This window comes from Capra hircus, chromosome 7 (assembly GCF_001704415.2).
Source record: "Capra hircus breed San Clemente chromosome 7, ASM170441v1, whole genome shotgun sequence".
Lineage (NCBI taxonomy): Eukaryota > Metazoa > Chordata > Mammalia > Artiodactyla > Bovidae > Capra > Capra hircus.
In genome coordinates this window covers 55,894,024-56,776,837 of record NC_030814.1, presented here as the reverse complement: position 1 = coordinate 56,776,837, position 882,814 = coordinate 55,894,024, and the positions used below count along the sequence as shown (strand labels likewise).

At 41.6% G+C, this 882,814-nt stretch overlaps 2 protein-coding genes across 13 annotated transcripts; one reads left to right on the top strand and one right to left on the bottom strand.

The window, feature by feature from the left end:
• ARHGAP26 (Rho GTPase activating protein 26) lies at positions 62,843 to 543,999 on the top strand. Of its 3 annotated transcripts, none has more exons than XM_018050206.1 (23): positions 62,843 to 63,406; positions 189,186 to 189,281; positions 190,893 to 190,954; positions 195,784 to 195,855; positions 201,149 to 201,250; positions 208,055 to 208,165; positions 215,419 to 215,523; positions 216,942 to 217,071; positions 219,064 to 219,164; positions 226,518 to 226,612; positions 244,540 to 244,618; positions 319,889 to 319,925; positions 345,224 to 345,289; positions 349,531 to 349,605; positions 370,691 to 370,778; positions 372,438 to 372,496; positions 374,173 to 374,278; positions 433,586 to 433,745; positions 448,935 to 449,073; positions 465,249 to 465,402; positions 522,278 to 522,553; positions 528,646 to 528,737; positions 537,799 to 539,787. In XM_018050206.1, the coding sequence occupies exons 1-23, from the start codon at positions 63,253 to 63,255 to the stop codon at positions 537,885 to 537,887; spliced, it is 2,448 nt and encodes an 815-aa protein (XP_017905695.1). In that variant the 5' UTR covers positions 62,843 to 63,252; the 3' UTR covers positions 537,888 to 539,787. The 3 variants fall into 3 exon arrangements, with proteins under 3 accessions (XP_017905695.1, XP_017905696.1, XP_017905697.1); XM_018050207.1 differs by having other exon boundaries at positions 62,902 to 63,406; positions 522,278 to 522,388; positions 537,799 to 538,635; XM_018050208.1 differs by lacking the exon at positions 522,278 to 522,553 and having other exon boundaries at positions 63,253 to 63,406; positions 537,799 to 543,999.
• On the bottom strand, positions 602,979 to 721,229 carry NR3C1 (nuclear receptor subfamily 3 group C member 1). 10 transcript variants are annotated; one of them, XM_018050199.1, is made up of 10 exons: positions 719,223 to 719,654; positions 718,556 to 718,858; positions 715,625 to 716,836; positions 637,346 to 637,512; positions 628,605 to 628,721; positions 622,748 to 623,026; positions 622,121 to 622,265; positions 618,216 to 618,346; positions 607,683 to 607,840; positions 602,979 to 607,109 (listed from the first exon to the last, which is right to left on the bottom strand). In XM_018050199.1, exons 3-10 carry the CDS (start codon positions 716,821 to 716,823, stop codon positions 606,957 to 606,959), a joined length of 2,349 nt encoding a protein of 782 aa, XP_017905688.1. In that variant the 5' UTR covers positions 716,824 to 716,836; positions 718,556 to 718,858; positions 719,223 to 719,654; the 3' UTR covers positions 602,979 to 606,956. The 10 variants fall into 10 exon arrangements, with proteins under 10 accessions (XP_017905688.1, XP_017905689.1, XP_013821109.1 ...); XM_018050200.1 differs by having other exon boundaries at positions 718,556 to 718,773; XM_013965655.2 differs by lacking the exons at positions 718,556 to 718,858; positions 719,223 to 719,654 and adding an exon at positions 721,172 to 721,229.

The window sequence follows — 882,814 nt, the reverse complement described above, 5'->3', positions numbered from 1 at the left end:
AGTTTGCATTGCATGAACATACTACCTTTTGTTGATCTGTTCATCCATCGATGGACACTTGGGTTGCTTCCACCTTTTGACCATTGTGAATAATGCAGCAATGAATGTGGGTGCTCTTTTCCTGACTGTTTTGACCCATTTGTTTTTTAACAAGACTCTTTAGGAAAGTTATCCAAATGGTGCATTATTTCAGGAATCTGAGGGCAACCCTTGAGAGCTGTTTTAGACAGACTTGATGTTTCTCGTGAAAAAAAAAACAAAAAACAAAAAACTATGTCACATGCATATAAGGCTGCCTGGGAATAAGTATTCTGGTTTCAAGTGTTGTGTGCTTTCCTCACTGATACGGTTAAGAAATTATGTCCAGTGAGGGGAACATGTTTCTGACTATAGACGCATAACTTCTCAAGCCACTTGGCCATGGGACTCTTGACAGTGGTTGATTGGCAGACAGTGACGGTGGGAGGTGATAGGGTAATACAGGTGCAAGAAGGCTTTGACATCAGACCAGCAAACATGTGTCCCTGACATGGGCTTCAAACACCTCCCTTGTTCTAACTCTTTAGGGTTCTTGCTGATTCACATCCACCCCCTCCCCAAGCTTTTAATTTTCCACCATCAGCATTGCAACATGCTCATGTGTAACAAAACTGCAAAGCAAATCATAACCTCCCTCACCTTGCCCCCACCCTGAGCCCCATCACATTTCTTCTCCCACCCTCTCTCCCTGTCTTCTCCAAGAGACCTGTCTTCACTCTCACTTCCACATCCCCACCTCCATCCACTCCTAAACCCATCACACTCTGGTGCCCATACTCTCCTAGCTCTGGGTCCTGATATATGGCCTGCTGGGCCTCCTGGTTTGAACTCCTGGTAGACCTGAGTCTCAGCCCCCTGTTCAAGGCAAGAGCACTGCATCTTGAATGGTCCTGGCATCTTGCTTCAGAGGCAGTCCTTAGAACACCAAGAATTTTGTATTTTATTATTTTTTTAATTTAAAATCTTTTATACAGTTTTTAAAAGTTACAATCTGTTCACAGCTATTACAAAATATTGGCTGTTTGGATAGATCACATCTATGTCCAAATTCTTTCTTTTAAAAAATTGTTTTAAAAATTTTAATGCAATTTTTAAAGGTTATTTCCCATTCACAGTTATTGCAAAATACTGGCTATATATCCCATATTGTGCAATACATCCTTGAGCCTATCTTATACCCTATAGTTTTGTATCACCTACAACTCCACCCTTATATTGCCCCTCTACTCCCCCAACCACTAGTAACCACTAGTTTGTTCTCTATACATGTGAGTCTGCTTCTTTTTGTTATATTAACTAACTTGTTGTATAGTGATATTATACAGTATTTGTCTTTCTCTGTCTGACTTATTTCACTTAGCATAATGCCCTCCAAGTCCATCCATGTTGCTGCAGATGACAAAATTTCATTTTTATAACTATATATATAAAGTATATATTTAATAGTATATAATAGTATTCCATTGTATATATGAATCATACCTTCTTTATCCATTCATCTGTTTTTTCATTGTTATTAAATGAGTTTATTTATTTACTTGGCTGCACCAGATCTTGCTTGCGGCATGTGGGATCTAGTTCCCTGACCAGGGATGGAACCCGAGTCCCCTCAATGTATCCCCTGCACTGGGGGTTCAGAGTCTTAGCCACTGGACCACCTGAGAAATCCCCCATTCATCTGTTGATGGATACTTACATTTTTTCCATATCTTGGCAAGTGAAATAATACCTGGTGTTCTGTGACAAACTAGAAGGGTGGGATGGGGGTGGGGGTTGGGAGGAAGGTTTGAGAGGGAGTGGACATGAGTATACCTAATGGCTGATCCATGTTATACAGCAGAAACCAACACAACATTGTAAAGCAATTATCCTCCAATTTAAAAATTTTTACACAATGGAGTATTACTCAGCCGTTGAAAAGAATTCATTTGAATCAGTTCTGATGAGATGGATGAAACTGGAGCCGATTATACAGAGTGAAGTAAGCCAGAAAGAAAAACACCAATACAGTATACTAACACATATATATGGAATTTAGGAAGATGGCAATGACGACCCTGTATGCAAGACAGGGAAAGAGACACAGATGTGTATAATGGACTTTTGGACTCAGAGGGAGAGGGAGAGGGTGGGATGATTTGGGAGAATGACATTCTAACATATATACTATCATGTAAGAATTGAATCGCCAGTCTATGTCTGATGCAGGATACAGCATGCTTGGAGCTGGTGCATGGGGATGACCCAGAGAGATGTTATGGGGAGGGAGGTGGGAGGGGGGTTCATGTTTGGGAACGCATGTAAGAATTAAAGATTTTAAAATTTAAAAAACAAACAAACAAACAAACAAAAAAACAAAAAACAAAAACAAAAACAAAAAAAATTTTTTTAATTGAAAAGAAAAATGAGAAGAGGTAAGGGATATAATCTAGACTTACACTCTTACAAACTCAGAAATGAAGTCAATACTTGCAAATCACCTTTCAGACAGTGGAGCATGGTGATGAGATCACCTTTATCATCAAACAAACTTCAATACAATTCCCGACTCTGTCAGTTGCTAGCTGGGACACCTTGGGCAAGCTTCTTATACTCTCTGTCTCTTCTCCTCATTTCTGGATGGCAATTGTAATTGCACCTACCTTGTAGATCTATTAGGAAAAATAAGAAAATGTGTGTCGAGTGCTGGGCACAGCATATGGCTTGTAGGAAAATATTTCATAAGGATGAGCTCTTAATAACAACTTTTTATTGGTGTAAGTTAACGTTAGTGCTTATATCTGTCTTGATATTCATACCTGTAAAATTTGAATGAATAAATCTGCTAAGACTAAGGGATTTACTGCAGAATTCTCTAGGGAATGATTTTTTTCCAAAGAGATCAGACCAGAAGCATTTACTGAAGACGGCATGAGAACTGCAGGGAGAAACATTGTCTGGGGGCTACTGAAAGGCACAGTCACTGAGGGAGGTTGAGCGTTCTTGGATGTGAGGGGATAAACCAAAAGACAGGAGAGTGTGAAGAAATGTGTGGCTCACTGATTAGCGACAGTTAAGATGGTCTCCGTGATGCAAATACAAACACAGACTGTGGGAAAACAGCCAATGGAAACGCTGTAGGAACTAAAATTAGATGATAGCTAACAGGCTGGCCACCAGACGAGGAATCTACTGTTTGCTGAATTTCACAAAACTGCAACCCTCGTTTTAAAGTAAGTAGAGATGTTCCAAGAAGAGATTGCAGGGCCCATGAATAGGTACAGGAGTCTGATAAAATGGATGAAGTATAAGCTGAAACTAAAAGACATTGAGGTGAAATTGACACACGTGTTCCACACATGGAGGCTGGAGGGTGGCTGGGCTGAGGTGCAAGTCTAGTCCAGGGTGATTCTGCGCAGCCCTAGAGCACCTGACCTGTGGCTGGTGGGCACTGAGGTGCTATGAGTGTCAAACATGCACAGCTCTCAAAGGTGGAATAAAAAAATGAAAAATATATCAACAATGTAAAAAAAAATATTAGTTGCATGTTAAAATGGTAACAGTTTAGACATAAATGTTGGGCAAAATAGAAGATTGTGTTTAGTCGCCAAGTCATGTCTGACTCTTCACAGCACCATGGACTGCAGCAGGCCACGTTTCCCTGTCCCTCACCGTCTCCTGGGTTTGCCCACATTCATGTCTGTTAAATCAGTGATGCCATCCAACCATTTCATCCTCTGTTGCCCTCTTCTCCTTCTGCCTTCACTCTTTCCCTGCATCAGGGTCTTTTCCAGTGAATCGGACATTTGCATCAGGTGGCCAAAGTTTTTGAATGTTGAGTTTTAAGCCAGCTTTTCACTCTCCTCTTTCACTTTCATCAAGAGGCTCTTAAGTTCCTCTTCAGTTTCTGCCATAAGAGTGGTGTCATCTGCACATCTGAGGTTATTGATATTTCTCCTGGAAATTTTGATTCCAGCTTGTGTTTCATCCAGCCTGGCATTTCACTTGATGTACTCTGCATATAAGTTAAATAAGCAGGATGACAGTATACAGCCTTGACATACTCCTTTCCCAATTTGGAACCAGTCCATTGTTCCATGTCCAGTTCTAACTGTTGCTTCTTGACCTGCATACAGATTTCTCAGGAGGCACGTAAGATGGTCTTGTATTCCCATCTCTTTAAGAATTTTCCAGTTTGTTGTGATCCACACAGTCAAAAGCTTTGGTGTAGTCAATAAAGCAGAAGTACATGTTAATTTTTTTATTTTTTATTTTTTTTAGAAGTAGATGTTTAAAACTCAACATTCAAAAAACTAAGATCTTGGAATCTGGTCCCATCACTTCATGGCAAATAGATGGAGAAACAATGGAAACCGTGACAGACTTTTCTTGGGTTCCAAAATCACTGCAGATGGTGACTGCAGCCATGAAATTAAAAGATGCTTGCTCCTTGGAAGAAAAGCTATGACCAACCTAGACAGCATATTAAAAAACAGAAACATTACTTTGCCGACAAAGGTCTGTCTAGTCAAAGCTATGGTTTTTCCAGTAGTCATGTATGGATGTGAGAGTTAGACCATCAAGAAAGCTGAGTGGCAAAGAATTGATGCTTTTGAACTGTGGTGTTGGAGAAGACTCTTGAGAGTCCCTTGAACTGCAAGGAAATCAAACTAGTCAATCCTAAAGGAAATAAGTCCTGAATATTCATTGGAAGGACTGATGCTGAAGCTGAAGCTCCAATACTTTGGCCACCTGATGCAAAGAACTGACTCATTAGAAAAGACTGATGCTGGGAAAGATTGAGGGCAGGAGGAGAAGGGGACAACAGAGGATGAGATGGTTGGATGGCATCACCAACTCAATGGACATGAGTGTGAGCAAGCTCTGGGAGTTAGTGATGGACAGGGAGGCCTGGGGTGCTCCAGTCCATGGGGTTGCAAACAGTCAGACACAACTGAGTGACTGAACTGAACTGGCCAAAGTGTTGGAGCTTCAGCTTCAGCATCAGTCCTTCCAGTGAATTTTCAGGGTTAATTTCCTTTAAGATTGACTGGTTTGATCCCTTGCTGTCCAGGAACTCTCAAGAGTCTTCTCCAGCACCACAGTTTGAAAGCATCAATTCTTTGTTGCTCAGCCTTCTTTATCTTCTGATTCTCACATAGAGGATATGAAAATTAGTTTGTTTTTTCTGTTTTACTGTGACTTCTATAAAATGTAAAATTATATATATGGCTTTTATTTGTGACTTGCTTTCTACTGCTATGGAACTGTGCTGGTTGGTTCAGCCACACACTCCCCTGTCCCAGCCAGATCTAACTGGTATTAACCATGACCTTGGACAAGTTATTTAATCCATGGAAGCTCCATTTTCCTCATTAGTAAGAAAGTGTTTGTAGGAGTTAAAGAGGGTAATTAAAAAGCATTAGTAGAGTGCCTTGCCTAGAGTAGGTAGTCAACGAATGTAAGCCGTTATTTTTTGTTGTTAGTTAAACCCATAGAACTGAAAATTTACTGTAGGTCAGTAGCATCTTGTATTAAAGGCAGTACTATGGGACACTGTCACAGTCTATCAAGTGAGAGAGGAAATCTACCCACCTTTTAGAGCAGTGGTTCTCAGGCGCTAATGCCTGAGAGGGGTGCTACTGGCATCTAGTGGGTAGAGGACAGGGATGGATGTTGCTAAACATCCTACAACTTACAGAATAGCTCCCACCCCCCAAAACACATACACAGAAAATTATCAGGTCAGAATATGAGTAGGGCCCAAGGTGAGAAGCCCTAAATTAGAAGCTTTGGGTTGCTTGCAACTTACACTGATTGATGGTCAGGTTCTAGCGTATGTATGATGTAAAGAGAAACTACAAGTGCCATCCAGTTGCCTGCCTCCCAGCCAGCAAGCAGCATCGTCATCCAGGAAGTTATTAGAAATGCAGATTCTCAGGCTCCATCTCAGTCCTGCTGAATCAGAATCCCTGGAGGTGGAGCCCAAAAATCTATGGTTTAACAAGCCCTCCAGCAGATGCTGAGATGCTAATATACTATAAAGGCTGAGAAGCCTGCTCAGCTGACATTTTCCTGGTTACCATTTCCTGCACATCCCAGGCCTGAGCAGCAGGTGGCAGCAAAGCCTATAAGGATGTTGTAATTCCTGCAAGAAACTTGTGCTTTTGCCAAATCTGTTGGTAAGAGTTGGGCGCCGAAGTGTTTTCACACTAGATCACAGTTAATAATGCCAGCTTTCTCATTTCAGGGAAGTCAGAGGGGAAATGGTTCATAGTCATCCTAAGGTCCCTTCTTAGTCACATAGTGCTTCCAGGGCTTTGAAATTGTCCAGTTCTAACGTCTGTTACAAAGGCATCTTCTCCAACAGAGAATTTAGTGAGTAATCCGGTTTGGACTGTTCTCCTAAAATACTTCTCACCCTGTAAAATCCCAAAGCCAAGAGAATAAATCATTTCTGCTGTCCTCAGACAACTTTGTGCCAAGCATTCAACTCATCACCCATCTGAAAGGACCGTTGGCCCTTCCTCATGGACCAGATCTAGTGAATGATGAGCATCTCAAGTTTCCAGGGATCTTTTGTCTGACAGAAAAAAAACTAAATTTGTTCAACAACCTTTGTTAAGGGTAAAAGTGAGCAAATTTCAGTTCAGGTAATTTTCCATTTGTGCCACAAGGGGGCACCCTCCACACCGTCGTAGGCATTTATGGTCTGGATGAAGGCCCTGAAAACGGAAGACTGAGTGACCTGCTCGGCAGGGAAGAGTGGAGCAGGGAGCAGTTACTTTTCTTCCATCAAGTAGCTGAATGATGTGGCTTCAGAATTAGACTTCAGTCCTGGACTCTGGGCTTCCCTGGTGTCTCAGACAGTAAAGAATCTGCCTGCAATGCTGGAGACCTGAGTTTGATCCCTGCGTTGGGAAAATGCTCTGGAGAAGGGAGTGGCTACCCACTCCAGTACCCTCGCCTGGAGAATTCCGTGAACAGAGTAGCCGAGCCGGCTACAGTTCATGGGGTCGCAAAGAGTCAGATGAGACTTAACGACTAACACCACACAACCTTGGACTGTAGAGCCAGGTTTCTCAAAAGTGTGATCCTTGGTCCAACTACCTGGGAAGTAGTTGGAAAAGCAAACTCTTGGCCCCATCTCAGATAGCTGTATCCGACGCCTTGGCGGCGGGGCAGCCGTTTCTTTTAATAAGCAGCCCCCCCTCCCCCAAGGTGATTGCTCTGCAGGGTCTAGCTTGAGCACCACTGCCCTCCAGTCCAAAGCATCTCCCTGGTTATTGGCTGGGAGGCAAAACCACCTTGCTATCTGATCTCATCACATTTCTGCCAGGAAGTGGAATCTAAGAGCCCACCTTCTTGATGCCCAACATCTTCTTCAGGTCACTTGCCTGAGAACACCTGAGGATACTGAGGTCTGTCACTGTGCATGAACCTGTGGAATCTCTGGCTCTGGGAGATACAAAGGAGTGCTAAGTTGGACGTCTGTCCTCATGGAGCATCCACTCTTCCTGTAGAAGATAGGATGGCCACAGAAAACCAAAGACCGAGGGAGTCCCGAAGGGTGCGGTTCTGGCTACAGGGGGAAGCCGCATGGAAGCTCCCTATACGCCAAGTTCCCTTCCTGACCTTGGGCTTCCATTCTTTCCCAATGCTGCTGCAGCCCCTCCCTTTCTCCTTTCTGTGCAACTGACCCCGCCGGGTTAGCCCTGATTTTCTCTTCCTTTTCCCCTAACCTCTCACAGCTCTTGTCTTATTTATCCCACCCCATTCTGGTTTTGTTTAAACTCACAAAAGTTCAGGGCCAGGTCCAGCAGGGGTGGGGACCCCAGGGGGGCAGGGGGAAAGGAGAGAACAGAGTGGACAAAGGCAGGTTTCCTTTGGGGTAAAGCCCAAGAACCTCTGACTGCACTGGAATCCTGGTTGCTCCTGCCCATCACACCATGCAAGTCTGGGGGAATTGAGAGCACCCCAGGCTGCAGAGTGTGGGAGAAGTGGCTGTACCTGAGCTTAGCTTTGGCAGGTGAGCAGAAGGGAGGGAGGGGCCATGCCAGCCCCATAGCAGGGAGGAGCTGAGGTGTGATGGGGAGTCATGAGAAGTAAGACCGGATGGGTCTCCAAATTGAGAAGATGACAAAGTTTGACTTTGATGATGGAGGTACTAGAGAGCTATACTAGATTTTTGAACAGAGGAGAACTGTGCATAATAATAAACTGTATTGGTATTGAGAAGGTATCATACATGACAGGGGGTGCAAACTCAAATACCTATAATGTGAAGCAGGCCAAGTAAGAAGCAGTGGGCATGGAAGGTACTGGGGAAGCTAGAGAGCTGATGCCTGCCAAAATGAGCAGTTAGTATACAAATCCAGACAATTACTGCCATGGAGAGATAGAAGCCCATAGTAGCCAACTCTTCTAGTTTCTCAAGAGAAGTCAGAACTCTGGATTTTTTCCTTAATATGAAGTTCCTTCAGTATTAAATATGACTAATTAAAAATGTAAAAATCTGGGCCTCTGGTTGGCCAGTTCTCACATGCATTTTTGGGTCTGACCTGGGGGTTTGTACCATAGTCTCAAAATACTATACTGTTTCTTCCTCCCTCAGTCTTTTGTTATCAAATCCATCCATTATGAACAAAAAATAAATACAACATTCATCTATAAGTGAGACTATCTCATTGATCCCCCCACAATCCTGTAAGATGAGTTAGTCCCACTTATGGATGGGACTCGGCCTCAGAGAGGTACAGTCACTGGCTCTGCATCACATAGTTACCAAGTTGGGAGCCAGGATTCAAATTCAGGTGGTCAGATTCCTGAGTCATGCATTTATCCCATGTGTTATGGCCCTTCCTGTATAGTTCTGTTAGCATATTTTTGTTCTGTTTTTCTCTCTTCCAAGCATGAGTGATATTCATGAGGTTATATTTACCATCTTGTATTAAAATACCAGTTCTGCTCTTTCTATTGCTCATACCCTTGGTATATAAAGCGTGTGAGTCAGTTCTGGTCAGTTCGACAGACGTTTATTGGAAACCAATCATGTGCCATGTAGGGAGTTGGACACCAGTCCAACTTCATGAAGTCATTTTAATAGGGGATTCTGAAAAATAGAAGTGCCACCTGTCATGGGATATTGTGTTGGGATAAAGTCATCTCCAGTATGCAGCGAGATCACACTGTAGGGTTGTGAGTATGGGGAAGAGGTGGGTCAGGAGTGTCTTCCTGAGGTAAAGGTTGTGAGGCTGAGTGTCAGAGAACTCTGAACAACACCAGGGTTCAAGAGACCAACCAGTGGGAGAGCCACAGGGTGGAGGGAAGATCAGGAGAGTGGTGACAAGGCATCAGGAGGAGTGAGGAGAATCTACTTGGGAGGGCTAATAGATGGGAAGGAGGGCCAGTGTCAGAGTGTGTAAGGTGGATAGGCTGAGGGGACACTGCATAAGAATAAAGGTTTGTAGTATGAATAGATCAGTGAATCCATGGAAAGGCACGAAGAGGACATTGCCTCAGCTCAGCCTGGCACACAGGAAGGGCTGACTGCCTAGGAGTCTGTTCTGTATCTCTTTTATTTAAAAAAATTTTATTTACTTATATATTTATTTAACCGTGCAGGGTTTCAGTTGCGGCACTCGGAATCTTCGATCTTTTGTTTCGGCATGTAGAATCTTTAGTTGCAACATGTGGGATTTAGTTCCCTGACCAGGCCCAGGCCCCTTGCAATGGGGGTTCAGAGTCTAAGCCACTGGACCACCTGGGAAGTCCCTGCTCTATGTCTTATTGTTTGTGGCATCTTAGGCAGTCACCTCTTTGATCCTCAATGTCCTCATCTGTAAAATGGGATCTCTCACTCATATGGTTTGATGAGAATTGTATGAGATGGACGTGCCAACCCTAGACCAGTGCCTGGCCCAGGGCAATCACTTAGACAGTGTGAGTTGTGATGATCATAGTTGGCACTTGGTAAATGTTTGTTGAATGAATGAGAGAGAACAATGGCTTAAGCAGCCCCAGTGATACCCACTAGAGGTGGGAGATCAGGAGAGGAGCTAAGCTTAAGACTAGCCCCATGATTCCATTGTCTTTGACTGGAAAATGGGAGTTACATTCATCTGAATGAGACTTCAGCTTTATCATAAACTAAAAATGAAGCTATCTGGTCTCCCTGAGAAGCATCCCACCTGGACAGGCAAGTCTGACCACAAGTTCTGCAGTTGAACTGGCCGTAATTGGGTGCTGAGGCTGCTGATTTTCCCCAGTGCACTTGTCTGCATGCAGGCATATCTAGCATTCCTGCAGGTTACATCATTCCCTCCAGGTGCGGCTAGCCCCTCTGACAGAGCATGTTCTCCCGGGCAGTTGCAGCAACCTGGCACCTGGCATGGAAGAGCCCAACTAGCACTCATATGCAGCTGTTCAGGATGTGTGCCAGTCTCGCTGACTGCGGATGATGGGCGGATACAGCTATCGCCACTACCTCCGTTGCTCTTGAATACAGAGGTGCGGCCAGTCTCCCAGTCAGGTGGGTGACTCTAAGTGGCCACTTTCACCCCGGGGATTTCCACGAGACCCAGGAAAAGAGAGAAAAGCTCTGTAAAATGGTTACACTCATACTTCCCATTTCTGCAGTCATTTGTGTTAAAGATCTCAATGACTGGGGCACATCGGAGTTTTTCTTCAGAGATTCTATGCTGACAAGTATTGTACCGTGATTTTCAGGTGGTGCTGGGTGCCCCAACACCAGAGGAAGAGATCTCAAAGATGAAAGTCTGTCTGCTTTTTTCTGAACGAAGTACTTCCTGTGGCAGTGGGTCCCCGGCTTAGAGTGAGCTGGATTCCTCTGTGGAGAAGAATAGACATAGCACCACAAGTTCTGAATTGGTAGGTGAGTAGCCAGACCCAGACACTGGGATCATTAACCACAGTGTGGTCCATAGGCTGCCTACATTGTCTCTTGGGTACTTGTTGAAAAATACAGGTTCCTTGTTCCCACCCCAGACTCACTAAATAGACTGGGTATGATGGCTTCCTGTTTAACAGGTGACTTTAACCACAGATCTCTCAGCAATTTGAACACATTTTCATTGAAAACTGCTACGTAAAAGATGCTCATGTACCAGGACACTCAGGAAGCCATTGCTTTACAACAGTTAAGTTTGAATTTCTGTCCCATAGACCCCAATTTTTTTCCTGACTCAACTAGACTTCCCTCAGCAACTGAGGGGAAGTGTTGATAACAGAACACAAAGAAGCAGAGAAAGAAAGGAGATATAATCTGAGGCTACATTGAGTCTAAGGCCAAGAAATTATGATGGAAAAATACCATAGCTTCTCACCTGGCCTTTGGGGGGCGAAGGGGAGTGTGTGAGAACCATCAGAAACTGTCCACATCACCCAGTTCTATTTTTTTTAAAAAAGAAGTAGTCTTATATTTTGCTTTATTTTTATTTTTTAATTTTATTGGCATATAGTTGATTTACAGTGTTGTGTTAGCTTCAGGTGTACAGCAAAGTGATTCAGTATGCATATATTCATTCTCTTTTAGATTCTTTTCTCATGTAGGTTACCTCAGAACACTCAGTGGAGTTCCTTGTGCTATACAGTACATCCTTGTTGGTTATCTGTCTTATATAAAGTAGAGTGTGTGCATTCATCCCAAGTTCCTGATTTATCCCTCACCTCCTCATTTCCCCTTTGGTAACTATAAGGTTGTTTTCAATATCTGTTAAATCTGTTTCTGTTTGTAAATAAGTTCATTTGTATCATTTTAAAAAATTAGATTCCACATATGGGTGATACATTTGTCTTCTCTGACTTTACTTAATATGAAGTGAAGTGAACTCCAGGTCCATCCATGTTGCCACAAGTGCCGTTCTCTCTTTCTTTTTAATGGCTGAGTAATATTCCATTATATATACGTACCACATCATCTTCATCCATTCCTATGTCAGTGAACATTTAGATTGCTTCCATGTCTTGGCTGTTGCAAACAATGATGCTATGAATATTGGCATGCATGTATCTTTGCAGATTATGGCTTTCTCTGGTTATTTGTTATATGCCCAGAGGTGGGATTGCTAGACCATATGGTAGCCCTATTTTTAGTTTTTTAAGGAACTTCCATACTATTCTCCATAGTGGTTTTACCAATTTACATTCCCACCAACAGTGTAGAAGGGTTCCCTTTTCTCTACACTCTCTCCAGCACTTATCATTTATGAACTTTTTGATGATGGCCATTCTACCTGGTGTGAATACCACTCAGTTCTTTGATGGAAGGGCTCATGGTAGTTTGCAACCTTCTTTGGGAGAAGAAGCTGCTGCTGCTTTCAGACCTGAGTGGCTTTTACCTCTGCCACAGGCTGGGGGCAGGACTGTGTGAACAGAGCAATTGGGAACTTGGATACTAGAGGTCAGAGCACTGTCCCTGGCCTTAGCCTGCAAGATCCAACTCCCAGGGAACAGAGGGGCACAGGCCAAGTGTCTGTGCAGTGGCTGGGGAACCTTTACCCCTGTGTTTCCTGTCCCTGTGGTCAGTCTGAGCCCTATGAGTGTGACAGCCAGTGCAGGATGTTCTCTAGGAACCCAGTCGGCCAGACAATGTGCACTCTGTCCCCATGTTTCCTGGCACCTAGACACTTAACTCAGAAATTGCCCTTGCACCCTTTGGGGGTGGGCAGATTTGAGAGCTCTCCTTTCAACTTTAGCCTGACATCTCATAAGCTGAGAAGATGCACTTTTCTATCCGAAAGTGCAGTTTTTCCGCACTCTTTGACCATCAGGCCTTCAAAAGAGTCTCTTTTCTTCTGCTGAAGCTGATGGTCCCTGGGAGAATTCACTGAACTTCAGAAGAATTCCCCCAGAAATTCCTGTGACCAGGGGACCCCATGTCCAGCGATTTGGACTGGGACCACTCCAGTGTCCTTTCCCACTCCCAAGACAGCCAGAGATCAAACAGCCATCCCAGAAGGCCGGAAACTGGAGAAATATTTTAAATGTGTTCTCAAGTTCATTGTGTTATACTCAATGCCATTTCTGAAACTAAGGCAGCTTGCCAATGCACACAGTATATCTCAGTAAAAGAAATAAAAGCAAAGGGAAAACAGGATGGGAAACAGACAAAATCAGGTTCTTGCATATATGCTTGAGTACCCTTAGTGAAGATAGCACACGGATGGGTTCCGAGCTTTCTAACAAGAAAAGTGATCAGTCTTAAAGGTGACTCAGATATCCTTAATTCCTCACCCTTTCTTTTGTTAAAAGATCCCCTGGAGGAGGGCATGGCAACCCAGTCCAGTATTCTTGCCTGGAGAATCCCTATGGACCAAGGAGCCTGGCAGGCTACAGGCCATGGGATTACAAAGAGCTGGACACGACTGAGCGACTAAGCACAGAGCATAGCACACACTTTACTGAACTTCTCTCTGCCAGGCACTGTCGCTGGCACTGAAGATAGAGCCATAGGAACAAAACTAAGCCCCAGTCTTCAAGGAGCGTACTTGCCAGTTGAGAGAACTAAACAATATCCAAGGAAGCAATGAAACGTGATAATATATCAGGTGCTGCTAAGTGCTAAAAGATAGGAAACTATGTAATGAGGTCTAGTTAGAGAGAATAGTTAGGAAGGTCCTCTTAAGGAGTGATGTTTGAGAGGTAACCTGAAGAGTGAGGAAGAGAGTCACGCAGATGTAGGGAGAGAAGGTCTGGGGCAGAGAGGGCAGTATATGCAAAGGCCATGAAAGGACAGTGGTGTGTCTGAGGAACTTCTGAGCCATCAGTGGGGCTGGAGCACGGTGAGGGGGGGGAGTAGGACTTGCAGGATGCCCTGGGGAGTGGTGCAGCCCGGTGGCCCGGGGAGGTGATGAAGGCAGAAGGAGAATGGGATGTTCCAGGCCGCGTGAGGACTGAGACTCTTACTCTGAGTGAAATGGGCAGCAAACGAGAGTGTTGAGCAGAGAACTGATATGATTCTAAAAGATCTCTTGGGCTGCTGTGGAAAAAATGGGTGGCAGAGGGATGTTTTGCTAGTTGGCTAGGACTGCCATAATAAAATACCACAGACTAGGTGGCTTAGAAAAGAAATGCAAAAAAAGCAAAATGGCTCTCTGGGGAGGCCTTACAAATAGCTGTGAAAAGAGAGAAGCAAAAAAGCAAAGGAGAAAAGGAAAGATATAAGCATCTGAATGCAGAGTTCCAAAGAATAGCAAGGAAAGATAAGAAAGCCTTCCTCAGCGATCAATGCAAAGAAACAGAGGAAAGCAACAGAATGGGAAAGACTAGAGATCTCTTCAAGGAAATTAGAGCTACCAAGGGAACATTTCATGCAAAGATGGGCTCGATAAAGGACAGAAATGCTATGGACCTAACAGAAGTAGAAGATATTAAGAAGAGGTGGCAAGAAAACACAGAAGAACTGTACAAAAAAGATATTCATGACCCAGATAATCATGATGGTGTGATCACTCACCTAGAGCCAGACATCTTGGAATGTGAAGTCAAGTGGGCCTTAGAAAGCATCACTACGAACAAAGCTAGTGGAGGTGATGGAATTCCAGTGGAGCTATTTCAAATCCTGAAAGATGATGCTGTGAAAGTGCTACACTCAATATGCCAGCAAATTTGGAGAACTCAGCAGTGGCCACAGGACTGGAAAAGGTCAGTTTTCATTCCAATCTCAAAGAAAGGCAATGCCAAAGAATGCTCAAACTACCACACAATTGCACTCATCTCACATGCTAGTAAAGTAATGCTTAAAATTCTCCAAGCCAGGCTTCAGCAATATGTGAACTGTGAAATTCCAGATGTTCAAGCTGGTTTCAGAAAAGGCAGAGGAACCAGAGATCAAATTGCCAGCATCTGCTAGATCATTGAAAAAGCAAGAGAGTTCCAGAAAAACATCTATTTCTGCTTTATTGACTATGCCAAAGCCTTTGACTGTGTGGATCACAATAAACTGTGGAAAATTCTGAAGGAGATAGGAATACCAGACCACCTGACCTGCCTCTTGAGAAATCTGTATGCAGGTCAGGAAGCAACAGTTAGAACTGGACATGGAACAACAGACTGGTTCCAAATAGGAAAAGGAGTACATCAAGGCTGTATATTGTCACCCTGCTTATTTAACTTCTATGCAGAGTACATCATGAGAAACGCTGGACTGGAAGAAGCACAAGCTGGAATCAAGATTGCTGGGAGAAATATCAATAACCTCAGATATGCAGATGACACCACCCTTATGGCAGAAAGTGAAGAGGAGCTAAAAAGCCTCTTGATGAAAGTGAAAGAGAGTGAAAAAGTTGGCTTAAAGCTCAACATTCAGAAAACGAAGATCATGGCATCCTGTCCCATCACTTCATGGCAAATAGAGGGGGAAACAGTGGAAACAGTGTCAGACTTTATTTTTGGGGGCTTCAAAATCACTGTAGATGGTGATTGCAGCCATGAAATTAAAAGTCGCTTACTCCTTGGAAGGAAAGTTATGACCAACCTAGACAGCATATTCAAAAGCAGAGACGTTACTTTGCCAGCAAAGGTCCATCTAGCCAAAATAGTCTGTCTAGGCTATGGTTTTTCCAGTGGTCACGTATGGATGTGAGAGTTGGACTGTGAAGAAAGCTGAGCACTGAAGAATTGATGCTTTTGAACTGTGGTGTTGGAGAAGACTCTTGAGAGTCCCTTGGACTGCAAGGAGAGCCAACCAGTTCATTCTAAAGGAGATCAGTCCTGGGTATTCATTGGAAGGACTGATGCTAAAGCTGAAACTCCAATACTCTGGCCACCTCATGTGAAGAGTTGACTCATTGGAAAAGACCCTGATGCTGGGAGGCATTGGGAGCAGGAGGAGAAGGGGACAACAGAGGATGAGATGGCTGGATGGCATCACCGATTCGATGGATGTGAGTTTGAGTGAACTCTGGGAGTTGGTGATGGACAGGGAGGTCTGGCGTGCTGCAATTCATGGGGTCGCAAAGAGTCGGACACGACTTAGCGACTGAAGTGAACTGAGGTGGCTTAAGCCAGTGGTCCCCCACCTTTTTGGCACCAGGGACCAGTCTCATGGAAGACAATTGTTCTACTGACCTTGATGAGGAGGGGGAGCGGGGAGGGAGGGGAATGGTTGGTCTCGGAATGATTCAAGCACATCACATTTATGGTGCACTGTATTTCTATTACTATTACATCAGCCCTCACCTGATGGATCATCAGACATTAGATCCTGGAGGTTGGGGACCCCTAACTTAAGCAACAGAAATGTATTTCTCCAGTTCTGGAGGCTGGAAGTCCAAGATCAACATGTTGGCAGGTGTAATTCCTTCAGTGCCCTCCCTCCTTGGGGTGCAGACCGCCTTCTCCATGCATCCTCATGTGATTTCCCTCTGTTCTTGCGTATCCCTGGTGTCTCTCTGAGGGTCCCCATTTCCTTCTCTTGCAAGGACACGGCTCAGATTGGATTAGGGCCCACCCTCATGTACTCATTTGAACTTAATCATCTCTTTCAGGGGCCTGTCTCCAAATATATCCCAATTCTGAGGTACTAGGGGGTTACAGCTTCAACACATGAATTTGGAGGGAACACAGTTCAGCTCATACTGGAACAAGGGTAGAATTGGAGAGACTACTTAAGGGGCTAGCAAGAGATGATGGTACCTCGGACTAGAGTGATAGATGTGAAAGTGGAGTAGTCAGCTTCTACAAGTATCTTAAAGGTAGCATAGGGTTCACTGATGTATTGAATGGAGGGTATAAAAGAAGGACAAGAGACAAGAGTCACGGATGGCTCCAGATTTTTTGGCCTGGGCAATTGGAAGCAAGAGGTTGGCATTTACTGAGTTGGAGAAAAGTCTAGAAGGAACAAATTTGGGGAGATGCTGAGAATTCAGTTTGGGATATGTTAAGTTTGAGGTTCCTGCTAAGTATCCAGGCTGAAATGTCAAGTACTGAGTAGGACACACCAGTCTGGAGTTTAGGGGAGAGGTGACGGTTTCTCTGATTTAGGGGAGACACCTGAGGTTTTATGGTTTCTCTTTTATATTAATAACAGCTTTATTGAGAGCTAATTCACATACTGTAAAATTCACCTTTCTAAAGTGTGTGGTTTGGTGGATTTTAATATATTCATATGATTGTGTAACCATCAGCACTATCTAATTTCAGGAAATTTCATCACCCCCAGAAGAAACCCCATACCTATTAGCCATCACTCCTCTGTCCCCTCGAGCTCTTGGCAATCAGTGATCTACTTCCTCTCTCTACAGATTTACCTGTACTGGACACTTCATAAAAATGGAATCATATAACATGTGGCCTTTTGTGTCTGGCTTCTTTCACTGAACGTAATGTTTTCACAGTACATCCATCAGAGTCAGCACTTGATTATTATGGCTTAATAATATTCTTGTGTATGGATATGCCATAATTTGTTTGTCCCTTTATCAATTAATGGATAATTGGGTTGTTTCCACTTTATAGCTTTTATGAACAATGCTACTATGAACATTTATGTACAAGTCTTTGTGTGAACACATGTTTTCAGTTCTCTTGAGTATTTACTTAGGAGTAGAATGCCAGGTCATAGGGTAACTCTATGTTTAACTAAAATTGTTTTCTAAAGCAGCTAAACTGTTTCACCATTTTACATTCCTACCAACAATGTGTGAGGATTCCAGTGTCTCCAGATAATAATCCTTGTTGTTGTCTGTCTTTCTGATTACAGCCATCCTAGTGGGCATGAAGTGGTATCTCCTTGAGTTTTGATTTGCATTTCGCAGAAGATTAATGATGTTGAGCTTTTGTAATGTGCTTATTGACCACTTGTGTATCATCTAAAAAAAATATCTATTCAAATTTCCTGCCGATTTTTAATTGGGTTATTTGTCCTTTTATTTTTGGGTTTTGAGAATTCCTTATGTAATCTGGATAGAACTCTGTCTCTGAAATATGATTTATAAATATTATTCTCTATTCTGTGGGTTGTCTTTTCCTTTCTTGATGATGTTCTTTGAAGGATAAAGTTTTTACTTTTGATGAACTAGCATATACATTGACAGTCATCACCTTATAGTTGTTATTTTAAGCCACAAGACTCCATGATATCCTCCAGAAAGTTAGTTTAATAAGGAATGGAAGTATCCAAGGACTTGCCCATCATTCACAGGTCCAAGATGTGAGAAGACACCAGCAGAGGAGACTAAGAAGGACACCGCTTCTACTTTCTCTCTTCTCTCAGTTTTGGAGTGTTCATTACTTTCCAAGGTGACAAGAGAAAATTTAGAATCATTGTTCATTAATTAGGCAGTGCCTCAATTCTCTCCTTCAAGGCCATGCAAACCCCAGGGGCCTCTCCCATTCCAATGAGGAGTCTTTTTCTTTCATGACACTTATCAGATGATCTGATGGACTGAGCTCATAAATCTCTATATATTCTTACCTCTTATTACTTTTGCTTTCACACAGAATGGGTCCACATGCGTCACTTACAGCTACACCTATTGAGAAGATTTTCTATCTCCATCTCATCCATTAAAGGCCACCCTTGAATCTGGCTATATTGCAGCCACCATTAGGCAATGGCACCCCACTCCAGTACTCTTGCCTGGAAAATCCCATGGATGGAGGAGCCTGGTAGGCTGCAGTCCATGGAGTTGCTAGGAGTCAGATACGACTGAGCAACTTCACTTTCCCTTTTCACTTTCATGCATTGGAGAAGGAAATGGCAACCCACTCCAGTGTTCTTGCCTGGAGAATCCCAGGGACGGGGGAGCCTGGTGGGCTGCCATCTATGGGGTGGCACAGAGTTGGACACGACTGAAGTGACTTAGCAGCAGCAGCAGCAGCATCCATTTTCGCCTTGCACCTGGCAGCCAGGCCAACTCATCTGTAAAGCCAGCAAGGGCTTCTTCCTCTGCTTATAGCTGGTCTTAAGAACCCTAACATGGCGTTGGTGTAAGCTGGGCAAGGGATGTTTGTGCAACTGCAGTAAGTGACCTGGGAGTCTGGACTGTCCATCCATACAACCTGGTCCCAGACACACCATTTCCAACTCAACACCGCACTGTTGCTGGGCCCACCCAACTCTGTGACTCGGTGGGTCTGACAGACACCAGCTCATAATAGGCAGTTACAGACTGTCTCTACTGGTACCAAGCAACACAGCATGAGCTGTTTCTCTAAAGGTGTGTGCTTGTCTGCTGTAGATTGCTTGACCCTGCTTTAGAATCCGAGATTCATGATTCATCATGATTCTTCCACTGGGTCTGTCAGTAATGTTCCTTTTACTTTAGAGGGGGTGTTCTGGTATACATCTGACCACTGGACACCTAAAAACTTCACAGTGGCTTTGGCTGGTCACTGAATCTTCACAGCATTCATGTCCTACCCTGTATAGTGTACTTGTCTTACTGAGGTCTCCACTGTTCTGCTCATTGTGCTCTTGCTCTTCCTATCTGACCAGTCTGATGCCGTCAGTGTAATGTTCCATGGAGTGTCCAGGTGGTTCAGATCTCTGTGGACTGTGCTATTACAGAAGGTGAGAGAGTTAAAAGAGCAGAGAAACAAAACTAAATAAAGGTCAGTTTCACAATAACGTGAACTGTTTCTCATTTTCTTTCCTAACCAAAATAGAAAAGGCATTTACCAAATTAAGAGCCACATACCATGTACTTTGCTGCTGCTGCTGCTGCTGATAATGCTGCTAATGCTGCTAAGTCGCTTCAGTCATGTTCGACTCTGTGCGACCCCATAGACGGCAGCCCACCAGGCTCCCCCGGCCGTGGGATTCTCCAGGCAAGAACACCGGAGTGGGTTGCCATTTCCTTCTCCAGTGCATGAAAGTGAAAAGTGAAAGTGAAGTCGCTCAGTCGTGTCCGACTCTTAGCGACCCCATGGACTGCAGCTCACCAGGGTCCTCTGTCCACGGGATTTTCCAGGCAAGAGGACTGGAGTGGGGTGCCATTGCCATGTACTTTAGGCCTTATTAATCTTCTAGAGCAAAAATACCCCGTCCAGCACTGCAGCTGCAATCAGGGGCACTAACTGGTTGAATTGTTACAGTCTTCAGTCATTCTCCAGATCCATTTGCTCTCTGCTGGATTCTAATTGACAAATTAAGTGACGATGCAAGAGGAACCACCATCCCTGTCCTTTAAGCTTTTCATGATGATATTAATTTTTTCCATCCCTCCAGGGTATAGTATTTTTTATTTACATTCTTGGCCGGGAAGGAGGGGGCACCTTCCGAGGTTTCCATTTGACCTTCTCCACTATGATAACGCCTATGCCAAAGGCCAAGGACCCAGTGCAGGTATTATACCAACTGCTGAACTTATCAATCCCAATTTTACACTCAGGGATGGTGGAAATGATCACCTGGTGGTTTCACAAGCCACCATGAGCCAGATGTTAGCCGTGATTTCATTTATAATCTGATCCCTACAAGCCCCTGCTCTGAGGTGGAACATGATAATGATTTGTGTCTCTGGCTATCAGTGTCACCCCACATCTGCCCAAGGGTCTCTTCAGTATCGGGACATTCCCATTTTCTTAGTGTTCAGTGACCCGAGTAATGCTCTAGTGCATACTTGCCATGCAGTGGCTAGGTCATTTCCGTCAAGGACCCATCTGCCTCTTCAATCAGCAGATTCTGGATCTGAGAGTGGACTTGATCCAGAAACCGAGTGAGGGACCACGACTCTTTCTGGGAAGGAATGCCTTGCTCCATCAGCCATCTCCACAGCCCCCTGCAGGTCAGTCTCCCTTGGCTGCCCCTCCACACTTGACAGCTGTTACTGTGAAGGCAGCAGAGCTGGCTTCTGATGATTGACATTTGGCTTATGTTACTTGAGAATGACGAGTCATCCCTATGGGTACTAGCAAGCCTAGCTCTGTGACTAGTCCTCTGGCCTGCAGAGGAAAGCTGCCACTGAACTTCTTACTGCCATGTAAGTTAATAAGGTCCTGATGGTCTTAGTTAATAATGTGTCCCCTGGGCTTTCTCATGGAACAGGGTCCTGTGATCCCCTGGCCACACGTAATGGATCCACTCCAGCATTCAGCTTCTTCATTCCTCCCTCGCCTGTCTTTGAGAAAAAATCAGGCATTTCCCCTTTGTCCTTCCTGGCTCATCACTGTTTAGGCTTCTGAGAGCTATTGGATTTCTCGTCTATTACTATAGACCAAATCCCCTAAAACTTGCTGGTTTCAAACAACAAACATACATTATTTCACAGCTGTTGTGGGTCAGGTCGGAAGTGGTTTAGCTTAGGGACTGTCATAAGATTGCAGTCAAGGCATCAGCCAGGTACACATCATCTTGTCACGCGAGTGTATGTTCCTCGGTTCTTTGTCTCATCACAACAAAGATTTGGAGTGACGGACATTAAAGCCCCCTCGGTGTGTCACAGCTCTTGGGGGTCTTGGCTAGACCGTGTTATAGCTCTCAGGTCTTGAAAGGACCATGATATAGCTCTTAGACAAATCAGTGTTACAGCTCAGTGTTACAGCTCTATTTTATTTGGAAGATAGCAGGAAAATCCATCTTCGAGGCATGAGGGAAGTTAATACCAAACTAGATCTAATACCAAGTTAGATCCAAAGACGCGAAGAGAAGAGTGCCCCAGCTCGCGGGGGAGAGAGAGAGAAAGAGCTAGCTTTGGCTCCTCTTTTTATATGTTCATCTCTCCCTGGGCCTGTCCTATGTAAATTGGGCCATCCAGGAGCGTTGTTTGTTTCACCTGAGGTCCTCACTCCGGTCCTCGGACCTTCCTTTGTTCTATTTTCGCGGGCTTTTCCCTTCCTTCTCTTTTAGCCACCGCTATTTTGGACTCCTTTTCCCTATTCTACCAGCTAACAATCTGAAGCCGTGCTTGGACTGGAGGGGTAGCTTCCAAGAAGGCTTGCTCACCTGGCTGGCAGTTGGTCCTGGCTGGGATGTCTCGGTTCTCTTCCATGTGGCCTTGCATCCTCCAGGACTTCTCTTCCCCATATGACTTCTCTAGTCTGGATTTCTTTACATGGTGGCTGGACTGTGAGAGAAAAAGAAAGTGTGCATTCAAAAAAAGAAAAAGAACCTCAGAAACAGAGAGAGAGAGAACCTGAAGTAGAGAGAGAGCCCAAAACTTAAGCAAGCCTAATCATGGAAGTGCCGTCTCATCACTTCTGCTGTGTTCTTCTTCACAGAAGTAAGTCATAAGTCCAGCCTACAGTTAGTGGGAATGGATTACACATGGGCATGAGCACCAGGAGGACCATCTTGGAGAATGCCTACATAGCTACCATAGCAGCAAATTGGCCTTGGACCCTGGGATCCTGGACAGGGTATTAGCTTCCATGTATCAGGAAAATCCCTCCAAGTCAAAGTATTTTGGGTAGTGTATTCTTACCTTTGATCAAGAACCCTCAAAGCGAATCCCTGAGGTCTTCAGCTCCTGCTGGCACATGTTTAGCTAATTCTTATAGCTCTCATTGTATGGCCCCTTTCCTCCCTTTTCAGGCCTAGCACATGCTGGAATTTAATCCTTACTAGTGGAAGGTGAGAGCAGTTCTCAAGAGGGCTTGTCAGGGGAGAAACCTGTGCAGGACCATCCTGCGTGGGCAAGTGCTCTTACTAGAAAGAGGTGGGCTACTAGAAAGAGGAGGCCTCCCGGGGAAGCAGGGTGTTGCCATAGATATGAAGAAGCCTGGAGCATCTGTCCAGGTGTCCCCATCCCCCATTTCAGGGACCAGATTTTCCAGCCAGGGTTTGACCTTAGCACAATAGCTGGTCTAGGCTGAGTTTTTGAATGCCTCTGGAACTCTGAAACTCAAACAATCAAGTCCTCTTCAGTCCTCAGCTCTGTTAGCTTTTCTGCTGTAGGAAATGAGGGCCTTTTTGTAAACTACCAAATAAACCCTGTGATTCTCACGCTTAGCCTTTAACTGTTGGTTTAACTATTTGTTAATGACCTTCGGTTCCTCCTCCCTGGCTGGGCTTCAGGACAGCTTAGCAATAACCAGCTAACTCTGAGCTCTTATCCCAAACCTGTTTCTCACCCCCAGTATCATTCAAATTCTTCAACCTGACAGGCCACTAGATGCCTCCCCAGGCCACCACCAATGAAGCATCAGCCATTAGGCCACCAGCTTGTGCCAAGGATTCTCGATGCCCCCATTCCACTCAGGATGATGTCCTCAGTCTTCCTGGTGGTAAACAAGGCAGGTCCCAAGCCTCACCTTTCTGCCTGCCTTCTCCAACTGTTCCTGTGCTAGTTTGGATTCTCTGAGAAGCAGATGTGATGAAGTGTGAGAGATTATTTGTGGAAAAGGGAGGGAGCAGGATTGGACAAGGAGAGTCTTCAGACTGTTCTGCTGTTCTGATAGCTGTTTAAGGAAACCTTGGGGAGGATGATTGAGAAAGAGACTCAGACCACACTGTGGTTCTAAGAAAGCTTCAGTCAGACAATGAAGAGTGCTTCAGCTGGAGTTAGAGGAGTCATGTGCTCAGACCTCAGCATTCTCAGTCATTGCTGGGAGCAGCTCGGGAAAGTACCTGGGCACCAACCCCGAAGGATTCAGAGGGGCTGTCAATCAGCTACACACTCCACCCCTTCCCTAGCTTCTGGAAGCAGCAGGAGGACTGAGCAGCCTTGTTTTGCTTGTTTTAATTTTTATTGAAATATAGCTAATTTACATATCCTTTAGTTTCAGGTATACAGCAAAGTGAATCAATTATATATATATATATATATATATGTACATATGTCCACTTTTTTAGATCCTTTTCTCACATAGGCCATTGCTGAGTAGTGAGTAGAGTTCCCTGTGCTGTGTGGTAGGATACTGAGCAGACTTTTGATAGCCTCCAGTCCGCAAGTGTGCTGACTATTGAGAACTCCAGTTTACACAGCTTGTTAACTGACCTGGTGAGAAGATGTAATGACCCTGAAGTTCTAAGTATCTGAATTTGAGGCCACTTCTGTTCTAGAAGCTCAGGGCCTCCTGGACTGCCCCCACCTCCCCTCACTGGCCCTGGGTGCATACCTGGTCGCAGGGGTAAAAAAACTGGTTGTGTGTGGAAGTGCGGAGAGTCAGGCAGAGACAGTGGGGCACATTTGGCATCTTTGGAGAGTCTTCTCTAGGATTTACTGGTCAGGCACAGAAAAGCTGGGATAGAGAAGCCATCTTAACAGCCAAGTGGGTTCCTCAGGCTGTAGCCAGAGACTTGCGTTGTGATGTGATGGGTCCCAGCTGTTTGCTGCCCTGCCTTTGTGGCTGAACTTCCACCATTGGAGTCATTCCTTTGTCCAAAACATGATCTTCTCCAGGCTCCTCTTTTTAAATGATATGCTGTATCCGCATCCCCATCCTTCTCTCACTTCCCAAGAAGGAAGTGATTAAATCTCAAATGCTCCCATATGAACTCATTGTCCTGGGCCTTTCCTCAGTTCAGGAAAAACCCTGGCAGTGGGGCTGCACTGGAGGTGCAGTGAGGGATGTGGTTAGGGCAGCAGATGGGGAGCCCCCATTTTTTTTTCTTTTAATGATATGCTGCATAATAGATTATGATTACTTTGCTGATCCTTGCTAGGAAGGTCAAGTGATCATATTTTTTTTCTATGTGATATTTGCCCACTTCACCTATCTCCAAGTATTCTAGGAAGAGATCTTTGTGTTTTTGAGGCAAGAAAACAGCCTTTAATATCATTCAGTGGGTGGGTGAGGAAAAGCTAAGACCAGGCAGTGTTTCTGTTGCCTTGGGTGCCTCCAGCAGGTGGTGAGGGAGAAGAGGACTCAGAGCTGCCTCACTCCACCGCACAGTGTTTGTGTTGTAGCCTCTTCAGGGTGAACACTATTCCAGAGCTCAGATGCATCTGAAATGTCCTACTGCTTTCTTATTTTTTAAAACATAAAAATGAAATCCAACTCTAAGCCATCAGGTTTTCAGGAAACTCAGTCTCAGTTATTATAACAGAATGCCCAGGCATGGGGGAGATGCCTTTAGGGGTCTAAGGGGACTGATGCACTTGAAGTCTGCTGACCCTGAACTTGTAGGCCTCTAGAGCACAGAATTTCCAAGCCAGGCTTCATGCCTGTCTTCCTGAGCCCACCATGAAGCTCTCCCCACTACACTATCCTGTAACTCTCAGGTCTCCACGTGACCCCAGGGAATGTCTCCAAGGCTTCATCACTCACCAACCTGCAGTCCTGCTCCTCCTCTCCCCATCAAAGCCAGCCCCTCACTGTCCTGGCCCTCTGAGTCCCCTACTATCTGCCCTTCAGCTTGGTAAGATCTTCATAAAAGAGGAGGACAGGATGACTTCAGGCAGCTTCTGCTTATAACTCCACATCACCTATTCCCCCGTGGCAGGGAGGTGGGGACAGGGGAGGGTTTAAAAGGGTGAAATGCATTTATTCACTTAGTTATTCAAGAAGTCCTGTCTGTGTCAGGTACCACTCTAGTCCCTGAGACTGATTTATGAACAAGTTCCCTCTCTCCAGAGGCTCACATTCTAGTGGGGAGGAGGAGTCTGATGATAAGTACATAAGCAAACATAGACGGTGATTTTGCCTGGTGGTGGTAATGTGCTAGAAAGAAATAGAATAGAGAATTGAGCAGGAGAATGAACATTTGGTTGGGTCACTGAGGAAGGCCTCTCTGGGAAGGTGATTTCTGAACTGAGCTTCACTTGCAAAGACATGGTCGGAGCAATCCAGACAGAGGGAACAGCGCTGCAATGGAAACGTGCTTGGCCTGCTCGGGAATCATGAGCAAGATGACGGTGCAGAAGCAGTGGGAGGCCAGATGGTGACCTTTCAGGCCATGGCAGGAGAGTGGATTTGATTTGAAGTCCATTGGGAAGCCCTTAGAGCAGATCTGAAGCAGAGCAGTAACATAATCTGATTTATGATATTAGAAGATAACTTTGGCTGCTGGGCAGAGAACAGTTTATATGGGGGTATAAGTGGGAACAGAAATCATGAAGAGACTGCCTCTGTGGTGCTGGGGAATGAAGACTCCTGCAATAAAGCAGTGCAAACAGTGCTCTCTGGCCACTGGGGTTGCCTCGGTGTTTTGATATTACAGCTGAAGCAGCCTGGCCTTCTTTTCCCCTTCCAGTAGACATTTTAATTCTACTTCTTCTTATTTCCCTTTTTATTTAGGAACAAACACAGTTTCCTACCAGGTGTTTTAATTTTTGGCCAAACTGTGTAGCATGCAAGATCCTATTTCCTCAACTGGGGATCAAACCCATGTCCCTTGCATTGGAAGGCAGTCTTAACCATTGGACAGCTGGAGAAGTTATCCCTCCTGCCAAGTTATTTTAATTTTTACATTTTAATTTATTTATTTTGGCTGCTCTAAGTCTTTGTTGCTGCATGTGGGCCTTCTCTAGTTGTGGCGAGCGGGTGCTGCTCTCTAGTTGCAGCTCACTGTCTTAGCATGTGGGATCTTGCTGGACCAGGGATCAAACCCGTGTCCCCTTTATTGGCAGACAGATTCTTAACCACTGGACCACCAGGGAAGCCTAAGTTATTTTAAATGTTATCCTCTGTCACAGACAGATAAACTTGTGCTGCTGGGTAGGCATGTATTCTTACAGTGGGCTCTTTCTCTCCTCCATCTTCCGTTCCTGCTTGGTATTTCAGAGCCTTACTCATTCATTCCCCTCTTCTCTCTTCTTTTATTTTCTTACAAGGTGTGGATTTGGTCAAATCTTGCCCCATTTCTGTGTCAGTCCTCTTTGTACTGTTAAAATATAAATGGAGTCATATTAAAGTTTTTAAGTTTATTTGAGCAAAAATCGATGCAGAGCAGGCAGAGCCCGTCCAGAAGTGGTTAGGAGTGCTCCTTTGACAGGGAGTGGGGAAAGACTTACATAGAGAAAATGTGGAAGCAAGGAAAAGAAGTTCTTTGGCTGTAGCTTAAAGGATGGTTGACTGATTGTGATCGGCTGCCCTTAGGTTTTGATTTTGTAAGCTTGAGGCACTTCCAGGCTTAGATTTGGTTTGCATTCATATGCCGCCACATCATGGCATTAGAACCACCTCATTTTAATGACTTCCTTGTTTAATTAATTTAACAGTATGCTTTGATGTTTTATGGGGGGCAGGACTTCAAAGACAGTAATAAAGATTGTTACTACAATAAGAATCAGTCCTACTTAGCTGTAATCATACATTACTTAAGCAGTTACTGTATGTCACGCTGTGTGCGAGCTAAGTCACTTCAGTTATGTCCTACTGTTTGCAACCCTCTGCACTATAGCCTGTCAGGCTCCTCTGTCCATGGGATTCTCCAGGCAGGAATACTGGAGTGGGTTGCTATGCCCTTCTCCAAGGCATCTTCCTGACTCAGGGATCAAACCTGAGTCTCCTGCACCGCAGGCAGATTCTTTACCAACTGAGTCACCAGAGAAGCCCCGGCAGGTTGCAGTCCATAGAGCAGCACACACGTGTCAGGCACCAGGCTAAAAATTTGTTTCACTTAATTTCTCATGGCAACTTGTGAAGTGGTTGCATTATCCCCATTTTACAGAAAAAGAAAAGCTCTGGAAAACTAAGCACATTTCCCCAGGCCTCATGCCAGAGTAAGTAGCAGGGCCAGCATTCAGACTCAGACTGTCTGAGGCCAAAGTGCCCTCTTGATTAACCCCCTCACTCCTTCCTGCCTCGTGGTTGGTTGTTTTATGCTTGGCTAACGAACCTGGTTTGAAATTAGAAGAACGTGGAGCTATGTGAGCATACACTACAGTTCCCTTCTCTGCACCTAAGTGAAATAAACAACATGCAAATTCAAATTCTAATGCAAAATAGCATCTATTTGTTTTTCAAGTCAACTATTCAAGCATTTTCTGTACCAAGTCAGTGGCTCTCTGGGTCAGATTAGGGCTTGATTGAATGTGATGTTGCTGTCAGTCCAGATTTGTGCTTCCACATGTGTGCAGGTCCCTAGAGGCTGCAGAGCACTTAGATGCAGCCCAGCAACGGCTCCTGCCCACTCTACCTTTCCCCCAAGAGCACGGAGCTGGTGCAGCTGCTGAGCCTGTCCTAGCCTAATGACTCTGTTCATTTTCGTGCCTGGCTATTGTTAATGACATTTGTCCATGACACACACACGAACACACACTAAATAGAATTAGGATGTACTGGAAAATGTGACTTCTGTATAGGAAGTTAAAAAAAATTAAAAAATTGCCATCTGGATTTTGATTTTAAGTCTTCTTACACAATAAGGCTGCCTCTCAAGATGGCACATTTTGGGGTCTGCTTGGCAGCATCATTGCAGCTTACTTTCTCTCCATCCTTCCTGCTCCCAGCTGCTGAGTCCAGCTCTATAGCTTGTGGGGTAGGAGATAGGTCAGTGTACACAAAACCCAAGGCTGTGCCCTCCTTGTTCTCTGACTGTGACCACAGATGGGCCAGGATTCTTCTCTGTCTCTTTGCTCAGACTTCCATGAAGGCTTCTTTTCTTGTCTTTGAAATCTTAATGAAACCGTTCTCCAGCTAAATCTGGCCCTCATTCTCTGCATAGACAACCCTTTAATTGTTTCATGTATTTTATGAAGGCTGGCACAGCTTCCCCAAGGAAGACAAGTAAGGAGAGGGTAAACATAAATTCTCACTAAAGGCTAACCACTGCTACTACCACTGGTAAAATCCCTGATTTAGTGTCCATGATTGAAGGCTGGCACAGCTTCCCCAAGGAAGACAAGTAAGGAGAGGGTAAACATAAATTCTCACTAAAGGCTAACCACGGCTAATACCACTGGTAAAATCCCTGATTCAGTGTCCATGATTTCTAAGTCTCTTATATTATGGAAGAATGCTGGATACAGAATAGATATTTATTAAATAGTAACATAGCTGTATTGATCACTGAGGAAAGCTTTCTTTTCTCTTCTGGCTATTGTTTGGAACTCAGCATTCAGATGCTTATATCTTTCCTTTTCTCCTTTGCTTTTCACTTCTTTTCTTTTCACAGCTATTTGTAAGGCCTCCCCAGACAGCCATTTTGCTTTTTTGCATTTCTTTTCCATGGGGATTGTCTTGATCCCTGTCTCCTGTACAATGTCACGAACCTCTGTCCATCGTTCATCAGGCACTCTATCTATCAGATCTAGGCCCTTAAATCTATTTCTCACTTCCATAGTATAATCATAAGGGATTTGATTTAGGTCATACCTGAATGGTCTAGCGGTTTTCCCTACTTTCTTCAATTTAAGTCTGATTTTGGCAATAAGGAGTTCATGATCTGAGCAACAGTCAGCTCCCGTTCTTGTTTTTGCTGACTGTATAGAGCTTCTCCATCTTTGGCTGCAAAGAATATAATCAATCTGATTTTGGTGTTGACCCAAAATCAACACCATGATGATGATGTCCACGTGTAGAGTCTTCTCTTGTGTTGTTGGAAGAGGGTGTTTGCTATGACCAGTGCATTCTCTTGGCAAAACTCTATTAGCCTTTGCCCTGCTTCATTCCGCATTCCAAGGCCAAATTTGCCTGTTACTCCAGGTGTTTCTTGACTTCCTACTTTTGCATTCCAGTCCCCTGTAGTGAAAAGGACATAATTTTTGGGTGTTAGTTCTGAAAGGTCTTGTAGGTCTTCATAGAACCGTTCAACTGCAGCTTCTTCAGTGTTACTGGTGAAAGAGGAGAGTGAAAAAGTTGGCTTAAAGTTCAACATTCAGAAAACGAAGATCATGGCATCTGATCCCATCACTTCATGGGAAATAGATGGGGAAACAGTAGAAACAGTGTCAAACTTTATTTTTCTGGGCTCCAAAATCACTGCAGATGGTGACTGCGGCCATGAAATTAAAAGACGCTTACTCCTTGGAAGGAAAGTTATGACTAACCTAGATAGCATATTCAAAAGCCAGAGACATTACTTTGCCGACTAAGGTCCGTCTAGTCAAGGCTATAGTTTTTCCAGTAGTCACGTATGGATGTGAGAGTTGGACTGTGAAGAAAGCTGAGCGCCAAAGAATTGATGCTTTTGAACTGTGGTGTTGGAGAAGACTCTTGAGAGTCCCTTGGACTGCAAGGAGATCCAACCAGTCCATTCTAAAAGAGATCAGTCCTGGGTGTTCTTTGGAAGGAATGATGCTAAAGCTGAAACTCCAGTACTTTGGGCATCTCATACGAAGAGTTGACTCATTGGAAAAGACTCTGATGCTGGGAGGGATTGGGGGCAGGAGGAGAAGGGGACAACAGAGGATGAGATGGCTGGATGGCATCACCGACTTGATGGACGTGAGTTTGAGTGAACTCCGGGAGATGGTGATGGACAGAGAGGCCTGGAGTCCTGTGATTCATGGGGTCGCAGAGTCAGACACGACTGAGCGACTGAACTGAACTGAACTGAACTGAACTGAACATACCTGCATGTTTCTGTGCCACTGCCTGTAAAATACTCATCAGTGTTTCCCAAAGTTCAGTCATTTACTCATTACTTTTGCATAATTTTGTACCATTTGTATAATTTTTTTTACTATTCTTTAAATCCACAGGTCACTTTTGTTTTACCTGATTTATTTTACAATTTATTTATTATATTATCTTCACAAATGGAAATTCAGCATCTTATGCATTAAGTAAAAGGGAACTTTAAATCTAATCTGTTAAGAAATTTGAACTTCCTTGGTAGTGCAGTAGACAAGAATCCGCCTGGCAGTACAGGGGATATGGATTCCATCCCTGGTCTGGGAGGATTCCACATGCCGTGGAGAAGCTAGGCCTGTGTACCACAGCTCCTGAGCCTGTGTACTGCGACCACCGGAGCCTGTGAGCCTAGATCCTGTACTCCATAACAGGAGAAGTCACTGCAGTGGGAAACCCGGGCACTGCAATGAAGAGCAGCACCCACTCATGGCAACTAGAAGCCTGACTGCTTTCTTGTCCTCTAGACCCTTCCAACTGCCAAGATCTGCACCTCTATGCTTGAGAGCCCCTCTGGCTCTGCCCTGTTCTGTGGGCTATCAGGAAATTACATCCCTGAGAGTAGCCTCTACCAGTGACTGAAGGGAATTGGTGTACAACGACCCTAGCACTTTACCCCTGGGATGGGATGCTTCTGAAGCATGCCTTTTGTACTCTTTCCCAGAGTTTCTCTGGAGGGTTAAGTTCTAGTCACTTGCTGTAGTTGCTACCCAACACCTCTTGTTGGCTGCCTTCCTTCCCTCTATCACCTTTACCTGCATCTCTGTACCTCCCACATGAGCTAGTTTCTCTCAAATCCAGGTCTTTTTCCAGGTGAACCCAAACTATGTCAAGGGCTTCTTGCAAATCAGGAGTTGATGGTCAGCTTTGCACTCCCCAGTTGACATTTGCATGTGTGCTCTGCATGACTATGCACTGTCTACGAAAATTTATTAAATCATGAAAGTGAAGAAGTATGGCCACAACTTCAATAAATATTTATCCAGGTAACATGTTTCTAACCAAAGTAACAATTTGAATATATTTCCCAGGAAATGAAATTTAACTACATTGACTCATTTGAGAAGACCTGATTCTGGGAAAGATTGAGGGCAGGAGGTGAAGGGGACAACAGAGGATGAGATGATTGGATGGCATCACTAACTCAATGGACATGGGTTTGGGTAGACTCCAGCAGTTGGTGATGGACAGGGAGGCCTGGCGTGCTGCGGTTCATGGGGTCACAAAGAGTCGGACATGACTGAGTGATTGAACTGAACTGAACACAGTTTCTAATAGCAATGGCTCTTTACAATAACACAAGTAAACATGAGACGAAAGTTTTATTTGGATAATGTCCTTCCATGAGGAAAGTCAATATCTAAATGCCTGGGTGTTATTCAGCAGAGAAATTTGTTATAACTGCAAATAATTACTTAAAGAGAATAGTTGAATGAGATGTTCATTAAATAGTAGAATCATCACAATAGTAACTATGGTTAATAATTTCAGAACTCTCATAATTTTATCACTTGTGCTCTCTTTTAATGAAACCCTCTATATAAAAGCTGTACCAATGTCTCCCGCAAAAACTTACTCCAAGTGATGGAATAACAAGACAGCTTCGAATACAAGGTTATTCTGCTTTGTTGATCTAGATGTTCAGCTGATATTCCACTTTGGTCTTCAGAGATACCAACATTACTGCAACCCCTTTGAAGGACTCCTATGTGCTTTCTTGACATTCAGCTATTGGTGGGGCTGATTAGCAATGAAGTACAATGGTCACCCCCAAATCTAGTTGTCCAGATTTCTAGGTGCTGAGAATATAGCAGTGAGCAATGCAGAATGAGTCCCTCTCTTCCTGGAGCGTATAGACTATTAATCAAACAAATGATTATAAGGTTTAAGTGCTACAAAGAAAGAGGACAATAGGTTTTTAGAGATAAATCGAGGAAGTACTTATTTACTCCTGTGAGGGTTGTCAATGGAGGTTGTAGTCACCTAGAAGTAATAGAAGTCAAATGAACAGTAGCTTAAGCAATTTAGGGTTGGTTCCTTCCCACTGCGGGATGAGAAGTCTGGATGTAAGTAGGCAAGTGTTGGTATGGCATCTCTTCAGTGTCATCAGGGTGTTGGTGACAGTTGCTCAGTCATGTCTGACTCTTTGTGACCCCATGGATTATACAGTCCATGGAATTCTCCAGGCCAGAATACTGGAGTAGGTAGCTTTTCCCTTCTCCAGGGGATCTTCCCAACCCAGGAATCCAACCCAGGTCTCCCTCAGATGTTAGGTTCCTTCTAACTTTCTGCCATCATCAGAGTATGGCATCCCTAGTAGAAGGATGCTGGAGTGCCTTTCATCATGACAGAGGTCCAGTTGGAGGCAAGGAGGAAGTGTCAAATATAAACAGGGTTAGCTTGCTTGCTGGTTGAATTGGCTTCCCTTTTAGGGAAATCTTCTGCAAGTAGTCTTAATAGCTTCTGTTCATACCTCATTGGCTTGAACCATGTCATGTAACTACCCTTAGTTCCAAAGGAGGCTGGAAAATGTTGTGTTTTATTAGGAACTTTACCACCAACAAAATCAGAAGGATGCATTTAAGAAGGAAGAAGGAAGAATGGATCCTGGATAGGCAGCTAGCAATCGCTGCTACAGAATAAAGGTTGGAGTAAGCTCTGTTGAGGAGTTCCCTTCAATTCAGTTCACTCACTCTGTTGTGTCCAACTCTTTACCACTCCATGGACTGCAGCATGCCACGCCTTCCTGTCCATCACTAACCCCCGGAGTTTACTCAAACTAATGTCCATTGAGTTGGTGATGCCATCCAACCATCTCATTCTCTGTTGTCCCCTTGTTCTCCTGCCTTCAATCTTTCCCAGCATCAGGGTCTTTTCAAATGAGTCAGTTCTTCTTATCAGGTGGCCAGAGTATTGGAGTTTCAGCTTCAGCATCAGTCCTTCCAATGAATATTCAGGACTGATCTCCTTTAGGATGGACTGGTTTGATCTCCTCACAGCCCAAGGGACTCTCAAGAGTCTTCTCCAACACCACAGTTCAAAACCATCAATTCTTTGGTGCTCGGTTTTCCTTATAGTCCAACTCTCACATCCATACATGACCACTGGAAAAACCATAGCTTTGGCTAGACGGACCTTTGTTAGCATAGTAATGTCTCTGCTTTTTAATATGCTGTCTAGGTTGGTCATAACTTTTCTTCCAAGGAGCAAGAGTCTTTTAATTTTATGGCCACAGACACCATCTGCAGCATCTTTGGAGTCCCCAAAAATAAAGTCTTACACTATTTCCACTGTTTTCCCATCTATTTGCTATGAAGTGATGGGACCAGATGCCATGATCTTCGTTTTCTGAATGTTGAGTTTTAAGCCAACTTTTTCACTCTCCACTTTCACTTTCATCAAGAGGCTCTTTAGTTCTTCACTTTCTGCCAGAAGTGTGGTGTCATCTGCATATCTGAGGTTATTGATATTTCTCCCAGCAATCTTGATTCCAGCTTGTGTGTCATCCAGTCCAGAGTTTCTCATGTGGTATGTTGCATATAAGGTAAATAAGCATGGTGACAATATACAGCCTTGATGTACTCCTTTCCCTATTTGGGACCAGTCTGTTCTAACAGTTCTAACAGTTGCTTCCTGACCTGCATACAGATTTCTCAAGAGGTACATCAGGTGGTCTGGTATTCCCATCTCCTTTTTCCACAGTTTGTTGTGGTCCACACAGTCAATATGACCAACCTAGAGAGCATATTAAAGAGCAGAGACATTACTTTGCCAACAAAGGTCTGTCTAGTCAAGGCTATGGTTTTTCCAGTGGTCGTGTATGGATGTGAGAGTTGGACTGTGAAGAAAGCTGAGCGCTGAAGAATTGATGGTTTTGAACTGTGGTGTTGGAGAAGACTCTTGAGAGTCCCTTGGACTGTGAGGAGATCAAACCAGGCCATCCTAGGGGAGATGAGTCCTGTGTGTTCATTGCAAGGACTGATGTTGAAGCTGAAACTCCAATACTTTGGCCACCTGATGCGAAGAGCTGACTCACTGGAAAAGACCGTGATGCTGGGAAAGATTGAGGGCAGGAGGAGAAGGGAATGACAGAGGATGAGATGGTTGGATGGTATCACTGACTCAATGGACATGGGTTTGGGTGGACTCTGGGAGTTGGTGATGGACAGGGAGGCCTGGCATGCTGCGGTTCATGGGGTTGCAAAGAGTCTGACACAACTGAATGACTGAACTGAACTGAACTGAACACTGTCAAAGGCTTTGATGTAGTCAATAAAGCAGAAGTAGATGTTTTTCTGGAACTCCCTTACTTTTTTGATGATCCAATGGATGTTGGCAATTTGATTTCTGGTTCCTCTGCCTTTTCTAAATCCAGCTTGAACATCTGGAAGTTCATGGTTCAAGTACTATTGAAACCTGGCTTGGAGAATTTTAAGCATTACTTTACTAGCGTGCAAGATGAGTGCAATTGTGTGGTAGTTTGAGCATTCTTTAGCATTGCCTTTCCTTGGGATTGGAATGAAAACTGACCTTTTCCAGTCCCGTGGCCACTGCTGAGTTTTCCAAATTTGCTGGCATATTGAGTATAGCACTTTCACAGCATCATCTTTCAGGATTTGATATAGCTCAATTGGAATTCCGTCACCTCCACGAGATTTGTTCATAGTGATGCTTCCTAAGGCCCACTTGACTTCACACCTCAGGATGTCTGGCTCTAGGTGAGTGATCACACTGTCGTGATTATCTGGGTTGTGAAGATCTTTTTTGTATAGTTTTTCTGTGTATTCTTTCCACCTCTTCTTAGTATCTTCGGCTTCTGTTAGGTCCATACCATTTCTTTCCTTAATTGTGCCCATCTTTGCTTGAAATGTTTCCTTGGTATCTGTCATTTTCTTGAAGAGATCTCTAGACTTTCCCATTCTATTATTTTCCTCTATTTCTTTGCATTGATCACTGAGGAAGACTTTACTATTTCTCCTTGCTATTCTTTGGAACTCTGCATTCAAATGGGTATATCTTTCCTTTTCTCCTTTGCTTTTTGCTTCTCTTCTTTTCACAGCTATTTGTAAAGGCTCCCCAGACAATCATTTTTCCTTTTTGCATTTCTTTTCCTTGGGGATGGTCTTGATCCCTGCCTCCTGTAAATTGTCATGAACCTCTGTCCATAGTTCTTCAGGCACTCTGTCTATCAGATCTAATCTCTTGGCTCTACTTGTTACTTCCACTGTATAATCATAAGGGATTTGACTTAGGTCATACCTGAATGGTCTAGTGGTTTTCCCCACTTTCTTCAATGTAAGTCTGAATTTGGCCATAAGGATTCATGGTCTGGGCCGCAGCCAGCTCCCGGTCTTGGTTTTGCTGGCTGTTGAGGAAGTAAGACACCAACAGCAGTGGGAGAGGCTTTGCAGGGAGACCAGCAACCCAGGCGAGAGAAAGAAGGGTGGGCGGAGGAGCGAGCTTCCGGGTTCAGCGTCTCATCATGAGCAAGGTAGAGGGTTCCAGCCCTCTCCTGACTTCCCAATGAAAGCCGGGAGGAGTGTAGTCAGAATATAGAAGTATGCCGAGCAGGAATATTCAGTGACTGGTTTTCAAAAGAGAGTATTATACATCATCACTTCTCCCTGACTCATGCCTTCCCAAATAATTTCAGTTTTGAGCGCTTAGTACTTTTTCCACCAAAAGTATGAAGTGGTTATCCTTCTTCCTGCCAAACTTCTTGTCAGCTTTGTTTTGGACGTAGGAAAAAAAGAAATCCTGTTTCCTGTCCTTTGTTTCCTGGCTGCAGCCTCTGGTTCTGCCCACTTCTTAGTCTCACAGTGCCTATTTCCTCCTCAGGCTCTCAAACAAGCTCACAGAGCTCTTTCTCTTCCACGGTTACTAGTTAGTCACACAGAATTATCAAAGTAGAAAACAACTTCTGTCCCTTTGTGAAGTCTGTTTTCTCTTTTTTTCCTCCCCTTGGATCTTTTTGTTTTGTTGCTTTCTTAGGTTAATTTCCCAGACTCCTCTCTGCAAAGCCAGGAAGAAACTAAGCAGGTGTTGAGGGCCTGGTTCTCCTGGGGAATATACTGGAGCACCATTGATTCCAAACCAGAAATGATGTAATCAAGTCACTGGCAACAAACGAAGACAAGGAGAACTCCAGGGTTTTCTATTTTGAGTGTGGGAATTGAGATCTAACAGTATGGCCAGGAGTGGGGAGTAAAGGGTTCCTCATCTAAGAGTACAGCTCCTGGGTTTGCATAAGTTCTCCCATTTCTAGGCTGGCTGCCTTCCAACCAGTTGTTTGACTGCTCTAAAGTTTGTTTTTTTGCATTTGTACAATAGAAAAGGAGATAATAGTTCCTATCTAATCAAGTTGTTGTAGGATTAAATAGGCCAATGAATGTAAAGTGCTTGTTGAGTACCACATTGAAAGTACTCAACAAATGATTATCATTATTACTAGTGAGATTTAGATCATGTGTGTTTTTAAATTAAAATAATACTATTGATTCCAGCAATGAGAAGAAAATATATGGAAGATTACTGATTCCTTCATGGAGAGGCTGGCTTGGGAACAGATGACATGTGTAAGACTGGCATCAACCCTCAACCCTTTCTCTGTTATAAACTCCTTAGAGTGAGAGCTGCTGGGCACAGATGATGTATCTGAGTGTGTTCCCAGTTTGCGGTCTGGCAGCTACCCAACTTCCCTGAGCAGTGCCTATGGATGAGAGAAACAACCTGTTCTGGGTTCTCTCCAGGATGTCAGTGGCCTAGACTGTATGTAGATGAAATTCCAGCTGGGAATACAGATTTAGGAATTGTGTTTCTTACTCTCATGATGGCACAGAAATCTCTTTGATCACTTTTGGAAAGATCTCTTTGAATCTTTCCACTAGTCTGTTAAAACTGTGCGGACATTGATTGTGATTCAGAGCTTCATTTCTCCATCCCACCAAACCAGTACCTTCTGGAAATTAATTATTGACCAAAATGAGAGAATTTAAGCATGGCATCATGAGTGTGCCTATTTTCTATGTCACCTGCATTCAGAATTTTGCTATATCAGTTGGAATAAGCTAGATTATGCTCTAAAATTTAGTGACCCTAAAATCTTTGTGGCTTAAAACAATAAAAATGTTATTTTATACACACTATACATCCAGAGCAATCTCAATTGACCCTGGCAGGGAGATGGGGGACATACAAAATCATGTTCTGATCCTTAAAGACTACTGCCTGCATTTCCATAGCTCAAAAAGCCACAGTCCTTGTAGCCACACCTAACTTCAGCAAAAAATTCTCTCATCCTTGTATTAGGATTTTCCCCGTTTAAATGAGCCTACCTGTAGCCAGTGTGATCTGGTGGGTTTGTTGATCCTTTGAAATCAAAGAAACTGGCTTGAAACTGTCAAGGACTGACTAAAGATCTAGATCTAATGAAAATGAGACAGGATAGGGGTTTTGAAATGCCTGTTAAGAGTCTCTTCTGAGAAAGTAGTAATGCTTCATCTGCATACTGTGTTCAAAATTAAACCTGTTTCATGCCTCACATCTGAACCTTGAAATAGAAACAGAATGTATGGACCATAAAACAGTCAAGCTTTGTGTAGTATCAATAGTTATTTTCCTTGAGAAATGATCAAAACCATCTTTGTAAGAGTGATAGATTTAGTTTATTGAATCTTTTCCAAGGGAGAGTTTAGTAAGAAGTGCTATGATAAATAAGTCCATGTAGCTTTATTTCCAATTAATTCTGCTCATAATTTGGAAATAGAGAAAGTAATCTACATGCTTTAAGGATGACTTCAGATCACACTTGCCACTCAGAACATTGAGAACACACTGGACTTTTGGACTGTTTTGAATAAAATGTGTAAGTGGAGCCAGCAGAGACATCACTATTCCTAAGTCATCAGTTTACTGCCTACCTGTCATGTACCTGGCACTGGACTAATCATTCTATACACATTATCATGTTTTTGCCATTCTTTCAACAACAGACAAGACTGCTGAAGCTTTGGGAGTTTACACTGTTCTGCCCAAGGTCACTCAGCTAGTACAGCGGCAAGCCAAAGGCCTGAATCAAAAGGCTAAACTGAATTAATAGCAGAGAATGAATGAGACTCTACCGAGGGAACCCTGTAGACTTAGTGTGAAAGTTGGTTGCTTATTTATGTCCCTATTTGGCTGTTTTCCACATTTGAGGAACTGAGGCACAAAAGGATATACAATGGGTCTTATGTCAACCAAAGATTAGCTTTAGTTCTGAAAGTAGTAATAAATAACATTATGCTCCCAGTCCTTAACAGAGAGCATAATAGCTGGATTTGAGGGTTTTGTAACAATGAGATGGGGTGGAAAGAAAATAGAGGCTTGGCGGATTCATGTTGATATATGGCAAAACCAATACAATATTGTAAAGTAATTAGCCTCCAATTAAATAAATTTATATTAAAAAAAAAAGAATGTAAAAAAAAGAAAACAGAGGCTAAAGAGAGGAAAGAGTTCAACCACTAAAGCTCTTTCCTCTGCAGTAGTCACACCTTAAAATGCATATTAGAACGCAATTTCCAACATTCTTTTAAGTAGTTAAAGTATAGGCCTTTTCTTAAATTTGTGTGTAAAGGTTGAGATACAGCTGAAGGGGAGATGATTCATTTTTATTTTTTTGAGGTTTCGACCTTAATTTATTATATTTATTTATTTTTAAATTTAAATTTATTTATTTTAATTGGAGGCTAATTACTTTACAGTATTGTATTGGTTTTGCCATACATCAACATGAATCCACCACAGGTGTACACATGTTCCCCATCCTAAACCACCCTCCCACCTCCCTCCCCATACCATCCCTCTGGTTCATCCCAGTGCACCAGCCCCAAGCATCCTGTATCCTGTATCAAACCTGGACTGGCGGTTTGTTTTTTATATGGTATTATACATGTTTCAATGTTATTCTCCCAAATCATCCCACCCTCTCCCTCTCCCACAGAGTCCAAAAGACTGTTCTATACATCTGTGTCTCTTTTGTTCTCTCACATACAGGGTTGTCATTACCGTCTTTCTAAATTCCATATATATGCGTTAGTATACTGTGCTAAATGCTAAATCGCTTCAGTCATGTCCGACTCTTAGCGACCCCATGGACTGTAGCCCACCAGCTTCCTCTGTCCATGGGATTCTCCAGGCAAGAATACTGTAAGGAAATGCAAATCAAAACCAGTATCACTTCACACTCATTAGCATCAGTTCAGCTGCTCAGTCGTGTCTCTTTGCGACCCCATGGACTGCAGCACGCCAGGCTTCCCTGTCCATCACCAACTCCCAGCTCAAACTCATGTCCATCGAGTCAGTGATGCCATCCAACCATCTCATCCTCTGTTGGCCCCTTCTCCTGCCTTCAGTCTTTCTCAGCATCAGGGAGGGGAGATGGTTTAAACTGAAACCAAGATCTTCCTTTTTCTCTTGTCTTTTCCTTCCCTGAGGTCCAGAACAATGAGCCTCCTTTAGACAAAAGAGTATTTACCCAAAGCCTATTTCCATTTAGGATATTTCAGCAGACCAGTTAATCTTTTATTCTATTGAGGAATTTTCACTGTCTGTTATTATTGGAACAAAGATGTCTTTATTAAAATAAACTCTCAGCTTCCCAAAGAATTGTCACCTTAGTTAAAAGAGCATTATTTGTGATGGTTTTATAGGAATGGAAGCTATGACATCATCATCATATGGAACACTATCAAAGATCTTGTTTCTAAGAAACAGGATTCCTTGGTGGCAAGCAACAGAACCAATTCTGGCTCATTGAACCCCTCCCATACTTCACCCCCTCCACCCGCCCCCCCCCCAAAAAAAAAAGAAGACTTCTGCTCATAGATCCCAAGGAAAAGGCGGTAAACCAGATTTTTTTCTCTTTTTCCCATTCATTTATTTAGTTGTGTCAGGTCTTAGTTGCAGCATGCGGGATCTTCATGTGGCATGGGGGATTTTTTTTTTTCCCCTGTTTTTTGGTTGTGGTATGTGGGATCTAATTTCCCAACCAGAAATTGAACCCTGGGCCCCCTGGATTGGGAGCTACTGGACCACCAGAGAAGTCCCCAGACCAGGCTTCTGAAAGCACGGGGACCAAGATGGCTCAGGGAGCATGGTCCCTGATCACCTGTACCAGATGAATCAGCTTTGTTTTTTTCTGTCTCTGCTTCATTTGTCCCACGATTTTATTTCCTGGGAGAGAAAGTCTGGTTGGCCAAACTTGGGTCTTGTGCCTACAAGTCAGCAGGGGGGACATCAAAGCTCCTTGATTGATATTCCTATCAAGCCTACCTGCAATGGGAGAGTGGGAGAGGAGTCCTGCCACCTCCAGGGGGTGTAGATAATAGAAAGGCAATAAGAATTTCATGATCGAGAGAGCTGCTGGGGACGAGAAGTAATGGAAGAATCACCAGTACTTTGTCGGGGAAATGGAGTCACTGAATGGAAGTAGTTTTCCTGAGGGGTCACAGTGAACAGCAGGAATGAAACATTCTGACTCCTAAGAGCCAAATGGGGAGTTCTCCCTTATTCTGTCCAGCTTGCTAAAGCAGTGGTTCAGAGGCCTGGCAGTGCATCAGGATTACTTACCTGTGGAACTTGTTAAAAATAGAGGAGCTGGGTTTGGCATGGGGCTGGTACCTCTGTATTTTTAATAAGCTTCTCATCTGATGCTGTTTACAACTAACTTGGAGGCCCATTACACCAAATCTCCACAGGCTCCAATATAGAAAAAGAACATTATAGAACTAAAAATGGAAGAATGTGATTTTAGGAAAAAGATTCAGGTTTGGTAATAAAGTTTTTGAGGTCCAGTTAGTGTTAGCTGTCTACGTGGTTTGTGGTTTGGAGAAGGTGAGGGCGGAGAATTCTTCCTTGGTTATGACGAGCCTGGGCCAAGTGGATTAGGAGGTTAGGCCATTGTCCCAGAAAGCACTTGCAATTGCCCTTTGGAGAGGGGGCTGGGGGCCCTCTGAGGCTGTCCTGACCATCTAATAGTGCTGAAGGGGGAGGCTCATATTATATGGATAGATTACCCAAGGGCTAAAATCTGGAGTGTAGAAAGGGTTGGGAAAAAGGCCTAAGCTGACACAGACAGGAAAAGGATCTGTTACCTTTATCTTTCTGTTAATCACAACTGATGACAGGCCACACCAAGTCTCTTAACCAGCTTGGAGCATGGAGGAGAAGGGGGAATGCTGTTCTGCTGGGAAGCTGCATGCCTCCACTTCTCACCTGGCTACTCCCATCCATCCTTCAGACCCTTGCTGAAATATCATCCTCCTTCCAGGCCCCCGCATCTCACGAGGCCCCCTGCTGTTCTATCTTGTGGACGCCTGTTCTTTCCCAGGGCCAGTTTCTTGGGCATGCAGCTTGAGCAACTCACAGGCCCTGTACTTCGGAGGACTAAGCTCTGTTGGCTGGATGCTCTGCTGTTGTCATCTTGCAGTTCTTCATAATTTTTGAACAAAGGACTCTCCATTATCATTTTGACTAAGTTCTGATGATCATATAGCTGGTCCTGTTCGTTCCCTTCCTTAAACTTAGCATTATTTAATTTCAATAGCTCTAGCATCTAATTCTATGTCTACCACTATAGTATAAATTTGATAAATATTAGGTTTAATCATTTGAAATTATTGTTATTTGACTATGTTTGACTTATTAAAAAACATTCATGTGATTCAACCTAAAATATTCTGAGTGAGTGCATAAATGAATGACGGAAAGAGGAAAGATACCTTGAACACAATGAGCTGCTCACCTAGTATCCACTTTCTTCCTTCCTACCTTTCTTCCACCTGTTTTGATTGTGTCTATCTCCTCCCCAGTGATTCAGAGAAGGAGACTCCATCTCTAATTCCAGGGTAAATCTTGATCAGTCTATATATTCTTTCTTCTAAAAACAATCTTTCTTTTTTCTCTGGACATTGTCAGGTTTGAAGGAGACCTGCTATAGCCATCTGCCAGTCTAACAACAACAACAGCAAAAATGCAAAGCAGAGAGCAGACGTCAAGGGATTTCAGGAAAGCAGTATCAGGATATGTTGTGGATAGCCTGTAATCTACCCCTGAACTTCATATTATGTGAGATAATAAGATTTCTGTGCTGTTCATTTTGATTGTCTATTGTTATGAAACAGTTATCCCAAAATGGAATGGCTTGCAACAGCATCCGTTTTATTATATTTCACAAGTTTGTGGGCCAGGAAGCCAAGCAGAACTCAACAAGGAAGTCACTCAGTGTTATTCAGCTGACTGATCGCCTGGACTGAAAAGCCCAGGATGGCTTCCTTGTACTCGGCATCTTGGTGGTAATGGCTTGAAGGTTTTTTGTTTGTTTTTTAATTAATTAATTTTTGGCTGTACTGGGTCTTTGCTGCTACATGTGCAGTTTCTCTAGTTGCAGTGAGTGGGGGCTCGCTTTCTAGTTGCAGGCTGTGGCTTCTCCTGCTGTGAAGCACCAGCTCTAGGCACATGGGCTTAGTAGTTGTGGCACACAGGGTAGTTGCTCCTTGGCAGGTGGGATCTTTCCGGACCAGGGATCGAAACTGTATCCCCTGGATTGGCAGGCCAGTTCTTAACCTCTGGATCACCAGGGATGTCCCTGGTGACATTTAAGTTCAACTGATACCTTCAGCCAGAACATGTCCATGTGGACTCTCCAGCATGGCCATCCAAGGTAGTCAGGCTTTTCACAAGGAGCACAGGGCTCTCAAAGTGCTGTAAGAGGCAGAAAGCAGAAGATGCCAGTCTCTTTAGGCCCAAGACTGGACTGGCACAGAATCGTTTCTATCATGTACTATGGATCAAAGCAGGCACAAAACCCACCCAGATTCAAAAAGAGATGACATAGATTCTATTGCTTGTGGGGAAAAGTCCTGAACATCACATAAATCAATTGGAAACAGGTTTTCTGTTATTTACAGTCAAAGGGGTCAGAAATAATTAAAGAAATTCAAGGTTCTTTCAAGCCTGGGAAGATATTTCTTCCTGTTCCTACAATATAGAGGTCAGTAAACTGTTTTGTTAAGGGCCAGATAGTAAATATTTTAAGTTTTACTGGTCACACAATCTTTTTTGCAGCTATTTGGCTTTGCCAGTGACACATGAAACCAGCCATGGGAAATATTTAAACGATTGATATATGTGTTCCAAAAAATTTTTATTTATGATCACCGAAATTCGAATTTCATATAATTTTCATGCATCATGAAACATTTTTTCCCAACTATTTAAAAATGTAAAAGCCATTCTTAGCTTTTGGAGTGTACAAATAAAGAAGGCAGGCCAGATTTGATCCCCAGAGCACATTTTACCTACCCCAGCTGTAATGTAGCAAGCTTGCTCCAAGCTCAGGGCCTTTGCATGTGCTGAATTTCTGTCTGGAATACTCCTCTCCAAGGTCTTCATGTGATTTGTACCTTCGCTTCGTTTGGGTTTTAACTCAGATATTACCTCCTTAGAACAGCCTTCTCTGATCACTCTATCTGAAATAGTTCCCTAACTATTTATATTAGCCCCTTATATTTTCTTGATAGCACTTCTCACTGTCTGATGATAGGCATCAGATAGCACTGTCTGATGTTTTGTTCCTTTATGTCTTATGTTTATTTGCTACCTCTTTTTGACCTTCAGTAGAGTAGGAGTTAAATGAAGCCTGTCCTGTTCTCTTTTGTATACCCCTTACCTAGTACAGTTCCTGGCACATAATGGATGCTCAATTAAATATTCATTGAATTTGTATTGAATGGTTACAGTGCAGTTCTCTGGGGCTTGACAAGAACATAGAAGCCTACTGAATTCATATGTATTGAATGAGAGAAAGATAATTGAAGCAGAAGGAGGTCACCTTATCATCTGCACTCAGAGAAGCATTGGTCCCTCTGTTATTCCCTGTGTTTCAGGAAAATGCCAAAGGAAAAACTCTTATCCTCTTGTATAATTCTGAAATAAATTGTTTTCCTCTCTTGGCAGGTGTTTCCAGATAGATACTTTGCCTGTTTAGAGGCAGGGAAAAGGGAAACCACCTTATTTGAGGACAGAGAGTGTCATCTTGGTAGTTGTGAAACAGTGTTTGGAAGCTAGATTCTTCTAGTCTACTAAGGTATGATTTCCCAGAAATTCCTAAGATCCCTGAGGGAAAATGGCAAAGGTCTTTGATGTTATGACAACAATTGAGATGACAGAGTTGGGAATAACATCAGGGTAAACTTGTCATCTGGAGAGAGAAGAAAAAAAGCAATAGGTACAACATTTGGGATAAGAAGATTTGAGCTTGAACAAAGTGTACTGGGTGGTGTTGGGTGGTGGCCAGAGCCAGCCATTTGGCAGTGGGCTTTGCAAGCTTGGGGACAGAAGTGGCCTCCATCCAGTCCTGCCTTTACTTATTAAAGCAAACAATTGGCAGAGTAGAAAGAGCCTGCTGTAGGTGAATACAGTGAACAGGAAGTATCCATGGGGAGCAGTGAGGGCTCCAATCTACTGGATCTTAGGACTTTCCGAGTTCAGTGAGTTCAGGTGATGAATAGAGCTTTAGGACACAAAGTAGAAATGGAGAATGAGGCTGATACAGAAGGTGACAAGAGGCTGATCTGAGAATGCTGAGCATAGTGTGGGCTGTGTTCACAGGATGACTTGCCAAAGGAAGCAACTTTGACTTTAGACAGTTGACTCCATTTTCAGGGGATGAAGCAGAAAGAAGAGCGATGGAATTTTGTCTCTCATGTAGACTTTTTGGTTGCAAATGGTGGGAAAGCTAACAAAATGTTGCCAGAGTTTAAAAAGGGAATTTATTGCTTCACATAATTGATATTGCCTTAGGTATGCCCAGATCTAGGATTTCAAACATCTTTAATTTTTTTTAAAGATTTACTTACTTTTGGCTGCACTGGGTCTTTGTTGCTGCACACGGGCTTTCTATACTTGGAGTGAGCGAGAGCTGGTCTTTGATGTAATGTGTGGGCTTTTCATGGTGGTGGCTTGGCTTCTCTTGTTGCAGAGCATGGGCTCTAGGCGTGCAGGCTTAAGTAGTTGCAGTGCATGGGCCTAGTTGCCCTATGGCATGTGGAATCTTCCTGGAGCAGGAATCAAACCCAGGTTCCCTGCATTGGCAGGTAAATTCTTAATCATTGGACCACCACCAATAATGTCCTTAGTAACTTTTGGTCTTTCTGCACCTCTCAGTTCCTCTTTCCTCTGTATTGGCCCTCCCCATGATCAGCTCCTAGTATACCCCATCCAGCTTTAAGTTTAGTAAAGAGTTTATTTGGCCGAGTTTCTCTAGCAAGTCTAAGGATCCTATCTCGTTGCTTTTTATTGGTCATGTGCCCATCCTTTGAACCCAGGGATTGCAATGTTTTATTGATCAACTCTGGGTCACATCCCCTCTCCTTGAAGTCTGGTGCAATCAGCTCCAACCAGATTACTTGGACTAGATATGGGGAAGAAGTGGGTTCCCTAAGAGAAACTGAGATACCATTATCAAAACTCAGTATTGATTCTGGGTAGGCAAAACAAAATAAAACGAAAATAAAAACCAGATGACAGACGTCTACAACCAATAATCCACACACTCACATAAAATTGAGTTGGAAGCTACCATCTATCATCAGCACATGAATATATGATTAACTAAATGCTATCATTAGGTCTTAGATATTCAGTTGTTCTCATACTGACAGAACTTTATCCTCTGGTTTAAATCAGCATTAGACAAAAAAGATCTTCACGACCCAGATAATTATGATGGTCTTAGATATTTAGTTGTTCTTATACTAACAGAATTTTATCCTCTGGTTTAAATCAGAGTTAGACAAAAAAGATCTTCACAACCCAAATAATTACGATGGTATGATCATTCACCTAGAGCAGGACATCCTGGAGTGCGAAGTCAGGCAGTCCTTAGGAAGCATCACTACGAACAAAGCTAGTGGAGGTGATGGAATTCCAATTGAGCTATATCAAATCCTGAAAGATGATGCTGTGAAAGTGCTGCACTCAATATGCCAGCAAATTTGGAAAACTCAGCAGTGGCCACAGGACTGGAAAAGGTCAGTTTTCATTCCAATCCCAAGGAAAGGCAATGCCAAAGAAAGCTCAAACTACCACACAATTGCACTCATCTCACACGCTAGTAAAGTAATGCTTAAAATTCTCCAAGCCAGGCTTCAGCAGTATGTGAACCGTGAACTTCCAGATGTTCAAGCTGGATTTAGAAAAGGCAGAGGAACCAGAGATCAGATTGCCAACATCTGCTGGATCATGAAAAAAGCAAGAGAGTTACAGAAAAACATCTGTTTCTGCTTTATTGACTATGCCAAAGCCTTTGACTGTGTGGATCACAACAAACTATGGAAAATTCTTCAAGAGATGGGAATACCAGACCACCTGACCTGCCTCTTGAGAAACCTATATGCACATGGTCAGGAAGCAACAGTTAGAACTGGGCATGGAACAACAGACTGGTTCCAAATTGGGAAAGGAGTATGTCAAGGCTGTATACTGTCACCCTGCTTATTAAACTAATATGCAGAGTACATCATGCAAAATACCAGGCTGGATGAAGCACAAGCTGGAATTAAGATTGCCAGGAGAAATATCAATAACCTCAGATATGCAGATGACACCACCCTTATGGCAGAAAGTGAAGAAGAACTAAAGAGCCTCTTGATGAAAGTGAAAGTGGAGAGTGAAAAAGTTGGCTTAAAACTCAACATTCAGAAAACTAAGATCATGGCATCTGGTTCCATCCTTCATAGCAAATAGATGGGGAAACAGTGGAAACAGTGTCAGACTTTATTTTGGGGGGCTCCAAAATCGCTACAGATGGTGATTGCAGCCATGAAATTAAAAGATGCTTGCTCCTTGGAAGAAAAGTTATGACCAACCTAGACAGCATACTAAAAAGCAGAGATATTATGTTGCCAACAAAGGTCCATCTAGCCGAAGCTATGGTCTTTCCAGTGGTCATGTATGGATGTGAGAGTTGGACTATAAAGAAAGCTGAGCACTGAAAAATTGATACTTTTGAACTGTGGTGTTGGAGAAGACTCTTGAGAGTCCCTTGGGCAGCATGGAGATCCAACAAGTCCATCCCAAAGGAAATCAGTCCTGAATATTCATTGGAAGGACTGATGCTGAAGCTGAAACTCCAATACTTTGGCCACCTGATGTGAAGAACTGACTCATTTGAAAAGGCCCTGATGCTGGGAAAGATTGAAGGCAGGAGGAGAAGGGGACGACAGAGAATGAGATGGTTGGATGGCATCATCGACTCAATGGACATGAGTTTGAGTAAACTCTGGGAGTTGGTGATGGACAGGGAGGGCCTGGCATGTGCAGTCCATGGGGTCACAAAGAGTTGGACACAACTGAGAGACTGCGGGAGTTAACACCAAGGACAGAAACTAATCGTCATAAATGGGGAAAAACACTATCCAAAGTGATTTAAAGCAAAAGCACAGAATAGCATAAACTTGGTAATTAAATTTGGTGATTGGAAATGCAACTACTGCCCAGTAGCCCTTGGATTACAAGGTGACAAAACTCTAGAAGACAAGAAATGCTCATTCTTATTTAGATATGTCTCAAGACAGGTTTCACCCTCAACTTAGAAATAATTCATGAAGTCCTTCTAATACCTGATAATGTGTGTGTACTTGGGTCCTATGTCTACCTCACTTGATTTCCATGACACCATACCCTTCTAGTCCTCCACATCTCTGACTTTTCCATTTCTGTATCCTTTATCCAGGCCCAAACTCTGGTATTTTCTAGAGCTTCATCAATGATTCCCAGCCCTTCTCTTCTTACAAACTCTCACAGACTAGCTCTTCATTCATGCTTTTCAACAGATTCCCAAGGACAGCATCCTTTGTGCCAGGTACAGTACCAACCATCCTTGAAGGTTAATTCCTGATCATCCCACAAGCTAATGACACCCAATCTCCTCTAAGTCCAGACCTCTCCCTTCAGATTCACACTTGGACATTCACGTGGTAGGTACTTTATAAAGAATTCTTGATCGATGAATAAATGAATGAATGCTTCCCTTAATGTTGCAAGTTCAACATACGTCACAATGAAACCTTCTTCCTGCCTGATCCTGTTACTACTTGTACTTGGTAATACCCTCAGGGATAGAAACCTCAGGTTTATGCTTGCCGCCTCCTTCTTGGCTCCTTCACACTCAGTTCAGTTCAGTTCAGTCGCTCAGTCATGTCCAACTCTTTGCTAACCCATGAACTGCAGCACACCAGGCCTCCCTGTCTATCACCAACTCCTGGAGTCCACCCAAACCCATGTCCGTTGAGTCAGTGATGCCATCCAACCATCTCATCCTCTGTCGTCCCATTCTCCTCCTGCCCTCAATCTTTCCAAGCATCATGGTCTTTTCCAATGAGTCAGCTCTTTGCATCAGGTGGCCAAGGTATTGGGGTTTCAGCTTCAACATCAGTCCTTCCAATGAACACCCAGGACTGATCTCCTTTAGGATGGACTGGTTGGATCTCCTCACAGTCCAAGGGACTCTCAAGAGTCTTCTCCAACACCACAGTTCAAAAGCATCAATTCTGTGCTCAGCTTTCTTTATAGTCCAACTCTCACATCCATACATGACTACTGGAAAAACCGTAGCCTTGACTAGATGGACCTTTGTTGGCAAAGTAATGTCTCTGCTTTTTAATATGCTGTCTAGGTTGGTCATAACTTTTCTTCCAAGGATTAAGCACCTTTTAATTTCATGGCTGCAGTCAACATCTGCAGTGATTTTGGATTTTGGATTCCTTCACACTTAGTTCTACTAATTTTAACTCAATATTTCTTCTATTTGTCTCCTCCATCTCCACTCCTCCTGACCTAATTCAGACTTGTAGCACCTTCTCCTTGGACGCTGCCATAGCCTCCCTACTCATCTGTCTGCCTCTAAATGTGCCCATACAGCATCACAATCCCCTCTTCAGTGACTCTCTGTTGCCTGTGAACAAAGCTCATACTCCTTACAATGCCAAATAAAGTTCCCTGTGTCTGCTCTCTGCCTCTCTTTCCAGTCTCATCTTGAACATGGTTTGGCTTCAATGTTTGTTATTTCTCACACACCAGCACCCAGATTCATGGCTTTGCTCATGCTCGACTTTCTATCTGGAATACCCTGTACTCCCATTTCTGTACATCATTTATGCTTCTAGTGAGATATCATATCCTCTAGTAAACCTTGTCAACCCTCTTTAGACAGATCTGGGTGCCCTCTAGCTGGCTTCCATAGCACGGTGGCCGTCCCTCCATTACACTATTAACATCAGATCCTCTTGCTGCAACCTGGACTCCTGTGTGAGTTCCTTGAAGATATGGGCATGTCTTGTTCATCCTTGATTCCTCAGTGCCTACCCACTACCTGAAACACAGTAGGATTTCATGTCTGCTGAAGAACTATGTTTTAAGTGGAGCAGGTATATTAGCCTTGGTACTTTTATAGTGTGAAAAAAGCACTCCATAGAATAGTAAAACTAGAGGATATGCTATCCAAGACCGAGATCAAGGGTTATCAGTAGAGACTTGGAGGTAATCTAATTTTCTGGCCCAAAAGATTAACTCCAGGCAAATACTAAAGACCCTAAAATATTCATATTTATGCTGATTTGATACCATGGGATCAGGGAATGGCAAATAAGAAAAATCAGATATTTCTCTAACTTAAACAGTTTATTTACTTATAGTCAGATATTTTAAACCTTTTCCTGAATTTTCAGACTAATACTTTCTAAATTAATCTGAAATCCATTCAGATTGTCAACCAATTGTAGCAGAGTGAATTGTGGGGAAAAGATGGAAATAAGATGAGAAGAGGTATTCTGGGTCAGATCATGCTTTTGCTTTTACTTTGGTAAGATGGAAAATTGTTGGAGAGTTTTGATTAGAGGAGATTATTGATGAAACTTTATACTCTGATAGGATCACTCTGGCTGCTTGGAGGAGGCTTTAACTACATATATGCAGCATGGGCAGAAGCCAAGAGACTAGTTTTAGAACTGTTGCCATTCTAGGCAAAAGGTGCTGGTGTCCTGGAGCAGGGTGGTAGCCAGGAGGCAGAAAAGTAGTCAGATTATAGGTGTATATCAAAGACTCAGCCAAAAGAATTTGCCGGTAATTGGATGTGGATTGTAGAGAGGGGAAAAAATGGATAATTCCAAGGATTTGGGGTTGAATAACAGCAAGAATGGATTTGCAATTAGGAGCAGGTTTAGGGGAAAAAATCAGGAGTTCAGGTCTGGTCCCTTTTTCAGTTTATGTCTGTTAGTTGTACAAGGGGGGAATACTGAACAGCTGAGTTGTACATACCTGTCTGGAGTTCAGAAGGGAGGTTTTAGCCTACAAATGGTATTTGCAGACATAAGGCAGGTAGGGGTCATCTAGAAAGTGTGTAAGGAATAGAGGTTTGAGGACCAACTTGGAACGGTCTGGTGTTCAGAATTTGGGAAAATGAGGAGGAATCAGCATAGGAGGCCAAGGTGGAGGGACCAATGAGAAAGGAGATTCAAGAGGCAGTGAGTGGGTGGTGACCCAGAGGTCAAGTGAAGCAAGATTATTGTGCCTAAAATAAAAAACAACCTACCAAGTTCTAATTTACCTTAAGTCTCAGTGGATAGTGTCTTTCTGTATGTGTACATGTGTGTGTCTGTGTGTGTGTGTATAATTTTTTGGCTTGAGGTCACTCAGCTACCATATATTTCCTTTGTTCCCCACCCCAAACCCCCCAACCCCCCGCAGGGATTCTGAGTCCCATGTAGTTCTGGACTTCATTACTGAGTCTATGTGGTCATGAATTTTACTAGTTCTCTTTTCATCTTGTGGTAACTGCAAGATCAGTTCACCTTCGTTTCTATGCTTCTAAGGAAAATCTAAAGCCCTGAACACCTGCTGGGGCTTCCCATTCATAAAATCATTCATTCATTCACCAAATAGTTACTGGGAATTTACAATACACAGGCACTGTTCTAGGCCCTGGATTTACAGCTGTGAACCACTGAGTCCCAGCACTGTCTATGCCAACAAAGAGCTTATATTCTAGCAGAGGGGGTAGGAGTGGAAGAGAGGGAGATAATGTGTGTGGGGTCAACAAATAAACAAAATAGCTTCAAATTGTTATGTCTACACTGAAGGAAACAATCAGGGGTCTGAGATGCAGAGTAACAGTAAAGAGTAACTTTGGGGACTATTTTCCACTAGGACAGCAGGGAAGCTTCTCTAAACTCTAAGATCCTGATGGTTCCAAAGTAACCAGCACATCTATTTCTTTTTAGAGTCCTGAATTGAACTTGAGGCTCTTGTTAGAACAAGGGAGGAAGCCTACCTCCAGTTCCATCTTCTGTGAGCATCTGCCCTCAACAGTTTATAGGAGTAGGCTGAAAAATCAGTTCCTTTACAGTTTTATCTAACATCTGCCAGAAGAAACAGAAGATTATAAAAATGAAACTTATCAAAGTTCATCTTCCAACAAAGAGGTTAGTAATCATTTAATTTTTAATATTTATCTATTTGTTTGGCTACAGCGGGTCTTACTTGAGGGATGTGGGGTGTAGTGTCCTGATCGGAGATTGAACGCTGGCCTTGGGAGTGCGAAGTCTTAGCCACTGGACCACCAGGAAAGTTCCTGCTGCTGCTGCTGCTGCTAAGTTGCTTCAGTCGTGTCTGACTCTGTGCGACCCCAGAGACGGCAGCCCACGAGGCTCCCCTGTCCCTGGGATTCTCCAGGCAAGAACACTGGAGTGGGTTGCCATTTCCTTCTCCAGTGCATGAAAGTGAAAAGTGAAAGTGAAGTCACTCAGTCGTGTCCGACTCTTAGCGACCCCATGGACTGCAGCCTACCAGGCTCCTCCGTCCCTGGGATTTTCCTAGTTACCATTTAATTTAGCTAAAATTTTTTGGGGAACACTTAATACAGTGCAGACACTGGTCTAAGTAAGCTTTTAATATGCATCCTAACATTTAATCTTCACAAAATTCCTTGAGGTTGATACTATTATTACCCCCATTTTGCACTTAAAACTCTTGAGGTTTGGATGAACTACCTCACTGTCTAAGGTCACACAGTCAGCAAGTGGCAGGACTTCCATTAAAACCCATATCTGTCCAGTGTTCAAGATTTTGCTTTTGGCATGACTTTGAAAAAGATGATTTGAAGACATTCTTAACTATATTTTAAGTACTACAATCCTTATCTTCATAAAATTTTGTTAGATAAGAAAGAAAATTATAAGCTTTGAGGTGCTAAGTGCATAGTTGAATAATCTTTGGGATATTTCAGTGACAAACTTGTTTTAAGTGGTGTCAAGCAAATTCCATCCTAAAGTGAAAGTATGTCAGTTGGTGATCTCAAGTTTGGAAAAGCCCTACATTGTCTTTCAAGAATGCTATGAATAGAAATTGAAGGGAACTATCTGAACTAATAAAGATTAAAATATTTTTGGTAGGACATCAAATATATAGGTCTTATTTCTTACTTAGCTCATTTAAAACCCACAAATTGAATATTTTTAAGCAGGTTTGGTAAATTGTGAGGTTTTTAAAGTTCACATAATAGAAATTCAAGTTATAATTTATTGAGCATTCATTGTGTGCCCCTTCAGTGTACTGTGTATATTATTTCATTTGTTAACTATACTTTTATGAGATATTTATTATCAATGCTATTTAAAAGATGAAGACATTGGGTCTCAGTTAAGTAACAGATTCAAATCTATGTGTCAAAGCCAGTATTACAATCTAGGGATGGAAACCCCATGTTTCTTTCTTATGAGATCTTATTTCTTATTCAGGTTTCAGAAGGTATCTTTTATTATTAGACTGTTTGCATCCTTTAAATAAGTGACCTTTGGGAAGTATCTTTATTCTCTAGTATTCAGTTTCCTTGCCTTTAAAGCAGTGTGATTGCACTGGATGTTTTCCATAATCTCTTTTCGCTGTAAAGCTCCATGGTTCTATGACTCCATAAATAGCTCAGTTCAAAGATAATTCAGTGGTGTTCAGTGGAACTTCTGATTTTATTTTTTCAATTAAAAAAATGAAAACAGTAGGAAATTAAATCTTTTAAAACAATTTAGTCGATCTGTCTACTATTTTCTCTTTTATACACATGGATATATTATTTGACCATTTCCTCCTTGTCATTTATAATACTTTATCAGTAACAATAGCCCTAAAAAATAGATTCCAATTGCTCTTGCCAACTTATAGCTAGGGAAACAGGTTGTTCCAGTGCTTCAGTTTGGGTTTTCTGAGGTCGTGGTCACTCAGTGACAAGGAAGGATTGGGACCTACGTCTCTGAAATTTCTAGTTTTACTCTGTGTTTAGTCACTCACTCTTTCATTTGATTAGTCCAGAGGTCAGTATCCTGTGGCTGGTGGGACATAAGATTTCCAAATTTTAATTTGCCAAAGGATGTTTAAAAAGACTACAGCTACTATTTTTGCTTTTCATTAAAAAAAAAAAAATGAGTATACCAATACCAAATATGTGGGAAGGACATACCTTAAACAGCACTTATTTGAATGGAATACATGTAGCTTCATAAAAAATTCATTACACAGTCACTTTTTTTTTTTTTTCATTTCGTGAGAGAACACAGAAAACTTCTTTCTAGGCAGGCCCAGGTCATCAGGCCAGCTTTGGAAAGCAGAGGGGTAGTTCACACTGTTACTTTTTTAGACAAAACAACCTTTTAAAAATGTCTAGTTTGTACATGGAAACATGCTAGTATTTTAATTTGAGAGTATTACAGCCACAAGTTTTATAAGTAAAAACTTTCTATACATGGGTTTTGGGTAATAGAACTATAACAGTGGGAAATTCTGGAAAAGAAATACAAAGGGAAATAAGGAAGAAAATGAAAGAAATCTGCCATCATCCACTGTTGCAGAAAGAGCAGATATTATATCCTCTTTGCTCTGTGCTTAGTATTGATTTTTCCTACTGGCTTCTCCCTAGAAAAAGGTGATGGAGTAATTTTCTCTCTTGAAATATTGCCCTCCTCTGCCCCAACAGTGCCACCTTCAATAGACCGAGGAACCCACTAAAAACCACAACATCACCTCAAAACCAGAGTCATCTAACAGAATGTGAATTCCTGTGGAAGAAAAGTCCATCCATTAATAAGGTTTTAAAGTTGGATATGATAGCCTTCTAATTGCTTTAGAAAGTTTATTTATTCCCCATGACAAAATTTCTATTTTGCAACCACTGAAATGGCAACCAAAAGACTAGCAATTAACCCTTTCTCCTTATGCTCCTATTCCATTGTTTATGATATTGTTCATTTTCTGAATGTATTTCCTAGAGCACTATGTGGGATGTAACATTGGGGGAAAAAAACAGGATTCTGTGTTCCAAGAAATATGGGAAATAGTGGGTTAGGCAAAATCTCACAGTATTATTTACTTCAGGGCTTCTCAGGACCTCTAATGTGTTGAGGTACATTTAAAGTATACACATGTATGGGAAGATCCAGAGGCAAGAAAGATAGCAAATGTATGGGGGCTATTTCAATTTAAGTTATTTTTCATAAGTGAGCTGATTCAGTTTGTCATTTTAGCAGCAACAATGGTAAGAAATAGGCCAATTACTTTTATTGACCCAAATAACCCTGAGGCTGTAGTGAAATTGTATTTTTACAGTTTTCTGGTATCATCTCAGCTTTTGAATAAGTTTATTTTTATTAATGGATTATTGTTTTTCTTAAATATTGTTTCTTATTTAATATTCAATCCTGCCTTGTAAATCAGATATTATTTTTATCATAAATACTTAAGAAAACATTCTTATAAACTTGACCAAAGAGGTGAAAGATTTATATTCTGAGAACTATAAAACACTGATAAAGGATACAGAAGATGATTCAAAGAAAAGGAAGATATCCCATAGTCTTAGATTAGAGGAATTAACATTGTTAAAATGGTCATACTACCCAAAGCAATCTACAGATCTAATGCAATCCTTGTACATTTACCCATGACATTTTACATAGAACTAGAACAAAGAATCCTAAAATTTATATGGAACTGTAAAAGACCCGGAATTGCCTAAGCAATTTTGAAGGGAAAATACCAAGCTGGAGGCATTACACTCTCAGATTTCAGACAATACTATAAAGCTATAGTAATCAAAACCGCCTGGTATTGACACTGAAACAAATACATGGATCAATGGAATAGAGCAGAGAGCCAGAAATAAACCCAACCCACACACCTAGGGTCAGTTAATCCTCAAGAAAGGAGGTAAGAATTTACAGTGGGAAAAAGTCTCTTCAGCAGATGATGTTGGGAAAGCTGGACAGCTGCATGTGAATCAATGAAATTAGAATACATCTTCATACTACACACAAAAATAAACTCAAAATGACTTAAAAACTTAAATATAAGACATAATAAAACTCCTGGAAGAGAACATAGGCAAAACATTCTCTGATATAAATTGTAGGAGGTCAGTCTTTCAAGGCAATAGAAATAAAAGCAAAAATTAAAATATAATTAAATATATAAGCTTTTGCACAGCAAAGGAAACTATAAACAAAATGAAAATGCAACCTATGAACTAGGAGAAAGCATTTACAAATGATGCAACTGAAAGGGCTTAATTTCTAAAATATACAAACAGCTCATACAACTCAATAATTATAACAACAACAACAAAACAACCCAATCAAAAAAGTGGGTGGGTAGAAGACTTAAATAGACATTTCCCCAAAGAAGACATACAGATGGCCAACGGGTACATGAAAAGATGCTCAACATCACTGATTATTAGAGAAATGCAAATCAAAACTGCAGTGAGGTACCACCTCACATCGTTCAGGATGTCCATCATTAAGAAGTCTACAAATAACAAATGCTGGAGATGGTGTGGCAAAAAGGAGCCCTCCTGCATTGTTGGTAGGAATGTAGATTGGTGCACCTGGTGCAGCAACTATGGAAAACACTATGAAGGTTCCTCAAAAAACGAAAAATAGAGTTGCTAAATGATCTACAATCTGATTCCTGAGCACATATCCAGAAAAACTCTAATTTGAGAAGATATTTGGACTTCAGTGTTTATAGCAGCACTGTGAACAGCAGCTAAGACATGGAAGGAACCTGTATGTTTATCAACAGATGAATGAATAAAGAAGATGTATATATACACAATGGAATACTACTTAGCCATAAAAAGAACAAAATAATGCCATTTGCAGCAACATGGATGGATGCAGAATTTATCATACTAAGTGAAGTAAGTCGTAAAGAAAAAGACAAATGCCATATGATATCACTTATATGTGCAGTTTAAAATATGACACAAATGGGGACTTCCTTGGTGGTCTAGTGGTTGAGAATCTACCTTCCAATGCAGGGGACTTGGGTTCTATCCCAGATCAGGGAACTAATATCCCTCATGCCATTAGACAACTAAACCTGCATGCCACAGTGAAGAGCCCACGCATACCACAGGGAACACCCAGCACAGTCAAAAACCAGAAACATACAGACGTAGAAGTAAACTTAGAGTTACCAAAGGAGAAATGGTTTAAGGGGGAATATATTGGGAGTTTGGGATTAGCACATCCAAACTACTCACATAAAATAGTTAAAACAAGAAGGTCCTGCTGCTGCCGCTGCTAAGTCACTTCAGTTGTGTCTGACTCTGTGCGACCCCATAGACGGCGCCCACCAGGCTACCCTGTCCCTGGGATTCTCCAGGCAAGAACACTGGAGTGGGTTGCCATTTCCTTCTCCAATAAGAAGGTCCTGATGTATAACAAAGGGAACTAATATTCAATATTCTGTAATAAAGCATAATGGAAAAGAAAAATTCTTAAAGCTAATAATTTTCCTTTTTGGAAGCTATGTAAGAACCATGTATTAATGCAGATGACCAAAATTCAGGCAGAAGTGAAACAGTAGGTTTTGTGATTAGTGCATTTTATCAATTAGAGTTGTGTTTGGCTTTGAGTAGCAACAAACCCCATTAACGGGACTTAAACAGGTTATGTTTTTTTCCCCTTCAAGTGATGAGTAGTTGAGAGGAAGGCACTTTGGGGATAAGAGTTATGGCTCCGTGGCATCTGGCTTTCACTATCTTCCCATACATCAGCCCTAGCATGTGGTATTCCTCTTCATAGTTGCAAGATAGCTGCTCCTCCTTCATGCTTTGTACCCACATTCTTGGCAAAAACAAGAGGAAGGAAGGTGGGCAAAAGATGTGTGTCAGTTGTCTCCTTATTTAAAACAAACAAACCCTTTTCCAAACCCTACACAGTAGATTTCTGGTTATACCTCAATGGCCAGTAACATGGCCACGGTCATGAGTAACGCTGTGAAAGTCAGAGGAATTGAAATCTTTAGCTGGGCACTTGAGGTTCTGCTAGTAACATAGCCTAAGATTGGAGCTGTACTACCAGTTAGAATCTCAGCTCTGTAGATTGGTGGTTATCTCACAGTAGATGATTCCTTTTCAGTTTCCTCTTGCATAAAATGGAGATAAGATAATAATCTTGTTGTTATGAGATTAACTTCTGTAAAGAGTTTAGAAAAGTATTTGATAAATAGTAAATGTTACATAAGTACTTTCTCATTAAATGAGTAAGGAAGATGGGGGAATGGACTTTGGGTAGAAAAGTAGCAGGCATGGAATAAACAAATTATTAAAAAATGGAAATAAAAATATTGCTAACATATACGGCAGACTTATGTAGTACAAGGAATGAGTTTATTAATTTCTTGCATGAAAGAATGTTAATTAAGTGCTGTTACCTCCCTTAACAGGGCTTCTCAGGTGGCATAATGGTAATAAATCCATTTGCCAATGCAGGAGATGCAAAAGACAGTTTGATCTCGTGGAAGACTCCCAGGAGGAGGAAGTGGCAACTCGCTCTAGTATTCTTGCCTGTAAAATCCCATGGACAGAGGAGCCTGGCAGGCTGCAGTCTGTGGGGTCGCAAGGAGTCAGACATAGCTAAGTGCAAGCGCATGCGTGTGCACATACATACACACATGCACGCACACACACACACACGCACACATGCACACACCCCCCACATACTTCCCTTAAAGAAAACTGAAAGCCAGTGGTTTTATCAGGATATATTACTCTTTTTTTTCTTTTGGAGAAAAATGAGAATTTTACGTCTGTTTCAGTCAGTTGCTTCTACACAAATTACAGGGCCTGGGACTTAAAGCCAAAACAAATTAGAGGCTTTTGTATAGTGATTGATGTATCCGGGACATACTAGCAAAGGGAAAACACACACACCTTAGAATGAGACCTCCTCTTTCCTTCATGTGTGATTTTTATTCCATTTTTAGGTATGTGGCTATTATTATTTACATATACAATGTGTCTTTCTTATAGACATCTTGTATGGAGATAGTTGGGCTTCCCTGGTGGCTCAGATGATAAAGAATCCATCTGCAATGCAGGAAACCCGGGTTCGATCCCTGGTTTGAAAAGATCCCCTGGAGAAGCAAATGGCAACTAGCTCCAGTATTCTTGCCTAGAGAATTCGATGGACAGAGGAGCCTGGCAGGTTACAGTCCATGGAGTCGAAAAGAGTCAGACAAAATTGAGTAACTAACACTTTCACTTTTCATGGAGATAGTTATTGAAGGCAGACAGATTTGAATTATAAGCATTGTTTCATCACTAACTATGTGACCTTAGGCACCTTACATCTTCAAGCTTTAGCTGCCTTATCTATAAAGTAGGGAGGGTTACAGCACCTATTTCCCAGAATTCTACTAAAGGTTAAGTGAGGAAGTACCAAAAAAAAAAAAAAAATGCTTAGCATGAATCCTACTACTCAACAAAAACAATAAATGTCATTGTTAATGTTACCACCACCATCATCATTTTTTAAAACTAACTTTGTTGAGGTGTAATTTATATAGACAAAAATGCACTCATGGATTTTCACAAATGTTAATGCCTTTGTGCCACAGTTGAGAAATAGATTTTCTGTTATCCCCAAATCATCGTTTTAAAATAGGATAATTGATGTCTTATCCAATAAGAACACAAAGGTGAAGTCGTGTGTAAGGAAATATACGGTATCAACTATAAAAAAACTTGAATGAATGCTAACTAGAATTACAAAACCCAGGGAATATAGCAGAAGGAGCACTCATTTTGAGGGGTGGGTGGGGGACTGGTCAGATGTACTGCATGTTATAGTGTCTGCCTGCTGCTGCTGCTAAGTCGAGTCAGTCGTGTCCGACTCTGTGTGACCCCATAGACGGCAGCCCACCAGGCTCCCCTGTCCCTGGGATTCTCCAGGTTAGAACACTGGAGTAGGGAAGTAATTGTATGGCGGATTTAAAGTTAATTGGACAATTCAAGTCAGAAATTATATGGATATAAAATATATTGATATCAAAAGTAGAACTGTTTGGACTAACTGGCTAATTGGAAGGAATTCAGATATTTATCTAAAATGTTTAGGCCAGATCATTTTGCCTAAATAATTTCTGTATTTCATCTGAAACTTATTTCTGGGCTTTAAAGTGTTGTATTCTATTTGCATTCATGGCCACAGCCTATGCTGTTACAGGAGTCACTGTTTCTTCCTTATTAAAGAAGTGCCCCTCCCATTGGCATTGTGCATCTTTGAAGTGCCCATTGCTGTTCTAGGTGCTGGGGCTGTACAGTGAATAACACAGAAACTGTATTTCATGAAGATTACATTCTAGAAATAGAGAAACAGCTGCATCTTCCAGGGGCCAGTTACTGTACTCAATACTACTACATTCTGATTCTCTTCTTCTGATAATATTATCAAAAGTGTGAGGGGTCTTTGTGGAAATTCTGGATAAAATTCATAAGAAATTTACATGCTATCCCTATACTTCAGTTCAGTTCAGTTCAGTTCAGTTGCGTCTCTTTGCGACCCCATGAATCGCAGCACGCCAGGCCTCCCTATCCATCACTAACTCCCAGAGTCCACCCAAACTCATGTCCATTGAGTTGGTGATGCCATCCAACCATCTCATCCTCCGTCGTTCCCTTCTCCTCTGGCCTTCAATTTTTCCCAGCGTCAGGGCCTTTTCAAATGAGTCAGCTCTTTACATCAGGTGGCCCAAGTATTGGGGTTTCAGCTTCAACATCAGCCCTTCCAATGAACACTCAGGACTGATCTCCTTTAGGATGGACTGGTTGGACCTCCTTGTAGTCCAAGGGATTCTCAAGAGTCTTCTCCAACACCACAGTTCAAAAGCATCAATTCTTTAGCACTCAGCTTTCTTTATAGTCCAACTCTCACATCCATATATGACTACTGGAAAAACTGTAGCCTTGACTAGACGGACCTTTGTTGGCAAAGTAATGCCTCTGCTTTTTAATATGCTGTCTAGGTTGGTCATAACTTTACTGCCAAGGAGTAAGCGTCTTAATTTCATGGCTGCAGTGACCATCAGTGACTTTGGAGCCCCCTAAAATAAAGCCTCTCACTGTTTCCACTGTTTCCCCATCTATTTGCCATGAAATGATGGGACTGGATGCCATGATCTTAGTTTTCTAAATGTTGAGCTTTAAGCCAACTCTTCCACTCTCCTCATTTCACTTTCATGAAGAGGCTCTTTAGTTCTTCACTTTCTGCCATAAGGGTGGTGTCATCTGCATATCTGAGGTTATTGATATTTCTCCTGGCAATCTTGATTAACCCAGTCAAGCTCCTCCCCAAATTCCTGATCCACAGAGATTAGGAGAGAAAATATAATGATCGTATTTTGCTTTAATCTATTAAGTTTTGGTGTGATTTGTTATGTATTACTTAAGAGCCAGAACACCTACTTTTAAGTGCTCAAGATATAGCATTAAGCAGATTTAGTTTCATGGAATTCCATTCCACATCTTTCTCATTCTTGGCAACTGAGGAACAACTATTTTCAGACTTTTAATTATCCATTTGATAACTGTTTAGGCCTGCTATCAAGTCTAAATTTGTAGCTACAACTGGCAAACAGATCACATTCATTCATTCATGCATTTAATAAATCAATACCTCCATGTAGATGACTTCTCTAGCTCCCGAGTTAGCATTGCCTTCTCAATGTTCCCAACTTACTATGCAGCATTGCTATTGCTTGTCGCTTTTCTATCCCACTAACCAGTAGCAGACAGGTTCATTCTGTGTTATTCATCTTTGCATCTCTAGTATCTAGTCTAGTGCCTGCACATAGCAGACCTATGTAAAAACAAAAACAAAGACAACCAAACAAACAAAAAAGAAGCCACACACACACACACAAAACCACCTAACTGGAGGGCTCCTCCTTCCTAGACATACGAATAATTTATTCAAAGACAGTCCCTTTCCTCTAGCACTTCATAGTTCAGCACTGGACACTGTGGGATCCAGACTGACAGGTGCAGTTAGTGAGCTGCCTGGATTGATTACTGTGGTGGAACCCAAGGGCAATAGGGCAACACATTACAGGAAAGTGGAAAGTGGAGAAAGACACGGGAACGGATCCATTAATTTATTCCACAAATCCTTATCAATCGCCGTTGCACATATAGCACAAGGGAAGCGCTCAATATCTGTTACTAGATGCCAGCCACTGTTCTAGGCGTTAGGGATGCCGCGGCGCGCAAGAAAGCGGCGGTGGCTCATTTCGTAGTCTTGAAGCTCACAGTATTTATTGCAAAGGACTACAGGCAGTGGACGTAATTATGTAAAATTGTGTGAGGTGCCCAGCAGGAAAACAGGCGGCTGAAATTCTTGAAAGGATGTTAGATCTTTCGGTTGGGGGCAGCCGTGGGCGGGTTTTGAGCAGGAGTGGCCTTGAGGGGGCCGGACTGTAGGGGGCGGGAAGACTGCAGGCCAGAAGAGCTGGTAATTTTAAGATGTAAGTATGTTTTGCTTGAGTGGAAGAAGGAGCTTGTGTCTAGGGGCGACGTGGTCGCTTGGTACGCTCGGGGTTCTCGTGGGACGTGCGCGAGTGCTAAGTCGCTTCAGTTGTGTCCGACTGGGGAATGCATTTTGAGTGTAAGCACGATTGCCTCTGCCTTAGGGGAACTGCAGCCCTAAATTCCTAGATTTTTCATGTTCAGCACATCTAGGCTCCTCCGCTCCCCAGATATGCAGACGCACCGTCTCCGGCTCGGATCCCGGCCGCTGCGCTGGCCCATGCGGCAGCAATCTTCGTTCCTTCCCGGCTCCGACAGTGCAACCCTGAGCAGACGGGAGGGGGCGGAGCTTGTGCTGCGGACCTAGGCGGTGGCGTGGGCCACGCCCCCGACCTAGACCCCGCCTCTGGACCCCGTTGATTGGGTTATGGTCGCGGAAGGGCCGGGCATCCTCGGAAGGCCCGTGGGTAGGGCTGAGACGGGGTTCTGATTGGCTTGGCTGGGATTAGGTCATTGCTAGCAGGTTCGTCCGGCTCGGACGCCGGCTGGGCGGCCGAGGCTGCTGTGAGAGGGCGCTCGAAGCTGCAGGAGAGCGAACTGGCGAAGGAGGCGGGCAGGCGGCTGCTGCACTCGCTCGACTGCTCGTTCCCTTCCCGTCGCCGCTGCGGGTCCTCAGCTGCTCTTCCTGCTCCGCGCCTTCTCGGTTACACGCCGTTGGAGCAGACGCTCTTCGTTCGCCTCCAGGCTCTGTTCAGGAGTCGTGCGCGCCCGCGGACCCCGCGCTGAGACCGAGCCGGCGCCACACCTGTGGAGCCGGCGGCCGTCGGGGGTGCCGGCCAGGGTCTCTCCGCGTGCGTGCTCCGGGCTGCGGGCCGCCGGAGCCCCGGGGGAGGCGCGCCCCCCGGCTGGGCGCCGCGGACACCATGGGGCTGCCCGCGCTCGAATTCAGTGACTGCTGCCTCGACAGCCCTCACTTCCGAGAGACGCTGAAGTCGCACGAAGCGGAGCTGGACAAGACCAACAAATTCATCAAGGAGCTCATCAAGGACGGGAAGTCACTCATCAGCGCGCTCAAGAGTGAGTGCCCGGGAGCCTGGCGCGGACGGTGCCCCGGGGCGGGAGGGGCCGTCGGGCGGCGCTCAGACCTAGGGGTCCCGCGCCCGGCTGGATTTCTGCCCCCGGGCGCTGAGGGACGGGCGTAGACCTTTGTCGCGAAGCGGAAAGGATACGTAAAATGGGCGAGCTAGCAACAAGACAGTGAAGGCAGAGACCCGGCACCCGGCCGTTTGCGTTCCGGGGGGACTGGGAGGTGACCAAGCGCGAGTAGCGCTCTGGGGCGCCGCGGGTGGGTGTGCGCGTCTCACAGGTGTCTCAGGAGTGGGACTGGAGTGCCTGGAGCACCGTAGCATATTGGGAAACCCCTTCGCGTCCACGGCTCCGGCTTCCTTGGGGGAGAGTTGCTCACCCCTGAGTGCCCAGCCGTGGGAATGGAGCGTGCCCCGCCAAGGGGGCGCTGCCTCCCCTCAGGAAAAGGCGGGTTGTGCCTGCTTCACTCCCTCCTGCTCAGGGCCGCCGGGGTCTCCGAGAGATCTCCTTCCCTTCCCAGAAAAGGGCTGGGTAGGGTGGTTGGTCAGCTCGCGATTCTTTGGAATAGTGGCAGCTTTTAACCCACCAGATCTAGAATCAGGGCCACGTACGTGTGCAGGTTCTGATTCTTGTGTTTAGCAGAAGGTGATAGGGGTGGGAGTACAGAATCAGAGTGTTCCTTTACTCTAAACTGTGGGCGAGGGTTTAAAAATAGAACGAACATATCCTCTCCCTCTCTCGCTCCCTCACTCTCCTTTTTTACCTCTCCCAATATCCTTGAAGACTCAAAGGTTTGGGAAGGAATGTCCTCGATCTTCGCTCAGAAAGAAGTTTAAACTTATCCTTAGAGATTTTCGAACCTTTTGCAAAACCATTTTTGCAAATTTCCCTTTGGCAGGGGAGAAATGAAATTTACATTCTGTGTATGATTTCCCTTGTCATTTGCAGAGCCAGAGAGTGTCTCCTTCTGGCCAAACGAGTGCTCTAGGGATGGATGCCTTGGATTGCTGAGCTCCTTTTTTTGGGTGCCTTTCCTGTCTACCCATTTAAGAATAATTTGGTCCATCTTTTATTTTTAAGAGTCAGAAATAACATAAAGGCAGATAGTGGAATTGTCTTTCACTTGATTTTTCCTTTCTCTTTGCTACATTTCTTAATAGGTGATATCTTTCAACTAGGAAAGCTTGTCTTGGCAGAGTGCAGCCGTGGGCCTGAGAATTGTCACCAAGTCTCTTTAAAGGAGACTTAAAGTCAAGTGCCTGAGATGTCATTTTGTGAGCCTGTTGTTTCTAAAGATGAAGAAGACAGAGGAGCCCCAGGGCAGCAAGTGGTAGTCTTTTGAGGTGAAATAAAAGTAGAACTTTGGTATGCTGAGGCTCTTCAGAGGTAGGGTCTCTGTTGGAGGCTGTGACCTGAAGCAAATGAATAGACTCTTCTTTTGTTGATGACCAGGGCCATCCTTAGAATATGTGACCCCTAGTTTGGACTAAGTTAGGGGCTCACTTACAGGTTGGGCCCACACATTTTGTTTGAATCTCAGACTGGCTTTAATTGGGCCTCTGCTTTATTCAGCAAACATCTGGAGTGCCTGCTGTGTGCTCGATATTACCCTGGGCACTGAGGATGTAGTAGTGACTGTTCTGTTGTTCCTGTGGCTGTGGAGACTCACTCCATACTAGGCACTGCTTCACCCACAAATTATCTCACGTTTTATAACTCATCTTTCAAATGAGAAAGCAGGCTTGAAAGAATCACTGGCTGAGAGTCTCACCGCTCTAAGAGCAGGGCTGTTTTTGTCTCCCGCAGGGTCTGAGCCAGAGATGAAGTTCCTGCTGATGTTGAGCTCTTAGCTGTCTCATTCCTCTTGCCCAGAATGGAGCCCCTGGTCCGAGAGTGTTGGAATTTGGACTTGCATTTTGTATCTTAGCCTTGAGTCTGAGGAAGATGCCTTTATGTGATTGGCAGTTTATCTGCTTGCCACTATTTTTAAGGTGTGTATGGGGGAGGAACTTAAGAATTCTTTGGGTAGGAGGAAACAGTACAGGTGATAAAGAGGTTTTTAAATTGTCTAATGAATGGACCAGCTCTATAACTTGGGGGAGAGCTAGGTGTTCTAATCTCTTAATATCCAGCTCTATTACTAATTATTCTCTTCTACTCTTATTAGTGCTTGAACAGGTGCCACATGCCCTCTTAAAGAGGGTGGAGAGGATTATTATTTCCTGAACTTCAGGCATTGTGTTATCATTGGGTCCTTCTTGCATGGTATATTACTATGCTAGTATATGTGTATTCATTTTCTTTGGATCATCTTTATCACTTCTGCAAAATGTAAAGCGTTTTAAAAAAATATATATGTAAAAATACATAATTGTGTAAAAGTAACATTGGTTTAGATGATTTATAGGCTCTTCCCTCTCTAAAATTTTATGGCTTTATTTTATAATTAGTATGCACAGATCTTTGGGTTTAGATTTCCTTTGTGTGTTAATCTGAGGCAATAATACTGGCCTCCAGGGATTGCTGAAGTTCAGCTAGATCATTGCTCTTTATGAATGAGGAAACTGAAGATCAGAGAGATCAGTAACCTGCCCAAGGCATCACAGCAGTTAAGTGTACTTAAACATAAGTTATCAGATTCCAGAGCCTGTGCACTTAACTGTGAAGTAGAAATGTTGTGTAGGTCTGTTGTCTATTGAATACCCTTGAGAATCTGGTAAACAAACGAACTCCTAGAAGTCTTTCCCTGGAGCTCAAACCTCTGGGCTGGACACATGGCAGCTAAGCAATAAAATAATTTGGGACCTGCATTTCAAAAACTCCTGCCTTTGGAGAAAGTTCTTGTTTGATGTGGTGACTCCCAGTCAATTTCTTCTGTGCTAATTTGTCTAGGCATTTTCTGTGAGCACTCTTTCCTTGACCTGATTAATCTGTCTCAGTCCAGAGGATTCAGTATGCTTTGGTCCTTTTTTCTTTCTGGAGAGATAATAGAGGCTGGCGATGAAGTTCAGACTTGTAGAATTAAGAGTTTTAGGATTTTCTGTGTTCTTGACCTTATCACTTACTGGGGAAGGCACTAAGCCTGAGCTCCTCCTGTGTGAAATGGGAAGAGCCACGCTGACCTCCTAGGGCTGTTGTGAGCACGAAATGAAACGTGCATGTAAAGAAAGCACTTAGCTTGGAGCCTGGTGTGTAGTGCTGCTTAGTTAATGGCAGCTATTATTATCTTCCAGAATGTCAAGACTCAGAGCAAGAGTCACCAATAGCAGAATTGTCTACGCAAGTGCACTGAACTTCATTTCTGTCTGTCTCACGGACTTCATGGCAAACCAAATGTGATTTCATAGAACTGGGAAAGTGAATTAGGCTTTCGGTTTTGAGAGGTGGTTTTCAGGAACTGTTTTCTTTTCACCTTCAGTTGGTTTATGGACTTGTTCCTGGGGATATGCCCCTTTCAATTTGACTTCTTTCTAAGATAGAGTGAATTCTCTTACTTTAATAGTCTTAGGTGGGAGGGATGGGGCAGGAATTCACATTTTAGAATATCAACTTTATTGAGATGTAATCTGTTCACCCTCTTAAAGCATCCAGTTCAGTGGTTCTTAGTACATCCACAGAGCTATGCAGCTGTCACCACAATCAATCTTAGAATATTTTCATCACCTCCAAAAGAAATTCCATAAACAGTCAGCCCCCACCATTTTCTTCCAAGTCCTCCCTCCCCATTCTCCTGCCCTCCAGCCCTCATCAAGCACTGATGTATTTTCTGTCTCTATTGATTTTCCTATTCTGTATATCAGAAGTGTAATTTTAATAGTTTTTTCTTAGATGGTGGTGGGCAACTTGAGGCACTGAGTTCTTGATTGGAATTTCAGGTGGGAAACTTTAAACCATAAGCTGCTCTCCTACAGTGGGGTTTAAGTAGGGGTGAGGTCCCAGAGACTGAACTGTGTCCTAGGAGAAAACCCAGTTGTCTCATGAGATGGAAAGATGGATTCATTCTAGTTCCTGGTACTCTCAAGGATACAGAAAGTGAAAGTGTTAGTAGCTCAGCCGTGTCTGACTCTGTGACCCCATGGACTAGCCTGCCAGGCTCCTCTGTCCATGGAATTCTCCAGGCAAGAATAATGGAGCTGGTTGCGATTTCCTTCTCCAGGGGATAGTCCCAATCCAGGGATCGAACCCAAGTCTCCTGCATTGCAGGTGGATTTTTTATCATCCTAGCCACCAGGGAAGAGACTACCAAAACTAGAACAAGGATCCAACCCCTTCTGTCAGTCAGCTTTCAGTCAAGTTGGGGCAGAGAGTGTGATACTGAATAAAGCCTTTCTCTGGGGTTGATATCTTGTTGGGTGACACTTTTTTTTTTTTTTTTTTTGAGTAAAGTGAAATGAGTGTATTTGTGTTTCTCTAGTTCAGCCTGTAGTTTTCGTGAGGCTTTTTGGGTATGATATGCCTTTATCACTGCATTCTCAGAGGTTAGTAATTCTGACCTGCATCACATTTCCAAGGCAATCACAGTGAATTTTAACAGAAATAAATTAATGAGAATGCCAGTAAAAAACACAGCAATAAATTTTAGCTGCTATGTATTTGTCTGTCAATATCAAATCTTAAATTCAAGGCACATTTATCTTTTAACAGAAATAAGAGTTGTAGAAATCTGTCGTAATAACTGAACATGAACAAAGCAAAATGCTGTATTTTGGACCTTGAACCAAGTGGAGAGATGGATAAAAAGTCTGGTATACTTAAGTGAGGTCATACTTAAAAGGTTTTTGGCTAAGGCATGAAGAAAGAGCATTTAGATAGTACATTACTTAAGGGGGAAAAAAAAAGAATGAGATTTAAATATTTTGATAATATTTGCTAGAGGGCATTCATGAGGCTCAGTGGGGCCCTGACCTCATATTATGGGGGGAAAAAAAGTAAAAATTATCTCATATCTACATTCTTAAATAATGCAGGCTGTCATTAATTGCCATAGTCTAAACGTCCAGTCTAATAGATGTGTTCTAGAAGAAGCATGAAAAAAAAGTGAAAGTGAAAGTTGCTCAGTTGTGTCCAAGTCTTCGCGTATTCCAGGCCAGAATACTGGAGTGGGTAGCCCTTCCCTTCTCCAGGGGATCTTCCCAGCCCAGGGATCGAACCGAGGTCTCCCGCATTGCAGGTGGATTCTTTACCAGCTGAGCCACAAGGGATGCCCAGAATAAGCATATATATCTTCAGTGTATTGAAAATTGTTTCTAATCCTTCGGTAACTGCTCTTCTGCATTTCACAGTGATCTGGATTCTGAACGTTAGTAATACTAGTGGGCATTCTCTTTATAGAAGTCCTTCGCAGGATGTCTTCCAAGAATACATCCTGGATGTGGCTCTGGTGCCTCAGATGGTAAAGCGTCTGCCTGCAATACGGGAGACCCAGGTTCGATCCCTGGGTTGGGAAGATCTCCTGGAGAAGGAAATGGCAACCCACTCCAGTATTCCTGCTTGGAGAATCCCAGGGACGGAGGAGCCTGGTAGGCTACGGTCCATAGGGTCGCAAAGAGTCGGACACGACTGAGCCACTTCTCTTCTGGCCCCTTTATGTAGATGGGGAACATATCTCAGCATTAAGTTCATTTAAGAAGTGAACTCTGCAGAATTAACTTGGAACTGGTAATGTGCAGGCTGAGGAGACCCAGACCTGGGGCACATAGTGCAATTCAGAGAGCCAGGCCTCTGTTATCAGGCAGACTTGATGTTCAGTCAAGCTCTAGCACATACATGCTGTTAAGACCTTGGGAGCACTGTCAGTTTTCTCAACAAACAAGCAAACAGAAAACCTGGAACCTTGCCAGCAGCTCTTGTTCTCGAAACACTCACCAAGGGCCCAGCCCTGTGCTAAGTGCACACACTGTCTCATGGGTCCTTAACGCAGTCCTGTGAGGTGAATACTCTTATTCACCTGCAGCGCCGTCCTACGAGGTGAATACTCTTATTCACCTGCATTTTGCAGTTAGGATAACTTGTCTCAGGTCACAGAGCTAGGAAGTTGTGTAGGCAAGTTTTGAACTTGGCAACGGACTGCAGGGCTTCTCTTAAACATGAGCCATCAGTGCTTCAGTAAACACTTTGCCAGTGAAGATACAAATTCTTCAGAGGTAGATGCTAGACAGGAGAAATGTGCAGCAGGTGTTAGATTAAGTGAAAATATTGTACCCATTGCTTTTCAGTCTCTGAGTCCTGGTTGCAAAGAATAGCCAAGATTTGTGTTGTGCTCTGAAGTTCTGTGCTCTCATCATCGTAGGATTAAAGACCCATTGTAGGCTAGTGAGGCATAAGTAAAGGGTGCCTGACTACTTCTTGGCTTTTTGAAGCAGTAGAGTTGCTCTTTGGAGGTAGCACTGATTACCAGTGAGTTTCTCTCTTCTTTTTAATGTTATTTAGAAAATGCACACTTTTCTAACATTTCTTTTTTCAGTTGAAATATTTAAAAATTGAGATATAATTGACACAGAACTTTTTTTTAGTGTTAGGTGTACAATGTCACGATTCGCTATTTGTATATATTATGAAATGATCGCCACAGTATGTCTAGTTAACATCCATCACCATACATATATTACGAATATTTTTTCTTATGATGAGAACTTTTAAGATCTATTCTCTTAGCAGCTTTCAAATTATAGTACTATTAACTACAGTCACCATGCTATGCATCACATTCCACGACTTACTTCTTTTGTGAATGAAAGTTATTCTCTTTTAACTGGGTAGTAAAGAGTTGAACATGGAGGCCAAAAACCTGTTCCTGGGTCTGATTTGTTAAGATAAATAGTTCGTCCTTTTTGCTCATTAAAACGAGAGTGGAAAAAAAAAATCACCAAGAGTGGTGTGCTTAAAACACCACTTTTGTACTTCTTTAGGATTTGATGTAGGTTTTTGCAGTAGTGAGATGAATCCTTCGTTAATAGTATAAACTCCCAAAGGCTCTTCAGTACCAACCTGCTTTGTTTAGGACTAATATTATTTTTTACTTACCAAATCCTAAAGGATCAAATGCATATGGAGTTAGGTAACAAAAAGTTTTTTTCTCAGCTCTTTTGCTTTGCTTTAGCACCTTTCAAATAAAAGAAGAAAAAGCATTTCCTAATTATTTGTAAATGGTGGTAATTTGCAATACTGACATTTGGAATATTACTCATACAAATATAAACATCTGCAAATTATATCCAAACAAGATTTTGTAGTTTTTATATAACACTGGCTTTAAAAAAAGTCCTTCCACTTTAATTCAGTTATTCAGTTCTGGATTGGACTGAATAAATTGCATCTATAATCTGTACAAAATTTCCCACGTGGCTCAGTGTAAAGAATCTGCCTTCAATGCAGGAGACATAGGTTTGATCCCTGGGTCAGGAAGATCCTCTGGAGAAGGAAATGGCAATCCACTCCAGTATTCTTGCCTGGGAAATCTCATGGACAGAGGGCTATATTCATTGGGGTCGCAAAAGAGTTGGACACCACTCAACGACTAAATAACAATAATCTATAGCACTCAGCCCACTGATTTGAGGCTTAAGTTCCCCCTTCCCTCCTTTTTAAAAAATATGATTAATAGGCTTAGTTTTTAGAGCAGTTTCAGGTTTACAGAAATACTGAGTGGAAAGTATAGAAAGTTCTCACATAGCCTCTCACACCCATTTCTCTCAGATAGTACATTTGTTACAATAATGACATAGTGTTATAACTCAAGTCCATAGTTTACACAAGGGTTCATTCTTTGTGTTGTATATTCTGTGGGTTTTGACAAATGTATTGACCTTAACAGTATCATGCAGAATAGTTTCAGCCTGTGAAATACAAGTCTTTGTATGGACATATGTTTTCATTTCTTATTTAATTTCCCACCTAGGAGTAGAACTACTAGGTTGCATAGATAAACTTAAGTTTAATTTTGTAAAAGCCTGCCAAACTCTATTCTGCACCAGAGGCATCCTTTTAAATTCCCCTCAGGAACATCCAAGGGTTCCAGTCTCTCCACATTATCACCAATACCTGCTATTGTCTGTCTTTTTGATTGTAGCCATCCCAGTGGGTGGGAAGAGGTACCTCTTCGTTTTAATTTGCATTTCTGTGATACTTACAATGTCAAGCATCTTTTCATAAGCTCATTGGCCACTGGTGCATTTTCTTTGCTGAAGTGTCTGTTCAGATCTTTTAGATGGGCACTGTTTATATCTTGGATTGTTTTTTTAATCCTTTTGTGCGTACATGCTCAGTTTCCAAGTTGTATCTGACTGTTTGTGATCCTGTGGACCATAGCCCGCCAGGATCCTCCATCCATGGGATTTCCTAGGTAAGAATACTGGAGTGAGTTGCCATTTCCTTCTCCAGGGAATCTTCCAGACCCTGGGATCAAACCTGCATCTCCTGCATTGCATTCTTTACCACAAGAGCCTCCTGGGAAGCCCTTAATTCTTTTACTTTTTCCATAACACTTTTGATGAGTAAGTGAACACCATTGGGTATACTTTATTTGCCCTCATTTGGGGACTTTTTGCTTCTACTTGCTTCAACCTCAGATGTACTTGATTGATCAGTTTCACATCCCAGGGCTTGAAAGGTGATTCTGACAAGGCTGTGGTTCAGATTTCTGCTCTAGTTAGGCCAGTCAGCGTCCCTCTGGGGAGAGGCCCCAGGCTGAACTTCCTAATGCTGGCCAACGTAAGCTAATGATCACAAACCCCATGAATTGACAAAATGAGAATGGGTCAGGGAGAAAGTGTTGTCACCATGGAGCTTTTGGGGAATGCAGTTCATGAAGGTGACTTTGTTACCCGGTCTAGGCCATTGCATTTTTAAAAGTTAGCCAAAGGAGAGGTGCCAGTATGAAGCTAAGTGTCATACATTTCTGACTGACTCAAGTTTTAATTTTTAAAATTATAACCCAGTATGTTTTAAATTGTATATCTTAGGCCATCAGAGGAACGCTTTCATTCAACAAACATGGAGTCTTACTTTGCTCTTACCTTGTCATCCAAGCCTTGGCCTCGAGGAAGGGCTTTTAAGGTTGTGGTAACAGATGCAGAAGTTGTGAGGTGAGAGGAATTATGGGGTGTCCTGGGGCTCGCAGGGAGGCCGTGTAGCTGGAGCAGAGCGATGGCAGATGAACAGGGAGAGAGGCTGGGAGCCAAGTCCTCGAGGTCTTGACTCCCAAAGGGACTTTGAGTTTCATTCTGAGTGTGATGGAAAGTCAGGGGAAGGTTGTGACATCATCCTTCTTGTGCTTTAAGAGATTATGGGGACCACTGTGTAGAGAATAATTTAGTGGGGCAAGAATGGAGGCAAGGAGAGCAGTTAGGAGGCTGTATAATAGGTGAAGTAAGAGGCAGTGGCACCTTGGGCTAGGGGGCAGTGTTGGAGATGTAGGTCAGATTCTGGGTGTTTTTGGAAGCCCACAAGATCTACTATTTGATTGGATTTAGGCTTTGAGACTAAAAAATCAAGAATGATTCAAATGTTTTTAGCTAGAGCAGTTACGGAGAAGGCAATGGCAACCCACTCCAGTACTCTTGCCTGGAAAATCCCATGGACAGAGGAGCCTGGTGAGCTATAGTCAGTCCATGGGGTTGCGAAGAGTCAGACACGACCGAGTGGCTTCACTTTCACTTTTCACTTTTCACTTTCATGCATTGGAGAAGGAAATGGCAACCCACTCCAGTGTTCTTGCCTGGAGAATCCCAGGGACGGGGGAGCCTGGTGGGCTGCCGTCTGTGGGGTCGCACAGAGTTGGGCACGACTGAAGTGACTTAGCAGCAGAGCAGTTATGTGAATGATGGTGCTATTTTCTGAAATAAGGATGACTTGGGAAGGATTAGGTTTGGGGGAAGATGAACAGTGTAAATGGATGACCTAATCTTATCGTGCAAGGACAAAAAGTTACACGTTTCATGCAGACACTCATAAAAGAATGACAGAGTGTGGAAGTATACAGAGTAAAGCACCCCTTGCCTGAGTTAGCCACCGATGTGCTCTTTTACTCATCCTTTTTCTGTGCGTATTTGTTGTTTTCCTAAGTGGAGTTACAGGATATGAATTAGTCTGTGTTTTGCTCTGGTTGATATTACGTCTTGGAGTACACATATACAGTGTATTCTTTTTAACACCTGCAGAGAGCACTGCTATGTGGCGACACCATGGCTGATTTAACCCTTCTCCTGTTGAGGGATATTTGGATTGCCTCACTTCTCACTATCAGAGAAAGTGCTACAGTGATGGTTTGCACACTCTCCTTTCTGTGTGGCTCGTAGTAGTTCCATGGGGGTTGATTCCTTAAAGCGGAATTATTGCCAGCTCCCATCTATTTTTTTTTTTTTTTACAAGTTCCTTGACATTGACTCTTTAGGTCCTTGGCGCCCCTGTCAAGTTGGTATTTGTCTGGCACTGTTTTAAGTGTGTTGTTAGATTGTTTCTGAAGCTTAATGTTTTGCTTTAATTGGAAGCGTCCTTAACAGGACAAGCTCTTCTTTTAGGTGCTGGCATGGATTCTGAAGGAACCAGGGGCTAGAAAAGAGAGAGAGATTACAATTAATTGGCTGTGTCCTAATTAACGTTGGACCTGTCTGATATCCTTTGTGAGCTCTAAGTTCTTACAGATAAAATGGGACATGGGATGTGGCTTTGTCTATATCTAATAGGCTGTTCCAACCTCAAATTTCAGGGAAATCACATTTGTTAGGATGAAGAAAATAGCCTTAGTGGCCAGAGGAATATTTACAAATTAGAGTCACTGGAGTTTACACATTTTGTAGAAACGCAGAGTGGAGAAAGAGAGGAAATAGTAAGGAAAACAGCTTGGCAGTGTGGCCCAGAAGCTGTCACGGCATGTTTATATCTGGCTCATTTCACCTTGGTAGGAAGGCACGGAATGCTGCAGGGGGTGAGCCTGGAGGCTTGGGCAGTGTTACTATATTTAGAAAGTGGAGATTCCTGGGGCTGAGGGGGTGTCTGTGTGTGTGTGTTTTCTTTGCCAGATGGATAAAGGGTTGAGGGGCTTGGGAATTCTGGATCAAACCTTGCTAACTGGCTGGCTTCCTTTGGCTAAGCCAGTAGCTACGGTTGATTCCTGCTGCTGCCACACAGGAAAAGCCACAAGAAACCCCATTTTATATGGTTTGTAAAGACACCACAGGTTGATTTCAGAGCTCATCTGATCTTACTGTCAAATGTGCTTTTAAGGTTTTTCCAGGCTGACTTGAACACTTTGAAAAGATGAAGTGGCTTCTCCTGTGAGACTTTAGATAGGTTTCCAGGTAGATCGAGTTGAATTTGAGGCTGTTTCTGTGCCACAGAGACTGTCAAACAGATCGAGTCCAAACCATAACAGATTCCTGACTGTGTCTTGTTATTACACTGGTGGGTTAGGTGTACAAGATGATTATTATTTGAGCAAGTGAGATGGAATTAAAACAGCATTTTTACTTTAATTCATACCTATGTTTCTTTTTAAAAAGTTTATGTCACTAAGTAATACCTGTAAATAGTACACAATTTAGAAGGGACAGGAAGGAATGCAAGCATCCTTAAATGCCTCCTGTCTCCAGATTCCTGGTTCTTCTACTGGAGACAGCATTTCATCCATTCTTGAGTATTTTTCAGATATAATTTATGCATGTGCCAGCAAATACATATTTATATATTTCTCCGGTAGCAAGCCATATGCACTGTTTTGCATATATTTGCATTTTGTACTATTTTAATGGATTTTGAATATTATTCAACTTTGGTACATATAGAGCAAATTCATTTTTAGCATTGCATTGTATGGCACTGTATGGACATAATTTATTTAATCAGACTTCCTGGGTGGCTCAACTGGTAAAGACTCTGCCTGCAGTGCAGGAGACGTGGGTTCGATTCCCGGGTCAGGAAGTTCCCCTGGAGAAGGAAATGGTAACCCACTCTGGTATGCTTGCCTGGGAAACCCCATGGACAGTGGAGCCTGGTGGGCTACAGTCCATGGGGTTGCAAGAGTTAGACATGACTTAGCAACTAAACCACCGCCAAATAATAGACATTTAGATAATTTCCAACCTTTTGCTACTATAAGCAATGCTGCTGTGAACCTCCTTGCACCACCTGTTATGAGCAGATGAGTGAGTACATCTGTAGGGTGAATTCTGGAAATGGAACTGCTGGGCCAGAGGGTACGTACACTTTTCATTTCAATGGATATCTCATAGGAGTGCTTCTGAAAAGTTCCGAGTGAACTGAATTTTATAAATCACATTTTTGGAGTAGAAAGGAAATTCATCATTTGGTTTATCATAGAGTGGCACCTGCAGTAAAGCAGTGCTTCGAGTTTTGTCCATTTCCTACTCCTCAGTCTGTGTGCACTTCATTCTGGGATCAGAAGTGACGGCAGAATTGCTCCCTAAAATGAGCCAGAGCTGGCCTGGTGATGAGGTGCGTGTGGGGCCCCCGGAGAGCTTGTCTGTGCTTCTGGTGAGGGTGCTGCTGAGTTCTGTCTTGGTGCAGTATGTGCTTTACTTTGGAGGTTTGTCAGGTGTGAAGGAGGGCAGGCTCCCACCTCTGTCGACAGAAGACTTTTATCCTGAGCCAGTAGGCACAGCTTGTCTGTCCGTGAAGCTTTTCTGGGAAGTGGCAAGGGAGCTGGGCATTTTTGTCTGACCTCTCTCTGCTGGCTGCCTCTTCAGCAGAGCTTGGCACTTTCCCTGATGGAGGGCACGTGTTGTCTGTGGTCTCTATTTCAGTGCCTGGGACCACTCACATTGGGGTAGAAGGCTCCTGGTAGTGGGGTTCTTGGATGAGGCAAGCATAGTGACTGCTCTGGTTGCTCGGCATCTTCAGGAGGCCAGGGAAGCCCAGACCGTCCACAGTACAACGATTCCTAGCAGGTTAAGAGGATCTCTGGGGAGCTAGCAGAGGACTTGGGGAAAGATAAGTCCAGGGAGGCAGTGTTCCTAACCATCAGTCTTCTAAAATCACCTAGGTCATTTCTGCCCCTCCTTATCACGGTTTATTTATTTTGAAAAAGTCTACTCATTAAAAATAACATTTATTTCAAAAGAGAACATTATAGCATCCTGAAATCATGGCTTTGATGTGGTTAGTAATATTTTTTTCCTAGAGTATCTTCAAGTGGTCATTAATTCATAATCATTACATTGAAAAGTATTTGTTGTTATATGATCTAAAATAGAACTATATTTTATCAGTGATTTGAGCTTCCCTCTGCTTTGCACTGTCCTGGAGCAGGGGCGCATCAGAGAACAGACAGCATGTGGCCATTGTGCTAGGAGGGAGGGAAGGGCAGAGACGTGCTTCTCAGACTCAGGTGCTGGTGTCGGGGTAGGTGGCAGTGTGCCAGGTAGTATGCAAAGCCAGTTGCAGGGAGTGCACTTCTTGAAAATCTGTTTTACTCAGTGGAATCATTATTTGAATATTCAAACACACACCCGTAAATTATAGAAGAAAAATCAAGATACCATGGCACTTTTCACAGAAGACCTGGTGTGACTGAAGAGGAGAACAGAGGAAGGGGGAGCAGGGGTGTCCCTGGCTGAACTGGTGGGGGACACGGGGCTAAGAGTCCTTGCTGAGTAACCTACAGGTGGAGACACCTACTAGGTGGAGGGAAAAACAGGCCAGGGGCCCCAGAGAGAGAGGGGGTACTGCTGTGGGTTTGGGTCTCACCAGGTGCTATCAGAGGCCCAAGCAGTCCATTGAAGTCACTGGGAGTCTGGGACTCACCCCAGAGATTCTAATGTAATTTGTCTGGGTTGCAACGTGTGCCAGGGGAATTTTAAAAGCACCCCAGGTACTGCAAATGTGCAGCACAGTTGGAGAACCACTGGCGTGGAGTGAGAGGAGAGCGCGGGGGCCAAAATTGTGGGCAGCATCAGCATTCGGCAGAAGAGGTGGGTGGAATAGGGATGGAGAGATTTGTTCTGATTAAGTATGAGGTGTGTCTTCCTGGGCAGTGTGGGTGAGGGCTTGCCTAAAGCCTTTGAATTTTGCCCTCGGAAACCAGGGAAGGCAGTTTAAGTGCGAGAGTGATACATATCCACTATCCGATATTATTGTGAGGAGTAAATGAAATTATCATAGGTATCGTGACTAGCGGGATAAGCAGGCCCATGGTAAGTCCTTTGCAATTGGAATGTCACTACTGTCATTTCTAGATTTGTCTCTGGAAGGAACCATTAGAGCAGGTCAAGGAATGATGGGGAATTGGCTCCAAAGGGTACAGGTTCTCCCGTTTCAGAACATCTCAGCATGTGGCTGCACGCCTAGGATCCAGTTGTCCCATGAGCCTGGGGTGGCCGGGAAGCTCCTGAAGGGAAACTTTCTGCTCACAGTCACACGACACACATTTCCCCAGTGAGTCCTGTCAGGGTTAAAGTCATGTGGGATCAGAGCCTGTGATTATATTGCATGGTTTTTGTTTAAAAACCTAGAAGAAGCATAATGAGCTGACTGAGCTGTTGTTGCACTGCTGGTGGGGGGAATCCTGTCTCCGGGAGAGCCGCAGAGGGACTGGCTGATGGCTCTGGAGGACGAGCTGTGCACCAAACCCAGAGAGGGCTGGGGTGCCTCCAAGGTGCCATTGGAGAACTCATTTCTGGCACCAGCTCCTCCTTATCTCTCTTCTGATCTCAGTGGGTTCTCAGCCTCCTAGGAAGGACTGGGTGACAGAGCAGACAACAGCTACCGCTGTTGGGACCCTGGGGTGTTGACCCGTGCAGCTTTCCCCTTGTGATTTGCTTCTTAAGAAATTCTGTAGGGTGCTCTTCCAAAGACAGGGAAGGGGGTTTGCATTTGTATCTGACTGGTGCCTTGAGATGTTGACACAAATCCTGTCCTGGGCCGGTACCCAGCAGAGCATCAGCCTCATGACTCTGACTGTGGGCAGTGCGGAGACCAGGCAGGCCCTGGGGATGGGCACATTGGCATCTACAGCCTCGTCCAGCCCCAGCCACACCCAGAGGTGTCTGGCCTGCTGGCCAGGCCTTGGAAGCCACAGATGACTTTGCTTGCTGCCCTCTCCCAGCCCTCTGACTGAAGCCGCCCTGAGCTCAGTGTGCAAGGTTAGCAAACCACCATATTGTCAGCTCTGTGTAGAGCAACAAGATGCTTCTCTCTCTGGAAAGAAATTCTGTTTCTCTCCATATAGCCAGCATGCTTGGAATCAGCTCCCCAGTGGGAAGCTCTGCTCCAGTGCTTAGAAAATTGGAGTGGCGCTGAGCTTTTGGCCCCCGTATCTTTTGGGTTCTGTCTTTGGCTTGCTTTCCGGTCCCCTGTCTCTTCTGGCTGGCAGCACACCATACTGTGATGAAAGGAGAATCCCAGCAGGGCTTGGGATTTTGCACTTGAGGTGCAGAGTTCAAGCGTGAAGATGGTCATCAGCCGACAAGAACCTATATTTGGCTTGTTTTCACAAGTCTTAGTTTTGAATATTGGGGTCTCATCTTCTCCCCTTCCCCTCTAATCTGGAGAACTGAGCCCCTCAAAAAGAAGGTTGAAATGTTTTTTGGTGGTTATCTTAAATGAGAGATGTGTGAAATGTTACGGAGGAGAAGGATGACTCATGTTTCTTACTGTGACACCTCAAACAGTTAGATCACTGAGCTCCTCAAATGTGTTGGCATAGAGTTAAGCAATGGTGGGCAGAGACCTTGGAGGTCCTGCCTTAGGGTTTTTTAAAGTAACTTAATGAGATGTAATTCACATACCACACAGTTCACTCATTTATAATGTACAGTTCATGACTTTAAGTATGTTCACAGAATTTTTCACCCATCTCCACAAGTAATTTTAGAATATGTTTGGTCATCATCCTCAAAAGAAATCCTGCACTCCTTTGCCAGCATCCCCATCTCCCCAGCTCTAGTCAGCCACTTAAGAGTTTAACCCAGGGCCCAGAGTGTGGTGCTCACCTGTCTGCTTTGTCCTTAGATCGTTTTAAACTATAGATCTGTTTCCTTTAAGGAAATGGCAACCCACTCCAGTATTCTTGCCTAGAGAATCCTGTGGACAGAGGAGCCTGGTGGGCTGCTGTCCATAGGGTCGCACAGAGTCGGACAAGACTGAAGTGACTTTGCATGCATGCATGCATTGGAGGAGCAGCAACCCACTCCAGTATTCTTGCCTGGAGAATCCCCTGGACAGAGGAGCCTGGTGTGCTGCCGTCTGTGGGGTCACACAGAGTTGGACACGATTGAAGTGACTTAGCATGCATGCATGCATTGGAGAAGGAAATGGCAACTCACTCCAGTGTTCTTGCCTGGAGAATCCCAGGGACAGAGGAGCTTGGTGAGCTGCTGTCTGTGGGGTCACACAGAGTCGGATACGACTGAAGCGACTTAGCAGCAGCAGCAGCAGCTGTTTCCTTTGATGCATCCAGATAATTTGCACTTCTCCAGAATGCTGCAGTTTCAGCGCCAAGGTGTTTGGATCTGGAACTCAGTTTTTCTGTATTCTGTTCACCCCCGACAAATGTGCTAGTGTGGCAGGGACTAATTCACACTCATCCCTGAGTGCATGTACATCTCTTGTTAGGATTTCTTTTATCCTGTCTTTCTCTGTTTTGATCTTGCTTTGGAGAGGGTAATCTGGTGTAAGTGGGGAGGAATACCCAATATCCAGTAGGTAGATGCCTTGTTTTGAGCAGAAGAGAAGAACATTTATTTCTAGAGTGGGAAAAATTTCAGTGATACACTGATTTGGATAGTCACATTTGGAGGGTTTTGGCTTTATTTTAGGAATGTTGGTAAAGAAGTAAGTTTCTTGTGCTGAAATGATGGTGTCTAAGGTCTTAACATGAAAGTCCTTCTTCCCTACAAAAGACCTTGGATTGTTCTAGGAAATGCCAGCCCAGATGTAGATGACACATTTTCGACGTCTATTTGTTTTCTCTTTCTCTCATTTGCTTCTGTCCCTTCTCTTTCTTTTGCTTTTTTTCCCTCTCTCATTCTTTCCCTGTGCCCTTCCCACATCTTGCCTTGCCAGAGGGCAACAAAAAGTGACTGATCTCTGACCTCTTGATTTTGAAAAGCAAAACCTTTTATAAATGGGAATGACCTGAAATCAATTTCCAGAGTTTCTAGGGTTATACTTAAAAAGACTTCTAGATTTGAGGTGACTATGAATCTGTAGTGCTAGGAAGAAATGTGGGCTCTGAGTTGGCACTGTGTTGTAGACAGCACTGTGTGGGGTCCTGTTTCCTGTTAAACTTCCTGTGTTAGGTTCCAGAGGTGAAAACTGCTCAGAACCAGTGAGGGTGTAAAATGTCTGGCCCCTCGTTAGCTGTTCTGATGAGGAGCATATTTTTTCCTTCTCCTAATGGGACTTGATGCAAGCCTCATTTTTTTTGTCATTGAGATAGGGGTGCTGTTAAGATTATCTTCAACAAAAGTAGGTCAGTGATTTGTATTTCATAAAGATAAATTTGGGGATGCTGAATGAGAGCATGTTATTTGGGTTAGTTGAACAGATCCAGATATAATTATGTATATTTATAATGCTGATTGGAGACCTAGAAACCTATTTAGAATAGGTCAGGAAACTGGGTATGACATCTCAGTCTTTACTAGTATAATCTCTGGAAATAATATATTTTGGGCATAATTAAATGCCAGCTGGATCAGGTGGGTTATATCTCCCTGCCTCCAGCTGAACAACCCACAAAGTTGTTACATGGCGTGATAGTATGAAAATAACAGGACGCCCCTTCAGCCTTCTTCTGAGGTGTATATCTCTCGCCTTTTTCATCACATAAACTAATTCTTTAAAAAAAATTAAGCAATCCAAAAACAAACCTGTATTTTTTCCGATTATACCAGTAATGTGTGTCAGTTAGATATAACTTAAAAATTACAGATGAATAAAAGAGGAAAATGCAGATCACACTAATAGTACTGATTAGAGATACTCATTTTGGTTTTATCATCTTTTTTACTCAGTTATGCTCATCTTTCCTTATGATTATACACTCTCTGAGATTGTTTTTAGTGGTTATGTAATATTCCAGGCATGCTCTGTCAAGACTTACTAATGGCCTACTTTTGGACGGTTAGGTGGTTTTTCTCTTTTTCATGTTCATTAACCAGTCTATAATGAATGTTCTTACAGCTATGCCATCATTAGCTCCTCAAGAGTATTTACATAGGTTGCCCCGTTTCTCTTCCTGTCTTTAAGATTCCATTCTCATCTCTCTGCTTGTTGCCTTCTTTTCCTACAGGTTGAGCAGAACCTTGGAGCCAGAACGTGGATGTCTTTTTTGAGTGCCACAGAATGAAGCATCTCATATATTGAATGCATATGATTGCATTCATTTTTTTTTTGATTGCATTCATTTGAACATAATAACTAGTAACACGTTTACCACCATTTAACTGTTTATTAATATGTCAGAACCTTTTATTATGTGTTTTACAAACTATTTCATTGCACCTTCACAGTAGTATTATGAGGTATGTAGTAATATCTCAATTTATAGACTAGAAAAAGGAGACACAGAAAGCAACAATAACTCATCCAAATAAAAAGTATTAGACTCAGGGTTAGAACTTTGACCCAGTGTGGACTCTTTTGCTCTTAACCAGTGGTGGACAGTTGACTATAATCTTAGCCCAATCTCTTAAATCTTCTGTTTCTTCCTTTGAAGTGAAGTTAAGTGAAAGTCGCTCAGTCATGTCCTACTCTTTGTGACCCCATGGACTATGCAGTCCATGGACTTCTTCTGGCCAGAATACTGGAGTGGGTAGCCATTCCATTCTCCAGGGGATCCTCCCAACCCAGGGATCGAACCCAGGTCTCCCATGTTGCAGGCAGATCTTTACCAGCTGAGCCCCGAAGCGAGCCCTTTCTTCCTTTATAAAGTGAGAACATTGTAAGGATTAAATGAGCTCGTTAGTTGTCAACAGCATCTGGCCCCAGATCACTGCAGCTGTTGCTACTCTAATGACTATTTCACCTTTTATAAGGTAGGAATAATATAGATACTGTAAAAATAGTCTTTGTGCAGTGTCTACATTTGAATCTCTGACTTTCTCACTGGAGATGAATCCATGTGTTGGGGATTATCTCTAAAAGTTAAACTGGGCCTTATACTCTAGTCACTAATGTTTTGGTGGCTTGGTTTTATACACGTCTGCTCACAAGATTCTGATGCTGACTTGTCAAAAACCCCTCTAAAAGTAACACATCCCATGAGCACCTCACTACCCAGAGGTGAACTTTCTTGTACAGACAACTGAATTCTAACAGGGAATTCTTTCTTGAGTCTAACCTCAAGTATCTGTTGCAGGACTGGACAAAAGTGGTGTTTTAGATAAGTGTTGGTGTTAAGTGGAGGTCGGTGATCTCTGTCCTCTGGTCATGAATCATCCCCATTTCCAACTTGAGTCGTTTTGTTGCACGTGCCCTCCTGTCTCTCCCTCCCCTCCTCCCAATCACTCCTGCCTCTCAGCAGCCGTGAACACTTGGGCAGTTCTAAGGAAAACAGTGCCGGTTCTCACACGGCATTCTGAGAGCATATCTAGGCTGGCTTACCTAGGGATCCAGAACAAGGCACTTTCCAGCCATAGGACCTTTCCATTGCTTAGAACACCTTTGCTACAGCTCTTCATAGGGTTGGCTTCATCTCATCTTTGGGGACTCAGCCAAGTGAGTCCCTCAAAGAGTCCTCCCCTGACCATCTGACCCCCTCCTTTATGTCATTACCCTGGTTTATAGGTAATGTGCCTATTCCACCCTTAAAACTTCCCAGTGCATTTTTTTTTTAGTTAATTTATTTTTTAATTGAAGGATACTTGCTTTACAGAATTTTGCTGTTTTCTGTCAAACCTCAACATGAATCAGCCATAGGTATACATATGTCCCCTCCCTTTTGAGCCTCCCTCCCATCTCCCTCCCCATTTCACCCCTCTAGGTTGATACAGAGCCCCTGTTTGAGTTTCCTGAGCCATATAGCAAATTCCTGTTGGCTATCTATTTTTCATATGGTAATGTAAGTTTCCATGTTACTCTCAACATACATCTCACCCTCTCCTCCCCTCTCCCCATTCCATAAGTCTGTTTTCTATGTCTGTTTCTCCATTGCTGCCCTATAAGTAAATTCTTTGGTACCGTCTTTCTAGATTCTGTATATATGCATTAGTATACAATATTTATCTTTCTTTCTGACTTTACTTCACTCTGTATAATAGGCTCTAGGTTCATCCACCTCATTAAAACTGACTCAGATGCATTCCTTTTTATGGCTGAGTCATATTCCATCATGTATATATGCCACAACTTCTTTATCCATTCATCTGTTGATGTTATTAGTTATGTTAATAGTTCTAGCTATTCTAAATAGTGCTGCAGTGAATAGTGGGATGCATGTGTCTTTTTCAGTTTTGGTTTTCTCAGGGTGTGTGTCTAGGAGTGGAATTGCTGGGGCACATGTGGTTTTATTCCTAGTTTTTTAAAGAATCTCCATACCATCTTTCACAGTGGCTGTATCAGTTTGCATTCCCACCAACAGTGCAAGAGGGTTCCCTTTTCTCCACACTCTCTCCAGCATTTATTGTTTGTAGACTTTTTGATGATGGCCATTCTGACCGGTGTGAGGTCATATCTCGTTGTAGTTTTGATTTGCATTTCTCTAACAATGAACAATGTTGAGCATCTTTTCATGTGTTTGTTAGCCATCTGTATGTCTTCTTTGGAGAAATGTCTGTTTAGGTCTTTTTCCCGCTTTTTGATTGGGTTGTTTGTTTTTCTGGTATTGAGTTGTATGAGCTGCTTGTATATTTTGGAAATTAATCCGTTGTCAGTTGTTTCATTTGCTAGTATTTTCTCACATTCTGAGGGTTGTCTTTTCACCTTGCTAATAGTTTCCTTTGCTGTGCAAAAGCTTTTAAGTTTAATCAGGTCTCACTTGTTTACTTTTGTTTTTATTTCCATTACTCTAGGAGGTGGGTCATAGGGGATCTTGCTTTGATTTATGTCATCCAGTGTTCTGCCTATGTTTTCATCTAAGAGTTTTATAGTTTCTGGTCTTACATTTAGGTCTTTAATCCATTTTCAGTTTATCTTTGTGTATGGTGTTAGGAAGTGTTCTAATTTCATTCTTTCACATGTAGCTGTCAAGTTTTCCCAGCACCATTTATTGAAGAGGCTGTCTTTGCCCCATTGTATATTCTTGCCTCTTTGTCAAAAATAAGATACCCATAGGTGCATGGGTTTATTTCTGGGCTTTCTATCTTGTTGCTTTGGTCTATATTTCTGTTTTTGTGCCAGTATCATACTGTCTTGATGACTGTAGCTTTGTAGTATAATCTGAAGTCAGGCAGGTTGATTCCTCTAGCTCCATTCTTTCTCAAGACTACTTTGGCTATTTGGGGGGTCTTTCGTATTTCTGTATGAATTGTGAAATTTTTTGTTCTAGTTCTGTGAAAAATGCCATTGGTAATTTGATAGGGATTGCATTGAATCTGTAGATTGCATTTGGTAGTATAGTTATTTTCACAATATTGATTCTTCCTACCCAGGAACATGGGATATCTCTCCATCTATTTATGTCATCTTTGATTTCTTTCATCAGTGTTTTATAATTTTCTGTGTACAGCTCTTTTGTCTCTTAGGTAAGTTTATTCCTACATATTTAATTCTTTTTGTTGCAATGGTGAATGGGATTGATTCCTTAATTTCTATTTCTGATTTTTCATCATTAGTATATAGAAATGCAAGTGATTTCTATGTATTGATTTTGTATCCTGCAACTTTGCTGAATTCACTGATTCAGTTCGGTTCAGTTGCTCAGTCATGTCTGACTCTTTGTGAACCCATGGACTGCAGCACACCAGGCTTCCCTGTCCATTACCAATTCCCAGAGCTTACTCAAACTCATGTCCATTGAATCAGTGATGCCATCCAGCCATCTCATCCTCTGTCGTCTCCTTCTCCCGCCTTCGATCTTTCCCACCATCAGGGTCTTTTTCAGTGAGTCAGTTCTTCCCATCAGGTGGCCAAAGGACTGGAATTTCAGCTTCAGCATAGTCCTTCCAGTGAATATTCAGGACTGATTTCCTTTAGGATGGACTGGTTGTATCTCCTTGCAGTCCAAGGGACTCTCAAGAGTCTTCTCTAATACCACAGTTCAAAAGCATCAGTTCTTCTGGGCTCAGCTTTCACTGATTACCTCTAGTAATTTTCTGATACTGTCTTTAGGGTTTTCTATGTATAGTGTCATGTCATTTGCAAATAATGAGAGCTTTACTTCTTCTTTTCTAATCTGGATTCCTTTTATTTCTTTTTCTTCTCTGATTGCTGTAGCTAGGACTTCCAAAACTATGTTGAATAATAATGGTGAAGTGGACACCCTTGTTTTGTTCCTGATCTTAGGGGGAATGCTTTCAGTTTTCCACCATTGAGAATAATGTTTTCTGTAGGCTTATCATATGTGGGCTTTACTGTGTTGAAGTAGATTCTTTCTGTGCCCATTTTTTGAAGAGTTTTAAAAAGGCTTTTTCTGCATCTATTGAGGTTATCATATGGTTTTTATCTTTGAATTTGTTAATGTGGTGTATCACATTGATTGACTTGCATCGCTGGAATAAACCCAACTTGATCATGGTGTATGAGCTTTTTGATGTGTTGCTGAATTCTGTTTGCCAAAATTTTGTTGAGGATTTTTGCATCTATGGTGATCAGTGATATTGGCCTGTAGTTTTCTTTTTTTGTATTATGTTTGTCTGGTTTTGGTGTAAGGGTGATGGTGGCCATGTAGAGTGAGTTTGGAAGTGTTCCTTCCTCTGCAATTTTTGGAAAGAGTTTTAGAAGGATAGGCATTAGCTCCCCAGTGCATGTTGAATGAATTATGTCAAGTGTCCCTTCAGAGAGCCCAACTCAACCACTTGACTCTGTGTTCTAAAAGTCACTCTTAAGTGCTTATGGCCCCAGGTATCCCTTGGTTCTCTTTAGATTTTATTTTATTTAAAGATTCTTTCTTGGACAGATTCAGTGTTACTGCTCTGATGGGGTGGCAGTCCAGTCTACCTTTGGGGTAGCACAGGAAATGATGATGGTTTAGAAAAGGCAAGAGTCAGATCAAAGAGCCTTCACCAGCTACCTCCTTGCTGCCCATCCCTTTGCTGTGTTTGCCCTCTTTCTCTTAGATCTTTCTCTACCTCTTTATTTTTATGCTTGTCATATTTTATCTTTATTTCATGTTTATCACGCGGAGGAAAGGGAAGTCTGATGTTCTAAAATCCTTGTAAGTAGCACCAAGCAGGAAGCTCAGATACCCTTGGCTGGGCCAGTTAATGTGAGTTGACTCCTTTCATAATCTTCACACCTAGAAGAAAATGACTTACAACTGTCTCTTAAATCAATAAGACTGTTTGCTTAATTTTTTTTTCTTTAAAAAGAGAGATTTCAATATTAGGGTATTCTCCTCCATACCTCTCATTTAAAGGTGTTAAGTTTTGGATTTCCCTGGTGGCTCAGTGGTAAAGAATCTCCTTCCAGTGCAGGAGACACCAGTTTGGTCCCTGGTCCAGGAAGATCCCACAAGCTGCCGAGCAACTAAAGTCTGTGTGCCACCAACTCCTGAGCCAGTACGCCGGCGCTTCGGAACTGCCGCTGCTGAGCCCATGTGCCTAGAGCCTGTCTCTGCAGCAGGAGAAATCACTACAGTGAGAAGACTGTGCCCCACAGTGAAAAAGGAGCCCCTGCTTGCTGCAACGAGACAGAGCATGCACGCAGCAGCCAACAGCCAGAGTAGACATCAGTAAATAAATAAATCTTAAATGAAACTGAAGTTTTAATGATCATTTTAAAGTAACACAAGTGGAAAGGCATCCTTGGTAAGCCTCATAATCAATCATAAAAGGCTTATTTTTCATTTTCCTCTAAAAAGATTTTAAAAATATTTCTTTTGTTCATATTGCAGGCTGTATGTTGCTGACAGTGTTTCCAGCTGGAACCACTGTACTTCCAAAGGATACACACCACTCTGCCAAGGCATAATGTCTGTACAAAACTTTTTCCTGAAACCTAGTAGTAATTTTTTTAAAAAACAATTTAAATCCGTTCATTTGGATAGTTTCATGTGGACAAATGGGTATTAACAGTGATCAGCCAACTAAAGACAGTGCCTCCCGTACAGCCCCTTACTTTTTAGGGCTTCTGTCTTGCTGAATAGAATTTTAAGCACAAGCGTGAGTTTCTTGTCCCTGTCTCTCTTGGGCGCTGTCTCTATTTTGTGTGGAAAGCCATTGTCCTTGGTTAGATATGTAATTTAGGAGCGGGAAGAGAGAGAGGAGGAGCAGCGTCACGTCTTTGTGGACACAGATGCCCTGCTTGGAGACATCTAAGCACTGGAGACTCACTGACCCGCATTCTTTCCCTACCCCCCTGCAGTGTACTGACCGTGCAGGGATTGGCTGCCACAGTTACTTCTAAAATGTGTTGCCAAATGCAGAAATCTCCGTCCCCACTGACTTCTCAGTTGTTGGAAAGGAACTCATGACCTAGAGTCGCATAGCACAGTGGCCAAGCTTCCAGCACCCAGATCCTTGGAGGTGTCCTCAGAGTATACAGGGTCAAGGAAAATTCCAGAAAATCCTGAATGTGAAACGCAAACTGGCCCATTTTTTTCCGGAGTGTGCACCATGCCCTCTGCTCCCTGCTGGTTTCTACTGTCTTCATAAATAGTATTAGAGTTCTTTCCGTGTCAGAAGCTGCTCTCTGTTCTTCTGACAAGCTGTTTTTGAAAGTATTTTAAATCTATTTAGAGGAGACATCCACAGCTTACATTCATTGAAGGCGAAGGTTCAAGGGCAGTGTGGGAGAACCCCTAAAGACGGCAGGTGCTCTGTGGGCTGGATTTGGCCAGTTTTGTAGAACAGCATGAACCCACCTCTGCCCTGGAGTCACGGGGCATAAACAGGACATGCTGCGTGACCTGGAGGTCTGACATTCGTTCTTCTGCTTGTCCGCGGGAATTACCAGGCTGAGGCTGGTTGCCAAGCAACCCTGGACATAATAGAAGCAAGAGAACTCGCCCACTGACTGTTAAATTCCCTTTGCCTTGTTTCTCTGTTTCTCTGTTTTGGAGGCTTGAGGGATACTGGTTTTGGGTGGGAGGAGATCAAGTACACTAATTTGAAAGACTGATTGTGAGAGTCTTACTGTTTTAATACCACTGGTCTCAGCTCTAGTCAGATAACTGAGCCTTAAATGAGAACGATCATTCTCTGGGATCCCTACATTCCTGGAGCAGTTGGGAGAAGAGAGGTGAGCTTCCCCTTGTGTCTGCAGGGACGTGGTCTATTGGTCTGGACCTTTGCTGACTGTGAAGGTAGCTTTTGTTATCACTAGCCTCTCAGTCGGTTTTCAGAAAGAACATGGTGGACATGACGATTCCACTCTGTGCCAGACGGGCCACTTTCTGTTGTGAAGGAGTGAAGACACAATCCAAGCCGCTTACAACAGAGAATTGATTGTGGTGTGGAACCGGAAAGGCCAGAGATGTTCTGAGTTCTCACCGTACCAGCTCCCGTGGCTCACACAGTGTCTGCGGGCCCCAGTTTTTGCATCTCTCCATGCCGCTTTCCTGTAGGTTGGTGCCATTTTCAGACAGCCTCTTTCCTTATGTTGGCAAGAGAACCTGTGGCCAGGAGTTTGAACCAAAGCCCTGAGTGTGGTTCTCTTTGGATTTTTATTGAGTCATGTGCACATCCTTGAGATAATCCTTGAAGCTTGCCTGACCTGAGCCCAGAGTGGAGTCAACAGCATGTGAGATACAAGTTCTGAGTGTCAGGGAGGAGTGGTCCCCCAGAGGAATGTTAAGGCGCTGTAAATACAGAAGAAGCAGGGCTAGCTGCCTGGCAGCCAAGGCAACCAAATTCCTCCACCCTGGCGTGGTTAGATTGAACAGGGTCATCCAGGGAAGAGAAAGGGTTATGCCTCTCAGATACTTCATGGTTCTTGGCCACCTTTGGGTGAGTTAATTTGGGATATGAGACTTATTTTTAAGTGAGGTAACCTGGAGATTCAGATTTGGGGAAAATGAGACAGTTTAGAAGCCCTGGGGACCACTAGGATTGGGCTGATGGTGGGCAACCTGAGAATAGTGTTTAGGAGCCTAGTAAGCTGGGGGTGGGGTGTCTGGTAGGTAGGAGGGTGAGAGGGGACTGTCCCTGTTGGGCTAAATTTGAAAAAATACAAAATGCTGTATGAGAGAAGTAATACAGCAGATCCATAACCGCAAGCCGCCGATTATCTTGCAGCCCAGCCAATATGAGATCGAGTTCTCTGTCTTCCAGAGCCTGTTTCCCCTAATGACCCTTGCAATTTGGGAAACATAATACATCCTGTGGTGTTTGAACCTGCTGGTGGTCAGTGTAGTAGGTTAGACTACCAAGGTCAGTGAACGTTTTCTGTAAAGAGCCAGATAGTAAATGTTTTAGGTTTTGTGGGCCTTGTAGAGTCTCTATCACATATTCTTTCTTAGGCTTTTTTGTTTTTTTAAACAGCCATTTAGTAATGTAAAAACTCATTGTAGCCCAAGGACCACAGTTTGCTGAGTCCCAGTATGGGTTGTGGAATTAGTGGTCCGGGGTTCCTGTTCTGTCTGTGTGGGCATTTTAACGTCTCAGAGACTCAGTTGTCCCAGTTTTCTCATATGTAAAAATGAGTCTGGTAAAAGTACCCACCTCATTGGGTTATTGCGGGGATGGCTCAGACAGTATTGGCTCCTTGGAATCGTGATGTTGACCCCTTAGAGCACTGCACAGTGTATGTACTCCGAGGGGACGATGGGGTTGAGATCTAAGAGTTTTTGTAATTTCCATTCTTCTTCCTCTTTTTTTATGCTCACTTTTTCTCTGCTCTGGACAGCTCTACCAGCTTTTGGGAACTTGGTGCCAATCTCAGTTTCATTTCTGGTCTGTTCAGGAAGTGACCCACATTTTAATCCATGTTTGGCAGTAACTGAAATAAATTGGCTTGGTTCATTGTCAGCATGCAGAATGTGTACTTGTTTTCCTTCCAGCCTGAAATTCCCTCCTTATCCACTTTTTCACTACATTCCACTTCATCAGCCCATCAGGACCTCTTCTTAAAGCTGGGAAGAGAATTGTTTTTTTCTGTTTTATCAGAGAGAATGTTAGAATTGTGGATTTTTTTTGTTGAACTTGGTGGATGGATGTCAGCCTATTAACCTGCACTTACTTGTACAGGCAAATTGTGATGGAATGGATAGAAATCACATGACTTTCCAAATCCTTAGTCTCCTGCAAGCACTCACCGTCAAGTCTTTGCTCAGTTGACATTCCTCAGTGAGATTTAAGCTGGCCACCCACTCCCATCCTACTTCTTTGTTCTACTTTTTTCTATAGTGCATTTCTCATTCTAACATACTACATAATTAATTTATTATGGTTTCTTTTTTGTCTGTCTCTCCCTACTAGAATGAAAACTCTGCAATGCCAAGTGTGTTTGTCTCGGTTCACTTCTGTACTCCCAATGCTTTAAATGACATCCAGTACATAAATATTTGTTGAATGAATGAATGCCTTGATTCCTATATCAGAATGTTTACATCCTGTTCTCTCTTGCCTAGAAATCCATGAGATGGGTTTGAATATTGACCCTACCACAAATTGCCTGTGTCTTTGAGCAAATCGTTTAAGCCCTTAGGACTATAGTTTTCTTATCTTTAAAATAAGGGGTTAGAGTAAATGATTGCTAAAGTTCCTACTAGGTCTTTAGTTCTGTGATTATAATCTCTGGTTAAAAGAGACGGTGTACTACTATTAAAATTGCCACAGATATTTACTAAAAACAGCTTGAATTTCATTGGTGGGCAGAGTGGATTTAAAGAGACTCAGAAAACATTTTTAGAGGTACCTTGTACCTTTCCTAAAACAGTTCTCAAGTCTTATAGTCTGGTTGCACTCAAGAGCCTTTCCACTAGCCCTTTCAGGAGAAAGCACGTATGTCGTGAGAGTGCTTTCTGAGCTTCCGTACTCTGGCCCCTGCCTGCTGCCCCAGCTTCACATTATCGTCCTGTCTATACTCTGCGTTTTGGTCCTCCTGAATTTATTTTGGTTCCTCCAATGGAAGATGGAGTCAGCCCACTGAGTGTTTCTCTTTCTACCTGGTATCCCTGGTGCCTTCCTCATCCCCCTTTGGCTGGTGCCTAAACATACTTTCAGTCTCAACACACAGTGGGTATGGATTTAGGAGGGATTGGCAGTGGGGTTCCAGTTCTACCAGGAACCTCACTAGCTAAAGTGGAGACTAAAAAAGGCCTGAGTTTGCTCAGGAACTGTCACTAGCCTGGATTGGCTAGAGCATCTATGCAATAAGTATGCCAAGGTTTGGGGGATTAGACTGTAGAAGGGTTGGGTGCCACAGTGAAGAGACTGTTTTCATTTAGTGGGTACTGGGAAGCCAGTGTAAGTTTTCTGAGTATCACAGTGACATAATCAAAGCTTTATGAAGTGAATAGCACAGATGAACCTCTAAGAGCATTGAAAACATAATTTCCCTAATCCTTAAAGCATACTTGGAGGGATAAATGCTAGGGTTCCTATTTTGCAATTGGGAAGAAAGCTGGGACACGTAATGATTAAAGGACTTATTTTAGGCGTCTCAGAAAAGCAGTGATTGAGCCATCAAGCGTCTTTATAATTAGATAGCATTGTGATCTGCAAGACTGATGAGTGTTGTAAGTGACTTCGTTCATTTTTCAAAGTGGAGAGCAAAGTGAATAATTGTTTGAGTATTAAGATTATCTTTCAAAGGTGACTGACTCATAGATGCTTCTGGAAGCTTTGGCAGAAGCTTGGATTCTGTTTAGGTGTGTTAACCAGATCCTTTGAGGGTGGGTAAAGGATGCTTCTTTGTATCATAGCTATTGTCACCCTACGTGGTTGTTATATGTGCAGATTTAGCAAAGTCAAGGAGCAGAAATGCCAGTTTCCTCTCCTGGCTGGTTTAGGAAGAGTTTTTTTCGCAGTAGGTGTTGTCTGTGATTCCATTTTACTTAAGATTTAAGGGAGATATTGGGTTTTTCACCTTCATTACAGACTGTTTAAAGCTGAGTTTAAAAGACTTTAGCGGTATAAATTAATGATCTTCAAAGACCAGTTCCCACTCTGTATTGGAGCAGTGCTTTTCAGCCTTTAATGGCCATCTAAGTTGCCTGGGGCCTTGTTGAAATCAGATTCTGATATGGGGCTTGGAGCCGTGTCTTTCTCACGAGCTCCCAGTTGATTATTATTGATGCTGTCGAGTTGCAAGGAAAAGGCCTGGATCTCCTTTCACCTGAACTTTCTTCCTTTCCTCTGTGCCCTAGTGTTTCTATTTCTTGGTGTCTCAGATACTTGTCTTCCTTCAGTGGCTGCTTGTATTTGCCACCAAGACTCATTGTTTAGCTTGTAGCCAGAATGATCTTTGCAAAGTGAAAATCTGAGCGTGTCGACAAACTGTTGAAGTCCCTTCAGTGGTCCCCAGTGCACCTCTGTATCCTAGTCCGGCCCATTTGCCAGTCTGGTTTCATCTTGCACCATCTTTGTATTTTCCAGCTTCGAGGCCTCTCCTCTGCTCTCTTTGATGCTCACGTGCCTCCCATCACAGGGCTTTGGTACACACGGTTCCCTCTGATGCTGCACTCCTCTGCCTCCCTTCCCCTAACTACTACTTCACACCCCAGCTCAAGTGCTACTTCCTCTGAAAACTGCCCCAGGCTTCCCTGTTCAGTGACCTTCCTCCTTGGCCTCTTCTGCCTTTGCCAGTCCCCTCTGGTCTCTAGCTGGGGTCCAGAAGCAAGGAAGTGGGGGATTTGGCTGGGGGCTTGCTGGATATTATATACCAATAATCCACTCAGTTCAAGTGCTGCACATCATTTTAGGAAGTTGTAGATTGCCCAAGAGCTGCCTTTCAAAAGCTCTCTGCCTGGAAGGGTGATGATGGTGAAAGTGGTCTTTGTAGTGTGAAGGAGGAAGAGGAAGGGCAGTTTCCACTTGAAACTAAATCATGTCATCTAAAGTATGCTTTCAGCGCTTTTATTGGTGTCCACGCACTTGGTGAAATGGTCCTGTGTGTCTCTCTTTCTTCCCCACTGCTTCTCCTTTTTTCTGTTGTTCTTAAAATTACAGAAACTGTATTCCAGAAAGCAGTTGCCTAGCTCAGGCATATAGGACGTGTGGCTGAGCTGAGAGAAGAATCCAGGTGGGATTGCTGCTGGGCTTCGTCATCTGCCAGGCTGGGCTGCTGGGCATGTGGGGGTTCTCTTTAAAGCCCAGCAGACCTTTGACAGCTTCCTGGGCCTACACATAGCCCTGTTGAGGTGAGGCTCTTCCTTCCCAATCTGGAACGCCTTGAAGGGATGCCTCGAATGTGTTCTGTGGCAAACCTAACAAACCTCAGTAATGTGGTCACCTTTTCTGCTGTGTCACCGCTCTTACAGCAGTGACTGTTACCATGACTAACAACTGTGATACTGTGTGTGGTGGTATTTTTTTTTTTTTTTTGAAGTAAGAGCTGTCATTTATTATCCCATTAAAATTTTTATATGTATATACTTTTTAAAAGTTTACTTTCCATTTACATTTACTGCAAAATATTGGTTATATTCCCCGTCTTGTACGATAACATCCTTGAGCCTATCTTACACATAAGAGTTTGTATCCCCCACTCCCCGACCCCGCTGTCGCCCCTCCCCGCTCCCCACTGGCAGCCAGTGCTTTGTTCTCTACATCTGTGGTTGGCTGCTTTTTTGTTATGTTCACTAGTTGGTTGTATTTTTTAGACTCCACATATAAGCAATATCATTTGCTGACATACGCTTAGGATACTGCCCCCCAAGCCATTCATGTTGCTGCACATGGCAGAATTCCATTCTCTGTTGCAGCACAGTCGCACTCCATTGTACTTACTGCGCCGCATCTTCTTTATCCGTTCATTGTTGACGGACAGCAGCTATGGGTTTTTTAGAGGCATATTTTAGTTTTCTCCTCCTCTCCCTTTGGAGGTTTGTCCTCTGCATTTTGGATCCTTCTCATAACTTATTATGATTTAGACTGAAAAGTACACTTAGATTCTAAGCTCCAGGAGGGCAGGCTCTAGGGCTGTATCCTTTGTTGTCTGCACAGTGACTGGCATATAATAGCTGCTCCACAAATGGTCATAAGGAGGAACTTGTTAATTTGCAGTATGGTGAGACTCCCCAGCCTCATCCTTCCCATACCGATCTGATCTTTCAGCAGCCCTGCCAATGATGCTTTGAGGCTGGGAGTATTTATACCTGTGAATTCCTGCAGAGGCTTTGTTCTGCCAGCTATGGGGACTGACACGAGCCGTGTGGTTGTAATTGGCCTCATGGCTGCTCATTGACCTGCTTGACCTGTTGGCCTGATGGAGTGCAATGCACAGTATTAAATGAACGATCCATCGGAACAGATGTACAGGGAATAGCTTGTTCTCCTTCTGTCCTTGAATGCAAGCTCTGAGAGGAGCCATGCTTACGTTGCCGTTGTCTGGAGTGGTTATCCAGAAAGCATTGGCTGTAGAATAAATAACTATAAAAAATGCAGACTAAGTGGATGAATGATGAATATATTTGTTCTGACTTAAATGTTGGGGTGCAGAGCTGGGGAGGACCAGGGAGACACATAAACATTCCTTCTGACTCATTGGAGTCCACTTTCCCTGCCTTTATTTTGGGCTTCTCTTCCATTAAACTACCTTTAGAAGGCCAAGCTTTTTCCTTTATTCTTGTCTAATCCCGTTATTTGCGCTTCATTAACAGACCTGGTTGTGGTGGTGGTTCAGTGATTTCCCCACTTTCTGCAGTCCTCCTCGGGAACCCAGCAGCATGCTTCCGGTGTTCATGTGTGCTTTGAGTCTCCTAGTCATATGGCATCTGTCTGTACGCTGGAGGGTCTTGGCATCCAGGTGGGAGGAAAGCAGGAGCAGCAGCAGAGAAGATTGAAATGATGTTGGGCTCATGTCTTGTTTCAGTTTAAGCAAGTATCTAGGGAATTCCCTGGTGGTCCAGTGCTTAGGATTCGGTGCTTTCACTGCAGAGACCTGGGTTCAGTCCCTCGTCAGGAAACTGAGATCTCACAGACCACACAGCACCGCCAAAATAAAATTTTTGTTAAAAAATATAGTGTCCAAGCCTCCCCTTCCTGTAAGGAATATAAGGGCACAGACGGGCTCCGGGCTGAGTGTGTGTGTGTGTGTGTGTGTGTGTGTGTGTGTGTATACAGTTCGGTTGTCAGCTCACAGTAGGTGCTGTTTCCTATGCTGGAGGCACCTTTAATTTTGTGGTTTAGTTGGTTGGGGCACAGGCTGATAGCTTTTTCTTTCTGTTTAAAACTGTTTTCTGGCTTTGGTTCTTTTCTTTGGTCTTTAGTTGGAGAATTTCCATAAGAACCTTTGCCTCGTGTCTTGCACACCATCCAGTTCTATATTCTGTCTTTCCAAGTTAACCTTCATGCTCCAAGTACTGTGCTGGGGAATAGCGACAGTCATAACTAACGTGCATCGATGATGCCCTCTGTGGCAGACCTTTCTATACATCCTACACATGCTCTCAGTAAACCCTGAAAACAATCAAGGTAGTGATATTATCACCCTTGCCGTTGTCTTTGTGAGGAAAGCTGTCAGATCCACTTGGAAAGATTTTAGATGCCCCTTTTTGATAAAAACAGACAAAACAAAATAAGCATCCCTTTGAGAGAAAGGACTGTGTATCTTGCCTGAATCACAGGCATATTTTCTAGACTGCCTGCTAAGGTGTAAGATTTAGTAGAGGTTTTTTTTTTTTTTCTTTTTTAGAATTGTTACCAAGGAGATATATTGCCTCTGAAAGGCAAATATGATGATGAATTCCCCCCGCTTTTGGCTACTCCTGTGCTTGAAGATTGTCACCATACCCAACTGTTTTCCTTATGGAGAATAAGGATGAAAAGGCCTTGTTCTGAACTTTGGTGGTTAGAGTAACCCACATGTCTCAGGAAACACTGTGTTCTTTAAAAATGAATTAAATCCATGCTATTCATACTCATTTGTAATGCCAGCCATTGGTTAGAGTATCCAGATAAGCAGTTGCCTTCAATCTGGTGAGACTAGAGTGGGCGTGGGTCAGATTCCGTAACCTTGGAGAAAGCGGGTAAAAACTGGACTGAAAAGAAGAACATCAAAGAGTATCTGTTCCCTCTTAAACCCCTGGCAGCCGTAGAGGCTGTCAGCATTGAGATGAGGAAAACTCTTCTGTGGTACCTTCTGTAAGAATAAAGCATTTGTTTATGACAACTGTCCAGGGAATTTTCTTTTTCACAGTAATGGCTACCATTTTCTCACTGTGGCCCAGTCCCATGATCACTGGCGATGAAGGAGATAAATGGATATGATGAGTTGTCACTTTTCTGATTTCATTGTGATTCTAGTCTTATTTTCCATGTATCCTTTAACAGAGCTATACCCAGTCAAAATGATTTAACTTGTTTAAGGTTTGGTTACCCTTTGTTTTTTCTGTCCTTAATTTTATTGGAAAGGCTCATGAGAATTGTCTGCTATAGAATGGAAGAGAGGAAAAGCAATTATATTTATCAATTGAAGTGGTTCTAGAGTGTTTTACGGTTTGAAGTTTCTCAGTTTTATTGATGGAGAAGTAGATATTGGAGAGCATTTTTTTTTAAACAGCCTTATTGAGATATAATTCACTTACCAGAGCATTGGAAATGTGGAGTTAGCTCAGGGACACCTGAATAGATTGTAGGCTGAGTCTGGGACTCTGGTGAGAGGCCCCAAGACAAAATAAATTTGAGGTTCAAATCAGGAGGCCCAAACTTGAGTTTGATTCTACCTCTCCTAAGCCTCAGTTTCCTCACCTGTATTATAGAGATAATAGTACATGTGCCTACCATGCAGGGCTAATTTGAGGATTCAGTGAGCTAATAGTGCTTATAAGGTACTTAATACTGTGCTGGTTACAACCTCAATAAATGGTGGCTGGTATAGATTCCCCTTAATCTAGCTTCATACACAGACTGTCACTAACTTTGGGAACTTTATCTTTCTGGACTGCCTAGTTTTACTGTGGTTAAGGAACAGTTAATTGAAGATGCATTTTCTTGTGTCAGGGAAATAAGCTCTGATAGAATGCCTGAAGAACTGTGGATGGAGGTTTGTAACATTGTATAGGAGGCGATGATCAAAACCATCCCCAAGAAGAAGAAGAAATGCAAAAAGGCAAAATAGTTGTCTGAGGAGGCCTTTCAAATAGCTGAGAAAGAAGACACGCGAAAGGCAAAGAAGAAAAGGAAAGACATATACATCTGAATGCAGAGTTCCAAAGAATAGCAAGGAGAGATAAGAAAGCCTTCCTCAGTGATCAGTGCAAAGAAATAGAGGCAAACAATAGAATGGGAAAGACTAGAGATCTCTTCAAGAAAATTGGAGATACCAAGGGAACAGTTCATGCAAAGATGGACTCAATAAAGGACAGAAATGGTATGGACCTAACAGAAGCTGAAGATACTAAGAAGAGGTGGCAAGAATACACAGAAAAACTATACAAAAAAGATCTTCACGACCCAGATAATCATGATGGTGTGATCACTCACCTAGAGCCAGACATCCTGGAGTGTGAAGTCAAGTGGGCCTAGGAAGCATCACTGTGACAAAGCTAGTAGAGGTGATGGAATTTCAGCTGAGCTATTTCAAATCCTGAAAGATGATGCTGTGAAAGTGCTACACTCAATATGCCAGCAAATTTGGAAAACTCAGCAGTGGCCACAGGACTGGAAAAGGTCAGTTTTCATTCCAATCCCAAGGAAAGGCAATGCCAAAGAATGCTCAAACTACCACACAATTGCACTCATCTCGCACGCTAGTAAAGTAATGCTTAAAATTCTCCAAGCCAGGCTTCAATAGTACTTGAACCATGAACTTCTAGATGTTCAAGCTGGATTTAGAAAAGGCAGGGGAACCAGAGATCAAATTACCAACGTCTGTTGGATAATAGAAAAAGCAAGAGAATTCCAGAAAAACATCTGCTTCATTGACTACACTAAAGCCATTGACTGTGTGGATCATAACAAACTGGAAAATTCTTCAAGAGATGGGCATACCAGACCCCCTGACGTGCCTCCTGAGAAGTCTGTGATGCAGGTCAGGAAGCCACAGTTAGAAGTGGACATGGAACAATGGGACTGCTTCCAAATTGGGAAAGGAGCACGTCAAGGCTGCATACTGTCACCCTGCTTATTCAGCTTCTATGCCGAGTTCAGTTCAGTCCAGTCGCTCAGTTGTGTCCAACTCTTTGCTACCCCATGAACCACAGCACACCAGGCCTCCCTGTCCATCACCAACTGCCGGACTCTACCCAAACTCATGTCGATCGAGTCGGTGATGCCGTCCAACCATCTCATCCTCTGTCGTCTCCTTCTCCTCCTGCCCTCAGTCTTTCCCAGTATCAGGGTCTTTACAAATGAGTCAGCTCTGCACATCAGGTGGCCAAAGTATTGGAGTTTCAGCTTCAACATCAGTCCTTCCAATGAACACCCAGGACTGATCTCCTTTAGGATGGACTGGTTGGATCTCCTTGCAGTCCAAGGGACTCTCAAGAGTCTTCTCCACCACCACAATTCAAAAGCATCAGCTGTTTGGCACTCAGCTTTCTTTATAGTCCAGCTCTCACATCCATACATGACCACTGGAAAAACCATATCTTTGGCTAGGTGGACATTTGTTGGCAAAGTAATGTCTCTGCTTTTTCATATGCTATCTAGGTTGGTCATAACTTTTCTTCCAAGGAGCAAGCATCTTTTAATTTCATGGCTGCAATCACCATCTGCAGTGATTTTGAAGCCCCCCAAAATAAAGTCTGACACTGTTTCCACTGTTTCCCCATCTATTTGCCATGAAGTAATGGGACCAGATGACATGATCTTCGTTTTCTGAATGTTGAGCTTTAAGCCAACTTTTTCACTCTCCACTTTCACTTTCATCAAGAGGCTTTTTAGTTCCTCTTCACTTTCTGCCATAAGGGTGGTGTCATCTGCATATCTGAGATTATTGATATTTATCCTGGCAATCTTGATTACAGCTTGTGCTTCCTCCAGCCCAGCGTTTCTCATGATGTACTCTGCGTATAAGTTAAATAAGCAGGGTGACAATATACAGCCTTGACGTACTCCTTTTCCTATTTGGAACCAGTCTGTTGTTCCATGTCCAGTTCTAACTGTTACTTCCTGACCTGCATACAGGTTTCTCAAGAGGCAGGTCAGGTAGTCTGGTATTCCCATCTCTTTCAGAATTTTCCACAGTTTATTGTAATTCACACAGTCAAAGGCTTTGGCATAGTCAATAAAACAGAAATAGATGTTTTTCTGGAACTCTCTTGGTTTTTTGATGATCCAGCGGATGTTGGCAATTTGATCTCTGGCAGAGTACATCATGCAAAATGCCAGGCTGGAAGAATCACAAGCTGGAATCAAGATTTCCAGGAAACATATCAACAGTCTCAGATACACAGATGATATGACTCTAGTGGCAGAAAGTGAAGAGGAACTGAAGAGCCTCTTGTTGAGGGTGAAAGAGAAGAGTAAAGAGCTGGCTTAAAACTCACATTCAGAAAATTAAGATCATGGAATCAAAAAACTAACTTCATAGCAAATAGAGGAGAAGTGGTAACAGTGACAGATTTTGTTGGCTCCAAAATCACTGCTGATGGTGACTGCAGCCATGAAATTAAAAGATGCTTGCTCCTTGGAAGAAAAGCTATAGCAAACCTAGTCTGCATATTAAAAAGCACAGACATGACTTTGCCAGCAAAAGTGCAGCTAGTCAAACCTATGATTCCTCCAGTAGTCATGGATGGATGTGAGAGTTGGATGTAAAAATACTGAGCATTGAACAATTGATGCTTTTGAACTGTGGTGTTGGAGAAGACTCTTGAGAGTCCTTTGGACAGCAAGGAGATCAAATCAGTCAGTCCTAAAGGAAATTGGTCCTGAATATTTATTGGAAGGACTGATGCTGAAGCTCCAATACTTTGGGCACCTGATGTGAAGAGAGGACTCATTAGAAAAGACCCTGATGCTGGGAAAGACTGAAGACAGGAGGAGAAGGAGATGACAGAGGATGAGATGGTTGGATGGCATCACCGACCTGATGGACATGAGTTTGAGCAAGCTCCAGTAGTTGATGATGGTCAGGGAAGCCTGGAGTGCTACAGTCCATGGCGTCACAAAGAGTCAGGCATGACTGAGCAACTGAACTGATTCTGGTACCAGTTTAATATTGGGTTACCAGATAAAGCACAGGATGCCCAGTTAAAATGGTATTTCGGATAAACAATGAAAATTTTGTAGTGTCAATCAGTCCCTACATATTTGTTGTTTACCTTAACTTTAACTGGTTGTCTTATATTTTTATTTGTGAAATCTAACCACCCTAATCACAGACTAACTTTATGAGTACTAAAAAATGAGGAATTTTGAGTAGGATGTAAGGATAGGATTTTATTTGCTTCTCCCCTGCTGCCCCCATCCTTTGTAGTTGCCAGTAGAAACCTGGCCTTTCCCTAATAGCCACAACATCCACTAAAACACTGGTTGCATAGCAGCCAAACATCTTTGTTGAGAAATAAGCCAGAAGGAACTGTCTCGGATGGCACTTCCCCTGCCGCGTGGTATTGCTGAGCTAGTGGTGAGTAGACATTGGGAATGCCAGCGTAACAGTCCTGCAGTGATGTTTGTGGTTCACCTTGGAGGAACCTGGGGGTCTGCAGGCAGACACTGCAGTGGCATCCAGGAACCTGTGCTGTCAGGCTTCAGGAGCTGTTTGGAAGCATTCCCTGTGCAGGACTCTAGCAAGGAGCATCCTTTGTCTGCAGGTCTAGGGGACACATGAATACAAAAGAAAAATCCCAGTCCTTGATAACTGAGGAATGAGCAGTTTCATAGACAGGAGCAGCATCTACCAGTACTTTCTGTCATTTACTGAGCAATTCCTTGGTGACTTTGCCTCAGTGCTGGTTGGTGCTTTCCAGGTATTGTCCTAGTAATCCTCATAGCTGGATCCTTAGGAGCTGGATCCTATGATCATCTCCGTTTTCCATCTGAGGAAATTGAAGCTTCCCATACAGGATGGAGCCTGGAGCCACACTCAGGCTGGTCTGACTTAAAACCTCTCTGGTCTTGGGACTTAGTTGGTGGTCTAGTGGTTAAGACTCTGTGCTTCCAGTGCAAGGGGCATGGGTTCAACCACTGGTTGGGGAAGGTCCACATGAAAAAAGAAGTCTCTGTTCTCTCTTGTCTCCTCCATCAAAAATTGCATGTATAGGTTGAATCACGTGAAATTACCAATGCTGTACCAACCATTTTTGACCTACAGAAATGGCTGTTTCATATAGTTCAAACTGATCCAAAGACTTGATGATAAACGTGCACACACACACGTAACACAATTCATTGTTATATAACTAATATATGTAACTTGTTGAGGCTGACAGGAGTGACTGAAGTGTGTAGACCTGGTTCAAGTTACCAGGGAGGCTTCTGGGAAATTAGTGTTCATTCATTCAATCATTCACTCACCCCCTCACTCTGTGGCTCACTTAGCAGATAGAATCTCACTAAAAAATTGTGCCAAGCATCATATTAAGCATAGAATTGAGCAAGTTTTTAAAAATACATAGTATGAAAATTTCCCTCTTTGTAGTAAATCCTGTGCTCACCCCTAGGCACCCACTCATCTGTGTTTTGTATGCTGACTGTTTTTGGGCATTTCATAAGAATGGAGTCATACATTCTGCGGTCTTTGTGGCTGGTGTCTTTCACTCAGCATCCAGTTTTCCGGTTCATCCTGCACTGTAGCACGTATCACTGGTTCGTTCCCTTGTACAGATGGACACTGTTTTGTTTTTCCATTCACCAGTTCATAGATACGTGGATCATTCCTGTTGTTTGACTGTTAATGTATATTGCTACTAAGAACATTCTCAGCTTTGTGTGGCTTTGTTTTCATTTCTCTCAGGTAGGCTGGGTCATATGGTAAATTTCTCCTTAAGGAGCAGATTGCTGAGGAAGGAGAGTGAAAAATGGGTTTACATGAAGGCTCAAAAGTTGAAGAGAGGTTTGGATTAGACAGCAAGGCAATGATGACCTGGAGTAAAATGTCAGAACCCAGAAAGGTGAGCTGGACATACTTTAAAGTAGAGGAGTTAGGAAGGGCAGATGGAGTTGGCTAGAAAGATCCTGGTGTCCATGGAGGCTAATACTGCTTCTCTTTGCACACTTGGCAGAGTGGGCAAAAGCCTGCTCTTGCCCTTGCTGTTTTTGGACATAGGTATTGGAACTCGTTTTATAATCTTATTGCAGTGATAGTCCTTTATAGGAAAGTAGTGTTTCCTCCTTCTCAAAATCCCAGTCCCACAGTTTTTGCTGAGGAAAATGCAGACTGTATATTGGGTTTTTTCACAAAGCTAAATTATCTTATTCTGAGAGTGTATTTGTATTATTTTGGAATTGTTAAGACTGTTCTTCTTATATTTAGTGATGGTGATAAAATTTTTTAATGGTTGTGCTTTAAGTAATGTTACTGGCACCCAAATGTGTGTGTGCCTGCCTCCTTGCAGTTCTTGTTTAGTTTAAGTTGGTTGTTGAAATCCCCAAATCTGGGAACAACTTTTCCAGAGAAGGTTTTGGGGAAGGAGGCTGTTGGCATCCATGGTGGACCTTGTGTTTTGCCTCCTTCCTGATTTTCTTACATAATTGTGGATTGTGGGCATCTGGAGTGATGCCTGGGTGAGACCAAAATAAAAGATTAGTGAAACCAAGAAAGGACTCTCCCAAGCACGTCACCCGCTTCCTTCCTTAGCCATCTGACTGTAAATATATGCAGTCGCTTTGGTAGGATAAGGAAGCCAGGCTAAGCTCAGGTTGGATTTCTTAGCCGTGTTTGAGGCTACCTGACAGTTGATTCTCTTCAGGGCAAGAGCTGTTTTCTTTGGATCTTCTGCTGAGGCTGGGGGCTCTGCAGGAGCAGTACTGTGCTGAGGACTCCGGGACAGAGGAGCAGCCCTGGGTCCTGAGGGCGAGGGGGGGCCCCAGTCTTGCTTTCCAGTGCCTGTTCTCTTGCCTGGGGCTTGGGAGTGGAATTTTTCTGTAACATGATCCTGAAGTACACATAGCCATTTTTCCCAGCTAACCACAACAATAGTGTTGGTGCTGTGCATGAAATTATAAGAATGAAATGTGCTGATCCGGGCACTGTGCTCAGTGCTCTCAGGCGTGGTGTAATTTGACTCTAGCGACAATTGTGTTAAAGAGGCGCGGTTATTCCATTTTTGTGTGAAACAACTTCAGATCAGGAATGTTTAGTAATTTGTTCATTTAACTTGCCACTGAATGAGAGACACAGAGTCAGGAGTCAAACCTAGCCTGTTCTGTTAAAAACCCAAGCTGCTCAGTTCAGCAGTTTCTACACGAAATCTCATTTCCAGAGACCGATCTCACTTTGATCCCCCTTCACTGTGGGGGTCTTGTGTGTGAAAAGGTTGCTGAAGATGGCTGCTGTAGGCCGAGCTTAGCAAGTTCTCCCTGGGGCAGCCCACACAGCTCTGGTGTGTCTGATAACACTCTGTTTGCTGCCCCTTTGTCTATAGACAGCTCTATTGATTCAGCCTTGGGAAGTCTTTGCCCTGGCTGCCCTCGTCACCCCTTTTGTTGATACATCCCCAGAACATTCAAGTTCACACCCAAGTTGCAGCCCTGGCTCCTGGGGCTGAGGACAGGATGTGAACAGCTGCCCTGGTGCTCATGGGCGTCTGCTGGGTCACATGCAAGTGGCTTCCCCCTTGCCTGACCTTGGGAACTAGGGGCTTCTTATCAACTGTCTTCATGCAGCTCTTTCAGGCCACAGTTTAAACACTTTGCCAATTCCTAGTGAGAAAGAAGGTGGCTAGAAAATGAGAAATTGCGTAGTTCTATCCATTTCTCTTCTATTTTTAAGAATGTTGTAATTTAGGAGAACATTAGACTGAACAGCAGCTGAATCTCTTCTGCTTGTTCTACTTTAGCCCTATAGTTTGAGGTGGTGAAATCCCATCCATCTAAGTGGTATCAGATTTTGCTTAGTTCTTAAATTATTTCTTCCTTCCCTTTCTGCCCCCTCGCAGCTTAACATTTGCCTTAGTTTTTATGCTCAATAGCCTGTGAGATATGACTGATCTTACTAACTTTCGGTAAAATGGACTGACCAAGGCATTCAGTGGTTGAGTTGTACAGGGTCTGGTGAGAATTGGACCTCAGAATTAGGTCTTTGATTGCCAGACCAGCTGCTTTCCTGTCACCACTTTGTGGGACAGACGAGCCATTGACAGTGAGTTCTGAGGACCTAACAGAAACAGAGGCACTTAGCTGGTGGTTACAAGCTGCTTAGAGTATGGTCCATCAGTTTGGGACCAGGGGTGAGCTCCAGGATGGACCAGCCAGCTCCATGAAGAGAGGAAAGCTCTTCTATCCCTGCAGAGGGTACCCTGGCCACTATTAACTTCTGGAGGTTTCTGCCTGAGAAAGGAGTTGCCGAGCAGCTTTTCTTAGCATGAATGAGTTAGAACATATGTCTTATCCATATATGGCACATTGCTTATTAAGCTTGTGTCCTTGTACTTGTCTCATTCTCTGGCACCTGGCCCATCAGTTAGTTGCCCTATTATAAGATAAGTGCCTGTATGACCGGGTGTTCTGCTTTTAAGTCAGGAACTTTGACTTTAATCAGAAATTTACAATTTGCTTTCCAGAGGACTTAGTTGAGTGCAATTACATGACATAGCAGTGTTAAATTTTGCAGTGTATCAATAGAAACATTAAAATGAAGTCCTGTAAAATATGCACGTTCAGTGTCCTTTTTGAATGGTCTTATTTGTGTGTTTCGTCAGCCTGTGTTAGACATTTTTATAACTCTAGTAATCTATGTTCATCGTAAAATGATTAGAAAATTCAGATAAGCAAAGAGAGAAAGAGCAAAAGGAAAGGAGAAACATATATATACTCTAAATAAAAGTCCCTTGAGAGAAACCAGGATGTGAAGGACTTTGAACTTTTTAAAAGGAGGAGTCGAGTCCATTGGTGCAAGTCATCATTCTCAGAATCATTCTTCTCTTCCTTGGTCCAGGGAGCAAGACCTGGAGTTGGAGTGTCTGTGAGCATGCCCTGGAGAAAGTCAAGGTTGCTTTTGATTTGCTTCATTCTGCTATAATTCCAGATAGTCCAGGGATCAAAGGTTCTGCTGTTAATTTACCACCTGCTCAGGGTGGCTGTGAAAAGGGAAAAGTATCCTTTTTGGGGTCTCCTGTTTATACAGTTGCTAATTCTCAAGCAGAAAGGGGAGAAATAATCTTACATTCAACACCTCTTCACTTCTTCCTCCCTTCACTGCCGTGGCCATCCATCAATTCATACATTGATTGATATATAGATTGGTTGATTGACTCATCTATTTATTTAATGCCTATTTACCGTGTACCTCCTGAGCACCAGCCACTGATTGCGCTCAGCTCTAGAGTCAGACAAGCCCCTGCGCTCGTGGAACTTACAAACTTGTTGGAACACGTTGGCTTGGAGCAGGTTGTGGTACCATTGCTTCCATTTCAGCTTTTAGTTGCATGGACTTGAAGGCGTTCTTCTCTCCCGAAGAACTGATTGGACTCCTAGGTCTGACCTGGAGCTCAACCTGGAGCTCAACTTGTCCTCCCACCCACAGCCGGCCTGAAACTTGACCATCCCCAACAGGGAAGGTGAGGAGGAGAAAGCTGCATGTGGCTGGCAGAGTTCTGCTCAAAATGGGACTTTACTTTTGTCTGGGAGGAGCAGGGGAGCAGATCACAGAGGGAGGGGTTCCTGGCTTCATCAGAGAGAGAAGGCCTCATTGTGTGTTGTTGTTGGAACAGGTCCCAGAGACCTCAGTGCAGTTCTTTGGACAGGGCTGAGCTCAGCTACCATGCCGTAAAATAAGAGCTGAAAGAATCGGTGTGGAATTCAGGATAGTATGAAAGGGAGCTCTGTGCTGCTGCTCTCCCCAGGCAGGGGCAGGGCTTCAGCTCCAGGTCAAGTCCTGTTGTGAACTTCATACTATCTTAATGAACGTGCCTTTTGTGTTTGTGTCTGTGCTTTCTCTCTCGCTCTTTTTTGTCTTTGTTTCTCTCAGTCTCTCTCTCACATGTAGTCATTTATTAAGGGGTTTAGATGGAAATGGAAAATTTTCATCTCTGTAGGTTCTCTTCCTTTTGAGTTGTGGCATGTCTGGGTGAATGCATGAGGTGCAGGGATGGGAACATTTGACACAGAGAACTGAGAATGTTCCAGGAAACCGCAGTTCCCAAACTTTAGTCACTCATGTACTTCCATGAGGATTTTCTGTCACATCAACGCAACCTATTCTATTGTTTACCTAATGTGTTTATTTAAATGGGAGTGCTGTTCTTTTTGAAAGGTCACCCTTTGTTTTAAAAGGGTATTTTATAACTGGGCCATAAATAAAGCACTAGTATACCTTGGTCAAAATCGAAAGTAACCTCAGCAATCACTCCAGCAGCTCTAGTGAGTATTTTTGTGCCATGTAAGATGATTTTGTACCCTGCAAAAGTTGTGTGCTCACCACGCTTTGGGAAGTTCTGTCGGAGATTGTACTGGCTCTATTCAACTTATTCCTGACGAGTCGGATGAACCAGTCTCCCTGCTTCCAGTTGCTGTCTCTCCAACTACCTGTCCACTCTCAGGTGAGTTCCTGGATACAACACACGTTGCCGTGTGCGGCCTCAGGGAGTGTCACAGGTATGAGGGAAGGGCATATTCCTGACTGCCCCTTTTTCCTATCATCTATAGGCCCCGGCCCCAGTTTCACTTTGCTCTGTACTCTGGATGCAGATAACATCTCCTTGCTGAGGAGCAGGAGATGCAGACATTGAAAAGTGCAGTGGGCCAAGCTGTTTTCACACCAGGCATCTTCCCCAGCTCTTTAACAAGCATTCTCCATCCTGTGTGGCAGAGCAGAAGCTGAGAGTGTGGCCTCTGGTGCCAACAGCACAGGCTCAAATCCCAGGCCCGCTCCTTCTGTAGCAGTGACATGTAACCTCTGCTTTTGTTTATTCAGCTAGTAAACACAGTGTGCCTACTATATCCCAGCCACTGTTCTAGGCTCTAGGGATAACATAGTGAACAAACCAGGAAAAACACTGAGGCTTTCGCAGAGCTTATATTCTGGCCTTATTTTCATGTGTTGAATTGAAGTTAATAATAGTTCTCCCTGCTGTGGTTGTTTGAGGTTTTAGTGAGCCAGTGTGCTTGCACAGTGCCTGGCTCACTGGCTGCCTTGTAAATAGCAGTTGTTTCATTATGATAATTAGGTGCCCAGCAGTATTCTTGCCTGGAGAAGCCCAGGGACGGGGATCCTGGTGGGCTGCCGTCTATGGGGTCGCACAGCGTCAGACATGACTGAAGTGACTTAGCAGCAGCAGCAGCATACCAGGCTTTGAGCCTGTTGAGCCCACTCCTGCCTGCCTCAGCTTCAGCAGCACCCAACTGAAATACTCTCTCCTTATTTCTTGGCCTTAAAGTAATTCTCGAAGCCCCGGAGCCTCTGGGAAAATTGCCTGGTTTGGAGCCTCCTCACCTAATCGTAGGACTTCATGTGTCCTGGTCACCCCCTGAAATAAGCTTAGTCGTTGCCTCACTGCCGTGAGGAGCCCTCACTGCCGTGAGGAGCCCTCACTGCCGTGAGGAGCCCTCACTGCCATGAGGAGCTGGTGTTCTCATGCCCTGGATGGCGTTTCTGGGGCGGGCTCTTTTGCCCTTTGTTAACCAAGAAGGGACCCTCCTCTGCTGCTTTTCCCCCCAGAGCCGCCTCCTCTCTTCCTGTAGTCGGAGGGTTATTGAGGCAGGAATCCTCACCCTGCAGTGTGCTGTGAAGAACCGTTTAATGCAATTCTTTGTTACTGCACATGGGAGAAACCTTCCATAGCATGGTTGGGCTCAAACAGAGGTATTGGAGGTAGGCCTTGGCACCTGTCCGTGAAGGGATTTGACTATGTTTGAATTCCATTCATTTCCAGAATACTGTTTATCACCTTTGTAATTAAGGACGCAAGTATAGTTTTGTCCTGGGTCTCCAGTCCCAGTGGCAAAAGTTTCCACTGACTTGAGCACTCAGAGGTCTGATTGTGATTTGTGTGCCCAGAGGGACGGCTTCAGAGGAGAAGCCAGTCTGCCTGTGCCCTGTCAAGACTGTGCGATGGGCGGTGACTTGGAGTTTGGAGCAACATGACTAATGTGCATGTTCGTTGTCAGGGGCTGCCGTTACCCAGTATCACAGACTGAGTGGTTTAAACCACAGAAGTTACTTTTCTCACTGCTGTCTGAGATCCAGGTCCACAGGGTCAGTTTCTTCTGAGGCCTCTTTTCTTGACTTGTAGATGGCTGTCTTCTCTCTGTGACTTGACATGGTCTCCCCTCAGTAATTGTCTGAATCCTGGTGTCTTCTCTTTTCTTGGCTGCACTGTGCAGCATGTGGGAGTTTAGTTCCCCTGCCAGGGATCTCACCTGTGCCCCCTGCCTTGGAAGCCCAGAGTCTTAACCACTAGACCACCAGGGAAGTCCTCTAATATCTTCCTATAAGGACCCAGTCATATTGGATGAGGGCCACCCGTATGATCTCATTTTTCATTAATCACCTCTTTATAGGCCCTATCTCCAGATGTAGTCTCATTTTGAGGTACTAGGAGTTAGGATTTAAACAAAGGAATTTTGAGAGGGGACATGGTTCAGCCCATAACACTGTGGTTCAGGAGTGCAGTTCTGAAAACACCCCTATTTCCTATGCCTTGAGTTGTTCAGATGAGTGTTTGAGGGTGTTAGGGAGGCTCAGCAGGCCAGCCAGCTTTAGAATTGGGCGTTGGCTTTGTGGTGGCCGCCGTTACTGATTTAATGAGATCTTGCTGGTGACTTAGGCGAGCACCCTCCTCAGAGGTCAGCCAGGCCTCAAGTAGGTGGCTAGTTTTATCCAAACAGGTAGGTAAACTTTGAGAGAGAAGAGTAGAAATAGTTTGGGGACGGATTTGTTGACAGAGGAAGCATGATATTGTCCTTCATAGACAAGACTCAGAACTTTGTCAAGAGTTGGAAAAACTGTGGCAGGAGCTTTCCAGTAATCTGAAACCCCCCCTCTCCTTCCTGTTAGATGCACTGTAAACAGCGACTGCCTACAAGAGGGTTTGGAGGCTGTTGACTTTGGCTGCAGTGTGGCCTGAGAAGATTCATCGGTTTCCAATTCCTGTTCTCTCAGGATATTAAGTATTGCAATGAACTGGAAAACTTTTCTTTATTAAAATTGGAGGAAGAGTTGGGGTGTTTTGAGGGAGACCTATGACAGGAAGGGAGCTGACACTAGAAGTTTCACTGCATTCCTTCAGAAGTTATTTCATCTTGTTTCCATTGTCTGTGTTTAGCAGCCTAAATGTGTGTGTGTGTAGGGAGGGGGGTTTAAAAATAAACACAATTCCGGAAGTTCTGACATTATAGCTGGCTTGTGAGGCAGTGTAGCATGGTGGTTACGGTAAAGCTCTGGTGTCCCATCAATCCTGGCTCTACTGTTCGTCCCCTGAGTGACCATAAACCAGCTACTAATCTGAGCCTCAGTTTCCTTCTCTGTAAGATGGGAGTGATGCTAGTACCTGCTTCATGGGATGTTGTGAAGATCAAACGAGACACTGCATGTTAGCTAGTGGTTAGCTTAGTGATTGACAAGCTGTTTATTTCCCCAGTCCAGTGGCTAGCTATTAATTATGAAAAAAACAGCATTATATAACTTAGAGTCTTAAGTGATTTTTATCAGTTTCCAGCCTTGCTTACAGAGAAGGCAATGGGGCCCCACTCCAGTACTCTTGCCTGGAAAATCCCATGGATGGAGGAGCCTGGTAGGCTGCAGTCCATGGGGTCGCTAAGAGTTGGACACAACTGAGCGACTTCACTTTGATTTTTCACTTTCATGCATTGCAGAAGGAAATAGCAACCCACTCCAGTGTTCTTGTCTGGAGAATCCCATGGACGGAGGAGCCTGGTGGGCTGCCGCCTATGGGGTCGCACAGAATCAGACACGACTGAAGCGACTTAGCAGCAGCAGCAGCCTTGAGTGCATTTCTGTTTCCAGCTAAGAGAACTTACTTTAATCTTTTTCTGAGAACAGCATTCATGCTTAAGGAGGAAATTTCTTTCCAATGGGAAAAAAAATATACATATATTTAAAAAATAACTTTGGTGTTCTGCTGTAGAGCTAAGGTGTATTGGTCTTGTTGACTTAAAAATTGTATGCTAATTGGGTGGAGGTCACTGCACAGATTTGCTGAGATTCTGCAGTCACAGCGCAGCCTTCCCCTGCTTCCTTCACATTCTGTAATTGAGATGCTCTTGCCCACCGCAGGGCCTTTGCATATGCCCTTGCTGAACCATGGAGCACTGTTGCCACTTCCCCTTCTCACCACTCATCCTTCAGACTTGTCCCAGCCTCACTTCTCTAGCTGGCCTTCCTGGCTCCTCTGTGCGTCTCTATGACCCTGGTTCTTGCCTTCTATAGCACAGAGCCGTTTTTGATTGCACGTTCAACTAGGTAAGGACTGGCTAAAGTTTGTCTTGTCACTAACTAGGAATCCCATGAGGGTAGGAACCTTGTCTTTTTTGGCTTACCACTGTATACTGAGCACCTTGTAGCACCTTGGGACATAGAGACACTGGGTAAATAGGTATTGAATGAATGAATGGATATTGTTTTGGTGAGAAGAGCTGTGTTAGATACAATGGAGAGCTGCAGAGATAGTCCTATTCAGTTCCTACTCTTAAAACAGTCTCTTAGAGGAGAACTCAGTGGTGCCATCAGAGGAGTACACCAGTGATGCTTGAGTTCACAGGAGGGCAGAGTCATTCTCCACAGGAGAAGCAGCATACGGGCCTAGGAGAAAGAGGAGTTGAGCATGAAGAAACGGGAGAAACAGGCACACTGGATGGAGGGGCCTGTGTGCCGAGGCTTGGAAGGCACAGCCTGGCTTCAGAGACTGGAGTCACGTGGTTTGGCTGGAGCCTTGAAGGCTGGCGGGGAAGCAGTGAGCAGTATGTTGGAAGGTATGTGAGAACCAGGTTGTGGCAGGCTCCAGGGCCAGGCAAAGCACTTGGGTTGGCATGGAAGAAAAGAAGAGGTGTCCTAGAAGTTATTGATGATGTGGGCACTGTGTCTCAAGAGGATAGTGTCTACGATCTTGTGCCGGGAGGCAAGCCCATGATAGGGAGGATGAATAGGAGACGCTCGCAGAGTGGGAGGAAGAAGGCTTAAGGGGGTTTTGGACAGTGAGGTGAGAGATAACACTGACTGGGTGAATCACTGGTTAGTGGGCTCCTCCGTCCATGGGATTCTCCAGGCAAGAAGAATACTGGAGTGGGTTGCCATTTCCTTCTCCAGGGGATCATCCTGACCCAGGGATCGAACCCAGGTCTCCCACATTGCAGGCAGACACTTTAACCTCTGCACCACCAGGGAAGCCCAGGTGACTATGGGAGGTTGTAATGACTCTTTTAAATGTAGGAATGTGGTGCGCTCCCAGCATGGTGCCTAGCTAGTGCTGGAATTTCAGTAAATGCTAATTCTCTTCCCTGTGCCACAAATAAGAGCTCAGGCAGAGAAACATGTGGGAGGGGAGCGAGCAAGATGGAGGTGCCAGCCCAAAACTCAGGTGATGAATCTGGGCAGGTGGCTGGAAAAGCAGGAGTGGAGCTGGCCAGGGAGAGAAGCATATGTCACTGTTATTGCCGCAGTCAACCGAGGGAGAAGGGGTGTCTTAGTGAGTTCTGGCTGTTGTGACAGCAGAGATTGATTTCTTACAGTTCTGGAGGCAAGACGTCCAAGATGCGAGTGCTGGCATGGTCTGTTTCTCAGAAGGGTCCTCTTCTGGGTTGTGGACTATCGACTTCCCGTTGTGTCCTTCCCTGGTGGGGAGCAGAGGTAGGGAACAAGCTCTCTTGCGTTTAAGGGCACCAATCCCATCATGAGCGTTCTACCCTCATAACCTCCTTATTACCTAATTACCTCCTGAAGGCCTCACTTCCTTCACGTTAGGGAGTAGGGTTTCCATGTGTGAATTTTGGCAAGGACACAAACATTCAGTCTAAAGCAAGGGCTTGAGCAGCATTTTGGGGACCATCTCCCTCTGAGGATAAGAGAAGGGAGTCAGGAAGACTCAGAGATACAACAGGTGAAAAACTGAGGGGATGGTGCTTTGAAAGCCTTGGGTTATAAGATGGGTTTTCCTGCTGTCGACATGACGAAGGCTAAGAGGACTTTAGGTGGTCTGTGGGTGGCATTATGGGTCGGACGCCATTTCAGCCAGCATCTTTGTCACTTTGGTTCCCTGACCATAGGTTGCAACCCCAAATCCTGGCAGCCATCTGGTAAGTGCCTACTTCTCACAAGGCGGTGAGGACAGCTTGGCGTGACTTCAGCCCTTGGCTCGGTGCCTTGCCCAGAACTGGCATTTCATCCAGTCTTGTCGAATCGCACTGTTCACTCCTCTGGCAGAGATGGTGAGAAGTGGATGTGTCAGTGCTGTTTTCATAGGGAAACTCGCTGCCCAAACACTGAAAAGTTCAGGGGCCTTATTTAAGATTCCCGACCAGGTTTGGGGTCTTCTTGGAGTTTGGGGAACCAGTGCTTTAGTTGAAATTGATTTGTGGACTGTGGCAGGTTAGTTGTCTGCCCTGGGCTTCAGGTTTTAGAAATGAGAGATGAATAGCAGGGGTATCTATCCGAGCAGGCTCTGGGGGCATGATTAAGGCTCTGTTTTCTCTCTTTGACCATGTCATCCAGTCCCAAACGTGGAAATGTGATGTCTGTCCTGGTATTTATTAGAAGTTCTGACAGCATGGCTCTTGGGCAGGTTTGCTTAGATCTGTCTGGCCTGGGAGTGTGTCTTCCCTTTCACTCCGTGTGGGGCCACAGAGGAGACACCGGGTACCAGCTGCTGCTGCTGCTGCTGTTTTATCATTCTACTTTAACCCCGTGTCTGTGATCTGGGTCCAAGCCAGGCTCCAGTGGGTCTTACTTGGGTGAGCCAAACCACGCCCCAGCCTGGTGGCACCCCTCTCTTGGCTTCTTTTGCACACCCTTGTTTTCTTGGTGCTGTGCCCATAGGTGTGCTGTTGCTGGCTGGGGTCAGGGATTGGCACAGGAGAGCTGCTGGAGGGAAGGTCCTCTGGCGGCTGCACCTTCTGCTGTCACTCAGGTACTAGCTCTGCCTGGGGTCCCTGTGTTGTCCTTTAGTATCGTTTCATAAATCAGCATAGCGTGATGGGTAAGAGCTCAGACTCTGGACTTTGGATCCTCTCTTAGCTTTATCACCTTTGTGAACGTCACTCAGTCATGTTTGACTCTTCACGACCCCATGGACTACACAGTCCATAGGATTCTCCAGGCCAGAATACTGGAGTGGGTACCCTTTCCCTTCTCCAGGGGATCTTCTCGACCCAGGGATAGAACCCAGGTCTCCCACATTGCAGGTGGATTCTTGACCAGCTGAGCTACAAGGGAAGCCCACCTTGTCAAACACTTAACTTTTCTGAGTCTCAGTTTCCTCATGTATAAAATTGGGAACATAACATCACCACCTTCTTTGGGCTCTCAGGAAGAATAAATAAGATCATAATTGTAAAGAGTCTAGCTCATATGCGAACACTCAGTAAATGTCAGCTGTATTTGTCATCTCTCTTATTCTCTGTCCACCATCAGTGGGGGGAGGAGCTCCGTGTACCCTTGTGTCAGCTCCTTCCTGTGAACCTTTCACCTGGAGTGATGCGGAGGGGACCCCCATGAGAACCCCCCTTATGTGTCCCTATGATAGGGTTCCAGCGTTACCCTTTCTCTGGGTGTGTCTGGAAGGGCGCCCACTCTGGCTCTGGCTCCTGGCCTTTCTTCCCCTCCACCTGGTCATCTGAGCCAGGGCTGTGCAGCACACGGAGCCTTAATTTAGTGCTGATTGGGTTGCGAGGAACAGCTGCCTGTTCAATCCAACTGAAGCCAAGGGGAGAAATTTACTGCTGGGATGCCGGGATGTCCCGTGGACCCTGAGGGCAGGAAGTGCAGCTGGCTGGGAACCAGGAATGGGGAAGTCTGGAGCCAAGTTGTGTGAACTTTCCCTCTGGGGCTGCTGATGTGTCCTCTCGCTTGCCTCCACAGACCAGCTTTATCTGTTCAGTGTGCACACAAGGGGAAGGAGGCTGCCCCAGCCCAGTTCTGAAACGCTCCTCAGTTTGAATGTCAGCATCAAGAACAGGCTCCTCTATGCCCCAATCACAAATGCCCAGAAGAGAAACAAATTGGCCCAGCTAGCTCAGATGCCCACCTTTGTCCCTGTACTGAGGAGGCAGAGCTGGGGCTGGAGTGGGCATGTGCCACCTCGTTGATGGGGGCAGGCAGGTCACCTCCGAATGTACCATACCTCCAGTCCTCCTCTTAGGAAGGGAAGCCCTCTCCCTTCCTTGGCTGGCTCTGCCAGGCATATGCAAACTGAGGTTTTGAGGTTATCTGGGATTTGCCAGAATAGACAGCCTCTCGTGTCAAAGAGCATGAGTGCCTCATAAAACCCCAGTGGGTTCGGATTTGTGAACAACACAAAGTGCTTCATGAAGAGGGATAATACTTATGTCTCATAGGTGACACAGGAGATGGCTTTAGGATATGCAGTAACGAATGTTTTTTGTATTGATAATCATATATTTTATTAGGAAAACTTATAGCTAAAGATCAAACCAACAGATTCAAAGCTATTGCACATAAGAAGTAGATAAAAATAAGTTTGTTTAGAAAGTTTAAATAGTATGGATTTGGAAAAAGAAAGTGTGGAGGTCGTATATGAATGACTCAGGCTGGGAAGCAGTGACTGTTGGTGTACAGAATTTTTACCCTTGAATCCAAGGGAAGACTTCAGGAGGTCTGTAAATCCCTTGAAGCTGTAGGCAAAATTGTGAATGCGTTTACTTGTTTGTCTTTTTCCTTGGGGCGTTAAGTCTTAGCGCTGTTTAAAATTTAGTGTGTGCTGGAACTTTCTGGAGGTGATTTATTAAAGCTTGCGGTTTCCTTCCTCAGAAATTTTGATGTAGTGGGTTTTAATGGAACCCAGGAATGTGTATTTTCATAAGCATTTAGGTGACTAAAGCGAGTGATTCTTGACCTTGCTTTGAGGAACACTGGAACTTAAAGAGCTCCAGGAGGCTCAAAACTTGAGTATCCAATTTTTATTCACCCCAGTGTCCTTAGGATTGTTGTTCAAACTGGTATAACTTTCTTGTGAAGGATTTTTGAGATCTGTGGACAAAGGGTGCTGAATAAATTCACATCACAAATTATTAAGGGTTTCTTAGCATTGTGGCTCTTTTCTCTCTGAACAGCCATTTCATATTTGGGTTTGGCCTTGTTGGTTCAAGATGCTGATAAAAACTAAGGCTTATACTGAGCAATGCCAGCCTGGAGCTGGAGGCTTTGGATATAATCTTGAACCTAGTAATAGAGAAACATGTGCCTGGCCACAGTGGTTGTTAAAGGACTGTCACAGTGTATTTTACATAAATAAAAACAGAAGCAGAAAAGACAACCACAGGGTTTGTGAGTGGCAGCAGTAGCCACCAGCATGGTTCTCTGACGGCTGTGTGTATGTATGCAGTGGAAGGATGGTGGGAGCTGGCCTTTGCCCTGGAGATGCAGCGTAGCATTTAAGCTCTTCCATTTAGAAAAGACTCTTTGTGAATGGGTCTTGGTCTCTGCATGTTCATAAAGGCCATAATAATCAAAGCGTAATAATAAGGAAACGTTTTTAAAGCCTTTCAGTGTTCCGAACACATTTGTATGCATTTATTTTTCCCCAGCATGCTATGAAGTGGCATTTTACAGATGAGGAAACTGAGACTTCAAGAATAAGTAGGGAGGACAGTCTTCTGCTCCTTGGTCTAGATCAGAAGTCAAATCATCTGGGAAGGCAGTGCCATATGATGGTGAGATTCAGGTAGTGTCTGCTCTGCTTGGGACAGACAGATTGCCAGAAAGGAGGGCTCCTTGAGGCAAACTCAGGCTGAAGGTGAGTCACTTGTATCTTGGAGGCAGTTTATGGAGTTTCCTGATATTCTCTCTTGATTTCTTACTTATTATCCGTCATCTTTATGGCATCTTAATTGTGTTACCTTTGACCAGTGGAGGAGAGCACATGCTGCTCACACGTGGGCCAAAGAGCTCACTGGGATGCGTGCCTCTGCCCTACGCCCGGCTTGTCTGGTATTGGCCACAGGAACAGGCAGACTCCTAAGGCCGAGGTTCTTGTCTTGGGTTCCGTGGACCATCTTCCAGAGGTGGGGAGGCTCTTCAGTGGCCTCTAGGAGAATTCTGAAACTTGTTGTGCACGTGCCCCTGGCTACCATGGTGGCTCAGATGGTGAAGAATCCACCTGCAAGCCTGGTGTGCTGCAGTGCACAGGGGTCGCAAAGAGTCGGGTGCGACTTAGTGACTGAACAACAGCAAAGACAGTGTGCCCCTGCCTGCAGGACACACACGCATTTTTCTAGGTAGTGGGGTCCTTGGCTCCCTCTCTACTCTCTGAGCCTCTGCAACCCTGAACAGATGCCTCACTGCAAGGGGAGTGCCCACTGCTGAACCATGGCTAGCTGGTCTAGCTCCCTGCCTCTCCAGGTATAGTTTTTGGGCCGGTAGCATCCATGGCATCTAGGAATTTGTTTACATATGTAGAATCTTGGGTACCTAGAATTGGAATTGGCAGTTTAATAAGAATACCAGGTGATTTATAGGAACATGAAAATTTGAGAAGTACTGGCCAGGTAACCCTCTCCATCTGGTGAGTTAATTTCCAGTGCCAGCTGTGTGTTGAGAGGAATGTTTATTAAAAAGCCATATTTCCTTAAAATCTTTTTTAGGAAACAGTGTTCCTTTATGCATAATATTTCTCATCTTTCTCCTTTGCTTATTGGTGCTCAGCTGATTGTAAATTGAGTTAGATCTAGATAAGAGGATTTTTGACCTGCACTGGTTAATTCATGTTAACTTTTATGTTGGCCATAATGTGGCATCTGACCCAGCCCTTTGAGGCCAATAAATCGGAGGTGATAAACTATTGATTTGCTGAACAAACTCCATTTCCCATTAGGAATTTCTTCAAAGAGTATCATTTTGGGCTTTAAAGAAATAATTGAATTGACTTTTCAGCTGGTCATGGTTATGCTTGCTCATTTTCTTCTAGAGTTGGCTCATTCTTCATCTTTCCATTGTACTTTTGGATGAATTGTCAACAATAAGCCCGTTTAGTCTTACATTTGCCTAGAGAGTTGCCTGATGACTCATACTCACAGTTAATAAGTGCAGCCAGCTGGATGTCCATGCATCTTTAGTCTTGTGATTGTACGTTTTCTGGTGACATACACCTTGGACTCTGTTCATCTCGAGGGGGAGGCGATCTTCATTTCGGTGTGTATCCATCTGGCAGCTTCTCCAGTTCCTGCTGAACTTTAACCCACTGTTGAACATTTACTTTCTGTGGGTGTGTTGGCAAAAGCAGCGCTTGGTTGAATCTTAGTGTAGTTCCTGTGTAAGGAACAGATATCATATGGTATCTGATATGTGTATTTTTGACCAGTGTCACAAATAAAATTCTAAATTATGAAGAGGCATTTGAACTGTTTAATTGTGTTTATGCTTTGTTTTACTCTGGAAACTTGGCCACCATATCAGTTATGTGCGCATCTCCCCATCAGACTGGAGTTGTTGAAGTTTGAGCCCCATGCTACTCACTGCTGTATCTCTAACCTCTGGCACCGTGCCTGGCACTTGCGGGAGCAGTCAGTAAATATTTGCTAAAGGAGCAAGTGAATTAACTACTTTTATTGCTCTAGTTCATGGGTGAGCCCCCATTTATGGAAATACTGATGATATTGACAAGAGTAGCAGTCATTTATTGAGTATTCTTGCTGAGACAGGCCCTGTGCTAAGCAATTCCAGTAACTTCTATCATATAATTCTCTCTACAACCTTACAAGGCAGGTGGTATCAGTATGTCCATTTTACAGCTGAGGGAACTTATAAAGTAACTTGGCCAGCATCACATGGTTGGTGATGGGACCTTGGGCCATATGACTTTGAAACTTGTGCTAAGTTGTTGTTCACTTACTAAGTCGTGTCCAACTCTTTGCGACCCCGTGGACTGCAGCACACCAGGCTTCCCTGTCCTTCACTATCTCCGGGAGTTTGCTCAAACTCATGTCCACTGAGTTGGTGATGCTATCCAACCATCTCGTCTCTGTTGCACCCGTCTTCTCCTGCCTTCAGTCTTTCCCAGCATCAAGGTCTTTTCCAGTGTGTTGGCTCTTCCCATCAGATGGCCAAAGTATTGCAGCTTCAGCAATAGTCCTTCCTGTGAACATTCAGGGTTGATTTCTTTTAGGATTGACTGGTTGGATCTCCTTGCTGTCCAAGGGACTCACAAGAGACTTCTCCAGCACCACAATTTGAAAGCATCAATTCTTTTGGCACTCAGTCTTCTTTATTGTTCAACTCTCACATCTGTATGCAACTACTGGAAAAACCATTGCTTTGACCATCTGGACCTTTGTTGGCAAAGTGCTATCTAGGTTTGTCAGAGCTTTCCTTCCAAGGAGCAAGTGTCTCTGAAGTTTATGACTGTAGTCACCATCCACAGCGATTTTGGAGCCCAAGAAAACAAAATCTGTCCCTGCTTCTACTTTCTCCCTTCTATTTGCCATGAAATGGTAGAACTGGATGCCTTAATCTTAGTTTTTTTAAATGTTGAGTTTTAAGTCAAAATTTTTACAGTCCTCTTTCACTTTCATCAAGAGGCTCTTTAGTTCCTGTCCATTTTTCTGCTATTAGAATGGTATCATCTGCATATCTGAGGTTGTTGATATTTGTCCCGGCAATCCTGATTCCGGCTTGTGACTCATCTAGCCTGGCATATAGCATGATGGACTCTGCATATAAGTTAAATAGACAGGGTGACCATATACAGCCCTCTTGTACTTGTTTCCCAATTTTGAACCAGTCAGTTGTTCCATGTCTGGTTCTAACGGTTGCTTCTTGACCCAAATATGGGTTTCTTAGGAGATAGGTAAAGTGGTCTGGCACTCCTGTCTCTTTAAGAATTTTCCACAGTTTATTTTCATCCACACAGTCAAAGGCTTTAGTAGCCAGTCAATGAAGAAGAAATAGATGTTTTTCTGTGATTCTGTTGCTTTCTCCATGATCTAGCGGGTGTTGGCAATTTGATCTTTGGTTCCTCTGCCTCTTTGAAACCCAGCTTGTACATCTGAATGTTCTTTGTTCATGTACTGTAAAAGCCTAACTTTGTACATGAGCATTTAACTTTTTAGGTAAGGACACTGACCTGCAGAGAACGATGGAGTATGTGGGGCTGTGGCTTCTGCTTGGCTTCTTTAAAATGGTAAACAGTTACAGACAGAAAATGTTGGCTGCGCAGGTGCTTGGTGGAAGTCCCTACTCGGCATGCTACTTACCTTCTTTCCTGCAGAAGTAAAGCTGCAGACTCGTCAGTGCGGCCCCTGTTCTCTCACTGTCCAGCCTGAAACCTGGTTGGAGAGCTTCTGTGACCTTAGACACTGCTCTCTTTGTTTTTGGAATCCATCATGTCACCCTGCCATTAACCTAGTGTTAGTGGCAAACCAATCTTAAAGCACTTGTTGGAAGCAATATTGTGATTTTTTTTTTAAGCCTTCTTAAGACATAGGATTGAGAATCTAGTTTGAAACATTTTTTAAGATTAACCTAAAAATCTACGCTCTGCTGTCTTTTAACATGAATGTCATAATGTGCATGTTGACAAGTATTTGACGGCGGTAATTGCTTATGACAGCTTATAGCTTGCTGATGGTTATTTAAAGGCAGTCTCTCCTTAGATTAACTTCCCCCTCCACTGCAGGGAGCAAAGCGATTTGTCCTTTTGTAAGGTCTGTCATGGCACATTTGTCACTTTTAAAAAGTGGGCATCATATTTGTCACCCTAAAAAGATCTTTTCTTTCAGTGGTTATAGATAAACAGCCAACACAATGAGTGAGTATTGTAAATAGTTTGTGGACCATTTCACTTATTTTCCCGTGGTCCTGGGTGAGTATGACTCATACATTTTGGAACAAGCTCTACAGTTAGTTTCACATCACATTTTTTGGTTGGTTGGTTGGTTGGTTGGTTTCAGAACTCTGTATAGGGTTTTTTTTTGGTGTGTGCATATGTTGATGCGGTTTCCTCTCACTGTATCTTACGGTTGTGTCCTGGATGATCCTGCCTTCCAGGTTTCTGGGAGTATGTGTTAGTGCTTCTAAAGCAGAGCTCTGGCTGTCTGTTAGTTCTGAATTTGGCTAAATAGAAATTTAAAAATCCTCAGGGAGTTAGGAATGGAGTAGGAGGCCTAGTCTCTGAGGGTCACCTAGTACCAAACACCTCAGCTGAACTTTCTTTGGCAGGACAGAGCTTGAAAGTGTGTGGGCCCTGAGCCCCTGGCCTCTGCCGTTTACCTGTCGTCCTGCAGGGTTGCAGCCCTAGCATCAGCAGCTGTATAATCTCCAGGGTGTGTGTCCTGGCAAGAGAGCCAGACAGGTGATTTGTTAAATTAGTACCTATGTGCAGCTTCTAGCCTCTGGTGCCAGGCAGCACGGAGCTTGGCAGGATTAAAAGCAGGCTGATTATACAGCCAGCAAAGGTGGGAGGTAAGACTGCTGGCTGTCACCATGCTTAACCGTTGAGACACCCACAGAAAATGGTCCCAGCAGCTCTGTCTCTGTGGGGTTTCAGAGCATGTGATAAATGAGAGATCCAAGCACAAAGGTTTGACTAGAAAAGAATTTCCTAGGAGGTCTTGCTAATGGGACAGGGCATTAGGAGTGCCACAGTAAGGGCCAGGCTTTATGTATAGGAACAATGTTTTAGGAATTAGGGACTGTGCTTAGTCGCTCAGTCATGTCCAACTCCTGCAACCCTGTGGAATATAGCCCTCCAGGCTCCTCTGTCCAAGGGGATTCTCCAGGCAAGAATACTGGAGTGGGTTGCGATGCCCTCCTCCAGGGGATCTTCCCAACCCAGGGATGAAACCCTGGTCTCCTGCATTACAGAAGGATTCTTTACAGTCTGAACCACCAGGCAAGCCCAGGAGTTAGGGGAGTATCTGGCTTATGTTAAACAAATATTAATTGAGGGTCTTCTGCTCTCTGCTGCTTCAGGCTGAGAAGAGAGAAAGTGAGCTGGTACCTTTTCCTGGGATAACTAGTGGGAACACAGGCCAACTGCTCTTTTTATTCATTTATACGTATTCCTTGCCTCCTGTGTGTGAGGTCTGTGTTCTACCTTCCTTCTAACAAGAACAAGGGGCTTCTTTTCTCTCTCCTTCAAGCCTGGGAAGTGGGCTTGAATAAAGAGTGATTCCCTAGTTGTGTGATCTTAGGTATACTAACATGGCCTCCTTCGTAGGATAGTTGTGAGAATTTAAATCCATGTCGTGCGAAATGGGCTGAATGCATCAAAAGCGGGAATCAAGATTGCCAGGAGAAATGTCAACAGCCTTAGATGTGCAGATGATTCCAGCCTAATGGCAGAAAGCAAAAGGAACTAAAGGTCTCTTGATGAAGGTGAAAGAGGAGAGTAAAAAAGCTGGCTTAAAACTCAGCATTAAAATTACTAAGATCATGGCATTCAGTCCCATCACTTCATGGCAAATAGATGGGGAAAAAAATGGAAACAGTGACAGGCTTTATTTTCTTGGGCTCCTAAATCACTGCAGATGGTGACTGCAGCCATGAAATTAAAAGACACTTCTTGGAAGGAAAGCTGTGACAAACCTAGACAGCATATTAAAAAGCAGAGACATCACTTTGCCGACAAAGATCCAGATAGTCAAAGCTTTGGTTTTTCCAGTAGTCGTGTACAGATGTGAGAGAGTTGGGCTATAAAGAAGGCTGAGCACCAAAGAATTGATGCTTTTGAACTGTGGTGTCACAGAAGACTCTTAAGAGTCCTTAGGACAGCAGGGAGATCAAACCAGTCAATCCTAACAACCCTTAATGTTCATAGGAAGGATTGTTGCTGAGGCTGAAGGTGCAATACTTTGGCCACCTGATGGGAAGAGCTGACAACATTGGAAAAGACCTTGATGATGGGAAAGATTGAAGGCAGGAGGAGAAAAGGGGGTGACAGAGGATGAGCAGCAGTGACTCAATGGAAATAAGTTTGAGCAAACTCCAGGGGATAATGAAGGACAGAGAAGCCTGGTGTGCTACAGTCCATGGGGTCACAAACAGTTGGATACGACTGAGTGACTGAACAACAAAGATGCATTTAAAATGCTTGCAACAGTGCGTTACACACAATGCTAACACACAGTGCAAATTCTGTGATAGTAATAATAATTCTGTTATTGGTAGTGCTATTAGCATCATCATTGAACGAAGAGGGAGTAATTCCAGAGGAAGAGGGTTGTCAGTCGCTTCCACCCACTGCCAAAGGTTATGGAGGTCTCACTTTTTGTCCCTCCTGCTGGAAATGGATATGAGGATGTGAATGCGGAATCTGAGAGGGAGGACCCGAAGCCTGGCCCCTTCCCATCTCCCAGACAGGGACAAACGGGCCCAGCTCAACAGCCTCTTCCTGGAGACAGCCTGGAGCAGTGTCGGCTTCTTTGATTTAATCTCTTCCCTGTCCCCAGGCCACCAGAAGTTCAAAGAGTTCTTATTTTTCTATTGTAATTTTTTAGAAGGACGGTTAATTCCTTCTGGGACATTCAGGACATTTATTCTTTAGTTTGAAAAGCAAAATTGGCAACACTGACTAAAGGATAAGGCGAAAAGTACTTAAGAGTCAGTATTCTAAGAAGGCCTTTCTCTGTAGCAGAGGTTTGAGATCAGAAAGGAGGAAATTTTTCTTGAGCCAGAAAGTATCATTTATAGGTGTCCTTGATGAAATCAGTGCTCAGAACACAGTTTTAAAATCTGCTTATGACAGTGTTGCTTTTCCTCCTGCGTTTCGTCTGGCCTGGGATCTGTGGAATTTGCACAGGATGCCTGTGGGTATTCAGTTTCCAGTGGCTGAGCAGAAATGAAGAGGAGAAGGAAGCAGAGTCAGAAGACCTAGGTTTTGGACTTGCTGATTAGCACACTGCAGTATTCTTGCCTGAAGAATCCCTTGGACAGAGGAGCCTGGTGGGCTACAGCCCACAGGACTGCAGAGACTGAAGTACTTAGCAGGCGGTTAGCACAGGGGAACCTGCAGCTGTGCCCTGTGTCTTCATTTGTGAAATTAGAATATCTTTCTAGTTCACAAGGAGATTAATGACCAGTGAGACAATACTGAATTTGGGGATTAATTTTAATTGGGGATTAAGGGTGTGGATATTTTCTCCAATTGCATTTCACATACTTTTCACGCTGAGGTGTTTGTGCTTCCTGTGTCCATTATTGTAGGGGAATGGGGGTTGCTTCATAGGTCCGATTTCCAGATAACTGAAGATGAGCTGTACAGATGTCACAGTATGGTAAGGTCCTGTCCACAGCCTGGATGAGGCGCTTTTCTAGAATTAACTCGTTTAATCCTTACAATTCCATAATACAGGAATTGTCCATAATATAGGGATTGTTGTATCTACTTGGCAGAGCAGGAACATGCAGTTCAGAGACAGTGAAGTAATCTTGTCAAGGTTGCGTGGCTTCATTCAGTCACTGAATAATCATTTATTGGGTTTCTGATGTGTGCCAGGTAACAAGATCATCGTCATGAGCAAACTCAACAGGAGCTGCTAGTGGGTAGTTGGGACTCAGCCAGGCTTGCTTGGCTCCAGGGCACATGGCTTGCCCCTACCCTGTGTTCTTTCTAACAGAGCTCTAGTGATGGGAGGGACGGGGAGGCCCATGCTATTGTTGAGGCAAGTCCCCAGGGCATGGGGATTTTTCTGGGTCCCCAGCCACAGAGCTGGGCCTTCTGCAGCTCTCAGCAGTGGAGCCCAGGGCGCTGTCCTCTATGACTGCTTCTACCAAGCCCCTCTACCTCTTACTATTTCAAATGCCGAGTCCTGAAAAATTTGAAATACCTGATCAAAACCTGGCTTAAATGGTAGGGATTTCCCTCCTTCTAAAGACAGAGGATGCTTAAGCAGAGGCCAGTTGTTTTTTTTTTCACGATGACTCAGGCCTGTCATTTTGTGTTTTATTCATGTACCATATAATTTTGCATCTGTGTTTTCAGTTTTTCCTTTTTTTCCCCCTCTCTGTGTCATTTGTCACCTCACCTGCAGTTACTGAGATTGTCACTGACTGCCTCTGACTCCCTTTGGATTGATTATTTCTAACCTGCCATGAATGAGGACACTGAGCATCTGGGCTTTTTATTCTATTTGTGTGTGTGTGTGTGTGTGTGTGTGTGTGTGTGTGTGTGTGTGGTCTGGGCTTTTTATTCTGTGTGTGTGTGTGTGTGTGTGGTCTGGGTTTCTTATTCTATTTGTGTGTGTGTGTGTGTGGTCTGGGCTTTTTATTCTGTGTGTGTGTGTGTGTGTGTGTGTGTGTGTGAGTGGAATTAAAAAGCAGGAAGTTTCTGGGTGAGACTTGAAGAATAAGAGCCAGGGACTTTGTGACAGCCGCCTCTGGAGTTGGCCTCTGTTGTTTGCATTACGGTCCTCGGCCTGTGGTCATGGTCTTGCTATAGCCCTGGCCTCTGATGGAGGGATTGAGAGCTCAGTCTTTGAAGTCCAAGGGACCTGGCCCAAATCCTGGCTCCTCTGCATGTGTGGGATCTGAGTCAACTTAACATCTCTAAGCGAAAGTTTTATCCTGGCCCGACAAGTCCTCCATAAATGATGTACTCTGTTATTAATAGTGAGAGTAGAATTTGTCGTATTCATGGAGTTCAGGGCAGGATGTCTAGTAATATCTTCCAGGTAACTGTGTAGAGTGTGGGTTAGGAGCATGGGGCTTTAGGGCCAGGAAGACCTGGGGTCCAGTCCTCACCTCCCACCTTCACCAGCTGAGTGACCAATAATAGAAAGTTACATATTGGATATAGTGTAGAGGTCACCAGTGTGGGCACTTGAGTTAATGTGGGGGCCCGTTTCTAGTTCTGCTGACCCAAATCCAAAAGCCGCCTCTGGTTTCTCACCTCTGAAATGAGGATGGTAATGGAGCCCGCCTCTCAGGATCGCTGGGGGCTGAGCTCAGTGCGAGTATTCAGTGCTTCACACGTGTCTTGCTCCTGTAAGAGCTCAGCATCAGTTGTCACCAGCTGATTCCCCTGGCTTCCAGGAAGTGTTGATACAGTTTTTATTCCTTTAATGTTATAGTTTATGTTCTCTTTCCCAGCACTGTAGCTAATTTCAACATCACTCTTCCTGGTCTTTGTTCCCTTGGCTTTTCTTGGTCTACCAAGGATTGAAGTAGGCCTGGTGGAGGGGTTGTTCTGGGAACAGTTACACACACTCTCCTGAGGGAATAGATGGTTTTGCTTTGGGAAGTTCTTTCTCGGGTAGGCATTATCTTCGTATTGGGTTCTCAGCCTGGAAGTCCCTGGGAAGCTCTACCAGGTTGTATGAAATGCTGGAGATACTCTGAAGACAAGTGTCTGTGAAAAGTGGAAAGTGTTGTCCTCTTCGACATCTCTGCCCTTTCTTAGGGGAAAAAAATTGGAGTGCACTTTAATGGAAGGATTATTCCTACACCCTGTACTATTCCACTTTTACTGATCAAATTTTTCTTGTCACAGACTTTTCTTGGGCTTATAGAATATGCATCATAAAACACGTCATTATGAATTAAGATTATTTTATTTCCTTTTTGTTTCTTCTAAGACTGACACATAAAGCAGGGTCCTTCCTGGACAATTCTGTCAGTGGTTGGGGAAATGAAAATTAAACATATACATTATCTTTTTCCCAAAGGCTTTTGTTTTGACATGAATTTGGTTTCCTTTTCCTGATGATTAGTTGTAACTGCAATACTGTTGTCTTTGGGTTAGTTTACGAAGAAAGGCTTTGCCCTGCTATGCAGGGGACTGGTCACTGACAGCGGCTGTGAGTCTGGGGATGGCCTGACTTCACAAGGACTTGTCATGTGGGGCATGTTCTGTGTTCTGGGGTTTGGCAGCACCCAAGCACTCTTATGTGGTGTTGCCCGAGTCTGGTCTTTGCCTCCCCTACCAAGTCTTCGCCTGCCGTGCTAGGTGATTGTAGGGCAGCTGCCTCTCACCTCCATCAGCCTGACCTTGTCCTCAGCCCAAACCAGCTTGTCTGTGTTTCTGCTTGACCTTCCTAAATGCTTCTGTGCTCAGGTCTTCACTGTTGCTGTTGGTGGAAGTTGGCCACTGTGTTCAAGGGAAAGGCATGGTTTGACTGTAGGTTGTAAGTGCTGGTTAGGCATGTCCTTTTGTTGAGTCAGGGAAAGGGCTGGTCCTGAAAGGGAGGGGAGGAGGCTTTGAGGTTACCGTACTTTCTGACCTCTGGATTTCCTTGACTGAAACCTGGTAGAAGAGGGAAGAAAGGCTGTATACCCTCTTCCTCCTGGCCGAGGACCCGGCCAGGATGGACTGTATGTCTTGGGTCGCAGCTCCTGTCTCAGAATGATTTCTAATAGACCCCTTTTTTTCAAAACTGCCTTGCTTTGGATATGGTCACCCTGTGAATGGATCACATCGGATTCCTCTGAAAACCTTTGTCAATAGGAATGAACATCAGCTTCCTGAGGGGTTTTTCTCCAGTAGATGATTATAAGAGTGAGGCTACCTCCTTTTCCACCCACGTCAGCAAGAAAGAATGGTTCTGGAAAGGGTTGTTACAAGTTCCATCCTGACTAGCTTCAAAAACCTACAGATCTGTGGAGTGGTGGGCACCTGAGATCCTCACAGTGGGAGAGAGTGAGGGATGACATGATGGGATTGGGGTCTCCAGATTGAAAAAGCAAAACTTCAGTGCTAGTTGATGAAACCGGATATGCTCACTGGGGAGAGAATGAAACTTAAAGGAAACGGACGATGAGCTTACCCAGTGTCATCAAGCCCAGTAGGTAAGGGAGAACCCAGAGGAGTGCCAGGGTGTCTGACTCTTTCTGCTGCCCCTTGCTGGGTGCCCTGTGGACCTAGCGTTTTCATGATATACCCATCATGCAAGCAGGGGATGAAACTGATTCCAGCCATGAGCCACTTCTCAGTCGGGAGTGGCAGAAGCAACTTTCATGCTCAGGGTTTTATACCATTGTTACCTTGGAGAGGTACAATTGGTAGAAGCTTTTGGCCTGATGAGAATAGTAGAAAGGGGGGGTCCAGGATGAACCTCTTTGAGCCTATCTATGCGAGTCAAGTCATATCCCTCGAATGCTGGCCAAACCTCAGAAACGTAGCACATGCGGATGTTATTCATGTTCAGTAAATGTCGAACAGCATCCACAGATTTATGGGTTTCTAAATCCAAAGAGGCTTCTATTATTGGGGCTTCTTACAAGCTCTGAATTGCTAACATTAAAAAAAAAAATCAATTCTAACAAAACCGCTCATTACTATCAAGTGTGATTTACGTATCTGACTGAGAAAAGCAAGCTGATTTTTGGATCTTTTAATTCATGCCATTGAAGACAACTGTGGTGATGATGAAAAATTATTTTGTGGTAGATAATGAGTTGTGGTAGAGAGTAGGAAGAAGTAGTGAAAGATTCTCAAACCTCCTAATTTTCCCATTTGTGTTAAATTTCCGCAAGTTGGAAATATTTCCTAGAGTATATTATACTGTATTTTTCTGTATAATTTTCGAATACATTTTTCATAGCTGTGATGACCTGTAAGTCATCACATTGATTTTTTTTTTTCAATCAATGGCTTGCTGAACTGAGAGTTTAATTACTATAGCTGTGCAGGTGCATGCAGAAAAATCAGCCTTCAAAAATTGTTGCTAATAGTATGAGTTTGCACTGGGACTGATTGACCACATAAGCATGTTTTTCTCCCAAGCAGTTCTTGTGGGAGCCAGAGAAACGCGCACACACACACACACACACAAATCCATTTGCCATTACAAACATTTTGATCATGTGCTTTAGTCACCCAGCCAGACCATTCCATATTCAGCCCCTCTCAGTTTGTACCATTTTCCCTGATACCAGTTTCCAGCTACATGCTTGCTCTCAAATCTCCATAGCCACATCAAAATATGTATGAGAGGTTTTTTTTTTTTTTTTTTTTTTTTAAGGTATGCTTCTTTCATTAAGTTATATGCGAAATGTTCTGGATACAAATTATTCATAGCACTTACTTTTAAGGGATGTTTGTGAGGATTAAAGATGATAAATCCATACAAAATTCCTATCATGATGCCTGGCACACACCTATGTACTCAGCCTGTTGGTGGCTGCCTAAACACCTTGTCCTACTGATCACATAGGAGCCAGATCCAAATGCTCTGTCTCGGCCATTCGATGTTTCTGACCCCTGCTGATACTGAGCACTCCATCCAACCGGAAGACATTGCTTTTCTGGTTCGTGGCACCGTGTTATCCTAATTCTCCTCCTGCCTCTCTACCTTTCTTCAGTTCCTTTCCTTGGTTTTTTGGCCTCTTTTTCTGCTGTCCAAAGAAGATAGTCTCTGAGTTTCTGTGCTCAGTTCACCTAAATTTTTTTAGCTATCTTACTCACTTCTGTGGATGATGTTCAGGTACCCACCTGTGGCCTGATTTCTCTCCTGGGGTTCCCTGCATCCATTTCTGATGGATTGACTAGCATCTCTGCCTGCATATCTCCTGGCAGCCCAGATTCAACATATCTCATATGCAGACCACCTTCTGCAAAGCATATCCTCCTCCTCCCATCCCTAGCTCTTTGGATGATCAGTTCTCCTCTCCCTATCTCCTCTCTTCCCCTTTGCCACTTTTTCATTCTCTGTGTCTCTCATCCAGTTGGTAACAATTTCGTGTGGATCTGACCTGGGTGATATCCCTTGCATCTAATCTTCCCCCTCTCTCCTTACTACGAGCACCACAGCACTCAACTGACTCCTGAAATGGCATCTACCAATACATTCTCACCTCGTATGTTTTGCATCTAGATCCAGACTTAACTATCTTCTCATTAATCATTTTAAAGCACAACAGGTTTGGACATATCACACCCATATCCAAATTCTTTCTTTCTTTAAAAAATTTAAAAAAATTATGCAGTGTTTAAAAGTTACTTTCCATTTATGGTTACTGCAAAATACTGGCTACATTCCTTGTGCTGTAAGTACATCCTTAAGCCTATCTTACACCCAACAGTTTATATCTCCAGTCTGCCCCCTTCTATTGCCTCCAGTTCTCACACTGGTAGCCACTAGTTTGTTCTCTGTATGTGTGAGTCTGCTTCTTTTTTGTTATATTCACTAGTTTTTTAAATTTTTTAGATTCCGCATGTAAGTGGTACATACAGTATTTGTCTTTTTCTGTCTGACTTATTTCACTTTAGCTTAATGTCCTCCAAATCCATCCATGTTGCTGCAGATGGCAAAATTAGGTTCTTTTTTATGGCTGAGTAGTATTCCATTGTATATATGTAACACATCTTTATCTGTTTGTCTGTTGGTTGACGCTTAGTTTGCTTTCGTGTCTTGGCAGTTGTAAATAGTGCTGCTGTGAACATTAGGGTGTGTGTATCTTCTTGAATTAGTATTTTTGCTTTCTTTTGGGTATATACCCAGGAGTGGCATTGCTCTGGTGTATGGTTGTTCTATTTTTAGTTTTTTGAGAAACCTCCGTACTGTTTTCCTCAGTGGCTGCACCAATTGACATTCCCACTAACAGTGTATGAGGGTACCTTCTCCAGCACATCTCGGCCAACATTTGTTGTTTATGTTCTTTTTGATGACAGCCATTCTGACAGGCGTGAGATTATAGGTCACTGTGATCTTGATTTGCATTTCCCTGATGATTGGCAGTGTTGAATATCTTTTCATGTACCTCCTAGCCATCAACATGTTCTCTTTGGAAACATACCTGTTTTCTTCTTCCTATCTGTTAATCAAGTTTTTTTTTTAAATGTTGAGCTGTTTATATCTGTTGGATATTAGTCCTTTATTGGTTGTATCATTTGCAGATCTTTTTTCCCATTCAGTAGGTTATGTTTTCATTTTGTTGATGGTTTCCTTTGCTGTGCAGAAGCTTTTAAATTTAATTAGGCCCCGTGTGTTTATTTTTTATTTTATTTGCTTTCCTTTAGGAGACAGATCCAAAAAGATATTGCTGCAATTTATATCAAAGAGTGCACCATCCATGTTTCCTCTAGGAGTTTTATAGTATACAGTCTTATATTTAGGTCTTTAATTCATTTTGAGTTTATTTCTGTGTATGATGTTAGAGAATGTTCTAATTTCTTTCTTTGACATGTGGCTGTCGAGTTTTTCCATTACCACTTGTTGAAGAGAGTCTGTCTTTTCTCCGTTGTATATTCATGCCTGCTTTGTCGTAGATCAATTGACCGTGAATGTGTGGGTCTGTTCTTGGTTCTCTACCCTGTTTCATGGGTGTGTCTATTTTTGTGCTAGACTCATACTGTATGACTATAGCTTTGTAGTATAGTCTGAAGGCAAGGAACATAATTCCTCCATCTCTGTTCTTAAGATTGTTTAGGCTGTTTGGGGTCTTTTGTGTTTGCCCATATTCTTTCTTGACTTGCTGTTCTGCATGAAATTAGGAAGACATACCAAAATCTTATACTTCTCTTTGGTGCACCCTATCAGACGTTGTTCTGATCATAGGCAATTATCTATTTTTGGTATCACTTTAGTGATCCACTGGTGAGGTGAAATGTTATCACTTTTCATTTACTAATGATATAGACTGAATTGTGCGCCCCCACAACTTACATTTTGATGCTTTTATACTCAATGTGACTATTTGATAGGGCTTATAAGGAGATAATTGAGTTAGATGAGATCTTAAGGGTGGGGTTGCATACGATTAGTGTCTTTCTAAGAAGAGACGTGTGTGCACTTGTGCTTGCTTGCTCTCCCTGCCCCTCAACCCTGTGCACATGCACAAAGATGTCAGGTGAGCCCACATCAAGGAGGTGACTGCCCACAAGGCAGGACTGGAGTCCTCACCAGAACCCAACCATGCGGGCAGCCTGATCTCAAGACATCCAGTTCTCAGAATTTTGAGAAATAAACGTCTATTGTTTAAGCCACCCAGTCTCGAATTTTTTTATGGCAACTCAGACTAAGACAAATAGCATATACTTATTTTAGATCTTTTGTGCGCCAGGCGTGGGATATGTAGGGAAACATGGCCCCTGCTGCCAGGCAGTAGGTAAATCCTCTTGTCATTACTCTGGCATCTAGCAGCTTTCAGTCAAAATATATTGAGTGCCCATTAAGGCAGACACTATGAGCATTGGGTTTACAAAGAAAATGGAGAACTCAGAGCCTAGAGGAGAAGAAAGAAAGATAAATAGATTATTGTGATTCATTGGGAGTTGACTCTGGTAGAATGTTCAAGGTATGTAAACAGCTAAAGTTATGATTCCAGGCAAGGAATGTAAATAATGGGTAAAATCACAAACGGTTACTAAAAGAGAAAGATTATAATGTTAATTACCTTCAGTTCAATGCATTTTTCTGTGTTTTTCTTTGTTTTGATTATAAAAATAAGAAGTGAAGAACCCTTGCACTTTGTAGAAAATCTGAGAAGTACTGAAAGCTGTAAAGAAGTAGGAAGAAAGACACTCATAATCCTACCACAAAGAGAGAACCTCTTTTCTCTCTCTCCTTTTTTTTTTTTTTGGCTACACCATGTGGCTTGCAAGACTTTCGTTCCCAGAACAGGGATTGAGCCCTTGGCAGTAAAAGCACCGAGTCCTAACTACTGGACCATCAGAGAATTCCTTCTTTTCTCTTTCTTAATGTCATTTTAAATGTCTTTGTGTTTCTGCTTTATGGATGTATAGCATTTCCTAATCTAATCTCCTAACTTTAAACATTTAAAGGATTTCCATTCTTAATTTTTTCTGTGTTAAAGAATTTGATAATATCAAATGTAAATCTTTGTCTCCATTTAATAAAATTATTTCCTTTGAACAGACTCCTTGAAGAGGAGTTACTTAGTCAAGGGATATAAACATTGTTAAGGGCTTTGGGGTGTCCTAACAACCACAGACATATGTTGAGTTCTTTCTTTGTGAACAAGTGACTCTGCTTGTCTTTAGGATGAGAATGCGGGGGTTGGGGGACAGTGAGATGAGATAAATGTGGTCTTACAGAGTTTGTGTGATCTCTTGCAGGCCGTTTTGTCCATGCCGAAAAGTCCTTGAAATTTGGTTCTGTCTGAAACTTTCATTGAGACATTTAGTCTGTGATTCATTAAATAATACAAGCATTTAATTTTGCCAAGAGATCACTGAAATTTGATCCTTTTCCAAATATCCATTGAGATGTTTGATCCATGATTCGTTCAATTTTGCAAACATTTAACTTGGTTAAATTTTTCTTTAAATTATTTTTATTGTAATTTATGATGAATTTTGGTTTTCACATTTATTCTTGTTCGTCCTCATGATAAAGTTTGTCAAGGTTACTCTTAAGTCAGTGAGCAGTCTTTTAGATATATGTTATTGATTATATTTGTAAACAATTTCAGTAATATGGTTTTGCTTTTGTTCATATTGTTGCATCAATTGATGGCTGTATTTGTGTGCGACCACCAAGAACTTGGGTGCTAATGTATTGATTGCTTTGTTGTTCATCTTTTAATATGTCAGTAAATTTTCAGATTAAAGAATGGTGCACTGCCATCAGCTCTTGAAATTTGCTCTGCCAGCCATCCACTGTATTGTTCACCCTGTGACTTATGTTCAGCACTGATGTATATACATTGCAAGTTTCTGGGGGAGATCTGCCACGTCTTCCATGGGCATGCGTTTTCTCCACATAATCTATTAGGTCATCTGAATTTTCCTTTGCATTCCTCATAATGCTTAAAAGTTTCATTTGCATTTTCCAAAGGCAGAAATGGCAGTCCAAACAAGATGCTTGATACTTATGGGTGTTACGTTCCTTTGTTATATGCTCACACATTAGACTCAAAAGGTATTTTTTGGTCACAGTGATTGTGGAAAATGAAACAAGCGTCCTCTCATTTGTGCACTTGTTGGGAGTAGTCTAATCACCTTTATATTTGCAGTTTTGAAATCCATCATGTACAGTGAAGAGTTATTGATGAGATTTCTTTTCCTTGCAAGTGCAATACTTTTTTATATGTATATCTCTAAGTGTCTTTTCACCGTTTCACTGTTAGTGTATGAACCAATGGCATAGTCTAAACCAGTGAAACACCACGCACAGTAAATAACTGAACTTGTTAGTGTATGAACCAGTGGCACAGTCTAAACCAGTGAGACACCATGCACAGTAAATAATTGCACTGCATTGGTGCCACCCCTAAGGTGCTATTATGGCATAATGTGGAACTGGTTCTTAAATATTGAATATTGTTATGAGTTGCGTAAATAGGAAATCTGTCGTCATCTTGAGCATAGGCATCGTGTGTGAAAAATGGTCACTTTGTACTCCTCTAGAATTTGACTTCCATGTGGTGGAGCTGGGTTTGGAGCTGGAAGTCTACTTTCCGTTCTCTGTACTTGCCTCTTTAATGAGTTTCTGGCAGTTTTAACAGGGTCTCATCATCGTGAGCATCATGAGGAGTTCTTAGAGGAGCCCGTGATGGTGTTGCATTTGGTTCTTCTGTGTGTCGTTCTAACCTGTTCAGGGCTTTCCCTCCTTTCCTTTAACATCAGTGTTGTGCTGCTGTTTTCCTGTCCCGTCTTGACTGATGGCAATGTTATCCGAATCCTGACTTGTATATATCGGGCATTACAGGTTCTCCTTTCTTCATAGTGTCAGTGCCTTTTAGTTCTTTGTCTTTTAAAGAAATGAAAACAGTAATAAAAGCCGTTATAATGCAGCACTGGCTTTTCCATTGTGAGTTTACTATTTCTGTCATATTCTGGTGGAATTTTCAAAGATGACACATTGCCGAGCAATAGAAGAAGAGTTGTTTATTTCTTCTGTAGCTGTATGTCCAGTGGTCACTGGTAGGGAAACCTAATTAAATGTCTTATGTATTGAATCCTGGTTTGGCTGGGCTGAATCAGCCAGTAGGTAGGCACTAGCTGAGGGTGTGGTGGTTGCTGCTGATTGACAGTTAAGTATGGGAGTCATACCCACAAAAACGTTTCCAAATAGTGGCAGACATTTTTGTGGATACTGCAGTATTACCTTGTAGAGCATTGATTCAAAGGTAATATTGCCCCTTAATCCTGGGCGCTGGTATAGTTGTATGGGGCTTAATTAGATGCCTGATATTCTCTTCATGGTGACTCTTACACCAGACCTCTTACGTGGTAGGAGAGCCACACCCATTCTCTCTCCTCCCATACAAGCAAAATAACTTTGTTAAGTGTTTACATTACACTCGCTGCTTGTTTTACACAGCAACTTGACCAAGCTCCTTCTTTCAAACTCTGCCCTTATTGAAGGACCCAGCAACATTCAGCCAAATGCCCAGTGACGTATTAATGCACCATGCATGCACTGCGAGACTCCATCCTCAACTTGTCAGTCATCCTCTGTACATTTCTCTAACTGTAGCACTCTTCCTGGGCATACATAGTTAATATAAATTCTGCTCTTCTGTGGGATTCGAACCCTAGCCCATCTACCTAACCCCAGTTAGACTACTGAGGCAAGAATGGTTATTATTGGCGTATAGCCTCAATACAGTTATTGGACCAATAAGACATGGTAACATTTTTTAATATATTAATTCCATAAACTGAAAGTGTAAGTAAGTGTTATGGGCTATTTGAACTCAGAAATTTTCCAAATGTGCATGTTTTTGGCAGGACCCTGAATATCAAGGACCATTTGGCATGGACCAAGTAAACTCGTGGATATATTTTTGTTTTTTTTTTTTATATCCTGCCTTTAAAAGATTAGTTTGTTTAGTTTTGGTTGCTTTGGGTGTTTGTAGCTGTGTGCGGGCTTTTTCTAGCTGCAGAGAGTGGGGACTGTGCGCCGGCTTCTCCTTGCGGTGGCTTCTCTTGTTGCGAAGCACAGACTCCAGGTCTGTGGGTTTCAGAAGTTTCAGCATGTGGGCTCAGTAATGGCATACAGGCTTCGTTGTTCTGTGGCACGTGGAATTTTCCTGAATCAGGGGTTGAACCCCTGTCCCTCATGTTGGCAGGTGGATTCTTATCCACTGTACAACCAAGGAAGTTCACTTGTGGATATTTTTGATAGGACCTGATTTTGAGGAACTTTTGGGGTGGACCAAGTGTCTCAGTAGATGTTTTGTACAGGATCAAATGTGTCCTAATCCTGGGACCTGTCAAGGGAGACATACCTGTGTGTACAGAAGCTCTGAGGACCTTTTACTTTGTAAGTGATTTGTACAGTGTTTCTGAAATGACATGAAAATTTCAAACCAGGACTTAAATATCTTGACCTAGGCGTTACAGTGGAGAAAGCAATGGCACCCCACTCCAGTACTCTTGCCTGGAAAATCCCATGGACGAAAGAGCCTGGTAGACTGCAGTCCATGGGGTCGCTAAGAGTTGGACACGACTGAGCAACTTCACTTTCACTTTTCACTTTCATGCATTGGAGAAGGAAATGGCAACCCACTCCAGTGCTCTTGCCTGGAGAATCCCAGGGATGGGGGAGCCTGGTGGGCTGCCATCTCTGGGGTCACACAGAGTTGGACATGACTGAAGCGACTTAGAAGTAGCAGCAGCAGCAGCAGGCATTACAGAGTTTCCTGGGATTTTGGGGGATATCTTTAGACTCATAAATGGGTCATGTTTTTGGCAAGGAAGAAACATGCTCATAGTTAAAAAGTGAGGCTGAGTTTTTAAAACTGGACTTGTGTGTGTTATATGCTTTTATGAGGAAACTTTCATTGACAAAAATAATTATGAGCATGATTATTTATTTCCTTCAGCCACATACCTTTGTTTCTCAAAGAGATTTTTCCAAGAGAGGTTTATTTTAAACTATTAAAAATGTAAGTTTGGTATATATCTGGAAAAGCCCACAGCTCAGAATTGCAGGGTTTGATAAATTATCACAAAGTGGACGTATCCATGTAGTCACTACTCAAGCCAAGAAATAAAATTATCAGCATCCCATAAAGTTCCCTTCCCATCCCATTCCTCCTCTCCTAAGCTAGCTGCTATTCCTGAGTTCCAGCAACCTGGATTTTGCTTGTTATTGAGTTAGGTAAGTTTAGCATTGTTTTGAAAGCTCATTTCAAAAATTGAACTCCAATTAGTCTGCCTGTATCACTTATCTCTTGCTGTACAACCGATCACCCCAAACCTTTGAGACTGAAGGTGGCAGTAGTTATTAGAGTCTCTTCTGGTGACTCCGTGGATTGGTTGGATGCCACTCTTGCCTCTCCTGGGCTTGCTCATGCAGATGGATTTCACTGGGACACAGGACCCCTCTCTCTCCCCATGTGGTCTCTCTTCCTTGGCTTCTCCATGGAATGATAGTCTCAGGATAGTGTTCCAAGATGGCAGAGGTCGAAGCTTCAGCTCTTTTTGAGGCCCAGGCTTTGGAATTCACATAGCATCATTTCTACCACATTCTGCTGACCAAAGCAAGTCGCAAGGGCAGCCGAGATTCAAGGGAGTGGAGAAATGATGAATGGCAAAGTCACACTGCAGAGAAGCTTACGTTAAAGATCTGTGACCATTACCCAATGTGCCATACCAACTGAAAAGTGCTATTCCTACTACGTGGACCAAGACTATTGTTAATAATAGAACCTGACTTAACGATACTGAGGCTATATTCTACCTGGTCCAGTGTGAGCACCGTCATTTGTCAAAGCAAAGCAGCCTGGGGCAGGTGGAGGGTCAATTTTATCGACCTCTGATAGAAAACAATTGGATCAGAAATAGAAAGAAGTACTTTTAGGGATTGACTTTTTTTTTTTTTTAACTAAGTTTGTACTGTATCTTTTTCTTTTCCTGATATTTCTTTCATGGTTGAGTGGCTCTTCCTAGCTCATGAAGTGATATAAAGCACATGCTTTACCAGCACACACTTATCTGGAATTCAAATGGGTATTCTCAAAGTGCATGGCACTTTGAACCATCAGAGGTAAAATTTTTGGTATAGAAGCCCCTTCTCTTCCCTCTAGGCCATAGAATCCTTGTGTAAGAGAGCATCCAGTAGGTCTTACTCATTTAATTTCTGGGTCCTGAAATCTGTATTAAAGTGAAATTCTCAAGGTAATAATCAAGGCTGTTTGCAACTAGAGGCTCTGACTCATCAAAAAGATCTGGTTTATGTGTTATAAAATCGATGCCTAATATGTGATTTTCTTCGAATTGTATTACACAGGTATCTTTGCAGAACTGAGTGAAGGGGTGTTTTGGGTTTGATTTGATAATGATAGTAGCAAGGGTGGGTTCCCTTTATCGAGCATTTTCTATGTTTCTGAGGGCACTGAGCTCAGTGCTTTACATTCATTGACTCACAGGGCTTTAGGGGACTAATTGGCAACCTATGGTTAGCACATGGTACAGAAGAAAAGCCCAGTAATGGCTGGCTAATAGCACAGTGAGCTAGGCAGTAATAGCTTTGATTTAATTGAGCACTTGCTGTGATCAAGGCTCTATGTTTGTGTTCACTCATACAGTACTTGCAAAACTCACAAAAGATTGCTTCTGTTATAACCATTTTGCAGATGAGGAAGTCCAGGCACAGAGCATTAGATCGCAGAGCTAGTTAATGACAGAGCTAGGATTTAAACCCATGTTGTCTGAGTCCAGTGCCTTGGTTGCCATGCCTGCCTCACTCAGGAATGGAGCCCTTGTGTATGTTGATGTGATGTCTGGATTGTTAGAGAGCAAAGGCAGGGTTGCTGACCCTTTTCACAGGCCCCACCCTCCTCTGTTGGAGTTCCAGGCCCAGGCACCCTCGGTGGTGGTGCCGCCACAGCGGCTCTGAACTGGCTGGGCCAAGTCTCTGTCTCACTCGGTTAATGATCTCTCTAGGGTTTTGGCTTCCTCCTGAATCTAGCGTTCATGCTTCCCCTCTGGAGAAAGGTGCTGTCTTCCTTAAAGCCTGACAACCTTTTCCTCTGTAGTGAACCAGTCCTGTAAATCATTTATAACTTTAAAGAAATTTTCCGTTCTTCCGATACTAAAATTCAGTTTAACCTGTAAAGCAAGAGCTAAATGCCCTGACTTGCATGTGTCATTAGGCTGCCTTTTCTCTTTGCTCTGTTTTGGGCTTCAGCTGATACTTAGCCTCCTATGTACCAGCCTGAAGTAATCACCATGGTTTTCCTTGTCACCAGTGGGTGTTTTGACACATCTCGAAAGCATTTGTTTTCACAGGAGAAGTTGTCCCTTGGTTGCTTGGAAGAGTGAAGATTGAAAGAGAACTGCAGGGTGCCAGAGAATAGTTTGAGGATGTCTGAAACTGAACAAATATAAATAAGATGTTATGAGTCATTTTTTGCTTCAAAACCAATACAGTATTGTAAAGTAAAATAAAGTAAAAATAAAAATTTAAAAAAAAAAAAAAGGAAAACTTTGGGTTGGATACCACGCTGGGCATCTCACATACATTAATCCATTTCTTCTTTAAAACAGATCAGTGATGGTGGTGGTGTTGCGCCCATTTCACAGATGTGGAACATGCAGGAAGAAGGTGTAATTTGCCCCAGGTCAGATAGGAAGTATCTCTTCCAGTGCTGGGGTCAGGTTTTCTGATTTCAAATCCTGTGCTTTTCCTGTCAACTTACCCTGGGCGGCCTGTCCTTCGAAAAAAAACAGTGAAAGTAAAAGTGTTACTCATTCATATCCGACTCTTTGAGACCTCATGGACTGTAGCCCGCCAGGCTCCTCTGTCCTTGGAATTCTCCAGGCAAGAATACTGACTGCAGTGGGTAGCCATTCCCTTCTCCAGGGGATCTTCCCGACCCAGGGATCGAAGGATCTCTTGCATTGCAGGTGGATTCTTTACTGTCTGAGCCACCAAGGATGCCTGTCCTTCAAGATCCCTTTAAATCTCTCACAGAACAATGTTGGAAACCCAAACAGTTCTTGTTTAAAACCCATTCTCTGGAACTTGCCATAGTGAATGCTCTTTCTCCTCTTCTGCGCTAGCTTTCCTTTTTCCCTCTGAGTCGCAGGATGAAGCAATGAGGTTTGGAGGCAAGAGGCCTGGGATTAGCTTCCCTTTAAGTCATTTGGCAAGAGAAAACAAAAGAGTCGACGTCATGAGAAACTTAACCATTGTATTGCAAAGCACAGGGAAGATACTCTGTTGAAAAGGCCTGTTCTTCCCAGGAGAGGAATTAAGAAAGGGAGGGGAAGATCTTCGGGAAGTTTGCTTGTTCACCCTCCTGCTGACCGCTCTGTCTTCACTTCTCTGCTGTCTCCTTCCACCTCCCTCCTGCTGACCAACCTCAGTACTTTGTAGTAAAGACATCATTCTGACATGATAGCTTGTTCTTCCAGCTTCATTTGAGCTTCCTTTTTGGGCTTTGGTTCCCGGCTGCCCCACTTCTCTCCCTCTTTGCCCTGTTCTTGTCCTTTGGTTCTTTGCAGAGCTGAGGAGCTTAGGCATTTACCTTATATCTCAAAGGCAGAAAACAAGAAATGCAAAGAAAACAAATTTTGCAGTGAAACGACCAAAGGCATAATGGCGTAAGAACACAGGTGTCGGGTCAGGTTAACCTGGCGTGGAATCAAGGCTGTGCTACTATTGGCTGTGTTACTTCAGACAGTTATTAAACCTCTAGCAGCTGGCTGTGAACATTAGACATTTTTAAGTGGATGAAGCATTTTGGACAGTGGTCTTGCATATAGCGGGGACTTAATAAAAGTGGGTACTCTTAGTTCATTTGCTATAAATGCACAAAATCGGGGGTCTGAGGGACTTGGGTCTAGTAGTCAAGTTGTGGGATCAGGTTTGAAAAGAAGGCACCTTTGGGGTTATCTAATCTGAAGCCTGTCTTTTACCAAGACCCAGAGAAGTTAAGGGTCTATGTCCCAGCTGTAGAAATAGTTAGGGGCGCAGCTAAGATTAGAATCAGGACTTCTCACTGTGACCATATGCTCTTTCTATGGCATCAGGATTGATTCAGTCCAGATATTTACAGCAGCATCTTTAGGGCAGGGTTTGTTGGAGTCACCTATGGATGGGTGGGGGTGTTAAGAAAGCAACTTCCTGGACTCCATCCCAGACTATTAAATCAAAATCTCTGGAGATACAGCCAGGGATCTTCTTTTTAACAGGCGCCTCATTTGATTCTTATACATCTTATGAGTTTACAGGTTTGTGAGTTGATTATAAATTTGAGGCCCATGGCTCTTGCGCTGTAATAAGAGCTGATGTTTACAGAGTTACCCCAAGGGCTATGGCTTCAGTCAGAGGAATATATCGTCATCTAATGATGTTACATTAGTAATGGCGATGCTCATGACAGCCACTGCCTATGGACAGCCGCTGTGGGCCAGGGATGGTCTGAGTGCCTTCGGGCACTTAGAACAGTGTCTGACATATGGTAACCACTTTATAAGTGTTAGTTGTACTAACCTCATTTAATTCTTACAACACCCCTTTGAGGGTTATTACTGTCTCCATCACAGGTACAATAAACTGATACACAGAGAAGTCAAATAACTTGCCAGGGGTCCCACAGCTGCTGAGTGGTTGAGCTTGTATCTGGACTCATGTGTGTCTGATGCTGACACCCATGTGGGATCATAAACATGTGCATGTGAAATGTTCTTTCAACAAATATGAGACATGAAGGATTCTCCAGATTAGAAGAATATCCCTCCAAGTTTGGTTGATTAACGTCTGCCAAAGCAGATCCAAGAGCACTCTTACATAGGTAGATAATCCCTATTCCAGTTTATTAAAAAAAAAAGAAGTTCCAGAGTGAGGCTTTCCTGAGAGTGAGTGAACAAGCTGGTAAAAAGAGCTTGTTTAAAAGGGAATGTTCTTACTTTCCAGTCTCTGTTCGGGGGAATGAAATGTACAGTGAAGGGGGAAAGCGGCAGCTGGCCAAAGAGCAGCTTCTTCAAGTCTGAAGAGCTCAGAGACTGGTGAACTTGGAAAAGCTTTGTGTGCTGTGCGGTTTTGTATTTTTTTTTCCTGCTTCTTGTTTTGTGACTTTCATTGATCCAGAAATTTTGGGGTTGTACATTTGCGTATATATATAGACACACACTGCATGTGGACTGAACCACCCCCACCCCCAAGACGTGGTGGTGAAAACTACAGATGCGGGACTGTTACTACTGATTTTGTATGTCTTGCAGCTTTGGTGGCTGAAAAACACAGTACGTCCAAACTCAATGGTTTCAAAGCAACAAGATTTATTTCACCCATGGATCTGCATTGTGGACAAGGCTCATCAGGGGCAGCTTGTTTCGGCTCTGCCCATTGTCACCGAGGGCTGGGGCTGGAATCATCTCTCTGGCCCACTCGCATGGCACCTGGTCTGGGAGGACCAGAAGAGCTGGCGGTGGGAGCAGGTGGGAGCAGCTGGGCCTCTCTTTCTGTGGCCTCCCTGTGGTCTCTCCAGCTCTACAAGGTCACTGTGGGCTCCAACGTCACGTGTCAAGAGCAGGAGGGCGTGCACACTGGGCAAATGCCGTCTTGGCTCTTGATCTTGCCTCTGAAGCCCTGCAGCATTACTCCCACGTGTTCTTTCAGTTGAGGACATTGCAATGGTCCATTTGGTTCCAGGGAAGGGGAACATAGGCCCCACTGCTTGATGGAGGAGTGTCTGTGTCTCACTTATTGTAAGAGTAGCATGTGGGATGGGCTGTGTTGGTGGGGCTGTTTTTGGAAAACATAATCAGCCACGTTTGTTGACTCTACTCTTGCTGAATAGGTTCATTCAGGGCCTGGGTAGTTTGTTGAGTCCCTGTATCATCATGATTAGTGTGATTTATGAATTTGCAGATGTTAAAAAAGCTAAGTTTACACAGTTTTTGGGTGGAACCTGAACTGAGTTTACTCAGAGCCATGTGAATATATGATGGGGAGGGGCTGGCAAAGCCTTACCTCATCATGGAGGAATACTCCATAGATTATTTTTTTTCTTTTAAGAAGGAACAAGCTCATTGTCTTTGTTCAGAAGCCTAGGCAATCTCACAAGGCACGTAGTTACGGTTAAGTTTCTTTGACAATTGTTTTATGGGGCTTAAAATGTTCTGCAGTCTGGGGAATAAGAGAGACAAGGCTCTACTCTTACAAAACTCAGATTCATGTGAAAAAGACAGATCCATTTAAACAAGTAGATGGATAGAAATTTCAGATAGTTATAAGATTCGTAGGTAAACAAATGAGAGAGCCTGGGGTCAGTGGTAGTTGCCATGATGTCTTTGAGCCTAGTTAGTGGGCAGTGGAGTCATCAGAAAAGTTATCTGTGGAGTTTCATGTAGCCTTCTTCTCAGGCTCCCCGTGCGCGTACTCCCTTCATAACTGAGAGGAAATTATCAAGGAATGGTTAGGGGAAGTGTGGGCTTGCTGATTCATATCCTAGAATAACAGTTGGATTTAGCCACCCCTGTAATATCTGTCCTGCAAGTTTTTTCCCTTCCATTCCCTCTCTAAGAATAAAGGTTCAGTAGAGGTAATTTAGGAACATAAAAAGAAATGTTACTTTCACACAGTAGAACACATGTAATTCATTTATTTTCCCTGAGACTGAAAGTGTGAAAAGTCATAAGAATAAATTTGTGAAAACTAGATCCGTAATAGATTATTTATGCAAGTTAGTAGTATTAGGATATATCTCTTACCACGTGAGCATATATGAGGGCCTCTGTGTGGTTTTCCTCTCACCATCTTATCCCATCCACATGGTAAGTATTAGTCGTGTGCCTTGTTTGTGCCCATCTCTGGGGTTGAAGGATAACAGCAGTAATCAGGGTCCCTGTGTTCATGGAGGCAAACAGAAAAAGAAAACAACAAGGCAAAGTCACTCTAAGACAGGCAAGAAGCAAGTCACAGTTGATAGAGAGGGACTGACTTTAGGTGAGGCTTCAAGGAAGGGCTCTGAGGGTGTAATCAGTGGTGTCAGTTATTGTGGTGCTAAGCCGGCTGCCTAGGCTGGAAGATACACTGGGCCAAATCCAGGACCTCGTTGGCCCCATGCTTACACTGTAATTGAGGACAGATTGGGTGAGAGCTGGGGGATCCTGTGGTTTCTGCAGTGTACTGAGTCCTTGAAGTTTAATAAGAACCTTTGCCCTGGTCTGAGTGGTTCAGGGTGACTCTTCAGTGACATCGGGTGAGGGCACTTCTGCAGAGCTTCTCTTTCTCTGAGCCCAGGTCTGATGGAAACTGTTGCTCTGCTTGAAGCTTATCCCATGAGTGCTAGGGAGCAAGAGTTTTCAAAAGCCTGACTTCATCTTGGCTTCCTGGTTTTGGTTTCCCAGTTTTCCTTAGTATTTTATTGGAGAGTAGTTGCTAAGTGACAGATTCCTCTGGCTGGAGCAAAGGAGATGGCCAATTGAAGAGGGTGTGAGTCCTGTGAAGGATGACTTCTAGGAACAAAAATCCAGAGAGAGTGTTTCATTTTCAGAGGGAGGTCCTGTTGCAGAACTTCCCACGTCCGTTGTGTCTACCTCTTGCCACCTCTCCTATGACCTCTGCTATTGGCTTTGGGATTCATAGACTTTTGCTGGCTTGGTTAGAGCCATGCAAACCTCAAGTCTGGTGGTAATTACTGGAGTGAGGTGGCCTGGTGTGCGAAAGTACATTTACCCTGATAGAACATTGTAGAACTCTTCAAGGGGGGAACAGACCTTTAAATGGGAACATTTGGTTCAAATTATTTTGATTTGTGTTAATGGGTTGGTTCCAAAGTCATGACTTGCTTTGGGAAATCTAATGGAGAACACTTGTGGGGTGTTATGTGTTTGCTTTTTTTATTTTGTTTTCAAGCTATGTGTCCTCTGCATTCTTCTTAGGTCAGGCTTCCCAGGTAGTGCTAGTGGTAAAGAACCTGCCTGCCAATGCAGGAGACTTAAGAGACGTGGGTTTGATCCCTGAGTCGTGAAGACCTCCTGGAGGAGGGCATGGCAACGCGCTCCAGTATTCTTTCCTGGAGAATCCCATGGACAGGAGCCTGGCCGGCGATAGTTCATGGGGTTACAGAATCGGACACTACTGAAATGAATTAGCACATATGCACGTTTCTTTGGTCACCTCTCCTTATTCTAGAGACACTTCACTATCATTTCTGGAATCTTGTTCTCTTTGGAGAAGGCATCTTTTCTTGAGATTGTGATTTTCTTCCTTCTCTTGGGAAGAAAGGAGTGTGGAATGCTCTGGGTATGTTGGTCTATGGGATAAAAGGTTTGTGGTCACATCCTCTTTTCCCTTACCTGTTAATTCCTTACCTCACATGTATTTTGTATTATTTAAACCCTTGTCTGTGTGCTTATGAGCATAGCTATTGCTTGGCTTAGTGGGGTTTATCTTGGGTCCAGTACCTAGCATAAAAAGTATTTTGGATTAGGATACAGTGGAATAAGTAAGTCCCTCACTTTCTGGAAGGACTAGGAGAAGAACCTGTCTACAGGCCTTATGGGTGAAACCCAATGTTTTATGTGAAAACACATAGTAGTAAGAGCATGGAAATTAGACACCTCTGTTTGTCACTTACTGGCCCTATGACCTTAGACAGGCTGTTTAACCTTTTTGGTACCAATTTCCCATCTGTATAATGGGTATTGGAATTTTCTCAAAATTCCATTTTGAGGCTTAGATGAGATAATATATGTAAAAGACAGCATAGAGTATAATTATTTAATGAATAAATGGCAGGTGTTACTGTAAATAGTTATTTCTGTGTGGGGACTTCATCAGTGGTGCTAGAGATGGTATATTCTGGCTATGAAGAGGGGGTCCAACTCATAAAAATTATCACTCTTGGAGAATCACATCAGTTACATGTGTTTTTTGGTAGGGATGAAGGGCCTGTGAGTCAGGCCCTTATATCCTTGTTTATCCTCCCAAAATCTTGTCCACCAAAATCCTGGCTTTTTCATCTGTTTGCATATCTGTCTCAGGTGGCCCTGTCTCACCTTTGAGAACTTCTTATACTTATTTTCTGTTTTTATTTTCTGTATCTAGAGAAGCCTGCCATGGATATTCCCCACCTCCTGTAATTACCCTGGAGGTTTCCAAGACCTCTCTGCACCTCAGATGATGTCGAATAGTTGGCTCTGGGACCTAGGCTTGCTCCCAAGTCTTGCTGGCTGCCGCCACTGGCTTCCCAAGCAGGCAGCTGTGGGAAGTGTGATCACTTCTGGGAGCCACAGTGAGGCCTCTCTCACCAGCATCTGAGCAGAGTTCAGGGATGCAGGGAGGTGGGCTCACTGAAGCAATCTGGGGTTCATTGACATAAAGATGGCACCTTTGATCACTGGGCTTCCCTGACATCTCAGTTCATAAAGAATCTGTCTGCAATGGGGGAGACCCTGGTTCGATCCCTGCATTGGGAAGATCCCCTGGAGAAGGGAAAGGCTACCCACTCCAGTATTCTGGCCTGGAGAATTCCATGGACTGTATAGTCTGTGGGGTCGCAAAGAGTTGGACATGACTGAACGACTTTCACTTTGATCACTAGGACATGTGATTCATTAGATTTTACTAATTACAATGATACCTACAATTCATGAATGCTTCAGTTCAGTTCAGTTCAGTCGCTCAGTCGTGTCTGACTCTTTGTGACCCCATGAATCGCAGCACACCAGGCCTCCCTGTCCATCACCAACTCCTGGAGTTCACTCAGACTCGCGTCCATCGAGTCAGTGATGCCATCCAGCCATCTCATCCTCTGTTGTCCCCTTCTCCTCCTGCCCCCAGTCCCTCCCAGCATCAGAGTCTTTTCCAATGAGTCAACTCTTCGCATGAGGTGGCCAAAGTACTGGAGTTTCAGCTTTAGCATCATTCCTTCCAAAGAAATCCCAGGATTGATCTCCTTCAGAATGGACTGGTTGGATCTCCTTGCAGAGTCTTCTCCAACACCACAGTTCAAAAGCATCAATTCTTCGGTGCTCAGCCTTCTTCACAGTCCAACTCTCATATCCATACATGACCACAGGAAAAACCATAGCCTTGACTAGACGGACCTTAGTCAGCAAAGTAATGTCTCTGCTTTTGAATATGCTATCTAGGTTGGTCATAACTTTTCTTCCAAGGAGTAAGCGTCTTTTAATTTCATGGCTGCAGTCACCATCTGCAGTGATTTTGGAGACCCCCAAAATAAAGTCTGACACTGTTTCCACTGTTTCCTGATCTATTTCCTATGAAGTGATGGGACCTGATGCCATGGTCTTTGTTTTCTGAATGTTGAGCTTTAGGCCAACTTTTTCACCCTTCTCTTTCACTTTCATCAAGAGGCTTTTTAGTTCCTCTTCACTTTCTGCCATAAGGGTGTTGTCATCTGCATATCTGAGGTTACTGATATTTCTCCTGGCAATCTTGATTCCAGCTTGTGCCAGCAAATTTGGAAAACTCAGCAGTGGCCACAGGACTGGAAAAGGTCAGTTTTCATTCCATTTCCAAAGAGAGGCAATGCCAAAGAATGCTCAAACTACCGCACAATTGCACTCATCTCACATGCTAGTAAAGTAATGCTCAAAATTCTCCAAGCCAGGCTTCAGCAATACGTGAACCGTGAACTTCCTGATGTTCAAGCTGGTTTTAGAAAAGGCAGAGGAACCAGAGATCAAATTGCCAACATCCGCTGGATCATGGAAAAAGCAAGAGAGTTCCAGAAAAACATCTATTTCTGCTTTATTGACTATGCCAAAGCCTTTGACTGTGTGGATCACAATAAACTGTGGAAAATTCTGAAAGAGATGGGAATACCAGACCACCTGACCTGCCTCTTGAGAAATCTGTATGCAGGTCAGGAAGCAGCAGCTAGAACTGGACATGGAACAACAGACAGGTTCTATGAATGCGTACTACATGCCAAATGTGCATGGAGTAGTCATTTATAACCCTCATTTTCCCAGCAAGGAAATTGGGGCTTTTGGTACCGAAGTAACATAGCCAGCTTTCTGTATACTTCCTTATGACATCTTGTTTCTTTCCTGATGTCTAGAAAATTTCTCAGTGTCAGTGTGTAAAGACAGACAGGATGGGTGTAGTGGAAAGATGTTGCACTGTAAGTCACATTTGGACCCCTCTCCCTCTCCCCCTCCCTCCCACCCTTCCTTCTGGTTTGTGAGACTGGGGGCTTGGCCTGGAGGAGGTAACACTCTTGACGTGATGATGAGGATCCTGAGCCCTGGCCTCAGACTCTGTTGGGGTTGCATCCTGACTTGGCTGTTTGCTCATCCAGGGGCCTTGGGAAGTGGTGGCCTCCTGTGAGCTCAGTTTCCTCACTTTGGGATGGTGACTGTCCCCTTCTGCTGTAATGGGGACTAAGTGCCATGACACGTGGTGAAGCACTTTGTGAAAAGTGTCATTACATGTGAGCTAAAATTAGAGACCATTTTATGTTATTCTCTTTCTCTCAGACGTTCTTGTTTTCCCTTAATGAATTGGTGGTTTTAAAGCCTTTTTCTTGGGGAAGTGTCACAGACTTTGTTGAAAGTCTGATGGATATTCTGGACTCTTTCCCAAAAAAGGGAATGTTCACCCCAAATCATATTCAGTTTCAGAGGACTCAGGATCTTCTAAAGCTCCTTGTCTATGAACTCCAGAAGGAAACCCTCCCAGATGATTGTGACCTCCTTTCTACAGAGACCTTGCCTTATTTTCCCTCTGCACCCTGCTGGCCCTTAGTTGAGGCTGGGGTGCGTGGAGGAGCTCTCCTGAGGACTGTGGGATGTGTTTCCTTTTCTTCCTCCACTCCATTCACTACTAACATGCAGCCTGCTACTTGCTTGGCCCTGGTGTTGCTGCCCAGAACATACAGCAGGAATGTCCTTCAGGGGTAGGCTGCCCTGGGAGCAGGGAAGATCAGTCTTTGTCTTCCTGCCTGGGTTATTTTAGGAATGAGAGGGGGATCAAGGAGGAGGGAGACCCTGGGATCTCAGGAATGACCAAGCTCCTGTGTGTTGATGGCCTGCTCTGTGCCAGGAACTGTCCTAGGTGATTTGCAGTCATTTCTGATCCTCACAAGAACCCTATTGGGTGGATGTGGGCCTCACTATCTCTTTACAGATGAGGACACTGAGGCTGAACGAAGTTAACTGAGCAGACCAAGAGGCCGCGGTGGGAGTCAGGACCAGTCTGTCTTGGTCACAGAACGCCTCTGTGCTGTGCTGTTTCCTGAGACAGAGTCACCCTCCGAGGTGAACGGTAGCTTCACACCCTTTGCTGTTGATAAAGGAAATGCTTTTCCTCCTGGGGCCCAGACATCCGCTGATGGCAGCTTTGTTATGCGCTCTAGATGGCCTTTGCCGTGCTGAAGTGCAGATGTGTATTTTTAGAAAAGGAAGAGACTTCTCTGTCTACTGTTTGTGTACAGAGATGTATCAGTTTCTGAAGACTAAGGCCAGCTGAAGCAGCCAAACGTCTGCCGTGGTTGATGGCCAAATGCCGGTGGCCGATCTCCTGGCTGGCTCGTGTTTGCTGCGATGGCTTGAGGGGCAGGACTGACCCTCAGGTCTCTTTTCTTAATAGGCTAGGTGCTGTGTCTCCACAGGGACCTGTGTCTGCTCCCCCGCCACCGAGTCTGCACTTACCACTAGCCTGGCTCTCGGAGTGTCGGCAGCTGGTTAGGTGACATCCTTCTCTTCCGTTTTCCTATTAGCATTTTCTCCTTTTTATCTCCCCAATCACTGGCCTTTCCTGCATGTAAGACCAACTGCATTTTAAGTTCTTGTTACTGTCAAAGAGGTGTTTGTGTACCACACTGAGACTGACCACCTAATTCCTATGTAGAACTAGTTGCTTAGCGCTCATGGGGCCAAGCTGCTACCCCTGGGAGCCAGGACAGTGCCCGGTGGTGTCGGGGTCCCTCTGTGTCCTCGCTGTCTGCCCACATTCAGAGCTGACACACACAGAGTGCTCCTTACGTACCAGGCAGTGGCTCCGTGGATCATCGGTCCACTCCTCCCATCAGCATTCTGAGGGTAGTTCTGGGATTGTCTGGATTCTCCAGATGGGAAGACTGAGGTTTGAATGGGCCCGTGACCTGCCATACTGGGGCAGTGCCTACACTCAGAGCTGGGTGCTGAGGTGCATGTGTGAGGCGAGGCTGAACCAGCTCAGACAGGGAGAAACATGGGGCGGGCCCCCCTGAGGCCCGTATTCTTGCTCCTGGGAGGCTGTCCTTTGGTGTGGCACAGGTGAGCCAGAATTTCAGGTCCTCTGGAGGATTAGTCTCGTTGACCTTCTTGGTGCTGACAAAGAGGATTTGAATGGGATTTTCCCTCCAGTGAGGATTTTGTCTTAGTGAGAGCTGTAGAACTGGACCTGCTGCTCTGGGTCATTCCTGCGCACCCCGCTGCTGTGACCTCCCACACCCTTCCCCTGTACACTCGGAGTGAGCACTGCATCTGAGAGACACTGTGGAGAAAGAGGCTACGTTTCGTGCAGCCCTGTGAGGATCTGTATAAAGAATGTTCAGTATCTGCTTTAAAAATACTTCCTTCTCTTCATTTCGTTTAGCTGATACTCTTCATTCTTTTCATTTCATTCGTTCATTTATGCGTTTATCCATTCTCTGATTAGTATGATTAAAGCATGCACATATGCCAGTAATTCTTCTCCCTTAAAGGATGTGACCTTTCTGGGAACAGAAAGACCCAGTACCAGTCAGTGTGCTAAGGACTTTTCCTGTATTATCTCAGAGGAGCCCTGGTGAGGTAGGCAGGGGACTGAAGAAAAGAAGGGCAGCAGAGCCTGGTGACTGAGAGAGGTCCTGGAGGGGAGATTGCCAGAGAGAGAACCTCTGCTCTGTTGCTTGCCGGCTGTGGACGTGGGCAAATCACTCAGCCTTTTTGATCATCTACTTTCTCATCTATGAAAGGAGAAGGCAGTGGCACCCCACTCCAGTCCTCTTGCCTGGAAAATTCCATGGATGGAGGAGCCTGGTAGGCTGTAGTCCATGGGTTCGCGAAGAGTCGGACACGACTGAGCGACTTCACTTTCACTTTTCACTTTATGCATTGGAGAAGGAAATGGCAACCCACTCCAGTGTTCTTGCCTGGAGAATCCCAGGGACAGAGGAGCCTGGTGGGTTGCCGTCTATGGGGTCACACAGAGTCGGACACGACTGAAGCGACTTAGCAGCAGCAGCATCTATGAAATGAGGATGGTGGCGCCTGCCTTCATAGGATTTCGAGGATCAAAAGAGACAGTGTTTGTAAATTTCACACCATTTCTCTGGTATGTAGTAAGAACTTCTTAAAAGGTGTCTATTTTCCCTTTTATTGTTTGTAGGCATTCCTACAAACAATGTTTTAGGATCTGTTTTAAAGATCCAGAAACCAAGCCCTGGAGAGGCTGTCTCAACTCATGTTACAGTGAGTACTGCAAAGGATGATAACATATTAACCACCATTGAATACGCATAGTGCCGCGAAGAGGTTCCAGGGAGGGGAGTGGCGCTTGGTTTGTGTGAGTGGCAGGAGGTGCTGCAGGCTGGGTGACGTGGCATTGGGAGGACTTCTTGGAGGAGATGGCATTGGAAGGATTGGTCCATCTGGTTGAGGGGAGACCAGGAAGCTAAATATTCTTACGGAGGGAACAGCAGGGATAAAGGCCCAGCCAGGAGGATAGGGTGGCATGTGCGCTTGCGCTGGGAACCCTTAGGTTCAGAGGAGAAGAAGGACTGTGGAAGCCTCAGAAACGTGGGGCCTGGGCTATGGCTCTGTACAGAGTTTAGCCCAGCTGAAAGGCAGTGTCTAGAGGGGTAAAGCTTTAGTTGGTGAAGGGGAGTTGACTTAATGGAAAGGAATTTTGAACTTCAGTTGGCGAAGTTGATTTCTGCCCACAGTGCCTCCTGGGATTGTTTATTTCATCTGTAGAACGCCATCCCTCTCTCTCAGCTGCCTTCCTTAAACTGTAAGTCACTCTGGACACTAGTTTTGGTTTTACCTGGACTGTGAACAGATACTCCCTGTGCTTTTGGTCAGCATTCTGATAGTAATAGGAGACTATAGGACTGTGTGACCAGTTCTCTCCCTGGGGTCATTTAAATTTGAGACCATCGGACCTTGAGCCAAATAAAAACTTATTTGAAGTAAATATCGTGGGTGGCCCTGTGGTATTCCCAGTCATGTTTCCCTCCTTTACTCTCTCGCAGTTTTTCCTTATTTTCCATGGTCTGGTTCTCACCATAGGTAGTTCTCAAGTCTTAGCTCATCAGCCGAGGCAAATGCTTCTCGCTTCCTGTAACATGGGGTTAGAGAATGTCGTGTGCAAATAAATCCCTTTGTGTGTGCAGGGTGGATGCTGTCAAGGTGAGCACTTTGTGAAAGTGAATCTTGCCTGCAGTGCTTGCTTTGCAAGGTAAAAGATTGCTTTAGTTTTGAACACCTGTGCCCTGACACGATTTGTTTAGTGTTTTCATCATTGGATTTTCCTGGAGCAAGATTGGAAACTCTTTAAAACAGGGATCTGCTCTCTCAATATGTGGTGCAGCCTTGGCTTGTGGGTATTAACCAGTAGGTTTCTGATCTCTGGACCAGTCCTTCCTTCCCTCCTGTTTGTCTTTGCGACCCCATAGACTGTAGCCTACCAGGCTCCTCTGTCCATGGGATTTTCTAGGCAGTAATACTGGAGTGGATTGCCATTGCCTTCTCCAGGGGATCTTCCCAACCCAGGACTAGAACCTGGGTCTCCTGCGTTGTAGACAGACGCTTTACTGTCTGAGCCACCAGGGAAGTCCATTTGGTTTCTTGGCCTTACTAAAAAATGACTGTAAGAGGATAAATAATTGGTGTACTGTATAGATCCCAGGAGCAATTGGTTGTCTTTTCACTAAGTTGATTTTAAACTGGAGGTAGTGATCCAGATCATCTTTTTACCAATTGTCTCTGCTGCTCTATGTATCTCTTTCATGCTAATTCCATTCCCAACTTCAACTTGATCTAAAAAATGGTTTTATCACCATCTTCTCTGAGCCACAAACAGCACTTTAAAAGGAGGCAAAGGATGTGAATGAAGGTCTGCAGTTTTGAATAATGTTATGAAAGATCGAAACCATTACCACAGGAGAGCTTTCATCTTAGCTGAAGCAGTTCAAATAGGTTTTCATGATGAGTAGGTGTGGACTCTGTCCACTCTGTAGTTTCCTCACCCTTGAGTGAGACAGGTTCTCATATAAAACAGAAGGAGCAACAACAACCAAACACAACAACCCCCAAATCAAGAGACTTCAGAGCAAGTGAAGTACCTGCAGCCTTATCTTTTCTCTTCCCTCCCAAAACACTCACGTTGGTGTTGGCTTTTCTTCCAGAAAGATGAATGGTGCTTGGGAAGGAATGTGGGTTCATTTTCAAATATGACTCGCTATGTGGTATCATATGCACTGTGGTTGGAGACACAATCAGTAGAGAGACTGGTCAGCCTTCTCTCCCGGGAAAACCTACTGATGCTCTTAAAGCTCTCTCTCCCTGTTGCAGTCCTCCTCCCTCTCCGGACACAAGATCCATTACTTTAGGGCCCAGAGCATCCTCCTTCCCCTCATTAGACTTTCCTCCTTTACTAGTGGCACATTTTCCTTTTCATCTGCAAACAGGCTGAAGTCTTTATTGTCTTTTAAACAAGAGGAAACAAAAAACCAATCCCAGCAAAACTTCCCTTTGTACCTCTCCCACTTCCTACTGTCCTGTGCTGCTACTGTTCTCCTAGCTAGAGTGTTTGAGAGAGTATTCTGTGTTTACTGCCTTTACCACCGAAAGCCCTGAGGTCCAGTTTCTGCCCGTAGTTCTCTCTGGACCTGCTGTCTGTCTCAGAGGTCCCTGGGGCTGCCCACTTACTTAAACCAGTGATTGTTCTTGGCCTTCTTTCTCGAGACTCTTCTGCTTTGCCTTTATCGATGGTATACTCTCCAAGCTTCTTCATCCCTTCTGAGCATCCCTTCCCAGCTCATCATGTTTGTCCTATGGCTCTTCCCAAGGTTCCAGGCCACCTTTGCCTCCCAGACCAGAGGGTTTGTCTCTTTCTGTCATCATTAATCTCTCCTGTCCCTGGCTTCAGCCATCTCCACGTGGACATGATTCCCAGACTTCTGTCCAACAGCCCCTGCCCCTCGCCTGTTCTTTATTGTCCTGAGGGCCAGAGAGCTCAGGAGGTCTGCCTGACTCACAGGCGGTTGTTCGTAAGGTCTGTATATCTCTAGAGTCCTGCTTCATAGGCACACTGCCCCTCCCCAACGTTGGAAAGGTAGTTCACTTTGACCAGAAAGGTAGAAATGAAACTGAGCTCTGGCAATAGTTTGGATTTGCTAGTTGTCCTCCCTTCAGAGCTTGATAAAGTTATGATAGGCACTTGTGCTAAAGGGTTCTACAAGTTTTCTGTGAAGAGTTAGGGAATTCCATGTTGAGAAATGTTAATGAAAAAAGAAAGAGTCTTGTGCATGAGGTAAGCAGTAGGGCTGAGTGTTAGGGAACTATTTACCAGGTAGGGGCTCTGAGCGGCTGCATGTGGTTTGGAAGGGGCAGGTCTCAGATGGGAGTCCGTTAGCCTGTGAGGCGTTGTGGGTGTTAGTGGGTATTGTCATGAGGACCCCATTGTCCTTTGGAGGCCTGGGACCAGCTCAGGCATTGCCAGACTCCTCTTGACCAATGTGTCTGCTGTCCAAGGTAAAAGGCCTTCTAGGGAAAGAAAGTATGACAGGATCTGCATTCTTAAAATCATTCTTGTATCTCTTGTGACATTCAGAGTTGGTTTCTTCATGGAGGCTGTCTTAGGGCAGGTTTCTTTTAGTTTTCCCTGAATGACTCTAATGATAGGAGTTGTGCTATTAATACAGATGTCCATGGCTTGTCACAGAGGTTTTTATCATTTTGCACATAAATTCTCACACGTTGATGTATTTTGGCTCCTTGCTGCATATAAACTGCCAGCAGTCATATTGATTTTTACACGATCTGGTTGAGTGTCCTGGATGGGGGCTGGTGGAAAGGTTCTTTGATTCAGAGGATTTCTGTGTTCCTCTGCACTCTGTCATTGTTATAACCACGATCTCTCCCAGTAAGTTTGTGTCTTACTTGTGCCTTAGAGGGCCAGCAGAACAGAAGAGTTTACCAGCCAGGGCCCTGGGTGTCCCTCTGCCTGCAGCCAGGGAATCGAGCAGTTGTGTTTCTGTGTCCTGTCGAGCGCTTCTTTTGGCACCAGAGAGATGTCAGTCTCTTGTGCAGAGTCTTGCTGCTCTGAAACATGTGAGCCTCCCTTACTTCTCACACTTGGCTTTGTCAAGCTCCAGAGGCAATGGAAGTACTGATGGGGGAGGGTCAGAGAATGTGCTCAGCAAGATTTGTACTGGAGAAATTGCTTAGACTGTAAAGTGGCTTTCTGAGGCAGTTGATGAGCAGCTTATCCTTACAGTGCTATAGCGCAGATTTGTAAATTGTGGGATCTAGAGTCGGGCTCTTGGGTTTATCTCGGTTCCACCACTTAACTGGACATTTTCCTGTTTGTTAACTGGATTTGAACAATAGTACTTACTTTAAAGGGATTGGGGGAGAATTGCATGACATCATACCTTTAAAGCATTCAGGGGCTGGGTGCATAGTAAGCTTTCAATAAGTTGTTGTCTGTCATGACGTTGGCTGTCCTTCAGAATAGCCTTAAATCCATGTTCTGAGAATGTTGCAAGTCCTTCTTAGTATGTAGACAGCATTCTACTTGGGATACATTTGTACGAAGCTACAAGCTCTAGGAGAACTGGGTTAAGTATGTTTTTGTTTGTATTATAATGGAGAACACAAAAGACAGTATCTGACCTGTAGTAGGTGTTTAATAAATCCTTGTGGAATGAATGAATGAAGCTGTGAGCCAGTCACGAACAGGAATATGGTTGGGTGGGATGTTTGGTGTAGCCAAGTTGTTTTTATTAGTTTGTAGCTATAGGAACCTGCATCATCCTGGAAATCCTGAGAGGTAGGCAGCAAATTTAGGGGGAAAGTCTTCTTTTTTTAAACAACTTAATTGGCATACAAAAAACTACACATGTTAAATTGTACAATTTGATAAATTTTGTTATCTGTATACACCTGTGAAGCCATCGCCACAATGCTAGGGGAATTTTTAATGCTTGTCTCAAAAGTCTTTTGTTTCTGGGTAGCTGATCAGCCACTTCCCTGTTTGCCTTGATGTGGCTCTCTGCCTTACCTAGAGGGAGCGTCTGCTTTCCTCCCCTTACATCATTCCTTCCCAGCCACCGGCTGCATTTTTATATCCTTGCCAGTGAGCTTTCAGATGATTATTGTGTGTGTTTGTATCTTTGTTGAGTGTCTGTTCCCACCAGGTTACAGGTTGGGGGCACGAGGACTATATCGGTTTTGTTCAGTGTTCAGTTCTCATTGCCTCCCACAGTCCCCACACATGGGAGGTGCTCAGTGGAGAGTCGAGTATGAAGCAGTGAGTCATGGTGCTTTGGGGCCTGAATTGAGAGCATAGGAAACAAGTGTTCTGAGACTCAGAAAGTTATTCTTATCTTTAGCAGAGGGAAATCAAAGGGAAGAAAGGCCTCCTAGGGTCTGAATGACTTTAGCTTCATTACTGAGTGAGACCAAGGAGAGCCTGGAAATGCAGGGAATTTAACCTGATACAAGCTAGACCCAGAGGTAAGGCACATGGGGCCTCTTCTGTTGTTCTGAGCCTCGCTGTTTTATGCAGGAGTAAACATTTATGTTGGGGCTCTGTTAGGTTTTTTTTTTTTTTAATTGCAAACTGTTTCTCTACTATAGGTTGCCAAAGAAGGGGACTTTGACTGGATATGCTCTCAGAAGTCCCCCCACCCCATCCTTTTCTTCTCCAGTTGTGATATTTCCACTCCACCCCATCCCACCCCTCAATAGTAAATGGCAGTAAATTTTCAGAGTCAGCTGATTCCCTCAAAGAAAAGTCTCTCTTAGGTACTTGAAGAATCATAAAAATAATAATTAAGAATGACACAACCAGGTAAGTGGTCTGTGGTGTGCATTTTGGCAGGAGTCAACATTGTAAAGCAGTAAATACTCACTGTGGTGGAGAAGAGCGAGCGAAACAGGCTTTTAAAACCCCCATTACGGAGAGAAGGGGAAGGGTGGGGAGCAAGAGAGAGCATATTTGTGCTGGTGAAGCTGATTTTCCACTAAATGTTTACAGAAGATCTGGATACCAGATTCATTTAGAATTATCGTTTCTTTCAGATGCTAGCAGGCAGCTGGGATGCTTTGGGAAGAAATGAGGTGATTCCAGAGGTACCACTTAAGAAGGCTCTGAAGCCTTTTGTTCTGTTAAGTTGTATTTTGTACAGATTTCATACCAGGAGCTTTGCTCCCTAGATATCTGTCTCTGTCCTTCCATTTGTTCATCATCATTGACTGCCTGTTATGTATGAGGCTGTATCCATACACTCATCTGTCTTCCTCCGTTTGTGTATCCACCTATCCTATTATTGACTATATCTGTCCTATTATTGACTATCCTATTATTGACTGCCTGTTACATACCAGGCACTCTCCCTTCCCTCCTTCCATCCATCTACCTATTTTCAACCTATTCATCCTTCAGCCATACAGAATTTTGGCAATCTTGTTATGTACCAGGTGTTGTTCTAGGTTCTAGGAACCCAGAGGAAACAGGCCCATGAACAAGACTGTTCTGTTGTTTTCCAGCTTTAATGTGAGGTTATTAATTACTGACTTACACCCATGCTATAAAGACACAGGCTGGGTCTGCTTTTTCCTTTCTTTGTCTCCCAGACTAGTATACCAGGCACATAGATGCTCAATGCATAGGTTTTTGAATGAGTAACAGAATAAATGAGTGATCTATATAGTGTGGGACACGCTGTGAGAAGCCACACAGAAGGCGGAATTACTCGCACTGACCCCATTTCTGTGCCGAGTGATGAGGGACGAGGGCTGGCCGAGCGTGCTGCCGAGCTTGCTGTCTCTGTGTTGGCTCGTGCCCTCGCTGGGCTGATCCCCTGTAGTGAGCTGTGTGGGAAGGCCACAGGCTGTGATTGAGTACAGGATCGGCAAGGTCTCCAGCCTCTCAGAGCTGCCTCACTGAGTGAGTGTGGAAAGTGCTCGGAGGGAGAAATCCAGGTGCCCTGGGCACGTGGTGGGGGCAGCCTGGGCCAGTGCAGGATGGCAGGCAGAGTGTGTGTAGCTGGCAGGGGTAACAGGTGCAGTGTGTGGACGAGGGTGAAAGCAGGCCTGTGCGGGCACTGATCAGGAGGAAAGCCAGGACTGCCCAAGTGAGGAGAGCTGCCCTCAGTGAGGCCAGGCCAGGGCCAGCTACAGTACTGGAAGCATTCCTTTTAGTGTTGTTGCAGAACCTCTAGATTTTGGTTGCAATGTGCCTTAAAGGCTTCGGCTTCCTAAGAAAGGAGGTGTATTAGCTTCCTGTGGTAAAAAATTTCCACAGACCGGGTGGCCTAAAACAACAGAAATTTATTCTCTCGTGGTTCTGGAGGCTAGAAATCTGAAATCAAGGCTGTGTTCCTTCTGAAGGCTCAGTGGAAGGATTTTCCCTTGCCTCTTCCTGACGTCAGTGGCTTCTAGCAATCCTGGGTGGTGGTTGGCTTGTGACTCCATCACTACACTCTTGGCCCCTCCTTCCATGTGTGTGCATGTCTTCTCTGCTTCTAAGGATACTAGTCCTTGGGTTTTGGCCCCATTCTAATCCAGTGTGACCTTATCTCATCTAATAACATCTGCAAAGACTCAGGTTTCCCAGTAAGGTCATGCTCTGAGGTTCTGGGTGGACATGAACTTGGGAGACATCATATAGCCCACTGTAGGAGGGGATATTGAAGTTGGTGTATGTGTGCTGAGAGGCTTCTTATGGATCTTCTCATTTCTCAGGGCTTTTGGGTTGACAGGCAGGAGACAGGTGGTGAGGAGGGTGGGCCAGGAGTGGCTGGAATTCCAGTCTCTAGGGAGGGCTCCTCGGAGAAGGCAATGGCACCCCACTCCAGTGTTCTTGCCTGGAGAATCCCAGGGATGGAGGAGCCTGGTAGGCTGCCATCTTTGGGGTCGCACAGAGTCGGACACGACCGAAGCGACTTAGCAGCAGCAGCAGGGAGGGCTCCTGGCTGCTGGACCCTTTTCACCCTAAAGGAAGCCCTGGAACTATAAGAGGTGGCCCTGCTTATGCAGCCCCTGGCTTATGTTCACTGTGTCCTTCCTGCAGTGAGGGGACAGACGTCAGGTTCCCTTACTGGCTGTCCCCAGAGCACCTTGAGAAAGGAGGAAGTGTCCACAAGAATAAAACGGCCAGAATAATTCACAGCCCTAGCCGACAATGGCCTGGGGTTTTTCCAGGCTCCTCTTCTCTGGGAACAGTTTCCTGCTTCTTTCTTGGAGGCGTGTTGCCAGGGACTTTCTGGGTCCAGAATGGGACATCGCTTTCCTTTTCTTTCTTGTGTCCCCGCTTTCTCAGGTTCAGTGTCAGTAGTGTCCTGCCGTCCCTTGGCATTTAAACAAATGACTCAACAATGTCTTCCTATAACAGCAGTTCTTAAACTTACTGTGATTTCCAGATTTGATTGCCAATCTGGAAATTTGATTTCCAGATCTAATTTTCAGATTAGATTCCCAGAATTTCAGATTTAAAAAAGTCTGGGGTGATCTGGTTCAGGTGACCTTACAAACACAGATCAAGAAACATTGCCGCCGAAGTTATATTTCTCTGTTTTCCCTCAAGTAGTACCTGGTGTGTTAAAAGGGATGGCTTCTGTATTTGCATGACACAGTTTGTCACCAGATTTTATTTTTAAAGTTCTGACCTAGGTATGCTGTCTAGGTATACTGATGCCAATTCTTTGCCTATCATTTGCTTGTAGGTAAAGTTTGTAGGTAACTCGATTTTAAGATCGAGTTAGTGGTACCTTGAAAACATTGTTGGACTGTTGGCCAAGAAAGAGTAGGGCCTGCGTGTCTGGTTCGTGGAGTGGCCGCCCGCCTTTTTTTACGCAGGTCGGCTCCATGGACTAGTGCTCCCGTGCCCACCATCAGTGATCGCACGCCAAGGCCTGCGAGGGCTCTCCGCCGAGGTTTCCACCAGCTCGCAAGCAAAAGTATGGGGGCCATCCCCTCCAGCGGCTCACTCGTGGCCACCCACGACTACTGCCAGCGCCGCCTGGGCTCCACTTCCAGTAACAGCTCCTGCGGAAGTGTTGAGTAACCTGGGGAAGCCATCCCCCACCACCCGGGTCTCCCCAAAGCAGACCCAGGACACTGGTGGGCTAGCTTCTTCCCGAGTGGACTCATAGCCACGGTGCTGGAGTCCCCAGAGCAATCAGAGTCTGCCCCAGCCTCCACCGGCATGATCACCTATGACCTGGCTCGGGAAGCTGCAGGGAAGCAGCAGCCTGGCAGCCAGCCTGGCAAAACCAACTGCAGCCCCTGTCCTGAGTGACCACCACCAGCTTCCAGGCTTCCTTCCAAGGTGCTAGGCTCATCAGAGCCCTGCTCCTCCCCCCTGTGCTGTACCTCCCTCCCCCTCCTCTCCCCAAGACCAAGCAGACTGCAGTCAAGGGAAGCAGTTCGGTTTTTAATATCAAAATGGCAGAGCACCAAAAAGGAAGTTGAGAGAATCCCTCTCTGCCATCTGAGCCACACGAGTGTGCCTTCCTCACACCCTGTAACCCTGTGCCTTGCACCAAGTGGACAATAAACTCCAGCAGTGAGGAAAAAAAAAAGAGAGAGTAGGAAAAGTGTGTCTTCAAGGCTAAGCTCAGCCTAGGAAATGGGGTTCCTGTTTGATTTCGTGAGTGTAATGAAGTAAATAAAGAGATGGCTGATCTCCGTTTTGGTGACCTAGCTTCTTCCCTTTCTGTAAAAAGAGGATTGCAGGATTTGTCCCTTTCCTGGCTCAACTCTTAAAAAGAGTCACGCAAATTCATTTATATATTTAAAAGTGTTATTGGAGGCTTGCTTACTACATACTAGAATTGTGATAGCTGTCCTAGTATCATCGGTGGTACGCATTAAACAGCCGTGAAAATCTAAGGAAATTACCTGTCATGTGAAGGGATGGGAAAGGAAGTTGTAGGGAGGCAGGAGAGCTACCATTGGAAGAGGGTGAGGGGTGAGAGGAGGCCACTTCCCTGAGGAAGTGCCCCTCCAAGTGGAATTTGAAGGGTGACAGCAGCAAGGTGGAGAGGGTTGGGCGAGGACTGTGGGCTGAGGAAACATGCCAGGCTTTGTGGCCAGAGGGGCCCAGGATCTGAGCTGGCCAGTGGGGCTGGAGGACTGAGGGAGGGCCAGGCCAGTGGCGTGTGCCCTTGAGTTGTCTCCCACCCACTTTCTAGTCAGATTTGTAGTTACTTTGAGATGAAAGGGAAGAATTATAGCTGGGGAGGATGTGGAAGCTGCAGTGACAAGATCAGATCTGCTTTTTGAAAAGACCATCCTGGACAGCTTAGCTGGGAGGGAGCAGGGAGGCCAGCTATGATGCTGCTGGCTTGGGCTTATGCTGCTGGCCTGGGCTCATGCTGCTCAGCAGTGGAGCTCCTCCTCCAGGTGCCAGCTGGAAGAAAGGAGAAAGTTAACGCAGGGAGAAGAGCCATCCTGGGTGTGTTTGTGCCTAGGGCTGTCTGTTTTATCTGTGGGCCTCTTGTTCATGAAGCCCAAATACGTGCTGCTAAAGCTGTATTAAAATGTAAAGCCTTTTTTTTTTAATGGTCTCTCTCATTGTGTCTTGCCTCTTTTAAAAAAAAATGCTATTTAATGCTATTTAAAAAAAAGAACAATCGAAAATTTGAACTATTAGTATGAATTTTACTATTCATCTTTATATTGTGCAATGCCAGTTTTAATTGTAAATATGAGATAGTTGATTTATATATAGAATCACTAAAATTATATAGTTTGAATTATGTATCTTATATGCATATTAATTTTGTTCAGACTAGGACACTGCATGAAATGACTCAACTGGTTTTTTTTGTAGTTTTTTAAATTGCAGTATAATTGACATATGACATTATATTGGTTTCAAGTATACAGTGTAATAATTCAACATTTTTATATATTGCAAAATGATCATCACAATAAGTGTAATTAACTCTGTCACCATGCATGGTTACAAATTTTCTTCTCCCTTGTGTTGAGAACTTTCTCTAAGATGTACTTTCTTAAATACTTTCAAGTATGCAATACAGTATTTTTAAGTATAGTAACCACATTCTACATTACAAACCCATGACTTTATTTTATAATGGGAAATTTGTACCTTTTGCCCACCTTCACCCATTTTGTCTGTCTGCTACGCACTGCCTCTGGCAGCCACCAATCTGTTCTCTGTACTATGAGGTAGTTCTTTTGTTTTTGTTTTTAAAGATTCCACATATATGTGAAATCACACATTATTTGTCTTTCTCTGACATTTCATTTAGCATGATGTTCTCAAGGTCAATCTAAGTTGCCACAAATAGCAAGATTTCATTCTTTTTTATAACTGAATAATACTCCATCTCTCTCTCTCTCTCTCTCTCTCACTCACACACACACACACACACACACACACACTACACATATATCACATCTTTATTTATCCATTAATGGAGTTTTGGGTTATTTTCACGTCTAGGGTATTGTACATAATGTTGTAGAGAACAGAGAGATTAATGTATCTCTTCGCATTGCAGATCTTCCTTGACTTATGATGGGCTTATATCCTGATAAACCCATTGTAAGTTGAAAATGTAAGTGAAAAATGCATATCGGGGGCTTCCATGGTAGTCCAGTGGCTAAGACTCCATGCTTTCAATGCAGGGGCCCCAGGTTCAATCCCTGGTCAGGGAACTAGATCTTACATGCTGCAACTAAGAGTTTGAATGCTGCAGCTGAAAGATCCCACATGCTGCAATGAAGTTCAAAGATCCTACATGCTACAACTAAGACCTGGCACAGCAAAACAAGTAAATACTTTAAAATGCATTAGTACATCTAACCTACCAAATATGATAGTTTAGTCTAGCCTCCCTAAACATATTCAGAATACTTACATTAGCCTACAGTTGAGCAAAATATGCAAACCCTATTTTGTAAGTGTTGAATATCTCATGTAATTTATTGAATGTTGTATTGAATGTGAAAGACAGAATGGTTGTCAGCGTATCAGTTGTTTGTTCTTGTGATTGAGTGGCTGGTTGGGAGCTGTGGTTCCCTACCACTGCCCATCATCATGTGAGAGTATCACATTGCTTACCGCTAGCCTGAAAAAAGGTCAAAAGTCAAAACTTGAGGTACGGTTCCCCCCGAGAGTGTTTTGCATTTGCACCTTTGTAAGTCAGAGACTGTCTGTAGTGTTTTTCTTTTCTTTTTTAAAAAATGTATTTATTTTAATTGGAAGATAATTTCTTTCCAATATTGTGGTGGTTTTTGCCAGACGTTGACATGAATCACCCCCAGGTGCACCTGTGCTTTCCTAAGGTACATATCCAGATGGGGAATTGCTGGATGATTTGAGGACCCTTCACACCATTTGCATGGTGGTTGTGCCAATTCACATTCCCACCAATAGTGCATAAGTGTTTCGTTTTCTCTGTATCCTTGCCAGCACTTCTTGTTTCTTGTCTTTTTGATAACAACTAGTTTAACAGATGTGAGATAATCTTTTTGTAGTTTTGACTTGCATTTTCCTGCTGATGAGTGATGTTGAGCTTCTTTCTTATGTACCTGTTGGCTATCTGTTTGTCTTCTTTGGAAAATTGTCTATTCTGAGCCTTTGCTCATTTTTAAATTGGGTTGTTTGGCTTTTGCTGTTGACTTATATGCATTTATTATATATTTTGGATATTAGCCCCTCATCGAATATATGATTTACAAATATTTCCTCCCATTTGGTAGGCTACCTTTTCATTCTGTTGATGGTTTCCTTTGCTGTGTAGAAGCTTTTTAGTTTGATACAGTCCTTCTTGTTTATTTTTACTTTTGTTGCCTTTGCTTTTGGTGTCAAGCTCAAAAAATCACCTCAAAGACTAATGTTATGGAGATTACCATCTATGTTTATTCTAGGAGTTTTATGGTTTTGGGTTTTATATTCAAGTCTTCAAGTCATTTTGAGTTAATTTTTGTGTATGGTGTAAGAGAGTGGGCTAGTTTCATTCTTTTGCATATAGCTGTTCAGTTTTCCAAGCACCATTTACTGAAGAAGCTGTCCTTTCCCCAGCTCATATTTCTTAAATTAATTGACTGTATATTATGGGTTTATCCTAGGCTGTCTGTTCTGTTTTAGTGATCAGTTTTATGTCAATACCACATTGTTTTGAATGCTATAGCTTTGTAGTATAGTTTGAAATCTGAGAGCATGATGCCTCTGTCTTTGTTCTTTCTGAAGATTGCTTTGGTTATTTGGGGTCTTTTTGTTCCATACAGATTTTAGGATTGTTCTATTTCTGTGAAAATACCCTGACAGAGCTGTTTTTGTTATTTCACTTTTTGATACTTGCACGTTCTACTAACAGCCTCTCTCTCTGGCTCACTGATGAATGAAGGAGGATTGAAAGGAATGTGACTATGGGTTGCTCCATCCTTTACTGTTCGGTGTTGTCGTGGTCAGCATAAGTAGTCCACTTATCCTGGGAAATAACATGAATAAGAACGGCTGTTGCAGGGTTCCTTAGTCATTCGTATTTCTAGGATGCTCTTTCCTCCTTTTGCATTTCGGAAGTTCTGGTCTGAAAGGAAAGCGTAGCCTCTCAGGGCTGTCAGTATTCCTGCTTATTCAGTTGTAGGCATCACAGGCATACCTTGTACTCACTCTTAGTCTGGCTCAACTCCCATATACTGTGGGTCCACCAGAATCCTGTATTTAAGGGGCCTCACACCTTGTGCACATGGGGCCAAAAGGAACCCTGGTGGACCCACATGACATTCATGTCGTAAGTCTTGCCTCAGCTCATATGCGTGCTCCACCATCATACCAGACTTCACTTGTAAAACTCAAGTTCAAAGATGAAAATTTAAAAATTTCAAAATGATGACAGGAGAGCACTAACCCAGGCAGGCCCTTCTGTGTGTGAGCCTTTGAAGGAGGTTGTACACCCCAGAAGTACCTTAGGTACTCTCTCTCCTAGGGCACCTGTGGGCCTTTTTCCCAGATTCAGTGGAGTCTGTGTCAGATTTATTATTTGCAGGCTCAGAGAAGATTAACCGGGCAGAGCCTGTATTGGGAGCTGCAGCCTTGCCTGGTCCAAGAGTATTTGGCTCCCCAGGCACTAAAGGCAGCTACCACTTTGGGAAGCCAGGTTTTGGATGGGTTTCTAGGCAATCAACTGACGAACTGGCGTTCGTCACTTCCAGGTGCCATGAGCTGGGTCTGTGCAAATCAGGTTCTAAACAGAGCAGCTTTCCTAGTGGACTCTGTGGGCTTCACAGTAGAAGATGTGATTGAGAACATTGTTGGGAAAAGGCTCAGTGTTTGGAATTTGTGATTTTTAAATTGAATTGTGGTGTTCCCGCCTCTTATCTCTACTGTCACTTAGATTTCTTCCACTATGAACTTTGATTTCCTGCTTTGGAAACATTTGTAAATCTTCTGTCAGGAGTCAGAATTTTCGGCTGCTTCTTGGAGCCCCACCTTTGTGATCTGGAGAGGTTTACATTCTTGGTACTGGAATGAGATGTTCCGAAGGCTCAGGTGTTAGGAGTTTTCAAACTCCTGCATGTATAAAAACTTCTGGGGAGCCAAGGTTCTTGGACCCTAGCCCCGAAGTTGAACTCAGGTGGCTGGTGTGGGCTCCCTGGGAGAGTCCGCCACAGGTGATGTCCCATCATATTTTTGACAAACAGTAGTCTTTTTGATCCCTCAAATTCTGTGATGGTGTGGGGAGAGGTGGGTACTCTGAGAACTAGATGAAGCCTAATTTTGTATGTGGACTGGGGGACGGAGCTGGGGAGGGGACAGTTGGGGAAGGAGGCAGGGAATCAGGTTCAGTGGGGAACCTATGAGGCAGAATGGTGCCCACCTGGACCTCCCTGCTTGGTCTGGGAGCACAGCCTCCCCTGAGGGCAGCAAGGAAGTGGTTCATTAAACGGGGTAAAAGAAACTGAAACTAACTTCTGAGAACATTATTAGGTGTGGCTATGTTCAGAATTGCTAGATACATTTTTTTTTTCCCTTCAGGAAACGTTAATTTAATCCTGGAGCAACAGGCAGGTTTTCCCTTTTTAATTGAACTTTTTTGGTGCTGAGGAGTAGCCATCTTGCTTCCTGTGGTGTTAGTGAGGAGGAGAGTCTGAGTTGTGCTGAGGGATTAGGTGGATTCTGTTTAGAGGATAGTAATGTGGGAAGTCAGCCAGGTAGTGGGTGTAGAGGTGGGTGGAAGGAGACCGAGTGGCTTGGCTGTCCTTTCATCTTTACCCCAAAATAAATCAGCCTGTCGTTTTATTATGTTACTGCGTGAAACTCTACACTACAAATACCTATCGTTTATTGCCTTGCTTAGCCAGGCCTGGTGCTAAGTGCTTCTGAGCATCATTTGTTTCCTCACAGAAATCCCCAGAGGCAGCTTTCTTTCTTCTCAGTTTCATACAGGTGGAAACTCAGTACTGAGAGCATGGAGGGGTCTGCAGTGGGCTTTTGAACCCTGCAAGTTTGTTCCCTTACCCACTGTTCTTGGCTTGTAAGGCTGATGGAAGGCCTTGTTTTACTCACTGTGCCTTGTCTTGCCTTAACTACTCGTAAACTGTTACAGTTCTTGATGAGAACCACTGGTGATGTAGCAGATTTTGTGTTTCAGTTCCAGGTTTTGCTGCCCAGGACTTTCTGAATTAATAACAGTTAAATGGACATTGAACCCTAGTTCTTTAGGCTGGGTTTTTGGTTTGTTGTTGTTTTTTCTTTTTGTCCTTTGCTGGAAAAGATTTGAAGGTTATAGGGAGGTGATGGACCTTGACTTCCCTTTTCCTACCTTTCAAGTGACACTCTTGCTTGCCTGAATTTGTTCAGAACAGACATGATTGCCCAAACCCTGGAAGAGGCAGGCCTGAGGGTGTGGGAAGATGGTAAATTATAAAACTTACAGAAGCTGTATTTTCCCTTCCCTTTTCTAACTCCAATCTAAAGACCTTGGAGCCGGAAGGTCTGCATCCCATGATGAGCTGTAAATCCAATACCACCTCTAATTTACTATTCTGCAATTGTCCTCTTTTTTACCTAAGAGGTTTACAAGTCTTCTGCTGAATCTCTTAGAAACCTTCTCTGAGGGAGCAGTATTTGTTTCCTTTGATTATATACATGAAGGAGGCATGGAGAGAAGACAGTTGTTTGCTGATTCCCTGGTAGAAGTGGTGGCACTCAGATCTGCAGCTGTTTAACCGCGTTCCAGATTCACATCTGGGTGATGGCTGTGTCTGTGTGGACCTGGGACAGGCAGGGTGGCCCTGCTCCAGTTTCTCATCAACTCAGTTTTTCTGGCTTCCTGTGCCGTCTTCATTTTATTGGCAAGGCCTCTCTTTCGCTTATAAACCTCTTCCAAGAAGGTCTGGCTTTCACTGTAAATTTACGACCATAAATTTTGAGATGGTACACGTCACCCTCTTAATCTAATTGAGCCAGCACATCATTGTGAAGACATCATTTTATTTGGGGGGTATTAGTTGCTATGGTTATTTGCTGAGACCAACAGAATCTGTGTTCTCTCAATTGGATTTTTGGAAACGGCTGTCTGAGAATGACAGAGGTGTGTGTTGCTGGAGGAATATCGAGCAAATATCCTCACCATTAAAATGATTTTTTTTTAAAGGCACAGAAAAAAAATACTTTGGGTGGAGTTTTAGAGCTGGAAGGCCTTAGAGATCAAGTGGTTCATTCTCCAGGTTTTGAAATGAGTTTCCTAAGGCCAGGCATGTTAAGTAACTCTCCCTAAGTTCACATACATGATTGGTGGATGAGCAAGGATTCAGCCCATTTCTGGTTGTTGTTTTAGATTTTGTTCTTTTTCTGTTACAGTTTAAGTTGTCCTAAGTAATCTTTTTCCAGGAAAAAGACACTGTGATCTTTGATCTCAGAGTCTTGGGTGGGAATCACAATCCTTGCTTAGGAGAGTAGGGCTTGGACCAGCAGCACTGGCATCACCTGAAAATTTAGAAATGCAGCCTCAGATTCTCAGGCATACTGAACCAGAATCAGCACTTTGATAAGATCCTCTGGTGTGTATTGAAGTTTGAGAAGCTCTGCTCTAAGTAAGAAGGTACTAGAAACAAAAGCTGAATCTTGAGGCCCAAGCTGGGCTCATTGCCCCTCCGCCAGTTTGTTCCTCTGCTCCTTCTCAAGCCTCATGCAGTGGTGTTGACCTAGGGGACACTTACCCAGCCTGCACTCTGGCTCCATCTCATTCTGGCCCCTCGGGGCCTTCTGGGTACCACTCTGACTCACTCTTCCTGCAGATCCTTTGTTTTGACTTGTGTGGCCTCTTCTTCACATCCCCCTCTCACTCTTTTCTAAAACATGCCTGTTTTAGGGGCAAAGCACAAATGTCAGCTTCTCAGAAAGCTAGGCACTACAAGCCTGTGAACCCCCCAAATCCCATTTATCTTGCATGTCCTGTTAAGCATGCTCACTCTTTTATCTGTTTCATCTGGGACTGGCCTCCTTCCCCAGGCAATTGACAAAAAGGGTTTGATGATACCACTGTTTCCCCAGTACATTTAAAAGGTACCACTTAAGGTTAATAAACTCAAGAAGAAACCCATACTGCTTTGAGTTACAGTTCAGTTTAAAAAAAAATACTGTTACTTAGTCCAGGATTTTTGCTTTGCTTTCAGCTCTGAAGTGTGAAAGGAAACTTTTAATTTGTAGATGGATTGGGGTTTTCTAAGCATCTGAGGAAAACCCTTACGATCTCGAATGTGTTTTTCATTTCACTAGAATGAAGTTCTTTGATTAGTTTGGTGAATCAGTGAGGCAAAAATTTCTTAATTCTTACTCTAATTAAGATTCTCCTTTTGTTAATTCTCTTATCTTTAACCTGCAAGTAAACTTCCACTCAGCCAGTGCTTGTGAGCATCTAAGTTGCCAGCATCTAATATGTAAGGTCTGCCCTGTGCTTTGCTATTTCATAACATGTTTTCCTGGAGAAGGAAATGGCAGCCCACTCCAGTGTTCTTGCCTGGAGAATCCCAGGGACGGAGGAGCCTGGTGGGCTGCCGTCTATGGGGTTGCACAGAGTTGGACACGACTGAAGTGACTTAGCAGCAACAGCAGCAGCAACAGCAACGTGTTTTCTTCCTTCCTTCCTCCCTACTTCCCTCCCCACTTTCTTTCTTTCTCTCTTCCTTTCTCCCTCCCACCTTTCCCATGACAATCCTGTGAGGTACATATTATCCTCGTAATTACATGAACATTTGGAAAGGTTGAGTAATTTGTTCAAAGTCAGATAGCTAGCAATTGGCAGATCCAGGGTTTGAACCCCTGCTTGTGGCGTCCATGTACTTCGCAGCCTTCTGAATTGCCCTTGACTTTGCTCTGTGTGTATGTGTGCATTTGTACTTGGATGGCCTGGAAATACCCTTTTTTCCCTTTCACTCGATTAGTCCCTCTCAAAATAGATTTCTTTAACTAAGCAAACCATCACTCTTTCCTTGAGTGAGTTTTTCCTGTGCTGACCTGCTGTCCTATAAGATCTTGGGACATTTTAAATGTAATTGTTCTGAATCCTGTACCTCTGTGTTTTGGTTCTGTTTTGTGTCAGGGCTAAGCAATTCAAATTTAGGGCTGGAGTCTTTAGGGGTTGAGTTTTCATCTGTTGACCTAAAACAAATAGGCTGCCAGTCATTTTTCTAGCAAAAATGGGATTGTCAGGATCAGCAAAGAACTGCAGTGTGAGTTCTGCAACCATGGTGAGCCACATGTGAGTCCCTTGCCCAGGAAGCAGAGACAAACTCTTTTCAAGAGGGAAAAAGGAAGTTGGGAGGACTGTAGTAAACAAAGAGTCCATTGGAGGAATCGGTGTTTAAAGTATAGTGGCTTTTCATCAGCTGAGTGGTAACAGTGTCTCATTGGATGAGCTCTTGCCAACTAGAAGAGGAAGTCTTGCTACTTCCTCTTGGACTCTGCTATCATTGTAGGGTACGAGCGCTCTCCCTTCCAGCCTCCCAACTCTTATTTTAATTGAGGTTTTTGTTTATTAATTTTTACATTTCCTCCTTTTGATTAGGATCCTTCTCTGAAAGGATCATTGGTAAGAGTTAGGTGTTCTTGTTTTAGCAGCTTTTTGTCCCTTCATGCCAGAAAGGACCTTTTCTGAGTATAGTGTCCCACCTTGGAGGGATAATACACAGAAACCTACTGAGATTACATCTAAAAGCAACTCTCAGGTTCTTTTATCTAAAGTCCATATGTTATTAATATCCTAGTCATTGGAAATCATCTGAAATATTACGTCATCATCAAAGGTTTGACAGACTTCTGTAAGCTTGATCCAGGTATCTTAGAAAGGCTGTCTCATCAGATGTTGTCTCCTTCAGTTCCAAGGAATCTTTCCATTCAAGTTACCAAACGATGTGCAGATCTGGTTTGGTTTGCTGCTTTGTTTAGCTGTGTTATGTAAATACAAGAGTCTGTTCCCTGGATTTTGGCTGCAGAAAGGTTGGTTAGTAGTACTTGGTAGGGTCCTTTCCAGTGAAGCTGAAGAGAGTTTTTCTGTAGGTGTCTCTTCCAGTAATGAAATGTCCAGGTTGCAAGGTGTGATGCTTAGGGTATTCATCTCCCAAGAGCGCTCTGTGAAAAGGTTGCTCTACCAAAACGGTTATTTTTGATAGAAGCAATAAGACATTTACAATACTGGAGTACTTCTCCTTTTATCATTTGTGAGTCAAAAGAATGATGAGTCAAATGCATTGAACATCTTGTGACTGTCTTAAAGGGTGGAAGTTTGAGTTCCAGAAGGGGTGGATCTGAGATTTAGAAGGATCGATGGCAGTGCTTTTTGCAAAGGTATTTGGAGGGCCTCTATCCTCCAGTTTTGCCAGTTGAGTCTTTTTCTTCTTCTTCTTTATTTTTTGAATTATGAAAGTATGATAACTCATCTGTAGGAGACTTGGAAAATATAGAACAAAGTTGCAAATGGTTGCGCTAGTTGTTGCAATTATTTTTTTTTAATAGATAAATTAAGATTTTTAGTTGGGGTTTTAATTTCAAACTCTCAAAAATTAATAGAACGAATAGACAGAAAAGTAGAAGGATATAGAAGACCCCCAAAGCACTATGAACCAATTCAACATAATTAAGATTTATTCAGTTTTCACATAACAGCAGGATACAAATTCTATTCAAGTTCTCATAGACTCTAAACCAGGAGACACTGGAACATACGCAGAGACATAAAACTGACAAAAGTTTCATGGTCTAAAGGTATTAAGATGGTTAGATAGCATCACTGACTCAATAGACAAGAATCTGAGTGAACTCTGGGAGATAGTGAAGAACAGGGAAGCCTGGCATGCTGCAGTCCATGGGGTTTCAAAGAGTCATACACAACTTAGTGACTGAAATGTAGCAACAAAAGGTATTGAAATCATACAGTCTGTTCTCTTATCACTGTGAAATGATAGAAACGTTAGAAATCAATATCGAAAGATATTTGAAAATAATTCACATATTTTCAAGTGGAATGTGACATTTACCAAAAGAGATCTTTGACTTAGCCATTGAAAGCCTCAATAAAGTTAAAAGACTGAAAAAACACAGAGGGTGATTGCAGAGAAGAAAGCATTTAAATGAGAAATTAATATCAAAATGAGAAATTAATATCAAAGATATTTTAAAGAAAACCTGTATATTTGGAAATTAAATGTCCTCTTTTAAATGATGAGTGTATCTAAGAAGCCATAATAAGGGAAACTAGAAAATATTTGTAACAAAATAAAAATAAAAAGAGAATTTATCAGAATTTGTTGTATGCAGTTGAAGCTACTCAGTACAATTAAATAAAATGTGTAATCTTAAATAAGGTATGAAAAATAATGGATGCTAGCGTAAAATTCTGTGTAATTTGAACAAAATCTATACTTTAGTTAATAATACTGTATTGCATTTTAATTTCCCGTTTGTTTTACAACATAGTATTTCTTTATTTTCTCAGAATTAGAAGTTTCAAGCCTCATTCAGATTATTTTTTTTAAATCACTAAAATAATAAGCTTTTTAGACTTTTAGTGATAATGCCAGATGCCAGAATAAATGGAACTAATACCAAAGTTTTGAGTGAATATGAGTTAGAAATCTAGTATTCTATTCATACTTAGTCAAGCAAATGGAAACAAAATGTCATAAATTTTTTAGTTAAGCAAAAAATCATGTTTTCTAAAATATAGATTATAAATATTATATATATGTATACCTAAACTTTTTCTATTACATTTGATAAAGGCATGAGAAATAATAAGAACAAAAAGAGTTAGAGAAATTGGAAAATGTAAAATAAATGAAATGGGAACCTTAACTATAAAATAGAAAAAGTGAAACAACTAGATAGAAGTAAAAGATCATCATATAGTCCAGTTGTTTTTAAACATGGATGCTAAAAAAAAAAAAACCAAAAAAACAAAAAACAAAACATGGATGCTCATTAGAATCGCATCTGGAGTTTTGGAGGAGAAACCAATACCTGGGTATTTGTATTAAAAAAAAAATCCAAGATAATTCTACTGTGTATCTGGATTTTAAAAAGTGGTTGCAGATTTTTCTGTTATATGATAGATTTAGTAATATAGAATTCTATTATTTTCTGTTGACTAATCATGATACAATGGTATTAAAATGAATGAGTTACATAATCACAAATAACAAAAGATATTTATCAGTTTTCACAATCAATAGCCAGAAAAAAATAAAAGATAATTACAGTAATAAGCCATAATGGAAATATGATTAACCTAACAATATAAAGTATAAAATAATTGCTTACAATATGGGGGGTTAAGTAGAGTGAGGTAATAAGTGGAAGTTGCTGCTGCTGCTGCTAAGTCGCTTCAGTCATGTCCGACTCTGTGCGACCCCATAGACAGCAGCCCACCAGGCTCCCCCATCCCTGGGATTCTCTAGGCAAGAACACTGGAGTGGGTTGCCATTTCCTTCTCCAATGCATGAAAGTGAAAAGTGACAGTGAGGTCGCTCAGTCGTGTCTGACTGTTCGTGACCCCATGGACTGCAGCCTACCAGGCTCCTCCGTCCATGGGATTTTCCAGGCAAGAGTACTGGAGAGGGGTGCCATTGCCTTCTCCAATAAGTGTGTGTGTGTGTGTGTGTGTGTGTGTGTGTGTGTGTGTGTGTGTGAAGTCCCTCAGTCGTGTCCGACTCTTTGCGACCCCATGGACTGTAGCCTACCAGGCTCTTCCCTCCATGGGATTCTCCAGGCAAGAGTACTGGAGTGGGTTGCCATTTCCTTCCCCAGTGCATGAAAGTGAAAAGTCAAAGATCCCCTGGAGAAGTGAAAGTACATACATGCAAATATTTTCATCCACCTAGTCAGTCTGTATCTTTTGATTGGTGCATTTAATCCATTTACACTTAAATGTAATTTTTGATATATATGATACTATTAACATTTTCTTAATTGTTTTGGATTTATTTTTGTAGGTCTTTTCCTTCTCTTGTGTTTCTTAGAGAAGTTCCTTTAGTATTTGCTGGTTTGGTGGTCTGAATTCTCTTTAATTTCGCTTGTCTGGAAACCTTTTAATTTCTCCATCAAATCTGAGTGAGGTTCTTGCTGCGTAGTGTATTTTTGGTTGTAGGTTCTTCCTTTTCATCACTTTATATATATCATCTCATTCCTTTCTGGCTAGTAGATTTTCTGTTGAGAAATCAGCTGATAACCTGATGGCAGTTCCCTTGTATGTTTTTTTTTTTTTTTGGTCATTTTTCCCTTGTTGCTTTTTAATATTTTATCTTTGTCTTTAATTTTTCTCAGTTTGATTATTATATGTTGGTGTGTTCCTCCTTGGGTTTATCCTGCCTGGAACTCTCTGTGCTTCCTGGACTTGGTTGACTATTCCCTTTCCCTGTTAGGGACATTTTCAGCTATTATCTCTTCAAATATTTTCATGGATTCTCTCTCTCTCCTTCTCCTTCTGGGACCTGTATAATGCAAATATTGGTGTGCTTAATGTTGTCCCAGAGGTCTGTTAGGCTATCTTTTTTTTTTTTTCCATTCTTTTTCCTATATTCTGTTTTGTGGCAGTGATTTCAACCGTCTGTCTTCAAGGTCACGAATCTGTTCTTCTGCCTCAGTTATTCTGCTATCGATTCTTTCCAGTGTATTGTTCATCTCTGTCTGTTTGTTCTTTAGTTCTTCTAGGTCTTTGGTAAACATTTCTTGCATCTTCTCCATTCCTTTCCAAGATCCTGGATCATCTTCACTATCAATGTTCTGAATTCTTTTTCTGAAAGATTGCCTATGTCCACTTCATTTAGGTTTTTTTTTTCTTTTTCTCCTGGGGTTTTATCTTGTCCCTTTATCTGGGACATAATTCTCTGCATTTTCATATTGATTAACTTTCTGTGGTGTGGTTTTTGTTCTGGTAGCTATGGAATTGTAGTTCTTGGTTCTTTTATCTGCCCTCTGGTAGATGAGGCAAAGAGGCATATGCAAGCTTCCTGATGGGAGGGGCTGACAGTGGTAGAAACTGGATCTTGCTCTGGTGGGCAGTGCTCAGTAAAAACTTTAATCTGATTGTCTGCTGATGGGGGAGGCTATGCTCCCTTCCTGTTAGTTGTTTGACTTGAGGCAGTCCAGCCCCAGAGTCTATGTGCTTTACGTAGGGTTAATGGTGTCCTCTAAGAGGGCTCATGCCAAGGGGTATCTCTCAGGACTGCTGATGCCAGTGCTGCTGTCCCTGTGGCAAGCCACTGCTGACTCATGCCTCCACAGGAGACCCTCCAACACTGGCAGGTAGGTCTGGTTCAGTCTCCTGTAGGATCACTACTCTTTTTCCCTGGGTCCTGATATGAACTAGACCAGGGTATGTCTGTGCCCTCCAAGAATGGAGTATCTGTTTTCGCCAGTCCTGTAATCAAATCCAGCTGACCAAGGTTATATTCCCTGGGGATTTTAGTCCCTTTGATGGATCTTCAGGCTGTGAAGCCTGACGTGGGCCTCAGAACCTTCATAACAGTGGGAGAACTTCTTTGATATTTTTCTCTAGTTTGTGAGTCATCTACCTTGTGGGTGTGGGATTTGGTTTTGTCATGATTGCAGCTTCTTCTTTGTCTTTGAATGTGGGGTCTCTTTTTTTTTGGTGGGTTCCAACATCCTCCTGTCAATGGTTGTTCCACAGCTAGTTGCAATTTTGGTGCCCTCGCAAGAGGAGATGAGCACACGTTCTTCCACTCCACCGTCTTGAACCAGCCTTGCCAGCTGAGTCTTAATGCCATTAGTGCATTCAACTGAAATAGAGAATTGAGGGTGGTAAGTTCAGTAAGGTGTTATTAAATTGGCCAGATAGCACAGATTTGTTGAAGTACTTGACCAATAAAGTAGGTTCCATGATCATTATGAAAACTGAGAGTAGTTCTCCAAGTAGGGACAGTCTTTTCCAAAAGGACTCTAACCACAGAAGAGGCTGTCTGCAAGGGGAGGCTTCATTCAGTCCAACAATGACCAAAATATATTTAGATCAACAAGAGGGAGGAAGTTGTATGAAATCTATTTGCCATATCTTGAATGACCTGTTAGGCAGTTTAAAATATCAGAGAGTGGTATCCAGCTTTCTCTAGGTTGTACTTTGGACAAGTGGGACAAGTGAGGTAGGCACTTTAAGCAGTCTTGTTGATGTTTCCTGCCAATATGGATTCACAAATGCTGGCATTTTATTAGTAGACCAGTGGCTGAATGGATGTACAGTGGTGAGGAGTGGGAATTTTAGAGTCTGCAATTTGACTGGGTTGTTATTTGGTATGAACTAGCACCTTATCTTTTTAATCAAACAATTGTTGAATTTTTAATCTTGTTGTTCCTTTTTTGAGCCCAGTTATTATGCTTTTGTAGTCAGCTTTTCTAAATTCCTATTTGGGGAACATTTTATTTGAACCGTGACAGAGGTTTGGCTGTTCTTGATTTCTTTTAGAGCAGCATTTCTCCTAGAAAAGTCAGTGAAGTGATTTCCCTTAGCTTCCAGAGAATTGGGCTTCCCTGGTGGCTCAGATGGTAAAGAATGTGCTTACACTGAGGGAGACCTGGGCTTGATCGCTGGGTCGGGAAGATCCCCTGGAGGAGGGCATGACAACTCACTCCAGTACTCTTACCTGGAGAATTTAATGGACAGAGGAGCCTGGTGGCTTACAGTCCATGGGGTTGCAAAGAGTCAGACATGACTGAGCAACTTTCACTTTTCCAGAGAATCAAGCTTAGAATGCTCTGGAATCTTAATAACTATAAAGTGGTGGGTTAAAGTATCACATCCAATAATTCCTGTATACATGGGCCATTTTAAATTTTATTTCTGCTGAAAGTAAGGAAACTGGCTTCCGCAACATTCCAAAATCATGAGCTGCTCTGAAAGCATATCTACTGTCAGTATAAATATTGGCAGTTTTGCCCTCAGCTAAAGTATCAGCCTGTGTAGGAGCGTGTAATTCAGCCTGTTGAGCTGAAATGGCCATAGGTTAAGATGCTGCCTCAACGTATTAAAAGGAGCTGGGATATCATATCTAGCCCAGTATTCACCATTGTCATCTTTTAAATAAGAACCATCAGTGAACTGTGAGAAGTCAACCTTACGCAAGGGAATTTACTGTGGAATATCAGAGTCAGGAGGTGATCTCACAGAGTCAGGAGGTGATCTGCCAGCATTGAGCAGTTGTGAAGGAGTTTTTTTCGGTGACAGAGGGGAGAAGAGTACCTAGGTTAAGTGTATTATAATGTAATATTGTAGTTAAGTGAGGAGCAGTTAACAAAAGGACTTCTAGGAGGTAAGGTGACTGAGAAAAGTTGAGTGTGATGAAAATTCAGCAGGGCTTCTAGTACACAAAGTAGAGAAATTGTTAAAGGAGATCCCACAGTGATACTCTTGTTGGCCTTAACCAAAAGGGTAATGGCAGTTTTGGCTCTAAGGCAAGGAGATTTTCCCCTGTGTCACAGATGGTGCCCAGTTGCTGGCTCTAATACCATATGGTTCGTGGTGGTCCTCATGTTTTTGGGTGAGTACTCCAAGGACATTCTCTGCCATTCATTTTCCTATTCAAAAAGAAAAAAGGCAATCTGATAATTGGACTGCCCAAGGGCAAATGGGTTAACCAAATTCTCCTTCAGTGCTTTATAGGCTGTGTGGATGAGTTCTTATAAAATTTAGCCAAGGTGGTAGTTCTTTAGTAAATCTCATATAAGTTTGGCCATAAGAGAGAAATTTGGAATCAGCAGTAGCTAACTAGCCTGAGAAACCCTTGCAGTTGGTGCTTAGTTTTGGGTTTTGGGAAACTTAAGACACTTTGAATCCTATCTGGATCTAAGTGGAACTTTTGTTCTGGTATCAGTGACCTTAAAAATTGAACCTGGGTTTTGGTAAACTGCAGTTTTTCCTTGTTGACCTTATGTCCCTTTTAGGCTAAATGCTTTAGCAAGTGGATGTTACCTTCCTATGAGGAGGCTTGAGAAGAATAAAGAAGTAAGTCATCAACATATAGCAGCAAAGTAGAACCTCCCAAGAACTTTTTATCATCCAAATCGGCCTTCAAGGCCTGTGAGAAACGAATTTCTGAGGGATTACTCTTAAGGTGAATTCTTGTGTATTCTCAAGTGAAGGCATAGTGGTGTTGGTTGACTTCAACTGGAATACTAAAGAATGCTGTACGTTGATCAATTACAACACAGCATTTGCTTCCATGGAAATGAATGTTAGTAATGTATGAGGGTTAAGAACAACCAGGTGTCAAGAGGTAATGTTTCTTACTCAGAGATCCTGGACAAACCTCCATACACGGCCCTTAGATTTTCTTACTAGCAAAGTAAGAGTATTACAAGAGGTAGTGTTGAGGGCAAGGACTTGCAATCTTCTGTTATGGGCTTTGTACCTTGAAGGGCTTCTTATACAGTATTGATTAATTCTGGGGAGAGATTTTGAGGGATCCGTTTGAATCTTGTTAGGAGGTGCATTATGAATTTTGCCAATATCATTTTAGATATTTTGCACATTAGGTTGGTAGCTGATTCAATAGGAACAGATGATGCGTGTTTACAGACCCTACTCTAGTGTTGTCAGAAATGGAGCAAATAGAAAACCTCAATGGGTCATTTAATTCACCTAGTTGGTTGCTTTGACGACTGCTGTTAAGTTCTAGAGTTATTTTCCCCTTTTAGGAGAAAGAAATTTTGGCATGATACTTTTCTAAGAAGTCTAAGCCTGTTAAATGGATGGGGCAGAGGAACTGCACAGAAAAAGGTATTTATCTCTCAAAGAGTCTACACAAAAGAGGATAGACTCAAAACAGGAATCTCTGAGGTTCATCAGAGATCCCCACTATTTAAATTGATTTAGTGTCCTGAGGCAGGGGTTGTTTTGTTATAGTGGGGCTGAGTACTGAGAGTATAGCCCCAGTGTCAGGACTGGGAGAAATTCATCCATAATCTGGAGAAATGTTTCTCTAAGCCAATTAAGAGGGAGGATTGGAAAGAGCCTCTATATAGTTCCTTGGAGTTCCGTGATTGAGAATTGGGAGGACATTGGAAAGGCTGGTTAGACAGCAGAGGGTACCTGAAACATTAAAATTTATAATCTCTTTTCCAATGTCCTCGCTCTTTGTGATAATAGAAACTAGGAGGGTTTGGGCTTCATTTTGAGACCATAATTTGCTGTAGTTGAAGATTAAGAATTATAGCCGTCTTTTAGGTGACTCACCTGCAGTGTGAGAGAGCTAGTTTGCCAGACTAACTAAATCTGGAGTGGACATAGTTTCCCATTCTATCCTGGTCCTTTTTACTAGAAGGAAAAGGTCTCAGTTCAGCCCATTAGTAAACACAGAGCTAAGAGCTATGCAAATAGAATCAATATCTGAAGGAAGACCAGACTTTCTTTTAAAAATAACATTGTCAATTGTAATACTTATGAACAGGCTCATCAGATTTTTGTTTGAGTGCCTGAATTTTGTTTCTGTCCACAGACTTTGGAAAAGCCCTAGGAATTGCCTGATGAAGTTGCCTAGTGATTGCCTGAGCCTGTTAATAACAGAAATCAGTGGGCTGGTCTCCCAGTTGTAATCTTAGAGACCTTCAGGATTTTTCCCATTAGCAATTTTCATCCAGTGCTGGTTCTGGCCTTCATTCACAAGCATATGAACTAGCTGGTTCAAGTCAGAGCAGTAAGGTTGATAAATTTGAATGCTTTATTAAATTTCTCAGCAAATATATGAGGATTTTGGGTTACTTTGGGAAAATAATCTTTGTGGTTTGCAATTCAGCTTTAGTCCTGGGAATATAAGAAATTAAGAGTTTGGCCTCTGGATCCTCAGAAAGGTTAATTTTAGAGGCTCAAGTTCTGATAGGTTTAGAGGAAAAGGGAGTGGAGAGTTTTAGGAGAAGTTGGGCCAGAGAATTAGTATGGGAGAGCTGAGGGTACAAAGGTGTAGTCAGCATAGAGGCAAAGGAAGAAGGCAGCCCTGGAGACAGAGCCTGAGACAGCCCAGGAAGAGGAGCTGGAAGCTTCAGAAGCCACTTTACATTTCTTTAATCGTTTGTTTGTCTTAGTTATTTTTAAATCTTATTTTGCAGAAAGGCAGTTTGGGCTCCTAATAATGTTTGGAAGCCTCAGAATACCAGTCAAAATAGGCATTTCTTTCAGTTTTTGAAAGTTTTGACCTATGGTTTTTAGTTTGGTTTTAAGAAAAGTTTGGGATTTTAAAAGTTCCTCATAATGGCTTTGATGTTTTAAATTGCCTTTTGTTAGGTATGTACATTTAGTTAGAAATGTGTGAGGAACAATTCTGTATTTAAACAAAACTGGCTGGAATCCTGGTGTGGGGAATGCCCTCAAAATAGACACACAACTTGGTTCCCATCGCTCAGAAGTTTTTCTCTTGAGCAACGAGTAATTTTCAGACAGCTTGTTGTTCAGTTACTAAGTCACGTCAAACTCTTTGTGACATCATGAACTGTAGCATGTCAGGCTTCCCTGTCCTTCATCATCTTCATGAGTTTCATCAAACTCACGTCCATTGAGTCAGTGATGTCATCCAACCATCTCATCCTCTGTTGCCACCTTTTCCTCTTGCCCCAAATCTTTCCTGAACAGCTCAGATAGCCTGCAGGCCTAATACCAGCCAATCCTAAGGGAACAGTCTGGTCCTGGAAGAGCCAGGCTGAAGGCTGCACAGCACAGCTCTAACGACACAGCCTAATTCTGAAGGAGTCAAGCCAAAGATATAACACATAGTTCCACTAGAGCAGTTTAGTCCCCAAGGAGTTGCATCAAAGGCTTAACAGCACAGTTCCAGTAGAATAGCTCCTGCTTCAAAAGGAATCAGGCCAATGGCTCAAGTGGCACAGGTCCAATGAAGCAGGCCTTGTTCCAAAAGAAATGAATGGAAGACCAACACAGTTGAATTGTAACAGCCTAGAAATCAGGCTGAAGTGTCAGGTTAGTACTTGAATATATTGATAAAATAAGGCCTATCAGAAACAAGACCTAATAAGAAAGAATGAGGCCTTAAAATAGATTTCAAGTGAAACCTGGAGAACTTCAAAACACAAAGAGAGCAGAAGCTTGGATTTGGATGGAGAGAGGAGGAAAAACTTAGCCTTAAACTCTGGGGTTGGTGAGAAAAGGAGTGAGCAACAATGGACATTAAATGGGTACCACATCTGTTTGCTCACCAGCCTTGGAGTCATTGGAGTCTTCTCTGGATCCCCATACAAGCCACCAAAATCTTGACATAGATAGACTGACAATTACTTCTCCAGCAAAAGTGGGTTTATTTGAAATCAACAAAGATTTGCAATTTGGAGTTTACAATCATGGTGAGCTACACGTGAGTCAGTACAGCAAGGAGCAGAGAACTTTTTCAAAGAGGGCAAAAGAAAGCTGGGAGGGCTGTAGTAAACAAAGAACCCAGTGGAGGAATTGAGAGTTTAAAGTATAGTGGGTTTTCATTGGCTGAGTTGTGACAGTCTCTCGTTGGCTAAGCTTTCGCCAGGCAAAAAGGGGAAGTCTTTTTCTTCTTGAGCTTTGCTAGCTTTGTACGGCATGAGAGCTTGCCCTTCTGGCCATCTGACTTTATTTTAATTAGAGTTCACTTATTTTTATTAATTTTTGCACATTGTAGATCTGATGCTGAGTCACTTAACATAATGATAATTGATTAGCGTATGTTCATTGAGCACCTGCTATGTGATATGCACTGTCATTCAGTTAGTCCTTAATTTCCCATCACTTGAACTCTCAATATTTTTGTGAGGTAAAGCTAATTAGCCCTTGGGAAATACAGATGTGTTTGTATGAATCATTTGTATATACAGTTGGCCCTTAAACCATGTGGATCCGCTAGTATGTGGATATTTTTCAACTGCAAATACTACAGTACTACATGGTCTGTGGTTGCTTGAAATCTGCAGATGTGGAAGAAATGTGAATATGAAGGGAGAACCGTAAATATGAAGGGACAACTGTAAGTTATATGTGTTAACCCCCATCCTGTTCAGGCGAAAGTGAAAGTCACTCAGTCGTGTTGGACTCTGCGACCCCATGGACTATATAGTCCATGGAATTCTCCAGGCCAGAATACTAGAAGTGGGTAGCTTTTCCCTTCAGGGCATCTTCCCAACCCAGGGATTGAACCCAGGTTTCCCACATTACAGGCAGATTCTTTACCAGCTGAGCCACAAGGGAAGCCCAAGAATACTGGAGCGGGTAGCCTATCCCTTCTCTAGCAGATCTGCCTGGCCCAGGAATTGAACCCGGGTCTCCTGCACTGCAGGCGGATTCTTTACCAACTGAGTTATCAAAGAAGCCCCATCTTGTTCAAGGGTCAGCTGCTATTATGTATATGGAATGATGATGCTACTGACCCCTCATAGCTGGACCTGAACTTGGAGGTTTTAGTGAGGAGCAGAGTTTCTTTGAATTCCTCATGGTCTCGTTATCTCCAGATTGGGTGGCCTGTGCACCAGTGTCCAGTTTGAGAGGTGTTATACCACAGGGAGAAAGCCTCTTTACTATGATTGCTTGTTCTTGAGTGAAGTGGGATGGAACGTCAGAGTAGAAGTTTCCAAACTAAGTTCTGGGCTAGCCTCTCAGTGAAAGGGTTAATCAGTGTTTAAATTGATCTAGTCTCTCTTCTGTATAAAAATCTGGTTTCCATTTTCTTGGGGATGAAGTTCAAATTCCTTAGCTTGGCATTCAGTTTCTTCCAGAGTTTGATTCCAAGGTCTCTTCCTAGTCTTATATCCTTCAAACTGAGCTTCCTGCTATTTCTGGAAGGTCCTCTGCTTCTGCATCTCTTTGCTTCCCCTTCCTACTTCTAGAATACCTTTGCATGCCTCTCTCCCCTGCCCTGCACCTCTTCCCATCTCTAGTTATTCAGATAGTACTAAACTTTTAAAGTGCACTTCAAATGCCACTTCTTTTTTTCCTCCTCCCCCCTGGGGAGCCTCCTCCCATGACCCCGGCTTAAATAATATCCCTTTTACACTTCTGTGGCTATTTTTTTTGCCTTAGCATGTACTGCTTTAATTTATAAGTTTGTACATAAAGTGCGTGTATGCATGCTCACTCTCTCAGTTGTGTCTGACTCTTTGTGACCCCATGGACTATAGCCTGTCAGGCTCCTGTGTCCATGGAGTTTTCCAGGCAAGAGTACTGGAGCTCGTTGCCATTTCCTTCTCCACGGGATCTTCCTGACACAGGGATCGAACCCTTGTCTCTTGTGTCTCCTGTGATGGCAGGTGGATTCTGTACCACAGCCCTGAGTAGACCCTTCTAAATTGTATTTTCCTCAAGGATATGGAATAGATACGTGTCATCTTTTTATGTCTTGAGTACATACATTGCTATCAGATTCTCAAATATTTGAGTAAATTAGGCATTATGGTATAATAGTTAAGAATTTGGGCATCAGAGGAACCAGGTTCTTAGACTACCAGTTATTAACTATGTAGTTGTGACAGGTTATTTAACCTCTCTGGTTTACCCATTTGGCAATGGGAGTAATAACACATGCTCAGTGCAATGGTTGTAGGGATGAAATGATTTAAATTGCTTCGTAGGTACATGTTACACAGTAAAGTATCCAATAAATAATATATTTAAAGTTGTTTTGATTTACATAAAGGTGAGTTTGGATCTTCCACATTTTCCTTGAAGGATATTTTCATGTAAATAGAATTAGAAACCTCATCTGGAAAAAGGTTGACGCACCTTTCTTTGTTCTGTTTGATTTCATTTTAAAAATCAACCCTGAAAATTTCATTAGCTTCAGTGCTCTGGTTGGAAAAACAAATTCTCCAGAGTCAGTGCTGGCTATGGCCTCATTTAAGAAATACAGTTTTAGGGGAAATGGCCTTAGGAAGAACATGCAGATGTCTACTCAGAATGCACACTGTGAGCTGTGTTGTGACTGATGTGGTTGGTGGGCATATCATCATCTGGAGAGGTGAGAGGTTTTCCGAGTCTTCTCCAGCCATGTTTGAAAGAATGCAGAAGGCACTGGTGGTGACTTCATCCCTCCAGCCTTTCCCCTCCATGTCTCAGGCTTGAATGGATGAGACCAACAGAGGTTCTTGGAATGTATTAGGACAGTCCTTCCCCCATGGAGGCTAGGGCCCCTCTCTCCGCTTCTGACTGAGCATCCACTGGACATTTCCCTCCTCTCGCTGGTGTCTTCATCAGTGGGACAGGATGAAGATGGGCCCTGTTGTTTTCCTGTGAGTCTTGGCACACCTTCCCTGACATAGTCACTTGCCACCTAGAAGCTATAGGCAAGACTGCACATCACAGAAATTAGTCAAATGTGTTTGAACATGGTCTGTTTCCTTTTGCCTATGTAATAATCTGGAGTTCAGGCTGTAGAATGGCATTGAACAAGGAGACGTCACTTGTTTTTCTTACAAATTAAGCAATAGAACTCAGTTTAAAATGCTACATGTGACTTGGGGAAATGCCTCTCTCCAAGCACAGTTTTCAGTAGAATGTGTTCTCAGCTTGTCCACATATGGGGAAAGAGAAGAGTCGCTGGGAATTGCTTTCACCTGTTTTAGCTCCAGGCGTGGGATGTGCTGGGGCTGAATAGGGACACCTGGCTGTGACCAACAGTGACTGTGTTTGTAGCTCATTTTCCTGGTTACTTGGTATAGAGGTGGTTTTGTTTTATGTGCTTGCTGGCATCTCTTTATTCAGTTCTGTGGGAATCTTCCTTAATGGACAGTGTCAGGGCAAGTGGCTGTATGTTAATAGTAACCAACCACATTCTTATGTGGTAAGCTCTGACCAGACTTGCATAGTTGGAAAGTTTCACCTAATGTACCTAATCTGTCTTTTTTTTTTTTTCTTCACTCATCAAGCATAAAATTGGGAATATCACCTTTGATGAGTGTGATGAACTATGGAGTGGCCAATTTCCTCTCTCCTTTTGTTCTTTCAGTGACACCCTCTCTCAACCAGTCACTGTGCTAGGTTCTTAGGATGCAGTGGTGAACATGAAGGAACACAGTCATCACTCTTACAAAACTTGCCATCTGGGAGACCCTAAGCAGATAATTATCCGAACGATGTAAAGTTGCTGGGAAGAAGAGATACATAGGATTCTGGGAGTGAAATTGGGGCAGGGTTTGGCCTGAGTAGACGAGTCAGGGAGGACTTCTTGGAGGAAGGAACTATTGCACAGAGGGCTGCCGGCAGAAATAGGGTCCATTCCAGAAACTGGCAGAGGCCAGAGCTTCCAGAGCCCACGGGGAGGTGGCGGCCCAGACCCTGCAGAACGTTTGAGGCCTCGGGGGGTTGGGGGAGGGGGTTGGTCTGTGTCCTTAGAGCTCTGGGAAGCCATTGCAGGGCTCACTGCTGGAGCCGGCATGGTTGGGTGGAGAGCCATTGGGGGACAAAGCTGGGAGATGAGGAAGGGGCAGTTTCAGTTGTCCAGGCAATGGGGGTTTTGGTTTACAGGTTGCCGGTGTTGATGCAAGAGTGTGCAGAACTGAAATACGCAGGAAGCCAAATAGACTTGAGGAGGAGAGCGCTTGCTGCCAAAGATACCGCGCGGTGTCTGTCTCTGACCTGTGTGGCATGCTGAATGGTGGCGCCCTTTGCCTAAGTAGGGACACAGGAAGGGGCCTGTGGTTGGCTCTTTGGGGAGCCGGTAGGAGAGAAGAGAGGATTTCATTTTGAGAATGTGGAGCTTTACCTGAGAATGGGGCTTCTGAGGAAAAGCTGCAACTTCTCTGGGGCTCATGTCCTCCTCTCAGCTCTCAATGTTGGTCCTCTTATCTAAAGAATCTGACATTCCACACAAACCAACTTGTGTTTCTTTGGCCAAGCAGATCGATGCAGTAGGTTTTGAGGGCCACTTTGTCCAGCCCTGTCTTACACACTCATTGTGCATTGTAATTCAAAATCATTCACGAATCATTCTAAATGCAGTATGATGGGGTGCAGAGAGTAAGTATAATTGGCTTTCAGAGAAGGGAGAGATTAACAAGGCCTGGAGACTTTGGTGTTCCTGTGCACACAAGAACACCACTTGTAAGCAGCCGAGAGGTTAATCCTGTTGCAAGTGCTTCCCTCGGCCGTTGGTCTGTATTAACTGGGACCAGTTTCTAGGTCCAGGGACAGTGATAGAGTAGCAGAGCATATCCAGTCTTGCTAACTTGGGAGATCAGATGCACCGATAATAAACATAACTGTGAGGTTACCTTGAGTTCTTCATTATGTATGCGTGTGTAAGCCCGTGTGTTCATGTGCACATGTGTGTTGTTTTACCCAAGGAACTAAAGGAAATGGCTTGACTTGTGCTATTACTTGTAAAACTTACATAAACTAACTTAAGAAATTAGGATAAACCTACCTATTTCAGTGAAAGAAAGGATTATACTTGGCTTACTCTCTTAATCTCTGGGGAGTTAGTATCTGCTCTGGCATCTCCAGGAAGAGAAGGGCAGTTTCCTTTGGTTCTCGAGTGAGCAGCAGCTTTCGGAGCAGCCTGTCGGGGCCCAGACTTCCAGCTGCTTCCTCGTCCCTTCACTGCCTGGTCTCCTCACTCAGCGGCAGAGCCTACTTACTCTGTAAAGCAGATCCTTGTCCTCCCCAGAGGCTGCCAGTCACGCCTTCCCTCTGCTCTGGCCAGCGTTCTGCCTTTCTAGCAACAGATGTTTCTGAAAAGTAAATATTATTGCCTCTGCTTGGCTCCTTGCTGTGTCTCCGCTGCCTGAACATGAAACAGTGGGGTTATATGAGCAGGGTGCCACGAAGCTTGGCATGCACCCAGCCCCAACACCAGCCTCCCTGCCTTCTCTCCTCTTACTGAAATGTGTGTGTGAGATTCCTGCATGCATCAAGATGAAGGCACTAGAAAGAAGTGTCTGTGCAGCTGCAGACACACTTCTGTAGCTGCAGACACTCTGTAGAGTTGCAGATCCACGTCTTAGAGGTCGTGTACGCTTTTGTCAGTCCCTTCACTTCGCCCACTCTCAGTACAGGTCATCGTGCTTCCCTTCCCGGGTCCTGTTACGGGAGGACTAATGTATTAAGGAAGGGTAGCCCAGCCCTGCCTAGAACAGAAGCTGACAGCCTACAGAGCGTTTACCCTGTGTGTCTCCGTGGGTCTCCTGGCAGCCCCACAGCTTAGGTAGGTCTCCTCACCCAGAGGATGATGACTTACATTAGGTGAGATGTTAGAGACTTTATGACTAACCCAGGGTTAGTTACGTAGCTGATCAGTGATAGAGCTAAAATGTGAATCCAGGAGCAGCAGAGGTTGAGGTGAGGGCCAGGGGCTGGGGAAGGGGTTGACCAGTGTGTAGAACCAGGACCCCAAGTAAAGCCAGTGGAGAAGGGAGGTTTTCACAGTTGAGCTGGAAATGCTGTTCCAAAGGCTGGGAGTAGATGCTGAACCAGGAAACAGCAGTGTTCACTGTACCGTTACACGGAGAGTTCTCTCTCAGGCACGTGTCATTCAAGCCCATGGTAAGTTTCTTTTCAGATTCCGATAACTGGGCTTCTCACTCTACCCAGCTGTCCTTTCTGGCCCACAGCCCTGTATTGACTCCATACCAGGACTCATTACCTAATCTCCCATCCAGGGGACCAGCCTCTTTATCAGCTTTGTGGGGCCCACAACGCTTTGCAGGGTGTGCTGTGTGTCACACCACACAGGGAAGTCGGGTCACACTCTGGTGGTAAGCTTACAGGCTTGTTTCTGGCTCCATGGGCCTCCCGAGGAAGGCCCCACAAAGGCCCCATTGTGTATCATTAGCCACTGCTCAATCTTCTTTGGCAGCACAGCTTTTCAGGTGCCTGTTTGGGATCTTTCCCAAGCCTGGCTGACTTTTCTCCTTTCTTCTACCTTGTTGAGAAGAGGGTCCAGCTTGAGTCTTACTTGCCCTATTGGAGAGGCACAGGAGGGTTGCTGAGTGGATAGAGAAGCAGTCCTGTTCTTACTCTTTGCTCAGGCCTTTATCTGTGAATCTCTATCAGAGAAACATTCCGGCAAAGCCGAGACTGAGCACCACCTGCCCACATTCCATGCACTGCGTGAAGAGCTTTGTCTTCTACTTAGAAACATTGTTCTTCCTCATTTTCTTCCTGCCTGACTGTTGCCACCCCTGTCCTTCTCCCCACAGTGTTCTTTCAGATTCATCTGTTTCTTTCTTGACTTGCCAGGGAGTGATGTGTGTTCTTGGGGGTATTCTCAGCCTGGGTTGGCCAATCTTAAGAGATGCCCTGAGAGATTTCTCTGCCAGAATCTTTATACTTTTGGCCAAGAACCATTCCATTAAAGTGACTGAATCAGAGACTGCTGGCCGTTGGCTCCTGTGTTCCCCTCCGCTCCGAGTGCCTTTCTCTTCTGGTGATGAGCAGCGGGCCTTGCACAAAGCATAGCTAGCTTGGGACCCGTGTCATATGAGCTGAGGTTGGGAGGGCAGTCCCAGAGCAGGAGCCCCTGGAAACCATGCAGGGGTCTGAGCCTCAGACCCAAGAATAGCGGGACAGCCCACCTGGCTCCATTGCTTGGGGTGAACACTGGGTTTGGCGAGCTCACTACTGGGGATTGGATTTGTATATAGTTTTCCCCACCCCTGCCACACACATATTATTTAGCACGTACTGAGCAGGGTACAGTGCCAAGTACATGGAGAGGAAACAAACAGACCAAGCCAGTAGATGGAAAAAGCATTACCCCTAACCTCAAGGGACAAATTTAGGAACTAAAAAAGAAGTGCTGAGGGTCATGGATGCTTTTATTCCAGAAGGCTCTGTTGATCTGTGAAGCTAGAACCCTCCCTCACCCCTGACTCCCCCTAGTACCTTATGAAAGCCAGACCTCGCTGCCAGTTATGCCTCATATTTCCCTCCTCTGGGAATTTGAACATAATGCCATTTCCCCTTCAACGAGGGAAACATGTCCGAGGGTAATTTGAATGATTAGCCTAATCTGCAGCAAGGCTGCACATGGAATTAAGTTAAGCACATTTGTGCCTAGCAGCCTTGTCCGTCAGGCCACTTAAAGGTTCCTCGGTGGTTTATACCCTTAACAGAAGCTGAGGGTTCCGGAAGGGTCATTGGTTTTTATTACTGCCTTAAATGAAAGCTTGTTTTTAAAATTTGACAAGGGCCTCTGAGAGCTTTCTTTATTACTACCATGTGTGGGGTGCGTTTTTTACCCCAGCTCAGAACATTGCCAGGGCTTTGTTCTTGTGACAGTGGTGGAACGAGGTCACCCAGGAAACTATCTGGTTCAGGCAGAGCTTTGTCAGGCTGGCGGCTGCTCTCCTCTGAGGGGAGCCCAGAGGGTTCTGAGAACTCAGGCCTTGTGTGTCCTTGAGTCAGAAGAGGGGGTTCGGGTGCTCCCGTGCAGTTCCAAGCTCTTTCTGCCAGCTCCCACCTAAGGCCTGTTTGTCTTGTGTGTTAGATTGAGGTGCGTATTGTTGAGTCTGACATGAGGGCAGCTTCACTGACCATGCAGAGGGTCAATGACAGAGCAGGGCTGAGCAGATCCTAATGTGGGCTCTGACCCTGACATTCTTAGGCAAGTGGATTCCCACCCGTATCAAGTGGAGATGGCAGGACCTGCGGTGTAGCTTGAGGAATTAAGAGAGAGAGTGCCAGACTTGTCAAAGCAAATGTAGCAAAAGTACTGACTTGTGAAGCAAATCAGCTATTTCATGTTATAAACAGTTATTTACTGTTTTGAATCGACATTATTTTGTGCTCTGAGATGGGCTCAGGAACAGATCTCGCTGCTTTTTGTAGTACAAGGACTAAAAAGTGCAGTAAATATGAAAGCAGATTTATTTCAATAATTCACATTTTTTACTCTCTTTTTTGTTGTTGTTGCTAGATTTGTCTTCAGCGAAGCGGAAGTTTGCAGACTCCTTAAATGAATTTAAATTTCAGTGCATAGGAGACGCAGAAACAGACGATGAAATGTGTATAGGTAAGTCGCAGCCACGTGTAAGGAGGTGAAAAGTGCGCTGTCCACCACACTTTCATCGTCCTCACCGGGCCTCTCCCCGGAACAGCGAGCATGTAAGTGTCACACATTAAGAAGTCGGTATTGAGAGCAGAGCCAGCAGGGTGGAGTGAGCATCGGGGGCCCTCGGGCTCTCCTGGGCTTCTCCTCGGAGTCCTGGGGCCGCCTCTCCGCCTCTGGCCTTAGGAGAGCACGGGAAGGTAGGCGGTGGGGCTCCTGTCTCCACCCTCCACTAGCATGCTGCTTCTGGCTGGCTTCATGATGTTCTTCCCCTAATTCCAAGCGTGGTGCCTTAGGATTAGAACAAAAGCAGAACATGGGGAGATGGGAGAAGAGCTAGATCAGAGGTCCTAATGCAGACATGTTTTCTTGGACACTCATTTTTTAAAACTGAATTACCATATAAATTGAGTTTGTGTCAAGTTCCAGTTTTTCAGCTTCTCTAAAAATTGGGGAGCCTGAGAAGCCGACCTCTTGTTCTGCCCTGGCAGCAGTTGGCTGGGGCTATGTAGTTGTCCTCGCTTTTGGATGTGGAGAGAAGCTGGGTGTCTGCATCATTCACTGGCCCCCACCCCCCACACACACCTGCCCCTTGCATTTTCTTTAGCAAATAGACTGAGAGCGGAGGTTCCCACTTATTCCCTCACTGCATTGTGTCTCTCTTCACCGTCTCCTGTCCATCTTCTGTGGGCAGCACTGAGCACAGAGGATTTGCAATGTCAAGACACCTGTCTTTGCCAGATCCTAGTCTCTACACCTTATTCTTCCATTGGGTGTATTGGTTGACTCCATTAAGTGAGCAGGAGTTGAGCGAGTTACATTAAATTAATTAAGTCACCAAATGCTTATGGAGTCCCTGTTGGCTTACAGAGCATCAGAATCTGGGGGTGAGCAGAGGGAATTGGGAGACAGCTGAGAGTAGTGAAAACATATCATTGTTGTAATGCCTGAATATGTGAATGCTTTTCCCAACAATACATGAATGTCTCCAATATCCTTAGGGCTATTGTATGCAATGCTTGTTGTGTTTGGAATAATTTCAGTGAAAGAGACTGTCTACGCCTGATTGCTGTGCTGCCAACTGTGTTGCAATAATTAGGGGCTTGAGGATTCAGAGAGGAGGAACCCAAGGCAGAGAGGTGGCTTCCAATGCCAGCGGCGTTGTTTGTTTAACTCTGGTGCAAAGAAAAGGTTGGGTTCTGACGCAGCCCCACAACAAAGGTTGCAGAGGTTGAATTCCTGGGCAGGAAATCCTTGAACTCCTGAGAAGAACTCTATACCATCCAGCCTGGGAGCTAGCCAGCATCCCATCAGTCCTGGGTACTCTCAGGAACAGGCAGGCCTTTTCCTTGAAGGAAACCCTTCCCCAGCTTGAGTTCCCAGTGGATTATCCTGCATTTTGGGGTCATCCTTAATGGTTAGTGATGAAAAGACAAGGGGAGCCTTGGGAAGAGTTGTCTTTAGGCTTTTGCACATGCCAAGGGATTTTAGTCCATAACATAATAGCTGTATCTGGAAGGGTTTCCAAGAGCCTTTCACTCTACTTCCACCTCACACCCCCTTTCTCTTTTCTAGCAAGGTCTTTACAGGAGTTTGCCACTGTCCTCAGGAATCTTGAAGATGAACGGATACGAATGGTGAGTATGGCTGGGTTGCCCTTGGTCATGGACAGTATGATCATTGGGGGAGCACAGGGTTTGTTATCAGAAGAATGGGGTTGAGTCCAGGCTCTGCCACTTGAGTGCTCTAGGCTCATGAGCAAACCTCATCTTCTCATCCTTGTTGGGTTTTGAAGCCTTTTGTAAATATTAAAGGTTTACCATGCATAACTTAGAACCACATACTTACCCTCCTAAAGATTCACTATAAGGTGTGTGTGTATATATGTACACACACACACACACACACACATGTATATGAAGTATATGACTTAGGGTGGATCTTTTGAATTACTTAACTTTTAGATGAAATAAATCTTTTGAGTTTAACTCAGATCCCTTATTGGCAGAATGGGAATGAAAGTACCCTCCTGCCCTGCTCTCCTTCTCTTCACCTTAACTAAATTCATCCAAGAGCTCTCTCTTGTTAATTCTAAGGCATCTAACACAGTGCCTGCCATGTTGGTAGGCACCCAGTCAATGGGTACTTGGTAAATGTTAGGAACTATAAGAAGCTTTTCAAAGAGAGGCAATATGCCAATTCAAGAATCAAACACTGATCTCCAGGTTTCTAAGAGATATCTTTTGTATGAGGATTTATTCTGATGTCATCCAGCATTCACAGATGAGGGATTTTGCGTTCACAAGAAGCTCTTTTGGGCCTCCCCCTTATTCCTAAGAATAAGGAATGAAGCTTCATGCTGCTTTGTCCCCAGGTGGGCTTGTCTCTAGGCAGCAGTGCCACAGAGGAGAGTCATCCGTGAGCATTTGTTTCTCTTCCCATACTAATAGTCAGTGGTTTCAGGACTAAGTACTGTCTTAGTCTGCTCAGGTTGCCATAGACTGAGTAGCTTAAACAACAAGCATTTATTTTTCACAGCTGTGGAGACTGGTATTCCAAGATTAAGTTGCTGGGTGATTTGGTTCCTGGTGAGGGCCCTCTTCCTGGCTTGCAGACGGCCACCTCCTTCCTGTTTCCTCACAGCGCAGAGAAAGGTCGGGGCTGCTCTCCTGCCTCTTCTAACAAGGTCATTAATCCCATAACGAGGAATCTATCCTCATGACCTCCAAAGGCTCCATCTCTAAAAATCAGTACTGTCGCATTGTGAGTGTTGATAACCTGAGGCTTATTAAAATTTTAAGTTTATTTGAACAAAAATTGATTCAAATTGGGCAGAACCAACCCATAAATGGTTAGGAGCACCCCATCAAAAGGAGACAGGGCAGAGACTTTTGTATAGCAGATGTGGAAGCAAAGGAAGGAAATTATTTGATTGGCTATAGCTTAAGTGGTTTCCTAATTTGGAAAAGTCTAGTTGTTTGTGATTGGTTTCATTTTCTTAGATTTCAGTTTCTTAACCTTGAGGGACTTAAAGCCTTGGGTTTTAGTTTGCTTATGTAGGCTGCTAAGGCGTTAGAGCCACCTCAGTCTAATGGCCTCCTTGTTTAATTTAATAGGGGTTAGGGCTTCAATCGGAGAAGGCAATGACAACCCACTCCAGTACTCTTGCCTGGAAAATCCCATGGATGGAGGAGCCTGGTGGGCTTCAGTCCATGGGGTCGCGAAGAGTCGGACACGACTGAGCAACTTCACTTTCACTTTTCACTTTCATGCATTGGAGAAGGAAATGGCAACCCACTCCAGTATTCTTGCCTGGAGAATCCCAGGGATGGGGGAACCTGGTGGGCTGCCATCTATGGGATTGCACAGAGTTGGACACGACTAAAGCGACTTAGCAGCAGCAGCAGCAGCAGCAATTCAGTTCACAAGCTCTACGAAGACATTATGTAGGCATGCATTTTCTATTTTAACTCTCATGATGACTCTATGAAGTGGGACCTTTATCATCCCCATTGTCCGGATGAAGATACTGAGATTTACGTCTGTAAAGTAATATGACCAAAATCCCGCAGTTAATAAGTGGCACAGTCTGGATTCAAACCCAGGTGTGAGTGACATCAGAGAAGCAGGTGTTTCTGTTAAACTTCAACCAGAGGTCTGTCGCTTTCTGCTCTGTAGAGAGAGACAGTGTTTGCCCTGATTGCTCCCTGCTGGGTTCTTGAACCAGAGTCAGGAGGGTGGTGGGTGGAAGCAGAGCAAAGCTTGTGTGTTTGTGCACGTGCTAGTGCCTCAGAAAGGGAAGTGATTCTTTTGAGTCTGATTCTTGGCGGAGTTGTTATTTGGGGGTGGGGGGTGTGGCAGGCAAATCATGATGAATACTCTGCAGATTGCTATGGTCTGGGGTAAGGGAATAATGACTAGATTATACTTTTCAGCTTGCCTCTGCAATTTTATTATTAATGTCAGAAAATCGAGTTTCTGCTGTCTGCACATGAGTATCTGGCCATCGCAAGCCCCTTCCCTAACCTCCTCCCCTTGTGACAACTTTGTTTTCAGTTCACCTTAGCCTGGTAAAGCTGTACCTTCCTTGGGAAGCCTTCCTGGCCCTCCTTTGTATTTTCTGAACGTCCAGTTCCTGCCTCTGACTTTGCATATGGAGTGTCTTGATAGTCACTGCGTATATTTGAGTCCCTTTGGAAGAATGAGTTCTTGAAGGGTAAAGAAGGGGCTACTGTGTTCCCATATTAGCTTAGTGCTTGGAACTGAGTGGAAATTATATAGTCATAAAATTTTAGACCCACATGGACCCCATTCCTTACTGTGTACAGCCCATTATTTGACAGATAAGAAAAGTGAGGTGTCCTGAAGACTGATAGCATGCAGTAGCAGGCACCGGGACAAGGACTTGGGCATCCTGATTTCCAGGTGGGAAGTTAGGGCTTTTGTATATTTAGCATCTAGTGAGGGCTGGATTCTCCCCCATGGAGGCCCATTGGAACAACTTGGGGAGTTTAAAAGATACTGATGTATGGAATGAGGTACAGAGTTTCTGATTTATTTGTCTGGAGCGTGGCCTGGAGACTGGGATTTTAAAAATTCCTCAGGTGAGCCTAGCTTTCAGTTAACATTGAGAACCACTGGCTTAGGGGCTCTGAGCACCATTGTGAGTTTGAGACTTACACTTGATTTGTGGAAAAGATGAAATAAGTGAGCCAAATGACAGTATAAATCAAGCAAGTTAAATAGTATTGCAACACTCTAGAGTTAAAATATTATAACAGAAATGCTCTCAAAAGTGAGGAAAAGGCAAATGGCAATAAATTTGGAGACCTGCCACCTTCTCCCCTTCGCATTGTCTAGTTAGTTCTTTGCTGTCTCCATCTGTGGCTTCTGGCATTTACTCTGTTAGTTTCATTGCAATGGATAGGCATGTGATTTAGAAAAATAATGCTTTGTTGCGATGAGATTCCTGAAATAATCAGTTGAGTGACGAGTGAGCAGTGAATGACTTAAAGGAAAGATTGTAAAATGTCGTGCTGCCTTAGAAAAGACCATAGAATCTTGGAGCTGGAACAATTCACCCCACTTATTTTGCAGATGAGGAAATTAGAGCCCAGAGAGGTTAAATGTTTTGCCCGTAGTCACACAGTTGGCAGCCAACCAAGAACCAATTCATTCATTTATTTAATTGTTGAAAACGTTTGAGTGTTCCTTTGTTTCAGCACTTTTCTGTGTCTTGGGGATGATGGTGGACAAGTGAGCATTTATAAGCCAGTGGCGTGTATGTACGTATATTGTAATGGTGAAACAGAGAGCTTCGGCTAGTCTACATCTTCTGAAGAAAACGCTTGGTGAGGTGGTGGGAAGTTTCTTTGGATTACTTTGGCAGTAGAGAAAGCCTCCCTAAAGAGGTGATATTTAAGCTGAAAACTGAATTGGAAGAAGTAATGAGTTGTCCGCACAAGAATTTGGAAACAGAACATCTAAAAGAACAACCAAATGCAGAGTTTCGGAAGTGGGGAAGGTTTGGTCCATTTGAAGTGCTTTCAGGTGACAGTAAGGCTTCCCTGATAGCTCAGTTGGTAAACAATCCGCCTGTAGTGCAGGAGACCCCAGTTCTATTCCTGGGTCGGGAAGACCCCTGGAGAAGGGATAGTCTACCCGCTCCAGTATTCTTGGGCTTCCCTTGTGGCTCAGCTGGTAACGAATCTGCCTGCAATGCGGGAGACCTGGGTTCAGTCCCTGGGTTGGGACGATCTCCTGGAGAAGGGAAAGGCTACGCACTCCAGTGTTCTGGCCTGGAGAAGTCCATGGACTGTACAGCCTGTGGTGTCGCAAAGTGTCGGACACGGACACGACTGAGCGACTTGCACTTTCAGGTGACAGTGTGGTTGGAGGGTGGGGCCTGAGGGGGTGAGTACAGTGAGATGAAGCTGAAAGGCAGCCAGGAGGCCCGCGTGTCTTGATCCCAGTCCAGAACTGGTAGGGAGGGCTACATAGAATCAGTCTTGGATGGTTTTTATGTCACCAAAGGTGGGTTTTGTTTTTTTTTTTGCAGGGAGGGTTAACTTAGATTTAAGGTTGAATATATATCTACTTAAATATAACTTGGCTGAATGAGCATTTACAAGAAGATGTCAACTGAAGCTTGAAATTTAGACCCTACTCTGTCACCAGTTCCGCTTGCCTTCAGTGTGGTTGCTTACGTTTTTAAAGGTTCTCATTTTTATTTTTAAAGAATCTGTCTTACTCATGCATAGGAAGAATACCGTATTTTGAACCGATGACTAAAGTTTGATTTGGCGTGCTGTTGGTTCAAGTGTTACGAAGAGGTGACGCAGGCAGCACGCTAACTCAGATTTTATACTGAGGCCTGGGGGAGTTTTCTGTGCTGGAACTGCCCTGCCTCTTTACCGATCCTGTTTCTGTGTCCCGCCTCCCCCACCCCTCTGCTTTTCCCCTCCAGATTGAGAACGCCAGTGAAGTGCTCATCACTCCCTTGGAGAAGTTTCGAAAGGAGCAGATTGGGGCTGCCAAGGTGAGAATTTTGCAAGCCTTCTTGGATTTCAGGATAGGGGGTCTGGAAAATATAACACCTAGTGTCCGAATAAGACTGAGAGGTCAACCCCAGATGAGTCGTGTAGTGTTTTGGTATCTGATTGTGTTGTGCTAGCTCATAAATCATCCAGAGGTGGAAACTGTGCCTCCTTTGCATGAATAGTTAACCTGTGTGTTTGGAGGTCAGGACTGAGGTCAGGACTGAGGCCTAGGACAGGGGTTGCAAATAGGCCCTTGCAGATGTGAGGACCCTCTTCTTAGCTCACCTTCGCTGTGCGTGAAATTGAGCCCTTTGTTGTTAGATCTTTACATTTTTTCAAGAGAAACTGAAAAGTCAGAGTTTTATGTGAAATTTCCTGGCTCTAAAAAATTGATGGCACATAATTTAAAAATATATATTGCATGCTGTGCAAGTCAAAAAGCAGGACTGCTTCAACCCAGAGGTCAGCATTTGTTACCACTGACCTGGAAAGATTGTTGCTGAAACTTGGCTGATTCTAACCTGTTACTCATTTTTTTAAAGGTGGATTCTCCCGGGTTTCCCGCCCTGTGATAAATCACTAGACAGCCCCAGCCAGGTTGACCTTCAGCAGAGTGTTAGAGCCCACCTATAGGCAAGATGTTTTCATTGGAATCAATGAAAGCAAAAGAATTTTCAAGGTTTTCTTCCTGGTTTTTTTTTTTTTTTTTTTAACTGAACTGAGTCTTTTGCCTTGCAGCCCCTTGCGCCACCTGCAGGGGATCTTGGGCAATGTCACCCTCTTGTTGAGACGGTGTGGATTTTACTGTTGTGAAATGGCCTTGAGAGGTGCCTGCTTGTAGGTAGGAAAAAACAGAATCGAAGTGTAACTAGGGTGGTCTCTCCCACCCCCAACTAAGTGCATCTGCTTTCTGAAAATGAATATGATTAGGGCGTGAAAGAGACGTTCTGGTCAGTCACCGTTATTCAGAGGGATGGACGACCCTAGTTTGAAGGAGGGACCACAGCTGAGATTTTTCTTCCAGTTTTCCAGCACTTCTCATCCAGTTTTACAGTTTTCATTTATGAAAAAATTGGAGCTCATTGGTATTGTATCATCATACATTAAGGAATGTATAATTTAAAGGAAGTCTTATTCTGCTAAGATTTTGTCCAGGCCTTTGAACAGGCTGAGGGACAGCTGGATAATGCTGAGTGCCCCTCCCTGAGTTCTCACTGATGCAGACCCCATGAGCACCTTCTCTTCTGTGGCCCTGGGGCCTGTGCCTCCCAGTCCTACCGATATGGAAGTGGCTCTGGAGGATCCTAAAGAGCTTTGAGGCAGAGGCAGAGCAGACCCATGCATTGAGTCATCTTTCCAGCAGTCACTTCTCCAGCTCCCAAGCGCAGACGCCTCTCACTCCAGCCTCTTCCCTCGGTCCAGCTTTGAGGATTACCGTGGTGACCATGGAGAAGGAGGGGAGGTCTGAGCTCGCTCCTTTTGGGCTGCTGTCAGTGATGGTCATGACAGGAGCAGGTACTTTTCAGAGAGCGATAGATGGTGAGAAACGCAAGCATTAAAAAACGTATAGAAAAGAGCCACTCGCCAAAACATGCCTTTCCTCACACGCATTCTCCTCTCTCATTCTCGTCAAAGAGCAAGGTGATGGCACTGGGGATGATTTCCCTTACCTCCCCCTTTGTTTTTTTCTTTTTTTCAATATACCTGTTCCTCATCCCCACCACCACACTGTTCATGTATATCACAGAATTATGTACATTTACAAGCACACAAAGAAACAACAATCCCTCTACTAGGCCACTGAGGGAGCAAATTCAGGAATACCTCAGAGCCAGCAAGTTCCCTGTAACGGCCAAGTGGAAGTTTCCAAACTCTGCCCGTGTGATGCTAAAATTACCCATCCTCCTCCCCACTCTGGTGCCAGTTCAGTTGCTATAACAACCTGTTGCTACTCGAAGAAGCAAAAGTTAGAGTGCTGGGGGCGGTGGCAGGGAGTGAAGGCTATGAATGAGGAGCATTCTTGAGCTAATATGGTGCTTTGGAGGTAGGGAAGATCCTATGGGCTTGGCTTAGCCATGGCCTTATTTTAGATACCTGAGTTTGGGGGAATTGATTCTTCTTACAGCCAAAGCTGGGTTCTCCAGTGAAACTACAGTAGACGTCAGAGAGGGTGGTTCAGAGTGGGGCTGCTCGAGTCCAAATCCCATTTGTGCTGTTCACATATAAACATGGGGCGATTACTGACCTTCTTTTTCCTAAACTGAGAAATGGGGATCATGGTAGTGCTCACCTTACAGAGTTATTATGAGGAAGAAATCAGCGAACCCCTATACAGTGCTCAGAATGCTGTCATAAGGTCATTTGGTATTAGCTGTTCTGTTCCATACACGCAGTTCATTCATAAGATACGATGGAAGCCTGCTGCGTGCCTGGCACTGTGCTCCACATTGCTGTTTGGTGGAGAATAAATGCAGATGTAGTTGCCTTGCTTGTGGCATGCAGGGAGGAAGGCCCTGTACAGAATGGTATAAATAAGCATATGATCTCGCACATGGCGGTGGGTGCTGTGAAGGGTTTCCTTCCTGGGGTGTGGGACATGGAAAGCGAGTGGTGTTTTGATAGAAGGAGGTAGGTTTAGATGCTGGACCTCATCGTCACTGCCGCTACCCCGGCTGCCGCCACCACCGTCAGCACGGAATTCTGTCAAGCTCTTTCCATGTGCCAGGTGCTCTACCAAGCACTGGATACGGCTAATCTCATTTAGTCCTGACAGTCCTACCATGGGGTGGGTGTTCTTAATGCTTTTTATGTTAGTCTCTGAGCTGAAAGGGAAAACTGGAGGCATTATCTGATTTAGTCATCCTGAATTTATAGATCAGGAAATTGAGTCCTGGAGGGACAGAGGTTTGTATGGAGTTGGGAATCATTACCAGGATCCTAACTCTGTCTTGGATCCATTTTGCCAACTACTGTGTACCCTCTGGAAGTCAGTGAATACCACCTTGGTACCTGAGTGGCTGAGTCTTACTACCTTCCTGTCTAAAGAACATTATCTCTGTCTTAGTGGAGTTATGCCCCCAGAGATCTTGTTTCTGTTTTCTCAGGACAGGAACCGCTTCCTGTTCCCTTAAGCTCTGGCTGTCCTCTTGAGCATGGAATGTGGAGGCTCAAGTTGCCAGAAAGTTACAGAATGTCAATGACTCATGTTCCCAGGCCTCTTCTCACCTCTGGTCAGCTGGACTGTGCTGGCACAGGGTTGTCTTTTGGGGGTTGCTGACAAGGCTGGTGAAAGGGCTGTATGAGTATTAAGCAGAGTTGGAACCGCAGCTCCAAGTCACTAGATTTCTGTGAAGGAAAAGCATTGAGTCAAGTGTCTTGCCTATACCTTTCCTGTTTGAAGGATTAATGTGTCCTCTGGCTTTGTCTCCACTTGCTTTTACATGTTTTTTCATGTATGTAAGACTTTCAAACAAAATTCAGATTTGTAGAAATGGACACATGCCAGCTCAAATGGGTAATGATGATTCTGCCCATTTTGTGAGGCTTAGAGTCTTGGTGTTGACCCGATGAATGATGTTCTGATGCCACGGGTGCTTGTCGGCGCTTCAGGTGATGGTCTCTTGGTGTCTCCGTGACGCTTAGGCTCTGGGTGTTCTGCCAGCTGCATGTATCAGTCCCCTCCCGCTCACTAGGTGAGCAGCACTTTGATAACACTTCCCCTCCCCAGGGAGGCCTCTCCAGAACACTTGTCTGCAAGAATCTTTGGGGCTGCACCCTGTTCCCTTCATGGACCTGTGGCAGTCTGAAATCGTGCTGTTTGTTTTCTGGTTAATTGTGTTTCTCCTTCTGCTTGAACACCCCCACCATGAGGGTGGGGCCTTTTCTGCCTTATATTTCCAGTGCCTGAAGGATCTTTACATAGAGTGTTTGCTCATTACATCATCATTAAATGAAGAGGGGCCTCAGCTTCCTTATCTGGCCACAACTTTTTTTCTCCTCTTATAAGCCTTGGAGTTGCAGAAAAATATCTCCTGTGGAATCCCCAAAAGTCAAAAGCAGGAGTGATGTACCCAGTTAGTGCATTTGATCCTGTTTATCAGGCCATGGTGGACCTTCCTCCAGCCCCCTTGCCTGCCATCCCCACTGAAATGTGGAGGGGAGAGAAACCACCTACGACAGTATGTCCAGGTGTGGGCTTAGAAGCAGCTTGTCTTGGGCTCAGACTCCAGCTCTTGTCACTCTCTGGAACTTTTTACAGAAGTTAACCTCCTGCATCTAAGTTTTCTTATCTGTAAAATAGGGAATAGAAACTCAGTGACTTTGGGAGAGCAGGGATTATTACTTGTAATATAATGTTTACATACATATATTTTTTATTTTGAAAGCAATCATATAGGATAATAGACATCTCCCTAATGGAGGAAAACATCACTCATTATGCCATTTCCTATCTCAGGTATTTTCACTGAAGTGCCTTCCCACCTAATGTTTGTCTGCAGGTAGACACATCCTTTGTAGGATGCAACAAGTTTGTATCATGCTGTCACTACTTTTCATTACGTTGTGAGCATCCTTCCATATGATAGCTAGCCTTCTAAGTTATGTGTATTGAGTACCTCATATTTTAATTATCCCAAATTCTGTTCTTAGGCAGCAATGTTACTCTTTCTTTTTTTTTTTGGTTATTATAAATGCTGTTGCAGTGAACACATCTGGGAAGATAACATCTTCTTTGTTTTGAATGATTCCTTACCTTGAAGATCCATATGTGATATTATTGCATCAAGGATGTTTAGGTCTCCAAATTAAACAGTGCTTTTTGAACATGGTTAAAGCTTGATCTACCATTAGTTGAGACTTGTCCCCTTTAAGGTGTATGTAGACCTTCCTGTTTGGGGATTAGCTTTACAGATAACTTTCCTTCTTCCTTTGGCTTTGAACATCCTTGTGAGTTATAAACTAGAAATTTCTATCTTACAACTGAAGTTTTTAGAAGGTGGAGTCCTGACTCTGGCACTGTGAAATACTGGTGTCTACCTCGTTTCTGGTATTGCAGTGGCTCCTCTATGGTAGACCCTCAGAGCGGTCAGGATATTGATGTGTGGTTGTTTGGTTTTGTGGGCATTATTGGAAGAGCAGGAGCTGGGTGGTCTGCCACATTTCTGGGTCTAAGGGAATGATTAACCCGTGAAGATGAACAGGAAGAGTCTGACCCTGGGTTGCTTTCATTCCTGGAACATCTTATTTTTCTTTTTTCTTTCTCTTTTCCTCTTTTTTTTTTTTTTTTGCCAGGAGGCCAAAAAGAAGTATGACAAGGAGACAGAGAAGTATTGTGGCATTTTAGAAAAACACTTGAATTTGTCTTCCAAGAAGAAAGAGTCTCAGCTTCAGGAGGTAAGAGACTTTACTAGTGTCCTGAATAAAGTGTTTTAATGTTTCCATGGTACTGTGGATATGTGCTGGTTACTCTTTGCTGGAACATCCTAGGGTTGGCAGCGACCTCAGAAGCCAGGAGCTTCATTCTCATCCCTCCTTCCATGCTTGCTGCCCACGTGGCCTTTGTCCCTTCTCAAACTGCAGCTCACACTGTGTGCTGTCCATCCTGTCCATGGCAAGGAACATGCAGCTGGTCAAAATCACCCTAATCACTAGACTGTGCTTCCTCCTTTCAAACTGAGATCTGTTTTCCTGTTTCTCTCACCCTTGACTTTTGATTCTGTATGCCCTTACCTTGCCTTTTGACTTTCTCCTTACATCACTGATTTGAAATGTTAGTATCTGAAACCCTTTGGTCATCCTTCCTTAATGTGAAATGAAAAAAAAAAAAAAAATCCAACCGCTACTTGACATTTTTTTTTCTTTTAAGCAGTATTTTATTGTCTCTCATATATTTTGTGCAGAGGTTACCTTGTTTAAAAAAGTAAATTCTTTGATCAGCCCCTGTTTGTTTGTTTTTGCATAAAGTCTTTTTAAAGAGTGGTTGACTTGGAAAGAAAAGTTGGCTTTGTGAACTTGGAGCTGTGACCATTTTTATTTGGTTCATGGAGATTTTCAGGGTGATGGGGTATATGTTTTGGAGAGACAGGGCAGTTTGCTAGTGTAACTCCATGCTTGGCTACATGAATATCCTCTTCACTCTTAAAAATTTGCTTGAACTGTCTCAGGTGTATGCTAAAAGAGACCCTGTGGCTCCTGAGCGAGCCTGCATTCTTCAGTTTCCTTTCTTTAAGAGCAAATTCCATGCCAGTACTTCTGTTCACATGAAGGTGATGGGGTTAAAGGCTGAAAGATCAGGATTAGTCAGGAGATGGTAGAGGCCACTCCCCTCCCCACTGGGATTTGTTTCATATCCCAGTTAGGAGGTAGTGTGCTTAGAACTCTTTGCTTTGAAGTGAGTGTTTGAATGAGTGAGTAAATAGTTGTTCTAGCACCTACTGGTATTGGGAGGTGCACATGTATGACATCCCCAGAGTGAGACAGCTTCTCCTCCCAGTCTGTTCTCTCCACGCTTGGATCCTGATGAGTTGGTCTGGGACAAGTCCCACATTTTCCTTTAGGGCCATGCCAATAGCATCTCCTCCTGAGATAGCTGAAGCTCCAGTACTTCAGCCACCTGATGGCAAAGAACTGACTCATTGGAAAAGACCCTGATGCTGGGAAAGATTGAAGGCAGGAGGAGAAGGGGATGACAGAGGATGAGATGGTTGGATGGCATCACTGACTCGATGGACCTGAGTTTGAGTAAGCTCTGGGAGTTGGTGAGGAAAAGGGAAGCCTGGTGTGCTGCAGTCCATGGGGTCGCAAAGAGTCGGACATGACCGAGCGACTGAACTGAACTGAGATAGCAGTATGGGGACCAGAACACTGGACTGACAGAGATACCTTCTTTCAAGGCTTGCTCTACCACATAGTTGGCTGTGTGACCTGGGAAAGTACTTGGTCTCTCTGAGCTCTAGATCCTTTGTAAAATACTCATAAATCACCTGTCCTGCCTACTTCATGTATGAGATGGTAAATCACAGCTGCTACACAAATGTAAAGTATTATCCCCATAACTGGCCTGTTCCTCCCCCTCCCCTGTTAACATTGGATGGCATTCTTCCTGGTGCCTTATGTTCGGCTGCTGTGATGGAATACCATAGACTGGGTCGCTTATAAACAACTGAAACTTGTTTCTCAGTTCTGGATATTGGGAAGTCCAGGATCCAGGTGGTGGCAGATTTGGTGTCTGGTGAGGCCGGCTTGCTGGTTCACAGATGGCTGTCTTCTGACTGTGTCCTCAGAAGGCAAAAGGGGTAGAGTGAGTGAGTCTCCTTGGCAGCTTGTGTAGAAACTCTACAAGGGACTTCCCTGGTGGTCCAGTAGGTAAGACTTCACCTTCCAGTGCAGGAGGTGTGGGTTTGATCCCTGGTTGGGGAGCCAAGATCCCACATGCCTCCTGGCCTAAAAAACAAAAAAATAAAACAGAAGCAACATGGTAACAAATTTAATGAAGACTTTAAAAAAAGGATTCTATGCTCAAGACTCTAAGCTCATAATTACTTCCTACAGGCTCCACCCCAAATGCTATCACACTAGGGATTAGTCACTAACATAGTGGGGAGGAGGGCAAGCATTCTATCTGCAGTTCTGCCTTTGCCAGTGTTTATCTTAGTGGATATTTTTGCATTATGGTTTGTCTTTTTGTTGTTGTGGTTACAGTCCTTGTCTTTTACCCAAACTTCCTAAGTACTTGGAAGGCAAGGATTGGGCTGTAGGTCTTTGTTGAAAGTCCTGGTCTCTTCTCAAGCACTGCTTTGTATACCTTAGCTGAGTTAAATTGAATAAAAATCTCATCATAATAATGAAGTAATAATGATATAATAATGAATAATAATGATAATATTTTTACTAGCAACAGCAACAATAATAGTGGTGGGTGTTTACTGAATACATATTTATGTACCAGCACTTCACATGGAATCTGCTCAACTTCTCACAACCACCCTATGAGGTACAGATGGATTCCCTCTCTCTTACACAGGAGGCAGCTGATGCTCCAAGATGTTAAATAGCCTGCCCATTGCTAGTCAGCAAGTATTTGAACCCTGGCTCCTGACTCTGGAGACCTTTCCCTTAACCCAGTAAGCTCTTATCTCTCCATCTTGGAAAGGAAGGATGTTGCTGGGCTGCCTGCCAGCCATTGTTATTTAATGTGAGTGTCTAGCTAATGGAAGCAGGGAGCAGGAGGGACCTTGGTGATCCTCTGGTTAAACCTCTTAGAATTCCATTTGCAGGAACTGAGGTCCTTGCAGAGGTCAAGTGATTTGCTCAATGTCTTCCAGCTATTTAGTGATGATTTTCCTCCCATTTATTAAAAAATAAACTTTTAACAATCTTATTAATCTCCTACTACACATATAATGAAATCTATTTTCTTTGATGATCCAGAATTGTTCCTTGCTTGTAGGTCTGACCTGAATACTTGTAAATTCTAGCCCATCCCCTGTCTCTGGTGGCTGAAATAACAGGGTAGTGATGTGAAGCGATGCTGCCATCTAGTGGATGGCTTTAAAATGTCAGTGTCTTCAGTGGCTCAGAAGTTGGCTTCTAAGAAATGATTCCTTGGACAAATTATTCATTGGATGCTTCTGTGAAAAGTCTGTTCAGGAGTTAAGTGTGTTGTGGGGAGTGAAATGAATGGTAGGAGCTTACAATCTAGGAGAATGTGTCTTTTCCAGGAAGCAGAGAGTGGTTGGTGGGTCTTAGACAAACTGGTAGATTGACGGCTTCTTGAGTAACAGAAGAGCTGCCTGCTCAGGGGTTGGAATCCGGCTTCTGATTCCATTGTAGCAGCGGCTAAGGATGTGGGTGAATTCAGTGGCCCAGATAAGAGGGTCACTGGCAGGAGAAACATACCATTCCACTTGGGATTTCTTTTTTTTTTTTTTTTCCTTTTCCATTGGAAATGCATTCTGTTTTACTTTTCTTCTCAGTGCTGGATCACTGGTGTTCACATAGAGATCAATTCTTTTGTTCCTCAAGCATCAGAATGTTTGCTATGGGCCAGGCCCCTTCCTGGGATCTGAAATGGAAAAGTGGAACAAGGTCCTTACTCTCATTGACTTTATATTCTACTAGGCAGTACATGAAAAAAGAGAAGAATAAATAAGAATTTCATGTAGTGATAAGGAAATAAATTGGGAGATTGGATATAGACTCCTCGGGGTAACCTTCCTAAAATAATGTCAATGCAGGCTTCTCTAACGAGGGGACATTTGAATTGAGACCGGGGGAAAAAAAGGAGCAACATGGGTTAAAAGCTAGAACAGTGTTCTTTAAATTGTGTATGTGTCATAAGATCTGAGTTATTGGATCATGAAATAGAGTAGAGTAGGCTGGGATAGAGTGAGAAAGACGGAAGTGTGTTGTGTCTAATCATATATGTACGTTTATTGAGTTATGTGGCAAAGGTATTTCTCCGTATGCATTAAAGTTCAAAAAAATCGAACTTCTGTCTAGGGAGAGGGGTTTTTTCAGGCAGATGGAACAACAGGTGCAGAGGTTGCATGGAAAGAAAGAGTTTGGAGTGTTGGAGGGTGGCTAGAAGCCCCAGTTGGAACAGGAGAGGGAGGGGTTGAGGGAGAGAGAGAGTGGTGGGCTGGCCCCTCAGGGTCTTCAGACCATAGTAGGGGCCAAGGGGAGGCACTGAAGGAGCTGTGAAAGTATCTGATGGAGATTTTAGGAAAAGTGTTCCGGCTGCTGGATAGAGATCGGATTGTGGGGGCAGAGAAAGAAAGCAGAGAGGCCAGTGAGGAGAGGACTGGCATTGCCCAAGAAGATGTGGCTGGTTTAGGGTAGGAGCAGGGCTTGGAGCCCATCTGCTTCCACTTCCCTGGTGGTAACACTCAGTGTACATGGAACACATCCTGGTTTTCAAATTGTTCACGTCCTTTAACTCATTTTCTCTTCTAAACAGCTCTGCTCAGAGCAAGGGCAAGTCATACCAGCCCCAGTCTCCAGGTACGGGGAAGAGACCCAGAGAGGATACGTGGCTGTAGCAGGTCCCACTGGCTAGAAAATGATGGAACTGCGATTCCCACCCAAGTGGTTGCTCTCCTGGCGCTCTCACTGATGCTGTGCTCTTCTCTTCTCAGAGTACTTTCCTCCTGCCTTCTCCAGCCTGGCCTAGCTTGCGGCTTTTCAGAAGCGCCCTTTTTCTGCTGCAGTCTCACTTGGCTAGCCCGAGCAGGGAGGATGTATTTGGGTTGTGGGGGAAGTCAGGGGAAGTAGATGTGTCCCTAGGTGTAAAGGTGTTGGATTTGCACTACGAGAAATCAAGAACTGCGGGGGCTTACAGGGCTTAGCTGGCAGGAGCCCAGACAGAAGTGTGCAGACTCTTGCTGACCACCCTGGAGAGGGGGTTAGTGCAGCACTTTTTGAACTCTGTCCTCCACGTGAAGCTCAGTCAGTGCTCAGACATCAGCTCTCCTGCTTGGAGGTTTAGGAAACGCCCACAGGCTTAGCCCTTTATGTTGATTTGTGCAGCAGTTAAACTTAGGGAGCTGGGACCTTCTCTGTATTAATATGGAAGTTGCCCTGGGAGGAAGTCACTACCAGGAGACTTGAATGGATCTTCTGGATTGTTTCATAGCACCTTGTCCTTTTCCAGAGTTTGTAAATTTTTTTTTTTAAATTTACACGATTATTTATCTCTTTTCCTTGTTAAGCTGTGCAGCCCAATGAATGAATGAACAATTTGCCAAGTCCTTAAGATACAAGGTTAGCAATACCATATGTTAGCAATACCTAATGAAGTGCAAGATCTGTCCCAGGTTTGCTCTGCAGCAATCTTTGACAATGGAACGCTGAAAGAAATACTCCTTTGGAGCTTTGTCTTTGTAAAGTATGTTATCGAATGACACCTGACACCTTTATTTCTAAAGAAAAGAGTGTTTTGTTTCCTACTAGCAGGATATCCATTTTTGTTTTTAAAAAATCATATTTTTCTTTTGTCATTGAAATGTGCTTTCAGTGTAATTATCTGTTTAGAAAGAGTGAATTAACTTCCGCCACACTGTTGAAAGTTTAAGAGCTTGGTAGTGGTGGTTGAGGCACTTCTCAGCACAGCTTCTTGCCGCTCCACACAGTGATTTTCTCCCCTGGGTTCTGGATCCCAGATCGCTGCCTACTTGTACCAGGTGTGGGTCTTTCCAGGTCTCACGACCTGCAAGAGTGGGAGGTGAGGCTTTGAGGGAGCAAGGTAATTACTCTGCTTTGCTGTTGTTGTTCATCCAGGATTTGGGGGGAGTTGGGGGGAGTAGGTGGGTCCCTGGTGTAAATGTGTTGGATTTGCACTTCGAGAAATCAAGGACTGCAGGGACTGGACAAATCCAACTGCTCGTGTAAGTGTATCTGACTGTTTTGCGACCCGGTGGCCTGTAGCCCGCCAGCCTCCTCTGTCCATGGGATTTCCCAGGCAGGAATACTGGAGTAGGTTGCCATTTCCTTCTCCAGGGGATTTTTCCTGTCCCAAGGATGGAACCCAAGTCTTCTGCATAGGGATGTGGATTCTTTACTGCTGAGCCACCAGGGAAGCCCAATTACACTGTAAACTAGTAGTTCATCCTTGTCCAAAGAAAGTGTTTGGGATGAGTGAAAATGTTCTGTTCTGAGGTCCCCTGTCCCCTATCAGATTGTTTTGTTCATTAGGGTGGATCGGATGAGGATGGTCCTGCACGTTTTCTTTTTCTCTTTAAAATTCTGTCTTTCATGGAACGTAGGTCTGCCCCACTGTGGGAAGGTGGTAGAGTCTAGAGGTTTGGAGAAAGAGCAGCCAGGACAGAAGTCCCAGCTCTGTCTTGTACCAACTCTGTCAGGTTCGTTAATGTTAGCCGATTTCATTTACTTCCTGTAAGGTAGGGGTAAGGATGCTATCTTCTTTTTAGGATTATAATGAGGGTTAAATAACTAAAATTTATGAGGACTGAATACGATAATGATGTACAGCTATGGGCACGGTGCCTGGCCCAAACTTAGCGCTCAGGTAACCATGAACATTATTCTGATTTCTGCTTCATGCTACTGGATTTGTTTTTAAAAACCATCTCCGGAGATCTTTTCTTGGCGAGGGGTGGGGGTAGGGGTGGGGAGCTGCTTACTGAATCCTCTCCTCGGATAGTGACCTGCTTTTTCTCTGAAATCCCATGTTGCTTGTAGGCAGACAGCCAAGTGGACCTGGTCCGGCAGCATTTCTATGAAGTATCCCTGGAGTATGTCTTCAAGGTGCAGGAAGTCCAAGAGAGGAAGATGTTTGAGTTCGTGGAGCCTGTAAGTAGATGCTCAGGGTTTTGCCGTGTACCCAGACCTTCATCCCTACCCCTCATTCCAGTTACCTAGATTTTGAAATGCTCTAAGTTGTTAATGAAGAGACTGACCAGCCCTGATGCTGTGCCTGCTGCTAGTAACAATGCTGTCATCTGGCTACCCTGGATTCTTCCCAGTGCAGCCAAAGACATGCAAGTAGAATGTTCAGCAATGGTTCCCTCATCTATGTTGGGTTGGGTTGGGCTGGTTCATTTCCAAGTCAGAGTAAGGGAGGGGAGGGGTTTTCATCTTGCAAACTATAGTGATGACCCCTTAACCTTTTCTTCTTCCTCTGCCTGCTCCTGAGCCCCCACCCTCGACCCTGCTTCCTTTCTCCCACAAATAACCCAAAGATAGCAACCCAAGGAAACCTTTCTCTTTTTGCCCCCTAAGTTCAAAGCCCCTTCTTATCCCAGGCATGTATTAAAAAGATGGGATAGGAAGCAGTGTCTCACTCTAGTTTTGTTATAACCAGGAGGCATGGAGATTGCCCTGAAGAGACTGTGATGGGGTTTGGACTTGGGTGGAACATCCCAGTGGGCATGTAGGGCTGCAGTGTGGGAGCAAGTCTGTCCGTAGCCTCGGCCACCCCAGTGTGGTTGTGGTTTCGTGGAGACGTGGTACTGCTTTACTCTGCTGTGGCACTAGTGTTCAGAATCCATGGAAACACCAAATGAGCACATGGGCCTCAATTTAAGACTTGCAGATCTTGAACTTTTCAGCCAGATGCAGTCTCTGATTTAGACCTAAGCCTTGAATCTCTTTACAAATAAGATTACCTAAATTTAAGAAAGAGTGATTTTCTTTAGTAAATAATAAAATTATAAGAAACTGAAAGAAAATGACCTCTCTTTTTGGTCAAGAGTGTTTTGTGACCCCTTTCTATTTTATAGACTTTGGGGGTGCTTTTTAGATGTGTAGACTGGCAGGTGATTTTAAGACTCTGGTCTTGGAATCTGATGCTTCTGTCTTTTACTTTGCAGAAACTGTTATGTTCTTGGGATCTCCTCCCAGCCATGTCATCTGGCAAGTTCTTCAGAGTTGTTAATTACCTCAGTCTTACTTGAATGTTGGAAATTTTAGAGATATCTTCCTTTCTAGCAGTGATCTCTACCAAGATCTCAAAATCCTTGTCTTTCTGCAGGATCTGTGAGATGGGGAAGCCATCTGTCAGAGAAAGCAAGCTTGTTGATTTCCCTGCTTGGGGCCCAGAGGTGTTAAAACCAGCCATTCAATTACAGTCTCATCTCTCATGGTTGGGGCAGGAATTCAAATGCTGTCATGAAGAATTAGCCTTTAGCATTTTTACTTGCTTTTGCTAGAATTTCTATAGAAAAACAGCAGTATGATTCTAATAACCTTTATGTACAGATTAATTGATGTTATTTTATAAATGCCTGATTTCGATGAGTTGCATTTTAATTGACCCATCCCATTTTTTGGAGGTGTTTTTCCTTGTTCATTTTGATTTCTCCATATAGTAAATCAGGTACTGTATCTGTTAGCTTTTGTTGGGTAACTAATAACCATAAAACCTTATATAACAGTAGATGTTTCTCACACATCTGTGGGGTTCATCTAGTCTAGGCTGGTCTCAGCTGGATGACTCTGTTCATCTATGTGAGCTTTCCTCCTCCTCCTCCCTTCCTTTCTCCTCTTTTTAAAAAGAAATCTGTAAGGATTTACCTTTCTGTTTCCTGGCATTCTAGTGTAATATATCAGTGTCTTGAGCTTTTTGAGAGGCAGTGTAGCATCATTGTCAATGATGGTGTAGAACCAGATTGCCTGCTTTTAAATCTTGGCTCAGTCATATTCCAGGTGCCTGTTTTTGGGAAGTTATTTTGTGGGCCTCAGTTTTCTCATCTGCAAAATAGGTACAACAATCCCATTTATAAAGATGTTAGGGAGATTACCTGAGTTTATCCAGGTAAGATGCTTAGAATAGAGCTAACCTAATTGGGTGTGTGTGTGCTCAGTCACTTCAGTTGTGTCTGACTTTTTGCGACCCTGTGGACCATAACCCACCAGGCTCCTCAGTCCACGGGATCCTCCAGGCCAAGAATACTGGAATTGGGTTGCGATGCCCTTTTCCAGTGGATCTTCCCGACCCAGGAATTGAACTTGCATATCCTGCATTGCAGGTGGATTCTTTATGAGCCACCAGGAAAGTGCTAACCTAATTAACACCCAGTTATTATATAGTTGCTTATTAGGACCCAGTTAACAGCTTTTTTTTTTTTTTTTTTAAATTCTGAGGCAGAGGGTCAGACGACCCCTGGCCATCCAGGGTCTCCTTAAATGAGTGAATGAGTCAAGTGGCAGCGTTAACAGGGTCTGCTTTGTTTAATACAGTCTTGATAAATCTAAAAGCGTTTTTTTCTGAATACATAGAAAATACTGACAACCCAGCTGCTCTGTCCAAGGAGCTCACAGCCTCCTTGGGGAAGCAATAGGTATAGTAACGAGCTAGCCAAAGTTGCATGCAGGTGAATGCCAGGTTGGACAGGATGTACAGAGGGGTTTAAAAAGTAGAAAACCATTGTGGATTGCAGATGTTTTTGAGTTCATAAAGTGAGGCACCTGGAAAGCTAATGACAAAATGTCTGGTCTCGTGTTAGAATTGGCTGAGTGGCCAGTGGTCAAGTGGCCAGTGGCCAAGACACTGCACTCCCAGTGCAGGGGGCCTGAGTTTGATCCTGGTCAGGGAACTACATTCCACATACCGCAACTAGAGATCCTACATACTTCAACTAAGATTCCGCATGTCACAACTAATACCCAGCACAGCCAAATAAATAAATATTTAAAAAAAAAATGAGTTGGCTGAGAGGTTGGATATAGATACGTAACCTTCACTTTTCCACAGAAGTTCTTGTTTCTGAGCATACTAGTAGACAAGCAGGTGAGTGGCTGGAGCTGTGAGTAGGGAGAAGAGAGTCATACAGCAAAAAAGCTACTGACTGGATTAGTAGTTCTCAAAGTCTTAGAAATAAAACTTCTCAAGCTGTACCCCATACCTGAAATTTGGGAGTGGGATCCAGTCATCTATACTTTTGCAAGCCTTCCAGGTGATTCTGCTGCACATTAAAGTTTAAACTACTGGCCTAGATTGTACAGAAGAACGTAATACTTGATATCAGCTGAAACTCTGTTATGTTCTGTGTGACTGATAAGTACATTGCCACATTATGTCATTCAATCATTATTTGAGGGTAGGTCCTGTTTTTGTTTTCAGATAAAGAAATTGAAGCATGTTTATTTACCTCTCTGCAAGGTCACACCTAGTAAATGGCAGAGCTGTAATGGTCTGACTCTTAATTTCTATTTGAAACTGCATTTGACTATTTGCAGGTGGAAAGGAAACTGACAAAAAATCAATTGAACTAAATTGTTGGGGTGCCTGGTATAAGTGTTCATGTGTTGAGTTGGTTTCAGTCAAGGGAATCTTGCAGCCATTCAGGGAACCTCCATGCACATCAACTATGTTCATTTGTTTCTTAAAAAGTAACTTCAAGTACCAAGATGTTACCTACCTTTAGAAAAACAAAATGTTAGTATGCCAAGGAAGAAAAGTCAGACTTCTGGGATCTAAATCCTCTATTTTTTTGTGCCCTGGAAGCCTTAATTTTATTGTTGAGATACTAAATGTTCTGGAGATTGGGATCATAGATAATGACTTAACGGCTTCCCGAAGGTGAAGCCTCGTTCCGTCTGTTTCCTGAGTTTTCATAATTGGCGGTTACCTTGTGCTGCCGGGAACTCAGTCTACACATTTGTCAGGCTCTGCAGCCTCTGAGCTTTGCCTCCTGAGTATTTCTCAGTGCTCTGCCTTTCTGTCCTTTCTCACAGCTCTTGCCCCATTGCAGGTTGTCCTTCTTTCTCTTTGGTCAGTGGCATCCTGTCGCGACCCCATCAGCTCAGTGTCTCTTCTGATACACCGGCCTGCATCTGTCTCTCTTGCTGAGAGGCCCCGCCAGCACTCCTGTGCTAAATCAGCTGCATGGGTGATCTCAGTCTTTGCCGTGGCCCAGTGTGCTAATAGGTTAAGGATGAGTTACAGGGAGTTACTTGGCTTCCCCATCCCAGCTTTTTATCTCTCTGCCGGCAGCCCTTCTCTTCACTGTGTGCATGAATGGTTCTTAGTAGCTGTATTTTTCTGCTGTGGTTTCTGTAACAAAGTACTACAAACTGGGTGCCTCAGAGCAGCAGAAGTGTACCGACTCATAGTTCCAGAGGCTATAGACGTCTGAGATCCAGGTCAGCAGGGCCCTGCTCCGCCTGAAACCTTTAGAGAACTAATCCCTTCTTTCCTCTTCCTGGCTTCTGGTGCTTTCCTGGCAGTGTTTGGCATTCCTTGCTTTATCGACAAGTCACTTCAGTTCCTCATCCTCACACATCTGTCTTCTCTCTGTGTTTGTTACTATGTCCAAACTCTACCCTCCCACACCCCCGGTTTTTCAGAACACCAGTCATTTTCAATTAGGGCCTAATGGATTCATTTTCACTTTATTACCACTATACAGATCCTATTTCTACAGAAAATCACATTCTGAAATCTGGGGGTTCAGACTTCATATCTTTTGGATATAGAGGGGCAAAATTCAACCTGTTCTATGAATGGAAACAAATTTATCACAGAGTCCAGAATGATGCAACCATTGCTAATAAAGCAGTTAGGTTTTTGTTCTTTTTTTTTTTTTTTTTTAATCTGTGTAATCAGCTAGGAAATAACAGTAGATTTTTCTTACAGTAATTCTCAGAGGAAAACAAGGATGGGGCAGAAGGGAAGGGGAGAGTGGTAAGGTCTCTCTTTGGCATTTCCTTTGTTGTGCTGTGATGGTGTGTCTGGTGTCCAGGGAGGAGCCTGGGTGCACATGCGGCTTCTCTTACCTAATAACCAGGTGAGGCCACAGCAGCACTTCTCTCTGTGTGAGGAGAAGCATTTCTTTGAAGCGGACAGATCCTTTCTTCTCTGGAGTCTTTCTGTGGGCCTTGCCCACCCCTGAGCAGTGGACTTTCATTTCCCATGGGTCATAGGTTCAGAGATGCATACAGTGTGTGGGAGGTAGGGGAGGGGAGGAAAGATGCTGTGAAGGGAGAAGGAAGGGAAGTGGTCCAAAGATAACAATATTTAAGGCATCATTTCCTGTAGAAAAATGGACAACCAGGCATGATACTGAAGGAAGTGAAAACCAAAATAGATATCAGCAGCCCTCTGCCTTTGGAGTGCTTGTGTGTACATGCAGGTGACATCTTAGTGAGCTGTTTGAGATAATTACCCTGAGTAAGAGAGGCCCTGTTGATTTTAAGTGAAGGATAACTCAGAGTTAATAGGAGGAATATCCTGAGCATCGGTTGCTTATCTTCTGCGTTATTCTCTGGTAGAGGGTGATTCAGTGCCCTGGAAAAGTTGATGGAGCAGCAGCATTCAAGGACGACAGGGAGGGAGACATAAGGAAGGACAGCTGTCCTTGTGAATATGGCGCTAGATTTGGCGCAGCAGCCCCTCCTTCTCCATTACTGGAGCTGTTTGGAAGAAAAAGTATGGGCCTTCTTCACAGAAACGGATTTTACATAGAGGACGTCCAGAGACTATGGTCATCTTGAGGAAAAGAATTCATTGTTAGCCCTTGGTGACTCTCTGTGGCTTACCCCCTGTCCCTTAATTTAGGTTAGGGATGTATAAATGGTGCCCCTAGATGTGTTTCTAGCCAGAGGAGCCAGCAATGCCTGTTGCTTACCTCCTGTGAAGACGTAAGGGAACAGATGCTCCAGGGACAATGGCAACAGGAAGTCAAGGGACCATGTTGTTATGAGCTGGGCCTTGTCTGACTTTCCAGTGTAAAGCTCTTTAAAGTGGGCTGGACATGTGGCGTTGCCTGAAGACAGGTCAGTATACACCCTGGTGTTTACCATTCCTGCCACAGGCAAAGTGTAAAGGTCTCCTTTACTTTCATCGTTAAGGCTGCTTCTCAGAAAGAGAGAGTTGGGTGAAACAAAGTGAGATTGCGTTTAATAAGTAAAGGTGTGTTCATTTAAGGACTAGAAGATTAAACACAACAGTATAAAGTGATGCAACTGTGTCTTGATATAACGTGTTTGAGGGAGGTCTGAGGGAACAACTCAAACGATGTGAGTCAGCTTCAAGAAGTTCATGTTAAATTGGAGCTGGTCTCCAAATGTAGTAGAATTGAGCTTGTGATAAAGTTGAGGTCCTGGTTATTCTAAACCCTGTTCAGGCTTTAATTATAATCCTTTCAGCTTGCGATATGGGACCGAGGCAGGATATGTAGAGCTTGGGAAGGGGCCAGGAAGCGTAACAGCAATGAGGTTCCATATGCACTATGAGAGGAGAGACGGCAGGACACTCGTTTATTTAGCTTGGAGAAGTGAAGGCTGGCAGGGGCTCAGGCTGGGGACATTAGTGGTTTTAAGTATATGAAGGCCTGTTGTGAGAATCATGGTGAACAGATGTTTTCACTCTTCACTAAAGACAAGACTAAACAAGGAATGCCCTTACCTTTTAGCCCAAGGCACTTTAAATGAGAATTTAGGGAAACCATCTTAACTGAAAATGTGGGAACATGGGATTATTTTAATAAAGGGTCCAGAGTGTTGACTTTTGGATAATTTATGGCAAGTGCAGAAACACACTTGAACTGGAGTCTAATCTTGATGATTTTTTTTGATTTGACTTTGCCTGTTAGGCTGCAGACTCAGGACACACCAGCTTCCTTTTCTCTCTTCTTTGTCGGTTATCAGTATAACCACATCCTTTTGCATGATAACCTGATGTAATGAATTTAATAGGAGGAGACTGAGTGGGACCCCTCGTCTTTGGTTTCTGAAGAAGTGATTTTCTTAGGAGGTGATGAGGCTCACAGGATATGAGCTTGGGTGTTGGTGCCAAGGAGGCCTGGTTTCAAATCCTAGCTGCTATATACTGTGTGTTTTGGGGCAAGTTACTTAACCTCTCTGAATCTGCTTCCTTATTGTTAAAATGGAGATAACAACCTATGAAATGAATCCTCCTGTTAGGACTATTCAGCGAGATGGGGCATATGAAGTCCCAAGTGCCTGGCATGTAAGAAGAGCTCAGTAAATGATAGTCATTATTATTACCTTGTCATTATATTATGTTCAGAGCAGGGCTGGGAACTCAGATACAGCTCCATAATACCTCTTGAACCTGCTTATGTGAGGTCTTCCCTTTACAGCTACTGGCATTCCTACAAGGACTCTTCACTTTCTATCACCATGGTTATGAACTGGCCAAGGACTTCAATGACTTCAAGACACAGTTGACTATCAGCATACAGAACGTGAGTGGGCGAGGGGATGGGCTTCCTTTCCCTTGTTAAGGGAAGGAAGAAACAAAACATGGGTCTGGTTGCATAGAGATCGTGTAAATGGATGGGAATGCAGATGGGGAGGATGGATCTTGCTTGGGTTCAGAGGGCAGCAGAGGGCAGTCATCTCCAGGGTGCTTGGTGGTCCCAGAGCTCATCCTCACCTCTGTTATTTCAAAGCTCCGTTATTTCTGTTCGCGGAAGTGCTGCTGCTGATTATGTTTTAAATCTGTAGCACCAACGTCAGGATTTCCTTTGGCAGTGGAAGTCCCAGCCCCACCCAACCCCGCCTGGCCTCCCTTCTGTGCGTCCAGCTGCCTGGCCACTTGAAACACTAGACTGTGTATTCAGAGGTAGGGGGTGGGGAACACATGCTGTCCTCCAGCTCAAAGGATGTGCTCTTGTTCAACTCTTGGTGAGGAAATCCAAGTCAGTGTGCCTTACTCCCAATCTCCTTTCCCAGATTGTAAGCAGCAGGACCTTTGGGTGCACAGAATCTGGCTTAGGCCTCTGATCAGTCTCACTGGGACTAAGCCCCTTTCTTCCCTAATGTGATCACATTAGTCTGCACTTTGTCTCTGGGTGATCCTGTGTCAAAATAAACCCAGGTGTATCCGAGTGGGTTGGACTGTATGCTTTTGGAAGCCCAAGCTCTCATTGTTCCCTGTGGTGCCTCTGAGAACAGGAAGTTGCAGGGTCTTGAACGAGCTTTCACGAAGTATGGCCTCCTGTTGGGCTGGGTTTCTCAGAAGACAGGCTCTGAAGCGGAGATTTACACAGAGCAGGTTCCCAGGAGGCAGTGTGGGTGAAAACGCCTGTGAGAGAGTTGAGGGCAGCAGGCCCTGCAGAGGGAGGAGTTGTGCAGCCTTAGCTGGTGGCACAGGCCCCCTGGAGCTGCGGTGGTCCCTGGGCTGCCCTGTGTTGTGGTGCAGGCTGTCCTGGGGGAGCGGGAACCTTACATGGAACAGTGGCATTTGAGGAGGAAGCTGTCAGCAAACAGCCAGGGCGAGAGCATCTCTGTCCTAGAGGCTGGTGGAGGGCTTGTCTTGCTGTGGGCCCTCTGCCTCAGAGTTGCTGGGACACTTGCTAGAAATGCACGTTTCTGGGTTGAGAGGTGATGAGTTTATCTTTGGAGGTGAGGACTGGTCAGTTGCATTTCCTGCTGGTTCCCCATGTGATTCTGATGGTCCCTAGAATTTGAGAGTCATTCTTGGATAGGGCTTTCAGGCCAAAATATACTTCAATAAAGTGAACATTTGCCTTATTTTTTGATAGCTGAACATTTCTCACTTGGTTTTAGATCTGGGATTCTGTAGCTTGATACTCTGAAGTGTTGGAGAAACAAAGAGGGTTTCATTTCATTGATTTGGATAAAATTCCTTTCATTCTAGACAAGAAATCGCTTTGAAGGCACCAGGTCGGAGGTGGAATCCCTGATGAAGAAGATGAAGGAGAATCCCCTTGAGCACAAGACCATCAGTCCTTACACTATGGAAGGGTACCTCTACGTCCAGGAGAAACGTGAGTGCCAGGCCAACCAGGCGCGTGGCTGTACTCATGCCTTTTTTCTCAGGAGCTGGGGGTGTACCCAGTAGTGCCTGACATGGAACATTTATTTGGTCAAAGGAGAATGACTTTATAGTTCAGCTTTCTAGGGAAAAGATGCTGTCCACAGGTCTTGTCTATCTCCTAGTGGTATATTATGTTTTCTGTGTAACTGGAATTCTGTTGCAACCCAGAATTCATAGGCTCTGCGGTGCCACCTCTCCTCTTGGTGTCACTCTACTCTTGAGGTTCCTGTATACCCTCAGTACAGCTTTACATACCACAGCCTTGGTGTAGAGGCCTTGGAGAGGTCTAACTGACCAGACTTTATAGTAATATCCTTTGGTAGACCTAATAATAGTTGTTTTTGAGATTTGTTTCAGCAAGGCCTAAACTACCATGACTTTGGCCCTTTCCTTCTTCACTTCAACTCCTGTCATTCCAACAATTAAATTTTATGAAAAGTAGAAACAAAAGCTCACTTTACAAGCCAGGGAGAAGGGCCATTGACTTGCCCATAGGACGTCACGAAAGAAATGCTAGGTGCTGCTAACATAGGGTTTTCAGTGATGACTCAGATTTATGCACTGGGCTGTAGCACTCCCAGACTTAATTCATGCATGCAGTACTAGAGATTAAAGACAGGGCATTGTTTTCCTTTAATGGATAGTTCTTCTTATAGTCTCCTATCTGGGCACTGTTGATTAGGATTGTTAAATGTCTTCACTCCTAGAAGTTTCCTATGAAACAAAATACTTACAGTGATTATTCTGTGTAGTGGTTGCTCAGAAACTTGCTTGGGCATAAAATTGTTCCCTGGTGACAATGGTGTAGGAATGGGATTTGAAGTTGGAGTATCAGTTGTGATGAGAGTTTTATGTCCCTTATTCTTACAGGTATGAGCTTGTTAAGGCTTGTAAGAAGCAGAAGCTACATACACAGCACTTTTGAAATCTTTGTGCCATCACTGGAATTTATTCTCTAAGCCACAAAAACACATGAGAATAGTTGCTGTTTTCATTTGTTCTTGATGCTCCAATATAAACACTCCGTTGCTTTTTAAGTGTATTAAGTGACATCCAACACTTGCAATGGGTATTCATACCCTGAACAATACCTATTAAGTGTCTGCTAAATCTTTTTTCATGTTATCATTATTTTTTTAATCATATCTGCTATGCAATCTCTATAAGCATCCAGAACTCATATTGATTGAGGTCTTTGCAGGCTAACAATGCCAATTATGCCTTTTTCTCCTAATAGTACTTTGTTTGAAATAAAGTAATTGGGCAGGCACCAATAAAATAAGAAACTGTAAGAATTTGTCTTCAGGGCACCTGCCTCTTTCCCGAGGGATAATTTTGAGGGACAAACACTTAGATTACATTTGAGTATTTATAGTTACTTCTGTTTCACATGTCTAGTGTGTCTGGGTTTTCCTTGTCTGCTTTTCAGATCTTCTTGAGTTCTGCTGAAGTAAAAATTAGGAGTTTGAAAGTAGGTCAGAACCCCTGTATATCTGTGCACGTGATCACACCGTAGCTGTGTGGGAAGCATGAAGTCATTGCACCAGATGGGGACGGTGACGGGCATTTTGAGGAGCCTCGCTGTGTTCTTATTCAGTCATCTTACTCCTGTCGGGAGAGGAAGGAAGCGTCAGATGGGAATCGATGATGGGAAAATGAATTAATTTCCCCAGAGAACCTCTGCTTCCATTATATTTTAAGACCCACCAGATGCAGCATTTAGTGGGAAAAAGTCTTCCTTGGTCCTTGGGAAAAGTCCTGGGTTAGTTTCACTTCGAGCGTGTGAGATCAGATTTCTGCCTGTGGTTGTCTAGCTGGTGTGGAGAATATATTGCCCCTAGAAACAGTTTAAGGATAGGTGAGCGTTGTGAATTACATGTTCTGTGTTGTCCAGTATGCAGTGGACATGTAGAGATGTTTAATGGAGAGTATTATTTTGCAGGTCACTTTGGAACTTCCTGGGTGAAGCATTACTGTACATATCAACGGGATTCTAAACAAATCACCATGGTACCATTTGACCAAAAGTCAGGAGGAAAGGGGGTGAGTTCATTTTTAAATTTCATGTTTGATTTACTTGGTTAGCATATGATGGGTGTAATGCATGTTTGAAGTAACACCTCCAATGTTCACTGTAATTTTCTTCATTTTTATATAGTAGTTTCAGAATAAAGTAGATAAATAAGATGATTATTTTTAGTTATAAGCTGTGTTAGAAGCTGTAATTAAGAGATTCTTGTATTTCACATATATGCAATATTAGATATGTTAATATGTTTAGATACTAGAAATTCTTGGATGACCTCATCCTGTGAAACTGATTTTCTATAATTATTATTTTTTTTACTTTACAATATTGTATTGGTTTTGCCATACATCACTTTCATCTGATACCTAGAGGACTGCCAGTTGGCAGTTTAGATGTTCCAGTTATCTATCTATCATTTCAATTTTCCAGATATCTATTCCAGTTATTTATTGTAACAGAAAAAAAAACTAGTGACTTTTAAAACAGCACCAGTCATTTTAGTTATTTCGTACAGTTTCTGTGGGTAAGGACTTTGGGGATCATGTGGATAAGTGGTTTGGGCTTCAGTTTAGTTCAGTCGCTCAGTCGTGTCCGACTCTTTGCGACCCCATGAATCGCAGCACGCCAGGCCTCCCTGTCCATCACCAACTCCCGGAGTTCACTCAGACTCATGTCCATCGAGTCAGTGATGCCATCCAGCCATCTCATCCTCGGTCATCCCCTTCTCCTCCTGCCCCCAATCCCTCCCAGCATCAGAGTCTTTTCCAATGAGTCAACTCTTCGCATGAGGTGGCCAAAGTACTGGAGTTTCAGCTTTAGTATCATTCCTTCCAAAGAAATCCTAGGGCTGATCTCCTTCAGAATGGACTGGTTGGATCTCCTTGCAGTCCAAGGGACTCTCAAGAGTCTTCTCCAGCACCACAGTTCAAAAGCATTAATTCTTCGGCGATCAGCCTTCTTCACAGTCCAACTCTCACATCCATACATGACCACAGGAAAAACCATAGCCTTGACTAGACAGACCTTAGTCAGCAAAGTAAAAAAAAATAAGTTTGGGCTTAGAGTTTCTCAAATGGTTCCAATCAGATAGTGACTGGAACTGGATCATAAGGGTTTGAAGCAACTCTGGGCTGATCAGATATCTTGCTTTCTCCTGACCTCCTCTTCTCTTTTCTTCTCTTCCCTCTTTCTCTTTTGCTCTGTATAGTTCCAAGTCCTGTTCTCTGGCTTCTCTATGTGGGCTGGTTTGGGCTTCCTCATAGCATGGCAGGCTCAGGAACGTTTTCAGCTAACGTTTTCAGGAGTGAATCTTCCAGCAACAAAAGGAGACACTGCATCGCCTTTTAATGATCTAGACTTACGTTGGCCCTCTGTGTTGGTTGAAGCAGTTATAAAAGCCCATCTGAGCTCATCCCATTGCAGCGGGAGAGGATGCAGACCCTGTCTTGGTCACATCACGTTGAAGAGCACGTGGGGTGAAAGACGTTCTTGTGGCCATCATTAGAAGTGCCAGGCTGCATTTGTGGGGTGACTGCTGCTAGGAGTGCCTTGCTGTGCCCCAGTGTTCACCTTTCCTCCAGGAGTGCTCCGTCTGTCTGCATTGCCTTTTTAGGTTCTGTCTTTTCTCTCTGGCTGCACATTACATCTTCTTCTTCTTTTTCCTTTCAGTATTCTATTTATGCTGGTCCTCTCTGTGAATTTTTTTTTTTTTGTAATTTGTTGTGCTTAGGCATTTTGGCCTTTCTGGATTTGCAGATTGGTGTCTTTTAGTAATTCTGGAAAATTCTTTTCAATTATTATTTTGAATTCCCCCTCCTCCCCATTCTTTCTATTTTCTCTTTCTGGAGATATTTAAATACTTTTAATAAAAAATATTTATATTTTTCATTTCTTTGAATCTCTGGACTGTGTTCTGAATATTTCTCTGGTTCTATCTTTAGTGTAAAGAATTTTTCAGCTGTGTCTGATCTGTTGATAAGGTAGTCCTCTGTAGTACTCCAGCCATGGCCTTCCTTGTGGTGCATTTTTGTGCATCCTGTTGGGTTTGCTTGCATGTATGCAGGCACTGCAGTGTAGAGGTGAACAGCACTGGCTTTGAGGTTAGACTGCCCAGGTCAGTGATGTGTGACACTGTTGTCATTATTGTTAGCTGCTCCCCCAAGATGCCCCCTTGCTCTCTGCCACTTCCAGTTTCTCTTCCTGACTTTCTTTTTCTTAGGCCACAACACTGGAGTTGGTCAGCATCTCTGTCCTTCCTTGTATCAAAGCATAAAAAAAAGTCAAGGCACTTTTAATGTTTCCTGTTAGGGGTAGAGTTGACTTATAAATAATCGCAGGAAAATAGACATGTGAAATGATCAAACATAGAGAAATTATAGAGTTAGAAGGAATATTAACAATCTCTGTTAATAGGAGTCACTTATTATCATGAAATGGAAATAGGGTTAGGTCTGCCTTTCTTAGACCAAGTCATAGTTCTTTTCTAATTTCTAGTCCTTCTAGAAATCAACTTCACTGAGTTATTCTCTCACATTTCTTTTGGGACTGTTTATCTGGTGCTTTCCTAAGCCTGGAGTGAAGGAACTCTCTTGTATTTTCTCTACTCCTTTCTTACCACACTTAAAAATGAAGGGCAGAAACCAATTATGGTGAGTGATTCGAACTCCTTAGACTTTAGTGAGATAAAAGGAAACACCTCACTGAGTTGTGAAGAGGTTTATATGTATTAGAGTATATAAACTTTTTGGGGCGGAAAATAGAGGCTGACACAGAGGCTGCTATATTGGGAGCTTGGTATTATATGAAATTGTTTTTCTAGTAATAATTACTTATATTTATATTATGTTTTACATTTTCTAAAATATTGTCCTTTCTCATCCTGTTTGATCCATTTTTCCTCCTTTACAAAAGAGGAAATTGAGGATTAGAGAGGGAAAGTGATTTCTAAGATCATATGATCAGTAAGTACTAAAGCCAGTATTCACACCCTGATTCTGGAGCTGGCATCTCCTGATTCTGAGGCAAATCAAATAGAATAATAATGTATAAATATAAAATAATGGCTTTCCATGACACCTCTCTGTTTCCTTAGCCTCAGGGTGGAAGAGACATGAAGACTGGCTGTCCAGAGGTGATATCTTCTTAATTTATACAGGAGAAACATGTGATGTCAGTGTGTTACGTGTTTATGCAAAGCTCTCTTAGGAGCTGGAGATAAACTTAAATAGGTGATAGGGTGTTTTCTTTTCCTAACATGCTCTTTATCCACCCTTTCTCTGCTTCCTTCTTTGCATTTGAGTTATTTTCCTTTGAAAGTACCTGCTTTTCTTTTCACTTCAGTCCAGGAGATGTGAGCAGATTTTCTGCGTCCTCATGGAGACAGGGCTTGTGTGTGGTGAAAGACAGTACCCCGAGTTCTACGCTGTGAGATGAGGCCCCTCTCTGTGGGAGCCCTGGAATAGCCCAGGGCTGACCCTGTCCCTCCCCTGGCTTGAAACCCTTCATTATGTTCCCACTGCTCGCAGGATACAGACCGTAATCTGCACGATCAGGTCCCTGTCTTCCTCAGTCCTCTTTCACTCTCGCTCTTGGATTCCAGACACACCGACTTCCTTTCCGCTCCTCCAGGGCTCCATGGACCCTGACTGTGGGGGCCTCTTCACCTGCTGTTCTTCACCCAGATCTGTGTTCTTGGTTTTATCTCCTATGAATCCTTTGGTCTCAGTTCAAGAAAGCCTCTGCTGACCTTTTTGCCCAGGTTACACCCCCTTAATTTAGGCTTTTGTAGCACAGCATGCTTCTTTTTTTGCAGTGTTTGTCATGGTTGTAACTCCTCATTTGTTTGTATAAGTGATCGTTATCTCTCTCCCCCATTTTTTAAAACCATGAGTACTTGAACAGATTGTCTTTATAGATTTTTCCTGGTATGTTATGGTCATTTTTGGAACAGAGGCTTATATTCCTCTTATTTCTGCTTATATTTGCCAGTTTTGTATAGACCCTCTGTTTTCTCCTGTTTCTCAGGGACACCTCCCCCTAACCCCGAGAAGGAAATGGCAACCCACTCCAGTAGTCTTGCCTGGAGGATCCCATGGACAGAGGAGCCTGGCAGGCTACTACTGTCCATGGGGTCACTAGAGTCGGACACGACTTAGCGACTAAACCACCTTCCCCCTAAACTTTCAAAGTGGGAAGCAGTCCAACACCATTAAATCAGAAATAGAGTTAGATATTAACATGGTCAGAAGTACATATGCTTGTGCATTTATGGGCATACATTTACGCATTGCAGAAGGAGCAGTTCTCAATCTGAGAAGTTAATCTTTGCCATTCAGTAAAAGACAATAGTGTAAGACTTGTGAATGTAGACTGTCTCTTCCTAGGTCTTCTGTGTTTTATGTGCTATTTTGATATTAGTGGGTGATTAAGTTTTACCATATGCAGTCACATTTCCTATTATTCAACAGACTAGGCAAGTTTGTTATTTTCCCCCTAGTTTAGGAAGAAACACTGGCAAATACAGGAGAAAAAGGAACCCTAAAAAATTCCTTTGTGACAGGAAGAGAAGAAATCAGGGTCAGAAACCTCTATGTTTCTAAGCAGTAAATTAGTGCTGTGCTGTGTGGCAAAACTGTTGCATTCCATTTGTGCAATGGAATACTACCCAATAGTAGAAAGAAAAAAGCTCCTTTGTTTTGTACCATGGATTAAAAAAATTGCCTGCATTGTTTTAATGTTAATTTTTATTTTTTATTGAGATATAGTTGATTTCCAATACTACCTATGTTTCAGGTATAAAACAGTGATTCACAATTTTCTAAAAGTTATACTCCATTTATAGTTATTATAAAATATTGACTATATTCCCTGTGCTGTACAATATATCCTTGTAACTTATTTATTTTGTACATAGTAATTTGTATCTCTTAATCCCTTACCCCTATCTTGCTGCTCCTTCCTTCCCTCTTCCCACTGATAACCACTGGTTTGTTGTATATTATGTGAGTCTGTTTCTTTTTTGTTCTATTCAAGTGTGTTTCATTTTTTAGCTTTCACAGATTAGTGATATTATACTGTATTTGTCTTTCTCTGATTTACTTTAATAAGCGTAATGCCCTCCAAGTTCATCCACGTTGCTGCAAATGGCAGAGTTTAATTCTCTTTTAACTGCTGAGTAGTATTCTGTTGTATGTGTGTGTCTGTGTGTGTGTCATACACACACCCTGCTTCTTTTATTTTAAAGTAGATATATACATATGTTTTTTTTTTGCTGCAGTGGGTCTTTGTTGCTGTGCGCAGGCTTTCTCTAGTTGTGAAGAGCGGTAGTGGTGGCTTCTCTTGTTTTGGTGCACAGGCTTCTAGGAGCGCAGGCTTCAGTAGTTGTGGCTCATGGGCTCTAGAACCCCGGCTTAGTAGTTGTGGTGCTTGGGCTTAGTTGCTCCACAGCATGAGGGGTCTACCCTGACCAGGGACCAAACCAGTGTCCCCTGCATTGCAAGGCGGATTCTTAAGCCCTGTACCACTTCTTTATCCATTCATCTGTTGATGGACACTTAGGTTGCTTTCATATCTTGACAATTATAAATAATGCTTCTATGAACATTGGGGTATGTGTATCTTTTTGAATTAGTGTTTTTGTTTTCTTTTGGATGTACGTACACCCAGGAGTGGGATTGCTGGGTCATATGGTAGTTCTATTTTTAGTTGGTTGAAAAACCTCCATACTGTATTCCACAGTGGCTACACCAATTTACATTCTCACCAACAGTGTACAAGGGTTCCCTTTTCTCCACATCCTCACTAACATGTGTTATTTGTGGTCTTTTTGATAATAGTCATTTTGATAGGAGTAGGATGATATCTCATTGTGATTTTGACTTGTGTTTCTTTGATGTTTAGTGATGTTTAGCAGCTTTTCATGTGTCTGTTGGCCATCTGCATTTCCTCTTTGGAAAAATAGCTGTTTAAGTCTTCTCCTCATTTTTTAATTGAGGTGTTAGCTTTTTTTGTTGTTGAGTTGTGTGAGTTGTTTATATATTTTGGGTATTACGCCCTTGTTAATCATATCATTTGTAAAAAGAAATAAACCCTTGATTCGTACAGCGTGAGTGAATAGCAAATGAATTACGTTCAATGAAAGAAGTCTGGCATAAAAAGGCATTCCATTTGTATAAAGTTACAGAGCATTCATACTAATTTGTAGTGGCAGAACAGATTCAGTGTTTGCCTGGGAATGGACTGGGTGGAGGGCTGATGGATTATAAAGGGACTCACAAGGAAACTTGTGGGCTGATGGAAATGTTCATTACCTTGATTGTGTTGATGATTTCATGGATGTATACAGATGTCAAAACTCATAAGTTGTTTGCTTAAACATATGCAATATATTATACATTAAAAATTATACTCAAGATCTCCTGGAGAAAGGAATGGCTACCCATTCCAGTATCTTGCCTAGAGAATTCCATGGACAGAGGAGCCTGGAGGGCTACTGTCCATAGGGTCACAATGAGTCAGACCCGACTGAGTGATAGGATGGATAAACAACGAGGTCCTATTGTATAGCACAGGGATCTATAGTCAGTATCCTGTGATAAACCATAATGGAAAAGAACTGAAAAAGAATATGTATGCAGATAACTGAGTGACTTTGCTCTACAGCAGAAATTAACACATTGTAAATCAACTATACTTCAATAAGAAAGTACATACTTTAAATATATATACTCAAAAAGCTGTTAAAACATATTCATTGCACACCTACTCTGTTCCAGGGACTGTTTGGTCTCTGGGGACCCAAGGGCAAGTAAAAAACAGGCTTAGTACATGCCCTCAGGGAGCTTGCAGCCTAATGAAGAGAGAGACATTATTTGAATCATCCCTTAGGGCAGCAGCAGGTCTCAGCTGTGATCAGTGCTATGAGGGAAGGAGGGGGGGTACATGGTGCTATGTGAGCATGTCTGGTGTATTTTCAGGAATGTTTTCCTGAGAAGTGACCATTGAACCAAGATCATAGAAGCTCAGAATTGGGGGGAGGACCTCAAGGTCGTCTTGTTTCAACTCTTATCAAACCTGTAGATTAAACTTATTTAAAACAATACCAACAAGAGTTTAATCTAGCATGTGTTGCTGCTATACCATCATAATCTATCAATACTCGGATGCTGGGCTCCAAGTAAAACATGGCTCACAGATTTTATCTGCATGAGGCTCTGGCCTGAGGAAGTTGGTGACCAACCTCCTGTGGTCCTGAATACTCAGGTCTTAGAAGATGAAATGATCACTCCTGTTTATGTGGCATCTTTGTCCAGGAGAGGAGCATGGCCCGAGTTCTAGCCTCATTTTGACTGTCTGTGTCTTCCCAACAGGGAGAAGATGAATCAGTCACCCTCAAATCCTGCACACGGCGGAAAACAGACTCCATTGAGAAGAGATTTTGCTTTGACGTGGAAGCAGTAGACAGGTGAGCAGCTGTCACACTTTTTCTCGGAAAGAAATATTGCTGACTTTGAATTTCTTACCTTTCCCATCCAGTCAGAATATTCTGGTTTTTTACCCCCTCTTTCCCTTCTCCATTCCTCCATTTAGAATAGAGGCCAATTGCTCATTTGCGGAAATCAGTATCTCTACCCCCGTGCTTTACATTTGGAACTGAGGCCCTCGTTGGTTTTCTTTTAATGTCAGGGCTTCCTTCTTGGGAATGTGTGTTAGGTCTCAGGAAGGTGAATTTATGTTTAGAGAAATCTATTTAGCACAATTGTATCAGCTATATGAGATTTTTTTACTTAGAATTTTTATGAAATGATTCAAAAGGAGTTAGATAAAAGGAAAAGTAGAAGTTCTGCTCAGTTCAAAAAGGGGCTTTTACTTACAGCATTTCGCCTACTATTGTGGTGTGTATGCCCCCAAGAAAGAAAACACACCACTTGTGAAATCAGTCTTTGGAGAGGAAGCTCTGTGTTGTGTTCCTCGAGATTTATAGAATCTCATTAAGTTGTACCATTTCATGATGTTAAGCTGGTTTGACAGCATTCCAGTTCTCTGAGACACTTTACTTGGCAACAGGTTAATTCTTTGAATGAATGCCATGAGTTAAGCTTATTTAAGCTGTCTATTCAAGATCAGCAGTGCTAGCACAAAGATGCTTAGATCTCAGCATGATTCTCTTGTCATGCTGTTTAATTTTTTCCCTTTATTAAAAAAAAAAGAAAAAGGTACACATTTTGTCAGGCCAGTACTTTCTATCTTCCCTGAGACGTTTACCTGTGGCCACTTCATGACAGCTCTGAAGGCTCTGGAGCGAGGGCACCACCTGGCGTGTTCTGCTCCGTGTGCTGCCAGGGGTGAGATGCCTTCTGTGGTGCATGTGTCCCTGCAGTGTGGTCCCTGAGGCTGATAGCGTGCCCGTGGAGAGAGCATGCCCATGTAGCCTAAATTGGACATTTGTAGAAACTAACCGTGTCTCATTAGCAATCTAGTTATACTTTTGGCTCTCAAGTCAGGAAACCCAGATCTAAATTTTGACTTAGTAAAATTTTGCTTAGTAGCCATATGACTTTGGGCAAGTCACTTAATCTTGAGAGGCCTTGATTTCCTTCTCTGGAAAATGAAGATAGTCATAATGCCTAGTTCCAGGAATGATTAGGATTCAAGAAGATAAGGCATATAAAATGCTTGGCAGACTAGCAAATAATAAATGTTCATCAGTGAATTGTTATTAGTTATTAATTAGCATGTCCCTCATGGTTATCTGACTTGATATTTCAAAAGCTACCATCTAAATGCAGAGCAATAAATATAATTTGTAAAGAAAAGTGAGTGCCCTAGTTGTTTGCTGTGTGTGGGTTGTGAGAGGGGAAGGGAATGGAGAACGGCTGTATGGAGGAGTAGGTGGAATTGGGGTAGCAAAGGGGGATTGCGAAAAGTGCACCACAAACTAGATTATTCTTGACTTTTAACAAATCCTACGTCTGGATGCTTTGAGCCCTTGTAGACATCTCTCTTCTCTATTACAAGTTTGGAATTTGTAAGAATTCATATTTGTTGACGTCCATGAAAAATGGATTAGTGGATGTGTCTGTGTGGAAATGGAGCCCTATTGTGTGATGCTGGTCAGCTGAATAGTTCCCAGAGGTGGCCATCTATATTAGGGCTTCTTGAACAAGGGCATCCCCTACATTGCAGCTCTTGTTATTTTGGAAATGAGGTCAGTGACACTTTCTGAAGCTGAGTCATTTTCTTCTTCAGAAGTTTCCCAGAAGTTGTAAAGAGTTGCTTCTTAGGCAATTAAAACTCGCCATGGTTCCTCTATCTCATTTCCACCCTTGCCAACACTTCCTACCACCTTCCCCCTGTGTTAGGCCAGAAAAGCTTTGCACGTCCCAATTATAAGCCGTGAGCAAATGTGTCACATTCAACATATTGAGTGTATTTGGGAAGTCCATTTCTTTCAAGTCATTGCCTCTGGTTTTCTTGGCGTGACATGGAGAGGTTTCAGTTGTGGTTCAGAATGAGGCTGCTGAATCTCCTCTTAATAAGCAGGAAGGGAGTAGAGGGTTCTGTTGTATTATTTGTGTTTTTTAATGTTCAGTGTATTGTGATGCTGTTCTGCCTGGGGAGAGCCTGCCCTATTCAGAGCTGGCCAGTTTTTGGAGTCATCTGAGGGCTGAACCTGGGGAGTACCACTGACATGTGGACCCCTGGTCCACAGCCACGCTGCCTCCACTGGCCCCCGCACCCCAGGAGGCAATATTCCTCTGCCTGAACCATCCAAGGCCAGGAACCAGGCCCCTAGGGACTGCTCTCACAGCTTAGCACCTGTGAAGTTATTCAAACTAGCCAGTCCTAAACAGTTGACCTGGCCCTGCCTTGCCTTTGCTGCAGAAACTCTAACAAAGGTCAGAGTCTGGACTCTCCTCTCCAGCCACTTCTGCCTCCTAGATGATGCTGGTGTTTTCCCACGTGGTCTATGTGGTGTTCCAGGCATCCTGTTTCTAGCACCCTTGAATATAAGGAAATTGGTTTCCTTGAGTCCCTTCTGTGTCTCCTCTTGTGGTTGCACTTGACTGGCCATCACCTGAAAGAACACAGAACATCCACGAACCGCCTTCTCTCCATTTTCTATACAGGTCATCATCTTTGGTCTCAAAGATGAGGTTACCATTGGCACCATTTTCTTTAGCATCTTTCTGCATTTTCCTCCCACATCCAGGAAGAAACTGAGGTGAGAGGGAAAGGCATTTGCATGTGCTCAGGGGAGGCATCCCTGAGAACTCTGCATAGAGCCCTTTCTCTGGAAGACGCCTGCACCCCTCTTTTTCCTCCAGTGTGCTTTAGCAAGGCAGGGATGCTGCTAGCTGTCCTGCTGTGTTTGCAGCCTTCCACAGACTTCTTAGCTTCTGCCTGCTGAGTTGGAGAAGCAAAGGGGTGAAACGCAAGTTTAGCACCTGGGAAATGTGAAAGTCAGTGAGAGAATGGTTATATCTAACAGCATGAAGTTTTAGAATGTTCCCAGAGTATGTAGCACAGATGAACATTTATGTAGTAGCTATTAATGTTTTCTTCTATGAAGATATTACTACATGCTAAAGTGTGACTTATTTGACTTAGAATATGTGAAGTTGTGGGGTTTGAAGATTGACTACTTTTATCCTTTAGGCTCAGTGCTGATATTTCATGTCATTGTGTAGCTGAAACTGTAGCCTTTAGGAAGTAATGTTCTAGGAGGTCAGTGTTGTGAGTTGAAGATACCAGTGTCTCTTACTGTGTGGTGAGAACCACCCACTCTCAACATCCACAGGGGTGCTTGTGAGAAAGGCAGCTTCTTGTTCCTGCCCCAGACCAACACAGTGTGCCTTTCTGCAAGAGGGACCCTGAAGTCCACTTTGAGAATAAGGTCTTCTCTTGCCCTCTCTTCTTGCTCACAGTTGTTGTATTACAGAGCAGGCATATCCTAGTATAGTGTTCTCAGAGTGTACCAAAGCATTTTCTTTGTTAAAAACAAGCAACAGTAAAATAAAACAAAACAACTCAGGCTCCTTTGCTAAGGAGCTGAATTCTTAGCTTGATAGAGGAGAATATAGCTAGTAGAAAAAATGATCACCAGTCTCTGATACAGAGTATTAGGAATAAAGCAACAGTAAAACCCGCAATAAAACCCAGTTGTTTAGGTAACTATGGAGGAGACCAGCAGTAAGAGAGTACTTTCTGGAAGCTGAACACTTCATGTAATTTCATGTAATCCTTACCCAGCCCAGGGAGACTTGTGCTCAAGTGTCTCATGTTACTGAGGAGGGGTCTGCAGTTTAGAGGGTGAGTCTTACCCAAGGTTCAGGTGGCAGTTGAACCGAGGGCACTTTTGCTGCCTCAAAACTCAGGGTGTTTTAGAAGCGTTTTCAAGTGATGAGCCCAGTGCTCTCTGTACTTCGATCTTGGGGCTGCTGCTGAGCAGTCACCTTGCTGACTGAAATCTGAGGAGTGCTTTCTCACTCTTGTCGTTGGTGTTTGGTGTGTAAACTAATGGTGGTTGAATAAAAGCAGCACACACATTTCTGTTCCCGTATTTGCTACCCTGTGCTCTTCAGAAAGTCCTCACATGGCTAACAGTTTAAAGAGGCACACAGTAGGTGTTCCGTGAATGCTGTGTGTTTTTTGTACTCTCTTCTTTTGCCTTTTATTCCTGATGATTTACATTTCTGCTCATCTAAGGAGACTGGCATGAGTAAGGAATCCAAGCACTGGCACCATTTGTCAGTAGGCTGTTTGCATTGCATCCCAGTGCATTGCTGCCGATTCGTTAATCCTCAGATTCTGCCGAAAAGGGATTAATTTCTGTCCTCTAGGAAGAGCTGTTGTAACTCTGACGCATGAATGAGTTGGAAATCAAATTGAGGATTAATTCAGAGTTTAGGGATTTAGATTTATACCTCTTGAACTTTTTGTGTCAAAGATCCTCCTTACTACTGTGAATACATCTCAGAAAGCTACTTTAATTCTTACATCTAAGAATCTGTGTGGCTTTAAATGAGTGTGTGACTTGTAGTAGTTGTGGGTGTTACCACAACTTGCTCTGAAGAATATTTTATTTTCCCAGAACGTACTTGTTATGGGTTAGGTTGCATACCCTGACAAGTTCATAATGCTGAAATTCTGATCTCCAGTGTCTGACAACAAAAATTGTTTGGAGATAGAGTATTTGTAGAGGTAGTCAAGTTAAAATGAGGTGAATAGATTAGGGTGGGCTCTAATTCATTCTGACTAGTGTCCTGATAGAAGGGGGCAATTCGGACACAGAGCCAGACATGTACACGGGGAGAATGCCGTGTGAACATGAAGGCAGAGATCAGGGTGATATCTCTTTGAGCCAGGGAATGCCAGAGATTGCTAGCAGATGACCAGCAGCTAGGAGAAAGGCATGGAAAAGCTTCTCCTTTACATACTGCAAGAGGAACCCACTTGCTGACACTTTGGTCGCGAGCTTCTAGCCTCTAGACCTATGAGATAACACGTTTCTGTTATTCATGTCACTCACTTTGGGGGTCTTTATTACAGCAGCCCGAGCAAACCAATACAGTATTGGGTAAGAGGGATTCTCTCAAGGAAGCAGCCATGAAAGGCCCCCACAACCTTTTAGATGGGTGGCCCAGTACACGTTCCTTGAACAATCCCATTGATAAGGAGCCCCACTTCACAAAGCCACCCTTTTACGTACATTATCTTCCTTAGCATTTGAAAACTCATTATTTCTTATACCTTAATAAAGAAGCATTCTTTGGTGCCTTTGTATTACCTTGCTGTAGAACCGAACATTTGAAAGTTTATATGCTACATTGGTTAATATAATAAAAGATAGATTTTTTTCCTTTAAATTGTGTTAACTCTTTTTGAGTGAGTTTAATGTAAAATTCCTGAGTGAAAAATGAGAGTTTGTCTAAAAGCAGCCGTTGGGGTAGTGGCATGTGATACTTGCCATTGTCTTTGTCTTTAGTTACTCTGAATAATTAACTCTACCATGCAGCATCTTACGGAAATTAATGAGCAGACTTAGGGAAAATACTTACTTAAGCTGAAGAATCATGGTGGTAGTCATCTCTCGGCATCTCTGCATTTGTTTATTTTTAAAGAGATGTCTCACAAATGTATGTGACACATGGGTATTTTCTCCCAAATGTTTTCCAGGAGGAGCCATAAACCATATGGAAAATAATAGAAAAAAAAGACTTCTTTTTGAACATTGAATCAGTGTAGTCTCTTGAGGAGCGGTGTTTATACTTGGAGGAAAGGAAACAATTAGAATGCTTAATGTTTTCCAGGACTAGCTGACCCCAACAGAAGTCCATACATTTGAAGATACTGTGTGGAGTGTTGCATGCCGCATTCCCACCTTTGGTACTCTCCAGAGGTGGGCAGAACAGGAGAATTTATTAGGATCACAAGGTTACTGGGTGCTGGGGGTGTCATGGGGACCAAGACAAGCATAGTCCTTGCCTTCATGGGTCTTACTTAGCATTGATTGTAGAATGACAAACACATTCGTGCAACTGGAGGTATAAACACCAGTATATTGAGTGTTCAGCAAACTTGGTGGATCAAAATGCTATGAGGAAGGCATAACTCACAGGGGGATTTCACCCTTCCAGTCTAATAGAGACTGATGGCATAATTAGAATGCTTTGAATTTTCATTTCCTCTGTTCTCCCCTTCCCCCTCCTCATTTATTAGCCGTAACTAACTGCCGGAGACTCTACTGACCATGGAGATAACAAAGTTTAATGAAGCAGTATGAATCTATTCGACTTTCCTTCTTAAGAGTCATCATCTGATTTTTCTTGCAAACCACATTCACAGTCCCCTTCCTGTGAGCTTTCCGTGAATAGGTCAAGAGAGACAGCTTTCCTGTGAACCAGTCCTAGCCTGGCATGTCACACCCACTGTGAACTCTATCCTCACGTCCCACCAGGTACTAGGTATTTGCACATTGTACAGGCTTTCCTTTGTATTGGTTAGTTGTTCAGTTAGTTATGTTTTATATAACTCTTGTTCAATTCTAACTATCTGTCTCAGGTAATTTGCTGCCAGAGGCAGAATAATATTACTCCATTCAGCTTTTAGTACAGTACTGTGTGCTTGTAGTTCAGTTTTGTTTTTTATAGTAATGCATTTTCCGAGTTAGATTATTTTGTTCTTTCCTCTGGGACTTTGGTGAATTACTATGTAAGATTATGGGAACTGAATCATGTTAGTTGATATTTAAACTGAAGCTTGGGCAAGTTTAAACGTAATCTCCGTTTCTGCATTGGTAGGACAAAAAACCAGAAGAATGGGAAATTGGTTAAAGAACGAATAGTGACAGCTAGAAAGATTAATGGAAGATCTGAATAATCTACCCCAACCTTCTAATGAGTCACCACCCTTAGTATGTGTTTATAGAAGGCTGCATGATGCGCGTAAAAGGTCGAAGCAGCCCTCAGTTTGAACTTGGGATCTGCCTCTTACTGGCTGTGTGAGTCTGGACTGGTGGATTAACCACTTTAATCATACCTACCTTGCAAGATTATTTGAAAATGGAATACTGTAATATTCTTCCCTGATGTAGTTCTCTGTTGGAAGAGTTTCTTTCTTTGAAGTTTGCTCTCTATCCTAAAACTTGGGACTTCATTGTTCTTACAGTGTACTTTAGTGTTGGAAGGTATTTCTTTGAACCTGTTTCATTTTGATGGCACACCTTTTTCCTAGTGTTGTGACTTTTCCAGTCATCTATAAGTTGAGAGTGAATACAGGTACTTTAAGGGTATATGTGTACAGGAGGAAGAATCTGTTTTCAAACTATATGTGATAATCTATTATTTATATATATTTCCTGTACAGGATAAAAGGTTTAAGCCCCTCCTTCCAATTTATGCTCTCAAAAAGAAACCATACCATGCTACTTTTAACTTAAAATAATACTCTTCTAGTTGGGAATGTGGTGTGTGTGCGTGCGTTTGTTTGTGTGTCTTTGTGATTTGCGAGTGTAAGCCTGTTTTCTAAAAAGGATCAACTTATGTAACAGACTTTGTTTCAGTGCTCAGCCTCTAGATGGCAGTGTTGTATACGTATTATAACTGTTAGCTGGTCCAGTGGAAAATTAGCTGTCCTTTCTACACTGACATTTAGTAGTCAGTGGTGTGTGTGTGACGTGTGTTTCTGTAGAAGAAGCCATCATGTGAATATTACCTCTTAAAGGAAAGGCATTCTAAATGACTCATTCTTTCCCTAGAAATTCCTTCTTTCCCACCTTTCTATGATGGATCACTTCATACCCACTTTGCTGCAGAAGCAAGCATGCTCAGTTAGTGCAGCCTCTGTTTAAACATTGCGTTTTACCTTACTTTCTGAATTGATGTGTCAGGCTCTTTGCTTCAGGGACAGCTTATTCGAGGCTGGTGATAAAAACAGATGAGTGATTGGGACTGTCCAGTGTGTGCTGAGAACCAGGCATTTCTGCCTTTCCCTTTTGGTGCAGTCTGCCTTTATCTTCTGCAGCAGATGAATCCATTTTTCCTGGTTTCAAACTTCCCCTCCCCTCCCCTTCTCACCCCTTGTTTGAAATAATATTTGATTTTGCCTTCCTGCTGGTTGGTTACAGTGCTGGTCTCAATGCCGTTGACATTTCGGGGAGGAAATGGCTTTTTCCTTCCTCAGAGGGTGTTCTCCTACTCTGACTTCCATGATTTGGGTGGGGGTAGAGTGGGGAGAAATATTGTACTTTCTGAATTGCTCCTTGACTGTTCCATAAAATAAGCTAGTTTAGAAGTTCTTAGAATCTTTAGACGTCTTGTATTTTTTTAATTGCTGTTTTTTTTTTTTTAATTTTCTTTTCCTTTTTAAAAAGTTAAATGGGAGAGTATTTGCTGTTTGATTCTGGTTTAAGTAAGAGTGGGATGTGCTGGTTAATGAACTGTGGTGTGAAATAAGGCAACCGTACTTATTTTATTTCTATTACTTAATCCTGTTTCTGTTCTTTAGTCTACATGGTGAAATTTGGAGTTTTATTGATTGAATATACCATTTTATTTGCTAATTTCTAAGTATAAAATGAGTTTAGTTTTTAAAAATCAAAACCAAAGTTTTGCTAATATATGAATCTGAAGAAAGGAGACAATTCAGTATGTAAACTCCACTTACCTGCGTGTCTGTTCATCATGAGACAGAATACTAAGAAGGACTGATAAATGACCTAGAAGATTTTTAGAATTAGAATATTTTCTCATAGGTTGTTATCAAAATAACATTTGCATTCCCCCTGGGGGTTATTCGTCCTGGCAATGCTTTCTTCTGGTGGTGTGTGTTGAAATCTGCTTATTCTTCGGTCCTTGGTGCCTATGGCGCATAACTGGTGCTCAGTCAGTATGTTTCACTAAAGACCATGTAACTTACTGCACCAAAGATGTCTTTGTCTGGGCTTCCTGATGTTTCATGACTTCATTCTCCTTTAAAGTAAAAATGTAAGGAAATTATATGAAGCGATTGGCAGTATTCCTCTTTAGACTATTATCTTTGCTATGGTCCTGATTATTTTAGGACTTCTCCTCCCAGGAGCTCAGTGCTATAGGCTATAGTAGGTTATGATTCATTCACTCATTAGGATCATATCCTTTCTAAATAATTGATTAGAAGCCTGCTTCCGAAAATTTCTCAAGGGCTGTATGTGTATTTGTGTATGTGGGGGTGGGGGTGTGTGTAGAGGAAGTCCTTTCCTCCTTCTCCCGTTTCCTTTCTCCAGAGAGAGAGAGAGAAAGAAGTGCCTTCTCCCCCTTCCCTCCGTCCCCCTAAGGAAATGGTCACCTTGGATCCCGGAGCACAGATACTCCCTGCTTGGAGTGGGGGCAGTACAGTGTTGTGCTTAATGTATGGGCCTTGCTTTAGAGTCAGGCAGACGGGGTTTTCAAGTTGAGGCTTTGCTGTTGCCTACCAGTTGAAGATTGTGCAAGTCATTTCTGAGCCTCAATTTTTATTTTTTTATTTATTTTATTTTATTTTATTTTATTTTTTATTTTATTTATTTTTTTTTAAAAAAATTTTAGAATCTTAAATTCTTACATGCGTTCAAAAGAAGTATGATGAAAGTACCTACTTCATTGAGAGGAACAAATGATAATGCTAGCCACATCCTTAGCCCAGTGCTTGGCCCATAATAAATGATAAACCTTAGCTGCAGTTGCTGGGCCACTGTTTGCAATGTCTGGTTTCTCCCTCACGTCTGTCTTTTCTCACCTGTAGCCCACTGCAGGTTACTCTGGCATGTGTATTTTTCTTATGTGCAAGCATATGTAATGCACAAGGACCGCCAATGGTTATTTTTCTCAGAACATGCAAATTGTGCAGATTCGTAAGTTTTTGAATGGTAGATGAATATAGTAGATGAATGTTGCCCTTCTGTGATGACACTGAGTCCTCATATTGGGAAAAAACGGGCAAGTATCCCCAGTTCCCCTTTCGTTAATGAACTGGAAAGACTCTGCTCAGTTGGACTGTGAGGCACATCAAGGATGCAGACATGCATCATTGTTAGTCCCAGCGCACAAGATGCATTGTGACATGTGGGGATGCCTTGGGATGGAGCTCAGGCAAGGAGAGGCAGAGAAGGACCAACACAGACCCCAGAATCGTAGGCTGACAGTCCATAGATGTTCAATTTGGCTTAAATAGTGTTTGAAGCAACATTTTAAAATGGGAAAGATGTGTAAACACTGACGCTGACTTCCCACGTGCCAGCTGTCTATAGAGCTGAATGGCAGATGCCTCATTTAGGTGGGGCATGTGCTTTCTACTTTGCGACCATCCCCGCCATGCCGTGATGTCCTCCACCATGGTGACAGGGGATAGCTACCATTTTGCCTTGCATTTGTACTGTTGTTTTTCCCATAGAGGGAAACCCCTTTTGTTTCTGTAACTTTATCAGAAAGCAAAAGTGAGAAAGAAAAAATAATGAGCTGCATATTTTAAGGTAAATGAGACCACACCTGTTTTCCTTGGGGCAGGGAAGAATCTTCTCCAGTTTTCCTCATTTTGCTTACTTGTCTGGTCTCTGTAGATACTTGACTCTGTAATCTCACATATACACGGAAGAGATGTCATTCTCCAGAATTATTCTGCTTTGTCCATAAGTTTGTGTACTGAAGATCTTCCATATGTTTGGTAACATGAAGATCTGCTGAAACCTTGTAATTGCCAAGGAACAGTTAAGGACCAGGTTTGCCAGTAGCACTTTAAAACCAAAGGACCACTTCCTTTGGCACTCAAATGTCTCTCTTTACCTGTGACTGGCAACCTCTTCTCTAGACCTTCATCGTTTTTCTCTGTCTTTCTGTCTAAGCACAGTGAGGCAGGTTTTGTGCACAGGCTGTGAGAACATGTGTTTCTGTGGATGCCACAGTCCTTCTTTTACCCAGAATTTAACCCTTATGTGTACAGCACTGTGGCTAGAACCTGGGGAATGAACTCTTGCCAGGAGAAGATTTGTAGTCTCATGAATGAGTAAGCCCTAGATCTTTGGAGGTCAGTATAGAAAGAAAAGTACTGTTAGATTCTGAGTGTGTTTCAGTGGGGTGGAGTGAGTTAGTAATAGCATTTCCTGGTTCAGTAGGAAGTGGGTAAATTGCCAAGCCACTGAGATCACCATTGTTGACTCAGATTCAGGAATAAGATTAGAGTAGGAAGGCTGTCCAGCAACCCTGGAATCAGGGCTGGTTGTGATTCCGCTTGCTCCTGGCTGGTGAGAAGGCTGTGACCTGACATGAGTGGTCCCAGGTTCCTGGATGTGCTAATAAGTGATGTATTACTTAACGTGGACCCTTTGTGGAGACCAGAGTTGAAAGGAGATAAGGTGGTGGGTAGCAGTTTGCCTTTTGATAGGTGAATAACTATTTTCTGCATCACCCCAGTAGTGCGAGAGGCAAGGTGTGTAGAAAATTGCAGATCCTTATTCATGCGTCTCAAGAGGATCCAGATAGAGCACCAACCAAGGACTTGTTCAGAGTGAACGGGAGGTACTGTATTTGAAGTAGAATTTTAGGGTTGAGCTCTAGAAAGGATTGTAGATCATTTGTTCTTCTCTCCTCTGGTGGGTAGTTGGAATGCTCTGGCAGGTTTTCTAGCATTTGCTGAAGACCCCTTATCAATAATCAGACATTAATTCCAAAAGGGGGAAGTAGGCCACTTTGATGTTTTACTCAGGAGGAAAAAGGAAATGGCCATGATCTCAGAGCCTGTATGTCAGCCCCTTGGCCTGGCTTGCTTTGTGGTAGAGGTGTGATTTTTCAGTGGTGTGTGACAGTGTTTGGGGGGTGGGGAACATGTGTATCAGAAGCACCTGTGACTTTCTGTCCCTTTTTAATCTGCCCTTCTTCTTCCATAATTTGGACACCACCCAACACTTGTCATCTGTTCCCTCCACTGACCTGCTGCTCATTTGCTCCTGTGATAAAAACTAATTTTTGGATCACTTACTTTGTGTCTGACATTTTGAAATGCCTTATACATAGTTCACTTAGCCTTCACAACCACCCCATAGGTAGGTACTCTTATTGTCTGTTTTTTAAAGAATAACACAGAGTCATTCAATTACTTGTCTGCTAGGAAGCACTAAAGTCAGAATGACAAGTAAGGTTAGATGACAGGTGGTATATCTTGGGTATTTAAAAACATTCTTTTTATTGAGTTATAATCAGAATAAAATGCATAAATCTTAAGTCTATATCTTAATGACTGTGCACACACAGACACATCCTCCCACATACCTGTGTGACCACCTAGGTCAAGTTATAGAACATTTCTGTCACTCTGGCAGGTTTTCTTGGGCACCTTCCCAATCACTGCCCATACTTCTTCTCCAAGGCGAAATCACTATTCTGGTTTCTCTCAGCACAGGACTTTTGCAAGAATTTGAACATTATATAAATGAAATCCCACTGTTGGTAGTCTTTTGCGTCTGGCTTCTTTCCCTCGTTATTATTTCTATGAGATTTATTTATGTTGTTGCATGTAACAGTAGTTGGTCTTTTTTATTGTTTGCGGTGTTACATTGTTTAAAATATACAACAGCTTATTGTCTTGTGAATGAATATTTGTGTTCTTGTTGCAAAACTTGGCCATTGTGAATAAACCTGAGTATTCTCAAATGTGTTTTTTGGTAGATATGTGCTCATTTCTCTTGGGTATATATCTAGAGGAAGAATTGCTAGATTGTAAGGCATAGGTTTAATTTTAATGATATTTCCAAAGTGGTTTTATCACTTTGCTCTCCCATCAGCAGTGGATGAGAGTTCTAGGAACTCTGCTTTCTTGCCAGTACTTGTTACTGGTGGTCTTTTGAATGCTTTCCATTCAGAACGGTGTTTATTTCATTGTGGTCTTAGTTGCGTTTCCCTGATATGTCATCGTGTTCCCTTCTTTTTTTATGTTTGTGGCCCTTTGTGTGTCCTGTTTTATGAAGGTCTTTCATCCTTTTTATTAATTAGGTTGTTCTTTTTTTTTTTTTCCTTATTTGTTGACATTCTTTGCATATTCTGGATATTTGTCTCATTGGAGATAAAAATTACAAACACCTTCTCTTACTCCCCTAGTAGTATCTTTTGACTCTCTTAGTATCTTTTCATAACTGGACTTTCTTTTATTTTGGTGAAATCCAAATTTACCCTTATTTTTTATGATTAGTGCTTTTTGTGTTCTTCTGCAAAATGAAAAACTCACTGCCTTTCCATCTCTTGGTTATTTTTAGGCAGAAAAAACGTGGAGACCCACTGTTATAGAATGTAAACCACAGTCACACTGCTCATTATTGGATTCCTGTTTTTGAACCAACTGTTTGCCTAGAGTGGTGTTCTGAGCCCTCATCTTTATAAAACACTTTAGGTTTCACAGAGCTCTTAATCATTCAACCTCATTTGATCCTAGGCAAGAGCTCAATAAAGGCCTTGCAGGAGGGTCTAGTCCCTTCTGATGGCCAACAGAAGCTCTCTGGCAGCTGCAGTATCTCCATGTTTCCCATAGCTTTGTGCTTGAGGACAAAGCATTAGACTGTGTGGTTTGGTTCCTGGCTCTGTAACTGGGGACAAAGTATTTGTGCCTTGGTTTTCTCATTTGCTAAATGGGATAATGAGAATATCCCTCCCTCATGATGTAGTTGTGAAGATGAAATGAATTAATTACTATATCATGCTTAACACACTACCTGGCACACAGAGTTGGGTTATTATTATTGTAGTTTTATTATTATTTGATGGGGTCACAATTCTTTTTTTTAATTGATGTATAATTGACTTAAAATATTAGTTTCAGGTGTACAACACAGTGATTTTGTAATAGACTACACACCATACAAAGTTATTATAAAATATTGACTATATTTCTGGTGCTATATATGACATCCCTACGACTTACTTGGTCCCTTGTACGTCTTAATTCCCTTCACCTATTTTGTCCCTCCTCCCACTCTTCTCTCCTCTGATACCTGCTAGTTTGTTCTCTGTATCTGAGGACCATAGTTATTTGCAGAGCTGAAAAGAGCTCTGATCATTTACTCCATTTTCCTTTTATTGTGTCATATTTTCCCTTCCTCATTCCACACTCCTACTTCGTGAGCCCTCTGTCTCTTTCCCTCTTTATCTTTCCACTTTTGTTATGAAAAGCCAGATGCATTTCACACATGAACTAAATTGATACCTGAATGAAAGTGTACTGCCTTGTAGAGACTGACATGGAATGTGTAGAGTCATTGAGAGTTTTGCTCAGTTTCTTTTGTTTTGAGGGATGGTGGCTAGCAGGGGCATAGAATATTGGAAAGGAAGTGACTACTTGATTCCAAAATAAAGTTGACCCATTTATCTTGGTTCTAGGAATTACAGACGTAAGAGATTTATGTAATAGTGGCTTAAATTGTAATAAGGGAAAAGAAAACTTGAAGCCAAGTGAGTGTTTTCTAGATGTCTAGAAAGGACAGTATAATACTGTGATCCAGATGTTTACATACATGAGGCTGAAAGTTTTCTGAACTTGGGGGTGATAGGATTAGTATCAAGTGTGTTAAATCTATTCAGCTTTCTATCACCCCATCCCTCCAAAAAAAGAAAGAACAAAATCACACGTGGAAAAGAATTTATTTTTTGATATTTTTTCGTGAAATAAAAACAAATCCTGTTGACATTCCTGGTTGCTAATGCCAAGTGGCCCATCCTTAATAGCATCTGAGTTTGTTGGAACTTCCTCTTTGTGACTCTGGGTGGAAATTTCATACTGTTTGCCATGAAGTTGATGTGACATCTGCAAGGTCCCTGAGATCTTGGTCTGCTAGGAAGCTATTGTGGTTTCACTGTTTGCTGATGAACACCTAGCAGGAAATGAATTGAGATACTTGGTGTGTAGAGAGTAGCTTTACCCCAGTGTGTAGAGTAGAGTGTCATTGCTCTCCAGTGTGGGGAGAACATGAAGGAAAAATGGGGTGTCTGGGTGGGAAGAGGTGCCTCAGGATCACCCAAGAAGATGGTTAAAATTCAAGTTCTCAGGCACAGTGCAGAAGTTCAGGTTCAGTGAGGCAGGGCCAGGCTGGGTACCTCTATGCTAAGGGGATGCCTGATGTCCAGGCACAATGACACTGAGAACAACACTCAAAAAAGAGTTTCAGGCTCAGGGACTGGAGAGTTCCACAGTGGACTGCAGCTTTGTAGGCTTTTCATCTTCAAGCTATTAAAGCTTTGCATGTGGCTTTAAACTAGAAGAGTAGAATCAGTCCACCAAGCCCCCAGCCACATGGCCGCAGCTGCCAGCAGTCTGCAGATACGTAGCAGGTCAGGCACACTAGATGGGCTGACAATGGTGGGAGGAGAAGAAGGAGTTTCCTGGCCTGTGCAGTAAATCACTGTGCCTTTTGAGTCACTGGGTCTAGGTACTAGCGCCCAGTGTGACCTTCCCAAGAGTGACTGCCCCCTTGGGAGTAGCTTCTGTCCCATCGCCTGCGTGTCGTCCACCTGCTTACCCCCAGCCACCTGCACACACCCCGCCTCTCCGGCCGCTGCTACTCCCGCCTGGTCTTTCCCCCTCTCCCTGCCCCAACCCTCTTGTTCACTGCCTCCCACTAACACTCCCTCCCCAGTGCCCCTCATTCCCAGCCTCCCCTAGATACGTTTTGTGTGTATGTATCAGGTCTTCATTGCTGTGTGGGCTTTTCTCTGGTTGCAGAGAGTGGGGGCTACTCTCCAGTTGCAATGCATGGGCTTCTCATCGTGGTGGCTTCTCTCGTTACTGAGCACAGTCTCTAGGCGTGCAGGCTTCAGTAGTTGTTGTATGTGGGCTCGGTAGTCGCAGCTCACTGGTTCTAGAGCACAGGCTCAGTAGTTGTGGTGCATGGACTCAGTTGCTGCACGGCATACGGAATCTTCCTGGACCAGAGATCCAACCCATGACTCCTGCATTTGTAGGCAGATTCTTTAGCTCTCAGCCACCAGGGAAGCCTCCATGCTTCCATCTTTGAAAACTTTTTTCTTTGGAGATGTTGAGGAAGGATGAATGAAAACAAATGTGATGTTTAAAATATGCTCAACATGAGTAGACCTAGCATGTTCACTGAAACTGTGGAAATAAGCCAGGAGCAGCTAGAACAGCGACTAGAAGTGGATTGAATAAATAGGCTTAGGTGTTTCTAGGCCCAGACTTGTGCTGTGCAAGGCATCATGGAGTTCGTGTGTGTGTCCACTGTACCTTCTGTGATCCTGAGCAGTGCTGCAGACTTAATTCTTGCTCCATGGATCTCTGCCTTCCTTTTAGGCTTTCTCAAACTTTAAAGATGAAGATTTGAGTCATTAATTCTTAACTTTCTGTGGGTTGCATACTCCTTCCATAATCTGATAGGCAGTTTGAATTGTTTGTCCAAAAAAAGGCACAAACATTTGGAGGAGGGAGGGTGGCTCATAGCCTCTTTGGGGCCCATCCTTGGACCCTAAGTCAAGAATTCCTGTCTTAATGCGCATAGAGGGCTTGTAGTCCCTTCTGCCAAGTTCCTTTTTGTGGTGCACCCCTCTTGTGTGACATCTGTTAGGGGTACACAACAAACGTTATTCGATATCGTGTGCATGCTTTCTGGAGGGTCTTTGCTCAGTTTGAAAGAGCAAGAATATTTCAGGGAGAGAGTGAAAAGAGCTAATGTATATAGAGAATGTGTTTAGTTCCTGCTGTGCTAAAGATTCACTTAAAACTAGTGTGTACATTTAATATAGTCAGAAGCATAATACCCATTAGATATTAGACCAGGATCCCTCCACTTGGATGTTCCATCTCTTTTTATTGAGTCCAATAATTCTCTTCAGTTTTTGTTGTTGGTTAGTCGCTAAATCGTGTCCAACTCTTTTACGAACCCATGGACTGTAGCCTGCCAGGCTCTTCTGTCCATGGACTTTCCCAGGCAAGAATACTGGACTGGGTTATCATTCCATTCTCCAGGGAATCTTCCTGACCCAGGGATCGAACCCAAGTCTCCTGCATTGGCAGGTAGATTTATTACCAGTATGCCACCAGAAAGCCTTATGTTCACTTTAGTACATGTTTATTGTACCCCTCAGTTCAGTTCAGTTCAGTCACTCAGTCGTGTCCGACTCTTTGCGACCCCATGAATCGCAGCACGCCAGGGCTCCCTGTCCATCACCAACTCCCAGAGTTCACTCAGACTCGCGTCCGTCGAGTCAGTGATGCTATCCAGCCATCTCATCCTCTGTCGTCCCCTTCTCCTCCTGCCCCCAATCCCTCCCAGCATCAAAGTCTTTTCCAATGAGTCAACTCTTCGCATGAGGTGGCCAAAGTACTGGAGTTTCAGCTTTAGCATCATTCCTTCCAAAGAAATCCCAGGGCTGATCTCCTTCAGAATGGATTGGTTGGATCTCCTTGCAGTCCAAGGGACTCTCAAGAGTCTTCTCCAACACCACAGTTCAAAAGCATCAATTCTTTGGCGCTCAGCCTTCTTCACAGTCCAACTGTCACATCCATACATGACCACAGGAAAAACCATAGCCTTGACTAGACGGACCTTAGTCTTGGAGTCAAACACTCTGGTAGCATTTTGGGGGAGAGGAACGAATATGATCTCAAAGAACAAACAAGGCCAGAGGGAATCACTTGACTCCTCTGTGTACTTAGCTGTATGTAGAGTCCTGTCTTCTGTGTTTCCTGCCACTTTCCTGAGGGAAGTGGGCTTACTGAGAGGGATTTGGGGTGATGGCTTTTCTTTCTGAGGCTGGAAGGTGGCTCTGAAGAGCTGAGGGGTGCCTCTCTCTCTGCATGCCATTAACCCTAGTAGCCTTTCACTTTCTTTAAGACACATCTTCATCTGTGGCACTGTGTTTACATATCCTTGTTTCTCCGTAGGCCCGGGGTTATCACCATGCAGGCATTGTCTGAAGAGGACCGAAGGCTCTGGATGGAAGCCATGGATGGCAGGGAACCTGTAAGTAACAATTCAGGGAAGTAGAGCAAGAATAAAGGTCTCGAGTTGTTTTGCTTCCTTAGTGCAGCAGTTTTTGCTCTAAATAAAACCTTGGGCTCTCGAGACCAGTGTACCAGAGGGGCTTTTTATTTTTATTTCTTTTATTCCTGGGCTAATGTTCCTGGATATTGATATTGCTTTTGTGTGGATGCAATTCTGGAGCTCTGGCCTCCGTCTAAGGTATGGGTCCTTTATGACGCCACATCAGACCAGAGACCGCCCCCCCCCCCCCCACCGCCGCCCCTTCACCAAGGCAGTTGTTAACGCCCAGAGGACTCTTAGAGGGAGGCACTATCAGTCTGACTTAAAGAATACTCATCGATACCTCCACAAAGTGCAGTGCAGAGCATTACTTCAGATCCATTTAAATAGATTAAATGATGATAAAAGTGTATGCAGATGATGCAGAATCTTGTCATCACCCTCTGGTTCAGTTTCCCATTGCTATACCTGGTTCACATCCCACTATAACTGATGAGATTACCAGGGTCCACGAAAGGAGTTAAGCCTAAAATGTGATCTATCCTCCTGTTTCAGAGGTGCTTGTCTCCGCTAGGTGATGTAATCTTGTGGTTTTCCTGCATCTTGTGACATGTAAAACCCACGGAAGAACCTTGGGGAAGTCCCTAGAGTCAGAGTAGTCATCTTAACTTGGGGCCAAGGATCTCAGCTCCAGTACTCACCAAATCTCAAGGTTACAGAAGTCGTTGAGAGTACAGTCTAACCGTGTCCCACCAGTAAAAGATAAAAAGAATCCACACTGTCAGAGGGCCAATAATTGGGCCAATAATGATCACATTCAAAGGCACTGTCAAAAAAGGGAAATATGTGCAAGGGACATGAGGCAGGCATAGCCTCCATTGACTGTAGAACTGTGCATCACATGGGGTGTGCAATATAGATGATTCCAGTTCAGTTGTGTGTCTTTTTCTCAGCCTGCTCTGGTTAGGTGATCTGTATTGATTAATGTCATTTTCTACTGAGATATTTTGTGTCCAAACATGGAACTCATTATAGTCTACTAAGTATAGACAAATAACTAGTATTTGTATCACATTTAATAATACAGAGCAAGATTTAAAGAACTGTTTAAAGATTTAGGTGCAGTTTGCTAAACCTAGTTAATTAAATAAACATATCTTAGTTCTTCTGGACTAAATAAAATACAGGCTACCCCTGATTTTCCCTGAATACTTTGTTACTGATAACTTTTAATAGCTCTCTTAAAAGCAGATACACATTTCTACCTTCAGGGCTTTGTGAGCACAGTAGGTGCTTGGTGTCACAGGCTTTTCAAAGCAGTTTCCTAAGTAGTCTTCATTCTGCTGTTATCACCTACCATTAATTCAGCGTGCGTGCGTACGTGTGTGCGTGTGTGTGTGCGCGCGCGCTAAGGCACAGATTTAACACATGGCATCTTTTAACCTCTTAGTACCTAACAAACTAAATGTTATGATTCCATTTCACAGATGAGGAAACTGAGGCTTAGAAGAGGTTAAATAACTTACCCCAAGTTGTACAGATAGTAAGTGGCTTTTATTAGTAGGGCACAGGCTAGATTACTATAACAAAGAGACTCAAAGTACAAAAGCTTAAATAAAATAGAAGTTTATTTCTTTCATTGAGCTCAGAAGTGAGCAGTCTCTGCCTAACAGGGTCATTTTGCTAAGACAGACTGGGACCTGGGACCTTTTGCTGCAGTGCTTGCACCTGGACAAACCTGCCCTCCATCAACAGAAGACAAAGAAACTATAAGGGACTAAAAATAACTGAGTGCTCGCTCAGTTGGGGCAGATTCTGGACAAAGGATACAAACAAACCAGAAGACCTAACTGCCACTTTTGAAGAACAACTAGCAAAAGCAGGGATTCGGGAGCAAAAGCAGGGATTTGGGAGCAAAAGCAGGGTACTGCACATGCCTCCTGCACACACTATCACCTAAGGGGTGAGAGAACCACCTAAGCCACCCCTCCAGCCCAGTCCCTCAACACACCTCTACCCTCATTGCATATAAGGAGCCATCTCCCACCTCCTCAGGGAGCAAGTAAGGGAAGCTGTTACTTGTTCTTGTTCCCCTGCTAGCTGCCCTGGGGCCCATAAAACCTTGCGTGAATTTCTTGTCTGGCCTCTACTCAATTTCTGTTGATTGGGAAAGGCTATGAATCCTGACCGGTATCAGTGCCATCCTCAATCCATGGCTTTCCATGTTCCATTCATTTCCATTTTTCAGCCAGATAATGGAAATGAGAGCATCTGGGATCCAGAAGATGCATACCCCACTTCCACGGCCCCCCAAATAATTATATGGCCACATTCATGTACAAAGGAGCATGAGAAAGGTAGGCTGAACATGGGCAGCCATGGCTCCAGCCAGTGCCCAGGGGGTCTTCCCACTTCAAGGAGGAAGAACAGAAGCTGTGGGGTGGTCAACAGTTTCCACCACAGTGCAAAGCTAGCACTGGAACCTGTATCTAGCCCTAAATGTCTTTGGTTTTCATTTTTAATAGAGATAAAATGTCAAATTGCCTTCTAAGAATCCTTACTCAGTTAATTTTTTCATTGATTTCTGTGACTTTCTTGAATGATTCTTAACTCATAGGGCAGGAAATACGCAGAAAGAAAAATCCTGTCAGGCAAACTATTCTTTGTATGAACGAAAAACCCACTTTGGGGTGGGTAGATATGTGTGTGTGTGTGTTCCCTCTAATAAGCTGGAGTTCTTAAATTGCTTCACGCACTGCATTTTAAGTTGCCCCGCCTCCCTCTCCCACCCTTTGGTGTTTGTTCTCTATCTGCATATACTTGGTTTTGTTATAAACCACCTTAGTTTCCCCATAGATTAACATCTGACCTCTGCAGGGAAAGTGTGTCTCTGAGAGATACATCTCCTTGCTCCAAAATGTGCATAGTAAAACAAGCTTAAGCACAAATTAATTGTTTTCCAAATATAATATAAATTTATTTCCTCTCAGTAACATATAGCTTGCATTGAAAACCACGCCTCTGTGTGCTTTTAAGTTTCCTGAAGAGACACATAAATGCAAGCGTGTGATGACAGTATAATTGGCAGGAATATTAGGCCTAATTTTGTCTCCCATTGCTGAGAGCCTCTGGGGAGCATTACAGGAGCTATATACCCAGTAGACAATTAGCAGCTCTGCTTAATCACCATCTCCCTAACAGTTAGGTCTGTCCCCTTGGGAATTTTGGCTTTGGTAAGGGAGCAGATACCTTTTTCTCTAGCTGATCTTTGAATATTTCCTTTACTCCAGGGAGATTTTAATGGCAGCACCTATCTTTTGTTTTTATACTTACAGCTTGGTTCTGTAATTGATTACTCAGTGTTGGGTTGTTTTTTTTTTTTTTTTGGTTAATTGAAGGGGTTGGTAATCTTGGTTTCCATCTTTTTGTTCTTTCATCGTTCAATAACACCTGTTTTGGTTGGGAAAAAACCCTTTATGAACTCCGAGTCAATTTTATTTTTTTTAAACAATGTTTTAGCTAATTGTTAAATAAATTACAGCTTTTAACAACCAGTAACATGCTAGCCTAAAGAAAAGTTGAATGTCTTTATCTTATTGATGGATATATAATGGAGAAAGAAATTAGAGTTGTGTTTCAGTAATGAGCATTATTAGAGAAGGCAATGGCACCCTACTGCAGTACTCTTGCCTGGAAAATCCCATGGACGGAGGAGCCTGGTGGGCTGCAGTCCATGGGGTCGCTAGGAGTCGGACACAACTGAGCGACTTGACTTTCACTTTTCACTTTCATGCATTGGAGAAGGAAATGGCAACCCACTCCAGTGTTCTTGTCTGGAGAATCCCAGGGACGAGGGAGCCTGGTGGGCTTCCGTCTATGGGGTCGCACAGAGTTGGACATGACTGAAGCGACTTAGCAGCAGCAGCAGCAGCAGCAGCAGCAGCAATGAGCATTACGGTTTTTAATCTATGTAATAAATTCTAATTCAAATGAAGGAAAGCCAATTTAAACTTTTCAGAGAAAAATCTTAATTTATTGGGTTATGTAACTGAAAAATATTGGGGTGTAATAGTTCTGGCCCATCTGAATCCAGGGGCTTCCATAATATTTGGAGTCAGTTTCTTCTTTTTTACTGGCGTCATTTCTGAGAGGTTCTTTTTATGTAGTGGTGATATGCTTTTTAGCTGTTCCAGGCTTACATCTTATTATCAGGAACAGGAGAGAGGAACCTTTTTCTGTAATGGGCTAGATAGTATTAATAAATATCCTAGGCTTTGGAGGCTGTAGGCATCACTATTGCAGCTACTCAGTTTTGTTATTGGAGCTCAAAAGCAGCCATAGACAATATGTAAATAAATAAATGCGTGTGGCTGCATTTCAGTAAGTTTATTTATAAAAACCAGTAGGCCAAATTTCAGTCATAGACTGAAATCCCTGCTCTGTAAGTCTGGTAGAAGGAGAGCTTTGCTTAATAATTCCCAGGAGGTCCCATGTTTGAATTTTAATGGGCTGAATACTTGGACCAGAGCATGGGACAGGTGAATTGACAATGTGGCTCACCTTCCCACTGCATGAGAACTGTAATGGTGAGGGAAGGTTGGCTTCCCTTGGGGTAAATCAAAGCACTGTTATGAAGAAGGGTGGTAGACATACATGAAATAGGCAAAAATGACACAGTTTATCCAATTCTGATATCTATATTCCATTAAATTTTCTATTCAGAGAGCTTTTAATACTTGGCCGGGAATGAAAACCACAAGTTTACCATAAACATCATACTTCAAATGAAAGACTGGATGCTTTCTTCCTAAGAGTGGGATCAAGGCAAAGATGTTCACTCTCATTACCAGTCTTACTCAGCATGGTACTGGAAGTCCTAGCCAGTGCAGTAGGGTAAGAAAAGAAAAGACCCATAGATACTTTTTAAGAGCTCAGTAACTAGCTAGTGAGATAAAATTTTGAAATGATTTTGCTGGATTTTCTTCACTTTCTGTTTAATGTGGGTTGACAAGCTATCGAGTCACCATTCCAGCCACATAAGCTTTGATTTTAATAGTCTATGGCCACTGTCTTAACTTGAGAATAGACTTTATATTTTAAATGGGACACAGAGCTTTAGTGCAAGTTGCATAAACATTGCAACCAGGAGAAATTTTAGAGACAGCAAATTTCCTTTTTTCTCGGTTCCTTATAACTAAAGTTCTCTCTCCTGTTCTCTTTGTATATTGCTCTAAGTATGTTCAGTACATTTAAGCAAGCAGAGTAGAATCAGTGCAGTCATTACCAACACATACACCCAACCTTCTGCCCAATGGAAAGATGACTCAGCACATAAGTGGAACTAATAGGGGAACCCAGAGTCTCAGAACTTGGATCTTTCTGAACTGTGTTCCTATATATTCCCGTAGTTGTGATTAGTGGTATCTCTGGAAGTGCTTCTCTTACCTCCTTATTTTAGAAATATTAGTCGTCCTTCACACCCAAGGATTCTTCAGTAAAATTAAATGTTTCTCCACTTTGAGTTAGTACTTGAATCTCTTTTGATAGCCAGAAAGTTCAGTAGTTGGCAGATGCCAGAATTATGTGGAATTAGTTTAGGAGAAGAAACAGGTGGCGTAGCATCAAAGATTGTGTGTAAATACATGTGTTAGTTTGAAATCATGCAGTTGCCACTTGTGAAAGTCAAAATGGCCAGATATTGGTGATTTCATGTGGCTCAAGCTCCTACTTGTGGAACAGAAAGAAGCCCACACCTAGGCCAGTATCACATGCTTATTTATTTAAGTGGGAACACTGCTCAAAAGGGCCAGTCAGTGGTTGATCTTGGGCGGATAATCCAGGTCTCCTAGCTTTCAGCTCTGTGATGTTTTATTAAGTACTACAACTCATAAACTGATGAATTATTCAGTTCAGTTCAGTCGCTCAGTCACGTCCGACTCTTTGCGACCCCATAAATCGCAGCACGCCAGGCCTCCCTGTTCATCACCATCTCCCGGAGTTCACTCAGACTCACGTCCATCAAGTCCGTGACGCCATCCAGCCATCTCATCCTCGGTCATCCCTTTCTCCTACTGCCCCCAATCCCTCCCAGCATCAAAGTCTTTTCCAATGAGTCAACTCTTCGCATGAGATGGAGTACTGGAGTTTCAGCTTTAGCATCATTCCTTCCAAAGAAATCCCAGGGCTGATCTCCTTCAGAATGGACTGGTTGGATCTCCTTGCAGTCCAAGGGACTCTCAAGAGTCTTCTCCAACACCACAGCTCCAAAGCATCAGTTCTTCGGCGCTCAGCCTTCTTCACAGTCCAACTGTCACATCCATACATGACCACAGGAAAAACCATAGCCTTGACTAGACGGGCCTTAGTCGGCAAAGTAATGTCCCTGCTTTTGAATATGCTGTCTAGGTTGGTCATAACTTTTCTTCCAAGGAGTAAGCGTCTTTTAATTTCATGGCTGCAGTCACCATCTGCAGTGATTTTGGAGCCCCAAAAAATAAAGTCTGACACTGTTTCCACTGTTACCCCATCTATTTCCCAGAGAAGTATGACAGAACATGGTCCACTGGAGAAGGGAATGGCAAGCCACTTCAGTATTCTTGCCTTGAGAACCCCATGAACAGCATGAAAAGGCAAAATGATAGGATACCAAAAGAGGAACTCCCCAGGTCATTAGGTGCCCAATATGCTACTGGAGATCAGTGGAGAAGTAACTCCAGAAAGAATGAAGGGATGGAGCCAAAACAAAAACAATACCCAGTTGTGCATGTGACTGGTGATAGAAGCAAGATCCGATGCTGTAAAGAGCAATATTGCATAGGAACCTGGAATGTCAGGTCCATGAATCAAGGCAAATTGGAAGTGATCAAACAAGAGATGGCAAAGGTGAACGTCGACATTCTAGGAATCAGCGAACTAAAATGGACTGGAATGGGTGAATTTAACTCAGATAACCATTATATCTACTACTGCGGGCAGGAATCTCTCAGAAGAAATGGAGTAGCCATCATGGTCAACAAAAGAGTCCAAAATTCAGTACTTGGATGCAATCTAAAAAACGACAGAATGATCTCTGTTCATCTCCAAGGCAAACCATTCAATATCACAGTTATCCAAGTCTATGCCCCAACCAGTAATGCTGAAGAAGCTGAAGTTGAACGGTTTTATGAAGACCTACAAGACCTTTTAGAACTAACACCCCAAAAAAAGATGAATTATTAGGAAGCCAATATTGAATGGGGGCTTTCCCGATGGCTCAGTGGGTAGAGAATCCACTTGCAGTGCAGGAGACACAGGAGACTCAGGTTCAGTCCCTGGGTTGGGAAGATTCCCTGGAGGAGGAAATGGCAACCCACTCCAGTATTCTTGCCAGAAAAAATTCCATGGACAGAGGAGCCTGGTGGGCTACAGTCCAAAGGGTCACAAAGAGTTGGGCATGACTGAGCGACTGAGCACAAGCACGTAGTTGAATGGCTCTACCCTCCCTTTTAAATGGAGCTCCTCTGTTGGGGCTGCTGCTGCGGAAGAAGGAAAAAGTATCAGGGACTAAGGAAAAACCACTTGTCTAGTAAGTGGACAAGTCAGCATGGCTTCCTCCTGCTGACCTCCATGTTAAAGAAATGTTCTGTGTTAGTCCTTGTGGACTTTGAGACTGAACGGTCTGTCCTTCTCTTACCTATCTCTGCTAAGCCCAAGTTCCAGCCCCTGAGTTCTTCAGGAACTCATGCTGCTGCTGCTAAGTTGCTTCAGGAACTCATAGGAAGCAGCAATTGCATTGGATCTTATGTTCTGAAAGAGTGAGCTGTGTTTTAAAGGCAAAAGTGAGATTGATGACCATTCAGATGAGATCTCATAATCAGAGGCAAAATGTCATGGTGGTTAAAAATCTGGGCTCGGGCAGCCAGGCTTTAAATCCCTATTCACCACAAATAGCTCTCTAACACTAGGAAATGACCTGGTCTCTCTGAGCATGTTTCTTTCTTTCTTTCTTTTTTTTTTTTTTTTTGTAACTTTATTTTGCTTTACACTACTGTAAAGCAATCAAGCTGGAGATATTAATAGTATCGTCCTATAAGATTATTTTATAAGGATCAACATTTATGTGAAGTGCTTAGATAAGGCCTCTATGTGGTGAAGTGCTCATTAAGTGTTAATTCATACCATTATCTTTTTGGAGAGGAGGGACAGATATCCAGACACTTGGATTCTCTTTCTAGCTCCTTTTCTAAATTACTCAGCTCATTTGAACACAGTTTATTTAGTCACCCTGGCCAGGCTTACCAAAGTGCAGGGCAGGAACTGTTTTCACTAGTATGGAAAATGTGATTTCATTTAGCAGTCAGTCTGAACTCTCAGGCTATGAGTTGGAGGAGCATGCAGTAATGTTTAGCCTTATTTGCTATGATGTGGCCCAGGTCTTACAGTTTGTAATCCCAGCTGTATGCTCAGCTCAGCTCACTATTCTACTGCTGAAACTTACATTTTCCTTTCTTAATAAAATAAGTGATCAAAGGAGTATGGATGGTTAAGAAGGTGAGGAGTGGAATTGCTGAGCTCCTGTGTAATGTTGCAGGTCTTCTTTATGAGTAGAAGGGTGGTGTGGAAGAATACTTCTGTCCATTTTGTGAAGGCTGTCTTTGTAACATCACATAGTGTGAACTGATAAATCATCGGAAAGTGAGGTTCCTAATTTATTTTCCATTTCTCCACCTCAGCCCCCCACTTGGCCCCAAGCTGTGGGAAAACTGGATTAAACCTCCATGTTACTTGTTTCTGTTTCTTTTCCTCTTACTGAGTTAAGAAGCTGGTTGTAAGCTTCATCTTTGAATCATATCAGTGTTTTTATATAGGTAGAATTTATAATAGTGCATATTCTATCACCAGCATGCCCAAGTCTTTAAAAAGAATTGTAGTACTCGTCATGTCTTTCCTTGTTCTCTTTGGTTAGATGTCCTTTACAAGAACAATTTCTTATGAAAATCATAGAATATTTAATTGAGGCACCTGAGCTGTGAGTTGGGAGAAAAGAAGAGATCAAGTGAAATTGTTTTATGATGAAGAGCTGATGAAACTGTTCTTCGAAATGGAAATTTTGATAGCCAGAAGATTTTTGGTTTGAACCTTATGATTTAATAACACACTGGTGGTGCTTACTCAGGTCTTAATCATTCTTCTTTCAGCTTTAGCAAACATGTGTATATTGTCCACCAATTATCTTGATGAGTAATGAGGATGCCAATATGAGGAAGGCCCATGTTAATGGAAATCTCACTTGTTTGCTGCAGTTTCCCCATTGCCTAGCCCAGCAGCTAGCCCAGCATAAGTACTCCGTAAATTCTTGCTGAAAAACTGGAGTCAAAACTAAGGGGAGGAATTGAGGATGAACCCCCTTTTCTTCACAAACTGTATTGCTTCCGTTACTTGAGACCGTGTGGGTAAAATTTTAATTCCTTGATTGTATACTTCATTTAGGTACATATCTGCTTACTTGCAGCAGAATTTAGCTGAGGGACCAGTTAATCATTTTTTGTGCCAGGAAGACATTTGGCAATCAAGTAAACCCTTTAAATCCTTTCTCAGAGAAATATTTTTATTTTTTAAAAAATTGGGGTATAGTTGTTTTATAATGTTATACAACAAAGTGTATCACTATAGTGGTGTGTTGTTAACTTCAGTTGCTCAGTCCTGTCCAACTCTTTGTGACCCCATGGACTGCAGCATGGCAGGCCTCCCTGTCCATCACCAACTCCCAGAGTTTACCCAAACTCATGTCCATTGAGTCAGTGATGCCATCTAGCCATTTCATCCTCTGTTGTCCCCCTCTCCTGCCTTCAATCTGACGCAGCATCAGGGTCTTCTCAAATGAGTCAGTTCTTTGCATGAGGTGGCCAGAGTATTGGAGTTTCAGCTTAAGCATCAGTCCTTCCAATGAACACCCAGGACCGATCTCCTTTAGGATGGACTGGTTGGATCTCCTTGCAGTCCAAGGGATTCTCAAGAGTCTTCTGCAACACCGCAGTTCAAAAGCATCAATTCTTTGGCACTCAGTTTCTTTATAGGCCAACTCTCACATCCATACATGACCACTGGAAAAACCATAGCCCTGACTAGATGGACCTTTGTTGGCAAAATAGTTCCTCTGCTTTTTAATATGCTGTCTAAGTTGGTCATAGCTTTTCTTCCAAGGAGCAAGCATCTTTTAATTTCCATGGCTGCAGTCCCCATCTGCAGTGATTTTGGAGCTCAAGAAAATAAACTCTGTCACTGTTTCCACTGTTTCCCCATCGATTTGCCATTAAGTGATGGGACCAGATGCCATGTTCTTCGTTTTCTGAATGTTGAGCTTTAAGCCAACTTTTTCACTCTCCTCTTTCACTTTCATCAAGAAGTTCTTTAGTTCTTCTTTGCTTTCTGCCATAAGGGTGATATCATCTGTATACCTGAGGTTATTGATATTTCTCCTGGCAATCTTGATTCCAGATTGTGCTTCCTCCAGCTCAGCGTTTCTCATGATGTACTCTGCATATTAGTTAAATAAGCAGGGTGACAATATACAGCCTTGATGTACTCCTTTCCCGATTTGGAACCACTTTGTTGTTCCATGTCCAGTTACAACTGTTGCTTCCTGACCTACATACAGATTTCTCAAGAGGCAGGTCAGGTAGTCTGGTATTCCCATCTCTAAGAGTTTTCCATAGTTTGTGGTGACCCACACTATCAAAGGCTGTGCCATAGTCGATAAACCAGAAATAGATGTTTTTCTGGAACTCTCTTGCTTTTCCAATAATCCAGCAGATGTTGGCAATTTGATCTCTGTTCATCTGCCTTTTCTAAAACCAGCTTGAACATCTGGAAGTTCTTGGTTCCCATACTGTGAAGCCTGGCTTGGAGAATTGTGAGCATTACTTTACTAGTGTGTGAGATGAATGCAATTATGCGGTGGTTTGAGCATTCTTTGGCATTGCCTTTCTTTGGGATTGGAATGAAAACTGACCTTTTTCAGTCCTGTGGCCACTGCTGAGTTTTCCAAATTTGCTGGCATATTGAGTGCAGCACTCACAGCATCATCTTTTAGGATTTGAAATAGCTCAACTGGAATTCCATCACCTCCACTAGCTTTGTTCGTAGTGAGGCTTCCTAAGGCTCACTTGACTTCACATTCCAGGATGTCTGGCTCTAGGTGAGTGATCATACCATCATGATTATCTGGGTCATGAAGATCTTTTTTGTACAGTTCTGTGTATTCTTGCCACCTCTTCTTAATGTCTTCTGCTTCTGTTAGGTCCATACCATTTCTGTCCTCTATCGAGCCCATCGTTGCATGCAATGTTCCCTTGGTGTCTCTAATTTTCTTGAAGAGATCTCTCGTCTTTCCCATTCTGTTGTTTTCCTCTGTTTCTTTGCATTGATCGCTGAGGAATGCTTTCTTATCTCTCCTTGCTATTCTTTGGAACTCTTCATTCAGATGCTTATATCTTTCCTTTTCTCCTTTGCTTTTCGCTTCTCTTCTTTTCACAGCTATTTGTAAGGCCTCCTCAGTCAGCCATTTTGCATTTCTTTTTCTTGGGGATGGTCTTGCTCTCCATCTCCTGGACAGTGTCACGAACCTCCGTCCATAGTTCATAAGACACTCTGTCTATCAGTTTTAATCCCTTGAATCTATTTCTCACTTCCACTGTATAATCATAAGGGATTTGATTTAGGTCATACCTGAATGGTCTAGTCATTTTCCCTACTTTCTTCAATTTGAGTCTGAATTTGGCAATAAGGAGTTCATGATCTGAGCCACAGTCAGCTCCCGGTCTTGTTTTTGCTGTATAGAGCATCTCCGTCTTTGGCTGCAAGGGATATAATCAATATGATTTCGGTATTGACCATCTGGTGATGTCCACGTGTAGAGTCTTCTCTTGTGTTGTTGGAAGAGGATGTTTGCTATGACCAGTGCGTTCTTTTGGCAAACCTCTATTAGCCTTTGCCCTGCTTCATTCTGTACTCCTGAGGCCAAATTTGCCTGTTACTCCAGGTGTTTCTTGACTTCCTACTTTTGCTTTCCAGTCCCCTATAGTGAAGACGACATCTTTTTTTTGGTGTTAATTCTAGAAGGTCTTGTAGGTCTTCATAGAACCATTCAACTTCAGCTTCTTCAGCCTTACTGGTCAGAGTATAGACTTGGATTACTGCGATATTGAATAGTTTGCCTTGGAAACGAACAGAGATCATTCACTCATTTTTGAGATTGCATCCAAGTACTGCATTTTGGACTCTTTTGTTGACTATGATGGCTACTCCATTTCTTCTAAGGGATTCTTGCCCACAGTAGTAGATACAATGGTCATCTGAGTTAAATTCACCCTTTCCAGTCCAGTATTCTTACCTGGAGAATCCCATGGACAGAGGAGCCTGGCAGGCTGCAGTCCATGGGGTCGCAAGAGATGGACACAACGTAGTGACTAAACCACCACCACCTCCCTCTTGGGCCTCCTTCTTCCCATCTTCCCCCCAGTCCTACCTATCTAGATCAGCGCAGAGCATCGAGCTGAGCTGCCTGTACTGTACAGCAGCTTCCCACTAGCTAGCTGTTTCATACATGGTAGTGCACACGTGGCAATCCCAATCTCCTGATTCATCCCACCCCACCCCACCTCCATGCCCACACATTCATTGTCTGCACCTCTGTCTCTATTCCTGTCCTGCAGATAGGTTTGTCCATACCATTTTTCTAAATCCCACGTATATGTGTTGATATATGATTTTTCTCTTTCTGATTTGCTTCACTCTGTATGACAAACTCGAGGTCCATTCACATCTCTACAAATAATCCAATTTCATTCTTTTCTTACCACTGAGTAATATTCCATTGTATATATTACCACGTTTCTTAGAGTAATGTTTTTAACCATATAATATATATGACTTACAAAGGAAAAATACAGAAAAAAGTTATGAAAATATTAAAACCGTTTGTGATAAAATATATGCTTCTTTATTACCATAGTAAATAATAAGATACAACGACAACTGCTATAAATAATATTTCAAGTTACCTGCAATGGCAGTAATGTTATATGGAAATATCTGTGATTTCTATTGGTGACAAAGTCACAGATACTACTTATGTGGTGCTTGTCCACAGTCATATTTCAAGAAAATGCTAAATTTCAGTTAGAGGCTAAGGTAAATAAAGGTTTATTTTTTCCCCTTGCTGGTGAAGTTCATGGACCCTTGTATGCTCTCTTTCTTCCCCCCATTAGTCCATTTCTTTGCAAAGATGTTTTGAGAGACTTTATTTTTGACTTCCAAGCCCTTGTCTCAGCTTTTAGTGGTGCATCAGTTAATATGATTGTTTGATTAATATCAGTCCTCTTCCTTAGATTGCCATCTTCCAGAGGACATGACCATTTTCACTTTTTCAAAAGGTTTTTGTTTTTGTTTTTTTTTTTATCTTTTTTACATAGTGTCTGACACAGAGTAAGAGTTCAGTATCCACTTGTCAAATAATCACAAGAATTAACCTAGGAAAAAAGACAGTATTGGTTTGGTGTGACTTGTTCTAAATTTATGTAGTTTCCTGGGATTTCTCACCTACCTTTATAGACTTGTGCAGACCCACTGTTTAATATTCTCACTTCTTTGTTCACTTTTGGGGTCTACATAGAACATAAAGGCCTGTCAGATTGTCTTCAGTATTTTCTGCAAGTCTCAAATCACTGTCAACTTCATCTTCACATCCCTGCCTTTCTAGACTTGAGCCCCTGTTCTAACATGCCCCCCTTTATGCTCCTGTCATTATTTTTGTCTTTATTATTTTAGCTTAACCTTGGGCAGGGGTATAGGATTGGTTGTGATGGACTTTGTAATGGTTTGAATTTTTCACCGTCAGCATGTGCTAATTTTGTTACTAAGTAAAAGTAATAATAGAGACTGTCCCTGTGAGTCACATTTATTCTTTCAGTCGTTTCTCACTCTTGCTTTGTCATTGGCGTTAGTTACTTGGGTTGTGGAACCTTCTATCCCTAGACATATTGGAAGGGAGAAACCCCTCTCTAGAGTTAAACATATGGTGTGTGTCTCTCTGGAATTTTCTCTGGGTATTTATTCCTTTACTTGTAAAGCTAGAAATAAACTCTTCTGTTTCGTAGAATTTTTGAGTTAGTACAGATTTAGTGTGGATTAGTAGACAGTCTTTGACATTTAGGTTGTTTTCAACTTTTGATTATAAACAATGATGTCATGAAATCCTCATTCTGTACTTTACTGTCTACCTAGTTAAGCATTTTTCTAGGATGCATACCAAATGGAATTGCCAGTTGAATGGTACATGCACATTTAATATTGTAACGAATTTTGGCATGTTGCTGTCTCCACAGAAAAGCATTAGCTTTTACTTCCTCTAGTGACTTGTGAGGATACTCAGTTTTTCCACACCTTTGCAAGTACTGCATACTATGAGTACACAACAGAGGTGTGTATATACATGTGTGTGTCAGTCTGATGGTAGAAAATTGTTCCATTTGCATTTTTCAAATTACTAATGAAATTGAAAGTCTCTTCTCATGTTTCCCAGCCATACATATTTCTCTTATTTTTATATAATAATGTATGTAAAGTACATAGAACAGTGTCTAGCTCATGATACATGCTATAAACTCAACATTAAAAAAAACGAAGATCATGGCATCTGGTCCCATCACTTCATGGCAAATAGAAGGGGGAAAAGTAGAAGCAGTGACAGATTTTATTTTCTTGGGCTCCAGAATCACTTCAGTTGGTAACTGCAGCCATGAAATTAAAAGACACTTGCTCCTTAGAAGGAAAGCTGCTGCTGTTGCGGCTAAGTCACTTCAGTCGTGTCCGACTCTGTGCAACCCCAGAGATGGCCTCCTACCAGGCTCCCCCGTCCCTGGGATTCTCCAGGCAAGAACACTGGAGTGGGTTGCCACAGCATACTAAAAAGAAGAGACATCACTTTGCTGACAAAGGTCTGGATAGTTAAAGCTGTGATTTTTCTGGTAGTCATGTATGAATGTGAGAGCTGAACCATAAAGAAGGCTGAGCACTGAGGAATTGATGCTTTCAAACTGTGGTGCTGGAGAAGACTCTTGAGAGTACCTTGGACAGCAAGGATATCAAACTAGTCAGTCCTGAAAGAAATCAATTGTGAATATTCATTGGAAGGACTGATGCTGAAGCTGAAGCTCCAATAATTTGGCCACCTGATGCGAAGAGCTGACTCATTGGAAAAGACCCTGATGCTGGGAAAGATCAAGGGCAAGGAGAGAAGGTGGTGACAGAAGATGAGGTGGTTGGATAGTATGACCAACTCAATGGGCATGAGTTTGAGCAAACCCTGATACTGTAGGACAGGGAAGCCTGGCGTGCTACAGTCCATGGGGTCACAAAGAGTTAGATACAATTTAGCGACTGAACAATAGCAACAACAGCACACATAATTTCATATTTTCTGGAAAATTCTCCATTTTCTGTCCTAGGTTAACTACTGCCTGACCTCTGCAGAGGTTGTCATAGGTGAGACTGTAAATCTGAAGGTTTCTGTCACCAGTTAGTTGTTCATTTGAGTCAGAATTAAGGCCAAATTAAGAGTTCCCTATTTTGTTTCCTCCATCTACAATATGGTATTTTTGTAAGTCAAGAATTTATCAAAGGCTTCATTTGAAAAGACCCTGATGCTGGGAAAGACTGAGGGCAGGAGGAGACGGGGACAACAGAGGATAAAATGGTTAGATGGTAGGATGAGAGACTGAACTGAACTTTTGTATGTGTATGTGTATGTATGTGGATGTATTAGCTTTTTTTCTTAACTTTTCATTTTGAAATTGTTTCAGAATTATAAAAATGTCACAGAAATAGTGCAAAGAATTCCAGAGTACCTTTTACCCAGGTATCCTGAATGTTACATCGTGTATAACCACAGTGTGATTACCAAACCAGGAAATTCACATTGATGCAATATTATTAACCATTTTACAGAACTCAGATTTTGCCAGTTATACCACACACAAAAAAGTTTTGTTTTCTAATCCAGTGTTCTACCTTATCACATCTCTTTCAGTTCAGTTCAGTTGCTCAGTTGTGTCCAACTCTTTGTGACCCCGTCAACTGCAGCATGCCAGGCCTCCCTGTCCATCACCAACTCCCGGAGTCCACCCAAACTCATGTCCCTTGAGTCGGTGATGCCATCCAACCATCTTACCCTCTGTCGTCCCCTTCTCCTCCTGCCCTCAATCTTTCCCAGCATCAGGGTCTTTTCAAATGAGTCAGCTCTTTGCATCAGGTGGCCAAAGTATTGGAGTTTCAGCTTCAAAATCAGTCCTACCAATGAACACTCAGGACTGATCTCCTTTAGGATGGACTGGTTGGATCTCCTTGCAGTCCAAGGGACTCTCAGGAGTCTAATCCAACACCACAGTTCAAAAGCATCAATTCTTCAGTGCTCAGCTTTCTTTATAGTCCAACTCTCACATCCATACATGACCACTGGAAAAACCATAGCCTTGACTAGACGGACCTTTGTTGGCAAAGTAATGTCTATGCTTTTTAATATGCTGTCTAGCTTGGTCATAACTTTCCTCCCAAGGAGTAAGCAGCTTTTAATTTCATGGCTGCAGAAATCATCTGCAGTGATTTTGGAGCCCCCAAAAATAAAGTCAGCCACTGTTTCCCCATCTATTTGTCATGAAGTGATGGGACCAGATGCCATGATGCCTCTTGAGAAACCTGTATGCAGGTCAGGAAGCAACAGTTAGAACTGGACATGAAACAACAGACTGGTTCCAAATAGGAAAAGGAGTATGTCAAGGCTATATATTGTCACCCTGCTTATTTAACTTGTATGCAGAGTACATCGTGAGAAACGCTGGGCTGGAAGAAGTACAAGCTGGAATCAAGATTACCAGGAGATATATCAATAACCTCAGATATGCAGATGACACCACCCTTATGGCAGAAAGTGAAGAAGAACTAAAGAGCCCCTTGATGAAAATGAAAGAGGAGAGTGACAAAGTTGGCTTAAAGCTCAACATTCAGAAAACTAAGATCATGGCATCACATCCCCTTAGTTTCATTTAGTCTGGAACTTTAGAGGCTGGACTTTTTAAAGGAATATCACCATCAGCAGACGTCCAGATTGTTGAAATCAAGACATCATCCTCTCTCTGTTCCCATCTTGGTGTGGATTTGAGGACTGTTGTCAATATCCTCTCTCCCTTGAGATAATTTATAACTTTTATTTATATTTCTGTTGTCTTCTGTAGATTCTCTGATACATAGTTCATCTCATGTTTGTAGATTTTGTTATAATACATTTATTTCTTTTGGTCATTTTGTCTTCCACCGTATCTGCTCACATCATATATTCTTCCTTGTGCAATTTACTGTGTTTATTATCTGTATTGTAGTTGCTAGTTTAAAGGCACTAAGGCCGTAGCGTGGTCTTAATAGACATTCCATAGGGTGACCTCTGCCTCTAGCAGCAGCATCAATTACTGTTGGTCTTCTCTCAGATATCATGGCAGTGATTCATGAGAGTGGAGATTATGGTTGAAGTAGTTTCAATTTTTTTTTCTTCTGCAGGAAAGGCAGTCGGTAAAAGATAAATCTTTTTCAAATGACTTTGTTCATTGGAAGAATGATTGAATGGCTTGTAGGTCCATTTCTGCAGCCTTCTCTTATACCCTAAAAGCCAGAAAGTGGTCATATCTCTTTAGTGATAAAAGTCAAGGGTGGTAATGTTAAAATTATACGGACAGAAGACAGTAATTTGAATATTAGGAGGACTGTGAATTAGGTTGTAGTGAGGTGTGGAACAAGATAAGCATTTTTGCGAGATTATCTTTGGGTTTACTGAATCGGGCTGCAGTGTGGTCAGGTTTGGGAGTCTCGTGATACCATTGGGACCACATTCTTTTTAAGTGTGTTCTCCAAAATCCTGGCCCACAATCCTGGAAGAAAACATAAGAACAAATAAAAAAAATCTGAACAGCAAAGCCATTTTCTAATATGGTTTTAAACATCCTTCCCTTTGGTCATCAGGAAGATAGTGCAGGTGTGTGGTCTAGTGGTTACAGCCAAAGGCTGAGCAGAAGGAACCAGGCCCTGACGGCCCCCAGCCAGCTCCCCTGGCTCCCGCATGCTGTGTGGTCCTGACCCAATGCCCAGAAAAACGAGTTCTCCCTATCTTTGCCTCTATTTCTAAAGGTAAAGAAGAGAAGGAGGTGAGGGGAACCACAAACTGGGCTAAGATTCCTCAGATTAGAAACATGCTCTCTTATAATTAATCATTGCTAATTAGTTTTGATTTTTTTCTATAAATATTAAGAGAGCTTTACTTCCGCCAGACTAAGGAAAATCATCAACATTCTTGGGGTAAATGGACACGGGTTTTTTGGTTTTCTCTTTTTATTTGGGAGAAGGGTGCCTAGTGTTGAAATATATTGGAGCAATTTCAGCAATACGTGAACCGTGAACTCCCTGATGTTCAAGCTTGTTTTAGAAAAGGCAGAGGAACCAGAGATCAAATTGCCAACATCCGCTGGATCATGGCAAAAGCAAGAGAGTTCCAGAAAAACATCTATTTCTGCTTTATTGACTATGCCAAAGCCTTTGACTGTGTGGATCACAATAAACTGTGGAAAATTCTGAGAGAGATGGGAATACCAGACCACCTGACCTGCCTCTTGAGAAATCTGTATGCAGGTCAGGAAGCAACAGTTAGAACTGGACATGAAACAACAGACTGGTTCCAAATAGGAAAAGGAGTACATCAAGGCTGTATATTGTCACTCTGCTTATTTAACTTCTATGCAGAGTACATCATGAGAAACGCTGGACTGGAAGAAACACAAGCTGGAATCAAGATTGCTGGGAGAAATATCAATAACCTCAGATATGCAGATGACACCACCCTTATGGCAGAAAGTGAAGAGGAGAAAAAAAACCTCTTGATGAAAGTGAAAGAGGAGAGCGAAAAAGTTGGCTTCAAGCTCAACATTCAGAAAACGAAGATCATGGCATCTGGTCCCATCACTTCATGGGAAATAGATGGGGAAACAGTGGAAACAGTGTCAGACTTTATTTTTTGGGGCTCCAAAATCACTGCAGATGGTGATTGCAGCCATGAAATTAAAAGACACTTACTCCTTGGAAGGAAAGTTATGACCAACCTAGATAGCATATTCAAAAGCAGAGACATTACTTTGTCGACTAAGGTCCGTCTAGTCAAGGCTATGGTTTCTCCTGTGGTCATGTATGGATGTGAGAGTTGGACGGTGAAGAAGGCTGAGCACTGAAGAATTGATGCTTTTGAACTGTGGTGTTGGAGAAGACTCTTGAGAGTCCCTTGGACTGCAAGGAGATCCAACCAGTCCATTCTGAAGGAGATCAACCCTGGGATTTCTTTGGAAGGAATGATGCTGAAGCTGAAACTCCAGTACTTCGGCCACCTCATGCGAAGAGTTGACTCATTGGAAAAGACTTTGATGCTGGGAGGGATTGGGGGCAGGAGGAGAAGGGGACGACTGAGGATGAGATGGCTGAATGGCATCACTGACTCGATGGCCATGAGTCTGAGTGAACTCTCGGAGATGGTGATGAACAGGGAGGCCTGGCATGCTGAGATTCATGGGGTCGCAAAGAGTTGGACACGACTGAGCTACTGAAGTGAAGTGAACTGAACTGAATTTTTAACTTTCCCTCTTGAACCGCTTTGTGGAAATGAATGCCATATTTCTCCTAGTTGTTGGCTATGCCAGACATCTGGATGGATTATGATATCTGGCTTTGGCAGTTTCTCCACTTAGTTCACACCTCTATGTGTTGTCATCTCAGGAAGATGTTGACTTGCTTATGGCCAGGATTGATCATATTCTTCCTGTCCTTAATATTATTTACCTATAGTGTTTGGGTTTGGAGTGCATAATAAGCACTCATGACTTACTAAATTAACTTGGGGGCAGTGAGTTGAGTTGTTAGGTACTCTACAGTTCAATTCATTTGTTGAGTGTCTTGGGTTCTGGTCACTATTGTGTGTTTGCTTATTTGCTCAGTTGTGTCTGGCTCTTTGGGACACCATGGACTGTAGCCCACCAGGCTCCTTTGTCCATGGGGATTCTCCAGGCAAGAATACCGGAGTGGGTTGCCATTGCCCTTCTCCAGGGCATCTTCCCAACCCAGGGATCAAACCCAGGTCTCCCGCATTGCAGGTGGACTCTTTACCATCTGAGACACCAGGGAGGCCCATGAATACTGAAGTGGGTAGCCTATCCTTTCTCCAGGGGATCTTCCCAACCCAGGAATCAAACTGGAATCTCCTGCATTGCGGGCAGATTCTTTACCAGCCGAGCCACCAGGGAATCCCTCTGGTCACTATTGGGCCATTCTAAATATAAATCCGTGAAGGCAAGGACCTTGCCATTCTTGTTTTTCCATACATCTCTAGCCCTAGAACAGCCCCAGGCCAAGATCACTGTAGCATATTGATAGAGAATCCATGTTAAATAAATATTTTTTGAATGAGTAAAGGAAAGGATACCCAGAGGTGTGTTTCTGTTTTTAGTCACAGGCTTTGAATTTAACTACATTACTTCCATGCGGCTCAGGGTTTCTTCTCCGTATTTTAGTCATTGTTGGTATGTGGCTGAAATCAGTGTCCTGAACCAGAGAAAGTATCAGTTTAGAAGGCTTATTAGAGACTAAAAATGTGGAATTGGTTGAGAAGTTTGTAATCCCCTGACTGTTATATGCTGTCTGCGGCACTGACAATGAAGTTAGAATTCATATATGTATATATAATATCAGGGAGCTTGCCTGGTTGGCTCAGTGGTGAAGAATCTCCCTGCCAATGCAGGAAACACTGGTTCCATCCCTGTTCCAGGAAGATCGCCTGGAGAGGGAAATGGCAACCGACTCCAGTATTCTTGCCTGGAAAACCCCGTGGATGGACGACCCTGTGGGCTATAGACCACAGGGTTGCGAAAAGTTGGAAACAACTTAGCGACTGAAGGACAACAGTATATAATGTTAGGATATACGTGTGCTTGTGTATGTATCTTCTTGCTGCTGGTTTTCCATGAATTTATGCAAAATGCATAATTATGGTCACAGGTGTGTTTTCAGTGGTCAGATTGCCATGTTGTAGGAGACTCTGTGACCATCAGTATCCTTGTAGCCATGCTGAAGAAGTAAGAGTGATAGGTAAGGGCTGACCTCAGCCTTCCATTTCCTGAGATGATCCCTTTACTTTGACCCTTTTTTTTAAAATGTAAAAAATATAAACCCTAAGAAAATGTGTGTGTGTGTTGTATACACATATGCATGTGTGCATACACACACATAACTGCAACAATTAGGTACAGTGGAGAAGCTGGCAGTAGTCATTTATTATAATTCCACAAATGGATTTCACTCTGTATTCAAGTGGATTCCTGCTGTCCTAGTTCACTTCATTTGTGGTAGGAAAAGGGTTAAATACATGGGCTTTGAAGTCAGCCAACCTGAGTTTGAATTCTGCTTCTACCATGGACCCTTGAGCAGCTTACCTGATATCTCCAAATCTCAGTTTACTGAGCTGTAAACGGGGGAGAATAATAGTACCTATGAGACTCGAGGAGATAATACATTGTTTCACATCAGTTCTGTAAAGATTAGCTGTCCTCTTAAATGTGAATTCCAGAGACCTTTAGATTTTATATGTGCCTGTGTATAGATTATGTCATTGTCTAGATGCAGGATCTGTCTGGACTCTATACTGACTGCCTTTTGGGTTAGTTCTAGTCAGTGGAACTATCAGTTCAGTCGCTCAGTCGTGTCCAACTCTTTGCGACCCCATGGACCGCAGCATGCCAGGCCTCCCTGTCCATCACCAACTCCCGGAGTTTACCCAAACTCATGTCCATTGAGTCGGTGATGCCATCCAACCATTGCATCCTCTGTCCTCCTCTTCTCATCCCACTTTCAATTTTTCCCACTATCTGGGTCTTCTCAAATGAGTCAGTTCTTTGCATCAGGTGACCAAAGTTTTGGAGTTTCAGCTTTAGCATCAGTCTTTCCAATGAATATTCAGGACTGATTTTCTTTAGGATGGACTGGATGGATCTCCTTGCAGTCCAAGGGACTCTTAAGAGTCTTCTCCAACATCACAGTTCTTTGGCACTCAGTTTCTTTGTAGTCCAACTCTCACATCCATACATGACCACAGGAAAAACCATAGCCTTGGCTAGACGGACCTTTGTTGGCAAATTAATGTCTCTGCTTTTTAATATGTTGTCTAAGTTGGTCATAGCTTTTCTTCCAAGGAGCAAGTGTCTTTTAATTTCATGGCTGCAGTCCCCATCTACAGTGATTTTGGAGCCCAAGAAAATGAAGTCTGTCACTGTTACCACTGTTTCCCCATCTGTTTGCCGTGAAGTGATGGGACTGGATGCCATGATCTTAGTTTTCTGAATGTTGAGGTTTAACCCAACCTTTTCACTCTCCTCTTTCACTTTCATCAAGAGGTTCTTTAGTTCTTCTTTGCTTTCTGCCATAAGGGTGGTATCATATGTATACCTTTTATTGATATTTCTCCTGGCAGTCTTGATTCCAGCTTGTGCTTCATCCAGCCTGGCATTTCGCGTGATGTACTCTGCATCTGAGTTAAATAAGCAGTGTGACAATATATGGCCTTGATGTACTACTTTCCCGATTTGGAACTACTTTGTTGTTCTATGTCCAGTTCTAACTGTTGCTTCTTGACCCGCATACATATGTTTCAGGAGGCAGGTAAGTGGAACTATAATGATTTATAAAATCCCAGGTGGCCCTAGTGGTAAAGAACCCACCTGCCAATACAGGAGACATTAAGAGATGTGGATGCAATCCCTGGATCCCCTGGAGGAAGGCATGGCAACCCACTCCAGTATTCTTGCCTGGAGAAGCCCATGGACAGAGGAGCCTAGAAGGCTATGGTCCATAGGGTCATAGTTGGACACGACTGAGGCGACTTAGCTTGAATACATGCACACAAAGCATGATATATTTTTTGTTTATTGGTATGTTTTGGAGCAGAGTTTGGAATATGATATAAAGCAAGAAAGCGAAGTAGTAACACTGAAAAACAAACTTTGGGGATAGAAATTGGAGGGAAATGTGATTCTTAAATTGTCAGGCCAGTTTTGTTAATTTATGTCCACCTGACAACAGTACATTATGCAAGCACAGAAATGACCTGCTGAGGTTTAATTCCCAGATGCTGTTGAAGCATCTTGACAGAATGATGGGGCTACTTAGGATGTGCTACTGTCCAGTCTTTGTTGCAAAGGGCTCAGAGGCCTGGTGATTAATACCTTCCTCTCTGTGAAGAGGCTCAGGACCAGAGCCCTTATCACTCTCACCTTGAACAGAACACGAGCTATTTCTTTGGGTAGGTGTATCCGTCACTATTCTTACTGGATTCAGGACTCTTAACAGGTTGTTCTAAACGCCATCCACAATGTACTTGACTTGGTCTGTATGCTCATCACAATCCATAGAGAACTGGTACAACCAGAGGAATTAGACACAGAAGGTAAGTTTGAAGGGTAAGGGGGTAGCTGGCACTTGAATCTCTTCTACAACAAGGGCTGCTCATTCTGGGAGCTGAGGACGGACTGGAGCGGGGGGTGTAATGATAATGTCTGTGAACCCTCTGAAGTGGCATGGAAGATGTCTGTGTATGGGGCTGCTAAGGAAACACACTCAGCATTTCTTAGTCTGTCAGAGAGTGCTGTGGTCTACTGCGGCCTGGTCATTTCATGTGGACCTGGCTGTTTCATGAGACTTTTGAGGGAGGGCTCTCTCTCTTTTTTTTCTTTTTGTTGTGTTTTTTTTGGCTGTGCCGTGTGGCTTGTGGAATCTTAGTTCCCCACTACGATCAAACCTAAGCCCAGAGCAGTGGAAGCGCCAAGTGGTAACCACTGGACCACCAGGGAAGCCCTAGCTTTCTCCTCTTAGTACCCAGTAAAGGAGGTGGCATATTGTTTGGTCTGGGTCCATGAAGGAGACTTGGGAAGGCTTTACAGCTAAGTGCGTTTGTCTGCTGTCTGCTTGCATTTTGAGTTTGCTCAGAGATAAAACATAACCACATTTCCTTTATAGATGAGTTATACAGAGGACAAACTTTAAAGCGTGAGTGAGTGTGTGTATGTGTGTGAGAGAGAGAGAGAGATGGAGAGGGAGGGTGGGGAAAGTGACAGGCAGAGAGCTGGAGGCAGAGGGAGAAAGGGTGCACACGCATTTGGGGGGAGCTTTCAGTCTCACCATTGGGTTTCTGTGATGTGTTGATTCCAGTGATATTCACCTCGTTTTGGTTAGTGCTTGTATTTTCATTTTTTGGCTGCCACATTCACAACTGAACTCAAGGTAGTGTGTGATTTTTTTTTTTTTTTAAATAACTTTAGAAAGTTTTTTTTACAAGAGAAATAGCATCACCATCTCATTTCCTTTTTCCTGAACAACTCTATTCCTGTCAGATTCTATTCTTGGCTCAAACAAGAAATCCTTAAAGTGAACCTTTCTTTTCTGCATGTTATTCCTTGTCTGGTTGTGTTATTGTTAGGAGAGTGCTGTGTTTCTGACAGTGACAGCCAATCTGAGTCATTGACCAAGAAAGTCTAGTTAATGATTGTAAGATGTCTGAATCTGCTCTTGTTTCAGTTCAGTTCATCCTAGGCCAAGTTATGACAGAGGTCTGGTTAGGTAAGAGAAGGCCCTCTCTCAGGTGACATAGAGCCCAGAGATGGCAACATCAGTTTCGTGGAGGAAAGAAACACTGGTTTGAGAATAAGGGCTGGGTCCTGTGTAAGGACAGGTGAGGAGAGCACATCCCACACTGGGGCTGTTGCTCCCTCGTTGCCTTTTGTTGAAGTAGTTCTGAGGTGGTAGGTGCTTGGGAAGTGTAAACTCAACTTTCAGAGTGGTCATTGCCTTTGGAAGACCTTTGAGGAAGGCTGGAAATGTAAAGTGAGGAGAGGGGGGAGGCACCAACTGTGTCCCCACACCTTTGGGGAGCAGCTGTTTGGGGTCCTCGCACCTCTGGTGTCATTTGGATTCATAGTGGGGAGCATCACGTTGAGATTTGGGCTGGAGTCTAGTCTGATTCCATAGATGTGAGCTTTGGGCAAGTTAGCCACCTTTCAGGGCTTGATTACCTCATCTGAAGAATAAAGGGACTTGTAAGGACGGTAGGCATGTCAGTCTTCAGGATCTTGTCAGTCTTAAGGGGGTCCTTCCATCTCTGAGACATGAATCCAAATCTCTGACTAAAGAAGCAGTCAAGATCTGACCACACAGAGTACCTGAGGGTCCTGCCCCCGGGGGATCCGCTGCTGCTCTGGCTGCTCATGCAGGAAGTGTTTCTGTGCCTGCTGGATTGGAGATGAACACACCATAAGAGGAATCCTGAGGGTAGGGCAGGTATATTAGTTTCCTGGGGCTGCCGAAACAAATTAGCACAAACCAGGTAGCTTATAATTATAGGAATGTGTTCTGTTGCAGTTCAGGGGGGTTAGAGGTCCAAATCAATGTATCAGTAGGGCTGTACTCCCTTTCAGTGCCCCAGGGAGAGTGCTTTCCTTGCCTCTCACCGCTCTGTTAGCTCCATGCTGTCCTTGGCTTGGGGCTGCTTCACTTCAGTTTCTGCCTCTGTCTCCACATGGCATTCTCCTCTTCTCTGTGTTGAGAACTCTTCTGTCTCTTATAAGGGTACTTGTCATTGGACCTGGGGCCCATTGGATAGCCCAGGATTATCTTTTTATAATTACATCTGCTAAGATCCTTTTGCCAAATAAGATCACATTCATGGGTTCGGAGGGTTAGGACACCATCCAGCTCATTAGAGCAGATTAACTTCCTTTCTTGGTTTCTGTGTTTAGAGGTGACATACATCATCTTCACTGCCAGCGTTCAGCTGTGAGGGAGGCTTTTGCCTGGGGCGCTTTCTTTCATGAGTGTGTCTTTTCTGTTGTCTGAGTCAGAGGCACTCTGTTCTGTCTTCGAGTTTGTTGGAGGTGGCCTTCTCATTCTCCTGTGGTCTCTCTAGACATTGTGGCTTGGCTGGAAGCGGATAAAAGCTTTGGTTCATTCTTTAGTAGAGGAAGTGGGTGGAGGTGGAGGGGGCAACTGTGGATAGAAAGGAGAAAAGTTATTAAAGCGAAAATGGATCCTGACCCCATCCATGAGCCATTGTGTTGATTCAAAGGCAGATACAGGTATTTGCTGTGCAGGTGCTCTGGCCCTTGGCTGTTACTGTGCTTGCTTGCTTGTTTTTGTTAAGATGGTAGCAGCCAAGCGGAGGCTATAGCTTTTATCCCTTTGCCCCAGCCGGTGTACTGAAGCTGTGGTGTGGTGTGGCATGACAAATCGAGCACCCCGCACCACCCAGGATGTCCCTTCTCCACTGTCACTCTCCTTCATTGACACATGAGAGGGCATAAACTGATCTTCAACATTTTGAACCTCTGGAGTTTACCTCAGTGAACATGTATTGGGTATAAAGTATGTACCAGCCACTACGTAGGCCTTGACAGAGTTAACAAGCCAACAGGTTAAGATACCTGCCCTTGTGCCGTAAATAGTTCTCTTTTCCCATCTCTTGTCGCACCTTTTTCCAGTCCTGAGCACTACAGTAGTTAGTTGTTGTAAACTTAATGACTTTTTTGTTTTTAAAACCTCCATGCAAGAGAGTCTCTGTGTACCACATGTTTATGGATGTGGTGTTTTGTAGCTTCACAGCCTCATTTCCCATAAGTTGGGAGCTTTCACCAGCCTATTTGAAACACTTGCTGATTTCACCAGCTCTGTCCTATTAATTGGTTGGCCTTTTAAGTCCTGACCATTGAGGACACTGGTCTATGTCCCGCTAGTTCAGTGTTTCAGGACTTGCCAAAATTAAGGCAGCTTGTCTTATATAGACAAGATTTTTTTTTTTTTTTTTTTGGTGAGGTGGGATTTACGGAGTACCAGTTGACAAGAGAGCAGCCAAGAGTTTTCCTATAAGATGTGCTGACTAGGTATTCCCTCTGCCTGACAGGTGAGCTTCAACTGTCCGTGAGGCTGCAGAGTTGTCTCAGTTTGGTACAGAGATTCCTGCAGAACCTTTGGACCACTGAGGAGCATGATTCTGCCTATCATTTTACAGACGATGCAAGGCCAGCAAGTACCTAAACAAAGGTGCTTTTCCAAGGGATTTACAAACACTGCATGCTTTAGTTCTGCATCCCATCTCTGGGAAAGGGCATCTAGACTTTGGGGTGATTATTGCAGACCATTAGACTGTGGGACTTCCTAGGTGGCTTAGTGGGTAAAGAATTCTCCTGCAGTGTGGGAGACTTGAGAGAAGAGGGTTCAATCCCTGGGTCAGGAAGATCCTCTAGAGAAGGAAATGGCAACCCACTCCAGTATTCCTGCCTGGGAAATTCCATGGACAGAGGAGCCTGGCAGGCTATAGTCCATGGGGTCGCAAAGAGTCATACATGACTGATCAACTGAGCACACATACATGTACTAGACTGTAGTCAAGAAAATCTGCTAATTGCACTCTTCGTAGGAGGTGGAAGAATGTTACGCCCCATAAATGGGACTTTTTTCTGAGCACTCATTATAATGTTCGCCCAATTTAGAGCTCAGATCAGGCTATGCTTTTTTTCTCTGCTCCTGTGATCAGAGTCCCTACATCCACTTTCTTGGCTTCTGGTAGAATCCTTTTGTCTTATAATTGAAAATTCCCAAGGTTTCCTCTCCCCTGTGTTATAATATGTTTTCTATAATAAGCTGATGAGTTATCCTCTAGCAGCAGCAGCCACCCCAGCCCTTTTGGAGTCATTCATTTGGCCCTGTTTTCTCTCCAGCTCTGTGTTTTCTTTCTGTCCTAATGCTGCTCAGCTTCCTTGTTAGGCCAGCCTACCTGCTTCCCATTGGGATCTCTACATCCTCCCTCTTAGGAACTTGTCTGGTTCTCTTGCCTAGATAAGTAACTTTTCCCAGTAGCACAGTATCTGGCACAGGGTCCCCTCAAGATATGTTGGGTAAGAGCTTGAAACTTGACCAGTGTCCATTGGTGGTAGAATGTCAGTTCAGTTGTGTTTCAGGTGTTTTGATGCCCATCCTGTGTTCTCATGGGGTCACTGAAGTATCCATATTAGGCTTTTTATGTTATTATTTGTTTAGGGACATGCAATTTGCCTATTTACTGATGTATTTTATACAGGGCTAATTCCTCTATGGCTTTGGTGACATTGATTCAAAGGTATACTGTCAGTTTAATAATCGCTTTTGTTGATCGTGAAGGAAACATTAAATATAAACAAGGATTATGAGGTACATTCCAATTTGGGGGGAAACTGTTTAGAACTGAGGAAATATGATGTATTTATGCTTTCCTGATGGCTCAGTTGTAAAGAATCTGCCTGCCCTGCAGGAGTCATGGGTTCAATCCCTGCGAAGATGGCCTGGTGAAGGAAATGGCAACCCTCTCCAGTATTCTTGCCTGGAGAATCCCATGGACAGAGGAGCCTGGTCGGCCACAGTCCCGCAGTCCCTCAGACACAACTTAGCTTTTGGAGGAGGAGGTGTATATGTAAACTCCTGGTGATCTACTGGGATTGATCTGGAGGAAGATTATGTACACAGGAGGTTTTGGAGGGAGGAGGAGCATGAGAGACTATTTTTAAAATCCAGTGGATACTATGGCCTATGTGAAAAATAAATGTATCCAAATAAGTAAGTTTGGCATAGTATTTATGAGCATTTATGTTTGTGGACCCTCTGTGTCTGCCCAGGTTCAGATCTCCAGTGTCACACATTGTGGATTAGAATGTCCTGGTTTGACCCTGTTGGGAAACTTTCCAAGGAATGACTGAAGAAGACATCTTGCAGTGTTTTGTATCAGGAACCTTACTTTAGTTATTAACACTAAAAACTCCATAGGCCTCTATTGGGAAGAGTGAGAGTAGATGATGACCATTTCCAGATGTTAGTGTCCTTGAAACCTGTCTCTCTGGCCAGGACACGTCTCAGGCTGTCCCCGTGCAACATGCAGCAGACTCAGAGTGAATCCTCTACAGCTCGCTGCTTCCTTGGCTTGATTCGCTCGAATGCCAGAATCCTGGCTGTGGTGAGAAGTGGAGTCCAGCTAGCCCAACTATTTCTTTAGAGCAGTCTCTGGAAGGGTTTGTGTACTCAGGACTTAAGAAGACAGCTGAGAATTAGTTGTGAATGCTTAAACCCACACTATGTAATGAAGCCAGGCATGATTTTAGGCCTAACTTTAGGGGTAGGAGTATTTGTTTTTCTGTGTTTTCATTATCTCAGTCTCTGAAGTTAGGAGCCTACCTATGGAAGCAGAGGTTACAATTCATTGAAAATATCAGCTGATGACAGACACTAATAAAATTAGTCACAGCTTAACCCATTGTCCTCCTCTCTTCATGTTTTCAGTTATTGTGAGACATCTTGTCTGTGTCCTGGTTTCACCCTGAATGGCAGATAAATATTCAAAAGCAGAGCACAGGGAAATTGTAAATCCTTGGAAGTGGTATTGGAGAACTTCTTGAGTTGTGTGCCTGGTCATGGACAAAGGAGAACCTTGGGTGTTAAAACAGCAGCTGATGAGGAGAAAATACGTGAGGACGGCAACTTGATAGATGCTTGAAATGAGAAAGAGTTGAATCAGAGGGTTAAGAATGGACCTTGGGAAAACTGATGAGGCTCTTAAATGCAATAATGACCGTTTTTTAAATTGTGCAGTTAAATTCAAACTTACGGCATTTGTCATGACATCTTGTAGGAAAAATTTTGTTTCTCATCAGCTGTTAGTCTGTTAATATTTTGCGCACAGGTGCAATATGAAGTTCAGTCTTATATAAAGAAACCCTTATTTTGATTGCTATTTCATTTTCTAGATAAAGTCCTATTCAGCCCCTTCACCCTCACCTAAGACCCCCATTTGATCATCGAATGTTGGTCTTCTTATTAGGGATATTCGCCTTGTATCTTTGCTTTTGTACCAATCATCTTGTGATAACAAGTCCCTCTGCAATACATGCACACAGCACACAGAGGCAGGCAGGCCATCCTTGCTAAGAATGGTGTCTTTTCTGATTTGGTCCAGATTTCCGTGCAGTCCTGTTCTTATTCCCTGCTGCCCTGTGTTGAAAAGTATCTTCTTTCATTGTAGCACATGCTATTTTTTACAGGGAGCCCTCCAGCACTCTTGTGTGACAATTCAGAGTTCAGCTTGAGGTACAGAGAATTTAGCGGTTGAGCTGCTTAGGAAACTTGTGCCTGTCTAAACATGGCAAACCTCTCTCTTTCTGTCTCTCTCCCTCCCCCTTCCCACCCACTCCACCCTCTTGCTCTGTCCGCATCCTTTCCCCACAGTAATTCCTCCCACTTTCACACATTATCTTTTCATTCGCACATGCTCAGGTTTCCAGTCTGGAAAAGTACTTGAACTGTGACAAAAGCTCCACATAGTTTTTGTAGAGAGATCTTTATTTCATAATGTTTCAGTTCAGAATGACTTGCAACTTTCACATGGCATGAGCACATTGAAATAACAGAGGGGAATGTATGTAAGGGCCCTTCTCTCTGTTTGATTTAAAATACAAATTAGTAGTGAAAAATCCAAATGGTAGAAATGGGAATTTGAACAGAGGCCCCCAAACATGTATGGTCATTTTTTATTCAGAGAACATTTTTTAGGCTTTAAGGCATGTGTTTAGATAACTATCCTCCCACCTCCACCCCTAATTTGACACCCAGATCATGTTTTACATAGGTTTAGGATTATGTTGACTCAGCTTTTATATGAAGATAAGCTGTGTAGACTGTTAAACTGTGCGACTGAAAAGCCTCTGAGATGCTGTTATATCCTGTGATAAAAATAAATGCAACGATCATGTATTGATTATATTTAAAATAAGAAGTATTAGCAGATCTTTGTTCTGCACCCTTCCTTAAATATTACAGCCTGAGACACAGATACACTAGTACACAGGAAGTGATGAGTATCATTGGAAAATACTATACAGAGAAAAATGTGCATGTTTGTTTTTAGTTCACTTTTCTTATGTAGTAAGGAAGGACTCATCTCTCAGAACGTCAGAGCTGGAGGGGACCCTAACCGTCAGTTTGAGCATCTCCCTCATTTGTAGAAAAGGCAGGCTGAGGAGGAGAAGGACTACCTCGCTGAATGCCCAAGTACTTAGTGGCAGAGCCAGGACTAGACCTCGGCGCTGCTGTCTCCTGATTTTATGCACTTAGAGTGTCCTGTGGTCTTACTGTCTGCTTTTAAGGGACTTGTGTGATTAGATTAAGCCCATTCAGATCATTTCTGTGTCTTAAGGTCAGCTGACTTTGGGACCTTAATTGAGAAAGCTTCTTCAGAGTTGTGCCTGGGCTAGCATTTGAATAACCGCAGGACTGAAGTTTTAGGGAAGCTGTCTTTAGAATTCTACCTACCATATCCGCTTTATCTGGTGGCCCCACTTTGGACAAACCCCAACACTTCTATGAACCTTGAAATAAAGACAACTATTTGGGGTTGATCTATGTATTCCAAGGTCCTCGTGATGGTAATAGCCTTTGGGCAGCAATAACTGTCACGAAATGCATGCCCTTGATTGCATAGAAGAGGCAGTGTCTTGCACAGCCTGATGGTCATAGCTGAAATTGTTGCCAATAAGGCAGCTGGAACAGTCTGAGGGAGCGAGAGTGACTTTTGGTAGCAGAGGAAGAAGAAAGAAACTGGATTATAAAAGCCCAGTTATCTTGGTTCAAACACCTCTGCTCTTCTCATGGATGACAGTACTGAAGATTAGTTGATTGAGCCTAGGTCAGCAAGAAAAGGTTAAGCTCTATATCCCCAGTTTAAGAAGAGAAAATCTATGATCTAATGTGAAAGGAATTCCTGTCAAAAAATGGTTTAACGTTTTGATACCTAAAAAGGCTAAGTTTAACTTAATGAGAAAACTACTCTGCTTTAGTGGCACCCTAGTGGCTTCCTACTCACTTGAAATAAAACCTAAAACTCCTGGTGTGGCCAGAAAGGCCAGCTTCATTGGCCGTCTTTCTGTTCCCAAGTTCACTAATCTCTTTCCCTCCTCACGACCTTTGCACAAGCCTTTCTGCCTATCAGCTTTTCACGTGCTTTTATTATTTTTTTTTTATATAGCTCACTTTTCCCATCATTTCTCAGCCTAAATTGTACATTCTTAATTTCCTGATTGCCCTATTTATAGCATTACTATCTTCTCTCTTCCTAACCTCTGGTACCTTCTGTCTCATCACTCTGTCTTCTGTGCAGTCTGCTCCTTTTGCTGGTTTGTAATTTGTTTCCCACCTTTAGAATTGCACTCCTTGAAATAGGCCTTCTCTAACTCACCTTTGTCTCCCCAGTGTCTAGATTGGAGCCCAGTATGGAGTTGACACTCAGTCACTATTTGTTGTATGTTAAATGGGTCCCAAGATATTAAATGTTCCTTTGTCACAAAGGGAGGTCATGGTGTAACAGGAGCAGTACTGTCAGCATGTCCCTGGACCTGTTGGTATTCCTGGTGATCATTTTGGCAGTCAAGATAAGAAAGGCTTCATGACTAGCCTGAGGTCATACAGTTAATCAGAGAAACAGCTAACTAAGATTGACTTCCCCAATACTTGATGTTTCCCATCCTCCCATATGGAACTGGTCTGTGTTGAAAATACTCAACTTTTAGAGGTCTTTTCTTTCTCAAACAAAAGTCTTTTACTGATAGTCTTCTAATGTCCAGTTTGAATTGTTTCATTTCACCCTCCTTACTCTGTTCATATTTTTTCTGCTTGTAGATTCTCTTCCAGATATGTTGTTTTCATTTTCAGTGTCTGTTAAACAAAAATGATGGCAGATTCATCTCCCAGTGGAAATTACACATCTTTTGAACTCTGGCCAATGTTCCTAACCCTTAGCACTCCTGGCTTTGTTAAAAATATCATTTACCCTTTAAGATACTTGTGCAGTTGGTATCAAGAGTAAATTAATGGGAAACTTCAAATGTCGGTGCAAAGCAGGGGATATATGCTGGTGGCAGAAAGTACATAGAAATTATTTCGCAAATAAAACTTTCTCTGTGCTTGTCTCCTGCAGATGATGCCAGATACTTCTTTCTCTTCTGAGGCTTCTTTCATTTAGGCATCTCCACATGAATTTTAGCCTGGCAAATATGAAACCGCGCTCTCGGGCTTTTGCTTGTTTTGCCGTTATTGCCCCCTTTAATGCCCCTCTACTCTCTGCCCTCTGGGGTCTCTTGAGTAAACAGGAATGTTCTGTGCGGGTGGGGTTGCTTTTGGCTCTTGCATGTGTAGAAGAATGGGGCGGGGGGAAACAATAGGAAAAGCCAGGACCCTTTTTGCCAAGTTTCCAGATCATCTGCATTGTTGGGCAGTGATATGATGACTTATATTTGGTATCTTTATAGTCTTAATCTATTGCCAGCTTATGGGCTGCCAGCCAGAAGATCCACAAGAGTTTTCCTTGTTTGACTAACGAGACTGAATGGTGACAGCTTTTCTTTCTCTTTCTTTTCTTTAAAAAAAAAAAAAAAAATCTCTGGTTGATAAAGCTATATATGTACAAAACATTGCTTCTACTTGAGTGGTAAGAGAAACAACAGGAACCCCCAAACCAAGCAACCAACCAAGAATAGGCACAACCTTTTATACAACCATAGAGATGTTTAACTTTCGATGTCTGAGTATCTTGGAAACATAAACTGGGGGCAAAGTAAGTTAAGGGTCGAAAGGATTCCACATAGTCACACATAAAGGGATCACCTGACGTTTTACTGGAATGTCTGCCATATTCTTTATAGATTATCAAATAATTAACAAGGGGAAAAACTGAAATCTGAAGGGTGCTATGTCATTAATGACCAAAAAGCAATCAGAAGTCAAGATAAACAAAGTTAAATTATAATGATTTTTTAATTGGATGAAAAGATCAATGAGAAATCAAGAAAAAACAAATCTGGAGTTACAGTGCTTTCATTGGACTCACAATGTCTAGTTTTAATTGTTTGTTTTAACTGACAAATTAGAAATGTTAGATAACTTTTTCTATGTTGGATTCCTGGCAATTGAAATAAAACATGGTATTAAAATAGAACCCTTTCCCCTTAAGGATATAACAGTTATGTTGAGGGTTGAGGGGATGAATATGTACAAAAGGTGACAAGTATGAAATGTAAATAGGCCTAATGCAGTTTTATAAACGTCAGGCTTTCTCAACATCCTTCTTGATTTTGGTCATATTCCCATAACACTTGTTTTGTTTGTCTTTGTGATTCTTTTTACTTTCTTTACTTAGCAAAACTATGTAAGCTAGTATCACTTACCGTATAAGGATATCCTAAAGATAAAGAAAATGGAAACACACTTACATTGGTAAGTTCTAACTAGATACATTTACTTGCTAAAACCTTTTCCTTTATGCCCAGCTTTTCTCTCTGTTAAGAAAATGAGAGTATGTTAGCAACTGTTAAATGCTGAAGACATGCCAATACCAGACAGACACTTCTTTTAGATCTGTCACAAACCTTAAAAGGGAATAGGAAGGGAATATCTTTCATATGCTGGGACACAGTATGTTTCAGGGATGCAGCCCTGGGTCAGGTGAAATCACATCTCACACAGGAGCATAGGTGCCGCGTGTGGGGATGCCGGCTGAGTGCAGGATGCTGCTGAGACCCAGACAGGGTGCATTTTGTCGGTTTTGTGTGTGCTTGGGAGTGGAGGCAAGCTTCTGAAAACCATCCAAGGTAAATAGGAGGAGCATGGTGATTTAAAGGGCTTATAAAAATGGGTGGTTTAGTTTAATCTTTAGTAGACAGTTTTAATATAGGACTTTTATTTTCTCTCCCAGTCCTTTCCCCCTTATATTTTAGACAGTTTGGTTTCTGTTTTTAGGGATTTGCTTTGCAGCATACAGAATGGCAATGACTGTGGCTGGGATGATGGAGAAAAGAGTACAGAAGGGAGTCAGATATTGACACACACTTTCCTTTTTCTCTTTGGGGACTCAGAACCAAGTGGAGTCACAAATAGGAAGACTGTTCCAGTGGCATTCACAGTGTACTGTGGGAGAGGGCATCTGGATGTAGACAGGCAGCTCTCAGGTATCTGTGTGTAGATGGCTTCTGGCCTTCTTGCAGTTCTTAGACTGGTGTCCCCTGGCTTCTCAGCAGCATTCAAATTTGTATTGGTCTTTTAATATTTCATAGTACTTTCACATACCTGATCTGTTTTTTCTACATGTTCTCTTTTGGTGTGTGAAGTATAATTAAGAAGATAAATAATCTATAAAAGTATGTGTAAATATTTGGTCTCTCAATTGCAAACAGAAATAACTTGAGTTATCCTCAACTCTTTTTTCTTCTATTAGTGTGTATAATAGTGTTGACTGTAGGCATCATTGTTAAAACTCTTTAGTTTAATAGCCTATGACTGCCAAAAGCCTTACATTCTTTTTTCATAGCTTTGGGTCTAGTAATCCCAGGGCTGGAAAAATTTGTTCCAAGTCCATAATTAAAAAGAAGAAAAGGAGTGTATACAGGAAGATCACCTGTCAATGAGTTACTTTTAAAATGGAAATAATTTATGTTTTCATCAGTAGGAGAGTAAATAAGTAAAGTATGGTGTGACAGCCCTTTGAAACTTTATACTGCTCTTAAAACCATAAATATTGAATGCAGAAAAATACTTTCTCAATAAGTAGAAAAGTAATATGAGAGTTTATGTGTGCTATGATTAGAAATGCATAAATTGACACACATGTACAAAAACAGAGAAAAGACACGAGAAAATAAAAGAGCTGCTGTTAGCATGGTGAATTTTTTTTAAAAAAATTATTCTTCTTAATGTTATTTTAGTGCTACAATATTTTGTCTGTAATAAAATTCAGGAGAAGAAAAAAAAGAAAGATACAACTTGACCACATACATATTAAAACAAGTGACACTGAAACAAAGTCAACTCCAGTTGTTTATGGTAGTCAAATAATGGAATCTTTTTTTAATTAATTTTTATTGGCATATAGTTGATTTACAGTGTTTTGTTAGTTTCTGTGTACAGCAAAGTGAATCAATTATACGTATACGTGTGTATACTCTTTTTTAGATTCTGTTCTCATATATAGGTCGTCACAGAGTACTGAGTAGATCACAGAGTACTGAGTAGAGTCCCCTGTGCTTAATAGAGCCATTAAACTACATGGTTGTTAGAAGCTATATATAGCATCAATTTAACTTTTTATTGGATGATGGTATTCCTAGTCTCAGATGCCCACCCTGGCTTAGCACCCAGCACGATGATTGGCTTGCTGTTGTTAATCACTAAAGGATGGGTAGGTGAATGAATGGATGGGTGAGGTAGTGGGAGGATAGTTTTCTAAGAACACTAATTGAAATTAGAGTTTAAGGTTGAAGTGGTAGGGAAGAAGAAGAACATGCCTCAAACATCAATATATTTAAAGACCAGTCAATCTAGGCACTTAAATATGTAGAGTGGGAAGGGATGGGAAGGGAAAGGAAATAATAACAGAACCAAGAGGATCTACTTGGATAAGCCTTAATGAGCACCACAGAGAGATGGAAAGAATCTAGTTTATTGGAGAACAGAGAAACTTCAAGGCTGGAGAAGTAACATACTTGTAGCCATGGAGACAGGAGAGGGTAGTGCGTGGATATGGGTCATACTGGCTGGGAGGGAGGTCAACTGATGGGGTTAATGATGAGCAAGAGTTTGCTAAAAGCTCCTGATACCCTTGAAGAGGTGGTCCTTGCTGTTACTAGAGGAATAGATCACAGAAAGGCCAGAAGGGCTTCAGTCAGGCTTGTACTCAGAGATGTTTCATGCAGGGTGGCATGTTCATGGATAGTATGTCTGAAGCAGCTTGATCTCCTTATTCTCTATGATCATCATTGCTTTCTCCCCATTTGTTATTAATTCATTTAATCCTCATAACAGAAGCAGAAGAGATTAAGAAGAGGTGGAAAGAATACACAGAAGAACTATAAAAAAATGATCTTCATGACTCAGATAACTACAATGGTGTGGTCAGTCACCTAGAGCCAGACATCCTGGAATGTGAAGTAAAGTGGGCCTTAGGAAGCATCACCGTGAACAAAGCTAGTGGAGGTGATGGAATTCCAGCTTAGCTATTTCAGATCCTAAAAGATGATGCTGTGATAGTGTTGCACTCAATGTGGCAACAAATTGGGAAACCTCAGCAGTGGCCACAGGACTGGAAAAGGTCAGTTTTCATTCCAATCCCAAAGAAAGGCAATGCCAAAGAATGCTCAAACTACCACACAATTGCACTCACCTCACATGCTAGCAAAGTAATGCTCAAAATTCTCCAAGCCAGGCTTCAACAGTATGTGAACCGTGAACTTCCAGATGTACAAGCTGGATTAAGAAAAGGCAGAGGAACCAGAGATGAAATTACTAACATCTGTTGGATCATGGAGAAACCAAGAAGATTGTACAAAAACATCTACTTCTGTTTCATTGACTGTGCTAAAGCCTTTGACTCTGCAGATCACCACAAACTGTGGGAAATTCTTAAAGAGATGAGAGGGCTTGTCTCCTGAGAAACCTGTATGTGGGTCAAGAAGCAGAAGTTAGAATTGGACATGAAACAACTGACTGGTTCAGAATTGTTGTATATTGTCACCTGCTTATTTAACTTCTGTGCAGAGTACATCATATGAAATGCTGGGCTGGATGATTCGCAAGCTGAAATTAAGATTGCTGGGAGAAATATCAACAGTCTTGAATATCATCTGATATGCAGATGATACCACTCTAATGGCAGAAATTTAAGAGGAACAAAAGAGTCTCTTGGTGAGGGTGAAGAGGAGAGTGAAAACCTGCCATGAAACTGAACATTCAAAAGACTCTTAAGAGTCCCTGGGACTGCAAGGAGATCAAACCAGTCAATCCTGAAAGAAATCTACCCTGAATATTCATTGGAAGGACTGATGCTGAAGCTGAAAACTCCAGTACTTTGGCCACCAGATGTGAAGAGCCGACTCATTCAGAAAGACCCTGATGCTGGGAAAGACTGAAGGCAGGAGAAAGGGACGGCAGAGGATGAGATGATTGGAAGGCATCACCGACTCAGTGGACTTGAATTTGAGCAAATTCCAAGAGATAGTGGAGGACAGAGGAGTCTGGTGTGCTGCAGTCTGTGGGGTCACAAAGAGTTGGAGGCGACTTAGCAACTGAACAACCACAAGCCTCGTAACAACTCTGTGAGGTCAGTCTTATTAGCCTTAGTTTACAATTTGGTGATCTGAGGCACAGAGAGATTAATTTACCTAAAGTCACATAGCACATAAGTGACAAAAGTAAAATTTGAGCCCAGATCATCTGGTATGACAGCCAGTTCTCTTATATATTGTTAGATGGGACCATAAAATTTTAATACACAATTTTTAACACTCTTAAAAATCCCAATGATAATGAAAGTGGTATGTAGATGAAAATAATTACCCAAATCCCCACCTTTTAGAGATGATTGCAAGTAACATTTTAGTGATTATTAAGATACTTACACTCATAGATACAATATAAATATATTTCTTTAATGAAAATTGGAATTGCACGTCATCCACTGTTTTGTACCTGTGTCTTTACATGCGGGAGATTATCTATGTGAATATATATTAGTTGGCAGCACTGTGTTTTGTGTGCTCTTTTGGTTTGTGTGCCTTTTGAATGGCTGTCACAGAGATCTTAGCTTGTTAATGAATTTAGATGTAGAGCTCTTAGGTTTGCAGTGGTCTCTCCACTTCCCAGTGGAGCTCTGGCAGATAATAGATGTTCAGTAAATCTTTGTTTAATGAATCATGTTGATTGCATTGTCTTAATGCAGAATGTTTAACTGGTCTTCTTTCTAACGAACATATACTTTGTTTCCTATTTTTCGCTATAATAGATGACACTGTTCCCTCATTTCAGGTAGGCCAGTGTTTTTTTCTTTTTTAAGAAACCTTTATAAGGTTAGCAGGCTCTTGGGCAGGGTGAGGATCGACCTACCTCTTTTCTGACTCCGTTCAGCTGGGCATTTGTAAGCTGCCACTGATCATTCCCATTAGAGACAGTGAATCTTGAGAAACCATTTCCTCTTCTACCAGAGGTCATATTTAAATTTAAACAAACACGTAAATAAACCTTGACTTTTTGTTGGCCTCTTCCTTGGAGATTCTATCATTTATGGGTAAAAGAGCTCCAGTTCAATTATTTCCTGTTTTTTTTTTCTGTGAGTTACGGGCATTTTCTTCTAACTGAATTAGCAAAGGAAGAGAAACAAAATGCCCGGAGAGCCGCTTGTGCCCTTTAGAGCAGTGGTTCTCCACCTCTGTGGCGTCACAGACCCCAGCTGTATATCGCCTCTGAAGAAGATTGCAGATGGGCATTCAGATCAGGACCGCCCCAGGGGTGAGGCTTGCAGACTGAGAAGCGGGGGTCCCAGGGTAGCTATTCCTGCCCTGCTTTCCTTGCCTTCCTGCTGTGGTCGCTCAGCTCTTTCCATGGGATGGTGTTTCAGTGACACTGCTTTGGAAACTTTGTGACTTTTGTTGTTGATGATGATAGTTGGAGATTGGGGGTACATATAGAGAGTTAATAAATGACTCTCTTGTAGCGAAAGGAAGAATACTCTTTCTTTTTAAAAGAATTCTTCCCTTTTGCTCTTGTATAGCAAAAGGGAAGAATGCAGCATTTTGTTTTCCCTCAGTGTGTTTGAACAACCCCTAATCAGATCTCTTTTGTGCAATTTGTCATTCACATTAAGCTAATGAGCCGGGTGCATATGCACCTTTTCTTGAAATAGGATAGTGGTTGTAGGAAAATCCTCTCTGAGCCCAGGGCTACTGTGCATATCTACTCAGGCCTTCTACTAATTGTGGGCAGAGGAAGACAGTAAAACATAGTTTCTGCCCTTCATGGACTAGCAGTCTTGTGGAGGAAGTTGGGCATGAGTAGAAATCAGTAGAGCCAAGCTGTATATCTTAGCATGCTGCTGCTGCTAAGTCGCTTCAGTCATGTCCGACTCTGTGCGACCCCACAGACGGGAGCCCACCAGGCTCCTCCGTCCCTGGGATTCTCCAGACAAGAACACGGGAGTGGGTTGCCATTTCCTTCTCCAGTGCATGAAAGTGAAAAATGAAAGTGAAGTCTCTCAGTTGTGTCCGACTCCTAGCGACCCCATGGACTGCAGCCCACCAGGCTCCTCTGTCCATGGGATTTTCCAGGCGAGAGTACTGGAGTGGGGTGCCATTGCCTTCTCCAATATGTTAGCATGTCTGCTTCCAAATACCAGAAACTGGCCCATGGCAGAAAAGAGAAGTTTTAGGCATATGTATTTCTGAAAAATTCAGAACTTTGTCTAATCTGTTTCCAGACCAGAGTGGACTTGGTCTGTTTCCATTTTCCTCTTTGTTGGCTTTTTTTCTTAGGATGCATCTCTGCATATATGACCTAACAGCCGTCTTATCTTGGTGGGCCCAGTCTTGCATCATCCTTATCACCAGCAACCCTAAAGAGAAGACCTGATATTCGCCCCCTCAGGTTGTGATAAAGGTCTTGGAGTTGGGTCACATGTTAAATTCTCAGCCAATCACAGAAAGGAAGGATAGAATATATTGATTGGCTGGATTATGTCGGTGGATTGGCTGGATTATGTTGGTGGAAAGGTAGGGAACCATCTGACTGACATTTGAGGACACGAGTGCTGCTACCAGAAGTGGGAGTGATGTGGGGTGAGTAAGAACAAGGACCACCACAGTAGTCTACACGAAAATGGCTGTAAGATATGGGTGGGCAAGGGAGGAAAGGCTTTCTGGGGAGGGTGGTGGTGTTTAACCAAGTCTAGAATGAATGAATGAATGTGCAAATAGGGAATGAAAGAATAAATTAAAGACTAAATTAGCTAATTCTCAGGATAAGAATTCTCTTATATGAAACTGTGTGATTCTGTTAAATTCAAATTCCAGCCCCACTTTGGTGAAATTCAAGATTCTGTGTGTTTTTCAGGTGACATTGAAAGTTTAAATGAATTTGAGAACCAAATTATTTTTTTCAGAGATACACATAAGATTAATACTTGGTGTGGTGGTCTGTGTGTTTGATAGATATTCTGAATGGAAGGAAGAGAGCCTGAGTTACAAACTGTTTCTCTTTGGCACCTGGCATTTCTTTGAAGGGACTGTGTTAGGAACTACAGTGTAAACTCTTGATTACTTGGTAGAGTAGAATAACTGTGGTTAAATAAGATGAAAACAGCATTTTTATGAAGAAAATAAAATGACAGAGAAAGGAAAACATCTATAAAGTTTACGATATTCTGGAACTTGGCCACAGTCAGTAAGTGTCACACGGCATTTTTTGCATCATGGAGACACCCTTCACACTCTTTCTGGTTAGCTGTATCCTTACCTCATTGCAGCCCTGGATTAGCTACTGTCTCTTAGGCTGAGGCATTCCCAGGGTATAAATAATGGCTGTACCTTGGGTAGCTTGAATAGGTTTAATCATATCTCTAACCAAAAATCTATTTCTTCTGGTAGATAGAGCCAGAGTACTCTTTTCTGTGCCTGCTCATTTTTCAAAACTGAGACTGTGGTTTTGTAAGTTACTAACACCTTTTGAGCCCTTATTTTGTACCATTCTTCCCTTCAAGAGTGTCACATGTGTTATCTCATGGTCCTTGACTGTGCTGAGTCAGTATAGGTACTGTTCCCATGTTGCATTTGAGGAAATTGTAGCTTAGAGAAGCCGTATCTTACAATCTCTTAAGTTCAGCACCAGACTGATCTGGGGGAAGCTGGGGAGCCTCTCTGATGACTGACATTTGAGACAAATAGACACACAGTGTGTGTCATGTCTTGGAGAGACTTTGGAGGGGCCTGGCATTAAGTGGGTTAACTTAATTCCCTAATTATGTGATACCTGAGGTTTAAGATACTAAGCAGTGATACACGGTGGTGAGGTCACTTGATAGAGAAGAAGAACAAGTGAGAAGCAGTGAGAGCCACTGGCTGGCTGACCCTTAAGTCACTGAGAGGCCTGGTCTCTCTTAGCCTCTGCTGCCAGATCCTTCTAAGAGGGTGGTTTGCTCAGAGACCAACTGTGGTCCATAGGTTCCCTTCTAACACTGGAGGAAAAGAAAACTCATCTCCATAGGGGCCTTAGAGACAACAAGGGACTGCTTTAAAAGATTGTTACCAATTTGGGCCTTTTTTTTTTTTTTTTTTAAAGAGAAAGGCTTGATCCCAAATCTTTATATGGTACAGTTTTAATTTTTTTCCATAATGTTTTAAAAATGATAAATATTTCTATATATTGGATATCAGATTTTCCAAGTAAGTTTTCATTTATCCCGTTTTATACCATAGTTTAGTAAGTTTTCATTGTTACTAAAAATTGATTTTGGGTTGTTAATGAGTAGTATTTCGAACCTTTTGGTGCAGCTGGTTAACTGGGAATTAACGCAGGATGAGAACAGACCCTTACAGCTCAGACTGGCTTAGAGCGAATGCTAGGGTTCACTGCAGCTTGTTTGAAAGAGCCAATGACTATATTGGATGGACAGATAGATGGATGGGTGGATGGATAGATAGACAGGAACACAAAACTGAATTGCTCATACATCTTACTAGCATGGGACTGGTTTATTCCATTACAGTGGGTCTATACAGCAGATTACTGTGCAGTGCTTTTGAGCTGATGCAGGCCTGCCTGTACTAATGGGAAAAGCAGTGTGACAGTGGTGATGTCCAAAACTTTTTGAGTAATATGATCTCATTTGAATAAATAAAAATATGTGCACATGCCTTTCCTAGTATATAAATAATTTCTTTTCCAGGGATGATACTCAAAAAATGTAAAGGTTACGTCTTTTGGGAGAGTGTGTAGAGGATATAACTTTTCATTAAAAATTTTTCTATATAGTTTGATTTTACCCCATGCACCAGTATTACTTTTGTGTATAAAAAAAGAAAGAAAGAAAACACCCGTTGGTTATGAATGAGTACAAGTGAACTTCCCCTTTGAACTCCTTAATGAAAACCATCAGTGTGTTGTGAAGAAGTGAGGTCTGTCACTGACATTGAGACCCAGAACATTTCTCTTCTTTTCTCTCCTTCCTCCCAGGCTTTATAGAACTGCTTATTTATACCTTGGATGTTCAAAAGTAGGTCAACAACAAAACTGAAAAAGCCTCTCCTTCGGTTTTTGCGTGGTGGTGGGGAGAGAGCTGGCAGAGGATGTGAAGTTTGCTTCCTTGACCCTCTTTGCCTTTTTGCATTTGTTGCTGACTTCTAATCCCTTCCCTCTCCTTTTCCACATACAGTTTGAAGTGATTATTTAGACAAGGCAATGCACTTGTAACTTTTACTGTCTGTATTTTTGTTTTATTTTCTATTTGATCAGTTATGTCGAATTTTGTATGTAGTATTTTATTCTTACCCCAATTGCTTCTGGCATAGTTTAGTGTGGGGGTCTGGTTTTGGGACCCCCCTACTATCCCCCTCCTTTCTTATGTCTGTACTTCAATGGTTGCTTTTTGAATATCAGGATAGTTCAATGTCTCTGACCCAAATAACCAGTGGAGCTTTTCTTGGATTCCTTCCTTGCGGAATCTGAAATGGTGTAACCAAGAACCCTTGGGCGGGCAGACCTCTGATTCTGTTCTCTGTGTCAGTCGTCTGTTCGCCTGACTTCGAAATCTTGGCAGATTAATGCCTGCAAATGCTTTGTTAATGTTGGAGAATTGGAAGAGCCCTTTTACCTTGGCTTTTCTTAGAAATGGATTATTTCACATGAATGATTACTTAGTATTTTGTTGTTAAATACTAACTATATTTACTGGTTTAATGTTTGTGAAGTATGTATTTTTTTAAAACACTAGCTCATTTAACTTACTGGTAGCTGTAATTGCAGTCATCCACTGTGGATGAGGAGGCAGGGGCACCTCTAGAATCTAGGCCTCGTGATGCAGGCCCCAGGCCTGTACTTTCCTCTCCAGCTCCATACCGTCTTACCCGTGAGGACTACTGAACATATTTGCCAGCCATATCTTTAGGGAAGCTGGTATATGTTTTTGGAAATAGGTTTTCCTCAGCTATTTAGAATTCCTAATGTACTCCCCTTTTGTTCTGTTCTCCCCTCTCTCTTCTGTCCCTCTCTGAGACCTTCTGTTCCGTTTCATTTGCCATCCTTCTCCCCAACACGATTTGAACTCTCACACTCTATATTTCACCCCCATAACTTTTTCCACTAGTTCAGTTGTGGCTTGTTTTTCCTTTAAGATGCAGCACCGAACTTCCCTCCTCCCAGAAGTCTTGCCTGACCTGCTACAGCCAGCCTCATTCTCTCCAAATCTCCATTTGGACATAGTTGTGAAAGTTCACATCTGATGGACTGGTGGGTGGTGGAGGGACCAGATTTGTAGTGAAAGTGGGGGCACACTGTGTCAGGAAATGCAGTGTCTTGCCCACTGATGCATTAACTGCATGACCTTGGAAAAGTTCCTTACCCTCTCAGCCTGGGATTATGCAGCTCTAATGAAAGGGGGCAGTGTACTCTCTAGATGGATAGTTTTTCACATTATGTTTCAGGAACATCTAAGATTCTGTGGGTTTAGGGGTGAAAAGATTTTCTCTTAGCTTCTCCGAGAGCTGCCTTGCTTTTATCCTTTTAGTGTGTAGAAGTTTCACATTTGACTGATCCATTGTTGGAGTCATGGTTTTTGATAAAAAGAATTCTGTACTAATAGGTTGAAAACCACCAGATTAGATGATCCTAATATGATTCCTGTCTCTTACCACAATTAATTCCTACTCATGAAATACTTTTCATTTGACTTGGCTTTGCTTTAGGTGTTTTCCATGTGCATAACCCACACCCCACACCCCACACCCCCGCCTCCCAGTGTAAAACTTCATTATCCCCGAAACCTAAGATGCATAGTAAAGGACTGTATAGGCTGAAAGCAACATCAGTCTTTGTGTTGTGGGTGACTTGGATAGTAGTAAAGGAAAGCATAATAACGTTAGTTGAGGTACGTGCATTTATCTTAGATAAATGCTTAAACTGTAAGTGTCCTGCGTGCAACACCACTTCATTGTGGCCTCTGAACACAAGCAGCTGCTTTGGCAGGTGCTCAGCTGAAGGAGCCACCAAGTGGTAACAAGCCTCTCAGTGGAACTGACTGACTTGCAGTACAGTGCAGTTTAAACAAAGCAGAGTGCATTGTGCTATGTGCACAGCTTAAGGGCTTTGCAGGAGAGATTCCCACACTTTCTGCGTTTTGCCTTAACCATTAGCTTTAGAATCTTATAACCTGAGAAAATATGATGTCACCATATTCTGTTTCATTTCACTGACAGTCCTTACCCATGAAGGAGTTTACAGATATTTATTGTATGGTGGTGATTTCACAATACTGCTTTACCCTTTAAGAGCATTTTTGAAAAATCTGCCTGAAATAGAAATATGAAAATATTTAAAAAGCACCTCCTTTAAGGAAGTTGTACGTTTATAAAGAAAATAAGTGAACTGATGTCATCCTAGTGGTCCGTGCAGAGTGGCTTCTGCTTCTGAGGAGCAGGGGCTTTTGACTGAGGAAAGGACAGATCCTTTTGGTCTGTGCTTTTGCTGATTCTAAAGGTAGCCCAAGGATAAGTTGTCTGTCATTCCAGGATGTTTGACCCAGTCATCATCACTATATTTTCATATCATCACCGTGAAGTCTTTAATATCCATATGTAATAAATATATCCATTCAATATACATTCAGCCAAGGAATGAAAGCATACCCGATGAGACTGAGAAAATGCAAGATTCATAAGATATCCTGCCAGGAAAAGATATTTTTGACATGCCAGAGATATAAATTGAGATCTTACTAAACTAGATTGGATAGACAGTTTTATAGAGACATCTGGTTCCTTGTAGGTGGAATTTCAGCTCTTAAAACAAGGCACGTCAACTTAGGTAGTGTGTGAACTACAGAGATGTAGAGCCTGAACCTGTCGGCCCCTGCTTTCCTTTGCTTAGCATTGCTTGGGGCTTTCCAGGTGGTGATAGTGGTAAAGAACCTGCCTTCCAATGCAGAAGACATGAGATGCAAGATCTATCCTTGGGTCGGCAGCATCCCCTGGAGGAGGAAATGGTAGTCCACTTCAGTATTCTTGCCTGGAGACTCCTATGGACAGAGGAGCCTGGAGGGATACAGTCTATAGGGTACAAAGAGTTGGACATGACTGACTTAGCATCTTCTCAGATAGGTGCTTCTGACTGTGTCATAGAGAGGCCTCTGTATACCAGCAGCTCCTGGTATCCTCTACCAACTCAGCACCCTCAGCACAGAAGAGTCAGAATTCAAGCAGAAGTCCCAGTGATGACTGTTTCATTAGTTTGAACCGCTTCCATTCCCTAAAGTGGTCACTATGACGGATGGGCCAGATCTGAGTCCTAATACAGCCCTGGGGTTGGCTCCCTGTGACCACATAGACAGAGATGAGGGAAGGGGTAGTTCCCTGAAGGAAAATTGAGGAGTTTTACCAGTAGAAAGGGGACTAGATTCTGGGCAGGCCAAGCGACAGATTGATGGTCCGCATCGTTGTTGTTCAGTCACTATGTCATGTCCAACTCTTGCGACCGCATGGGCTGCAGCACGCCAGGCTCCTCTGCTCTTCACTGTCTCCCAAAGTTTGCTCAAACTTATGTCCATTGAGTCGGTCGTGCCATCCAACCATCTCACCCTCTTTCATCCCCTTCTCCTTTTGCCTTCAGTCTTTCTCAGCATCTTTTCCAGTGATTCATCTCTTTACATCAGATGGCCAAATTATTGGAGCTTCAGCTTCAGCGTCAGTCCTTCCAATGAATATTCAGGCTTGATTTCGTTTAGGATTGACTGGTTTGATCGCCTTGCTGGTCAAGGGACTCTCAAGAGTCTTCTAAAAAAAAAAAAGAGTCTTCTCCAGCACCACAGTTCGAAGGCATCAGTTCTTTGGTATTCAGCCTTCTTAATGGTCCAACTCTCGCATTTTTACACAACTACTGAAAAATCCATAGCTTTGACCACGTGGACCTGTGTTGGTCCATGTCTCTGGTTTTAATATGCTATCTAGGTTTGTCATAGCTTCCTTCCAAGGAGCCAGTGTCTTTTAATTTCATGGCTGTAGTCATTGTCTGAATGATTTTGGAACCCAGGAAAATAAAATCTGTCACTACTTCCACTTTTTCCCCTTCTGTTTGCCATGAAGTGATGGGACCAGATGCCACCCATGATCTTAGTTTTTTGAAAGCTGAGTTTCAAGTCAACTTTTTCACTTCCCTCTTTCACCCTCATCAAGAGCCTCATTAGTTCCTCTTCACTTTCTGCCATTAGAGTGGTACCATCTGTATGTCTGAGGGTATATTTCTCCTGGCATTCTTGATTCCATCTTGTTATATGAGCAAGTAAAAGGGATTGTATAGATATGCTTCAGAGGGGGCTCTTGGAGGTGATAGGTAAAGAAAGCTCTATAAAAGTAACACCTGAGCCCTGGGTTCATTCTTGAGCCTCTGGTTTTGCTTGGTTTATGATGTATGCCTTTTATTTTGTGGCACTGTTCAGCCAGTTAGGGGGTTTTCAGATAGATGAATAACCCTTCGTTGTTCATCAGTTAACACAGTCATCAATTAACCTGATGTTGCAAAGAAAGAATCCTCCTTTGATTTCTTTGTTTCAGAAGCACATAGAAGGTAGGCAAATTTTCTGTTGGGTTGACTTGACTAGAGGTTGTGGGGCTGCCACAGGTCAGTCCAACTGCTCTTTTTTCCCCCCACTGTATGATGCTGATCTGTGGATATTAATCTCAGGTCTTTGTGCTGAACCCTGCAGTGTCCTGGGTAAGGAGCTGATGTTTGTGAGCTTGACTTTCTCCACTTGGCACGGTCTGATGTAGTTGTGTCTAAAAGTCCCTACCCATCTCCTGGTTGAGAAAGAAAATGGAAGGTGGTAGGGAAAGGAAGCAGAAACAGCTCCCACTTGGCCCCCCCAGAGACAGATCTGCTATTCTCCCCTGACCACAAAAATTCACTGAGGAAGTTGGTGAGTCAGAGATGCACCAGGCTGGACGTCTTTAGCATAGTTCAGCAAGCCTCTGGTATCCTGTGTTTTTCTGTTTTTACCATTACTGCTTCCCTTCCAGGGTAAATTCACCAGCACAAAAAAACATGAGTGGTGCCTTGAAAGGTTTCCTCAGGCCCACAGCCAGGTGATTGATGGATCACCCACTGAGGCACAGGAAGGTGATCCTCTTGACCACTCTGACTTTATTTTCAGTGACTGACATCTTGACAATATTTTCCATTTCTTTCCTGGGCTCTTGCAGACCTTCCCATGAATAAGCACATTTAGTCTTAAATTTTTCCATTTTGTGTTAATTGCAGCGGGGTCAGGTTTTGTCTTGTTAGGTGTTAACTGTATTCAGAGGGGCTATGTGGCACATCTGAGGTTCAAGGTCATCAGTGGTGGTACATCAGTGGATGCCCTTGCTGTCAAAGGAGTGCTGCCTCAAATTTGTTTTCCCATTTCTTTCCTTCTCTTTCTCTTCAACTATGAGGTATGAGATAATGTCTGAGCAATCCTTGGTTCCCTTCAGAGGAAGGCGCTCTCTCCACTTACTTGTGTCTCTATCTGCTGGCCAGGTTAGCCAGTGGCCACTCCCAACTTTGATCTAGGCTATTCAAACTCAAAGTTGAAACACTAGTAGAGAGTGATGATGAAGTGTGTGGTCTGATTTTAGATAACCTGGGGTTGAATTCAGGCTTCATCATGTATTATCTGAATTATCTTGTGTCCCAGATTCCAATCTGTTAAAGTGAGGATAATTTTAACAGTAACCTCATACAGTTCTTTGTACAGTTAGATGAGCTAATGCATCAGAATTCCCTGGCTCAGTACTTACCATGAGTGCACCCCCTATAAGTATTATGATCTTACTGTTGGAGCTCTGTGTTAAGAAGGGAGTTTGCCATTTTTGTAAGGGTTGAAATTTAGGAGAAAATACAAAGAGGCATATTGAGTGGTATAATGGCTATAGTGCCTGCCTGACCAGTCAGCTTTCTCAAATCAAAATGTTTACCAAGTTTCTTTAGTTTTTTTTAAATAGTTAGAGCATTGCAGATCAAAGTTCTCCAGTAAAGCAATGCTGTGTTAAAGGAAAAGGGAGGGGAGACTGTAAAAGCCAAAAATGACTTTTATCACCTAAGCAAATGTAACGTGTGGGCCAGGGTTGGACGCTGGTTTGAACAAAACAGTTATAACAGTTTCTGAGGCAGTTCTGGAAATTCCAGTGTGGATTATCAGATGATATTAAAGAATTATCATTAATTTTGTTAGATATCATAATAGATGGTTGTTATTTATGGAAAAAAGTAAAAGTTGAGGGGATTTATGAGTTTTTCTTAATGTTTCCTATTTTTTTTCTCCCCTTAATAAATATTATGCCACTTTAGCAATTTCTTCTAGATGCTCTTTCTTTCTTCTCTCCCCACCTCTTGACTCGGTTGAGTTCTGAGGTCCCAGCTGCTGTCTGGGTTTTGCTCCATCCTACTTCAGTCTGTGTCTCCAGCCAGAGTGAGTCTGCTCAGAAAGCATATTCTTTCCTGCAGGAACCACGGTGCATCTGGAAGGTACTGGGGTCTTCCTTTTAACTCAGTGTCTTCACTTATATGTGCCATATAACTGTGCCTCGAGGACTAGGAATGCCAGCGATAGGCTGCCCTGTTATGCCCCGCAGAAGAAAATAGCAGGAACAGATTTAAAGCTTTCGGAAGATTTAAACATTTCTTCCATACACAATTGAACAGAAAAGGAAAATTCAGGGACTGAGTCTCCAAATTTGTATTCAAATTGCATTATTTATATTGGGGTCAAAGAAGGTATTTGTATGATAATTAAGGGAAATCCCCACCCCTGCTGTGAGCCCACTCCCAGGAGCTAATCCTTAGTTCACTTTCTGCAGCCCCTCTTTTAGGCAAATCAGAGGATAAGGAAGTGTATGGGAGGATGGCAGAGTCCTGTCTGCCTAACCGGTAAGTAGCTAGAAACTCCAGAGTCAGGTATTCTGGAGAGGAATATCAACTGGGGGATCATGTTCTGTTGTCACTTTCAAGCCAAATATACAAGTATTTCACCACCCAGATTAAGATATAGAACACGTCCACCACCCCAAAAGACTTCCTAGTGCACCCAGTCAGTTCCTCCCTCCGTCCCCCACCCTCCAGGGAACCATTATTCTGACTCCACCACCATCGACTAGTTCCCTGTTGAGCTTCATGTAAGTGGAATCATCTGGCATATACTCTCTTTTGTGGCCTCTTTCCCTCAGTACATGTCTGTGAAGTGTGCACATGTCTGTAGTAGTGTGTGTGTTAGCCTCTCAGTAGTGTCTGGCTCTTTGTGACCCCATGGACTGTATAGCTCACCAGGCTTCCCTGTCCATGGGATTCTCCAGGCAAAAATGCTGGAGTGGGTTGCCCTTTCCTTCTCCAGGGGATCTTCCCGACCCAGGGATCGTACCCAGGTCTCCTGAGTTGCAGGCAGATCCTTTACCGTCTGAGCTATTGGGAAGCCTGCATGTAGTAGTAGTTTGTTCTTTTTGTTGATGTAAAGCATTTCATCATGGGGAATATATCACACGTTTTTCATTCTTTTGTTGATGAATGTAGGGTTGTTTCTAAACTTAAGCTTTTATGAATAAAGTCTCTAGGAATATTCTCTTACATATCTTGTGATAGCCATAAACACTCACTTTTCTGAAGTATATCCCTAGCAGTAGGATTGCTGAATCATAGGGTAGATGTCTGTTTGCCTTAGTAGATATTGCCAAATAGTCTTGAAAAGGACCGAACCCGTTTCCATTTCTACCATCAAAGTATGAAGGTTCTAGTTTTTCCACATCCTCATCTATACTTGTAATTGTCCATCTTTCTAATTGTAGCCAATTTGATGTGTGTATAGTAGTATTTCATTGGGTGTGTGTATTTTCTTTTCCTTGGTGAGTAATGATGTGGAGACCATTTGGGTATCTACTTTTGTGAAATGGCTGTACTGTATTTTGGCCATTTTTTTTTCTTCAGTGCATACTTGTCTTTTCTATAAAGGCAAATATGAATGTCAGTAGTTACCGTGAAGAGGAAAATGCAGGTGGACAGGTTGCATGTGGAGGCAGCATCACCTGGTTAGTGGTAAAAGGTGTGGTTGTTGGTTCTGACACCATGAATTCTGACACCGTGAATTCCAGCCCCAGCCTCACTTACTTACTAGTTGGGTGGTTAAGTAGCTTTCTCAGCCTCTTTCGTCACTATACAATGTGGGTAATAACAGTACCTACCAGCCCCAGCCTCACTTACTTACTAGTTGGGTGGTTAAGTAGCTTTCTCAGCCTCTTTCGTCACTATACAATGTGGGTAATAACAGTGGGTTAGGAAGATTAGATATATGTCGCTTATGGAGTGATGCCTGACACATAGTAAGTGAAAGTGAAAGTGAAGTCTCTCAGTCGTGTCCGACTCTTTGCGACCCATGGACTGTAGCCCACCAAGCTCCTCCGTCCATGGGATTCTCTAGGCAAGAATACTGGAGTGGGTTGCCATTTCCTTCTCCAGGGGATCTTCCCGACCCAGGGATCGAACCCAGGTCTCTCACATTGCAGGCAGATGCTTTAATAAGTGGTCATTAAATGTTGTAAATGAATAGCCATGTTGGTGGTGATGAAGGGGAGGCTGGGGGGCTCCTTTGGGAGCTCAGGGTATTATAAGTGTGTGAACATTCAGTCATTTTTAGCACCAGTAGTCAAGCAACCCTTTTCTCCCACTCCATCTGTCTGGTCAGGATCAGATTGTCCCGCTGTCCATCCTGCTAGGGCCTGTCTCAGCCATTTACTGGCAGGGCCTTGGGGCATCACCCTGATTCTGTGGACAGTTCAGCTCTTGAATTTCTCTTTCTAGCTCTGACCCAAGCTTTTTTATTTTTCTTCCTCTTCAAGTAAGGTGGATAATGCATTTATTAAGCACCTAATTCCTAGACACTGTACCAGGGTTTTTCTAGGGAATCATAACCCCAAAGTCCTGATTCCAGCCCTTAGTGAACTTACTATCCAGTTAAATAGTGAAAATAAGTCGTGACTCCATCGTTTCAATGTTTCTTATATGCCAGACACATCTAGACGTGTTCATGTATTAGCACATTTAATTGTAACAGGATTCTACAGAGGTATGTACTGTAATTATCTCTGTTATCAATATTGGAAAATGCTACCCAACATTACATAGCCAGTAAGTATCAGAACCAACAGCTGAACTTAGATGCAAGTCCATTCCCTTGTTGCCTCTCAACTTGGGCCAAGCTGACAAAGCATCAACTACCCCAAATCACAAATTCAGTCTAAATGTTCTGCTCACCTTTCTCTACTGGTGTGTGCATCTCCTGAAAGTGGAGAGGCCTTGAGCTACCCCTTGAGACTTTTGATCAAGTCTGTTTATTTGGCCGTGTCTGTCTTAGTTGCAGCATGCAGGATTTTTAGTTGCAGCATGTGGGATCGAGTTCTTTGACCAGGGACCCAATCTGGGCCCCCTGCATTGGAGTGCAGAAACTTAGTCACTGGACCACCAGGAAAGTCCCTATAAAGTCTGTGTTTTGGGGTAGGGTGCACGTTAATGTTTGGCAAGCTCTTTGAAGTGCGGAGTGTGCTCCTGATAACCATTATTATTATAAGTAGTGGGTTGGCTGCTGTTTTCCAGGGCAGAATTATGTTCAGTTGAGTGGTCTTCCCGTGTGCATGCGTGCTTAGCTGCTGAGTCATATTCAACTCTTTGCTACCCCAGGGACTGTAGCCTGCCAGGTTCCTTTGTCCAGAGAGTTCTCTAGGTAAGAATGCTGGAGTGGGTAGCCATTCCTTTCTCCAGGGGATCTTCTTAGCCCAGGGGCTAAACCTGAGTCTCCTGCATTGTAGGCAGATTCTTTACTGTCTGAACCATCCAGGAAGCCTTGGTCTTTCTGTATACTTTTTACTTAAAAGAACTGATTGCTTCCTCCTCCTCAGCTCCCCCTTCACTTCTCCAGCGCTATGGGCTGGAGTTAAACTAGAGTTGCCTTTGTCCCTGATGGGGAAAAGCTACTTGAGTCACACATGGTGTCAGCACACCCCTACTGTCTCAGAGCTAGTTTAGCACTTCCCCTCCTTCTTTTTATTTATTTTTTACTTTTAAAATTCATTTTCAATTGGAGGAATATTGCTTTACAGTGTTGTGTTGGTTTCTGCCATACAACATCACAAAACAGCCATAATTATACATACATCGCCTCCCTTCCCTCCCTGACATCACCCCTCTACGTCATCCCAGAGTGCCAGGATTAATCTCCAAAGTGTATAAGCAGCTCATACACTCCCTCCTTCTTTTTAAACTTCAGAAGTTACTGGGTAAGGGAAAGTTTACCATTTTCCTGTCTTCTGTTACAGTTATACATCTGCCTGTATTTTGCTCTGTAGCCTGTTAATACATAAAGGAGACGCTTGGAGGCTCTTGTATTAGCCCACTCAGAAGCCTTTTATCCAGTCCATTTGACCTGAGGCTCCTTTTTCGTTGTTGTTGCATGTAAACTAGCTCAATCCAGTTTACCTTATGTTGCTTTCAAAGGCTAAAGCAACTCTGGGAGCAAGTATTTAGCAGGCCTTTCAGACATGATGGTGTGACAGCTCCATCTCAGTCCATTTCCTGCCATACACACTTGTCCCCTTCCCCTGAGCCAAAGGTGGAAACCCAGCACATTACATAAGCAGTTGGAGCAGTGCAGATGGCCGGCTATTAGCCCTGGAGACTCAGCCAGCAGTTTGGGAATGCCTGCACTGGCAATAAGAGGTGGGTCCATTTTTAATGAGAACAATCATTTTGTTCAGCTGTATGAGTTAGAAGAATGGAGCAGAGTGGATCCCCTAAATTTGGCTACTGCCTCCACTCTGGGGCAGGAGAGAGTTTGTCTCCTGGGGGAAGGGGTCCATCTCTACTGTTTAGACTTTACAGGGAAACTCTGCTATTTAAACAGTAAGCAGAGGGGCACAGTAGGGCAGGAGTAATGGTTATACAGCCTGGCAGCCCTGTGGAATCCTTTGGGGAGTAGAAGGAAAGAATCTGAAAAGGAAGGAAGAAACAGTTTTACTGCAGGGTCTATCAGCCCAGCCTTGCCGTTTTGTGTGCTTGTGTCTGAGCTTACCCTTTGTTGCATAGGAACACCTCAGGGATGTTACAGGTTCAGTTCCAGATCACGTCTATAAAGCTAGTATCACAATAAAGCAAGTCACCTGAATTCTCTGGTTTCCCAGTACAGACCAAAGTTTCATGTACCCTATACTGTAGGCTATTGTATGTAGTAGTATTATGTCAAAAAAACAACAATGTACATACTTTAATTTAAAAATTAAAATGAAAAAATTAAAATTTTAAAATATTAAAAAAAATTTTTATTGCTAAAAAAAAACAGCAACATGTTGGCAGTTGTATCATCAGAGATCATAGATCACCATAACAAGTAGAATAATAATGGAACAGTTTGAATGTGAGAATCACCAAAATGTGACATAGAGACACAGAGCGAACAAATGCTAATGGAAACGTGTTGCTGATAGACTTGCTTGATGCAGTGTTGCTACCAACCTTCGATTTGTTAAAAAATGCACTAGCTGGGAAGTGCGATAAAGCGAAACGTAATATAATGAGGTAGGCCCGCGTGCCATTTTTCTTGGAAGGTTTTGAAAAGACATCATTCCTTCAGCTTTGAGGTGCAGCATGTCTGCAGTTGGCTAACCTGGCTTTAAATCTCAAGCTCTGTTTATTGAGCCTGATGTTTTAAGGAAGAAGATATACCAGAGGCTTCCAAGAGGCTGTGGGATCATCCTTCCTGGTGGCCAGGTGTGGGCTCGCAGGGAGGCCATCTCGGGTCCTTCTCGTCTGCATTGCCTTGATGTGACCCAGAAGCAGCTGTTCAAGGTGCCTGCTCACCTACAGCACCTCATACAGGCCTTGTATCAGGATTATTTTGTCCAGGTGGCCTGAGCACTGCCTGGGACTGCCATGCGCCTCAGAGCAGCCCTACAGAACTTGCCCAGCTCCCTCTCTGCTCCCACCCTAGACTGCAGCCTTTCGGTAGGCAGGGTAGAGCTAGGATGGGTCATGGACTGTCCGCTACCCAAGTTCATCTGAAACAGAAAAAGTTGTGTTTGTCCTTGATGTCTGAGGCTGATCCTCCTTGCTAATGGTAAATCAGGCTCAAAGGTACTAATCCTTTGTTTCTATTGTTTTGAAAATAGTCAAATATGGAAAATAATCAAAAGCATAAGGGGGAAGATGAATAAAACTCATCTTTCTCACAGAGAATAAGGGCTGATTTTTGACGTTTGTGCTTTCAATCTTTTTTTCTATTATAAATAAAATGGATCACTTTACACATATTCTATTATCGATAGGATTTTCATTTAATTTATTATATTTTTATCGTATGTACTAGTTTAGTTATGAGTTTTAGTGTTAACAGCTGAAAATCCACCAAACAGTGGCTTAAAAGAAATGGGAGCTGTTTGGGCATTAGACATAGGGTGGACAGTATGGAACAGATAGGTGGCTCTGAGAAGCCTTCAGGGACCCAGATTTTTCCCATACTTGTGCTCCTCTGTCCTTAGGGTGGAAGCTTTTGTCTTCCTTGTCACCTCATGACTGCAAGATGATTGGTGCATCCTTGCCTTGTGTCTGGGGATCAGGCAGGGCGAAGGATGGAAGAAAGAAAGAAGAGTTAATATGTGTGAGAGGAACAGAAGGTTCCCAGAAATCCTCAGTTTGCATCCACTCGTGTCTCATTGGCTGGACTGACTCACATTCCTGCCTAAAAGAATGGTATTGATTTCAGCTGAATGATGTTTTGCTTCTACATAATCAGGGGGTCAGTTCTTAAGGAAGACAGAGGAAGATGGACATTCTATAGACAACTAGCAGTGCCCATCACACCTTATTTCTAGGTATTATTTCTCAGCCAGAAGTTCTTGGGTGACTTACAAACTCCTTTGATGATATTAAGAAAATCATGTGCATTCACCTCAGAAAAATGTATAAATAAATAACATTTCACATGTAGTATCAGGGAGTTTTATATATTCACTAAATTCCCTCTTTGGGCTCCTGTCTATGATTCTCTCCTTAGCATAGATTCATAGAAGTACCATACTTGATAAACACATGGATCCATTTTTGAATCTTGTTCTTCAATGAAGACTGTCAATTTATACTTCTGTAATTCACATATTGAAATTTCTATTTCCCTGAGCCCACATCTATACTGATACCATCTTAAATTTTTAGAAGTTTTTTTCAAAAGATAAACAATAATATTGTTATAATTTCAGTTTATTTTCTGTCAAGTTTAAATGTTCTCCATGTTTATTGAATACTTGTTCTCCTTTTGTGAATAGTTTATCCTTTGCCCCATTTGTTTTTCTATTTGCCTTTCTCTTATTGATTATAAGAGCTCTTTATATATTAAGGCCTCAAGCTATTTTATATATTTTATCATTGCTTGAATGCATCCCATTCTAAGGTAAATATCTTCTGGAGATTTGGTATGGCATCAAAACAGAGTGAAATGGAGATCTGCCTTCATTTTTTCCCCTTCAAATTATTATTATTATCTCACAAGCCTTTATTTCTGAACTGATGTGAAATGCTCCAAGACAGTTTAAGAAAGGCAGCAGTGATTTCTAAGCACATGGAATATGTAAAGTTTAGTTGCCATAGAAGAAACCAGATAAGCTGCCACTCTTTAAGTCACCCTGTTTTTTTTCCATGGCTGACGCACTTCCAGGAGTGAGAAGGTTATGTTCTGTGCCTGGGCCTGCTGCTCACTGCTTAACCTTGATGTGAGCAAAACTCTAAATGAGCAGTTTGATACTTAAACTACTGATGGACAGATGGCAGTTTGCTCTTCCCAGGTTTCTCTAAATACTAAACTCTTTTGTAATTTCCTGACTTCTTTCAGTGCTTTGATTGGCACTTTCTAAGTTAATGTAAACTGAGTCTAGGATGTGCATTAACAGCGTTTTCAGTGGCTTTGATTCATAAGGTCATTCATCAGATGTTTTTGAATGCCAGCTATGTACAAGGCCCTCTGGGATCTACAAAGATAAATCTATTGCCTTGCCTTTATTTCAGAGTGAAAGTGATGCATGTGAGGTGTAAACACAGGTCTTTGAAATAGAAGAGATGATTTTAGACAAGGGAGTTGAGGACAGCTTAGGAGAGCAGGCGCATATAAGTAGGGCTTTGAGGGCTATACACAGGCAGAGATGAATAGAAAGCCTTTCTTTGCCAGAAATACAGGAACAAGGTTTCTTAGACAGAATAGCCTGTGGCAGGCATAGGAAATAGCCAGACACTGAGTGTAGCTTGGACATGAGGTTAGGGAAGAGAAAGTAGGAAGTAAGAAATGCTGGGGCCAGCTTGCCAGAGGCCTGAGATAGAAATCTGGACATTGTACCGTCAGGGAGTGATTTGACCACAAAGGTTTTGAAGCAGAAGTGATTTCAGAGCTTTGGCCACATGAAGGATATATTGGCAAGGGGAAGGGGCAAAAGTCAAACCAGTTTGAACCAGTTTGAAGACATTACAAGTAGGAGGTACTAACTCCTCAAAAGTAGTCTTGGGACTGAAAAGGAAGGATAGATATGATCATCACTTTGAAAATAAAATATAGTTATTGTCACCTGATGAGATGTGGGAATAAAGACAGGAGTTTTAGGTTCAAGTTACTGAGATTAAAGTGATGCCGTTAACCAAGACAGCGGTTATTAACTACTGTGTGTGCTGGGCACTGTGCCAGCTGCTTCCCTGCTGATGTCTCATCCCTCAGTTTGGGTGGAATAATCTCTATATTGCAGATGGGAAATTTGAGCCATAGAAAGGTATCACAACTAGAAAGGAGCAGAGTTGCTGTGTGAAAATAGGTCTGTGTATTCTTTTCCCTATTAAATGACCTTGTGTCAGCCAACTGAAAACAAGTTCTCATTTAGCTGCCTGTTCACAAGTTTTAAGGTGTTACTCCTTTCATTGTCTCAAGAAACCTTTCTTGGTGGTGAGAGGAGAAATGGATGCTGGGTTTGAGGTTCAGGGAAATCCCCAAGTGGAGATGACTGACATGTAATCAGAAATGGAGATGTGCTCCTCACAAAGCAGGGGCAAGGTTGAGATCGCATGTTCAGAGGTAGGGAGCCATCTGCATCGAGTCGTTTGTTGAAGCTGCAGAAATGGATGACATTTCCAGGTGTTGTGTGTGGAGTGAGAGTGTGATAAAGAGAGCTAAGCAAGGAGCTTTGGGAATTTTTAGAGTAAGCCAAGGAATTCTCAAAGTATACTGCTGATGGAGAGTAAATTGGAAAATCCATCCAAAACTTAGTAAGGCTGAACGTGCACATACCCTCCAGTGACCTGTGTTGAAATGACTCGGCCCTGCTGTCGTGGTGCAAAAGCAATCACGGACCATCTGTGATTGAGCAGATCTTTTTTTCAAAAAATCCTTACTTACACAGGACCAACTGGATGTGACCCACCAGCTGTGGTTTGCTGATTTTGTTGCCAAGAAAACACACATGAGTACAAAAGGAGATACATAAAAGGTTGTTCATTGCAGTGTAGCTTTTAATAGTGAAAAATTGAAAATAACCTATATTGTTACGGACATATATACAGTGGACTAGTAATAGCATACTTTATTGTGGATTAAATGAATGAACTTGATCTGTATGTATTAATGTGGATAAATCTTACAAATGTATAAGTAAAGAAGCAATTTGCAAGATCAGATATATGTATATATGGTATAAGCTATCTATGTGCATTTTAAAAACATAAAACTGTTGTGTGTAAACATGTGCATATGTAGTAGAAGTATTAAAACATGGAATGTACATACCATCTTTGGGGTACAAGGAGAAAGGGGTAGCGATAAGGCTAAGGGACTGTGATATTCAGTTTCTTTGAGATCTCAGAAACAAAATTTAGAAAACTGCTAATATCTATAAAATCTGCATCATGACTTACATAATTTTTTTGTGCTTTTATGCTCAAAATATTTTATGTGTATGTATGTGTATGTACATACAATTGATCCCTGTTATTTACAGATTCTGTATTTGTGAATTCACCCACTTGCTGAAATTGCCTTGTACCTCTAAATTGATGTTTGTGGTGCTTTCACAGTCATTTGTACATGTCTGCAGAGCAGAGAAAAACTTCAGTTGCTCAATACACATGTTCCCAGCTGAGGGTGGACAAGGTGACCCTCTGGCTTCTTTCAGTCATCATGCCATAAATAAGTATTCTTTTTGCTATTTAGTACATTTAATATTTGAGTATATTTTGTGTTTTTGTGCTCTTTGCTATTGATTTCACTGTTTAAAATGGCCCTCTGCACAGTACTGAAGGTGCTGACTACTGTTCCTAAGCACAGGAAGGCTGTGGTAAGCCTTACTGAGCAAACAAGTGTTGGGTGAGCTTCGTTCAGGCGTCAGTTACGGTGCTGTACCATGAGTTCAACGGTAATGAATTAGTGGTATATATTAGATAAGGTATCTTGAAACAGAAGCACGTAAACAGGGTTGTATGCTGATCAGTTGATGAAAATATTGTCACCAGAGGCTTGTAGGAATTTAACCCTGTATTCTCTCTATGATCACTGGTTCGGTGTTTGTGGTGACTTTAAAAAACATAATTACTGTGAATAATGAGAATCGACTGTGTATAAATATATATGTATCAGTATGTTTTATATTTATGATTACTTTGTATTTGTGATGATTTTATTCTCATTTATAATATTTATGTGTAAGTACTTCCCTCCCCCTGCCTCCAAATTGAAGAAGATTAGCACAGGGTAGAAGAACCTGCAGTGTTGTCTGTGGAGCAGGGCTGGAAGGGTTCAGAAGAGATGGATTTTTAAAGACCACAGGCTATCAAGTGCCTACTAACCATATCAAGTGCTGTAGGAAAGGGCCCAGAAGCAGCCTTTGGTTTGTGTGTTTACCTGCCATGCTCTCAAATGCAGATCAGAAGTAAAGCACGTCCTAATCTCTTCTGTCCGCCACTCTGGGGAGGGGACCAAGTGAGCTTAGCCCTCCCAGCTGACTTTGGCAGCTGGCTGTGCTCATAACCAGCTCCATGGCTCTGTGTACAGCGTGCTTTGGCTTTCTCCAAAGAAGAAGCAAGAGAATCTTGGGTTGGGCGCTTTGTGCTTTTGATGTGAACACTAGTAACAACCTTTTTCTTCCTGATCCATTTTAAACCATATTGTTCAGTGAGCTGGCCTTTGATCAGCAACCTTCCAACCCTGCCTCCTTTTCCTTTTCAGTCCTTAGTCCCTGTTCCTCTAAACTTCTGGGGCCTCATTCTTAATTGTCAGCAAATCCCAATTTAGCAGGTTGCTGATAAGATATAAGGTGCTACCCTTCTGTTGTAATGGGAAATCCTTAAAGTGAGTGGAGTGTTGACATGAGCCCTTCAGGCCAAAGAAGTTTACTTTTGATGGTGGTGTGTTAAAAATGTGAAGTAGTAATAGTAAGGGAGTTGAATTTTTTTAAGCAGCTCTGTTTCCAGCCCCTCTTTGATGGACTAGAAAATTAAGTCCAGAGAGAGGGAGAGGCTGGATCAGGGTCACACAGGATGTCAGTGGCTGGTCAAGACCACTCTACTTGTCACCTTCAGGCTCCCTGACTATTCAGATCACAGCTGTGTGGTTAGCCGTATACCCTGAATATCAGTATTGAGCACGTATGTAAATCTTTACAAACTTCAGCATTCTTACTCCCTGTCCTTAGCTGGGAGTACAGAGTATGTATTAGTTTTCTAACAATGTGCAGACTCCCAAAAGTGATGTGGATTAATTCTGCGTGATAGCTTCCTGGGGTTGGGGAAAGGGGAGTGAAGTGTGTTAGGGCTCCTTGTCTTAAATTTGTATTTTAAACCAGCAAGTTCCAAATCTAGGCTGTGACTCAGAAGCAGCTGTAAATTATGTTTACAAACTAGGGAAATTAATTCAAGATGAAACATAAACATAAAAACTAAAACTATAAGCCTTCCAAAAGAAAGCACAGGACAAATCTTTGCAATCTGAGTTTAGCATTGGTTTCTTAATGAGATACAGAAAGCAATAGCCCTGCCCAAAAATGAAAATTTTGACTTAATTAAAATCAAAAACATATGCTTACCAAAAACCACCATTGAGGAAGTCAATTGGCAAGCCGCAGTAGGGGAGAAAATATTTGCAAAACATGCATCTGACAAAGGACTTATGTCCAGAATGTAGAGACAGCTCATAAAAACTCAATAATAAAAAGAACAATTCATTTAAAAGATGGACAAAAGACTGGAAGAAACACCTCATGAAGAAACACCTTAAGTATGTCTAGTAAGCATAAGAAAAAAATACACTACATCACTAGTCATCAGGGAAATGCATCTTAAAACCATGATGAGATATTACTACATAGCCACCAAAATGGCTAAAATTAAAGGACTGACAATACCACGTGTTGGTGAGTATGTGGAGCACTTAGAACTCTCATACATTATTGGTGGGATTGTAAATGAACATTTGGTAAAAGATCTTGGCAGTTTCTTATTTAACAACACATAAAAAGCCTGCCTCATAATCCAGCAGTTCCACCCTGAGATATTTACACAAGCGAAAATGAAGAGGTAGGTCTTCAAAAAGATTTACACAAAGACATTCAGAGCAACTTCATGTATAATAGCCAAAGAGGGAGAACAGTCTAGATGTCTGTATACAGGAGAGTCAGTCAACAGTAATATAGTCAAATAATAAAGCATTACTCAACATTGAAAAAGTCAGAGTACTAATTCAGGCCAAAATGGGAATGAATCTCGAAAATTTTATGTTGAGTGAAATAGGCAGCCATAGAGAGCGTGGTCGGTATGATGCCATTTGTATGATGTTCTTGAACAGGCAAAGCTAGTGGTGAGAGCAAATGAAACCACAGCACAGTGGTTGTGCATGGGTGTGTGTGTTTTGAGGGTAAAATGGAGAGATCTGAGAGAACTGTCTGAAGTGATGGTGAAGTCTCTACCTTCATATGGGTTAAGGACACCTTCATGCATGACTTTGTCACAACTCCCTTAAGAATTGTGCATTTCCCTGTAGGTAACTTTTGCCTTAAAAGACTGATAATACTGAACCTTAGTGAGTGATGAGCTTACCAGAGTGTTTAGAAGGGAAGACCTGATATCTGCAACTTACTTTAAAATTTATTAAAGAAGTAAGCTGTGTTGGTGGATGAGAGAGATGATTAGATATGTGATAAGGCAGATGTAAGAATATGTTGAATGGAGGTCATTCGCAAGGTCCCACCCTTACCCTTTAGCACCATTGCTGTGCGGGAAGTGCTAGGGAATCTCGATAAACCTCCTCCCTTTCACACTGTGTGGAGCTGAGGAAGAGCTCAACTTAGTAACTTTTAGCCTCTGTAGAACCAGAAAGCATTCTATTGGGTTGGCCAAAATGTTCATTTTGATTTTTCTATAAGCTGTTACAGAAAACTCTGAATGAACATTTTGGCCAACCCAATAGAATCTGCTTTTCTTTGCAAACCACATTCCTTTCATTGGAAATTGTCGGAAAATACAGAGATTGCTCATGTCATAGAGTTAGGGATCCCCTGTCAGAGCAAGGAAGTGGCTATTCCCAGAACTCCTTGCTGGGTTGGCATCAGGATTATTCCTATAAATTTAGGAGAGGTCCTGCATCTAAGGGGGCTTGGTTTTGAGTCAGTCATCTGTCTGAAAATGTGGTACTCTGACCTCGCAGTTGTCTGAGGCAAAGAAAGAAGTCACCTGTGTCTGTGTTGGATAAATTCACCTCCTGCGTCACAAAGATGCATTGTGCAGATTAACGAGCTCAGTATAAAAGCCACTTGCTCAAGTCCTCTGAAGGACAGAGGGCTGGAAGGTGAACGGAGTGGATTCTGTCCAGTGTCTCACCCTCTGGCTCTCCTTCCTCCTGCCCTGCTCTGGCAGCAGGACCTCACACGCTCCCACTTGGGGATCACGTATACGGGACCAAGGAGTTTCTCATTTGCAGTTTTCCAAAGTACAAAAGAACAAAGTTGCTTCTTCTGCTGATGGTACTGTGTCACTATTTCCAAAGACAGAGAGAAAGAGAGGAGCTAGGAGAGAGAGGAACACAGAAAGACCTCCTCTGGTTAAGAGCACGGTCTTTGGAGAATGGGGAGATGATCCACCTCTCCTCACAGAGACACCAGGCTGATGGACTAATGGGTTCACACCCTTTCACATGAGCATGAAGCCAGGAAATTTTAAAGCCAGAAGACTCCTCACATTATGAGCCGGCCACGTCCTCCATACCTGTCAGCTCACACGCCATCTGTTTAACTGTCGTGCGTTTGATATCACGTGAGCTTGTGTGCTTTGTGTTGCCTTTAAATTTTCCCTGAGACGCTTTTCTGACTTGTACATCAGCTTTCTTTTTTCCTCTTTTGTGTCCAGTTTTGTTTACATTGGCAGTGACTCCAATCTTGGTTTGAAAGCTAGGGAAGTTGCTTATAGGGGTTTTCAGGATTTCTGAATATGAAATGCAAGGAAATTGCATAATGTTGCAGAGTTTCCTCTTCTTGTTGCTTGCTTGTTACCCCAAATATAGTAGTTCCTTCTAGAAGCTTAAAGGAATTTGGCAGATCTTACCCACTGATGGTCTATTGTGGTCTCGAGAGTCAGTGTCACCCTGATTTGAGGTTGAATTTTTTTCTTGAGGTCAAGCAACAAAGCTTCCTGAATTATAACTATGACAACAGTGTTTATATAACATGCAAATCAAAGTTCTGTGGCGGAGCGGAAGCACCCTCCAACAACACTCAGTGTTAATAGTCCCAGAAACATTTTGCTCACGAAGCTGGTTAAAGCAGTTAGCTTACCCCTCCACTGGATATCTGGGTGGACCCTGCCACCTATATACTCCAGGAGGAGCTGTTTCACCTTTTCCTTTGAAATTCTGTTGGCTTCATTTGTGATTTCTGACAGGGAACGGTAGTAAATGCCAGCAACACTCAAAAGTGGGAAGTGCTGCTTTAAGAATAATCTGCTCATTAAGGTCATTATGACCGGCTCCTGACCCACTGAGGAAGACTCAGACGAGAGAATGTGGGTCCCATGTTCTAAGCTCCTGTCCCTCAGTCAGCGGTGATTTCCTGGACTGTATATATGCCAGCCCTGTGTTAGAAGCTGGGTGATCCCCCAGGAAAGTGTAAGGCAAAAGTAGCCATTGGGGAGTTATTTGGAGATGAGAAATAATGAAAAATGTGAAGTTGTATCCTAAAGCATTAAATTCTGTAGAGTAGGCTGTTCGAGGAGTGAGAAGTCAGAGAGAGGATACAGGAGGGAGGTCTGCAGCCATTAAGTGAGGTAGGAACTCTTCATGAAGGTAGAAGAAAGGGAAATGACATTTTTGAGCACTTTCAGGTGCTGTGAAACTACTTCTAATTCTCCCATCACTCCCACAGATATTATTACTTAGCTATACTTTACTATAAGAAAAAAACAGGCTCAAATGTTAAATAACCATCTGAAGGCCCACAGCCAGAAAGGCCCATGGAACCAGGCCTTTATGCCAAGTCTCCAGAGCACACAGCCCATTCTGTCCACCACTCCACTTTGCCTCAACCACCTCCATTCCCCCTTGTTCTGGATTTCCTCCAATTCTTGTACAGGTGAAAGGATGGGCTAATAATAATGAATGAGGCTGACTGTATCAGCCCAGGAATGCCCAGGGTTGCCTTCTGGACGAAACAGGGCTTAGTCTTATGTATGGGAATGACGTTCAGCCAGCCTCCCTACTTCAGTGGACTAAGAAGAGCTCCTGCTGCTGCTAAGTCGCTTCAGTCATGTCCAACTCTGTGCGATCCCATAGATTGGCAGCCCACCAGGCTCCCCGTCCCTGGGATTCTCCAGGCAAGAACACTGGAGTGGGTTGCCATTTCCTTCTCCAACGCATGAAAGTGAAAAGTGAAAGTGAAGTCGTTCAGTCGTGTCTGACCCTCAGCGACCCCATGGACTGCAGCCTTCCAGGCTCTTCCGTCCATGGGATTTTCCAGGCAAGAGTACTGGAGTGAGGTGCCATTGCCTTCTGCAGAAGAGCTCCTAACTGCCGGTTATTTTCGTCCAGTTGAAATCTACTTTCCTGGAACTCCACCCTGACTTTCATCTCCATTCAGAGCAGTAAGTCTTCCTCTTCTTGGACATGATAGGTCCTTTGAGTATTTGAAGGACCAGTATTGTGATGTTTCAAAGTTTGTTCTCCAGCCAGAGCTGTGGTTTAGGGCAACGCATTTTCCAGGAGCAGTGTGTCAGATAGATTAGAGTAGAGAGAGAAAAGTCAGCAAGTCCAGGGAGAAGGCCAATGTCGAGATACAAATGAGAAGACACAGCCTGACCTTGAGCAGTGAAGGAGAAGTGGGGATGAGGGATAGACTCAGGATGCAGGACAGTGATAAATCCTGGCACTGGCTGGGTATGTGAAGTAGAAGGAAAGAGAAGGAAGGGGGAAAATCAAGGATGAATGAGATTACTTTGCCTCTCTACTGTGTTGCGTATTTTTCTTTGTTCTTCATTTAAGAGTTCCCTATAAAGCTTAAATAGGCTTTTCTCTCATTAGCTTTTTTTTTTTCTTTTGCCAGAACTCTTGGCGACAAGCAATAGAAACACAATTTTTTTAAAAAAAAAGAATCCTGCTGTTTCACTCGTGGAGAGAGCAGGGATGACACTGAGCCACATCTCAGTAGCTCGGGTAGTGCTCTGAAGTCCGGTCTCCCTTCATGTCATCAGTCCATTTCCTTTGGCCTGTGCTCAGTCTTTGTGCCTGTGGTGGCAGAGTCAGCTACAGAAGCTCCAAGCATGGGTCCTGTTCTAACAAGGCCTCATTCCCGCTGGTGTAATAAAAACGTTTAAACACAAATCCTGTCGACTGCATTTGGCCTGGGGAGAATCACACGCACTCTGGGATACCAGGTCTGGATCCTCTGGCCACACCCAAAGATGGAATTAGGCTCAGCACCCCCACCCCCACTTCCTGCCCCAAACAGCAAGGACTTGGTGGTGAGGTGGCTCCCAAGGAAAAGGAGGGCAGAATCCCTGGACATAGAAAGCATGGGTACTGAGCAGAGGAAATGGGAGCAGATATTCTGAGTACTTTGCTTCCCCCCTGGTGTTCCTGAGGAACTGTACAAGAGATAAGCCCTTTTAGAGCCTTTAGTTCAAGCAGCAGATGATGCTTGAATTAATGGAACAAAAAGTGTGTTTTTCTAGTCATCATCATTGTCATAGTCATGTTGAAGCGCAGGGGGTCACTTTTAGTCACCAGTGAGCTGTTGTGCTGCTGAGCAAGTCTACAGAGTCAAAGACTATTCAGCTGACTTTGGGAGCATGGCCATTTAGTCACTTGTGCTGGGCCATTTTCAAGAGACTGCCTTCCTCCTAAGGTGCCTGTGTTGCATGGGGGAGGGAGCCTCGGTACCTTGAACTACAATAACGCCTTCCTGGTGATGCCATGGACTAGCATTAGCAGCATTTGTGGTCAATTGTTGGGTGTAAAGCTAGCATTCATCAGTGTGCTATAGAAAATGAATGACTCTGTGAAGGGTTTTGACAGCCTGAAGTTAAGCCAAGTAAGATAAATCTGCCTTATATTGTCTCGTAATAAGACCTGAATTGTGTATTTCTCTTTCTCTCTGAGGTAAAGATTCATAGTGAATTTGCCAGGTGTTGAGAAGAATGAGGCATCCTCACCTGGCAGTGATAGATCTGGCTTACTTTCTGTCTGGTTGATCCATCAATGCATTGTCCTCATTGCTTCAACTTGGAGATTTTAAAAAATTTACATCTCTTTTATTCCTCTACTCACAAACATTCATCCAGCCAATATTGAGTGGCCTACCATATTCCAGTTACTAAACCTCTTTGCATGAAGAGCAGGGTCTGTGTGTTTGTTTAGGAACAGGTCATGGGGAAGAGCCATCAGACATGTGTTTATTGGTTTCGCTTTTGAAAGAGCCTCCCTACAACAGCAGATGCAGTACTGGTGGCAGTGGAAAGGGCAAGCCAGAGGAGGTGCTGCCTGGTGAGAATTAGAAAAGCAGCAGCAGCCGTTTTCCTTGCTTCTCTGGTCACCTTCTGTCGCTCAGACTGTGGTGACAAGAGGCATGTTTCTAGTGGGAGAAGGAGGAACCAATAGTAGCGCCCCAGCTCTGGCGCCTCGAGTTGAGACATATCCTCATTTATTCTAGGCTCTTTAAACTGATTTCATCCCCGTAGGCTTAAGATTCAAACGATTCATTTTTTTCCATTATACTTAATTGCAGGGCATTGAATATAGCTCCCTGCTATACAGTGTCGGACCTTGTTGTTTCTCTTTTATATATAGCAGTTTGTATCTGCTAATCCCATACTCTCAATTTATCCCCCTCACCCCCTTTCCCCTTTGGTAACTGTATGTTTGTTCTCTCTATCTTGAATCTGTTTCTCTTTTGTAAAGAAGTTAATTTGTGTCATATTTTAGGTTCCAGGCATATGTGATATCACATGCTATTTGTCTTTCTCTTTATGACTTACTTCACTTAGTATGAGAAGTGCCTTCTAAATGGATCTAGATGTTGCTGCAAATGCCATTATTTCACTCTTTTTTATGGCTGAGTAATATTCCATTTGTACCACATCTTATCCATTCACCTGTCAGTGGACATTAGATTGCTGCCATGTCTTGGCTATTGTAAATAGTGCTGTTATGAACTTGGGGTGCATATATCTTCTCAAATTAGAATTTTCTCTAGATATCTGCCCAGGAATGGGATTGCTAGATCATATGATGGCTCTATTTTTTACTTGTTGAAGAAACCTCCATACTATTTTCCATAGTGGCGGCACCAATTTACATTTTTCCCAACATACAGAAGGGTTCCCTTTTCTCCACACCCTTCCCAGCATTTGTTATTTGTAGATGTTTTTAAATGGTGGCCATTCTGACTTGTGTGAGGTGGTAACTCACTGTGGTTTGATCTGCATTTCTTTAATAACTAGCGGTGATGAGCATCTTTTCATGTGCCTTGTTGTTGTTCAGTCCCTCAGTCGTTTCCGACTCTTCGTGATCCCATGGACTGCAGCACGCCAGGCCTCCCTGTCCTTCACCATCTCCAGGAGCTTGCTCAAACTCATGTCCATTGAGTCGGTGATGCCATTCAACCATCTCATCCTCTGTCATCCCCTTCTCTTGCCTTCAATCTTTTCCAGCATCAGGGTCTTTTCTATTGAGTCAGCTCTTCGCCTCAGGCGGCCAAAGTATGTCTTCTTTGGAGAAATGTCTATTTCTCTTCTTTTCTAAATATCTTCTGCCCATTTTTCAGTTGGGTTGGTTTTTTGGTGTAGTTGTGATGGAATTGTATGAGCTGTCTGTATATTTTGTAAATTAAGCCCTTGTCAGTTGTGAATGTCTTCTCCCATAGAATATCTTCTAAAGACAATGTATTGTCTTTCCGTTTTGTTAATGGTTTCCTTTGTTGTGCAAGCTTGTAAGTTTGGCAAACTGACTCAATGGGTATGAATTTGAGCAAATGCCAGGAGATGGTGAAGGACAGGGAAGGCTGGCGTGCTGCAGTCCATAGGGTTGCAAAGAATCAGACATGACTTAGTGACTGAATAACAAATGAGTTTGATTAGGTCCCATTTGTATATTTATTTATTTTTGCTTATATTTCTTTTGCCTTGGAAGGCTGACCTATAAATTTATATGAGAAGAGAGGGTCTCCTGGATGCAAAAATTCATGTCCATTATTGGTTGGTGGTGCACAAATGAGGGGTGTCTTACTAGTAACTTCTCTTGGTTTTTACTGAAAGCACCTATGGTAAGCCTGTTTAAATTCAAATATGGTGCTCTACTCACGGATCTGTCCACCGCACCATCCTGGGCACTGCTGCCGGTTCTCTCTGTGCTGTCAGCTTTTGTGAAGGATGCTTTTTGAGCATCCCAAAGTGTCTCCAGCTGGTTGTGGTTTTCAGTTACTGCCATACTTGTATTAATTGGAAGTTTATAGAATTACTGTTATGTTTAAATTGGGTGGAAATTCTGTTCTTACATAATGGTTGTGTTGTTGCCATTTTAATGACTGGTTAGCTTCTTTTGAGTTCTTTGTTGATTGCCAAACTTTTTTTTTTTCCATTGGACTGGGTGGAGGAGTCTATGAAGTTGTGATTGAATACAAATCTAGACCAAAATGCTCTCCCACTTGTTGGCTCCCACTTGTTGGCTTTTGTAACTTTTGGAAACTTATTTAATCTACATGATGGTATAAAGTGGAGGAAGTAGTAGTACCCCATAAGCTTGAGGATGAAATAAAATAATTCATGTAAATACTGGGTGTGGTATCTGGCACCTAACTGGTGGTGAAAAAGTGTGGTGAGTAGTTACTTTTATGTTTAACTGTTGTTTTAAAAAACATTGACAACTATTGCTCTGCAAGTTGACTTTAGATGGTCTCCTTTCCTTTAGTCCTTTAATTAGTTTCATTTGGTTAAATTGCGTGGCTAATGAGGTCGCTGTCACTGTGTCCCTCAAACCACAGACCTGTGCTTAGCCTTTTATCCCATAGAGGATAAGTCTGAAGAGAAGGAAAGGGGAGGGGCACTGATGGTGATGAAAGACCATCTTTACAGAACGCTCTATGGGCCATAGAATTTGTATTCTATCCTCTATGTTAAATGTTTTCTATCTATTGTCTTATTTAATTTTCACAATGACCCTAAGAGATGAAGAATATTAATGTCCCTCTTTTAGACTAGGTAAGACTGAGGTTTAGAGATGTGAAGTGATTGAACTCTATAGCTGGTAACTGGTAGAGCTGGACTTTGAACCTAAGCAGCATATGAGCATAAATCTGTCACCCCTGACAGTTGAAAAGAGCAAGCCCTAGTGATGGTAGGTCCATTGTGTCACAAGAGAGGAGCAACAAAAATTGTCTCTGATGGTGTAGAGCCAGCGTGGGCAATGTTTGGGAGTATGGGCAGGTAGTTCTGTTTTGTAATTTCTCCATATGGACGCGTAAGAGGAACCGCCTGGTGGGAGGGGCTTAGATGGTCCAAGCTACTTGGAAGAGACCTGAGAATGACAAAGCTTAAATGTGAATTCACATGCAGCTGAGATAGGAACAGCAGTTTTAAGTGAATTTGTCCATGAACCTGTTTCTCCAGCACTTTCCTTTTGTGCAGATTTTGATCCAAAATGTGATATGGCCAAGTGTTAATGCAGCTGTGTGTCAGAGGGAAAAGTGAGATTGCTTTGTCTGATTCTTGCTTTACTTATGCCTTTAATTTATAAGTTAAAAAATTTCTGTGCTTTCTTGGTAAGGCCTGGATAATGGTGATAAAGGACAGCTGTGAAAAAATTCTGGGAACCGAAATAACTCTGTTCTCTTAATTCTCTAGGGACACGTAAATTGAATTGGCTCATCAGTGAACAGAACTGATTGCAAAATCACGTCTTAATGCAATAGGAGCATATGAAGGCTTTCCTCACCCTCCTTTGATTTAATTAAATTGTATTCCCGTTGTAGCTTCTGGGTGAGGTCTCACAGAACTGCAGTATCCTGTGATTTGTATCAAAGACCTACTTTCCTGTCCTGGTGTTTATCTTCAGAATTGAGCCCTGTGGTTCAAAGAATATGAAGTTTTACTTCTGGGTTAGATGTCAGCTGGTCACATGGGTTAGTGGTAAATGCTTCAGGCTAGAATCAAAAGGCAATTCCCAATTTCATTTTCTGACTCATGGCAAATTCTTTATGCCAGTGACTCACCTTCCCTGGCTACCCATGACATCTTATCACCTTTATCGTCATCGTCATCATGTCTTAGGTATCACACGGTTAGTTATTAAGAGTTTGGGCTTTGAAGACAGACTGTAGGAGTTCTGTCTGGATTCTGCCCAATTCCAGGTGCCTAACCTTGAGCAAATGACCTAACCTCTCTAATGCCTCAGTTTTCTCATCTATATGTCAGGAATAATTAGGTTGGTGTGAGGACTAGACAAGATAATGCATTTTAGAGTGCTCAGAGTGGTGTCTGACACGTGATAAGTCTTTTGTCATCATCCTTTGTATTAAATCCATTATTGCTATTGTAATTATTTTATAATGAGCCTCAGGTGGACCCTCATAACAAAGTAAATCTGTAGTTTGTATTCTCTAGAAGTGTACACTTGAAAAATAATATTCAGTGCTATGGATATTTAACAAACCCTCATGTACAGGAAGAAGGCAATGGCACCCCACTCCAGTACTCTTGCCTGGAAGTTCCCATGGACAGAGGAGCCTGGTGGGCTGCAGTCTATGGGGTTGCGAAGAGTCAGACACGACTGAGCGACTTCACTTTCACTTTTCACTTTCATACACTGGAGAAGGAAATGGCAGCCCACTCCAGTGTTCTTCCCTAGAGAATCCCAGGGACAGGGGAGCCTGGTGGGCTGCCGTCTATGGAGTCGCACGGAGTCGGACTGAAGTAACTTAGCAGCAGCAGCAGCAGCAGCATGTACAGAGTTCAGCTGAAACTGGTGCATCCCGGAATGAAAGCACTATAGAAAGCCAGAGAACCAAAAGAGACTTGATTATGGGGCCAGGTTTTAGGCACTCTGGCTAAGCAGGGTGGATGGACTTTAGCTTCAGTTGGGTTGTTGTGTTTGTGTGTTGAGTGATTCATTCTTCCTTGGAGTCATAACTCAGGAATTGTTGAGTAACTCATGTCACCGTGAACTGGTCCTGGAGAATTGAATTCTATCCTTTTAAGACATAGTCTCTTAGAGACTTACTTGAAACCATACAAACCTGAGATAACTCTACTAATCAATCCTAAGGCAGAAGCCACTGCCAAAGGGACCTTTTAGTTGGGGAAATTGCCCTTGTCTCTGAACCTCAGTCTGGCATTAGTGGGCGACTGTGAGATCTCACGGTTTTCCCAGAACAGACTGAGCATTTCTGAAGGGGTGAATTGCATGCCCTTTGCTTCTGCCAGAATGGAAGGTGTTTATACACCAGAGACTACTAGTAGAGCTTGGTAGGTGTGTGCATTTGCCACTGCCTAGAAAAGTAAAGGACAATTGGAACTTCGCTGCAGCAGCAAGATAGGCCAGTATGCCACCTTCCAGCTCTCTGTCCTTGGATAAACTATGTAACCTCTCTGGCCTCTAGTTCCACATCCATAAGATGCAAACAACACTAGTGGCTAATTCACAAGGTGGTTAAAAAGATTTGATAAGGTCATGCATGGCACTTGGTGAGTGCCAGTGAACAAAGCCATTTCCACTTAGCACTGTTCCCATAACACCATCCAGCCTGTGTGATGATGAGGCTGCTTCCTTACCCGGGCCTTCCTTGTCGGGCCATGTAGTCATACCGTTCTGGCAGGCATGGTTTGTTAGCTTCATTTCAAACTCATTCTCTTTGGCTCATTTACTCAAACCAGACAGAGATTAATGGCCTGCCCTCAGAGTACCGGGCGGCACATGTTCCTGGCACCTTTGGCTCATTGATCGCGCCTCTGCAGTTTGGGGAATACCTCAGTGTTCTAGGCAGGGGCCTCCTGAGCTCTAGGAGACATTTAAAGGAAAGTAATTTGGTGCAAATTCACCTCCTAATTAAGGAGGGCTGAAAGCCCTGTTTTGTTTTGTTTTGCTATTCCTTCTGGATTTTGCCAGTTAGAAACAGGAGCAGGATTCTCTGGAATAGAATGTGTGAATTTATTGGGAGGAATGAAGTGAGCAGGGATGGCCGGAAAAAGTACTTGCCCGAGTGTGGTGTCTTCCCCTGTGTCTGCCTTAGTTACCTGTCCAGTTGCAGTGCCTGCCATTGACTGTGGGTCGCTGGTCTGACCTGTACCCATTTGGCTCTGCAGGATTGTGTTTCTGCTTCCCTCTTTGCCCCATTCTTATCTCCTCTGGTCTGAGGCCTTTTCATTCATCAGACAGTGGTGCTTGAAATATAGAAACCCCTTTTATACTCATCTTTCTGACCTTCAGTATGTGCCTATTTATCTTTGTATAGTCTTTGAGAAATGAATAATAATCATTTGATTATTTGATTATCTCCATTTGACAAATGGGAGATTTGTCAAATTACTGTTTGACCATTCAAAGACCTTCTTGGCTGACTCCTTCAGGTTATAGACAGGGCAGCTGAGATACAGAGAGGGTGAGAGACTTACCCAGTGACACAAGGCAACTGGGGGCCATGTTGGAATTATTGCTTAGCTCTTGACCAGCAGTATCAGTAAGTATCAGTCTCACCGATACTTACTAGTAGATAAGAAGCCCCCTTAGGATATCATGGCTCTCTTTTCAGAGTTGCTTGGCTCTGTTTCTCTAAGGGTTAAATAAGTGGTTCTCAACCAACAGTGACCATTACAATCATTGGGGATATCCTTGTTTTTTTTGTTACCACCAACTTCATCCTATGCCTTTTCATATCTATAGGATCATAAGCACCAAAGAAAAATTTTGGAGCTACGATTTTTTTTTTTTCTTAAATCAGAGGTTTTATCGTCTTACTTATTAATGTCAGCATATCAGGGATTGGCAGACCCTGCCCTGCAGGCCAAGTCCAACTGGCTACCTGTTTTTTGTAGCCCATGAGCTCAACATGGTATTTACAAGTGAACATTTGCCATTGACTCAGTGATAGGAAACACTTTGACATCTATTTAAGCTAAATGCTATCCTCCCTCTATAAAAATTCTGTTTTTCTCATTAGTCTTATCTGTATTTCAGAAAGTTATACTCCTGAGAAAAGATACTCCCAGTGGTTGTGATGGCCACTCTTACAGTTGAGAACCAGCTGTATGACCCCTGGAAGAACCAAGCCAAGCATCCCCCAAAAAGGCAGCCATGAAACAATAAGATTGATTTTCACCTGCTAGGAATATTCTACCTGTATTTTCAAAACTTACTCTATTTGGATTTTGTCAGGAAAAAATCGTGAAAATGTGTGGTCTCTCTCGTTTTTCAAGTCCCTGTATAATCATTGGTTTGGCTTTTGCCTCTTAGCTCGCAAAGCCTAAAATGTTTACCTTCTAGTCCTGTACAAGAAAAAGCTTGCCAACTCTTCCAATGTATCATTGTCTGTTTTATGTTGGGACTCATTCCCTTTTGTGATTTGTATAAATCACTTAAGGATTTTTTGTCATAAAAGTAGCATATTCTCCTTTTAAATTCACAGTAAAAAGTTACTGGTCCCATTTGCCAGTGTTAACACTTAACAGTTTGTAATGTATCTTTGTCCAGACTTTGCCATGTACTAGCTGTGAGACCTTAGTTAACCTCTCTAGCCTCAAATTCTCTATCTATATATCAGTGATATTAACAGTTCCTACCCAACAGAATTGTTGCATAGATAATTTGAGATAATTCATGTGAATTGCTTAGCGCCGTTGCCTGCTGTGCAGTTAATGCTTAATGATTTGTAACTAATTAATTTTTCCTCCCTTTTAGTTTATATACACATATTAGTTTTTTTTTTTAAAGGAAGTATATGACTTATTTTTTTTTTAACAGTAAAGCTCCAGAGGTGATTCTCTGAACAGCTGAAGTAAATATTGCTAAGTCTGCTGCTGCTAAGTCGCTTCAGTCGTGTCCAACTCTGTGCGACCTCATAGATGGCAGCCCACTAGGCTCCCCCGTCCCTGGGATTCTCCAGGCAAGAACACTGGAGTGGGTTGCCATTTCCTTCTCCAGTGCATGAAAGTGAAAAGTGAAAGTGAAGTCGCTCAGTCATGTCCGACTGTTAGTGAACCCCTGGACTGCAGCCTACCAGGCTTCTCCGTCCAGGGGATTTTCCAGGCAAGAGTACTGGAGTGGGGTGCTGTCACCTTCTCCTAAAGTAAATATTAGGAAGTGAGTAATAATAGAAGGAATTTCCATTTGGGGGCCAGAAATTGCCTTCCATTTTCTAGCACATACTAAGCAAAAGGAGAAGGTAATGGTTTTCTATAGTGAACCTGTTGGGTGGTATAAAATGCACACAAGTAAATGTTATTTCTGTTTTCCAGGTCTACAACTCAAACAAAGACAGCCAGAGCGAAGGGAGTAAGTATGTTGCTTAGATACTTTTCCTTCAGCTGGGTGTGGGCCTGGGCCTGGTGAAGTTGCCATTCTGGGGAAGAACCACCAGGAGGTGCTGTGGGCACATTGGGTTGGCCCGGTTCCCCCAGTGCAGTCTGAGCTGCTTCTGCCCTAATATACCACGTCAGGACCGTCAATGAGCCTGACGGGCATGGCTGTGATGACATCTTGCACTGTATAACCATTCACACGGTGCAAAGAATTTTTATGTACGTTATCTCAGTTAATCCTGTGTTGTCTTAAGAATGTAGCTCCAGTCACCACTTAAAAGTCACTTAATCCAATAATACCCAGCTCCCCCAGCACCCTGACCTGTGGGAAGCCAGAATTGACTTTGCCTCCCACACGGTCTCACTCAGAGGCCTGAAGAGGCAAGAACCATCTTAGTGATCACTTGGTAACTAACGCTGTGTTCCTTGTTGCTGCTCTGGAGAGTTATGAGTGGAGACGGTGAACTCTGTAATAATATTCCGTTTTGATGGGAGTGGCCCTGGGCAGCCTCTGTAGCATTATATAGCACGTTTCTCCCCCCACTGGCTCTCTGAGTACTCTGGTTAATTGTGGTTTCCAAGGGCACCTGTAACCTTGTAAAGATGATGGGATTAAAATGGAACTGCTTTTGCTAAGTGTTTGGGCTGATTATCTCCTTGGTGCATAGGGGAAAACACAAATTCCTTCCACGTTGCTACCAGAGTACAAAGGAAATTCTGTCCTCTTGCCTCAGATTTGCTTTTGTAAAATCCATTTGGAAAAAGATTCCAAGGTAGCCCTCCCATGAATTCTAGTATTGTCAGAAAAGTCAGTGAAACAGTGCTTCTTCTTGTGGACAAAAGGATGAGCCATTTAATGTGTGTGTGAAATCCATTATGGAGTAGAGATTTTCCTTCTTTCATTCTTTCCAAAATACAGATTTTATCAGAAGTTTTAAATAAAATATTAAGTAATTTGGAATGGTTGCTATTGGTAAGTTCAGAGGCCTTAGGGGAGGAAAACTATTTTTTTTTTTGTTTCTTTTTTCCCCTCAGGAATTGAACAAGGGAAAATGTTTTTCAAGTAAATATTCAAAGAAACAAATCATGTTCCCCCCTCTCTGTGTCAGGTGGGATTGCTTTAGAATATCTGAAATCAGCTCTGGCTAACTTGTCCTAAAATCGCCATAGCAAAAACAATATTAAAGATAATGAAGGAATATAGAAGTCCTCAGTTCAGTTCAGTTCAGTCACTCAGTCGTGTCTGACTCTTTGCGACCCCATGAATCGCAGCACGCCAGGCCTCCCTGTCCATCACCAACTCCTGGAGTTCACTCAGATTCATGTCCATCGAGTCAGTGAAGTCCTCAGGGTAATTCAAAGTAAGGTAGGAAGAGCTGAAGAACCAAGGCTTGAAAGCCAGACAGTTCTGGAGAGCTGAGAACCAACGAGAAAGGGTCCTCTGGATGATACTTGCAGGATCATAAAGCCCATAGAATTTTTTAGTCCTTGCCTCATTCTTGTGAAGGTCCAGATTCCCAGGAAAGATAGCATCAAGATGGTCTCGCTTTGGCCCACCCAGAGGATAACAATGCACCTTGATCGATGGTTTCAAAAGTGCTCATAAAATGAGAGCACGGTGGTTTACCTGCAGGGAGATCAGCAGCCCCCCGGGACATGAGAGGGTAGATGCCATGCAGGCTGAAATAGAAGATGCCCACCCCATGCCCCAGCCTACAACCCATGTCTGTTATAAAGGACCCAGAACTGTGGGGGTTGAGACACATATGAATAGAGAACCGCCCCCACCCCCATCCCCAGACCAGAAGCTTGCCTGTAACTTTTGACCTTACGAACCTGCTTGTCTCTCCTTGAGATAAGTGCCAATAGATATGAAAGATGACCAGGATTCTGCTGGTGGGCATGCCAGCTGGTTGTACCATTCTGTAAGGCCTTTAGGACATAGGTTCTGGAAGCCTTTAAAAAGTAAACATCCTTTGATTGATGTGTACACACTGTTGTATTTAAAATGGGCAACCAACAAGAACCTACTATATAGCACAGGGGACTCTACTTAATATTATGTAACAACCTAAATGGTAAAAGAATTTGAAAAAGAATTCAAACATCTCCGGCATTGGCAAGTGGGTTCTTTACCAGTAGCACCACCTAGGAAGCCCAAAGAATCCATGCTGAAAAAGAATGGATGCATATATGTGCACACAGCTATGTGCTGTGCTGTGCTTAGTCGCTCAGTCGTGTCTGACTCTTTGCGACCCCATGAACTGTAGCCCGCCAGGCTCCTCTGTCCATGGAAATTCTCCAGGCAAGAATGCTGGAGTGGGTTGCCATGCCCTCCTGCAGAGGATCTTCCTAACTCAGGGGTCAAACCCAGGTCTCCCACATTGCAGGCGGATTCTTTACCATTTGAGCCACCAGAGAAGCCCTATACTCCAATATAAAATAAGTTAAAAAGAAAAAGAAAAACTCCCCAAGTATTAAAAAAAAAAAAAAAGGTTGATATTGTTTGACCTAGTGATTTGTCCTAAAGAATAGACTGGAGCACAAAGATGTTTCTGTTTAAAAAAAAAAAAAAAAAAAAAAGTTCACCAGAGCATTGATAATAATAGGTGAAGAGCTGGAGACAATCCAAATGTTCAGTAGGAAGTTTATTAAAAGTATCATAGAATACTATATAGCCTTTAAAAAGAATGAGAGACCATATGTAAAATAGATAGCCAACGGGAATTTGCTGTATGGCTCAGGAAACTCAAACAGGGGCTCTGTATCAACCTAAAAGGGTGAAGGGTGGAATGGGGAGGGAGATGGGAGGGAGGTTCAGAAGGGAGGGGATATATGTATACCTATGACTGATACATGTGGAGGTTTGACAGAAAACAGCAAAATTCTATAAAGCAATTATCATTCAATAAGAAAATAAAATTAAAAAAAAAAAGCACTTAAAACCAAAAAGAAAAAGAAGAAGAATGAGAGAGATCTTGAAACATTTGCAGAAGCAGTGTCCTCCATATACTGTTCATTGAGCTTTTGAAAATTCAGATCATGGAATGGTGCATTTATTAAAATAAATTATTTGACTTGTCTAGATATATTGATAGAAAAAAAGTCTGGAAATGCATTTGTCAGCAAGTTGTTACTCAGGATAGAGGATGCTGCTGCTGCTAAGTCGCTTCAGTAGTGTCCGACTCTGTGCAACCCCATAAACAGCAGCCCACCAGGCTCCTCCGTCCCTGGGATTCTCCAGGCGAGAACACTGGAGTGGGTTGCCATTTCCTTCTCCAGTGCATGAAAGTGAAAAGTGAAAGTGAAGTCGCTCAGTCATGTCCAACTCTTAGTGACCCCCTGGACTGCAGCCTAGCAGGCTTTTCCGTCCATGGGATTTTCCAGGCAAGAGTACTGGAGTGGGGTGCCATTGCCTTCTCCGCAGGACAGAGGATAGATTACTACAAGACGCTGACCTTCTGCTTTAAATAGTCTTTAGACTTTGAATTGCCAACAGAGGGTGTGTGTTTTATAATAATAGCTGTTAATAGGTAGCATTTATCAACTGCTTGCAGCGTTTCACTGTGTTGTGTGCACATTAGCTCATTTACTGCTCACAGTACTGGGTGAGGTGGGTGCTCTTGACCTACTTTGTAGATTAGGAAGTTGAGGTTGGTAAACTCAGGAGATGTAATTTAATCTGAGTGCTGTCTGACTCCAACGTCTTTGCTGTTAACCACAAAAGATTTTCTACCTCCCTAGGAAAAGGGCAATGCAGAAAGTTCCATTTTGGGAAACAGAGACAAACGTGAACATTTTGCTTTTGGCATCCTGTTACCCACAGGGCACAGAGAGTTGGCTGCCTCGAGTCTCTGATGATTCTTCAGTTGCTTAACCTTTCATTTAGGAAGTGGGAGAGAAAAAGATGTTAAACATATTGACCACTTTTTCAGGAGCACTTTTCACAGAAACTGTTTTTCTAGGGCATTGCTATCCTAAGAGATGTTCTGTTCATTAATTTCCAAGCTGGCAAAACCAGAGGAGTGTTCTGGACTGGTGCTTCCTCCCATCCTTTGACATTACGATCCCCTCTAACCATCACACAGACCTTGGCTTCACCTCGCCTCGCCTCCCCTCCAGAGTGCTGTCCCTTTCTTATTCCTCCTGGCTGTAATTTTCAGCTTCGCTGCACACCCACTATAGCACTCATCGCCACAGGAAGCACTGTTGCCCAGGGTCTGGTTGTTCTGCAAGTGTTTATAGGACCATCAGAACTTTTTTAAAGGAAAAAAAGTCAGTCTGACAGGAGTTTAAGAGCTGGACATCGTGCTTTTCACCTCTGATAGTCAACTTCCAAATGTCTAGCATTTTCCTTTCTAGAAAATATTTTGGTGGGAGTTTGAGTGCCAACATTTTAATCACAGAACCAGAATGTTTGAAGAGACAGGTAGCAAAACGGAGTTCCTCTGAGGACAGTGCTGAATTTGTTGCTTTTGTCTTGAAGTTTCTCTCAGGGCTTACTGAGTCTGTGGGGTATAAGACAGGGCCATACATAATGTCTGGCAGCAGCTGGTATTTTCCAGGTGGCCCGGTGCCAGGGAGAGGTTGCCAGCAGACAAATATATGCAGCTTTCTTTGCAGAGCCTTTTCCCCCTCCTCTTTCTTCTCTGTTTGGATCTCAGGTACAGAGAGAATGATTTAATCATTCTCCCCGATTTGTTGTGCGTGATCATCCCAGACCCCTCCCTCCCCCTCTCCTTCGTGTGTTCATTCACTCACTCCCTTGGAATTCTTTCCCCGCGTCCTATTGCTGTCCTCCCTTGCACTGCTCTGACGTGTGTCTTTAACATGTGCTCTTGGACGGTTAGTGTCGTACCTACCTGTGTTTTCAGGTATACAGGCGTCCGTTGTGTTCTGATTTCTGCCATGCTCCTTCAGTGTTGTGTTGGGAGCCGCTCGTATTCCTCTGTATACTTACAGTGGCTTCTGTCTGCTGCATGCTCCACAGTGTGTACCACTGTGCAGGGATGCCCTCCCGCTCTTCATCGCCATTACCGTACTGCAGTGGACATCTCCGCACAGGTCCCCTTGTGAGAATCTCCTTGGGGTTTACCCTCCAGGAGAGTTGCTGATCAGTCGAGGGGTGTGTGTGTACTTGGTTTGAAGGAAGGCTCTCACCTTTGTGACCTAGAGTAAGTAGCCTGTTCACAGTTCCCCCAGCCCAACGTGACGATTTCCTCATTCTTGTCAGCTATTGCCATTTTATTCAGCTTTGTGATTTTTTTTTACCGATCTAGTAGATATAAAATGATAGCTCATTGTTGTCTTAATTTGTACTTCTCTGATAATTGATGAGTTTACTGGGTATCCTCTTCTGCTTTTTGCCTATTTGTGTCCTTTGCCCATTTTTCTATGCCATTTTTTATTGATGATTTATAAAATTCCTTCTATAGTCTAGATATTAATTCCTTGTTGTAGATTTTAAATATATCTTCCTATTTTGCCATTTAACATTTGATATTGTGTTTGATATCTTTCCTTGAGTATAAAGCTTTACTTTTTATAAATTCGATTTTTTTTTTTTTTTTTTTGCCTTCTGGTTTGTGATTTTCAAGTTGTATTTTGAGAGAGGCCTTTCTGACCCATGTTGCAAAGATGTGCACCTACACCTACATTTTCTTTTATTGGCTTCATGATTTTGTCTTTCACATTTAGGTTTCTAACCCACTTGATATCCATCGTTGTATATGGTGTTTCATAAGGATTGAATTTTATTTTAAAAAGCTACTTTTCCCAACAACATGTATGAAGCTATCTATTCTCTCCTTCTTTTACTTGTGATACCAGCTTTCTTGTGTATTAGGTTGGCATATCTGAGCTCTGTCTCTGAGCTCTTTATTTCCTTGGTCTGGTCTGTCTGTTCTTGTGCTAATATGTCTCTGGTTTTAATATGATGACTTTGAGGCAAGTCTTAATATCTGGTAGTTTAAGTGTCCTCTCTTTGCTTTCCAACAGTTAACTTAGCTGATTGTGGACCTTTATCCTTCTACATAAATTGTAGCATAAGTTTGATAATTTCCTCAAAAATTTGAAATTTTCATTTGGGATTGCATTGAAGTGTACAGGTTAATTGGCAGAAAATTGACACTTAAAAATATTATTAATAATGGTTTACTCTTGAATGTTGTTTCTCATAGTATGCTTTACAAGTAACAAATACTTTTTTAAATTGAAAATTTTTTTATTGAAGGATAGTTGATTTACAGTACTATGTTAATTTCAGGTGTGTAGCAAAGTGATTCCGTTTTATATATATGTATAGAACTGATATATATATATAAGTGACACGTATATACACACACACACACACACACACACATAGTCTTTTTCAGATTCTTTAGGTTATAACTAAATACTGAATATAGTTCCCTGTGCTATACAGTAAAGTCTTGTTGTTTATCTAGCCTGTATATAGTAGTATCCATTAATCCCATACTCCTCTAATTATCCCTTCTCCAGCTTTTCCCTTTGGTAACTGTAATTTTGTTTTCTACGTCTGAGTCTGTTTCTGTTTCGTAAATAAGTTCATCTGTATTATTTTTTTGATTCCATATGTAAGTGATATCATATAATGCTTGTCTTTCTCTGGTTTGCTTCACTTAGTGTGGTATTCTCCAGGTCTGTTCATGTTGCTGCAATGGCAGTGTTCTCTAAATGGCTGAGTAATACTCCATTGTATATCTGTACCGCATTGTCCTTATCCATTCCTCTGTCAGTGGACATGCAGGTTGCTTCCATGTCTTGGCTGTTGTAAACAGTGCTGCTGTGAACATTGAGGTACATGTATCTTTCTGAATTAGAGTCTTTGTCTTTCCTGGATATATCCTCAGGAGTGGAATTTCTGGATCATATGATAACTCTATTTTTAGTTTTATAAGGTACCTCCACAGTATTCTCTGTAGTGGCTGGACCAATTTACATTCCCACCAACACTGTAGGAAGCTTCCCTTTTCTCCACACCCTCTCCAGCATTTATTATTTGTAGAGTTTTTGATGATGGCCATTCTGACTGGTGTGAGGTGATACCTCACTGTAGTTTTGATTTGTATTTCTCTAATAATTAGTGATGTAGAGCATATTTACATATAAATCTTAGCCATCTGTATCTCTTCTTTGGAGAAATTAGGTCTTTGGAGAAATGTCTATTTAGGTCTTCTGTCCCTCCTCCCTACTCCCACCCCCACCCCCACCCCTGCCTTTTTTTTGCTATTGGGTTATATGAGCTGTTTGTGTATTTTGGAAATTTAGCCCTTGTAAGTCACATCATTGGCAAATATTTTCTTCTAGTACATAGGTTGTCTTTTTGTTTTGTTTATCATTTCCTTGATGTACAGAAGCTTGTGCATTTGATTAGGTCCCATTCATTTATTTTTGCTTTCATTTCGTTTTCCTTGGGAGACTGACCTAAGAGAATATTGCTACAATTTATGAGAAAGAATGTTTTGCCTATGTTCTCTTCTAGGAGTTTTATGGTATCATGTCTTTATATTTAAGTCTTTAAGTAATTTTATTTCTGTGTATGGTGTGAAGGAGAGTTCTAACTGCATTGATTTACATGCAGCTGAAAAAATTGACACTTTTATAGTGCTAAGTCACCTCCTTCAAGAACTTTGAATGTCTTTCCATTTATTCACACCTCTGTTAGCATTTTAGTTTTCTCCCTAGAAGTCTTCTGTATTCTTGGTTAAGTTAAGCCCTACATACTAAATTCAAATGCCAATCTGCTTTTTTTGCCAATTGTATGGGCCACTCAACCATGGATCTTTCTGCCATCAGGAACCTTACCTGGGTTTGTTCCTGGAACGTGAAGAATATGCAGCAGTGACACTGAGTTTTCTCTCATTAGTCACATTTGTAACCAGTAGTGAAGGGAAGGAGAAAACAGGAGTAAGAATAGCAGAGAAGAAGGAAGTCCTGTTTGTTGCTCCCTACGCTTCTTTACTGAGGAGGTGATCACACCAGTGTCAGTCACCTAGACAGCAAACGACTGTCACCGATTTTGCCCTTTGTTATTACAAAGAACATTCCCTGGGCGGGAATGTTGCCCCCTTAATGCGTATCTCCTCAGTCTGCATGTCCTGTCGCATCTTACGTTTGGTACAGTTGTGAGATTTACTCCCCAAAGGCTCTGTGAGAACTGGTTCATTCTCCTTTGAAGTGAGCCCAGGTCAGAAGCAGGAGGAGGCGCCAGGAAGGAACCTGTTCTCAGCACCCTTCCTGTTGTCCTGTCCTCCCACTAGAGGGACAGTTGGAAAGCTGAGAACTTGTCAGAGAGAGTACACAGTCCAGTGCAAGAGATCCAGGGAAAGGCAGGCTGTTCTAGTGTGAGTTTGTCTTCACCAGCTTTGAAGTTTTAAATAATAAATGTCACTGCCTACTTAGCTGTGGAAAGATTAGCTTGTTTGTGGAAATGGTGCTCTCCCGCTGCTTTGCCAGCTGTTTGGAAGCCGACCGCCTGAGACAGAGAGGGCTGTCTCCTAATCTTGGCTTCCAGTGGCATGTCCCTTAGTGTATTAACTCAGATCCCCTGGGCCAATTGGGTGGTTTCAGAGGAATATGCCTGAGTTGCCCTAGGTGTGCCGCCTTGTGCACTTCTGACCCCCGCTGGCTTTTCAGAGGGACATTGCAGCCATTTCCTTGCTTCCTCCTCTTGTTGAATATGTTCCTGTGCTTTAACCTGAGCCTTTCGCTAGACTTAATATCTGTGCTTTTACAGATATACTAATGTGCAGGCAAGTGCCTGCTGCCAGTTGGAATGGACTTCCAGCTAGGCTAGAAAGACTTTAAAAAGTACCCTCCCTTCTCCCCAGAAGAAGGAAATATAGTTCTTCCTCTTTTATTTCCTTGTTTTAATCCCTTCGTTCCTTCCAGTTTGTTCTTAACCTAATACTTTAGCAAGACTCCTTTTTATCTGCATAATGCTTAAGAACCCACTTCAGGTTGCCAACTTGTCATTCACACCAGAGCTGAGGGGAAGAGCAGTGATTGGAGAAAGTTTGCAAAGTTGGAATTAGGATCTGTAGGGTGTGGACATGGAATCTCTGAACCTCATTCCAAAGGTTTGACAGATTTGTATTTTTGCTTATTATGAAAATAATATGAACTCATTGTGAAACATTAAGGAAATGTAGCAAGGATTTTCAAAAATTCAATAAGAATCATCTATAATTTCATCTCTAGAGGTACTTCTTCCTTGCTTTTTCTTTTTTCATGATGTCTTATGTTTATTTTGCCAATGTCAGTATGTATTTCTACTTAACTGACATTATACTGAACATACTTGTTGGTATTCTGCTTTTAAAAATTCACAAGTGTTTTCTCAGATGATGAGTTGTTTATAAATATTATTTGTAATGGTTGTTGCATGCTCTGTCATAAGAGTGCATCCTGATTTGTGGAACTGTTTCCTGTCATTGGTCTTGAATGTCCTTTCCAGAGTTCTGCTTTTGTGAATGACATCAGGGTGAGCATCCTTGTACATCCGTCTTTGTACACATTTCACGTAACTTCACATGGGACAGTCCTAATGGATGAGCTGGGAGAGCTGTTTCCTGGTGAATACAGTTCCTGGTGAACTGGAAGGGTACTGTGTGAATGATGCAGATTATCCTGCAGGCCCGCTGGCCGTGAAACCATGGGTCAGTGCTGGGCCTCTTTAAGCTTCTCTTTCCCTGTCTGTAAAATGAGGATAAATCACAACCCTACCTCATAACTTTGCTGTGAGCATAAAAGCCCAGCACAGTATCTGGCCTATTAGTGAATAAGTGCCTAATTACTGTGGTTATTATCCTTGTTGTTATCTGGTCATACCAATTACTCTCCCATGTGAGGAAGAAAGAAGTCACTGGGTTAGGGGAACCACTTCTGAGCGGAGCAGGGGAAGAGAACAAAGGGCAGAAGCCAACACCCCTGCTGTTGGGGGCTGGAGGCCAGCCTGTGTTAATCCACTGAACCCTCTGGATCCTCATGACTGCATTTCTCAAAGTAGGGGATGTACACTGCTGGCGACAGCCCAGATCGTTTTGTATGCTGCTGCTGCTGCTAAGTTGCTTCAGTTGTGTCCGACTCTGTGCGACCCCATAGATGGCAGCCCACCAGGCTCCCCCATCCCTGGGATTCTCCAGGCATGAAGTGAAAGTGAAGTCGCTCAGTCGTGTCCGACTCTTAGTGACCTCATGGACTGCAGCCTTCCAGGGATTTTCCAGGCAAGAGTACTGGAGTGGGGTGCCATTGCCTTCTCCGTTTGTATAGGACCAGACAAATGTTTTCAATTGCCTTTTAAATTTATGTATTTATTTAATGTGTATTGACTGGGGACTGGCCCACAAGTAAACATAACTTCTCCCTGCCCCACCCAGGTTTCTAAATGTTACTGCTTAGCACAGGGGTCAGGTTTTTCAGGAAAGGAGTAGATTTTTGGATTTGTGGTGCTATTTCACTCTGCTTTGATGGTCTGAAAGCAGCCATAGACAATGTGGAAACAAAGGGGGTGGTGTTATTTACAAAACAGGCAACAGTGAGTTTAGCCCATTAACTACAAGTTTGTTAACTCAGCGTGATACAAAGATAGGTTTTTAAATATTCATCTCTTCAAGACAGCATGGGGTTATGGCAGGGAGCACGAGTGTGGTGCGTGGATGGGTACTACTGCAGAAATGCTATTCACAGCAAGCGAGTTACAAGTGAGCAAACAGGCTTAAGGATGGCAAGGTACCAGAGCTAAGTCTGCCCGATTGCCAAGATCATTTCCCCTACTATTCTTGATGTGCGTGAGATCTTTGCTCTGCCCTGCCATCTGTCATTTTGTGGGCAACCCAGTGCGACTGGAAAGAGTTTCATCATCAATTTCCAATACTTAACCTGCCCAGCAGTTTGCCATTGAGGGGCCATCCCTTGTTCCTTCTTAGTGAGCCTCCTTCAGAGCCATCTGTGGCTCTTCACACGTCACATAGGATGCTGGGAGAATCAGAGTCACACATTTCAGTGACTCAAGCTTCCCAGGTGCAGAGCTGCAACATGACCCATTACTCTCCCACGGACTTTGACAACACAACCACAGCTGCTTTATATGTTGTTTCTGTTATATACACTCGTTCTCTCGGCTGTTACTCAGATTAGACTCCATAATGGTGCTGGATCAAAGCACTTCTTGTTTCATGAGGATAAGATTGAGGACAAGGAGAGAGATGGGAGGGGCATCATTACCTTTCTTTGTTTGCCCATTGCCCTGTTCTGGTTTCTGCATTCCCTTCATCCTCTGCCTCAGCTTCCATTGATCGTAAAGCAGAAAAAGAGATTGAGTCTTGAAGCTCTCAGGGGAGGAAGATCTGATGGGACCACATGGGTCGCTGTTTTTAAAATGTTCTGAAGTCTTTAGCCATCACTAAAAAGCTAGCAGTCTCACGAAAGCAGCAAAGGACAGGAAAGCAGCTTTTTTTTCTTTTGCTTCCAATCACCTTTGGCCTTTTGCTTTGAGAACACCCCCAGTTGAGAGGCTGGAGAAGACAGCTGCGAGTAGCCAGGATCCCTGTGGGATCAGAGCCATCCAGCGGCTGCCAGATCTCCACTGGTTGGTGGCTTATAAATAGAACATTTCCCCTCTTAAACCTGAGAAGGATGGACGCATTAGTGGGGATGGTGGCCTGGCCTCCTATGTGCTGGCCCACGAGGGAGTCAGCTGAGTACACCTTCCCCTCCAGCTTTCTCTCTACGCCTGCCAGCCAGAGTTGATAGAAGACAGGCGTGCATTCCCTTCCCGCTGCCCCCAGCCCCTCTTGGCCCTTCTTCTTTCCCTTTTTCCTCCATGGCAGCTTTTTGTCACCACTACTTTCTTCTCCTGAGCCACGGTAGGATAAGATGGTCCCCTGCTCCCTCACTGAAGTGCTGGCCCCCAGTCTGCTTTTCCTTACGAGTTGTGAGCATGGCGCAGCTGCTCACTGTGGCCTGTGGAGAGTGGCAGCAGCCGGCATGAGCGCTGGGGGCCAGCGGGAGAGGAAGGAGAAGGAATGGATTGTTTTCTCCAAGATGCTATTCTCTGGGTTCCCAGCTCTTTGCTTTGGTGACACCCCACCCCTCAAGGACATGGCTGACGGGGTACTCCTCAGACTTGCCTGTGCAGTCAGAAGACTCTCGGCTCGTCCTCAAATCTCTCCTCTCCTCAGCTAGCCTTAGACTGACAAACGCAGCCAGTGCGTGACTTCGTTGTGGCCTGATATCCCCTTCCCCTCAGCCATGTGGGCTCTGGACAGACAGCAGGCTGCCACCTGGCAGGTGCCCACCACCCCTTGGCATCCCAGTTTGGGCTTCAACCAAGGAGCCGCGAGCAGGTCCCTGGCAACATCCTTAACTCTTAAAGCCCAGTGCAAGGGGCTGTGGAGAGAGACTGATTTTCCTCACTGGCACCAAGTACAGGCTCTTGAATGAAATCCTTAGTGATAAACATTATCATTAGTACATACTGTGTCCCAGGCAATGTGCTTATTGTCTGACCTACATTATATTATTTGATCTTTGTAAGAACCCTGTGAAGCAGATGGTAGTATTGACCCCATTTACAGATGAGAAAACTGAGGCTTCATCCTAAGTGCAAACTTGTGGTTACTCAAGATAATTCCTTCCCCCCATAATCAGCGTTCAGTGTGCACCTCTCATTCAGCATGTAAGATTTTGTGAAAGCTGTCAAGTACTGTTCCCCACAGTGGGGGGCAGTTTGAGTAGTGGTTGGGAATGTTAATTCTGGAGTATTATTACACATGTGTTTGGGATCCCAGCCTCATGGCTTATTGAATTTGTGACTGTGGGAAATTAATTTCTCCAGACCTCAGTTTCTTTATCTGTAAAATGAGGATAGTCTTACTGTCTACATCATTGGTTTTTTTGGGAGTATCAAATGAGAATAAACTGGAAATTCTTTAATCAGTGGTGCTTGGTATTCTAAGCAGTCATTAAATGTTGCTCTCTGCTGTTATTATCAATAACATCATCATTAGCTGAAACGAGAGGCTATTTATATAAAGCCTGACACTGGATAGTTTTCTTTCAGAGTGCCTTCACATGCATCGCTTTTTAAAATTTCTTCTGTGCTTGATCTTCAAGATGAGAAAAAGGGTCCGAGAGGTGATGTATTTCCACATCATACAATATCATGGTGATTCCAGGTGCAAATCTTAGGCCTCAGATTCTGAATGGCATCTCCTTCCCTGCCTTCTACCGCCCTGGAGTTTGATGTGTCTGAAAAATAGCTAAACCGTTTCTAGGGCAGATAAGGTAGAGGATGCGTAGTTAGAGGCAGGAAGGGATCTAGCTGGACAGAGGAGATTGGTTTTCCACTTGAAACACATCCACCTTCGGAAAGCTGGCACTGATCTCTCTTGGTTGAGAAATCAGAGCACAGCCACCCAGGCCTCGAGGTAGAAAGGAATTGAGGCCACTGGACTGTAAGTCATTCTTGGGATGTCCGGAGTCCCAGGTAGGAGACAAATGGTTCTGATTAAGATGGTTCACATTACCAAGGCGTGTGTGCAGCCTTGCTTCTTCGCAGCTGTCTGATCAGGAATTTTAAGGTAGACGAGGAGATTGCAGATGTCAAAACCCACAAGGAAACTGTCCTTCCTCCATCCTTCCGCCCCACGCTGGTCTGCAGTTCTCAGCTGTACTGTGCAGAAACCCGCCTGCTGCCGCTTTGGCTGCCTCTGTCTGGCTGAGAACTGGAGCATCTGAGACTTGCAGGTTTATTCCAAGCCAGGCAGGGTTTTCATCTCTTCCTCTGCTACCTGTTTAACTTGCTTTACTCTCCGTCCTTCTCGGCTTATTTTTCTTAATGTGTGTCTACGGAAACCATGAGAAAAGAAGATTAGAGAAGGCAATGGCACCCCACTCCAGTACTCTTGCCAGGAAAATCCCATGGACGGAGGAGCCTGGTGGGCTGCAGTCCATGGGGTCGCTGGGAGTCGGACATGACTGAGCGACTTCACTTTCACTTTTCACTTTAAGCATTGCAGAAGGAAATGGCAACCCACTCCAGTGTTCTTGCCTGGAGAATCCCAGGGACGGGGGAGCCTGGTGGGCTGCCGTCTATGGGGTTGCACAGAGTTGGCCATGACTGAAGCGACTTAGCAGCAGGGAAGGAAATCCTGATTGGTGGTATTCATGCACAGAGGTCAGGGGGTGAATGAGAGCCCTATCAGTGCTATCTGTTCTGCAGTTCCCCAGCAGACCCCTGCACTCTGGAAGGTACCAGGGTTCAGTCAGCTGCTTCCCACTGAGGTTCCTGGAGTGTAGGAACTTCTTTACCTATTGATTTCTTGGTGTCTCTGCTGTGGGTTGTATTTGTTGCTTCCTTCAGGAAATGTATATTGAAGCTACGGTAGTGAACAAGGCAGATGAAGTCCCTGAATGAGAGCAGGGACCCCAAACAGTCAGCTAGCAAACAAAGGGAGGCTTCCAGGTGGCGAGAAGGGCTATGAGGAAGCAAGAACAAAGGGATAGGGAGTTACAGGGGAAGGGTGGCTATTGTATATTTAATTTATTTTTTACTGCAGTATAGTTGATTTTACAGTGTTGTGTTAATTACTGTTGTACAGTAGAATAGCTCAGTTATACACCAAGACACATTGTTTTTCATATTCTTTTCCATTATGGTTTATCGCAGGATATTGAACATAGTTCTCGGTACTGTACAGCAGGACTTTGTTGTGTATCCATCCTATATGTAACAGTTTGCATCCACTAACCCCAAACTGTCCATCCCTCTCTTGATGGGTGGCTTTTTTAGATACCAGGGACAGAAGAGGCCTCCTTGAAGAAATGACATTTAAGGAGAAACCTGAACAAACCTAGGGAGGGTGGCATGTCAGGAACTGGCAGAGAAACAAGCATGCACAGAGGCCCCTGCAGTGGGGAAGCTGAACTAGCCATGTTCAAGGAGTATCAGGAAGGACCCTTGTGACTGTATTGGCAGAGACCAGACGGAGAGTGTTCAGGTGAACTGAGCCATGTGAGGCTGTGGTCAGGAGGTAGGATTGCATTCTGAGTGTCATGAGAAGTCCCTGGCGAGTTGTGATCAGGCGAGTGACATGAGCCAATGTATATTTTTAAAAGATGACTCTGACTGCTGGCAGAGGATCCACTGTAGGGGGCAAAAGGAGAAACAGTTGAGAAGCTATGGAAACAGTCCAGGCAAAAGATGATGGTAGCTTGGACCAAAGTATTAGTAACAGAGATGATGAGAAGTAGCTGGATTCTAGGTTTAAGTTATTCCTGATGGGACTGGCTAATGGATTGGATGTAGGGTGTGAGAGATGGCAAGGACTCAAGGATGACTATTGATAGCTTGCTGATAGAATGTGGTACCCTCCCATCTTGTCCTTTCAGCCAGGTTGAAGGTGGTGCCTGGGCTGGTGCAGACTAGAACAGTAGCTCCCAAATGTGGTGTTTGTCACCTTCATTATTTTTTAACATGTGTATATACCCCCTGTAATACTATTTATGTACTATTTTAAAAAATCAATTCACTCTTCTTAAGCCACATTTATTTTAAAAATGCATCATGCTTTGTGAGATAAAACAATAAATTTCCGGTACTTATTAAAGTAAGTGTGTAACAATTGGAAATATTTATTTGTGAATTACTTGGAATCATTTCACATATCCCAATGGCACAAGCCAACATTACACTTTGAGGTACACAGCACTGGTGAATCTTTATTATTGGATGAGGAATGTGGAATAGGTATCACCCATTAACTAACAGTCAATAATCATTGGTAGCGGTCTTTAGTGATAATAATTTTAGTCACTTAGTATACAGTACAGTGTTATCTGTCCCACATGTGATTCTCATACCTGCTGAAGCATATTCTTTGGGAGGCACCCAGAATCTGCATTGAACAAGCATGCTCCTGAGTCTGTCCCCTCTGTTTGGGAGCTACTTCTGGAGTAGAAAGGGCAGAATCCAGGAAATAGGACTCCAGCCCTGGGTCCTTCTCTCACTGGCTGTGTGAACTTCAGCAGAGGAACAGGGGATAGAAGAGAATGGCCTCTGGAGCCAGACCAAGTTAGAGTCCTGGTCCCACCGCTCATGAACACCGCAAGCCTACAGGAGCCCCTTAACCTTGTTGGATCCAAGGTTTCCATCTGCAGAGCAGGACTGGTGATAATGATAATGGTGATGATATGGTGCAATTAAGTGCCTACTCCAGAGCAACATTATGTGCAAAGTGTTACTACTGCCATCATCATTGTTGGTACCACTTAACATCGTGAGCCTGGCTTTTCTCATCATGAAAGCTTAACAGATATATTGGAAAAGTTAAATAAACTATAAGCTATTAATTTATTCTATAAATAGTATTATATTATCCTTCATTATACTTACTAGTGTGGAGACACAGCAAGACGTTTTTAGTAAGAATAGTAGCAATATGTACCCCCATGAGATAACAGTAAGGTTAACATGCACTTGGGTGTAAAGCGTATTTCATCAACTGGAAAGTTTGATTCAAGTATTAGAATGTAGTTCAGTTCAGTTCAGTTCAGTTCAGTCGCTCAGTCGTGTCTGACTCTTTATGACCCCATGAAATGCAGCATGCCAGGCCTCCCTGTCCATCACCAACTCCTGGAGTCCACCCAAACCCGTTACCATCAAGTTGGTGATGCCATCCAGCCATCTCATCCTCTATCGTCCCCTTCTCCTCCTGCCCTCAATCTTTCCCAGCATCAGGGTCTTTTCAAATGAGTCAGCTCTTCTCATCAGGTGGCCAAAGTATTGGAGTTTCAGCTTCAACATCAGTCCTTCCAATGAACACCCAGGACTGATCTCCTTTAGGCTGGACTGATTGGATCTCCTTGCAGTCCAAGGGACTCTCAAGAGTCTTCTCCAACATCACAGTTCAAAAGTATCAATCCTTTGGTGCTCAGCTTTCTTTATAGTCCAACTCTCACATCCATACATGACCACTGGAAAAACCATAGCCTTGACTAGATGGACCTTTGTTGACAAAGTAATGTCTCTGCTTTTTAGTATGCTGTCTAGGTTGGTCATAACTTTGCTTCCAAGGAATAAGTGTCTTTTAATTTCATTGCTGTAATCACCATCTGCACTGATTTTGGAGTCCAGAAAAATAAAGTCAGCCACCGTTTCCACTGTTTCCCCGTCTATTTCCCATGAAGTGATGGGACTGGATGCCATGATCTTTGTTTTCCGAATGTTGAGCTTTAAGCCAACTTTTCCACTCTCCTCTTTCACTTTCATCAAGAGGCTTTTTAGTTCCTCTTCACTTTCTGCCATAAAGGTGGTGTCATCTGCATATCTGAGGTTATTGATGTTTCTCCCGGGAATCTTGATTCCAGCTTGTGTTTCTTCCAGCCCAGCGTTTCTCATGATGTACTCTGCATAGAAGTTAAATAAGCAGGGTGACAATATACAGCCTTGATGTACTCCTTTTCCTATTTGGAACCAGTCTGTTGTTCCATGTCCAGTTCTAACTGTTGCTTCCTGACCTACATACAGGTTTCTCAAGAGGCAGGTCAGGTGGTCTGGTATGCTCATCTCTTTCAGAATAGTTACTATGTCCTAATAATCATAGTACTGGTAATGGCCATTTACCGAATACTGGCCAAGTCTCAGTTGCTGTGCATTTCATTTGACCTTTGTAGCATTAAGGTGAGTTACCACACCACGCAGGTGAGGAAGGTGAAGCTTCTTGCCTAAGAGCATAATGGCCAGAGGTAGCAGAGACAGGCGTCCAAGCCAGATCTCTCTGGCCTTAAAATTCACTGTTCTCTTTCCAGTATATACAGCTTCTGTTGGTGTTACTTCAGTTAATATTAAGGTTCATTTGCATTCCCTGAGTACCTACCCACCAGGGAACAGAATAGAGGGCAGTTGGTAGTGAAGTGAAATGGGTCACAGGTTTGGGGAACTGATCTGGGATTAAAAGTGGCTCTGGGTAATTGCCCAAGTAGAGAGCTCATACCTTTCCTGGACCCCACTAGAAGCTTCACAGCCAGGAAACCGTGGCAACTCTGGGGCTTCACATTCTGAGGAAAACGATGTGAGCCCCTCTGAGTGTGTGAGCCAACTGGAAATCTCTTCTCCAGATGGGATTTTGTATTCAATTCAGTGTGGGTGTTTTTCTTCATGGCTTTTAATGGTGCTGAAATTGATTAAATTCAGAAGGAGCAAGGCAGGCCAGGCTTTAAAGAGCAAGTCACATAGGGAAAGTGAGTAAATTTCTGTGGTGAGAACGTACGCCAGGAACTGTCCATAAAGTGGTGGGCTGGTCTCAGCAACTCCAGACAACTTCCTGTATCCATCAGCATTGGAAACACAGCAGGGACTTCCTTTACCTCAGTTCTCTTGTTTTTATTTCCAGAAAATTCCATTTCTCCCATAAAAAAGAAAGAAAAACTTGAAAGTTATATATATATATTTTAATCAAAGAAAAGTTGAATAAAGAAAAAAATCTGTCGAACACCAGCTTTAGGAAACTGTTAATTCCATCTAATTCGTGTTGAGCCTAATTCAGGTAAATCAGTTCCTCTCCTTTTGAGGAGAGGTCTGAGGTCTGTTAGAATTCCTGGGAGGCATGTCTGGGGTAACTTTGGGACATATCTCAAAGTGTCGGGTTTTTTTCAGAGTATATGTCCATCAGTCAGCCTATGCTGTGAAAAGGTCCCTTCTATTCAGAACTGGTGATTTGGCCACTTCTTACCTAGTTTCTGGTTGCTTTGAATACTAAGGATTTGGAGATGGGCAGCACCTAGTCAGTGATTTTTATAAGAAAGACTTTGGGACCTCAAGAGTGAGTGGCACAAAATTCTGGAGGTGAATGCTCTTGTTTTCTAGAGCTTTCTCTGCCCTCAGGCCTGTCTGACTGTTTTTTTGTTTTTTTAATGATTTTATTTATTTATTTTTATTTTTGGCTGCACTGGTTCTTCATTGTTTTTCTCGAGCTTTCTCCAGCTGCAGTGAGTGGGGACTACTTCTTCATTGTGGCTTGCAGGCTCCTCATTATGGCGGCTTCTCACTGTAGAGCCCAGGCTCTAGAGTGAGGGCTTAGTAGTTGTGGTACAGGCTTAGTTGCTCCACAGCATGTGGGATCTTCCTGGACCAGGACTTGAACCCGTGTCTCCTGCATTGGCAGGTGGATTCCTATCTACTGTACCACCAGGGAAGTCCTGTCTGACTGTTTAGATGGCCTAGTTTAGTATGTGCAAGCAAAGGATTTCTATTAATAAAAGTGTCCGGGAAACCTAAACTTGGTTTTGTCTCCTCTGTTCTGTGTTGCATAGTTGCATCTCCTCTATTCTTGGCTTGCATAGTTTTTGTTTTTCCCTTCTCTGGGACTGATTCTTAGGGCTGTACTGCTTGGTAATACCTGTTTGTATTGATACAGGAAGGAAGGAAGTGGTTAGATTAAGCCATTCATTTCTTTATTTAACTTTTTATCCTCACAAAAGATGGAAAAGTGGAGGACCAGAAGCTTAGATAACCTGTCTGCTTTCATAGGGTTTACATCAGTTGAAGTTTGAAAGGTCACTTTGACTCTGCCACACTGCCCCTCTGCCACTCTTCCTACCATTCAGTCACCACTTTACAGATCCATGTGTCGAGAATGAAAAGTTACACCAAATGAAAAGTTCCATGCTTCTACTTCATTTCCAGCATTATGGTGGACAGTGGATGACAGAGATTTAGTAGTAATAACAATAAATCAGTAAAGTTATATATGGACCGTTGTCTTTATGAATGCATATCCAGCTTGGTAGACATCTTTTGCAGGATTGTACAAATAACTGTAGGCTTGTCTTCATGCTGCATACTCTGATGGAGAGGCTAAGGAAGGCATCAGCCTAGGTGGAGGGGTCAGAGAAGGTTTTTTACAGGAGACGATACTTGAAGGGGAAGACCTGAGAATTTGGAGTCACATGGGCCAAAGGGCTCCCAGGGGTGAAACAAAGCTTGTGCAAAGGCTAAGGAGAAAGTGTGGTTAATTGGATTCTCTGAGAGGAAGCCAGTGTGTTTGGGATACTGAGACCTGGGGGAGGGCCATGAGACCAAGCTGGAGCCAGACCATGCAGGGCTGTGTGGGCCATTTTAGGGGCCAGGGTTATGCTTCCAAGAGCAGTTGGGTGCCATTGAATGATTTTAGGCAGAGAGGTGATGTGGTCTGGTTTTGTCAAGGTCATGGGGACTGCAGGGTTGAAGGGAAGGGTTGAGGGCAGATTGGAGGGAGCCAGAGGAGGTGTGAGCCAAGGAGACCAGTTGGGAGGGCCTTGCAGCTGTCCTGGTAATAGATGTGGGGTCCAGGACCGGGGTGGTGTGGTGAAGGCAGAGAGAACTAGATAAAATTAAGATGGCATTAGGTGGTAAAACTGAGGGGAATAACTTGGATGTGGGAGACAAGAAAGAAGGGAAGTGCCAAAGGTTAAGTTCATGATTTTATTGTAGCTTTCACTCTTTAGCATCACCTACATGCTTCTTCTTCTTCTTTTTTTTTTTTTAAGGCCAAGGAAAGCTTCATATGAGGTAACATGAGGTACCAGAAGCTGCAGAACAGGGCATTGAAGGTTCTGTTAAAATCCATATGTATACCTGACCCACCAGCCTCCTTCTTTTAAACAATTTGACTGATCCTTAAAGTATATTGCTGTTTTAAGCCCATTGCAGTAAAGCAGTCAGTTTCTGGATCTAACCTGTTTCCCTCTTCTCAGAGTTCATACCCTGGGCATGGTAAGCAGAGACCAAATAGTCTGCTAGACATCCTCCTCCCGCTTTGGCCCTAAGAATCTCCAGGTTGACTGAGAGTCAAGCTGCCTGTCCCATGTCCTTCTGTTCCCCATAAAACTTCGAGAAAATAGCTTTGTGTGACCCTGGCCCTTAACTTCATCTAAAAACAGACAAATAATGCTTCAAAAGTTGACATGACAGTTAAGAGGATGACCCTTTTCTAACTTGGCAGGTCAGCCTGGGTGTTGTGTGAGCTCTGTGAATATTCATTATCTGACAACTGTTTGGCCTGCCCTTTGCGTAAACCTAGGCAGAGCTGAACTCATGGCTGAGAGAGAAAGGTAAGCCAGTCCAGGCCTTAGCTGCCAGACGGTGAGTGTCTGGCCTAGGAGGTACCGGCCCTGCAACAACTCATTGCCAGTCAAATTAAGGGAATAATGCAACCCTAGTAGATATTTAATGAGAGATTATTTCTGGAGATTATAAGGATACAGCAATTGCAAATAAATCCCTGACCTTTTCTGAGCCTGGGCTCAGTAAAAGAGCTGAATCACCTGCTTGAAGGGATTAAGGACAGCCGCTTCCATCTGGCGGGCTGCTCAGACTTTTTCTGTTATTAGCAAACTCTGCTCAGTGGTGATGGTGTTCTAAACCTAATAGTGGGAACTGGGTTTTCCAAATAGGAGATCTCAATTAACTTAGATTATGTATCTGCTGGACAGTGATCAGGACTAATGATCTGATTATGGATTCACTGTAGTCCCTGTCACATCAGTGGTACTCAGTACATGTTAAATAGGAAAGAAATTATTCATCATCAGTAACCTAATCATGATGTCAGAAGGAAACTCAGACTGGTGAGAATAGAATTCAAACCTGTGTATTTGTCTGTATGTGTGTGTAGGTGCGCACCAGAGATAGAGAGATACAGGGAAGTGCCAGGGTAGGGGGCAGTGTAATAATTTATACCAGTTACAGTTTAGAGATTTACAACAGTGATAGTTAAAGTGTTTTTCATGAGTTCCTTATTAGGACTGTTGTTTGATATTAATTCCATTTCTTAACACAGTTTTGTTTATGAAACTGTGATAATTATCACCAGTATGCAGCTTGAACACATTAGAGGCTTACAGTGTTACCTTGAACTCTTAGCATTTGATTTGGCAATTATGAATTTGTTATATGCATTTGAACTTAGACAACTAAAAATACTAATATTGTTATATGCGTAATGCCTTTATGTGTCAAATCTTTGTAAGATTTATTTCATGAAAAAGATTTTGCTCTTATAAAATGAATTGGAGAACCTCTAATTTTGGGAAAACCAAAGAAGGAACATTTACTCGGAGATTTTGGGTGGGGGGCATTTTTCTTTGCCATTTTCCAAAAGACATAAGTGTAATTAGTGTGGGTTAGTGGAATTTAGTTTTTTTCTGAATATACTTGGGGGTTGCATTGTATTCTTTTCCATCAGCTATTACCTACTTAGAGAAGGAGCCAACTTCCCACAGTTCCATGAGAAAAGGTCAAGAACTGATTTGTCTCTGCAGGGTTATATCTAGCTCTGTCCATATTTCTTCCAGTAGCTGGGTAGTATGTGGCTTTATGAGCATGTATCTTCTGGCCACTGGGGTCATCACCGTCAGCTGCCAAGTTATTTCTAATTTTAACCATGTTCATGAGGTAGGGAAGCAAAGTAGTCTTTGTCCAGAGCAGAAGTTCGTCAATGCCTAGAACATGACCATGTTCACAAACCTAACCTTAAAATTTCCAAATTTGGAATTCATCTCAGCAACTCCCCAGAGCACTGTCCACAACTTCCGTTCTTTTTCTCCCAAACTTCCTTGACTATTATCCCTGTGCAAGAATCCTAGCCACCTCTCAAAAGAAGAACCAAAAGGCTTCAACTGACTATTGAGTCATGTTATGGACATTTAGGAAGCATCCTTAAGTATAGAAAATAATTTCCCCTCTGACAAATACTTGCCAGTAGGTTCTATTCTGACTACTGTAAAAAGGAATGAACATCCTCCCCTATACATGAAAAGGTGCCCAGCACCACTAGTCATTAGGGAAATGAAAGTAAAAACTGCAGTGAGATACCATTTCATATCCAGAATGGCAGTAATTAAAAAGACAATAATAAATGTTGGTAAGGACCTGGAGAAATTGGAACTTTCATATGTCACTGGTGGGAATGTAAAGTGGTCCAGCACTTTTAGAAAGCAGTTTGGCATTTCTTCAAAAAGTTAAGCATAGAGTTACCGTATAACCTAGCACTTCTAACCTTGGGCACATAATGAACAGAAATGAAAATATATGTTCACACAAAGATTTGTACACCAGTGTGTTCCTAGTAGCATTATTCATAATAGTCAAAAAGCAAAAATGGTAACTGATGAATGGATAAATGAAATGTGGTATATCCAGGCAATGAAATGTTATTTAGTCATAATATGGAGTAAAGTGTATTGATGCTGCATTGTAGAAAAATCTGGAAAGCATTATACTAAGTGAAAGAAACTAGATACAAAGACCACATGTTATATGATTGCTTGTACATGGAATGTCCAGAATAGGCAAATCTATAGAAACAGAAGATAGATTTCTGGTTTCTAGGAGCTGAGGGAGGAGAGAAATAGAGAGTTACTGTTAATGTGTATAAGGATTTTCATGGGAGTATTGAAAATGTTATGTAGAGAATGGTGATTAATTCATGACTTTGAAATATACTAGAAATTAATGAATTGTAAGTTTTAAATGAGTGAACATTACAGTATGTGAATATCTTAGTGAGTTATCATTTTGAAAAAATGTTGCTTTGATTTCAGTAGATATTTAGACTATGTATTATAGTTTGCCATAAAATTTGAGAAAACTCATTGGTATGAGTTGAGCTTCCTTTGGAAGAATGATCCTTTTCTGAGTCAGAAAGCTATATACAACACAATGTACAGAGTAAACACTTGGTTCCTACTAGAAGAAACAAGGGATTGAATTAGTAGACTCTTTGTAGCTTTAAGAGAATAAGAACAATGATTTGTATAGCAAGTGCTCTCCAGGAAGAAAAACATCATTTCCCCCCCTTTTCTGGTACTTTATTTACTATCCTAGAGATAGTAAGTGTGTTTAGTAATAAGTACCACAAAGTGATATGTACACATGTAAGAGCTAAAGCTGGTTCTGTTTGTGAAAAGAAGTTTGGGGAAATTACCGTTCCTTTTTGGTTTGATTTGGGGAATTTTCAGTGATTTTTAAAGGATTTTTTTTCTTCATTGGACCTATATTCAACCATCTACATTAAGAACTGGAGAGATTCCATTTGGATGAGATCCAAGATGAGTTCAAGTTCTGCTCAGTTCTCCTGTTTTACAAGCGTATTTCTTGCCCTGGGATGACAACAGATCATTTATAAATATTTACTTTCCTTCTTCCTACCATTCCCTTCTCCACTCGGATCACTGGTTTGTAGAACATCTTGTCCTGATATCCTAAGGAGGTCAAAGATTCTTAAAGATTACCACGCACATCTTATCATTGGGTAATCAGAGCATGGGAATGAATTTTGTTGGGTTTTCAGCCTTGTTGCCAGGTTGGCAGTTGGTTCTGCATTGTGGAAAAGTTGGTGCTACTTGTCATTTTTTTCTGAGTGACAAGAGGGTGTTTTGGAGCAGATGGAGAACCTGTCACCGCCTGCTGGTTTACGGCAGAGAGGGTGGGTCTTCCACGTTAGTGCTTTTCCCTTAGATACCTTCTTTGTCCTTGGCTATTTTAATTTTTCCCCTGGTCAGTTTTGCTTTTTTCCCCTTTTTCTAGTCATCTGAGCAGACTTTTATTCTTCCTTTTAACTCAGAGTCACTTTATTTTTTTAAAATTTTTTTATTTTTCAGAGTCACTTTTAAGGCAGTTAAGGTTGTACTGGCTCTGGAGTGAGTCTCCCACATATTAGCTCTGCAGCTTTGGTCAAGATAGTTAGCTTTGCCAAATCTGTTTCTTCTTGTATAATTTTGGGCTCACGATAGTACCAACCTAGAGGACTTGCTGGGATTAAACAAGGTGAGCTGTGTGAAGCACTTACCTGACATTTATTGAGCACTTAATTTATGCTTTATGAAGGAGACCAGCACACAGTTAGTCCTAAAGCTCCTGACAATAGCAAAACAAGTTAAAGTTTGCCTGGTTACTCCTTCAGTAAAGTACTCATCACTCTGTGCTGCATTTCTTCTGCTGTTAATAGACAATAACCTTGCAGAGAGTTACCATGAAAATTAAATGAGATAATATGTGCAAAGCACTTTGAACTATACCTGGCATATGCTAAGCTCTCCGTGAATGCTAGCAGTTTTATATCTTGAATCATTCCTGTACTTTCAGTGGAAAAAAAAGAAAAGAATCCTTAGCAACACCATGGGACTGAGTCATGCTGGGTTGGTCAAGCCCTGTTCAGAGTTGGTATGTGTGCGGCCAGCACCTTGACTGCCTTCTTCTTTCTCTTTCAGCTGCGCAGTTGGACAGCATTGGCTTCAGCATCATCAAGAAATGCATCCATGCTGTGGAAACCAGAGGTAAAATAGTTCAGCAGATGGCATTGTTCTCAGCAAAGGTCACACATCTGGTGAGGTGGCAGACCTGCTACCTGCTGTTTGCCAATCTCTAGTGACTCATTCACTCTCCAGATGCCACTGGCAGTGTGTTTCCACAGCTTGTGTTGTTCTGAAGCACAAGGGCTCTCAGCTGATTTGATTCATTTGGTGTCATTAACCTTTTCAGCTAATCAGAAGACTGTTTTAAATACATACATATCAAATACATAGAATTATAAGGAATCTAGTTACTGATGTGTGTTAGTCACTCAGTCATGTCTGACTCTTTGTGGACCTATGGACTGTAGCCCACCAGGCTCCTCGGTCCAGTGAATTCTGCAGGCAAGAATACTGGAGTGGCTAGCCATTCCCTTCTCCAGTAGATCTTCCCAACCCAGGGATCAAATCCAGGTCTCCTGCATTGCAGGCAGATTCGTTACCATCTGAACCACCAAGGAAGCTACTGAAGTTACTGAAATTCAGCTAAAATACTAAAACCCATGGTTGTGATATAATAATATATGCAATTCTTTGTTTACACATCAGATTCCAGCAGTGGGTCTGATAGCTAGCATAATTCAGAAATAGTTCAAGATGTCAGTGACAGTTGTAACATGTTAGGAAAATATCTTTGGTTTTCAACCAAGTTGCATGTACTGCTAAAGCTGTGATTTGTTGCTTATATTGTAATGGAAGAAAATGTTTAATTTCAATTATAGGTTAGTGGAGATAAAGCTGTGATTGTTTTTCTAAGTTGATAGACACCCTGAATTCTCTAGTGGGCCTCTTGGGGTTGTGGACCCCAGGTTAGGAATCCTGCCCAGGGCACTATCTAGGTAAGGAGAAAGGGTCAGGCCCCTGGTTTCCTGCATTGGTGCTGAAGTCACACGTTGACCTTTCCTGGGTCCATAGGGGCAGCACTTTGAGGTCAGAGAAGCTGGTTCATCAGTGGTCTCTGTCCCAGAGGAGACAGCCGCAGAGGAGATTCCTCAATTCTGGCAGTTTCAAGCTTTGAGTATGTTGTCTGTTATATTCCTGAGGAAAGCTGATTGTGGTCTTTCCACTGGATTTGATTTGAACCATTGTCAAAGATGGTAATCTTATTGATTTTCCAACCTCTCAACCCTCCAGCCCTTTTGTCTGAGGAAGTTCTGTCTTCTAAAACAGGATCCTTAACTCCTACAAGTTTAGCAATACAAGCATTTTATTAAAGGCTTTGAAGCATTGAGTAGAGGGGGAGAAAAAAAAACAAAATGAAACTAACTAACCATATAAACTTCTACTCCTGTGCATCTAGTCCAAATCTATTCTTTCCAAAGTAATCATTATAATGTGGGCTATTTTTTTTTAAGTTTGCTTATTTCTGCTATACCTTCTTTTAATAAAGAGTTACAAAGATGTGTAAAACATAGCCAGAGAATATAAAATAGAAGAAGATGAGATTTCTGGAAATTGATCTTGAGGAAATAAGGTCATGGACCAGGTTGAGCCATAAAGATGTTTATACAGTATTGCTAAGGTAAGAAACAAAACAAAAAACAGAAATTGGCCAAATGTCTCAAAAATTGGTTAAACCGAGAATGTGCTACATCCATGCAGTAAAACACTCTGAATCACTAAAAATGCAGTAGAAATATATTTATTGAAACCTAAGGTTTTCCTTAATGTATATTAAGTGAAAAATGCTAGTTATGAACCAGCCTGTCCACTCTGAACCCATTTGGGGGACGGCAAGGAGAGGAAGGATCATGCCTGCGTGGACAACTTGTGTTGTGAGTGGCAGTTTCTGGTGTCCTTCACTGTCTTCCTTGGATTTGTCTATTTTCCATAACTGCACTTTTGACACTTTTTAAAGTGTGTTACTAAGGTAATTTTTCAATAGGCGTTTTGATTTGCTTGTCATTTTAAAGGAATGAGAAATAAGAGGTACAGGGTTCAGTTCAGTTCAGTTGCTCAGTCATGTCTGACTGTTTGTGACCCCATGGACTCCAGCACACCAGGATTAACAAGGGCGAAAGTATAAAAATGGAGCCAAAAGTGAGCTCCCCTCCCCTCCCCTCCATGATGAAGTTCAAGTTTCTGCAGAGGTAGACCAGCCCCTTTGTCTCTCAGTTTTCGGCCACCAAAACTGAGAGGAACATCTCCTAATCATTTAAACTCCTTCACAGTCTGTGTGATGAATGCAAACCCATAGCTCAAGAGGTGACTTTTTCTGATGTAAAACCAGAAAATATGTGCAGTGATTAGTAGAGGAAGAAGAGGGTCACCAATTGGTTTGATCTTTCAGCCTCCATCTCCTCGTCCCCACCCCCTCTAAAAAGAGAATGAATGTGATATATTTTAACATCAAAAGAAGGTTTAACACAAAGAGGAAACAAGGACAGTGTGAGTTAAACGCCATTTTCGCATAAATGCTTGGGAGGCCGTGGGTTATCTCCCTACTGCGGTGCGTGTATGTACACACCACCACCATTGGTGGTGACCAGAGGTGAGTGAACAGACCTCATGCATGCTGAGGTGTGTCAATCATCCACTAGGAGCTGGAAGTGTGTGAAGCTCTAGGAAAGCACAGAGACAGAAGGCGTGGAGACATTGCAGAAAGGATAAGCCCTTCAAGCCCCCACAGCCCTGAATAATGGTTCTGCTACTCAGTAACTTGAGGCCCATCCCTCAGGAGACCTGGGGTCTCCTAGCCCATGAACCATGCAGGATGATGTACATGCTTTTATAGTCCATTTGAGCTGTAAAATCTTACCGTTCTGGACTACTTCCTTTTGTTTATTAGCTCCATTTCTATAAAGGCCTTGTTAAAAACACTGCAGAGTCAGCCTTTTCCCAAATTTCTTTCAGGAAATTTTGTTTTGGTCCCAAAGTAGTGGCCCTGATGAATACTCTGTTCATTCTGTCCTATATTGTAGACTTACCTAGGTACTGGGGATATAATGGTGAAGAAGGTAGACTCACTGTACTTAAAGTTTACGTGACAACTGTGGGGGGAAAGCAAACAAGAAATTGAATAATAAAGATGATTTCAGATACTGTTTACTATAAGGAAAAGAAAACTGGTTAAGGCAGTGGTGAATAGTATTAGTCATGGGATTTTTTGACCGAAAAAATTGCATGTAAGCTGAGACTCAGTGGTGAAAAGATCTGGGAGAAGAATGCTCCAGGTAGAGGGAATCCTGTGCAGAGGCTGTGGTTTGAGGGCATGAGCTTTGCATATTGGAGTAACAAGAAGGCACACATGGCTGGAGGAGCATAAAGGTGTCTGATAAAGCAGTCAGAGATGGGCTGTGCTCAACTGTGTAGGGCCTTACAGGCCATGGTCAGTTTTGATTTGATCCAAATGCAGTGGGAAGTCATTGGAAGATTTTAAGAAAAGAGATGATTTGAACTGACTGACACTTTGAAAAGCTCCTTTTGGGTACTAAGTGGAGGATGATCATCAGGGGAATAAGAAGCGACAGGAGACCAGTTAGTTGAGAAGTGTCAGATATAATGGGCTTGGGACCAGTAGGAAAAAAGTCATTTCACCACGTCATGCCACTTGGTCTGGATGTAAAGGATGTGGTGAGTGGTGATCTAATCCTTGCAGTTCAATGAACAAAGTTCTGAGGCTGGTTAGTTTTGGTTCTTTGTTTGGGTGTTTGAAGGTGAACCCCTTCTAGCCTATTTTCATGTTTCCTTGGGTTCAATAAAGGTGGTCGACTTTTTTCTTTATAAAGAAATTTGCACCACAGATGAATGAATTGTCTAATTTCTCAGCCTTAGCTGATAACATTGTCCAAAATATAAAATGCCCCAACACCTCAGTATTTGCATTCTGTATGCAAAAATAGGTTATAAAGTGTTTATCCTTGTCTGTAGTGTGAACTTATTTTATCGTTTCATTTTTTACTTTTTAAATGAAAAAACTAGTTAAATATGACATATGGAGACGTGTATATTTCACATCTTTCAAAACTCTTCAAATGCTACCTTGGTTTTGTGCCCCTGTGATGACTGAACTAACACAAGGGCTGAAGTGTGCAGCACACCCATGAAATCCTAGACAGCTGTACCAAATCCCACTCCTTCGCTAAGAGCAGAGCTGAGTGACAGGGAATTTTAATTAGAGAAGCTTTTAGAAGTCCTGAGAAAATGAAAAAAGTGCATTTGGCTAGGCTGGCCTGACTGGTGTTCTGACGTGCCTCTAATTAAATCTTCACTGTTTCTCTTCTCAGGGATCAATGAGCAAGGGCTCTACCGAATTGTGGGGGTCAATTCCAGAGTGCAAAAGCTGCTGAGCGTCTTGATGGGTGAGTGCAGGGGCTCTGCCAGGCAGTTCCCAAGGGTTGAAGGGGGAGCCTCCTGAGAAGGAATTCGAGTGTCCAAGAGGTAATTCCCAGATATCAAGTGTCCTACTCACCAGTGATCATGGCCTCAGGTGCTACTGGAGGAGATAACTGAGTGGGATTAGACAAAACAAAAAATGGCAGGTCCACAGCGGCACACCCTCTCTGCCTGTAGAGTTGGTTGCCACCAGTCCAAGTGGTGCTCCACTGCGCATGCGACTGCCACACCCTCCTCTGTCTTTAATAGCTCATGATACTCCCTTTGTCCTCTTTGAAGACCAGCATTTCACGGGCACACCCATTTTCCCTGAGAAAGCTCATCCTTCTAGCTTGCAGAGAACTTCAGATCTCATGTTCCCAGTGACTGAGAAGGTGTCATCCTGTGACTTCCAGATAAATGTATAGAAGCAGATAAGTCTTCTGATCCTCTTTGCTTCTAGACTTCAACCTAGTCTCTGTCATTTGAGCAACAGAACCTCCTTTGCAGCTGGCTGGTATAAATATAAAACCACTATCTCTAAATGTGCAGCATTTGAATCAAAAAGCCCTGAGCCAATGAGCCAAATTTGCCTAGGCTGCAGATTTCCTGTATTTTTAGATATGAATGCAGGCAGCCTCAGTGAGTCACATGGCTCTAAATGGCAAACGGATCAGATTTCACAGATTGGTGGCTCTTACTCATCCCCATGGAAGTCCAGCCATGCTCTGTTAGAGATAGACTTGCTCAGGATCCACGCTCAGTGTTTTGGGCAGGGACACTTCTCTTTGTTAGTACTTGTCATTTCTTTTTGCCATCCCAGTTTCTGAAAATAATTTTTATGTGTGAAGAAAACACTTCTTTCATATTGATCAGGAAAATTCTCTTTTCTTCTCACCTCTTTTAAGCAAAACTCTAATATATGATAGTTGCCGTGAGATCTATTGTTGGAAACTATGATTCTTTGTGAGGTACTCTTGCACTGAGAATCTAATTTTAGATTAGAGATATAGCTAGTGTTTTTTTTTGTTTGTTTTTAAACTAGACTTTTTATTTTGAGATAATTGTAGATTCACATGCAGTTACAAGACATAGAGCAATCCTGGGTACTTTAACCCACTTTAACAGTAGATTGTAATACAGTATCATAGCCAAGATACTGATGTGATCAAGATACAGAACAGGTCAGTCACCACAAGGATCCATTTTATAGCTGCCCTCATCTGTCTCATCTCTCACCTCAACCCCATCCTTAACTCCTGGCAACCACTAATCTGTTCTCTGTTTCTGTGATTGTTGTCATTTTGAAGCAGGTGTTAGTCGTATCCAACTCTCTGCATTCCCATGGACCGTAGCCGGCCAGGCTTCTCTGTCCATGGGATTCTCCAGGCAAGAATACTGGAGTGGGTAGCCATTCCCTTCTCCAGCGGATCTTCCAGACCCAGGCCTCCTGCATTGCCAGAAGATTCTTTACTGTCTGAGCCGCCAGGGAAGCCCCAAAAATAAGAATGAAGGTGTCATTTCAAGAATTTTATTTACATGGAATCATACACTGTTTGCCCTTTGGGATTGGCTTTTTTTCAGTCAGCAAAATTCCTCTGACATTTGTTCAAGTTGCCTTGTGTATCAAGAGTTCTTTTCTTTTGCTGAGTAATATTCCATGGTGTAGATGTACCTGAGTTTGTTTAGCCAATCACCCAATGAAGGATGACTGGATTGTTTCTACTCTGTGGGTGAATAAAACAGCTATACAGGTTTTTGTAAAGTGTATAAAATTACAAAGTAATGAAGATTAACTTGTTTCTATAGGATAAATGCCCAAGAGTGCAGTTGCTGGATTGTACAGTAATATGGTTAATTTTTGAAAAGTTCTAATGTAAGAAAGAATGAAGAGTCTAACAGGTATCTATCCTTAGTCTTTCATTTCCAATCAGAGCTACATACATTTGTGGAGTGTCTGCTCTCTGAAGGAGATGGTCAGGTGCTAGAGGTGAAACTTTGTAGAGTCATTCCTTGTTCACAGAGTATCCAGTTAGGGGGCAGTTATGCTTGCATATGAAAGTTGTTATGTAAGATATGATGCTGGTGCCCAGTGGGAGCTGGGTCTGAAGGTCTGAGTATTGGAGGGAGAACAGAAGTATAATTCAGCTTCAGGAAACGTTATAAACTAAGAGTATTGATTTCATTATTATTATTTTAATATCTGAAAATACTTAAGACTGGAACAGGAGAATTAAAGCTGGAAATCTGAGATAACCCCTTTGATTGAGGAACTCGAGTGTTGTTCTGAGGAGTTCAGGGTTTTTTTTTTCTCTGTAGGAAGTAAGATGCTATTAAATTTTCAAAGTAGTGGAGTTGTTTGTGTGAGTACTCTTTTTACACAAAACTGTCAAGAAGACAGTTCAGAATAGGCATTTATTTGCTCACAATATTGGTGAGTCCAAGATGGCAGAAGCATGGCATGGCCTGTGGCTCCACATTTGCTGCAGCCTTTCCCATTTCTTTTTTCTGGTGTCTCATTATCTGTGAGCCCTTGTCTTCCTGTATTCTCTGCAGGAAGGTTAATAGACAAACCAGCCTCAGTGGTCCTTGGAACTTGCATCAGTGAGTGGAGAGTGTCTTTCTTGATCTTTTTGACGGAAGGTCCCAAGGATGGACTTTCACTGATCCATATGGGGCCATCCATGTGATTCATTTCACAGTCTTCAGGCCAGTTGCATGACCTATAGCAGATAGATCCCAATGGCCTGGATGCTTTGCTTGTCTCTGATCCCACACCACCTCTGGGAGGTTGGTGGGTATGCAGGGGTGGGGTGGGAAGGTAGGTTAGTCCATAGAATCCTGGGGACTGAGCAGGATTATTAATAGAGTGATGGGGGAGTGCCTTCTGGAATAATGCTTCTGGGTGATTTTTTTTTTTTTTAAGTATATGGTTAACATAGATGTAACTTGATCAGAGGCTAGTTTTAGGTGAATAATGCTGGCAGCAATGTGGAGCATGCATGTGATCTTGGAAACACATGGAGGAATAAGACAGTTGGGATAGATTAGGCAGAGCATACATGACCAACTGCTGAACCAGAGAGCTGCTCTGAGGTCAGGAAGAAAGCACAGCCTCAAAAGGACTGGAGAAAGAGAATCAACAGGACCTTGTAACCAACTAAATACAGGGGAGTCAAAGGGGCAGAGAGATTTCAGAGACAGCAGATGATTGTGTAAGATGACACTAATGAAAAGAAATACGACATTTTAGACGGAGTTGCTAATTTAAAAGAGAACCAACCATCTTAGCTCACGTGTGCTAAGCAAAGAGTGGTATGAAAAGATCTTGTTTTTATCACTTCACTTAGTGACCTTTGAACAAGATATTTGTCCTGTTTGCTTCGTCAGTTTTCCTAGGGACAGACAAAATAATCATGAACATCTGAGAAATGTCATGAGAAACTAATAACCAACAGCTGAAAGTCACAAGGCCAGCTGTCTCTGCCAGGAGGACATTACAGATAGACTGGATTCCAGACTGAGGTTCAACCAGAGCTGAGAGGTGACCACAGTGCAAGATCTAATCAAAAGTGTTGAGAAGGATATCTGAGATTCTCACTGTCAACTAAGTTGAACAGTTTGGCTCTTGGAACTGAGGGATTACCCATTAGGCCAGAGAAATTCCAGACCTGAAGGCAGAGCTGTGTCTCCCTTCATCTTCATCAGTTCTTCATACTTGTACTAGACTGGGTTAGCCAAGAGTGTAAAAAAATATAACTCTTATACTCCAAAACCTCTCCCTGACACAGCTGGGCTGAGTATGAGCCATTCAGTCACTATTCCTTCATTCTGTATTCACTGGATGCTGTATTATGTACCAGGTACTAAGATTTGGATTACTGGTCAGAGTCTCTCAAAGTGGAAGAGTACGTTTTTATTATTGAAAATGAGAGTTAGAATTAAGCAAAACCAGAAGCTTCCTTTGGTTGCTTCAAGTTGGGGGATGTTAGGTGGGAGGAGGAATGGAAGAGCCACACTTTGAAAACATTGTATTTCGCAGAATCGAGTTTCTAAAGAATGCTTGCCAGAATTTCTCACAGCATATGCTGTGTGGCCTTCTGCTAGTGTCATCCCAAGAGCTGCCCTTGATCCCTGTCTTTGAAGAGTGTCAAGAGGAAGCCGATTTACAGCTTCTCAGAAATGGAGTGGCTTCCATGTGTGTCCTGTTTGGTTTTTTCCTCCCCCTGAATGTTAAGTGAAGGTAAATCTTTCTAAAGTTAGATTCAGCATTTAAAAAACATAGATAGCTCTGTCTGTGCATGTTCAGTATACGTCTGTCTCTTCATGTACAGATTTTAAAAACCTTTTTTCTGATTAAAAGTCATAGTAGCAAAGAAGAAATAAAAGTCTTTCAGACTATAGATAGTCTTTATTGACTATTTTCCTGGTAGGCTGCAGTCCATGGGGTCGCTAACAGTCAGACACGACTGAGCCACTTCACTTTCACTTTTCACTTTCATGTATTGGAGAAGGATATAGCAACCCACTCCAGTGTTCTTGCCTGGAGAATCCCAGGGACTGCGGAGCCTGGTGGGCTGCCATCTATGGGGTCACACAGAGTCGGACACAACTGAAGTGACTTAGCAGCAGCAGCAGCAGCATTGACTATTTTATCATATTTCTGTCACCTTTCAAATGCAGTGTCCCATCATATAACAAGAAATGCTTAGAAATCACATGGTGCATATATGCTGCTTTTTAGCAATCTTCTTTCGCATAACAGTATAATGTCTATTTTCTGTTATATTCTTCTAAAGTGTAGTGGGTTTTTTTGGGTCACATATGTACAGATATACTATAACATTTTAATTAGATGTTAACCTCTTCTCAGATCTGTAGATTACTTTCAGTTCTTCATGATTCTAGAAAGTGCTCAGGTGAACATCCCCACAAAAGCAGGATAGCATGTTATGAGCATGCCTTTTGGAGTTGAGCAAGTTATAATTAAACTGCTTGTCCACTTGACTTTACACAAATTATTTAAGCCCATCTAGTCTTCTGTCTCATTATCTGTAATAATAGCCTCTGCCTCTGTAATAAAGAGAGGATTAAAGAAAAGATACATGTGGGTTGCTGAGTCCAAAGCCTCTACATGTTAGTCAATAAATGTTAGCTGTTGTTATTTTAAATTTTATATGCATATTTAATTATTTCCTTAGAGTTTATTTTAAGACATTGAATTTCTAGGTCAAGGTATGCACATGTTTTTAAGGCCTTTAATTGATATTCCCAAACTTGCTGTCAGAGTATCCTTTACCACATACCATTCTCTGTTACTTTTTTGCATATAAATTATAAGTATTTAAAAAAATATTCTGGGTGAGATTGGCTTTTTTTTTCTAGGTTTCTTGCTGATATTTATTCTTAAGTGAATTGCCTATTTGTGTTGTCAGCCAGTTTTCTATTGATGTATTCATCTTTCAATTTTAAGACATTCTTATATATGGAAGTTATGTTACCAATATTTTCTTTCAGATATAATTTATTTTGAACTTTATATGGGTACTTTTGTTTTTGTTTTGTCTTATGAATGTTTATAATATTTTTATGAAGTCCTAGTCGTTTTCATAGATGGATCGTGCCCAAAAGACCTTCCCCATTCTAGGACTGCAAAAACTTTGTTTTCCTTAAAAGCCATCTGGAATGTATCCATGAAAAATGAAAACTAGCCCTACTTTTCCTCAAATACTTACCCAGTTGACAAATAACCATATGTCAATGAGGAGGAAAATTTTCCCTTTCTGTTATTTAATTTTTTTAAAGATGCTTTTTTTCATGTGAACCTTGTTTGAAGTCTTTATTACATTTGTTATAATATTGCTTCTGTTTGATATGTGTTTTGGTTTTTTTGGCTGAGAGGCATGTGGGATCTTAGGTCCCTGACCAGGGATCAGACCCACACACCCTTAATCACTTAAGTCTTAACCACTGGACTGCCAAGGAAGTCCCTCCATTGCTTTAAATATCACCATCTAGTCCTTCTCTTACACATATTGGAGTCCAGTGAAGGAGTTTTCACACACGGTTTCCTAAAGAAAAGCAAATTCTCTTTCTGTTTGTTATTCTTCAATTCTTAATATTTTAAAAACATAATTATCTTCATTTTTCATTTTTCTAATGTTGTTTTCTGTCTTGATTCTTTGCATCATAAGCAAACATTCTAAAATTTGCACCTCATATCCATGCCATTTGTTTTAATTTCTTTGGGGCTGTTTTTTTTTTTTTGCTCTTTATAATGCACATTTTAATTTGGTAATTGAATTATCAGTGTTTTTAACTGACTTATTTTAACTCCTTTCATTTCTACCTTTCTGCCTTCTACATTTCACCTTTATTATTTCAGTGTTTTTTTTTTTTTTGCTTTGATGTCTTATTTCACAGCATCCATATTTTTCTGAATTTTATTTATATGTAGAACAGATGCTTTGTGAAATGTTTTTGAGTGCTTTGGTTTCTGTGTTTTATGTGAACAAGTATTTTATCAGCTTTTTAATCTTCTTTTTAAATCCACCTGAACACAGAGTGGTTTATAAACGTTTGCAATTGAATTCATTGTGAGTAGACTCTCCTTATCCTGCTGCTGTTTTCATGATTCCTATTAGAATCATCCTGTCACATGAAATTAGAGCACTATTATACATGATTCCATCCACGTTTCTGGTACTCTGAAATTTTTCATTTAGTGTGGACCTACCTATACTCCTGAAAAGGTTTCTCCTGGTTCTGGTTGGTCATGGTTGTGGGTGAAGTGGAGTTACTTCCTGGTTAATCTGAAGTATGCTGTGGTTATTCATTTGTCATTCTCCTATTTGTTCTAGAACTTTCCCCTCCTGAATTCACTTCCCTTTGTATAAGCAGACACACCTCCACTTCTGTCACAGTCTCATCTCACTGCCTGGATTGCAGTCTCAACACTGAGCTGTGCTGTGGTGGGATGGGTGCAGTGCAGCATGTCCCCCTTCCGTGGAATAGCATGGGCTGTACCTCAGAGCAGGCAGAAAGCAGTTACCCATCACATAGTTCCCTAATGTGGGTCTTCCTCTGGGCTTCTCCTGAACACTGCCTGGTGGATGATCCTCTAGGGACAAGTAGAATGTTGAGTGAGCCTTATTTTCTGTGTTGTTGAAACTGTATGTCTGTGTGTGTGTGTGTGTGTGTATCTTTATAGTTTCTCACAGTGGTGTTGAGGGAATACAAGTTTAGTGTTGCTGTTTTTTTTTTTTTCTTATCCTGTGACTTTATCCTGTTTTGTCTTTTGGGTTTGTTTTTTTTTTAACTAACATTTAAGGTCAGTGCTACAAAGAAATCATGGAAGGTTTGAATTGCTATGCTTTAAAGATTCAGGTCACAGTAGTGTGCCTCACTCACTGATCTCTGGTCCAACCATGAACCGTCCTTCTGGCTCCTCTGGGGCCTTTTTTCTGTGACTTTCCTTTCTCACACCCTTCACAGAGTGTCATAAATAAAAGCAAGCAAAGCTTCTTTCTGAAGAAATGCTGAAGTAACAGATATGCTTATGACAACTTCTAAGATGTAAAGGCTTGCAGAAACGGCCCCAAATCTTTGAAGACTAGCAGAGAAGAAGCCCTGACATTGTGCACTTCCAGTTTTACTTACCAGTAAAGGACAGCAGACAAATGCTGACCAGAACCGGGAGCTAGTATACTGTTTGGATGGAGGATTGACCCATCTGAGAGCTAGTAAGGGCACTGTTCACCACAGTCCCAAGTTCCTAGAGAATGGAGGCCACAGATGGACACTCCCCTTCTTCTCTGCTCTTCCCACCGTCACCTTTGCTTACAGGGATGCTTCAGGCAGGTTCTCCTAAGACAGAGACAGAAGACAGCAATAGCATTTAGGTCTTAGAACAGATGTGGCTATAGATATTCTGGATTTTTAAGCTTTAGATATGGAAAATGATTAAAGTTTTTAAGAGGTACAGCTTTTATAATCAGAAAATAATTTGATAAATAGATTTGCTTATCAGGTTGCTAAGTATCGAATCTAGTCATTTTTTTAAAAATTTATTTATTTTACTTGGAGGCTAATTACTTTACAATATTGTATTGGTTTTGCCATATATCAACATGAATCTGCCACAGGTATACACGTGTTCCCAAACCTGAACCCCACTCCTCCCTCCCTCCCCATACCATCCCTCTGGGTCATCCCAGTGCATCAGCCCCAAGCATCCTGTATCCTGCATCGAACCTGGACAGGCGATTCATTTCTTATATGATATACATGTTCCAATGACGTTCTCCCAAATCATCCCACCCCCTCCCTCTCGCACAGAGTCCAAAAGACTGTTCTATACATCTGTGTCTCTTTCGCTGTCTCGCATACAGGGCTACCATTACCATTTTTCTAAATTCCATATATATGCGTTACTGTATTGGTGTTTTTCTTTCTGGCTTACTTCACTCTGTATAATCAGCTCCAGTTTCATCTACCACGTTAGAACTGATTCAAATGTATTCTTTTTAATGGCTGAGTAATACTCTATTGTGTATATGTACCACAGCTTTCTTATCCATTCATCTGCTGGTGGACATCTAGGTTGCTTCCATGTCCTGGCTATTATAAACAGTGCTGCGATGAACATTGGGGTACATGTGTCTCTTTCAGTTCTGGTTTCCTCAGTGTGTATGCCCAACAGTGGGATTGCTGGGTCATAAGGCAGTTCTGTTTGCAATTTTAAAAGGAATCTCCACACTGTTCTCCATAGTGGCTGTACTAGTTTGCATTCCCACCAACAGTGTAGGAGGGTTCCCTTTTCTCCACACCCTCTCCAGCATTTATTGCTTGTAGACTTTTGGATCACAGCCATTCTGACTGGCATGAAATGGTACCTCATTGTGGTTCTGATTTGCATTTCTCTGATAATGAGTGATGTTGAGTGATCTTTTCATGTGTTTGTTAGCCATCTGTATGTCTTCTTTGGAGAAATGTCTATTTAGTTCTTTGGCCCATTTTTTGATAGGGTTGTTTGTTTTTCTGGAATTGAGTTGCATAAGTTGCTTGTATATTTTTGAGATTAGTTGTTTGTCAGTTGCTTCATTTGCTATTATTTTCTCCCATTCTGAAGGCTGTCTTTTCACCTTGCTTATATTTTCTTTTGTTGTGCAGAAGCTTTTAATTTTAATTAGGTCCCATTTGTTTATTTTTGCTTTTATTTCCAATATTCTGGGAGGTGGGTCATAGAGGATCTTGATGTGATTTATGTCAGAGAGTGTTTTGCCTATGTTCTCTTCTAAGAGTTTTATAGTTTCTGGTCTTACATTTAGATCTTTAATCCACTTTGAGTTTATTTTCGTGTGCAGTGTTAGAAAGTGTTCTAGTTTCATTCTTTTACAAGTGGTTGACCAGTTTTCCCAGCACCACTTGTTAAAGAGATTGTCTTTAGTTCATTGTATGTTCTTGCTTCCTTTGTCAAAGATAAGGTGTCCATAGGTGCGTGGGTTTATCTCTGGGCTTTCTATTTTGTTCCATTGATCTATATTTCTGTCTCTGTGCCAGTACCATACTGTCTTGATGACTGTGGCTTTGTAGTAGAGCCTGAAGTCAGGCAGGTTGATTCCTCCAGTTCCATTCTTCTTTCTCAAGATTGCTTTGGCTATTCAGGTTTTTTGTATTTCCATACAAATTGTGAAATTATTTGTTCTAGCTCTGTGAAAAATACCGTTGGTAGCTTGATAGGGATTGCATTGAATCTGTAGATTGCTTTGGGTAGTATACTCATTTTCACTATATTAATTATTCCGATCCATGAACATGGTATATTTCTCCATCTATTAGTGTCCTCTTTGATTTCCTTCATCAGTGTTTTTTAGTTTTCTATATATAGGTCTTTAGTTTCTTTGGGTAGATATATTCCTAAGTATTTTATTCTTTTTGTTGCAATGGTGAATGGGATTGTTTCCTTAATTTCTCTTTCTATTTTCTCATTATTACTGTATAGAAATGCAAGGGATTTCTGTGTGTTAATTTTATATCCTGCAATTTTATTATATTCATTGATTAGCTCTAGTAATTTTCTGGTGGAGTCTTTAGGGTTTTCTGTGTAGGGGATCATGTCATCTGCAAACAGTGAGAGTTTTACTTCTTCTTTTCCAATTTGGATTCCTTTTATTTCTTTTTGTCTTCTAATTGCTGTGGCCAAAACTTCCAAAACTATGTTGAATAGTAGCGGTGAAAGTGGGCACCCTTGTCTTGTTCCTGACTCTAGGGGAAATGCTTTCAATTTTTCACCATCGAGGATAAGGTTTGCTGTGGGTTTGTCATATATAGCTTTTATTATGTTGAGGTATCTTCCTTCTATTCCTGCTTTCTGGAGAGTTTTTATCATAAATGGATGTTGCATTTTGTCAAAGGCTTTCTCTGCATCTATTGAGATAGTCATATGGCTTTTATTTTTCAATTTGTTAATGTGATGTATTACACTGATTGATTTGCGGATATTGAAGAATCCTTGCATCCCTGGGATAAAGCCCACTTGGTCATGGTGTATGATCTTTTTAATGTGTTGTTCGATTCTGATTGTTAGAATTTTGTTAAGGATGTTTGCATCTATGTTCATCAGTGATATTGGCCTGTAGTTTTCTTTTCTTGTGGCGTCTTTGTCAGGTTTTGTTATTAGGGTGATGGTGGCCTCATAGAATGAGTTTGGAAGTTTACCTTCCTCTGCAATTTTCTGGAAGAGTTTGAGTAGGATAGGTGTTATCTCTTCTCTAAATTTTTGGTAGAATTCAGCTGTGAAGCCTTCTGGACCTGGGCTTTTGTTTGCTGGAAGATTTCTGATTACAGTTTCAGTTTCCGTGCTTGTGATAGGTCTGTTAAGATTTTCTATTTCTTCCTGGTTCAGTTTTGGAAAGTTGTACTTTTCTAAGAATTTGTCCATTTCTTCCACGTTGTCCATTTTATTGGCATATACTTGCTGATAGTAGTCTCTTATGATCCTTTGTATTTCTGTGTTGTCTGTTGTGATCTCTCCATTTTCATTTCTAATTTTATTGATTTGACTTTTCTCCCTTTGTTCCTTGATGAGTCTGGCTAATGGTTTGTCAATTTTATTTATCCTTTCAAAGAACCAGCTTTTGGCTTTGTTGATTTTTGCTATGGTCTCTTTTGTTTCTTTTGCATTTATTTCTGCCCTAATTTTTAAGATTTCTTTCCTTTTACTAACCCTGTGGTTCTTCATATCTTCCTTTCCTGGTTGCTTTAGGTGTAGAGTTAGGTTATTTATTTTACTTTTTTCTTGTTTCTTGAGGTATGCCTGTATTGCTATGAACTTTCCTCTTAGCACTGCTTTTACAGTGTCCCACAGGTTTTGGGTTGTTGTGTTTTCATTTTCATTCGTTTCTATGTATATTTTGATTTCATTTTTTATTTCTTCTGTGATTTGTTGGTTATTCAGCAGCGTGTTATTCAGCCCGTATGTGTTGGAATTTTTAATAGTTTTTCTCCTGTAATTGAGATCTAATCTTACTGCATTGTGGTCAGAAAAGATGCTTGGAATGATTTCAATTTTTTTTGAATTTAGCAAGGCTAGATTTATGGCCCAGAATGTGATCTACCCTGGAGAAGGTTCTGTGTGTGCTTGAGAAAAAGGTGAAATTCATTGTTTTGGGGTGAAATGTCCTATAGATATCAATTAGGTCTAACTGGACTATTGTATCATTTAAAGTTTGTGTTTCTTTGTTAATTTTCTGTTTAGTTGATCTATCCATAGGTATGAGTGGGGTATTAAAGTCTCCCACTATTATTGTGTTATTGTTAATTTCCCCTTTCATACTTGTTAACATTTGTCTTACATATTGTAGTGCTCCTATGTTGGGTGCATATATATTTATAATTGTTATATCTTCTTCTTGGATTGGTCCTTTGATCATTATTTAGTGTCCTTCTTTGTCTCTTTTCACAGCCTTTATTTTAAAGTCTGTTTTATCTGATATGAGCATTGCTACTCCTGCTTTCTTTTGGTCTCTATTTGCATGGAATATCTTTTTCCAGCCCTTCACTTTCAGTCTGTATGTGTCCCTTGTTTCAAGGTGGGTCTCTTTCAGACAATATATATAGGGGTCTTGTTTTTGTATCCATTCAGCCACTCTTTGTCTTTTGGTTGGGGCATTCAACCCATTTATATTTATGATAATTATTGATAAGTATGATCCCCTTGCCATTTACTTTATTGTTTTGGGTTTGAGTTTATACACCCTTGTTTCCTGTCTAGAGAATATCCTTTAGCATTTGTTGGAGAGCTGGTTTGGTGGTGCTGAATTCTCTCCGCTTTTGCTTGTCTGTAAAGCTTTTGATTTCTTCTTCATATCTGAATGGGATCCTTGCTGGGTATAGTAATCTGGGCTGTAGGTTATTTTCTTTCATCACTTTAAGTATGTCTTGCCATTCCCTCCTGGCCTGAAGAGTTTTATTGAAAGATCAGCTGTTATCTTTATGGGAATTCCCTTGTGTGTTATTTGTTGTTTTTCCCTTGCTGCTTTTAATATTTGTTATTTGTGTTTGATCTGTTAATTTGATTAGTATGTTTCTTGGCATGTTTTGCCTTGGGTTTATCCTGTTTGGGACTCTCTGGGTTTCTTGGACTTGGGTGATTATTTCCTTCCCCATTTTAGGGAAGTTTTCAACTATTATCTCAAGTATTTTCTCACAGTCTTTCTTTTTGTCTTCTTCTTCTGGGACTCCTATGATTCGAATGTTGGAGCGTTTAACGTTGTCCTGGAGGTCTCTGAGATTGTCCTCATTTCTTTTAATTTGTTTTTCTTTTTTCCTCTCTGATTCATTTATTTCTACCATTCTATCTTCTACTTCACTAATCCTATCTTCTGCCTCCGTTATTCTGCTATTTGTTGCCTCCAGAGTGTTTCTGATCTCATTTATTGCATTATTCATTATATATTGACTCTTTTTTATTTCTTCTAGGTCCTTGTTAAACCTTTCTTGCATCTTCTCAATTCTTGTCTCCAGGCTGTTTATCTGTAATTCCCTTTTGTTTTCAAGATTTTGGATCATTTTTACTGTCATTATTCAGAATTCTTTATCAGGTAGATTCCCTATCTCTTCCTCTTTTGTTTGGTTTAGTGGGCATTTATCCTGTTCCTTTACCTGCTGGATATTCCTCTGTCTCTTCATCTTGTTTATTTTACAGAGTTTGGGGTGGCCTTTCTGTATTCTAGCAGTTTGTGGAGTTCTTTATATTGTGGAGTTTCCTCGCTGTGGGTGGGGTTGTATTAGTGGCTTGTCAAGGTTTCTTGGTTAGGGAAGCTTGTGTGGGTGTTCTGGTGGGTGGAACTGGATTTCTTCTCTCTGGAATGCAATGAAGTGTCCAGTAACGAGTTATGAGATGTCAATGGTTTTGGAGTAACTTTGGGCAGCCTGTGTATTGAAGCTCAGGGCTATGTTCCTGTGTTGCTGGAGAATTTGCATGGTATGTTTTGCTCTGGAACCTGTTGGCCCTTGGGTGATGCTTGCTTTCAGTGTAGGTATGAAGGTATTGATGAGCTCCTATTGATTAATGTTCCCTGGAGTCAGGGAATGTTCTCTGATGTTCTCAGGATTTGGACTTATGCCTCCTGCTTCTGGTTTTCAGTCTTATTTTTACAGTAGTCTCAAGACTTCTTCTGTACAGCACCATTGATAAAACATCTAGGCTAAAGATGAAAAGTTTCTCTACAGTGAGGGACACCCAGAGAGGTTCACAGAGTTACATGGAGAAGAGAAGAGGGAAGAGGGACTCAGAGGTGACCCGACTGAGATGAGGTGGAATCAAAATAGGAGAGAGCAAGCTAGCCAGTAATCACTTTCTTATGTGCACTCCACGGTCTGGACCACTCAGAGATGTTCACGGAGTTATACAGAGAAGAGAAGAGGGAGGAAGGAGACAGAGGTGGCCAGGAGGATAAAAGGGGGGAATGAAAAGGAGAGAGACAGATCCAGCCAGTAATCAGTCCCTAAGTGTTCTCCGCCGTCTGTAACACACAGAGATTCACAGAGTTGGGTAGAGAAGAGAAGGGAGAGGGAGGAGACAGAGTCGACCTGGTGGAGAAAAAGGAGAGTCCAAAGGGGGAGAGAGCAGTCAAGCCAGTAATCTCGCTCCCAAGTAAAAATGGGTACTGAAGATTGCATTCTTAAAGGTACAAGATTGATAACAAATACCAAAAAGCAAAGATTAAAAATCTAGAGTAGAGGTTGGAATTTCAAAAATACAATATTAAAGAAAAGAAGAAGAATAAAAAAAAAAAGGCACAAAAATTATTTAAAATATATATATATGAAGTTTGCTCTAAAAAATAGGGTCTTTTTTGGAAAAGTAATAGTAGGTTATAAAAATGAAAATTAAAGGAGTAATAGAGGACTTAAAATTTTGAAAAGTTAAAAAAAAAGAATGATCATAAAAATAGTAAAAATATATCTAGGACTTTCTCTGGTGGTGTGTGGGCAGTGTTGGGTCAGTTCATTTTCGGATAGTTTCTTGGTCCGGCTTATATTTCTCAAGATCTATAGGCCCCTTCCTATGTAGTCGGTACTAACGACAGGGTTTTAATCTATTGCACCTGTCACTTCCAAGGCGGTTCCCTCTATTTTAGCTTCTTCTATTTGCTGCTCTCTTCAGTGTCTGATTTCCACCCTGACACAAGGCGGGCGGTGGTGGACACTTTTTTAGGCTCACTTGTTTAGTTGCACTGTGGGGAGGGAGGGACGCTGCAGAAAACACTGGCGTGTGCTCGCAGTGCCTCAGCCACAATGGGCCTGCCCCAGCTCATGGCGCCTGTTCCCTCCCTGTCCACACTGCTCAGGCTCTAGGTTGCTCTGCCAGGAACCATCCGAGGCCAGCCCTGGGCTGCATGCGCTTCCCAGGTCTAAGCCGCTCAGGTTCAGGCACTCGGGTAGTCGTCAGAGGCGCAGACTTGGATGGGTCTGCATTTTGTGCCCTTCCCAGGTCCGAGCAGCTCAGGTGATGAGGTGTTTGGCAGGCGCAGTCGCTGAAACTTATCATCTCTCCCATCCCTGCCGCTCAGTTTTCTGCGTGTACAACCGGCGCACCTTCTCAGGCAGATGATGACTGTCCAGAACCCCATGAAGTCTTAGTTAGCAAAGAAGCCTGCTTGGAGTTTGGTAGATAATGTCTCTCTGAGGCTGCGATTGCCCCCTTCCGGCTCTGGCTGCCTGTCACTGGAGGGGGATGGTCTGCAGCCCGCAAGTTCAGTTCAGTCCTTTGTTCTGTGTGCAGTGCTGGCGGTGTCTTAGGTTACGGCTTTTCGCGTGGTAGCTATCCCACAGTCTGCTTTGCTAGCCCAAGTTAGTTCACTCTGATTACCCTCGGGGCATTCATGCCCAATGGCGTCTGCGCTGCTTCTCTGCTGGGGGAGTTACTGTTGGGCTTGTAATCTGTGGGTTTTAATTATTTATTTATTTTTCCTCCCAGTTATATTGCCCTCTGCTTTCAAGGCTCACCACAGATTCTGCAGTGAGAGTGTTTCCTGGTGTTTGGAAACTTCTCTCTTTTTAACACTCCCTTCCCGGGATGGAGCTCCATCCCTACCATTTTTGTTTCTTTTTTTGTCTTTTATATTTTTTCCTACCTCCTTTTGAAGACAATGGGTTGCTTTTCTGGGTGCCTGATGTCCTCTGCCGGCATTCAGAAGTTGTTTTGTGGAATTTACTCAGCGTTTAAATGTTCTTTTGATGAATTTGTGGGGGAGAAAGTGTTCTCCTTGTCCTATTCCTCTGCCATCTTAGGACCGCCCCTCGAATCATAGTATATTTACATAAATGTCTTTCTCCATTCATAATGGAGAATGAATATTATGAAAGACTCAAGATTTTAGAAAAAGACAAAAACCAAAATACAACTAATGTTTATACGCAGGAAATTCAGACTGTATGGTAAGGAATGACATATAGATCAGTGGAACAGGCAAGAGAATCCAGAAATAGGGTCCACATATATAGGGTCAATTAATTTGGATAAAGATGTCAAAGTAGTTTAGTGGGGGAAACGACAGTCCTTTCAACAAATGGTACTAATGTAATTGGACATCTATATGAGGAAAAATAAATTCAACCCTTATCTTAAACTATGTACAGAAATTGACTCAAAATAGACAAATGATCCTAAACCTAAGAGATAAAACTGTTAAACTTCAAGATTTAGGAGAGAATCTATCTTTGCTATCTTGTTGTAGAAAAGATTTCTTGGCTAGAACACAAAGAGCAGGAACCATGAAAGAAAAATCTGATTAACTGAACCTTATCCATTAAAAAAAAAAAAATCTGCTCTTTAAAATATATTAGGAAAAAGAAAAGATGAGCTACAGATCAAGGGAAAATATTTGTAAAATATATGTCTGAATAATGATTTATAGCCTGAATGTATTAAAAATAACTTGCAATTCAGTTTTTAAAATGGACATAAGATTTGAACAAATAGTTCACCAGAGAAAATATATAGATGACCAAAAAGCACATGAAAAGATGACCAACATCATTAGTCATTAAGGAAAATCAAATTTCAAAAAGGAGTTATTTCTACATACCTAATAGAGCTAAAATTTCAAAATTAAACACACAGTTGTATCATGTGTTGACAAATATATGAAGCAACTAGAGTTCTCCTGTTGGCTACTGCGAATGCAAAATAGCCCAACTGTTTTGGAAACCATTTGATAGGTTTGATAAAGTTGAACATATTTACCATATGACCTACTCCTACATATTTTGACCCAGTTCTACCTCTGAGTATTTACTTAGGAGACAAAAAAGTAGTTCATAAGACCCATTGCAAGTATTTATAGCAGCTTTATTCATAACAGTCAAAAATTGAAAACAGCACAAATTCCATCAACTAGTCAGTGGATATGCCCATAAAATTGAATACTACTCACTAAGAAAAGGATTGAACTACTTGTATATGCAGCAGCATGGTGAATTTCATGAGTATTATGCCATGGAAAGGGGTTGCCAGGGGCTGGAGATGGAGGGAGGGAAGTGACTGTGGAGAAAGAGGCACAAGAGAGTTTGGAGAGGGTATGAGGAAAATGACTTATATCTTGATTGTGGCAGTGGTTACATGACTATATATATTTGTCAAAAATCATGGAACTGTATACTTTAAAAAGGTGAGTTATACTTCAGTAAATTTGACTTTAAAACACACATGCAAGAGAGGATTCTCAATTTTCCTGCTCAGACAAAATTGCAAATTAAAGTAGATGAGCTGTTTTTCTTTAACCTGTCAGAGTGACTAAGATCAAATTGTTTGATTCTTCATTGTTGTCAAGGAATTGAGGAGGGAGTCACACTCATTCTTAAATGTAATGGTATAACCTCTGAGAGATAGTTGAACAGTATCTTTCAAAATTAAAAATGCACTTTCTTTTTGACTCAGAAATTCCACTTAGAGGAATTTTTGCTGTAGGTAAGATAATCTACAAGGGAACAGTGGTTTTATATCATTGTTTACCATAGCAAAATCTAGGGAACAACCTGAATCTCTTTGAATGGGGGCATTAAGTATGGTACAGTGAAGTACTGTGAGTAAGATACATTTGTCTACTAATAGGAAACTGTTTCTTAAGATATTATGAAATGAAAATAGTGCACAGAATGGCATCTAGAGTGTGCTTCCATTTGTGGTTTTAGAAAGCTGTACGTAGTCACTTAACTGCTTGTTCATGTACACACTGTTAGAGATCACATACACATGACAAAACTGGTATTTTGTTTTTAATTCATTTATTTTAATTAGAAGATAATTTCTTTATAATATTGTGCTGTTTTTTGCCATACATTGACATGAATCACCCACAGGTGTACATGTGTCCCCCCAACCTGAACCCCCCTCCCACCTCCCTCCCTATCCCATCCCTCTGGGTTGTCCCAGAGCACCGACTTTGAGTGCTCTGCCTCATGCATTGAACTTACACTGGTCATCTGTTTTACATATGGTAATATACATGTTTCAGTGCTATTCTCGCAAATCATCCCACCTTCACCTATGTGGACTATGTGGACTTCCCACATAGTCCAAAAGTCTGTTCTTTACATTTGTGTCTCTTTTGCTGCCTTGCATGTAGGATCATCATTACCCTGTCTAAATTCCATATATATGCGTTAATATACTGTATTGGTGACAAAACTGGTATTGAGTAACCTCTAGCAGGGGAAGTTTTACTTTTGGTGTATATGTATTTGTTTTGTGTGATTTTCTTTCTTTCTTTCTTTTTTTTTTTTTTTTTACCCCATGCATGTGTTACCTTCACAGTTAAAGAGAAAATATTTTAATGTGTATACATTGTAATGTAGCATTAGGAGATTAGTTGTGTATTGGTGACTTTCCTAATCCCTTCACCCAGAAGATCCCTAGTGACTTTGTCAACAGCACAACAGTGGATCACTGGATCTTCTGTGATCCAGTGTGACATTTCTAAGACCATTCCCCCCATGTAACCGTCACTTCCAACCCATATCTCCTACTTCTCTGAATTCATGCAGGGAGTAGGTTGAAGAGGAATGCCTCTACCTATATGATGCCTTTCTGTACATTGGACTGCTCCTCTAGCTTAGGTCAGTGTTACTAAGTCTATAATCGTCAAGCCACCTGGTGGAAAGAAATGTACTGAGTTATGAAGGAAATTGTCAATTATGTCTCTGTATCATATGCAGGTGCTGCCAGAAAGCTTCTGTAAGTGAGGGGAGCTTTGGTAGGGAGGGGAGCTTGGGCAGTACTTTCTGAAAATGGGGTGGTTTGGGAGGCTGTATTCAATTTAGTTTGGACATTAAATGAATTAAAATGAACGTACTCAAGTTATGAACTTTGCCTCATCAGTGCTATAAAAAGCCCTTTAGCCTGGCTGTAATTTGACTCTCCTCTGTGTAATGTTACACAATATTCCTATGGTTACAGAGCCCGAATAAGTGGAAGCTAATCATTAGTTTGCTAAATGTGGTTCATGGAACAGTTCACAACTCCCAGACCTGCCAACTGCTGCTTATTTAGTGTCATGTTCACTCTTCTTGGGTAGAAGTTGGTTTGTTCCTCAGAAAAATGTACAGTAACATCTGTCTTGCATCCAAGAACCATGCACTGTGGCAGCTTTCCATGTGTCTTGGGGGTAGGGAGGGAGGAAGGTCATGGTAAGCGAAGTTGTTTGGTACCTACACTTCCACAGGAAGAAACAAACCATTAAGGGAGTGTGAGATGGCAAAGCCAGGAAAGAATTAATGTTATGCCATTCGGAGCCAAACACTTACTGAACCAGGGCCCTGTCAGGAGAACGCACTGAGAACAGTAGATACCAACTGGATTTGTGCCCTTACTTGGGGATTAGGGCCTAAATCCTTAAGCCACTCATGATTTTTTACCTCTTCTCACTAGGATGAAAGTAAATGGAAAAGGTGTCATGCCCACCTGTGGGCGTTTCCATCTGCAAGGCTGTGGGCCCTGCAGGAGGATCCTCTTTCTTCTGAGACTGTCCAGAAAGAGAGAGTCTGGTTGCTGTCTCCATTTACCTGCTGCAACGTTTAGACCTCTTTGGATTGTAAAGAACAGAGAACCTGACCTTAACTGGCTTAAGCAAAAAGGGACTTTTTTGGCTTATTTGATTAAAAAGGCATGGTGGTCTACAGAGGCTCAGACCATGTCATCCAGACTCTCAGCCTCTCCCTGTGGCTTTGTCTGTCAGACTATACTCTCAGGCTCCACGTGGTGGCATTCAGGGCAGCAGTATAGCCCCCCCCACCCCCCCCCCAGGTGCACAGTGAGTGCTTTTTCTTCTTTCCTAGAGAAGTCCTGGACTTCATGCTGACTGACCTGGCTTAGGTCTTGGACCATCCCTGAACCAGTCCCTGGGTTCAGAAACATCTCATCCTCCCCCCGCCCCAACCTGGAAGAGTGGGGCCTCACCTGAGCGTGGGGAGTAGGTGTAAGAAAAGGGTAGCAGCCCAGCTGAAAATGAACTGAACGCTGTGCAGAAAGAAATGGCAATGGGAGCTGGGAGGCAAATCGCTAGAAGCTGGATTGTCCATTCAGTGCACTGAGAGACTCTGCTTCTGACTTCTTGCCAGCTAGAATCCAGGTTTCTGCTGGTTTCTGAAACAGTTCGTGTTTCCCAACCTCTGCCTCTCCTCTTGCCTGCCTGTGTGCTGCTCAGAAAGACTACAAGAATTATCTCTTCTTTTACAGTATATATTTATCTGAAATACACACATTTGTTTGGAAGTATACACAGAGGAAATGAAGAAATGATCAGGAGTTGATATAATTATGGTGGTTGTTTTTTGCACATCTTGGTTTAGGGCAATTTAAAATATATAAGTAATGGAATCAAGTCATAGTTTTAAAAAAATTAAAAACACAATTCTGCCATTCTCCAACCACACTTTTCTTTTTAGAATATTTCCTTTCAGCTTTCATTCATTTGAGTTTCTCACAAAACTTTGAATCTTTTTTTTTTTTTTGCTTGACATTGCATGATAATTCAGGCATTTTCCATTTTGCAATGTAGTTATCATTTTCATGTAAAGGTGGCATGCTATTCCATCAGGAATAGACCAGGATTAATTTAATCATTCTATCATTGGCTGTTTAGGTTGTTCTTTTAAAATGTATTGTGGTATTATCAATAGTAGTGTAGGGTGGACATTTTGAGTGTATGTAACTTTCTCACATCTTGTCTTATTTCCTGAGGATGGGTTGTGAGAAGTGGGATTACTGTTTCAAAGTGTATAAACATTTTTAGGGCTTGATATATATTGCCAAATTTCTTCTCACATCTCTTGCATTAATTCATCTGCGTCCAGCAGTTTCTGAGAGGATCAGTTTCACTGCATTTTTGCCAGTAGTAGATACTTGGGTTTTTAAAGTTTTCTAATTCCATCAGGAAAAACTAGCTGTCATTTTTGTTTTTACTTTGGATTTCCTTGTTTAGTAGGGAGGTTGAATGCTTTTATGCATGGTTGTTTTTTAGCTATATTTTCTGCTCTGTTTTACCCATTGTCTTTTCTTCTCTTTAGACCCCAAAACAGCTTCTGAAACAGAAATGGATATCTGTGCCGAGTGGGAGATAAAGACCATCACTAGTGCTTTGAAGACCTACCTAAGGTAGGGACTTTCCATTTGCAGGGCATGGTGCCAGCTTGTTATCATGCAATCAAGAAGCAAGCAGTTTTATTTTCAGCCTCCAGAGAACTGATGGGTGGGAGTTTGAGATGTGGAAACAGCTTATGTGTGGGTGCAATTAGCTGAGCTGGTCAAACCAATTATAAATCATCCAGAGTTGATGGATTGCCATTGTGCAATGGTGCCATGAGTGATTTAGGAAGCTTTGCTCTTTTTGAGAAGCTCTCTGATGATCAGCCTTTAACAGAACCTCAAATATGGTATTTCCTGTAATGCTTGGGTAATCAGCTAAGAAAACAAGGAATCACATATCCCATTGTGTTGAGAATGCGTGATTACATACCCTGTGTATTCTGAGAGTTCTGCACCTTGCATAGATAGTGTATTGCTAATGTTGCTCCTTAAAAATGAGAACTTTAATGGTACTCCTTTTTAACTCCTTCTGCTTAGATTGGAAAATATGACTTTGTTGGCGAGAAGACTGCTTTTCTTATAATAATACATGTGTTACTCCTGCTGCCTCCTACCCTTCCCTTGGTTATTAAGGGAGTGGGTGATTGACTAGCTGCTCACATCTCAGTTTCCAAGTGGACTGAAAGGCATGCTAGATGTGAAGCATAGGTATGCTGTAGTTCTCCACTGTGATCCCTCTTGAGCAGGAAAGTGGGGGTCTAGTCATAAACAAAGAGGAGAACTATAATCGGGAATTACATAAGCATTTCTACAAGTCTGTTAAGATTTACTTGGTTCGAAAGCCACAGAAAAGGAATTGGTGATGCCGGTTTTATTGGCTGTTGGGGAATTGCTGGAAGGCTCTTGGTATCAAGAGTAAGATGTCATGTAAGTGATGACTAAGAGTTGAATCAGGGGATCCAGTGAGAATAAAATGAAATCTGAACCAAGGACCATAGATAATCTGTTCAGAAGCTTATTGTTTGGACTATCAGTAAAAATACTCAAATTTTCAGTTAAACATATTCATACACCAAATACTACCATAATAGATTATATAAAGCCTAGATGCTAGAGGTTTATATTTAGTACTTATCTGTGCATCTTGATATTAATTAGCTAATAGACACTATGTATAAAATATATATATTTTTATGATAGCAGGTAAAATTTGATTATGTCATGCCTAATATTAAGGGTTGGCATACTGGAGCAATACTCCATAGGGAATTTGCTATAAAAACACCTACAAAAGTCTCACATAGTGTTTCCAGATGAAGTGATTAATAACAAGCTGCCAGGAAGACGAGTTTAAGACTGATGATTGCAAAAGTTGGGTTAGTTGCCTGTATTTCAGACACATCTTAAAATGCTCTTGTTGTGGGTGAGTCATTGACTGAAAAGGAAATCTCTCAGTTGTGCTAGACTTTTACATTAGCACTTTGCTGGTTTGTGACTGTGAAACGTAAGTTTTGTCTATTCCCTTAAAAAAGGAGAAAGAATGAACATTTCAGGTGAAATCTCAGGACCCTTTCAAAAGGGAAACTAAGTTGAACTAAACTGAGTTGCTCGTTTGCCCATGATCTTTGTCTTTGAGAAATGTAACACAGTCCGCCATCTGGAGGCTGCTGGGTAGTGAGAATAGGACTACTTTTGTTAAACTGACTAGTGTATATCCTTTTATTCCAGAATGCTTCCAGGACCACTCATGATGTACCAGTTTCAAAGAAGTTTCATTAAAGCAGCAAGTAAGTTTTTTATTTGTGACAGTTTCAAGGGAAAGGGAATAGATTTCTCTATTTCAAAGAAAAGTATCCCCAAATAAGTATTACCTAACCCCTTGTATGCTGTGTGTAAACTACCCATATTCACACTCATAAGACTCACAGAATGAAAGCAAAACCAAGTCGGGTTTTGCTAAGGACCTTGTGAGCATACTGAATTTACAGTAGAGGGGAGAAGCTTCAGAAGTGAGCTGGAGGGTAGTGGTACAGGGAAGGGATGAGGTGAAAAAAGCAAATTTGACTTTCTAGTTTTGATTATTGGAGTTCTAACTCCTGGGGCCTTTTCTGGCCCTGGAGGTAACATTTTTCGGAATGACTCAGACTTTGCCCATTACCTAAATTGAGCACGGGATGTTTCCCTGAATCCAACACCGTTTATATAACTTCTCAGTCCTCTTTTCCATCATGGTTTATATAACTTCTCAGTCCTCTTTTCCATCATGGCTGGTATTTACAGCTTCTGGTCAGTCTTCAGCTATATCATGCAAGCCTGGGCGTTATATTACTGGTATTAAAATACATAGGGATTAGGTACAAGCTACCGTAAGCATACTGGAATCTTTCTATGTGGGGCAGGCCTCCTGTACGGGGAAGTAAGATTCTCTATCAGATTTAAATCTGGCACAAATCCCCACCGTGCTGTTATGTCCATAGTATGTGCTTTTCCCTGCTTCCGTTAAGCCATCTGAGTTTGTTTACACTGGTAGCTGCTACTGGCCTCATTAAAGAATACCTCGTGTCCTGGTGGCCTTATCCATGCAGAGTGGCCCCCATAAAACAGGAGAAAGACCTGGGAGAAAACTGAAAGTAAAGATGGTATTTATGTGATTTCTTTCTCAGAGAAATTCCAAACCCATAGCAACCATTCTTTAATTAAAACTCACCTCAGAGCTATAAATAGGTGTGGTGAGTGCCATCAATCTGTTTCCCAGAGACATGACGCCATGTACCCAAGTGCAGCCATTAGAATGTGACAGATCATGATTTAGGTTACAGGTTGGCAGAAACATTTCCTTATTTTATCTGCCATTTCTTTCTTCTCCCTAGCTGGTTGTTTCATGTGATTGGAAATAACTGGACATTTCCTTTGATGTCTTTGATGCAGTCTTGAGACGTTATTTTGATATTTGAAACCCTTGCAGTGTTGTTCACGTACAATGTGTTCATCACTTAATGAGTGCATCAAGTTCCTTCCTTCCTTGAAACAAAGTTCCCACTCTAGGGAGCCAGCCACTCTCAAATTTATTCCCACTCCTGAGTGAGGAGGTTCCGTTTCCTTACCGTACGTCACCGTCTTGGCTTGATTTTTTGGACAGTCTTATTTTTTCATGAACTTTGTCATGGAAAGCATTATTAAAAGCACTTCTATGTACGCTCGTGGTGGATTCATGTCAATGTATGGCAAAACCAATACAGTATTTTAAAGTAAAATAAAGTAAAAATAAAATTTTTTTTTTAAATTAAAAATAAAAAAGCACTTCTAGATCCAGTCAGTCTAGTCATGAGTACATAGAACAGGGTCTTCTCTGTGAGAAATCTTCCCTCTCTTGTGCCCCACCTTTATTTTCCTCTGATTTTTGTCTTGCAAACTGATTTAGTTGTAACTCTGATCCAGTGTTACCTCCCTCCTTCCTTTGCAGAGCTGGAGAACCAGGAGTCTCGGGTCTCTGAAATCCACAGCCTTGTTCATCGGCTCCCAGAGAAAAACAGGCAGATGTTACAGCTGCTCATGAACCACTTGGCAAAGTAGGTTTAAGACTAATTGCTGGTCTTTCTTCAGCCCTGGAAATTTCTTATCTTAGCACAAAAACTGATTTTGGTTCTGCTTATGTTTCCCTTTCTCACTGTTGCGTCAGGGATGCTGAAGGCATAGGAAAGAAATGTGTGAAATGTTAACTCCAGTGGGTCTCAGCAGTAGGCTTTGCAGGGTAGGCTGAGGAGGCTCCCATACGGCCAGGCCATTGGGCACAGTTTTGCAGGACACTTTGTGCTCTTGTGATGATCGAAGTCAAGAAGTGTGTCCTCCATGTTACCAGATCACAAAGCAGACTTTTCAGGAGTTACATGTTCTTGTGATGATTGAGGGCAAACAGGAATATGTTACAAGTTTAGAGAACTTGGATTCGAAATAAAGAGGCCTGAATTCTAAAGTTGATTCTGTTCTTAACAAGCCACTTAACTAGCCCTGGACAAGCCACTGACCTCTCAATTCCTTAGTTTCTTCATCTGTCAAAAATATGGGTAGTAGTCTCCCCCTTCTCTATAATGTCATTGAATTTAAAAGTTACATGTGTTAAGACCCTTGAAGTAGTATAAAAAATGGAGGAATTGGCAAATGCCCATTTGCCTTCTGAGGAAGTCAGTGGGGACTTGATTTTCCTGCTAGGAATACTTATAGTCTTGGAACCATTTGAAATTCTTGTGTGTTTACTGTTGCTTGACCTGTTTTGGATTGGCCTTGCTGATACCCCTTATTGTATCAGCCACTGCATATGTGTGTATTCCAACCTTCTCTTAACTTTGATGGATGTTCTTGATTGGAGACTACAGTCTAAGAAAAGACAGACTATAACAGTTAACCCGAATTGATAAATTTGACATTCTGTGGAACTGATACATTGTAAATCCAGCCGTTATGCATGCATTGTTCTGCCATTAAGTCATGTCTTTTGGGTAAATACTTTGCTGAGGGAGATTATGATGGCTTGTTTTCATATTTCTACTAGTGAAAATGGAACCTGAAAAACACCCCGTCATGTCTGAATCTTTGCAACCCCATGGACTGTATAGTCCATGGAATTCTCTAGGCCAGATACTAGAGTGGGTAGCCGTTCCTTTTTTCAGGGGATCTTTCCAACCCAGGGATTGGACCCAGGACATTCTCACTGCAGGTGGATTCTTTTCCAGCTAAGCCACCAGGAAAACCTAAGAATACTGGAGTGGATAGCCTATCCCTTCTCCAGCTGATCTTCCTGACCCAGAAATTGAACTGGGGTCTCCTGCATTGCAGGTGGATTCTTTACCAGCTGAGCTACCAGGAAGCTCCATATTTCTACTGAGCACTTGATTTTGGAGAGAGAGTATAGATGTTACCATAAAATGTATTCAGATGTTAATGATGAATAAACATAGAGTGGTTTGCATGCTGCTAAGAAGCAATCAGCCAGAGTCAAGGGTTGCTGTATTTTATTTTGAGTCACATTTTTTTTCTTGCCATACCACGTCAAACTTGTATGTTCAAAAACAATTAAGCATAACCGAGAACAGGGGAATGCCCCCCCCACCCCGATGTCAAAGAATCTTGATAGTGTGTTGAAAATAATGAGAACTGGCCTTTACACAGAAATCCCTTGCATTCCTATACACTAATAATGAGAAAGTAGAAAAAGAAATTAAGGAAACAATCCCATTCACCATTGCAACAAAAAGAATAAAATACTTAGGAATATATCTACCTAAAGAAACTAAAGACCTATATATAGAAAACTATGAAACACTGATGAAAGAAATCAAAGAGGACACTAATAGATGGAGAAATATACCATGTTCATGGATCGGAAGAATCAATATAGTGAAAATGAGTATACTACCCAAAGCAATTTACAAATCCAATGCAATCCCTATCAAGCTACCAGCGATATTTTTCACAGAACTAGAACAAATAATTTCAAGATTTGTATGGAAATACAAAAAACCTCGAATAGCCAAAGCAATCTTGAGAAAGAAGAATGGAACTGGAGGAATCAACTTGCCTGACTTCAGGCTCTACTACAAAGCCACAGTCATCAAGACAGTATGGTACTGGCACAAAGACAGACATATAGATCAATGGAACAAAATAGAAAGCTCAGAGATAAATCCACACACATATGGACACCTTATCTTTGACAAAGGAGGCAAGAATATACAGTGGAGTAAAGACAGTCTCTTTAACAAGTGGTGCTGGGAAAACTGGTCAACCACTTGTAAACAGAATGAAACTAGATCACTTTCTAACACCGCACACGAAAATAAACTCAAAATGGATTAAAGATCTAAATGTAAGACCAGAAACTACAAAACTCCTAGAGGAGAACATAGGCAAAACACTCTCCGACATAAATCACAGCAGGATCCTCTATGATCCACCTCCCCGAATTCTGGAAATAAAAGCAAAAATAAACAAATGGGACCTAATTAAAATTAAAAGCTTCTGCACAACAAAAGAAAATATAAGCAAGGTGAAAAGACAGCCTTCAGAATGGGAGAAAATAATAGCAAATGAAGCAACTGACAAACAACTAATCTCAAAAATATATAAGCAACTTATGCAACTCAATTCCAGAAAAATAAACGCCCCAATCAAAAAATGGGCCAAAGAACTAAATAGACATTTCTCCAAAGAAGACATACAGATGGCTAACAAACACATGAGAAGATGCTCAACATCACTTATTATTAGAGAAATGCAAATCAAGACCACAATGAGGTACCACTTCACACCAGTCAGAATGGCTGTGATCCAAAAGTCTACAAGCAATAAATGCTGGAGAGGGTGTGGAGAAAAGGGAACCCTCCTACACTGTTGGTGGGAATGCAAACTAGTACAGCCACTATGGAAAACAGTGTGGAGATTCCTTAAAAAATTGCAAATAGAACTGCCATATGACCCAGCAATCCCACTGCTTGGCATACACACCGAGGAAACCAGAATTGAAAGAGACACATGTACCCCAGTGTTCATCGCAGCTCTGTTTATAATAGCCAGGACATGGAAGCAACCTAGATGTCCACCAGCAGATGAATGGATTAGAAAGCTGTGGTACATATACACAATGGAGTATTACTCAGCCTTAAAAAGAATACATTTGAACCAGTTCTGATGAGATGGATGAAACTGGAGCCGATTATACAGAGTGAAGCAAGCCAGAAAGAAAAACACCAATACAGTATACTAACACATATATATGGAATTTAGAAAGATGGCAGTGATGACCCTGTATGCAAGACAGCAAAAAAGACACAGATGTGTATAGTGAACTTTTGGACTCAGAGGGAGAGGGAGAGGGTGGGATGAATTGGGAGAATGGCATTGAAACATGTATACTATCATGTAAGAATCGAATCACCAGTCTATGTCCGATGCAGGATACAGCATGCTTGGGGCTGGTGCATGGGGATGACCCAGAGGGATGTTGTGGGGAGGGAGGTGGGAGGGGGGTTCATGTTTGGGATCGCATGTACACCTGTGGTGGATTCATGTCAATGTATGGCAAAACCAATACAGTATTGTAAAGTAAAATAAAGTAAAAATAAAAACTTAAAAAAAAAAAAAAGTAGTTCCAGATTCTCTGAGATGACAGTGTGGTGCCTGTTCCACATAACCCAGTCAGGCATTTGCGAAACGGAAAAGCTGGTTTAGATGTTAGTATTCTTGCCTGGAGAATCCCAGGGATGGCGGAGCCTGGTGGGCTGTTGTCTATGGGGTCGCACAGAGTCAGACACAACTGAAGCGACTTAGCAGCAGCAGCAGCATGCACATAAATGGCCTGCACCAGAACAGAGAAAGTTCTAGGTACACCCTCTGTCCAAGTATGTGTGGTGTTGCTCGTTTGTGACTGCTTTATGGCCACTGAGTGCTAGAAGGCCTCCATACCTGCTGGGAGCAGCTGGAGAAAGGATAGGAAGCAGCTGAAAGAAGTTAGGCATTTCAAGCTGTGCAGTTATGATGAGAGTTTAGTTGGACTGAGAGACCAAGAGTCAGTGGTGATCCAGAGGAGCCAGAACTGAATCTTCCCATTTTTAAAACGCCCTGAGGATTGTTAGAGATCCTCAAAGAAAAATAAATAGAAATTAAAAAAAATCTGAAACCCTCAAGGTGGGTATTGAATCATTGAGGTTATTCATCTCTGGTGGATGCTTCACTTTGTCCCTCTGGTTCCACCCTCTTCTCTTCCCACCCCATGAAGTTCAGTCTTTGTCCCTAAGCCAAGGAGAAGTACAGCTGGAATGTGTGTGTTCAAGTTGTAACCTTGACTTTCTGCCTTCTAACAAATTTAAACCAATTTTGTTGCTGAAGTTAGTTAGTTATTTTATAGCATTTCTGGAGCGCTTTGTATTATCTTTGATACTTAACAGTGATTTTTTTTGGTCTTGTGAGGTTCTATGGCAGTTCTTTGTCATATAATCATTAAGAAATCTACATATAGACATGCCCTCATGGTTGTAAGTGGGAGTTGGTTAGAGCTGGTGGTAGGACACACAGACTCCTGTTCTCAGTGTGCTATGTTCTTGGTCTCTGGCAGCTCTAGATTTAAAATCTCTTGTGGAGAAGAGTAGATGGTACTGCTCATCTGCCTGCCAGTGCAGGAGACATAGGAGATGTGGGTTTGATCCCTGGGCTGGGAAGATACCCTGGAGAAGGGCATGGCAGCCCCCTCTGGTGTTCTTACCTGGAGATTCCCATGGGCAGAGGAGCATAGTGGGCTATAGTCCATAGGTCGCAAAATGTTGGATACGACTGAAGCGACTTAGCCTGTATGCATGCTGAATCCAGTAAGGAGTATTTATTTAGGTTTGAAGAAATCTTTTGGCACCCAGAGGAGGTCTAAGATTCCACATAAATTCTCTATTCTCACTTACGACACTGTCCTATTTTAAAATATAACAAGAAGGGAAAGTTAACTTGGGACAAGAGGTTTGTCTATTTTATTCCTGTTTTCTCAGGTTCAAACTTATCCGAGGATATGCCTGAGCTACTGTTCCTCTGGTCCACTACTTAACAGTCAGCTTCCTTTCTAAGTTTTAGTTTCAGGGTTGGTTCTGCTGGAAAACCTGGTGTTTACTTCTCTCATTACCTACTCTGTTTGCCCTGTATGTCCCAGGCGTCTGGTTCAAAGGGAAGATATTTTGTGTACTTTTTAAAGCACTCTTGAAACACTTTTAAAAATTGATTTCCTTTAGCTGTAGAGGAAGAGTTAAGACATTTTGTATTTAATCCCGACTAGAAATGCATTGGCGGAGGGGTCGGGGGGAAGGTCTTGGAAGGAAGAAAAGAAACTCCAAACCTCCATGCAAATGATTGCCAGGGTTCATCCAAATCACAGACCTCTTGGGTCAGTTTCAGACCTCAGAGGGAACCTAAAAATTATAGGCAGCTCTGCACATATTTTTGTTGTTCCAGCTTAAATCTACTGTAAAAATTAGATGTTTTCTATTTGGAATGTGGAATAAAGCATACAGTCTGGAGTCATGTGCTTCAAAGCACAGTTACACTCACTTGGGGAGCTTGTTTACATGGACAGTGCTGGGCCCCACCCTTAGTCTTTTAAATTGGACTCTGCCTGGGAATCTGCATTTCTGATTTACTTCGCAGGTAAACCAGATGCAATCTTTTGAGAATTACTGGGCTCAAGAATGGCCATATGAAGCAGTTTTCTAGGAGGGATAAATGATTTTGGGAGGAATGGATTGGTATTTAGGAGGCTATTAGAAATAAAGAAAAAGAAACTCAAAGCAACAAGTTCAAAAAGTAGATTTTACTTACATAATGTAATTACAAAAAAAAAAATTCAACTTTGATTTCCTGTGTCTCTACAATTCTCCTTTCACTAAATTGGGTGTTCAGCAAATGATTTTGTTCTAAAGTCACGCACAAGGAATTTTTAATAATAAAGAAAATCGCCCCCAACTGGCTGTTGCACCTTGTGGAAATCTTTTAACCTCTTTAAGCCTGGTTTCCTGACTTTCCCTTCCAATCATGTGAGTCTCTGTTTTCATCAGGTAGGAAGGGGGCAAAAAAAAAAAAAAAAAAAAAAAAATCCCCAGTCTTATAAATGTAGAAGGAAATAAGATTAGATGAGTAATAAAGACTAATTTCATGGTAATTCCCTGATGTTTACATATTATTATGATTCCAAGTATGTTGAATATCCCCACACATACCATTCACAGTGGCTCACTGGAACTTTATTACAGTGTTTATGCTGCATGGGAGGATTCAAACAGTACCTTTTCACAGCTGGTTTTCCCAAAACACTTACTGAGACATAAATCTTAGTCTCTTTTCTTTTTTGAAGCAACTATTCCTTCGTTCCTAGGGTGTTTTCAGGGAACCATTTTCTTGCTTTTCCAAAGAAGTACTATATCATTTGAGATGCTTTGGGCTGCAAGAAACAGAAAATCCAGTTTACAGTGGCTTATGCAATACAAGGGAATCTATTGTCTCATTACACAAAATAAGTCCAGAGGCTTGGTTAACTTCTTGGCTCATGAAGTGCTTGCATTATTTCCATGGCCCTGGTCACAGCCAACTTCACTGTGTTGGCTAGCCCTCTCAAGATCATTAAGATGTTACATTGCATTTCTGCATATGAGTATGAGTGGTTGTCCAGGGGCAGAAAGGCATTGCAGTTGACCTCTGAACAACATGGATTTGAACTGTGTGGGTTCATTTATATATGAATTTTTTTTTTACTAAATATGCACTATTTATATGCATAATGCAATATGGTTGAATGCATGGAATATTGTGGGGCAGATGCTTGGCATACAAGTGAGACTTCGTCAAAATATGTAGACTCCTTTGCCACAAGTTATCAAGGGTTGGCCATCTAGTGTGAGTACCTCCAGGCATCCCTGCAAGTTATCACGGATTTATTTACATTTCCTTAATCTACATGCAGAGTGAGTTGGGTTTCTGTAAAGATCAGTCAGTTCAGTTCAGTTCAGTCACTCAGTCGTGTCCAACTCTCTGCCACCCCATGAATCACAGCACACCAGGCCTCCCTGTCCATCACCAACTCCTGGAGTTCATTCAGATTCACGTCCAACAAGTCAGTGATGCCATCCAGCCATCTCATCCTCTGTCATCCCCTTCTCCTACTGTCCCCAATCCTTCCCAGCATCAAAGTCTTTTCCAGTGAGTGAACTCTTCGCATGAGGTGGCCAAAGTACTGGAGTTTCAGCTTCAGCATCATTCCTTCCAAAGAAATCCCAGGGCTGATCTCCTTCTGAATGGACTGGTTGGATCTCCTTGCAGTCCAAGGGACTCTCAAGAGTCTTCTCCAACACCACACTTCAAAAGCATCAATTCTTCAGCGCTCAGCCTTCTTCACAGTCCAACTCTCACATCCATACATGACCATGGGAAAAACCATAGCCTTGACTAGACGGACCTTAGTTGGGAAAGTAATGTCTCTGCTTTTGAATATGCTATCTAGGTTGGTCATAACTTTTCTTCCAAGGAGTAAGTGTCTTTTAATTTCATGGCTGCAGTCACCATCTGCAGTGATTTTGGAGCCCCCCCAAAAAAAGTCAGCCACTGTTTCCCCATCTATTTCCCATGAAGTGATGGGACTGGATGCCATGATCTTCGTTTTCCGAATGTTGAGCTTTAAGCCAACTTTTTCACTTTCCACTTTCACTTTTATCAAGAGGCTTTTTAGTTTCTCTTCACTTTCTGCTATAAGGGTGGTGTCATCTGCATATCTGAGGTTATTGATATTTCTCCTGGCCATCTTGATTCCAGCTTGTGTTTCTTCCAGTCCAGCATTTCTCATGATGTACTCTGCATAGAAGTTAAATAAGCAGGGTGACAATATACAGCCTTGACGTACTCCTGTTCCTATTTGGAACCAGTCTGTTGTTCCATGTCCAGTTCTAACTGTTGCTTCCTGACCTGCATACAGACTTCTCAAGAGGCAAGTCAGGTGGTCTGGTATTCCCATCTCCTTCAGAATTTTCCACAGTTTATTGTGATCCACACATTCAAAGGCTTTGGCCTAGTCAATAAAGCAGAAATAGATGTTTTTCTGGAACTCTCTTGCTTTGTCCATGATCCAGTGGATGTTGGCAATTTGATCTCTGGTTCCTCTGCCTTTTCTAAAACCAGCTTGAACATCAGCAAGTTCACGGTTCATGTATTGCTAAAGCCTGGCTTGGAGAATTTTGAGCATTACTTTACTAGCATGTGAGATGAGTGCAATTGTGTGGTAGTTTGAGCATTCTTTGGCATTGCCTCTCTTTGGGATTGGAATGAAAACTGACCTTTTCCAGTCCTGTGGCCACTGCTGAGTTTTCCAAATTTGCTGGCATATTGAGTGCAGCAATTTCACAGCATCATCTTTTAGGATTTGAAATAGCTCAACTGGAATTCCATCACCTTCACTAGCTTTGTTCATAGTGATGGTTTCTAAGGCCCATTTGACTCTACATTTCAGGATGTCTGGCTCTAGATGAGTGATCACACCATCATGATTATCTGGGTCTTAAAGATCTTTTTTCTATAGTTCTTCTGTGTATTCTTGCCACCTCTTCTTAATATCTTCTGCTTCTGTTAGGTCCATACCATTTCTGTCCTTTATTGAGCCCAGCTTTGCATGAAATGTTCCCTTGGTATCTCTAATTTTCTTGAAGAGATCTCTAGTCTTTCCCATTCTGTTCTTTTCCTCTATTTCTTTGCATTGATCGCTGAAGAAGGCTTTCTTATCTCTTCTTGCTATTCTTTGGAACTCTGCATTCAGATGCTTATATCTCTCCTTTTCTCCTTTGCTTTTTGCCTCTCTTCTTTTCACAGCTATTTGTAAGGCCTTCCCAGACAGCCATTTTGCTTTTTTGCATTTCTTTTCCATGGGGATGGTCTTGATCCCTTTCTCCTGCACAGTGTCACGAACCTCATTCCATAGTTCATCAGTCACTCTAGCTGTCAGATCTAGGCCCTTAAATCTATTTCTCACTTCTGCTGTATAATCATAAGGGATTTTATTTAGGTCATACCTGAATGGTCTAGCGGTTTTCCCTACTTTCTTCAATTTAAGTCTGAATTTGGCAATAAGGAGTTCATGATCTGAGCCACAGTCAGCTCCTGGTCTGGTTTTTGTTGACTGTATAGAGCTTCTCCATCTTTGGCTGCAAAGAATATAATCAATCTGATTTCAGTGTTGACCATCTGGTGATGCCCATGTGTAGAGTCTTCTCTTGTGTTGGAAGAGGGTGTTTGCTATAACCAGTGCATTTTCTTGGCAAAACTCTATTAGTCTTTGCCCTGCTTCATTCCACATTCCAAGACCAAATTTGCCTGTTACTCCAGGTGTTTCTTGACTTCCTACTTTTTGCATTCCAGTCCCCTATAATGAAAGGGACATCTTTTTTGGGTGTTAGTTCTAAAAGGTCTTGTAGGTCTTAATAGAACCGTTCAACTTCAGCTTCTTCAGCGTTACTGGTTGGGACATAGACTTGGATTACCATGATGTTGAATGGTTTGCCTTGCAAAGGAACAGAGGTCATTCTGTCGTTTTTGAGATTGCATTCAGGTACTGCATTTCGGGCTCTTTTGTTGACCATGATGGCTACTCCATTTCTTCTGAGGGATTCCTGCCCACAGTAGTAGATATAATGCTCATCTGAGTTAAATTCACTTATTCAGTCCATTTTAGCTCGCTGATTGCTAGAATGTCGACATTCACTCTTGCCATCTCTTGTTTGACCACTTCCAATTTGCCTTGACTTATGGGCCTGACATTCCAGGTTCCTATGCAATATTGCTCTTTACAGCATCGGACCTTGCTTCTATCACCAGTCACATCCACAGCTGGGTATTGTTTTTGCTTTGGCTCCATCCCTTCATTCTTTCTGGAGTTATTTCTCCACTGATCTTTAGTAGCGTGTTGGCCACCTACTGACCTGGGGAGTTCCTCTTTCAGTATCCTATCATTTTGCCTTTTCATACTGTTCATGGGGTTCTCAAGGCAAGAATACTGAAGTGGTTTGCCATTCCCTTCTCCAGTGGACCGCATTCTGTCAGACCTCTCCACCATGACCCGCCTGTCTTGGGTAGCCCTGTGGGCATGGCTTAGTTTCATTGAGTTAGACAAGGCTGTGGTCGTAGTGTGATTAGATTGACTAGTTTTCTGTGAATATGGTTTCAGTGTGTCTGCCCTCTGATGCCCTCTTGCAACACCTACCATCTTACTTGGGTTTCTCTTACCTTGGGCGTGGGGTATCTCTTCATGGCTGCTCCAGCAAAGTGCGGCTGGTGCTCCTTACCTTGGACGAAGGGTATCTCCTCACCACCGCCCTTCCTGACCTTCAATGTGGGATAGCTCCTCGAGGCCCTCCTGCACCCGCGCAGCCACCGCTCCTTGGATGTGGGATTGCTCCTCCCGGCCACCGCCCCTGGCCTCAGGCGCGGGGTGGCTCCTCCCAGCCGCTGCTCCTGACCTCGGATGCGGGGTAGCTCCTCTCGGACCTTCCTGCACCATTGCAGCCTGGCACTCTCGGCTGCTGCCCCTGACCTTGGATGTGGGGTAACTCCTCTTGGCTGCCGCCCTTCGGGCATGGAGTCCTCCCGGCTTCTGCCCCTGACCTCGGACGTGGGGTAGCTCCTCTTGGCCACACTTAGTGCACCAGTCGCAGCCACCGGCAAAGATGCCTGTGGTTATAAAGAAAATCATTGTTAGGCCTTAGCACCAAGGAGGTTGGACCCTGGTAGTTAACTAGCATTTCTGAAGTTCTCAAGGTTAAAATGTAAAGAAGTGGATACTTGACGTTAGCATATATCTTACAGATACTCTGCTATTCCTTCTTCTTTCACCCCAAATCTAGAAGATTTAGCTTCTTGAAGAGCTGTTGAACACATGAGCAGTGCTTTCCATTTCCTTGCCATCAAGGCTAGTCTAAACAAAATAGGCGTGGAATTTTATAAAGCACATTTAAAAGGAAACAGTACTTTTGAGATGATGGCTTTCTAAGATGAAAAGCTCCTGTGAGCTTCTCTGGCAGCCTTTCCTCAGACATACACCCTGGCTTCAGAACCTTCTTCTCTCTAGTAACCACTAGATACCTACTGCTGCTGGCACAGAATTGCCAGGCTGCTGGGCCATGGATGATGTGGCCTGAGAACCCCACAGAGCCACATTGGCCACATTCTCCAGGCCTCTTTGGCTTCTGCCTCACTGACTGCTATCCCGAACAGATCGTTCCGGTGATTTTAACCCCTCACCATCTTGTGAATTCATCCAGTTTCCTTCGTGTCCATTACTGCCAGCCTAGGTCAAGCTGTCGTCATCTCTTCCCTAGACTGCTTCCCAGCTTGCTCTGGCTGGTGGAGCTCTGGCTCCCTGCCAGGCCACAGAATGCATGCTCTGTGGCTGGGGAAACTTGGAACACTGCAGATCCCAACATGTGATTCCCCTGCTTAAAAAAGACTTCAAAGGCAGCTTTCCCCCTGCTCTTAAGACAGAACTCTGGATATGGCCTCCCAAGGCCTTCTCTGGACTGGGACTTTCAGACTTTGCAGCCTTATCTTCATCACTTGTGATCACATTGCATCTCTACTGCCTGGCGCACAGTGAACATGCATGAGTATTTGTTGGGTAGAAGCATGCAGCACCCCCCATCTCAACCTTCTCCTTCCCCACCCTGTGTTAGGAAAGGTCCCTCCCCAGCTTCTGCCAGCCAGAGTCTCCCTTTTTCTTTAGCCTCAGCTCCCACACTGCTGCCTATAGGAATCGTTTCTGCCTCAAGTACCCCCATGCTGTCCTGAACTCCCATAGCCTCTGCTTATTCCTCTTTTAATGTGTATCACATTCACCCTGGGGGACAGTTTACAGGGTGTGCAGCTTCTCACTCCTACTAGGTCATAAGCTGTCAGGGGACAGGAAGTCTGTCTTCCTTTATCTTTGTGTCTTACCTAGAAGTTGCAAACAAGGGCCTCCAGCCAGAGCAGCCCACACATGTGCTCTATTTGGTATTGTTGTCCCACACATTGCTGTTTTTAAAATTTGGACAGGTTTCCAGCATTTTTAACAGGGGTCATTTTACTTGGAAAACTTCAGATCTTCTTGTGAGCAATTGGCTGGAACTGAGTGAGAGCTACACCCTATCCCTTGGGCATGCCTTCTTCAGTTTGCCTAGTTCAAAGATTGAAGGCAAAAGGAGAAGCTGGTGGCAGAGGATGAGATGGTTAAATAGCATCCCTGACCCAACGGACATGAATTTGAATAAACCCTGAGAGGTAGTGGAGGACAGAGGAGCCTGGCTTGCTATAGTTCCGGCTGTGTCCAACTCTTTGATTGCAAAGAGTTGCAACTTTGCAATCAAAGAGTTGGACAGAACTTAGCAACTGAATAATAACAACAATAGTCCCTATTGTGCCTGGCCTATTTCTTTCCTGCCCCCTACCTGCCTGACCCTGGGCAGACACTTGGATGTTCAGCCATTGGCCTGACTATCTGCTCATCCCAAAAGAGGACCTTGATATTTGGTGATCCCATAATGAACAAGCAGAAATGGGCTGGCAAAATTGTTTCCCTGACCAGTTCTGTTTTAATCCTGAAAGGTTTATTGTTTTTGATAGATTGGAGGTCCCTGGCAGAAGTAGAAGATACTGCTTCCAGGCCTGTTTATGTGTATGGGGCAGGGAAGAGAGTGCATTTTTTTAAGGCTAAGAATGGAATTCTCAAAGGACCTTCTCTAGCTATTTTTGGTGGAGCCAAAGGAAAATCTATTTAAAGGGCCACTACAAAGAGGACAAGTGCATATTTTGAAGCAAACAGGCATTAGCACTTTAGCACTTTAAATTAATGGAAATACAGGTGACGTCAGAACTCAAGCCTTACTCAGCCTACTTGCCAGATGTCACTTACTTTCAACCCAGGAATTTCTCTCTTTTGTGACCTTCCAGCCTTCAGGGTTAGAGAAGGAAAGATACAAGTTCAGATGTTTTGCTTTAAAAAAAAATAACAACAAAATTTCTGAATTCAAGGAACTGAATCTTTCACATCATAAGAAATAACCCATTCTGAAAGGGGAAATGCTTGGCTTCAAGCTGTTAATGCTCAGTAGTCTTAGAGCTTCTTTGATTTAGATCTCTTGTTTGTTTTGATTTGTTCCACTTCTGTTTGGGTTAATTTTCTCAGAGACTTTCCTGGTTTTTGATATACCTCTGATGATTCCTCTTCTGAACCCCTGGAGTCACCTATGGAGTTCCTTTTCAAATTCAGGGAGGAGCAAAGGAGAGGATGCTGTCTTCCTCTCAGTGGCTGCCCCCTATTATTTCAGGATCTTATGGAAGTGAGAGTATCATCAAGTGTGAACACAACTTTGTTTCTTTTTTGTCAGCCCTTGCCAGAGCCAGATTTCTTCCCATCCTTCCTTCTTCTTTCTTTCTCCCTTCCTTCCTTTTCTAATTTTGAGTCCCCTCTCTCTTTCTCTTGATGAGTCTAGCTAAAGGTTTGTCTTTTCTATTTACCTTTTTAAAAGCCAGCTCTTGGTTTCGTTGATCTTTTTTCTTTGTCTTTTTAATCTCTCTCTCATGTATCTCCGCTCTTATGAGCCAGCTTTCTTACGTGTTGGCCCCAGGGGTTGGTTTCATTAAAGGTCTCTCTTTGGCTCAGCGTCAGTGACTGATTCACTGGCACTGTTTTGTGTACTGAAGCCCTCTCTCACCGCATCCTCTTTGCATTGCACAGTGAACATTATCTGTGATACTTATTTTCTTACACTGACTGGTTTTTCAACGAACTCCTGACTGTTGTGGCTCAAACAGGGCAGCTGCAGTGAGGCAACTGGCAGACTTTGGGGTAACTGTAGTTCGTCTAAGGTGCTTGAGCACAGTGGTGAAGAGAGAACATTCTGGAGCCAGACTACCTAGTTTTACCCATCTCTTCTGAAACCTTGTGTGAATGTCTTCACTGATTTATGACCAAGTGTTCTCATCTGGACTTCCCTGGTGGCTCAGATGGTAAAGGGTCTGTCTACAATGCAGGAGACCTGGGTTCGATCCCTGGGTAGGGAAGAATCCCTGGAGAAGGAAATGGCAACCCACTCCAGTACTCTTGCCTAGAAAATCCCATGGACAGAGGAGCCTGGTGCAGGCTCCTGTCCACGGGGTCGCAAAGAGTCAGACACGACTGAGCGACTTCACTTTCACTTTTCTTATCTGAATAAGGATACATAATAATTGTATCAGAAACATTTAAATTAGCATATCAGATTCTTCTGGCTTCTCCTGTGCATATTTCATCCAGCGCTGTGGGTACTGGTTGTGTAGCCTTCAACTCATTTCGTGCAGGTGCAGCTTGATAGCTTATAGCCTCATGCCCATACTGTGTGCCCCTGCCTCTTACCTGCTAGCCCAGGGAGACATGACGCAAGCTGCCATCCACATTCATATGGCCTGGAAGTAAAGGAGTATTAAAAAAAAAAAAAAAACCCTCCAAGGGGAAACCGTTGACTAACAGAAGGTTAGAGCTGGGTGTCTTGAATAGCAGTCATTAAGTAGCTTCTTGGGAGATGATCCCAAGAGATGAGCAGCTATTGGTGCTTGAACCAAGAAGGGGTTAACTTCCCTGCCTTGTTCCTCCCAAGAAGCCCCCTAGAAGCACAGAATCATCTCTGCCTTCACCTCAGGCTCTTTTTTCTGGGAAAACTAAAGACAATAATAGCATGTATCCTCTTAGAGTCTTTGTGAGAATTTAGTTAACTCATCCACCTAAACCTCTTAAAAGAACATCTGGCAAGTAGTATATCCATTGTCCATGTAGACTTTTACAGTGTATTTGAGAAATCAGGGGATGGAGGAAGAAGAGTCGTGGAGCTGTACCTTAAGGTGAGGGAAGATGGTGAAATTATTCTAATGATTAAATCCAAGCAAGGCATTCTTACTGATGGGATGGGGCGTTCTCCACAGTTCTGTTCTTGGCAAGCAAAATCCGTAGGGCTGAATGCTGAAAAGTAGCACACAGGACTCTGACCCACTTGGGAGATTTGCATGTGTATATGTGTTTACTTTTACTTGGCTTTTGTTTTCTCGGCAGTTTGTGCATGTTTGGCCCAAAGGACTGAGAATCTCTCTCACTCTTCCTAGCAAAGGGTGAGCCAGCAAGGGGTCAGCCAGGAGAAAGCTGTTGCTATCTGCTCTCAGGTCGCACTTTACACAAAGCCTTACAGTGTCCTGTGAGTGTCCATGATTCAGATGTCCTGTGGGGCAGCACACCTGTTTGAAAGAACGAGCTGTGTGGCGCTGATCTCCATGGGAGGTTATAGACTCCTCACCCTCAGTCCCTTGCTTCTTGGTGTTGCAAGGCTGATTTCATCTCAGAAGCAGCTGTCTTTGCTGCAGTTCAATAACTCTTAATTTCCTGGAGGGGGAACAACACATTATATCATGAGGACTCATCTTAGTCTGCACGGTCTGGAAATTCCCAGTCTTCTTTGTGATCTTCGAAGTGTTTCTCTTTGTGGGAGAGTCTGACTTATCTTCTTTCTTAGCGTGACTGCCTCTCAGATGCCATTCCCAGATTAAAGTCTCATCCAGTGTGAGAATGGTTCTCCCTGCCTCCAGTTTCCCCCTCTATGCAGTCTTCATGTGGGTTTCCTTCCCTGAGTCTGTAAAATCTGTGATGAAGTATTAATCTGAGCTCTAAGGACAGTTATATATATGTTTGTCTTCATTCCGTCTTGATAGACACTTTGACTGTTTAACTCAAAAGAGGGTCTGAAGAAACATTAAGGCAATTTGAATTTCGGTATCAATCCTTCCTGCTTTCTCCCATGGATTGAAATGCTGTTCTTTCAGCAGTTTAGCATGCGGGTTTAGGGCTACCAGTTAGGTATCATAAGTATACATCAATATGTCTTGGTTCTTTCAGTAAGTGGTAGAGGAACCCATCATATTTGGCTGGTTGGTCCATTGCAAGCAACTCTTATATACCTGGAGATGCATAGTCTGATAGAACAGAATCAGTTTCATTCAAGTCAGACTTTGAGTGAGAAATTGGGGTAACCTTAAGGCCTCAAGGAAGAACTGGTGTATTAGATCTTTGCCTGTAAACAACAAAAGTCAACTGTCGCTAGTTTTTAAAAAGAAGGGAATTTACTGGCAGTCCTCTGGGAGTAACCGAAAACAGAGTTGAGCTATCAGCTGTTGGAACACAACCTCAAGGGCAGTTACGTGCCTTGCATCCTACTTCATGTCCCTGTGCCGTTTTACTCTTCTCTAGGTGATTCTCTCAGATGTTGCTTCCTGTTTCATTGACAGAATAGGTACGACAGGAGAATGTCTACAGTCGATGACACCTTTGCCCATATTTCTACTTTCCCTCCATTGTGTGCTAGAGGAACGCTCGGCGCTCCTCCCTAAAGGTAGTTCCATCACTGGGGCAGAAGAGCTGATCCGCAGTTGCATCCAGAAGGGTTTGGCTCCAATAGTTTTCCCCTCTGTCTCCTTGGCGGCTCGTTTTCAGTCTCATTTTCTGTACCGCAAGACTTTAATCCTTAGAACTGCTCTGCCCACTCTCGCTCCTCTCTCTCTACAGTGAGGTCTTGCTCTAGAATTGCAGCCTGCAGCTCCAGTGCTCCCTACCCATGACCACTGCTGATTTTTTTTTTTCCATAGCATGTATCACCGTCTAATATAGTATGTGTTTGACTTATTTATTGTTGTTTTCTTTGCACTGAAGTGTAAACAGTTTGACGTTGAAAATTTGTCTGTCACCACACTGCTTGCAGCAAAGCTTTGCGTATTTATCGAATAATGAATGAACTAAAGGGTAGAAAATGTCCAGGGAACTCATGCTGGCCCTGGAGCACTACTTTTTGAATGTCTCACCTCTGACCACCTTTTCTTCTTATGGTTCCACTACAGGTTAATGTTTCTAATAAAGAGAGTGCAGTGACCTCCCTTGTGTAATGCACTCAACTTCTGTGGTGAGGCGGTAGCCGGGTACTCAGCTAACCTTCTTGTTAGAACCGCATGTCACGGGAGAGGGCAATCTAAGGAAAAATTGGAGGCTATCATTCAAAGGTTGCCAGGCAAGTGAAAATATTAGGTAGTCACAAGAGTTGTGTTTGCTGAAACACATTTCTTATAAATGCCTGGATAACTTTATTATGCATTGTTTTGTAGCTGGTGGGATAGAAAAAAACAAACATTGCTTTCAGATATTTCTCTAATACCTGGTTGCACGGCTCAGTTCCCCAGAATGCTTGATTCTGTTTTTCATGAGCTAGCTCTTGACAGGAGCCTGTGGTCTCCCTTCAGAGCATGTCTTCATACACACCCTGGGCCCAGAATCACCTTCAGGGGTGGTTGAAGGAGTGAAGGTGTGAGCTTGGTTAACCATGTCCCAGAACTAGACACACTTGAACACATTTCCTTAGGTCACCAAGCAAATGGGGGTTTCCCATTTCAAACCTGCCTCTTAGTCTAGCAGGCTAGTCGGATTTTCTTTTTCTCACTATTGAAAGATAACCTTAACATTTTGCTGCTTTAAGGGCCACACTTTCCTTCTCACTTGAATTACCACCTAAACTGCTTTGCATGCCACATGGACAAGCTTTTCCCCCAGCATTGTTGCATGTCTCACACAGTCCATCTCCCTGGCCATACCAGGTGGTTAAAGAGGAAGAGAACATGGGCAAAACCATAGGTTTGCTGAAGTATAATTGACTTAAAAATACCATATTGGTTCCATGTGTATAACATAGTGGTTTACTATTTTTATATATTACTAAATGATCACCACACTAAGTCAATTTACCATCTGTCACCAAAAGTTGCTGTAATGTTCTTGACTGTATTACCTGTACTGTACATTATGTCCTCGTGACTTAATTTATTTTACCACTAGAATTATGTACTCTTTAATTCCCTTCACCTGTTTTGCCCCCCACCCCCACTCCTCCCCTCTGGTGACCACTGGTTTGTTCTGTTTTTATGCATGTCTCTATTTTGTTGTTTGTTTGTTTGTTTTGTTTTTTAGATTCTGAATGTCAGTGAAATCAAAAGTATTTGCCCTTCTCTGTCTGACTTACTTCACTTAGCATAATACCCTCTAGGTGAATCCATGTTGTCACAAATGGAAAAATTTCATTATTTTTTTTGAGTAAAATTTCAGTGTTTGTGTATCACACCTTCTTTATCCATTCATGCATCATTGGACACTTAGGTTACTTCCGTATCTTGTCTATTGTAGATAATGCTGCAGTGAACATTGATGTGCATATATCTTTTCAAATTACTGTTTTTGTTGTCACCAGATAAATACCCAGAAATAGAACTGCTGGATCACATGGCAGTTCTGTCTTTTTTGAGAAACCGTCATACCGTTTTCCATAGTGGTTGTACCAATTTACATTCCCTCCAACAGTACACAAAGGCTCCCTTTTCTCTCCATCCTCACTGACACTCAGGTTTTGTCTTTTTGATAATAGCCATTCTCATACATGTGAGGTGATACATATCATCGTGGTTTTGATTTGCATTTCTGTGATGATTAGTGATGTTGACTATCTTCCCATGTGCCTGTTGGATATCTATATATCTTCTTTGGCAAAATGTCTATTCTGTTTTTTTGCCCATATTTTAATCAGATTTTTTGGTTTTTGATAATGAGTTGTATGAATTCTCTATGTATTTTGATGTTAATCTCTTATCAGACATAACATTTGCAAATATCTTTTGCTGTTTAGTAGGTTGCCATCAATTTGTTAATAGTTTTCTTTGTTATTAAAAAGCTTTTTATTTTGATGTAGTCCCATTTGTTTGTTTCTGTTACCCTTACTTAAAAAATATTGCTAAGACTGATGCCAAAAAGCTTTACTGCCTATGTTTTCTTCTAGGAGTTTTATGGTTTCAGGTCTTACATTTAAGTCTTTAATCCATTTTGAGGTATTTTTTTGTTTGTTGTTTTGTTTTTGTATATGGTCTATGAAAGTGGTCTAGTTTTATTCTTTTGCATGTAGCTGTCCAGTTTTCCTAGCATCATTCATTGACAAGACTGTCTTTCCCCCATTGTATATTCTTGCCACTTTTGTTGTAGACTAATTGACCATAATTGTGGGTTTATTTCTGAGCTCTCTATTCTGTTCTGTTGAGCTATGCATCTGCTTTTGTTCCAGTAACATATTGTTTTGATTACTGTAGCTTTGTAATTTAGTTTAAAACCAGGGAGTGTGATATCTCCAGCTTCCTTTTTCAAGATTACTTTGGCCAACTGGGATCTTTTGTGAGTCCATACAGATTTTTAAGATTATATGTTCTAGTTCAGTGGAAAATGCCATGAATATTTTGGTAGAGATTGCCATGAATAGGTAAGCTTTTTGGCTAGTATGGACACTTCAACAATTTTAATTCTTCTAATCTCTGAGCATGGACTGTCTTTCCACTTATTTGTGTCATCTTTAATTTCTCTCATCACTGTCATACTTTTTAGAGTACAGATCTTTCACCTTCTTGGTTAAATTTATTCTTCAGTATTTTATTCTTTTGATGTAATTATAAGTGGAGTTTTTTCTTAATTTATGATACATCATTATTAGCATGTAGAAACACTGTAGATTTCTGTATACTTCTATTGTATCATGCAACTATACTGAATTTACATATTCTGAAGTTTTCTTGGTGGAGTCTTTAGGGTTTTTATATAGTATCATGTCATCTGTAATATTACATTGAATAAAAGTGGGGAGAGTGGGCATCCTTGTCTTATTCCTGATATTACTGGGATGATCATATGATTTTAATCCTTCATTTTTGTTCATGTCATATATCATGTTGATTGATTTCTGGATGTTAAATCATACTTGCATGCTTGGGATAAATCCAGCTTGATCATGGTGTATGATCCTTTTTTAATGTATTGTTGAATTCAATTTGCTAGTTTTTTCGTGAGGATTTTTGCATCTATATGTGTCAGGGATATTGGCTTGTAATTCTTTTAATGTCTTAGTCTGGTTTTCGGAGAAGGCAATGGCACCCCACTCCAGTACTCTTGCCTGGAAAATCCCATGGACGGAGGAGCCTGGAAGGCTGCAGTCCATGGGGTCGCTAAGGGTCGGACAGGACTGAGCGACTTCTCTTTCACTTTTCACTTTCATGCATTGGAGAAGGAAGTGGCAACCCACTCCAGTATTCTTGCCTGGAGAATCCCAGAGACGGGGGAGCCTGGTGGGCTGCCTTCTACGGGGCGCACAGAGTCGGACACGACTGAAGTGACTTAGCAGTAGCAGTAGTCTGCTTTTAGTATCAGGGGAATGCTGGCCTTGTAGAATGAGTTTAGAAGCATTCTTTCCTCTCAGTTGTTTGGAATAGTTTGAGAAGAATAGATAACTAACTCTTCTAAATGTTTGGTAGAGTTTACCTGTAAAGCTATTTGGTCTTGGACTTTGGTTTTGTTGTTGTTTTTTGATTACTGGTTACTAGTAATTGGTCTTTTCGTTTTTCTATTTCTTCCTGGTTCAGTCTTGGTAGATAGAATGTTTCTAGGAATTTATCCATTTCTTCTACGTTGTCTGATTTGCTGGCACATAGCTGTTTGTAGTAATCTTATTATTCTTTGGTATCAGTTTTAATTTCTCTTTGATTTCTGATTTTATTTATTTGGTCCTCCCCAATGAGTCTGGCTAACAGTTTTTTATTTTTAAAAAGTCTTTTCAAAACCCATCTCCTTTATTGATCTTTTCTATTGCTTGACAATTAGCAGCTTTTATGATGAAGCTGACTTGGACAGAGCCTGACTGAGATAAATAGGACAGCCCAGTTGGCCTCATTCATGCCAGCGTGTATTAATGATTGAGCACCTGTGCTAACAAGGCACTAACTTATCCAAGGTGCTGATGATTTATTTCTTTTAGGAGGTGGTAGAAGAGAGTGTTGGCACAATAGGTAAAAGTCATTTTATTCATGATCTTGAGCAAGTGTGCCAGACCTCAGGTATACAAGGCCTCCATCTACAAAATTTAAAAAAAAAATTTTTTTTTGCATTAAAAAAAAGCACATATATACATACACACAATGTAGTTAAGGAAAACAGGATAGCCAGCAATACCTTAACTGAAAGAAAAACAGGATAGCCAGCAATACCTTAACTGAAAGAAAAACAGGATAGCCAGCAGTATCTTTAACTGTTGTTATCTCTAGGTGCTTGTGTTTTCTTCTCTTGCTTTCTTTATTTTTATAAAATGACCATGTATGCTATTTACAAAGTTACAACTACTTTTAATGAATGGAGCAGACTCTGATTCTGAGCCTCTTTTAATTTTGAAGACATCTATGATTTTATGCACAAGACTTGGTAAAACAGGACAGGACAATCAATCTTTGGGTATTCTGACACAGAACCCCTTTTCTCAGCTTTTGCTTCCCATCTTTCGACCACTTATCTTGCTCATTTGGATTTCTATGTGAGAATGGGGATCAGAGAGAAAGGAGAATATACATTAGAATGTACCTTAGCAATGCTTGAGATAGGGGTAAAATTAACCCAAGAAGCTTTGGTCTTTTCCCTTAACTAGTATTACTAATGACTTTTAACTGTATCAGTTTTTTTTCCTGACTTCCTTAGGCATTAGTTCATTGTATATGAGCTTTATTGTTATGATAGAACTTGTTTAAAATAAAATTTAAAAAAAACAGCAAGAAAAAACTGCATTGTTTTTATTTTTGGATTGTGTCCTTTGTCCCATTTTTAGGTGCTATGAAGGTCCACTGGGTTTTTATTCAACATAGACCCCTTTCTTCTCTTCTTAGATTCAGTCTACTTTAGCTTGTCTAGTGTCTTGAGCTTCTTCCTCCTGCCTATCTGCCCAGATCTGCTACAGCTGGAGTGGGAAAACCCTGCTGCTAATTTTTGTGCAGCCCAAAAGCTCAGAATGTTTGTGTACAGTTGTCAATAGTTGCAAATAATCAAAAGAAGAACAATAGTTCATGACACGTGAAAATTACATGAAATTCAGATTTCAGTGTTCATGAAGTTTTATTGGGACAGAGGCACTTTTAAAATTTATGTATTATCTATGGCAGCCCTCCAGGTTACACTGGCTGGTTGAGAAGTTGCAAGAAAAATTGTATGGCCCTCAAAGCCTGAAATATTTACTGTCTGGTCCTTTGGAGACAAGTCTGCCAACTCTGCACTGGAAACTGTCTCTTCTTTGGATGTCTTCAAGTTTAAGACTTGTTTGGTTATGCTAACTAATTCAAAGGAATATTTATCGAGTGCCTGCAGCTTGATAAATACAAGTACAGTGCCAGGTACTGTGCTAGATACAGGTATCAAAGAGAGCATGATCCCTTTCCTGTTGGGAGGAATTGATAGCCTGGATGGGGGGCATGGATGTGACTATAGGTAACCTACAGCATAGATCTGTGTGCTAATCTCAAGTATGAGTTAAGGGCTATGGGAACCCTGAAGGGGTACCTTGACTCTGCTTGGGAAAGCAGAGAGGATATCATCATTAGATAATGGATTACAAAGTCTTGATAGTTTAAAACTATGTTTTTCTACGTTGGTGACTTTTAAAAAAAAAAAATTATTTTATATTGGAGCATAGTGGTAAAGAATCTGCCTGCAATGTGTGAGACCTGGGTTTGATCCCTGGTTAGGAAGATCACTTGGAGCAGGGAATGGCTGCCCAATCCAGTATTCTGGCCTGGAGAATTCCATGGACAGAGGCGCCTGGCAGGCTAGAGTCCATGGGGTCACAGAGAGTCAGACTCAATTGAGCAACTTTCACTTTCATTTTCAGTTGATTAACAATGTTGTGTTTAGGTTCAGGTATACAGCGCAGTGATTCAGTTATACATATATCTATTCTTTTTCAAATTCTTTAATTAAAACACTGGAATTGTTCCACTGCAGTTAATTGTTACCTAGAATAAGAGTTTTATAAGTTCAGCAAGTGTGCCTTTAACATTTCAGCTGTACATTGTACAGTGTAATTATTGTTCTATTATAGGATCAACATTTTATAGAGCTTTGTAAATAAACATTGTATAAAGTGACTTTATCATCATCAAGATATAAAATTTTCTTTTAAGGGCCACTGTTAGCTATTCACTTTTGGGCAAAGGGAAATAGACTTTTACATTAAAATTGCAAGTTTCATTTACTTTACGTTCCTTTTTAAATGCTTCTCAATACGTTTTAAAATGGATTGAGGAGCCATACCCTTCTCCAGGTGATATTCCTAACCAGGGATTGAACCCAGGTCTCCCGCATTGCAGGCGTTCTTTACCATCTGAGCTACCACTAGGCTCCAATATAAAATAAAATTTTTTTTAAAAAGTCACCAATGTAAAAGGCTTAACTCTACTGTACTCAAGATATATATATATATATATGAGATATAAATTAATTTTTACATATAAATGATAATACATTCATTTATATATAACAATGACATATAAATTTATTAATATATGTATAAATGAAAATGAAAAGGAGATTGCTAGGCTCCATTTAAGATTTCCTGATTCAGAATGTTGCGGGCTGGGATATGGAGTTCTATTTTTAATAAGCTCTCAAGTTTTCCATCTACACTAAAGTCTGGGAATATTATTAAGGATAGTATTGATTAAAGATGCATTTATAAAAGTTATTCTTAACTTCGTTTTTAAGAACTCTTTTCTCTTTCCTGTCACCTGCTATCAGCCTTTGACATACACAGAGCTTTTTCAGGATCCTTAAGACAATGTGAAGGAATTCTTCTGATTTCCTAAAATGTGCCCTCTCTCCTTCTTCTCTTCCTTTTTTTTTGAAAACAGAATTAGGGCAAAAATGTGTATATTTGGAGTGCATATGTTGTATGTTTCGCTGTAATTTTTCATGTGTATATGTAGACATGTATACATATTTATGTGACAGTTAACATTTTTATTTGACCTCTCTCTTCTTCATGTTAACACTGAAATCCTCTTTGGGGTTCTCCCCAATTCCATTTGTTACCACAAATGGCCATCTGGTGTGTGTGTCCATAAAGGCTCTCAGCATGCACTCACATTTTTCAACATGTTTTTCTACTGAGTTTTCTCTCTTTGAGATAAATGCTAATTCATTCTCTAAATGCTGTGTAAAAATGGTGCATACTATTTATCTCTCCCCTACTAATAAATAGACACTTCGAACTGTGTCTCATTTTTTTTTTACCATTGTAAGCAGTGCTGCAGTGAACATCTTTGCAGACACCTTTCTGTATACATGTGAATTTTGGCATGATGTATACTAGCACTAGAATTCCAGGCATATATGCAGCTTCCCTGTTTTTGGATATCACCAAATCATTTTCTGCAGGGATTGAATTTGTTTAGCTGCCTCACGGTTTTCATTTGGAACAGTGGGTCCATATAGAGCAGAATGCTGTAGGAGACACGTCTTGGGTCCCAGGCAGTGCTCTGACTTCTTTGAATGCATTCAGTGTATGGGAGCTGATATGTTACCATTAACCTGAACTGTAAAAGATTTAAGCAGAAGTTAACTAGGCTACAGAGTTGGAGTGGAGGCCTAGAGTATCAGGGAAGTAAAAAGAACCAATGAATCAAAGGGGCAAATCTCTTCATAGGCTTATAGACCAACTGATGTTGAATCACCCAGAGTCTGATGTAGCACCACCCCAACACCTGCCCTTACCATTGTGCTCACTGGGACCTTTGCAGGTCCTGCTTATTCTATAAGTAAACTATAGAAATGATCCCTAAAAGTGTAGTCTTAAGAGTGAAAGTGTTAGACGCTCAGTTGTGTCCAACTCTTTGCGACCTTATAGACTGTAGCCTGCCAGGCTGCTCCGTCCCTGGAATTCTCCAGGCAAGAAGACTGGAGTGGGTTGCCATTCCCTTTTCCAGGGGATCTTCCCGACCCAGGGGTTGAACCCCAGTCTCCTGCATTGCAGGCAAATTCTTTACCATCCGAGCCACAAATATAAAGACTTTTAACCTGTGCCACAACCTCCATAAAATAACCCTAGCACCCCAAGGGCCCAAGCAGCTACAAGTCATAACAGCCTCACTGCAGGTGAGTGGGCTCCAGGGGCTCCTGGCTTAAAATATGGGGAGCCATCTTTTCTGCTTGCAATAGCAATAAGGCCCTGCCAACTTCTTTGTGGAAGTCTCTTTTGAGGATGAGTTCAAAATTTCTAACTGAGGTGAGGAATTTGTAACAGCAGACTGTTCAGACTTTGGGTATGGTTAGCCATTTGGACCACCCAGAAGGGTGTAAGGCCAGGACCCCTCACAGTTCTTTGGCTTATCCAGTGATGGGAGACGAGCTCTGGCTATTGGCCCTTGGCTCTTGTCTTCTGGGGTACAGCTTGAGAGCACCTCTCCTTCCCCAGTGCTGATTGCCAGAAATATCCTTAGACTCCTGAGTCCTGAAAGGGGGCTCACCTTTGCTGCCAGCCTCTAAAGGCCAATTAGTGTCTCTATGCCTTGTTTATTCCACCACCATTAAAGTGAGCCAACACATACCTACTCTGTTTCCTGCTTCTTGTGAATGAACAGGAAGTGAAAGGAAGGAAGCAAGGAAGCTGATGAAGAGGGAGAGAAAAGTCTTAACAGAAACTTGGTTCCTATATTATCCAGACAATGATACTATGGTGACTCAATAAAAAAATGTCAATCAGCAGGTAAAGTAAGCAAGGACACCAAGATGATGTATATAACAGGTTTGGGAGCAGGATGAAGGAAGAGAGACACCTGAGGTGTACAGTTTAAGGAGATGATGACCCTTAACATTGCTGAAGGGAATGCTTCTTTAAATTTAAGTAAGTGCTAAAGGTGATTCAATTTTTTAAGTAAAAATATATGTGAATGAGTGAGGGAATGAGGGTGTGTGTGTGTGTGTGTGTGTGTGTGTGAAAGGAAAAGGGCCCGAAGCATGCACCAAATGGTTAGTAACAATGACTAGATTTTCACAGTAGTTATAATGGGGGAGATTTTATTTCTCAAAAGTGTGACAAAATTATGGGTAATCATTACTTCCACTTTTTCCTTTATTATTTTTCAAATAACAAATGGTACAAGCAAAAACGAAAATATTTTCAAATAAAGTTGTTTTTGTTTTTTCATTTTTTAGTGAGAAGAGAGGTTTTATTTGCAGTTTTATTGTTATCTGCTCTTTGCAACGCACGGGCTTCCCATTGCAGTGCCTTCTCTTGTTGTGGAGCACAGACTAGATGTGGACTTCAGTCGTTGGTGCACAGGCTTAGTTGCTCCAGAGCATGTGGAATCTTCCTGGGCCAGGGATTGAACCCGTGTCCCCTACATTGGCAGGTGGACATTCTTTATCCACTGGGCTACCAGGGAAGTCCTAAAAGTTTTAATCCTAGCCTTTTAAAGCAAATTTGGAAGTACCGTGAGATGTTCCTTCTCAGGTTGGTTTCAGGACCTCACCTCCTGAAATTGTGCACCCCACCAGCCTCTCTTGTCTTACCCTAGTCCTGGCCCTGACTGGATTTAAATTCCCTCTTTGGGCTTTTTGTTAGCCTCCAGACCATAGTTCTTCCCTCAGCTATAGGCCATGATAGAGAATAGGCATTGGTTCATTGTGTCCTTAGTTTGCCATCTCAGACTACATCTGGAATTATATAGCAGTGAATGGGAATAGGGGGTTTCAGACACCAAATTTCAGTTTAGAGAGACCTTTTCAGGAGTGAATGTGTTGCGGCTTAGCATGGATAATTGAAAATTGTGCCCCCCTCTTGCCTTCTATTAACATAAGTAATTGAAAGCTGTGTGGCAAAATAGGAACAGGTGGATTTGGTTTGCTTAGGAACTGGAAAAGCTTCATTAGAGACTTCTGCAGCATCAAAATTCTTTGGACTTCTTGAGTACTTTGTCCCTGGCTGGCTGGTGAAACAGGTGGTGGTGGTAGAGCCATTTAAGCAAATTAGTGGTAATAGGATAAGCAAAATTTATACTGCCTTTTTGTTCCAAGGAACCAATCTGCCAGTCACGCACATCATCTCCTCACCATGCCCTGCAAACTTGGACCCCAAAGGCAGTTTACAGCTGAAGTGGGCAAGAAACATTGGCCATGGCGAAGGTCCTGGGATTATCAAATTATCTTATGACAGTTTTTACTTTTTCTTTGGTTTCTCATAACCAGTCCTGCAAAAAAACCTTACCCTCCTTCAGCTTATGTTCTGTGGGGAGTACTGAGAAGCCTAGCCCCATCTCAGTGCCAAGTCAACCTGACAGGAGTAAATCTATATTTACTATATAGTAAATATATAGGAGTAATATATAGTAAATATATAGGAGTAAATCTGTATTTATAGACAGGAGGATCTATATAGTTGGATGACAGACAAGTTATCCAACTGTAGCACAAGGGTGAGCCTGTGAAATTAAAAATAAAAATCTTTATCCTGACTCACTGTGAAATAAGCACCTTCTCCTTTTGGGACTGCTATAGCAGAAACCCACCTCTCACCCTCTCTTTTCCTTTCTCTTTCCACCTTACATGCCCATAAGCACCTTTGCTTTGCGCCCTTCACTTTAGCCGTTGCTCTTTGCACTTAGCCTGGTAGTAAAACAGATGGGGAGATCACCCAGGAAGCTCAGTTTGCTGCTTCAGAGTGTTAACTGTGCTGCGCAGCTAACTTGATTATCACATTTAACTGAAAACACCTGCAGGGACTGTAAGGGTATAGCCAGCCTCTAAGTGTGGGCCCCATACATAGCCTTTTCACTGTCAGACTGAATTAAATGAATGTGTTCGTAAGTGTACATGCCTAGGTCAGGCTGTGGAGCAAGTCCTTGCATCACTTTGGTGGCTCCTTGGAGTAGAGCTCAGATTCCCTGAGAGCCTGTCTTCCTTTTGGACTCATGCCTACAATGGAGGAGGCCCAGATTTGATTCCCAGGTTGGGAAGATCCTCTGGAGAAGGAAGTGGCAACCTTATAGTCTCAGCAAGGTAGTGTTTGTGGGAACTGACCCAATGGTGCAGCCTGTCTGCGGAAAATAAGCTTGTTGGATGCAGGCTCTGCAAGGCCTGAGTGGGGTCTCAAGATAGGGGTGAGATACAGAATTCCCTTGATGGTCAAAACTTGGGCTCATATTGCCTCACACTGTATTATCCCCTTTTGAATGACCAAGCCAGCTGTCACCCAGTTTCAGGACATCTGGATGGGGAAGTTCTAATGTGAAGCCCCAGGATCACAACATAGCTCTGGATAACGGGGCCCTTTGAACTGCTCTGTCATGAGTTCAGATGGCCATTCCACTAAGGGAGCTCCAGTTAGGTGCTCGTGCTCAGCTGCTCAGTTGTGTCCGACTGTTTGGGACCCCATGGACTGTAGCCCTCCAGGCTCCTCTGTCTGTGGAATTTCCCAGGCAAGAATACTGGAGTAGATTGCCATGTCCTTCTCCAGGGGATCTTCCCAACCCAGGAATCAAACCTGCATCTTTTGTGTCTCCTGCATTGACAGGCAGATTCTTTACCACTGAGCCACATGGGAAGTCCTGCCTGTTAGGTACACCTACTCACTATTATGTCCTGTGAACACAGCAGTGAGTTTTTTTAAAGTATGGTATAAAAATATAGACTAAATATAATTTTAGGGAATGTTAAGTGCTCTCAAGGAAGTGAATGCTATTAGAATGGTGGGAATGGGCAAGGAACTATTAAATCAAGATGGTCACAGAAGGTGACATGTAAGTCACTACGTGAATGATGTGGGAGAGCAAAGCCGTGTGAAGAATTGGAGGGAGATTATTCCAGGCAGAGGGACTGGTAAGTACAAATGCCCTTAGAAGGGAACTTGCTTGACATGGAAGCATATGCAGTTTATTCAGAGTCATGTCAGTGTGTCACAAGCTGAATTTGGACAACTAAGCAAGGAACAGACTAGGTATGGCTTGGGGAGAGCCATGGGAAGAAGCTTGAATTCCATTCTAATTGTAATAGGTAGTCACTGGCTGATTCTGAAGAGTGACATGATCTGTTTTTGTTGTTGTTTTCTCCAGTGTTGCTCTCTTGGTCTCTAGAAAGTGAACTGAATTGGGGTAAGAATAGAGTCAGGGAAATCAACTGGAAGGCTAGCACAGTGATCCTGAACTTGGATGGTGGTGGTGGAAGTGGTCAAATTTGGGATCTATCAATACTTTAAAGATAGAGCCAACAGAATTAATTTATGAGCTAGATGTGGCTTGTGAGAAAAATCAAGGATAACTCCTAGATTTTTACCTTCTGCAGGGAAGAAGGGGGTCTGGTTTTGTTATATGAGTGTGGTGGGGTGGGCAGGGATCAGGAATGAACATATCCAGGGTTCTGTTTAGCGCTCTCAGCATACAGATGCTTTCTTTTTCATACATATCAGCATGGGACTGATGAGATGACTCAGGAGATCAATAGAGGAAGAGCAGTCCCACAACAGAGTCCTGGGCATGGCAGCAGTTAGAAGTGGGGAAAGAAAGATCTAGCAACAGAAACTGGAAGGAGAAGCCTGCAATCAGATCAGAAGCTCCTGGATGTGTCCTAGTTAGGACTCACACCTTACACAATGAACCAAAATGGAACCCAGGAAGACTAAGCCTACCTTTTGGGAAATAGATCACTTGGCTTATTTAAGGTGATGACTGTGTAACTGGTTTACCATTGATGTATTTGGAAATGGCACGTTGTTTAAGAGTGAAGCCCTTGTATCAGACAGACCTGAGTTCAAATTCCAGTTACACCACTTACAGCTGGAGGGCCTCCTACAGTTATCTACAGTTATCTGGGTCTCTATGTCCTGATTTATGAAAGGTGGGGGGTGGGGGGGGACAGTAGGACCTACCTCAGAGTCGTGTTGTGAAGATTAAGTGAGTCGATGCATGGAAAGTGCATCGTCAAGGTTGATGCGTGCAGAATGCATGTCTGCATGGAGTCAGCACTGAAAAATGACAGTGTTTACCTCATCAACCTCTGTTAAGGTCTTTTGCTGTGAATGTTTAACGCTTTGTGGGACACTGTCTTTTCTACTTTGCATTTTTGGGTCTTCAGTTGCTATTTATAATGGCTTTTTGGTATCTGTTGCTGGCTCTCAGCTTGTGATAATGCCTCAGTTGCTTCAGCACTGACACTCGCCCTGACACTCGAGACAGTAATGATGTCACCCTGGAAGGGTTTGGAGAAATTCCTTCAGGGTGACTGAGCTGTGATCTCTCTGGATTGTCATGGCAATATGGAGCTGTGTTGACCCTTCCCATCCATGGAGAAAAGCTCTTATCACTCTTTGTGCCTACTCAAAGTTAAGAGGGATCAGAATTCATACTTGAGAATGTGAGAACATTAAAATTGCTTTGCATTTGTTGAAGATCTTTGACTATTCAGTATCTGCTATCATTGCAAAGATATCAAAAAGCTGTTACTAGGATTTTTAGTTTACAGACGAGAACATTGAAATTCAAAGAGTCAGATATTTTGCCCGAAGCTTCATTGCTACCAAGTTTCAAAGTCAGGATTTGTACCCGTGATCCTACCTGAGTCCCAAGCCTGTTTAATTTCCTCACTATATTCTACCTCCACATAAGCGTTAATTGTGGATATGAAACCAAAATGATAGGAATATGATCTGCAGCTCACTTTAAGTCGACCTTTCCTTCTGATGTATTTTATTTCCTTTTCAATTTTGTAACACAAGATTATTCCTTTTCAGATCATTAATTCTTAAGTGATTTAGTTTTTCCCATGGTGGCTATTTAAATGATCTTTTTCTATAGAACTTCACGACCCAGATAATCATGATGGTGTGATCACTAATCTAGAGCCAGACATCCTGGAATGTAGAGTCAAATGGGCCTTAGAAACCATCACTATGAACAAAGCTAGTGGAGGTGATGGAATTCCAGGTGAGCTGTTTCAAATCCTGAAAGATGATGCTGTGAAAGTGTTGCACTCAAAATGCCAGCAAATTTGGAAATCTCAGCAGTGGCCACAGTACTGGAAAAGGTCAGTTTTCATTCCAATCCCAAAGAAAGGCAATGCCGAAGAATGCTCAAACTACTGCACAATTGCACTCATCTCACATGCTAGTAAAGTAGTGCTCAAAATTCTCCAAGCCAGGCTTTAGCAATATGTGAACCGTGAACTTCCAGATGTTCAAGCTGGTTTTAGAAAAGGCAGAGGAGCCAGAGATCAAATTGCCAACATCCGCTGGATCATGGAAAAAGCAAGAGAGTTCCAGAAAAACATCTATTTCTGCTTTATTGACTATGCCAAAGCCTTTGACTATGTGGATCACAATAAACTGTGGAAAATTCTGAAAGAGATGGGAATACCAGACCACCTGACTTGCCTCTTGAAAAATCTGTATGCAGGCCAGGAAGCAACAGTTAGAACTGGACATGGAACAACAGACTGGTTCCAAATAGGAAAAGAAGTACGTCAAGGCTGTATATTGTGACCCTGTGTATTTAACTTCTATGCAGAGTACATCATGAGAAACACTGGACTGGAAGAAACACAAGCTGGAATCAAGATTGCCGGGAGAAATATCAATAACCTCAGATATGCAGATGACACCACCCTTATGGCAGAAAGTGAAGAGGAACTAAAGAGCCTCTTGATGAAAGTAAAAGAGGAGAGTGGAAAAGTTGGCTTCAAGCTCAACATTCAGAAAACGAAGATCATGGCATCCGGTCCCATCACTTCATGGGAAATAGATGGGGAAACAGTGGAAACAGTGTCAGACTTTATTTTTGGGGGCTCCAAAATCACTGCAGATGATGACTGCAGCCATGAAATTAAAAGACACTTACTCCTTGGAAGAAAAGTTATGAGCAGCCTAGTTAGCATATTCAAAAGCAGAGACATTACTTTGCCAACAAAGGTCCGTCTAGTCAAGGCTATGGTTTTTCTAGTAGTCATGTATGGATGTGAGAGTTGGACTGTGAAGAAGGCTGAGCACCGAAGAATTGATGCTTTTGAAGTGTGTTGGAGAAGACTCTTGAGAGTCCCTTGGACTGCAAGGAGATCCAACCAGTCCATTCAGAAGGAGATCAGCCCTGGGATTTCTTTGGAAGGAATGATGCTAAAGCTGAAACTCCAGTACTTTGGCCACCTCATGAGAAGAGATGACTCATTGGAAAAGACTTTGATGCTGGGAGGGATTGGGGGCAGGAGAAGAAGGGGACGACGGGGGATGAGAGTGCTGGATGGCATCACTGACTTGATGGATGTGAGTCTGAATGAACTCAGGGAGTTGGTGATGGACAGGGAGGCCTGGCGTTCTGCAATTCATGGGGTTACAAAGAGTCGGACACTACTGAGCAACTGAACTGATAGAACTTCATGAGTTTTGACGAGTTTAAAAAATGGAAGGAAAGGTTGATGTTGCCTTGAGGAGGTGGTATTCATAATTAAATATTTTTTGCATTCCTCAAGATAAAAGGTCATTACTGTTCCTTACTGTTGAGCGTAAATTTTCCACACCAGTAGGTTATACTTATGAAGAATCTCAGTAGAGTATATTCATCAGTTGAGAGCAGTTCTTAATGCACCTTGAGTTTTTTTCTTTTTTTGTTCCCTAGACCCAGGTTACATTGTTTCCTAGATGTGGTCTAGTTTAAAATTATTAGTAATCTAAGCTATGGGCAGTAGCCACTTTCCTGAGGAATTGGTCTACTGTTTATAAATATATCTGAAGTTCTCACCTCATTTTCTCCCCAAGTGTATACTGTAATAGCTGATCCAATTCTACTGTAACCAGATTTACCTTTGTCTCTCATTTCTCCCCTTCTTTCCACTCAAATGTTTTTGGTGGAGTGGGAGATCAAATCTTATTTGCCTGAATATTCCCAGCATTTAGTTTGTTGGCCATATTGTAGGTGCTCAGTAAAAATTTTTTGAATTGAGAGGAATCTCACTTTTTATGTCCTCTTAACTTCTTTGCATCTTAACTCAAATTCAGTATGTCTTTATCCTGTCTTGTATCTTGGAGCTCATCTCTCTCATACGAAGTACTTGAGATATTTCATTTGCAGAGGGCCAATTTTAAATTATTACACATAAAAATGATAGCATGATTTTAGAGCAGATAATAGTCTGCAAGATAAGACACTTTAGCACTGTCCACATATACTTTATTGAAGATACCTTGGCAGGATCCCATCCATCCATGTTGTTGACCTTTGTGTAATGCTACCAGCCCAGTCCATCCAAATGCGTCCATATTATAACTGAGGGGGAAGTTAACAGTCTGAGAAAGATTTTACTTTTAATGACCTGACTGTAGGTGATTGATTAATTTCCAAGGAGATTTGGGATCACAACCACAGTCACAGTCTATTCCCTGTTGCTTAATCCCATGTTAAAATTTTTAAGGTTTGTTTATCGCATGCTACTAAAATAGAGAAAGAAAAGAAAATATAAAGGAAGCAGATTTGGCTGTGTCCCGCCTTGGGCTCTGGATTCTCAGCTCACTGCGGTGATTGATCTGTGATGGCTCGTGCAAGTGAATTTGGAATGCACGGAGAAGCTGCTCACTCCTTTTTGCTCCCTTGAGTGGAATGCATGGAGTGCTGATGGGAAATCTGGCAGGAGAGCAGGAGAAGGAATACAACCTGAGTTTCCACAGATTTGGAGGGAGACATGTTTGTAACCAAAAGGGAACCCTACCCTTTTCATTGCCCTACTTAAAGCCGCGGTCTGCACTCCCCAGCGTGGCATAAGAAGGCAAGCTTCCTCTGGAAAGTGCTTCCCCTCTAGCCTCGCCCTGGCCACTCCATTGCAAAGACCTGATGCTCTGGGAGCCATCAGCCGCTTGTGGTGCCCACAGACTTGTGGAGCTCCCTTCCTTTGCTTATGTCCTCATCTCCACCAGATGCTTCTGCACAGATAAAGCTTGCTGTCCCACAGCCCAACCCTGTGCATTGTGCATGGTGTGGTCACAGCCTCTGAAATACTTATTTCACCAATTTTTCTTCCTCTCTGTTATAGGACAAGCTGCTTGATGACAGGCCCAGTGTCTGCCTCATCATTGGTCCCACTCTGCCCAGCCTGCTGTAGGTGCTTCACAGAGCAGCCTCTGGTAGGAGAAAGTGAGGGAGGCTTTCACCAGCTAGTCCCATATACACACATGATGACAAGCTGCAGCAGAGTTCACTCCCTTAGTGATGAGGAATCGGGTGGTGTTAGGGTTGAGCTAAGAGCCAAAGAGTTACTAGAAGTTAGTTGGATAAAGACAAAGGACATGAAGGAAGAGGCTCCCAGATAATAGCATGTGAGCAGTGTAGTTGGGGTACCAAGAGGAAGAGGCCAAGGTAGAGATTAGCTTAGGAAGAGCAGGCAGGGGTGATAAAATAATTGTGTGTAATGAATGATTTTTAAGTGAAATCTTTAGTCTGAGCTTCGTAATTAGACAGGCAGCACTGAAAGCCAGATCCTGTTCAGGCGGTCCTAGACTTTGAGTTTGGGGGTGACAGATGCAGAGTGCTCCAGAGCATTTGTTCAGGTAGACCAAGCATTCATCCCTTCCAGTTGCAGTTGAGAAAGTGCCAAAAGTTAGCTGAGGAGCCCCAGCCCTGATGTAGCTGGTAAGGACAATGTAGGAAGCAGACCTCTTAGCCAAAAGAATGCCCTAGAATTCAGGTTCTATGGAAACTATCTTGATTGTTGAGATTCTCTCTTATTTTTTAAAATCATATTATAACCTTTTTAATGTTTAAATAGTTTTGGCTCCACTGATCTCTTTTACACAAGGAAACTTTCAACCTCTTAGAATTGATAGATTATTCATCAAGGATTTTCACAGAGAAGCAAGTCTTCATTCCAGTCTTTGTCAGAGCTGACTCTCTGGGGTTCCAGACAGTGGCAACGCAGCTCCCACTGACTGGACATGAGGTTGTTGATCTTTGTTGGAAGAATCTTCTTCTTTCCAGACTATCTGGAAAAAATAATTGTACATCTGGGTGTAGCCATTCAAAGAACTAGAAGACTTCCAGCCCCCTCTGGTATTGCTAAAATGACACAAACCCCCTATCTATCATTATTTAGAATTTTGACTATGGAGGAAATGAACCTAGGCCTCCATTTTTATTTTTTGTTTATCATACTGCAAATTTTGCCAGTATACCTAAATCCACACCTGTGACCTTAGTGTAGAGCTCCACAATGAGAAAGCAAGAAATTATCTCAAAGAGATGTATATTCTGCCCTTGAGTTGTCTTCACCTTGGACATTACTTTAGGGTTTATTAGCTGGAGATTGAGCCAACCTTCCTTGTTTTAATCAAGGTATTTCCTTCCCTTCCTAGCACTTCAGACTGCTGCTGAGATGCTTCCAGTGTAAATTCTCTTCTGTAGTCTACATCCACACTGGGAGTCTTCTTCCTTCCTGGGGTCTTCATATGACTTGTTTTAGTCAGTACAGAGGGGACTGCTGGGCATAATTGGTTCCTTCCATGCTCAGACATCCATGAATACCTGGAGCCACAAAGCTGTGGGTCATGTTCTCTCTCTCTCTTTTTCTCTGTCTCTATCTCTCCATCTCTCAAATATGTGTTGACTGCATCTCTTTGGTACAGCTCCTGCAGTACAGCCTTTAGAGTTTGTCCTGCTGGGTCATGTTCCATTCAGTTTCCCAAGGAGTAGATACAGTGTTCACCAGGATCAGTGGCATTGTGACCCATGTTTGATATCAGAGGGCCAAATTCATGGAGAATAAAGATTTACGTAGAATTAAGAGTGCAGTCACTCATTCTTAAGAGTTCAGACCTTGCTAGTAATGAGGGGCCTCTGATGCATCAAGAAGTTAATATGATCTCTTACACACATTTCAAATTAAGGCTTTGCAAAGCTGCCCTATTGTTTCACTTTGGGGAACCAGAGCTGTTGCCACTTGTGCTATAAGAGCCTGGTTCTTTCATTGGAATTAAAGGAATTTGCCCTTTGGCAACTATAAAAGGATGAGAATCTAACTGTTGGGTTTGTTTTAAAATCAGTTTAGTGCCAGAAGGCCTGTCTGATGGAGTTCAGGAGGTAGCATTCTAATCCCTCTGTTTACTCATGCCCAGGTTCAGTGTCTGCCAGCCACTGAGAGCTCCGGTACCATCCTTCCCAGGCTCTTTCTGTTCCAGCCACTATAGCTTTCTTTGAGTTCTTCAAACACACCCTCCTCTGACCATAGGGCCTGGGACTGTTACCTGTTCAAGAGTATTCTTCCTTCATAGAATGAACGCCTGTATATTGTTTAGAACAGTGAGTGCTTCTAAAGTGGGAATGACTTAGGAAGCTTATTAAAATGCAGATTCTCCTTCAGCAGTTCTTGGAAGAGCCTGGGATCTGGCATTTCTGACAAGTTCCCAGGTGAAGTTGGTGCAACTGGTCCTCTGGAACTCTTCTTTCCATCTTCAGTTTAGTTAAGTCTTCTGTTTTTCATGCTTCTGGGCTTCCCTGGTGGCTCAGAGGTTAAAGCATCTGCCTGAAATGCGGGAGACCCGGGTTCCATCCCTGGATCGGGAAGATCCCCTGCAGAAGGCAATGGCAACCCACTCCAGTACTCTTGCCTGGAGAATCCCATGGAGAGAGGAGCCTGGTAGGCTACAGTCCATGGGGTCGCAGAGTCGGACACGACTGAGCGACTTCACACCTTCACACACCTTTCATGCTTTTGAGGTTGTAAACTTTCCTTCACAGAGGACTCTCAACTACTGTACCATTTCTTTAATGTGAGCCATTATCTGATGAATGTTGATCATCTACTGAAGTATGAATCCTGCAAGAGTGCAGAGTTCAGGGACCACTTGTTGGTTTTGCTCACCCCTTTGTTCCCAGGGCCTATCACAGTATGGCATATAGGGTGCGTTGTATTGTCCTGGCTTTTGACAGAATGGTTAAATTTATTAGTCTGAGATGCATAAGATTATAAAACCCAGGATGCATGATTTTACCCATGCATGATATTTTTAAATGTACTTTGGTCATTTGAAAAATATTGATTAAAATATTCCAGTGTGGGCATATTTCATCATACAGTTTTTTTAATAGTATTTATTAGTATCACCATCGATCACATTTTTCAGGTAGTTCTTAAGTATTGGGAACCTGTCAGACTCATGGTGGCAAATCCAAATTTTCTAAAATTATACTGACTGCTTGAAAGAATGAATTTTATCATTATACCAAATACTGTCAGTTGTTTTCCTTGCAGTGACAGACTCAACTTGGTTCATTTCTGAGAAAAATGTCTGCCAAATACCGAAGTCTGAATAACCACAGTTTCTCAGTTGTTCTTTCAAGCTAAAATTGTGTTTCATGAGAAAAGAGGTTAGTTTAGTTGCAGCTCAAATAATTGCACAACTGCTCTCCCTCAAGTCAGTTCTGGTATGTAATAGAAGTACTTCATGCCTGTTTCCTATTCATTATAATACAAAAAATATTTGTCTGGGGGAGAATGGATGTATGTATATGTATGGCTGAGTCCCTTCACTGTTCACCTGAAATTATCACAACATTGTTAATCAACTGTTCCCCAATACAAGATAGAAAGTTAAATATATATATGTAAATTTTTAAAAATGTGTGCTAAGTAAACAGGATTTAATCATATTAATAATTGTCACCTCTTTCTCTAGGGTATTTTTTTTGTTTGTTTTTTTCTTTAACATGTGAATCTGTGGTGGTGAAGAGTACAGTGATTACTGGTACAGCTTGGTGCCACTGCTAGATTAGTGCTAAGGCATGAGCATTTTTACGTACACTTGTTATTGCATCTCATGGAAGCCTTGAAAAGGTCCTGGAGATCCTTCAGGAGTCCGTGGACCACACTATGAAAACCCCTGCTAACAGCTTAAACCAAAATCGCCTTCTATTAAATATGATTATTCCAGCCTCTTCCTTTAAGAAGAACAAGGAAAGAATTTAAAGAAATTTCCTGTATGTTAAAGCAAATTACTTCTATAGAAGTAATACCCTGAGAATTTGAGGAATTCTGTGATTGATAGTAAAGAATCCATCTGGCAATGCAAGATACCCAGGTTCGATCCCTGGGTCAGGGAAGATCCCCTGGAAAAAGAAATGGCAACCATCTCCAGTATTCTTGCTTGGAGAATTCCGTGGACAGAGGAGCCTGGCGGGCTACAGTCCATAGGGTCACAAAGAGTGGGACACAACTGAGTGACTAACACTTTCGCTTTTACTGTGATTGCATAACTTACCTGAAAATTCCCGTGTGTTGCCTATTAATATCTAGTATTTTTTGATTCAGATATCTTCAGTATATCTTGTTTGATGACAGTTTCAGTGGGGCTTTTTTTTTTTAGATTACACAAATCTGGAGATTTTTGAAAATTTATTTTTGTAGAATTTCAATTTTAAAAAGTAGCTCAAACTCAGGTTCCTAACTTCTCAGAATTCTATACTATACCTTTTTACTTATTGAGAAGAGCTGGTTGCAGCTCTTTCTTGTTTTCTGTTTTTGAGAGCCTGTGTAATTAAATAATTTGGAATTCAAAGTTTAGAATTCTCTTTTTAAATTCTCTCTTAGACTCTTCCTGTTCTACAGATGTGCTTGGTATATTTCACCATAAGTTGAAGCGTTACAGTACAAACCATATAGACTTCCTTGGTCTTTGCATTGGGTAGCATACCTGTTACTTTTTAAATAATTATATTACCTTTAGTGGCAAGTTCAACTTTAACATAAAATCAGTTCATGGGAATAATCAGTAGGAGATTAAGTTGTGTGTAAGGTAAATGTGAAACACAGATTGAATTATTTACCTTCAAATTATTTTCTTGTTATTAGAAGTTAGTGTGGTTTTAATTTACATTAGCTGGAATATTTTGTCTTGAAAAGGAAGGGACAACTCCTTGTGGTGTTAACATCAGTGGGTAGATGTTATAGGAAAATAATATCACTTCATTACATTATGAAGACAAAAGAACATGAGCTTGTAAAGCAATTTTCCTCCTATTAAAAAACAAATTAAAAAAAAAAGAGAACATAGGATTTGAATCATAGCTCAGTTCCTTCTTGGCCTGGTGACCTTGAATAGATTACTCAGTTTCTCTGGGCCTCAGTTTCCTCATCTGTCAAAGTGGAATAATCACCCCTCCCTCATGGGAATTGAATTTAATCATACAACATATATAAAGAAGTTAACGCTTTGCCTTACATGTGATAGATTCCCAATAGAGTTAGTGTACAGTTTTCAAAAAATTTTTTTAATATTTTTTAAAAAATATAGAAAGAGCACATGTCAAAGATTTATGAGGCTCCTGGTAGAAATATAAAGCATCTCGAAAGAGAATAGGAGAAACTTATTTATATAGTTGATGAAAGAAAAAAGCACTGAAAATAAGATCAGTGAGTTAGATTCATAACTGGTAACTGGTTAATGTTCAATAGGACAATAAAAATCTTAATTTATGAGATTATTTTATCTCCTGGACAGAAATTATTTGCCTCTCTATTAGACAAAAATCTATGCAAACTTACCCATTTTAACACAAGTTGAAATCTATCTTCCCAGAGACTGAATCCTCATCAGTAGTAAGTACAAAGTCAAGCAAAAGTTACTTTTCCCTAGAAAATTAATTAATAAGAGCCTGCTGACTTTGTAACTGTCCTAGGATGGTAGGGATAGGCATTGGGAAGTTAGAGGAATGTCAGGTAATCAGTGCCAATTACCTTGGATTTTAAAATCTTGTGTGGATGGAGATGAGACCTGGGGGCTGTTTGAGGATAGGAGGAGTTAAAACTGAGACTCCTTCCTGCCTTAATCTGGGATCCTGGACAGCCTCACTCTCATCAAAAATGTGCCTTGGATTTTATTTTTAATCTACTTTGTAGCACAAGAGTACAGTAGGGAATTTACTTTACTATCTCAGCCTGGGATCTGTAAGGAAATTTATGACCTCATTCAAGTTTATTTTACCAACATCACTCAGTGATACTTCTTGAGTATGTACTTGATCTGAAGTACTTAGTATTTCCATAAATAAAGCTCTTCTACAGATAAGTTCAGAATCATAAACACACAGGAAAATAATCTGTTATCAACTAGAGTCAGTGGGAGTAATATACAGGAGTATCAGAATTTTAAAAATGCAAATAATAAAACAGTAACAGAAAAATCCCACAGAGACTGTAAAATAAATATGATTAAAAACATAAAGAAAGCAAAGTGGTTGTCTGAGGCAGCCTTACAAATATCTGAGAAAATAAGATAAGTGTAAGGCAAAGGAGAAAGGGAAAGAAGATATACCCAGTTGAATGTACCGTTCCAAAGAATAGCAAGGAGAGATAAGAAAGTCTTAAGTGAACAGTGCAAAGAAATAGAGGAAAACAATAGAATGTGAAAGACTAGAGATCTCTAAAAGAAAATTGGAGATACCAAGGGAACATTTGATGCAAAGATGGACATAATAGCAGAATTATGCACAATAGCAGAAACAGCAAGGGATTAAGAAGAGGTGGCAAGAATTCAGAGAAGAACTAGACAAAAAAGGTCTTAATGATGGTGTGGTCACTCACCTAGAGCCATCCATCCTGGCATCTGAAGTGAAGTAGGCCTTAGGAAGCATTACTGCAAGCAGCTAGTGGAGGTGTTTGAATTTCAGCTAAGCTATTTCAAATCCTAAAAGATGATGCTGTGAAAGTGCTGCACTCAATATGCCAGCAAATTTGGAAAACTCAGCAATGCCCACAGGACTGGAAAAGGTCTGTTTTTATTCCAATCCCAAAGAAGGACAATGCCAAAGAATGTTCAAACTACTGTACAATTGCACTTGTTTCTCATGCTTGCAAGATAATGCTCAAAATCCTTCAAACTAGGCTTCAGTAATATTTGAACCAAGAACTTCCAGATGTACAGGCTGGATTTAGAAAAGGCAGAGAAACCAGAGATCAAATTACCAATATCTGTTGGATCATAGAAAAAGTAAGGGAATTCCAGAAAATCATCTACTTCTGCTTCATTGACTATGCTAACACCTTTGACTGTGTGGATCATGACAAACTGTGAAAACTTTTGGAAGAGATGGAAATGCCAGACCACCTTACCTGTCTCCTGAGCAACGTATGCAGGTCAAGAAGCAACAGTAAGAACCAGGCATGGAACTACAGACTGGTTCCAAATTTGGAAAGGAGTGCATCAAGCCTATATATTGTCACTCTGCTTATTTAACTTCTATGCAGAGTACATCATGCAAAATGCCAGGCTGGATGAATCACAAACTGGAATCAAGATTGCTGGGAGAAATATCAGCAACCTTAGATAGGCAGATGACACACTCTCATGACAGAAAGCAAAGAGGAACTGAAGACCCTCTTGATGAAGGTGAAAGGAGAGTAAAAAAGCTGGCCAATGCTAACATGTATACTGTCATGTAAGAATTGAATCGCCAGTCCATGTCTGACGTAGGGTGCAGCTTGCTTGGGGCTGGTGCATGGGGATGACCCAGAGAGATGTTGTGGGGAGGGAGGTGGGAGGGGGGTTCATGTTTGGGAACGCATGTAAGAATTAAAGATTTTAAAATTTAAAAAAAATAAAAAATTAAAAAAAAAAAAAACTCAACATTCAAAAAACGAAGACCATGACATCCAGTCCCATCACTTCACGGCAAATAGGAGGGGAAAAAGTGGAAACAGTTCCAAATTTTATTATCTTGGGCTCCAAAATCACTGCAAACGGTGACTGCAGCCATAAAATTAAAAGGTGCTTACTCCTTAGAAGGAAAGCTATGACAAACCTAGATGGTGTATTTAAAAGCAAAGACATCACTTTGCTGACAAAGGTTCATATAGTCAAAGCTATGGTTTTTTCAGTAGTCACGTACAGATATGACAGTTGAACCGTAAAGAAAGCAGATGAATGGATAAGAAAGCTGTGGTACATATACACAATGGAGTATTACTCAGCCATTTAAAAGAATACATTTGAATCAGTTCTAATGAGGTGGATGAAACTGGAGCCGATTATACAGAGTGAAGTAAGCCAGAAAGAAAAACACCAATACAGTATACTAACACATATATATGGAATTTAGAAAGATGGTAATGATAACCCTGTATGCTGCTGCTGCTGCTCCTGCTGCTGCTGCTGCTGCTGCTGCTGCTGCTGCTAAGTCGCTTCAGTTGTGTCCGACTCTGTGTGACCCCATAGACGGCAGCCCACCAGACTCCTTCGTCTCTGGGATTCTCCAGGCAAGAATACTGGAGTGGGATAACCCTGTATGCGAGACAGCAAAAGAGACACAGACGTATAGAACAGTCTTTTGGACTCTGTGGGAGAGGGAGAGGGTGGGATGATTTGGGAGAATGGCATTGAAACGTATAATATCATATAAGAAACGAATCGCCAGTCTAGGTTTGATACAGGATACAGGATGCTTGGGGCTGGTGCACTGGGATGACCCAGAGGGATGGTATGGGGAGGGAGGTGGGAGGGGGGTTCAGGATGGGGAACACGTGTACACCTGTGGCGGATTCATGTTGATATATGGCAAAACCAATACAATATTGTAATTAGCCTCCAATTAAATAAATTAAAAAAATTTTTAATTAAAAAATTACTACAGAAAAAAAAAAAGAAAACTGAATGCTGAAGAATTGATGCCTTTGAACTGTGGTGTTGGAGAAGACTCTTGACTTTTGGACAGCAAGGAGATCAAACCAGTCACTCCTTAAGGAAATCAACTCTGAATATTCATTGAAAGGACTGATGCTGAAGCTGAAGCTCCACTACTTTGGTCCCCTGATGTGAAGAGCCTAGTCTTTGGAAAAGACCCTGATGCTGGGAAAGATTGAGGGAAGAAAGAAAAGGGAGTGACAGGATGAGATGGTTGGATGGCATCACCAGCTCAGTGGACGTGAGTTTGAGCAAATTCTGGGAGATAGTGAAGGACAGGGAAGCCTGGTGTGCTGCAGTCCATGGGGTCGCAAAGAGGTGGACATGACTTAGCAACTGAACAACAACCAAAAACATAAAGAAAGGACTAAACCCAAAAGGATAAGCTGCATTGGAAGAATCAATAGAACTTACAGAAATTTTAAAAATTTTTAAAAATTTTTAAAATTTTAAAAACTCCAAATAAATACCAAATTAAACAAAGCTCAGGAGAGAGTTAATGAACTGGAATATGTATTTTAGAAGATTGCTAGACTGCAGTTCAGAGAGATAATGAAACAAAATATTTGAAGAGACATGGAAGGCAGAATGAAAATACGTCTCTAAGATGTGCTAGAAGGTGAGACTAAAGAGAATAGGATGAGGTAATATTTGATGAGTTTAGGGCTGAGAATTTTCAGAAAATTGAGAGATATGAAGCATCAGATTCAGTAATCACACATCCAACGTATAGAATAAAACTACGTCCACACAAATAGATATCTTAGTGAAGCTGCAGAACACTCTAGAAATAGAGAATCTGTAATGATCTCTTCAATATAAAGAGATCTTATAAAGAAAAGGCCACACAGCCATGGCCCACATGGCATTAGAAAGTAGTGAATGAACTTTCTGTCTCTAGCCTTGTGCTTGGCAACATAAGTCCTGGTACAGCACGAGCAAGTTCAGTGACGCTGACTTTCTTCTCCTTGAACTTCTCTGTTGTTAAAGTGCTTTTTAGACTGATAACCATTAGGCATGGCATTTTATAGCTGGACATTATTTGTTCTACTTATTATCACCTCTAATTTTAGGCTTAATCACCTCCAGTGGTCTGAGTGTGGAGGGTTAGTATTCTTTCTCCTGTCTTTAGATATTCCAGGCACCGAACTAGAGTAGTTACTGCTTGGCAGTTGCCTTAGGAACTTCTCTGGCTTTGTGAGCAGGAGAAGAAACCTCAACATCTTTGGTGCGGTCTGGACTTGACCAAGTTTCTCCTTTGCTGCTGCTTTCTCCTTGTGGATCAATATATCTCTCTCCGTTTTCTGGACTTAAATAGAGGTCTGAAGCTTTTCCTTACTTGGGAAGCATCCCTGGGAGGGAGTCACATGCCAGGTTAGCTCCCTCATGGACAATAACCTCAGAGTTAGGAGAGAATGGGAATGAGTGCTGGCAGGAGGGATGCCTTTTTAGAGGTAAGGACAGTACAGAAAGTTGCTCCACTCATGGTACAACTGTCCTTATTGCTTTCTCATTATTTTTTTCATTCTGCATTCCATGGTGGGTACCAATAAGTCCCGTAGTACAGGGTTGTGACTGATATATCACCTTGGATTTCTCTCCAGGGGTCTAGTCCTTAAATGTGTCTTTGGTTGGGCTTCTAGACAGCTCTCACTCCTTCTTTTGGTTTCTGTTAACAAAGGGGGATTGTTTTCTCAGCCCTTTGGGGGACTCTTTCTCATCAGCCATTACCATTACTGACTTTTCTTACTCTCTTTTCCTCAGCAAACAACCAGACAGTGCTTTGGTGTCTGTCAGATCTAATGATCTTCAGAGAATGTCTTTCTTTAATTACTTTTCATTCTTTCTTTTTCCCTTCTACCTAACCCAAACACATATACACTGTTCCTTTGAACAGTTATTTTGTACCTTCCCTCTTTGTGGAAACTGGATTATTAATTTTTTGTTATTGCTATAATTGAAATGCCCACATTTCAATTTCTGCTGTGAGCACTACTCAAATTTAACTGGACAAGACAGAGAGAGAAACAGGAGGTGAGGTGAAACATAAAAGCTTTTTATTTTCATAATGGCTTGGAGCATGCCTTCCCTGAGAGTGGGGAAAGCAGGTACCATGGCAACAGGTTCTAGTCTCTGAGAGAGAGAATTTCCCTGGCCCAGCATTTGGTGCAGAACAACTGGGTCTACAGGAGGGAAGTGTTCATCGGTGTGTGCCTCGTTCATCAATGTAAGCCTTATTCATCAATGTATGCCTAGTACCTGGCAGGACAAGCACTTAATATTTGTGGGCTATTCTCAGGCTGGTGGTCAACTAGCAACTCGCATGGGGACCGGCCTTTCCTGAGGCCACCAGAGCAGGTCCCTGAGGTCCCCGTCGTATGTATGTGTGCCTGGGAAAAGCATAGGGCATAACAGGTCAATCTTAAAAAATTGGGTAGAACTTAGTTATTTCTAATCAGTGGAATTATGAGTGATTTTTATTTTATTTTCTTGTGTTTTACTGCCCTTTTCATTTTACCACAATGGATGCTTTTCACTTATAATACCAAAAAAAAAAAACCAACCCAATAAACAGGCAGGGGAGGGAGTTAAGTCTTAGTTTTTTTCTCCCTGATGATAACACCAAGAGAAAGAGTAAAGGATAACTATTTTTAAATGGCCACTACACCTGCAAGACATCTAATGACATTTACTGATTCTGTGTTAAGGGAGATAGAAACATTTTATTTTGTAAATTTCACACTCTGCATCTGTGCTGAGGGTCGGGGAGTCATATGTGGGGGTGTGCATGTTTAAGGGAGTGTACATCCAGGTAGGGTTGTGTATGCATGTGGGTATATGCACATACGTGTGTGTGTGTGTGCCTTTGTGTGTATGTAGTCAGATGTCATAACCTTGCAGGACCACCATCCTTGCAGGAGGCTCTGAGATCTGTATAGCCGAAGATACTGCCTGTGCTGAGCTGACCACTGTGGTTCACACCCTGACTCATTGGCTCACTCATTTGATGCCCAAGGTGCCCCTACAGGCATCCTGCCTTCAGTGGGTCAGGAGGCTAAAGAACTTACAGTTGCACTGAGGCTTCAGGAGACAGTCACATCTAGAACTGTGCTCTGACTTCTTGAAGCCTCTTGCTATTAGTTTTTTTTTAATCACCAATACCAATTCATAGAGAAGACTTGTTTTAGGGAGTTCAAGTGATTTTTTATATGTATTTTTCACTTTTATTTAGTGAACGCTCTCTTACCTTCCGTGGAATCCTACCTTCCGCAGAGTAGCAGGACACCCTGAACCTTGCTACTTCCCCCCGCTCAAGTTTTCCACACATATTTGATCTTTCTAATGGGTTTCTCCTTTGTTTATTTCCTGCCCCTGTTTAATGATTACTTAGCTTTTTACGTAGCCCAGCCACATGCTGGCACCTGTCACCAGGATTTTCTCCTTCCATGTGATTTTCTCCTTCCATGTAAATTTCTGGGAGGTGGCCTTCTGTTTGCAGGAGTGAGCAGTAGATCTGCTAGTGACATGTTTTCAGGAAGAGCCACTTCCGAACTGGGTTGGGGCCACGGAGGTGGATGGGGTGGGGTGAGCTGCCAAAGCTGCAGGGCGTTCCCATCATTGTGTGGGAAACCATAGGATTGGCAAAGATCCCAGGGCTTCCACTTGGGTTAAACAGCTGTTGACAAAGACTTCGGAATTCCTGCGGAAGAGGAACCAGACTCCTTTAGCATGTAACTTTTAAAGAGGTCTCAGGCAGGCTCTGATGTTTGTGGTTGAAGTTAGTTCTTACTTGCCTGTGTGTTTATACATGTGCTTTGTAGTCTCCTCATCTGTAGACTCACAGACTGCACTCTGATGAACAGGCTAAGCTCACCCATCTTCCCTTTAGGGAGGCCTTCCCTAGTCTACTTAGATTAGTGCTCCTCACTGTTTTTTATCACATGCTCCTGTTCCATATCTTCTTGTCACTTTCACAGTCAGATATTCTTACTAATGTACTATGTACTGTCTTTCCAGTTGGAATAGAATGCCAGTATGTCGGAAATGGGGATCTTGCCATTCTGGCTCCCTGCCTCAGGGCTTAGGAGTTGTGGGCTGTCCTAGTTGTTGAATCACACGTCGTTAGGTGTAAGAGGCTGCAGGAGTCCAGGGGAGCTGGAGCTGAGGGTGAGAGCAGAACCACATGACCTGAGGTTAGATAGATCGGCCGGGTCAAACCACATGGGCCACAGTGAGGGGTTTGGTTTTACCTGAGTACCCGATCTTCATTACATTGATTCATTTTTGTGGGATTACACACATCCAGATTGGTCTGCTGAAGTTGCTTCTTGATGGCATTTCTCCTGGGGCTTGGGCGCCACTGTTTCCTCAGAGTGTTTGTTTAGCCTGTGCCACAGTCTCTTCTGTCTCCACTGCCAGCAGCTTGGCGTTCTTCACCCACCTTTTCCAACAGGCTGGGCAGAACAGGTTGACAAGAGCTAAGGTGTTAGGCTTTGATGCTTGCACAATTGGAAGCATTCCAGAAGCTTGTCACTAAACGCCTTGACTTCCTCATCAAAAAGTACTGGATTTGGGCTTTGTGAATGACACTCACCAAGAGCCTGAAGGGTGGGGGATTGGGGCCCAGATCTCAACGGCACTGTTTGAGTCACTTGTGTCTCTTTTCCCAGGCTTATTTGCTGTCCTCTGCCTAATGAGATTGTTAGTTTCCACACATTGGATCTGTAATTCCTGTTTGTCGCCACTGTGCTTTGTTTTATAATTTGCTTGCAGAGTAGCAGAATTCAGTTTGGTGCTGCCTATGAGGATGAACCAGGTTTTGCCTGGCATGTGAAGTAAGAACTCTCCTGGCATAATTCCCTGGTGAATCTATTTTTGTGATTGAGGCAATAAATGTAACAGAAGTATTTGTGTATTCACTCGTATTCTAACATGTACCACTATATATAAACACATTTTATATGTATAGATAAATAAGATGAGCTGCTATTTCACTTCAGCTTGGACTACATTGACATTTTAGGAGATAACAGTTTAGGTGTAGCAAGGAGCTAGATGGTGGTGTAGAGTTTCAGGAATGGGAGATGTATTAAGATGTATTAATGGAGATGTATTAAGATGTAATTCACTCAGATTTTTTTTCTAATTTTTATGAGTTGTGAAATATATGTTGTTGAATTTTTTTTAAAGAATTGTATTCTTTAGCATTAGAAATGTAAACATATATAAAAATGTTGATGTTCTGCTCATGTGATTCTTCATGGATGTTAGAGATCTAGGGTTTCATTTTTCATTGATCATAATAACTGATCTCCAGAACTTTTCCAGGGGGTGTCAGCTCTTGTGTATGAAGAGACATGAATTTTTCAGGACACCTTGAAATAATAATTTTCTCTGTTAATTGCCTATCCACATGTAGTTCATAAGTTCGTTGATAGCCCATGTAGGTTTATAAATTTCAGTCATTTTGGTACGTTGGCCCAGTGTACCAGTAATCCAGCTTTTCCAACCTAAGTCTCATTTGTTTCAGGTTCATGGCAAGGAATGTAATTTTATGTCTGTATCCTTTCTGAGGTGAAAGTACACTCCTTTTCAAAGCTATGCCATTCAGATGGGCTATTTCCTTTGTTTAAAAAATCTTCATGAAAAGAAATAGATTACCCAGTGCATAAGTGTGTGTCCATGTTTACGTGTATGCATGCTTGTTTCTCTCTCTCTCGCTTGCTCTCAATTTGTCACTTTCTCTCTCAGTAACATTGCCTATACTCCCATCAGTGGATTTGAAATCTTGATTGTACCTCATGAAAGGATTATGGTCAGTTTATAGATGCAGCGACAAACTAAAGTGAAAACCTCTGACTGTTCAGTCTTGGAGCCGTTGTTCTTATTGGAGCTAAGCCACATGGAAAAGGGCCAATCCCTTAACCTTTCATGTAGTTCCTTTTATCCCTGACTTTTCATCTGTAAAATAGATCTAGTCATACAGATCTGTTGTTTTAATTAATTAAAGGTTGTTAAGATGGTTCAGTTCAATGGGCTTTATAAATGTTTACATGCCTTGTTTAATGTTGGTGCTCTTTGTGGGTGACTATTAGCTAGGTAGCAAGTAACTAGCACCTAGAAGGCTGTTACGTATTCTAGGTTTCCAGCTTATTGGCTAAACATTCTGATCTTTCATGGACTTGCCTGTAGAGAAGTTGGCAAAAGACTTAGCGTAATGACTAAGGGGAACATGTGGAATAGCTTCAGAGACCGACCATGTTAACAGACAGATACAAAGTACAGTGCTGACACATTTCAGTTAGTCAAATAAATATGAGAAGTAGCATATTCTGGTGTTCGCCTGTCTCGAACTCATCCTCTCACGGGGCTTCATTATGCTAGTTTGTGCAGCTCTTATATCTCATGGACTAGAGGCACTTAAGTCTTAGTAGTTGAGACCTTTCTGAGTCTACAGAGAAGCATAACTGATTATGTTATCCCTCTGGTCATAATTTTCTCCTGGATTACATTTAAAACAAAAAAAAAAGAATTTTCTCCTGGAGTATCATCTCGTTGAGTGGGGGAAGAGGGGGAAGCTACAGTGGCCTGCAAAGTCCTCCAAGGTTTCCTGCCCCCAAATCCGTGATCTGACTTCTCCTGATACCTTCTTCTTTGCTGGCTATGCGGCAGGGACACTGGCTTTCACCGGTGCTGCCAGCTGCCTGCATCTGCTCTCTGTTTCCTTGGAGCATTCTTCCCAGAGACCCACATGACTTGCTTCCTTCCCTCCTTCAGGCTGCTAGCACATGCCTCCCTCCCAGTGGCTCCTTCCCTCACCGCCATGCCTCAAACTGCAGACAGCCCCCCGGTGCTCTCTTTCCACTGTAGATTTTATTTGGTTATTGTCTGTTTGACCACAAAAGAATATACGCTTTTAAAGCAGGGAATTTATGGGTTGGATCATCCGTCTTCTTCATGGCCTTATTCCTAGCACTTAAAGCAGTCCCTTGTGCATGATAGGCAGTGGAAGGTCCTAAGGCAGTTTCTCCAGTGCCTGCCTTTTGGGACAGTGCTCACCTAAAGGTGGCAGGTGAACCACTGAAGGAAACATCACCATCAGCAGAGACTGATCTGTTCACAGTGCTTGGTGGCATCAGGTTGGCACACACAGGAGCATCTAATATGCCTCCTCTGTGCTCCGGCATCTCTCTCCAGACTGGAGAACATAAGCCTCAAAATAAGTCAGTCAGTGATAATGCGAAAGGACTTTAAAAACTGTAAAATGCTTTGAAAATGATAACAACACTGAACTTGAGAATGGATTATTATATAATTTGAAATAGTTAAGTAATTTTCCAGGAAGCAGGGTTCCCTGGGCCAGCTTCTCTGCAGGTCTTTCTGTATGACAGTGCTATGCTTCCTCATCTGGGCCTGTGGACGGGGTCCAAGAATACAGCTGCAGGCCAGAGGCTCATCTAGCCAGGGCCAGAGAGGGGAAGCCCACCCATTAACCCCTAGACTGAAGGGATATGCCTTCCATCTGCACAGAACTATTTGGATACCAAGTAGCTGAGACCATGCAGGGCAAGTAGAATGCAGGTTAGCCTATTGTTAGTCTCTAAATGACAGTGACTAATTAGGAAAAGTAGACAGCTTAGCAGAAAAAGTATAATTCTTGTTGTTAATGAAACTTGGCCTATTCTGGAGGGGGCCAGTAATTCCCATGACCCAGATTAGTTTTCTCCCAGAAGAGAAGCCTAGGGATTTTATACTGTTGATGGGCAGAGACGAACCTAATATTCTTGTTTGCTTTCAAAACATCCTTTTAAAAATAATCTGGTTCTCCTTTTACCCATGTTCTCTTTAAGGCTAGGCTATGTAGAAAAGAAGAGAGGCAAGTGAGATAAAAATGACAGACCATATACTGTATATATTATATCTCATACACACATACACACCCGCATTGCATTGTACCAGAGAGCATTTAGTAGCAGTAACTCTGGACTGCAGACTGCCTGGCATCAAATTCCCACCGTATGACTTATTCAGTATGTGGTGGTATTGTTTAGTTGCTGAGTCGTGTCCTACTCTTTGTGATCCCATGGACTATAACCCATCAGGCTTCTCTGTCCGTGGGGTTTCCCAGGCAAGAATACTGGAGTGGGTTGCCATTTCCTTCTCCAGGGGATCTTCCTGACCCAGGGGTCACATCTGTGTCTCCTGCACTGGAAGGTGGGTGCTTTACCACTGAGCCCCCAGTATGTGGTAGCCCCCAGTATGTGACCTTAGACAAATTTCTGGATTTTCTGAGCCTTAGCTTCTTCATGTGGGGGCAGTAATGGAACTTACCTCATAGGGTTATTGTCAAGATAAAATGAGTTAATCAATGGGGTGCTTAATACTTGTCTCACAGTAAGTGCTTGGTCAGTGTCAGTAGCTGTTATTGTTGATGATAATCTTAATAATCTAAGGCAGGCAGGAAATAATGAAATTGCAGAAAGGGATAAGAAAAGGCAAAGTGAGATTTTTTTTCCCCACAGGAGACACTGTCCTTAGAAGGTTTAAGTGTATTGAAAAGAGCCTGATATAACATTGTGAACTCATGCTGTATTTTATAGTGCATATTAGAGCAGTCATGTAATAATGGTAATTATACCCTACGAGTATTTTATGGCCTTCGTACCTTCCAGATGAGCACTGTGGCCAAGGAGAGCCACTGGTTTGTTACATGCTGTCAGTGTCGCAGTAAGCTGCTCTGGCCACTCCCCTGACTGCTGTCCCCCCTTGGCAAAGGTAGCAAGACATTAGTAGATTACATGACAGCTTAAACCAGGCATTTAGGGAGTTGGTGATGGACAGGGAAGCCTGGCGTGCTATGGTACATGAGGTCGCGAAGAGTCAGATATGGCTGAGCAACTGAATTGAATTTAATTGAATTAGTGCAGCTGAGCCTTGATAACCTCAAAGGAAGGTGACCTCCTAAAGCATGCATGTGTTCCTTTTTCCCCCAACGCCTAATACAGGCAAACTCTGTGCTAAGCCCTGGCGATGGAGCAATAACGGAGGATAATGCCATCCCAGTTTTCTTGGAACTTCTAGTAAGTGGAGGAGACAGACAATGATAATTCCATGAATAATGACATAATTCACTAAGTGCTAGGAAGGAGAATTGCAGAATTAAGAGTTGTAATGAGGCATCTGACCTGGCTTGGGGTATCCAGGAGAGACTCTTTGGGAAAAGAGAGTGATGAGTTAGAAGAGAGCCAGATCAAGAGGGACTGCAGAGCTTCCCTGATCGGGGGATAGGCATTAGAAAGGAAGGCACCCAGGCCTAACTAGAGTTTCAGCCCAGGGATCCATGAGCTAAGGGAGAGATGATGAAGGAAGGTCTAGATCAGGCAGGATCTTGAAGGCCAAGGGTTTTCAACTTGAAATTTAAAACAGAAACCTTTGGTGGATTTTAAATAGGTAGTGGAATTGGATTGGAGGAGACCAGAGTAGAAATAGAGTTGGTTGCACACAGGCTATATGCCAAAAGGTACAGTGACTTTTTAAAATTCACCCGAATCCCTTTTCCTTTTCTCTAAAGAATTTTCAGCACCAAATGGGCCTCTGTAATTGGGCATTAAAGTTAACGTATATTAAAAGTGAAAGTGAAAGTCAATCAGTTGTGTCCAATTCTTTGCAACCCCATAGACTATACAGTCCATGGAATTCTCTAGGCCGGAATACTGGAGTGGGTAGCCTTTCCCTTCTCCAGTGGATCTTCCTGATCCAGGAATCAAACCAGGGTCTCCTGCATTGCAGGCAGATTCTTTACCAACTGAGCTACCAGGGAAGCCCTGATGTGTATCATATTGGTCAATATTTACCATCTTAGCAGTGATGCTTACCCATCTGAAATATAGATTATACATTTCACTGAAAGTAGGGAAGACATTGTTGCTATTCACAGAACTTTTGGATGAAAGCAGAGCAGCCTGCAGGGATGCATGTACGGCCATAATTGTCTTGGGGGTGGGGAGGGGCTGCTTTGGAAACCATCCATTTAGCCATTCCGCCTTTTTTCCTTTTAATTCATTCTTCTCTCTCAAAGTGTTCACTCTTTTGATCTGACTCTGCCAGTCAACTACAAATGGAATGCTATCAAGTATGAGGGGCATTTTGCCACGTTCATGTTTTTGTGAAGCATGAAGCCATTTTCACTGCAAGAAGGGAGTAGAAATGGTGTTTAGTCCCATAGCATTGTCATAGGCTCTTCTCCTTTTTCTTCCTCTCTCTTGCTTTTTTCCCGCTTCTTCCAGTTTAGTAATTTGGGTGGTAAATCAAGGGAGAAGCTTTTATTTTTTTTCTCTGTTGTAACCATTGCTTTTTCTCCCACATGCTGCAGCCTCAGTATATTCATTTGTGGTTGGATTTTCTGAGTGGGAAAAAGAGTGTCTTTTAGCCTAGCTGAACTGACCCTTACTTGTGTGGGCGCAGCAGAGTGCTGAAGTGAAGATTATGGGCTCTGCAGCCACCTTGAGTTCCTTTCCTGGTTCTGTCCTTCATTAAAGTGTGACCTCAAGCAAATTACTTAACTTTTCAGTGCTTCAGTTTCCTCATCTATAAAATGACAGTGATAGTCTTACCTACTTGTCTTAAGGCTTTCTCTTGAAGATTGCACTGTAAAAGTGTCCATCATAAACCCTTAGTGTTTCAAAGTTTCAAATCTGGCTTCTCACTGGATAGCCATTCCCAGAGAGATGTTAAATATGGTTGGTGAACATGACCCCAGTCAGTACATGGAAAAGTTTATTTTAAACTCTCATTCTGGTGCCAGCCATCGGTACAGCCCAGCAAAGCTGTATTTATGGCTCTGATGGGTTTCCTTGGCAGAGGCCTCCTGAGCACCATCCAGACTGTTCCCGTCTCACTAAGTTCAGGTGGTATCCAGGCATCATACACACACAGTCTGAATTAGTAGAAAACGCATGGCCAGTGGTGGTGGGGATTCCCCTCACCATTTCCCCACTCCGTACTAAAGATGAATTTTAAGCTGGTGGAAGGAACCACAGTGACAACCCTCGAAACTTAACTTGCCTTGGGTGACCACAAAAAATGTATAGTTCTAGCAACTTCATTTCTGGCTACTCCTTCTTGGCCCCAGGGCATGGAGCTTCTCTAACCCTGAGAGGATGGTAGAGAAATAAGTGACATTTATTGCAGTTTGAGTGCCCACTCACACAAGGACTTTCCTAATTGGCAGCCTGAGGCCTTCCCAGCCCCTGCCTGTGTGCTGCAGGGGACTCCCTTCAAGACCCAGATCCAGCTCACAGTCCTGAGATGCTCATGAGAAGGGAAGCAGTCAGTGTAGAAGTGTTCCATGGATTGGTTGTGGACATAATCACTTAGAGGAGAGAGTTCTGTGTGGCCTCCTGTCAGAGGGGTGTCTAGAGCTGGCCTTGCAGACAGGTGAGCTTTGGATGGTTAGGGGAGGACTTGCCAGGCAGGCCTAACCCTTGGAAGGCCTGAGTGTGGTGAGTTTTGCTATAGTTTCCAATGAGGCTCTGAACCTGTCATGCCCAGAGTTGCTTATAGGGAAATAATAGAAATTAAGTAACAATATATTTGAATTTATTTGTAGATTTGAAGTATATCATAATTTTTTTTAAAAGTAGCAATGAAAAGAACAAAGAATAACCAGAAGAAAAAATTAGCCCTTGAAATACAGGTGGAAGAGACAGGTTCCTTGCCCCAGGTAGAAGCAGGCCACTAGAGATTCCTGAGCGTGACACCGGGTGACACCACCAACTTACAGTGTGACTTTAAATTGGCACTTGCTGCTGCTTCCACATTGTCATCACCACTGTCTTGACTGCCCCTGTGGACAATACCAGCTGTCATTTATTAAGCCATTGTTTCAATCCAAGAGGTCAATTCACCTAGTTTTACTTTATCGGCCTTAAAGAGTCGGGCGTGACTTAGTGACTGAACAGTGACAAACTTTATGAAGCAGATGTTGTTGCTCATGTTTTACAGGTGAAGAAAGGGGTTTAGAGAAGCCAGGCGACCTGCCTACTCTCATCCTGCTGGGACTCTCTGTCTGACTCCATCCCCTGTACTATACTGTCTCCCTTAGCCTTTATTTCTCTGTATTTACAAATTGGACATGATATTTGTACTCTTTACCTGTAGAAGGAAGCTTTTCAAACTGTAAGTCGTGACACATTAGTGAGTTGTGAAATTGATTTAGTAGATAGAAAAATGAGTAGAATCAAAACTAACAGAAGTTATCACACTATTTCTGAGACTTGTGTTTCTGATATGCATGTGTGTATGTGTGTGTACCTCTCTCTGTGTGTATATATATGTATGTATGTGCTAGTGAAATGTTACATGGGGAAATCTATTTCCTACCATGGGTCCTTGTCAGAAGGTTTGAGAGCTACTTGTTCTAGACATATTAGATGAAGTTCAAGCAAACATAAAAACGTGTTTCAGAGCTCCTTGTAAACTCTAAAACACCTTACAAGTCTAAGTTATCATTTCTTAACACTGGAAGCTGAAGCAAACAAACAAAGCAAGGCAGATGGTGTTGCTGTGCTGGAACCTCCACCCATCTGGTCCATCGCAGATAGTGCTGCTCTGCCAACGTATTGTGTCCTATGGAGCCAGGTTGCAGCTTGCATACTCCATGACACAGCACTGCAGGCCTCCAGATGAAACCTGTTTGCAAACCTAGCAACAGGCTTAGGTATTGTTGGTACATCAGGACCAGTCTGTAGTTATAAAGTACTACTCAGCACTTCCAGAGATCCAGCTCTCATTTAAACGCTAGAAAAACAGATGTGATCCTTAAGACAGCATGGGCGTCTCTGCATTTCTGGCCCCAAAATAGTTGGCTCCTATTTCTCTCCTCCTCATGCTCCCACATCACCGTCTTCATCTGGAAGTAATCTTCTGCCTCTCAAAAGATGTCAGACCAATCCAGAGCCCTCATCCATTTTCCCTGGCAGCAAATGTAGCAAGAGGCCCCTTTGCCATTGCCATGTTCCTTGGAACGTGCTCTTTCCTCATTAACCATAATTCCTGAGGGAACTACAGGGAACATGGGGTGTTGACCCCCACCAACTGCCCTGAAGTCACGTCCCTCAGGAGATAGATGCCCTGTTTCTGAGCCATTGTGGCAAACTCTTATGGGTCACAAAAGGAAGCAGGCCTTTCCCAGGTTAAAATCACATGTGGAGCTGTTTCTCTTCTGCCTGCAAAGGAAGTCTATAGAACTGGCAGTAATGTAAGAAGGCTCACAGAGGAGTCCCTGTGGGCCTAGGCAAGGCCTATCAAAGACTCCCGTGGTGGAGTGTGCAGTCATGCCCAAGAGACTTGTGTGTGTGGATTTAAGTCAAGACTCAATGTGACATTCTGGGCTGTGGGGAAGAGCTCAAGCACCTCAGTTACCAGCCCAGAAAGCAAGTTCTCCATATTTTATAGACCTCACTAATGATTGAGTCCCGTGGCCTCAACTAGACCAGGCTCCCCAGCACTCTGCCAGCCTGCCTCCCACACACAGGTAAATGCATCAAGCTGTAATGGATGGCTGGTGCCAGCAAGAGGCTGAGGTCTGTGCCTTTCTTTCTGGAATGCAAAGTGATCTCCAGCCATTAATAATTCATTCTTGAGTAATGAACATAGCTATACCAAGTTGTGAGCAGTAATAATCAAATGATAGATCAATTTGTTGCTTCAGTGTACCAGAAGATAATGGTAGTTAGTCGTAAAAGGTGCAGCCTGTTTCCCCAAAAGTTTATGAGTTACATCAGTGTGTTGTAAGTTCTAAAATAAAATGGATCGTTAAAAAAGAAATGAATTATATTAGGTAGCCTCAAGCTTATTTATATTCACAAATGCTTATTCACAGTTACCATACTTTTTTTCCAAATGCCTTTGGGTCACTGGGGTCTACAAATCAGAGTAACTATTGCTCATTAATTAAATCTAAGCAGTGGAATACAGTTCTAGACTTTGAAAAGTTGAGATATATTCCCTCAAAATCATCAGTAATAGTTTGAGGTTTTCCAAGTAAGTAGCTAGGTTGTGAATAATTGTTTAATGTCTACTCAGAAACTCCCATCATCTTTTAACACCACAGAGAACATTTGTTGTGTTTCTCCTGAGCCAGGCACTGCTCTCAGCACTGGTGTTACCAACTAAAATAAAAACAGTCTCTATCCTAAGGCAACAGTTGAAACACTAATGTAATAAATCCAGGGCCAACACGCCTGCCTTCATCAAGTGGTGGAGGATTGGGAAGAGACTAGTCAGAGACTTTGGAAAGAAAGGGCACCATTGGAACTGTGCCTTGCAGATCAGCAGTTTGCCAAGCAAAGAAAGAAAGGGTAAGAGGACATTCCAGGGCGAGGACTGACAAAGGCAGATAGATATGAAAGTAGACAGAAGATGGGTAGTGAATGATTAATAGAATCATCATCACTGCATTTCCCACCTTATATCCATTTAATCTTCATAGCAACCTCATGAAGTAGATTAGAAATGAAACTCACCCTGTTTTTAAAAGATGAGGAATCCAAAGCTTAAACATTAAGTCCCTTTTCCCAGGACCAGATCTGGGAGGAGGCAGAAGGCTTAGAAGTGAGTTGGAAAAAGCTGTGCTAGGTTATAGGAGTTTGACATGAGAAACAATGGAGCCCATCAACGGTTTACAGTCACCATTATCAGGACATTCCAACCGTGGAAGCATTCCTGAACATACACTGTGTCATGCACATACACTGTGTCACTGTGTTCTCTCCTAGCGACCAAGCGAGGCGTGAAGCCATCGTAGTTTTCAACAGAGGACTGACTTGAGTGGCGCTGAATTGGCAGACAGAAGCTGGTGGGGGCAGGCGGGACGCAGCTGAACCCAGAGAGTCTAGTCTGAGAGCCCTGTTAAGACACAGTTGCTTTAGCCAGATGCCCTGTTGAGAAGCGTGATGGTGAAAGTGATCATTATCCAAACCCTATATTTTTATATTGGTCTACAATTTAAAAGTGCTTTCATATATAAATAGCTTGTTGATTCATATACACAAGGGACTTTTGTGACAAGAGGGTAAGTCTACTGACTTGGCTCATTTGGCAGGGGAAATATAAGAGCATGGAATTCACTTCCTGCACAAAGGAGCTGATGTTGAAAGTAGTGGTGTCACAAGCAACTTGTAAATATGCAGACATGGTGATTCTAACTGAGACTCACAACCAAATCATTTCCCCTTCGCCAGGTAAAACCTTAACTATCTGCTTTAACACTTTCAGACTAGAAACCTGATACAGTTCTAGGTAGAATGGAAAACTAAGTAATATCCAGAAATTCAGCTAGATCTCAGGAAATGAAAATAGTCTTATGTAGACCAGAAATAGGACAAAGCATCAGTGGCAGATGCTACAGGTGTTGCTTAGCAATAAAAAAGCAGATTCCCTTCTTTATTGGGCTGTTCCACAGTCAGGCTTCACAGATGTAACCATTTCTTTCAGAGGAGGAGTTTTTTATGAAATTAGACTTTTAGCCCTAGAAAATGAAAGAAAAATACGTTTCTGGTGATAAAATCAGTTAATATAGTATTCAGTAAAGGCTCAGTTTCGAAACCAATACCTAAAGCAGTCAAATCTCTTTTTTCTCCTACAAAATAGAAGTATCCAAGAGAAACAGTGCAAACATTTATAGAATTGTATGAAAAAAAAAAAAAAAAACCTCTGTATAAATAGCACTAAATGCTAGGGAGGTATGTCTGTGCAAACTGCCACCACTGCCCAATTTCTCTCTAGTTTCTAGTAATGAATAGTTTCCTTCTTCCAACAGGTGATTTAGGGAAGCCCCTAATATTTTCTTAACAATATTGAATGGCCTTAACTTCTAACTTAACTTGTTGTCAATAGATAACTTTGTATATTTTTATACGTGGGGCTAGCAAATGAACAATGAAGTTTTATGACTAGGTCATGGTGACCTGGGTGTGGATTTCAGATATATGTTTTGATTAGTTAGTTGATTATACAAAAATATGCATATGTGTTTAGAAGCTTACTCAGACCTGATATTCCTGGCCCTGCGTATTTCTTGGATTTTGAGTATAAGTGATAATATAAACAGCTATATATGTGGATGTGTTTTTATTTCTGTTCATGCCACGTGTCTGGCTTAATACAAGCCACGTGTCTGATGTGATGGGACTTAAATGCTTTGAGCCTAAAGTGCTGAATTTCCTGACAGATCTACTCATTTAAAAAAATTAGATCTATTTTGGGCTGTGTTTGCAAATGTATTAAAGCCGTCAGGAGTTTTTATATTTGCACTAGAGAAAATGCTAATGATCACAGTGGTTTAAACAGCAGCCAAGGATAAAAGTTGTAACTAAGAGGGATTACCAGTTAACCTGGATTTGCAGAACAAGGATTCAAATGTGCAAAGGTTCATATTTTGGAAGGCAGGCTGTTTTGGTTGGTTGGTTGGTTGTTGGTTTCTTTTAGGCAAATGGGAATTGTAAAGAGTGGCATATCATGAAATAGCAAAATAGGCTAACACTGGAGATTTCTGAAACTTTGGTAGATGAACCTATGAATAAAAAAGTCTCTCTTTGGACTCCAGCAGCGAGGTCTGGCTTTGGACTCCAGACTCCTAGGCCTGGCTCCTACCAGAGGAGATGTCTGAAGACGAGATGGGTATAGGAAGTCAGTTGTCTGTCATTTTCTATTTCTCTCATTTGTGCCATTTCTTTTGCTTCCTCTCAGTGTTGCTAACAACCACAAGCAGAATTTGATGACAGTGGCGAACCTCGGCGTGGTGTTTGGACCCACCCTGCTGCGTCCTCAGGAAGAAACTGTAGCAGCCATAATGGACATCAAGTTTCAGAACATAGTCGTTGAGATCCTAATAGAAAATCATGAAAAGGTAATATATTGTTTGTCATTGCAAGTGGAGAATTTATCTGGGGAGAGCTGAGTTAGAACTGGCCTACAGGGTTGACTCAGGTTTGCGTTGCTGGTGGCTCTTACGCTGTGGCGACACTGACGAAGTTGCTGATGGTGGTGGTGATAGTCATCTTGGGATGGCAGCAGTGACTACGGTGGTGGTTGTGGTGGTGGTAGCAGTGGGCAACATAATGAGCATTTCTTTTGTAATAGGAACTGCGCTAAGCACTTTATATATGTTGTCCTTTTAACCTCACAACTGTCTGATGAAGGAAGTACTACTTCATGGCTTTTAGCCATTTTTTAACTTTTTTTTTCCTATGAATTTTTGAGTTTTTAAATATTAGGGATAGTAAACGATTTTCATGTGCATTGCAAATATTTTTCCTAATATAGTTTCCTTATAATTTTATAAATGCTGTATTGTTTTACACTGTGTATGTGGGTGGGTGCATGCTCAGTTTTTTTCCTTTAGGGCACTGAAGTTTCTAGTCTGTCTTAAGAGGGTTGCCCTCACCCCTGCCTAATGATGTATGTCAACACAGCTGCCCTTAAAAACTAGGCTACGGGGACAGAAAGCAGCATGCACCCATCAGTCCCACCTCAGTTTCTGGTAGCAAATCCCTATGAATCTTCTCAGCATCTGCAAGGCCCCCTAGGGCACCATTTGACAGTCCAAGGTGCTGAGATATAATGAAATCTAAATAAAAACTTTACCTAGAGTGGTGAATTAATTGTGCTAGATTACCTGCCAAATGAATCTAGCATCTGACCACTAACCACCTGCATTGACAACACAATACCATAAGCCATCATCAGCTCTTGTCTGGGTTTATACAGGAACCTCCTAATTTGTTTCCTTGCCTCCACCATTGGCCTGTCTGTTCTGATGTCAGCCACCAGAATGAGATGTTTTTAGTGTTAGATCACATCATTTCAGTTGTCTGCTAAGAACTATCCAGTGTCTTCACATTTCAGAGTGAAACTCAGAGCTCTTATAGGAGCCTGGAATGTCCTCCACGGCCTCTGCTCTCCCCTCTGCTACTTGCCTCATGTCATCTCCTGCAGCCCTCTCCTCCAGCTCCTGCCTACAGCCACTTTGACCACCTCACTGTTCCTTGCCCACGGCACACACACACCTCAAGGCCTCTGCGACTGCTGTTTGTGGTGCCTGGAACACTCTTCCTCCTTCAAGCCTGAGTGAGGCCCACCCATATCTCTCTGTGTGAAACTGTGGACAGCCCCAACTCCAGCACTCCCCCTGCCCCTGAGGGTGCTTTCTCTCTCTCCACAGCACTTAGCACTTTCTAGTATACTGTATATAATTTACTTGTAGATTACATCTGTTGCCTTTCTCACCTCTTCCAGAACATATGTATCATGAAAGCAGACAAATTTGGGCCATTTTGTTCCCATAGTTCTTCAGTATGTGCTTAGTACATGCGTGTTGGGTGAATGGATGGTAGCTGGCCTCCAGACTGGCTCCCGGTGACCCTTGTTTCCTGGTATTCAGCCCCTTGTGTGTTCTCGTCCAACTGTGAATAAGGGATCAATACTGATCCCAGTGTGATCAGTAGGAATTGATAATGAGAAACTGTGACGGTAATGGACTTGACTTTGGAGACCAGTCCTGAGACCTGGTAGCATTTACCATGGTCTGGATTTTCTCACTCTGGGGGAAGCAAGCCGCATGTTGTGAGGATGATCACACAGCCCAGTGGGGAGAAAGTGAGGCTGCCTGTCAACAGCCAGACCAGCATGCCAGCCATGTGAGTCTGTTATTTTGGAAGTGACTCCTTCAGCCCTGGTCATGCTTTCATATGATGTGGCCCCAACCAACACCTTTAGTACAGCCTCATAAGAGACCACTGAGCTAAGCCTCTCCTGAATTCCTGACCCATTGAAAGTGGGAGAGATATTAAATATTTTAAGCCACTAAGTTGGGGGGAGGGGTAAGTTATTACACAGCATTAGTAACTACTAAAGAACCTCTGAATATAGACTTTCATGGAGTAATTGAGGTATCCTGGAAAATTGTGTAGACAACATAGCTATTTTCTTACATGGTTAATAAAAAGATCTGAGGTCAGATAATTTCCTTGAAGAAATTATCTTCTCTCGGTCTCAACCTTTGGACTTTGTCCAGCCACTTCCTTCATATATAGTAAGTCAGGTATAGATGATTATGTTCTGTAGGATTAAAATGAACTTGTAAAAAGGAAATATAATTGAATAACATGTTTCTAAACAAGTTAATAGCATGATTTCTAAAAGCAAACCACTTGGATATAAATTTATTACCTCTTGTCAGCTGTGTGACCATGAACAGATTACTCAACCTCTCTATGCTCATAAAAATACTTTCAGTACAGTGTGACTGCCGTGACAAATAACCCCCCAAATCAGTGACTCAGGACAATAGTAATCTCTGTCTTCCTCACATACCGGTTCACTGTGGGTATTCTGTTGGCTGGATCCTACACAGTGATTCAGCAATCCAGGTTCCTTCTCTCCTGTAGTTCTGCCTTCTGCTCTGCAGATCTCTGCAATCAGCCGTTTGGTGAGGGAAACGAGAGGGCATGGTAGATTGTGTAAGATTATGTGGGCCAAACCCAGAGGATGCTTTCCTTATTCTCTTCCACTTTCCATTGGCCAGAACTCAGCGATGTGGTCACTGCCAACTGCAAGGAAGACTGGGAAAGCCCCTAACCATGCAGAGCAAAGGGAAAGACGTTTGATGACCAATCAGCCAATGGGCCACATCCCTTTAGTTGGTTTGTTATAGGGGTGAGATAAGGTGATTTATTGAAGGTCTTAGCCAAGAATCTAACAAGAAGTGTCACTAACTGTAAACTATTCTTTTCAGCAGTCTGAACAGATTTCTCTGAAGATAGAGCATAAATACTTCTATGAGTATCACATGTGCCCCCTTGCTCAAAATAATACTTTTTAAACATAATATTTTCTCAAATAAATAATATTAAATATTGAGACAGAGCTCTAAGGAGTAAGTACTTTGATTATGTTTCATGTCTGAGCTTATAGCAGGCAGCATCTAGTAGGTTTTGAACTGTAGTAATTTTTGGTGTCTTTGGGCCTTCAAAGCCAGGAAACATTAAAAAGTAACATGATAGGAAAAAGATTGGATACTGCTAATAACATTGTTGAGACTTGTGTCAACAAGCACCATCCCACTTGAGCACAAAATGCAGAAATAGAAATGAAATATGAAATGCAGGGCCAGGCCTGCAAGTAAATGGGCAGGAACTGGTGCAAATACTCATCTGATATGTTGGATTATAAATTATGTTCCTCTCTACTGTGTATCTGGTGAGGCACATATTAAAAGAGCATTGCAGTGCTTTATTATATGTTCTTTTTCATTAGTTTCTGCCAGAGAGTGGGATGAATCACAGTGAGATTTATGTTCCTGTGGGAGCCGGTGCAGGAGTGTCAGTGGAAACATTCTTGGGATGAAGGCTACCGTGGAGTGTGTATCTCCAGTCCTGAGGGAGCTCCCATGCCACCCTGATAGAGGTTTTTAACCTGGGGTCTATGATGGGCCAAAGCTATATGCAAGACCTGTGTTTGTACATGATTCTGGGGAGAAAGTCTTTAACATTCATCATGCTTGCCTTTCTGATAAGAACAACTTAGACTAAGGCAGCTTGACTCCTTTGCAAATGTTGCTTCAGGCCTGGTCTGGTATAAAGTCAGCAGATGCTGTGTTAGTCTCCTTTGGAAGCCTGTGATGTTCACCTCAAGGAACTCATGCTCTGAGAGCCCTTAGCTTTGGAGACAATGCTTTGGATGAATTTACTGCCAAAGGAATTCAATTTTATTCATCAACAGACTTTGTCCTCAGATAAATATTGTCATCTTTCTTTAAAATTCACAATATGGAGATGTTAGTTAACAGTATTTAATGAGCATTCCCTTGGTGGTGGTGGTTTAGTTGCTAAGTCGTGTCAATCTCTTGCGACCCCACTGACTGTAGCCTGCCAGGCTCCTTTGTCTACGGGATTCTCTAGGCAAGACTACTGGAGTGGGTTGCCGTTTCCTTCTCCAGGGGATCTTCCCGACCCAGGGATTGAACCCGGGTCTCCTGCATTGCAGGCAGATTCTCTACCAACTGAGCTATGAGGGAAGCCCTTAGGCTTGGCTATAATTTTCTAGAAGCATAAACACACACACAAATCTCTTGAGTGACCACTTTTCTAACTTTGTTGTCAGAAGTTGCACAAAATCCTGAAACACCAGATGAAGAAGTACTGTCTAACAGCATCCTTTCAGTCTGTCCCCCAACAGGCATCTGATAGCGTATGTCCTCTTGCTTGAAACAAGCCGTCATGCAGATCTTAAGTGTATGTCCCCCCAGTTAGTGGCATAATACCCTCTCCCATGTTGTTATGGGCATTTTATATAGGATGTGTAGTTTGTGCCTTGGAACAAAATTGAGAGGGGCCCGGGAATAAATATTGGAAGACAGCACAGAGAGAGGGTATAGAAACCCAGGCACCTAACCTTGTTGGAGCCACTTGGTGGGGGGAACCATAAGATGTGTCTTTTGATTATCGCTTTGTAACAGATCATCTGCAGACCTAGTGACATAAAATAGCAATAATTTGTTTGCTCACAATTCTGTGTACCAGAACTTTGGGGAGGGCTCACCTGTGTTCTATATAATATCTGCCCGAGTGGTTTTAGTGCAGCTGGTAGATCCAAGATGGCCTTATTCCACGTGTCTGGGACCTTGGTGCCACCTGTTGCTGGGACACTTTGGTCCTCCTCCACTTGTCCTCTTTCTTCACCTGCTCTATCATTGTTTAATAGTCTAGGCCAAACTTTCAAAAGGACAAGCACAGAAGCCGCAAGGCCTCAGAAGTTCTAGGCCTAGAACAGAATAGACAAAGTGTTGCTTTGACTGGATTCTCTTGGTCAAAGAAACAAGTCCAGCCACACTGAAGAGGCAGGAAAGGGAACACCCCCTGCCCCACCATGGGAAGAGCAGTGTGCCCACACAGATGTGGGAGGAGTTGTGGGCTGCTGTCTTTGCAGACCATCTCCCAGAATGCCTCACTCCCCGTCACTGGCAGGTTCGCATGTAGCTTCCTTTTCTTATTAGTGCTGCAACTCCTCAGCATGTCGTATGGAAAATGCTCTTCTGTTTCTCCTCAGTATTGCCGTTTTTACATGGCCAGGGAGCATCCAACATTTGGTAACAGTGGCACGTTCAGTCTTCACATACCCTTTGTGAGCCTCGGTATGGAGTACTGACTCATTAATGTCTAAAATGGAAAACAGCTTTGTCTTTAAAATTGACATTTAGAAGAGAGGGAGAATTTTCTCCTGACGAGAAAGCTCAGTTTCTTTTTCCTTATTAAACATATTTTTTCGTGCATAGGACCTTGCCTCTCTACTGTCCCCCACCCTTTCCACGTCCCACTCTCTCGTTGTTTACTGAGGATTAACACTAGACATTCAGACAAAGGGTTAAAAATTAAAATGAACTTCTGGACTCCTTTATGTTATCTCTGGCACATCTGCACAGCCTCAAGACAACACCTATTTGTCTAGAAACATCTCCTGCTTAGTATCATCATCTCATCTCGAGAACTTAACCTGTTTCTTGTTCGTGGGAGCCTTCATGATGTGTTTCTCACAGACATGGTTTGGTCAGATTAAGTTCACTAACTACATACCTTGTGGTGATGCTCCAGAAACTTTGTTGTTCACCTCCTGCACAGCCCTGGGTAGGGGAGCAATGTTTGGAACAATTTGTACCAAATAGATATTCCGCAGTAAGTGAAAGCAGAGAGAAAAAAGCTAGAAGATACAGATTATGCATGGATGTTCATGGTACTTGTTCTTTTTCCATGCTGGTAATACTGATTTATTTGCTCAGTTAAAGGTAATGGGCCTTTTTAATGTACATAGTCTTGCAGTAATAAGAATAGTGATATTAATAGCTAACTTTTACTTACAGCTTATTGTTCACAAGACATTGTGGTAAGCAGCCATATATTTATCGTATCATTTACTTTCCATGGCAACATTATAAGGCCAATATTGTTAGCTCTCTTTTTAAAATTTTGAACCTGAAGTCCAGAGAGTTGAAGAAACAACTTGTTAGGAGAAGGAACTAAGGTTGAACTTAGGACTCCTTTCACAACTCAAGCTACTAAAATCTATTCTTGTTAATCTCTAATGATGGCATTTATTGAACATCTGTTAACCAAAGATAAATGAGACAAGATCTTTTTTCCAATGGCTTTCTTGTTTTCTCAGGATATATAACTTACCATAATACGGTTTGCTAAGTGACATTCAATCAAATGACTAAATTATATGGTACCACTGAGGATAAATAATTTCATTCATCTTGTATTGGCCTCTGACAGATAGGTAGAGGTTTTCTAGGCAGAGCAACAGTGGAAACAGTGGGGACAGCCTTCCAGAAGAACATTAATCAATTAATCAACATTAATCAACTCGTATGTATTACAACAACATGGGTGTGAAAGAATCTTGGCTTGTATGTTAGCAAGTGGTCGGAGATGATGCCAGATAGTTGGATTGAGCCCCTCTGTCAGGGGTCTTGAAAGCTATGGGAAAAAGGTTGACATTTGCTCCAGAAAAATGGGAGCTCTCAGGGATTCCAAGTAGAGGGGTGAAAGTTAGATAAATAACAAAACCATAGAGTTGATCATACTGTTGTAAACTTGGGGCTATATATTTTAAAAGTCTTACTCAAGAGCCTATAACCTTTAATCTATGCTACTGCTGCTAAGTCGCTTCAGTCGTGTCCGACTCTGTGCAACCCCATAGATGGCAGCCCACCAGGCTCCCCCATCCTGGGATTCTCCAGGCATGAATACTGGAGCAGGTTGCCATGTCCTTCTCCAATGCATGAAAGTGAAAAGTGAAAGGGAAGTCGCTCAGTCGTGTCCGACTCTTCGACCCCATGGACTGCAGCCTACCAGGCTCCTCTGTCCATGGGATTTTCCAGGCAAGAATACTGGAGTGGGGTGCCATTGCCTTCTCTGATAACCTTTAACCTATAGCCTTTACTTATTATAGGCTAGGGTAGGATCCTAATGGCTTTTATTTGAGTTGTCTTGCCAGACTTCCCAAAGGGAAATACTAGCTCATGGCATCATTTCCCATCAACAACTCCATACCCTGTACTCAGCATGGTTTATATGAAAGCTAAAGAACAGACTTGAAAGTCTGGCTCTTTTTGTGGTCAGATTTCAGAGTTGAAAGTTCAGAGGGAAAAGACATTGGCTGTTTCCATGCTTGTTTGAGGTAATTATTTTAAGTCAAACAGCTCATACCTTGTCACCTTAAGACATCAATTAGGCCCATACTTGGGGTTATAGTGAAAGTTACCAGTATTTATATGCGTCTAGTTAAGATTTCAAAATACTGAATGCTGTCCTTGTCCAAGATACCTGAAAGCCCAGAAATTCCGTAATGTCTTACAAAGTTTGTTCCATTTCTCTTTTTAAAGGTTACCTTGCCAGCTTTGAAAAATTTAAATGTCTAGAAAGAACAACCCTGTCAAGAAACAAACTGGCACCTTTTCAGAGTTTTGGTCAAACGTGAAATCTCAGGTTATGTGTATGTCTTCATCTTCCTGTTACTTTCTGACACATATTTAGTAAGATAGGACTGGTTTGTTCTTGGGCAGTCCATGGTGTTTCTTTTGGCCGTAACACTAAAAAAGGTTCCTGCACATGAAGCTGGACGTGGGTGTGCACAGGTGCCCAGGCACCTTGTGCTTTTATCAGTACTGCCCCTTTTAATGCCTATTGATGTTTTACAAAGTAAGTTACTGTGATTCTTTTTCCAGTCCATCAATTGGCTTTGGAACAGGTAGGAGAGTTGAGTTTTGAGTTGTTAATTTCCAGAAGTGCCCAAAGATCAGTGCCCCTGTTTCATACCTGTTAACTTTTAATCTTATAGTCAAGGGAAAGAGTGAGCAAATATGGATGGCCTTACTTAACACCTAGTGTAAAAGCAGCAGGTCCTAAACAACCTTGCATTTCCATTAAAATGATAGTGTTTCTTTCAAGATTGTCTTGATTTGAGTTGATTTGGGCCACTGAATTGCCTTGATCTGCTTTTAACAAAATATTGGTTGCACTGACACCTATTGCGTTCATTGTTGGGGTTTGTACACAAAATGTAGATCAATTAATAGAATACAGTTGATTTCAATAGATTCTGTCAGCTGCCCAGTGTTGGGCAATTGTATTTCATTTCCTTGGTATTTCAAGTAGCTGTTGATATGCAGAATGGACGATGATGATGATGAAGAATACCTGGACACTTTATTCCATGGAGATAACCCCTGTCACTGTGGCCTGCTTGGGAAGCTAATCTTACGTCTCATGGCCATGGCTTTTTTCATTTGCTCATTGATTTGTTGTTGTTGTCATTACCTTTCCCTACATTGGTCCCTGAGGACCTTCTTTTTGCATGCATGCTCAGTCCTGTCCAATTCTTTGCGACCCAGTGGCCTGTCACCTGCCAGGTTCCTCTGTCCATGGGATTTCCCAAGCAAGAACACTGAAGTGGGTGCCATTTCCTACTCTAGGGAGTCTTCCTGACCCAGGGATCAAACCTGCATCTCCTGTGTCTTCTGCATTGGCAGGTGGATTCTTTACCACTGTGCCACCTTCTTTTTGGTTCTATCCAGTTAGGTCTAGAAATAAGCTGGAATTACTTATATACTGGGCCAGAATGGTTCTGTCACAGACCTTTTTTCTATTTGTTGTGTCTAATGCCATGTAAACGGTTCTTCCTTAGTTTCACAGGTTGTGGATCTGAACATGTGTATTCCCCCCACCACCCCACAAGTAAAGCCCCAGAAAAACCAAGCATATTTGAATTGTGAAGCTTCTTTAATGGTTCTCAAGTAACGATGGAGCTTTGTTATGTTACACTCTATTCCTCTCTGTCAGCAAAGATAATAGGAAATAGAATCATTTTGGAGATAAGGAAAATCACAGCCTCCCATGGGTTACCCAGGCCGGCGATATATATGGCCAGTTACTAAATGGAATTGGCTCCTTTTGAGGGACTTTTAATAAAACTCCACAAACTACTTTCCAAATTGTTGTTCTCTGGGCCAAAATGCTGATATCAACAGGACATTGGACTTCCAACTGTCCTTAAAAAACCTCTCTGTGCCCGTAGCCTCTGAATTTGGCTTCTTAACTATTTTATTAAATGAGCCCTGCTAAGACTTGCCTGGCTTTCCAGAAGAAAGGCACTGGGTTTATGGCTTGCCGTACCCTGAGCAATCCTGCTCTGCAGCCTGTTGTTAGAAAGAGCGGGCAGTGTGTAAGCTGGTATGTGTAGGCCTAATCCTCCACCTCCAAAGCAGACACTCTTCAGATTAAATAAGCCCATAACTTGTTATTTTTTATTACTTGAAACCCTGATGCACCATGTCTCAGAAAAGTGCTTAGTCTCCTCTCTCTAGAAGTCTTTCTCTTTTGTCTTATAATCCCAGGCCTCTGTCATTGATTTATTGTCTCAACTACTTTTCAGTTACAGACCAGGAACTCTTCATCATTACCTAATTTTCCTCCCATAAAGATCACAGCACATAATAAAGAGTAGACCACACACATTATGGGGAGGCTTCTAATCCTTGTAAATTGCAGAAGCATGTTACAGGTGGAATTAGAAAAGGTATAAAAATGTATATGTGACGTGGCTAAGAATAAATCCCACAAGTGTCAATGGTCTCCAGTGTTGAGATGGGCCCAAGGGAGGGGCGGGGGGGCAGCAGTGAAATTTGAATTTTGTAGACAACAAGGGGAAAAGAACAGCAAATTCTAACATTGCTGTAAGCATTTGAGATCGATGTTCTGCAAAGAACAGTAATTAAATTTGCACTTATAAATTAAATCCTCTGCAGATAATTCATTGTTGAGTTTCCAGTTATTTTCCTTCTTATATTTTTTTACTGGATGCCGTCATGGCTTTTGGGCACTGAGTGTCAAACTGTGTTAGGTGCTTCTGTCCTCACCTCAGTCCCAGGAGTCTTTATAGATGCAGCAGCTGAAGGTCAGAGTTACATAACTTGTTCAAAGTCACAGAGCTAGTGAGTGACTAAAATCAGAGCCATCAGACTCCAGAACTATGATCTTTGCATTTTGTCTTTTGTCTCTCAAATTAATAACAGATATAAAGGCCATAGGTGATTAAGACCCAGACAGTCCAGCTAAGCTATCTTAAGTCCTAGTCCAACTGTACTCACCCATGTGACACTGAACAAGTCAGTTCGTCTCAATGAGCCTCACCTATAAGATGACAATGCTTAACTTAACATCTGCTTCTGTTGTGTCCAACTCTTTGTGACCCCATGGACTATAGCCCGCCCGGCTCCTCTGTCCATGGGATTTTCCAGGCAAGAATACTGGAGTAGGTTGCCATGCCCTCCTTCAGGGGGTCTTTCCAACCCAGGGACTGAACCCACGTCTCCTGTGTCTCCTGCGTTGGCAGGTGGGTTCTTTACCAGTAGCGCCACCTGGGAAGCCCCAAGGATAATGGTAAATCCTGAGAGAAAGTGAAAATGCTAGTTGCTCAGTTTTGTCCAAGTCTCTGCCACCCCACAGACTATAGCCCACCAGGCTCCTCTGTCCATGAAATTCTCCAGGCAAGAATACTGAAGTGGGTAGCCATTCCCTTCTACAGGGTATCTTCCCTACCCAGGAATTGAACCCTAGTCTCCTGCATTGCAGGCAGATTCTTTACTGTCTGAGCCACCAGGGAAGCCCAAGTCCTGAGATAATCCATGTGAATAACAGCATGATAAGCACTCAACAAACTTTGGATATTTTTATTGTCCTTTACACTAACTCTGCCTCCTGCCCACTCTTTATCAGGTTCTGTGCTCAGCATTTAATATGCATTAACTTTTCAGTATCTCTGCAGGATAGGTGTTAGATTCCCATTTATGGAAGGGAAACAACTCAGAGGGGTTAAGGCTTTTGCCCAAGTTGAACCCAAGTCTGTATGGCTCCAATGCCTGTTTACTTTCTCCTCATAAAATGATGGTAAATTCCTTTCCTATATATTTATTTTTTGGATGATGTTTAGGTTTTTTTTTTCATTAATTTTTATTGGAGTCTAGTTGATTTACATTGTTGTGTTTCTGCTCTGTTACGCATATATCCACCCTTTTTAAGATTCTTTTCCCATATTGCTCATTATGGAGTATTGAGTAACATTGCCTGTGCTATACAGTAGGTTCTTATTGGTTACCTATTTGCCGTTATCAGTTCAGTTCAGTTCAGTCGCTCAGTCATGTCCGACTCTTTGCGACCCCCTTAGAGCCTTCCTAATAACTTTTATTTCTAAGGCATTCCTAAGTCAGAATTTGTTTGTAAATTTGAACAGAATTAATGGGACACTTGGGGTATGGAATAAACCTTGCCCCTCTGCCCTGCTTTTGTGTTAATTTGGAAAGTCTCTGTGAGACAAGTAGATAGCTCAGCTATCTGGTAGAGCCCCATAAATCCATTGCTCAGAGATTATGAGAGCTCATACTTCCATTGTTCGGCAGAGAAGTTGGTACACTGATTCTACTCATCAGAATGAAGGAAACTCCACAAGGTTCTCTTAAAGTCATCGCTTCCAAACAAATTAGGATTGGAATAACAGCAAAATTGTGAATCATTCAAATTCTCTTTCGAATTCCAGCTCACTTTTAGCACGCAGGCATCTCTTGGCCTGGCTGAGAAGTTGGCTCAATAGTGAGCAGCTTTAAGCAACCTGTATGTATTCAAGTTTCAGAGTTAAAGGAACAACAGTAGTTTGGGGAATGATTGCCCAGACTCCTTAGTGAAAGTTTGTATCTTCTGTTCTGAATTGCTCAGATTTGCAGAAGTGCCCTCATGCCTCAGAAAAAAACATGTGTAATAATAATGATGGTAGTCCTGTGTCTGGCGCTCCACATTTCATAGCAGGCCCACTTGCACGTGTGTCCATTTGATCCTGAAAATAGCCCTGTCCAAGTTCTTCAAAAGCCTGGGCCTGGCTTGCACTGAGGCCCAGAGAGCAAGACTTCAGGACTATAGCTCTGGCCCATGGAGAAAATCTCCATCTAGAACTGATTCTAGTACGCTCCAACAGCTTTCCTTTTAGAGAGAACAGCCAATAAGCAGAATGTAATTCCCATGTCTCTTCCTATTTATCAGTGTATAAACACAATTTTGGAGGCAGTTTTCCAATCCTCTGTTTAAATCCATAGTTCTTCCTTACGACTCACTCTTCTTTGTTTCTCTAGCATTTAGGAAAGAGGAAATGCCCGCTTTTCTGGTGACAGTTGAAATGGAAATGCTGCATATGCATTATCGTTTTCCTTATTGTGGTTGTGCGAGGATCTCATTCTCAGTAGCTCATTAGGAAAAGAAAGACAAAATTTGGAAGCCAGACAGAGGAGGTGGGGGCCTATCACTTAGTTTGAATTCATTTTCAGATATTTTTTGCTTGGAATTGAGGAACATGCTGTACTTAAGGCCAGAGGCAGAAGGGTGTTAAGAGACATCATTATTTGTTGAAATCTGTATTTGTGGGTTTGGGCCCCGGCTTTGGTAGTGTAGGTTGGCTGGAGAAGATGAGCTGAATGCTGAGAACTGCTGTGGAGGTGGGGAGGGGAGTTGTTGGAAACTGCAGGTCTAGGGTTCCATCCAAGCCCCTTTCCTGCTGGGCCATGTGGTTCAGGGAATCTCTCCTTGTGGAATGGTCATCCTGCTTGGCTACACTGAGTTGACCTAGCACAGTGACTGGCAGGTGCAAACACTCATATATAAGAGCAAGTGCCAATGTTATTGGTGCACAGAGTGTCACCTAGGAGCAGCCCTGGCTGGATTGTTGAGCGCAGAACGAAGTGGAAGATAGCTTCTTAGGTCTGTGCTTAGGTCTTAGCACTGTGGTCCTTGAGTTCAGCAACAACCATAGTTTCTCTTTTCTTTCCTCGAAGATCCTCAGAAGGAGCCTGATGACATGTGTGGCACTGGTACTTATTTTTGGGGTTCAAGCTCCTTTGGAAGCTAGGGGGTTTTGTTGTTTTGCTTTAAGTTCCCTTCTCTCCTTACATCCTCACCCCAGATGAACTCAGCTATGTAGTGATTCATTTTATTTTGTGGAAAATTCAGTCCCTTGGGGAAAATATGATAATGCTGTTTTCAGACAGCTGTGTTTGGAAGGGAGACTGACTGAACCAGCTGGCTGGCATCATTGGAACCCAAAGACCTGCCAACTCATGGAGAGCAGCTGTTTTGGCTGAAATTCTTATCATTCTTATGACTTTGCTTCCTATATCTCAGCTTCTGCTTTTTAATGCACGCACGAAGGAGAGAAAACCGTGGGAAAGATTCTCATGTGTCTAGAGCCACCCATAGGTGAGGGGCATGGGGGTGCCACCACTTTCCTCTCATCACTTGTGATTATTGGGAAACAGAAGATCCAGAAGACTCCAGAGTATGAGATGATAATGAATGGGTCAATAAATGTTGATGTCTTAATACAGTGGGTATATTATGCAGCCAAGAAGGATAAGGTTTGAAGATTTTTTTAATGAAGGGGGAAATGTTACAATACAATTTTAGAAGAAACATATAGGATACAAAACTGTAAAAAGAATAGGATTTCAATTATGGAGAAGTGTATTTTAACATTAAGTGAGATAACTCATACAAAGCACTAGAGGCGGTGCCTGACATGGTCTATACTCAGTAAATCACAGCTGCTAGATGCAGACTCTCTAAACCGCAGGAAGCATGTTGGCCTCAAGCACTGCTGTACCCAGAGTGCTGGTAGAAAGGAGATGCTCAAAAGATCTTTCCAGGCTGAATGAATTAGTGTTGTTGTTATTATATGCACTTAAAAAGAAATCTAGAAAACTAGGGACACAGGTTTTCTATGTTATCATCTGTAATTATATTTGTAATTGTGGCAGTTTAACCTCTCTGCCTCAGTCCTTCATTATAAATGATGAGAACAGTACCTGATGCTCAGGGTCACTCAGAACTGAGTGAGCTACATGGAAAACACATGCAGTGACTGGTCCTTAGGGAGCCAGCATTGCAGGGTGGTGACTGTAATCATGGTGGGTACCATGTAAGTGGTAGCTATTATAATAATTCTGTCATACTTGGATCTGTAGGAAAAAAGACAAGCATTGTCATGAATTTTATCTGTCATTGTCATGAATTTTATCTGTCATTTTCTTCTCACTTTTTTTTTTAACCATGGACCTGTTTTGTTTTGTTTTGTTTTTTTGCAATGAAAGCTTAAAACAAAAAAGCTTATGTGAAAATAAAATTCAAATGCTAACAGTGGTTATCTCTAAATAGTGGAATTGGGAGAGTTTTTCTGTTTTCTTCTTGAAGCTTTTCTACATTTTCCAAACAGTTTGTAGCAGGTATGTTACTTCTGTCATCAAGAGTTGGGGAAAACAGCCTTTTTTTTTTTTTTCAGCTCAAAAATAACACAAAGCTGCTGAAGTAGAAAAGATGGTCTAGCTAGAGATGATTGAGGATGAGAAAATGATGCCCTGTTCTGGGCTTCTTTGGTGTCATTTAAATTCATGTTTCACATCTTCAGAAAATTGTGAAGTAGAAAAGATGGTCCAGCTAGAGATGATTGAGGATGAGAAAATGATGCCCTGTTCTGGGCTTCTTTGGTGTCATTTAAATGCATGTTTCACATCTTCAGAAAATTGTGAAGCAGTTGTTAAGAACTGGGAAATAGACTCATGGGCAGTGAAGAACAGGAAAGTGATTTTGATTAATCAGTTCTAGATAAAGGTGATCAAAAAATTTTAAGTCCTTTCCACAGACAGTGGCTACTTTCCATTGGCCCTGGAGAGAACAACAGAAAGAAGATCCATGCAAATGATAACAGAGGGGGTAGGAAGTGGAAGTGGATGGTTCCTGACCTTGGGGTGTACTTTCAGAGGAGACTGTTTCCTGCCAGCTCCTAGAGATGCTTACAATAGAGTCCTGAGCAGATGCTGGTGGTCTTTTTCTATCTTTTTCTTGCTGATTCTTAGACCCCACTAGACTTTTTAATCATACAGGTCCGGACTCGTGCTTTCTTCTGGGTTCACATTAGTGTGTAACATTTTTATGAAACTGTTTTGCAGATATTTAACACTGTGCCAGACACGCCACTCACCAATGCCCAACTGCACCTGTCTCGGAAGAAGAGCAGTGACTCCAAACCCCCGTCCTGCAGCGAGAGGCCCTTGACGCTCTTCCACACCATGCAGTCAACAGAGAAACGTGAGTCACTGCCTAGGGTGCCCTAGGGACACCTCAGCCGCCTCCCCGCTGCCCAGAGAACTTACCTCTACCTCTGTGTGTGAGCTGCTGCCTTTTGTGTCCTTGAGGACAGCATATTGACCATCATGCCCTCCGAGGTTCTGTGGCTGAGTAACCTCGACAGGACAGGAAGCAGGGTGCTGAGGATGAAAGGCAAGGAGCCACAATGTCCAGGATCCACTTTCCAGATCTCCTGTGGGCAGATAGCTGAGCCTCTTTTCCTCCAGTCACACAGTCAATGCTTAGCTCAGGTGCTGCTTCTTCAGCCCCTCTTTTGTTATTGGCTCTGCTAGAACCAGTTTCCCTTCCTTTTCTCAGGTTGTAATTCTATGCTTATTAGCACAAGTTACGTGTACTACTGGAATGGGGCTTTCTCTGTTCGGGGACCTTATTTGGCTTGCTTCTCCTTCCCCTCCACTTCTCCCAGGCCTGGCACACAGTAGATACTTACTAAGTATGTGGAATTAATTAATAGATTAATAAGAGAGCACTACCCTCCTTGCTCCAAACGGCAGAGGATTCTCGCCATGACTGTATCAAATCTTGTTTTCACTTCTGGATTTCCAAGTACTCTGCAGCGACTGGGTTACTGGGCTCTCAGATCTCCAGTGTGGTTTCTCTTCAGTTCCTGTAATAAGGGAGTCCAGTGGTGGAGGAGGGGGGTTGAAGGCCCCAGCACTGCCCACGGGCAGGCAGACCTGGGCTTCTGTACCAGTGACAGCATTTGGGCAAGCCTCCTACTTTCTCTCAGCTTCAGTTTACTTGTGTGTACAGTAGGGTTCAGTTCAGTCGGTCAGTCGTGTCTGACTCTTTGCGACCCCATGAACTACAGCACGCCAGGCCTCCCTGTCTATCACCAACCCCCAGAGTTCACTCAAACTCACGTCCATCGAGTTGGTGATGCCATCCAGCCATCTCATCCTCTGCCGTCCCCTTCTCCTCCTGCCCCCAATCCCTCCCAGCATCAGGGTCTTTGCCAATGAGTCAACTCTTTGCATGAGGTGGCCAAAGTACTGGAGTTTCAGCTTTAGCATCATTCCTTCCAAAGAAATTCCAGGACTGATCTCCTTTAGAATGGACTGGTTGGATCTCCTTGCAGTCCAAGGGACTCTCAAGAGTCCTCTCCAACACCACAGTACAAAAGCAACAATTCTTTGGCGCTCAGCTTTCTTCACAGTCCAACTCTCACATCCATACATGACTACTAGAAAAACCATAGCCTTGACTAGACGGACCTTAGTCGGCAAAGTAATGTCTCTGCTTTTTAATATGCTATCTAGGTTGGTCATAACTTTCCTTCCAAGTAGTAAGTGTCTTTTAATTTCATGGCTGCAGTCACCATCTGCAGTGATTTTGGAGCCCAAAATAATAAAGTCTGACACTGTTTCCATTGTTTCCCCGTCTATTTCCCATGAAGTGATGGGACCAGATGCCATGACCTAAGTTTTCTGAATGTTGAGCTTTAAGCCAACTTTTTCACTCTCCTCTTTCACTTTCATCAAGAGGCTCTTTAGTTCCTCTTCACTTTCTGCCATAAGGGTGGTGTCATCTGCCTATCTGAGGTGATTGATATTTCTCCCGGCAATCTTGATTCCAGCTTGTGTTTCTTCCAGCCCAGCGTTTCTCATGATGTACTCTGCATAGAAGTTAAATAAGCAGGGTGACAATATACAGCCTTGACGTACTCCTGTTCCTATTTGAAACCAGTCTGTTGTTCCATGTCCAGTTCTAACTGTTGCTTCCTGACCTGCATATAGGTTTCTCAAGAGGCAGGTCAGGTGGTCTGGTATTCCCATCTCTTTCAGAATTTTCCAGTTTATTGTGATCCACACAGTCAAAGGCTTTGGCCTAGTCAATAAAGCAGAAATAGATGTTTTTCTGGAACTCTCTTGCTTTTTCCATGATCCAGCGGATGTTGGCAATTTGATCTCTGGTTCTTCTGCCTTTTCTAAAACCAGCTTGAACATCTGGAAGTTCACAGTTCATGTATTGCTGAAGCCTGGCTTGGAGAATTTTGAGCATTACTTTACTAGCATGTGAGATGAGTGCAATTGTGTGGTAGTTTGAGCATTCTTTGGCATTGCCTTTCTTTGAGATTGGAATGAGAACTGACCTTTTCCAGTCCTGTGGCCACTGCTGAGTTTTCCAAATTTGCTGGCATATTGAATGCAGCACTTTCACAGCATCATCTTTCAGGATTTGAAACAGCTCAACTGGAATTCCATCACCTCCACTAGCTTTGTTCGTAGTGATGCTTTCTAAGGCCCAATTGACTTCACATTCCAGGATGTCTGGCTCGAGGTGAGTGATCACACCATCATGATTATCTTGGTCATGAAGATCTTTTTTGTAGAGTTCTTCTGTGTATTCTTGCCACCTCTTCTTAATATCTTCTGCTTCTGTTAGGTCCATAGCATTCCTGTCCTTTTTCAAGCCTATTTTTACCTGAAATGTTCCCTTGGTATCTCTGAAAGCACTAGACCATTCAGATATGACCTAAATCAAATCTCTTATGATTATACAGTGGAAGTGAGAAATAGATTTAAGGAACTAGATCTGATAGATAGAGTGCTTAATGAACTATGGACAGAGGTTCGTGACATTGTACAGGTGACAGGGATCAAGACCATCCCCATGGAAAAGAAATGCAAAAAAGCAAAATGGCTCTCTGGGGAGGCCTTACAAATAGCTGTGAAAAGAAGAGAAGTGAAAAGCAAAGGAGAAAAGGAAAGATATAAGCATCTGAATACAGAGTTCCAAAGAATAGCAAGAAGAGATAAGAAAGCCTTCATCAGCAATCAATGCAAAGAAATAGAGGCAAACAACAGAATGGGAAAGACTAGGGATCTCTTCAAGAAAATTACAGACACCAAGGGAACATTTCATGCAAAGATGGGCTCAATAAAGGACAGAAATAGGGTTAACAGGACCTAACTCAAAGGAAAGTGATAGGGATTCAGCAGACTTATGCCGTTAAGCAGCTAGCACAGGACGTGGCAAGGGTGATCCACTGAAAGCTACTGCTATTATCATTAGTTACTGTTTAATCACACGCAGGAACCAAGGAGGATAAAAACGTGACCTTGGCTATAAGGAGCTCAGGATTGAGTAATGGAAGTAGACAGGTGAATAGGTGACAGTAAGTCGGCAGATGGCTGCTCTCACAGAGCAGTGTGTCTTTGGGGAGGCAGGAGAATGCTGTGGTTGACAGTGCCCATAGGCACAGCAGCCTGGGTGAGAGCCTGCTTGATGCTCCCTGCTACTGCAGGGTCTCAGGCTCCTCTTCTGCAAGACAGGGATAATGGTTTTCTACCTCACAGGTTTGTGGTGAGGATTAAAGCACTTCAGATGGTGCTCCGTAAATGCTACGGGTGTGAAAGTGCTATGATTATTATATAATTATTATATATTTGTATTTAATATATTACTATGTAGTCTATATTCGTTTTATATATTTATACAAGTATGATATGTCTGTTATATATTATGTGATAATAACAATATTATCTATGAGTTACAGTAAAATCACAAATCAGAGAAAATGATCCTCTTGGCTTTGAGGAGGGAAGACATTCCATATCCTGATTGGCATCTTTCTCTTTGTTACAGAAAATGTTTTCTATCCCTTTGCCTTCCAGAAGTAACGGCCTTCCTCTCATTATTCCTGAGAAGAAATCTTCCCCACCTTGGAGTATCACAGCTTTTAAAGAGATTGCTGTATCCCATAATGTGGCCACACCTTGGTGCATCCACTTGGGTTGTTTCAGATACCTTGCTTTTATGAATAAAGCCACTATATCATCCTTGTAGCTGAATCTGTTCATATTCATGATTATTTCCTTAAGATAAATTCCTGGAAGAATCCCTGGGTCAGCAGATAGGCACAGTTTCAGGGCTTTGACCCCGTACTGCAGTTGGCTTCCCTTCAAACAGTAGCCTGTGTTTCCCTTAAGTATCTGGCTAGGGTCGTTCTCACTGTGGTCTGTACCAGAGAATACTTGGAACAGGCCTGGCCTCACCCTCATCTGCCACGAACACAGCATCTGGCTGTGGAGTGAGAACCTTCTCATGTTTCCAGGACAGCCACGGTCACCTAAGGTTTTGTGCTAAGCAGTGTACATTTACGGCTCAGGACAGATCAGATGATATTAGTAAATTCCTCTAAGCTTGAAAAAGTGCCAAGTTGATGCTTAGATGGAAACAGAGGCAGCTATGGATCAGGTCTTAAAGCATATTCTAAGAGCATGTAAGAAGGAAGGTGGCAATTAGGAGAAAATCAATTAGATCTCTTCTCAAGATTAATTCTGTCACATGAGGCAGCGAGTGAAAGTTAAGGATGTGTGAAGGCAGATGTGCCTAAGCTGCAGATCAAGCTGTCCCTGTCTGAACACGGTGGACAGGAGGATGCGAGACGGGAAGACAGTGAAGCAGTAGATCTACCCTGGGAGCAGGAGGAAACCCTCCCTGGAAACAGGGCTGACTGCTCATGTGTGAGGATACTTGCAGGATGCTCAGCTTTCCTCCTTGCCTTGGGAGAAACATTGTTGTTGAAAAGTGTATAGCGGTGTATGTATAATATACTTTTTAGAGTTTGTTTTGGAACCCCCAGCTCCCCGGGAAATTAGAACAATACTCAGGCTGGCCTGGAAAGCACCGTAGAAGTGGGTGAGGAAGACTGGCCAGGAGGTGTAAGGTTCTGCCAGCACTCACTCCTCCTAGGTTGCAGTGCAGCCGCTCACCACTGTTACATGAGCAGGTAACAGGGTACTATTGCCACACACCAAACCCTCCTCTATGTCTGATCTGTGGACAAAGATGGAAGACTTTATCAAAGCACATCACTGGGTTTACTCTTTGGGATCAAAGTACTGGTGAAGACTCTGCAGGTAATCTGTGAAAAAAAATCTTATATTTCCATACAGTGATGTTTTTCAGTTTAAGGCCTTTATCCATGCCTAGCTTAGTACTTCCCAAACTTGCATCATTTACATAAGCCTTCATCTAGTCTTTGGGCCACAACCATATAACTTTTCCACAGTTGTTTGTTTGATGCATTTCTTTAAATCAGTTTTTAAGAACCTCACTTCTTTACATTGCCTCATCCTATTCAATAAAATTTCTAAAATATCAGTTTTGTTATCTTACCGTATTACTCTCTAATATACATGAAAACATTCAGTTCAGTTCAGTTGCTCAGTCGTGTCCAACTCTTTGTGACCCCATGGACTGCAGCATGCCAGGCCTCCCTGTCCATCACCAACTCCTGGAGTTTACTCAAAACTCATGTCCATTGAGTCGGTGATGCCATCCAACCATCTCATCCTCTGTCGTCCCCTTCTCCTCCCACCTTCAATCTTTCCCAGCATCAGGGTCATTTCCAATGAGTCAATTCTTCACATCAGGTGGGCAGAGTATTAGAGTTTCAGCTTCAGCATCAATCCTTCTAATGAATACTCAGGACTGATTTCCTTTAGGATGGACTGGTTGGATCTCCTTGCTGTCCCAGGGACTCTCAAGAGTCTTCTCCAACACCACAGTTCAAAAGCATCCATTCTTCATTGCTCAGCTTTCTCTATGGTCCAGCTCTCACATCCATACATGACTACTGAAAAAACCATAGCTTTGACTAGATGGACCTTTGCTGGCAAAGTAATGTCTCTGCTTTTTAATATGCTGTCTAGGTTGGTCATAACTTTTCTTCCAAGGAGCAAGCATCAAGTCTGTCACTGTTTCCATTGTTTTCCCATCTATTTGCCATGAAGTAATGGGACTGGATGCCTTGACCTTAGTTTTCTGAATGTTGAGTTTTAAGGCACCTTTTTCACTTTCCTCTTTCACTTTCATCAAGAGGCGCTTTAGTTCTTCTCTTTTTGCCATAAAGGTGGTGTCATTGGCATATCTGAGGTATTGATAATTTCCACAATCTTGATTCCAGCTTGTGCTTCATCCAGCCCAGCATTTCTCATGATGTATTCTGCAAATAAGTTAAATAAGCAGGTTGACAATATACAGCCTTGGTGTACTCCTTTCCCTATTTGGAACCAGTCTGTTAATTACATGTATTTTTAAATATTAAAACATAAGTAACTGTTAAGCTAAAGAATGTTCATCCACATCAAACCTTAGAATTGTCATATGTCCAAACTGTGGAACATGTACCACAGTTTGGAGTCCACAGGTCTCGCTCTAAATTTTTGACTGAGATCCTTCCTCTTAACATACACAAACTCAAGATTCTTCTGTCCAGTTGACTGGAATCAGGTTCAGATGTTGCCTGTTGGTTTTTATATCATTGTGGACCCTCACCAATCATCTGTCAGTTTCATGTTGAAAACTTTGGGTGCATTGTGACACCTCTCCAGGTTTGACGTGACCTTTCCTTTCTTCAGATTCTTGTTACAGGGATGACATCTGTGAGGACACACAAACATACCCCACATGGTACCTCCATGTGCCTCCCTTGTGCCTTCCAACTTCATATGATATTGCCAGAGCTTCATTTCTCTTATGTCTGTGTGCCTGCTCTTGTTTGAGTTATATTTTTTCTCAGTCTCATTGGCACACTTGCAGTTTAATATTTCCTGTGGTTGTGGGTCAGCCTTCTCTTCAGCCCCCAGTTGACATGCTTGATGAGCCCCAAATTCACAGAGTAGGTGCATTCCATTGGCACATGTTTTCCCCTCACCTCACTGCAGTGTCCCCAGCCTGTGCAGAAGTTGGAGCCTGTTTTTTCCTCTTAGATGTGAATCTGTGCCAACACTCTGGTCTCAGATTGTCATGAAAGTATCTGACCTGTTGATGTTCACAGATGCATGTCTTATTTTCCAGAAGGAGTTTTTCCTTCCAGGAGGGTAGACCAGTTGTATGTCTGGGCACCTCTGTAAGACTCCTCTGCTTTAATCTGAGAGTAGTTACTGGAGTCTTCTCCAGGTGGCTTTTTCCTTTTCCCAGTGTTACTTCATCTCATCTTTATAATTGCTCATCACCCCGTGAGGTAGGTTCTCATCATCCACATTTTACAAACAAGTAAACTGAGGCTCTAGGGCATCAGCAGAAGAGGAATCTGGACCCAGGCCACATCCCTTCCCCATACCATGTTGTCTCCAGAAGGGTACCTTTGTCACTTCTCGAGCCACAAAAGTGAAAACCTTTCTAGACTGAGTTAAAGAAGCAAGAAAAACTATCTGTCTGGTGCCCAGCATTGCCACGGAGGCAGCTGGACCATTTTGAATGGGTTCCTCACTACGCGCAGTGGCAGGCAGCAGCCACTCCACGGCCACTCCCCTCCCCCACCCCCATCTCACGGCAGCTCCGCAGTGAGCTGTGTGCATTCAGCAGTCGCTTAATATGCTGGGCTGAGGCAATCACTTTGTTTGTGATCACCTCAGAGGAGATGAAAGGAGGTTTTTCCTCTGTGCTGCCAGATGAATGGTAGCAAAGGAGATTACTGTTTAATCTCCAAGTTTCCATGCAGATACATCATACAGCAGAGACTAGACTGGTGTGTCTAGGTGAAAGGTACTGACACACAAGCTGTACTTTTTTCACACGACTGTAGAAGGTAGAGCCAGAGGATTAGAAGGAACCAAGCACACAGGTCTCATACTTTTTAAGATTTCTTCCAAGAGGTTGCAAGGTAACATTTATCATTTTGTCCTGGCTTTTTATTACCTCAAAGACATGCCTCTTTTTATTGCAGTTCACTTTACTGTGCTTCAAAGATACTGCGTTTCCACAGATTAAAGTTTTGTGGGAACCCGTGGTGTCAGATAATGATTAGCATTTTTTAGCAATAAAGTTTTTTTTTAATTGAGGTATGTACATTGTTGTTTAAGACATAGTGTTCTTATATACTTAATAGACAACAGTTTAGTATGAACATAACTTTTATATACACTGGGAAACCAAAATATTCATGTGACTTGCTTTGTTGCGATATTGGCTTTATTGCAGTGGTCTGGAACCACAGCCACAGTGTCTCCAAAGTATAGCTGTCCCAGGTCCTCAAATATGTTTCTTCGAAGTGTGGTTCTTCAACTTGGGTATACATTAAGATCATGTGAGGAGCTTATTGAAAATACAGATGCCTGGTCTCCTCCCCAGTACATTTTGAATCAGGTAATGGCTGGAGCTCCGGCCTCTGTCATTTTAAAAGTGCCCTGGTGATGCTAAAGCCAGCAAGGATTAGAGAAGCACTGGCTTGAGGAAGGGAGGGATGGTCAAGATTGCCTGTCTTCTGTCATTAGCAGAGTGTCTCTTAGATTTTCTTTCAGGGTTTGGGGCAGCCTGGTGGTGGTTGAAAGCAGGGGCTCTGCAGTTGCCACACTTTTCTTCAATGCCATCTCTACCTGCTACCAGCTCTGCAACTTGGAGCTCATTACTTTTCATTTATGAACCTCCATTTGCTCATCTGTAAAATCGATCACTAATAATAACTTCCTTGGAGGGAAATTGCCATGATTAAGTGAGCCAGCGCGTGTAACATACTTGACAGCAAGCCTCTAAGCACCTAATAAATGTTAGCTCCGATTATGATGATTACCGTCAGGAGTCCTACTTTATGTTTGACTAAGAAAGTATCCCCTCTCTGGAGCCTGCAGATTCCAAAGGAGAGGCCCATACGTGAGAGTAATGCAGAGTCGCCCTGGCCCAGAGAGAGCCCGTTGAATGCTAGAGTGCCAGTGCATCAGCAGCCAGCGGTGGGCTGTGCAGCCTTGCTTGGTCTGGGAATGGATTCTTGGGCTTTGTTTTACATGGATCTTATTAAATAGCTGCTGAGATTATAGCTTTGATTAATTCTCTTAGTTGTTAATTCATCCTGGACCCTCTCCCAGACAGGCCCAGGGAGAGGTTGAGAATCCAGCTCATGTAGTTCGGACGTGTGTCTCCCTTGCTGAAAAATAACTGGGACTCTGTACCATTCTGAGGTTTACATAATGCCTCTCTCGGAGCTGTCGAACCTGCGGCATGTGTCTTTTCTCAGGTAGCTTCTGCAGATCCTGGGAGCTCTGGACATACCTGTTTGTTTTGGCAGACAGCATGTTTATCCACAGGAATTCCTATTGTCATGCAGACTGTAAAGTGTAATGTGGCTCTTGTCTTAATTGTGTGTGGTTACCATGTGTGACTGAGACCTGCATAGTTGATGTGGCCCTTAGAAAGTGATGCCGTGGAAAGCTAATGGCAGGAAAAAAATTAAAAAGAACATATTCCAGGCTGCCATCTCTGGCGTTATCACTATATGAGCAAAAAAGCTATCACGGCATTAGGCATTATGTTATCCTACTTTGTTAAAAGAAAAAAAAAATTATATAAGTACCTATTTCTGTGTATAGAAAAACAACTGGACTTTTATGCACCAGAATATATCTGGAGTATTTGTATGCCATTCTGTACTTTTAAACTAAAGAGAAATGCATATTTATTATGTATTAACTAATTTTTAAGTTGTTAAAAACACTCTAATCATACATTTCATTTTACTCTCTCAGCCCATTTTGCAATGAGTTATAGTATAAAAATAAGTAACTGTATCAGTTTCTTCTTTTCCCATAAGTAGTGGGAAAGAAGAAACTGTATTGTCAGCAATACATCAGCAGTCTGTGTGTGGGCTTTCTCAGTTATCGGCAACCATAGATTAGAGAGAGTGTCCCTCCTCAAAAGTAAGTTCTCAGGGAGGAAAGAAGGCTATGTTGTGAGTAGCAAAGTGTCTCTTTAACTCTGAACATTCAAGTCCCTGTTCAGCCATTAATTAGAGGCGCATTCCTAACATGTGGTTTTTGAAATGTTGTTTCAGGAGCAGGCTTCCCTGTTGTACCACGGTATCTCAGTCCTGTGAATCTCTTCAATCTGGGACCAGCCACAGTGACTTCCCCATTCTCTCATGAAACCCATTTTCACTGGCATTCTTTCCCTTTGCAAAGCAGAGGGTTGTTATGGCACCATGGGGAGAGTATGTCAGCCAGTCTATAGGGAACCAAGATCGATGGTGCTTTTGCTGAAGACAACTTGTCAGAAGTTGTGATCACATGTCCTGTGTCTGTGGTCCAAGCAACATTGACATTTTTCACTTGTCACCTCCCTGTTTAATACAACATTGCCCAAACTATGTTTTACGATTATTTTTTCGAACATTGTCCAAATTGTTTTCATGTGCTTAAACATGTTGCCCAAACTGTTTCCTAAGATTATTTTTATCATAGGGACTGAGACTGGGTTAACAAACTTGTAATCAAACCAGCTCAGATTTTAGTGGGGCTTGGCATGCCACCCTTATCAGGAGCAAAAGCTACAGGGGAGAAAAATTGCTTCAGAAAGTCTTGATTCCAAGCTTTCTGTGTATTTGGGTGTTTCTCAGAGATGGCAAACTCCAAAATTGCTGTGCACTCATCATTTTTTATTGCAAAATTCATTAAGCTGCCTTGCTATTATCATCCTATCTTGTCAAGATGATACATTACAGGCTTCATTGCAAAACTTTAACAAGTGGGAGAAAGTACCTCTCGCTCCAACACAGCCCAGGAAAGCCTCTGGGCGTTTGCTTCTGCCTTAGTATTTTTGGTGTAACGCCCTGGGTCTTTGCAGAGCCTCCATCTGGTGACTCCCTTTTCTCCCTGTTTGATCATAGGCAGAGACAGTTTCCTCCTTTGGGCTCTGCGAGGCATCGTGAGCTGCTGTTACAGATCAGTCGTCTTAGCTCTTCTTTTTGACAGCTAGTCTAAGACCTCGTGGAAAGCTAAAATACCAGCCTGTATGATGACATACTGTTGTGCATGGTGGGAAAGCTCCCTTAAAGTGTTATCGGAGGTCTGTGTTTCCTGTTTACCCTTCAGCTCTGAGTATTCAGTGGGCCAGACATGTTCAGGCCTGCCAAGCCAGGCGAATTTGGCCGGGCTCTGCATGTGCGTTCCTTGTCTCACCTCTGGGTTCTGTGATCAGCAGAGACCCTGCCTCTTGTATGTGGTGTGCTTGTCATCAGAGCAAGCGGGAGTCACTTGATAAATATGGAAAGTGAAGGAGCTTAGCTCCAAAATTTCCATGGCAACCCCCAAAAGAAGTACAATATCACCAAAATTATTCTGTGGCTTGCTTTTTTTAGTTGCAGTGATTTGGTTGCATACTCATGTTTTTCCACTCCTGATTTGTACAGAAAACAGAGACTCTGCCCACTGTAACCAGTACTTTGGTTTCAAGGACATTAGTGGTCCCTGCCTGAAGCACCTGAAAAATTAAGTCACGCAAAACTGCCTCCTTGTGTGCCAGCAGAACGCGTCCTGGTAGTTAGGGTTGCCTTATTTATGTTTATCATTTATGTCATGACCGTTGTAGAGCCTTAGTTTCTACTGTGCATGGTCTGGGCACCAGGAGTGTGTGAACTAACCTTGACCTCACTGGCCATTGTCACGGCTGCTTGATGTAGTCTGTGTGGACAGACATGGCCCTGCCCTTGAGTAGCGTGCATTTTTAAGGCACAGATCCACATCCAGTTTGTCACTTCCTAGGGAGCACGTTTTAATGAAAGCATCCAACACATTACCTGTGCACATTTGCAATTGTTTGAGCTTTTATTTTACCATTTCTTTGTCTCTGGGCTCTTCTTTCCTGTGAGTAAGAAGAAAAGAGATTCTTGTTGACAAATAAGCAAGCGTTCTCACTGCCTTCAACCAGGTCAGGAAAATTCCTGCGTTGTGGGGATTCTTTCTGTTTTGGTCATTTGATCTTGTTGATTTGACTCATAACTGGTTGCTGTTTTCCTTTTTTCAGCCCACTAGCCTGTAATTTTTTTTTCCAGCAATATAATTGCCATCAGTCCTTCTTATACCTTCTGATGTAGATGCCAGAGATCGTTTGACTCATAAGTGACTCAAAGAAGTCCAGCTCTGGTATTTGAATGATTTCATTAATTTTTTAATTTTTAATCTTTTAGGCTGCTTGTTCTCATGTTTTTCCTGTCAGAGGCAAGTGTCCATTTGCTGACTTGACAGAAGTCCTCCTGTTTTGAGGGACATTACCGAATCATTTGCTCTTTTTCCTCTTAATTCATTGAAGCTGCAAATTAGAATTTGTTGTGGTATAGTTTTCCTTAACCGCCAAACATTTGATTTGCTGTTGATTTTACTCCCCACTCAGTCTCTGCAATAATCACCTTCCTACTCATTCTCAGAAAGGATTGTCAGCGTTTCAGCTTAGACGTCTGTCCTCTTAGAAGCTCTCAGTCTTATTATGTGAGGTCTCCTGTCAAAGAAAATTGTAGTGTTCCTGTAGTCAGAGAGTGCCAGATTTTCCAGGTCTCCATATCTTGTGACCCATGGAGGATGTCAGTAAAGAGTCTGCCTCTTGGGATGCATATTTGTCCATCTTGGCTGCAAACCTGTGAAATATTATGATTAAGTTTTTGGCATTTTCTTCTTGGACAAAGAATCCCTTTCCCTGATTGTTTGCTTTTGTTGTTGTTTTATTATAAGTCCACCACATGTGACAGGTCCTAGATACCTAAATATAAGTCAAAATATAATCTCAAAAAGAATTTATTATTTTAAGAAAGAATGTATGTCCTCCAGTAAATGAATCCCTCCTCAAGCTCAGTTAGGGTAGAGCCACCTGTTTTATTCTATTAACTGCTAGTCCGAGGAAGGTTGAGTCCTCGTTATCTATCCATACCCTCATTCTCTTATGGGTTTATGGGAGTTTGTGATTAACACACAGTACTATACATAAAATAGATCAACAAAGACCTACTGTATAGTACAGGGAACTCTACTCAGTACTCTGTAATAACCTATATGGGAAAAGAATCTGAAAAAAAGAATAGATATATGTATAACTGAATCACTTTGTCATACACCTGAAACTAACAATGTTATAAATCAGTTATACCCCAAAATGAAATTTTTAAAAAATAAAAAAATTTTCAAAACCCAAAATCATCATTGTTCCACATGCTGTAGTCTTCCTCGTTAGCTCATGGGAAAGACCCAGTCTATAATACTGTAGTGGGAGCTGGGTTCTTAAAACTTTTACCTAAATCCGTTTTTTAGAAACAAAGCTTTTTTATGAGCATTAGGATTCTGGTAAAATACTTTATAAAGCAGAGCATCTTTCTGTGACTTTTTTCAGTTGTGATTTCAAAATGTTGTCTGTCCCGTGCCCAATCTTAGGTTGCTTGTAGTCTACTGAGAAAGGTAGACATATGAATCAGTCAGTACTCTAATATTCATCTGATTAAACTACCAATGAATTAGTGTTGGAGTCTGCTGTCTGGGGGCTGGGTTCGGTACTTGGGAGGAGCTCAATAAATATTTATTGAATAAGTGAAAATTAAAAAATGTTTCATTTCAGGTACTCTGTTTTCTGATGAATAGCAAATGTCCTCATAATATTTTAGAAAAGCTAATATTCTTTTAGCAAGGCATTATTTTAATTCATAGAATTATACCCCTCTCATGGACAAGTCGGAGAAAGCAATGGCACCCCACTCCAGTACTCTTGCCTGGAAAATCCCACGGGCAGAGGAGCCTGGTAGGCTCTAGTCCATGGGTTTGCGAAGAGTCGGACATGACTGAGCGACTTCACTTTCACTTCTCACTTTCATGCATTGGAGAAGGAAATGGCAACTCACTCCAGTGTTCTTGCCTGGAGAATCCCAGGGACGGGGGAGTCTAATGGGCTGCCGTCTATGGGGTCGCACAGAGTCGGACATGACTGAAGCGATTTAGCAGCAGCAGTAGCAGCATGGACAAGTAAATATAATCACAAAGAAATATGAGCTATAGTTATTCTCTTCTATTTCCTATGAATTCAGATAATTATATCCTACATACTTAGCCTCAAACCAGAGTTAATGAAATTCTTCATCTCTCCTCTCATGAAGCAGAACATACATCCTTTGAGCCCCAATGAAATGTCATCCTTACTCCCTGTGGAGTGGAGGTAGTCTTGGGCTCCTCGTACTGTTTCAGGAGTCTTGATGCGAGGATTTTGTGCAAAGGAAAATTTTACTTACTTATGAACTGATTCATACTGATAAATGGCATATCCATTCTCTCAATGATCCCCTAATTATGTAATTTTGGAGTTGTTTTTCTTCCTGGTAGCAAACTCCCATTTGCAGGCCCTATTAGTCCTCCCACATCTTGGCTCAGTGTAACTGTTGATTTCTCTTTCTTTGTTGTTTCTCTTTGGAACTCAAGCTTTTGAAATATGACTTGTTCTAAACCTCAGGAATCAACTTAATAATCTGTTTTTTTTTTTTTTTTCAAAATTTAATTAGAGTTCAAGGATACCCCATAAGCTTCATGGGTTTTTTTTATTCAGAATTCTGAGAGGCTTCAACATGGCCTTGAGAATTTGCCAAGATGCTAGGTATTATTGGTGTGTATGTGTATGTTTGTATGTTTATGTATTTGTGTAACTGATGTGAATATTACTCTAACATCATTTCATAAGCTTATTTTTATATACATGAATAGTGCAAAGGAAGAGCATTTTTTATCATAACACCCCACCCCCCATTTTGTCTAAAGAGACCTGAGTTCAAATGTTGACCTCTAAACTACCATGTAAGTGAGCCTAGTCTTTCTTCTTAGGGATATGGTATACCTCTGGCTCATTTCAGAAAGATCCAGTGAGGATTCACCCAGATATGATATTTCTTGATACTTGAATTGATTGCCCAAAACATCAGTTGATTCCAATATGGTCTATCTGTAAGGAATGTGGAACAAGAAAGACATTCCATGTCTCTGATGTTTTGCTTCTACAGTAGTGCCCATGCCATTTGTCTAAATCATCCAAAGTGTTTTCTTCAGCACATGGTTCCAAGTTTTTAAAGATGGGAAGAAACAGAAAGTTCTTTTCTTTGAGCAATGTTCTGAAGTTTACAAAACACATTCTTGCATATGATCCCACTTGATCCTCATGACAGCTCCCCAAGCTGTGCAAGGCATTTTTCATGCTCCCCATTGTATAGCTGCATTGACCGAGAAACAGAGAGCCAAATATTGCCTGACTCTACATACCCAGTCAGGAGTGTGGTCTTGAAGGGAACTCAAGGTTTCTCCCCTTTGACTTGGTAATATTCTCCAAGCACTAATGTGTCTGCTTGGAACATAGACTCAGATTTGTATATGTAGACTACTCTGTAGTCCTTACAGATCTATTAGTCAAAAAACTAACTGGAAGCTCAGCATCAAATAGTTGGAGCTAGAGGCAACCCAGAAGGATCTGGCTGGGGAGTGATCAGGGGGTTAGATTGCAGAGCCATAAGGAAGTGGATGGCTAAAGAGTAGATATTTTATAGTGTGGTACCATAGGGTCAGAGGTAGGACATGGCTTAGGCAAGTAAGGCAGTGTTAGGGGCAGGAGTTTTAGAATAAAGGGTGAATGTCACAGAAGCCAAAAGGATATGATTGACTGCAAGGGGGCTTTGAAGGTTCTCTCTGTTCTGACCATCTGCCAGTCCAAGGAAGATACAACGTGTGTGGTGGTTGAGCCACTCTTAGGAAAAGGTTTGTCATGTGAAAGAGAAGATATGTCCTGTCAAGCGGAGAAATGAGTTTTGCTCTAAAGTTTCACATCACCTGTTACTCTCAGGTTCTTCCTTTCCCACTGGTAATTAGTATTTTTTTTAAATTCATTTGTTTATTTATTTTTGGCCGTGCTGGGTCTTTGTTGCTGTTTGTGGCCTTTCTCTAGTCGCCGCGATCCAGGGCTGCTCTCTAGTTGTGGTGTGCAGGCTTCTCATCGTGGTGGCTTCTCTTGTTGCAGAACACGGGCTCTAGACACACTGGCTTCAGTGGTTGCAGCGTGTGGGCTCAGTAGTTGCAGCTCACAGGCTTTAGAGCACAGGCCCAGCCGCCCCTCGGCATGTAGACTTGTCCTAGTCTAGGGACCAAACCCACGTCCCCTACATTGGCAGGCAGTTTCCCAACCACAGGATCCACGGGGAAGTCCTCCCACTTGTGATTCTTATTTGTCTTGTAATTCTTCCCTGTGTCCTTTTCCTAGTTTCATTAGCACCAGAGAGCTCCATGTAACCTCATTATTTATAAACGTTTGGATAGGTAGGAACAGACTATCCCAATGGAATCGAATGGAATAATATTAATATGGGGTTTGTGGGTTTTTGTTCCCCACAGAGGAACAAAGAAACAGCCTCATCAACTCCAGTTTGGAATCTGTCGTCTCTTCAAACGCGAACAGCATCCTCAATTCCAGCAGCAGCTTACAGCCCAACATAAACTCCAGTGACCCAGACCTGGATGTGCTCAAACCCACCCGGCCCAACTCACTGTAAGTATGACGTCCAGCTGCTGGCCACAGGGGGCCCTTGTCGGCCATTCTACCCAGAATGTGCTCTCTGGCCCCGCCTGACTTTGAGTATTGTCCCATGAACCTAACGTAAACCTTCTCCCTCAACTTGGAAGCTTGGCTAAGTTTATTTCACATGTTTTAAGCACCATCATCTCAAAGGGGAATCACGATTGTTAACATACTGCTTCTTGGCCTTGGTGATGTTTGATCTACCATCCTGCTGAGATGGCTGATGGCTCCTTGCCTGTGCTGGCTGCTGGGGCATGAAAAACTACTTCTTTTAGTTTTACAAACATCCGGGCACTGTAGTAGCTCAGTAGATCAGCAGCTACATTTGTTTCACTCATTTGTGTTGTCACAGTTTCCCTTCTCCCCAACTTTTGTTGAGTATGTTCAGTGCTATCTGTCTCCACTGCCAGAGAGAATAGCTCCAGGAGCCCTTTGAGTCTTTAGCTCCTCAAAGCTCAACATGACCATGATCACAGAGCAGATGCTGTAAAAGAGAAGAACGTCTGTTGCTTCATTATTTGGTGTTGAGCACCCACAGCTGAGACTGTTTTGAGGCTGGTTGTCCAATCCTCCACAGAAATTAGATCTATTCTGCTTGGGCCAGAAAGTTCTCTTTTGTGGTTACATCCCACATTACTTAGCTTGCTTCTTCAGACCACCGCATAAATCTTGTCCACTAGAGCCTTTGCAGAAAGAATGTGAGGCCATGACCAGAACAGCTGGACCCTCTGGCCACAGTTGTGTGAAACTCAGGAAGAGCAGAGTTGACTTTGCCTTTCTCTGATGAAAATAGTTCGAGGTTCAGCCACAAATTGCCTTCAGGGCAGTCGTTTCTCTTGGTGAGACACCAGCATGTCAGAACCATTTCCTACCCTTCTCCTCGCTGTGGTTGCATGATTGCACCCCACCATTCTATCTCGCTAACATATTTACAGACCCGCAAAATGGGTCTAACATTTTTTTTTTCCTTAGAAGAGACTAAGGGATACTAAGGGTTGGAATGAAAAATGACTCTAAAATGGGTAAGAGGTGCTTAGAAAATGCAGCCACAGTGTAAGATGAAACAGGTCTCTTTTTAATTGTTGACAGCTTTAAATCCTACCGTGATATTCAAGAAGTTTAATTACTTACCTATTATGACGTAGATGATGTGTTTTTATACCAGGAAGTATCCTCAAATGTTCAAATAATGTAACTTGTTCAGCTTGTGGACAGTGAGTCCCTTCTGGTTCTCCATGGCCAGTGGAGCCTCTGTCCCGTGATGGATGGCTCCCTCAGGGACTCCTAATGCTGCTTTCCTAGACTTTAAGGAGATTCTGGTTCCTTTTCTTCCATTCTGTTTAAGCCTCTGTACCTTGTAGTTGCTGAGGTTATTTGTTGCTCAGCATGAGCATGGTTTCATGTGGCCATGAAATTAAAAGACGCTTACTCCTTGGAAGAAAATTTATGACCAACCTAGATAGCGTATTGAAAAGCAGAGACATTACTTTGCCAACAAAGGTCCTTCTAATCAAGGCTATGGTTTTTCCTGTGGTCATGTATGGATGTGAGAGTTGGACTGTGAAGAAAGCTGAGCACTGAAGAATAGATGCTTTTGAACTGTGGTGTTGGAGAAGACTCTTGAGAGTCCCTTAGACTGCAAGAAGATCCAACCAGTCCATTCTGAAGGAGATCTGCCCTGGGATTTCTTTGGAAGGAATGATGCTAAAGCTGAAACTCCAGTACTTTGGCCACCTCATGCAAAGAGTTGACTCATTGGAAAAGACTCTGATGCTGGGAGGGATTGGGGGCAGGAGGAGAAGGGGACTACAGAGGATGAGATGGCTGGATGACATCACGGACTCGATGGACGTGAGTCTGAGTGAACTCTGGGAGTTGGTGATGGACAGGGAGGCCTGGCGTGCTGTGATTCATGAGGTCACAAAGAGTCGGACACGACTGAGCAACTGAACTGAACTGATGAGCATGGTTGCTCAACACTCTATGATTTTCACCAGCAGCACCAATTAGTGGTCTTTAAGTTCCGTTTTCAGCAGCTGGTATCTGGGAGCCCCTAAGGCTTTGTTGACTAGAGTGTGTCCAAAGAGGCTGCTTCAGCAGTTACATGGAAATGGGGGGTTATGTCTTTTAAACAGGTCATGGATGAGGGGGCTTGTGATTTTTTATTTTTTGATGTCTAGATGTGATTTTTTTTGAGAACCCAATTATTCGTCATATGCTATGAAATGTACAAAAGTCATACTTTAAATAAGCTAGATTTGTTTTATGTAAAACACTGGCTATCACTCTACCTGCTTCATGCCATCCGTGGGACACATGCCTACCTGCTATAGGTTTGGGGGCTTTCCCAGGGAAGGGAGTATGAGGCCTGGAACAGTCTCCTTGTTTGGTGGAGGATGGGAGGCTGGAATGTGGGTATGTTTCTTGCTGGGCTGTTGTCTTCCATTCGAGGGAATAGTGAAGTGATCCGTGGGAGTCCTGAGCTCTGAGAAGGCTGCTCTTGAGGTAGAAGCAGTGCTGAAACAGAGTTTGCCTCAGCCCTGATGAGGGCCGTGTCAGTGGCTCCACACTGCAGCTGGTTCACCACCCATCTCTAAACCCAGGGCTGGGAGAGCTTGTCACCCAGTTTGTGCCTGCCTGTTTTTTTTCTGCCTGGGATTGGCCTGGATGGACCACACACAGACAGACTCGAGGTCACCCTGGCAAATGCAAGCTGCAGCATTTCCCTGAGGCTGTGAATTCTGAGAGGTCTGAAGCACCTTCCGCTGTGGTGCTTGGGCTCTGTCACAACCAGTCCAGACCACTTGGGTCTCAGCCCTGGACCCTTTCATTCTTTCCATCTTTGCTCACTTTGAGATGCACCAAACCCCTTAAATGGGAAATACTTAGTGATGGGAAACACACAAGACCAAATCAAGGGGTGGGGGATTACCACTATGTTGAGTATAAATTAGGCATGAGGTGGGGAATCAGTCACCAAAAAACTGTCTTTTTTTAATTTCATTCATTTTTCATTGTTTTCTTAATGACTGGGATGATGCTTCTGACCACATAACAATCATAATGAAAGAAACACATTTGTGACTCGGCATCTTTGGTGCTTCAGAGGCCATATTTTGCTGTCTCATTGGTAAATCTTTCCTAATTCTCCAAGGGGATGAGTGCCCTCTTGTTTTGTGGACATAATGCTAAAGCTGGCATCAGAATCAGAGATGCTACCATTTCAGCCTTGCTAGGGCAAGACTTCGGGGATCCTGTCTTTGGGAGGTCCTCAGCCATCTCTCCTAAAGGAGAAGGAGAGAATCCCTGGGCCTCCCCAGAAGTTTATACTCTGGTCGAGGAGGAAAGACGGTGGTAAACGACAGTGCTAAATGGAACTTAGAACTCAGAAGTGTATATAGAGTTCAACAACTCTTAACTGGGTATTTTTTAGGTACACAAGCCAGTCTAGTGTTGGGAAAGGTGGAGTAGATGAAATGTGAGGTGGGCACTAGGAAAGATGATACGAATGGATGGAAGAGCATTTCAGATAAGGGGATGAGGGAGGCAGAGGTGATCCAGGGTGGAGAAAAACATTCTACGAAATGTGTATTGGAGGAAGGGGAACTTAGTTGTCATCTCAGCATGACCACCAAAAAAAAAATTGAACCAACCTTTTAAGATCAGGTCACTTCACAGCAAAATCCAGATTTCATGCTGGCTGGAACCACTAGACATACACACACACACAAATGAATTTAGACATAGACCTTACAACTTTCACAAAAATTAACTCAAAATGGATCATAGACCTAAGTGTAAAATGCAAAACTATAAAATTCTAGAACACAACAAAGGAGAAAAACTAGGTATCTTTGGGTTTGGCAGTGACTGTTTAAATATTGCACCAAAAGCATAATCCATGAAAGAAAAACTTGGTAAGTTGGACTTCATTTAGGCTAAAAGCTTCTGCTCTGCAAAAGACATTATTAAGAAAATGAAAAGCCAAGCCACAGACTAGGAGAAAACATTTGCAAAATGCATATCTGATAAAGGACCAGTATGCTCAATATTAAAGCAAGGGTATATCATTCCACACCTGTTAGAACGGCTAGCCTCCAAATCACTGACATTAAATGCTAATGAGGATGAGGAGCAACAGAAGTCTCATGCATTGCTGGTGAGAATGCAAACTGAGAAAGCCACTTTAAAAGGCAAGCTGATTGCTTCTTATAAAACTAAATGTAGACTTATCACACAACACAATCAAGCGACCACACTCCTCGGTGTTTACTCAAATAAGTTGAAAACTTACATTCACAACAAAATCCTGCCCACAAATATAAATAGCAGTTTTATTCATAATTGCCAAGTTGGAAGCAACCGAGTCATTCTTCAGCGGGTAAATGGATAACCAAACTATGATACATCCAAACAATGGAATATTATTTGACGTTGAGAGGAAATGAGCTATCAAGTCATGAAAAGACATGGATTAAACCATACATGTGTAAAGCCACTCTGAAAAGACTATAGTATGGTATGATACCAACTACATGACATTTTGGAAAACAGAAAACTACAAAATCAGTAAAAAGATTAGAGGGCAGGAGGGACACAGGGTTTTTTAGGACAGTAGTAGACATAAGACATTATGCCTTTTCAGAACTCATAAAACTCATAGAACAGAAAGAGTGGATCCTAATGTGAACTGTGGACTTTAGTTGATAGTTAATAACAATGGTAATAATAATGTATCAAAATTGGTTCATCAGTAGCTATAAATATACCACAGTAATGAGAGGTGTTAATAATAGAGGAAACTTAGGGAAAGGGGAGAGTTATATAAAAATTCTAAGTTATTTTGAGCAGTTTTTTATAAGCTTAAAACTGCTCTAAAAGACAGGCTATTAATAGATTTTTTAAAATCTAGATTCCCAGCTTCTTTTGAAAAGTTAAAAGATTTGGCCACTTTAAATCCATATGTTTTCTGGTAACAGATGAAATTCTTTAGTCCCTGGCTTCTTATGGTCCCAGTTCATTCCCTTCTGTCTCGGAGGCCTATGATAAATATGGCCCAAGAGTCTTTGCAGCTCCTCCCCTCAAGAGGTGGAGCTGTTGAACTTAGGCTGGCCTTTACCCTCTGACTTGATTTGACCATCATATGACTTCCATGCCAGGCCACAAGGCCCTGCAGCTTCCTGTCTCATCCTCTTGGATCCCAGTCACCATGTAAAAAAGCCCAGTCCAACCTCCTTGAAGATGAAGGACTATTGGAAAGAGAAGGCCTACTCTCACCAGCTAAGCCCAGAGCCCAGAGTCAGCCAGTGCAGGCACAAGAGTGAGTCCAGGAAAGAGCAGCAGAAATGCTGCCCAATTAACTCACAGATGCATGAGGAGTAATACCTTGTGGTTGTTTTAAGCTACTGAATTTGGGCCAGTTTTTTCAGCAAAGGTTAACTGACAGAAGTCAGAGTCATGAGCAATGGCCTTGGGATGGAGCTAGGCTGCCTAGGTCAGTAGGAGGGGATGGAAGGTTCTCACCCTGCCACAGTGGCATATGAAGATGAGCTTCCCATTTCCAGAATCTTGTTTGAAAGAAAATAACTCATCAATGAGATTCTAAGAAGTTAAGAAACAAAACCAAACCCATATCTGATGGCAGAGGCAAAAAGAAAGATAGTTCTATTACTGATATGGAAAGCAGGAAGACCTAGGTTTTAATCCTGGCACCAACATCAACTGGCCAATGCCTGTTCTTGGCCCCGAATGTGTCCCTGAATGCACCTATCCCTCTTCTCCCAGTGGTGGACATAGTGGGGTGAACTGTCCTAAGAGCAGAGGTCATTCACTGAGTGCTTACAAAGGACAGCAGAAATTCATCTCTTTCCTTCCTAGTGACCAACAGAACTGGCCTCATGCCTCCGCTTTTTTGGAGGATAGTGATTTTTAAGGAGGAAGTAAACAAACGCTAAGAAAGAAGTCAGGGGACATCTCACTAGGGACTGAAGATACTGCAGTAATTCCCCCAAATTAAAACTGACCAAGGAAATGCTTTTTTTTTCAGACCACTGGGGTAGGGATAGAGAGAAGGACAGGGGATGATTCCAGTAATGGAATAACCTAACCTGAGAGTTCTCCCTGCCTAAGTGGTCCCCACCCATAAAAACTAACTCACTGCCCAGTAGCCCCATAAATAAAACTGATTTTTCTTGTCCTTTCCGCTTAACACACACACACATGCATGTCCAAGTTATTTCTGGTGACCTAAAAGATGTGTGCATGCCAAATGCCTTCAATTTCTGCCAGAGTCAACCTCTCCAGTTTTAGTGGCCAGTGAGAGGCAGGAGAACAGTGCCTGGAATTCAGAGGATAAACACGGCCTGCTTCCAGGCCGAGTTGTTTCTCTGAAGCACTGTTGGCTCCTACTGAATTTGCTTCAGCTGCCCTCACATGAAACCTGGGAAAAGCTCACCAAGAGAGATATCTCTAAAAGTTTACTTCTGTTTTACTTATTCAGTCAACATTCACTCAATAAATATTGTTTGAACACTGACTGTGGGCCAGGTGTTGTTCTGAATCCTAAAGATAGGGTGATAAGAAATTGCATTGTTTCTGCTGTCATGGATTTTATATTCTAGGAAGGTAATATCAGAATCTCAGATAGCAAATGTTGAAAAGTTCTGTGGAGAAAATTAACATAGAGAAAAGCAGGTATGGATTTGGAGGGGAAGGAGGCAAGTTGCTTTAGTACTTTCTGCCTCAGTTTCTTCATCTGTAAAATAGGGTAATCATACCCTCCATGAAAAGGTTTTGTGATGTTTAAACAAGGTCATCTTTTGTGTCATTTACGTGTTCGGCACTATGAATGGCAATTATCAGCAACTCGTCAGGGGTCCTCTTCTACTCTGTCCTTCCTGTCCCTTTATTCCTCGTCTCTGGTGTGTGTTATTCAGATGCAGAGAGATGTCCCAGGCTGTTCTGACCATTCTCCACACTGGCCTCCTGTCTAGATGGCCTGGAGCTGTCAGGTCAGTCTTTGAGTTACTAGTGGAAGAAGGAGCTTCTACTGTAGAGGCAGGTACCGCCCCACCTTAAACCTAGACCCACCGGGGTAGACAGGCCTGTTCCTAAAACATAGGAAACCTCCACACCTCACCAGGTACCTGATAAGCTGCATGCCTCACTGTTATTTATTGGGTCCAGATAAATCATTTAATGAATAAGAGGCATTAGACAAGTGATAACTAATGGCATATTTTTTAAAGTAATTTTACCATCTAAATGCTATTTTATGCCAAAAGAGTTACACCCAAACAGGCAGCTATGGGTTTGCTCCAGTGATCTTTATTTGTCATTCTTTGGAATGCAGGGATTTGAAAGAGGAAGTTTTTCTCTGTGGTTAAATCAGCTTTCTGTGGGAAGAGGATCTTTCCTGTTAGATTGAGGATATTTTTTCTCACCTGCCTCCAAGCATAAAAGATCTCTTCAGACAGTTTTGCCTGAAAATTTGGCGGTGTTCCCCACCTTGCAAAATAGCTTGAAAGCAAAATGATTTTCACAAGGAATCCTTTTCCTTTTCTTGTTACTCCTCACCGCCCCCACGGTAGTTCCCGCCTGCTCAGTCGTGGTCATCTCTTGGACAAGCCCTGAACCATCCCTCTTACATCTCAGGCTCCTGGGGCCACCATGGCCACAGCTTTTCCAAGGCTCGGTTGGATACCTAGCCAGGTTCGGTTTGGTACCAGACTAGGTTCCCTTGGCATTTTCAGAGATTGTCACTGATGTCACCCACATTCTTGTTTTCTGAGAGGCTTCCTGTCAGCTTTTCCCATTGCCCAGCCAAGATCTCACTTGGTCGAGGGTGGTGATCCTGCCTGGTGATCCATCCGGTTTTTATTGGATAAATGCATTTGGTTATTAGCAGTTCTTTTTTTTTTTTCCACAGAAAAAAATTGCTCAAGGCAGGCCTCACTCTTCATGACCCACAGGATTTCTTTCCCAAGCACCAGGGCTGTCTGTGGGCTTGGATATCTCCAGCCGGTCGGCAGAGGGGGTATGGGAGGAGATGGGGACCAAACACCGTTCAGTGCTTAGCTGGCGTCCCTGACAGAGTGGAAATCAGAAAGGGAACAATGTTTTCCTTCAAACGAATTGTTTTCTTACCCCCTTAACAAGCTAAAATCATGGAAAGGGTCTGCATTTTCTTCTATAAACTAATTAATCTTACTAAATAGTCTTAAATAATGCCCTCCATTTGCCATGACATGGTAGATGCTGAAACCTTGGAGTTTAATTAAATATGTGAATGAACAGGTTTCATTCTGGAGTTAGCTGTATTTTGTCTATGTAAGTAGGTGTTAAGCATTTTAAGTCCCCACGTTTTGGTAGTGCCTTTAGGGAAGGAAGTAAGCTTAAGATTTTGCATGGCTTTCAGCACTATTATGCCTGTAAGTGGACTTGGAAGGAACACTAAGTGGCTGTTTTTCTCGATTTGGATTAGAACTGGGATTGTCTCTCTCCTCCCTATGTATATAATTTGGAGGAATCTTACTGGGAGATCCAGATCCTAAATTAAGTAAATTAAAAGCATATTGGAGTTCAGGAACTACTTTTAAATCTTTTCAGTCAGTCTGGAAGGCAGATGCTTACTTAGCTAGGAACACATTTCTAGTTGGAAACAGCCTTGAGGTCTTATTTTTAATGTCTGAGTTAAGAATCTAGAAAACCTTGTACTGTAGGCTGCTTTGGTCTCTGCATGCTGCTCTTTCTAGGCAGGGTCTTAGCTCAGTGTAGTGGTTCTCAGAATGTGGTCCTAGGACCACCATCATTGGTATCACCTGGGAGCTTGTTAGAAATACATGTTCTCAGGCCCCATCCAGGCTTACAGGATAGGCAGCTCTGGAGGAGGGGCCCAGCAATCGTGGTTTAACAAGCCCAGCAGGTCGTTTTGACACGTGGTCCTCAAGTCTGAGAACCAGAGTCACAGTGCCTTAGGCTGATGGACTTCCACAAGAATAAAATCTGGATATACATCAATGTAAAGCTCTCAGGGCCAAGCCTGTGTCATCACTGGCACTTTGATTGTCTCTGCAGTGATGACAGTAGTGGAGCTTGAGAGCGCCCGGCCCTTGGCCCTCAGGGGAATCCAATTAGCTCACCAGTGCTTTCCTTTAAAGCTCCTCAAGGAAGCCAGCCAGCTGCTTTGCAAATACTTGCCTTTTGGTCATAAATCGAGACAGGATGGGTTCATCAATTAATCAAGCCAATAGATATTCTTACTGTGCATCTACTGTGTATGTAACCCAAGAAGATCAAGACCCTTGCACTGGGTCTTGACAGGAAAAGAGATCTCAGGGTATGTGATACTGAGTGTTGGGTTGGCATCAGCATGTATGAAAGATGTGAGGCTTGTAGATCACCATGCACCAGACTGATGCAGGAATGGGAGACAAGTGCAAAGAGGGGAATGGGGCGAAGTTCAACAGATTCTTAACAAGAGGACTTCTGTGCCTTTAATATGTCCATTGTGCATCTCCCGAGGGGCGTGTCTTAGGCTGCATTTCCTAAATGTATGTGACCACAGAAGATGGTTTTACAGTACTTCTCTTCAGCCTCTTAAAACAGGATTCCATAGTTTAAGGAAATGCTATTCTGAAACACTATTTTTGAGGGGGGAAATATGTTTCTCATAATGGATGATATCATTATGGCAGAGATTCTGCAAACAAATAGTGATTTCATTTATATAGAGATATATGCACGTAGGTATCTGAAGACTGAAACGGGCTCTATCATAACATAAGCGGCTCTGTCATGCACAAAGCATCAGTGAGCCTTGGGATCTGCGTTACGGAAAAGCCAGTGTGGCCCGGGCAGTGAAACCTTAGCTCTGGTATATCCTAGCTGTCGCTTGCCCTCTCTGAGTTAGACCTCTTCCCTGAAATGGTAAGTAATAATAGTGAAAGTGATGGTTGCTCAGTTGTGTCCGACTCTTTGCGACCCCATAGACTGTAGTCCATGGGATTCTCCAGGCCAGATACTAGAGTGGGTAGCCTTTCCCTTCTCCAGGGGGTCTTCCCAACCCAGGGATCAAACCCAGGTCTCCCACACTGCAGGCAGATTCTTTACCAGCTGAGCCACAAGGGAAGCCCAAGAATACTGAATGAGTAGCCTATCCCTTCTCCAGAGGATTTTTCCGACCCAGGGATCGAACGGAGGTCTCCTGCATTGCAGGTGGATTCTTTACCAACTGAGCTATCAGGGAAGCCCCAATTAAGAATAATACCTGCATTCAAGATTTGTTGTGAGAGTCAGATGAGATATCACTGTGTAATATTTAGTAAATGGCCAGGTTTGTAATAAGTGGTCAATGTAAATCAGTTACTTCTGTAATTTTTAAAATTACCTTATCTTTATTGGCTGTTAAACTGTCTCCCCACCACCAGTGAACAAACCCCTAGTGTTGATTCCTTTCAGGTTTAGCAGCAATGTTTATTTTTGTTTATTTGTTTGATCCTTGTGTAACACAGAGCAGCCCAATTCAAAATACTGAGATAATAATTTTAAAATAAAAGAACTAAAGCTAAATGAACTACAAATAATAAAATACATAAAAATCAGTAGAAGCACTCCCTTTACAAGTCAAGCTACAAGTGTTTGCTCACAGTCATCAGGCTTACTCGTTTGCTCTTGAGAGCCTTGTCCGGCATCTGCCCTATTGTTTCTCCTTTGGGTGGGGCCAGTTGGAGCAACACTAATTAGACTGCAACCCAGTTGCAATTCTGAGTTTTCACTGAGTGATAATTTAGCCTCAGGGATTCCTTTCCAGCCTGTAACTTTTTGTCAATTTGACTGTCATATGGCGAAAAAAAAAATTGTTTCTGAAAAGAAAGCATCCTGAAATTCTGCATCTTAGTCATCCACTGCCCTTGTTCTTCTGTTTTTCTTCAGTGTCTGTCAACTTCCTTCCCAAGAAAGCAGTGAGGTTCTCCCTAAGCCATTGCTTCAGAATACTTACAATACTCCTTGCACATTGAAGAGGTAATGGGGTTGTTCCCTGGTTGTTGTCAAAAATGTTCAGAAAAAGGGATAAAATGGCTGCTTTAAGGTAACCTTATTACCTCTTGTTGCCCTTTGTGAAGAAGCCAGTGCTCTCAGAAGGAACCGGGACAGCATTGTCCACAAAGAAATAAAGGCATAGATGCCATCTAGGGTTGACCTTTTGGAATCCTAAGAAGAAACATCAGTCTGCAATGAAAATAGCATTATTCAAGGAGAATTTATTTATAAAGGGGTGGGAATAGGAGAATCACAAGAGTTATTAGTACAGTAAACCAGAGCTAATAGCAGCCAACTAATTACCATCCTTAGGCCAAAGGAATTTGAGTAGAAAGTGGTTACCAGAACCCAGAAGGAGAGAGACTTCTATCAAGTCAGCACTTTGAAAGGACCTTTGGTCAAGGGATTCGGCCAGGTGGAGGTGACCTCTCAGAAAGGGAGACTAGGGAATAAATACCTTGGCTCTCTCCTTCCTTCTGCTGATCTCCTGCCGGAGCTCCCCAGTGGTGAACCCAACAAGAAATCCATGCTGGTTAGTGCCCAGAGAGGAGGGCAGATGCTCCTCCCAGAGAGGAGTGGATGCTCTCCAGCACAGAGGTATAGTGTGGTACCATTTATAAAAGCCAGACTGTGGGACCAGAAGGAATAACTGTCAGTAAAGGGCTGCTGAAATAAATCATAATGTAAACTGCTACCTACAGCAGAGGAATGAGATTGTTCTGTACATGCAGGTATGGAGCATGCTAAGAGCAAAGTGTAGGGTGGTGTGCAGCTCTCAGCCCAGCCACACTTTAACACCTGAGAAAACGAAAATGAAAAATTCCAGCACATAAGCCCCTTCCCTGGAACCTCAGAGTTCATTGATCTTGGTGGGATCTGAATTTTGGTATGTTTCTTAAACTTCCTTGGTGATTTGATATGCAGCTACTTTTGAAAACCATTAGTGTACATACTTGTATATATGAATCCAGGAGTATATACTCAGACAGATATGTGTATGTGTTTGTAGTATTTCTGGAAAGATACAGGAAAGTGAATTAGGGTGGTTTTCTATAATGAAGGCAGACCGGACAGTGGCTTGTGCTGGAAGGGACATTGATTTTTCAACACTGCCTTTTTTATCATTTTAGAATTTTTTTTACAAGCACATGTTTGTATTTTTCTGTTTTGAAAACTCAATTTAAAATAGATATTTACTCAGTTTTGCAATTGTCTTATTTTATTTATTTGCTCCTTTAAGTTATGCTATACGTCTTTGTGAGGAAGAATTCTCTTTTTTTAACGTCAGTTATATCCTCAGTTATATCCTCCTCAGTTATAACTAATAATCTGAGTGAGATACCTGCCATTTGATTAAAGAATAAGGGCTGTATAGGAAGGTGTTGCTTTTGGTTTGTTTTAAATGAAATTAGTGGTATTTAAATCATTCATGCAGTGACCAAATGACTTCTCCCCAGGTTGGTCTCTCTGTGACTCCAGGTCAGTTTAGTAAATGATAACTCGTTTAGGACAGCAGAGGAACTTTGTCTCAGGCAGCTAAGTAGAGTGGATCCAGTTAGACCTCTAGGTCTGAACTGATTTCAGATTTCTTAATAAATTAGGAAGCCCTAACTTAGGAAACCAGAAAGTCAGCTGGCTATTCATGAATTCCTCTCCTATCCTATCAACCAACACTGTGAAATTTCAGGAGTTCCATTTTCTTGAGCTGTATATAGTTCTTTCACCTGATCTTCATCTTTCTCCATCTACCCAATTTCCTTTAAAAGCCCCATTTTAAAACAGAATATATAATGGAAAAACCTTAACTTCTGACCTCTATGGAAATACGTTAGAGTTACTCCATCATAATCAGCAGTTGCTCTGGAAACTCAGTCACACAGCATAAGGCACCTGTGTTCCTCACTACCCATCTCTGCCTTCTGGATAGTAAGATCACATGCTTCCTGTAACGAAAAGGAATAACTTAGTACTTTTATCATTCTTTTCAGCTTCTCTTGTAAAGGATAGAAGTGACACCGTTTGTCATTAGACACACTGAAAATAAGTGTTTTATGTAGTTTCTGGTGACTATAGGAGTGACATAGAGAGAAATCATCTTGGGTTTTGAGAAAATTGGAAAGCCCTGCTCAGTTTATTTTGCTTACCACTGTACTCAAAACCTTTGACGATTTAAGCAGGTGAAAGATGCAGGATAGAATTTGAGGACAGTGGCGCCCGAAAGATGGAATGGGAGAAGGAGGTTGGCAAGGCTGTTGTCATGTCTCATCAGACATCACTGGCAGAAAGGACTATAGCCCACGAACTTCAGCATTTAGACTTGAAGAGTACTGCTTGACGGGTGGGAAATCCAAAGCTGAAGCATGAGAGAGATTTCTGATCTTCAGGTGTGTTGGCTTCAACCTTGTCTTGGAGGAAATCTATACCCTCCCCTCCCCTCCCTTCCACACACTGTGCCTTATCACATAGACCTCATGACAGGAGTGCCATGCAGCTCTCTGCCCGCTCTGGGGGAGAAGCAGCCCCCGCCTCTCACGCACACACTTCCTCTTTACCTTTCTTCTCTTGACCCTTTGTGTAAAAGTGGAATTAGGGGACTTGTTCCCGAGCCATCTATGGCAGTACTTGTGATGTGCGGTTGTCACAGTGAAAATAAACTGGCAGAAGATCAAGAAGTAGAGTCATAGGCATTCCAAACACAGTGAACCAGTCCACATGTTAGTGACCGACACAGACAAGGTGATCATTTCAGACAGCCGTTAGACCCAGCACTATCCCAGGTGAAGACTGCTGTTTAAATAATTGTTAGCAGAGGAATACCACTGACTGCTCTTATTTGAGCTTCTACCCTTTCTTAAATCTTAGTGTAACAGAGACTTTTCTCCAGCTTATGTGTCCATATGGTTATATGGCACCACCAGTTGAGCGTTTGCCGGCGTAGCCTACCTGCACAGTGTGAGCCGCCAGAACCACCAGATCTGAGGGACAGCCTCTTCTCCATCAGCCCACAGACACATAATAAATACCTTCTGTTCAGTCAGTAGGAAAGAGACTTATCAATACTCTCTGCTCAAATCTCTCAGAGTCCACATGGGGGAAAATCAGAGCTTTGGATATAAGGGGAACATTACTGCCAATGAGAGACAGATTCTAAGCAGTAAATGAGTGATCTGGTCATTCATTCAGAAATATTTGTGGTTGAATGAAGTGCCTTTGCAGTTTATGTTGTATGGACAAGGTTTCCAGTAATCTCCCTCCTTCATCTTCTAGATCTGCTTTAGATTTGTAATTTCCTTGTCTGCCTTGGTCCAGTTTACTGAGAGTGGAGTAAGGAGGAGTTCTGGTTTAATGATCCAACATTTTTATCCTGTTAACCAGGAGACTTTCTGCTTCTCAGACTCTGCCAATTTTCAAGCATTGGGTTTATAAAAGAAAAGATGGTACATTTCCTAATTCTTTTTTTCACAAAGGTCTATGGATCTAACATCTTAGATGACCTAAAATTAAACATTTACACCATAAGAGTGATGTATAGAGAAAAAATATTGAAAGAAATGAAAAGTTGGAATTTGATCATTTGAATATGTTGCGGTTAAATTTTTTTTTCCCTTCCCTAACAAGAGACTTTCTCATTGAAGTGAAGTGAAGTTACTCAGTTGTGTCTGACTTTTTGCAACCCCATGGACTGTAGCCTGCCAGGCTCCTCTGTCCATGGGATTTTCCAGGCAAGAATACTGGAGTGGGTTGCCATTTCCTTCTCCAGGGGATATTCCCAACCCAGGGATCGAACCCAGGTCTCCCACATTGTAGGCAGATGCTTTTACTGACTTTTTCATTAGGATAGTTGTACTTTTTTTCTTGCCAAAAACTAGGAGTTCAGTAATACTTGTTGCAAAAATCAGTAACAATTTCTTGTGTAAAGTCCTACACCAAATGTCCTACTAAATTGAAAATTAATTCATACTTTGAAGGTTTATTTTGTGACCTTACATGGAAAAGGAAAGTTCCTGAGAATTAGTAGTACTTTAATCTCTGAATTAGAGTAGCCAGGAAAAATAAGTAAGAAGACCTTGCTGTGGGTCAAGAGAAGTTTTGCTAGTAAAATTTCATGCAACATCCAAATCTCTGTGTAGGGGTGAGGGCTATTTTTTCTGTGTCTATGTCTATTAGGAAATTCTAAGTTAAATTTCCTCAGCTTCACAAGCCAATTATTAATTATGCCTTTAATTTCAGTACGAGTCAATTAGGTAACATGACCAAAAGTAAATACCCAGCTTCATCAATGCAAAGAAAGAAACTTTTCTTAGAGTATTTTTCTTTGCAAACTCAGATGATTTTTCCAGGCTTGTCTTCCACTTCAAGAAATGTCAGCTCCTGGAGTTATCCTTTTCAAGATACAATTTAGTAACCAATTCCAGTGGCAATACAAAGGGAAGCTTAATAGAACTTGAGCTGATATTTTGATATTTTGAGCTGATATTGATATTTTGAATAGGGCTTGCTCAGAATCAGGCCATAGAGAGCTCTGTTAACCATGATCTGAATGCTCCTGGCTGAAACATAGTCCAAGCCAGCTTCCTGCCTTACACTTCACTCTTGGTGTGCCTCATACAAGCAGTTTACCAAGTAACCCACTGAATTTGGCATGGCTCAGGAAGCATTGGACTTCTGTATTAAAAATATTCAGCGGAAACCTAAGACACTCCTCTAGAATATGAATATGTAATCAGTATGTTCAGTTCAGTTCAGTCACTCAGTTGTGTCCGACTCTTTGTAACCCCATGGACTGCAGCACACCAGGCTTCCCTGTCCGTCATCAGCTCCTGGAGCCTACTCACACTCATGTCCATTGCGTCGGTGATGCCATCCAACCATCTCATCCTCTGTCATCCCCTTCTCTCCCCACCTTCAATCTTTCCCAGCATCAGGGTCTTTTCAAATGAGTCAGTTCTTCACATCAGGTGGCCAAAGTATTAGAGTTTCAGCTTCAGCATTAGTCCTCCCAGTGAATATTTAGGACTGATTTCCTTTAGGATGGACTGATTGGATCTCCTTGCAGTCCAAGGGACTCTCAAGAGTCTTCTCCAACACCACAGTTCAAAAGCATCAATTCTTCGGCACTCATTTTTCTTTATGGTCTAACTCTCACATCCATACATGACCACTGGAAAAACCATAGCCTTGACTAGACGAACCTTATTGGCAAAGTAATGTCTCTGCTTTTTAATATGCTGTCTAGGTTGGTCATAGCTTTTCTTTCAAGGAGCAAACGTCTTTTAATTTCATGGCTACAGTCACTGTCTGCAGTGATTTTGGAGCCCAAGAAATCAGTATGTCGGGCCCCCCCACACACACACAAAATAGAAGAGTGGTGTGATTTCCAGCAGAACCTTAGATGTGTGTTGCTACAGCCTCATGCTTAGCTTTACTCCAGGTTCATTGAGAAATAGAAGAATCTGTAGTAAAGAAGAGAAAGAACATGTGATCTCTACTCAGGTGAGCTGACCTGTATTTCACCACCTCTCAAGATGTTCCCTTTTCTATGGAGAGCATGTGATTCTTTGAGAACTCCTTCCCATGCATCACTGTGGGCCTGCCTGTGCTCCACGTGGAAGCTGAGAGACTAGAGTGCGTGTTTGCGCACAGCTGGAGGTGGAGTCCGGTCTCCCGAGGGCCAGGCTTTGATTTTGTTGAATGGGGCATCTGGATGCAGAGTTCTAGAGGCTGGGGAGAGACAAGAGAGGAGAGATGCGGGTGTTGTCAGTTGGGTGGGGCACTTTGGGGGAGCAGAACTATCTCAAGGGAAATGTTCGGAGTCTCTCGTAAGTGGTGTGTGATATGAATCCTCTTCATGTCACTTCACGAAGTCCGCAGTACATGTCAGGTTTTCATTATTCAGGCTGTCACAGTGTTAAGAGTGTAGGCTCTCGAGCAGATTTATTTGAGTTCATGTCCCAACTTTACTGCTTATCAGCTGTGTTGCCATGAAGTTACTAGACATCTGTAAAAGTTGTCTGTTTAATAGAAATAATAATACTCTCTACCTCCTAAGGTTGTGAGGATTAAATGAATTAGTTCATGTAAAGCACTTAGTATGGCTCTTGTCATGTAATAAGTGCTCAGCAGAAGTTGCCGGCCCTGCTGAGCAGCATAGTTGTTACTTTAAGCATAGGTGAGGACACAACATGTCTCGGTTGGCTGTGCTGAGGTCCTGAGCCCTGCTTCCTGGTAGGCGTGGGGTGAAGAGGGATCTCGCATGTCTGGGTTAGAGAGCAGCACCGCCCCTCCCCCAGACCAGTCGCAGGGCGCTCTGAGTGATCGGGAGAGCCCATACCATCACCTACTTTCTGACCTGGTTGGCCACCCTCAGGTCACTTGAGGGGGGTGAAGGAATATGATGGGGAGAAACACAAGCCAGGAGCCAAGGCAAGGTTGGAAAGAGCTGGGGCTACAGAGAGGTGAAGCCACCCAGAGGATGGCCAGGACCAAAAGGAAGCTGAGTAGGGGTTTTTACTCCACGTCACCACCTGCAGCTGCCGTCACTGTGTCCAACTGTTTCTGCTTGATGCTCACACCTGGCTTACTCTTCTTGTCATTTTGTGAAAAGTGTCTACTGGTTATAATAAAACATAGGTGCTTAAATAATTAAATTTGATATTTTTATAGAGTTACTTGGTGGGAAATCTTGACACATGACCAAACCAGACCCACCCTAATATTTTCTTTTTTTTTTTTGAACTGTCACTTAAAACTTAAAAAATTTTCAGTTAGAGTCTGATTTGCCCACCCCCTCCCCCGCCCAGAATGGTGAGCAGCATGTTTCCTGCACAAGGAGAAAGTCCAGTTGCTGTCACTCCAGTGTGCAGAGAGAAACAGAAGATAGCTGGGCCAGCACTACAGAGGTGGCTTCTTGTACCCTTTTCATTCCTCTAGTTCAGGTGTTTCAGTCTTCTGCAGCCAAAATAGTCCTTAGTCATCCAGCAGTGTGTACTGAATGTCCTCAATATGTAAGCACATTATATTAAAGATGAGTTAGTTGGAGATAGTGCCCTTAAAACAAGAGTCTGCAGAACTATAAAATATGTTAATATATATATATATACACATACATATTTAAAAATGGGTGAAGGTGGTCAACAGGTGCAAACTTATTAAGTCCCAGGGATATAAAGTACAGTATGGTGACTTCAAAGAAGTTAAAAAGAAAAAATAAGAAAATATAGTCCTTCTATATAATCATACATATTATTAATATATAAAATATGTGGTAACTATAAACCAAGACCAAAAAGTCTGGATCCTACAGGATGAAGTGCTGCTGAATTCCCCAACAGGATGATCAAGGAAGGGTTTGTGATCAAATTGACACTTGAACCTGGGTCTTGAGAGATCGGTTGGGTTTAGGCAGAAAGGACTGGGGTGTTCTGTGCAAGAGGGACAGTAGGGAAAGGCTCAGAGGCAGAAATGTACCAGGCACATGTGGGGAGCAGCTCATCATTGACTCTGTCTGAACATATGCTTTTCATCTACAGTATTACAGTTGTTTTGCTTCTTATGTCAATATGATTTTTTACTTCTTTAGGCGCTAAAGCTGGGAAAGCTTAGTAAATGTTGTCTTCCCATTCCAGAATTCTATGCTAGCTGGATCCCAGTGGAACATCATCTACCGATTAATCTTGTGTAATTGACTTGCCTGAGACGTTCCCTACTTTCATCACAGTTTTGCTTCACAGTCAAATAGACCTCACCATCTGGAAGTCGTCTTTTTTTTTAAGGCCAAATTCTCTTTCACAGAGGGCCTATTTTCATTTCTAAGTGTCACATAAAGCCCTACAACGTTCTGCTGCTCCTTCTTTGCTTTGAGTTTTCTGTTGTAAAAAGTAAGCAAAACGGTCTGAAAGTAAGTTATATTCTTCTTGTCTGTGCTACAATCCAGCACCAAACACATCAGACAAATTCTGACACCTTTTGCTTTCAGCGGGGGCTGCTTACCTTGGAGTTAGGCTATAGTTGAAAAAGACAAGTTCTGAGCTCAGAATGGGGAAAGCAGCCTGGAGACAATCGGGACAGGCTAAACTCTTAGTGGGCTTAATAAGGAGAGAGTATAAATAGGGATCACATAGCCTTACAGAAAATTCCTGCTTATTTTTACTCCTTAGGCAGAGATGCTATGTTTAGCCTTCAGTTACTGTGCTAAACTCACTAAAGTAAGCCTGGTATTTATTTTCATTCCAGTCAGTAACGTCCATTCTCTTTCTCAAATCCTAAGTGAATGATGGAAACTGCATCCCAGCTGTTCACCTCTAGCTGACACATTGTAACAAGGCACCACCCACTGTAGAAGTTACTGTGTAGCCTTTGCTTTTGGAATCTTTGCTTTTCTATCAATCCAGGGTCTTTCTGAGTTCTCCTTAAGAGGTGACTATTCCCGTCCTCACATGTTTCTGATACTTGAGCACCAAGATAAACTTCCCCAAATTGACATCTTTTCAGTGAACAGGCATTCATTATATTGAAGACCCTATGTGTCAACTTAGGCAAATCCACCAATCAGAATTCTTGATTCAAGTAAAGAAAACTCGGCCCACCTTCCATAGGCTGACATGGAACTTACTGGTTCACCTACATAATTGATATGCAAGGAACCTCTGCTTCACACATGCATGGATCCAGGCACTCAGATGTGGCTGTTGGGACCCAGCTCCTGCCATCTCTCAGCTCAGTTTCCCTCTGTGTTGATTCTTCATAGATAAGCACTTTCTTTTTTATTGTAAGATGGTTGCCACCAGCTGGACTGACTTCCTTAAAAGCCCAACTTCAGGAAAAAAGAGAGAACCTCCCTTCCTTAAAAGTTTGAATGAGGCATTTGAATCAGACATTGAATGGTGCCTGATTTCTCATGGTCCACACTGCACCACCTGTCCAGTCCCTTATCCAGTCTCTGTGACCCGAGTGTGGGATACTCTGCGGGGCTGGGCCTGTGTCTCCTGCTCCTCCTTGCCTGGCTGAAAGGAGAAAGATCGACACTCCAAGCACAAGGACTGTGAGTATTGGGGGTGGGGTGGGGCACTGTCCCCAGAGGAGAGTTGACCCAGACCATTAAGTGTCTACTCTGCAGGCCTTTCTGACATGGATTTGGTGAAGGATTTGGTGTCTTTAGATGCCAGGAGGCAAATCTATACTGCTTTTTGTTGTTGTCCCCAATAGTTCCTCACATGTCCTCTGAAAATGTCACTTTTTGAGTCCAAATGGTTGTTGTAGAATGTCTTATTTTAGTCTTAGTTAACTGGCTCCTTCCAGAAGAACATAGTTTATAGTTTGAAAAAATGAAGAAAATATCATCTTTTTACTTAGCTCTGGACAAAATTGATTCACTTAAAAAACAAATTTCTGGGAAAAGGTTTCATTATCAGAGCCCATTACAGATCATTAGCAGACACGAGGCAAACACTGGTGTGCCTGGGCCCAGTAGCCATTAGTTTTAATGACAGTGTTGGGAGGAGTGCATCTGAGCATGTGAGTAATTGGAGGGAAAAGCACCTCAAAGCACTGGCCCCTTCTCTTCTATGAGAGCCTTGAGCACACGGGGACAGTGTATCCTCTGGCTCAGCAGCTCTGGGAGCTCCTCAGGCCAGGCCCCTGGGTGGTGGCATCTTTGGGTGGCTTGCCAGAAATGGCTGGGCAGCCAGCAGCCAGCTCACTGAGCTATGCACCAGTCTCCAACTTGTGGTGACGTTGTCCAAAGCCTACGAGTGTGGATAAGAACTGAATCTTCTGCCAGGATCACATTGAGCTGCTGGAAAATTCCACCTTAGTTTGATCATCCAGGGCCTGATTCATATTCCTGAGAACAAATTTTGCTCTCAAGAATTGAAAATATAATAATGGGAAGTGAAGTCTCCATAGAATTTAGGATGATGGTGGTGGTGGTGATTGTAGCTAACACTCAGTAAACATGGCTATACCAGGTTCTTGACATATATTTACTTATAACGTTGTAATACATGAGGGATTGTTATCACCCCGATTTTACATGTAAGGAAAGAGCACAGAGAGATTGCCTAACTTACCTGAGGGTAGAGGTGGAATTTGAACCCAGGCAGTCAGATTCTAGTATCCCCCACCCTCAGTCTCTATGCTTAAAATGCTCTTCTGGAGGTGATTGGGTGAGGACAGGCTTCCAAGGTTGGGCACGCAAAGCAGCCCCACCACGCTCTCCCTCTCTCACCTCCATTCCCCGTATGACTGAAGTTCAAGGGCTGGGCAAGTTGGCAAGGTTAAGAAGGACGTAAAAGAATAAGTAGCAGTGAATGAGTGCCTGATAAAAGAGCTCAGGCCAAAGTTTAAGAGAAGGAGGGAGAGAGAGGAGAACAGGAAGGAGATGGGATAAACTGTAACAAAGGACAGAGAATATAAAAGACGAAAATGGGGGGTTCCAGGGAGTTCGGAGAATGGGGTAGTGTTTAGTGGCCATCTGCTACTGCCAGGCACTAGTCTTGAGATTTTACATGATGGGGCTTCCCTGGTAGCTCAGAGGTTAAAGCGTCTGCCTGCAATGTGGGAGACCTGGGTTTGATCCCTTGGTTGGGAAGATCCTCTGGAGAAGGAAATGGCAACCCACTCCAGTATTCTTGCCTGGAGAATCCTGGTGGGCTACAGTCCACAGGGTCACAAAGAGTCGGATAGGACTGAGTGACTTCCCTTTCCCTTTCACTTTCAACCTTCCTTACAACCTAGTGAAGTAAACAACCACTTTTTATAGATGGGGAAACTGAGTTTCAGGTGGATGAAGTGACATCCACAAGGTCACAGAGCTGGCAGGAAGCAGAACCAGGATGTTAAAAAGAGGCCTGTGTGAGCCTCAGGTCAGCAGGTCTTTCGTTGTCTTGAGGATCAGTCAGGGGCACAGGAGAGAGACTAATCTTTTTCTGGTGGTGGTTTGTAGCCTGGATGTGAGCCACAGTTTGGATCTGGAGCTCTGACAGATACTGGGAGATAACACTGATACAGCCCATCCTTTGCTGGAAGGCACTGACTGTTTTCTCCCATTTGCAAGGAAGGGAGAGGAAGGGAATGCAGTTTCAGAGCACGCCTCCGTTCTCCCAAAGTTTCTAACTTTCTAGGGCAAACTCTTTAGACCGCAAGTATGCTGGCAGAAGTGCTTGTCTCTCCTTAAGCACTCCATAAACCTCTAATCTCAGGTAAGCAGTGATGTTTCATAGTCATGAGATTTCCTTACATTTGCTCGTTTCTGCCCTTTAAAGACGACAATAAAAGCTTTCCTTCAGAAGCTGACCATCTGTTGTCACTTACACTTTCTTCCAATTGAAGAGGAGGCAGCAGGGTGTTTGCAGTTCAGTCCATCTCTGGTGTCGACACCATCCCGGAACCTACTGATCTCAGTTCCAGTGTGCTCTTAAGTTTGTGATTCAGGGATTGAATTTCCTCTCCAGTTTTTTCCCTTCCCTCCCATTTCTTGCTTAGAAGGTATAACTATGCCCCTAAAGAATGGAGAGATTTCGATACACTTATCAAAGGAGGGCTTTACGACTTGGGCATCATATCCATTTCAGAAATCTTTGTAGCAACCGTTACATAAGTTGGCTCCTGTTGCCAGCTAAAACCAGCTTTCCACAACTCGTAAGCCTTTACTAAGTGCAGGCATTTGTTTTTTATTTCAGGTCTTTGTGTGCCAACAAGTTCTGTATGATGTTTGTGCATTTAGAGCACAGTTGCGTGACAGTACAGGCAAGTGTGTTCCATGTGTCAGGTATTTGGTGACACTTATTCTCCAAGCATTGGTGATAAACAAAACAGGAGGCTCATGACTCCTTCTCAAAATACATACACAGTAGAGTAAACTTAGACTGAAGAATAGCAGCTTAACAAAGGCTGAATGAAGACGGGGGTTATTCACCATCCGAGTACCCTCCGTTATCTAGCAGCCATGATGAGGAAGGGAAAAATATGACAGAATGTATAATTCAGCTTTCTCTTCAAAGAAAGCATACGTGTTCATTGAGTTGCAAGTTTTGATATTAATTTGTCATATGAATCTCTGCATTAATGATTTTGAATAGGACAGTAGACTACATCTTCGCTAGCAGTTTTATCCAACGTATAAGTCATGCAGCTGTTTCTCTCACTGGTTCTGATCGACTGTAGAGTAAAAGCTAAGCTGAAGTACTGAAAGGCCCTTTGTATTTTGGTGTCGAGAGGAGAACAGCCTTGACAAAGCATGTGGTTTTTTGGTTGCAGAGATCATGGGAAGGCAGGAGCTCTCTTAGAAAAAGGCTGTCCTGTGTCGTGTCAGCCCTGTTTTGACAGGTGACTCTAAATTAAAGTTTTTAAGAATATAAACACCTGTAGTGCAGATACCTGTGTTGATGAAAAGAACATACCAGAGGCACAGATTGTGTTTTATTGAGGAAATGAAGCAGGCTGATAGAAATCCTTGTCACCATGGGGTTCGTTTGAATTCAGCAAGCCAAGTAGCTATGGTGTGCTAATACTGTGCTGGGTGCCTGGAATTTAGGATTCCGTTCCTAAGAAGACCTGCTCCCAGGTCCTTTCCAGGTGGCCTGGCAGTGCGGTGAGGGAGGTAGGCTCAGGACGCCGTGGGATCCAGAGGAATCCTGGATTCCTGTGGGCTGTATCTTGGGAAGTGAAGTTACCCATGTGAAGACAGGAGACCTTGTAGGCCATCGAAAATGCTCAAACACATAAAAGGAGGCAAAGATACTGAATGTTCAAGAAATGGCAAGCCCTTCCGCAGTTTGTGCAGGAAACCTGGGGCCTGGGAGAAAGAGGAGTCAGAAGGCTGCAGCATCACCCCAGGGCCAAAACTCACAGCAGATGCATCTTTAAGGTGGGGCCAGGATGTTTCTCACAAAAGAAGGGGCTTTGGATTGCTTTGTTAACAGTAATTACCATTCTCTTGATTTTTTATTAACTTAAGGCACTTTGCTTAGCAGTTTACCTATGTGTTATTTTACTTAATCCTCACAATCAGCCTCTGAGGTAGGTATTGTTTTCCCATTTTATAGAGAGGAAACTGAGCTGTGGAAAAGTTAAATAATTGGCTCAGAGTCCAGGCATTTCAGCTCCACAAACTTCTCACCAACTTGTTTGGGAGTTTGGGAATTTTTGTGTGTGTGTGTGTGTGTCTAAGGTTTGTATAAGTCCAAAATTAGAGCCCCCGTAGAATGAGATTCCTGCAAGACACTGTGTGGAAGGGAGGGAAGACCTTGACCTAGATTCTGCACTAGGCTCCCTAAACTAAGAGGTTTTACCTTACAGAGAATTTTTGTTTGGTGGAGGCGGCTTGGATGCCGAGTCTGTTCTGCCCAACAGGATGAATTGGGTTCTGGCAAGCTAAATACCTCCTCCTCCCAGGATTCAGCTCCTGCTCAAGGGCAACACCAAAACTTCCTCAGCTTTGGAAACCAGTCGTTAGCTCAAGAAGAGAGGAGAGGGTTCATCTTCCTGTGTGTAGCACCAGGGAGGCTGTCATCCATTTCTTCTGAACATTCTCTCCATGTTGTTTAGGCATCATTGTGTTTTAAAAGAAAAAATGGCAGTAAGTAGGACAAAACGTCAGTATATAAGCAGTGCCTTTCCTGTCCTATTCCAGCTCTGAGATTCTGTCCCATTAGAAGGCAAAAGATGGGAAATAGCCTGTGTGTTCTTTGGTAAATGTGTAGCTGGGTACAATCCATGTCTGCAGTGAAACATGATAGGGCCACTGAAAAGAAGAAAGGGGCAAGGCTTTAGGGACTGTTGGAGCTAGCAGTCTGCAGGATATATTAAAGAAAACAAGCAGTGTTCAGGACAATGTAAAAACTTGCTACTATTTGTTTTTTAAAAGAAGGGGGAGTCACACACAGGTGCCCATGCAGGCACGTCCACACACAAGCTTGTATGTTCATGTTCATATCTCCAGAAGGAAATACAAGCAACTCATAATGATGGTTACTTCCGAAGAGGGGGTCAGTGGGAAGACAGACTTACTATTCCCTGTTTGTGTTTTAATATTGATACCCTTTTATAATGTTCAGAAATTTTATCAACTGAGGTAATATCCATTCAGAGCAATAACTCAATATAAAAATTAAAGGGAGAAACCTACCCATTCTCCAAACAAGTTTTAGGATATTCATATGTTTTATTTATAGATATAGAGGTAGACCTCTGGCCCCTGGCTATGAATTATCCATCATGAGAGTATTTTAAATCTATAGTTTATAACCAGGCAACCTTGGAGCAATATAGGATTAGCTAGGATCACAGGTAATTGGAGCCTTTATCTAAATACTGGCTGATACGCTACATCTGAGTTTCTACACAAGTGAGCAATGAAGTACTATATTGAACTCATAAGCCTCATACCTGTCAGGGACTGATAAGTGCCCCTGGGCAGGTTCTTTGATATGTGTCCAAGTCCATTATCAGAGATAAGCAAGCTTAAGTGTAAACCTGTGGTTTAACTACATTTCAAATTTGATACAGAGCTACAGGAAGAATGCCAGAGAACCCATGTGTTCAGAATACATCTGTTGCTCCAACTCTTTAAAAAGATTTTCCTTTCCTATGTAAAAGGAGCCCCAGAGTCTCTCTCCTGTTTATGGCTGTTTAGGTGACATAAGAGCTAGCTCTTACTTTCTAGTGCTTCACAAGTGACCTCAGTGGTTGTATTATTTTAACCAGGAAAAGTTCAGGCCTCTGGGGTCGTGCTTACAGCTGGCAGAATTTATAAACAGAGGGATTGATAAACACCATGAGAGGCAACCCAGGGGACGCATTAAGCAAGATGCTTAGGGACTGTGGTGCTCTGGTGACACTAAGGGAAAACCTATTTGCTGTCATCTTGTCATGAAGAAAGGGTGTCTGCCATACTGCAGCTTTGTACGATAGTTTTCCTTTGAAAATATGAGTTTTCAGAAATGTTTTAGGAGAACAGCTTTTTTTTTTCCTTTTACCAATTTTTTAGTGTTTATTAGAAGAGGCTGAAAAAATTATACACTTCCTCTTATGAAGGATGATGGATACCAAAATGTAGAGGATTCCTAGTACATACCTGGTCCTGAAATTCTATATTCTTTCTAGTATACTTGATATACTTTGTTTTTTTGCAAAAACAGGCTTAGGTTTTTTTCTGATTCTTAGGTTTGGGAGAGAACTGGCATAAGGAATTTTTTTTTTTAACCAACTTTGACTTTTTTTCCCTCTCTTTTTAAATTTCTCATCTGAAATATGACCTGTAAAAGAAGACAGAATCATCTTTATGAGATATGTGTCATCTCTAAGCCAAAGATTGGCTATGCATTTGTCCCTTAAGAAAGATGAAAAGTCGGGTCATCTGTGTAGTGAGACGTCTGCTGCTTAGTCAATTACAGATAATCTGATTATCAACATACCAGGCCATCGAGTCTACTAGTGTATTTATAAACATAAGCTTCCTTCTTAAATGGTGGGCTTTCATCGTATGGGACTTTTCCTTTGAAGTGAATTTCACCTGGGAAATTACTTCTGCTGGCAAGGGAGCTCTAGGCAAGAGAGTGACTTCCAAACCCTGTAACCTGTGGACGTCTCCAACATATGTTTAGTCCTTCCCCCAGTTCGTCTTTCGGGGAATGTCACCTCTATGCTTACATACATTAAAGTAGAAGCCCTTTTACCATTGGATATACAGAGAGTGAGTCTAAAACTGAGAAATTGAATTGAATTAGCCCTAGGGTAACTTGGAGAAGGATTTTAAATGCTAATATTAAAAAGCACTTAGAAAGACTGTTCATTTTGGAGCTTGAGGAGGGAAATCCTTTAGATGAGCGTTTAACATAAACCTAAATGGCAGGCCATTAGGCAGAAACATAGAAATGGCATGGAAACTTAAAATACCATAATGTAGATTTCTGCCGTTAAAAAAAAAATAAGGCGTCTGAATATTTTATCATCCTTACGCAATTTTCAGCTCATAATCGTGAAATCCACAAATGCCTTTACAGTCCAATAAGCAAAAGATAGAGTTTATTACAAGGAAGTATGAAAGGGGGTAACTAGTTTCCTGGAGAGCAAAAATATCAGTTACGTTGAGTCAGGCTACAGTATCAATTTGCTTTGGTTCTGACATTTATCTGCCATTACTTTGAGCAAAAGTTGGACCTCTGTATTCTGTCTAAGGACCATATAGCTCAATTCATGTTCATAGCCCAGGTATAAATTTAGTAGTTTCACCCCTCTTTCACGGTCCTGGTGTAAGTGACAGATGATACTATCACTCTAGTTGGATACAGCATAGCATTAATCATAACACCTCTTCACATTATCACCCAGTGTCTTTCTCACTAAAGTGATTGCCTTTGGACCAGGAACCCTCTTACTTGTCTTTGTACCTTCAGCCTATCAGGGCACTGCTTGGCTGACATTTTGCCACCAAGTGGGTGTTGAATGAAAGAATCGGCATATCAGACGGCATCACAAGCCTGTAGGGTTTGGGTCCATGAAATGTATGTGAAATCACCAACCATACTGTTACCCAATGTGGGCAGGCCTTATCAAATGCCAAGGTGCTCTGTTACACCAGATGACCAGGCTGAGAGCCTGCCCATGACAGCATGTAGAGAGTCGACATATACATGTATTTTATGTGCACGTGGACCCATAGCTATCTTGAAAACAAGGTGCCATCAGCAGACTACAAGTTTAGAAAACTTCCTAGGAGGTTTAGAATCTGGCTGGCGCTATTAGAGTAGTACTACAAAATACACTGATAGGGTTTACCGCTTTTCAGAGCCTGTTTTGTTTGATGTTTGCATTGACTCCAATCACAGCACTTCGCACACTGTATTCTAGTTGCCCACTTACTCCTCTGACTCTTGCACTAAACTCTACCATACCTCACACCCGTGCCTGTTTCTGGTTTGTGGCTGTGTCCCTGGCACTTGGCAGTGCTATTAGTAGGTATTTGATAAAAAAGGACTGGCTGGCCGAGGAGTGAGGGCAGCTAGCGCCTGCATTTTGTGAATGAGAGGAACTGAGGCTGAGAGGGCTGGGTGGCCTATTCCCATGGGTGTGGCAGTCTTCAGCTGGAAGGCTACCCTCCAAGCTTGGACCTTCTGATTCCAAGTTTTGTGCCCTTCCTGTGGAATCAGCACCAGGAAAAAAAACAGCATCATGCTTATTGTGTGGGGTTACCAACTTTGTGAGTGACGTGGAAAGGCAGGAGATTGCCGTTCCCCCTGCCTGGTGTCCCACCCCACCGACCCGCACTTGCTGACGTCTGCTGGCCCCCACTGGGTCCACTGTGAGTTCCCTGGAGAGCCTTCCCTGACCCCTTTGCCCTCGACTACACAGATTTCCCAAGCTGTCAAAGTAGCCAGGGCCAATGTCTGTCATTAGATTTCTGTCATTGACACAAGTACAGCTGCCACCATCCTTCCAGGGCTCCAGTGGTGCCAGTGAGCTGAGTGAGATGTTCACATTTTCTCACTATCAGCCCCCTTTGTGTCCCTAGTGGCTCAGCGGTAGAGAATCTGCCTGCAGTGCAGGATACTTGGATGTGATCTATGGGTTGGGAAGATCCCCTGGTGAAGGAAATGGCAGCCCACTCCAGTATTCTTGCCTGGGAAGTCCCATGGACAGAGGAGCCTGGCAGGCTACAGGGTCACAAAAGAGTTGGACCCAGTGACTAAACAACAAGCCAGGAGGCAGCCTGCTATGACCTCATTTTTCAAATGGGGGAACTGAGGCTCAGAAAGATTATCTCCCCTGCGCTAGGTCACACAGTGCACAGAGCAGACCAAGAAATGCATCCCATGGCTCCAGGATGCTGAGCCCACCACACCCCCCTTACCTAATTGCAGAATAATCTTCTGTTTAGATGCAAAGTTTCCTCACTGGGCTGGACCTTACTGCTTTTCAGTATCCAATCTTTCCCAGCATCATGGAGGTGTTTAGTAAATAGTTGTTGGGTAGATAAGCAGGTGAAGCAGCAAGGAGAGAGCTGTGTGACCCCAAGTGTGAACAGTAGTCGTGTCAGCTTCTCAGACCAGACCATGACCACATGTGATGCTTTTCGTGACCGTGGCTTTCTCATCTTCTGGCGACGCTCCCTCCCCTGCATGCTGCCCTTGCGACTCAGAACAGACAGTGAGCCGTGGTTGGAGTCAGGTTCCTGGCATCACCTCCCCTCTACCTGGGGCAAAGCTCACAGAAGGGAGGCAGGGTCCTTACTTCCAGGCTGTAAGGTGGCCACTTCAAAAGGATTCAGAGGGAGACATCTTGGGGTTTCTTCAGCTTTTCTTGCCTCGGGCTATTTGCCCCCAAATAGCCCTTTTATGTCCCTTTTTTAAAAAATCTGGAGTTACTTCCAGTGTTTGGAAAATTCACATTTGATTTGTTAATATGGGGAAAGTTCTGTGCTGAATTTTTTTCATCCCTATTCTTGAGACTAAATATAGGCATCTCTCCTGTTTCCACTTCCTCCCCCGACTCCACCCTCCCCTCTCAGCCTGGGCTTTGTCCCCAGCTACCCTGCTGACACTGCTTCTCACCAGGTCACCAGCGTCTGCCCTGTCAAACCTCGAGGATCCTTCTCAGCCCCCGCCTTGCTTCATTGCTGGCAGTATGGGGCATGGTCAATGGACCCCTCTGTTTAAAGTCCTCTCTTGGCTTGTCTTGGGTGGCACCACACTCTCTTGATTTTCTTGGCTTGCTCTCTGCCTGTCTCTTCTGAGGTTTCCTTTTCTCTCAAAAATTATTTCTTCTTAACTCTTCAGTGAATCACATCATTTTCTGTGGTTCCAGTTGCCAGCAACCTACTGAAGACTCTCTGTATCCCGATCTTCTGCCTGTTCCTATGTGTCTGCCTTAGACCCATGTGTCCAGTTGTCTGCAAAGCCCCAGCACCAGCCAACTTCATGCACGAATGCTTCCTCTCATAACCCTGCATTTCCTGTTTCCATGTATTTTACCACTCTCCATCGGGTGCCTGGAAACCTGGCCAGCTTCCTTTACTTCTTTTACTGACTTCTCATCAATCATCTGTTCTGTGCTTAGTCGCTCAGTTGTGTCTGACTCTTTGCGACCCCATGGACTGTAGCCCACCAGGCTCTTCTGTCCATGGGGATTCTCTAGGCAAGAATACTGGAGTGGGCTGCCATGCCCTCCTCCAGGGGTTCTTCCCAGCCCAGGGATCAAACCCAGGTCTCGCGTTGCAGGCAGATTCTTTACCCACAGCCATCAAGGAGGCATCAGTTATCTAGACCTGTCATTTCTGGCTCTCTCATACCAGCCTGTTTGTCTCTGTCCCTCCTGCCTCCACCCTAGCCCTAGACCTTCTGGTGTTCTTTACCCTTGACTGGTCCCTCCAGCTCATGCTCTATACTGCAACCCATGGGATGTGCAAACCTGAACTCCCCTGCTTCTTTACAGTCTTGATACCCCTCCCCCACCATTGATACCATAAACTCCAGAATCCTTATTAACGGAGAGGCCCTGGGTGATACACCCCTGCTTGACCCTGTTTAAACCCTGCACTTGGGCCAACTGAACTTGTTTCACTTCCTCAACCTTACCCTGTGCCTTTTTACCTCTGGAGAATGTTGTGTTATTCTCCTTCAGGGGTCACTTCCTTCGGAAAACCTTCCGTGATTCTCCCTGCTCGCCCCTGTTCTCTCTCCTAGACTGTGTAGAGAATCCCTGCGTATTAGGGAAGCACTTACCCAGCTCCCCGTAGGGTGTAATCACAGTGTGTTGTCATTGCCTGGTTATTTGTCTCATACTCTGTGGGCCAATGATGTTTTCGCCATCATATTTCCTCAGCACCCAGCACAGTGCCTAGAACTTAGTAATGCAGATTTGTTTTTTATAGGAATGAGTAAGCACATAAAATACATTGAAAAAGATTTCTGAACAATCAGTTTTGCAGAAAGTAGAACTTGTGCCCACCCCCCCTCCTTCCCCGTACTTGGGAAATGGCACTCACCTTTGAGATTTTTCAGTGGGGGTTATTTTTTTTTTTTTTTAATTCTATAAGCACATCAAATGTTTAGCAATGCTTCAGATTCAGGAAATTGTTTAGAACTCTGCAGTGCCTTCTAGTTGAACACAGAATACAATCTCAACTGTCTATCCTGGCCTGTGTGACCTGGCTCTGACTGGTTACCTTACTTGACCTCTCCTGCCTCACTTCATATGACCATCACCCTTGCTTGCCATGCTCCTATGCTTACTCTGTTCCTCATACAAAACACACTTCATTCTTGCCTCAGGACCTTAGCAACACCTGTTCCTGCTGCCTTAGAAGGATCTTCCCTGATCCTCACACACCCTGGCCTGCCCTGACCCTCCCAAACCCCACCCATCACTGTCTACCATCACTGTCTCCTTGTTTTATTTTCTTTATAGCACTTTTCCTCTGCAATCTTATCTTGCCTCCTAACTGACTGACTTGTTGTCCATCTCTCCTCAAGACACTCTAAACCCCATGAGAGTAAGCATCTTACTATATTATATATCACATAGTATCCCCAGCAGTCCTGGCTCACAGTACATGCTTCATAAGTATTTGTTGAATGAAACCATTTTAGTTGTGGGGGGAAAAAAAAACTTGTTTGTTCATGAGTTAAGAATTCCTTTATCCAGAGGTAGTCATTAACACAGAAGATGTACAAGATAATTTCTCACCTGCCTGAAGTACTTGACCAAATTATCCACATAGCATCTGAGTTTTTGTAGACTCATCACCAGTTGTATCAGGCCAGAATGTCCTGAAGTTTCCTAGAAATAGAGACGAATTCTTTGCTCTCTGGATGGTGGCCTGGCCACGTCAGTTCTTAAGTAAATAGTCACTATCTTTAGCCACTCCATTCTCAGATTCAGATCCTTTGTAAGTAGTTGTTTCCATAAATCATGTCAAAGAAACTATTTTTGCAAGGTATGGCCCTCAGTTAATCATAGTGCACCCGATCCTTTACAACACAGGTCCTTTGGAAAGTTGATGCTACCACTTGCTGAAAGCATATTCCTCTAGTTTTGACTCCAGCTGAACGCAACATATCGGCAACAGGAAGGCTAGTTTAGAGTTATTCTTCTTACGCCCCGTGCAGTTTAAAAGTGGCGCATGAGCCTGTTTCTTTTCCTGGATATGGCCTATCAGGGAATTTGGGCTATTCCTTGTGGCAACATAACCTCTCTAGTAAACGCCGCACTTGGCCCGGTACTTCTGGAAATGAGGGCAGAAGGTGAGTTGGGGGTAGGCCCAGAGTGAAAAACGTCCTGGAAGATTTTCTGTGATTTTCCAGAACACCAAATTTGTGTATCTGTGCTCCTTATCTGGCGGTGGTTTCTGGTGGGGAATTGAGCTAATGAGTGCAGAGCTCTCTGTGACCTGCCTTGTAATGAGCCCTAAATAAATATTAACTATTCCTACTTTTCACTCATCTCAGCTGCTATTCTGGAAGGACATATGACCCTAGGCTTTGGGGCAAAACCACCAGGAGTTTGCCCCCAACCCTGAGCAGTTGCAAAACACACAATCTGTCTGTCATCTTCTGAGGAGCAGCTTGCAGAATGAGTTGGCTCTAGGCAACTCATTTCTTGAGCTCTTCTCTGCCCACACGTACCACATTTAACCCAGAGAGCAACAGCTGTACCCCAGTGGAAATTCCCCCAGGGCGCTCACTGCCTCTGGTAATGGGCAGAGCACACCAGGGGAATGGCTTCCCTCTCCCTCTCCCAGTGTCCAGCACAGGCACCCAGATACCAGTGGAAGCCCTGAGGCAACACAGCAATAACCCTGCCCCTCGCAGACATCAAAACAAGCGTTTCTTTGTGGTCTCTATACGCAGGCAGAGAATTCTGACTGGGGAGATGGTAGAAGGCAATTGGGGAAAGACTCCATTTTCTTAGTTTCAATAGAATTTTGGATAACTTGTAGTTCTTGAAAACTGTTTGTTCTGTCTCTTTTCCCCAAGGGAGCCGCATCATTTGAAGTTACCTTTGCCCCTGGTCCAGTAAGGGGATAAGGCATTCAGATTCTGAAAGTTTCACGGAGAGAAAGGGGTTAAGGGAAAACAGCATATGTGTGTACACACTGATGGCCTGAATATTACATTATCTATTTCAACAAATAAACTTTAGACCAGATCAGTCTATCAAATACAGAGACAACATTGATCTTTCAGGAGCAATTTGCCAACTCCAAAATGCCAGCTGTCTCTTCTCACCCGTTGGGAGTAGGAGAATACTTCTTTTTCACTAGCTGAAATACTCATTATGAATATTTGAGCCTCCAACCCAGATTATCTTTTTTTATCACATATCCTTTTATCTCCCCTTTAAAAAAAGAACATGAGGAACATTCCCTCTTAAGGACATCGTACCTGCCGGGGTATCTCTGGTGTCAGTCGCAGCTGAGATGTGATGGGGGTGACTGGGCTTGTTTGCTGTCAGTGTGTGTGTCCCTACTATGTATAAGCTCATTCATTCCCTTGCTATAATTGAGTGTTCAGACTCAGCTTGCTGATTGATGGACTGGAGGAAGCCAGTAATTCTCAATTCAGGAGACGAGGCTAAGGCAGAACAAACCTCCCCTCCCTTCTCTCACCACCCCCTTATTCTGAAATGGTGCAGTGCTTCAGGGCAGGCTCCTCTTAGAGCTCTCATTTACTTTGGAATAACGATTCGAACCTAGTGCGATCTACCCCGTTTTTGTCTCAGTGGTTTGATGGGCTTGTTTGACAGAAGCAACAAAATTCATATACCCAAGAGAGGAAGAAGGGAAGGGCTGTGTGTGAGGTCAGAATGGCCCTCTGTGGGTGGGATTCTGAAGCAGCATGACCTTTGCTGGGAATAGTATGGAAATAGGTGTCAGAAGTCTCCAGATGGACTAGCCCTTTGACTCAGTCATTGCACTCCTAGTATTTATCACAAGGAAATAATCACAGGTATTTGCAAAGGTGGAGGAACTTTCATTGCAGTATTACTTATCATAACAAAATAATTTAAATGTCCAACAATGGTGATGATTTGGTAACTATCACATAGCCATGGCCTACAGTGCAGCTATTAAGAATCTTGCTGCTGATAAACTTTATTGGCATGAGAATATTTTTATAATAAGCCACTTTGTTAAAAAGAAAAGCAGAATAAAAAAGTATGTAGGTTATAGTGCCATTTTAATGGGCAAAACAAATACATATGAATGCATATATGTACCTGCAAAGGTTCTGAACCAGTCAGCGATATGTGGTACCTTTTTTCAGGTTGGTTTTGTTTCTTTTTTTTTTTTTTTTTAGTTGTTTTTTTAATCAAAGGATAATTGCCTTAGAGTACTGTGTTGGTTTCTGCCAAACGTCAACATGAATCAGCCATAGATATACATATGTGCCCTCCCTCTTGAGCCTCCTTCCTACCTCCCTCCCCATCCCTCCCCTCTAGGTTGTTACAGAGCCTTGGTTTGAGTTCCCTGAGTCATACAGCAAATTCCCCTTGGCTATCTGTTTTACAATGGTAATGTGAGTTTCCGTATTCCTCTCTCCATACATCCCAGCCTCTCCTCCATCTTCTCCGTCCGTGCCCATGAGTCTCTTCTCTATGTCTTTCTCCATTGCTGTCCTGCAGATAATTTCATCAGTGCCACCTTTCTAGATTCCATATATATACATTATTATGCACTATTTGTTTTTCTTTTTCTGACTTACTTCACTTTGTATAATAGGCTCTGGGTTCGTCCACCTCATTATAACTGACTCAGGTGTGTTCCTTTTTAGGCTGAGTAGTATTCTATTGTATATATGTACCACAACTTCTTTATCCATTCATCTGTGAATAGACATCTAGGTTGCTTCCATATCCTAGCTGTAGTAAATAGTGCTGCAATGAACATTGGGGTACATGTGTCTTTTTCAATTTTGGTTTCCTCAGGGTATATGCCTAGTGGTGGGATTGCTGGGTCATATGGTGGTTTTATTCCTAATTTTTTTAAAGAAATCTCCATACTGTCTTCCATAGTGGCTGTATCAATTTACATTTCCACCAACACTGCAAGAGGGTTCCTTTTTCTCCACACCCTCTCCAACATTTATTGTTTATAGACTTTTTGGTGATGGCCATTCTGACTGATGTGAGGTGATACCTCATTGTGGTTCTGATTTGCATTTCTCTAATAATGAGCAAAAATTGTTGAGCATACTTGCTTGTGTTTGTTAGTCAACTGTATGTCTTTGGAGAAATGTCTTTTTAGGTTTTTCCCCGGAGAAGGCAATGGCACCCCACTCCAGTACTCTTGCCTGGAAAATCCCATGGACGGAGGAGCCTAGTAGGCTGCAGTCCATGGGGTTGCTGAGGGTTGGACACGACTGAACGACTTCACTTTCACTTTTCACTTTCATGCATTGGAGAAGGAAATGGCAACCCACTCCAGTGTTCTTGCCTGGAGTATCCCGGGGACAGGGGAGCCTGGTGGGCTGCCGTCTCTGGGGTCGCACTGAGTCAGACACGACTGAAGCGACTTAGCAGCAGCAGCAGCAGCAGCAGCAGCAGCAGCAGCAGCAGCAGCAGCCGCCTCATTTTGATTGGGTTATTAGTTTTTCTGGTATTGACTTGTATGAGCTGCTTGTATATTTTGGAAATTCTTTGTCAGTTTCATTTGCTAAGTTTTTTGTTTTATTGAAGTATAATTGACTTGTGACATTGTATTGATTTTAAGTATAAAATATAATGATTTTATATTAATATTGATTGCAAAATAACCACCATAATAAGTCTAGTTAACATATATAGTTACAAATTTTTTTCTTGTGATGAGAACTTTTAGGCTCTATTCTCTTAGTAATTTTCAAATATGCAATAAATTATTCTTAACTATAGCTTCCATACTGTATATTGTACCCCGTAACTTATTTATTTTATAGCTGGAAGTCTGTGCGTTTGGCTGCTCTCATGGCCATTTCCGTCCCCACTTTGCCTCCGACAACCGCCAGTCTGTTCTCTTGGTTTATGAGCTCAGTGGGTTTGTTGTTGTTTTCAGTTTAGATTCTTACATATAAATGAGATGATGTGGTATTTGTCTTTCTCTGACTTATTTTACTTAGGATAATGCCCTCAAGATCCATCCATGTTGTCACAAGTGGCGCCATTTCTTTCTTTTTCGTGGCCACATAATGTTTGTGTGTGTGTGTGTGTGTGTGTGTGTGTGTGTGTGTATGTACCACAACTTCATTATTTGTTCATTTGTTGATGGACAGTTGTTTCCATATCTTGGCTGTTATAAATAATGGTACAGTAGACACAGGGGTCCAGCTATCTTTTCAAGTTAGTGTTTTCATTCTCTTCAAAGTGGAATTCCTGGATCATTTGGGAGTTTTATTTTTAATTTGAGGAGGTTTTGTGTAGTTTGAAGTTTTGCCTATTTATTGTTTCTTTCATTTCTACATTGAGTACAAATTGCTTTTATAGCTAGAAACAGAAATGATGGTTTTCTTTTTGTATTTAAAAAATAAATATTTATGTGTTAAAAATATATATTTGGGGGACATACTCCCCTCTTTTTTTTAAAACCAAAACAAGACGGTGGGGATAAGGAGAGAAAGTGAGCTGGCTTTGGATATTTGAATTAAGCAAAGCCCTGGCATCCTTCTTCCTGGTCCTGGTTAGTTTTAGTTTGGAAAAGGCAGATATAACTGCCCAGAACCTTAGGTCATCTACTCCTTTACTTAATTCTGCTGTTTTGTCAAGCTCAGAAAGTATTAATACTTGCTGTTGTGTCAAGGGCACTTTCCAGGTGCCAGAGATGGTGCCTGGCCCTTTATAGACATAGAGTCATACAGTCCTTACTGAGACCCTTTGTGATAACAAAAGGGTCTGATATTCAAATGAGAGTGATTTTCAAATGGTTTTCAAATGAGAGTGAGATGGAGTGGTAGGGATTCCCACCCTCACACCACCTGCCCCCACAGCCCTTACTCTTCCCTCTCAGCCTTGCATTTCCTGTGGGAAGTTTCTCAATGATTCCTCCCTAGACCGTTCTTAAAAGACCTTCCCTATTTAAAGACCCAGCATTTAGTCTGTTGGCAGAGATGAGGACAGGGAGAGGGGAAGTTAGACGTTGAGAAGCCCACGGTTTAGAAGGAAAAGATGAAAAGGAGGCTGCTGCAGTGGCCCGCATGCCACCCCCAAGAAACTAAGCCTTTCATTGAGTCCTAACGTCGAGGGTCTGGCTCAGCCTACCTTGGCCACTTAATGATGGTGACCCTGGCTGCCCAACTTGAAGAAAGATTATAAGAATGAGCAGCACCATCTCCGGGAGCTTTTGTGTGGTGCTGCTCTTTAGAGCTTGTAGTCATCCTTGGGGGAAGGCCTACCCCAAGAAGGAAGTACTGCCCACGACTCTGTCCCTCCACCTGCCCTCTCCATGTGGGCTCCTCAGGAAGCTGTCAGCTGTGCATCCAGAAACTCAGATTCTCTCCCTGGACACCCCGAGAATGAGTGTAGATAGGTGGACAGTGCTTGTCCTCCTCTCTACCCCAGGCCCACTCTCTTCAGCACCACCAGGTCTTCTATGAGAATCAGTGGAAAAATAGACACCTCCTGCCACCCTGCCCTGAAAAAGAGTCTGGGGCTTAATTAAGGTTCATGGATGTGCCAGAGCTCGGCATTGACACCTCTTCTTGAACATGAGCTTCTGGGCTTTACGCTTTAGTTATTTGATCCCTGTGGACCAGTCTGTCCCTGGTAACACAACCTGAGTGCTTGTGAACTTGTCTCTGTGTGTTTTCCACCGGGGGCTTTGCTGTGCAGACACACGTGACGGGGCTATGCTAAGAGGACAAACGACCCTGGGGTGAAGCCCTAGAGCTGGAGGCAGATTACATCTTCTCGCCTTTTGGTTCAGAACTGGTGCAGTTTGCTCTTCATTTTCCCTTCTGTTTGGAATAATGCCTTCAGATTTATAGGTGGTACAGTGCTGAGTCCTTTTCACTTTGAAATAGAGGAAGCACTTTTTCAGGAGAAGTCAAGCATATCCTAATCATCATAATTGTTGTTGCTCAGTCACTAAATCATGTTCGACTCTTTGCAACCCCATGAGCTGTAACCCACCAGGCTTCCCTGTACTTCACTATCTCCTGGAGTTTACTCAAACTCGTGTCCACTGAGTTGGCGATGCCATCCAACCATCTCATCCTCTGTCTCCCCCTTCTTCTCTGGTCCTCAGTATTTCCCAGCACCAGGGTCTTTTCCAGTGAGTCGGCTCTTTGCATCAGGTGGCCAAAGTATTGGAGCTTCAGCATCAGTCCTTCCAATGAATATTCAGAGTTGATTTTCTTTATGATTGACTGGTTTGCTCATAGCTACCATTTAGTGTATGTTTACTGTGTACCAAGCTTCAGTATGCTAGGTGTATTATATGTATGATCCCCTTTAATTCTCACCAATCCTCTCAGATAGAGTTATTAATTATCCACATTTTAAGCAAGAGAGGAAAATGAGGAGCACAGAAGTTCAATTGCCCACAGTCACACTGCGAATTAAGTGGCAGAACCAGGATTCAAAGCTTATTGGAGCTCTGACTCCAGACTCTTGCGCTTAACGGTTAATTCACCATTCTTAAGAATAGTGTTTTTATTTAGAAGTCCATTTATCAAACAGATAATGTGTGGAAATATTGAGAAGCTTCCAAACTGTTTTTCTTTTTCTGTGTAATGTTATTTGTAAGATCTTGGAACTGGGATTTACCTGCTTCAACAGGTTCTAGGGCGCCCAGGCAAATTCCCTGTAATTCAGCTCACTGTGTTTGCATCAGCCATCTACCAGGCCTTCTGTACACCAGGCCCATGTAGGAGTGTGCTGGGGACTCTGTGAGGAGCTGGGGGATGTTGGAGGGAGCAGTAGCCGGGGGAGCAGTAGGCACAGGCATTCAGAAGAGGCTGTTCCAGAGCCGGGCTGTCTCACTTCAGTCCCAGCACCACCATTCTCTGGCTTCCCCGTACCTCTCTGCAAAGTCAGGGCAGCAACCCAGTCTCTTCGGTTATTGGGACAGTCGGGGACCAAAAGTGTTCAGCCTGGAGTCTGGCGGGTTGTAAGCAGTCTACGCCAGCGGGAGTTGTTACTTTAGAAGCAAGGCTGCGTATGCTGTTGCTGCATCTTGTTTTAGCAGAGAGTGACAAAGGGGCTTTTTTTGCCCTTGACACTGATTCTCCTTTTCCAGCTTCAAGGCTGACCACATAGCCCCCCTAATTTGAAACCCAGAAATGAAAAATGGAAGCACTCCAACTCAAGGGAAACTTTCCCAGACTCATCCAGCTTAAACTGATCCCTCTCTTTCCAGAACCCTTTTAGTTCTTTTGACCAAATCACAGATTAGCACTGACATTTTATTAATACCCTGTTTAAGAGTTTATACTTAACTATACGTGACATGCCAGGAAGCAACAGTTAGAACTGGACATGGAACAACAGACTGGTTCCAAACAGGAAAAGGAGTACGTCAAGGCTGTATATTGTCACCCTGCTTATTTAACTTAGATGAAGAGTACATCATGAGAAATGCTGGGCTGGAATCCAGATTGCCAGGAGAAATATCAATAACCTCAGATATGCAGATGATACCACCCTTATGACAGAAAGTGAAGAGGAACTAAAAAGCCTCATGATGAAAGTGAAAGAGGAGAGTGAAAAAGTTGGCTTCAAGCTCAACATTCAGAAAATGAAGATCATGGCATCTGATCCCATCACTTCATGGGAAATAGATGGAGAAACAATGGAAACAGTGTCAGACTTTTTTTTGGGGGGCTCCAAAATCACTGCAGATGGTGATTGCAGCCATGAAATTAAAAGACACTTAACTCCTTGGAAGGAAAGTTATGACCAACCTAGACAGCGTATTCAAAAGCACAGACATTACTTTGCCAACAAAGGTCCATCTAGTCAAGGCTATGGATTTTCCAGTAGTCATGTATGGATGTGAGAGTTGGACTGTAAAGAAAACTGAGCCCCGAAGAATGGATGCTTTTGAACCGTGGTGTTGGAGAAGACTCTTGAGAGTCCCTTGGACTGCAAGGAGATCCAACCAGTCCATTCTAAAGGAGACCAGTCCTGGGTGTTCATTGGAAGGACTGATGCTGAGGCTGAAACTCCAATACTTTGGCCACCTCATGCGAAGAGTTGACTCATTGACAAAGACCCTGATGCTGGAAGGGGTTGGGGGCAGGAGGAGAAGGGGACGGCAGAGGATGAGATGGCTGGATGGCATCACCAACTCGATGGACATGAGTTTGGGTGAACTCTGGGAGTTGGTGTTGGACAGGGAGGCCTGACGTGCTGTGATTCATGGGGTCGCAAAGAGTTGGACACGACTGAGCAACTGAGCTTAACTGAATACATGACATATTTGCCATGTCAAAAATAATAATAAATTCCATGAGAATAAATCAAAAATTTTATAGGAACAAAATAATTCCTGGGAGGATGAGAAAAAGGATAAGTCTATGCAGAATACCATTTTGTCCCTATAAGCCTTGGTAACAATAAGGAGGGGAGCTGGCAGAGGTATAATGTGGGCCTCGGGGGATGATGTTATAGAGAGCTTACCAAGAATACCTTTGTAGGTGAATTAACATGAATATAGTGACAAAAAGTGAGTAGAACTTCAGAGGTGTTATACCTCCCTTTCATGTAGTGAAAGATCCAGAAAATGGAGGTGTAATAACTAGGGTGTCTAGCTTTGTGCTTGGTCCTGTAGAGGTCTGGGAGATATGGCAGTTCCCACCAGAGAAGATACATCTCCAGGCTGATTGTTGGTTGGTTTGGGATTTATGTCTTCTGAAAAGGAACGAGCAACATACTTCCTTTAAGGTACATAGAGACTTCATTGAAAAGGCACACATTTATTTCCCCCAACAGAACGACTTTCTAGCTTTACCAGGAAATAATTTCTTGCAGAAAAACTATGTCTTGCTGTTATTAGTCACTACTGGGAATTCTGTTACTAGCCACTACTGGGCTTCCCTTGTGGTTCGGCTGGTAAAGAATCCACTTGCAATGTGGGAGACCTGGGTTCGATCCCTGGGTTGGGAAGATCCCCTGGAGAAGGGAAAGGCTACCCACTCCAGTATTCTGGCCTGGAGAATTCCATGGACTGTATAGTCCATGGGGTCGCAGAGAGTCGGACACAATTGAGCGACTTGCACTTTCACTGGGATTTCTGCTATAGCCAAGCCATTAGATTTGCTGCTAATCTTCTTTCAGTAGTTCTTCCCTTCAGAATGGGACCCTTCCCATTAAGTTCACACGGTGTTCCAGGGAAAGGCTCTCTGATTAAGCAGAGAGACTGTGAGCGTGCTTAGGAGGGATTGGAATTTGTTTTTTTTAAATCCCAGATGGTTAAAATAAAAAGATGCCCTGATCTTTAAGAGAAGGAGCCTTGAACATTCTCCTGTGTGGATGTCTCAGCTGAGATGTTACTCCTGAAAGAAGCAGCCCCATCCTTGGAATCTGGTTCACCCCACCTACTCTTTCCCACTTGGCACTCGTCGTCACACTGTTTGGTATTTTCTTCATAGCTCTTGAAGAAATGATGTGCTGTTTACTTGTTTGTCTGTTAACACACACACACACACACACACACACACACACACACACACGAGAATAGTGTTCCTAAACAATTTTAATCGCTTAAGTGATCAAAATATTGTCATTAAAAAAAAATATTTGGGGTAAGTACCTCCAGTATGTATTTGTTGGTTTTATTTATTTATAAAGTATTTACCTATCTTACTAATTGTTTTACACACGTCAGAAAGCATATATAAAATAAAAATCTTATAAGGATCAGATGAAGAATGCAGGTGGAAATTTTGATATTTTCCTCCACCCAGCCTGTGCTCTCATAACCTGCCTTGACCTTCTCTGTGAGTGAACATAAGGTGTCTGAGAGCAGAAACCTTTTTCCCCTGTTTTCTGCTGTGTTCCCAGTGCCTGCAAAAGTACCTGACATGTAGTAAGTGTGGAGGAAGTATTTGTTTAGTAAATATTTATCATTGGATAACAAATAAGATTAAGTCGTAATTTACTCTGCCAGGCTTTGAATAGCTGTGGTTTTACTGCATCTGTGCAGGGCAAGGTGGTAAAAACCCTGGGTTTTAGAGTCAGAATGCCCTCCTGATACAATATGTGCTGAATAAGGGATTTACTGTAATGATTCAAATCCTTCACCAAAGAGGTAATTACAGCTTCCTTGATAAGAGCAGAGCTCAGGCAGGCAGACAGGTGGTTTCGAGTTTCCCTTATAACAGATGGCACAAATGGACCAGCTTGAGGCTTTTTGAGGAAATTTGTTCATAAACAGCCTTAAATATATATATATATACATCTATATATATTTTGTGTGTGTGTGTGTTTTCCAACACATGCTTTCTAAATAAAGTGAAAAGGCTGCAGAAGATTGAGGACAAGAGCACATATTATGAAGGATGCTGTGAGGAACAGGCCTCTTTTGGTTTGCCTGAGTGGCAGGAGCAGCGAGCCTGGCATGCAAGACAGGGACTCTGTGCCCCATGGAGGCTCACTGTGCTGAGAAGGTGCCAGAGTGCCCACTGTGGTGAGCCTCCCCATCTAGGCACCCTTTGTTTGTTTTTTTCCTCTAGCACCGTGAACTGTATTATTGCCTTCTCCTGTAAGTTGAAATATCTTTTTTTTTCTTTTTAGGGAAAATCTCTGTTGGTTCATCTCAAGATTTTTTTTTTTTTTAAACACCAGGCAGATGGCATAGTGGCCAAGATTTAGGGGTAGTTTCAAATCTCAGCTCATCCACTGATTAGTTAATTGACTTTAGGCAAAGATCCTTCAGTTTTATGAACTTCTGTTTCATCATCTGAAAAATCAGAATAATAGTACCTGTCCCTGTGATTGTTTGGAAAAATTAAATAAGGTCATGCCTCCCAAAGCTTGGCAGAATTACTGGTATATACTAAGTATTCAATTAAAGTTAGTATTTGTTACCATCTTCTTTCACCTTCCTTTTGGCTCACTATAAACATCTGCAGGTGAAATAATCCAGACACAAAAGATCACACATTGTAGGACTCAGTTTTTTATATAATGTTGGAAAAGGCAAATGTCTAGCGATTGAAAGTGGATCAGGTTGCCTGTGGCTGGTTACAGGAGCAGGGCTTGGCTGCAGGTGGCAGGAGGGACCATGGGGGGCTGATAGAAACATTATGGAACCAAATTATGGGTGATTATTACACAGCTCTCTCCATGTTGTACATTTACAATGGATTAATTTCATAGTATGTGAATAATCCCTCAATAAAACTACCTTTAAAAATCCTGCTCTCCCAGGGATGCAAAACAGTAAGTAAATGTTGACTTGATGGTAACAATAGTATAGACAACTAATAAGCAAAATTAAGAGAAGAAAAATATTAAATGACCATCACCACCTTGCCTGAAATAGATGTACACATTTTGTATTAGCTGATTTTGCTCTTTGGGGTTATTAAGTAGGTCTTGGGAAAATATATGCTGCATTTCTGCAAAAGCAAATGAGAAGATTGGTAACTGAGAACAGAAATGTTCAAAATGTGAGCCTTGTGGCACTGAGGTGCTTGAAAGTTTTAAATGGTGCCTGGACAGCTTTTTCTTCTTCATTTTAACAATAATGAGGCTTAATTATTTAGAGTGGATTGACATAGTTGTTCATGTGTTATTAAAAAGAACAATGTAGAGAAAAATGTTAAAATATTTCATATTTATATTATATTTTGTTCAGTCACTATGTTGTATCTGACTCTGCAACCACATGGACTGCAGCATACCAGGGAAGTCTATGTCCTGGAAAACTATCTCCTGGAGTTTGCTCAAACTCATGTCCATTGAATCAACAGTGCCAGCCAGTCGTCTCATCCTCTGTCATCCCCTTCTCCTCATGCCCTCAATCTTTCCCATATATAATATATAATATTATGTATGCTACATTATATATTAAAACACATACTATGGTGAAAAGATAGGAGGCTGGGTCACAGATGACTGAGTTTAGGCAGCACTACCCAGTAGTCAGAAGGAAAAACACCACAAGTGAGCAACCAGAATTACAGGCTGAGACACAGGAATCCTTCAAGTCTAGACCAACATGCCTGTCTCCCTCCCCTCCAGGAACAAAATGTCTGAAATACCCCTTATGTGGTACTTGTTGGGCATAACCACCCTAGACAAGCAAACAAGCAGCTGTACATAGAGCTGTCACGACAACACTGAAGTGAGAGCTGTGCTTTTTTGTGATATTCCGATGTCTGGCTTCCTTGGCTACCAAAAGTCTTACCCTGCACTTCTCGTGGATCCACAAACCTTTACTAGTTGCTTTGATCCTGTGGAGTTTTGGGGGGGTTTTTGTTGCTGTTTTCAGCCTTTTAGATATTATCAATTCCAAAGAAACTGACTAAGCACTCACAGTTTACAAGAGCTACCAGAAGAGTAGCATAACTACAGTGCAAAGTGGGGTCAAGACTAAAGAGAAATAGTCCTTAAGGATTCAAAAGAGAAAGACCTTCCTTTGCTGTGATAACAGAGAAGCCTCAGGTGGTAGTTCAGACTTATATGGGCTTTGAATGGTAGATGGCAGTAGTTAGTGGCAAGGGAAGAGACCTTCCAGGGGAGAAAAACATCATCAGCAAGAACATGGCAATAGAAAGCTTACAGCATGCCCACGGCACAAGTAAACCAGTTTGACTGGAACAGGGGTTGGAGAACGATGGCCCATGGTCCAAATCCAAGCAGTGACCTTGTTTTTCTTTGTTTGCTTATTTCTAGTTTATGGCTCATGAAGTAAGAATGGTTTTTACATTGTCAAACTGCTACACTTAGAACGTTTATGTAACTATGTAATAACCATAATTTTGCCTCTTGTTTTACAAAGTCTAAAAAATATTTACTATATGACCCTTAAGAAAGTTTGCTGACTTGGAGCAAGTAATGACTCCAAAGAAGAGCACTGAGGATGTCTTGTTAAAGACATTCAAATGACAGGAACCCAAGTAGCCTAGGGAAAAAGTGGAAATCATAAGCTTACAAGTTTGGAAAATCTCAGAGTGAATCTAACTTCGAGCACAATTGAATCCAGGAGCCCAAATTATTATTTTAGTTGGCTCCTTTTCCCTCTTGTAAAAAAAAAAAAACAAAACAAAAAACTTCATTTGCAGAAAGATGTTTGCCATGTAATAGGAAAAAAGGGCTCTCTGGTCATCTGTAAGCCAATACATTTAGGTTTTGCATTCATGAAGAAGAGCATTCATATATTAGACCCCATGAATGAACTGTAATCAGTTACCTGTCCATTCTTCACTCACTGTAGCCAGAAGGAAGGGGGTCCTCTGATTGACTAGCCTAAATCACATGCCTGCCCCTGCAGTAGCATCGGTAGGACCCTGGACCCTCCTGTATTGCTTGGGGTCTAGAAGAACTTATTCAAATGAACCAGAAGAAAAGGAGATGGAAAACTGGTGGACACAAGTAAGTTGTAATTACACATTCCACTCTAGTAGGGCAAGCAATGTATTCTACATGCAGTAGGTATTGGAGAGTTAATGAGTGGGAAACAGTGTTCATTGAACAACATTCAACAAGTTGTTATTAAGCTATGTGTTTAGGAGGTTTGTGTGGTTAGGATAGATTAGATAGGGTGGATTGAAATGGTAAAAGATAAAGAAACCAGGCTAGGGATTTTATAATAGTCAAGGTGGGAAGGCTTTGGTCTTCACCCAAGAAGCAGTGGGGAATCATTGAGTGCTTTATGTAAAGAAATGATATGATCAGACTTGCATTTTGAAATGATCACTAGAAATGGTTCTTTTGGGTTAAACATCTATATTGAAAATCTTGTTGACATTGTTAGTTGGCTTAGTCACTCATAAACTGTTCAGGGTAAATTTGGATCTACCTCAGATCTGAAAAAATAGAAATTTCAATTTTGTGAGATTAGAACTAATGGTATTTTGCTGTGTCTGTTTTCATTGACTTCTCAGTGGGTGTTTGCTTTTGGAGTATAAGAACTAGAGAATATAAAAATCATTTTCCTTCAGTTTGTTTTTGTTCACAGATGTTAAACCTCTTTTTTACCACTGGAAAGGGTGACTTTGCTGGAAAATCATTTAAAGTTTTTTCCAGTCAAGTCAATAAGCTCCCCAGAAGCAAATGAACAAGGGGTGAAAATCACTGTGAACCTGGTGAGATTGCATTTCTTCATGGCAGCCCGAGCCAGCCATTGTGGAAAGTGAGCGTGGTCGAAGGGAGAAAGTGGGTTTTGTGCACGGTCACATCTGTGAAGCAGGGCCAGGGGTGGAAAATACAAATAGAGTAGGGAAGACATTTGAGGAGGTTAAAGTCAGCTCAGAGACAATTTTCCACATGTTTAGACTAAAGAATAAACACTAGAATTTTAGGGAAGCCAGCTATTTGCTTGGGAGGGGACAAGCAATGTCCAGTGGCCTTCATATTAAAGTCCATGCCTCCTTATCTCTCTGTTTCATGCGCCTTTCACGGTATCCAGACCAAGCATTGTACTACTGTGTAGTGTAATTTAATTGTCCTGGATATTATCTTCAACAGAAGTGCTTTTTCTATTGCTGGGAATTGTGAACATAGCAAAATATTTTAGACTCCTTTTTCAAGGAATCCTCTTTTCCCAGGGTTACTGTTAAGCTGAAGTACCTTGGGCCACCTCTGCTAATCTTAGATATTCCTTTGTTTTCATCAGTCGACATTTAGATTCTTATTAAGTCCTTTTACCTCCTTTTCCTCTCCCTAGTCCAAACAGGAAATATTCCCTGAAAGCAGACTGCATAGAAAGGGATGCCAGATGGCCAATGACTTGAGGCAGTGTTGTTAACTTGTTGTCCAGCCAACTCAGAATGCGACATTGGAGATGTCCCCCTCCTGGGGGGAAGGAAGACACCGTTGATTTACTGTAATAACTTTACCTTAAAAAAAAAAAGGTCTCTAGAGCAGTCAACACAATTTTTCAGTGAGGACAGAGGATGGAAAATTTAGTCCTTGCATATGGAGGGGCACTCAGTAAATATTTGTTGCTTGTATTTGACTGAAAAAGAAGAGAAACAGTAAAAACAGTTGGGAACTGCCAACTGTATTATGCAACCTAAACCACAGATTGGTGTAACAAAGACAAAATTGTCATTTTGCCCTTTTTAAGCATCCCTCCTCTAAAGAATAAAAGTAGCCATTTGTATGATTAGGGAGAGCATTTCTTCTATTCACATGTATTAACTTTTTGATTTTGAATGTAACATATTAATTGTAGAAAGTATGGAAAACATTTTAAAAGCACAAAGAATAAAAATCACCCAGAGAATGCTATTAATATGCTTACTGTCCGTAGGTATGTCTTAAGATAGACGTGTACATATTTTTTATTACATAGAAGAGTGCATGAGACATATACAGCTTCACAAATTGATCTTCAGCAGTTGCCCCCCAGGTAAGAAGTACAATGTTGCTGGGACCCAACAACTCTCACTTTCTCCTTCCCTCTAACAAGCCTTTCCCTCTCTGTGGATAACTACTAGTCTGATGTTTATTGTAATCAATTCCTTGCTTTTATTTATATTTTAGCTCTTCAATACAAACTCTGGGGGGCTTCCCTGTTGGCTCAGACAGTAAAGAATCCACTCACAATGCAGGAAACTCAGGTTTGATCCCTGGGTCAGGAAGATCCCCTGGAGAAGGGAATGGCAGTTTTTATTTGCAGTAGTAAGGTCCCATGAAGTCACTGCAAACACTGAATTAGCAAATATCTAACTATTGCTCCTATAGGAAATACAGGATTAGGTTCCTACAGCCTCTGTTTACAATGCTTTTTTGTCAATTTATTAATCCATAACCTTGTTTTACATGGATTTCTATTTAAAGACACTTTGTTTAATATTACTATTGCTTCATTAGCATTCAGCTCAGGACCAGCAGGGCTGTAAGTCATACTGAATAAAGCTTCTTAAGCACGTGTATTCTTTGTGAGGCATATCCCAGCCTTCTTGTACATAGAGTCATTGCAGAGCTGGAACAGAAGGCAGAGCATCCCTTTATTCAACCTCAGCTGAGAATGTGCATGTTGGGTGACTGAAGGTTTTCATCACTCCATATGTGTCCACAAATGACTATGAAAGCACTTTGAGTATTGATTCTGGACTTACAAATAAGTTTTAGCAAATAGGTGAGTTCACGACTGCAGATCCACAAATGACTAACTTATTTAGCGCATCTCTAAAATGCAACATTTTGTTTTATTACTTTGAGTCTGGCTTCTTTTGCTCAATAGTTTTAAAAGTCATTCCTGTGTAATAGCTGTAGTTTATTCATTTATTTTCACTATAGTAGAATGAACAATTGTATTAATATACTAAAACTATTCCTGCATTCTGCTTTTGCTCAACTTTTAGTTTGTTTTGGGGCTTCCCCAGCGAGTGGCTCAGCAGTAAAGTATCTGCCTGTAATGTCGGAGATGTGAGTTTAATCCCTGGGTTGGGAAGATCCCCTGGAGGAGGGCATGGCAACCCACTCCAGTATTCTTGCTGGGAAAATCTCATGGACAGAGGAGCCTCGGGGGTGGGAGGTAGGGAGCAGGGACCACAGTCCATGGGTTTATAGAGTTGGACACGACTGAAGCAGCTGAGCATGTTAGCTTGTTTGCAGTTTTTGTTTTTTACAGATAAACTGCTCAACACAGTCTCATACGTGTCTTTTGGTACGCACATACACACTGTGCTCTACGGTGCACATCTGGGAATGAACTGCTGAGTCACAGAGAGTGGTAAATTATTCATTTTTGTACCAACCTGTTGTCCAGAGTGAGTAGAGCAGTTTACAGCCATCCTCCAACAACGTATAAGAATTCCAGTGATTCCACTTCTTGTAAACACTTGGTATGTTCAGCATTTTGATGTTAGCTGTCTTAGTTGTTCTGGTAGGTGAGCAGGATCATCCCCCTGTGGTTTTAACCTATGCTTCCTGCGTTACAGAAAGTGTGAGCACCTTCTTCTGCAATTTCTTTTCTGAAATCCCTGCCCAAATGTCTTGCCCATTTTCGGCTTGGTTGTCTGCTTTTTCTTACTGATCACGATCAGTAGGAGTTCTCTGTGTAGTCTTGTGTGTGCTCTTTTTTAATGTATTTGTATGTTGTAGACCATCTTTTGCTGTCTTTTAACTTTGTCTTTTGATACGTAAAAGTTCTTATTTTAATATAGTCACATATATCGATACTTTGCTTTTATGCCCTATTGGATAAGCTTCGATCCCAAGTTCCCAGAAGTAGTCCCTGTTTTATTGTTTGCCTTTGGCATTTAGACCTATAATCCGCTAGGAAACTATCTGTTAGGTATGATATGTGGAATTGATCGTGTCATTTTTTTCTGTATAATTTGATTATCCTAGCACCTAGTGGAAGAGTGCTTTCCATTAGTATTATAAGGTAATATAGGCTCATGATTTAAAAGCTCAAAACAGTATAAACAAGTGTAAACGTTTAAAAAGTGAATGTCCAGTCCATGCCTGTGGACTCAGTCCCCATTCTTAATCCCCTGAGGCAGTTACAGTTTCTTGCCTGTAAATTTTAAGAATAGTTTAAAGAACCCTAGCATTAGAATGGTGGCTTTAAGGCAAACTTAAATTGTGCCTCAGGACAGAAGATCGAATCTAGTGTCACTATCACTTTTCTGTTTGTTACGGTGAATGCACTTGTCTTTGCAGTATCTTCATAGAGAATGACAGTTGTATTGCACTCAGTTTAAAACAGTAAGGAGATACTTGGATTTCTCTGCAACCACTTCAGTCTTATGAAATAGCAAATGTTACCTTATGGATCCTTTGAAGTGCTCCCAAAATGTTTCTGAGTTTCATTAAAAATAGCTTCATAAATTGTGAGGTTATTTAGTTGAAGTAAATACATTTTAAGAACCAATTCTGATGCAGCTAAAATGCAATTTTGAAAAAGATTGAGGGGCTTTAACAGGAAAGAATACTCCCCTTGGTAAGTTCTGCGCAGTGTAGAGCACACTGTCCCGTTTGCCCTGCTGGTCCTTTTTCTCTTGAGGGTGTTCCCCTGCATGGAGTAACTGAACTCAGGTCGTTGTCTTTTTACTTACATTTTACCATTGCATCTTTACTTACAATCCAGAGTTTTGTCCTCTACCTCGTATTTCTTTATTATTCTATGTGAGAAGGTTCAAATGATTGGCTTCAGAGAACCTTGAGGATAACAGATTCCCTATTCCAAGATTTTGGATTTTGTTTAATCACAGAATTATATGTCTTTCCCAAAATATTCCATCTGAATTTGACACTTGTTTGGAACTTTAGAAAAATAATTTTTTAAGCTAGAAAACAGAGCTGCTGCCCTGTAGACTAGTCAAGCTCTTTTAAAAGCAAATTATTTAAAAACCATTTTAAAAGCAATTGCATATAATTGCTAAGGCCTTAAGGGGATTTCACCAGCCAGTCTCATTAAAATAAGAATCAGGACTCTGTTACTGTCTGAATAAAAATATGTATTAAATTATATTAGATGAAGGGCAAAAAAATCTGTAAATACTGTGTATACTTGTAAGAGTCAGAAAAGAATACAGAACAATGCATCTTGGGGGCTTGTGGTTTTCCTCTTGTAAAGTTGTGTAGCACATACTGAAGATTCAGGATGTAGACAAGATACACGTAAAAAATATGTTCAAATTTCCAACAAATAGAAACTGGTTTTTGTGTCATCTGGGGCTTCCCAGCTGGTGGCTCAGTGGTAGAGAACCGTCTACCGGAGGAGGTGATGCAGTGCAGGAGACAAAGGAAACATGGGCTCGATCTCTGGGTTGGGAAGACCCCCTGGAGGAGGAAATGGCAACCCACTCCAGTATTCTTGCCTGGAGGATCCCATGGACACGGGAGCCTGGCAGTCTACAGTCCATGGGGTTGCAAAGAGTTGGGCACGACTGAGCGTCTGGGCACTTTGTATCATTTACTCTGATTCACCACTATCCAGTTTACAGGTATTCCTTTTGACCCTGTTTTCCAACTGAAGTTTGATTTTCCTTCTGTTTTTATGGCACTTTAACTGAGGACATAAAGAGATATTTTCCAAGGAAGAAAAATTCCCTAATTTGGGATTAGATTAGATGGGACTTTACAAGTTTTCATGGGATTTTCTCTTGTCTCTCATTATAGGAGGAAAGAGAAAGAAATGCAGGCCTCCTGCCTTGAGTTTAATAGCACCATCTGCTCCAAGCCTAATGGGAAAGGGGGACTGAGGGAGCAGTCAGTCCAGGCCTGAGATCCATGACCCAGAACCTGGCCTATAGGTCACAGACCACTGCCTGGCAGAGAGATGTCAATGTCGATTTTGTGACCTCTCCCTAGTACACTGCCAACAAGACACTCTTTGGCTCCCCTGTGTACCTCATCCCTCCAAGTTTGTCTTGTCTTTGAGGATCCTACACTAAACCAACCACCCACCACTCCCCGTCTCTCTTGGGTGAGCCACACCACATGGCCAGGGGTCCAGCACCCCCCAGGCTGCGGTAGTCTGGCTCTATCCATCTGCTTGTCTCCTTTCCCACTCGTCCTTCTTGGCAGAATGCCCTTTAGAAAATAAAACTTTGCTTCCAGATAGAAACAACACAGGAGAGGAATTGTATTCATTTTTCTGGAAATGCTAGGAAAGAGAAGAGGCCAAGGTAACTTTGTGGACTGGATGGGGGTGGTGGGGAAATCCATCTGATTTTTCAAATTGGTAATTCTCTGTGCTGATGGGGCCATGGTGAGAGGGAAGGGGCAACCCCCATACGCTATTGGGGGGAATGCAATTCAGTCTAAACTTTCTGCAAAGCTGTTTGCTAGGATGTATCGGGATCCTTAGAAAAGGCTCCTAGCCTTTGACCCATTAATTTAACTTCCAGAAATTTATACTTAGGAAACAACTGGAGACAAGCAGTGGTCTGCTACAAGACTGTGAATTGCAGCACTATTCTTATGGCTGAGGGGGGATACTAGTTCGAATGTACACAATAAGAAAAGAGTTTCATAAATCAGGCCATACCATACAGTAGACTCCCCTGTAGGTCTGAGAATACTCGGGGGGGGTTGTAGAAAGGCCATCAGGGGGTCATCTGCTAAGATTGTGGTTTTGAAATTATTTTTCTATCCTAACATCAGTTTCTTTTTAGCCTCATTACTGAGGAAAGAGTTTTATGATTTTTGGAATATATCAAAGGTTAGTTAATGACAACAGAAAATGCTTACATGAAAAAAGCATGCTACTATGTATGTAGTATTATCCATAACACTCCCCCTCTCCAAGAAAAGTGAAAAAAATTGCCAAGTAATTATCAGTGAAATAAATTATGTATGATTTTACTGCTTTTCTTCTGATACTTTTTCATTTCTTCATCATCTATAATTTTGTATATCAGAATTAAAGAAGACCAGTTTTCTTATTGATGGTCAGCTGGCTGCTTATCTTATACCAGCTCAGGATTTTCCACTCCTGTGCTTTGGAGCCACGAGAGGGTCTGCCACATCCGTGATCAAACTGGGAGCCTGCTGGGGCAGCCCTGTCTACAGCCCAGTAGGCATGCCCTGGCTGGTATATCAGATGCCCCATCAGTCAAGTGAGTCACCACAGAAGGGTGTCAAGCTGATGATATTGCCACACAACTGTACTTGAACTCTCAGCCACATCCCAGCATGATGCCAGGCCTTTGAGCCTTATCTTCCTAAACCATTATTTCTTCCCTGTCCAGTGAATGTCACAGGGACTGGCTGGGCTATATGACTCCTTTTGAGGACACTGTGGATCAGCAAACTAAAGCTGATGCAAGTCTCCAGTTGAATCAAAACCAGACCAGCAAATGTTCCTTAAAGTTTAAGCTGTTGTTGCTGTACTTGGGCCTTGATGTGAGGGGCTGGCAGAACCCCAAGAATATTTAGGGAGAAAAATGTGCTAGGGCATTCAGCTGGACTCTGAGGTTGTGAAGAGGCCTTCATAGATCAAGTGCTAAGAGTGTAGTTATAAAATTATTTTCTTCTAACCTAACATCAATTATTTGTTATCTTTGGCCTCATTAATGGGACTAGAGTTTGAGGATTCAATATTGGAGATTTCAGAGCCAGTAATACCAAAGCTGGCCAGTTTTAGTTTGTTTTGTCTTAGATTTTTTACCATTGCTGTTGTCACTTTAAGTAACCTATAGCCAGACACTTCTGCGGTCAGAGGTTAAGATTATACAAATAGTCTTTGGCCATTATCGTCATCCCTGTGCATCTTATTTTCCACCTATATGTTCTCTGGGTTGCATCAAAACTGATATATAATGTGCTCTATATTTCTTGGAGGAACATTTATATGTTTATGTCATTCTATTGCTACCAGCATCAATCATTGGTGGTATATAAGAGTGTTAAGTAGTATTGTTGACATTTGGTTTTGTTAATGTGACTCTGGAGCACAAGCAAAGTATAATTTCAATCAGTTTAAAAATCATAGAAGTACTGTGGAGTGTACATTTTATTGTTGTGCTAAAATGTAGTGGTAATAAGTTCTAAATTGGAGTTATTTTATAGAAAATAAATGTTATTGCTATAACTAAAATGCAAGCCAACAGATGAAAATCTGCTAGTTGTTAAAAAGCACAGTTAATAATACTATGGCAGTAGACATGAAGATTGAAGAGTAACTTCTTATGATCGTTGTGAATGTCCTGCGTTGCAACCATTGTTGTTGTTGTTCAGTCACCCAGTCGTGTCCGACTCTTTGTGACCCCATGGGCTATAGCACTCCAAGCCTCCCTGTCCGTCACCATGTCCTAGTGTTTGCCCAAGTTCATGTTCATTGCTTCGGTGATGCCATCCAGCATTCTCATTCTCTGATGCCATCTTCTCCTTCTGCCCTCAATCTTTCATAGTTTCAGGGACTTTTCTGTTCACATCAGATGACCAAAATACTGGAGCTTCACCATCAGTCCTTCCAGTGAATATTCAAGGTTGATCTCGTTTAAGATCAACCATAACCCCAGATAATTTCAGCCATGAACTGAGTCACCAAGAACCACTTAGATATCCAGGGTTGTGTTCCCAGCTATGCCTTTAACCAAAGGAATGATTCTTGGTACAGTTGAGGTAGGAAGCTGGAGGGATTTCCTGCTTATTGTTGTTTAGTCGCTGAATCATGTCCGACTCTTTTGTGACCCCCATGGACTGTAGCCTGCCAGGCTCCTCTATGCATGGGATTTCCCAGGCAAGCATACAGGAGTGTGTTGCCATTTCCTTCTCCAGGGGATCTTCCTGACCCAGGGATTGAACCTGCATCTCCTGCATTGGCAAGTGGATTCTTTACCACTGAGCCACCAGGGAAGCCCTTCCTACTTATAGAAGCCAGTCAAAAAAAAAAAAAAAAAGTCTTAAGAACTTTTAAATTATCCTCTGCGGCCTACTAACCAAAGGAACAGATTTGTTCAGGCCTCTGGCCTGGGTTGCTCTCATAAACCTCCAGACTGTCACTGGTTGGAACCTGAGTTGCCAGGCTGGGCTGCAGTTGGAATAGCCAGGCCTTGCTCACTGGGTCATTACCTTGTGGAAGGGTGAATGGTTGTGGGAGGAGGACTAGGGAATGCAGGGCCTCTCTTACCAGCTGCTCTATGGATTAACTAAGGACTGACTACCCAGTGGAAATAAGGCAGCACTCCCTCCCAGGACCCAAGACAGAATCAAGTGTGGGAACAGGTATTAAACTAATCATAGAGTAACTGATCCCTTAACTAATGAAGTTTACTTACTATCTTATCTTATAGTTGTTTTTTAATTTGTCTCATCTCGTGAAATACACTGTATGCTCTGCAAGTCAGAGACCTTGGTAAATGCTGAATTGTATTCCATTTATTGTCTTGATCACACTGTGTGTCCAATAAGTTAGTCATTGCTGGAATAATTGAGAAGAGAAGAGCCATACTCTTCAATTGTAATCTCTTCTATTATATGAATTCCATCTGCTGTATGAATCTACCAGATGGAAGACTGGAGGCAGGATTGAGTATTTTGTTGGGATTTACAATGTGTTGAGTCTATTTGGGTCTGTCTGTTGCTGCATTCCCATTTTCCCTTGCAAATGTGATAGGCATCTGAAGGAAACACATAAATCAGTGGTTAAGAAGGTTTCTAGTGGATCTGTAAAGAAGCCTGGCATAGCCTAGAGGACCAAAGCAAGTCCTACCACCCAGCAGCAATGCACTATGGCAGCAAGAGCCCTGTGCTTGGATTGGATTGAACCTCAGTCCTGACACTTACAGCCTGAGTATCTTTAGGTAAGCCTCAAATTGGCCCAAGTTCCCATACCTATGAAATGGGAATTATAATGCCTCTTGGCTAGATAGTTGGGTTAAAGGAGATTCATTAATTTAGTGAATAATAATTTATTGAAAACCTCTTAGGCACTATTTTAGATGTACAGCAGTAAACAAAACAAACAAAACTCCCTGCTCATAGATTTTATGTTCTAGAAGCAAGTACCCATAGTGGCATTTACTAAATGTTTCATTCAGTTAGTCTGAGGATATTCAATGAACTCACACAGTGGGATTTTACTATACACTTCTGTAGGAATTTATGTTACAACTGTAGATAATTAAGGCCATTATTGAGTCTCTCATGAGTTGAAGATATCTCATTAAGTAGGACATTTATGTGTTCTTGCTAAATCCTGGAATGTTTAGACAGTGTGTTCCCTGGAATTGGATTCGTACAGTGCTTGGGTCAGAAAGGCCAGCTGCCGTCCAGGGCTGCAGGTGGTGTGGCTGGGTGGTTTCTGCGTTGTTTTGGTGTTTGTGCTATCTATGACTTAATGCAGTTTTACAGAGTTGCTAGATGTTTGTTTGTATAATTTGTGAAATAAGTCAAAGGGCTAGCATGACTACTTAAAAGCCACCAACCATGTTTTAGTGAGTGATTTCAACCTTTCCTGTCCAGTTTTTTGATCAGCCACCCAGCAAAGAACAAATTGACAGATTTAAGCTTTCAGTTCATTTTTACATTGCCTTCCATCTGGGACTTTTTCTTCAAGCATCAAAATGCCCAAAATCATTGAAAAGAGAAAGAATAAGCCTGGAAGGCAAACCTCCGAGGGGCCACGGGGTGCTGCGCGCAGTCGTGTGCCCTCTCCTGGGAGGTGTGTGTGCAGACCCATCCTCCACCTGCGATCACTGTCCTAATGCAGCCCTTCTCTGGGTCTCCAACGGCACACAGCCCATTTAGTTAAAAATGTAAACAGGAAATCGTTTTCTGGCGGACTGGCCTGTGTGGCTCCCTCCCACCCCCGCCCCCGCCGAAAAAAAGGTCATTTTTGCTGAGACACAACTTTCAAAACCCATAGTGGGGGAAGCTGGAGGCTGGTTATAAGCTAGCCCTGCCCCAGATGGAGGTCAGTGATAGGATGTGTGTGCGGGAACCCATGGATGTGGGTTCAGGGCATTTTTCACTGATGGCCAAAGGCACAACAGACAGGACTGCGGAAGCTCCTATCACCTAGAAAGCAGTTGTTCTGCAGGGCGAAGAGACATGTTAACACCCCGAGGAATTCCAGAGCAGGCATTACTTGGAAGACACGGGGGTCTGGTCTGGAGAAATGTGCCTTGGCGCTGAAGACGCAGTCTGGGTTCAGTGCCCCTCCCGTCTCTCCAACTCCCTGTTGCTCAGCCTCCTCTGACCCTCCTGTGCTCCTGCTGTGGTTTCCCTGTGTGCTGACGAGTTTTTTGGTGGTTATGTCTTGCAGCCCCCCGAATCCAAGCCCAACTTCACCCCTCTCGCCATCTTGGCCCATGTTCTCGGCGCCATCCAGCCCTATGCCCACTTCATCCACGTCCAGCGACTCATCCCCCATCAGGTCTGTTGCAGGGTTTGTTTGCTTTTTTGTTGCTGCCGTTGTTCTCTCATCGGCTTGGTCCTCTCTTCATGCAGTGTTCAGCCTCCTCGTCAACTTTGTTCCCTGCCATCCAAACCTGCACTTGCTTTTTGACAGGCCAGAAGAAGCAGTTCGCGAAGACTCCAGGTAAAATCACGGATGATGATCACTCTGTTCCTGCTTATCCAAAGCTGGTCAGGGATTCCAGCCTCAGAGACCAAAGCTGGGAGGGACCATTTGCATGAACCAGCATGGCATTTCTCGTGTCCCTCTGAACCCTTCCTCCAGTTCCTGAATTTATCTGTGGTGCCTAGAGTTTGGGGAGAGAGTGCTTCTTGAAAGGGCTCTTGTTTAGATTGCTCTCTGAATCAGGAGGCTCTCTGTGCTTTAGCACAAGATAATTTCAAGGGGAACAGTGCTGAGACACGTGCCAGCCTTTTCTTCCCTCATTTTTATCAGGTAGCATCAGGCAACATTTATTTGTGGAGTTGGGTTTTTGGCCATGAATATTGATACCTAGATGATGAGACCCAGACCAGTTAGGAGAGAGACAAATATAATACAGAATAAATTGTTCCTTACCTTCCATGTAGTCCCAGGAACCCTCATGCTCCCAGCCTGCGTCTGTCTCCAGGTGTCATAAACCCTTAGCTCTTATGGGAACAGGTAAAACCTCTTTCTGAGGGTTGACCTAATTCCTCCCTCCAAGGCCCAGGCTGTAGTTTTTCCCTGCTTTGATGACCTGCAGACTTAATTCTTTGTATCTGAGTTCTTTGGAAAAAAGAAGCTGTTTAAATGCTACAAAAAAATTCATGAGGATTCTGCAGAGTCCCTCTGCTGTGTATGTTCCCAGCATGTGTGTATCTTGCAGTGATAGGCTCTGCTTTCAGACAGCCCAAACACAGAGCCTAATTATAAGCTTCATCAGTACCTCAGGCCGTGGCAGTGTTTTCTCATCCATCTTTTACTCATAGCTGGTTTTCTCCAAAGGGGAGGCCCAGCAGAGAGACTTAAATAATCTATAAAGCTGTGTCTCACTTAAAAAAAAAAAAAAGAAACCCCATGCTATTTATACATATGTACAAGTCGCTCAGTCGTGTCCGACTCTTTGAGACCCCATGGACTGTAGCCTGTAGCCTATCAGGCTCCTCTGTCCATGGGATTCTCCAGGCAAGAGTGCTGGAGTGGATTGCCATTTCCTTCTCCAGGGGATCTTCCCGACCCAGGAATCGAACCCGGGTCTCCCGCATTGCAGGCAGACGCCTTACCGTCTGAGCCACCAGGGAAGCCCCACATACATACGTGGGTGCTCCCCGGTAGCACAGTGGTAAAAGTCTGCCTGCCAGTGTGAGAGGTGTGGGTTCAATCCCTGGGTCAGGAAGATCCCCTGCGGTAGGAAATAGCAACCCACTCCAATATTCTTGCCTGGAAAATTCCATGGACAGAGGAGTCTGGTGGTCTACAGTCCATGGGGTGGCAAAGAGTTGGATACAGCTGAGTGCGTGCACACACACACACACACACACACACACACACAGGCACACACATTACTTTATTCTCCTCCAGGCACTTCCATACCTATCATTTCATTGTATCTTCACATGAGAATGAGAGAAGAAATGGCCTGAACCGTATTACAGAGAAGGAAAACTAAGGCACAGAGAAGTGGCTTGCAGTCACATGGCTCATGAGGTCCAATCCAGAACTCAGGACTTCTTGCCCTCAACCAGCACTCTTTCCTCCAAACACATGGGTAGCCCCAGATTTGAGTTTTCATGCTTCCCAGCCCGATAGCCTGGCTTGCTTTCCTAGGTTTTATGTCTAGCTTTTTCCTTTAAAATGGGAAAGAGAGAGCTTTTCACTATATCCTTTTATCCTCACCCTGGGAATAAGGTAAAAATTCAGATTATACTTTTCTTGACACTCAGATTATCTCCTACTTGTTTCTTAGGTACATTCTGGGAGATGTTAACTTTATAGGACACCAGATATATGGCTTGAATTGTTCTGGTTAGATCATTGATTGCCCCATGAAGACCTGAACCAGAGCCAAAATGTCCTTCATTTTGATCAAAAGAAAGTAAAATCTTCAGAACATTGGCCCTTGAATAGAATGGGTTGGGGGGACTCAGGACAGTAGAATAATTCAGCTAAAAAAGACTGAAATGTGCTCTGCTTTGACGGTTTTCATTTTTCTATATCTCTAAGCTTTGGGGCCCTATTGCCTGTCCAGTATCTCCACCTCTCTACTCCTGTCACCCAGAAATTTCCAGGTTTTACTCTTTTAGCTTTTCCTTTTCCAAAGTATTTCCAGATTGGCAGAGGACAGTGGCAGCAGAATCTGCACACCCCACATGTCTGGGTTCATGGTTACTCAGGCCCATTCACTCTGGCCGTTGTTGTAATGCACCATTTGGATGATGCTGTTGCCCAGCCCTGTAGGACGCTGCCATTTTGAAATAGGCAAGACAGAGTAGGACTTAGAATTGGCTATCATTGAGCTGACCATGTGTGCCAAAGTGAGCATGGATGGGGACACAGCCGGGGAGCCAGCGAACAGAGGGCAAAAATCCCGAAATTGCTGTTGCAATATGCAGCCAAGAGGTGGGGGCATATACCCATTATTCAGGTCCAGTGAACCATTCCCCCAAATTCACTTTCAGAACATGAAGTTTCAGATTTCCTTCCCTAGACAGAGCTTTTAAAAATAAAAACATAATTAGACCTAATTAATGGGCCCATGAACTTCTATATAAACTTCTCTGGAAGAGGTTTGGTCCCCCCTCTTCAAAGCATTGCTTTGCTTGTTACTTCAAGCTCAGGAATGGAGATGCCTCTCACAGCACAGCAGAGAAAGGGGACTGGAGGAGTGTTCCCTTTACTTTCACTTGCACCCCTAGAAAAGCTCCTCACCCCAAATTCCTAACTTGGAATCACACAAGGGCTCCTGGAAATTAGGCCAAAATGATCAGACTATTGCATCTCGCCAGTCTAGCTGAGCCCGCCTCCCTGGACGGTGCAGATAGTGGGTTGTCATTTTGCAGAGCTTGCAAGGGCAGTTGAGGGAAACTCCTCTGAGTGCTTTCCTGGCCCTGTGCCATGCTCAGAGGCGAAAATTAAAAATGAACTAGCAGAAGGTTCCAAGCTTGTTTGTGCCCTTGAAGGCCCCACTGAGGTCTGAAGGGCACCATCGCAGAAGAGTCACAGGCACCCCAGGCTCTCTGTGTCCAGGGTAGAGGTGCTCTGCAGAGAGTAGGGAGCAGAAGAACCAAAGTGGAGATCTTGTATTTCTTTAATCAGAGCCAAAGCCTACAAATAAAACCTGTGTGCCAACAGGATCTGTTTTGGTAGAAACCCTACCTAATGCAAACTGCTCAAGGCTTTTGATAAGGAGAGAGTGTGACATGGGACTCTTTGGGACTCAGTGGGACTCAGTCTAGCAAATTCTTACAAACAGAAAACTTTCCCCTGCGTAGGCTGCCAGATTTAGCAAATAAAATGAAGATTCAGAATATCCAGTTATATTTGAATTGTAAACCACAAACGTTTTTTTAAGTATATCCTGTGCAATATTTGGGCCATACACTAAAGCAGTATCCCTCATCGATCTGAACTTCAGATTTAACTAGCTGCCTCGTGTCTTATTTGCCAGCCCTCGTCCTGGGGAGCAGGAGTAGTTCCTTTTAGAAGCAGCCCTTGTATCCTTTCTCCCATTCTTGGTGCACGTGCCATGGAGGTAGAAGGAAGCCCTCTTGTAGACTGTCAGTCACCTCTTAATTTGAAACAAAAGCAAGATTCTCTCCTGAACTTTGTTCTTATATTTAATATGCTGCTTTATTGAATGTTATCGTTATTAAATCCCCCAAACCAGATATTAGTGGAAAATTTACTCCTCTTGAAAGACAATCTTAGGCATCTGAGGTATTCCCCCTCTTTCCTTCCTGCCAGGTACCCCAGTTGATTTCTCTGGCTTGTCCCTGTTTTGTCCCATTCCTTGTATTTGAGGAGGTTAATAAGTAACCTCTATGAAAACCCAGCCAGAGAAGCCTTTGCCTCAGATGATTTTTGCCTCACCTTTTATCTCCCCGTCCCTGGTCCCTGGCCTCTCCCCCCACCTGCTCTGCCCCGTCCTCCAGGGACAATGACCCTGGCTCATGGCCACTGCGTTCTCCTTCCATGTTCATGTCATTGCAGGCTTCACTTGCCTGTCTGTTCAGAATTTTGGTTGTTTTAACACTTTTCACAAGCAGATGGTCTCTGCTCCCCATTCCATCAAAAGCAAAAAAAAAAAAAGAAAAGAAAAACAGCAAAATAAAACAATAAAACTTTAATCCCACATTGGCTGTTTGGCCGTTGGTGGTCAACACATAGACTTGGTCTTGTTAGATTCACAGACTCTGCCCCTTGTCCTGAACCTAATCCTAACACTAATGATAATTATGTAGGAGGAGCTGGTTTCCAGCTGGAGCTGATATATTCTAAAGGCTCTTCCTCCTTCCACTCCTAGCAAACCCACTTAATGTTCTCCTACTTGCCCAGTTTTCTCCCACCCGGTTATTTCCTGGTTACTAGAAGACCAGAGAAAACACCAGTAAACTGCACCTCAGCAACAAATTCTGAATAGCCATTTATCCACACAATAGACCTGTTACGTCACCTTTCCTTCAGTTTTCATGGAACCAAGACTAAAAGTTTTAAATGCTTGGCCATTGTATAGGTTTCCAAACATCGATGATGCCTCTTTCCCAGAGGGAAGCTGGACTTGGTGACTCCAAGAGTAACAGTTCTGTAGTGATTGAAAATGCCGTGCTCCTTCTGATCATGTCAGATTACCTGAGACCATTCCTCTACTAAATCTCACTCAGTGACTCGAAATGGAGGTTTAGCCTCCCTGGGTCCTTGAGGCCCTTCATTAGCCAAATAAAGGTAAAGCAAATAATACATATCTCTTGAATAATTGTCTAACCCAGACGACTACTTGCTCTTCGGCTACTCTACCCTGGAGCCCCTAAATATGCTTCCTTAGATAGCTTAGAAGAAGAAAGAGGTTGCTTTCAGCAAATGAAGAGCCAGCCTTTGACTGCTAAACATCCATTTTCTTATGACCTTTGAGAAGTCATAGATCCGTTGGAACTGGTTGGATATCAAAACAAAAATTGATTTAGCAGTGCTCGCAACTTGTACTCTAGAACATGGGCTCACAAACTGTAGCCACTGGGTCAGATCCAGCCTGCCCCCTGTGTTTGATAAGCATAAAGTTTTGCTGGAACACAGCCAAACTGTTTCATGTACATCTTGTCTGCGGCTGCTTTCATGCTACAGTGCAGAGTTAAATAGAAGCAGCAGAGACCGTATGGCCCATGAAGCCTAAAATTTTTACTGTCTAGCCATTTACAGAGGGAGTTGGCCAACCCCTGCTCTAGAAGAATGGTTCTTAGCCCTCGTTGCTCATGAGAGTCACTTGGCGAGCTTTATAAAAATACTGATGCTGGTATCTGCACGTCAGGGTGGAACCCAGACATCTGCATTTTTTGAAGTGATTCTGATTCACGAGTGTCAGCACTCCTTGAATGAGAAAGGCACAAAAAACTGCCACAGTGTCCCTTCTCCCTTCTTCATCCCCACACACGTATACACACATGTGCTCATGCCCACACCTTGTCTGCTCCCCGCCCTGCCCTGCCCTGCCCTGGGGGTCTGGGAGTTCCAACTCTGGAATCCTGCTCCACCAGCCCAATGAAAAAGAAGTAACATCTGCAAGAGCTAACGTCAGCCCTGGGCCTGGAGCCCAGACCCATCTTTGCTTGAATTTCTCCTTTTCAACTCCTTGAGCATTGCGGCTTTTAGCAGGGTCTGCTGGGAGTGTCCTCAAGAGCAACTTGGAAGCTCTTTTCCTGCCTTCACTTCCCTACTCCCCAGCTAGTCCTACTCCCCATATGGGGCCCAGCCTGCCCTCCCAACTGTTCAGCTCTTGTGACTCCCAGGTCAAGTTTTGACTTGCCACAAGATGACCCCACAAGAAGAGTGGTTTTCCCGGGCTCATGGCTCTTCTCTGCCTATTTCTTGTTTTTACTCTGGTGACCTTTGTGACTTTCCTACCTCATGTTTTGCCATCTGGCTGCCTTGTCAGGCTCTTCCCACAAGAGAGGGCTAGGCCGCTTGCAGGGAAGGGGAAGAAGAGAGATGAAATATCTTGCAGGAGGTTTTTTAAAAACGCTCATTAAACTGTTTTCCCCCAGCACACCATTCCGGAAGGCAAAAGCCTTGTATGCCTGCAAAGCAGAACACGACTCCGAGCTCTCATTCACAGCAGGGACGGTCTTCGATAATGGTGAGTTTTTCAAATAAATAACTGGAGTTGTCAAAGTTGCTTTCTGCTGCTGCTGCTGCTGCTAAGTCGCTTCTACCTAAGGAAAATTTCCATAGAACAGGTAAGACTGAAAAGGACTGTGTGTGTGTATGGTGGGCGGGGGGGTCTTTTCCCACAGTGGGAGAGCAGCGGCAGAGCTCAAGGAGTCACTGTCAAGAGAGGAGAGTGGAGTCGCCTCCTCACGGAGACAGGGCGGTGTCATGGAGACATCATGGGCATTGAATGTGATGGTCCATGCACAGGCTTTGAGCATCAGGGGGCTGGACAGGGCAGGGAGACAAAGCAGTGGAGAACAGAAATCCTGCAAGGGGGCAGAAGCTCTGGGTAGGGGGCTGCGGCCGCAGGATCTATGCCTGTCTTCTGGGGTTCCAGGGGATTCACTGTCCATGGCAGGTGAGGCCGGTTTCTGAGATGGTCTGGTAGGCTTGGGGCATCGGGTGAGCTCAGGGCAAAAAAGCTGTGCGGCGTCCCTTCTCGTCCTTCCCGTGTTGCCGGGAGCGGGAAGTTGACCCCAGAGTCAAACCACCCCTGCCAAGCACCAGCTGTCCTGCACACGCATTCCTGCAGGAAAATGGATACAGGCCCCTGCCCCAAGGGCCTCGGGCTTGCTTGATACATTTCCTTGTTGCATTTGTTTGTATTCCTCCCTCAAAAAAAAGGGAATATTTTTTAAGATGAAAATTGATGAAGTTGATGTCCCAATGTGTCATAACTTATTATTGGCCTTGAGAGAAAAATCGGGATTCTGGGGAAAGGCCCAAGTTTCTGTTGTGGCTGAGATTTCCCCAGTTGTAGTTCTCCTTGGGGGTTAATCCCTCTAGATGCCTGGGTGAAAGGGTCTGTTTGTTTTGCTCAAAGGAGGAAGCAAAAACCAGCTGCCTGGTTTCAGGAACTGGACATGCTCTGGGCCTCCCTCCTGGACCTCAGGTGGGGCGGGGCAGAGTTCCCCAGCAGGGGTGAGTGAACACTGCCCCCTGCTCCCTCCCCGTCCTGATCACAGAGTCCTGCCTAGAGCTGGACCATACCTCCTACCACCTGCCAGAGACCTGGAAACGTGGGACTGCCAGGGCTCCTGTGTAGCAATGAACAGCCTGAACTTGAGATTCAGGCCACTGTAGTGCAATCCCTGGCTTGATCACTTGCTTCTGTGTGGCCTCAAGGAGTGACTTAACCTCTCTGCTCCTAAGTCCTCTCTGTCATAGAAAGAGAACAGATGGATGTGAGAGAGGATTGAGATAGTGTGCATGACCTGTTTAAAGTAGTACTCAACACACACGAAGCTCTCAGTGTCTTGCTATTGCTATGATCATCATCATTTCACTACATCTGTTTTAGAAAAAGACCCTGATGCTCTTATCATTCACAAGGACAGTTTTTCTTCTTAGCTGCTAGTACGACCCCGCTCTGGCTTGCTCAGCTGGGCTGTAGGTACTGTACCTCAACACCCCGGATCCTGGCTTTCTGTAAGGGCCTTGAGGTCCCAGCCAGAGCAGAGAGGGCTCCTGGGGACCAGCCTTGAGTGCCTCCATATGCAAGGGGGCTTCCCCACTGTGTGGCCAGCCCCTGCCTTCAGCACGGCAGAGATAATGGTCAGGCTTGAGTAGATAAAATGGGAAACAGGTCACAGAGCACCTCGGGAATTCCCGGGTCACATTTGGTGGCCCTTCATCTGAGCCAGCAGGGCTGGGGGTGAGCCCACAGCACCTCATGTATGGTTCTCAAAGTCCCCAGAGCACTGCCCTTAAACCTTTGCTCTATTAACTTTCATTTGGGTTCTTTAAAAATCAAGATGTACATATAGCAAGCCAAGCCACCTCCCCTGTCAGCAGCTGGAGCTTTTAGATCCTGGCACACCTGAAGATGAAGTGAGTCCACTGAAGGTTGTCTAAAGCCATGTCCTTGGCGAGTGTCCCTTGTGAATAGGCCCATGTGTGGGGGCATCACAGCCCAGCCATAACATGACACAGTTTTCATGGCAGACAAATCAGTGGGCTGCATGCACGGGCTCTGGTGCTATGCTGTTAGCAGGGAAGGGGCTTCTGTACATACATGAGCAAGATTTGAGAGGTCCCCACATCTGGCAGTAAAGCCAGAGCTTAAAGATCTGCCTTCTAAACCACAGTTCACTACAGTACCCCAGTGGACAAGGGGCTGCTGTGTTCCTATCAGCTATTCACTCTGACAACACAGCGGACCCCTGATGCCAAGGCAAAGTGGCTTTAAGCTCACAAAAGGTCTGTGTAAGCGTGTGTGTCTTGTTTGAGACTCCTTTTCCTGAGTTCAGCCTACTTCCATTTTTTTTTTTAGACAACTTTAATGTGGGAGACCTGGGTTCGATCCCTGGGTTGGGAAGATCCCCTGGAGAAGGAAATGGCAACCCACTCCAGTATTCTTGCCTGGAGAATCCCATGGACGGAGGAGCCTGGTGGACTGCAGTCCACGGGGTCACAAAGAGTCGGACACGACTGAGTGACTCCACTTTCACTTTCACTTTATTGAGGTAGTCTAGTCAAGGCTATGGTTTTTCCAGTGGTCATGTATGGATGTGAGATTGGACTGTGAAGAAAGCTGAGCACCAAAGAATTGATGCTTTTGAACTGTGGTGTTGGAGAAGACTCTTGAGAGTCCCTTGGACTGCAAGGAGATCCAACCAGTCCATCCTAAAGGAGATCAGTCCTGGGTGTTCTTTGAAACTCCAATACTTTGGCCACCTCATGCAAAGAGTTGACTCACTGGAAAAGAATGTGATCCTAGGAGGGATTAGGGGCAGGAGGAGAAGGGGACGACAGAGGATGAGATGGCTGGATGGCATCACCAACTTGATGGACGTGAGTTTGTGTGAACTCCGGGAGTTGGTGATGGACAGGGAGGCCTGGTGTGCTGCGATTCATAGGGTTGCAAAGAGTCAGACACTACTGAGCAACTGAACTGAACTGATTGAGGTAGCCATATACCATGTAATTTACCTGTTTAAAATGTGCATTTCAGTGGGTTTTAGTATATTTAGAGTTGTACAACCATCACCATTATCTCATTCCACAATATCTTCATCACCCCCAAAGAAACCCTGCTCCCTTTGGCAGTCATGCCCCATTTATCCCAAGCCTGCTCCATCCCACCTAGATATCTGCTCCTCTGCTTTCTGGCACTATAAACTTGCCGCTCTGGATGTTTCATGTAAATGGAATTATACAGTACAGGGTCTTTGTAACTGACTTCTTTCACTTTGCATTATGGTTTCAACATCATCCATGTTGTAGTGTGCCTCAGAACTGCATTCCTTTTTATGGATATATACCACGTTTTGTTTATCCATTTATCTATTGATTGAAATTTTGATTATTTCTACTTTTTGGCTCATTTTATGAGTAATGCTACTATAAACATCTTCATACAAGCTTTTGTGGGGACATAGATTTTCCACTCTCTTTGGTGATATACCACGGCATGGGGCCTACTGGGTCACATGGTAACTCTACGTTTAACTGTTGAAGGAATTGCCCAACTGATTCCCAGCAGGGTTATACATTTGGCATTCCCCCCTTCTTTAGTTTTTAAGTCTCCTTTTTGAAGTTGTTTAGCTAGCCAACTGAAAAAAGAAATGATACTTGATTTTTAACTACCAAGTCCTTCCCTTCCCAGCAGGTTCTGTGACTGCTCCCACCCCTCAACTCAGTAATCGTCTTAACCCCACAAGGGCCAGTGATAGCAGGAGAGAGGCAGAGTACTTGCCGGGCCTTCCTGTGGTCTCTGGGGATCACAACAGCATTAATGACACTCGTTTCTTTTTAACCAGCAATGCCAGTGACCTTTCCAATCCCCTGAAAGGCAGAAGGCCACATTAAGCCCTAAAGACAACACCTCTCAGTGTTTACTGAGCTGCAGTGAAAGAAGGATTTAACAAAATGTTGATCTAGTTTTTAATCTGGTTGGTTGGTAATGTTTTATGACTTCCAATTTTTAGAAAATGATATGTAAACCCTACTTGCTCCATCCCTTTGTCTTGTTAGGAAAAAAAGTGGACGTTAAAGAAAAGAACTACTCACATGTCAGAGAGATTTTTTCCTTGTTCTCTCACTCAGCAGTTTGTTGCTGAAGGTCCTAGGTAAGGCCTTAGCAGTGTGAGTTGTATGCTCTGTCACTGTCAGATTAAATCATCAGATCAATCAGAAGGAAGTTTTCTAATGACAGAGTTAGAGTAAGTGAGTGAGTGTGTGTGTGTGTGTGTGTGAGTATGTGTGTCTTGTCTTTCTCAGGATCAAGAAGAAGAAAAGAGGAGGGAGAGGGAGGGGCTCCTTGAGGGGGAAGTCAGTTGTTCCTAATGATTAATCTCCAAGCTTCTGGATTCCAGGGGCCCCCTGTGAATCTGGAGAGGATGCTCAGTCAGCTCTTGGACTTTGTGCAGTGGGTAATGGCTGCGCAATACTCGGAAATAACTCCAGTGTCCGCCCTGGCCAATCTACTAGGAAACTGTGCTTTCACCAAGAGCACCTCAGACAGTAACTGAAAAGAGAAATAACTGGTGTTCCCAGGAACATTAGTCATCTAGAAGCAGTGTGACTAGTGATACCTGGAAAATTCATATGGCATTCACTAAAATTGGGTTCTTGGGGTGCTTTTATCCAAATGTGAGATGGGCCAGATCCGTCCTTCCTGGGGTACAGGGTGCAGTGGTGAGTGCAGGCAGGGCCGCCCCAGATTTCCTCTGCTGATAAAGGGCATCTCAGGCAGTGGGGTTCCCAGAGAATTTCTCGTGGAGTCCTTTAGCCTCCCCAGCCTCTCCATATCTCCCTCGGGCGTTTCTACCAGCTGCCTAACTGGTCTTACTGCATCATCTCCTGCCCCACAACCCTGGCGCTACATAGCAGCCAGATGATCGTTTAAAAATGGAGGTCACATCGTGTTGTTCTCCTGCTTCTGGTAGCCTCATGTTGTTCTTAGAATTATTGACGAGGTCCTCCAGGTCCCACCCCTGCCCTCTGGCCCCCTCTTCCCCTCCCTTGATACATAGCAGCCTCTGAGTCCTTCTTTATGTTCTTAAATAGGGTCGGCAACTATGACCTGCCAGTGAAATCCAGCCCACTGACTGTTTTTGTAAATAAGTCTTCCCTGGAACACAGCCACCCACGCCTTGTGTTTATATATTATCTATGGCACAACAGTGACAGATTTGAGTAGTTACACACTGATGATCTGGCTTTTTAAGAAAAACTTACACAGCACTGTTCTGAAATCACAACAAGCTTCTCCCCATTTTTGGGCCTCTCACTTGCATTACCCACTGCATGGCCATCCATTTTTTATTATTTAGGTTTTAACTCTTCACACTCTTGGCCACCCGCTCATATCCCTATCTTAGTTTCATTCTCCCCTCATCAGTTTACCTAAAATTACATGCTTGCTTACTATAGACAGCCCCTCCCCTAGAGCAGTCTCTCTTCTTGTTCTGTGTGTAGAATGTGGCACGTAGTAGGTGCTGAAGTAACATTTGTTAAATGAGTCCACTCATTCAGCCACACGGGGGTCTGCACTCCTCCAGCTAGTGCTGCTTCCCCTTGGGGCAGCCTGCTCTCAGGATCTTAGGCACACAGTTGCTCCTTGTCCATCATGAGTGAAGGAGCCGGGAGAGCGTGAGTTGCTGGAGCAGGGGTGTATGATGTGAATATGGACTGAGCTGAGAGAGAGTAGTTGGCAGTAAGCACACCCATGTCAGTAGCAGCTTTTATTTGTTATAATGCCTGCTGGGCTGGAGAGCTGCCCAGGCAGCTCACTGCAACACCTTGTGTGTTTACATAGCATAAGGGACACTGGTACAATTCAGAAGGTTGGATGTTGGTGTGATTCAACCCAACAAGTACTTACAAGCATCTTCAGTGTCTGGGGAGCATTAGGCTAGGCCAAAGTGGTAGTACTTAAGGCCTCAGAGCCTGGGGTCAGATGTCCTGAATTCAGATCCATCTCCATCATCTGCCAGCTTTGTAATTGGAACTAGAAGTTTAACTTCTCTGAGTCTTTGTTTCTCATTAGTGACATGAGGATAACAGCAGGAGCAACTCTGTAGTCATAGTGAAGATGAAAAGAGGTCCTGCAGGGGGAGCACTTAACAGAGGGCCCACCAGTTAGTCTCCATGGGCACCATCATTCTTCTTCTCAAGGATCACCTCCTCTGGTTGGATAGGGATATGATATAGTGGGAAAAGGCTTGGTTTCTGGGATCAAACAAATTGGGTTCAAATCCTGGTTCTAACATGGTGCCCCTGCATGAATCAGTTTACCTCTCTGAGCCTTAATTTTTCCTCAGCTATAAAATAGCGGTAATAGTAGTACAAGGTAGGATCCTTAAGATTAAATGAGTCTGTCTCTGAGTCCATGGCTACTTCCTAGTCACCATTTGTAGGTGTTAGCTTCTTTCATTGTAGTTCACCGGAGGAGAGTGAAGTATGTTGAGTGATAGAATACAGACTAAAATGCACTGAAAAACTAGTTAGGGAAAACAAGCTTAACACATTTGAACAGCATTAATAAGACCTATGAATAATATGCGGTATGTACAATGAGCATTCCAGGAGCCTGGGGAAGGGAGGGAGCAGGTAGATGGCATTCCATGACGGTATTTATGGAGGAGGTGGGGCTTCAACTGAGCCCTGAAGTGCGAGGAAGGGAAACAAAAGATGACGGAAAGCTGGGGGTTCTGGGGCTGCCTCTTTTCTTCGTCAGTTCTACCACTTCGTTGCAGGGGCATTTTCACACAGAGAAGTCATAACTTTCTGTGAATGAGTTAAAATGCAGATCCCTGGGCCCCCTCCTCGAGATTCTGCTATAAACCCATATGCCATGAGGCCTAGGAATCTGCAGTTTTAATAACTGTGCAGGTGGTTCTGTTGCACCTGGTCTGGTACCATGCCTTAGGGAAGCCTAACTTGCTGACTCCACTATGTCAGCAGTCTGACCCAAAGGCTGCGGCGTCCTCTGCCATCCCCCATGGCATTTCTCCCGTTCTTTGGTTTGGAGGGCCTCCTGTGTCCCCTCTGATTCTTCCCTTATTCTGCAAATTCCGTTTCTAATGTTTGCACACAATACCATCTCTGCACCTGAGCTGTGTTTGAACACAGGAACAGAGAAAGTCTGAAAGAGATGGACTCAGTGCATCCAGTAGAACAGCAACTCAGCGAGGAGCCTTGCTATTAAATAGGAGGTGTCTTTTTTGGGTTTTTAATTTGTGTGTTGATTTATTCTTTCTAGGTCTTTAGTTTATGGGAGTGAGTTTGATTTGTTTGGTTTGGGTTCTGAACATTTGAGATTTCCCCCAGCTTAGGTGGTTGTTGAGACCAGGTTGTTGAGACTCAAGTTTAACCAGGAAAGTCCTGCTGACCAGTCCAAATTACTGGTCAAATGATGCAGGCTCCCCTGCTGACTCACCCATGCTGAGCATTTAACTGTGCTTTCTCCATGTTGGCTCCTGAACCTCCAAAAGAGTCCACTGAGGGAAAGAGAGTTTTGTTTTTGTGTTTTTTTTTTTTTTTTAATCACCACTTGATAGGTTGAAGAAACGGCAGTAATCTTGACAATATCAGCTGGATAGATGGGCAGGAAGCTGGGGTGTTTGGGTGCTAGTGTTTAAGTGGTGGGCTGAGAGAGCTTGGTCATTGGAGAGACTGCATTACTTTTAAGCTATGTTGTATTCTTTCATGGAACTTCTTTCCCAGACTCCTCCTTGTGTGGTATCATGAATCCAAAGTACCCTTGCTACTTGGATCTATTCCTAGAAAAACAAAAGCATGCAAACATGTTGGAGGCCAGCTCATAGGTGTTTGACCTTGTCTTTTCCTACAGAAGCCTTCAGAATCTAGCCAAGGTTGACACTGATCTTCTGTAAGCCTCAGTGGCAATCCTGCTGCTGCTTCTCCATTTAGTCTCATTGGTCTCTGTTCTTTCCCTACAGACCGAAACTAGAGTTGTATTGTAGTGTTGAGGGTGGAAATGCTTTTCTAAAATGAACTCAGGAAGTCATTCAATTAGCCTAGGAAGGGAATGGGGGAATTCATTCTCTCCAAACAATCTTGGAAAAATTGGTGTTTTCCTAAAATGTTAGGAGCAAATGTCCTGCCTCACCCAAGAGTGATTTGTATATTCCCAGTTCACAAACATGAACAGCCCCCTCTCCCAAGTCCATGATCCCTTCTTTCTCCCTTCCTGCTGTTGACTGCTTTGCGGACTCAGCTAGATTGTGTGTAATTTTTACAGTGTCACAGTGGTTTCCATGGAGATGGATTGTCATATCACAGAACATTGGGTATGTAGTCTTTGGATATGAAAAAATCAAAGGGGTAGAAATTTTCTAAATTGCAATAGAGAGGGAGAGGACAGCTCTCAGACTTGTATATAGGAAAGAGGAAAACTGTAGGGAATGGGAAAGAAAACTAAGGAAGGGTATGGTTGGAAACAAGAGAGGGCCATTCAAAGACTATAAGATACTTTTTAAAAATGCAGAGGGAATTTGCAAGGAAATTGGAAGCAGAGGGTCAGGATTTGAAGGGAAATAAAATGATTAGGAGCTAGGTATCTTTAAGGACTAGTTCTCAGCAGTCCTCCATGGATACTTTGGTACATAGTCAGCACTGGGTGGGTAGATGAGCACATAGATGGATGGATACCTGGGTAAAAATAGAGAGGGAATATCATGACTGTGATCTCTAAAAATCTAGCCTCTATCCTAAAAAATTGAAATGTTACTTCTTTATAGTTAAAATCAGGAACTTTGCAAAGTCCATGAAACTCCTAAAATTGTAAGTAGAATTTAAGTGTCTGTGTCTTTTCTCCTTTTAATTATGGAGAAAGTTCAGAATGACCTTCACCAGGTTCCCCAATGGGTGAAAAACCTCTGGTTTAAACAAGTACAAGAATTATGTTCCTTAACAAGCAACGGCACTCATCTGTAAGCTTCCTCCGCACAAGTGCAGTCCATATCCCCCCACCTTGTCCTGTGTGTAACGTCATCTCTCTCTCCTCACTTCTTATACAGTGCGTCCATCCCAGGAGCCTGGCTGGTTGGAGGGGACTCTGAATGGAAAGACGGGCCTCATACCTGAGAACTACGTGGAGTACCTCTAACCAGGAGCCCTGGCAGAACTGCTGAGCTTTCCACTGTATCCATGACAACTGCTGATTCCAGTGTTGTGGACCATTGCTCTTTGCCGCTGAGAAATACAGGGTGACTGACTCTGCTGCTACCTGTCAGCACGAACGTTTTCCTGAACTCTGGTGTCACACATCCTCGTGATCATCTCAGCTGACATGCGGTGATGCTGCAAGAGACAGAAGGAAACCGGCAGAGGAGGCCATGTGATTTTGATTACCACGAGAAAGGCTTACAGAGCCATGTCTCTCATTTAGCACCCTATATGGGGTGTGCTCATTTTGTTTTCACAGTCATCCAAAACCCAACCTTCTGAAAAAGGAAGTAAATGAGATACAAGTAGTCCCCAAGAGCATGCAGTGTAGCCAGCTCTGACAGGGCTGGACAGTGGCCTGAGATCCAGGCTGGGTCCACTGCTTTTGTTTACAGTAGACACTCTATCCCACCTCTGAATACTTGAGCCCCGCAGTGCTCCGGGCTGCTGGGTCTGTTTGTTTGCATGAAGGATGGAGAGGGGTCACTGCAGTGGTTACACAAGATCCAATCTCACCATCTCTAAAGCAGCCATTGGCCCAGCATCAGCAGAATTCTGTCCAGTCCTCTCATGCAAGAGAACACACACACTCCAGGGCCCCCCTTCCAAGCTGGGAACTTCTCTGCCACCGAGGGCTGCCATCACCTCATAACCATGGCGACCCAGCCTGCTCTAAACCAAACCAAAAAGTAACTCAAAATCTTTGCATGACATATTTTTTTGCCTCCTCCCCCTTTCAGTCATTTTTTGAATGGTTTTCCAACAACCTGGTCAAGTTCTGTGCTTCCCGGATGGGTCAGCTGTTAAAGAATCCGCCTGCAATGCAGGAGACCTGGGTTTGATCCCTGCGTTGAGAAGCTCCCCTGGAGAAGGGAAAGGCTACCCACGCCAGTATTCTGGCCTGGAGAATTCCATGGACTGTATAGTCCATGGGGTTGCAGAGAGTCGGACACGACTAACTGACTTTTAATTAACAAGGTCCACTTGGGGGCAGATGGAATAGCAGCTGAGAACTGTTCCCTTTTTGATGAATTTCAGCAGCACCAAGATATATTTGGAGCAATCTCTAGTAACCTCTTGAGATTAAATTACATACAGGCTTAATATTTCTGTTCTTGCATGCAACTCGTGTCTGTTTTCTAGAGGGCAACATGCTGCCTCCTAAAGAGGGACACCCTCTATCTCTCTCATTCCTTTGTGTTCACCTGTCCCTCCCCCTACCCTTGCCTGCCTCTAGCCTACCACTGACCAGCTCCCCTGGCCATGCCCTGGGTTGCTCAGCACTGGTGCCTGGAGGTTTTCAGGCATGACTCCTGAGCTAATAACCCCATGGCCTCCAGTTTAAAAGGACATACATGTTCACTGCCACTCAGAAAAAGGGAATTGTTTCTCAGGCTTTTGGGGTGTGAGACTAATATCATAAGCCATTGTGATTTAGGAGGACGCCACAAGGTTGGGGCATGGAAGGTGGGAAGGGTACCTTCTGAGAAAGAGGATTTCCTGGACCAGAAGGGGCTGGGTCTTGTGGAAGACCACCTTGGATGGGGAAGTTTGGCCTGGACATTTCAACTCCACTTGGCTTCCAAAGAAGAGAGTCCAAGTATTTTCCACACTTGAATGTCCCTGCAAGAGTGATTCTGGGCAGACCAACTCCAAAGTGAGGGACTGTCAAGCTCCCTGCGAGCCCTTCAGGAATGGCAGCCTTGTTCCAGAGTGTGTCCTGCTTCCGGAATTCCTCTTGAGGGAACTTTAAAGAAGAAAAGAAAAACTTGAATTGTGTTGAATTACTGTATCTTTTACATTTTTTTAAAAGATAAATTTGTAAATAGAGTGATTTGAAATACTATATGGCAAAGTTTTATATTTGATATTCTTTAAGCTAGTTGCTTCACGCATTTAAGCTTTGATTGCTGAACAAGTGTGTATATGAGGCAGAGAGGGGGACACATGGTCAGAGAGAGCCAAGGTCAGCCCGTCTCTTGCCTTGAGGAAGAAGATATTTCCACATATTCTTGCTGGTTCTTGGTGGTGGACGTGGCACATTAATGGTGTTCAGTCTTCTTTATCCAGATGTGTTTTTTTTAAGCATTTCTTGGGCTTTGGATTTGGAGATGGAAAGAGCATCTTCAGGCAATTAACTTTTCCAAGAACTCCTACCCAGTAGTAAGATGAAGCTCAGGATTTAAACAGGTGAGGCCAAGGGTTAGATTTTTTTTTTTTTTTTCATTTTTCTTCTCAGGTGTATTTCTTGGTACCCCAAAGTACCAGGCAAGAAGATGGGATAGTTGTGTGCTCCTTGTATCTTATTCTTCCAGCACATCTTATAAGGCTTTATAACCAAGTCCAAGCTAAAATTTGCAAATGTTTTGTGTGTCTAGGTTCTAAGAACAACTGGCTTAGGATATTTAGTTCTTGATATGCTGCTTCTTCCTTTTTGCCTAAACATGTTTATTCATCTCAGATTTCCTCTGGCTCCAAAATAAGAAAAAAACTCCAAAGAGGGATGGAGATTGTGCTATTATAGCTTTATAGATGACTTTAAAGGTAATAGGAGTTTGTTGTGATTCATTCCATCAGCTCAGGGATGACACAGCTATTACCCAACCCAGAGCAAGCGAGACACTACCAATGAATGAAGGAGTAAAAAGATTGGAGAAGACTGAGATAGGACTCAGGGAAGCTATTATTGAAAACCCAAGAAGAAAAGGCACACAGGGGCAGCATACATGTACTCCTTGCAGACTTTGAACAGCTTGGGGACCTGTTCACAGGGGCCAGAGGGGACCAGCACACTCTGTACCACTGTGCTTTCTAACTAGAATGCAACATAACGCTTTTAATACATTTGACGTTTTAGATCACCTGCCCCATCAGAACCTTAACTGGAGCTACTGTGGGGGCAGCCAGAAGGTCCAGACCCTGACTTTCAGAGTTCCTTACCGAAGCATACCTGTAAACATTTGGCCCCACCTTGACCACTTTGGAAGCATGTCTCTCCCTCCTCAGTTGGCCCTGATTTGAAGCTGAGGGAAATTGGACTGGTGCAAATGGGAATTTTAGGTAGAGCCTTTCCTGGCTTCTCTGGACAATGCTGGACCCTGACAGATGGCTGCTCTGCTTCCTTTTCCCTGGCCAGGCTCCCCTCCTCCCCATCAGCTACAGAACTGGAGACACTGTTCAGAGTATGAGCCAATGAAAAGGAAGGAACTTACAGACTGAAAAATGGATTTTGCCGTCCACTACCTTTGCTTCTCACTTCTGACTCTTGTCTTTTGGAAGAAGGAATGTTAGGGCAGAGTAGGGGAGTGAACTGGGTATCAGAGTGGAATACTATGAACCAAAATCTCTGAGCTTTCCCAGGAGTCTCATGTTGCTTTTGGAAGGCCCTGGGATCAGGTTGGCAGACATAGCCTGAGTCTTCTGCAGACATCAAGATCAGTCTCTCACTCCTCCTCCAGGTACTCCCAGAATTCCATAGCTACAGAATACCATATCTTGAGAAGACAATTAGTTTCACATTCTTCCCCCAACTCCCCAGGCAAGTAAAGTCCTGACTTGCTGAAGAGTGATGATATTCTCTTCTCTTTTCAAATCTGAACATAGAGGCACGGATCCTGCATAGCACTGCCAGCCATGGTGTCCCAGGATTGGAGCCAGTTTTTAGCTTGGTTTTTTAGTATTTCTACAGACAATATGTATTTCCTTATGCCAGACCAAACTGGGTTTTGGTGTTTTGTTTTTTCTTTCCCAGCATAATTCCAGTTCATGTCCTCTTGCTGAGTCCTTTTTGGATAGAGAGGCAGAGAGAAAGAGAGAAAATGGAACAATCAGGTATTGGCCAGCTGGTATTAGCGACACAAAATCATGCTAGTGACAGTGTCGTTTCAGGTTTTCCAAGACTCTGCAGTTATGTATGCCATGCCTATAGCTCAGATGGAGGTCCTTCTGCCATGAGAGTTTGTCTCTCTTGAAAGCAGCAACCCCAGTGACACCAAAAACTATTTTGACTATAGATTCTAAAAACATCCATGATTGAGGAGTCGTGAGACTGAAATAATAGGCTGAAGTAACGTGATCAACTACTCATGATTGTCTATTGGCACATTTCATCTTCTGGCTCCTGTTTCCAAAAGAAGCAAATCTGGACCACTCAGCTTTATAGACAGAGAACTCCTGGGTACAACAGTGGCTGTTACGGCACTCGCAGTTCCCCTAGCATTGAATGTTTTATGAGCAATCATGTTACCCAAGTAGGTAGCCGGCAGTGAGGAAACTCAACAGCCACTGGACTACCTGACTTTGAAAGGAATGGCCTAGGGAGTTATCTGTCATATCTGGCAAACTTGACAGTGATTATTTACCTAGGCAACCCTGCCCCACTCCAGCTGGGTGTCCTCTCACACACCCTGTGTCAGCATTTAAAAAATGTATCTTGTCGTGCTTCAAATGTGTTTGACAGTCAGGCTGGTGTGCTGGGTGCAGAATCACTTTTCTGTAAGTGTAGCCTCCCAGTGACAACAGCCGTGGAATAATGGACGTTGCAGAAACCTGAGCATACATGAGACCAGACTCCACCAAGTCATAATTAGCTTTTCCCTTTCACTGCCTACAGTACCTGTCTAACTAAGGAACTTCCTAGAGCAGAGGGAGAGGCTGTGTAGAGAAGGCACATCATCCAGAGCCAGCCCTGGCTAAAATGTGGCCTCCTAATGGAAGGACTTGTATTCTTAGAAGAAAAGGATTGGGTGTAAAGTAATGCTGGTAGCAGAAAGGGATAAACCAGGCTGAAGAACTGTGGGTTTTTTTTAAAGAAAGATAAATGTAATTCTTAATAGGGGGGAAAATCTATCACATGAAAAGGTCACAACTAATATTTTACAAAAGTTTTACAGGCCACTACAAGATGAAAACATCTTCCAAGGCAGAATGCCTTAGCAAGCAAGGCTAAGGACCTTAGCACAGTCCTGGACCCATGTAAGTATAGCAATTACTATTACATCAGAATTCTACTGAGTGTAGTCAGTGAGAACCAAGAGTAGTGATAAAGTGTCAGAATTACCTGGGCAGTCCTGGAGGGGCCAAGACATTCAGCACCTTTCCACATCAACCATTTCTATAGAACTGTCCAAACAGACCCTGCATGCAGCTTCTTTGGGTATCCAGATGCCAGGGTCAACCTTGTACCTGTGAAAAGAGATTCATCTGGTGATTCTTAAGTGTATATGTATTAGTGTGTGTTTGTGTTTGTGTGTGTGTGTGTGTGTGTGTGTGTGTGTGTACAGCTCATATTTACATATATAACGAAACAGACTCTCTTCTAGAAACCCACATAAGCTGGCAGTTGCTGAGCCTTGACAGCCTTTAAGATTTAAAGGTTGAGAATTACAGAAACAAGAGAGGCTGTTGATAGACGATCAAAGATGTAAATTAAGTGCCATTTTGAAATTTTGTTCATATTTATCAGATGGTTACTATCTACAGCTATATTCCTTATTAACTTATTAAGAGTCATGTTGGAATAAAAAAGATCAAACTCATAAACAGTCAGTCATTCATACTAGGATAGTGTTCACAAGCACTCTAAAAGACATTTTGTCCATTATTTTGAAGAAAATATTTGCATGTTTAGTTCATAATTTAGGCTACCTTTGAGTATATTATAAAGTGCTGTGTGATATAATATCAATAAAGTACTTAAAAATGGCACTTTAATGTTTTTTTAAAAACCATAAATGCACTGTTTTAAACTTCAATTCAGTATTGAATATTGACTGGTGTGTAGAATCCTATTTCTTAATTAAAAAGTAACTTGTGACTAGACTAGAACTTATCCCCTGTTATTCATAAAACAATTTACCATGTTCGGGCTTTAGAACAACAACAAGAAAAAACTGTGCTTTCTCGTCACTAAGCATATCTATAAAGAAAATATAGTTTCTGTTGAGTGGCCTCTGAAACTTGGCTTTCTTACATTTGGTTGGTTTATGTGACAATCTCTGTGAAATGAGTGGAAGTATGATTTTTGAATTAAATGACTTTTCCATTTGGTGGTATGTTTGTCTCTTGAATTTCTAACAAAGTTTTGTTTTGACGTGATGCATATTTTTATATTTGTTTCAAATAAGCGAAGACCATGATCAGAAGTTACAAGTGTAGTCTCCTGTGGTCCCTGGCAGCACTGCTGTGCTGATTTCTGATGTGCTCTGGGTAGCTCTGGTTTCCTTTAGGGAGAGGTCCACTGCTCGTGAACTACAATTAAGCTGCAAAGAGTCACATTCCAATGACTGTTTCTGAATTTATCTCCTGGGAAACATATTTTATTCTTCCTAAATTCAATTGTCAAATCAACCATTTTCTGGAACTTCCATTAACAGTCTGGAATAACTAGAGAGCCAGAGTGCAGACAGTCCTGTCACAAAGCTGGGTGTGTCTCCCAGGGTTGTATTAATAAATCAGTTACTTGTGACATGTTGTCCCAGGCCAGCTCATGTTATTGAGTTGTTGCATTCATCACATCCCCTCCAGGTACATCCTGAGTTGCAGCCTGGGAGCCAGGTTTACAGTGCACTCCCAGCTTCTGCTGTGAGAGCAGAGGAGCCAAAAGGAGAGGGCAAGGGAGCCAGGACTTTGGGGATGGAGGGCAAGGCTTCTGATTCCGGAAGCTTGCCCTGGGCAAGCAGAAGGTGAGTGAGTAGGTGCTGGGTTCTGAGGGATTTGAATATGTGGGTCACATGTGAACTGTTTATCCTGTCCTTGTTTGCCACTTAGGAAGGGCTGAACACAGATTCACTGCACCTTCTTCCTTCACTGAGCTCATACCCTGCCCTGGAAAATTGGCATCGGAAGCATCATACACGGGTGGGGTCACAGGGTACCTGGGTGAGACCTGAGTGGCACATGTAGACAACTGTTGCCAACATGGAGAATGAAATGAATGTACAGATTTGTATCATATCTGTGTCCTTGGTTTTTCCACCAGACTCTCTTCACTTCTGCTTTCACATCTCTTTAATGGGAAAGATGTTTTTCATTTTCTTGTTGCTTTTAACTGCCCACTCAGAACAGAGCTCAAATTGTGTCATGTCTTGTGGTTGGTTTGGTGTTTTCACTTATTATTTCCAGCCATATGATTGATCCTAAGAGCACCTTGATTAGACATGGACTTGATTGACACTTGAAATCATGTAAATGAAAGATTTTCTTAAACCTCAAGCACATTTGCACTTTGGGGAATTAAATCAGGGTCTCCATTCCTTCTTTTCTCGATTCTGTCTCAACCTCCACTCATACTGTGTGTCTCTCTTACCCAAATGTGTCAGTGTCTTTGGCTCGCCCTGCTTTTAATAGCACTGTGCTAAGCTACAACTCATTAACTGTGCCAGGCAAGTCAGGATTGCCTGAGTTCAGCCTGCATAGCAGCCAAGGGAGCCTCTAAACAACACAGTTCCTGCTCAGGGCGGGTCAGGCTCATCGCCTGGGAGAGTGAGCAGCCATGCCCAGCCAGGCTGCATCTTTCAGGAAGTCATCCTGTGTTACCTGGCCATTGTCAGCCAGTGGGGACCAAAGCAGGATGGTTTTTGGTTGAAATGATCAAACTCGACTCACTATATCCCACAGCACTTGGCAACTCCTGTCACACTGGGTATTGTAAAGTGTCGTGTGTCATTGACTCCAGGAGGCCTTCCCCAGCCTCTGTTCTCTAAAACCCAGATAGCCAATAGGCCTTCCTGAGGCCAACCAGCAAATCAGTCAAGACGTGAATTCATAGGTCCTTTCTCTAAGCACCAAATCACATTTGATAATTTCTTGTTCTTCTATGCATCCTAAAATTAAAGTTGGTTGTTTTTTTTTTAAAAAACACTATAGCTGTATGTTCTTTTGCATTTGGGGGAGTAGATTATTGAAAATGCTTTATTATTAGCTTTATTCTGTGTTTTCTGAAACTTCATCTGTTAAAAACTGTGGGAAAGTAATGCCTTCCTTGCCAGTGTTAGGTGAAGGGATGACAGTGAAGGGGAACCCGCCTTCTTTTCTACTTTTTCTCCTAATCACAGCATTTTGCCCTTTCAAAGTACTTTTTACCCAAAGTTAACTCATTATTTGTCATCAGATGTTTGGCATTGTATGTCACCCTCTTCATACCTCCACCAGGACAGGACCTGGCACCTGGCATGTGGCAGATGCTGGATGGCCCTTGGGGGTGCTGACCTAGTAACAGGAGGCAGGAGAGCACTGCTGTGGACTCTGATCCCTCCTTCATGTCTTCTCTACACTTCTAGTTGAAAGAAAGAAGTTGGATCATTAGACATGGGTGTTTGAACACACGGTAACATTGTGGTCTTTGGCAAGCTACTCCACTCACTTGTCTTCCAGCATTCAGGCTTGTGGGAGAGACTTCTCAGTCTCCTTTTAGACACACACAGCCACATTCTTTCCCAGCCTCCTTGCTAGTGCTTAACACAGGAAACCATCTGGATGACCAGTTGACCGAGAGCCAAGACCCTTCTCAGTCATCTGAACTACTTATGGGTGGTATTATGAACTTCAGATCAGACTGGAGACCTGTCTTGAAGCAATCGCACATCAGAATCACCCCTAAAATAAGAAGTCTTCCTTTTTCAAGACCCTTAGAGGAAATTCCACACAGTCCCATGGGAACTGGGCCTGGTATCTAACACTCTCACCAAGGGAATTCTGTGTCCAGCTGAAGTTTCCCAGGATGCAGCTTCGGTCCATTTCCTTTCTGTATTTCCTTAGAGAGGAGCCATCATCTTTTTAGAGCAGTCACCCTCAATTTTCATGCTCCCATTCAACAAACACTTGACAATGACCTCTTATGTACCAGGAGCTATTTAGACCAGGAAGTATAAATCATGATCTCTGTCCCCAGGGAACTCAACAGTTGGCCTTGTTGATGACCAGTGTACAAGAAACAGAGTTTACCGTGTGCTGTTGCTACACGTGTGTGTGGCAGGTAGTCTTGGGCCCCAGAGAAGACTGATTCTTTCTCTTTGAGAAACAGGTACCAGAAAAATCTTCACAAAGAAGTGACATTGGAGATGATCTTGAAAGATGGATAGAAGTTTTCTACTTAGGCAAATGGAAAAGTGTCCCAAGCACAAGGACAGCAAGGACTAAGGCATGAAAGGGAGAGAAAGAAAGACAAAGCATCAGAGAGGTGAGATCACTATGATTGTAATGAGGAGATAAGGGCTTTCTGAGAATGGTACTCCTACTCCCTTAACCATTAGGCTTCTGTCTTCTCAATAAGTGACAATATTGGCTGATATTTACCACTGTCTTACTAGATACCAAACACTACTATACATGTATTGACTCACTGAATCCTCAAAATATGTGAATGAAATACTGTACGTACTAGGAGTACATCAAGGCTGTATATAGTCACCCTGCTTATTTAACTTCTATGCAGAGTACATCATGAGAAACATTGGGCTAGATGAAGCACAAGCTGGAATCAAGAGTGCTGAGAGAAATATCAATCACCTCAGATATGCAGATGACACCACCCTTAATGGCAGAATGCAAGAATTAAAGAGCCTCTTGATGAAAGTGAAAGAGGAGAGTGAAAAAGTTGGCTTAAAGCTCAACATTCAGAAAACGAAGATCATGGCATCTGGTCCCATCACTTACTGCAAATAGATGGGGAAACAGTGGAAACAGTGAGAGAATTTATTTTGTGGGGCTCCAAAATCACTGCAGATGGTGACTGCAGCCATGAAATTAAGAGACGCTTACTCCTTGGAAGGAAAATATTAAAAAGCAGAGACATTACTTTGTCAACAAAGGTCTGCCTAATCAAGGCTATGGTTTTTCCAGTGGTCATGTATGGATGTGAGAGTTGGACTATAAAGAAAGCTGAGCACCAAAGGATTGATGCTTTTGAACTGTGGTGTTGAAGAAGACTTGAGAGTCCCTTGGACTGCAAGGAGATCCAACCAGTCCATCCTAAAGGAGATCAGTCCTGAATATTCATTGGAAGGACTAATGTTGAAGCTGAAACTCCAATACTTTTGCCACCTGATGCAAAGAACTGACTCATTTGAAAAGACCCTGATGCTGGGAGGGATTGGGGGCAGGGGGAGAAGGGGACGACAGAGGATAAGATGGGTGGAAGGCATCACTGACTCAACAGACATGAGTTTGAGTGGACTCCAGGAGTTGGTGATAGACAGGGAGGTCTGGCGTGTTGCTGTCCATGGGGTCGCAAAGAGTCAGACACAACTGAGCGACTGAACTGAACTGAACTGAAATACTATAATTTTATAGATGAGGAAACTGAGCATCAGGGAGATCACACAAGCTAGGAAGTGGTGAAACAAATTTCAACATGGGTCTGCTTTTGGAGCCCATATGCTCTTAACTTTTAAAAATTTCTCTATAGATACATGTGATTTTACATAAATATATATACTTTTTTAATGGGGTGGAAGATTTTCCTTCCACTTTTGACTTGGTTCTTCAATTCTCCATATCAGCCCCCTCCCTCCTTAGAACTATGTCAACCACCTCTTTATGCCCTTTGCAATAGTGAGCCCTTCAGAAAGTACAGCTTGGTTTTTCAGTGGCTGGAGTAAGAACAGGATGTTTTGGTGTTAAAACCTTTCCTCCAAGGAGCCCTTTGCTCACTCATCTTAGGTGAACTGTTCCCCTCCCCACTTGTGGAGCCCTGTGCAGACACTACCGGTTCTCTGGGCAGCCCCGGGGACTCCAGCTGCAGTCTTTGGCTGGTCCCAGCATCCTTGAGGACACAGCAAGGAAACAGTCCCTGCAGAGGGCTCAGCCATATTTTTGTGGCTAAGAATAAATAATGTGCAATTAAAAAAAAAAATTTAACAATTTGAAAATGGTCCCTTTTCCCACCCTGATCCAGCTGCTAACGACAGACCTTCAGGCTCTTCTGAGACTGCCAGGGAAATCCCAGGAGCATGTGTCTTCTTGTGGGAGAACCAGTGTTTCTAGCCTGCTCTATTAATGCACCAAAATAGAGAGTTTTGGGCATTTTAACCCCCTCTTAAGCTTCAGGAGATTTAAAAAATTCAGAGAGAGGAAAGAGCATGAGAACTAAAAGCAGACAATGGGTGAGTGCTCTTAGCAGATGGAAAATATCTGAATTGCACTAAAATCTGCTTATTGAGTAAGACTCTCACCCAAGTCTCCTCTAGGGAGTGGGGCTGACCTGTTACATGTCAAGATGATTCAGTTTCACTTAGGGAGCACTTCCGTTATACTAATTGTTGTACATGCATAATCTCATTTAATCCTCAAATAAATCCTATCAAATAGGTACTGTTGGTACCCTCTTCTGCAGAAGAGGTAGCCAAATATTAGATTGGGTAACCTGTTCAAAGTCACTGAGTTAATGAGTAACAGAGCAGAGATTCAACCTCAAAAGGCAGACACCTACACTACCCCAACCCTGGGGAAGGTTTCAGGAGCTTCAGCCCTCAAATGTGCTTCAGTCTTCTCACCCTGAGGGCTTTCTTGTTGTTTTTGCTGCCTTGGCAGCCAGTACCCCTTCTAATGCTAACAGCAGCTTAGTTTTTCTTTGGGGAGTCACCCACTCAGGTTCCATGGGTTTGGGTGGGCTGGCATCCATCCTTGATCCAGTGGTGAACCTGTGGCCCTTGTTGGGCCTGTGAGATCATCACATCCACCCAGCCAGGTGGCTGGTTGGTTCAGGAACAAGTCCAGGACCTAGTGAGATCCACAATCCCAGGACTTTGTCCTGGGACAAGGCCTCCAGGTCATAACAGGGGAATTCATTGTATCAGGGAAGCTCAGTAAATGTCCCCTCCCCTGCCCCATCCTCGGATGACTCCTTCCGTGAGCTCTGTCTGCCACTTCTCTTTATTTGAAAGCCCTAATACTTTTGTTGAGTATTTATAAAGATTTTAGTAGTGCACCTCTTAGAAAAGTTGCTTCAGAAGACGAGCAGAAGATTTTAAATATTCATAGCAATATAACATGAACAGGACTACTCTAGTGTGATCACTCCTGGAATGAGTTCACCAAAAGAGAAACCTTGATGCCTGAGCTCTGCAAGTATATCTTTTTTGTTGTTTTCTTTTTTTTTTTTTCAATTCTGACATTTGTTCTCTGTTTTGGACCAGAAGCAGCCACGGCTCCACATAAGAATAGGAAGAAATTGTGTCATTCGGAGCCCTCTGTCCATACTTTTCCATCCCCAGTTGATTCAAGTCGTCACTTGATGATTTGACTCATCCTGGGGATACATCAGTGTTGAGACATTTCACCCTGAAATTCTCATCGAGGACCCCCCAGTCAGATGTAATAATGAATGCCCATAAATCATGCCTAATCATGATACAGAATTGCATTCCATCAAGTGCTCCTTGGTTAAGAAAGATGTTCACACACCCCAGGGGCCGCACCCAGACCTGTTCAACCATCCCACAGATGTGAGTCTGAGAAACTCCAGTGTCTTGGAGTTCAGACCTTCACCTTCATATGGGTGGGGCTACATACTTCGAGGCCCTGAAAGGGGGAGGGTATATCTAATCAGGCTTCGATAGGATAGCCTGCTGCTACTCTTCCCAGTGACATGTTCGTGGTTTTCTTTTCTCAAGGACTTTCAGATCAAGCAAAAGCCTTCACAGGCAAGGAGAGCACTCCTGGCCCACAAAAAAATAATGCTAGCACTTAGTATAGCACTTTAAAATTTTCCAGGTTTTTTTTCCTTCAAATTTTGACCATGGCACACCCCTGATCAAAAAACCTTCGAAAACTCTCCTGGCCTGATAAAAACAGCATGGCACTTCAAAGGGTGCTTCCCAGTATGGATCTAGCATCTTTTCTTCAACGTTCCTTTATGTATCCTATGCTCCAGAAGGTCCCCGTCTTCATTATGCTATGACAGTCTGAACCAACATTCATTCACTTCTTTGTCAGTATTTATTGGGCGCCTTCTCTGTCCACATTCAAGTGTGGGGTGCTGACTCCCATTTGTGCTCCCCGCCCACCGCACCCCACCCCACCCCACCCCACCCCACCCCCGCCGAGGTTCACTCAGGCTCAAATGCTCTTTGCCTTTTCTACCCCAAGGGAGATAGCTGTTTGGCAGCCATTACCCCTTATTCTGGTAACAGCACCTCAGTTTCTCCTTAGAGACCCAGCCCTCCCCTAATCTCAGGTCCCAGGATTTGGGGTAGACAGACACCAACCCTGCATCCAGTGATGAACCTGTGACCCTAGACAGACCTATGAGATCATGCAAGCTACCAAGCCAAAGTGATGAGTTGGCCCAGGAATGGGCCCAGGACTCAGTGAAGTCTGAGAACCAGTTTCTGTATTGGACTGTTGTGATGAGAGATTTTTTTTTTTCTTTCTGGATTTGAAACCATGAGAACTGCTAGCGGTCCTCTTGTCTCTTTGTTAGGGAAGTCTGCCAAAGAAATGGGAACCCTCGAAGTGATACCAAGACAGATGATACCAATGTCCCCTGTTCACAATAGTCAAAAGAAATGGAGACAACCTAAATATCCATTGACAGAGGAACAGATACAGAAGACGTGGCAGATATAGAGAGGAATACTAGCCGCCCATAAAAAGTAGTGAAATAATGTGATCTGCAGCAATATGGACTCGACTGGAGATTATCATACGAAGTAAGGAAGCCAGAAAGAAAATGCCACACGATATCACTTACACATGGAATCTAAAATATGACACAAACGAACCTATCTTATGAAACAGACTCATAACGTAGAGAACAGACTTGTGATTGCCAAGGGGACGAGGCTGGGGGGAGGGGTTGGGCGTTTGGGATTAGCAGATGCAAGCTGTGATGCACAGAGTGGGCAGCCAACGAGGTCCTACTGTAAGGCACAGGGAAGTATATTCAGTGTCCTATGGCATTCTATTATTTTCCATTATGTTCCATTAATACAAACCATAGTGGGAGTGAATATTAAAAAAAGAAAGAATGTGTATATATGTATAACTGGATCACCTTGCCGTATAGCAGAAAGTAACACAAAAAATTGTAAATCAACTCCACTTCAATAAATAAAAATGTAAGAGAATACTAGTGGTCCGTGTCACGAGTCCAGATGCGCCTGAAATCTGTTACATAAGCCAATAAACTTATTTTGTTTCAAACAGTTTTCCTTTTTTATTCTTTCACTTAAAACTTAAGTCCTGAGCTCTAGATAAACCTTCATAGTGTTTCTGTCCTTTCTCCCCGCCTTTATTGTCTGATCCTTTCCCAGGAGGAAAGAGCACAGGATCTGTAGTCAGAAAACCTGACACGAAGTCTGGTTCTGCCATTGCCTAACAGCTGGAACTTGAGGTAACTACTTATTTTTTCTGCATATCCATGTTTTCATCTGTAAGATGGACCTAAGAATGCTTCTAATGCTGTTTCAATGAAATTACATGATACTTATTCATGTACTTTATAAAATTTGCCATCCTCAGAAATCAACAATATAGTATTACGCTATGGATTTCTTCAACACCTTGCAAAAAGCTGGCAGTTTCTAGGTGTCTGTTACATTGTTTCGTATTCAGTAGTGTGTCCAGGCTACCAGTCTTGGGAGGCCCTAGGGCTGTGTGGGCTCTGCCCATTGCCGCTGTAAAGGACAATCCTTCATATCATGTGTTTCTCCCCACTTGCTTCTCTAGTCATAGCCAAGAGGAACATACCTGGGCAGACACCAAAGCTAAAGACTGTCAGAAGGCAGTGTCCTGTGACACATGCCTTGGCTTAAACACATAATGTAGGTCAGTTAGTTTCTCAGTCCTATAAATTTGATTTCCAAGGGAAGTCACCCTTAGAATTGAGAACACGACATGAGAACTCCTGATGTTGAGCAATGACTGGTGACCATGTCGTACTGGGTACAAGTTTAAAGACACAAGGAAGTCTGTCTTCAGAGGAGGAGAATGGAGCAAATAGTAATCTCTTTGGAAGCAGAGGAAAGAAAACTGCCTCAATCCTGGCAGCAGTGTATTTTTCTTGAGCTCCTGCATGTACCTGATGCCTTGCTCTAGAATCCTAAATGAGCCTACATTCTTACAACACATTGTTATACTTGGTCCAGTTTGAGTAGCTTCTGTTCCTTGCAACCAGAAGAGCCCTCCTTAAAACCATGATGGGTCCCAACTGGCAATGGGGAAACCAGAGGTTCTGGCAGCTTAAAGAGTAGCCCCAGGTCATATAGAGATATAGAGTAAACAGCCACTGGGCTTTTTACTTAGTCTAGAACTCTTGGACTAGGGAACTCATTCTGGGGTTTCTTCATACCAGGAGAGAGGGTGGTGTGTGCATCTTGTACCCACCTCCCTTTCCAGCCAGTTAGGAAGGATGGGTTTAGAAACTGGCATGAGTTGGGCTCATTCATTCCACTTGATCTCTTTTTACTGTTAACTTTATGCATTGGTCTTAAAACATACACATTCAGTGGTATTGTTGCAGGGAGATCCAAACAGAAACAGCTACTTTCTACTTCCTCTGGCCATTGGAGATAGGCAGAAGTGTTGGTATTACTTACCTCTTTCCATTGGTACAACCCAGGTTGGTTTTCCATTAAAGGCAAAGCTGAGTGCCCTGAAGTCTGAAAAATCCCAGGCCTTCTGCCACATTGCTGTTCTCAGATGCTAGGAAGAAAGGTAGAAATCTTGAGAGCAGACAGATTTCCTCTCCTCTGAGACCGCTGCTGACCATCCATTACTGCCCAGTTCATCCTCTTTACTATGGAGAACAGTGTGCTCCTCCATCGCCCCTCCCTGCACAAGCCCCAGTTTAAGCCTATGAATCTCTTAGTCTTAGGACTGTTGTGTCCTGGATCCAGCTCGCAAGAGCCACGTGTTAAATATACAGAAATCTTGTGAGTTGGTTGTTAAAGTGCTGATAGCTTAAAATTGGCTGTGATGGGAGTATTTACAGCAATGAAGTAACCAAATGCTACCAACCAGCCCCTCCCACAAAGAGCTGGTTGTTAAGCCTTGACCAGCGCACCACTGTGTGTTTGACATGAAAGGTGATGTCTGCACTTGGCTCCATTTACAGCCTGGACTGGTTTCAGCCTGATAGAGGGGGGATGGGTGTAGAGGTGAGGTTAGGTAGAGCTGAGAGAAGCTACAAGTACCCCACTTGGAGCTGTCAGTTACTTTCCAGTGATCTTGGTATGGGGATAAAGTAACCTTTCCTAAGTGCAGGCAGGACTCTGCTTTGTGGATCAACAACTGGTTTTTATTTATTTGCACTGGTTTTAACCAGAGCCTAGAAAAGGTGTTTGGCTCCCCACCGCATTCAAAAATGCTTTTCAGAGGCTGCCAAGAACAGTGTACAGATTCTGTACATCAGAAAACTTGGAGGATGGATGCATTCCTTTTGGTGCCCACTTCCTGCAGTAGGGAGGAGATGGGAGCCCACCCTAGGCTCATTCCCCAAGGGCAGTGAAACTGATGCATTCCCTTTCCCTTGATGAATTCTTTGGGCAAGAGGTCAAGTAACGAAGGCTGACTTTGCTGGTAGAAAGGCAGCATCATTGTGAGCCAAAAGGAATCAGGCTGGGTCAGAGGCCCTAGCATCCATTTCCACTTTAGTGAGGGGTCTCTGGGAAGTTTGTTAAAATGGAAGGATTCTGATTCAGTAGATCTGGACAAAGCCCCAGACTGTGTTTCTTTTGTTGTTGTTGTTTTTCTGATTTTACTAGCATATAGTTGATTTACAGTGTTGTGTTAGTTTCAGGCGTATGGCAAAGTGATTCAGTTATACATGAACATATACTCATTCTTTTTCAGATTCTTTTCCCATATAGGTTATTACAGAATATTGGGTATAGTTCCCTGTACTACGTATGAGTGATATCATACAATATTTGTCTTTCTCTGTCTGACTTACTTCACCTTGTATGATAATCTATAGGTCTATCCATGTTGTTGCAAATGGCATTATTGAATTCTTTGTTGGCCGAGTAATATTCTGTAGTATATTTGTACTAACACCACATCTTCTTTATCCATTCCTCTGTCAATGGATATTTAGGTTGCTTCCATGTCTTGACTGTTGTAAATAGTGCTAGGATGCATGTATCTTCTCAAATTATCATTTTCTCAAAATATATGCCTGGGAGTAGATTGGGTCATATGGTAGTTCCATTTTTAGTATTTTAAGGAACTTCCATAGTGTTCTCCATAGTGATTGTACAAATTTACATTCCCATTAATGGTGTAGGAAGGTTCCCTTTTCTCCGCACCCTCTCCAGCATTTATTATTTGTAGACTTTTTGATAAGGCCATTCTGTCTGGTGTGAGGTGATGCTTCAATGCAGTCTTGATTTGCATTTCTCTGATAGTGCTGTTGAACATTGTTTCATGTGCTTCTTGACCATTTGTATGTCTTCTTTGGAGAAATGTCTATTTAGATCTTCTGTCCATTTTTTTATTGGGTTGTTTGGGTTTTTTTGACATAGAGCTGCATGAGCTATTTATATATTTTGGAGATTAATCCCTTTTGGTTGCTTTGTTTGAGTATATTTCCTCTTATTCTGTAGGTTGTCTTTTCATTTTGTTTATGGTTTCTTTTGCAATGCAAAAGCTTTTAAGTTTAATTAAGTCCCATTTGAAAACGGAGCTGGAAGAATCAGCCTCCCTGATTTCAGAATATACTAAAAAAGCTAGTAGTCAAAATAATATGGTACTAGCACAAAAATAGAAATACAGACCAATGGAACAGGATAGAATGCCCAGAAGTAAAACCACGTGACTATGGTCAATTAATCTATGACAAAGAAGGCAAGAATATGCAGTGAAGAAAAGGTAGTCTCTTCAATATGTGGTGCTGGGAAAACTAGACAGCTACGTGTAAAAGAATTAGTGCATTGTCTAACACCATACACAGAAATAAACTCAAAAGTGTCAAAGACCTAAATGTAAGGCTGACCACTATAAAACTCTTAGAGGAGAACAAAGAACACTCTTTGACATAACTCACAGTAATATCTTTTTCAGTCCACCTCCTAGAGTAACAGACTCTTTGTAATGGGCATCTGGGGTGACTATAAGTCTGATGGTCCTCAAACATCATTTTAAGGTCACCTGGGATCAAAGCTAGACATAACTGGTGCTTTAATACATGCACTTCCTTTGCAATTAAATATCAGAAATGTCTGGGTTCTCTTTATTTAGCTATTAGCAACTCTTGTTGGCCCACAGGTTCATGATTGAAAAGCTTCTTCACTGTGCTGTGATTAACACAAACATAGTAATGGAAAAATCCATAGACAGTAATTCGAGGGTGAAAGACCTCACCAGAGTCTTCCTGAAAAACTGGAATGAACCCATTCATCTTGAGAGATTAAATATTTTAGTAACTGAATTGCCATGATCTTCCAAAAACACCAAGGATTCCGGCAAGATCTAAATCACCACAACTTCCCCTGACTTCGGTGCTGATTAAGATAGGGATAGCTTTTAACCAAAGCAAAAACAGTTACAAAAACAGGCTATCAGTTTGAAAAAAAAAGAAAAAAAAAGCCACAGTTTCAACTCCTCTGTCCTGAATAGGATTAGATAAGACTAGATGCTTAAGGATCTCATCTACAAAAGGGAAACAGCTTAAAGGAGCAACGTGGTCTGCTGAAAAATAACATGGGATTTCAAATAGGCTTCCAAATTCTCATCACAGCTTCTGTGACTGGTCACTTAACCTCTCTGAGCCTATTTTCCCATCTTAAAAAGGGAGGGAGGGGATAATTCCTATATGGCAGACACATAGGCAGAATTGGGAGGGAAATTTATAGACGTGTATATACATATATATCAAGCATTTGGCATCAGAAGATTGGAAACTCCACCAATTAAACATGATGAAAGTTGATCTCTGAGTTTCAGCTTTTGTCTGCAAAATAAGGATAATCATAATCCACACCACATAAAGTTGTTTTGAGAATTATATGAAATATTTTACATGAAGTACCTGGCAAACATCTGGAACAGTTTGAGTGTCAAAATAAAAGATAGTAAAGGATTATAACAAACTGATTAAAGTAATAATTCATGAACCCTTCCATCAGAAATAAATATGGCATGTAAGAAAAACTGCTTACAGTTGAAAGCCAACTCATAATGGTGGAAGAGAGACTTGATTTATTTAGAATGCCACCATTTGGCAACCATAACATTTGAGTCAATTAAGAATCACCTATGGATGTCCCATCATAGGATATTTCCATAATCTCAAGTATCGCCTCACAAGAGACCCATTGATTACAAAGGATAAATAGTGACTTTGCATTAGTGAAAACCAGTGGACACTGCCTTTTACTGGGACTAATTGACAGCACGTCTTTTCTATGAGGCACTGATAGGAACTCATATCTTCTGTGGAATTCCTAAAAAATAAGTCCATCAGCTGAGTTTCATCATGAGAAAGACAAATCAAACGTTTCAAAAATGTCAATGTCATGAAATAGAAGGACTCAGGAGTTGTTCCAGATATCAAGACGTAACAAGTGAATGCAATGCCTAAACAGGGAGTTGGGCTAAAAAGAACATCACAGGGGCATTTGGTGAAATCTGAGTAAGATTTATTGGTTAGGTAACTAATGTAGTGCATTAATGTTAATACAATGTAGATAATTGCATTGTGGTTTTGAGAGGCAGGATTTGTAGGCAGACTTTTAGGAAATAAGTCTTAAGGGTTAAAGGGCATCAGATCTATAGCATCTCAAATGATAAAAGAAAAAATGATTGATAGATAGAGCAAATATAGTAAATACTAACATCTGAGGTATGAGGGAAAATGTGGCAACATTTTGTAAGCCTGAAATTTCAGGTTTTCTTTTCAAGTATCCCGTGTATATGAAGTAACTGACAGCTGTTTGTCTTGTTAATCAATTAACAACAATAATGAAACTCTCAGTGTGGTCTAAAGAGTTTAGAAGCCAGGAAGAAAACGAGTACCAAGCCAGCATGAGGATTTCCTGAAGGGCAGTTTTTGGATTGGCAGTACAAAACATGACTCCCCATCCGCCTTCTGTGATTCCCGTTGTTTCAGTTCCTCTTGGCAGCTTGGTCGAAGGATTGGGGTCCCTGCATGGTCTTATAGGAAATGCAGGTTCTATGAAGGGCACCCTGCCTAAGGTAGAGGCCAGTAGGGTTGACTGATGCTGTGACTCAGGCTCTTATGGATGGAAGGGACAGCAGTATACCAGATCCTGGGTCTACCCTCCATCCCCCAGAGAACTCTGTAGAAAGCCATTTCAGGTTAAAGGTTTAGTCTTGGTCCTGTTGCTGTCAATTTGGAGGCTTAAATATGTGGCAGTGCTTTTAACAGCACAGAGTGCCATAAAATACATCTGTCACACACACATGCTGGGGAGACTGTGGCTTTGTGGTTAAGAGGGCAGCCTCTGGAGTCAGACAGACTGCTTCCAGACCTCAGATACACCACTTATCAGACAGACAATTTGGGGAAGGTCATTAAACCTCCATGCCCCCAATTTTCCTCGTCCACAAAATGGGGTTAATAACTTTAATACAGAGCTCAACTCACAGGAATAGTTTTAGTAAGTGAGATAATGCAAATGACAGAGCTTTTATGCCCATACATCCTAGCACATCTTTAGGTATAAAATAATATTGTTATGATATTATCCTGAAATTATCTAGAATCAGAGCCAATCCATTAAAATATGCTGGGACTTCTTTCCTTCTTTGTTGCCTGCCCTGGCCAGCCCATCTTCTGATAACACCAGGCATCAACTGCTTTTCGTGTTGATTTTCTCCTGATGCTTACTGGGCACCCAGGGATGGGACATGCCTCCTCCCTCTGCTTCTCCCTTCTCAAGATTCCAGTTTGCTCACTGAGCCTTGGGGTTCTGGAGACTTCTATGATTCTGCAGGAATTTATCCTGCATGACAAGCTCAACCAGAAAATGTGTGACTGAAAATGGAACTTCAGTGCTAGGCCCCCAGAATGGTGGAATATGTTTTCACTTCTACTCTCTGCCAGGCGCATGACAATCCTATGAAAATTCTGGTCCCCATACAGAGGTAGAGGAAGAAAGTTGTGTCACTGTTAGGGCTGGGAGACTACACCCAGGATCGCAGAACAGCACGCCCCCTACAAATCTGTCCACAATGGCCTTAGCCAAACCCCAGGAATGGAAGCTTAATAGGAATGTGTCATAAGAAAGATATTCCACCAGAGTCCTCTCTCCAGAGCTCCACACCCATATTTCTGCCTGCTTGCTGGACATCACCAGATGACCCACAGGCACCTCAAACTTGGTACATCCAAAGTGACACCTCGCCCCACTTCCTCCTATGCCCTCTCTTTTGGGTGATGTCACAAGTCAGAAATCTCAAAATCATCCTCCCTGGAAACCCTTCCTTTAGGAGGTCTGGTGGTGGTGGTTTAGTCGCTAAGTCATGTCCAACTCTTGCAACGCTATGGACTGTAGCCCGGCAGGCTCCTCTGTCCATGGGATTTTTCCAGACAAGAACATTGGAGTGGATTGCCATTTCCTTCTCCAGGGGATCTTCCTGACCCAGGAATTGAACCCAGGTCTCCTGCATTGCAGGCAGATTCTTTACCAACTGAGCATCTGGTCTATCCCAAATCCAAATGGCCCAGACCTGATTCTCCATCTTCACGTCACAGGTTGACATTCAGCCGTTATGATCTCTCCCTCCCTCCCCTGGACTATGTCAGTAGCCTCCTACCTAGCTTCCCTTCTACAAGCTCACCCCAGTGTGGTCCAGTCTTCACATTAAGGACAAAGTTACCTTCCAAAGCAGGAATGTGGTAACTCCCACAGTGGTGAAGCCTGTGCTAGCTCCCCCAGCAACTCAAGGAGGAAGTGTTGACTCTCGAGTGGGCATGCAAAGCTCAGCCCATCTAGCCAGCTTCATCTTGCCCTGAAGCCCACCCTCTGGCATACCAGACTGGTTACTGGTTCTCAGACTGCTCCTTATCCACTAGTGAATTAGCCTTTGAATGAGGTCTTCCTTCTGTCTGGACCCTCTTTTCTCCTCCTTTTTTAACCCAGAAAATCTTTACTTACCCTTCATACTCAGTCCAAAAGTCACCTTCTCTGTAAAGGAAGTCTTCCTCTTCTCTGCTCCCAGAGCATGTTTTCGGTGCCTTTGTTAGTCTAACCCTCAAGTCTGCCTTGCGGTGGGTTGGTTCTGCATTTACACTGCACGCTCTTCATGATCAAGGGTTCTGCATTATTGGCCTCCGTACTCTCAGAGCGGGACTTGCCTGGCTTGTGCAAAGGATGTGTATAACACGTCTATAGTCACAGAGCACCACTGTGTCACTGTTTGGGGGTGGCTTTATACTGTTGCCTACGTGCTAGAATGTTGGTTCTATGAAAGGTGCAGTTCAAGGATCTCAGCCTTCTTTCAAGTGAACTTATACCTGTCTTCCTGATCTCCTGCCTTCTCAGTATATCTCTGAGGGGATGTCTCTGGCCTTAAAAAAAATGTATTCTGGATTTGCTGGCTGGGGAAATTTACTTCCTATGGGATCAGAGAAAGAGCTGAACTTGTTAGAAAGGCTTTAGCTCTTATTCCTCAGAGATAGAATAATGTGGAAACAGTACAAAATGCTGACACCTGAGGTGTCAACTTGGACATGTGGTTATGTTTTCCTGTGATATTTAGAGCAGGGTTAGACTGACCCTGACATTCACTTAACAGCCTTCTTTCTAATTTCTTCCACACTGAGTTTTGTTCCAAGTATCCGGGCATTTCTGCTTGGGCGGTGGCCAAGGTCCAGGGAGTACCTATGAGCGTGCCAAGTCTCTGTGCCCCTCTGCTCCCAGGGCTTGGGCTGCCTCTTGGAATGTGTGCATTCTGGCAGATGCAGTACATGCAGGGGGCAGACCCCACCGTCTAAGGAGGTGGGCACCTCCTGCACGGGATCTCATTTTTCTCCATCTGCACCACCATTTGGGGCCTCGGGCTTCGTGACTCACACAGTGACTATCCATCTGCCCATTTACTCCAAAAAGGAAGGATTTCTTCACACACAGTTGGCCCAGATTCAGGCATGAGCTGAGTCATCCTATCATATGTTCCACGGCCACCTGTCCTGACCCATACACTGTAGTAGATCTCCATAATAATAAGGCTTCCCATTACATGAAGATGAATATGACTTGCATGCTACACTCCCAAACCAGCTGAAATTCCCAGCCTGGACTGATAATGGGACAGGTCAGGGCTGGCAATCCCCGCTGCACCTGGCAGAAATGCTAACGTACTGTGGAACTCCCCTCCTCTGAGCCCAGTGGGGTCCTGGACATCATTGTCAATACAGCACTCCCAGAAACGACCTCCTCATGGAGGTCAGACTTGGCACCAGAGGGTAAAGCATATTGATACCTGAAGGTTAGATTGGCAAGACTTGGTGATTTTCTTGGTGATGAATGTAGTCTCCTGAAGGCTATTTTCATTCACTTGTATATATAATGACTTTATTGGTGAACAGGGGGAGTTTGGAGGAAGTTGGAAGGTGAAAATTTTCTGTTCCGCCTGTTTCCCTCCCTAGAGGCAACCCATATCATTGGACTTTTTGTGTGTATATTTGTACACACACACACAGACTGTATAAATATACCAAGGCTGGTGCAGGTTAGAAGTCTGAAATCAAGGTGTCAGAAGGGCAGATTTCTTCAGAAGGCTATGAGGGAGGGTATGTTCCATGCCTTGTTTGTAACTTCTGATGTGTTGCTAGAAATCTTTGACGTCCCTTGGCTTATAGATGTAACACCCCAATTTCTGCTTTGTGTTCACATGGTGTTCTTATTCTGTGCGTGTCTGTGTCTACATTTCCCCTTTTTATAGGGATACCAGCTATATTTAATTAGAGTCCAATCTCATGACCTTATTTTAATTCATTACCTTGTCTTCCCAGTAAGGTCACATTTAGAGGTACTGGGGGTTAGGACTTCAGTGTAAGAATTTGGGGATGACATAATTCAACACATGTAGCAGGCACTTAACATATTCTAATTTTAAAGTAAATGATCTCGTGCTTAATTGCTAAGTTGTGTCTGACTCTTTGCAACCCTATGAACTGTACCCCACAAGGCTCCTCTGTCCATGGGATTCTCCAGGCATGAAGACTGGAGTGGGTTGCCATTTCCTACTCCAAGGGATCTTCCTGACCCAGGGATCGAACCCACATCTCCTGCAGGTGGATTCTTTACCACTGAACTACTAGGGAACCTTGCTCTAAACACTCTTTTGCATCCTGCTTTCTTCAATATTCTTGGGAATTTTTCTGTATCAATACAGCGACCTTTGTTTTTCTTTAAATGTATTTGGCAGCTTTAACCTTAATTGGCTAAATTGGAAGTAACCAAGATGGGCTTTTTAAAATTTATTTTTAATTGGAGGATAATTGCTTTACAATGTTTTGTTCATTTCTGCCATACAACAACATGGATCAGCCATAAGTATACATATATCCTCTTCCTCTTGAACCTCCATTCTACCCCTCTAGTTCATCACAGAGTGCTGACTGAGCTCCATCGGTTTTACACATGGCAGTATATATGTTTCAATGCTCTCTCCCAATTCATCCTACCTTCTCCTTCCCTGCTGTGTCCACAAGCTCATTCTCCACATCTGTGTGTCTGTTCCAGACTGGATTCTCCCTCTTCATGTCACATGTTGGCATTCAGGATTTATGATCTGTCTATCCCTTGAACTGTTTCCTGTATTCCTGCCCCAAAAGGTTCATCAGTATCATTTTTCTAGATTGCATATGTATGTGTTAACATATTTGTTTTTCTCTTTCTGACTTACTTCACTCTGTATAACAAGTTCTAGGTTCATCCACCTCAGTTCAATGGACTCACATTCATCCCTTTTCATGGTTGAGTAATATTCCATTGCATACATGTACCATAGCTTCTTTATGCATTCATCTGTTGATGGACATCTAGGTTGCTTCCATGTCCTGCCTGTTGTAAATAGTGCTGCAATGAACATTGAGGTATATGTATCTTTTTCAATTAGGTTTTCTTAGGGTATATGCCCAGTCATGGGATTGCTGGGTCATATGGTAGTTTTATTCCTGGTTTTTTAAAGGAATCTCCATACTGTTCTCCATAGCAGCTGTATCAATTTACATTTCCACCAATAGTGCAAGAGGGTTCCCTTTTGTCCACATCCTCTCCAACATTTGTTGTTTGTAGATTTTTTGATGATGGCCATTCTGACCATCGTGAGGTGATACCTCATTGTAGTTTTGATGTGCATTTCTCTCATAATGAGTGATGCTGAACATCTTTTCATGTTTATTGGCCATCTGTATGTCTTCTTTGGAGAAATGTCTGTTTAGGTCTTCTGCCCATTTTTTGATTGGATTGACTGTTTCTCTGACACTGAGCTTCATGAGCTGCTTGTATATTTGGGGGATTAATCCTTTGTTAGTACTTCATTTATAATTATTTTCTCCCATTCTGAGGGTTGTCTTTTCATCTTGTTTATAGTTTCCTTTGCTGTGCAAAAGCTTCTAAGCTTATTTAGGTCCTATTTATTTTTGTTTTTATTTCTATTAATCTGGGAGGTAGGTGGTGGGTCAAAGTGCAATTTATGCCAAAGAGTGTTTTGCCAATGTTTTCCTCTAAGAGTTTTATGGTTTCTGGCCTTATGTTTAGATATTTAATCCATTTTGAGTTTATTTTTGTGTATGGTATTAGGGAGTATTCTAATTTCATTCTTTCACATGTAGTCGTCCAGTTTCCCCTGTACCACTTATTGAAGAGGCTGTCTTTTCTCCATTGTATACTCTTGCCTCCTTTGTCAAAGATAAGGTACCTATAGGTGCTTGGGTTTATCTCTGGGCTTTATATCTTGTTTCATTGATCTATATTTCTGTTTTTGTGCCAGTATTGTACTGTCTTGATGACTGTAGCTTTGTAGTATAGTCTGAAGTCAGGATGGTTGATTCCTCCAGAGACCTTTCTTTTTAATGGGTACATAGGGCTGCATCAACATGTAGAAGTAGTTATTTACTTATTTAACATCTCTTGGTGATGCACATTAAGCTCCTTTCAATCTTTTGTTGTTACAACAAGTTTTCACTCAATGTTCTTGAAGTTGTCCTTTCATACTTTAAACACAAGTGTAGCTATAATCGAGATTCTTACACAGTTCAAAGGGTCAGTGCATTTTGATTTCAGTGTGGGTGTAAACTGCTCTGAATTGCATGACAAAGGGCAGAGGAGAGGGTTTTATTTGATTAGCTAATTGCCACAGTGGATCTCTTTTGGGTTAAAATACAGGACTAGAAAGAGCCCACAGGAGGGAGGAAGACCTTTCTAAAACTGGCTCTTGCGAACCACCAGTTGGAAATGACATCCTTAGTCTGTGCCATGAACAGACACTTCTCTGAGTCTGCAGTAAGACTATCTCCTCCTTCTGAGCCCAGAGACTGGGGCTGGGTCCAGGGACTCCTGCCTGCCTGAGCTTTCAGTCCAGGGCTCTGGGGGGAGGGGCAAGGAGCATGGGGGACTGGAGAGCAGAGGGTAGAGCCCCAAACACAAAAGATCCTTCAGCTGAAGAGCAGCCTCAGTGTGTCCAATCGCTATTGTCCTTTCTCCCTGGTACCATTTCTGTTCAACTGCTGTGGAATGCTAAACCTCCAGTTGCGTTTCGGCCAGGAATTTCCATTCCTGTGAGGGCTCTAACCTTGCTGAGGGTGTGAGGGCATCTGCAGTCAGTCATCCGACAACAGCATGGCACAGCATTTGAACATAACTGCCAGCTGGAAGCCCTCCCTCGGCTTTTGCTTATACGTGGGAGCCTGATTCATGGGGGTGAACTTGCCGGCTCTTTGTAGCCCTCTCCTCACAGACGCACAGGGTTCAGTACTGTAAGGAAATCCAGAAGCTTGTCCTTTGTTACCAGAGAACTGCTGAAGCCCAAAGAAATGACGTATGTGGGACTCACTCAGCACCCACCTACAGGTGTTGATTTAGCATGATGCTAAACCCTGGAATTCCGGGTGTAATTAAGGCAGATCCAATCCCTGCTCTCCTCACAGTCCTATAGAGAAGATGCGCTGTGAACAAATGAATTACATGAGACAAATGTGCACCGATAAGGAAATGAACAAAAATGAAAGCTGTAAGAGTTGTGAAGAAGACATTCATGGTGCCAGAAGGGTGTGTGGGGTCGGGGACGACTCCAAGGAGCAGTCACCTTTGAAGCTATGACTCAAAGAAAGCTCCATCTGTGAAGAACAGAGTGGCTGAAAGGGCCTCGTCCCATGGTCGTCCTGTTGGGACCAGCAAAATAAGACAGAAACCATTCCCTCCATAGCCGCTCCAGACTTCAGCCATAATCGAGAAAAATTCCCTTGGAAGACAGTTTACTGCTCTGGCTACAGAAGCCTTCTATAGGGAATTTACTGGTCCAGGAAGAGTTTGGAAGATTCTTCCAGGATGAATAAAGGACTGTTTACTGCAGGATGGAGCTCTTCCAGGTGGGAAAAGACTTAGAAAACCTGGCCTCTACTTCATTATTAGAAAAGAAAGCAATTAAGTTTGCGTGAAGCTGGGGGGCCACAGCCAGGCAGGACAGCTGCTAACTCTGCAGGCCTAGCTTATGCTTCTCCCCCATTAACCCCTGGCTGCTGAGGGCCTGCTGGCCTCTGCCCCAGCCAGAGCAGGAGCGCTACTGGAGAGAAGTTTTTCTGTGTGCTTCAGCCTGACCTTCCTCAGGCCCTGTTTTGTGCCAACCATAATTATTTAATTTATGTATTTCTGGTAAATGTGAGTGTAGCTCGGAGCCATTAAAGACATTAGTACAGGTCTGGGACCCAGGATGTCTGGAGTTCAGCCCAAGTGCTACCACCGATCAAGTCAGTGACCCAGTGAGTGCCCTTGGGTGGTGTTGCTGGGTTGTGTGAGTGTGGAGATGTGGGAAAGGAACTTGGCAGGCAGTAATGTGACCTGATAACTGTTGTTCCATGAACACTAAAGAGAGAACTGGTCTGCCTTTCACTTTAGCACCCTGTGAAACTGGTATGATGGGCTCCATTTTACAGATGCGCAGATTGAGGCACAGAATGATCTGTCCAAGCTCACAAAGCCTGGGACTGAGAGAGCTGGCTTTCGAACCCAGACACCTTCAGACACCGGATCTCGCTCATAAACAGTCATCTAGGGACAAATGCCACCCAACAGAAAGTAAATCTAATAACAGTAATTTTGTCTTTCTCTACCCCTTTCTTCACATCCAAGGTTCTTGTTTCAGCAATTCAGTGCCCAGCAAGACCAAATGAAGGGTGTGTACAGAAATGGAGAGAGCAGCTTTTCTGTTGTTTATAACTAACCCAGGATAAGTGACTAAGGGGATGGAGAGAGCGATGGGTAATGCAGTGGGAATTTTACTGTTTCCAAAACAGTCATCTAACTTTGATCAGGGAGGGTCAGGTCTAGAATCTAAACCTTGTCCCTTGTGAACAAATGCAAAACTATAACTGCTGGTGGACCCATAATCCAGAGGTATCTGTAAACTATTTTAGGGAGTTTCTTAGCTTTTCAACCACAGAAGCTCTTTTGAGAACTGATCTTAAGACGACATAAGCCAGTGTGAGCAGGTACAAGGCATTTAGTGAGGTCTCTGCTTCTCCAACCCAGCTATTCAACTGTGTTTGAAACGAGAACCTGGTCCAAGTGCCAGTATCTCTGCCTGGATAAAAATAGACTAGTCCTTTGAGCCGATGGATGTGGCTGAATCACTGAGCGTGAAAGCAGTGGGCTAGAAAAATCTCCGCACCCATACCCACACCCAGTGGATAGCAGAGAACACTGGCTCAAAAATGCCCCAGGCCCATGAAGGATTTTTATTTCTTATAGGTCATCTTTTAAGGGTTACTCAGGCACTCTGCTGCTCCTTTTGTTTCTCTGAACCAATGTAAGTCAGACCTTGTCCAACTTTATTTGCTCTCCAAGTTTTAGTTCCTCACTGATAAATGGAATGACTGAATTAGAGTCTCTCTGGAACCATTGTTGTTCAGTTGCTCAGTCGTGTCTGACTCTTTGCAACCCCTACAGCATATAACACACCAGGCTTCTCTGTCCTTCACCATCTCCTGGAGCTTGCTCCATTGAGTCGGTGATACCATCCAACCATCTCATCCTCTGTTGTCCCCTTCTCCTCCCTGCTTTCATTCTTCCCAGCATCAGGGTCTTTTTCAATGATTCAGCTTTTCCTATCAGGTGGCCAAAGTACTGGAGATTCCGCTTCAGCATCAGTCCTTCCAATGAATATTCAGGACTGATTTCCTTTAGGATTGACTGGTTTGATCTCCTTGCAGTCCAAGGGACTCTCAAGAGTCTTCTCCAACATCACAGTTCAAAAGCATCAATTCTTCAGAGTTCAGCCTTCATTATGGTCCAACTCTCACATCCCTACATGACTACTGAAAAAGCCATAGCTTTGACAAGATGGACCTTTGTTGGCAAAGTAATGTCTCTGCTTTTAGTATGCTGTCTAGGTTTGTCATTGTTTTTCTTCCAAGGAGCAAGTGTCTTTTAATTTCATGGCTATAGTCACTAACTACAGAGATTTTGGAGCCCAAGAAAAATGTACCCATTTCAAGTGAACAGTTTGAGTTTTGAAAAATATGTACATTATTTTAACTACCACCAGCACCCAGGCAAGATACTGACGATTTCCATCACCCCCTCAAAATTCCCTTCTGCCTCATCTCTGTCTCCACCTGTTTCTTACACCTGGCCCCAGGAAACCAATGATCTGCTTTCTGTTAGTATAAATTAGTTTGCCTTTTATAGAATTTTAAATAAATGAAATCATACAATAAGTGCTCTTTTGTGTCTGGCTTCTTTCACTCAACATGGTTTTGAGATTCATCCATGTTTCAGTGTTTATGCCTGTAGTATTTCATTTTATCAATTTGCTTATCCATTCACTGTTAATGAGTACTTGTTCTTTCCTGTTTTTTGTTTGTTTCAATTTTTAACTACCATGAACATTCATGTACAAGCCTTTGTGAGGGCATATATATCTTTATTTTTTAAACAAATTTCTATTTATATTTGGCTGCACTGGGTCTTTGTTGCTGCATGGGGCTTTTGGCGAGCAGGGACTACTCTTTGTTTGGTGTGCAGACTCCTCATTGTGGTGGCTTGTCTTGTTGAGGAGCATGGGCTCTAGGCATATGGGCCTCAGTAGTTTCAGCACACCAGGGTCACTAGTTGTGGCACGCTGGCTCTAGAGTTCTGCGGATGAAGTAGTTGTGGCCCAAGGGCTTAGTTGCCCCATGGCATATGGAATCTTCCCAGACCAGGGATTAAACCCACGTCTCCTGCCTTGGCAGGCAGATTCTTAACCACTGGACCACCAAGGAAGTACCAGGGCATAGGTTTTTAATTTCTCTTGGGTAAATATATAGATTTTAAATAGAGTAACATAGTAGTGACATGCCTTCTTCAGGGCAGGGCATCCAGAATGGCAGTATCACAAAATAGGACCAGGTGTATCTTACATGAGAGCATCCTGCCTACTCTGAGTCCTTCCAGTTAATAAGATGGCTATTTTAATGCTTTATGAGACAGAACAGGTGCCTTTCCTCTCCTAGTTCTGAGTAATTTACATTGAAATTAAAGCTGATTTGGGATGAATTTATTATGAATGGCAATTATGGCTAGCATCTATTAAACACTGAGTATACTGACCATTTCACCTATGTTTTATTATTGAATTCTCACAAAAACACTGTGAGGTAGGAAATATGATTTCTCTCTTCAGCAGATAAGGAAACAGAGGTCCAGTGGTTAAGCAAGTTGTCCAAGATTACAAACCTAATAAAAGGATTTGAACCCAGGCCTTTATCACTCCAATCCTATGCTCTCAAACCCAGGTTACACTCCAAGTAATGCCTGACTTGTATTACTTGCAATGGCACCCCACTCCAGTACTCTTGCCTGGAAAATCCTATGGACAGAGGAGTCTGGTAGGCTGCAGTCCATGGGGTCGCTGAGGGTCGGACACGACTGAGCGACTTCACTTTCACTTTTCACTTTCATGCATTGGAGAAGGCAATGGCAACCCACTCCAGTGTTCTTGCCTGGAGAATCCCAGAGACGGGGGAGCCTTTTGGGCTGCTGTCTGTGGGGTCGCACAGAGTCTGAAGTGACTTAGCAGCAGCAATATTAATGGTGGTCTATGCTTAATTGCTGATAGCTTTCCAATGAAATCAATTCTGGGTATATTCACATGTGTCTAATTATGTGGAACTCAAACTGAAAGCAGCACCCCCACAACCTTCCCAGGAGGGGCGGCAATCCTTCAAAAGAAGCACAAATTCCATTATATTTGTAGATTCAGCCATTTATTACTCCATCTATTTCTTCATCAAATAGTCATTTACTGAGTGCCTTGTAATGGACACTTGGAATTGACTCTCAAGCGTCTCTTCCACTCATAGAGTAGGCTTTCAGTCAATCATGATTAGTTGGCTCTCTCTTGTTACTGATTGGTTGACAGGTGGGCAGGCCCAAGCCAGTTTGGGCCAATGATAAGTGAGTACAAACGTCAGTCTTTGTACTAATATAAAGTCTTCGGGAGGAAGCCCCACCTCTCCACCGCAGGTGAATTGATAGGCGCCATGTTGCAGCCCGAGGGAGATCCCATCTTGGCGGAAGGCATACGTTTGCAGAGGAGAGTGAGGGAAGAAGCTGGTTTCGAGTCTCAACATCTTCCTCTGTGAGGTACAGTTTTTCTTTTAGTATTGCTTAAGCTGGTTTGAGTCGCGTTTCTAGCGCTTGCGGTCGAGTTTTTGAAGTACTTGCCTAGGTGTGTGGTATCTGTCTGGCACAGGTGAGGCAGGAATTGAGCGGCCGGGCCTACCCAGTTATAACTCTGTACAGCCACTCAGGCTGCCCAGCTCCTGATCTTGGGTGTAGGTTCCCTGATGACAGGGACACCTTTTTTTTTTTTTTTGGCATCCTGAATTCATGTGCTGATAAACTTCTGGGGAAAACCTTTGTGGAGTATCCGTGTGTTTGCCTCTGACAGCAATGGCCACTTCAGGGAGGCGATTTACGTTTTTGAGTAGCTGTTGTCTTGTGCCAGGTGTTTTACATATATGTAAGTTAATTTCTTCCTTGCACTCATCCCAGAAGCCAACCGCAACGATGATTCCATCTTTTACCTAAGAAGAGCCCAAAGCCTAGAGGAGTTTTTACACAACTTGTAGCCATTGCCTGTTGACGCTACACCGTTAGAGCATGGTACTGTAGTGCTGACTAATAGAGCCTTCATTATTGGAAAGTGGGTGGTTGGCCCCAAGCCAGAGGAATCCCTTTTCACCGCAGGTGTAATCTGTTAACGAAACAATTAGGATTCATCCTTTTGGTGTTTATACGGGAGTTCCATTGTAAACATCTATGACCAGCTTGTCAGTAGAACCTGAGAACAAATGACTTCATCTTAACCTTATGGGATCATTGGAGAATAATCAGTCTCTTCCTGTGGGTAGCCTGGCAAATAAAGTGCTTAATTTATCCCAGCCCAGCCTTTGCTGCAGATGCAAAAATGATAGTCAATTTTTTGTTTTGTATTTCTTTGTACTTTCTTAATTTGCTCTTGAAAGACTGAGTGTAGTCAGTATATGCTTTAAAAGGGAGCTTGAAAAACCACTCTGAAAGTTCTCCTCCTGCGTTTATAAGTAGATATATAAGGTGGACAGGTAATAGTTTTTGAATTTCCGATTTTAGAGGCTTAAAGTCATTATTTTATATTGGATTTCATAAAAAATTAGTTTAAGAAATATTGCTAATAAAATGCTAATCACTGTGCTAAGCCTGGGCTTCCCTGGTGGCTCAGCAGTAAAGAATCTGCCTCCAGTGCCAGAGGAGCAGGTTTGATCCCTGAGTCCGGAAGATCCCCTGGAGGAGGGCATAGCAACTCCAGTATTCTTGGCTGGAAAATCCCCTTAACTGAGGAGCCTAACACAACTGAAGTGACCCAGCTGCATGTGCTAAGCCCTGGAGGTAGGTGATCAACACAAACATAGGCCTCTGCTCTGAGGCACATGTAATATACGGTACTACAAGCTTGATTTGAGTGTCTGTGTTGACTTTAAGAGCCCCTGCTAACTTCTTACAATTTTGGATTTTGAGTGTGAATACTAAAGGCATAATACTTTTTCTTTAAAAACGGAATGCTAAAAGCTCTTGTCAGTGAATTTTAATATTCTGGTTAACTGACCCTTTGTTGACCCTCTGAAGTCAACAGCTCTTTTCTAGATTATTGAATACTGTTGGTGATATGCTTGGAACAAATTTCTTCCTATATACCCATAACTGGTAGGGAAAGTGAATCCTTTTAGGATATTTATTACAGTGCCTTATTCCCATGTTATAGACATAGAGAACACCATTTCTTACAAGACACTTTACTCAGTAATGTAGTATATGCTGGAAACAGTCATATTCAAGGTAAAATTAATGCTGAGATGTTCTTCCTGTGGTACTAAAGACCAAAGACGGATGTGGCTAGAGCAAGGAGCACTTGGGAAAAACATTTTTTCAGCTCTGTACTTAAATGTATTTTTTGATGAATTCTTGGGGCACAACAACGAAAAAAGAAGTTTCAGCAGATCAGTCTTTCAGCTGACTGTCTGGCAGCTTTGTATACGAAAAGTGGTGTCATACCAGCTTTCTGATTCTTGTTTGTGATTTGACAGCGTCTGTCTTTGATTCTTGGCTACAAGAAGGTGTGTAATTTGTGACATATCTAAGTAGGAAACAGCTAACTGTTCATGGTCCCCAGGTCACAAAGTTTATGCCTTGTTTAATCAGATGGATCACCCTACTGTGATGCACTATATTTTTAAAAACTGAGATAGATTCGCTCTTTCAAAGTGTACAGTTCAGTGATTTTTAGTTTATTCACAAAGTTCCACATCTAATTAGGACTCTTAATTCTAGAACATTTTCATCAGCTGAAAAAGAATCTTCGCTGCCCATTAGCAATTATTCCTTCTCTCCCTCCATCCTTTGCCCTTGACAACCACTAATTTCCTTTCTTTCTGTATGGATTTGTGTATTCTGGACGTCTCTTATAAATGGAATCGTACAGGATATGTTCTCATGTAGTTGTATCTTTCAGTTGAGATGTTTTCAGGGTTCGTCCATGTTGTATGTAACAGTACTTCATTCCTTTTTATGGCTGAATAATACTACATTGTGTGTGTATAGTTGTGTGTGTATATATATATACATATATATATGTATATATATAGCATTTTATTTATCCTTCATCAGTTAATGGACGTTTGGGTTGGGTTTTTTACATCTTTTGGTTATTGTGACTAATGCTGCTCTGAACATTCCTGTACAAGTTTTTGTGTGAGAATATTTTTTTCAGTTCTCTTGAATATATGCCTAGGAGTGGAATATCTGGGACATATGATAATTGTTTTACACAGTGGGTGCACCATTTTATTAATACATTCTCAAACCAATGTATAGGAGTACCAGTTTCTCCACATCCTTGCCAACACTCTTTATTGTCTGTCTTTTTAATTATAACAATCCTAGAGAATGCTGACACACTTTTGTCTATGGTAGAAAGTATATTTTCACATTTTTAGGATTAGAGGTCTGTTCACTACAAAATCAGAATTTTTATCTAAATCTTTTATTTTTGACCTCCTGAATGCTGCAGTTTAAATAATCCTACTGTTGTGTACTTTCATTAATAGGAAAAGGAATACGTCAAGGCTGTATATTGTCACCCTGTTTATTTAACTTATATGTAGAGTACATCATGAGAAACACTGGGCTGGAAGAAGCACAAGTTAGAATCAAGATTGCCAGGAGAAATCTCAATAACCTCAGAGATGCAGATGACACCACCCTTATGGCAGAAAGTGAAGGACTAAAAAGAGTCTTGATGAAAATGAAAGAGAAGAGTGAAAAAGTTGGCTTCAAGCTCAACATTTAGAAAATGAAGATCATGGCATCTGGTCCCAACACTTCATGGGAAATAGATGGGGAAACGGTGGAAACAGTGTCAGACTTTGTTTTTTTGGGCTCCAGAATCACTGCAAATGGTGATTGCAGCCAGGAGATTAAAAGATGATTACTCCTTGGAAGAAAAGTTATGACCAACCTAGATAGCATAGTCAAAAGCAGAGACATTACTTTGCCGACTAAGGTCCGTCTAGTCAAGGCTATGGTTTTTCCAGTGGTCATGTGAGAGTTGGACTATGAAGAAAGCTGAGTGCTGAAGAATTGATGCTTTTGAACTGTGGTGTTGGAGAAGACTCTTGAGAGTCCCTTGGACTGCAAGGAGATCCAGCTAGTCCATTCTGAAGGAGATCAGCCCTGGGATTTCTTTGGAAGGAATGATGCTAAAGCTGAAACTCCAGTACTTTGGCCACCTCATGTGAAGAGTTGACTCAGTGGAAAAGACTCTGATGCTGGGAGGGATTGGGGGCAGGAGGAGAAGGGGATGACAGAGGATGAGATGACTGGATGGCATTACCGACTCGATGGACATGAGCCTGAGTGAACTCCGGGAGTTGGTGATGGACAGGGAGGCCTGGCGTGCTGCAATTCATGGGGTCGCAGAGTCGAACACAACTGAGCAACTGAGCTGAACTGATAGGTTAATCTTTGAAAATTCTTCATTATGGCTTGAGATTTCCTGGCTCTCATTTGGGTTTTATTGAAAGTTCTAGCTATAATTGAAAAAGCCCATAATTTAGATAAAAACTAAAAATTATTTTTAGTCTTTTGAGTACATTCCCCTGCCCTAGACAGTTTTTAATGCCCCAGTCTTTTTTTTTTTTTTTTTTTAATAATGCTCCCAGACTGTTTTCAATGCTCCAAATTCATTGAGTGCCAAAACTTCTTTGCTTTATCAATCACTCTGGCTGTTGACTTTGACGGTATTTCCAAAGTATTTATTAACATTATAACCTCTTATCTTAAAGGAAGTTTCTGTGAGCCAAAAAAAAAAAAAAAAAAGTAATTTTTTTTCCACCTTAGCACAATTTTAAGTGTATGGTACAGTATAATTAACTATACATAGTGTTGTTCAGTAGATCGTCAGGATTAATTAGTCTTGCATAACTGAAATTTTATGCCTGTTGGTTAGCAACTTCCTATCCCTAACCCCCTCCCCACCAGCCCCTGGCAGCCACCATTCACCTCTGTGATTCTATGAGTTTGCTTATTTTAGATACTCCACTTAAGTGCTGTCTTGCAGTATTTGTCATTCTATGATTGGCTTATTCCCTCAGCATAATGTCTTCTGGGTTCACCTATATTGTTGCATATTTCTGAATTCTCTTTTTTTTTAAAGCCCAAATAACATTTCATTGTGTACGTATACCTGATTGTCTTTATCTGCTCAGCCTCTGATGGACTTTTAGGTTGTTTTCACATCGTAGCTGCTGTGAATGAATAGTGGCTGCTGTGAACTTGGGGGTATAATAACAGATATCTCTTCAAGATCCTAATTCCAATTCTTTCAGATACATACCCAGAAGTGAGATGCAGGATCATATAGTACTGCAATTTTTAATCTTTTGAGGAACCTCTATGCTGTTTTCCATAGCAACAGTACAATTTTACATTCCTGTCTACATTATACAAGTGTTCCAGTTTACCCATATCCTCACCAATATGTTGTCTTTGGACTTTTTGATAATAGCCATCCTAACATGTACAAGGTTTGTGGTTTTAATTTGTCTTTCCCTGATACTTAGTGCAGCTGAGCCATCTGTTCATGTTAACCATTTGTGTATCTTTGGAGAAGTGCCTATTTAACTCTTTAGAGGCTATTGAGTAGTAGGAGCCACTTATATATTATGGAAATTATCCTCTTATTGGGTGTATAGTTTGCAGATATTTTCTCCCATTTTGTAGGTTACCTTCTCACTCTGTTAATTATTTCCTTTAATATGCAGAGGTTTTTTAGTTTGATGTAATCCCACTTACCTGTTTTTCCTTTTTGTTGCCTGTGCTTCTGCTGTCATATCCATGAAGTCATTGCCAAGGCCAATTTCATGATGATGCCCCTCTGTATTTTCTTCTAGGAGTTTTGCAATTTCAGATCTATGTTTACGTCTTTAATCCACTTTGACTTGATTTTTGTATATTGTGTGAAATAAGGGTTCATTTTCATTCTTTTGCACGTGGATATCCATTTTTTAAAATACCATTTGGCAAAAAAACTATCCTTTATCCAATATGTTTTCTTGGCACTCTTGTTGAAGATCATCTGACCTTATATGCAGAGATTTATTTCTGGGCTCTCTGTTCTGTACCATTGGTCTATACGCTGTGCTATACTGTTTTAATTACTGTAACATTGTAAGAGTTTTGAAATCATTAAGTGCTTTTGAAATCTTGTGCTTTCTTAAGATCATTTTGGCTATTCAGGGTTCTTATGGTTCCCTCTAAGCTGCAGGGTTGTTTTTTTCTATTTCTGTAAAAAAAAAATATATATATATATGTATATATATATAGTCTATTATAATTTTGGCAGAGGTTGAATTGAATCTGTAACTCTCTTTGAGTAGTATAGGCATTTAAACAATACTGAGTCTTCTGATCCATGGACAGGGACTGTCTTTCCATTTGTTTATGTATTTAATTTTTTTCATCAATGTGTTTTACTTTTCAGTGTGCAGCTCTTTCATTTTCTTAGTTAAGTTTATTCCTAAATATTTTATTCTTTTTGACACTATTGTAAATGGGATTGTTAGCCTAATTTCCTTTTCAGATTGTTTGTTGTTAGTGTGTAGAAATAAAACTGATTTTTGCATGTTGATTTTCTGTACAGCAATTTTACGAGATTGTTTATCCTAATTTTTTTTTTTTTGGTGGAGTTTTCTACAAGATCATGTCATCTGCAAATAGACTTTTCCTTTTTAATTTGGATGCCTTTTGTTTCTTTTTCTTGCCTAAATACTCTGGCTAGCACTTCTTGCACCAGGTTGACTAGAAATTGCTGGAGTGAGCAGCCTTGCTTTGTTTCTGATCTTAGAGAAAAAGCTTTCAACTTTTCATCATTAAGTATGTTAGCTGTGCCCTTTACATTTATGGCCTTTATTATGTTGAGGTAATTTTCTGTATGCTTTCGTTTTGGTAGACTGTGTGTTTCTACGAGTTTATCCATTTCTCCAAGTTATCCAATTTGTTGGTGTATGATTGTTCATAGTAGACTATTATTTTTTCCTTAAAAATTGTCTTGTGACTTCCCTGGCAGTCCTTGGTTAAGTGCTTCCAGTGCAGGAAATGTGGGTTTGATCCTTGGTCAGGGAACTGAGATCTCACATATCTTGCAACATGGCCAAAAAAATAAAAATTTTTTAAAAGCAGAATCTTCTAAATTTCTGTAGCATCAACTATAATGACTCCTCTTTTAGTTTTGATTTTACTTTGAGTGTTCTCTCTTTTTTTCTTAGTCTAGCTAGAGGTTTATCAAGTTTGTTTATCTTTTCAAAAAAGCTAGTGTCTAGATTTCTCATGAGCAATTTTGTGAATTGTTGAATTAGTGTGTGGGATGAGAACAGGGTTTTCTATTCAGCCATCTTGGTGACTTCTGGAAGATAACATTTCTTTTTTCTCCTTATTATTGCTACAGTTTATGTTCTAAATTCACAAAAGCCCTTTCACACTGTGTTATCTCATTGTGGTGGTTTACATTACCCTATCACTAATATTCATGTTTTATGCATCCAGAAAGTATATACAGAAAGATTAACAATTTCCCCAAATCACACAGCTGGTAAGTAGCTCATGTGAGCTTTCTGATTTCATTTCTTGACATTTTTTTCCCCTCTCACAGCATTCTCATCTAAATAAAGAATGATGTTTTTAAAAAAATTATTTATTTTTTAATTGAAGGCTAATTGGTTTACAGAATTTTGTTTTCTGGCAAACCTCAACATGAATCAGCCTAGAATGCTGTTTTAACAACTAGAAAATGGTATTTGTAAGTTCTCAGCAGTTGCTTTTTCCACAGTGCTTTAGTGATATGAAAAAATATATCTTTTTTCTTGAAAGGATTTTCTTGAATAAGAAATTCTCATTAACAACTGCCTTTACAAGTATCTGGCCCATCAAAGCACCCATTCAGTTAGAATATTGCTAGGCCCTAGAAAATCAGAGCTAAGTTAAGACGTGGTGCCTGTCCTTGAGGAGATCTTATTTTAGGGAGTTCAAACAAGTCAACATATTGTAACTGTGTGCTGAACACCATTAAAGTGTGTACTGTGGAACACAGGAGAGGGGGAAGACCTGGAAAAGCCTCCTGCAAGATGACATTTGTGTAGGAGAACCTGAAGAGAAAGGCAGTTGAGGTAGAGGGAGTATTATAAGCTAGATAGTACAGAGGCCCAGAGGGGTATGTGGAAACTTCAAGTAGACTGCGTAAATTGATCTTAATATGTACTTGGATATACTGAGTTAAAAGTTTGTATTCAGGAAGGCAGAACTGAAAGTTAGCCTGAAGAGGTTACGTTAAGACTAGGTTGGGAAGGGTCTTCTGACCTTTGGGTTTTTTTAATTTATTGTATGGGAAAGCATCAGAGATTTTTGAATGGGAGACCTGTGTGGTTAGATTTGGTTTAGAAAGAATGTGTGGAAAACAGTATGAAGGATGTGTTCAGGGAGGTCAATTAGAAAATTTTTGCTGCAATTCAGGTGGGCCATAATAAGGGCCTGCATAGCAGGGCCAGTGGGACTTTAAAAAAGGACTTTAAACCAGGTTTTTTAGTTGGAAAATTGAATTTTCATGTTAGTGATAATCACAGTTTCTAATCTGAGAGCTTTTATTTGAACTCCTTTCAAGTGCCTAAAGTTCTTTAAGAAATAAGGACATTTAAGTCTCTGTCTTATTTTTCTAAGAGCAATTATATTTGATTCTGTAAGTTGAAGTTTTTCTCATTTTAAACTTCAAGTTTATCAAAGTATAATTTACATACAGTAAAACTAAGTGTGCAGTTCAGAGTTTTGACAGACTAATATACAGTAATGTAAACATGTAACCATCACCACATTCAGGGTTCAGTTTAGTTGCTCAGTCGTGTCTGACTCTTTGCTACCCCATGGACTGTATGTAGCATGCCAGGCTTCTCTGTCCATCACCAATTCCCAGAGCTTGCTCAAACTCACATCCATTGAGTAGGTGATGCCATCCAACCATCTCATCCTCTGTCATCCCCTTCTCCTCCCTGCTTTTATTCTTTCCCAATATCCAGATCTTTTCCAATGATGCAGCTTTTCCCATCAGGTGGCCAAAGTATTGGAGCTTCAGCATCAGTACTTCCAGTGAATATTCAGCACTGATTTCCTTTAGGATGGATTGGATTGATCTCCTTGCACTCCAGGGGACTCTCAAGAGTCTTCTCCAACACCACAATTCAAAAGCATCCATTCTTTGGCACTCAACTTTTTTTATAATCCAACTCCCACATCCATACATGACTACAAGAAAAATCATAGCTTTGACTGGACAGGGCTTTGTCGGCAAAGTAATGTCTGCTTTTTAATATGCTGTCTAGATTGGTCTTAGCTTTTCTGTCAAGGAGCAAGTGGCTTTTAATTTCTTGGCTGCAGTCACCATCTGCAGTGATTTTGGAGCCCAAAAATATAAAGTCTGTCACTGTTTCCATTGTTTCCTCATTTATTTGTCATGAAGTGATGGGACCAGATGCCATGATCTTAGTTTTTTGAATGTTGAGTTTTAAGCCAGTTTTTTCACTCTCCTCTTTCACGTTCATCAAGAGGCTCTTCAGTTCCTCTTCTCTTTCTACTATAAGCGTAGTGTCATTTGCATATCTGAGGTTATTGATATTTCTCCCAGCAATCTTGATTTCAGCTTGTGCTTCATCTAGCCAAGCATTTCACATGATGTACTCTGCATAGAAGTTAAATAAGCAGGGAACAACATGCAGCCTTGACTACTCCTTTTCCAGTTTGGAACCAGGCTGTTGTTCCATGTCCAGTTCTAATTGTTGCTTCTTGACCTGCATATAGATTTCTCAGGAGGCATGTCAGGTGGTCTGGTATTCCCATCTCTTTCAGAATTTTCCACAGTTTATTGTGATCCACACAGTCAAAGGCTTTGTCATAGTCAACAAAGCAGAAGTAGATGTTTTTGTGGAACTCTTTTGTTTTTTCGATGATCCAGTAGATGTTGGCAATTTGATCTCTGGTTCCTCTGCCGTTTCTAAATCCAGCTTGAACATCTGGAAGTTCACGGGTCATGTAGTATTGAAGCCTCACTTGGAGAATTTTGAACATTACTTTGCTAGCATGTGAGATGAGTGCAATTGTGTGGTAGTTTGAACATTCTTTGGCATTGCCTTTCTTTGGGGATGGAATGAAAACTGACCTTTTTCAGTCCTGTGATTCTTTACCAGTTCAGATGGTAAAGAATCTGCTTATATTGTGAGATAGCCAGGTTTGATCTCTGGGTTGGGAAGATCCCCTGGAGAAGGAAATGGCAACCCACTCCACAATTCTTACCTGGAGAATTCCATGGACAGAGGAACCTGCTGGGCTACAGTCCATGGGGTCACAAAGAGCTGGACATGACTGAGTGGCTAACACACACACCACATACACACACCTCCAAACCTCCACACCTCCTCTTATCCCCAGCCCCTGGCAACCATTGATTTGATTTTTTTTCCTATGCATTTGCCTTTACAAAATGACCCATGTAGTAAATAGAACCAAACAGAATGAAGCCTTTTGTATGTCTTATTTCATTTAGCGCAGTGCTTCTGAGATTTATCCATGTTCATGCACGTATCTGTTCATTTTTATTTAACGTACTCATAGATGTGTAATGTTACCTTATTATGGTTTTATTTTGTATTTCCCTAATAAATAATGATGGTTGTTTTTTTTAATGTATCTTTTCCATCTGTATTTATTCCTTGGTGAAGCATGTATTCAGATATTTTGCCCTTCCTTTTTTTTTTCATATTGCATCTTTTATTCCCTAAGCTTCCTCTTCTCATTGTAAAATGTATTTGAAAGATATACAGACATATAACATAAATGCTCAGGAAAAATACATTAAAAAATATATCACAGTGGTGGTAAATAGTGGTAATTAATGAAGAGATTATGACTGATTTTCTACTCCCCCCCCTAAATTTTACAGTTTGTGCAGCTTTTTTGTTTTGAATATTGTTTTCTTTTAAAAAATATTTTATTGGATATAGTTGCAAAAACGATGTTGTGTTATTTCCTGCTGTGTGGCAAAGTGAATCAGCCATACATATACATAATATCACCTCCTTTTTGGACTTCCTTCCCATTTAGGTCACCACAGAGCATTAGGTAGAGTTCCCTGTGTGTACAGTAGGTTCTCATTAGTTACTATTTTATACATAGTAGTGTATATATGTCAGTCACAGTCTCCTAATTCATCCTGCTTCCCCTTTTTCCCCTTTGGTGTCCATGCATTTGTTTTCTCTGTCTGTATCCTTATTTCTGCTTTGCAAATAGATTCATCTGTAACGTATTTAAAGATTCCACAAATATGTGTTACTATACGATGTTTATTTTTCTGACTTTACTCTGTATGATAGCCTCTCGGTCCATCCACATCTCTGTAAGTGGCACAATTTCATTCCTCTCTATGGCTGAGTAATATTCCATTGTATATGTGTGCCACATCTGCTTTATCCATTCCTTTGTTGATGGACATTCAGGTTGCTTCCATGTCCTGGCTATTACAAATAATGGTGCAGTGAACATAGAGGGGCATATATCTTTTGGAATTAAAGTTTTTTCGTATATGCCCAGGAGTGGGATTGCTGGGTTATGGTAGCTCTATTTTTAGTCTTTTAAGGAATCTCCACCCTGTTCACTGTGGTTGCACCAATCCACATTCCCGCCAACAACTGTAAGAGAGCTCTCTTTTCTCTATATCCTCTCAGGCATTTGTTTGTAGAGTTTTTTAAAGATTTATTTATTTACAGCTACACTGGATCTTCACTGCTGTGTGTGGGCCTTCTCTAGTTGCGGTGAGCCAAAGCTGCTCTCTGGTTGTGACAGGTGGACTTGCTGTTGCAGTGTTTTCTCTTGTTGCATGACATGAACTCTGGGCATGCAGGCTTAGTTGTGGCTCATGGGCTCTAGAGCATTGGCTCGGTAGTTGTGGTGCAAGGGCTTAGTTGCTCCGTGGCGTGTGGGATCTTCCCAGACCAGTGATTGAACCTGGGTCCCCTGCATTGGCAGGCAGATTCTTTACCAGGGAAGCCCTACTTGTAGATTTCTTTGGTGGTTGCCATTCTGATTGGTGTGAACTACTCATTGTAGTTTTGATTGATATTTCTCTAATGATTAGTGAGGGGCTTCCCAGGTGGCTCAGTGGTAAAGAATCTGCCTCCCACACAGGAGACTCGAGTTCCATCCCTGGGTTGAGAAGATCCCCTGGAGAAGGAAATGGCAACCCCCTCCAGTATTCTTGCCTGGGAAATCCCATGGACAGAGGAGCCTGGCAGACTGCAGTCCAAGGGGCCTCAAAGAGTTGGACATGACTTAGTGACAAACAGCACAGCACAATAATTAATTATGCTGAGCATCTCTTCATGTGCTTCTTGCCATCTGAATGTCTTCCCTCAAGAAATGTCTAGGTCTTCTGCCCGTTTTTTGAATCGGTTGTTTTCCTGACTTTGAGCTTCATGAGCTGTGTATATATTTTGGAGATTAATCCCTTATTAGCTGCTTTGTTTACAAATGTTTTCTTCCATTCTTGGAGTTGTCTTTTCAACTTGTTTATGATTTCCTTTGCTGTGCAAAAGGTTTTAAGTTTAATTAAATCTCATTTGTTTGTTTTTATTTTCATTACTCTAGGAGAAGGCAATGGCACCCCACTCCATTACTCTTGCCTGGAGAATCCCATGGATGGAGGAGCCTGGTAGGCTGCAGTCCATGGGGTCGCTAAGAGTCGGACACAACTGAGCGACTTCACTTTCACTTTTCACTTTCATGCATTGGAGAAGGCAATGGCAACCCACTCCAGTGTTCTTGCCTGGAGAATCCCAGGGACGGGGGAGCCTGGTGGGCTGCGGTCTCTGGGGTCGCACAGAGTCGGACACGACTGAAGCGGCTTAGCAGCAGCAGCAGCAGGAGTGCGTCAAAAAAGATTGTGCTGCAATTTATGTCAAAGAGTGTTTTGCCTATGTTTTCCTCTTAAGATTTTTATAGTGTCTGGCCTTATATTTAGGTCTTTAATCCATTTTGAGCTTATTTTTGTGTATGGTGTTAGAGAGCAATCTGATTTCATTCTTTTACATGTAGCTGTTCAGTATCCCCAGCACCACTTACTGAAGAGACTGTCGTTATTCTGTTGTATATTCTTGACTCCTTTGTTATAATTTAGGTGACCATAGGTGCATGTGTTTATCTCTGGGCTTTCTATCATGATCCATTGATCTGTATTTCTGCTTTTGTGCCAGTACCGTACTGTCTTGATTACTGTGACTTTGTAGTATAGTCTGAAGTCAGGAAACCTGATTCCTCCAGTGCCATTCTTTTTTCTCAAGATTGCTTTGGCTTTTCAGGGTCTTTTGTTTTTCTATACAAATTGTAAAATTCTTTGTTCTAATCCTGTGAAAAATGCCATTGATAATTTGATAGGGATTGCATTAAATCTGTAGATTGCTTTAAGTAGTATAACCACTTTCCCAATATTTATTCTTCCAATCCAGGAACATGGTATATCTCTCCATCTGTTTGTGTCACCTTGATTTCATTCATCAGTATTTTATAGCTTTCTGAGTATTCCTAGGTATTTTATTCTTTGTGTTACAATGGTAAATGGGATTGTTTCTATAATTTCTCTTTCTCATCTTTAGATTATAGGAGTGCAAGAAATTTTTGTTAATTAATTTTGTATCCTGTGACTTTACCAAATTCATTGATTTAATACCAGTAATTTTCTGGTGACCTCTTTAGGATTTTTAATGTAAAGTATCCTGTCATTTGTAGACAGTGACAGTTTTACTTCTTATTTCCCAGTTTGGATTCCTTTTAGTTCTCTTTCTTCTCTGACTGCCTTGTCTAGGAGTTCCAAAACTATGTTGAATAATAGTGGCAAGAGTGGATATCCTTGAGACCCATGCAGCTAAAGGAGGCTTTATCAGGAGTGACAGGTGGACCACTGGAACCCTTGTGTCTGGAAGAGGCGGCCTTGGTGGGGTGGGGCTCAGGCCCAGGATCTACACGATCTTTGGAGGCTTTTCGCGGGAATGGGGCTCAGGCCTGGGACCTGTACAGCCAGAGGGGTCTCAAGCCCTGGGACCCCAACAGGCTTGCCAGGGCCTGAGCAGATGGGAGACCCCACCTTGAAGGGCATGTGGGCCTGTATAGATGTGTGGCCCTATCACTGCACAAGGAGGCCAGGGTGGCAGGCAGGAAGGAGTGCCACAGTGGTGGCCCCACGCTTTGTATATCACTGTACAATGGTGCCTCACCTCCGTGGTGTCCTGGAGCTCCTCCGCCAACCTCTCTGGTGGTGAAGGCCCTCCCCTACCACCAACAGTTGTCCTCTCTCTGGGTCCATTCCCCAAGCCCCTCTTCTCCTCACCAGGAGACACACAACTGAGGCTGAAGTGCCCAGGGCTGTGACATGTACCATGCACACAGGTTCCACTCCATCCTGCCCTCCATAGACTGGCCACTGCATTCCCCTCTAATCTCCCAGTCCCCTAGAGGTCCCTCCCTGTGCCTGCTGATTCCCCTAGCTGTGAGCGGAGTTCCTTGAGTGTGGGAGCCTCTCCTCCCCAGCTCCCTACCAGGGGCACTGATTGCCTACTGTCTTCAGTCTTCACTCCTCATCTACCCCTCTTTCCTTCTCATGCCCTACTTGGTTGCACAGAGCCTCCTCCCATCCCTCGAGGCATGGGAAGCCCTCCATCAGTGCCCATCAGGCATGTCACAAGAACTGCTCTAACTGCACACTCAAGATGTACCTCTCCCCTCCTTCCCTCTTTTTTCTGTTGAGCTTTGAGAGTTCTTTGCATATTCTGGACACCAGTTCTTTACCATCTTTGTGTTTGCAAATATTTTTCTCTCAATTTGTGCATTATATTTTCATTTTCTTGAAAGTATGTTTGAAGAGTAGATGTTTTAAATTTTGGTAAAATCCATTTTATCAATTTTTAAATTAATAGATAGTGCTTCTGGTGCACATGTAAGAGATCTTTGACTAACCCAAGGGCACAAAGATTTTCTCCTGCATTTATTCTGCAAATTTTGCAGTTTTAGATTATTCATATATGTCTGTGTCCATTTTGAGTTAGTTTTATATATGGTTCAAGGTATGGATCCAGGTTTTTTAAACACGCATACCCAATTATTCTAGTACATTTGTTGAAAAGGCGCCTTCTCTGTTGTGTTGCCTTCGCAACTTTGTTAAAGAAACAAAATAAAACCAGTGTATATATGAATGTGTTTATATCTGGACTCTCTAGTCTGTTCCATTGATCTGTTTGTTTATATGCTGATACCATGATTTTTGTTTTCTTAGATTTACAAGTTTACTAGTCTATAGGCCTCCCTTGTGGGTGGGTCCCTATTATGGAATCCAAAATATAGCTTATTACAGAAATATAAACAATCATAAGAGAACACTACAAACAATTCAATATCTGCAAATCAGTCAACATGATACACCACATTAACAAAATAAAGCTACAAATCACAGAATTATCCCAATAGATGCAGAAAAAGCACTTGACAAAATTCTGTATCCATTCATGATAAAAACTCTCACCAAAGTGACCATAGAGGAAACATATCTCAACATAGCAAAGGCCATTTATTTTTAAATTAATTTTTATTTAAATTGCTTTATGACATTGTGTTAGATTTTGCTGTACAACAGAGTGAGTCAGTTACACACATACAGATAACTCCTTTTAAGATTTCCTTACCATTAGGACACCACGGATCATTGAGTAGGGTTCCCTGTGCTGAGAAATGGTTTCTCATTAGTTATCTGTTTTATACATGGTAGTGTATATATGTTGATTGCAGTCTCCCAATTCATCCCATCCCTTCTTTCCTTTCTCCCCTGGTACTATAATTTTGGTCTCTACATCTGTGACTCTATTTCTGCTTTGCCAGGAAGTTAATCTGTACCATTTTTCTAGATTCCACATATAAACAACATTACATGATATTTTTCTAATTTACTTCACTCTGTATGACAGTCTCTGGGTTGTCATACACTGGAGACATGTTTCTGCAAATGACACTATTTCATTCCTTTTTATGACCTGTCAGTATTTCATTAAATATATATAACACATGTTCTTTTTCCATGCGTCTGTTGTTAGGTTGCTCTAATGTCCTTCAGTTCAGTTGCTCAGTCATGTCCAACTCTTTGCGACCCCATGAACCGCAGCACACTAGGCTCCCTATCCATCACCACCTGCCAGAGTCTACCCAAACCTATGTCCATTGAGTTGGTGATGCCATCCAACCATCTCATCCTCTGTCGTCCCCTTCTCCTCCAGCTCTCAATCTTTCCCAGCATCAAGGTCTTTTCAAATGAGTCAACGCTTCACATTAGGTGGCCCAAGTATTGGAGTTTCAGCTTCAACATCAGTCCTTCCAATGAACACCAGCACTGATCTCCTTTAGGATGGACTGGTTGGATTTCCTTGCAGTCCAAGGGACTTGCGAGTCTTTTCCAACACCACAGTTCAAAAGCATCAGTTCTTCAGTGCTCAGCTTTCTTTATAGTCCAACTCTCACATCCATACATGACTACTGGAAAAACCATAGCCTTGACCAGACGGACCTTTGTTGGCAAAGTAATGTCTCTGCTTTTAATTTTTTAATTTTTTTTGATTTGAGAGCATTGTTATTTATTTATTTTTAATGTTAAATTTTTTTTCCATTTTTATTTTACTTTATTTTACTTTACAATACTGTATTGGTTTTGCCATACATCAACATGAATCTGCCATGGGTGTACACATGTTCCCAATCCTGAACCCCTCTCCCACCTCCCTCCCCATACCATCTCTCTGGGTCACCCCAGTGCACCAGCCCCAGGCATCCTGTATCATGCATCGAACCTGGACAGGCGATTCGTTTCTTATATGATATTATATATGTTTCAATGCCATTCTCCCAAATCATCCCAGCCTCTCCCTCTCCCACAGAGTCCAAAAGACTGTTCTATACATCTGTGTCTCTTTTGCTGTCTCGCATACAGGGTTATTGTTACCATCTTTCTAAATTCCATATATATGTGTTAGTATACTGTATTGGTGTTTTTTTTTTTCTGGCTTACTTCACTCTGTATAATCGGCTCCAGTTTCATCTACCTCATTAGAACTGATTCAAATGTATTCTTTTTAATGGCTGAGTAATACTCCATTGTGTATATGTACTACAGCTTTCTTATCCATTCATCTGCTGATGGCCATCTAGGTTGCTTCCATGTCCTGGCTATTATAAACAGTGCTGTGATGAACATTGGGGTACACGTGTCTCTTTCAATTCTGGTTTCCTTGGTGTGTATGCCCAGAAGTGGGATTGCTGGGTCATAAGGCAGTTCTGTTTCCAGTTTTTTAAGGAATCTCCACACTGTTCTCCATAGTGGCTGTACTAGTTTGCATTCCCACCAACAGTGTAAGAGGGTTCCCTTTTCTCCGCACCCTCTCCACCATTTATTGCTTATAGACATTTGGATTGCAGCCATTCTGACTGATGTGAAATGGTACCTCATTGTGGTTTTGATTTGCATTTCTCTGATAATGAGTGATGTTGAGCATCTTTTCATGTGTTTGTTAGCCATCTGTATGTCTTCTTTGGAGAAATGTCTATTTAGTTCTTTGGCCCATTTTTTGATTGGGTCGTTTATTTTTCTGGAATTGAGCTGCAGGAGTTGCTTGTATATTTTTGAGATTAGTTGTTTGTCAGTTGCTTCATTTGCTATTATTTTCTCCCATTCTGAAGGCTGTCTTTTCACCTTGCTTATAGTTTCCTTTGTTGTGCAGAAGCTTTTAATTTTAATTAGGTCCCATTTGTTTATTTTTGCTTTTATTTCCAGTATTCTGGGAGGTGGGTCATAGGGGATCCTGCTGTGATTTATGTCGGAGAACATTTTGCCAATGTTCTCCTCTAGGAGTTTTTATAGTTTCTGGTCTTACATTTAGATCTTTAATCCACTTTGAGTTTATTTTTGTGTATGGTATTAGAAAGTGTTCTAGTTTCATTCTTTTACAAGTGGTTGACCGATTTTCCCAGCACCACTTGCTAAAGAGATTGTCTTTAATCCATTGTATATTCTTGCCCCCTTTGTAGAAGATAAGGTGTCCATAGGTGTGTGGATTTATCTCTGGCTTTCCGTTTCGTTCCATTGATCTATATTTCTGTCTTTGTGCTAGCACCATACTGTCTTGATGACTGTGGCTTTGTAGTACAGCCTGAAGTCAGGCAGGTTGATTCCTCCAGTTCCATTCTTCTTTCTCAAAATTGCTTTGGCTATTTGAGGTTTTTTGTATTTCCATACAAATTGTGAAATTATTTGTTCTAGCTCTGTGAAAAATACCGCTGGTAGCTTGATAGGGATTGCATTGAATCTGTAGATTGCTTTGGGTAATATACTCATTTTCACTATATTGATTCTTCAGATCCATGAACATGGTATATTTCTCTATCTATTAGTGTCCTCTTTGATTTCTTTCACCAGTGTTTTTTAGTTTTCTATATACAGGTCTTTAGTTTCTTTAGGTAGATATATTCCTAAGGATTTTATTGTTTTCGTTGCAATGGTGAATGTGATCGTTTCCTTAATTTCTTTTTCTACTTTCTCATTAGTATATAGGAATACAAGGGATTTCTGTGTGTTGATTTTATATCCTGCAATTTTACTATATTCATTGATTAGCTCTAGTAATTTTCTGGTGGAGTCTTTAGGGTTTTCTATGTAGAGGATCATGTCATCTGCAAACAGTGAGAGTTTTACTTCTTCTTTTCCAATTTGGATTCCTTTTATTTCTTTTACTGCTCTCATTGCAGTGGCTGAAACTTCCAGAACTATGTTGAATAGGAGCAGTGAAAGTAGGTACCATTGTCTTGTTCCTGACTTAAGGGGAAATGCTTTCAATGTTTCACCATTGAGGATAATGTTTGCTGTGGGTTTGTCATATATAGCTTTTATTATGTTGAGGTATGTTCCTTCTATTCCTGCTTTCTGGAGAGTTTTTTTTTTTAATCATAAATGGATGTTGCATTTTGTCAAAGGCTTTCTCTGCATCTATTGAGATAATCGTATGGCTTTTATTTTTCAATTTGTTAATGTGGTGAATTACATTGATTGATTTGCTGATATTGAAGAATCCTTGCATCCCTGAGATAAAGCCCACTTGGTCATGGTGTATGATCTTTTTAATGTGTTGTTCGATTCTGATTGCTAGAATTTTGTTAAGGATTTTTGCATCTATGTTCATCAGTGATATTGGCCTGTAGTTTTTTCTTTTCTTGTGGCGTCTTTGTCAGGTTTTGGTATTAGGGTGATGGTGGCCTCATAGAATGAGTTTGGAAGTTTACCTTCCTCTGCAATTTTCTGGAAGAGTTTGAGTAGGATAGGTGTTATCTCTTCTCTAAATTTTTGGTAGAATTCAGCTGTGAAGCCATCTGGACTTGGCCTTTTGTTTGCTGGAAGATTTCTGATTACAGTTTCAATTTCCGTGCTTGTGATAGGTCTGTTAAGATTTTCTATTTCTTCCTGGTTCAGTTTTGGAAAGTTGTACTTTTCTAAGAATTTGTCCATTTCTTCCACGTTGTCCATTTTATTGGCATATAATTGCTGATAGTAGTCTCTTATGATCCTTTGTATTTCTGTGTTGTCTGTTGTGATCTCTCCATTTTCATTTCTAATTTTATTGATTTGAATTTTTTCCCTTTGTTCCTTGATGAGTCTGGCTAATGGTTTGTCAATTTTATTGATCTTTTCAAAGAACCAGCTTTTGGCTTTGTTGATTTTTGCTATGGTCTCTTTTGTTTCTTTTGCATTTATTTCTGCCCTAATTTTAAAGATTTCTTTCCTTCTACTAACCCTGGTGTTCTCCATTTCTTCCTTTTCTAGTTGCTTTAAGTGTAGAGTTAGGTTATTTATTTGACTTTTTTCTTTTTTTTTTTTTGAGGTACGCCTATATTGCTATGAACTTTCCCCTTAGCACTGCTTTTATAGTGTCCCACAGGTTTTGGGTTGTGTTTTCATTTTCATTCATTTCTGTGCATATTTTGATTTCTTTTCTGATTTCTTCTGTGATTTGATGTCTCTGCTTTTTAATATGCTGTCTAGGTTGGTCATAACTTTCCTTCCAAGGAGTAATCATCTTTTAATTTCCTGGCTGCAGTCACCATCTGCAGTGATTTTGGAGCCCCCCAAAATAAAGTCTGACACTGTTTCCACTGTTTCCCCATCTATTTCCCATGAAGTGATGGGACCAGATTCCATGATCTTAGTTTTCTGAATGTTGAGCTTTAAGCCAACTTTTCACTCTCCTCTTTCATTTTCATCAAGAGGCTTTTGAGTTCCTCTTCATTTTCTGCCATAAGGGTGGTATCACCTGCATATCTAAGGTTGTTGATATTTTTCCTGGCAATCTTGATACCAGCTTGTGCTTCCTCCAGCCCAGCGTTTCTCATGATGTACTCTGCATAGAAGTTAAATAAGCAGGGAGACAATATACAGCCTTGATGTACTCTTTCTCCTATTTGGAACCAGTCTGTTGTTCCATCTCCAGTTCTAACTGTTGCTTCCTGACCTGTATACAGGTTTCTCAAGAGGCAGGTCAGGTGGTCTGGTATTCCCATCTTAAGAATTTTCCACAGTTTATTGTGATCCACGCAGTCAAGGGCTTTGGCATAGTCAATAAAGCAGAAATAGATGTTTTTCTGAAACTCTCTTGCTTTTTCCATGATCCAGCGGATGTTGGCAATTTGATCTCTGGTTCCTCTGCCTTTTCTAAAACCAGCGTGAACATCTGGAAGTTCATGGTTCACGTATTGCTGAAGCTTAGCTTGGAGAATTTTGAGCATTACTTTCCTAGCGTGTGAGATGAGAGCAATTGTGTGGTAGTTTGAGCATTCTTTGGTATTGCCTTTCTTTGGGTTTGGAATGAAAACTGACCTTTTCCAGTCCTGTGGCCACTGCTGAGTTTTCCAAATTTGCTGGCATATTGAGTGCAGCACTTTCACAGCATCATCTTTCAGGATTTGGAATAGATCAACTGGATTTCCATCACCTCTACTAGCTTTGTTCATAGTGATGCTTCCTAAGTCCCATTTGACTTCACGTTCCAGGATGTCTGGCTCTAGGTGCGTGTAAGTGATCACACCATTGTGATTATCCGGGTCATGAAGATCTTTTTGTACAGTTCTTCTGTGTATTCTTGCCACCTCTTCTTAATATCTTCTGCTTCTGTTAGGTCCATACCATTTCTGTCCTTTATTGTACCCATCTTTGAATGAAATGTTCCATTGGTATCTCTAATTTTCTTGAAGATATCTCTAATCTTTCCCATTCTGTTGCTTTCCTCTCTTTCTTTGCATTGATTGCTGAGGAAGGCTTTCTTATCTCTCCTTGCTATTCTTTGGAACTCTGCATTCAAATGGGTATATCTTTCCTTTTCTCCTTTGCTTTTCACTTCTCTTCTTTTCACAGCTATTTATAAGGCCTCCTCAGACAGCCATTTTTCTTTTTTGCATGTCTTTTTCTTGGGGATGGTCTTGATTCCTGTCTCCAGTACAGTGTCATGAGTCTCTGTCCATAGTTCATCAGGCACTCTGTTTATCGATCTAGTCTCTTAAATCTACTTCTCACTTCCATTGTATAGTCATAAGGGATTTGATTTAGGTCATACCTGAATGGTATAGTGGTTTTCCCCAGTTTCTTCAATTTAATTCTGAATTTGGCAATAAGGAGTTCATGATCTGGGCCACAGTCTGCTCCCAGTCTTCTTTTTGCTGACTGTATAAAGCTTCTCCATCTTCGTCTACAAAGAATATAATCAATCTGATTTCGGAATTAACCATTTGGTGATGTCCATGTGTAGACTCTTCTCTTGTGTTGTTGAAAGAGGGTGTTTGCTATGGCCAGTGCATTCTCTTGGAAAAACTGTGTTAGCCTTTGCCCTGCTTCATTTTGTACTCCAAGGCCAAGCTTGCATTTTGTAGCTTTCAGTTTACAGGTTTGTCACATATTTTGGTCAGGTTTATTTCTATTTCATACTGTTTGGAGGTATTGCAAATGGTATTTTTAAAATTCAACTTCTAATTTTTGTTACTAGTGCATAGAAATACAATTAATTGTTATATATTGATCTGGTATCCTGGGCATCAGCAAGTTTTTGTTGTTGTTAAGGGCCAGATAGTAAATATTGTACACATTGTAGGCCATATATTTCTTTTACAACTACTCAACTCTGCCTTTACAGTATTAAAGCAGCATACATAGGACTTAAATGCACATCTGTGTGTCAGGAACTCTTTTTTTTTTTTAAACAGAAATAGGAAATGGGCTGTTTGGCTATAAATCATATTTTGCTGACCCCTGTTGTATCCTGCAACCTTGCTAACCTGTATCATTTCCTGTAGCTTTTTCAAAAATAGTAATTTATTGACATGAAATTAATAAATAATAAAGTTTACCACTTAAGTAATTCAGTGGCATTTAGTATATTCTCAGTGTTGTGGAACCACCATCCACGTCTAGTTTAAAAATATTTCTGTAAATGCACAGTAAAACGCTTACTCATTAGTGATTTATTGCCATTATTCCCTTCCCCCAGACCCTCTCAACCAACCATCTTCCTTCTGTATTTGTAGATTTTTCTGTCCTAGATATTTCATGTGAATGAAATTACGTAAAATATCACATTTTGTGCCTGGCTTTTTTCACTTAACGTTTTGGAGGTTCATCCACATTGTAGCATGAATTCATACTTCATTTCTTTTTATGGCCAAATACTATTTTGTTTTTTATATATACTACCATTGATTCATCCACACACTCGTTGATGAACACGTGGAGTAATTTCCATTTTTTGGCTGTGGTAGATTGTGCTATTATGAACATGTGTAAATGTATTTACTTGAGTACCCCTTTTCAGTTCTTTTGGTTTTATACTTAGAAGTGGAATTGCAGGATCATGTGGTAATTCTGTTTAACTTTTTGGAGTCTAGTAGTTTTTCTATAGATTGCATGGAATTTCTGCATAGATATTGTCTATGAGTTAAAACAGTTTTACTCATTCCGTCTAATATAAGTACATTTTATTTCCTTCGTGCCTGATTGCATTGGTTAGGGCCTGCAGTATGGTATTAATGGAAGTGGTAAGAGGGTACATTCCTGTTTGGTTTGTTTTCTAACTGAAATTAGGAGGAAAGTGTTCAGTGTTTTTCCATTAAGTATGATGCCACAAGAAGGTCAGTCAGTTCAGTTCAGTTCAGTCACTCAGTCGTGTCCAACTCTTTGCGACCCCATGAATTGTGCAACGCCAGGCCTCCCTGTCCATCACCAACTCCCAGAGTTTACTCAGATTCACGTCCATCAAGTCAGTGATGCCATCCAGCCATCTCATCCTCGGTTGTCCCCTTCTCCTCCTGCCCCCAATCCCTCCCGGCATCAAGGTCTTTTCCAATGAGTCAACTCTTCGCATGAGGTGGCCAAAGTACTGGAGTTTCAGCTTTAGCATCATTCCTTTGAAAGAAATCCCAGGGCTGATCTCCTTCAAAATGGACTGGTTGGATCTCCTTGCAGTCCAGGGGACTCTCAAGAGTCTTCTCCAACACCACTGTTCAAAAGCATCAATTCTTCGGTGCTCAGCCTTCTTCACAGTCCAACTGTCACATCTATACACGACTACTGGAAAAACCATAGCCTGACTAGACGGACCTTAGTCGGGAAAGTAATGTCTCTGGTTTTCAATATACTATCTAGGTTGGTCATAACTTTTCTCCCAAGGAGTAGGCGTCTTTTAATTTCATGGCTGAAGTCACCATCTGCAAGAAGGTGGTGTTTTGTAAATACCTTTTATAAAGCTGAGGGAATTCCCTTCTATTCCTAGTTTGCTAAGAGGTTGTTTATTTTAAATTAGAACTGTATGTTGGGTTTTGTCAAATGCTTTGTATCTGTTTGGGTAATCACATGGAGTTTTCATTTTTTTCACAGTTGTGAATTGCATTGATTTTGAAATGTGGATCCAACCCTTGTTCTCGAGGTAACCCTTTGGTCATGATGTGTCATCCTTGTAATAAATTGTTAAATACTGTTTGCCAGAGTTATGTGTAGAGTTTTTCCATTATGTTCATTAGGGATATTAGTCTGTAGTTTTCTTTTCTTGTAGTTTTTGTCTAATTTTGGTATCTAGACCAGCATAATGCTGGTCTCTTAGAATGGATTGAGTAATATTCCCTCCTGTGCAGTTTTGTGTTTGGAAGAGTTTCTGTAGAATTGGTATTATTTCTCTCTGAAGTGTTTGGGTGAAATCACCAGTGAAACCATCTGGGCCCTGAAGTTTTCTTTATGGAAAGGTTTTTAACTACAAATTCAACTTAAATTTTCTTCCAAGGAGTAAGCGTCTTTCAATTTCATGACTGCAGTCACCATCTGCAGTGATTTTGGAGCCCAAAAAAATAAAGTCTGACACTGTTTCCACTGTTTGCCCATCTATTTCCCATGAAGTGATGGGACCGATGCCATGATGGACAGGGAGGCCTGGCGTGCTGCGATTCATGGGGTCGCAAAGAGTTGGACACAACTGAGCGACTGAACTTGTCAACTTAACTAATAGATAGAGGGCTAATTTGGGGCTTCCCAGGTGGCTCAGTGGTAAGAATCAACCTGCCAAGGCAGGAGACATGGGTTTGATCCCTGGGTCAGGAAGACACCCTTGGAGAAGGAAGTGGCAACACACTCCAGTATTCTTGCCTTGGAAATCCCATTGACAGAAGAGCCTGGCGGGCTACCGTCCATGAGGTTGTAAAAGAGTCGAACATGACTTAGCAACTGAACAACAACAACAATAGGACTAATAAGGTTATTTGTTTCTTTCCTGTTTTTTAAAGCATCTTTTTTGAGCTGTAATAGAATAGCAAAAAATGTACCCATTTAAAATGTATAATTCACGTATCTTTTGTATACTCACAGTTGTACAATCATGAAGATAGTTTTATTTTAGAACATTTTTGTTACCTTTTAAAAGAATCTTGGTACCCACTAAGGGTTTCTGAGATGGTGCTAGTGGGTAAAGAACCCACCTGCCAATGTAGGAGACATGAGATATGGGTTCAGTCTCTGGATTGGGACGATCCCCTGGAGAAGGAATGGCAACCCGCTCCAGTATTCTTTTTACTTATTATTTTTAAATGAAGCAAAGATGAATATTTTTAATGATAAAAGGTACAATTCACAAAGCAGATAGACATCATAAATGGTTAGACACCTAACAACAAAGAAACAAAGGTACATGAAGCAAAAAGCAGAAGAAATACAAGGGAAAAGAAAAAATATATAATAATGATGGGCAGATTAGCATTTCTCTGAGAATATAAAGAGCAGAAAAAATAAGAATAGGAGCTTCTTGAGTGATGTCGGTAAATTAACTATAGTAGATTTCTATTTTATGTGAATTTATATTAATCTCATATTCTACATAAATATATTTCAATTTTTTATCTCATACATTGTTATTAGATGTACATAGGACATTTAGAAAAACTGGCAAAAAGATAAACATTACTAAATTTCAGAAAGTAGAATTCTTTTTTTGTGTGTGATTTTACCGTCTGAGCCACCAGGGAAGCCCAGGAATACTGGAGTAGGTAGCCTTTCCCTTCTCCAGGAGATCTTCCCAACCCAGGGAAGGTTGGTTGTAGGTTCTTGAACCGGGGTCTCTTGCATTGCAGATGGATTCTTTATCAGGTGAGCTACCAGGGAAGCCTGATTCTATTATACATGTACACATATATTATTTTTGAAATCATTTTCCATTATATGTTATTACAAGGTATTGACTGTAGTTCCCTGTGCTATACAGTAAACCTTTGTTGCTTGTATCATACATGTTTTTTTAGATTAGAAATCTAGCATTCTATTCATACTAAGTCTAATAAGTGGAATCAAAATGTAAATATTTTAGGCAAAAATTCATAGTTTTTCTAAAATACATAATACAGAGTATTTATATTAGTATACAAGGGCTTTTGTATTATGCTGGATAAAGGCTTGAGAAAGAACATCAGGAAAAATATGGAGAAATTGGAAAATATAAACTACATGAAACGGGAGCACTGAATATGAAACAGAAAAAGTGAAACAAAGTAGAAAAATATAAAAGATCCTCATATAGTTCAGTTGGCTTTAAACTGAACTATGGTTTTAAACATGGCTATTCATTAGAAACATATCTGGAGCTCTGGCAAGAAAAAGCAATATGTTGGCATTTGTAGTTTTCAAAAAATTACAAGATAATTCTCATATGTATCTGGATTTTAAAAAGTGATTACAAGTTTTTCTATTAAATGGTAGTTTTGATGATAATAGAATTATATTATTTTTCTCTTGGCCAAACATGATATATTGGTATTAAGTAAGCACTAGTTACATAATCACAATAGTGAAAGATGTTTATCAGTTTTCACAATCAATAGCCAGATAAAAAATAAAAGATAATTCCAGTTGCAAGCTGTAATGGGACCATGGTGAACCTAACAATATAAAATAACTACATGCAAATTGTGGGGTCAAGCAGAGTGATGTGGAAAGTGGAAGTGCATGCATGCACATGTTTTCATCTGCTCAGGTAGTGTATGTCTTTTGGTTGGTGCATTTAATCCAGTTACATTTAAGGTGATTATTGATATGTATGATCCTATTACTGTTTTCTTAATTGTTTAGGATTCATTTTCTGTAGGTAGGTCTTTTCCTTCTCTTTGTTTCCTGCTTAGAGAAGTTCCTTTAGCATTTGTATAAAGCTGGTTTGGTGGTGCTGAATTCTCTTAACTTTTGCTTGTCTGGAAGACTTTTGATTTCTCCATGAAATCTGAAGGAGAGTCTGGCTGGGTAGAGTATTGTTGGTTGTAGGTTCTTCCTTTTCATCATTCTAAATATATCATGCCATTCCCTTCTGGCTTGTAGAGTTTCTGTTGAGAAATCAGCTGATAGCCTGATGGGAATTCCCTTGTATGTTATTTGTTGTTTTTCCCTTGTTATTTTTAAATATTTTATCTCTATATTTAATTTTTGTCAGTTGGATTGCTATGTGTCTCAGTGTGTTCCTCCGTGGGTCTATCCTGCCTGAGACTTTGTGCTTCCTGGACGTGGTTGACTATTTCCTTTCCTATGTTAGGGAAGTTATAGCTATTGTCTCTTCAAATATTTTCTCAGGCCCTTTCTCTCTTCTCCTTCTGGGACTCCTGTAATGCTAATGATGTGGTGTGTTTAATGCTGTCCCAGAGCTCTCTTAGGCTGTCTTCATTTCTTTTCATTCTTTTTTCTATATTCTGTTCTGCAGCAGTGATTTCCATCATTCTGTCCTCCAGGTCATTTATCCATGCTTCTGCCTCAGTTATTCCACTGTTGATTCTTTCTAGTGTATTATTTTTCTCTGTTCTTTAGTTCTTCTAGGTCTTTGGTAAACATTTCTTGCATCTTTTTTCAGGATCCTGAATCATCTTCATTATTATTATTCTGAATTCTCTTTTTGAAAGACTGTTTATCTCCATTTAGTTGTTTTTCTGGGGTTTTATCTTGTCCCTTCATCTGGGGTACAACTTTGTGCTTTTTCATGCTGGTTAACTTTCTATAATGCGGTTTTTGTTTTAGTCGCTGTGGGACTGTGGTTCTTCTTGCTTCTTCTGTCTGCCCTCTGATGGAGGAGGCTAAAAGGCTTGTGTAAGCTTCCTGATGGGAGAGACTGGTGGTGGGAAAAACTAGGTCTTGCTGTAGCTTGCAGGTCTTGCTCAGGAAAGCTTTAATCCAATTTTCTGCTGTTGGGCTTCACTCTCCTTTATATTATGGGCTTCCCTGATAGCTCAGTTGGTAAAGAATCTGCCTGCAGTGCAGGGGATCCTGGTTCAATTCCTGGGTCGGGAAGATCCACTGGAGAAGGGATAGGCTACCCACTCCAATATTCTTGGATTTCCCTTGTAGTTCAGCTGGTAGAGAATCCACCTGCAGTGTGGGAGACCTGCGTTTGATCCCTGGGTTGGGAAGATCCCCTGGAGAAGAGAAAAGCTACCCACTTCAGTATTCTGGCCTAGAGAATTCCATGGATTGTATAGTCCATGGGGTCGCAAAGAGTCAGACATGACTGAGCAACTTTCACTTCACTTTAGTTCTGCTGATTTGGTAGTATTTTGGCCTGAGGCAATCCTCCAAGAGGGTTTACAGCAAGGGGGATCTTCCCAGGCTGCTGCAACCAGTGCCTCTGTCCCTGTGGTGAGCCCTTGCCAACACACACCTCCACAGGAGACCTTCCAACACTAGCAGGTGGATTTGGTTCAGTCTCCTGTAGGGTCTTACCTACAGGCCTGCTTACCTCTGAGTCTTGTGTATGCAAGGTTTTGTTTGTGCCCTCCAGGTCTGGAGTCTGTTTCCCCCAGGCTTGTGGAAGTCTTGTAATCAAGTCCCACTGGCCTTCAAGGTCAGATTCCCCAGGGATTCCCAGTCCCTTTGTCATATCCTCACGCTGGGAAGCCTGACATGGGCTTTGTAACCTTCACAACAGTGGGAGAACTTCTTTGGTATTATTGTTCTCCAGTTTGTGGGTCACTCACCTGGAAGGTATGGTATGTGATTTTATCGTGATTGTGCCCCTCCTGTTGTCTTGCTGTGGCTTCTTCTTTGACTTTGGATGTGGGGTATCTTATTTTAGTAGGTTCCAGCCCCCTCCTGTCGATGGTTGTTCAACAACTAGTTGTGATTTTGGTACTCTCACAGGAGGAGATGTGCATATGTCGTTTACTCTGCCATCTTGACCCAGAAGCCCACTCCAGTATACTTGTGTGGAGAATCCCAAGGCCAGAGGAGCCTGGTGGGCTACAGTCCGTAAGGTTGTAAGCAGTCAGACCCAACTGAAGTGACTTAGCACACATGCAGCACCCAATAAGTGGTCACTTTTCAATATCCCCTCCTCCTCCCTCAGCCCCTGGACATCTCAAATCTACTTTTTGTCTCTATAGATTTGTTTATTCTGGACATTTAATGTAAGTGGATTTATAAAGTGTGATCTTTTATGACTAACTTCTTTTGCTTAGCATAGTATTTGTGAAGTTCATCCAAAAAAACATATGTATCAGTATTTCACTTCATTGCCAAAATAATATTTCATTGTACAAATATCCTGCATGTTATTTATTCATTCATCAGTTGATGGAAATTTAGATTGTTTCCACTTTTGAGGGCATTATGAACAATAGTCCTGTGAATATTTGTGTATAAATTTTTGTGTGGACATGTTTTCATCTCTTGACTATATAAAAGTTCACAATTTTGATTTTTAGCTCAAATTGTCCTCCTGTTCATTAATGACATTTAATGAAATTTAATTCATATTTATATTCATCGTTATAGTGATAGCCCTGGGAAAGTGTCCACGTGAGGTAAACAGGCTGGTCCTCTTTTTCAGACTTCTTATTGACCAGAAAAAAAATCTGCACAGAAAACTTAGATAAGACCTATAACTTCCCATTGCTCGTTTGATCTTACTGCACTGGCACTGTTCTTCTCATGCTTTGAGATACTGATTGGAAATTGAAGGCTCTTTCTGTAAGAATGTTGAGTGCCTCTGAGTAACCTTTGCCAAGGTCTGATAGTTGGGAATATACAGGAAAATGAAAATGCAGGCCAGTGATAGAACAGCTTGACTTTTTAAAATTAGAATATGTGAGGTTGGAAATTTATATGCAGTTGTGTTCATCACATCACTCTTCATTTGATTCACCTTGACTTTTTCTGTATGTTTTTGGGGGATAGCATTAAAAATAAAATTCCCCTTTTCTCTTGGATTTTCTTAGATTTATTTATTTGTTTTCCTCTAATAATTTTATAGCTTCTGGTCTTACATTTCAGTTTTTAATCCATTTTGAGTTTATCTTTGTGTATGGTGTTAGGAAGTGTTCTAATTCCATTCTTTTACAGGTAACTGTCCAATTTTCCCAGAGGCTGTCTTTGCTCCATTGCATATTCTTGCCTCCTTTGTCAAAAATAAGGTACCATAGGCACGTGGATTTATCTCTGGGCTGTCTTGTTCCATATTTCTGTTTTTGTGCTAGTACCATACTGTCTTGATGACTGTAGCTTTGTAGTATAGCCTGAAGTCAGGAAAGTTGATTCCTCCAGCTCTGTTCTTCTTTCTCAAGATTGGTTTGGGTATTCAGGGTCTTTTTATTCCATGTGAATTGTGAAATTTTTGTTCTAGTTTTGTTGAAAAATGCCATTGGTAATTTGATAGGGATCACACTGAATCTGTAGATTACATTTGGTCATATAGTTATTTTAATAATATTGATTCTTCCAACCTAAGAACATGCAGTATCTGTCCATCTGTTTGTCAGCTTTGAATTCTTTCATCAGTGTCTTACAGTTTTCTGTATACAGATCTTTTGTCATCTTAGGTAGATTTATTCCTATTTTATTCTTTTTTGTTGCAATGGTGACTGGGATTGATACCTTCTTTTTGATTTTTCATTGTTTATAGGAATACAAGTGATTTCTGTGTATTGATTTTGTGTTGTGTGACTGCTAAATTCACTGATTAGCTCTAGTAATTTTCTAACAGTATCTTTAGGGTTGTCTGTGTATAGTATCGTGAAAGGAAGACACCTTCTTATAGGCTTTCCTGAAAATCAGCTGCACCTGCCTTTTGTATTCAAAGTACTTTGTACCAGGTGCTGATACAGTGAACAAAAGTTACACATTTGCTTACATCCACTCTTAGATGTAGTGTGTGTGTGTGTGTGTGTGTATAAATATATATAAGCTACATACCATAAAACTTTAAGTGTAAATCTTAATGATTTTTATTAAAATTTCTGAGTTGTGTAGCTATCATTATAATCCAATTTTAAAACATTTCCATCTTCCCATAAAGTTCCCTCATACTATTTTCACTTGAGCCCTGATGCCGCCCCCAGTCATAGGAAACCATTGACCTGCCTTTTGACTATAGCTTTGCCTTTTCTGGACATCTTATATACATGAAATCAAGTAATATGCGGTCTCTTTGTGTGAATTCTTTAGCTTGAGGTTCATTCATATTATAGCATGCACCACTCTCTCTTTTATTGTTGTGTGGTATTCTACTCTGCTTTGCTTACAATTCTTTTCTATTGTATGGCTGGCTATACATAAGAACTGAAATATAGCTATGCCACATTTTGTTTATGTGTTGATTCATTTGTTGATGTTTTATTTGTTATGTATTTATGTTGTTGGACATTTGAGTTCTTTTTGTTTTTTGTCTATTATAAAAAATGGTGCTGTGAGTATCTGCATGCATGTCATTGTATACCCATGTTTTTATTCCTTTTGAATAGATACATAGCAGTGGAATTGTTGAACTGCGTGTCTCATCTTTGATTCCTTGAAGGCAGGAACATCATGTTGAAGTTTTTAGTATTGGCTTAGTGGTTGGTCTTTGAATTGGCTCCTCTAGCATGCCTGCCACACAGTGGGTCGGGCAACTGATCAACAGGTATTTATGACATAATTTCATGTTCTGTGATCCCTTGTTTGGTTTTTATGTGCACTATATCTCCTGTTACACCCACTCGGAGTTACTTTTATCTCTATTCTTTGCAATGCTAGCAAACAATCCTAATGGTTTCGGATGATCTAGATTTTTATTTCCAGCATAACTCCATGTATACTCAAAGACAGTACTTTCTAAGACAATGCCACATTAACAGTAATAAAAACTATGGCTTATTTAGTGTATACATATTATTCTATTGATTTATGGAGAGGGTATAAAGATGAATAATATAAACTGTCTTTTATTCAAGTGGGTTGGATAGAATGAGGAAAGTTTTTTGGGTGTCTGATGCATTCTGTATGAACTGTTTTGTTCTGATGTTAGCTTGTCTGTGACCAAATAAAGTAAAAAATGTTTCCCTACCAAAGTATGGTTTCATTCTAACTGGGCAATAGAAACCTGACATAAGAAAAGAAGACTGGATTCTCTGCACTAAAGCAAATGCTATAAAGTTACTAATGCTGTTAAGAACCATGTACTGCCAGTTAATAGAAATTAGCTGAAGGTCTAAGAAAAAATGCACTCAAAATTCAGGCTCTTACTTTTACTTGCCAAACTAATCATAAATTTTGACTTACATCAGTGTTCATTTATAAATGACTCTCTTCCTCTGTTTGAGTGTAGCCCATATTCTCTACATAGCTTGAAGAAATGTGTTAATTTTCCTGGGGGTGTTAAGTGAGACAGGTTCCTTGTACAGTATATTTGACAAAACAAACGGTATTGGACACATGGTAGAACACGTTTTTTAAGAGAAGGAATTATCATTGTTAAATGTGTAAGTCAAAATAGCTGTGGTTAAATTAAAATGATTGAGATTAGGTCAAAGGCTTGACATAGAATGGTCAACATTGGCTCATTTAATCTAGTTAGGAGCTTCATATTAATAATTTCTCAGTAATGTTTAAGAACATGGACTCTGGAGCCAGATGCCCAGTATTTAAAAACAAACAAAAAGCAGACCTAAAAAGCCCTGCTTAACCACTTGCAAGCTTTGTAACCTAGGTAAGTTAGTTGTTTAAGCCACAGTTGTCTCATACAAATACAGTGAGCTTATATAAGGTTTATAGTAGCACTTATAGAGTTTCTAAGTTTAAATGAAGTAATACATTGAAACATGATGCCTGGTGTAAAGTTAAGTGTTCAGTAAAACACATATTTAAAAACAGAAAAGCAACCCCAGTTCCCTGGGAATTTGTAGACTAGAGCCATATTCTCTGACGTGGTAAACAGCCTCATTACAAAGATTTTTCATTCAGATTTCAATAAAATGGGTTAGCAGCTATGAATCAGGTGTTTAAACTCTGAGCTTGTTCCCTTTTTATGAAATGGAGTTACGTTCCTTAGCATTTGTTTTTGTTTCATTTGCTTGTTGGGTAGGTGAGGATTAACTGCTATATGTGAAAGTGTTCTACAAATGTAAGGCTAATACTTGAATAGTAAAGCAATAATATGTATACATACTAGTAAGCCACTGGGAAGGGAAGCTTCTTACATACTTTTGCAAATGACTGAAGGTAGGAATAGTAATTTTCTGGTTCATATTTGAACTTCAGTATTTATCATATAGTGGGTACACAGCAAATACTTAGTATACATATGACAGGTAAGATGGACTTGGTTTTAAAATTGTAATGCCTTTTCCTTAGGGATGGAGGTTACATGTGGAGAGAAGAGTATTTATGGGGAAGTTTGTTAGATCATCCAGTTTATGGATATGATTGGACACATGCTTTTGGAAATACTACATAAATTAATTGTATAGAATAACTGGTTTACCATTTTACCCCTTTTGCCTTTTTGTCTATAATATGCAATATTGCTGTATTTACTGAACGTTTACGTCCTTTTTTGGAGAATTGATGTTAATTTAAGTAAGGTAAGAATCTTGATGAGCTAATCAGTTTACATAAAATAGCATTTTCATTGGAAAAGGCTTGAATGAGTTCTTCCTTCCCTTAGTACCCTTTGCAGTAGTTGGCACATGACCATTTGAGGCACAGATAGGACAGTTTTTGGGTCTTTGGTGCCAGAGTTAAGCTCATTTTGAATTTATGCTTTATTAGCATGTAAACCTGCCACACTGACATTTAAATGTCCTCTTTAGCAGCGTAAGCTCCCTGAGGTGATAACTCTACGTTCAATAGAAGAGGGAAGAAAAGCAGGAGGAAAAGTGAAACTGCATGAGTTCTACAAAAGCATGTTGGAGTCATATAATGAAAAAGCAGATTTTTTTTTATTATGATGTTTCTCCATATTTGGCATTGCTGTAAATGGCTAACTAACATTTACTGCCAATTCAGTACAAATGTGTGGTTTGGTAATACCAGAACAGCAAATTTAAATGAAAAAATAAAAGTTAAACATTTCCACACAAGATTTTACAGTCTGACATTTCACTGCGTAGGTAAAAAGACACTTTTTTTTAAACTACATATTATTATTCAGCATGAATAAAAAACTACAACTTTTATTTTTTAAACAGGAGTCACTGATTTTAATTTTTACACATTTTAAAATTACTGTGATAAAAAATAATGAAAAAGCTTCTTAATAATGCCATACACAGTATAATATAGATTTGTCCCCATTATATAGCATTTGTTTAATATACAAAATAGAATATTGACACACTTGAATCTATATGTAGTTAAGCAAGTTATTTGAGGAGGGTATTTTCATACAGCCTTTCATCAGAAAATAAAATCCTTCTTTCAGGCATTTGCTAGAGAGAAGCTAATCCTTTCCCAAAAACCTGGTCACTAATCCCTTGGTGGACCAGGCTGACTGACCATAGTCTGGAAAATGATAAACTTCCATTCCAAGTGGTTAACATGTCCTCCTTACACTCTTAGTTTCTCTTCTAATTCTCAAACCAGGCACAGAAAAACACATTCATATACAGCTGCAGTCTTTTCAGTGATCTACCAAGATCGAAATCTTACTGAGGGCTGTCACAGTTCTTAACTTTTGACAGATCAAAGTATAATAAGTACAATAATAATGTCCATTCCATGGTGATGTAGTTTTAGGATATTTAACAGAGAACTAAAATGATAATACAGTGATAATTGGTTGTATAGGTAGATATGTAAAGTTGGAGTTGCTCGTTCTCCCATTCCTCAGTTCTGAAGTGAGCCTGGCTTTCCTTAATATGTGTATCAGAGCTCATCCTATGCTAAACCCTAAGTTGTGCACAGACACTAGTCGTGTGTGCTTTCCTTTTGCTGTGTCGTCTTCTTTCCAGGAGAAGGCAGGTGCACGTTTAGGTTCCCCTCACATAGTTTTCGACAGTTGGGTGTATATCCCCCCAGACACTTGTCTTGTATCCTATAGCAAGGCCTGAAAACACAGAGAGGGTCCCTTTTTCCACCAGTAATTAAAAATACTTTTCAGGATTTGTGACTCATCTACGCATGTCACCTATCACTAAAATTACTATACACTTTTATAGTTTGGGATGGCAGCATACCAAATATATAGAAAATGAAGCTCCTTTCAGACAGCACCATAGTTTTCTTCACTTAAGCCCATAATTACACTCACACACAATTAAGGTAAATTTCTTCTTTCCTACATTTTCTAAAAGGTCACGGCTTCTTTTTCCATTTAACGTACAGCTTCCTATAGCGTCATGAATGTCAGTCCATTTTCTTTTAACAACAAAGTGCACTTGTCTTTATTCACTGAGCTCGATTTTTAGGAGCCAAGGTTGTTGGGGCTAAAATTAAGATTAATGTGTGGTACACTTTCTGATTTTAATCAGGTAATACTCTATAAATGATTAATAATTTATCTTTCAGAACTTATTTTTTGAAAACACTATCACTGATACTATTCAAGCAATATTTCTTAGGCACCAAAAATTTCACATCCAGCTGGGATACAAATCATTTTAAAATACTTTGAGATCAATTTAAAGAATTACAAAAGGAGTATTCCCTTTTTAGAGAGCATTCAAAAAGCAAATGATTACATTTTTATTAAATAATTTCTCCAAAATACTGAAAAATAACAACATTCAAAAAGCATTCAAAGAAAACATAAACATGTCCTCATTTTATTAGGAAATGAACTCTGAGAGGATAGAAAGGAATTAGTGTATTATTGGCAGCCTATGAGATTCTGCGCTATTTACATATTGCTGGTACCTCAATGCGTATTATTGCCAAACTGTTACACTGTTGGGGAGGCTGTATGTGATGGTGCCTGTAAACACCACCTTTCTGTCCTGTTAACACGCTTTAGCACAAGGGGAGATTTAGTGAACTAAACCTGTGCAGACAGATGCACTGTTGGAATGAGAAGGGTGGTCATTCTGGGAGGCAGAGGATTACTTCCTCTCTGATCTGAATGGGACGGAGCCTCAATAACCTTCACGGTGCACAGGGCCAGTCTCCATTTCCCTCTCCCTCTGGAGCAGACCTGTTTGGTTTCTGAGACCATTGCTGTCTGCATGAATGCTTGCACACATTATAAACCATATAGGTTATCCATCAGCATTTCTTTGACCCTACAAAAAATATATAACATGTCATGATAAAACAATCTCATCTAAAAATCATTCTTATTTTACACTATACAAGCTATTTTACAATCATTTTAATAAATTGCATGTAAAGCTGCAGTAGCCCTTCCCTTCCCAGATTAGTGAATACCAATATGATATATATCTGAAACTATAACTAAATATAAAAATATATTAGAAGTTTCATATTTTTAATATTAGATTTTCCATTTTCTATTACACAAATAATTTGGCCACCTTGAATAGAAATCAGATTTCTTGTGGCTTAGTAAATGTAAGTTTTGAGTTTACAGAAAGTTGGTAAGGTGTACACAGAAAGGGCTACTACAGCTTCTATCTTGTTTAAAATGATAATTCTCAACAGTGAGAAGGAGAAATTCACATGACTTTGATTAAACTCTATGGTACACATAAGGCTGTGAGGGATGTATAGTTTTATGAACATGGAAGTCTGACATACAGTTCTAGAATCAGAAAAATCAGTAGCTGAGCTTTCCTGTATCCCCAGGAAAGAAAGACCAATTGGTGACAAATGGGAATGTGAAAATGGGTGTCTAGCCACTTTTGCCATATTAGAGATTTTTGGGAGGGGGTAAAGTTTAGTGGGAGGAATTACTTGGACTGGTTAAAAACACTCAACCGTGTTTCAGCTGGTTATCTGGAATTATAACTTTTAGGAAGTTTTACAAACTACAGCAAAAGGTCCTGAAAGACAGTTTACCAACTTTCTTCCCATCTAACCATTGCAGAGATAGGTAGGGCGTTAGGTACAAACAGGGCCTCTTGGTAGTGTTTTTTTTTAATTAGTCTTTCGCAATCCACGGTTTACCCAGCAGGTTACTGGACTAGGTGCTCTACACCAGTTAGGAGGGTTAATTTGCACAATCTATATAATTCTCCACTGAAGCAAATATATACAAAATATGAGCTTTTTTGACAAGAAAACTGGAGATTTGAGTCAATTTTTGTGGTCTTCTGATAGCTAACTGCCATCAGGTTAGAAGCACCGACCCATTTTCACACAGAAGATTAATGTTTAGAGTTTGATTAGGAAAGCTATGAACTAGCTGCCCATCTTAAACAGCTGTACAATAACTTGAATACAAAAATTATGTAAGAAAAAATGAGCAAGCGTAGTTCACTGAATATAAAGGAAATTGTTAAAACCAGACAGTAATAGCTATAAAAGGCACAACTTCCCTTTTCTGATATACACTTGTAAACTTTGTTTCAGGTTTCCATGCATAAATCAAAAAAATGCTATCCTAACTATACAGGGGAAAATATATCAACAAAAAGTCTAAAAAATTTTTTCCAGCCAACTGTGAAAAGTATGAGCAGAAATTTTATCACACAGGCTTCGGGCACTGGTGGTTTAGGTGCCATCCTTCTCTGAAAGTGGAGCTTATACACCCACATTATTGGCTCTAATTTTTGGGATCCACCAACTCTCACTTTCTACTTTGCCCATCACTGAAAAGTGATAGCTCAACTGCTTCTGTTGCCAAGTCTTGGCCCTCTTTAAACCACATGTAGTGCATATTCAAAACAAAAACAAAATCCAGACAAAAACAAAAAAATAAAACTGCTACCGGACAGATTGATAGTTTGTACAATAAAAGCTATAAATTCAACTTTCTTTAAGGCAACCTTTCTTATTAAGGCAGTCACTTTTGATGAAACAGAAGTTTTTTGATATTTCCACTTGAATATTTTGGTATCTGATTGGTGATGATTTCAGCTAACATCTCTGGGAATTCAATACTCATAGTCTTATCCAAAAATGTTTGGAAGCAATAGTTAAGAAGATTTTCAACCACCTGCAAGAGAAGATATAGTGATGATCAGTCTTAAGAACTTAGCGGTAGAGACATCTCATGGTTGTTTTGGCCTCCCCCTCCTTTTTTTTTTTTTTTTTTAAATTTCTGACCTGGAATATACCAATCTGCTGGAATTGCCCAGGTAAGAAAGAAGTTTACTTAAAATGAGCACTCAGTTACCAAATACATTTGAATTTCTTAAATTGTATACAGAATTATATGGAATTAAGTGTTTCATGATGAATTGTGATACCACAGTATATGAAGGACACATTCAAACTTATTAGATAAATTCATAAAGAAATAGGGAATTCTGCCTTTTAAAAAAAAGTGCCATTACATTCTGTACTAGTATCTTGATGTTAGATGCATATGACTAGAAATGGTATTTCATAATTGACTGTAGGAGAATTGTGTGCCAAACTGAACTTCATAGCCTGAAATCAAACCATGACCAAAATCAATGAATGAGGGGGACCCTAAAACTATTGGTATGTAATTATATACACTAATCAGGACATACTTTGTCTCAGGAAATTCTTTTGATACTTGGATTTTTTGTTTGACACTTACATCATGCATGGAGTCCAAGAGTTTTGTCAGTTGATAAAACCGCTGCCAGTTCTGACTGGAGTTTCCTTCCCTCTTGACAATGGCTTTTCCTAGCTCTTTGATGTAGGTCATTCTAATTTCATCAAATAGTTCTTGACTCTTCAAGCCTTCCTTAGGAACTAAAAGGTTAATTGTAATCAATTAAAGAATTTTCTTGTGATAACTTTTCATATATACAAGTAGGACATTTATCAGTAATAGATCATTTCATGTTTTACACTGTATTTAATGCACTGTTAAAATATAAGCATTTTGAAAGATTATGAAACTACAGCCACATGAGAATATGGGATAAAGAAAATTGGAGGATGTTAACTTTGGGTTTATCATGTTGTTTCTCATCTGTAAATGGATCTAGTAAACACCTTCCTCCTTAGTTCACAAAGCTAGTGTGAAGACCAAACAATACACTGATTGTCATTCTGCCCTTGAGTTGAATTCTAGTAAAGACATAGATGGCTTCAACAAGTGTTTATTCCACCAGTTACATCTTGGAATATCTGTGATAAAACCAATTAGGACCTTAAAACCAGCATGCAGTATATTTTATTAATGTGTTAACATACTGAGTTGAAATGATTCCAGTCTAAAAACAAACTTGATTTTTTATGTGGTTTCTATGTACGCTTTACTGGGGAGCAAATTTCTGCCTTTCCTTATGTATAGAAATACAGAAAATACATCATGGATCATAAAATTAGTATAAAATAAATTTTTCAGAGTACTCTTCAGGAAACAATACTAGGAAGAAGGACTGTGAACAGAGGATTAAGATTAATCATAGTTTCACTTGGTCTTGCAGAGATTATGACTTGTGGATACTACATTTCTTAAAGTGCGCTCCAAGGAACTCTGGTTCTGTGTAAATAATGATTGGGGGGAAAAGGATTTGATGATCAGAATTTAGCAAAAGTAGATGTTTCAATACCAAGTTAGGCAGATTTTTGGATTTCAGGATTTCTTAGAGCTATAATTATGCACTCTCCAGGGATCCCATGGACTGGGGCCTGTCAGGTTCCTCTGTCCATGGAATTCTCCAGGCAAGAGTATTGGAGTGGGTTGCCATTCCCTTCTTCAGGGGATCTTCCCCACCCAGGGATTGAACCTGGGTCTCCCACATTGCAGGCAGATTCTTTACTGTGTGAGCTACCAAGGAAGCCCACTCTCCAGGGAGGGGGAACAAATCCTTTTCCAAATGTAAACTTCATTTCTACTGACATCTTAGAAAATGCTAGAACAGAGGAAAAGCAGTGTGTTTACGATAAGTCTTTTTAATTCTTACTTGCCAGGTGGACTTCAGTATAACCTCCCTGAGCTCGTTTCCTACTCCTTTCTTTCTCAGTGAATTAAAAAAATATATATATTTTTAAATTTAGATATAATTAGTGTGTAACATTGTATTAGTTTCAAGTGTACAGCATGATGATTCAGTATTTGTATATACTGCAGAATGATCACCACAGCAAGTCTAGGTAACATCCATCACTATAAATTGTTAAAAAACTTTATTTCTTGTGATGAAAATTTTAAAATTTACTGTTAGCAGTTTTCAGATATACAATATCATATTATTAACTATAGACACCATTACATCTCCATGACTGGAAGTTTGTACTCTATAAACCCTTCACTCATTTCTCTCATCCCCCAACACCCCCACCCCCACACACACACACCTCTGGTACTTGTTAATTTGTACTCTGTATCCATGGGCTTGTTTTTAGATTACATGTACAAGATGTATGTGGTATTTATCTTTGACTGATTTCACTTAGCACAATGTCCTCAGGGTCCATCCATGTTGTTGCAAATGGTGAAGTTTCATTTTTTTCTTATGGCTGAATAATATCTCATGGAATCACCCATCACTATACATTTAGGTTGTTTTCATATCTTGGCTATTATAGATTATTTTGCAGTGAACGTGAGGGTGCACATACCTTTTCCAGTTAATTTCTTTGTTTTCTACGGTTAAATCCCCCGAAGTGAAATTGCTGGGTCATATGGTAATTCTATTTTTAATCTGCTGAAGAACCTCCATACTGTTTTCTGTAGTGGCTGTACCAATTTAAATTCCCTAAAGAGTGCACAAAGGTCTCCTTTTTCTCCACACCTTTGCCAATACTTTTTGTCTTTGGATGTTTTTATAACAGTCATCCTGATTGATGTTAAGGTGGTATTTCATTGTACTTTTGATTTGCATGCATTTCCTGGATGACATAAAGCACCTTCTTATATACATATTATTATTTGTATGTCTTTGTGAGATACCTGTTCAGGTTCTAAGCCCATTCAAACAATCCGGATATTAGTTCTTTTGCTGTTGAGTTGTATGAATTCTTTTATTTGCAGTTATTAACCCCTTATCAGATATATGATTTGCAAATACTTCCTCTCATTTGGCAGACTACCTCTTCATTTTGTTTATGGTTCCCTCTGCTGTGTAGCTATCTAGTTTGATGTAGTCTCATTTGTTTACTTTTGTTGCCTTTGCTTTTGATGTCTGAGCCAAAAAATCAACCTCAAGACTGACATCAAGGAGCTTACTGCCTGTATTTTCTTCTGGGACTTTTATGATTTCAGAACATATGTTCAAGTCCATATGACCCATTTTGAGTTAACTTTTGTGTATGGTGTGAGATGGTAATCCAGTTTCATTCTCTTGGATATAGTTTTCCCAACATCTTTATTGAAAAGACTGCCCTTTTCTCATTGTATACTGTTAGCTCCTTTGTCGTTAATTCATTGATAATACATATATTGTGGGGTTACTTCCTGGCTCTCAATTGTGTTCCATTAATCTATGTGAATGGTCTTGTGCCAGTACAATACTGTTTGGATGACTACAGCTTTGTAATATAGCTTGAAACCAAGGCGTTAAGTCCAGCTTTGTTCTTTCTCAAGTTTGCTTTGGCTGTTCTGGATTTTCTACGCTTCCATACAAACTTTAGGATTATTTGTTCTGTTTCTGTGACACATGCCATAGGAATTTTATAGAGATTGCACTGTGTCTGTTGATTACTTTGAATAGTAAGGACATTTTGACACTATTAATTCTTCTAATCCATAGGCATGGACTGTCCATTTATATTTTGTTTTCTTCAGTTTTGTTCATCAGTGTCTTACAGTTTTCATTGTGCAAGTCTTTTGCCTCTGTGGTTAAATTTATTCCTAGGTTTTTAAATTCTTTTTGATGCAGTTGTAAATGGAACTGTTTTCTTAATTTCCCTTTTCCCTTACTGCTAGTTTGTTTTGACTGTATTGAAACTCAACAGATTTTTGTAAATTGAATTTGTATCCTGAAACTTTATTGAATTTACGAGTTCGAACAGTATTTTTGATGTCATATTTAGGGTTTCTCTATATAAAATCAGATCATTTGCAAATAGAATTTAACTTCTTAAAAATATTTTTTTCCTAATGGTTTTACTTCCAGTTAAACAGGCAGTAATAATTAGAACACTCAGGATGTGCTGACCCCAGTTGGAATTTTTACTTCTTCCTTTTTGATTTGGATGCCTTTTCTTTCTTTTTCTTACTTAATTGGCCTGGCTAGAATTTCCAGAACTAGGTTGACTAGAAGTGGCTAGAGTGGGCATCTTTGCCTCATTCCTTATTTCAGAGGAAGAGCTTTCAGCTTTTCACCATTGAGTAATGACGTTAGCTGTGGGCTTGTCATATATGGCCTTTATTATGGTCAGGTACTATACCTGGTTTATTGATATTTTCTATCATAAATGGATGTTGAATTTTGTCAAATGCTTTTTCTGCACTTAGATTTTTATCCTTCATTTGGTTAGTGTAATATATCACTCTTATTGGATTTTGATTAAGATTAGACCAAAAACTACATATGAAAATATTTTGATTTCATAAAGCAAACTTGACACTTCTAGGATATCAGTATTAGTGTGCAAATGAAGGCCACTTAATCAGGAGTGTTAAGACCCATGTTCACAGTGGGTTAATTTTTACACATGATTGTATTACAGGTAATCTAGTTATTGCTGATTTTTAAAATAATGATTTCTTATTTAAAACTTTTTTTCTGTGCTGGTTTTCCTCATTGTAAAAATCAGGTGAGAAACCTATTCAGTATTTATATTTAGAAGACTTTTATCCATCCCAAGTTACCACAAATATTCCTTGGGATTTTTGCTTTATGTCGTTTGGGCCATATATTCAGAAGTATTTTTCTGGTGAGTAGAATGCTTTATGTAGTGAAATCTTTAAATATAGAACTGTTTTGGGGGGCCTTAGTGTTTATTTTTATAGTAATAAAGCTGCTTCAGATTGCTTTTGGGTAAAACAGTGGTCAGCAATGGCCCCTTCCTATCTGTAGCCTGTTTTTGTAAATAAAGTATCATTGGAACACAGCCATGCCTGTACTCTTTAAGCATTGTTAATGACCATGTTCATGTCACAAGGGGCAGAATTGAGTACCTCTGACAGAGATTGTATACGAAGCTGAAATTGTTTACCATCTGGCCTTTTACAGAAAGTATGCCACGAATACCCTATACTACGTGGCATGTAGTATATCTTTTTACTTCAGCTACTCAACATCTTTAGTTAGATACATATCTTATATAAATAGCAGAATTGGATTGTTTTCTTAAACTAGTCTTGCACTTTCTGTATATTTTTATCTTGGAGCATTTAGTCCATGTATATTTAATGAAATTGCTGATATATTTGAACTTATTTGTACAATCAGTGTATTTGTTACTTCCTCCTATCATGCCTTTGTTTATGCTTCCCCTCTGCCCTCAGCTTCCTCTCATTTCTTTTATTCTTTAGGATTGTTTTTTCTTACCATGTTCTCCCCCGAAGCCCTCATGGTTTGATAATGTACTTGGTATACTCTTTAAGAAATTTAAACACTCATCTTTAACTTTTCAAAGGCTCCTTTTTTCTTCTTTGCCTATGTGTAATTATTGTGTACTTTAGTTCTATTTTATAACTTTGCAAAGACATTATTACTGTCATTTTACAGTTAGTTTAAATGTATCTAAATATTTACCACTTTATTCTGTTTTCCATCTTCAAGATACTACTTTCCCTTAGCCTAAGTATATCCTTTAATATTACTTTACTGAAGATCTGTAGTGGCAAATTCTCTTTTGACCTTCATTAAAAAAAAAAAAGACTGTGTATATTAGGCCTTTCAAATTTAAAGTGATCGTTTGAGATATCTACATTAATCTCTACCATGTTTGTAACTTATCTATTCATTTTTCTTATTTCCTTTTTCTGCCTTTTCTAGTCTTTACTGAGTATTCATGTGATTCTGTTTCCTCTTGGTGTATCAATTATGACTTCCTTTAAAAGTTGTTTTTAGTGGCTGCCCTAGAATTTGAAATATACATTTACAACTAATCTACATCTTCTTTCAAATATCACTGTACTATTTCTATAGGTACTGTAGGTACATTAAATCATCATCAGTGGATGTTGAATCTATCATGGGTGATCTTTTTTAACGGTAAATAGTTCACTCTACTACCTTCCTGCTTGCATGATTTCTAATGAGAATTCTAATGTAATTTATATCCTTCCTTTATAAGGAATGGTAAGCTGTTTTCCCCTCTGGCCTTTTCCTTTATTGTCTTTAGTTTTCTGTAGTTTGAGTACAGTATGCCTAGGTGCAGCTTTTTTGGTATTTATCTATCTTTCTGGATATTTTCTGAGCTTCCTGGATGTGTTTTGGTGTCTGTCATTAATTTTGGAAAGTTATCAGCCTTTATTGCTTCAAATATTTCTTCTCTTCCTTTTACTATCTCTCTTACCTGAGACAGGAAGGTAAAGGGGACTGGAATTATCTATTTACCCTTTCCCCTAGGATAGAAAGAGGACCTTCTCCGATCTTCATCATTAGAATTTGGTGGGGTTTCTCATGGTAAGCCCCAGAGAACTGTGGGGGGAAACCGCTGAAGACTAGGTCTCCAGAGTTCTTATAAAGTGAAGTGAAAGTCACTCAGTCATGTCCGACTCTTTGTGACCCCATGGGCTATACAGTCCATGGAATTCTCCAGGCCAGAATACTGCAGTGGGTAGCTGTTCCCTTTTCCAGGGGATCTTCCCTTTTCCAGGGGATCTTCCCAACCCAGGGACTGAATCCAGGCCTCCTGCATTGTGGGTGGATTTTTTACCAGTTGAGCCACAAGGGAAGCCCAAGAAAACTGGAGTGGGTAACCTATCCCTTCTCTAGCAGACCTTCATGACCCAGGAATCAAACCAGGGTCTTCTGCATTGCAGGTGGATTCTTTACCAACTGAACTATCAGAGAAGCCCTGATATCAGGGTTCTTAACACTCCAGCTATTCCTTACTTGGTCTTCAGAAATTCATCAGATACCATAAGTGTTTCTGCGTTACTGGGTCCAGTAGCTTCTGTTTCCAGGAAACTGATCTTGGCTGTGGTCCTCTGTATTTGCCTGTTTCTCCAGATTTTGATGTTAGTGGTTTGTCCTGTGACCTTACTTCTCAGATGGATCTTTAAAAAAGTTATTGTCAGTTTGCCTAGCTTTTTCTTATTTGTGAGGATGGGAGCAATAGCTGCCAAGTTGTTTAATTGTGAGAGTTTAAACTGGAAATCCACTCTCTTTTTTCAGTTTTTCTCCCCTCTTAGCTTTTTGAAAAAAATTATTTCACTTTCTTCAATTGCTGCTGTTCTGGAAAGTTTCCAGCCATCATCTCTTTGTATAGTATCTTTTCAGCTTTCATCTTGATCTTTGATTATAAGAAGACCATATGAATGGGTTACTAATGTGTTGTTAATGATCTGCTATGCTGGTCACCACTGGTTGCAGGAAGCTTTATTCATTTACATCATTGTGCTATGAATGAATGCTATTTTTTATGTTATTATGACGTGAAAAGAGTTGTGAAGTACTGTTTTAGACCTTCTCTCTCAATCACGCCTCTTATCTTTGTTCATACATATACACAAATGCACATTAAAAATGTACTCTGGCTAACTTCTTTAGGTGTATATTTCAGTTTAAATGTCTCTACAGATATGTCTAATCTGCCTTTAGATCCATCTTTTTTTTTTTTCCCAATTGTACTTGTCTTTAAATTTATTGAATGTACTAATTTACCAGTCTTGGCAACTACCCTCTAAGAGAAAGCTAGCTTCAAGTGCAGCTCATCTCTTTAGGTGCCTGCCTGCATGTAGGGTTTAATTTTTTAAGTCCAGCATATCTTAATGGAGGGTTAGGACACTTCTAGTGTTCTGTCAGGGTAGCAGTCTAATTATATCTTAAGATACATATTTTCAGCCAAGTCTTTTTTTTTTTTTTTTTTACCAAAAGGTTAGTATCTTGGCATTGACCTGTACCTGGATATTATCAACCTAAATGATTCATTATCAGAACTTTAACGGTTTACTTCAACAGTATCAAGCTCACTGCTTTGACAAGGGTACTGCTACAGGTAACCTTAAAAAATCAGCTTTTAAAAAATGGGTTGTAGAAAATTTTCTTACTTTGGAATATCACTGATATTCCTTAAGTTCCGTGACATTAAACAACAAAAATAGTATGAAAGCATTAAGGTTGATGTGTGCTTTGGAAACACTTAAATAGTCATGTAGTCATGTAAGGGGCTTCCCTGGTGGGTCAGACAGCAAAGAATCTGCCTGTAATGTGGGAGACCTGGGTTTGATCCCTGGGTTGGGAAGATCCCCTGGAGGACGGCATGGCAACTCACTCCAATATTCTTGCCTGGAGAATCCCCGTGGACAGAGGAGTCTGGCTGGCTACAGTCCAAGGGGTCAGCAAAGAGTTGGACACAACTGAGTGATGAAGCACAGTCATGTACACCATCCATAGATTATTTAGCCACTTTGAAACCACAGTTACTAATGGAATGAAGTCTTTAAAAAATTGGAACGCTATTTATATGAAAGAGTTATTCAGCTATCAACTCCGCATCTTATAAAGTTTATAATCCTTACTGGTTCACAGACCTTCTTTCATTAGTTGTTGAAAATGCCACATTTTTACTAATATAGACAAGATAACGTTGTATTTTCCAGAAGTTTTCTAGTTTGCCTTTGCTTGCTAAAAGCAGTCTCACTGAAGTTCATATACCAAGATACTTTCTGTAAACTTTCAAGATAGTGTTGTTCCTTTCTAGGTAAAATACCTCTGTCCAACAGTCCAGCTCCAATGCTGCATTAACCAATTCTTTAACAGTACTCAAGCTCACTTTTTGTAGGTCATCCTTTTCTTTCATAATTTCTTTCTTTTAAAGTAATTTTTATTGGGAGTATAGTTGACTCACAATATTCATAGTTTCTGCTGTATAGCAAGTTTCTGCTGTATACCATCCCCCTTGGTAACCTTAGTTTTTCCCCCTACAACTATGACTATTTCTGTTTTGTAAATAACTTCATTTGTAAGCAATGTTATTGTTGTTCAGTTGCCCAACTGTTTCTCACTTTTTGACACCATGGCCTCCCTGTCCCTCACCATCTCCTGGAGTTTGTCCAAGTTCATGTACATTACATCAGTACATGTAATGTACCATCCAGCCATCTCATCTTCTGTTGCCCCCTTCTCCTTTTGCCTTCAGTCTTTCCCACTACCAGGGTCTTTTCCAGTGAATTGGCTCTTCACATCAGGTGGCCAAAGTATTGGTGCTTCAGCATCAGTCCTTCCAATGCATATTTAGGGTTGACTTCCTTTAAGATTGACTGGTTCGATCTCCTTGCTGTCCAAGGGACTCTCGAGTGTTCTCCAGCACCACAGATTGAAAGCATCAATTCTCTGGCACTCTGCCTTCTTTAAGGTCCAGCTCTTACAGTCGTACCTTGACTATATGGGCCTTTGTCAGCAAAGTGATGTCTTTGCTTTTTAACACACTGTCTAGGTTTGTCTAGCTTTCCTGCCAAGGAGCAGTTGTCATGATTTCATGGCTGCAGTCACCATCCAAAGTGATAGAAGCAATATTATGTGATATTTGTCTTTCTCTGACTTACTGTGTATGACAGACTCTGGGTCCATCCATGTTGCTATAGATGGCATTATTTTGTTCATTACTTTTTTTTATGGCTGAGTAATATTTCATTGTATATATTTACCACATCTTATTTATCCATTTCTCTGTGGATGGACATTTAAGTTGCTTCCAGGTGGCTGGGTATTATAAACAGTGCTGCAGTGGACACTGGAGTGCTGCATGTATCTTTTGGAATTGTGATTTTATTCGGTTATTTGCCCAGGAGTGGAATTACTAGATCATATGGTAGTTCTATTTTTAGTTTTGAAAGAACCTGTATACTGGGGCTTCCCAGGTGGTGCTAGTGGTAAAGAACTCGCTTGTCAATGCAGGAGATGTAAGAGATGCAGGTTCAGTCCCTGCCTTGGGAAGATCCCTTGGAAGAGGGCATGGCAGCCTACTCCAGTATTCTGTCCTGGAGAATCCCATGGACAGAGAAGTCTGGAGGGCTGCGGTCTATAGGGTTGCAGAGTTGGACATGACTGAAGGCAGCATGCACAACACATTCTGTTCTCCATAGTGGTTGTGCCAATTGATACTCCTGCCAGCAGTGTAAAAGGGTTTCCTTTGCTCCACACCCTCTCCAGCATTTATTATTTCTAAATTTTGATGGCCATTCTGACTGATGTGATACCTCATTGTACTTTTGATTTGCATTTCTTTAATAATCAGTGATGTTGAGCATCTTTTCATGTGCTGTTTAGCCATTTATATGTTGTCTTTGGAGAAATGTCTGTTTCAGTTCAGTTCAGTCTTCCAATGTCTGTTTAGAGCTGCCTATTTTTTGATTTAGTTGTTTGGTTTTTGATACTGAGCTGCATGAATTGTTTGTGTATTTTGGAGATTAATCCCTTGTTCACTTCGTTTGCAAATTTTTTCTCTCATTCTGTGGGTTGTCTTGTTGTTTTGTTTATGGTTTTCTTTGCTGTGCAACAGCTTTTAAATTTAGGTCCCATCCATAATTTCTTATTGTCATTGGATTACCAATGTATTATTAGTCATGTATAACTAAAATTTTTGACTAAGTAACTGAATTTGAGCAAGCTCCGGGAGTTGGTGATGGACAGGGAAGCCCAGTGTGCTGCAGTCCATGGGGACACAGAGTCAGACACACCTGAGTGAGTGAACTGAACAGTGTTGTAGGGAAAAATCATTCAAGCTGGCATGCTTTCTCTGTGTCTTCTGTAGTGGAAGTGTAAAAAGTTGTAGGAAGGAAGAAGGCTATAGATATTCCAGATCAGCAGTGACTTCCTCCTTCCTGCCATGTGGTTCGAATACCTCTCCATTTCTCCATGATACTTATCTATCTTATTAATCTTAGCCTTTCTAAAATTTTACATTTATGAAAATCTAAAGTACCAGGAAATAGTAGAGGTATAATTATTTAGTGCTTTGTATACAAATAAACCTTTATTTCTAGCCTTCTACGTTTTATGTTTTTGACATATTTTAGAAGTCAATTTTAGAAGAGAATAGGTGTTCTACCAACCTGAAGAGAGGAGCAGTAAGGTTTTCATACAGAGATACTCTTCGTAAGATACCTGAAGCCTGCTTAACTCAGAGGAAACATATAGCATATGTTTACATTGGTCATACATGCAGGGTAAAGCCATTCTCTGCCTGTGAAAGACAAATATCAAGTGTTTGAGTTAAAGAGAAATAATTCTTGTTCCACAAGAAAGTACTTTTCTGTTTTATTTTGCAAAGCGTTCTATTAACTCATCTACCTATTGCAATTAATGCAAATTCCCTCTGATCTGAATTTTGGAAAGCTTTCCTTCAGTATTCAGAATTTATTCCTATAGAATCTATTTTCAGTCATTCATTTAAATCAAGCTTTTATGGTAGTATTTGAATATGAGCAGTTAGACAACACAGTTTTAAATCCTACCCAGTTGAAAATCAAGTTATTTTTTCCATAGTACTGCATTCTAAAGACAACTGTGTGTGATAATATTTATAGTTACATAGAGGGTCAGAAATAAAACTTGACTCTAGGGTTTCTGATACCCAAAATCTGCCTCTGACCAATGTTATGTGACTGAATATTCTTCCAACTAAAGGTACTACAAAATGAGTTTTCAGTTAACATTCTCAACAGTTATGATTCACATCTATAATTTTCAAGTAGATCTCTCAAGTTTCCTAACTTTTTAAATGACACAAAGAGCCTGAAACTGTATCTCTTCATGGTTTAAAATAAGATCTGTTTTTTAATTTTTTGACAAAAAGTGACCTTGGACTTAAGAAAAAATAAAAGGTTATTATCCCAACGGCATAAGGAGGCAAGAATGGGAAACAGAATGCCCACTTAAAAACTATTGTTTCTATAAGCCATCCATCCTCAAATAAAGTCGAACACTGAGAAAAAATTTCTGTAACTCCTACTTTATGTAAGAAATACCAGGTTTGCTATGATGGTTTAAATCTAAATTTGACTACCCTCCAAAATAAATACTTTAATTTTATAAAAGAAGATATGTTGGTGTTTCATATCATAACTCTATTCACAAATTTATTCCCAATTAATGACTTCAACTTTCTTTTTAGACAGTGACTATAGACACTGTCAACATGTTCTTAACTTCTAAAGTAAGCATGGTCGGATTCTGAAATGGGCAGCAAGTACTTAGAGATTTCAAAGGTGATTAAGCTTACATATAAGCTACATATTTTTAATTAGTTAAATTTAATCAAAAAACTTAAATCTTGGTTAAGCCATGGCACAGTGGATTGAACAGTCCTTTTTTGGCAATAGATGGTCAAGGTGACGTCTGTCTTTGAAGCAGACACCTGAAAGGATGTGTGGAGATCTGGCCTGGTCAAGCACATGGCAGTGCCTATTAGCTGAAAATCAACAGAACAGAACGCAGAGAGTTTGATTACAGTACATATTTCACATGCCTCTTGTCATGTTTCTTCTAACCATGAAGCCTGGTCTTTTCTTCATGTCTCACTCAGTTACACCTCCTCCAAGAAGCCACTAGTGACTCATCTGAGAAAGACCTCTGTCTAGTAAAAACGCAGATTATTTTATTTGATGGTTATCTTTGTCTCCCCAACTAGAGTGTAAGCAATAAAGGTAGGGAACCTTGTTTGTCTTGTTCTCTGCTAATACTGTAGCAGGCACATACTAGGAGTGTGGTAAGTATTTGATGATCCCCTGTAATCTGTTTTCCTCTGTTTGAAACTGCCCTTCTGTCCTCCCAGCGCTGGCTTCTTCATGCTCCTAAAACAAACTCTGTCTCATGGCTTTTAAGACGCTGCTTGACTTGGTCCCTGTCCACTTCTCTAAACTCGGAGAAAGTCTTTATTGGCTTTCTCTCAGTTCCTCACATATGCCAAGGTTGTTTTTCATCCTCTGTAGTCATCTCTTCTGCCTGAAATGCCCTACCTTTCCTATAAGCTTATTCTTTTGTACTATTCAGTGCTCAGATATTTAGAGAGCTCTTCTATAGTATCCCACACTATGATGTCATGGCTCTCTGAAATAAATTTGGTCATTTATTTGGTTTTCCTCATTGGTATGTTAGCAGAGCCTTATGTATTATAGCTCAAGCTCTTAAAAACAGTGTCTGACACTTGGTAAGTACTCAAATATGATTAAATGAATACTGTGCTGGAAAGTAAGTATCACTGATAGAGATATACCACCAAGTTTAACTCACCAGTTAAAATATCTAGAGCCTCTTAAAATATCTAGAGCTAGTATCATCCAGTCTCTACTAAAACAGATACAATTTGACCTTTACTGTGTCATAAGGCAAGCCCTGCTGTTTAACACTGGCTCGAATAGATGCTTTTTTATACCTTCTCCCCATTATTTTTGTGCTTGGTACACCCAACAGCGGAAACAGCATGTTTGCTTGTTCTTCACAGGATATCTTTTTAGGCTGTCCTCATAATTCCTTTTCTCCTTTACACATCTTCTGTTCATCAACTGATGTTAATTTCTAAACTTCTTGCCACTCTGGACAGTTTTTAATATGGCATCCAATTCTGAACAGAAACTAATGATGGATTAACTCACATGGAGTATAGTGAGACTGTTATAACATGGTTGAAGATTTCATTAATTTTTTTTTGGACCCCCATAGTCAACAGGTGGAGCAGGCAATGGCACCCCACTCCAGTACTCTTGCCTGGAAAATCCTATGGACGGAGGAGCCTGGTGGGCTGCAGTCCATGGGTTTGCTATGAGTCGGACACAACTGAGCAACTTCACTTTCACTTTTCACTTCCATGCATTGGAGAAGGAAATGGCAACCCACTCCAGTGTTCATGCCTGGAGAATCCCAGGGATGGTGGGAGCCTGGTGGGCTGCCGTCTATGGGGTCGCACAGAGTTGGACATGACTGAAGCAACTTAGCAGCAGCACAGTCAACAGCACCTGGAGCTCACAATTTTAAAATCTTTTTTTTCACATGAATACAGATCTCCTTCTGCCGAGATCAGTGGGTATGCATATGTGACTGTGTGTGACTTCCCTGTTTGCTATCTAATAAAGGAGATAAGCTGTGAGTGCAAAAGTAGTAATAAAAGGTAGAACATGATAAACACTAGGGATATACAGCAGACAGGTTTTTACCTGGTGGTATGACTATCATGAGCTAGGGGTATGTTTGAAGAATAGATCATCTGAGGGGAAAAAGAATATGTGAAGGAGAATAACGAGAGAGAAAATGAGGCCAGATTCTGGAAAGCCAGAAACCATGCTGAGTATGCAGAGTGCTCAATGAAGACACCTGTGTGTCAATAAGAAAAGCTCAGCATGCAGGAGGATACACGGGCAGCAGAAAGGTGGTTAGAAAACAAGTGCAATGGGTAAGGGGAATGGGTATCTGAAATGGCTCACGGGCACAGACCTAGAGGACTAGAGAAGGATGATTTATCAAATCTTAGTGGGGTTGGTTCTCTCCCAAATTAAAAACATCTTGTTCCCATTTTCTTTACAACTCATAGACATTGAGTGAGCCTTGCCATGCAAAGAGATGCTTCTTGTCTTTGGGTCCATATCTGTCATCCCTTCATCCTAGTTGTCCTCATCTGTTCATTGTCCCTGCTGAAAGTAAGATCAACATGAATTGTATTATGCTGTTTCCTTTCTGAAATACGATTATATAATTAAAACAATGCCACAGTAAGATTCCTTTTCCCTTGCTATAGACTTTACTGACCCCAAGAGATGCTATTTAAAAAATATCCTTCAGTAGGTCCTGGTACGTAATAGTGCCACATGCAGTTTGCTCTGTAGTACATTCCGGCCTGCCTTAAGCATTGATAAATTCTGCTTCAAGATACTTGGTAGGTTGCCCAGTTCCAAGATAACCTGGTAGGACTGATTCAGTCCTGAAGGAATATGAATACGGGGACAATGACTAACAAGTGACTTACTCATTAATAACCAGATCAGGAGCAAAACACAGCATATTTGCGCTTGACTGTCTGTATGATCTCCACCCCAGGGCGAATGCCATGAGGAACATCCATGAATACTGCAGCAGAGTCATTTGGTCATCCAGATGTAAGTTCCTGAATCCTGAATGAGGAGGAATAAAAGGTGTGAGGGAGCACTCTAGTTGCCAAAGAGAAGATCCTCTCTCTGGGAACTGTCAAAGACAGTTTTGGAAGATGCTAATAGAAGAAATGAAGTGTTAAGTGGACACAGTTCTCCTTTGTCATTTGACATGTAAGACCAAAGCTCTCAGTAATTTTTTTAATAGTATTCAATGTTAGAAAAAAGAGTAGCCAGTTTTTGTCACCTTTTGCTTATTTGAGTAATTATGGACTAAATACTAAAATCCTATATTAAAAAGTAAAAAAGAAAGCCACGAATCCTGGCAGACATTACTCATTCAGTGGATTTAAGTTAAAAAAATGCTCCTGATAGTTATACCTCTTTACCCCTTGATTAAGCAGGGATGACAGGAAGCCATGGGACCAAGGTGATACACAGCCAGAGTGTTTTATGTAAAAAATTCTAAGGTTTACACCTTAGTGGTGGTATCTTTTGCATCTTACCTGGTATTGCCTTTGCCCATTTCACTGCTGCAATCACCTGCCGCCCACCTAACATGTTGAGTGCGGTCATGATCCGCCAAGTTGAATCTGGAACAGAGCTGTCATATCCTGCATATAACACCTCGGGTTCAATGACTTCCAGCAGTGACACCAGTGTGGGCGTGAGTTGTGGTAATGTTGCAGGAACTATTGTTTTGTTAGCAGGATTTTCAGAAGTTTCTTGCGAGACTCCTGTAGTGGCCTGCTGAATTCCTTTTATCTTTTTCTTTGTTTTTCGAGCTGTGGGTATATTAAAAAAATACACAGAAATCAGATGTAATGGGAAAGTCTGGGTAGCATAGTTTATTCAAGAGGTATTTCAGTTGCTGAAACTAATTTGAAAAAGGAGAAATCTTTTATGTAGCAGTTAAGATAAAGTGACATGAAAGAAGAGAAAAACACTTTTTCTTGAAAGCAAAGAATCAAGAGGAACCCATTCATTTAATTTCCTCTACAAATAAGACAGTTACTTCTTCATTATAGTTAAAATTAAATCTTACGATGTTAAAACAATATAAACATATTACTTACATATTCTTCCATTAAAGTAATTTCTGTCTCAATTTCACTCCAAAGTAAAAATTTTCATTAGTTATACAAGGCAAATTACTATCAACTGAAAGAAAGAATTTAAGTTTGTAATACCAGTAACTGTGGTGGCTTAGGGTTAATTTAAATTATGGGTATAATGAAGAGAGTGATACTGTTTATTGTCTTGCACAAAGTCCCCTTCTTATCAAGATAGTAAGGAGATCCTGAACAGGAGATCATGCACGTGGAAAGATCCCCATTTCAACTTTATATTATGTATACTATATGGGATTTAAAATCTTTGTGGACATTCAGAGAAAACCATTTCTTTATATAAATTACCACTGGGTATAATTTCTTTTATAAGAGATTTTAACTGATGACTCTATAAGCCTAAAGTATCTATTTTCATATCATGTATAAAGTAACTTTTATTTTTGACTTAGTTTGGAAAAGTATAATTGAATTAAAACATGGATTCTGTAGATTTTTTTAGCAGAGATATTCTTGAATTTACTTGTTCCAGTGACAAATGAAAATATTATTCTTTTCTGGTTATATGTGGGGCCAAAGCAAGCAAATTATGGTATTCTTAAAGAGAAATTACTCAGAGCTCCAAGGAAGGACAAGGAATGTAGGTTGTATGAAAGCAGAAGCGTGCCTGTCTCAGTCATCAGGTATGCAGACCACTGTGCCAAGGAAAAGTAAATGATAGTCATATTTAAAAATTATATCTTTTGTCCCTAAAATGACAAAGTACATAGTTTGTGGAGGACAGATGTGTGGACAAGAACTATGTATATCCATGGGCAGTGTTAGCGGGAAAAAAACCCAAACCCTGTTGTTTAGTTGGGTAGAATGGTCCCATTTCTTACTGTGCTCTGTGCTCAAACATTTAAGAATTTTTAGTTAACACTTCAAAACAGAGAAATACGATCATGACTGACACGTTCTATTTTACCATGCTCTATTGAAGACACAGTATGGTGCAGTAGAGAGCATAAATATGAAACCAACATGTTGGGATATAATCCTGGCTCTGCCACTGAGTAGCTGGGTATCTGTGCCCTATTCCCTGGGCCTTTGTTTCCTCTTCTATAAAATGAGGATAATGTCAGTACTACCTCATAGGGTCTATTGATAATTAAATCAAAATATATAAAAATGCAATGCATAAAACATTTCTTGGCACATGTTAAGTGCTATGTAAGAACGATCACAGAAACTGGTAGTAGAATACAGTTGGAAAATATTCTGAATTCATGTAGTCCAAGTTTATAGAGGAGTGACAAAGTTAAAAATGGAAGAGCTCCTATACATTAAGGAAACTCTTTCAACAACCAAAGTTACCATATCTTACACCCAGACCTCAAAATCATGAGGTTTTGTTGACAAATGAGAACATGCATGTCCCAAATAAATACACTGAAACAAAGCTGATTATACAGAGTGAAGTAAGCCAGAAAGAAAAACACCAATACAGTATACTAACACATATATATGGAATTTAGAAAGATGGCAATGATGACCCTGTATGCAAGACAGCAAAAAAGACACAGATGTGTATAGCGGACTTTTGGACTCAGAGGGAGAGGGTGGGATGATTTGGGAGAATGGCATTGAAACATGTATACTATCATGTAAGAATCGAATCACCAGTCTATGTCCAATGCAGGATATAGCATGCTTGGGGCTGGTGCACGGGGATGACCCAGAGGGATGTTGTGGGGAGGGAGGTGGGAGGGGGGGTTCATGTTTGGGATCGCATGTACACCCGTGGTGGATTCATGTCAATGTATGGCAAAACCAATACAGTATTGTAAAGTAAAAATAAAGTTAAAGTTAATTTTTTAAAGTTAAAAAAATAAAAAAATAAAATGAAAACTACTATTAACCATAACTTTAAATTTGTCTAGAATATGTGTTCTTACACTCTACATTAGAGCAGAAGAAACCATAATGACAAACTGGAGGACTTTAAAGTCTTCTCACCTTATCATAAAACTCTTATAATAGAACACAGGCAAAAGATTTTCTGACAATCATACCCATGTTTTCTTAGGTAAGTCTCACAAGGCAATAGAAATAAAAAGACAATCTACAGACAGGAAGAAAATACTTGCAAATGATTCAACAGGGCTTAATTTTCAAAATATACAAACAGCTCATACAACTTGACAACAAAAATCAAACAACCCCCCCCAAAAAGGGCAGAAGACCTAAAGAGACATTTCTCCAAAGTACACAGATGGCCAATAGGCATGTGAAAAGATGATTAACATTGCTTAGAGCTCCAAATGAAAGTTAAACCTGGTGTGTATTCGGGAAAGCATCTAAAGATGTTACTGGGTAAGCAGCCACACTGTATTAGGGATAGGACCAAATGTTGACTTTGTTCTCTGAATGAACTTATATCTGAGATGAATACTTGGGGAATTAAAGGAAAGCAGTAAAACTGGGGCTGGAGGACAAAATATATAAACCAGTCACTAAAACCTGGCATGCATTAACACATATTCATTTAAATGGTCAGAGAAAAGGAAGATGAAACTAAAATATGCACAGAGATGTAAGAAATGAAGAATCAATATCTGGTTTTGGTAATGAATTATTCTTGTGGCACTGAACATCTATGTGAATTTGCAGTCAATCTGTAGCTTTTGTAACACCTGCAAGAAGATGGGCATTTATCATTTTCTTTAAATCAATGTTTAACATATTGGCACTCTGTAGTAAAGTTTAAGAACGTAGGCATACTTGGAAAAAACTGGGCTAAGTGATTGATGTGTTGTGAATGTTTGTAAATATGGTGAAGAAGACTAATCTTTTTTGCTATCAAAGTAATATGAAGAACTGAGAATGTTCTTGTGTGGATTGGGGAATTAGACTGTAGTTACACCCATAAATCTACTTTATGTTTTAAAACATGTACGCAGTGTATACTGGACAGCACCAACAGTTAGTCCCTTTTCTGTCAGAAGAACCACATGGACTTCATCCTTCCTCTAAAAGCACCTCTAACAGCACCATTCAGTTCAGTTCACTCACTCAGTCATGTCCAACTCTTTGCGACCCCACGGACTGCAGTATGCCAGGCTTCCCTGTCCATCACGAACTCCTGAAGCTTGTTCAAACTCATGTCCCTCGAGTCGGTGATGCCACCCAAGCATTTCATCCTCTGTCATCCCCTTCTCCTCCTGCCTTGAATCTTTCCCAGCATCAGTCCTTCCAGTGACTATTCAGGACTGATCTCCTTCAGAATGGACTGGTTGGATCTCCTTGCAGTCTAAGGGACTCTCAAGAGTCTTCTCTAACACCACAGTTCAAAAGCATCAATTCTTTGGTGCTCAGCTTTCTTTATACTCCAACTCTCACATCCATACATGATCACTGGAAAAACCATAGCCTTGACTAGACGGACCTTTGTTGGCAAAGTAATGTCTCTGCTTTTTAATATGCTGTCTAGGTTGGTCATAACTTTTCTTCCAAGGAGCAAGCGTCTTTTAATTTCCTGGCTGCAGTCACTATCTGCAGTGATTTTGGAGCCCCCAAAAGAAAATCTCTCATAGTTTCCATTGTTTCCCCATCCATTTGCCATGAAGTGCCATGGGACCAGATGCCATGATCTTAGTTTTCTGAATGTTGAGCTTTAAGCCAACTTTTTCACTCTCCTCTTTCACTTTCATCAAGAGGCTCTTTAGTTCTTCACTTTCTGCCATAAGAGTGGTATCATCTGCATATCTGAGGTTATTGCTGTTTCTCTAACCTTGATTCCAGCTTGTGCTTCATTCAGCTGGCATTTCCCATGATGTACTCTGCATATAAGTTAAATAAGCAGGGTGACAATATACAGCCTTGACGTACTCCTTTTCCTATTTGGAACCAGTCTGTTGGTCCGTGTCCAGTTCTAAGTGTTGCTTCTTGACCTGCATATGTTTCTCAGGAGGCAGGTCAGGTGGTCTGGTATTCTCATCTTCTTTAAGAATGTTCCAGTTTGTTGTGATCCACACAAAGGCTTTGGCATAGTCAATAAAGCAGAAGTAGATGTTCTTCTGGAACTCTCTTGCTTTTTCCATGATCCAGCGGATGTTGGCAATTTGATCTCTGGTTCCTCTGCCTTTTCTAAATCCAGCTTGAATATCTGGAAGTTCACGGTTCACGTACTGCTGAAGCCTGGCTTGGAGAATTTTGAGCATTACTTTTCTAGTGTGTGAGTTGAGTGCCACTGTGCGGTAGTTTGAGCATTCTTTTGCATTGCCTTTCTTTGGGATTGGAATGAAAACTGACCTTTTCCAGTCCTGTGGCCACTGCTGTGTTTTCCAAATTTGCTGGCATATTGAGTGCAGCACTTTCACAGCATCATCTTTTAGGATTTGAAACAGCTCAACTGGAATTCTATCACCTCCACTAGCTTTGTTCATACATTAGCCTTTCCAAAATTCAAGTCTGATCCTGTCACTGCCCCGATTTCCCATCTAACTCCTACTCAAGTTCTCTAGATTTAAAATTCAGTGTTGCTGTTTTTTTTTTTTTTTTATTTTTGCCTTTTAGGACAGAATCAGGTGGCTGTCCTCTTGCTCCTGTTTATCTTATAGTGTGTTGTACCATTTTGTGTTGACTCTGCAACCTAATTAGACAGTAAAGTGCTTGAGTACAGGCACTATTTTACTGATTTTGAATACAGACACTGTTTTGTTCATTTTATGTCTAATGCCTGCTTTGGTGAAAACTTGGTGAACTGAAGTGCACCACTACCACCTTCAATTAAAGCAAAATTCCAAGCTTTTTTCCCCAGGGAAAAGATTTCAAATAATGAGATCAATGTTAATTATACTTGTTTTATAACAGGAATATGAAACGCATTCATAACTAGTTTCTGATTTCTTCTTTGCTTGAAAAAACCCACTGAAGGCTTTCTTCACTTTTTCCCCACTCTAGATGTGAAATAAAAGATTGATATATACATGTATATGCAAAGTAAAAGGTAAATAACAGGATAATTCTGACTTGTTTCTATACTAACCCTAGCAATAAAAAGAAATAGAGACCAAAGTAATGTTTCTTCAAGTCTTACAAGTTTCATTATTACATAATTTTCTTTCTTCATGTATAGTTTGGCTATAATGAAGTCAGTCTATGTAATAAGAGTTGAAACCTTAAGAAGAATATGAAATAACTCATTTTAAAAATCCTTTTAATTATTGCATCTGCTTATGCATTTTTTCAAAAGTAAAGTGGTAAGTTTTTATATGATACAAAGACAATTCATTTTCAATATTTACATTACCTTCCAGGTTCATTCCAGCTTGAAGACATTTTCTATAGCGGCATGCTGGGCAGTTTTTTCTTCGAATTTTATCAATGATACAATCATTTCTTCCAGCACAAAGATAATTGTGCTGTCCTACATGGAAAATAAAGGCACTGTTAAAATTTCCCAGGCCTTAAAGGATATTTTTATGGGGAGGCTCTTTTTTGTTGTTTTCGGTGGAACATAGCCAAGGACCAAAGGCACTGATTAAGGCAGGCATACTGTGCATCCAATACACAGTGAGAGGTCAACTTAAAAAGTAAAGTCTTTCATATTGTTTAACAAGCATAGTTCATTTTTAAAAGTTACTGCAGTATACATAACAGAAAAGTACACACAAATCATAAATTTATCACCTAATAAACTTATTAAGAAGCAGAAAGTACCCCACAAACCCTCTTTTTGCCCCTTTCCATTCACTACTTCTTCCTCGATAAACTGTTCTTTAAATTGCACTTTAAACAGTTTCTTAAACTGTTATAGAAGACCTCTGTAATCACTATTTTATTATGACTTCTAATCTAATGCTTAGCAAGATTAAAGAAAGAAGAAACTGGTTTAAAAATATGGTGAGAGTACCAAAGGGAAAATTAATTCAGCATTGCACCACCACCTACAAATAAAGTATGCTTCCCTTCCAAATTTTTAATGAAGTCATTGCTGCTAAGTCACTTCAGTAGTGTCTGACTCTGCGTGATCCCATAGACGGCGGCCCACCAGGCTCCCCCGTCCCTGGGATTCTTCAGGCAAGAACACTGGAGTGGGTTGCCATTTCCTTCTCCAGTGCATGAAAGTGAAAAGTGAAAGTGAAGTCGCTCAGTCGTGTCTGACTCTACGCAACCCCATGGACTGCAGCCCACCAGGCTCCTCCATCCATGGGATTTTCCAGGCAAGAGTACTGGAGTGGGGTGCCACTGCCTTCTCCAAAAAAAGTCATTAGTAAAGGCTTAATCTTAAATTGTGTTAAGGTGGCCAACAATTAGGTGAATCACAGACTTGGCAAACTAAACTACTGTATATGTAACTTAGGGAGATTTTTAAATTATTTCACATGTTTTTAGACAGCAGATATTGATGATTCTTACTGTCTAAAATCTTCTGGGACCACTGGGTCCCAGAATGTGGCGCCTTAAATGTGTTAAGAGGTAGAAATGCAGTTTTTACCTGTCAAAAATTTTCAAGGTAAATTTAAAAGCGAAAGACAAAAAGTATTCCTACCCTCGCTCTACCCTCAGTGTACCCTCTTTTGTTGAAGAAAGCTATCTGAGGGTTTGCTAGCCTGGCAAAAACTGAAAAGATCCTTCTACACAAGACCAGCATATCTAAATAGATACACTGGATAGTTAAGAGTCCATGTCCTTATACTAGAGGGGGTGGTATTCAGAAGATTGCAGGACATTTGTCTTCTCAAAAATAAATCATATTCAAAGAAAAGAGAAAAAATAATAATCATCAATTCATAAGGTCGAATATACCTATTTCTGATATTAGGAAAAGATCCTTTATAGAATAATCTACTTGATTTGGATAAAACAAACTATATTCACTTCTTCCTAACATGTTAAATCACAGGGCTTGTTAAGCATTAGTTTGGGGTAGATGGTTAACTACAGGCCACAGAATTTGACTACTGGTCTACAATTCAGCTTTGTTCCGGAGTTGTTCTCCAGTGCCAAGTGTCTGTACCAGTCATTTCTATTCCTTTCTGTATTGTGTAAGTTTCCTAGCTTCTTTTCTAGGACATGAAATAGAAGCTGTAACCCAATAATTTTATTATACAGAATTAAAGAAGGAACAACAGATAAAAGCATAATTGAAGCAGTTATAATAATGAAAACGTTTTAACCCATAAGACTATCTCTGAATCATTGTTCTTCAGTAAGCTAGAAGGGACAATCAAGAAAATTATTGGTAAACACAGAGAAAGTTTCAACACTTTACATCTAACCAAAAGCTCAGTGTGTGCATGCTAGGCTGATGTCTGCTATTCTGGCTGTGCCGGGTGTTCCTTGCCGTGTGGGCCTTTCTCTGGCTGTGGCAGCAGGGGCTGCTCGCTAGCTGAAGTGCTCGGGCTCCAACAGCTGTGGCTCCTGGGGACTAGAGCACAAGCTCAGCAGCTGTGGTGCATGGCCTCGTTGCTCTGTAGCATATGGGATCTTCCCAGATCAGGGGTTAAGTCTGTGTCTCCTGCATTAACAGGTGGATTCTTCACCACTGAGCCACCAAGGAAGCCCTAATAATGGCTTCTTTATCCCAGGCATATCTTCACCACAATTAAGAATCTGAGCTACAGAATCAGGGGCATTGTACCTTCATAAGTTCAGTGCTCTATCTGGTTATTAGCATGAAGTTGGACAAGTCTATGGGTATCTTATCTATAAAAAGAGGAGTTTCAACTAGTGGTCACTGTTTACAAGGCATGGATATGTACTTGCTGTCAATACATTCGATAAGACAATAAGACATTTCAGTTTGGAGTTTCTGTGTCTTCTGCCACTTGGTAAATTTGTTTTCTAACTAGAGAGAGGGCGGATGTCAGGAGAAAAGCCTTCAGGCCAGCTGGGATTTCTCAATACCGTTTTGTTAGTATTGTCCTTATTTTTATAGTAAAAATCAGTTTTAGCACCCATTTATGATAACTCTCCAGAAAGCAGGCACAGAAGGAACATACCTCAACATAATAAAAGCCATATATGATAACCCACAGCAAACATTATCCTCAATGGTGAAAAATTGAAAGAATTTCCCCTCAAATCAGGAATAAAACAAGGGTTCCCTCTCTCACCACTACTATTCAACATAGTTTTGGAAGTTTTGGCCACAGCAGTCAGAGCAGAAAAAGAAAGAAAAGGAATCCAGATGGGAAAAGAAGTAAAGCTCTCACTGTTTGTAGATGACATGATCCTCCACATAGAAAACCCTAAAGGCACCACCAGAAAATTATTAGAGCTAATCAATGAATATAGTAAAGTTGCAGGATATAAAATTAATACACAGAAATCCCTTGCATTCCATACACTAACAATGAGAAAACAACAAGAAATTAAGAAAACAATCCCATTCACCAAGAATAAAATATTAAGACTAAATCTACCTAAAGAAACAAAGGACCTATATATAGAAAACTATAAAAAACTGATGAAAGAAATCAAAGATGACACAGATAGATGGAGAAATATACCATGTTCATGGATTGGAAGAATCAATATAGTGAAAATGAATATACTACCCAAAGCAATCTAAAGATTGGATGCAATCCCTATCAAACTACCAATGGTATTTTTCACAGAACTAGAACAAATTATTTCACAATTTGTATGGAAATATATAAAAAATCTCGAATAGCCAAAGCAATCTTGAGAAAGAAGATTGGAACTGGAGGAATCAACCTGCCTGACTTCAGATTATACTACAAAGTTACAGTCATCAAGACAGTATGGTACTGGCACAAAGACAGAAATATAAATCAATGGAACAAAATAGAAAGCCCAGAAATAAACCCACGCACCTATGGACATCTTATCTTTGACAAATGAGGCAAAAATATACAATGGAGAAAAGACAATCTCTTTAACAAGTGGTGCTGGGAAAGCTGGTCAGCTACCACTAGCAGGATGAAACTAGAACACTTTTTATTTAACACCATACACAAAAAAACTCAAAATGGATTAAAGATTTAAATATAAGACCAGGAACTATAAAAACTCCTAAAGGAAAACATAGGCAAAACACTCTTTGACATAAATCACAGCAAGATCCTCTATGATCCACCTCACAGAGTAATGGAAATAAAAGCAAAAATAAACAAATGGGACCTAATTAAGCTAAAAGCTTTTGTACAATGAAAGAAGCTATAAGCAAGGTGAAAAGACAGCCTTCAGAATGGGAGAAAATAATGGCATAATGAAGCAACTGACAAAGAATCTCAAAAATATACAAGCAGCTCAATACCAAAAAAATAAATGACCCGATCAAAAAATGGGCCAAAGAACTAAATAGATAGTTCTCCAAAGCATACAGATGGCTAACTAACATGAAAGATGCTCAACATCAGTCATTATCAGAGAAATGCAAATCAAAACCACAATTAGGTACCTACCATGTCACGCTGGTCAGAATGGCTGCTATCAAAAAGTCTACAAACAATAAATGCTGGAGAGGGTGTGGAGAAAAGGGAACTCTCTTGCATTGTTAGTGGGAATGCAAACTAGTACAGCTACGATAGAGAACAGTGTGAAGATTCCTTAAAAAACTGGAACTAGAACTGCCATATGACCCAGCAATCCCACTGCTGGGCATACACAGTGAGGAAACCAGAACTGAAAGAGACACATGTGCCCCAGTGTCGACTGCAGCAGTTTACAATAGCCAGGACATGGAAGCAACCTATATATCCACCAGCAGATGAATGGATAGGAAAGTTTTGGTACATATACACAATGGAATATTACTCAGCTATTAAAAAGAAAGCATTTGAATCAGTTCTAATGAGGTGGATGAAATTGGAGCCTATTACACAGAGTGAAGTAAGTCAAGAAAGAAAAACACCAATATAGTATATTAATGCATATATACAGGATTGAGAAAGATGGTAATGACAACCCTATACTTGAGACAGCAAAAGAGACACAGATATAAAGAAGAGACTTTTGTACTCTGTGGGAGAAGGTGAGGGTGGGATGATTTGAGAGAACAGCATTGAAACATGTATAAAGAAGCTGAAAGCTTCAGCTTCTTTACTGCTCTCAAAAACAGTGTTGTATAGTGCAAAGTGCACTTGGCAAGGATGCTAGGAAGCCCTTGGTCTGAATTGCAGCTCTGCTGCCTAGCTGTGTGATCTCAGTAATGTTTATTAACCTTTCTGGGCTCCGAGTTTCTCCATCTGTAAAGCTGGAAAATTAGCATTTACCTTGCTGTGCTTCTGCAAGGGTTAAAGGCAGTTGTGCAGAATGTTCTTAAAATAGTGCCTAACACATTGTAACACATTTATATGCAGAGTACATCTAGAGAAAAGCTGGGCTGGAGGAAGCACAAGCTGGAATCAAGATTGCCAGGAGAAATATCAATAACCTCAGATGTGCAGGTGACAACCACCCTTATGGCAAAAAGTGAAGAAGAACTAAAGAGCCTCTTGATGAAAGTGAAAGAGGAGAGTGAAAAAGTTGGCTTAAAACTCAACATTCAGAAAACTGAGATCATGGCATCTAGTCCCATCATTTCATGGGAAATAGATGGGGAAACAGTGGAAACAGTGTCAGACTTTATTTTTCTGGGCTCCAAAATTACTGCAGATGGTGACTGCAGCCATAAAATTAAAAGATGCTTGCTCCTTGGAAGAAAAGTTATGACCAACCTAGACAGCATATTAAAAAGCAGAGACATTACTTTGCCAACAAAGGTTCGTCTAGTCAAGGCTATGGTTTTTCCAGTGGTCATGTGTGGATGTGAGAGTTGGAGTATAAAGAAAGCTGAGCCCCAAAGAACTGATGCTTTTGAATTGTGGTGTTGGAGAAGACTCTTGAGAGTCCCTTGGACTGCAAGGAGATTCAACCAGTCCATCCTAAAGGAGATCAGTCCTGGGTGTTTACTGGAAGGACTGATGTTGAAGCTGAAACTCCAGTACATTGGCCACCTGATGCAAAGAGCTGACTCATTTGAAAAGACCCTGATGCTCAGAGGGACTGGGGGCAGGAGGAGAAGGACAACAGAGGATGAGATGGTTGGATGGCATCACTGACTCGACGGACATGGGTTTGGGTGAACTCCGGGAGCTGGTGATGGACAGGGAGGCCTGGGGTGCTGTGGTTCATGGTGTCACAAAGAGTCAGACACGACTGAGCGACTGAACTGAACATTGTAAGCACTCAATAAACACTATAAATAATTCCCTTGTTGTTCCTTTCATCTCAGTATCTAACTAGATTATAAACTGCTAGGAGATGAGATTTTTATCCTTTCAGGAAGTCAGTGTAGCACTGAGGTTAAGAGCCTGTTTGCAGACAGCTATGCTTGAATCCTAAGTCTGCTGCTTAAGCTGTGAGCATTAGTTCCCTAGTGTATCAAATATGGATCATAAGAGCATTTAAGACCTCACAGAGCTGCTAATTAAGTAGTATGACATATATAAAGCATAGTACTTGGGTATGCTAGTCACTCAGTTGTGTTTCTTTGCTACCCCACGGACTGTCGCCTGCCAGGCTCCTCTGTCTATGGGATTTCCCAGACAAGAATACTGGAGTGGGTTGCCATTCCCTTCTCCAGAGGATATGTAAAACAGAGTACTTGGTAAATTATTATAAAAGTAGCATGTGTCTGTCTCCATTATGACCCACCACAAAGATTATATGTAGTTTGTGCTAAGGGAGCATAAGAAGAAGGGACTCAGTGAAAAAAGACCACTGAACTAGTATACATCTAAAGAAATGAAGCTACCCAAATTCTTTCCTGTACACAGAAAGTAACTCCCAGAATAATGAATAAAATTCAAAATCTCAGTCCTTGATACGGCTTGTATGGATAAGTAAAATTTGTACAAATTTCCTAAAAATATTTAACTTTTGGGTCTTTATGATACTATATCTGTTTGATGGATAACCTATAATTTCTGGCAAGTATTAAAAATGGAATGAATGTAGTATAATGAAAATCACACAAGCTTCATCTTTGTAACTGTTCAAGAAAGTGCTCTAAAATCTGTATATGGGCTTAAAACAGATTCCCATCATGTCTAGAAAGGGAAAAGTAGATCTGCTGTGAGTTAGGTTAGCAAGTGATTATAGAATTTTAGAGCTGGAAGGGACTCTGGAGAAAATTCAAATCCAAATAAAGGATTTACCTGGGGCTTCCCTGGTGGCTCAGATGGGAAAAAAAATCTACCTGCAATTCAGAAGACTCACGTTCAACCCCTGGGTTGGGAAGATCTGCTACAAATTAGGTTAGCAAATGATTACAGAATTTTAGAGCTGGAAGGGACCATGGAGAAAATTTAAATCCAAGTAAAGGATTTACTTAACACAGTTTACATTTTAACCTTTTCTTATTTATCATTTAATCTAGCTATCTCATATTTAACTGAAATACATGTATATATTTTGCAAGAACATAGCTAATATTCACATATTCATAGCTAAAAACGTGTAAGAATTTAATTCTAAAGCAGAGAATTTAATCCTAAAGCCTAGGGGGCATATGATCTGCAGTGATGTCTTATTTGTAATATATTTAGCTTTTCTATTCTTTTTAAATTGCCTTTGACGCTTTTAGGCAAGACATGCTTGCACCCTCTAGTATCAGTGACTGCCCTTCTTCACTCATTTGGTATTGTATTTGGCCAGAACGACACATACTCAATCCCTATAGGCACTGGAACTGGAATTTATAGCCCCGTTTTAAAGAAATAATTTTAGTTAAAATGAGGGAAAAAAAATTTTTTTTTAATTCCTGTATTTCTTTTAAGGCTCCATTGTCTCACTCTGAATTTCACTTTCAGAATTAAATCTGTCAATATTACTTATTATATACAGGAATACTGTAACACTGTTATCACATTTACACCATGGACAGAACTAATCAGTGAAGAAAGTGCTGAATAAAGTAAAGTGAGGACAAAAAGCAGCTTCCATCTGGGGCAATTATAACACCTACTTTGTCAGTAGCATTGCATCATTTAGGGATGTGCTTTACTTAATGACTCTACTCAGTTGTTGGGTGATAACCAAACTGGTTAAAGCCTGAATTCCTGTGCTCTCTATGGGATAACATAAGTAATTTTATAGTTGCTAATGTATTAAAAGCAATCCAAACAAAAGAAAATGACTCATCTAACGCTTAAGCATATGCAAACACAACTGAAGCCAAATAGTAATACTTCATGTACTGTGAATAAATATATTAATTTTTTAAAAATATAATTATCTAATCAGAGCTTTAGGTAATCCATTCAGGCCACAATGCCTTCTAACTGCTTTACAAATAACTAAATTACACAACAGTTTTTCCCAAGAGGATTCACTAGTAATATTAGAAAATTTTAGTGTGACTTCCAGTAATTTGCTTATGGAATGAATTTAACCTTTAAGGAGGTGATAGGCAGACTGGGTCTGTAACAAGGGTAAACATTACATGAATATAATATTTGTCAAGTGAGGTCACTTTCTTTTAAACACCTTTCCTGACCTCCCCAGGCAGTCTGTCATTTGCTCCTCTGTATTATAATCTCTGTACCTTGTAACTATCTCATCTTTCAGTTCCAAGTAGACTGTGACCTCCCAGAGGACAGTGGGAGGTCCTTATGTCACATTTATATCACGTAGCACAGCCCTGGCTTATTAGAAAACAAAACACTTTTCCCCTCATTATCACTCATTTTTGCCACACTAGAATAGTTGGTGGCTCTAAAACTAGCTAACTGATGGGAATTAAAGTCGGTAATACTAATACAATGAACACTAGTTACTGCCAAAACCTAAAACCATCATTTCACATGCATAGCACTTTCTTATTTCCCGTCTCTGATCATACTCCCTCCCTTCAATTTCTACTTGTCTGTTTTATCCTAGTTTGCTTTTAAAAGTGTCTTTTTCCCACTAGAAGAGTTAGGAGCCACCCTCCTCTCCCTGATTTTAATGACTTCTAGCGTTAACAGGCTTTGCATACAGAATCCAGTCTGAGAAAAAGGAACCAAATAGAGGAAAAATAAAACTCTTCAAAACACACACTACCTTCCACTGCTCTTTTGAAGAATACTTTACAGCTTCCACAAGTCAAGACCCCATAATGACATCCCGAAGCTTCATCAGAGCAGACTAGGCAGAGTTTGGGAGGTGGTCCCGTAGCTGCTGAGGAACTGGATGGAGGAGAGCTTACGTCTGGTCTCATTCCAGGGCTAGAGAAGGAAGAAAGTAGTGTTAGGATTTAATTATCATGACTGTCAGGGAAGTATCAAAATACAGTTCTCTTACGTTTTCATTCCACAGTAAACATGTTCACACTGAACGTATGTATTTCAAATACTGGCAAGCATTAAAAAAATCCTACCTAGACGTAGTCAAATAATGTTTTATTCTTCTTCTACACTCAAGAGTGAGGTCATTTATTTTTAAGTATCCCTTAAAAGTTCCCTGGAGGTCTAGTGGTTAGGATTTGGCATTTTCATTTCCACAATCCCAGGTTCAATCCCTGGTCAAAACTGAAATACCACAAGTCACGCAGCATGGCAAAAAACAAAACAAAACAAAACAAAAAAACATCCTTTAAGAAGAATGGTGAGATTGTGCTTTGCTTAGATAATTTTTAGTTGCTTAGCATCTGTTTACAATCATCTTTAAAGGAATAATTGTGTAATTACTGCCATGATCAAGAGATATAGTATTACCCATGTTCCTCCCAAAGAGTCCACCTATATAAGAAATTTCTCTCTGCAGTATTTTTAATCTACCTATTCTCTAAAAGAGATAATATTTAGGAATAAACTTTGATTGAGTGTTAGTTGTCTCTTTATTAGTACAACTAATAACATGATTAAATCTTAATTTTAAACATGCTTAAACTAATTCACAGAACAAACTAACTTAAGAAATTGGTTTGTCAACATGGTTAGAAATTATATTAAGTAACATCTTTTTGTTCTCTTTTAGGAATAAAAGTTTAAAAAGTTAATTGTAAAATAATAATTTGTTACTTTAAGCAACTAGGCTGATAAACTCCAAGTTCAGTCGCTCAGTCATGTCTGACTCTTTGCGACACCATGAATCGCAGCATGCCAGGTCTCCCTGTCCATCACCAACTCCTGGAGTTCAAACTCATTTCCATAGAGTCGGTGATACCATCCAGCCATCTCATCCTCTGCTGTCCCCTTCTCCTCCTGCCCTCAATCCCTCCCAGCCTCGGAGTCTTTTCCAATGAGTCAGCTCTTCGTATGAGGTGGCCAAAGTATTGGAGTTTCAGCTTTAGCATCAGTCCTTCCAAAGAACATCCAGGACTGATCTCCTTTAGAATGGACTGGTTGGATCTCCTTGCAGTCCAAGGGACTCTCAAGAGTCTTCTCCAACACCACAGTTCAAAAGCATCAGTTCTTTGGTGCTCAGCTTTCCTCACAGTCCAACTCTCACATCCATACGTGACCACTGGAAAAATCATAGCCTTGACTAGACAGACCTTTATTGGCAAAGTAATGTCTCTGCTTTTTAATATGCTGTCTAGGTTGGTCATGATTTTCCTTCCAAGGAGTAAGCGTCTTTTAAATTTCATGGCTGCGGTCACCATCTGCAGTGATTTTGGAGCCCAAAAAAATAGTCTGCCACTGTTTTCACTGTTTCCCCATCTATTTCCCATGAAGTGATGGGACTAGATGCCAAAATATTAGTTTTTTGAATGTTGAGCTTTAAGCCAAGTTTTTCACTCTCCACTTTCACTTTCATCAAGAGGCTTTTTAGTTCCTCTTCACTTTCTGCCATAAGGGTGGTATCATCTGCATATCTGAGGTTATTGATATTTCTCCTGGCAATTTGGATTCCAGCTTGGGCTTCTTCCAGCCCAGAGTTTCTCATGATGTACTCTGCATAGAAGTTAAATAGGCAGGGTGACAATATACAGCCTTGACATACTCCTTTTCCTATTTGGAACCAGTCTGTTGTTCCATGTCCAGTTCTAACTGTTGTTTCCTGGCCTGCATACAGGTTTCTGAAGAGGCAGGTCAGCTGGTCTGGTATTCCCATCTCTTTCAGAATTTTCTACAGTTTATTGTGATCCACACAGTCAAAGGCTTTGGCATAGTCAATAAAGCAGAAATAGATATTTTTCTGAAACTCTCTTGCTTTTTCCATGATCCAGCGGATGTTGGCAATTTGATCTCTGGTTCCTCTGCCTTTTCTAAAACCAGCTTGAACATCTGGACGTTCACGGTTCATGTATTGCTGAAGCCTGGCTTGGAGAATTTTGAGCATTACTTTACTAGTGTGTGAGATGAGTGCAATTGTGCAGTAGTTTGAGCATTCCTTGGCATTGCCTTTCTTTGGCATTGCCTTTCTTTTCCAGTCCTGTGGCCACTGCTGAGTTTTCCAAATTTGCTGGCATATTGAGTGCAGCACTTTCACAGCATCATCTTTCAGGATTTGAAATAGCTCAACGAATTCCATCACCTCCACTAGCTTTGTTTGTAGTGATGCTTCCTAAGGCCCACTCGACTTCACATTCCAGGATGTCTGGCTCTAGGTGAGTGATCATACCATCGTGATTATCTGGGTTGTGAAGATCTTTTTTGTACAGTTCTTCTGTGTATTCTTGCCACGTCTTCTTAATATCTTCTGCTTCTGTTAGGTCCATACCGTTTTGGTCCTTTACTGAGCCCATCTTTACATGAAACGTTCCGTTGGTATCTCTAATTTTCTTGAAGAGATCTCTAGTCTTTCCCATTATGTTGTTTTCCTCTATTTCTCTGCACTGATCGCTGAGGAAGGCTTTCTTATCTCTCCTTGCTCTTCTCTGGAACTCTGCATTCAGATGCTTATATTTTTCCTTTTCTCCTTTGCTTTTCGCTTCGCTTCTTTTCACAGCTATTTGTAAGGTCTCCCCAGATAGCCTTTTTGCTTTTTCGCATTTCTTTTCCATGGGGATGGTCTTGATCCCTGTCTCCTCTACAGTGTTGTGAACCTCCGTCCATAGTTCATCAGGCACTCCATCTATCAGATCTAGGCCCTTAAATCTATTTCTCACTTCCACTGTATAATCATAAGGGATTTGATGTAGGTCATACCTGAATGGTCTAGTGGGTTTTCCCTACTTTCTTCAATTTAAGTCTGAATTTGGTAATAAGGAGTTCATGATCTGAGCCACAGTCAGCTCCCGGTCTTTTTGCTGACTGTATAGAGCTTCTCCATCTTTGGCTGCAAAGAATATAATCAGATTTCAGTGTTGACCAACTCCAAAGGTCCTCCTAAATTCTGTCCTCAAATAAAGCATACTGGACTTAGCCAACCCTATGTTTATCTAGAGGCTTAGTGAATAGAAAGCATTCCTACCAGCCCAGCTCTGGGAATAGGCCCCAGGGTTTCATATTTTTCTTTCAGCATTGTTAAGGAGAATTTCTGGATGCTTCTGTATCACAGGGTATTGATCCCAGCTAGATTTGGGAGAATGGACTGAGTGCATATTGAAAGCCTACATGGAGGGGAATCACCTGAAATAACTCTGCTGTAGGTGTGGCACAGAGTTAATGAAAACTTGTGACTAAGGTAGTGGAGCTGCTGTGGGCCAGAGTTTTTCAGAGAAGTAGGAAGGTCTTGGAGTGAGTGAGCAGAGCAAGGTGTTAGGGAAGCAAAAACTTGTCTGGGTTTTGTTCTGAAGATGCTCCTACTCCAGTTCAGCCAATCTCTGTCACCTGACATCTATTTTTAGGGACCAAACAGTTGTTTGTATATTTAGTTTATGGAAAATAAGTGCAATATTTATTGATTTCAAATGTTAATTCTGTACTGTTTCCTCAGCCAGTTATATATACATATATATAGTGTGTATATATATATGTACATGATATATATATGCACACACTGCTGCTGCTGCTGCTAAGTCGCTTCAGTCATGTCTGACCCTGTGCAACCCCATAGATGGCAGCCCACCAGGCTCCCCTGTCCCTGGGATTCTCTAGGCAAGAATACTGGAATGGGTTACCATTTCCTTCTCCAATGCATGAAAGTGAAAAACTCAAAGTGAAGTTGCTCAGTCGTGTCCAACTCTTAGCGACCCCATGGACTGCAGCCTACCAGGCTCCTCCGTCCATGGGATTTTCCAGGCAAGAGTACTGGAGTGTGGTGCCATTGCCTTCTCCCATGCACACACTAGTATATACTAAAAATGTTTTCACAGTACTTAGGTGTAGTATTTAATAGTTTTGAAACACTTTCATGAATACAGTCTCATCCATCCTCTCAACGACCCTGTGAGAAGGATGCCATCAGCTCTAGATGAGGTCACTCAGCTGTCAGAGGTTGATGATGGAGCCTGTTTGTGGTCAAACTGACATGTTTCAGATCTGAGTTCTACCATTTCAGAGCTTGTGTGACCTTGGGTAGGTATCTACTACCATGAGCCTCTCTTTTCTCAGGAGTACAGTGGAAGGATATCATCTGTGTCTGTGTGTCATGAAAATGAGAGAACACACTCCAAGTCTAGTGTACAATTCCTCCATCTAGCAGGCACTCGATAAATGCTCATTCTTTTTCAGGAAAACTGGAGATTTTATGAGAAAGCTTGGTGTAAGTATTATGTAAGTAGTATTAAGTCTAAAATCTAGGACAGTATTCCCAAATTATCTGTTATAATTAGAGCATATGCAGAGTACATTCAGGCCAGTCAACTGTGAGCTAGAGATGACAAAAAGGAAAGTTAAAACTCAATGAACAAATGGATTGGTCGAACTGCAACTAAGAATCTGCAACTTAAGTCAGGCTTTTGGCATCCCTTCAGGCAGTTATTCTAGGCTACATCAGGTAAGAATTGAGTGCATGGAAAGTTGCCAAGCATACCACAAACATCAGTGGAGAAAAACCAGTTTTTGTCACACAAATATGAGCACCAAGATGGCCTATAGTGAACACCACTGGGAGAAATGGATGAACGCAAAATGGTCTTCAATTGTAAACATGACCCTATGATACTGCTTTAAAAGACTAGGGTTCAAGAAAATGGTTATAACTCAAAAGGAAAACCATATGAAATCACCATATTTTAATAAGGATACATGACAGAAATAAAAAGCACAACCTAATAATAGTGTATATCACACTCATTCTGAATAGGAAAGCTAAAATGTCTTAGTCCTTGCTTAGTGTGTGTTTACAGCTGTGCCAAACATTCTGAAGATGCCAAGAGATCCCATTATGAACTGACTGTATCCAGAGTGCTTTAAGTGAGGAGCCAAGATAACAAAACCTGCTGTTTCAAATGAATATTTGAATGCTCTCTCCCACTCAGAATTGAGGGTACACTGGACATTACTGTTCTTGAGGTCACTGAGTGTACATTTGAGAGACACAAAGTAAGTATAAAGCAGGTTTTTCTATTGTCTTGCAGAAAGAAGCAGTTAATGAGAGGAGGACCATAGATGGATTATGAAAGTTCCTCACACACCTTGAAGAACAGGTAAAATGTGCAGGCAGATTATACCCTTTTACTCAGCAGATGATTCCTGACGTCTTATCATATATGGAAGTCGTCTCATACATGACAATGTGTTACTGAGATGATAGTGGACTTAGAAACTTTGATCTAGGTAGGAGGAGCAGAATTACTTTGGGTGCTTTGGTGTCGAAGTAGTACTTCTGCAAGAGATAGAACTAGGATAGAGACAAATAGCACTGTAACAGCTGTGTGACAGTGGCTAGCTGACTTAACCCCTGACTCTGTTCCCTTATTAGTACCATTTCAGGAATTTTTAGGTAGATTATATATTTGAACTATATTGGTACACACTTGATGATAATCAAACAGTATGTTTTGCCTTAGCACTTAGGCATTAACTCTTTTTTCCTCCTTCCCTCAACTCCTCTTTCCCTTCCGGAGGATCCCAAGGAATGAGAAGTGCTTTGAAGAATGTTGCCTGTGAGCCAGGGGAGGGTTAAATTCTCCAGAAACTTCTCGTTTGGGAGCAATTTTACTTTCCAAGAGACATTTGGTTAGTCTGGGGACATTTTTGGTTGTCACAGCTTGGGATGTGCTACTGGCATTGTGAGAAGAGGCTAGGGTGCTGCTAAACCTCCCATACCGCACAGCAGACAGTCTTCCACGACGAAGAATTATCCAGCTTCAATGTCGGTAGTGCTGAGGATTAAGAAATCTTTGCTATAAATCTTTAAGCAACATATAAAGTGGAGAAAAAGAAAATTCACCAAGGACCAGAAACTTACTGTAAAACCTTCTGAACTACGTTTTAAAGTAGAGCAACTGCCCTACCGAGGCAGCTGCAAATATTCTTAGATTCAAGACAAGTCCAAAACGAGATTCAAAACAGACCTGAAGCCAGGGGACTATACAGGTCTAGGGATTAGCTAGAGTGAGTAATTTTATTTTTCCCTTTAGCTCTAGCACTAGGAGGTAGTTTTTACACATTACTGTTGCCTGCACTTTTCTTATCTTTGTTCATTAGATAAAATGTAAATACTCAGCTGCACACACCAAGTGATTATATTTTCTGACTGCCCATTTATCCCTGCATTAGCTAAAGGATTACTGAGTTGTTTGATAATAAGCTATGGGATAGTTTTCAAATCAAATAGAAAAATACTCTGGGGGAAGGCTTTCACAGTATTTCTGTTAAATGGTTTTAGCAGAGTGCATTTTATCTTATTTAGCAAGCCAAAGAAAGACTAATTAATCTGCTTTTGCACTTGTTGACAGAAGTTTCTATTGGTTTTAACTTCAGGTGCATATTAAGACAGTTTCCTCCACCTTTGCATCATCTGTACTTACTCATCTTATGGAGGTGATTAGAGAACAAAGTCTGTACTGTAAACCTGTACTGTAATGTTCAGGAGCATTTTCAGTAAAGGATGTGTGATGGAGGAGATGTCTTTTTTCAGATCTGAGACACCAATGGTGTGTCATTTAAGATCTCTGCACTCGGTTTCCTTATCTGTAAAAATACAGGTGCTGAATCAAAAAACTCCAAAGAAGTTGTCCATATATCCTGAGGCAGGGGTAGGAAGTAGGGGAGAATACCCTTGGGTCTGTGAAAGGCTTCTTTTGACCTGCATATTTACTTATATGAGGAGAGAATATGTCACCTTATCTATGCTTCTTTCTTAAACTCGTAACATGTTTTCTTGTGTTTTTCTTTAGAAGGATCAGTCCGCGGTTGAGTGATTGTGCTGCACAACTTAGTTCCTAACAGAAGAAATATTGTTTCATGTTTTCAGTTCTGTTTGCTTAGGCTTGCACTGAGGGCCATGTGTTCCAAGGAGGAGTAATGATGTTCTAGTAACAGAACATTAAGACCAAGAGTAAGTAGTAAGAACTGCAAGGAAAAACTTTCTTCATTACATGGTTATTTGTCGAATGAAGACCTGATTTTGTTCTGAGGCTTTCTTGCTTCTTAAGAGCACACAAGGATATGCAGAATTATAAATGTGACGTCTTCAACTAAGGCACTAACAGGTTTGAGACAATGTTACACTCACTGCTTTCTTCATGTGTGTGTGTGTATCTAGGGCTGAAAGCAGTGGCTGTGGAGTGCTTTTGAGCTTCGATCTTACTTTGATTAATTTTTTAAAATGTCCTTTCAAGACTTCTTTTTTTTCTCATAAACCAATATATTTATAGTTTTACTTGGTTTTATTTTTAGTTTTACTTGGTTTTATTTTTAGGGAGTAGAGTGGTAATACCTTATCTTCCTACAGTGCTATTCAGTAGGTAACTGCAGAGTCAAGTCTTCCTGCTGGATGCTGCTGTTACTGTAATTATTGGTAATTCCATTGGAAGCTTGAATTTGCGCTTGTACCTACATCTTGTATTTTGTACCTTCACTTATTAGATTTTGGGAGTCCTCCTTGGTTTTAGTCATCTATGTCTACTGTGTAGATTTCATCAACTGTGGTCTATTTTAGGTTTGTACTTTGATTTAGAATGGCATTGATTGTATTTTATTTCATTTTACATTAGTTTGAAGTACATTATTTAATTTTTGGATTCTGAAATTTTGATTATTTCCTGAAATTTGTAATATAGAGCTGTGAAATACTTGACAGAAACAAAAACGCTGTTCATTTCCACATCAACTACAACAATATTACTTTCTCAGAGTTGAATTCTTCTCACTATACTTAGTAACAGTACTTTGTTCCCAATTCCAGTCCCTTTAACGCATCCTGTTCATTATTCTCTATTACACTGTATCATGTACGTTTCCCTTTCTATCCACTCTGCCTCCGTCTTCATACATGTCCTCCCTCACCCCCTGCCTTAACCACTGCAATGATTTACACTAAGTAGGCCTCCTGGCTCTGGCTGCTTTTCCTTCCTCTCTCCCACGATGCTAAAACTCAGTCTTTGCATCGTGGTTAAGTCTCCAAGGCTCTTCCATGTAAGCAGTACAAGCCCAATGTGGTCTTCAGTCTGGCTCCTCTTTCTTTCCTCATTATATGTCTTCCCTTTCCTCTACACTGCCATGTAGCACTTTACACATGATACATTCTGATGTATTAATATTTTTCTGTCAACAATGCCTTTTAGTTAGGGTCCATGTCTAGGTCTCTTATATCACCAGCATCTTGTACTGTGTCCAGTATGTTATTGTATTTAGCTCATATATTACATCTTTATATGTTCTGCAGAAGAACTTGAGGCAACTCACATGATAGATGTTTATGAGATTGCACCCAGAATAGGCATCACCTCACTACTACTAGAAGCTGCTGTGCAAGCCCTTTCTTTAACCCCTTTAATCTTCTCCACAAACTTACGAAGTGGGTACTGTTTTCATGTTTTACTGGAGGCAAGTCAGCTTCTCTGCATGTTTCCTTATCTGTGACACAGTAACTAACATAGACAGGACGCAAATGCCTGTCCCTCTGGTACCGAAATCAGCATTCTTAACCAGTATTCCACCTCATGACTACCTGAGAATCTGAGGTAGAGCTAGGTTTTCAAATTGAGGAATAAACTGCCTTCTGCTCTAAGGGCTAAGGTGTGATGTCTCAGTGATGTACAGCAAAAGGACGCAAATGTCCTGTGCCTTCTTCCACACGTGATCTGCAAAGATTTTTGCCCAAATAAGCCTTGCTAGAGCAGGTCAACAGGTAAAAACAACTGCCTTAGAACTGTATGACAGTCTATGGATCATTTGAAAATTTAGTCAAACTAATGTTCATCTCATACTCTTAAGTTTTAGCACAGTAACTCCTAAGATGTTTGTAAATGCAAACAAAAGGCAAAACAGCTGAGTCTATGAAGGAAGGAAAAAAACCTTTAATACCAACTTAAACTTGGTCTAAAGCCACATACTCCCTTGCTTTCTTCAATCCCTGGTGGCTCAGCTGGTAAAAATCCACCTGCAATGCAATCCACTGGGTTCAATTCCTGGGTTGGTAAGATCCCTTGGAGAAGGGAATGGCTACCCACTCCAGTATTCTGGCCTGGAGAATTCAGTCCATGGGGTCACAAAGAGTTGGACATGCCTGAGGGACTTTCAACTTTCCTTAGTCAAAAAGCCAAGACTTGATTCTTCAATTGTTAGATTCTTGAATTAGTATGAGAACTTCCTTACTTCTATGTATTTTCCTCAGGTTTTGGTAATGATGCCCTCACTTCACACGCTAGTTCTTAAATACTTTAATTATTCCTTTAGATTGGTTCGATGTGTATCTAACATATGGTATGTACATCGCTAAACGTCCCTTTCTTCGTCTTCTAGGGACAAGTTTACTGATGTTCTTACCATATAGTAAATACTTTAATTATTCCTTTAAACTGTTAGAGGTAAGAAAGTAGTCTCTGCAATGATGTAACGATTACTTATTCCTCTCTTCCTTCCTCTTCTAAGGATGTTTGCAATGCATGCAGTTAGATGAAAAAGTTAAGACTGGGAAGGTTTTCGGATAGGTGGAACAAAGCACTTCCTTCATAGTCATAATAAAATTTGACACCCACTGATTTCTTAGTTCTACAAGCCAAGATCGACAGCTAGGTACTTTAATAAATGGATTATATCAAATAATCCTTACTTCTAGTCCATTTTACAAACCAGAATATAGGAATTAAGCCATGTGCCTGCCCAAAGTTACATTAGCACAATCTGGAATTGAATTTGAATTCAGCACCATCTGATTCCAAAATCCATGTTCCTTACTCTCATCACTGTGTTATCTGGCAGGGACCTGCAGGGTAACATCTGTTCAGCTTGATAGAATTCTTAAAAGAGTGTAGGAGTCATCAGATATCAGAGTCTTGATAAAGGTAAATATAAAAATAATTTGTTTTTCCCTCTTCTGATTATGCTTGGTATCATACTGAAGTAGAAATTATCTATAATTAAAAGATATGAAACTATTCTGGTCACTTCTATTTTTCCTTCAGATTCTTATACTGACTGAAATCTTAAATTAGCATAGTAACTTCTATACTATTAAGACAATGTCACACTAGCCATTAAATACTGAGTTAATAACATGGAGACCTTGTATCAAAAATACAAAAATAGAAATTACTATTTTGCATACTCAAAATATCATTTTTGCCCTTAGAGGAGCTTTGTAGCAATTCTGCGACTACCATATTAGACCACAGAATTTTTTGAAATGCATTTAATTTTTCTAAAATATACTGCTCCACCAAAGTTTTCAGTTGGGACTATATAGTGATGTGACTAATTTCTGTATTCTTCTGAAAAATGCATAACACTTTAGCCTTAGTTAGAAAGGAGCTGTCTAGTCACACTAACAATTTTACAGATCGAAGATTTATGTCTGCTGACTACACAGGTCAACTGTTAGAGCCAAAAAACTGTAGTTATTTACTTTTAAAGTGCTGAGGTAGCAGAATTTTATATTCAACTGGATTATGTAACACTTGAAATACTCTATAATCCTCATCAATATCTGAAAGTAGATGTCACCAATCCCACCGTGTAGAGACAGAAAGTTAAAAACTCAGAAACTAAAACAGAGCTATTTAGAGAACTACAGTACCCTTTTATACAAAACACACAGGAATCTGTATTTCTATACACTAACAATAAAAGATCAGAACAACAAATTAAAGAAACAAAAAATAAAATTCCTAGGAATAAAACTACCTCAGGAAGCAAAAGACCTATACTCTGAAAACCGTAAGATGCTGATAAAAGGAATGAGATGACACAAATGGAAAGATACACTGTGGTCTTAGATTGGAAGACTCAATATTGTCAAAAACAACTGTACCACCCGAGGTGATCTGCAGATTCAGTGCAATCTCTGTCAAATTACCAATGGCATTTTTCATAGAACTAGAACCAAAAAATCTTAAAATCTGTATGGAGACACAAAAGACCCTGAGTAGCCAAAGCAATCTTGAGAAAGAAAAACAGAGCTGGAGGAATAGATGGTACAAAGGTACAATCACCAAACCAGTATTGGCACAAAAAGAAATACAGATCATGGTACAGGACAGAAAACCCGCACATCTGTGTTCAGTCGATCTATTATGGCCAGAGAGGCAAGACTGGAGAAAGACAGTCTCTTCACTAAGTAGTGTTTGGGCAATGGGACAGCTACATTAAAAAAAAAAAACCAAAAACGAAACTAGAACATTCTTTAACATACAGAAAAATAAAGTCAAAATGGGTTAAAGACCTAAATGTAAGATTGGGTACTATGAAGACTCTTAGAGGAAAACACAGGCAGAACAGTCTTCAACATAAATCACAGTGATATCTTTTTTGATCATCTCCTAGAGTAATGGAAATAAAAACAAAAATAAATCAGACCTAATTAAACTGAAAAGCTTTTGCACAGCCGTAAACAAAATGAAAAGACCACTTAGAGGATGAAAGATAGTATTTGCAAGCAATGTGACTGACAAGGGATTAATCTCCAAAATTTAATAGCTCATGGGGCTTAATATTTTTTAAAAAATGGGTAGAAGACCTAAATAGGTATTTCCCAGAAGACATACACATGGCCAAGAGGCACATGAAAAAGATACTCAACATCACTATTGAATGGGAAATCCCAATCAAAACTTCACACTGTCAGAATGGCCATCAAAAAGTCTGCTAACAGTAAGTGCTGGAGAGGGAATGGAGAAAAGGGAACCCTCCTACACTGCTGGTGGAAATGTAAATTGGCACAGCCACTATGAAGAATAGTATGGAATTTCTTTAGGAAGCTAACACTAGAGCTACCAAAGGCTGCAGCAGTCCCCTCCTGGGCGTATATCTGGAGAAGCAAAGGGCTCAAAAGGATACATGCAGCCCAATGTCCACTGCAGAGCTGCTTGCAACAGCTAAGGCATGAAAGCCACCCAAATGTCCACTGATGGATGAATGGATAAAGACGACGTGGAACACACCTCAGTCACTAAGAATGAATAATGTCATGTTCAGCAACTTGGATAGACCCAGAGATAATCATACTAAGTCAAGTCAGAGAAAGACAAACATCCTATGGTATTACTTATAGTTGGAATCTTTTTAAGATACAAATATGCTTATTTACAAACAGAAACAGACTCATGTGCTTAGAGAAGAAACTTATGGTTACAAGGAGTGGGGAGAAGGGATAGATTGGGAGTTTGGGATTGACATGTACATACTGTTATATTTAAAATATATAACCAACAAGGGCCTACTGTACAGCACAGGGGAACTCTGCTCAATACTATGTAATAACCTAAATGTGAAAAGAATTTGAAATAGATACATATATAATAACTGAATCACTTTGGTGTACACATGAAATACAATGTTGTTAATCAACTACACTTCAATATAAAATAAAAAGTACTACTTCTGAGAGGCAAAGTAAAACTTGAATCTAAATTCTAATATAAAAAATTATTTCAATGTGTTTTCATTTATTTTAAAAGTCTACTGCTTTTTAGATTTTTTAGCACATACAGTATGTCCTTTCTAGCACATACAGTATAGATTTAATTTGTACATTATAGTAATAATAGGATATTATGAAACTAAGGTCAAGTGATGCCCAAAGTAATAGTTACCATCAATCTAGAATTATTAACTCCCACCCATACTCATTTATTATCTATTTGCCATGCATTCTCCAGACATAGATTAAAAAGTCTGACTCTATTTTGAAAACATATGTGAGTTGTTAAAAAGTCTGACTATATTTTGAAAACATACGTGAGTTGTTTTAAAATTCAGTACTTTCCTTAACTTTAGTAAGATCCTTTGGTAAATTACTGGAGAAGGGAAAGGCTACCCACTCCAGTATTCTGGCCTGGAGAATTCCATGGACTGTATAGTCCATGGAGTTGCAGAGCTGGGCACGACTGAGCGACTTTCACTTTGCCTTCACTTTGGTAAATTATAAAATTAAACATAATCAAAACATACTGAAAATATAATCTACTGTGGCACTGCATATAATGCATATGTACTGTGACTTCAGTGTTTGTCTATATACAGATTTTTTCAGTAGAATTTTATAAATAACCGTGATAAGCAACATTGGCTATCGTGTAGTTTCACTTTGCTGAATTTAGCAATAAAGAACAAGCAAGCTTTGATTTGTTTTCTGTAGATTACTGCAGTTCAGTTTAGAATGTTATAGAAGTAACTTCTGTTTCTTCTAAAATGGTGTCTGCTAACATTTCAGAGACCTTATGGGAATGGAAAAGAAACTTTGAAAGCAAGTGATGACATGATTTTTGCCTTACGTTTTGGGGATAATCCTAGGAGTATAAAAATTTCAAGGGCATGAGCGGCACTTTTTTGAGAAAAAATAAATGGTAGCTACTGTGGTAGGAATCTTGCAGTATGCAAGCTCTGAATTTGAGATATAATTATGATTCAATAATTAATTCTTTTTGTAAAATAATTTGCAGAAGATTTAAAAACACAACCAACACCGCATTCTCACAGAATTATCTTAAACATTTTAACACAACTTTGATCTTCACAGAAGCATTACGAAAACTGTTCTTTTAACTAACCCTTCCTTAAGAGAATATGAATAGTCAGCCATCAGATGGTGTTTTAAAACTGAGTTCTTATTTATGTAAGCAGCTAGTTCTGTATCCAGGAATCAGAATACCAGTGCAGATCTGACAACTTTGTTTGAAATTTTAATTTTTCTCACAGTGTCCAAAAAGAGTAATATGAAGGAAAGAATTTTATTTCTGAAATGTAGTAGAAGCCTGAAAAAAATGATAGTTATAGGATTAAGGATATGAAAGGCTCACACTTGGTTGCCACTGCAGTGGGTAGCTAAAAAATGACTGGCTGACTTCAAGTCTACTTGTGGACTTGAAGCTCTCATTTCAAATAGGAAAAAAAAAAAAAAATTGGTTCTCTACCTGCTAGCATCAACAAATAAACATCCTGTGCAGTAGAGTGTTACATGCTAAGGCAGTTCTAGGTGTTGACTTGCCCCATGTTTCATTCATGTGGGAAAGGAAAACTGAATAAAGTCCATGTAACTATGATCCCCACACCAGAAAAACTTGTTACGGTGTCCATTCACAAAAAGCCCAGACTATTTTTGCCTAGTTCCTTTCTTTATATCTAATCTATAATCCACCCCAAGGTTATTGCTTTACATTCATTTAGAAATGTATAATAAACAAACATTAACTTGCCAACTAAAGCTAAACTGGAAGATACTTTTTAAAACTGTAAAAATGATATTCAGTTAACAACTTTGGAAAACACTAGAAAGTTTAAATTAGAAAAAAGCCATCTTAAATTTTTGTTAGAGAAAACCCAGCAAATACTTCCATACAAATCCTTATTTACTTCGGAGATAACATTATAAATAGCTCAGATTTTATATGTGTGGCATGGTTCATTTGTTGCTAATTATTTAACATTTTTGAGGAAACATCCTATATGTCAATAGACATATTTCAATACATGGTTCTTTGACAGTTGCGAAGTTTAACTTAGCCATTCCCTCACTGTAATAGTGAAAAAAGAAAGAATGACCAATAAACACCATGGCATAAACCTTTGCAAACATCTTTGATTATATACTTAATTTAAATACTTTGAAGGGCAAGGAAAGACTGGATAATTGTAGGGCTTTACACACGTGTCACACTGCCTACCCTCCCTCGTGCCAGGAAAGCAGACACAGGCATGTCACCGCATCGACTCCTAATAGAGAACAACTCCCGTTCACTGTCAAGCAACCATCCCTGCCAATTCCTCTACTAGGGTATTTGTCTTCTCTTGATTTAGAAGAGTGTCATTAAGTATTTAACACTTAGTCCAATGAGGATATATCTATAAAGCCCCAATTTTAAAACTGTTCAAGTCTGATAGTAAAGTTTATGATGATCAGATCCCATAATGTTGCTCACTTGATACTTCTTTTAGCCATATTATTATTTGAAGTGTCTGTGAGCTTGAAAATAAGAGTATCAGCCAGATAAAGTTCTGATTTAAAGACAGTATTTTTAACACAAGCTTTTATTTCAGCTCCCTCTGGAGCCCAGTAAAATGAAAATAATATTTATTTTAAAAGGCATAAACCTCTAAGAATAAAGACAAAAGCAATAATATTTTGTTATATCTAGGTTGGTGAAAAAGCAATTGCAGTTTCAGACCCTGAATTTTAAATCATTAAAACTAGACTCAAACACATTTTTATTAATCAAAATAGAAGCCATTACCATCAATACATTTTTGTCTAAGAGAAATACATTTGTTTATTCCTGTAGCATAAAAATCCATGCTTCAGGATTCAACGAACTCTTTGGACAGCATTTTCTGCCTCCTGCTGGTTGTAGAAGTGTTCTCCCTGCAAAAGGCTGCTGAGATGCTTGAAAAAGTGAGGTTGGCGAGAGGTCAGGAATATGGCACATGAGGCAAAACCTCCGTAGCCCAATTCATTCAATTTTTGAAGCACTGGTTGTGCAATGTGTAGTTGGGTGTTGCTGTAGAAAAGAAATGAGCCCATTCTGTTAACCAGTGCTGGCTGCAGGCGTTGTAGTTTTCAGTGCATCTTATCGATTTGCTGAGCATACTTCTCAGATGTAATGGTTTCACTGGGATTCAGAAAGCTGTAGTGGATCAGATAGGTAGCAGACCGCCTAACAGTGAGTGACCATGACCCTTTCTTGGTGTAATATTGGTTGTGTTAAATGCTTTGGAGCTTTTTCTTGGTCCAGCCACTTAGGTGGTCATCACCAGTTGTATAAAATCCACTTTTTGTTGTACATCACTAATCTGATCAATAAATGGTTCACTGATGTTGCACAGAATGAGAAGACACTTCAAAACGATTAGTTTTTTTGATTTGTATTCAGTTCATGAGACACCAGCTTACTGAGTTTTTTCACCTTTCCAATTTGCTTCAAATGCCAAACGAGCGTAGAATGGTTGACATTGAGTTCTTTGGCAACTTCTTGCATAGTTGTTAAGGGGATCAGCTTCAACGTTCTTCTCGGTTAGTCACTGTCAACTTCTGATGGCTGGCCACTATGCTCATCTTCAAGGCTCTCATCTCCTTTGCAAAACTGCTTGAACCACCAACTGCACTGTGTGTTAGTTAGCAGTCCCTGGGCCAAATATGGTGTTGATGTTGCAAGCTGTCTCTGCTGCTTTATGACCCATTTTGAACTTGAATTGAAAAAGTGCTCAAATTTGCTTTTTGTCTAACATTATTTCCCTAGTCTAAAATAAACATAAACAGCAAGTAGTAAGTCATTAGCAAAAATGCATAAAGCGACAAATGTGAATTAAAATAATGTATAAATAACATAACCATGTTTACTTAAGAATGTATTCCAATATCAAATGGCAAAGTTCAACAATGCCAAACCACCATTACTTTTGTATTAACCTACTATCACAGAAACACTGAAGGGAAAAGAGAAGAGATAATACCAGCAACATTTTATATTGGATTTGGGTGTCTGGGGTCTGTTAAGTTACCAGTGGGGAAAGCTAAGAAGCTACCTGATTAATATGACAGAAATTCCAAAAGGCTCAGAAACTTGGGATAAAGGTAGGGTCAAAATCAGGAAGATTGGTGCAAAGTCAGTTGAAGAACACATACAGGTTTCTTTTTATAGAAATGGCAGGCCAGGTTATGGGGCCAATTTGCCTGACAAAAACAAACTGCTGGATAAAAAACATTTTTGAAAAATCATCTTAACAGCACGAATGAGGTGACAAAATAATACAGGATTTAGGCTAAAATCTAAGGAAAAACACCAGATCCACTTGTACTCTGAGAATATTTACAAATTTAGGCAAATTTGAGTTTCAAATAAAAGGAGAGAAAACCTGCTAGAAAAAAAATGGGCAAAAATGTATACAGATACTTGATAAAACAGGAATTCCAACATTTTATCAGCTGTTGTTAGTAATCAGGGAGATAGAAAGTAGAATCATTATGAAATACCATCACATACCTACCAGATTGGCAAATGTTAAATGATAAGAAGGAACTGTGTTCAACTGGCCCATCACTTTTAAAGACAGTTTGGCATTACTCAGTAAGAATGAAGACAAGAATATCCTAAGACCCAACAACTGCACTTCTTGACATATACCAAGAAATTAATGTGTATATACAATAAAATGTATAACAATGCTGACAACAGCATTTTTTGGTAGTAAAGCAAGACTAGAAACTACTCAAATGTTCATAAAAATGGAACAGATGTATAAACAGTGGCACAATTCTAAACACCAATGGACTACAAGCTAAATATAACAACATGGATGAATTATACAATGTAGAGTGAAAGAAACAACACAAAATAATACATGTAATGTTATTCTATTCATTAAAGTTAAAAAACAGGCAAACTAAGTTATATTGTTTAACAGAGTGTGTGTGTAAAGAAATGGCAACCCACTCCAGTAGTCTTGACTGGAAAATTCTATGAATGGGGGAGCCTGGAAGGCTACAGCCCATGGGGTTGCAAAGAGTCGGACACAACTGAGCGACTTTCTTTCTATAGTTTCTTTTGGAGAAGGAGATGGCAACCCACTCCAGTGTTCTTGCCTGGAGAATCCCATGGACGAAGAGGCCTGGTGGGCTGCAGCCTATGGGGTTGCAAAGAGTCAGACATGACTAAAGAACTAACACACACACACACACACACACACACACATATATAACTTATACATAGGTAGTAAGGGACGGAGAAGGCAATGGCACCCCACTCCAGTACTCTTGCCTGGAAAATCCTATGGACGAAGGAGCCTGGTAGGCTGCAGTCCATGGGGTCGTTAAGAGTCGGATATGACTGAGCGAATTCACTTTCACTTTTCACTTTCATGCATTGGAGAAGGAAATGGCAACCCACTCCAGTGTTCTTGCCTGGAGAATCCCAGAGACGGGGGAGCCTGGTGGGCTGCCGTCTATGGGGTCACAGAGTCGGACACGACTGAAGTGACTTAGCAGTAGCAGTAAGGTAAGCAAGAATGTAATTATCATTAAGTGTGTGGAGACTGGTTACCTCTGGGGGCAGGGAGTAACGTGGGACTGTAATCTTGGAAGGTCATTCATGCTGCAGGTTTCCAAGGTGTTGGTAGTGTTCTGCTTCTTTCCCTGGCTAGCATTTATACAAGGGCTAGCTTTATAATTATTCATTAAATTGCATTCATATATGTTTTGTTTATTCTTATGTATGCTTTGTAGCAACTTTCTTAAAAATTCTAAATAAAATAAGCAAATAAGGAAATACACAAGTTAATTCCTATATTACATCTATTTCAATCATTGATGATTTCTTTTGTTGTCTACATTTTCTGTTTCTGGAACTCCTTGGTCTTTGCATTTTATTTATTTTCCATCTCTTTGTCTCATTTCTAGATTAATCTCCCAATCCTTCTACTGAGCTTTGCATCTATCTATGCTGTCACCTTTTTAATTCCCAAGAGTTGGGTTTTATTCTCTGAATCTTCTCCTCCCACCATTTTTTTAAAAAACCCCTTAATCCTATTTGATAAATGCAGTATTTTCCTTATCTCTGAGGATATAAATGATAGATTTTTGAAAGTCCCTTCTATCTGCATGTTTTCTATTTCCTCCGGGGTAGATTTTCCAATGTTTTGATCTCTGATTTTGAAACTAGAAGTTACCATCCTTTCTTTCACTCTCTCCATCCCCTCCTTCTAGACAGAAGGCCTTTCACTGTTAAGAGCAAAATAAAAAGGGCTCTGGAATGAAAGACTGCACACAGAGCTGAGGGCAGAGGTACCCTACAAAAACAGGAGGATTAAGTGAACTGTTACATACCCAATATCCATGGAACTTTCATACTGTCTGAAGAACAGAGATGTAAAAAAGACTTGCTGAAAAATTAACTACTTAAGGGACCTGAGAGATGATATCGCAGGACCTAATGTAAATGAAGTCCTGGAAGGAGAAGACAGTGAGAGTGAAGCAGATATTCAAAGAAATAACTGGCTAAAAAGAAATGGGAATAAATTTAGTATAGTGATTAAACATCAACCCTCATTTGGACCTAATGTAAATGAAGTCCTGGAAGGAGAAGACAGTGAGAGTGAAGCAGATATTCAAAGAAATAACTGGCTAAAAAGAAATGGGAATAAATTTAGTATAGTGATTAAACATCAACCCTCATTTTATATACGGAAACAAACAATTCAAAAATGGAATTTAAAATTAATGTCACTTAAAATTGTGTGCATGCATACTCAGTCACTCAGTTGTGTCTGACACTTTGCAACACCATAGACTGCAGACTGTGGTGGTTCTTTCCTTCTCTAGGGGATCTTCTGGACCCAGGGATCAACCCCACGCCTCTTGTGTCTCCTGCATTGGCAGGCACGTTCTTTACCACTGGGCTACCTGGGAAGGCCTGTCACTTATAATTAGAGTGAAACAAATACATATACACAGAAAACAAGAACAAATTGGAAAAAAGGTAAGAACTCTTAAGGGAAAGCTAGAAAATGTTGCTGAAGGAAACTAAAGAAGATGTAATTAGATGGAAGGATATAAAATGTAATTTACGTCTGTTCTTGCCATATTGATTTATAAATTGAATGCAGTCATAATCTCAGCTGGGTTTTTTGTGTGTGTGTGTGGTGATTCTCAAATTTATATGGAAATGTGTAATTCAGAAGATCCAAACCTTGGTTCTGCCTTCTGAGAAAGGGTTAATATTAAAAAGATCATATCATTCATTTATCAAATATTTTTACTGACATGATTTTTCAGTGTGTGAATGTACACAAAACTTTTCTTTCGGGTATTTTATATGCTCTTACATAGTTTCAAAATATTAACCTGTGTCACTTGGTTTAGTCAAAAGCCTAAAATATATTAAGTCACTGCTCCAAAGGAAAAAAATCAGCAGAAAAATGATAGCAGGAATGTTAAAGGAAAGCAAATCAACTTAAGAGGAAAGTTGCTTTTGCTAAAAGCTTGGATGGATGTGTTAACTCAGAATTATTGTTGTTCTTTAATTTATGAGGTTCTCATTTGAGTACCGGAGAAGGTGATGGCACCCTACTCCAATACTCTTGCCTGGAAAATCCCATGGATGGAGGAGCCTGGTGGGCTAGAGTCCATGGGGTCATAAAGAGTCAGGCACGACTGAGTGACTTCACTTTCACTTTTCACTTTCATGCACTGGAGAAGGAAATGGCAACCCACTCCAGTGTTCTTGCCTGGAGAATCCCAGGGACAGGGGAGCCTGGTGGGCTGCCGTCTATGGGGTCACACAGAGTTGGACACGACTGCAGTGACTTAGAAGCAGCAGCATTTGAGCACATGGGCTTCCCTGGTGGCTCAGTTGGTAAAGAATCTGCATGCAGTACAGGAGACCGGGGTTTGATCCCTGGGTTGGGAAGATCTCCTGGAGAAGGCAGTGGCAATCCACCCCAATATTCTTCCCTGGAAAATCCCATGGACAGAGGAGCCTGGCAGGTTATAGCCTGGGGTCACGAGAGTCAAACATGACTTAATTGAGTACTTTAAAAAATTGAAGGTAAGTTCTCTGATGGCTTATAGTAAAAGGAGGTCCTCTACTTAAGCAAAGTCATTAGAACAGTGAGTTTGAACAGAAGAGTTAAAAACAGAAGTGAATCACTCAACAACCAGAATGCCAATCAACAATGACAGAACGATGAAGAACTATGTCCGTGACTGGTCTTTTGAGGAGCATCTGTATACACTGTTCACAGCCGCTCTCAGGAACATGCCTTTCCAATACCAGAAGACAAGTCTTCTGCCTCAACTCTTTAATGTAACATGCTTCATATCCTTTAGTATTAATATAGTTATTTTGTTTCACAACAAAGCGAAAGGACATTAAATACTTAATATAAACCTGTCCTTAAATATTCTTAGAGAATTCTTTCATAATCCTTGGGAAAGAAAAGATCTATTTGAAATAAATTATGACTGAATATATAATTATTTAATTTACAACAAATAATATACACAGATGCCCTCAATTTTTATTATGAATTGAGCTGAACTGTTGTTATTGTGGAAAATTTGGGCTTAACATGACTAGAGTTTTGTGGCAAAGAAAGCAGAAATGGAAGAAAGGAGAAATGAATGTCTTTCATCATGTCAAACCCTGGCCCACCCCCATCTGATGCTTGTCAGGGATGACATGCTTGATGAATCATAAGCTCTGCTACTGACGCCATGTTCAAAAATGACTAATTGGTCTCTCAGACCTTCAGCAGGAATCCAGGACAGCTACAGTCAGAACAGTATGAATAACAAAGAGGTACCTTGCAGGTGTTTCACAAAAAAGCTCTGAAACATGTTATAACAGATTTTCTTTCCTTCTGGTACTATCTCATTTAATCTGTTAATTTACTAATTTTAATCTACAATTATTCTTAATTTTCACTTAATATGTGTTAAGCATTGTGCCAAATGCAGTATAGGAATTACCATGACAATTTTTATCTTGGTGACATCTTTCATAATGGGTTCTACTAATATCCTCACTTTGAAAATAAGCAAACAGGCCTGGAGGGTCAACTGTCAAGTATCACATCATCCAGGTGGTAGCTCTCTGAGAACTAGAACTGATTCTCAGACCTATGGCTGAGGAGTCTCTTTACTGAGTTCTGTTGCTTCTCTCTACTTCGATGACATATCAATAATATTTACTACACATTTGAAGAATCAGTTTTTAGGAGAAGTTGAAAAAGTCATCAAAAGTAAGTAAGAGAAAAATGTTACCAAAACCAAGAGAAGGAGGTACCCCAATATGTTTTGAGATGGAATCAAAGTCCTGAGCAAAGGAAGGAAGGATGACTGAATTTTTACCCAGGAGCTTGGAGCTAGGAAATGTGCTCTTGTACTCAGGATTACAATGGGAAGTTAGACACAAGTTCTGTTTTCATGAAGCTTCGTGAACGCCCATTATAGGAGACATGCAAGGAGGTGGGCAGTCACAATACTCTGCAAGTCATGCTGCCATGGGAGAGTACGGAAGGACCTTCAGGTAGAGACAAGTGTCTGGAAGTGTTCCTGGAGGAGACGACATCAGTGCTAAGAGCCGGAAAGGTGAGGAGAGAGAAAGGGGATCGAGGGAGAAAGATAGCATGTGCAGAAGTCTTTTGATATGAGCATGGCTCTTTTGGGAAATGGAAAGACAACAGGACTAGGAAAAATACTAAAAAGCATTAGAACATACTGTCCAAGCCAAGGTCCAAAGAGATCTGGAAGTCATGAAGTGCAAATGTTAGATAGCATCTAGGGAAAGGTAGTAAGAAGAAATTTTGGTAACACAGTGGTCAGAGTGCACTATCATACTGAGAACGGCACAGCATTTTAGTGCAAAGCAGATCCCTGTCCCCCCTCCCAGAAATGGGCAACCAGAGAGATTCCAGATGTCCTGTCACCAACTCACTGGGTGACATCAGTAAGCTATTTAGCTTCCCTGGAATTTGAAGCTCTCTCTTCTGTGACAGATTAAGCCACTTCTCTTGCAGGTGGCAGGAGCTGAACCTGATACTTTTCTCAGGATTCTTTCAGTTCTAACATCCATGATTCTCTAACTAAGACACATAATGGCAGACAACCAGAGGTGAACACCACCACCACCACCATCTTAATGAGAACCAGTAATAGTAGGTGTGTGTTAAGGGCCAAACAGTGTGAGTGAACTCAGCATTCCTTACCTTAAATCAGACCATATGAAGTAGGTACTATTAAGGTTGGTACTATTACTATCCCCACACAGACAAGGAACATGCAAACTCAGACGTTACCTGTCCAAGATCTTACAGCCAGCTGCTAGTGGGCCCGATTCCTCCTCCAGGCATCCCGGCCACAGAGGCCACGCCCCTAACCAGCAGCACATGCTTGGCGCTGCCTCTCTCCACGAACTGTTAGAGCAGCAGCCCCACTACCCTCACTCTGTGTACCTTGATTATACTGAACCTTTCAAAGTCTGCTCACATTAGCAATGCTAAAGAGTAGTATTAGCCCTATTTAGAGATGAGGCAACTGAAGCTCTGCAAGGCCCTGAGGGATTTAGTGATGGCACTCAGACTAAGATTCAGGTTTTATAACCTTTATCTCTGTGCTCTTTCAAATACAGCAAATTATATAAATTTTAAAAGCCAACATCATAGAAAGATAAATTGCATATGTTCTCACTCAACTGTGGTTAATTAATTTATAAAACGATGATTTATAAAAAGATTTTACTTTTATAATTCAGTAACTTTAGGTGAGCATTTTTATTCTGAATTACACTTCCATTAATTATGTTCCTATAAGGTATAAATAACATGGAGCAATCTTTAAGTTACTTTACTGTGCTATAGTGCTTAGCATTTAAATATTATATATTGCTATGTCTAGTTTGGGGAATCCAGACTTTAAAAGGACTGAGATAAATTAGCCATGAAAGAGAAAAACAGACTCCTTACAGTCTTCCATAACTTATCATCATTGTACAACAGTCTGCCTTTCTCTAACATAAAGTCAGTTCTTAAATTTTATTTCAGTGTATGTTGTTAGCACACAAGTCAACCAAATAGAACCATATCAAAATAACAGCAATGACAACAGTAAATACTGAGTAATTACTATGTACTAAACACTGGTCTAAGTATTTCATAAATATCAGCTCTTTCTAATCCTTACAAAAACCTTACCTTATTCAGTCCTCACTACAATCATATGAGGCAGATATTATTATTACCCCAAAGCAGACAAGGAAAATGCTTCAGAGAAGTTTACCTGCTCAAGGTGTTGTAACTAGCAATTAGTGTAGCCAAATTTCTTATTTCATGCCTACATTATTACTATTAACCCCATTTTATGGATGAAGAAATTTGACTCAGGTCAGGTAATTTTCCCAAAGAAAGATACAACCAGAAAATAGCTGTATCTGGATCCCAAATGAGGTAACCGCTCCAGATGCTGCTGGTAACCACTATGCTAAACATATAATGAGACAATATTATGCCTTTAATAAAGAGCTGGTATTTAGAAAGCATACATTGCATGGTATCAGAATTCTAAATCTAGGTTATCAAAAGTAAGTTACTGGAAAGCTAGAGATAACTGACAAGAGATTGAGCTGATAGCCACTTGGGTGAACAGCGGCTGTGGTCAGCGAGGGCTAGGTGAGGGTCACTGCCCCACTGTTTTCCTTTCTTCCCCCTTCCTCACAACAAACTGATTTCCAGGGCATTTTCCATTTTAAGTATGGAAATCTACTAATTTGCTCCCACCTAGGTCCTACAGGGGCCTCCCAGGCATAAAGAATCTGCCTGCCTGGGAAGTCCCATGGACAGAGGAGCCTGGTGGGCTATAGTTCATGGGCTCACAAAGACTCAGACACAATTCAGCAATGAAACAAGAGTGAGGTCCTACAGTCTCTCAAAGAAAAGGTGAGACAAGATGGAAGAGGAAAATAGGTCTCTATTCAACTACTTAAAAAGTCAACATCAGTTTGATTTCCTTATCTACTATGCCATCAATATCTTAATTTGATAAAAGGCCTATGGCCTGGATTTTTGTATTTTTATAATAACATTATAAATCTAGAAAATTAAAATTTCCTAAATTTGGATACTCTCTTGATTAAAAAGATTGCCACCAAAATAACTTTCAGATCCCAGGAATGGTTAAAGTGAAACATTCTTAAAAGATATTAATGAAGTATAGCAGCAAAACTGAAATGACGAGATGCTTCAAAACTTTATAAAACTTTTTTGAACGAAAAGTGTAGCAAATAGTTCTTAAATTTAGGGAGAAAAAATTAGAATCAGAAAATCAAATAAGATTCTTCTGTAGTTAAAGACTGCTTAGCAGAAACACAGTAAATGTTACAGAGTTACTGAAAACTGATTTCTAAGGTTACCGAAGCAGCAATAAGAGGGTGAGCTTCTATGTGCTCAGTGTTCATGATTTACAGTACAGGCTTCATTCAGTAAGCAGCACTGTAAAGGACATCCCTTTTCAGAGGAGAAGCTCTTCTTAATGGGAAGTCTCTCAGCCCCCCTGGACTCTTCCTGATCCCTACATGTAACAGTATATATAATGTATGTACGATAAAGAAAATACCAAATATCTTCATACCCATAAATATAAAAATCTCTTGCAAACTATGTTTAATTGCAATATATTCTAATTGTCTTTAATTATAAAGTGCTAAGAAAGTAGAGACTAAAATTCAAGATACTCTCATCTGGTACAAAAGAGAACACTTTTATAAACTGCAGTCATTACCATTTGTAAAAAATGAAACTGGAACTAGTACTGGCATTTTCTCCCTATTTCTACTTAAAACACGAGAAAAAAAAAAAAAAAAACTTGCCCATGAAAGCTTACTACTTAAGCCAGTGTCACTACTTGTAGGCCCCAAATCTTATGGTAGTTATTTTTACAGGGTTATCAGATTGTTAAAGAATTAAAGGTCTTCTTCTTCACTTTTAAGTCCCACTTAAATTACATGACATTTCTATCTGTTATGGACATCAGAGGGTATACACAAAGACTTTTTGGGAAAACTATTTTACTATGCATAGAAGTGGAGACTGCCAAAAGCTTAATTAGGCAGGATCTTTTGGTGCCCAAGGATTTCAGCCTAAAAAGGCCACTTCCTCTCCCAAGGCAAGAATGTGCAATCACATTCCCACTGTAGAAACTTAAACCAAACTGTACATGGAGGAATATCATCTGGTGAAATGACACTTGATACTTTCAGGCAGGTAAAAGCTGTATCAAATATACGCTACTAAAATGCAGCTTTTATGCAGCCCCTTAAAAACCAACAGCTTTGTTTTGTAGAAGATGAAGTCCAAATCTCTTCAGTCAGCAAATACAGCTTTCCACAGACTGTGCCTGGTCTGCCTTTCCAGGCTGAGCTCTGACTCCTTTCAGTGCACACTCCAGTGTTAGCTTCCAAACTCTCCTCCAGCCAGGTTATCTGAACTCTTGTCTATTAGTGTCTTTTTCAGTCTGAGGCCTAGACCCTCAAAATTCAAGAGTCTGATAGAGTTACTCTGCACACAATTCTTCAGTATTCATCTAAAATCTTAAGAGTCTCCATGAAAATTTAAAAATTTTCCAGCCCACAGTTATGATGATAGATTACCCGTTGCTTTTGTCTCACATCATCAACTCACCTTTCTTACAGCATATTTTGGGATTTCAGTTGTAAGATCTGAAATGGGATTTCTGATAAAACTACTGAAAATGCCCACTGAAACTATAAACTACAACATTAAGTCACTAAGAACCAGGGCAAGTTATAAGGTACTATAATACTACTTTAAAAACTGATTTAATTATCAGATAAACTGGTAGGGGTGATTCTCATTATTTGCAGTTTTCATACTTGCAAGTTCACCTACTTCCTAAAATTTATTTTTAACTCCAAAGTCAATGCTCACAGTGCTTTCCTGGCCTTTTGTGGATAAGCAGAGAATAGTGAAAATTTTGAACTGCTTAATGAATAAGTTCCCAGCTGATGTCAAACAAAATGGCACTATGAAACACTCTTTGTTTCAGCTCTCATACTGCAAACAGGTGTCCTTTTTGTGCTATATTTAATGCTATGTTTTTGCATTTTTGTGCTTTTTGTTGGTGACTTTGCTATTTAAAATGAAGTGGTTAGTATTCCTAAGTGTAAGGTGGTTGCACATTAGGGAGGAAGGATGTGTATCAGGAAAGCTTTGATCAGGCCTCATGTACAGTGCTACTGGCCATGAGTTCAATGTAAATGAATCAGTGATATTTATTAAACACTGCTGCTGCTGCTAAGGCGCTTCAGTCATGTCCGACTCTGTGCGACCCCACAGATGGCAGCCCACCAGGCTCCCCCGTCCCTGGGATTCTCCAGGCAAGAACACTGGAGTGGGTTGCCATTTCCTTCTCCAGTGCATGAAGGTGAAAAGAGAAAGTGAAGTCGCTCAGTCAAGTCTGACTCTTCGTGATCCCGTGGACTATAGCCTATCAGGCTCCTCCATCCATGGGATTTTCCAGGCAAGAGTACTGGAGTGGGGTGCCATTGCCTTCTCCGATTTATTAAATAAGGTATCTTTAAATAGGAACACACACAAAACAGGGTTACACATTGGTACGCTGGTTACAGTATTGTGAATAAAAGCTCACAGAAAGCTAATCCTGTATTTCTCTTAGTAGCAAATGCCTCTCAATATTTGCTAATTCACATTGATACTACTGTGGAACCTAAGTAGAGGGAATAATGAGAACAGACATCCATAGGATGAGTATTACACACCCACTGAAAAGGACGATTAGATGAGGGGTCAGCTATTTGTTTCTGTAAAGGGCTAGACAGTAAAAATTTTAGGCTCTGTGGACCATGTGTCACATACTCTTTTTGTTTGTTTTTACCATCCTTTAAATCTGTAAAAACCATTCTTGGCTCATGGCTTTAGGAGGGCCAGATTTGGGTTGTGGGCTGTAGGCTTGCCAACCTCTTATGTAGATCTGGATGCAGTATCCACATCCATCTATTCAACCGTTATGTATATCGCTCCATCTATCCATTTATATATGCTGGATCACTCCTTCAGTCAACAGATTATTATGAATATACTTTTTTCAATATATTAATTGCTCTTCCTTTTTAAAAATAATCTAAGGGCTCAATTTAAAGTTTCTATATAAATATAAACAGAGAATGGGTTTTGGTATATTTACTATATTTATAAATATTCTTCTAGAAATGGATTATTGGCAGAGGAAAGCATCTAAATAATTACTTTTCTCTCCATGCATGCCATCTGAGTGAAATTTTTATACAAATTCCTAATTACTGTTGAGTAATATATGGTAAAAACTGAAGTAAGGGATGGGGGTGGGTAGAAGCCTCTTAGAATCCAAAGGATTTTTCTCTTCTTAGCCCTCCTAAGTCTCTGAGAAAGACTGTAGAGTCAAAGATGATCATATTGTCTTTCTGTAAAGGTGGTGGTTAAAAATGGTAACACAGTCTTCCTTAGCTACATTGCTTTACAAAAACCCATGCTTCCCCATTGACACCATTTTCCTTACAATACTGTCTGATGATGGCTGCTGCTTCTGTTTCCATTTCAGATTAAAGGCCAAGAAGAGCTAGAAACCTCTTCTTTCACTCCATCATTGCTGTTACTCACTACCATGACTCAATCAACCGTTATGTGTGAGAGCTGTATGCACATGTGGTAGCCTTATCTTTCCCTCCCCTAATCCTTTTCTAGGTAGATTTATCATTTTACTCCTTCTCTAGGTTCATACATTACAATCCCAAAGAAAGGCAATGCCAAAGAATGCTCAATGGCACTCATCTCACATGCTAGCAAAGTAAGCCTCAAAATTATCCAAGCCAGTATTCCACTGCACGTGAGCCATGAACTTCCAGATACTCAAGCTGGATTTAGAAAAGGCAGAGGAACCAAAGATCAAATTGCCAACATCAGCTGGATCATCAACAAAGTGAGAGCGTTCCAGAAAAACATCTACTTCTGCTTTATTGACTGCCAAAGCCTTTGACTGTGTGGATCACAACAAACTGGAAAATCCTGAAAGAGATGGGAATACCAGACTACCTGACCTGCCTCTTGAGAAACCTCTATGCAGGTCAAGAAGTAACAGTTAGAACTGGACATGGAACAACAGACTGGTTCCAAATCGGGAAACGAGTACGTCAAGGCTGTATATTGTCACTCTGCTTATTTAACTTACATGCAGAGTACATCGTGCAAAGTGCCGGGCTAGTTGAAGCACAGGCTGGAATCAAGATTGCCGGGAGAAATATCAATAACCTCAAATATGCAGATGACACCCTTATGGCAGAAAGTGAAGAAGAACTAAAAAGCCTCTTGATGAAGGTGAAAGAGGAGAGTGAAAAAGCTGCCTTCAAACTCAACATTCAGGAAACTAAGATCATGGTATCTGATTCCATCACTTCATGGCAAATAGATGGGAAACAATGGCAACAGTGAGACTTTATTTTTTAGGGCTCCAAAATCACGGCAGATGGTGACTGCAGCCATGAAATTCAAACATGCTTACTCCTTGGAAAGAAAGTTATGACCAACCTGCTGCTGCTGCTAAGTCACTTCAGTTGTGTCCGACTCTGTGCAACCCCAGAGACGGCAGCCCACTAGGCTCCTCTGTCCCTGGGGTTCTCCAGGCAAGAATACTGGAGTAGGTTGCCATTTCCTTCTCCAATGCATGAAAGTGAAAAGTGAAAGTGAAATCGCTCAATCGTTCCCAACTCTTAGCGACCCCATGGACTGCAGCCTACCAGGCTCCTCCGTCCATGGGATTTTCCAGGCAAGAGTACTGGAGTAGGGTGCCGTTGCCTTCTCCATGACCAACCTAGACAGCATATTAAAAAGCAGAGACATTACTTTGCCAACAAAGGGCCATCTAGTCAAAGCTATCGTTTTTCCAGGAGTCATGTGTAGATGTGAGAGTTGGACTATAAAGAAAGCTGAGCGCTGAAGAATGCTTTTGAACTGTGGTGTTGGAGAAGACTCCTGAGAGTCCCTTGGACTGCAAGGAGATCCAACCAGTCTATCTCAAGGAAATCAATCCTGAATGTTCATTGGAAGGACTGACGCTGAAGCTGAAACTCCAATACTTTGGCCACCTGATATGAAGAACTGACTCATTGGAAAAGACTCTGATGCTAGGAAAGATTGAAGGCAGGAGGAGAAGGGGACGACAGAGGATGAGATGGTTGGATGGCATCACCGGCTCAACAGACATGAGTTTGAGTAAGCTCTGGGAGTTGGTAACGGACAGGGAGGCCTGGCGTGCTGCAGTCCATGGGGTTGCAAAGAGTTGGACACGACTGAGCGACTCAACTGAAACTGAAGATCTACTTGGGAGTTTGGCTCTTTCTCCCCATCCTGTCACCTACTGCTATCCACTGTTTGATGATTATGCCCACACTCAGGCTTCAGTTTCTGCTTCATTTATAGTGGTCTAAACAGTATTTCCTAAAACAAATCCAGCTATTCTTCCACGTCTTATCTTGCTCCTTTCTACATCTTTCATAGTCTTGTTTTCTTCTAACTTACTCTTACTGCTCATTTTTTCATTTATTTGTATTTTTTTGCATAAATATTTTAATATTTACTTAATATTAATTTTATTAAATATTTATTGAGCACCCATCATGCAGGCACTAGGTATATCACAGTGAAGAAGACAGATATAGTCCTTTCCTCTCACAGAACTTTTAGACTAATGGCAGATAGAGACAAGTAAACAGGTAATTGTAATACAGTGAGATAAACACTAGGATAGAGAAAATGCCGGATACTGAGGAGGGGCATCTAACCTGTCGCAGGGGATCAGGAATTGGCTTGCTTGAGGATGTGAATTTTAGCTGGGTTTTGGCTACTGAGGAGAAAGAGGTGGCTAGCCAGGTGGAAAGGATATGTGGTTAGAGGTGGGGTGAAGTGTATGAAACAGCATAATGCAAAGGCCCAGAGGCAAGAAAGAGGGAAATAATATCAGTTTGGAAAGTTACACAATAAAAAGGTTATTGCCAGATCATAAGAGTTCTTGAAGCCATCGTAAACCGTGAGAGTGTCCTGAAGCAGTGGGGACCGTAAGGAATTATAACCAGGGGAATCATCTGATCATTATCTGCATGTATGAATGCTGCAGCTACAGGATGGAGTATGGATCAAAGAAGGAAGCAAAAGGAAGCGTGGCCTGGAATAAGTTGATTTGTCATTTTGGACATGTTGAGTCTGAGATGACTATAACTCATCGAAGAAAAGATACTCAGCAGGTAGCTGGAAATAAGGGTCAGGAGGTTGAGAGAACGTGTTTGAGCTGGAGATACAGAAAATACAGGTGTCCACTGCATATGGACAGGTGGTAGCTGAAGCAGTGAGAAAAACGCCTTGGATGGAGCTCTGAGAAACACCAAGGAGGGGGAACTTGGAAAAGAGGAGGCCAGAGAGGCAGAAGGAGGGAAACCTAGAAAGAGTATTATGTTACGAAAACGCATGGACAGAAGCCTTTACAAGTGGGACCTGGTATCTAGCATAGGGCTGGTACACTGTAGGTCGCTGGAATGTGTCCACTGGATTTAACAGAAGCGGCTAATTGGTAACTTTGGAAAGATGTCCGTAGTGTTGACAGAAACCAAGGTCAGTCCTATGCCCAAGTGAGTCTCACGTCTGTCCGCGTGTGTCCTTCTCCACTGGCACCATGCCAGCTCCTGCTTTTACTGGCACTTCCCTGATCTTTATCAGTGGGTCGTGTGCCTCCGTTTCTCTTTAGTCTCTCTTCCACAACTCTCCCTTCCTCAGAACAAAGCAATATATAATTTATCTTACATACGACTGCAAGTCTAATTTCTTTCTTAGGTACAGCTTAGAGCAAATCAGTCCTGGGTCAAAACACAATGATTCTCCACTACCTCCGGATAAAATCCAAACTGCTTATTCATCATGATGTTCAGACACTTCCAGGATTTTGTACCAATCTGTGTCCAGTCATTTTGCCCACATTCGACACACCTGACTTTTAAAAAATTACCTTAAAAATTATAAAACTTTAAAAAGTCAAAATTTTAACTATAAGCATGTTGGTGAGAGTAATTTTTCTTTTATGGGAAAAAAAAAAAAAAAAGGATTGGGGGTAGATGGGTCCAGGGCTCTATTTATCCCACCCAGAGAAAAAACAGCACCTGATGCAGCAGTCTCCCAACTCAAACATTCCCTGCTGTGCTACGGCATGAGACATGAGGCTTAAAGAAGGGGGAATGGGGTTCTTTTAACAATTAATAGTGCATTTTATAAACTGTCTTTTAGAAAACATTTCCATACTATTATCAGTTCATTCTGCTACCTTCTCAGCTAAGTAAAATGACAAGAAGAAATAATGGCTTTCTTTTCAAAGGTTTTCCCCTTACCGGTCTCGGAGAAGCTGTCCAGCAGTTTCCAACTGGAAGACAGCTAGTTTGTACACACTGCCCTAGACCAGCAAGTGTCATACTTTCCAGTTATACAGCAGACTTCCCTGGTGGCTCAGATGGTAAAGCGTCTGCCTACAATGCAGGAGACCCGGGTTCAATCCCTAGGTTTGGAAGATCTCCTGGAGAAGGAAATGGCGACCCACTCCAGTATTCCTGCCTGGAAAATCCCATGAATGGAAGGCTACAGTCCACGGGGTCGCAAAGAGTCCGGACACGACTGAGCGAATCATATCATATAGGCATCAGATTTTAATTTTAATCCAAACAGATCAGCGAGGCCTGTAACACAGCGAAGGGAAATATTAAAGATGACCTAAAAGACCAAGTGGGTTTTGTTATGTAATCCCAGGCATAGCTGAATCCCCGACAACATTCCCATTCTCTTAATTTTGCTTTTCTTTGTAACTTTTGAAGATTCTGCACAATCACATACAAGGGTAAAACACTTAATGCAGTGCAGTGATAAAATGCTTAGCAAAGTGCTGCCCTTTGATAACTGATGCTGCTTGCATTGGTACTAGATTACATGGTGAATTAAATGATAAATATAAATGCATGTATATGTTCACATATATAAAGATATATAAATGAAATGACCCTCAGCTCAATCAGTAGACTATGTGCACTTTATCTTATATTCCCAAATAATATTTATGAAAATTTCTTCTGAGATTGGTACAGTAAGAATTCACTATTGTGAACTTAAAATTCCACTTAATGGCATGAACTGATTATCCTGGACACAGCTTCTTGGTTTTACAGAGGAAGTATAGAGTGTGCCATGCAGTATGCTCCCCTCCTTACTGTCACTATAATTTAGCACGTTCCATTCAGATTGCGAACATCTCAACACATTCTACAACATGTCTTTTTTACCTGCTTTTATCTTTCAGCCAGAAATATTATTATTAATAATATCTAAGATGATATTATACTCCTCCAATGGCTACCGCTATTACATTGCCAGTAGTTCTCAGAAGAAATACCTGAAGCATTTGGAGGGCTTTTGCAATACAGAAATAACCAATCCTGAGTCCATTTTAACTTATTAAATCTGGTATGGAGCCTGAGAATTTCCCAGGGGATTCTGATTTGATGATTAGCTATTTTTTACTCATCACAGTTGCACCAGTTAGAGCTGACAGAACATGTAATTTATATTTTACATACTTGGGGCACACAATCTGTTTGGCGCCTCTGTTATTGCTAATTGTTTAGCTTAATTCATATTAAAATAAATGTCGACTTAACTTTTTTTGGTAAACTGCCATGAATACTTTTAGAGCTAATGGTCAATTTCTTAGTATTATTTATAGCATCAACTATCTTAATTTTTAGCCTAATGCTTAAGTTCAAAATAAGTAAAGCATTATTGGATGAAATGACAAATACCAGTCCTGGTTTTGACTTGCTTTTTTAGTTTTCAAGAGGAAAAAAGTTTCATGTTATTTGAGTTCCTTAAACATTGTTAACAATAGAGACTTCAAACCTAGCCTTCTAGACTGTATTTTCTGCAATGTTGACAGACCCATAGGGCTTACTTACTGACTTGAGTTTCATGAATGAGCTTGAGTTAGTTCCAAGAATTTCCTCATTGATAAAATGATAAAACATTGTATGTATGTATGTTTCACTTTTCTTTGGGAGAAGGTCAGTGGTTCTCAAAAGGGGTTACGGCCCAAGAAAAGTTAACAATGCTGGTTCAGGGAGAACTAAAAGTACACCGCACACTAAAAAAAAAAAAAAAAAAAAAATTTTCCCCCCTATTTTAACAGTGAAAGAAAGGCAGGCTCTAAAATCAAAAGTCTTTAAAAGGCATTAAAAGGACAGACAGGGATTTCTATGAAATTTCTTAGAAAGGGAAACATACGCCAACTCAGTAAATGTCTTTTCACCCAAAGAAAACTTTTATAAAGCAGTTAATTTTTATTGTCCAAAACATTAATTTTTTTTTAGATCTTAATGCTTTAATTTTTAAAATAAATTTCAGTTTAGACAAAACTGCTTTCATCCAATTTACAAGTAAACAAAAATCTGTTAAAAACCTCCAAATTAGTAATTTGATTCCACAAAACAGCTCTAATCTTAATTAAAAAAAAAAAAACTAACCACAACCATCTTTTGCACTGTGGATAAATATAATAGAATATTCAAGAAGACCATTAAGCCTTGGCTAGTTTATCAGTAAAAAATTGTACACAATTCAGGAGCCTCCACTTTTCATGTAGGGATGACATTCAGTTGGCTCAGGTGGCTAAATGATTCACCAGCTCCAAACAATTGCTTTGGGCATAATATACCTTTAGAGGAAAGGTATCTTTGGGTTTATCTTATCTAAGTAAAGAAAAAAAAAACCTCAGTTTTTTAAATCATATTTTTCCCCAAAATAAATTGGCCAGTAAATTGAATTTTTTGAAACTAGGTCAGAGAAATTCCCAAATATAACCCCAGATACACCAGGTGAGGACAAACCAATTTAAAAAATTCCTTTTAATGATTAAAACTGCCTTTTAAAACATATCATTGTTATTTATGTGGGACGTATTCAGATCCTGTGAAATAGTACTAATAACTTCCGAGGAATTCCTGAAAGATCTTGTAAGCCTTAAAAGATCTTATGAGGTACTTAATGAATCAGTACAGTTGTTCCTTTTTCCCCTGTTTAAAAGAAGCGGAAATGAATAAGTTAAAAGGCATTTTCCTAACCCTGACTGCAAATCACAAGTTTGATGCTGCATGAAGCCAGCTGGCATGGTGCCCATTTACAGTAAGTTGTTTACTCCTTGTCCACCAATCACACCACACAGAATGAATGCCTACAGACAGAGTCAGACTGTCCTTTCCAGACAGAGCAACAGAGAAAGAGAGGTTTATAAGCTTTATTAAATTCTTAGAGGTATTACTTTTAATACTGCTTGAAATATTCTAATCCAGTTTCCATAACCTCAGCATTTTAAAGTCAAATAATTGACTGACCAGCTAACACTGCTGGGCTTCCCTGGTGGCTCAGACGGTAGAGAATCTGCCTGCAATGCAGGAGACCTGGGTTCAGTCCCTGGGTCTGCAAGATCCCTGGAGAAGGGAATGGCCTCCCACTCTAGTATTGCTGCCTGGGGAATTCCATGGACAGAGCAACCTGGTGGACTGCAGTCCATGGGGCAGAAAAGAGCTGGACACAACTGAGTGACTAATACACACGCCAGACCTTAACAGTGCATCAGTGGCATGAGTGGTGTCCTCTAATAAGTCTAAGTACCTTTTAAATATTGGAGAAGGAAATGGCAACCCGCTCCAGGACACTTGCCTGGAGAGTCCCATGGGCAGAGGAGCCTTGCTAGCTACAGTCCATGGGGTCGCAAGAGTCAGACACGATTTAGTGACTAAACCACCTTTTAAATACAACTTTTAAAGACTACAATCTTAAAATGGATTTGAACTTAACTAGACTGAAACCTTTAAATATGCAGTGCTTAACATGAAAACCGAGAATTGTAAGAGAAACAGAATGTCCAGAGGAGGAGTGAAAAATAGAAAAAGTGAACTCTTATTATCAAGTGAGAAGTGGGTTAGAATAACACAATGGTTCAAACAGTGATTCCTGGTCTGCCCTGAGGAAACATGTTTGCTACCTGGCACTTGGAGAGTCTCTCCCCACCCACACTGGCTAGTTTAGAGAAAACCAGCAGTAACAAACCTTTTATTCTGGATCAAACTTGTCTATTACCGCTTTTGTCTAAATGTCTCCCCATGGTTATCTGCCATCACTGGTATCAATGGCCACTGAAAGTTCAGAACATATCTTTCATGCACTGTGTTCAATGAATGTTAAAATGAGTGATAGGACATAAAAAGGGAATGTCTCATCACATAATCCTAGAATCAAGTCACCAAGCATTTTGAATAAACCCTAACTCAAAGGGCCCTAGGAGCCAAAGGTACTTTTAAAAATCATGTATCTGTATATGTACCACAGCTTTCTTATCCATTCATCTGCTGATGGACATCTAGGTTGTTTCCATGTCCTGGCTATTATAAACAGTGCTGCGATGAACATTGGGGTACATGTGTCTCTTTCAATTCTGGTTTCCTCTGTGTGTATGCCCAGAAGTGGGATTGCTGGGTCATAAGGTAGTTCTATTTGCAATTTTTTAAGGAATCTCCACACTGTTATTGCTCAGCCGTTAAAAAGAATTCATTTGAATCAGTTCTGATGAGATGGATGAAACTGGAGCCAATTATACAGAGTGAAGTAAGCCAGAAAGAAAAACACCAATACAGTATACTAACACATATATATGGAATTTAGGAAGATGGCAATGACGACCCTGTATGCAAGACAGGAAAAAAGACACAGATGTGTATAACGGACTTTTGGACTCAGAGGGAGAGGGAGAGGGTGGGATGATTTGGGAGAATGGGAATTCTAACATATATACTGTCATGTAAGAATTGAATCGCCAGTCCATGTCTGACGTAGGGTGCAGCTTGCTTGGGGCAGGTGCATGGGGATGACCTAGAGAGATGTTGTGGGGAGGGAGGTGGGAGGGGGGTTCATGTTTGGGAACGCATGTAAGAATTAAAGATTTTAAAATTAAAAAAAACAAAATAAAAAAATAAACTGGAAAAAAAAAATAAAAATCATGTATCTGGAGAAAAAAGATGACTAACCACAGAAATGACAGATACTTTCAACAGCCTCTGTGGAAAGAGAAAGGAGCTGGTAAGACTTCAGAAATATCCAAAGCTAGCTACTATAAAACAGCTCAATTCTGTAGGAGTTTGCTTCTCTGGCTTCTTCCTTATATGATTCTTGGGCCAACTTTTCCATAGGTTCTAAAAGCATATATTTTACTATTAGAGTACCCTAAGCAAATAATTTCATGACAACCATTTTCTAGTTATCTTGGCAATTTTCCCTAATTCCCAAGCCCAAAGGGCAGAGTGAATAATTTTATTAAATGTAGGATTATTGAGGCCCTCAGAACTAGTATGGGTTGTTTTTTTGTTTCTCCCTGTTCTAAGTCCATTATGCCCAATAAATTTGGAGTGTTAGTTCCTGCAACCTTTGGTCCTACAGTAATAATTCTTCTGCCATGTCTTTGGTTTTTTTCTATTTCTCATAATTTCCATTTCTTTTAAAAAAAATCATGTGTAAATTCTGTCAAATAACTTAATAAATTATCCTGTATTACTTTCTAAAAAAAACTTTGAGGGGGCACTGAGTGCTAATGACCATCATACTTATTCAATTTCTCATTTAGGAGCTCACGTAAGAAAGAATACACAGAGTGCTGGGACTAGGTGTGGCTCAGAGCACATGCTATTTCTCACATCTCACTAGGGGGTGAGGTTTAAATTAGACCTTAATCAGTAGGTAAATAAAACCAAATTCTATCTTTGTTACAGTAGTTAATACCTGGAAAGGTGCCAGACTCATGGCCTTGGAAATTATATGGTTTATAAACAAGATTTCAAAATAATGCTGAGGCAAGAGTGGCACTTCCTCAGTTACGTCTAAATCCAAAGGACTAATGATCATCAGCTATTCATTAAATAGGTTGAAAGTTTTATTTTATATAGGTACTGTATTTCCTGATACATTTGCTGCTGCTGCTGCTGCTAAGTCACCTCAGTCGTGTCTGACTCTGTGTGACCCCACAGACGGCAGCCCACCAGGCTCCCCCATCCCTGGGATTCTCCAGGCAAGAACACTTGCTATAAGATAGTAAGATGGTTTGTCGATGATAAATATCTTGAAAAGAAGAATATGCATAGTATTGACAAAATTAAAATTTAATAGGTTGATAATTAAATATAATTTTTCTATAATTTCATTTCTCAGATAAATTTCTAACCTCAATTTCCCTTTCAATTTTAACCAATGGGGGAAAATTTTTTTTTAAATTACTCTTTTGTTAACAACTCTATCCTGTACAGAATTGAGCATCAAACCATGAGAAAGCTAAAACTGAAGAAGATCAAAAGATGCACAATTTACCTATGGAGTGAGAAATAGTTCCGCAATTAAAAAATTTAAAATGAATTCTGTAATCTTCACTTTAGAGTTGAACTGAAAAAGGGTGATTTGGGCACTACAAATAGGGTCCTGGGCTTTTTTCCTTCCTTTTCTTCACCTCCCCCACTATTTTTATGTATGTTTTTCAGACTAGTACCTTCAAGTTAGCATTTTTAACACTAGAAAATTCTGTAATATTATATTAGTCATCCTCACTGAAAAGTATATACCATCATAATTGTAGTTTAATTGTCTCATCTATTCCCAAGTATCTTCTCATCTTCCCTCAAGCCTCACTTTTCCTTACATTGTTGTTAGACATGAGAACTAAAATGAGGTCTGAAATTCTGGTTAATAGCTAACAAAAAAACCTGAAGTAAATAAGAAAAAACTTAGGCAGATACTTTCTGGAACAAGTATCTTTTCAAGCCAAATGAACAGTTCTTTCATCTAGAAACAGCCCAGTTAAGATGCCTTGATCTTTAGGTTATTATGGGTTACTGAACTGGAAATTTTGTTTTCAGTGAAGTATGTTAGGATCTGGCTGAATGGGGTTGGGCGACAAGGAAATTAAGGCAGATATCTCTCCTCTTCACATCCTCTTTTACCAGCAGCTCTTCCCACACTCCACTCCAATAAACAAAACATTTGTAGAATTGTTAAATTTTGTTTTTTTCACTTCTTTATTCATCCATTTTCCAAAAGACATTATTATGTATCATTCAGTGTGGCTCAGATGGAAAAGAATCTGCCGGCAATGCAGAGACCCGGGTTCGATCCCTGGATGGGGAAGACCCTCTGGAGAAGGGAATGGCTATCCACTCCAGTATTCTTGCCTGCAGAATCCCACGGACACAGGAGCCTGGTGGGCTAGAGTCCATGCAGTCGCGAAGAGTCAGACACGACTGAGCAACACACACACAGTGTATCGGGAACTCCCCACCAGAAGCTCTGCAGTGGACAGGTCACAAGAGGACAAGAAAGGAAGAAAGGCTCTGGGACACCTGCCTTAACAACAAGCATTCCAAACAAATAAATGATATAATTTTGAAGAGAGATAGCCTTTATGTCATTTCAATCATGAGTCATGAATATTGTAGCATCCTTTGAACACTTCAGCCATTACAGCCATCTAATATCTGATATCATTAAATATTTATGAAAGGAACTCTACTGTGTAACATTACCAAAGAAACCTGAACACAAGAACCTCAAAACTATTCTTTGTTTGTAGTTTTAACCTGATCTACTTCATTCTCCTAAAAAAGGAATTTTCAAGCCCTTAGCAGCAAAATCTTGTTTTAAAACATTAAACTTTATGCAGAACATTCAATACATAAAACAGGTAAAAGTGATATTTGCTGACAAAGCATATTTTATACATTTGGAATCATAATATTAATCTATATAGGAAGCAATCAAATCAGTGAAGCTGTTTGCTAAAACCAGTAAAACTGAAACTGGAATGCCAGGCTTACCAGCAAACTTTGTCTTTATGTTTAAAGAGTTTGGAAACCACTGCCCTAAAACCTCACATTGTTTCCATTATCAGCCCCAAGCCACATTTCCACAGCTCTATCAAACTGCCTTTTTGTTATAAAAATAAAGCCCGAGCAATAACAAGGCCCACCAAAATCTCTGGGCCAACTCCTTTTTTTTCTATTTTAATTGGAGCTATTTACTTTACAATATAGTGGTGGTTTTTGCCATACATTGACATGCATCAGCCACAGGTGTACATGTCCCCCATCCTGAACCACCCTCCCACCTCTCTCCCCGTCCCATCCCTCAGGTCATCCCACTGCACCGGTCCTGAGTGCCCTGTCTCATGCATCGAACCTGGACTGGTGATCTATTTCACATGTGGTAATATACATTGTCTTGTCAAACTCAAAGAAACTAAGCCATGCCCTGTGGGGCCACCCAAGACGGGCGGGTCATGGTGGAGACGTCTGACAGAATGTGGTCTACTGGAGAAGGGAATGGCAAGCCACTTCAGTATTCTTGCCTTGAGAACCCCATGAACAGTATGAAAAGGCAAAATGACAGGATATAAGAGGAACTCCCTAGGTCAGTAGGTGCTCAATATGCTACTGGAGATCAGTGGAGAAATAACTCCAGAAAGAATGAAGGGATGGAGCCAAAGCAAAAACAATACCCAGCTGTGGATATGACTGGTGATAGAAGCAAGGTCCAATGCTGTCAAGAGCAATATTGTATAGGAACCTGGAATGTCAGGTCCATGAATCAAGGCAAATTGGAAGTGGTCAAACAGGAGATGGCAAGAGTAAACGTCGACATTCTAGGAATCAGAGAACTAAGGTGGACTGGAATAGGTGAATTTAACTCAGATGAGCATTATATCTACTACTGGGGGCAGGAATCCCTTAGAAGAAATGGAGTAGCCATCGTGGTCAACAAGAGAGTCTGAAATGCAGTACTTAGATGCAATCTCAGAAACGACAGAATGATCTCTGTTCGTTTCCAAGGCAAACCATTCAATATCGCAGTAATCCAAGTCTATGCCCCAACCAGTAACGCTGAAGCTGAAGTTGAAGGGTTCTATGAAGACCTACAAGACATTTTAGAACTAACACCCAAAAAAGATGTCCTTTTCATTATAGGGGATTGGAATGCAAAAGTAGGAAGTCAAGAAACACCTGGGGTAACAGTTGGCCTTATAATATGGAATGAAGCAGGGCAAAGGTTAATAGAGTTTTGCCAAGAGAATGCACTGGTCATAGCAAACACCCTCTTCCAACAACGCAAGAGAAGACTCTACACATGGACATCACCAGATGGTCAACACCGAAATCAGATTGATTATATTCTTTGCAGCCAAAGATGGAGAAGCTCTATACAGTCGGCAAAAACAAGACCAGGAGCTGACTGTGGCTCAGATCATGAACTCCTTATTGCCAAATTCAGACTTAAATTGAAGAAAGGAGGGAAAACCACTAGACAATTCAAGTATGACCTACATCGAATCCCTTATGATTATACAGTGGAAGTGAGAAATAGATTTAAGGGCCTAGATCTGATAGATAGAGTGCCTGATGAACTATGGAATGAGGTTCGTGACATTGTACAGGAGACAGGGATCAAGACTATCCTCATGGAAAAGAAATGCAAAAAAGCAAAATGGCTGTCTGGGAGGCCTTACAAATAGCTGTGAAAATAAGAGAAGTGAAAAGCAAAGGAGAAAAGGAAAAATAAAAGCATCTGAATGCAGAGTTCCAAAGAAGAGCAAGGAGAGATAAGAAAGCCTTCCTCAGTGATCAATGCAAAGAAATAGAGGAGAACAGAATGAGAAAGACTAGAGATCTCTTCAAGAAAATTAGAGATACCAGGGGAATATTTCATGCAAAGATGGGCTTGATAAAGGACAGAAATGCTATGGGCCTAACAGAAGCAGAAGATATTAAGAAGACGTGGCAAGAATACACAGAAGAACTGTACAAAAAAGATCTTCACAACCCAGATAATCACGATGGTGTGATCACTCACCTAGAGCCAGACATCCTGGAATATGAAGTCAAGTGGGCCTTAGAAAGCATCACTACGAACAAAGCTAGTGGAGGTGATGGAATTCCAGTTGATCTATTTCAATTCCTGGAAGAAGATGCTGTGAACGTGTTGCACTCAATATGCCAGCAAATTTAGAAAACTCAGCAGTGGCCACAGGACTGGAAAAGGTCAGTTTTCATTCCAATCCCAAAGAATGGCAATGCCAAAGAATGCTCAAACTACCGCACAGTTGCACTCATCTCACACACTAGTAAAGTAATGCTCAAAATTTTCCAATCCAGGCTTCAGAAATATGTAAACCGTGAACTTCCTGATGTTCAAGCTGGTTTTAGAAAAGGCAGAGGAACCAGAGATCAAATTGCCAACATCTGCCGGATCATTGAAAAAGCAAGAGAGTTTCAGAAAAAGATCTATTTCTGCTTTATTGACTATGCCAAAGCCTTTGAATGTGTGGATCACAATAAACTGTGGAAAACTATGAAAGAGATGGGAATACTAGACCACCTGACCTATCTCTTGAGAAACCTATATGCAGGTCAGGAAGCAACAGTTAGAACTGGACATGGAACAACAGACTGGTTCCAAATAGGAAAAGGAGTACGTCAAGGCTGTATATTGTCACCCTGCCTATTTAACTTATATGCAGAGTACATCATGAGAAACACCGGGCTGGAAGAAGCCCAAGCTGGAATCAAGATTGCCGGGAGAAATATCAATAACCTCAGATATGCAGATGACACCACTCTTATGGCAGAAAGTGAAGAGGAACTAAAAAGCCTCTTGATGAAAGTGAAAGAGGAGAGTGAAAAAGTTGGCTTAAAGCTCAACATTCAGAAAACTAAGATAATGGCATCTAGTCCCATCACTTCATGGGAAATAGATGGGGAAACAGTGGAAACAGTGGCAGACTTTGTTTTTTGGGCTCCAGAATTTCTGTAGATGGTGACTGCAGCCATGAAATTAAAAGACGCTTACTCCTTGGAAGAAAAATCATGACCTACCTAGATAGCATATTCAAAAGCAGAGACATTACTTTGCCGACTAAGGTTCATCTACTCAGGGCTATGGTTTTTCTTGTGGTCATGTATGGATGTGAGAGTTGGACTGTGACGAAGGCTGATCGCCGAAGAATTGATGCTTTTGAACTGTGGTGCTGGAGAAGACGCTTGAGAGTCCCTTGGACTGCAAGGAGATCCAACCAGTCCATTCTGAAGGAGATTAGCCCTGGGATTTCTTTGGAAGGAATGATGCTAAAGCTGAAACTCCAATACTTTGGCCACTTCATGCGAAGAGTTGCCTCACTGGAAAAGACTCTGATGCTGGGAGGGATTGGGGGCAGGAGGAGAAGGGGACGACCGAGGATGAGATGGCTGGATGGCATCACTGACTCGATGGACGTGAGTTTGGGTGAACTCCGGGAGTTGGTGATGGACAGGGAGGTCTGGCGTGCTGCGATTCATGGGGTCGCAAAGAGTCGGACACGACTGAGCGACTGAACTGAACTGATTGAAATAAACAGGCAGAACTGCTGAATTACAGAAGACAAAATAGGCAGCAGCGATACGGGAATTGATGTCACTGAATTAAAACTTTATTCTCGATTATGGAATAATCAAAATACTAAATTTTAGAAGAATTAGAAAAGGAATTGAAAGGTACGTTAGTTGTTAAGTTTTCTATGGGTCACAATGGAGAGTCTTGATTCAGCGATAAGCATTCCTTGTTTCTGTACACATGCCTTTTGAAAACATTTGTGACAAGTGAAAAGACATATTTTACATGGGGTTGTGGGGATGAGGTGGGTAATGTTCTATTGCAAGAAAGCTAAATAAAGTATACTACACAAAATTCTTATTTGTATTTCATTCTAAAGATAGTATATTCAGTGATATATTCCCATACTTCACACATGTTCTCTGATTTTTCTCCCTATATTACTGAACAGAACGTACATCTGATTAAGTGTAAGGACCAAGCAGATGAAGCCATGGATCGACTATTTGGTGCATATTCACAATTTCTAAAACTATCCTGATTTTATTAAATACAGAAACCCAACATTTTTTCCCTGTATTAGCAATGTAATTTTTCTATTTTCAGTTAACTTCACTAAATTCACATAAAAATATAATATGCCAAATGGCATTTGAAATAGAATTTAAAACCCTAGAATTCTTTCTTTAAAGAAAAGCGTCACTGGAAATGAGGTATGTAATAAAAGCTGGGTAGGTTTCTCTGTGCTAAACCCCAGCTTCTGGAGTTATCAGTATAGTTCCTGACAGTTCCTCAGAGTAGTTTGAAAAATGTTACTACAACAGTCAACTGCTCAGATACCACAATACAGGTCAAGACTGCACTACTGCCACAACTGCTGGACGGCAGAAGCACCACCACAGACCGGCCTGAAATGTCTGCCAGTTGCCGTAAGACAGTTCGGTGGAGAAGGCATAAATATGTACTTTTCAAACAACTGCAACCTCTTTACAAAAAACCTCAAACCTCATTTGTTCCAAAGTTGAACTTGTGATGGTTTAGGACCACTTATACAGTAATATACAAGACAACAGATTGTAAAGTTAAGACCAACAGTGAAACAGTTTGCAAGAGCTCCAATGTTCGCTTTTGGCGAATGTGAATTCATTTTCCCAACCACAGTAGTATTTTCCATTATTCAGAACTGGGAGAGACTTCAGAAAAAAAAAAAAAAATTTGGGTTTCACAAAAAGTGCTTTTAATATAGAAGTGGAATTAGCACACTGTAATTACCAATATGGGAAAAGAACCTAAAAAGGAGTGGAAACATGTATAACTGATTCACTTTGCTGTACAGCAGAGACTAACAACACTGTAAATCAACTATATTTCAATAAAAAATTTTTTTTAAAAAGAATGAAATTAGAAAAATGGTGGAGTAAGGAACTCCAGATTCCACCCCCACAGAAGAACAAAGAAAAAAGGCATAAACTGTCAGAATCTACTTTTCTTTGGAACCCTCAAAAGCTTGCAGCAACCCAGATGATGCTTATTCCAACACCCTTCCCCACCCACCCTCACCCACAGACTGATTCTTGGTAAGAACAGCAAACTTTGCAGGGTTTTTAACTTACCCAGTCCCGCCCCCTACTCTCCAGTTTACTAGTAGTCTTGAAAATAACAGCCCTCATTCCAAGCACCAGAGATAGCAAAATAAACTTCATTTGCAAAGAATTCTAAGTATTTGTTCTGACCATTCTGGTGGCTCCCTGGAAGACTACCTCAAAAAGATTGTCTTTATTTTGCCTAACTCGACCTAGCTTAGTGCTAAAGTGCTACTATACTCTAGACATTGGGGGCAAGTTTGTTGGCAGTGTTCATGCTGATGTCTTAGGTTGCTGTTGTTTGAGGTGATGAATAACAACTGGGGGCACACAATGAATTAACCAGAAAGCTTAGAAGGAAAGTCTAGGGCTTTGAAAAGGTCTGACGTAATTCTGCAAATCTAGAAGACCACAAGCATGGCCTCAGGAAGGCCCTTAGAATTTCATCTCTTACTGACCTTGAAGCTCTATGGAAGCTCGAGGTAAAGGCTAATGCAGAGCTGTAAGCTCTAGGAGAGAGAGTTAAAGGCTCATCCTAACAAACATTCTGAGCCCCTGGGCAAAGACTGGAAGATTGTTTTGTTTGCAGATATTTAATAAAACCACTGTTCAACCATTAGCTGACACCAAGCTAAGGGAACAGAGACTTCAGGGTTCACAATGGACAAAGAATGCAGCCTTTACAGAATTAGTTCAAAGAGTCAGACAGGAAGCTGCCTGAGGAAGCCTAGATGTTGATCTTTCTAGACAAGGCTATTTTAACTGTGTTCCATGACAAAAGGTAAAATGTGTCTAAAAATCTAAAGGAAAGTAAAAACAAGAATGTGTCACTAAACTGAGTAGATTAATAAACAGATATTATAAAACTTAACCAAAATTTGGGAGCAGAAAAGTATAATAACTGAAATGAAAAATTCATTATTGGGGCTCAACAGCAGATGTGAGCAGGCATAAATCCAAGAAACCCAACAGACTACATAAGAATAGACTTAAAAATATCCACACACAAAAGTTAAATACAGAAAACAGCAGGAGAGAAGCAACTCATTACGTTCAAGTGATTCCTAACAAGACTACGAGAGTGATTTCTCAACAGAAACTATGGCGGGTCGGGCCGGAAACTAGCACGATGACATGTTCAAAGCGCTCTAAGAATCAGAATTAACCAAGAGGTCCATATCTGGCAGCACAGTTCTTCAAAAATGAAGCAGAACCTGCATTTTCAAACAGTGAAGACTGAAGCAGCTCATCATTAGCAAACCTGCCCTCCGACAACTGCTACTGGGAGTTCTTCAGGCTGAAACGAAAAAACAGTAGACAGCAAATCAAATACACGTGAAGAAATAAAGTACGCCAGGAAAGGTAACTGCATAACCTCTGGCCATGGGGCTTCCCAGGCAAGAATACTGCAGTGGGTTGCCATTTCCTTCTCCAGGGGGTGCTCTTCCTGATCCAGGAATCAGACCTGGGTCTCCTGCATTGAAGATTTTTCACCAACTGAGCTAGGAGGGAATGCCATGTAAATGCACAAAACAGTGTAAATATATCTTTCGTTTGTAAATCCTTTTCCCTTTCTTATTGAAAAGACAACAGTATCAACAATAATTATAAATCTAGGTGGACAGGCACACAATATATAAAGAGGGAACCTATAACAATAACAGACAATCTGATATAGAGATATACAGAGACAATATGTAATCTCCAGGGCAACCAGTAAGAAAATAACCCAAAAAGTATAGTGAAAGGAATGACAAGGGAGTTAAAATTACCACACTACAAAACTATTTAATACAAAAGAAGGTCATGATGGAGGAACTGACGAACAAGAGTCCTCCTTATCAGTAATTCCACTAAATATCAATAGATTAAATCCTCAAAAGGCAGAGGTTGGCAGAATGAATTTTAAAACATGGTCCAACTATATGCTGTCTACAGAGACTCACCTTACACACACAGATAAACTGAAAATAAAAGTGTGGCAAAATATATTCCATGTAAACAGCACATACAAGAGAGCTAGAGTGGCTACTTGTATCAGACAAAGTAAGACAACATAAAAATTGTCCCCAGGGACAAAGATGACTGTATAATGATAAAAGTGAATAACAAATATATATATATATATACACACACGTAACAACAGAGTCCCAAAATATATGAAGCAAAAGTAGTTGAAAATTTTAATACTCTCACTTTCTGTCTATAACAGAACTAGACAGAAAATTAGCATGGATATGAAGACTTGCGGAGAAGGCAATGGCACCCCACTCCAGTCCTCTTGCCTGGAAAATCCCATGGATGAAGGAGCCTGGTAGGCTGCAGTCCAGGGGGTTGCTAAGAGTCGGATACGACTGAGTGACTTCACTTTCACTCTTCACTTTCATGCACTGGAGAAGGAAATGGCAACCCACTCCAGTGTTCTTGCCTGGAGAATCCCAGGGACGGGGGAGCCTGGTGGGCTGCCGTCTGTGGGGTCGCAGAGTCGGACATGACTGAAGTGACTTAGCTGCTTAGCAGCAGCATGAAGACTTAAATACCACCCTACAACAATTAAATCTAAAAGACAACTGTCAAACACTTCAAATTACAAAGTAAGAATATTAATTCTTGTCAAGTACACACGGAACATCCTCTAGGATAGATGATACATTAGGCCATAAAACAAAATTTAGAAGGCTGAAATCATACAAATTATATTCTCTGACCACAAGAGAATAAAGTCAGAAACTAACAGAAGTACGCTTGGAAAATTCACACACACACATATATAAATCAAATAAACATTCCAAATAGCCAGTGGAAGAAAGAAAAAAAGTCACATAAAAAAATCACATGTGAAATGAGAAAATACCTTAAGGTAAATGAAAACAAAAATAAATTTCAGGGGGTGCAGCAAAAGCAGTGTAAAGAGGGAAATTTATAGCTGTGTTTATCTTATAAAGAATAAAGCACTGAAATCAATAGCTTTACCTCTCACACTAAGAAACCAGAAGAAAAGCGTAAATAAAAGAATAATAAAGACTAGAGTGGAGAAAAGGAAATAGTGACTAGAAAAACCATAGAAAAGATAAAGAAAACCCAAAGTTGCTGCAATGAAAAAATCAGTAAAACTGGCTAGCTACACTGACCAATCGTGGGGGTGGAGGGAAGAGAAGAATTAAATAACCAAAATCAGAAATTAAAGTGTGAATAGTTACTGCTGACCTTAGAGAAAATAAAAGGATTATAAAGGAATAAATGAACAATTGTATACCAACTAATTAGATAACCCATATGAAATGTACACATTTCTAGAAACAAACTACCAAAACTATCTTAAAAAGTAACAGAAAATGTGAATAGACCTATAACAAAGAGATTAATTCAGTAATAAAAAAAATTCCAACAAAACCCAGATGGTTCAGCTGGTGAATTCAACCAAATGTTTAAAGAAGAATTAAAAACAGGAGAGGAGGGAACACTTCCTAACTTGGTCTGAGCCAGTATCACGGTATCAAAGCCAGAAAAATATACTACAATGAGACTATAGAACACTATCCCTTCTAAAGACAAGTGCAAAATTCTCAGCAAAATACTGGCAAACTGAATCTAGATGCAAACAAAAATGGTTATAAACCATAATCAAGTTAAGAGCAATCCCAAGAATACAAGGTTGGTTCAATGTGTGAAATCGATTAGTGTAATAAACTATACAAGAGACTGAAAGCAAAACCACATAATCATTTCAACAGATGCAAAAAGAGTATTTGACAAAATCCAACGCCCTTTCATAATACAAAACATTTATCAAACTAGGAAAAGATGGAATATATTTTTAATTGATATAGTATATCTATGAAAAACCCACAGCTAATAACATACTTAAAACTGAAAAATTTACTCTTGAATTCAGGACCAATACAAGCACGCCCACTTTCACCACTGCTACTTAGCATTACACTGGAGGTTCTAGCTAGGGCAGTGAGCCAGGAACAGAGGTAAAAAGAATCCAGACTGGAAAGAAAAATATTCCTTGCAAATTACAGGATCTTACTAATAGCAAATCTTAAAACTAGAGTCAACAAATTCAGCAGTTGCAGGATACAAAATAACACAAAATATCAGTTGCTTTATTATACTGCAGCTATGAATAATCTGAAAATGAAACTAAAAAAACATTTACAATAGCTTCAAAAAGTATAAAATACTTAGGGATAAACTTAACCAAAGAAGCAAAAAGAGTTGTATACTGAAACCTACAAAACACTGTAAAGAAATTAAAAATCTACAGAAATGGAAAAGATAGCCTGTGTTCACAAACTGGAAGACTTTAATGTTGTTAACATGGCAAGATACCCCAAACTGACCTACAAGTTCAATGCAATTTTGTTATCAAAATTCCAACTTCCATTTTTCAGAAATGGACAAGCTGATCCTAAAATTCATGCAGACTGGCAAGAAACCCAGAGTAGCCAAATAATTTTGGAAAAAAAAAAAAAAAAGAGGGCTCATATTTCCCAATTTCAAAACTTAGTATGAAAAAATAGCAATCAAGCAGTGTAGTACTGACATACAATTGGGCATGCAGACTGATGGAATGGAATCGATTTTCCAGAAATAAAACCATACATTCATGATCAGTTGATTTCAACCAGGGCACTGAACTCATTCAGTGGAGAAATTAGTCTTTTCAACAAATAGTGGTGGGACAACTGGGTATCAACATGTAAAAGAAAAAAGTTTGGTTCTTGCCTCATACAAAAATTAACTTAAAATGGATCAAAGAGTTAAATTTAAGAGCTGAAACTATAAAAACTCTTAGAAGGAAACACAGGTGAAAAACACAAGCAAAGAAATAAATGGGTAATTTGGACTTCACTAAAATTAAAAACGTCTGTGATTCAAATAACACTATGAGGAAAATGAATAGAACCCTCAGAATGGGAGAAGATGTCTGCATATCATGTATCTGGTAAGGGTCTAGTATTCATAATAAACAAACAACTCTTACAAACAACAATAAAAAGACAAGCCAATTAAACAGGCAAAGGATTTGAACAGACAGTTCTGAAAAGGTATACAAATGGCCAAGAAGCACTTGAAAAAATGCTCAACTTCATTAGTCATTTGGGAAATGCAAATCAAAGCCACAATGAGATAGACACACCCACTTGGACAGCCATTATGAAAGAGACAGATAGTAAGGAGTATGGGCAAGGATACAAAGAAGTTGGAATTCTAATACGCTGTCCATGGAAATGGAAAATGGTATAGTCACTGTGGAAAAGTTTGGCAGTTCCTCAAAAGGTTAAACATAGGTATCTATTAACACCCCTAACTGGGTACCTATGAAAGAGAAATAAAAACCATAAAAATGTGTTATAGGAATATTATTTAGTCATAAAAAGGAATGTAATACTGTTAAATGAACACAACACAATTGAACCTTGAAAACATTCTAACTACAAGAAGGCAGATACAAAAGGCCACTTATTGCATACCATTTATATGAAATTTCCTAAATAGGCAAATCCACAGAGACAAAAAAAAGTAAGGTTAAATAAGGTTGCCGGGAGAAATATCAATAACCTCAGATATGCAGATGACACCACCCTGATGGCAGAAAGTGAAGAGGAACTAAAAAGCCTTTTGTTGAAAGTGAAAGAGGAGAGTGAAAAAGTTGGCTTCAAGCTCAACAATCAGAAAACTAAGATCATGGAATCCAGTCCCATCACTTCATGGGAAATAGATGGGGAAACAGTGGCAGACTTTATTTTTTTGGGCTCCAAAATCACTGCAGATGGTGACTGCAGCCATGAAATTACAAGGCGCTTACTCCTTGGAAGGAAAGTTATGACCAACCTAGACAGCATATTAAAAAGCAGAGACGTTACTTTGTCAACAAAGGTCCGTCTAGTCAAGGCTATGGTTTTTCCAGTGGTCATATATGGATGTGAGAGTTGGACTGTGAAGAAAGCTGAGCGCTGAAGAATTGATGCTTTTGAACTGTGGTATTGGAGAAGACTCTTGAGAGTCCCTTGGACTGCAAGGAGATCCAACCAGTCCATCCTAAAGGAGATCAGTCCTGGGTGTTCATTGAAAGGACTGATGCTAAAGCTGAAACTCCAATACTTTGGCCACCTCATGCGAAGAGTTGACTCACTGGAAAAGACCCTGATGCTGGGAGGGATTGGGGGCAGGAGGAGAAGGGGATGACAGAGGATGAGATGGCTGGATGGCATCACCAACTCGATAGATGTGAGTTTGAGTAACCTCTGGGAGTTGGTGATAGACAGGGAGGCCTGGCGTTATGCAGTCCACGGGGTCACAAAGAGTCGGACACGATTGAGCAACTGAACTGAACCGAACTCTGAACTTAGTAGAGCTATAATTCCTTATTCATTCTGACAATATCAAATTAGACTGTGAAGGAGTGTTCAAGTATCAGTTTCAAGTTTAGAGTGTACCTTAAAGGTCACCTATTTTAAGACATCTTTAAGATTTTGCAATTCAAATTTCTTTTTCTGAGAAGAGTTCAACCATATTGTATATAAGAATTCTGGGAAATCTGAAAGCCATCACAGTACTTTTAGAACTTGTTTTAAGGATGTTTCATTTATAGAAATCTTCCTATTGAACATTTACCCTCCACTCATTAAAGACGACGAGATTATTGGTTTGAGGCTGGGATCCAGGACTTCACAACTGGCTTGGTGATCAGGTCAGGTGAGCATTTTGCCGTAGAGGTGCTACACAATTACGTGTGTTACCTGTAAGAAAGCTGTGAGCATACTAGTACCCATGTGTCTTTTCTAATGTTTTCCCTGGAACTGGAATCTGACCAATCACTAGTCATTTTTCCTTCTTTGAAAGATGAGATAAAAGATGTTCACGAAAATTTTCAAAGGGAGCTCTTTATCACTGAGTGTTTGAAAACCAGGAACATGGGCAGAAACGGCTTAGTTCACCCAATCAATGCACTTCTGAATGAAAAATATGAGAAGTAAATTATCATGCTTATAATTCTGTGAAGTAGAAAGCACTGAACTATAGTGAGAAAAGGCACCGATTCAGAAGTAATGACCTAGTTTCAAATCCTGGCACTGCTGAATTAACATTCAAGTCACTTAATCTCTCTGAACCTATTTTCTTATTCAAAAAATAGGGATAATTTTATATTTGCTCTAAGTACTTCATCAGATTATGAGGATCAAACAATAATATAATTTATAAAAGGTGTTATAATAATCACTTGCCTAATAAAGAATGTATTTCAATGGAGAGGTTTGGTTTCTTTTTTAAATGAGCAAAGTTGAAAATTTATGGAAAAGGAGATTAAGATGGAATATGGCTCTTTGGTTTAAGATATTATTACAATACTAAAGCAGCTCAATGGGATCTTTGTAACAGCAGTCCCCCCAAATCCTCTTCCCCCAACTCTCAAAAGAGATGGTGCTGATATTTACTCAAAAATGATAGCTCAAAAACACATTACAGATGCTATCAACTGACTAAGTTCACTCTCTTTAGCTGACTTCATGTCATCTTGGGCTGGCAGCCAGGAGCCAATGGCAAATGGTACACCCGCACAGTCTTCAGGCAGAGGAAACCTACTGACTTTTTGTTTTTAAAAGACCTACAAAATGGTAACTCGGAGGTAAAATAGGCATTACTGTCACCCTTATAACAAGTCACTAATCATAAACATGCCATTATTATTTAGCTGACTTGACTTAAAACGAGAGCATATGTTAATTTTGAGATTCTTCTGGGGAAAAATGATAATGAGCTGCATATTTATGAAAGGGAGTTTTGAGACATGAAGCCAGCATAGTAAGGACTCTGGCTACAGATCTGTACATTACAACACACTGGTCTTCCCAGGCTTAGCAACGGCTGTACTGACTTCAGACTATTACTAGTTGCATCCCTACTCAAAAACCTGCCTCCCTGAGCAGCTTTAAGACAGATGCAGAAGCCACAGAGTTATCACTTAGAAGTTTGTACTGACTCTGGAATTTCATAAAATAGAAAGTGAAGAAAATAAAGCTCAAGTTTAAAAAAATGAAATTAGGTATATATATATATAAAAGCACATGATCAACTATATGTTGATAGTTGTATCAACTATAATTAGTTGGAAGATTAGTACCTGAGATCATGAATGCCAAGTCTGACACTAAAGATGTATCAATTCATCTTTAGAAAACCTGTTAAAATTCGTTCTTTACGTGTCCATGAATTTTTAGACCACAGCTAAACGAAAAGTCAAATGCATATGGAGGGCTACTAACAAAAGTATAGAAGCACAAGAAAATATTCTCTATGAGTCTTACTCATAACCAAGTATGGCAACTGACCAAAGGCCAAAAAAGGGGAAAAACAATATTTTAGATTTGGGTAGTGCTCTTTAAAAAAAAATTTTTTTTTCATTATGTGTATACCCCTGTTATACTGGGTAGCTACCTGAAGTTACCAGACAAATAAGTATTACCTTAAATAACAGAATGAAAAGTGTTTTACTTAAAAGTCAATTTGAATTTTGAAAATAACTTTAAATTCTCACTTTTTCATTCCACTCTAGACAGTGCCCTTGATTTTGAGTTATAACTAAAGCAGAGTTTACTGCACAGTCTGGCACTTAATCAGAAACTGCTTCGATCTCTTCTTGCTTCATATCACTCTTTTTCATCACTCCACAATTCTAAGTTCCTGAGTAGGAATTTGGTTTTTCCTTTCTGGTCCTTTGCAGTACATCCACGTGCTCAGAAGGCAGAGGAGCAGTGCTTGCTGGCAGACAGCACCCACAGCAGAACCTGCAGCTGTGATGCTCAGCTGTCAAGAAAGCAAGAAGCAGAAGAGCAGCGAGCTCGTGAAGAAGAGCCGTGAGGACACCCCTCCTCTCTGTCGCTAGGCAGATGGGTGTCAATTTGTTTCACCTCTCTTATCTTTTGTCTCTTTATCAGTAAAACAGTGGTAAAGGGCACTTCCTTCTAGCATTATCACTAAATGAGATAAAAATGGGAATGTTTTGTATACTATAAGAGTTCTTTGTTACTATAACTCACCATTTTCTCTGCCACTGTTGCTAGGGTAAAACACTGATCACATTTTTTTTTTTTCCTTTCTCAAATAATTGCTTTGCCTACCCTTAAACTGCCTACCTGATCCTCTCCAACCTTTTTTTCCCTTCCTCTTTCTCAGCCTTCATCTAACACTTTATAGTAAATTTCAAAATTTCCTGAAGTAGTCTCCTGTGTTTTCACACAGCAGATCACCACCATTCTCATCTAATACAAGTCTTTAGAGCTTGTGGGAACTTTTAGCAAATAAAAGTTGGGGAGGCCGAAACAGACCCACAGCAGTAACCTTAAAACAGTCACTCAGAATAGCTTTCTGTCACTCTGTTCAACAAGCACAATTATTGCTCTGACTTTTAAACCATACATGCATAATTTAACATACTAGTTTTATTCAGTAAGGCAGAGGAGCTTCCAGAATACTGAAAAGATTTCCTTTTAGGCACTTTTGTAATCTCAACTTCTGCATTAAAAGAAAACAAAACAAACAAAAATCCTTCCTTGATTTCTTTGTATTAAAAAAAACTACTTATATGGTAAAATGAAAAATTAAAAGGTAAATATTTTGCATACACCAAACTGGCACAAAAGACCAGCACTAACACATGTTGGTGAGCATGTGGGCCAAAAAGACCCCTTATAACACTGCTCAGAAACAATCTGGCATTCTCCAGAGGCTGTCAGTGTGTATACCTTCTGAGCAAGTTATTCCACTTCTGGATTGAATTTCCTAGGAGAACACTCTTACACTATATACACCAAGAGACATTTTCACAGAAATATTGTTCAAAAAGCAGAAAACTAGAGACAAAACCAAATGTCCATTAACAGTAGAACAGATAAATATACTATATTCATTCAAACATGTAACATATGTCTGTATTAATAAGATTACATGGATGATCTTTACCATGTTGAATTTAAAAAATGTTGTAAAGACTACATTCAATGTGAGTCTATTATATGAAGTTAAAAATATCTAAAACTAAATAATGTATCATTTGGGGATATATAATTAGGTAATAAAATCATAAAACAAAGCAAAAGAAGGCAAAAACACAAAATTCAGTATTACAGTTACCAGAGGTTGGGCAGGAGGGTGACATGCCTGGGAAGAGGCATGCAGTGAGCTTAAGAATAGTAGTGATCTCTTATACTGGGGGTGAGTGTAAAGAAGTATTTGCTTTATTTTTCTGTAAATCATACATATAACTTACATACTTTTTCCAGTGTGTATGAATTCACTTAAAAAGGTACCTATGGTAAAACAGAAAAATGTGTTTTTGAGATATCATATAAATTCTTTTTTTTTCTTTCCTGTCTTTAAGCTTCTACAACTTTTTAATGTAAGCCACTCTATTAATATATAAAAATGCCGCTGCCTTTATTGTCTTTTCCTGATGTTTGTTCACCATTCAAGATTTATATTGCTTAACTTTCCCACATTCTAAATCATTAATAACTTGCCTCGGTCTCATACCTGCCTGGGGAATGTTTTACAGAGCAGTAGGATTAAAAAGTTACAGTGAATCAAAAAGAGAGAGAGAAGGGACTTGAATTCTCAAGTCACTTTCTTAGTTAGTATCTAGATTATGCTGCTTTTCTTAAGCTCCTTGGGCCTTTACATCCTACCTGTTTTCAAAGGCCCGTCTTATAACTTGGGATGGCTATCACGGAGTGATGAAAACCACACATCTCAGTAATGGGATGCTGGCATGCGGGTGGATGCTGGATTAAACAGAGCACCTTGTCAGGCTCCAGGCTGACATCAGGTCAGCCCCGATATTTGAACTTTTCCCAAATCCTTCTCAGGTCCTTATTCTTGGAGCTAAGAAAGTCTAGTCATTTCACCTGTTCTTAACCTGAAGATTTCAGGAATTTCATGCAGAACATATTAGTGAAAGCTAATCATATAGAGGACACAATTTTTAAAGAAAAATACAAGAAAGCTGTTTAATGTTTCTGATGTTACTTAAGGCAGTTTTAGAACTTTTCCTTTGTTAAGACTCAAACCTACAGAAACACTCGAAAGAATGAGAGTGAAAATGTGTGTGTGCATACATACACACAAACACAGAGATATGCACTGCAACTCTGAAACAGCAACAAATACGTTAACCTAAATTCTCTTCAATGGAGGCCTAGTACATACAGTATATCCGTTTGGCAGCAGACCTACCATACGATCCAGCAATCTCACTCCTGGGCACACATCCAGAGGAATTCATAATTGGAAACACACATGAACCCCAGTGTTCACTGCAGCACTATTCACAATAGCCAGGACATTGGAGCAACGTAAATGCTCATCAACAGGAATGGATAAAGAAGACGTGGTATGTATATAAATGGAGTATTGCCCAGCCATAAAAATGAAGTAATGCCATTTGCAGCAACATGGATGGATCTAGAGATTGTCATACTGACTGGTCAGTCAGAGACACACAAATATCATATGGTATTATTTGTAAAATTTAGAAATAAAAAAAGAGTACAAATGAACTTACCTACCAAATAGCAACAGAGTTACAGATGTACAAAACACACACGGCGCCAAGGGGAAAGCAGGGGATAAACTGGAAGATTGGGAGTGACAGACACATACCACTACAGATAAAATAATTGACAGATAAATAACAAGGTCCTACTGTACAGCACGGGAAACTCAACTCAGTACTCTGTAACAGTCTATGTGGGAAAAGACTGTTAGAGTAAGCAGATATCTATGCATAACAGGTTCACTTTGCTGTAGACTTGAAACTAACATTGTGAATCAACTATACTCTAATAAAAATGATTTCTAAAAAGTAGATTTGACATAGAAAGATATGTTATACATTTTCAAGAGACAATTTATATATATATATATACACACGCACACATGTATTTTACAAAGTAGAATGCTATTCAAATTTTAAAATATTTTAAAGAATTGAAGATTATGTAATTTTATTTACAAGTAAATCATCAACTTCTAGAAAGCACAAAAACCAAGAGTAATAAAAAGATCTGCGTCTATCATAACAGCACACAATCACTTAACAATTTCTGTCAATCTACTTCTCAGAGAACTGACTGTTTCACTTTCTACCATTTGCCCAATTGATTAATGAAAGAGGAACAGAAGAGTTAAAACGTAAAGCGCTTTTTCAAAAAACTAAAAAAAAAAAAAAAAAAGCCTAAAAAAGTCATGTTAATTTCTTAATAGTCTCTGGATGAGTATCTGAGAGATGCGAAACACAGGGCAGGGCTTGGGCCTTGCACCTTTTCGCTGTTCTTCCCCCTTTAAAGGAGTCACAATGCTCTACTACAGTCTCAGAAATCCTCAGTGCTATTTATTTAGCTTTCAAGCGAGTCTTCCCGAAATTAGGTCTGTGCCACTAAGAATTTTTCTAAGGCAAAAGAGCAAAAATCGCCACCCATAAGAAAGTTGAAAGGTGTACAGAAAGAAGAGTAAGCTTGGATGATGAGAGGAAGCTGAGAAAGTTCTCGTGCTTCACACACAGGGGCAGTGAGAGAGACTTACAAGCGTAAGGAGGTTGGAAAGCGGCCTCTCTCGGCCTCCCATATGCAGTGACAATCTGATTGCTAGAAGGAACCTTAGGTGAGTTCTCAGATAAGGACTTGCAGGCCCTACAGACCTAAGACACGAGGAAGCCTCCTCTACAGGATTCGTCCCATCACACCTTCCCCGTCTGGCCACGGAGCATGCATCAGGACCTGTTAACAGGTCACTGTTCCTTAAGTACTTCATGGATGGATATACATCATGTCTCCCCCACTAGATGGAGGCGCCTTTGAGGTCAACAAGAATATGATTTCACCACTTCTCTGGAGCACAAGGTGCAAGAGCGAACAAGTGGGAAGGTCCTCAGTAATACATGTATTGACCCACATGGTCAGCAGGCAGTAGAGGGAGAAAAATTCTGCTGCTGCTGTCTCTTCAGGACCATCCACTTCTGAGCACTGAACTTTCCCTGCCTGACAACATTTCTTCTTTCCACGTTACTGCTCTTCCAAGCTAAGGCTCTTTCCTTAGCACAGGCTATTTTTGTTGGTTTGGCAAACACGTACTGACATGAAATTAGCATTAATATTTTGGGAAAATACCCCTGGATCCTAAATATACTTGGGGAAGCTGGTTTCCCCTGGTTTATGGTTTAAGATGGTCTCAGTGAAGGATGAAACTGGGAAATGATTAAAAAAGCAAAGATTGAAATCCACAATCCAGTAGCTTAGCCTTAAAAAACAAGGGCTTCTAAACACTTTTATTGTCCACAGTAAAATATTATCATTAATCAAATGAGTACAGCTGACCCTTGAATAACAGGGTGCCAACCCGCATGCAGTGAAAAGCTGACTGTAACTTTACCGTTGGCCCTGCACATCCCCTGTACCCTTGGTTCTGCACTTGGTGGACTGTGTAATATGGCAGTACACAGATTTTTTTCAAGAATATAAACAGACCCCCAAGGTTCAAACCTGTATTGTTCAAGGGTCAACTGTATACTCAAATGTTCTTTTCTTAGAATAATGTGTAATTATTAAGCATGAAACGTGGCTAAAGTGAAAGTCGCTCAGTCGTGTCCGACCCTTTGCGATCCCATGGACTATACAGTCCGTGGAATTCTGGCCAGAACACTGGAGTGGGTAGCTTTTTCCTTTTCCAGGGGATCTTCCCAACCCAGGGATCGAACCCAGTTCTCCTGCATTGCAGGTGAATTCTTTACCAGCTGAGCCACCAAGGAAGCCCAAGAATACTGGAGTGGGTGGCCTATCCCTTTTCCAGGGGATCTTCCCCACCCAGGAATCAAACTGGGGTCTCCTGCATCGTAGGCGGATTCTTTACCAGCTGAGCTACCAGGGAAGCCCATGAAAGGTCGCTCAAGTGAAAGTGAAGCCGCTCAGTTGTGTCCGACTCTTTGCGACCCCTTGGACTGCAGCCCACCAGGCTCCTCCGTCCATGGGATTCTCCAAGCAAGAATATTGGAGTGGGGTGCCATTTCCTTCTCCATGAGACCTTCCCGACTCAGGGATTGAACCCGGGTCTCCCATACTGCAGGCAGACGCTGTACCATCCGAGCCACCAGCCACCTCTAAGGTACAGACAAATCACCTGACTTGCTTGTGTTCACACCCTTAGCTAAAACCAGAGGTGGTTCAGCCTCAATTTTCAGATCTTTGAGGACATGAACCTGGTCCTTCTCCTAGAAGAAGTTAACATTTCTGATTATTTGGATTCTGAAATACCTGGCTCTTTGTTTGAGCTGAGCTAATTTAATTTCACTTTTACCATATATGTATGTGTGTGCATGTATATGTGTGTGTGTGTGACAGAGACCTTTTCTATTCCCCACTAGTAGGACAAAGATTTGTATCAGTTAATTAATTTGACAACAGTTTTCAGCACGATGAAAAGAAATTCATGTTTTTTTATTTCTATGTGGCACCTTTAACTTTTTAAAAGCAGCCAACTTAAAACTGGCAATGTGGGATGGTACTGTTCTTTTCCTTATCACATGTAGTACCTGATTCAGGTGTGACAGTTCCCAAATCTAATGTTACAGCACCTAGTGTGTCCAAGAGAGGCCAGAATTCTTTTTTTAAAAACGTAGATTTGGATTGTGTCTAATGTTACAGCTCTCACCCCATGAATCAGTGAATTCTACCCAAAGAGACCTATGGATTTTCCTCTCTTAACTATGGGTCTCACCCATTCTTTTCTTATAGGGAAATTCCCCAGTTGGTGGTCACTTCATTTTGAGGTCACAGTTAGTCACGCATTCTTCCTTCCTTCCCTAACACACTTTGCCTTCCCTTTTATTCCAAAGAAATAACTGAATCTGGCACTTTGATTGGACCATGGGAGCCCGGAATAAAAGCAATTTTGGCTTCCATGAATAAAAGCGATTATCTAAGTACTTAGAAGACATCCAACCTAACCCTTTCTTTATAATAAATTACACATAAAGAGTCAAGTGAATCAACCATTACAGCGTGCCTATTTGGAAGGTTACGTAAATTGTGCAGGGCTGTAGAAATAAGTGACAGATCTGGAGTTTGAACCACAGTTGGTGTCTAAACTCCAGGCTTCTATCTGTTTGACTGCAGTGACTCTGCCTCTCCACCATGGGCAAGCTTCATAAGCGATTAGTGTCAGCAACTGAAGGATCACAATTTCCAACGCACCCATTTCCCATAACTACTGGCACACAGTGCAAAAGAGAACCCCCCCCCCCAAAGTCATGCCCTCTGCAGTGTAACTTCGCAGCTCCTCCCCCTCCTGCCTGCACCTTGACCAGCATTCTAACTTGCTTTGACCAACAGAACCTTTGACAACAGGGAGAAGTCAGTCTAGGCCTTAAGAAGCTCTGCATGCTTCTGCTGGTACACTCAACAAGCTCTGGAGAGCCTGCTGGATGAGACACAACTGTCAGTCTTCATGGCCACAGTCAACCAGCCGGCTGCCACAGACACACTGAGTGAGCCTGGCTGAGATCAGTTAAGCCTGGCCAGATTAGCAGAACTCCCCAGTTGACCTGAAGACTCAAGAGGAACAAAAAAAAAGGTTATTATTTTAAAGGTACTGAATTTGGGGATGGTGTGTTATAGAGCAAGTACTACCTGATACAACTATCAAACAAAGTAACTTTGAGCAAGCAGAAGTGAAACAAAAAAAATCTTGCTTCCAGAAGATGGTTCCAACATGGAAAAGGTCGTTGATCTATAATAAATTTAGACATCAAAATAAATAATTAGGTATTTTAAAGTCTACATCTGGAAAATAAAGTCCTTTTAATTGTGATAGTTAATTCACTTTGAGTCATTAAAAAATTATTTTCTTAAAGTCTATCTTTGAAGAGATAGAAACTTTATATTGTAAGATGATTTTTAGAGGGTTAATATTCTCTTTAATAAGGAGCTAAAGATATAGAGAGATCAGATGACTGAAGCAATGAACTTATTTATAAAACCACAAGAATTTGTCAAGACATGAGAGGGCTGCTCTTCTTCAGTTACCCTGACTTAGCTTAAATGAGTTCCTAAGAGGTTCAAACAGTGGAAGAGTGACTCGGAGTAGAGAAGCGTGGGGGCAGGGAGGACGGATTGGAGAGAGCACCTGAAAGGGAGCACTCAGCACTCATTTGAATACAACAACCATTGTATATACATTTTCCAGTTCCTCTTCAAACTTAAAGCAGAAAATCATAATGGTACCAGGGGTTAAAGTCTCCATTATGTAACCATAATTATTTAGTTTGAAAGTTAAGATCATAATGAAGCTAGCTGAAGAATTATCTTAACTGAAAATGGCTTATGACTAGCATGGTATGGCACAACAGACAGGGTTCTCAAGCAGGAACCTTTGGCATTTAAAGAGCTGACTAATCTTAGCCACATCACTAAAAATAACACCTAACAGTTCGTGAACACTTTACAACTGCCAGACACTGCGTTATGAGGCTTATACCCATCATCTCATTGTGCCCATTTCAAAGGTGAGGGAACTGAGGGCTTGCTCAGGGTCACACAGCTGTTCAGCAAATTCGTATTCAGGGAACCTGCCTGCAGAGTCCGATTGCTTACCCACAGGACTGTGCTGACTGTACTTAGCCTTAGTCTCCTCAATGAAAAGTAAGGACTAGACAGCAACACTGGCTTCCACTGGACGGAATGTCAGGAGCAACTCTCAAATGGTTTGTACTTTGGCGCAGTGATGGGGATTGGCACCTTTCCTGAGCAAGGAATGCTCTGGAGCGCACACTAACATTCGTTGCTCGGTCTATTCCTTTGCCTCCCATACACCGATGTGGGAGCGGCAGCGCTGGTTTGGGAACAGGTCTGCCACCAGCAGCAGTCACCCTGGTTGGTTTGCCGCCTTCCAGCAAAGGTCTCAGAGACGGTGATGGCACCCCATTCCAGTACTCTTGCCTGGAAAATTCCATGGACAGAGGAGCCTGGTAGACTGCAGTCCATGGGGTCGCTAAGAGTCAGACACAACTGAGCGACTTCACTTTCACCTTTCACTTTCATGCATTGGAGAAGGAAATGGCAACCCACTCCAGGGTTCTTGCCTGGAGAATCCCAGGGACGGGGGAGCCTGGTGGGCTGCCGTCTATGGGGTCACACAGAGTCGGACACGAATGAAGTGACTTAGCAGCAGCAGCAGCACCAAAGGTCTGGCTGCCCCAGGCTTTCTCCTCAGTGCCTGGCAGAGTTGTGCGTGTGTGCACTCAGCCACATCCACCTCTTTGCAACCCTGTGGTCTGTAACCCTCCAGGCTCCTCTGTCCGTGGGATTTTTCAGGCAAGAATACTGGAGTGGGTTGCCATTTCCTGGTCCAGGGGATCTTCCCCACCCAGGGATCGAACCCGCATCTCCGGTATTGGCAGGTGGATTCCTTGCCACCCCGCCACCTGGTAGAGCTGGCACTAAGTACATGTTGAACGAATAAATATTCCACAGCCTCTGCTGGAAAAAAGCCTGAAACTGGACACCACTGTTTCCATGTTGCCTACAAATCTTTTAAGTATAACTTCTGTAAGACCATAAGTTTCGCAAGGACAGAAGCAACATCAGCCTTGCTCACGGCTGCATCCTTTGCGATCTGACTTAAGCCTCACATACTGTAACTGCTGAACACAAGTGTTCTTACTGTTACTGCTGGCACTGGAGTCTTACAATTCCAATTTGCCCTGGGTAAAATATATGATTAAAGGTAGAGTCATGTTATTTGCTGTTTTTCTCTGTGGTTCCTTGTTTAAATAGTCAACCTAAATTGAGTATCTTAAGTGCTAAGTGCTCTAGTGAAAACATTCCTTGTGTTCACGAAGAATGAATCCAGCTGAAGAGGTAAGGCATATATAAAGAACACAGCATTAGTCCAATAAATACTTATTGTACTTATTGGGCATCTACTACGCCCTCTGTCACTGAGCTACATACCAAAAACCTGTATGATCAGCAGCTGCCGTTGCACACCATCAAATGAGGAACATGGTTGCTGTGGGCTGGGCTCATGAAGGCAAGCAAACAGAGTGAGTGGGCAACAGACCGATCTAGAAGGTGACACAGGGCTGAAAGCAGAAAGCATGAGCCCGAATCCCAGGCAACAGCAGTCCTCAGCTCTATCACACAGCACACGGCTATGCTGTGATCAATTTCAGAGTCTGTGGCAAGGAATTTGTTATTAATAATGACCTATGTATTTTCGTTATAAAGTATAAACACTGCCAGGTTATACTGACCTGCTATACTCCTTGTGGAAAGTAATCTGGAAATACCTGTTTTAAAATGTATATACCCTTGACTCAGGGTATGTACCCTACTTGAAGGAATCTATGTTTAGAAGCAAAGTTGCTATGTGTAAGAATACGCAGAAAAGGATGTCTGTTGGAGCCTTGTTTGTAGTGGTAAAAATCTTGAAACAATCTGAATGAAATACCGTACAAGTGATTTTTAAAAATCGGTTCTACATCTGTTGATCTGGAAGGATGTGCAGAGTGTACTGTTAGAAAACCAAGCCGCAAAGAAACTGGTGCTATTCTTATTTAAAACAAACATTCCAGGATGCCTTATATGTATGTATGCTTATATGATTATGCAGAAATGTGGAAGATAAGGAGAGACAGGAAAGGAAAGGAAGAAAGAGGAAATGAAGAAAAAGTTTATTAAATGTTCTTGGTATAATTTTGCTGAAGGGAATGAACACATTATTTTTGTAAATTTTGAAAAGGCTTTAGTGAAAATGATAAAAACAATTAAAAACAAGCCAATTCACAGCCCATCCCGCCATCTCATCCCACACTCAGATATGCTTTCTTGGATATGGCAGATCAGGACAGAGCTGCAGGAGCCATGCGTAACCCACATTCTCCAAGGGTTCCGGGGTATCCACGCGGCTGCTACGTGGACACAGGCTGTGGCGGGAAGAGGATGGAGAACCACGACGCTCTGAGCAGCAGAACCACAGACACGTTTTGATTAGAGGAGCAACAGTGAAAGCAGCCTTGCGCTAGGGTATGGCTAGTTTTCGTTTTGTGTTTTTCTTTCTCTTGTGCTGGCTTCTCCAGAAACAGAAACCTAATTCCCTCCTGGTTTCCAGCCTTTTGCCTCCTACTCCTAACTCAGTGTCAGGGTCCCAGTGGTGTCACAAGTGTGTCTCTCATTATCCACTTTAATATTTTCACCTAAACTTGAAAGACTGATCAGGCTCTAACTTAGGGATAATCAAATTAAATCTAGTTATACTGTTGTTCCATTTAGGATTTCAGTGATTTCTCTGGCTTTGACTTTTGAGAATGTTTATGTATTTTACATATTGGCTTCAACAGCAGCCTCTCATATTTATGCTAATCTATTCTCTCTCTTCTTCCCTAGTTGACTTGACAGTATATGCTACTTTCTCCCACCTCAGTTTAAAATTGCTGGTCTCCTAATTCTCCAGCTATTCATTATCTTTTGTGGCTGCTTTCTCTGGATGCCTTCCAGAGCCCTGTCCTTGGTCCTCCCCTCTTTCTTCCTGAATGCTAAAGCAGTTCGTTCTTAAATGACCTCATCTGATTTTCTTGCTTTAGTTAATACCTACTTACCTTACATTTTCTCTTTTCTATGACTGCCTTCACCATATTAAGTTGAACTCTGTTACCATTCTTAGTAGAAGAGATATCTTACTAGCTTTGAATTGCTGCTATGTACTATATATGGTGGAGAAGGCAACGGCACCCCACTCCAGTACTCTCGCCTGGAAAATCCCGTGGGTGGAGGAGCCTGGTGGGGTGCAGTCCATGGGGTCACTAAGAGTCGGATACGACTGAGAGACTTCCCTTTCAGTTTTCACTTTCATGCATTGGAGAAGGAAATGGCAACCCACTCCAGTGTTCTTGCCTGGAGAATCCCAGGGACAGGGGAGCCTGGTGGGCTGCCGTCTATGGGGTCGCACAGAGTTGGACACGACTTAGCAGCAGTAGCAGCAGCAACTATAGATGATGTCAAAACTAAAAACAGAGTAAGTCAAATCTAAATAAGCTAAATAAGCTTAAGAATGATAATTGGGAAATTCTGACAAAAATAAGACACCTTCTCTCTTGGGAGTATTCAGTCATTATACACACACTTATCTGAAAAATGGGCAAATTGGTTTCTTGCCTGACTTGGTCTAGATAAATCAATACAAACGTATACATTACATGTCTGCAAGCGTAATCTCAATTCTTAAACAAATGAGAAATAAGATGAAAGCTATGAAAGGTACTATCTCAAGCAAGATAAATTTCAAACAGCCAGACCTCAAACTCTTATTTTCAAAGCTTTGGCTTCCTTAATTTGCCCAATGGAAAATGTACCAGACTCAAAGGACATGAATTTGAACAAACTCTGGGAGGTACTGAAGGACAGGGAAGCCTGGTGCACTGCAGGCCATGGGGTCGCAGAGCCAGACACGCCTGAGGACTGAGCACCAGGGACAGATGCGCCGGCACTGCTCTCAGACGCTGCGGGGAAGCACGCCATCCAGAGTCCAGAGCAAGTCAGCAGCGGCCGCAACTAGAGACAGCTTCTTCATGTACACACTGTCTGCATGAGCACCGATCCATCTCAAAACCTGCTTCCTATCTGGAGAACATAACTTGGGTTGTCATCTCTCCGTGATACTATCTGCTAACATTTCTTTTCTCTGGAAAGACAGAGATGCAGCCCATCCCTACACATCTTAGTTTGTATGTCAGGTTTGTTTATTCATATATTCAAGGTGCATTTATGGAGGTCTTACTATGTGTTAGACACTCTGTGACTTGCTGGGATACAAGAATAAGCAAAGTCAACAGACAGCATCACTGCTCTTAAGCAACGTAGATTTCAGAAGGTGAATAGATAAGACATAAACAACTAGCTATATAATGTTGAGGAGAGATGCTACTATTTCAGATAAAGCAGTCAGAGAAGGTCTCTCTTAGGAGCTGACATTTAGGTGGAGACCTAAATAAAGTGAGAGAGAGAGAGAGCCGTGTAGATACGTGGGGAGGAGAACATTTCCAGGCATAAAACGCATCAGGGGACCTAAAAAGAGGGTTATGCTTCTTGTAGAGAATAAGGAGATATTCTCAAGGGACTGGAAGAAAAGAAAAAAGTCTTAACATCAAGGGTGCAAGTCATGTTTCCTCCTCCTCCTTTTTTTTTTACTTTATTTTACTTTACAATACTGTATTGGTTTTGCCATACATCAACATGAATCCGCCACGGGTGTACACGTGTCCACAATCTTGAACCCCTCTCCCACCTCCTTCTTATATCACATAACGTATAAGATGCTGCTGCTGCTAAGTCGTTTTAGTTGTGTCCAACTCCGTGTGACCCCCTAGACCGGAGCCCATCAGGCTCCCCTGTCCCTGGGATTCTCCAGGCAAGAACACTGGAGTGGGTTGCCATTTCCTCCTCCAGTGCATGAAAGTGAAAAGTGAAAGTGAAGTCACTCAGCTGTGTCCGACTCTTCGCGACCCCATGAACTGCAGCCCACCAGGCTCCTCCGTCCACGGGTTTTCCAGGCAAGAGTACTGGGATGGGGTGCCACTGCCTTCTCCAGTGCATGAAAGTGAAAAGTGAAAGTGAAGTCGCTCAGTCGTGCCCGACTCTTGGCGACCCCATGGACGGCAGTCCATGGGGTTTCCAGGTGAGAGGACTGGGGTGGGTGCCGCGGCCTTCTCCGAACGTGTGAGGTGACAGCAGCATAGCCTGGGCTTCCCTGGTGGCCCCGTGGTAAGGAATCCACATGCCAATGCAGGAGGCGTGGGTTCGATCCCTGCGTCAGGAAAACCCCCTGGAGAAGGAAATGGCAGCCTGCTCTAGTCTTCTCTCTGGGAAATCCCATGGACAGAGGAGCCTGGAGGGATGCAGCCCCTGAGGTCACAGAGAGCTGGACGTGCCGAAGCGACTGTGCGCATTAGGTTCCTGCACAGGCGAGTGAGTCTCCCGCTGGCCCATTCCCAGCTACTCACTGCTCGTCTGATTAGCTCATTCTTTCTGCCTCGCTCACACTCCTTGTTGCCACCTTTTTATTCCAAATAGCTGAACCAACTCCTACTTCCCATTCATCCACACACTCTACTCCATGAAGTTTCAGTTATGCCTTCTGGGGAAAGTGGACATTTCAAAAAGCAAACTGGGTGTGGAAAGTGATGCGGGAAGCTGCAGTCGAGGGCAGAGTGGAAGAGGTATGAGGATCTGGTATGAAGAGCTCTAGACCTGTGAGGTTCACGGTTGGAGATATTTATCTTCACCTCCAGATGCCCAGAGCCAGCTCGTTAAGTGTGTGCTGCGGCCAGTGCAGTTGGGAGGCACTTTGAGATGTAGTTAACCTCCACTCCACCCATCTCAAGAATTCCCTTCCTAAGACATGCCTTTGTAGCTCTTCCACCTATTACCACAATGTAACTGGAAGCCTATGTGTTTCCCAGTGTTCATACAGAAACACTTAGGCATAGAAAAATCAGATTTAACCAGACCCTGGAACTGGCATTTAGAACTTCCATTTTCTTCTTTCATCGGTTTCCTAGTTCTAACTTTTCCTTCTGGGTTCACTTATTTACTCTACTTTCCCTTTTAAATATGTCTGTGGTACCCCCAAAGTACTGTACAGCCTTGTTAAATGATTATTATCAATTAAAGGGTTAGAGATTATTTCACCCACTTTTCCTACCTTTCTTCTAAAATTATTTCTTATATTGAAAACCTAGTGCCCACAGACTGCACCTACACCAGCCCACTGCATATGTTTAGTGATAAGAAGCATTTTCTACTGAATGGAAACATCAACCAGGCTCCTAGCTAAAAGAACAAGCTAGAATATTCCAGGCTAATAAACGAGTAAAGAAATAAGTGAATTTACTAGTAGAGCACACTGGCCACACTATAATGGCTCTTTATTTCCTTTCCTTAGCCATCAAAAACTTACAGATCATTTTGAGGCAGAGAAAGAATAACTATTTAAGAAAACAGGTTGTTTTCAATACAGACACGGGGAAACGTACTAAAGTTATTAAGCAGAATCATCTCAAAAAGAAAATGGTTACAAAAGGTATATCCTCTTTTTAATGCCACTGACTGTTATCCTCATGATTGCAAAGGCTGGGATCCATTCCAATTCTAGCATTTTATGAATAATAAACATGGCTAAAAAGAAAAAAAGAGTAGTGACAACCAAAATTTACTTAATTTTTAAATTTTTTTCAGTAGGAGCAGAAAGTTTCTTTTCAGCTCATAAGGAATAAAAGTAGAAAATACATGTAACTGTAACTCTGTTAATTTTACGGATATAAACAATTTTAGTGTACTTGGGTTATTCTCCCTATATACGCTAAGTTGTTTCAGTCATGTTCGACTCTGCAACCCCATGGACCGTGGACTGTAGCCCGCCAGGGATTACCCAGGAAAGAGTATTAGAGTGGGTTCCCGCGACCTGCTCCAGGGGATCTTCCCGGCCCAGGGGCCAACCCACATCTCTCACGTCTCCTGTACTGGCAGGCGGGTTCTTTACCACTAGCACCACCTGGGAAGCCCTTGCTCTTCCTATAATTACCCTCGAATAGTTAATTCTCTGATACACTGATTGGAATGGGAAGTGAACTGTTTGGGATCGGGAAATAAGACTGAATTTGGATTTTGGAAAAGGAAACATATTGCTGTAGGAATTTACATTTACTGTACATCAGCTAACATGAGATTCCCTTCAAGTTCAGGGCAAAGACAGGCCCACTTTACTTGAATGTAAAATATATATTAATATCTATGAAAAAAAATCAGGCTAAGAAGTGAGTAAATCTATTTTTTTCTACACTATGTCAAGAAAAGGGAGTATATAAGTTGTCAGCATAAAGCTCCTTGATAGCTTAAAGAAAGCAATCCAAACTTAGCAATCGAGCCACATTCATTTCAAATTAATTATTTTGGGAGGAGCTCAGTGGTGTCAGACTCTTTTGCGACCCCATGGACTGTAGCCCACCACACTCCTCAGTCCATGGGATTCTCCAGGGAACAATACCAGAGTGCGTTGCCATTTCCTTCCCCAGGGGATGTTCCTGACATGAGGATTGAACCCTCGTGCATTGGCAGGAGGATTCTTTACCACTGAGCTATCAGGGAAGCCCTATCTTGGGAGGCTAGGCACTTATCCCAGGGGTATTCCACGCACGTTAAAATTTAAGTCTTCTACAGAAACACCTACATGAGTTCTTTTAGATAATCTCAATGAAAACAAATGTTATAATTTGGGAGAGGATTAAATGTCTACATTAATGGAAATACTCAAATCATTTGGAATCACATAAGTAAGGTAAATGATCAAGCTAAGGAATAAACACATTTTCTGAGTAAGCAAGAACATTTAGGTGCTACTATAGTGTAGTAAGTCTTATAAAGTGGTTTTGAAGGCAATTTCAAAAGAGGAATATACAAACGCCCAAGGTAGAGGCTTAAAAAGACAACATTCATTCTGTGTTTTCTGTTTTTAAAAAATCAGTCTAGATATTTTATAGTCACACTTTGTCCTTAGGAAACTCAGCTGCATTCCAGTTGACAAATTTCACATTCAGTTCTAATTAAAAGTTTTAGTTTCCCTATAAGAAAGCTTCCTACAAACCGAATTATTTTTTATATTACCAATTTAAATAAGCGTATTACCAATTATCAGTTTTATATTATCAATTTAAACAGCTTACTCGTTTAAACTGTCACTTGTTTCTGAACTTGACTCTTTGTTATTCAAAGAGATTGGTTTCATCCACTAAATTTGTTTTTCTAAAGTTTTTTCCAACCACTTTATCAAAAATAAAAATGTTAGTAAATAAAGTCAAGTCAACTATATAATTCTCCCAGATTTATGCCCTTAGGATACATTTTGGTATTCATTATAGTCAGAAGTTCTTTTGCACACAGCTTTTCAGATTAAAGTTTCTTAATGACAATCTTTGCATACTTGATTTTAGAATACCAGACAATCAAGCAGAAAGAGGGATATTCTAGCATTTATTTAAAAGGACAACAATGCGGTTGAAGTTATTAACATGGCTATTAAATTTATATCACACTGAAAAGCTAACAAAAAACCCAAACTGAAAAAAAAATGCAATAAAAAGTGATTTGGCCCTTGAAAGCTTTAAATATATTTAGTCTTTATAAAACGGATCCATGACCCTTCAGGGATTATACATAATGGCACTGAAAATGTCTTAATGCTTCATAAATAGGAAACACCTACACAGGCACAGATGTCCCAGTGTACTTAAGCCAGTGAGGGTCATGTTGGTTTGAGCTCAGGAGACTTGGCAGAGCTTTAAGAATTCCACACTGAATTTTTATAGTACTTTTTAATTTTCAAAGTAAACAACCATGCACAAATCCCTCAAGCAAGAGTGCTGAGTGTTCTCACTATTTTACAGAAGCTGAAACTGTGACAGAGAGCAGAAAGTGACTACACAAATACACGCAAGAGAGAGAAGTGGCTTGATCCCATTTCTCCTTTATATATTGTTTAAAAATTCACTTATGACAAATAAAAAGTATCAGTTGGTAAAGAATCCACCTATAATGCAGGAGACCCCAGTTTGATTCCCGGGTCAGGAAGAACCCTGGAGAAAGGATAGGCTACCCACTCCACTTTTCTTGGAATTCCCTGGTGCCTCAGCTGGTAAAGAATCCACGTGCAATGCAGGAGGCCTGGGTTCAGTCCCTGGGCTGGGAAGATCCCCTGGAGAAGGGAAAGGCTACCCACTCCAGTATTCTGGCCCAGAGAATTCAATGGACTGTATACTCCATGGAGTCGTGAAGAGTCGGACACGACACAGAGACTTTCAATTCACTTCAGGAGGTATTTCTAACAATATTAAATATTTCCCCTTCAGATCACAATTAATATTCCTATTATTTTCTCTTTCTCTATAAATGTCTCAAATTTCCCAACCTGTAAAATTAAGATAAATAACAGCTGTCTTCTATACTACAAAGTTATTGACAGAGTCAGTAACAATACAGAAACTAGAATTAAAAACCTTCATAGGGTTGTCAAGGGGTTTAAATAAGATGAATGCATACGAAGTTTTGAGCACACTGGTGACAGAAAATTACAGAAAAAAGTATTAGGGAAAAAAAAGTTCAAAATATACAGGACAGAATATGGACAATATACATTAAAAAAAATCTGAAGTAGTTAACTTCATCATAACTTTTACAAAATATCTGACTGATCTGTATTTTGTTTCAGATCTCTAGAGACCAGATGTTAAGAGAGGCCTGCGCGGGAGCTTAGACTACCAAGAATTAGGTATGCTTGTGTAATTGTTGCTATTGTTTAGTTGCTAAATCGTTTCTGGTAATACCACTAACTAATCCTGTGCTGTTTCTCTAAACACTTTCTATAGGTCTCATTTCCTCTTCTGAAAAAATAAGTGTGGGCTGTAAATGAGCTCTCAAGTCCCTTTAACTTCTAATCTAAAATCATTGTACCTGACACAGAAAGCAAGCTTTGAGAACTTGGGCCCCAACTCTTAGGCTCTAGCAAAAGCAGTGTTTACAGATTATTTTCTATGTACCACCAACGACATTATTTTAAATTACTATTTTGTAAAAATACTGAACCTGGTTTCATTCTTGTCTTACACCTGACAGTGTATAAAGGATCAATTTTAGTTTTTCATTCCCTTCCCCAGGTGCCTCATTCACTAATATAATAAGTTAAGAGGATTGTAGGATTTTAGAGACAGAAGTACACACGTTTTGAAAATAATTCATGTATAATTGTAAAGAAAATATTTTTACTCTAAAACACCTGATTATTCAAGGTCACAGATCAGTTCAGCTCAGCATTAGTATGCAAGTTTCCTAATTTTTAGTCTACTTCTTTCTACTACTTCGACTATTAAGTAACGAAATTGTTTGGAAGGGATTTGAAGTTTTTTTTTTTAATCCACTAAATTTGCAGTTTATGTCATCTTAAAATTAAGAAAACCCTTATCTTCAATAATTACAAAACAAAAACACAAAACATTAAAACAACAATAAACTAAAAAAGTGTCCACAGCAAACCGGGAGAGCTTTAATGTTCAACGTGACAATCCTAAGGTCATCAGTCACACACTGCCCCAACCAGCATGAAATAACAAATCGTGTACTAAATTAAATGTCATTTCACAACAGCTTTAAAAAATTGGCTATCAAATATACTTTCATAATTGCCACAGCTAAACATTAAGGACAGTTATGAAATCAACCAGAATAAAGGTTAATTTTATTATAAAAAGAAAAATTTACATTTATTGCCACAAACTGTATGTTTTAAATACTACATACTTAAGTTGAACTTAACTTTAAAAAATAAAAATTCAATGTAAGATAATGTGCTAAATATTTACAGCTAATCATATTATTAAACCTTTCTCCCCTGAAATATATGTATTTGGAGCTCTACAGTGCAAATGAAAAAAATTCTAAAATAAGAGACATTTTCACTAAATTTGTTGTATTATAGACATTATTAATCTTAAACTTGCTCAAAAGAAAAAAATTTTAAAGCACTCAAAATGAATATGTTACTCTGAAAAAGTACATTTAAGCATGCAGCTCTATTAAGATAAGTCATTAATATTTAAGCCGGGCCAGAGATAAAATTAGGTGATAAGACACTTCTATTCAAAATAATTGGCTTTAAGGACTATACTGCAATATAAATAGTTTAAATAACCATCTAGCAACTGGAGAATTCCATAGTTTATTATGGGCTTCCTCAATGGTTCAAGCAGTAAAAACTATCCGTGCAATGCAGGAGACAAAGGACACTCAGGTTCAGTCCCCGGGGTGGGAGGCTCCCCTGGAGGAGGAAATAGCGCAACCAATTCCAGTATTCTTGCCTGAAGAATCCCATGAAGACAGCAGCCTGGCAGGATATAGTCCATAAGGCTGCAAAGAGTGGGACATGGCTGAGCATGCACACACATAGGTAAGATTAAATAAGAATCCATTTCCTTACTTTTCAGTAGAAAAATACACAATCCATGGAAATATGTTACTACCACAGAAGAGGGTTCTACTCCTGGAGCGTATGACACGGTCAGCTGACAGTGTATGTCAAAGTGCACTAGGAAATATAAAGTGCTTCTACCAACATAATGTATCATCACTGTTTCAGCTATATGCCAGTAATTAGACTTTTTTGAGTAAATAGCAGTCTAAATAAAAATGGGAAAAATACAAACTTGGTCTTAGCTGAAATAATCTAAAAGGAACTAAAATTTCCATTCCATCCTTTTTTTTTTTTTTTTTGTAATAAAGGATAGCAAAAGACAACAAGAATACCTATAAACATCAGGGCTATATTGCCACAATTAGCTTTAGATTTTTATGTCAAATAAAAGCAACTAAACTGTAATTCTGGTTAATGCACCGCTTTATGTGCAAAGAGTTGATGTGCAAACACAGCCCCAAATTTCTCTTTTTTCAGTCCTCTGAATTCATGGCAGCTGATCCAAACTGTTGGTTTTTGGAACGTTCTTGATGTTTCTAAACTTATCTTCCACCTTTTCACATCTCTACTGCTTCGCCCTCTCACATCCCTTCCTTCAACACCTGTAATCCACAAACTCCACTGGAAACCTGTACTCAAGGGATACATGTGACAGTGGTAGTCAGGAATAAAAAGGCAATCTATCAAAATCTGGTGTGTGAGGGTTGAAACCACTCTCTCCAACTAATTTTGAACTGCTGTATTTTCTAAAATACACCTTTCTGGGTAAAAATCAATACAAAAATTTACCATTAAAACTCACACTCTAATCCAGTTTAACATAAAAATGATCATGTACAATTCAGAGAGAGAGGAACACTTAACAGATCTTTTTTTTCCCCCTAAATGGAAGTCCTCCATAAGGATCTTTTTATTTACTTGAACAATACAAAACGTAAGTAGAACAAGCCGGAAGAAAATGAGGGCAACTGACTCTCTGAAATCATAGAAATAAGGAGTTCTTCTATAAAGGTCAATAAGTAATTGATTTTTTTTCAGTTATAGCTAAATTCAACAAAATATTTCTTGAAAATTCTTTTGCAACACAATTTACCAATATACATTTTTCATGACTTGGAAATATGGAAGCAAGTGCCCATTAATTTGGCAAACACCTATAAATATTGCATTACACAATTATCAGAATATCCTCAGAAGGGTATATGCTATCAGGCACAAACCAATTTTGTGTATTTAATTTGCTCACATAAACAGTAGTACATAATGAAAACTTTTTGCTCACTACCATTAGGTATGATGTTAAAAGTAAGAAAAAATATGCTTTAAGAAATATGTCCCAGGCTAATTTTAAGCCCAATATAAATTAAGCGTTCCTAACAACTAGGCTATTTCAAATCACCTGCAGCCCAGAGTGGATTAAAACTTATATAACCAACCAAATAATACAGATATTCTTTTATGTTAGTCACTCATACTGAACACTTTTGATCCAACCTCTCCTTCACTAAAATCTCAAAAAGCCACTAATGTGATCTCTATACACATATGAATTTTACTGCTGTTACAATATACATTTAACCTATATATATGCAAGGTATGTTTCAGAATAAGTCTCTTATAGTTTGTAAAAAAATTAATAAACAGTCTATATAATAGTGAAAGTAGCCAGATTAACTAAAATATCTGTAACATCAATAGATAAAGCCAAAACAGCATTGTAATACAAATTATTTTTATCAACTATAAAAATATAATTGAATAGCCAAAGAAACATCACAAGAAGTAATTTCAATAAAATCTGACCACATGTTAATCACACATCTCTGTATTGTAGTGATTTCAAACTAAACTAACACACCTGAATACACAATGTGTTTACCTTGTGTTTTTTTTCTTTTACTAATAATAAAGCCATAACAAAGCACAGGGTTTTAAAAAATGAAGACAAATAGCCAAAAGCTAGCCTCCTTTAACATTCAGAAATCATTTTATGAGTGAATATCAGAAATATTAAGCTTAAAAAGACACTGACTGTAACACTCACTGCTAGAACCTTTGGAAGGAGAGAAAAAAGGTACAAATAAAGTGTCCATTAAAAAAGGAAAGAATCAGTAAAAATCTCTTCCTCAGGCCTCCTCTCTCTGAGAAAACAATCAACACAATGTTAATAAGAAAAATGTAAAGGGGGCACAATTTGCTTCATTCATCCTGTGTTTGTCTATAGGTCTTCATTCCCATTATGTTAATAAGTGAGGCACAGATGCAAATAATAATGAGATGTTAAAATCTACATAAATTTTCATAGCTTCATAAAACACCAATCAACAGAGCCTTAAACTCCACCTATGATTTAGGTTACAAATTCACCTTGCATCATTCTTTCTCTTCAACAGCCATACCCTTCAGAAAATGATCAACTGTTTCAAACTAATGTTTCAACACAGCTCCAATAAAAGCTCTTAATTCCACCGGAAACCATTTACATCTATGCCTCCTTTCAGCAGTTGTACCATTAATACTCGAGTGAAACAATGTTGAAAAGCAAATTATGCAGAAATGTGCCTTCATCAATGTTACAAGTTTATGCTAAATTTTTTGAATGTCAGTATTTAAAAAGTATATTAAGGTAGAACGGCTATTGCATTTCATGAATAAGGTTCCTCTCATTTTACTATCAATTAACTTAAATCTTCAAATAGTCTATATGGCCCATCGTGATATTCATAATTTTACAACAATGTAATAACTGGATGTTGTACTATGCTGATACATCAGAAGGAATTGCCTTCCCTCACAAAAGAGAGTGAAAAGCGTTTTTAAGTGTTTTAAGAAAAAGCAATTTTAGGTGACATCTGAAAAAGTCAAATTACAATTTATGCTTTAAAAGAATTTAAACAGAATGCAAGTAAAGTTATTAGTGCATTTAATATTTCTGTATCTAAAGTCAGATACAGATACTATTTAACACAGTTGTGGTCTTAACGTGTTGAATTATCTGCTGATTACTCAAGGTCACTGGTCATAAAGTTTGGCTATAACCATGTAACATATAGAGAAGAGAAAGCAACCAATTTTAGTTATATCAGGGTTACTGTTTGAAAACAATAGGCTAATTCAATGATGGTAAAAAGAAACACTGTTTCAATTTACTTGGAAGAAGCTTTGTTCTGGGTAATCACATTTCCCAATGTTAAGATAATGCCACTAAGTACAAAATTTTCAAACCTTCTCAAACTATTCTGTAAAGATATTACATCTTTTCATGGGACACAAACTACTGATTATAATTCCAAACTACACATCAGCATAAAATAATCATTTCACTAAATATTAAAGAATCTTGAAAGAGCCACATCATCGTTTTGCCTACCATCCTATGGTTGTTGAGGCTGACATACCTTAAATGTTATCAACAACTAGAAAAAGTATTAAAACTATCTTTAATGATTTAAGAATAACTATATTCATTTAAGACTTATTCTCCAGATCCTAGATTTTATAGGGCTTAATGAAAGTTAACTGTGAATAGAAAATGAGAAGTTCTTGTTCCACGACTTTTTTACAGTAAGGAAAATGAAAATAATACTATGCTGAGTATCAGAACAAAAAGCATTAATTATGACCAAGCGATTCCTAAGATATATTATTCTTCTTTGTACAATTAAATGTTTAATAAATCAAAGTAGCAGTTTCCTACAAATACCTTAGTCAAATCAAATGTACTTATTCTTTTAAAACAAATAGGCACAATCATGAATTCCATTACCAAAAACACTGAGATTGAAAAATTTAAATCACAGCATGTCTTTTAAGATTGAAGCACAACAGGCTAATGTAGTTAACATCTCAAATCTTCTTACTGAAAACATTTTAAACCTTCAGCTCAGAATGACAGCAATAAAAAGTTGAAATGTTCTAAGTAAAAGATAATTATTATTTAAGTAACAGATTAGTAGGTAGTTTACATTAAAACACACAAGAACCAAGGATTTTTTTTTCTTTTATAAGAAACGTCTAGGCCTTTTAAAAGGAATAGAATATAGCCTAAATCTAAGTCTAAAATTTTTCCCCAACGAGCAAAGCTTCCTACTTAAAGAGGAAAGAAAAGAGTCACCTCAGGATTAGGGTATATCATTAATAGAGAAAGCATTCTTAAAAGTTTTAAACAAAAATTTCAATGACTAGTTAGTGGGAAGTGACTACCGTTAACATTTTAGAACATGAAGTACTTACGTAGAAAGAAATCATGGTGTCTACTATGCCCTCCTCCCGGCTCAAAGAGTCTCACTGATTAATCAATCTTGTGTCTCTACAATTAATTTTTATTTTTTCCTTCACACCTAAAATGTGATACATATTTATCTGAATTGGCAATGGGTGTGCAGGACAGAGCATTTAACTCCTACCAATAGATTCACTTACATTGAGAACTTTTTCTTGGTAATTACATTTTTACAGACCTTTTTGAGTCAAACAGAAATGTCAGTATACTTATAAATGATGGAGAATAAAGAAGATAGAAACAAATTAAACATAGCTGAGACTGAAGCTTAACAATGTTGGCCATTAGTTATATATGTGAGAACTTGCAGGAACATTTGAAAGTAAACTCAGCACCAATTTCTTTCTTAAAGAAACCAATCAGCAGACATAACTTATCTGCCCTGGGTCAGGAACTCTGTCCCACATCTAATACTCGGGTCAGGTAAACTGTTCACTGCACTGCTTTAGTAATCTCAGAACTGTTTCTTCAACAGGAAGGTTCACAGTTTGAAGAAAAGGGTTCATTGTCAGTACTTCTAATTTTCCCCAGGCTAACACTTCACAGATATACAAATACATTGTAATGTGAGAGCACATTTTAGGACAACTTAAAAATATGCACAATAAATGTTTCCACACATTATCCCCCTCTGAATTTACATCACTTTTACTAAATTTATCTGTTAATGAGCAATATTATTTTAAGTTTTTACATAAAATTTCCAATCACTGCCCAATGGGATACCAAATACCACTATTTTGGAAAAAGCAAACACAAAACTTGAAAGGGTTCTGTGCAGATACATCACGTAGTTTGTCTACCAAGCCTACTTTCAAAAGACCACTTAAACTTTTTCACATGAAAAAGCACTTGACTTGCGGTCGAATATGTTCAAATAAATGTTTAAATCTATCAGTGGATCTTAAACATACCATTTTCAAGAAACAGAAAGCGTTAATCTTACCTTGAATAGCCGTTAGAAAAAACAGATCGACCAGAGAAGTTCAAAGTCCCCAAGGAAGTCAAGCTGTCATCTCCAGACCCCTGGCATCTATTCCAATTTTCTGAACCAACAGGAATTGGTGGAATGACATTAAAAATAGGTTTCTGATCCTGCTGTTGAGAAAGGGATGCTGTGTTCATGTCGTAGTGGTACATCTGTCCCCCAGAGGTACTCACACCATGAACAGAAATGGCAGACATTTTATTGCCAATTATGTTGGCCCCAGAAAAGCTGGCCTGACAATAAACTGGGCCCAGTTTCTCCTGCTTAATTACCCCAGGGGTGCAGAGTTCGATAAAATCTTCTTTTTCTGTTTTCACTTGGGGCAGTGGCACACTGTTAGGACTTGGTAAGATCAAATCTCCATTATCTTTAATTTTAGGCTTAGCGTCCGGTAAAAGAAGAGGCTTACAGTCCTCATTCGAGCTTCCTTCCAGAAGGAATGAATCATCCTCTCCTGCCAAAGGAGAAAGGAAACAGTTTTCATCTATCAAGAGTTCTGATCTCCAATGACTCTCACTTGTCTCTTTACTTGGGGACTCAGAAGAAAACTCCAAATCCTGGAGCTTTTTCCTCCAAATGTCAAAGGTGCTTTGGTCTGTGGTATGCAACTTCATACTACCCCCGTTACTGCCCTTCTGGCCTTTCAAATTCTGCTGTTCTGAAGACACATCAGAGTGAGTTTTTGGAAACTCCTTCTCTGTGGGGGCAGCAGAGACAGCAGCGGATGCAGAATTCTTGGGCTTTTCTGGAACACTGGTTGACCTACTGAGGTTTGCGATGCTTTCTTCCAGAAGCCGAAAGTCTGTTTCCCCAGAGGAAAGGCTGATTTGGCCCTGCTGTGGGAATCCCAGGTCATTTCCCATCACTTTTGTCTCTGTCTCTCCCATGTACAGTCCCATTGACAGTGAAACTGCCTTGGACAGATCTGGCTGCTGCGCATTGCTTCCTGAGCCTTTTGGAAAATCAACCAGAAGTCTTTGCTGCTTGGAGTCTGAGTGAGAAGCAGCAGCCAGTGAGGGGGAAGATGCAGAAACCTTCACAGTAGCTCCTCCCCTTAGGGTTTTATAGAAGTCCATCACATTTCCCCTCTCTCGACCAAGCACACTGCTGGGGATTTCTTCTCTACTGGGGGTGCTTAATGACTCCTTGGGGTCCATCAGTGAGTATCAGCTACAAGAAAGAAGGGGACATAATAAGCTACAAAATCACATTATCTCTGTGATCCGATTAGTAAGAGCCTGTTAAATGAACCTTTTAGTTAACACCGGATCTAATTCCTTGTCATCAAAAGAGTAGATAGATTTTGTCTTCCAGAATACAAAAGCAGAGGCTCCTGCTCCCATTCAGTGCATCACATTTAAAAGTACAATGCAGTCCATTTGCACAGCGCTGAACAAAATTGTATCAAACTAAGCCTGGGTATTCATCCTGCCACTCACAAACTGGTAACTTTGTTAATCAGAGACATTATAATTCATGACATCTGATTATTCTAAAGTTCCAGCTGATGTCAAAGGATTTAATTTTAAAAAGAAGTATGATCATTTCTTTTCAACTAATCAAGGTTATCGGCTTTTCTGAGAACCAATAAATGTAAAATTTGATAAACTATGCTAGAATTCTGTTTCTAATTACTCCCCAATTCCCCTCCTACTGGCTGGTCACACATCCACACGTTTTAGTACAACCTACTGGTGAACCATGTATTTTATTTGAAAAATAAACAATGATGGTCTGCTCATTCTCCAACAAAGTAGGAAAAGGCTCTTATTTTAACCCGTATTTCCTATTGAATGTGCCTAATAGTGCCTGCCTTCAAATTTTGGATGTATGAAATGAAAGGCACTGGCTAATCAAAATTTAGATTTAAAAAAGTAGAATACAATGTGTAGTAGCTTCACACTACAATTTTATCTTATTTAAATACTGTACAAGAACTATAGCTCTCTCAAACCCTTACAACACAACAGAATCTAGATGAAACATGTTCTTAAACTGCTTAAGACCTCAGTATGAAATACTATTATAATCTCGAAATTAAATGTTTTCCTTTCTGAATATCTAAGTATTGAAAAAACAAAGAGAAAAAAAAACACCCCAGACCTGTAAAATCACATTTATATAAATCGAAGTAAAATGCTCAGAACAATTTGCTCCGCATTCTAAAGCTTCACCTATTCTAATTCTGAGCCTTCTTTCAAGAGCGTTAGGTTGACAGGTTATTGACAATCAAGATGTTTTAAGAGGCAGGCAGAGTCTCTGGTAAGCATTATTTGCGACATTATAGTCAAATCTCGTTCAAAGAAAGAAAACTTTTCCTGTACGGAGACTTTGAGATGCTCAAACTTCACTGGTCCTCTCTAAAAGTGGAATGTGATGAAGGTAGACAGTGGTAGGTACCCGCCTCTACAAACCTCAAGGGTAAACTGCTTTTCTCCCCGCCCCTCTGCTGTATTTATCTGATAAAGATCTCTAAACATAAGGTATCACAAGGAGCCTAATGAATTTCCAAGCCGCTTTGACAGCTGCCTTCAAACTCGAAACCAAAACAAAACTTCATAAAACGAAAAGATACCTCAAACGACTTTATCCCCCCGTTTAAGTTGCAAATAACCCTGTCACAGTAATCGGCGTTAACGAACCATGCCAAGGGGTCTTAAGCGGCATTACCTGGTTGCAACTGTCAAGTCTGCAATCTCAAAACGTCAGACTAGCGCTTGTCAAAAATTGCACCACAAAACTATAATGATTAGGGAGGGTCTTTTTTCTAAAAGGGGCTACTTCAAACCTTCAGGCACGAAGTGATGTCAAGCGCTAGAGAATAAACCCGGGGCCGAGGGAGGGGAGAGGGGGAAAAAGTGCGAGGTTAAGAGAGAAATGTGTCCAGACCTGTTGAGTTCTTTTCTCCGACACGCCCACTTCCACCAGATAACGCCAGCCCCGGCCGAAGTCTCCAAGTCGCAGACAGTCAGCCCCTTGCGTGTGTGTGTGTGCGTGTGTGTGTGCATGCGCGCGCACACACACACACACACACACATACACTGCGTGCCCGCCAGAAAGAAGACGCACTGGAGCCTCGACACAAACCCTGCTCGCGCTCGGGTGCACTAGGGTGGAGTGGAAAGATTCAGGCGAGGAGAATTCAGACGCCACTCAACGTTCACCAGAAAAATGGGTGTCAGGGAGGCCCCCCTGGGAGGGAAAAGAAAAGGGACTAGGGAAGGAAAAAAAAAGAGCCAGGATTCCTTGCCAGGGAACGAGAGCGAGAGCCTGGAAACCTGGGGCGGCTCGACGAGGCTCCACTCGCAGGGAGCTCGGGTTCCTCCCCCTCGGCCCCGGGGGACGGCAGCCCAGGGAGAGGAAGAGGCCAGCCCTGTCACCCGCGCGCTGCCCTTTCGTCACCGCCACCCGGCCCTCGCCAGCCCCCACCCCCACTCCCCGAGGCTAATAAAAGTTTGCGAGTTACCGCGGCGCCCCCGAGCCAGCCTCTAGGCCCCGGCCCGCACCTCGGGGAGCAAGCGCCCACGCGGGCCCCAGCTCCCGGTCCTCCCCTTACCTCTGCCGACTGCGCCGCTCACCCGCCACCGTCCGCGGCTCCCACCGCAGCCGAGATAAACAACTTAGCGTGTGAAAGCAGGAGCAGCAGGAGGGAGAGATTTTTTTCTCTAAAAAAAAGGAAGTAAACAGCCGCCCCCTTCTCCATGAGGGGGAGGGGAGAACCCCTATTTGAGAAAGTCTCCCATTTCCCGGCTGACAAGCCAGACCCCCGCCCCGCGCACGTCTTCGCGGGCCGGGGCTCTCGGGCGCGCGTCCTCCGGCTCCGCCGCTCCGGCTGCGGCGTCTCTTTCCACCCACTAGAATCCGTCCCCGACGGGCGGGCGGTGACTCGGGCTCCCGTCACAGACTCGAGCTCGCAAAATGGAGGAGGAGGAGGAGGGGAGGCAGCGCGGACACGCGAAAGGGCCGCCCGGCCGCGGCGAGCGAGCGGGACCGAGGGGGGCGGGCGGAGGCGGCGCCACGGCGCGCACACACACACACACACACACACACACACACACACACGCGCGCGCGCGCGCGCGCGCGCTCCCACTCCACCCCCGGCCGCTCCCCGCCCGAGGGGCCGCGCGGCGGCGCGGGGAACGGTGCAACCTGTTGGCGACGCTCGGCAACTGCAGGAGCGGCCGCGGCCCCCGCCCCCACGCCCTCCGCGCGGGCCCCGCCACCCCGGCTGCGACGGCGCCTGCCCGCCCGCGGCCCCCCGGCGCGGCTCCCGCCCAGGCCGCCTCCTCGACCCCCACCTCTCCACCCCGCAGGCAAAAGGAGAGGAGGCGCCGGCGGGGCCGACCTGGCCTTTCTGGGGCGGGCTTCGGAGGGAAGCTGAGTTTTCTCTATAGTTTCTCTTCTTGCCGCTCCTTCCCGCCCCCGCCCAACTCCGCGACTCCAGATCCACTCCGGAGCTCGCCCAGTCCTTCGGCGGTAAACGCCGTCAGCGCCCCTGCGGACGACAGCGGGCTGGCTGGGGGAGCCGGGGCGCGGCCGCAGCAGAGCCGCGGGGCCGGTCCGCGCCTCCGCCCCCGGGCCGAGTTGAGCGAAGTGTGTCACTTCGAACGGGGCTACGGGGTTGCACGGAAACGGTGCCGCAGCGTCTCGGCCGCTCGCCGGACCGGACAGCCAGACACGCCCTCTGGGGAGGCTTCAGGGAGTGGCGGGCAGGGAAGAGGGTCGGCTCATACGTACTCTTGGCCCACGGGGAGTCGCGTGCCGCCGGTCCCCCACCCCCGCATCGTCTGGGCGGCCCAGTCTGCACCCGCCGAGCGCGCTCGCACCCAGAGTGAAGTTGCAAAGCAGAACCCACCCTCCCCCGCGCCGCGACCGTCCCCCACCCTCTTCTCCGAGTCTGCGAGGCGGCGACGGCGGCAGAAGGAGGCGCCGCCTGCCAAGTTCAACCCCCATCCCTCCCTCCGTCCTAGCGCGCTCACACTTGAAGGAAGTTGCACGCCAAATGCAAAACCTCCGGCGAACTAGATTTCTTTGCACTTTTTATTATTTTTAAGGAAAGCAGGAGGTGGCAGGCCTAAAAGCAAGTTGCAAGCGAAATAGTAAGTTGCTTGCAAAGTACGCCCTCCTCCCCCACCACCCCCAACTCCTGACCTCTCCTTCCACCCCCCCTCCGGGGCCCACGTCCAAGTTTCCCGCGGAGGCCCTTCCCCAGAATTTTGACATTTGCTGCACTCGCCTCAATGCGTTGCTCACCATTTCGTGTTCATGGGACCACAGTCCCTTCAAATAAAATTGAACACACGCAGCTTTAAAACGTCAGCGTGAAACTCCTTCCAGCTGTTCCCGTTACGCACCTCCCCCTCCGTCCGAGGGAAACACGTGGCTTGTCCCCAAAGAGAGGGGCGTGGGGCGAGGGGAGTCGGCGCGGGAGGCCCCCGCCCCAGCCCCCTTCCCAAGCTCGCCGCCTCGGGAGGGCTAGGGCGACGCCGGGATCGAGCCTCCTACCTTGGGCGGCACATACTGCCATTTGTGTGACTCGGGGAAAGGTTGTTTGTGTTGCTTTAGGGTTTAGGGAGGTAACTTTTGCGCCCCTACAGGTGACATCGCTTGCCTGTTGCTGCCGGGGGCGGAGGCTGCGGCAGCTCCACCTAGCCCTGCCCTGGCGCTCGGCTGCAGCTACTCTTTCCCTCAGCTGCACCCAGACTGGCAGCGGCTGCTCTGCCCTGACATTTGCAGAGGATTGGGTAAGCGCGTGCCGGAAACCGCCCGCCGCCATCTTGGTAAAGGCTGCTGACGCCGCCTGGCTGCGCGTCCACCATCTTGGCCGAGGTTCTCGTTACCCGGCAGCCGAAGTCGCTCGTCCTCGGTTCTGAGGTGGCGGACGCTGCCCCGTTTGTTGTCCAAGGATGACAGGGGAGACCTAGGCTATTAGCAAGCCACCTGTACGGAGGCGATCTGCACTGGCCGCCTCCAGATGATGCCAGGGCCACCATCTTGGCAAAGGAAAAGACACTCACCGCCGGAGGAAAGAAGGGACCCAAGACCTTTGCCAGCGTAGAACCCTCAGCCAGGAGAATCTTTATGAAGAGTACTGAGCAACCCAGTTGCTAACAAAACCCCTTCTGTTAGCAACACCTCTTCTGATCCAGAAGAAATGACTTCTCTTTTCTTTTCCTTGGCAGTAGTCAACTGGAGGGAAGCCCTAGTCTTGGGAGCTCACTGTGGCCTCTAAATGAGAATTGACTCCGAGAATGCTACTTTGCCTACTTCCCAAGTTTCTTACCTTACAAGTTTCAAATACTAGAATCACATGTCTTTACCCGATGGGTCCCTAAACAACCAACAGCTTCATGGAAAGAAAGTCAAGACCCAAACCTACAATTTTACCTTGCTGCTGCTGCTAAGTCGCTTCAGTCATGTCCGACTCTCTGCGACTCCATAAACGGCAGCCCACCAGGCTCCCCCATCCCTGGGATTCTCCAGGCAAGAACACTGGAGTGGGCTGCCATTTCCTTCTCCAATGCATGAAAGTGAAAACTTGCACTGAAATGAATATCCTTGTACATCTGCTTAGGCGTCATATTAGGAATTATTTTAAGTATTCAAATATATATGAAGGGGGCAAGGCAGACTTCCCTGGTGGCTCTGCCTGCCAATGGTAGAGTGGTAGAGTCTGCCTGCCAATGTGGGAGATGCAGGTTCACTTCCTGGGTGGGGAAGACCCCCTGGAGAAGGGAATGGCTACCCACTCCAGTATTCTTGCCTCGGAAACCCCATGGACAGGTGAGCCTGGTGGGCTGCAGTCCACGGGGTTGCAAGAGAGTCCCAAACGACTTAGCAACTAAACAACAAAACATGTAAAGGGACCCTATCATATCTAATCAAGTGTCTCTTCCCATACCATAATCCTGTTTCATAGTTGAATCCCTGCTTTTAAAAAACAAACAAAACATTTCATCCCTCTTACCTGTTCATATTGCAGGTTGCTGGCACCCTGCATTTATATAACATCTGCTTTTACAAGAGTTCCCAATTCTCCCCTCTCATTTTTTTCTTGCAGGTCCAGTGGATCACTTTAAAATAGGAGAGGACTCATTGTTTCAGATTAACAAGCACCATTGAAAACACTTTCAGTGGAGCAAAAGTGTTAGAATTTCCTGATTCGTTTCTTTTCAGTGGTCTAAATATGCCTGTTAATTTTTTAATTTGATGGGAAACCTCTCATTCTTTAGTCTTTCATGTTTATCTGAAAGCATGCATAAACTTTAGCCCACTATCTGCTTTTCAGAGTATTAAAATTGTTATGCTTTGTTATGCATTTATTGATTCCCCCAACACACACACACACACACACCCCACACACAGAGTCTGCTGCCCACTTCTGCTGACAACAGCTGAATAGATAGGTATATATGGTTTTAACATGAGAACCCGAGGCTTACAGAGCTTGAGGTTTATCCAAGATCACATAGTTAAGCATGGAGGGTAGAAATAGACAATATTAAAGACATTTTTCTTCACTGATCTTATAATTTCCACAAAAGAGTTTGCGAATCCTGTGATACACCTGCAATAAATGTGTATGGAATTTAATTCAAGAAATGAACTCCTCTGTACCAGAAAGGACATGAGATTAAGCAATGTAATAATAACAGCAATTCTAACAGGAGTTAACATTTACTGAACTTCTATCTACCAGATACCACTGAAAGTGTTTTATATGTATAATTTTATCTTTAAATATGAAAAATTACTAATAGATAGAAAATTATTAATCTGTAACCCTGGGAAGTTATAATTACCAAAAAAGAAGAAATAGGATGAATCCCTATCTGAGGGGGAATATATTTGATTGTCTCAGAAGTAAAGGTGGGAATGAGGTGATATATCCAAACTGCAACAAGGCAAGGACCTTTACTGTCTTGTTCATCGCTATATGTTCCACTCCTAGAACAGAGTCCAGTACACAGTCATAATCAAACATTGGGTTAAGTAGACATAATATCACTTTTACTGCATTGTTGCATTGTTGTGGAGGCCAAATGAGTTAATGAAATGTGTCAAATATTACTCAAGGTCTTCATTTTAATTGACTTATGTTTAAACACCTGAGTACTCCTTCCTAAAAAAATTAAACAACAAAAAAAGACCCATTACTGTTTGATCCTATAGTGTCCTGTACTTTACCTTGGTAGCACATTACAGTGATAGTTTGCTACTTTTGGATTCGTTTGTTAAATTTCTGTCTCCCCCTCTAGAATATAAACTGCTCTGGGACTTCCCTGGTAGTCCAGTGGCTAGGACTGCAGGCTCCCAGTGCAAAGGGCCCTGGGTTCAATCCCTGGTCAAGAAACCAGATCCCACATGCTGCAACTAAGACCCAGCACAACCAGATAAATAAATATTAAAATTTTTTTAAAAAGCTCTTTGATGGCAGAGCCTGTGTCTGTCTTTTTCAACACTGTATCACTGTTGCTGCTGCTGCTGCTAAGTTGCTTCAATCATGTCCGACTCTGTGCGACCCCGTGCGACCCCATAGATGGCAGCCCACCAGGCTCCTCTGTCCCTGGGATTCTCCAGGCAAGAATACTGGAGTGGGGTGCCATTTCCTCCTCCAATGCATGAAAGTGAAAAGTGAAAGCAAAGTCGCTCAGTCTTGCCCAACTCTTCACGACCCCATGGACTGTAGCCTGTCAGGCTCCTCCATCCATGGGATTTTCCAGGCAAGAATACTGGAGTGGGGTGCCATTTCCCTCTCCAACTGTATCACTAGTACATAGTAGGTACCCAGTGGTTAAATGAATAAGTAATAAAGGAAGGAAGGAAGAAATGGAATGGGTCTGAGACTATATCCTAAAGTAAATAAAACCTTAAACCTGAACAGTAACTAAACCACTTTTTTGCATTTATACAGCAATTGATAGATTATCAGAGTGAATTCTCCAATTCCGTTCATCTGTTGTATCATTTTAGATAGTTAGTTGGAACCTGCTATATATATATAAAGCACAGGAAGCTCAGCTTGGTGCTCTGTGATGACCTGGATGCACAGTGGGATGGGGGATGGAGGTGGGAAGGAGATCGAAGAGGAAGGGATATGTGTACACATTTAGCTTAGGCTTCCCTGGTGGCTCAGAGGTTAAAGCATTTGCCTACGATGCGAGAGACCTGGGTTCGACCCCTGGGTCAGGAAGATCCCCTGGAAAAGGAAATGGCAACCCACTCCAGTACTCTTGCCTGGAGAATCCCTTGGACGGAGGAGCCTGGTGGGCTACAGTCCACGGGGTCACAAAGAGTCAGACACGACTGAGCGACTTCACTTCATAGCAGAAATTAACAACATTGTAAACCAATTATATACCAATTTAAAAAAAAAAAAGAAAAAATCCAGGCCTCACTGCCAGAATGCTCCTCCAAATCATCAATTAAGTCCTGTCACACTCCTGCTTAAGCATCTACAATAAATCCCTATTCCAGTGTATACAGACCTCAACTCTCATTCTGGTTAGTATTTAAGACTACGACTTTCACCTTTGTAGAAGGCAAAACTTTGTCACTGATGTGATTGGACTGGTATTAAAATAAAGTCAGTTAAAGCAAGGGAATCATAGAAAATTATAGTTGTAAATTTGAAGCTTTAAAACCTAGAATTTATGACTGAACATTTAGTTGTTAATCCTTTGATGAGGGTCTAAAGCTTTTGAGAGTCCAGTGACTGGCATTTTATGTTTTCATTCATGTATAAACTACACCTGCATTGCATCAGCATAGCTGTTAAAAGTCAGAATGGCTGGCTGGCCTCCACCTCTATGAAGAATGTAACCTTGGGCAACCTAACTCTCTGTGCCTCGGCTTCTATTGTCTGTAAAATGGGGATGATATTGGGTTGGCCAAAAAATTCACTTGGGTTTTTCCATAAGATATTACAATAATAGTACTAACTCAAATTATTATAAAGATTAAGCAAATGTGATATATATGAAGTGCTTTGACTAATTCTTAGGGTATATTAAATGTTCAGTCATCATTAGCAGTTATTAATATGCGGTATTACTATTTTTCCAGTTTTTTTTAAAGTAGAGCAAAAAATTAAAAATACTTAAAAATAATATGAGTATAGATTTCTAAATTTTTATGATTCATTCTCTCTGTCCTCACCTCGATCTTTTAAAGTAGTCTTATATTCACCTAGTTTGACAGCAATTATTTATAGGGTGTTTTTCCGTTTGGATTTTATAAACCAAAAAGTTTCATTACTCATGTTTCATCATTTTACTTAATATTTAATTAAATCAACTAATTACTAGAACAGTGCAAATGGAATAAACATAATTTCGGGGGAAAAACTGCCAGGAACTGTTGGAGAGCATAAATGGTAGAAACAGCAACGTATGGAGCATAGGAAGTAACTGTGGCTCCAGTGTTCAGCCTGTCCTGCCCTAATCAGTATGTTGCCAGGGAGAATGGAGAACCTGGATTAGCTGAGATGAATGCCTTTAGTAGCTTTACTTAAGAGAGAGCCTGAGGAAGAAGAGAGCACAGTGTGCATACCACATTCATTTCCACCTTTACCGTTGTTTACCACATGTATTTCCTTTTACATAAAGAGACCTCCTTGTAACTTATTTTCCTACAGCCCATGATTCCTTGTCATGGCTGTACTTTCTGGTTATTCTATCCTTTTATCCCCTCACCTCACTTTAAATCTATGACATTAAATGTAAATTAGAATCAATATATTTTTATCATTTTCATATGTATTAATTTGGAGTATGGCAGTTCATTCAATATGTAAATTTTACATTAAGCCAGCAAAAGCAGATTTCGTGGGTTGTTGGAACTTACTTTAAAAGATTACTTCTACAGCTACCATAGCTATTAGATGCCGCTTTAAAACAGTATCCTGTCTTTAGGAAACACTTTTGTTCTTGTTTAACTTTGTAAGGTCAGAATTTCAACAGAACCCAGCTGAGTTCCAAAAGCCCCATCTTTCTTTGCTTCAATATTTGCATTTTACACCAGACATGCTTTTTATAAACAATTCACATTTAGAACAGCAAGTTCTTAATCATAATGAATTCCATTTTGGTACTTCTTTTTGTAATTGGAATTAACATTCCCACATGAACTGAGAAATGCTAAATTGTTAGGGACATCCCTGGTGTTTTGCTGATTCTCATGATGCTTTCAATGGTTTCATCATAAGCTACCTAAAATATCACAATTTATACTCATTTGCATGATATGCTTATGGGTGTCCTATTAAGTCTATATTCTTTATGCTGCAGAACTTAGTTTAAGCAATACCTGATTCAAAGAGGAGGTAAATATCACCAGATAAATGAGATAAATGTTGCAGTGAGCAGGAACCTAATGTTTTTTAGTGTTTGCAGACATTAGAGCAAGCACACTGAATAATTGTAACAAGTATTACGTACCTTGTTTTTCATTTGTGGCATTTGTGGCTGGCCATTATGTCATTAGCTTTCTTCCTCTTTCTGATTTAATCTCCTTTTCTATTCCATGTTCCTTTAGTAGAGATTGTTTCAATCGGTTCCATTTCTAGGTGGAAACTTTCAGCTCATTTTCAAAAACTTACATTTCCATTTTGGTGCTTACACCTTGTTTATTTATTAGGTCATGTGGGGCTTTGCTAGAAATAGTGGAGTTGAAAGATCAAAACATCCTTGGTATAGGGGTCCCGTAACAAGACATGAATGTACTTTATAACAGACTCTGAAGTGTTAAAAAGGACAATTTGTTACAACTTTTAAATCTGATGTCAGTATTAGTCAATTAATTTTCTCTAGCCTCTTGTTTGTCAATATGAGACCTGACTTTGAAATCCTGTTCTGTCCTTTACTTAACTGAATCATCTGCAGCCAGTCATTCACTTCTTCTCAGCCTTGTTTTTCTATTCATAAAAGAAGGGTGATATCTACCCCCTACCTCACAGGAAGCTGTAAGTCAAACAGGATGGTGTGTACAAATGGAGTTTTTAAACACTAAGCTTGGGAAACAAGGAGGGGTGTGTATAATTTTTCATTGTTAGTTCACCACAACAAAAGTAATTATTAGTTTTATTGACAATCATTATTGCCTCTTTTCACTCCTTCCCCAGATAGTGCAATGGGTAGCCTGACAATTCCAGCAGAGGGGTGGCAATTCATGAGTGCTGGAGCCAATTGCACCTGCTTGGAGACCTGATTGCTAAGTTTTCAGGAATTCTGTAAGTCAGTTGTTCATCATGGCCAAGATTCAAAAAAACCATTTAGAAACTTACAATTAAACAAAATACTTAAAAAACCAAGGTAATAAATGCTCAAAACATCACTTCTTAATTGCTTTACCATTATCTATGCTTTAAAGTTGTTTCTATCCATCCTCTATAATGCATATCCCATTTAATGGTGTGATACAACATCCCTTCCCAACTCTGCATTCAGAAATGTTATTTCAGTAGTCTGAAATCAATCCTGATGGAGTATGTACACTATAGAAATTGGAAAACACTGCAAATCAGAGCTTGACTTACTGTGTTGATTGTCTAAACCTAAGAAAGTGATAGAAGAAAATTTAGCAATAAAGATTGAACTTCAATGTGTGTGTTCATTCATGAATAACACAAAAAATTGATGAAATATTTTTTAGTACTTGAGAACTACTATCTGATCAACAGAGAAGCACTCACATCATTGCCAAAGGGTAGTCCAAACATACATCTTTGTTGTTTTACTTTCATCTTGCTCATTAATGTAAAAAAAAAAAAGTCATCAACATTCATGTTTGAACTTCAGTGGCATGAGTGACTTCTTTGCTGAACTGAATATTAACCAAATATGATCTGCTTTTGCCAAACATAATTGAATTGCAGCTGTAGGCTGGCTGTGGGTACAAGAGTTTGGCAAAAATCACTGAAACCAATCTGAAAATCAATGGACTATATAGAATTTACTGTAAAAAGTGTGTATTTTATTATTTTTTGGTAAGCGGTATGCTATGCATTCTTTGTATCAGTAAAACTGTATAACAGATACAGAGATACTCCCTCGCAGCAGCTGTTAGACATTTATCAGCACACTGATTATGGATGTAATCTAATTTACCATTTGAAAGCTCATTCCACCTGTCATGTGGAGCCTGTGTTGTAGGAGCTAAGGCAGGAAGCAGGGGGAACAGTGAGGAGGCAGGCACAGGATTCAAGGAAACATACAGATTTGCTCTGGGGTGGTGCCAGTGGAGGTGGGAAGCTATGGTTGGACAGGGGAAGCATTTTGGAGGCAAAGGAAGGCAAGCCAGTCATTTGGCAGCTCCAGGGAAGAGATAGACTTGTAGGAATTACCCGTGCTAAATAAAGGAAAGTTGTCTGGCAAGGACTGAGAAGGCTCAGTGGTTGGAGGAAGTGAGTGCTCCTATGAGTTGCACCTGAGAGCAGATGGAGGAAGCAGCGTGTAGAAGGAGAGAAGTAAATGGTCGGCTCAAACTCGTATCTTTGAAGCACATGCAGAAAGTTAGACTTGACTGCCTTGCAGTGGGAGAAAGGAGGGAAAACCCTAAATACCAGTAACACGTCCTACTGCTACTGCTAAGTCACTTCAGTCGTGTTCTACTCGGAAGTTTTCTTACTCATCTAGAAATTTTATTAAGATTTTTGCCCATATATCTGGGGAAAACCTTAACTGGGAATAATGCATGCACCCATTGTTCATTGCAGCACTATTTACGATGGTCAAGACATGGAAGCAACCTAGAAGTCTGCTGATTTAAGAATAAGAAAATGCGGTATGTACATACAATAGAATATTGCGTGCGTGTTCAGTCACTAAGCGGTGTCTGACTCTCTGTGACCCCATGATCTGTAGCCCACCAGGCTCCTCTGTTCATGGGATTGTCCAGGCAAGAATACTGGAGTGGGCTGCCATTTCCTCCTCCAGGGGATCTTCCTGACCCAGGGATCTAACATGCATCTTCTGCATCTCCAGCGTTGACAGGCAGATTCTTTACCACTGAGTCACCCAGGGAAGCCCACAGTGAAGTATTACTCAGCCATAAAGAAGAATGAAGTAATGTCGCTTGCAGCAACATGGATGGACCTATAGATTATCATACTAAGTAAGTCAGACAAATATCATATGATATCACTCCTATTTGGAATCTAAAAAAGTGCTACAAATGAACCAATCTACAAAACAGAAATAGAATTACAGATGTAGAAACAAACTTATGGTTACCAAGGGGGAAAGGGTAGGGGGAGGAATATTGGGAGACTGGGATTTATAGATACACATTTTATATATATATAAGAGATAACTAATAAAGACCTACTGTATATTACATGGAACTCTACTCAGTACTCTGTAATGACCTATATGGAAATAGGATCTAAAAAAAAGAGTGGATATGTGTATATCTTTGCTGTACAGCAGAAACTAACACAACATCATAAATCAATTATACTCCAATAAAAATTAATAAAAAAAGATTTTGCCCACATAACGGGATTGTTATTCCAATGCCTTGATCCTATCCCAATGTACAGTAGATTTTTTTCCCCATCATTTGCCCATATTAACTGTAAAACTCACTCAACCACCCTGTGCTATAGAGATGGTGCTGCCTCTTTTTATTCTCCTCAGGACCTTGTTATTCTTTGCTTTGTCACAGAAGACCCCTACCATAAGCCACCTACTGTATTGCCTACTAGTTAGCAACAAGATTCTGGTCACCATTGCTCTCCCTGCGTCCTCCCTTACAGCACAAAACCTATACTCCACATTGCAGGTTGTACATTTCAGTTTTAAAACATATTGCAAGACGTTATTAAATTTTGTGGATTTTTAAACAGTCAATGTTTTGCAGGAAAAAAAAAAAAAGGACCATCTCCTCCACATTCACCCAGCTTCTGAATCCTAATGATCAGAAAAAGGACAATTTCTCAACTAGACACCCACTAAGGACTGAGAGTTTGAGGATTCCATTTGGATATATTAATTTGGTTTACTCTGGCCTTCTGATACTAGTTATTTTATTGACAATTTCAATCAGTCATGGAATCTTCATTAATAGAAGGGATTTCCCCAACTATTTTCCTCTCCCATTCATTCATTTCTTCAGGAAAATATAATTTCTTCAACCAAATATCAACTATTACATGTTAGGTCCCAGTGTAAGGTTGCAAGGACATAAAAATGATTTAAGATACAGCCTGGACTCTGGAAGAAATGGAGACAGAGTAACAAGTCGTTATTAAACAAGGAAGATGTGTAGAAATGTGGTGATAGCTGCATGGAGCACTACATACCCATCAAATCACCTGGATGTTTAAGGACAGGGAGGTAGTTGTGGGTCTGGAGGTGGTGGTCAGGGAGAATTTTAAGGAGGTGAATAGCTCTTGTCTAAATCATGAAAGTTCTCCCCCAGCTTATTTCTCATGGAAATAACACAAATAAAACTTGCCATTAGTATTTTATCAAGATTTTTTTTATGGATTTAAAAGAAACCCAACTGTTAAAGCAAAAAGAAAATTTACTGATTTGCTTAAAAGTCAAGAGGAAATTTAGTTTTAGGCATAGTTGGATTCAAGGGCTCAAATGATATCAAAATGACTTGAGGACTTCCCTGTTGGCCCAGTGATTAAGAATCTGCCTCCCAGTGCAGGGGACGTGGGTTCCATCCCTGGTCTAGGAAGATCCCTCATGCCACAGGGCAACTTAGCCCAAGCACCACGATTACTGAAGCCTGTGCACTTAAAGCCCACATACCACAACAGAGAGTAGCCCCTGCTCACTGCAACTGGAGAAAGCCCACCTGTGCAACGAAGACCCAGCAAAACCACAAATAAATACATTTTTTAAACTTATTTTAACAAAGGACTTGACTCCTATCTCTTAGCTTTACTTTCCTCTGTTTTGGATTTATTCCTGGGAAGGTTACCCCCACCTGGTGGCCCATAGCTCTTGGATTTAAAACTCTACCAGCTTAGTAACATCAATAGAAAGAAAGCTCTTCTTTTCCAAAAATTTTAGTGGATGTCCCTGGGAGTAGCTCCATGGATCTCGCTGGGTCTAGTTGGGATTATACTCTGACTGGCAAAGCCTAGGTGAAATGCCCACCCACTGATACTTAATAGTGGGGTACAAATGAGAGAGAAAGAGAGAGAAGGAAAAAAAAGAGAAGAGAGATGCTCTTTCCAATAATTAGGATTTTAAATTAAAGTAGGAGAAAAGGCCACACAGAAAACAACAGATGTCTACTGCAACAGCTATTTATCAAAATATTAACAGTGACACAAATATCGTATTTTACATTTTAGGGGAATTAATCATGACCTAAAATTTTTGCCAGCAATGAACACTGAAAATTAAGTATAGTTGTTATAAGTCCTACTGATTCCCCTTCCCAGCTTTAATAGGAAAGCATAAGGATATTTGTTTTAAACATTTCAAATAGTGCACAAATGAATTAACTATTACTTTGCAGAAATAGTACCTCTACTAACTGGCCCTTTTCAGTTGATGTAGTGATATTCACGATTTGTAAGCTAGGTTTGCAGTCTTTCACAGAAGGACTTTATCTTGCTTGCCTGAGATTCCAGTGAACGTGACAGGGTATAGAAGGCTGCTGCTGTGAGCCTCTGCCTGCTTATTTGGCTCCTTCTGTCCTGACAAGCTGTCATGCAATTGTCTCCAGCCTGGGCGCTGGGCAGGCAGGAAGCCAGAACCAGTAAAAGAAGCATGAATACTTGCTGATTAATTTTAGCTCCATAGGCCTGATGGGTTTTCCATCCCTATAATTACCATCAGCAAATAGTTATTGAATGATGTCTAGCATATTTTTATTCCCCTTTCCTTGGTCCTGATTTTCATTTCCTATTTTACCTCACTGTGATTTTACCAACAGAGCCTCCTTGATCTGTTTCAACTTGCTCAATTTTATTCCACATATAAAATATCTATGTATCCATCCATCTATTCATCCCTCAATTCATTTGCCCAGCCATCTATCTAAATTTAGTTTTATTATAAACAGTGTAAGTACTCTCTGGATTAGTGAGGGGATAAATTGTGAGGGAGGAAAGAAAGAAAAGGATACCGAGTGGTTACTCTGTTAGTACATTCCACATACACCTTATAAGTCAATCTTTTTTTGTTAGAAATAATGCCTAATAAGCCAGTAAGTCCTGACTGGGTCTTTCAATAGAGCAGCAGTCCCCAGCTCGCCAACTTTTTTGGCATCAGGGACTGGTTTCATGGAACACATTTTTTCCACGGACTGGGAATGATTTCAGGATGATTCAAGTGCATTACACTTACTGTGCACTTTACTTCTATTCTTTTTATTGTATCAGCTCCACCTCAGATCATCAAGCATTAGATCCCAGAGGCTGGGGACCCCTCTATAGACCGAATGGAGAGCAGTGAAGAGTGACAGTATGAGTTGTGAAAATGACAAGTGGAGAAAGATTTTACAGAGAGAAGACTGGTGGCTCTCAAGAAAAACGACTGTCTGTGTGCATGGCATTAGAAGATGACACAATTTTAGATATTACTTCTGTCTTTTAAAAAACTTTAAAATATACATGTTAAATACATACTTGTTTTTAAAAATTCAAACATATAGAAGAGAGAAACGCACAAATGAAAAAGTAAAAACTCTCCTCCATATGATCCCATTTTGCAGATGCAACAGTTTTAACAAGCTGGTGTACATTGTTCCAGACCCTTCTTGTCTATGCATACACACACCATATCGTTTCTTAAGAAAACAAAGCTAGGGTCTTACTATATATTTTTTCCAACTTTATTCATCAAATAAGATGTTTGGGGACATTGCTCCATGTCAACATTTTCAGGTAACACCAGCAGAGCTTTCTATTGTTTGGCTATAATTCATTTAACATTTACCTTATTGATAAATATTTAAGTCATTCACAATTTTTCACAATTGTCAGCTATGCGGCAATGAATATCTTTGTATATCTTTACACACCATTATGAAAGTATTTCTGTAGTATATAATTGAAATTACTCAGACAAATGTGATTCATAACAATCATTAAGCACCCAAATGTGGCACACTAGTGGGCTTATTAGAAAACTGCTTGTCCATTACCAGCTCATTTTCTACTTTCATCTTCCTTGAGATATTACAGTAAGATTCAATTAAAGCAGGAGTCACTGATGGCAATGCAGAATAGGCTACCACCTAAAGATTCCTCGTGTATTGCTATGGGTCCAGTTTTGCTGTGTTCATCCTTATGTTAACTATATTATAAATTCAAGAGGATTGGTTTACATATGAACTGTGAAGTCACCTGCATGTGGTCATTTAGGGATACCACAATGCTTTCGATGATCAGTCTCCATCCTATGAGGGTACCTGTTATATTCCCTATGATAACCAGATGGGTGTAAATATTGTTTGTGACTGCTACACACTCATTCTCCACATATGGTATTAGGACCTCAACTTTCCTTTGGAAGACTATCCTCTTCCCAACTTAAGTCCATATATTTGTGATGGGATTAACTCCATCTCAAACTCTATAGATAGGACAGGCCTGGCCTTAGGTCAGAGATGGGCACATGACAGGCACAAATGAGCCTTTCGAGGCCTGCAGGGACTATTCAGAAACTCGCCCTTTTTAAACAGGAGTAGCTAAGCTGGTAAGATGTCTATATGTAGCAGCTGTATTCTAACACTTAGAACCTCCATCAGAAAGAGATTTAAAAAAGAAAGAAAAAGGAAAGGGATCTGGAGGTAGACAGCTTCTCAGTTATGTAATTTGAATATCTAGGTCCTCAGGCTAGGGCTACTCCTAGACTTGACAATTACACACTCTGATAAATTATTTTTCCTCTGTTCAGCCAGTTGGTATTAGCTCTGTAACACTGGCATCTGAAAGGATCCTGACAGAAGAAGTAAAGGTCTAAAACACAGGGCACTGCTTCTTATGGAAGACAGAATCAGGCTAAGGTTACTAGGCATCTGGGGTGACCCCAAAAGAGAAGCCAGAGAGAGAAGCCAGCTGAATGTCTAAAAATAAACTTTACCTGCTTCATGAGTTTGGCTCGCATTTCCCCGTTAATAATTAACTGTGTGAGATGGCCAAACTTCTTTATTTATATGTCCATAAATGAGAACGTCAACCTTCAGTTAATTTACTCATTTCGGCTATATCTGCCTTAGATTTCCATTGTTTAAAATTAACATAGAAATTACTTCTCTCCTTTAGGTTGTGCTTTAACAGAAGAAACAAAAGCTGGTAATATTCCCAAAGAAATGTTTTATCTAGTTTGTCTTTTGCTGTTGTTTTTTACTTACTAAGTCGTGTCTGACTCTTTCTGACCTCATGGACTGTAGCCCACCAGGCTCCTTGGTCCATGAAGTTTCCAAGGCAAGAATACTACAGGGGGTTGACACTTCCTTCTCTAGGGGATCTTCCCAACCCAGGGACTGAACCCAGGCCTCCTGCATTGGCAGGTGGATGCTTTACTGCTGAGGCACCAGACAGGCCCCAGTTTCTCTTTAGGGAAGCCTAAATTACTACTCTGCTTTCTTTATTGATCCAGCCTTATATTTTATTGCTTTGTTTATAGTAGACTTGATAATATATTAACTTAAATACAGCATTTGTAAATATGGCCTAGTGAAGTACATATGAAAATATTTTATATATTTTATGTCTTTAAATATATATAAAAATGTATATTTTTACTTGTGTTTTAACTTGTGTTTTTGAAACTCAAACTTGATAGCTGAAGGAAAACCTCCAATAATATGAAAAACCAATCCCTCAGCTGAATTAAACCTACAATATTTATACAAATATTGTTACTGTTTGATATATGTAAGCTTTATACTCTTCTCTCATCTGTAGCAGGGAAATAAGGCATGGTGGTGGATGGGGATTTCATTAGTTAGACACAGTAAATATTTGTTTAGTTATGAATAACTCCAGCTCTGTCAGAAATAAACTTGAGACTCTAGCTCTTAGTAGACATGTGTCTTTAGGCAAGTTAGTTAACCTCTCTGAACCTTAATTTCCTCATTGGAAAAATAAAGGTAATAATAGTATTTGTTTCATAAGGTTCTTATACAGATTAAATAAGCTAATCTATGTCAAACATTTACCACAGTCTCTGACATAAGTGCTTGTTATGTTACATGATGATTGTTGTTACTAAGCCCTGTGCTAAAGATTAGTAATGTAAAGAAACCAACAAATCATAACCCTTGCAGAAAGGGAGATGGACACGTAGGCATACGCCAATCAGAAAGACACACACATACACTCACACTACCCTAGCTTCCTTCAGTCTAAATCACTTTCCTCCTCACATCATAGACTCTGAGGTGAGACTCGCTAAGCACCTACTGGGGATTCTGCAAAAGAAATTCAGCCACTAGCTGGAAATTTTCACTGTATGACTTATCAGGCTCCTCAAAGCTTTGGGGTTCAAAAATTCTGTAAATCACACAAGTTACAGATCATGGTGGGATTTTATCCTTATGAAGCCCACATATTTCCACTTCCAGCTGAGCATGCTCAAATAGAGAAACACATTTAAAAGCATAGAAATGGATCGCATGTTCTTTAATCAGCAGAATCCTACAGCCAAAAGAAATAAAAGCACAAAGAACTGAAATGATTTGACTGGAATCTCACTAATTTGCCAAGGAACCAAAACGAACACACAAGCTATCCTAACTCCTGGTTGAGTTCTCTACACAGTAAATACAGTGACATATAATCTTCATATGTCAATGTTTACCTTTTATGAATTTATTGCTGGCCATGTGTCAACCCACAAATTCACTTGTTTACCTATATCAGTGCCATGAAAGCTTTCACTTCACCATCAGTGTTTGTATAGCAAGTGGACAAAGCACTGAGCGGTGGTGAGGGGACTGGGTTTTGGTTTTGGGGACCCCTTCTTGCCTCACCCCACCCCCAACTACATGATCTTGGGTAGGTTTCTTTTCATCTTTTCATCTGTCTTTCTATGATTAGGTCCCTGGACTATTACTTCCTATGTCTTTCAACCCAAACAGAAGTAATCCTGTTCTGACTGTGAAGTTTTTGCTAGACAGCCCATATTTACGCCTGGTGGGCTGCCATCTATGGGGTCGCACAGAGTCGGACATGACTGAAGTGTCTTAGCAGTAGCAGCAGCAGTATTGTTCAGTCTCTAAGTCATATCCGACACTTTGCAACCCCATGGACTGCAGAACACCAGCCTTCCCTATGCTTCACTGTTTCCCAGTTTGCTCAAACTCATTCACTGAGTCAGCGATGTTATCTAATCATCTCATCCTCTGCCGCCCTCTTCTCCTCCTGCCTTCAACCTTTCCCAGCCTCAAGGTCTTTTCCAATGAGTCGGCTCTTCGAATCAGGTGGGCACAGTATTGGAGCTTCAGCTTCGGCATCAGTCCTTCTAATGAATATTCAGGACTGATTTCCTTTAGGATTGACTGGTTTGATCTCCTTGCTGTCCAGGGGACTCTCAAGAGTCTTCTTCAGCAATTTGAAAGAATCAGTTCTTCGGTGCTCAGCCTTCTTTATAGTCCAACTCTCACATCCATACATGACTTCTGGAAAAACCATAGCTCGACTATTCAGATCTTTGTTGATGAAGTGCTGTCTCTGCTTTTTAACATGCTATCTAGGTTGATCATAGCTTTTCTTCCAAGGAGCAAGTGTCTTTTAATTTCAGGGCTACAGTCAGCCTGCAGTGGTTTTGGAATCCAAGAAAATAAAATCTGTCACTGCCTCCACTTTTCCCTTTTTTATTTGCCATAAAGTGATGGAACTAGATGCCATGATTTTAGTTTCTTGAATGTGGAGTTTTAAGCTGGGTTTTTCACTCTCTCTTTTCACCTTCATCAACAGGCTCTTTAGTTTCCTCTTCACTTTCTGCCATTTGGCTCCTATTGTATGCCTATATGTAAAGCACTGGAGATAGAGATAAATAAGGGAAGCTTCTGACCCTCAAAGCTCTCCCAGTAAAGAGGGGTCAGAAATACAAAGAAGTGACATAATACAGTAAATGCAATAATAAAGATGTGTACAGGGTATGACAGGAGCATAGGAAGTCAGAGGGTGAAGTCAGGGAACAGGGAAGGTCCTGGAGGAAGAAGGTTGAGATTTAAAGGATAAGCAAGAGTTGGTGTTGGGTAGGGCAGATAGACATAGTCTGAGCTTCCTGTGAGATGACAAAGATCATGCTAAGAGAAAGAAACTGGCTTGGATTAGGGCAGAACTACAAAGAACACAGGCTCTGATGATTCTAGCTGGCTGATCTTGACCCAGTTACCCAGTTTCCCAGTCTATTAAATAGGCATAATGACTAGATTCCTTCCTTAGGGATGGTGTGAGGATTCAATGAGATTACTTATGCTAATTTTAGCACAGTACTTAACATTAATTACAGTTAGTAATAGCTAATAATAATAGTGATAGTATTACCAATTTACTATCACTAAGAACATATTGCCTCCTCTCACTCTTCTAAGGACACAAACATATTCATATCCCACTACTAAATATATTTTGTTTATAAATATTTTTTTAGGGATAACACCCAAGTATTCGAAGCACTGTGATTAAAAAGTGAACATTTCATGCAAAGCTTGAAGAGATCATGGAGGAGCCAAATTATAATGGTTTCTCCTAGATCAGTAGTTGTCATCTGTGGGTAACTTTTGCCCAGCTGGCAATGACTGGTTATCATAGCTGGAAGGGGGAATCTCATTGGTATCTGATGGCTAGATACCAGGGATGCTGCCAAATATCCCACAATGCACAAGATAGTCCCCGCAGCAAAGAATTATCCAGCCTAAAATGTCTGCAGTGCAGAGCTCAGCAATCCCTGCCCTTGACGTAACCCATTTGCAGCTGGCTGTCAGTCACCATCAGGAAACACAGCAAAGCAGTGTTTCTAAAGATCCAAATTTCAGAAAGTTTATCCTACAGACATCATACATGTTTCAACATCTGCAGAAATAGAAGTCCTTCAGAGCCCCTGATAGCATCATTTAGACTTTTCTTGCTACCAAAGTAATGGTAATTTTAAAAAGTCATTTTCCCTTACTGAGATAACTCAGGACAAATACCCCTTTTTTTGGATAGCCGTTTTTTTAATGAAATTTACCAAAAAGAGACTCAGTTAGCCCTTATTTGGGAGTCTTAGAAACTTGGAACGGTCTTGGCTTGTCTCCATAGCCGTGGAGGTTCAAATGACCAGCCACCTGTAGTAGCTCCCATAGTCCCTCAGGGGAGGGGGCTAAGTACCCTTTGGGCTCCCATGGTCTTCTGAACATTCCTGCCAGATCAGGGCCAGCATCAGGGGGCCTCAGAGGGCTTGTGTGTTCATGTCTCCTGAAAATTTGATCCCATTAATGGTCTCATCTTTCATTCCTTCTTTTTCTCTTTCTTCTAGAAGCAGCCTAAGAGTGTGAGCTCTGGTACAAAACTGCCTAGGTTTGAATCTGTCTCTGCCATTTCTTACCACGTGACTTTGATAGGCTTCTTAACCTCTGTGTGACTCAGGCTCCTTACCTGTAAAATGAGGGAAAACAATAGGACCTGCCTTCTAGGCTTGTTATGCAAACGGAGTTCTTATATATAAAGCATCGGGAACACAGCCTGGCACATAATAAGCGGTAAATAAATGTTAGTTCTTTCTCTTACTATTTGTTCCTATTTGCCCTTACGGTTTATTCATTTGCTCATAGGACACTCTGAAATCCTACGATTTTAGGACTTGGTAGAAGTGCATGTCATTGCAGGATATGCCAAACAGTCATAGTCAAGGGCCAGCTGAGGGCCAAGGGAGGGGTGGTTCCTGCTTGGTTAGTTCTGTTTCTTGGTTAGACTACCACTAGCTTGTGTTTCTCTTCCTTCCTCATCTTTACTCATATCCAGTTTTCTCTTACTTATCCTAGAGTTTCCTCCCAAGTGTGACATCTTAACAGAATCCTCCTTGCTTTGACCCTCCGCAGTGTTTTATTTGGCCACTCCTTAAAGCATTGGTTTCCAACTGAGCTCTCCACCAAATTATTTGGGAATCTTTAAAAGTACAGATATCTGGGTACCACCTCAAAACTACTGAACCAACGTGTAAAGGCAGAGTTCAGGGATCTCTGTTTTATTAGTCTTTATCTGAGAGGCAGTCTGGCACAGTAATTTAGAACACGGCCAAGGAACTAGACTACCCTAGGCTACCTGACAGCTGTGTGACTTTCAGCAAATTGCTGGACTCTGTGACTCATGTTTTCATCTGTGAAATGGGGATTAGAAGAGTAACTTATTTCCTAGGGTTGCTTGGAACATTATAAACATTTTGTAAGTGTTACCTGTTTCTTTGGGCTTTCCTGATAGCTCAGTGGTAAAGAATTTGCCTGCAAGGCAGGAGCAGCAGGAGCTGCAGGAGTTGCAGGTTCGATCCCTGAGTCAGGAAGACCCCCTGGAGGAGGGCATGACAACCCACTCCAGTATTCTTGCCTGGAGAATCCCCACGGACAGAGGAGCGTGGCACGCTACAGTCCAAAGGGTTGCATAGAGTCGGACATGACTGAGACGACTTAGCACCTATTTCTTTTCTCTTTCTCATCCACTCTTGCTTCCCTTTTACCTTCTTAAGTATCCACCCTTCTGTCATTATTGTCTTCTCTCTTTCCAGCAAATACATACTGGCCATCTACTTAGGACATGACTTTGGGGATCAAGAGACAAATTAGACAAATGTGATTTTAGTCCTCCATGGCGCTATAGTCTAATGGTGGGGGTGGGGTGGGGAATAGACATATACAAATAGACAAATACAAATAGACAAATATAGTGTTCCAGTTCCAGGTGTTGGTAGATATATGTACAGTGTATGAATAAGGAAGTTACTGGTTTTCTTAGAAAAAGAGTTTGAGGAAAGGCTCCAAAGAAGTGACTTTCACATTAAATCAATCCAGTATGTGGAATAAACATTTCTGAAAATTTTACATACCAAGCACAGGTCACAGTGCCTGCTTGACATTTTCTTTCTTTACTGAGTTGCAGCTTCATTTTTAATGTTTCTAAAAGTTATTAACCAGAAGTAGCAAAATTATCTTAAAAGGAGAGTGAATTTAGAGGAATCATAATTCCTGAACTCAGAACTTCCTACAAGGTCACAGTAATCAAGATAGTGTGGACTGGCATAAGGAGAGATAGTTGGATCAGTGGAATAGAACTGAGAATCCAGGAAGCTATATGTCTGTGAACAACTGATTTTTGCCAAGAATGTCAAGACTGTTCAATAAAGAAAGAATAATCTTTTCAACAAGTGGTGCTGGGACAACTGGATAGCCATATATCAGTTCAGTTCAGTCACTCAGTCGTGTCTGACTCTTTGCGACCCCATGAATTGCAGCTCGCCAGGCCTCCCTGTCCATCACCAACTCCCAGAGTTTACTCAAACTCATGTCCATTGAGTCGGTGATGCCATCCAGCCATCTCATCCTCTGTCATCCCCTTCTCCTCCTGCTCCCAATCCATCCCAGCATCAGGCTCTTTTCCAGTGAGACAACTCTTTGCATGAGGTGGCCAAAGTATTGGAGTTTCAGCTTTAGCATCAGTCCTTCCAATGGGAGCTCATACAGCCAATTTTTGTTCCATTTTGGGTTAATTTTGTATATGATACGAAGTAAGGATCCAACTTTATTCTTCTATCCTTCTATATATGGATACATATACTTCTATATATGGATAGCCATATATAGTATAGAAGAATAAAGTTGGATCCTTATTTCATATCATATACAAAAATTAACCCAAAACAGAACAAAAATTAGCTGTATGAGCTAAAACTATAAAACTCTTAGAAGAAAATACAAGTGTAAATCTCCATAACCTTGGATGAGGCAATGGTTTCTTGGATATGACACCAAAGCGTAAACAAATGGGGAAAAAAATCGATAACCTGGACCCCATCAAAATAGAAAATTTTTTTTCTGCTTTGAAGAACATAATGAAGAAAATGAAAGGACAACTCACAAAAATGAAAGAAATATTTGAAAATCATGTGTTTTCAGTTCAGTAGTAAAGGTGGTAAAGTGGTCAAGAATCCTCCTGCCAATGCAGGAGATGCGGGCTTACTCCTTGGGTTGGGAAGATCTCCTGGAGAAGGCGATGGCAACCCACTACAGTATTCTTGCCTGAAAAATGCCACGGACAGAGGAGACTGGCAGGCTACAGTCCATGGGGTCACCAAGGGTCAGACATGACAGCACAGCAGCACAATAAAAAGACAATTTCATGTTAGAAATAGCCCAGTGAATTGAATAGAAGCAGACAGACAAATGGCCAATCAACACATATTAAGATGCTCACTATCGTTAGTCACTAGGGAAATGCAAATAAAAAACACAAGACGTATCACTTCAAACCCACTAGGATAGCTAGAATTAAGAGGCAATAAAGGAAAATAGTAAGTGCTGGGAAGGATGTGGAGAAACTGGAACTCTCAAACTTTGCTGATGGGATTATAAAATGGTTCACCCACTGTGGCAGTTCCTCAAAAGTTAAACATAGAGCTGCCCTATAACTCAGCAATTCTACTTCTAGGTAGAAATAAAGACATATGTTCACACAAAAGCTTACACATGGTTGTTCAGAACAGACTTATTCATAATAGCCAAAAAGTGTAAATAACCCAAATGTCCATCAACTGATCAATAGATAAACAAAATGTAGTATATCCATTCAACAGAAGTTTATTTAGTGATAAAAGGGAATATACTACTGCTTGATAAATACTATACGATGGATGAATCTTTAATATACTATGTTAATTGAAAGAAGACAGACATAAAAGGCTATATATTATATGATTCCACTTATATTAAATGTCCAGAATAGGCAGGTCCATTGAGAAAGAAGGTTGATTAGTAGTTGGCAGGTGAGTTAGGAAGAAGGGAATTGGGAGTGATGTTAATAGGTACTGGAGAAGGCAATGGCACCCCACTCCAGTACTCTTGCCTGGAAAATCCCATGGGCGGAGGAGCCTGGTAGGCTGCAGTCCATGGGGTCGCTAACCGGACATGACTGAGCGACTTCACTTTCGCTTTTTACTTTCATGCATTGGAGAAGGAAATGGCAACCCACTCCAGTGTTCTTGCCTGGAGAATCCCAGGGACAGGGGAGCCTGGTGGGCTACCATCTATGGGGTCGCACAGAGTCGGACACGACTGAAGCGACTTAGCAGCAGCAGCAGCAGTTAATAGGTACAGGTTTTATTGTTGAGCTGATGGAAATGCTCTGGCAATAGATAGTGGGGCTGGTTGTACAAAACTATGAATATACTGGAACTCATTGACTTGTACTTTAAAAAGTGGTGGTTTACATTATGTGAAGTATGTCAACAGTAATAATAAAAAAGAAAAAAATTATTAGAAACCAACAACATGTGCTTTCTATTTTCTTTGGAACATTGATACATTATACAAATCAGCTAAAATAATAAAGCAGAAGAGTTACTCCAATAATATTTGTTTTGTAAGAATATATGTGTTCCACACTAGGTGAGAAGTTCCTTTAGATTGTTACCAAGACTAGTCAAGTGAGCAAGGGAGGGCAGAATTTAAAGGACTTGATTATTAAGACTCTTCCGACTAATTTTTAAACTCCTACATGATAATTCAACTGTTCATTAAAACAGCACTTTGAAAAAAAAATTCTATTAGAACTTTGCTGCTGCTGTTAAGTCGCTTCTGTCTGACTCTGTGGCACCCCAGAGACCGCAGCCCACCAGACTCCCCCATCCCTGGGATTCTCCAGGCAAGAACACTGGAGTGGGTTGCCATTTCCTTCTCCAATGCATGAAAGTGAAAAGTGAAAGTGAAGTCGCTCAGTCGTGTTCGACTCTTAGTGACCCCATGGACTGCAGCCCACCAGGCTCCTCCATCCATGGGATTTTCCAGGCAAGAGAACTGGAGTGGGTTGCCATTGCCTTCTCTATGGTACACTAATTCATGGGTCAAATACTGTCTTAAAGGGACGAGTTATTCTTAAAGATGTACAAGCTCTTGGAGGGTACTGAATGGCTGTGTATCTGGGGCTAACCTGTGGGGTTCCTGTGATTACTGCCTCCCCTTAGCTTGGTTCACTGTGAAGACTCCACCAATAGTACCTTGCTTGCTCTTTGGATGGAGGAGCATGTATGTTAGTGGATGTAGGATCTGACTTGTTCTTGGGGATGTAATTAATAAATCATAAGGACCCAGTCTTGTTTACCAAAGCAGGTATATTCATTTCTGCTTTCTTTGAAGGAGTTCAAAAGTTGAGACACTCTCCCCAGTGAACATGCCTAACCCTTGAGGAAGAGCCCTAGTCTACACTGCTGGAGTTAAGGATTTTCATTATTTAATGGGACATACTGTGTTCTTATTGACCATTCCACTCCAGACATGGCTTATTTCTTTTCTTTCCTTAAAAAATTTTTTTTTAAAGTGAGAATACAAATAGAGATTCTGAAGCACTTTGCATATTACTAGATAGGGATGATTAATCATATTTGGGGACTGCCCTGATGGTGGGGTGGGGTGGAAGGAATTACCCCTCATAGTTTGACTATGAAATTTACATGAAATAGATGCAGTCATCTAAAGGGAAAGAATGGCAGATAAGACCAGAGGCAGAGGGAAAAGTGTTGGCAAAACTCAGTAGTGCTTTCTCGGGCCCCATCTAGGGGATAACAGGATTTGGGAATCTCCATTTGAGTGGCAAGGCCACAGCCAGTGTGGAGTTGGATGGAGGGTTGTAACCAAAGGACTTTGTGAGCTGAGGATCTGCTGGTGATATCACTCTTCTGTGAAACGGATGCACCTGAAAACTGGATTCCCTGCTTTCCTTTCTCTATGGATTTAACGTCTACTAGCAGCCTTCTGAGCATATTTACCTTCTATGGGACACTATGGTGTAGCAGTTAGGAGCCCCGACTCTGGTTTACACCACGTGGTTCAGTTCCCGGCTCTACTGCCCACTAGATTTGGCACATTACAAGTTATATAACCTCTGACTTTCTCTGTAAAAGGGGCCTAACCACATTTCCGACTTGATAGGCTTGTGGTGAGGACTAAACAAGGTTATCACGCTGAGTGCTTCATGCTATGCTCAGCACACTGTGAATAAATGACAACCATCATAATTATTGTTATGTTATTCCAATGTAAGTATATCAGTGGAGACAGCTCAGATGTGGCAATTATGTTTTTCATTGACAGTTACTATGATGAGCTTCTGACTTCATATGTCGATCACTTTAACTCAGCGTAAGTCTGACAGGGAGAAGGAGATGTGGGCTGACAGATTCAAGGTTCTGATCCTGGATTAGTGCTAAAAGCCACAGCAAATTCACCAGGGTTATCAGTGCTGCCTCATGAGGAGCCTTGGGGTTAGCTGCCGGTTGTACCCTAAAGATACCATCTCAATGAGGAGTGAATTTCCATAGGAGGAGACTCTACAGAGAAACTAACCAGGTGGGACCAGTGATTCACACGATGATTGAAAGCTGAAATACTGGTCAGCTGAAGGCACGGCTTATATATACCACGTCATATCCTTTCCAAAACTCTACGAAGGCTTCCCTTCCACTCTTTGGGTGAAAAGCAAACTTAATGCTAGGGTACACAAGATCCTTCCTGTCGGCAATTTCTGCCTTTCCCACCCTGTGGTACAACTCTTCCTCACTTGCTGTTCTCCCGTCCAGGGGCTGACAAGCTACGGTGAAGTTCTGGAAGGTTGTATGGGGATACCACCACACACATTTGTTTCTGGAAGGCTGTAGGGGACACAACCACATGCATTTGTTTCTGGAAGGCTGTAGGGGACACAACCACACACATTTGTTTGCATCCTGCTGAGGGCTGCTCTCATGCAGCAGAGGCGGAGGTGGGTGCTTCAGACAGAGACAACAATGCCTACAAGGTCACATGGGAACACCTGACTGCACGGACCTGGGAATAAGGTCCACTTTTGGGTCCATGGAGAAATGGTTTTGCTCATCAGCTAAGAATTTTGAACTGATGATGGCAAACAATTTTTTGCCATGAGAGCAAATCTACGTTCTTGGCTAGGGGTGGATGGGTGGGTGGGCGGTGGTGGTCTTGAAATTCCCAATTGCCCTTTCCATTCTGATTACCACACTGTTTCCCATCAGGTTCCTGCAGAACTGATATCTTACAGGCACACCTTTTGAAAAACACTGGCTTTACTAATTTGCTTAGGCCTTTTGAATAAAGTTCCCTTTGTATTCTGATAACATTTGTAATTACATGATATGGATGTACTCACATTGTCAGTGCTTTAAGAACATTCAACAGGGAGCCAGTGACTTCCAAAGAGCTTCAAACACACTGAGTCTAAATTCATTGCTTAATAATAAGCAACAATGATAACAGTAACTTGCTACATACTTTAAAAGCATGATCTGACCTAATGCTCACCTATAAGGTGCTTTGGATTCATCTGATAGGTGAGGAAATGGAGGAAAAGAGAAGTTAAGTAACTTGCCTAAGTTATATCATAATAAGTAATGGATGATGGATCCAGAAGTCAAAACCAAACTCTGATGCAGAACACTGATTAATTCCCTTAGCCCTATAAGCACCTTACATAGTTAAACTAATACCTTACCCTTGTGCAATAGTTTATAGTTTACAAAACTTATGAGATTATCCTTGTTTTCTGAAAAAGGGAACCAAGGCAGGTAAGTTGTGGTTTGACAAGGTTATGTACCTGATTTAAGGGAGAAGAACATTAGGAACTGGGTAATGGATTCCTCCTATCAGAAACAAAGTCTGAAGCCAAACCACATGTAGCTGCTCATTCTCCAGGCCAGTCACCCATCTAGAACCTGGTACCACATCACAACTGGCCGTCTGCATGGCATTATACTCCCAGATGCCAAATATCTATCCTCGGAAGTTCCATTCCTAACAATACATCCTACCTCATCTCAACCAATGGGAGAATGGTTAAATAAACTATGTTGCATCCATAAGGCTGGATGATGCCATCAAAAACCATGACCACTATGTTGTTAAAAACACACAGGAAATGAACATGTGATACAGTATTATTAACTAAAGTGCAGATTTTATTCAAATTTTGCACAATTTTATGCTAGTGTCCATTATTTGTTTTCATGTCTTATTTAAGACTCCATACTCTATTCAGTTGCATGAAGCAGCTTCAGCTGCATACAACAAATTCTGGTGAATTACCTTTTCATTTTTATTCTACTACAAATGTTTTCTAAATTCTTTTTTTTTTTTTGGCTGCTCTGTGCATCGGATCTTAGTTCTCTGACCAGGTATCAAACCCACACCCTCTGCAGTGGGAGTGCAGAGTCTCAACCACTGGACGCCAGGTCCCATCCTGTTTAGTGCTGTTGAACATTTACATGCAACCACTAAAAACACATCCCCATTTTGAACTTGTAAATAATTCTGACTTCCAGTTAGGAACTTCTACTTGACCATTAGTAACAGCTAAGTGTGTTTTGAATTCAATCATGTACAGTGTTCCTTGAGCAGAGATGTGGGGAGAAGAGAGGAGGTTTTAGTTTTTGCATCTTCATGGGATGTAGTGCTTGGTGTCTTTTCAGAGGAGAAGAGGGAAAAGATTCAGACATAGTTTAGGACCACAGTATGTATCCAAGACCAGACATGGCCATCTGATGCAAAGAGCTGACTCACTGGAAAAAACCCTGATGCTGGGAAAGGTTGAAGGCAAAAGAAGAAGGGGGTGACAGAGGATGAGATGATTAGATAGCATCACCAACTCAATGGGCATGAGTTTGAGCAAACTCCAGGAGACAGTGAAGGAAGCGAAGCCTGGTATGCTGCAATCTATGGGGTCGCAAAGAGTTGGACACGATTTAGCAACTGAACAACAATAATCCAGGACCAGACATGAACTGTGGCCCTGGAGCTTCTCAGAGGGAGTTAGTCCACTCTCTCCCCCAACACCTTCATCTGTTTCTACTGGTTTTCAACAGGAGGGCTTAGGAATGTCCAGAGAAAAGACTGGAATCTTGCTTACCAACGCAATTGCAAACTGACTTCTGCAAAATGAGGTGCTCCCGGGTGGAGGACTGATGTGGAGGAACAGGTGCCTCCAGAGAAGAATGAAACCGGCACTGCAGTTCCAGGAGTAAAGGTTGATAGGTGTGGAGAGTGGGGATTACAGTTAGTCTCTCAACTGAGCCCAGAACTTGTCCTGACCTCGGCTGCCTGGGGCCTATCTGCAGCCTTGGTGAAAGGGACTGTGGGTAAAATACTATCCAGATTTGCCTCATGTCATAGTGTTTCTCTATCATTTGGAGGAATGATACCCTGTAATGGTAGGAACACATTGGCACTCAAGCAACTCTGCAGGGGGGCCCCTAGATGAGTGTACCACAGCCAGGACATGCTCTGCCTTTGAATCTCACTTATCTTGGCTTGGGCAGAGACGATTCTCCCTGAGGAGGTGACAGTGGCCTCAGAGGTGACAGCAGGGTTTCAACCTTGGAGACACAGAGCATAGGGAGAACTGTCAGGGTGCAGGCTGAGAAGTGCCCTGCTTGGCTCCCCGCCCCTCCAGCGAGGAAGCCCTGCCATGGGCCACTATGACAGCTGAGGCTGAGCAAATTTGCTGTGGAACTTCTAGCCGAATGTCACCCCGTGTGTCCTCCTCTCACTTTGCTGAGTGGGCAGGTGACCATTGCTTCCAGTTTAGGGAACTGGCAAGTATTTCAAATTTACCAGGATTGCAGGCAGTGGTCTCTGTGACAGCCTTGGGGCTGGGGACAGATTTCTAGTCCTGAGGGGGAATCTGTGTGGAAGCACTGAAGCCTGCATCCATGGATTCCCGCCATGATGGGGACCTTCAACCAAATTATTTCTGGTCACATTTCAGTACACTTGGCAATTCCAGAAATATTTAGAGGGAAAGAGCTCTTTAAAAGGCTGAGGTAAAGCAGGGATATTCATAATTAGAGAACTGTGAGATGCTTAGGGCAAGTTTATTTAAACAAAGCAAGCCAAAGGGCCACTGAGGCATGTTGAAAGTGAAAGAGAAAGAGAAAGAGGGGAAAGTGGCTCAGTTGTGTCTGACTCTTTGCGACCCCATGGACTATACAGTCCACGGAATTCTCTAGGCCAGAATACTGGAGTGGGTAGCCTTTCCCTTCTCCAGGGGATCTTCCTGAGGGATCAAACCCAGATCTCCCGCATTGCAAGCAGATTCTTCACCGGCTGAGCCACAAGGGAAGCCCAAGAGTACTGGAGTGGATAGCCTATCCTTTCTTCAGTGGATCTTCCCAACCCAGGAGTCAAACCAGGGTCTCCTGCACTGCAGGCAGATTCTTTAACAAATAGCATGTTATTCTCCACAAATTCAACATTTTTCTAAAGCAATTTGGCTTCCATGGCTACTTGTTATAACTCTTCCAAGGAGGTGCCCTTGTAGGACTTCATTTTTTATTAGATGAGACAAACACTATGATGTGAGGCAAGTCTGGATATTTCATCATTAACAGTGTTTATTTTCAGAGGTTCTCCCTACAGGGATCTTCTCAATCTGCCCACAGTATACTCAGCAACCCCTCAGCTGTCACATCTCTGCCCCATATTTATTCTTTCCTTCCTCCCATTCAAACTTAAGCCAGCTATCATGGCAGAGACGTGATGTGAATTCACCTAAAATGGCAAATGACTGATGGTAGCTCAAAAGTTTGTTTTAAAGGAGGATGTCTGGGGTCCACGATGCCTGAACAGGGAAGAATCAGGCTAATTGTGAAATTATTTCATCCCGAGAGGCAGTTAGAAGGAGTCTTCTGGGCCGGAGAGCTTCCTGGAATCTATTAATGATACCCCAAAGGTAACTCAGCTGACTCATAAAATTAACTCTGAAGGTGCTAACGACGGAAGTAATCATCCCTAAACCTGAGCTGCCTAAACTCTAGTTTTGTTCAACGACTCCTTTTGCAGTAGGGAGAGCAGAAATGACCATCCTTAATTCTCAGCCAAGATACTGAGGAGCAGAGAGGGTCCTTCATGTGCCCAGTCTCTCACCTAGTAATGGGTGGAACCAGGACTAAACAGACAGTCATCTTGTTAGGCCAAAAGGCCCAGCATCCAAGAGAAGGGTGTTTTCCTTGGCCCTGATGGGTATCATGGAATATGAAGCTGTAAGGGATTAACAGCTCATCTTTCTGATCTGTAAGCCTCTTTTTCTCTCACACCCCATATCCCACCCTCCAGCTGGTTCTACAGACTTCATGATGGGAATCCACAGTGAAATGACCACCTTCACCAGCCCCTCTGTTCCACCTTCACCTGGGTCTTCACCGTCTTTCCTTTACAGGATCAACATCAGCATCAGCTTCCTGGCTACCTCCCAGCTTCATACTTGCCTCACTACAGTCTGTGCACACACCAGCCAGAGGGATCCTGGTAAACTAGCCCAGGTCGTGGCAAGCCCTCCTTGGCTTAGTACTTTCAATGGCTCCCCACCCCACTCAGCATCAAAGCCAGAGTGCGCCTGGGTGCCGCGTTGGCTGCGTCTCCCCACCGCCCCAAGTCCTCTGTGCTCCTGCATGCTGCTCCTCAGCCTTGACAAACACCTTCCTTTCCACTTGCTCTTCCCCTGCTCTGAGTCCCCCAGATGCCACATAATGAACTCCTTCCCTTTCATGAGATCTCTGTTCAAATGTCACCTCCTCAGAGAAGCACCAGCCGCTACTCTCTACACACAGCCTCCTCCCAGCACGCTCTATCCCCAGTGTTTTTGCTTTCTTCATAGTATTTTTCATCTGACACATTAAATGCTTTTTAAATGTTTTGTCTGGCTCTCTCATCTAGCACCGTGTGAGTTTTGCTCTATCTCCCATTGCTAGAATAGTACCTGGCACCTACTTGCTGAATAAATGAAGCTGAGAAACTCAGAGCAACCCATTTCTATTTTAGATAAGAATATTGTCTTCCTTTTTAGTTTAAACTACCCAGCACATGACATCAGCCTTGTGATCATGTTTTTCTGAAGCTCTAACCTCTGGGTGACCTTTAGCAAGTAACCTGACTTTGTTAGAACTCACTTTAGCCAGCTGTGGAATGGGAATGAAAAGACTATCTACCTTTCTTCCCTGACACTTGACTGGAGCAGGTTCTGAGAAGCCTTCTCTCTTGTGAGAGGGAAGGAGCCACAAGAAATTTCTCCTCATAAAATTGCAAAGAAAGTCCCAGGAGGGTAGGGACTGTGCTTTCTGTCCATTCTTGCACAAAGTAGGCATTCACTAAGTGCTTATCCAAGTTAGGATCTGTAGGACATCAATTACACCTTCTTCTGCAGCCCTGCTCACAGAAGCTGGCCCCTTTCTGAACTAATGCTCTGAAATAGCAGAAGAACAAAGTCTAGCTTAGAGGTGACGCAGATTCTTTTTCTAGAGGAAACCAACTGCACAGCCCTTGATGGACAAATCATGACTTTCCATGTGGTCTTTGCTTTGAATGTGAAGCAAGGAATTTCACAAGAGGAGAAAAATTCACATCAGAGGATTCTTCTTCTCGGCTGTAAGTTTTTCTGGAGTGACTCTGACTGATACCATTACTCTCTTAATTTGGGTGACTTTTCTGGTTCAGTTCAGAGCTACTGATTCAGCAGATATTCCCAGAGTCACACCCCGGTGGAAACTAATATATTTGTGAAATCTGGTTCCAGGCACTTCCTGACGTTCAACAAGGATTTCTAGAATAGATGAGTGCATGGATCCTCATGCCACACTGCTGGCTTGTCATCACCTCTTAGTCTTTCCTTCTTCTCTTCCTCCCTGACTCTCTTGATTCCTTCCCTACTCATGCCTCGGTGCTTCTTTGAGATATGTGGGCATTTTATGGTTTTGTTGGTCTTGACAGATTACTGACCTTTCAAAGTCCAGTGATTTGGTGTCAGAAGATCTAAGGTTTCTCCTTTTTCTCTACCCTCTAAAGAAGCACGCTGTAATTTCCCCAGCAGAAGTGAAAGTGATTTCGCGGGCAACTCAGATGTCTGCACAGGCACAAGAAAGAGGGGAAGAGGGAGCTAGGGCAGAGGGAGAGGCGACTTTTGGAGGGACTGAGAGCAACCCCCCACACATACTGCCCATCCAGTGGAAAGAAATGATATCTTGCAGGAAGATAATTGTCATTTTGATTTTTGTACATTCATTTTAATGACCGAGACTTCCTCATTTGCCTGAGGAGGAGCTATACGAGGATGTACAATTTATAGTTCATTTAAAGATGAATAAAATATTAACATACCATTTGTTGCCCCTAAAACACAATACCCAAATTAGCACTGTGCTCTGCCTGCTGTCCCCCACACACATTTAGGTTGTAAATGAGCTCAGTTTCAAGCACACTTGCAATGGTTGAACAAATGAGGGACCGATTAGGTGGCCATATTGATATAATGAGGGTGACCTCCAAAACTGTCCCAGCCCAAGAATACCCACAGTGGGACCAACAGTCCTGGCTTTAGTCCCAATCTGGAGGTTTTCATTCAGTCCTAATCATAGCAGAATCTGTCAAATGGATTTGTTTCCAGAAAACTTGCTTGACACGGGTCAAATGGCAGAAGTTGCAGAAATGCTGTTTTACATAAAATTTCTGTAGAAATTATACCCAGAAACTGCTGCCCTTTTATCTCATTTACTGGTCGATACAAAACAGCCAGCTCCAATGGTTACCATAATGTCAAGGATTATTTTATGGTACATTTGAAATTGTTCTAAAAAAAATGATATGAAATGAAAATTATCAGAATTAAGATGTTTTCCTTTAGAAGTATAAAAGACGAACAACTTACCAAGAGCCTAAGAAGAACCTGGTTCTATAAAATGTGTTATTGTATTTGTTGAAAGAATATTGTCAAGGTCTTGATCCATATTGTCTGGCTCCTCAGAACACAGTTTCTTCAGATTTTAGTCTTAAGTTCTGCAGTAGTGCTGGTTTGTTTTAATCTTGTAGAGACTGTAGGTTTTCATGCATATTTTCCTCTTTGCTTTGGTTGGTAGGCAGCTCAAAATCAGACTTACTGCTTATCTCTAATGACTCTGTGACCTTCATCTTTGCATTTCCTCTTCCTTTTTCTTAGGGAGATTAGTGATTGTTCATTAATTTTATCTTTGGCTTTATTTTCTTCTCAATATTTTCTCTTTGCTGTGATTCCTTCACTTGTTACTTTTCTGCTTTTCTACTATATACATTCTTAAAAGCTATCATACAAGGATACAGAGCATGAATATATAAATGTTAGTAAATCTGGTCTCAATGTGATAAACTTAAGACATACAAAATCATCATCCTGGTGCTACTATTTATCCTATCTTGCTATCTTTTTAGAACATTTAAAATGCTGTTCTCCTTCTTGAAATTATAAAAACATTTTCCTGAATTAGCATATACTGAACTCAGGTATTCTTCTTAGTCTTTTAAATTTTGTTCTCTCTTTTTTTATGCTTTGCCTCAAAATAAGTTCATGTGAACCATTACCTCAAGTTCTATTAATCATCAGCTTAGGGACACAATCCTGCTGCACTGGCAGTGAGTATCTTAGTATTTTTGATAGTTCCAAGAGGAATGATGAATCTATCCTGAGCCATCACATTCTTCCACTCTTTCTGCCCAATGGATGTCTCCTTGCATTTACTTCTTTACTTTCCAACTCAACTTACCTATTTATTATTTGGCCATTTCATATTATCTCTCTTCCTCTCTTTCTCTCTCCTACCCTCTTCAGCTCTTTCCCTTTATCTCTTTAATTTTTTTTTTAATCCAAGTATAGTTGATTTACAATGTGATGTTTGTTTCAGGTATATCACTATATATATATATATATTTTTTTTTTCTTTTTCAGATTATTTTCCCTTATGGGTTATTATAAGGTACTGACTGTGGTTCCCTGTGCTATATAGTAAGTCTTTGTTGGTTATCTATTTTATACATAATAGTGTGCATATGTTAATTCCAACCTCCTACCTTAGAGTCCCCCCACTTTCCCCTTTAGTAACTGTAAGTTTGTTTTCTATGTCTGTGGGTCTATTTCTGTTTTGTAAATAAGTTCATTTGTATCATTTTTTAGATTCAACATATAAGTGATAGCATATGACATTTGTCCTTCTCTGTCTGGCTTCCCTCACTTAGTATGATAATATCTAAGGCCCATCCATGCTGTTGCAAATGGCATGATTTCATCGTTTTTATGGCTGAGTAATATCCCACTACATATATACACACACACACCCCACATCTTCCTGACCCATTTCTCTGTTGTTGGACACTAAGGTTGTCTCCATGGCTTGGTTATTGTGAACAGTGCTTCAGTGAACATCAGGGTGCATATATCTTTTTGAATTATGGTTTTCTCTGGATGTATGCTCAGGAGTGGGATTTCTGGGTTGTTTGGTAACTGTTTACTTAGTTTTTTAAAAATAATTTTATTTATTTATTGAATTTATTTTTGGCTGTGCTAGGTCTTCACTGCTGCATGGGCTCTCTCTAGCTGTGGCAAGTGGGGGCTACCCTCTAGTTGCGCTGGATAGACATCTCGATGCAGCCGCTTCTCCCACTGTGGAGCGTGGACTTGCGAGCAGGTGGGCTTCAGTAGCTGCAGCTTCTGGGCTCTAGAGCACAGGCTTTATTGCCCTGCAGCAAGTACGATATTCCTGGACCAGGGACTGAATACAGGTTGCCTGCATTGGCAGACGGATTCTTTACCACTGAGCCACTAGGGAAGCCCCATGTTTAGTTTTTTAGTGAAAGTGAACGTCACTCAGTCATGTCCAACTCTTTGCAACCCCATGGACTCCATGGAATTCTCCAGGCCAGAATACTGGAGTTGGTAGCTTTTCCCTTCTTCAGGGGATCTTCTCAACCCAGGGATTGAACCCAGGTCTCCTGCATTGTAGGTGGATTCTTTACTGAACCTCCACATCGTTCTCCATAGTGGCTATACTATCCCTTTATCTCTTTCCCCATCCATCCATCCATTCCTTCCCTCCCTTCCTTCTTCTCTCCCTTTCTCCTGTATATGCTTTTCTAGTTTAAAGTGAAAGTGAAAGTTGCTCAGTCATGTCCGACTCTTTGTGACCCCATGGACTATACAGTCCATGAAATTTCTCCAGGCAAGAATACTGGAGTGGGTCGCCTATCCCTTCTCCAGGGGATCTTCCCAACCCAGGGATCAAACCCAGGTCTTTTCTAGCTTAAAAATAACAACAAAAGCTCATATACAATCAAGCCATGAAAACATAAAATTCTGGAAACCACAGAAGAAGAAGAAAAAACACATACAACAAAAATCTAGTTATGACTACAGTCTCAAACTCAGTTTGGACTCTTTAAATTCATATAAAGGGAAAATCAGAATAGATTACACAAGTCCAAATGGCAGACAACTTGTGTTAACATCTGGGCCTGGGGTGGGTGAAGGTAGAAAAGAAGTGGGTTGTGGTGAACACTGAAGATTTATGTGACTATATAATGGAATGAAGATAGCCGGATCCATGTTGGAGTCATCCCAACTCCTCCCTTTCTTTCATACTCACACGTAATTTGTTACCAGATCATATCATTTCTGGTCTCAGTACATCAGGATCTGCTGCATACTTCCAGTACTGCAATGACACGAATCATCACCTCCTGCCTGGTCTGGCTTGGTCCCTTTTGGGGTTCTCCCCTTGCCTTTCCTGCTGTTCTCCACCCAGTAGCCAGTGTGACAGCGTGAAAACGTGGATCATGCCCTCTGCTCAAGCATCCCCAGTGTCTTGTCTTTTCTTCTAACTCACAGAGCTGAAGTCCTCCTAAAGGCTACTCAGCCCTACAAGCTCTGGGTACCACCTCTCTGCACTCCCCTGCTCACTCACAGTGCTTCTGCCATGCAACCTGAGTGCCTCTCCGCAGGGTCGCTCCCTTCTCCTGAACAATGCCTCAAAGTCAGCCCTCAGTATCCACGGGTTCCATATCCGATTGCAATTTGATCATTTCACCTAAAGTGCTAGAGTATCTGTGGATTTTGGTGTCCACCATGGATACTAGAACCAGGGGGCTAGTGTCTCCTTGTCTCTTTCAGGTCTTTGCTCAAGCATTTTCTCATCAGAGAGACCACCTGCCTTGACTCTTTCTCATCCTACCTAAAATTAAGGCTCCTCCACTAATCCTGCCCTCTCTAGCCCTTTGTTTCATTTTGCACTACTGCACTTACTGCTTCCTAACACATCATATGTGTTCATACCAGTTTACTTATGGTTTATCTCTGCCTACCAGCAACCCACTTGAGTGCCAATCTGGTGTTTGTGCTGTATGCTCAATACCTAAAACAGTGCCCAGTGGGCACTTAGCTCAATACCTATTTGTTGAATGAATGGGTGAAACTAAACACTCTGACCTTGTTGGCACAAATCTTAAACAGCTAAGATAATATAGCAGAGTGCCATTCAAAATAAATTAATAGGATGGAGCAAGCTCCCCACTGCCGAAGTAAAATAGAAAGTTAAAGCAATAAGCGTTAAGTAGGGCAAAGGGGCTTTTATTTTCTTCTGTGAGAGGATCATATAGTGTCATAGGCAGTTCTCATTCAGTCCTGCCTCCTGACAGCAAGAATGAGGGGCACATTTACCTCACATGAAAGGGGATCTTTTCTGTATTTAAGGGCATTTGGAGAAATACTTTGGTTTTCCCGTTGTTCACAATTTTTCCTTTTGATGTTCAACCACTCACTATTCCCTCCCCTTCTTAGAAAAGTCATATCTTGAACTGAAATCATGCTCACTGAAATGAAAAGCCAACTGCAATTACATCCGCCTCCTGCTTCCCTTTCTCTTTGATTATCTGGCCCTAAACAGCAATAGAAAAAAGCACAATGTTCCTCAAGTATCTGTGGCACAAAATCAAAATTCTACCAAACAGTGCTGAAGATTCTGGCCTTTTCCTAAGTTGTCTTAAGTCATTTTCTTTGAAATACATTTTTCTATCAGAGTTTGCAAACAATTTTCCCTTTTACTTTTTTTAAAGTAGGGAGGAACTGTTAGCTCATTTGCCTTTTGATGTTTACACATCATAGGTCAAATTCTGTTATGACAATATGTTACAACCTAAAAAAATCACCTGGGGTTGGATTTTCTGGTGTATCAAAAGGCCCACTTTCGGCTATAATATCATTTATGTTGGAAGTTGTTTGAAGTCAACTCAAACCAATATCAAGTTTCCAGTGAAGCAAAGGTGTATGAGAAGGTATATTAGACTGGAAGTCAGGAGACTGGGCTGGAACCTGATTCTCATTCTGTTGGACTTGCTGTGTAAGCTTGAGGTAATTTGCTCAATATTTCTGGGCTTCAGGTTTAACTCCTGCAAAAGCAGAGCTTTAAAGGAACTTTGTATTCTCTTTCATCCCTAGGATTTCTGATTCTTTGCATGGTTGAAATAAATTTAGTCTGAGGATTTATATTTTCTTTCCTCCCTCCCTCTCTCCCGCCATCACTTCTCCCTGCGTCCTCCCTCTCTTTCCTCTCATCTATCCATCTATTCACCCATCCATTATATTTTGATTCCCTTCTTTTTTCCTTCAATTCTTTCTTCCCCCTTTTAATTTTTCCTTTGTATTTCAATAACTTTATCTTTTTCCTATTTCTTTCCTTTTCTTTTATCCCTTTTTCTTTATTTTACCCTCTGCCCTCTTTTCAGCTTTCATTCATGCTTCTCTTTCTTAAATTCTTTCTCTTAGCAGCAAATCACTCGACATTTCAACAAATCCAGTAGCGGTGGTTTTATGGGCTGGTGTTAACACCTATTCTAATCAACCAGGCATTGCAAACTGATGTGAGTGCTGATAGTGTGGCTTCCAGGCTTTGCATGGAAAGTAGCCAAATCAGCACATGGCTATTATTTAATGATGCCCGGAGACTAACAGGAACCCTTCTGCAAATTGCCTCACAAATTACACAGTGGCTCCCTGCCTTCTTTATTGGCACAAAATAGACTTGTGAAACTAGGCTTAACATCCAAATTCTTTCCCTGTTACAGGAAGCATCAAAGTTACCTTTTAAGCATAAAAATGAAAAATAAATTTATACAGAAAATGCCACAAACAAAGAAAATATAAATGGCAGACTTGGGAAATACAGGATAATGTGAGTCAAAAGGTCTAATTTTCATAATTTATAGAATGCTCTTGTACATCTTTAAACATAGCTTTTAAAAAATACTTTCTCTTAATAAATGACTTCACCAAATCTCCTCCCCTTCCTGTTCTCTTAAAAATGTAGGTTATAAAGAAATACGGGCTATTTTTCTAAGTAATATTTTATTTAAGCCTAATTCTTCAGACTGGGTCACCAATTTTTCTTCCTCATTTCCCATCCTCACTGAAATTCTCAGAATATTAGGTATCATTACCATTTTTCAAATATATGCTTTAAAACTTCAAGAAACAGGAAGGAATTGGGCCACCTTTGAGATCCCTTCATGTTTATCTCTTGCTTAGTCAGTACAATGGCAAGGTAAGATCACAAGATTTGGAGTCAAATTGAACCTGAGTTTAAACTTAGCTCTCGTATTTAGTTACTCTATATCTAAGTTACTTATTTTCTGAACCTCAATTTTCTCATCTGTAGAACAGGACTAACACAGGCATGTCTTTCACAAGGTTGTGGTGGGGCATAAATGACACAAGGCATGTGGAGACTTAGAGCAGACACAGTACCAGAGGACCAGATAAATACATTGCTGAAACAATGCCGGTGATAATGATGACAGCTTAAGAGAGTGAGGAAGCTCATCAGGACTATGCAAGAAACTCCACGCTATATCTGCTTCACTTAGAAGGAAAAGATGGAATCTCACCTAAATGCTAAGAAAAGAACTTTGCAGTTTATTCAAGGTTTGAATATAAACCCACTGAAATCCCACTGAGTCAGGATAGCACAGAATGATATCTCTCTCTGGTAAAGAGCCAAGCTTTAAAATTGTTCACCAATTTGAATACAGCAGAGTGAGGGAAACAGACGAGAAAGGAGAGGGGCAGTAGTCAGAACAGTAAGGAAGGCAAACATACATCCAGGCCCATGTATAATTTGGCACAATATGGGTCAATATCTAAGAATGTCCCAAAGATGATAAGAGGTAACCTTGACAACCCAGCTGATGCAGGCTGAAGGAATAAGAGATTTGCAGGGGGACATAGGAGAAAATCTGGGCCATTTTCTTGGTTGACTGATGGCTCGTAGCTTTTACTCTGTAGAAAACTTGCTACAACTAGTAAATCAGTCTTTTTTAACTTCATCAATAAACATCTATTAAACATTCATAACATGCCAAGACGCTGTGCAAGGGATACAGAGATATTCCCTGCCCACGAGAAGCTTAAGAAGGACATTCCCATTTACAGGCAACTAAAAAGCACCAACACCCCCAACCCTTGTCCCCAACCCCACTCAGAGCCCCTGCAAGCCTTGGCTTATTAGTGCTATTTTACTGACCAAGGAAACTGAAGTTCAGAGAAAATACAATTAGAAAGAGCCAAGGCTAACATTTCAACTTTACTCTGCCTAGGTTCAATTCTCAGGAGGAGAGTGAAAAAAATAAAACGATTTATTTTGATTGGGATAATGGTAATAATGAGGATAAAAATAGGCTAGGTTTGTTTCAGCAGCAACATTAAAAAAAAAAAAGCCTCAGTTGTGCGGCTGAACACAACTTCATTTCCCGATCATGCTCCATGTCTGTGTAGGCCAGCATAGGACCCTACAACATGGAGCCACTGAGCTCCACCATCTGGAACCAGTGACCTCCTCGGCTGCAAAGGCAAAGAAGGGCATGGAGATCACCTGGCACTGGATCTTAAGGGTCACTTCCAGGTGCAGCTCACTGGCCAGCCCTTATCACATGCTCTTACTCAGGGTTAGGATGAGGCTGAGAGGAGTGGAGCCCTTAGTGTGACATCTGAGGAGGCACAGGCTTTTTGGGTCATGCAAGCACAGGATTGGCACTGGTGTAACCCTGAAAGCCAGCGGCTCCTTATATTTTTAATCTTAGGCTACTTACTGGTCTCACCCTTCTCCGGGTAGTGGCCCCCCCTAACTGATAGGAGGCTAGGAAATGCAGTGTCTCTCATATCTGGGAGGGAGGGGTAAGGTGGGTACTGGTGAGGACTAGAAAATCTAGTAACCTGGGCTTGAAACCTCAACTTCATATATGATGCTGCCTTCTGCTCCATTTCTCTCCCCTGCTCTTTAATTCAGGAAGTTGCCAACCTTGGGATTTTAACCAAATACAGCAAAAGCTGTATGTCAGATGCTTGCTATGTGTCAGGTATTACACTATCCCTGCTTATGCTCATCAACGCATCTATTCATTCCTCACAACAGCTTTCTGCAAAAGTTCCTATTTCTAAGTCAGTTTTTAAATAAGAAAACTTAGGCTTACAGAAATGGAATAACTTGCCCAAGTTCGTTTCTATATAAGATAACAGTCCCGATCTGGGCTCATATCTAACTGTAAAGACTTTTCTCTTGTTCTTGGGAGCTTACAATTGTAGTGTATTCCAAAGTGTATTAAATGAAAGTGTGGCTACACACTCAAGAGATAGTTGGAGCAAAACATTGACTTGCCAGCGGTTGGAAGTGTATGTAGGCATCATCTTCAGTGCCTATGTCACTGATATTAATAAAAGATCAAGGAATTTTGTTGTTTTGTTTTGGGTTTCCACATGAAAATTCAGTGCCATCTGTTATTAACAGATGTGGAATAGAGAATGAGAGTCAAGATGTCTTTACTAATCAGATATGTGATTGGGGCAACTCCCTCTGTTTTGCTAGATACCAAATAAAGGGGCTGAATCAGATTTCCTAAGGTTATCTCCACTACTGACTTTACAAAATTCAGCATGGATGGTAGAGATAGGTAAGATCATAAGCATGGAAAATATTTTAGAATACACAGAAGTATTTCTCTGCTGCTGCTGCTGCTGCTAAGTTGCTTCAGTCGTGTCCGACTCTGTGCGACCCCATAGACGGCAGCCCACCAGGCTCCCCCATCCTTGGGATTCTCCAGGCAAGAACACTGGAGTGGGTTGCCATTTCCTTCTCCAGTGCATGAAAGTGAAAAGTGAAAGTGAAGTCGCTCAATTGTATCCGACTCTTACAGACCCCATGGGCTGTAGCCCACCAGGCTCCTCCGTCCACGGGGGTTTCCAGGCAACAGTACTGGAGTGGGGTGCCATTGCCTTCTCCAAAGTATTTCTCTAGTAAAGCTGAAAACCTTATTATCTGAAATAAAATAGAGCCTGACTGCTAATATGGATGCAAACTTATCACAGTATTTCAACACAGAGTGTAGACTCATCCGTTAATCAGACAAAGCTGTGTGGTTGACTGGGGAGAGAACAGCAATTCCACATGCTAATATGCCATAAATGAGTTTTTGTCAGTCGAAGAGCTTAAGTGTTTATTTTGGATTTTAAACAGATAGGATGAGTATGAGTGGAGCTGAGTTTGCTTCCATCTGAGGACACACAGGGCAGTCGCACATGGCTGAGATGCTGAGAGGCTGTGAAGGCAAGAGACGATAGATATTCTTGACATAGAAACTGGTGGGTGGCGGGCGGCGGAGGGGGAGGGAGTTTGGGGGTGGGGGGAGGGGGAACTAATTCTCTTAATTAAGGAGGGGGAGCATTTTGAGGCAGTCATTAAGGATGAAGTCATTTGCACCAATGCACAAAAAACCTTTGCCTTTACACTTCTTTGTGTGGAAACATCTGGCAAAAACATGTTGAGAAAAGAGAACTTTTGTGCAGCAGGATCTTGCTGTGAAGAGATGAAAACTTAAGCTAATTACAGGATGTCTGTAAAAAGAAAGGGCTAGCTTTATATTTTAGGCCCATTTTTCTCCCTACAGGGTAGACATCTAATGTAAAAGCAGTGGTATGCTGTGGGAAATAAATATGGGGTAAGAAACAATGAATTGCTTCTAATATATAATACTATACCATAAAGATTATTAAAATAGCTTTCAATTTATACTTGCCTTTATAACTCTGCCAAGAGAAAACCAGACAAGTCTGAAACCTGTATGATACAGACCACAAAACTGCACATTTTCTTATATGTAAAATGTTGCAGACCTCTTAACTAAAAATGACCCAGCTATTGTCCTATTTAGAAGTAAATAATGCAGTCTGGGATTTTTCTTCACATCTATTTTAAAACTACAATGACCTCACACTCTTTGAAATCACCTCTCTCAATGTCCTTTAGTTCCTTTTGCCTTTCTTTATAATCCTACCTTCATTCTATTCCTTTTCCAGAGTTCTGTGATGCTTCAGCTAAAAGACCAAAATTACAAAAAAGAAAAGCAAAGTTGAGTGCAGCCTGGTCCTGACCTCAAGATTGAGGCATCCCATGTGACTCTATCAAGATTCTAATCACAGGCATCCAAGAGGTTAAGACCAACCCTAGGCATTCAACAAGTTCTTCTGATATTAATCATTCTAAAAGCATTAGGATTTAATCTAGCAGAGGAATGCTTGATCCTACTACAGGCTTCTTCCTGCAGGAACAAGGTGCTTAAAATCACCTGCAGAGGAAATTTCTGACAGTCTTCTCAAGATGAATGAAATTTGTTTTCCCTTTTTCCCATCTCTGTAACTTGGGTGAATATTAAAAGAGATCTTTATAAAGAGGTAGGCCTTCCTCCTAGCTGTGCAATATCACCTACACTGTCAGGTACCTGGCTGAGACATATGGGCTCAAGGACTAGGGGGTCTGGCTCCTAAAACCCAGTCTTGTGGGGATCGTATTCTACCTTGCTCATGGCCCTCACAACTGCCTGCCATCCTCTGTGCTCTATAAGAACCCCGCTCTTGGAAGTCGGTTCTCTTCAGACTGATCTGAGCCAGGAATCTCAAATCTATGTGGAGACTGTGTCACCTTCACTGTTCAACAGGGACATTGTCCCCTGCAGTGAGCCTTACTTCTCACCAGGCACTATTGTCTCCGAGACGGAGACTGTAGCATTCGCCATCTACTCCATTAACTAGCAAAGCTTCTAATGTTGGTTTTCTTAAAACTGAGAATGATTTCTTCATGACTACATGTTTATCATAAGTGGGAAAATTAAAGAGGCCAAAAAGATTTTGTGACTTTTCTGACATCTTCCTATTCCCTGGGAATTTTTGATTTGCAGTCTTTGTAACGGGACTACCATCTCCATGAGGGCCCTGACTGCACCTGTTTTTGCTTATCTTTGTTCCTTCTTTCAGACCCTAGTGATTTGGGTATCTGGTAGGTGCTCAGAAATTTGACCTGTCCAGCAGAGGATTGAATGCACCTACTCTGGCTGTGCACTGTCTTAGGTGCTTTGAAGGTAATATGTATAAGACACAGTTCTTGCCATCAAAACCTGGCACAGGACTAATCTTGCCAACATGTCTTTCAGCGCTTGAGCAAAACAATTTAAGTGGAAATTCCTGTTAAACCTCTGGATTAGGGATCCTAAAGGAAATTCTGCTCCCAAATGTCTCTCCCATGAGCCAGGCAACTCATGATATTTTCTGCACTTATTAACAATGATGACAGGGACTTCCCTGGTGATCCAGTGCCTAAGACATCGAGCTCCCAGTGCATGAGTCCTGGGTTTGATCCTTGGTTAGGGAACTAGATCCCACATGCCAGGACTAAGAGTTCAGACGCCTCAACTAAAGATCCTACAAGCCACAACTGAGACCTAGCACAGCTAAATAAATGTTACAAACCAAAACAGGGCTTCCTTGGCAGCTCAGTCCAGGAGACATGGGCTCAATCTCTGGTCCAGGAAAAATCCACATGATGCATAGCAAATGAGCCTGTGTGCCACAGTCAGGGAACTGTAACTACTGAAGCCCGTGTGCCTCTACTCCACAAGAGAAGCCATCACAATGAGAAGCCCACACACTGCAATGAGAGAGTAGCTCCTGCTCAACATGACTAGAAAAAAGCTTGTGCAGCCATGAACAGCCAGCATAGCCAAAAACAAGTAAATAAATGCAATTATAAAATAGACACCCCCCCAAATGATATCAGTTATGGCAAACCAAACTTATGGATACTTTCACTGTGCTTGACACCTGTACAAAGTGCCTTGCATAAATTCTGTAATTTTCACAGTCCACCCTACATATTAACAGTAGGTATATGATAATTTTATTGATAGGAAAGATGGGCTAAGAGAGGTTATGTGTCCCAGTCAATATACCAACTACACAGCTGGTAAGTGGAGACAGTTGCTTTCAGCCTTGCCTGGTCAGATTTCAAAGACCAGACTTGTAACCATGCTCTGTTCTGCCTCCCACTCCTTCCTTAAGAATAAAGTAATATTTTCAAAAAAGGGAAATACATTGACAGGAATTACTTGGTATGACTCTGTCCCTTGTGGAAAACAAAACTGGGTACTTTTTTATTTGGTTCTTCTAAATATTCATTGTATGGGGACCAAGTATTGTACCTGTACTTTGTGAGGGACCTGGGACTCTCCAGGGGCACACGGGGAACAAGCAGCAGACTGCTGGTCTGACTAGATCACGTCATAGTACTCTCTCTACTATAAGGGGAGGAAGCCTCTGGGCATTTCAGAAAGAGATTTTCTGTTCCATGTTTTCACCAGGGATGGGACTCCATGGAGCATGTTTGCATCTGGTCAGGAGTAGTTTACGAAGACCAAATTGGTGACTGGAAAAATATGTGCCCGTCCACGTCTCTGCAAATGGTGTGATTTCATTTCCTTTTATGGTTGAGTAATATTTCATTGTATATACGTACCACATTTTCTTTATGTATTCATCTGTTGATGGACATTTAGGTTGCCATGTCCTAGCTATTGTAAATAGTGCTGCAATGAACACTGGAGTGCATGTGTCTTTGAATTATGGTTTTCTTAGGGTGTATGCTTAGAGTCCCTCAAACAGAGTGAAGTCAGAAAGAGAAAAACAAATATTGCATATTAATGTGTCTTATGTGGAAGCTAGAAAAATGGTACAGATGAATCCATTTGCAAGACAGGAATAGAGATGCAGAGGTAGGGAATGGATGTGTGGACCTGGAGAGGTGGAGGTGAGTGGGATGAACTGGGAGATCGGCACTGACGTATATACACCCCTAGATGTAAAACAGATAAACTAACGAGAACTTACCATATAGCACAGCGAGCTCAGCTCAGTGCTCTGTTGTGACCTAGACTGGTGGGATGGAGGTGAGGGGGTACAAGGGAGATCCAAGAGGGAGGGGAATATATGTACACTTATAGCTGATTGACTTCACTGTACAGCAGAAGCACAACGTTATAACACAACTGTACTCCAATTAAAAGAACAAAAAGCCTTTGTACTTCTTTGATGATCCAGTGGTTAAGAGTCCACCTGGAAATGCAGAGGACACGGGTTCAATTTCTGGTCCAGCAAGATCCCATACGCCACGAAGCAACTAAGCCCATGTACCACAACTACTGAGCTCGAGCTCTAGAGCCCGCAAGCCACAGCTACTAAGCTGGAGTGCTGAAGCTACTGAAGCCCACGTGCCAGGAGCCCGCGCTTCCTGATAAGAGGAGCCGCTGCAACGAGAAGCCCGAGCACCACGCCAGAGAACTGTGATGCTGGAGAAGACCCCTGAGAGTCCCTTGGACTGCAACTACAGAAAGTCCTCGGGGAGCAATGAAGACGCAGCACAGCCAAAAATAAAGAAAAAATCAAAATATATGACCCAAAAGGCCAGTGATGGTCTTATCTGATCTAGGTCTGCCTTTCTTGAAGGATGTAGAAACAGTCTGCCTGCCAGCCTCTCCTGCCCTCTAAACCAACAGTTCTCAATGGTGATGATTTTGCCCCCGAGGACATGTGGCAATGTGGCAGGACATTTTTGATTGTTGTAACTGTAGCCTATGTGTGCCACTGGAATTTCATGGGCAGAGGCTGAACATCCTACAGGGCACAGAAAATCCAGACAGTTTAACAGCTAGGATATATAAATTAATTCTATAAAATACACTGTGTAGGCCCAGACCACCTTATCTGCCTCCTGAGAAATCTGTATGCAGGTCAAAAGACAACGGTTAGAACTGGACATGGAACAACAGACTAGTTTCAAATAGGGAAAGGAGTACGTCAAGGCTGTATATTGTGACCCTGCTTATTTAACTTATATGCAGAACACATCATGCGAAATGCCAGGCTGGATGAAGCACAAGCTGGAATCAAGATTGCCAGGAGAAATATCAACAACCTCAGATCAGCAGATGACACCACCTTTATAGCAGAAAGCAAATAAGCAATAGTCTCTTGATGAAAGTGAAGGAGGAGAGTGAAAAAGTTGGCTTCAAACTCAACATTAAAAAAACTAAGATCATGGCATCCGATCCTATCACTTCATAGCAAATAGATGGGGAAACAGTGGAGATGGTGAGAGACTTTATTTTTTTGGGCTCCAGATTCACTGCAGATGGTGACTGCAGCCATGAAATTAAAAGACGCTTGCTCCTTGGAAGAAATGCTATGACCAACCTAGACAGCATATTAAAAAGCAGAGACATTACTTTGCCAACAAAGGGCCATCTAATCAAAGCTATGGTTTTTCCAGTAGTCATGTATGGATGTGAGAGATGGGCTATAAAGAAAGCTGAGTGAAGAATTGATGCTTTTGAACTGTGGTGTTGGAGAAGACTCTTGAGAGTCCCTTGGACTGCAAGGAGATCCAACCAGTCCATCCTAAAGGAAATCAGTTCTGAATATTCACTGGAAGGACTGATGCTGAAGCTGAAACTCCAATACTTTGGCCACCTGATGTGAAGAACCGACTAATGTGAAAAGACCCTGATACTGGAAAAGATTGAAGGTGGGAGGAGAAGGGGACGACAGAGGATGAGATGGTTGGATGGGATCACTGACTCAATGGATATGAGTTTGAGTAAACTCTGGGAGTTGGTGATGGACAGGGAAGCCTGGCGTGCTGCAGTCCATGGGGTCGCAAACAGTCAGACACGACTGAGCGACTGAACTGAAGCTGACTGAGGCCCGTTAAAGAGAAGGGAGATGTTTTACTTATTTATTTGAACACGATGTTCTTTAAAAATATTTCTCTCACTCCCAAGTATGACAGACACGTAATAGTATCCTGAATTTTTTTAAACTCCTGTATTTTGAAAACAAATTATTATACAGCAACTAATAAAATATTAATTGGGGTCCTTTTTCTATCTAAATAACCTAGAACAAAACAGAATGATGAAGCTACTTTTTAATACAGTCAGTGAAGTAAACATCAAACAGATGGTCATGGAAAATTAAAATAATTTCCTGTAAATGAAGAGAAATGTGAAATGAGGTTAATATAAACCTTTAATTCACTGACTGCTTTCTGGGACTTTGAGAAGCATTCCGTTTAGCAATATTTCCACTTACGTGGCACACAGTCTGTGTTTTTTTCCTCTGCTATTCACCTTTAAGTATCCTGCGATAGGAACTGGGACCCCAGAGCTGCAGTTGCTCAGGGCCTTGGGTGTAACTGGGCCGAGGGCTTGAAACCCAGAGACTGGGTGGGATCTCTCCAGGGACAGCAATAGCAACCTGTTTTCTTCTTCTTTTAAAACTGAAGCATGGCTGATTTACATTATTATATTACCTTCAGATGTACAATATAGTGATTCAATACTTTTATAGACTATACTCCCTTTAAAGTTATTACAAAATAGTAGCTGCTTTCCCTGTGCTTAACTATATATTTTTGCTCACCTATTTTATACATAGTAACTTTCATCCTTTTCATCCTATTTGCCTATCTTGACCCTCCCCACTACCCCTCTCAACTGGTAACCACTAGTTTGTCAACATGGCTAATTGTCAGGGAAATGCAAATCAAAACCACAGTGAAATATCACCTTACACCTGTCAGAAAGGCTATCATCAGAAAGGCCACAAATAGCCAGTGTTGGGTAGGGCGTGCAGAAAAGGGAACTCTCATACATTGTTAGTGGGAATGTAAATTGGTGCAGCCACCTGTCTTCTGAAGCCAGCCTCCTCATTTCAGGCTTCTCAAGGCTGTGACCTCTGCAGAGTAAAGCCTTCTTCTCATAAAATACTTTAAGAAACATTTTTTTTTTGATGCAAACCAGACAGTGTGAACACTGAGAGTATGTACAGTAAGAAAATGATTGATGTGACCCCTGTCAATGTGGAGATTACAGCCCAGCCAGGGAGAGACAGAGGCAACTGAAAATCTCATAAATGACCCTTTAACTACAAATGTGTTAAGTGTGATGGGTTAGATACTAGAGGATTTGATGAAGGTATACACCACGGAACCCTGACCAAGTCTCCATATCTTGGGATAGGAGTAGGGTAGAAGGATAGGGAGGTTTGTTTGGAGGTGATGTTTAAACTGAAATCTGTAGGATTAACGAGCAGTCTGGGGAAAATGTGTTCCAACCACCACGAGCCACCTCACAGCTTCTGCTTGCTTATACTTTTGGTTCAAATGTAAATTTACCCCGCATACAGGTCTTCATGTCTTTTCAGCTCCAGTTATTAATACTCCACGTATAGTCTTACTGTTGCATAGTTCTGCCTTCTCTTCATAAGGGAAGCTGACTAGGTCAGTTCACTTTTTACCCTTGGCATGTAGGAGCTGCAAGTTATTCCTGTTTCTGCAACTAGGGTCAGATTTCTTTGTGGGCAGAAGCCAGGGTCTTCAGATAACCTTACTTTGTGTACTCTGGAAATTTTCCTGGCCCTTGCCATATGACAATTTCTCTTTCACATGGGCAAAGAGGGAATTTTGGATTGCATGGCAATGCAACACTTGGGCTATTCCAATATCATGTGTAATTTCCCTTGTGACAATGAGTGGAAAGGAAAGCATGAAACACTCTTCTCCATCTTTATGTCTTTCTCTAAGTTGGTAATTTTGTGCACAAAAGAGAGAGGCAGGTCCTTGCTCTACATCTCCACTGAGCTCAACTATAGATGCACTCCTCTATCTGTGCTGCTGAAAACAGAGTATGATCTTGTTCGGATTTCTCAAATAATTCAAGTTAGAACCAGAGAAGCAGTGTAGATAATATTATTTAATATTATCTTGAGTAGAAAACAAAATGACTTCATTGAAAAATGCTTTTGGATGACTCCCGCCCTTTAGGGTTCACAACCTTTCACCAAATTACTTAATTTAGGGTTGATAAAAAGAAGGGGATCTCTTATGTTAGGCCATGAATTACCCTAAAACAGGCAGGGATGCTACCTGATACTTCTTTGGTATTCACGACAATGCACACAGTACGGGTTGAATAAACGGTGATGCCTGAGAAGACTGCCCTGTAAATATTCAGTTTGATGAACAGAAGCAGGAGAGCATGAAGTCTTAGCCCTGTCCAACTCTTTGGGATCTCACTGACATCCTTTCCCAAGACATTTTTTGGGGTCATTCTTCCATTGTAGCATTTCTATGACAGTACCATCAATAGTATTATCATTGTCATCATCATCGCCACCACTCACTCTGAGTTGTCTAGTAAGAGTTGTTATTAAGGGTGACCTTAACATGTGTACAGAAGCTTGGTTGTCTTGCTCATTCATCTGTCCATCCATCCAAACACCGAGCATTTTAAGTAAGACTGTCTTAGTTCTGAAGCTATTTAAAGTCTGGTAGCACCATTTTGACCACAGGCAAGTACTTCTTAGTGGTTTACATTCTTTAGTTCAGTTCAGTCGCTCAGTCGTGTCCAACTCTTTGTGACCTCATGATCTGCAGCACTCCCTGTCCATCACCAACTCCTGGAGTTCACCCAAACTCATGTCCATCGAGTTGGTGATGCCATCCAGCCATCTTAAGCTACATATAATGGGAGAGTGGGATAGAATGGGGGACATCAGAGAACTCTGTGTGTGTGTGTGTGTGTGTGTGTGTGTGTGTGTGTGTGTGTGTGTGTGTGTGTGTGTGGTGTATGAATATGAGTATACTTAGTAGCAAGCAGGTACAGATTTCCTTATCAGCTACTTTTGAATAAGACCAATGCATATGTAAAATATTTTGGAGATTTATATGGCTTTCCTTGGGAAAACCCCAAGGTCTTGAACAAAGACCTTTTATGAGAAGCCACAAATAATAAAAGCCACTCATTTAAAGAAAGCATGCACAAAGAGGAGACTCTAACTCAAAGGAAACATTGAGAAATAGGGAGGCCATTGAGAAATAAGGAAGAACCTTAATGAAGAGGAAGTAGGGTTGGAAGGGGGTAAGCAAAACCTATCATGCTTTAAAAAATTAGTATAGCTCTCTTACTTCTCTGCCAAAAATAGTCTCAGACATTGAGGCAGAAATTAGGACTCCAGGAGGTAAAAGGACCCTGACTCTAGCTCTAAAGGATTCCCTGTGATTCCCCTAGACTCTCTGCACCCCAACTCTGTCACTCAAAACCACTAAAGCCTGTTTTTCAAATTTTCTATGAAGCTGTCCTTGATGCTTCAAGACAGTATAAGGTAAAATCTCATTTCTTCAACCATATCTCCCACCCTGCTCATCTCTCTACTAACGACTCCTTATTTTATTATATGTTATTTACTTCTCTGGACCTGCTAACCTGGCTATGGACTTGTAGGCAGGAGTTTTGTTCAGGTTGTCTTTTAATTTCTAGCACAGATACCCTATTGATACAATAAATATTTGACAAAGGGAAGAGAAATAGAGGAGTACTTAGATGACTATTATATTAACTAGATAAAAAGACATATTCCGTGAGACTTTAGGCATTCATTCATTTGTTCAATCAACCAACAAATACCAGTATTAACTAATTGCCAATCACTGGGATAAGACATGGTTTTAGCCCATAAGGGTTTACTCTCTATTAGGGGATTCAGTCATGTCCAGCTCTTTGTGACCACATGGACTGTAGCCCACCAGGCTGCTCTGTTTCTGGAATTCTCCAGGCAAGAATACTTCAGTTGGTAACCATTTCCTTCTCCGGGGGATCTTCCCAACTCAGGAATCAAAACTAGGTCTCCTGCATTGCAGGCAGATTCTTTACTGTCTGAGCTACCAGGGAAGACCCTGATGCTGGCAAAAGGAGAAGGGGAAGGCAGAAGATGAGATGGTTAGATAGCATCACCAACTCAATGGATATGAGTCTGAGCAAACTCTGAGAGATAGTGAAGGACAGGGAAGCCTGGTATGCTGCAGTCCATGGGGTTGCAAAGTTGCTATGTCAGACACAACTTAGCGACTAAGCAGCAATAACAAAGTGGACTCAGACTTATCAATAGGGAAGTAAAATGCAACGTGATACTAAGAGGTAGGTAGTGGTAATGGCGAATGTGATTAATGCTATAAAATTGTATACTTAGTGATGGCTAAAATGGCAAAGTTTACTGAGATGGGATTACATGGGTGTATACAATTGTCAAAACCCACCAAATTGAATATTTTTGATCTGTGCTTTTAATTGTATGTTAATTATTTCTCAATTAAAAAGACAATTAAAAAAAATAAGAGGTGCTTATATGAGCAACAGGAGGGGCACCAAATCCTCCTAAGTGTTGGGGGTCAGAGAAGGCTTCTTAAAGGACAGAAACCCAACTACATGCAACATCAAAGAGAGGTTTATACATTTGAAGGAAGTGAAAAGAGAATTAGAGATAGGAAGTGACATGTCCAAGGTCCCATCCGGCTGATGGCAGAGCTGGAAACAAAACCCAGTGTTTTGATTCCTAAGCCAGGGCTCATTTCATAAACCCACTGTGCCAGTTATTATCTAATGGCTTTCAGCCCCAAGCCCACTGCTCCATGTTCTGCTCTGTGATGCTGCATTTCCCAGACACTTGAGTTTCCAAGTTAGGTCCTGCCAGTGAGAGGCAGTGGTGGAAATTTTTAGGCAGGAGGCAGGGAGAGGAGGCAGTGTGCAGCTCTAGCCAGAGTTCTGAGCACCCTCCCTGTAGTGACCCTTTGGAGATCCAAGTACTGGCCATCTAGTGATCCCACCAAGAAGCCCTACTGCCAAGCCCTTAACCTCAGAATATGAGTTCAGGTCTGAAAGAAAATGAAACCAAACTTATGATCTTTCTCCCCAGACTGAGTCTTCTAGTGCTTCCAAGCTTGGGGAATGACAGGTTATCCAAGGAGTTACTCTTGACATCTGCCTTTCCCTCACTCTGTCTGTCCAAAACCAACACCAAGTCGTGGCCATTCGACTTCCTAAAAGCCTCTTAGATATGTTCATTTCTTATCCCTGCTCTCACCATAGGCTAGGCCACTACCACCTCTTGCCTGGACTTCCATAATCCTTTCCTAACTCATCTGGCATTCACTCTGCCCATCCTTCTTGACTTTCCATTCTCCCTTGATTTAATGTAGTTTTCAGCCACTTAATCAGGAGACTTAATGTCCAGTCACAGTTCTGTTGGTGTCAGTGCTGTCTTGGGCAAATTAGTTCATTTTACTTGTTTCTAGTTTCCCCAGTTATAAAATAAAAGGATTTATATGTATACCAACAGTTTTATGATGAAGGAAGGTTTAAAAGAGGAAGCAGAACTGTACCTGGACATTGAAGGATGAAAAGGTCTTTGATCTGTGTTTCAAGAGAAATCTATGGCCCAAAAGATGGGTTAAGTGTTCGTATGTGTGTGTTTAGGAATAGCACAAAATCAGAAAATAGCTGGCAACTGTATTATAAAGTTGATTTCCTGGAATATGTGATGAGATGGCCTACAACACTGTTCCTTCTTGTCTTCCTCATCTTATTAAATGACACCAGCATCCAGGACTATGACAAGGCTGTATATTGTCACTAAGCTTATTTAACTTGTATGCACAGTACATCATGTGAAATGCTGAGCTGGATAAATCACAAGCTGGAATCAAGGTTTCTGGGAGAAATATCAGCAACCTCAGATATGCAGATGATACCACCCTAATGGCCAAAAGTGAAGAGGAACTAAAGAGCCTCTTGATGAGGGTGAAAGAGCAGAGTGAAAAGTTGGCTTAAAACTAAACCTTAAAAAAATTAAGATCATGGCAGCCAGTGCCATCACTTCATGGCAAATAGATCAGGAAAAAGTGGAAGCGGTGACAGATTTTATTTTCCTGGGCTCCAAAATCACTGTGGACAGCAACTGTAGCCATGAAATTAAAAAGATGCTTGGTCCTTGGAAGGAAAATGATGACAAACCTAGACAGTGTATTAAAGAGGAGAGACATCACTTTGCTGACCTAGGTTTGTATAGTCAAAGCTATGGTTTTTCCAGTAGTCATGTATGGATGTGAGAGTCAGACCATAAAGAAGGCTGTGAGCACTGAATAACTGATGCTTTAGAACTGTGGTGCTGGAGAAGACTCTTGAGAGTCCGTTGGACAGCAAGGAGATCCAACTAGCCAATCCTAAAGGAAATCAGTCCTGAACATTCATTGGAAGGAATGATTCTGAAGTTCCAATACTTTAGATGTGAAGAGCTGACTCGTTGGAAAAGACCCTGATGTTGGGAAAGATTGAAGACAAGAGGAGAAGGGGACAACAGAGGATGAGATGGTTAGATAGCATCACAGACTCAATGGACATGAATTTGGACAAATTCTAGGAGATAGAGGACAGAGGAGCCTGGTGTGCTGCAGTTCATGAGGTCACAAAGAGTCGGAGATGACTTAGTGACTGAACAACGACAACAACCAACCAGGAACCGCTTAATCCAAAACCACTGTCTATGATTCCTCTATTTTTTTCCCACCTACCCACATTCTTTGAGGAGATATCCCACGTCCAAGGTCAGAGAAGCCCCAGCAAGATGGCAGGCGCTGGAGTGGCGGCTGTGTGGTGCTGGAGCAACTTTGAGGAGATACCCCACGTCCAAGGGCAAAGGAGAAGCCCAAGCAAGATGGTGGGGGTGCAAATTTACATTTAGAATCAAACCCCATTCCTGCCAGAGATGCTCAGAGGGCTCAAACAAACCTTGTGTGCACCAGGACCCAGAGACCCCACAGAGATTGAGACAAAACTGTGTTTGAGTGTCTCCTGTGGAGGTACAGTTCAGCAGTGGACTGCTGCAGGGGCAGGGGCTCTGGGTGCAGCAGACTCGGGTATGGCATAAGCTCTCTTGGAGGAGGTGTCCATTAACCCCACCATAGAGCTGCCAGAACTTATACAGGACTGGGAAATAGACTCTTGGAGGGCAGAAAGAGAACTTTGTGTGCACCAGGACACAGGAGAAAGAAGCAATGACCCCACAAGAGACTGACCCAGACTTGCCCGGGAGTGTCCAGGAGTCTCCAGTGGAGGCATGGGTTGGTGGTGGTCTGCTATAGGGTTGGGGCACTGAATATAGCAGTACATGCATGGGACCCTTTGAAGGAGGCTGCCATTATCTTCATGACCTCCACCACAATTTGGCCCCAGTTAAATAAGAGAGAGGGAACACAGCTCCACACATCAATAGAAAATAGGATTAAAATTTACTGAGCATCAGTCTCTCGGCCCTGTCTGAAACTTTGCAACCCCATGGACTGCAGCATGCCAGGCTACCCTGTCCATCACAACTCCCAGAGTTTACTCAAACTCATGTCCTTTAAGTCAGTGATGCCATCCAACCAACTCATCCTCTGTTGTCCCCTTCTCCTCCCACCTTCAATCTTTCCCAGCATCAGGGTCTTTTCCGAGTCAGCTCTTCACATCAGGTGGCCAAAGTACTGGAGTTTCAGCTTCAGCACCAGTCCTTCCAATGAATATTAAGGACTGATTTCCCTTAGGATGGACTGGTTAGATCTCCTTGCAGTCCAAGGGACTCTCAAGAGTCTTCTCCAACACCACAGTTCAAAAGCATCAATTCTTCGGCACTCAGCTTTCTTTATAGTCCAACTCTCACATCTGTATATGACTATTGGAAAAACCATAACTTTGATTAGAGGGCCCTTTATTGGCAAAGTAATGTCTCTGCTTTTTAATATGCTGTCTAGGTTGGTCATAGCTTTTCTTCCAAGGAGTAAGCGTCTTTTAATTTCATGGCTGCAGTCACCATCTGCAGTGATTTTGGAGCCCCGAAAATAAAGTCTGTCACTGTTTCCATTTTTCCTCCATCTATTTGACATGAAGTGATGGGATCAGATGCCATAATCTTAGTTTTCTGAATGCTGAACTTTAAGCCAACTTTTTCACTTTCCTCTTTCATCAAGAGGCTCTTTAGTTTTTCTTCACTTTCTGCCATAACGGTGGTGTCATCTGCATTTCTGAGGTTATTGATATTTCTCCCAGCAATCTTGATTCCAGCTTGTGCTTCTTCCAGCCCAGCGTTTCTCATGATGTACTCTGCTTTTATAAGTAAAACAAGCAGGGTCACAATATACAGCCTTGACCTACTCCTTTCCCTATTTGGAACCAGTCTGTTGTTCCATGTCCAGTTCTAACTGTTGCTTCCTGACCTGCATATAGGTTTCTCAAGAGGCAGGTCAGGTGGTCTGGTATTCCCATCTCTTTCAGAATTTTCCACAGTTTATTGTGATCCACACAGTCAAAGGCTTTGGCATAGTCGATAAAGCAGAAATAGATGTTTTTCTGAAACTCTCTTGCTTTTTCAATGATCCAGCAGATGTTGGCAATTTGATCTCTGGTTCCTCTGCATTTTCTAGATCCTACTTTAACATCTGGAAGTTCACGGTTCATGTACTGTTGAAGCCTGGCTTGGAGAATTTTGAGCATTACTTTACTAGCGTGTGAGATGAGTCCAATTTTGTGGTAGTTTGAGCATTCTTTGGCATTGCCTTTCTTTGGGATTGGAATGAGAACTGACCTTTTCCAGTCTTGTGGCCACTACTGTGATTTCCAAGTTTGCTCGCATATTGAGTGCAGCACTTTCAGAGCATCATCTTTTAGGATTTGAAATAGCTCTGCTGGAATTCCATCACCTCCACTAGCTTTGTTTGTAGTGATGCTTCCTAAGGCCCACTTGACTTTGCATTCCAGGATGTCTGGCTCTAGCTGAGTGATTACACCATCATGATTATCTGGGTTGTGAAGCTCTTTTTTGTACAATTCTTCTGTGTATTCTTGCCACCTCTTCTTAATATCTTCTGCTTCTGTTAGGTCCATACCATTTCTGTTCTTTATTGATCCTATCTTTGCATGAAATGTTCTCTTGGTATCTAATTTTCTTGAAGATATCTCTAGTCTTTCCCATTCTATTGTTTTCCTCTATTTCTTTGCACTGATCACTGAGGAAGGCTTTGTTATCTCTCCTTGCTATTCTTTGGAACTCTGCAGTCAAATGGATATATCTTTCCTTTTCTCCTTTGCTTTTTGCTTCTCTTCTTTTCATAGCTATTTTTAAGGCCTCCTCAGACAGCCATTTTGCTTTTTTGCGTTTCTTTTTCTTGGTGATGGTCTTGATCAGTCTCCTGTACAATGTCATGAACCTCTGTCCATAGTTCTTCAGGCACTCTGTCTATCAGATCTAACCCCCTGAATCTATTTGTCACTTTCTCTAATTGTAAGGGATTTGATTTAGGTCATACCTGAATGGTCTAGTGGTTTTCCCTACTGTCTTCAATTTAAGTCTGAATTTGGCAATAAGGAGTTCATGGTCTGAGCCATAGTCAACTCCTGGTCTGGTTTTTGCTGACTGTATAGAGTTTGCCCATCTTTGCCTGCAAAGAATATCATCAGTCTGATTTTGATATTGACCATCTGGTGATGTCCATGTGTAGAGTCTTCTCTTGTGTTGTTTTGTTGGAAGAGGGTGTTTGCTATGACCAGTGCATTCTCTTGACAAAACTCTATTAGCCTTTGCCCTGCCTCATTCTTTACTCCAAGGCCAAATTTGCCTCTTACTCCATGTGTTTCTTGACTTCCTACTTTGTATTCCAGTCCCCTATAAAGAAAAGGACATCTTTTTTTGGATGTTAGTTCTAGAAGATCTTGTAGGTCTTCATAGAACTGTTCAACTTCAGCTTCTTCAGCATTACTGGTTGGGGCATAGACTTGGATTACTGTGATACTGAATGGTTTGCTTTGGAAATGAACAGAGATCATTCTGTTGTTTTTGAGATTGCATCCAAGTACTGCATCTCGGACTCTCTTGTTGACTATAATGGCTACTCCATTTTCTCTAAGGGATTCTTGCCCACAGTAGTAGATATAATGGTCATCTGAGTTAAATTTATCCATTTGACTCCATTTTAGTTCGCTGATTCCTCAAATGTCGACGTTCACTCTTGCCATCTGCTGTTTGACCAATTCCAATTTGCCTTGATTCATGGACCTAATATTTCATGTTTCTATGCAATATTGCTCTTTACAGCATTGGACTTTGCTTCTATCACCAGTCACATCCACAACTGGGTGTTGTTTTTGCTTTGGTTCCATCTCTTCATTCTTTCTGGAGTTATTTCTCCACTGATCTCCAGTAGCATATTGGGCACCTACCGACTTGAGGAGTTCATCTTTCGGTGTCCTATCTTTTTGCCTTTTCATACTATTCATGGGGTTCTCAAGGCAGGAATACCGAGTGGTTTGCCATTCCCTTTTTCAGTGAACCATGTTTTGTCAGAACTCTCCACCATGACCTGTCCGTCTTGAGTGGCCCTATATGGCATGGCCCATAGTTTGACAGAGTTAGACAAGGCTGTGGTCCACGGATCAGATTGGTTAGTTTTCGGTGATTGTGGTTTTCAGTGTGTGCCTTCTGATGGAGACGGATAAGAGCCTTATGGAAGCTTCCTGATGGGAGAGACTGACTGAGGGGGAAACTGGGTCTTGTTCTGATGGGTGGAGCCATGCAAAGATAGGCACAATAAAGGACAGAAATGGTATGGACCTAACAGAAGCAGAAGATATTAAGAAGAGGTGCCAAGAATACATAGAAGAATTGTACAAAAAAGAGCTTCATGACCCAGATAATCATGATGGTATGATCACTCAGCTAGAGCCAGACATCCTGGAATGCAAAGTCAAGTGGGCCTTAGGAAGCATCACTACAAACAAAGCTAGTGGAGGTGATGGAATTCCAGCTGAGTTGTTTCAAATCCTAAAAGGTGATGCTCTGAAAGTGCTGCACTCAATATGCGAGCAAACTTGGAAATCACAGTAGTGGCCAGAAGACTGGAAAAGGTCAGTTTTCATTCCAATCCCAAAGAAAGGCAGTGCCAAAGAATGCTCAAACTACCACAAAATTGGACTCATCTCACACACTGGTAAAGTAATGCTCAAAATTCTCCAAGCCAGGCTTCAACAGTACATGAACCGTGAACTTCCAGATGCTCAAGTTGGATCTAGAAAATGCAGAGGAACCAGAGATCAAATTGCCAACATCTGCTGGATCATGGAAAAAGCAAGAGAGTTTCAGAAAAACATCTATTTCTGCTTTATCGACTATGCCAAAGCCTTTGACTGTGTGGATCACAATAAACTGTGGAAAATTCTGAAAGAGATGGGAATACCAGACCACCTGACCTGCCTCTTGAGAAACCTATATGCAGGTCAGGAAGCAACAGTTAGAACTGGACATGGAACAACAGACTGGTTCCAAATAGGGAAAGGAGTAGGTCAAGGCTGTATATTGTGACCCTGCTTGTTTTACTTATAAATGCAGAGTACATCATGAGAAACGCTGGGCTGGAAGAAGCACAAGCTGGAATCAAGATTGCCGGGAGAAATATCAATAACCTCAGAAATGCAGATGACACCACACTTATGGAAGAAAGTGAAGAGGAACTAAAAGCCTCTTGATGAAAGTGAAAGAGGAGAATGAAAAACTTGGCTTAAATCTCACCATTCAGAAAACGAAGATCATGACATCTGGTCCCATCACTTCGTGGGAAATAGATGGGGAAACAGTGGAAATAGTGTCAGACTTCATTTTTTGGGGGCTCAAAAATCACTGCAGATGGTGACTGCAGCCATGAAATTAAAAGACGCTTACTCCTTGGAAGAAAAGTTGTGACCAACCTAGATAGCATATTCAAAAGCAGAGACATTACTTTGGCAACAAACGTCTGTCTAGTCAAGGCTATGGTTTTTCCAGTGGTCCTGTATCGTTGTGAGGGTTGGACTGTGAAGAAAGCTGAGTGCCGAAGAATTGATGCTTTTGAACTGTGGTGTTGGAGAAGACTCTTGAGAGTCCCTTGGACTGCAAGGAGATCCAACCAGTCCATTCTGAAGGAGATCAGCCCTGGGATTTCTTTGGAAGGAATGATGCTGAAGCTGAAACTCCTACTTTGGCCACCTCACGTGAAGAGTTGACTCACTGGAAAAGACTCTGATGCTGGGAGGGATTGGGGGCAGGAGGAGAAGGGGCCAAGGGAGGATGAGATGGCTGGATGGCATCACTGACTTGATGGACGTGAGTCTGTGTGAACTCCAGGAGTTGGTGATGGACAGGGAGGCCTGGTGTGCTGCGATTCATGGGGTCGCAAAGAGTCGGACATGACTGAGCGACTGAACTGAATTGAACTGAACTGACGAATCTATACACTTTTGTAACCACTACTCTAATCAAGATACAGAATGCTTTCATTACTTCATTATTAGAAAGCTCTCTTGTGCCTTCTTTCAATCAATCCCAATCCACTGAAGAAAACCACAGCTCTGATTTCTGTCACAATACCCTAGCTTGTCTACATGGTTGGACACATCAGTACTGTGTTCATTTTTATTGCTGAGTAGTATTCCATTATATGAACATACCACAATTTGTTTATCCATTCTCCTTTTGATGGATATTTGTTGACAGGTTCTGGATATTAAGAATAAAGCTGGTATGAATATTCTTTTATAGGGTTTGTGTAGACATATATTTTTATTTCTCTTGGATAAATACCTATGAGTAGAATTGCTGGGTTATAGAATAAGTGTATCTTTAAACTTATAAGGAGTGTCCAGCAGATTTACAAAGTGGCTATCACATTTTGCAATCCCATCGAAAATGTATGAGAATGCCAGCTGCTCTACAATGCTTACCAAAATTTGGTATTGCCTTTTTCAGTTTAGCTGCTCTAGTGAATATGAAATGGTATCTCATGGTTTTAATTAAAAGTATTGAGTACTTTTATGTGTTATTGGCCCCTCACACATCTTTGTGAGATATCCAAGTCTCTTTGTTCATCTTTACTATTTTTTGGTTGTTGTTGATTTGCAATAGCTCTTTATATATCTGGATACAAACCCTTTGTATATGATCTACACATTACAAAAAATTTATCCCTATCTTTCAATGAGCAGAAGTTTTAGATTTTCATGAAATTTATCATTTATGATTAGTGTTTTTGTGTCATCTAAGAAATCTTCATTTATCCCAAGCTCATGAAGATAGTATTCTAAGGTTTTTTCTTTTTTTCCTAGAAGTTTACACATTTAGGTCTAAAGTTCAAGCTTTTATGTTCAGCTCTAGGATCCATTAAAAATAATTTCTGTATATGGTACGAGATAAGTCTCAAAGTTGTTTCTTTCTGTTTTTCCTATATACTTATCCAGCTTTTCCAGGATAAATCACTCAAAAGAGGTTATTTTCCCCGGTAAATTGCCATGGATTCTTTGTTGAAAATCAATTGAAAAATATGTGTAGGTTTTTCCTGGACCCTGTATTCAGATTAATTGATTTATTTACACTTATACCAAGCCACAGTGTCATGACTCCTATAGCTTCATAGAAACTCTTGAAATCATGTAAAGTGAGGTCCTCTAAATTTGTTTTTCTAGATCAAAACTGTTTTGGGTGTTTCAGGTTCTTAGCACTTCCACATATATTTTATAATTGTCACTTTCCTCAAAAATCCAATTTGACTTTTACTGGAATTGCTTTGGATGTATTTCAAGGAATTTGTCCAATTAATCTAAGATGTCAAGTTTTATTGGTATGAAGCTGTTCATAATATTTTCTCATTACCCTTTAATGTCTGTAGTATCTGTAATGACATGCCTTCCTTTACTTCTGATATGTGTAATCTGTGTTCTCATTCTTTCTTCGTTAATCAGGCTTGCTATAGGTTTATCATCTGTATTAATATTTTCAAGGAATAGCCTTTTGGTTTTGTTAAATTTTTTCTATTGTTTGTTTTTTATTTCATCTCATTGAATTTTGCTCTTATATTTATTATTTCTTTCTATTACTTTGGTATTGATTTGTTCTTCTCTTTCTAATATCTTAAGGTATAAACATAGATCACTGATCTTTGCCCGTTTTCTTCTTTTCTAATGTAAGCATCTACGTTCACAATTTTCCTTCTAATGCAGTTACCAACATCTCACACAGCTTGCTATGCTGTACAGTCTCTAGCATTCACTTTGAAATAGTTCCTAATTCTTCTTTGGTTCATGTAGCATTTAAAAATGCATTGCATAGTTCTAAAATACTTGGGGAGTTTTAAGATATTGTATTGGTATTAAGTTCTAACTTAATTTCATTGTGGTCAGAGACTATGGTTTTATCTCAGTCTTTTAAAAGTGATACAGACTTATTTTATATTTGACAATATGGTATATTCTGGTGAATGTTTCACATGCACCTGGAAGTAATGTCTGTTCTGCAGTGATTTCATATGGTCCATAAATATCATTTAGGTCACAATGATTAACAGAATTTGGATACCCTATATATAGCATTTCTCTATCAGTTATTGTCTACTTGTCTATTTATTTTATTACTGAAAGATGGAAGATCTCCAACTATAATTGTGATTTACATATTCTCTCTTTAGTTTCATCAGCGTTTGCTTCACATCTTTTGAACCTCTGTTTCTAGGTTAATACACATTTGTAACTGCCACGTCTTCCTGATGAAATGACCCTTCTATCATTATGAAATGTTTGTCTTTATCCCTGATGTTACTCCTGATTAAGTCATATTTGATATTATATAGCCATGCTGGCTTTTCTGTGCTTACAGTTTGCACGGTAAAATTTTCCCAACCTTTTGCTTTTAATATAACTTGATATTTATTAATTTTTAATATAAATTTATTTTAATTGGAGGTTAATTACTTTACAATATTGTATTGGTTTTGCCATACATCAACATGAATCTGCCACAGGTATATACGTGTTCCCCATCCTGAATCCCCCTCCCACCTCCCTCCCTGTATCATCCCTCTGGGTCATCCCAGTGCACCAGCCCCAAGTATCCAGTATCATGCACTGAACCTGGACTGGTGATTTGTTTCATATATGATATTATACATGTTTCAATGCCATTCTCCCAAATCATCCCACCCTCTCCCTCTCCCACAGAGTCCAAAAAAAAAAAAATAACTTGATATTTAAAGCATGTCTCTTACAGACAACAAGCAGTTTGCCTGTGTTTTCAGGTTAAAAGTCTCTTCCTCTTAATTGGAGGCTTAGGCTATTTATTTTTAATGTACTGATTGATATGGTTGGATTTAATATTACTATCTAATTAGTTGTCTCTCATTTGTCCATTCCTCTGTGTTCCTTTATTCTTTCCTATTTCCTGTTGGACTAATCAGATATTTAAAAATATTCCATTTAATTCCTTTCTTGGCTTTTTAGTTTTTCTCTCTAGGGATTTAAATAGGTATTATCTCCTAAAGGCAGTCTACTTAGATTAAATATTGTACTACTTCCCACAAAATACTTAGAAAATTATTTTATTTTCTCTATGTCCTTTGTGCTATTCCTGTCTTGTTTCTTCCATCTGGCACGTAGTAGGAACATGATGAATACATTCTGAATGAATGGATGGCATATCAGAGTAAAATATCTAAGAGAAGAGACTGTTTCCTTGTAACGTTGATTACAGTTAGTCTTGCTGTGTTTGCTAAGTCCAGTGTTAGTGATATTCTGATAACTTCACTGAAAGCATCATTTTCAAGTAACTGCTTACTGAGTATCAGGGGGTGCAGAGGTGACAGAGCTGAAAGAAGAGGAAACAGAGTCAGGACTGTCTTTTGCAAGTTAGAGAAACCCAAGTAAAACTGGTCAAGCTAAGAAATAAGAAGGACAGGTATTTATCAGTTTTCATAAGTGAGAAGTTTAGGAATGCTGCCTCTGGAGGCTTAAACAATGCTGTTAAACCTCCTTATGGCTTTCTTTCCTCTCTCCCCTCTATTTCTCTCTGCTTCCCTTCGTGTGTTGGCTTCACTCAGTCAGCTGGAGGTAGACCCTCCCTACCTGGCAGAAAAATATTTTCTGGAATCCCCAGGGCTGTGTTTTTTCGGCTTGGCAGTTACAGATCCTGACTGGCTCCACTGAAGTCACACGATCTTCTGTGACCCCATCACTGCACACCAAGGAATGTGGTATTGTGACTGACTTTGACTGAGTCATGGGCTCTCATGCTCACTGGTCAGGGAATAACTGATATTCCCAACAGGGTCTCATGGAATGAGGGATGAGTTCCTCTAAGGAATCTGAAGAAGGCAATTGGGAACATCTGTTGGGGAGAAAAAAAATACTGGCCACTGAAGTCTCCTGTGTGTGCTGTGCTGGGCTCAGTTGCTCAGGCATGTCCAGCCGGCTCTCTGAAACCCTTTGGACTGTAGCTCGCCAGGCTCCTCTGCCCATGGGGTTGTGTTCAGGCAAGAAGGCTGGAATAGGTTGCCTTTTCCGCCTACTGGGGATCTATCCAACCCAAGGATCGAGCCCTTGTCTCCTGTGTTGCCGGCAGATTCTTGACCACTGAGCTGTCAGAGAAGCAGAGTACTATTAACAGAATCTCTTTTAAAGTCCCTTTCCACTAGTTTCTCTGTGGCTTTAGCCAAATCACTTCCCTTGCTTAGCTACCTTTTCTCATTTGTACAATGATCTCTGAGATTTATTCTATCTCTACTTTGGAAGCAATGTAAATGTCTATGAAATGGAATGAATAAATTAAAAAAAAACACTCATATAATGAAATACAACACAGTAATGAAAATAGCTTCCCTAGTGGCTCAGTGGTAGAGAATCCACCTGCCAATACTGGAGACACAAGAGACCCGGGTTCAGTCCTTGGGCAGGGAAGATCCCTTGGAGAAGGAAATGGCAACCCACTCCAGTATTCTTGCCTGGGAAACTCCAAGGACAGAGGAGCCTGGGGGTCACAAAGAGTCAGACACTACTTGGCAACTAAACAAAGTGAAAGTGAATGAATTAAAATCACATATTCTAACATGGGTAAATCTCAAAAATATAATGTTGACCAAAAATGCAATTTGAAGAAGGCTATAGACAGTACTGTATCACTTAAATAAAATTTCCAGAACACAAGATAAAAGTACAAAAAAATATGATTCATAAAAAGTTGGGACTGTAGATACTGCTCTGAAGGGAGGGATGGGAATGGGAGGTGGGAAGAGTACAGCGGGGACTTCAACTTAGTAACACCTGGAATGTTTCGCTTCTTAAAAACGATATGAAAAAATATGGCATAATGTTATGATCTGACAAAGTTGAGTGCATGGATGAATATTTGTTACTTCCTATGCTAAACTTTTCTGTATCCTCAAAATACTTCAAAATGACAATGCCAACAGCTATCAGGACAGTACTATTGACTGTGTTCCAGGTACTCAGGTAATGACTTTAGATAAGTCATCTAATTTAACAGTATGTTAGTTACCTGCTAGACAGTACCCAGCATGACTGTGCAGGCAGGTAGTGGGAGGCAAGTCTAGAACTGCAGGACATAGTGTAGTGATGGAGGCCAAGACGACCAGCACACGGCTGAAGGAGGTCTACAATGATAGCAAGGTGGAGAGAGAGGCCTCAGAGCTGGGCTTTAGGAAGGACAGCGGAAAACTGGGGGGACAGGGCGAGGAGCCTAAAGTATGCAAACAGCTGTGAGAGTGTCCAACAAAGAGGAGGGAACAGAGGTGGTGGCTGACAGGTGGAGATGGCCCAAGAGTGTCTGAGAACTGAGTTAAGTGTTCCGTTTGCTATCTTCTTTATTTCTCACCAAAGCCCTGCTGGGGAAGTTCTATACCACCTATTTTGTTGATGAGGAAACTGAGTCCCCACTGCTGACTTTTTGAGGCCTAGTTCCTGATGGTGAATTCCTCTGCTCTAGAAAGAAAAAAAAAAAAAATCTATGACATCTACCTTCTGTCAGCTCTTTTCCAACTTGAAGTTTCTGAGAACTTCCCTTCAATGACCTAAAAAAAAAAAAAAACTTCCTTGATGCCAAATATAGACCAGTGAAATTACTCATTATTAGATAGTTCTTGCCTTAAAAATAATCCACAGATAGATTCCTGGAATGGTGGAGTAGGGAAGAAAATAGCCTCATTTCTTTTAAAAGTAAATGGGCCTGCTGGAGGTGGCCCATGCACTGGCGCTTCACAGGAGAATTAACCCCAGGTAAAACTGTATGTGGCGGGAAGTTTGCTTTGGTGGTGCCCTACCTCTGAGCCAGGGGCTTTTAGGAAGAGAGGCAGTGCTTCCCAGAAGTTTTCCCCAAAAGAGACCGTCACCAGCTTTGATGAAGACTCGTGGGAGGCCAAGCCCTCTATGTGGATGGGTGGGAAAGGACCCTGCCCTCAAGCTGCTGATGAAAGCTCAGCCACAGATAACAGCAGGGCTCAGAGAACCTTCACAACTTGGGCTTATAAAGTTAAGTTTCTGTCAGTCTGCCTGTCATCACATCCCAGGAAACAGCTGGATGGACTTTTATGATATCCAGGGGGTATGTGTGGGATAGTCTGACATAAAACACAGGTTCTATGGAGTAGACAAAAATTAACTTTGAAGGCCAAGGAGGACATTTCAAATAGATGGGCAGTTGCCCTCCAGGGCACCTGAAACTGTATAGAGCAAGTTTGTGGTGGGGAGAAGTATGGTGCTATTGATAGTAATAAAGCCACTAAGAAGAACCTAATGTTCGTTGAGTGCTTACAATCCGTTAAGATGAAGCAGACAAAGAACGGAAACAATGATTTTATGTGAGCCTCAAGAAGAAAGTCACTGACAGCAGACGCTCCCAACTGTCGACACTTATTAGCAATGTCCTAGTTGCTCTCACTAGGGCAAATATACACAGGGCTCCAGGGTGAGTAGCAACAAGAATTTATTTATTTCACTACATTTATTCATTCTCCTGAGCTGTGTCAAAGAGGCCTATTATTTCTTCTGTTACCACCATTAATAACAGCTGCCATTTGCCATGGGCTTGCTACATGCCAGGCAATGAGCCACACGCTTTCACATTGGTTATTTATCCCTCGTAACAACCTATGAAGCCCATGCTACAGAGAAGGAAACAGAGGCCAAGGAATGAACCAGTAACATGTGCTAGGCTGCCACAATAAGGGTAAAATATTCTCAGACCCCAATCAGGCACATGGAATGGCATTCTTAGGACTTCACTGAGAGCATAATTTTTAAGTAACTGCTTACAGAGTATCAGGGGGTACAGTGTTGACAGAGCAGAAAGAAGAGGAAACAGAGTCAGGACTCTCATTTTTGCGAGTTAAAGAAACCCAAGTAAAACTGCTCAAGCTAAAAACAAAGGAGAGAGGACAGTTATATATCCGTTTTCATAAATGAAAAGTTTAGGAATGCTGCCTCTGGAGGCTTAACCAGTGCTGTTAAGCCTCCCTACGTCTTTCTCTCCTCTCTATTTGTCTCTGTTTCTCTTTGTCTGTTGGTTTCCCTCAGTCAGCTGGAGGTAGACCCTCCCTATCTGGCAGAAAGATAATTTCTGGAATCCCCAGGGCGGTATTTTTTTCGGCTTGGCAGAGTTACAGATTTCGATTTGCTCTGCTTACGTCACATGATCTTCTCTGACCCCATCACTGTGCATAACGGAACGCGGTATTGTGATTGACCATAATTTATGCGTCTATAAAAGCTATACCCAAGGTATAAACATTGACATATACTTATTCAAGAATGAATCATTTTTGTTGAAAATATTAAAATGATATCAAATTAACTGTCCTTAGACAGTCTCAACTGGAGCGTGACTGGTTTGGGGTACAGAGGGGAAGTCATCCCTATCAGAGGGCTGCCTCTGCCACTTGACTCCTCCCTGTACCACCTCTGCCCTGTGCTGAGTATCTGTGCCCAGACTTCTGTGGTTTCCAGTATTTCAGTTTCTTTCCATTGTCACTGCTAAACTTCAGGTCTAATTGTACTCTTCTGCTTAAAAACTTTTAGTGACCCATTAAACAGACGAGAAGACACTACACATGGACACCATCAGATGGTCAATACAGAAATCAGACTGATTATATACTTTGCAGCCAAAGATGGAGAAGCTCTATACAATCAGCAAAAACAAGACCAGAAGCTGATTGTGGCTCAGATCATGAACTCCTTATGGCAAAACTCAGACTTAAATTGAAGATAGTAGAGAAAGCCACTAGACCATTCAGGTGTGACCTAAATCAAATCCCTTATGATTATACAGTGGAAGTGACAAATAGTTTCAAGGGATTAGCTCTGATAGAGTGCATGAAAAACTATGGATGGAGGATTGTGATGTTGTACAGGAGACAGGGATCAAGACCATCTCCAAGAAAAAGAAATACAAAAAGGCAAAATGGTTCTCTGAGGAGGCCTTACAAATAACCAAGAAGACAAGAGAAGCTAATGGCAAAGGAGAAAAGGAAAAGAGTTCCAAAGAATAGCAAGGAGAGATAAGAAAGCATTCCTCAGTGGTCCATGCAAAGAAATAGAGGAAAACAATAGAATGGGAAAGACAAGAGATCACTTCAAGAAAACTAGAGATACCAAGGGAACATTTCATGCAAAGATGGGATCAATAAAGAAATGGTATGGACCTAACAGAAGCAGATGATATTAAGAAGAGGTGGCAAGAATACACAGAAGAACTATACAGAAAATATCTTCATGACTCATATAACTATGATGGTGTGATCACTCACCTGTCCAGCCAGACATCCTGGAATGTGAAGTGGGCCTAAGGAAGCATCTCTACGAACAAAGCTAGTGGAGGTGGTCAAATTCCAGTTTAGCTATTTCAAATCCTAAAAGATGATGCTGTGAAAGTGCTGCATTCAATATGCAAGCAAATTTGGAAAACTCAGCAATGGCCACAGGACTGGAAAAGGTCAGTTTTCATTCCATCCCCAAAGAAAGGCAATGCCAAAGAATGTTCCAACTACTACACAATTGTACTCATCTCACATGCTAGCAAAGTAATGCTTAAAATTCTCCAAGCCACGCTTCAACTGTGAACTTCCAGATGTTCAAGCTGGTTTTAGAAAAGGTAGAAGAACCAGAGATCAAATTGCCAACATTCGCTGGATCATCAAAAAAACCAAGAGAGTTCCAGAAAAACATCTATTTCTGCTTTATTGACTATGCCAAAGCCTTTGACCGTGTGGATCACAACAAACTGTGGAACTCTTAAACAGATGGGAATACCAGACCACTTGATTTGCCTCCTGAGAAATCTGTATGCAGGTCAAGAAGCAACAATTAGAACCAGACATGGAATAACAGACTGGTTCCAAATAGGGAAAGGAGTACATCAAGGCTGTATATTGTCATCTTGCTAATTTAACTTATATGCAGGATACATCAAGCGAAATGCTGGGCTGGATGAAGCACAAGCTGGAATCAAGATTTCTGGGAGAAATATCAATAACCTCAGATATGCAGATGACACCATCCTTATGGCAGAAAGCAAATAAGAACTAAATAACTTCTTGACGAAAGTGAAAGAGGAGAGTGGAAAATTTGGCTTAAAACTCAACATTCAAAAAACTAACATCATGGCATCCAGTCCCATCACTTCATGGCAAACAGATGGGGAAATAATGAAAACAGTGAGAGACTTTATTTTGGGGGCTCCAAAATCACTGTAGATGGTTAATGCAGCCAAGAAATTAAAAGATGCTTGCTCCTTGGAAGAAAAGCTATGACAAATCTAGACAGCATATTAAAAAGCAGAGACATTACTTTGCTGACAAAAGTCCATCTAATCAAAGCTATAATTTTTCCAGTAGTCATGCATGGATGTGAGAGTTGGACCATAAAGAAAGCTGAGTGCTGAAGAAGTGATGCTTTTGAACTGTGGTGTTGGAGAAGACTCTTGAGAGTCCCTTGGAGAGCAAGGAGATCGAACCAGTCCATCCTAAAGGAAATTAGTCCTGAATATTCATTCAAAGGACTGATGCTGAATCTGAAACTCCAATATTTTGGCCACCTGATGCGAAGAACTGACTCACTGGAAAAGACCATGATGCTGGGAAAGATTGAAGGCATGAGGAGAAGGGAACAACAGAGAATGAGATGGATTGCATCACTGTCTCAATGGACATGAGTTTGAGCAAGCCACGGGAGTTGGTGATGGACAGGGAATCCTGGCATGCTACAGTCTATGGGGTTGCAAAGAGTCAGGCACAACTGAGCCACTGAAACTAATGATCCATTGTCTTTAGAATCATATTCAAACTCCTTCAAACATCTGGGACTCTTCATAATGTGCTCACAGCCTGCCTAATCATCTCTATCCATCCTCACACCATGAATAATTTTAACTATTTAAAATAATTTAAAAACTTTAAATAATAGTTTTATTGAAATAATATCACATTTAAATCCATTTTATATTCATGGTATACATCAGAATTTAGCAAGTCACTCACATTAAGCCATTTGTTATTCATAGTGACAGTACAGGGCAGGCAAGCAGATCAGCATCTCTGTTTATTAAAATAAACTTTTAATTTATAATAGATTTAGATTTACAGAAATGTTTAAAGACGAGGCAGAGAGAGCCTAACATCCTGCACTCAGTTTCTATTATTATATTTTGCATTAACATGGTACATTTGACACATGTGTGAGCGAGTATTGATCTACTGGTATTAGCTCAAGTCCATACTTCATCCAGATTTCCTTACTTTTTCCCTACTGTCCTTCTTCTGTTCTAGGATCTCATCAAGGAAACAACAGAACATTTAGTTCTCAAGTCTTCTTAGGCTTCTCTTGGCTGTGACCATTTTCCCGACTTTCCTTGTTTTTTATGACCTTTATGAGAGCTTTCGAGGAGTACTGATCAGGTATTCTGTAGAAAGGCCCTCAATTGGGATTTTTCTGTTTTTTTCTCTCTTGATTATACTGAGGTGATGCATTTTTAGGAGGGAGATCCCAGAGAAGGGCCTTTCTCATCTCATCATTCTAAGGGTACACAGGATCAAGTGTGGTACATGTATACAATGATATATTGCTCAGATTTAAAAAGGAATGAAATTTTGCCATTTGTAGTAACATGGATGTAGAGCTTATTATCCAAGTGGAGTAAGTCAGATAGAGAAAGATAAATATTACATGGTAACACTGAATATGTGTGATCTAAAAAAGTAATACAGATGAATCTATTTGCGAAACAGAAACAGACTCACAGACATAGGGAAAAAAACGCATGGTTACCAAAGGGGAAAGAGAAGAGTTAGGGAGAAATTAAGAGTATGGGATTAACAGACACATACTACTACATATAAAATAGACATGCAACATGGATTTACTGTGTAGCACAGGGAACTATATTCAGTATCTTGTAATAACCTATAATGGAAAATAATCAGAAAAAATATAAAACTGGATTACTTTGCTGTACCCCCCCCGAAATTAACACACAACTGTAAATCAACTATACTTCCAAAAAAAAAAAAAAAGATGGCTTATCACTGTTGATGCAAGTTTTGGTTACCTGGCTGAGACAGTGTTTGCCAGGTTTCTCTCCAGTAAATTGAGCTTTTTCCTTTCCTTTTTCACACTGTACTGTTTGGAAGGAAGTCACTACGCATAGCACACCCAGTGGTAGGGAGTGATGCCCTCCTTCTGGAAAACATACTTAGTTATTTGGAATTCTTTTGGATGGAAGACTGATGCTAGGAAAGATTGAAGGCGGGAGGAGAAGGGCATCACTGACTTGATGGACATGAGTTTGAGCAAGCTCCAGGAGTTGGTGATGGACAGGGAAGCCTGGCGTGCTACAGTCCACGGGGTTGCAGAGTTGGACAAGACTGAGCAACTGAATGGAACTGAACTTGGATGGGAGATCTGATTCTTTGCCCCCATTTATTTATTCAGTCCATCATTTATATCAATGTGGACTTATGGGTATTTATTTTATGCCCTGGGTTCTAATTCAATACTACTTTATTTCTCCCTCAAAATGTTCCAACCTGGGTCACTGGGAGGTTTTTCAATGGCTCCTATGCTCCTTCCACTGGCTTGCCTCATAAATTTCCTGCTCTAGTTCTGGGATTAGTCATTTCTCCAAGCAGCCCTGGTTCCCTTCACTGGAGGACGATACTAGAAACCGAGGCCTAGGCATTGGCAGGTCACTTCTCCTAGGCCCTCTCAGCTAAGGTAGCTATTATTCCTATGTTCTATTGGAGAATAGTAAGGATTCAGGAGACTTTCATCATTTCTTGAAAATACCAAAACCACCCTGTAGTCTCACTGCTGTAAACGCCTCTCCCTCACTCTTCTGTTCAGTGAAGTAGCTCCTGGTACACCTTGTGAGTTTTCTCCTTTGTAATGTCCTCTCCTCTCCCTCATCAGTTAGTTTCTTCCTCCACGCTCCCATGCTGCTAGTTAATAGCACCAGCATATGTTGGAGCCAGTTAACATTCCCTTGATTGGCCAGCCTGTTGTTGCTCACGCAGTAGGTGCTCAAGAAACATGGAATGAACTATGTTTAAAAACAAAGACACTATGTGAACATAAAGAATAGGCAGATATGAAGAGGATGTCTTGTATGATACGTGAAGTCCTCTGACCTCTGTCCTTCCCACTTCCTACTTAGAATTCTTTATTTTGGTTATAATTTACAGCATCATATATGGAAAACAGGGTCACAGGGTCCTTGCAGGTCATCCAGTAAGGTTTTCATGGTCTGAGCCCTACAGCAGCCATTCCTAAACACTACTGCACACGAGAATCACCTGTTAATATATAGAGTCCTTCCCCCAACCTCCACTCTAGAAATGTGATTTCAGAATGTCTGGAATGCGAACTATAGATCTTGTAATTGATATCCTCTCCCTGAAGAAAGTAAGCCAGTAAAGCCAAAGCAGACAGTCTGCAATCTAATAATTTCAGAACATTTATGAAATACAGAATCTCTAGTTAATCTGTAATATTTGAATGGTTAAAAACTCTGCCAGAACCTATATCTCCTTCCATGGTAGACATACAGGTGAACTAAAATACATAAATGTAAGTGAAGAGAGATCAAACTGCCTCAGAGGAGCCTGCTGGCAACTTTTCAGTATTGTAACTTTTACATTTTCTTTACAAGGTTAAATTTTACAAACCAAATTTTAAAGCAACAGTTCAGAGTCTGATAACTGTGCAGTCCATCTAGTCTCAATGGTCATGATTTATTTGAAACTCCCTCATCCCATGCTGTGGTTTTGAGAAATACACTGCTGGGAACAAAGAACTGAGTTAACAGGGTATAATCTGTCAGTTCTTAGAGCTATTCCAAAGTCACTTAGGGATGTAGTCTTGCTCATCTTCCACAGGCAAAGATGGTTTTACAGTAAATCTGTTTTCTAGCAAATGTCTTTACAAGTAAATTTATAAAAGACTTTTCTTTCCTCCTTTCCCTTCTCTCCAAAACTCACACTCACAAAACTCATTTGTTCGAATTCTGTACAATGATACAATAGATAACAATCTGAATTTTAGAATATTTTAAAAAATAATTATAGTTTAAAGCTTTCAATTATATTTAATAACACAAATGAAGCTGGAAACCTACTCACAGAGATGCTAACACAATGAGATTCTTCAAAGTATAGAAGAGCAAACTTATAATTAGTTTGAATGCACCATTACTGGTAAATTGTGTTTTATAAAAATCAAATGTCTTAATTTTTTATTATAAAAGTTTATTGCTCCTTCTACAACCTTGTTTATTTTGTGATTTTTGTTAATAGCATAATTTTTTTTCATAGTCAGCAAAGGATAAATGGAGAAGGCAATGGCAACTCACTCCAGTACTCTTGCCTGGAGAATCCCATGGACGGAGGAGCCTGGTGGGCTGTAGCCCGTGGGGTTGCGAAGAGTTGGACATGACTGAACGACTTCACTTTCACTTTTCACTTTCATGCATTGGAGAAGGAAACGGCAACCCACTCCAGTGTTCTTGCCTGGAGAATCCCAGGGACAGGGGAGCCTGGTGGGCTGCCGTCTATGGGATTGCACAGAGTCGGACACGGCTGAAGTGACTTAGCAGCAGCAGCAGCAAAAGATAAACATTTCAGTTTGGCTCCAAAGGACCACACTTTTACTAATTTTTGTGATGACAATAATTATGATGATAATAATAAAAGTCAATGATTTTGAGTGCTTGCCTTGTGTCAGTCATGTTACATGCATTATTTTATCCAACCCTCATATCAACTCTGTGAAGTGAGTAGATACTATTATTATTCCCATTCTCACAGACTTTAAATAATGCACGTAAAGTCAAACTGCTAATAAATGGAAGATTTAGCTTGACTCTATAGTACAACAGACCACATTTTGGACCATTACATCTCCAAATGACTACAGCATCTCCAGTGACTCTTCAGGTGCTAGGGCTGCACACATTGATGACAACAATGACGATAGAAAATAATTTATATATAATATTTTTAAAGCAAACTTTCACTGAAGAATGACATCAACAAGATGGTGGAAGCGGAATTTCAGCTGTTACCTCACACCCCTCCCTCCCCCCAACCAAACATCAATTCTGACAGTCTCCATGTTGAGAGCACCATTGTGGGAGTCTGATAATACAGCAGAGAATTTCCATCACACCACTGGAGAAGAAAGTAATCCAAGAATACACACATTGACAAGCATAATAATAGTTTCCCTTTACAGCATCACTCCCTCACACCAAGGTAGCTTAGTCTAATGCTAAGAAAGACATCCTCAGCCCCAATTTCTCCCTACAGGGGTAGGTGAGAGTAGAGGTAGAGGCCAGCTCCTCCAGCTGTGTGGCATGTAACCCAAGAGGTACACTTCTTTCTCCATTCACCCTAAACACTGAGAGGATTAGCATGGCTCAGTGGCAGGGAGAGATTGGGAGTGGAGAAGAGAAGTGGGGAGTCATAGCAACCAGGGTTCAGAAATCAACAGAGGGCTATGGATTCTATTAACTGCTTTACAGACTCTATAAGGAGCCTAGCCTTCTCATGGAGTTTCCAAATGGCCCTCAGACACCTCCAATTCTCTGGTGCCTGCTATGCAAGCATAGCTGGCCCATCACTGGGTGAGTGTGAACTTTTGCAAATGGCTCACAAGCAAATCCAGAAAGTAGGCTCAACACTGTGGTATTGGGAAAAGGCTCACAAACTTGAGCATGTCTGGTGGCATCCTGGGGAGAACAAGCTACTTTAGTGAACTGGACAAAACTTTAGTCTGGGGACTTATACTGGAGTAAGATGTGTCCCTTCTGCTATTTTCCTTTGATACTAGGCTACCTTTAGAGTAGTATCAGTAAAGGTGTAGTTAATTTTGACAAAAATTTTTCTTGGGCTCCAAAATCAGTGCAGATGGTGATTGTAGCCATTACATTAAAAGATATTTGCTCCTTAGAAGAAAAGCTATGACAAACCTAGACAGCATATTAAAAAGCAGAGACATTATTTTTCAGACAAAAGTCTGTATAATCAAAGCTATGGTTTTTCCAGTAGTCGTGTATGGATGTGAGAGTTGGACCATAAAGAAGGCTGAGTGTGGAAGAATTGATGCTTTTGAATTCTGGTGTTGGAGAAGACTCTTGCGAGTCCCTCAGACTGCAAGGAGATCAAACCAGCCAATCCTAAAGGAAATCAGTCCTGAATATTCATTGGAAGGACTGATGCTGAAGCTCCAATACTTTGGCCACCTGATGCTAAGAGCTGACTAATTGGAAAAGACTCTGATGCTGGGAAAGATTGAAGACAGGAGAGAAGGGGGTGACAAAAGATGAGGTGGTTGGATGGCATCACTGACTCAATGGACATGAGTTGGAGCAAACTCCAGGAGATAGTGAAGGACAGAGAAGCCTGATCTGCTGCAATTCATGGGATTGCAAAGAGTTGGATATGACTTAGCGACTGAACAACAACTGCTCTTTGCAAACCAATTAATTTTATACCAGTCATAACTCTGGCACCAAGTCCCCGTAAGGCTGTAACTTTCCATCCTGTGAAACATTTTCTTCCCAAGTTCTCTTTTCAATATTCTCTGAAAGGCTCAAATCACTCAGAAACCCAGAAACTTAGTGCAACTTTTTCCCAACCTGTGCTGACACAATGGGAATAAGTCGTGTATCAAGTCCCCATGGTATCGCTGTCTCCCTCATGGTACCAGTACCTCTTTTCCTATATAATGAAGAATCTGCCAATGTGGTAACTTTGCAGAAAAATGTTTTCCTGTGTTTGGTTACTGATGTTTCTGGAATGAAAAGTTGTTTCCATCATTCATTTAGCTTCCTCTTGACCTAAAATATGATTCTCTTAATTTTACATTCAAGAATGGTGTGGGGAGAAAGCTACAGTCTTAACAAAATCACCACATCATAGTGCTTTTAGAATAGAGAACACATTTACCAAAAATGAGCCATTCTTAACACCAAGTGGTCATGAGAGCAATTTGATGGTGTTTTTCTACCTCACGTGTTAAGTTCCTTCTTTCATCTAATTGGTCAGCAATATTTAAGGAGTACCTCCTGTGGAGGTTGTCACTGCTTAGTGAACAAAACAGACACGACCCTTGCCTTCATGAAGATAACAGTGTATCATAGAAGGCGTAAAAACAGAAGAATTTTTTTTTCCGATTTTCTTTACTGACATATACTATGATTTGCCCTAAATCAATAAGAGAATGAATAAACATTTCTGTTTTGAACCTTTGTAAGGATGGAATGGCCTCCATTTCAGTTTGGGCTAGCTGATTTCAGTCAGTTTTTCTGTGGTTACGGAAATAAATCTCTCACCTACCAAACCTTTTGCAAAATTCATTCTATTGATCACAGAGGGCCTGCATGATAGAATATAGATATATGAATCTGCCCTTATCCTGATTCCCAGGCCAAGAAATCAAAGTGTGTCTCCTATGGACTGATTGATAATGCATCTAGATGGCTTATCTATCATCAAATGCCATCTGATTGCCTCTTCATCATGCCCCCTGAACACTTGCTAATAAACAGAATTCAACGTAAACTAAATAATGGAGAAACAGATCATCTCTCTATGTCTCTTGGAGTTAAGCTTAAGTCTCATGCAGAAGCTTCAAAGTTCAAGAGTGAAGACAGTATATTTAGCACTTAGAGAATGTAACATTTCCATTTCGTTATCAAAATAATTCCCATCTTTTATACTGAAACAATAGAACTCACTATTCATTTGTTCTTCATTCACTGACTTATTCTTTCCACAAGCACTTTTTACCTGCCTGTAATAGGCCAGAATGCAGTGCAGGAGACCCCGGTTTGATTTCTGGGCTGGGAAGTTGCCCTGGAGAAGGGATAGGCTAACCACTCCGATGGGCTTCCCTGGTGGCTGAGTCAGTAAAGAATCCACCTGCATGTGGGAGACCTAGGTTCAATCCCTGGCTTGAAGATCCTCTGGAGGAGGTCATGGCAACTCACTCCAATATTCTTACCTGGAGAATCCCCATGGGCAGAGGAGCCTGGCGGGCTGGCTTCCATGGGGTTGCATCCAAAGAGTCAAAGACAACTGAGTAACTAAGCACACAATGGGCCAGAAACTATGCAAGCACTGCCGAAAGAAATATAAATAGTATTCGGTTTGTAGTTTAAAGCACCTTGTAAACTGGAGGAGGAAATCACAGCATGCAATGCAGGCATTAAGTGTGTGGGACTCGAAGCTTGAATAGAGGCCTGGTCTGATGTTTAGGGAGGGTTCAGAAAGAAAACCAAGCTGTAAGTGAGTTTTGAAAGATATGTAAAATTTTTTCCCAGGTGGAGGAAAGGGATTGAGGAAAGTGTGAGAAACAGTTTAGCAAGTTTTGCAAGCAACTTGGAGCAAGGCTCAGCATAGACGGAGTCAGGGGAGATTAGGAGGGAGGGCAGCCAGAGAGGAATCCATCAGATGTAAGATGGAGGAAGTAAAGAGGGGCCTACAGCATACACCTGATTGCAGAGTTTTGCAAGTCATTTAAAAACTTCTTAGAACCAAGTTTGTAAAAGTCGATTTTTCTCCCCTCCCTCTTTGCATTAGTATCACAGGCTGTTTGAGTTCTGTTTTGTCCCCACTTGAACAAACTTTGTCCTACATCATAACAGTCTCATTGCTGTAGTTTTATGTTTTTGACTGTAACCTTTCCAAGCAGGTCAGAAGTACTATAGCAGGAAGGGAAACTTACACAGTTCAGGAACTTTGTACCTCAGATCAGAGAGAAAATTAATCATGGGACTGCCAAACTGGCAGGTTTCCTGGTGCTGAAATCAGTGTAAATTTGTCGAATTTCTTACAAAGAAATTTAAAAACATCAGAAATTATGTAAGCTGAGTTTGAGAACCGTTTTCTCCTTTGGGGAGTATTGGGCCTCTCCTCTTTGCCTGATGTGAAGAAATGTGCTCATCTGAGTTGCTCCCAGAATGGGCCTCATGCCCTCCTCCTGGCCCTTCAACCATGGTAGATTTTTCTGATTGATCAAAGCCCCTTTGTTGGTGAGTCAGATATGCCCAATGGATATGGATCTCAGATATGCATCTCTTTTGTCTGAATGTGAGTTACATATATAAAACTTTTCTGGGGCTTCCCTGGTGGCTCAGTGGTAAAGAATCTGCCTGCCCATGCAGAAGACAAGGGTTCAATCCCTGGTCCTGGAAGAGCCCACATGCTGTGGAGCAACTAAGCCTGAGAGCCACAACTACTGAGCCTGCGCTCTAGAGCCCAGGAGCTGCAACCACTGAGGCCGGTGTACCTAGAGCCTGTGCTGCACAATGAGAGAAGCCCCTGCAAGTGAAGCCCGCACGCCACAGCTAGAGAGCAGCCCCTGCTCACTGCAACCAGCGAGAAAGCTTCTGCAGCCACGAAGGCCCAGAACAGCCAGAAATAAAACAAATTTTTCTAATACGACATTAGGACACAGCCCTAAAAAGGAGGCAGGGGAAATTAATTTTAATCATAGATTTTATTTGACTGCTACTGCTAAGTCACTTCAATCGTGTCGTGTCCGACTCTGTGTGACCCCATAGACGGCAGCCCACCAGGCTTCCCCGTCCCTGAGATTCTCCAGGCAAGAACACTGCAGTGGGTTGCCATTTCCTTCTCCAATGCATGAAAGTGAAAAGTGAAAGCGAAGTCGCTCGGTCATGTCTGACTCTTAGCGACCCCATGGACTGCAGCCTATCAGGCTCCTCCGTCCTTGGGATTTTCCAGGCAAAAGTACTAGAGTGGGGTGCCATTACCTTCTCTTAGATGTACCCAAAATATTACCATTTCAAGATAGAATCTATATGAAAAACTATTCATGAGATATTTTATATCCATATATTCCTACTGAGTTTTCAAAATCTAGTGTGCATTTTTATATTAGTAACACATCTTAATTCACACATTTCAAGTGTTCAAGATCCACATGGGGATAGTAGCACATCTATTTGACAGCTTGGGTCTCAATGTGACCTCAGGTCACAAAGGGGAAGCTGAGAATGGGTTTGGAAACACTTCTCTTACTTTGGTGGCTGAGCCCTTTCTGTGGTGGGGTGGGGTCCCAGTGGGGTGAGACGAGAGAAAGCTCACTTTTGCACTAGCCCCTACAGAGCATGTTCTAGGGCAGCAGGAACTGCCCTCTACAAAAAAAACCAAAACCAAACAAAAACACGGGAATGTCTTTAAACTGGTAATTGACAGAGCCAATCAAAATCACATATTTTCCTATGGATGTTAGAAGAAGAGTGTGATTAGAATGAAAAACATGTTTCATGGAGCTTTTGCTTCTTTTAAGAATAATTAAAGTTGGAGATCATAAGAGGACTATAAAGAGAATACTAGTGTTTAGAGAAGATATTCAGAAGAGATCAAAGACTCCAGAATGTTAGAACCGGAAGAAACTTTGAGGTTGAATTTACATGTTTGGACACTGAGAGCCACAGAATTTAAGAGGCTTTATCAGCCAACAGCTGGGGAGAGACAATGCTGGGTCTAAGACTTAGCTCCCTCAAATCGTAACCTTAATAAAGGCACGTTGGCCCTGTATCATGAGGTCACTTGATGTTAGGAATGAAACATTGTTGGAGGAATATGCTGCTAATTTTAGGACTGCAGTTCATAGCAGAATTATTTACAACTGCCAAGGTATGGAAGCAATCTAAGTGTCCATCAACAGAAGAATGGATAAAGAAGATGCTGTACACACACACACACACACACACACACACACACACTACTGCTAAGTCTCTTCAGTCGTGTCCAACTCTGTGCAACCCCATAGACGGCAGCCCACCAGGCTCCCTCGTCCCTAGGATTCTCCAGGCAAGAACACTGGAGTGGGTTGCCATTTCCTTCTCCAATGCATGAAAGTGAAAAGTGAAAGTGAAGTCGCTCGGTCGTGTCCGACTCCTAGCGACCCCATGGACTGCAGCCCACCAGGCTCCTCCACCCATGGGATTTTCCAGGCAAGAGTACTGGAGTAGGTTGCCACTGCCTTCTCCGTACACACACTACTACTCAGCAACAAAAAGGATGAAATAACGTCATTTGCAGCAGCATGGATGGACTTAACATTATCATACTAAGTAAGCCAGACAGAGAAAGACAAATATATGACATCACTTATATGTGGAATCTAAAAAACAACAAACTAGGGAATATAGTAAAGAAAGAAGTAGACTCATGGATTCCGAGAACAAGCTAATGGTCACCAATGGGAAGGGGGCAATATTTGGACAGGGGAGTGGGAGACACGAACTAAGGGATGTAAGATAGGCTCAAAGGATGTATTGTTCAACACAGGGAATATGGCCAATATTTTATAAGTGTAAATGGAGTGAAATCTCTAAAAATTGAATTGAAAAAGATTGTGACTTTTTTAATACAAAAAGCCAGGTGACTGCCGCTCCTTCCCATCTCATTTTGCTGGACTTCAAAACCTCGAGGGTTCCCATCAACATTAACAGCCTAAGAGTCTAAGAACTGTTTGACATTGCCTCCCAGAATTAGGAGGGAAACGTTCTGGTTTCTGAGTGATTTTTAAAGAGGAAAAAAATATATAAGCAGATGATTTAATTACCAGTCCTTGAACTGATTTATTTTCAGCAGTAGCAACAAAGTCATACCACCCAGTGACACAAATCAAGTGATTACTCTTTAAATGTGGGCGATGAAGAGGAGAAAGAGAGAGAGAAAAGCTCTGACTTCATATGATGGCTTCAAGCCAGACTGCAAAGAAGGAATCTGTGAAATTCAAGGTCCTGGAGTCTATTATTTCTCTTTGCTATTATTTCTGAAATAAGACCTGGGCAAAATCAATTCAGGTTCAGAAAGAATATGACTTTAATTTTCTACATAAAATTGTCAGGAAGTCTGATTTAGAAGGGGAGAAAAGACAGACAACTATCACCCAAGAAGAAATTAAATGAATAAATTAAACAAAGCAAGGTACATTTATACTACCGAAACTCTTGGTCATGAGACAAAACACATCTCCTGGCACAAACACATAGGGATTTAAAAACACAAACCAGCAACACAGATGATGAGGTAATGCTCCTGAAAATAAACTCTTGAGTGTTAGAAAAATCAGTGATGGATCAATCAAATAGAATTAATTTTATTTTGATGCAAATGCATCCTTAATGCTTTGATTACATTTAATCCTAGAATATGTGATCTTCTTAAAATTTTAACTTATATTTCACCCTCCTCAAGTAACTGACATGCAGTTTTTGAAAACTGGGAAGCTCTTCAGCCTGTCATTCTGCCTAACAAGGATGACATACTGACTCTTTTTGTCCTTTTAGCGTAGGTTCTTCACTAACCATAAATTCTATCTGCCTCTCATTCAGTCTCTATCAGATGTCAAAAGAAGAGCAAAGAAATCTGAAGAAGTGGGTGATAACAGCAGATGAGACTTCCTTGGAAATATTCAAGTGGTTTACAGTCTGCTGGGACTATCTTCTTGCTCTTTAGCTTTTAGCATTTTATGGGACCTAAGTTTTCACTCTTTAAGTTTTTGCCTTTCCCTTTTGGCTAGCAGAAGCTTTCTCACAGGTTTTCCAGGTTAAACTACGTCTGGTGGGAATCTGTCAGCCTAGTGCGTGGCTGTTTGCATGACACAAATACATGTTCCCTTGACTTTTCCCTTAGCAGGCAAATGCCAACCCATCTTCTGGGTGGAGAAGCAGAAGAAGCTGGGCTCTGGCATTCCATTCAACAAAACTGTTGAGTGCTTACTCTGCGACCAGTGCACACGAGACGCTGTGTCTCTAGTGACCACATGCTCTATGTGGTGATCTGACATCTCGAGATAAAACAGCTTTTTCATCACTTTGTTTTGGATGCACACTAACCTTATTCTCTCTTAAGTATACAGAATTCATGTGCTGCCCAGTTTGGGCCATGATATTGTCTCTTGATTATTCTGAATCTCTGTTCCTAAATCAAAACTCACCTTCTCTGTGTCTCATTCTTTCCTGATCTTTCTCTCTAGTGACAAGAGCTAGACTGATCTGTAACCATTCAGAGCTAGAAGGACTCTCGTAGTTCATACGGTCCAAAGTTCTCATTTTAGGCAAGAGGGAAAGGAGTCCTGAAATGTTCAGTTCAATAAACATTTAATAAGCATCTCTTTGGGGCCAGTGAGCCTACCAGCACCTGGGTGGCACATATAAGAAAGATGGGATTTCTACCACAATTCTTTTGTTGGAATAGAATCACAAAAAGGTAATTAGAATACTTTAAGTGCAAAGAAAGAGGTATGTTTAGGGTAAGGTGGTGCTCATGGAAGGACGGAGGGTAGGGCTTCTAGGAGATGATATCTAGGCCAAGTTATCAAGGATGAGATGGAATGGGTAAGGTAAAATTTCAGTGAGGAAAGGTGGAGGGTACTGCAGGGAAAGGCACAATTAAATTCATGAAGAGACTTAGCTTGGTGTGTGTATGTGTGCTACAGGGAGCTCAGGGTGCTAGGATAGCAGTCTGAAGCTGAAGGAGATAATGCTGAAGAGCAGGTTGAGGGTCTCGCAGGCTGCTGAGAGCCTTTGTGCTTGATCTGGCAGGCCATGGGGCTGGGGTTGGGAGATAGGTGCGGGGTGGGCAGCAATGAAGAATTTCAAGCTGAGACATGGTTAGATTTGCATTTTAGCTGGATCATCATGGTAATACCATGGAAATGAATCTGGGGATAGACAAGAGGCAGGAGGACTAGTGAGTCTAGAACTCTGGTCTCTTCTTTCTGAGCCCAGGGTTCCACCTACTACACCACACTGAGTCCTCCAAGGACTCAGCTGGAAGCAAATATCTCCAGAAAGCCTTTAAGTTATTCCCTTGGTTTTCTGGGCATCTGCTGTTTTTGCCTGATGGGCATCCATTCCTTTGTTCTTATGGCAATAATATTTCAATTTCCTTTTGGGGGAACTATTCCCATTCCAAACTCAGTCTGAGCTTCCATGGGAGGCCCAGGCTCCGTAGACTGGTGCCTGACCCAGATCAAGCTACTCAATATATTCTGTCCTCCTAGAAAAGTGACTGGGTCAGTGATGGACATGGGACTAGGCCAGACCAATAAGACTCAGTGATACTCAGGACTTTTCGGCTATGCAAAGCACTCTGTTGACTTCAGCTTCATTAGCTATTCAAAGGTTCCTAACAGATACATCAGGAAACATTTCTGAACACTTTCCACATCCCTAACTTTCAGACGCTACACAGTGAGTTCAAGTTCCATGGCGTGAGTCTCAGCCCCTGTCACTGAGGGAGCCGCTCGGTGATGACTTGTGGATTGAAGACATCACTGAGTGATCCCTTTCCTTGGTCCCTCCAAGGTGCAGTTTGAGATTCTAAGGAGCAGGGTAGTTTGGGAAACCCAGTAAGGCATACAGAATAATAAAAGTATCACCACAGTCCCACTATGCAAAGTTACCTACTGTTAAGAGTTTTGCATATTGACTTCTATGCTTCTTTTCTATGCAAACATATTGATGCATACCTCTAAGTACTTGAGCACATAGAGACACCCAGGACGTTGGATGCTGCCTCTGTTGCTTTGCCCCTGGCTTTTTCCACTGCACAGTGTAGCTCAGGCATTTCCCTCATAGGCATGGCATTCTTCAGTGGGCTCATTTAACCTCTAAACAGTTCCAAGATGCCCTTATCTGACTCCCACGTTTCTAAGTGTGCGCCAGCTGCCTGAAAGCAGTTTCTCTTGGCCACTATTCCAGGGGAACATCTGCCTGCTGCCTCTTTCTCCTTCTGCAGCCGCCAAGTGATCCATGCAGTGGTGGTGGTGTAGTCGCCAAGTCATGTCCAATTTTTTTGCAACCTCATAGCTCACCAGGCTCCTCTGTCAATGGGATTTCCCAGTATAGAATCCCGGAGTGGGTTTCCATTTCTTTCTCCAAAGGATCTTTCCCACTGGGATGGAACCCTTGTCTCCTGCAATGCAGGTGGATTTTTTATCATAGCCCGGAAAAACTACAGGGCCAGGACCAGGGTCAGGGACAAACCTAGGCAAAGGAAGAGGAGGAAGCATCCTGATAACTCAAATATGTATGACATGCTCGTTGCAGTAACCTTCACATGATTATTGTTATCGCTGAGGATTCAAACATAAAGCTGATTTTGCCATCCACCTCCTGCTTAAAATGCTCCTTGGCTGCTCAGTGCTTTTAGGATAGCTACCTATATCCTGATCAATTGCGGGCTAGGCGGTGGCACATTGGGTAGCTTGGCCTGAAGACCTCCCCAACCTGACCTTGTGGTCTAGCCTTTCTTCCTCATTCTTAGCAGTCAGTCTGCACTCATTATATTTGCAAATACACATCAGCCGATGAAATCGCCTGAATCTCTGTCTCTTCCTCTAGACTGCAAATTCCTTGAGGGTAGGGAGACCATCTGAGCTGTTCCCTGGGTGATCTTTAGCGCCCAGGTCAGAGCTGAGTGTGTAGTATGTTCTCAAAAGTCAGTGAAGGAAGGAAGAATGTTGGGAGAGGAAGGTGGCAAACAGAGAGAACTCTGCTTCACGGCTGTCCCTCTCTTCTTGCCTCTCTTGACTGCTGGGGCAGCTCGTCTGCCCCACAATCCCCTAGAAAGGACTCCAAACTCCTTTATCTTTCTTTCTTCCTCTATTTTCCTGCTGGGAGGCAGGAGGCAGAGGGGTCAGGACCACAGTATTTTGTTTTTCAAACACACACGTGAATCCCTGCTCACAACTGCCCTAAGGGCCTTGAGTGCACCAGAGCAAGCAGAGGCCTCCTGGTGGTCAAATGAGCCAGGGTCGTGGAGGGAGGGGAGACGAAAGCCCTGCTGTGGGAACCATGGACCCAGCACAGCGCCTCCTTATGTAACTCGCTCAGTCAGAAATTATAAGAGGAGAGTTGTTGCTGTTTTCCTGCTTTCTGCCTGGAGCTCTGGTTTTCTACTCTTTCCCTTGGAGGGAGAGGCAGTGGCTATTACTATAACAACAACATCTCTAAATAGGGCCTCCCTGGGAGGGTGCAGAGTTTCCCATCCATGAACTCATAAGACGGTACAACAAATCTGCCCACTCGAGAGTGTTTTTGCCCTTTGTTACTGAGTCTTAGCTTGATTGTGTGTTTCGGAAGTGTGCCTCCACCCAGTTCATGAGAAGGGCTGCATCTCCCATAACTGCGAAGCGTGTGTCATGGCTTTACAGAGTCTCTTCTAGGCTCAGAAACCAACGATGGGTCTTTTTGGTTAGAAAGGAAAATCCAAGTTCTTTGCCAGCCACCCAAGGCCCTCCTAGCCCAGGCTTCTTCTCCAGTGTCCCCTTCTGGACGGTGACTAAATGGGAAAGTTCCACTGTGACACACGCCAAACCCCAACGGCTACTCTGCTGTTTGGGTTTTAGGTGGTGCTGTTCCCCTTCCCAGAATGCCTGTGTTCTTCCTCTCCATGTCTGGGTACCATCCCCACCCTGCACTTCGGAATCAGCAATAGCCCTGACTTCACCATCTCAAACTAAAGCTAGTAACCCCTTCCACACCTTCATTTACTTGGCATCTTGGCAGCATTCAACTCTTCTGACCTCTCCTGTCCCCCCACCTCTTTGTGATACCCACCTGTCCTCCTCTGCCTCCTCTGTGGATACACCGTTTCCTACCCAGCATTTTCCCCAAGTACAGCCCTAGGCTCTCTCTTCTCGTTTGCCACATATGTACAAACAACTCACAAATTAGTATCCTATCCCAGATATTCCCTCTATGCAACAAACTCTTATACCCAACTCTTGGACTCTCAATCATATCTTATCCCCAGTACAGCCAAGACAGATTCAGGATTGTTCTGCCTGTTGCCCCCTGCCTCTGCTGTCCATCTTGACCTTGCCAGAGTCCCTTCTCTCAGTGAATGGCTTTACCATTCTGTGCCAGAGTTCTGGCACAGAAGCCAGAACTCTGGAGTCCTTCCTGGGCTCTCTTGTTACAGACACACTTGATGCTGACTATGGACCAGACTCTGGCTTCCATTCATATCTATGATAGTGTCTTTGTTCTCTATATATGTGACCTCTCTCTCTCTCCACTAAGACCGAAAGTTCCTGGAGAGCAGTGACTCTCTTACGATCCAGCCGGTTCTTAACTCCAGCACGCTGTCAAATTCCCAGCAGGCACTCCAGTAAGTGTTTACTGATCACTTAAGCGGCCATATAGCAATCTACGACGTGCAAACAAGGCAGATATTCAGAGGAGTGCTCTTTGATTCTTTAGTGCCGCCCAATACCAGAGGCCTGACTTGAGTAAACATAAAGGATTTTATGGCCTCTTCCTGCTTTAAAATTTGTGATTCTAGGAGAAACTGTGTGTTTTTAAACCAACGGGGAGCCTAATTCCAAGCTTTATGCTTCTATGTTTTCAGATGCATGTATGGTAATAGAAAGTCTGGATTTAGAGCAGTAATTTCATTCCTTATAAAGGAGTGCTGGGGTAGGAAGCCAGTCTTTCTTCACCTTTTCTTAAGCATTACGGTATAACACAGTAGGTCAACTGCATGAAATAAAAGGTTGAGTCCATTCTGTTATAATCTGAAGAGTTAAATAACTTGAAAAGGCTACAAAGAAAATGATTTATGAAACTTAACACAGGTATAAGAAAAGGTCAGATTCATGGCACTTTGTGAATAATTTCAGGTATTTGAATATGAAAATCATCAGATGGACAGATATGAATTTTATACTTAATTATGAGAGGTAGTTTTAAAAAGTGGAATCTTGAGTTAACTAAAATGATGCATTGCATTTTATAAAATTTCAGGGAATAGAGAAAGACCTTACCTGGTGCAACTCCTCATCTGATATTCTATTCCTTATACAATGGGTTTGCTCAGTAGCTAATCAGGCTGTACTTGAATACCCCAGTGGTGGGGGTATTCACTACTCTATCTTTGAACATATCTTATTATTAGAAAGTTTCTGTTATGTTTGAGCCCATATCTTCCCATGTAGCTTTTATCTGTCTAAAATCACTCTTCCCTTTAGACTGATACAGAGTAAGTTCAAGGACTTGTCCACACAAAGACCACAGAGACAGCTGTCAGATTCCTTAGAATTGTGTTTATTGGTTATTCATTCAACAACTCTCTTTATGTGCCAAACATACCTGAAGAACGTAAAGACATAATAATCACTTCAGGGCAAGGATCTGAATCTCCAATGCTTCCACCGTGTCTAGCATATACATAGTGGATATTAACTGAATGAATGGTGGAAGCCCTGACTCAACTAGAGATGCTCTCTAGTCTGGTTGGGGCAGTGAGATATAGAAAGATGTGAAAGATAGGGAAAAGATAACATATTCATGGGAAAATGAGCGAATGACATCAACAGGAAATTAAAGGAAGAGGAAAGCCACATGGCCGATAAACATCTGGCATAATGCTCAGTCTCACTAGCAATCAGGGAAATCAAAGAGATAGAATACCCACATTCATGAGATTGGCATAATCTGAGAAGTCTGACAATGCCAAGAGTTGATGAGAATGTGAAGCAATTAGAACAATAACACCCTGTGTTGGATGGCTAACTGCGAGACCAGTTTGGAGAGCCATTTGGCACTGTTTCGTAAAATTAAAAGTTGAGAGAGCCTTTGACCCAGCAATTCCACCTCTGGGTGTATGCCTCAGAGAAATAATTTCACGTATGCAGAAAGAGGCATGTACTAGAAATTCATTGCAGCATTTTTAGAGTAACGAAGAATTATAAATAATTCAAATGTCTATCAGTGAAGGAATGGATAAATAAATTATGCTATATTCACCAAATACTTATTATACAGCTGTGCAACTGAATGAATTAGATCATATGTATAAACATGAATCTAATTAGCTAAGAAAGGAAGTTGAAGAGGGCAGGCTAAGTTACAGTATTTGCACAAATTTTAAAACAGCCCAAGCAAGATTATGAGAGTAACTATATGCCGTCTATGGGGTCGCACAGAGTCGGACACGACTGAAACGACTTAGCAGCAGCAGCAGCATATATAGTGAAAATACGTGTGGGAATAATAGATTTCAAATTCAGGATAGTGATTGGTTATGGGGTCAGAGTAAGGAAGTGCAACTGAAAAATATACGGGAGGCTTCAATTGGATTTGCAATGTTTCTTTTTTTTCAAGCTGGGTATGCTTGTCTGGGTGACATTACAAACATTTTTTATAGTAACAAACCTGCAGTTGTGTCTGTATCTTAGCCATAGCTGATGAATCAGGGAGGATACTTGACTAAGCTAGACCAGTATGAATTCTCTGTTTCGTGTATATTTGAAATATTTCTTTCCTTTCCCCCCCCACCCCCCAAAATTAGAGGAAATAATGGCAATTGTGGCAGATAACAGTGTTTGGCTGAAATACAGTTCTTAAAGATCTCATTCTTCCTAGCTGCCTCCCACCCAACATATCCCCAGCTTTTCTTGCATTAAAGATGACCATGAGACACAGTTCTAATGAATGAAATATAAGCGAACATCTTCTTGGAGTTTTCTCAGAGAAAGCTTTTGCTTTTCTGATATTGTGAACAGATCAAGTCAATACCCTGCCTTCTCCCCTTTTTCCTGCTGTGAACATAGATGACATGTCTGTAGTGCTGATAGACATTTTGCAACCACAAGGAAAGGTTAGCTGAACCACAGAGATGCCAGCCTTAACATCATTGGACCAATGACCCAATGCCAGAAAAAAACCTTCTTAGACTCTTTGCTATGTAAAAATAAATAAATAAATACATTTCTGACTGTTTAAGACCCTGTGGATTAGAGTTTTTTTTTTTAAAGCTGTTCTAATTCATATGAAGGTATGCTGTAAAGTAGCATTATTAAATTTCACGATGGTGGTGGTGGTGGTTTATTTGCTAAGTTGTGTCTGACTCCTGTGACCCCATGGACTATAGCCGACTAGGCTTCTCTGTCCATGCAATTTCCCAGGCAAGAATACTGGAGTGGGTTGCCATTTTCTTCTCCATAGGATCTTCCTGATCTGGGGATTGAACCTGGATTTCTTGCACTGCAGGCAGATTCTTTCCCAACTGAGCCACCAAGAAAGCCTGAAATCCCAGCATATCTTACTTCAATTTGCCAGTATCTATTTTAGTGAGGTATCTCAAACAGAAGACTTTATTGCAGGGGAATCAGATTTTTATCCAATGGAAGAAGGCTGTCATTCAGTTCAGCTCAGTCGCTCAGTCGTGTCCGACTCTTTGCGACCCCATGAACTGCAGCACGCCAGACCTCCCTGTCTATCACCAACTCCCAGAGTCCACCCAAACCTATGTCCATCGAGTTGGTGATGCCATCCAGCCATCTCATCCTCTGTCGTCCCCTTCTCTTCCTGCCCTCAATCTTTCCCAGCATCAGGGTCTTTCGATGAGTCAGCTCTTCCCATGAGGTGGCCAAAGTACTGGAGTTTCAACTTCAACATCAGTCCTTCCAATGAACACCCAGGACTGAACTCCTTTAGAATGGACTGGTTGGATCTCCTTGCAGTCCAAGGGACTCAAGAGTCTTCTCCAACACCACAGTTCAAAAGCATCAATTCTTCGGCGCTCAGCCTTCTTCACAGTCCAGCTCTCACATCCACAAAAGACCACTGGAAAAACCATAGCCTTGACTAGATGGACCTTTGTTGGCAAAGTAATGTCTCTGTTTTTGAATATGCTGTCTAGGTTGGTCATAACTTTCCTTCCAAGGAGTAAGAGTCTTTTAATTTCATGGCTGCAATCACCATCTGCAGTGATTTTGGAGCCCAGAAAAAAAAGGCAGCCACTGTTTCCACTGTTTCCCCATCTATTTCCCATGAAGTGATGGGACTGGATGCCATGATCTTCGTTTTCTGAATTTTGAGCTTTAAGCCAACTTTTTCACTCTCCTCTTTCACTTTCATCAAGAGGCTTTTTAATTCTTCTTCACTTTCTGCCACAAGGGTGGTGTCATCTGCATATCTGAGGTGATTGATATTTCTCCCAGCAATCTTGATTCCAGCTTGGGCTTCTTCCAGCCCAGCGTTTCTCATGATGTACTCTGCACAGAAGTTAAATAAGCAGGGTGATAATATACAGCTTTGATGTACTCCTTTTCCTATTTGGAACCAGTCTGTTGTTTTATGTCCAGTTCTAACTGTTGCTTCCTGACCTGCATACAGGTTTCTCAAGAGGCAGGTCAGGTGGTCTGGTATTCCCATCTCTTTCAGAATTTTCCAGTTTATTGTGATCCACACAGTCAAAGGCCTGGCATAGTCAATAAAGCAGAAATAGATGTTTTTCTGGAACTCTCTTGCTTTTTCCATGATCCAGTAGATGTTAGCAATTTGATCTCTGGCTCCTCTGCCTTTCCTAAAACCAGCTTGAACATCTGGAAGTTCACGGTTCACGTATTGCTGAAGCCTGGCTTGGAGAATTTTGAGCATTACTTTACTAGTGTGTGAGATGAGTGCAATGGTGCAGTAGTTTGAGCATTCTTTGGTATTGCCTTTCTTTGGGATTGGAATGAAAACTGACTTTTTCCAGTCCTGTGGCCATTGCTGAGTTTTCCAAATTTGCTGGCATATTGAGTACAGCACTTTCACAGCATCATCTTCCAGGATTTGAAATAGCTCAACTGGAATTCCATCACTTCCACTAGCTTTGTTGGTAGTGATGCTTCCTAAGGCCCACTTGACTTCTCATTCCAGGATGTCTGGCTCTAGGTGAGTGTGAGTGATGACACCATCATGATTATCTGGTTTGTGAAGATCTTTTTTGTGCAGTTCTTCTGTGTATTCTTGCCACCTCTTCTTTATATCTTCTGCTTTTGTTGGTCAATACCATTTCTGTCCTTTATTGATTCCATCTTTGCGTGAAATGTTCCCTTGGTATCTCTAATTTTCTTGAAGAGATCTCTGGTCTTTCCCATTCTATTGTTTTCCTCTATTTCTTTGCATTGATCGCTGAGGAAGGCTTTCTTATCTCTCCTTTCTATTCTTTGGAACTCTGCATTCCAATGGGTATATCTTTCCTTTTCTCCTTTGCTTTTCACTTCCCTTCTTTACACAGCTATTTGTAAGGCCTCCTCAGATATTACTCTCATTTTATTATATATACTTATTATGAGCCAAGATGATGCCTCCTTTTTTTTTGGCAGCCTCATAAGACTTGTGATTCATCTTAAACTTAGAGTCAACTTAGGTCCCCAATCCTTGACTAGTTGTATAAAGTTTACAGAGCAGTGATCCTTACAATAGGAAGTTCAGTCTAGTTCACTGATAAGCTGTGGCTCACAGAGGTGAATTACTTTCCCTGAGTTCACTCAAGTGAGATAATTCCTTTAACCCTTCTTTCCTCTGAGAATATCTTTTCAGTCACCTGGATGGGCTCCAGGTATCCACGCTTGCATTCTTGGTGCTAGTTATTTGGCTCGGGAATGGATACCTGACTGAAGTTGCACTGCTTATATTCTCTGTTAGAATGCCTTCAGGACTGGAAACTGGCTTCGGTTTTCAGAATTCCCTGCAATGAATATGAAGTGAGACTCACGAGCCCAAATATTATTCTGCTGCTGCTGCTGCTGCTGAGTCGCTTCAGTCGTGCCCGACTCTGTGCGACCCCATAGACGGCAGCCCACCAGGCTCCCCCGTCCCTGGTATTCTCCAGGCAAGAGCACTGGAGTGGGTTGCCATTGCCTTCTCCAAATATTATTTTAGGGACATGTTAATCTTATGGAGCTGGCATGCACAGTTAATCAGAGATGGAAATGAAAAATGCCTTCTGAGGAAACCGGCGTGCCTCTCTTATTCTGTCCTCGCACCTCACCTGACCCAGCCCTGGTGAGCATGTCCATCCTGCCCAACATCACTGTGGTTTAGGTACCCCATGTCCCTTTCTATCTTCTCCTCTATTTGCCTCTCCACATTCGACCTTACATTTTTCTTCCTTCCTTTCTTGAAGCAACTATGTGCTATCACATCTTTTATCATGGAGTAAGAAATTAACATTTTTTCCCTAAATAATGTATACTTATTTTGCCTCTATATCTACTTATGATCTCATCTACAAAAAGAAAGCAACGGGAAGAAAACACTCTTAATGCCAACAAAGGGAAAGATTCAACAAATTGTGAGTAATTAGAGATTGATTACATTTTTCCTCCTGCAGTTATTAGGAATTTTAAGGAAGCTTTCACAGAAGGTAGAATTTAAGCATTAGAGGAAAATCGATTTTAGGGCCTCTCTGGCAACAAAGGGATAGCACCTATGTGTTGGCCTCCCCTGCTTGTGCATGTGATTAGCCATGAGTATAAGCCACAAGTGTATGTAATAACTTGGGTGGATCTTGGGCTTTCATTCTCGAGGAGTGCAGTGAACTTTTTCTCCTCAGAAAGCCTACATTTGAATGGCATGTTTTAGATCACAAGAGTCCTCAAATTTCAATTAGATGAAGCAGTCTGACATTTTTTGGCGTAGATTTGTAGAATAATGATTATTCTTTGTCTCTGGAATAGTATTTAGGAAAAACAAAATAGTTAAAGTAATTTCCATAAAGACCCCCTGTGCATGGCAGCAAACCTCATTGATAGTTAAACCCATTCAGAGAGACGAATATGGAATTCAGCTAACATCTTGTTTTTCTGCAGGAAATGTTTAACTATCTCCCATACTGCTCACTTCACTTGGGACTAAGAAAATTTTAGACTATAAGGGGAAGACAGCAGAGACTGCTTGGAAGCAAATAAAACAGCCTATTAGGTCAAGATGATCATGCAGAGAGCCCCAGTGGGTTTTGCATTGAACATGGCTTTATAGAAAATACAGATTGAGGCAATTAGTCCCTTCCAATTTTAAATAAGCAGTAGCAGTGGGAAGTATGCCAGGAAGGATGATTAAGGATTAAACAGCAGCATGGGAACTTGATCAGAATTTCCAAAATTTCACCGCCAGCACCTGATATTTCTACATCACCACCTCCTTGATTGTGAAAGGCGGGGGCCCTTCTCCTGGACCCTACCCCACCCCAGTCCCTTACTGCTTAAGGGAAAGCTATGGAAGAGAAGGCTTCTGTCTCCACCAACTTCTAAGAGGGAACACAGCCAAGAGAGGCAGGAAGAAGCATGCTCACTTCCAACCTTTTTGGCAAGCTCAAGTGGGAGCAAAAGCCACTGCCAAATCTATTTTTTAATACAGATTTTAAAAGGGTTGTGTCTACACATGCAAAGGGAAGTGCACAGTGCGCTGTGTTAAACAGCACAACAGTTAAAAAAAATCAAGCACACACAAAAAAGCCTAAATCTCTGCCTGACTATCCAGGTATTTGTTTGCCATGTGGTAGGTCCTCCCTAGGGTGAGTCTGGATTTGCAGCAGTGTCTTCTGCAGTCATATGAATAGGACACAGCCACAGAGCTTTCACACTACCTGGCCCAGCTGGGCAAGACACGAACCCGGGTACTTCTTAATCTGATCCAGGAGGGAGGAACTCTCTTTCCTTTTGGAGATAAAGAGTTGAGTTCCTACATGATTGGCACTTTGGTACTTAGAGTTGGATAGCCATCAAGTGAGAGGAAGATACCAAAGGGAAGGGGGGAGGATAAATTAGGAGGCTGGAATTAACACATGGGCACTACTATATATGAAACAGATATCCAACAAGTACCTACTGTGTAGCGCAGGGAACTCTACTCAATATTTTGTAATAACCTATATATAAGGAAAAACAGGGCTTCCCTGGTGGCTCAGATGGTAAAGAATCTGCCTGCAATGCAGGAGACCCAGGTTCAATCTCTGGGTTAGGAAGATTCCCCTGGAGAAGGGAATGAATAGCCACTCCAGTATTCTTGCCTAGAGAATCCATGGACAGAGCCTGGTAGACCACAGTCCATAGGGCACAGAGTTGGACATGACTGAGCAACTAACACTTTCTTTCACTTTCAAGGAAAAACAACCTGTAAAAGATTACATATATATATTTTTTTCATACACACATATATGATTGAATCACTGTGCTGTATACCTGAAACTAATATGGCACCATGAAGCAACTATATTTCAATAAAATAAAAAAATAAATTACAAAAAAAGAAGAGAATGAGAGGGAGAGATACATAAGTCCCAATTCTCTCTCCTCAAGTCTCTGAATATTTCCCACAGCCTGTTCCTCAACAATATTTAAAGAGTCAATTTTCCATGAAAATTTGTGTTTAAAAGATCACATGGGGAGAAACATTTATTTATTTAGTTTGTCCTAAATTTAACAGTCTTTTTAACTGTCTTTTTATATTCCAGTCTTTTTGCTGAAAATGTATCCTGGTCTGATGCCATCACAAATAATGTTGCAATGAGCATTATCCCTGTGCCTTTATGTACTTGTTCCAGTTTCAGTCCAATTCTTAGAAGTGAAACTAACGATCAAAGTACATTTCTGTCTCTTGAATACCCCACATTGCCCAGCAGCACTTGCCGAGTAATGGACACATGGCCTGTGCTTAATAAGAGGTAGTACAGCAATGCATTTAGAGCATCAGCTCTGTGACCAGCCAGTGCCAGCTCTGCAACTCATGGCCTGTGTGACCTCGGGTAAGTTATTCAACCTTTCAAAACCAGGGTTTACCATCTATTAAGTGAACTAACAATAATAACATATTGAGGGAGTCATGTGCCAGGTACTGTTTTAAGTGCTCCATTCATTACTTCTCAAACTATTTCGTGATAAAGATTCTATTAGTATCTCCTTTTACAGATGAGGAACTAGGCATAGGAAGGCTGCACACTTTGTCCAAGGTCATATAGCTAGTAAATAGTGAGGCCAGGCTTATCCTCAGAAAGTCTGGCTCCAGAGCCTGTCTTTTAAATACTTTCTTATAGGGGATTTGCATACGATAATGAGAACTGATAGTGAGAAGAATATGGGAAAATACGTAAGTAGGTTGGTAGGTACTAGACGGAGAGAGAGAGAATGGATTTAGCATGATGTGCAGCCCTCAGTGAATTCATGTGGCCTGGCTAGAGCAGAGATGTGATGCCAATCCTTCCTTCTGCAACGCGCATCCTTTAAGAATAGACCATCAGCTACTCTCTCCATTCATCTTACCCTCTCCTTCTTTCCCGTCTACCATTTGTAAAATGGATAGCCAATGAAATTTGCTGTATGATTCAGGGAACTCACACTGGGGCTCTGTAACAATCTACAGGGTGGGAGGGAGCTTCAAAAAGAAGGGAACATATGTATACCTATGGGTAATTCATGCTGATGTATGGCAGAAATTAAACCAGTATTGTAAAACAATTATCCTTCAATTAAAAATAAACAAGTTAAAAAAAAATAATGGATAAGCAGCAATATAAAACAAACAACTCAATTAAAAAATGGCAGAAAATCTAAATAGACATTTCTCTAAAGAAGACATGGGATTCCCTTGTAGCTCAGTTGGTAAAGAACCTGCCTGCAATGCAGGAGACCTGAGTTCAATTCCTGGGTTGGGAAGATCCCCTGTTGAAGGAAATGACAACCCACTCAAGTATTTTTGTTTGGAAAATCCCATGGATAGAGGAGCCTGGCAGGCTACATACAGTCCATGGGGTTGCAAGAGTCAGACACAACTTAGTGACTAAACCATCAGCACCAAAGAAGACATACAGATGGCCAAAAATACATGCAAAGGTATTCAACATTGCTAATTATTAGGGAAATGCAAATCAAAACCGCAATGAGGTATCACCTCACTCTAGTCAGAATGGCCATAATCAAAAAGTCTACAAAATAATAAATACTAGACAGGGTGTGGAGAAAAGGGAATCCTTCTGCACTGTTGGTGGGAATTTAAATTGGTACAGCTGCTATGGAGAAAAATACAGAGGTTCCTTAAAAACCAAAAATAGAATTATACAATCCAGCAATCTCATTCTTGGGCACATAATTTAGAGAAAACCATAATTTGAAAATAATAATAACCAATGGTTATTACAGGCTATTTATAATAGCAAAGACATGGAAGGAACCTAAATGTCCATTGACAGATGAGTGGATAAAAATGTGGTACATATATACAATGGAATATTACTCAGCCATAAAAAAGAAGGGAATAATACCATCTGTAGCAACACAGATTGGACCTAGAGATTATCATACTAAGTGAAACAAGCCAGGCAAAGACAAATATATGATATTGCTTATATTTGGAATATAAAAATAAAGATAAATTAACTTATTTACAAAACAGAAACAGGCTCACATACTTAGAGAAAAAACTTACGGTTACTGGGGGGTCGGGGTGGGGAAGGGTGGGAAGAAGGAATAGATCAGGAGTTTGGGATAGACATGTACCACTATATTTAAAATAGATAGCCAACAATGACCTACTGCATAGCACAGGTAACATAGTCAATGTATTATAATAACCTATAAAGGAAAAGAGTCTGAAGAAGAATTATATACACACACACACATATATATGAATTGCTGTGCTATATACCTGAAGCTAACATGATATTGGAAATCACCTACACTTCAAAAAGGAAAAAATAGATGAGCTGACCTCATGGATTTCCTTAAGATTTCATTTCTAGGAAGAGGAAGGTTGGGAATGGAGAAGCATGTTACTCTGGAAATCTGTTAAATCTTTTAGTCCAGAAAGCAACAGAATCATTGGAATATGTATATTTTTTAGACTGGGAAGATTAAGGAAGTTGTAATGACTATAAAAAATTAATCTTCCGTCCAAGGAAGGATGGAAGATGGGGGGGTGGAACTAGTTATGAAACATGACCTTGGCTGGGAACAACGAACTGTTGGGCCAGATCATCTGGGGAAATTCTTTCCTATCAAGTGAAGCATGATATTCCAGAAGGGGTGGGCGGCGTTCCTAAAGGGTGAGGCTGCTTCTTCCAGGTTAAGTGCTTTACATGCATCATTTCATTTAATTCTCATGGCAGCTAACTGAGGCAAATGGGATTATCATCCCTGTTTGATCAATGAAGAAACTGAAGCACAAAGAGGTGATGTCTGACTTATCCTGGAGTCTGTGCTCTTATCCATCATAGTCAGCCTGAAGAAGAGGTACATGTTGGTCATAAGGAGAGCAGTCAAGACAACAGAGATGGGGGTTTGTCCAGGTGGGTAACCTTGGGCAACATATCTCACAGCTCCAAGCCTCTGTATGATCATCTATAAAAGGGGCATAGATCTGGTATCCAACGTACAGGTAGAGTGATAGATAAGGGAATTCATATAGCACACTGACCACAGGGGCTGGTACATGGCTAGTGACTGGTACTGGTACTCGGTACTCGTACACTTGAGAAATACATTAAGAACCAGAAGATACAGACTTCTTCTGCTTCTTTTCTTTTTTAAACTGGTATCAAAAATCACAGTGATAAGATTAAGCCCTTTATATATAGATTGTAACTATTTTATATTGTGATGAGTACCTAGATCATACGTCGCTAGTTCTAATGACGCCAAGACGACAGTTATGGATTGACTGTTGTTACCAGCAACTTGCCAGATTCCATGTGGTTTCAGAATTTTTCCTCTGTGGGACTCAACTGTGCCATCCACAGAATAAGGATTCAACTATAATTTCTAATTTCTTAACAAAACTGAGAAACCTAAAGAAAATTCTAAAAATAATCACCCAGCATATAGAATAAACCCTTGCTTGGCTCTTACTGATGGAAGAGTTTGTTCCAGGGGTAAAAAGTGTGAGTTACAGAAGTTTTTTTTTAAAGAGAAATGCTATTTCATCATGATATGATACTAGTCACTGTTTATGAGCCCTATGACTCAGCCTGGGCCATGTGCCTGACACTCATCAGTTTATTCAGTCCTCTCAACAGTCCTGCAAAGTCAAGAGTTATAGCTTTTCCTTCTTAAATAATAAAGAAGCTGAGGGTCTCAGAGAGAAGTGACTCACGGGATATACCAGTTTCTCTGTTATCTTGTTTCCCCCAAACCTTATCATAACAGATATACCTATTATGAGGTCCCTGTAACTGGAACAAAACAGCCAATAGCGTCCTATAGTGGATTATTTAAAAATTATTCTACATATAGTTTTTATTGTATGACATGATGACATATAAATAGTTTCCTGGCTTAGTTCAGATTACAGACATTCTTAATTACATGCAATAATGAGCTTCAACCATGTATGCTATGCTCCTTTTGAAATCCTGAAACAAAGAAGACAGAGAAGTACATTTGTTGAGTCTCTGTGCCCCTAACTCAGCAAGGTTTCCTCCTGGGTGAAGTCGGCCCAGGGCCATTCTCCCCTCCCACAGGCTCAGGAAGACCCCTTTAGGATAAGTCCCCCTGCCCTCCTCGTGTTTGTGCCGGCAAGACTGTTCAGCCTCCTGCTTGTGGGCAGTGAGGGAAGATGAAGAAATAACACCCTTTAAGTTGTTAAAAGAAAAGGCACTTGGGAAAAGATTAGCCTGGAACTAAGAACCTTTATGGCAATTCCTAAGTCGAGGTCAGCAAGTTTCAGAGAAGCCAGCTTGGATGGAGACTCAGATCAGGACAAGTCTGCTACAAATAACAAACAGATGGGGGTGAAGCCCAGGCTGCCTTTCATCTTGGTGGACTGCTTTCACCGTAAGAGGACCAGTCTGCAGAGGAGGTGATAGACTCGCCATGACTAAAGGCCAGCTACAGAGGGTCCCAACAGTTACTCTGGCCTTAAATGGCTTCCATTATGTACAATTCTAGGCATGATTTTCAGATTCCTCCCTTCCATTTCCTTGAGCACTTCATACGCTTGCCTTCTCAGTGGTTATTGGCTTGCATCTCCTCTGAGAGGAAACTTCTTTCCTCAACTCCTCCTATTTCAGGTCTCCCCGCCCCCAGTTCTTCCCTGACCTTCTTCTCTGTAAGGACTTTCCTGCTCTCCTCCCTTTATTGTTTGTTCCCTTCATGGCACGTGGTGTGAGCCTAATTCCAAATCTTTTTGTTTGTCTGTTTATTGTCTGTTTCTGTCATCAGTCTGTAAGTCCCAGAAGGGCATGTCTGGCTGCTCACTGTTGATTCCAGGGCTGAGTGCGGAGCTGGAGACGGAGTATGTGTTCAATAAATGTTAGCCAAATAAATTGCTCCCAACTGCCCCCAACATATTTGGAAGAAAATTTCAGTGCAGCCACGGAGTAAGGGATTATTAAGGGCCTTTGTAAAGAGCTCAATTCAATTTTTAAGGTATCCTCAGAGATGAATCCCAGGAGGAAAAGCCACATAAGTTGGTTTGTGGTATTTCCTGAATATGTCTTGATGAGATTGCTTAGCTGGCATCCAAAAGCTATGGGAATGCTGCCCCTTTCAGAGTTTGTCTTTTCTCAGTCTTATTTCCAACACGTTTATCATGATACAAGTTCTAGAAATACCAGAAGAGTTAGGTTTTCCATTATCCTGGGATTACATTAATGAATTTGAAGGGCCATCGTGGCAATGCTGTCATCTTGGCCACTTTACCACTTCTCAGAGAGAAAAAATGAACATGAAATCTGTTTAGTTATTAACAATTCTAGTCAAGACGTGGGAGGAGAGGGTATAAAAGCTATTGGCCAGACTGAAGTTTATATTAGAGCAGTAAGTTCCATTTATTTGGATATTCCTAGGCCCCATGACCACATTCTAAGATTTAGGAGTAGTGAATTATAAACCCAGCTCCAGAATGAGCCAGCAGTGGCTGTAGCTGTGATTGACTGGGGCTGGGCCTGGTGGAGCCTCACAAGTGGTTGCACTGACCTGCCGGTTGAAGTGTTGACCCTTAGCTTCAGGACCATGATTAGAGCTGCAGAATTAATTTGAGCACGAGAGTGGACCTACTCCTTGGAATATGGGCCATGCATTCAGATGGGGAAGAGCTGGCAAGGGAGGAAGGGAATATTCTCTTTCATCCCTAGTATTTCTATAGAATTCACTCATTCCCTCACTCATCCAATTCAAAATTATATTGTGAGTGTCTGTATAGAAACTAACTATACTATAGCAGTGCTCACCCTGTACAGTAGTGCAGGACCATAAAAATTGCCCTGCAAACTGCAATCGGAAAAGTGACCACTGGAATCAATGAGGAAAGTGTGACTGCTCCATGACCTTTAAAATTCTCTTACTATTAGTTTTAAACATACAAGGACATGAAAAAAAAAATAGTAAGACTATTATTTAGTTAATACTCTAATTTAAAACATTAGAAACTTTGAGAGTTAGTATAAAAAACTTCTCAAGAGTTATTTGAACAGTGCTTGCCTTCTCTTTTCATCATATAACAACACAGAACAAACATACTCTCTATGTCTTGGCAAATGATCATATTCCCTTTAAAATTTGGATCAGCTTCTAACAGTTTACCCTTTGCTTTCTTTATATCACTGTGAAGTGTCTCTGAGAGTTCCTTCCACGTGAAATGGTTTGCAGAATCACTTCTCCTGGGACATCATCTTCCCTTCTGTCATGAACACTTTACTTATTTATGTCAATAAATTTGCCTTCACCAAGTTCCTCTGGCTGCAAATCTAGACCATGTCCAATGGGAAAAACGTCATACAGTCCACGGCCAGCTATTTCTTCTATAACTATATTTACATTTAAGTTTGACTTCCAAGATAATCAATCTTCATTTCTTTGCTGCACTTTATTTTTTTTCTGGCTAATTTCCTCTTTCAATTATCCATATTCATAAAGTGCCATATGGGTTTATCACCAGGAGACAAGGGGCAACACAAGTGCTGCTTTTGCTGTTTGTGTGTGAAATGAGCAACAGTGCAATGACCACTCACCATGTCACTTGAAGTGACATAATTTGTTCCTGATCATAATAACAGTAACATAATTTGTTACTGATGTGAATCTGTTTTTCATTAAGTGATCTGTGGACTGAAAAACCCAGCTGGGAAGTTTATACTGTGCACAATTATTCACAGTTCGTATACCATGGCCACAGTATTGTTGGAGGACTGATGTTATATAACTAAATCATGGTACTGAAGTTCGTGCACCTGAACTATGTAAAATGAGGACACATAATAGGGGTAACTAGAGAATGTCATGGTGGGTACATAATAGAAATTCCCAACTTGTAGAGGCATAGAAGGTTACTTGGAGAAGGTGACACACAAGCTGAGACTTGATAAATAAATAGAAATTAATCTGACAAAGGAGGGGTGTAGGGAAGATTGTTCCAGGAAGAGATCAAAGTAGGTATAAAGCTCCAAATGTAAGAAAGTGCATGGGGTGTAGGGTGGCAGCCATGATTGTTCTGGGCTGATTGTGGGTGATAATCCCGATACATTATTTTCAGGCTGCAGGCTGTTGTCCCTGGGAACCAGGCAGCACTGGCTGTGATTGGGAATTTGGAATGCTGTTTCAGGACAGTCACTTGAAGAAAGTGTTGAAGGGCCATCAACCACTGCCCTCAGACCAAGAGGCCCACCTTTGGCAGCTAGGAAAGTCACCAGGAAAATGAAACCAAACCAAACAAAATGACCTTAGATGCTGGTTTGCATACATGACCCAGCAAACACTAATGGTTCAGATGCAAGTGCCCTAAGTATAGGATGGTATAAAGCAAAGAGAAAACTCCCTTTCAAAAGTCACAATTCAAAAGGCTGGTTCAAATCTTTAAATGACAAATTGTATTTCTAGTCAATACAGAGTTCAGTATCTTAATCTATTTGGCTAAAATCTGAATGGTTTCAGCCCAGGCAATGCACTGAAAATATTCTCACTTAATTTCCATCACACTCTTATGAAGTTGCTATTTTTATTCCCATTTTACAGATGAGGAAACTGAGGTTAAGTCACCATAGGGTCATGGAACTGGTCGCATGTAGGACTTATCCTAAAGCTTGTACCTTTACCTAATATACCATCAGTATGTTTTATTTCAATACATGAAAATAAACACAGATGCCAAATTGAGTGATTATTTTGTATAAGATAAACAGACCAAGATAAATGTTAAAGAATAGGGCAAAAATATTCCATTCATATAGAAACTCAGAAAGAGAATGCACAAGAGTAGCAGTTTTAAGAAAAGTTTTGCACAACTGTGTGGCGTCCCAGACATGAGCAATGCATTTAAGATTCTCCTAGGAAAACAAAACAATGAGATTATCTCAATTATTGAGTTAACCATGAGATTTCACCATCTACATTCTAGCTATGAGTGAGACATTTGTTTGAATTAGATAAGAAGATATAATGTCATTTGAAGAAGGCCTAGTAAATTTAATAACAGAGATAAATGAAACTGACAATGATCTCACACTTTATAAATCTAAACATGGGACCAGGGTTAGGCACAGGGACCCTAGCAGTTGATGAATGAGCTTTAGTGCTGCTTCTTACACCATCAACTGAAGACCAGACATGATTTTTTAATGTTTCTTCTAACCAAGGGGATTAAAAAACAATTAATTCAATTCCCTTTAAACCAAAGCACAGGAGCAGGAAACAACCCTGAACCTTCCCTCCTCAAATAGCAGCTCTGTTGATAATTTAATCACTAACTGACTTGTGTAACTTGTCTATGACAAATGGTAAAACACCTACAAATGTGGAAATCTGCCAGAGCCTTCTTTCGTAGGAAGGGGAGGGAAAGCCTTATCCAGCTCACATATACTTTCTATCTCCCTGTCTTTTGCTCCCTGTCCACAACCACTGAAACTGCTTCTGTATTAGCAGAGAATATGGGAACTGTTCTGGATCTAGCAAGGAAGCAAAGTCACTGAAACATTTAGGATTCTCTGCTTCCCTCCCCAGCCTTCCCCACCCTCACTCTATACTTGTTAGTGTGTAGCTCCATACTAGGCTGCATCAAGCTGAAATGGCAGCACTATGGAGAACACCATGGAGACCCCTTAAGAAAATAAACATAAAACTACCATATGATCCTGCAGTCCCACTCCTGGGCATTTACAGAGTAAACCATAATTAAAAAAAAATACATGAATGGCAATGTTCATTGCAGCACTATTTACAATAGCCAAGACATGGAAACAACATAATTGTCTATTGACAGATGAATAGATAAAGAAGATGTGATATATATACACAATGGAATGTAACTCACCCATGAAAAAGCATGAAATAATGCTATTTGTGGCAAATGGATGGACCTAGACGTGATTATATTAAGTGAACTAAACAAATATCATATCCTATTACTTGTGTGGAATCTAAAAAAGTACAAATGAACTTATTTATACAACAGTAATAGACTCACAGACACAGAAAAACTTATGGTTACCAAAGGGACAAGAGAGGGTAGGGATAAATCAGGTGTTTGAGATTAACATACACACACTACTATATATAAAATAGATAACCAAGGATATACTGTACAGCATGGGGAACTCAATGTCTTAAAATAATCTGTAAGAGAAAAGAACCTGAGAAAGAAATACATGTGTGTGTGTGTGTGTATCTGAACCACTTTGCTGTGCACCTGAAACTAATACAACATTGTAAATCAACTCAACTTCAATAGAAAAAAACAAAGAAAAGAAGTTGAAATGGCAATCAGGAATGAATATGAGGCCCTGCATGATCTGGTTTCTTCCTCATTGTCCAGCTTTATCTCATGCTTCTTTCTGCCATGCTTGCTCCAGTGTTTAGTTTTAGACATGGACATTTAGAATATAATTAATCTAGGCTGGTCTTCCTTTTCTTAATAACTGAATCTTTTCTTTTTCTTTTTTTAAATTTATTTATTTTAATTGGAGGCTAATTACTTTACAGTATTGTATTGGTTTTGCCATACATCAACATGAATCATTCTTTAGTCTCGGCTTAAGCTTCATTCTCTCTTGGAAGATTTCTTAGGTCATCTAAACTACATTGTCTCTATGCCACAGACTTCCATAGTTCCCTGTGCTTCCTAATACAAACCTGCTTCTTCTACATTCTCTACCAGATTGGAGGGTCTGTGACAACAGGTACAGCATCTGCCTTGTCACCATGGTCTCCAACACCCAGCACAACGCCTGACATAGTTACTGCCCTCAGCCAGTGTTTGCAGAGTGAACAATTGCCTTCTTCACTTTCCTTTTTGAAAAAGGTATTACAAAATATTTAAGACATACACAAATGTGTAAAGAAAAATATCACAACCCTCAGGTATCCACTATAGTTGCGAGTTTAAATCTCTGCTTATCACTCCTTGATCACATTCTGCTCTTTAGAGGCAACTAGCAGTCTGAATTTGGTTACTATTTCCATACATTTCTTAGTACTTTCATTGCACACATATGCAAACCTATAATATTATTTTGTGTGTTTTTGTAGTCTATGTAAGTGTTATATGTATTCTGCAACTGGCATTTTTCAAGTTCTTATGATTTATTCACACTGTTGAAGTTAGCTAGAGATTATTTATTCCACTGCTGTGTAATATTCTATCGTATGACTACCCCAATATTCATCGGCTTTCTTGTTGGTGGATTATTTTCTAAGTTTTACCTATACCACAATGCCATGAATATCCTTACTTGCAATGTTATTTTTCTTTCAGGTAGCACTGTGGTATCCAATACACAGAATCTTTACAGTATTTACCTGTCAAGGGATTGGGTCTCTGAAAGCTATATGAGACAGATAATTGAAAAACCCAATTTGTGTTTGAGTGAAAGAGTGTATCAGTGGATTTTATGAGAAGCAGTATGGAATAGTGACGACTGATAGAGCACCAATTTGGGAGTTAAACGTGGTGGGTTGCAGCACCCACTCAACTGCTTAGCCACTATGCCACATCCAAATACAAAGCCTCAGTTTTCCTTCTATAAAACTGAATGATGGTCTCCTATTTGCCTACCTCATAAGGGTGTTCAAATGATCAAATGAAATAATGTTGCTGAAAGATTTTGAAATCTGATAGACTATGCAACATCGGAACACCAACAACCAAATTTTATTACCCAAGTGTAATATCACAGAATAGTTGTCATAAAATAACAAGACCACAAGAATATAAAATAATTTACCAACATCTATATTTAAATTTGTCATCACCTGTATCTTATTATCTCCTATCCATATTTAACTGGGGTGTTTTAGAGACAATAACTTAACCCCAAAGGGCAGAACAGAGAAAACCAGGCTCTTGAGAGAAATATGTTTAGGTCCATGGACTTCTACTGTCTATAAAATCCTACCAAGAAGATTACTGAAATGAGTCACATTAGTTCCAGTAATGAATTTATTCCCACTTCTGCTTCACTGATTGTGCCTTTAACTGTGTGGATCACAACAAATGGCGGAAAGTTCTTAAAAAGTTGGGAATATCAGACCACCTTACCTGCCTCCTGAAAAACCTGTATGCAGGTCAAGAAGCAACAGTTAGAACCAGACATGGAACAACGAACGGACTGGTTCAAAACTGGAAAAGGAACATGATAAGGCTGTATATTGTCACCTTGTTTATTTAACTTATATGCAGAGTACATCATGCTAAATGCCAGGCTGGATGACTCACAAGCTGGAATCAAGATTGCTAGGAGAAATATCAATAACTTCAGATATGCAGATGATACCACCCTTATGGCAGAAAGTGAAGGGGAACCAAAGAGCCTCTTGATGAAGGTGAAAGAGTAGAGTGAAAAAGCTGGCTTAAAACTCAACCTTCAAAAAACTAAGATCATGGCATCTGGTCCCATCATTTCATGGGGAATAGATGGGCAAAAAGTGGAAGTAGTGACAGATTTTTATTTTGGGGGCTCCAAAATCACTGTGGATGGTGACTGAGGCCATGAAATTAAAAGATGCTTGCTCTTGGAAGGAAATCTATGACAAACCTAGACAATATATTAAAAAAGCAGAGATAGCACTTTGCTGACAAAGGTCTGTGTAGTCAAAGCTATGGTTTTTCCAGTAGTCATATATGGATGTGAGAGTTGGACCATAAAGAAGGCTGAGCACTAAAGAATTGATGCTTTTGAACTGTGGTGCTGGAGAAGACTCTCCAGCAAGGAGATCAAACCAATCAATCCTAAAGGAAATCAACTCTGAATACTCATTGGAAGGACTGATGCTGATGCTGAAGCTCCAATACTTTGGCCACCTGATGCAAAGAGCCAACTCATTGGAAAAGACCCTGATGCTGGGAAAGACTGAAGGCAAAAGGAGAAGAGGGCAGGAGAGGATGAGATGGTTAGACAAAATCACTGACTCGATGGACATGAGTTTGAGCAAACTCCGGGAGATAGTGAAGGACAGGGAAGCCTGGTGTGCTGCATGAAGTTCATGGGGTCGAAAAGAGTCGGACACGACTTAGGGACTGAACAACAAAGGAATTTTTCCAAAGGTTCTGTCTTCATGCTTAGATGTACGTTAAGTTATGAAGCTTAAAGTGGTTATAGGAAGGGGTTTAGAGCTTGAAAGATGGGTTCAAATCTTCCTCTACTTCCCTCTCTGTACTGAGGATAAAAAGATAATCATGTAGGACAATTGTTGGGAGGATTAAATGAGCTCATGTATATAAGGCAGTATCCCCTTCAGGATGTGGCTGAAAATTAGCCTTAGTTGAAATTTCCCAACAGGTGAGGCAAGGTTGTTGCGCTTTTGTTCTTAAATTGTGATCTCAGTTACCTCAGTTTAACTCCTCTTCACTTTGAAATTTAATTTTATTTACATTACAAATTTATGTCTCACAGTTCTGGAGGCTGGGAAGTCCATGATCAAGATGCTGACTGAGTTGGTTCCTGGTGAGGGACCTCTTCCTGGCTTGTGCGTGAACACATTCTTACTCTAAGCCCCAGGTTTGGAGAGGGGGATCTCATCTCTCTCATTTTTTATGCTTATTTGTTTTTTTTTTTTTTTTGGCCATGCTGTGTGGTATATAGTATCTTAATTCCTTGACCAGAAATGGAACCTGTACCCCTTGCTCAGGGATCAAACCCACACCCCCTGAAGTGGAAGCACAGAGTCTTAACCACTGGATTGCCAGGGAAGTCCTCTTCTTCACTTTTTAAAAAGTGTTGGTCTAGCCATTCTGTCAGGACCTTCAGCTATCATATGTCTAACTGTCACTTCTGAATATATGACTGAGGCAGCTATGATACGTTCAGTGCACAAAGAGTGTTGCCACCACTACAAAATTTTATAGGCGCCAAGTGCTTCTGAAATCTTGACTTCTGATTTGGAAACTGAGAAAGAGCAGCCTGGTTAATTTGTCTGATTCATTAGCAAGGAATCAGAGAGAGGTTTTCAAATAAAATCCAATTCCGGCCATGCCATCTTGGTCTCATGTAAATGCTGGAAATAGATAAGGTTAAAACACAGTGTCACAGCTCTAGGTTTCTGCAGAATTTTTGCTCTCCATATTCTGCTGCACTAGAATCCTGGTCTATCTTACAGTAATAATGAGTCAAAGAATAGATTTACTCTGTGCATTTGCACACTGATAACTGGGTTCCTGGGAATTAGTTTGCTTTGCAAAGTACACATTTTTCTCTATAAACATATCTTCTATAAAGGTCTCTCCATGACTAGGAAGGAGGTGAAAGAGCTAGGAAGAGGGGCAAGAGAACAATGTCCCTTCTGTTCTAGTAATATGGGGAGGTTTCCTGGGGGCATACGCCTGGAAAAGACGGTGGAGATGAACACACGGAATTTCACTGTCATAGATTTCTTAGCTGCACTACATACTTTTGTTTACTCAAAGAAGTTCATTAAGGTCCCGCTACCAGGCAACACACCCTAGTAGCTTGGGAGCTAGACTCCTGTGTTTAAATCCCAGTTCTGCCACTACAACTTGTATGATCTTGGGCAAGTTATCTCATCTCTCTGTATCTCCATGTCCTCACCTGTAAAATAGGGATAATAATAGTACCTGTCTCACAGAGTTGTTGGGGTTAAGTAAATTAATTATTGATATCTCTCTATCTCTATGTCTTTTAACTGCTGCTAGGCCGTTGTAGTGATAGTCGCTCAGTTGTGTCTGACTCTTTGCAACCCCATGGACTGGAGCCCATCAGGCTCCTCTGTCCATGGAATTCTCCAGGCAAGAATACTGGAGTGGGTTGCCATTTCCTTCTCCAAGGCCATTGTAAGAGTTCAATAAATATTAGTTATTATTATTACTCTCACCTAAAGTCTGTAATTGGTATTAAAAATAGGAGTTCTGTGGATCTTAAAGACAGAGATTTTCTGATAGGTTATCAGTCTTTGGGGTTAAGAGGCTAAAGCAAAACAAGAACACTGAGGTTATAATCTTCTCAGTCATGACAAATAGTTCAAACTTGGGAGGCTGATGCCTATAACTGATTTAGGAGGCAGAGACCAAACTATGTTTAATGGTAAAGAAAATGAATGCTATTATGTATCTGCTAAATAAGCCATCCTTTCAAAATGGAAAACATCATAGTCATTTCAGTTTGCCATTGAGCTTGGCCAATGCCGCTGGAGCGGCACAAATGGAACGTAATATACAAGTATACACATAATGTACTGTTCTAAATTCAGAGCGCAATTCTCTAACATGCCTATTCTCTGAAATTTTCAGAGAGATGATGCATAGAATAGGGTGGCTATTAAGCTAAAAATGAACAACAGTAAAACAGAGAAGGGACTGCAAGGCCTGATGGAGTTGAAGAGAAACCATTAAATATCTAAGTAGTAGAAATGGAGGTGGAAATTGTGTTTGCCTTCTTACTTTATGGGAATGCTAAACCTACTGCAGTTTGGAGTTCACAGATTAAAATCTTTAAAGAAACTAAAAAAAAGAATAAGATGTCCATAGATGGAAAGCTTACATGTTTGCTCAATAACCCATTGTTTAGCAATACTCCTAAGCAAATGACTTTTGTGTAACCTAAATTCCTTACCCTGTAGCCAACATCTGCCTAAAAGATGCTGCTTCAACTATAGAAAAAAACCCGCATAGCTAGAATTCCTGGGGAATGGGTAGGTTTTATTGTTGTTTTAGTTGCTCTGCTTAGTTTGGACTAAGAAGAAAATTTATTTCAAGCTTTCTGTCCACAGACTTTTTGGGAGTCAGGGGGAAGGCTTAGAGATACAGTAGAGAGAATCTTCTGTACTTCTGTACAATTTTAATCTTTGAATAATTCAGGACTCTCCAGGGCCTCAGGGCTCATCAGGAGGAAGGTGATTATGACGGGGCAGGACAGAAATGTAGAAAGTTTAGAAGACCTGAACTAATCTTCATTTCTGCCCCCTCAATCTTGGAAGTAGTGCTTTTATGGGAGATGGAGGGGTGGAAAGACATTCAATATCAAAGTCTTTCCTCATTATCTCAGGGTGGAAAAAAAAAAAAGCAGTTCTATCCTCCTACACTGTTGTTGGGAATGTAAATTGGTATAGTCACTGTGGAAAACAGTATGGAGGTTCTTCAGAAAACTAAAAATAGAGTTACCATATGATCCAGCAGTCTCACTTCTGGGCATATATCCAGACAAAACTCTAACTTAAAAAGACACATGCACCTCACTGGTCCTAGTAGCACTATTCACAATAGTCAAGACATGGAAACAACCCAAATGTGCACTGGCAGATGAATGTATAAAAAATATGTGGTACATATACACAGTGGAGTACCACTCAGCCATAAAAAGAATGACGTGCCATTTGCAGCAACACGGATGGACCTGGAGATTACCACACTAAGTAAAGTCAGTCAGAAAGACGACTATCATATGATATCACCTATATGTGTAATCTACAATATGACACAAATGAACCTATCCACAAAACAGACAGACTCACAGACAGAATAGACTGGCGGCTGCCAAGGTGGAGGGCGTTGAGGAAGGGACGGAGCGGGAGGCTGGGGTTAGCAGATATAAGCCATGATATATGGAATGGATAAATGGCAAGGTCCTACTATATAGCACAGAGAACCATATTCAGTATCTTGTGATAAACCATAATGGAAAAGAATATAAAAAAGGAATACATGAAGTGTGTGTGTGTATATATATATATATATATATATATATATATATGTACATATATCTCTACACAAAATATATATTGGAGTAGGAAATGGAAACCCACCCTAGTTTTCTTGCCTGAAGAATCCCATGGACAGAGGAGCCTGGCAGGCTATGGTCCATGGGGTCGCAAAGAGCTGGACACAACCAAAGTGATTAGCGCATATATATATATATATATATATATATACACATATATAACTGAGTCACTTTACAGCAGAAGTTAACACAACATTGTAAGTCAATCATACTTCAAAAAGGCAGTTATGGTAAATTTGAGGATTGTGACAGTAGCTCTAGTTCCAAGTTTTAAAAAACAACTTTAGTGAAATATAATTTACATACTATCAAATTCATCTATTAAAAATGTACAACTCAGTGATTTGTAAGATATTCACAGAACTGTGCAACCATTACTCTGGAAAGAAACCTATTAATATTAGCAGCCGCTCCCCATCAACCTCAGGCAACCACTAATCTACTTTCTATGTCTATCGATCTGCCTTTTCTGGAGAGTTCACACAAATGGAATCATACAACATGGGGTCTTCAGTGATTTGCCTTTTTCACTTAGCATAATGTTTTCAAGTTTAACTGATGTTATAGGATGTGTCAGTACTTCATTTTTCTAACTGATGTATGATATGACTTTATAGTCTGCCTTCCATATCTTTTGGTTCTGTATCCACAGATTTAATCAACTGTAGATACAAAATATTCTAAAAAAAAAATTTAGAGACTTCCAAAGAGTAAAACTGGAGTTTACTACATGCTGGCAACTATTTACACAGCATATATGTTTTATTTACAACTACTTACACAGCACATATGTTTTATTTACAACTACTTACACAGCATATGTTTTATTTACAACTACTTACACAGCATATATGTTTTATTTACAACTACTTACACAGCACTTATACTATATTTTTGGGCTTCCCTGGTGGCTCAGTCAGTGCTAAAGAATCCACCTCCCAATATAAGAGATGTGGGTTTGATTCCTGGGTTGGGAAAATCCCTTGGAGAAGGAAATAGCAACTTATTCCAGTATTCTTGCCTGGGAAATCCCAGGGACAGAGAAGCCTGGTGGGCTACTGTACATGGGGTCACAAAAGAGCTGGACATGACTTAGTGACTGAACAATATACTATGTTAGGTATTATAAGTTATCTACAGATGATTTAAAGTATACAGGAGAATGTGTGTAGGTTGTATGAAAATACTATATGATTTCATATAAGGGAGTTGTGCATCCCAGAATTTTGGTATCTGCTGGAGTTCTTGGAACCAATCCCCTGTGGATACTGAGGGACAAGTGTACATGGATAGAATATATTTTATTTATCCATTGATTAGTTGATGAACATTTAGATTATTTCCACTTTTTGGTTGTTAAGAATACTGTTTCTATGCCATCTTGAGAAAGAAAAATGGAGCTAAAGGAATCAATCTTGCTGACTTCAGACTATACTACAAAGCTATAGTCATCCAGACAGTATTATACTGGCACAAAAACAGAAATATAGATCAATGACACAAATAGAAAGCTCAGAGATAAGCCCATGCATCTATGGGCACGTTATTTTGATACAGGAGGCAAGAATATACAGTGGAGAAAAGACAGCCTCTTCAATAAATGTTGCTGAGAAAACTGAGCAGCTATGTGTAAAAGAATGAAACTAGAATATCTCCTTATACTGAACACAAAAATAAACTCAAAATGGTTTAAAGACTTAAATGTAAGGCCAGAAAATGTAAAGCTCTTAGAGGAAAACACAGGCAGAACAATCCCTGACGTAAATCACAACAAGATCCTCTATAGCCCACTTCCTAGAATAATGGAAATAAAAGACAAAAATAAATGTGACCTAATTAAACTTAAAAGCTTTTGTACAGCAAAGGAAACTATAAATAGAGTGAAAAGACAACCCTCAGATAGGAGAAAATAATAGTAAATGAAACAAATGACAAAGGATTGAATTCCAAAATATACAAGCCACTCATGCAGCTCAATACCAGAAAAACAATCCAATCAAAAGTGGGCAGAAGATCTAAACAGATATTTCTCCAAAGAAGACATACACACAGCTAATAAACACCTGAAAAGATGCTCAACATTACTCATGATTAGAGAAATGCAAATCAAAACTACAATAATACCACCTCACACCGATCAGAAAGGCCATCATCAAAAAATCTACAAACAATAAAAGCTGCAAAGTGTGTGGAGAAAAGGGAACCTTCTTGCATTGTTGGTGGGAATGTAAATTGATACAGCTACTATGAAGAACAGTATGGAGATTCCTTAAAAAACTAGGAATAAAACCACCATATGGTTTTATTAGTAGTGAGTAGTGAGTCCAACAAACTCACTACTAGGCATATAGCCAGAGGGAACCATAACTGAAAAAGACACATGTACCCCAGTGTTCATTACAGCACTATTTATAATAGCTACAACATGGAAGCAACCTAGATGTTCATTGAGAGAAGAACGGATAAAGAAGTTGTGGTACACATATACAATGGAATATTACTCAGCCATAAAAGGGAACACATTTGAGTCAGTTCTAATAAGGTAGATAAACCTAGGGCCTGTTGTACAGAGTGATGTAAGTCAGAAGAAGCAAAACAAATATCATATATTAATGCATATATATTGAATCTAGAAAGCTGGTACTGATGAACATACGTACAGGGCAGCAGTGGAAACCCAGACATAGAGAACAGACTTGTGGACACAGTGGGGGAAGGAGAGGGTGGGACAAACAGAGAGAGAAGCGTGGAAACTTACAACACCACAGAAACAGAGAGCCAGGGAGCTCAACCCCGTGCTCTGTGACAACCTAGAGGGGTGGGATGGGGGGCAGGTTAGGAGGGAAGTTCAAGAGGGAGGGGAAATATGTATATCTAAGCCTGATTCATGCTGATGTATGGCAGAAACCAACACAATATTGTAAAGCAACTATCCTCCAATTAAAAAGAAATTTAAAAATAATGCTTCTATGAACATCTATATACAAGGTTTATTTTTTTGGCCATGCCACATGGCATGTGGGATCTTAATTCTCTGATCAGGGATGAAACCCATGACCCCTGCAGTGGATGTGCAGAGTCTTAACCACCGGACCCCTGGGGAAGTCTCTGTGTATAAGTTTTTATGTAGACATACATTTTCATTTCTCTCCATTAGAGTTGAATTACTTAGTCGTACGATAGCTCCACGTTTACTAATTTAAGGAAGTGCCAAATTGTATTCCAAAGTGGTTCACCATTTCATATCCCCACTAGCAATGTACATTTCAATCTCCACATCTTTGCCCAACATTTTCTTTTTTATGGCCATCCTTATGAGTATAAAGTGGCATCTCATTGAGGTTTTGATTTTCTAGTTCCTAATGAGTAATGATGTTAAGCATTACTTCATGCTTTTAGCCATCTGTATATCTTCTTTGGACAAATATCTATTAAAATCCTTTGTCCACGTGTGTGATCTTCCCTAGTTCCTCAGTGGTAAAGAATTTGCCTGCTAATGCAGGAGATGTGAATTTGAACCCTGCATCTGGAAAACTCCCTGGAGAAGGAAATGGCAACCCACTCCAGTATTCTTGCCTGGAAAATCCCATGGACAGAGGAGCCTGGCGGGCTACAGTCCACGGGGTAACAAAGAGTTGGACACAAGTGAGCGACTAACACTTTCCATTTTTCTACACTTTCCACATTTTCCACTTTTGTCCACTTTAAAACTGGGCTATTTGTTTTTTAATTGTTGAGTCGTAAAAGTTCTCTATATTCTGGATACAAGTTAGATGTATATGATTTGCAAATATTTTCTTCTATTCTGAGGGCTGGTTTTCTGGTTTCTTAATAGGGTCTTTTGAGGCATCACCATTTTAGATTTTGAGAAAATTCTATTTTTATGATTGTTTGTGCTCTAGATGCCATATGTAAAAAACTATTCCTTATTCCAATGTCACAAGGATTTGCACTTATGTTTTCTTCTGAGGGTTTTTATAGTTTCAGCACTTACATTCAAGTCTGTGATCTATTTTGAATTAATTTTATGTATAATGTAAAGGAGAGGTGTGACTTCATTCTTTTGTACGTGACACTCCAGTTTTTCTATCATCATTTGTTGAAAAGACTAGGAAATGGAAACCCATTCCAGTATTCTTGGCTAGGAAATCCCATGAACAGAGGAGCCTTGTGGGCTACAATCCATGGGGTTGCAAGAGTTGGATGTGACTTAGCAACTAAACAAAATTCTTTCCTCATTAGTTCATATACAGCTGATCCTTGAACAATGGTGGGGGGTGGTGGGGACTAGGGGTGCAGTCGAAAATCCTTATAAACTTCACTGCAGATTCAACCAACCACAGATTGAATACTGATATGAAAAACTGATTTCATGGATTTTTTTTCCCCTCTCTAGTACATTTGTTTGACATTGGATTAAACAGTTTTCACACATTTGTCCACTTTTTTCATTCATTAGTGATGTGCTGAATGTGTATTAGGCAGCAGTGGACACACAGTGAAGAATGTGACAGTGGGTGGATTCAGCCTGAGGCTAGTTCCTCTCTTGGTCTCCAGACAAGGAGAAGGAATGAGGACATTATATGCTTATTTCAATAGATTCTTGTATCTTCTGTCCTCTTCCCCTCCAATATACTACTATTTCTTAGTAAGTAGGTGTCTTCAAATATATTGTTATTGCCCTCTTTCTGAAATAGTCTCCCTCTTTCTCCTCTCCTGGTTAACTCCTTCTCACTCCAGTTCTCAACTGAACCATCACTTTGTCAGGGAAAATACCCTGATTCGCTCAGGTCAACCCCTCCTGTCAGCACGCATATGGGGGTCCTTTACTTCAATTAGGTAGTACGCTCCATGGTGGTTTAGTCGCTAAGTCTTGCCAGATTCTTGCGACCCCGTGGACTGTAGCCTGTCCGGCTCCTCTGTCCATGAGATTCTCCAGGCAAGAATACTTGAGTTGGTTGCCATTTCCTTTTCCAGGGGATCTTCCCGACCCAGGGGTTGAACCTGGGCTTCCTGCATTGTAGGCAGATTCTCTACCAACTGAGCTATGAGGGAAGCCCCCAGTATGTTCTACAATGGTAGGAAATAATTATTTGGGTAATCAGTGGCTTATTGTACATGTCTTCTGCTGTTGTGATAGATCCTGTGGGGTGGGTATCATGTCTATCTTTTCATGCACACTATTCCATAGCACTTGGGAGAGCAAATTCCAGAATCAACAGACAGTCCTGGTGAGAATCCCAGCTACAGTTAACAGCTTTGACTTTCTTTTTTCCCATCTATGAAATAGAGATAATAATGGTACTTGCCTCTTAGGGCTCTTTTGAGAATTAAAGAATAGCAGTAGCATGTGAAATGCCCAGGTTGGTGCTTGGCACATAGCAGTTAGTTGGTTAAAATCTACTGAATGAATGAATGCATCAGCCCTATGGCGCACCTGCTATGCCCAGTGGACTTGTGAGGGAATGTGCATTTCCCATGGCAGCTGGGCAGAGAAGGCTGAATGACTAAGTGGCTTAATGACTCCTTAATAACATTCTGGAATCACAGGCATTCCCCTGGCACCCTGGGTGGAGGTCAAATCTCTCTGTTAAGGCGGGGATGATGACTTTCTGAGGCAGTCTGTAAAGCCATTAAAAACAATTAGCCAAGCCTAGGTACCATTTCTAGCTCCTTGATTCAACATCTAGGCAAGTTACACAGCCTTATCGAGCCTCAGTTACCACCTCTGTAAAACAAAATTATGCATCATATCTTCATTGTGAGTTTGGTGAGCAGATTTCGCGGGACAGAGCACACAACGCACTTAGCTCAGTGCCTGACACATCCCACAGGCTCAGAGAGCTTGAGTTCCTTCCAGTTGTTAGTGTTGGAGAGGCTCTGGTTTCTTGTTATGAGAGATTTAAATCCCCAAGTATTAGTTTCATTAAACCCTTGACAATCTTCCAAGGAGAATGGGAAACAAAGGGCATATAAAACACCCAGTTAGTGCTAGTTTATTGTAAGCCACAGTTAATCGGCTTGCCAAATTTTCCATTCATTCCCAAGAAGTCATAATTAGGAAAACAAACACTGTGTGTGTGTGTGTGTGTGTGTGCGCGCATGTGTGTGCCTGTGCGTGTGCGTGTGTGTGTGTGTGTGTGTGTGTGTTATTTGGCGGTGGTTAAAATTCAGCCAACGTTTTGGTCTCAGTTTAGAAAACATGAAACAAGCCAATCGCTTAAGTATTTCCATCGTTCCAAATTAAGGTAAAAAGTCAGTTTGCATTCACATTATTCCTGATCTTCAGGGATATTTCTTTTGCTTTAGGTCTTCCATGGTCATTTTTCCTTCTATCTTTGATGAAAGCTGAGAGCTTTGCCCCTCTTTTCCTCCTTCCTTTCCCTCCCCCTCCCTCCATTCTTTTCTTTCCTCCTCCTTCCTTTTTACCTCTGTCCCCCTACTTTTCTTTTCTTCTCTCTTTCTTCCTCCAAAGCGACGGCTTGGTATCTCTATGTCAAATGGGGATAATTAAAATAATAATGACTTCGCAGGATTATTGGGAAAGTGAAATGAGGCATGTTGGTTCTTAATGCAGGGCTTAGCATACAGTAAGCCCTTCTACATGTTGGTCAAGATTATCACTGTTTCAAAAAAGGCAGGTTGCCTATATTATTCCTTTCCTCTTGGTTTTTCTGTTTTGCTTTTTCAAACTCCAAGTCTTGGGAACAATTTGCCTGTATTTCTTTCATTAGTTCTTTCCACTGAGGCCTGCTAGTGGCTCTCAGTAACAGGAGAGTAGCAGAACTGCTAATAAAATATTTCTGTATGAGACACCTTAGGAGACAGAGGGTGAGATGGTTGGATGGCATCACCAACTCGATGGACATGACTTTGAGCAAGCTCCGGGAGCTGGTGATGGACTGCGAAGAGTCCACGGGGTTGCAAAGAGTCAGACACGACTGAAAGGCTGAACTGAACACCTCAGGAGCCTTGCATTGGGCCAGCATCTCACATGAGAATTGGTTCCTGGCTGGATATGCTCACAGCATGGTTAGTGTCTGCTTAGGTCCTGGCTGCCACTGTCATGTTCGACCTGTCCCAAGGGTGCTGGGGCTATACAGCAGACAGGCAAAGGCAGGCTCAGAACCAAGACCTGTTTCCATAGGAACAGGTCAATACCACCCAGGGTCAACTGTGAGTGCCTGCAGCCTTGTGCACCACATTAAGTAGCATCAATGGGTCTCTGAAGTTCAATATTTTAAATTAATGCACAGAGAGGGGCCAAATTCAATTCTTCATTGTCTGACTGTCAGTTGTTTAGCCTATTGGAGATGTTTCTCTCTGGTCCTCAGGACTGGGGCCATAAGAAAAGTAGGAAAGATGGCGGTGTTCTACTCTGATTCTTTCCCTGCACTTTACTAGGGGGAATAGTGGTCCCTGACTTCAGAGAGCATCTGAATCACCATGTTAAATGCAGATTTCCAAGATTCCACCCACAAGACTCACACTCAGTAAGTCTCGGGGCAAGACCAGAAACTGAATCTTGAGAAGCAACCCAGGTTTGCCACTTTTGAAATCCTTTCCTTATCTGTGGTCTGTTTCATCTCCCTCAACCAGTGCAGCGGCTGTTGGAAGGCAGGACTTTGTTTAGGCTGTTTACTACTGCCTTTCAGGAAAAGAGTGAAATGCAATCTAGCATCTCCCAAACTTCAACTGGCACACAAATCACCTGCCAGCTTATGAAAAGGCAGATTCTCATTGGTTCAGTCTGGAGTAGGGTCCAAGAGCATGCATTTCAACTCTCCTTGGCAATGATGCAAAGTCGCCACTCTGAGTAGGTAGGGTGGCATCTTTCAGAGTATAAACTGGGGTCAGACCACCTGGATTTGAATCCTGCTTCCACCTCTTGCTAGTGGAGAAGCCCTGGGACGCTCTCTTTTCCTATAAAGTAGAGCCAGTAACAGCAACTTTCTCACAGGGTCCTTTTGGGGCACTTAGGAAGTAACATAGTGGAAGCATTTAGCCCCATATATGGTGAGTATTCAGTTAATATCAACTGTTATTATCACTGTCATGAAAATTACCGGGAAGTTAAAGCTGAGTCACAATTTGAGAAACTGGCATTTTGGTCAACACACAAAGTTCAGCTTCAGATTGCTTGTATTTACATCCTGATTCCACCACTTATTAATTGTGTGTCCTTGGGCAAGCTTCTTCACCTCTCCATGCCACAGTTTCCTTATCTGTAAAATGGGGAAAATAGTGGCAGCTACTTCCTGTGGTTGTTGGGAAGATCAGATAAGATGATGCATCCAAACTCCTTACTGTGGTACCAGGCATCTAGGAGCCCCTTCTACTGTTGTTATTATCACTGATCAGCTGTAGCTGAAGACATTTGGGGTGAGGTTGTAACCTACTAGGACCTCTGGCTTGGCTGATCTACATCCTTGCCTAGTCTTAAGATGTCAGTGCAGCTACCACCCTTCAGCTATTCCTTTAGATTAATCACAGTTGTATTTATTATGTGTGCTCCTTTGAGAGTTATTTAACATCTGTGTACCTCACTTTCTTGTCTGTAAATAGGAAAAATAATAGCAGCTGACTCATAGTATTATTATATGCATATAAGTAAAGAATAATTAGAAGAGAATTTGGCACATGGTAAGTGCTCAATAGATGTTAGCTATAGTAGCAATATGCCAGCAAATTTGGAAAACTCAGCAGTGGCCACAGGACTGGAAAAGGTCAGTTTTCATTTCAATCCCAAAGCAAGGCAATGCCGAAGAATGTTCAAATTACCATACAATTACACTCATTTCACATGCTAGCAAGATTATGCTCAAAATCCTTCAAGCTAGGCATCATCAGTACATGAACCGAGAACTTCCAGATGTACAAGAAGGGTTTAGAAAAGGCAGAAGAATCAGAGTTCAAATTGCCAACATCCACTGGATCATAGAAAAAGGAAGGGAATTCCCCTCCAAAAATCTACTTCTGCTTCACTGATTATGTTAAAGCCTTTGACTGTGTGGATCACAACAAACTGTAAAATTCTTAAAAAGATAGAAATACCAGACCACCTTACCTGCCTCCTGAGAAACCTGTATGCGGCACAAGAAGCAACAGTTAGAACCAGACATGGAACAATGGACTGGTTCAAAATTGAGAAAGGAGTATGTCAAGGCTATATATTGTAACTCTGCTTATCTAACTTACATGCAGGGTACATCATGCAAAATGCCATGACGGATGACTTACAAGCTGGAGTTAAGATTGTCCAGAGAAATATCAACTACCTTTGATATGCCAGTTTAATGGCAGGAAGCAAAGAGGAACTAAAGAGCCTCTTGATGAAGGTGGAAGAGAAGAGTGAAAAAGCTGGCTTAAAACTCAACATTCAAAAAATGAAGATCATGGCATCTGGTCCCATCACTTCATGACAAATAGATGGGGAAAAAGTAGAAATAGTAACAGATTTCATTTTCTTGGGCTCCAAAATCACTGCAGATGGTGACTGCAGTCATGACATTAAAAGACATTTGCTCCCTGGAAGAAAAGCTATGACAAACCTAGATAGTGTATTAAAAAGCAGAGACATCACTTTGCCGACAAAGGTCCCTCTAGTCAAAGCTATGGTTTTCCAGTGGTCATGTATGGATGTGACAATTGGACTACAAAGAAGGCTGAGCATCGAAGAACTGATGCTTTCAAACTCTGGTGCTGGAGGAGACTCCTGAAGAATCCCTTGGACAACAAACCAGGCGATCCTGAAGGAAATCAACCCTGGATATTCATTGGCAGAACTGAAGCTGAAGCTCCAATACTTTGGTCACCTGATACGAAGAGCCAACTCATCAGAAAAGACCCTGATTCTGGAAAAGAATGAGGGTAAGAGAAGGGAGCAACAGATGTTGAGATGGTTGAACGGTATCACCAACCCAATGGACATGAGTTTGAGCAAACCTGGGAGAGAGCGAAGGAAAGGGAAGCCTGGAGTGCTGCAGCTCAAGGAGTCGCAAAAGAGTCAGACATGACTTAGCAACTGAGTAACAAAAAAAATAAAAAAAATAATAGCAATTATTATTGTTAGATTATCATTACATCATAATATAGTGTATGAAGTAGATGTTAGCTATGACAATAATTAATGCATATGTTATACAAAGTACGTGTTATAGTAGTATCATAGATTAAACTGTAATAGTTTGCATTATTTTGCCTGAAAATATCTTGTCTTCATTCAAAAAATTTCAACTGTGGTAAAATACACATAAAATTTATCGTCTTAACCATTTTAAGTGTACAGTTCAGTGGTACATTCACAATGCTATTCAATCATCACCACCATCCATCTCCAGGACTTTTTTCATGTCGCAAAACTGAAACTCTATACCTGTTAGACAATAAATCCATATTATCGCCTACCCTCACTGTGCCTGGCAACCACCACCATGCTTTCTGTCCCTATGAATCTGTCTACTTTAGGTACTTCATATAAGTGGAATCACACAGTATTTGTCTTTTGTTACGGGCTTATTTCACTTAGCATGATGTCCTCAGGGTTCAGCCCTGTTGCAACATGTGTCAGAATTTCCTTCTTTTTTAAAGTTAAACAACATTCCATTGCATATATATATATTTGTTTATCCATTCATCCACGGATGGACACTAGGATTGCTTCCACTTTTGCCTGTTGTGAACAATTGTGCTATGGACATGGGTGTGCAAAATCTTTTCAAGATAGTATTACTTTTGTGGTCAAAGAAGTTATATCTGTTCTTATAACTTCTGACCCTAGTCAGAGATGTTTCTCCTTTACACTATTATACATCAACAGAAAGGAGAAAGCTGAGAAGCAAGTAATGAAGACTTCTCTCACTTATTTATTCAAGCTCTTATCTACTCATTCCCAACATTTCTTTATAATCTCCTGCATAGTAAGGTATGTGCTAGGTGCTGTTGTGTATAGTGTAGTAAAGTTATATTTAAATAGTGACTTTTCTTCTTTCTCACAGGGCTACCTTTACCTGGAAGCTCCTTCCTTTGGGATATGGATAGAATTCCAGCCTTGGACACACTCAGAAACTCTGCCTGAGTCCCAGATAGAATAGCCCTCTCAGAAGAGGCTTTTTTTTTTTTTTTTTAACCCGAAGCATTTAAAAATAGTCTCAATCAAGACTTTGCAGGAACTCCAGTCTGTAGGAGTAAAACCTGTGTAGAATTAAAAACTTGTGTTCATACTTTCTATCATTCAGAAACATATTTGGAGAGATTTGGGGGTGGGAGGGTGGACTATTTTAATTTAACTTCAGGTCAGTTACAGGCATAAACTTCTACACAAAAGCACTCTCGAATCCTCTGTATCTTAACACCCTTGCGGTGGGGAGTCTGTGGTGGCAGGAACCCATGCCTTCGGGGAGGTACAGTGGCTAAGAGTGCGAGTGTGCACGCCAGAAAGCCTGGGTAGAAATCTCAGCTTACTTACAAAAAGTGGGATCTTTGGTTCAGGTTTAATATCATGAATCCTAACCTTCCGGATTCACAGTTTCCCCTTCAGTAACACGAGGTGAACCACAGTCTCTAGCTCAGAGGGCTGCTGTGCAGATTTAATGAGCCAATACTCATAATGGGTCTGCTTGTCACAGGACCTGGCACAGAGTAAGTGCAAATTAATGTTGGATATCCATCACCAAAATGAATGTGCTCCCCGCTGCAGCTGCACAGACCATTTTTTAATCCTCCAAATATACCATGCTCTTGCTCCTCATCTGGCCCTTTGCCCATGCTTTCCTCTCTCCTCTTTCCCAACTGTGAGCCCTACTGTCTTTCTAACTGTATTCATTCTTCATGTCCCATCTGAGATATTTTCTCCATGAAAACTGGTTACATGGTTCTTCCTTGAGCTCCACAAATACCCTGCATGTATCCCTGCCAGGGTACCCATCCCTCTGTACCGTTGCTCTAATCCAGTCATCCTCTCACTAAGCTGTGAGCTCCATGAGGCCAGATGGAGGTCTCTGGGGGATCTCAAATGAAAGGAATTAGTGAAAGTGGGGTCAGCTTCCACCAGCAAGACTGCTACCTTGGACCCCTATCTCAGACACCCCAGAGATCCCCTAGTGCAACATGCCTCATGACCCTCCCTCACAGCATGTTGTAGAAAGGGTGTTTGTCTGTTCCCAGGGCACCCCTAGTTGGCTACCAAAGCCCTAGCTTCAAAGGACTCTGATTCAGCTTTTAGAGGGAGTCATGAAGATTTTCAGGTATATGTTCTTGTTCTGGGCCACTGGCCAGAGGTTCCGTCCACAGCAAATAGATTGACTGGCCTTTTTTTTTCTCCCTCAAACCACTGTCTCAATCCTCATTAGCAATTCTCCATCCCAATTCTTACAATGGTGTATCTGTCTCCCTTTCATTTCAAATGAATTGTAATTAAGCTACTGGCCTTGCTGGGCAGCTGATTTCTCAGAAAGGCTATGTTCTCAGTGATAAGACACTTCTGTGCTATTTCTAGTCAATCTATCAACCTTCCTACCAAGTTAATTCCTCTCAGATTAATGTAAGACACATAGCTATAATAACAAACATTCATTGTTTCTCTGTGCCAGGCAGTCTGCGTGGACTTTATCTGCGTTATCTCATTTAATTCTTATAACCACCCTGTTAAACATTATAGAAACTGCTAGTGTCCCCTTTACAGCTGAGGAAATTGAGGCACAGAGAGATTAAATAATTAGTTCAAGACACACAGAAAGAAAGTGAGAAAACAGGGACTCAAACTCAGTTCTGCTAACCCTCAAAGGCTGTACTCTTAACCATGAGGTTCCATCACTGACCTATAATTTTCAGTTATTATAATGTCCTGATTTGAAAGCACCAGGTACACTCAAAAATATACACTTTGTACCCAAAGGGACTTAGCTTCTGTGATCTTACTAAACCTGTGCTTTTCATATTGCATCCTAGCTTACGTTTTGTCTTTTGTTTGAAAAGTAAATGAGACAGAAATACTTCTTTTTCCCCTTGTCTTCCTTTGGAATCAGGCACTGCTTTGTTTGTTGTGGATGAATGCAGACAGTTATAAGATTGCCAATGGATGGTTAGCTGGACTGGCACCTGGCTAAGCAAGATTAATCTGATGATTATGTTTTTATGGGAAGCATTTTGGTCTTCTTTGATCCAGAGCTCTGGCCTAACACATATCATCCATTTAGCCCCAAAATATTCTTGTACATGAGAGGGATCCAAGGGACAGTTTGGATAGTTCCATTTCTGTTACTGAACAAAGTACTCTGACATACTCACTAAACTGCTTCCATTGTGTGTGTGTGTGTTTCAAGGTGAAGAGAGATGAAAAGAGATGAGAGAAACTGAAAATCAGTAATTCTGATCTTTGATTTCAAAGTAAATCTTTCTGATTCAGCAAATCCAGAAAATTAAATTTGATAAACAGCAAACCATCTTACCTGCCTCCTGAGATATCTGTATGCAGGTAAAGAAGCAACAGTTAGAACTGGACATGGAACAACAGACTGGTTCCAAATTGGGAAAGGAGTACGTCAAGGCTGTATATTGTCACCCTGCTTATTTAACTTCTTTGCAGAGTGCATCATGCAAAATACTGGGCTGGATGAAACACAAGCTGGAATCAGGATTGTCGGGAGAAATATGAAAACTTCAGATATGCAAATGACATCACCCTTATGGCAGAAAGTGAAGAGGAACTAAAGAGCCTCTTGATGAAAGTGAAAGAGGAGAGTGAAAAAGTTGGCTTAAAACTCAGCATTCAGAAGACCAAGATCATGGCATCCGGTCCTATCACTTCATGGCAAATAGATGGGGAAACAACGGAAATAGCGACAGACTTTATTTTCTTGGGTTCCAAAATCACTGCAGATGGTGACTGCAGCCATGAAATTAAAAGACACTTGCTCTTTTGGAAGAAAAGCTATGACAAACTAACACAGTATATTAAAAAGCAGAGATAGCACTTTGCTGACAAAGGTCCCTCTAGTCAAAGCTATGGTTTTTCCAGTAGTCACGTGTGGGTGTGAAAGTTGGACCATGAAGAAAGCTGAGCACTGAAGAACTGATGCTATTGAACTGTGGTTTTGGGGAAGACTCTCTTGAGAGTCCCTTGGACAGCAAGAAGATCAAACCAGTTAATTCTAAGGGAAATCAGTCCTGAATATTATTGGAAGGGCTCATGCTGAAGCTCCAATACTTTGGCCACCTGATGCGAATAACTGACACTGGAAATAACTTTCCCCTGATGCTGGGAAAAATTGAAGGTGGGAGGAGAAGAGGATGACAGAGGATGAGATGGTTGGATGGCATCACTGACTTGATGGACATGAGTGTGAGCAAGCTCTGGTTGCTGAGGGACAAGGAAACCTGGTGTGCTATAGCCCATTGGGTCGCAAAGAGTCAGACACAACTGAGCGACTGAAATGAAACATAGAAACTTGTTCATTTTTATTCAAATTCCTTTTATATAAAATTGTAACACAGGAAATAATACTACTTTTAATACTACTCAGAAAAAAATAAATAATTGTGTAATGCTCGTGTTCATTCATTCATTCAAACCACTACTTGCACACTCAGTACTGGGTTGTGGAGCTAAGTCAAAATTCCCACCTTCACTAAATTTACCATCTGTATACAAATACTTAGAGGTGATGAACAAGATCAAGTTGACAGTGGAACATAAGAAAGCAAGAGCTATCTCACAGATGTTGATAATAAATGGATAAGACTATTGGATGGAATATAAAACAGAGCACGCAGTCCTCTCTTGCCTTTGGTCTATATAGTCTCTGGGTAGGAAAGTATTTTCCATGTTTTTCACCTAGCCTTCTATCAGCAGAAACGGTAATGAATGTCTACTGCTTTTTATTTTTTCTTGACAAGCATTTGATTTGCTTGGGCTGTATCAGTCAAAAATTATGGGGAAAAACCCCAGAAGAAGTTCCCACTGGTTTTCCAATGAGGAAATGGCCACTGATCAGTGATGTGGAAAGGATGAGAGCCTGGGAGAAGGTGAATCTGCCATTAATACTAGGTGATTCAAAGGACTCCGCTGTGTGCCCCAGGTTCTGGAAATAGATTTCAAATGACCTGAGCAGGCTTGCTACGGCAGAAATTCCAAGAGATCTACATCAAGAGAAGTGGGTTACTTAAGATTGTAACCTTGACTGCCTATTTGTGAATAATTCCAATGACGAGAAAGGTGAATACCTAAATCAGGCACAGAATAGATATACTCTCAAATGCCAACTCAGAATAATTAGTAGCAGGCACTGGAACACTGAGAAGGATTCTGAGTCTTATCTAGCATATCACTGATGAAAGACTAACCACTAAATGCATGGATATTAGATCCAAATCTCCTTGTAAAATGTAATCTCCTAATGTCTGACTCAGGATTCAGAATTATCTTAATATACTAAAGCAATGAATCAAAACCAAAGATGAAGGCTAATGAGGATAACAACATAGACCTGTATTTAAATTCAAAATTAAGTGATGGTTTCCATCGTGGGATTGGAGAAATTTGGCTTCACAGCAGCTCAGGAGAAGACTCAACCCTAAACTCCATATGAATCAATAGATGACTACAAAAATTTTCCAGAGCAATGGTGGGCTGCTAGAGTTGAACAGGGTAGCCTAATACCAGCTACTCCACTGGAAATGAATTTCAATTTCTCCTTTTCCCAGCCTGCTGCTTTGCTTGTAGACTTGAGAGTATGAATAAGCTCCTTGTTTCTGAAGCTGGACATTTTCTCTCACTGAGGAACATGAAAAAGAAAAAAAAAAAAAAAAGAAAGAAAAGTACTTGTATAGAAACAAAGGAGGAAGGTGCCTAAAAAAGATCAGAAATTCTTTGACCTTGAAATAGGCTAGATTTGGAATCAGTTTTTAAAATGCATCAAGTGAGTTTTGCAAATATATGGATTTTAGAAAAGCTTGAAAAGTCTTTTGCCCCAAGTGCTCTACCCTCAGACACACCCATATGCATTTCAGGGAGATTTTCATCCATGTGGTATATTCACTGACAGTTAATGCATCAGTTAACTGTTGTATCAGAATCATCTGATTTTTAAACTTGCCATTTAAATCATTAAAAAAAAAACAACAAACAAACTCCTGAAAGCTTATTTTATTCAGTTAGGATATGGAGTTTGGTAAAAGGAATAAAAAGAATGTAAAATTTTCAGTTTGAATTTAACTCAGAAAGAAGGTTCAAGAATTTTAAACTTGCTGGAATCTGTTTATTAAAACCAAGTTGACCTTTGCCACCATCTTTATAACGATGATGAGGATGATGATTGTGGTTATTCAACTGATTGGGTTTGGATTATTTTCTGATTGTTCTTGGAGCAAGTTTTTCCTAACAATTATGCTATAAAAATAGAACAGGCATAGGAACTGGAAGGGAAAATTAAGAAACAGTCAGGGACGGCTGGGCTAAAAACAATGGCACGCATAAGGAACATTAAGTTTGAAGGCAGAAAATCTAGTCTGTGAATTGACTAGATTGACTGAGTAAAAGACACAGATGTGTATAACGGACTTTTGGACTCAGAGGGAGAGGGAGAGGGTGGGATGATTTGGGAGAATGGCAATCTAACATGTATACTATCATGTAAGAATTGAATCGCCAGTCTATGTCTGACGCAGGGTGCAGCATGCTTGGGGCTGGTGCATGGGGATGACCCAGAGAGATGTTGTGGGGAGGGAGGTGGGAGGGGGGTTCATGTTTGGGAACGCATGTAAGAATTAAAGATTTTAAAATTAAAAAAATTAAAAAAAAAAAAAACAAAACAGAAAATGTAAAAAAAAAAAAAAAAAAGTATCTTATGAGCTTTCAATTAGTCTCCTTGCTGGAAGGTAAGTTCCAAGGTTGGGAAGGCAGCAACTGGGTTAACTCCTGTGCAGCAGCTATCTGTTTGACATTCAACTCATAAGAGGGAATAGGGACCTGGCTTAAGCTAAAACAGTAAATTCAGGTTGGAGCACAAATTTCCAATGGCTGTTTAGCGGCATTTGCTGTTTTTTGATGAATTTTTACATTCTCCTCATTTAATTGTTTTTTTAAAGAACATATAAAAAGACTAGAGGAATTCTGGCATCTTCTAAAGTAAGTACAATTAAACCATGTGCAGAGCTGAATCCACAATTTTAGTCTCATTAAGACTTGGTCTAATGATTGATTATAGCCTTATTCTCAGGTCAGAGCCCCAGCTGCCTTCTGACTTAACAGAACATGATAGGGAGGGAGGGGTAAGCAATTTTACGTTATAATCTTTGAATTCACTTTTCTCAACTGGTATTTGAAAAGAAGGTTACGAAGAATTTTACCTAAATTGAGATTGATGAAAAAAGTTACAGAACACGTACCAAATCAGAAGAAAGGGCATAGGTGGTTGTAAGTACACCTGACTCTTGAACAACATGGATTTAAACTGTGAGTCCACTTACACACAGAATTTTTCAGCAGTAAATACTATCAGTTCAGTTCAGTCACTCAGTTGTGTCTGACTTTTTGCAGCCTCATTGACTGCAGCACACCAGGCTTCCCTGTCCATCACCAACTCCTGGAGCTTGCTCAAAATCATGTCCATTGAGTCGGTGATGCCATCCAACCACCTCATCCTCTGTTGTCCCCTCTTCCTCCCGCCTTCAATTTTTCCCAGCATCAGGGTCTTTTCCAACGAGTCACTTCTTTGCATCAGGTGACCAAAGTATTGGAACTTCAGCATCAGTCCTTCCAACGAATATTCAAGACTGATTACCTTTAGGATTGACTGGTTTGATCTCCTTGCAGTACAAGGGACTCTCAAGAGTCTTCTCCAACAATCTGCAGATGGCTGAATCTGTGGATGCTGACCTGAGGATATGGAGGGACCTTGAATACTGATGGCTTACTAGAAACTATAAACAGATTTTCTACTGTTAAGAGAGTCAGAACCCCTAAGCCCAGTGTTGTTCAAAGGTCAACTATAATATCAACATGGGTATTTCTGTGAGTACATAATGAAAGGCCATGGAATAATAGTTAATTGTTGGACGGTAAGGGATCAAGAGGATTATAGCATCTCACATTTCAACCCTAGCATCTTCTGGAAAGTATTATCTGTTATGTACTATATGATTATTCTAGAAGGATAGTTAACTTCAAACAGGCCATGCCTCATCTCCTACGCTTTGTCTAGCCAAGGAACTTTCAACATTTTTAGTGACAAGAAGTCATCACTGTAAGTTGTAAGTTATAATAGATACAAACAAGTTGCAGGTTTATGGCTTCTAGGTGTTCATTTTCCCAAGGATGTCATTAAAAATACATATTTACTCTAGCAACTCTCCATAATATTCTGTTCTATGCTCCTCTGTGATATTTTAATATTTTCTCTAAGGCCAATGGGACTGTTAAATTGGCTTCAACATTTTATAAAACAGCAAAGGTGGTTTTGTTTGAAAACAAAAATGTAAATATACTTGTCCAATGGAAGAAAACTCACTGTCTTAGGAAGAAACTTCCAAGTACCTGGCTAAACCAGACTTACTTCATGAATAATTTCTAAGAGCAATCTTGACTTTTTTAAAAGCCTGAGATCTATTCATGCACTATAGATTTTCTCACTGTTCTATTGGTTTGGTCACTGGTTCCAACCTCTTTTGGGCAAAGAATGTTAAGTGAGAGAGAAGCGAAGCTTTTGGTTACCATCCTACCTGGCCAGAAAGAATCAGATTTCAAGGAGCTTACTTTTCCCATATTGTCCAATGAATTCTCTGACCAACATGGTAGTGTTCTTTGAATAAATAAAAAAGCACTGAGTTGTTTTTGCTGCTGCTGCTGCTAAGTCGCTTGAGTTGTGTCCGACTCTGTGCGACCCCATAGATGGCAGCCCACTAGGCTCTGCTGTCACTGGGATTCTCCAGGCAAGAACACTGGAGTGGGTTGCCATTTCCTTCTCCAATGCATGAAAAGTGAAAAGTGAAATTGAAGTCACTCAGTTGTGTCCGACTCTTAGTGACCCCATGGACTGCAGCCTACCAGGCTCCTCTGTCCATGGGATTTTGCAGGCAAGAGTACTGGAGTGGGTTGCCATTGCCTTCTCTGAGTTGTTTTTAGGAAATTGCAAATCATATAAAAATGGCAGAGTTCTGTTTTGCAGTGACTGAAAACTATCACTTTCTTTGGCTAGCTCTGTTTATTTTCCTTTCTTAATGTTCAAAGATCTTGCCTTACTTCCCTTCATTTTACTCTTCCCTACTTCTGTCATTTCTAAACCCAATTTAAAAAATTTAATTATGTGAATTGCTATGTTTACTACTATTTTTACTTCTATTAGCATTAAATCACTATTTGAAGCACACTTATAACTACAGAATAGGAAATCATAATATATCCCCTAAGAATAGAGGAAGTTCTCAGTAAAGGTTTGTTACATCAAGTAGGAAAAATAAGGTCTAATGGAGGAATCTATTTACCTAGGAATGTTTCATTCATTCATTTGTTTATTAACTTAGCAAATATTTGTTGATCACCTATCTACAACCAGACACTGCTGTGGGTGTTGAGGACTTTGAGGTGGACAAGAAAAACAAGGTCCTTGCATGCATGGAGTTTACTTTCTAGTAGAGGGAGACAGACAATAAGCAAGCCAACCAAACAAGAGTGTGCCATGCATCATTTAACTTTATTAAAGAAGGTGATGAGATAATTGGGTTACTGCTTTAGACTGGGTGGTCAGAGAAGACCTCTCTGAGGCCATTTAAGCTGAGGTCTTATTTCAGCTACCTATGGCTGCATACTGAAGTACCATGAACTCAGTAGCTTTAAAACAACAGCTTATTACACACATGGATTCTCTGGGTCAGGGATTTTCAGAAGGCACAGTGGAGACAGCTTGTCTCTGCCTCATAATGTCTGGGGCCAAGCTGGAGGACTCAAAGTCTGGGTTTGGAACCACTTCAGGTCTTGCTCAATCACATATCTGGTGGTTGCTGAGTGCTTAACTGGGACTACTGGCCAACACACCTCCACAGTGTCTCTGCACATGTTCTGATCTCCTCACAATATGGTGGCTGGGTTCCAAGGGTGATTGTCCCAGGAGAGAGAGTGAGTGAGCGAGCCAGGCAGAAGCACTATCATTTCCTGTGGGCCAGCTTTGGAAGTCTCTTCTGCTGTGCTCTATTGGTTGCTACTGCTAAGCCGCTTCAGTCATGTCCGACTCTGTGCAAACCCATAGACGGCAGCCCACCAGGCTCCCCCGTCCCGGGGATTCTCCAGGCAAGAACACTGGAGTGGGTTGCCATTTCCTTCTCTAATGCATGAAAGTGAAAAGTGAAAGTGAAGTTGCTCAGTCGTGTCCGACTCTCAGCGACCCCATGGACTGCAGCCCACCAGGCTTCTCTGTCCATGGGATTTTCCAGGCAAGAGTACTGGAGTGGGGTGCCATTGCCTTCTCCTGCTCTATTGGTTAGGATGACTAAAAAGATCAACAGGGAGCAACAGAGACCCCATCTCTTGAAGGAGGCATGTCATCCTTACATTGTAGGATATATAGTGGTGTGGCCATCTTTGGAAAATCTAATCTGCCACAGGTCTGAATGACAAGGAGGAGGAGTTAGGAACATGAAAGTCAAGGAGGAGAACATGCCAGGCAAAGGCCCTAAGTGACAGGTAACTTGAATATTTGAATCACAGCTAAAAGCCAAGAGTAATAAGATAAAATGAATAAGGGAAAGAATAGTACAAGAGAGGTCAGGAAGGTAGGTAGAGCAAGATCTTGAAAAACTAAGAGCTACCTCTACTCTAGGCAAGAGGAGAACGAAGGCTGGGTATGTCTTAGAATCATTCCTGCCTTCTTTGGGGAGATCTTACTTCTTTGGGCCAGTGTGTCAATTTGGACCTATAACTTTGTCGATTGCCACACTACTCTTCTTGGTAGTGTTCTTATTTGAAATTCCCCCAGGGTTTAAATTTTTTCCCTTTCTAGACACTGGACACTGTGGAGTGGGGAATGTGAAAAAGCAATGCATTCCTTCAGCCATTCAAGTTGCGTTTCATATAGTTGGAGAGATTAATATGCACACAGATACACATACATAGATGTTAACTAAGATATGAGTCAGTAAAAGTATCAAATTTGGGCTAAGAAACACATAATTTGAGAATTCTGAATTCTTGATTTTGATTTCATAATCACAACACTGTGATTCCAGTGTCAGAAGTCACAAGAAGAAGATATCATCAAATGTCTGACTAAAATGAATATATCCCAGCATTTATAAAGGAAAACCACATAAATGAAATACTTCTGTAGTGTAAAAATGTCATAAAGTAAAAAAAAAAAAAACAACAAACTAGGAATACAAATTTGCTGCACACATGACAAAGGTTATCTTTGTATAGAGATAGCTTACACTGGACAAAACCGAAAATTTTTTTCATGAGCAAAAATTACAAACAAGAGGCTCATGGGAAAAAAGTGACTAATAATCATGAAAAGATGTTCAACCTCATCATAATGAAACACAAAGCAAAGCAACATACCTCACTAGATTGACAAAAAAGTATTAAACAAAATCATTTTTTGACAATAAATATAATGCTTGATGAAACTCAGTATCAGTGAAGATGCAGGGGTATACTGGCACTTCTGTACACCATTGGTATAAATGTTTTCAAAAACTTGGTAATGTTTATGAGTTTAAAATGCATATTTTCTTTGCTCTAGGAATACCACTGTTTGAGAATAATTTTATATACATACTCAGCTCTAGATACAATTACATATACTTGAGGAAGTTGATTTCCATATAATTTATAATAGCAAAGTAATTAAAATTATTCAGATGCCTATAAGTAGGGGATCAGATTTCTAAGTTATGGTCTACGGACTTCTGACATACCATGCATCTGCTTAAAAGAATGTGGAAGATAAAAAAGTACTGATTAGAAAGATGTCCAAAATGTATTAAGTGAAAAAGTAAGGTATAGACAGTATAGATAAGATGATATTATTTGCTTGAAGGGCTTTTATGCACTATTTTAAGCTACGACTAACATTTATACATCTGTCTATATATCTGTCTTTATACATTATCTGATTTCTGAAAGGATATACAGTTTATGAAAGGTCAGTGGTAGCTTTTAAAGTATGGAACTCAAGGCTGAAGGAAGTGAAGAAAAAATTTTAGCTTTAATCATATAGCTTCTGTAAGGTTAAATATTTTTCTTTATAATCTTATGTATATATTAATTAAAAATTAAAGACTAATGCTAAAACATCATGAGCATGTCTCCACTAGGCCCTTAGGTGGTGAGGCTAATGGCGGGAATTTCAGACACTGATACGTTGTCATAGTTTAGGCCCTTTGGTGCCCCTTAAATTATACCATTTGCCATCCTTGCTGGCTGGCTGTGCCAAAGCGCAGACCACAAACAATACTCTCAGCTGAAAGTAAAAGAGTCATAAACCATTGTTCCTGCCTCTTTGACTCCTATTACCAAATCTTAAACGTTTCCATCCTCTAGGAAATTATACTCCAAGGCATAATTGCAAAAAGTCCCCTGCTCTAATTTCAGTGACAGACGCTTATGTCACAATTCTACTCCTTCATTTTAGTTTGGGAGCAGAGCTGTTGGGGGGAGTTGGGAGGGAAAGGGGTGGTATGGGAGGTGGGTGGACAGAAAGAACGGTGCTATAAAAAAGGAAGCATTAGTCCTTCTTGGTCTCCTTGAACCTTTGGCATCTGTAGATGTCTATCTTTCGCTTACCCATTTTTTAAAGTTCCATAATATGACACATCAGCATAAGACCTCGGTGCCTATATTTTGCAAGAGACAAGTATCATGACTGGTGGGCTTATGATTATCCATAGATTAAAAATTTTTAATTTAGATTTAAAAATTTAAAGTCTGAGGTTTAAATGTTCTTGAGTTTAGAAAACCTAATTGATTACAAATAGGTTACTAATTTCTTCTGTGTAAACATCCTAAAGCTCTTCAGTGCAAACCTATCATCTTCTGTGAAAATTCATCATTGTGACATGTATATTCTTTTTTTTCCTTTTTACTCATTTTAACAGTATGTGAATTGGCTGTCACTTATCCACTTCTTTCTTACTAAATAAGAATTCTTTAGTTTCCCTCAAACATAATTCAATGTCATGTTTCAATTCAGTGGTAAACTTTCAATGATAATACATGTCTATCTTCCTCACCCACATGTGTGCACACACACACAGTCTATAGCAGGTTAGACCAAGACACCAACTTAAGAAAAATACCAAGGAGAGTCTGGAAGGAAAGAGGAAAGCCCAGAAAGGCAGAAGGCAGCCTTTGGATTGAGAAAAAGTCACCACAGCTTTAATCTTGACAGTGAATTGGTTTGGGGGACTATTGGCATGAAAAAAAAAATCTCAGAGAATTTTCAAATCAGCTAATACATCCACATCCTTCATCTCCTTTTTGCGTTTCTTGAGTCCTTGTGAGCCCTTCCCTTGACCCTCTTGCAAATAAGAATGCTTTGCGCACAGCTTGGCAACACCATTTAAAAATAAATATGTGACCCATGACCCAGTAGTAACATCTCTAGGAATTTACCCCAGTGATCCCTTGATTGTGCCCAGGGGACCACAGACAAGGATGCTCAGCACTGAATTGCCTAGAACAGTCCCACTGTGGAAATAACCTCTAGGTCCAACAGAATGGAAATAGATAAACTGTGGTGAAATCATAAGAGGAGATGCCACAGAACCCTTGAATGGAATGACTGGATATGTATCATTACAATAGATCTCCCAAACACATTTTGCATTGAAAAAAAGCAAGGTGCAAACATATGATACCATTACTATTAAAAAATCCAACTATATATTTTATAAAAATTATAAATAAGTGTGTGCACACAAGTGTATGGGTGTGCTGTATATGTACAAATAGGGAACAAAACACTCTCTTTTCCTCTGAGACAAGGGAGATGGGACTGGAAGTAAGGAGTCTGGCCAAAGGGGATCTTAGCTTTATTGGCAACACTTTCATTTTTTAAAAGGAGAATTAAGTCATGTGTATTACTTGGGGAATAAAAATAATTTTAAATACTTAAAGAATCCTTAACATTCCACCTTTAAACATGTTCTGGATAAGGTAAGATAACATTCCCCAAACTGGGTTCTGTGAAACATTTGTACTCTGTCAGGGGTCAGTGGGTATTCGTTGAGTTTTAAAGTTATTAATCCAACAGAAATCAGAAGTTGAATAGAATTAGCACTAAACTCAGAGGAAGCAGAAAATTCTTAAACTTTCCTCCTATCTTTAATCCCTGCCAGGATGATTCTGATGGCTCTACCAGCTTCCCTTTCTTTTAACTGCCTCAGAATATTTCTGTTAAACAAACTCCTCTTTAGAGGTTGGGACTTTAGGCCTCTGTAAATATGGGTGAGGACGGTAAAGGATGCATGTCACCATCTACCTATAAACTCAGTATTCTGAAATCTAGTAAAGGTTCCGAGGAGCCTTGCCGCGGCCTGCATGCAATATTAAAAGGAGAGATAAGACCTAACAGGAGAGGGATTGAGTCTCGCTTGCTAAGCTTTGCCTCCTCCTCCCCAGCTTCATGTCGTTATGACAGTGTCAGTTAGTCGTAGGTTGGAACTAACTGCTGGAGGAGGTGTGGGCATTTGTTTTCATTCTGGATCATTGTGAAAACCTTTCTGGGTCAGTATGTTCTGGGACTCTCAAGAAGGAGGTGGGGTGCCATGAAGTCAATGGAATTCCTTACAATTCCCCAATTCTGCTGGCCTCTGTCTGAGCACTGTCTTCTTCATTTTCATGATCCCAGAATCCAGGGGCCATGGACACTTGGGAGGATGTGGCTTTAGAGCCACATGCACTTCCATTCTGCAAAAGATTTGGGTACCCAAATAAAGCTGGGCAACACCAGAGAAAACAAAGTTAATGGGTGTCCATACTGCAGGTCTCCTCAGAGGTTTTGATATGTCAACTCCCACCAAGAATCTCTAAGAGGGGAGGAGCAAGTGCAGTTAGTTTCCACCTGCTTTTGAAATTTTCTCTCCTGGCTCCTTGCCTCATCCTATAGCTGAGAGCACCTATGGAACACAGGTTGGTAAAAGGCAGAATCAGGAAGGGTGGTCTCATCTCAATGAAAGTAAGGTTCCCAAATTGCCAACTAAAAGTTAAACTTCCTGGTCTTGGTAACTGGCTCCCACTTTGATTCTAGTGAGATAAAGAGTTGAGACTGTGTTAAACTTTGCTAATAAGAAGTTTATGGCAGAATGTGAAGAGGAACTAAAAAGCCTCTTGATGAAAGTGAAAGTGCAGAGTGAAAAAGTTGGCTTAAAGCTCAACATTCAGAAAACGAAGATCATGGCATCCGGTCCCATCACTTCATGGGAAATAGATGGGGAAACAGTGGAAACAGTGTCAGATTTTATTTTGGGGGGATCCAAAATTACTGCAGATGGTGACTGCAGCCATGAAATTAAAAGACACTTACTCCTTGGAAGGAAAGTTATGACCAACCTAGATAGCATATTCAAAAGCAGACATTACTTTGCCAACAAAGGTCCATCTAGTCAAGGCTATGGTTCTTCCAGTGGTCATGTATGGACTGAAAGTTGGACTGCAAAGAAAGCTGAAGGCCGAAGAATTGATGCTTTTGAACTGTGGTGTTGGAGAAGACTCTTGAGAGTCCCTTGGACTGCAAGGAGATCCAACCAGTCCATTCTAGAGGAGATCAGTCCTGGGTGTTCTTTGGAAGGACTTATGCTAAAGCTGAAACTCTAATACTTTGGCCACCTCATGTGAAGAGTTGACTCATCGGAAAAGACTCTGATGCTGGGAGGGATTGGGGGCAGGAGGAGAAGGGGACGACAGAGGATGAGATCGCTGGATGGCATCACCAACTCAATGGACATGAGTTTGGGTGAACTCCGGGAGTTGGTGATGGACAGGGAGGCCTGGTGTGCTGCAGTTCATGGGGTCGCAAAGAGTTGGATATGACTGAGTGACTGGACTGAACTGAATAAGAACTTACAATTCTTCTTGTCTAAAAGCCTGCTGTCAAGGATAGCAGAAATACAATGTTCTTGGTATGTGCGGCTGCTGCTGCCAACATGGTTGGCACATGGCAGGCACACATCAACTGTACTCCTGGCCTCTGATCATGAAGTGAGGAATCGGGTAGCCAAGTCGGCAGCTCTGCTCCACTCAGGGAAGCAAGTCATGGGCAGATCTAGAGCTCAGGTTTGGGAATTTGTGGGCCATGAGCAGAATTCAGTTCTGCTCTTTCTTCATTTCCAGTAGGACACTGTCATTTTAGCCATGCCTGATGGCTGAGCTCTATGGGAGCCCATGATGACAGATAACCAAAAAGACTGAGGCAAATACCCATTTAATTTAGGCTGAGCACCTATATTATCTTCAATTCCATAAAAATGGCCTTTTGCTCGCCATAGAGCTCATCTATTACCGTGACGGTTGTGTAATAAAAAATGATGATATAAAGCAGAGGATGCCTGGATCCTGAAGTCTACATCTGCTGGCTGACAATGAACAGCTCAGATAAAGTGCGACAGGTTGTGATTAACACAAAGTGTCTAAATACATCTGAACCTTGCAGGATACAATATGTAAATCTCAGAATGGCCACCAGGGCAGCGGGAGCTTGTGGAGGATTTCCAACGTCTGTTTCTCTTACCAGTACTCTGTGTTAGATAATGTGCAGAGATGTGGTTCCAAGCAGGCTCTGGAGTCAGGGACCTGAGGCCACTTCTCAGGCCTGCCATGTTCTGGCTGTGCATGCTTGGATACTTGGGCAGGATTTGCATGTGTATGTGTGTTTGCCTTACAACACAAAACCCGTGGCTTGTTGAAAGAATGACAAGGGTTAGTGTAAGCATCCAAGTGACTGGTACAGAGTGAGCGCTCATCCAAGTGACTGGTACAGGAAACAAAAGGAGTCATTGCTGCTGCCATCACCAACATCATCATCATCATTGTGTAACCGTATTCACAAGTAGCTGTCTAGATAGGAGTACAAACTAGTTTGATAGACTGTTGAATAGATGTTCCAAACTGATCTAATCCTAGTCAACTATGGGAAAGTGGCTTTTTCCTTATTATGTTCCAGAAATGATTTTCTTTTTTTTAAAGTTATGGTTTGGTGGTTTAGGTGGGTGTGTGGAGGGGAAGACACAACTTTTTATCCTCATGAACTTGGGCTTGAATTCTAGCTCTACTCCTGAGCAAGTAAGTGACCCTGGGCAGTTTGCTTCACTGCCCTGAGCCTCAGTGGCCTTATCTGCAAAATGGGGATAATGGTTTCTGGGTTTCAGGGAGAATTATGTGGTTTAAATGGTAAATTTAAGCACACCCATGTTCCATCCCATTTCCAGGGGGACTTGGATGAGATCATGGGAGTTTTAAGGGAGTATTTTGAACTGCCTTACAACATGAACACCTGGCTCACAGGTGGCTGGATTTAGTATTTCAGCAAACCTTAACACCACTGCTAAATCACAGTTCAGTTGATCCAAGCCATGGGGGTCCCTTAACCCAGCAGAAATACCCATAATGACACAACAGAGCAAGATATTCTTCTGACAATGCATGAGTCCTCTGCCCATAAAAAGCATCCTTATTCCTGAAACAGCTCATTCCTGAAACAGGTTAAATCTGTGGCTGGGGTCCCTGCCAGAGTTGTTCTCCAGGTTATGGATTAAAACATCTGGGCTACATCTACAAACTGATTGCCTGGGTATTTTTTTGTTCCTCATCATAGTCAAAATGCCTTCCTGGCACACTTCTGCTGGTTCCACCTTCATTCCCACCCCCTGGCATCATAACAGTAGCATAACTTCAGGATGACAGTGTCTCAGGGGCTCTGCCCTCAGCAACTCGGCAGCCAGCTGGTTCTCCTCAGGACTCAAAGGGCTTTTGCTCCGGTTTGGCCAGCCTGACAGGGGAGGGATTGAGGAAGGGGGCAGCAAGGTGGAGGTGACCTGCGGAGGAAACCCTTGACTGAGGAGGGGTCTGGGGCAAGGGGCAATTAACATGCAAAAGGGGAAGAACAGAACAGGCTGCCTTGAAGGGCTGAGGGGGACAAGGATGCTGCTGAAGCATTTGTAGGGGTAAAAATCTGGACCCAAGCAGAATGCTCATCAACTGGGGAATGGCTCACTAAGAAGGGATGCATCCGTGCTATTGGAGAATACTACACAGTTCGCAGAGTTAGTGATAGCTCTATCCTTCTATCCAGAGGAAGGTCAGTGCTACAAGGAAAACAATGCTCAGAGAAATGCATGTAAGAATAACCTCTATATGTGCAAAATAATAATGGTTCACATTTAGTATCTATTGTATGCCAGGGAGCACGCAAAGTCCTTCTCATGTATTAACTAATTTGAATTTCACAGCCATCTGACTGCAGGTGTTACTGTTATTCTGATACAGACAGGAGAAAGATTCTAAGGCCTAGGGATGCCTGTGGACACAGAGTTGCTAAGAGTTGAACCAGAAGTTGAATCTGGATGGCAGCCAGAGCTCTTGACCTCTTCCTGTACTGTTTCTCACATATGTTTGTATGCGCACAGAGGAAGCTGTGGAAGGATTTATATCAGAAACCAGGCCACCCGTGGTTAGCTGGAGGAGATAAGGAGAATGTATTCTCCAACAATATGCTAAAACTTTATGATTTTTTCCTACTGTTATCTATAATTACTGCAAATATGAAAAAAACAACCAAACAAACTAATGTCCACAAGGACAAAGTTCAGAAGGGAATGGAAACAAATGAAAATTTGGATTTGACAGCAAATTAGGCTATGGCAATTTCAACTTTGGATTTAACTGATTATTTTAGTTTTGTTTTGGCCATTAGTAATTTTTAAAGGGAATAATCCATATGGTTACATTTGTGATATGCAAGCTGCTCATTTCTGTTCTCAAAGCCTGGTCTCTGGACCAGCAGCATGAGCATCAGTTGGAAGCTTGTGAGAAACTCAAATTCTCCAGGCCTAAGCAATCAGAAACTTTAGGGGATGGGCCCAGTAATCTGTGGTTTCACAAGTATCCTAGATGATTCTGATGTACAGAAGTTTGCAAATCAATGGGTTAAGCAAATAAATGAACCAACATACCATTCCAAGGGAGAAGAGGTATTAATAAAAGGTGGCACTTACAGAAAAGACAGAGGGCACCTCTTTGCTAGTTTTTTCCCTTCGCAGAATCCATTTCATTCTTTGGTCATCTCTGAAAGTAATCAAGTCATTTTGGCCAAGTCCAGCCTTTGGCTATGTATATTTTCATGTGGTCCTGCCATTATTTTAGATGAGTCATAGTACAAAATACATTGGAAGATTGCACCACATCCTCCTCATCTGGGGCAGAGCAAGACTAATAGTCACTAAATAATGGGCTTCCCTGGTGGCTGAGATGGTAAAGAATCTGCCTGCAATGCAGGAGATATGGGTTTGATCCCTGGGTTGGGAAGATCCCCTGGAGAAGGAAATGGCTACCCACTCTGGTATTCTTGCCTGGAAAATCCCATGGACAGTGTAGCCTGGCAGGCTACAGTCCATGTGGTCTCAAAGATAAAGACATGACTGAGTGACTAACAGTTTCAGTTTAATGGTCACAAAAATGGTGACTTGTTGTTAGCTGTTGCTGTTTCAGGTCCTAGAATTGACTCTGAGGCTCAAATTTTTTAATTTGGTTGATCAAATCAATCAGACACTTGATTAATCTCCCTTTCTCACAATTTAGAAATGCTCTTTTGACTGTCTTCTATTATGAAAATAAAGATGCTTATTTTTAAAATTTTAGAAAATACAAGTAACAATAAAGAAGAACATGAAAGTCACTTGTAGTTTTATAACCCACCAGAGGTAAATACATTAACAGTAGCTCAACATTTAAGATACAGATTTCTAGGCTATTTTTTTAAATCAATGCGCACATTATCTTATAAAATAAAAATGTGATACCATCAATTGTCTTATAGTGTTTTCATATAACAACACAAGTATCTTTCCATGTCAACCAAAACTTATTTAATGACTACAAAATTATTCCAGTGTATGGATAAGGTATTTTAACTAGTTCCCATAATTATGCAAATTCTAATGCTACTTATATACAACATATGATTATAATTTATATATACATATTACAAAACATTAGCTTCATCATTTCTTTAGGCTACATTATTAAAACCGGTGTTTCCAGACCAAGGGAGTTTTAAGGATATTGATATATATGGCTAAATTTGCCTTCAGAAACATCCTAAAATATACTCCTACCAGGTATATATTGAGTTGGCCAAAAGTTCCTTTGGGTAAGATGTTATAGAAAAACCTGAAAGAACTTTTGGCCAGGCTAATACAAAAGTGCCTGTTGCTCCAACTCCTTGGTAATACTGTGTGTTATCACTGCTTGAATCTTTGCCATTCTAATAGGTCAAATGTGTTTTTTCATTATTTTAACTACCATTCTTTAATAACATTTTAGGTAGGCAAATTGATATATTTTCTGGCCATTTATAATTGTATCTTCCATTCTCTTAATGATTTTGCTATCAGCTCAGTCCTTCCTTCACATTGTACCATATTGATAAGGTAATTTCTTTGAATGCGTTCCTTTAAAATTATAGTCCATAATAGTATTTACTGACCAGTTATGTAAGTAACAGATGTGGTAGTAATAATGACAATATCAGCGAGAATTACTCGATGTATGTTTAAAATATTAACTAATGTAATCTTCACAAAAACCATCTAAAGTAGATACTATTATTATACCCGTCTTACAATGAGGAAAGTGGTTACAGTTGAGAGCTAGTGTTCTAAGAGTCAACACGTGCAGCAGGTTCCTAAAGCCTTTACTTTGAACCACTGCACTTCACTATCAGCCTTCTACCATCATCACCACCATACACATCACCATCATTGTCAACTTAACCACCACCATTTCTACTGCCTGTAATCATTGTCATCCTGTACTATTTATTAGGTACTTACCAGGTACATTTCAGTTAGTAAATGCTCTTTCTTTTTATTCAGCATTCATTCAACACATGATACTTTCGTTGAAAGCCTACTATATCCTTGGCACTATTTTAGTCGCTGGAGATATAATAGTAAACAAAACTAACAAAGTTCCTTGCCCTGATGAAGCTCACAGTTTAGTGGGGGAAACAAACAAAAGTTATATATGCATTATAACCATATAAAATATGGTGCCTTAATAGGTTTTCTCTAGTAAGCCATAGAAGGGAACAAATGTGAATCAGTTGAATTGAAATGGATGAACCTAGAGTAAGTGATACAGAGTGAAGTAAGTCAGAAAGAGAAAAACAAATGTCATATATTAATGCATCTATATAGAATCTAGAAAAACGGGACTGACTTATTTGCAGGAAAGGAATGGGCACGCACACATAGAGAACAGGGCTTGTGGACATAGCAGGGGAAGGAGAGGGTCGGACCCATTGAGAAAGTAGCATTGACACATATATACATTACCATGCGAAAACAGCTAGAACGGAGGCTCAAGAGGGAGGGGATATCCATATATACACACATATACATATATAGTTATGACTGATTCACGTTGTTGTATCATAGAAACCAACACAACATTGTAAAGCAATTACCCTCCAATTAAGAAAATTTAAGAAAACAGGTTATCTCAGTCAATCCCTATGGCAACCATATGAGTTAGGTGCTGTTATTATCTCATTTTGTGGATTAAAAGACCTAAGCTAGAGAGACTGAGTATCTTGCTCAAGGTCACAGAGCTAAAAGTTGACTGAGCCTGTGCCTTCAGACTCTTCTTCCTTTAACATTTTATATATCCATCTAATGGTGAGTTGGACACATCTGTCACATGCCACATTCCCAAAACCATGTTCTCTTTTTCAAGATGAGGGCAGAGAGTTCTGTGATGTGTGGTTTCTGCTGTTGCTGCTAAGTCGCTTCAGTCGCTGCTAAACCAGGTTCCCCCATCCCTGGTTTCTAGCCCCATTATATTAATTTACTTCAGGAGCATTTGGCTTCCTTTGTCACTGTCAAGAAAAAGTACTGGAGCACCTAGATTTACTTCAGTATGATTGAAAGACAAAGATGGAGGTAAAGGAGATATAACACACACACACAAATATATGTGTGTGTGTGTATATATATATATGTATATATACACATGCTACTGCTGTTGTAAAATCACTTCAGTCGTGTCCGACACTGTGCAACCCCATGGACGGAAACCCACCAGGCTCCGCCGTCCCTGGGATTCTCAGGCAATAACACTGGAGTGGGTTGCCATGTCCTTTTCCAATGCATGAAAGTGAAAAGTGAAAGGGAAGTCGCTCAGTCATGTCTGACTCTTAGTGACCCCATGTACTGCAGGCCCACCAGGCTCCTCCATCCATGGGATTATCCAGGCAAGAGTACTGGAGTGGGGTGCCATTGCCTTCTCCGATATACACACATATATATATGTAAAATATGTATATGACATATGTACATCAGTTCAGTTCAGTTGCTCAGTCGTGTCCGAGTCTTTGCGACCTCATGAATCACAGCACATCAGGCTTCCCAGTCCATCACCAACTCCCGGAGTTCCCCCAAACTCACGTCCATTGAGTTGGTGATGCCATCCAGCCATCTCATCCTCTGTCGTCCCCTTCTCCTCCTGCCCCCAATCCCTCCCAGAATCAGGGTCTTTTCCAATGAGTCAACACTTCGCATGAGGTGGCCAAAGTACTGGAGTTTCAGCTTTAGCATCATTCCTTCCAAAGAAATCCCAGGGCTGATCTCCTTCAGAATGGACTGGTTGGATCTCCTTGCAGTCCAAGGGACTCTCAAGAGTCTTCTCTAACACCACAGTTCAAAAGCGTCAATTCTTCGGCCCTTAGCTTTCTTAACAGTCCAACTCTCACATCCATACATGACCACTGGAAAAACCATAGCCTTGACTAGACGGACATTGTTGGCAAAGTAATGTCTCTGCTTTTCAACATGCTTTCTAGGTTGGTCATAACTTTTCTTCCAAGGAGTAAGCATCTTTTAATTTGAGAAGTGAAAAGCAAAGGAGAAAAGGAAAGATATAAGCATCTGAATGCAGAGTTCCAAAGAATAGCAAGAAGAGATAAGAAAGCCTTCCTCAGCGATCAATGCAAAGAAATAGAGGCAAACAACAGAATGGGAAAGACTAGAGATCTCTTCAAGAAAATGAGAGATACCAAGGGAACATTTCATGCAAAGATGGGCTCGATAAAGGACAGAAATGGTATGGACCTAACAGAAGCAGAAGATATTAAGAAGAGGTGGCAGAATACACAGAAGAACTGCACAAAAAAGATCTTCATGACCCGGATAATCACGATGGTGTGATCACTCACCTAGAGCCAGACACCCTAGAATGTGAAGTCAAGCGGGCCTTAGAAAGCATCACTAGTAACAAAGCTACTGGAAGTGATGGAATTCCAGTTGAGCTATTTCAAATCTTGAAAGATGATGCTGTGAAAGGACTGCACTCAATATGCCAGCAAATTTGGAAAACTCAGCAGTGGCCACAGGACTGGAAAAGGTCAGTTTTCATTCCAATCCCAAAGAAAGGCAATGCCAAAGAAAACTGAAACTACTGCACAGTTGCACTCATCTCAAATGCTAGTAAAGTAATGCTCAAAATTCTCCAAGCCAGGCTTCAGCAATACGTGAACCATGAACTCCCTGATGTTCAAGCTGGTTTTAGAAAAGGCAGGGTAACCAGAGATCAAATTGCCAACATCTGCTGGATCATGGAAAAAGCAAGAGAGTTCCAGAAAAAGATCTACTTCTGCTTTATTGACTATGCCAAGCCTTTGACTGTGTGGATCACAATAAACTGTGGAAAATTCTGAAAGAGATGGGAATTCCAGACCACCTGACCTATCTCTTGAGAAACCTATATGCAGGTCAGGAAGCAACAGTTAGAACTGGACATGGAACAACAGACTGGTTCCAAATAGGAAAAGGAGTACGTCAAGGCTGTATATTGTCACCCTGCTTATTTAACTTATATGCAGAGTACATTATGAGAAACATTGGGCTGGAAGAAGCACAAGCTGGAATCAAGATTTTGCTGGGAGAAATATCAATCACCTCAGATATGCAGATGACACCACCCTTATGGCAGAAAGTGAAGAGGAACTAAAAAGCCTCTTGATGAAAGTGAAAGAGGAGAGTGAAAAAGTTGGCTTAAAGCTCAACATTCAGAAAACGAAGATCATGGCATCCAGTCCCATCACTTCATGGGAAATAGATGGGAAACAGTGGAAACAGTGTCAGACTTTATTTTTTTGGGCTCCAGAATCACTGCAGACGGTGACTGCAGTCATGAAATTAAAAGACATAAGTACATAGGTATGTATAATACCTATATACACATATATACATATATATAATATGTATGTCTAGAGAACAAAAGACATTTAATTGAAAAAGGAGGATGGTAAAAATGGCCCCCTTACACATACTCTCTCTACCTCTCTCTTTCATTTTAAAATGTAAGCTAACTAGCTGAATTTGTTTGTCTGTGTCTATTCAATAATTAGATTTAAGACGTGCTTTCCAACAGCTTTTCCAAAAAAAAGAAAAGAAGTAGATTCACTGAATTCTCAGGACCTACACACAACACACACTAAAAACCAAGTATAAGAAAGGTGCCATTCACTCCAAAATACCATCAAAGGTTTTTCCAGAAAAAGTAATTTTTGAAGCCTTAAGTGAAATATACACTGCTTAATAAACCCATAGTTGAGTGGAAAATGTGTGCATGCTCAGTCACATGTGACTCTTTGAGAACCCACGGACTGTAGCCCGCCAGGCTCCTCTGCCCATGGGATTCTCTAGGCAAGAATACTGGCGTGGGTGCCATTTCGTTCTCTCAGGGATCTTCCCAATGAAGGGACTGAATCCCATGTCTCTGGCATTTCCTGCATTGCAGGCAGATTCTTTACCACTGAGCCACCTGGGAAATTCCCTGTGTAGAGAGTAAAGGCAGTAAAAAGACAAACAGGACCAAGAGTTGTTTTTGCAAGAGTTCAACTGCAAATTAAAAAAAAAAAAGTACCCATGATTAATTATGTTAATATGTCTTTTCATATAGAATAAACTGGTTTAAACTCAAGAAGGCCAAATAGCACTTGTTAATTATTATTATTTATAACACATTGGAAGTGCGCAGGGAGATTAAGGGCCATGTAGAGGTTATGGTCTCCCCTTGGTAGAGTTCTATTTGTTTATAGGTAAATTTAAGTTTCACCAAGGAGGTGAAACCAAGGAGGTTCACCAAGAGCCACCTCCCAGTGGGGCATGACTGTTTGAAAATATCTTCTGAATCTAGGTAGTTTTGTGAATTAATTTCAATGCAAAATGAAAATGCCTAGGTTATTTCTGATTACATAAATGCAATACCCTATGCATGTAAAGTATAATGAAAAGAACATGGAACAAATTAAGACATAGAAACTATCTTTAATTCTACCCTGAGAGATCATTTCTAACATTTTGCTATATTTCTATCATCATAGTAAGTTTTATGATCAGTTATAATCCAATAATTTTGATGACCTAGTTAAATGGATGAAGTTCTGGATAAATTCCTACATAAACTATGAACTGTCAAAATCAGTATAGAGAAGAACTATAGAATTTGATACATCAGTGTGTACTGAATAATTTGAAATGATGAACAAAGACTTGTCTTCCTCAAAAAACTCTAGGCTCAGATGGTTTGAATGGAAAGTTCTACCTAATTTTTAAGCAATATTAATTTCTACCTTATACAAAGCTTTAAAAATGGAAAAAGGGAAGTATCTATGCACATCATCTTACAAGCTGCTGCTGCTGCTGCTCAGTCGCTTCAGTCATGTCTGACTCTGTGCGACCCCATAGACAGCAGCCCACCAGGCTCCACCATCCTTGGGATTCTCCTGGCAAGAACACTGGAGTGGGTTGCCATTTCCTTCTGCAATGCATGAAAGTGAAAAGTGAAACTGAAAGTGAAGTCGTGTCCGACTCTTGGCAACCCCATGGACTGCAGCCCACCAGGCTCCTCCATCCATGGGATTTTCCAGACAAGAGACCTTACAAGCTAGCATAGTCTTATTCCAAAATTAGATAAGGACAACACATAAAAGAAAATATTAGGCCAACTTTACTTATTTTAACATAGATTAAAAAACTCTAAATAAAATATTAGCTAATCTACTTTAAATTTGATAATAATACATTAAGATCAAGTAGAGTTTATCTCCAGAGAAGGCAATGGCACCCACTCGAGTACTCTTGCCTGGAAAATCCCATGGGTGGAGGAGCCTGGTAGGCTGCAGTCCATGGTGTCGCTAAGAGTCAGACACGACTGAGTGACTTCACTTTCACTTTTCACTTTCATGCATTGGAGAAGGAAATGGCAACCCACTCCAGTGTTCTTGCCTGGAGAATCCCAGGGACAGGGGAGCCTGGTGGGCTGCTGTTTCCGGGGTCGCATAGAGTCGGACAGGACTGAAGTGACTTAGCAGCAGCAGCAGAGTTTATCTCAGACATACAGGATAGTTCAACAGAGAAAATGTATTTATATATGTTTGTGTATTAACATACTAATAAAGAAAAAATTGTATTATATCAATCAAGATGAAAACACATTTGATAAGATTCTATTCAAATTTATGTCTAAAATTCTTAGCACTAGAAATAGCAGAGAATTTCCTTAACTTGATAAAGATTATTTATACTAAGAACCTATAGTAAGTATTATACTACCTGTAGAAGCTCAGGATTCATTCTCTTTAAGATAAAAGTAAGGCAAGTATGCTTACTATTATCATTAGAAATCTTGGCTAAAGGAAAAAAAAAACTAAAGACAAAGAAATAATAACAATGAAGGTTAGAAAGGGTGGTAGATTATAGTCTTGTAGACAATTATTTACTATCCTTTTCTCTGTCATGTAATTTGTAGAGCCTTTCTCTGGGTGGAGGAAACTTTAAACCCTGTTGTCATCAGCCTTGACCATGAGATTTGCTTTTGCCAATGAATATGAATGGATTTGATGCTGTGCCAGCTCTGTGCAGAAGCTTTAACAGCCATTGTGTGGATTAGCTGGCTGCCTTGTGCATTTCCTGATTAGGGCAGAGCTGCAGCCAACATGTATTTCAACACATTATATGAGTGAGAAATAAATTTTTGCTGTTATAACTCATTGGAATTTGGGGAACATTTGTTATCATAGTATAACTTAGTGAGAGCTGACTAATAGAGACTCAAGGTCAAGGTTTAGTTGCTAAGTTGTGTCCGACTCTTGTGACACCATGGACTGTAGCTCGCCAGGCTCCTCTCTTCATAGGATTTTCCAGGCAAGAATACTGGAGTAGGTTGCCATCTCCTTTTCCAGGGGATCTTCCTGACCCAGGGATTGAACCTGGGTCTCCTGCACTGCAGGCAGTTTCTTTACCGACTGAACTACCAGGGAAGTCCCAATAGAGAATGTAAGGGATAAAATTATCTTCATCTGCATATGATATGATCATTTATCTAGAAAAACCAACAGATTCAAAAGACAGACTGTTAGAAACAGTCTAGAACTAAGTAAGATCACTGACTACAACATCAACATTTTCAACACTTGAAACAGTCATCAGAAAATGTAACAAAAAATAATATATCATTCTCTATCAAGAAATCTGTTAAACATCTAGGATTTAATTATATTAATGAACAATGTATATACAGAGAAAGCAGAAAACTTTAAAATATCAATGAAGGACATAAAAGATGATCTGAATAAATGAAGAGAATCCTTTGCTTTTGGATGAGATAAGTTAATATTATACTATAATGGTATTAATTCTCCCATTTAATTGATAAATGTAATACAGCTCCAACAAAAATTCTACTTTGACTTTTTTGAGGAACATGAAAACAACTTACTTTAAAATTTATTTGGAGGAATAAGAGTTTATGAATGGCTAATTATAACAAAAGAACATGAATAGAAAGGAAGCTTGCCCTACTGGATGTAGAAACACAAAGTGTTAGCCACTCAGTCATATCTGACGCTTTGTGACACTATGGACTGTAGCCCACCAGGCTCCTCTGTCCATGGAATTCTCCAGGCAAGAGTCCTGGAGTGGGTTGCCATTTCCTTCTCCAAGAAACACAAAACAAAGCCATAATAACAGAAACAGTGGTGCATTGGTAAAACAACAACAGATAAGTAGGCCTGTAAAACACAACACAGTTCAGATACTGATCTGTATATGTGGAAACCTAAATATGATGAGAAGGATATCATAATTTAGTACCTAGCAGTTCACGCTGGGAAAACTGGCTCACTGTAAAGACAAAATAAAATTATATCTTTGTCTCATGCCATACAAATGTGAACTCTACATGGATTCAAAACCTAAAAGAAAAGGGTAACTCTATAAAGTTAATGGAGCATAATGTAAGAGAATATCTTGGTGATCTAAGAGCGAGGAAAAGCTTTGCAAACAAAATTTCAAAAGCACGAATCATAAGGCAAAGTACTGATGACTTTAGTCTATTTACATCAAGGCTTCCTGTTCAAAGCCATCATGGACACATTTATCACACAGAGGCAGTATGAGAATACTCAAAATGTCTAAACCCTACTACATGAGTAATACAAGTAACTGCTGAAAATTAAAAAAAGAAAGGCAGTAACCCCAATAGAAAAGTAGGCAAAGGATACAAAAAGGCAATTTACAGAAGAGTAAATTTTAATTACTACTACACATGTGGAAAGAAGTAGTACCTCAAATTGTTAATAATCTGAGAAATTTTAAAGAGATTGCATTGAATCTATAGATGGCTTTGAGTATTATGGATATTTTAACAATATCAATTCTTTTGGAATATCTTTTGTTAGCATCTTCTTCAATCTCCTTCAAAGTTCAGTATTAATAGTTTTCATTGAACAGATTTTTCACTTTTTTTGGTTAAATTTATTTCTAAGTATTTTGTTGATTTCGATGCTATTGTGAATGGGGTCATTTTATTTGCTTACTTTATATTTCACTGTAAAATGCATGTAAAATGCATTTTTTATATAAAAATACAACTTTATTAGTGTATTTTGATTTTATATCCCATAACTTTAGTAAATTCATTGCTTAGTTTTGATGGTTCTTTGGTTGAGTCTTTAGAATTTCCTATATTTAAGATTGTATCATCTGCAACTGAAGACAATTTTACTTCTTCCTTTCCAAATTTTATGCCTTATATTTCTTTCTCTTGACTGCTGTGACAGGACTTCCAGTACTATGTCGATTAAAAATGGTGACAGTGGGGCACATCTGTCTGTTCCCAATCTTAAAAAGCTTTCAACCTTCCACCAGTGAGTATGATATTAGTTATGGGTCTCTCATACATGGTCTTTATTATATTGAGGTGTGTACTTTTATATCCAATTTGTGGAGGAAAAGTTTGAGGCATTACTTCCTGATTTCAAACTATAATACAAAGCCTTAGAAATCGAAACACTATGATACTGGCAAAAAATTAGCTGTACAGAATAGTGGAATAGAATAGAATAATGCCTCCCTGTATATGGTAACCAATATTTGACTAGATAGCCAAGAATACTCAGTGGGAAAGGGTAGTCTCTTCAATAAATGATGTTGTGAAGACTGGATAACCACATGCAGAAAAATCAAATTAAACACCTTCTTACACACTCACCGAAATCAAGTGAAAATGGATTATAAACTTAAACATAGGACTTAAAGATGTAAGAAGTCTATGGAAGCTTCCTGATGGGAGAGACTGACTGTGGGGGAAACTGGATCTTGTTCTGATGGGTGGGGCTATGCTCAGTAAATTTTTAATCCAATTTTCTGTTGATGGACGGGGCTTTGTTCCCTCCCTGTTGTTTGACCTGAGACCAAACTATGGTGGAAGTAATGAAGAAAATGGCAACCTCCTTTGAGAGGTCCCCTGCACGCACTGCCACACTCAGTGCCCCTGACCTTGCAGCTGGCCACTGCTGACCCATGCCTCCGACGGAGACTAGTGGACACTCACGGGCAAGCCTGGATTAGTCTCTTGTGGGGTCACTGCTCCTTTTTCCTGGATCCTAGTGCACACAAGATTTTGTTTGTGCCCTCCAAGAGTCTATTTCCCCAGTCCTGTGTAAGTTCTGGTGCCTCTTAGGTGGGGTTAAAACCCTCCAAAAGGGCTTATGCCACCCAGGTTCGTTGCACCCAGAGCCCCTGCCCCTGTGGCAGGCCACTGTTGACCTTTACCTCCATAGGAGCTACTCAAACACACAAAGGCAGGTCTGGCTCAGTCTCTATGGGGTCTCCTGGTGTGCACAAGGTTTTGTTTGAGCCCTCCAAGTGTCTCTGGCAGGTATGGGGTTTGATTCTAATTGTGATTTCGCCCCTTCTACCATTATTACTTTGCCAACAAAGGTCTGTCTAGTCAAAGATATGGTTTTTCCAGTAGCCACGTATGGATGTGAGAGTTGGACCATAAAGAAAGCTGAGTGTCAAAGAACTGATGCTTTTAAACTGCAGTATTGGAGAAGACTCTTGAGAGTCCCTCGGACAGAAAGATCAAACCAGTGAATCCTAAAGGAAATCAGTCCTGAACATTCATTGGAAGGACTGATGCTGAAGCGGAAACTCCAATACTTTGGCCACCTGATGCGAAGAACTGACTCATTGGAAATGAGTCTGGTGCTAGGAAAGACTGAAGGCAGGAGGTGAAGGGGACAAGAGAGGATGAGATGTTTGATGGCATCACCGACTTGATGGACATGAGTTTGAGCAAGCTCCAGGAGTTGGTAAAGGACAGGGAACCCTGGCATGCTACAGTCCATGGGGTCATAAAGAGTTGGACACGTGTGAGTGACTGAACTGAACTGAAAGATGGAAACCTCCTAGAAGAAAATATAGAGTAAAAGCTCCTTGATATTGATTCTGGCAATGATTTCTTGAATATGACACCAACAGCTCAACCAAAGCAAGAGTCAACAAGTGGGACTACATCAAACTAAAAACCTTCTCTACAGCAAATAAAACAACCAAGAAAATGAACAGGCAACCTACAGAATGGAAGAAAAAACCTGCAAGACATGTATCTGAAAAGGAATTAACATCCAAAACACAGAAAAAATTCATACAACTCATTAACAGAAAAAGAGACAGATTAAAAAACGAGCTGAGGAACTGAATGGACATTTTTCCAAAGGAGACATAAAAATGGGCAACAGATACATGGAAAGGTACTTAATATTACTAATCATCAGGGAAATGCAATAAATACCACAATGAGATATCACCGTACAGTTATTAGAATGGCTATTATCAAAAAGACAAAATATAATGTTTGGTGATGATGTGGAGAAAAGGGAACCCTAGGTGGGAATGTATATAATATTGGTGCAGCCACTATGGAAAATAGCATGGAGGTTCCTCAACAAATTAAAAATACAAGTAAGCACCACATGATCTAGTGATTCTACTTCTGTGTATATAAGCAAAGGAAATGAAAACAGGGTATTTGCACTCCATGTTTACTGCAGCATTAGTCACAGTAGTTAAGATATGGAAACAACCTAAGTGTCCATCCCTGGATGAATGGATAAAGAAGGTATAAATGCACACACACACAATGGAATATTATTCAGTCACGAGAAAGAAGAAAATCCTGTCATTTGTGACATCCTGGATGGAATTTGAGGGTATTATGCTAAATGAGAGAAGTCAGACACAAGAAAGACAAATACTGTATGATATCACTTACACGTGGAATCTGAAAAAGCCAAATTTGGAGAAACAGAGGGCAGAATGGTGGTTACCAGGGGTTGGGGTGAGGGAATTGGGAAGACGTTGGTCAAAGGGTACAGAGATGAATAAACAGTACAAAGCTATACTGTGATTACAGCTATTGATAACAATACTGTATTATATATTTCAAAGTTGCTATGAGATTAGATCTAAGATGCTCTCACCTCAAGAAAGAAATGATAATTATGTGACATGACGGAGGTGTTAGTTAACACTATGGTGCTGATCATACTGTAATATACAAGCATCAAATCAACATTTTGTATCACTTAAACTTACACACTGTTCTATGTCAGTTACATGTCAATTAAAAAAAAGACTTCTGGATGATGCTGAAAGATGCTGAAGGAAGATGATAAATTTCAGTCATGTGGGTTAATTTTAGCAATCTAAAAACAATAGTGTCCTCAATGAATTTTCTGGGCATGGCTCACAAGAGCTTATTCTTCTCAAGCAGATAATAATAGCTTCAAAGGATATAAGCTCACGAGAAGAGAAGTATTTTAACAGATTGTGCTGGTTATTCTTTGTAATAATGACAGCACATTATTACTTTTGAACAGATCGTTACACTTCTCAAACTAGCACAGCCACTGGTCCATCTGATCCTCACAACAACCAAATGAGAATAGGCCAGGATGTAACATTATCACCTTCTTGAAGATGAGGAAATTTAGGCTCTAAAGATTTAAGAGATGTCCCCAAGTTCACAGTAGTATCTTCCTAGGAACTTCAAGTCTAGTATTCTTCCCCAATACTTGCATACTTCCCCTGAACCTGAAAGGGAACAGCATTACTTATGCTGAATTATACAAACTTATTAACTTAAAAAATGATGTAGAGGATATACAGTGGCTGCTGCTGCTGCTAAGTCGCTTCAGTCGTGTCCGACTCTGTGCGACCCCATAGACGGCAGCCCACCAGGCTCCCCCATCCCTGGGATTCTCAGGCAAGAACACTGGAGTGGGTTGCCATTTCCTTCTCCAATGCATGAAAGTGAAAAGTGAAAGTGAAATCGCTCAGTCGTGTCTGACTCTTAGCGACCCCGTGGACTGTAGCCCACCAGGCTCCTCCATCCATGGGATTTTCCAGGCAAGAGTACTGGAGTGGGGTGCCATTGCCTTCTCCATGTACAGTTGCAGGAAATATCAGAACTGATTTCTGTGCTTGTTTACATGAACCTGTTGGGTAGTGCTTAGGTATAGCAAGCTAATGTGCAAACAAGCATTTTAACCAGCAGAATGCAGTCCAATAGTTAATAACTTGTCCGCATTCCCTCAGGGAATTTTGGTTGCAGAGTGAGGTGAGAGATGGTGGGAATTTTATATTGTTTTGAAGTACACAGGGTGGAGTTTATCTGAGAAGCCAAGTGTTACAGCTTTTGTCTTTTGGTTCCCTTGTAGGTTAGACAAAGGTCATTCATTGTGATGTCATGTCAAACAAACCCAACAACAATGCAGATTTCCTTCAGATCTACTGCAAAGAGAAGCTTTATAGAAGACTTTATGCTGAGAAGTAACAGTCCATTTAAGACACCAATGCTGAGTACCTGCTCAATTATCAGTGTGGTATTTTGCAAAGGTAGCAGAAATACTTCAATTGATATTTGGTAAACAGAAGAAAACAGCCAGTATTCCATTAAATTTAGAGGTACCAGGTACTAATAAAACAGAGAAGAGAGATGGATTACAATGTGGGGAGGTGGGAGAGTAGGGAAAGTAATCTGAATTGGACTCTCAGGTCTAGGAAATAGTTTAAAAGGAACAGATGGAGGGAACAGGCAGGATGGGATTGTATGACCACCTAAGAGGTCAGAGATGGGGGTACTTGAAAGTATTATCAGCAAATCCCTGTTGAGCTGGTACAGCTGTGGCCTGCTAAATGTCCCATAGTTTGTCCTATACCCATTCTGTTCCTTCTTCCTCCTTGCTCTCCTAGAAAATCCCTATTTATTCTCAAGTACGGGCATCTCCAATTTTTGAATGACCCTTTTCTGACCATCCCAAACATTGCTCATCCTTCTCATTGTATTTAAAAATATCTTCTGTAGTACTGGGATTCCCTGATGGTTCAGTTGGTAAAGAATCTGCCTACAATTCAGGAGACCCTGGTTCGATTCCCGGGTTGGGAAGATCAGCTGGACAAGGGATAGGGTGGGTACCTATCCTTTGGCTCAGCTGGTAAAGAATCTGCTTGCAATGTGGGAGACCTGGGTTCAATTACTGGGTTGGGAAGATTCCCCTGGAGAAGGGAAAGGCTATGCACTCCAGTATTCTGGCCTGGAGAATTCCATGGACTGTATAGTCCGTGGGGTTGCAGAGTCGGACACGACTAAGCAACTTTCATGTTCCTGTAGTATCTCACCCATTTACTTGGGCCCTAGTTTCTTCCACCAGCCAGTTGGTAGAGGACAGTGGGAATACCAGGTCTTATTAGCTTTTTTATTTCTACTGTGCAGCAGCGTCCTAGCACACTATAGGCACTTAATAAAATATCCTTAAATAAGTTTCTAATTTTCCTTTTTTTGTTTGTAATTAACTTTTATTGCAGTATAGTTGCTTTACAATCTTGTACTAGCTTCTGCTGTACAGTAAAGTAAATCGATTATACGCATATGTGTAATTTTCTACATAAAGCTTTACACATCCATTGTAGGACTTGCTCCTCAATACCTTCTATTTCAGAAGTAATTATAGTGGTGTCGTTTTAAAAAATATAAATTTTCTACCTGCTTATAGCTTGTCATTAGATTTGCAGTTGACTTTGGTATACTGATCTTATATCCAGTAACACTGCTAAATTCTCTCATTAATTTCAAGAATTTGCCTGTAGATGTTTTGGTGCAGTCTATGTAGATAATTCTATCTGCTCTAAAAGTGAAAAAATTAAGGTTTTTAATACTTCAGTCAGTCAGTTCAATCGCTCAGTCATGGCCTACTCTTTGTGACCCCATGAATCGCAGCACCCCAGGCCTCCCTGTCCATCACCAACTCCCGGAGTTCACCCAAACTCATGTCCATTGAGTCGGTGACGCCATACAGCCATCTCATCCTCTGTCGTCCCCTTCTCCTCCTGCCCCCAATCCCTCCCAGCATCAGGGTCTTTTCCAATGAGTCAACTCTTTGCATGAGGTGGCCAAAGTATTGGAGTTTCAGCTTTAGCAACAGTCCTTCCAATGAACACCCAGGACTGATCTCCTTTAGAATGGACTGGTTGGATCTCCTTGCAGTCCAAGGGACTCTCAAGAGTCTTCTTCAGCACCACAGTTCAAAAGCATCAATTCTTTGGTGCTTAGCTTTCTTCACAGTCCAACTCTCACATCCATACATGACCACAGGAAAAACCATAGCCTTGACTAGATGGGCCTTTGTTGGCAAAGTAATGTCTCTGCTTTTGAATATGCTATCTAGGTTGGTCATAACTTTCCTTCCAAGGAGTAAACATATTTTAATTTCATGGCTGCAGTCACCATGTGCAGTGATTTTGGAGCCCCCCAAAATAAAGTCTGACACTGTTTCCCCATCTATTTCCCATGAAGTGATGGGACCAGATGCTATAACCTTAGTTTTCTGAATGTTGAGCTTTAAGCCAACTTTATCACTCTTCACTTTCACTTTCAAGAGGCTTTTTAGTTCCTCTTCAGTTCCTGCCATAAGGATAGTGTCATCTGCATATATGGGGTATTTAATCCAAAGTTCCACCTGATCATGCCTTATTCAAAGGCCTCTAGTGACTTTCTGTCATACTTAGAACAATATCCAAAGTCCTCACTGTGGCTAGGAAGCTTGCAAAATCCGACTTCCTATTCTTCCTCCAACCTCATCTTCTCTCACTTCCTCGTCACTCATGAAAGCATACTGGCTTCCTTCCTAGTCCTTGAGTATGGCCAGGGATGTTCCTGCCATAGGGCCTTTGCCCCTGTTCTCGCATCCACTTGGAACTCTTTCTAGATATTCATATGCCTTGCACTCTCATTTCATTTTGGTCTCTTGCCTAATTTCACCTTTTCTGAGATGGCTTCTACTTTTATATTTCTATCATTTCTCATCATCTTTATCCCCTTTCTCTACTTTGTTTTTCTTCACAGTAGATGGCCTTATATATCTACTTATTTGTGCATTTGCTTTTTTTGAATGTAATCACTATGAAAGTGTATCTGTGTTGTTTGCCACTGCCTTCCCAGTGCCTAGAACAGTACTGCACACAAATAGGTACTCAGATATTTGCTGAATCAACAGATGAATATCACTATCATTTTAATAAAAAATTGAGTCATTTTCTTTTAGAAGGGAGCTATATTCTGGGGCATGTGGCTTAGAAACTAACACTAAAAGAATATCATGTAACACACAGAATATATTTTTTTAATGGGTCAATTTGGTCCTTGCAAAATGCACCATTTCCAAGCAGTTGCTTAAAAATGAGGCAATTCATTTCCAAGTGGTTTCCTGCAAGTAATTTGATAGGGTTAAATATTTATTAAGTGCCAGAGTGCTAAATTAGGTAATGTTGGAGAGTGATCATATTTCAATCCAGCTAGTGTAGGTCTGGAGAACACTGAAGAGAGCTGTGGCTTTGGCCTGGCTCCCTTCCTCAGAGCCTTCAGGATTCACTCCCCAGGTGGGGAGAGATGGTTTTAGAGAATGCAATTATTATAGGTTGAGCGTTACAGTAGCCCCAGGTGTTTTGCCCCAGTTCAGTTTTCCTTGTTGCAAAAGTAATTTAGAGAAGAAAGTAGGTTGGGACATTCTTCTAGGCCACCTTCTGTTCCTGGAATGACTAGGTGCTTCAAAGTAGTAGGAAACTTAATGACTTCATGGTATAAGCTTGCCACATATTCCTGAAAATGGGAATTCCACCTGATTCTGCTCAGAAAGGAGCTGTTAAAGTATGGTCCTGGGACTGTGCTTTCACACATGTTTTCCTGGTTCCTTTAAATCTTCCAAGTCCTGACTTCCTGTGGATTCCAGCTGCTTCCAGCTGCAGGTCATCCTCTCAGGTGACAGTGATATTTTCTATGTTCTAGATATTGTTGCACAGTTTCCATAAATCCCCAATTACCTGCTGAACTTAGCCCTCTGTTTTGTCAACCATTTCCTCAAAAACACATTGAGCCTTCATAAAACTTGCATTTTAGCATCGTGTTCTACCTTCCTTAATTTCTTTCCTGTGAGTCCAGTTCCATTATCTGCCAAACTTGTGAGACATTGTGAGTCAGAATTGTCCACCAGGGCTTAAATGAACTGCAGGAAGAGGCCATTTCTGTGTGGTAACAACCCACTCTGTTGGACCACACTCAGCTCAAGATGGTGCAGTGGGGCTCCATTCAGCTGAGAGGGTAGGCTGCGTGGTGCAGTGAAATGTAACAGCTAAAGTAGGGGAGTGCTATCTCCAGTTCTGACTTGAGTTTAAAAGTGTACATTAAGTATACACTGTAATGGATCATTTTACCTCTTCATTTAGGAAAAGTTTCCAGAGGATTATAAAGAATTAGTACTATACACAGTGGCTTTAACCAGAAAATGCATATCATAGCTGGAATTCTATTACACAACTGACTTTAGCTGTGGTCACACACAAATGAGTACTATGGGCTTTTTATAGTTTGTATGTGGGAAGATACAGGACATGCCCTGTCCTTTTAGGATATCCACCCATATAGGAGATTTATATAATATGTACATTTATACAAGCATATATTAAAATACATATACCTTTTTGCAAGAATCCAATTTAGTCCAGTAAAAATGCACTGTGTGCAAAACAATTTTCTAGGATACAAAGATGGATCAGGAATAGATTCTGCCCTCAAGGAATTCACTGACAGACTTACTCCTTCACTCCTTCTTGGCAAGGGTAGGTGTAAGTTTCCAAGACTCAAGAGGGGCTGAACCATTGATTTATTGTTACCACAACCACTTTGCTTCCAAAGTTGTTATTCGGCTTGTGTTGGTGGTAAGTTACAGTTTGGGTTTTTCTTATATTTTTTCATAAGCTTTCAGCTAAAAAGTATCCAAACCCTGAAACTGATTTAAATAATTAAATTATTGCTTAATGCTGGAGAGGGTGTGGAAAAAAGGGAACCCTCCTACACTGTTGGTGGGAATGCAAACTAGTACAGCCACTATGGAGAACAGTGTGGAGATTCCTTAAAAAATTGCAAATAGAACTGCCTTATGACCAAGCAATCCCACTGCTGGGCATACACTCCGAGGAAACCAGAATTGAAAGAGACACATGTACCCCAATGTTCATCGCAGCACTGTTTATAATAGCCAGGACATGGAAACAACCTAGATGTCCATCAGCAGATGAATGGATAAGAAAGCTGTGGTACATATACACAATGGAGTATTACTCAGCCATTAAAAAGAATACATTTGAATCAGTTCTAATGAGATGGACGAAACTGGAGCTGATTATACAGAGTGAAGTAAGCCAGAAAGAAAAACACCAATACAGTATACTAACACATATATATGGAATTTAGAAAGATGGCATGATGACCCTGTATGCAAGACAGCAAAAAAGACACAGATGTGTATAGCGGACTTTTGGACTCAGAGAGAGAGGGAGAGGGTGGGATGATATGAGAGAATGGCATTGAAACATGTATACTATCATGTAAGAATCGAATCACCAGTCTATGTCCAATGCAGGATACAGCATGCTTGGGGCTGGTGCATGGGGATGACCCAGAGAGATGTTATGGGGAGGGAGGTGGGAGGGGGGTTCATGTTTGGGAACACATGTACACCCGTGGTGGATTCATGTCAATGTATGGCAAAACCAATACAGTATTGTAAAGTAAAATAAAGAAAAAATAAAAATCTAAAACAAATAAACAAACAAAAAAGTAAATAAATAAAAATAACTTAATTCATCCCATTAATAGAAGTAAATAAGTATCCCAAGAGAAAACAGGAAATATAAAGAAAATAAAAATTACACCATCCAGGGAGAAGCACTTTAAACATTTCTTTGAATATATTGCAATTTCATACCCAAACACACATATGTATGATTTTATATAAATTGGATCACAGGTATAAACCTAGTCTGAAATGTTTGCTTTTTTCTTTTTCTTAAAAGAATATTATCAGGTATATCTTTTCATTTCAATAAATAAGGAACTACACACAAAAAAATTTTTTTAATAATTAAATTATTGCTTAAACTTTTTTTTATTTTGGCATATAGCATGGAAAATCTTTGATTATATAAAGTTAAAGACCACCTCAGTTGAGTGTTTAAACTAGACTCACGCCAGCTTGGTTCCACTTATCCAATATCACAGATAGTTAAGAAAAGGAGAAAGGGTGGGAGGAGAGGAGGGAAAACAAAAAATGGAGGAGAAACAAAGAGAAATGTATCAATGAACTGATGATACTTTCCACATCCTTAGAAATAATCTTTGAAGGCAGAATATGAACTGAAGAACACACTGGGTAGAAGATAAGCTCTCTAATCTCCCCCTTTTGCAATAAACTTTCTTTTTAAAATTAATTTTTATTGTAGTATAATTGTTTTACAATGTTGTGTTAGTTTCTGCTGTACAGCAAAGTGAATCAGCCATACATAAACATGTATTTCCTCTTTTTTTCACTCAAGGGAAAATGAGCACTCATTATGCCAGGCACCTTGGTGGGCACCCAAGAAACGGAAATAAACCAATTATAGTTCCTATCTTCAAGGAATATATGCTTTAATAGGGGGTACTAATCATATAAAAATATATACTAAGTGGAAAAAAAGAGGATGAGACAGAGAGAGAGAGATTTTTTTTAATTAAAAAAATACCCATTTACAAGGATAATCCTGATGATGGTCAGAACTTTTCATCTCTGTAGGGACATGATAATTTTTTTTAAAAATAAAAAACCTTGCTCATGGCATTTCATGTGAGTAATCTACTCCATTTGGCTAAAGAGAGTACATGTCATAGAAATGGAATATGACCAGAGTTCTAGCTTATGGCTGAGTAGCCTTGGAGCAGTCACATCACCTCTCTGAGCACAGTGCCTCACTTGACAAAAATGGAGTCAGCTTTCTATGGGAGGATGCTGATAGGAGAAAAGTTCTTTGCGGATGAGAAGTACTCTAAAGTATGACTACATTCTTTACTAGATGACTGTTCAGCAGGATGACTTCTAATATTTCCAGCTGCCCATCTTTCATGTCCAGTAAACCAAGGGATCTTAACCAAGGTCCACTGATTGATTAATTATTGTCTCCCAAATTCGGGATACTAGCTAAGATCATTGTAAAGTTTTGTGTATATATTCACATGAACATTTTATTAGTTCTACAGTTTTCATCAGATTCTCAAAGGGGTCCATGGCTGCAAAAGAGGTTAAGAACTGCTGGTCTAGACAGAGTCATTTGGCAGGCGGGGGGGTGGCTTCCCTGGTGGCTCAGCGGTAAAGAATCTACCTGCTAATACAGGAGACATAGGTTTAATTCCTGGGTAGGGAAGATCCTCTGGAAAAGGAAATGGCCACCCACCCTAGTATTCTTGCCTGGGAAATCTCATGCACAGAGGAGCCTGGAGGGCTACCATCCATGAGGCTGCAAAAGAGTTGTACATGACTTAACAACTAAGACAACAAGTAGTATCCTATTTATCTTTGTATTCCAATGTCTGTGTCACAGTGCCCTGTACATGGTAGGGACTCCTAAATTTGTTATAACAATAAGTATAAAAACAGATAACTGTTATGATGGCAAATATTAACACTCATAAATGAGTCTGGCTTTATCCTAGGAATGACATATTGACTTCTGATGAAGTCTGCATTGGTCAGTAGGAACAGGTGCCAAATTTAGATTGCCTGACAATGGCCCAATTTTAAGCAACTGTTTTCAGAAGTCTTATTTCTTCCCTTGTGTTCTCAACCAATTTGGAAGCTCCATCTTTACTCTTTGTTGAACTTTCAGATGCTTTAATTTGTTTGATTGTGTCAAAGCTGAAGGATGCTCAGTCATGCAGGCCTCCTAAGACTCTCCCAAAACAGAAGAAGGATCTGATAAGCATGTGCTCCCTCCAGGAGAAACCACAGCTTACGCGCAGAGTCAGCTTCAGGGGAGGAGACGCAAGCCTTTCAGTAAGTTGCTTATGTTTGCTCTGACTATACATTTCTTGTGGTGGTGGTTTATTCACTAAGTCATCTCCAACTCCTGTGACTCCATGGACTGTAGCCTGCCAGGCTCCTCGGTCCATGGGATTCTCCAGGCAAGAATACTGGAGTGGAGTGCCATTTCCTTCTCTAGGGGATCTTCCTGACCCAGGAATTGAACCTAGGTCTCCTGCATTGCAGGCAGATTCTTTACCAACCGAGCTACGAGGGAAGCAAAAATGCAAATCTGCTAATAGAAAAACCTTCCTGGACGTAGTTACCAGTGATTATAAAGTTTAAATATATGACTCGTATAGAAAAACAACTGAATCACAGGTAGAGGTAAATGGACAAGGCCTTCCATGGCATCATTATCATAATATTGAAAAACTGGAAAATAAATAAATGTCTATCAATAGGAGACTAGTTAGAATAAGCACTGTATATTCTAACAACAAAATGCTAGTAAAGCATTCAACAGAATGAAGTAGTTGTAATGTACTGAAGTGACACTCTACCTAGGATAGATACATTTTTTAAAAGTGAAAAGTTTACTGGTTTTTAAAAAACATCTTATTCTTAAATATTTATGGACTCAAGAGAAGTAAAAAATAGTGCAATAAGTCATATGTACCTTTCATTCAGTTTCCCCCAATGGTACATTTAAATAGGTTTTAAAACAAACAAAATAGGTTAAAGAATGTCATATATGGTAGGATTCTATTTATGTAAAAGAAAAACAAAGAAATCAAATTGTTAGCACTGGATTGTTAGCACTCTCTGGGTATGAGATATGATAGGCAGCAGCAGCAGGAGAAAATGAATTTCAGTTTTTAATTGATAAATCTATGTACTATTTAGTGTAGGTACATTATATATCAATATAGGTGCCCATATATCTATATATACATATATGTTTCAATGAGCATATATTGCTTTTATGTTTGAAAAAACACCCAAAATAATATATTTAGGAGAGTCATTTCTCTGATGCAAATCCATGCAAATTAAATCAAGCTTTAAAAAAAATCAGTGACTCTAATTTGTCAAATTAAAAAAAAAAAAGAAAGCTACAATTCAGAACTGTATTATGGGCATTTGATGCCTCTTGCCCCAGAACTCACAATATTGCTCATAGAATATGTCCTGGAAAAGACATATTTCATGAAACACAAAACCCATTTTCCATGATTCCATGGATGTTGGACCCTTCAGGCATGAATATTTACAAACTTGGAAGCCAAAGTATAAGGGAATTCTTAAATGTCTTGGTTTCTATATTTAAATATAATTTTACCAGCAGAATTATAATACTATGTTGATTGCTCCCTAAGCCAGATTTTGAATGGGCACAAACCATTCTTAGCTAGAATTCAAACCTGGCCTTGGTATGCAGTCTTGACTATTTTCAGCTCTCTGGTTCCCCACATGCTTTTTCTCAACCTTTCTCAATTCTACATCTATTTGAGTTATCTGGTACACAATCAAAATCGCATTCCCAGCTGCACTGTACCAGTCAGTAGAGAATGACAGGGCTTTCCCATATCTTTTCTCTTTAAGCTTCAGCATCATATTTGGGCTCTTCAGTCTATCTACTTGGAGCTGTCCCAAATTCCACAGGCTGCTCCACTGTGGGGAGGTGGAGAAGAAAAGGGGAAATGAAGAGAAGTGACTGATGCTGTATGTGCAATGTAACACTCCATCGGACACTATTAATGTATTTAAATGTTTGTTTATTGAGTAATTTATTTGTGGCACTTTAGAAGGTTGTTAATGGTGTTAGAACGGAGTAATTGCTGTTTCTGTCATTAAGTGGAAATAACACAGACACATAGTTGAAACAAAATGTGATATTTATATGATATTTGTGAATTGTATAAATAGATTTTCCTTCCCTGAATGTTAACTAGAGGCAAATGAATCATTCATGATGTTTATGTGACTGAATGAATGCCGATTCCATAAGTAGAATTAGCAAAGAAGTTGATTCATATGAAGAATACTAGCATTTCTACTTTTCATTGATCAGAATAGCCTTAAAGAAAACGAAAAATATATATTCAGCAAGTTACATTAACAATATTTCCATTTACTTTCTCTCTCTCTCTCTCACACACACACTCTTTCTCACACACACATACACTCACACACAGTCACGTGTATTTATCCATCCAATGTCAACTGCAAGCCAACAATGTACCAGGCTCTCTGTACAAGGCTGACAACCTGATGCTGAGCAAAAATAGATCCAGTCTCTGTTTCCACAGGGCTTACAAATTCTGGGGTGGAGACTGCCAATGATAAAGAATTACACAAATTGTTATATAATTGCCAACTGAGTCAAGTACTTTGAAGGAAAAAATAGGTTTTGTAAGAGTGTATTAAGAACCTAATCTAACATGACAGGCTTTCCTGCAGAAGTGGTACTGGTATGAAGGGTCACAGTCAGATAGGTAGAGGAGGAGTAGTGACTAATGAGTGTGTGTGGCTGGCGAGTGTGTGTGTTCACGCGTATGTGTGAGCTGCCCAGCACTGGGAACTATATGTACAAAGGATCTGGGATAGGAGGGAAGATGATGGTGTCAAGGAAT

What these genes read in the sequence shown, in the direction of transcription:
- NR3C1 (XM_013965655.2), bottom strand. Translation starts at nt 716,823, where the DNA reads ATGGACCCCAAGGAGTCATTAAGCACCCCCAGTAGAGAAGAAATCCCC. An exon ending in CCTGATCTGGTTATTAATGA is followed by an intron (nt 618,347 to 622,120) that starts GTAAGTCACTTG and finishes TGTCTTTCACAG; the next exon opens with GCAGAGAATGGCTTTACCCT. An exon ending in CTTACTGCTCCTCTCTTCAG is followed by an intron (nt 607,841 to 618,215) that starts GTTGGTAGAACA and finishes TTAACCTTTTAG; the next exon opens with TTCCTAAGGAAGGCTTGAAG.
- ARHGAP26 (XM_018050206.1), top strand. Translation starts at nt 63,253, where the DNA reads ATGGGGCTGCCCGCGCTCGAATTCAGTGACTGCTGCCTCGACAGCCCT. An exon ending in GACGTGGAAGCAGTAGACAG is followed by an intron (nt 226,613 to 244,539) that starts GTGAGCAGCTGT and finishes GTTTCTCCGTAG; the next exon opens with GCCCGGGGTTATCACCATGC. An exon ending in CCATGGATGGCAGGGAACCT is followed by an intron (nt 244,619 to 319,888) that starts GTAAGTAACAAT and finishes TCTGTTTTCCAG; the next exon opens with GTCTACAACTCAAACAAAGA.